Source organism: Eretmochelys imbricata, chromosome 7 (genome assembly GCF_965152235.1).
Source record: "Eretmochelys imbricata isolate rEreImb1 chromosome 7, rEreImb1.hap1, whole genome shotgun sequence".
Taxonomy (NCBI): domain Eukaryota; kingdom Metazoa; phylum Chordata; order Testudines; family Cheloniidae; genus Eretmochelys; species Eretmochelys imbricata.
Genome location: NC_135578.1, coordinates 45,145,316 through 46,230,002, shown reverse-complemented (window position 1 = coordinate 46,230,002; position 1,084,687 = coordinate 45,145,316). Strand labels below are relative to the sequence as shown.

Here is a 1,084,687-nt window from a genome sequence, read left to right as displayed (position 1 = left end):
TTCTGAGACAGCAACTGGCTGCATGTGAGAATTTGACAGGCCTCACGTGCCCAGGGAGTGTCGCATTTTGAATATCCCTGCTGTGTGAAAACAAGTGACCCCATCACATTAGTGCTGGTTCCACAGCCCTGAAGAAGCACTTGACCCCACCACTTAGCTATCATTAGGCGTTAAGTCAACCCCTACAATTACTGAAAGGCAAGACAGAAAGGAAACACGCTGCCACTATTCAGAACCGATGTCCATTAAGTGCAGAACTGAGCATAGGCAACTGTGAAATACAACACTTTAATTCCATCTAGGGGCTGGACCTGGTAATGTCAGACTGCTTATTTCTAGCATTACCAATGTTGCATTACATGGCTCCCGTGAACTACTGTGGCTTAGGTGTCCACTGTCCTCGGTTCTCTGAAGTACAGAGCCCCATTGATGTTGCATCCCAGAATTGAGGTTGTCTAGTAAGTAAGTATTGCATTTGCACTGAACCATTGATAAGACTTTATTGTGTTGCTATGGAGTGTGATTGTAGCAAACAGCCAGGTAGTCCTATTATTTAATGAACACCTACTATGTGCCTGTCCCTGTAAAAAATAAACTGGGCCCAAGCTGGAAATCCGAGTAAGCCCACTAGGTTTACTATGGGCCATATTATATAAACTATGCAGTGGGACTGTCTAGTTTGTATCTTGTACAGTACTAAGCTAGGCTTCCACTAAAAGGAAAAAAATGGCAAAATGAACTGCTTGTTCTGGAAATCAAGTTGGCGGCTCCTCCAATATCAATGTATCTCAACCTCTTCTTCCTTTACAGAGGTCACATACATTCCAGAGATGCAGGAGCCAAAGAAGGAGGAAAAGCAGCCTAAGAACAAGGGTCCTCAGACCACAGAAGGGCAGACACAAGAGTGCCTCATAATAGAAATAGTATGTCCCACGAGGCTCTTCAAAAGAATGAATGAGCGGTATTACAAAGAGGCTTTACCCTCTTCCCTGCTAAACACACACAAATCAGAAACAGACCTGTCAAGGATTTATCTCCCATTTTACAGAAATAAGATAGACCCAACACAAAGATGGATTATGGCCCCTCCCCCCTGCACAATGAGATGCAGAGTGGAGCAGTAAGTTAAATGAGACAGGAAAGCCCCAAACAGAAAGGATGGTGAGGAGCTATTACCTTCACAGTGGAAAAACAATATCACATTTTGTACATTTGTTCCACATTCAGTCCTACACTGGCAGATTACTGTATTATGAAGTATGGTCCAGTGGAGGGGTGGCTTTTTCAGGGGGCCATTCTTTTGAAGCATACAGAGATAGGGACAATACACTGATTTCTGTAAAGCCACCTACGGACTGCAGGTAACACTGCAAGGCTATATCCATCATTACTCTCTAAAAATACAAAAAAGGTGGAAAGTGACTGCCCTGTCAGGCTTTCTCCCTACTCACAGCTGCCGAAGCAATATCTTACAGAGTGCTTCATCATAGTCTGATGACAGCAATAGTTGGGAAAGATCTTCCAGAAACAAAGTGTGGGGTTAAGAGAAGAAGGAATCACTGCTTATTTGCTAGTTGTTGTTCAGCCTTTACAGGCAAAAATATAAGGAACAAAACCTGGGACCTGGCAGTGATTACTATAAGGTTGCATACCATTTTCCATTCTAAGCTCCTGTTTTTGCTTGCTCCTGACCTTCACCTTGGGAAGGATGCACTACATGTGCAGCTAGCTTCACTTTGCAGTGAACTAATCAGTCACCTAAATTGTAGGCAATGACTTTGCTGTCTACTGGGGAACTGCAAGGAGGAAAGGTGTGGAGAAATTCACCTTTGTAAGGCTGTAGAACTACCCTGCAGCTGCTACTCCAGCCTAAGTCCTGAAGTATACTCTGTGGCCCTAGCACATGCAGCCCATGCACATGGTTGAGGAGAGGTCCAAAAAGATTTGGGTAGCAATAGATTTTCTCTGGTATTCTCATATTCCAACTACTCACTGATGTGCAGTGGTTCCATGCAGAGATACATTGTTCCATATGGTGGGAACGGAAACTGTACAATGCACTTGCAAAACTTCCCTTTCTATTTGTAGAAATATTCCTTAAAGCAGTTCTTGCTCCATCCAGAGAGCATTCTGGGAGAGTCATCTGTAGGCCAGGGCGCACCTCATTGGCAAGAAAACTCTTCTTGCACTACACTGACTTAATGTTGCAGGATGCACCTAAATACCACTTGATTTTTCCATCCTTGCTTTGCCAAGATGTCAAGGTAGCTGGCACTCGGTGGTGGCAGATGAGAAAATAAATGGAGAGGATACAGGTTCTCATGTAACCCTTCTGCCCGTCAGAGTTGGCAGCAACAAGGGGCGGGTTCAATATCTAGGGGATCCATTCCAATAACACAATGCAAACCGGCTCGAGCCCCCACCCAGTGACCTGGGACAAATATATACCATCCCCGCTGGGCGCCTCCAAGAGGCAATACTTCCCCTCTCGCAAGCACCTAGTCTGAATGTAGCAAAAAGCCTTTTAATAACAGAGAGAAACAATGTGGCATTATGTTGGGGAAACAACACCAACAGGATTCATAACACAACCCATGAGCAAAAAACCTACCCCAAGCAAATTGGGGCATGCCCTTTCCCTTTGGTTCTTGAGTCCAGCAACCCCAAATCACCCAAAGTCCCAAAAGTCCAATGACCCAAAAGTCTCTGTCCCTGGTCAGGGCAGCCCCAGAGTTCAAAAGTTTATCTGCAGAGCTTTACCTCCCAACCTGGGTGGAGATGGGGGCAGGGGTAAAAGGCACCTTACATGATCTGAAGCTGACCGCCCCACAGCTCCATAGGCCTTCGCTTCGCTCCGCTCCGCTCCACTCCACTCCACCAGCCACCCCACAAACTGCTTTGCTCAGCTCCGCAGCCCACAAGCAGCTCCCACCATCCCATGAACTGCTCTGCGTCCCACCAGCAGTTCCCACTGTCCTATGAACTACTCCACCAGCCTGTCCACAAGGCACTCCAGCCATCCCGCAAACTTCTCCACAATATATCTTCAGGCTCCCCCACTACTTAACACAACACTCAGTGATTTCAGCTCTTAGTCAGTTCAGCTCGTTGGTGAATTCAGGTTGTAGTAGGGGAGCCTCAGTGCTGATGCACCATTAGCCCAAAGTAAGCTCAGCAGCCTGTAACTAGACTCCTAATTAAATCAAAATTAGCTCTGATATTCCACAATGGAGAGAGGAGGAAGTGCAATTAGCATGTAAGACCCCCACCAAGTATTAATACTTGTCCCCAACCTCTCTCAATTCACAGAGTTTTGGAACCCATGACCCTTGCCTAGTGAGTGCTACTTTGTTGATGGTGAGTCCCTCCATCATAACAAAAGGCCAAGTACAGTTCCAAGCACAGTTCCCATAATCAGGGTAATAACAATTTATTCTTCCTGCCCCAATAACAGAGACACTGGGGATCCCACAGCAGCCAAAGTGACCATTTGGGCAGCTATGACCTCATTCTAGGTGCCTATGCAAATGAGCTCGGCCCCTGAAGTTCTTTTCCACAACTTGCCACACCTCACCACCAGATGTCAGAGTGGAGCTCATCCTGACACTGCTTACACTCATAAAGTGTAATCCATAAGGACACTCTAAAGGAGTGGCTCAGAGTACTGCTCTATGGCGGTGGCAGCTGGGAGTCATCAACTTACTCTCCATTTAAAACAACCAATAAATTGCTAACCCCATCACTGGCACAGCCACATTGCGTTCAGTGGGAGCATAAATCACAGCACTCTATTCCTAAAGTATTCTTGTAACACTGTAGGTATTACAGCACAACTCACAGCTGGTGAATTTGTCCCACCAGTGTTTGAGGAAACGAGCTTGACTATTATTATGCCATGAGCAACTACATCCTCACTTGCATGGTGGGCCACTGGGCCTTGTTGAAGTTGTCTGGAGTCTTTGGTTTCTTTCAGGAGTGCAGCCTGCATTCTGCAGCCTTAAGATAGGCTAAATTCCTGCAGTGAAAGCAATGGGAAAATTTTGCCTGTGTAATGTCTACAGGCAGGGTCCAGATGTATGCCATAATTATATGGCACTGAAGATGACAGCATAATTTACTGTTAAACCCTGTTGCTGCATCACTCCATTTGCTCTGTTTAAGTCTATACAGATCCTGCTTCCTTCAGTACAAAGCTTCTCCACCTACCATTTTGTCTACCTGCCTTCTTCCTCTCTGTCTGTTTCTTTGTTCTGGGGTTCCCCTAGAAGAGGGAATTCAGTTGATTTCCTGTGGCTGCTCCTACACTCCTACCCTTGAAAGGACAGAACAGGAGGCAGCAAAAGGAAGCACCTGCCACCCTGACCTGCTCTCATGGGTGGTCGCAACTGAGCTTTAGCAATCCAGACTGTGAGCAAGGGAAGTTTGCAGTGGCTTCTAAGGGTATGTCTACGTTGCAAAAACCTACCTGCAGTGAGAGGCGTGAATCTGAGAACCAAAGCTCCAGCAGGAGCAGGAACGGCTACACTTCCATTTTAGCACGATGGCTTGAGCTCAAGTCTGTAGACCTGGCCTCTGAGATTCGCTGCTGTTTGGTTTTTTGGTTGGTTGGTTTGTTGGTTTGTTGCGTGTAGACATGCCCTAAGTGGTTTCCTTCCTGAGAGGACCATGAGAGAAGTGCAGATAATGGGATTCATGGCTCATAGCAATGGGGAAAGCCAACATTAGAAAGGGCCACAGTACTTGAAAGGATAGAGTAGGTAGCAACTGCCAAACAACTTCTTTGCCTTGCTGGAGCTGTTGACCTGCACAATCCGCAACCTTGCATGACAGAACATTGTCTCCACTCAGAAGCAGCAGCAGCAACTATGATCTCCCTTCTGCTATTTGTAGTCACGTGGATAAGGTAGCTAACTCATTATCCTATTCATCTCATGCCGCACACAGTAGCCCCTTCTCCGCAGTGAAGCATTGACTTCTGAAGTTAAGCCCAGAGCTGCATCAACCACCACTCTGAACTCCTCCCGAGATATGACCCCTGCCTCAAGGAGCTTACAACCTAGATAAGACAAAAGAGCAACAGACAGACAACCTATCAGCAAAATGTCAAACGTCCTCAGAAGTCAAAGGACAAATATCTTGTCCCCCCCGGTTCTATGATTCTATGATCCCTATTATCCAGCCAACCCGCCCCACCTTCACTGATCCAAAGCAACCTCTTTCCACCCAGTGCCCACTCCACAGATGAAGATGCTGGCTCAGCCTAAAGGAAGAAATAAGTTACGGACTCACCTGAAGTATCTAGAAGCAGTTTCTGCTGGAATTTCCCAGGGGAGCAAGCAGGGGGCCCTCAGAGCTAGTAGCGCTCCCATACAGGGTCCAGCAACAACTTCACATTACTCTCCCACACACAGCTGAATGGATGTCTCCCAGCAGGGCAGGTGTCAGGGTTCCCTCCCCACTCTGAACTCTGGGGTACAGATGTGGGGAACTGCATAAAAGACCCCCTAAGCTTATTTCTACCAACTTAGGTTAAAAACTTCCCCAAGGCCTAAATCCTTTCCTTGTCCTTGGACGGTATTGCTGCCACCAACAAGTGATTTAGACAAAGATTCAGGAAAAGGACCACTTGGAGTTCCAAAATATCCCCCCAAGCTCCTTTTTTGGGGAGGCTTGAGAATAATATACCAACCAATAGGTTAACAAAGTGAGCACAGACCAGACCCTTGGGGTCTGATTAACCTGATTAAGACCAATCAGGTTCTTAAAAGAAGAACTTTATTATAAAGAAAAAAGTAGAAGAAGCACCTCTGTAAAATCAGGGTGAAAGGTAATTTTACAGGGTAATAAAAAGATTTAAAACACAGAGGATTCCCCTCTAGGCTCAACTTCAAATTTACAAGAACAGGAATAAACCTCCCTCTTAGCACAGGGAAAATTCACAAGCTAAAACAAAAGATAATTTAACGCATTTCCTTGCTATTACTTCCAATTTCTGTAATTTTAGATGTATCATTTCAGTAGGAGCTGGGTTACCTGCTTGGTCTCTCTTTGTCCCGAGATGGAACAATAAAGAGAACAAACAAAACCTTTCCCCCCTCCCACCCCCATTTGAAAGTATGTTCTTTCTCCATTGGTTCTTCTGGTCAGGTGCCAACTAGGTTAATTGAACTGATTAACTCCTTACAGGTAAGTGATTCTGTACCTCTGACTAGGAGGGATTTGATGTTCCTGCATACATAAAGGTGGTTACCCTTCCCTTTATATTTATGACAGCAGGCTTGTCCTTCATGCCCATTTCCTGCCTCCAGCAGCTCCAGGCTGCTCTCGGACTCCTGGCATTGTATGAAACCCTTAGCAGGACTCAGCCCATTATTTTAAATTCTCACTTGCCAATGGTTGATTGTCATGATTCCTAATATAACATCAAGCTTCTCATTGAAAGACTTTATGTCAACTAGTTCTTAACTTGTTTCGTCCTGAAATGATACTGGGGTTAAAGTTGTGGCTGTCCAGCTGCAGGAACATTGAATTGGCATTGTTATTTTCACATATTGGATGTCACATCACAATACTCAGCCTGTACCCACAGTGTTTCCAGAAACTTTCATATGATTGTGGCTAAGATGTAGGTATTTATTCTTCTGATGCCTGATTTTATCAGTTGCCTGTAATACCAAGGATCATTTTACAATCCCCTTGAATTGTGGGCTTGTCCTTGATTTAAATGCTTTCCATAGATGACGTAGCATTGTGTTACTTTGGACAGTTGGAGGTTTTATTTCTTGGTTTGAGTTCTGGAATTTTAAATTGTAGATGCCTCTAGTCCAGTGGTGGGCAACCTGCAGCCCGTCAGGGTACTCCACTGGCAAGCCGCGAGACACTGTTTAAATTGACCATCCACAGCTCCCAGTGGCCGTGGTTCGCCGTTCCCGGCCAATGGGAGCTGCGGGAAGCCACATTGGTGGCTCTCAGTCAATCTATCATCCACTATAACCTCCATTTCAGCTGTACTACTACCTAGTCAGTTATTCTGCTATTTTATGGTTGTACATTTGATATTTCCTTCCTAAGTGAAGTACTCTGCATTTGTTTTTATTGAATTTCATCTTGTTATATTCAGATCAATTCTCCAATTTGTCAAGATTGTTTTGAATTCTAATCCTGTCCTCCCAAGTGCTGGAACTCCTCCCAATTTGGTGTCTATGACATACCAGGGCACAATCCAGACCAATGAGTGGCTGTGTCACCCCTGCCCTGTAACTGGGGTGCCCTTTACGGTGCCTTGCTGCTGTAACCTCCACCCTGGACTGCCCACAAACAGCCTACAGCATGTAAATCACTCCCAGTTATGACTGTTTGTGCTACAGCCAGCCAGCCAGCCCCACCTTGGCTCTTACCAGCCTTAAAGGTTACCACAGTCTCAGATTTTCCCTCAGAAATGTATGTCCTGTACTGCCCAGCCCTCTCTTGGACAGTACAAATATATTAAGTTTGTTATTCCTTTAAAGAAATAATGTGCACTCAACTTGTTACCCCAAATGCAGTTATCCAGACACTTCAACTTGAACACACTGGATTAGATAAGACAATAAAACAAGTTTATTCACTACAAAAAGATAGACTTTAAGTGAGTACAAGTAATGAGGCATGAAAGTCAGAAATGGTTACAAGAAAAATAAAGATAAAGCATTTACTGGTATCTAATTTACCAAACTACATTAGATTCAAAGCAAAGTTTTCTCACCACATGCTTTCAGAAGTCTTACTGACCATATTCTTTAGGTCAGGACCCCTCCCCCAGAGCCCAATGGCTGCTTCCTTTGTCTTTTCAGGTGCAGCATATGCAATGGGAAGGCGGGGGTGGGAGGGTATCTTGGGGTGTCTGCCCCTTCTTTTTATTCCTTTTATCTTTACCCAGAGACTCTCAGCTGGCCTGCCTCCCACCACCTTCTGGACATCAGAACAAGTGTATGTATTCTTGATGTACAATGTAACACCTTTTCTCTTTTTACCCTCCCTATCCTTCCTGAACAAGCTGTACCCCTCTAGACCAATATTACAGTTATGAGATTTAACCCACCAAGTCTCTCTGATGCCAGTTGACATAATTTGGCTTATGTACAAATACTTCCAGTTCATGTTTATTCCCCAATCTCCTTGCATTTGTATATAGACATCTAAGCTGTTGATCAGATTCCTGACTCATTTCCCTCTTGTTGCTCCTATAACCTTATTGTAATTTTCCATGTCTAACCCCACCCCCACATCCAACCATCTGTTAAAAAGTTGCCTTTTATTACACGTACCTGTGGAGTTCTCTCTCCTGCCCCTTTTGAACATAATTTAAAGCCCTCCTCAGTAGGCTGGTGAGTTGGTGCACAAACATGCTCTTCCCCTATTTGGTCAGGTGGACCGCATCTCTTCCCAGCAGACCTTCTTCTGAAACAGCATCCCATGGTCAAGGAAACCAAAGCCCTCCCATTGACACCATCTGTGCAGCCATGCATTCATCTCTAGGATGCACATGTCCCTGCCTGGGCCCTTAGCTTCAGCTGGGAGGATGGACGAGAACACCACCTGCACCCCAGACCCTTTCACCTTCACTCCCAGATCACTGCTGATCTGCTAAGGGTCAGGCCTGACAGTATCTTAATGCCCATGTGGATGAGCAACATGGGGTAGTGATCAGAGGGATGGATGAGCCTTGGCAACCTTTCCACAATATCTCTGATGCAGGCTCCAGGCAGGCAGCACACCTCCTGGGACATCAAGTCGGGTTGATTGATGGATGTCTCTGTTCCCCTGCTGAAGGGAATCCCCAGCCACCAGCACTCTACATCTCCTTCTCTCAGGTGCAGTGGCAGTGAGCCTCCCAGCCTTGGAGACAAACAGCTGCTTTTCATCAGCCATTAGAGTCTGCTCCTCACCTCCTGTTGCCAGTATGGCATCCTAGTTCTTCACCTCAGTGGACTGGGGACCTGAGTGGGGGTGGAGTACTGTCGACTGCCCAAGGTGGCCAGCAGCCAGTCTCCTCACAGAGAAGCCAGTTCTCCTTCCTCCTGTGGAGCAGCTGTTGTCATCTGTAGTCAACTAGCCTCCTCCATCCCAGATGTCGCCGTATGCATCCTGTCGAAGTCCTCACGCTCCTGGATGCTACACAGATAAGCCACTTCCTCTTGCAGCTCTCTTACCAGCTTCCTGAGAGACTCCACCAACAGACACCTCTCACACCTGGTGGTTCCCCTGCCTGGCTTTTGCTGGCCTCCAATGGCAGTTTACCTGTCTGGCAGGGGCCTCCCATAGGTGCAGACAAAGGAATAGGTGCAGCTAGCAGTGGTCTTGGCAATATGCCATTTTCCTCCCATGCTGGGTTCTTCCTGTACCTTCAAGTTAAGGAAACAAAAAGCAACACAAGTCTACCTCCCTGCCTCCTTCCAGTGGCGAACATGGAAAATCTCCAGTGGAAGAACAGAAACAGATAAAATATCAGACTGTTTTTGGAAGAGTCAAGCTGTCTGAACAAGGGGTGCTATTCCATTGCCATAAACAGAAGATACAGCTGGAGGAGTGGGGACTGATAGGACTTTTGCCTTTCCCAAAGACCCTGACCAAACTCAAAGACTCTCGGCAGTGGTGAGAACTCCAAAGGGGGATGGCATTTAGGCATTTATAGTTTTGCCTAGATCCGTAACTCTCCTGTGCTGTCTAAGAATTAAATATATATGTTTAAGAAGCTCCTTTGCAAAGTTTGCATTCCTTGCTTTAACTGCCACATGCTCCCCAATGGGTTAAACTGTAAACCAGAGCGATCACAGCTAGATGGGACTCTGGGAGAATGTGCACAGAGGCTGGAAAGATTTGGGAGCTTTGGGGCCTAGAGCAGATGGACTACAGAGTCCTGCATCCCAGGAAAAGGGTCACACAAAATAAAAATAATAATAATGCTTTACGAGCCCTGCAGTTGGAAGCAGTGATGGGCTCTGCCTAGACCCCTCAGGCTTAGACACACATGGGATTCAAAGTTTGGATCCAATTATAAACAGACTGACCATCCACGTTGTGGACTCAGCCAGGACTGTGACACTGCATTACTTTGTTCATTTGAGACCTGTACCTTAGTTTTAGTTTAGACTAATACTTGCTGTTATACTAGTGAGGGTGCCTAAAGATATGAATGCTAAAGTAGGGAGCAACAACATTGGTAGGGAAGTAATTATGAGGAAACAAGCCCTCAGTGAAATGAACAAAAATGGTGAAATGTTCGCAGATTTTTGTGGAATGGACAACATGGTATCATATCATACTTTATTGACAGCACATCTGTAATTACTTAGGTAACATTCTGGCTGGCATGCTGCAGCTGTGTCATACTTTTTTTACCTTCAGAAGTAAATGCTGTACCCTCAGTGGCATTTCTAAGTTCTTTGTATATTGCAGTCAGTGATTTACGATCTGTTTCAGCTTTTAAGCTATGACTATACAGCTACATGCAAGACCTAGCATCCCTTTTGTGATTTGCACTTACATTTTCTCTGCCACTCTCTTAGCTCTCACTCCCAGTATTCATTACAAGTAGACATTAAGCCCCTTGTCTCTGTAGCACGACAACTCCACGCCCTCCTTCTGAATCATCTGTGCAGAGCTGGATTTCTTTCAACAGTGCCAAAGAACTTCAATTCTCATGTAGAAGTCAGTATTCTTTTCAAATCCTTGACCTCTCTTTCATCTTCTGGCATCCTGGGACACTGTCTTTCTAAAAGAGTTTTCACAGGTAAGTTTTTCAAGGTAGGCATGAACTTACTGCCATAATTCAACTTTCTTTGGAAATCTCTGAGTCCCACCACATTCACTGTCATTTGACTTTTGGAACTTGACATTATTCCTATGTGTGCTCAATTCCTCTCCGACGTAAGCAATTTCAATTGTTTGAAACTGACACTTGGTTTTCGTTGGTATAAGGTTGGTTCCTTTTTGCAATTTCCAGTGTTCTTCATAATCATTCCTGATGTTCAGTAGGGTGCTGCTGTAGGCTATTATGTTCTTAAGGTACATTTTCACTCCTGCAAGACGTTCGTTGTTTGGTAAAATACTTCTGGGGCTGGGCGTACTCTGAAAGGCAGTCACAAGAAGCAGTATCTTCCTACTGTTGCATTAAAAGAGCAAATATTGGAGTTGTCTGTGTCCATGGGAACCTGCCTATTAATCTAAATGACTGAAGAATATAGCTCCTGCTATCTCAAACATTTCACTCCTGGTGGTCAAATGGGAAAGCACTTTTAATGTTCTTGTTCAAGTTCTTTGAGCTCAATGTAGAATCTAAATCTACTCTCTTTGTTCTCTATTATTACTAAGGAAGTGAACATGTGATTTCTTTAGACTTCTTGAGGTAGGTTAACCTTTTATAGCATAAACGTTTTCTCTAATTCAATTTTTAGTATTCAAGGCATCAGCATTAAAGCCCTCCCCCTCCTCTGTGTCTGGGACTTCTAGCTGGTGAATAGTATCATCCCTCTCACAAGCAGTAACAGATACCCAGTTCCCAAGAAGCATCTCTGATTCAAGAATTGACTAGTTAGATTGAGGCAGAGAGCAACTTCTTTGAGGCTTACCAAAGCTCCCCCCAAAATACCTTGTAGCACAAAACTACTATCACCACAGCATTTTCTTCCAAGACTAAAAACTTGCTCGTGCCCTAAAGAAAATGGTAAGACTATCATTGTGGCACTGTCTGTTAATTCCTGCCATAACAGTATTATTCAGGAGGGGGCGGGTTTAACTTTGAATTATAATAGCCCTCCGTGTAGGCGCTATTATTGATGGGTCCCACCAGTGCAGGTGATATAAAGGCCTTTATTAAGTATACACACAGCATCACTGAAATGCAGACACCCTCAGTGCACCAGCTGGCTGCCACACTGAAGCCAACATACTGCACAACAGAGGGGAGGATTTTGGTGTCCACCTGTGTGTATAGCCCCCACTCGTCGCTGGACTGTCAGACATTTTATGTGACACTCATGCTAGCAGCCCCCACTATGCTTTCCTGCAGCTGTGCCATTCTGTGACACTGCTGGCTTGGCTGCAGGGAAGTTCAGGCAGTTACTTGCATTTTTTCCTCCTGCCTCGGGCTGCTATGCCTATAGAGACTTGTTGAGCAGGCAGCCCATCTCCCTCACTGCTCCCCATGTTGGAGCCAAGTGGAGAAGGATTTGTTAGTTTTTTAGCATGTGTAGGGGATCACTTTCTGATTCAGAAAGTTGAGGAAACAACTAAGGGGTCATCTATTTTGGATCGGGTGTTGACCAACAGGGATGAATTAGTTGCGAAGGTGGTCGGGAACTTGGAAGGAAGTGATCATGATCTGATAGAATTCAAGATCCTACGGAAAGGAGGAATAAGAACAAAACAAGGACACAACTTCAGAAAGACAGATTTCAACCAACTCAAAGAAATAGTCCCAGGGAAAGACCAATTAGGAACAAAAGGAGTTGAAGGGGGGTGGCAGTCCCTGAAAGATATAATACTAGAGGCTCATCATCAAGCTATTCCTATGCAGAGGAAAGATAAGAAGAGCCACAGGAGGTCACTGTGGCTGCACAAGGAGCTTTTTAGCTATCTAAAAGCCAAAGGGGATACATACAGGGAATGGAAAGACGGGCATGTCACCAAGGAAGTATACATGAGAATAGTGCTAGCATGTAGGGACAAAAATCAGGAAAGCCAAGACAAAGAATGAGTTATAGCTGGCAAGAAATGTTAGCGACAACAAGAAGGGGTTCCACAAATATGTCAGACAAAAAAGAAAGATCACGAATGGTGTGGGCCCACTAATCAATGGAGAAGGAGAGCTGGTAATGGAAGACAGAGCTGCTCAGTGCCTACTTTGCTTCAGTCTTCTCACAAAAAATAATGTGATCGGAAGACTAGCAAAGTTACCATAGACAATTAAGTGGAAGGGATGCAGATCAGGATATGTAAAGAACACATCAGAGATCTCCTGACTAATTTGAATGAATTCAAGTCAGCGAGGCCTGATGCTAGTCACGCCAGGGTGCTGAAGGAATTAACTGAAGAAATCTTGGCACAATTGGCAATAATATTTGCAAACTCATTGATGATGGAAAGTTTCCAGAAGACTGGAAAAGAGCGAACGTAGTGCCCATCTTTAAAAAGGGGGGAAAGGAGTAGCTGGTGAACTATAGACCAGTCAGCCTGACCTCGATACCTGTGAAGCTACTAGATTAACTAGAAGAATATGTAAAACATTCAGTTTACAAATACCTAGAGGATGAAGGACTGATCACTAGCAGCCAGCATGGATTTACTAAGAACAAATCATGCCAAACCAGCTTGATTTCCTTCTTTGGACAGTGTAACTGGTTTGGTGGATAGTAGGAAGGCGGTGGACATAATATACCTAGACTTTAGCAAGGCTTTTCACACAGTCCCACATGGCATTCTGATAAGTAAGCTGGAGAAATGCAGGCTTAGCGGAACTACTATTAAGTGGATACATAATTGGTTAAACTACAAACTATGAGTAAATATTAATGGAATGATGTCAGATTAGAAGGAGGTCTTGAGTGGGGCTCCACATGGATGTGTTCTGGGTTTGGTCTTATTTAACATCTTTATTAATGACCTGGATGTAGGAATAGAGAGCATGTGACTGGTTTCCCTCAGAGTGCCACCTGGAACTGGGGTACCACTGAGCCCCTCCCCCCCCCCCCGTCCGACCAGCCTGGGCTCCTTTTCACACTGTACTGCTGTGACAAGCTTCCAGTCTCTCTCCAGGCTTCAGCCCGCACTTTCACCAGCACCCATACAGGTAGGGACACCCAGCTGCAGTTACATGCAGCCATTCTGACCAGCTGCTGCATGAGATGGCTCCAACTTGGGTATTTCCCAGCTATTCAGGCACACACCCTCTCTCGAGTGTAAACCAGAATTATACCACCTTGCGCTGCACCGGGAACTGTACAGCATAAATTAATGAAATTTGCCCCTTCCCTCAATGTGGAGAGGAAATATACAACAGCTTTCTGCCCGAGTTATGACTCCCAAACAGTGATTTTAGAAGATAAAGCAAAAACAAGTTATTAACTACAAAAGATAGATTTTAAGTGATAGCAAACAGATTAAAGCAGATTACCTAGCAAATAAACAAAAAATGCAAACTAAGCTTAATACAATACATAGATCAGATATGAATAGCAAATTCTCACCCTAAGTGATGATCCAAGCAGGCTGCAGATTCTTAAGGGGCAAGCTGCACTTGCTTACAGTTTGGAATCCCCAGGTGTTCCATTCACAGGCTAAAAATCCCTTTAGCCTGGGTTCAGCACTTCCCCCAGTTCAGTCTTTGTTCCTCAGGTCTTTCCAGGAGTCTCCTTGGGTGTGGGAGTCAGTGAAGAACCACAATAATGTCACTTCTCTGCCTTATATAGCTTTTGCATATGGCAGGAACCCTTTCTTTCAAAACTTGGTTCCCACACCAGTCAGTGGAAAAATACTGACATCCCAAGATGGACTCCAGCACCAGGTGACCTGATCACATGTCTCTATAGTGTCACAGCAGCCATTACTCAGATGCTGTCTGTAGCGTCCTCAGGAAGGCTCCCCAGGTGGGAGATAAGCATCTCCTAAGGCCCATTGTTCTCCTAATGGGCCATTGCACTGAATAGGCTCATCCCCACCCACTGTCTAGAATGAAAACATCTTGTCTAGTGGGCATTACCCAGATGCAACTACATGTGAGATACAGATACATAATAAATATTCATAACTTCAGCTACAAAAATGTTACATGCATACAAATAGGATAATCATATTCAGCAAATCATAACCTTTCCAATTATACCTTACATGACTTATCTTGCATAAAATACATAATTATGTCATACTCATATCATAATAATGTCACTGAAGAATATGGGATGCAGTGTCAGAGCATACTGATCAAATTTGCAGATGACACAAAGCTGGAGAGGGATTGCAAACACTTTGGAGGACAGAGATAAAATTCAAACAGATCTTGATAAATTTGAGAACCGGGCAATAGACAACAAAATGAAATTCAACAAAGACAAATGTAAGATGCTACATTTAAGGGAGAAAAAACAAATACACAAATACAGAATGGGGGATAACTGGCAGCAGCACTGCTGAGAAGGATCTGGAAGTTGTGGTGGATCACAACCTCAACATGCATAAGCAGTGCGATACTGTTGCAAAAAAAACCAAAACAAAAACAAAACGCAAATGGAATTTTAGGTTGCATTAACAGAAGCATAGCATGCAAGCCGTGGGAGATGATAGTACCGCTCTATTCGGGACTTGTTAGGCCTCATTTGTAGTACTGTGTCCAATTTTGGCCATCAATGTATAGAAAGGATGCAGAGAAACTAGAAAGGATCTAGAGGTGATTAAAGCAATGGAGTGCAAGCCATATAAGCAAAGACTAAAGGAACTGGGCATGTTTAGTTTGGAAAAGAGGAGATTAAAGGAGGACATGATAGTGGTCTTCAAATACTTGAAAGGCTACCATAAAAAAGATGGAGAAAAGTTGTTCTTTCTTGCTATGGAGGGCAGGACAGGAGGCAACGGTTTCAAACTACAGCGTAGCAGATTTAGATTAAACCTCAGGAAAAACTTCCTAACTAAGAACAGTAGGACAAAGGAACAGACTGACTGGGAAGGTTGTGGAAGCTCCTTCACTGGAGGTTTTGAAAAAGAGGTTGAATAGCCATCTGTCTTGGATAGTTTAGACAGAAGAAATCCTGCATCTTGGCAGGGGCTTAGACTAGATGAGCCTTCTGGACCCTTCTAACCCTATGGTTCTACAATTCTATTTAAGTAGCAGGCAGGGCAGAGGCTACCAGCAAGGTAACATGATGAGGGAAGAATAGAATAGTAGGTCTAGGCTTCTCCCTACATAACCAACTTCTGTTCCCCCAGCCACTCGTGCCAGCTAGTGGCTCCAACATACACCAGACCCCCAACTCAACTAGTTACCTCACCGTGCACTCACCCTAGGCAGCTACCACAGCCCAGTTACCTCAGGAGCACCCATCTGTTACAATCTGGCCCTGCCCCACTCTCTGGATGGACCCAGTTGGTTGTGATGGGATCCAACTGCTGAATCCTATGTGCTGCCCCCAGGTCTGGGGAGTGACTAGTCACTGTCCCTAGCTCTGGGTCTCTCAGGTACACACCCCAGATTAAACAAAATTAAACAAAAAATTAAACAAAAATTGTAAGAAGACCAAAAGAGTGCCGCCATGGCTAAACAAAGTAAAAGAAGTAGTTAGAGGCAAAAAGGCATCCTTTAAAAATTGGAAGTTAAATCCTACTGAGGAAAGTAGAAGGGAGCATAAACTCTGGCAAGTCAAGTATAATTAGGCAGGTCAAAAAAAGAATTTGAAGAGCAACTAGACAAAGACTCAAAAACTAACAGCAATTTTTTTAAAAAATACATCAAAAGCAGGAAGCCTGCCAAACAATCAGCGGAGCTGCTGGATGATCAAGGTGCTGAAGGAGCACTCAAGGAAGACAAGGCCATTGGAAAGAAGCTAAATGAATTTTTTGCATCAGTCCTCACTTGCAGAGGATGTGAGGGAGATTCCCACACCTTAGCCTTTCTTTTTAGGTGACAAATCTGAGGAAATGTCCCAAATTGACGTGTCAGTGAAGGAGGTTTTGGAACCAATTGATAAATTAAACAGTAATAAGTCACCAGGACCAGATGGTATTCACCCAAGAGTTCTGAAGGAACTCTGATATGAAGTTGCAGAACTACTAACTATGGCATATAACCTATCATTTAAATGATCTTCTGTACCAGATGACTGAAGGAACGCTAATGTGACAACAATTTTTTTTTAAAGGCTCTAACGGTGATCCTGGCAATTACAGCCTGCTAAGCCTAACTTGAGTACCAGGCAGATTGGTTGAAACTATAATACAGAACAGAATTATCAAACACGTAGATTAACACAATATGTTGGGGAAGAATCAAAATGGCTTTGTAAAGGGAAATCGTGCCTCACCAATCTATTAGAATTCTTTGACGGAGTCAACACACATGTGGACAAAAGTGATCCAGTCAATATAGCGTATTTGGACTTTCAGAAAACCTTTGACAAGGTCCCCTTGCTAAAGGCTTTAAAGCAAAGTAACCAATCATGGGATAAGAGCGATGGCCCTCTCATGGATCAGTAACTGGTTTAAAAAACAGGAAACAAAGGGTAAGAATAAATGGTCAGTTTTCACAATGGAGAGAGCTAAATAGCAGTGTCCACCAGGGATCTGTACTGGGACCAGTGCTGATCAACATATTCGTAAATGGCAGATGAAATTCACTAATGATGGATTCAAAGTAATGCACAGTGGGAAACAATCCCTATTATACATACAAAATTATGGAATCTAAATTAGTTGTTACTTCTTAAGAAAGATCTTGGAGTCATCGTGGATAGTTCTCTGAAAACATTCACTCAGTGTGCAGCAGCAGCCAAAAAAGCTAACAGAATGTTAGGAACCATTAGGAAAGGGATAGATAATAAGATAGAAAATATCATAATGCCAATATATAAATCCATGGTACACCCACACCTTGAATACTGCATGCAGTTCTGGTGATCCCATCTCAAAAAAAGATATATTAAAATTGGAAAAGGTACAGGGATGGGCAACAAAAGTGATTAAAGGTATGGAAGAGCTTCCATATGAGGAGAGGTTAAAGAGACTGGGACTGTTCACCTTAGATGACTAAGAGGGGATATGAAGGCGGGGGGGGGGGTTGATAGGGGGTGGGGGCGGTTATGGGCAGGGGGTCCTCAGAGGAGGCAGTCAGGGGTCAAGGAGCAGGGAGGGTTGGATGGATCAGGGGTTCTGAGGGGGGCAGTCAGGGGGTGGGAAATGGAAGGGGGCGGATAAGGGGTGGGGGCCAGGCTGTTTGGGGAGGCACAGCCTTCCCTACCCAGCCCTCCATACAGTTGCGCAACCCCGATGTGGCCCTCAGGCCAAAAAGTTTGCCCACCCCTGCTCTAGCCTCTACTTGCCGGAAGTTGGGAATGGATGACAGGGGATGGATCACTATTTCCTGTTCTGTTCATTCCCTCTGAAGCATCTGGCATTGGCCGTTGTCAAAAGACAGAATACTGGATTAGATGGACCATTGGTCTGAGCCTCTATGGCTGTTCTTATGACACCCTTCCTGGGCAGTGGGAGCCTAGACCCTGGTACCAGTGTCTCAGGCCTCCAGAGCGCCCCAGTTGCTTAGATATTTTCCCCGCACTGTCCATCTGGCTGTGCAAGCTGTATTTTTCTAAATTAGCCCCTTCAGGGACAAATGTGGCATTAAAGCAAGGAAACACAGGCTTAGCAAAGGAATTTCACACACACACACCTCTTAGAGAGCTCAGGAGAGTTACAGATCTATGGAAAATACCACACTCATGCACACTGTCCCCCTTGGTGTCCTCACCACCCCAGGAGAATTTGGGTTTGGTCAGCACCCTGAGCAGAGGTTAAACTGCCTCCTGAACTGAGTCTTCTGGTGGTATGACTTTTTTTGCTTAGGGAGCACAGCTCTTTTAAATCAGCCTCTGACCCTCTGTAGTCTAGTGGTGAGACTCCAAATCCCGGCCTGTTTAGATCTGGGCATGGGGGAAGAGATCCAACCCCCTCCCCACAGATAGGGCTCTGTTTGAAGAGACCATTCAGAGTCAAAGGCCCTGCTGGCAGAAACCTCTTTGTCCCACCAGGGCAGAGCAATTCATTGTTGATGAGCCTTGACTGTGTCAGGTTCCTGCTACAAAATGGATGCTCTAATCCACAGAGAGCATTACAGTAGACAAGGGCATTTCCAAAACAAAATGGAATTCAGAAGCTGGCACTGACATATCCTCTGAACTGTCACAACATCCACCCCTGCTGCTGCACTTGGCACCAAACACCCCTTTCCCCAGACAACCCCTCCAGTGCCATTTGCACACTTCCTAGAGATAAGGTCCATGGTAAGGTTCCCCTGTAATGTGAGGCTATGCACCGAGATAGCTGGCAATTCGCTGATCAATGTCTGCAGTGTAGAGAAGCTCCTGCACTATGAGACATCAGCCTCCTGGCTGGGAGAGAGGGCTGGGGGCTACCCTGCCCTCCCCCTGCAGCTTCTCCTGCTCCTCTCTGCTCAAGGCAGGTTCAGGGATACCCCTCCCTCACTCCCTCTGTGGGATGAATGGCTACTGCGCTTAAGTTTAAAACCTCCAAGTGCAGTCTCTCCCCCATCCATTTTCTCCCCTTTGTTTCTTCCCATTCCCCACTCTGCATTGACTCCTCTCTCATACAGTTCACACCAGTGATAACAGGAGTGAAAGGTGAGTCAGGCTCCACATTTTAATTTTTTGGTTGCTTTGCCATGTGCACAGTATTCCAGGCCACATTCCAGGCCACATTAGAGACAGTTTTTCAATGGTTTAATTTACTGAGGCTAATTTTGGTTCACTGGAGTGTGGGGGGTTTGTAATTTTGTTTTTAATTGCTTTCCAACTCCTCAAAATCCTTATACAAAAAGTGAAAGTAAATTAAGCAAAGGGTCCACTATGCAGCCAAGCAGCAAGCACCCATCATGGGGGATTATTACAGATGGCTCAGCTTGGAAACATTGCATAGCAACAAGAATTATGCAAAGAATGAAGGGAAATGAAAGGAAAACAGAAAAGATGAGAGAGAACAGGACACAAAATGACAGAGACTGGAGTCAAATGGGATTAGAAACAATGAATCAGATAGGGGAGAAGTAATTCTTGATTTAGTCCTAAATGGAACACAAGATCTGGTCCAAGATGTCACTATAGCTGAACCACTTGGTAATAGTGACCATAACATAATTATATTGAACATCCTTGTAGGGGGTATAATACCAAAAAACTGCACTAACGTTTAATTTTTAAGAGAGAGCTACACAAGAATGAGGTCACTTGTTAGATGGACATTAATAGGAGCTGTCACAAGGGTTAAATGCCTGGTGGGGACTATTTAAAAACACCATACTAGAGGCTCAGACTAAATACTGTCTATACCCCCAAATCAGAACAGATAAGAAGAGGACCAAAAAAATGCCACTATGACCTGAAGAAAATCTCTGTGTAGTTTGAAAGCTATTCTCTTTCACCACCAGACATTGATCCAATAAGAGATATTACCACACCCACCTTGTCTCTCTACTATGGCTAGACAGCAGAGTATTGGAGGTTGTTAGAGGCAAAAAGTCATCCTTTAAAATTTGGATGTCATGTCCTTATGAGGATAATAAGAAGGTGTAGAAACTCTGGCAGGTTAAGTGTAAAAAGTATAATAAGGCAGGCTAAAAATGACTTTGAGGAGCAACTTGCTAAAAGCACAAAAACCTAATAGTAAGAATTTTTCTAAGTAGATCAGAAGCAGGAAGTCTGCCAGTCAGTGGGGCCACTAGACAAAGAAGTTAAAGGAGCACTCTAGGAAGACAATGCCATTTCAGAGAAGCTAAATGAATTCTTTACATGAGTCATCACTGCAGAGAATGTGAGGGAGGCCGGGTCTACACTGGGCAGGAAATCGATCTAAGTTACGCAATTTCAGCGACGTGAATAACATAGCTGAAGTCAATGTACTTAGATCTACCTACCACGGTGTCTTCACTGCTGTAAGTCGACAGCTGACGCTCTCCCATCGACTCCGCCTCTCGCCCTGGTGGAGTACCAGAATCAACAGGAGAGTGCTCGGCAGTCGATTTATCGTGTCTAGACTAGACACGATAAATCGACCCCCACTGGATCGATCGCTGCCCTTCGATCCAGCAGGTAATGTAGACAAACCCGGAGATGCCCAAAATGGATAGCTCTGATGTGGATGACAAATCTGAAGTACTGTCCTACACTGATGTGTCAACAGACAAGGTTTTCAAACAAGTTGATAAATTAAACCATAACAACTAACCCGGACCAGATGGTGTTCACCCAAGAATTCTGGAGGAATTCAAAGATGAAACTGCAGAACTACTAAGTGTGGTATGTAACCTATCGCTGAAACAAGCCTCTGATTTGTTTAAAAGGGCTCCAGAGGCGATCCTGACAGTGACAGGCTGGTAAACCCAGCTTCAGTACCAGGCAAATTGGTTGAAACTATAGTAACAAACAGGATTATCAGACACATAGATTAATATGATTTGTTGGGGAAGAGTCAACACGGCTTTGGTAAAGGGAAATCATGTCTCAACACCATCTATAAGAATTCTTTGAGGTAGTCAACAAACATGTGGACAAGGGTGATCCAGACATGGAATTGAGGGAAATTGATTGACACATCAAAGGTAACCCAGAAAGCCTGTGGTAGAGCATGCAAATTGAACCCAGGCTTACTGTAGCCCAGTCTAGAGCAGCTGCCACAAGTCTATCTTTTGTCTCATGGGAAAGGCCCCCTAGGTTTGCACAGATGGTCTTTTCACTGAGACAAGGTGGTTGAGGTAAAAGCTTTTATTGGACCAACTTCTGTTGGTGAAAGAGACAAGCTTTCGAGCTACACCAAGCTTGTAGTCTTCAGGTCTGGGAAAGGTACTTTTCCCAGGTGCCTCTCCCAGCCGTGAGGAAGAGCTCTATGTAAGCTCACAAGCTTGTCTCATTCAACAACAAAAGTTGGTCCAAGAAAAGATTTTACCTCACCCACCTTGTCTCTTTAATATCCTGGGACCAACAGGGCTGCAACAATGCTGCAAACAGTCTGTTCATGAAAGTAATAGGAAATGTATCCCATTAGCAGTGTATTTTAAGTTGAAACATCACTGACTACTTCGTGAAGTCATTCAATGCCCATGGCAGGTATTGAGATGCCATGAGTAAGTGTAGCTTTTTGTCATTCTTAATCAAACTGTCACCTTCACATTCGTGATTTTGATTCTCATTAGCAGCATTAATGATATTTTCACATTCATGTTTGACAGGTTTCAGAGTAGCAGTCGTGTTAGTCTGTAACCGCAAAAAGAACAGGAGGACTTGTGGCACCTGAGAGACTAACCAATGTATTTGAGCGTGAGCTACAGCTCACTTCATCGGATGCATCACGCTCAAATCCATTTGTTAGTCTAAGGTGCCACAAGTCCTCCTTTTCTATTCATGTTTGAGTTTCACATTCATTGGGGATTCCCAAGAACAACTAGACCTGAACACACCTCCACCGCAAATCTACCTTTACAGCACTTTTTAGTTTGTAGGCACTCCTCTGCATCAGCTGTTTTAGAAGGAAAGTATATTCAGGTTTCAGACTCTTTTTTAAACTTTCATGATTTACCTCACGGTGTGGGTGTTGGTTATACTGCAGAAACTGACTACTACTGACATCAGGGCCCTAGTTCTGCATCACTAAAATCAATGAAGGTCAATGGGAGCTTTGCCATTGACTTCAATAGGCACCAGGTGTCAAACATGCAGCTCCCCCTTTCCTGCTGATTTGAGCTGGCGTTGATATGGTGTCAAACATGGTGGTTTTGGCAGTGTAAACAGGACCCTAAACATGATATTATTGATGTAGTCAACACTAAAACCCAACTGTTGTAAACCATTCAGATAAAAATGAAACTGGAATTCAAGAATGAAACAGTCACATCATTCCCTTGTGCTCAGCTCAAGGCTATGGAATGATAGTCAGTTGAACGTGCAGAAGGAAATGCACAAATACTGCTAAGAATCCATGAACCTTTCCTGGAGAAATCATGTCATAGCTTCTTTATAAGAGCATAGAATGTGAATAGACATTTAGGGCAGGATTTTCAGAGAGAACAGAGTTAAGCCAGTGCTGAACACTTTTGCTCATTGCCCATTTGCTCCAAAGGCAGCAAAACTAGGCCAGCGCTGAGGAGGATAGAGCTGGTAGGGGTTTTTCGAATAAATATTTGTTGGAAAATGCCAATTCATCAAAATCAAAACTGTTTGCAGGAAAGGGTCAGTTTCAATGAATTATCTGGTTAGAAAAAAAGTTTCAAAACTGTTGAAATATCCTGTTTTAAGCTTTTCAAAATGAAGGTTTTTTGGTTCAAAATGATTTTTTGTTTCTAGATTAAAGTTAATTTATAATTTAAAAATGCAAAAAAAAAAGTTGAAATCAAGACAAAGATTTTTGAAATGATGAAAATAAAGCATTTTGATCTACTGAATCTGATTTTTTTTTCAGATTTTTGGTTGGTTTACTTTTTTGGGAGGTGGGGGAGGGATTTGGCCTGATTTGGGATAGGTAAATTGTTTCCCACCCAACTCTAATGTTCAGTGCTGTTGAAAATCCTATCCTTAGTATTATATATAATATCTTATCAAAACAACTATTTAAACATTTCAATAATACCCTAAACATTTGGGAGCCTTCAGAAGCCCACACCACATTTTGGCCCGAGTCAGCAGGCACTGGCCAGTCACATGGTCTTCTTTGCTGTGTAGACATACCCTGAGCGCATCTCCTTGGGCGTCAGGCCTTGTGCCTTTACCCACACCGATGGGGGTGAGAAAACACAGCCAACCAGCAGGAGGAACCCATTTCAGGTCACAAGCCTTCTCAAAGGCAGTGAGAGATAAACATCAAAATCCCCCATTCCTTACATTGGCTCAACAATTTAGCACCTCTACTCCCTGCAGAGCTGGCATTCCATGTTCTATCCCGGACTGCCTGTTTGCTCTGGTGCTGTGCCTCCTGGTGCTGCCGCTGACACTCCAGCTCAGCTCTCTCCTGCTCCGCGTCTGCCAACCTCTGTCACTCCAGGGGCAGCTTTTCTCCCTCTAGCTGTAGCCTCTTCCACACCAGCCTCTGCTGATTTGAGGAGCTAGGACTGGATGGGGCCTGGTCGCTGCTGCTTGCACTCTCATCATCATCCTCCATGCCTTACTCTGTGAACTCATCCTCTGACTCTCCTGGGACTGCGGATTGATTCTGGTCTTGGTCTTCTGGGGCATCCTCATGCCCTTCAGGAGAACAGGGGCCTTCCTCTATGTACTGGTCTGGGGTTAGTACCTCATTCTGCCTCTGATCAGCTTCGTAGAGCAAAGACACCAGCCCTGACTTTTTAAAGCTTTTTAGAGTTTAGCTTCCTTTCTTTACATAGCTCCCTGTAGCGATGTGATGACTCTCCGGCGCATCGCCTCCTGTCGGTCATCCTGGGAGTTAGCTCTGCCGCCCTGGAGCACCCTCTGCATGTCAGTGTCTCACCTGCCACTGGCCCCCATGTCCCTCCCAGACCCTGGTGCCCCTCTACAGCAGAGTTCTGCCCCCTGCAGTAACCCCACAGCTCTGGGTCTCCCTTCCCCAGGGAGCTCCCAACCCTCTATCCCCACCTTGCCTCAGTCTATGGCCACTGCCAGTCACCATCTAGCCTCTGCTCCCTGGGGCAGACTGCAGTGTACAAGCCATTCATAATTGGCAAAGGGGGGGTTGGACCTGCTGCCTTTGCCTAACCCCTGGGCTGCAGCCTCTGCAACCCCAGTACCTGGTTTGGCCTTTGACAAGGCCTACAGCTTGGGGAGTTGCCAGGTGGGAGCTCCCCTGCTCCTCTCGCCTTTCCCCAGCCCTGCTCAGTTACCTGCACCCTCAGCTCCCAGGCAGCTAGGTCCTTCTCCCTCTGAAGCTAGAGGGAGAGTCTCTGAGCCCCTGGCTCACAGCCTTTTTATCAGGGCCAGCTGAGGTCTTCTTCCCCAATCAGCCTAGCTTTTCGCCTGCAGCTCCAGCCCTCTCCCAGGGCTGGCTGTAACCCCACTACATTCCCCCAGCATTGGAAAAGCTGCCACCACCTTTAGCAGACTAACTAAAAGAGCATGGAACAACTCAAAGCTTACCATCAAGGCCAAAATGCTAGAGTACCAAGCCTGCATCCTCAGCACTCCCATGTATGGTGGGGAAACATGGACAACTTAAATTCATCAGGAGAAAAGGTTAAACCATTTCCACCTACATTGTTTACACTGCATACTCAACACCAAATGGCAAGATAAAATCATCACCGCAGAGGTTCTTCAAAGGGCAAATTTACCAAGTGTGACAGCCCTGCTCAAGCAAAGACAACTGCGCTGGCTGGGCCATCTGAATAGGTTGGAAGACAGACGCATACCCAAGGACATGCTATACAAGGAGCTATCAGAGGGAACAAGAACAACAGGATGTCCCAAGCTTGTCTATAAAGACACATGCAAGTGAGATATGAAGGAATTTGGAATTGATCCTGACCAATGGGAAATCTTGACAAGTGAGTGTAACAAGTGGTACCCTTGTCTCCATCAGGGTATCAAAGTCCATGACAGAAGCTGGCTCCTACTGCTTGAAGAGAAAAAGAGTCCAAAGGAAGCAAGCAGCTCCCTACCAAGATACATACATTTGCAATATATGTATACATTTGCAATAACTGCTAAAGATCATGCAAATCTCGGATTGGACTATACTGTCACATGAGACATTGCAAACCATCTACAGCATAGGCTGCAATTCCCCCCGTCTCTCGCAGACGAAAGGATGCCAACAACAAAAAGTGTAACACTGTTGCAAAAAAATCAGCCATCATTCTGGGATGTATTAGCAGGAGTGTTGTAAGCAAGACACGAGAAGTAATTCTTCTGCTCTACTCCACGCTGATTAGGCCTCAACTGGAGTATTATGTCCCATTCTGGGTGCCATATTTCAAGAAAGATGTGGAAAATTGGAGAAAGTCCAGAGAAGAGCAACAAAAATGATTAAAAGTCTAGAAAACATGACCTCTGAGGGAAGATTGAAAAAATTGGGTATGTTTACTCTGGAGAAGAGAAGACTTAGAGGGGACATGATAACAGTTTTCAAGTACATGAAACATTTGTTACAAGGAGGAGGGAGAAAAATTGTTCTTAACCTCTGAGTATAGGACAAGAAGCAACGGGCTTAAATTGCAGCAAGGGAGGCTAAGGTTGGACATCAGGAAAAGCTTCCTAACTATCAGGGGGGTTAAGCACTGGAATAAATTGCCTAGGGAGGTTGTGGAATCTCCATCATTGGAGATTTTTAAGAGCAGGTTAGACAAACACCTGTCAGGGATGATCTAGATCAGTGGTCACCAGCCTGTCGATTGTGATCAACTGGTTGATCCTAGAGACTCTCCCAGTCGATCACAGTCTCTGGGGGTGCAGCAGGGCTGCCGCTAAGACAGGCTTCCTGCCTGCCCAGGCCCCACACCACTCCTGGAAGCAGCCAGTGTGGTTCCGTAGGGGGTGGGAGTGGGCAGGGGTCTCGCGCGCTGCTCCTGCCTGCAAGCACTGCCCCTGCAGTTCCCGTAGGCCAGGAATGGAGAACTGTGGCCAGTGGGAGCTGCAGGGGCTGTGCCTGCAGAGAGGGGCTGTGCAAAGAACCACATGCCCCCCACCTCCCCACAGGGGCTGCAGGGGCATGTTGGCCCCTTCCGGGAGCGACATGGGGCTGGGGCAGGCAGGGAGCCTGTCTTAGCCTTACTGCGCCGCTGACTGGGAGCTGTCCAAGGTAAGTGCTGCCCTACAGGAGGCCACACCCCAACCCTCAGCCCTAAGCACCCTCCTGGAGCCATCACCCCAATCCCCAGCCCTGAGCCCCCTCCTGGAGCCAGTACCCCATACTCCCTCCTGCACCCTGAACCCCCTCCTGAATCCCAAGCCCATGCCCAAGCCATGAGCCCCCTCCCAGAGCCAGCACCCCAAACCCTCTCCTGCACCCCAACCCCCTGCCCCAGATCTGAGCCCCTCCCAGAGCCAGCACCCCATCCCCCACAACACTCTGCCTCAGCCCAGAGCCCCCTCCTGCACCCAAACTCCCTCTCAGAGCTTGCATCCCTCACCTGCTCCTGCACCCCAACCCCCTACCCCATGCTCAGCCCAGAGCCCCCTCCCACACTGCAAACCCCTCATCCCCAGCCCAGAGCCCGCACCCCCTCCTGAACCCCAACCCCTTATCCCAGCCCAGTGAAAGTGAGTGAGGGTGGAGGAGAGCAAGCAGCGGGGGAGGGGATGTTGGAGTGAGCGGGGCAGGGCTTCGGGGAAGGGACGGGATAGACCCTGAGTTGCCCTTAAATTCAAAAGGTGATCGTGAGCGTAAAAAGTTGGAGACCCCTGGTCTAGATAATACTTAGTCCTGCCATGAGGGCAGGGGACTGGACTAGATGACCTCTCGAGGTCCCTTCCAGTCCTATGATTCTATGTTCTAAAATCTGTATGAATACTGTGATAGACCCAGGTCAGTTGGGTACAGCAGAGTAGTTTTTGTTTTTTGGTTTTTTTCCTTTATAAATGCGTGAGACAGCTAAGGAACTATCAGGAACGGGAGTGAGGTCACAGGGCTAAATGAAGGGAACCGGACGGGAACACAGAGCAGAGAACCCCATACAGCGCCCACTGCTCCTTGAAGGCGTCAAGGGAGCCAGCGGACACCACTCAGAGGAACTCTGCCCTGATGCATGAACAGACTGAGGAGCGGAAATAGTTCCCACAGTCGCACGAAACCCCATCAGCCAACCTCCTCTCTCTGGTTTTATAGATGGTCATTTTGGCTAGGAGGAGGCTGACGAGGAGGTCCCGCGACTTTATGGGGCCACAGATAGGGAGTGCATAGACGAGAAGGTGAGGGGAAAAGTGCAACCAAAACCATAATAATATATCTAGGAGGAGCCGGAATAGGGGCTGCAACCTGGCGCACTCCAGATATACATGTGCCAGGGTCTCCCTCACGCTGCAAAAGGGGAAGGTGTCTGGGAAGGGAGTGAACCGTGCCAAGTACACGTCCATGCTTTATTGGGATCCAGGAAGTGGGTGGGCGAAGCCCGCCCACTGCTAAAGGATTCCCCCCCAGCCAAAGGCGGGGGTCCACAGGACCTGGAAAACCAAGTAATTACAGGGGACAACTAATGAACAACAGGGACGGGAGTGCAGTCAAAGGGTCAAACAAAGGGAACCAGACGGGGACACTGAGCAGAGGACCCCGGACAGCGCCCACTGCTCCTCAAAGGCATCAAGGGAGTCAGTGGATGCCGCCCAGAGGAACTCTGCCCGGAGGCGTGAACGGACAGAGGATCGGAAATAGGCCCCACAGTCGCAGGAGACTCCATTGGCCAATCTCCTCACCCTGGTTTTATAGATGACCACTTTAGCCAGGGCCAGGAGGAGGTTGACCAGAAGGTCACGCGACTTAGTGGGGCCACGGACAGGGAGTGCATAGATAAGGAGGTGAGGGGAAAAGTGCAACCAAACTCTTAACAAAATATTCGTGAGGAGCCGGAATAGGGGCTGCAGCCTGGCGCACTCCAGGTAGACATGCACCAGGGTTTCCCTCACACCGCAAAAGGGGCAGGTGTCCGGGATTGGGGTGAACCGTGCCAAGTACATGCCCATGCTATTGGGATCCAGGAAGTGGGCGGGCGGAGCTCGTCCATTACGAAAGGAGCCCCCCCCAGCCTAAGGGGGAGATCCACAGGGCCTGGAGAGCCAACTAATTACGGGGGACAACTAATGAAAAACAGGGACAGGAGTGCGGTCAAAGGGTCAAACGAAGGGAACCGGACGGGGACACCGAGCAGAGAACCCCGGACAGCGCCCACCGCTCCTCAAAGGCGTCAAGGGAGTCAGTGGACGCCGCCCAGAGGAACTCCGCTCGGAGGCGTGAACGGACAGAGGATCGGAAATAGGCCCCGCAGTCGCAGGAAACTCCATCGGCCAACCTCCTCACCCTGGTTTTATAGATGGCCGCTTTAGCCAGGGCCAGGAGGAGGTTGACCAGGAGGTCCCGCGACTTAGTGGGGCCACGGACAGGGAGTGCATAGATAAGGAGGTGAGGGGAAAAGTGCAACCAAACTCTTAACAAAATATTCGTGAGGAGCCGGAATAGGGGCTGCAGCCTGGCGCACTCCAGGTAGACATGCACCAGGGTTTCCCTCACACCACAAAAGGGGCAGGTGTCCGGGATTGGGGTGAACCGTGCCAAGTACATGCCCATGCTAGAAGGCAGATATACTCGCCATTGGATAAGCAGTTTTCTGTTTCCTGACTGACCAGAACAGGGGCTGCTCCAGGCTAATGAGAACACCTGACTCCAATTAGCCTGCAAAGAGTCAGATGAGGCCGTTAAGCTAATGCGAACACCTGACTCTAATTAAGGCCCCTCTGATACTATAAAAGGGCTCACTCCGATCAGGCTGAGGAGAGGAAGTGCAGCTGAAGGGCTGGGTAATGAAGACACCCTTAAGCCACTGGAAAGGGAGCCCTAAGGTAAGGGGTGAAGAAGGCGTTAAGAGAGAGAAGCGGGAGAGCTGTGGGGAAGTGGCCCAGGGAAATGTAGCAACTCTGGCAGTGAAAGGTAGGCTGCCAACAGCTGCTGCCATTAGGGCCCCTGGGCTGGAACCCGGAGTCGAGGGCGGGGCCAGGTTCCCCCCAACCTGACACTACAGAAACACCTCCTGGGAGGGGAAGACAGGCCCCTGTGAGGACAGGAGGCTAAACTGTTTGGGAATAAGTCCATAGGGATAACAGAGACTGTGGGAGTTCTCTCCCCAACCTCCTTGCTGGCTTATGATGAAAAGGGCTCAGTAGACTGTAACCCTGGCACCTAGAGAGAGAAGGGCTAAATGGAGGGTCGCAGTGAGCCTCTGAGGCTATCATAAACTGCCGGGAAGCGCAGGACCCATGGGGACAAGATTGGAGCTCTGTCACAATACCTAATTTTTATCTATCACCATTAGGAGATAATTGACCAACGAAACCAATGCTGTTTCCGTACAATACCCAGCTCAAGGCCAGGATCAAAGAACTCTGAGGAATTGATGGATTTATTTCCAAAGCATTTTCGGTAAGACAAAAGGCCAATGTCCAAAGATGGTTTCTTCAGCAAGGGCTGAAAAATTGCTTAATTTAAAGGCTGGTAGTATTTTAGACCCTTTGCACAGGTATAAATAGCAAGGTATTGAAGAATCAGACCTAATGTGGTTTTGGCTCTGACTTGGTCAAACCATTTCTGGGAATGGGAAGGTACTTCATTCTCCTTGGCTGTTCCATTTCTTGCCCGCTCTCCTGAGACTGCAAACAAGGGGATCAATGAGTGCTGATTGTCAGTGTGGTGTCTGTGATATAGGTACTACTTCTCAAACTCATTTCACATGGCAGAGACACCAAACAGTCAGCAAAAGGTAATAACTCTCATCATTATGTTTCCATTCCCTGGTAACATCCAGTCCATCAAGGTTCAAGTGCATGTTTAGGTTATTTAAATTGAAAAATCAGCTTTACAAAATGCTAATGACACGTGAGTGAACAGAGAATGGTTACTTGTCTGAATATATCTGACTTGCTGGGAAAAGCAAAATGGGTTTAACCAATAATGATCATTCTTCTTTTGTCCAAACAATCAAAGCTCTTGATGATTGGCTAACTACACAGGAGTCTAATGAGAAAGCAGGGGAACGTCAGCAGTAGTAGGCAAAGATCTTCAGAGGCACAGCTAAGAACGGGGGATAACATTGAATCTCTACAGTACACCAGCAGTATATTGTCTTTATGATCCTCACTTTGCACATGCTGAATTTGAAGCGCCATCATACCTTTCCCCCTTTTGCAAAGTTTTTCTTCTTTAATGTGAGTGAAGCTAATGGTAAGCAACTGGGACAGATTTGCTAATTACTTCCAGGTGAGGGGGAAACTAGTTGAGACAACTGGAAAGAACTGGAACTGAAGGATACAGTGGCCTGTTTAGTTTATGTACAATTATCTATATGTATTTTGAAAAGCATTTTGCAGTAGTTACTTAGGTGAATTTACAATGAAGCATGGAAGCCAATATACAAATATGTACAGAGGAAAACATGCAGGAAAATACATGGGTAAATACACCCTTTGGATCCAGTGTTAATATATACAGTTTATTATATATGCACAGCTGATGCAAACAAAGATGTAGAGGAGTATGCACAATTGCTCACTGTAGAGTAGATATGTTGAGGCAATAGATACATAAAGTGATAGCATATAAACTGTTTGGAGTTAGGTAGTCAGAATAATTTTGCACAGATACTGATATATAAAGGAAAGACTGACATCTTTTCTGGCAGCAGTACAGTGTGATTTGAATTTGGATTACTATTATCTTGTATGCTGAGGTCAGGAAAGCTAAGGCCCAGATCCCCAAAGGTGTTTAGGCTCCTAATTTCCATTGATTTCAAATACATTTGAGGGCGTGGGCCTAAATTTAAGCAGCCCTCTACCATTTGAGCTGTGATTTGTTCATAGTGGGTAGGGTACTAGACTAGTACTCAGGAGACCTGGGTTCTAATCCTAACTCTGCCACTGACTTGTTGTGTGACCTTGGCAAAGTCACATCACCTTTTGGTTCCAGTTTCCCCACCCCAGGCTTTATCCATTTAGATTACAAGATTTTGGGGGCAGAGGCTGTCTAACTAGGTGTGTACACTACCAAGTACAATGGGGCCCTGATTTCAGTTGGGACCTTTATGTGCTGTTGTAATACAAATACTATCTTGTATTTTTTGTAGCCAGATCTGATTTGTAACTTACAAGTTTCTTTTGTGAGCCATATTATCTGGGACACATTTCTTTGCAGCAGCCCCTGCTGGAACTCTTTTCCCCTAAGCTCATCCTTTGGCTGCTGCCCGCAACCCACACAACTTGGGGGGATTTCATATGGTATGAGGGGAAAGTACGAGGTGTAAGTTAACACTAGGCAGCAGTAGAGTGGATACCAAGATAAAATGGTGTGAATTTGTTGGCCGGGAAGGGAAGTGCAAGTCTGCTGAGAGATTGGCTGGGAATGGATCCAGATCAGAAAATTGTTAGAGGCGACATGGCATTAACTGATAAGTGGCAGTCAATTTCAAGAGCCCAGGGGACAAACCTTGGCTCCACTGAAGTCAACTGTAAACTCCCAATGACTTCAGTGAGATCAGGCTTTCACCCCAAAAATCCAAAGACAAACCAAAATAAACCCCATTTCCTATTACATGCACCGTGATTGGGATATGTGTATCATGGAAGCATTGCCAATAGCAGCACTGTCTGAGAAGGATGGAATGGAAATATCCAGGGCTGAGGATGTGCTTCCTCCACCCCTTCCTTCCCTGGGTCATGGCCTTTCTAGCAGCCAGATTGCTAAATCCTCTACAAACATGAGTCCATACAGCCCCTGAGTCATACAGAGACTTCACCCCTCCCCCGCCTCACCTGTTTAACCTCCTCTACAGCAGTTAGCCAAAGACACAGGCTTTTGCTCCCAGATTGCATGAAAATTCATTGTTTAATTCTCATATTTAAAACAACAACAACACATGAATGTTAAAGAAAAAAAATACAGGGAAAAATCATGTCCCATCGTGTGACATCACAATGGAGGCTCATTGATGATAACACTGGTACTTCCGATGGGGGTGGATCTTTGCCAGAGACAGGGGGATTGAAGCAGAGAAAAGTCATATGAAACACCGAGAGAGACTCCTACCATCACAAGGGAGCACATTAGCCCCTTCACTCAGTGGTAAGAGCCAGAAGTCACTAGTCTAAAATACCAGTTCTTTTTATGGAAGGGTCAATAATAGAAACATTTGTTTTATAAATAACTGGTTGTATTTTACAGTATGTAACCAGCAAATAGCAATAAATAGATTCAGACTGTGGCCAAGAGTCAGACGTAGTTATCAGGACTGAATTTTGCCTTGCAAATATAATTTACAAACAGTGACGTCCAAAATACCACATGTAAACACTCAGTAACAAATCATGTAAATATTAGTAAAGGGAAAAATGTGCCCAGATGCTATAAGAATGGGCACATTACAAAAGCTTATAATGTTATAGGAGAGAACGTACATTAAAGTGAATACATTTGAAGACACTTAACACAATTTGGAATGCAGAGATTTCAGTGTATTATAAACAGACAATAAAATCAAACAGTAGGATTATAGTCAATATAAAACTATACTGACATGGCATTTGTTCCTCCTATCCAGAGCAAATGTGTTTATTCCCTAGGTTCCTTTACAGAAGCTATGTTAATTTACTAAAAATCTGATTGGCCATAAAACACAGAAGTCTAAGAAATTCCTTCTGAATCCCAGGCAAAGCACACAAGCAAAACTCCCAAGTCAGGATCCTGAGGTCAAGAAGATAAAGATGAAGCAAGGGTCTTTTGCATCCAGTTATAGGTGTTCAGTCATACAGATGCATATTGCTTTCTCTGTCTAAGAGAACCAGACATTTCAGCTATTGGCTTTTTGGTATACAGTTTCTATTGCAAAGTCTCCATGCATTTCATATAACAAGATCATTTTCTCTGCATTCTAGGGTCTATAGAGTGAGCCTATAGAGACAACATGTCAGGGTTTAGCCATTGTTCTATCCCCTAGGAATGCGAGGAAGATGTGAATTCAAATGTCACAATTTGGGTGCCTAAACAATATCCATCAGATCAGTGTGGACATGCTATGTATTCATAGGGTGTGTACTCTCAGTCCTGGGAGCAATTTGAAAGCCAATAAGCTGAAAGCAAGCCTTTATATATGCCAGATATCTGAGCTTTCCCCCAAAACATTGTGATGGGTTTGGTCACGGAGATCCCCTTAGGACTGTCACCTGATGTGCTGAAATTACCCCTGCCAGCTTGCGACTTCCAGAACCCTGCCTTGTTGAGCCAGAAACGCTAGCCTGCTGCAACACAGACCCAGGGTCCGGCCCATGCCCCCAAAGCTGCAGACTTTAAATGAAAACAGCTCTGCAGGTTACCTGACTCCAGCACCCAGACACTCAGCTCCCAATGGGATCCAAATCCCAAATAAATCTGTTTTTACTCTGTATAAAGTTTGTACAGGGTAAACTCATAAATTGTCCGCCCCCTATAACACTGATAGAGAGAGATGCACAGCTGTTTGCTCCCCCAGGTATTAATCACTTACTCTGGGTTTACTAATAAACAAAAGTGATTTTATTAAGTATAAAACGTAGGATTTAAGTGATTCCAAGTAATCACAGACAGAACAAAGTAAGTCACCGAGCAAAATAAAGCAAAAACACGCAAGTCTAAGCCTAATACATTAAAAAACTGATTACAGGTAATCTCTCACCCTCAGAGATGTTCCAATAAGCTTCTTTCACAGACTACACTCCTTCCTAGTCTGGGCCCAATTCTTTCCTCTGGTACACTCCTTGTTAGTTCCAGCAGACATCTTTGGTGGAAATCAGGGGCTCTCTCATGACTGGCAGCCTTCTTTGGCCTGCCCTACCCCCTATTATAGCTTTGGCATAAGGCAGGAATCTTTTGTCTCTCTGGGTCCCCACCCCGCCTTCTAAATGGAAAAGTACCAGATTTAAGATAGATTTCATAATCAGGTGAAATGGTCACGTGTCCCTGTGAGACCTCATTCTTCATTACCCACAGGCTGGCCCACACGTACACAGGAAGGCTTGCAGGTAAATAAACCATTTACAATCAATTGTCCTAGTCAATGGGAGCCATCAAGATTCTAAACCATCACTAATGGCCCATACTTTGCATAATTACAATAGGATCTCAGAATTATACTTGATATTTCTAGCTTCAGATACAAGAATGATACATGCTTACAAATAGGATGAACATACTCAGTAGATTATAAGCTTTGTAATACCTTACAAGAGACCTTTTGCATAAAGTATATTCCAGTTACATTATATTCACATTCATAAGCATATTTTCATAAAACATATGGAGTGCAATGTCAAACATATACCTTGCATTACCCATAGGGAGAGTTCTAGCTGGAATCTTAGACTTGAAACACCTCTCCACTTCCAGATCTGACGAAAATTTGGATTTGGATACAAACACGGTGGGCAGGTACATTTCTGGTTACCATCTATCAATGCTGGTTGATATTTCTAATAGGCAATACTATTATTTCCTTCACACAATGGTTTAGTACAATGAGCGAACCACTATATGAGGAGCCCATTACACAGAACTGAAAGGAGGTGTGCCAAAATATGAAGATTCCCAGAAGGACAAGGCCTATGGAAAATGCCTCATTGCACTTGCTAGTACAGACTTGGTGGTGCACATTTGCATAGCCCAATAGCAGGCACTCATTTGCTTTGCATCAGATCAGACTTCTGGAAATTCAGGTCCCCCCGCATCCTCCTTTTTTTTTTTTAATTGAGCAAAGAAGTTTATGAACTTATTCTAGATAAGAAAATGTGCTTGCCTTCTAATACGAGTATCAAGCACATAGGTTGTTTTTTTTTCCACTATCACCCACCCAATATAATAAACAGAAGATACGGCAAAAGAGAGTTGGGAGAGAGTGAGTGTGCGTGTCCTGTGTGGAAGTATAACATTGTATAAGTATAGGGTTGTATAAGGGGACATGCTGGATACATTGTATATGAGAGGGCATGCCAAAACATGTTACAAAGTATCTGAGGGAGCACATGTAGGGACAGTTAGCTTTTGAATGGAGAAACAATTAAGATAGAGCCAGCAGTCTAAGAAGCAGGCATCAGAATGGAAGGTGTGAAGGGCAATTAGTTAAGTTAACTGGAAGCTGTTAAAGGAGATTGTTAAGGGTGGCAGGTAATTGAAGATACGTGACTGGTCTCAGGGATCTCAAAGAGTGGTGACTAAAATCTTTTTTCTTTTGTCTGTAACTTCTCTGTAACTTGTTCTCCAAAAAACTGTATAAATTAAAAGACCCAAGCCCCACTCGGGGGGCTCACTTCTAAATGTATTAGCAGAACAGCTTTGCTAATAAAACAGAGTGGTCTGATAAATTGTGAGTCTGAGTCAAACTTTGACACCTGATACACACAGTATCCCAAGGCACTAGTAGAACTCATTTGATGGCAGCACTTGTGACCTCATAAGACTAGCAGGCACATTATGAAGTGCACAGTAACCAGGTATATTTTGGCTTGTAGTTGTTATCACCTTGGGCTGAGGTCCTCTTATATTTCACAAGCTAAGCTGGGTTGGAGTGACTAGTGCTTGGATGAGAGACCACCATGAAAATCCTATGTGCTGCAGGAAGTGATGTTTTGGGGGCATTCTTCCTTCTGAATCACTGTTGAATGAGGGCATCTAGAATAATAGTAGGAATCACTAGTGGTGGAGGTTGCCTTTCAAGTTAGGAGCCAATGGCATATTTCATGGTAGAAATATGGTAGAAGGGATATTTGGCATGCTGTCCCAGGCAAGTTTCAGCTCAGATGATTGCATTCTGCAGCTTCAATTTATTCTTTATTTCCTGTTCAAAGTTTAACACAGAATTGCTGTATGCTGCTAAACAGCTACGATGTTTCATCCCCAGCGTGGCTAAGTTCAGTGGGGGGTGAAGTCATCTCTCTTATCCCTTACTGCGGTACAGTACCTCAGCCAGGGTAGTGTAAGACATAGTATTGGAAAGTGCTTTGAGATCTAAAGATGAAAAGCACTATATAAGAGCTAGATATTATTATTTGTAAATATTTTAAGTACCTGTATATGAAAAAGTCTGAATTACTAAGGCCTCTCCAGCCTTAATTTCTGTTTCTCTTTCAATCTCATCTGGCACAATATATGTTATCACTGAAGGAAAACCCCACAAAGGTGAAATGGCCTTGGAGCTATTGATGATTAAAAAGTTAACTTGTTTATGTGCATCCACAGCACCTGTAAGCACCATGCCCTAGTTTCACTAATCTGTTCATTGTCTTCACATAAGTCAAAATTGCCACATACAGGCTATTGACCCATTTAAGCAGAAGCCACGGGAAACAGAAATTATGTACAAGGGCAGATACAAAAATCAACACTAATGCTTGTCTAATAGTTCTTGAGAAGACAGCCATGAGAACTTCTAAAAAGGCCCCATCCACTTAAAAACCACACTGCTGCCTCACTTTTTTTTTTTTTTAAGCTGATGTTGTTACAAGTAACCCCTAAGATCATTGTAACTGGAAAAGAATAGAGGGAATTTGTTTTGTTCCTAGGTTTTTTACTTTGGGCATTTGAGCACACTTTGTGTATTATCTTTCTTTGTTTGCACCTGAGTAGTCAGTTTCCCTTGTTGTTTGTGTGGGTCTTTCATATGGTACTAGGACAGAGAAAGATCATTTACAAAATCTGGAAAATACTATTATTAAACCACAAACATCGACAGGGGACTTTGGAGCAGGTGTAGTATCTAAATGAACTTTTAATTCACTCCTAGTAAGAGAAACAGTGCAAACTGATGAGGATTAAAGCTAGCCAGTTACATTGTATTACCTCTCTTGACCTGAGTGGTTAGCCAAATTCAGGGTGTTGTGGGTTATGCAGTTGGGAGGAGACACTGATGTTAGAGCCAGATGTTTGATGCAGTTGTGTTTATTTACAAAGATTATACACTAAATCCTGTGTCCCTGAACATCATAGGAATGCAACAGCAGGGGACAATTCCTTTGCTCAAAGTTCAGAGCCTGCCTTTCTGGCCAGCACCCTGTGCCCAAAAAGCAATGTCTCTTAGCTTTCTCTCAGGCCACATTACCACCGCTTCTATCCTTCTCTGCCCCCTGGCGACAAACACAGTTCCATCAGCCAAAGTCCTACCCCCTGTATTTGCTATCAAAACTCTGGGAAACACCTTAGGCCATGTGGTTCATTTTCTGCTTGAGCTTTTCCATGTGCACGTGTTTTGGGTGCTATGGTTATTGTATTTAGGGGCTGAAACGATGCTTGTTTACATTTATCCTGAGTGAAAGGCAGTGGGTATGCCCAGCCCATAACAAGGTTTAACTAAACCCAAAACAATTGCTGTAATGCCCCTCTCTATGTATGTCATAACCAAACAGATAAGGGTAGCATAAAATCCCACCTTTACCTGTAAGGGGTTAAGAAGCTCAAACAACCTGGTTGGCACCTGACCAAAAGGACCAATAAGGGAAGAAGATACTTTCAAATCTGTGGGGGGAGGTTTTGTTGTGCTCTTTTGTTTTGTGTTCTCTCGGGACAAAGAGAATGACCAGGCAGGAAAAAACCTCTCCTAAAACCCTACCTGGAATAAGCATCTAGATTACAAAAATTGTAAGTAAAGCAAGGAAATGTGTTAAATTATCTTTTGTTTTAGCTTGTGAATTTTCCCTGCACTAAGAGGAAGGTTTATTTCTGTTTTTTGTAACTTTGAAGTTTTGCCTAGAGAGGAATCCTCTGTGTTTTGAATCTTATTACCCTGCAAAATTACCTTCCATCCTGATTTTACAGAGGTGCTTTTTTTACTTTTTTCTTTATAATCAAGTTCTGTTTTTAAGAATCTGATTGGTTTTTAGTGTCCTAAAAACCCAAGGGTCTGGTCTGTGCTTACCTTGTTTATGTATTTTATTGGTATATTCTCAGGCTTCCCCAGGAAAGGGGGTAAAGAGGCTTGGGGGGATATTTTGGGGAAACAGGAACTCCAAGTGGTCCTTTTCCTGAATCTTTATCTAACTCACTTGGTGGTGGCAGCAATCCCATCCAAGGACAAGGAAGGATTTGTGCCTTGGGGAAGTTTTTGAACCTAAGCTGGTAGAAGGGTGTGCTGTCTTCCAGGTGCTAAGATACGGGATGTAGACCTGAGGTTGAAAAGGATCCTAAAGGGAGCAGGAAAGAATCCCCTAATTATCCTTCATGTGGGAACAAATGATCGGCTAGATTCTCTCTGGAAAGTATTAAGGAAGGCTATGCTAGGCTGGGGAAGATGCTTAAGGAAATCGAGGCTTAGGTGATCTTTAGTGGGATTCTGCCTGTTCCTAGAGAAGGGCAACAAAGGTGTGACAAGATTATGACTATCAACAGATGGCTTAGGCAGTGGTGCTATAAGGAGGGCTTTGGGATGTATGGCCACTGGGAGGCATTCCTGGACAGAGGACAGTTCTCTTGGGATGGACTTCATCTGAGTAGGGAAGGAAATAGACTTCTAGGATGGAGGCTGGCACAACTGATTAAGAGAGCTTTAAACTAGGAATTTGGGGGAGATGGTTGGGAGATGTCCACGTAATCTCCATGCCGGATTTTAGCATTGAGAGGGAAGAAAACAAAGTTAGAAAGGATACAGCCGTGGGTAGGAGAATGTATTTAAGGAGGAAGGGCAGTGTGGATACCAGTCTAATAGGTTATACTGGCTGTAGAATGGCTGTGCCTAATAGGGTACAGAATGTGAGCGAGGCTAAACAGCAAAAATTAAGATGTTTGTACACCAATGCGAGGAGCCTAGGTAACAAAATGGAGGAACTAGAGCTACTGGTGCAGGAAGTGAAACCAGATATTATAGGGATAACAAACTTGGTGGAATAGTAGTCATGACTACTACAGCTATTGAATGGTATGTGCTGTTTAGGAAAGACCGAAATAAAGGTAAAGGTGGTGGAGTAGCATTGTATATCAATGATGAGGTAGAATGTAAAGAAATAAGAATTGATGGAATGGATATGACAGAGTCCATCTGGGCAAAAATTACATTGGGGAAGAAAACTATTAGAGCCTCCCCTGGGACAGTGCTTGGGGTGTGCTATAGACTGCCGGGATCTAATTTGGATATGGATAGAGCCCTTTTAAATGTTTTTAATAAAGTACATACTAATGGAAACTGCATGATCATGGGAGACTTTAACTTCCCAGATATAGACTGGAGGACAAGTGCTAGTAATAATAATAGGGCTCAGATTTTCCTAGATGCGATAGCTGATGGATTCCGTCATCAAGTAGTTGCTGAACCGACTAGAGGGGCTGCCATTTTAAATTTGGTTTTGGTGAGTAGTGAGGACCTCATAGAAGAAATGGTTGTAGGGGATAATCTTGGTTCAGGTGATCATGAGCTAATTCAGTTCAAACTGAACAGAAGGATTAACAAAAATAAATCTGCAACTAGGGTTTTTGATTTCAAAAGGGCTGACTTTCAAAAATTAAGGAAATTAGTTAGGGAAGTGGATTGTACTGAAGAACTTATGGATCTAAAGGTAGAGGAGGCCTGGGATTACTTTAAATCAAAGCTACAGAAGCTATCGGAAGCCTGCATCCCAAGAAAGAGGAAAAAATTCATAGGCAGGAGTTGTAGACCAAGCTGGATGAGCAAGCATCTCAGAGAGGTGATTAAGAAAAAGCAGAACGCATACAGGGAGTGGAAGATGGGAGGGATCAGCAAGGAAAGCTACCTTATTGAGGGCAGAACATGTAGGGATAAAGTGAGACAGGCTAAAAGTCAAGTAGAGTTGGACCTTGCAAAGGGAATTAAAACCAATAGTAAAAGGTTCTATAGCCATATAAATAAGAAGAAAACAAAGAAAGAAGTGGGACCGCTAAACACTGAGGATGGAGTGGAGGTTAAGGATAATCTAGGCATGGCCCAATTTCTAAACAAATACTTTGCCTCAGTCTTTATTAAGGCTAAAGAGGATCTTAGGGATAATGGTAGCATGACAAATGGGAATGAGGATATGGAGGTAGATATTACCATATCTGAGGTAGTAGCCAAACTCGAACAGTTTAATGGGACTAAATCGGGGGGCCAAGATAATTTTCATCCAAGAATATTAAAGGAATTGGCACCTGAAATTGCAAGCCCATTAGCAAGAATTTTTAATGAATCTGTAAACTCAGGAGTTGTACTGTATGATTGGAGAATTGCTAACATAGTTCCTGTTTTTAAAAAAGGGAAAAAAAGTGATCCAGGTAACTACAGGCCTGTTAGTTTGACATCTGTAGTATGCAAGGTCTTGGAAAAAATGTTGAAGGAGAAAGTAGTTAAGGACATTGAGGTCAATGGTAAATGGGACAAAATACAACATGGTTTTACAAAAGGTAGATCGTGCCAAACCAACATGATCTCCTTCTTTGAGAAAGTAACAGATTTTTTAGACAAAGGAAATGCAGTGAATCTAATTTACCTAGATTTCAGTAAGGTGTTTGATACCGTGCCACATGGGGAATTATTAGTTAAATTGGAAAAGATGGGGATCAATATAACATCGGAAGGTGGATAAGGAATTAGTTAAAGGGGAGACTACAACGGGTCCTACTGAAAGGTGAACTGTCAGGCTGGAGGGAGGTTACCAGTGGAGTTCCTCAAGAATCAGTTTTGGGACCATTTTATTACTGACCTTGGCACAAAAAGTGGGAGTGTGCTAATAAAGTTTGCGGATGATACAAAGCTGGGAGGTATTGCCAATTTAGAGAAGGACCGGGATATCATACAGGAGTATCTGAATGACCTTGTAAACAGGAGTAATAGTAATAGGATGAAATTTAATAGTGAGAAGTGTAAGGTTATGCATTTAGGGATTAGTAACAAGAATTTTAGTTATAAGCTGGGGATGCATCAATTAGAAGTAACGGAGGAGGAGAAGGACTTTGGAGTATTGGTTGATCATAGGATGACTATGAGCTGCCAATGTGGTATGGCTGTGAAAAAAGCTAATGCGGTCTTGGGATGCATGAGGAGAGGTATTTCCGGTAGGGATAAGGAGGTTTTAGTACCATTATACAAGTCACTGGTGAGACCTCACCTGAAATACTGTGTGCAGTTCTGGTCTCCCATGTTTAAGGGGGATGAATTCAAACTGGAACAGGTACAGAGAAGGGCTACTGGGATGATCCGAGGAATGGAAAACTTGTCTTATGAAGGAGACTCAAGGAGCTTGGCTTGTTTAGCCTAACTAAAAGAAGGTTGAGGGGAGATATGATTGCTCTCTATAAATATATCAGAGGGATAAATACCAGAGAGGTAGAGGAATTATTTAAGCTCAGTACCAATGTGGACACGAGAACAAATGGATATGAACTGGCCACCAGGAAGTTTAGACTTGAGATTAGACAAAGGTTTCTAACCATCAGAGGAGTGAAGTTTTGGAATAGCCTTCCAAGGGAAGCAGTGGGGGCAAAAGATCTATCTGGCTTTAAGATTAAACTCAATAAGTTTATAGAGGAGATGGTATGATGGGATAACATGATTTTGGTAATTAATTGATCTTTAAATATTCATGGTAAATAGGCTTAATGGCCTGTGATGGGAGGTTAGATGGGGTGGGATCTGAGTTACCCAGGAAAGACTTTTCTGTAGTATCCGGCTGGTGAATCTTGCCCATATGCTCTGGGTTAGCTGATTGCCATATTTGGGGTCGGGAAGGAATTTTCCTCCAGGGCAGATTGGAAGAGGCCCTGGAGGTTTTTCACCTTCCTCTGTAGCATGGGGCACAGGTCACTTGCTGGAGGATTCTCTGCTCTTTGAAGTCTTTAAACCATGATTTGAGGACTTCAGTAGCTCAGACTATTGGTGAGAGGTTTTTCGCGGGAGAGGGTGCGTGAGATTCTGTGGCCTACGTTTTGCAGGAGGTCAGACTAGATGATCATAATGGTTCCTTCTGACCTTAGTATCTATGAATCTATGGTAGAAATAAGCTTAGGGGGGTCTTTCATGCAGGTCCCCACATCTGTACCCCAGAGTTCAGAGTGGGGAAGAAACCCTGACATGGTGGCAGTTGTGGGATGATACAGTGTTTGAGGTTTTCCTTGGGATATAGGTGGGGCCTTGGGCTGCCCCCGGTGGTAGGGTGTTGTCTTGGGTTGCCCCTTCTGATATCCACTCCAACTGCTACTAGCTTTTTTCTTTTCCACCACCTCCATCCATTTGGTTCCGATTTCCCCTGCCTTGATTACAGTTCTGGGCTTCCCGTCTAGGATGTACCTTTATTTCAAAACAAAACAAAACCTCCCAGCACAGATTTGAAAGGATGTTCTTCCCTTACTGGTCCTTTTGGTCAGCTGCCAGCCAGATTATTTGAGCTTCTTAACCCCTTACAGGTAAAGGAGGGATTTTATGCTACCCTTGTTATGCCCATAAAATAAAAACCAGCAGGATCTTATTAAAGGGGAAAAGGCAAAATGCCACATTTATTGTGAATACAGAAAGAATCATAGTAAACAGTTAGTTATAGCTATAACATTCCATTCAATTTCATATTTATTCATACATTCATTCATACACATACACACACAGGTTCTGCAAGGTTGTTATCATAGTTACCAGCCTTAGCATTGCTCATGCCAAGCCACTGGCCAGGTGGCCTGGACACGAGGAGGGAGCAGGGCCTTGTTAGATGCTCATCTGATGCTCCTGGAAGTTGGTTTGCAGAATTAGACCGCAAAGTTCTCACTTTCTAGAGTCCATTTTTATAGGAATTTCTTCCTATGCCAGTCTATGGGAATTGCTTCATCATGCTGTTGCTGAATGAATCAGCAGATGGCACATTCCTGACGGCTCCATGCTGCCAGATGTTATCTTGTTCTTTGGTTCTCCCATTCTTGAGGCTGTTGGGTGGATTCCAGTCTGCCCTCCGGGGGTCCTCTAGTTATTTCCATCTGACGCCTTCTTCAGCCCATGGACACTGGATTCTTAGGCTGGCACCTCCCTGATCATTCAGTTATTATCCACACCAAGCATCCATCCACATACATCCTCTATCTCTATTTTAATCACAATTGTTAACAAAGCAAGATGAATACAACAAAAGGGTGGGGAGTGTCTGGGTGCTGTTTCTGTTGTTACAGAGTATTGCTTTGAGTCTCTCTCTGTGTGAGTAGCTGCTGTTACAAAGAACTGCTTTGAGAACAGACTGTCTTTGAATGTACTAACACAATTAGCAGCTTGCAAGTTTCACACATAGCGGGAGAGAAACAGTACCAAAAATCAAGAGACCTCTTAATTAGTAATACCCTGGAATTTAAACTATGGGGAATCAAACTCATTTGTGATCTTAATACAGAACTTCTTTAATATGATCCAACACCCTTATCTGTATGGTTATGACAATGTACTTACCACCTCATTGTTTCTTTATGGTCTCTTGAATATTTTATTATTTGAACCCAAAATGTCTATCTTTGCACTTCTATAGTCCCAGACAACCTCAAAGTTCTTTACAACCTTATGCCTGGATTATTGCATCCACTGTTGATAAGTAGCTACCTCTAGAGCAGTGGTGGGCAAACTACAGCCCGGGGGCCACATCCGGCCCTTCAGATATTTTAATCCGGCCCTCAAGCTCCTGCTGGGGAGTGGGGTCTGGGGCTTGCCCTACTCCACGTGTGCTGTCGCTCTTCATAGCTCCCAGAAGCTAAAGCATAGCCCCACTCTGGCTCCTATGTGTATGGGCAGCCAGGGGGCTCCACACATTGCCCCCACCTCAAGTGCCACCCCCACAGCTCCTATTGGCCAGGAACTGCAGCCAACTGGAGCTGCAAGGGCAGCACCTGTGGATGGGGCAGCATGCAGAGCCCTGGTCATGCCTCTGCGTAGGAGCCAGAGGCTGGACATGCCACTGCTTCTGTGAGCTGCTTGAGGTAAGCACCACCTGGAGCCTGCACCCCTGACACCCTCCCACACCTCAACCCTAATCCCCCTCTGAACCCCTCGGTCCCAGCCCCGAGTACCCTCCTGCAGCCCCAACCCCTCATCCCCAGCCCAACCCCAGAGTCCGCACCCCCAGCTTTAGTCCCCAGCTTTCCCAACCCACTGCCCCAGCCCAGAGCCCCCTCCTGCACCCTGAACTCCTCATTTCTGGCCCCGACCCAGAGCCCATACCCCCAGCTGGAGCCCTCACCCCCTCCCACACCCTAACCCCCAATTTTGTGAGCATTCATATCCCACCATGCAATTTCCATACCCAGATGTGGCCCTTGGGCCAAAACATTTGCCCACCCCTGTTCTAGAGTAAAACACAGCACTTATCTAACAGCATGGAGTAGTAATACTATACAGCAGTTTGAAAGGAAGGAAAGAATACCATTTTCACTTGAAACTGCTGGGATAGTGTCTGGAAGCAGAATGGAATTATCTGAGCTAGAATATGAGCAGGACACCAGGGTTAACAGCCACTTTGCATCCAGATTGGTTGAATGGCCAGACGCAGCCTTCCTCATGTCCCTGCCCTACCCCATCTCCTGCACAGTCCTGAGTTCTCCCACCATGTTTATTTAGCTGAGCACTCATCCAGTTTGATCATTGCAATGCAGTAGTTTAGGAATTTAGTCTGGGATTTTCCTATGGTTTTAACTGTACTTGGCAGGCTGCATTTACTTTGGCTCAATAATTGGCAGGGTTGGCATTTTCTAGTCCATCAGTTTTTTGGTGGACACAGTATGTCTATGAGGTTTATTCTCTGTACAATATTTAACGGGCCCTAAAGTTGGGGCACTCCCAGTGTATCTGTATCCATGTCCCTTTTTCAGAGGAGCATTTCCAGCAGGTGTCAGAAGGATGATATTTCTGGTGACCTAAATGGGTTGACATCCACTATATACTATGGGGGGGAAAATAGCAGTTGGTTGGGCCTGGAGCCCATCCATCAGAAATTGTGAGCTATTCTGTCAGCAGACAGACCTTTCCCATTGCTGAATAAACTTTTTGCAGCTTGGCCTCCTGGATTTTCTCTTGAGCTACAGCTGCGGTGCTAGCCTTTGGTTTAACTATTTATAGGTACTTGAGGCATAGTGGTGGGAAATGATTCTGAATGGCAAGAAATTCCAGTGTGCATCAGGAAGTGCTTCGTCCTTTAATCTCTGGATGGCTCTCTGGTGACTTCTTAATTGTTCATAGTGCCATATAGGGTGGTTTTGCCAAGTCGGATTTGGACCTCGTTTCTTGGAAGGTTTTTCAATATCTATGAGCTGGCTGTTTCAGAACCAATCCACCAATGCTATGTAAATTAACCCCTGTAACAGTTTACCAAGAGTCATGGTGGATTCTCCATCACTGGCCATTATTAAAATCAAGATTGGATGTGTTTCTGAAAGATCTGCTCTAGAAAGTATTTTGGGGACATTCTCCGGCCTGTGCTATACAGGAGGTTGGACTAGATGCTCACAGTGGTCCCTTTGGGCCTTAGGATCTATGAATAAATGGCATTTCAGAAACGAGCAAAAGTAGGTTAAGCAGATCTCTGGCACCCTCTAATTTGAAGACTCACTGTACTGAGGCATCAAAGTAGTATGAATAATTTACCTCATGTTGCAGGAGGGTTTTTTGAGGTGGGCACGAGTGGGCAAGATGTTCAGACAGTTCTGTACAATATCCAAATAGCATTCATCCCTTCAATACACAGCATTCTAAAGACCTATTTCTCATATTTTCCTGGCTGTTTTCATTAATAAGGTAAACAATTATTTTTGTACACAAGTACACGGGGAAAGGTGCCTTCACTGAGGACCCAGGAGCTCTGAGGAACAGACTATCCCTGTAACCAGTTCTCATGGGTAAAAGATAGTTTCCGACCCATGCTGTTTATTAAATTTAAAGGCTAAAATAGTCACTGGGAGGCTAGAGCAATGAAGGAGGAAGAGAGACGCAATGGAGGAGACAGTGACCACAAATAGGTTTTGAAATCTAGATACAAATCTAGTCTCTGAAATGTCACTATTCAGCTAGTGTGCTCAAATTCAGTCCCATTAGAGAGGGTGGAGTTGGAACTGTGAACTATGAGCTAAACTCATATCCAGGGTTCAGATCCAGGATTAGGGCTCAGGACTATCTCTAAAGGAAAAAAGTATATGGGTGACCAGCTTGAATTTATCTTAAGGATGGGCATTCACTTGAATCCCTAATGGTTCTCCCACTCAATCACCCCAGACTCCACTGCTGCCAGAGAGAAGCAGATTATATTGATTATTTGCTTCTTATATCAGAATGGTTCAATAGTTTAAATTGCTTGACCACTTTCCTATTAACATCTACCGCTTAAACTCAGGTACATTATCATCCAAATGCTTAGCTAGGCCAAGTATAAATACATTTGGCATCTGACTTGGAGTCTTTAGCACCAGGATATATTTGGAGCAAAGTAATTTGGATATTAGCTTCATGTTCATTAGCATTAGAGCTGATGAACTATATTCTCCTGTGTTTCTAGGAAGAGATCTGGCTCCTCTCTCCAGTCTAGACTAAGTTCTCAACCAACTCTTTGCTTGGCATACCTGGATGATAAATTCTGTGGCTGAATTGCTGCAAACCCTAGCACTGCCCGAGGTCCATTATCCATCTGATGTCAAGTCCTGCAGATCTTGTGTTTGTCTAGAGGAGTTAATGTAACTGACCATGCTACTACACTGATGTGTTGGATGAGCTGTTACCAATTCTTTACTGTAGAAGGTAAGTCACCATTGATAGTTGAGTCCCATCTAAGGGCAGGCCTACACTACAGCCAGGATTGACGCTCTGAGATTGATCCACCAGCGGTCAATTTAGTGGGTCTAGTAAAGAGCTGCCCAATTGCTCTCCAGTCGACCCCTGTACTCTACCCCCAACTAGAAGAGTAAGGTAGGTCGACGGGAGATTTTCTCCTGTTGACCCCCTGCGGTGTAACTTGACTTAAGGTACTAAGTAACTCTACTTAAGGTACGTCGACTCCAGCTACGTTATTCACATAGCTGGAGTTGCGTAGTGTAGGTCGATTTACCACGGTAGTATAGACATAGCCTCAGAGCTAAAAGTCTCTCCCTATTCCCAAATCCTGATGCTGGTCTTGGTTAGTTCTGCTGTACTAACTCAAGCCCCGGGAAAATGCAGCCCTGGGAAACCTGCTACTCCTTTTTCTTTAATCCCCTTTTCTCTATATTCTCCCCACAAATAATACTATCTGAAATGCCTTCTTCAGCAAAGCCCTTTCTGACATCTACCTTCTACCACTTCCCCTCAGTCTGTCTCCATCTGGAGAGTGGAAAGGTTTGATCTGCTACTGAAAGCTTCTCTCTCTGCTTTGTTGTGACTCTTCTGGTGGAGGAATCACCTCAATATGATCTCTGTTCACATGCACATCCCAATGCAGGAATGACTCTCCCAGGCCACATGGTCCCCAGCTTCTGCATCCACTTTCTTCTGTGCTCAGTCTCTTCACACCCTGCTCCTGAGCTGATCCATCTCCCCTTCCCTTGTCTCCTGCTGCCGCCTGTGATCTCGCTGAACAGCCCAGTGAGCAGAAGATTGGACTTAATTTGCTGGCAGACTCCGGGGCCTTCAACTGCTCCCCCTGCCAGGTCTTTTGGATGCGGAGTCCTTTCATTATCAAAGCTTTTGTCTGTCCCCCTTCCTCCTCCTCCTCTTTGTTTTGTGTGGCTATTCCTGGCTCTATTAGAATATCAAAGGCTTGGTTGGCATATTTGTTATTTAGATGTTTTGGTTTGTTTCCCTCTTTCCCCTCACACTAAAGGGAGGTCTCTTGTGTGCCTTCTCCTTGTGATTGAACTGGGATCTCCACTCTCAGTTCACATAGGGTCAGCTGGTGTGCAATAATTTTGTCCCATGACAGCTGTCCTATCTAATTTGTAAGTAATTTGTAGCAGGTACTGTATCTCCTATAGCTTGTACAGCTGTATTTAGGTAGGGCAGGTTCACGGTATCATGGCAGCTGTCCCTACCCCACCATTGCTGGTCTAACCCCCCAACCTTTCCACTGAAGTCTCTGGCCAGTCAAAAGTGTGCAAAGGCAGGGCAGACACAATGAGAACATCCTGGAAGCTGGCTTCACGGGCTTCTGGTGGCCAGAATCTGATACATCAAGCAATATCCTTGGCACAGTACCTGGAAACTTAGCACCGTTCATGAAAAATTGATACTGTTGGAGGGTCTACACACCATGTAATCCCCCCAGCCGCAACAATATTTTGGCCACTGTGACTTGATGAGTCAAGATGGATAGCACCAGGAGAGGGGCTGAGCTTTGCCATTGCAGTATACATTCCACCAGGCAACCAAGAATACCTTGCATACACAAAAACAGGGAAAAGCTTTCAAAGTTTTTCTGCCAGAGGGCTGCTCTATTAGCTGGACTGGGGTAGAGGCAGAGTGTCCTCTAGTGGGCAATTAAGAGAAAATCCTCTGCATTTCCCAGGGGCAATTCTTCATATTTCCTAGCAAAGAGGCCAATTTGTGCAGTCTGTGGCACCAAAATCTGTAGAATTAGATCCTTTAGGTTGCAAATATGGGATCAGAGTTTAGTCTTTATAGCTCAGCTCCTGATATTGTATCCCTCCTCCAAATGCCAGCATAATCAACCTGGGCATGGCACACTGTAGTAGAGGTTTAACACATATACAAGTGTTAGTAGGAGATTGAACTTTATCTGATCCCCTCTCGCCTGACATAGGGTTACATAGCAAGGGTCAGTATCCACAGACTCAGTAACTACTCTTACATCTTCCCTTATAAGAAATAAAATGCAAATAAATAATAGTAGCCAAAAATAGCATCTACAGGATATTGTAGTCAGTTAACAAAGCCCTGTGGAAGGGTAGACTCATCCCTAGAGCACCTTCTCCTAGATGGGCATGGCATAGCAGACTGTCCTCTCCAGTGTCCCCTGCTGACAGTCACTCCAGACCCACAGCAGTCAATGTCTTTTTGAAACTCAGCCCATTGGCCCAGTCATACTTTTCCTACCTTTGCTGTGGTACTTCAGTCCCAAGCCCATATAGAACAATGCCCAGTCCTTTCAGCCCCTCTTCTCAGGGGTTAAGACACAGGTCCTCCCGTGGGATCTTCAAGCTAGACCATTCAAAAAAACAAAACAAAAAAACCCACCACCCAACTCCCTGTACTTTACCAAGTTGTCAGGCTCCCTACCACAAAACCCCTTATTTGCAGCATCATTTTTAATCCTCTTTTGGGCCCATTGCAGTAAGAATCACCATCTCCTATAAGCTTTGCCTTTTAATTGTCCATACCAAGGATTTTATATACCTCTAGTAGCCTTCCCTAACACCCTGGGCTTCCTTGCCATGTCCTACACCCTTTTTTCCCCTAAGGTTTCTCGCTGTAGCTCAGGAAAGCTCTCTCCTGCTCTTATTTCAGAGCATAGCCTCTAGACCTCTCAGCCTTCTACCCCACCCAGCTACCTCTCATCTAGGTCTCCTTCCTGATTTTTCTGCTACAGCCTTGTGCTCCTTCCTTTATGCAGGCCCCCCAGCCCCTCCCCAGCTGGGTTTGATCTCCAGTTATGCCTAACACCCCTCCAGGTGAGACACACTCTGGTCTAATTGGGCTTAAGCTCCTGTTAACCCATGGTTTCAGAGTAGCAGCTGTGTTAGTCTGTATTCGCAAAAAGAAAAGGAGTACTTGTGGCACCTTAGCGATTAACAAATTTATTTGAGCATAAGCTTTCATGAGCTACAGCATCCGATGAAGTGAGCTGTAGCTCACGAAAGCTTATGCTCAAATAAATTTGTTAGTCTCTAAGGTGCCACAAGTACTCCTTTTCTTTTTGTTAACCAATGTGGGATTTATACACCACATCACAGCACACAAATGGAGATGTCTAGGTTGGAATTTAGGGTAAGAGACCTGAACCTTCTCAAGAGGTTAAAGGATTATTCTGCTTCTTATTGGACATCTGTCAATAAAATCTCTCGCACCTCAGCAGCTTTCTGAAGACATGATTACTTCTTGTTCTTAAAACAGTCCCTTTTGCATGGCCTCTTCGGCCACTAAGGTGGATCTGCTGCCTGGAGCCTGTGTTTGCTGCTCTTCATGTTTGTCAGTGACTGTGACTTGGTGAGAAAGGTATTTCTGTCAGAACATGAGCACTATCAGTAGTATTCTAGATGTTCTTAGGAAACAGAGCCAGTGTATTCCTGGATTCTGTTTAGATGTCTTCTGTTCTTCCTGTTCCTTGAGCCTTTGGCTCAAGAAACTTCTTAAATGCTGGTACTAAGGTTTTTGTCTTCTTGTCTATAAGTGTCTGAACTGGTGATCCCAATCACCAGGTGTGTTGAGGTAGTATAACAATGCTAAATGTGGATCTCTTGAACCTACCCTGTTAGCTCTGTTAAATCTAACTCTTTGTTATTTGTATTGACTTTTTTTGCTATCACGTGACTGTGCATGGTAAAGGCTTGCTTGACAGGGTGTGTTTTCAACTGATATATCAAAAGAATTAATTAAAATAGATCTGCACCAGCCTTGAACCAAAGGTGACCAGGAATCTTATTCCATTTCACCGGATCTTCTTGCATTCTGTATCCTGCAGCACCTGAAGATTTCATGCTTGGATTCAGTATTTTTGGTAGCAGCATTCATGCCTATTCAGAGTAGGTCTATGATAGGGGTTTATACTCCAAGGAGGAAGGAAGGGGTTAATTCAGATGTTGGGAAGCAGGAAGTGCTTCAGCTGGAGTTGATTACAGAGCCTATATCCTCAGAAAGGAGAGGCCTGGCTGACAGAGAAATAGCCTCTTTCAGAGCTTGAAGAAATGAGTGTTGAAGTAAAACAACAAGGGCTGTTTAGAACTATTTATCAGCTACCAGGAGAGAAGGGTTTCCAGGAGAGGTTGGGTAAAGTAAGCTGGCTCTGGAACCTTGTTACAATTTTAGCTTGGACTGAAACAAAACAAAGAAAACTTACAATAACTGGACCTTTCACCCAAGAGGGGCTCATTCAGCTTCTTAAAGGAATAGTATTACTGGACTGAACAGCTGCCCTGGTCAGTTTTCACAACTGGCAGGAAAAGTGGAGCTGTCCGGCAGTGAACCCCCTTGAAAGTTTTGTTTTGAAAGTAGAAGTTGCAGGTGGAACAGAACTAGCAGGAGGTGCAGCTGCTAGCAATAACTAGTCCTGTTTGATGAAAATGGCCTTTTTATGCAACCCAAATGCATCAAGCAGGGTGACTATGCAAGAAAGATTTCCATGGCACCAGGCCTTTTCTTAACTATGATGAGATCAGTTAATGACCCAAAAGCCTTCCTAGAGATCTGTGAATGAATGGCTACAGGTACTTACAGGTCCTTGAATCTGTGGAGATCTGATCTGCTGCAGCCCTGTCTCAACCCCAAGCTAGCTTACTGGGTCTTGAATAGGCATGTGGCATTTGGAGTCACAGCAAGTGAAAGCTGTCCTCTTCCTCCCACTCAACCTCTTCCATATTGGGGGACTGCCCTCCCATTGGCTTTTCCATACCAACATTTGCCTTCTGTATTGCAATATGGGAAGAGTTGGGTGATTGCAACCCTTGATGTGCCTATTTATGATACTTACATATCCACATTCCTCTACAGGTTGAAATACTATGATCTAGAAATCTTACTGACTTCAGTATCAGTTCCAGGAGGAGAGAGACCAGGCTGGGAGAAGGCTCAAAGCCATAGTTATCAACTGTATGATCTGGGCTAGAAATGGTTAAAGCTGGAATCAGTCTGCCCCTCAGGTGGCTGAACTGATTGTTTTGAAGCAATTAATGCAAATGTTGCCTCTTGGAGTGAAAGAGTGGGTGTGCCAACATTAGGTTAAGACTCAGCCACAAGTGAAGATGTCAATGGAAGGGTGGTAGATCACCTTGGCTGTAATCTGGGCCTGCTCAAGGGTGATGTAAAACTGACGGGACAAATTGCATAGAGAGAGAGAGAGAGCGCCCCTCCACTTTGTCTCCTAAAGGAAATAAAATGTTCCAATACCTTTCAGCTTAGACCGAGCAAGCCCCTTGCTATGCAATGATGAGGCCTATGCTGGATAGGACTCAATCTTACCCCCTTGGCATCTCTGTAGGAGAGAGTGAGGCACTAGAAAATTTGTATTTCTACTGCAGGAAAGAGAAGTGCCCCCTGCTATAGATGATGCCCTCCAGTGGAATGGAAGCATCACTTTGAGAGATGCATCATAGAACAGCCCTAGATGGGGTTCTCCCCCACTTACCCCCAATTTGATTCTAGTGCAAGCCAAGAATCTAAGCACTGTTGGACTCTGCCTACAGCTAGACTGTTGTAAAATGGGACTTAATCCCATTGGACCTAAACCCCTCAAGAATTGAATCCCATCTAGTGGGCACTTAAGGGAAGGTTGAAAAAAAACCATTCTTTCTGAAAGTCTGTCAGTTGGTTAAGGTGGCCACATGGCATCCATAGCCCTGGACAAAAAAAGACATACCGTGTCACATTACAGGTTCAGTGGGTCCACTCTCAAGGACTGCTGAAGGAAGCAGCGTAGGATCAAGAGGAAATGGAAGAAGGGTCTCATAAAACCTTCCTGATATCATTTCCCCTTGCAAGATTAAGAGCTCTTGGCGGCGGATGTTTGGCCCTACAAAACTCATCAGAAGGGAGGTGGACTTGTTTGGGGACTTTGTTTAGTGACTAAACAGAAAAACAATGGTCACAAAGCTAGTACTAGATGACAGGGAATGGATCACTTGATAATTGCCCTGTTCTGTTCGTTCCCTCTGAAGCATCTAGCACCAGCCACTGTCCAAAGACAGGATACTGGGGTAGGTGGACCATTGATCTGACCCAGTATGACCATTCTTATGTTCTTAACAAGCCCTCAAAGGAAGAGTGAACTTCCATGCCTCAAATTCCTGAGGCTGCAGTGCAGAGGTAAACATCAGTCTGGGGAGGTTGGTGGGTTTATCCAATAGTGCTCTAGAACAGAGAAAGGAAGATTGCTTCTGATACCTTTGAGTGGGCATAGCTGTTACAGAATCTGAGTCTTATTTTGCTTTCTACATTTTGTATTAAAGGATGGTGAAGGGAACAGCCCAAGGCCCAGGAGAGCTTAATCTCCCCTGTAAACATAAAACCCTGAATTAGAGCCCTCCTCCAAGGAGAAGGGACAATCTAGGTGGAAGAATACCTCCTCCAAAACAAAAGAAACTGGTTCTGGACTTGTAGCTTAATTATGTTATGGCCTGTTTGATACAGTTGGCACAGACCAAGCTGATCTGACATGGATCCAGACCTAGGTGGAGTGACAAGGGCAACACACCAGTACCAGCTTTAAAGGTACAGTAGTGAAAAATAATTAGGCAGATGATGAATGTGGGTTTAACGGAGGAATTGCACAGCGAAGCACAGGCCCCAGTTGTACTGATCTAGATGCAGAATTGCATGGATCCACTTATCATTTGACCTTGGATCTGTGCAGTTCCTAAGTTTAATGCCTACCCCATGCTATGAGTGGACATATTGGTTAACAGCCACCCTGGGCCTGATGAAAAAGCGTTTGCCAATCCTGCTCACTAAGACTTTGTCTACACCAGACTTTCATTGGCAAAACTTCTGTTGTTCAGAGGTGTGAAAAAACACCCCCCACCCCCAAATGACACAAATTGTGCAGATGTGAACAGCGCTTTGTTGGCAGGAGAGCTCCCTCCTGCTGACAAACAGTGGCTACGCTGTGCGCCTTTTAGCTGCACAGCTGTAACAGCACAGTGGTGTCGCCAAAAGGTGTGTAGTGTAGACCTAGCCTAAGTTGTTACAGAAGAGATTTACCTTTATCGCCCCTTTTGGCCTCTTTCAATTTAGAACTGTGCTTCTTGGTCTCCATGGCCTTTCAGAGGCTGATTGTCAACCAACATGGGGTCTCAGCATTTTGTCCATGTCGTGACATCATTAAATGACCTAATTTACAGCCTAGATTGGGAGTTGCAACTGTGGTTCTGGAGTCAGTGGGGATGGCTGTGTCTGATGACAAATGCATTATAGGGAAGAACTAAATGTTGCCCACAGGGCTTTCAAAGGGGAAGATGAAACATCCATGTAAACTTTCCTGATGATTGAGATCAGATGAGATGCTACCCTTGGCATCACTAGAGTTGGAATTTGGGGACTAGTGGCAGGGCATTCTGGTTTTAGGGTGACCAGATGTCCTGATTTTGAGGTCTCTTTCTTATATAGGCTCCTATTACCCCCCACCCACCCCCACCTCCATCCCAATCTTTCACATTTGCTGTCTGGTCACCTTATCTGGTTTGGAACTCACTCCCCTTCCTGGAAACTGCATGGTTCTGCTGACTCAAGTTTTGCTTGAGGGTAGGTTAGCTCTGAAGGCGTGTTTTCTTTCATTGCCCTGCAGATGTTGTAATCTGTTCTGATCGTAGGGAAGATTGTTGGCTAACCTTGCTGTGTGTGTATATCTAGAGCTACTGTGTACAACCTAAACATGTCATAGATGGAGGAAGGGGCACCCTATAGCACTGTCAAAGTACACGACACTACAAAATGCAGAATAAGTCACTAGCCCTTCCCTGCAGAGTGCACAATCTGACAGACAAGACAAAATGGAGAAGGGGGGGCAATAGTTCAGGTACAGTGGTGGGCAGGTGAGAGGGCCAAGTAAATGTGTATTAAGTGGTGAGCTAATCTGTTTTTTCCAAAGACATGGAGACAAAATCTGTACACTTTGTCCCTTTGGCATAAGGTTAATGAAAAGTAGGCGGAGTTTGAAGTGGTTATGTAGATGAACAAAACAGACACATTCTGGAGTTAAACTGAAAAACACTCTGAGAGAACCTCTTGGGTGTTCCAGTGAGTCATCTCTCCTATCCTTTAGGGTGGATGTGCAGAAGAACAGACTACTGCCTAGATGGTAACTCAACATCTCTATTGAACAGCCTGTTCCATTAATTAATCAAGTGTCTCAATCCCCTTGGAAGTGGAGGTTATTTCCCATCTTACAGATCAGAAAGAGAAGGGACGGAGAAGTGAAATGACCTGCTAACAGTCACAAGTGTGTCATTGGCAAAGCTGGAACAGAACCAGCATCCTGACTCCATCCCCTGCTTTAAGCACTAGATCATGTTTCCTCCCTGTGATTAAAGTAACCATACCCAAGTGATCTGTGCATGGACAGAGTCAGAACTGGAGCAGATTCATCTTCTCAAATCTAATAGTTTTCTATCTAAATGGCTTGTTTGGGGTTCAGTTCCTTTCTGTTCCCTGCCTGGTGAAAAGCTGTCCTGTTGCCAAAGCAAGCTGCTGTTAATGGGTGAAAGTAGCTGGCACTGGGAACAGAGCCAAGGCTAAATTGACCAGTATTCATCAATGTCTTATTTCATGGTTGTGGAGCAAAACAGGCAGGGAAAGAAATTATTGGGATGAATAAAAGGGAGCTCAAAACCAAACAAATGGCATGAGCTAAGGAACAGGTGAAGCTGGTATTGTGAAATGGTGACAATGAGAGAGGATTTTATTATCTGCATTATATAGCCATCCATTGCTTGGTAAAGTACTGACCCCCATCGTCCTTATCCCATATGCCTGGACGGAACTTTGGAACAACCAGAGACTGTCCCAGAGAATCCATTCCAAGCTTTATGGTGAATACAACGCATAATGGGGTCTATTCAGCTGTGTGGATCTCCATGTATTACAATATGAGTGCAGTTTATTTACTTAACTTTTGAGAGATTAGTAACGTGCCCTGCTGCAGCACTATCAAAGGGTGTCAACCATCTTGGAAGGAATGTACATGCTGCCCCGTTTGCTACTGCCTCTGTACCGTCCTACAATATAGCTTTAATATTCCAAAGTAGATGTGCCCTTGTACACAACTTATTTAGCATTTATATTGTGGTAGCTCTTTAGAGCCCAGCCCAGTCTAGGCATTGTACAAATGCAGTAAATGATAGTTCCTGCTATCCTGTGAAATCTGGTCTTGTGTGTGCTTTTATCCTATGCTATACAGATTTCACAAGAGAGATCAGCATTTCTCAAATTGGGGGTCCTGACCCAAAAGGTGGTCCCAAGGTTATTTTAGGGGGGCTGCGGTATTGCCACCCTTACTTCAGTGCTGAGTGGCCAAGGAGTGGTAGCTGTTGGCTGGGCGCCCAGCTCTGAAGGCGGCGCCCCAGCAGCAGCAGTGAAGAAGTAAGGGTGGGAATACTATACCATGTCATACTTACTTCTGCGCTACTGCTGGCAGCGGTTCTGCCTTCAGAGCTGGGCTCCCGGCCGGCAGCCGCTGCTCTCCAGCCCCCCAGCTCGGAGAGCAGTGCTACTGCCAGCAGCAGCGCAGAAGTAAGGGTAGCGGTACCACAACCCCCCCTACGATAACCTTGCGACACCTCCCCCCTCCCCCAAATCCTTTTTGGATCAGGATTCCTACAGTTACAACACCATGAAATTTTAGATTTAAATAGCTGAAATCATAAAATTTACTATTTTAAAAATCTTATGACCTTGAAATTGACCAAAATGGACCATGAATTTGGCAGGGTCCTCATAATGTGCCAAGGCCCTCCCTTTTGTAACTTGAGTGACTGATAGAGTTACTCCAGGGATAAATGGGATCCAACGTGATCAGTAATGGAGCAGGTGCAGTTGAATAGTGAATAATAGGGTAATATTAGTCCCAGGTAATTAAAACTTGTATATTATGGCTTACACCTGGCTATATCCATGAGCATGATGTCAAGCTATTATCATGCAGTCCCATAGATGGTAAGTGCAGGGCAGGTAAAACTTGGAAAGAAAATCGAGGGAAAAACAATTATTATTTATGTTCATTTTATTTTCATGCAGGTGGTTCTCAAACAGCAGTTGAGATATTTGCACGAAAAACTGGCTTGTGCCCCTAAAAGGCTGTGTTGGCACTTAGCAGGTAAAGGAGCTGGATGTTCTTCTGCAGGCAATGCCCAACCTAAGCCCCTGTCAGTAACTTTGCAGGAGCTGGAGGCTATACCTGATATACATAAAATGGATCAGTTCACAGCTGCTCTTGTCTTGTCTCTAATAGAGGTGTGGCCTGTGACCACTACAGGTCTTGGATGGTCTCCATTTTCAGTTGAGTGACCTTTAGTCAAAAAACCAAACCAACTCCCCTGCAGCTGCTGTACTGGTTGTAGAACTCCTTCTGGCCTTTGGGCTGCACATAGATCTCCTGTGGGGTGGGGGTGGGGGTGAAGGGGAAAGGGAAGAGTGATGATGGGGCGGGGGAGGCTGGGGGGAGGTTGGCCTTATTGAATTCTGGGAGGCTGTTCCACATGGCTTGGGTCACTGAGGGGTGGGATGCAGGGATTTATCAGAATATACTGTAGGGTATCTGTTAGCTCTCCTGTCCTGGCTTGGAATCCTGCCTTATTCCTTCCCATGCTGAACCTGCCTAGCCTCTGTGCAGGGGTGCAGTTTTACAAGTGCAGGACTTTGCCTGGTGGGTGGATTTGGCTGGGCACTGGAGGCAGAGGGGCTGGGATGCTAGTGCGGAGGGGGCACTGTGGGGACTGTGTACATGGTGGGCAGGGGCCTAGGATGGGCACAGAAGGAGGAGGCCGCTGCCACATTCGTTGGGAACTGGGGTGGTATGGGGCAGTAACTCCTGTCCCCCCACCCTGAAAACGACGAATAGAGCCTACAGCCACGAGAAGAACTACAACTCCCAGCCTCCCTTGGGCCTCCTCCCGCCCATGGAGCGGAGACGCCTGCGCGCTGGAGTCGTTTGATCTCGAACTATGTTTCCCTAGAGGCTGAGCGCGAGCTTCTTCCCTTCGCGCGCCGTGACGGCGCTGCAGCGCGGTGACGCCGAAAGTGTGTGCCCGCCATAGCAATCGCCGCCGCCGCGGTGTGTGCGGGGCCGAGCGCAGGGGCCGGGAGCAGCGGCGGGGAGCCAGCGGGGCATCGGGCAGGTACCGGGGGGAGCGGGCACAGCGCGGCCCCCGGCGCGGCCCCACAGGCCGCTCCTTTGCCCAGTCCCCGGCGCCGGGGGCATTCACCTCAGCCACCGGCCGGGGGGGCTCGGCTTCCCCCTCCCGCCTCGCACGGGGTCGCCCCCAATCAGTCCCTTCCGCCGCCGCCGGGGGCTTCCCTAATTTCGCTCCCCCACCACCGGGGCGGCGGCGGCTTCCACAGACACAGGGGTGTGTGGGGTGGGGTCTCACTTCCCGCCCCTGCCCCGCGCCGCCGCTCTCGCCCGTGTGTCAGGCTTCGCCTCACCAGGGTCACTGCCCCTCCCCCTAGTCAGGTGGGGGCTTCCCCTCTCCCACTTGTAGGGGGCTACAGCCTTCCCCCGCCCCCATCACCCACCCACCCACGGGGTGGAGCAGGTGTTATTTCTCTCGCCAGTCCCTACGAGGGGGCGGGGGATACTTCATCTCAGCCTCTGGCCAGGGTGATTCTCTGCCGACTGCTAGTGGAGTTTCAGCTCCCCCCATGCACTTAGCCTATCCATCTGCTGGGAGGGAGGTGTCTCCCCGCCCCATGTGTCTCCCCGCCTGCTGTTGTGGGGGGCCTTGCTTTCCCCTGCACCCCTTTTGCCGAGGTGTCCTCATGTCTCACCCCTTCTTGTGCCTGTTAATGGGGTGTGTGGTAGTGCCCCACGTATCCCTGAAGCACTTGCCCTCACCTAATACTTCATCTTCTCCCCATCTGCTTTGGGTGGGGATGTGAATGCCAGCCCCGGCAAAGGGGAGACCCACCTTCTCCAACCACGTTCTTCCCCTCGCTATCTGATGGGTGTGCGGAACTGATTAAGTATTATGCCGTCTCTCTTGGCAGAAAGTATAGTTGTGTTTTGTAGTGGGCATTGGAGCATCTAAGTCCTGGTCTGCACAGTTTCTGTATCAATTTTAACTATTTCAGTTAAGGGTATGATTTTTGTACCAAAATAGTTAGATCAGTACAAGTGTGGACTCAGTTGTACCAGTATAAAAGATGTCTACTGATTTAGCTTATTCCTCTTCCCATATGGGAGTAAGCTGTACTGGTATAAGTGTATCCACTCATATAAGTATATTGCACACTCTCTCTGTGTGTACTGCTCTAATTGTACAGGCATAGTTAAAGCAGTATAACTTTTAGTTGTAGAGAAGTCCTGGATAGTTCTTTTCAGTTATGTATGTAGGAATTTATTTGGAAATCTATGGCCTGAGAAATGGGACAGCTGAAACTGGAGCTTGGCCTTTTCATTGTGCTTTTTTTTCTTCTGGGTTTTAATAAAGTTTTGTCATGATTTGGTAACAACTATTTTGAGTTTTATTTCCTAGAAACTTAAATCTAGACAACTGAATGATTTAATATTTTAGGCGGGCCTTACAAAATCTTCCTTGTGTGAGTGAGTAAACATTCCTTTTGTTGACAGGCAAGTAAAATATTGATAGTTTTTAAAAAATAATTATTGAATGTTTGCAGTAAGTGCAGGTAAATAGAGTTTTGTCTAGTTGGAGTTGAACTGGAAATAATTGGTGGTGCTCTTTAAGCTCCGCCCACTTATCCCACCACAATGTAATTTAATTCACAGTAAATTGTGCAGCTTCATAAGATTTTCTTCCTTTCTTATATACTTTCGCCAGCAGTAAAATAGTTAGCTTGTGTTGATGTTTACATCATCATCATTAGGCTTCAATGTTAACCCCCTCTAATATGAGTGGGATAGTTCACAGCTTTTGGAGCTGTTTCAAGCTCTGTGCAAGCTCAGGCAGATGTAACTGATCTGTTTACCTTGGACTCACTGTTTGAAATATATCTTCTGAACCATTAGAGGTAAAGGCCTATTTTAAAAAACCCCAAAATTATGATTTGAAGCGCACAACATCTAGGAAAAAAAACATATAGGTATGCTGATCTATTGCCAAATTCCCAATATGAACCCTATGTGTGGGCTGGTTTTCATGATAGTTTTCAATGCTGCTTTAGGCTTCGGCTACAGTGAGACTTTGAGAACAGTTCTAAACACAATTGTCTAAACTAGATTAGAGTGCAATTGTTGTAATGTGGCATGGCCCTATCCATGCTGGATGAACACAGATCTTGTTGTAAGCTCATTTGTCTATTTCAGAATTTAAATATTTATGGTTCTGCTACAGGTTCAAAGAAATGATTATGTAAACTTTTTATTTTAAATCGTAACTTCTTTAAAATTTGTTTCTAGTTTTCCACTTCCCATTTTATAATTTTCAGTTACCAAAAGAATGTTTTGTACTTGTTTCCTGATGTTAGTAGAATTTCAGATTGTACACAATTTTTTTTCTAAGAAGTTTCACATTTACAATGCTTATCTATGCTGAAAACAACCAGTTGAGTGCTTCATTATCATCCTTACTGTGAGAACAACACAAAACTGATAAGCAAATGTCCTGCACTGTTCTTGCAGCCAGTGACATCTTCCAGTATATTGAAATTCCACAGGTCAAAAAAGTTGAACTATTTTGACCAGACTGTACTTTGTCAGGATTTGCAATTAGAAGTCAGTGGAACTTGTGATCCCAAAGTCCTTTAGGTGCATTGGAAAATCCAAACTTTAGTGCTTAAATATGGGCTTAGGAGCCTAACTTTAGGCTTCAATATTTTGGCCTGTATTCACAATAACTTTGCTAATAAATTGAAAGTCTAAATAACTACTTATTGTTAAAACAGAAGTGATTTTGTTTTGAGGTGACAGATTTTTTTTGCCACTAAGACTTAAAACTTTGGTCGACATGGCAGTGGTGCTCAGGGGTGTGAAAAATCCATACCCGAGTGTTGTAGCTATCCCATACCTGCCTTATGACTTATGTAGATGCAGCTAGGCCAACAGAAGACTGCTTCCATTGACCTAGCTACTACCACTGAGGCGGTGCCACTCGTACAGTGACGGGAATCATAGAATCTCAGGGTTGGAAGGGACCTCAGGAGGTCATCTAGTCCAACTCCTTGCTCAAAGCAGGACCAATCCCCACTTTTTGCCCCATAGCCCTAAATGGCCCTCTCAAGGATTGAACTCACAACCCTGGGTTTAGCAGGCGAAAGCTCAAACCACTAAGCTATCCCTCCCACCCAAAACTGTTGCAGAGGGCTCCATCTGCACTGTGGATTACACTGTTTTGCCCTGGCGTAGATATGATTTAATAGAGAAGTTTTTAATAAAAAACAAAAACAAACCATTTTAGCTCTTAACTTTACCCTTAAATTTAAACACATGAATATCACTGAAATCAGTTACTGTTCAGGTTTGTAAAGTTACATGCCTATTTAAGTGTGAGCAGAATCAGGGCCATAATTTTCAATATTTTGTATATAGCAGCTTCATAAAATTCAAATAAGGTACCCTGCCAGGAATGGCATTAAAAAAACTGCATGTATCATTTAGTTGATTATAAATTTGAATCTGTAGTTGCAATAGCACAAGTTTTCAGATTAGTTTCACAAGTCCTCAATCTGATTTAAATATTGATTTAAAAAAAGTGGTTTAAATTAATGATTAAATCACGCAACCCTGTTCTGCCAGTTTCTGGAAAGCAATTTAGGATTGAAATTGTCAACTGGCTTGTTCAAGGGAAAAGATGAGAATTCAGGCTGCTCTAATAAATATCCTCTCATGTAGCCTAGGGGCACTTCTCGACAGTTAGGCCACATCTACACAAGTGATTTTAGAGCAGCATAACTGTACCGAAGCAGCTGCACCGCTTTAAGATCACTCATGAAGCGGCTCTATGCTGATGGGGAGAGAGCTGTCCCATGGACAGAATAAAACCACCTCAATGAGCGACAGAAGCTCTCCCGCTGACATGGTGATGTGCACACTACCACTTATGCCAGCAATACGTATGTTGCTCAGGGAGGTGGTTTTTTTCACACCCCTGGGTAACATAAGTTTTGCTGGCATTATACTGGCATAAATGGTAGTGTAGATATGACCTTACAATTTACACAGTTTATGATCTTGCCCTTTCTCTTGAACTCTCCCCTTTGATTTAAAACAGAATACTTGAATGAGGTGACCATAGTTCTGGGAGGAATTGGTTTGGGTACTGTGTCTAACAGTGCCATACACGTGCTGTAAAAATGCGTGTGCTGGGAATAATGCAGTTAATCCTTTGGAATCCAAGCATTGTGTAAATCTTAGTGCTTATAAGTCTACGCTTAAAACACTACACTAGCTTCAGTGTGGATACTACCTGCTCTGATGGGAGGGATTCTCCTGTTGGTATAGGTAATCCCCGATCTAGAGGTGGTAGCTAGGTCTGCAGAAGAATTCTTCAGTCGACCTAGCACTGTCTGCATGGGGACTTAGGTCTGCTTAACTAAGGGCATGGCTACACTTGCAGCTGTAGAGCGCTTTGAGTTAAACCCGCCTTTGGCGCAGTAGGGAAAGCGCTGCAGTCTGTCCACACTGACAGCTGCAAGCGCACTGATGTGGCTTACAGCGGCATTGGGAGTGGTGCATTATGGGGAGCTATCCCACAGAGCACCTCTTCCCATTCTGGCTCTGTGGCTTGTGGGAAGGGGGCGAGGGGTGCGGGGCATTCTAATCCTGTCCCAACGCCGCATGATGCATCGGTTTGTATCCCAGCAATCCCTGTGCTTCCGTCCACATTTGGCGCCATCTTTCAGCGTTTTTTGTACTGCACACTCTGTCTTCCCTTTCGGTCTGCGGGAATGGGTAATAGCCACAAGTGTGTCCAAAATCAGGGATGTGCATTTTTCGCACATCTGATTGATGTAATTATGCTGACCTAATTTTCTAGTGTAGATCAGGCCTAAGTCTTTTCTGATGTATAGTACTTGTTCTGTAGGGTGGGAACTTAGAATGTACTTTTTTTTAATAACAGTTTTAAAAAGTGGCATGTATTAGATGCTTTGAATAAAGAGTTAAGTTTAAACTTGTGTGCATGTATGCAGATTGAAAAAAATTCAAGAATATACTAGAGTATGGCTAATTCTGGCATTTAAGTCCGCATTATGACTTAACCAGGTAATGATCCAACTTTCTAGGAAAAGTAGGGATTGCTGGTTTTTCACTAGATGTCTTGAGTTATATGGCAGTGCTGTATGTCAAGTACAGGCCTGCACAACTCATAAAGCAGCGAGGGCCATATTACTCTAAAGAAAACAGCTGGGGGCCAAAACCCCCCAGCCCCACCGAAATACCTCTGCCCTGCCGAAACAACCCTCCTCCCAGCACCACCCCGCCCCGCTGAAACAAACCCTCCTTCCCCAGCGCCACCCCGCTGAAACATCTGTGGGCTGAAAGGAAGGTTGGGGTGTGTGTGTGATACTTGATTAAGAATTTTTCAATTAAATCAAATCCATTATGAAGCTCAAGATTTTGTTGAATAAATTCACACACAAGGGAAACACTCATAGTCACACACAAAGAGAAGAGCTATCTCACGGCACATGGCACACTAGCAAGGCACTGACGGTGTGTGGAAGCCTGTAAAGGGGTGCATAGGGTGACCAGATCACAGCAGTAAAATAGGACCCACTCCCTCCCTGCTCGGCCCCACCATCACACCGCTATTCAGGGGTCACTGTATTACTGCCCACAGCAGTCAATCAATGCAGTTGTAGATAAATCTCTGCATTATGCATTTTTGTATAACTTTTATATGACTTTGTATTGAACCTTGGTAATATGTTATAGTGGGCCCCTAAGGTAGTATAATTAAGGTAAAAGAAAAATGTCTTTTTGCTAGAAGTAGAATAAGATCTTCCCCCCATTTTGTAATCAATTGCCCTGTTGAATGAATGAGGTGTGAATGAGGAAGGCGTGGAAGGCAGGCACCTCCAGACAGCTGCAACCCTTGGAAAGGGGATGGGAGCCAGACCAAGGACGATCAAGCTTGTCACGTGGGCTGACTAGAGAAGAGCAGACATACTGAGGGCCGTGGGGGGGTTAGAAGCAAGCACCTTCCTTTGGGAACACCCTCTTTGCAGCATTTGGACAACCCCCAGCCCAGAGAAAAGCAGCAAAAAGGACCAACGGACACAGTTGCAGATTTTGAATCTGGGAGACTTGCACCCCTCCAGCCACTGACTTGCTGCTAGCCTCCTCCCCCCCCCTCCAACCCCAAGTATAAACGCTCATTCAGAGACCCAGTGAGTCACTATATTAATGCACACAGCAGTCAATCACTGCAGTACCAAAAATTAAAATACTGAAAATGGATGCTCCCCTCCGGCCACCAACTCGCCGCTCGCCTCCTCACTCCCTGCTTCAAGTATAAAGCCTTGCTGCTACTGTCCGCTCGCTCGGCTCATCATCCCCCCACCCTCCCAGCTCGCTTACTCTCCCCCTGCTGCCCACTCGCCTCCTCAGCCCTCCCCCTGCCGGCTCACCTGTTCGCCGCTTGGCTCGTCATCCCTCCCCCACTCTCGCCTCCTCACCCCCCCATTCACCTCCTCAGCCCTGCCAGCTCACCTGCCTGTCTGCTGCTGGCTCGCCTGTTCCCCCCACCACCAGCTCACCTGTCTGCCCTCCGCTGGCCTCTTACCTTCTGCCGCTGCCCCTGCCACTGGCTCCCCCTCACTCCCCAGCCTGCCACTGGTCTCTTCACCACCCCGCCCACCCGCCGGCCGGCCAGTCAGCCAGCCAGCCATTGGCTTTTCCCCCCCCACTCCCCGTGGGCCACACAGTGAGCCCATCTACTCACGCCCCACAGGCTGCACAGTGAGCCCATGCGGCCCAGGGGCTGTATGTTATGCAGGCCTGGTCTAGTAGGTTAGGGTGAATAATGTACATTCTTACTACTTCCAGACTTGAGCTTTGAGTTTGAGCTTGAGCTTTGCTGATCTGTTGCCAGTATTTCTAGAGCAATCTTTTTGCTGTTCCAGCTGGAACTACTGTGGCTGACAGGGAAGGGCTCCAAAATGAAGTGTAAACTGCTCTTCACAGTTATAGTGAATCAATGACATAGGGACTGGGAAGGCCTTGTGGGAGTCACTTAGTGCCTTCGTATCCCTGGAGTACAGTACTGGGGTGGGGATGACTGAAAAGATTGGATGCAATTACAAGCCCAGCACTTTGCATTCCCAGTAATAAAAAAGATAGTTCTTCTGTGGAAGTAATGGACTGAAATTCTTATTTGTAATGTGCAAAGACTTGAAAATGCATTCATCAGTAGCTAGTGAGGTCAGTGAGTGAGCAGGGAAACTATCAGGAAGGATTGTATATTTACTAAATATCTGCCAAGGCCAGTTAGAGTTGTTTTAGAGGAGAGGGAACTGTCCTAAAGTGGGATCCAGCATTAGAGTCCTGGTGAGAAGTCCAGCCTGTCTTTCCTCCCCGGAGCCAAGAGCTGACTTTCCTAGAAAGGCCACTGTGCCAGGACCCTTTGAGGGGAAGGAGAGTATCTTTTATATCTGCCTCTGGCTAGTATGTATCTGTTATACCCTGAGTCCTGCTGTTCATCTAAATTTTCATGTGTTTGGACCAGATTTCTTTTCTAGTATGTTTCATTTTATGCAGTCTTAAAAGAGAGCCTCCCTCAAGTGATCTGCATGTTTACATTAAAACCTCCCAGCCTAACTTAATGTGTTGAATGAATTCTCCACATAATAAAAAGGATAAGAAGAGAATTAATACAGTCATTTGAAATGTGGTATGTCCCCTTTTCTTTATGCTTGTTTGGGACATCCACTAGCAGATACTAACTCTTGTACGGTACCTAGCACAATGGTGCCCCAAGGAGCTACCATAATATATACAACAAATAACCTTTGACTGGGGATTTTGTAATTGTGAGTTTAATCTTCCACTGTCTTTGGGTCTGTGTGGTATTCCTGTGGCCAGATCTATCAGTATAACTACGAATTTTTCACCCCCCTGAACAATGTAGTTATATCAACCTAACCACTGCACCGATGTACAGTTTTAAGTGTAGACCTGTCCTGAGATTCCTGCCAGTTTCATGCATCACTAGTTTCCCATTTGATTGTTGCCTTGTGTCTAATAAGCTAACCAATCAAAATACATTAAACTCAAAAGGACCTATGAGACAGGAGTCTGTGAGTAATAGAACTTACTTCATTCTGTTCTCGAGAAAAATTCCAGGCCAGTTGGAGGTGCCCAATGGTCCATTTGATTTAAAATACTGACAGTTGACATTCTGAACTTCTAGCTAACCTGCATTATCTGTAATATGGACTAAACTGTGGTTTGCTGCATGTTCTTCCCCTCAATTGACTTTCTGTAATGTATATTTGAGGAAGTGGAATGGGCACCGTGTGTGTGTTCTCCTTTTAGGCATCTGCATTGTAAATGGCTCAGCAAAGTTCTGTCTATGTTCTGTTGTTTAATCATTGTTGATTTGATAGCACTGGCATCTGTTACCTATCGAATACTGGAAGTCTTAAAATATATTTGAAGGAGAGAGAAAGTCTTTTGTAATCACTTTCCTTCTCTTTCACCCTTACAAGTCACACATCATGGTGACCATCTCTGTAGATTAGGCCTGGGTACAGCTCCCTTGAGATCTTCTCAGTGTCCTGCAACCATGCCACGAAAGGCTGTAGTCTACCTTCCCAGTAATCCAAGACTTATTAGGTTAGAAAGTGAGGGCAAAAAGAGTGTGGCTGTGTATTGAGCCATCCCCAGCGTTATGAACCATCAGTGGTTTAGGTGCATTTTTACAAGGCTTGAAAATTTTTTGACATTTGCTAGCTGGAGACGAATGCATAAGATGAGAGATGGTACCCTTAGTGAGGTCCAGGGGCAACTGCACCTTGGTATAAAGTCTAATATTGTACCTGAAGCCTTCATAGGGGCAAATCTTTTGTATCAACCTCTGGTTTGCACTAAGTAGGCGTCTAATAATCTTGAAGTTATTGCTTTCTTGTTTCCTCCCATGAAGCTGTTGGAAAGGAGAACATGTGTCTGCCTCTGTCTCTTCCTCTTTCTCACTAGAGCCACCTGACTTGAAGGGGCAGAGTGGTAGAGATCCTTTCCCTGAACCTCTTTTTGTCTTTAGTCCACTGTGAACAACTGTCAGTGCCTCCCTCTGCTGCTACTTTAAATCTTGTAGGACAGCAGCAGCAATCTAAAGTGAATATGATTCTTGTCACTTTCCCTGATGCCCAGAGGGTGTTGAACAGGAGCAATGAAACTGATCAGAATCTTGTCAGCTTTGCTTTGCAGTTTCTTGGGTAAAACTTGGTATAACAGCAAAGGGACAGGAGCAGTCTGCCTGTGGAGACATATGTTAACCTGCAAAAAATCCTCTGATTTTGGACACACTTGTGGCTATTACCCATCACAGTTAAGGATTTGCATGCACCAGTCCAGATTTGGGTTTGCAAAGTAGACTTGCATTTGTTTATATACCTGAGGGATGAAAGACAGCCCTCTGCTTTTTTTTATGTCAAATTCTGTAGAATTTGATGGTTTAGCCGCCTCCCTGCCTTTCAGCTAAAGTTTGCTTGCCGCTGCCAAGCGGATTTTTAAACCCTGATTTTTTACTCTTTTTGAGGAGTCAACATAACTGAGTGGGACAATTACCTAGTTAATCTTACTTTATTTTTTTTCTTCCCATCTCACTTAGGCTAAGCCATGACGTCAGGGTCTGGGCATGTGGACTCCAAGGCTGAACTCACTGCTTTGCTGGAGCAATGGGAGAAAGAACATGGCAGTGGGCAAGACATGGTCCCTATCCTCACCAGGTAAGCTCTGTTAAGTAAGCTTTGAGATGCAAATACCTCTGAGACATGACAGCAGCTTTTGGCATATGGTGACTTATACTTGAAGTTGTTAAAGTAGCTGATCAGTTATTGGTAGCTTACATTCTTTTTGGCCTAAAAATTGAGGAATGTGGAATACTTCACAGTTCTTGTCAAAACAGTATGGTGTTACTTTGTATAGATTTTATATAAACTGTCTCCAAAATATTTGAGTTTAATACACTTAATGTTTCTCTTGTTCTTCTACTATCTGAGAGTTAGACAAGGGAGAAAAGGTAGATCTGCTGCTGACGCTTGTAAAACATAGTCTGAGGTGGAGAGTTACAAGTTTATTCCATCTGGCTGGAGTTACAGAGAGTCTCTCAGTAACAGTGCTCAGATTGTGAGAGACTCACATAAGATGAAATGACGTGAGTAGACAGAGAAAGTGTGTGAGGTTGGCTTGCCAATTCCAGTGGAGAGTTTTGAAAATGAGCAGTGGCTTCCCTCCCTCCTTTAGCAGGATCCTCTGATAAACAGGGAACCAGTGGCACTTTGTGGCTAGGATGCTGGTCATATGTTGTGTGAAGAGGTGCTCTTTCCCCTGACCATTGCTGCCTTGACTAAAGCTCTTGTTTTGGTGGGAAGAGGTAGTAGCACTCATTGCCTCAAGTAACTCAGGGTAGGAGGAGAGAGATATGAGGTGTCTTCCACATCTTCACTAACTCATGAAAAATAGGGGGCAAGAGCAGAATGGTACTCGTTGAATGGACAGCAGTATTACCATTTTCAGGCCTTTAAAAATCACGAGTTAGCCCCCAAAATATCACAAGTTTTTTTTTAAAAAAAATCATGAGATGTTAAAAAAAACACATTGAGGGCTTTTGTTATTTGTTTTCTGGTTTCCTGGGACTTCGGGTACATTCAGTTCGTGATTTTAGGCTTTTCCCTGCAACCACAAGGGCTAGAAACTTATTCCTTTTTTAACTGTAAGCCAAGACCTTGTGTTCTCTTGCTTTCCAGAGCTTTTAAGAAAAACACCAGATATTACCAGATGTGCAAAATATTAAGAGTTTGAAACAATAGGATAGCATCTATCTTGGCCCTGGAGGATTCCTGTCCAAGAACCTCAGACATATCCAGTTGTCCTAGTCCACTTAAAAAAAAAAAAAATTCTATATATCTGGGGTGTGTGGAGGGGAGGTCATATCGTTCAGAGCAGTCTTGCATTCCTGCTGCTCCGGAGAAGTATTTGGTCTCTGTGTCCTCTTATCATCTCTGTCAAAGTTAGTTATCCTCAGAGTTTCCCCCGATTCTGCTTATAGGACTCAGCATGGTACACTGATTACATATGTTTGGTAGAGAGGATAGAAGCACCAACACTGTCTTGCAGATGCTGAGGCTGATTCCAGTGGTTCTCAAACTTTTTTACGGGTGGGCCCTTTCACATAGCAAGCCTCAGTGTGACCCCTACTTATAAATTAAAAATACGTTTTTATATATTTAACACCATTATAAATGGTGGAGGCAAAGTAGGTTTCGGGTTGAGTTGACAGCTCGCGACCCACCATGTAATAATCTCGCTACCCCCTGAGGGGTCATAGAATCATAGAATATTAGGATTGGAAGAGACCTCAGGAAGTCATCTAGTCTAATCCCCTGCTCAAAGCAGGACCAGCACTAACTAAATCATCCCAGCCAAGACTTTGTCAAGCTGGGCTTTAAAAACCTCTAATGATGGAGATTCCACCACCTCCCTAGGTAACCCATTCCAGTGCTTCACCACCCTCCTAGTGAAATAGTGTTTCCTAATACCCAACCTAGACCTCCCCCACTGCAACTTGAGACCACTGCTTCTTGTTCTGTCATTTGCCACCACTGAGAACAGCCGAGCTCCATCCTCTTTGGAATCCCCCTTCAGGTAATTGAAGGCTGCTATCAAATCCCCCCTCACTCTTCTCTTCTGCAGACTAAACAATCCCAGTTCCCTCAGTCCTTCAGTCCCTCCTCATAAGTCGTGTGCCCCAGCCCCCTAATCATTTTTGTTGCTCTCCGCTTGACTCTCTCCAATTTGTCCACATCCATTCTATAGTGAGGGGACCAAAACTGGACGCAGTACTCCAGGTGTAGCCTCACGAGTGCAGAATAGAGGAGAATAATCACTTCCCTCAATCTGCTGGCAATGCTCTTACTAATACAGCCCAATATGCCGTTGGCCTTCTTGGCAACAAGGGCACGCTGCTGACTGATATCCAGCTTCCCGTCCACTGTAATCCCCAGGTCCTTTTGTGTAGACTGCTGCTTAGCCAGTCAGTCCCCAGCTTGTAACGGTGCATGGGATTCTTCCTTCCTAAGTGCAGAACTCTGCACTTGTCCTTGTTGAACCTTATCGGATTTCTTTTGGCCCAATCCTCCAATTTGTCTAGGTCACTCTGGACCCTATCCCTACCCTCCATCATATCTACCTCTCCCCCCATCTTAGTGTCATGTGCGAACTTGCTGAGGGTGCAGTTAATCCCATCATCCAGATCATTAATAAAGATGTGGAACAAAACCAGCTCCAGGACCGACTCCTGGGGCACTCCACTTGATATCGGCTGCCAACTAAACAAGGAGCCGTTGATCACTACCCGTTGAGACCAACAATCTAGCCAGCTTTCTATCCACCCTATAGTCCATTCATCCAATCCATACTTTTTTAACTTGTTGTCAAAAATACTGTGGGAGACCGTATCAAAAGCTTTGCTAAAGTCAAGATATATCACATTCACTGCTTTCCCTATATCCACACAGACAGTTATCTCATCATAGAAGGCAATCAGGTTGGTCCAGCATGACTTGCCCTTGGTGAATCCATGTTGACTGTTCCTGATCACCTTCCTCTCCTCCAAGTGCTTCAAAATAGATTCGTTGAGGACCTGCTCCATGATTTTGCTGGGGACTGAAGTGAGGCTGACTGGTCTATAGTTCCCCGGGTTCTTTTTTTCCCTTTTTTTAAATATGGGCACTATATTTTCCTTTTTCCAATCATCTGGGACCTCCTCTGATTGTCAGGAATTTTCAAAGATAATGGCCAGTGGCTCTGCAATCACATCAGCCAGCTCCCTTGGATGCATTAGATCTGGACCCAGGGACTTGTGCACGTCCAGCTTTTCTAAATAGTCCTTAACCTGTTCCTTCACCACTGAGGGCTGCTTACCTACTCCCCATGCTGTGTTGCCCATTGCAGCAGTCTGGGAGCTGCCCTTGTCTCTGAAGACGGAGACAAAAAAAGCGTTGAGTACTTCAGCTTTTTCCACATCATCTGTCACTATGTTGCCTCCCCCATTCAGTAAGGGTCCCACACTTTCCCTGACCTTGTTGTTGCTAACATACCTGTAGAAACCCTTCTTGTTACCTTTTACATCCCTTGCTAGCTGCAACTCCAATTGTACCTTGGCCTTCCTGATTACACCCCTGCATACTCTAGCAATATTTTTATAATCCTCCCTAGTCATCTGTCCAAATTTCCACTTCTTGTAAGCTTCCTTTTTGAGTTTAAGCTCACCGAAGATTGCACTGTTAAGCCAGGCTGGTCACCTGCCATATTTGTTGTTCTTGCTGCACTTCGGGGTGGCTTGTTCCTGCGCCCTCAATCAGGCTTCTTTAAAATACAGCCAGCTCTCCTGGACTCCTTGCCCCTGCATATTAGCCTCCCAGGGGATCCTGCCTATCAGTTCCCTAAGGGAGTCTAAGTCTGCTTTTCTGAAGTCCAAGGTCTGTATTTTGCTATTCTTCTTTCTTCCTTTTTTCAGGATCCTGAACTCAACCATCTCATGGTCACTGCTGCCTAGGTTGCCACCCACTTCTACTTCCCCTGTCAATTCTTCCCTGTTTGTAAGCAGCAGGGCAAAAGGAGCACGGCCCCTACTCGGTTCCTCCAGCACTTGTACCAGGAAGTTGTCCCCAGCACTCTCCAAAATCATCCCGACCGCCAGTTTGAGAACCCCTGGATTACGCTGATGTTTGGAGTGAATGGTTGTGAGGATCTTGGTGTTGACAGCACATCTTTCACTGAACAGACTGACTATTGGAACTTACCACAAAGAGTACTTTTACTGTGCAGACCGCTCTAATGGATCTCAGCTCCCTGCAAGGCAGCCTCACTGATTCTCTGCTGGACTCGACTAACTCCATGAGCATACACTGCTGCGAACAAGCTCCTCCAAGTTAGTCTGCAGACACTGAGCCTTTTGGGAGGGTGGTTTCCAGAGGTTTCACTGTAGTGCTGTTCGGAGTTGGTAGCTTCAGCAGAGTGATTTTGGAGAGCAGCTGGCTCTTGCTCTTTGTTTTTGTGAAAGTGATGCCAAAGCTCAGTACAGATCTGGCATGTTGACATTTTTGGCTTCAGGCCGATACAGAGATCACTTTAAGGCAACTGGTGAAGAGGATCCATTTGACCGAGCGGTAGCTGAATTTACATTGCTGTAGAAAGCAATAACAGAGTCCCAACTTTCAGAAGCTCAGCAGCATAGCTTTACTCCATGATCTGCTTTGAGGACAGAACATAGACGTGCTCCAGACTGGCTTCTGCTAGATTTAAGGGAGTCTTTTGGGGTGTCTCTGCTCTGGATATAAGATGCTCCCCACAAAGATTGATTGTGCTCGGTGATGTTTCAAGGCACATCTGACTCCTTTGTATATTGTTGTAGACTCTAAGACAGAGGAACTTGTGGTCGTGCTGGTCAGTGAGTGACATCTTTCTGCTTCCTTCCTCCTTCCGAGTTGACATAGAGGAAATCTTCCAGGGGCAAAACTGCATGAAATGTGCAGACATTTTCAAACACCAAAGTGTGGTGTTGAAGGCTGTACTGAAGCATCATGAGAAATGCTCTGAAAAAAATGATTTGTCAGCTATAGGCAAACTCTCATGGTGTCAAGGCTTCATTGTAATCTGTGGTAACTATTACAAATGGGACAGTAAAATTAAATGACAGTAAATTAAAGTAGTCAGTGATTCACAGAGTGACAGGCTGCATATAAAATCATGTTTCCAAATAGGCTCATATATCCCAGAGTGTCAGAAGGTACAAACACAATACAAGTGAAGAGGCTGATTATAAGGCAACATCGATCAGCAAGTATTTCTAGAATACTTAGATATGAGAAGATGCAACAGCATTCATTCAAGGTCTGCGTGTAGCTCATATGGACCAGTTCTGTACCTACTATGGGCCAGATTCTCAAACCCCTTACATAAGGGGATGCCTAGATGGTGTAAAGCCAGTGGCTCTGTACCCCTCGTCCTGGCTGTATCCTCACCCACTTAGAATGGGGCATATTGTGGTGCGAGGGGTAGCTGCAGCACACTGCTACCATGGTCCTGGGCTAGAGGAAAGGGCCCTGGGGGCTGTTGTTATCAGGGAAAGATAAAGCAGCCCTGAGACTACTCTAAGGCTTAGTCTACACTGCCGCCTATATCGGCAAAACGTACGTCATTCTGGGGTGTAAATATTACACCCCCGAGCGACATAAGTTACACCAACGTAAGCCCTAGTATACACAGCACTACGTTGGCAGGAGAGCTTCTCCCACTGACATAGCTTATGCCACTTGTGAGGGTGTTTTTTTTAACAACACCTATTGAACTAAGCACTTGGGAAGCAGGGGAAGGGAAACTCTTAATTATTCGCCACTCCCACTTCTTCAGTTAAGGGTTGGCAGAGCCACCAATCAAAATTTGATTTATCCAACCAAAAAGGAAAAATGGGACTAAACACTCAAGGCATTTTCTAGTCGGGGGAAGGAGGAAAATCAAACAGACTTTCTTGGAGAATGGTTGTGGGTAAGACAAGAACTCTTTCAGGCCACTGTCATGCATGCCTATGTGAACGCTGTAACAGTTAACCGTTTAACTGGTAGAATTTTAATAGGTTAAACAGTTACTATTTTTAAACCCTATTTACGTCCCTAGAAAGGCCTAGCTAGTCTATGGCCTGGTCTACACTAGGAAATTAGGTCTGTATAACTATGTTGCTCAGGGGTATGAGCAACCCTCCTGTCAGCGTAGATAAGAGTCTTCTCTGAAGTGCTACAGCGGTGGTGCTGTAGCGGATTAGGTGTAGACAAACCCATAGACCTGACTTCTCAGATCACATCTCCTCCTATTCCTCCCCATGGTCTCTGTGCTCAGCAGGCGCTCTCAAGCTGTTAAGTCCCAAGGAAAAATTGTTAAGAGTTGATAGTAGGATGTTCCATATAAAGGTGTACCCAATTTTACAACTTGCTGTTGCTAGAAATCCACCACAGCCCAAATTCGGCAACCTTTTAGTGCAAGATGCAGTTTACATCTCTTCAAAATCAGGCTGACAAACATGAAATATTGGAACCCCACAGGGCAAAGAGTCTTGTGAAAGTTAATTGTCTCTGGCAAGACAAGGGATTTCCCGGCTCATTACTGATTACAATATTAAACTATTGTTAATATTGTAAAACATGCCCAGATTTGGCAAATCAGTGCAGTTCATGATGAAGGAATGCAACAGATGCTTTTGCTCCTTTCTGCTCTTCCTCAGAAGCATCCGATATATACTGAAAAGTGATGGCAACAGAATGGAATCCTGCAGCACAGTCTAGAGGAAATCCCCAGGAAAAGAAAAGTGCATTTGCTCCTCTAGGAATGAACGTAGCTGCTTGAGTGGCCTTGCCTAACCTGTAATAGACCATAGGCTCATCATCAGCACCTGAAATATCAAAATCCTGACAAGGAGGTGTAGGCAGACTCTGTAGCTGCCTCAGTGAGACCTAAATTGAGGGGGGAAGGAAAGACACCATGGGAATAAGATGAATTTGCTGAAGGCTTTGAATTTCAGATCTTGACTTTATCCTAATCCATGTATCCTTCTGCTGGAAAACCTCAGAAAAATAGATACAGTTAGGGGAGCATTTAAAGCCAGAAAATATGTTGGTCTTCCTTCATATGTAAAATAACGATCAGTCTCTCTGATGACTTAGCATTTCCCATTCTCAGGCACCTCTTCTGCTCTTCCTAGAGGAGCAGGAACATAGGATTTCTTATAACTGTTCAGGCTGCTAGTCATTACGTCTGGAATTTTGCCTATAGCTTTAATGTCATGGCTCAGGCAAGGGGAATGCACAGCTTTAAAGCTGCTCCCACAACTCTCCTGCCTGGTACAGATGAGCAGTTAGTCTGGGGTAAGGCTCCAATGGCGGGGTAGGGGGGATTGCTTGAGTCCTTCCTTACTCCAGCCCCACAACTGTTAACTAATTGTCTGAGGAATTGAGAAGAGTTAGATCCCTCAGTGTTATTTCAGGTGGTTGAGGAGGGGGAAGAAATCAGGGTATGCCCCCTATGCCAACAGACTGAGCAGGGACCAGGTGGAAAGCCTTCTCATGTGACATTTAGTCTCCTTTACCTCTTGTAGTAGAGTGGTGGTGAGAAAGAGGTCTCCTTTACCTCTTGTAGTAGAGTGGTGGTGAGAAATTCCCTCCTCTTTAACCCTCCCTCCAACCCCCTCCCGCAACCCCTGGAGCAAAAATAATAAAGCCCTATGAATTGCAGTGGCTCATCTATATGTCAGGGAGGCAAAAAGCAATCTGAAATGCTGTGCAGGGGAGGCTAGAATGGGCAGGAGTTTCCTATCTGATATCTTGTAGGCCATCAGTGCCAGAGTTCTGAGGTAGCGTGACGGCAGGATGGTTTTTCTCTTTGTGTCTTCACCTTATGCATAGCATTGAAGCAGTTCAGCTGGATGCACTGCCTCTTTCAGAGGAGGAAAAAGTGCTTTCTCTCCATTGCTGGGACTCAGCAAAGAGAAGCAGACAAGCTACTTTATAGCATGCTAGCATATCATTAGAACATTGATAGGTGATCACTGTTTTGGGAGGGACAGGCGTCCTCTCTAACTTGCTCTTATATGTATCCAGTGGATGCCTGGAATCTTCTGGTGGTTCACAGAGTACAGTTTGAATGTGACTTGATGGGCTGTTTATAGCATTTTGGCAAATAGACTGTTTAGGAGCTGTCCACTGGGGAAAGAAAATGCATGTGGCATGTTTATTTGATTTTTACTCCCTCCCTAGAATGTCTGAATTAATTGAGAAGGAGACTGAAGAATACCGCAAGGGGGATCCGGACCCGTTTGATGACAGACACCCTGGTAAGGCCTGGTAAACACAATGCCTTGTGTGTGACCCCACTCTGTTTCAGGGGAAAATTAGTCATTCATATGTTTAAAATATACCCAAAAGACTAACCTGAAGGTCCTCACTGCTGGTTAAGTCCTGGCATCACTACTCAGCTTACTAACCTTGTTTTATAGTTTTGTCACTTGGCATTTCTGACTGTAAGAGGTCTAGGCTCCAGGCACAATTTTGAATGGCTTTTTTGGATGTTGATGTGGAGACTAATTTGGAGATCCTTTTCTTGGGCCCTGTCTATACTACAAGTATGATAGCAGCATAGCTACACTGCTGTAGCTATGTAGGCATAACCCCATAGTGTAGACGCAGCCTACAGCAATGTAAAGTGTTTTTCCATCGCTATAAATACACCACCTCCCTGAGCGATGGTAACTAAGTTGATGGAAGCATTATTCCATTGACCTAGCTGTGTTTACACTGAGGGTTAGGTTGACATAGCCATGGAGCACAGTGGTCTCTGTTTTTCATACCGCTGAGCACTAGAGCTCATGAGAACATAAGAACAAAGAACGGCCATACTGGGTCAGACCAATGGTCCATGTAGCCCAGCTTCCTGTCTTCCAACAGTGGTCAATGCCACATGCTTCAGAGGGATTGAACAGGATAAGTAATCCATCCCCTGTCGTCCATTACCAGCTTCTGGCAAACAGAGCATGGTTTTGCATCCCTGCCTATCCTGGCTAATAGCCATTGATGGACCTATCGTCCATGAACTTACCTAGTTCTTTTTTGAACCCTGTTATAGTCTTGGCCTTCACAACATCCTCTGGCAAAGAGTTCCTCAGGTTTACTGTGTTGTTTGAAGAAATACTTCCTTTTGTTTGTTTTAAACCTGCTGCCTATTAATTTCATTTGGTGACACCTAGTTTTTGTGTTATGAGAAGGAGTAACTAATACGTATTTACTTTTTCCACACCAGTCATGATTTTATAGACCTCTATCATATTCCTCCTTTTTCGTTACTTTTCCAAGCTGAAAAATTCTAGTTTTTTAAATCTGTTCTCATATGGAAGCTGTTCCATACCCCTAATAATTTTTTTTTGCCCTTTTCTGTACCTTTTCTAATTCCAATATATCTTTTTGAGATGGGGCAACCAGATCTGCACGCAATATTCAAGATGAGGGTATACCATGGATTTATATAGAGGCAATATGATCTTTTCTGTCTTATTATCTATCCCTTTCCTAATGATTCCCAACATTCTGTTAGCTTTTTTGACTGCTCCTGCACGTGAGTGGATGTTTTCTGAGAACTATCCACAATGACTCCAAGATTTCTTTCTTGTGTGGTAACAGCTAATTTAGATCCCATCATGTAGTATGTACAGTTGGGTTTATGTTTTCCAATGTGCATTACTTTACATTTATCAACATTGAATGTCATCTGCCATTTTGTTGCCCAGTCACCCAGTTTTGTGAGATCGTTTTGGAACTCTTCACAGTTTGCTTTGGACTTAACTATCTTGAGTAGTTTTGTATCATCTGCAGATTTTCCCATCTCACTGTTTAACTCTTTTTCCAGATCCTTTACCTCTGTTGCTCTAAATTTTCAATGTAGACCTGGCCTGGTTCTCCAGATTTCCAATTTGGAAGAGGTTAGAGCAGGGGTCGGCAATCTGCGGCACACGTGCCGATTTTTACTAGCACGCTGCTGCCAGCTGAGTCCTGGCTGCCGGCCCTGCTCAGCCTGCTGCTAGCCTGGGTGAATGGAACCTCAGGCCGGCAGCAGGCTGAGCGGGGCCAGTGGCCAGGAGCCGGCGGATGGAACCCCAGACCGTCAGCAGGCTGAGCCACTCAGCCCGTTGCTGGTCTGGGGTTCTGGCCGCTGGCCCCTTGCCAGCCGGGGTCCCGGCCCGCAGCCCTGCTCAGCCTGCAGTCGGCTTGGGTGAACGGAACCCCTGGCTGGCAGCGGGCTGAGCGGGGCTGGCGGCTGGGACCCCAGCTGACAGGAGCCAGCAGAACTCCACACCGGCAGCGGGTGAGCTGCTGCCGGTCCGGAGTTCTGTCCGCCACCCAGCTCAGCCCGCTGATGGTCTGGGGCTCCAGCCGCTGGCCCCTTACCAGCCAGGGTCCTGCCCATTGGCCCCACTCAGCCTGCTGCTGGCCTGGCATACCAGTCGCCGGCCCCGCTCACCTCACTGCTGGTCTGGGGTTCCAGCCACCTGGCCCCCCGCCAACCCAGGTCAGGGCCTCCGGCCCTGCTCAGCCCTCCTGCTGGCTTGGGGTACAGGCAGCCAGCCCAGGGTTCTGCTCCTGGCCTGGGCCCAGTGCTCTGAAGCCCTTATAAAAAATTACACTGCAATTAACTGAAAAACTTGAAAACTTAAAAACTTTGTATATTACAGTAATCGTTAAAACATGTATAATGTTAATAAATACATAGGTTTGATGAAACAAAGTAGTTGTATTTATGTGCCTGTGCTTAATTTGTGTTTTCGATGATTTACCTTCTAAAAAAATCTCACCTGTCTCGCACCCCCAGAAAGGGCATCTCACACCCCCGGTTAAGAACCACTGCACTAAACTGATAAGATCTGCATTTTAATTTTATTTTAAATGAAGCTGCTTAAACATTTTAAAAACCTTGTTTACTTTACATACAACAATAGTTTAGTTATATAATATAGACATAGAGAGAGAGACCTAAAAACGTTAAAATATAGTATCGGCACACTAAACCTTAAATTAGAGTGAATAAATGAAGACTCAGCACACCACTTCTGAAAGGTTGCTGACCCCTGGGTTAGAGATTGCAGTCTGAATCTCATGCACCCTCTAGTGGCTGGACATAGAACAGGTTTCAGAGTAGCAGCCGTGTTAGTCTGTATTCGCAGAAAGAAAAGGAGTACTTGTGGTACCTTAGCGACTAACAAATTTATTTGAGCATAAGCTTTCGTGAGCTACAGCTCACTTCATCGGATGCATTCAGTAACGAGAGTGATCACTTAAGGTGCGCTATTAAGCAGGAGAGCGGGGTGGGAGGGGAACTTTTGTAGCGATAATCTTGTTACAGTGTGTATGGTGACACCGATTGTTTCATGTTCTCTGTATATAAATCTCCCCGCCGTATTTTCCACTGAATGCATCCGACGAAGTGACCTGTAGCTCACGAAAGCTTATGCTCAAATAAATTTGTTAGTCTCTAAGGTGCCACAAGTACTTTTCTTTTTGCGAATGCAGACTAACACGGCTGCTACTCTGAAACCTATGATTTCTCATGTAAGTCGTCTTTTGTGTAAGATTGAACCTGCTAATTGGGGTGTCCGACAGCCAGTTTTGCTGTGGCATGACTTAGTTTTATACTTCAGTATTGGCCATGAAGCCTAGAGCTTGTTAAACGACAAGCCATTTAGAGCTGTCAAGTTTACCAAGTGACTGTCTCCTTTCTTTGCTCTTCCATTCTTTTTTGGTTGTAATATTTTGTTTAGCTAAGGAGGTCTGAATGATTAGCTCAGCCCCTTCTTTCTGCCTTGCCAGGTCGAGCAGATCCAGAGTGTATGCTGGGCCATCTGCTGAGAATACTTTTCAAGAACGACGACTTCATGAATGCGGTAGGTTTTCTATTTGCATTTATCCTAAGAATTATAATTGACAAATGATGACACTTCCCTGTTACCTGTAATGGTTTGTCTTTATCTGCCCTGGGCTCGTTAGCCTGAGTGCTTGTGTTTTTTGTTTTTAGTCCAGTCCATGTTGGAGTTTTTCTACTGTTAGGAATATTTCTTCCAAATGCTGGTTTTAAAACGGGGTTAAAGGTGACTTGCCTTCCTCTATTAAAGTGGAGGGAAGGACGTTTTCTAAATGTAGATCATCATGCGCATACTATGTAATATAAAAAACAAAAATGGAGTCAAGCCTGGTCCAGATTCGCCAGGTAAATTGTTAAAACAGTCTCTAATACTAGTAATACAGCTACGCCAGTGGATGCTTTTACATGCTGGACTGGTTGTGGGAGCTGGGGAAGAAAATGAGTTCTAGGGGACTGAGCAGAGGACTAGGAGTTACTGGCTCTTTTCCTGCACTGCTAACACTTTGTACTTACAACATCTTTTATTTAATATTTAAATTGCAGTAGCAACCAGAGGCCTGAACTGGTATTGGCCCTCTAAAAACTCACATTAAGACATGGACCCTGCCCCAAATTGCTTGCATATCACTTGTCAGACTATAAAGGGTCAGTAAAAAGGCATACAAACAACTAAGAAAAACTCTTGTGCATTGAATTTTCTAAACAAAGTAAATGCCAGTTATTTTCCTCTGCCTCAAGCCATCATTGATTAACTGGTTTCGTATAGGCATTGTAGCCTTACAGATTAGTCCAGAGTGGGCAGTATAGAAGAGAGAACTTTATTTGGCTGAGAAAAAAATAAATTGTGCTGTCCTTCCACTTCTTTTCTGATACATCAGAGAGGAAGAGTCACCAGGCAGTTGGCTATGCTCTCTCTGAAGCTATGTCTACACTATAGATTATGTTGGCATCACTTATGTTGCTCAGGGGTGTAAATAAACCACACAGTGCAGCTGCAGTGCTGTATATGTAGACAAGCCCTAAAGTGTAGGTCAAGGATTTACACACTGACAATGCTACTGGTATCTTCCCCTTTGCTCCCATGTTTTGTAAAGCTAGGGGAGTCACTAATGATTTCACTGTGCTGCACTGTTTTGAGTAGGAGTTGAATTTCAGGCCACTCCTATTCCTGATATTCTTCCCCCAGCTGGTGAATGCTTACGTGATGACAAGCAGGGAACCCCCATTAAATACTGCTGCCTGCCGACTCCTTCTGGACATCATGCCAGGACTGGAAACTGCTGTTGTCTTTCAGGAAAAGGTACCATGTATAGCAATACTGGTTATAAATGCTTGGTGTATTCAGCGTTCTAGGAGCTCCCATGCTCGTTTTGGATAAATCTGTACAAATGGAAGTTTAAAATGCAGTTTCTTGGACACAATCTCTACTCAATTTTATTAATGTTTAATTTTAAAAGGGCACTTTAATAGTTGTAGTGTTGTTAAGCTAAATTAATCAAACCCTCAGGCATTTCTAGGCTGCTAATGTGCGTTGAAGGCCAACTTGCATACTCCTACATCAGAGGAACAGGAACCAAAACGTCATCTGTTTTGGGAACTCTTGCAGCCATAATGTTCTGGATATAAATTCAATAGACATTAACACGATGCAGCAGTGTGCTAGCAATCAGCTTGTTAAGACTTCCTAGATTTTGTAATCTCATTCCTTGAAATGCAAACATTATAGTGGGGCAGTAGCACCACTACAGTTAAGGTAGTGACAAGTTTACTGGTCTAAACTTTAAATCCACATGCTTACCCAGACTGTCTTGAAAATTGCTGTGCCTCCTTGGGGATCCCCTTGTGACTGAGTGCCTGAGATGGACCACATTGAGAACGGTGCCCACAGAGCAAACTGCAAGAAATAGGGCAGACAATCCCCTCAAACTGGTGATTTATTCTATAATTAGATTCACCAAATCAGTAACAAAGAACTTCTGTATCACCATACTGATAGGCACCAACTCCATGGGTGCTCCAGCCCTGGAGCACTCCGGCAGCCAGCTCCTCCCCCCTCTCCCCAGTGCCTCCCACCCACCGGCAGTTCTGCTGATCAGCTCCTCCCTCTCCGTCCCAGTGCCTCCCCCGGCGTGCAGGAGGCGCTGGGGGGAGGGGGAGGAGCGGGGACAGGGTGTGGTCAGGGGAGGGTTGGAACTGGGCAGGAAGAGGCAGTGAGGGGGTGGTGTGGGAAGAGGCTGGGCCAGGGTGGGGGTTTGGGGGAAGGGGTGGAGTTGGGGGCAGGGTCTGGGCCAGAGCAGTGGTTGAGCACCCCTGAAGCAAGGAGGAAGCCAGCGCCTGTGACCACACTGGTGGACAAGAAGTCAGAAATGATCCCCTTTAGACATTCCAGCCCCAGGCTCCCATCCACACAACTAAGTCTGATATAGTGAGAGGTTATTGAAAACCCATTTCACCATATATGAGGTTCTTACTGATCCCAAAGGATCAGACACTTACCCCAGATCAATATGTATCTCAGATCTTACACAAATATCATGCTGTCAGCCAATCCTTAGTAAACTGTCTCAAGATTTAATAATAAAAGAAGAGTTATAAATGGTTAATGGATCATATTCACACAAATGATCGCAAAGTCCTTCTATCAGGTTTGTAGCAGTGATGGAATAGACTGCAGGCTTGTGAACTGTCTCTGGTAACTTCCAAAAGGTTGAAAGGTCTTCAGTCCATAGTTCAAGATGCTTCTTTTAGTTGTAAATCCACAGTCCAGAGAATTAGAGCAGGAAAGAGGCAAATTAGGGGTGTCGAGGGTCTTTTATTTACTCAAATTTACTGTCCCAAACAAAGCCCACACAGTCCCTGAATGTGGAAAGTTACTGGCCCAAGATGGTGTCCAGGGACACATGAGCATATTACATGCCCTTAATGTTTTGCTGAATCACACGGGGTGGCGGTTGTCATCTGAGGCATCCTCTGGAAGAGCTATCTGGACAGGATGAGTTTCTTCAATGTCCCATTGAGAGAGTGGAGTGTCCTTGATAGGCCATCAACACAAAACTGTCCAGCCCTAATGTAAATTCTCTCTGGGAGGTGTCACCCAGGAATACAACACATATTTAAGATATAAGTACATAGCCAATATTCATAACTTCAGATACAGAAATGATATATGGATATAAACAAGATAATCATACTTAGCAATTGTAACTTTTCCATTGTCACCTTATATGACATACTTTATACAAGATTTGTTGCAATTGTGTAACAGTGGTAGCAACAGTGATACAAATGGTACTCCTGGGGGAATTATGCACCACTGCGTGTGCACAGAATTCATGTCCCCTGCAGATTTCTTTGCTTCCCCTAAGAAAAACGACTTTCTGACAGGGAAGAAAAGGGAAGCTGCAAGAGCAGTCACACACCACTCCCTAGCTGTGCAGGTACATTGTTTCAGGCATCTGGAGCAGCCGGCGGAGAGGTAAATCACTGCGTGGCTGGAGATACCCAAGCCAGTGGCTCCTACCCTGAGCCTGGATCAGCTGCTAATCATGGCTGGGCTGGAGGCAGGAGAGGACAGGACTTCTTCCCCTGCAAGGATTGGCTGGTGCTGTGTCAGACCCACCACCAGAAACCTCCCACAGCTGCAGGAAGCTCAACATCCTCCCCTGCTTCCTGCCCCCATGGCTCCTCAGCTGCGGGAGGGAGGGGTCCCTGTACGGGGAGCTGCTCCCCCATTCGCCCAACCTCTGTGCATACCCAGACACCCCTGCCAAGCCTCACCCCGTACACCTGGAACCCCTATAGCCCTCCATACCTGAACCCCACCCCACTGAACTTCAGCCCCTGTATCTGGAGCCCCCTGCACCCAGACCTCCAGACCACCCCCCACTGAGCTTCCTGCACTCAAACCCCCACTCTGACGAGCCCCCACATCCAGGCTTCCATGCCACTGACATCCAGTTAGCTGCTGAGCCCCCCAGACCTCTCCGCTGAGCCCCAACCACTTTCACCTAGAAGTCCCTGCAGAGTCCCATTGCCCCTGCATCTGGAACCACCCCAAGGAGCCACACCTAGACCCCCCACTGAGCTGCCTGCACCCAGATTGTCTCATACAGAATCCTCTCACCCCACACCAGCCCCTCCACACTTGAATCCTACCTGGTTGAGCCTGCCTGCCCCACAGCTGGTGTAGAGGGGCAGGGCACCAGGGTGTTTCTGGGGCAGCCCAGGCCTTGTGCTGTGTCAGAGTCAGATACAGCCTTACCACTGAGTCTGTGTCCCCGGGATGGGGAGGCCGCAGGGTGATCTCCAACCTTCGTGCACTGCCATGCTGGAGCCTCTGCATTTATTTATTGACAAATAAAACTTGCAGAATTTTAAAATATTGTGTGCAGAATTTTTACTTTTTTGGTGCAGAATGCTCTCAGGAGTAAAATGAAAACGAGGAATCCAGTGGCACCTTAAAGACTAAAGTGCACTGGACTCTTTGTTTTTGTGGATACAGACTAACATGGCTATCCCCTGATACTTGACAGGACTAGAATGGTCATCTTTCTTACACATAGCATCACACCCCTTGTTATCTATATTTGAGATTGTTTGAGCAACGGGCTCCTGACACACAGCCCCCTTAAAAAAAATTGAATGACACCAATATTTTATGGGTTTGTAACATACTTTTGCACACACTTGGGGCTCAAACTATCACTGATCCTCCTCAAGCTGGTATTACTCATTTAGACTTGAACTTAGCTAGTGTCTGGCCTCCCCTGCCCTTTCTGAGAAGCAACATTTTAAAAGTTCTTTAGGATAACATTTGGATCTACAATGAAACCAATTTGCTGAGCCAGAGAAAGTTCTGCACACACGTGCTGCAAGACTGGGGCTCTGTTGCAAGGAAGAATGTTGCAGGCAACTTGACGTTGGAGTAAAGCCTTTTCTACACTTAAAAGGATTTGTAGATATAGCAGTACCAGGAGAGCTATGCCAGAAACCCCTTCATCCTGCTGCCACTGGAGAGACAGTTTGTATGCCAGTGAAAAGTTCAGTTTAAATCAGTTGCCTGAGTGGAATAAGGACTCTTTTGTTGGTATAATTGCAACTTTACTAGGACTTTGCTGGGATAGCTATGTAAGTTTAGGGATGTGATTTTCCCCCTCCTCCTCAGCTGACACAACTATGTCTATGTGTACAGTTAAACAGCTACAGCAGTATAGCTGCAGTGCTGCATCTGCGCTGCTGAAGTACTTCAGTGTAGCCACTCATTACAGTGACAGGAGGAGGTCGACTGTCGTCATAGTTAATCCACCTCCCTGAGAGGCAGAAGCTAGGTCAATGGAAGAATTATTCCATTGACCTAGCACTGTCTACATCGGGGGTTAGGTCAGCTTAATTACGTTGCTTGTGAGTGTCGATTGTCATATACATGAGTGATGAAGATGGGCGTACTTAAATTTTTTAGTGTAGACCTGGCCTATGCCAGTAAATTTTACAGTGTAGACCAGGTCAGCTGCATTGGAGCAGCTGCACTGATGCAGCTTTGCCTCTGCAGTGCTTAAGTGAAGATGCTCTTGTGCCGATGAGAGAGCTTTTCTTGTTGGTGTAGCTAAACCACCTCCCTGAGAGGCCGCAGCTATGTTGACAGGAGAAGTTCTCCTGTTACCATAGCTCTGTCTGCACAGAGGGTTAGGTTGGTATAACTATGTCTCTTAATGGTGTGGATTTTTCACGCTGTTGAGCGACATGGTTACATTGATATAGGTCTGTGGTGTAGACCTGGCCTTAGTGATTTGCTCAAGGTGCCATGCTGTAGCCATTGAACCTGAGCAGCACCCATGTACTGTGAGTTTGAGTCTTGCCCTATACAGCTTATTGAGGCCTTGTCTACACTTAAAAATTATGTCCACCTAGCTACCTTGCTTAGGGCTGTAAAAAATTTAGTGCCCTGAGCGCTGTAGTTAGGTTGCCCTACCCCACCCCCGGTGTAGACGTGGCTAGGTTGGCAGAAGAATTCTTTCGTCAATCTAGATACTGGCTCTTGGAGAGATGGATTAACTCCATGACAGAAAAAAAACAACCCCTTCTGTCGATGTAGGAAGTGTCTATGCTATGGCGCTGTAGCAGCTGTAGTGTAGACCTACCCTGAGAATATGTTCTGAGAATGATTTATTCTCTGAATTTGCTTCTGCAGGGGCTCCTGAAAGTTTTGCCCTTACAGCAGTGTATAAACTACAGTTAACATATAAAAATGTTACTCCACTCCAGAAGACAGATTTTTTTAGATCTTTTTCACCTCTTTTAAAATGGAAATTTTGATGCTACCACCACACCATTTTAATGCTGTGTCACATTAGGATCCAGGATAGAGCTGGTGGTGTAAGTTGGGGTCTTTTGGTTAAAAGGTTTCTCACATACAGGCCTAACCCCTCACCCCTCTCCCTTCAAATAAAGCGTTGATTTTAATATTCAGATTGTTCTAAAATCCATATGCATAGCGAAACTGTCTTGAAAATTGATATTCCACAATAAGGGTTGCGATAGAATTTGGAAGAAAGGGAGGAGAAAACCCATTGATGAATTAGTCAGTTCACTCCTCAGAGCTATTGTGTCAGACTGTATTACTCTTCATAGGTGTGGTGATTCATTTGAGAACATCCCATTGAGATGAATGAGCCATTTCATGCTTCTGCACTGCTTTTGTGCTGCACTATTTACTACAGAGGGTTCAGAGCCCTCTGGCTTTCTTCACCCTTTTCTTCTCCCTGTGTTTCTGATGGAGCTTTGACTAATAAGGAAGTTTAATTTCTTGGTTGTGCAGAAATGTTGTCCTTTTCAAAAGCCAGCTGACAAGGCAGAGAGCTTTGCCACACATATGATATAGTTTGTCTGCTAACAATGTCACATATAATGTACAGACTTGTTTTTTACTTAAAAATAAACTCATTAAGACGTTTGGGTTCTATGAGAAACAAGTATTACAGGAGTCAGTACTCTGATAGTTTCTAGTTTACATATTGATGTACAAAATAATTTAAAGGATTTTTTGTCAATATATTGAAAATGCCCAGAAGATTATGCCTGCATAATCTATGAGGGTTGTAGTCTCACGTATATCGGGTCACAATTTTTAAAAAGAATACTCCCACATGCATGCGGCAGTGTGGGCTGGAGGAATGAACAAAAAATTGGGGGGAGTAATAAATAATCAGAATATTCTGGATTGCTTGGTAAACTGGGTGCAAGCAAGGAATATACATTTTAATATGGCTAAATGTAAATGTATACATCTAGGAACAAAGAATGTAGGCCCTACTTACAGGATTGAGGACTCTATCCTGGGAAGCAGTGACTAAAAAAGACTTGAGAGTTGTGGTGGATAATTAGCTGAATATTAGCTCACAATGTGATACTGTGACCAAAAGAATTAATGTGATCCTGGGCCACATGAACAGCGGAATCTTAAATAGAAGTAGAGAGGTTATTTGACCTTTGTATTTGGCACTGGTGTGACCGCTGCTGGAACCCTGTGTCCAGTTCTGTGCCCACAATTCAAAGAGAATGTAAATAAATTGCAGAGGGTTCAGAGATGAGCCGCAAGAATGATTAAATGATTAGAAACATGCCTTATAGTGATACTCACAGCTCAATCTCAGAGTAGCAGCCGTGTTAGTCTGTATTCGCAAAAAGAAAAGGAGTACTTGTGGCACCTTAGAGACTAACCAATTTATTTGAGCATAAGCTTTCGTGAGCTACAGCTCACTTCATCCGATGCAAATTTTGAATGTTGTGCTTTTTTCAATACAAGGCTTGTTTTAATAACTCATAATTTCTTCATAAGTCAGGTTCTATTTTTTATCTGAATTTTTACAAAGGTATGAAATCCTTCAGTAAATTTGTTAATTTTTTTGATAATGTTTTTCAATCATACAGATTTTTTTTTTGTAAACTACACTGCATTTCATTCTTTGTATGGTGGTTACTTTTCCCATTATTTAATAGTTTAGTTTGCCTGGAATAATATGGCCCTCTAGTGGTCAAAGTATTTCACATTTCATGGATTTTAAAGATTAATTTAAATGCTCTTAAAACATTATTGAAGAAGAAAATATGAAAGAACTAAAGTTGGCAACGTGTATACGAGTAGTTCACTAAAATAAAAACTAGACAACATTTTAAAAATCTGTTCTACTCAAATCTTGAGAGGTAAACTCAGGGTTCTGATTTCTTTGTAGTAATACATGATCTTCCAGATGCCTAATTATTATTACTCTATTATTTGTACTGTAGTGGCTAGGGTAGGGATTCCAATTATGGATCAGAGCCCCATAGTAGTCAGTGCTAATGAAACTGTGTGTTCTGCTTTGGGGTCAGTGATATTGATTGTTTCAAAAGAAAAGCAGGATCTTGTGCTGTTACTTTTCACTTTTTAATTCTGTCTAGATTGGCTCTTATCTGTTGATATTTTGTGCAAACAGAAGTAGGGTGGCATTCTTACTTAAAAAAAAAAACAATAGCTTCTCTTTCTTGGTGAAATGATATGTACACTTCCACAGGTCTTTGTGGAAGTCCATTCTGGATTTAGGGCCAGATTAAGAAATCCCTTATTTTCATGGGTGAGCAACTGCTTTCATGAATAGTTCTGTTGGCTCCAAAGGGATTACTTGTGTGAATAAGGGGGTTCACAATCTGGCCATAAAGAATAATAAAATGTCTTGTTGAAGCAAAGCACGTTTGGCCAGATCCTGCATCATTATACTAGTGTAAATCCAAAGCAACTCCTCTGAGATCAGTGGAATTACTTCAGGTTTATGCTGATGTAACTACGAAGAGAATTAGGCCAGATAGTCAGTGTTAACCTACTGAGTGCTGGTACTTTCTGGGCAATAAGCCAAATGAACACTTAAGTGAATTCTGCATGCATAGAAATCCTGACCCAAACCATGTAATGTAAATTGTTGGTGTGTAACATGAATAATGGGAAGTAAGGAGAACTGTGCCTCAACACAGTTTGGGTGGGGGGAGGAAGGAAGGGAGGAAAATTTAGTGTCTGAATGGCTTTTTTGTTTTACTTTAGGAAGGCATAGTTGAAAATCTATTTAAGTGGGCCCGAGAGGCGGATCAGCCATTGAGGACGTATGCAACTGGGTTGCTAGGAGGTGCTATGGAAAACCAAGATATTGCTGCCAACTACAGGGATGAGAACTCACAACTGGTAATGTCCACATGAGATGCTTTCCTTTTCGGGAGGGGGGGGCATGAAATTATAAAACCTTTTTTGTTTGCCTGGGGCTGCTGACATTTATGAAAGAGTGCATAAAATAGTATTTCATAAATGTCAGCAGCCCCAGGCTCTAATAGTAAAACTGCAGGAGTAAATGCCTTTTGGTTCATTCACCTTCTCCCCAAAGGTATATTTTTGGATGGTATGTTTTGTGACCCAATTTCTTGTGTTCTGTGGGTGGCATTTTGAAAAGTGCCTATGGGAGCTAAGAACTCAAGTACCATTGACTGTCAATGGGAGTTGTGCTCCTAGCTCCCTTAAGTGCTTTTGAATATTCCATTCAAAGTCCATAGCTATCACATGTCAAAGGTCACATATGGGACACATGCTGTAAAATGAAAGGCAGAACGACAAAGAAACAACTTAACGTGAAATAACATTTATTTTTTTATATGAAGCCTTTTATCACTTTAGTTTTGTGATGCCTTATGTAAGTTGTGAACACATAAGTGGCATAAATTTAGATCCATATGGAACAGGTGAAATTAGCTCTCAAATGAATATGATACATCAATGTATGAGTGGGATTAAAGTTCATTCTTGCACGACTGAGGCGAAATTGGGGCTTGTGAGTTTTGTAGAACTTCAGTCAAGTTTGATATAATTACTGCTGCAGAGGTAGTGTGCACTTGCCACAGGCTAAGAGGGTAGAGGAAGTGCCCAGGGGACACACAGGATCTTCTAGCATATGTATTCTGGCTATAGCATTTCTGCTGTTGATTACAACTCCCAGGCCACCTCTTCGTCAGTCATAAGGATGTTGGGTACTGTTGGCCTTATTCATATAGGAAGCCATTATGGCTAAAAGTATTTTCCCTTTTGCTTGATTAGAATTCCTTAGGTTTGAATATTGGAGGCAGATTATTTCTGGCCCAAATGCAGACCACAGCATGCATGATACCTTATGCTAAAGAGCTGGATGTATGGTAAGAATGAGAAGACTTACAAATCTGGTAGCTTTTTTTGGGCAATCTTTGGAGCAGGCTAGATGCACTATTTGGTTGCCACATGAAGTCAGTGGATGCATTCTGACTTGTTTCTTTGCATGACAGGTAGCTTTGGTTCTTCGACGGCTACGGGAGCTACAGGGTAATGAAATGACCATGAAACAGGAAAACAAGCGTCCCAGTCCTCGGAAACTGCCTTCAGAACCTCTGTTGCCTCTGGATGAAGAGGCTGTGGATATGGACTATGGGGAGATGGCAGTAGATGGGGAACAGGAGGAAGTTGCTGGGGAAATGGACATCTCTTTTCATCTTGATTCAAGCCACAAGACCAGCAGTCGAGTGAACTCTGCCACAAAGCTTGAGGACATGGGACTAAGGAAAAGCAAATCAGGGAAACAGCATGAAAGAGACAGCTTCCGGAAGGCCAAACAAAAACTGGGCTTCTCTTCTTCAGAGCCAGAGCGGATGTTTGTTGAATTATCCAACAGCAGCTGGTCAGAAATGTCCCCTTGGGTAATTGGCACCAACTATACCCTTTATCCTTTGACTCCTGCCATAGAGCAGAGACTAATTCTGCAGTACTTGACCCCCTTAGGAGAATACCAAGAGGTGAGTATATAGGGAGAGGAGGAAGCGGACTGAGTTTTAATTCTTTTGATGAGACGTTTGTATGCTTTAGGCTTGGCAAGATTTGCTTTTAATCAATAACTGTTGGTGAAAGTTGATTTCTGTTAACACACTGAAATCGACTAAAACAAAGCAATCGGTGACACTCAGCACGCCTGTAGGGATCAGCTGTCATGGGCCCTGTGAGCGAGTAGGTCTGTGACAGCAGAGGGTTTCCTGTGCTGCCTCAGCAGTGGTGACACCTGATTTTGGGAGTCACAAGATACAGGGATGGGCTGTGGTCCTGGTAGGACAGAGCAGAGATCCCTGGCTAGGACTGCAAGGAGGAGGAAGATGAGCCTTTGGCCACTGCTGAATGGCTCCTGTGGCATTGGAGGGTGCCCACTGCAGTCCTGCTGTCACAGACCCACTCTCTCACTCAGGAGTTGGAAGCGAAGGGGATCTCTGTTTTGCCCTGCCAGAACCGCAGCCTTCCCCACAGAGATTGGCCCTGTGACTACGCAGGGTATCCTTTGCAGCTCAGTGGTCGCTGCTTAGCTCCCTCACTCCTGTGCTAGTGGACTGCAGAGGGCAATCTGCATGGATTGCAGGACCAGTGACATCTGATCTCTGCAGGCACAAGGTGCAAGGAAGGCTGTGGTCTCCTGGTCCAGAGGAGCGGAGACCTCTAGTCAGGACTGCAAGGAAGTGGATGAGCCACCGGCAGTTCCAGCCTGGGGCAGCTTCCACGCTTCTGGCTGGTGTGTGAGTGAGTGGAGTCAGTGACATCCAGTCCCTGCAGGCGAAAGGTGTGGGGAAAACTGCGATCCTGGCCTGGCAGAACAGAGACCCCTGTCCATTACTGCGAGGAGGAGTTATCATTGTCCCTGGCCATGGAGGATGCTATTCCACTTCAGAATGGCTTTATTCCTGGACAGGTGCCATTCAGCTGTGTGGTGTCCACCCCTGCAGATGGGGACTCATTGTTGTCCTCATGGCCCTGGCCAGGGGTCTTTGCTGTATCCCATCAGGACCCGAGCCTTCCCCATGCCTGCAGGGATCCAGTGTCACCAGTCCTGTGGTCATCAAGGGATCCCTCTTCAGCTCTGCTGTCATGGCCCCACTTACTCATCAGTGAATAGTGTGGGAGCTGTCCCCGGGCAGGAACTGTTCAGCAGTGGGATGGCCTCCCCCAGGTTGGGGGCTCATTGTCCTCCTCAGTCCTGCCTGTGGATCTCTGTTCCACCAGGCCTGGATGACTGCAGCCACACCCTGAGCCCTGGTGTCTTGGGCCCCTCAGTCGCACAGTTAGCTCCTGCAGCCCCACTGTCAGCACAGCCCTAACATGATCTCCAACCCTATGCCTCACAACTGTAAAAATAAAAATAGTTAAAAATAGAAAATAAAATAAAGTAAAAACGAATAAAAATAATTATCAAAATTAGAACAAAAAAATAATCAAATTCTGCCAACCCTGTGTAAAGATCTGAGTGCCATTGTTCCATTTCAGGATGTGTCCTGAATGTGGCAGAGGTCACTATAGAACCCTAAAATGTAAATTATTTTCAGACTAATTGTTCACTTAAAATATGAGACATAAATGGTTAAGGTGAAACTAAGCGGCAGTCCTGGCTAACGGTTATAGAGTACCAGGTCACTGGGAATCAGTCATGGATTCTGTTTCTTTTTCTTAACTCTTACTGATTTGTTGTGTGAGACGGGGCAAGTTTCGTAGGGAAATTGTATATGTTTCAAGATATCTGTAAAATGAAGATTAACACTCTACATTTGTAATGTGCTTTGAGAGGAAAGATGCCATATATGTGTGAAGTGTTAAAGCAAGTGCAAAGCTGGAAAATGGAGCTGTTTGCTTTGTTATATATCTGGACACAAATAGTAGGGGTCAGATCAGTTTCACCAAGGAGCCCTGGTTTAGCACAGGTCTGCTGAGAGGCTGTACCTTTGCTTAGAAAATTTCCCTTGATTAACATGGTGTGAGATGCGACCCAGCAACTCAAAATTGCTTTTTGGCATACCTTACATGTGCTTATGCACTCTTTGCTTCTGAGAGAACCAAAGAAACTGTGGGACTGTCATAATAATCCCCATGCATTGCTGCATGGCATGGAGTCTGTCAGCAATAATAAGATATAAAATTTTGAGTTAATACTCAAAAGCTGTTGCACATAGAATTTTATATGAAGGGTTTTTGGTTTTGTTGCCCTGCTCTCCTGTTGTTTGTTTGGTTGTTGGGTAGTTGTCTTTGCACAGATTGAAAATGGAATTTATTGCCAGAGTGTTCCCTGTGTGGACATGTCATATTCTTACTGAAGGAGTGGCTTAAGATTTCCATGTGGCCGCTGTCATGCACCTTGCTGCAGTCAGCAGATGTATTACAAGAGGTCTGTTAACCTTTATTGCTTCCTGTGGATGGAGATGGGTACCTTTGACATCTCATAAGAGGTATCCTCTAATAGGGGAAAATTGGGGTTTGGGAAAAAAGTAAAAAATAAAACAGACCTTTTAAATGCTATGAAACATTGAGCAAGTCTCAATTCTCACTGTTCTCAGCTGCTCCCTATCTTCATGCAACTTGGATCAAGAGAGCTGATGATGTTCTACATTGACCTGAAACGGACCAACGATGTGCTGCTCACCTTTGAAGCTCTAAAGGTAAATTACTCTCATGGTGCAAAGAAGTTGTGTGTTGAAGTGTGGTGCATTGAACCAGCTAGTTGCTCTGCAGGCTCAAGGGCTTCTGAGGTGAATGCTCTTCTCCTTCAGTAGATGGCACCTGTATGTCCTGCAGGCTGGCCTGGGATTGGAAATGGAATCAGTTTGAATCAGATGCTTCCTCTTTCTGCAAGGACAAAGCAAGCAACAAGTGGGAGAGACCACTTCCCATTTGTCACATCAAATAAATGGGGAGTGATTTCTAGTGGCGAGAGCAAGTGAATAAATGTCCATTGCAGGTTCTAATCCTGGCACTACTGCTAATTGGCTGTGTAATCTTGAACAAATCTCTGAAGTGCAGTTAGGTTAAGATTCCCTATGTGTAAAATGAGGATTCTTTCCAGCCTTTATAAAGTTCTTTGAGTGTTAAGATTCCTTTCCCTCTGAAGAGATCAGAGGGACTGCATTGGGAGAAAACAGCTTCAAAGGCTAGAGCAGTTAATAGGGATATATGCTTCTAAAGTAGGGCAGATTACCACTATACAGAAAAAAATCTGCATGGGGCAAAGTCCCAAAATGTGCTCTTATGCTGCTACAATGACACCCTGGACAGTCCCCCTAACTGCCTGGGGAAGGATTTCATTGTGGGGGGAGCTTATATCTGCTTCCCCGCCACTACTTGCCTATGTTCTCTGCAGAGAAGAGGGGCATAAAATCCTCCTTCCTCAGAAGCTCTGATGTTTGCTGCTGTTCTGAGATTGCATTACTGGGCTGCTTAATTGAGTCTGAAAGACATCACTGAAGGGTAGTGGCATAAACACCTCCTGGTTAGAAGCTCCTATGTTACATCATTGGACTAATGATGTCCTAAGTAACTTTTTATTTTACTTTATGTGGTAGGTATTATGGTGGAGAAGTAGTTACTCCACCGTTAAGGTTGTGTTACAGAGTTCAGTTTTAGCAAGAGCTTTCAACCTTCATTTTGTAAAAAAATCTTTATTTAAATGGCAGAACCTAGTATATATATAAACTGAGTATTTACATTTTTCATGGTGGTTTGATGAAAAATAAATTGATACAGAGAGAATACTAAAAGTTATTTTTAAAAAAACCCCAAAACACACCCCTTTTGGCAATTTTCCTGTATTGTCTCACTTTTCTTTGTATCCCTTTCGCAAGAAATCTTAAACACTCTGGGCGCTCTGTCTTTTGTCCATGTTGTTTTTCCACATATGCTGGGGAGAATAGGAATTAGGGAACCAAATTTCTTTGCTACCTCCTTATACAAGTAGCAGGGCAGAATCTTTCTCAAGTATTGCCGAGCACTGAGAGAAGTATGGGGAATCCCACGCTAACCTGCTTTCTTTTCTTAGCATTTGGCATCATTGCTGCTCCACAACAAGTTTGCTACGGAGTTTGTTGCTCATGGAGGAGTGCAGAAGCTGCTAGAGATTCCTCGTCCTTCCATGGCAGCTACAGGGGTCTCCATGTGCTTATATTATCTATCCTACAACCAGGATGCCATGGAGAGGGTAAGAGACATTCCCTTACTAGTGTTGTAATGATTCGCACAATATCGAGAAGCTCTGTGTCACAGTCGGTTCAAACAGTGAATGAACGGTTCAATGGTACAGCTGAAGGGCCAGCTACTGTTTTGAGGTCATGGCCTGTATAGAGAAGGAGTGAAGTGAAGGAATATGTACAGTACCACTGAGAGAGTGTTTGACTGACTATGTTTATCCATGGGGGTGTGCACCTCCTTCCAGGGGGTGTAATGGGGGGAATCACAGTACATAAAATCACAGGAAAATTCACCAACTCCCCTCCCCAATTTTGTAATCTGTGTTATGTAGAAGGTCATATGATCATACTGCTCCCTTCTGGCCTTTCAAATCTATGAATTCGTGGCTACTGATTTGCTAAAATCCAAGCTTGGGGCTCCTCTGTTGCACTCCAAAACAAGCAGTGAGGCCACCCACACTTCAGTGTATAGTTCACCTGCAACAATGGTTCACTGTTAATATGGGAGGGTTTATCTAGTGGGATCCCACAGGGATTAGTCCTGGGTCTGGTACTAATCAGTATTTTAATTAATGACTTGGATAACAGAGTGGAGCGTATGTTTATAAAATGTGCCGATGACACCATGCTGGGAGGGGTTGCAAGCACTTGGGAGGATGGGATTAGAATTCAAAATGTGACAAATTGGAGAATTGGTCTGAAATCAACAAGAAGAAATTCAGTAAAGACAACTGCCAAATACTATGCTTAGGAAGGAAAAATCAAGTACACGAGTACAAAATGGTTGTAGGCTATGTAGTATGGCTGAAAAGTATCTGAGGGTTATAGTGGATAACAAATTGAATATGAGTCAGAAATGTGATACAGTTGCAAAAAAGGCTAATATCATTCTGGGGTGTATTAAAAAGAGTGTTTCATTTAAGATAATGGAGGTAATTGTCCCTCTCTGCTTGGCACTCTTGAGGCCTCAGCTGAATTACTTTGTCCAGTTCCAGGCACCGCACTTTAGGAAAGATGTAGATGAATTGGAGAGAGTCCAGAGGAGAACAACAAAAATGATCAAAGGTTTAGAGACCCAGACCTGTAAGGAAAGATTTAAAAAAAAACTGGGCATGTTTAATCTTGAGAAAAGAAGACTTGAGGGGTGGGGGGAACGGACACTTAATAAGTCTTCAAATTTATTAAAGGCTGTGATAAAGAGGACAGTGATCAACTGTTCTCCATGACCACTGAAGGTAGGACAAGAATTAATTAGCTTAATCTGCAATCAGGGAGAGTTAAGTTAGATATTAGGGAAAACTTTTTAACTTTAATGATATTAAGCTCTGGAATAGGCTTTAAGAGAGGTTGTAGAATCCCCATCAATGGAGGTTTTTAAGAACAGGTTGGACGCTTGTCAAGGATGGTCTAGGTTTTCTTGCTTCTGCCACAGCACAGTGGACTGGACTTGGGACCTCTTGTGTCCCTTCCAGCCCTGCATTTCTCTGATTCTGTGAAAGCATGGACAGCAGCATGGCCTTTGTTATGCAGGAGGTGATCATAATGGTCCCTCCTGGCCTTCAGATCTATGAAGATATGAACAGAGTAGCTAAGGAGAGTTATTTCCCTACTTGAATTTTTGTCTTGTATCTACCACTAGGAAGTTTGTCCTTGTCTCCTGCTGTCAAGTTGTTAGCAGATTCTCATAATTTCCCTCCAGTTTTTGTCTGTTTTTAGATTGCTTTAAATAGTATGTTATAGAATGGCCGCTACAAATGCAGTTTTGTGAAATGACTGGTTTCTTCTTAAAATGAGATGGGCTGGATATAATTCTCTCAGAATACAGTAACTAGTTGTTCAGAGTTGCCCAGAGAGGTCACTGCACAGTAACTGAAGCTGTTCACACTGTCGCTCCTGGAAGGAACAAGGAGCCTTGCTATTGTTTCTTCTATGATACTCTGTTGTGCTAGGTACCAAATTGTGGTACTGGAGTGCTGGTCTCGAAAGGGTGTATGGTTAAGAGACTTGACCATAGATCATATCCTTCATTTAACACTCTGATTATGGCTACCATCTTTGAGCCCCTTTAGACAGGTTTTGGTGGTACCCTGCATTTAGCCCCACAGGTGTACCACACTTTCAAAGTGACATTAGGCTACATGTTTCAGAGTAACAGCCATGTTAGTCTGTATTCGCAAAAAGAAAAGGAGTACTTGTGGCACCTTAGAGACTAACCAATTTATTTGAGCATAAGCTTTCGTGAGCTACAGCTCACTTCTGCACTTTCCATAGTATGCATCGGATGAAGATCTTTTTATACACACAAACCGTGAAAAAATGGGTGTTTACCACTACAAAAGGTTTTCTCTCCCCCCACCCCACTCTCCTGCTGGTAACAGCTTATCTAAAGTGATCACTCTCCTTACAATGTGTATAATAATCAAGGTGGGCCATTTCCAGCACAAATCCAGGTGTCGTCGTCCTCCTCCCCCCCGCGCACACACAAACCCACTCTCCTGTTGGTAATAGCTTATCTAAAGTGATCACTCTCCTTACAATGTGTATGATAATCAAGGTGGGCCATTTCCAGCACAAATCCAGGGTTTAACAAGAACGTCTGGGGGGGGGGGGGGTAGGAAGAAACAAGGGGAAATAGGTTACCTTGCATAATGACTTAGCCACTCCCAGTCTCTCTTCAAGCCTAAGTTAATTGTATCCAGTTTGCAAATGAATTCCAATTCAACAGTCTCTCGCTGGAGTCTGGTTTTGAAGTTTTTCTGTTGTAATATCGCAACTTTCATGTCTGTAATTGCGTGACCAGAGAGATTGAAATGTTCTCCGACTGGTTTATGAATGTTATAATTCTTGACATCTGATTTGTGTCCATTCATGTGACAGCAATGCCCCTCTGCCATGTACATTGGTCAAACTGGACAGTCTCTACGTAAAAGAATAAATGGACACAAATCAGATGTCAAGAATTATAACATTCATAAACCAGTCGGAGAACACTTCAGTCTCTCTGAACACTTCAGCGCCCCCCCCCCCCCCACGTTCTTGTTAAACCCTGGATTTGTGCTGAAAATGGCCCACCTTGATTATCATACACATTGTAAGGAGAATGATCACTTTACATAAGCTGTTACCAGCAGGAAAGTGGGGTGGGGGGAGAGAAAACCTTTTGTAGTGGTAAACACCCATTTTTTCATGGTTTGTGTGTATAAAAAGATCTTCTGTACTTTCCACAGTATGCATCCGATGAAGTGAGCTGTAGCTTACGAAAGCTTATGCTCAGATAAATTGGTTAATCTCTAAGGTGCCACAAGTACTCCTTTTCTATTAGGCTACATGTGGTTCCTGGCCTTATCACTGTAACTTCTTACATTCTTTTTCAACTAGGGACAGTAGCAACTAAACTAGTAGTTAACATAAGAAACTACACTTCTGCCTATTAAATTCCTTCGTGTCTGGCTGTTCCTGAATTTCTGTTTATTTCTTTTCTGTTTGATGCCAACTTCAGTAAACAATTAGTGTACAGATTTGTGGTTATCCTGCATGATGAGCAGTTAACCTGGAGCTAAAGAGGGATTTCTGCTAGTATAGCATGGTGAACACCATTATTCAAAAGTGGTGGCAGTTACCCAAAATCTCTGGATAATTGGCAGCCAGCACATCAGTATCATCTGATGTACTAGCCAGGTCCTTCAGCTGTCTGGCAGGGAGCAAAGGGGAGTGGTTCCAGAAAACAGAGCAGGGGATAAAAAACTAGTTAGCTAGCTTGATCTAACTAGAGCACTTCTAGTTATTGGCACTTAGGATCCTCTTGTGTCTTTACACCCCTACCCCCCTCATAAGGATAACCTGTTCGACAGGCTTTTCCAATGATCCAAACCCCACATTTCTGAAGCTCCTGGTTTATATTCAGGTGTAAACTCTGCAGGTCAAAGAACATTTATATTTGTCTAAGCTGCCTCTCCTGTGCTTGATAAATATAAATAATAATCTGAAACAAGGTCATGTTGTCTGACCTTAGCAGGGCTAATGGGCTTTTGGATTTTTTTTAAAAAGTATGGTATATGATTAAAGATTACAGGTTAATAAAACAGCTTGTTAAAAATCCCACTTCCTATCCAGAGAGGTGGGACCATGGTGCAGTCAGCCACTGTGGGCTAAATGGGGCAAAGTCTTTTGAGCCATGCATATGTTTTCGAGTCGTGTCCTTCGTTCTGGGATTCAGGGGTTGTGATCATTGCTGCTCAGGATAAAAGCAACTGTATTTCGTAATTACTTCACTTCTTATGTAGCCAGTGGTGACTGTCTGAGTGTAAGCACGCACTCAATATGTCTGTCCCCAGGATGGGAGGGTTGTCATTACATCTTTTGCTTTGTAGGTGTGCATGCATCCCCATAACGTGCTGTCGGATGTTGTGAACTACACCCTGTGGTTGATGGAATGTTCCCATGCCTCGGGCTGCTGCCATGCTACCATGTTCTTCTCCATTTGCTTCTCCTTCCGTGCTGTCCTGGAGCTCTTCGACAGGCATGATGGCCTCCGTCGCTTAGTGAACTTGGTAACAATTACAGTCTCCTTTCATGTTTCGAGACATCGCTTTAGCGTCAAGTTTTAAAGCTCTGACCTTTATAGCTGTAAAGAGCTCCCCTCCCTCCTGTTGGAATGGATGGAGGTGGGATGTGGGGATTCTGCGTGATGGATGTGAGTAGTCTGCCTCCCCATTTTGGGGGCATTTTTACTCTCTTCTCACACTCAAAGATCCTATGATTATTTGTCTTGAAGGCTGAGGGCTGGGTAACGCTTCCCAAACAGCCTGTTAGTGCTGCTCCTTTGTTGGGCAACGGCCTATTAAATTCTAACTTTGGCTTAGTTCTCAGACCTTTTACCTCATGAGTGATACCATTCCACCAACATGTGTTCTAATCCTCATGTGATTGCTGTAGAAACACCTTCTCCAGATCTGCCCTGGTGTGGCTTTTGGATTTGCCTTTGGTTTTATGTGTAATGGGGGAGAGGGAACTACTCTTTCCAGAGAATATTCCTCTTTACCCAGTCATATCTCTCTCTCTCTCTCTCTCTCTCTCTGCAAAAAGAGGCTTCCATTTAATAGCTGAAAGAGAACACAAATCTACAGTTTCAGCTGTGATATTTGATATCCATCCTGATACTGAGGTTAGCTCTGTAGGGTAATTTTTCGTACAAATGCAGTTGGCAGTTGTAGGCATCTTCCTCCTGAAGAATGAGCCAAGTGAAAAGATGCTTCCCCTTTCTTGACTTGCTTTGTATAGATCAGCACCTTGGAGATCTTAAACCTGGAAGACCAGGGAGCCCTCCTGAGTGACGATGAGATCTTTGCCAGTCGCCAAACTGGGAAGCACACCTGCATGGCCCTGCGCAGGTACTTTGAAGCTCATCTTGCCATCAAACTTGAACAGGTGAAGCAGTCGCTCCAGCGTACTGAAGGTGGCATTCTGGTCCATCCGCAGCCACCATACAAGGTGAGCAATATGTGTAGGATTTTGATACTGCTCTGTGTATGACGTTTTCACATTATTTAATTTCCATGTCTGCGACAATGTCTTCTGAAGTCAGTGGAATCCATACAGGATGCACAACAGACTGTTTAGTTTTTTCCCCAGTGAGGTGTCATGGCAATAGAAAAATGTCTGTAGCAAAGTTTCAGGGGGTATTTGGCTTCCATTTAATTGGGAGCGGACACTTCTTTCCCATCAGAGAGTTAAGATAAGAGTGTCTAATCAGAACTTTTTCATCACATATCTACTTCCTTCTCATGTTTTTCACCCCTGAAAGGGCATGATCAGGAAAGTTTTTAAAGGTACTGAAGAGAATTTGGGTCCCGTTGTGAGATTCTGCTCTGGCAATAGGTGGAACAATCCTCTCTGTACCCAAGGAGGACAATAGTCTTTAGAAATAAGCTAAGAAATCCTTGTGTTACCTTTAGTTCCTATTTTTTCCAGTTGATCTTAAATTGTAAATCCTGAGGGAGCAGTGGTTTCTGTTCTGTTTTTTGCTGGGTTTTTAGATGGGAACTGAAAAGACAACTTCCACTTCTGTGGAGTGACAAAAATTACACATAAAGTTTCATTCAGAAAAACAAAGGAATTAAAAATGCAGGAATCTTGTGTTAAAGTCACTTTTCTTTTATGTTTTAAAAATACGTTTATTTAAATGTATGAAAGATGAAGTGCTGAAGGTTGAGAAAAAAGACTATTTAGGTTTTTTCTATTTTAAATGGTTTTTATGGTTGGAATTTAGGGATTGTAACTCCATTTTACTGCAGCCTTTTGTGAGTTTGAATCATATTAGTGTAAAATTTTTACTGAACTCTTTCTAAATTGTGTAGTACTGTATATACTCATTCATAAGCCAGATTTTTTTAGTGAAAAAGGGACGCATGAGAGAGGGGGGTTTGCTTTGCTTATGAACCGGTATAGAGAGGGGGAGAGGTGGGACACAGCCCCTCCCCCCAACAGAGGGAGCAAGGCGAGGCAGCACAGCCAGCAGAGCCAGAAGGGAAGAGGCGGGGCCAGAGTCTCTCCGCTTCTGGTCACCCTGCTCTCCCCGAAGCCTCTGATGCAGCTCTGGGGCTGGCAGGCTGCAGCTGTGCCACTCAGCCCCGCCCCAGACCAGGCTGTGGCTGTGCCGCCCAGCCCACTGGAGCATGCTGCAGCCATGCCACACGGCCCAGCCTGCTGGAACATGCTGCAGCCGTGCTGCCCGGTCTGGCCCACTGGAGCAGGCTGCGGCTGTGCTGCCTAGCCTGCTGGAGCAGCTCCAGCCAGGCCAGAGACATCCTCGCCTGGCCCTCCCCAGCTAAGATGGGAAGGGATGGGATGGGGAAAGTGTGGGGGTCCTGGGCTAGAGGTGGGGTCATGTGGGGCGTGGTCAGAGGGGTTACTCCCCTGACCCCCAGCTTCTCCCCCACAAAAAATTTCCCCACCAATTGCCCATCAGGGTAAGCAGCTGGCGCACCAGGACACTTTGTTTACTTAAGTTTACCTCCATGCCTGCAGATGCTCAAGGTAAACAAACCATCTCAGCCCACCAGCGGCTTATCCTGATGGCCTGGGAGCCAAAGTTTGCTGACCCCACACTTATAGGTCGACTTATGAATAGGTCATAAAATTTTCCATTTTTACTTATCCACCATCTTGGGGGGGTCGGCTTATAAACGAACCAGCTTATGATCGAGTATATACAAGTTACTGTATATTAGGCCTGTGAAGCCAGAACTTTATTTTGATACAACCTCTTTCTTAGTTTTCTCAAACTCACTTGTCATTTCTAGGTCTAGTGGGAAACTTGAAGGATATTGTTTTAATAATTTCTCTAGCATTTATTGTAGTGGCAGCTACAGTAGCTAGTATAGTAAGGGAATAAATTGAAAAACAAAAGCAAGTTAACTATGAATGAAATTGTATTTATTTTGGCTTCTTCTCTCCTAAGCTTATAACCTTTGTGATAGCTCTTTAATTCACCGTGCCTCCTCTCCCTATAGGCCTGTTCCTACACTCATGAGCAGATTGTGGAGATGATGGAGTTTTTAATAGAGTATGGTCCAGCACAGCTCTACTGGGAGCCAGCAGAAGTCTTTCTCAAATTGTCTTGTGTGCAACTCATGCTCCAGCTTATCTCCATAGCATGCAACTGGAAGACATACTATGCCAGGTGAGACAGTAGATACTATACTGTACTGTTGCATTTCCCAGACTAGGGTGCAACTCTGTAGTGGGGCATGAATACTTTAAATAAGAAAATTTTCAATTTTTACATTAAACAGAGCCCCAACATCTAATTAAGGGCACACATACACAGTGTCTTGTGCTCTGCAGCGAGCCTGTGCTATAGTCTTGTAGTTAGTGTGTATGAAAGGAGGAGTATCATTGACAGCTGAACCACAGTGGAAACATGATGATGTGAATGCCATAAGGGCTCTACAGAGCCAGAATACTCTAATCTTCAAGAATCACTGGTAAAATAGAAGCTGAGTAGATTCTAACCACAGTCTTATAGATAGATTCATAGATATTTAGGTCAGAAGGGACCATTATGATCATCTAGTCTGACCTCCTGCACAACGCAGGCCACAGAATTTCACCCACCACTCCTACAAAAAAAACCCTCATACCTATATCTGTGCTATTGAAATCCTTAAATCGTAGTTTAAAGACTTCAAGGAGCAGAGAATCCTCCAGCAAGTGACCCGTGCCCCATGCTACAGAGGAAGGCGAAAAACCTCCAGGGCCTCTTCCAATCTGCCCTGGAGGAAAATTCCTTCCCAACCCCAAATATGGCGATCAGCTAAACCCTGAGCATATGGGCAAGATTCATCAGCCAGATACTACAGAAAATTCTTTCCTGGGTGACTCGGATCTCACCCCATCTAATAGGCTATCACAGGCCATTGGGCCTATTTACCATGAATATTTAATTACCAAAACCATGTTATCCCATCATACCATCTCCTCCATAAACTTATTGAGTTTAATCTTAAAGCCAGATAGATCTTTTGCCCCCACTGCTTCCCTCGGAAGGCTATTCCAAAACTTCACTCCTCTGATCGTTAAAAACCTTCATCTAATTTCTAGTCTAAATTTGCATTTCCCATCCACCCCAAACTTTGCTTACTTTTCACTGTGTTTGGTTAGTAACAGAAAGCAATAACCAAAGCATTGTTGGAGACTAGAAAACATAATCTTTCATAGCACAGAGAGAAGGCTATTCAGGCTGCCCTGCAGAGGGCAAATCTCCATTAGCTGGGTCAAGGAGGGATACTTCTCATTTCTCTTTGTTGACTTTGCTGAATTTGGCCAGGTGTTTTGAAATACGAGCCTGTATCAAGATTATGAATATCTGGCCAGTCAAAAAGGGGGTGTTGGAAGCTGCTGATTTACTGTACTATGCTTAGACTGGAGACCTCAGAGGAAATTCTATAGTGACCAAACTCTAGAGTTGCATAGAACTAACCTAGGAGATGTCACTCCTAAAGGCCTGTCTGTTGTTTTTGACAATAGGCTCTCTACAGCAGCATGCTGCCAGAGCAAAGCTACTTTCCGGTAAATTCCTGAAACATCTCATCCCCTGGATCTTATCCTACATTGCAGTATCCAACCTGTAGCCAAAGAGAGAATAATCTGCAGGGAGTCCTGTTGAAGTATTATAAATGCTCTGTCCTAGTATTTCTAAGTATTTCTTTCGCTGTACTCTTCCAGGAATGACACAGTACGCTACGCTTTGGATGTTCTGGCTATTCTTACTGTGGTTCCTAAAATCCAGTTGCAGCTGGCAGAGCCTGTAGATGTGTTGGATGAAGCAGGATCTACTGTCTCCACTGTGGGTAAGCTGAGCTTGGCCTTTAGGGTTTAAGTACTTTAACAATCATATCTTTAATTAAATGATATTTAGGTGACTTATTTCATACCCCCCACAGTAAGATAGAGGTCTACAGCACTCCGTTCATAGTCACAGCCAGTGATGCAGATAAATGAGAGGAGCTTGTGATATAGTACTTAAATTGTAAACTCCTGGGGGGCACAGCCTTTGTCGTCTCCTTGTTCTGAAGAACCCAGAGCACATTGTCAGTGCTCAACAAATAATACTGACAAAATCACATATCCAATGGGAGAGTGAGGGTCACTCAGCTTCCTGGACTCTTAAAGTGTCCTCATGGGATATGGCATTGGAAGTCGGTAGGAGGGGAGTACTGACCGTTAAATAATTAAACGGCTGATGAGTGTGCCCCTTTTTGATTCAGTGTCTTGGGTCAGTCATGCCACATGCTCACAGCTTGCAAATGAATCAACTCTGGCTGATTGCTGGCCTCTAAATGTTAGGAGGAAGGGGCCTGGCATGTTCTAGAACTGGCGGGGGTGCGGGGCAGTTGGTGTAGCTCTGAGAGGGAATCTCTCATGTGTGAGCACTTTCCACTAGTCCTTCCTGGAATGAATGGATTTGAAGAACAATTAAAGTAATAGGTGCTTTTTGACCAAAAAGCAACTAGCTCCAGCCTTTTTTCTTTGAGTCACTCTGGGGGGTGTGATGTGTATTGTCCTTTTTGTATAAAAAGTTACCCTCTCCTCCACTTTTGCTTTGTTATGTACATAATAGATAGCTGCTTTCTGTGATGTCAGTCCCAGAGGCACTCCTCTGTGTCAATCCCCATGTCATAGCTGCAGTCTGGTGAGGTGCCTGGCCTAAAGCTAACATGGACCATGCCTGATCACCTTCTGTGAGAGACCATATTTGACACGTCACTGAGTATTGCTGTGGTGTGATTCACGGAGCATATCAGTGGGTGGTACTAGTGGAGGGGATTATCTAGCCTGGGGAGATAGAGAGAATGAGGTGACTGCAGAGCAATGTCTCATACTCTGATTTTTAGAACAGTGTGTAATGCTTAAGTAGGCTAGCTTGGTAACAGAAGTATTTCTCATTAGGTATCAGCATCATCCTGGGAGTTGCTGAGGGTGAATTCTTCATCCATGATGCAGAGATCCAGAAGTCAGCCCTTCAAATCATCATCAACTGTGTGTGTGGCCCAGATAATCGGATCTCCAGTATTGGCAAATTCATCTCGGGAACCCCCCGACGAAAGCTCCCCCAGGCACCCAAAAGCAGTGAGCACACACTGGCCAAGATGTGGAATGTGGTGCAGTCCAACAATGGCATCAAAGTGCTGCTGTCATTGCTGTCTATAAAGATGCCAATTACGGATGCAGATCAGATCCGAGCGTTAGCCTGTAAGGCCTTGGTGGGGCTATCCCGTAGCAGTACCGTCCGGCAGATCATCAGCAAGCTTCCCCTCTTCAGCAGCTGTCAGATCCAGCAACTGATGAAGGAGCCTGTGCTCCAGGACAAGCGCAGCGACCATGTCAAGTTCTGCAAGTATGCTGCCGAGCTGATAGAGCGTGTCTCAGGGAAGCCATTGCTGATTGGCACAGATGTCTCCTTGGCTCGGTTGCAGAAAGCGGATGTGGTGGCTCAGTCAAGGATCTCATTTCCTGAAAAGGAGCTGCTGCTTTTGATTCGGAACCATCTCATCTCTAAGGGGCTAGGAGAAACTGCTACTGTCCTCACTAAAGAGGCAGATCTACCCATGACTGCGGCATCTCACTCCTCCGCCTTCACCCCTGTTGCAGCCACTGCCTCCCCTGTGGCTCTGCCTCGCACACCTCGTATAGCTAACGGTATCTCGGCCCGACTGAGTAGCCATGCTTCTGTAGGTTCTACTGCCACCTCTGTCCATGCTCAGCCAAGGCCTTCTGTGTCCCAGGGTCCACTTGCCCTTCCAGGTCCTTCTTATGCCAGCAACTCCCCTTTGATTGGCAGGATTAGCTTCATCAGAGAGAGGCCACCACCCTGCAATGGCAGGAAAATCAGAGTGCTGAGACAAAAATCGGACCACGGCGCCTACAGCCAGAGCCCAGCCATCAAAAAGCAGCTGGACAGACACCTCCCTTCCCCACCCACGCTGGACAGTATAATTACAGAGTACCTTAGGGAGCAGCATGCCCGCTGCAAGAACCCTGTTGCCACCTGCCCCCCTTTCTCTCTTTTTACTCCCCACCAGTGCCCTGAGCCAAAACAGAGGCGCCAGGCGCCAACTAACTTTACCTCGCGGCTGACCCGTAGGGCGGCCTTTCCGAAGTATGGAGGGGTGGACGGTGGATGCTTTGATAGACACCTTATATTCAGCAGGTAAGGAAGAAAGGAATGTTTCTCAAATCTTCTTGGGGTGAGGTCTGTGCCAAAAGGTCTTACCTGCTACAAAAGTGGATGCAGGTCCCAGAATCCTCATTCCTTGGACACATAAAAACATTTCCCTTCTGTGGTGACAGTTGGGAGAACTTTGCAAATCCAGTTTGAGAAGCTGTTCTGTTTCTCTTTGATATTAGCATTTAATATAGCGCCTTCAAGCTTTAGATTGTTGTAAAGACACCAATGAAGCCTCATGACCCCACCCTGGGAGGTAAGTATTGTAATCCCCACTTTGCAGGTGAGGCAATTGAGGCAGAAAGATTGAGCTACTGAAGGCATGAGGTTATCTGTCAGATCCAGGGCTTTTGGCAAATTAATGAATACAGGATCTCTATTTTGTTCTTGTAGCCTACCCCCCATCTCCTCTTCCTCACAGCCACCAGTAGTGCTGTCCTACCTACACAGAAGTCTGTGACTTCTTCAGATGTGGAATAAATGGGAAGAGCTGATAAGTCTGTAAAATGATCATATGTTGATGCAAATATTTTTTGGTGGCAGTAAAACCACACTACCATCTTCAAAAATTTATGATCCTGAGACACCTGATGTACCCTCTGTCCTTGTTTTGCTTGTTCTGTGCTTCTTTCATGAAGTCTTAGCCACCTGGCCAGGTTTTCCCATGTGACCATGCCACAGATTTTCCACCAGTCCAACTTGGAAGGTATTGAATCCAGATTTTACATCTGATAGGATGTTATGACTCAAGGATTTCATCTTGCAGGACACAAATCCTGAGATGTTGCAAGCCCCAGTGTCAGCTGTTTTCTTCTAGCTCTGCTGGTGTCATTCTCTCTAATCTTCCCTTAAAAAGAAAGCTAAAGTAATAACTGTAGCTACCTGAGCTTTCAAGCACAGGTTTTAAGATCATCCCACCCTTGTTCATTGCTGCTTTTCTTTCCCCCCTTTTGGGTCACTTTGGTACATTCTTTCCTTCCCCAGGTTTCGTCCAATTTCTGTGTTCCGGGAAGCAAATGAGGATGAAAGTGGCTTTACCTGCTGTGCGTTCTCTGCACGGGAGCGATTCCTAATGCTGGGCACTTGCACTGGGCAGCTGAAGCTCTACAATGTTTTCAGTGGGCAGGAGGAGGCCAGTTACAACTGCCATAACTCTGCCATCACGCACCTTGAGCCATCCAGGGTAAGGAATCAAAGACCTCATCTGAACGTTGAGTTCCTGTGGTTTCAACCTTGTCCTGTTTTTGCCCCATATGGGTTACACGGACCCAAAGCACATCTACTGGCTAGCATGCAACATAGTCTACAAAAGTACTAGCAGAATAATAGTGGAACAGTTTTTGCTCTCCTCCCTTAGAATTGTATAAATCCTTCCTTTTACCTAACAGATAGCACAAGAGGGATGCAATAGCTTTGTGTCTGCATTGATAACCTGTGTTTGTAAGGCTGATGAAGAGGGCTATTGAAGTGGCTTTGTGTATGTATAGGAGAAACACAAGATGCTGTAAAAAAGAACTCTCCTTTAGAGTGGAAGAAACCTAATGTGCAAGAATCTAGGAAGAAATTAAAAAAAAAAATAAGAGTTCTCCTCTCCACTCACAGGGCATTGGAGCTTAGTCAAGGATTACCTGCTTCTCATCTGCTGCCATCATAATGTATAGCTCCTTTAGTGGTCCATAAAATTTTTGAGGAATATTATAGAGTGGTATAATTTACCACCTGATCACCATTCCTGAGTAGTGCAGTGAGAAAGGGTCCTTTGAGCACTCCTAAACCCCTATTGTACATGTGAGAAAATACACTTGTGTACCAATAACTCCACTTTGTATTGCTCTGCTGTTTTCTCACACCATTGAACAACAGGATGGATCTTTACTGCTAACATCTGCTACGTGGAGCCAACCATTATCTGCGCTGTGGGGGATGAAATCGGTCTTTGACATGAAGTACGTACTCTTTACCCTGGTCTACACTGGGGGGTAGGGGATTGATCTAAGTTACACAACTTCAGCTATGTGAATAACAAACCTGAAGTCGACATACTTAGATCGACTTACTGTGGTGTCTTCACCGCAGTGAGTCGACTGCTGCCACTCCCCCGTTGACTCTTCCTGTGCCTCTCGCGGCACTGGAGTACAGGAGTCGACGGGAGAGCACTCGGTTCAATTTATCGCCTCTAGATTATACGTGATAAATCGATCCCCGCTGGATCGATCGCTGCCCGCCAATCTGGCGGGTAGTGAAGACATACCCTTTGATAGTCTGAAATGCACAAAGTTAAAGAAGAACCTTTAAATCAGTGGTTCTCAAACTTTTTTACTTGTGACCCCTTTCACATAGCAAGCCTTTGGGTGCGACCCCCCCTTATAAATTAAAAACACTTTTAAATATATGTAACACCATTATAAATGCTGGAGGCAAAGCGGGGTTGGGGTGGAGGTTGACAGCTCACGACCCCCTATGTAATAACCTCACAACCCCCTGAGGGGTCCCAACCCCCAGTTTCAGAACCCCTGCTTTAAAGGTACCCAAAAGCCCCTGGAATGGCAAACTGCAAAAATGTATTCAAGTACTTGGCAGCTGAGAGCTGCTGTGTGCTAGGAAACCTATTACAACTATGGCTGTCAAACAATTAAAAACAATAATTGCGATTAATCAATCGCACAATTAAAAAACATCATGATTAAAAAAATCGCGATTAATCGCAGTTTTAATCACACTGTTAATAATAGAGTACCATTTATTTAAATATTTTTGGATGTTTTCTATATTTGCAAATATATTGATTTCAATAACACAGAATACAAAAAGAAAAGGAGTACTTGTGGCACCTTAGAGACTAACAAATCTATTTGAACATAAGCTTTCGTGAGCTACAGTTATATTACCTATACCACAGGTTTTGTAGAAGACAGATCACACAGTAATGACTAGTTTAAAATGATCAAACAAAATTAGAACAATTAAAAGTTATCCAGAAACCAGTTAAATGAAATAACTTCAAAGGGAAAAAATGGGTAGTGTTATATTATGTAAAAGGATAGTGCAATGTAACTATGACCAGAACATTCAAATTGTTAGTGTTTGAATAAAAAAGTCTGACTCTGTTCCTATCTTGCTGTGTCTTCATCACTTCATTGGATGCAGATAGCCTTACAAAATTCTATTTGCCTGGAGGGTATTTACTTGAGACAGATGAGTAAAATTGTGATTTTGATAAAAAGCAAATAAGTAGCATTTTTTTTGTTTTTTGCTTCATTGGTAAATTATCATGACAATCTTTTAAGGCTAGCTACTGAAAAAGTGTAGCACAGTAATTTGCATGGTAAATTTTGTAGTGTAGATGGATACTGCAAACATGACAAAGTTAAATTCATTTCAATATTAACCGTTCTTTAGTCCCTTTAGAAAACAGAAGGGAGAGATTCCCATCTCTCAAAGGTTTAATCATTGCCTACTAGACTATGGGCAATAGCATTAACTTTTTAATGTGACCATGTTTAAATTAACTGGAAGGCATGTTATGGACAGGAGATTTGAAGCGGTCAAATTGATGCATGTGGGAATTCTACATGTTCCCACTGGCCTTCTTTAACAAATATAATGTCACCTCTGTCTTCTTGAGCAGCAGCAGTTAATGTTCTGAGGTGGCTTTTGATCACAAGTTGCCTTGCTGCTGGTGTGTTTCAGAGCTGTACTGTTTGTGACTGTGGATAGTAAATACTTTTCTGACAAATGGACAACTCCCAGCTGGTGTGCACATTTTAGCACCACCATTTGCTATGGGCAGTGGAGCAGAGAAGGCTCTTTTAGGTTTTATTTCTTGTGTGTTAAAAATTATAACCTCTTCCAGAAGTATTTCCACAGTGTGTATCTGATTCAGAATGGACAGTCTGAATCTGCTGCTCATTGACCTTGTCACTGATTGTTGTTGTGCAGGCATTCCTTCCCAGACGATCACTACGTGGAGTTCAGCAAGCACTCTCAGGATAGGGTCATTGGCACAAAAGGGGACATTGCCCATGTAAGTACCAGTAGAAATCGATTCTTTGAAGCCATGACAAGGTTATGCCCCTACCCGTACCATCTGTTAACTGATGTGGGTACTGTGGAGCTGTATGTAACTGGCAAATTAAAGGCTTTACAGGTACAGCTTCAAAAGTGTAAATTAGCTTATTCACTGCATTTAAAAGCATTGGGTTAACCTGAAAATTGAGTTAGGCTGTAAAGTTGAATGGTATGCCACCTGCCTTTTAGACATAATTGTATTGGGTATATCTAGTATCTGGCCTGATGAGCCATTCATTTGAGAGATGTTATGCAGAGAATTGTGCTGGAACACACGCAGGTGTGAAGAAGTTATGGCAGCTTTTTATAAATGAAAGGTTTTGCCATAAAGAGTACTTCAGCAGCAGTTGAGGGAAATGGGATATTGGAAGTTTTCCTGCAGGAATGCACAGAATGAGATTGCTTTACAGTGATAAATAAGTTGGTTTAAATTATCTGTGTATTTTGCATAATACTCTTTCAGCATTTTGCACGTATCAGGCCATGAAAATCCTGCAATCTGAGGGGTTCCTTTCCTCTCTGAAGGTGCCAGTGCTAGACAGAATTAATTACAGGGATTATCTCACTTGAAGCATTGACAAAAAATGTCACACAGTCTACTTATTCAAATTGTTCCTCATTTTCCATGCCACTCTTGCTAATTTTCGTGTACATTTTTGTTTAAACAAATGAGTTATCCATCCTTATCCAACTCTTCCAGTGTTTTGGCACTCCAGGGAAATCAAATCTGAGTTTGCAATGTGATCATCTGGCAACAGATTGATATCCAAAAAACAAAGGCTTATGGCTTCATTGCAGGGTCAGAAGGATACTAGGCTGTGAGAAATACCTCTGAGAAAATAGTCACATGCACAAAAAGTATGAAGGTTTTGTCTTTGGTTTTGAAAATCCTTCTCAGGGAAATAGGGGCACAGTTTAGTGAGACCATGTAGTGTAGTAATTGCCAGTAACTTGAACTCCTTCTCCTATATTTCAGGGTTTTCTTGACTGTGTCCTAATGGACTTTTTCTTTGCTTGTAGCCTGTAAATATCACCTCCTTTAAAGTTAGTTTAAATATTTCTGTAGCAGACTGGCTATATGCTGCCTTTGTCTAAAACTTTGCAACCTATTTTTCAAAACTGGGTTAGTTTTCTAGTACCAACCTCAAGCTTGTTAAACATGTTAGACAGCCCCAGATGAGCTAAGCGTTGTCCAAATGTATGGGGAAACACAGACCCTGGCCTGGAGAACTTTTGTCTGAACGTTTGATGCCTTGGAAGGGAGAGTCTGACATTGGCAAGCTCTCATTTGCAATGCATAAGAAAAGCTAGGGTGAGAGGGATCACCAGAAAATTCTGGAAGGGATGGTAGATAGTGTTCTTGGGCACTGATAGAACTACAAATCTTAACTAATCTTTCTTTTTCTTTTTAATCTAAAAGATCTATGATATTCAGACTGGCAACAAGCTATTGACTCTGTTTAACCCAGATCTTGCCAACAACTACAAGAAGAACTGCGCCACCTTTAACCCCACAGATGACCTTGTCCTAAATGATGGGGTGCTCTGGGATGTCCGCTCTGCACAGGCCATCCACAAGTTTGACAAATTCAACATGACCATCAGTGGTGTTTTTCATCCTAATGGGCTAGAGGTCATAGTCAACACAGAGATTGTATCCTTTTACCTCCGTTGTAACACTAATGCACTGGAAACATAAAACCTTGGACTGACAAACAGGTGGTTTGATTGCAGCAGCCTGTATAACTGTCCGGCTGCGTCATATGATAAGCAGAAATAGAATTTCACAGGCTGTGGTAGTAACAGAAGCTTTAATACATAAGTTAAATAGGGTGAACATAGAAATTATGCAGGTTAGATCAATAGTCCATCTAAACCAGGTGTTCTCAAATTTTTTGGGCTGAGGACCCATTTACAGATGTTTAGCGCCTGTTGCAACCCAGTAAGTAGTCCGGGAGTGGAGGCTCTGGGATGGTTTTGGTTGGATCCTACCCCTTTGGGGACTTGGGTCCTTCCCAGCACTCACCCCTCAGTGGCGGCTCCTGCATCTCCTGTGTTGCGGGGCTGGCTGGGCTTGGCTCTCTGCCCTGGGCATTGCAACACCGCTCAGGTTTGGCCCCACCCCCCTGACTGGACCAAATTTGTGTGAGTGGAGTTGTGACCTGGCTCATGGGGTTGCAGTGCCATTCACTCAAATGGCCTACATGAACTCCTGTCGTCATGACAGTTGGACTAAACCTATATGGCACTGGGACCCCAGGGGCTGCAGTGCCTGGAGCAGGGAGACAAGCCCAGCCCGCCCCATGGGACAGGAGTCACAGGAGCTGCCATTCCACCTTTTGAAACATTCTGGCAACCCAATTTTGCTTGAAAAACCCTGATCTTAACCCAGTGCCTGATGCTTCAGAAGATGATGTACCCTCTCCCCTCCCCCAGTGGACACTTATGGGCTAGCCTATTCATAGGTGAAACTTTTAACTTTGGGGACATTTATTACCTTTGGATAACTGGACATTTGGATAAAGGTAAATGATGATTTTAGCTGCAGCTTCACACTGAAATTTCTTTCAGTCACTGACCACGATGACATACTTCACTGGGAGTGAAAGCTCTATACCCAGCTAAAGTGATAATGTTTGATACTTTGACTCAGTGCTCTCCCTTAGTCCTGCATTCTTGTTTCTGATCTGACACTTAAAACCTCATTACCACATCATTTTGTTTGCCTTTTTTGAGCTTTTTTTGTTTTGTTTTACTGAATTTTGTGTCTAAATAAAAAGTTCTCTGTCATTTAACACGTGACCCACAAGCTTTACTCCTCTTCACATAATTTATTGGCATAGTGGTGGCTAATAGAGAGTTTTTGTCTGTACTATTATTTACTAGGGCTGTCGATTAATTGCAGTTAACTCACGCAATTAACTCAAAATTTAATCATGATTTAAAATAATTAATCGCACTGTTATACAATAGAATACCAATTGAAATTTATTAAATATTTTTGGATGTTTTTCTACATTTTCAAGTATATTGATTTCTAGTACACAGCACAGAATACAAAGTGTACAGTACTCACTATATAATTATTTTGATTACAAATATTTGTACTGTAAAAATGATAAACAAAAGAAATAGTATTTTTCAAGTCACCTCATACAAGTACTGTAGTGCAATCTCTGTATCATGAAAGTGTAACTTACAAATGTAGATTATTTTTGTTAAATAACTGTTTTGTTTTTGAGTGCAGTGTAAAACATTAGAGCCTAGAAGTCCACTCAGTCCTACTTCTTGTTCAGCCAATCACTAAGACAAACACATTTGTTTATGTTTACGGGAGATACTGCTGCCTGCTGCTTGTTTACAGCGATACCTGAAAGTGAGAACAGGTGTTCGCATGGCACTTTTGTAGCCAGTGTTGCAAGGTATTTACGTCTCAGATATGCTAAACATTTGTATGCAGCTTTATGCTCTGGCAGCCATTCCAGAGGTTCCATGCCGATGATGCTCATTAAAAAAATAATGCATTAATTAAATTTGTGACTGAATTCTTTGGGGGAGAATTGTATGTCTCCTGTTTTACCCACATTCTGCCATATATTTCATGTTATAGCCGTCTCGGATGATGACCCGGCACATGTTCGTTTTAAGAACACTTTCACAGCAGATTTGACAAAACGCAAAGAAGGTCCCAATGTGAGATTTCTAAAAATAGCTACAGCACTTGACCCAAGGTTTAAGAATCTGAAGTGCTAATCAAAATCTGAGAGGGACGAGGTGTGGAGCATGCTTTCAGAAGTCTTAAAAGAGCAACACTCAGATGTGGAAACTACAGAACCTGAACCACCAAAAAAGAAAATGAACATTCTGCTGCTGGCATCTGACTCAGATGATGAAAATGAACATGCATTGGTCCGTTCTGCTTTGGATCGTTATGGAGCAGAACCCGTCATCGGCATGGACGCATGTCCTCTGGAATGGTGGTTGAAGCATGAAGGGACATACGAATCTTTAGCACATCTGGCACGTAAATGTTTTGCGACGACAGCTACAACAGTGGCATGCAAACGCCTGTTCTCACTTTCAGGTGACATTGTAAACAAGAAGCGGGCAGCATTGTCTCCTGCAAATTGTAACCAAACTTGTTTGCCTGAGCGATTGGCTGAAGTAGGACTGAGTGGACTTATAGGCTCTAAAGTTACACATTGTTTTATTTTTGAATGCAGTTTTTTTGTACATAATTCTACACTTGTAAGTTAAACTTTCATAATAAAGAGATTGCACCACAGTACTTGCATTAGGTGAACCAAAATATTACTACTTTTGTTTTTTACAGTGCAAATATTTGTAATCAAAAATAAATGTAAAGTGAGCACTGTACACTGTGTATTCTGTGTTGTAATTGAAATCAATATAATTGAAAATATAGAAAACATCCAAAAATGTTTAAATAAATGGTATTCTATTATTGTTTAACAGCACGATTAATTTTTTTAATTGCTTGGCAGCCCTATTGTTTACCTGTTACTAGTGCACAAAGTGGCACTTCTTCCTCTGTGCTAGCTCGTTTAAGTTTGGCTTCAGTGAAGTGACTGCTATGCAAAGGTAGGTCTCCAGAGACTTGTTTGTGAGCTTGTTTCGAGTATCATTCTTGACTGTGCTTCTGACTACAAATCTGGATTTGTTCATTTATGGTGATCTGAACATTGAGAGTATCAGGAGGGAGAGTTTCTTAAGGTTTGGGTATTTTTCTGTGTCCAGATAATGTGTCCAGGATGTCATGATTTCGGTGTTCTTGAATTCATTCTTCAGCATGTCAGAGGTCTGCAAGTCGACTAGTTCTAGCTGCAGGGCCCCCTCATCTGTTACAGGGAGGACCATGTGGATGTGAGATGAGAAGTCATGCTCAGGTGGTATGGAGAAAGGATCATGTACAAAACCAGTTACATCCTTTGGCATGAAAAAAATCTCTAAATTGGGTGCTGAAGTTGTCCTGTCGCTGTTAAAGGCAGCTTGTCATGAGAGGACTGATCACAACTGTCTTCAGTGCTTATCAATGGTTGTGGAATTGAATAAAATGCAAAAGCTTCCCAGAGCTCAAATTCATGAGAAATATGTTCAACTTCTTCTGAAAAGCTTCTAGCTTCTTGACAAGGTTGCGGATTATCTTCTCCTGGCTTTGCAGCTGTACATTCAGGGTATTCAGATGGCCAAATAAGTTGCAAAGAAATACTGTTTTGACCATGAATTCAATATCTCTAGAAGGGCCAGATATTCAGATGCCTCCTTGTGGCTGCTCAACAGCTTGAGCCTAGAGCTTGCAGCAGCATGGCAGTGATGTAGCCTCACCAAGCCAGCGAATATCATTCTGGAGAAGATGATCTTCATGGTTTGCAGAGGACTCAGCAATCAGCTCACAAAATAGTCTCTGCTGCAGACTTGAGAAAGCTCTGATGAAATTGATTATTTTCATCCATCTCCTTATCGTCTTTCAGTTCCCCACTCAACTTGGCACACAGCACACTTTAGGGAGGGCTTTCGGCTGTGATGCTACTTCTGCTGGTTGTGCTGCAAGGCCCTTCCACTTGCCAGCAGTGAAGATTGCCATCTGTTAGCAGAAGGCAAATGTTGCTTAGTGAGAGTCGCTGTTTATCAAACGCTGCATTGATTTTCTTCAAATACGACATCTCCAGGGAAAAATGTTTCCGGGGCATCAAACTGAAAAGTTCTTCTCAGAAGGTTTGGCCATCAAAGTAGCTCACATTCAAACACAGCTGTGCTATGTCTTTATTGTAATTGATTAGTCAATGGCCACTGACACAAACTCAGCACCTCTCAGACCTTTCAACAATTAATGGAACACTTTGTCAAAACCTGGACATGGGTGCATTGTAGTCGTTTCTGATGGGAGCTTGCTTGACAGTGTTCGTGGTGACTGCCTTCATCTTCTCATCAGCTTCCACTTCCTGGAGAACAGCCCGCATACACTCTTCGATGATTTTGGAATGACTGAAGGGCTTCGTCTTTGATGCTAGAGTCCAGGCCACTCATAGAGAAGCCATAGCCATCTCCTGTTGTGATGCAGAACTCATGAGCATCTTACTTCCATAATTGTAAGATATGATCAGGAAGTCGACCTTTGATCACCTTGTCTCTGTGTTCAAAGGATAATTGTCATTGAAAGTTGATTGGTTCATATAAAAGTGGTATCTCAGGTTGTATTCCTTTATGACAGAAACACACCTGTTGCACAACAAGAACATTGGCTTCACTTTGGCTACATTTGGTAGAAGGAACAAATATTCATGATCAGTTCTTCATTAAATGATCAAGGGTGTGTGTGGAGTCACTGCAGGAGTCAGGTGCCTCCTTATTAATGCTTGAGTGGGAGGAAGATGGAGGAGTAGAGCAAGGGGTGACTCCCCCCAGAGCCTGTTTCATCCCTGCCTCCATCTACCTGTGTTCCCAGTTGGGGGCTTGGCTGTAAGGACAGAGCCCCTGGCTCTGTCTCCACCCCAGACACCCGGCATCACCAGCCCCGGTGCTCCCCTTGCTGCAGAGTCCTTGTGCTCACCTGCCTCTGAGTACCATTCCCAGTCAGCCACCCATCCCTATGGCCTGACACCTGCTGGCTCAGAAGATGCTCTGCAGCTTGGGAGGGAAAGGGGTTGCCTGGCAAGTGAGTTCAGGGTCCAGAGCTGGAGCCATGTAGTGGGGCCACCTTTACAATGGAGCCCCCAGTGGGGAGCAGGAGGGAACAGCTTATGCCCTGCAGGCTGGATGTGGCCCGTGGGCTGCCATCTGAGCAATGCTGGGTGAGTTCTTGACCCAGGGGTTGTGAACAGGGACAGTTGTTGCAACGCCCCTGGACCTTTCTTAGTGGCTGGATGGGAGAGGGGTCTTCAACTTCTTACTTTTTGTAGTATGGGGTCATAGTAGTGAAAAGTTTGAGAACCAGTGCCCTTAAAGTACTGGGTTTTATATCTCCACTTAAAAACAAAAGTGCCCTGTAAAGCTACTGTGGATGTTCTCATTATCCATATAGAAGTCTATACTTTTTGGAATCCCGTTAAACTCTTGGCTTCAGTAATGCTTTGGCAGTGAGTTGCAAATATTAGTTAATGCATTATATTAAAAAGTTTCTTTTGTTCACTTTTAAAAATTGCCATTCAGTTTCATTGGACGTCCCTTGTACTGTTATGAGAGGGTAAACAGGAGTGCTTGACCAACCTTCTCTGTACCATTCATTATCTTATGTACTTCTGTCATGTTCCCTCTTTGAGACTGTTTAGTGTAGAGAACAATCTTTTCATGCTTGCATTTCTTGACCCTGATTCCCCCTCTTATTTCTGCTATCACTTTTGAGCTAGGGTGGCCCACGTTGACCCAGGTAAGGGCAAACAATTGCTTTATATTTGAGGCGTTATGTTGTCACTTTTGTATCCCATTCGTTATACATTCTAACTTTTTGATTGCCTTTTTTTTTAAAACACTGCTGTGCATTGAACAGAGGGGGTTTTTTTGTTTGTTTTTCCATTGAACTGCCATAGTGACAGCAGGACTTTCCTGAATGATTGCTCGGTTCTAAATTGTAGGGTATTCCTTCAGATATTATTCAGATATTAGTGTATGAATAATTCAGATTATTCCTTCCAATGTACATTATCTTGCATTTGACAACATTGAATTTTATCTGCCTTTGTGCTGCCTATTTACCTAGCTTTGTTTAGGACCCTCTGAAGCTCTTCATTAATCTTGAGTGATCTAAAAAATTTTCTGCAAATTTTACCGCCTCCCATGCCCGCTCTCATTTGCTCATTAATAAATATTTTAAAATCATACCCTAGTATATAACTTTGAGACATCCCCTCTGACTCTTTGGACACACTGAAAATTGACTATTCCTACCATTTCTGTCTAATAGCCAGTTTCTAATCCAAGATGGAATGTTGCCACTTATGCCATGCATTAGATTTCTTAATAATATTTTTTTCCCCAAACGTCTTTTATAAACTCAAATTATGTCAACTGGTTCTCCTTATAGCTCTATTCACCTCCTCAAACAATCTGAGTAGATTAGAGGCACCATTTTTCTTCAGAGAAGCCATGCTATTTTGTGTATCTCACCATGCTCGTTTAGGTATTCTATTTTTAGCTGCTGTTCTAGCCAGTTTACTTACCTGATACTGAAGTAGGGATTACTGGTCTGTAATTCTCACTCCAACACTTTTTTTTTTTTTTTTAAATATATGCACAACCTTTTCTCCCCTCTAGTCCTTTGGTACTGTAGCGGACTTTAATGACAGATTGTGTATATTTGTTAGTGGTTTAGCCTATTAATTCTTAAATTCCTTTGGATTCTAATCCTAGTAACTTCTTGCTCTTTAACTCATCAGTTTGTTCCATTACCTTCTCATTTTGACAGCTCAATCTGATGTCTGTGATTTGAAAAAAAGTAGATCTGAGGAGGGTATTCCCCCCCCCAACATCTTTTGCAGTGAATTTTGATGCACAGACATAATCTTAGGTTGTGTGCCCTGTCTGTAGTCTCTTTACTTATTTTCTTAACACTGTTAGTTCAGTATATATAGTAGCTCATTTGCAGGCTTTCTGCTTCCAGTTTAAAGAATTTCTTGTTTGTTTTTGGTTTTTTGCACTTCAGATTCCCTCCTAGCCCTTGTAACTTGCATCTTACACTTTACCTGGCTTAGTTTAGTCTCCATCTGGAAGGCAACATGTTCTAATGGATAGGGCACTAAACTGAGAGTCAGCAGACCTGGGTAATATTCCTAGTTCTGCTAGTGACCTGCTGTGAAACATTTCAGCAAGTCCGTTTTACCCCGTACCTCAATTTTTCAAGCTAGAGGTAATGATACTGACTTTATTTGGTGAAGTGCTTTGAGTGTCATGGCTGAAAAACACTATTTAAGAGAGGATTATTTATTTATTTCTAAGGGCTTCACATTTCTGTTTTCTGAAGGACACCTCTAAAACTGTTGAGCTTTGCCATTTAACCGTACAGTCTGTCATTTGTGTTTTCTTACCTTCTTGATTCTTTTTTGCTTAATGGTATGGTGTGTTTAAATAGCCTACATGCTGAGTTCTAGGATTTTAATTTCCTTTTACTTCTGACGAGCTGCTTGCTTTTTATTTAATTTAATTTTTTAAATCCTCTTCAAGTTTATTATTAGATCTAGTCTTTGGCATGATTATTTCCCTGAGGCTGTGGAACTTACTTATGTTATGGTGACTCTTGCTTAATGGCTCAACTGTAGTTACTACTTTAATCATCTCCTGTGTGTTGCTATTCTTGACTTAGAACTAAGTCTTTTCTCTTATGTGTTCTAGCACTATCTGTTCCAAGAAGCAATCATTTATGGGGTCGAGAAATTGCCTTACCCCTCCTTGTCTTTTTGTGACATTTGACCAATTTATGTATGGGTAGTTGAAGTTACCTATTATAATTTTTTAGACTTAGTTGCTTTGTTGTCCCTCACATTATGTACTTACTACTAGCTTTCACATTAAGAAAGATTATGTTTTGTGTTCTTTTGATGTGAGAATTGTGTTGGTATATGTTCAGCTGTATGGTCCTCTACACTAAGAAATCTTGTCTTGAGATTCTGTAGTGGTCTTCCTTTCTCATGTAGCCTCTAACCAGGTCTTACACTATCACATTAATCGTCGTCATTATATCATGTTTCAATAATGTCTTTTATGTTAAGGCCGCTTTCTGTTGTTAGGCATTTTAGTTCACTTGTTTTTTGCTTTTAAGCATATGTACTGGAGTTTTATGCTATTTTATAGTTTATTTTTGGCCTTGTACCTCTTTTAACTCCTTAGTCTGATCCCCTGTTACTCTTCCAGAATTTTGCCTCTGTGATCTCAACTAGTCACTCCTTCAGTACAGCTGTATTCTTATTCTTTATTGGTTACAGAATTTCTTTTGTATTTTCCCAGTCTCCTCATCAGATACTGTGGCTTCCCCCAAGCTCCTACTTCAAATAAGACCCCAAAGCCTTGTTAATTTTCTCTGTCCTCAGGCTGGTTCTATTTTTGTTAGTGGAGCTTATTGTTCTGCATAGGCTGTCCCTTCCCTCCAAGTTCCCCAGCATCTAGTAAATGTAAACATCTCCATTATTCTCCATGCTCTCACTTATACACTGAGATTTTGAAATGAGGCCTGCCGTGCTGGCCCAGTTTTTAGAAAGAGATGCTATGGAGGCCAGGATTCAAAGTTTCCTTCCCCCCTGTCCTTCACCACTAATATTCTAAATTTAACTTCCAGGATGACTTCTCTGTCTCTCTTACCAATATGGCATGTCCTATAAGCAAATCCCCAGCATTTGCTATAAGTCTGTCTAGATGTCTCACGAGATCTTTTACCTGCATGTTCAATAGTCAGATTACCAAATAGATTTCATGGTCACCACGTGCTGAACTGTTGATATTTCTAGTTATTTAATCTGTAACCCCATTTCCTGGAGTGACTGCCATGATGAGTAAGAAATAATAGTGGGTTCCAAGTAGGGGAAATTAGTCCTGCTCTTCCACATTGGCTTCACTGGGAGACTGGCTTTCTCAGCTGGAGGATTGGGGCAGCTAGTTCATAGGTGGGTTCAGCTTTCAGTGTTTTGTCTCTAAATATTTCTATTTGAATAATTCTAGTCTTAGGATGCTGCATTTGCCATAAGGCAAGCAGTCACGTATTCTTCACTCTATGCAGTAAGCTGGATGCCCCTCATCGTGATTGATCTGCTGCTGACATTCTACTGCCATAATTTAAGCAGGAGTTTTTCCTCTGTATATTAGATTGAATGAACTAGTTTAGAAGGGTACCTACCTTAGTACCAGACTTCCACTTGGGCCACTCTTCCTGTGCTAACTCTTAGTCATGCTCTCTACTCAAGTGCAACTCCTTTCTTTTTTAATTGTGAAGGTTCTTACATCTCTGTAGTCTTGGTGGTAAGACACTGGTTATGTTAACGATTGAGTGAGATGGGGGTGGGGTGGGGAGTTAAGACTTTCAGAAAGGGAGGCAGGAGAGGAGAGGGAAATATGGACCTCTCCAGCAAGGGAGGGAGTTGAGAGGGTTTTCTGTTGATGCCTGTTATATTCTGCCCTTTCAGGTGTCACTCATAGGTGTTTGTAGTTTTACCACTTTCATCTCATTCAGGGGATCATTTCTCTCGTCACCAAAAACTGCATCATAACCACCGTGCTTACAGCTGAGGACTTGGTGCAACATGTTTAATTATATTTTTGTTCATGCTGGAGGGCTTCTGATGGTAGAAGAGAGCTGAACATTTGCCTAACCTGGCAAGTAAGCTTCATTAGTTGGGTACTATTAATCTGCTGCTCACCATGGAGTTAAAATGGAAAATTTGTCATGTGTTATTCCTTAACTTCTTTCTTCAGTGGGATCTTCGAACGTTCCATTTGCTGCACACGGTACCAGCATTGGATCAGTGTCGTGTAGTCTTCAACTACACTGGCACAGTTATGTATGGAGGTAGGATGTCCCTTAGTATTGCACCATGGCATTGTTGTTCTCCTCAATCTCCTTGGATTTGGCAGTAGAAGCCAAGGGTGGGGATGTTCTTTCCCTCATGTTCATAGTAAAGCAGACAAACTGAAACTTTTCCCAGCCAATACTTTGTAACTTACAAGAGGAAAGAGTGCGGTAGTTGTCTTCAGTCATTTTTAAGGGAGGTTGCAACTCATAAAAGCTATGGTGAATCATTGCATGGTGGGGACCTGTAGTGTCCACCAGCTCTGTAAGGTGCTGTTTAGAACTTCACTGGCTACACTTTACCTGTCCCTGTAGTAGTCGTATCTGACTTGACAGTGTGGAACTTTACTGTCAGTGCAGCTTCTATTAATCTGACGCTGCTGGATAGAGCAACGTGTTAAGGATACATGGCCGCTGAACTTCAAGGGGAATCTGAACCACTGGTTTTAGCAGTTTCTGGGGATTTTGGAACATAAGGAAATATACTGGCCACTCTTGCAGTTTTGAACCAATCTACAGTCAGATTATGATACAGATTGTTTCCTTTTGGAGTACATTAAATTCATGGAATATCAGGGTTGGAAGGGACCTCAGGAGGTCATCTAGTCCAACCCCATGCTCAAAGCAGGACCAATCCCCAATTTTTGCCCCAGATTCCTAAATGGCCCCCTCAAGGATTGAACTCACAACCCTGGGTTTAGCAGGCCAATGCTCAAACCACTGAGCTATCCCTCCCCCCAGAATCCTCTAGAAAGCAGTGACTCTTTGGGCTGTGAGCAAGTTGCTTTAAGGAACAGAGTGAGTAAACACTCACTCAGCTGCATTAAAAGAACATTAAGTTGCAATGTCAAGTAGTCCAAAGTTAGGAAATGCCACAATTAAGATGGTCTGTGCAATTTTAATTAGGCCTCCTTTGCATATGCATTATGATAGTCTTTAATTACATTCCTTATACACAAATTCAGAATTTCCTGTTCTAACAACTAGATGTTTTTTCCCTGCTCATAGGAGACCCAGGGGTCCTGACTCAAAATCATCTGCTCATAATTTGTAGGGAGAGGTTTTTTTAAAAATCTGTTTATTTAGTAAGCTTTAATAGGAGGCACAAAGAACAGTTAGGCACTCTACTCCCACCAAAGGTCAATAGGAGTTGGGCTTCAAACTCCATTTGTGCCTTTGAAAATTTTCCTCATAGTTTGTCCTTTGTATTTGTTTTTTTTAATGTTCATGTTTACTTAGAACTTACCCTTTCTCTTGCCCCTAACATGACATCAGGACTAGTGTACTTCCATGAAATTGCCATATTTTTTCTGCATGACTACTTTTATTGCTGGCAACTAGGAAATTTAATATTTTAGGTAGCTTTCTGTCACCTCAGTGATGCCATGGTCAGTTTGCAAGGTTAAAATTCAGCTCTCTGAAAAGAGAAGGATTTGTAATGCAGAAGTTTGGCTTGTAATAATTTGGGAAAGACTCTGCTTCCATTTATTTGCTAATCTTCGTAACCTTCAATGTTGTGAAAGACAACTTGGGAACAGTACTTGTTGGTTAAATGGGGTTTTGCCAAATTATTAAAAACAAAAACCTAAAAAAACTCCCCATCATAGTAGTGTGTGGACCCTGACAGGATCATAAAATGATTAGAGATAGTGTTATAAATGGGACATGGACTTGCCTAATAGTCTTTCCCTTGTCAGCTATGTTGCAGGCGGATGATGAAGATGACCTACTGGAGGAGAGGATGAGAAGCCCCTTTGGGTCATCCTTCAGGACATTCAATGCAACGGACTATAAACCTATAGGTGAGGATGAAGGTGCAGTTGCCAGGGGTTGGTTTGTGGGTTTGGTGCAGGTTGACTTAGATTTTTCTTTATTTAACCCCACCTGTTACCTCACCACAATATCTTATGAAAACAAATTCTGCTTAATATACCCTGTTCCAAGCACAAAGTTTGTCTTCAACACTAAATTAGCTTCAATAGAATTTCTGCTCCAGTACATGATTTCTTCTCCTCACGCACTCTGTAGCCTACAGTCACTGCTCTGGCTTTCCTCCCACCAAGTCAGACATGAATCTGAGAAATAGTCAGTGGTATGGTCTAGGCTTTAATTGCGCAGCTTCATGAAAGATCCCATTTTTCTCCCCTACATTCCCCTCTCCCATCAGGATCTGTTCCTATCTGTAGCTCAGATGTCTGTCAGTTCAGCCTCCAACCGGCGGTGCTCCTGGAGCTGAGCTCAGTGCAGCAGTAACAGGAGTGAGTAAACATGGCCTCTGGCTTTCATGTGCTGAGATGAGAAAAGATGGCCCACATCTCTGTCCATCTCAGTCACTATCTCATTGGAAGTTGAGGGGCCAACTTGGTCTCTCCCCTTCTCAGAAAACCCAGTAGCCATATTTGCACAGAGATGGGGGCGCTATGGAAATCAGTGTGAGAACTGACTAGCTTAGTGTATCAGCTTAGAAATATTCTCCATTACTGGTTGAAATTAGATAGATGTGCTAAACATGCTTTTGTTTTAGCTATAGCTGTCCAGGCATATTTGTATATTGTATATTTGGCAAAGCATTGAATAACCTGCTGGTAACCATTAAGTTCACTTTGTGTTGTTTTCTAGCCACCATTGATGTAAAACGGAATATCTTTGATTTGTGCACGGACAGCAAGGATTGCTATTTGGCTGTTATTGAGGTAAAGGATCTGAGATAGTTGGGGAAGAGTAAATACCAGTATTTGTGGCTATGGTCTGAGAGCAATGCTTTAAAAAAATAAACACTTACCTTTATTGGAGCTGGGAGTTCTGGAGCTCCTACTATCCATCTCAGATGTCTTATGCACTGGTGCTTTGATGTGGATAGGGGAGTACTAATCAGTTCCCTATACCCCATCCCTTGTGCTTAAATTCAGTGCTGTCTCGGTCTCTCTAGCATATGCACGTTTTTGGGACTTATTGGAACCCTTCACCTGCATTCCTCAAACATTATCTTGCTTTAAAAGAAATATACTGCAGAGGGAGGTGTCCTCCTCACAAGCAGGGAGAAATACATTTTTATTCTGATTCTCTAGTCTTTTGTTGTTGAAACTTGCACAAAAACGGAAACTCTCTCTGTCTGGTGCACCCAGAGCTTTTATTTGGGCCTCTCTTACCCTCCCTGTTTCTTCTTGGTAAGAAGGAAGCTGTGGACTTCTTGAAGTTAGGGGCTTGATGCAGGAATTTCTGGGTGACGTTCTATGGCCTGTGTATGCAGGAGATCAGACTGGATGGTCACAATGGTCCCTTTTGGCCTTAATCAATGCATCTGTAACTTGTAATGATCTGAGTTTCTCCATTAACCTCTAGTGATGGAGTGGCTAACAGGCTTGTATTAGTTGTCTTTTTTTTGTTTTTGTTTTGTGAGCTATTTATGGATCATTATAAAATCATTTCCTTCCCAACTTAGAAGCAGTTTTTAACTTTTGATAAGGCTCTCGCCTCATGCTTCATACAGAGTAGCACCATAATACTAGCCTTGGAATTACTGTGCTGTTCCTGGCACAGAAACAGGGTTTATGCTTAGGGGCACGATCAACAGTAATGCCATGGTCCTAATGCAAACTATTAGTGTATCAGCAGTTGGCCTATAAGAGTGGAGAGTTCAAATCCCACTTGGGACAAACTGCTTTGTTTCTAAAGCAGCGGTTGTTGGCAAAGTTGAGGAGGGAGAGAATCTAAAGGGAAGCTGGCATGCAGTTTCAGAGAGTGTGAACAAACCCAAAGTTGGACACGGGTGTTGAATGGTCAAAATGAAGGTTTATGAGGTATAAAATTCTGTGATAGGAATCTTTGTTGGGAGTGGCATAGATGCTAGAATCTCAAAGCCAAACCTTTTATGCTGCTCCTGAGGTAATTCTCGCAACATAACAGCATAATCATTAGTACTAATTACACTGTGTATGTAAGTAGCAAATAAAAAAGATAAAATGCCTTTTTGTTGTTTGTTCTTGGTCATAACCTCTCTTCTGTAATAGAGATCATGATAGAGTTGAGTTACATAAGAAAGCATAAACAGTTCCACTAGGTACTAACTGCTGTGTTGGGGGTTTTCTTCAGAATCAAGGGAGCATGGATGCCATGAACATGGATACAGTTTGCAGGCTCTATGAGGTAGGCAGGCAGCGTTTGGCAGAAGATGAAGAGGATGAAGAGGAAGATCAGGTGAGTACTGTAGAGTCATTTTGATTGTTGCAGTCCAGTTCTAATCAAACTCTTTTCACCCATAGCTGGAATGCTGGGAGCTGCTGCTTGTTAAAATATTACTATAAAAAAGCAATTCTGTAGGATAGTGTTCTTTTTTTTCTGGCTGTCTTTAAGTACATATTTCCAAATCTTTAGGTTTAAGATTGGCTTGGTCATTTATGATTTGTAACCCTTGTATAAATAGGATATGGAGCACAGTATTGCATTGTGAAATTGCACAGTGTTTCTGTGTAATAAAGATGTTTATGAAATTTGGTAACATCTATAGGTTTATATTGGGATGCACTAATATCATCTGGCTTAAACTAAGCATTTGACCTCTGGATTCACTGTGTCTGACAATCTATAAAAGAGCGAAGAATTATTATTACTCAGGATACAGTAGGTAATATGATTATCTGCTATGCTACAGCACATTCTATAGTCAGTTTTCAGGAGACCTCTTGGTGCCAGGCTTCATAGAACTGCCAAGCACATTCTGCTTTGGTTGCAGGAGAAGGGAAATAAATATATATATCCCAAAAGACGTGGAGTGGTTTATTGTCACCTTTTTGGTGTTTGTATTGTGATACATTGATGTCTGCATCATGGAAACACAGCTGATTTTTCTTTTTTCCTCTGTGTTGGCATGGTGAGGGGGCTGTAAAGAGAAGTTTGATTTCTTCAGACTACACAGAAAGCTGGGGTTTTGGTGTTCATTCCACTTTCTTAATCTCCTTTTGTTAAAATAAAACTGCTTTACTGGCTTTCAGAGGAACATTTGATAATAGCATCCATGGAGACTGGAGTTTCAGTCTAATCAGTGGATTTATGCTCTCTATAATATTGGTAGTACCTCATATCACCTACACAAATTAGATTGGGAGAATGCTTTTCTTTTTCATCCCTGATACCACATTGATTCAAATGTTGTGTTATGGGGCAGTGGGTGCTTTATTATGAAGTAGGAATTATCTGCCACTGTTTGAGGCACACCACCAGACTGGATGGATCTGGTTTAGTAACTCTATAGAACAGCAAAAATACTTTCTAATAGAAGAAGTACTAGTTGTTGTCCTTTCCAAATAATAATCCAAATTTTGACTACCTAATAGCCAGCCAACATCTATCCCAGAGCACATGTATGTGTAAAATAATGGTTTTTGGCTGTAGTCAGTGAGTGTGCCTCATGTTCATGTCTGTTTCCTCCTAAATTAATTTAATGTGTTCAGCATCCTTGTGGTAAACTTCATCATGATTTTGACAAATCTACAAAATACACTTACTGTAAAACTTTTTTTTGTATAGCTATTTCCATTTTTCACAGACAGCATTTACCAGTTGTTACCAGGCAAATATCACTGTTCTCTTATCCTAAATATAGGAAAATACTATAGTATCAGATACTAGCACATGGTGATGGTTGGTGGTAGTCATTGACTTTTCAGTGGTGATGTGTGTGTTTGCGTGGTGCCCTAAATGAACTTCTGTTTGTATATCTACGTCTCAGGCACTGTTTGTGTACTGAAAAGCTATCACAAAACCTCTGAAGTAACAAAGCAGAATTGCTTTTTCGTTTGGTACTGTGGCATCAATTGCAGAATAAGAGCATGCGGTTGATGTATGCATTTATTGCTCTTGACTGTCTTTGTCCCTTGACTTTATTAAAATGCAGTCACTTTTACAATGACTTTTTGAGGCTGTCAACATCAGTCTTGGGTATGAGGGAGATTAGTTTTAATGTAAATTACATAAAAGCTACCCAAATTCCAGTCACTGTATATTTAGCAAAATCTAAACCAGAAACATACATCCTTTTTGTTTCTGGTAACCTTTTCTCCATTGCTTCCCTTTGTTTGGTCCAGTAGGTTGACTTGCAGATTTACAGATCCTCAAGATACAGCTTTATATCTTCATAGAAACTTCCTGTATTGAGCTAGGATAGGTGTGAGCAAACTACGGGCTGTGGGCCATGTCTGGCCAGTTGGACCTTTTAATCTGGCCCTCGAGCACCTGCTGGGGAGCAGGGTCGGGGGCTTTCTATGCGGTTCCTGGAAGTAGCGGCATGTTCCCCCCTCCGGCTCCTACGCATAGGGGCAGCCAAGACTATGGAGGCTCCACACGGTGCCCCTGTCCCAAGTGCCAACCCCCACAGCTCCGGGAACCATGGCCAATACCCCACCATGCCTCCGCGTAGAAGCCGAAGGGGTACATGCTGCTGCTTCCGGGAGCTGTGAGGGCGGCGCCTGCGGATAGGGCAGCGCATGGAGCTGCCTGGCCATGCCTCCGTGTAGGAGCTGGAGGGGGGACATGCTGCTGCTTCCGGTAAGCACCTCCTGGAGCCTGCACCCCGGAGCCCGCACCCCAGCTCTAGCCTTGATCCCCCTCCCACCATCCGAACCCCTTGGTCTCAGCTCGGAGCATCCTCCTGCACCCCAGACTCCTCATCCCCTGCCCCAATCCAGAGCCTCCTCCCATACCCTGAACTCCTCATTTCTGGCCCCACCACAGAGCCCTCACCCCCTCCCAATCCCCAATTTCATGGGCATTCATGGCCTGCCATACAGTTTCTGTACCCGGATGTGGCCCTCAGGCCAAAAAGTTTGCCCACCCCTGAGCTAGAAGGAGCAGAGAGCCGCAGCCCTTTCCCCCACTCACTCTCTTCCTTTCTCTCTCTCTCTCCTTCTCCTGTCTCCCCCCCCGCACACACACTTTTCTTCTTCCTGGCTTGTGTGTATCTGTTAAGGCTGGTCAAAAAAGGTAATTTGTGTCTTACTATATCTAATATAGTTTTAAAATGTGGGGTGCTTTCACAGTTCTACTGCATTGCGTAGGTACTTCCAGATTTCTCCTTGTTAAGTCTTCTCACTTGAGTTTCTCGAAAATTGATGCACAATGTCCTCTCTATAGCATGTGAATCTGATGTCTCCTCTTTTGACCAGAACTCATAAGTCATATGTTCTTAATCTGATTTACTAAATGTTCTAAATGATGCTCTGGTACTAGATCCTTTGCAGCTTGTGGATAGCTCAGATTGTTTGTTGGCTTTCCTTGGTATCCTCGATCTATACCTCCAGGCCTTTTGCTTTCACGTCTATTTCTTCTGTAAATGATCTGCTAGCAAGTTTCCCAATTCTTTGGTTTGAGTCCCCTTAGTGCAGTGAAGGAAGGAATTGAAGGTGTCCTGCTCATTTTGGTAATGGTGTTTGCAGCAAGTTATGCATAGCAAGTAATGGATGTGGGTGGGAACTGTGATAACCTCTTGGCTTCAGAGTATGACATCTCAGCATCAAAGTCACCTAATGGCTCTGTTTTTAGATGTTTCTGAGTAGAGAAGGGTATTGTGGCATCCGTAAAATGAAGCTGCCAGCAGCAGCACTCCCCCCCCTCCCCCCACCAAGGCATCTCTCTGCACCCCTCCCGTGATTTGATTGGGAGGGGTGGGAGAAGGTAAAATCAAACTGACTTGCTGCTGCTTAAGCTACCCTCAGACCCAGTGACAAGGATGGATTAGCTGCTTTATGCATAGTTCCACTGCTGTAAATCCTTGAGTGTTTTTGTTATAAAATATTTTAGGTTAATGCTGCTGCAGCTGGTGGGCTTCTGCCTAGGTTACTCGTGCTAGACTTCATATTAGACCTCTGGAAAGCCTTCTTGTCCTAGCTGAGGGGAATATTTCAGAATGTCAAGCCCAATTAAGGAAATCTAAGGTGAATCTTCTGGTATTGTACCATTAAGATACGTTTCCTGGGAGTTACTACATTAAGTAAGGGGGAGATGAGGAAGAAAGGGGTTTTTGATGGCCAGTTAGGGCAATTGTGAAGTTGTGGGCTTTTTTTTAATTAGGCCTTTATAATGAATGTTTGATGCTAAATATACAAATGAATTCAGTTTCACATCTAACAAGTAGGTGGCATTAACACTTGCTTTATTTAATATGGCTTCCATTCTAACCTATTTCTCTCAGATTTGGGGGAGCCAGGTAATGTTTTGACTGGCACACTTCCATTCCTTCTTTCTTTCCCTTTGCCTCTTAAGCTGGGAGTTTCAAAAGAGGCCAAGGGAATTAGACACCCAGATCCCACTAAAATTCAATTAAAGTTGGATGCCTGGCATCCTTGGGCTCTTTTGAAAATCCTAGCCTTACTGACTGTCTTTGACCATTAGCATTTAGTGTGTTTCAATGTGAGTTCATCATAATGCCCATCAAAAGGCCCATCAGAAACCCTGGCAATCTTGCTTGCATAACATTTGCATACTGAGTCTGTAGACAAATAGAGTTTTAGGTGCAGGTGGCAGGCCCATTTCTGCAGTATTGTCAGGGTCCAGTTCCCCACGCTTTCTTCCCTTTGAGCCCTTTCTCTCCTTCCCCTTTCACTGCAGTTCCCCTGGTCTTGCTCCTTCAGGTTTCCCCACTCCCTGAGGTTTTGACTGCACATGTGGGCATCTGGTCTACTGATGCAGATGCTGGAACATCTTTTGGCTACTGTCCTGCTAAGGCCCCCTCCTCTCCCTTCACTGGACACTTACTCATTTCATTCATTACCTGTCTTTTGTAATGAGAGAGAAGGCAGGAGCGGTGGAGTAACTGGTACAGAGGGCAGTGAATGCACTGAGAAACCAAGGAGGGAAGGATGAAGGAGTCTCAGGTGCTGCCCACATGCCCCCTGCAGTAGGCAGGAGAAAGGGTGGATAAAAATCAAATCTTTTTAAATTTAAATTGGATTTTTTTGATAAAATGCTTTTTGATGAAAAAACCTATCTAAAGATAGTTTTAATTAAATACATTATAGCTCAAAGATCTCATCATAGAATAGAGATTATACATTCTAATTCTATAGTATGAGACAATATATTCATGTAATATATAAGAAAAGTTTTATAAATGAGTTCCAATAGTTCATGGATTAGGGACCCAATCTTATGGGGTTCCAGGGGCATCTATATAGATTATTTAGGTTAATCTTTCTATCTAGCCAGTGGGACTCAGTGCTCAGTTTAGAAGATATCATCAGAGATGCTTAGTTTTGCAGTTCTCAAACTGTGGATTTGTCTCTCCAGAGATAACATGCTTGTTAACAGAAAAAATGTTTTTAAATAAATAAATATATAGAGGTGAGAAATAACAGACCTCAACCCTATTGTCCCTCTGCAAATTTGTGTACACAAAGTCAATCCCTTACCTCTCTCTAAAAGTGAAAAGTTTCAAAAAGTTGAATGAATAGAAGATTGTTGGGGTTAGAATAGATCTGGACAAGGAGAAGAAGTCTGGAGATAAATGTGAGAAGGGGGGGACAGGCAGTAGAAACAAAAGTGAAACTGTTTGAACAGCATATTCCAGAAGTCTTGAGGTCTTTCTTAGTGTAGCCCTCATTGATTTGAGATCTACCATACCATTCTCTCACTAGAAGGAAAAACCTATAACGGCAGCAGGCCGTAAAAGAGACCCAGTTTGGGAATATTTTAATGAAGTTCCTCTACCTGTGGGTAAGACAGGCATGCGTGCAAAATGCAAACAATGCAACAAAGAAATGCAAGGCCTGGTAGCCCGAATGAAACAACATCATGAGAAGTGTTCCTTCTAAAGAGGAAGCTGCATTGAAGATGATGAAGGGAACATTTCTGAACATGCAGGATCTTCAGGTTGGTAAACTTTTTTTATTTCATACTTCTTTCTTAAGGACTGCCTGTCTTCTTTCTGTACTATTCTTGAATTCTCATGTTTGAGCACAAAATATAGTTGTTACTCTGATACTATTCTTTTAGATGTAGTTGTGATAAAAAATAAATAGCTGAAATAGGCAGATCTTCCTTTTACAATTTCACCTTTAAAGTAACAGCCGTGTTAGTCTGTATTCGCAAAAAGAAAAGGAGTACTTTTGGACCTTAGAGACTAACCAATTTATTTGAGCATAAGCTCATAAGCATAAGCTTTCGTGAGCTACAGCTTCATCGGATGAAGTGAGCTGTAGCTCACGAAAGCTTATGCTCAAATAAATTGGTTAGTCTCTAAGGTGCCACAAGTATTCCTTACCTTTAAAGTAGTACCGAGTGTCAGTGAATGCAATGAGTAACACTAAATGAGCAGTATGGTAATAACAATTAAATAACTGCATTGACTTATTTTCTTTAGGAGAATCCATCCTCAACATACAGGATTCTGAAGATATCCAACTTCAAGATCACCATCATTTTCTATAGTTTCAGAGTTATCTGCCAATGATAGTGTTTCAGTCACATCATGTATGTCACATAGCCACAGTATATCACCTCTAGCAAAAAGAAAAAAAAATCATCATCCAGAAACAACCATCGATAAATTTGTGATAATAACCAGCAGATTACAAAAAGAGGTAATTGATGAAAAAATTGCCCGGTTTGTTTATGCAATAAACTCTTCTTTCCGTTTGACTGAGAACCCACACTTCATTAACATGGGTCAGTCATTAAGACCAGGATACAGTCCACCCAACAGAGCTGATATCTCAGGCAAATTGCTGGATAAAGTGTATGAAAGAGAAATTGAGCATTGTGCAAAAGGTCTAGATAGAGGGTAAAATTGTTAATGTAAGTCTTGATGGGTGGAGCAGTGTCCACAATGATCCTGTTGTATGTGCTTGTGTGACAACAGAGAGAAGGGAATGTCTTCCTTACAGAAACAATTGATGCATCAGGAAATGCGCACACAGCAGAATACTTACAAGAAGTAGCAGTAAAAGCTATAACAAACCTCGAAAAAAAATTCAAATGTCTGGTACGCAGCTGGGTCACAGACAATGCTGCAAATGTATCCAAGATGAGAAGAAATCATTTAGAAGAGAGTGAAGAGTCCCAAGCTAATAACATATGGTAGCAGTGCTTATTTGATGCACCTCCTAGCCAAAGGCTTCAGCGTTCCAGAAATAAAGGCTAATGTTGTTGAAATTGCAAAATACTTCCGTAACAACCACTTTGCAGCAGCTGCTCTGAAAACAGTGGGAGGAACCAAGCTAACTCTCCCACAAGACGTGTGATGGAACTCAGGAGTGGACTGTTTTGAGCGCTAGATCAAGAACTGGCCTAATCTGATGATTGATTGTGAACAAAATTGTGAAAAAATAGATGGCACTGTCATAGCCAAAGTTCTCAACATTGTGCTTAAGAGAAATGTTGAACACATGCCGAGTACCCTGAAGCCTATTTCTGTAGCCTTGAACAAAATGCAGGGAAATAGCTGTTTTATTGCTGACGCTGTTGAAATTTGGAAGGAACTGAGTGAGATCTTAAAAAGAGAAATATGCAATGACAGAGTTAAATTACAAGCATTAAAAAAACAAATGGGACAAGCACGGTCTCCAGCTCATTTTCTTGCAAATATTCTCATTACTTGGTACAAGGGTCAAACCTTAACTGCTGAAGAAGAGGAGTTGGCTATGACATGGACATCCAGCAATCATCCCTCCATAATGTCAACTATAATAAACTTCAGAGCTAAGGGTGAACCATTCAAGAAATATGTTTGCTGATGACGTTTTAAAGACAGTCACACCAGTGAACTGGTGGAAGTCACGTAAACGCTCGGATTCAGAGACTGTTGAAATGATAATCTCACTTTTAACAGCACTCGCTTCTTCTGCTGGTGTAGAAAGACTATTTTCTTTCCTTGGACTAATTCATTCCAAATTGAGAAATTGTTTGGGACCTGAAAAAGCAAGAAGGCTTGTTTTTCTTTTCCAGATTATGAACAAACAGGAAAATGAAGGTGAAGACTTAACTGCAGAAGCCAGTATTTTAAGTTTCTCATGTTGCCTGGCTGACAGTCTGTTTTTTTTTAATATTTCATTTATTTATTTTAGTTAAAAGCAATTTTAACAAAAACAAACCTGATTTTAAAAAACTTGAATGTTTAACTACATTCAAAAATTCATATGCTTGTTTTGTTAAAATATTATATGTTTGCTGTTGAAGAAAAAAATCCAGAATATATAACATTGTTTTAGTTAAATAAAACAATTTAAATGTCTGTCTGGTGATGTTGTCCTCCCAATACAGCATGGCAAGAAAACCTCCAAATATTAATGATTAACCTGTTGAATTGGCAATAGTTCACCTCCCAATGACTTCATAAATATCTGCTTCAATTACCTTTGCTAAATGAAATAACCAAACAATCATTCATTTTCTGATATAGCTGTAAAACTAATCTGAAAAGTTTTCAAAATAAATCACTTTAAAAATGTATAGTGTGTACCTTCTAAAAATGAAACCTACATCTATCTCTGAGTTGTGAAGAATGTGTATTAAGGTTATAACAACCAACAAGAATGCACTTTTATGTAGAAATCCATGATTAAATCGAGTCTTCCTGACTAGTGATATAAATCATGATTTAAATCAAATCCACCCTGGCAGGAGAGGAAAACTTTAAAAATATTGGAAAAAGAATGAGGAGTACTTGTGGTTCCTTAGAGACTAACAAATTTATTTGAGCATAAGCTTTCATGGGCTAAAACCCACTTCTAACCAAAAATATTGGTTTGTCAAAAAGGCCAGAGATGGAGGTGGGGGAGGGATTAAGGGAGAGCAGAGTCAAAATCTACAAGTTAAATAGGTCTGTGGTCTGGACCATTACTGTTTTGTGACAGTTGTGTAATTTTCAGTCTCCTTATCTAGCATTCCACTTTCTGGGTGTTTTCTCTGAAATGTATCTATTTACAAGTAGAACTGCAAAAAGTTTGGTTTATTATGCTTTTGCATTTTTGTCTATTGAAAACATTACTTTTTTCCCCTCAGTAGTACTCATTAATAACTGTAAGTATTATCACATATAATATTTGGGGTACTCCAACACAGTTGCATGAGTTTTGAGAGTCTCTCCCTACTTAAACTGTCATGTTCACAGAGACTGAAATCTTGAACGGCAGGTTATAACACTTAGTAGCCTGTTACTGTTCCTAGACTGCTCTTGAAATGTGATGTACTTTTTAATCATCAGTGTTGAAAATCTGTTTTTTCTTAGTCATCCTCCCACATCAGTATGTATCTAATAGAAGCTTCTCTATGTGGGAGGAGTGCTGTGTCTAATTTGGCTTTTGCTTTTGTGTGGATACCTTCCTCAAATGACATTTCTGAATATTTTTATTCAACTCCTGGAAATTCTGATTGTGTGGACCTACGGAAACAAATATTTGGGGGAAGGATCATTCTTATTGTAATGTCTAGTTTAGCCAAATAGGGAACTCTGTATGTCTTCAGTCTTTTTATTTTTGTGTTTTTGTATTTGTGTAGCTCTGTTTTATTTAGCCTTAAAAACATCTCCTGGATACATCCTCTTCCCTCAGTGCCATCATCCCCTAAACTTAGCTAGCTTTTCTGATGTTAAAAGGCATGGTCTGTTTTTCTTCTTTTATATCTCTACAGAATAGAGAGATTTCTCATTGCTAGCATAGGTCTCTCTGAGTTGCGGATTGTGGGAAAGGTATCTTGAGTTTCGGGAGATAATGTTTACGTACGTCATTAATATTTCCTAAATTCTGTGGTCTTTATGTATACTCTCGAGTGGAAGCTTAGGGTCAGGGACAAGGAACATCTAAGATGTCCATGTTTTGTAGCCCTAGCCAATGGTAATCTATCCAATATCTTCCTCTCTCACCCTTTCATTAATTGCAGTAGAAAAATGTGGAATCCTCTATTTAAAATTAAAGAGAAAATCTATTTATACTCTGTAGTTATATGGATTTGTTCTGAGAGAATTGGTAAATGTCATTCAAGTTTAAATTATACTGGTTTTTGAGACATTCACCTTTTACAGTATAACACAGAGGTGGGCAAACTATGGCCTGCGGGCCACATCCGGCCCACGGGCCCCTTCTGCCCAGCCCCTGAGCTCCTGGCCTGGGAGGTTAGTCCCCAGCCCCTCTCCTGCTGTTTCCCCTCCCCCGCAGCCTCAGTGCGCCGCACCGCTGGCACAATGCTCTGGGCGGTCGGGCAGCGCAGTTGCAGAGCCGTGGCCTGACCCGGCGCTCTGGGCAGCGTGGCTGTCACACCGCCAGCCACCGGTGCTCTGGGCAGTGCAGTAAGGGGGGGCTGGATAGAAGGCAGGGGAGTTCAGGGGTGTGATCGAGGGTGTGGATAGGGATCGGGGGGGGGGGGGGGGTCAGAGGGTGGGGAACAGGGGGTTGGATGGGGCAAAGGTCCCAGGGAGCAGTCAGGAATGAGATGGGGCAGTTGGATGGGGTGGCAGGGGGCAGTCAGGGGTTGGGGGTCCGGGGGTGGTCAGGGAGCAGGGGGTGGTGGATGGGGGCCAGCAGGGGACAGGGAACAGGGCGGGTTGGATGGGGCAGGAGTCCCGGGGGAGCTGTCGGGGCAAGAAGTGGGGGGGTCAGATAGGAGGTGGGGGCCGGGCCACACCTGGCTGTTTGGGGGAGACAGCCTCCCCTAACCAGCCCTCCATACAATTTTGGAAACCCGATGTGGCCTTCAGGCCAAAAAGTTTGCCCGCCCCGGTATAACGCAATAGAAATTTTTACAAACTTCTGTAAATCTAGATTAGAGAGAGACTTGTTTTAGGTTTGCAGATTGGATCCTGCCAATGAAATGTCTCTTCTGCACTAACTGAAATTGTAGCTGCTGGATTTTCAGTGCTTGTGGTGGTTTCATAGCATTATTTTTTCCATTATCAGCTCACATTCTGCCACTTATGATTCCGGTTATGTTGTGTGTGTTTATTTAGGACTCTTTCCCCTTTGTCTACAGCAAAAATCCTATGCTAAACCCATTGCTGTTAGAGAGAAGCCTGTAGTTTCCATATTGATCCTTGCTGAAAAACTTCCATCCAAATCAGCAGACATGTTTAAGAACCCACGAATTCTGCAAGGTGCTGAGTGCCCTCAATTTCTTTTTTAAGTCAGTGGGAGTTGATGGTTCTCAACTCGTAATAAGAGGAGCTTATAATCTTGCAAGATAAGGTGTAATGTGAACTCCGGCACTGGATTACAGGACAATAGTTTCTGGGAGAGAGCTTCGCTGAATAGAGGCCTCGAACTGACATTATCATACATTGTGATCGTGTATCTTAACAGGGCTGTCTTAAACTAGACTTCAGCCATGAGGCTAGCGATGGGATGGCTTTGATTAAAGATCTCTTTGTGACAGACACGGGCTTAGGGAAGGGCAACCTGTAATGGATTAAAAGGATAGTGTTTAGCAACATGCTCACCTTTGCTACATCTTTGCATGGCAACAAGAATTTCTGTTAGTTCTTGGTATGGGTTGCTAGCGTCCATCTCTGAACTATGCTGTAATTGCAGAAGATGGCAGCCCTCTGGTACAGACAGAGGAAATTACTGTACAATACTTGAGACTTCTTAAATCTCTAGCTCTAATATCATAGAGTGCAGTTTCCCCGCTGAAAACAGAAATGAAAAAAAGAATGTTCTGGCTCTTCAGTCACAAAATCAAAGGTTGATGCCTCCAGATAGCCCAGAGGATATTCCTGCAACTCCAAAGCAGCTGTGATGTAAAACAGGAAAAGCTATAGCAGTTGCAGTAAAAAATTTAAACCAGGAACTAGGATTGTGGAAATAAGGGAACATGCTTCCATCTATGGTGGGAAAGTCAAACTACTGCCAAATTGACAGTGTTTGCAAATGCTGCTGTTCTGGCATATGGGTACCAGAGGGATGGACATATTTAAGAACATATGGGTAATAATTCAGAGTAGAGCCCTGCACAGGACTATTTTATATCCCACTCTGACCCTGCAATACCCGCTCTGACCCACTCCTGCTATTAAGGCAGTGGGTCCTGAGGGACCTGCGGGATCCCAATCCCTCTGCAGGACCCTGCACAAGTCCCATGCAGGGCTCCAATTCAGAGGGAGGGAGAGTAATTTAATAGATTATAGAAATTCCAGGGATACAGCAACATCTACCGCTGGACACCTAGTAGTACTTCTGGGCTCTCCAATAAAGGACATCTATGGATATAATAGGCATCTTGTTACCCATTTACCAACTGCAGTACGGTGTGCAATGACTGCCACATGATGCTTCAGATGCATTCTCAGTGAGGACAGTGAATTTCAGAATTGGGAGGAAATCTGTTGTTCCGGGCAATTATCCTACCGTATAAAAATATTTCAGAATAGCAAGGAAATTTGGCAAGAAAACTGGACTTTACCGTACATCTTCACATTTAACCTTAAGACACTCATGTTTAAGATGGAGGTAACTAGCTGATTATAAATGATCATTCAGAGAGCAGTAGCATTGTTGGATAGTGGTGTTTTGATAAGCCCCACACAACCTGCTTGGTTTCCATCTGAGTTTGTCTTTACCGCATAAGGAGAAATATACTCCACCAGAGGATTCTTAGCTGAGGGAGGGCAGAAGGTAGAGATGCTCTCATTCCCCAATTGGGTAGAGAACCTGTTGCTCTGGTTCAGCTGTCTCTTCAGCACAGATCCACTCAGGGGTCTGTGGCATGCCCTGCCGTTGGTGGAAGCTGCTGCTGGTGGCTCTGAGGTCTGTCTTCTCCCTTCCTCTCCAATTTCTGACTTGTGTGAGAGGAGGGAAATGGAACTAGCTGTATAGGGAAAAGGGGTAGAGTAGGAGAGCCAATCAGAGATGTTCCTGGCAGGGTGGAAACACATCAGGGTGCGATGGATCCTTTTCAAGAGTCTTTCCCCAGATTCTGTTCCTCTCCATCCCCTTCAACAAGAACTTCCTGTGAGCCTCAGCAAACCCCTGGAAACTGGCCAGGCTTGAAAATGGAGAACACTTGCAATCTTAACTCTTAGATCTTAAGGATTGAAGTCTACCTGGCCAGTTAGCTGCCTTGACCTTTTCTGTAATAAAACCGCACAATAGCTGATTATTGTATTGATTATTTTGAGGTGGTACAGTTTTAACCTTTAATCAAGTTTATATATAAAAAACAGCAACAAATACTCTTCCCATTGATGGAAAAATTGCCTTAACTGTGCTATTTACAGACAGTTAAGGAAACAATGGTTTCTATTTAAGTTGATTATTCTTAATCCCTTTATTCTTAAAAAAATTATGGTATGTAGACAAACTATATGGCCGTGTGTGACCAAACACGTTTCACATGTAAAATAAATGGTATTGATGATTAAACACTGAGCCATAACAAAGCATGATGCCAATCTCTCTGAGACTGGACTAATATTTCCAAGGTCTTGTCTAGCTGACTTGTTAAAAAGGTGTAATGGTAACCTCTTTATTTACTGTAGATCTATGGTTATTGTTAAACTGGCTAAGGATGCTCTTACAGAATAAGAGAATAACTGTGTTTTATCTCTTCGCTCCATTTTTGCATCTGTGACATATTGTATGCTGTGTTTGCTGTGCTCCCTGTATTACGTCTGTCCATGTCCTCTCCATCTGCATAGAAGCCTATGGTAAGAATCCTTACTCATTACATGTACTAATACACATAGCCAGAGCTCTGTGTCTTTTCCTGAATCACATCATTTACCCCACAAAGAAGTTAAGCTCCAACACCAAACTAGCTGTAAAGGTGAAAGCAGGGGTAGCCACATGTTACGGAGGACTCTGATGCCTAGAGTGAATGTTACATCATGGAGATAATAGGTATAAGTTCAGATTTGGAGTAGGGAGGGAAAAGGGGGGCAAAGTGTAGCTAGTTAGGGAAATGTGGTGATGTCATGACATGAATAAGACAGAATGACAATTGCTATCACTAAGTATTCACCGCTATATAGTGTTTAGGGGGGCTAAAAAATGGGGTTGGGGAGGAAATTAGGTAACAGCTCCAACAGCTGAAAACCAGAAGTTGTCTCTCCTTGAGAGACAGTTACAGAGGGACGTGGAGCTGCCTACGGCTTTGGCAGCAGAGTGTTGAGCTGTCAGAAGAATAAAGCATAGCTTGCCTGTGGAGCAAGATAACTTACTAACATGGGGAGAGGTTTCCTCCTCTGGAGTAAAACATTCTTTGTTCAACCCTTTGGATGAGTACGGAAAACAAAATCCTTTGGTATCAGGAAAAGAGGCGGATACCAATAGAATACTGACCTTCTAGAAAGGTTCGCATTGCTGAAAGTGAGCTTGCTTTTCCACAGGAACAGTCTGGAGAGAGAAAAACAGTAAGATGTCTGTGTGTAAGAAATGGGTAGACTTACCAAAGTAATTGAGACTGTAGGAAAAAGGAACTTCCTTTAAAAAACCCTTCTGAATCAAACATGAATGCATAGAGTAGGTAGTGACTGGCAGATAATTGAAGACTTCCTGAAGTGTGAAATAGGAATAGTGAGATGTGAATTAAATATGAAAGGCAAGATAGAGGCGGGTGGAAAAGTTCCACCGCTATTTTATTCCTCTGGCCTCATGAGGCATAATTTCCAGGATGAGGGATGATTCTTACTTCCAAGTATTAAGACAACAACCCTAAACAGAGGATTCACAATTGAGTAATATAATACAAAATGTGATTTATTCAGACTCCAAATTATTTCCCCACAGAGCAAGGAGAAGTGGACAAAAAATTTACAGATCAGAACTTATTTTGTGGTAACAGCTGAAACTATTTCAAAGCCTAAAACACAGATTTATATACTGTAATCCCCAAAATGAAGTTGTCTGAGGAATGCAAACCCAGCAGCAAGCATACAAAAAGGCTTGAGAGATCTTCTGATTTGATTTCAAAACCAGAATCTAAACATGTAAGCCTGAGAGACTATATCCTCTTCCTTCTCCTCCCACTGAGGAATCTCATTTGGGTTCTGGACATCCAATCGTTGTGAAAGTGTTTCCGGACTTTAAAAATTCTCACAGAAAAATATAGTACAGAAAGTGTTTTTTTAGTGACAGTAAAACAAGCTGGTGTATGTTAGTCCTCATGTACTCTTTACCTTCTGTATGAGCCACTAAGCAACAGACTTGTTTGGTACCACAAGCTCTTTGGGAATGGGATGATGAGGAAAGCTTGACCTATTTTTATAAACGAAAGTACCTATTGTGGTGAAGAAGGGAATTCGAACTGTTGAAGCCTTGTTGTAATGCCATTTAATTTGCTAAAGCTCATTAATGGAGGGAAGAGACACCTTGTAAGGATTCAGAGTGGCAGCCGTGTGAGTCTGTATCAGCAAAAAAAATGAGGAGGACTTGTGGCACCTTAGAGACTAACAAATTTATTTGGGCATAAGCTTTCGTGGGCTAAAACCAACTTCATCGGATGGATGCAGTGGAAAATACAGTAGGAAGATATATATATATATATATATATATATACACACACACACACAGAGAGAACATGAAAAAATGGGTGTTCTCATACCAACTGTAATGAGACCAATTAATTAAGGTGGGCTATTAGCATCAGGCGAAAAAAAACCTTTTGTAGTGATAATCAGGATGGCCCATTCCAAACAGTTGACAAGAAGGTGAGAGTAACAGTAGGGGGAAAAGAAATTAGCATGGGGAAATAGTTTTACTTTGTGTAATGACCCATCCACTCCCAGTCTTTATTCAAGCCTAATTTAATGGTGTCCAGTTTGTAAATTAATTCCAATTCTGCAGTTTCTCGTTGGAGTCTGTTTTTGAAGTTTTTTTATTGGAGAATTGTGACTTTTAGGTCTGAAACTGAGTGACCAGGGAGGTTGAAGTGTTCTCCGATTGGTTTTTGAATACTATAATTCTTGAAGGATGATTTGTGTCCATTTATTCTTTTGCGTAGAGATTGTCCGGTTTGGCCAATGTACATGGCGGAGGGACATTGTTGGCACATGATGGCATATATCACATTGGTAGATGTGCAGATGAAGTACACGACAGCCCACAGTTTATAAGGGAAGAATGGTAATTATAAATCCCCAAAGACTGAAATCTAACACGTAGACCAAAATATGTCGTTTCTACAATTTCCTATATATTTGGAGATGGTGGGTCATGAACCAATCTTTTGAGTGTAAATTTCTCTTGATAGTTTGTTGTGCTGACCAGACTCCCCATCAGTGCACTGGGGGAATGGGAAGCTCTTTTCTTGAATCAGAAATATCTGTGCCAGATCAAAGCCCATCAAATCTTTGGAAAGAGTTGGTGTCAAAGCAAGCATCTGTAGGTCACTTCTTCTGCTCAACTGCCTTCCAGATAATGAGAATCAGACCCTTGTGTCAATCTGTGTGTAAAGCTGACTTCCCTGTTCGTGAAAACAATCCTGATAACGGGTCCCCTTTGTTTATTTGATGCCTCTAGAAGAGGAGGGATCAAACAAGTATAACACTCCTTAATGACATGCAAACCAAAGGGCATTTAGTCCTTCAAGCGTGGGAAGTGCGGAAAACACATTGGGTCAGATCTCCACTAGTGTAAATCAGGTTAGCTCCACTGAAGTCAGTGGAGATGTGTTAATTTACACTAGCTTAGGATCTGGTCTGTTCAATGGAAGTCGCTTCTCAATCATTGCTGGTCTGTGATATGCAGCTTTAAGAGATAACAGGGCAACTTCTGCTACATATGATGGGTTGCTTTACATGCTTATATTCTTTAAAACTTGCAGCAGAGAAATGCTAAAACTCAACTTTACCCTCAGTCTTAGAGTGTGTATGTGTGTGAGAGAGAGAGTGTGTGTGTGTACACAAAATACATATAGACAATCAGGCGCCATATCAGATCTGGACAAATAGTTGTCTAGAGAGGACGTGGAATACTGTCTTGTATCAAACAGTCAGGTGGTAGTTTCAGAGTAGCAGCCGTGTTAGTCTGTATCCGTAAAAAGAAAAGGAGTACTTGTGGCACCTTAGAGACTAACAAATTTATTTGAGCATAAGCTTTCCTTAAATTTGTTAGTCTCTAAAGTGCCACAAGTACTCCTTTTCTTTTTTCAGGTGGTAGTGTCCTCCTGCAGAAACTTTGTTCCATAATTCAACTCATGTCATGATATGGTCCTGAGTTAATCTCTTTCACACAGTATGTATTCCATAGCTCAGGAGGGAAGATATCTGGTTCAGCTATGTCTTCAGTCCAGGAATTTATATAAATGTGATTACAATCTAGTGTGGTCCAGGATAAAGGGGATATTGCCTTAACTGGGTTACACAGGGAAGTTCCATTGATGCAGGTTGACATCCATGTCTTGTCTTGGAGCCATGACTGTTGGTTGTAACTGGGGAAACTTCCTGTGTAAGTGAAGGTTATGTCTACTAATAGGTAAGTCTGAAATAGCACAAAATATATAGATTATGTAGCCTTATAGGTGTCACATCTCTTTGGATGCATTTGTGTAAACTCCAGGCCCAGGAAAATGAATTAGGATTCACAGTAAAATAATTAATATTGAACAGCCTGGAGGTCTGTTTGAGTAAATTTTCCCTCTCCCCTCTTTCCTATCTTTCCTCTGTTTTAGAGTTCATTATCTGCATTGTTGCTAAGTTTGTGGTTTTTCCAAATCTACTGGCAAAACAATATCTTCTGGAGACTGAGCTCAGGAGACTGATAACATCTGGAAAACTCCTTGACTAGCTTGTTTTATACTGAGGTTTTGTCTACACTGGAAAATATACTGGCATAATTATACTGGTACAACTGTACTGTGACTGTATATCTCCCTGTGTAGACACCTTCATTTTGGATTTAATGCTGGTTTTCTGGTTTAGGTTAAACCACTTTCAGAGCAATGTACACTAAACTTGAAAAACTCACTCTTACTCCAGAATAACAGGGTCTATACAGGGAGCTATATAGGTATAACTGTAGCAGTGTGCTGGTAAATATCCCAGTGTAGGCAAGTCCTAAGTGTGGTTCTCTTGTTACTAAATGATAGTGTAAAACATTCCTCTTTCTTCCCCAAAGTTTGGTTTTCTTAGTGCACATACGTGTTTAACTTTCTATAGTGACCATTTGGTTTGATAATATCTAAGATGTAGTTTTGTTCTAGTGTATGAATGTATACTATTTTTGATGCTCTTTGTCTGTCTGTCTACTACAGTAAGTCTGCCTAAATTACGCTATTCAATCTACATGAATAACGTAGCTGGAGTAAACGTAGCTTAGGTCGACTTAATGTGGTGTCTACGCTGCGCTGGGTTGACAGGAGACACACTTCCGTCAACTTACCTTACTCTTCTCGTTCGGGGTGGAGTACCAGGGTCGACCAGAGAGCGATCTGCAGTTGATTTGGTGGGTCTTCACTAGAGCCACTAAATCGACTCTTGGTACATGGGTCGCCAGAGCATTGATCTGGCTGTAGTGTAGATATAGCCTTTGTGTTCCCTTGCTGTGATAGTTCACTCTCTCCAAAAATCTGTTTTAAGATGATTTTGCCTTGATCCTTTGCAATCCATCCCTTTTTCATCCCACATTTTAAATCTACAGCTTCTCTTGTTTTCTTTATATTCTTTATTCCTTTAAATCTGGCTCTATGCAGTAAATCCCAGATCTCTCCATAATGAGATGTAAAAAGCCAATTTATTAGTTGTGGCTCATGTGTTAACTCTCTTAATTCTTATCATAATAGTACATGTGCACAGGAAGAGACTACATTGTTCATGATTGAGCATTTTTAGTATAGTGGTTTAAAGGTTTTGATAGATCAGACAGATTCTCAAATAAGCCTTAGAACCTGGAGAAAGTCTTTGAGACTCAATTAAAAGTTCACTTAAATATCTTAGCCCTCATTTTTCATCCCATCGTAGTATCTCTTTGGGAGGTCTAAAATATATAGTTAAGAGTACTGCATCTTGTTAAGGTTACCCAGCCTTTCCCATTATAAGACCCTGATTGTAATTGTTCATAATTTTGCCAAACATCTTACAGTTTGTGCTGAAACGTTACACGCAGGGTGGGCTGAACATTTTTTGTTGAAATTTCAGCCATTTCCAAGAATGGGCTGAGGAAAAATATGTCGTTTTGCCACTTTTTTGGGCGGGGGAGGAATCTAAGCAGCCTTTTCTTTGAAAAGCTCTAGCACTCCCATTTTTGGAGCAGCAACTTGAAATTTGTCAGGGCGTGCCCTTTGTATTAGGGATGTGCCTTTTACCATCCCTGTGAAAATCAACCCAAATTTGGCCTTTGAAAAAATCAGTTTGTACGTGCTCAGTAAAGTCTTTTTAGATTTTAGCAGCTAAATTCTCTGAAGATTCTGACCACACTGAGTGTGCTGGACCCTGGGACAGAGTAAGACATTTCTGGGCTGCTGCAGGTCTGAGCACCTGAACTGAGAGCACATAAACTGAGACCAGAGGAGAGAAAATGATCGACCAGCTTGCTGGTCCAGGCAGTGCAGAATCATAGAATCATAGAAGAGGAAGCTGCCTTATTTAAATGCAGAGTGGGCAGCAGCCAGACCTTCTGGTGCGGGGAGTGGGAGTAAATTGGGAATAGTTTGACATGGACATGTCCCCCAGTCTGTCACAGAGGGGAGGTTGGGACTGGGAGTTGGAGTAAGTCAGGGGAGACAGACTGGCTGTGCAAGGAGACTGGGAGCTGGGACTCTGAGATAGGGGTGGAGACTGGGTCTGGGAACCGGGGGTAGGAGGAGGCAATGGGTTGGGTCTGATTGGGCAAGGAGACTGGCACTGTGGAACACTGGGATGGGGGGAAGGAGGTGTGGGTGGAGGGAGGGGATCTGGATCTGATGAGTTGGGGTGTTGGGGGAGAACTGGGACTGGCTGGGCAAAGGGACTGGTACAAGGAGCTGTAGGAGGTACTGAAATTGAAGAGCCTGGGGAGACAGATTTGGGGGCAAGGGGATAGTTGAGATGAGGAGGTGGGATGGGAAGCTTGAGGAGTGGAGACCGGGATGGGCTAGGTGAAAATAACGGGACTGGGACAAGGGATTGGGGTGGGGAAGAAACAGGACCGAAATAGGGATAGTTTCAAGGGACTGGGACAAAAGGGGTTAAGATTGTGGGAGGAACAGTCAGAAAGAGCCTGTGCCCACTAGAGAATTTTTCCTTCCAGAGCATGGGATGGAACCCAAGTCTCACAAGTATCTGTGGAACCCACTGGCAAAGTGTTCCATCCCCCTCTAGTGCTGGTCCACGTAGAGGATGACAGCCCACCATTGCTATCACTAGCAAAAGTGGTCGATCTAAAGGTTTCATGCCTGCTGGTGAACCATGTGGGTGTCAATATGATGCTACATGATAGAATTAGTTTTTTCATTTTGTTTTTTTAAACCTAGGATATTACTCAAAAAACTGTTTAAATAACATTATTAAGGATACAAAGTCAAACACTGAAAAGTTTGGAAATGCCACAATAAAGGATATCCATGAAAATCTTTTGGCCCTCTTGGGAGTATGCATTATGACAGTCTTTAATTACATAATTACATACTACTTTTCCATAGTATGCCTGCCTCATTCAGTGCACAGGATGGACGGTGCTTACTTAATGAGCAGCTATTCAATATTTTTTTTTCCTCATTGTTCAGTGTATGGCCTTACACCTTATTTGCTGCACACTGTCCAAACCCTAATCTGAGGACAGAATTGTTAATTTCCTCATGGGCTTTGCTGTGGTGCCCATCACTACAATATCTGAGTGTTTCATAAATATTAATGAATATATTTTCACCCCACCCCTGTGAGATGAGGAGGTATTATCCACATTTTACAGGTGGGGAACTGAGGCACAGAGATTAAGGTCAAAACGATCCACGCATTTTGGCTGCCCAATTTGAGGCACCTAGGACCTGATTTTTCCCAGCACTTAGCATTTTATAGCACTTTATATGTTCAAAACAGATCCAACTGATTTCAGTTGCAGCTTTGAGTGCTCAGCACTTCTGCAGACTAGTTCTCAGGGTGTCAAGTCAGACACCCAGAAAATGCGGAGCATGCAGTTAGTAATAGCGATCACATGTGATGAGTTTGGATTAAGTGACTTGCCTACCATCACATAGGAACTCTGTGGCAGAGGCAGGGATAGTCCAATTCTCCAGAGCAGCATTCAACTGCCTTTATCATGAGACTGTTCTTTTACTTCTTGCAGTCTCTTGCCTCCTTCACTACACACTTTCCAACTTCTGCAACAAACAAGGCAGCGATTCTACAGACAATAGTCTTGTGCACTACACAACCCTGATTCATCCCCAAAGCAGATGTGAATAGCACTGCTATTCTCCCATCATAACGACAGCAGTACCTGGAATAGAATGAATGAAACTTAAGGTTGTTCTTTAAGAAAAAATATATATTTTTTGAGGTTGTACCTGGCATCTTGTGTGATAATGGGGCAGCTTGTTTTTCATTATCTCCATGTTTGAGTTGGAAATACAGTAGCATCTTGCTAACTTGTACTAATGACTAGGGGACACCTTGTGAATAACTGAATTTTGGGAATTCATGAATCATAGTAGTAGTAATAATAATAATAACAATCCCTCTTGGTTCACTTATTTTTGCCATCTAGTTTTCAGGGGTCAGATCGGGTACTAAAAAATAGTAAGATTTTAGTTCACTGCTGATGAAATTGTACAAGAAAAAGAAACGATGTTGGCATTTAAAGTTGTCATCAGGCTTCGTTGTCAATACCCAATTGTGATGAATCAGAACAATAATCCTTCTTATAGACCTCTCATTTCTGGCTGTCTGAGGACTCAGGCAGAGATCACCTGTGTCTTTTTACACTTAGGTCACATTTTAAAGGTGGTTCTTTACAACCATAAGGGCTAGAGATTTAATTTTTTTAAATAAAAGGTGAAATTCTGGAGCTGAAGGTGATACCCATCTTGATGAGCTACTCCAGGCCAGCCTGATTGGAGTTGTATTTATGAAGCTTGATGTTGTACTAACATGGGCCAATAAGGGTGTTAAATCATATGGAATCCTATTATTATTATACTTGACTGTAAAGTGAAGTGCACCTTCCATGGGTGTTGGTGGTATGGGATGCTGGACTTCAGGATGGAGGGAATTTCTGTGAGCAAAATTCATGATGCCTTCAGTTTTGTTCCACTCTTGTATCAGCTTGATTACAAACGCTGATCTGCCCTTGCTAAAGGAGAGCTTTGTTAGGAAGCTGGTACTACCGTTGCCACCTAAGTTTATATGCAGAGTTCACCAATTTAGTTTTAAGATGTGATTGATTTTAAAACATTTTAGTTAAACTGATACAAACTCCTGTGTGGACACTCTTATTTCAGTTGAGCTTTAGTCAGTTAGGAACAGGTTAAACTAACTTGAAATAAGTGTCATAGAATCATAGGACTGGAAGGGCCTTGAGAGGTCATCTAGTCCAGTCCCCTGCACTCGTGGCAGGACTAAGTATTACCTAGATCATCCCTGACAGGTGTTTGTCTAACCTGCTCTTAAAAATCTCCAATGATGGATATTCAACAACCTCCCCAGGCAATTTATTCCAGTTCTTAACCATTCTGACAGTTAGGAAGTTTTTCCTAATGTCCAATCTAAACCCCTTGTTTCAATTTAAAGCTATTGCTTGTTGTCCTATCCTCAGAGGTTAAGAAGAACAATTTTTCTCCCTCTTCCTTGTAACAACCTTTTACATACTTGAAAACTGTTATCATGTCCCCTCTCAGTCTTCTCTTTTCCAGACTAAATAAACCCAATGTTTTCAATCTTCCCTCATAGGTCATGTTTTCTAGACCTTTAATCATTTTTGTCGCTCTTCTCTGGACTCTCTCCAATTTGTCCACATCCTTCCTGAAATGTGATGCCCAGAACTGGACACAATACTCCAGCTGAGGCCTAGCACGGAGTAGAGCAGAAGAATTACTTCTCATGTCTTGCTTACAACACTCCCTGTGTCCACACAGGGGTTTGCACCACTTTCACTAAAACCATTCAAATCTGTGTGTAGATGCTATTTTTGGTAACGTTGGGCAGGGTCTCTTTTTTTACAATGCCCTTTAATTATTATTTCAGCTTATTTCCTGTTCACCTTATAACACAGTTAAGGCTAGCAGTGTACGCTACAAATCTCCTGCAGGGGCTTTTGTTGAAGCCAGGTAAAGTCAGCACTTTGCTCTCAAATGTCAGTAGAAAAGGGGGCAGGCATTTTATGCATGAATCACAAGGGCCATAGATTAGTGTGGTTCTGTGCATATTTTTATCAGGAAGAGCTGATTCCCTATTTCTTTGTGTATTTCAGTGGATTTCCCGTGGTAGCCTATGCATGTTAACATATTTATACCACAGGGATGCTGAGGATGAATGTTGGTACAGTGCTATGAAGGTGACATTCAGTAAAAGTGTTCAGCATTCATAAACAGAACCTCTTTCTGTTTTAACTTACTACAGCATTTTTAAGGGAAGCAGCATTGTCTAGCGGCCTGGTGATTGTGACTCCTGGTGTATTCTTATCTCTGTCACTAATGTGGTGTTTTTATTTAGATTTATAGAGCAAAAAGAGGCATCTATGACCTTTTGACAAGTCATTTGAAATAGGATTTTCAAAACCATGTACGTGACTTAGGAGCATAAGTCCCATTGAAAGTCGATGGCATTTGGGCACCTAAGTTACTTAGATGCTGGTAGAGGTCCCAACCTTAGTGCCCGATTATCAAAGTTAAGCACCTAAATCCCCATTTTAGGCATCTGTGTGGTGACCTAGCTGCCTAAACCAGCATGTAACTACCTAAAATGGGTAATTGTAAGGTGCTTAATTCATATTTGAAAATTGGACAACATGCTGATTTGCCCATCCGGTTTCTTCGGAGTGTTGAATTTCTCCTTCCTCAGATGCAGACCCGGTTATACCACAGACACACAGGTTTTGTTAATTTATTTCCAGTGGAGACAGGTGTGCATTTTGATTCTTCTAGATCTGTTTGCTATCTCCATTGACCATGAGGGTTGGCTAGCTAAATTGAGGACGTTGGCAGGGTTAGATTCTGGCTTTGCTGGTTCTTCTCAGATCCCAGAGGGTAATTTGCTCTTCTGCCCAGAACACCCTCTCTTGCAGAGTTGCACAGAGTTCTGTTCTGTCTGTCACTCCCATCCAGTGTATATGGTGGTCATTGGGAAGATTGTCACATGGTTGGGGTTGGGGGTTTTAATCTGCATATGGATGACAAAACTTTGTCTTTTCTCTGAGACATGGATGGTCTCACCTGATGAAGATAAGGGCCTGCATTAGAATCAGCTGGTATGAACTCAGACCAAGTAATGGTCTGATAGAGCAGGGGTTCTCAAATTTCATTGCACTGCGCCCCTCTTCTGACACCAAAAATTACTACAGGACCCCAGGACGGGGGACCGAAGCCTGAGACTGCCCAAGCCCCGCTGCCCCAGGTGGCGGGGCCAAAGCCCGAGCCCCACCACCCTGGGCAGGGAGCCAAAGCTGAAGCCCAAGGGCTTCAGCCCCAAGCAGGGGGCCTGTAAACTGAGCCCTGCCACCCAGGGCCGAAACCCTTGTCCCCGGTTTTTTTGGCTAGAAAATTGCAGCCATTTTTACTCTTACTTGTGCAGACTGTGCCACAGTTAGCTAGGCCTTTCACTTATGGATTAGATTACTGCATTGTCCTGTACAAAGAGTTAGGCTTAAAGACTGCTCAGATATCAACGCAGAATACAGCTGCCTGTTGTTTAGGGGGTACCATGTTGCATCTATTCTTCCAAGTTGTACTGGCTTCCAGTTTGCTTGTGTGTGCAATTCAGAGTGCTGCTTTTGGATGTTTAAGGCATAGATTTTAATGAGTATTTAGGCATTGCTGCACTCAGTGTTGCAATGCCTAAATCTCATTTTCAAAAAGGATTTAGGCACTTAGGAGCCAAAATCCCATTGGCTGTCAATGTGATTTAGGCTCTTAACTGCCTAAATTCCTTTTGAAAATGAGATTTAAGCTCTTAAATCAGTTAGATGTTTCATCACTGAGCGCAGCAACCCCTGAATACATTTAACAATCCGGGCCTAAAGCTTTGTATGGTTTGGTTCTGTTACTTGAGGCGCTCCCCTTTGTCAGATTAGATAGGGCACTTTCACTTGGTCCACCTAGACCAGAGATTTTCCAACTGTTCCACCCTTTGCAGCACTCCTTCCATGAATTACCTCCCTTCTCAGCACCCTAGCCCCCTATGGCTTGGGTCTCAAAATGTTTCCTTCTGTGGCCCACCGGCAAGGGTAGATCACAGTTCGAGAATATCTACTTTCAGATAGACAAGGTACGGGAGGTAATATATTTTATTGGACCAGCTTTTGTTGGTGAGAGACAACCTTTCGAGCTTACACGGAGCTCTTCTTCTCTGTGTAAGCTCAAAAGCTTCTCTCCCTCACAAACAGAATTTGGTCCAATAAAAGATATTACCTCACTCACCTTGTCTCTCTAATATCCTGGGACCAATGTGGTTATAACAATACTGCATATGCTTTCAGATAGTTATTTAGTATCTTCTGGCTGCCCTAAAAAACTTGTACATCTAGGGACTGGATGCAAGGTGTTCTCCAGGCAGGCCTCTTGGCTCTGGGGCTTGTTCCTCTATTATTCCATCACAACCAGAATTTGTTGACTTTTGTGGGACAGTGTAAGGCTCATTGCTTTCATCAGACTGTAGCCTGAATGGGAGACTTGAAAAATGAGTCTGCCTTACTGGGGTTGGGGAGATATCTGTGTAGCTAAGTCAGTATTGTTGTGGTGTGTTAAAATCAGGGTGGACTGATTTAAATCAAAGATTTTAATAATGATTTAAACTGGCAAGCAAGAAACCTTGATTTAAATAATTGATTTTTTAATCTTATTTTGCACTGGTACTTTTTAGTTACTTTCTTTAAAAGTTCATGCTCGATAGTTGATATAAACATTAAAATCTGTTGGTTTGCAACTAAATGTAGCCTTCCATTAAATTTGGTGGTTCTTTTTGCTAACCACTAGGATAAACTATATCTATACCCATTGAAGCAATTCTGTTACTCAGTGTACTCTTAATTTTTACCTTTTTTATTGTTAGAAAAGGTTGGGTGACTCATTTCTTATTTACTAGATGATTTTGTTTACTTATGTTTTGTGTCCAGCTGCATTTGGATGGAAATTGGAATTCAATTAAAAATGCACAAAACCAACATTTTAAAATTGTTTTTTAGTTAAATAAAACAACCTTAAATGTATTGGATACATAAGAAGAAACTAAGTTTATTAAAGCATATTTTGCATTTAAAGCTGATTTATTAAACAATGGAAGTATATACTGTAGTTATTGAATTGACTGATGGTTTCTCGTCACCGTGGGCCACATATTCAAAAGTATTTTGGTGCCTAAAAGTGCAGATAGATTTCTAGTGAGAGTTTCAAAAATGCTTAAACAATTTAGGTACCTAACTCCTATTGAAAACAATTAGAATTGAAATAGTAGGAGTTAGGTGCTTTAAAACTAGGCGCCTGTCTGCATCTAGGTGCCTAAATACCTTTGAAAATCCGGTCTCTTGGTTTTAGAATTAGTAGAGCTCATCTTCTGCTACTTGATTTTTATTCATAGAATTGAAGAGTAAAACAAGCTTTCCTGCTTTTTCAGCTCCCACTTGGTGTCTCAACTTTGAACTAGCTCAAATGAATTGAAAAAAAAAAAATCTGTCCACCTGCCAGCTAAACTGAACCCAAAAGTAATTAAGGTTAATTCTGCACAGCACACTGAAAATACTTTTGGAAAAATGTTAATATTAGCATTCACTCACTTGTAAAGGCTCACAATAATATAGTACATGACATTCTGATATATTTATAAAACTCAAGTTGACCTAAAAATTAGATTTCACCCCCGATTCTATACATACTTACTAAAGCTGCATCTTTTAACTCATTGAAATTGGAGGAGGGCTTATTGATGTAGCATATTGGGTTTTTATTTATTTAAATTATTTTAACAGTTTATAGTAAATTTAGGCCTTTACCTAGATTGTAATTTTGAACTTAAACAGGTTGATTTTGAAAAAGAAAAATGTATTTAATTTAAATAAAAACTGATTTTAAAAAATCCAGTTTTCTTCATTATTAATATATATTTTTATCCAGCCCATTTTAAATTATGTAAATACTTCCAGTGAGTGAGAGACATACGTCGGAGGCCTTTCATGAATCTAAAAATAATAGAGCTCACTGGATGGATAAAATATCAGGGCTTGCTGCTATTCCTAAATTTCCAGCTGTGGACAGTGAGCTCAGTAACCCTTCATGCTGTGGATGCACATGCTTTTGGAGAGCATTTACCTACTGCTTTTAGTTGTAATACCCTTTGTATGTATGTGTATTAGACAGACTTAAAAAAGTGTGGTGTGGGGGCGCAAAGAAGATGGGGCTTCTCTTCCCTTAGCACAGGGGTGGCCAACCTGAGCCTGAGAAGGAGCCAGAATTTACCAATGTACATTGCCAAAGAGCCACTGTAATATGTCAGCAGCCCCCCATAGGCCTCTCCCCCCGCTCTCAGCAGCCCTCCATAGGACCCCCCGCAGCCCCGCCGATCAGTGCCTCCTGCCCCCTTCCCGAACCTCCCGATAAACTGTTTCGTGGCATGCAGGAGGTTCAGAGGGGGAGGAGCGAGGGCGTGGCAGGCTCAGGGGAGGGGGCGGGAAGGGGTGGAGTGGGGGCAGGGTCTGTGGCAGAGCCAGGGGTTGAACACTGAGCACCCCCCAGCACATTGGAAAGTTGGTGCCTATAGCTCCAGCCCTGGAGTCGGTGCCTATACCAGGAGCCACATATTAACTTCCAAAGAGCTGCATGTGGCTCCAGAGCCACAGGTTGGCCATCTCTGCCTTAGCATAACTCTGAAAATGAAACAGTCCCAAATCCATCAATGCCACAAGAAGAGGCAGGGTTGAATATCTCAGTCTCTGATGGGTTTGTCAGATATTCCCCAACTGCTTTATAATCTTGCATGGTGTGTCTCATATACCCTCTGAGAATCCAGGGGTCAGCAAGGTACTTTTCCTACCATGCGAAAATATTCCATCGGAGAAGAGGTGTGTGGGTGGGTGTGATACAGATGCAAGAATGTTAAAAGGGGACTGAAGTTCAGAGACCTGTTGGTGCAGCTGGTATCCTCTCAGTTGTGTGGAAGGACCACTGAGCGCTACCATCCTCCTCATCCCACTCATAAAACCATGCTTATACCAGAAATGGCTTTCAGGCTGGAAAGGGTTTAATTTATAGAATAAGAAATTCAATCACTACAAACAAACAAAAATTCCCATGGATTGTTTTCTCCTCTTTAAGCTGTTCATTCAGCACACTGGTAGAACGGAGACCCTGATTCACAGTGTAAATTTCAGTAGTGAGGTTGTCGAGCCACAAAGGCATTTATAATCTGAGGATTGAGTGGCTCGTGGTTTGGTAATGGGATAATAGAGATTTTCACAGGACCCCAAATCTCATCCTGATCAGCAGTGACCAATACGAGTTACTCTGACTGAATTAATGGTCTCAGTCCAGTTGTCAAGAAACAGCTGTCTGTATAAGACTGGCATGAGGCCAGGAATTGTATAGAGCTGGGACTGAACTCATGTCCCTCTGCAGATCCGTGTGAGACATGTTGGCAAGCAATATCGTGGGGTGGAGGCTTGTGATACTACCACCTTGTATTATACCTGTTTTATGGGTAAAAAGGACTTTTCCAGGGCTGTCAATCTAGCATCTATCATGTGATTTAAGGGTGAAGAGGGTAGAGTTTACAAATAATATTGGGTGACCTTTAGTTTGGGGAGATATACATTTCCCTCATTCCCTGATATACTTTTACATGTCCTAATGGGCTCTTTTGCTGTTGCTGCAGGAGGAGGAAGAACAAGAGGAAGAGGATGATGATGAAGATGATGATGATACAGATGACCTTGATGAACTAGACACTGACCAGTTGCTGGAGGCCGAGCTGGAGGAGGATGAGAACAATGAGAATGCTGGTGAGGATGGAGACAATGATTTCTCTCCCTCTGATGATGAGGAGCTTGCCAACTTGCTGGAAGAGGGGGATGAAGGTGAAGATGAGGATTCTGATGCAGACGAGGAAGTTGAGCTGATCCTTGGTGATAGTAAGTATACTTCTATCCTGGTGGTCACAGGTGGTACCATCCTCACAAATATGAAAGAGATAAATTTTCCCTCTGGAAAAATTGATTTCTCTCCTCCCCTCCCTGGATGAAAGGCACCGGTTCCCACACTCAATCAGCTTTAGGCCTCCCAAAGTGCGCCACTGGTAAATACCAATCATAGTCTGACGGAACCACCTTTGTTAGGTCTAGGAAGGAAACTGTTTCCATCTTTATTCCCAGATACACTTGAGAGAATTTAAAAGCAGGTTTTGCAACTCCTTGCGAAGGATTGTTATATGTATGCTCACAAATCCTGCTCTCCAGAGGGACCCAGACTCTTCTCTCCTCTCCTCTGCTTTGTTTATACCCTCATAGAAATGGGAAGCCATTTTCTTCCTTGCTGGTTTGAGCCTCTTCCATTTGGCTGATGTACTTTCACCTCCTGCAGTTACTTGGAGAATAACCCAGCATGGCGTTTCTGAGCTTGCTTCTTCACTGTCCCTGACCGTTCCAGTGCTAACCTAGCTCTGTGCATAAGGTTGAAGTTGTTCTCCCTCCTGGTTTGGAGAAACAGAGACTTCATTTAAAAGAAAAATAAATAAATAACAGTTTTGGAGTTTGTCTAGCACTTCAATTTTGAAAACGTTTAATAAATCAAGAGAGGATGACCTTGCGGTTAAGGTGGCACTGGATTGAGACTCAGGAGATCTGAGTTTTATTGCCGTCTCTTCCACAGATTTCCTGTGTGATCTTAAGTATTCACTCAGTGTCTCTGTGCTGCAGTTTCCCATCTGTCAAATGGAAGTAGTAGCACTGCCCTACCTTACATGAACGTTGAAGATAAATGATGTTTGAGGTGCTAAAGTATTGCAGTGATGGGGCTGGATGGGAACCGAGACGGAAACCTGACTTCTTTGGTGGCAGGTTGGAAGGCTTCGAGTGGCAATTCTCAGTTTCTGAGCTGGTGTTTCCTTCCACACTAAGTTCAGAGTCTCTCACTGGCAGACTCATCCATGCTCTTCTTCTGTTTCATTGTAGTGCAGCCCTGCTCCTCTGTGATCAGACTCATGAATTTGGGGATAATGCCCCCTCAGGTCTCCAGAGATTTTCTTATATGTATGTCAGTCAGTCCGCAGTTCTCTTGAAGGTGGTAGGTATTTTGTCCAAACAGGACATTTGTATAGGTCTAATTAAAAATGGATTGCACTTTAACACATACTTAGCAGTATTATTTTGTGAGAGTGGGGTTGACCTATGACAGGGTCCTAAACTGAAACTAAAGAAAACCTCCGTTTAGGAGTCACCAGTGCCAGGAAGAGAAGTCACTAAAACTCGGTCCTGCAGGGCCTTTTCACCACTTTCTGGCCCTTCTGCCAGAGAGGGAGACTGGCATTCTGTGCTGCATCTGCCTCACCCCACTTACTTTACTGTTAGAGGAAAGACAAAGTCCTGTGGGGCTGCCTCTGGCCTGTCCACTAACTTCCTGTTTCCTCTGATGGGGCTACAGGGCTGCTGTGAGCACTCAGCAGCTGTGCGGGGAACACCCAGTAGGAATGGTAAGGAAGCCACAAGAACCTGACATCTCTGCACTTTGGTTTGTAAGCACCCAAGGGGAATGAGTATTGAGGAAGGAGTTGAGGACAGGTAGGTAGCAGACATTGGTGGGAAGGAGAGGGGAGGTTACACAGAAATGGGTGAAAATTTGTGCACTTTGAAAAGGAGCTTATTTGAACTTGACTGTCTTTAAAAACCTCTGCATTTGAAAGTAAATTGGCTCTTAGTTCCAATAAATAGCTGTAGTGTATACATGTGGCATTTACATCAATCTGTGATTGAGTCTCAGTAGAAGGGGAGGCGGCTGCAGCAGAGAATAAGTGATCATCTGACATCCAGGCAATGTGAGTACATCTTTCCTGCTCAGGACTTTGAATACTGGGGTCACTGAGATCCCTAGGTGGCTCCAAAATCTCAAATGGGCGCCAAGCATTTAGACTTGATGCCTAAAGTATTAGAAACTACTCAGTCTAGCGCACTGAGAAGCACACAGAAAATTCCAAGTTTACATGGGAAAGAGAAAGCAGAGGCTTCTGTTAGAGAGGCCAGCAGGTAACAGATCTGACACTTAGGGGCAGTAGTTAAAAGTAATCATCCAACTCTTGATTCTCAAGGGAATTAGAGACACCTCACCACTCATTCCTGAGTAGCCTCTGGTTTATAGAAGGGGAAGGGCGTAAATGTAGAGAGGTGAGGGGTGGGGCGTTACTAATATGGCAATTGGGCATGTGATATCAAGTTTATTCTGGGTTATTATTATTCAGATCTAGATTTGGACTGGTGGTTTGAGGTTGTCAACCCTGCAGTGAAATTGCAGCCTGTGAACACTGGTGGGGGGGTTTGTGAGACCCCTTTCCAATGGGCACATTGAGGGGAAACAGGCTGGCACTCACCTATGCTCCACCAGAGCACTATCCATGACTGGTTCCCACCCCATCGCATGTCCCCTCCCAGCTATCCCCCACCCTATCTCCTTGTTACCCACTTCATTTCTTGGTGTTGTAGAAAATAGGGAGGAGGTAGAAAGGAAGCAGAAGAAATGCGGGTCCAGGAGTTGCTGATCCCTTTCCTGTGTATGTGGTGGCCTGGGCCATGGGGAGGGAGCTAGAGCCACAGCCTGGCGAGGAGGAGCTGCCGGAGCAGTTGGCTGGCTCTCTTCTTGCTCTGGCTCCCTCTGCTGGCCCATGTGCTTCTGCAAATACCTGAGTCAGGTGCTTTTTGTGTCTCAATTCAGCATCTGCAGTTTTGAATGGTGCCTCACTAGCCATGCCAGCTAAAGTTGGGGTAGGATGGAAACAGGTTTGGGAGTAGGGGGCATTCTGGCTCTGTACATACATAGCTATTATGGACACAGTGCTCCTAAGGACAGTTTTGCAGAGATACAGCACTATGGGGTGTTCTTGTTCAGAAACTAGCCAAAGCGGTTTGTGAGGTAATTCCTTTAGACTTCTTCCCACTGCCATCAGTCACAAGGCCTACATGAGTCACCAAGCAAAAGGGACTTGTCACAGCTCCACCTGGCCCACTGAAGAAGTTCCAGGCCTCGGCCAAAGGGGTCATTTATGAGTAGCATTAGCACCCCTTGCACTGAGTGCGCTGCCTGCTCAGAAGTTGCTGAGCAGGTGCCCTGTGATTTTGGGCTATTTGAGGCTCTACTTTGAACTTGTATAGCTGCAGCTAGCCCTCCAAAGATGCAGGGGAACTTCACAGCCATCTCAGAGACTATAGCTAGGCATGGAACTTCACAGCCATGCTCTGGTCAGGTTGCACTTGTATGGTTAGCTGGGTCCTGTGACGGCTCCTCTTTTTGGACTCAGCTTTGTCAGGCTAGTGTGGTCCAGGTCCAGCATGCATCTTGTACTTACCTAATCATAATCTTCTCCTCTGCCTTCCCTGAGGCTGCAGTCACGTTTAACAAGTTCCCAGCCTTGGGGAGACCAGTGAGCCTCAGAGACTCTGATCCTTGTATTCACTGCTTAAGAGTCCAATCTTGAGATACACTATCCAATGTATAATACTTCGCCTCTTCTCCCCTGCCCCACAGTGGTACAGGCCCTCTGAAGAGCTTCTGACTGGCCATACTGGTATTTCTTGACAACCCTCCCGAAGCTTGGCACAGTTAGTATGCCCGTGTACAGTGTGGGGACGTAATAATTAAAGGAACAATGAAAATGGGGAAGTGAGTGACCCTGGTACTCATGTCATGGGCGGGGAGGAGTTGCCTTTTCAGGAATGACCTGTGAAAACCTTTAAAATGTGCAGATGTTCCTCTCAGCCTCATGCATCACTTGGGTTGGAGGGGATCTGTTTGAAGCTTGGCCTTTCTGGACCAGCGCAATTTCTGCGCCCACTGGGGTTCTTGCAGAAGCTCGTTTCACTGTCTGAGTCCCTGGGATGTACTTATGAAAACGCTCCTAGAAAATGTGGGGCTGTCTCCCCTTTGTAATGCCCTACAGAAAGCAGCTCAGCAGGAATTCGGATCCAGGACCTAGGGTGAAGCCTCTTGCTAGCAGGCTGAACTCTGGTATCTGCAAGAAAAGTGTCTGATTAAAATGGGCATTTCAGTCCCTCTTGCTGGTGACTGGCAACTCGCAGCAGAGTGACTTGTTTTTGAGTGTTTAGCTGAGTTGTGATCTGCTATTCTAACATCTGGAAGGGTGACTGCCAAGCTAGTATGTGAGTTCTTTACAGGTATGTATTTGCAGATTTAAGGGTTTGTGTTGAGAACAGCCAGCGTTTGAATGGAAGAGCCCTACAGGACCCAGTGAAGCGTTGTGCTCTCCCTTATGGCAGTTATAACAGGTCTGTGTGGTCTCACTTGGGCAGCGTGAGAACAGTTGACAAGATAAGTGCTTGCAAACATCTTGAAAGGTTCTGTGCTGTCTGGCCAGTGGAGTGATAGTGGTTTGTTAAGAAGGACTGAGGCATACATTGGGTTGTTAAAAAGAACACGGCTGAATGCTGATCAGCCAAGAAATTCTTTCCCTATGAGATCAGGATGCCCCTCTCTCATTCAATTCCCACCTGCTATTAATAAATAACTTATTTGTCTGCCTCTTTTCCTCTCCATGTTTTCCGGACTCTTCGGATCTGTTGTCCCTCCTCCTTCCCCATGTAACCTAGTTGCTATTTTACAGCAGTACTTTGTGGCTCAGCTCCCATTGCATTGCCATAGCTACTGCTCTCCTAGGCTTTACAATAAAGGCTGAGACTTGATTGGCTGGTGGGTCACCACACACATCTGAAAGGGCAGCCAAGCATTTTGGGCAGGAACCCTCTGGAACTTCAGCTTCCCTTCAGCTCCCCTGACTTTTCAGCCCAGGAGCTGCTGTCCCTTGCCCAGCCCTGCCCCATGGCAGAACATGCAGATGGGTTGACTTGTACTTTCCCTTGAAACTTCTGAGATGTGTGGCAGCTGGTTCTCCTGAAGTGGTCTGAGATCTTGGCCCAGCCTGGCCACAGAAATCAGCAGCACCAGAGAGTTGCTATAAACATTTCCTCTGGATAAATCGGGACCATGGAAATAGCTCCCAGATCATCTTTTTAAGCAAAAGGAAGAGTTGAAAGGAGTCCCACTGCTTGTGAAGTACTCCAGTTGGGCTGGAGGAGACAACACAGCATTGAGTTGTCTGGGCAGTGTGCTTGTTATACGGGATAGTTCAGAATATAAAACGTTTCTTTGACTAAGTTTTGCCAACCCATTTTTCCTACCCATATTAAAGGTACCTACAAAGGGGAAAAAAACAGGCTTGTGCCCTGAGCTACTTTTTCCCCTCCCCCCCCCCTTTTTTTTTTAAAAGGCCTAAAAGGTTTGTCCCTGTTTTTATGAGGCTTTGCTTACACTGGAAGGGTCTCCGGAGAGCTCGTGAAATGTAAGAGGTCATAAGAGACTGGAAGCTGAGGGGAGAAGTGACTTTTGGTTACGCTTTAAAATTGCTTTTAACACCTAGTTAACTGTAGCACTCAACAAATACTTAGGAGAAAGACCGTCTTTGTTAAAGATTCAGTAACCATGTCACTTCAGCTAGGGCCTGAGAACTCATGATATGCATCTCTGCCACTTTATACTCCCCTGCCGCACAACTGAGGGAGACTGGACTTTCCTGTTTAAAGTTAAAGCAAGTGGTGGTCATGGGGGAGGTGGGCCTGTTGGCAAATACTTTCATGTCTTCATTCTGCTTCACAAAGCTAAAAAGGGCAAAAGCCTGGTTTTTAGAAATCCTCTGCAGGTCACCTTTAATGAGTGCTGTGCAGTTAATTCATTGTGAAGTGCTTTGTGGGAGGTGCTACAAATGATGGTATAAATATAATGAATTATTGACTTTCCTCACTAATGAGGTCCCAGCAGTGCACTGCCTGGAAAGACAACAACTGTTCAATAAGAATGTAGCTTTTGGTGTCCAGTTTGCTACATAATGAACTAGTAACTTCTGTAGAGGCCACCCTTCAAAGTCGGATGTAGTTTCTTGAAATGTGTGGGATGACTGTGTGTTGCAAAACCACATCTGTCCTGTCCCAACAACATGAAGTTACGTCATTTATATGTTCCCAATAAGTTGTGTAAATATCTTACATATGAGTAACCTCTTGGTGGAAAGTTCCAGCTCCTAATGCTAAGGAGTTCATTGGTCTGGGGTCAGTTTGCTTGAGCAGGTGGTGGTCATCTCTGGTAACTGACTGATGCAGAACAGGCTCCATTACTTAGCTGGCCTGACAGCTGCATTTTTTGACATACACCAAACAAATAACCCATGTGTCCCCTTTCCAGCTGACAGCTCAGATAACTCTGACTTGGAAGATGACATAATCTTGTCTCTGAATGAGTGAGGAGTGACAACCACACAGGGTGTTGGCATCAGGAGAAGTTCCCTTCACAGAAGACAAGAGACCAACTCGGAAGCAATTTCTGAGCACCCCTTGGGACATCCAAGGAACTCCAGCCCATCAGTTGTGTTTGTTTGGGTCAGATTGAGGCGCTTGAATAAACAGACCAGGGGCTAGGCCTCTTTCTCTCTGCCTTTTTTTTTTTTAAGTTTTAATTTTAGGCTGAGATGAGACTCTCCTCTCCACGGAAACGTCTGAAGCTATTTCAGAATATATTTTCTTTGTACAAAGTTCTTTCCTAAAGAACAAAAATAGTTTTATATAAAACAAAAAAAAAGCAAAAAAAAAAAAAAAAAGGCAGGTGTTATAGTAAAAAGAGTCTGAACTTTGTATCAATCTAGTACCTTGTTACCATGGGTCAGGCTTTGGGGGAGAAAAATTGTTTAAAATGAACAAAAGGGGTATTTTTACTCAGAGTACTAAATGAATAAGAGGATCATGGTTTCTAAAATTGCTGAGAAGTGAGAATTTTTTTTTTTAAAACAGGTGTTGCCATCTGCTGCTAGCTTGTGTATGCGTCACCTGCCTTCAGAGAAAAGCCCAAGGGGGTAACTGAACCTCCAGCCTGCTTTAAGCAGAGGTTCTTGCTGTAATAGCAGCCAGAGGGGGAGGCTGACACCCTGATATTCATGGAGACAAGGGGCTCTCGGATTGCAGTGTGGACTCTTCTTCCCCCCCTTGTGATTCAAGGTTTTTTTTAATCTTTTTTTCTCCCTTTCACACCCTCTGTGGAAACTGCAAATTGAAGGTCTTTCTTTAATGTAAAGTGTATTTATTAAAAAAATAAAATACAAGTCCTGTCTCTATGTATGGCTGTGAGCTGTATTCCCCCTCAGACCTGCCCAAATAGTATTTGACAGCACAGTATCTCCCAGGACACACCAAGCAGCCTTCTGTAGGAGAAATGGCTGAGTTGCAACACAACGAACAAGGTAAATCAGGTGGGAGGAAGGAGCAGTGCAGCAATTACAAAGAACTGTTAACTTAAGTTCTGTCACAGAACTGAATATGTTTTGTCCTTCACTCACTTAAGGCTGCCCACCAGAGCTATGCCTCGGACATCCCTGACAACTCTTCCAGATTCCTCTTTTTACCAGGTTAGATCGAAACAAATATTTACTGATTAACAGCATACTTGGTCTTCCTCGAAACAAAACTTTTACTACTATGATTTAAGATATACCTGAACATTTATTACACTGTTATGGGCACTACATAACCCCACTGGACTGTTGCAGAAAACCATTGTGATATTAACACCAGAGAGGAATAGAGATAAGTCAAATGAGGTGTTACTGTTTACAAGATCGCAAGGGCCCCACCTTAAAAATCACCTAGGTTAGGTGCCTTTTTGGCTTTAAGTTACACAAAATCCAGGCCCTAACAAAACCCACCACATACACCCTGGTGCTCAGAAAACATGCCACCACTTGGCTGTGGTTGAAAAAGTCTCTCTTTGAAAACTTTTACAGCTTTCTTAACTTACCCTGGTGAGTCAGAGCAATGCTCTAGCTGGGTTGCTCTCTTGCCTATTCCTAGAATTCAGAATGGGAAGTTTGCACACAGAGAATGATGTTTAGTAGAGAGCAGGGAGGCCCAGTGAGTTCCTCTCTCCTCCTTAGCTCGAGAGTCAGGCCTGCACTACCCTGAGTAGAGTGTTTTTAAACTACAAGGGGAGATGGCCTTTACTCTCTGTCCACCCTCCGACAGTTGCTAATTCACTTTGTCTATCCTAGAGAAATTAACCATTTGGTCCACTTAAGACTGTTTCAAACAGGTTACATGCATGCTAAATACCCTCACAGTATGCCTACAGTGCCACTTCAGCTGGGGAGATTGCTGGTAACAGTACAAGTGGTACGTAATGCTGCTACTGTTGTCAACAGTGCATCAAGGGCTTTTTGAAATCTCCCACAGGGAGCAGTGCCAGGATATGTACCCTAGGGGGCATGGACATACTGAATGGTTTGTGCTCTACATCAGCTCTATCCTACCAACCCAATTCTCCAGTTGAGCAAGACAGCCTAGAAATCAGTCCAACCAGGTGCTCTTCCCAGGGTACTGTCCCCAAAAATGGCCCCTGAACTGCTGCTAAAACCAGTACAAAACCCAAGTGTAGACAAAGCACAACCATTTTTACCACCATGATGGTGTTAGGCTTTTCAGCACGTTTACTAAAACAGCCAAAACAAAAAGTTCACTGCTGGAGCTATGGCCACACTACATCTCCCAGTGCTAGTTTCAGAGTAGGTGGAAATTGTTCTGGTGTCTTTTCCCCAGTGCAGAGATGGGCTTACATTTTCCATTATCATTCCCCCCGCCGTATCAGGCAGGATTCACATTTACCAAGAACCATGCCTGTATGTATCTAAAAGATACCATGGGGCTGGTCTCCTACAGTCAATTAGGTGTTAAGGTCACATGACATTACCGCCTGTCACACCTCCCTACTGTTGCCATTCTCTCACTGCATCTTCGCTGAGCCCTGCTATGAAGGAAGGGTTCTCATAGCTGGAAAAAAATGTCATAGACCTAACAGCAGCCATGTGTTTTGTCGGTACATTCCTCATGCCTTTTCTGCACCTAGCATACATTTGATGCTAGACAGATAACAGGCACCTGTTTTTATAGTAACTTTATTTTTTAGTTTGGTAGATGTCTGAATACGCATGACAGCAGGGGTACAACCACATCCTGGGAATGATGGACTCCATTCATAAACACTCAGCCATACTGAACAGAAACGCATTCAGGAAGCAATGGCACAAGGCTAAAGCGCTAATAATCTGAAGTTCTAATTACTATTTACTTGAGCCTTGGCATTGCAGAGCTCAAGTAACATTTTTCTGGCTTTGGCCTCAGGGAATCATCTGTCTCTCGAACCGTCCAATGCAGATTATATAACAAGCAGTCATTGCCACTCAACCACAGAAGCAGTAGCAGCTAGAATTCACAGCAATAGAGTCAGTTCACAACTGCACTTTCCTCCACCTCAATGCACAGGATGTTTGTGACAGAAGCTAGAGTTGCTCTCTAACACTGACCATGTGGAATATTTAATAGCAGTTGGTTTCAAAAAACAAAAGTAACACTTCAAGGTGTTGAGAGGAACCATCAACACAGTTAAAACACTGAAAGCCCTAGTCAATCCAGCCAGCCTTGAACTTTGGGGGCACGGTATTATTATTGAAACCTCATTATTAAACTCACGCAGTAGCTCTATTTTAATATAATTGCAGTATTAAATAAAAGCAACAAATTGTTTACATTATTGAAACAAGCAACTGACCATGCACCAACAATGCTGTCCCTAGTCTGAAACTGCAGGATAAATGGGCTTTATTAGTGTGAATTAACCTCCCCCCTTACATAGCTTCTGCCACCAGTCATACCAGCATATTAGCTGACAGCACGGTTTTAAAAGGGTCTTTGGCAACTTTCTGCTACTGAGTGTCTGGCTCACACCCACATGTGCAAGAGAGATTTTGGGTCCTCCAGCATTGTTGTTTTACAACAAAAAAAGTCTCTGGAAATTCAAAAGCAAACTTAGGGGTTTTTTTTTTATATCCTGGAAATGCTTCGCTACAACTGCTAAAGGCTACCAGCATTATAAAATAATGGTACTGTGTGGATTTTAAATCAAGTTTGGAATGGTTAACCCCCATCATTAAGATACTGAGAAATTAGAGAGGCAAATGTTCTAGCTTCTGTCAGACAATCACCTCACAGACTACCAGCAGGAACCGCCCTTTCTTCAGTTCCAGTTTTCATTCCTTGTTTATGCTCTTACTGCGGCACAACTTCCCAGGATCTTAGGAAAATTAACACTGTTAATTATGTTTTTAAACAGCCAAAAGGTATTTTTTCCTCCTTTAGAATCCTGCGACCAATTTAACTTTGGCAAAACCATGGCAGTTAAACTCTGCCCTATACAAAAGGGCACCTGCAGTGCAGTAAAAACTAAGCTTGTCCCCTTTATTTGTTTATGTATAACAGAGGCCCAAAAGGGTTCTCTCTCCAAAGAGGAAAGGGATGGGTTTTTTCAGTCCTGCTTGATTTTTTCCCCCACCCTTAAAAATTATCAGGAATGTCAAGCCTTGTCTACCTATATTTTGTTGAAGCTTCTTGGTCAGTGCTTGCGACTGAATGGATAAGGAAATTAACCTTTTACAAACAGCTTTTTTCTCTTAAAAAAAAGATTTAAAACTATGAAGAAGATTCACTTCTATTGATCAAGATTCACTTCCTTGAAACTTATCTACCTAGGACACCTCTATCAAATATTGGAGAATTAGCAAAGTGTCAAGACTCAAATTTATAATAGACAAAGCAAACAGGCCAAGAACATGAATTGACATTTCAGTGTCTCTCATACATCATAAAGAAGTCTTCCCCCAATCTTCCAGGGCTCCTGGAAAGAGGGAGGGGAAATATAGGTCTGAAAAACTGGAAAGGGAGGAGGCACCATCTTTTAGCTCTTGGGCAGACAGGGAACCAGCCCCTCGTAGGGCCATAAAAACCAAGATACTGCACAAGATTAAAAATCCATCAGTGAACAAGGCTTTACTGACAACTTTCCATACAGTTAAAAAATAAAAATACAGAACACAGTGGACAGTGTCACATATTAAAAAACGAATAAAAGTGGATCTATTCAAATGGTATTAAAATTAATTCGAAACTAAAAATCTTACAATTTTGTTTAAGATATACTGGGCTTCCACCAAAATGATCGGCCTTAAAAACAACTGGGCTGTGACACACACAAAGAAAACATGGAATCTGAAGAGACAGTGTGGGCTAGGCAGTGTCTTTGACTATAACTATCACCATATGTTCTTCTTCTAACTTTCCCAATGTCCTTAGTGCTGACTGGAGGTACTGCTGAGAGAATTCACAGGGAGGGAAAGCGTAAAGCATGCCTGTGCTGTCTCTGCACTTCGCCCCTCCCACAGGTAGGCTGATCACCCCAGCAGCCTGCTTCTGTTTCAAGTAGGAGACCAGATTCCTGAGAAGCCTTCGCTGCAAGCCAGGCTCCACAACAGGAAAGGTCCCCTCAGCCCCTACCCCTGCTTGGGTGGCTTGGGTAGCCAGTAGCACAGCATAACCATTAGGACTGCCTTGTTTGATACGGCGAGTTACTTCATCCAGCTTGGGCTGGTCAAGCCGAAGTCTTTGAGCAATCTTGAGCTGTGTTAACTTCCCACCAGATGAATGGTCTTTTAGGAGCCCATTGATGACACCTAGGTCTCCCTCCAGGATGTGCATAGATGTGGGGAAGCAGCTATTTTTTAACACAAGAAGCCCGTTCCAAGCAAGTTGCAGTGTCTGAGCGAATTCTGATAAGTTCTTTACTTTTTTGGTCTCAGATTTTGGTTCCTCGTGAGTTTTTGATTCCGATTCACCAGTTCGATGATTGCGTTCGCTGTCCCTTTTTTTAGGCTGAGGAAGATCAGAAGTTTCACGATGGGGTTTCTCCTCAGACACATGTCGGTTGTTCTGAAGGGAGTTACTCTGGTCTCTCTCTGTTCCAGACTCTGTAGTGTTGTTCTCTTTGCGAACCCTGTCTGGGCTGCGATCTAAAGCTAGCCCACTGGCCTTTGTCCTGCCTCTGTCCTCGTAAGGTGAATGAGCAGTCCTTCCACGGTCACTGGAAAGGCTCCGGCGTTTCCGCCGTTCTTCCCAAGGCTTGGGCACGCTGCGGTCACTGTCACTACCCCAGCGTTCTCCGCTGCGACTACGCACGGATCGGCTGTAGCTCTCCAAGTTATTTCTGCGTTCAGCATTTTTGGCAGGGCTAGCCCAGTCTACCTCTGCAAAGCTCCTGTCTCGGTCTGAGTACAGGAGATGTGGAGGAGTCCTATCTCTCACCCTTAAGTCTTGCTCTAGGCTTCTGTGCCTACTGTATCCATCAGGTAACAGCTCATAGTGCACTGGGAGTGGTGCAGGCTGGTACTGCTGGGGGTATCTTGTCTCTTCAGCTTTGGCAAAATCCACTCTAAGTCTCCTCTCCGGTCCACCCAAGGGGAAGCCCCTCATCTGCGCACAGGCAGCCTGGGCAGCATCCAGGCTTTCATACTGAATATAAGCAAAGCTATCCCCCTTCACATAGTCAATAGTCCTGATGCTACCAAAGCGATCAAACTCCCTAGCAAGGGCAGCCAGGGATGTACTTGGTCCAAGGCCGCCTACCCAGAGTCGAGTAGTAGGGTTGGCTTTACCATAGCCAATTTTGATTGGGTTCCTGCCAACAACCCGGCCAGACATGGCAACCTTTGCCCGATGGGCCATGTCCAAGTTCTGGAACTTGAGGAACGCATAGGCCCCACCTTGGCCTCGAGCAGGGCGCTTGATCACTACCTCCTCAATGATGCCATACTTCTCAAAAGCACGTCTCAGCTCCACCTCTGAGACATTATGATCCAAGTTCCCAATGAACAGGTTCCGGGTGGCTCTCTGGTCATCCTCTGGCATCAGATCTTCCTCAGCCACTATGGGGTAGCCATAGGGTCGGCCACGCTCATCATACAGCCCATAGTAATCCAGCGCCCTCTCCCGCTCCCGGGAGAGCCCAAGCGCAGCAGCCTCCAAGGCAAAGGCTGCAGCCGCGGCATGAGCATGCCGGGGCCTTGGCTCCCTCAATAAAGGGCTGGCAACAGGCGAGAGCGACCTCTGCTTATACTGGTAAGCGCTGTGGATGGGTGGCAGGTAGCCCAGAGGCTCTGGGGAGGGCACTGGTGGGGGTGTGCGGCTCCTGCGACCCCCACGCAGATACACAGGCTCCACCTTTAGGGGACGATCATACAGAAGAAGCTGCCGGGCCCGGGCGTGTCTGCGGGCATCACGGGCGTCCCCTGGGTGCCGGAAGTTGACATAGGCGACACGGCCGAGCTCGGGCGTGTGGGAGAGCTTGACACTGATGTCGCCAGCGCCCCCACTCGCGAACCGCTGGAACTGGCGGAAGAGCCCATCCTCCAGCAGCTGGTCAGGCAGCGCTGCACTCAGCCCACTCACCAGCAACGTCTTGTACTCGCAGGAGCCGGGTGGCTCCACCACGAGCCCTGGCGAGCCCCCCAGCGGGGCCAGCAGCAGGGAGGGTGCTGCCCCAGGCGGGGGGGCAGCCAGCAGCAGTGACGGGGCTACCACGGCCCCCGGGAGGGCCTTGGCCTTGGGGGCCCCTAGCGCCCGCGACGACGACGAGGAAGAGGTGGAGGGAGGGGCGGCCTGGCTGCTGCGGGCGCTGGAGGCCGACCCACCTCCCGCCGTGCGGTGGTTGGAGTCGCTGCCCCCGGCCCGCTCGTCACCGCGGTGGCTCCGGGAGCTAGAGGCGCCGCTGCCACCGCCGGGCGGGAGCTTGTCCCGGCTACTGCGGGAGGTGCCCGAGCTCCGGTGCGGGGCCCGCCGGCTGCTGCTTTCCCGTTCTCGCTCCCGGGGCCGCTTGGCGGCGGCGGCTCGGCCTCCCCCCGCCCCGCCCGGGCTGGGGTCCCGCTCGCTGCCCCGCTTCATGGCTCCGGGGCCCGCGACTCAGGAGGCGCCTCCGGCGGCCGCCGCCATCTTGGACAAAAGGGAACGAAGGCGGCTCCGGAGTGCGGCCGCCGCGCCGCGCGGGCCAAACGTCATCATTCCGCGCCTCGCCGCATAGTGGCGTCAGGAGTAATGGCGAGCTAGCGCCGAGGCACCCGCCGCCTGACAAGGGACAACCTCCCGCCACCCGCGCGGCCGGAGTCATGTGACGTACAAGGACCAATGGGGTAAGCGACAGTTACATCTTCGCCCCCTGACAGGGGACCAACTGGGAGGGTGCCGGCTTCGAGTGACGGGAGGAACGGGCGGTGGCCCGGCCCCGCACAGCGCCCCTTGCCGCAGGAGCGCAGCGGGCCCTGCTACCCGACCTCGGCCAACAGCGCCAGCCTGCTTTGGGGCGGAGGCCAGGCCCGTTCCTGACGAAAGCGGCGTTGGCTCCGGCAAGCAGCCCCGGGGGGCGCGACGGCCTCGGCCCAGCGCCTGAAGGGAGGCGCTTCGCCCCAGGCCCCGGCCCCCCTGCTGCGCTGGGCAAGGAACACACACCCCTCCCCTTTCCTCTGTTAAACACCCTGCAGCAGGCAGGGCTGGGGTAAAGCTGCATTTACACAAGCAGGCTGCAGGCCCAGGTCTAACCCCTCCCCCCGCCTGAGACAGCGCTAGAGGCGCAGTCCCTACCCTGCCTGGAGTCTGTGACTCCCAGTGAAGCTTTTGTATGGTCTTGTGTCACAGCAAATCTCTACCACACCTTGAGACCAGCCTGACTGCACCTACACCACAGCTTGGAGGTGTGTATGCCCACAGGGCTAGACAAGCTCAATTTTATGCACTAAAACATCACTACTGCTAGTTTCAGCAGACTAGCTTCAGCTGAACCTGTTCGTGACTTCTACTGAACTACTTTCAACTCAGATTTAGTAGAAAAAGAGTAGATTTCTTTTTACTTTAATAAAAAAATCCCATACAGATTGTGATGTCCTAAACTAAAGCAGAACCAAGAGAAATACAAACTAGGGACATGACACAACAAGGATGTTGAATGAGCATTTCACAGCTGCTCCAACTGTCAGAGCCTTAGGAGTCCACTTAAATAAGTTACAGAAAAGGCTTTATAAGAAACAAAATAAAGAGACTAATGTAGTTTGAATGAGGTGCTAGGATGATGGAGGCCACTACATTGGTCAGAGATCCGTCCGTGAACTGGCTGCCTTTGGTGCATATTTAGGCATCAGTTCATTGATTTTACGAATATAGTCTGATTTTTCTGCACAGCCCTTGCATGTTTCATCCCAGTCATCTAGGATCTTCTTCAGTTCTTTCACTCTCAGTTTCTTCAGGTCCACAGTGCTCAGGTCAATCTGCTTGTCTAAGGAGAGAGAGAGGGAGGAATATCAGTTATTCAAAATAAGCAACAACAAATTGATAAGAAAGATGTTAATTTTGACAGCTTTTAAGGGCTTGGCTACACTTGCGAGTTACAGCGAAATAAAGGAGCCCCAGGCGCACTAGCTCATCGACACTGGCAAGACATGTAGGGCGCTCTGACTCTGTGGCTACAGCGCAGCTGGTACTCCATCTCGGTGAGTGGAATAACGTTTGCTGTGCCCCCGTGGGAGCGCCATGGCACCAGTGTGAACAAGGTGTTGGTTTATTGTGCTCTGATCAGCCTCCAGAAATGTCCCATAATCCCCTTAAGGCAAGTGGCCGCTCTTGTCATTGTTGTGATATTGGCTGCAGGAATGTGGAAATGCCCTTTCAAAGCTCCGTTGTAGAGAAGCCCGTGAAAGAAAGCAAACATTTACTGTTTGTTTTGAGTGAGAGAGAGTGTGTGTGAGTCGGGGGTGGGGAGGGGTGTCTGAACTTACAAGACAGTATGCTGACACCACCCCAAAAACTCACTCTCTCTGCCCCACGTACACACAACACACTCCCTGTCACACTCCACGCCCCCATTTGAAAAGCACGTTGCAGTCACTTGCATGCTGGGATAGCTGTCCATAATGCACTGCTCCCAATGCCTCTGCAAGTGCCGCAAATGTGGCCACGCCAATGCGCTGTCAGCTGTTCGTGTGGACAGACTGCAGCGCTTTCCCTACTGCGCTCTACGAAGGCGGGTTTAACTCACAGCACTCTACATCTGGAAGTGTAGCCATGCCCTTAAAGACACGTGATTGGCTTGTTACCTTCACTGATTGAGTTGCTTGTGTTTAATGTCTTTCACTGGAGAAGGCCTACTCTTGTAGAGATTAAAGAGAATCCCTGCCTCAAAGTGTTTTATAATTTACATGAAAATGAAATGAAATATGAAGACAGACAAAGGAGGGGGAGGGGAAAATGGAAATGAGGTTTAAACACAAGTACAAAGGATATTTTGTAATGAGGCAGGGCAAGAAGGAGAATCGCAATGGAAGACAAACAAGGCTGAATTTTATGCACAAGGACACATGGAATCAGTGATGAGACCGGCAGTGTCAGACTGATGCAGTCAGAGCAACAGAAAAGGAAAGTTTTTTTTTTTTTATTTAAAGGCTCTAGAGGCAATTCTGATAACTATAGCCAGGAAGCCTAACTTCAGTTCCAGGCAAATTGTTTGAAACTATAGAAGTGAGCTGTAGCTCACGAAAGCTCATGCTCAAATAAATTGGTTAGTCTCTAAGGTGCCATAAGTACTCCTTTTCTTATAGCAAAAAACAAAATTATCAGACACCAAGATAAACATGGTATGTTGGAGAAGAGTCAACACTCCTTTTATCAAGGGAAATCATGCCTCACCAATCTATGAGAATTAGTTGAGAGGGTCAACAAGCATGTGGACAAGGGCAACCCAGTTGATATAGTGGCCTTTCAGAAAGCCTTTGACAAGGTCCCTCACCAAAGGCTCTTAAGCAGTCATAGGATACGAAGGAAGGGGCTTTCATGGATCAGTAACTGGTTAAAAGACAGGAAATTAAGGATAGGAATAAATAGTCAGTTTTCATAATGGAGAGATGTAAATAGTAGGGTCCCCCATGGATCTGTACTGTGAGGTGTCAAAATTTGCAGATGATACAAAATTACACAAAATAGTTAAGTCCAAACCTGACTGAAAAGAGCTACTAAACCAGGTGACTGGGCATCAAAACAGCAGATGAAATTCAGTGTTGATAAATACAAGGTAATGCACATTGGAAAACAATCCTAACTATACATACCAAATGATGGGGTCTAAATTAGCTGTTACCAGAAAGATCTTGGAATCATTGTGAATAATTCCCTCAAAACATCCTCTAAATGCACAGTGGCAGTCAAAAAAATGTAACAACGTTAGGAATCATTAGAAAGGGATAGATACTAAGACAGAAAATATCATCATGCCACTATGTAAATCCATGGGTATGTCCATACCTTGAATAGTGCGTGCAGTTCTGTTGCCACATCTCTAAAAAGATGTATTAGAATTGGAAGAGGAGAGCAACAAAAATGATTATGGGTATGGAACAGCTTCCATATCAGGAGAGATTAAAAAGACTGGGACTGTTTTGCTTAGAAAAGAGATGAATGATAGAGGTTTATAAAATCATGAATGGTGTGAAGAAAGTGAACAAAAGTATTTACCTCTTTCACACAACACAAGAATTAGGGTTCACGCAGCAGGTTTAAAAACAAACGTAAGGAAGTACTTGTCTACACAATGCAGTCTAAACCCATGGAAATCTTTACCATGGGATGTTGTGAATGCCAAAAGTGTAACTGGCTTTAAAAAAAGTTAATTAGGTAAGTTCATGGAGGAAAGGTCCATCAATGGCTATTAGACAAGAGGGTTGGGGATACAACCCCATGCTCCAGGGTGTCCCTAACCATTCAACTGCCAGAAGCAGGGACAGGATGACAGGAGATAGATCACTCAAAATTGCCCTGTGCTGTTCATTCCCTCTGAAATATCTGGCACTGGCCACTGTCAGACACAGGATACTGGGCTAAATGGACCATTGGTCTGACCCAGTACGGCCATTCTTATATTCAGCTGCTGAAGACTGGACCCAGTGAAGGGGAGAGAGTCTGGGACACCAGAAAGGTGGTGGTGGTTACAAGAGTTCAAATGAGACAGAAACAAGGCATGAATTAGGGTTTTGGCAGTGAGCACAGAAAGAAAAGGGCAGATTTTTATTTTGATCTATTAGAGAGAAACATAAGGTTTAGTGAAAGCCTGGATGTGAGGATTCAAGGGTAATCTCAAGAGCTGCAAACTCTGATGATAAGAGAGGACAGCGGAATTCTGCATCTCAAGAGGTGAAAGGAGAGGTTTTAGGAGGAAAGATAAGAGAAACATGACAAACGGATCTTCTTAGTAAACAGACAAATATCCATGAGAAGACAGAACAAAACAAAGATGTGGCTTGCACAGAAGAAGAGATGGATCTGAGAATCATCAAAATAGAGGTGATGAGAGAGTGGATAGGAATACTCAGAGAACAAGCACAGAAAAATAGAGCCCAAGGACAGATACCTAGAAACTAAAAAGAGATATTTCTGAAGGAGTGGCCACCAAGGTAGAGATCACTTAGGAGAGGACAATCATGGAGGGCTGCGAGACCGACCATTAATTAGGCTTGGCAAGGAAGACCTCATTAATGGACTGTCATGAGTCGTTTCAGTGGAGCAGAACTGGAAGCCAGACTTTTAAGGAACCAAGGAGGGACCATTTAAAAATGAAAGAGTCTCTTGTAAATGTCTTTGATAGGGTTTGGTAACAAGAAGCCCAATTGTATGAGAAGAGTTAGGCATCCAAGAAAGAGATTCTCAGAAGCCAGCAACCTGAGCAGGAAGCTGCCTAAGATGGCCAAGAGCAAAATTAAGAGTGTGCTCTAAGCACCTCCTGGATTGGGCCCTGTAGGCAAGAGGTGGGGGCTACCTTGTTTGAAAATTCTGGCAGGGTTTAGGCATGACCTAAGGCTCCATGTAACTTGATAGCTGTAGGGCAGTATCAGGACTTGCGCAGGGTTAGGCAGCAGCTGAGCATTGGTTTCATGAATGTCAGTGATGCTTAAATGTTGGACCTAGGCACCTATACAGGTAGTTAGGCACCCTTTAAGAGTCTAGCTGCAAGGGTTTGGGCTAATCCTGGGCATAAGCAATGCTGTACACTATACAAACCCATGTCTGTGCAGGAACCCTCAGAGTTGGATCAGTGCCAGACAGCAACTTTCACCTAATCACCCTATGAGGAGCCTCCAGGAACATTTAGTACACATACTTGTGCTACTGCCTGACCATTCAAACATCTCTGACAGGGGTCAGCTCAAGTTATCTGTCATAATACTTACTCTGCTGATCTTGCTGAAGAATTTAAGAGCAAGTAGCTTCACCTCATTAGCTTTCAAAAGAAAGCCACTTAAGCCTGTTTTAGATTAGAAGCAGATCCATACAAGGGATTGGGTGCAAGTACATTACCTATCAGAACAAAGATCCATACTGCAGAAAAATCCAATCATTTAACCCGATAGCTAACACCTCCCCAAACTTACCATATTTTAGCTCACAGATCTGGCTGTCTTTCTTCTTCAGTTTCTCACAGACTTTTTCCACAGGGATGTGGTGACTCAGAGGTTTTGATACCTCATTAACCATTTTAGTGGCTGCATCGCTGGTGGCTCCAATGTAATAGCACTAGAGTGGTAAAAAGGAAAAGTATGAAGCGTCTAGTGATGCTGAGGGAAAAGAATCCTTTCAGAAGAATTCAGCTGATTTTCCTGGTTGCTTCCTCCCTCCTCTGTGCCAGAGACACTGAGCTTTCTGCCATACAAATCTCACAGTCTTGCCATGATTTTATCTCAGAATTTGTTTTATCCAGAGGAGAGGACAATACTACTGGCAGAGTCTCTGAAACAATCTGCTTTGGTTTGGATTTCTAGAGCAAGCAAAGTGAAGGGGGAACAGGAACCACAGCCCCACTTTCACTCTACCTCCTGGAAGCACCTCAGCTCCAGGGGAAGATTTATTTTCACTCATAAGGAACAGAAAGAACATGCCACCAAGAAATGGCTTATTTGGCCTTTTGTCATATGTATTTTTGACAGACTAAGTTGCATAGTTTTGCAATTTCACATTCACTGGTACAGAATATTTCTCCATGAGTCCTATTAGAGCCATGAGAAAAGCTGATTTCTCATTATGTTGAGGCTGGTTGTCCTAGTTCCTCCGAGTGACATTTTATCTGAACTGGCCCGAAGGCAGAGTTTTCTCAGTTCAAGGACAACTTGTCTGAAGTATAGTATGTCCCTAAGTATGTCTGACAAAGTCACTCCTAGTTCTCTTCAAAGATAGGGGAAGTCCTTTCTACTCGGGTCACTTAATTGTGAAAGCATTTTGAACTGCTTTCAATTAGCACTTCCTTTTGGGTTAATTTCCTTTGCCCATTTTTCAGTTCAAGGGTTGATAAGCATTATTATTTAAACATAGTTTCTATGGCAATCTAGATGCATCATGTAATGCTCAAGGGGTACAGTAGAAAGTAAAATTTTGTAAGAATCATAGACTATCAGGGTTGGAAGGGACCTCAGGAGGTCATCTAGTCCAACCCCCTGCTCAAAGCAGGACCAGTCCCCAATTTTTGACCCAAATGGCCACCTCAAGGATTGAACTCACAACCCTGGGTTTAGCAGGCCAGTGCTTAAACCACTGAGCTATCGCTCCCCGCACTGCCCTCCTAGTGAAAAAGTTTCACCATCCTCCTAAGGAAAAAGTTTTTCCTAATATCCAACCTAAACCTCCCCCACTGCAACTTGAGACCATTACTCCTCATTCTGTCATCTGGTACCACTGAGAACAGTCTAGATCCATCCTCTTTGGAACCCCCTTTCAGGTAGTTGAAAGCAGCTATCAAATCCCCCCCTCATTCTTCTCTTCTGCAGACTAAACAATCCCAGTGCCCTCAGCCTCTCCTCATAAGTCATGTGTTCCAGTCCCCTAATCATTTTTGTTGCCCTCTGCTGGACGTTTTCCAATTTTTCCACATCCTTCTTGTAGCATGGAGCCCAAAACTGGACAAAGTACTCCAGATGAGGCCTCACCAATGTCGAATAGAGGGGAACAATCACGTCCCTAGATCTGCTGGCAATTCCCCTACTTATACATCTCAAAATGCTGTTAAGCCTTCTTGGCAACAAGGGCAGACTGTTGACTCATATCCAGCTTCTCGTCCACTGTAACCCCAACGTCCTGTTCTGCAGAACTGCTGCCTAGCCATTCGGTCCCTAGTCTGTAGCGGTGCATGGGATTCTTCCGTCCTAAGTGCAGGACTCTGCACTTGTCCTTGTTGAACATCATCAGATTTCTTTTGGCCCAACCCTCTAATTTGTCTAGGTCCCTCTGTATTCTATCTACCTCTCCTCCCAGTTTAGTGTCATCTGCAAACTTGCTGAGGGTGCAATCCACACCATCCTCCAGATCATTAATGAAAAACTCTCTCACTGCAGTTCAGTTACAGGCAGAAATGAGGTCAAGCAATAGGAAAACTGGTACTGATTTATTTTTTATCAATTTATTTTTATGGTGGAGAGGGACTGCACTCCTCCTCAAATCTTCCCTATATAGGCCTATGCAGTATACACAACCATTCAGTGAGAGACTCCCAGTTTCTATCTACCTCCCAGGTGTTTTATGAATTATTCTGCAAAAGAGATGGTGATGGATCATTGTTACTTACCAGTCGGTTCTCTTTGCCTTTTGCTTCTTTGCAGGATTTCAAGAGTTCTTTTTCAACGCTAGCTGGTGTGAACTCAACATCTTTGTCATTTAGACTCTGGTAGAACCTTCCCAGGAATGTAACACAAACTAATGGGGAAAAAAGATGGAAAAATTTGTTACATTTGCACTAATCTGGAAGTAGCACTTGGGGAAAACTCCTGTACAAAAACAAGAGAATGAAGGGGTTTGTGAATGAGGTTAGGATGCTGCATTAGTGACCAAGAACCTATTCCCTTGAAGCTGCACACATGACAATTACATCATAGAATATCTTTTAGAGCATGAATGAGGACAGGTGACTCAAATATCATTCATATACTTATACACCTCACCCACCTTGTCTCGCTAATACTTAGAACAGAAACAGATCCACTGAGATCCCATCAATGGCACTTGTACTGTACTGGAAGAGCAGAACAGATTCAGCTGGGGCAGTGGTTCTCAACCTATTTACCATTGTGGACCGCATCCAATACTACCTCTATGGTGCTGCAGATGTCACATGGGATGCAGCTCTGTGCTGACTGGGCCACAGGTACCAATTGAGAACCACTGAGCCGAGGGAATACAGTGCAGATTTGCTAGCAGCAAACAATAGTGCTCCCTCTATAAGTGGTGGGTGGGAAGAGCCAACTTAATGGCCAGGCTTTCTTATCCTTCCCTCCCAAAACAATAACTCAATGTCAATCCAAGGACTTTAAATATGCAACGCTATTCTGAAAATAACAGACTTTAAATATGGCACTGTCGACTCCCTGTTAATGGTCTCTCAGTGACTACAGATCAAATCCACTCAGTTTACAAAAGGAAAAAATGCTTTCTTTAAGAGTATCAGCTTTGGAAACTCAATCTTGACCTCAACATCACTAGTATGAAAAATTCTGTGGGCCAAATGAGACCCTCAGCAGCACTCTTGCAATCCTGTTACTTTCAATGATGAGACAAGCTGTCAAACGCTGACCCTATCTCTGGTGGAAAAAATGGCACAGGTTAGGCCTTCCATACATTTTACTGATATCAGGAGAAGGAATCAACCAATCTCTATGGCCTTCAGCAACTTTTCACTCAATTTTTAAGTCAAGGGAGGGCATAAGGAGTTGAAAAATACAGGATCACCTATTTGAGCCGCACACTACCAAGAAGAAGTTTGCACTTCAAATATGTAACACTGGCAGAAAGCATAACCTGAAGTAAATAGGTAGCTGAACTTTTTCTACATGCACAGCGTCTTTTTTGGCCATTTCACGTTTCTTCTCCCACATAGTGCTGTCCGCTGTTCTTGTGCTGTGGTCTGGTATTTGGATTCCAGGTGCTGCAGGGAACGATAGTGGTGACTGACTTACTCTTGAACCCGAGTTCCAGCGTGGTGTTACAGGGCACTGGAGATGCCATCTTTCAGATGAGGTGAAAAAATTAATCCCTGATTAAAGAGACTATGGCATTTTTTGCAGCAGTAGTGGTGCAAAATTCCAGAACTGCAGGGAAATTCCAAATTGGATAACTACATCTTTAAAGTTCCCCTTAAAGTTTCATCTGCAGAATCTCTTCACTTAAGAACTGCTGCGTAACTCTTCTGTGCTGTTAAGTAATTCAAACCTAAGAGGCTGATGCATTTCAGTGGTGCACCATGGAGGAGTGGGCCAATGGGAGCTCGACGTGTGAGGGAAGCACCAGGAGCACCCAATGGGGTGGCGGATGGGGTGTGTGTGTTGTCAAGGAACGGGGTGCAGTTTGTATTATTAGCTGAACACTGGCACCCTTTAGCATAAAAGGTACAATATATATTACCTGAACTAGGGTATAATGGTGACCAGTCCTATATGATTTCTATTGTGTTAGTCACCATGGTATCATTTATGCTATGTAAGGAGACAAAGTTTTTTAAAATTACGTTTCACTTATGGGGTCAGGCTTCTAATTTACAAATACACTTGAAAACAGTCAAGATTCACTTTCTCCTTTACTGACCTGCCAACATTCAGGTTCAGAATTCACTTCCTTACCTATGGAAGTTCTTCCATATCAGAAAACCTTTAATCAGAATATTCCTCACGCTCCCTACTTTGCTTTATTTGGAGATTATCAGCTATTACAGAGAAAACACCCTAAACCTCGGATAGAACAGAGAAGCGAAGAACTGAGTATTAAATGGATCTTTAATGAAGGTGAACTGTGAAATGAGAGAAATTCAAAAAACCAAGGGGGTAGAGTACTAAATATCAGTCTTAGAGACAGATTTTTAAAGGTATTTAGACACTTGAAGACAGTCATCAAAATAGCTTCAAATATTTGGACCCTGGTCTCAGAATTGCTCTTCTCAACTGGGTGCATGTAAGAGAGAGTTGCAGTCCTGGCTGATATCACTATGAGGGCCTCCACAGATCTTTGCAAAATCAGGACTCCCTCTTTCTGATATAAACAAGCAAAAGTTTTGGTTAGGTGTTTTAAAACAGGCGGATGGAGACAACAGAAAGCTGCTATGAAGGACAAAGCTTAATTTTTGCTTTGTAGCTCAGTTATGTCTACAGGTGTGTCTGGTTAGTAATTAAAGATCTCAGAGAAGTTTCCCCTTTAGATGTGCTATCTCTTGCCATACCTCCCCTGCATTATTCCTCCTCAGGGCATAGGACCATTCAAACATTTTCTTCAGCCCTTCTCCCCACTTTATAGCAAGCCAGTTACCTACCCCTACCTCACACACGATAACTTCACAGACAAGCCAGACCATGCGCCTCCAGTGACGGGGAACCGAGCTAGGCAGGAGACACTCCAGTTCCAACAGACAGTGACAAGAGGCAGCTTCCCATCGCCTTCCTGGGCTGCTCTTCACTAAGGCCTTTTCCCTCGGAGACTGCCCAGCACCTCAGGGAGCCCCCGGGCAGCTCCCCTCCCGCTCAGGCACACCTCTCCCCCTCCAGGTAGCCCCTCAAGAAACCCCTTCCAGCCCAGGAGACCCCAGGCAGCTCAAGGAGCCCTCCCCCACCAGGAGCCCCACTCCTCCCAGCCCCGCGCAGCGTCCGGCAGCCCCCAGCCCACCGAGCCTCCGGTGAAAAGCAGCCCCACGAGGCCAGGGACTCTCCCGAGCCAGCCCCGGCGCAGCCCCTCGCCCCAGGCAGGGACACCCGCCGGCCCCTCGCTCACCCTCGCAGTCTCCCTCCCGCAGGGCCCGGCTGCCGCCCGGGAGCAGGATCAGGGCCAGCGCCGCCCAGAGCCCGTTAGCCACCCACATCTTGCCACGGCGCTCCCGGCTTCCTCAGGCGCACACGCCGCTCTGCGAGACCCCGTCGCACCCGGTTCCTTGACAACATGCACCGCCTATCCCCCACCCCATTGGATGTTCCTGGCGCTTCCCTCACACTTCGAGCTCCCATTCGCCCACCCATCCATAGGCCTACACGCTCCCTTTCCCGATTGGTCGGTCGGCAGCCGAGACGGGAGAGTTGGCGGCCGCAGATTGGACGAGGGGCACGGAACGGCTTCAGCCGCCGGTGTCCAGGAAACGGAACAACCGCCAGGAAACGCCATCTTTGTGCGGAGCATGATCGCATAATGGAATTCGTGCAGCCGCCATCTTTGTGCGGGGCAAGTCCCTCATGTGAACAGCTGGAACTCACAAGGAGGTAGAGAGCAGGGGCTGGCGCTTTGCTCTGGGTCTCAGGCACGTCCCCGCTCCCAGGGATACTTCGTGCGGGGCCGGGACCCCCGTCGTTGGCAGGAATCGTCCTGAAGCCAAAAGGGGCTGAGGCTAATAGGGGCCTGGGTAGCACCCTGCGGCGGCGGAGGTGGGTGCTGGAGCCAAAGGGCCTTTGGCCACCCTGGGGCCCAGGCTGGCTGCCTGACCTGGCACCAAGCACCACAGCCCAGGCTGGCTGCGTGACAACTCGGCTAGTGCTGTGGACCAGGCTGGCTCCCTGGCCCCAGCTGCCCTGGATTCATGGGCTCACCCTGTGCCATGCTTCACATTCTTTTCAACAAGCAAAGCTTTCGTGTGAGGTTGGCTCTTGCAGTGATTGGGGATAGAAGGGACCAAGGGGACCCCAAAGACTTGGTACACGGACTGGATCTCAGCGGGTCAACATGGCAGCGTGGCCTACGATCATGATTTTTAGAAGAAAGCTGTTAAAGTCACAGAACCTGACTAGGGGAAGCAGCCAGGAAAAAGAAGAGGAGAGTTTGTGCCACTCTTCAGAAAGCCCAGGCACTAGATATGCACAAGGACAAAGAATAGAGAGCAAGGCTTCTAACCCCACATGCTTAAAAATTGTCAGCGTTCAAAATCATAAGATTGAAATTTTTATCATAAAAATGAGATTCTTTTAAAAATAGTAATAACTGTTGTGTGTTTTTAGTTGCCATTTGTTTTTGAGACACTGGGATTCACACAGGTCACCATTTCAGACTTTCCTTTGCCACCGTAAAGTGGAACTTACTTAAAAAAAGAAAGCTGAGATTTCCATATAATTATATGAATCCAGGAGTTAAGCCTTCAAGAAAAACACCAAATATTGAGAGAATTGAGATAAAATTGCCGGAATTGGCAAATGCTCCATTTTCTAGTTTAGCTGTATTGCCTTCCACAGGATTTTGGAGTTGGATGAGAAGATTCAGCACAAATATTTACTCAAAGGAAAAAAATGTTGCTTAATAGCCTGTAAACCAATGACCTCAAGTTAAGGCTGCAAAATGGTTTCCATTCTAATTTCATTTTGGCCATTTAAAACTTTCGTTTGCTGTGTTGGTGTAGCTATGTCGGCCCCAGGATATTATAGAAACACAAAGTGGGTGAGGTAACACCTGTTAGTGGACCCACTTCTTTTGGTGCAAGCTTTCAAGCTTGCACAAACTTTTTAAAACTGTCTACTGACTCTAAGGGCATGGCTACACTTGCAGATGTAGAACGCTTTGAGTTAAACCAGCCTTCGGAGAGCACAGTGGGGAAAGCGCTGCAGTCTGTCCACACTGATAGCTGCAAGCGCACTGGCGTGGCCACATATGCAGCACTTGCAGCGGAACTGGGAGCGGTGCATTATGGGCAGCTATCCCACAGAGCACCTCTTCCCATTCTGGCACTGTGGCTTGTGGGAAGGGGGCAAGGGGTGCGGGGCATTGTGGGTCCTGTCCCAACACCCCATGATGCATCGGTTCGCATCCCAGCAATCCCTGTCCACATTTGGTGCCATCTTTCAACATTTTTTGTACTGTGCACTCTGTCTTCCCTTTTGGTCTGTGGGAATGGAGCCCGAACTGCTGAGGAATATGCTGACGAGTCTCACCAGCACGTCACATTTGGCAGTCGGGTTACTCCTTAAGATCCAAACTGACAGTGAGGACTCCGACGATGATATTGAGTCGTGTAACGCATACGACACTAGATTGCTTGTGGCATTCATGGACATGCTCACCACAGTGGAACGCCACTTTTGAGCTCGGGAAACAAGCACTGAGTGGTGGGATCACATTGTCATGGAAGTCTGGAATGACAAGCAGTGGCTGCAGAACTTTCAGATGAGAAAAGCCACTTTCATGGGACTGTATAATGAGCTCACACCCACCCTGTGGTGCAAGGACATGAGATTGAGAGCTGCCCTGACAGTGGAGAAGCAGGTGGCTATTGCAATCTGGAAGCTGGCAGCTCCAGACAGCTACCGATCGGTTGCGAACCAGTTTGGAGTGGGAAAGTTGACCGTTGGAATCATGTTGATGCAAGTTTGCAGGGCCATTAATCACCTCCTGCTCAAAAGAACCGTGACTCTAGGTAATGTGCATGACATTGTGGCTGGCTTTGCGCAAATGGGTTTCCCTAACTGCGGAGGGGCGATAGATGGGACACATATACCAATTCTGGTATCAGCCAACCTAGCCTCCGAGTATGTTAATCGGAAGGGGTATTTCTCTATGGTTCTCCAGGCACTTGTGGATCACCGTGGGCATTTCATTGACATTAACGCAGGCTGGCCCAGAAAGGTGCATGACGCATGCATCTTTCGGAAGACTGGCCTGTTCAGGAACCTGCAAGCCTGGATCAAGTCCACTTGGCGCTCCGTGATACTTATCAGCGGAGCTCCATGCATTTGTCCCAGCGCTCCTCATTCTGCTGGTGGATCCTCCTTTCACTCTCCCTCCACTCCTGCACTTTTAGATTCTCATTAAGGGACTGCTGCATTACTTCATGCAGCATGTCTTCTTTGCTTCTACATGGCCTCTTCCTAATTCTTTGGAGTCTTTCGGCTGGTGATAACACGGACGGCTGAGATCTCAAGGTTGCATCTGTAAAGGCAAAATGCAACACTTAACAGACGCAGCATTGTTCCAACCAGTCAAAGCAATACTGTACTTAATGGCAAGCACAGTCTACACAATAGAATAATTTGCCTGTCCCAAAGTGAGTGCACATAACCCACGGGAGCCCCAAAATGGTGAGTAAGCACAGGGTCAAGGGGGACTGATTGTTTCATGGCTGTACTGCCCTCTGGGTTTCTGTGCCTTGGGGAGAGCCAACAGCTGCAAGGGGCCCCTATACTGAACACTCGCCCCACATTTTCCACAGGAGTTGATCCTGGAAGATATCTTGCTGCTGAGGGTGACCTGGGAAGCAAGTGAGGGTCTTCTACTAAAATGAGGCTTCCGCCCTGGCCCATATGCAGCTTGCCTATGTGCAGCAATGGTCTCCCCAACCCTCATGGCACAGTGTCGCGGACAAGTTAGCTTGACTGGGACAAGGACGTCAGGTGCTCTCCCAAGAAACCTGCTCAACCACATTGCCCAAGTTCTGGATGAGACCTTTGAAAAGATCACTGAGGCCGATTACTGCGATGTGAGAGAGCACATCAATGCCCTATTCCGCATCTAGGCATGCATGCAGCCCTAACCCTCCTCGCCCCAAGAGCCCGCACCGAATAACTTCCTTCCCAAAATAAAAGCCGCTTACTGGGGACCTCCTCTGGTGTTTGTCCTTCCCCAAGCACCAGCCGCCGCGACTGGCTACCTTCCTCCTGGCTTGAGAACAGCTCCTGGCTGCATGCATCTAGGGATTCTGGGCTGTCTTCCTCCTCCTCAGCACCCTCACTCCCACTTTCCTCCTCCTCCTCCTCCTCCTCCTCCCCCTGCCTTGTTGAAGTGGGCTCTGAAATGTTCATGGTGATACCAGTCAGCCCTGTGTTCTTAGGGAACCAGGGCACAGTATCTAGCCTGTCTGACTCATGAAAGACACCCCCTCACAAGCCTCTGCTTAAACCAAAACCCATCAGAGAAAAGACTTGCAGAGAGCAATGAAGGGCGGATGGGAGACTCACCTAGACCCCTCCTGACAAGGGTGACAAGTCAGACATTTCCGTTAGCATACAGAATGGAAAACAGAGACAAGTCCCCTAGCCTCATCTGTATGAAAGATGACACAGGGAGACATCTCAATTTGCATACAGAATGGAGAACAGAGAACCGCACTGAACTCTGGGACCAGAAAAGCAGGGAAGCACAGCATCATGTGGGATCTCTGCTCCAGATGTTAATGAACCTACGCCTGCACACACCCAGCTCAGCAATTATCAGACCAATTCTAGTAATGAATCCTTAATTGATATCCAAAATACTGAAGCAGCCTTGTTACATTGTGAGCTCCCTGGAAGAAAACACCACTCAGCCAAGAGTGATCAGCTCCTATTGTTTAGCCTAATGAAAACCATTGAGTCATCAGTTTACCCACAAACAAATCTAGTGTTCTCCCTTGAACCATTGTTGTTTCTCTACAAAAACCCCTGCCTATGTTCAAGTAAGTGTTGTGATGCATGGACCCAAACTCTGTATCAGTGCCACGGGGACTCCATCTCCTGACTGATTGTGCTGGGGGCTCTGCCTGTCTCCAATACTCAGGACCCTGAGCTACCACCATCAGAGATGGCAGGTTTGTAGAAATTTTGGTGGTGCCCAGAACCCACCCCCCAAACTCTGTCCCCCACCTGCCTAAGGCTCTGGGAGGGAGTTTGGGGGAGGGGGGAGGAGGTCAGGGGTGCAGGTCCTGGGCGAGGATTAGGGTGCAGGAGGGGTGCAGGGTGCAGGCTCTGGGAGGGAGTTTGGGTGCTGGGTGTGGGGGTGCAGGAGGGGGTGGGGGGTGCAGGCTCTGGGCTGGGGGTGGGGTGTAGGAGGAGGTGAGGGGTGCAGGCTCTGGGAGGGAGTTTGGGGGTCAGAGGGGGTGCAGAGGGAGGCTGGAAGGGAGTTTGGGGGCAGGAGGGGGTGTGTGGGAAGGGGGAAGGGGTGCAGGCTCTGGGAGGGAGTTTGGGGATAGGAGGGGTGCAGGGGTGAGGGCTGAGGATGAGAGGTTTGGGGTGTGGGAGGGGTTCAGGGCTGGGACAGAGGATTAGGGTGCAGGGGGATGAGGGCTCTGTCTGGGACTGGGGTTGAGGGGTTTGGGGCATTGGAGAGGCTCTGGGCTAGGGCAGAAGGTCAGTGTAAGGGCAGCCTGCCCTGCCATTATTGAATGGGGGGCACTAGGACCCTGCGGCAGCAGTTGATGCGGGGAGCAGGCGGAGCAGAGTCCGCGTGAGCTGCAGGCGCCGGGGGAGGGGAGCAGGGGCAGCAAGTGGGGGCCGGGGGACACTCAGGGGAGGTGCGGGGGGGGGTCAGCAGGTGGGGCCAGGGGAGAGACCCAGCCACAAACATTGGTGGAGCTGGGCCCCTGGGCACCACGAGTGAATATTGCTGAGAGAGTAATTTAAAACCCCAGATATGTAAGTAGATCAGGAAATGTCGAGGAAGACGCGATTAGGTTTATTCCTTTTATTTCATTATAGCTTGTGGATTCTTCTGTGCTAGCCCCAGGTGCTTTTGTTTTGCTTGTAACCTTTAAGATGGACCTCAAGAAAGCTATTCTTCATGCTTATTCCTTGTAGTTGTTTTTTTTAAATCTAGCTAAAGCCTAAATTCCCAGATGTATTTTCTTTCTTTCTTTCTTTTTTATTAATAAAATTTACCTTTTTTAAGAACAGAATTGGATTTTTGTGTCTGAAGAGGTTTGTGCACATGTTGTTTAATTAGCTGGTGGCAACAGCTGATTTCCTTTGTTTTTCTTTCTCAGTTCTTCCCCGGGGGTGGGGGTGGGGAGGGGGGTAAAGGGCTTGAGGGTACCCCACAGGAAGGAATTCCCAAGTGTGCTTTTCTGAGTTCTCAAAGGGGTTCTGCACTTGGGTGGTGGCAGCATCTATCAATCCAAGGCCAGAGAAAAGGTGTAACCCTGGAAGTTTAATGCAAGCCTGGAGTGGCCAGTATTAATTTTTAGAATCCTTGCGGGCCCCCACCTTCTGCACTCGAAGTGCCAGGGTAGGAAATTAGCCTTGACACCTTCGTCTGCAGCCAGATTAAAAGAGCAGCCATGAGCTGAGAAGCAGGAAGTCACATCCTCACATTCCATCTAAATTACATTAAAACAATGTGATATCAGGCTGTTAAGATGGAGACCCCATCCTAATGGCACCCATTGTCACCAGATAAAGAAACAGATCTTAAGATGATTGAAGAAAACTTAGTTTGATAGCATCCTGTCTGTCAAGAAATCACTTATCAATAGCTGTGGTTGCAAAATCCTCATTTCTTTATTGTTTTGTCATTATGGTCCCACTTCCCTATTGTTTATCTGTATAGTCTCTGTCCGGTTCTTTAATTGTTTCTGTCTGTTACATAATTAATTTTGCTAGGTGTAAATTAATTAAGGTGGTGGGGTAGGATTGGTTAGAGAATTTTCTTACATGATGTTAGGATTGGTTAGTAAAATTTTAGTATAATGATTGGTTAAGGTATAGCTAAAAAGGACTTAAATTTCACTATATAAACTGGGGTCCAAAAGGAAGTTCTTTGGGAACCAACTCCAGGACAGAGCCCCAAAGATCAGAGCTGCCAGACCTCAACACTGTGCCAATGACACCGTGCAGAAACTGGAGTCCTCCAGGTGGACCTGATCCTGACTGGCCATCAAGAAAAGTTCATCTATCTTATTGGGAGTGGAGAGCACTGTATGTCTAGCATGTGCATTCTGTTTGGGGGTAATTGTTAATAAATACAGGTTATGTAGTATCTTACTGTGTAAGACTCTTTCACCGATAAAAGGTCCTGCACACCTGCTGAAGTAGTATACACCTGGAGCCCTACGTATTGGGAAAGGGTGTCGGTATTTAAATTGACAAGGTTAATTACACCCTGAGCCCTATGAATTGGGTATGGGCGGCCCTCAGCCCTACGAATTGGGTCAGGGTAGGTGCTTTTCACCTGGAGCCCTATGAATTAGGAAAAGGTGGGGATGCCTAAATTAACCTGTACCTTAATGTGTGCAGGTAACAACCTCAGGCAAGCACTGAAGAGCTCTAGTCAGTCTTCTATGGTACTCAGGAGAGGAACTCCCTTTTCTGCACATTAGTAGAACTGCCAGTTATGGGATGGCATAGAACCATATGATCTGAAGGGGCCGCAAGGGTCATCTAGTCTAACCCCCTGCCAAGGTGCAGGTAAGTACATCAAGTGGTTGACTTTCAGCTGTGCAGCAACACATCTTTCTCCTCGTCAGAGCAATCTACCTCTAAGTTATGGAACCAAGAAGAAGCCAAGCCTGGAGGCAGAGGACCTGCAGGTTGGGGTGCAGGATCAGCCTGTCACTTTGAGAGAGCAGGAGGGGAATGGGCCAAAATGGAACTGGAGGACATATTGCCATCTGTGTCAAGTAAGAAAACCAGATTTGTTTTGGCCAGGAGGGGGCAATCAGAACAACTCTCGCTTTGTCTTGTAGAATTTTCAACTGGACCTTGGATAGAAGAGGAAATCAGGGGAAGGGCATACAAGAGGTCTCTGTCCCATGGGAGGACGAGGGAATCTCCAAGTGAATGCTTCCTCAGGCCAGCCCTGAAGCAGTAACAAGGACAATTCTTGTTCTGGTAAGTAGTGAAGAGATCTGTAGTTGCGTTTCCCCAAAGGACAAATATGTCTTGAAGCACCTCTAAGTTGAGTTCCCATTTATGGTCGTGAGAAAAGTTACGACTGAGACTGTAGGCTGTCACGTTCTGTATCCCTGGTAGACAGACAGCTGAACTGAGCACATTGTGATGGATGCACCAGTTCCAAAATTTGAGTGCTTCCATGCTTACAGAGGGAGATCTGGCACCCCCTGGTGATTATGTAAAATATATAGGTCATATTGTCCATTGTGATCTTTGAGTGGGTTTTCCTGGTGAAAGGCAGAAAGTGTGCACAGGTGTTCCTGATGGCCCTTAGCTCCAAAAGATTGATATGGAGGGTCACTTGCCTGGAACCTTGAGTTTCCCAAATTTAATAAAATCATATTTGCCCATGACAGCTTGGTAGTTTGTGACTCTGATGAATACGCCTTTCTCCCAAAGAGATCTAGCCTTTTCCAATCCCAACTGTATGGGGTCGACTTGGCGTGATGTTGCTTGCCTCATGCATTAACTGCATCCACTGTGATGGAGTTGGGTTGCGGATGTTGAAATAGAAAGTCTGCTTGGGGAGGGATGTAGTATTTTTTTGTCAGCTCTCTTGCTGGTCGATCTGATGGAGGCTGGTGTCTGTCAGATGACTTTGGCAGGATCTAGAATCACCTCATTAATTGGAAGGGCAATTGTGGATGAGGAGGAGGTGTGCAGACTATCTACCAGCTTGTGATGTGTAGCTGCCACCTCCTATAGGGAATTTGCAGCTTATTCATCACCTTCTATATAATGTCTTGGAAGTTCTTGAAATCATCAACTAGTGATGGGGGGTGGGGGGGAGGAGGGGGCAGGATTATAGCCTTAGCTGGTGAAGATGAGAAGTCTGTTGGAGGGGTAGCTTCCCTTTTGAACCTTTCCTCCTGTTCCTCAAAAGCTTCCGTCTCTTCTGGTTCAGGGACAGTGATTCTGTAGGAGAGTATCTGGTAGACTCTCTCTGAGAGACACTAAATACCCATGAAGTATGGGATCTGTACATTTTCCAGAGATCCCGATATGGCCATTGTGGGTGAAGGACATGGATGGTGTAGGGTACACAAGGAGGCCTGTACCAAAATCATGGGTTAGCTCAATGGAATTGAGGGGGACCCTTTTATTGTGATGGTGGGCCATGATGAGAAGCCAAGGAAATGACATCCTCTTGGTCACTGTCAGACTCATCACCAGGTAAGGGTAGTGTTGACCGGGGTATTGGTGGTATGTGGCCCAGAGCCGAGGGTGATTCCGGGCACCAGAATGTGTTCGGTACCAGGGCCTCAGTTCCGAATAATGGGGATTGTGGTTCTTCCCCATCAGGTCTCTAGGGTACCAGAACTCTTATGGTACCGTTGGCAAACTTGGTACCACAGAGATGTGTCCATGGTACGTTGTCGGTACCGATGGCTGTGAAGGTGCAGCGCGTTCCCTAGATGAGAGCTTTGTTGCACCCGGTACCAAAGGTTTTCTCGGTGTTGGTTCGTCTTTGCCCATAGGGGCACTACTGCTGTCTCATGGCCTGAGCCCCTGCCATCTCTAGGCGGTGCGGCAGACCTCACAGTGATTAATCCCGTAGAATTTTCAACAGGACCTTCTCAAATAAAATAATCTTTTATAATGAAAAGGGTTAGGCAACTGAAATGTAGGGGTCACTACCAGCTCTCTGTACCTCCTGATAGACACAGCATAGAAGGCTCAGGTCATGGTGAGCAGAAGCGTGTGAGCAAAGATGGATTCGTGCCACCTTTGTGGTCTTTTGAGTCTGCATTGCTGCAAGGGTCAAACAGTTCCTGAAGTAAGATAGAGCCTAGGGCTGCACTAACTTATAGCAGAATCTCTAGAACTACCTGTGTGGTGCACTGTAGCCCAGAATTCCTCAATTAGGGCTGTCAAACGATTAAAAGAATTCATTGCGATTAATCGCACTCTTAAAAAAATTCATTGCGATTAATCGCGCTCTTAATAATAGAATACCATTTATTTAAATATTTTTGGATGTTTTCTACATTTTCAACTATATTGATTTCAATTACAACATAGAATACAAAGTGTACAGTGCTCACCTTATATTTATTTTTGATTACAAATATATTCACAGTAAAAAACAAAAGAATTAGTATTTTTCAGTTCATCTAATACAAGTACTGTAGTGCAATTTCTTTTCAATTCGAACTTACAAATGTAGAATTATGTACAAAAAAACCCTGCATTAAAAAATAAAACAATGTAAAACTTTAGAGCCTACAAGTCCACTTAATACTACTTCAGTCAATCGCTCAGACAAACAAGTTTGGTTACAATTTTCAGGAAATAATGATGCCCACTTCTTGTTTACAATGTCACCTGAAAGTGAGAACAGGTGTTCACATGGCACTGTTGTAGCTGGCGTCACAAGATATTTACGTGCCACATCTGCTAAAGATTCATATGTCCCTTCATGCTTCAATCACCATTCCAGAGGACATGCGTCCATTCCGATGACAGGTTTTGCTCGTTACTGATCCAAAGCAGAGCGGAATGACATACGTTCATTTTCATAATCTGAGTCAGATGCCACCAACAGAAGATTGATTTTCTTTTTTTTTGGTGGTTCGGGTTCTGTAGTTTCCGCATCAGAGTGTTTCTCCTTTAAGACTTCTGAAAGCATGCTCCACACCTCGTCCCTCTCAGATTTTGGTTGGCACTTCAGATTCTTAAACCTTGGGTCGAGTGCTGTAGCTATTTTAAGAAATCTCACATTGGCACCTTCTTTGTGTTTTGTCAAATCTGCTGTGACAGTGTTCTTAAAACTAACGTGCTGGGTCATCATCCTAGACTGCTATAACATGAAATATATGGCAGAATGTGGGTAAAACAGAACAGGAGACGTACAATTCTCCCCAAAGGAGTTCAGTCACAAATTTAATTAACGCACTATTTTTTTTTAACGAGCATCATCAGCATGGAAGCATGTCCTCTGGAATGGTGGCCCAAACATGAAGGGGCATACGAATGTTTAGCATATCTGGCATGTAAACACCTTGCAACGCCGGCTTCAAAAGTGAGAACAGGCCATGCAAACAGCTGTTCCCACTTTCAGGTGACATTGTAAATAAGAAGCAGGCAGCATTATCTCCCGTAAATGTAAGCAAACTTGTTTGTCTTAGCGATTGGCTGAACAAGAAGTAGTACTGAGAGGACTTGTAGGCGCTAAAGTTTTACATTTTTTTGTTTGAGTGCAGTTATATAACAAAAAAAAATCTACATTTGTAAGTTACACTTTCACAATAGATTTCACTACAATACTTTTCAGAGTAACAGCCGTGTTAGTCTGTATTCGCAAAAAAAAAAAGGAGTACTTGTGGCACCTTAGAGACTAACCAATTTATTTGAGCATAAGCTTTCGTGAGCTACAGCTCACTTCATTGGATGCATACTGTGGAAAGTGTAGAAGATCTTTTTATACACACAAAGCATGAAAAAATGGGTGTTTACCACTACAAAAGGTTTTCTCTCCCCCCACCCCACTCTCCTGCTGGTAATAGCTTATCTAAAGTGATCACTCTCCTTACAATGTGTATGATAATCAAGTTGGGCCATTTCCAGTACAAATCCAGGTTTTCTCCCCCACCCCACACACACAAACCCACTCTCCTGTTGGTAATAGCTTATCTAAAGTGATCACTCTCTTTACGTGTATGATAATCAAGGTGGGCCATTTCCAGCACAAATCCAGGGTTTAACAAGAACGTCTGAGGGGGGCGGGGGGTAGGAAAAAGCAAGGGGAAATAGGTTACCTTGCATAATGACTTAGCCACTCCCAGTCTCTATTCAAGCCTAAGTTAATTGTATCCAATTTGCAAATGAATTCCAATTCAACAGTCTCTCGCTGGAGTCTGGTTTTGAAGTTTTTTTGTTGTAATATCGCAACTTTCATGTCTGTAATCACGTGACCAGAGAGATTGAAGTGTTCTCCGACTGGTTTATGAATGTTATAATTCTTGACATCTGATTTGTGTCCATTTATTCTTTTACGTAGAGACTGTCCAGTTTGACCAATGTACATGGCAGAGGGGCATTGCTGGCACATGATGGCATATATCACATTGGTGGATGTGCAGGTGAACGAGCCTCTGATATTGTGGCTGATGTTATTAGGCCCTGTGATGATGTCCCCTGAATAGATATGTGGGCACAGTTGGCAACGGGCTTTGTTGCAAGGATAGGTTCCTGGATTAGTGGTTCTGTTGTGTGGTATGTGGTTGCTGGTGAGTACTTGCTTCAGGTTGGGGGGCTGTCTGTAGGCAAGGACTGGCCTGTCTCCCAAGATTTGTGAGAGTGTTGGGTCATCCTTCAGGATAGGTTGTAGATCCTTAATAATGCATTGGAGCAGTTTTAGTTGGGGGCTGAAGGTGACGGCTAGTGGCATTCAGTTATTTTCTTTGTTAGGCCTGTCCTGTAGTAGGTGACTTCTGGGAACTCTTCTGGCTCTATCAATCTGTTTCTTCACTTCTGCAGGTGGGCATTGTAGTTGTAAGAATGCTTGATAGAGATCTTGTAGGTGTTTGTCTCTGTCTGAGGGGTTGGAGCAAATGCGGTTGTATCGCAGAGCTTGGCTGTAGACAATAGATTGCGTGGTGTGGTCAGGGTGAAAGCTGGAGGCATGTAGGTAGGAATAGTGGTCAGTAGGTTTCCGGTATAGGGTGGTGTTTATGTGACCATCGTTTATTAGCACTGTAGTGTCCAGGAAGTGGATCTCTTGTGTGGACTGGACCAGGCTGAGGTTGATGGTGGGATGGAAATTGTTGAAATCATGGTGGAATTCCTCAAGGGCTTCTTTTCCATGTGTCCAGATGATGAAGATGTCATCAATGTAGCACAGGTAGAGTAGGGGCGTTAGGGGATGAGAGCTGAGGAAGCGTTGTTCTAAGTCAGCCATAAAAATGTTGGCATGCTGTGGGGCCATTCGGGTACCCATAGCAGTGCCGCTGATTTGAAGGTATACATTGTCCCCAAATGTAAAACAGTTATGGGTAAGGACAAAGTCACAAAGTTCAGCCACCAGGTTAGCCGTGACATTGTCGGGGATAGTGTTCTTGACGGCTTGTAGTCCATCTTTGTGTGGAATGTTGGTGTAGAGGGCTTCTACTTCCATAGTGGCTAGGATGGTGTTTTCAGGAAGATCACCGATGGATTGTAGTTTCCTCAGGAAGTCAGTGGTGTCTCGAAGGTAGCTGGGAGTGTGGTAGCGTAGGGCCTGAGGAGGGAGTCTACATAGCCCGACAATCCTGCTGTCAGGGTGCCAATGCCTGAGATGATGGGGCGTCCAGAATTTCCAGGTTTATGGATCTTGGGTAGTAGATAGAATATCCCAGGTCGGGGTTCCAGGGGTGTGTCTGTGCGGATTTGATCTTGTGCTTTTTCAGGGAGTTTCTTGAGCAAATGCTGTAGTTGCTTTTGGTAACTCTCAGTGGGATCAGAGGGTAATGGCTTGTAGAAAGTTGTGTTGGAGAGCTGCCGAGCAGCCTCTTGTTCATATTCCGACCTATTCATGATGACAACAGCACCTCCTTTGTCAGCCTTTTTGATTATAATGTCAGAGTTGTTTCTGAGGCTGTGGATGGCATTGCGTTCCGCATGGCTGAGGTTATGGGGCAAGTGATGCTGCTTTTCCACAATTTCAGCTCGTGCACTCTATGTAGAAGCACTCTATGTAGAAGTCCAGTCTGCTGTCTCGACCTTCAGGAGGAATCCACCTAGAATCCTTCTTTTTGTAGAGTTGGTAGGGAGGTCTCTGTGGATTAGTATGTTGTTCAGAGGTGTGTTGGAAATATTCCTTGAGTCGGAGACGTCGAAAATAGGATTCTAGGTCACCACAGAACTGTATCATGTTCATGGGGATGGAGGAGCAGAAGGAGAGGCCCCGAGATAGCCCAGCAGAAGCAGCTGTCCTAAGAGTATAGTTGGATAGGTTAACAATATTGCTGGGTGGGTTGAGGGAACCATTGCTGTGGCCCCTTGTGGCATGTAGTAGTTTAGAAAGTTTAGTGTCCTTTTTCTTTTGTAGAGAAGCAAAGTGTGTGTTGTAAATGACTTGTCTAGTTTTAGTAAAGTCCAGCCACGAGGAAGTTTGTGTGGAAGGTTGGTTTTTTATGAGAGTATCCATTTTTGAGAGCTCATTCTTTATCTTTCCCTGTTTGCTGTAGAGGATGTTGATCAGGTGGTTCCTCAGTTTCTTTGAGAGCGTGTGGCACAAGCTGTCAGCATAGTCTGTGTGGTATGTAGATTGTAATGGATTTTTTACCTTCAGTCCTTTTGGTACGATGTCCACCTGTTTGCGTTTGGAAAGGAAGATGATGTCTGTCTGTATCTGAAAACCTGGATTTGTGCTGGAAATGGCCCAACTTGGTTATCATACACATTGTAAGGAGAGTGATCACTTTAGATAAGCTATTACCAGCAGGAGAGTGGGGTGGGGGGAGAGAAAACCTTTTGTAGTGGTAAACACCCATTTTTTCATGCTTTGTGTGTATAAAAAGATCTTCTATACTTTCCACAGTATGCATCCGATGAAGTGAGCTGTAGCTCACGAAAGCTTATGCTCAAATAAATTGGTTAGTCTCTAAGGTGCCACAAGTACTCCTTTTCTTTTCACTACAATACTTGTATGAGGTGAATTGAAAAATACTATTTCCTTTGTTTTTCATTTTTACAGTGCAAATATTTGTAATAAAAAATAATATAAAGTGAGCACTGTACACTTTGCAATCTGTCTTGTAATAGAAATCAGTATATTTGAAAATGTAGAAAAACATCCAAAAATATTCATTTCAATTGGTATTCTATTGTTTAACAGTGTGATTAATTGTGATTAATTTTATTAATCACGATTAATTTTTTTTAGTTAATAGCGTGAGTTAACTACAACTAATCGACAGCCCTACATGCAATTCTGTAGGCACACTCCTTTCCACTTCTAGGACTGCCCTCTCCGCTGGGGCTTGCAAATGAGGGGTACATTGGCTATATGCTGCTCCTGCGTAAGGGGAATTCTCCTTGGCTCCTGGTGGCTCTTATGTGGTTCCATATGCTGTTGCAACTGCATACAGGGATAGCAGGGGCCAGAAGTGGCCCTATTCTTATTTTATTACAAAATACATGTTCAGTGTTGCTACATTGGATGTATTGATTTTGCAGTAAGTCTGTTGTTTGATCTATGCGCAGTGTTATAGATTTGCTTCACTAATTTTTCTTCCCCCACTACTCCTTGCCTTTTGTAGATGCATGAATACTGAAAACAAACAACCTAATTATAGTAATTTAACTGTAGGGAGGTACTTCATCACCACCAAATGGAAGTTTAAGGTGTATCCCTAACATTAATTTAAACCAACATTGACTGCAGCCCTGTATTGCATTTTCTTTGCTTGGTTGTGAATCCAAAACCTCTAGCTTTTTCTCTTGGTATTTCTTTCTCTCTCTCTTCTTTAGAACACAGGAACTGCCATTCTGGATCTCATCAAGAGTTCATCTAGCCAGTATTCTGTTACAGACAGTGTCCAGCACCAGATGTTTCAGAGGAAGGTGCAAGAAACCCTTCAATAGGCATTTATGGGGGGATAACTTGCCCTGAGATTCTCCTTTTAACCCCCCAATAATTAGAGATTTGCTTGTGCCCTAAAGTATATTTATTTTCCTTCCCAAACTATTGTTTATTCTTTTAATATTTGCTATAACAACTCTGAATATTCTTATTAACCATATACAGGTTGACTTCTTTTTTTTAATCCTAGGGTCTTCGCCACAGTAATGAAATGTGCTACAGCGTTCCACAGGCTAATTGTGTTGTGTAAAGAATAATTTCCCATCATCAGTTTTGAATTTGCCACCTTTCAATTTCATTCAATAACTCTCAGTTTTTGTGTTATAAGAGTGAATAGAAGTTCCCAGTCTACCCTCTCAAGAGCATTGATCATGGCCTCCTATTCATGTCCTGAGATAGCCTTATTCTTTTCAATCATGAGCATTTCCATACCTCTGATAATTTGCATTGTCCATCTCTGAACCCCTTCTTATGCTGCATCATTTGTAGTTGGGATGACTTGAACTGAACACAGCAATCTAGGTGAAAGCATATAATTGACTTATATAATGATATTTCATATTTATCATTTTTCTAAAAAATTTCCTCAGACATCCTAATATTTTGTTTGTTTTGACTGCTGCTGCACATTGAGCGGATATGTTCACACTGAGGCTCAAATGTTTTCCCCGAATTAATAGTTAATTTAGATCCTAGTAAGCTGTACAAGTAGTTCAGATTATTTCCTCCACCGTGCATTACTTTGCATTTGTCAGCTTTGCATTTTATCTGGCATCATGTTGTCTATTTACCTTGTGTGGATAAGTCCATCTGAAGTTCCTCAGTCTTCTCCAGTGTTGACCACTCAAGTAATTTTGTGTCATCTGCAGATTTTGCTACTTCATTGCTTTACCCCCTTTTCCAGATAATTAATAAATATATTATACAACACAGGTCCTAGTACAGAATCCCCAGGACACCCCATTGTTATCTTTTGCCATGATGAAAATTGACTATATTCTAAATTCCCAGTGCCTGATGTTCCCAGTGAGGGTTTAGCTGCTGGTCCATAAGGGGGTTTAAGTAGGCTTCCATTCAAGGCACTCTTCAAATATTTCAGTAGGTGGATTCAGAGCTGCTGTACTTACCACTGTGCCAGGTCCAAGGGAGGAAGCAAGTGCAAGCCCCTTGAAGGCACAAACCAGCAGTATGACTGAAAAAGAACCTATGAACTCCAATAACATTTTCCATACAGGACACTGTAACTCGCCTGATACCTAGCAGTGCACCTTCTAGGGACCAGATTCATCCCTGTGCTGACATGGGAACAGAGGGGATGAGGCTTGCAGCTCTCCTATTCAAGGACTGTGGGAGTGTGTTGGGCCCCAGTGCAGGCTACGTCTAACTTGTGCCCCTACTGCAATGGTCACTATGGACTACTGTAGAGATACAGATTCTGCCCTGGCCATGCTCCTTCCTTACCTCTTCCCTGGAACAATTTGTGCCCTGAACTTCGTGGAGGTGGAACAGAACTGGTGGACACAGCTCTGAAACGAGTGCAGGGACTCATGCACCAGTAGGTATTCCCCAGAGGAGTTTTGCCTAAAACACAACCCTTTTGCTACAGCCTCACTGGTACAAAGGGGTCAGAGGGCCAATGAGGAATCTGGCCCCAGATGTCCAAATCTTAACATTTTTGGTTTTCTGTGAAAAAGCCATAGGATCCATATGCTTTCTTTATCTCACTGATTATAGCAAAAGCGTACGCTGGAGCTCCTCAGCTCTCCAAAGCAAAGGCTGCGCTTGTTAGTGTTGAGGCATGTAGACTATCAAACCATCCTTTTCATGCTTTCCCCTACTATATAATGTCACCCCCATAGCAAAGACAATATACAACTGTTGTTTTGTGGCTGGGAAGAGTTTCCTCTGTAACTCACGGCTAAGGCGTGAACACACTGCATGAAACACCCCATCCGAAAGATGGGAAATGGAACCTCTCATGCTGTTCTTCAACTTCTAATTTCTTACATACTAGGATAAGGGAATCCACAGTCCTTACTTTAGAGAGAGGATTTTGGACATTACCAGGCCTCCAGCTCACTTTCTCTTCAGAGGTTCTTTACTCTTACAGTGGACTGCAACTCGCTTAATTCTCCCTCTTTCATAATATCAATAAGGTGAGGCCCTTATTTTCTATGTGTACCTGGAAGATAAAAAAACATCTATATTTACATTTGAACCTTTCAAAGGAGCCCCTCAGCAGCCTGGTACAGCATCCAGCTCAAGCTGATAGCCCAATCCTGCAAAGTGTTGATCATCTCATATGGTATCTGCATGCCTTCAATTGGGTACATAAGCAATCATGTAACATAGTAGGCATTTATGCATGGTGAAACATGACGCAGAAGACCAAGTGACTTAACCACCCTCTAAAGTTAAACACCAGGACTTCTTTTCCTGTATATCCTGACTTCTTGAAGTATGTTATTGCTTGTATAGTAATGTCTCTGTGGCTGGTCGGCGTGGGCATAACCACACTTTCTTGGAACCCTTAGTGAACAGTACTCCATTTCTCTGACTCATTTTAAAACATTTTGTTTCAACTTCCCAGCAATATTTACAGAACTATTATTCTGTATCAGTATATGTTATTTATTCGGTGCCCATTTACTTTGGCCTGAGAGCAAGGAACAATGAATCAGGGCTTCTGGGTTCTACTCTGGTTCTGCCTTTGCTACATAATACTACATGCTACATAATGCAAGTAATTTTACCTTTCTGTGCCTCAGTTTCCCTATATGTAAAATGGGAATAATGATACCAGTCTCATAGGTAGGGAGAACTGATTTCAATATACATCCTAGGGAAAAATACACAATGAAGTATACTACATACTAATGAAGAACAGTAAAAATCTATCTGAAACTAACTAAAATAATGAGATACAAATCTAAATCAATATAACTGTCTGCTGCCAAATGCCTTTTGAAGTAAAGTATTTATTCTGCACAAGTACAACGCCCTTGTTATCTCTCCATGGTGGTTTTTTTGTTTGTTTGTTTGTTTTTTTGTTTTGTTTTTTGAGCTAAGGACTCTGAGGACAGGAGTAAATCTAGTCGCTAGACTGCGGCTCAACAAGTCTATAAGGGCCTGGCTGGCCTTTATTTAGTGACTATACTTTTAGTTAATACTATTATTTGTTCAGTACCTTATTGTCACATTCAGCATCAGTGAAAAATACCCTCTCCTCTAGGAACACCACCTTTCCACCTTTTAGTTAGTTTTCCTTCCTTATAGTCCCTTCATTCATATATCTCCTTTGGATTTCGTTTTCTCCAGTAACTCCTATCTCCTACTTCCTTATGGTCTTCACTCCCACCTGTTTCCCCATTCTATCTGCTAATGAATTAGTAATTAAATGCATTATGTTGACACTCAAATGCCATCTCTCGGTTTTAAAGTTGACATTCCAATGAGATTAATGGGAGACAATCTATTTCACACTTCTGAGTAATGGTTTCAGGTTGTCCACAGGCTTGGCCAGACAGCATTACATCAGTTACACTCGTTTGACAATTGGAAGGTCTTGCTCGTGACCATGAGGGCTAGAAACTTACTTAAACAAAAAAAAAAGATCAGGTTATGCACAATCTGATTATATTGTGCTGGCCACATAAACACAACTATCTGGCTGGATTTGGCTCATGGCTATATGCCTGACATCCCGGCGTTAGGTGATTTGAATGTTAAAAAACGAAAACTGTCATCTTAATTCAAACAGCAGCAATCAGCCAGTTAGGGAGGCAGTTTGGAATCAGTTCCCTCTCCCCATGTAATGTTCCTGGATTTCCTTTTGTCTCCTCAGTAGTTTCCCACCCCCAAAATGCTGGGTTGTGTCTGGTTTCTTTGTTGTGGATTTTGATATCACCTGCAAGAAGAAGGTAGAGCAAGATAAACAGGATTAAAAATACACTATCTGTTTCTGTCTCTAGCACACACAGACCCTGCGAACACCAGGGGCAGCATCTGGACAACCTTCTCAGCAAGACCATAATGAATACACATTAACCCAATGTTTTAATATCAGGTATTAATCTTTAATTCCACATCACAGCAGTCGAGTGAATGGGGAAGGAAAAAAACCCAGCAGCTATTTACATCTAAAATTCACATCACTTATTTGTTGGTTCTGGAAACATGCTATCACAATATATACAATGAAATACCTTTAGGACACTTGTTCAAATTCTTTTTTTTTTCTTTTATGTTTGCTTTCCATTATAGTTAAGAGAGCTTTTTTTGATTTTTTTTTAAACATGAATACACAAAAGAGAAGTCGTTAGAGGTTTTTGCCTTTTTTAAATAAGCACAGAATGCCAGAGGTTAAAAACACATTTACAGGGCAGAGTACCAGTCAGACAGCACGATCTATACATTTTTTGCTCAATTTCCTGTACAAATACACAGCATTCAAATGGGATATATACAAAAAACACATGAAGGAAAAATTAAATATCACACTTTTCTTTCTGCTTCTGCTCTACAACCTTTCCAATTTGGCTGCCTCCTCTCCCCGACAGATATGTAGTAACCCCTTCCCCACCCAAAGAGGGAAATAAAGGTTAAACAAACAAAAAAAAAAGAGGAAAAAATCCCGTGGTCTTGCACCTGGCAGCACAACCAAAACATTCTTCCAACCAATGAGCAACTAACTGGCAGATGAATGCAATTCTTCTCATTGCTTCGTCTCCATCGTTGCCTCTGCCCATTCCTTTTCCTCCAGACAGAGGGTGTAAACACCAATGGTGGAAAGTTTAATAGCCCATGCTTTCAGGAGAGAAGTGGTGGCCCAAGAACCCAAAAGAAGCATTTTCAATTTCAAACTTGGTACATGAGTATGGCATGACCATGTTCCTTGTAAATTATCTCTATTTACGATAGTTACACAGAGCACAGCAACAAACCCTGGTAGCCAGATTCAGCCCTAACTCAGAAAATGTAGTTGTGCCCGCTTACCCCAGGGCTGAATTTGGCTTTAAGTTTCATGCTGCTATTGGCCAAGCATACTTGCCCCAGAGAGTAGTATGAGTGTTACGCTCACCAGATCTTAATTATAATAGAATCTCCCCCACCTCCTTCTCTTCCCACCCAGCACAACCCCCACTGCCCTTTGAAATTAGGCATTTAAAAAGAATACACAAAGTATTTTGCAAAAATTTGACCATGGTTCTGAATAACTCCTTGGAGACTCAAATCTAATATGTTTGTGTTAATTGAATTTGCTCCTTCATGAAACTTGGTGGCTATGAACCTGCTGTAAAATTGGCTGACATCTGTTTATATAAGCTAACTGATCATCTAACTTTTAGAAAAAGCCTTTACCAAAAAGTGAAATAAAATCAAAGCTGGGCGTCTCTATGCCAGACGCTGTCCTTCTAATCAGCGCAGCATGATATGCATTTGGAAATCCCTTAGAACTCTGGTTAGCAGTTAGCTCTAGTCAGAAACACTGGCTGGATGTTTAGACTAACTCGAATGTTAACTCCAATTTACACACAAAGCTTTATGCGCAGACACCTTATTTTTTGCTGGAAAGGAGAGCTTAATACATTTCCAGATACAATAATGTTTAACTCTTCTACCAAAAAAGGAAAACAAGCATCTTGTTCTAATAAAGTTTCATATGAAGATCCTGGGCCAGATTCTCAGATGGTGTATATCAGAATATTCCATTCATTTCAATGGAGCTACCCTGATTTACACCAGCTAAGACTCTGGCTCTTAAGAGCTTCACCATTTTTCATTTCTACTCAGATCTGCCTTGGCATTTATGCAAGAGATGAAAGGCCCATTGTGGACCAGATTTTAACATCTGTGTTTCCATGGTGAAGGATACAATGATTCCGTGTGTCCTGCTCTAGCAAAAGTAAAGGAAACGGGATAGATCTTCTTCTAGCCAGGCAGACCAATGAAGAAAACAGAACAATATTTCTTTTGCATGGGCTAGAACTTGAGAAAGAATAAATGAATAATCTCAACACCCGCCTCTATACAATGGCCACCTGAGTCCAAACTTGATACAGATTATCATTCTCAGGAGAATTTGGAAATGGTATATTTGTCCCGTCACGTTGTATAGAGGTAGTGCTAAAGTGGCTTGCAAAGGGAAACGTTTCCTTTTTTGCTTCTTTATAATGTTTTTGATATATAGGAAACAGCATGGATGGGGCACAGAATTGGGAGTCTGGATACCTGGGTTCTGTTCCCATTTCTGCCATTAATTTGTGTAGTATTGGGCAAATCCCTTAACTTCTCTGTGCTTCAGTTTTTCCAACTGTAAAGAGGAAGGGCATTGTTACTTATGCTCCTCCTCTGGAATGTGCTTTGCAGTCTACAGATGAAAAGTGCTGTACAAGTACTCCGGATTATTATAAAATTATAAAGAAGGGCTGAAATAAGGGGTTTTATTTTTTGCTTATTTATCTTATAAATATCATGAATATAAAATACTTGATATTTTCTTCCCTATTTTTGCTGGAAGATTTCTCAAAGGACTTGAAAAGTGGGAAATTTCTCAGCTCTCAAATAAAATGGCAATTTTAGTGGATCTTTCACCAACAAAGTTTTTCTCCCGTTTGTCAGGTACTAAGCAGGTATTAAACAAAGAAAACAAAAAACCCTAGAACTTAGAACAGCCTGACTAAAATTCCCTTCCCCACTCCACTGCTCTGGTCTCAATCTCTTGCTTTGTGTCACATCATAATTGCACTAAATTCTACAGTTCTTCATAGAGTCTGCCAGCAAAAAAGGGAAGTCAAGAATGGATATTTGTGCAATGTAAAAAACAAAGAGGAAAAAAACCCTTAAAATAAAAGAAGAAGAACTTTTCAAGTCTTCTTTACACACCATAAAGAAGCAAAAAAGGGAATAAACATCTCCCCCCTTCCCTCTTACAGTTAATCTTTAAAATCCCTGAAGCTGGAGTGCACACTACACACTGGACATTTCTTGCAGCTCATAGGGTTTCCTATCTGAAGGGAGAGATGGAGGCATTGTGCAGCAGCAGCAGCGAAATGTATCAGAAGGGCACATAAGATATTAGAGTAACAAACACAGTTAATGGATGTTGGTGTGGATTGTGCAGACTTTCAATCCTGAGGCAAGGACTGGATATGATGTATTCAAGCCTTCTCTTCTTACTTGCTGAGTTATCAAGCAGTTGTTGCATGAGCCTCTCAGCTGGTTCCTTGACTGGAATAAAAGTGCTGGTGACAACCACTTGCCCAGAGCTAAGCATGAGAAAAGGCTCAGAATTGGGTTGCAGTCCTAAAGGCTACATAACCCTCTCTTACCCTGCAGTAAAGGTGGATATGGACTATGACTCCAGTGGAAAAGCAGCTGGCTTACCCAGTAAAAAAATGAAATTAAGGAACAAAAACATGAAAAACCAAAGTACATGTCCATGAACAACCAAAGGAGGCAGAGTTTGTTTGAAATGATACCTCAAAAATCAATATGGAAGCCTGTCAGCACTGGTTAGATCATTTCATCACAACTGAGTCAATGCAGGAGATTACTGTAAAGCTGTTTATGGTCATAAACCTGGAAGACCCAGTTTCTTCATAGAACAGCCGAGTTTCCATTGCCTGCAGAGAATGCACCTTCCAGCCTGACAGTTCATGAAATCCCTGAATTCAGCAATGAGCTTTCACTTCTATGCAGCAAAGAAACATGTCCCTAGTGCAACTGCTTCTACTTGTGTGCATCTCAAAACTGGGAGGAAAGCTTTTTAAAACAATTTGCCACATCCCCCCTTCAATATTCCAATTCTTTTCAGTTTCTGCAAGTCTCTATGGCTAACAGCTTACATGCCACTTTGTGTGGTCTGATAAACTGCAGAAGGAATAAAGCACCCACTGCACACAAAAAATAATAATTAAAAATAACATAAAACCAAAAAGTATAAAATACAATAAAAAGGAAAGCAGCAACCTCACATGCCAGCCCAAACTTTGTATGGGCTCCGGACATTAACTCATGGCAGTAGAAAGTAAAGAATTGGATTACTGTTCTCTCCTCTGAGTCCTAAACTTTTACATCTTTCTTCTGGTCAGACCTGGAATTACTATACAAGCTTCTTTCCAGGTAGTCCTGCTTACTGCTCACTGATGCCATGCTCCCATGCTACCCTGGCCTGCTCCTCCTTTCCACCACTAGCTGGTTGGGAGACTTTGCGATGGAGTGGCCGGTGTTTGTCTTCCTCTTCCATCATCAGCATCATTTCCTCTTCATTCTCCATGTTTGGGAGCCGAGTATGATATGGTTTTGGGGGGAGAGCTGGAGGGTCCATAGTGTCCTGAGGAATGACTCCAGATGGAGCAGAGTGGCTTCGACATGGCTGGGACTTGAGTGACTCCAGAACATCAGGTTCAGAGAGACTGTACCTGACAGGGAGGTAGGGTGTCTCTAAGTCTTCATCAGTATTCCAGGCCTGGCTAGGGACAGAATCCATGGTGTCTGTGCGAGGAGGGGGCTCAGATGAGTGTCCAAAGTTACTCTCACTTAAGGAGGACACACCACTGCTAGCACTGCCTGACAGAGTGGAGTTACTTCCATCCAGGCCAGACTGGGGACTTGTGGGTGATGCAGGAATTGGATGAAGAGGAGACTGTTTAAAGAAAAACACATGTTAACATCCGTGATTGGGCAATTGTGCACCTCAGTGGCCATGTTTCATTGTTTACAGCTCATTAGTTACCGCCTAATTGCTTTTGTATTTAAGAAAATAAGAAATCTGAGCCATTTGTACACCCACAACCTGATTTCCATGTACAAATACCTGTTTGTACAGGCAAATGTGTTTTTCCTGTATGCATGATCAAACAGTAAAAAACTAGCAGTCATGGTGGTGACACCCTCTTCTCCAATCCTATTTAACATGTCCTACATCCCAGCATCTTCCATTCACCACACCTGCCTTGCTAGGATCTCCTACATTCCGTAAATATCGGAGTATTTATGTAAAATCTTGCAACACAAATATTACAATAAAAACATTAATAATGTGTTATAAGTTTTTACACATTGATTTATTTTTTCAGTAGTTTTGCTATTTAGAAGTTAGTAATTGCTATTTATTAAAACTGTTTCAGTAGCTATTTCCATTCCTTAGTTCAAGAGTACATATTAACTAGCTTCCTTTTGTCTTTTTATTTTAAAAGATTTAATGCCACACTGTGTATCCCTGCCCTGCCTAATGCATGCTGTCTCCCCCCAATTCCTGTAGCTCTCATTGTGGGCATCTCCACATTTATCTTATTTCTGTATTTTCCAATTTTCTCTTCTCTCTGTTCTTTTTTGCTCCTTTTCCCTCTCTCCTCTCTCTCTATTCTTTCTCTATTTTTCTGAGGTTATGTCTATATTCTTCCTGTTGTTTCTCTATTCTCCATGTCCAATCCTCTCCCAGTCCTGGAAACCAAACTGTCTGCAAGTGAGGTCCAATAGAGTCTGATGGGGAATCAATCAGTTTTGCAAGTGGATCTGCGGCTATCTAGCCCTGTCCCCAATCTTCTCTGAGCCTGTGAGGAAGTAGCTCCACCCAAGCAGGACCTTCCACAGCCATAAAGATTTTTGGTCTGTGACTTTATACTCTCATTTCTCTTTCCTTTCTCCCTCTGCTTCTTTTCCTTGTACTCTGTGCTGCTTTATTCCCCTCCTCTTCCCTTTACTGCTTCTCCTCCCAGCCTGCATGCTGCTCTGCTGCCTGGCTCCTCAGAGATGAAGTAAAAGTAAAAAGTTCTCTGAAGCTTAATAGCAGTAAATGTCAGAGAGTTTTGTTAATTTCACACTTGCAATCACCTGTTCTGCTCCTCTCTCTACTCCACTGCTGATGCACACTGAGCAGGGGATAAGGAAAAAGAACAAAGGGGGAGCAATTTCTAAAGCACTCATCAAATCTTGTTAATTTCAGTTTACTGCTCTGCTGGAAGCAGCACACAGAGAGACAGAAGTTTTAGAAAGCATCAGTATACAGCCTACTGATGTATATTGGCCCAACTGACTCATTTGCCAGCACGTTCATGCAGGTGCACCTGTTGTGTCTATGTCTGAAAATCTGGCCCTAAAGGGAATAGCAATGAATGAACACTCTTAGCAATTTGTTTACTCTCTAATAACTAACACTCTCTTTGGCAGATTGATTCTAGAGATTTTATTATTTGATGAAAAGGACTGATTGGAGAGACAGCAGGCTAAGCATTAGTTTTACTGTTTTCATTCAAAACAATGAGTTCCAGATGAGGTCATAGACCCTTTGTTTTCTGTATGTATCAGGAAAGAGTAACTAACCCTTGCCTCTTGAGGCACAGAGTGGAAAGCATCTACTTTAAGAAGAGAAAAGAAGATCTGCCAAATCACTAACTGATGTTCTGTTCTGGAGGGCAATCTAAAGAGAGCTGACGACTAAACATTTTATCCCCCCATTCCTGTATCAATTTGAATCAAAAGGTATAGTAGGCCAAAAAGATAAAAATGCTGCTAGTCTGCCCTCAACCTCTCTCAAAAATCCCTATGTGAGAGGCATGAGAGTCCCAACTGTGATTAGAACTGGCTATTCAAAGGCTTGTGTTCTTGGATTGAAAACACATATATATAGTAAGAGGGTAAGCCTCCTATGGGCTAAAGAGAGCACAAACATATCTATGGGCTACTTGATTACTGGAACAGCAGCAAACTGTCCATTTAATGGAGATCTTGGTGTAGACAATCACCATGTCAGCCTTCAGTCTGAACTTCTGTTTCTTAGAAATAGATGATGTATTTTCTACTGCTCAGACAATACAGGAATAAGGCAGGCTGGAGAAGGTATATGAGAGCTGGAGATTCTGGAATTGATCATAAACTGCTAATGACCAGATTAGCTGGATGCTGTGTTCTGCAACCTTGAGAGGTCATTTTACCTTGCGCAATGTCCGAGCAGGCAGTGCTGGAGGAGCATCACTGAGCTGGTGGTGGAAGGCATCAAAGTGCAGTGAGTAGTGACCTGAAATGAGACAAGGAATAAAATAGTAATAAAGAATTGTAGCTGTGGGCTCACAGATCTGTACAACCTCAAGGCAGTAAGAATTCACTGTTCTAGTCCTCTGTAACATCAGGTAACCAGGTCCAACTGCTGACAGTCCCATCTCCAGTCCAGAGCTTACCATATATCCTGGAAAGCAATCTTTGTAATGGGTAACCCAAAGTGTATCTGTTACAAAGTGCAAATGAGGAGTTCAGTAGCAACAACAGAATTCTACCCACCGCTGTTATCAAGGATTTCATGGCAAGGCAGCAGTCTCTTAAATGCTGAATGTCTGGAAACACAATTAATATCTTTGTAGCCTTAAGCTACTGCTGAGGATCTTCACTGACAAGAAGCCAAGACAGCCAAGACAGCTTACACTACTCATAAACCTAATTCTAGTCCCAAAACACACTTACGACCTTATTGCTGCAGCTGATGAAATTTTAGGTGTTATCTAATGTGAACCAAGCAGACCAAATAGCCTTCTCTCCCTGCACTCCTTACAAAAGGCTCATACAAGTCAATGTTGGCTTTCATGTGACCTAGGTTTATCTGTGCATGAGCACAGGACTTATCAAGTGGACCTCCTGGGGATTTCCTTACCATGGGGTAGGCTTCGGGGAGGTACTGGTGGGGCCAAGATGCTCCCAACGTGGGCAGACAGGAATGGCAGGGCCTCTCTGGTTCCGCTGTCTAGGCTCCAGCTGCTGGGCGCTGCTGGCACAGCTGAAGGATGGAAACAGATTGAACTTGGGTACATTACATTACAAGTTTTTCTTGGGGATGGAGGCAATGGCATTTCTCCATTCCTCAACTGAGTATGTGGATCTGGCTCCTTGCCATTTGATGTAGTACCTGACCATAAGGTGGACCTGAAGGCAGCAAGCACAAGAGAAGCTGTGCGCTCTTTGGCTGCAAGGATAGGCCAGACTCCAAGGCCAGGGTGAATTAGGGGGCTGCAATCTACAGAAAGGTGATTATTTTAAATGTAAGGGTAAAGAGAAGTAGACTACAAGCATAAGTGGCAGAAACCTCAGTAAACACAACAAAATCTGTTACTGCACCATAATGGCTAGGTGGAGGATGACTAAGCTGATCATATCTAAACATAATGCAATAAAAACATTACCTTTAATGGCATCATTTACTAGGCAAAGAGTTAATCACTAGCTATGATCACTATTTTTCAAAATGTGGTTATAAGGAATCAGAAAACCCTATTTCAGAATTACCATCAGAAGACCTGATTTTCTTTAGCCAAAGAAGACAAGAAAGCTTTCCTGTCTTCATAATCATATAATACATACTGGTTACGATCTCTAAACGCCTTCAGTTTTGCATGGAAAAGAACTCAGGCAGAGAAACCTAAAGTAATACACTCAGATCCGAGAAGCAACAGCTTTTTCCTTCTAGACTGAGTGACATTTGAAATGTCTGGAAAGATCTGAACTCTCATTATTAAAGAAAATACACCCTTTTTTCTTTCAGACACACTGCACCACTTTCTTGATGACAAGAAGCAGCCAATATACTAATCAATGTGCCAGAACAGCGACTTTATCTATTTACTGCTGTGTTGGTTATTCTAAAACTGTTTAATATCTGAAGGGGGAATCAAAATGATTTGGAGAGTCTAACAAAGACACTGAAACTAGTTTTGATTAAAAATATTAGCCCTTCCTTGCAGGCTCTGGGTGACAGAAAATACGGGTTCTAACAATAGATCTGACAGTAGAAGATGCGAATACATATGGGGTTACAAAAAGCTGATGATATACCAGTGAGTCCATCTCGTGGCTACTAATGCCAAGTAGCAAGTGGAAAATGCAACAGGGACCGTAATGCAATAGATGCCAATGGAATTATAGTTTTTTTTTTTTTCCTAATGGGACCTTATCCTCCTTCCTCTGCATCTGTTTTGGGGACATAATTGGACGAAAGTAGTAGGTGCTAAGGGCCTCCACTGGCAAAAAATAATCAAAGACACTCAACTAGCCTAGAATACTTTATAGGCCTTAAACTTAACTAAAGTTAATGGCGGCTGGGGGAGGGGGATGGGGTAGGAAGAGGAGATATGCCCAGGAAACAGCTTGTATCTTGAAGAGGGGAAGAAATGCCCTTCAGTCCCAGGAGTCACTGACCTGTGAATATTTCACTCTTAACATGACAGGGATTGTATATTTTCCATATTTCTGTACTTGGTGAGGGTTTTTTTTAAAGGGGTGGGGGCTCTACCTCCAAATCCATCAATGTCTAACCTTGGACTACACATGTATGTTCTGGAAGAAGGTTGGTGATCTTGGAGAAGCTTAAAAATTCCCTAATCTTTTCCCCAGTCTAGGAAAATGTTTTACTACTGTATCTCAGAGGACCATCCCATCAAAAGATATCCTCTATTCACATGAGTGTCAGCCCCAGGCACCTGGCCAAATTCCAATCTTCCTTCATGATTTCACCAGCCATTCAACTGCATGAGCAAATTTTACTTACCTTGTAAATCTGCTTCTCTGAACACATCATCTTGCAGGATTCTCACTCCTGAGTCTCAGCTCCCTAGTATAAACAGGCAAAACTTCCCAAGCTTTGAGGGGTTTTTTATGGTCCCTAAAGGTCTGTAGTAGTGGATAGGAATAAAGGTCACCCCACAACCAAGGCTGGGTGCCACAACTCTGTTTATATATTGCCGTTGGAGCTTTTTAATTAGTTCCTGATTCAGCAGGAAGCAAAGGCTTCCCAAGAGAAAAAAAAATGAGCCAATTATAAAATCAAAATGATTGCAAAATTAGACCCTCAAACATGAAAGATGTAAAGATAAACACACATTAAAAACACCAATCCAAAAGTGGAAGGGGTCGGGGGAAGAGACAGAGTGAGAATCCTAAAAGAGGGTGGACCAGCTCCAGGGATGCACCTGATCTGTACAGAGTGCAGGTCAGGGTAGTATGTGTGCAAAGATGGCATCAAGTTCAGTTCTGCACTCACCTGATCCTGCTGGTTAGAATAGCCTGAGGATTGCTCTAGTTTATACCAGCTGCAAATAGCCCCTGTCAAGGTTCCCTCCCCACTCTGAACTCTAGGGTACAGATGTGGGGACCTGCATGAAAGACGCCCTAAGCTTATTTCTACCAGCTTAGGTTAAAAACTCCCCAGGCACAAATTCTCCCTTGTACCTTGGGTTTAAGTAACGCTGCCACCACCAAGTGATTTAACAAAGAACCAGGGAAAAGGACCACTTGGAGTTCCTCTTTCCCCAGCAATCCCCCCAAGCCCTTACACCTCCTTTCCTGGGGAGGCTTGAGAATAATATCCTAACCAATTGATTACAAAATGATCAAAGATCCAACCCCCTGGGTCTTGGAACAATGGAAAAATCAGTCAGGTTCTTAAAAGAAGGATTTTATTTAAAGGAAAGGTAAAAGAATCACCTTTGTAAAATCAGGATGGTAAATACTTTACAAGGTATTCAGATTCAAAACACAGAGGATTCCCCCCTGGGCAAAACCTTAAAGTTACAGAAAACAGGAATAAACCTCCCTCTTAGTACAGGGAAAATTCACAAGCAAAACAAAAGATAAACTAATCCACCTTGCCTGGCTTACCTATATTGGTTGCAATATTGGAGACTTGGATTAGGATGGGTTGGAGAAGATGGATTTCCGTCTGGTCCCTCTCAGTCCCAAAACAGAACACACACACACACAAAAAGCACAAAAAAACCCTTCCCCCCGCAATATTTGAAAGTATCTTCTTTCTCCATTGGTCTTGTTGGTCAGGTGCTAACCTGGTTATCTGAGCTTCTTAACTCATTACAGGTAAGGAGGAATTCTAGGCTACCCTTAGCTGTATGTTTATGACAGCCCCAGTGGCCAAAAACACACCCAGGGATTGACGTAGTGCAGGGTCATCGCAGCTGTGTCCTTTTCTCTGCTACATTGGCATCAGGAAAAAGGAGTTGAATAAGAACCTCTGTGCTGGCTCTACACCACCAAGACCAGCCATAGGTATTTTACCAGTTTGGTGCTCTGTAGTATAGGGCAGTGGTTCTCAACCAGAGGTACACGTACCCCTTGGAATACTCAGAGGTCTTCCAGGGGGTACATCAACTCATCTAGATATTTGCCTAGCTTTACAACAGGTTACATAAAAAGTCAGTGCAAACTAAAATTTCATACAATGATTTGTTTATACTGCTCTGTATACTATACACTGAAATGTAAGTACAATATTTATATTCAAATTCATTTATTTTATAATTATATGGCAAAAATGAAAAAGTCAGCAATTTTTCTGTAATAGTGTGTTGACACTTGTATTTTTATGTTTGATTTTGTAAGCAAGTAGTTTTTAAGTGAGGTGAAACTTGGGGGTGCGCAAGACAAATCAGACTCTTGAAATGGATACCATAGTGCACCATTAAAAATAATATGCAACAGTTGTATGCCACAAAATGGTTACCAAGCAACAATGTTGCTACTTGAGAGTACAGAGCAAAGGTCAAATGTTGAACCTACAAAACGTTTTACTGATCAACAGTAATCTTTCCCTGATGGGACTAAAATTGACATTCATACCAGTGTTCTGTACTAGGATGATAACCACAAGCATTAAACTAGAGTTTATTTCTTTTCCTTTCCTTGAGGCACTTTTGTTAAAAGGGAGAAATCAATAGCACTGATCAGAGGGAATCTGAAAAACAGATGTAAATCTAGTCCACTAGCCCATTACACTACGTGGATCTGCTCCTCAGCCCATATCAGTGCCTAGAACTACTGTACATGATCCTGTTGATGGATGGTTCAGAACCTGGTTTCTGCCTGTTGGAACCAACACTTTATCCAGCTATGCTCCAGGGAGGAAGCTACCATTGAAGCTACTATTGCCCTAGAGCAGCCAAACCATCTGGCGGAGCCGAGTGCACTTGGTGGTCAAGTTCAGCAGAAGGGAAGCTATAGCTGAACAGTTTTTCCCTTCAGCAGCTGGTGTCACTCTGCTGTCAGTGAGAATTAGTGCAGAGGGCTTCTCACTGGAGACGGGCTTGGACAAGTTCACAGGACATGAACATTAACAAAAAACGAGTTGGTTAATGGCACTCTTGACTTACAGACAGTGGTAATGGTTCAAAAGGTTGCACATATGCCTGCAGCTGCATTTATTTACATTCACAACATGGCTCAGGAGCTGGGATTCCCTGATTATCCCCTACAGAGGATTATAAAACATTCCAAAAGAGACTAATCAGTCAACCACCTGACCTTGATATGTGCATGAGACATTTGTTTTTGCCAACAGGGATTCATGTTTGTAACTTAAAAAAACCACGACAACTTGATTTAACAAAATGTTCGTCTCTACTAATGACGGTGAAATGTCAAAAGCTACCTTACAGGGTAGTTTGGAGAATCTTTTGAAGAAAAAAAGCTCAATACACGTAAGTATTATCTTTGGGCCAACTCCTTCAGCCTTTACTCAGGCAAAACTCCCACTGAACTCTGTGGGAGTTTGTCTGTGTCAGGACTGCAGGATTTGGCCCATTGTCATTAACAAATGGTACAGAGCTTCTTTAGTGGAGGCACTTGTGCATCTCTTTGTAGATCTAAAGCATCAACTTAGCTGTCTCTAGGCTGGCAGAAGCTCTCAGCTTAGTGAAACTCTCAGCTAAGAATGTGACAGGATGTACAGAGGTGGAAGTCCATAAGTGTACAAGCATGAACAGAGTAACAGTACTACAAGATGCAACAACATAATTAAGAAAAGGAATACCTTTCTCAGCGACAGATAGATTGGGATCACTGCAAGGTTTGCATGGTCCAACCACTTGCTGGATCAAGGCGCGCTGAAAATTTGGAGGCTAAAGACGAGGGGAGACAGCATAGAAATGTGAAAACAGTTACAGATTTGCCAATACAGAACCCTGTGATAGCTGAAGAGCCCGAGATAAAAATCCATGGAAAGCTCTAGCCTCTGAGCTTTCACATGAATGTCCGTAGGCAAGGGGCAGATGGGAGACTGTTTGGAGGCACTGCATTATTAGAAACCATTTTAGCCATTTATTGGTTAAATGCCCCTGGAAATTTTAACTCTTAAAGCCTCATAGGGGTTGGGTTCTGGTTACTCCAGAAACCACTTCTTGACCTCCATGGCCCTGGTATATTCCATGGCAGCCAAGATCAGCTAATGCAACCAACCTCATTGCTCACGAGGTTTATTTCTGAAGGGATGGGTTGTTCTCTGTGAGGTGTATTAACTATGGAAGTTGCTTCCCCCATCATTTGAGAGATCTGATTTTTTGACCTTCATATCATGCTGCCAGTCTCAGCTGTGCTCCCAGCCCTTTCTGGATGGTTTTCATGAGATGCTGAATGATGGGATGATGGTAGTGTTTTGAAGGTATTTTTTGCTCTGAAGAGTTCTGGGTTTTGAATCATGAATGAATTAGTCTTTGATTCTGGGAGACTGGGTCCTATATTTCATTTATCAATTGTGGTGGCACTTTATAAAGTTGATTCATTTATTTCTATTGCTAAAATTGTGCCCATCCCATGCTCTAGGCTCCATGTACAAAGTCAATTCATGTGATAGATTATGATGGGTCAGCGTTTGCTGGTCAGGTTTAAAGTAAGAAGAGCCCATCCCCACAATGAGGCCTGCGTTGTGCAGGAGGTCAGACTAGATGATCAAAATGGTCCCTTCTGACCTAAATATCTAGGAATCAATGAGGACCAACAATTGCAACATACTAGTATGATGCTGATTTTACTGTATCAAAAATAGTGGTTCTGAAAGGAGGAGAGAGAAGCATAGAAATCTCTGCACAATCTGATGAGCCACTCTGTAAATGTAGTTAAGTCAGTGGTTTCTGGATGCAGGGTAAGGTAAAAAGAGAAGAAGTGAAGATAATTACAAATGACAACAGTGGATCTATATGCTAATCACAAATACACAAATGCCACAGCTGCTGTACTAGGAAAGAATAGTAAGTCTATTACCTGTCCATTTTCCATGATAGCTGCAGGATACATGGCACTGCTTGGTCGGTCCCGGTGGGTTGGCAGCAGCATCATCAGCTCCCGAGTGTGGCGGTACTTATCTGGTAGAGAGGGAGAGCCTGTAAACAAGTGAGAATAATCACGTACACATGACAAACCACAGAAAGATCTCAGCTTGGCCCAGTGATCTAGTCCTCCTTTTTTCCTGGGACTCATGAATTACCCCAACAATCTGGATGATGATCTTACAGGACTCCAGGAAGATATGGTGCTGAGCCCATTTAGGAGCTGACTGTAGATAGGTGCAGTAATAATCCACTTGTTGTATAGTTAAGATATGGACACATTGTTAGGTTTAGGATGTACAACTCAGCAAGTCACTAGCTGTACATTACAAGCCACTTACCCCTAAAATAAAAGTGTATCTGTCTGTGTGGAATCAGCAGTGGTTGTGATTTAATATGCCTACTCTTCCCTGGCCTAATAAGATATCAGAGGTATGCATTCAGATGCCATAAAACTGTGTACTTTTTGACTGAATAAGTATGAACGAGATATGAGGTTGGGATACAAATAAAACTGATACTGGAATTTTCCTTGTGTGTGTCAGAGATGGTACATATGAATGGTGATTCCCGTGCTTGGCTTCCTCTTTATTAATATTAGCCAGATAAAAATGGAATGTTCTTTGACAGTGGTTTTCAACTCCTTTTCATTTGTGGATCCCTAAACATTTTTGAATGGAGGTGAGGTCCACTTGGAAATCTTAGATATAGTCTGCAGACCCTCAGGGGCCACAGACCAGAGGTTGAAAACCACCATTCTGTGAAATTTGAGGGCACTTTGTTTATCACTGTGCTTACGAAGCAGCATGCTGCTATTCTGAGAATACATCAACAGAGGTTTGCCAACATGCTGGTATATAGTATGAGGGTATTTGCTCATGTGATCCAGCAATTGTTTGTAATCTGGATAATTGCCAGGAGATACTACATTATGAGAGGGTCTATGTGTTTCATGTTAAATATTTATTGGAGCACAGCATTTTTTACCAAACTACTTTGTTTTTTTACATTAGGCACCATTAGGCAAGGAGCACACCGCACACCAATGGGCTTGCTGATGTATATAGCTACAATGGTTGTGCCACAAGAAAGATTTGCATTAATGGGGTGGCTTGTGGGTGTCTGATAATAAAGATACACACACACACTCATGGATACACAATAATATGCAGAAGTTAACATTCTGAAGCTGCAGAAGTGAGCTATAACTTGTACTGATTATTTGTGCCACAAACACACACTTCACAGGCAGCACCACACAGCGCATTACCCAGCCATGCCTGCTTTTGGGAAAGACATGCCCCCTTTCCACAACCACATGTGCATTACCAGCACTCCAACGTACGAGCAGAGGCATTTTTTTTCTAGTTAATGCGGCTTTTACACCAACAACAGCATAACATGCACCTTTTTGGACTGATATACAGCACAGTGGAAGGAACAATGTGTCCAGCAGAGTGCAGAAGTCCTATACTTGCAGCAATTTCATCAGGGGGTATAAGGCCCAGATAAATCTAAACCCCAGCACTGCATAAGTAAATGCAAAATATTTGCAATCTAACTCCAATCACAATTTCTCCACAGACATAAAACAAATACATTTAGACATTCTTAGTTTTTATACACATTATCTTTAAAAAGACAGTTTTAAACACTATGCTGAGTCTCTTTTACTCACATACACATCACAGATAGTCCTATTTCTGCATGACAAATATAAAAATACTGAACTTATAGGGGTGCCAAGAACTGCATCACAGCACAAACCACATTGCAACTTTTTTCCCTTTCATTTATCATTTGATCCTCATTTTTCTTGTCATGTGAGCAAATTGCAGCTATATGTGCCATTAGTTTAGAAAGAATCACAAACCCCACAAGACCTTGCATTGTATGATCTTCAAAATCCCTTGCTCTATGCTGCTTTATGGTGGCAGAATCTAATTTTTAAAACCAGCCCTCCTTCTTGAGCCCTCAGTTTGGAATTGCAAATAACTGTGGTTAGAAATGTTATTATAAATAGTGTCTCAGCATCTGATTTTCTGGCAAAATTGTGGGTGCAAAAAGAGTGGCTCATTTAAGATCCTGTTAACAATCAGGACTGTTATTTGGACTTGGCTAAGGAGCATCTCAAACTCAAATCTTTTAAAAGCTTCCAGAGCTGCCATAGGGATATCCTTCAGAACAACATTGCAATGCAGTGGCCCTGCAGACTTTACAAAACTCAGCTGCAGGTACCCTTGGTCTCTTATGCTTTTCAGCTTGTAGGCCTTGCAAATGTAATGTGTAAATTGTTTTACACACTGTTTATAGGAAAGCAAAACTTGGTTTGTCAGGGCCTGGGGAGGCTTTTCATTTTACTCCAACATTTTTAACCAAATAAAATATTAAAATTGACACAAAAATATTGGTTTTAGCAATGCATATTCAATTAATTGAGGAATCTGTAAATTCCTGCTAAATCCTTCTTGATTTTCCCCTTGATTTTCCCACTTCTATTGGTATTTTGAAACAATTTGCTTCCAGCCCCAAACATGAACTTTTAGCTCTAATGAAGATTTTAATTTACTTCAAATGCCAAGTACAGAAGCTCTTTTACCATGCTGAGTAAGAACCTGGGACCTTTGCTCTCTAAGCCTGAGAAGAAGGCTGTTTGGAGGAAGCATTGAGAATGACTTGACAGCTCCCACAGCTAGTACTCAATATGAGCTGCCTTTAGAGTGTATTGAACATGCTCTACACCAACTTTAAAATGATTCCTTTTAAAACAACATTACATACCTCCTTATAGGACTCCCTGTTATAATTCCTGGTTAAGGAACCTTGGCTCATATCTTCTTTTAACCCCATTAGAATTAGAGCAGTGCCTGATCTGACTGATCTCAAGGGGAATGAATGCAAACTCAAAAATTCTCATTGACCTTGCCTACAACACAGTGCTGCTCTTTTGGTGGGGCTGGGACGTGGAGCTTCCCAACGGGTAAACAGGAAGTGCTTCACCAGGCTATGTTAGGGGTTGGGTCAGGCCGGGCAAAACCAGAGAGGAACCCTATCCTCTTTAAATTGGCAAATAACAGTAATTTGTAATGTGTTTCTCTATCACTACTGCAAGCTAATGGAGTTCTTACTGTATCTTGATTACAACATTTCTTTATAAGATTCAACTCCCTGGATCCTGGCTGGAGGTGATGAGCATTATAACATCACTGTAAGGTTTGCTGTGTACTATTTAATCAGTTCTTTGTGGATAAGATCAGTATCAATCTATTTTCTTGATGACTATCTTCCTGCAAATGAAATGTTAAGTTAGTAATACATATTTCTATAACTTAGTTTACTTGGCTTATTGTTGAGTCTCAAACAACTGGTATTTTTCTCCTTCACTGAACAGTGCCACATTTTGGGAGTGGGGGATTAGCTCTCCCATCTCCAGGGCTGGGGGATTCAAATTCTAGTTGAACCCTAAGTCCAAGTGACTTGGATGGTCTCTTGGTCCCTGTGGAAATTAATCCACCTCACAAAGCCACCTCTCTGTTCAGACTGATGTTAGTAAATATGCTGCTGGACAGGACTGCAGCTAACGGGACAAGCTGGTGCAAGGATTAGGGAAATGGGATGCAGTTTTTCACTTCTAGGTTAAGATGTGAACCTAGAGATGAAAACTTTTAACAACTGATAAATACTAGAACTAGAAACAGAAGTAACCAATGTTCAACCTAGGACCAGAGGTGATAAGAACTGTTAAATCTGAGAAATGCTAGGTGGTCATGTGAAATGAGTTGATAGCCTTAGTACAGTTCCTGACTGATGCAGCATCTCAATTGGTAACTTTGTCAGCAGTCTCAGCAGAAAGGCCAAGGATTGAACGTGTCATGGAGACTGAACTATCCTCTCACCTCTAGAGGTGGTCCCTCCAGGACAGAGATGAGGCACATTGGTGGGGGCAGTGTGGGGAAGCTTGCACTGCTGCCGCCCGTGCTGTATCTGTTCTGTGGATAAATAGAGGGCTTCAGCCTCCAGTGTTGTCAATCCAGCACCTTTCACCAGCACTAAATTAAAAAGAATATAAATAAATATAAAAAGGATAGAGGTGCATTGGCAGAGCTGCATGTGAAGTTTGATCGTAATTTGCTCTAGCCAGTGCCATCACTCATTTTAACAAGCATCAAATTCCCCCAATTAAAAAAAACAAAAACAAACAAAAAAGTCAAACAAAGAAACCAAAGCCATGTTAATTTTAACACAGTGGAACTTTTATATAGTGAAGTTGTTTTTTCTGCTGAACAATTTCACTCTGAATGGAGCTTTCATAATAACCAGATTAGAAACTTGCAAATTGTGAAGTATGGAAAAGATCTAGGACTTTCATAATAATTCATTAGACTGTGGAGGTAAACACTTCTTTATGCCTAACTGAAAATGGACAAAACTGGCAGGGAAGAAATGTTTTATCTTGAACTTATCAAAATGTATTAGTAAGAATGGCAAGTAAAACAAAATAAAATAAATAATATCCAAAAATGTCCCTTCAAATAATACACTTTTAAAATCACTGTTTCTCTTGCTGTTTTGTTATTTGTAGTCAGTAGAGTTATCTAGTTCTCATCTGTGGGAGGTGCTGTCTACTTAAGCATCAGCCAGACATCCTTTTATATTGTTCATCACTTTGGTTCCTAAGCAACAGCAGAGACCATAGCTGAAACCTGAAGGGGCAGTTGGTGATGCTGGGAAGTCAGACAGCTCAGAATGACTGGCAAAGCCTGGGGCTGTGAATACCAGATTTCTGAACTGGAAAATAGCTTGAAATGCTGCAAGCACCAGAATCTCACACTGTTCTCTCAAAAGATTCAGGCCTCATAGAACTAGCTGGGCAGGTTCATTTACAGAGCCTTCTTGACATGACAGGACCATATTCAGTTCCACCTTCCTTTCCCTGCTATGTCACCTTTATTCTAATTACTTTATTATTTGGTTGTCATTATTTTCCTCCAGCTCTTGATAATTAACAAAGCTATTTTTATTGACATAAGTAATCCCATTCCTCAGCTTTCTATTCACCTGATCCTTCTGCTAAATCATCCTGCTGCATTTCTGATATAGCAACAGACTGTGATTTATACTTCATTGTAGGATCATGCACAAAGACAGGCTGCACTGAGAAGAAAAAAGCTCTTATTCTAGTTAAGAAGAAACAAATTCTGCTCCCTCTTTTGTGTTTACAGAGACCACTGGCCACAGTGCAGCCAGTGAAATTCTTTTGTGTGGGGAAAAGGAACAAGATCTGAGCAAGTGGAGCCAAGCTCTACAGCCTGTACTATAGAGGCCTTCTGCATGAGCCTGTGGAGGGAGATGTAGTAGTGGCTGGGGTGGGGGCAGGTGGACATGCAACAGAGCTCCCACAAAAGGGGAAGGAAACAACCTGAATGGAGGTTACTAAAGCTCTGAGGCTGCAGTAGCAGACATGGAGTGACTCCACTGCAGTTCTGAGGCCTGGGGAAAAGGGGATTCACTGCACTAAGCGTAGTTACCCTAAGAGGTAAAGGAAAACAAAACATTAAGAGGTAAAGTATTTTGTGTTTTTTTTCTTCTTGTCTTCAAGTATGATCCAGCATGAAAGTTCTCTTTTAATTCTGGTATCTCTCATTCCAAGCCCTTCAACCTTCATTGTATACATGAATGTTAACCCATCTCACAACTTCTTTAGAATGGCCTAATTTCCTTAAAGACACAAGACTGAACTTTGCCTTTTCCTGATGTTCCACTTCTTGCAAGTATTGTAACAAATAACTATTTACAGCCTTCAGCAGATTGTTTGCCATAGGGCAGTATGGCATCCTTTCCCTTACAGTGTCTGTGATGCAAGTGGTTGGCTCAACTGTGTGGAAGCACATTCAAAACCATTACATAATTAAACTGCCTGAAGTCAGCAAGTACCAAAGATATACACTCCACCAAATTTTGTTGAAAAGATGACTGAGACCACTTTGGCGGTTACACAAAACATTTCAGAAGAAGTCACTGTTGAAAAAACAATCCCTAATTCCAAAAGTAAAATAGTAAAATTACTGTATATTTCAAGCATCTCAGCAGCACAATCTATAAACTGATAGGACAAGAGTCAGGGCCATTTGGGTTCCTGAACTCTTCACTCAAAGTCTCTCCATTCTTACCTCGTGCACTGGGAGGGGCAGAGTTAATCATCTGCGATGGTGCAGAGTGGGTAGAACTCAGGCTTGAAGTGGAAGGACTGGCCTGGGATGAGGATAAAACAGAGATGTTGGTGACTGAGCCTTGGTACGTGGAGTTAGGGTAAACAAGCTGCAGGAGGCAGAGAAATCAGCAAGACAGAAAACTGAGCAGACTGGTGCATTATATATCTACCTGCCTCAGATCATCAAATGTGTAGGGAATATGACCTCTGTCTAGGAAATAGTTACAATAAAACTCACTATTAACACTGTACAGTCATTGGGCTGTGGGACCCATTTCGGCCTCTCAGATTGATTGTCATGGATTGAAAGAGACATTACTTAGTAAGATAAGCATCTCAATAAGAAAAACTAACTATTCTGCTCACTAGGTGATAACACACCCCTTATAAAGATGACCTTTACTTTGCTCTGTTCTTAGGCTGCACTAGGAACTTTTAATTTACACCCATAGAAAACCTGGATTTGTGCTGGAAATGGCCCAACTTGATGATCACTTTAGATAAGCTATTACCAGCAGGACAGTGGGGTGGGAGGGGGTATTGTTTCATGGTCTCTGTGTATATAATGTCTACTGCAGTTTCCACGGTATGCATCCGATGAAGTGAGCTGTAGCTCACGAAAGCTCATGCTCAAATAAATTGGTTAGTCTCTAAGGTGCCACAAGTACTCCTTTTCTTTTTGCAAAGACAGACTAACACGGCTGTTACTCTGAAACCCATAGAAGAGTTAATCATATTTACCTTAGAAAGAAATCACTGGGAGCAATCTTTGCCTCCATGGCATTTCTATCAATCTTTAGGAGATACTGATCTCTACACCAGGTCAGACTCCATGGGATTACTGCTATATCTTTTCAATTCATAGCTATAGATAAATCTAAGACAGAAGAGGTCTAAGTATGGCTATTGTACATGTAAATAATTATTGTCCCAAGTACAGCCTATGGGGCATGTTCAATTATATTCCTAGCAATAGGTCCTTGATGTTGTATGGCAACTATACCTGCATGTGGTACATGTCCTCAGCGGTTTCCCCTACAGAACTGTCTGTTAGGACAACCAGGTTTCCTGTTTCACTGGAAGTATGGGAGGAAAGAGAGGATGACGAGTGTCGGACTGAACCCAGCAAGTTCAATGGGCTAAAACAAAAATGGAGACAGAGGAAAAACAGGGTGCAAAGGTTAGACAATATTCTTTTCCAAATCTTAGTTTTAAGTAGTGAGGCCTGATCTTCAAAGGTGCTGAATACCTGCAAGTCCCAGAGACTTTTGTGTTGAAAACCTTTGAAAAATCAGGCCATAAATGCTTACGCAAATATGCCCATCCCTTACATTTTCATGGCAAATGCAATAAGAAACCAATACTATTACATTTCAGTTACATACACACTGACAATATAAAACAAGGTCATTCAAACTTCAATCTGGGGCCAAGCTGGCATCCTTCCAGGAAGCTGAGTGCTACACCTAATTTGCCTCAAACAGAGCAGACTGAAACCACTCTCATTTTTAATGCTGAGATGCAACCTGTGGAGACAGCTCCCAGGAATGTTTCATTGAGCTGCAGCAGAGGTTACTCAGATCAAGATGGAGCATTTCCTGTGTAGTCTGTAGTCTCCTTGGTCGACACATATGTATTAGAATTGAAGGCAACTGCAGCTGAATGTAGAACTCTATGGCCCAAATGGCCTGCAGGCTGCACTTTGATCTCTCATGATGTAAAATTACGTTGATATATTCCTCTCTTACTCTGAATCACACACACAATATACACAGTAGAATCTTGCTAAATCACACCGACAACATGGAAGCTCTTTACAAGTTGATGACTTTTGAGAAAAGTGCCATCACTTTGACTGAGTGGCAGACTGTGGAATTCTACCACACAATTTAACTTCTTGGATTTACGCACCTGAGAGTGAGTTGCTGCACCCTGTCCTACTGAAAAAAGCTTTAAAATCAGCTACATGGTCTAACTCTTCAAAAGGAAAAAGCAGAGAATAGCAACTAAGACTTCACAACTCCTGTACCATTTTTGTGTTTGTTGTTCTGTCTTGTGAGGCGATAACTCTTTTCAACTAACAGCACATTTTATAGAGGCTAAAAATATTTGTTTGTATCCTGAAGTCCTGCTATCATCAGTGCTAGGGTTGGCGTTAGGAATGGGTGCTCAGTCTGAATCAGAATCAAGAAGTTCAGATGCTTATCTAAACCTTATAAGCCTCTTAAATCTGAAAATTGGCCTGTGTTATTTTATACCATTCTGATCTAATACCTTGAAAGCTTCTCTTATTGTATTTTGGTTCTAGTCTAGGCTGGAAATCAGAATTGTAAACACAACAATCTGAACATCTTTAGAATCTTAAACAAAGATTCAGTTTGAGTTCAATTCCAAAAATAAGCAACAAGACTTTTTTTTTTTGGTTGTCAAAATATGTGTTTTATTTAACCTGAGCAGGCTGCCAATCCCTCATTTACATGTCAGAAATATTAAAAGTTTGGACTTTCAAAGTCATCGTGAATTTTGGGCTATAAGAAAAATCTAAGTGACAGTTAAGGATATTTTATCTGTTTGTATAAACATTGCGGTGGAGTCGCTACGTGTCAGCTTCCAGCTAACAAGCGCTTAAGATCTCTATTAAATCCCTGGCTTCTCAGTGCAACACAGCTTCCAACCTAGACATGAGAAGGAACAGATGGCTTCACTTCAAAGCTTTCCAGTGATGACTCTGAATCAAACATCAGTGGTCATTGCAGACAAACAAAAGGGACACTTTTCTACAAAGGCTGATGTTATTGCCTCCACAGTACTTCTAGCCACCTACGAGGCTAGGCTTATTTGGGCCCATAAACTTTATTAAAATCCCTCTCTGCCCTTCCATGGAGTTTTGAGAACTCATGCCAGCACAGGATGGTACATTTAGAACTTTCTGCTTAAACTGTTAGAAATTCTAGAGATTACAGCAGAAAAACAGGTACCTGTGTCGATGCACCAGCTTGATGCTCTCTGGACTCATAGGGCTGTGTGACACAAGAACACTGCTGCGTGGGGTGCTGCTACCAGAACAGGCTGGACTCAACTTATCCAAACCAGGCAACTCCTACATAGGAAACACAAAATCACTTATTTACTTCAGAAATTTTGGGCTTGATCATGGGAAAAGGGAAATAAGCTTTCCCTTTTTATCAAAAGTGATAAATCTGTGACTATGTTCTTCACAGAGCTATTATGGTTTTGCAATTAGCCCAAGAGCTTTCAGACCCCTTCACTGCCAACCTAATTAGCTTGATACCAACAATTCCCAGGCACCACCTCAACAATTTGCTGGAAGTTTAGGCATACAATGGACCAGACTGTGACTGCCTTCATTTTTAATATGAAGATATGGCATGCAGAGAATACAAATACCAGCATGTAGTGTGGCCCAGCCACTTGTACAAAGATGGGGAACTGCAGGTTGGGAGCTGTAGTCTATGGGGACCACATCTCCATATTAAAGGTGGGCCATATTGTAGAATTCTGGAGGCCTCATTTGTGGCCATCCTCACATAGCACTTAGAAAATGTGGATTTGCCTTTCAGCATATAACGTTAAATGCTACCATATGTAATTCAAAATGTTTTCTTAAATCTTTGAAAGCTGCCCCTTCTTTGTTTTTTAAAATGTTTATGAAGGAGTCAAGGTATCTGTGAAAATGACACTGTACTGTGAATAGATAAGTGGTCTGCCATTTCTTAAGATCCATTTGACCCAAACACCTCAAGAAGCTGTCCCAAAGCACTGAAGAATAAAACAGCATAAAGGGTCAAGTCGACATCACTCTTAGTGATAGTGGAGTCTATGGCTCCTCTATGATGTCTGACAACATTATTAACAATCTGAGAAGCAGAGACATTTAGACTTGTCTTGGGTTCACTGACTCTGCACGAACCACTGATTAAAAAAACCCCACAACATTAACCAGACAGTCAGCACTTACCAAGACACTAATGATTGTTCTATGACTGTTCTATTTCTCCTCTCCTCTTCCCTCCCCCCCCCCCAACAGGTGTTGTCTTTTCGGTGATGTGCCTCAGGACACTGAGGATTAGGGTGGGATGTAGAGGGGATAAATTGGCCATAGGGAGGAGATGACCATGAAACTACTATGAGATCAGATTTCTTCAAAAAGAACAGGAGCAGTCTTCTAAATGAGCTTTATCTTACACAGCGTTAACCTTTCTAATTCTGAGTGTTTGGTTCTACAGCTGCAGCCAAATCTTGAGACACTAGTAACTGGGAGGCAGCACAGTGCGCTTTTTGTATAATTAACTTCTTATTAAGCTTTCAAACAAATTGGCATGAAAAAGCTTCTGATCACACAACTCTTCTGAGTGACAACACATAAGCATCACATACCTATTTATTATGTGCTATTGAATCATAGAATATCAAGGTTGGAAGGGACCTCAGGAGGTCATCTAGTCCAATCCCCTGCTCAAAGCAGGACCACTCCCCAACTAAATCATCCCAGCCAGTGATTTGTCAAGCCTGACCTTAAAAACCTCTAAGAAAGGAGATTCCACCACCTCCCTAGGTAACCCGTTCCAAAGCTTCACCACCCTCCTAGTGAAAAAGTTTTTCCTAATATCCAACCGAAACCTCCCCCACAGCAACTTGAGACCATTACTCCTCGTTCTGTCATCTGCTACCACTGAGAACAGTCTAGATCCATCCTCTTTGGAACCCCCTTTCAGGTACTTGAAAGCAGCTATCAAATCCCCCCTCATTCTTCTCTTCTGCAGACTAAACAATCCCAGTTCCCTAAGCCTCTCCTCATAACTCATGTGTTCCAGTCCCCTAATCATTTTTGTTACCCTCCGCTGGACTCTTTCCAATTTTTCCACATCCTTCTTGCCCAGCCATTCAGTCCCTAGTCTGTAGCAGTGCACGAGATTCTTCCGTCCTAAGTGCAGGTCTCTGCACTTGTTTTTGTTGAACCTCATCAGATTTCTTTTGGCCCAATCCTCTCATTTGTCTAGGTCCCTCTGTATCCTATCCCTACCCTCCAGCATATCTACCACTCCTCCCAGTTTAGTGTCATCCGCAAACTTGCTGAGGGTGCAGTCCACGCCATCCTCCAGATCATTAACGAAGATATTGAACAAAACCGGCCCCAGGACCGACCCTTGGGGCACTCCACTTGATACCGGCTGCCAACTAGACATGGAGCCATTGATCACTACCCGTTGAGCCCTACGATCTAGCCAGCTTTCTATCCACCTTATAGTCCATTCATCCAGCCCATACTTCTTTAACTTGCTGGCAGAGTATTGTGGGAGACCATATCAAAAGCTTTGCTAAAGTCAAGGAATAACACGTCCACTGCTTTGAAGATAACTTTTGGTCTCTATCTTCTTAAATAACCATGGATTCCTTTGCAAGTGAATTTTAAGAAGTGAATTACATGCAATGGACATGTCTCCCCTCACTAAGGACAGCTCAGTAGTAAATGTGCTAACAAAGTAATGACTTCAGGAGCAGTTCCAAGAGGCAAGCTCTTTTTAAATCTTCCAACAAAACTAAATGCAAATCAACTCATGTACACTTGGTTAAACAACACACTAAACAGGCCCCACTATTTCAACACTGGAGATTAACCCTGAAATTTCCTAAAGCACATTTTAAGTGGAAGGCCCTATTTGTTCTTTCTATTGTTGTAGAATAAAACACACATAAAATATGATGCATATATGTGAAACTGTGACTGCCAATTATCTACTCTGAGCAAATTTCTATGGAGGTAAAAACATCAGCAGCTGTTGGTGCCCTGTTTACATTAGCTCTCCCACCATTGCAGCACTGGACTAATGATAGGACTTGTCAGGCTAAAAAGCCTACAGGAGATAAGGGCATTCTGACTATTAAAGGTGGGCCATATTGTAGAATTCTGGAGGCCTCATTTGTGGCCATCCTCACATAGCACTTAGAAAATGTGGATTTGCCTTTCAGCATATAACGTTAAATGCTACCATATGTAATTCAAAATGTTTTCTTAAATCTTTGAAAGCTGCCCCTTCTTTGTTTTTTAAAATGTTTATGAAGGAGTCAAGGTATCTGTGAAAATGACACTGTACTGTGAATAGATAAGTGGTCTGCCATTTCTTAAGATCCATTTGACCCAAACACCTCAAGAAGCTGTCCCAAAGCACTGAAGAATAAAACAGCATAAAGGGTCAAGTCGACATCACTCTTAGTGATAGTGGAGTCTATGGCTCCTCTATGATGTCTGACAACATTATTAACAATCTGAGAAGCAGAGACATTTAGACTTGTCTTGGGTTCACTGACTCTGCACGAACCACTGATTAAAAAAACTATGGGACTGATCCTCTGCCTTCTACTTCTGTCCTTGTCTGGTGAGAGGACTTCCATCCCCCAGTGCACGGAGCAGGAAAGGACTTCTCCCACAAAAGATGACTAGAAGGCATATCCCATCAACATCCTGGTCTGCAGAGCTAATTGCTGAGTATGATCTGCCAACCAGGGAATGTGTCCAGCCCCGCATCTGGGTGGCACCTATGCTGCATTCAACAGGTTGCAACAGGATGGTTGTTTTGTGAGATGGGCAACTAGTACTGTCTAGTCATCTTTCTCCCCACCCCTGGCACAGCACCCCATGATAAGGGCAAAATTTTGCCCTACGTTATGTAAGACAGTGTGAGTATTCAGCTTCACAGACCTTCTCCCACATCACCAGTGATATAAATTACAGGAGAGGGACCTTGAAAAATCCCAGGGACTGTATTAAGGGCTCAGTTTGCAAATCTTTTTGGGCTTTAATTTTTGCACTGGAAACAAGGTTTCTTGTAAGAGTTAGACAATCCCATAGGTTTAATATACACTACTTTTGTCCAGTTCCTGTGTGCATCTCATTGCAACTGAATTAATTTTTAGCATGGCTCTGAACTACTGACAACGACCCGGAAGTGGTGGTGGGAGTGATTAGCTTACATGGTACAGACTAGATCGCATCATTTGGAACTGATCAATCAGTTTCTTATGTAGAGGACGCATCTCTGGATGTACAAATTTCTCATGTACTGCCAGACCCACTCCAAGAACATGGACCTATTAAAAAAAAAGGAATTATAACATCATGAATCAAGAACATCTTCATTCAGCCTAGAAGACACTACATAATTTGTCCTCTAGTTTGGTCAGCGAGTGAGAGAGATCTGTAAAAGAGTCTCTTGTTCATTTGCAAGATTGCTGAAAATTAGTAAACATAAGAAAGCTGACAAGTATGTGTTTAACATACATTTTAAGTGTGAGACAACCACGTTTGTGACATGTTGGATTTACAGTTGCAAGAGAGAACAGTAAAAAATGACAAAATTGATTCACTCTGCAGACAGTGTTGAGTCCTCACTCAGTTAGTTCTTTGTGACACAGGAAATTCCCTTTGTCCATATCTTCACATAATGTCAGACAAGGGATCAAAGTTGCTAATGGAGATTTGTAGGGGGATTTTCTACAATTAATCTGAATAGTGGCAAAGCTGCAATGTACGCTATTAACTGTCGGCTCTCTATTGCTCATTATTTATTCATAAAGGTCCCATTTTTAAAGGTCATGAATATAATAGTGAGTAGCGTTATATAAACTCTCAGATGAGAGAGCACAGTAATACTTAATAATAATACTTAGCATTTATATAGTTTACATCATGTACAAGTAATATCTAATTGATCCTCACGACTCCCCCTGAGTATTGGTAAAATAAGCATTATCCTTATTTTGCAGATGGAAAATCTGAGATACACACAGGGATTAAGTGACCCTCAAAGTCCATGCTATCTCTGCTGAATAATCCCCAAAACTCCATTCAGACTTGGACAGACTTTTTGAATATAGCTTAAGAATGACCATACCGGGTCAGACCAATGGTGTATCTAGCCTAGTACCGTGTCTTCCAACAGTGGCCAATGCCAGATGCTTCAGAGGTTATGAACAGAATAGGGCAATCACTGACTGATCCAACCCCTGTTGTCCACTCCCAGCTGCTGGCAGTTAGAGGCTTAGGATACCCAGAGCACGGGGTTGCATCCCAGACCATCTCGGCTAATAGCCATTGATGGACTTATCCTCCATGAGCTTATTTAATTATTTTTTGAACCCTTCACAACATCCCCTGGCAATGAGTTCCACAGGTGGATTGTTCATTGTGTGAAGAAGTACTTCCTTTTGTATGCTTTTAATTTGCTGCCTATTAATTTCATTTGGTGACCCCCTAGTTCTTGTGTTATGGGAGGGGATAAATATTTTGCCAATCATTAATTTAACAGTGACATGATTTTTCTTTCTCATCACATCACTGATTTACAACCTATCTGGTGAGATTTTATATGTTTGTGCAAGTGAGACACTGAGAACACTGGACAGAGCCAGGGATAGTGCAAGTAGGCTCTGTATATGCTTTCCCACATGGCTCTGCAAACATATCTCAGTTATGATCTGTACCACCCTTACTATGTCTATCCTGAGACTCCACTGAGAAGAAGTTGCTAACTATCCTAAAATGATGGGTAGTTTTGTAATGTAGAAAGACATCCATTGCTTAATAAAAGGAGAAGCCATACTAATTTAATTTGTTATTTAAATTAGGCTTCAACTCAGGTGAAAGGCTAGTGCATTATTAATTCATTGGCCTTCTCACTTCCCTATGCTTTAAATACACTGCAAAGCTCCTGTGTTTCTTTGCTTCTGAATGAATTATTTAGCTCTGGGTTTGCAAAGTGATTGCTGAGGAATCCACACACTATCACAGCATTCTTCCTTCATTGTTAAAAGCACAGCAGTACCTGTTCCTGCATGAGCTCCTTGAGCTGTGTGATTTTTTCTGCATCTCCAGGGTGCTTGGTGATATAATCTTTATCAAAAAAGGCCTGTGGGAAAAAGACAAATCATCTCCTTATTAGGAAACAATTTATTATGTCCAGTGATGAGCTGTCAAAATCTTAACAACTGGTTCCCTATAAAAAGTTCTGATTTAAGGGATGTGCCCCAGTATGTATTTTTTGTACCAACAGGGTTACCATACGTCCGTATTTACGTATACGTAAATTTTAAAAATTCCTCCCGGACGGCGATTTAAGAACCAAAAAGCCTGATCTGTCTGGGAAAATACGGATGTATGTTAACCCTGCCTAAAGTTCTTTTCTAAAAAGATGGGCCTGAACTAGAAATGAGCTCTGTTTCCCATGTGTGGGTCCCTGCCACTCCCTGGGGGTGTGCTAGGGTGACCAGATGTCCCGATTTTATAGGGACAGTCCCGATTTTGGGGTCTTTTTCTTATATAGGCTGCTATTACCCCCCACCCCCTGTCCTGATTTTTCACACTTGCTGTCTGGTCACCCTAGGGTGTGCACATGTGTGGGTCCCAGCTGCTCCCTGCCTCCCTCATTGAAGCAGGTGTGAAGGGTTACTGCCCTGGGAACTGCAGGGCTCCAGCGGACGTGGGACCAGCTGCAGACAAGGGCGTGGGGCAGTGCTAGCTGGAGGCAGGGAGTGCAGGGCTGGCTGTGGACAGGGCAGGGGGTGCGGAGCTGGCTGGAGACGGGAGGGTGTGGGGTTGGCTGGAGGCAAGGGCGTGTGGGGCTGGCTGGAGACAGGGCAGGGGCTGACTGGAGGTAGGGGCTGGCTGCAGGCAGGGCAGGGGGGTGCAGGGCTGGCTGGAGACAGGGGCTGGCTGCGGGCAGGGCAGGGAGTGCAGCAGGGGCTGGCTGCAGGCAGGGGGTGCAGGGGTGGCTGGAGACAGGGGCTGGTACGGGCAGGGCAGAGGGTGCTGGGGTGGCTGGAGGCAGGGCAGGGGGTGTGGCAGGGGCTGGCTGCAGGCAGGGGGTGCGGCGGTGCCTGGAGACAGAGGCTGGCTGTGGGCAGGGCAGGGGCTGGCCGCAGGCAGGGGGTATGGGGGTGGCTGGAGACGGGTGGCTGGAGGCAGGGCAGGGGGTGGCTGGAGGCAGGGAGTGCGGGGGTGGCTGGAGGCAGGGGCTGGCTGCAGGCAGGGCAGGGGGTGCGGCAGGGGCTGGCTGCAGGCAGGGCGTGCGGGGCTGACTGGAGGCAGGGCAGGGGCTGGCTGCGGGCAGGGTGGTGGGTGCTCACGGGGAGAGCAGCTCGGAGCAGCCCAAGCAGCAGGACGCAGCCCAGGCCCGGCAGAGCAGCCGGGGACCACCAGCCAGCAGCGGGAGCCCCAGGGCCAGGGGAGCAGCAGCAGCAACAGGGCTCATGCCTAAGGCCAGGCGGCAGCCCACATGGCTCCCACAGCGCAGCTCCCCTGGCAGCCGGAGGAGGAATTACATCACTTCCCGGCCGGAGCCCATCAAAGCCTCAGCGCCCCCTGCAGGGAAGCGGTTTAACAACCGGTTCTAAAACTGCTTCAGAATTTAACAACTGGTTCGCACGAACCGGTGCGAACCAGCTCCAGCTCATCACTGATTATGTCCATATGTCAAAGAGGGAGAAAAGAAGGAACAGAAATCCTAGGGGACCCAAGTACACTTAGCAAACTGAAAATTCCATTTAACTGATCTCTTCTAGTATTTTGGGACCTAGATGAAGCTACAGTACCACAATTTTAGCTGCCTAGAAAATTCTGCTCCTCAGTTAGTCAAAGGGATCACTATTGAGTAGCATAAGGTATTCTCTCCCAGCCCCAAAGGATCATGAATCTAATCAAATCTCCCCACATGACAGTGCAGAGCACTGTCATTAAGCCCATTACTTGAATTTTATATAGCTTCTTTCATTTAAGTATCTCAAGAAACTGTAGGAAATAAGTGACTAAAGGAGTAAATAATGTAAGGGATGAAGAGCTTTTTCTGTGCTTCTCTGCAGGGCACACACAACCCAAAAATGTGGACCAGCATCATCATTTTTCAGTATGTGTCCCTGTAGCTCCCTTTTGCAATATACATCTTTAACTAACTCCTGGCGAAGGAAGCAGAACATTAGGTCCCCTTAGGACTAAGACTATACTGGACACTGTCTGGCAAAGACAACTTTTTGGAAGTGCCAGCCAGCAACTTTCCCTCAGCAGGAACCTCATCACATTCAGTCTCCATCAGCACAGAGAGCGAGTCCCACTGCCTGCTTTGGAAAACGTGTTTACAGTATAGCAGCACATGAACTGCCTGCTTCACTATTGTACATGCAAGATCAGCTGTGCCGTGTCAATCAGAATTTACACTTGAGAAGCTGCGTTTTCAACTGTGCCATCTAAACAGGACATCCAGAACCCATATCTGGACATTCATATCAACACTTAGCTACATACAACAGGATTTACTTGTCCAAGTGCTGATATATAAACAACTAAACATGGGATTTCAGCATCCTGTTTAGATCACAAGTATGAAAACTGGGCACATAGGGGTAATTTCTTATATTTGACTTTTTATTATGTCATGCTATTTTCAACACAGCAGGAGAAATGCTTCTGGGAAAGAGCTGCTAATAGGTTGATTCTAAACTCAGAGGTACAGTCCCTACTTACCTCCTGGTACCGTGCTATGCCACCATTCACTGCTGCATCAATCACTCCATTCAGACACATGCTGAGCAGGTTAATGTTGCCATGCATTTGCTTGTGCTGATACTGGCTTATCAATGTCCTCAGTTCCTGGTTTTTGTTCTCAACAACTTGAATGGCATTTTCCAAAGGGCTTACCTCGACCTACAAGGCAACAAAGAATAGTTCAATGCCACGGATACTTCATTGCTACCACGTTCCCTTCCTTACTATGAAACCAATTCCTACTACTGCTGATGAGCATTCAAATTTTTTTCTGATTTGCAGATTAGCTAGCCATTTTGTTATGATGGCTTTTCACAACAGTTTTCCTGTGTGTCAGCAATACATCTCAGTTCACCTCACTGCGCACTCATCTTAGCAGTTACAATAGCTGTCACATGTCTCTGAATAACTGACTGAAGATGCTATCAAGATTCAGAATCACACCTCACTGTCATTTACTCTGACTGCTCTGTTCCCTTCACACTGCTCCTCTTGTTATGTTTAGCAATTATTTTAGCTGAGGGAATGGATTCTGCAATATCCACCAGTGAAGCATGAATTTTTTTCAACTGCTAGACCCAGCCAAGAGGCTTCAAATTGTCCATCCTTCATTCTGAAGAAACTATCCATTCATATCCCAATTACAAGTATAAGAAATGTTACCAGCTCTCTTCTCTCCACTTCAAACCACCGAGAGATCCCAGGTAAACTGTGAGTCAGTGTCAGAGTGGTACGTTCAATCCACAAGCTCTGCAAAGAATACAGTAAGTGGGGGACCCAGTGACTCAGAATCTGAACACTCTTATTCTCACTGCAGTTGTTCAGGAGTAGCTGAATAGAAGAGTGCATTAATACTCTGAGCAGACATTATGTTTTTCACAATGGAATGTAACATGAAACTGAAGTCTGCTTTACATTTAAACACGAAGAAAAAAACTCAGTGTGCTTTAAAGCAATGCACCAAACCTTTCAGTTAGTTTCTAGACCTCAGACCCTAGGTCTGCTATCAATTAGCTGGGAACTAAGAGATCATTTTGGGTAATATGTCAATCAACCAAACAACCCCTATTGCTTCAGAATCCCTCTCCATGGCACTGCCACAAGTACCTTTTAAACAGAGTAGGCTTTACTTATGCCAGGTGTGCAACCACTGGGCTCAACAGTCCTGCATTTTATTTGAATTAAAACAACATCTTGCGGCACCAATTTAGGATTAAGGCCCCATTGTGTGATGCGCTGTACAAATGCAGAAGAGGAAGACACTACTACCTGCCCTGGAAATATTAAAATTTAGTTACTATTACTGAGTGCTCCTACCTTAAATTCATTCTCTTTGTCCTTTGGACCTTTGTGGAAAGGCCTATCATAGCGGAATTTCCTGATGTTGTTGACGCGATAAAAGCTCTTTATACGATCAGGCACACGTTCCATTTGTAGGACATCAATATTGTCTGGGATGGGAGTCACTGCATATATCTGTAAATCTGCAAAACGAGGAGTCAAAGAAACACACGGAGGCATCAAATAAGAAAACAATGAGACAAAACATGACTCCCTTAGGGATGTCACATGTTACCAAAAGAAAAACGATGGAGAAAGTGTGAAATCCATGCTTCCCTTTTCCTTCCATTACACACCTCTCCTTTTCACTGCTGCTTCAAAGGTAGCAGCAACTCATTGGGCTAGCATCTCCAGAGCTAGGGGACTAGAGTGCTGTAGGAACTTCAGGCCAGGTTGTCAAATGTATTTAGGCAACTGAATATGCACCTAATGGGATTTGCTAAAGTGCCTAAGCAGTTGATTCTCATTGATGATAAAGGAAGTTAGGTGTCTAACTTGCTTAGGCACTTCTGTAAATCCCACTAGGCATCTGGGCTGCATCTTTCAGCACTTAAATACCTTCGAAAATCTGGCCTTAATTTAGACTTTGTCTACATGCACAGGTTGTACTGATTTAACAAAATCAGATTAGAAACCGATTTAATTAAACTCGTCCAACTTGTGTGTAGAAAAGGCATGAGAAAGCAAAGCAAAGAAAACCCAAACTGTCACAACCCAAAACAAACCCTTGTTATTTGGTGGTTCAGCATCACACAGTAAGGAAAAACTGGGTTCTGTCAGGGATGGAAGGCAGCAGTGGGAATGGGAAATACTGACCATTCTACTCCTGGTAAATTTAACTTGAGGCTATTAGTCAGTAAAGTCAAAGTACTGTTCATTATGCTAACTGGTGAAACAGGAGCCAGCGGGCAATCTTCCCCTCCCATCTCACCTAAAATGTTCACACTCTCAAACAAATGCCATGTGGGCCAGTCCTCAGACACTGCACAGCAACATTACTTTTATTTCAGAGTAACAGCCGTCTTAGTCTGTATTCGCAAAAAGAAAAGGAGTACTTGTGGCACCTTAGAGACTAACCAATGTATTTGAGCATAAGCTTTCGTGAGCTACAGCTCACTTCATCGGATGCATACTGTTACTTTTGTTGTCTGCATTTAAATTCACAATGCAGATTAGTATCAATGGGATGAAGTCTGATGTACTGCATAAAAGAGCAGGCAGTCTGAATGGAAAGGAACGTGCAGTGTACAAGGAAGGTGAAGTGAAAAACAAACAAAATGGAAAGTATGTCGAGAATAGGCATGAATCTAATTGCACGGTTCTCTCTTGTAGAATTGCAGAAGGTAGCCAGGTGGATGTCTGGTGAAATGTAATGTTCAATAAGGGAGCGAGTGTCAGTAACGGTTAGAATAAAGCACGGACCAGACTGGGCACGGGGCACATCTTCCCACACAGTCCTGAGAATGTACATCAGCCATGACCTGAAGTATTCCCTAAGCAAAAATGACAATTATGTCCAACTGGTGTGCAATGATGTAGATAAATAGCCACTAAACACAAGTTGGAGATGATGAAAATCATGACACCTATCACTAAAGCCAGATATGAACCAAGAATTTCTAAAATGAAACAGTTTTCTTTTCCCTATACCCTTTGTATCCTACAACAGTTTGATTAACATTAGGCTGCCTTATGAAAGGATACACTGAGCATCACACTGCAAAATGGTGTCATCTGGGTGGTTTGGGTGCTGCATTGCAATGGCTTGTGGGAACTCACTCAGCATTCTTTGTTGGAAGGTCTCCAGCCTTTCGTAGTCATGGCCTCGACATACATACTCCTTGTTCTGCAAAACAAACAGGCACGAAAACCACTAAATTCCTAAACCATTCTCTTTGCTTTCCTTGCTGTTTAATTGGAACAAGTCTTCTTCGTACATAATAACAGGCAAAAATCTATATATTTTTAAATTTTTGTTTTATTACATCAAAAATAAAAGTTATAAATGATAAAGTTATGAAAACATCTTAAAAAGATTTAACTACTTAGTTATTAATTATTACTATTAATTATTTACAATGTTTAACTTTATATCTATCTATAATATGGATGCCATCAAACATAGGAATCCACAACTCAGCGTCCAAGATTAAACTTGGAACGTGGACTGAAGCAACTGTTTAGAGTAACGACTGGAAGTAAGACATATGTTACTAGTAATCTAGTTTCCTCTTTTGTCCCATTAAAGATGCAAACTAATCCACAGCAGGTCCAAATATGTTTTAAATTCTTTTAACCAAGCTGACAGAGTAGGAGCAACAGGTTTTGTCCTGAAATGCAGAATCTCTTTTTTGCAAGCAAAATTAATGTATTGTCGTTTTCAAAAATGAATCTAGATAAAGGGTTGAATCATCTGAAGTCAATGGTGAAATGTCAGCATGATTTGATTGGAATCAGGATAGGATCCAGCATCTCTTCTATATCCACCCAAAAAATTTGTCCCCTTTTTCATTTGACAAAATTTTGCAGTGAAGTCCAGAAAAGTCCAATTACAAGACACTCCCAGAAACAATGTGCTGACTTTTTTCACCCCATTCTTAAGGAAGTCTGCTAGTATTTCAGCTGTAAAGTGATGGAGCACTGCCACTGAACAAAAGATAAAAACAACTGCATCTACTTACATTGTGTTTGTAACAAGTGAAGTAAAGGGGTAAGCCAAGGCTTCAAGCCATGGTTTATTGCGTAAGGATAGCCTTGCAAATCTCACTGCCATAGATATTTGAGGCCTATGTATTTGAAAACATGATTTATAACAGGGCCATATATTTTAGAAAGATGCTGCTTAGATACCTGTCATGATAGGAGTGACTCTTCCAGAAGATGTTTTTAAAAAGAAGATATAGTTGCTTCTGTCTAATATAGTCAGCTAAACCCATCTAACTTGTAAATACACATAAAAATCTCTGTTGGGTGAATCTTGTTTAGTTTTAAGCTGGTAAAAAATCTTGTTATGCTACTTGGCAAAACAATTTCCCAGATATTTCAGCCTTTTATCTTCTTTTCATTTTTTGTCTGGATCTTTAAAGACAGGAGAGAAGCCTGGAAACTCCCTCAATTGTGCACAGAGGCGCAAATCTTATTCTCATCCCACACACTGAATAATGCACTGAGAAGGTCTGCAGGGACCCAGCATGGTGAAGGAATCTTCCATGCCACACTTGGAGAGCACCCTCAAACACTACACCTTCTTTCATGGAAGGGAATGGCTGTGCCCCAAATCGCCGGACCCCAAATCTCCATTCTTCATAAGAAGTTCAGGTAGCCCCTAAAGAGCTGAATTCTCCTCTTCCATGCAGCAAAACCATACTGGTCACACTGCAGCCATAGCCCTCTATGCCCAGGCAAGTGTGGGCAGAAGCAGCGTAATCTAGTCTCAAAATAAATACTGAGCTGTTACCTTGGGAAAAAATCTGCCATAGTCTGAGCCTTCAGTGTGGTATTCATGTTTGGATTACATTAGAAGAATGCTCCATTACTGTAAGTTAAATTAGGAAAAATGATACGGCAAACAGAACAAGGCTTTGAGGCCCTGGTAATTTGAAGCAGTTCCTTTCATCTCTGCATCTTGTAATCAATCCTAGAGTTAATGCTACTCAGTTGTAGAATTTCCAGATTGGTAAAAGAAGGCTGACACAATCTTTAGATCTATAAAGCCTCTACACTTATTTGGGATCTTTCCATTCTGTAAGAAAAACATGATGATTTTTTTTATTGAGCTCTCCTTTTCTAAAACCAGCTGGGCAATTAAATTGTTAGACCTTGAAGCTAATACATTACCCTAGGAAAGATATTTGCATACTGTTAGCATTAATCACAAGAGATACAGGCGGAATGGGCTATGTGTGAAAGCTGCATTTAACATAGACTGTAGAAGGACATTTTGTTCCTTACCTCTACATTATATTTTTGCAAGAAGCTCCTCTAATCCAGAACTAATGGGCTGTTCCACTGTCCTCCCACACATAAGTAGATTGATCCTTCCCACTGAACAACTGCTCAGCAACAAGACCACCCCTAAGAAGTCATCTGAATGGCTTCTTAGCTAAATGATAGATTGCTTTTTTTTTATTAAACTAAACCCAAATAAATATATAGACACACAAACACCCCTGACCCCCACATCATCCAGGATTTGTCACAGAACCACCAGATGTGACACTGTGGATTGGGAAAGTCTTTTGTCAAAATGAAATTTACAGGTAAGGGACAAAAAGCTTGATGCTCCCTGACCTGGCACTAAAGATCTCTGTCTAGCATTTTAATAATTATCCACAGAAAGGCCCATAAAAACCTGCTGACAAAAAGACAAAAAATAGTTTTTACTATGTTGGAATATGGTATCCAGGACTGGTGATCAGAATGCTGTCAGCATGGAAGCATTCCCACCCATCCAGTAGTACTGTCAGGAAAAATTATGGACTGAATTCTAAATGGCTACTTAGCTAACTTCCTCTTCAAATCAGGAAACTGCCATCCCTCTTGCTGAATGAGCTACAATTCCTAAGGGTCATGATCCATGGAATCCCTGTAGTCAGGTATGCCTCTTTACTGAAGTCATGAATCCACCTGGACAGAGAGTATTTGGATCTTTTATGATCTTTTTTGGAACTTTTGAACAATGTAAAAAGGGAGTCTGACCTTCTAAAGCCCTGAGTCCCATGAAAAGTATATTTCAGTTCTCTAACTATAGTCCTATAAACAAAAACTTTGATCAGAATTAAGGTTACTTACGTGAAACACCTGCCAAAGCAAGGAAACTTCCATTTTAGGTAACCTTTATACATCTTGATATACACATAACACAATAAGCAAAAGAACTGACAGACTTTTCCTCTCCACAAAAAGATCCCCTTGTATTTCCAAAATATAAACAACCAGAATGCACTCACTGAGCTCCTGTTAATTGCACTCAAATGCAGCCACAAATCCAATCACTCTTAGCCCTGGTCTACACTAGGAGTTGAGGTTGAATTTAGCAGCGTTAAATCGATTTAACCCTGCACCCGTCCACATGACAAAGCTCTTTTTTTCAACTTAAAGGGCTCTTAAAATCGATTTCTTTACTCCACCCCCGATAAGGGGATTAGCGCTGAAATCGGCCTTGCCGGGTCGAATTTGGGGTAGTGTGGACGCAATTCGACAGTATTGGCCTCCGGGAGCTATCCCAGAGTGCTCCATTGTGACCGCTCTGGACAGCACTCTCAACTCAGATGGACTGGCAGGTAGACAGGAAAAGGCCCGCGAACTTTTGAATCTCATTTCCTTTTTGGCCCTCGTGGCAAGCTGCAGGTGAGTGCAGAGCTCATCAGCAGAGGTGACCATGCAGAGCTCATCAGCAGTGGTGACCATGATGGAGTCCCAGAATCGCAAAAGAGCTCGAGCATGGACCAAACGGGAGGTATGGGATCTGATCGCTGTATAGGGAGAGGAATCCGTGCTATCAGAACTCCATTCCAGTTTTCGAAATGCCAAAACATTTGTCAAAATCTCCCTGGGCATGAAGGACAGAGGCCATAACAGGGACCCGAAGCAGTGCCGTGTGAAACCTAAGGAGCTGAGGCAAGCCTACCGGAAAACCAGAGAGGCAAACGGCCGCTCCGGGTCAGAGCCCCAAACATGCTGCTTCTATGATGAGCTGCATGGCATTTTAGGGGGTTCAGCCACCACTAGCCCAACCATGTGCTTTGACTCCGTCAATGGAGAGGGAGGCAACATGGAAGCAGGTTTTGGGGACGAGGAAGATGAGGAGGAGGTTGTAGATAGCTCACAGCAAGCAAACGGAGAAACTGGTTTTCCCGACAGCCAGGAACTGTTTCTCACCCTGGACCTGGAGCCAGTACCCCTGAACCCACCCAAGGCTGCCTCCCGGACCCGCCAGGTGGAGAAGGGACCTCTGGTGAGTGTACCTTTTTAAATTGTATACATGGTTTAAAAGCAAGCGTGTTTAATGATTAATTTGCCCTGGCATTCGCGGCCAGTACAGCTACTTCAAAAGTCTGTTAATGTATCTGGGGATGGAGTGGAAATCCTCCAGGGACATCTACATAAAGCTCTCTTGGATGTACTCCCAAAGCCTTTGCAAAAGGTTTCTGGGGAGGGCAGCCTTATTCTGTCCACCATGGTAGGACACTTTACCACACCAGGCCAGTAACATGTAGTTAGGAAGCATTGCAGAACAAAGCATTGCAGCGTATGTTTGCTGGCGTTCAAACAACATCCGTTCTTTATCTCTGTGTGTTATCCTCAGGAGAGTGATATCATTCATGGTCACCTGGTTGAAATAGGGAGCTTTTCTTAAGGGGACATTCAGAGGTGCCCGTTCCTGCTGGGCTATTTGCCTGTGGCTGAACAGAAATGTTCCCTGCTGTTAGCCACAGCACACATAGACACATTTGCTATATCCATTTTGTACTGGTGTTTTAGGTAGAGCTGTAGAGATGCCCATAATTAAAGTTGCCTAACACCATGAAAAGCCCCTGTTTTTAGTTGATTATAACTACCAAACTTTAAGCACTAGGGTTGAAAAGATGTTTCCTTGTGTTTCAAGCACTGAAATGGGATCCAGGAAAGTTGGATTCTATCCCAAGCTCTGCCATGTACTTTCTATATATTGGATATATTGGAATTGGAAAAGGTACAGAAAAGGGCAACAAAACTGGTGTGGAGAAAGTAAATAAGGAAGTGTTATTTACTCCATCTCATAACACAAGAACTAGGGGTCACCAAATGAAATTAATAGGCAGCAGGTTTAAAATAAACAAAAGGAAGTATTTCTTCACACAACACACAGTCAACCTGTGGAACTCTTTGCCAGAGGATGTTGTGAAGGTCGTGACTGTAACAGGAATCAAAAAAGAACTAGATATGTCCATGGAGAATAGGTCCATCAATAGCTATTACCCAGGATGAGCAGGGATGGTGTCCCTAGCCTGTTTGCCAGATGCAGGGAATGGGTGACAGGGGATGGATCACTTGATGATTGCCTGTTCTGTTCATTCCCTCTGAAGCACCTGGCACTGGCCACTGTCAGAAGACAGGATACTGGGCTAGATGGACCACTGGTCTCACCCAGTATGGCTGTTCTCAGGTTCTATATCACGTTGGGCAAGACTATAATAATGCACATATGCAATGGAGTCAAAATAAGATTGCACGGGCAATTGTAACAATGACATTTTCTAACTTTCATGTGCTTTTCTTTGCAACCTTAACATTCATTTAACGTAGTGTCATAGGGCGCGATTCCCTCACCCTGGATTTGTACTGCAGACAGTCCTCATGCACACCAGTGATAAGTTCAATACCTAGTGCTGTAATTATAATGTGCTTTATACATGCTTGTTCCTCACAGCATAAGGCTTTTCCCCAAGCCTTTAACTTCTAACAAGGCACAGGGCAGGAGAGGGAGAGAGAGATCTGACCTCTCTGAGATCTTTGGCTTCTCTGGCCCTTTCTTCCAGCATTCCCCCTCCCTTCTGTTTCCTCCTGCCTCTCTTAACTGCTTCCAGCTGAAGAGCTGAATGACACCACCAATTAGTTAAGCACTGAGTATATAAAATAATACCTCATCCATTTGCCCCATGTGGCCATACTTCCAAAGTGCACAGAATGGGAAGTCAGCCTTAGGCAACTCACATTCTATCACATGTAGGTTTTGTATGTAATGTTATTGGGTCATATGAGATCAGAGACCTTCCTGAGTGCTTGAGAGAGACAAAATGTGGTACTTCTATGGAAGGTGTAACCAGGTATCATTGCTACACTCTTCCAAGTTCTTTTCCTTAAAGTGCGAGAAGATGTTCAGTCTAGGAAAAACATATATGGTGTTGTCCATTTTGTTATGCAAGGTTCTCTGTGGAGGGAGCTGTGCAACCAGCAAGAGTCATTTCTTGAGGCAGAATTGCCCCGAGTCAACCCAATTGGTGTTGAGCTGAAAATTCTGATTGAAGGCATTGCCTGCATGCTTTTTGTGACCATCACTGTCCCAGGACTGGTGTTTATTACCCAAAAAAACAACATATTTAGGATATACCCAGATTCTGCTTCACTGATTTCTCTTCCACCTGGAAGCTGATGTGCAAGGCTCCAGCCATCTTTTAGAAGGGCAACAGTATTATTTATTATTTTGTATTACAATAACACCTACAGGCTCCTGCCAAGATCTAAGCCCTATGGTGTCATAAATTATACAAATAGTGAGAGCCTCTGCCCCCATAAATTTACAATTTAAATAGACAAAACAAACAAAAGGTGAGTGGGGACACAGACACAGGGAGATGGAGGGACTTGCCCAAGGTCACGCAGCAAATTAATGGGAGAGTTAGGATTTGAACTCAGGTCTCCTGATTTCCAGTCCAGTGCCTCATCCATTTGACCATACTGCTTCTCCCACAGTATTTCAGTTTCTCTAGTCTTTTGGCACACAAACTCAAGAATCAATCCCACTCTTATCCAAAAATTATCTATGTCTGGACAGCCCCATGAACAGACATGTAACTCAGCACTAAATGTGTTAGTGAGTCTATGGTCCCAGTAACTGCAAGATGTCATACGCAGATAGGTGAGAAAAGGTGAGCTGCTAACTTCATGGACTTTTAGATTCACTTCTTAAAGGCAAAAACAAACTGCATGTACATGCTGCATTTGCTGTGCCTGTGGGTAAGTGTGCTGTTGAATTAATTACAAGATACTCTTCCACATTCATCAGGAAGCTGACAGAAGAGTTTTAGTCTTCCACACTACAAAACATACTTTATCCACTGTCAGTGCTCAAATCAACCAGTTGTCAAATTAAAGACTGATATATCACCGGCACAGTGTCATGACCAACGTGATGAAAATCTTAGGGAAGATATTCTGGGTGTCATAAAAAACTGATGGACAGAAATGTCAATGGGCAATGACTCAGACTTAAAAAACTGAAGTTATTTAAAATAGGAGTCAACTTTTGGAATATGAACATAGGCATCTTTAAAATTGATGAATGCAAGGAAATGTTCCAGTTCCATTGCTGCTACATGCTGCTTAGTGTTTTCATCTTGAACTACTTACAGGCTATGAAAAAATTTATCCATTTGAGATCTATAGTCAAGTAGATTACAGGGGTGGGATTCTTAAAAATGCTCAGAATTGGTTTAATTGCTCCCACGGATGTCAGGAGTAAAACTCCCACTGACTTAAATGGGTGCAGTTAGACAACATTATGCACTTTTGATCTACTGGAGAGGGCAAACAGGATTATCACATTCTTTGGAATCTTTCTAACATTAAAACTTGATTTATTGCTTGAATGTTGACCAGGTGCCTAATGTCTGCCAGCAATATCTTATTTTGTTTTAAGTTTGAAGGAATTGGTAAAGTGATGAAATGCATTCGAGTGGAAGTTGAAAGAATTCTACATACAGCCTATCTGAAACTAGATGGTACACACTAATTGTTGGTGGATTTCTCCCGTCTTGTTTGCAGTCATGAATTCTGTCTTTGGGGAGAGAAGGGGATCTGCTGATATTCTGATGTAAGAAGTCTGTTGGAGGCCTCTGTAGTTCTCAGTCTCTGGACAACCTTAATGAGAAGGCCCACTTGAAACAAGAGCTAACCTTGGACTTTGCTGGAGAGCAGCCAAAGTAACAAAATTCTGAGAGGAAGACTAAGAGTGTTTCTTTTCTGGGAGATAGGACTTCTGTTCTGTATTATCTTTTAGGTCCTTGTCTAAGTTGTCCCCAAAGTACTGGCCTGGAAAAGGTAGTACAATAAAATTCTGTTTGGCCTGGACATCCAGTTGCTATGAATAAAGCCATACAGCCCTCATGTCCTTGTTAGTAAGAAGAGCTAATGGCAAAGACTAAGTTGAAGGCAACTTTGTGAATATACTTTGTGGCACACTGGAAAATCTCAAAGTTTTTCCTCATTCTGCATGACTTCTTAGGTATCCCCTGTTCTAGATTTGACATAGAATCATAGAATATTAGGGTTGGAAGAGACCTCAGGAGGTCATCTAGTCCAACCCCCTGCTCAAAGCAGGACCAACCCCAGCTAAATTATCCCAGCCAGGGCTTTGTCAAGCCAGGCCTTAAAAACCTCTAACGATGGAGATTCCACCACCTCCCTAGGAAACCCATTCCAGTGATTCACCACCCTCCTAGTGAAATAGTGTTTCCTAATATCCAACCTAAACCTCCCCCACTGCAACTTGAGACCATTGCTCCTTGTTCTGTTATCTGACTTCTGTTAGTCTGTTTCCTTGGGACCAAATGCTGAGGCTATGCTGACTGAAATACATTTTGAGACAAGCTCTTAGTCATTCTTAAAATGGGTATCCACCGGTCTATAACAGATTCTTGATGGCCACTGTTCATGCAAAGCAAATAGAGCTCTCTTTAATACTGAAGGCTGACAAGTGCACATTGGGAATCCATTCTTCTAATGCCTCTTTGGGCAAGATACAATTTACAGTTTGGAAAAGATGGAGTGCTACTGGGTGAGCCTTCTCTTTAACAAAGTCAAGGAGATTTGGGTGTATGGAGAAACATGTCTTCTTTAGTCTTAAGGTAGAAGAAACATCTGACACATTTTCCTTTTTTGCTAGTTTCCTTCTCTGATGATAAGTACAGGACCCTGGATACTTCATCAGTCAATAAATGGGTGTTCTCTGTGGTAAAATGGTGGGACCAACTATGCCCCAGAATGTCAGTGTCTCTGACGTCCTTAAGCATTTTACTTCTTTTGGGGGTGGGGCGGGGAGCTATGTCTGCCTAGAGCTCTTGATCACTGTTGCCTGCAGGGATAGGGGAAAGGAAGTGAGAGTTTTCTTTATGTTTCATGTTAAAGATGATTATTGTAATGGAAGGAGGAATATAAAGATTTTTATTTTGTCTCTGCATTCTCTTGGAACCTCATCTCTGGTAGTAGGAGGTCTGACTATGACTGCTTTTGGCTAGGCTGCTGTTTGGGTGTTTGGCACTGAGAAATGTATCCCTTGGAGACTTTGTAGGGTAAGGAGAAGACAAATGCCAAGTGGCCACTGGATGAACCTCTGGAAAAATGGCTTCTGGCATGGGGCTACTTGATCAAAGTAAAGTTGCTGCTTCTGCAGCTCCCTTCACCACAACAGAGCTTGGTGGGAACCTGACTTCAGCATAGCCATGTAGACTGCCTTGATAAATCACGCACAGTGCCCAGGAAAAAGTCATATCAAATAAGGCCTGGTCTTGATCATGGATAGTGGCCAAGAGGGAGTTGGAGCTAGCTCTGTACTCCCAGAATGCCAGCCAAAGCTCTCTGAGTCCCATAACCTTGTTCACAGGGAAAGACTGAGACGGCAGGAGGGACAGGAAACCCTGGCCACAGCCTGCAAGACCACTGTTCTAATTTCCAAGCATAACATTTGTATCCCTCTGTCCTCTGAAGGGGCCATCATAGTCTTGTGACTGCAGAAGGATGGAGCCATACTCCACCGAGTAGTAGACAGAGAACTGTAACTCTGAGGTGTGAGTTGCTCTGAGGGGAGGTCCTGCTACTAGAATTTTCTTCTCTGTAAAGATCCACCTACCTGTACATGGAAGGACAATTGAGCAGCTATTAGTTCTGGACTAGGGCAGTCATTATTTTTGTCCATTCACTTTGCAGAATCCTGTATAAAGAGATTTAGCCTCCATTCCAAGAAGAAGTTTGCAAAGATTTCTAACCTTCATTGTGAAGTGGAGACAAAACTATTTAGGGTGTCAACACTTACTATCTGTCTGATCAGTCTGAAAAGGACAAAAGGTAATGAAAGAATATTAAGGTCAGATAGAAAAACAGCACTGTTTCACTTGTACATTAGTTGTAGTGGCAAGAAGTACATTTTAATACCCTTGTTTAATGGGTGAGTCTTTCTCTGCCTTCCTCTTGAACTGGAAACTAAGGTGCTTGTGAATAATTGGTGCGTCTTCCTTCAGCTGGAAGAAAATTGGAGCTAAAACAGATCTCCTGTTTGTCTTGACAAAATGTGGCAAGATAAATAAAAGAAATTCTGCTAAAGAATTAAATATTTTTATTGCCTTACAGCATACACCTCTACCCCAATATAACGCTGTCCTCGGGAGCCAAAAAATCTACCGCTTTATAGGTGAAACTGCATTATATCAAACTTGCTTTGATCCACTGGAGCACGCAGCCCCCCCCCCCAAAAGCTGCTTTACCGCGTTATATCCGAATTCGTGTTATATTGGGTCGCGTTATATTGGGATAGAAGTGTATTTAAACATTGCATGGAATATGAGAAAGTGGATGAGCTTTAGGAAGTACTAAAATTAGAAATGAAAATAATGGATTGTTCTTGGTGGGTTATGATAGATCACCAGCTATTCTGGAAGCACTGTAATACAAGTAGAAGGGCACACTCTAGTTACCTTGAAGCAAAACCACTTCAAGTCCAATGGGCAAAATAAATGCTTATTCCATGGCCTCATACTACATCATTTTGGAACAGATATCAGTTCCATCTGTGACATATCTGACTTACCATACATCAGTCACAGCAACGGTTGAACAGGAAGAAATATTACATGATGGGTCTGGACAGTTTTGTCTGTAATGCACAAAGTTCCCAGCTATTATTAACTTTGTCATGAAGAGATTCACCTTCAAAGTAGAGACCCATTCTACTAATTGTTGTACCTACTTTGTGCCTTTTAACTGTAGCAAACCAGGAAATTGTGAGCCTATGCACCAAATTATTATGGTTCTAACCATAATGCACTAAAAATACCAGAAATCTGCATTTAACACAGATTCTTCCCTGCAGAAGCCAGTGCAAGCTCTCAAAACGTGGTTTCTCAAGCCTTACTTGAACTTCTGTAATGTAGAAGCCAGACAGTTTTTAATTAACTGACCTTTATATAGCCAGGACAGAAAGAGATTCAGAATTCATAGCAACATGAACAATGACATTTTTAGATGACGTTTGCTACCAAGTGGAAGAGGTGGAAGTGAGTATGGTAATTTTTAAATTTTAAAAATTAAAATTTAAAAATGTTTTAAAATCTGCGGATTTAAAATAAAATAAAATAAACCAGAGGAAAGTGTTGGGTGCTTATTTGATCCCTGAGAATTCTGAATACATATTTTATTTTAAATCACTGAAAATCTTACTCTTCTTTAGATTAACATTCATCAACCATGTAACTATATGATCCATGCAGATACGTCAGCTAACGGACTCAGTCTCTGAAATGTCTGTACACTATCAGTCGTTAAGAGAGAAAGAGGGAGTTTATTGAGGTTGTTACACTATCAGTTCCCACTCTGCTATCAGAAACACTGCTATGGAATATAATTACAGAATTAATGGGGATTATAATTATATACAGTGTATTTGCTGTTACTGTCACTAGCAGCAATTCCCACACTCTTATACAATTTAATCAAGAGTAATTGTTGTACCACCGAAAACTCATGCATATTCTTAAACATACAGGCCACGTCACTTACTATCCAAGATGCAGCTGTATGTCCACAACTGAAAAGCAGGGTAGGTTCACTTATGGAACTACAGACGTTAGGATCAATTCCTCTGCTATACTGACTAGTTTATTGTTCATGTTCTGAAATTTCCACTGCCAGATACAAAAGGTAAAACTGAGATAATTTCCTCTGGAAATCTCCATATGTGTTGATACTGGTTCCTTCTACATTTTGCTTTTCACAATAGAACTGCCGGATGTGGTTATGCTTTTCTGTTTGTTTTTTGACCCTGCAAATCATTTTTATCATGTAAGATTCTGTAGGTTATAAGGGTCTGAGCACCCCTAATATTCTAGCCCTTACTAATTTTTTTTATGTTCACTCTTGTAAGATTTGTCATCTCTTTTGATCCCCTAACCCACTCCCACTCACATTCCATATTAGAATGAAGCTAATTGACACAGGCTTTGCACATCTTAGCTTTGGCTTAACTTTCTACTCTAGTCTGTTTCTGTTTTGCTCCAGCTCCCTTTCCTCCATCCAAACTGTATGCCTAACTGCCCTTTTGCTTCTTTCATGCTTCTCATGTCTGTCCCTTGTTCTATGCTGTCCTCCACCAGTGGGCACCTCTGTTGCTGACCTATTCCATCATGCCTCCATCCCCTTCAAGTTTCTCCATAAAACACACTTTTTTCAAATTACCTATACACCAGAGTTTAAATTTTTAAACTCCCTTCAAAGTAATTTAATTTTTTTAAATTGGGAAACCTTAAAAATTATACATTACTAACAAAGCACCCACATGCTCTCACCATTGTAGGCTCTGTCCTCCCTTCCTCCTATGCCCCATAGAATTGGTTACAATCTCGTCATACTTTCCCTTGAAGAAAACCAGAAATCTGGAGTTCTAGTTGTCTCAAGTTAGTTTATCTTGTCAATGTAGTCGGCTAGGGCTCACCTACACTAGAACTGTCAGACAAGTTTTATATGAGGTGTCAAACGATAATCAGCAACACCCATTTTAGGGACACAGGACTGGAAGGGACCTCCTGGGTCATCAAGTCCAGTCCCCTGCTATGACAGGCAACCCAATCATATAATCTCATTCATAAGCTTACCAAGTTCCATCTTAAAATCAGTTAGGTTGTTTATCCCCACTATTCCTACTGGGGGCTGTTCTAGATCTCCACTTTTCTGGTGCTTAGAAACCTTCCTCTAATTTCCAGCTTAAATTTATTCACCGTCAGTTTATAAACACTTGTTCTTATAAGAATTAACTTTTAGTTTAAATAGCACGTCTACCTTTCTGATGTTTACTTCCCAGATATATTTATAGAGCGCAATCATATCCACTCACAGCCTTCATTTTGCTAAGCTAGGCTTTTAGTGTTGATTCCCTATGAGAAAAAAGGAGTCAACTACAGTTGATCATGTATAGACCAGTGGACAATGAGGATTGACAGCAGTTTATGTAGATGAGGGGCTGTGTTTTACAGCTGTGGCCGAACATGTCTGAAAATTCTAGTGTACAAGCAGCCTAGAAGAGTCACCACATTGATATTAGGCTCTGAACTTCATTTGAGACCTTGTAAGTATGATGTGATATGAAAAAATGGACGTTTGTAATGTACTACAGCCAGAATTGCTGCAACAGGGTTCTGTGCTGAATGGAGAGAAAGAAATGCTCTTGAGTCTGGATAAGACTTTTCACATGCACAACTGTGTATGTATCAAAACTCCTAATATGAGTTTGCAAATCTGTGCACCTGAAAATCCGCCCCTCTGTGTCTTCACCATCACTTATTACCAATGGTTCAGTTCCTTTAGTTTACCCAGTAAGATGGCTTTACAGGAGCAGATATAACAAGCTACCCATTTCTCACTGTAGGGAGCAAGAGAGATTACATGGCAGGACCTGACACATCTCACACCAATCAGTGTGAAACATGGCCAACTTGCCACCATGGTTTGATGTTTTCCAGATTGCTGTGTTTATTGCATAACCAAAAATCAGCTCTAAGTTTCCAGAATGGTTGGTGTTGATAAAGCTACCCTTGGTTGTTCCTGATAGTTACAAAACAATACAAAATATTAAAGCACAGAGTTTGAGAGTGGCAAATAGCCCAGTGGAAATGACACAAAGAAGTCTCTGAGCTGGATCAATCAGTTCTATCCCTTTCAAAGAAAAACCTTATTTTTAACATTCAACATTCACAACATTGCTCTCTCCCACAAAAACCCCAGACCTGGTTGATATGTTGCACTTTCTTCTGAACTGCCTTACCCGAAGGAAGAAGGGGAATTTCCGGCCATAAAAACCAACTCTGAAAAACTCAGGTTCCAAGCGCTGCTGTTCCATGATATTATCATAATAGGTAGCTTCCATTTTCTGTGGACGGAAAAAGCAGTTGATATCTAACTCAAAGTTCCTGCTACTGTTTCAGAATCTCAATCAACATTAGAACCTCATAATAATACTTTGCATTTACGTAGTGCCTGTTATGTAAGGATTTCAAAACACTTAAACATTACAGTAATTAAACAAAACTCCTGGGAAAATTTAATTATGGGTGAATTTAATTATCCCCATTTTACATTAAATTAAATTTTATTGGAGTTACTCATACAAATTTAAGAAAGTGATTTGTTCAGGGTTTCAGAATTAGTTAGTGGCAAAAATTGGATTAAAGTCTAGATCTCCTGAATCCCAGTCTCCTCTTTTAACCATATTCTCTCCCACAGATTAAACAGTGAACCAAAGGGCATGAAAGGGCAGGAAGTGGAGATGGTCTAGACTATCTGGAATTCTGGACATCCATAAGTTTAACAAGAGGAAGGAAAAAAATTATTTGGGGGAAGAAAAAGGTACTTTTCTACTGATAGTATGCTGGCCTGTGCCAAAAGCAGGCTCTCAGACCCCATTGTCCAGCTGGGCCACATCAACTCAAAGCTCAAAAAGGCTCACAGGTAGTTCACTATTAACCGTGGTGACTTTTTTGGAGAGAAAAATCCAGTTTGGAGTCCTAGTCTCCAGTGCAGGGGACCTAATCGCAACTTTGGCCCAGACAGACTCTGAGTCAAGTTTCTTGATACCTGCATACATTAACCCTTCTTCTGAAAAAGGGGCTTTAGCCTCAAAACATTACAGGTAGAATAAATGAACAGACAGAATGATGTGGAAATAGAATGAAGGAGCAAGACAGAAACTGAGGGAAAAAAAGAAGACGGGGAGAAACTCAAAGAAACGCATGTCTAATACAGATTTAGGAAACTGGAACAAAAAAGAGATTTTTTTTAACAGAAGAGATGAGAATAAGAATCAGATGAATGGCTGTTACCCACCAGTCAAGATTTTTTCACCTGACTGATTAAATCCAACCAATGAAGAAACAGCTATAACAACTAATTTACTGATGCAGTTTTAGGATAATGATACAATACTGAATTGAGCTTCATCATTAGACAGGTGTGCTCATCAACCTGAGACTCAATTCACAAACACATGGCACTTTTTATTTTAGGATAATACTTGATATTTTATGGACATAAACCAGGATGGATTAACCAGAGAGTTTAAAATTCTTATTAATGCCTTGGTTAAGATTTTTTGATAAAAGCTGCAATGACACAAATTCACCCTGACAATTAATTACTTGCTTTTATGAGAGAATCCACATGGTTGGCAGGAATACCATGAACTTCACTGTGCTTTGTATTCTATTTATCTCTCTTTATCTTCTCATAAGCCTAGACTGACATGTTACTCTTGCTGCACTTAGAATAAATTTAATATAATACCAGAGCACTGAGGGGGAGACCAATTTGGCCACCAATAAAGAAAATATATAAATAAATAAAATTTAATGCAGCAATACAAATATATATGTATGTATTTGTGCTTGTGAGCATAGTTCATATTTATATATTTAACAGTTGTCCATATATTTATTGGTAATTACAGCTGGCAGGATCAAAAGTTACTTCAATGAGCCTATTTGGGACAGTTATGTCTATTTGTTAGTAAAGGTTGCAGGAACAGATCTGTAATCTTGGCAGAGGGGGGAAAATGACATACTTAGAAAGTAACCATCCTAACTGTGTGAGGAACAGTATGTTTGTTTTTTAATTCAGACTTCTCTGACATTTCAGCAGTAATCACTAAGAAATGGATAAAGAGTTTGGAGGGAGAAGGGCTGGTTTCACTTACCCGAATCCAGCTGAGGCTTTGATAATCATACAGACTTTCATATTGAATGGCCAGCTCTCTGCACAGTGGGATTCCAAACTCCCAGCTCTGCAAAAGCAAACCAGACTCAGACCAACTGGGATTCTCAGCCACAACTAAAGCTCTTAACAGTTAAGAATAGGGAACTGCATTTTTGGGGAATTCATTAGAGATTAAAACCCAAGGAGCAAACACACATGAAAACACAATGCAATACAGGGTTTTCTATGAGGCTTCATATAAATGTCTGATGCAAGACATTTAGCAACTTGGTGCAAACAGATGCCTATGTTTCCATGAGTTTTACATCATTCTTAATTCACTAATCAGATCAGGAACTTCTTCAGAGAAAAATACAAGAGCTAACAAATAGGCTTACTGTAAAAAAAAAAAAAAAAAGCTCTGCATAGCTGCTCCACCTTCTGCCTAAAGCCCAAAGGAATAGAGTCAGGTTTAATCATGGGATTGGCCCTAGCTATCTGAAAGATTGCATCTCTCTCCCTGAATATGACTGACCACCCCCACCCCCAGCTATTTTCCACAGCAACAGTGATGTTGTTAAGCACTAGAAAAGACTCTTGAGCACAGAAAAGGAGAGTTTACTTACCTGTACAGTAATTTGAGTTGTTTTAGATTATTTGTTCCTATGGGTGCTCCATTGTAGGATATGTACATGCCTTTGCACTTTTGACTGGAGACTTTTATTAGCAATGTCTGTGGGTCCATGCCTGTGCACTATACACTTTGTGCTCTGGGATCAGGACATTTAGGAAGGGGCAGATCCACTTCCTCTCCAGTACCTTCTCAACCATGAAGCCTTCTAGACTCTGCAGCAGAGGGGAGGGAGGATAGTAGGTGGAGCACCCATAGGGACAATCCATCTCAAAGACCGCAAATTACTGTATAGGTAAGTAACCTCTCCTTCTTTTTTGAGTTACTGTCCTTATGGGTGCTCCACTGTAGGAGACTCCTAAGCAGTAATTTGAGATGGATGAGGGTGCTGAAAAGGTAGATCCAAGATGGTTTTGAGGATAGCATCACTGAGGGCTGTATCAGTCCTGGAAGCAGTTAGGATGGAGTAATGCTTGGAGATGTGAGCTGATGATCAGATTGTGATCCTGCAGATCTCCATGATGGGAATGCCTTTAAGAAGGGCTATGGACGTGGATTGAGCCCTGATGGAGTTAGCTGTTACTTTAGGTAGGGGATGCAACCCAACAACTTCATAGCAGGCTACAATGCAACCTGAAACCACGTTGACAGTCTCTGAATAGAGCTTGGCTGTTACTTTAACCTTTCAATGAAAGATACAAATAGTTGGGGGAAAGCCTTGAAAGTCTTTGTCCTGTCAAGACAGAAGGCAAGTACCCTCCTAACATCTAAGGCATGTAGGTTAGCCTCCTCTTTCAAGGTTTAGGATAAAACACAGAAATGGCTCTCTTGATTGATATGGAACTCTGACGAGAACTTTGGCCAACAACAAGGATGGGGGTGTAATGAAGGCTTGTCACAGTAAAAGGTGGTGTGGGGCAGGTCGGCCGTGAGTGCTCCTAGTTCCCCTATCCTTCTGGCTGAAGTGATGACTATCAGGAATGAAGTCTAGAAGAAGAGGCTAAGTAGCGAATAGCTATCCATTGGTTTAAATAGAAGGTTCCTCATGGCACTAAGAACCAGGTTAAAGTCCCATGGTAGTGTGGAATTTCTGACATAAGGAAACAGATTGGATAAGACTCTAAGGAGCCTGGCTATCGTAGGATGGGTGGAGATTGAAAACTCTTCAATGGGTGAGTGAAAAGTTGTAATAGTGGCCAGGTGCACTCTAATGGAGCTCTAGAGAGTCCTTGTGCCTTCAAGTCCAATAGTTAATCAAGAACCTTCAAGAGGGGAGATTCCGAAGAGGGTATAAAATGGAAAGCGCACCAGAGGTGGAAGTGTTTCCACTTTTGCAGGCAGGCTTTGCATGTGGCTGGATTTCTCGTGCTCAAGAGCATGGACTGAATTTCTTGAGAACAGCCTGAGGTGGGTTATGGTGCCCACATCCTGTGTCAGGAAATCTGGTATGAGAGGAAGACACTAAGGTATTGTCAGAGAGTGGTGAAGCAGCTCCAGGAACCACACTTGTCTCAGCCACTCAGATGCTTTCAGTATAGCCACTGCTTGCCCTTGCTTCAACTTGGCTCCTCAGGTGAGGTGGTAGGGACAACCCTGGATAGCTTGTATAAGCCCCAGACAATTGGTACTGAAAGAGTCAAGAGCATTAAGCTGTCTGATTTGCTGAAATACCTTTGTTCCAGATGTATAAATTCCAAGTGAATGAAGCATTGCCCTGGCATCTTTGAGGTAGTAGATATCAAGATGTCAGCATCGCCAATGAAGAGCTTAGGCCCTTCAAAGGGGAGGTCTTCATCAGTATTCTGAACTTTGTTGGGGAGATCAGAAGTTTGTAGCCAGCAGGCTTGCCACATAACTACTGTGGTTGTCATGGACCGTGAGGCTGTGTTGGCAGCGTTGAAGGAGACCAGCAGAGAAGGGAAGCTTTAGTGATTAACTGACCCTCTGAAATGAATGCTCAAAATTGCTATCTTTGGTCCTGTGGCAGGTATTCAATAAAATGAATAAACTTAGAATAACTATTGAAATAATATTTTTCCATCAAGACCTGGTAGTTTGCAACCTGAAACTGAAAAGCAATGGATGAATAGCTCTTCTGACACAAAAGGTCTAAGTGCTTAGACTCCTTGTCCAAGGGTGTGGACTGGAGAGAATTTGTTGGTTTCTCTCAATGACTGTGACCATCAGTGATTTGGGAGTGGGGTGAGAGAAAAAATTATTCCAGTCCCCTCGCTGGAATGTAAATTTTGTATCTGGCCATTTGCATGTGGGTGCAATGGTGGCAGGTGTCTGCCATATGGTACGGATGGTGACAATAATGCCTCATTAATAGGCAAGGAGACCTTGTTCTGGAGGACAGAATGTCCACCAGGGAATGTTGCATCTCCTGAATATCCTTCAGTGGAATTTAGAGGGATTCAGCCAGTTTTTTCATTAGGTTCTGAATAGCCCTGAAATCATCCTATAGAAGGGTGGTGCTGACATCATCACCTCATGGAAAGAGAAGGTTTTTATGATGGGGGTGTCTCCTCCTCAGCTGCTGGCTCCTGTCCCTCCTGAGTCTCCTCCTGGACAGGGGAAAGGAGCAGTATAGGTGACTGAACTTGTAGAACCAGAGGCCACCGTGATACTGGTGGGTACTCTTAGTGAGGTCTCTTATGAGAGGGTACTCTATAAATCTGGTCTCCATAGGGAGTCCAAGGTTTCCCATAGGCCCACTGTGGTGGTGGGTAAGGAAAGGGTCCTGAGAGATGCTCTTGCCAGGAGTGTCCGCTAGGCTCTGGCATGTCCTCCTTGGGAAACAGCTCCAAAGGTGTGGGATGTTATGGAAGGGAGGCAGAGCCCTGCACAGAAATCTCAGAATCTGAGGTGGTATCATTCCCCCCATGTCCAGTAGAGGGGCTCCAGGCATTGATTCTGGGAAGTGATACTGGAAGTTGGGTCAGTACTGGAGGTCGGGGTCCTGCTCCAGAGAAAGGAGGGTTGTTCACTGGCTGGTGTAATGGTACTGGGAAAGAACCTCTCTCAGTGCCCCTTAAGAGGGGAGATTCCAGTTCTTCTGAGATGAGAAGATCCTCATAGGACAGGAACCTGGAGAGTAACAGCTGGTTAAGGTCGAGGACAGGAGGAGCCAGGGACATAGCTGGTATCAGGGCCAGACCCAGTCCTGAAGAGACCATTGTCCCTGCGGTCTGAACTGATGCACACCGAGGAGGATGGTACTGAGGACAGACGGAAGCCAGTCTGAACGTTCTGTAACTGTGAGAAGGTAGCGATACTGATGTCTTAGAGGCAGCTTTTCTAGAGTTGTGTTTCTCAACAACCGGTCTGTGGACTGGCACTGGTCCCTGAGATCTGCCTGACACAGTTTTGAAAGGCAGCAAGCCAATCCCTTGTATAAAAAAAGATTGAGAAACACTGTTCTAGAGTCCTTAATCTTAGATGAGTTACTGTGCCTGGAGGCTTCTGCTCCCAGTACTGAGGATGGGGCCTCTCATTGCTGTTTACTGGAAGATCTCTTGGAATGGGATGTCTTTTTGGGAGGTGCCGACTCTTGGGTACTAAGGCCCGCAGGCGCTTCAGCAGTACCTATAATACTGTGGTGGGCAAACTACGGCCCGCTCCTGGCTGCCCGCTCCTGGCTCCAGCCGGGGGTTGGGGGCCGCTCTGTGCGTGCATGCTGCAGCTCCGCACAGCTCCTGGAAGCAGCGGCATGTCCCCCCTCCAGCTCCTATGTTTAGGGGCACCCATTGGGAGCTGCAGGGGTGGTGCCTGCGGACAGGGCAGTGCGCAGAGATGCCTGGCTGCACCTCAGCATAGGAGCCGGAGGGGGGACATGCTGCTGCTTCCAGGAACCTGCACCCCTGAGCCCCTTCTGCACCCCAACCCCTTGCTCAAGCCCTGATCCCCCTCCTGCCCTCAGAACCCTTCGATCCCAGCCTGGAGCACCCTCCTGCACCCCAAACCCCTCATCCCCAGCCCCACCCCAGAGCCCGCACCCCCAGCCAGAGCCCTCACTCCCCCATACCCCAACCTCTTGCCCCAGCCTGGAGCCCCCTCCTGCATCCTGACCTCCTCATTTCTGGCTCCACCCGAAAGCCCGCACCCTCAGCCAGAGCCCTCACCCCCTCCTGATCCCAACCCCAATTTTGTGAGCATTCATGGCCCGCCATACAATTTCCATACCCAGATGTAGCCTTGGGCCAAAATGTTTGCCCACCCCTGCTATAATAGGAAGCGCGGTCTTCTTGAATCCAGCTTTAAGAGGTGACCTTACCCCTTCTGAAGTCTTTCTTAGGGGAATGGGATTTTCTCTTCTTTGAATGCTTTTTTCTGAAGCTGCCTTTACAGTTCAGGAAGTCACCGGTGAGGCCTGAGAGGCTAAGCCGATGAATGGAAGAGGATTTGGATCCCCCAGGCCTCAGGGATTGCTCATTAGGAGGAGCATCAATCTATCCTCCGTCAGTTTGCAAGATCTGCTTTTGAACCCTGTGCAGACCTTGCAATTTGATGGTTTATGTGACCCTCCAAGGCACCGGACACAGCTGGAGTGCTCGTCACTGAGGGGGAAAGATCTGTGGCAGGTCTGGCAGGGTTTGAAACCTACAGCCCTTGGCACAAACCAGGTAGAGAGTGCCACAAGCAACAAAGAAAGCTTGAGGTGGGGGAGCCGCCCTGAAGCACAAACTTGTACTTCAAAACTAAAACTAAAATAAAAAACTGAAAACAAAACAAGAAAGAAGAACAAATACACCCCAGTGATCCGTCTCTAGCCAATGGCAGTTGAGAAGGAACTGGAGTGGCAATGGCTCTGCCCCTCCCTAGATGCCCTTGCACTGGAGCACCAGGTGTATAGTGCACAGGACAGACCTGTGGACACTGCTGATTAAAGCATCTGGTCAAGAGTGCACAAGTGCATACACATCCTATGGTGGAGCACCCATAGGGACAATAACTTGAAAGCCAGAACTTGCACAGGAATTGGACCTATACTGTTGAACTCATTGCCAAGGGACAGAACTATAACTGCTAACCTCAGTATGTTCAGAACTAAATGCAAAACTCATTTCTTCACCTTAGCCTTCCCTCATTGAGTTTTTCATACAGTATATCCACTGCCTCACAATGAAATTCTGGTGACTATTCAAATTTTTACTCCCACAGGCAGGAAAAAAAAGAGAGAAAGATTTTTTGTTATTTCTTTTAAACTTTGGGAGATGCTCTGATACTACGATGATGAGGGCTTCATAAGTTGATGTCTCTCAGCCCTTGTCTATCTTGCCTATTTAGATTATAAGCTCTTTGGGCAGGGATTGCTTCTCATTGCTGGACTAACAACTACAGATAGTTAGATACTTCAATTGTTGCACATAGGAGAATACTACATTGAGAGCAACATTAATGTAAATATGGCAGTCAGAATCTGACCCTACCATTTTTTTAATAGTAACTAAGACTATGTCTACACTGCAATAAAACACCTGCAGCTAGCCACTGTCAGGTGACTTGGGCTTGTGGTGCGGGGATATAAAATTGCAGTATTAATATTCGGGTCTGAGTTGGAGCCCAGGCTCTGTGACCCTGCAAGGGGGAAGGGTCTCAGAGCCTGGGCTCCAGCCCGAGACCAGATATGTACACTGCAATTTTATAGCCCTTCAGCCTGAGCCCCTTGGGCTCAAGTCTGCTGACATGGGTCAGCCACAGGTGTTTTATTGCAGAGCAGACATTTCCTAAAATACCAGTAGTAATGCATTTGGATAACATTTTTCTTGTTATATGCACCTTTATTTAAAAAATGAACCTCCACACCACTTGATACAGTATATCATACCTCTCTTTATAAGGCCCTCCTAAATGTCTCCTCTACCATTTCTGGTCTCTCACCCTCAATACCACGGAAGACCTCTTTATAATACAACATGACGATTCTCCAAACAGGTTTATAGTAAGGGAGCACTATAGGCACTTATATTTAGTTTCTTTTCAGTTCTCAAATAGATGATACATTCATTATATCCTTTTATTTAGGAAGTTTTAACAGGTTTACAAATCATTGTCATGTAAACAACAGAAACAAAACATTAGTTGTCACAAAACTGAGAGATGCTATATCTTTTATTTGAAGAAGCTCAAAACATGGTAAGTGAGACCTCAGGAACATTTAGAAAAGACAGCACAAATCCAAGAATTAAAAAAACAAAAATAACCATCCTAAATTTCTCCAGCTTCTGTGAATGGCAAAAACTAATACAAGATTCTTTGCATCAGCTTTTTCAGGGTCTTTTTTTGTTGTTCTGGTAATATCTATAGCTTTAAATGATGAAAATCTTTTGCACTGAGGACATGAGTTATATTTAGATAGTCAATAACATAACAGGAAACCAGTTGCTTGGGTGCTCAGCATATCACTCAGGCTTTATGATCTCATATTAATAGCATCTTTGCTGTGGGTTTCCAATTCAAAAGAACTGATACATTCTTATAGGCCAAAAATTTCTTTTTCAAACATTACGTGGTTAAGGGTTTATATTTGCAATCCAAATGGCATTTATTTTTTATTCATCACACAAACATTTTTAAACTTCAATGTATGGACCCTTTGCCTCCTCAGATATTCTGGATTTATCTAAAAGAACAGAACAGAAAAATGAATTCTAAAGTAGTTGGAAAGGAGTCAGAGTCATTTTCTGACTCCAGAGATGCAGAGATACAACTGGGATGTTACGATTGAAGCTTATATGAATGTCTAATGTCTACTTTTAGGCGGAGGGTGAGAAAACCTGGATTTGTGCTGGAAATGGCCCAACTTGATGATCACTTTAGATAAGCTATTACCAGCAGGACAGTGGGGTGGGAGGAGGTATTGTTTCATGGTCTCTGTGTGTATATAATGTCTTCTGCAGTTTCCACGGTATGCATCTGATGAAGTGAGCTGTAGCTCACGAAAGCTCATGCTCAAATAAATTGGTTAGTCTCTAACGTGCCACAAGTACTCCTTTTCTTTTTGCGAATACAGACTAACACGGCTGTTACTCTGAAACCTACTTTTAGATAGAGGACAGTGAAAAAATGGAAGCTATTCTTTTGACCTGACCCTATAGATGTCTTCCCCTCCTGCTTCCATGTTCCCTTTTTTCCTGTGATCTGAATGCTATTATAATTGTATCTCTGTTTTCATTATTTCTACCAGCTCTGTCAAATGTACTTTGATATTACACCTGTCATCCTAAATCAAGCTCTCTCTTTTGGTTAGATTTCAACACGAATATATTCTACTGTACTGGGTGAACATTTTGTAGCTACAAATTGAGATACAAGGGAGGAAAACTCCAGGATATGACTACTGTTTCCATCTTTTACAGAATAAAGAAAGGGAGAAGGAGAGTGTAGATTTGAAAAGGATAGAGAGAGAATAAACAGACAACTGAAGTGTGGTGCTGTAATTCCAATCAAAGATTCCGTCACACATGGAAGTGACCCTTGAAACATTAGATCCCCTTGATTAAAATCTATGACTTAAATGAGACCCATCTGTAATTTTATATAATACATAGATCTGAGTTCTAGCTGTAAGCCCTGTGCAAGTTTCTGTCCTCTCTTTTCCCCTCTCACCATGACTTATTCATCTGTCCCTGATCCTCCACTCACCTTGTGCCTGATCCGTTTTCACCTTCTACAGACTCCTTCACTTGCTGAGCATCTCTCATCTACCCTCTTATTACAACCTTGCTCTACAGTGCCAGCAGTTCTCCACTGATTGACACCAAACACGCTCAAGAGGCACTGATAAAGAAAATCTCAAAATTCACAATTGCAACATTTATTTACATGAGCTGTAGTGGATTTATGTGGCAGATTTTCAAAAGTGCTCAGCATGCACAATTGGGGGAAGATTTTCAGAAGACCTCAGAACTCAATATGCTGAGCTCTTTTGGAAACTTGGCTACTTATTTTCGTGCACAAATGTCAGCTGAGCTCCAGTTGTGGGTACTGGGCATTTGAACATGCGCTCTTTTGAAAATCTGGCTTTGTGCACCCCTGCTCAAAACAGTCAGGGAGAAGAATGTACACTGAGATGTCACAAATAGGATGGGCTTCATTAGGCTACTACATATCACTGATGATGGGGGCTAGCAGTGGACTTGATGCAAAATGCTGCTGAATTCTAATCTCTATCAACCAAGAGAATGAATCAAATTTAGTCTGTTCCATTCACTGTCTTTAAACTAACAAAGTCTCAGTAGCTTCTAAAGTGCTGTCAATGAATATTTGGGTCTGAGAACAGCGAATAAAATCTCTTAAATCTTGATTTCCAGCATAAAGGTTACATTTCTGACCCTGGCTAACAACATACCAATTAACTGTATGTTGTTCTTCCTCAGGGAAGAACAAAAAATACAGAGAAAAGGACAAAAAAATGTCTGCCAGCAAGAAGCTGGTGACTTTACTGAATTCACTTCTTCTTCCTCAAGCTCTGCTGCAACTGGAGAGGTTACAACCTGGAAGCTACTAGAATCATTGTCAAAGAATGCAGATAAGATGCAGTCAAGCCTAGATGAAGTATTTCAATACTGAGAAATAAGGCGGAATCACTAGAATTCTCATTTACTGAGAGCAAGTTGAAATCCTCAAATGTGAAAATGATACACAAGGCATTTAATAAGATAAAATGGTGACTGAGATCCTTGAGATTTAAAAAAATCTGTTAAAACAAGGTTTTTGCACAAATTACAGATTAGACAAAGAAAATCAAGCCAGTGCCTAAAATCTTAGCACTACTGGCTTCTTGAGATACAAACCCATTAAGGACAGAGAGGAAGTGATGGAACAAAAAACATCTTTTCTGCAGCCTGGGTGGGTGTTAATGTGGCTTTAAGCCACCTTCATGCCTTTCCAATTCTGGGCAGCTCCATCGGCTGAAGTGGCTCCTGACATAACTTAGACAGTCATGTAGGGGCTGTCTAAATTATGGCAGCCTGTCCTTGGCTGCTTATGGGCAGCAGCACCACCCACAATCACTTAGTGCTATGGCCCTGCCCTGAAACACCCCTCCTGTCCTCAGCCCAGCCCTGGCATGCCCTTCTTGTCAATGGTTGCAAGGGGGTTCTCAGAAAACAGGCCACAGTTCTTGTCTTCCTCAATTTCTGTGCTGGAGGAATTCTCCCCCAGCTGTATTCAGGGGTTTTAGATCCCCTTTATGCTACTGCAGACCTTTTACACAGTGTTAAGAGGCTAGAACAGGGTGATAATCTCACCCCAAGAATATTGCTAAGGAAACCCTTATAAAGGACAGACAGAACAAATTACAGTAAGCAGCACAATAGCAGCCACTGGTTGTAGAGACAGAAAAAGGCTTCTTCTTGCAGCCCAGAAAAAAAGAGCTAACAGAAATTGATAGCTGCAAAATTCTGCTGTTCCCTGACCTGAGCCCTGCTACACAGCAATGGAAAAATGTACTGTGTCAAATGTAATGTGTCAAAAGGATTTTGCTGCTCAAGGCATTTCAGTTTTACTCCTGTTTCTAGCAAAACTAAGCTACATACTCAAGAAAAAAATACTTGTTTTGGGAGGCTAATTCAGTGATTCAGTTACTGTCTAAGGTAAAAGGAAGCAATCATACAGGAGACAACCCCATAAATGTCCATCTGGAAGAACACTAGAAGCCTAATAGTACAAGAACCAGTAGTACTTTTGTTATATTGTCTCATACGATTGATAATGTGTCAAACAAGACCTTACGAACCTTTAATAGTTAAAGAATACACTATTTTATATATATGCTCTCTGTACTCTTTGCCTAATCAGGTAGTCCTGAGATACTAGCTGAAGTTGATAAATCTGTGGAATGTAGTTGGCTAAATACTGAGAATATCTGAAGCTTTATAGAGGGGGTGATAGCCAGTTTTACTACACAAGAACACTACCCTGAGAACAAAGTATTTCTTTGTTAATGTAACAAATTCCTTGTAAATACGCCACTCCCTTCCCCCGGTAAATTGAGGATAGATTTTTTCCATTATAGCTGCATGCAGTACGTGTCTTTGCCAAAGAACATAGAATCATAGAATATCAGGGTTGGAAGAGACCTCAGGAGGTCACCTAGTCCAACCCCCTGCTCAAAGCAGGACCAACCCCAACTAAATCAACCAACAGCTCCTTTATTGACTGTGGCCAATGTGGGATTAATTAAATATTAATCCCATTCTCTGTATGGTGCAGTGGTGTTTGTGCTTTATGCTGCAGCCACTGCCCTCCTGGGTGAAAAAAAAACCCCAGCAACAAAAAATCCTTAAAACTCAGGGAATTCTACTAGTCTTGCCCTATGGAGGAGTTTTTAGAGAATGGAGATAATGTAGACAAGGGGATAATCTGGTCTTTAATTTTTACAAAATTGTATAAATACCTTCTAAATCTAACCTAATGAAACCATCCTGAAGTATCATAACATAAGGGATCATAGCTCATTACATAGATCACTACAGTAGTTTTAAAATTTGTTTATTTACTGTGGGAAAGATAAGTCAAATAAGTGACATTTGCAAGTTGCTGCATTTTGTTCCGAGTCAGTGAATGGATAATGGAGTCCAATTGGAACCCCAAACCTGTGAGTAAAACAGCTGAGGTGAGGAGGATTAGTCTTTATTTTTCAGTGCCACTTAAATTCCGCTGACCATTCATATTTAACCCTGCAGGTCAGAAAACAACCAAATCTTAACATGAATCACAATACATATAAATGGAAATTTTCAGAGCTTTCTACAAAGAGAGACTTTTTAGAAATGAAGCAACCGAAACTCACACAGTTCTTTATGAGTCCAGCTGATTCAGAATTTGGATAGAAGATGCAGGAAGTTGCTGGATTCGTTTTTCTGGGTCTAACTCATCTAGTCCTGAGTTTTATGTTTATCCCCACTCATTTTCTCAGCTACTCTCTAGCTACCTGCTGTTTAGTCTACAATGCTGAAAGTCCACTTAGCATAAGATTTTTTAATATACTACTTAATTGAAAAGATGGGTTGAGAGGGAAAAAAGCAAGTCAGGGAAATGGAGGAAAGATGTGGGAGGAGAGCAGTAGTTGGCATACCTTCCCTTTGTTGAAGTAGTGGATAATCTTCCGGCATAGCCCCTCCTTACGTTGCCACTCTGTCTGTGATGGGTAGTGCAGGAACTCTCGCAGAGGTCTGTCCTCCCACTGAAGTAGCTCACAGTACAGAAACAATGTAAATGCAGCCTCTGTTAGAACAGCAATCAATGAAGACTGAGTAAATTACTACAAATAAATACAATTAATGGGTTTGATTTGCATTTGGATTTGTCAAGCGAATCATGATCTGAAATTCACCTACAGAATAACCCAGTGGGGAACAAAGTGCTTGAAAACCAAGATCCCCTTCTGAAACATCTGAGAGATGGAAGCTACTTGGTCAGTGGATCAACAACTTCATGCTGCAGCATTACAAAGATGACATGTCCTGGGCATTCAGTGGAAAATGTGTTGGACTCCATTCCTGTCATCTGGCCAGGGAGCTAACATGATGGGTTTTCACAACTGCTGTCTAACTGTTACACTTTCCTGGCTTTTTGATGAACGATCTCCGAAGTGGAAAAAGCACCTTACTAATGTTTGTACTTTCCCCTTCAAAGTCATCTTTCTGACTTTCTCCAAGTTCCCCAAAGTTGTGCAGATGTATAGAATTTAAAAATAGATTCTCATCTTTCAACTGAGATATAAACATAGCAACATAGACTGCTAATGCTTTTATGATTCATTTTTCTATAGGTTTTCTCCCTCTCTTATAAACACTTCCTGAATAGGATACATGACTAACGTGGATTCTGCCAATACCGAATATTAGCAAAGGGCTACCATCCACAAGGTCCCTTCAACACTCTTCTTCCTTGAAGTATTGTTTCAAAAATCAACCTCTTCACCTGGTTTCTTAATTTACAAACTGGTCTGTTTCTTAAATGGCATCAAAGCAAGTTGATTAGTAATATGAAAAAACAGGGCTTCTAACTCTTCTAACTGCAGTAGCTTGATCTTCACAAAAATTTCTAGAAAAGTATTTGATCAATATTCAAGGAGAATGCTGGGAGACTCAATACTTCTGGCCTGGATTCTAACAGCAGACCCTGAAGAAAGCCTCCTCATTACTAACCAGTGTAGTTCTCAGCCTGTAAGTGCATGTCACACAGCTTGTGGATGTAGCGGATATACATCTCTTCCTTGTTAATTTCAGATTTATAAAAGTTCTGAAAAAGAGTTGAAAATTAATATTCAGAAACAATCTTGAGATACTCTGTCAGTGTAAAATAACCCCCTACTTCCAGGCAGCTAATAGAAGCTGCATATAATACGAAGAAAGTGCATTAATAAAATGAAAGATTGGGCCCAATACTGGATTAATTTAAACGGGTGTAAATGAGGAGTAACTCCACTAACTTCAATGAAGTTATGCTGGATTTAACATGAGTGCAAAGGAGAAAAGAATCAGGCCCATTGTATCCATACAAATATCAGTATGAGAGAGCAAGGTACAAGAGAGTGAATGCCCACAAATATGTACTGGTGATTCATTCCCTCTGCACTCTAAAAATACTACTGCCATCTCTAGAATCTACAGAAAAGGAGATGTGAGTGGGGGGTGTTTGTACAGGATGAGATTAAAGAGGAGGAATGGAAAAGGATAAAATGCCTGTAGAAATATTCTTTGCTAAGAGAGGTTTCAGAGTAACAGCCGTGTTAGTCTGTATTTGCAAAAAGAAAAGGAGTACTTGTGGCACCTTAGAGACTAACCAATTTATTTGAGCATAAGCTTTCGTGAGCTCACGAAAGCTTATGCTCAAATAAATTGGTTAGTCTCTAAGGTGCCACAAGTACTCCTTTTCTCTTTGCTAAGAGTCACACTTGCTCATCTGCTGTGCTCTCTTGCCTCCTGTCTCAATGGAACCATTTTACTACACACTACTGTAAATTCAAAATGGAAAAAGCCCTAAATTTTCAGCTGCAGGATGCTGAGACAATTAACCCTCTGCAGATCATCATACCTAAACCTTTCCATTCCAGATTAAAATACTGTGCACAGGATCATGATGTACAGGTCAATAAAATAAAAAAGAAAGTGTTCTTACCATCAGGTTAACAGTGCAGCCAATCTTCTTGTTTTCTGTTTCATCTCCTTTCATGCAGTCCCTGAAAAGAGAAACACTGTTGAGACATTTAGACTGCAAGAGTGTGTTCCTTAACTAAAGATGAAGCTGTTCTAGAATGCCAAAACAATAGTGAAGGCTAAAGTTTATTTTTAAAGCACCCCTCAAAAGAGACTCCATACAGTGTAGATCTAAAGAAGTTATTTAAGAAAGTTAGTCTTCAAATGAGCTTTATGTGTAAAGTTAATTTAGTGCCATTAAAAGGTTCTGGACTGAGTGCCTTAGAGACTGAGACCTTCCATTTATGCACACACAAGGTGCAGTATGAGCAGTGGCAGTGCCAGGTTCTTCAAAGTGTGCCAACAATGTGCCACAGCCCTGATTTGGAAGAACCAGCTGTAAAGAGAGGAGTTCAATCTTCAGAGTTATTCAGACTTTGTCCTCTGCTGAGATGGTGTTGTTTATTGGCTCCCATGCACTAGGAAAGGGACTGGGATTACTTCCTAATTTTAAAGGGAACCCTGAACAGGCATCAGATGATTATGGACTATAGTCACTTGAACTAAAGACCTATTGTAGAAGTGAAAAGCATGTTGGTGCAACACACTTGACATTTTGCTACCAGATTAATTTAAATTAAAAAATTGAGGATTGTAACTGAATTGAGTAAGAAAATTAATACTACAATCAATATAGTAGATCCTGTGCTGTTTTAACAGTAAATTCAATTAAAATAGATGTCCCCATATTTTACATTTTCAGAATTTTGTTTTGATGAGTAACTGCACTGCAAAAGTTGTCAGGGGAGAAAAAAACGGTTACTCACCTCTCATAACTGTTCTTTGAGATGTGTTGCTCACGTCCATCCCAATTAGGTGTGTGTGCGCTACGTGCACAGTCATCTAAAGGGACCTCAGGAGGTCATCTAGTCCAACCCCCTGCTCAAAGCAGGACCAGTCCCCAACTAAATCATCCCAGCCAGGGCTTTGTCAAGCCTGACCTTAAAAACTTCTAAGGAAAGAGATTCCACCACCTCCCTAGGTAACGCATTCCAGTGTTTCACCACCCTCCTAGTGAAAATGTTTTTCCTAATATCCAACCTAAACCTCCCCCACTGCAACTTGAGACCATTACTCCTCGTTCTGTCATCTGCCACCACTGAGAACAGTCTAGAGCCATCCTCTTTGGAACCCCCTTTCAGGTAGATGAAAGCAGCTATCAAATCCCCCCCTCATTCTTCTCTTCCGCTGACTAAACAATCCCAGTGCCCTCAGCCGCTCCTCATAAGTTATGTGTTCCAGACCCCTAATCATTTTTGTTGCCCTCTGCTGGACGTTTTCCCCTTTTTCCACATCTTTCTTGTAGTGTGGGGCCCAAAAGTGGACACAGTACTCCAGATGAGGCCTCACCAATGTCAAATAGAGGGGAATGATCACGTCCCTCGATCCGCTGGTAATGTCCCTACTTATGCATCCCAAAATGCCATTGGCCTTCTTGGCAATAATGGCACACTGTTGACTCATATCCAGCTTCTTGTCCACTGTAACCCCTAGGTCCTTTTCTGCAGAACTGCTGCAGAGCCATTCGGTCCCTAGTCTGTAGCAGTGCATGGGATTCTTCCATCCTAAGTGCAGGACTCTGCACTTGTCCTTGTTGAACCTCATCAGATTTCTTTTGGCCCAATCCTCTAATCCTCTGTATCCTATCCCTGCCCTCCAGCGTATCTACCTCTCCTCCCAATGTCGACCATTAGGTCCTCCGACTCCACCACCTCCTCGCCCTGCAGACCCATGTTGCACGCCATCTTGCGAAAGAGGTCATGGTGGGCACAGCTATCTATGGGGGGCGGTCCAGAGACAGAAGTGCTTGCAACGGCCTCATCTGGGGAGGAGGACGAAGAGGCTAATCAGGGAACAGGGTCCTCCTGCTCGTCAGAGACCTCCTGTCCTGTCTCGCTGGCTGGACCAGGTAGACCAGGGTCCTGCTCAGGAACTGGAATGGGTTCTGTGGGCGGGACGGAGGGTGGGGGTGGGGGTTGCGGGCACTGCACCTCCTCTGCACTGCTAGGGGTGGGGCCACTGACAGAAGCCTCCGGCACCTGTGGTTCAGAGGTGGCCAATCGGGATCCTTTAGATTGGGTGCCCTGCGCTTGGTGGTTCACCCACGGCATCCAAAATGGCCACTGTGCTGGTCCTTGCCACTGAGTAGGCCCTGGCCTTGCCCCCACCTCACAGCATCCATGACCCAACCGGTGCCGACCCTGCTCTTAGTATCTAGATCCCGTCTCCGAGTAGAAGACTGGGATCGGGACCGCAGTGGCCAGGGCAGTGCTGAGCAGAGCTGATCCTGCAAGCAGCGCTACACTGGGGAGCGGTGTTGCAATGCCGGAGAGTGGTACTGCAAGGCTGGAGAGCAGTGCTGCGAGGTTGGAGAGCAGTGTCACGATCTGGAGCTGTGTGGGGTTGCTGAGTGGCACTGGGACTGGTGCTGGGAGTGGGACCTGCTGCGTAACGCGGATTGATGCATGGATCATCTTTGCAAACGGGAGTGCTGGCCGGTGGACCGGTGCCGCGAGTCTGAGCGGTGCTGTGATTGTGAGCGGCACCAGGACTCTGAGCAGTGCTGCAATTCTATCAGCGATGCCGAGCGACGGAGCATCGCCAGTTTGCCTCGAGACGGTGCCACTCGATGCGGTACCGAAGGCTTAGCCTTGGGTGTCTGACAGCGTCCTTCTGCAGTGCCGCTTCAACCACTGTCGCCAGGGTGCTACACACTGATGAACTTGGCGCCAGGTATTGCCGCACTGGTGGAGGCTGTGGTCTAAGTGCTGCCTCCACAAGGAGCTGCTTGAGGCAAAAATCTCACTCCTTTTTGGTTCTGGGGCGAAACCCCTTACAAATCCTGCACCTGTCGGCTTTAGACAAGCATCGTGGGGTTACTCGTTGGTCTGGGCTTGCTGCAGGACTTGCAGGGCTTGAACCCCTCGGACTTGGGCATGTAAGCCCTCCCAAGGAAAAGCGGTCGGGATAGAGAGTAAACCCCCCAGCCCAAGTGCTAACTACTAACTACCAACTAAGAACTAACTAATAAGTACAGAGAACACAAACAAAGCTAGGGAAATGTGGTAGAACATGCTGAGCAAGTTCCAAAGACCGTCACTGTCACTAAGAAGGAACTGAGGAGGCGCCAGGTTGGCAGGGTCATATATTGAGCTCCATGAAGGCGCCACTCCAGGGGGCTCTACAGCCGACCCAATGGGCACTGCCAGGGGAAAAAACTTTCCAACAACTGTGCATGTGCACCTAATTGGAATTGATATGAGCAATCACTCGAAGAAGAACTGGAGGTTTTGTCATGTGGGTGGGGACAACTGGGGCTTCTGGCACATGAGCACGGGAAATTATTTGAGATTGTTGAATAAACCACATTAGCCAAATGTTTCTGTTACAATGATCAGCAGCAAAACAGCTAATTATTAAACTGTTGTCTTTAAGTTCCAGAGATAACAGTCCACTGAGATGAATGGGACAGTTCACTACTGTTTCATTACATCTGTTTATGTTCTGTTCACACTTTCAAGATTTTCTTTACAACCTTTAAGGTTAGAATTTTTTTTTTAAATAAATGAAAGTTGAGATTCATGAATACGATCTGCTGCAAACTCCATGGTCACTGAGTCATGGAATACATAGGGTCCTGCTTTTAAGAAAGTCTCCCTTAGCTGAGTTAGACGGCATTGCGTTAGACTTTGATGAATCAGGGCCAAATATTCTAAGAAGAGAGCCACATTAATAACTTCTAACAGTTCTATAATCCTTTAGCCTCATCATCAAGTAAACTAAACACCAGTTTCTTCATTCTGACAATTTATCAAGAATGAACAAGAAGTAAATGAGAACGTGTGCCTCCACTATCTTAATTCAGAAACCAACAGTTCTGTGTAATGGTTGCTCTCACATTACTCCACAGCTCTGAATTAACTGATTGCTTCAAAACCAATACAAAACAGTTCTCTACACAAAAATAATTTGGTGCATTACTAATTCTGTACACCCTTCTTGCAGAATGCTAGAATACTTATACTCAGAACACTTTACTGTTGTAACCAGGTACCTGTAGTCAAGGAGACGCTCCATGAGGCGAGTAACTGATGTAACAAAAGAGACGCCAGTCTCCCGCCACGTCTCTTGTTCAATCTTCTCCAGCAGGCTGTTTGGAAATGAAGAGGCAGCATATGAGGCTTTCCTGGAAACGGTATAGATCCTGGAGAGAGCCAGGGGCAACTTTGTTTCTCTCTCATGCAGAAGACTGACAGAATTACAGTCTTACCTGGGGTAGGGCCCAAAGAGCTGGGTTCTACTCCATGCAGCATGAAGCAAAGACAAGAAAAGATGGAATTGGCAGCAAAAGGTAAAATTTCCCATCACAATGCTGCTTCAAACATAGGAAAGAGAACACTGCACGTAACAAAAATTGGTTCCCAAGCTGCTAATGGTAGCTGCTTATAGCAATGGAAAGCTATGACTGGGAAGGAGCCTAAACCCACAGTAACACATTTTATCCCCTCAGTTAAACTGTTAAATTCTGGTCTCTAATGAGCAATCCCAGTTCAACATCTTGCATCACAACTGTTATCAGAGATATCATCAGCTGCCGCAAGGGAAATACAGAACATTGTTCTTGCCAGGTAAATAAAAAGAAAAACAAATTTTCCATTATTTTCTTTTCAAAAGTATTTGCTATTTTTGCATGTACACTGATGGAGCCAAACTTTCAAAAAGTGGTTGCCATTTGTGTGCACTCAAATACAAGTGCATACTTTCTGAGTATTAACATAAAGGTGCACAGGTTATAGATTTACCTGCATACCCAAAATGATGGGTGTGCACAAGTAAATTCTATAATTTCCATGCAGAGGTGTCGGTGCACCAAAAATGCATGTAGATGTTTGTATACATCAAGCTGCATGCACATAAATGGAGACTGGATTGAGATTCTTTTGAAAATTTGCCCTGTATTCTGTTACTGATCTCAGAGGGACCACTGGATCAATTAAAGACTCAAGATTTAACTCAGTGGAGATTACAGAGTGGGTCACAATATATGCCTTCAAACCAAGATCAGCATCCACCAAGGGAGGCATTTGAAAATCAGACTTGGACACAGCTCAGCACCCGAGAACTAACCATGTGGGAGGGACAGATCTTGAGATTTCAGGTTAGCCTCCGACTATCATTATTGTTTCTTGGGTTGGAAGGGACTGGAAATGCTGTGCACTGATAGGCTTTGGAGGGAGCAGTTTCCAACCTTCAATTAATGTATGACCTTCAAGAGCAAGGTAAGCAAGGGGAGAAAATGGAGGGAAATTTTAAATGCCCCAAAACAGACTTGAACTGCTTGATTTTTTAGCTGGCCCTCTGAACAGTCTGAAGACTATGACTTCACACACTGATGTCACAAAGCTGAGCACTGGCTTGTCTAGTGTGTCTGTGATAGGAACATGGACACCACTTGGCACACTTTATACTGTAACCTATGCAGCATCAATACTAGATTTTATTGCATGAAAGATACAAAAATATATTTTTATATTCTTGTCAGTGTAAAAGGGATGGCAAGCTTTTTCATAGCCCTCTCTCTGATTTGTGGCCAATGTCACGATAACCTGTCAGAAGTCCCTGTTCATTACTCTGTGTTCTGAGGGAGGCCACTTCCATTGCTGGTATTTTACAATGAATCATTACTTTGAAATTTTACCAAGCCTTCTAAAGGTGACCTTGTAACATGCAAGATGAAGGGAGAGTGGCATTGCTTACAGTAGGCTGAAGAGCTCCCTGTAGTTCTCATCTCCTTTTCCTTCTGATACCAAGCTGTCCAGCTTATCAATCAATTCAGCTTCCACCTGGATCAGGGAGAAATAATGGGTTAGAAATTAACTGTGTTTGCAGAGAAGGTAAATTTCAAAAACATTAAGAAGGCTGAGATTGTATTTTATGGATAATTTCTTATGTTCTGCAAGTTGCCAGATTTTACGGATGGATGATTTCTGCCCTGATATAAAAAAGCATCTGAAATAAAACAGACCCCTTTCAAATCTACAAAATAATGGCTCAGCGGATTCAGTGAAACAACTGGCCTCATATGGGTCAGTGGAAGAGATGGACTACAGAGCTCAATTATCCTCTTGCTGAGCAGAGGGGTAAAATGGGCTTCCCTGTGGAGACAGGCTTTTTGTTTCTTACAGGAGTTCTTGTCATCCATTTTCTTTGTTTTTATCAATACCTAGATCTGAACTTTCTATAAATGAATGTATCAAGTAGAATCTTACCCTGTCCTACCTGTCAGCAACCAAAAAAAAAACGGTTACCTACCTTTCGTAAAAGACAGTTACCTTTTCTGTAACTGGTGTTCTTCGAGATGTATTGCCCATGTCCATTCCATATTAGGTGTGTGTGCTCACCACATGCACTGGTGCTGGAAGTTTTTCCCTCAGTAGTATCCATAGGGGATCAGCTCTGGCCCCCTAAGGAGTGGTGTCTGCATGGGGCAGTATAACGGGCACCATCGGCTCCCCCAACCCTCAGTTCCTTCTTGCCGGAAACTCCGACAGTGGGGAAGGAGGGCGGGTCATGGAATGGACATAAGCAACACATTTAGAAGAACACCAGTTACGGAAAAGGTAACTTTCTTTTCTTCTTTGAGTGCTTCCTCATGTCCGTTCCACATCAGGTGACTCCCAAGCAGTACCCCTGGAGATGGGTAGAAGTTCACGGACGTGTAGATTGCAACACAGCTCTGCCAAACCCAGCATCGTCCCTGGCTTGCTGAGTGACGGCATAATGGGTGGTAAACGTGTGAACAGAGGACCACGCTGCAATTCTACAGATGTCCTGGATAGGGATGTGCGCCAGGAAGGCCGCCGAAAACGCCTGCACTCTCATTGAGTGGGCTCTGACAATCAGCGGCGGCAGAACACCTGCCAGGTCATAAGAGGTCCTTATGCATGAGGTAATCCAATTGGAAATCCCCTGCGAGGACACATGGTGACCCTTCATCCTATCTGCTGTAGCGATGAAGAGTTGAGTCAATTTACTGAAAGGCTTGGTACGTTCTAAGTAGAAAACCAAGGCCCTCAGGGCATGAAGATGCCTCTCTTCACTGGTTTTGTGCGGTTTGGGATAGAACGCTGGAGGAAGATGTCCTGGTTCATATAGAAGGTGGAGACCACCTTTGGCAGGAAGGCTGGGTAGGGCCACAAAGAACTTTATCTTTGTAGAAGACCATGTGTCATAAATATAAAGGGAAGGTTAAACACCTTTAAATCCCTCCTGGCCAGAGGAAAAACCCTTTCACCTGTAAAGGGTTAAGAAGCTAAGACAACCTCGCTGGCACCTGACCAAAATGACCAATGAGGAGACAAGATACTTTCAAAGCTGGAGGGGGGGAGCAACAAAGGGTTCTCTCTGTCTGTGTGTTGTTTTTGCCGGGACCAGAGCAGGAATGCAGGTCAGAACTCCTGTAAAAAGTCAGTAAGCAATCTAGTTAAATGTGTGTTAGATTCTGTTTTGTTTAAATGGCTGATAAAATAAGTTGTGCTGAATGGAATGTAGATTCTTGGTTTGGGTCTGTGTTCACCTGTGCAAATTGGTGAGGATTTTTATCAAGTCTTCCCCAGGAAAGGGGGTGTAGGGCTTGCGGGGATTTTGGGGGGAAAGACGTTTCCAAGTGGGCTCTTTCCCTGTTATATTTGTTAGACGCTTGGTGGTGGCAGAAATAAAGTTCAGGGACAAAAGGTAAAATAGTTTGTACCTTGGGGAAGTTTTAACCTAAGCTCGTAAAAATAAGCTAAGGGGGTTTTTCATGCAGGTCCCCACATCTGTACCCTAGAGTTCAGAGTGGGGAAGGAACCTTGACACCACGTATGGAGTTTCTGAGGTCAAGGCTTTAATTTCGAAGACCCATCTCATTGACATCACCGCCACCAGGCACATGACCTTCCATGACAAGTGGGAAAAGGAGCAGGAACCCAGCAGCTCAAAGGATGGGCCAGTGAGCCTAGAGAGGACCAAGTTAAGTTCCCACTGCTGGACAGGAGCCCGTACTTGCAGGAAGAGTCTCCCAAGCCCTCTCAGGAATCTGACCATCATGTTATGGGAAAACACCAACGGTCGTTGGATCGGCAGGTGAAAAGCGGAGATGGCCGCGAGATGCACTCTAATGGAAGAGTGTGCCAGGCCCTGGTTCCTCAAATGGAGAAGGTAGTCCAGGACAGCCTGTATGGAGAAATGTGAGGGAGAGATGCCCCGTTCGGATGCCCAGCGGGAAAACCTCGTCCACTTGGCCAGGTAAGTCAGTCTAGTTGAGGGCTTCCTATTTTCCAGGAGGACCTGTTGGACTCCTTCCAAACAGGTCTGCTCCTCCGGGTTCAGCCACACAGCATCCATACCAAGAGGTGGAGGGACCCGAGGTTTGGGTACAGGAGTCGACCGTGATCCTGTGACAGCAGGTCCGGTCGGTTGGGCAGGGGCCAGGGAGGGGCTGCTGACAGGCTTGTGAGCATGCTGAACCAGTGCTGGCAAGGCCACGTCAGGGCGATCATGATGACCCGTGCCTTGTCTCTCTTGATCTTTGCCAGGGCCCTGCTGATGAGTGAAATCAGAGGGAATACGTAGGGAACACAGCGGGTCAGGCTCCCTGACCACGACAGGAGGAAGGCATAGGAGAGGGAGCCCTTGCTCAGACCTTGCCAAGAACAAAACCAGTGGCATTTCCTGTTCTGTCTGGTAGTGAACAGGTCCACTTGGGGCGTTCCCCACCTTTGGAAGATCATTCAGGCTACCTCTGGATGGAGTGACCACTTGTGGTGAGAGGAGAAGTCCCTGCCGAGCTGGTCCGCCAGAGTCGGACCACGTAAGTGCATGCTGTCATATGGCCCCGCAGGCACAGACAGACCCTGGCTCAAATCAGAGGGAATGTGGAGACTTCCGCGATGAGGTTCGTCAATGTGTGGAACCTTTCCAGGGGCAGGAACGTCCTGTACAGGTCGAGTCGAGGACCGCGCCAATTAATTCTATCCTCTGCACTGGCACGCACATCAACTTTCCGTCGTTTACCTCTAGACCCAGAGAGTAACACATAGCTTGAAGCACCGTGACATCCCTTTGCACTCGAGACCTGGAGCTGCCCTTGACGAGCCAGTCATCAAGGTCTGGGTAGATCTGGATACCTCGGCGCCTGAGGTAAGCTGCTACCACTGACATGCACTTGGTGAACACCCTCAGTGCTGTAGCCAGGCTGAACGGGAGGACCGCAAATTGGAAGTAGTGGGGCCACACCATAAACTGGAGGAAGCGTCTGTGTCCTTGAAAGATCACCATATGGAAGTATACATCCTTCAAGTTGAGGGCGGCATACCAGTCTCCCGGATCCGGGGAGGGGATAGTAGAAGCCAGAGAGACCACGCAGAACTTTAGCTTCTTTAGGTACTTGTTGAGGTCTCGCAGGTCCAAGACGGGCCATAGACCACCCTTGGCCTTTGGGATTAAAAAGTACTGAGATAGAACCCTTGTTCTAGTGCTCGAGAGGAACTTCTTCCATCGCACCCAGTTGTAGCAACCCCTTTTCCTCCTGCGTGAGGAGACTCTCATGAGAGGGGTCCCTGAAGAGGGATGGGGAAGGCGGGTGGGAAGGGGTGGGGGTAGAAAGGAACTGGAGGGTATAACCCTGTTCCACTATGCTGAGGACCCTTCCATCAGAGGTTATAGCTGTCCAGGCAGGTAGGAAGAGAGAAAGGTGGTTGGAGAACACTGGGAAAGATGGGTCTGGGGAATAATCTGTTAGGTCGCCCTCGGACGCACCCTCAAAATGACTGTTTGGCCCCCTGCTTATTATGGGTCGAGCCCGACTGGGCAGAGGGTGGAGGCAGGTGGCTCGGGCAGCACGTGTAGCCCTTGGCTCATTTATGGGGCTGGTCCTGCTGAGGCTGGCTCCCCTGGCCCTGCAGCTGCTCCAGTTTGAACCGCTTACGCACCGGGGCTGGGACGTAGAGATCCAGGGTTTTCATGGTGTTGTGGGAGTCCTTGAGGCCATGCAATTTGCTGTTTGTTTGCTCTGCAAATAGGGTCCGGCCATCGAAGGGTAGGTCCTGCATAGACTGCTGGGCCTCGGTGGACAACCCGAAAAGGACCGTGAGCTACTACGGGCCAGTTGCCGGGAGGATCGTCCTGAGTAGGGCGACCTTCCTTTTGGAGATGGGCCATTATGGCCCGGTGATCAGCGGTATCTCGTGTTTGATTGGTCCTGGGATTGGTAACGAGCCTTTGGAGATAGTTGGGGCTGGTCCCGGAGTTCTTGCTGCGAGGCTTGTGCCTCAGAGGGTCTATGCCTATCTACCGGAGAGGTACGCCTCGAGTCCCTCGACCGGTGTTCCCTGTGTGGGGACTGCAGAAGGCTCTGCTGAGCCTGCCTCTCCAGTGCTGAGGCATGGCGGCTGCAGGCGGGCAAACACTGGCGGGATGTCCATCTCGATGGGGAATGGTACCGCTGAGGCAGGGACACATGCATAGATCCCAACTTGGGTTTTCCCCAAGACCAGGGTACCACGGGAGCTGGTGAGGGTGGCACTGGGAGCATCAGGATCTCCTGAGCTGCTTGAAGGGCTTCAGGTATCGATGGCACCTGATGCTGGCTGGGGCCTGAACTGCTATCTGGAGCTGCAGGCAAAGCATGGGATGGCCTGCACCACTCAACTTGAGCTGGGGCCCGACTTCCCAAGGGGGATGTTGAGTTGCCCGGCACGGATCTTGGCTCGCCCCCTGCCCTTTCCTTTCCCTTGCCAGGGGTAGGAGATCTTCCCCTCACAGTCTTTTTCAGTTTCTTGACTGAAGCCATGGAAGGAGACCGGTGCCAGCTTGTGGACAGCGCCTGGGGAGCACTGCACATGGAGGCCATGGTGCTTGGTGTGGAGTCAGACCGCTGCTCTGGTGCTGGAGTGAGTGTCGACTCCATTAGGAGTGCTCTTAGATGGATATTGCGCTCCTTCTTCGTCCTAGGTTTGAAGGACTTGCAGATACAGCACTTGTCACTTATGTGCCCTTCACCTAAGCACCTTAGGCAGCTGATATGTGGATTGATAATGGGCATACGCTGTTTGCAGCAATCGCAGGGCTTAAAGCCTGGGGACTGTGGCACGTCCTGACCCCTGTCTGTGTCCCATTTGTGACTAATGAAAAGTTTGAGAACTACTACTAAAGATAACTAACTATATATAACTATTTTACAGGATTTCAAAGTTTGCAAGAACAAAGAACGAAACAACGCTAGCCAAAGAAGCAGATATTCCAGCACCGTCACTGGCGACAAGAAGGAACTGAGGGTGGGAGGCGTCAGCGGCGCCCCTTATACCATGCGATGTGGGTGCCACTCCAGAGGGCACAAGAGCCGGTCCCCCATGGATACTGCTGAGGGAAAAACTTCTGGCACTGGTGCATGTGGCAAGCACACACACCGAATATGGAATGGACATGAGCAAGCACTTGAAGAAGAACTTTGTTCTTCAAGCTGTATTGCTCACGTCCATTCCATTCTAGATGTGTGCGCATGCACAGTCGTCAGAGATTTTTGATTTAGCGGTATCCGTAGGGTTGGCTGTGGTGCCCTCTGGAGTGCTGCGCTCATGCGGCGGTATATAGGCATTGCCGGCCCTACACCTCTCAGTTCCTTTTTGCCAGCAACTCCGACAGAGGGGTAGGAAGGCAGATAATGGAATGGACATGAACAATACATCTCAAATAACAACAGTTACGAAAGGTAGGTAACTGTTTTTCTTCAAGTGCTTGCTCATGTCAATTCCATTCTAGGTGACTCACAGGCAGTATCCTTAGAGTTCAGTCATGCGGCTTGCAACACTGGTCTACCAAAACCAGCATCGTCATGGACCTGCTGGGTGAGTGCGTAATGAGACGTAAACGTGTGGATAGACAACCAGTGGCCCTGCAGATATCTTGAATCGGCACTTAGGCCAGGAAGGCTGTTGCTGGAGAGGCTTGTGCCCTAGTCAAGTGGCGGTTACAGTCGCCGGTGGAAGCGCTTTAGCCAGATCATAGCAGACAAGGATGCAGGTGGTAATCCATGATGAAATTCTCTTAGGCGGACACTGGAAGACTTTTCATCCTGTCTGCCACTACAATGAACAACTGTGTCGACTTACGGAATGGCTTGGTCCTTTCAGTGTAACAGGCTAGTGCGATCCTGACGTCCACAGAGTATAATTTTCACTCCTCTTCTGACTTATGAGATTTTGGAAAGAAGACAGGTAAGTATATGTCCAGGTTTGTATGAAACTGTGAAGCTATCTTGGGCAGGAAAGCTGGATGCAGTCACAGCTGGACCTTGTCCTTGTAAAACACCGTATAGGGAGGCTCCGAGGTAAGCGCCCTAATCTCAGAGACCTGCGGGCAGAAGTTTTTGTCAGCAGGAATGAAACCTTCTAGGAGAGTAGAAGCTTGGAGCAGGAAGCCAAAGGCTTGGGGTCGGGGGGCGGGGAGGAGAGAAAGATGGTTTATTGTTCACCCAACTGATCACTCTTTTTAATTGTGATGCATAATAATAAGCCAAGTTAGGGAAAACACTAAGCAGTGCTTTTTCTTGCTTTAGTGATCACTAACAAAGATTCTGGAATCATAACTCACTTGACAATTTTATTGATGGAGCATGAGACAGAATAAAACACATTTGCTCTACCATCATTACAGCACATTGGCTTTCCAGTACTCACAGCAGAAAACATTTATTTGTGCCACTAGCCTAAGCTCCAGAAGAGTCACAGAGAGTAGGTGTTTGTATTAACAAGGTACACATTTTCAGTTTAGTTTCTGACCATAACGATACACTGTACTATGACATGGGTCAGTTGCCATAAAGAAGAGCAAGGAGGAGAACGTAGCCTTTTCCTAAGTCCCTTTAGAGTGTAAAGTGGCATTTCTTTACATTCAATGCAATGTGCCTTTATTGATTTTTTCCCTCTTCTTTAAAGTGGATGCCTTTTGCTACAAAATGTAGATTTTGTTAGTAAATAGTAATCATAACAATAAGCTAAATCCTGAAAACATTATTATTATCATTAGTAAACATGTATTAGTAAATTTTGAGATCAACAGGATTACTCATGGGCTTGAATTCAATCATGTGCTTAAGTGTTTGCAAGATATGTGCCACAGATAAGAAAATGCCTGTCTCAGAGGGCTTATAGTTTAAAAGACACAAAACCAGACATCAGGCTACACTCTCATTGTAGCTAACATCTGTGGAGATGCACTTTTGATAGGCCAATGGTAGGAAAATTGTTAAAAAGTCTCAATGCACATAAAGCCATACAGGGTATTTCATCCAAAGATTTCAAAGCACTCTATGTATTTTTATTAATCACATGGTACTCATTGTACAGATGGGAAAACTAAATACCTTTACAAATCTGGCCCTAGGTGACTAACCCAAGGTCATACAGAAAGTTAGCAGCAGGGCCAGGAATAGGAGTCTTGACTCCTAGTAAAACACTGCAAGCACTAGAATACCTCATCACATATGGTTTAGAAGCATCCATTGTTTTTACCATTAGGAAGGAGAATCCACTTTCCCTTGCTCCCTGTGCAGTGAATGCAACACTGTGTTCTGTATTAATAGGAGAAAATGCCTTATGGAAATGTTCATATAATGGTGGGACTTTGGTAGCAGTGTTGTAAAGGATGTTACTTTTTAATTAGTATCTATCTATCTATCCATCCATCCACGTCAACTGCTCCCTCACATTCAGAAACAAACTATCAGTACTTCTAGTGCAGTGTTGCAGAAGGGCAGAACAACAGAGAGGATATAGCAAGAGCCTGAAAAACCATATCACCTGTTTGAAGTTGCCATTTTTCCTCTGCTCCCAGTCCATCATGTCATGAAAGATGGGGATCATGATGTTGCGGACCTCTGTCTGTGGGACCAGTGTGACACCAAGGAAGGGGCCAATCATTCCCGGAATAAAGTGAATTTTATGTTCACCTGGGCAACACAAAGCAATTTACATTTAATGAAAGCCTTCCTTTTTTATTATTCCCTGTTGAGAAGAAGGTGAGACTATATGGTAAAGACACATGCAACTTGTCCCTGCATTAAGCCTAAAGAAGCAAACAGGTTCTTTCTCCAAAAATTATCAAATCAATGGTACTTTAAGTTTTCCATGGTGAAGTCTGCCTGGTTATCTTTACATTAATTAGTCTTTACATTTAGCAGAAACTGCAGATCCTACAGGGAAACTCATTCAATATCTGCTTCACCTTTATGTGTCAGATGCATTAATTCTGCCAGAGAAGATGGAGAGATTCCACTGCCGTTTTGGAGGCTCTGGCTCCTAAGGAGAAAGGGATTTTTCAAAGGAACTGTGATAATAGTATTTAATGGATCAGCTACAGGTCCTTTAGACTTTTTAGAGTTCCTTAACCTTAGTGGTATGAAATTTGCAATTGAATGGACAAGGACCTTGACTTTGAACCAAACAGTGTCACCTCTAGGTAGCAGAAATATACAGCATTGTTAGCAATTATTTTTATAGTGTGCTTCCACTGTAAAACTTTAGTAAATAAAACAAAATTATCTGAAAAAAACATTGATAGGGCAATATTGTTTTGAGATATCACTTCTCCACAAAATTATCTTTCAGATTAAATTGGGAATCCAACATACACCTACATATTGGAGGTTTTCCTCTAGTAAATTAATCAGTCTCTTAGGTGGTCCCACAATTGCAAAAAGGCAGGGGTAGGAAAAGAGAAATAAACAAAACAGGAAAAGCAGAAAAGAATGATTTTGATTTAAAGAGATAATAACTTTAATCCCTATGGGGAGCATATGTCATTAACTCTGCAATATTAAAACTCCTATTTCATTTCTCAGGTTTCAGAGTAGCAGCCGTGTTAGTCTGTATTCACAAAAAGAAAAGGAGTACTTGTGGCACCTTAGAGACTAACAAATTTATTTGAGCATAAGCTTTTGTGAGCTACAGCTCACTTCATCCGGCTGTAGCTCACGAAAGCTTATGCTCAAATAAATTTGTTAGTCTCTAAGGTGCCACAAGTACTCCTTTTCTTATTTCATTTTTGTCATTCTGCATGTGAAGCATAAAGCAGACACTTTGGTATATTCCTCAAAATCATGATCTGGATGATTACAATTTAGACATACTAGATTTTGTCTTTTAAGCTGCATGTGACATTTGTTTAAGCCTGTAACAATTTCATGAATATTGCTATCTACTTTTCAGACAAATAATGAGAAGCAAAGTGTGTTTCTAACATAACTAATACAGCGAAGTCAATGTGATACATTCCCTGCCAATGTGATGGGGCACATGTCATAAGATGCTATGCTGCACCCCAGCTCACTTCAACCAAAAGATGTTATTTAGATCAGAAATAAGTACAATTCATAGTTTTGTAGATTATAAGGAGGCCAGAAGGGATCATTGTGATCATCTAATCTAACCTCATGTATAACACAGGCCACAGGATTTCCCTGAATTAATTCCTGTTTGAACTAGACCATATCATTTAGAAAAACATCCAATCTTGATTTTAAAATTGGCAGTGATGGAGAATCCACCACAACCCTCGGTAAATTGTTCCAATGGATAGCTACCCTCGCTGTTAAAAATTTATGCCTTATTTCTAGGGTGAATTTGTCTAGCTGCAATTTCCAGCCACTAGATCTTGTTATGCCTTTGTCTGCCAGATTGAAGAGCCCTCTGTTACCTGTTCCATAAGTAGATTCTTATAGACTGAGATCAAGTCACCCCTTAATATTGTCTCTGTTAAGATAACAGATTGAGCTCCTTGAGTCCTTCACTATATAGCATGTTTTCAATCCTTTCATCATTTTTGTGGCTCTTCTCTGAATCCTTTCCAATCAATATCAATGTCTTTCATGAATTTTGGACACCAGAAATGGGCACTATATTCCAGTAGCAGTTGCACCTGTGCCAAATATAGAGGTAAAATAACCCCTCTACTCCTAGTCAACATTCCCTGTTTTTTAATAATCAAGAAACACATTAGCGCTTTTGGCCATAGCTTTACTCTGCGAGCTCTTGTTCAGCTGATTATCCACCATGCCCCCCAAGTACTTTTGGAGTCACTGCTTGCCAGGACAGAATTCCCCCATCCTAGAAGTAAGGCCTACATTCTTTGTTCCTAGATGTAGGATTTTACATGTAGCCACATTAAAAGCTTATTTGTTGCTTGCACCCAGTTCACCAAGTGATCCAGATCATTCTGTAGCAGTGACTTATCCTCTTCATTATTTACTACCCAATCTTTGTGTCATCCACAAACTTTACCAGGAATGATTGTATGTTTTCTTCCCAGACAGATAAATGTGTTAAATAGCATAGGGCCAAGAAATGATCTCTGTGGGGCCCCACTAAGAACACATTTGCCTGATTATGCTTCCCCATTTACAATCACATTTTGTGAGCTATCAGTTAGCTAGTTTTAGCAGATTCAATATATGCTGTGTTGATTTAGTAACATTCCAGTGTCAATCAAAATATCACGTGGTACAAACTTAAATGACTTACAGAAATGTAAAGTCTATTACAACTGGTGTAACAACTATTGGATAATTGTGGGCAAACTTTTGCGTTTTTTTAACCAGAAACAGAGAATTTGTTTCAGAGTAGCAACCGTGTTAGTCTGTATTCGCAAAAAGAAAAAGAGTACTTGATGCATTCCGATGAAGTGAGCTGTAGCTCACGAAAGCTTATGCTCAAATAAATTTGTTAGTCTCTAAGGTGCCACAAGTACTCCTTTTCTTTTTAGAGAATTTGTTATTATACTTATCAGACACATTAATAAAGCACTCATAAATATGCATATCTCTTACTGAATGTCTCTTCTGTACATGATCGCTAGCTGTGCACTTTTAGAATTCTGCATCACCCTGACTTGTTCTGTTGTACCATTTGCAAATGGATGAAATTGGACACAGCTGTAAAGGTTTAGTTTCAGCGATGCAGTCATAGACCAGATTAAAGTCAAGAGTGTACAACCGTATCTCAAGTACTAGACTAGATTGCAGCACAACAGCATGGATTTCCAAATGCTAATGCAGTACATCATCTGGGAATACCAAAGAAAAGCTGTTGAAACCAGTCACTATAAGATTTGAGAGTAAAGTATTCAAATTCATAGGAATGAGTTATTTCAAATGAGAAAAATATCACCATAGAGCTATTCAGAAAGTCATTTTTTTTAGTTGAAAATTCCTGAAGAAACTACAAGACCCAGCATAAGCTCTGTGGTGTCACAGCACTAAAGCTGAATATTAGTAATGCAATTCTTAAACAACTTTAGTTTTGGTGATTAAGAGGAGAATAGGAGACAAAGAGACATACCCAGGTTCTGCCACATGCTGAACAACTCATATGCCATCATCACTCGCATGTCGCCGTATCTGAAAGAGACGGCATAGACAATCCCTTAATGGGACAAAATACAGCAAGTTGGTGATCTAATGGAATTAAATCAATATTTAAACCAAGGTTATACTTTTTAAGAACACCAAGGGATTCATCAAATTGTTGCATACTTGTCCTATGACCTCTACGTATGATTTTTCTGGGATGATTCCTCTCACTGCCTGTAATGTATGGGATTTTGTGATAAAAACCTACGTCCTACTTTTGAGGTTATGTCAAAAATCAGAGTTTTGGAGGCAAGGAGATCATATTCTTACTTGTCCAGAATCTTCTTTCTCTTAGCTGGAGTGACAATTTCTAGCTGCAGGCTTGGCTGGTTTATAAACAGAACTGCCAAGCTGAAATAGGAGTTCCACACCTAGAAAACAGGAAGGAAATTAAACACATGACAGTCCAAAGGCAGAACAAGTTCTGAACACAAACATACATGCCATGTTTACATTTTACAGAAGGCATCAGGTTGTTCCACCTTAAGTCAGAGGAAAATAGGTAATTATGTCTCAATAAACCAGATGTAATAATAAACTAAGTTAAATCAGTGCCAAGAATTATACAAATACTGGAGGGAATGACAATTAAAAGAATCCAGCAGCAACGGAGTGGTGGGGCTTCAGACATAGGCCTTTCACCTCTTGACACCTGAATTCAACTCTGCATTAGGCCAAAAGTGAAATGAGTTTGGCAGTTTCAAATATTCCTAGTGAACACGTTTTCATACCCTAAACCACAACATAGAGTGTGCTTTGAATTACATTAGACACTATACATTCTTGACTTTAGCCAATGCAAGCAGTCTCACTTTTCGTACCATTAGAATTCATAATGCTTCTGCTCTTCTGGGATTTTCCAGTTCAGTCAAAGCCTCAGCAGAGTTTGATGACTGTCTGTATCAGCTAGTTTATTTTCTGAGCTAATGAACACAGTGAACATAATCTATTAACATAGAGTAGCCACTGTTCCTGCATTGCTGCTGGTTTTAAAGGCTGTCATGAAATTTTCTAGATCTCAATCCTTACCTTAAAATCAAAGTCTGTTTCTGTGAAGTTCTTGTGCAGGGCAGAAGACAGGTACTGGACTGTGGTAACTATGATACTATAATTAAAAAAAAGATCGTTTTCAATCAGCAGTACAAATTACATTCAGAGAGTTTTTGAATGGCTCTGAGCACTGGTGCTTTCTGTTACATTTCAAAATGCATTTTGGCACTCTTTCTTTATGCAGTCATTTCTAGATATCACCATAAAGGTCACTGTATTTTGTTTTTTTTTAAACAAAGACTTCAAATTAAATAATGCAAGGACGAATTCACAAATATGTTTTCCTGAACTATTGTAGATATTGGAAACTGAAGAATATCTTTGTAATTGATAAGTTTATTTTGAAAAGTCCAGTACTGCAGTTAATAAATAAAAGAACAAACATAACTTATTTATTTTTGTTTCTGTGCATTTCTTTAATCAAAAATCAGGTAGGCATAATCCTCTACGGTTTTTGGACTTTGCTGTAAATTGATCTCCTCTGTACATTTTGGGTAATATTTTGTAAGCTCTGGGTTCACTGGGAAACGTAAATATGTTTGTAGGTGCTTTGAGCAGGGGGTTGAATTAGATGACCTCCTGAGGTCCCTTCCAATCCTGATATTCTATGAAATGCCTTTAATTAAATGGGAATAAATCATGTAACAACATGCAAGAATTAATGAAGTCTAATTTGCTTTGGTATAAAAAAGAAATAGGCTAAAGCTCAGCATCTCATTCATGTGATACTTTCAGCGACATTGATAAATGCACCTTATTTCAACCTGAAGAGATTTCCAGCTAAGCAGCGCCAGCAGGATGAGGTTATCTAGGTAACCAGGTCTTTTTTACTTTATATGGATTTCTCTTGTCCTGTAGTACAGCATGTAACCTGGGGGTTCACAACATCTATAGCTACTTCTTTCACTTCTCATTAGCACTGTGAACTCACAGAGCATACAACACCACTGTTATAATATAGATATTCAGGCCTGTCTGTAAAGCCCTATACTCTAAGAATTTAAGTGTATTCTTATCACTTGGCTAGTTAGAGGTATAAAAGAAAGAATCAAAATCACTGTCTGCCAGTGTAAGGTCCTTCTCTTACTGTGACAGTCTGAGGCCCTGTGCTTAGGCTAAGATCTTTGGCTAAGCAACAGAGGCAGCCATAAGCTGGGAAGCGACGGGTCACCTCCTCACATTCCAAACTAGTCACATTGAAATAAGGTGCTATTGGGCTGTTAGGAATATACTCCTGTCCTGATAGTGCCTATCGCCTCCAGAGAAAGGGAAGTGCCTAGAAAATGTAAAAGGAAACTTAGTTTGATAGCATCCTGTCTGGCAAGAACTCACTTATCAATAGCTGGGATGTGAAATCCTCACTTCTGTATTGTTTTGTCATAATAGTTCCCACTTTGCTATAGTTTGTCTGTATAATCTCTGTCTGGTTCTGTGATTGTTCCTGTCTGCTGTATAATTAATTTTGCTGCGTGTAAACTAATTGAGGTGGTGGGATATAATTGGTTACATAATCATGTTACAATATGTTAGGATTGGTTAGTTAAATTTCAGGAAAATGATTGGTTAAGGTATAGCTAAGCAGAACTTAAGTTTTACTATATAGTCTGCAGTCAATCAGGAAGTGGGTGGGTGGGAAATGGGAACAGGGAATGGGGGTGGGGAAATTGGAATCATGTTTTGCTAAAGGGGGAAATGGGAACAGGGAATGGGGGTGGGGAAATTGGAATCGTGTTTTGCTAAAGGGGGAAATGGGAACAGGGAATGGGGGTGGGGAAATTGGAATCATGTTTAGGCTAAGGGCAGGAATGGGAACAGGGACACAGGTGTAAGGCTCTGTGGTGTCAGAGCTGGGAAGGGGGACACTAAGGAAGGAAACTGGAATCATGCTTGCTGGAAGTTCACCCCAATAAACATCGAATTGTTTGCACCTTTGGACTTTGGGTATTGTTGCTCTCTGTTCATGTGAGAAGGACCAGGGAAGTAAGTGGGTGAAGGAATAAGCCCCCTAACAACCACAGCTGACCAATCAGCCTTCAGGAAGAGGTCCATGACATCATCTTGCAATGTGGACCCCTCCAGTACTTCAGTTAGTCAACTGTGATGCTACAGTTAGGTTAGCTAATAAAATGAGACACTAGTAGGTAACCCCAGCCTCTGGGTATAATCCTGGCTCTCAGCCTGCTGCTGCTACCTCCTAAAAACAACAGAAAAAGCTTGACAAGGCAAAAATTAAAAACAAAACTAAAAAATTCAAGCCCAAATGACAACTGCATAATCAAGAAATAATGATTTCAATCTGATACCTTGTCATCTGGTGTAAGGACTGTGGTCTGCCCCTCCTTTTCTAAAAAAAATTGAGTCCACCACCAGGGCCGTCTCTAGAGTTTTTGCCGCCCTAAGCAAAAAAATTGCCGTCCCAGCAATTGCCGAAACAAAAAAGAAACAAAAAAAAAAAAAACCAACCGGTGGCCGGAACGCCGCCCCTGGAATTGTGCCGCCCCAAGCACGTGCTTGCTTTGCTGGTGCCTAGAGCTGGTCCTGTCCGCCACTGATCTAAGCTGAGTTGTTCTGGTCTTTCACCCAAAGAGCATGTTTACAACCTGTAGGGATGCTGGTTCTGTCAGGAGCAGTAGCCCCAGGCAGTGCACCAGGCACAAACTGCGAGGAAACTCCTTGGTGAGTTTTGTTGCTGTTTTTTAAATTGAGACACAATGAAGAGGTGGGGAAAGGATAGCTCAGTGGTTTGAGCATTGAACTCAGAGCCTTGGGTTTAGCAGGCCAATCTCTGAGGGGGCCATTTAGGGATCTGGGGCAAAAATTGGGGATTGGTCCCACTTTGAACAGGGGGTTGGACTAGATGACCTCCTGAGGTCCCTTCCAACCCTGATATTCTATGATTAAGCCAGAGAGGTAACAATGTAGGTAAAAGGAAAATTAAGACCATAGCACTATATATCCAAGAGCTATGTATACCTCAGCAGCTCCTTCCATTTTAGTAACTTGGCTGAAATGGAAGAGCCAGTCTTTTTGGCTATCCCTCCTTGCACCTCAGACTATTGACGAAGTGCATTTATCACATGGCAAGAGGAAACCATGCCTCCCTCAGTCAGGGAAGGATTTGTGGGGTAATTGTGGATACAGACATAGATAACTGGAATTGGTGTCTAGTTCTACTCAGCACTTAAAGAGTGTTGCCTGTCTTCAAAGCAATGGACCTAAGCAAAGCAATTACCAAAACTTTACAGATGGGAAAACAGACAAAGGGGCAGATGTTCAAAGGGGTAAATAAACTCCATATGTGACTAACTTTGGGCAGATCATTTTAGCTCACTATCACTTGTGTGCATAAGTGATAGAATTTACATACAGGAAGCCTATTTGCACTTGGTTTTCATGAAAAAAGAGCGATTTATAGTATTAACTCTATAGTATGTGTGCCCACTGGTAGCATGTAAAACTTGTACATGAAAGTGATCATTCATTGACAGAAGCCCTAATTTGGCCCTGATAGCTTAAGTAACTTTGCAGAACCAGGATTAGTACTCAGGAGGAGTTCCTGCCTAGAGTCCCACCCCTCAATCCACTAAAACACACTGTTTCTCTGGGATTGAGAAGCCCTAATGTAGAGTACCCCCAGAGTTCTCAAACAAACATTCAGTGCTTTAAACATGTCCATACTCACTTGCTGGTGAGCAACCTCATCACCATCCAGTCCCGAGGAAAGACACTCATCTTCATTAGATTTCGAAACACACAGAAAATCTTCAGCAGGAACTCCTAATACACAGATAAAAGAGAATAATAAGCAGTGGCAGCTGTAGGCAAATGTACTTTCCTAGCCACAGCCAAGACAATTAAGCTAATTATGTTTCCCTTGCTTGATCCCTGTGTCACTAGGCTACATAGCTCAGGACATGGAAGCAGCATGTATGGGAATGAGACAGATACAGTTGTTTTCAGCAGGTGCACTCTCCTATATTTTAAAGCTTACAGTGCAGCACTTTATTTTACTTTATTCCATATGACATTTCAGTAGTGTCATGCAGAATTCTGGTCTGAGTTCCCAGTGTGCCTTTTGGAGGAACTGTTATTTATTTAATTTATATTAAAAGGGGTATGTTTTCATGGTTCTAGGCACCCCTGTCATAAAATAAAAAAATGAATAAAAATAAATTATTTTATAGGTTATGTAATATGGTAATATAAGATCCCATTTATGATGAAGAAGAAAGGACTTGCTAAAGGCATCCCACCCCGATGTCTGTTTCTAAAAGGACCACTTCAGAGAGAGAGAGAGAGAGAGAGAGAGTGTATGTGTCTATCATGCAAAAAAACCTAAGGGAGAAAGAAGAGTGGTCTAGCAGTCCTGAACAAAGGATTGAGGAAAAACTCCTGAGATCAAATCCTGGCTCTGCCAATGACTTACTTTTTGATTCTGAATAAATCACTTAGCAACTCACTATCTGCCTCATTTTTCATTTTTATATAACAGTAATCCTCTCTTAACCCATAAAAGGGGTATACATTATTGTTGTTACACCAGCATAATTCAATCTCTATCTCCATAGCCAATTTAATCACAGGTCTTTTTACTGAGACTATCAAGAAGGTTGCCAGCTGTGACAGTGGTATTTGTGATGTCAGGTGAGAACAACTTCAAAACTTTTCTTAAGTGAACTTTTCAGTAGAGCTGGTCAAAACTTGGAATTTCTGGTTTCTGGGAAATTTCAAAACTCCTTTCTTCTGATTCAAGTAGAAAACAAATATTTTTGAAATTTCCTAATTACCCGAAATTCCCCCCAACCCCAAAAAATACAGTTTTCGAAGACATTAATTTTTAAATTTCAATTTGGATTTCTCAGTTTTGTTTTGGAAGCTTGTTTTTTTATTCTTGAATTTCAAAACTTTGTTTCAAATTTGATTGATTTTTAAATTTTTATTATATTTAATTATTTCATGACATGTAGATGTAGTAAATATCATTAAAGGCAGCTGCTTCTTAGTACTGACTGAAACATCTTAGTAGCTTCCCTTTAAGATTTCAAAAAATATATTAAAAATAGAATATTTAAATGATTATATAATATTATGAGTCAGTAGCTACAGTGCATAATGTGCAATACTACTGACATAACATAATATAAAAATAATGTACCAATAAAAACAGGTACAAATAAAATAGAATTCAAAATGAAATTTTGAAATTTCAAAGCAAAAATTCAAATTCCAAAGCAAAATTTTGAAACCTGAAATTAAATTTTAAAACAAAGATGTACTGAAATGATATTTGTTTGTTTTGAAATTTGAGAGAATTTTTATCAAAACTGACAACTTTTTCAGAAATGTTTCAATTATGATGAAACCAGAATTTTCTGTTAAAAATTCCACAAAAATTTCCAACAAGCTCTACTCCTATGTATATTCCATGTCTACTTAAGACTCAGTATGAGAGTGCCAACTCTTATCATGTGCACTATTGAAAAAGTCATAAAAAGTTAACTTTAGATCACTACCAATTTGAGCTCCATTCAACCTAGCAACCTAGAGGTAAGAGGCTCTGTTATCCCAAAGTCTGTATCTCTGTAGCTTTTCTCAGGATACATTTTCATTGGTATATACAATAATTGGAAGTTGACAACCTCTTCCAAAAGCACTTCAGATCCTGTTCCACCTTGTTTGTTCAGTGTTTTAACAGGTTTCTACCATGGTGTCAGTTTGGTATTACTATTCACTCTATTACTGAGCTGTCACACTAGCCACAAAAACATTTTGTATATAACCCCATCATCATATTGTGAAAGGAAAGTGGCAGCATGACTGTTACTTCCATCAGATTTATGTATTGCTGCTTGAAGTTAATCTGCACTTCAGAGCCATTTACTGTGATCTGAGACATGCTGCCGTCATACTGATGCAAAGGTAACAGATAGGCTTCTCTCCTTTTGAGATGGACACCTCAAAACAGATAACGGTTGGGAAGCCACAGTGAGGGTACATAAACAGTGTACTAAGCAACTCTCTCTTCGTAATCTTCATAATAGCTATTATTTAGGTCACCACTCACAAATGGGAATTTGGGGAGCTTGTTGAAGCATACCAGGTAGAGTAGGCTGGCCACTACTCCAACAGACCAAGCTAAAATTTGCTGTTGACTTTTCTCTGCTTGGTATGCAAAAGTCAGCCTTGGAATATAATTATCTTTTGACATAAGAACAAACTTCAAACCTTTTCTTAAGTGAGCTCCTATGTATATTCCATGCCCTTCAATAGGTTGCAGAATAAACTACTTTGGATTTTCTAGTCTGTACAGACTACTAGTCTGTAGTTCAAGCTATGTTCCACAAAGTACCATAATGATATCTATCCCAGGTACTTATCTGCTCCCTATTATCATATGATCTGAACACCTTGCTATCTTTAATGTATTTATCCTCACACCACTGCCATGAGGTAGGGAAGTGCTATGGGTATGACTAACTGCAGCTGAGAGGTGTTATTCCCAGTGCGGTGGACAGATTCGTGCTAGCACACTAAAAATAGCAGTGTGGAAGTTGTGGCGCTGGCTCAGGTTAATCACTTGAGTGCAGACCCAGGAGGTTGGGCAGGCTCGGACTTGGGCAGCTATCCTGAGCCACTGCTAGTGCCACAAGAGCCACACTCCACTAACTCAGGGTGAGAGCTTATGCTCAAATACATTTGTTAGTTAGTCTCTAAGGCGCCACAAGTACCCATTTTCTTCTAACCGCACTGGGAATCACAACTCTGAGCTGCAGTGTAGACATACCAGAGAGATTCTGGGTATGTTTACAATGCAGAGAAAAACCTTCAGCACAGTCTCAGAGCCTGGGTCAACAGACTTGGGCTTGCAGGACTTGGGTTGCCGGGCTAAAAAGAGCAATTTAGATGTTCCTGCTCAGACCGGAGCCCAGGGTCTGAGACCCTTCCCCTCAGCTCCAGCCCAAGCGTGAATGTCTACACTGCTCTTTATAGCCCCACAGTCCGAGTCCCATGAGCACAAGCCAAAGGAACCAGGTTCTGAGATTCGGCACCATGGGTTTTTCTTTGCAATGTAGACATACCTTCGGTGACTTGTTCAAGGTCACACAGGAAGCCTGGGATAGAGGTAGGGACTCCCAACTCCTAGGCTAGTGTCCTAACCACTGGACCATTCTTTCTCTGATAATAAGAAACTAAGTATATAAAACAAATAGTGACTATATCTGTAGTGAATGTGGATGCTCAGTAGAGTAAGTGAAAACACCTTCTGCACTGCACTATCTGATTTCTGAGGATAATATTTAATAGCTGCTTCTAAAAACCAAGATGTTACGTCCTACCTTTAGCTCATCCTTGCTCTGGAAGTTGTCCAGTAAATGTTGAAAATGAGTGTCTGACATTTGACGAAGCAGAGACAAGAGACAGGACACATACTCTCCCTGTCAAGTAAATGAAGAATTATTCAGTCCAGACAATCAAAATATTTTTTAGATGTAAAATTCAACCTGAGGTAGGAGGTAAAAGGTGGGGTCTGAAATGGCACCAATGCATATGGAAGAAAAGCTCATGTGCAGAGATTAAAAATACTGTATGACAAATGATCTCTAGTTCCTGTTAATACATAGCAAAAAATCTCAGAGGCTCAGCTTTCATAGGACTTATTACAAATATCAGAGTTTAAATGGTCAATACTGACAGTCAAGGGGTCTCTCTCTCTCTCTCTCTCTCCTAGTATGTAGGAGAAGTGAAGCTGCTCTGAAATCAAGGTCTTACATAGTAAATAATACTTTGCCGTTATATAGTTCCTTTCACCATAGCCTCTCAAAGCGCTTTACAAAGGTGAGTAAAAATCCCCACTGTAGCAAAGTGGTCACCCGCTCCTGCCTAGAAGGGCTTAAAACGGCCCTGGGAGAGGGCTGGGGCAGCAGAAAAGCTGGGCTGATTGGGAGGCAGCCTCAGCTGTGGCCATGCCCCAAATAGACCCAGCTGATCCTATAAAAGCCAGTGAAGCCAGGCACAGAAGGACTCTTTCTCTGGCCTGTTGAGAGGGAGGGACCTGGCTGCTGGGAGTATACCAAGGTACCTGAGGTGGAGCAGGGCTGGGGGAAGGCTAGAGGAGCTGGGGAGCTCCGGCCTGGAAACCCCCCAGGCTGCAGGCCTAGTGGAAGGCCAAATAGATGCTGGGATTGCAGAGGGTAACCCAAGGGGTAGGGAGAGGCAACAGGTCCAACCTCCCCTTGCCTATGATGAGTGGTGCTTACACTGCAGTCGGCCCCAGGAAACGGGCTAGGTGATGACTGGCAGTGGCCATAGACTGAGGTGAGGTGGGGGTAGAGAGTTTGTGGTTCCCTGGGAAGGGGAGACCCAGATCTGTGTGGGGTACTGCAGGTGGCAGCACCCAGGCGTGAAAGGGGGCACTGGGGTCCAGGAGGGACTAGGGGCCCAGCGGCAAGAGGGACACCGGCTTGCAGAGGGAACTCTGGAGGCTGGAATACTAATTCCCTGGATGACCAGCAGGAGGCACCACATGGGTGAGTCCTGCCCCGCTACACCCACTTGTACACCTTTGAAGAGTACAGCGTAAAGGGGTGAGGCATTGTGTCAAAGATAACGTTGCAAGTCAGTAGCAGTCAAGAATGGTATCTGTCTCCACCTTACTAGTTCCCTGCTATGACTACCAAACATGTCTCCTTGTAGCAATTGTGTCTCTAAGCCATTGAAACAATTTATTTTTAAACTATTGCAAAGATTTTCTAAGAAGTACCTAATCTTGTGTCACATATTACAGATACTGTGCTAAATATGAATGTTCATGAAGAATGTTTCTGAAGAGATTTTATATCTGGGGGTTTCCTGGGCAAGTTCATTTTTCAGATGGACTCAGGTAGCTGCCCATGTGCTTGGGAATGTTTATAAACTTTTCTGAGCTACTCCACTTAATGTTAATACCTTGTCTTTACTAAGAAAAAGGTGTGTTCTTACAGGTACATGTATTAGCTAACAGATGTAAATAAAAGAATGTAAATTCATAGTGAAGAAAAGACAGTTGTTTTTTTTTTTCCCATAGATACTAAGATCAGAAGGGACCATTATGATCATCTAGTCTGACCTCCTGCACAACGCAGGCCACAGAATCTCACCCACCCACTCCTGCAATAAACCTCTCACCAATAGTCTGAGCTACTGAAGTCCTCAAATCATGGTTTAAAGACTTCAAGGAGCAGAGAATCCTCCAGCAAGTGACCTGTGCCCCATGCTACAGAGGAAGGCAAAAAACCTCCAGGGCCTCTTCCAATCTGTCCTGGAGAAAAATTCCTTCCCGACCCCAAATATGGCAATCAGCTAAACCCAGGGCATATGGGCAAGATTCACCAGCCAGATACTACAGAAAATTCTTTCCTGGGTAACTCAGATCCCATCCCATCACAGGCCATTGGGCCTATTTACCATGAATAGTTAAAGATCAATTAATTACCAAAATCATGTTATCCCATCATACCATCTCCTCCATAAACTTATCAAGTTTAATCTTAAAGCCAGATAGATCTTTTGCCCCCACTGCTTCCCTTGGAAGGCTATTCCGAAACTTCACTCCTCTGATGGTTAGAAACCTTTGTCTAATTTCAAATCTAAACTTCCTGGTGGCCAGTTTATATCCATTTGTTCTTGTGTCCACATTGGTACTGAGATTAAATAATTCCTCTCTCCCTCTATTATATTTATAGAGAGCAATCATATCTCCCCTCAACCTTCTTTTAGTTAGGCTAAACAAGCCAAGCTCCTTGAGTCTCCTTTCATAAGACAAGTTTTCCATTCCTCGGATCATCCAAGCAGCTCTTCTCTGTACCTGTTCCAGTTTGAATTAATCCTTCTTAAACATGGGGAAACCAGAATGGCACACAGTATTCCAGGTGAGGTCTCACCAGTGCCTTGTATAACGGTATTAACACCTCCTTATCCCGACTGGAAATACTTTTCCTGATGCATCCTAAGACCACATTAGCTTTTTTCACAGCCATATCACATTGGCGGCACATAGTCATCCTATGATCAACCAATACTCCAAGGTCGTCTTCTCCTCCTCTGTTATTTCTAATTGATGCATCCCCAGCTTATAACTAAAATTCTTGTTGTTAATCCATAAATGCATAACCTTACACTTCTCACTATTATATTTCATCCTATTACTATTACTCCAGTTTACAAGGTCATCCAGATCTTCCTGTATGATATCCCGGTCCTTCTCTAAATTAGCAATACCTTCCAGCTTTGTATCATCTGCAAACTTTATTAGCACATGTTAGCAAGTGAAGGTAAAACCTAGACTCGCCCCTACAAACTGCCTTTTCTTCATTAGGAATTTACCTCATGTTTTTATTGCATTATAGCTAACAAGAGGTTAGGAAACCTCTTTATTCCTAGTGTGGAGGCACTGACTGTACATCTACCTGCACAACCCACTCAAATTCCCAGCCAATTTGTAAGAAAATTAACACTGGATGGAAAGCGTTTTGGAAAACAGATTGACAACACAAGTGGCGCTAATATCTGCTCAGTGTTTGAATCAAGTAAAAATAGGGTTAGGATAGAATATGTAGTGCAATGAGTCCAGGAAGGGAGAAGACTGGATGGGATTTTTATCCTTTTCCCCCCCTCTTTTCGTGAAAGACAGGGAAGAATTCTCATTCCTTCTTTATCCCATGCTGCTGAATAATTTGGGCCAGCTGTACGCTTATTAGCACCCTTTGAAAAGATCAGGTTTGGTGCTATACTCATCTCTTTGCTCCCTTCCTCCCACCCAGCTCAGCAACACACTCCATTTCCTATCTGTTTCCTTCTCCAGAAGGATGCACCTGTTTCATTTGTGGGAAGTGATAAGTGTGGATCAGTTGAGCAGAATCTCTCCAGGGACTGAAGTGAATGGCACTGGCCTGCTGGTGAGGAATCATGATATTCCCAGTGTTGTTTTGGTGCCCATTTAGAGGTGGAGCTCTAAATCATCACCTAATTGGCATATGCCAAAGACTACCAAATGATAATTTGCAATCATAACTTCAAATGTAATCCAAGACAGTAACTATAGCAATGAGGAAAGCTTCCTGGGCCCCATCAGTTGCTGATGTAAACGTGAAGCAGACTGACTAGTGCACTGTGACCGATTCTTTTCAGAGTGGAAAGAATGGTTTCATGAGTGGGAAGGGAAGGAGAGAAAGCTGTGATCATTCATGCAGGAGAGATGGTAATGAGGTGTAGGTGGTTGTGAGGGAGTGGGATAAAGGGAGCTGAACGTTAGAGAAGCAGGAAATAGAACCTGATTGTTAGTTACTAACAGTGATTTCGGCTGTGCACTGCGGGCAACGCTGCCCTCTTACCGCCTCCTGAGACTGCGATTTACTCATGATAGTAAGCAGAGTCTGTAAAAGTACATCCAGGAGGCTCTCCACCATCATCTCAACCTCCTCCCCTACATCTGCCTCCTACAGTGAGCAGTAAGAAAACAGACAATTAGTAGCTGAGGACAGAAATGGCAAGCCAAATGTGCAGCTCCAATCACACCAGGAACGGCCTTCATGATGGAACTCTGATAACTTCAGAGAAGCTCAGGAAGAATTGTTACTGTCATAACCATAGGAGTAGCCTAAATTCCTCCTTACCTGTAAGGGGTTAAGAAGCTCAAGTAACCTGGTTGGCACCTGACCAAAGGAACCAATGGGGACAAAAGATGCTTTCAAATCTGCTGGGGGGAGAGGTTTTGTTTTGGGTTCTTTGTTTTTGTGGCCGTTCGCTCTTGGGACTAAGAGGGACCGGACATCAATCCATGTTCTCCAAATCTTTCTGAACAAGTCTCTCATATTTCAAACTTGTAAGTAACAGCCAGGCAAGGCGTATTAGTTTATCTTTGTTTTCTCAACTTGTGAATTTTCCCTTTGCTAGAGGGAGGTTTATCCCTGTTTTGTTGTAACTTTGAAACTAAGGCTAGAGGGGGTTCCTCTGTGCTCGTTGAATTTTCTGCTACTCTGTAAGGTTAACTACCAGCCTCAGTTTACAGAGGTGGTTTTTACCTTTTTCCTCTTTAAATAAAATCTGACTGATTTTTCCATTGTTCTAAGACCTAGGGGTTTGGGTCTGTAGTCCTTTGTAACCAATTGGTGAGGATATATGCTCAAGCCTTCCCCAGGAAAGGGGGTGTAGGCTTGGGAGAATATTTGGGGGGAATAGGACTCCAAGTGTTCCTTTCCCTGATTGATTGTTAAATCACTTGGTGGTGGCAGCGATCCCAAGGCAAGAAAGGAATCTGTGCCTTGGGGAAGCTTTAACCTGAGCTGCGGGTCCCCACATCTGTACCCCAGAGTTCAGACTGGGGAAGGAACCCTGACAGTTACCAAAAGAGATTCCTGGAGATGGAGGTTCGAAGGCAGAAAATAAACATTGCCCTACATAGCAGACACTGTCATATGGCTGCAATGTTATAATATGTGACTTCTCACCTCTTCCCTCCCTGATAGAAGGGTATTGGAACACATCAAAAGATATAAATTAGGGCTGTCGATTAATCAAAGTTAACTCATGCGATTAACTCAAAATTGTTAAAAAAATTAATCGTGATTAATTGCACTGTTAAACAATAGAATACCAATTGAAATTTATTAAATATTTTTGGATGTTTTTCTACATTTAAGTATATTGATTTCTATTACAGCACAGAATACGAAGTGTACAGTGCTCACTTTATATTTTTGATTACAAATATTTGCACTGTAAAAATGATAAACAAAAGAAATAGTATTTTTCAATTCACCTCATACAAATAGTGTAGTGCAATCTCTTTGTTGTGAAAGTGTAACTTACAAATGTAGATTTGTTACATAACTGCATTCAAACAAAACAATCTAAAACTTTAGAGCCTACAAGTCCACTCGGTCCTTCTTGTTCAGCCAATCGCTAAGACAAACAAGTTTGTTTACATTTACAGGAGATACTGCTGCCTGCTTCTTGTTTATGTCACCTGAAAGTGAGAACAGGCATTCGCATGGCACTTCTGTAGCCAGTGTTGCAAGGTATTTACATCTCAGATATACTAAACATTTGTATGCCCCTTTATGCTCTGGCAACCATTCCAGAGGACATGCTTCCATGCCGATGATGCTCATTTAAAAAAATAATGCATTAATTAAATTTGTGACTGAACTCCTTGGCGGAGAATTGTATGTCTCCTGTTCAGTTTTACCCACATTCTGCCATATATTTCATGTTATAGCCGTCTCGGATGATGACCCAGCACATGTTCGTTTTAGAACACTTTCACAGCAGATTTGACAAAACACAAAGAAGGTCCCAATGTGAGATTTCTAAAAATAGCTACAGCACTCGACCCAAGGTTTAAGAATCTGAAGTGCCATCCAAAATCTGAGAGGGACAAGGTGTGGAGCATGCTTTCAGAAGTCTTAAAAGAACAACACTCAGATGTGGAAACTACAGAACCCAAACCACCAAAAAAGAAAATCAACCTTCTGCTTGTGGCATCTGACTCAGATGATGAAAATGAACATGTATTGGTCCATTCTGCTTTGGATCATTATTGAACAGAACCCATCATTGGCATGGACGCATGTCCTCTGGAATGGTGGTTGAAGCATGAAAGGACAAAAGAACCTCTAGCACGTCTGGCACATAAATGTCTTGCGACGACAGCTACAACAGTGCCATGCGAATGCCTGTTCTCACTTTCAGGTGACATTGTAAACAAGAAGGGGGCAGCATTGTCTCCTGCAAATTGTAACCAAACTTGTTTGTCTGAGCGAGTGGTTGAAGTAGGACTGAGTGGACTTGTAGGTTCTAAAGTTATTCTTTTTTTATATTTTTGAATGTAGCTTTTTTGGACACAATTTTACATTTGTAAGTTCAACTTTCATAATAAAGAGATTGCACTACAGTACTTGTCTTAGATGAATTGAAAAATTATTTTATTTTTTACAGTGCAAATATTTGTAATAAAAAATAAAGTGAGCATTATACACTTGTATTCTGTGTTGTAATTGAAATCAATATATTTGAAAACATAGAAAACATCCAAAGATATTTAAATAAATGCTGTTCTATTGTTTAACAGTGCAATTAAGCATGATTAATTTAATCCTGCAATTAATTGAGACTATTTTTTTTTAGTTGCTTGACAGACCTAATATAAATCCATACTGAGACACCTGTGTACTCCATGGCACAGTGGGACTAACTTCTATTCCCCTAAATTCTGTGGGAATATTGCTTTATTTTATCATTTCTTTCATCCCATTCAAACTTACAGAACTACAGTGCACATTTCAAAATACTCCTTGATGTGACTTATTTTAAACACCGTAGACTTCCTCCTTTGGAGTAACCCGGGATAGTTCTCTGCCCTGTAGGAAATTGTGAACATTTTAAAAAAACAACTGAGGTGGCATTTGAGATAAGAGTATCTGGAAGATCAAAGCTGGCTGTTTAAATCAGCAGCAATTTCTGAAAATAAGTGTGATTTCATTGATAATTTTAGAGTTCTCTTAACATTCACCATAAAGTTACTGTTTCCTATAGAACTGCAAGTGACAGGACTGGGTAGGACTTTTGAGCACCACAGATAAGTGAGTTCCAGGCTAGGGTGAAGAAAATTAAACAGTGTCAATCTTGCTGGGTTTGTCTGAGGTTTTTTGTGTGTGGGTTTTTTACAGCAAGAACATGCTGTAACCAGAATGCTCTGAGTCATACACACAAAGGCAGCCGTTCACTTAAGGAATTCTCTTGCTGCTAATAAAGTTAGAGTTCTGTTATAAAAAGATTCACTGAAAAAGATATAGTTTCTATTGGATATATCTCAGATTGTGCTTCAGCAATTTTGTGTTGGAATGGAGAAGACAGGTGGGCAGATTACCAAGGAGCTGGCCTTGATAATGGAGAAGATACTACTGAGGATCCCAGAGCAGATGAGTAACTCCTTCTGCTGTCTCAGATGAAGGTGAATGTGATGAAGAACCACAGGAAGCAAGATTCGCCGGGATTCTAAAATAGGGAAACAAGACTCAGAATTATTCTAGGACAGACCAGAATTTCAGCAACCTTGATATTATCCAAAAACCTTGTATGTGGAAACCAAAGAATTAGTATTAATATAGGATGCTGATACAGTAGAATTCACTTAACTGCCTCCCGATTAAAAGACTTTCAATGCAATGCATTTTAAAGACACTAAACAATGAATTAATGAATTCATAAATGGCATGCCTGATGACTACTGTGAATGTGCTTGCAAACAGGTGTGAATTGCCATTTGCTAGAATTAATTTCCAGCTGTGTGGCCCTTTGTTCACTTCATGCTGCTTTCACAGCAGCTTAGTGAGTCAAACTCTGTATATATTTAACTCGTAGGAAATTAGCTTATCTTTGTGGGTTCATCACCTTAAGGACCTAACTGTCTTCATTGCACAAAATAGTGGAAAGGGTGCAATGTTAGAAGCAGGGACGTTTTCTGGCTTTTGGGAGGTAGGGCCACATCAGGAGTCTTGCCTGCAGTAAGTTCTGATTGGCCCAGACTCCTCAATGCTAGGATTTCCTCATTCCTTCCTCTATTATGTCTGGCCAATGGTCTTGCCTTCACCAGCTGCAGGGCCCTGCCCTTTCTTTATTCTGGGAAGCCCCTGTAGAAAGGCTGCAAAAGACTCACGAGTAGGGAGAAAATAGAAATCAGCACCAAAGGCAGCCCCACGTTTGAGTGGATAGGTGCAAGGAAAACAGGTCAGTAGCAAAAGGAACACAGGAAGGAACAGTAAGGCTTTCTGCTCATTGGAATGCAATGAGGTTAAGAAGATGTAGGGTCGGCAGGTAAAGGAGGGTTTTGGATGCCGGAATCCCTTGTTAAAGAGAGGAGGAAGAGATGAAGAAGCTAACAGAGAGGAGTCAGGTTTACTTAGCTCTTCCTTTTAGAACCCTAACGAAAATATATTAACCCATAGGGTTAAAGTATTTAAAGAAACAGAATCCATTGCCTGCCAATCAGACAATATCACTGCCCTCTTCTTTGATCTATGTCATAAAAATAAAGGGAAGGGTAAACCCCTTTGAAATCCCTCCTGGCCAGGGGAAAGCTCCTCTCACCTGTAAAGGGTTAAGAAGCTAAAGGTAACCTCGCTGGCACCTGACCAAAATGACCAATGAGGAGACAAGATACTTTCAAAAGCTGGGAGGAGAGAGAGAAACAAAGGGTCTGTGTCTGTCTGTATGCTGGTCTTTGCCAGGGATAGACCAGGAATGGAGTCTTAGAACTTCTAGTAAGTAATCTAGCTAGGTATGTGTTAGATTATGATTTCTTTAAATGGCTGAGAAAAGAATTGTGCTGAATAGAATAACTATTTCTGTCTGTGTATCTTTTTTGTAACTTAAGGTTTTGCCTAGAGGGGTTCTCTCTGTTTTTGAATCTAATTACCCTGTAAGATATCTACCATCCTGATTTTACAGGGGGGATTTCTTTATTTCTATTTACTTCTATTTTTTTATTAAAAGTCTTCTTGTAAAAAACTGAATGCTTTTTCATTGTTCTCAGATCCAAGGGTTTGGGTCTGTGGTCACCTATGCAAATTGGTGAGGCTTTTTATCCAACATTTCCCAGGAAAGGGGGGGTGCAAGTGTTGGGAGGATTGTTCATTGTTCTTAAGATCCAAGGGTCTGGGTCTGTAGTCACCTAAGCAAATTGGTGAGGCTTTTTACCAAACCTTGTCCAGGAAGTGGGGTGCAAGGTTTTGGGAAGTATTTTGGGGGGAAGGACGCGTCCAAACAGCTCTTCCCCAGTAACCAGTATTAGTTTGGTGGTGGTAGCGGCCAGTCCAAGGACAACGGGGGGAATATTTTTACCTTGGGGAAGTTTTTGACCTAAGCTGGTAAAGATAAGCTTAGGAGGTTTTTCATGCAGGTCCCCACATCTGTACCCTAGAGTTCAGAGTGTGTGGGGGGGAACCTTGACAATCTACTTCACTTGTTTCCCCCTTGCCACCCACCTTAGTAAAGTTTAATCCTCTCTTCCTCACCTTCAAGGCCCTGGCAGACTCAGCCCTGGCTTATTGGATCTCACCTTCTATTGTGTTTCCTCTCTGTCTCTTTCTTTGGACAAATATGCCATCTAAAACCTTTTTGTTTTCTTCTTCCACTCCTGTCGTCTTAACTACTTTCAAGAAGACCCTTATACATGGAATGACCTCCCCATCTCAGTGCACCAGGCTCTCACCTTTTCCTCATTCAAATGCCTCTAAAACACCCACTTCTTTTATAAGACCCATAAATGTTGAAACTAAAAATGTTCAGATTATATATTTTTAAAAAACCCTATCTAAAATGACTCTTTCCTTGGTCTCTCATTGCAGCTCCTCTTTCAGTGAGTATCTTCCAGGCTGCAAGCTTGCTGGGGCAGGGATTGTCTTGTCTTGTTCAATGCAGTTGTAATAAGAAATAATACTAGAGTTGTAGCACAGTGCATTCCTTTGAGCACTGATAATCATAATAATTGGATCACTTAATAAGAATGTTTTTAATCAGTGGATATGCTAGTTAAGTGTATTGTTCTGTACCTTAAATCTCATGTTTTCTACACTATCTGAGGTCACACTATTTATGGGGGCATACCACATATCGTACACCACATTCTTCTCTGTAGGAAAAGCTCCATATATGTAGAACAATATATACATACATACACCATAAGTACAACATAGCTAACAACTCCAAGTTTATTTGTATTCTTCACTGAATGGTTCTCCACAAAGTAGCTGCAAAAAATGCAATACAATCCTACTATCACTTTGCTAGATTTACCAGGGGCATTCAGCTGCAAGTGTTACAAATGGCTGCTACTGTCTTACCTGAGAAAGAAAACAGGCGGCTGTCCACAGTGCGTGCTATAGACTGCAGCTTAACTACATCCATTGACTGTCCGATATGAACTGTACTGGGCATGCTTCCTAGAGTTCCCCTCACAAACTCTGCAACTTCCTGCACAGTGAACATCTGCAATAGCTCATCAAAGATAGCAGGGAAGGAATTCAGTAAAGCAGCCTGAAAAAAGAAAATGAACAAGTTATGACAGTTTTGAGTTCTCTAACCACAGAATAGGGATGGCACATCATAGATATATATGTGTGAAATACAAATAAACAATGGTAAAACAGAGTTAAGGGTCTGAAAAACGCTATTACATTCAAAATGGTGGCTGATGTTCTATCTTTGTAACACCCTGCAGCTCACAAAAGCAAAGCACTTCCGGTATGTGAGCTTTTTGTTCTGAAAGCTTTGCGATATCAACATATTATAGAATAAGTTGAGCACAGAGTGATTTTAAAAAAACACAAAACAGTACTGTCTATATTATAGCCTCACGGTTTGTAAAATGGTGTTAAACAGATTCTTTTTTGGTTTTGTCAAAAAAAAACAAACACCCAAACTGGTCCAAATATTTTTTTCTTGATTTTTATCTTTTAATGAAAAAAAGTGCTTCTGAGTTAAGAACTTCTATAAAGATTTTTGCACTGAAACAACTTAATAAGGGAGAGTTACAAACCATTCTGAAAGGTTGTTCATAAATAAGATACTGAGAGACCCTTAAAAGCACCACCACGCGATACTACTGTACTTTTACAACAGTGAGGCAGAGTATTTTTGCATCAAAATAACGCATCATACCATGCAAATAATAGAGCAAAATTTATTTCTGTGATAAGGGGATATCTTTAGTACCTTGGAGTTATCCCTGAAGGTATCTCTGGACTGGAGGAAGGACCTCAACGTAACACAAACAGAACTCTTCATTTCACACTCCTGTCCTTCCTTCCTATTCACTTCTCCATGACGGTAGATAATTCCATGAGCCCTCCCAATCTCCAGGCCCACACGCCTGATGTTATCCTTAACTCCACCCATTTACCCCTCATATTCAGGATGTTTTAAAATCCTGTTTCCTCCTTTACAGTGCATCCAAAATCCCTGTGTGCGTCTTAATAACATCCCACCTGGACTATTGTAACCTCCTCTCTAGTCTTCCCCAACAGCTGCCTCACTCCTATCCAATCTATCCAAAATGTCACCACGAAACTCACTTTTTGATCACATCATCCCTTTTTATGAATCCCTTAACTGACTCTGCAGTCCCTTGCATAACAATTTCAAAATAATTGAACTCAATTTGTTAGGTTCTTTCCAGCTCTGCTCTTGCCTATGTCTCATCAGTGGCTGTCCACCACTCTCCTCTATTCTGCCAATCTTTCTTCCCTCCACATACTTTTTCTTTTCTCCCAGAAGTACTTCTGTGCCTTCTTTCATGCTGGCCCTTAGACTTGGAATGTCTTCCCTGATCCTATATACCACACAATTTCCCTCTTCAAAACACTTTTATCCACAATCCTTCCAACAAACAATGATCCTCTAGCTAATGTCCTTTACACAATAAAAATAAAAAATGCAATTATGAATAAAATAAAATCAAAAGCCTTTTAGAACTAACAATTTGTCCTGTACAGTTCATAACATTCTCTATATTCCTTCACCCCTTCCTCCATCTCTCTTGCCTGTTATCTCCCCCAGCATCTTGTCATGTGATCAATTTAGATTACATAGTGGCCTAAAGAGCTTACAAGTGCCATCACATGCAACATTATTAGTTTAATTAAACATGTATCAGTTTTTTGAAATATTTCAAGGTATCTCTTTGGAGGCTATTACAATGGCTGTGAATCTCTACATCAGTTTATCTCTGTGATAATCTGATGATTTTGTAGACTAACTTTGAGAGGTCTGAGACAGCCTTCGGGATAATGGCCTGAGATATCAGTATTATGGCCCTGGGTATTCTTGCAACAGTTTGCCTGAAGCCTGCCTATAAATCTATCTTCTGAGTGGGAGGATTTCTGTAATGATTTAGGAAACCTAGTAATAGTTCAATATTATGCTAGATAACCTGCGGGATCTCTGTGGTGGTTTATTAATTCTTAGAAGGGTATGGCTGCTTTCTGTACAAGTATCTGCAATGGTCTGGTATATTCCTCTTGTCAGATCATTGAACTGGAAAGAGGGCAGAATCAATTTCACTGTGATGGTCGGGAAAGGAGCATGGAGAGAGAGATCTCTAACATCCTGGGTGAAAGGAGAAGTGTGAAGGTTTTTTGTTTTTTTTTTTGCTAAGACCTTGAGCATTTCTGTCATGGCTTAATAGCTTTCCAGTTATCTGGGTTGCTTTTTATTCACTCAAAAGACCTAACTCTGGATCAGTGTATGAAAATATAAACAATGAAACAGGAACAGGGCTGTTCTAAATTACCATCTTCACCATTAGATTTAAGTCTTTGCTGGAACATTATTGGATCAGTATTGATATGAAATATTCAACAGACAAGCACTGGACTAGTGTTACTATCATACAATGATACATGCACTTAAAGAACCTAATCATTATAACAAAAGGCTTGAACTTGTAAATTGCCATTTGCCACAATCATCATGGTAGAAGCAGAAAGGATGAGCAAGGTCCAAGTAAGTCTTCTTTCATCATTTGTTTAAAATATCTTCTCTCCCACCATTGCTTCTCCTGACTATTAATATGTTAAGCATCCTTTATAATGAAGGATGCATAAGATCCAATCTCTCTTCTCTTTCAATATTGGATCTATAATATTTTCTTTCTCGTTGATATTGTTTTTCATGACCATGTAGTTATTAAATATATCTTGTTTACTGAAGAATGAATAAGACCCAATATCCGTTCTCTTTCATGACTGATTGGATATACTTTTTTCCTCTCATCGTTGGTTCTCCTGCACAAGTTGACTCACATAGGTATTGATGACCACTTGTACTGTATTTTCAGTGTTTGAAATCCTACATGTTCAACCCATTATCAGAATATTTCACATCATGAGAAAACCTGAAGTGTACACTGCACTCCAAGATTATATGCAGGAAAAGATGGATTTGGGTAGGGAAAGGAGAGTCACGGGGCACATCCATGATGAAAGAGTGGTGCAGGCAAGGTGATTATTACTTACAGAATTAAACGACGGCCTTGAAGTACCACCACACTTTTGTGGGGCACATGTCCCAGCTCCGCTCACCTGTCCTCCAGGCTGAGGGGCCTATGGGGCAATGAGGGTCGAGGGGGCAATACAATGGCAAGTGGGAAACAAAAAGTAAACTTTTCAAATATTAAACAGGACAGGTTTTATAAATATACAAATGCCTGAAGTGAAGACATTTCGAAAGACAGTAGTAACACAGGGCAAAAAAGAGAGAGAGAGAGAACAATCCTGTCCTCAGTTCAGTTTCCCTTATGTATTTATGATAGCCCAAATGAAAAACAAAAGAATGGTTTCCCCAGACACTATTTTCCCCCAATGTCAGTTTCCTGGTAGAAAGTTGCAGTGATTTCTGATGACCCTGGTCCATACTCTTGCTAAGTGATTAAATCAAAGGCTGCAGCAGTGGTTCTCAAACTTTGTCATAATGTGGACCACATCTCGAGAGAGAGAGAGAGTGTCTTGCTGACCACTTTTCCTCCCACTGGGATAATTAAACTTTATTGTGACAACTACAGCAATTGCTTCCATGGAAAATCCTATTAGGACAATATTAAATGTATCTGTAACTGTCTTTTATTGCATTTTAACTGAGAATGTCGAGAAGCAGCATGACATTACCAGTCAGCTCTATGCAAATCACAATTTGAGAGCCTCTGAGCTAGGGTATGTACATACAGCAAAAGATCCTACTGTTTAAAATGTTAAGTTTTAAATGTTAGTATAGTGATCTTTACAATAACACAGAGCCAGACTACGACATCCTTACTCACACTGAGGAGCGCCTTACCTTATATGAACTCCCACTGAAGTCAATGGAACTGTTTGCAAAGTAAGGCATTACCAAACATGAATAAGGATATCATAATATGATTGTAGTCAATCCACCATTGATTCCAGTAGTGATGGTTAAACTGAGGATGTGAATTTTTCTAGGGTTTGCTAGTTAATTACACATCAATCAAAACTTTTCCACTATGCGCAGCTGCTGTGATCTACTGTATTAACTTGAGCTTTACTTTCCTCTGTGACTAATAAAGGAATTAAAATGCCTCTGTGCCAATTCTGAGACATGCTTATGAATGAGACACTTAACATAAAAACAAAAAGAATATGGAATGTCTACTCTAACCACATAACATGACAATATATGTCTCCCTTCACTGTAAAACTGCCCAGCTGTTCTGCATCTGTTCACTGTCTAAACTTACTGTGGAACTATGTCACTCATTTCTGTAAAATCAACCTGTAAAAGAGGGCAAATTATGCCTCTTAACTATCGGATGAATATGTTGCTTGTGCATAAAATAGCTGCCTCTGCACTTCCAGGTGAATTCAAGTATAGAAAATAGCTAACCTGTGTGAAGATGAGAGTCTCTGAGCTCCTGCTGTCCAAGCTGAGTACAAATCTGATGGACTGGAAAAGCTCTTGGATACTGGAGCGAAATTGTTCCTCCTCCATTCCGCAAGTAGCTCTCGAGTAAAGGATCCGAGATTGGACAATGAACTTGAAAAGATATTCCAAGGCCTTAATGAGTAAGAGAGGAATGAGAGTAACAGAAAAAGAGAGAGATAAGGGAGCTTTAAAGAGAACCAGGAAGATTTTAATAACATTATTAATAATGGAATTCTTCATTCACAGAGAACAGGGAAAGAAAAACAGGTTGTGTAAATTAAAACACAGTTATATACAACCTGCTCATAGCTAATTGTTCCCTCCTCACCAACAATCTTTACTATGGAAATCTCTCACTAGGATAAAAGGTGTGTTCTTAATTCAAGTTAACTGAATTAAGGCAAAATCCTAGTGAAGATAATGCAGTAGGTAGTTTTCATGCAAGTTAGCCAGTTGAGCTAAAAACTAAAGGGGAGCCTAGTCCTTCAGTAATTTTTCTAACATACATGAGAACTACAAACTACTTTGTCTTCAACAGGTTTTACCCCGAGTTAACTAACTTGAGAATACATTTTTTTGTTCCTAGAAAAGACAGCAGTGATGCTGCGACTGCATAGGCTAGCCACTTGAGTAAATACCAGGGTCATGGGTGGACTTGGATAGCCCCTGCTGCTGCAGCTTCACTGCTATTGGTATTCAAGCTAGCCAGATCAAAGCTAGCTTAGGTATATCTACATGTGCTGCAGTCACACCACTGATTGCTGTGTAGAGATACCCAAGATGGTATAATATGCTAGGCATGTACTTGGGGTGGCTATCCCCTACTGATGTTTGTGCTGCTGAGCTAGCACAGATATGTCTCCTCAAATTGGAAATTACGCTTCCAGTTCCAAATGTTCACATACCCTTAGAGTAACAGAAGAGGGCCTACCTGGGAAAAAAACCCTGGTCTTCACTCTGGACATGATGGCCTGGCCTCTCTTTATTCCCTGCAACTGCGTGTAGAAACAGCAGTATGTGGGTGTGGAAGGAGGCAGGAGCAGGAAGTGAGGGTCTCTGGAAGGCCAGAACTTTACTACTAGCAAGGAGCAGTTTGTACAGTAGCAAACCAACTTCCCTTTTTTCCCAGCTGAATACAGTTGCAGGGAGAAATAGGGATTTTTTTTCTCTCTCCCCATATGGCAACTTCTCTTTGTCCCTATTTAGCCCAGGCAGAGGGGGAATAATCCCCTTGAAATACAGCATTTAACACTATATAGTGAGTGATAATTACTGCTGTTCCAGAGGATTACCCCAGTGAGTTTTTTACAGTAGAGTGAAACTTCACAATATGGTTTGTACAGACTAGGATAAATGGTGTATTTTAAAAATGTGTTTATTAAAATGCTTTAACTAACATTTTAAAAAACACTGATCTAAACAGGGAGACTAGCTGTATTTTATTATTCTATAATTCTACGTATCAAGTGATAGAGATGGACTCTAGGGGTGAGCTAAGTGTCAGTGTAAGAAAAAAATACTGTCATAGTGCACCCTTTATTATGCTAACCAGCCCAGCATGATCAGCAATAGTAATCACAGGGCTCTCAGCTAGCTGAGAAAATGGGTAGAACTGAGTGCCAGTATCCCATATGAAAACATAGTGCTCTCCATTCTGATCACATGGAGTACACAAGCAGCAGCAATGAAATGAATTTCAGGCCTGTGCCATTTTGCTTCAGTAGGCACCTCCCCCTTCCCTTCAGTCTTCCATTTTGGCATGGCTCAAGTAGTAGCTGAAGTGCTGTTTGATGCCATCCTCATAGTCTGAGTACCAATAGCTACATTGTCTAAGTAAGCAAAGAATAGGTTGGATCCCCACAGCTGGCACAGAGACATCATTAATGTCCCTACTGGTGAAAACTCTTCCTGCCTGTCACAAGCGGAATTCTTTAACATTCTCACATCATGCATCTTGCCTGATCAGCCAGTGTGAGTTCCAGGACTTGCTCTCTAAGATTTGCCACAGCCAGTAAGACTTATATTTGTAGAAATCTGTGAACTGATTTTAAGGACAAAGAATTGGGAAATGAGATTCATTAACAGTCCCAGCACAGCTTGAGAAGTCGCAATGTTCAAAGTCCTCCATTATCTCTGGAACAGTGGTAACCTTGATCACATGGGCCAGTTCAACTTCCTTTTAATTTACACCTCAATACAACATAACCCATTGAGGAATACCTCACACCAAAGACCTCCACCAGGTGATAATATTCTACTCTTGATCAGTTTTCAGATTGCTATTGCAACTTTTGTCCCCAGGAACATCAGCTCTCATACAGTAGTTTTGCATTGTAAGTGTAAGTCTGCTGCCAGGCCCACACACAGAAAGTCAAAATTGGACTTGGTCATCCACATGGGTCTCAGTCACTCACATTTGGTCCAGACAGCCACAACACTGTCTCATCAGCACATAACATGTGACCTGACCCAGAAACCACTTTTCTCATGATCCAGTTTGGAAATATAACAAACCTCTTCATTTGCATTTTCCTTACACTCAGAGCACTCTGTAAAGATTACAATTTCTGCCCTGCTTTGCTTCCAGGCTGTCAACTACCAAATTCCAGAAGTTGGAGGATGCAGCAATGTGAAGTGACTTGAAATTCTCCATAAAAGGGAAAGGCCACTGTGACCCAAGGAAGAGGATTATAGGATTTGTATATGATGTTCCATAATCCTCTATGAAAAGAGGTTTCAGAGTAGCAGCCGTGTTAGTCTGTATTTGCAAAAAGAAAAGGAGTACTTGTGGCACCTTAGAGACTAACAAATTTATTTGAGCATAAGCTTTCATGATGAAGTGAGCTGTAGCTCGTGAAAACTTATGCTCAAATAAATTTGTTAGTCTCTAAGATGCCACAAGTACTCCTTTTCTTTTTATGAAAAGAGCGGTTCTTAAAAAGACCCATGCTTCTGGGGGCAGGCTGCTATGGCTGCCCAGAATGCCCTCAGGGAGTTAGGCAGAGCACTAGGTGTGCATGCAAACACATGGCTGTGATGGCAGAAAAGCTGGTGCATGGACACCAACAAATTACGTTAAACATTAGAGGCTCAGTTGCAGCGTGTAAGGCCCTTAGAGAAGTAGAAATTAATTGAAATGCCCTGAGACCTTCTGTTTTCTTGAACACTATTATTTTGGAGGCATTGTCTGACAATTAACAGAGACAAAAGGGACTTCAGTTCCTAACTGGAAATTAAGTTTCTGCAAGTTTGGTCCAGCCAACAAGCAGCAAAGGCAAAATGAGAGAGAGAGAGAGAGAAAGAGTGTAAAATCAGATCCATAGGCATCAAAGCCCTCTGCTATAGTCTTCAAATACTCAATGAATCTGTCTGTTTTACAGCACAGACACTATGAAGCACAAAAGACTGGAAATCCAGCTTGAGGGAGGTGGTAGGGAACATTTAAAGCAAGGGAAAGACTGTCAGACTAGTACAGAGAAATAAACAAAAAGTAATTTTTCAGGAATAAAGTACATTTTCTTCGAGTCTTATATCAGTCCAGTGATCATAGGGACTTAAAGAAGTAGCAACTCAGAAGTGTGAACTCTTCGTTGGATTATTGCTTGGTGAAACCTTCTACCAAAGGCTACATAGACCATTATTGCTACCTGCATCATTTCAAGTTGCCTATCTCTATACAGATGCTTCACATAGGTCCTGAACTGAAGCTACTGTTCAGCATGTAGACACAGAAATGAACTCTAAAATGTGAAGTCAACAAATGGACCTTCACCTTATAGGCCTTTGACATAAAACTATCCATCCTTCATAAGAAAATGAGGATTCAAAGCCTGATCTGTGTCAGAGCCTTAGAAACAACTTGTTTCTCTCTTTCCACAGTTAATGAAACATCTGAGCATCATTAGCATAAATGTGAAGGTGTATACTAGCTGGAAATGTCATTTATGGGAAAGGAAGACATATTTCTGTTTGCCTGTCCCAGAATCTGTTGAAAAAGGTTGGACCTGCTTAAGATGAAATTATCTATTTGACGACCTGTCAGTGAAGCCAACTTTCATTCCTCTGGGTTCAGCAAAGGCCAACTAAGAGAATTTTGTGTTTCTCCCCCTAAAGAACAGCTGAATTCCAAATTCAATGGTCTTTCTATAGTAAACCTCTTAATCTTGGTGACTTTGAGTTCTTGCTGTTATAATATAATTATAGTAAAAAAAGTCAGGTTTCAGAGTAACAGCCGTGTTAGTCTGTATTCGCAAAAAGAAAAGGAGTACTTGTGGCACCTTAGAGACTAACCAATTTATTTGAGCATGAGCTTTCGTGAGCTACAGCTCACTTCATCGGATGCATACCGTGGAAACTGCAGAAGACATTATATACACAGAGACCATGAAACAATACCTCCTCCCACCCCACTCTCCTGCTGGTAATAGCTTATCTAAAGTGATCATCAAGTTGGCCCATTCCCAGCACAAATCCAGGTTTTCTCACCCTCCGCCCCCCCCCCACAAACTCACTCTCCTGCTGGTAATAGCCCATCCAAAGTGACCACTCTCTTTAAAATGTGTATGATAATCAAGGTGGGCCATTTCCAGCACAAATCCATGAGAAAACCTTGATTTGTGCTGGAAATGGCCCACCTTGATTATCATACACATTTTAAAGAGAGTGGTCACTTTGGATGGGCTATTACCAGCAGGAGAGTGAGTTTGTGTGTGTGGGGGGCGGAGGGTGAGAAAACCTGGATTTGTGCTGGGAATGGGCCAACTTGATGATCACTTTAGATAAGCTATTACCAGCAGGAGAGTGGGGTGGGAGGAGGTATTGTTTCATGGTCTCTGTGTATATAATGTCTTCTGCAGTTTCCACGGTATGCATCCGATGAAGTGAGCTGTAGCTCACGAAAGCTCATGCTCAAATAAATTGGTTAGTCTCTAAGGTGCCACAAGTACTCCTTTTCTTTTTTAGTAAAAAAAGTAGCATTTTATTTGTTTTCTGTGGAACTGAACTAGTGCAAAAACTATTCCTCTGGTTCACACACAGGATGGGAAGCTGTGTCTTCCTTCAAAATCATGCTCTGTTCATTGACAACTGATCCATGCTCTGTGAGATGGTATCTGTCAACACCACGGTCCACTCAAAGGCCCATTTACTGTTTTCTTAAAATATTCTAGAGCTTCATCCAGTCTGTGTCACTGCCAGAAATAAAAAACAGAACTTCAGACTCCCAGTCTGTGCTCTAACCACTATAAAAATGTTACTTCTATAAAGGTGAAATTTACTACTGTGCAGAGGGCCAGCACAATGCCAGTGCCCCACAAAATACCACTTAAATCCACAAAATAGGGTTTTGGTAGGAGTTAAGGAGGCATAGACCTTGTACTGGCCCTCTGCACAAGGGTGAATTTCACCTTAAGATTAGAATTTGGGCAGTTTTTGACAAAGTTGAAATTTGCTCTGGACAAATGAGTACTGCAAATCTGTTCAAGATCAGGTTTCATGTGCCTTAGAGCAGCCTTAGCTGTCTAGAAGCCACAGCCACATTGAACATACAGGCATTTACGACAAACACATACCCTCATTGCTTCCTGGATATGATCTTGTCGTACAAGCTCAGCTGACCGGTCCATGTACCACTTCAAACATCGGATCAGTTCTCTAGTAAGAGACACATTGACAGAAACATCAAGCAATTATCTGAAAGTAGCCAACCCTGAAACCTTCTGGGTTTTTTAAATGACTTGGCAGTTGTTTCCTTAAACAGCAAGAAATGCAATATGCTCTCTTGTTACACTCACTTTTAATAGTTAGGCATATTAGTCTAAATAACCAAGTTTACAGTAACAACATATACATTAATTTAAATGTAAAAGAAATTTCTGACACCAAAAAATAACTCTCCCTCCATAATTAACTCAGATGGCAAGAAATAAAGAATCAAAAAGGGGTTATAACAAATCACTTCAAACAAAGAAAATAATCAGTTTACAGAAAATAAAATACATGTAGTATTTCTTTTTGGCTAAGCAATCTGAGTAAGGGTCTTACAGATAAGCAATTTTCAGAAACTGTTTGAAATTGGAAAAGACCAACTTATGTAAAAACATAGAGAAAATACCTTCACCTAATTTCCTAAAGTGCACAAAACTGTTTAGAATGCCCTGAAGTATTACATATGCTTAAGAACAAGTTTGTTTAGACACCATCTCATCAGAAGAAAGTAGAAGTGCTAATAACATTTTCCTAAGATCAAAGATGACACTGATTATTAAAAATTGTGAATCTATTTTCTCATCCTTCTGAACTTCACTGTGCTTTGTGATTCCCATACAGTTTCAATCTGTTTTAAAAGATCATTTTTAATGTAACCTATTTAAGATTTTTTTCAATACACTATAGCTTGAGTTCCCTATAATACCAGGGCCAAGAATGATGGAGCTGGAAGATTGCTGTGTTCACTTTATTTTGATCCAATTTGGGAGCCATTAAATTATGCACAAGAAGCAATCTGGAAGAAAGGTAAAATACAATCCTGTCTGATAATTGCTACTGCTTTCTAAATCTGACTCATGAAGTAACATTTCATTGTAATATATTGGAAAATAAGGCTCACCACTGTTTTGAGTGTTAATGGAAATTAATTTTCTAATTCTCTGTGGAAATGAACATTCTGCCTTTAATCTCACAGAACAGAATAACTTGATCTAATCTGAATACTTGCCCTCTTCTTTGAAATTAGCCATAGGAAAAGGCATTAGAGAATAGGTGATTTGTCTCCCTAAATGGAGGCTATTGGTCTTATGTCAATGGATGCATTCCTGATAAGAAATGTAAGAATCATTTCCATGATCCCTGCTTAAATTTCATGCAGGCCTCAAGTAGCCAGCATCCTTCTAGTATAGGAAGGGTGGATACTCTGTGGGGCCTATCAACACAGCTTCTAATTAGTTGCTGCTGAGTGACATGAAGTGCTTCCTCACTTCACAGCATTCCGAACCCCTGCAGGCTAAGACTGGGACTAGGACCAGCATGACATTCAGCAGCTTTTCTCTGGGGTTAGATTTAGAAGTCATGCTACAAAATTCTTCTCCAGAATGTTTGCTTTTGAATACCAGATATACTCTGCTAGTGTAAAAGTTATAACTCTGGTGCCCATACCATTCAAAAGTCTGAGCGTTACTGTACAAAGTGATGACAAAACTCAACCTACTTGTAAGCCAGTGCTCCTGCAAAGTGTTTCTGAATGTACATATCCATAACAGGTCGGAAATGGAAATATTTGCTGTCACGCAGCAGATTTATGATGAACACCTGCGGAAGATAGAGAAGGGAACCCATAACAGAGCAAACTGCACACGTCACCAGGGATTAAATGAACAAGCTAAACAGGCTAAGAAACAGTTAGATGATGGGTTTTTTTCATATGCAGACAATGGAAATGCTCCTCTTTGACTTATTGTTTGCCCCTCCCATACTGATGGATGTAATCCTTCTCTCCTCATATTTTGGCTATGGTTATCCTACTCCTTGCACCCAATAAAATTACAGGGGTAGAACCTCCAGCTGAATCTCTCAGACATTTTAAGGTAATAAGATACTAGCAATAAGGCATGGTGGTAAGGTAATAAGAGCATGGGAAATACTGACCACCAGGGAAAGAAAAGTACTCATCTAATGGGAGTGGGGCTACTTACCAAAGACTGAAAGACCAACAGGCCATACTTTTCTGTATTGTCATCCAAAATCACAAACAAAGTGTCTAGAATGTCTTGCAGGAACTGAAATGGCAGGAAGAGACAGAGAATTTAAATCTACAAATCCTGCTTACATTCAAGAGCACTGCTTTTATTCTCAGATGTGACATACTTTCCTATGCCTTTACCACCATTCTGCAAGAACAGACCACTTTAAGATTCACCCATAGTAGGTGTGAGAAAAATTACTTCTTGCCAAGAATGTCTCCTGTCCTTTTACAAAGAACAATTATAAAAGAAAATGACAAACACAAAAATTATTTTATTATAAACTATATTCATTTAATTTACTAGTGTTTGCCTTTCACTGTCTCTGGGCAGATCAACAGTATTGCCTAAGACTGACAAAACCGTTCACTGTTCTGCAGTCCTAAAAGCATGTGAGATAGCATTCCACATCTGATACAAGCACATCCACTGATTCACAGTAAATAGTAAGTGTTTCAAGACATGGTTAGTACAAAACAGTTGTATTTTACGGGACAGAGATTCAGGGTGGTTGTTGTTGTTTTTATCAAGTATCTGTGCAACAATTTAGCTATACAATGCCAGCCCCTTTTGTCCATGACATGGCAGGCTGCTCAGTGTGCTGATCTCCCACTGCTTTCCATTTCAATAAATAGGACCCACTGGAGAAGAAGATAGCGAAGTGACAGTGCTATAGGCGAAGCTGATAGCTGGCATTGTAGGCTAGCTTTGTGCAATCTATTCCATCGGATTCTTTGATGTGGAAAAACAAGAAAAAAACCCCATAATGATTTATGAAGTCCCCCCCAAAAGATACAGCTGTCACTGAATGGCAGTGAATTCCAGAAGGGAGTCAGTCAGCACTTCACTTGGAATATGTTAAGTCCACATATTTTTTAAGATTTCCTAGAGAAAAATTCTCCCTGTGCAGACCCTAGCTGTATTGCATTGAAGACAAAATTTATTCTCAAAATTATGGAATTTTGTGAAGAAGTCAAATATGGACATGAAGGAGTAGGCTTGTTTTGCTCATAATCATGTAAGGCAACATTCAATACGTAGCATTATTCAAAAATGAGTACTATTAGAAGTGGGCAGGTGTTTTGGGTTCACTATTCCAGAGGCCAAACACACCTCCTTCCAATTCTTAAATTCTGCAAAATAAATTGCAGGGAGGGCTCTCTGCATTTCTGGAACTAGTAGAAGGGACAGCCACTGTCTTCATATCTAGCATGGATGTGTCCTTCTCCAGGCTCACAAATGTGTGAATGTATTCTGAAATATCATCTCTGATCTGGAGAAGCCTGGGGCATGTAAGATAACAGAAGAGTTGGAACTCAGCACAATAGAGATTCCCATACAGAACAAAAACAAATTTTGGCAAGGAAAACAAAACCTTTTTCATTTTTTTGCAAAATGAAATTGTGTCTAAACATCTATGTTTGGATTGAAAAGGCCAGGTTTTCAATTTGGGGTTTCTCTCTCTCTCTCCTGAACCTCACAAATGTTCTTGTTAAAAACTTCATCAAAATACATACATATCTGTGAAACATTTCAGTTTTGGTGAAACAGCTTACTTTGATGAAAAAACATTTTGTCAGAAATGTTCTGACCAGCTCTTATTTTGAGGCCTAAGGAGAGATTTAGAAAAGCGGAGAGAGATAAAGAAGGCCTCCTGTAGATTGTTAAGAAGCAGTTGGAGTCATGGTAAGGGAGAATGATCTACTTGCTCTGAAGGGAAGGATCTGGGCAAGACATAGAAGAAAAGAAACCTAAAAAGTTGAAATAAATTTGATTAGCCATCTGGCATTTTCTGAGCCTATTCAGGTCCAAATGCTAAAATTTTTGAGGTTTGTCAGTCATAACTAATAGCCACCAGGTTGTTGCTTTGTGAACAAGCAGAGCTGCATATTTAGCTCAGAAATCAACTCGTCAACTGGAGTTTCAGTTCCATCATTGCCTCCACGCAACTAATGAATTTTTGAGTATTCTTGTTTATTTAGGAAGGGAGTTCAGAGACAGCCACCTTTTCAATATTTCCACACAAAAAACGTGGTTAATTTAGAGGTAAGGTTGCTTAACTGTACTTTCTCATAACAATGCAAACATTAAAAAACAAGGAAATCATAAGTTAAGGCAACATTCACCCCAAACACAATAATGGCCAGAGACCTCTTTTACAATTACAGACAGGAATCAAGTTTGTACCCATTCATCCTGAACACACAGGCTGCAGACCCCCAGCAGACTAGACCTGAGAGTTCTCCCATAGCTCCTACAGGCCAGAATGATACGTGCATGTTATATAATCAGATAACAAAAGACCATCCGGGTTATTTTAATTCATAGACATAACAAGGAAGATTTCCTCTCTTTCATGGTGCAGGAGTAAGAGGGGATAAGGAGGAGTTAATTTCCGGTACAGAAATTGGAGTGCTTCGAGATGTTTTGCCCCTACAGGTGCACACGGGCCCATGAGCTTTTGATCAGAGATTTTTCATCCGCAGTATCTGTGGGTCCCACCTGCACCATATGCATAGTCATGGTTTGGACTGAGGGAATATAGGAAGGGGCACAAATCAATAAATCAATGACGAGTTAATGATGGAATTATTGCTGCTAAGGATACAATCCTGAATCTCTGCATTTTTTTGTAAGTGTTCAGAGTCCAGGTTCAGTCTCCATCCCCCTTTTCTCTTGGGAACCAGGAAGTAACTGGAGTAGAAGCCTTTTTAGGTGAAACTATGAGGAACCAGTTCAATTGCCCCCCAGCAGCAGGAAAGATTCTACCTCTTGCCCAGGAGACCCTTGTGGGAAGAGTCCCTCAAAAGGGACGAGGAAGAGGGAATGGGGCTGAACTGGATGGTGTAACCCGACTATAATAATTTAAGTAACCATCTGTCTGATCTGATGTATTCTGGGAGAGATGTACATCACAGAGTGGCAATTGGGCAGGGTGGTGCACCACAGGATTCATAGTGAGGTGATTTGTTACCCTTGACCAAATGGTCAAAATGAACAAGAGGCTGTACCAGCAGCATCGAGAGAGACCTGCAAAGAAGCTTTGATATCATCTGGCCTTTGGAGATGATGGTTTGAAACTGGTTCTTCTGGTCCTGAGGCAAGTGATCAATAAAATGAGAGAATTTCCTATGATGTGCGTAGTCATATTTTGACAAGGCATGATAGTTGGCAATCCTGAATTGCAGTTCAACAAAAGAGTAACTCTTGCAGCCAAGGAGGTCCAGGTGCTTAAGATCCTGGTCATGAGGAGCTGATTTGAACAGCTCCTGTTTCTCTCATTAACCACGTTGATCACCAGAGAGTTTGGGCAGAGGTGGGAGAAAAAGGTACTCTGAACCCTTGGCCAGCACATAGTACTTTTTGCCAGTACTCCTGCTTGTAGGTAGATGGTAGCCAGTGTTTTTCAAATGGCCATGGTTATCCTGCCTGGAGGAGAAGTATGCAAGACATGCTGGGGTTCCTGTATTCTCTCTAAGGGAATCTGTAAACTCTCAGTCACCCTCTTTATTAGCTCTTGAAAGACTTTCAAATCAACCATGTAGGATGGGGGAAAGGAGCATAACTGCCATCTCTGGAGGAAAAGGATTTATTGGAAGGTAATGCCTCTTCTGCCCTTGGCTCTTGTTCTTTCAAAGGGTCTTCCTGGAGAATAGGGTCCCAGTGCCTGCTTCTCTTGATAGGTCCTCTTCTGTGAGGGCATTCTATAAAATTAGTCAGCATAAGGAGCCCCAGGGCTCCAGAAAGCCCAATGTGGAGGTGTATAAGGAAAGGGGAAGGGAGAGTAAGGGTGCTCCTGCCCACATTGGCAGGTTGGAAGTTGGCTAGCTCCAGGGGTCTTGTCCTTATGGTACACTGCTGGAGAGGGAGGTTGGAATGGAAATGTGGTGGAATCCTGGACAGAAATGTCTGAGTCCAAGGAGGTGTTGCCCCCCTGTATCTAATGGAGGAACTAGGAGTGTTGGTACTGTTGGCCATGTCAGTACTGGTGGTTGTGTTGGTACTGGATTCTGAGTTGGAACCAGTGGCTGACTTTTAGTGTGGAGGTGCACAGAAGCTGGGCAGTATGTCAGGACAGGTGGGTGCATTGGTACCAGTAGGAAATCCCCGTGTACCTCTCAGTACAGCGGATTCAGGCTGTGACTCAGAGAACCTCATGATAGAGGAAACTGGTTGGTATCAGCAATTCTGGACACTGCTCCTCAAGCTGAAGTGAGTTGAGAGGTATTGGATACAGTATGGATGGGTGGTCCATATGCTCCTTATGCACAAAGACTGGATTGGGGTTGGTGTCATTGGGTTTGGAGGGCTCCAAGGGTACTGACAATCATGCTGAACAGAGCTGTTGGTCGTAAGACTTCTCAGTATGTGTGCTGGAAGTCTTGTTCATGAGTACCGACATCTTGATACCAGAGGAGGTAGAAGCCTAGTTGTACCCATACTGCCTTCTCAATCCCTGGCCTTTGGGGTGACTTTCCCCTTCTTTTAGAAGCCACATATGGGGATAGTGATATCTGTTCCTTTTAGAGGGCTTTGAACGCTCTGAAACTACCCTTTCTCTGCTCACCGGAGCCAAAGTCGTCACCGGAATGCTCTGAGAGGTTGATGCCAACGTATGCAGGGGGAGTCAGACCCTGAAGTGATGGTGGCTCTCAAGGACTGCTCCATAAGCAGTAACTTCAGTCTGTCCTCCCTCAGCTTCCTGGATCTGCTCCTGAAGCCAGAGCAGACCTTACACTTTGATAGGATGTGGGACTCTCTGAGGCAGCCATAATGCCCATTGCCAAGGGGAAGGACCGGTGGCAGATCTGGCAGGGTTTAAAACCCAGGTTTTTGGGCATAGCCCAAGGAGGGAGGCTGCAGAAAAAGGACGTCAAAGGGCAGAGGCCCTTGCTGTGAAAAACAAGGGTGGGGGAACCTCCAAAAGCACAGCTTGTACCAAGAAGAAACAAAAATAATAAAATAAATGGTCAGCTAGGTATGCTAAGCTAGCAGACACCACAATGCTCCCTCTCCAGCTACAGGTGGTTGAAAAGGAACTGGAGCTGCAGGGGTCTGCTCCTCGCTAATATACCATTGGTCCAGAGCACAAGGATGTGTAGGGAGCAGGCACAGACATGTGGACACTGCTAGTGAAAAATCTCTGATAAAAAGTGTCTGGATGTGTGCCCACGTAAAGTGGAGCCCCTTTGGGACAATAATTCCAAGAAGAAGCTGTAGTTGGCAGGGATAATGTCGATTTACTGAGTGTTTCTGGAGTTTAGGATTTTTGAATTACAGTTTTTTAAATTCCCAGCTTTCATTCATTTATTTTCTTAAACTGGTCTAAATTCAAATATATTAAATAACTGCAACATTCTAATGCTGTTATAGATTAATGCGTCATGTTCAACGTTATCTCAATCTTTAACTTTTTTGGTGAAGGAATAAAGCAGAAACATGACTTTTCCTTATCTACACACTGAAAATATATATACACAAAACCCTGAGCCCCCTAAAAATACCAGGTACATAACATATCAGATAACAGTCATATTATCTGGGCTTTAAAAATTGACAGCAGAGAGTCAGTCACAGGAAGGCCTCTTCTGGTTTGCTCCCTCGAAGACACCGTTATCATAAAAAATAATTTTCCCATCAGTAAGACTGACCATTAGTTGACTCAGTACCTTAACAATTTCCTCGCCATTGACATGCCTCAGTCTTCCTAGGATATCCATTACACGGTCTGGGTAAGCCTTCCATTTTAAGAGGGCAAGCAAGTCCACTGCAAAATGACACAAGAAAGCAACATGCACTCTGATATACTGTAAAGCACAAGGACACTGAAGAATGTCTAGTACAGGCACTACATGGCTAGGTTACTAAAGTTCAGAATCAGTATGACAACAATAGAAGGCCAGACTGGCCACTAAAAGAAAGAAAGAAATGTTTCAGTTTCCACTGCACGTTTAGATCTTGTCTGTGGTCTCACTCCTGCTTTTCACGCAATATAATGAAAGACTGAAACATGGCATAAGTTTATGTGAAGCCTCTAAAATACTAACAACAGTTCAAGAATCCTTCCCATAACAAAAGCTTGTGCGTTAGAAACACACTCAGAACCAGTCAAAATTTATAAACAAGTAAGGTAGGAAGAAAGTCACTCCCAAGATGTGATAGAGATTGAAGAGGCGATACTTGTTCCATGAATTATTCCTCACCTCAAAGAGAAAACCCAAGGAGTAAACCTCAGAAACATATCATACATTATTGCCAAAGAAATGAATGGGGTTTAAATAGTAAAGGTTGTATCTCTCCCCATTTTGTCTTGATGTTGCATTGTGGGCAGTCACATTTCACCCTTTGGTGTCTCTGAGGACTTGAAGTAAGCAACATCAAGCCTTGATCACAGAAACCTTCAATATAAAGCCCAACAGAGCTAATTTAGAATTGAGTAAACATGCTAACTTTGAATTTATTATTCTCATGAGTTTAATCAGAATTAACAATGTTTTATCCTAGCCTTTGTGCCTCTATTTACAGAAATATACATACTATCTCTGTTACAAGTTAGTATGCTCATTTCCTTAAAAAACCCTGTCTCTACTCATTCCAGAAGCAATGAAGCTTAGTAAATATAAGCACAGCTAACATTAAACCATAGAAAAAAGGAACATTATATTGAAAAAACAGAACATGTTTCAATGGCCTTGTTTTCAGAAGGGACAGTTATGGTACCGTTCTGGGTGAGTTTGGTGGAGGAGAGCTGGGTCGAGATCGAGAAGGTCTCTTTAGTACTACGCTGGAAAATGAGGCTAGAAGGGATGTTAGGGCAGCCATTGTAGTCCTCTTTGCAGCAGGGCAGCCCCAGGTACAGAGCATGATTATTAAATGTGCTGTTCTCATCACACTGCAGATACAGAAAGGAAATTAAATTTTACCCAGTTGATTTACTTTATTCCACACATTCATGCCTTGCTAGCAAGTGATTAACAATACTCTGAATTATTATTTGTATTATCATAGCACCTAGGAGACCTAGTCATAGATCAGAATCCCATTGTATGATCCTCTGAGTGCACAGAAAATCTATACACAGAAACCTATGCTTGCCATCATCAGGTACACTACATTAAGTCATCTGTGCTTAAGAAAATGTGGTCTCCCACCCACAGATCCCTTCAGAACTTTTAAGGACCTTTCAGATACACTACATATATCTGTTTGAGAGCTATATCTATACACTGAAGGAAAAAACTAGGGTAACCTGGTAAGGACAAAATTACTCTGCTAGAGTATTGTCGAGCAGGATTATGGTATCTCACATTACTAGTCTAGTCCATAACAGCATGTTTTCAGAGCATAAAAGCGTATAGTAATAACATACCCTCATAGCATTCGTGGGTGGTTATGAATACTAGTGAGACTGAATTTAAAACCAGAGAGGAGTCACAAAAATCATTATAATTTGAGGGGGAAAATCAATTGTACCTGAAAAATGAAACCCATCTATACCAAGTCCTATAATTTAGGATCTGTTATAAATAGGTTCAGAATCCTGTCACTATTTCCTCATGTAATGAAAAACCGCATTATCAGAAATGCAATGACGTTTACTCAAATGTATCTATACTGAAGTAGGGATAAATAGGTGGCAGGTCTGCAGTGCAGCATTAGAAGAGTTGTGAGCTATGGTACCTTATAAACATAAAGCTCATGGATATCATCTGATAGGGTGGTGCCATCATCCCTCATCAGAGGAGTAAATGCAAAGCCAAAGAGCTTTTTTTCGCCTTTGTCTTTAGCTGCAACAGGAAATAAAGAACATAGAGAAACATTTCTGCATATGCTGCAAGTGTATGTGTGTATAATTTTTTCCCCTCACTCTCTATACTTCACACTCACTCCTTAGCCTCTCTGTATTTCTAACAACCAATGCACAAAGCCACATAAGGATTCATTTTTATATCTATCTGTAGATTAGAGATACACACACACACACACACACACACACAGTACTAGGTCTCAGTTTATGCTATTGACCACATAATTAGTCTCTACAAATGTAAATCAGACAAGCCTTTATCAAGATTGTGCTGACCGGAGTAAATCATATGCACAACTTGTAAAGACAATATGTCAAACAACACAGTAGGAAAACAACATGGGAGTCTGTTGTACTGAACTGCATGTTCTAATCTAGACCCTCTTTTTCTATTCTCTAACAACTCATGATAGCACCAGGATTCTTAACATTGTACTTATTGTACTTTAAGGTTCCCTCTTCCAGTGACATGGAATTCTAATCCTCTACTTGTAATGGAAAGAAATCAACATTTTTAGATTTGTTTTGGACAAATGATTATGTTGCACTCACTGGAGCAATGCCTGAACTCAAAGCGAAGGTGAGACCCACGAAACCTGTCAATGGGGATGGGTAGCTTGATAATTTCCCCCCAACGAGGGCTGTTACTGTGGTAGAGGACAAAAGAGTGGTATGCACTTCTGTTTGGCTCTCCTGAGCCTAAACTGATACAGTCCTGGAACAAAACACAAAAGAAAGAATAAAAGACATCACCTCTACTACACAAGTAGGTTTCAGAGTAGCAGCCATGTTAGTCTGTATTCGCAAAAAGAAAAGGAGTACTTGTGACACCTTAGAGACTAACAAATTTTAAGGTGCCACAAGTACTCCTTTTCTTTTTGTGAATACAGACTAACACGACTGCTACTCTGAAACGTGTCATTATGCAAGGCACTGAATTTAGCCGTATGGAGTGGAAAAAATTTGTTAGTTTCTAAGGTGCCACAAGTACTCCTTTTCTTTTTACACAAGTAGGGTGACCAGATGTCCCGATTTTTTAGGGACAGTCCCAATTTGGAGGGCTTTTTCTTATATAGGCACCTATTACCTCTCACCCTCGTCCTGATTTTTTACACTAGCTATCTGGACACCATATACACAAGTCATTTTATTACACTGAGAGAGCCTCATGCTGAGGTTACTCAGGTTAGTCTCTTTTTTTCTCTGTATAATTCATCCCCTTCTGCAAACACAAGGACAGAGATAGGAGGAGAATCCTGGATGCAAAGGAATCTGAAGTTTTTTGAAGGGAGATTTTTAGACGGTGCTTTGGATCAGAGGTACAGCTCTGGGACCTGTGTCTCAAGCAGCATTCAAACAGGAGTTGTTTGCTTTCCTTTTTCCTCAGATTATTATTATTAAGTTTTACCTTTGTATCAAGTAAGTGCAGGATATATATTAACAAACGGATCAGAAGGAAAAAATGGGAAGTAACAGATAATTACTCACTTGTAATTAGGCTTCTCTGTAAACATCATTTGGCTAGATTCCTACTTTTGGGTCTCAGCTCACTAATATAATACAGCGAAGAACTCTCTGAGCTCTCAATTTTTTTTAGCTCTTTGAAGCACTGGCCATACAGCCCTGTTATGAGATCAAATGCTAGTGCCCCAGTGCCCTTAGATAGAACATTTTATTTCATGTTACTGAGTAATGGCAAGCAAAGAACACACAGGTTAATAATTACCACCTAAAGATACCAGAGTGGATTCCCACTCTTGGAGACTGAAAAACTCCAGGGTAGTCTTGACTAATCTATACATTCTCAGCACATGAAGGAACAAAAACTGTACAAGTCAATTTAATTAAGGAGTATCATGGAAACTTCCTGAATCCCCCATTCACAACAGGAGGTAGGACAGTTGGGAGAAATAGTGAGCAGGTGGCAAACAGCAGGAGAAAGGGTGTCTACACTATGAAATTAGGTCGAATTTATAGAAGTTGATTTTTTAGAAAGCAATTTTATTCAGTTGATTGTGTGTGTCCCCACTAAGCGCATTAAGTTGGCGGAGTGCGTCCACAGTACCGAGGCTAGCGTTGACTTTCGGAGCGTTGCACTGTGGGTAGCTTTCCCGCAGTTTCCGCCGCCCATTGGAATTCTGGGTTAAGCTCCCAATGCCTGATGGGGCAAAAACATTGTCGCGGGTGGTTTTGGGCACATGTCGTCAGTCGCCCCTCCCTCCGGGAAAGCAACGGCAGACAATCGTTTCGCGCTTTTTTTCCATGCGGGTGCCATACTGCTTTCAGCAGACAGTGCAGTAGGACTGCTAACCGTTGTCATCGAACCACCGCTTCCGCTGCCACTCTGCTCTCCTGATGCTATGAATCCACCTCGCAGGTCCTCTATATGACCATCGTCATCCACTGCTTCCGCTGCCACTCTGCTCCCCTGGTGGCCTCACAGGGCCGCTTCCACTGCAACTCTGCTCGGCTACTCTTGTCTCTCCATACCACGGCAAGCGTGCAGCCCACTCAGCTGTTGTGTCCTGGCAGCAGATGGTGCAGTAGGTCTGCAAAACTAGTCATCCAACCATCGCTTCCCCTGCAACTCTGCTCAGCTGGTCTCCTGCAGACCCCATACCATGGCAAGCATGAAGCCCGCTCAGATCACTGCGGCAGTTATGAGCTTTGTAAACACCTCATGCATTATCATGCAGTATATGCAGAACCAGAACCTGCAAAAGCAGGCGAGGAGGCAATGGCAGCGCAGTGATGAAAGCAATGAGGACATGGACACAGACTTCTCTCAAAGCACGGGCCCTGGCAATTTGGCCATCCTGGTGGCAATGGGGCAGGCTCATGCCATGGAATGCCGATTCTGGGCACAGGAAACAAGCACAGACTGGTGGGACCGCACAGTGTTACAGGTCTGGAATGATTCCCAGTGGCTGCGAAACTTTCGCTTGTGTAAGGGCACTTTCATGGAACTTTGTGACTTGCTTTCCCCTGCCCTGAAGCACATGAATACCAAGATGAGAGCAGCCCTCACAGTTCACAAGCGAGTGGCGATAGCCCTCTGGAAGCTTGCAACGCCAGACAGCTACCGGTCAGTCAGGAATCAATTTGGAGTGGGCAAATCTACTGTGGGGGCTGCTGTGATCCAAGTAGCCAACGCAATCACTGAGTTGCTGCTATCTAGGGTAGTGACTCTGGGAAATGTGCAGGTCATAGTGGATGGCTTTGCTGCAACGGGATTCCCTAACTGTGGTGGGGCAATAGACAGAACGCATATCCCTATCTTAGGACCGGAGTACCAAGGCAGCCAGTACATAAAACTGAAAGGGGTACTTTTCAATGGTGCTACAAGCACTGGTGGATCACAAGGGACGTTTCACCAACATCAACGTAGGATGGCCAGGAAAGGTACATGCCGCTCGCATCTTCAGGAACTCTGGTCTGTATGAACAGCTGCAGCAAGGGACTTACTTCCCAGACCAGAAAATAACTGTTGGGGATGTTGAAATGCCTACAGTTATCCTTGGGGACCCAGCCTACCCCTTAATGCCATGACTCATGAAGCCATACACAGGCACCCTGGACAGTAGTCAGGAGCTGTTCAACTATAGGCTGAGCAAGTGCAGAATGGTGGTAGAATGTGCATTTGGATGTTTAAAAGCGCACTGGCGCAGTTTACTGACTCGGTTAGACCTCAGCGAAACCAATATTTCCATTGTTATTACTGCTTGCTGTGTGCTTCACAATATCTGTGAGAGTAAGGGGGAGACGTTTATGGCGGGGTGGGAAGTTGAGGCAAATCGTCTGGCTGCTGCTTACACGCAGCCAGACACCAGGGTGGCTAGAAGAGCACAGCAGGGTGCGCTGCGCATCACAGAAGCTTTGAAAACCAGTTTCATGGCTGACCAGGCTACGGTGTGACAGTTCTGTTTGTTTCTCCTTGATGAAAACCCGCCCCCTTGGTTCACTCTACTTCCCTGTAAGCCAACCGCCCTCCCGTACCCCCTTCGATCACCACTTGCGGAGGCAATAAAGTTATTGTTGTTTCACATTCATACATTCTTTATTAATTCATCACACAAATAGGGGGATAACTGCCAAGGTAGCCCGGGAGGGGTGGAGGAGCAGGAAAGCACCAGGTGGGGTCGGGGAGGAGGGAAGAACAAGGCCACACTGCATTTCAAAACTTATTGAATGCCAGCCTTCTGTTGCTTGGCCAGTTCTCTGGGGTGGAGTGGTTGGGTGCCCAGAGCAACCCCCCCCCCCCGCGCGTTCTTGGGCGTCTGGGTGAGGAGGCTATGGAACTTGGAGAGGAGGGCGGTTGGTTACACAGGGGCTGCAGTGGCGGTCTGTGCCTTTCCTGCACCTCAACCATTCACGAGAGCATATCTGTTTGATCCTCCAGTAGCCTCAGCATTGCATCCTGCCTCCTTTCATCATGCTGCCGCCACCTTTCCTCTTGATCCCACCACCTCTCCTGTTGCTCCCAACACTTGTCCTCACGTTCATTTTGTGCTTTCCTGGACTCTGCCATTGTCTGCCTCCAGGCATTCTGCTGTGCTCTTTCAGTTTGGGTGGACTGCATGAGCTCAGAGAACATTTCATCGCGAGTGCGTTTTTTTCACCTTCTTATCTGCGCTAGCCTCTGGGACAGAGATGCTAGTCGCAGCTTTGAAACATTTGCAGCTGCGGGAGGAAAAAAGGGAGATTAAAATTGAAAAAGACACATTGGCCATTTAAAAGGAGAGGCTGATGTTTTCAGGTTAACGTGCAGCACAAACCCAACTAACCCCCCCACCCAATTCTCTGGGATGATCGCTTCACCCCTTCCCCCACCACATGGCTAACAGCGGGGATGATTTCTTTTCAGCCACAGGCAAACAGCCCAGCTGCAATAGCCACCTCTGAATGTCCCCTTAATAAAATTCCCCTATTTCAACCAGGTGACCATGAATGATACCACTCTCCTGAGGATAACACAGAGAGATAAAGAATGGATGTTGCTTGAATGCCAGAAAACAGCGGGACCACATGCTGCCATGCTTTCTTATGCAATGATTCCAGACTATGTGCTATTGGCCTGCCGTGGTAAAGTGTCCTACCATGGAGGACGCAATAAGGCTGCCCTCCCCAGAAACCTTTTACAAAGGCTTTGGGAGTACCTCCAGGGCAGCTTCACTGAGATGTCCCTGGAGGATTTCCGCTCCATCCCCAGACACGTTGACAGACTTTTCCAGTAGCTGTACTGGCTGTGAATGCATCCCAAGTCTTCAAGGCAAATTAATAATTAAACATGCTTGCTTTTAAACTGTGTATTATATTTACAAAGGTACACTCACCAGAGGTGCCTTCTCCACCTTCAAGGTCCAGGAGCCCAGGTTGGGAGGGTACTGTCGCCAGGGTGATAAACAGTTCCTGGCTGTCAGGGAGAATGGTTTCTCCGCTTGCCTGGTGTGTGCTATCTTCAACCTCCCCCTCCTCATCATCTTCGTCGTCCCCAAAATCCTCATCCCTGTTGAGTGAGACTCCCTTGCAGGAGGCCACGTACAGGTGTGGGGTAGTTATAGGGGCACCCCCTAGAATTGCATGCAGCTCATCATAGAAGCGGCATGTCTGGGGCTCTGACCCCAAATGGGCATTTGCCTCCTGAGTTTTTTGGTAGGCTTTCCTGAGCTCCTTAAGTCTTTTGGAATGGAGTTCTGATAACACGGATTTGTCTCCCCATACAGCGATCAGATCCAGTACCTCCCATTCGGTCCATGCTGGAGCTCTTTTAAGATTCTGGGACTCCATGGTCACCTCTGCTGATGAGATCTGCACGGTCACCTGTGCTGATCAGCTTGCCACGCTGGCCAAACAGGAAATGAAATTCAAAAGTTTGTGAGACTTTTCCTGTCTACCTGGCCAGTGCATCTGAGTTGAGAGTGCTGTCCATAGCGGTCACAATGGAGCACTGTGGGATAGCTCCTGGAGGCCAATACCGTCAAATTGCATCCACACTAACGCAAATTCGACCTGGTGATGTCAATTTCAGTGCTAATCCCCCTCATTGAGGAGGAGTACAGAAATCAATTTTAAGAGCCCATTAAGTCAACAAAAATGGCTTCGTTGTGTGGACGGGTGCAGGGTTAAATCAATCTAACGCTGCTAAATTCGACCTATACTGGTAGTGTAGACCAGGGCCAAGAAGGAGACACTCCATGGTTTGTATTGAAATACAGATATACAAAAAGGTAAAGCACAAATGCATGCACTGGGCTGGACACCTGCAAAGCAACTCAGAAGCTCTGACTACACCATGCATCTTAAAACAAAGCAGAAAAAGGACAGTTGAAAGAATCTGCAAGTATAACGTCCAAGAAAAATTGATTTTGTTTTTGTTACCCCCACTCCTTCCAGGAAAATAGTAACCCAGTTTTTGGATTATTGATTTTTTATTTTTTGGGTGGGGTAGGTTCCTCCCTTTTAATGTTCTGAACTTCTCTATCAATTTGAAATATTTATATGGAAGGAACATAACAGAATGAATTCAAAATAGAACAGGTGCAGAGAATGGTTACTAGGATGATCCAAGGAATGGAAAACCAACTTATGAGAGGAGACTCAAAGAGCATGGCTTATTTAGATAAAGCAAAAGAAGGCTGAGGGGAGATATGATTGCTCTCTATAAATACATCAGAGGGATAAATGCCAGGGAGGGAGAGAAGGTATTTAAGTTATGCACCCATGTGGACACAAGACCAAATGGATATAAACTGGCCATCAACAAGTTTAGGCTTGAAATTAGACAAAGGTTTCTAACCATCAGAGGACTGAAGTTTTGGAGCAGCCTTCTAAAGGAAGTAGTGGGGGCAAAAAACCTAACTGGCTTCAAGACTGAGCTTGATAAGTTTATGGAGGGGATGGTATGATGAGATTGACAACAATGGCATGAAGCGGATCTGTGACGGCTAGCAGCAAATATTTCCAATGGCTGGTGATGGGACACTAGATGGGGATGGCTTTGAGTTACTACAGAGAATTCATTCCCAGGTGTCTGGCTAGTGGTTCTTGCCCACATGCTCCTCAGGGTCTAAACTGATCGCCATATTTGGGGTCGGGTAGGATTTTTTCCCCCCGGATCAGATTGGTAGAGACTCTGGGAGGTTTTTGGGCCTTCCTCTACAGCATGGGGCAAGAATCACTTGCAGGTTTAAAATAGTGTAATTGGTGGATTCTCTGTAACTTGAAGTCTTTAAATCATGATTTGAGGACTTCAGTAACTCAGACAGAGGTTAGGGATCTGTTACAGGAGTGAGTGGGTGAGGTTCTGTGGCCTGCAATGTGCAGGAGGTCAGACTAGAGGATCATTATGGTCTCTTCTGACCTTAAAGTCTATGAGATTATAATGTAACAGAACACTCTGGGGGCACTAGGACTCAAGTGCCCCTCCCCACAGGTAAAACAGCAGAGAGGAACCAGCCAGAAGCAGCCAAAGCAGGGACCACTGGACATTCAGAGAACTTTCTACAACTTTGACTGGATTTTCTGTGTCCTATGCTGATTGGCGGTTTGCTTCAATGAGAGCCCTGCGCAGATACAAAATTTGTATCCACATTTGATCCATGATCTGCAAAAATGGTCCATGGATATAAGGTGGATATCTGTAGAGTTGCAGGGCTCTAGCTACAACCCTCTCTCTCCTTTGCAGTCTCTTCACCTTAGCTTCACTCCACACCTGCTCCTCTTACCCCCTTCCCTATCAGCCTCACTCTCCTTCTCTGCCCTTTATATTTAGCTTATCTTCTTCTAAGTAACCCCACAATATATAAATATAATCATGTAACTAACCTGACATTTGCTGCCATTACACTGTTCACTCAGCTTGTGTATTATACCCTCTTCCCCTGCCCTGTGTCTCTCTTGTCTATTTAGACTGTAAACTCTGTGGGGCAGGGACTCCCTACTACTGTGTATATTTACAGTGCCTACAACAATGGGGCCAATTCTTGGTTGGCTCTTAGGCACTACATAATAAATAAAGTTTAAACTCTTTTAATATTGCTAGAAGCTAGGATATAGCAGATAAACTGATCAGCACTATAAGGAGTTTATATCATGGAAGTAGATGCGTAGTAAGATTGGATACAGGCCTGGGTGAATGGTTAAATATTGTGACTGGAGTTAGATAAGGGTGTGTGTTATCATCAATCCTCTTTGCATTGGCAGTAGATTGGGTGATGAAGCAGGCAACACAAGGCATCATGGACGGTGTAAAATTGGTTAGCAGAAACTAGTTAACACAACGTTAACTTTGCCGACAACATTGCTTTACTGAGGCCAGGTCTACACTACTGGCTAAATCGGCACTGCTCTGATCCCTGCAGCAGTATCGGTTTAGCAGGTCTGATGAAGACATGCTAAATTGATGGGAGAGCACTTTCTGATCGAATTGTCTACTCCACCTCTCCGCCAAGAAGGGTAAGGGAAGTTGGTGGGAGAGTGTCTCCCATCGCCACAGCACAGCGTAGACATTGCGGTAAGCGGATCTAGCTACGTTGACTCCAGTTACGTATTTCAATGAAGTAGCATAACTGAGATCGATTTACCACCATAGTGTAGACCAGCCCTAAGTATGAACTGGAATGGAATTACTGCCCTTATATCAGAGGTAGAACAGGAAGCAGCAAAATTTGGACTGAAAATCAAGGCAGAGAAAAACCAATATTATGAAAGTAGAAAACTGGACAACAGATACAAAGGTGTACATGGATGGAAAAGAAATTTAACAGCTAGCAATGTTCTGATACCTGTGTGTGTGTGATGTCATTCAAAGGTGGCTGTGATAAACATATTCACACAAGAAAAACACCACTTTTGGAAGGATGACCAAATTTGGTCAAACAGATCTTCACACCAAATGATAGGTCAGATTATACCATGTGATTGTACTGAGCATGTTTCTGTACAGAGCAGAGACATGGCCAATGACTGTGGCTAACAGAAAGAGACTGGAGGCTTCCCATCAAAGATGATGGAGGAAAATACTGAATATTTCATGAAAAGACAAAATTACAAATATAAGAGTAAGGGAGCTGAGAGAGCAGGACAGGTTATAAAATATCATCAAAGAAAGATGGGTCAGCTGCCTAGGACATATATACCATATGGAAGACAAGAGACATGCTAAGCAAGTATTGAAATGGGTATCTGACAACGGAAAAAGAAAGCAAGGAAGGTCAAGGAAGAATTGACTGAAGACAGTGCCAGAGGACACTGATTGATCTGGCATCAGCTGGGATGAAGTACCACAACAACTAGTGAGTGACCATAATCAGTGGAGGAATTAGACTTTCCAATTTGTCAGCAGCTCAGAAGGAAAGAAGACCAAAGGTGAGGTTTCTCTCTTTCTACATGTTCCCTCACCCATACAGCAGATTTCTGTATATGATGTGGCAAGGCATCTTTTTTGCCACGTCAGCCTCAGCATTTCTGTCTGTGGTAGCAGAGGCAGGGCTGGAGTAAGTCAGTCCTACTCCGGAGGTTTTTAAATTCTTAACTTCGGTTTATTTACAATATTTACAAGGTCAGGCTCAGGGTAGGCTAGAGTAGTTCTCTTAAGAAAAAGAACCCCATAATACAAAAGAAATACATCTCCTGGACCCCTGACTAGAGTATTAACTTATTATGCTGGTTTCTGGTTACTAGCCCTTCCCCAAAACAGAAGTAAATTCAATGTTTCCCGTGTACGGAGGAGACCAGCCTTCTCACCTAGGATAACCCTTTTCTTCCTGCTGCCCCTAACCCTGCTGAAGTTTGTTTCTTCTCCCTCCTCCCACTCTCTTACTGGAGGAGGGGCTTTTAAAGGTCATCGGCAGCCCTTAATTGGACTCAAGTGTCTCTAATTAACCTGAGGTAACGTCTTTTCAGTTCATAGGAAAAAGAGTCTTCACCGTTATAGGACTGATACACATGACTTCCACCACTCTCTTATAGCTGTGAGGTTTGACTTTGTCACAATGATCAATAATTTTGTTAATAAGTGCTTATTGTTATATCACATGCTTCTACATATAGTAGAAAAACAGAGTTTATTTGTAAGGTACCAGTTCCTGAAGGATTCAAAGCATAGGAATTCATATTAACTAATAACAATTCCATCTCTCCTATCCTTCCCTCCACTACAATAAAATGGCCTCTGTTTCTCAAAAGAGACTTAACACTGAAGTGCCCATGTATCAAAATCATTGTCACTCAATCTACTTATTTCAGGGTAGCAGCTGTGTTAGTCTGTATCCGCAAAAAGAAAAGGAGGACTCGTGGCACCTTAAAGACTAACAAATTTATTTGAGCATAAGCTTCCATGAGCTACTGCTCACTTCATTGGATGCATATATATCCATTCTTACTTGTAATTTGGTAAGAAATTAAGTAGATCTCTTGTAAGAAACTGATTTGTGGTCCTGGCTTCTCTGAGGAGGACCCAATGCTCTTTTATTTACTTGGATTTGGAATACCTTTGAAATGAAGTGATATATTTTTAAAATCAGTCACTTATAAAAAAAATCTACCTAATAATCTATATGGGTCTCTAACCTCTCAAATCTGTGATATCTGAACCTTTGTCCTAGTTCCTCACATGACCTCACCATCATCCAACAAAGGAAATACTTTAAAAGGTTAAATTAAGAAAAAGAGAAACTTTAACCATAATTATTATTGAACATATCAATAATAATAAATATGCCAAATCTATAAAATTAGTCAACATGTAATGTTGGCATGCATAGCTGAACCATGGGCCATACATTGATTCTAAGTAAGATGAACTGAATATATCTCCAGCTCTCTGACCATCCTTATTTCAACAAGATGGGCCATTTCAATACTGACCAATATTTTTGTTATTATTTATATTACAGTAGCAGCGAGAGGCTACAACTGAGATTGGGGCCTCATTGTACTGTACAAACAGATACTATAGCAAGAGACAGTCCTTGCCCAAAAGAATTTACAATCCAAACGGATTAGTTCAAGTGGACACATCCTCAAAATGGAGAAATTGTGTGCTCAATGCACAAAGAAGCTCATGTGTTTTTAAACTTCAGACCAAATATTTAACTGAAACATGTAAGGCCAGATTCTCAACTGGTATCAGTCAACACAGCTTGACTGAAAACAATGGAGATATTTCAATTTACACCAGCTGAGGATCAGACCCAAAATTCAAAAGAATGTTCCCCAACTTATAGAGCATTTCAAATGTTCAAACAGCTGTCCAAAAAGGAACTGATTAACAACAACTGAGGATTCCTAAATGGGATATGACATACCTCATAACAAGTAAGCAAAATATCCAGCCTAACGCAATAAGAGCCCACAAGAGAAAGCAGAACTCTGCTCCCTTTAATCTGAATATTTGTATAGTCTATTACTTCAGAATAGCAGCATGAAACATATCACATTTAACATCTATTGAACTGAATTTAGACCACTTCAAAAATGCCAGTCGCCAATACGCAGAAATAATCAGTACCACATAACAGAAACACACTATACAGCATTCAATTTGGAGACTAATCCTGTCTCATCTCTTTGCTCACTGTCGAGTTTTCTGCATGATGTAAAAATTTTGCCAATTCATCTGCCAAAGTAAAAGCAAATGAGACCAGCCATCTGGGATTACTGTTAATTTAGTGGGGTAATTTATCATTCCACATTAATATCCTTGTCCTTGTAGAAGACAGTTGACCTTTTAAGGGTATACTGGTGTTATAAATCTACAGAAAAACCCTGAAAAACAGAAAACTTCAGCTCCTCAAACGTTTGTGTCAGCCTCCAAAATGCTGTAAAGATTAGACAAAATTTTGCTTTCAAGGTCTTCCTCTTAATTTAGGTGAAGATCTCTGAGAATGATGAGATCTATCACTTTAATAGTCTCAGCTCTGTAATGGATTTTAAGATGTCTAGGCATCCATTTGCCAAAAACCTATATGGGTTTATTACCCTAGGTGTTTTCAGTATGATACTAAATTAATATTGTTTTATCTTTTATTTTCAGAATCATTCTGTTTTGTTTCAAACTATTCGCAAAATTTCAAGGTATTTTACTTTACACTTCATACATGTGGTCTAGTTAATCTTCATTTTGGCCATTTAGAGCAAGTGGGCTTTTAATTGTATACTTGTGACGTCCCTGCCATTTCCCATCAGGAGTGAAGCAGATATCATTCAAGGTCAGATAGGATTTTGATATTAAACAGAAGGAGAAGCTCTTGCTGCAAAGACACTGTCAGCTAGAGAACTTCAGCTGCAATAATTCAACATAATAGAAAATGAAAAAGAATGCATTAAAGATTAATATTTTTTTATTGTAAACATTAATAGTAAGGAGTTTCTGGAAGAGCTGCTTGATCCAATATCTTCAGTGTTTATATTTGTTTTACCAGAAGGATCACCTGAGTTCCTTGAGGCTGCTTACGTAGTGCGATGCAGCCATTTTCTCCCCCAAGTTTCCCTTAATTATAGGGTGAATTTAATAACTTTTAGTGCTTAATAGAGAGGAGAGATTGATAGCAATTCTCTGTTCCAAGCATACAGTAATTGAGCAGAACTGCGCAAGTTTCTCTCACACAGTCAAAGCACCACAATTCCAATTTGAAATATATTTTGCTGTTCCTGGTCTATGGCTTATTCTGAACAGAGATTGCTGGTTGTGATAAGGGGTGCTAAATTACAAAGTAGTGTGAGGAAATTTCCACTAAAATTAGACAGAAATTAGACTAAAACCACCAAACGTGTTGACTTGGGAAATAATTCAAATTTGAATACAATGCCCTCTACAGACTTCAGTGGGACAAGACAATAATTTTAAGGACATCTCAATCTCTCCCTAAAGGCCCAATTCTGTCATCCTTACTCATATTTTTGTATGCAGTATTGTTGTTGTAGCTGTGTTGTTCCCAGATATCAGAGATAAGGTGGGTGAGGTAGTATCTTTTATTGGACAAACTTCTGGTTGGTGAGAGAGATACACTTTCGAGCTTACACAGAGCTCTTCTATAGGTCTGGGAAACTCACTCAGTGTCACAGCTAAATACAAGGTGGAACAGATTGTTTAGCATAAGTAGCTAACACACATTTCAAGGGACCATTCAAGATGAAATGGTCCGTTAATACCCCTCCAGTCATAGGGAGGAAAGGAAAGTGGGGGTTTCAGTGGGAAACAGATTATTTTAATAAGCCATACATCCAGTGTCTCTATTCAGTCAGGTATAGAGTGACATATTCAGTCCTCATCCTCAAAGGAAACTTGCACAACACTTTCAAGGACAAGCTGGGAGCTTAACCTCATAACTTTTGCTAGTTACTAAAAATTGTGAGCCTGCCCCACACACGCTGCAGCAGTGGCTCCTTCCCCGGGGCTGGGCCTGGTTCCCCATTCTGGGCATTGCGACTTGGTGCACAGAGTTACAGTGCCATTCACATTTGGCCCAGCCACCCCTCACCATTAACAGAGTGGCAGCTGAGCCAAACCTGAGCAGTGCTGTGATCCCACACACCAGAGCACAATGCCATTCACTTAAATTTAGTCAGCCGCACCCTTCTCCCCTCCCATCACTGGCATGGAATTCTTGAATTTTGATCCACTCTGAGTGAAAAGTTTAACTAAATTAGCTTTTCACTTACTGTTTATTAATGTTTTGTCCAAGTGCCCAAATTCAGAGGTTTACCATTATTTCCCCACTAGCAGAATTGCCCTAAATTAATTCAAGCCTGGTAGTTAAATCTCTTTATCATAGTATAGTAGTAAATAAAGAACCCCAAAGGCCCAAAACGTTGAAGGAAATCATTTTATTCAAAACTTTCCAGGGTATTAGAGAAGGCAAGAGAAGATGTGCATGGAACAAGTAGGTTGATATTGATGTAACTCAGCACGGAAACAAACTAATTTGCTTACCTTCAGGATCTCTCCATCTGCATAAAGAACATACATGGTCACTTCGATGTTCTTCTGCACACTCTTCCCGCCTCTCTCAAAATCCCCCTTCTCTAGTGTCAGGTACAAGTCATTACGTATATCACCTGAAACGAGAGATAGAAGTCACATGTTTAAACACCACATCAAAGATATGGTGCCTTTATGGAGGCAACTGACTGACTTTGTTCTTCAAGGTTTTGGCTGGAGCTCAACTCATTCCAAGCAGCAAGTTAATAAAAAAAAAAAAGGAATATTTGACCAACAATGAATTAAATCAGAGGGTTGTTAGTAACGTTTGTATTAAATCTGAATTTGGAATCAATAACTGCATTATTACGGGGGGAGTGAAGGGAATGGGAAAATAACCTCACATTCTTTTGCTGGGTCATCTGATTTGGAATGATCCAGGTAAGTTTAACCAATGGTCAATAACACCTAATTAACTGTCTCTAGTATGCTTTAAAAATTGTGATATTTTGTAGCAATTAAGTTCAAGTAATTCTTTTCACAACAAAACTAATGTTTATTATTACTGTAACAAAAGCAAAAGCTGTTCTTTGTTTTGAAGATCTGTTTGTAATTCAAACCTCTGCTGAGGTGGAGTGGGTGAGAATTAATACATTTCTTTCTGCTGGATTCCTGGCTAGCTTGCAGACTCCATGCAGGAGTGCTAGGGAGAGAGCACTAGAAATGCCTGCCAATTTTTCATCACCTTGTTTTCAAGTGCTTTCAGAGCAGATTATTATATCCAGAAATACAGATGCTAGGGTATTGGGGGTAACAATCTGTCAACCCTTTGTTGCTTTGAATTTGACAGCTTCTAGTCCACTTTTCTAGTATTTACTGCTGGTGTGGGAAAATCAGCTTTCAAATCTAATGTAATCAACTCTAAAGTGTTTATGTTCTGTAACAAAAGGAGACAAGAGAGCACCCATTTTTCTTTAGGTTTTTCATTTATTTATTTTTAACTGTCACTGGCTTCTAAAGATATACTTTTTCATCTGTGTTGGTTTTCCATATAGCATACTGAAGGATAGCTCATGCTAACACAGTGTGAAAAATGTGTAAGGTTAAAAAACAAAAAAATCAAACCCTTTCAGGCAAATATTGTGTTAAGCAGCCCAAAGAAACTAAATAATGAAGTAATGGAATGGCTATCCAGCAATGCAGAGCCTGTTTGGAAGCATGGTTTTTTCCACTTCAGTACTTGGAGAAGCTGATGCATTTAAATCTGTTCATTAACCAGAAGCACAAAGAAAGAGGCAGTGAGGGAAATCCTTCTGTATCTGTCACAGTCTACACCTAAACGGAAATGTTCCTTAACCCCTTTCCTAAATCCACTGTATGGATCAACACTACAAGCTTTCAGCCTTGTCTTTATCTCACTTTTTGCTCGTGACAAGTATAACTCTTTAGCACTTAATATTAGATACAGAGCTATATTATTTTGCCGAGACTTCTGTTGGGAGTTGTTTATGAACGGGAATCTATACAGGGCCTCCTCCTTGCTGCATTATCCCCACTCCCACTGTGTAGCCCCATGAAGTTTGCAGTCTGAAGCATCTCACAATTAGAGATCTGAAAATGCCAAGGCTAATTAATGGGGGAGGGAGGTGGGAATTGTCATATGGAAACTGACACCAGAGGTTTCTGAAGACCCTCAAGCATTTTACCTAGCATTTCTTACTAATGTTTAGTGGTCAAACTTAACACCTAGCAAACCACAATGATGGGAAAGTGATAATGCATTTTAATCAGTCTCATTGCTCAAAATGCAGGCTGAGCCATTTATGCACTTGCTATGGGACTATTAAAGAAATGTAACAGTCTGTTGACATGAAAGAGAAATGTAGGTCAGAGTTGGTTATTTGCTTTGAAATTTCTCCTGGTCAGTCCTTAGTGAAAACTGCACACATTTTCCTCAGAACACTTCATATGGTGAAAGGAATTAATTTACATCTATAAACTAACTTTCTGGAAATACATTTTACTAATTATAATTGGGTATTTTGGAGCCTCTTGCTGGTGACCCCATCTTGCTGAAGACTGACTCTGGAAATCAGAGTTCTAATGACAGATTGCAAATCAGTCCCTAGCCTGGTTTAATAACAATATTTGATATTGACATAGCATCTTACATTCCAAGATGCTTTACATAGGTATATATAAAGGAAACCCATAAGATACATACAGCTTAGATACCATGATTGACATCACAATGAAAAATGAGGGGAGAAGTCATTTTAGTCAAGCACACTGATGCAACTGCATTTACAAAAAACGGCTTGGGGTCTGTAATGTTAATGCAGAGCAAACAGGACCTTTTAAAAAATAAGGTATTTCCCAGAGCAAAGGGTACAAGAGCAAATGTATGTACTTTGGCTCAGAGAAGGCGTCATAAACATACAGCTAAGGGTATCATAAAATCCCTCCTTACCTTTAAAGGGTTAAGAAGCTCAGGTAACCTGGTTGGCACGTGACCAAAAAGACCAATAAAGGGAGAAGACACTTTCAAATCTGTGGGGGAAGGTTTTTGCTTGTTATCTTTGTTGGTTCTCTCCGGGTCAGTGAGGAATCAGGACAGGGAAAATACATCTCCCAAAGCCCTACTTGAACTAAGTATCTAGATTACAAAAATTGTAAGTAAAGCAAGGAAATGCGTTAGTTTATCTTTTGTTTTAGCTTGTGAATTTTCCCTGTGCTAGAGGGAGGTTTATCCCTGGATTTTTGTAACTTTTAAGTTTTGCCTAGAGGGAAATCCTCTGTGTTTTTAATCTGATTGTTCTGTAAAATTACCTTCCATCCTGATTTTACAGAGGTGCTTCTTTTACTTTCTTTCCCCTTTATAATAATGTTCTGTTTTTTACTAATCTGATTGGGTTTTTAGTGTCCTACAAACCCAAGGGTCTGGTTTGTGCTCACCTTGTTTATTTTTCAAGCCTCCCCAGGAAAGGGGGTGTAGGCTTGGGGGGATATTTTATGGGAATAGGAACTCCAAGTGGTCCTTTCCCTGATTCTTTCTCTAAGATCACTTGGTGGTAGCAGCATACCTCAGTCCAAGGACAAATAGAGATTTGTACCTTGGGGAAGTTTTTAACCTAAGCTGGTAGAAATAAGCTTAGGGGGTCTTTCATGCGGGTCCCCACATCTGTACCCTAGAGTTCAGAGTGGGGAAGGAACCCTGACAGAAGGGGTGAGTTAACTTGATTAGATATTGAACCTATGATTGCAGAGAGTCTAGTTATTCCAAAGTCAGAAGATTGAACTACTGAATTAAGTTCTTCACTTTAACGATGAAAATAATTTTACTGTCTTGAAAATATTTACTTAAATATTACATTGGTTTACCACCTCTGCCACTGGCCCCCATGAGTTGCGGTCACATTTCTCTGAGATGGTAGCTGTCAGCAGGAGGTTTCTAAGCCCAGAGACATCCTTGCCTACACTACACAGTTTTGTTGACAAAAGTTAGGTTTCGTTGACAAAACAGTGGAGGTGTACACACTGCAATGCTCTGTCTGCCAACAAAATTCTCCTGCTTTGCCGATAAAATAAAACCACCTTCACGAGAGGCGTAGAGATTTTTGTGGCTAAGTTATATTGACAAAGTGTCAGTGTAGACACTGCACTTGGTTATGTCGCTGTAAATGGCCTTCAGAAGATATCCCGCAATGCCCATCCTGACCGCTCTTGTCAGCAATTCAAACTCTGCTGCCCTGCACCCAGGTACACAGGCATCCACTCCTCCCCCTTTAAATGCCCTGGAAGAGGCAGGCATACCAGAAGGCAAGGGAGACAAACCGTCGCTCTGGTGCTGCGCCAAAGACGCACCACTTCTATAAGGAGCTGGATGCCATCCTTGGCGGCAACTCTACCACCACCACCAAGAGCCCCGTGGATACTTCGGTGGGGCTGGAGGCAATGGACAGTGAACTCAACGGCAAGGAGACAGTCGTGGATCAGGAGGTCAAGATGGAAGATGACGTGCAGCACACGGCAGGGTCATCTGGTGGCACAGCGAGTCAGGACCTCTTTTCCATTCTGGAGGGGTCTAGCCAGTCCCAGCAGTCTGTCTCTGGTGTGCATGATACAGGAGAGGAGAGCTCTGGTAAGTGATCTTCTTGAGTAGACGCTGCTTGATTATATGAGGTAGAGCTGTCCTTTGCTCTGTATATTCTAGAAGTGAGTAAAGGGATAGAAATGTACAAGACTAGCTGTGTTTGAGTGTGCTATACATTCCTCTGTGCAGCTAAGCAGAGTGGTGGAACAGTGTGTTAATGTACACCAAGATTTCATGGGAATCCTCCATAGAGATCTCTAGGAAACTTTTGTGTAGGTACTCGCCAATCCTCTGCTGAAGGTTCCCTGGCAGAGCTGCTTTGTTCCTTCCCCCATTGTAGGAAACTTTCCCACGCCAATAGGCAATCACTTGTGCAGGAACCAAAGCAGCACACAGGCGAGCAGCATAGGGACCCAGTCTGAAGCTGCATGCGTGCAAGAGATGCACCCTTGCTTACCCTCAGGAGTGAAATATTGGCTTTGATAACCCACCTGAGGAAAATGGTGGCAGAATTTACAATATTGTCCCTAGTCACCTGCACCGATCCCCTTAAAAAAAACCCACCTAGACCCTCTGCCCGATCCTGAACACCCAACCCCGACCTGGGCCAAACTCACCATGCTTAGGGTGTTCGCCAAGATGTGTGCTTGTCAAGGGACAGTGTGAAAGTGATTCGTATGTTAAAAGAGATGTATTTTACTGTAAAGATTCAATGCTGTGTGTGAACTAACCATCATGCTTCCTTGTATTTTTTCCTGTGCTCCTGCAGATGTGGCCTTCAGGGGAACCCCCTACACACCAGCGAAGGGCCACCGCCAGATAGGGAAGCGACCAAGGTGGAGTAAGGAGAACATGTTCCAAGAGGTGCCCCAATCCTCAGAGGCCGAAAAAAGAGAATGCAGGGAGTGGAGAGAGACCCTGAGGGAAAAATTTAAAATAGAAAGGCAGGACAGAAAGGAGACCAAGGAGCGCATTTGTAAAGGGCCAGGAGCAGATGATAAAAGTGATGGAGGAGCAAACAGAGGTACTGAAGTCCCCAATCATGCTCCAGACAGAACACATGCATGCTCTTTCCACTGCCCTGCAACAGATACAGAACTGCTTTCATGTCCTCCCCAAACTCCTCCCACACATTCCTTGATACTTCCTGGAACATCTCGGTATCCCATTCATTCCACCCCTTCAGACAGCTTCCAAAATGATAGCTGGACTTACACACAGCTATGAGAGCCAACACTGCCCTGCACTCTTATCTCCCTTCCCACCAATCCTTTTGTGTGTGTTGTTAATTGGTATTTAATAAAAACAAACTCTCTGAAAGATAACCAATCTTTATTTGTCTCTTACTCATGGTGGTTGCTGCTGGTAGAAATACACAGTGGCATGATCATTTGCTGACCTCATATCCTGCTCACGAATCATCACAATTTTCATCTAAGGCAGCACGTTAACAAAGCATGGCAGAGTGCCGTATAGAAAGACACTTTACTGGTGCTCATTATCAAAATCTTGCCTCAAAGCCTCCCTGATTTGAATAGCCCCGTTTTGCCCCTCTAATAACCCTGGTATCTGGCTGCTCAAATTCAGCAGGCAGGCAATCCATCTCCGCACTCCACTCCAGGGGAAAACTTTTTATTCTTAGCCTCACAAATATTATGGAGCATGCAGCAGGCTGCTATGATTATGGGAATGTTTTCCTCATTTAGGCCTAACCTGCCATAAAGGCACTGCCAGCATGCTTTAATCAGCCAAAGACACATTCCACAGTCGTTCTGCACCTGCTCAGCCTATTCTTGAAGCACTCCTTGCTGTTGTCCAGATTTCCCATGTAAGGCTTCATGAGCCATGGGAATAAGGAGTAGGCTGGGTCGCCCAGGATCACTACAGGCATTTCAACATCCCCCACTGGAATCTCTGGTCTGGAAAGGAAGTCCCTGCTTGGAGCTTTCTGTACAGGCCAGTGCTCCTGAAGACGCATGCATCATGCACCTTCCGAGACCACCCCACGTTGATGTCAGTGAAACGTCCGCATGATTCACAAGTGCCTGCAATACTATAGAGAAGTACCTCTTTCTATTGATGTACTCCATCACAAGATGGTCTGGGGCCAAAATTGGAATATGCATGCCATCTATTGCCCTTCCGCAGTTAGGGAATCCCATTGCCACAAAGCCATCCACTCTTTCACACATATTGCCAAGAGTCACAGTCCTTCATAACATGATGCAATTAATAGCTCTGCATAATTGCATTAACACAGCCCCAATGGTCAACTTCCTGACTCCAAACTGATTTGCAACTGACTGGTAGCTTAACCAGCTTCTACACAGCGATCGTCAGGCATTTCTCCGCTGAGAGGGCAGCTCTCATTTTGGAGTCCTTGTGCCGCAGTACTGGGGCGAGCTCCGCACACAGTTCCTGGAAGGTGGCTTTCCACATCCAAAAGTTCTGTAGCCACTGCTCATCATCCCAGACCTGCATAATGATGCAATCCCACCATTCAGTGCTTGTTTCCCGAGCCCAAAAGCAACTGTCCACCATGTTCAGTTGCTCTGTGAATGTCAAAAGTAATCTGGCGTTGTTTCTTTCCATGGCACACAGCAGGTCAGGCAACTCTGATTCCTGTTCAGATTTGGAGCTCATGATATACTGTATGACCATCCACGACATGTTCATAACAGTGACCACAACAGTAGAGAGCAGTGCAGGATCCAGCCTTTCAGACAGAGATGGCGGGTGCACAGTAAACAGGGCCCATTGAAAAATGCTGGGAAATGCAGTCGGAAGCCCATAGAATGCTGGGACAGAAAGACCTGCATCAGGGGACGTTGAGCCTGCATGCATGATGCACTGTGATCCACTCTGCTTTCCCACAACTCCTAGCTGCAGAAGGTGGCAAGTAGCACAGTGGGATGGCTACCCACAGTGCACTGCTCTCACTGTTGATGCTAGAGCACCAAGTATAGATGCACTCTGCTGACAGAAGGAGCATAGTGAGAACACGCAGAAGTGGTGTAATTATACCGTTTTTGATTGTCAGCTTAACTTGCATCGACAAAACTCTGTAGTGTAGACAAGGCCTAAGGGTTGCACAGAAACCACAGCAAGTCTTCAGTCCCACATCAGTTCATTAACTGAAATTATCCACGTTCATTAATTACACTTAGAAAGCAAGAGGTGCTATTCCACAACAAATGTTTAAACGGCAATGAGAGTGCAGCTTTAGGGTGACCAGATGTCCCGATTTTATAAGGACAGTCCTGATTTTTGGGTCTTTTTCTTATATAGGCTCCTGTTACCCCCCACCCCCGTCCCGACTTTTCACATTTGCTGTCTGGTCACCCTATGCAGCTTGCTTGTGACTAAAAAGGTCTTGTCAATGACTTTAGAAAATGATCTAAGTCAGCTTTAATACAGAATGGCAATGACATTTCAAATCAAAAGGCCTGGCTAACAGAATTCCTGCTCTTTAAATCAGATCTTTCACATCATTTATAAAACAAAAATAAACAAACAAAGAAGGACTTTTCTCACATACCAGCTAATCTATTTCCTCTGTGTGGCAAAAGTGTAAATTGCAATGGCTCCCTGAAGCAGCAATAACTGATATTTCTCTATTCATGGTTTTGGGAGAAGAACAGTGTGGCTTGGAAGCCTGGATTGTTTAGGATGTCATATCTTTGTAAGAAGAATATTGCAGATTAGAAAATGGGATTAGTTGTAGCCTCATACCTTTAAGGCAGGAATAATACTGCTATAAGATTCATTTTGGGTGGCTGTCTAGGTTGAAATGAAATATGTAATGGAAATTTTCAATAGCATAGCACGAATGTCTCTGCTTGTATTACTTCTCTCAACAAAAGTGGGTCTAATTTCCAAAGCTAGGTATTAGCTGTTACTGAGCATATGAAGTTTGTAGAATTCACCTAGCCAGTTACTGCAATTTATTTCTCAGTGAAATGCCTTGAAAATGCTTTTGAGTGTGAAAAATGTTACATAAAACCAAATTATATTCTTCTGTATTTTATCAGAAAAATATACCCAAATGGGTCCTTCCTCCCTCCACTGGAGCTTTTCCCCCCTCTCTGTTTATGAAGCCTCAGGTTCAGAAAACAAATCCTGATCAAGCTATAAACTTAGCAAGCTTTGGCAACTTCACTTATATGAAAATGAAATGCTCTATCTTCTAACCTAAAAATGCCATGAAAAGCTGCTATAACTATATATTGGTTTTGTATTTGTATATGTACCAAAAACGGAAAAGTGTACTGCAGAACGTTTGAAAATCGCGAATGCTCATCCTGTGTATTAATGGCTTTAAGCTGAAAATATCTTAAACAATATGAACTACTCTAGTTTAGTGACAACTTAGTAGCTGGCATCTATTATAGTAAGGAGATTTTTGCTAAAGGGATTTTCATGTTCTCTGTTGAAAGGGTTTACCATGATGTTCTGGCCACAAAGTAATTATACCTTATAGTAACAGTCTGCATTTATAAAAAGAAAAGGAGTACTTGTGGCACCTTAGAGACTAACAAATTTATTTGAGCATAAGCTTTTATGCATTTATGTAGCACTTTTCATTAGAGGATCTCAAAATTTTTTAACTACACTTACAACGACCTTTTGAGGAAAGGAATGATTATTATCCCTATTTTATATACGGAAAAAATGAGGTAAAGAGGTTACATGACTTGTTCAAGGTCACAGAATAAGCTAGAGACAGAACGGTAAATAAAACCTTGAAGTCTTGACTCTCAACATCTGTTTACAGAGTGGCCAGCTTTCTCCAGCTTTGCAGCCTTCTGAAATGAACTTAATACATCAATGTCCTTTGGGGAAAAAAGGCAGCTCAGTTCAGTTGGTATTTGTACCCAGCTTTCTGAATAATTAAGGAATATTTCAGTAAAAAGGAGTATTTACCCAGGGAGTTTTTACAGGATTTATTAAGTAAAAGTCCAGTCTCTCATGGCCTGCAAAGCCAGGCGATTAAGGACTATCTGTATATTAAAAACTTAACATGTGCGTCTGTTTATATCCAACTGTCGAAATGGCCCTATTTATGTAGGGCCCAATCCTGTGAGTTACTGAGCCCCCTCTATGCATCTTAAGTCACTGGGGCTCAGCAATAGGAAGTGATAGTATTTTATAGGATTGGACCCCTATACTCTATAAAAGAATGCCTGGTACTCATGGAGAGACAGTGGGGTAGAATGGGCAATCAAAATATATTTGTTTTTCAGTTCCCTGGTTCTGAAACAAAAACAAAAACCAAACAAAAAAATCCAAGAAACAATCAATCCAGACCACACAACACATGTAAAAATTAGGGTTCAGATCCTCAGCTGGTATAAATCAGCATATCTCAGTTTTGATCTTAGGCAGCCTGATTTTGCCACCCTTACAGTGGGTAGTACCTTCATCCATGAATAGTCCAATGGAAATAAATAGAGCTACTTAGTATAGTAATGTTCCAAACACGTAAGGATGACAGAATCAGGGCCGCGGTTAGCAGTATGATCATAAATTCTGTATCTTTTGAGTCTCACTAGATTTTTCTTGTAACAAATCACAATTAACCATAATCAGTATGATGTATAGAACCCTTAAGCAAAAGTTTCTCTTATACGGTATCATGCTATATCTGATTTATAACTACTCTCTTGTTCTTCCAATCACCACTGAAAACCTGTTAAGGGTCTACCGGGCCTGATTTGCATTTACACTAAGGACACTTTTCATTGTTTTGGCAGTGAAAGAATCCTTAAAGCTGGCGTAAATAAACTTGTCATAACGTAAATGAGTATCAGGTCCTATTCTTTCCTAAAAATGTACATGAGACTATATTAATGTTAATAGGAACAATGGGAAAGTAGAAAGGGGACACACAACATCTATTATTATTTATTCTTTCTATTAAGGTATCATTATTGGGATTAGTACATGCATTTTAACCCTTGATGATCACTCTGGCTTTTGGTGAAGAAAATGGTCAGGCTGTATTTCGCTCTGCTTCTGAGGGGAACAAGGGAAAGACAGAATGTCACATTAATCTGCTTTCTGATAATAGATTTTTGGACCTTTGGATCCAAAGGAATTAATACAATGTCTTCTATAAATAGATTTATAGAGCCAGCAGGATATACCTACACAAATATTTGTATTTAGTGTCATGGTTTTGCTCCCAGACTAATTTGGAGAAAGTTGACCACTCTCTTTCCTTTCCTTCAACAAGATTTTTTTTTCATATTGATAGAATCATGCAATCTTCAGGGTGGGTAAGGCACACTAGTGGATGATTCAGCATATGCCCTTGTGTAAATAAATGACTGGTTTCATTATCCTTCCTGTCCTGGTTAGATAGGTGTCTTTTCTGTCCTTGAATATCAATGATCCAGAAACTTCCTTAACAGACTGTTCCATTTTTTCTCTCTGTTTTTACAAACAGATTCTTCTAATATTTTACCTAAATTTTCCTTGCTCCATCTTAACCCTTGCTTATTTTCTTTTTTCTGACTAATGAAAATGATTGGTCTTCATTCTCTTTGTAACACATATTTATGCCTTTTTTATTGTTGTTTAACATATATATGCCTTTTTTTTATTCTTGTTAACCCTCTTCACATAATTGTGCTCTGAGCAGCTGACAAGCCCTGTCATATCCTGTTATTAATGTTTCTCTTGCCATGACTTAGCGAACATTCAAAGCACTGATGCCCAAAGCTTTCTCAGCAGTGATTCTGATTCATCCTGTTATACTTAGCGACTCTGTCTGGAATACATTAGTGTGAAGAAATACTGATAATACACTGAAAATGCCCATCTGTTACCAAAGCTTCCCTGCAATGCTATTATGGTTTGTTACTTTTACCAATCCCCAACATTCCATGAAAAAAACATGAGGTAAAGATGGGGAAAAATCAAGCAATAAGCAAACATTACATAGAAAAGCAGAAACTTACACCCAACTATCTTCAGCTCTGCATCAGAAAGAAAGAGGAGAGAATGAAGGAAAAGTAAAGAGAGGAACCAGGATAATTAGAAAGGAGAGAGAGAGAAAAGAGAAAGAAACATCACTCACAAGTAAAAGATGAAGCATGCACTTTTCATCAGAGGATCAAAGTAAAAGACAGCATAGGTATCAGCACATGGGGAAGGGAAGGGATGTCCTTTGGGAAACTGACAAACACCATGCCTATGCAATAGATTTCTGATAGCAAATTCTGTATACAAATAAAGTTGCAATCCAAAAGGCAAGCAGCACATGCCTCATTACATTTATCTCTGGGGAAAGGTAAAATTATTGTCAGAATTAAATAAACGTTCTTAAATCCAATAGCAATTTAGAAAGAAACTTCATAAGCCTGGTATGACTGAATCCCTTCTGATTCACAAGGACACAGAACAGCATTACGTTCATCAGGATGCGCTTCTCAGATCACAACACAATGAAAATCTCAGAACTTCTAAATTTAACATCGAAACAGACATGATTGTCCACAGAGACTTTAGCAATGTGCTGCACAGCTATGCAGGACATATGCATGACTTGACTGGTTCCAGTAATTCTGTTCCCTAATGATTGCTGGATATTAGTCAAGATTCTTGGTTGATGGGGGAAGAGAGGTTTATTAGAAGAATCCTCACCAGTGCCATTAAAAAAGCCAGGGAGGAAGAGGGGAAACTGGGAGAAAAGTAGTAACCTTACAATTTTAATGTTTGGATGTCTGGGGGCAAAGGGAACTTGCTGACTCCTCATAAAAAAGGAAGAGAAAAGAATGTTAAAGTTCATTTGAAATGGGTTTGAATACATTAAAGTTATTTGCTTTCTTTTGACAGCTTTTGGCTTAACAATCTGATCAGTGTACATGAGCAACATTAGGTGACACAGCCTCTACGTGGTTATTAATCCTCTTTTGACCATCACCTCTTGAAAACATGCATCTAGTTGCAAAGTATAATTCTGATAGAAACCTTTGGGCTCACTGCTAATCGTTTCAGAGAGAAGAAACCTTGTCTTTAATAACACAGCAATAGCTCTAAAGTAAAGCAGGGAGGAAAGCAGTCTGAAAGAGAGATTTAACAAATACGTGGACATACTCAAGAGCTAACAAAAGCACCCAAAAGGTTTTGACTTGGTAACTAGTAAAGTCTTTTCTAAATCACTGAAAATACAAATAAAGTTGTCAGAAAATGAAGACTTTTGAATTTGACAGTGATAACACTGGAACCAAAGATTACGTAATCTTTATTCTCATAGTTCTGCTAATTCAATCCTGATTTATACTATCCCTGGTTCTCTAATACTGGACCTCTTCTAAACAAAGTCTATCAATTGCGTCAAACTGCATCATATGGATAAATATCTGCTACGGAATGGATGAGATCAAACACATTTTCACTTGTAAAAACATACATCTCCAGGGGTGAAGGGGAACTAACCTGCATCATTGAAATTCCCTTATTTTTTTTAGTATACTGATTTTGCTGATGGAGAGTTGTCCAGTTAATTAAGTGTTTGCATTATGCATCACTTCACGTATGACTGCTTCTTTCTTCCTACCCACTTACACTGTGGTCATATGCTCCTTTATACCTACTCTTCGTCTCTGCATGGACTCTTCAAAGAAGGGTACTCGTTGTCAGGGAGTGTCCAATGTGCTTGTTGCCATTTCTGACATAACTGAGCCAAATTTTTCAAATGTGAGTGCCTAAAGTTAGGCACCTAATTCCATATTTAAGCATCTAAATAAGAGGCCTAATTTTCAGATATGCAGAACATCTGCAGCCACCACTGGATTTAACAGAGTTCTGGTGTTCAGCACCTCTAAAAAGAAAGAAACAATCATTTACTGTGATAACTGTGGTCCTTCAGGATGACTGTCCATGTAGGCCCACACTTTGGGGAGATGCACATCCCTGGTTCACAAGTATGGACTTTCTAGTAATCACTATCTGATGAGGCTTTGGTTGCACCCAACCTCTCTCCACTCACTAATAATTGCCCCAACTGCCCCTCTGCATTCTTCTTTTAATTCAGGAATCCTTAATAAGAGACTCCAAAGAAGTGGGAAGGGGAGTGTGAATCCATATCCACGATCATCTCAAAGAACCACAGTTACTCTGGTATGCTGTTTTTCCTCCTTCAAGGATTGACAGTATGGATTCCCACGCTACTGGGGCAGCAGCATGAGGTGTCTCTGGTGAGCATTAGCTGAAAAGAGAGTGCAGGACAGGTTCTCTTGAATTGGGCACCAGATCTAGAGGCCAAGTCAAGGGATTACAACTAAATATGGAGCTGAAAGTCACAGCCTTGCATATTTCAATGATGGAAACACCATGAAGGCATTCTGTAGAAGCTGCTTTTAGTTTAATATTCCTGATGTCTCCCAGTGGCTGAACACCAGCAAAGTCACAGCAATAATGTACAAATAATCTTACTCATTTGGACAGCCTTTGTGTTGAGATGGACTGATTGCTAGACAAACCCCATAAGCTACAGTCTAGAAGATTTGTAGACTGAGTTGATACTATTAGAAGAAACCTCTTAGGCTTAGATTGGGGACAGCCCTTGCATGGGGACTGCTCCCCTTCGATTCCTTTGCAAACAAACTGCCTAAAAGAGGAGAGGCATGGAGGAGGCAGGGCAACCCCCACTTTATGACAGCCCCCAGAGCAGGGCTGGTGTCCCAGGAAGAGCAAAACCAAAGAGGGAAGCATTGAGGCCATTGAGCTATTCATTGAACCTGCTACACCTTTAGTGGTCTGAAGGAACCAAGGGGCAGTTCAACATACCCAAGAATGGGGATCCATTGGAGTAATTCATGAAGGAGAATCAGGCCACTTACCCAGGTGTCTAAATATGGATTTAAGCACTGCAATTTCAAAAGTCTGGCCCTGATGTCAACTACAGTAGTCCACTGAGTGGGAGTTGTGATTTTATCCTGACATACAACCTTTTGAATAGCAGACTGCAGAGTGATGTGGTACCATCATGCCACTGGGCCTGGCTTATAGAACACAGGTTTAGAATATAGTTAAATAAATGAAATTCTTTGGCATGCTCTTAGGCCAAAAAATGTCTTTGGTAAATTCACTAAAAAGACATTCACATTAAATGTGTGTCAACTAATTGAATTTCTTTAGCTTTATTCAGATTTATGAAAATTTTTTTGTGATCAATAAAACACAATTTTAATTTGAAATTGTTTCTTTTTTAATTCCCATGTAATTATCACAATATAGAATTTGGAGGTTAGCATCCCTGTGTCCTCATCCTCCTCTCTCACCCATCTTAATGCAAGAAATCCTGGTACTTTCAAAAGTGTTAAAATATATACGGTTCTAAACTTCTGATCATATCATTTACACTATATTTTCAAAAAATACTTCCCACATAATCCCTGCTGAGCTTTTCACTATGGTTTCTATAAAGACTGCCTGATAAGACTGAACGAACCAAAGATGTTAATGTGCCAGCACAGTTTTTCCAGTACAGAAATCCAACATTTCTCCCAAACACTGCTCACACAAAATTTCCCAAATCTACAAAATCCTTATTGGTTCTGATTCATAATGTGAAGTGAGGGAGTGGCATTTCAAATGCTGGCATATCAAGTTTATGTATGTCAGAGAGTTTCTAGGCCAGTTCCTCATTACACTGCATGAATCAGGCTATATGATGCCAGCCTTCATGCCCATTGATCATAGGACTGGCCACATGCTAGTTTGGCCCCTAAATCAACTCAGCAGACTCAAGGCTGCTCTAATTTGTGCCCAAATGACAATGGACACAAGAGGCTATTCTGGCAGCCAGGGATAACTAGAATGCTGCAGCGCTGTGGCCAAGACTTCTACTGGAGGGGTTGAGTGTGTGTAGAATTGGGGATGCTGGACATGGGTTGCGGGAGGGGAGGGGAAATAGATGGTTTTACATGCACTTTGTGCTGTCAAACAAGGAAGAGGAGCTATATTAAACCTGAGAATCAGCTCCACAATGTGGGAACTCTCCTGTTTCCCCAGGCTTTTTATTATAGGAAAGAAAGGGTATGATAACTCTCTCTGGTTCTGAAACAGACAGCCCTATACTTATTTCTAATTAAAAAAAATAGCAAAACAGTCTGTTGAATATATGTTACATATGTCAATTTAATGAATTCTAGTACGGTTCTGTACTGCTTCAATGAAAAATACTTCAAATTGGCAATAGGTATTGTGACAGGGTCAGGCCAGATGGCTACAAGAGAGTGGTCGAAGGTAGATACATTAGTTCCAGGTTAAGCAGGTCCCTTTTCTCCTGGTAAGATAACAGGGACTATTCCAGAAACTCAGGAACTTTCTAGAACTAATTAAGGCAGGGAGGCCAATTAGGACACCTGTAGCCAAATGGGAAGCGGCTAGAATTAATTAAGGCTAATCAGGATACCTGGTTTAAAAAGGCTGTCACTCCAGTTAGTGAGGTGTGCGCGTAAGGAGTTGGGAGTGAGAGGACCTGCTGCTGGAGGACTGAGGAGTACAAGCATTAAAAGACATCAGGAGGAAGGTCCTGTGGTGAGGACAAAGAAGGTGTTGGGAGAAGGCCAAGGGGAAGTAGCCCAGGGAATTGTGGCTGTCGTGCAGCTGTTTCAGAAGGCACTCTAGACAGCTGTAGTCCACAGGGCCTAGGCTGGAACCCGGGGTAGAGGGTGGGCCCAGGTTCCCCCCAAACCTCCCAACTCCTGACCCAACACAGGAGTTTCCACCAGAGGTGAAGGTCTCTGAGCTGGTCCCCGACCCACATGGTGGATCAGCAGAAACTGCAGGGATTGTTCTTACTCTTTTTTCCCCATGCTGGCCAGTGATGAGGTTATCTGAGAGAACGGCAGATTCAAGCCATGAAAGTGGCCAAACGGAGAGCTGCTGTGAATCTCTGAAGGGAGCAAAATCCACCAATAAGCGCAGGACCCAACACGGTAGAGGAGCAACTTTGTCACAGTATGCTTTACTGCAATCAGGAATTTGTAATCTAGAATGTTTGTAATCTGCGAATGTCTTACATTATTGTCCATCCTTGAGTGAAAAACCATCCCATTTATCAATGCTTAAGAAAGACTGAACAATAGCATCTGCGTTTTATAGTTAGAGAAGATCTACCTACCTGGCATTATGACATCGGGGAAACCGAGTTTTCTGGTAATAGACACCCCCCTGTTAAAGATCATTGGGTTCTCCCTTCGAATCTGCTCCATGTCCCCACGAAGAAGCTGTAGAGAAATTATAAGTCCTGCAAGAAACAAAGTTGTTTATTTTTCCAGATCTGAGAGTTATAACTCAGTCCACATCAAACATATGTGGGAAATAATGGCTTGTATTACAGTATGTACAACACAATAATACACACAGCATTTTTTATTTGAATAATATCATGTATCTAAATCTGAAGTAATGCTGGAGAAACCAAACTGTTCTACAGAACCAGCTAGGAGCGTAATGTAATGTTATACAGGACTGTGAATTTGAAGTAAAAAATTAAACATTGCAGGTTGACTGTAAAACACTTATGAGGCACTATGTTTTTTCCCGGTACACACTAGGCTAGAACCACTTGGGAATAATAATGTAAACCTTTATCTTAATTGCCACATCAGTACAATGCTATAGGGTTTCCTTGAACTGTCTTCACTCTAACCTAACACCATACAACAATCTTGGAGCTCACTTTCACACTTTGTTTCTTTAACCAACTGATGTGAGAATGTTTGTCTCTAATGGAATTCCCTCCAATACTTAGGACTGTCCCAGCAAAAGCAATGGTCAATTTGAATGCAAGCTCAGGACATAGAAAAGTACAAGCAACTTGGTAACTTCCTGCCCTGTTATGTGGCCCTTTCTATTCTCCATCAACTGAACAGTTGAAGAGGGATCAATTACATAAATGAATCTCAGCACAAGTGTTTGCATAGATCTTTCTCTAATTGCTTTTTATTTATATTATATTTCATCGTAAAAATTACATTAAAATAACATTAACATTGCAAAGCCAAGCACTCTCAAGTTAGTAAGTGCCAGAATGTAGGTTGCCTGTGCAACCTTAATTCAGCCTCCCTGTGAGTATGCATTATTAATTGCATGATCATGTGCTATTCTTTTGCCCCACGATCCCTGCCTCATTCAGTTAAGGGTAGTTACTCAATTTTTTTTTTATCCTCCATATTCAATCCCAGGCCTTATTTAACACACACTATCCAAACACTGCATGGAATACAAATTCCTGCATAGGCAACCTTAATTCTGGCATTTCCTAACTTTGGAATGCTTGACTTTGCAATCTTAACACTTTTTTAAATTGAGGGATTTTTATGTAATTTACTAATTAAAAAAAAACACCAGAAAAAGCAAAAAATCCATCACATGGAACCATACTGATTTCCAACATGGATGATAAGCAGGGTACAGACCTTTAGATTCACAGCACAGAACACCTGGGGTAATGGAGTAAATGGCAGCAGCAGAAGGCTGTTATCCATGGTGGACCAATCACAAGAAGGGAATGAGACACACACTTCGCAAGTGGGATTCATAGCTATTTGCTGACAGCAGAGGAATAATAGAATCATAGAAGATTAGGGTTGGAAGAGCTCTCAGGAGGTCATCTAGTCCAACCCCCTGCTCAAAGCAGGACCAGAATATAGTAACTCAGGACTGTCTTCAATTTCAGGTTCTGTAGGGGAGTGTTCTCTAGTAGTTATAGACCCTTCTGCTTCAGTGGCCCCTAAGACTGTCTACTCATCCTTGACTTCTGCCCCCAATTCCTACACTGATCTTATCCACAACTCTGACGCCGTGGCTCCTCCCACTGGTTTCTGTCCCCTCTATGCCACTCCCAGCTCCTTTTCCTCACAATCTCTGTTCCTATTTAGCCTACAACCAACCACCTCTTCTCTGCACTTCTGTCAACTTACCACACCTCTGCTCCCTGTTGCTATCCAGCTTACTCATGGGTCCTCCCTCTGCTCCTGGAGCAGTCATGATTGGCTGCTCTTTCCCTGTAAATAGAGAAGTGGGGAAGGCAGCCAATCAGAGGAGGCTTTCCCTCAGGTAGGCCTGAAATTTGCATGAGGGCAGGAGAGTCTCTCATTGCCAGACTGGCTCCAGCAGGGGCAAACTTGTGCTATTCGCAATAAAATCATAAGAAGTGGCAGCTCTGCATTCCTAACACCAGGACAACACTGCTGTCAAATTTAAGTGCCTGTTGCAAAGCATGGAGGCGCTACAGCTTCTCAACAAGATGGTTAGAAATATTCTTTTAACATGGGCGAACAATATATTTTCCCCTATTCTTGTTCTCACAAAATTTGGAGCTGCTTTTGCTGAAACTTTCAAATAAATAAATAAGCAATCATGCCAGAGGCAGGCACCTGTTATTGAAAATTTCAGCCCAAGTGGTTAAAGTTTAGCAAAGTTATGAGCAACTGTAAACAGAGTCTTATAACAAGAAGTGATGGGCAACCTTACCTATAGATGACATTACAAACTCTACCTATAACATAACCCTGCTTGCTAGCTGCTTCATTTGCCTTCAGTTGTACCTAGTGCCCTTTATGCTAATGGGAATTATTGCGAATTCAGTGACAGCATATTTGATATGTAAACAACTGAAATCCAGAAGAGATTAGGATTTAAACCTCAGTGGGGTCCTGCTGAATTCTAAATTTATTTTCCAACAAAAGCAAAACTGCCTGTACCTTTAAATGACTGTACATTAAGGTTTCAGAGTAGCAGCCGTGTTAGTCTGTATTCGCAAAAAGAAAAGGAGTACTTGTGGCACTTTAGAGACTAACAAATTTATTTGAGCATAAGCTTTCGTGAGCTACAGTTCACTTCATCGGATGCACATGTACATTAAGGGTAACACATAGTAGCATTTGGAATGGAATAGCAATTGCATTTCCAAATTAGCTATCTATGTCACTTATAAACTGAGGTGGCTGACAGGATAAGGAGAAAGATTAATTTACTCAACAAATTACAAATTTATCTTTAATTGATTTATTTAATTTAGTAAATCTGGACTCAGAATACGGTAAGAACTCTGCCAAGACAATAACTGCCCATGGCTATTTATGAAGCACTCTGCACTGCAACTATCAGAGCTAGTGTTCATGATAATTAATCTTCAGATATAAATGCACTGGTCTCTCTCTGGAAAAATCAGATAAGTATCTTAAAGACATGCAATATTTATCCCTTCACAAATAGATTCATGGTGTCCTAAGATGAGCATGTCTCAGGTATGTGTCACTGCGGGAATCTTCATGGGAATACTTAGGTGGTATGATCCAGAATAATCAAGAGAGAGTCTAATTAAATTTTTGACTCCTGTGCAAATCCTTCAGCTCCTGTAGAACTTCCCTCAATTTCTATCTAGGAACACTGAACAAGAAACACTGCTCCAAATGGATATATAAAATATTTTTGCCAGTACAGTTAGCTGATGATATTATACACTTCCCTTGGCTACCGGTTTTCATAAGCAAGGGTAAAATGCCCAACAAAATTAAGAGTAGCCACAAATGAAAACTCAGAGATAGCCACTAGTTGTCTCCACTTTGATCTACAGACAATGGCATTGTACAGATATAATAAAGGAGAGACTTTAACATGCAGAATCTTTAATATTGCCAACAGTGCATGGGCAGGACAGAATCCAGCTTGACTTTCTGTATCCATGGCAAATTTGTAGGAGTGGTCGTTAGAGATTTTTTTTAACCTGTAAACTGAATAAATTTTATATGGAAATTATTAAAAACACAAACATGGAACCCCAAAATGCCATTTTCAGAGAGTCATGTATCAGAGTTGTAATGCCCTATAAATCTTTACCTGACGAAATACTAACATCAGCACAAATAAACAAACAACTAGAAAGAATGTATGATGCCTGGCAATGGGCTAGGTGTGACAGCATATCTTGTGGAACTTCTCTGCCCACAAAGAATTCTCAGTTTTATCAAGGTACACTTTAAGGGTTCTCTAGCCAAAAAATAAAAAAAAATTACCATAGTTTGAGCTGGGTGCTGTGTACTTGGTACTGGACTTGCGGATAATGTTTTCATGGATCTGATACCATTCATTTTCATTGTTGCACCTAAAATAAAAGGGACACTAGTTAAAGTTACCTGCTCTTTTTTTATCCAAATGATAAAAAGAGAGAAAGGTTTACTGCATATATTGTATGATTCCGTTTTGTGGGAGAAATCCAACACAAGCCTCTTTTTAACAGACAACAATGCACGTGTAATTTAATGAGGTCCTGCAAATACTATTACAGTATTGTATTTATAAAGTCAATATAGCAATATATTTTCAAAAAGTTTCCAGGATAGCAATTACAATATGTTTACTCATCTATCACTAGTACATAAGTTAAATCTATTTTTTTGATTGATAAAAAAGTCAACTATTGATGTCAGTCCAGATGATGCACTGGTAATTTGTTCTCTGAATAAATGTTATTTAACAATATTTGTCTAAGATAGCCAGCTGGACTGATCTTTAATAGTACAAACCATCCAGATACATTTCTTAGCTTGTGTTAGCAGAAATAATGCCTATGAGCAGGGTACGTTCTGAAATATTTTCTAACCAATATATCTTGGTCATGGTATTAGCTGTTTCAGATTTTATTGCAGAATGACTATATAATAATGCACACATCCACAGGATGTGTAAAAGATGATGTCTCCTGTTCTCATTTTTACAGATTGTTGATTTTCCACTTTTTACAGTTCGCTTTTCTAAGTCCCATCCACTTCTGACCTCTTCTTCAACTTTGTTCTCTCAAATATTAACTTAAAAATGAATGTTAATAATGAGTAATTAGAAAGGCAACTAAGAGACATATATAATAAAGAATGGGCTGGATTCTCCACTGTATTACTATATAGCTATGCTGAAGCCACTGGACTCATAGTGGCTTCAAACTGGTGTAATGCAGTGGAGAATCAGGCCCAATCTCTTCTCACTCTTCTGTCCCTCATCCTTTGTCCACAATTATCTGCTCTGCTATGTTAAATCTAACACAGATTGTAAAACTCTTTAGTGGCAGAGATTTGTCTATTTAAAAACTGTAAAGCACTATGCCTACCTATGGGCTATATCAACAACCCAATGACTTATTTTTTTGACATAATAAGGTTCCTATGTATAGTAAACAGTTGGTTTTGAGTAACATAAAATAATAATGTATGTTCATTGGTATTTGAGACCTTTCTTCTTACTTCAAATTCTTTCGCAAATCTTCCCATGCAGGACAACCCACTATGGGTTTATGCTCTTTTAGTCTGACCCATTAAACTCAACTTTTCTCCAGTGGATGGATTCTTTCAGAGCATTACTTTGTATATGAGTGTTTGTTTATATTGCTCAGCCCTTGATGATATTGTAGCCAGTATTTTTTTCTTAGATTCTTGTATATCAGGTGGGTAAATTTAATTATCTGAGATTACTGCAACTCTATTTTACTTACTCTATTTTACTTAGTCTTACAGTTGCTGAAGAACTGAGCAGTAAGTGACTACCCAAGGTCATTTAGTGAGTTTGTGACCCTCAGTCCTTTGCTCTAACCATTGGAACACAATTAATGAGTAAGACAAGCAACCACAATAGCCAGCATAAAATATGCAATAGAAAACTGGGAAAGCAAGGAGATATACAGCTTAGAAAAAGCACATGGTCTCCCCTCTTTCCTCAGACTCTAGGGAGAACAGAACATTGTCTAAAAAGTGAATACCATCCATTTGCTGAAGTCCCATCAGTAACTGAGTAATGAGAGGCTCTGACAGATTTTATAGTCCCTTAAAGGCTTGACACTTGTAACTTCTTGACTTGCCCGATCAGTCAATACCTCGGAGTGTTACACAGGTGTAAAAATACTAATACCAGACTTGCTTCTTTGTCAGGCTTCCTTGTAGCTTTCTAGGTCTACAAGATTGCAAGAGCCACTTGCTATAAATGTAACATAGCCACAGGGCAGAAAGAACCCATAAGACCTCTGATCTCCACATTCATATAGCAGCTCTACAGCTTTAATGACCAATATGGGTCTCTTCTATAAAGACAATTTAGCAAAGCAGACAAATTTACACCTGGATGAAGAGCAGCTTATATGGGTTTAGTGATTTCAATGACCGCTGACATTAATCTTCATAAGAAGAGTAGATTTACCAGTTTTTCACAGATCTTACTAATAAGACACTTTATGATATCTTGGGAGCTTGCAGGGCAGGGGCTGCTGCAACCTTGTACATTATGTGTTTCACTGTTCCTTCCACTTTCCTGCTGACCTCTTTATTTTCAGAAATTAAGTCACCTAGCATATGCTACATGAAAACAATCCAAAGGGACTAATGTGAAGCAGTCACACACAAAAATTAATTGTAAAATATCCAAGTGAAATGGAGACCATTAATAATGTGTTGAAAACATATATTTTTAATTTCTGATTCAAAATTTTGACTTCCAGCAGAAATTTAGTCCTGGAATTATGACAATCTACATTCATGGATAATTTTTTTAGTGCACAAAATTGTGGAATGAAATCTAATTTTGGAACTGACATGTGGGATGACATCTTTGGAAGTTGTATGAAAGCATGTCAAGGATGAGTTATGATATGCTGAGTGTCAGTACATCTTGTTTCATCCTCTAACCATTGGAAAGATGGTAATAGCTCAGAGTTATAGGGTGAATATGTGAGCTGTGCACAGTTCTTTCACTTATGAAAAAAGTCAATTTATTAAATATTACTAAGCATATGTACCTATTTACTTTTTAAAGTGAAATAACTCCTTAATTATTTTTTAATAGAAACATTAGGGACTGATCAAACTTATCCTGTCAAGAACTTAAAATTGATACAAAGGAGAAATTAGTTACTGGATGAGAATTACAGTCTATATTGGGACATGTGGGGGAGAGGAACTGGCTTTCTGCTTCGGGTCCTGCTTCGAGCAGGGGGTTGGACTAGATGACCTTCAGGGGTCCCTTCCAACCCTGATATTCTATGATTCTGCCAATTTTCACTTCTTTGATATATATGATATATAAGGAAGGCTCGAAATGTTTTAATCAAACAAAACATCTCAAACAATAAACAACATGTTGTTGATATTGGAAACTAAAGTCTTGTGTGCCCCTGAACCATAGAAAAATAGAGCTGGAAGGGACCATAGAGAATAGTCTATGTTAACTGGAGAATTAGGCCTTAATATACACTAGAAAAAGTTTGCAGGCAAAATTGCTAGTGGAGATGCAGTTTATACCAGTACCCTGAACAGAAGCTATCCTGGCTGTCATGGTTGCGGGGTGAGCCATACCTTCTATCCCTTTTTCTCTCTGAGGTGACAGGGCCAACATCCTTTACTTCTCTCAAGGATAGACCCATGCAGTTCAAAAAACCTAGGACAGGATCTTTCAATGACAGCTTCTCTGTTTACCAACTGTGTTAACATGACAGGCCCAGCTGCGTTTGTCATCTGAAAGCCCTTTTCTTCCAGGAGTCTGTGACAGCAGCTGATTAAAGTGACTCAGAAACAGCTTCTTTAAAGCATTTATTCATTCACCCAAATAGATATAGCACACAGAGAAAAGGGTAAAAACAATAAAGGCTGATATACACATACGCTTCCCCTTACGTAAATCTTTATCTTTCCTTGAAATTTCTGGTAAGTTCCATTCAGCCCAGTTATCTCCAGCTCTCAGCTGGAAGAAGTAGGTTGTGCTGCTGTATCATGCTCTGTATGTGCCTCTAGGTACATATACACTGCATGCTTCTTTCAGCACTATGCGCAGTACATACATGTATAGTTCCCCTAGCATAAGTACAAATAGCAGCATAGATGGGAGGCACAACATAGGTAAGTAAAGACACGCCTGAAGAGTTATGCGAATACCATACATACTGTCTGCTTGCCCAAGTCATGTTCCCCTGTTTGTGCAGCTATTTTTAGCAGTGTAGTGTCCCACTGCCTCCCCGCTGCTGGAGCCTTTACTGTCTGCAGGAAAAGACTCCCCCAGCCAGGAAAGGTTCTGGCATTGGGAGGCAGCAGGGAAAGCCTTGGGCAGCTCCCAGGCTTTCCCTGCCACAGGGCTCAGCCTTTCCCAGCTGCCTCAACCTCCCAGAGCCTTTCCTCACCACAGTGAAAGGCTCTGGCAGCGAGAAGCTGCTGAACCTTTTCCATGCTATCTCCCCACACCAGACCCTTTCACCAACCTGCTTTTCACTGCGGCACATAGCTATCACATACCATACATGCTGCCGCCAGTGGCGCGTTGTGTAGATGTAGGCTCATCTCTCCCTTTCTTTTTTCTAGGTCTGGGGTCCTTTAATGATTTAGTATCCCCTTTGATCCTAGGCTCAGGACTGGGAAGGATAAACCTTGCTAGCAGTGGCGTAGCAAGGCCCGAGAAGGCGCTGGTGCAAGAATAGACAGAGGTCTCCTTTCCGGTTCCAAAATCTAAAATTTTGCTTACCTTTATCACCTTGGAAAATCATAATTTATCTATCATATCCATAAACATGCAGCCTGTATATTGTGTCATCACAGATAAAGCATCCATATACAAAACCTAACCATCATTTTACTAGTAAATTTTATCTAATTGAAAATCTGCACAATAGCAATCATGAAGCTTCACACATTAGTAATAAACTCATTGTACCAACATAAAAATGTGTAACTCAGGTTTTGTGTGCCAAACTTTAAACTACGCATAAGGCATGTCCAAAGTATACACGTTGTTTGTCAAAAAGCACAAAGATGTGAGTTACCATTGTGTTACTCCTGTCTCAAGTTGGTGCAATTCTACTGGAACTGAGTGAATAGAGTTACAATGGGTGAGTAATATAATGGGAAATCAAGCCCCAAATCTTTATATATCTGAACGCACAATTTTGTTCCTGGCAAAACTTGCAATTTGAGCACACACAGCATTTGCATTCACCAATCATGTGTGGCTAGGCACCAAATGAAAACAAGTATTGTCACAAACATATAGACCACTCTAAATGTGGTCTCTGTATCACAGAAACCAAGCACAAAGATCCATACTGCCATGTCAATAAAAAACAAAACAAAACTAACTAGTAAAACAACTACATCTTCAGCACTTTTCAAAGATTGTGATACCTAGTCCATTTTACATTACTGACTAAGTCAGGCATTTATTACTCTTATGGGAATTGTGTGCCACTTCACGTGTGCAGAATTCATGTCCAGCGCAGAATTTTTTCCCCAGGGTAGGAGAAGTGCTGCAATTCTGCCTTTCACCCACCAGAGGCCACTGTGGCACCAGAACAGTCAGCAGCCAGCTGTGTTCATCACAGCATCCTGCCCACAGAGACAGGTTAGGAGAGAGAGAGTGGGGCACATAGGGGTGCTGGGGGGGTCACAGACTGATTCAGAAGGGCTAGTGGGTGATACAGACTGGGGCACAGGCTCAGGAGCTAGTGGGGTGACAGTGTTGAGCCAGGGGCTGAATGGAAGGGGTGCTGTAGGGCTACATGGGGACAGAGAGTAGGGGACTGCAGGAATTCATGGGGAAGAAGGGCAGATGTGCCTGACTGAATGGGAGAGGCTTTGGGTCAGCCAGGGTCTGCATGCGTGAGACTCCTCAACTCCCTAACAATCCCTCCCCTCCCCAAAAAAACCCCTGTTCCATACTTCTCCCACTCACATCCAACAATCCTTCAGGTTCACTCCCGGGCTCCTTCCCCCTCCCTCTGTTACCCAGACTCCCCCAAGCCTTTGCACTGCTTCTGAGAGATGTGGGAAATACATTTCTGTGTTGTAGTTTAAATAAATTACTCAAAGTTCTGTATTAATATGCCTAATAAGGAATCTATTTGTCAAAAAAACATTTCCTGAATCTTTTTTTTTGTCTCTATTGTTACAGAAATACTTGCTGACAGGTATTTTGAAACAAATTACCAAAATAATTGAAATAATTGAAACTGGTATGACAAATTGAAACTGGCGTGACAAATAAAATATGCAGAATTTTACAATATTGTGTGCAGCATTTTTTATTTTTTTGGCGCAGAATTCTCCCAGGAGTAACTTATGGTATGTCTGTTTCCATATCATATCATTTGTCCAACACCCTGACAACCCTGAACTGCCCACTTCATTTTAAGTATTCCCCTACTGCATGTGTGAACCCCTTATGCTTAACAATCTATTCCAACTTGTATTTAGCTCAGACACTCTGTTTACCTTCTCCAGACCAGAAGAAGAGCTCTGTGATGCTGAAAAGCTTGTCCCTTTCAACAATAAAAAAAATACTACCTTCTCTTTCTCATATCCTGGGACCAACACGGCTACAACAACACTGCATATATCATAGAAATGTTACCCGACCTAGATAAAAAGCCAGCCCTCACCAACAACTGTAACATCTTCTAAGTACCTCTAAGATATAAACACTTTTTGGATACAGTATGATCCTACCTCATATGGTGCAAGATTCACTGGTATGGCTTCAGCTACTTTTGGGCCACTCCATAAACTCAATTTACCTGGCTGATCAGAGCAGGTTGCCAATAGTTTTCCATTGTCAAAATGTTGCATAGGAGCTAGAGTGAACTAGTGCATCTACCCCAGTTAGGAGAAACACATTCTAACATAGTAGAGAGATTAATTCCGATCAGGGGCTGATCCCCACCTGCCTTCTGCAATCTCCTCCTCCATCCCCTGGGGCCCCATCCCACACAACCCCTCCCCGGAGCCTCTCAGCTCAACCATAACAGGACTCAGCCCCCCTACCCCTCCACACTCTGTACCCCAGCCTGCACTCCACATCCTCAGCCCAACCCAGCCATCACCCACTGCCTGGCCCCACACGCTGTAGACCCCCAGTCCACCTCTTGCACCTTCCTGGATGAGCTCCTCACTGCTGAAGCAGTGGCACAGTGCAAGTTCAGGTTGGTGGTGGTCAGGGACTGCTTGGGTGGCAGGGCCCATGGGGACCGGGCATAGAATAACAGGTGCAGGTTGGACACCAATTTGAAGTGCCGGCAACTCTGGTGGTATTGCCAGGAGCAGCCACAAGTTGTCCATTGCCTGAGTTGTGGCCAAAAACTTATTCATACTGGAGGCAGGGCAGTGGCACTTGCTGGACTGAGGCAGCCTGGCTGGGGGCCACTTCTTGCTACTTGGCACACTGGTTGCCTATTCTGCCTATAGGTTGACAGTGGCTTAATTACAGTGGTGCCTAGGATAGAGTGGTCTCTGCTGGTTGGCCCCCACAATCAAGTGGGCCCTACAACGACTGCACTGCTTGCACCACTGTAGCTATGACACTACTTGCTAGCCTGGACGGAGCTGGGCAGGAGCCTTTCCCCAGTTAACAGTTCCCCCTCCAGTGTTCCTTAAGGAGCCTCATCTCTGCCACTGTTTCATTTAATCTAATCTAATTGCCTTCTATGATGAGATAACTGGTTCTGTGGATGAAGGGAAAGCAGTGGACGTGTTATTCCTTGACTTTAGCAAAGCTTTTGACACGGTCTCCCACAGTATTCTCATCAGCAAGTTAAAGAAGTATGGGCTGGATGGATGCACTACAAGATGGGTAGAAAGTTGGCTAGATTGTCAGTCTCAATGGGTAGTGATCAATGGCTCCATGACTAGTTGGCAGCCAGTATCTAGCGGAGTGCCCCAAGGGTCGGTCCTGGAGCCGGTTTTGTTCAATATCTTCATTAATGATCTGGAGGATGGTGTGGATTGCACCCTCAGCAAGTTTGCGGATGACACTAAACTGGGAGGAGTGGTAGATATGCTGGAGGGTAGGGATAGGATAGAGAGGGACCTAGACAAATTGGAGGATTGGGCCAAAAGAAATCTGATGAGGTTCAACAAGGACAAGTGCAGAGTCCTGCACTGAGGACAGAAGAATCCAATGCACTGCTACAGACTAGGGACCAAATGGCTAGGCAGCAGTTCTGCAGAGAAGGACCTAGGGGTGACAGTGGATGAGAAGCTGGATATGAGTCAACAGTGTGCCATTATTGCCAAGAAGGCCAATGGCATTTTGGGCTGTATAAGTAGGGGCATTGCCAGCAGATCGAGGGACGTGATCATTCCCCTCTATTCGACATTGGTGAGGCCTCATCTGAAGTACTGTGTCCAGTTTTGGGCCCCACACTATAAGAAGGATGTGGAAAAACTGGAGAGAGTCCAGCGAAGGGCAACAAAAATGATTACGGGTCTGGAACACATGACTTATGAGGAGAGGCTGAGGGAACTGGGATTGTTTCGTCTACAGAAGAGAAGAATGAGGGTGGTGGAAACACTGGAATGCATTACCTAGGGAGGTGGTGGAATCTCTTCCTTAGAAGTTTTTAAGGTCAGGCTTGACAAAGCCCTGGCTAGGATGATTTAGTTGGGGATTGGTCCTGCTCTGGGCAGGGGGTTGGACTAGATGTCCTCCAGAGGTCCCTTCCAACTCTGATATTCTATGATTCTATGATTTCCAGTTAGTTTCCTCCTTAGCAGCTTCCTTTGATTTAACTCAATGCAGGTAGGTAGGGTAATACCAAAAAGGTAAAATAAGATACACTTATTCATAAAAAAACCCCAAGATATCTTCCTCATTCTCCACACCAACAAAATACTTTTTTGCCACTAGAACTGCATCTACACTAGAGCTTTCGCCAGCATAGCTATGTTGGTTAGGGGTGTCATTTTTCACACTTCTAACTGACATATCTATGCCAATAAAACTTTTAAGTGTAGACCAGGCCCTTGTCTCAAGAGGCTGAAAGGTGAGCAACTGAGAGAGGAGAGGAGTTTTAGTCAGACTGTTTAAGACTATTTGTGTTAACACCTGTTTTATGTCAGACTAATTAACATTTTAGAGAAAACAGAGCTTCGTTAAAGATTTCCCTCTCTTTCCCCCGACCCATTCACTTGAACAATGACAGTAGGGAACACACGTTCTCTGAGACATCTGTGTGGTCCTCCAGCAAAACCAAAGATGATCACAATTGATATGTGACATTTCTAACATTAAAAACAAGTAGAACACCTCCCCAGGTCAAAACAGGATTCCTTTTTAAGCCAGCCCTATACAGCAACCCAATGGCTGTCCTGACCCTGTACTCTCCCCTTGCTTCTGCCCCCTTCCCCTCCAACCCATTACCCACATCCATCCACACTCACTCAGCCTGGGACTCACATATAACTGAGAGAGAGATTGTCTTTCCAGTCTTTCAGTCCTCAATAAAAATGCACACATTTTCAATAAATTATTACATTAACTAAGTATGTAAAAGTAGCATCTAATTAGGAGCTCCAATTCTCATTTCAGAGAAATTTCTCATTTCTCATTAGTACTCTCCTCTTGATGTAAAGCAGTGTTTCTCAAACTTATTTGATCAGGCCCCCCTTCTTTGTGTCTGTAGTCGTTTATGCCCTCCGCTCCCACAAGTACATATACTGCCACTCAGCTCTGAAGACATAGAGGAGAGCAGCAGCTGCTGGCCGGGCGCCCAGCTCTGAAGGCAGTGCCACACCAGCAGCAGCACAGAAGTAAGGGAGGCAATGTGAACAGTGGGATTTGTAACAACTTTTCACAGAAGACTAAGTGCCCATTGCCACCCTTACTTCTGCAATGCTGCTGCCACCCTGGGGCTGACAGTTAAAGCCTGGCTGCCTGTAGGTGCGTGATTGGGGGATGGAAGAGAGCCTGAGCCTGGGCTGCCTCCTCGTGAGGGACGGGGAATGGGGGGAAGGAGAGTGCAAGCCTCAGTCGTCGGGCTCTGGCTGTCAGCCCTGAGTGGCAGAGCTCTGCCTGTTCCCTTTATCCTTGGCTCCCAGGTGCGCATGGTCCTTCTGCACAAGCCCGAGCCACCTGGGGCTGACAGCCATAGTTCTTAACAAAAAAAGGCACACACCTTGCGCCTTCCTTGACACATTCCCTTCCCTCCCTTTGGAGACCCGCCCCAGAGTTTGAGAACCACCGATGTAAAGTAACAGCTATGGTTGAACTCCATTTCTACACTTGGCTAAATTATTTATAATTGCAAGTAAAGATAATTCGAAGTATCTGTTCTCTGTAAATACTGATCATGAAACAGACCCAAGAGGTCTCTTTGGGTATGTCTACACTGCAATTAAAAACCTACAGCTGGCCTATGCCAGATGACTTGGGACAATGGGCGGTTTAACCTCACCAGGGCATGTATGGGGCAAATCCAGCCCAGCCTCACAGGAACAAAGGACACTGGCCTAGGCAGCAACAAAGGATCTGTTGGACTCTCAAGTGAGTCACCCCTCTTCCCTTGGTCAATTTGGGACTACAATGCTCACCTGACTCGGGGTGGGGCAAAGCCAAGAGGGAAGAAAGAATATGATAAAAGGGAGAGACGTTTGCTATGCTCTCTCTCTTTCACCCCCATCTACAGACATTTCCACCAAGCGACTGAAGCGCTGATCGAAGGGGAGAGCCTGGCTGAAGAGCAACCAGCCAGCCTGTGGTGAGAAGCATCTACATTTGTAAGGGCACTGAAAGTGTTAAGATCAGCTTAGAATGCGTTTTGCTTTTATTTCATTTGACCAAATCTGACTTGTTGTGCTTTGACTTATAATCACTTAAAATCTATCTTTTGTAGTTAATAAATTTGTTTGTTTATTCTACCAGAAGCAGTGTGTTTGGTCTGAAGCATGTCAGAGACTCCCCTTGGGATAACAAGCCTGGTACATATCAATTTCTTTGTTAAATTGATGAACTCATACAAGCTTGCAGCGTCCAGTGGGCATAACTGGACACTGCAAGACAGAGGTTCCTAGGGTTGGGTCTGGGACCAGAGATATTGGCTAGTGTCATTCGGTTGCACAATCTAAGCAGCGGCTGGCCAAAAGTGCTCACTCATGTAGCTGGGAGCAGCTTGCATGATAGAGGCTGTGCGTGAACAGCCTGGGAGTGGGGGTTCTCACAGCAGAGCAAGGTAAGGCTGGATCCCAGAGTCGAGGTTTGGCGTGACCTAGCAGATCACTGGTCCAGATAACACCAGGGGAACTTTTCACTTTGGTAAATTCTTCCAATGGTTAATTACCCTCATTGTTAAAAAATTACGCCTTGTTTCCAGTCTGAATTCATCTAACTTCATCTAACTTCAACTTCGAGCCATTGGATCTTGTTAGACCTTGTTAGACTGAAGTCCATTATCAAACATTAACATATAGGTGTTAGTAAACTAATCAAGTCACCCCTTAACCTTCTCTTTATTAGTCTGAGCTCCTTGAGTCCATCATTATAAGGCAAGTTTCCTAATCCTTTAAGAAGCCCTATGGCTCTTCCCTAAACCCTCTCCAAGTTATCAACATCATTCTTGAACTGTGGACATCAGAAATGGATACAGTATTACAGCAGTGGTCACAGCAGCGCCAAACACAGAGGTAAAATAACGTCTCTACTCTACTCTACTCGAGATTCCCCTTTTTATGGATCACAATAGTCCTTTTGGCCACTGAGAGCTCATGTTCAGCTGATTAGCCATCACGATTTTTCAGAATCACTGCTTCCCAGGATAGAGTCCCCCATCCTGTTCCCCCATCCTGTATATATGGCCTACAATCTTCGTTTCTAGATGTATATATTTACATTTAGTCATATTTAAAACACACATTGTTTGCTTGCACCCAGCTTACCATGTAATCAGATCTTGCCTGATCTAATAACTAAGCAGGAACTGGACTTGAGCAGGACCTGGATGGAAGAGTCGCAAAGAAAGGCCAAGGACATGCAGAAATTGACTGTCTGATTCTCTTTCCTCTGAGTCAAAATGAAACCAAAGTACAGTGTTAGGAGATACACTGCTGTGCATGCCTCCACCTTACACAGGCAGAATGACTCTGAACACTTCTTATCAGTAACCACAGCTCCATCCCATCCCATATACGGCTGCAGATCTGAGCAAGGGTACAATACGGAACCACACCAAATATATAGGGACAGATTTTCTGATTGGTTAGGGCTGCTTTAAACTGGTTTTCCAGTGCAAAGGTATTCTAAACCCAGAAGATCTGGCCTATGGAGGATTTGTCCTATATAGGGGAAACTTCCAGTGTTACAGAGCCACTTTAATGCCTTGTATATCACCGCCACTTCTAGTCTGTAACGGGAGAAGGGGGCTGGGCTAGGGCATCCCTATGTGCGATCCCCAACTCCCAGTACAGGCCCTTGGAGTTACTAGCAAACGATACAGTTTAAAGCTGTACTAACCTATACTGGGAAACTAGCTCAGTGCTGAGTCAGCCAAGGATCAGGGACTGCAAAGGTGGCCTAAAGCATTTGTAAAATACCCTGGGGTCCTGCTCTTTAGGATAAAATTCAGTATAGAAATATAAAAACATGAAATCCTTCAGCCAAGGTTTAAAGTAAAATGGGATTGTGTGGGGGATGGGAAGATGCATAACACAACTCTCCCTCTTCTCCTCTGAGTAAACAGCACTCCCCCAGAGCTCCCACTCTTTCTTAAGTAATGAAGTGTGTCATGACCAGGTCGTGGGCAGCCAGACCTAGTGGTCAGAGTGAGAGTTGGGACTCAAGCCGAGTTGGGTACCAGAGGGTCAGAGTCTGAGATAGACCAGAGGGCAAACCAGGAATCCGGCATCAGTAGGCAGGCAGGGTCCAGTTACTGGGAGGTCAGAGACCAAGATAGGCTGGAGGGTAAATTAAGAGTCAGGCATCAGGAGGCAGGCAGAATCAGAAGCTAGAGTCTGGGATCTCTCACACACAGAATGTGAAGCAAGATAGGCAGTATGTACTGTTGCTCAGACAACTCCCTGTCATGGCTTCCTGTCTTACATACTGGCAGCCAGTCAGCCAGCCAGCCAATCAGTCAGTGGGCTGCCACTCAGGTCCTGCGGGTTGGTACTTCCTTCTGGGCCCAGCCTCATGGGGTCCTCCTGCAGGAGCTTCCTGTGATAGAGCCCTGCAAATCTGCAGATATCTGCTTTATATTTGTGGACATGTTTGAGGATCATGGATTGGATGTGATACACATTTTGTATCCACGCAGGGATCTACCTGTGGTGATTAGGGTTGCCAATTTTGGTTGGACGGATTCCTGGGGGTTTCATCACATAACATAATCTTTCATTAAAGATTAATCTTTAATTCCTGGAGACTCCAAGACAATGCTGGAGGGTTGGCAACCCTGGAGATGACAGCAGCCCAGCATCACCATGGTCTCAGGTTCTAGCCCTGCAGGATCAAGCTCCCTCTCCTGTTTCAATCTACATTTAACTACTGCCTTCAAAAGCAGCAAGTTGAATTGAAAAACCTAACAGAGCTTTAACTACAGCATCAATACTGTGATGCTACACAGCTAATTGAGTTCTTTAAGCTCTCTTTTTGTATAGGTTTTCTTTACATTTTGATACTCACACTTTATAAAACATTTAGAAATGGAACCTTAATATAAAGGGTTAATAAATGCTTAACAGACATTAAAGCATGTCAAAGATTGTTATAAGCACATCATAGAATGTGTTATAGATCAGAGGGTCTCAAACTGTGGTCCGCAGACCACCAGTGGTCCGTGAGCTCCATTCAGGTGGTCTGCAGATAGTTCCCTCTAAGGTGCGCACCTGGGTGGCCGCACATGAGAGAATGAAGGGCCACCCACCTAATTAGTGGAGCCGCGCAGGCATGGCTCTACTAATTAGGTGCCTGGACGCTGGAGCAGATGCACATGTAAGGTGAGGTGGTAGCCTTGGGGGATGGGAGGGGGCAATAGGGTGAGAAGATGGGGTGGGGGGTATTTGGGACATGCAGGGCTGCAGCGGTCAGAAAAAGAGGCGACTTTCCCCAGCTCCAGGGCAGCTGCTGCCGGGGAGAGACGGCCCTCCTTCCCAGCCTCTGCTCTGTGGCTGTTGTGGTTGGGGAGAGACCGCTCCCTCCTTCCCAGCCCAGTTCAGGGGCTGCTGCGGTGGGGGAGACCTTCTCCTTCCCAGCCCCAGCTCGAGAGCTGCCATGGCGGAGGACAGAGGGAAAGACCCCCTTCCTTCCCAGCCCCAGCTTGGGGGCTGCCACGGCGTGGGAGAGAGGGCACATCCATTGCATTAGAAAGGTAAGACTATTGATATTAAAATATGAGTTGTGTGCTTTTATTTGTAGAATAAAAAATGTTAATTATCATTAAGTTTTTTTATATAGCGCTTTTATCCAAAGCGCTTTACAATAGCTAATGGTACAAACAACACTTGGAAAGATCATTAAGTGGTCCGCCAAGACCCTCAGCAATTTTCAAGTGGTCCGCAAAAAAAAAAAAATTTGAGATGGTTATAAGTATAAGCCATAGTTATAAGCAACCCTTTGACCTCTTGGACTCTATGGACTTGCTTAATCATTTACTAACCCTTTTAAAGCTACTTTTAAATGGAACCTTAACATAAAGTGTCATTGTTCTGATGATACAGATAAATGATCTGGTCTTGTTCCTTGTCTTGTCTAATTTATATCGCTAAGAACTTGTCTTTATATCACTAAAATTGTCTTACTTTATCTATACTGATATAGTTAAAGCAGTATGACCTTCCCTAGTGTGGATGAAGTTATACTAGTATAAAAATCCTTATAGTGGTATAGCTTATTCCCATATTGGAAAGGGAATAAGCTATACTGGTATAAGGCACCACTGCACTGATATAACAGCATTCAAACTAGAGGTTGTACAGGTATACACAGTAGAATCTCAGAGTTACAAACACCTCAGGAATGGAGATTGTTTGTAACTCTGAAATGTTCATAACTCTAAGCAAAACGATATAGTGGTTCTTTCAAAAGTTTACAACTGAACATTGATTTAATATAGCTTTGAAACTTTACTATGCAGAAGAAAAATGCTGCTTCTAACCATCCTAATTTAAATGAAACAAGCACAAAAATAGTTTCCTTACCTTGTCAAATCTTTTTTTTTAAACTTTCCCTTTATTTTGTTTAGTAGTTTATGTTAACACAGCACTGTACTGTATTTGCTTTTTTTGATCTCCGCTGGTGCCTGATTGCATACTTCTGGTTCCAAATGAGGTGTGCGGTTGACCGGTCAGTTCGTAACTCTGAGGTTCTACTGTAGCTACATCAGTAAAAAACCAAAACCACCCCCCTACCCCGATCTTTCCTAACTGATATAGTTCTTCTGGTACAAAAACTTAGACCAGGACTAACATCTTCTCAATTCTGACTACTGGCCAGGTTATTTTGAATATAATACAGCTGCAAGACTTCTTAAGATGTCTTTGAAGTCATGATATTTTTTTCCTCAACAGCAAAGAGTGAGTCCTAGTTATTCTGAAGTAATGTTGGCTTGTTATTAAATTAAACCTCTGCCCTACTGATTTTCCTCATTTGTTCATCTTTACAGACCATAGCTTTCAAATGCTGGAAAGACGCAAAACTTCAGGAAGATAAAAGCAGTTTACCCCGAGGCTTTCCTTGTAGGGTCTATTTTCTTGTATGAAGCATGTTAATTCCTCTTTTTTAAAAAGGCACATAATGTTGGCAAAATTAGACAGGAGAAAAACCAACTGCTGTCAAGACAGACAAAAACATCAGCAATTTTTCAGCATTTATGTTCGTGGAACTTGAGCACTCAATGGCATAAGGAGTAACAGGCTAACTGTAAAGAAGTAACTGGTCATTTTCTACAGCTTTCACATTACAAACCCATGTTCTTTCAGGTAAAATGAGTTACCAGAAGCTCTCCTCTAGCCTGACAGCCCTTAAGAAAATGTTGAATATTATAACTGCAAAAAGTTGTGTGGACAACAGGGAATAGGATGCTATATATCAAGCATACCATCTGAGTGTGCAAAAAAGAATTAAAAAGTAAAACTAAATTTTCCCAGAATATGTTCAAAAGGGAATTAAATAACTGAAAAGTTTGGTAGTGTAGTATGTATAGACCCCTTTCACTTGTAGACCACTGGTTTCAACCAGATTTGTAAGGTCTCAATCTAAATCTTAGTTGTACAGGTGTCAATATCCCTCTCCCAAGTCACATCTGGCATATCTGTTGGCTGTTGCAGAATGATAGGTATAGAGAATGAACTACCCTCTCACTCTTAAAGAGGATCTCTGCAAAAAAAAAAAGAAGGTGAAGTACATAAGGGGAGCAGTGTAGGGAAGCTTGAACTGATGTTATCCATGTTGTTCTGAGGGTACAGGACTTTAGTTTACAGAGATGAACTGTTCCTTTCTCCAGCCTTAAATTTACTTTTGAGGAAAAGTGGTTTTTTTGTACTTTTTATCTTAAGATACTGCAGATTTGCATCTCTGCCTCATGTCAGTGTTGATATCTATTGTCTAAATAAATGCTTCTCTTTGTATTGTGTGACACTGTACTGTACTGGTAAATTCAATAATTCAGAAGATTTCATAAGGCCTACACAGTACATTTAGAATTGTTTAATTTAGATACAATTTAAAAGCTTTCCCACCCACTGCATGATGAACAAGAAATCCCTTTGCCATTTCTATGTCCCCAAGCTGTCCAGCAATAGCATAAGGAAACTAAGTACTTTCTTGGAGAACACTCCTGGCCATTTCTTTTCTTTTTTATTGAATGAAAATAGCTGTCTGTCCTGATAAAGCTAGGAACTTCAAATCAACTTTATATTCTCTCATCCTTTAACCTGATAAATTGGATAGTGCTACAATCCTGGGTAACACTGGCTTCCATAAATGGGTCCAACTCCCTCTTGAATTGATTTTTTGGTTTAAATCTATTGCTGATTCTGGCAGCTTGTTCCATATGCCAGCCATCATTTGTGTTAAGAAACCTGGCCCAAACTGCTTATACTATAATCCCTCATTAATTTCATTCACTGACCTCTTGTTTTTGAAACAATATTTCTCTCAGTTAACTGGCATTAATCCATTCCTCTCCTTTCAAGAACCTGGAATCCTGTCACAGGTCCCTTTCTTCCTAAACTACTAAAGCCAAGTATAGCTGGTCTTTCTTACACCAGAATATCTAATAAATTTGATCTTTAATATACCTTTCTATTCTAAGAAAGATCATCCCTATGATATATGAACAGAATACCAGACAATATTTGCAACATGATACCATTTATATAACACAAGAATACGACTGCCAATTTATGCTCCTCTATCTACATCGCAAGATTTTGTTTGCTTTCTCTGAAACAAGCAAACATTGAGCAGATGGTTTTAACACACTACCCACAAGCAGCCCCATGTCACTTGCCTACCCTGCATTCTGTATTGTGGCTCGTTTTAGGAGAGCACATCCAAGTTAGAGCAGTCCTTAGCCTATTCTACCTTATGCCAGAGGACCTGTCTGAGACAAAACTGGCCCAAAACCTAGGTATCACAAATACCTAAAGCCTAAAGCCATTTTTGCACCAACCACCCTTTTAAGTTGCACTGTATACTTTTTGGCCAAAGCCAAGGATCTAGTTCTAGCTGCTTAATATTAGGCATCCAAGTTTGAAAATTTAGACCTAAATACATTCATCATCAATAAACTTTTCATAGTTTTCTTTGGGCATTTTACTAGTGATCAAATATATTTCTATTTAAATAAAAAATTCCTCCTTTGCAGTCCAAATTTCCTTTTTCGCTGGTTGCTTCCATAGTAAATTCACAATGGTGAATGTTTTACACACAACATTAGGCTATAATGTCAAACACTGTGGGGGAAGAAGTAAAATGAAGGCTCTACCCAGCTGGGCAAATAGCAATGAAGGAGTGTTGCAAAAGGAAAAGCATTTAGGCAATATACTTGCAATGAGAGAAAGGAATTTTAAAGCCAAAAGGTTCGGTGTCAGATGAGGAAAAAGGAGAAGAGAGTAATAGGACTGTGGAAGAGAAGACAAAAAGGAAAACTGAAAGCAGGAATAAGAAAAAAAGTGAGATCATTTTGTAAGCAGAGTCAGGATGAGCTCCACCCTGACATCTGGTGGTGAGGTGTGGCAAGTTGTGGAAAAGAACTTCAGGGGTGATCTCATTTGCATAGGCACACCCACCCGGCCTAGAATGAGGCCATAGCTGCCCATATGGTCACTTTGGCTGCTGTGGGATCCCCAGTGTCTCTGTTATTGGGGCAGGAAGAATAAATTGTTATTACCCTGATTATGGGAATCAAGGACAGTGGAACTGTACTTGGCCTTTTGTTATGATGGAGGGACTCGCCATCAACTAAGTAGCACTCGCTAGGCAAGGGACATGGGTTCCAAAACTCTGTGAATTGAGAGAGGCTGGGGACAGGTATTAATACTTGGTGGTATGGGCCCCCCTGGTAAGGGCCTTGCATGCTAATTGCACTTCCTCCTCTCTCCGCTGCGGAATATCAGAGCTAATTTTGATTCCATTAAGGAGTCTAATTACAGGCTGCTGAGCTGAATTCACTTTGGGCTAATGGTACACCAGCACTGAGGCTCCCCTGCTACAAGCTGAAATCACAAAAGAGCTAAACATACTAAGAGCTGAAATCACTGAGTGTTAAGTAGTGGGGGAGCCTGAAGATATATGGTGAAGCAGTTTGCGGGACGGTGAGCAGAGCAGCTGGTGGAGCGGAGCAGTTTGCGGGATGGCGAGCAGAGCAGAGCAGCTGGTGGAGCGGAGCAGTTTGTGGGATGGCGAGCGGAGCAGCTGGTGGAGCGGAGCAGTTTGCGGGACGGCGAGCGGGGCAGAGTGGAGTGGCTGCTGGAGCGAAGCAGTTTGTTGGATGCCTAGAGCAGCTCATGGGGCGGCTGGCAGAGCAGAGCCCCATGGAGAGGTGGAGCCATCAGCTTTGGACCACATAAGGTGCCCCTTAACCCCCCCCACCCCAATCTCCACCCAGATTGGGAGGTAAGACTCTGCAGATAAACTTTTGAACTCTGGGGCTGCCCTGACCAGGGACAGAGACTTTTGGGTCGTTGGACTTTTGGGACTTTGGGTAATTTTGGGTTGCAGGACTCAAGAACCAAAGGGAAAGGACATGCCCCAATTTGCTTGGGGTGGGTTTTTTTTGGCTCATGGGCTGTGTTATGAATCCTGTTGGTGGTGTTTCCCCAACATAATGCCACATTGTTTCTTTCTGTTATTAAAAGGCTTTTTGCTACACTCAGACTATGTGCTTGCGAGAGGGGAAGTACTGCCTCTTGGAGGCGCCCAGCGGGGGTGGTATATATTTGTCCCAGGTCACTGGGTGTGGGCTTGAGCCGGTTTTGTATTGTGTTATTGGAATGGAACCCCTAGATACTGAACCCGGCCCTTGTTGCTGCCAACTCTGACAGGCAGAAGGGTTACAATTTTAAGGGAAGAGGGAAAAGAAAACCAGTGGAGATAAGGTAAAAGGAGAAAAGAATTAAAGACAAAAAGGCCATACAGAAATATAAAAATACAGGCGACCAGGAAAAATGAAATAAGAAATGATGTATACATTTAGATTTATTAGTTTTTACTTCATTTTAAAAATAGTTTTATGGGTATATAATTAAAATGTATTATTAATAAAGTAAATCTTTTCATGGTTTATGTAATGAGCTTATAGCTGTGATATAACCTGTGATATAACCTTTGCAAGGTTATAACATGACTGCAGGATTAAGAGCAGGAAAAACTGGATTGTGAGAGGAACTATCTTATTCAGACATAAATCTGTAACAACAAGAAGGCAGGCTCTAAAAGAACGGTAACATAAACTGAATTTTTGTACAATCGTTCTGATTTGCACACCTGTAAAATCTCTGTTTAAATGTTATATACCTTTCAGTCTCATTTGAATTTCCTATATTCTTCATCTGAAAAAGCTTATCTGGCCCTATGCTGAGTAGCTCAGTTATGGCAATTGTACACTGTGAGGGTATGTCTACAGCAGACTTGGGCTTGCGGAGCTCAGGCTAAGGGACTGTTTAATTGCAGTGTAGGCGTTCGGGCTTGGACTGGAGCCTGAGCTCTGGAATACTTCCTCCTTGCAGGGTCCTTGTCATAAATATAAAGGGAAAGGTAAATCCCTTTAAAATCCCTCCTGGCCAGAGGAAAAATCCTCTCACCTGTAAAGGGTTAAGAAGCTAAAGGTAACCTCGCTGGCACCTGACCAAAATGACCAAAGAGGAGACAAGATACTTTCAAAAGCTGGGAGGAGGGAGAAAAAACAAAGGGTCTGTGTCTGTCTGTATGCTGCTTTTGCCGGGGATGGACCAGGAATGGAGTCTTAGAACTTTTAGTAAGTAATCTAGCTAGGTACGTGTTAGATTATGATTTCTTTAAATGGCTGAGAAAAGAATTGTGCTGAATAGAATGACTATTCCTGTCTGTGTGTCTTTTTTGTAACTTAAGGTTTTGCCTAGAGGGATTCTCTATGTTTTGAATCTAATTACCCTGTAAGGTATCTACCATCCTGATTTTACAGAGGTGATTCCTTTATTTCTATTTACTTCTACTTCTATTAAAAGTCTTCTTGTAAGAAAACTGAATGCTTTTTCATTGTTCTCAGATCCAAGGGTTTGGGTCTGTGGTCATCTATGCAAATTGGTGAGGATTTTTACCAAACCTTTCCCAGGAAGTGGGGTGCAAGGGTTGGGAGGATTCTGGGGGGAAAGATGTGTCCAAACTACGTTTCCCAGTAAACCCAGTTAGAGTATGGTGGTGGCAGTGGATATTCCAAGGGCAAAGGATAAAATTAATTTGTACCTTGGGGAAGTTTTAACCTAAGCTGGTAAAAGTAAGCTTAGGAGGTTTTCATGCAGGTCCCCCACATCTGTACCCTAGAGTTCAGAGTGGGGGAGGAACCTTGACAGTCCTAGAGCCCAGTCTCCAATCCAAGCCTGAAGATCTACACACTGCAATTAAACAGCCCCTTAGCCTGAGTCCCACAAGTGCGTGTCAGCTGACACAGGCCAGCCATGGGTATTTAATTGCAGTGTAGACATACCCTGAGACAAGCTAAAGCTGTCAGGCTCCAGCCAAACCAGAAACACAAAACAAACTTTTGCTCTACTCAGGCAACAATTCTTTCCCCTGTGTCTATACATGCTTCTCCCCTGGCTGCAAAGGAAAAGCTTTCTCCCACCCTCAGCCCCAGACAACTCCTAAACAGTAGAAGGTGCCCACACTAGATCTCAACCCAAGCTGCTACTTTTGCCACAAGGCTGTTTCCTACACCTACTTTCACCACAAATTCACCTCATTCATTCTTTAATCAAGGGTTTACAAGAAATCCTTTCTTTATCACATAGTCTCTTCTCATTTTCCCACCCACAGCTTCCTCTACACTGGGAGCACCACCCTGACTGCTGATATGAGGCCTTCAGACTGTTCTAACTTATGCTGAGGGGATCTGTCCATAATACACCAGTTCCAGGATTGGGGAATGCAATGGTGGCTGAGAACACTGCGAATCTTCCATGAAGGCATAAAGAGTATTGTTAAGCCTGAACTTCCTTTAGTATATGAGGAAGAAAGGTGCAGCCCAACTGTCTCGGAGTGGGGAAAAGGTCAAGATCCAGAAACAGAACACTGTTCTATTAAAAGGCCTGCACGGTGTGTGTAACACAAGAATAAGGTAACATTCAATGAAATAAAAAGTGGAAAATTCAAAACTAATAAGAGGAAATGTTTTTTCATACAACATGTAGTTAAATGGTGGAATTTATCGCTAGACAAAGTTGTTGAGACCAAGAAAGCAGCAAAATGCAAAAAGCAATTGGATATTTATATGGATATCAAGAATATCGAGAGATGTTGTTATTAATGAAAATATAACTTTTGGAAGGGATATTAACTTTGTACTTCAGAGCTTAAGACAATCACTAACTAACAGAAATCAGGATGAGACTTATATGTGGGTCAGATTATTCCACATATGCCTGCTGCAAGGTTCTTAACTCTGGTTCTGACCATTTGTAAACAGAATACAGTACCAGATGGACTGCTTGACTAGATGGACTGCTGGAACACAGAAATTCTATGTCCCTGTGTGTGTTAAGTTAAACTTAAAGGACCTGGGAGGATGCACCCAAAGAGTAATGATGGAGCAAAATAGGTTAACAAGCTCACTCGTTTAACTCTTTAACTGCAATTTAAAAAAAAGGAGGAATAGATAGATAATGAGATATAGACCTTTCATCTTTAGGTCACTGGACTGAATCCACCCCAAGTTGATAGTGACTGAAAGTTAGTACCATCTAGTGGCATCTATAGTATTTGCAATGGATTGGTAGTGTCAGTCTAACTCCTAGCACACAGATATCCACATCATAAAATCTCCACCAAACTGGCCAGCTTGATAGTCTGGGCAGAGAGACATAAGAATGGCCAGGCTGGGTCAGTTCAAAGGTCCATCTGGCCCAGTATTCTGTCTTCCGACAGTGGCCAATGCCAGGTGCCCCAGAGGGAACGAACAGAACAGGTAATCATCATGTGATCCATCTCCTGTTGCCCATTCCCAGCTTCTGGCAAACAGGCTAGGGACATCATCCTTGCCCGTCCTGGCTAATAGCCATTGATGAATTTATCTAGCTCTTTTTTGAACCCTGTTACAGTCTTGGCCTTCACAACATTCTCTGGCAAGGAATTCCACAGGTTAACTATGTGTTGTATGAAAAATTACTACTTTTGTTTGTTTTAAACCTGCTGCCTATTAATTTCATTTGGTGACCCCTAATTCTTGTGTTATGAGAAGGGGTAAATAACACTTCCTTATTTACTTTCTCCACACCAGTCATGATTTTATAGACCTCAATCATATCGCCCCTTAGTAGTCTCTTTTCCAAGCTGAAAAGTCCCAGTCTTATTAATCTCTCCTCATATGGCAGCCTCCATACTCTTAATAATTTTTGTTGCCCTTTTCTGAACCTTTTCCAATTCCAATATATCTTTTTTGAGATGGTGTGACCACATCTGCACATAGTATTCAAGATGTGGGCGTACCGTGGATTTCTACAGAGGCAATATGATATTTTCTGTCTTCTTATCTATCCCTTTCTTAATGATTCCCAACATTTTGTTTGCTTTTTTGATTGCCGCTGTACATTTATTGGATGTTTTCAGAGAACTATCCACAATGACTCCAAGATCTCTTTCTTGAGTGGTAACAGCTAATTTAGACTCCATGATTTTATATGTATAGTTGGAATTATGTTTTTCAGTGTGCATTACTTTGCGTTTATCAACACTGAATTTCATTTGTCATTTTGTTGCTGAGTCACCCAGTTTTGAGAGATCCTTTTTTAGCTCTTCGCAGTCTGCCTGGGACTTAACTATCTTGAGTAGACCAAGAACCATATGACACTTTTGCTCCAGAATGGCCCCTTATGGCCAAGGTTGAAACTGGCTAGTGACCTTAGGGCCATGCAAATGTACACAGCCACTCTTCCAGACCCAGATGCATATGGCTAATGCAGCACCCAGAGTGCTTATTTCCCAACAGCAGTTCTGTCTGATTCTGCAGTCAATGGGGCCAAATGATTTCCCCTTTTCTCTCCATGGAAAAGTTAACTTTATGCACAACCTTCTGGCTGCCTGGTCCATTCAGGGAATTAATTGAAGCTGTAAAGCTGCAGCCTGAAGGGTGGGGTGATGGTGGCTGTGGAAACAGCATATAGACAAGAATTGGCCATTCTGGGTATGCAAAAGTGTGAGCACCTGGTCATAGGTAGGGAGGATCTGGCTAGGTCACTACGTGTATTACTAGTACTTCACATAGAACTCTGAAAAGAAACTTATGGGAGCTCTGTTGAAGCACAGAAGTAGTTGGCAGTGTAGGGAAGTGCCTAACATGCTTTATCTGATTTGTGGTTAAATAGAGGACTTCAGTTCCCAACGCTGTCAATTCAACATCTTTCATAAGTAAAAAAAATTCATTTAAAATTTAGAAAAGAAATTAAATAATTGTGAGGTCTGAGGGGTAATCTGTACCATGTTAAACAGTGATGTTTATGAGGGTTACTGCAATATGAAAGAAATATAAATATCCTATAATATAGACTATATAAAATGTAGGTCAAAAGAAACAGTATACACCACAAGAGAAATGACAACACTGGATGCTATGACACATACTTCTAGGTACAGTGTAAGCATCAATTCAATTATGGTATGCCAGCCCACGTAGGGAGTAGAAAACAATAAAATCCACCAGTAAAATAGTGAGGATTCCATCAGGATACTACATCTGATCCTGCAACTTTTGTATTTTTTACTTTAATATTGTATAGTGCTTTATTAAAAAAAAAAGCAAACAAAAAAACCAACCAAAGTCTCAATGTACATTTAGGATAAGACTATGTTTAAACAGAGTGCACAATTCTTCATGTGAAATTTTAAATTCTAAATCCTGATACTTTTGAAGAGAAAGATAGAGCACTTCATCCTGTACTACTGGTGGTGTCTCTGCTAAATGAGGAAGAAGAAATTAGAATTCTTATCTTCAAATCTAGCTTCCTTCTGGCATTCACAACTTTCTAATAGATACATAAACTGCTGATAGACTGAAAGGAAGGTATACAGTTTAAAGTATACAATTATACTATGGTTCCTAAAGTTATATTATGCCATTATAAACGCAGACAATGCTTTAGGGCCAGATTTTCAAAGATATTTAGGTGTCTAAAGATGCAGGTAGGAGCCCAGTGTGATTTTTCAAAGCTGCCTAACTCCCATTGAATGTATGCACCTAGGCACTTTTGAAAGTTCCAGGTGCCTAAGTCCCAATGGGAGTTAGGCAGCTTTGAAAAATCCCACTAGGCTCCTATGTATACCTTTAGGCACCTAAATATCTTTAAAAATCTGGCCCTTAGTTACTAATACTGATGAATAGCTTTTTGTCCTGAAGTGGGCACAGTGCACAAGAACATAAAACTGAATCTAAACAAAAGGTATTTGAAAAGACACACATGTCTGAAGGAGAAGTGCACCAGTGACTGAATCTGCTTTAATGGAAGCTGGCATGAGCTACTGCACATTTTCTGTTATTTAAAGAGGTGGTGACTGTGAGAACTGATGAATATTTTCTCACTTGTTTCAGAGAGCAAGTTGTCCATAAGAAATTTTATGTTTGCCAATTTTCAGCATCCTTACTGAATGCTGCAGGACCATCAGCTGCTAAACAGTACAAAAGCCTTACTTTGTTTGACACCTAAACCTCTGACCCAACACAAGATCCATCTATCATTTCTCCTACAGCTAGTGTTAACAGAGCCCTTCAACAACAAATGCATGGCATAGCTTGTACAGACTGAAAGTACATGTAGATTTCAATCCCACACAGATCTACTAAAGAATTTCAGAACTGCAAGCAAATCACTTTGAAAATAATCTGAATTTACTGCCATAATTCCCAAACCAAACATATATTTTAATCTCTATTAATGCTCCTAAAACAAGAAAGCACCTTCAATCTTGAAAATCTGAGTATTTTACCTTTTAAAATTAAAAATATTTCAAACTGTAAACCTTTGAAAGCAACAGCTAAAATACTAATCCTTGTTATTGCAAAACAATCTATCAGGGGCGAAAGAACAGCTCACGGTTGCTTTTAAGGCAATTAAAAGTCTGTCACTCAAACACTAGTATGAAATGGAATTTAAATATTGATGGGAATGTGCAGCTAGAAGTAAGTCTTGGGTCAGGTGTGTGTGGGTATTTATTCACTAATCTGATTAGCATATTTCAAAAGATGAAGGTAAACTACTAGTGGATCTCCTGTGCAAAGTGACGGTCTATGAACAATCCCAGTACACCGAGGAAATAACTGGCAATGTTCTCTGTTTAATTAACCATCAGAAAGCAATATTGATCCAATAAAGCAGCCTCTGTGAGCAGTTGTGAATAGAAGCCAAACAGACAATTTCAGTTTATCCTGAAGAATCTGACAGATTTATCTTAAGCAGGTCAAAGGCAGATGATGCCACTGAAGTTAAAGCTAGAAGTAAACTGCATATTAAAGGTTCAAAATAAGATGTCAATATACAAACTTGACTGAGCAATAGAAATATGCTTGAACTTTTCATGCTTTTCCATCAGCAAAGTCTTCACTCGTATTATGAAAGACAGTCAACATTTCAGTCTTTAACCCAGTGGTTCCCCGGCTTTTATTTATATGCGATAGACTGGTCTATGGGCTCCATGGAAGCCCCCACAACCCTTTATGGCATGGCAGGATCTCTGCTTTTTTCTGTCCAGTCTCTCTTTTTTCCCCTTAGTCTCCCTGTTTACATGCTTTTTTTTACCCCTTCATCTCCCCCCGCCTTTTCTGCTTTCCATTTTCATACATTTTTGCTCTCTTATGTTTTGCTGCCTTTTCCTGGCCACCACCCTCCTGCCTGTTTCTCCCCTTACCAGAAGTGGGGGTGTCCATCAGAAATCTGTAAGCCTGGACACATGCTCCTGAAGACGTACTCTTTTTGGGAGCAGAGACAAAGCTTCAGCTGATGATGTGCTTCTTAAAACTGTAGTCAGGTATGCATGAGTGGCTCCTATAGCCACGTGCATTTGGAAACAGCCTCAAGTGCAGGGAGGGAATGTAGTTTTTCAAAGAGATGCCAAATGATTTAGTCACAGCAGCACTATTGTAGTGGACATTCAGAGTGGATCTATGGTCATGCAGCTTTCCCCACCCTTACTGCTCCTTTCCTCTTCCCTGCACCCCCGTGCCCAAACCTAGACTTCTCTCTCTCTCACCCCCAGATCGCAGAATGCTGCTTTAGCCATTCTTTAAGCTTTTAAAAGTTACGCTTAGTAGCACTGAGAGCAACATCAGTAAGAAACAGGAAAAAGAACAGTTTATGAATTCTCCCCAGTGATATATATTCAAGGAATATTCCAAAATGTGTCTTCTTGTCATGCAACCTGGCTGAAACATCATATCTTTAAAATGAAGCTGCATGTAGTTTTAGTATATCTCCCTCAGGCTCACTAGCTGTCTTGCAGCTGTACGAAAAAGCAAGGGTAAGTAGAAATTTCCCTGCTCATGCTCTCCCCCCTCATCCCCAAGTTTGCTTCCCTATGAAAAGAAACATCTAAAAAGTGGGGTACAATGGTTATTCTTTAAAGAGCTCAGCATTAGCATCAGCCAGCTAAGTAAAATGAATTAGAAGGCTGGAGAATTCATCAATGTAAGCATCACACGCTTGCACATTTCTGCAAGAGATTTATTTAGATTATTTGTTTGTACGCATGAGAGCAGGTCATGCTAACCTGTCAGGGAGAGGAACTCACAAAAAATTATAAGTCCTTTACATGTCATTTATAGCTCAGTGCTGAATCTCTGGTTTGTGGCACATGCGTATTCATGTAGTATTAAGACACCTAACCTATACTAATCGCTCACTCAGTTTCTTTCTCCCTCTGGTGAGTTACTCACGTGTAAACTTTGAGAACAAAATCTTTTTCTTCCTTTAGTTCAGAGATTGATTGAAGTACATCCATGATGCTCAATACTGCACAGCCATAGGGGCGACGATAATGTAGGTGGGAGGGGCCTTTTTTGGAATCATTTAGCAGCATGCGACCTGAAACAGACAGCTTGGTTAGAAATTAACATGCAGTTGCTCTCTCTGCTCCTATCTTTCTGTTGTCTCTATGTGAGTGTGTATACATACATACAGTATAAACTACAGTACAGAACTGTCTGTGTCCCTCTTTTCATATTCTTCTATATATGAATTATGCAGTCAATTGTTACATAGAAACTTTTTAACTGGGCCATTTCTGTAGACTGACTATTATTCTGATTAAATTATTGTCCCATTAAGAGATGAGATTTTTAAACAGCCTGAAAAAACTAGAAATAAAATACTGTACATTACACAAATACAAGAAATATTTACCTGGCCTCTTCTCAATTAAAACACCGATATCTTAACACCTTGGCATTGGCTAAATGCATCCCCATTAAGCAGGTTTTTTTGCTAACAGTGTGTCTCAAAAAGCTGCTATTGCCATTTATGGTCACTGGGCACACAACAAAAAAGAGTTCCCTGTATTTATCCATCTGCAAATGATTTATAATTCTGAATGACCAGGTACGCTGACATCCTCTCCAAAAAGTGAGCTTTATCTCCCCCTTTCCTACATCTTGCGTGCAAAGTTTAGAAGGGTACATGATAAAACTGATATCTTCTCTTTCCAAATGGGTATTTACTCAAGTCTTGTGTTCCAGATCAAGAAAATCACTGTCTAGCAATTACTAAAATGTATTAACACTTATGTATAATGCCATGATTTGAAATTCTGTTTCTACAAAGAGGTAGGGTCTGTGATGGAGCTTTCTAACTGGTTAAATTGATCACAGCGTCAATTCAGTATAAGATAGGTTTTAAAAATATTTTTCATTTTGAGCTAATATAAAAAAAAATTAGTTAGCAAACCATACTGTACCTATTCGAATTACATGTGCAACTATGTACAAGTCTCTCTTCGTATCCTTGCTGCTGAGATCCTAACAAATTGGAAAAAAATAGAAGCTGAAACAAATAACACTACAAATAACAAATAACACAACTTTTGACCTTAAAGAAGGTCTGCAAAATACTCGTACAAACACACCCCACAAATAATAATAAATAATAATATTTTTCACGTATTTAACTCCTTCCATCTTTAAATCTGTTTTACAAAGGTGGGAAGGTTATGGATGAAGAAAAATTAGGCACAGACAGGTTATGTTTTGGCTAGCAGAGTTCTATAAAAGAAAAAACAAAAATCAACTGTCTACCTTGGTGAGGAAACTATGTTGGAACTCTGTCAACAGTCATTTTCAAACATGTATTTAACGCTTTGATCCTAACACACCCTACTTGAGATGAAATCTATGAGCTGCAGTACTACACAATATTAGGAAATTAGGCAGCTCTGCCGCACTGCCCCGCACTGTCTGCTAGCCACTTGCAGGGCATCTGTATGGAATCCCATGCATGCATTCATGAGGCATTATGTCTTGTTCCAAGACTCCTCCGCTGACACATCCTTTGGGGCTGTAGTTTTACAAGCAGCCATACTCTGCATCCTCACACTCTCCTCTCGGACTACTGCTTGTCAAAACCCAGAGTGGAATACACATAGGAACCACCACTTGAAGAAGAAAGGGAAGTTACTTACCTGGTTGTAACTGGAGCTCTTTGAGATGTGTGGCCCCTATCTGTATTCCACTACCCACCCTCCTTCCCCTCTGCTTCAGATAATGATTGGATTCATGGTAGAGAAGGAACTGGAGCGGTGGTCAGTTCACCCTGCCCCTTATATTCTTGGTGCAAAGCATGAGGATGGCAAGGGCGCAGGAGCGGACCAACGGACACTGCTTGCAAGAATTCTCTCTCTCTCAGGCACATGGAGCACATGCATACCCACAATGGAATACACACAGGGACCAGTACTCAAAGAAGAAAACAGTGTCTAAGAGTCATTTAAATAGTTGTCATTCATGGAATACTTAGAAAATTATGAGGTTTTGGTTCTGTTACTATATTAAATGTAAAAAAGTCATAGTAATACTAAAAGGAGAAAAAGATACCTATAGAGATTCTAAATAAAATTGTAACTTAACTCATCCTTATTGTTCCTAGTAAGAGGGAACAGTCGTCTCACTTCATTTGATGACCCAAGATGAAAAAACCCCAGGCATTTTACAATCACTAGACTTAAGAAGATGAGAACAGGATGTTGTAGCAGCCTCAGTTCCAAATCTAACAGCTATGAGGCTTATGTTTGACCCTTAATGTTATTTTAATATAACAGCTGTGGATTCAAATTTTTCGTGTTTTCTTTCCCTTCAATTAAACTATGGCCTCCATCCTAGTGATGGTGGCATACTCCGAAATGTTTGAGTGAGGAAATGTTTCAGCATTATTAGGTTTGCTTATACAATAAGGTGGCTTGTTCTACTACTAAGTTTTGTAAAATATAAAAAACTCAACTTCGTTTCTCAGTAGCAAATTTTCAAAATGAAATCACTCCTAAGTCAAATGACACTAAAGCCATTGTGAAAAGAAAAGAAAAGACACTTTTTAGTAAAGGTAAAGGTGGAGAAATTCTGATTTTGCAATTTTATAACTTAAAATCAATTTAGAGAATTAAAAAAGGGTTGTTTTTTTGTTGAAAAGAAAATATGAATCGTACCTGTCACCTTGCATGGCAGATTTCTGTCCTATGTGATTTGAGAGAGGAAATCTCAAAAATTGAGGTTTATGATAGCAATGCAGACAGACAGTGAAATATAGAAGTACAGCTAAAATAAATGCATATGGACAGCTACACTTCTAACGACAGCAAAGATCATATTTTATAAGCAAAGTTCTAAGAGAAAAATTCTGCCCTTTACATATGTGGCCATGCATGCCGAGTGGGGGGAAAGAGGGACGGGGAGAGAGGGAAGGGGAAGATGTCAACCAGAGCTGTATTTCCAGCATTAGTCTCATACTGCTAGCACAGTGCAGGATGGTTGAAGGGGAGCTATAAACTGATGGGGATATCTTGCTACTTACTCCTTTGAAAAGAAATAGTGTATTTCCTTGGCTAGAGCATGCTGCTTATTGTAAATATCATGCTGGGGACTGGCCATGTGTATTACTTTAAAGGCCGGGAGGGACCATCATGATCATCTAGTTTGACCTCCCAAACATTGTAGACCACAAAACCTCACCCATCCACCCCTGTAATAGGCCCAAAACCTCTGTCTGAGTTACTGAAGTCCCCATATCTTGATTTAAAGACTTCAAATTACAGAGAATCCATTGTTACTCTCGTTTAAACCAACAAGTGACTCATGCCTCATGCTGGAGAGGAAGGCAAAACCCCATCAGGGACTCTGACAATCTGACCTGCGGGAAAATTCCTTCCCGACTCCAAATATGGTGATCGGTTATGCCCTTAGCATATGGGTGAGACCCACCAGCCGGATACCTGGGAAAAAATTCTCTGTAGAAACTCAGAGCCCTCCCCAGCTGGTGTACCATCTCCGGCCAATGAAGATATTTGCTAAAGGCAGTGGAGGCTGGGCCATATGCCATTGTAGGCAATCATACCTTCCCCTCCATAAACTTATCAATCTCAGTCTTAAAACAAGTTAGGTTTTTTGTCCCTGCTACTCCCCTTGGAAGGCTGTCACGCCTCTGATAGTTAGAAATCTTTGTCTAATTTCAAGCCTAAATTTATTGATGGCCAATTTATATCCATTTGTTTGGAGTTGGGTTTTTTCCCCCCAACACTGGCCTTTAACTTAAATAACTCATCTCCCTCCCTGGCATTCATAGGCGCCAAGTCCGTGGGTGCTCTGGGGCAGGAGCACCCACAGGGAAAAATTAGTGGCTGCTCTGCACCCACCGGCAGCCAAGCTCCCCTCCTGCCCCCCCGCTCCCTCTCACCTCACCTCCTCCCCTGAGCACGCCTTGTCCCCGCTCCTCCGCCTACCTCCCCCGCTTGCCACTCCAAAACAGCTCTTTCGCAGTGTAACAAGCTCCGGGAGGGAGCGGGGAGGAGGGGGAACAGGGCGCACTCAGGGGAGGAGGCAGGGAAGAGGTGGGGCTGGGGCGGGGATTTGGGGAAGGAGTCCAATAGGGGCAGGGAGGGGGCGGAGTTGGGGCAGGGACTTTGGGGAAGGGGTTGGAATGGGGGTGGGGCAGGGGTGGAGTCGGGGCTGGGCCGGGGGCAGAGGGGGGGGTCGAGCACCCACTTGTGCCAGAAGAAGTCGGCACCTGTGCTGGCATTTGTCCCTCTGATGTATTTGTAAAGAGCAATCATATATCCATTCAGCCTTCATTTTGTTATGCTAAACAAGTCAAGCTTCTTAAGTCTCCTTTCATAAGGTAAATTCTCCATTCCTCTGATCACCCTAGTAGCCCTTCTCTGCATCTGTTCCAATTTGAATTCATCTCTCAAACATGGGACATCAGAATTGCACACAGTATTCCAGATGAGGTCTCACCAGTGCCTTGTATCATGGTAATAACACTTCTCTATCTCTACTGGAAATACCTCACCTGATGCATCCTAGGATTGCATTAGCCTTTTTTTCATGGCCACCTAACGTTGGTAGCTCATCCTGTGATCAACCAATACACCCAAGTATTTCTTCTCCTCTCTCATTTCCAACAGGTAGGTCCCCAAAAATTCTTGTTGTTAGTCCCTAAATTCATAACCTTGCACTTTGCACTACTAAATTTCATCCCATTTCTATTACTACAGTTTTCAAAGTTGTCCAAATCTTCTTGTATGATATTCTGTTCCTCCTTTGTATTGGCAGTACTTTCCAACTATGTGTCATCTGCAAATGACTTTCCACTTTTTGTGCAAACATCAGTAATGAAAATGACCGATCTCTGAGGAACTCCACTAGTAATCTCCCTCCAGGCTGACAGTTCATGTTTCAGATTGATCCATTGTATTCTCCCCTTTAACCAGTTCCTTACCCATCTTTTGATTCTCATATTAATCCTAATCTTCTCCAATAGAACTAGTAATTTTCCATGTGGAACTGTATCAAATGCTTTACTGAAATCCAGATAGATTAGATCTAATGCATTTGCTTTGTCTAGAAAATTAGTTATCTCCTCAAAGAAAGAGATAAGGCTGTATGATACGATTTACCTTTTGGAAAACCATGTTGTGTTTTATCCCAATCACCGTTTACCTCTATGTCCTTAACTATTCTCTCTTTCAGAATTGGTTATCAAACCTTACATACAATTGAGGTCAAACTAATGGGCCTGCAGTTTCCTGGATCACTTTTTCTCCCCTTTCTTAAATATAGGTACTATATTTGCTATTCTCCAGTCACAGGATACGATCCCTGAGTTTGCAAATTAATTAAAAAGCCTTGCTATTGGGTTTACAAATTTCATGTGCCAGTTCCTCTAATATTCTCAGATGGAGATTATTTGGGTGCCCCCATTTGGTCCCATCAAGGTGTTTGAGTTTAGCTTCCATCTCAGATATGGTAATTTCTACTTCCATATCTTTAAGTGTTTTCCCTAGCTGGGTGTAGTCTTCCTTGGTGCATTCCTGAGAGAATCTAGCAGTATAGTTTGTTCCCAAGTGAAGGACTATTGGGGGATTCTTTCCTAATCTCATTAGGATTCTCTTCAGCTTTAGGTCCACATCCTGAATCTTAGCTCCTGGCAGACAGTACAACTTTTTGTTCTCTGGATCAGCTCTGGGGACAAGCCTCTTTTTCTTAATAGGGAGTCCACAGTCACTTAGACCTACTTCTTCCTGGTGTTGGTGTGATCCTCTGTCCATCCCCCTTCTGTTTTTAATGGCTGCAAGTCTTCTTATCTTCTGTTCATCATTCCCTATCCTCCTAGGGCTCCAAACTCTGGCTATCTCCATTGTCTTTTCCCCTCTTCTTATAGGGAACCAGCAGTTCTTCTCTTCTTCCTTGCTCTTCCATTTCTGTTACTGCCTGCCTCTTCCCTTCATTTTTCAACTCACTGAACCTGTTCCTCAGCTCTATTTCTCCTTTGGTAGCCAGTCCTTTCCTCTGCTTTGCTCTCATAGCCACAGACTTCTACTGGCCACTCCCCTCATTCAGCAGTCTACCCTCACAGTTCTCTGGTCCATTATGTATCCACAAGTGTTTAGGTTTCCCTTTAGCCTCCTGTCTCCTTCCCTCCATTATTCATTCAAATACTCTTCAATACTCAATCACAGTTTCTAGCGGCATCTCCAAACCATGGATCTTCTCTTCCATCAAACCACTCAGCCGGAACTTCATAAAAACAAAGCACCTTTCAGGTACCCACTCCAGAATGATATACATCCTGCAGATTCTACCTCCAGTCATTTTCAACATCTCTTCCATTTTTCAGTTCAGTAGCAGAACTGCCTCTGTAGCCTCACTTCCTAAGCTCCTGTCAAGAAGCAAAAACACCCCACAAAAATACCACTCATGCCCTCCTCCAAACTCTGCCTTGCAAATTCCCCCTCAAATTCCCATTTTCAGTTCTGTTTGCTAGGTTCTGTGCTGCCTCTGCTCTCTAGCTAGCAGATCATGCCTCTTTGGGGCTGTGGAGTGTTGGCCAGCATTGAGGCTGCATAAAATTTTCCCAGTATTCTCTCTCTCCTGCTGCATAGATAAGGGGTAAGCTTTCTAGGCTCTCTTTACTGTCTCGTGCACCAGTGCAGCATATGGCAAGATTTAGCCTTGTGTGTCTTGGAAAAAATGAAGCTCAATGATAAGAAGGGATTTTGTGCAGTTTTAATCTTCACAGCTATCATTAGCGCACCTTCAGCCAGTAAGGTTCTTCTATTCCCCAGTGTTCTGGGGATGCTTATCCTGCTAACGCTGTCTCACACCGGGATTAAAAATTATAGACCAACCCTGGTAAGAAGTGTTTGTGTGTTGTTTTTGTTCAGTTGTGCCTCATGCACACAGAGTATTTGTGAAAATGGAGTACAAATGTAAAAGCAAGTTGATTCACCATATTTTAAAATATCAAAATTATGGATAATTATTGTTAGAATATTTAAAGCACAAGCTCCCATGTTTTCACTTGCTAGAAGTACCCACTGCTTAAATACTTCCTTTGCTTTGTAATTTTCCCTTTGAGAAAGCGTGTGGTGACATCTTTGACAAGCAAAGAAACTCATAAACAGGCCAGGGACACACAACTGTTCTCAGTCTTCCTAGACAGTAAAGGGCATTTGAGAACATGCATCGTTTCTTAACAAACCCTTTACTTTTCAATGTGATCATAGAATCATCGAAGATTAGGACTGGAAGAGACCTCAGGAGGTCATCTAGTCCAACCCCCTGCTCAAAGCAGGACCAACACCAACTAAATCATCCCAGCCAAGGCTTTGTCAAGCTGGGCCTTAAAAACCTCTAAGGATGGAGATTCCACCACCTCCCTAGGAAACCCATTCCAGTGCTTCACCACCCACCTAGTGAAATAGTGTTTCCTAATATCCAGCCTAAACCTTCCCTACTGCAACTTGAGACCATTGCTCCTTGTTCCATCATCTGCCACCACTGAGAACAGCCAAGCTCCATTCTCTTTGGAACCTCCCTTCAGGTAGTTGAAGGCTGTTATCAAATCCCCCCTTACTCTTCTCTTTTGCAGACTAAATAACCCCAGTTCCCTCAGCCTCTCCTTGTAAGTCATGTGCCCCAGCCCCCTGATCATTTTTGTTGCCCTCCACTGGACTCTCTCCCATTTGTCCACATCTTTTCTGTAGTGGGGGGCCCAAAACTGGACACAATACTCCAGATGTGGCCTCACCAGTGCCGAATAGAGGGGAATAATCACTTCCCTCGATCTGCTGGCAGTGCTCCTACTAATGCAGCCCAATATGCCATTAGCCTTCGTGGCAACAAGACTGGTTGTATTTTCTAATTTGACCTTGAAAAGTTAACATTATTAGTGTTTAGGTTTTACATATAAGGGGACAAACCCTTTGCCTAATTAAAGTATTATATGGATGATATTCTGAGCAGATACTGTAATAGCTACAGCTGTACATGTTCATTACTCTATTTGGAGAAGTAGGGATTTATAATTTTATTATGGCAAATTGATTTATAGAGGGGACTATTTCTCAAGGGGAAAATGTCAAAATATTGGGGAGGAGTGGGGAAACATACTTACCCTCTTCAGCTCCACAGAACATACTAAAAACATTAATACAGCCCCAGGGGCTGCAGGTCACAGCCAGAGGGCATAGGACCTCAGTGCAGATGGCCCTGAGATCTTCCAGGTTTGAGGGTGGCTTTTTTGCAAGGGGAGAAAATACTGCCTCACCCCTGACAGGAGAATGCAAGAATATCTATGAGGAAATCCTCACAGAAATTTCCAGACAAAAAGTCCCCTTCTCCTGGCTTTTAATGTAGGAGGGGACAATCTGAGCCAATTACTTATTTGTGTCCCACGGAACTGAAGTGATTTGTTGAACTGCGCTCTCAATATTGCCTCTGCTGTAGGTGTAAACTATTCCTGCTATAGAGCTGACATTTTCAAGTGATGTTGGTTGACAGACAAAAAGAAGTAAACCAAAAGACCATGATAATTTAATGCTTCGTTACGAACACAGGTTAAAAAAAAGTTAGCCAAACGGAAAAAAAAAACAAATTTTCATTAAAAAGAATGGTTATTTAACTTTACAATACCAGTGGTTCTTCAAGATGTTGTCATCCCCTCTCTCTGATCTATAAGTAGTGCCCCAACTGGAAGGAGGTATTAATATTAAGAATTCCTAACTGCCACTACCTAAATAGTGATGTGATGGGGCACCTGGCCCACACTGGTCTCTAAGGGGTTAATAGAACCCTAGGGAGGCTGCGCAGGAGGCAGCCAATCAGGACCAAGTGGGCCCTTATAAAAAGGGAGCTTCAGGGCAGTGGAGCCCTGTTCTCTGCTGGGAGCCCAGGGAGGAAGGAATGTGTTTCTGGAGGGCTGAGAGAACTGCCAGCACAGAGAAGTGTTGCTAGCAAGGGCTGGGGGAGTGAGAGACAGTTCCTGGATGGCTGCTGGGGTTTGCAGGCTGAGGCCCTGAGGCAAGGGCAAAGAGGATGCTGGTGCCATGAGGAAGTGGACAGACAATTTGCTTCAGTAGCCACAAATGGAAGTAGCTGAACAGTGGACTGCAGGTCCCCCGGAGGGGGAGCACAGTGTGTGGCATGGTCAGAGGGCTGTATAGCTGAAAAGGACGCCATGATCCTTGGAGAGACATGGGTCCTACAGCAGGAGTAACAGCGGCGAGGCACCACCTGAAGAGGGTGCAATAACATGCAGAGCTAATTCCCAAGACAGCCAGCTGGAGGCACCACAGTGGTGAGTGAACCCCGTTACAAGTTACTTAACACTGCCCTGCCAAATTTGGCGTCTGATCTTGTGGCCAAGTCAAGGGCCTAGTACTGAACCAAAGTAAGGAAATTACCCTGCACATTTTGGATATGGGGATGTTTCTAAAGCATGGAGAGGATGCAATTTGCACTCTAGTGAAGTGAGCTTTAATATTTGGAGGAAGAGGTGTACCAGTCCTATAACACCAGATTGAAATACAGTGCATCTAATCTATTTTGGTAGCCTCTGGGAGGAGATGGATTGACCTTTAAGAGCACCAGAGATGTCAAACAAAAGAAACTGAGGTAGTCAAGTTATCGACGTGGTGTCAATAAGACAAAATAAACCCCCAAAGCTCTTCATCTAACAGGAGTCTGCAAAAATTTAGCAGACTTCCTAGCAGACAGTCCAGAGACCATTTGTGGTTGCTGATGGAGTGTCTGCTTAGAAATTCTGCTGGGCTGTTGCTCACTCCTGGTAGATGAAGAGCTTTTGGGGTTCATTTTGTGCTACTGACACCATGTCCATAACTTGACTGCCTCCTGACAGAGTGATAAATGGGCACCTCCTTGCTTGTTTATAAAGTATGTTGTTGATTTGTTGTCTATGATAATCTGTAGAGTGGAATTCTGTAGAATAGGTTGGAATGCTATGCAAGCTAAACTGATTACTTTTAGTTCTAGAATTTATATACCATGAAACAACTTTGCAAGAGAAGGAGCAGAGAAAGGAATCCCTCCAAAATGTTCTTGGGCCAACAGTGTGGATAGAATGCATACCAGGACCACAACTTGCAAGCTCATTTGGTATCTTGGAGGATGACCTTAATCAGACTTCTTATGAATGCAGGTGAAGTCTGGCTAGCAGTATCACATATGTGCAAACCAACAAGAGGCCAAAAAGTTTGAGGCAGCTTCTTACTATAGTTGACCATTTGTTTTGATATTGGTCATTAGCATTTTGGGAAGTCTCTTCATGTTGTGGAGAGATTGAATGGCACATGGCAGCCTTGTACTGGTAATGATTGGGCCCTATAGGTACTTCCTGTGGGACAGATGGATGGCAAAATGGAAGTGAGTACTCTTACTAATGAGTAAGTCTTAAGCCTGAAAGAAAAAGGATGATCCAAGAAAGCTTTGCCATCCTGAATCTGAGATAGCATATACATTTAGTCAATCTACTCAGGTCTAGGATAGGATGAAGACCACCTTTTTGCTTCAGGATAAAGAAATAAATATAAGGAGTAGAAACCTGTTCCCCTGTACTCCAGAGGTACCATGTCCTTTATGACTCCTTGGCAAAGTGGAAAAGACACTTCTTCCTTTAGCTGATTTTCCTGAGAAGAGTCCCTGAAGAATGATAGGGAAGGGAGGTATGGGTAGGGGGTAAGGACTGAAATTCAATAGAATAGTTATGAGACACAACTTCCAGCACCCCATTTGTCTGTTGTTATTGCAGTCCAAGTGTCAAGGAAGAAAGCAAGATGGCATCCAAAAGTAGGGCTTGGGGTGGCTCTTGAGTGATTTGAGTGTGGCTCCTGATCCTTGTGTCAAACCTGCTGTCCGGAAGCAAATGAAGGCTGCCTAGTAAGTGGGAAAGATGGTGTCCTTCGAGAGAACCTTAACATCTTCCAGGGTAGCTACTCAGAAGGCTATTGTATAAATAGATGTCTTCTGCCTGGATTGCCCTGATATATAGAGGACTTATGATTTGGGGCTGAGATGTAGATGACCAATAAATGAAGTCTGGCTCTGGAATCCTTTAGGAAGTGTAGTGTGTCATCTGTGTGTGACCTGTGCCCTTGAAGGGCAAACTTGACAGTTGTACTCTGTACGTCTCTCAGAATGCCAGAGGCTTACAGCCATGCATCTCTGCACACAGCTACCATGGTGGCCATGGATCAGCTGCTGTGTTGATACATCCATTGCAGTCTGCAATGAGGTTTTAGCCATTAGTTAACTTGTGGCAATGATGGGATTCAACTTTTCTGTCAAGTCTTGTGGGAGTTTAGCTAGAAAGGGGGATATCCTATGTTAAATAACCGTCTGTGTTCCATGTTGTGAATGATCTCTAGTCTGTTGCAATTGGACCAACCTTTGGATCCCATGTACTTCCAAACCTGGTCACTGTTTAAAACTCTGGGCCTTTCAGGTACAAAACTGGGTGCAGAACTCCTGTTCATCCTCCTTCCTTGGGATGTGGAACTCTGCAGCCCAACTGCCATAGGCCCTGAAACCAGTATTCTGCCTTTATCATGATCAGTGGAACTGGAGTCAGAGTGTCCATGTTTCCTGGAGGGATTGTTATTGACAGGACACCAATAGAAACAGGGAAGCAAGGAAGTTAGACTGGAAGTAACTCATCCACATGGACAGAACAGTGCACAGGATTTAATAAAGTTTTACTTGTTCAGCTTAACCTTCATTCATTGTGAATGAAACATGGTGGCAGTGTTGGAGCTGTGAGTTCTTTGAAGTGCAGCAGCTAGCAGTGTGAACCATGGAACCTTGGATTTTGCAGATACAAACCTAGCCCAGTGATTGGGCAAGTGGAAGGAGGAGTTTGGGCAGTACACAGACATGCCCATGCAGGATAACAACAATAGCAGAGAAGTAAAACTGTTACTTTACCTTACTGGGAATAAGGCAGAGAGGTTTGCTGCACTCTAAAGCTCACCACTGCCTCAAGCCTCACAGCAGTCCTAGGAGCCTGGGGGAACTATTGCTCACAAAAGAATGAAACTCTGGCCATGACACAAGTTTTTCACTAGAGACAAATCCCAAGGGGCAGGGATAAACCCATATGGTTACTGCCTTATGCACTATGGCTGTTCCATGCAATTTTTGGGACTTGACAGACTCCCTAATAACAGATGATCTGCAGCACTTGGAATCAAAACCTGTGGGAGTGGAAGCTCCAGGAAGGCAATCTCACATGAGACAGATGAGGCATGCAGTGAAAATAAAGACAAAGGATGAAAGCCCCAGGAGGCACAACAGCTCCAGAAGTATATGAAGTGAGACAACAGCAAAGAAGAGCAGGTGGCCAGGATTCCATACGCATACTGAAATGCATTTACTGTGGGACACTGCATATGCAGGAAAAGGAGAAGTGCCCCGAACTAGGACAGCATTACAAGGAATGTGGCAAGTTGAACTATCTTAGCAGCATGTACAAGAACAGGAGAAAGTCTTAGAAAGATTCAGTAAGACTTGTACAAGAAAGGGAGGGGATATCAGACTCTTGTGGTGACAGTATGACTTTCTCCTTGACTCCAAAGACTATTAGGTACAGACTGTTGGGACAGAAAAGCAACTAGCGACAATACCAACCTCCCCCCCCGTGCGATTTCAGATGGATAGCAGGGCCTCCTGCAACATGATTCCTCAGTGTGAACTGGACTCGAACACACCCATTAGAAAAAGTAGTGCATCCTCCTAATGTACAACGAGAGCATAATACAGCCCATAGTAAAATGTGACTTCAGAGTAACTAACATAAAAAACAACAGACGGTACAATTGATGTTTGTTGTGGTGAATGGCAACAACCACAGATCCCTCTTGGGGAATACAGCAATACAAGCTACAGATCTGATAAAAGGGCACTCACCAGAATTTTATAGCTGCAGTGCAAGAAGAAAAAGAGAGAGTCCCATGGACAATGGAGACAATTTTGAAAGCACATGAGGATTTTTCAAAAGAGACAAGTGCCTCAGAGGAAATCTGTGACCGTAAGTAGATCCTACAGTGAATCGGTGTGCCTACCGCTTAGGAAATTTCTAGTGGCATGACATAATCCAGTACGCAAGGAGCTCAAAAGTCTGCAGAGCAGATGTATCATAGAACCTGCAGAGGCAGTGGTATCATAGTACCTGCAGAAGCCGTACAGCCTGGGTAAGCAGCATGGTGGTGGTAATGACGCTTTCAGGGAAGTTATGCATCTGCATAGACCCAAAGCCACTGAACTGGGCATTGACAAGATACCACTGTCCACTGCTCACAATTGATGACATCTTGCCAGAACATTTCAAAGCCAGAATATTTATGATCTGATGTGAGGAACAGGTTTTGGCACATAAGCCTGAATAAAGAGTCAGGTGTAACACTATTTGGCTGCTACAAATGGCTGTGCATGCTGATGGGCATAAGCTCATTACCAGAGGTGGTCCAGAGAAGACTCACCAAACCACTGGAAGGACTGCTAGTGGTGAAAATAACTGCAGCTGTTATCTTCATTGTAGGTGAAGGGAGAAGTGACACAGAAGCTGAATGAGACCATGGCAGAGAACTACAAGATTTCCTACAGCCATGCAGGGACCAGAAAAAAAACCAATCCAGAAAAAAAAGTTACTCAAACAGCATGAGATGACATACAATGGACAACTGATCACAGCAGAGGCACTGAAAGCAGATCCCAACAAGATTAAGGCAGTCAGAGACACATCAGCTCCAGTGCATATAGAAGGGGTACAGCACTTCAGAGGAATGATACATTCTCTGTCCACACCTGGCTGCAGTAGTAGAACCCATATGTCAGCTCACAAGGCAGGATGTGGAATGGGACTAGGAAGGTCACCAACTCCAAGTATTTGACATGCTGAAACTAATAACAGATGCCCCTCTCCTGAAGTACCACCAAGTAGAAGAGCCACTGACCCTCCAGAGTGATGCATCATAGAAAAGATTGGGCGTACTTCTTTTGCAGGAGCAGTTAGTCACTTATGCCAACATTGTCCTGTCTAAGACAGACGTACATCCAAACAGAAGAGGTCACTTATCCTTGTGCCTTAACTGGAGTTCTTCAAGGTGTGTATCCGTGTAGTAGCTCCACTTCAGGAGTGCATGTGTCCCTGCACCTTTGGTTGAAAATTATTGGTAGCAGCACCTATTTGGCCTGCATATGCGCCCCACACATCCTCATTCCCCATCTCAAGAACATATAGGGCTGCATGGGCAAACTGCCCTCAGTTCCTTCTCTACCACAGAGTTCCACAGGGGAAACTCCAAGGAGAAGGGAAGGAGGGTGGGCAGTGGAACATCTTGAATAACTCCAGTTACTACAGAAGTTAAGCTCTCCTTCTTTGAGTAGTGTCCCTATGGATGCTCCATTTCAAGTGATTTCCAAGAAGTACCTCCATAAGAAGGAGGGAGCTTCAGAACAGAGTCCAGTACTGAAGAAAAAACTGCATTGCCAATTGCAGCATCTAATCTAGAGGCAAAGCAGAGCATAATGGTTGGAGAAAGTATGTACAGAGGTCCAGGTTGCATCTCTGCAGATTTCAGTAACTGGAACATTTTTGAGTAATGCCACACACATAGATTGACCAGTAGAATGAGTTATTACTCTAGAAAGAGGTTGAATATCAGTCACATCATAACATGTGATAATATATACCCCAAGATCCATCTTGAGAATCTTTGAGAGGAGAGTGCGGATCCCTTGGATATGTCTACAGCTGAAGCAAAGAGTGTAGAAGACCTTCTGAACAGTTTGAGTCTGTCCAGATAGAAGACTAATGCCCTTCTGACATTAAGGATATGGAAGGCAGCTTCTTGTCTAGTCTGATATGCTTTTGAGAAAGTAACTGGGAGATAAATGGTCTGATTAATATGAAATTAAGAAGACACCTTAGGCAGAAACTTGGGATCTGGTCGCAAATTACCTTTTCCTTGAGAAACACTGTAAAAGGAGGGTCTGACATTAAAGCCCCCAGTTCTACCCTCTGGGCAGAAGTGCTGGCCACCAAGAAAGCTGTTTTTCATGCATAAATAAAGCAACAAACATATTGTAGCTAATGGCACAAAAGGGTGTTATTGTAAGGCAATTAAGAACCAGGTTCAAGTCCCACACTGGAGTAGGTTCTCTAATCTGATGCAAAAGATTCATCAGTCCTCTGAGAAATCCTGAGTTTGCAGGATGAGTAAAGATCAAAAAACCTTCTACAGATGAGTAAAAGGCTGTAATAGCTGCCAAGTCAACCCTGATGAAACTCGCAGAGAGACCTGAAGTCTTTAATTGGTCAAGGATGGTGGGAAGAGAAGAGAACAGGAGAAACTTGTTGACAGGTATACCAGTGATAAAATCTCTTCCATTTTTGAAGGTAAGTATTTCTGGTAGATGTTTTCTGCTGTTTAATAATATAGGTTGCACCTATCTTGAACAGGAGGTCTCTGTCCCCAAGAACCATTCAGGAGCCACGCCTGGAGTAGAGGAACTTTCAGATTGGGGTGAAGCATCTGATGAGCATGCTGCGACAATAGAATGCCAACTAGCTGGAAGTCTCATCAGTGGACAAGAAGCAAGTTGAATGATGTAAGGTTACCAGATTTGCCTCGACCAGATTGTTGCAATTAAAATGACCCTAGCCTTGTCTTGTTGGATTTTGTTCAGTTCTTTCCAAAGTAATGTTGGAAGGCCTCTCATCCATGAGATGAGGAAGAAATTGAGTGACCGCAGAACCCGGTTGACTAAAGACACTTGCTTGTCCAGACTGTTTGTTTGGGACGTAGAGTGTCCTGAGCCATCCCTGGAGGCATCAAAGATGTAACCTAGTGTTTTGGGTTACAAAAACACGGCCCAATAGTGATTGAGGGTCTAGTTTCCTCTTTAGCAACATTTCTTGCACGTCATGTTGGCGGCAGTTGCAAAGAGGTCTACCTCTGGAAGCACCCAAGTTAATAATATGTTTTGGGAGAAATGCCTGCTGAGGTTATCAGCCACAGTGTTTTGCACATCTAGAAGGTAAGAAGCTGAGATGACTCCTGGTTGGGTACGCACCAATTCCAGAGTTTTATTGCTTCGGCACAGAATGAGGGGGAACATCCTCTCCCTGACAATTGATATAAAACACACAGGTCACGTTGTCTGTCATGATCTTGACTGATTTGGTCTGATCAGAGGAAGAAATTGAAGGCAAGCATTTCTGACCTCTCTTAACTCTAGAAGGTTGATGTGGAGTAACTGCTCTGGATGACCCTTTGCCCTGGATTGTGTGAGGTTCCTATCCCCAACGCAAGAGGAAAGTGTCTGATGTTATCACAATGGTAGTGAAATTGTGAATAAATGGGACTCCTGTACAGACCTTGGAAGGATCCTTCCACCAGTTGAGTGACTGCAGAACCTGGCTGTCTACAGACACTTGCTTGTCCAGACTGTTTGTTTGGTATGTAGAGTGTCCTGAGCCATCCCTGGAGGCATCAAAGACATAACCTAGTGTTTGGGGTTACAAAAACATGGCCCAATAGTTGAAGGCAATTCCTCACTCAGGTTTGAGGTTGAACTGAACTGTTAAGATACTTTAGGGTGAGAAATCTATCAGTAGGTAAAAGTAAGCCCTGCCTGTCACTGCATTCAGAGATGTCCCTGTGAAATCTATTCTGTTCCCCTGGTGTTATCTGGACTGGTGATCTACTAGGTCATTCCAATCCTTAACTCTGGGAGCCAGCCTTACCCTGCTCTACTGTGAGAAACCCCACTCCTGGGTTTTTCACACACAGCCTCTGGCATGTAAGCTGCTCCTTGGATTGTGCAAACAAATGACACTAGCCAATATCTCCGGTCCCAGACACAACCCTAGGAACCTCCGTCTTGCAGTGTCCAGTTATGCCAGCTGGACACTGCAAGCTTATATGAGTTTGTCAATTTAACAAAGAAATTGATATGCATCAGGCTTGTTATCCCAGGGGGAGTCTCTCACATGCTTCAAATCAAATGCACTGCTTCAGGTAAAATAAACAAACAAATTTATTAACTACAAAGATAGATTTTAAGTGATGATAAGTCAAAGCACAACAAGTTGGAGTTGGTCAAATGAAATAAAAACAAAACGCATTCTAAACTAATCTTAACACTTTCAGTGCCCTTACAAACTTAGATGCTTCTCACCACAGGCTGACTGGTTGCCCTTCAACCAGGCTCTCCCCTTCGATCAGCACTTCAGTCGCTTGGTGATGATGTCTGTAGATGGAGGTGGGAGAGGAAGACATGGCAAACATCTCTCCCTTTTATCATGTTCTTTCTTCCCTCTTGGCTTTGCCCCCCACTTCAGGGTCAGGTGACCATTACCTCATTGTAGTCCCAAACTGACCAAAGGAAGGGAGATGACTCACTCGAGAGTCCAACAGACCCTAGGCCAGTGTCTTTTGTTCCTGTGAGGCTGGGCTGGCTTTGTCCCATACATGCCCTGATGAGATGTGAACTGCCTCTCTGCTCTTGGAGAAGTTTTGCCTGGGCCTGTTTTAAGCCACGAGGACACATTTTCAGCATCATAACTATATACATGAAATTAGAACCTATAATATTACTATAACATTACTGTAACAACAATTACTATGACATCATTATAGCAACAATGCTCAGTGCATCATGAGCCTTCCGAAGACACCTGACGTGATAAACTTTGCACTGGATGCCACACAATCATTTTATAAGGATGCACATGGGGGTGTAGGGTATTCCCCCGAGGTACTGAGTGTCCCTGTGAAATCTATTCACTGTACTGGTGTCAAAGCAGACCTCTCAAAATTTAGTTGGAAGCCTATTGTGGAGTAACAAGCTTGTTTGTACTGCCAACCATTTCTCTCTTGATAATATCAGCCCCTGAGCAACCAATCCTCCTTTGCCAGCTGCTGTTCTTCCCTGTCTGTAGATGGGGTCTGTCAAGGGGATTGAGATCCTCTCCATTTCCTTGAATGATAAGAAGGAGATTGGCTCCTGCATGGTGGTCTCCAGTATGCCCCATAGGGCCAAGGTGCAGCATCATTTTGACAATGCTGGTTCTGACAGGGCTGACCAGACCATTACCATGCCAGAAGCAGATGACTTCCAGCTCTAAAGTTAGAGTCCCTGATCTGTAGAGAGAGGTCTTATCTTGACCTGTGAGATCTGAGGAGGAGAAGGTTCTCTGCTAGATAATGGAGAAAAAGTGTCCCCCAAACATTGGTACTGGTCAGAAATATGCACTAGTTCCAAATATAGAGATATAAGTGCCAATAGTGGTACTGGGATGAAGTCACCTCCACCAACATTAAATCAGCTGGTGCTGTTAAGACTTCCATCAATGGTGCTGACGTTGGTTCTGGTGCATATGTTGAGATTAGCGTTATCGCATTTGGTACACATGCCTAAAAGTACTAGTAACAGGCATTGTGCTTCTTCAGTACCTAGCCATAGCTGAACCGACATCACTTGCCTCTGGAGAATGAGCAAGCTTAGTACTCTCTTCCCGGGAGAGGAAAGATTTGGGTCTCCTTATGGGAAGAAACAGACTGGTGACAACATGTTGGGTTTTGCATGCTAGCTAGCAGGGTCACTGTCTGACAATGTCTTAGAAGAGGCAGAATCCATGTTAGAAATTGATCTTCACTCTTCAAGGTCTGAAGTTCTTCTCATTGATCGTCTGAGCAAGTATAACTTCAAACAAGTGTCCTTGGACTTTCTCGTTCTTGTTCTGAAGGAATGACACACTAAGTAGCAGTCTGGCACACAGCTGTCACTGAGACAAAATAGGCTGTGGCTGTCCATGGGTGGAATAAGAACATCCCAGGACAGCAATTGTTTGAAGCCTGAATCATAGAATATCAGGGTTGGAAGGGACCTCAGGAGGTCATCTAGTCCAACCCCCTGCTCAAAGCAGGACCAATCCCCAATTTTTGCCCCAGATCCTTAAATGGCCCCCTCAAGGATTGAACTCACAACCCTGGGTTTAGCAGGCCAATGCTCAAATCACTGAGCTATCCCTCCCCCCCATCCATCATTTTGGCCTGGATAGTGGCTTAGAGTGCTAAGACACAAATTAAATTTAGGTTTTTGGAGGGTTTTAAAATAAAAAAAAAAAAGGGGGGAGGCCAGTAATTTAAAGGGCATTAACACTAACTAGTCACTTAAGTTGCAACTGAAGCAGATTCCAGTAAGGGTAGTGGGTGGACACTGCTTGCTCCATCTAACTGCCATGGATGGTAAAAGAGTAACGAGGGATGGCTCTGGCATTTATGCCAGCATGGGGGAGAGGGAGGGCACACATGGTACAGGTGTGGCCCTGCAGACACTGCTATTCAAGTATTCCTATTTTGTGAACATGAGGTGCATGCACAAAGAGTGGGATCCACACAAACAGTCAAAAAAGAAATAATTTCCCATCTTCTGTTTTCTAAGTGTATAATACATGCAACAGGCATTTAAAGATGAAAACTGTGAAATGTATTTGATGTTCCTTTACTTGAAAAAATCAATTAATCTGGAAGATTATTTCAATTTTCTAATGTTAACATTTCATTAAATTGAGCAGAAATATACAGTTTTCATTTTCCTCAGTATACAGGAAAGAAAGAATTTCTATTTGTTCCCAGAGTGACTGTGTCTACAGTCAAACAACCTTCAAGAGAAGTCTCAGTTCACAGTTAGATAGGGAAAGAGAATGAGTAATTCATACATACTGTGAAAAGGCCACACATCCGTTCTATCTTCTCTGGATTCCTGGGGCCTCCGTTCTTGTTTAATCTCACCAGAAACCGCTCACTAAAAACCAAAGAAAACAAAGGAAACTTACTTGCAACAAACGTAAACAAAAAAGAATAAATATTTCAAAATGTGTGTTAAACCCTGTCATTTTTGAATTTCTCAAAGCATAAGGAATTGTATTCAGTGACTCAGGTAGAATTATATTGTGAAGCCATGAGTAATTATTGTAGAAGGCTTTGTTTTACAGGAAGTACCTCTTCATGAAAAGCTGCAGTGCTGATACATCTTACTGGCAGATTATCATACTAAAGCAACAGACTTGTGTGAAGGCTATTTTTCAAGTGCATGAAGTCTCATGAAAGCACAGGACTTGAACAAGTGCTGCAGATAAGGACTAAAAAGCATGTGGCAAAGCTCGGTGATCCAAGACTAGAATAGCAGGAATGCTGCAGTACAGGATTGACGTCTATTGACAGAGCTGTTTGGGGTCAGAAGGTACTTCAGGTAAGAACCAGTGCGCATTTGCAGAGCTGTGTAAAGGAAACTTACATAGCACATGCCTGCATGATGCTTGGTTCAAGTTAGTTCTGTCTGCCTTTCACTTTCATGACCACTGAAATTCACTCAAAAATGTAAGAAATCAAAACAAAAGAAGGATACAGCGATGAGGAAAATGTGTCTGAAAGCTTATTCATTTTGAACAAATCCAATAAAATAATGTAGCAATTCTTGAATCTCAGGACCTGATTTACCAAAATTTTTATCATTCATAAATTGAACAGCCCTACTGCAAAGCGAGGATGGAGTCTAAATCAACAAAATGGGGTTGTAAACCAAATCATTCACCCACTAATGGGGACACAATATGGTAGTTACACAAAAGTCATGACAGAGAAGTTACTTATATAGATACACAAAACCAAGATCAGTAGATTTAATTATTTGCTGGGCTTGTGACTATGCACTTGTATACACATTTAAATAACTCTCAGCCTTCAGCTGTGCACATTAGAATATGTACTCTTGGTAACTTTTCCAACCTTGTGCAATTATTTAATTATTAATGTTCTTAAAGTGAGACATTTATTTGCACTATTAAACTTAAGATATGGGTGGCTCTATGGTTTGGGATGGCATCTGAAACACTTTGTTTCCTAGTCACCATCCCTCTAAAGCAGGGGTGGGCAAACTTTCTGGCCTGAGGGCCACAACTGGGTGGGGAAATTGTATGCAGGGCTGGGGCGGGGGTGGGGGCTGGGGTGAAGGAGGGGGTGTGGTGTGCAGGAAGGGGCTCAGAGCAAGGGATTGGGGCAGAGAAGGGGTGTGGGGTGTATGAGGGGGCTCAGGGAAGGGGGTTGGGGTTGCAGGAGGGGGCTCAGGGCAGCAGTGCAGGAGGGGTGAGGACTGCGGGAGGGGGCTCAGGGCAGGGGGTTGGGGTGCAGCAGGAGGCTCAGAGCAGGGGGTTGGGGTGCAGGGGGGATGCGGAGTGCAGGAGTGGTTCGGGCTCTGGCCCGGCGCCATTTACCTCCCTGCATGCCTGCCCTGGCCCCACGCTCTGCCGCTCTGAGAAGTGGCCGGCGCCACGTCCCTGCGAGGCCCCTGGGGGAGGAGGGGGCACAGGACTCCGCGCGCTGCCTTTGCCGCACCTCAATTCCCGGCCAATGGGAGCTGCAGGGGGGCGGTGCCTGGAGGCAAGGGCAACACATGGAGCCCTCTGCACCCCCCTTCCCTGCCCCCCCAGGCCACAGGGATGTGGTGCTGGCTGCTTCTGAGAGTGGCGCGGGGCCTGCGGCACCACGATGGGCAATCCCTGAGGGGCCGGATCCAGCCCGCAGGCCACAGTTTTCCCACCCCTGCACTAAAATATCCTAGTAAATTATCAATAATTTTTGGCACCAAAAATGATCAACTAGCCAGTCTGTGGCTGAAACAGGATTGTGTGACCCTGTAATATAGAATATGCTGTAAAATTGATGTTCCTGTGAAATAAAATTCTTAAGACATAAAAAGAGACGTCTTAGAGCAGGGCCTATGTCATCCTGCTAGATGTTTAGGGTAAAAGACCATGTTAAAACTTATTCCACAGAACATGAAGCATTTTGGGCACATTTCCTGCCTCTTCTGTTTCTTTTTACGCTTGTATCAGCTGCAATATAGGCCACAAACAATGTGGTAAAAATTAAGGTGAATGGTGTAAAAATAAAAGTGACAAAAATGCTTTTAAAATTTCCCAGGGGCACAAGATAGTTCTGTACCCACTAAGCTTCTGAATATATGTGAAGGAAAAATAAGTAGAGAAAATTCTCACTTCCATTTCTCCATGAATGGCTGTTCTTATTTCTGCTGGAGCTTCCTTCTGGCTGATTGGAGTGGAGTGCTCTTACAGCTGGAGCCGATGTAGTAAGAAAGAAGTGAATCTCAAGAACCTTGGAGTTGGATTTTCAAAAGTGTTGGTGTAATTCTGTTCCCACTGAAGTCAATTGAATTTAATGGAAGCAGAGTTAGGCCAACATTAAGTATTTTAAAAATTCCAACTTTGACGCTCAGAAATTTAGCCATGTGCAGGGTTTGGGGGAGCAATGCCCCCCAAGCAGTCTATGTTAGTGGAGTGGTGGCTGGTGATGGCCTCCACCCAGGACCAGAGGAGCCCAGTGCCCCCAGTGGGTGGCAGAGAGAAGCGGAGCCACTAGGTGGTGGGGGGAGGGCAAGGAGAAGGGGCTGGCCCTGAGGATGGCTGGAGGGTTCATGGCCATTGCTGCTTTGAGTCACCACACCATGCTTGTTGGGTCCCCTGGAGAATCTGCAGCCGCTGCAGGGATTGGAGCTTGGTGGTGCCGCTCTGTTTCCACCTGGACAATGCCATGACTGGGATCGGGACCAACAAGGTAACGGCAAGGCCTGGCCTGAGTGCCTGCTTCTTCCCAGCACTGACAGCCCCTGAGCCCTTCTCTCGTTCCCTGTTAGGCAAGCCAGGATGCTGGGTGGGTGACTGGGGCAGGTCTGCTAGGTGAGGAGCACAGGGCCAGCCTTATGGGTGGGTGATCGTGCAGGGTGCCCTGGTCAGGGGGGTCACTGTGGCCAAGAGGCAAGTAGCAGGGTGGGCCTCGGGTGCAAGACCATGGAAAGGAGCTTGAGGCAATGAGGGGACAAGGCAGTGGGGTCTGGGGGTGATGGGGTTTGGGAGGCAGTGGAGGCCAGGGGCTATGGGGCGGAAGCCCATGGAGGAAGCAGGGGCCAGGGGTGATAGATGGGGAGGTGGAGGTGGAGGGGTCCTGGGGAGATCAGGGGATGGGTGTAGAGCCTGGGGAGGCAGAGAGGCCCAAGGTAATGGGGAAGCCTGGGGAGACGGGGGCAGGGGCAACAAAACACAAGTTTGCCCAGGGTACCATTTTTCCTAAGGCTGGCCCTGGATGAGCTCAAGGCTCTCACATATCATCTGACCTGTTTTGCCACAACCTTTTCAACAATTTTTCCTGAGAAGGAAGACTAGACAGAAGTCAATAAATAGCAAGATTGTCAGAGCAAAGCCAATAGCTTTCTTAAGGTCTGCTGTTATTCTACCCCCATAGTGACACACACAATCCACAATGAGCCCAGTACTTCTTCGCTGGTCTCCAACAGCCAGGATGGACATAGGTTCAACTCAAGTTGTGGACCTGAGCATTTCCGCAAACTCAGACTCTGAATAAACACAGGAGGCAGAATGTCACATTTTTATATGGTCACTTTTCAGATAAGAATTACACTACAGTGGCTTTAAAGTTCTGCATTAATTTTAAGATATATGAATGAACTGATAGCTTTCTTAAAGTAGCTGCATTCCCTGAGCCACAGGAACTATACAAAGGAGACTTTTCCTATGCTCCCAAAAATACTTTTCAGAAAGACTTAAAAAATAGTTATTAGGTCACCTCTGCACAGACTTTGATCTCAACAGATGCAGCTATTTTAATTCTTAAACCAGTTTTATTATGCAGTCTTGCAGTTATATGAGAAAACATTTTTTTCATTTCTCTTGTAATTATAATTCATGTCATGTATCTTCTCCATAATGCTTTGTACCTGGTTGACTAGTTTCATCAAGAAAAACCTGAGTTCCAAAGAAAAGAACAGCAAATCCAAAAAGGCCTAGAATTAACTATCAAGATTGTTGCAGATAGCCATCATGACCCTCAAACACATGACAACTACTTTTGTAGCAGAGGTTCTAAGACTGTGTTTACTCCTCACTAAAACTGAATGTGATGGGGTGAACACACCTCTCCTGAGCACCCACCTGTCAGCTGGGTGTGAACCTGCACTCTCTCAGTTCACAATGCTCTGCACAGACTTTGATCTCAACAGATGCAGCTATTTTAATTCTTAAACCAGTTTTATTATGCAGTCTTGCAGTTATATGAGAAAACATTTTTTTCATTTCTCTTGTAATTATAATTCATGTCATGTATCTTCTCCATAATGCTTTGTACCTGGTTGACTAGTTTCATCAAGAAAAACCTGAGTTCCAAAGAAAAGAACAGCAAATCCAAAAAGGCCTAGAATTAACTATCAAGATTGTTGCAGATAGCCATCATGACCCTCAAACACATGACAACTACTTTTGTAGCAGAGGTTCTAAGACTGTGTTTACTCCTCACTAAAACTGAATGTGATGGGGTGAACACACCTCTCCTGAGCACCCACCTGTCAGCTGGGTGTGAACCTGCACTCTCTCAGTTCACAATGCTCCTGGTCAGCTGTTGCCCTCACCAGTGGCTCAGCCCTCTGGCTAAGTCAAACATAGTCTAAAATGGATGAACCCCTTCCACGGTAACAAATGTCCAACAAGGACTACCATTGTGCAGTCATTGGTATCTGCAGCCCTGCCTCTCGGCTCAGTTCTCAGACCCTTCTGGGCCAATGTTAAGTCTGTCTCTACCCTGTCATAAAGCAGCACCCCCCAGGGCTTTCTCCCTGGAGACTCTTTGCCTTTAGTTGTTCTCTGGTGTCCCAGCTCTCCAGCCATGTCAATCCTTAATTTCAGTCCCCTTCGTGGGGGTGGCAGGGAGGGAAACAAAGTTCAACAAAGGGTTGGCCCCTCCAGGGTCTTCAGCCATGTCCCTGGGCCTATTTTGGGCTTTTAATAGAGTCTTATCCCCTTCTTGGGGATCAGGCCACTTTTCCGGTGGCTGGGGGGGAGGGGTCACCCACTACTCCAAGTCCCAACCCAGGGACCCTATAGACAGCAGCCATTTACTGCTTTCGTTTACTTGGTTGCTGCTGTTATGCCCTGGGCCGCTTCCCACTCGGTCCCATCATGTTCACTCTACCTTAAATTATAGTTCTTGGGTTCTATTTGTCTCATTCCTTGTTTGCGCAGGGTTTCTTCCAGGCCTCTTGCCTGGAGAGATTTTCTGTCCTACCCTTGCTTGAGCAGGGCTTCCCACAAGCCTCCTTGCCTGGAGAATTTCTCCATCTTCCAGGATTTCCTCAGCCTTCTGGTCTCAACCAAGGACTGAACTGCTCAGGCCCAGCAGCTCCTTTTAACTGAGCCCTAATTGGCTGCTTCCCTGCAGCCTTTCTAGGCAGGCCTGAAGGACCCACCTTCACTGCTCATTTCCTGGGGCGGGATGTGGTAGGACCACAAGGCCGCAAAGGACCTGGTACACCCTGTCACACCAAACTATAAAGAGTTCCAATACCGAAAAAAATTAGCCTTTTTTGGGTAAATGCTGGATGCAAATCTTCCACTGCTGTCTAATGCACAGTTGCCAACTTTCACGTGGTAAATATGCACCCCAACTTTCACACTAAGCCAAGAATTAAGCTAATCCTGTTTCAAAACAAGACCAAAACAAGCCAATCCCTAAGAACAAAGACATAAAAGAGAAAACTTAGTTCTTTGTTATTCGTGTTCTATATAGGTTCTTATACAGTGCTCATAGGATCTGAGGGCTAGATCCACAAAGGGGACTTAGGTACCCTGCCACCTAATGGAATCCACAGCTTTGAGTTAGGCACCCAGGCTTCTTATACAATGCATAATGAGAATAGACACCTAAGAATGGAATCTCCAAAAGCCTGCAAGCTGAGTGGAGAGCTGCCTAAGCTAGTCAATAGAAAATGCTGAGGAGATGGGTGGGGCCTAAGCCTTCCCCTCAATGGGAGTTAAGTGCCTAAGTCCAGGTTGCTGTGAGTTGCCTGTCTCTGCTTCAGATTCACAGCCATGAATCCTCCCTAGAATTAAGACACTAAGCCCTTTCTCACAAACAAGCCAAACAGGAGGTGGTGTTGGTGCCTCCATATAACCTTTATCCCAAGGTTAGAGCAGTCACACATATTGTGGGAGAGCCACATAAATTTAATTATTTATACAAAGTGGAACAGTTTCAACAGGAGAGATTGAGGGAGACCCACCTCAGAATAGCCTATAGCTCAGTGATTAGGGCACTCTCCTAAGATATGGGAGATTTGGGTTCAAATTCCTGCTCCAATTTCTTTCCAGAGGGGGAAATTGAACCTGGGTATCTCACATTCTTGGTGAGTGCTCTAACAATTGAGATAAAGGTTATATGGTTATAAAGGGGATGCAGGGACCAACAGCACCATCGATATGGAGACTGATCCAATAAACACGGTTTTAGGAAGCCTCTGAGAACACCTACTAGATCAGGCCCCATAAGCAAGACAGGCAGAGAGGACCAGATATTTCAAGATATTTAGGTACTTGACTCTCACTGAAATCAATAAAAGCTAGGTGCCTAAATACCTTTCAGGATCTGGGTTGGAATGCCAAGTTTGAGGATCACTCTGGAACTTAGGCATGAGCTGGGTGCCCAGGTGTTGGGACTTTGGTGGCTGTGCGCACGCTCAATTGCATATTTTTAGGTATCATGGGGAATTTAACAGCAGAAACAAAGGCACCAGGGTATTTAGGTGCCTACAGAGTTAGGCAGCAGCTGCGTAGAGGTTTTGAGGATCTAAATTTTAGACTTCGACTTGTACATGCTAGTGCTTACTTTCATATAACTCAAGTTGTTCAGGGGCGTGGAAAAACCTCTCCCTGAGTGATGCAAGTTAAACGGACAAGCACCAGCGTGGACAGTGCTATGTCAGTGGCAGAAGCTCTCTCGCTTTGGCATAGAGGGTCTGCACTAGCAGCGCTATAGCGGCACAGCTACATCAGTACAACTGAGCCACTGTAGAGATTCTAGTGTAGACCAGTCCTTAGGCGCTGAACGGGGCAACTAAATACCTTTGTGGATCTAGCCCTGAGTGCCTTTCAGCAGAGTTTCACATGGGTATGTTCTCTCATCCTCTTCCCAAGGGTGAATTGGGTGTGTAGTTGAATATTTTGTTTTGGATTTTTTTAAACACATACATAAAGCTATATGTTTATGGTAGAGAAGGCAGGGTCAAAGAAATGCACCTTGCTCTTAGCAGTGAGTTTTGTAACAGTCCCTGGTTCCTGTGGGAGTTCACTCCACAGTTTTGGGTCAGCTCCCAAGAAAGTTCTATCTGCACAGATGAGCTTTACTTTTATTGTAGAAAGTTTCATTGTGCCAGAGGAGCAAAGTTGTTGACATGGTCTTCATCCCAGGGTTTTAGTTGATCATTTAGACACTCTGGGCACAGAGCATTGAGTATCTTGAAGATAAGGACCAAGACCTTGAACTTGATATTCTACGGGAAGCCAGTGTAGGGAAAGGAGCACAGGTCTGATGTGTTTGCAATAGCCAGTGTGTTAAGAAGACATGCTGTAGCATTCTGTGCCAGTTGGAGTTTCCCAGGTGCAGAAAGCCTCATGCCCAGGCATGCTGTATTACCATAGTCCAGCTCAGAGGTAGCAAAGCCATGAACAACTGAGGCCTGTCACCATTCGCCATGATGGGGCAGAGACTCCTAGCCAACTGGAGATAGCAATATCACCAAGTAACGTTTCCACTATGTGAGAGCTTAGCATCAGTGAGGAATCCAGGAGCATGCCAAAAATACAAAATGAATTGATCAATTGTGGGTATGTACTTTCAACCTTCCTGTGGGTAGTATAGACATACCCTTAATTTCCCTTTAATTAATGAGGTGCTCTGGCCGACAACTGCCTCAGACATCAATGGGTTTTGGAGTAAATAGTAACAGAATTATAATATATAAAACAAATATTCCCTAACTGTAGAGAATATGACTGGGAACCTATTATAACCACTATTACCTGTATTTTTTGTTTTCAGAATTTATTGTCAGGTTCCAGAAATTTATTTATAATTGCTAAGTTTTTTACCTCATGACACAAACTATGTAAATTGCAGATGTGTCTCTTTAAGGTAGGTAAATTTAACCTGAAAGTTAATTTGGCTTAAGGTGTAATACTTATGAACCGAGTCTACCATTATGCATCCAGTGGAAATGCAGGGAAGTAGCAGGGTCTTCACTGTAGTTCATCGTTCTGGATAACTTGAGGTGTGATGCTTGCTGAGCACGGATGCCTCTGTTCAACTCTGCTGAATCCCAGCCAGCACGGATTATTAAAAAAATAATTTTGTCACATCAGCTCTAGAATCTGTCATGCCTTTTTCCTTATCTGCTTAGTTCCTTCCTGTTTCAGGTTGTGCTATATGGAGTTTGGCTGTGTGTGTATTTCCAGTTGCACTTTCTAGGGTAACTGTCTAATTCTGAACTCTTCCATTCCTGTTTCCCTGTTTCATATACTATCTGTGTAATATGAGTTTGAGAGAGATAAGGTGGGAGAGATAATATCTTTTATTGGACCAACTTCTATTTGTGGAAGGGACAACCTCTGGAGCTTCACAGAGCTCTTCCTCAGGACAAAAGCACCCTCCCAGCTGTGAACAAACACTTTTCACAAAGCTATCACTCCATATCTGATCTCTCAGTTCTCCTCCTCAAAGGAAACCTGCACAACACCTTCAAAAGACAAGCCTGGGAACTTAAATTCGTGACTCTACTAGATACTATTTATTTTTTAAATTAATAGACAGTGGATTTATGGCTCATTACAAGAATTTGTAACACACCTTGCTGTCTACTAATCTCCTTTGTCCTATGCAGAGGTGTTAATTACTCACTTCATTTTAAGTGGTCTCAATACAACATGTGAACCCCTTATGCTTAGCAATATGCCCCACCTTGTATTTACCTTGAACACTCTGGTTACTATTTCCAGACCTGAGGAAGAGGTCTGTGAAGCTCAAAAGCTTGTCCATTTCACAAACAGAAGTTGGTCCAATAAAAGATATTCCCTCATCCACCTAATCTCTCTCTTTTCCTGGGCCCAATACAGCTATAACACCACTGCAAATAATATGAATTTATCTTTTACTTATTATGACCATAAGAACCCCTATGTGGCAACTGGACAAGGGTACACCCACCTCAATGTTTTCAGAACATTTAGCCAAACAGTGTCTTGTAAGGTATCATCTAAAAACTGGTGACATGCTGGTCTTTCATATTATTGCATGACGTAAGTAAAGTTAGTATGTAAAGAATTATGTATGTGTGCTGGAAATATACTCCTAAAATATATTCAAACCAATCAATCTGATTAGAGTGGATAAACAAGTTTGTGGTAGACAAAGGAACGTTGTTTCATAGAATCACAGAATATCAGGGTTGGAAGGGACCTCAGGAGGTCATCTAGTCCAACCCCCTGCCCAGAGCAGGACCAATCCCCAACTAAATCATCCCAGCCAGGGCTTTGTCAAGCCTGACCTTAAAAACCTCTAATGAAGGAGATTCCACCACCTCCCTAGGTAACGCATTCCAGTGTTTCACCACCCTCCTAGTGAAAAAGTTTTTCCTAATATCCAACCTAAACCTCCCCCACTGCAACTTGAGACCATTACTCCTTGTTCTGTCATCTGCCACCACGGAGAACAGTCTAGATCCATCCTCTTTGGAACCCCCTTTCAGGTAGTTGAAAGCAGCTATCAAATCCCATCTCATTCTTCTCTTCCGCAGACTAAACAATCCCAGTTCCCTCAGCCTCTCCTCATAAGTCATGTTCCAGCCCCCTAATCATTTTTGTTGCCCTCCGCTGGACTCTTTCCAATTTTTCCACATCCTTCTTCTAGTGTGGGGCCCAAAACTGGACACAGTACTCCAGATGAGGCCTCACCAATGTCGAATAGAGGGGAACGATCACATCCCTCAATCTGCTGGCAATGCCCCTACTTATACAGCCCAAAATGCCATTAGCCTTCTTGGCAACAAGGGCACACTGTTGACTCATATTCAGCTTCTCGGCCATTGGAACCCCTAGGTCCTTTCCTGCAGAACTGCTGCCTAGCCATTCGGTCCCTAGTCTGTAGCGGTGCATGGAATTCTTCTATCCTAAGTGCAGGACTCTGCACTTGTCCTTGTTGAACCTCATCAGATTTCTTTTGGCCCAAACCTCTAATTTGTCTAGGTCACTCTGTTTCCTATCCCTACCCTCCAGCGTATCTACCTCTCCTCCCAGTTTAGTGTCATCTGCAAACTTGCTGAGGGTGCAGTCCACGCCCTCTTCTAGATCATTAATGAAGATACTGAAGAAAACCGGCCCCAGGACCGACCCTTGGGGCACTCCATTTGATACCGGCTGCCAACTAGACATGGAGCCATTGATCACTACCCATTGAGCCTGACAATCTAGCCAGCTTTCTGTCCTCCTTATAGTCCATTCATCCAGCCCATATTTCTTTAACTTGCTGGCAAGAATACTCTGGGAGACTGTATCAAAAGCTTTGCTAAAGTCAAGGAATAATATGTCCACTGCTTTCCCCTCATCCACAGAGCCAGTTACCTTGTCATAGAAGGCAATTAGATTAGTCAGGCATGACTTGCCCTTGGTGAATCCATGCTGACTGTTCCTGATCACTTTCCTCTCCTCTAAGTGCTTCAGAATTGATTCCTTGAGGACCTGCTCCATGATTTTTCCAGGGACTGAGGTGAGGCTGACTGGCCTGTAGTTCCCCGGATCCTCCTCCTTCCCTTTTTAAAAAATGGGCACTACATTAGCCTTTTTCCAGTTGTCTGGGACCTCCCCTGATCCCAGGAGTTTTCAAAGATAATGGCCAATGGCTCTGCAATCACATCTGCCAACTCCTTTAGCACCCTTGGATGCAGTTCATCTGGGCCCATGGACTTGTGCGCATCCAGCTTTTCTAAATAGTCCCGAACCACTTCTTTCTCCACAGAAGGCTGGTCACCTCCTCCCCATGCTGTGCTGCCCAGTGCAGTAGTCTGGGAGCTGACCTTGTTCGTGAAGACAGAGGCAAAAAAAGCATTAGCTTTTTCCACATCCTCTGTCACTAGATTGCCTCCCTCATTCAGTAAGGGGCCCACACTTTCCTTGACTGTCTTCTTGTTGCTAACATACCTGAAGAAACCCTTCTTGTTACTCTTAACATCTCTTGCTAGCTGCAACTCCAAGTGTGATTTGGCCTTCCTGATTTCACTCCTGCATGCCTAAGTAATATTTTTATACTCCTCCCTGGTCATTTGTTCAATCTTCCACTTCTTGTAAGCTTCTTTTTTGTGTTTAAGATCAGCAAGGATTTCACTGTTAAGCCAAGCTGGTCGCCTGCCATATTTACTGTTCTTTCTTTGGGATGGTTTGTTCCTGTAACCTCAATAAGGATTCTTTAAAATACAGCCAGCTCTCCTGGACTCCTTTCCCCCTCATGTTATTCTCCCAGGGGATCCTGTCCATCAGTTCCCTGAGGGAGTCAAAGTCTGCTTTTGTGAAGTCCAGGGTCCATATTCTGCTGCTCTCCTTTCTTCCTTGTGTCAGGATCCTGAACTCGACCATCTCATGGTCACTGCCTCCCAGATTCTCATCCACTTTTGCTTCCCCTACTAATTCTGTTTCATCTGTTTGCCTGTGTCTCCAATGTGAATTGAGCAAGGAGACAATGGAAGTACATTTACATCTAATGTAAACAACATGATTAAGCTAACTGAAAAAAGCAAATTGATAAGAGAATCAGGAAGACAGCATGGTGTCTACACACCAGCAGGGTAGAGAAACTTTGTCTAGGTTTACCTTTCAAAGAATACATTTCAAAGTTTTACGAGACTATAAAAAGAAGGGAAGAGAACCCCTTACTGATCCACCGCTAAGGCTGCGTGTCTGCCATGGAGGTCACGGATTCTGTGATTTTCCATGAGTTCTGGCTGGTGCTGGCTCAGGGGTTGCTCGAGCTGGGTTTACCTGAGGGAGAGTGGTTCCTGGCTCCCACCGGCATGTCCCTGCAGCTCCTAGGTGGAGGGGCCACAGGGCTCTGCATGCTGCCCGGGCCTGCAGGCGCTGCCCCCACAGCTCCCATTGGCTGTGGTTCCCGGCCAATAGGAACTGCAGAACTGGCACTTGTGGCAGAAGCAGTGCATGGAGCCCCCCTGGTCACCCCTCCCCCCCTAGGACCTGCAGTGACATGCCTGTCAGAGCTGGTTAGGGAGCCTGCCAGCCCCGCCAACCGCCCCACCCAGCACCAGCAGGGGTCCCGTGCCACGCGCCGCTGCCTGCCCCCTTCTCCCACCAGTGCAAATGGATGTCCCAGGCCGCCGCCCGCCTCCCCTCCAGCACCAGCCGGGGTCCCGGAAAGCCCCCCCTGAGCACCTGCTGCCCTCTGGCCCAAGTTTTAGTTAGGGGTATATAGCAAAAGTCATGGACAGGTCATGGGCTGTGAATTTTTGTTAACGACCCATGACCTGTCAATGACTTTTACTAAAAATACCCGTGACTAAAATGTAGCCTAGTCCATCACTTAGGGAACAAAAAGAGGACAGCAACCTCTGATTCTGTGAACGTTGGATCTTCTGGCCTGGAAGGCTGGAGGTGCTGGCAACCTAATGTAAGTGAGAAAACTGCTTAAGCAAAAATGTAACTTGCGAAAGTTAAGTTTTGTTTTAACTATATCCATCTCTTTTTCTCTTGCTTAGTATCACTTAAATCTCTGTTCTTTATTAATAAACTTCAGAGACACGTTTCCAGGGAACTCAGGAACTGGGGTTCACTGATTATTACCTGCAAGGCAAGGTTAAGACTGATAGAGTCTCAAGGAATTTGCTGTTGAGGCAGACAGACTGGCATGGCAGGGAGATGACACACAGTTTAAGCCTCAGCAAAGTTCTCCCTGGCTGAGGCAGAGGGGTAATATAGTGGCATACAGTTCTGGGTGTCCTTAGGACAGCATCATACTTATACTCCAAAAGAAATAAATGCTAATAAAAGGGAGGCTCAGAATCGGAGGTCTTAAAGTTTCTGCAGAATTCTTACAGCATGCCTCTAAAGTTTCTGACCTAGAAAATCAAGGATAATGTTCATAAAACCAAGAAGTCTAAAATTAGAGAGAGAGTTTCTGGGAGAAGGTAATAAACACTCAAAGAAGCTGTGCATTTTAGGAGTTTTAAATAAAGAAATCAGTCTAAAAAAGTGATAAATCCGGTCCAATTTTATTCTGCTTGAGATTCCAGGCTTGGGCACTGGAGATTTTGCTTAATATTAATATTCTTAATTTTCTTCAGAATGAAGAACTGATAAATCAATACATTATTACAGATACAGGCATATATTATGATCCTATCTTAGGAAAGGAACACAATATAGCAGAGAAATAGTAAAATTACATTTTTCTTTAAATTAAAATATCATTTAGCAGAATGGACTAATGAAGCCAAAATGCTTCAAAATATTCTGCAATAAGATGCTATCAGCACATATAAAATTACTGGAAAATGCCTCTACCTTCAAAAAACTGACACTCACATTCAAAATTACAGCTAGCATATCAATCATAAATTGTTCTCTTGTGTACATATTTCTTCCAAGACATGCCCTTACATTTTATGCTGGCCAAATTATGGCTGATGGGAGAATTATAACAGCTTTGAAATTCCTGCCTTTTGTCCATTTAAATTCTCAACCATAAAACTCCATTAACGTAGAGGTTTTGTTTTGTTTTGTTGCATTGAAAAATATATATTAGATTGAGGGGCACCATTGTTGATCTTAATGTAAAAGTCAAAAGCCTCACATCTTCACTTGCATTATAATATCTAGTGACAGAGCTAGTCCTCTTTGCACTTAGAAGTAGCCTATAGAGCTAGGCAGTTTGAAAGGGACCACACAGCTCAGTAGTATAGGCTGCAGAGTGGGGAGAGGGGCCACCCAAGCTATTCCCCAACCACTTTTAGACAGGAACATGGTCTTTCTCTGAAGATTTGAGAGAGAGAGAGAGATGGGAAGTGGGTGTTTCCTGGAAGAGAGTATCTAATTGTCGGTCTGGATGACTCCCTCTGAATGTGAGGTGGGTGCACGGTGGCAGCAAGTGCACCTGGCCCTAGTGAGGGAGTTGAGGGGTATTGCCTCCATAAGCATGGGCAGCAGCAGGGTGACTCCAACTGGAGCTACCCCATCTGCACTGTGCTGTTCACTCCCTGCAGTATGTCTAGCCCTCTGGAGGAGGCTGGTGCACAGAGGGAGAAGGCTGGGGAATTAAGTGTTCCACAGGGTGGCTCTGGCAGGAACTCAGGTGAGGAGCAGAAAGGAAGGGAGCTGGGAGCCTTTCTGTGCCCCTGGGGCACATCCAGTGAATCCTCCCAAGCCTGTGGGTGAGATTTGTTAAGTCACTGTGAAAGGAGAAGCCGACACACCTGCCTGTCCTGTCCAGGATGGGTAAGGAATGGTGTCCCTAACCTCTGTTTTTCAGATGGTGGAGATGGATGGCAGAAGAGAGATCACTTGATCATTACCTGTTAGGTTCACTCCCTCTGGGGCACCTGGCATTGACCGCTGTCGGCAGACAGGATACTGGGCTGGATGGACCTTTGGTCTGACCCAGTATGGCCATTCTTATGTTCTTATGACATAATTGTTTCGTCCAGGGTCGAAGATTAAATATGGGTGGGTGGCAGTGTGTCACCTTCAGGAGCCTCTTCTGGCTCCTCTCCCTCTTCCTCCTGAGCCTCCAATGGTGGTGGGTTCGTGGGTGAAGGGGACCGGGTGGCCCTTGACGCTGGTGGGTTGGGGGAGGTTAAGATTTTGGGCTCTGTAGATTGACCATGGGTCCCAGTACGACCACTTGGGTGGCATAACAATGGGCGGTGGCATCCATGGTTGTGCCTGCCAGCTTTGCCCTTGTATAGGTGGTTGTTGGTGAGAGGGTCCCAGTTTTGAGGAGAAATGATGAGGAATAAAGACCTGAATCATCCTCATCACTAGATAGTGGAGAATAGAGGAGACTGCCCGGTCCACCTGTCTGATAAAGGGTTGCGGTACCAGGAACCTCGATGCCGTAGATGGCAGCATAGTATGCTCTGATGGTGCCGTGGTCTTGTGAGGCTGTGTATATGCAGCAGGTGACGCCATTACACTAGCCGGTGCTGAGACATTCTTCAGCCCTGTTGGTGCCGAGCTAGGGAGCTTAGCTTTAGCTTGTGCACCTGAGTGACAGCCTGGCTGCATCGGTGCCTTGGCTCCTCAGGATGCCTTGGTACCAGATGTTCCCAGTGCCTCTCAGTCCGAGATTCTCCGTGCCGTTGGTAGCGGGGCAGATTTCTCACCAGGAGACTGCTTCTTCTTAGGGGGATCTCTCTGTGGCGATGACTGCGACCGATGTTTGGTTGCCTTCTTAGATGCAGGGTCCTTAGACACAGTTTGTGTGGAGCCCTTGTCTCAGGCTGCTGCTAGAGATTGCTGGCCAGGAGGAAGTCCTGGACTCTGGGTTGGAAGCTGGCCTGAGGGATTTCTCCATCATTAATAATTTTAGTTGAAGGTCCCTGGCTTTCAGTATCCTGGCAGATAATTTCTTGCAATGTGGACACTTCTGTAGTATATGGGTTTCCCCGAGACTGCACATGCACTGAGCATGACCATCCAATACAGGAATTGATAGCCTGCAGGTCAGGCAACGTTTAAAGCTGGGGGAATGAGGCATACCTGAGGAGATCCAGATCTATAGAAAACGGCTGTAGTTCAGTCACGTCAGCGTAGACCTGCCGGTGGTGGGGGGCAAATGCAATAATATTTTTTTAATGGATAAATAAGGACAGGAAAACTGAAGTAAACTGTCAAAAAGGATAAATAAATCTGGGAATATAAGCAATATACGAGATAGACGGGTGCTGCTGTCGCTCCAACTCAAGACAAAGGCAGTAGAGAAGGAACTGAAGGATGGTTGGCTGCACACGCTAAGTGGCCACTGGGAGCAGTGCGAGACGGCTGCCGTGCAATGCGTGGCCAACCGGGGCACTGCTACTACAAATCTTTGATTACAAGTGCAGGGCGCCAAGATACCTAAAGCAGAGCACCCACAGGGACACTCCTTGAAGAAGAACCCCTTATTCTAAGTACCCTACCCATAGGAACCCTAACCCAAGGGGGGACAGACCTACCTACAGGAGCTGTAACACTAGGGTGGGGAGCCGTACCCCACAAGAATCCTAAATCTAGTTCCAAGAACCCTACCCATAGGAACCCTAACTCTAGCTCCGAGCACCCTACTCTTTTCTGGGATGGAGTGTGGCAGGGCAGCGAGGCCTCCAGCAGGCTAGTCATATCCTATCTCAAAGTACTCTACTCATAGGAACCCTCACCCTAGCTCCAAATACTCTCTACTCACAGGAATCCTCATCCTAGCTTTAAGTATTTTATACATATAAACCCTAATCCTTGCTCCAAGTATCCAAGCCAAAAAAAACATAACTCGAGGATGGGAAGCAAAACCCATAGGACCCCTAAACCTATCTCCAAGTACCCCACCCATAAGAAACCAAACCTCAGCTCCAAGCACCCCACCCACTGAAACCCTAAGCCTAGCTCCAAGCATTCTATCCATAGGAACCCTCACCCTAGGCTGGGAAACCCTATCCATTGGAACCCTAACTCTAGGGTAGGGAGTCCTACCCATAGGGATCCTAACCCTAGAAATCCCTCCTCTCCATTGCCAGGAAGATCCTTGCTCACATCCTTTTGAACCGTCTTCTCCCTCTTGCCAAAAACATCCTTCAGGAATCCCAGTGTGGGTTCAGATTGTCTTGGGACATCACTGACATGATTTTTGTTGCACAACAGATCCAAGAGAAGTGTAGAGAATACCACCAGCCATTGTGTATGGCCTTTATTGACTTAAGGCCTTTGATTCCATCAGCCGTGAAGCATTATGGAAGGTGCTGTCTAGGTTCGGTTGTCCATTGAAGTTCATTCGTGTTCTCAGGATATTTCATGATGAGATGATCGCCACCGTCCTCTGTAATGGGTTGGAGAGGGACACATTCACCATCTGTACTGTTGTTAAGCAGGGCTGTGTTTTGCCACAACCCTTTTTTCCATCTATCTTGCTGTAATCTTGATTCTTATTCGTGACTGACTTTCTTCTGGAACTGGGATTAAGTATCTCATTGATGGCCAGCTCTTCAAGCTTCTGGAGTCTTACTAGGAATTTACTGGTGTCAGTAAATGTTCCTATGGGGTGCACCAACAGTTACTCTCTTGCTAATCTGAATGTGTATAAGCAAGTAGAGGCCTAGTGAAAGGAGGACATTTTAGTTTAGAGAAAACTTTCAGATGTAACAAAATAGGGACTAAACTATCACTTTATGGTTTGCCCTAACCAAGGGCAGCATGTAGTTGTGCTGTCCAAGGTACAGTCTGGGAAGCTGATTGTGACTAAGTTTTTCCCTGCCTTTGGGGAGGAAATACACTGAACTAGCACAGTGTATGGTTTCCCAGTGCATTGACACAAGTAATTGGGACATTATGAAGTTGGAGGGGCAGAACTAAGGCTCCATCTTTACTCCCCCTTACTCTCTTGAACACCCATGTAGAGTTAATGATGATCTTGTACTAAATTTTAGACTCATTTATTATTCAGATGCTTTTACTATTTTTTTCTTATCACATTTTCCAACTAACAAAAATATTTGTGTCTAAAAAGGACTACCTAATTCCACAATAAAATCATAAACTACTTCTGGTGACACCCCAGTCATTTCCTGATGTCATTAATACAGGATTGACGCTGCATAAATGATACGAAAGAAGGAGATGACGAGCAGCAAGTGAACACGTTCTAATGCAAGCACAAATATCTACTATGGCAAAAGATGACAAAGTAAGGCTTCAGTGTTTATGTCCATTAAAAAATTACTGGGGCTCTGCAGAAGGCCATCTCCACACATCTCATTGCAGAATCAGGGAAATAGTTTATTTTCATTTAAAGGTTCCCTTTTGTCAAATATGCTGAAGCGTTAATATATGTTATCTGCCCCATTTTAAAAGGCAAAACCTTCACTGGCTCAAAAAAGTAGATTTGGAAAAGATATATTAGTCCATTTCTCAAGAGTCAATTTACGACTGTTCCCTATGGTAAATATAATAGTGCATTTTCTATTATTAATATTTAACTTTTAGATTTGCTATTTTAGGCCACCCTCTTCTAGAAAAGTCTATTCAATTTCTCACAATTGCTGTCTGACATGACCCAATATTACTATCTTCCTCCTCTCCATAGGATGAATGGAACATGATCAAGTAATCCAATCCTCAGCCAGCACAACGTGTGTGTGTGAGAGAGGATAAGTCATGTAGGGCAAAGAGTGTGTTCAGGATGACACTGTGTCTTTATGAAGAGTTCACATTCCATTTACAAACCTACCCAGCCCCTTAACCTAGACTTTATGGTGCCACACTATTCTGAACAATCTTTAGTACTTAGTATTGTCTCTAATAAGCCAACAGAAGTCACTCAAGGAACAGGAGACTCACCTTCCTCCACACATTCACAGCCAGAAGCATCACCTCCGCTGTTCTCCTAGTTTAAAAATTATTTGACTAAATAATGATGACCATTAAAAGGAAATATGATTCACAGACAGTTGTTATGATCTTCATTTTCACGCAAGTGTTCACATTCTCTTTTTGTCATCAGCTGCCGTGCTAAAATGACCTGCAGTAACCCCAGTTTCAAAAACAAGTCTACAAAAGTGATTTGCCTTGGTTTATGGAGTGTACTTTAAAAAGACATCTTGGAGAAAAGAACCCCAAATTTGTGAGGGAAATGAGTTTGGCTATGAAAAACAGCTCCAGGCAACACGGTTTGCTTTCCAACAAATTCAGGCTTAGTGCTCATGAATTATTAAGTTACCACCTTGGCTAGAAGCCACAGGGGAGGATTACAGAGCATACAGTAATACTGTCACTGCAAATACTGGGTTTCCATAGAAACACAAATTAGTTAAAATAACTACCTGCCATCCCAGATTCAAGCAAAAACAACAAAAAATGCTTGAAAATGTATTAAAGACTGCAGAAGCAATATAACTAAGTACCAATTACAGATTCTCCTTGGATTCTCGTAAGTCTGCCACACAACAACATTTGATGTTCTAATTAGCATTTTTTTGTTATTTGAAATCAGGAAAGGTTCATATTAACGTTCATGAAAGGCACTGGAAACTGAATCCTCCCCATTAATTGGAAAAGAGTTCTGACTTCCAAAGGAGAGAAGTCAGTCACAAAATGTGATCCCTCACTTCTACCATCCCTGTCAGAGGCCCTCAACTCAGAAGTGGTGAAAAAAGAGTTTGACACAATCCTGCAGGCTTTCCCCAATGTGAAATGTTCTAAACTTGATTGTGGAGAGGACTTCTAAACATTGACTATTGATATTTTAGGGATGATAGGTTTCAGAGTAGCAGCCGTGTTAGTTTGTATCCGCAAAAAGAAAAGGAGGACTTGTGGCACCTTAGAGACTAACAAATTTATCTGAGCATAAGCTTTTGTGAGCTACAGCTCACTTCATCGAATGCATGCAGTGGAAAATACAGTGGGGAGATTTTATATACACAGAGAATATGAAGCTTATGCTCAAATAAATTTGTTAGTCTCTAAGGTGCCACAAGTACTCCTTTTCTTTTTAGGGATGATGGCATTTCAGATTTAAAACTAGTGCTTCAATAATTAAAATCCATTGATTAATCTCTAGTTTATTTATATTTTTAAAGTCTTAACTGTTATTGTCTGTTGTTTACACACTTTCTCACCGAGGCCTATCTAGGTAGGCTTTGCATTTTCTTCTACCAAGAAACTACCTCTCTTCTTAGTTATGATAACTGACAGGGAAAAAAACCCCACAGCGTTATAATATGATCACTACTCACAATGTCAATGGTCCTGGCATCAGTAAAGAAGCATTATTGGTTCAATGAACAGATTTACATCAGAAGCAACTGCATTTGACTAGACTGCAGAAAATGTTGAAAAATAATCTAAAGGACAGGCATGGTGGTTTGTTTATCTGAAAATCAACCTTCTGCTGACCAGCTTTCTACATACAACAGTATGTGGCACTGTCAAGGTTCCTCCCCCACTCTGAACGCTAGGGTACAGATGTGGGGACCTGCATGAAAAACCTCCTAAGCTTATCTTTACCAGCTTAGGTCAAAACTTCCCCAAGGTACAAAATATTCCACCCTTTGTCCTTGGATTGGCCACTACCACCACCAAACTAATATTGGTTACTGGGGAAGAGTTGTTTGGACACGTCTTTCCCCCCAAAATACTTCCCAAAACCTTGCACTCCACTTCCTGGACAAGGTTTGGTAAAAAGCCTCACCAATTTGCCTAGGTGACTACAGACCCAGACCCTTGGATCTTAAGAACAATGAACAATCCTCCCAACACTTGCACCCCCCCTTTCCTGGGAAATGTTGGATAAAAAGCCTCACCAATTTGCAGAGGTGACCACAGACCCAAACCCTTGGATCTGAGAACAATGAAAAAGCATTCAGTTTTCTTACAAGAAGACTTTTAATAAAAATAGGAGTAAATAGAAATAAAGAAATCCCCCCTGTAAAATCAGGATGGTAGATACCTTACAGGGTAATTAGATTCAAAACATAGAGAACCCCTCTAGGCAAAACCTTAAGTTACAAAAAAGATACACAGACAGAAATAGTTATTCTATTCAGCACAGCTCTTTTCTCAGCATTTAAAGAAATCATAATCTAACACGTACCTAGCTAGATTACTTACTAAAAGTTCTAAGACTCCATTCCTGGTCTATCCCCGGCAAAGACAGAATATAGACAGACACACAGACCCTTTGTTTCTCTCCCTCCTCCCAGTTTTTGAAAGTATCTTGTCTCCTCATTGGTCATTTTGGTCAGGTGCCAGCGAGGTTACCTTTAGCTTCTTAACCCTTTACAGGTGAGAGGAGCTTTCCCCTGGCCAGGAGGGATTTCAAAGGGGTTTACTCTTCCCTTTATATTTATGACAGGCACTGAGCCAATTAGAGGCATCAGTATCAACTGTGAAAGCAGCAGACTCCTAGACTAAAACGAAGGGCTTGTCTAAGCTACAGATGCTACAGTGTCATAGTGATTGCGCTGCAGCTGTGTCACTGTAGCACCGTAGTGCAGACACTTTCTAGAGCAATGGTAAGGTAATGGACTGGGCTTACTGTTTCCCCTTGCTGTAGTTAATCTACCCCCTCAAGAAGCGGTATTTAGGTCAGAAGAGTTCTTCCGTCCCTGAGCGATGTAGCTAGATCGACCTAAGTTTTAGATGTAGACCAGGACTAAGGATAAAAGAGTTAGGCCTGGTCTACACTACAGAGCTAGGTTGACGTAAGGCAGATTACATTGACCTAGCTATATAAATGTTTACACTGGAATGGTGCTCCCGCCAATGTAAGTCGCTGTAGTGAGGTGGTGTGTTTCCCCGCCGTTCGGGAGAGAGACGAGTCCCTCTGGACACCAGAGTGGGCAGAGCCAGGGAGCTCTGAGCCCGCCCCCCAGAGGGTCAGGCATTGCCCAGGAAGTATTAAGGCCCAACCTCAGGGCTCACTGGGAGAGCAGCTGCCGGGGAGGCCAGACGCCTCCAGCCTAGCTCGCGATTGGGAAACTCCACCCGCCTGCAGTAAACCCGAGGACTGGCCCGACCTGCCCCGTGGCAGCTACCCGGAGGAGTTGCTGAGCCTACCCCGCGCCAGCTAGCAGGAGTTGCTGAGTCTACCCCTTGCCAGCTATCCCGAGGAACCCATGATGCTGGACCCCCCTGAGGACACCACCCTGACCCAGGTACCTCAAGAGAGGGAGTCTAGAAGTAGCCTGGGGGCAGCTGACCCTAGTCTGGCTGCAGCGCTGCCAGAACCCATGTCAGTGAGTGGCGGCCAGGATCCACACTGACGCAGCAGCGGGTCTTCTGCTGCTGCTAGGGCCCCAGGCTGGGACGCAGTGGAGTAGGAGGACCTGTGTACCCCCTGCCACCCAACTTGCAGGTGGCAGTCTCCCCCTCTCCCAGGCCCTTTGGAACCTAGGGCCTGGGCCTACTGTTTATATACCGTTGTTGCTCAGCCCCTGCCTGAGGGCATGGCTCACCACTGCCCCACCCTGACCTAGGGACTGGGCTTACTGTGTTATTTCGATCTTCACAAGGGCTGCAGAGGACGACTCCTGCGGCTGGACTAATTCCCCGCAAGACCTATTCCCCAACTTAGTGAGGTGGTGTGGTTTCCCACCACCCCAGAGAGAGACAAGCCCCGGATAACCTCTCTACAGTAGCCCACTACACTGACCTAATAACATTGCCTCTGCAAGACACATAGCTCTTAAGTCAATGTAGTTAGGGCGATGCACTGCCTGTGTAGACACTTTTCAGAGTGACAGCCGTGTTAGTCTGTATTCGCAAAAAGAAAAGGAGTACTTGTGGCACCTTAGAGACTAACCAATTTATTTGAGCATGAGCTTTCGTGAGCTACAGTTCACTTCATCGGATGCATTCAGTGGAAAATACAGTGAGGAGATTTATATACACACAGAACATGAAAAAATGGGTGTTTATTCATAAACCAGTCGGAGAACACTTCAATCTCTCTGGTCACGCAATCACAGACATGAAGGTCGCTATCTTAAAACAAAAAAATTTCAAATCCAGACTCCAGCGAGAAACTGCTGAATTGGAATTCATTTGCAAATTGGATACTATTAATTTAGGCTTAAATAGAGACTGGGAGTGGCTAAGTCATTATGCAAGGTAGCCTATTTCCCCTTGTTTTTTCCTACCCCCCCCCCAGACGTTCTGGTTTAACTTGGATTTAAACTTGGAGAGTGGTCAGTTTGGATGAGCTATTGCCAGCAGGAGAGTGAGTTTGTGTGTGTGTGTGTGTCCCTGGGAAAAAAAAGGGCGGGGGGGTGAGAAAGCCTGGATTTGTGCTGGACATGGCCCACCTTGATTACCATGCACATTGTAGGGAGAGTGGTCACTTTGGATGAGCTATTACCATCAGGATAGTGAGTTTGTGTGTGTGTTTTTTGGAGGGGGGTGAGAGAACCTGGATTTGTGCAGGAAATGGCCCAACTTGATGATCACTTTAGATAAGCTATTACCAGCAGGACAGTGGGGTGGGAGGAGGTATTGTTTCATATTCTCTGTGTGTATATAAAGTCTGCTGCAGTTTCCACGGTATGCATCCGATGAAGTGAGCTGTAGCTCACAAAAGCTCATGCTCAAATAAATTGGTTAGTCTCTAAGGTGCCACAAGTACTCCTTTTCTTATTGTAGGGAGAGTGGTCACTTTGGATGAGCTATTACCAGCAGGATAGTGAGTTTGTGTGTGTGGTTTTTGGAGGGGGTGAGGAGGTGAGAGAACCTGGATTTGTGCAGGAAATGGCCCACCTTGATTATCATGCACATTGTGTAGAGAGTTGTCACTTTGGATGGGCTATTACCAGCAGGAGAGTGAGTTTGTGTGGGGGGGGGGTGGAGGGTGAGAAAACCTAGATTTGTGCTGGAAATGGCCCAACTTGATGATCACTTTAGATAAGCTATTACCAGCAGGACAGTAGGGTGGGAGGAGGTATTGTTTCATGATCTCTGTGTGTATATAAAGTCTGCTGCAGTTTCCACGGTATGCATCCGATGAAGTGAGCTGTAGCTCACGAAAGCTCATGCTCAAATAAATTGGTTAGTCTCTAAGGTGCCACAAGTACTCCTTTTCTTTTTGCGAATACGGACTAACACGGCTGTTACTCTGAAACCTATTTCCCCATATTTATTTCCCCTCCACCCCCCACTGTTCCTCAGATGTTCCTGTTAACTGCTGGAAATGGCCCACCTTGATTACCACTACAAAAGGTTTACTCCCCCCCCACCCCGCCACTCTCCTGCTGGTAATAGCTCATCTTAAGTGATCACTCTCCTTACAGTGTGTATGATAAACACCCATTTTTTCATGTTCTGTGTGTATATAAATCTCCTCACTGTATTTTCCACTGAATGCATCCGATGAAGTGAACTGTAGCTCACGAAAGCTTATGCTTATATAAATTGGTTAGTCTCTAAGGTGCCACAAGTACTCCTTTTCTTTTTGTGTAGACACTGTTATTGACATTGCCTGTTGGCCATGCATGGGGGCTCACAGCTGGAGATGTTTCTAGCTGTGAGCCCAGCATGGGTTGACAGCGGGAGCTGGAGAAGAAATGTGAAATAGCAGCAGCCAGGAAACTGACAAGAATGCCAAATTCACTGCTGGTAGGCTCCCTGCTGTGAAACTGAGCTGCACCTAGCTCACAGCTGTGGCTGCCAGCTCCAGGGTGGGGGTGTGAGGCTCCGACTGTGAGCCGTGTGGCTGTCAGCTGGAGTGTGTGGCCCTGTCAGTGCCCCACAATGCCCTACTTCAGTCAGTGCAAACGATCCGGTGAGGATGCACACCAACAGCAGGAGGGTAGGGTGGACACCAACAGCCAATTTAATTACTGTGGTGGCTGTAGGTTGACCTAACTTAAGTCAACCTAATTTTGTAGTATAGACAAGCCCGTAGCAAAGCAATAGTTGCAGCAACGGGAAATAGAATGGCATTTATTTGTTTACAGATAAATTGTGTAGTTAACTCATTTTGTCAATTAGGTTAAACATTTATGCAGGAATTCTCCTTAGAAAGTTCATACATCAGTAACCCTTACCATACATTTGTAAATGCTACTGATATCCTTGATAGCTACACAGCATTTTGCTGTGGTACTTAAATCATCCACGCCATGGGAATGAAAGAACTGAAGTGGAAATCCCCTCTGTAACTTTCTTCGGCAACAACTTAGTCTTCACATTTCATTCTGACATTCAGATTGTTCACTTTCTTTTCTGTTTCTAAAACCACAGAATGTTCACTGATACCCTGTTTAGGTACTGCTGTTCTGTCACGAGCTATTTATAAATCTTCCCCAGCCTCATAATACTGACCTCTTCTCTTCCAATTTTTTATAACCTTTAAAGCAGTCTTTAAGCCACAAGCCTCTAATTTGCCAACATGTTTTCAGGTGTCGTACACTAGTTGTCACATTTATTTAGTTCTGGCTCTAAAAAGGTTTGCTATAAGGTTTGGGTGGCGTGGATTTGAAAGTAACTACAAAGGCCTGTTTTTCTAATATGAGCACCAAAACAGCAGTATCACAAGAATGCAGCACAGTATTAATGACATGTCTTCTTGCAGATTAAGCTGTTCCTTTCTAGTAAATAAACTAATTCAATATTTAAAATCTAGTAGGAAATTGTATACAATTCTGCACTAGTTGAACTATAGTATCTCTTTTTTTAAAATGTAGATGTAATCAGTATCTGATGGAGTAATAATGTTTCCATATAAAATATACTTGTATGGAATGGCAGATGTATAAGAAAACTCCATAACACAAACCAGCAACACAAGCATAATAAAAGAAGGGGATTGGCTATGACTGTTAATATGTATAAACATGAGCACATCATAAATATCCTTACACTACAACTATCTTTTTTCTTGTGTTTGTTTGGGGTACTGGTACCTGAGATATGTGAGCAAAATATACTAAACAAGTAATGTGTCTCTTTTCTGTGGAACTATACATAAATGTTTATATACTACTATTTGAAATTCTAATTGGTGAGAAAGTCAGGTCCAGATCATCACATGTGTCAGAACCACCTTTGTACTTCTCTGATCCCCAAGGGTGCTGGGGACTGGTTTGGTTCCCAATATAAATGAGAACCACCTCAGAGCTACTCTACTATGTGCTGATGTGTAACAGCCATGGCACACCCCAGATAATGAGTATGAAGAGGCGGTGGTATAAACCTAGTTATTCCAGCTCTACACCAGCCAGGAATTTGTGTGTGCCTGGGGAATCTCCAGCTGCCTGTTTAGCGCAGCTTTACAGTCCCTTTGAATCAATTATAGGCATAAATTAACAACAGCTAAAAGATTGAATATGAATAATTTCTTTTACCAGTAATTTGCTTTTGTAAGATACTAAATTTAAAATGAAAACGTACATTATTATTTAAAAAAATCAAAACCTGGTCAGAGTTATATAGTTAACCAAACAAAAGTACAGTCCTGATAACAGTTTAAGGTTATTAATTTGACCTAAACTTTCCTGGCACCTGAACTCGGCAAGTTAGCTTTAATTCAGATATCTAATTGTACAGGAAGCAGTGTGATTCATTAGATAATGCACAACACTGAGATTCAGGTGATCTCAGTACCATTCCTAATTTAGCCACTGATTAGGTAAGTAAACCTAAGTCACTTATCCCCTATGCAACATGGATATTAACACCTACCCATCTTTAGAAAGCACTTTGAGATCTATGAATGAAAAACACTATGTAAGTTCTAAGTAATACTTTAATTGTTAATAATGAACAAATTCTGCACTTACTTATAAACTGTGTAACCCACTGAAGACAATTGGTCATTTGCATATAACTGAGGGCAGATTTGGGTTTAAGCCATTACAAGGTATTTATTTTTCTGCAGCTAAGCATCTCCCACAATTCTGGACTTCTAGGATGTTCTCCTTTCTCTGCATAGGAAAGGCGTGATGTGATAGGTAAATGGATATATGCATCTGCTAGATTTACTAAAGTTAAGAAGTCCACCAGGACAGGGATGACATTGTAGAGGCCAGGGTCTCCACCCAAAACATCATTTTTTTCTTTATCCAATTGTTGAACCTTTTGAGGTTGAGAATGACTCTGATACCCCTGAGCGCTTCTGTACAATAAAGAAGATGGAGTAGAACTCTGAGAACCTTTCTTTTGAGAGGACACTATCACTCCCATTTCCAGAAGATGAGATATTTCATTCTGGATCAGATTGTGTTTTACAGGGTCATTGGAGCTGAGTGACTGGATGAAGAATGCATGGGTGGAGCCCCAGTTTTAGGGAGTATTCCTGGCTCACTGTTTCCCTGACCCACTGGTCAGTGGTCGATGAAAATCAATCCTCTAGGAAATGGGAAATCCTGCCCCTAGCTTCAGTTCTAGGCAGAAACCTGTGAGATCTGTATTACAAAGTGGATTGGGGGAGTGGAGGTCCCTTTGGACTTTCCCCCTGAACCCTGATTCCACTGTTTCCCCCTTGGGGAATCTGTTGTCCCTTTGCTGGTACCTCTGTATTTTTCTCCCATCCTGCTGATTCAAAGCCAGACAGCTCACTTTCTTCAGTGGAGAAAGGGGATGAGGAGTCAGATGACTCATATTTCCTGGATTTTTTGTGCTTTTTCTTTTCCATTTTAGCCTTTTTAGATTTTTTTAAACCTTCTTTGCGTGCCTTGGAGTATAGAAACTCTGCTGTGGCTTTGGTGAGACCTTTTTCACCTTGCCTTCCTAAGGGTCAGGAGCGCTGCCCAGTGGTCTTTCTCAGAATCCTCCAACACTGGGTCCCAATCCCCCTGGGCATGGGAAGAGAGGAACTCATTACCAGGGCCTTCACAGTCAGCTAGAGAAGGAGGAGGGCTGATTAGAAATCCTTTTTCTTTCCCCTAGCTCTCAGGACCCACTTTAAAACTTGGGTGGTTGGGGGACGCACAAGCCTCCCCTCTTTGTTCTGTGAGGTTCCCCTAGGACTTAGCCTCAACTCCAGTAGTCAGGGTACTCCTTGCTTTTGGAGGCTCTCCCTGCTCTGCACTGGGGTTCCTGGTCCATTTCCCCCCTGCTGGAGTCATGGCTGTCTTGGTGGGTAGAAGACCCCACTGCCTGACTCTTAGCCCTAGGCCTAGCAGGTTTCTTGTCCATGTGGATCCCACTTGTGGCTACTATCAAGCAGTAATCTACACAGGAGAGACAGAGGAATCTAATATTACTACTTAAACTACTGTCGTGCCAATATTTAAAAAGGGTAAACAGGCCAATACAGATAATTATAGGCCTGTCAGCTTGACATAGATCCTGGGCAAAATAATGGAACACCTGATGTGGGACTCAATAAAGAATTAACGGAGAATAATTAATTAATTACTACTCCCCAATCTTTGTGTTATTGGCAAACTTTACCAGTAGTGATTTTATTTTTTCTCCCAGGTCACTGATAAAATGTTAAATAGCGTAGGACCCACAGCCAATACATGCAGGACCCTGATCAATATCATCAGTGCCAAAACCAATGTCATTGGTACTGGACTCAATGGACACCCTGCAGAGGGTACCAGGAATTGACAGTATGGCATCAATCTGTTCTCATCTCAGTACTGGGGGGTGGGTAGCTGGCCCTGCTCTATCTTGAGCACTTGAAGAATCTTTGTGATGCCCCACACTCCTCTTAGAAGTGGAGGAAGAGTCTCTCTGACCCCTGATTAGTTTCTCTTCTCGGCAAACCAGAGGAAAGAGAACAGACACTTCTCCACGGAAAAAAAATCTGAGGCTGGCAGTCTAAAAAAGACCTGCACTGGCTCTGACATAGTTTGAGGGGCTGGGCAATCTGTGTAAGGTCCCAGAGCCAAAGTGGGCCTCATGTCTAACTCCATGTTGATGCTGCTTCAGGCACAGGTCTCTGGCAACATTTTCTTTTTGAATGACAGGCAGATTGTGCAATTTGCTTTAATGTGCTCCTCTCCTGGGTACAACAAGCACTGAATGTATGTGTGTGGGGGTCATTACTTGGGATAGCCACCTCACACAAAGGACAATGCTTAAAACCTGGTGAAGGCATTGCACCAGCTTCACTAACCAACTACTAATTATATGCAGTGTTGTAGTTGATTAAATAGTTCTACTAAGCTAAAACTAAATATTTACAAAGCACACAGAAATCTTGCTGTGGTGCAGTAACCATGAGAAAAAAACCACATGGGGAGCTCAGACTTAGGTTGTGAGCAGTGAGAAGTAACTGAGGAGGATTGGGGCAGCCCCACCCTTACACAGCCTCAGGAGGCGGCCATGAGGAGCTGTGGGGGCACATGCACTGCCCTGATCATAGGTGCTGACTCTGTGGGTGCTCCGGGCTTGCGCACCCATAGAAAAAATAATGGGTGCTCAGCATCCACCAGCCACCTGCTGATCAGCTGTTCGGCGATGGGCAGGAGGCAGTGGGGAGAGAGGGCGGAGCGGGAAGAGGCATAGTGAGGGCAGGGCGTGGTCACGGGAGGGGGGGAATGGGAGCGGGAAGAGGTGGAGAGAGGGCAGGGACCTGGGGAAAGGGCAGAGTGGGGGCAGGGCCTCCAGGTGGAGCAGGCCACCCACCCGGAAAAATGAAAGTCGGCGCCTATGGCCCTGATGGGTCCTGCTGCACAAAGTTTTCTGGCTTTATTTTGCTGGGCGCACACACACCTGAGTTGAATACATGTCTGCTACCACCCGAAGAAGAAATGTGCTTTGAACACTGTGACACTCTGTGCCTCGGGAGAACACTCTGCATCCCCATGTTCATCCTTATAAAATGCTTGTGTGGTATCCAATGCAAAGTTTGTCATGTTGGGTGTCTTTGGAAGGCTCATGATGCACTTAGCATTGTTGTTATAGTAATGTTATAAGTTGTAATTTTATATATATAGTTATGAGGCTGAAAATGTGCCCTCATGGCTTAAAACAAGCCCAGGTAAAACTCTCCAGGAGCAGAGGGACAGTTCACACCTCATCAGGGCATGTATGGGAGAAACCCAGCCCAGCCTCACAGGAACAAAGGACACTGGCCTAGGCAGCAACAAAGGATCTGCTGGACTCTCGAGTGAATCACCCCCCTTCCCTTGGTCAGTTTGGGACTATGATGAGATAATGCTCACCTGACTCTGAAGTGGAGGGGCAAAGCCAAGAGGGAAGAAAGAACATGATAAAAGGCAGAGACACTTGCCGTGCTCTCTCTCTTCCACCTCTATCTACAGACATCACCACCAAGCGACTGAAGCACTGATCAAAGGGGAGAGCCTGGCTGAAGGGCAACCAGCCAGCCTGTGATGAGAAGCATCTACGTTTGTAATGGCACTGGAAGTGTTAAGATTAGTTTAGAATGCGTTTTGCTTTTATTTCATTTGACCAAATCTGACTTGTTGTGCTTTGACTTATAATCACTTAAAATCTATCTTTTGTAGTTAATAAATTTGTTTGTTTATTCTACCAGAAGCAGTGTGTTTGGTTTGAAGTGTGTCAGAGACTCTCCGTGGGATAACAAGGCTGGTAGATATCAATTTCTTTGTTAAATTGACCAACTCATACAAGCTTTCAGCGTCCAGCGGGCATGACTGGACACTGCAAGATGGAGGTTCCTAGGGTGGTGTCTGGGACCAGAGATATTGGCTAGTGTCATTCGGTTGCACAATCCAGGCAGTGGCAGGCCAAAAGTGCTCACTTACATAGCTGGGAGCAGCTTGGACGCTAGAGGCTATGCGTGAACAGTCCGGGAGTGGGGGTTTTCACAGCGGAGCAGGGTAAGACTGGCTCCCAGCGTCGAGGATTGGAGTGACCTAGCAGAGCACCGGTCCATATAACACCAGAGGAACATCACAAACACATAAAGTGCTATAAAATGTACTGTATAAAATGCTGTACTCTGAAAAAATTAGGTCCTAGGTGTCTCAAATTGAGCAGCTAAAATTAGTGGATATTTTTAATCTGTGTCTCAGTTCTCCATTTGAAAAATGAGGATAATAATATTCCCTCATCCCACTGGGGTGGTATGAAAATAAATGTATTAATATTTGTGAAGCACTCAGCTACTATAGTGATGCATGCCATACAAAAGACCATAAGGCATTTAACAATTCAGTTTTCAGAGCAGGGTTTGAGTAGTAAGCAGTCAATAAGGCATAGGAACACATAATAAGGAGAAAAATATTGAATTCTACTCATTAAGTGAGCACTGTCTATTCTATGCACTGTATGAGATATATTCCTATGGGAAAAATAGTATGTAATCATGTAATAAAAATGTTTATTAATATCCATAAGCAGAAGGTGGCTGAACTAAGGTTGCACAAGCAACCTGTATTTTGGCATTAGCTAACTTTTGAGTACTTGGTTTTGCAATTTTAATAATGCACATTTTATGTCTTTCTTGTATAATATATATGTGTACATATGTGTTTGTGTGTGAACACACACACATTATATTATATATATATATATATATATAATTACAAACATGATTCTGTCATTGGCACAGATATTTTCTAGTCTAGCTATTTTGTCATTAAGAATGTTCTTAACTGCCAATCTTCATTGTAATCCTGTATCTAAAAATCAAACAAAGCAAAATTGGTACTACTGCTAAAAACATGTAGGCTAGAAATGTTCAGACATTTAAAATGGCCATTTCTTACTGACATGCCTCATGTTACCCACCATCCAACAATACTGACTCATCATTTCTGGAAGCTGGGAATGTGTAAGGCAATAACAAATAGTATTTCAATATTTAAAAGCCAGACATAGTTTGGAGCTATAGTGGTCAACTGAATGTTGTGAGAAATGTATGGTGGGGCAGATACCCAAACAGTCCTGTCACAACAATCCACACATACATACTCTGGAGGTACATCTGACTCCAATTAAAAGCTGAGTTACAGGTTTTTGCCTTGCTTAACCCATATTATGTAACTAATTTGGGGGGTCTGCTTAGAAGCATTTTTCATGACTTATTGAATTAACAATATATGTATAACTAAATTCAATTTCATGGTTCAGTCTCTATTTTCTGCAGTCCACTAAAAATATCTATTTTTACTCAAAGTAACTGGAATTGAACCCAGAAAATAAAAAGATTAGTGTGGTGATGAGATATCACAGTAATGAGTGCAATATCAGAACCTGAATGGAACAGAATACATACACACAAATATAAAAACCTTTTTGTTTGGAAGCAGCTAAGGTTCTTACATAGATTACACACTTGACACAACTCCACAAAAGCAAGGAAGTGAAAAGTTTAGACAAGGCCACTAAAGACAACATCGTGTTTAACACTAGGCAGATTAAAAGATGTCTTCTAAAACAATGCATTTTACCCAGTATAGACAAGCCCTATGGATCTGTTTTAGTTTTACATCTCAAAATTGCTGTATGTCTAGACCTTCAAGATTTCATCCATTTCCTTTGTGACAGGGTGGTCCCTCCTTGAGCACCCTCCTGCAGCAGACCACAGCACTACCGAAAGTGATGTTCTCACAATTAGACTACCCTCATTGACTAGGAAAAAGAACTCCTGTCTAGCATTCTCCAGTAGCAGCTTTCTGAACATTTCCATGGAGCCCCATAAATTAAAGTCATACTGCCCCAGCAGAGCCTGTTGGTTAGCAATATGGAGCTGTAAACCCTGTGTTGAATAAATCTTTCTTCTAAATAAGTCCAGCCTTTTAGCATTCTTTGATTTGGGGGTGACAGCTTGGTGCCCTGGATATACTCTTTCACTAGCTGCTGTCACAACTAATGAGCCCAGTGTTGGATGAGTGTAGAAGTACTCAAAGCTTGGGGAGGATACATAATATTTTCTTTCTGCTCTTTTTGAGGTGGGAGAAGGCAAACATGGAGTTTTCCATAGAGCTTTTATAGGCTTTAATATCACCTTGTTAATTGGCAGAGCTACCTTGGAAGGACCGACCAATGATGAAATGTCAACCAGATGATGCGAAGACTCCCTGACCTCTTTGTCCTATACACCTAAGCCTGCAGCTGCTCTTTTCAACCAATGTTCCCTCTAATTTTTTCCATCCATGAGTGGAATGAATTTTGTTCTGTGCAGCACCAATATCGAGGTAATATGCAGATGTGCGCCACCAGCAGAAACAAAAAAATGAGATATAATATATATTTTTAAAAAGTTATCACCATAACGAAGCTGAGGCAGCCCAAGAGAGAAAAAGCATCACACTGAAAACTGCTGTGGTGGCAAAATGATGCTAGTGGGAGCTGTGGTCACACAGAGGGATGATTCTTTCACCTACACCGACCTGGGAGGGATAGGTTTCTGGATTTGAAGGGGCACCTCCAACCCCAGGACTGCAGTGGGGAGAGAGGACTCCCCCCAGCCCTTTCTCCCCACCTCAGCCCTGGCTGGAAGAGACAGGCATCTCTCTCTGCCGCAGCCCCAGAGCTGGGGGAGTCCTCATCCTCTCTCCCTGCCGTAGCCCTGGGGTTGGGGGAGAGGCGTCTCTCCTCAGCCACCTCAACCCTGCATGCCCAAGCTCCCCACCCCCACCTTACCCCACTGCTCCCACCCACCCCTTATTCCCCCCACCTCACCTTCTCACATGTCCTCTCCAGGGTCCATGCAGACCTATGGCTGTGTGCCTGCTCCACTAATTAGGTGTGCAGCCTTTGATGCCCTCTTGTGTGGCCATGCAGGCACGCACCTTAGAAGTAACACAGTCTTCAGCAACTCCTGATGAACTTTAAAATCAGGATGACATGAAATCATGCTGGACAAAATGGCTTTGTCTGGTGAAGATGAAGCCAAGACTGGAGTGAATAGAATCTCCTCTACCGGCTGTTGCTTTGGCTCTGGAACTTCCTCCTGATGTTCGGTACGCACCTGGTACTCAACTTGGGGGACAGAGCTGCTCAGTGCGTAGACCCAGCCCTTCTAGATGAGGACACTGAGTACACACAGTGTGGGGAAGATCGGGAAGTTGGGGGAAATCTCCAAGAGTTCCAAAAGAGCCACTGATATGAGGCAGGGCATTCCCATGGGTCCCACTGAAGGGTTGCCGTGGTAAATAGGAAGAAAGGATCTCTGCATAGACCTATGGGTCTTGCTTCATGGTTGAGATTCATATGACCCAAAAATTCCCTTTCCTCTGACAATGGCAGAGCTGATCCCATCAGTGCCAGGGATTGATGCTGGGAGCCAGGCAATGAGCAGAGCAATGCCATCATAGAAAGCTTCCTCTTAAAGGTACCAGGAGGTTGCCTATCTAGGAAGCAAGCAACTGCAGTACTGGAGATTGAATCACTGACCACGGTGCCAGGGGACTGGACTCTTGTAAGGATGGAGACACCAGCAACAAAATGCAACGCAGGTTTCTTGCTGCCACAAATGCCACTGCAGTAGTTGGCGTCAAAATGGTCTCTTGTTGCAGTGCAGAAGTTGACAGTGCCTCTCCCAACATTGGACTTGACGGTGCCCATTGTGGCATGGAGCTGACTGTGCCAACTAAGGCACGGATTTGGAGGAGGAGTGCTCATGTTTCAGATGCTCTCTACTCAATTCCTTCTCAACCCTCTTACCAGACTTAAGAGGTGGAGACCCTCCTCTGGTTTCCTCTCTAGAAGCTTTGTATTTTTTCCTCAGTGTGGACAAGGAAGAACGGTGCTGGGATTCCACTAATTCTGGAGATGTGCTTCTCTTTGAAGCTGCAGCACTCAGCACTGACTCAGACTGGCACAGTGGCCAATGCCAGGCGCCCCAGAGGGAATGAACAGAACAAGTAATCATCCAGTGATCCATTCCTTGTCGTCAATCCCCAGCCTCTGGCTAACAGAGGTTAGGGACACCATCCCCACCCATCCCGGCTAATAGCCATCGATGGACCTATCCTCCATGAATTTATCTAGTTCTTTTTTGAACCCTGTTATAGTCTTGGCCTTCAGAACATCCTCTGGCAAGGAGTTCCACTGACTGTGCGTAGTGTGAAGCAATACTTCCTTTTGTTTGTTTTAAACCTGCTGCCTATTAATTTCATTTGGTGACCTCTAGTTATTGTGTTATGAGAAGGAGTAAATAACACTTCCTTATTTACTTTCTCCACACCAGTCATGATTTTATAGACCTCAATCATATCTCCCATTAGTTGTCTCTTTTCCAAGCTGAAAAGTCCCAGTCTTATTAATCTCTCCTCATACAGAAGCCATGCCATACCCCTAATAGTTTTTGTTGCCCTTTTCTGAACCTTTTCCAATTCCAATATATCTTTTTTGAGATGGGGCGACCACATCTGCATGCAGTATTCAAGATATGGGCTTACCATGGATTCATATAGAAGCAATATGATATTTTTGTTCTTATTATCTATCCCTTTCTTAATGATTCCCAACATTCTGTTTGCTTTTTTGATTGCTGCTGCACATTGAGTGGATGTTTTCAGAGAACTATCCACAATGACTCCAAGATCTCTTTCTTGAGTGATAACAGCTAATTTAGACCCCATCATTTTATATGTATAGTTGGGATTGCTTACTCCAGTCTGTTGCTTCTATTTCCCTGGGCCTCTTCCTACCAGGCCCATTTTATCTTCAGCCCTATCTCAGGGCCAGCGTCCTCAGATTTGTTGCTGTCTCCAAGACAGAAAGAAGCACCCTTCTTCACTCCACTGGTCCCAGCCAGGAACTGACCAGCTAAGGCCCTGCAGCTTCTTTTATCCGAGCATGTTGGGCTCTGATTGTTTGCATCCCTGAGGCCTCTCTAGGCAGGCCTGAAGCATCCACCTTCACTGCTCCTTTCCTGTCACTTTGCTGTTTCCTGGGGCATGGTTTAGTATGACTGTGGGGCCTCCTGTAGGGAGCCACAAAAGCTAGGTACACCATGTCACAGTGCCTTAGAGCAGTGTAGCTTATTTCCCCTTCCATACAGGAATAGGTATAGTACTATAAAGCACCTCTATACTGCATCCACAATGGGGATGGGGGCTGTATTGCTTTAACTATTCTGGTATAGTTGAAGTAGCACAACTTGTGTGTTTTAGATATCCCTAGTGCATAGGTTTCCCTATGTGTGAGAATGATTATGGTTTGTCCCTTGCAATTTTTCTTTATTCAGCGGAGTTGTAGTCTGCAATCTGTATTCTTCAAGTTGCAGATTCTTGGTCATGGTTTGTACTTCATGAGGAAAACCTGGTCACTGCAGTGGCCACAGACCTAGTAATGTCATCTATTGAATCCAGTGTGGCTTGCAGGGCCATTTTCCACACAAGCAGTCCCTCTTTTATGATGTCCTTGCTCTGAGCTCAAGAGGGAGCTTGTTGATCAATGGTATCACTCTTTCTCAAGTTAAAAAGTTGTATTTGTCTAGGAGAGCCTGACAGTCACTTGTAGCTGGAACCATGCTGAAGTATGGGATTTTCTCCCTAACAGATCCAATCATTTGGGAACTTTATCTTTTGATGTGTTTGTGGCAGAATGCAGCTTCTCTTGGACATTGAAGACCACTACAGATCTGGGGTCAGAGTGTGAATAGAAATACTTGAACCCAGAAAGGGGCACCTGGTATCTTTTCTTGATACACTTTGCCATTAGTGCTGTAGTGGCGAACGCCTACCACAGAGCTCCTGCTAGGTCTAACAGTCCCTCATTTATGGCTGATCCAGAGGCTGATAAAATATCAAACAGATATCTCATTGACTGCTCCAAGAGATGGAGCTTCAGTCTTGGATCTTTCAATTTTTGAATAAGAATGCAGGAGAGGCAAATCAAGCAACCGTATAGCATTCACCCACACATAACTTGTCTGTAACAAGAATAAGTCCATCACAGGATGAACAAGACTTGAAGCCTGCAGATTTTCAGTCTGCCATCTTGAGGTCCTTGTATGGAGGGGGGAGGGGAATCTGTACAAGGGTGGTCTGATTGAAGAAATCTGATCCAGACAGAGGATTATGCTGTCCCTGATGTTAAAACTAAAGGACTGAAGGGTATTCTGAAAATTTTCAGAAGTTAAACAAAAATAGCTCGTGAGAGAGTGCCAGCAGGTGGTACACCACAAGGTTCTTTCTCACTGCTATAGGCAGTAAGATGGAACTGAGGGAGGGTCACAGCCACTTTGCCCTTTATGTCCTCGCACAATAACCTGGGCCATGCGCGGCCTCAACATACACTGCTAGCCAAAAAAAATCTGATCTTCCTTGCATGAAGCATATGCATACCTACAGTGAGATTCACACGTATCAAAAGAACACACTTACTGGTGCGAGTGATTAGCCAATGTTTGGGGTCCTACAGTTTGTTTCCATTAGGACAAGAAACTGATGATAGAGTCAGGTGTTTCTTTGATGCAATCCCATTATTTACAAATCCTGTTTCCCTGAACACAACAGGAATCAAACAACAGGAGACAGGTTTTTTGCTCACTGTTCCAAGCCTCTTTCCAGCCAGTACTCTGTCCAAAAAGCGCTCTCAGAGCCACATTTCCAGTGCTTTTCTTAATGACTCATTGGCTTTTCTGCTTCTGTCTCTGTCTGCTTCTGGCAGCTTCTCACTTACAGACACAGCTTCACCAAACAAAGCAACCATCATGCTCACCAGCTTCAACAAGGTTTGTGACTGCCTATATGCTGAAGACATGCTTGCTGGGAACCATCCCACCTTCAGCCTGGGAATGACTAAGAAAATCAGTCTGTTTTCTTAATTGAGAACTGAATGCACAGAAACTTTGCTTGGCTTTACTTTGACTATTTTCCAATAGAAAATAGGTGTAGTGGCTGAGTGGTTAAGGCACTTGACTAGAATCTTGAAGCGCATGGATTAAAGTCTCACTCAATCTCATACTGAAAGGCCACCTCCAGTTCATTCAGCTGCAAAATGGGTACCTGATCCATCCAGTTAGGGCAGTCAGACATGATGCTGGCTGCATCACCCCCTGGTATACTGTTGGCTATGATATTGACATGCCTTAATCACGTCCACCTAGTGAGCCATTGGCTCGGGAATATTTGACTATTTTCCACGGCATACTGAGAGGGGGAAAAATTTTTATTGCTCAAAAACTAAAAAGATGTTTTTATATCTACTTTAAAAGAAACATTGATCTTTGTTTTCTTTTCTGGTTTAGGGAAGATAATTTCCTGTCTTCAAGCAGTTAAGTGCAGCTCAGCCTCTCATCCCAGTCTTCCTGCACCTCTTCCTTTGGGAAGTTAGGGCAATATTAAAACTGATGTTGTTGTCACTACTGATGCTCACTGGTGCATGCTGCAACCCCAAGAGCACGATAACAACTGTTTGCATTTCTGAGGCACTTTTGTATGCATTCAGGTATCTCAGAAGCCATTGTACTTTCCTCTTCATGGTCAGCATTATTTTCAGCTTCTTTTGGTTGCCAGTTATATAAAAAGCCTCTTCAGGTCTTTCCCATTTTCCTTTGTGCACCATTCCCACAGATGCTGCCATTCAGGCCCTGATTCAGCAAAGCGTTTAAGCACATGATTAACAAAGATTGTGGGTAACTTCATCCCTATTCAGCAAAGCACTTAAGCATGAAGTCACATTTAATTCAAAAGGATTTAAGCATATACTTAAATGTTTTCCTGAACTAGGTCATAGAATAATAGGATCATAGGATTGGGAAGGGACCTCGAGAGGTCTTCTAGTCTAGTCCCCTACACCCAAGGCAGGACTGCATTTTATCTAGACCACCCTGGGAGCAGCCTGGGACTGTGGGACTGCTCTCTCCAGCCTGGGCTGTCTCTCACAATGCTTTGCTAGTGACAAGCAGAAAGCCCCTCCAGGAGCTGTGATCACTCAGCACAACAGCAAGTGGAGCCCCCACATCCAGCTAGATAGCATGAATGCTCCCAGAGCCACTCATGAATCCCACAGAGAAAGGCATCAGAGCCAAATCCCCCCAGCTCCCAGCACTGTACCTCAGGAATACACCATCTTGCACTGCTCAAGACGAATCATCAATGGAAAGTGGATATACACTAGCCTTTGTACCCTGAGCAGTTTTGCCACACACTTCAGACAAACTCACTGGTAAAAGATAAACAGTTAAATTTATTGACCACAAAAGATAGATTTTAAATGATAGGCAAAAAGTCTGAGTTAGTTACCAAAAGAAATAAAATATAAGCATGCAGTCTAAACTGTCAATCCTATTATACTGGGCAACAAATAGATTAAGCAGTTTTTCTCACCCCACTGGATATTTCAGTCCTTAATATACAGGTTTGTCCCGTAAACCTGGGCAAATCTCCTCTGTTGGAGTCTTGCCTTCTTCTGAGTGTCTTTGTTGCTTGCAAAGGTGGGGGAAGGAGAAAGGCCCAGCATGTGGCCACAGTGTCTGTTTTATACCTTCAGTCCATGTGCTTAGAAAACACAAGTCCAGGCATGTCTGGGTGGCCACTGCTGAGTCTCCAGGCAAGGCTGAGCAATTCCCCTGGTGTGGCCTTAGGCAGGTGAGTCATTTAATTGTAGCTCCCTTGCTGGACAATGGCTGTTGATGGGTTGTTTCACACCCCACCCAGGCATTGGTTATTTTCCTTGCTGTTGCCTCTGGGGAACTAATATCTGGCTGAATCCCCAATTTACAGTATGTTTTAGTGACAACCATACAACATAATTCTCATAACTTCATATGCATTAATGATATACATATATAGATAGAAAAATGACTTTCAGCAGATCATAACTTTTCCCCTGATATATTACAAGGCATGCTTTATACGTAAGATGATGATTATATAAAACTGAGGAATACGGGGGTTCTAGGATGCTCCCCCAAGGTATAGACTGTCACACATTCCTGACAGGTGTTTGTCTAACCTGCTCTTAAAACTCTCCAGTGATGGAGATGCCACAACTTCTCTAGGCAATTTATTCCAGTGCTTAATTACCCTGACCATTAGGAAGTTTTTCTTAATCTCCAAGCTAAATTTCCCTTGCTGCAATTTAAGCCCATTGCTTCTTGTCCTGTCCTCAGTGGATAAGGAGAACATTTTATCACCTTCTGCTTTATAACAACTTTTTATGTACTTGAAGATTATCACCATGTCCCCTTTCACTCTTCTCTTCTCCAGACTAAACAAACCCAGTTTTTTCAATCTTTCTTCATAGGTCATGTTATCTAGACCTTTAATCATTTTTGCTGCTTGCCTCTGGACTTTCTCCAATTTCTCCACATACTTCCTGAAATGTGGTGCCCAGAACTGGACACAATACTACAGTTGAGACCTTATCAGCACAGAGTAGAGCAGAAGAATTTCTTCTTGTGTCCTGCTTACCACACTCCTGCTAATACATCCAAGGAATTGATTTTTTCCAACAGTGTTACACTGTTGTCTCATATTTAGCTTGTAAGCCACAATGACCCCAAGATCCTTTTCTGCAGCACTCCTTCCTAGACCGTCCTTTCCCATTTTGTATTTGTGCAACTGATTGTTCCTTCCTAAGTGGAGTACTTTGCTTTCCTCTTTATTGACTTTCATCCTATTTACTTCAGACCATCTCTCCAGTTTTTCCAGATCATTTTGAATCTTAATCCTATCATTCAAAGCACCTGCAACCCCTCCCAGTTCAGTATCGTCTGCAAACTTTATTTGTGTACTCTCTCTGGCATTAGTTAAATCATTAATAAAGATATTGAAGAAAACCAGAACCAGGACCAATCCCTGAGGGACCCCACTTGATATGCCCTCCTAGCTTGACCGTGAACCACTGATAACTACTCTCTGGGAACGGGTTTCCAACCAGTTATGCACCCACCTTATAGTAGCTCCATCTAGGTTGTATTTCCCTCGTTTGTTTATAAGAAGGTCATGAGAGACAGTATCAAAAGGCTTACTAAAGTCAAGATATATAACATCTACTACTTTCCTGCATCCACAAGTCTTGTTACCCTGTCAAAGAAAGCTATTAGATTGGTTTGATACGATTTGTTCTTGACAAATCCACGCTCATTGTTACTTACCTTATTATTCTCCAGGCATTTGTAAATTGATTGCTTAATTATTTGTGCCATTATCTTTCCAGGTACTGAAGTTAAGGTGACTGGTCTGTCATTCCCAGGTTGTCCTTTGTCAAGGTTCCTCCCCCACTCTGAACTCTAGGGTACAGATGTGGGGACCTGCATGAAAAACCTCCTAAGCTTATCTTTACCAGCTTAGGTCAAAACTTCCCCAAGGTACAAAATATTCCCCCCCGTTGTCCTTGGACTGGCCGCTACCACCACCAAACTAATACTGGTTACTGGGGAAGAGCTGTTTGGACGCGTCTTTCCCCCCAAAATACTTCCCAAAACCCTGCACCCCACTTCCTGGACAAGGTTTGGTAAAAAGCCTCACCAATTTGCCTAGGTGACTACAGACCCAGACCCTTGGATCTTAAGAACAATGAACAATCCTCCCAACACTTGCACCCCCCCTTTCCTGGGAAATGTTGGATAAAAAGCCTCACCAATTTGCATAGGTGACCACAGACCCAAACCCTTGGATCTGAGAACAATGAAAAAGCACTCAGTTTTCTTACAAGAAGACTTTTAATAAAAATAGAAGTAAATAGAAATAAAGAAATCCCCCCTGTAAAATCAGGATGGTAGATATCTTACAGGGTAATTAGATTCAAAAACATAGAGAACCCCTCTAGGCAAAACCTTAAGTTACAAAAAAGATACACAGACAGAAATAGTTATTCTATTCAGCACAATTCTTTTCTCAGCCATTTAAAGAAATCATAATCTAACACATACCTAGCTAGATTACTTACTAAAAGTTCTAAAAAAAAAGGAGTCCTTGTGGCACCTTAGAGACTAACCAATTTATTTGAGCATGAGCTTTCGTGAGCTACATCACTTCATCAGCTGTAGCTCACGAAAGCTCATGCTCAAATAAATTGGTTAGTCTCTAAGGTGCCACAAGGACTCCTTTTCTTTTTGCGAATACAGACTAACACGGCTGTTACTCTAAAAGTTCTAAGACTCCATTCCTGGTCTATCCCTGGCAAAGACCAGCATACAGACAGACACAGACCCTTTGTTTCTCTCCCTCCTCCCAGCTTTTGAAAGTATCTTGTCTCCTCATTGGTCATTTTGGTCAGGTGCCAGCGAGGTTACCTTTAGCTTCTTAACCCTTTACAGGTGAGAGGAGCTTTCCCCTGGCCAGGAGGGATTTCAAAGGGGTTTACCCTTCCCTTTATATTTATGACATCCTTATTCCCCTTTTTATACATTGGCACTATATTTGCCTTTTTCCAGTCCTCTGAAATCCCATTTTCCTCCCATTTTCCATGATTTTTTGAAGATAATTGCTCATAGCTCAAATATCTTCCCAGTCAGCTCCATGAGTATTCTAGGATGTACTTCATCAGACCCTGGCTACTTGAAGACATCTAACTTGTCTAAGTAATTTTAACTTGTTCTTTGCCTATTTTAGCCTCTGATCCTACCCCATTTTCACGGGCGTTCACTATGTTAGAAGTCCAATCGCAAATACACTTTTTGGAGAAAACTGAAACATCAAAAAGTTACTGTTATTGTCTCCCCCCGCCATTGAGTAACAGGCCTATTCTGTCCCCAGTATTCTTCTTGCTTCTAATATATTTGTGAAATGTTTTCTGGTTACTCTTTATGTCTCTATCTAGTTTAATCTCATTTCATGCCTGGGCCTTTCTAATTTTATACCTACATGCTTGTGCTGTTTATATCAATCCTTTGTGATTTGACCTAGTTTCCACTTCTTGAGGATTCCTTTTTGAGTTTCAGATAATTAAAGATCTCCTGATTAAGCCACAGTGGTCTCTTATGTGACAACTTCTCTCCGTCTGAAGCCATTGGAGGCCTTGTACAAGCTTATTTTCTAGTTGCACATCTGTCTTGCCTGTTTCCAATTGCTGCGCTTGAACTCAACAATTTCTGACACTTCAGTTAATTGTTATAAAAACTGAATAGTTTTGTTTGTTTGAAGTATCTAAATGTGCCATTCTCACTCTAAACTTTTGGTGACAGATATTTTTTGTTCTATTCTCTTGAGGAGGACCACGTCTTTGAGTGCTCTGACCAGACCAAAATAAGTATTTTAATAACTCCTATTTCACCAGGAGGGTGGTGAAGCACTGGAGTGGGTTACCTAGGGAGGTGGTGGAATCTCCATCTGTCAAGGTTCCTTCCCCACTCTGAACTCTAGGGTACAGATGTGGGGACCTGCATGAAAACCTCCTAAGCTTACTTTTACCAGCTTAGGTTAAAACTTCCCCAAAGTACAAACTATTTTACCTTTTGCCCTTGGACTTCCACTGCCACCACCAAACATCTGACCAGGTTTATTTTTGAGAAAGCGTTGTTTGGAAACGTCTTTCCCCCCAAAATCCTCCTAACCCTTGCACCCCACTTCCTGGGGAAGGTTTGGTAAAAATCCTCACCAATTTGCATAGGTGACCATAGACCCAAACCCTTGGATCTCAAGAACAATGAAAAAAGCGTTTAGTTCTTACAAGAAGAATTTTAATAGAAGAAACAGTAAAAAAGAATCACCTCTGTAAAATCAGGATGGTAAATACCTTACAGGGTAATTAGATTCAAAACATAGAGAATCCCTCTAGGCAAAACCTTAAGTTACAAAAAGACACAAAGACCGGAATATACATTCCATTCAGCACAGCTTATTTTCTCAGCCATTTAAAGAAATCATAATCTAACGCATATTTAGCTAGATTACTTACTAAGTTCTAAGACTCCATTCCTGTTCTGTCCCTGGCAAAAGCATCACACAGACAGACTCTTTGTTTCTCCCTCCCTCCAGCTTTTGAAAGTATCTTGTCCCCTCACTGGTCATTTTGGTCAGGTGCCAGCGAGGTTATCCTAGCTTCTTAACCCTTTACAGGTGAAAGGGTTTTTCCTCTGGCCAGGAGGGATTTAAAGGTGTTTACCCTTCCCTTTATATTTATGACACCATCCTTAGAGGTTTTTAAGGCCCAGCTTGACAAAGGCTTGGCCTGGATAATTTAGTTGGGGATTGGTCCTGCTTTGAGCAGGAGATTGGATTGGATGACCTCCTGAGGTCTCTTCCAACTCTAATATTCTATGATTCTATAGAGGGAATCAAACAGCTGACTCAATATCAGGTCAGATTCCCTCCCTACATTCCTTAACAGTGTTCTTTAAGATGCCCAGCTAATTGGTGGTAGACACATTTGTTTAACTATAAAACTTAACTGATTCATTTAGGGTATTCCAATATTTCTCCTTTTTTTAGTACTCTGGAGAGCCCCAAATATTAGTCGTTCTATCCCACAACTTCTTTGGAAGAATAGTATTTTTCAAAATGAAGCAAAAGGCAGACAGAGCTCTGAAATCTGTTTTTTCCCAGCTTGGGACACGTTTAAATCTGTCAAAATGTACAAGACAGTTTTGATCACAGTGGCACAAAATTCCTTTAGGCAAATGTTAAATATCTCTGTCCATGGACCCAGACATAATTTAATCAAAGCTCAAAAGAATGATTTATAAGTGCTGCTTTTTTCAAATGAATTGCAGATGATAGCTTCCTTTTATCCTATAATTAGAATTTAAAAAAGCTTTAGTCTGGAAATCTTTTGTTGTCTCTCTAACCTGTTTTCATCACTTGTTTTTGCTGTGCAGGAGTAAGATGACATCAATAAGAGTTAAGAGTCAAGGACTCCCGGTGGCACTAGACTTTTTCCTGCAACATTTTCTTCAGCATATGGTGTCTCAATGACTTCTCTTGGTAAAGACATATACTAACTGAACTACTCAGATACAAGGCACTTGATGTGGTCATTTTCTGTTAATTTTCATCCTGGTATTTCCAAAGGCCACTTATAAGAAGGAAAAAAATAGGACCTATTTCATATCATATTGAAACCTCTAGTACAGTGGTCCCCAAACTTTTGAGGGCTGTGCTTCCCTGGCCTCCCCTGGAGCCAGTGCCAGGAGCTTGGCTGCGGCTTGGGGGTGGGGGGGGGAGAGGAGGAACATGGATGGGGTAAGGGGGCTGAGGCTGGGGCTGCAATGGCGGGTGGGTCTAGGGCTGGAGCCTTGCCGGGGGCCAAGGCTGGGGTACGAGCAGAGCCACAAGCGGGCCTGTGGCCGGATTTAGCTCCGCTCCCATCCCCGGGCTGGGAATGGAGCTGCAGCTAGGCCCGCAGCTGGGTTTGTCTCTGCTCCCTCCCCAGCCAGGGACTGAGGGCGGGGCTGGAGTGGCAGCTGGGCCCCCAGCTGGGTGCAGAGCTGCACCAAGGCTGGGGACAGGGTCAGACACAGGGCTGGGAATGAGGGACATGGCTGGGGGTGGGGTCAGAGCAGAACTGGGGGTGGGGCTGGCTGGCACTCCCGCCCCACCCCCGCCACGACCCCCCGAATGCTGCTCTGCACACCCCTAGGGGGGCGTGCCCCACAATTTGGGGACCTCTGCTCTGGCGGCTGCCTATAACATAATGTACAGTCAAACTGGCCAGAAGAATGGATACCTTCAGCCATATTTATGTATTTATATCTAACTCAGAGTGAGGAAAACAAGTTATTATAGTAATTCTAGCATCTCTCCAATCCACTATGATCCTTCTTAGATCACAAGAGAAAGAGAGCTTGATGATCTCAGCCAAGCACCCAAACAAACAGGTGGGCTCCTTTCAAAACTCTCATGCAACATGGCACAAATCAGCATTATCACTTTTTACGGAGTAACAACTTTCACTCTGCACAAGACCTGGACTACATTAAGGTTAAGCTTTAGGACTGATCTGGAAGTTTGTACAATGACTGCCCATGCTATGCCTACTGTTAGTCAATGCTCTGAGTCACCCACTTTCATGAGAAGTACACTTCTCACACAAAAAACACCATACTTCAATATTTTGGTGTATGCATCACAAAACTGCCAGTCACTGAATTCATCTATCAAAATTCCTCATGACAAGGGTGAGAGGAGATAGTTCAGACATTTTTCTCCAAGCTTTGTATTCTTTGAATATTTGTATTCCACATGTGATGAAAAGCAAACAAGAGGTTGATATTGTCCTACCTGATCTGCTTGCCCTCTCGAACATCATACAAAGAAAAGAAGACATCTGTGTCTTCCCCAATAGTATTATAGGTGAAGCTCTTTAGACTGATGAAGAAGTGGTGAGGTACTGGCATACGGCAAGCCTCCCCATGACGCTGACGAATTGTATCCACCTGATTTTTAAAAATCAAAAACAAGTATTATTTTCTTCACAAATAAGGTGTACATAACTCACATGGCAGAGTCATAACTCAGTTCTTCCTTCTCCATGGAGTAGAAGTTTAGCCTCATGAATTAGGTGCTACATCAGAGACATATGGCAGATGTGTTTTCAGTTTTTCTAGTTTTAACTTATATATTTGGTTTTCATTGCAGTGGTTTTGGAAACAGCGATAAGAAGATGTGTGGTGTTACCAATCTGAAATCAACTTATCTAACCATCAAAGAGACTACATCAGTTCTGTTTCTCAGCCAGTGCTCCTGATTCCAGAAAGTACAATTCTTGTTGACTCACACTGTTAGCAGGTATTAGAATTCCGAAAAATTTGCTTCAGAAACTGCTTCTTGCTGACTTTTTATAATAGTTGCAGCTCATTAACCACCCTGGAGATGAGAGACGTGGAACTGGTTATGTGAGATTGTGGGGAGGGAGGGATTTGAGGTCTAAAATAGAGAGATCTCTTTTAGGAAACTCTAGGAACAATTTAGGGAGAAAGCTTAGGCTGCGGGGTTTATCTTTTATTATCGATATTTGAGTAACCAAAAGAGCCAAATACCAAGAAGGGTGTACATTTGGGCCTAATACCAATTACATCATTTATACCAGTGGAAAGCATATATAAAATACTACCATTCTGATTTGATAGTGTTTTATTTCTATTTTGCACTGGTGTAAATAAAAACACTATGCGCAGGTCAACAATCAATTTGAGCCAATTCTGATCAGTCAGTCTGCGATTTGCATTATTTCTTTACATTCAGATACATTATCAGAGATTTCAAAGAAAAAAAGACATCATGCTAGGGTTTTGCAGCCATCTTACCTGTGTTGTGCTTTGCTGGACACTGTGCCTACTTGATAAATGCTGTGGAGGAAAAAAGAATAAAAATATAAATTGATTATTACAGGAGAAACGTTTGCATTCACTTTATACAGCATTGGACGACTATTTTTAAAAATTAATTTTCAACCCTAAAATCCTCCTGTCTGTACTCTCTTCTCTCTATGTATTCCTCTAATTGTTTCTGTGTCCTTTATCATAAACATGCTAGACATTTCTGAGATCACAGCAGACTGATTTTTCAGTTTACTTTTGTAATTCAGAATGATTTTCTTTTATTTGTGTTATTCATTAAGACATACACCAATACTACTAGCTTTATCTGAAAACCCTTTTATACCTAACCGAGATAATTTACGGGTGGTGTTGCCTTAACTTTGAGTGTAAAAGGCTCTCACAGACTTGATAGCATTTAAAATGGTCTTTGTATGTCATTTAAAAAGGCCCTTTTTCTTTTTCTTACACTGGGTAATTTAAGGTATCCAAATGCAGGAGTACCCTACTGTTATTAATCCCCATCTAGTATGTGTTATCCTAAGGACAGATACAGTTGTTTAATCATCCACAGAGATGGAAGCCTAGAAAGAAGGTGATTTTGTTTGATACTTTCTGTGTTCAAATTTTGCACAGATCTGGACTGTGTGATACAAAATGAAATTCCAGTAAACATCTGAAGACATTTTCACTAATATCAAATAGTCAACACCTGTACAAAAATATTTGTAGTAAGAGCAACATCCGATGAAGTGAGCTGTAGCTCACGAAAGCTTATGCTCAAATAAATTTGTTAGTCTCTAAAGTGCCACAAGTACTCCTTTTCTTTTATCTCTGAAACTGTAACTCAAAGGCTGATCCTGTTTTTCATGCTAAATGGTAACATTATAATCAGAAAATGGACGGCAAGTCTCTAACTGTGCCTGTTTAATCTCCAGAGATTTAAATATTAATCTGAATCTAAACTGAGGTTTCAAAGGTTTGTTTTTTTAATGTCTTGTTAACGATTTTGCCATGCCTTGTTATGTACATTCATTTAAACTTTAGTATTTAAAAAATGAAATATCTTGTCAACATGATCAACAGAATAGCTTACGTCCTTTTCCCTCTCTTCTTACCCTACCCTTTTCAGACATGTTTAAGATATTGTTGTTCTGACACACCTGAACACACTACCTAGCAGGACCTGCATGATTTGTTGTCAACATGGCAGCAGTTGCAGGAACAGAAATTCAACAAACCAAGAGCTTCAGCAACAGCATCTCCAAACCATGGCATTCTTATGAGTCTTGCGGTCAGAAAAAATGAATAAAAACAGAGGAAAAAGGCCATTTTATTTTGGGGATTGAAATATATTCTATATAAAAGAATAAGCTCTACAAGGAACTGAAATTAAATAATACAATTGGAGGTCAATGAATTTGCATTTTAACAGTAGTGGGCTGAATATCCTTTTTGCATCTTTGGCTGGCCAGGAGACTGGATTTCATGACAGTCCATACTTTTGATGCTTCAGGGCTCTACTAATGCAATACTCTCTACTTTGGGCTGACCCTGACAGGCATCCAAAAACAATACAGATTTAATGTGTGCTTGCCACTGCAAGTGAATGGCTTTAATCCATGGGCAAGGAGATGAGAGTTTTGTTGTTACTTCCTGAAAAAATGGATATACTTCTATGCAGTCAGGCAAAGGTACAATGGGGTTATAAGTATAAGCCTCAGATAGTGAGGAAGAACACTGTTCAGCCAGTGGGCCACTGTACTGATGATCTGATAGGACACAGCAATGACCTACAAAAAAAGTGCAAATGAGTAAGCCACTGCTGCATGCCTCAGATGCACTAAGAGGCACAAGCGGTTAAATCCATAAAGGGATTTAGGCACCTAAGTGTCTGCTGCTAAAATCCCCTTAAACCTGCCACTGGGCACGTGCACAGCAATCTCAGTCCTGTGCCCAGTTGGGATCCTCAAACTAGGCATTCTCTCTCCTATCTTGCTTGCAGGGACTGATCTGGCAGGCATTCTCAGAGGTCGCCTAACAGATCAGATCCCACACAAAACTTATCTAGAGGAGGTGGTGGTGGTGATGTTGCTTCCACCTTCTAACATTTGGCCCAATGGTTAGAGCATGCCCCACAGACATAGGAGACCTGGGCTCAACTGCTCCCCTTCCACCCCGGATAGTCTAGGCTGGGTCTCTCTCCAGCTCTCCTGTAGAAGCCACTCTACTCTGTATAAATAATTAAGTATTTATTGGGCCAGAGAAAGAGTAAGAATGACTCTTTAACCCAGTGGCTAGGGCATTCACCCAGTATGTGGGAGACCTAAGTTTGAGTTCCCCTTCCAATCTTGTCCCACAACCCAGGTGAATGATTTAACTACTGGGCTAAAAAGGGCAGCCCCACCACCTTCTTTTTGCAAGAAAGGACTTAGGTGCCTAACTCCAGGAGAGGGTTCATGGCTGTGAATCTCGAACAAAAATAGGCATTTCCCTCAGACCTGGACTTAGGTGCCTAAGTTCCTTTGAAGCTTAGGTCATACCAGGGCTTAGATCTTCAGCATTTCATATTAGTTCGTTTAGACATCTCCCCACTCAACTTGCTGGCATTTCTGGATCCCATTCTTAGGTACTTAACTCTCCCCAGGAGTTATACAGGGTACCTGGTTCAGTGTTATAAATTCCATTAGATAGCAGGGTGACTAAAATTTAGGCACTGCAATGCTTAGCCGCTTAGCCTAAGTCCTCTTTTAGGATCTAGCCCAAGGCCTTTTATCTTCTTTAACCACCAGAGAATTGAAGCAATAGCCTAATAATGCACACCCACTACTATTTCTGACTCACCATAGCTTACTGCTACATTATAATGACTAATAGGGCTATTAGAGTATTGTTTATTAATCTTATACTTCATTATTTCTGAACACCCTTCCTAAAGTTTTGTGGGGGGGTTTATGCAGTGTATCCTTCAACCGTGAAAAATGATAGTTTCAATCCTCATTTTGAATATATTTATTGTTTGTTTATTTTTCTGACCCACTCTCTCTTTTAAAAAGTTGTTCCCTGAACTGTTTGTATCCTCTTCTCCTCTTCCCACTCCATCCCTACCCCCAGAAGTAGGGAATAGGTGTTTTCAGTGAGTTTCAATAATGAGGCGTCAATGTGCCTATAGGGAGTTTGGTATACGACTATGGAATCATCAAAAAAGTCCAAACAGCACATTAAAATTTGCATTTGGACTAACAGTGTTCCTACCTATACACTACAAATATTTTGTACTCAGCTGTCAAAACAGTCTCTCCCCACCATCAGCCTCACAGATCACCATAGCATACAGATGACCTGCAAAAAATGACATGAAATGGAAGATGGCTAGAATTTGGCACACAATATCCTTATCTGAGTCTCACTTCTATAAAACATTTTTAATCTTATGTTGTGACTGTGATGGAGGCAAAGATGAGGTTTTTTGCCTCCCTCAGGGCATCTACAAAGCCCCAGTCAGTAGCGTTCTACGTGATGAGCATCCACACTGTGTCTACTTGCATGCAAAGTCAAAATGCTTCACATTGTGGGGAATTTTTAGTGTGTACAAGCCATTTTCATTTCTATTATATATTTACAAATATTTTTTAAAAAGCTTAGAGAGCTTTCCATTTCTCTATAACAGCTGTATAAAAGCGCCAAGCTCAACTCTCTTTGAACTCCTTATGTATCTTGCTGTTTTGACATCAAATGCTATGTTCGTTGCAAGTCTATTTCTAGTTTCTCTCCACTTCAAAACTCCCCTCAAAACTAGTGTATTTGTAAGAAATCCTGATATATTACTTATCTTAATTTAAAAATAAAATAGTTCAATTTAAAGACAAACAGCTGAGGCCTGGAAGAAACATGGGCAGTAGTTCTGTCGTCTGCCCATCTACAGCACTCACCCTGTAGGCACTTCAGAATGATGCATAAAAGAATGACCAATTAATCAAAAGGAAGGCTAAACAAATGTTTAGAGGCTAGATTTAAACCCTTCTAAAGATCTGCAGATATCTCCAGAGAGGTGTGTCCTGTTTATATCTTTCCTGTGCCCATTCTTGCTAAATAACAGTGTCCCACTGTTACTGCTGTGCTGCTGGGCCTATACCACTGACCGATGTAGATTAAATCCAGTGGCAATTCCAACTGCAAGCTGATTTACAGGAAGCCCCGTGGAATAGTTTAACAACTCATAATACATTTCCGCACAATGTTATACAGGTTAAAAATGATGTACATACCAAAAAATACTATTCAATTATATCATTTTTTAAAAAATCATTCACATTTTCATATGAAAAGGGTAATTTGTTTTTCTTAAAAAACAACATCAATTTTAGATAAATTTTGTTCATGTTAAGGCACATTGTTCAGCTTCATAATCAGCAACCTGAAGGAGAAAAATTCACAAGGCCTAAGATAAAGTGATTCTGATAAGAGAGGAGATGAAAAAGAAAAGTTATTTACCTGTATAATAACTGGAGTTTATTTTCGATGTGGGGTTCCCTATCTGTATTCTATTAGAAGAGTGCATGTACTCCATGTGCCCAAGACTGGAAAATTTCTGCTACTAGACTCCATTGGTCCACAGCTGCACTCTTCTCCTTGTGCTCTGACCTGAAGGCATAAGGGGCAGTGTGGACTGACTGCCTCTCTTGTTCCCTTTCTACTACAAATAGCCATAGGCCAGGGCTCTGCGGTAGAGGGGAAGGAAGGTGGATACTGGAATACAGATAGGGACCACGTATCTCAAAGAACTCCAGTTATTGTTCAAGGTAAGTAACCTTTCTTCTTCGAGTGATGGTCCCTATGTGTATCCACTCAAGGTGACTCACAAACAGTATTCGTTGAGGAGGATAGGTTGGTCTGCATCTGCTCTACACCAGTTGGAGGACTGCTCTGCTGACTACGTAGAAGATTGTACAAGAGCATAATGGTTCACAAAAGTGTGAACAGAGCTGCTCTACAGATCTCCAGAAGAGGGACATCTTGAAGTGAAGCAACAGATGCACCCTGGGCTCTGGTCAAGTGGGCCCTCATATCTTGCGGCAGATGGGCTGCCATTAACTTGTAACAAAGGATGGTGCAACCCAAAATACATTTGAAAAATCTCTCTGAAGAGACCGCTTGCCCTCTCATATGTACCATAAAAGAGACAACAGTTCAGGAGATTTCCTGAAGGGTTTTTTCTTCTGACGATGGAATGACAAGGGTCATCATGCATCCAGAGGGTGTAGTTTCTTGTCTTCTCTGGTGGCATGTAGTTTTGGATAGAAGACAGGTAAATGGATGACCTGGTTTAGATAAGGTTACAAAGTCTCATGAAATTGCCATCGAGTGGGAGGCTGTATCTGCTGCATCTATTAACGCCTGGGGGCCGATCTACAATTTACCTTCATCAATAACTGCTTGGAAATGAGGTCCATCTTCTTGGCGGAATTTGTTGGTGAATTCTGAGAATGTATAGCAATCAATAAAATCATATTTCAACATTAAAGCTTGGTAGTTTGCTATGCAGAACTGTAAGCTTGCCAAAGTGAAGTTCTTTCTCAAAAACAGACTAAAAATTTGGCCTCCTTATAAGAAGGTGTAGAGCTAGTGTGGTTTTGCTTGTTCCTTTCACTGACAGCTTGCACCATGAAAGAGTACAGAGCACAGTGTGAGAATAAGTATTCTGCTCCCTTAGAAGGCACAAAGTATTTCTTCTCTGTTCTCTTTGAAGTGGGAGCACAATTGACTGGAGTATGCCAGACCATCTTTAACTGTCAGGCCTCATTAATTGTCACCTTTCTAGAACATGTACTCTGGAAGATGTACAGTAGCTTATGAGGGGTGTCCTGTACTTCCTCCAGGGGGATCTGTAACTGTAACCCTCCTCAGAAGATCCGGGAACTATCTGTAGATGTCAGGCGGTGATGGTGAGCCAGGTGCAACCATCTGGGGATAACGATAATAACCCTGCCAGGACAGGTGGTCCCGCCTGGTCTGGTTGCTCTTCTTCCTTAGATTGATCCCGAGTGGGTTGAGATTCTTCCCTGAGATGGGAAGCCTGTCATGACTCCCCTTATGACTTTATAGATTTGGGATGTCTCATATGGATGGCAGGAGCTCCAGCAAGGCCAGTGTTAGGAGTCAAAGGGAAAATAGGGCAGTCCCATGGAGCAGGATGCCACTGGATCGAAAGTGTGCAGTCCCTCCTTTGTGAGAAGGAAGGTGCCCATGAGATCCCAGCACCTCTACTGGGGCTGACCCCTGGTCTTGACAGGGATGGTGAAGATCTCACACTGATACGGGACTTATCAGGGGAAAAGGGGGTTTTTATGTTGATGAGCAGTACCATTGGTATGGGAGGTCTTATGCTTCAGATGATTGATGGTACTGGTGAGTGGCCAACTGACAGTGTCGGTACTTCCCTGGTTTAGACAGTTTTGGAGAGGAGGTCCTCTTTTTGGATAAGGACTTGGAGGGGTTCTCTCACATTTCTTCTGAGAGTGCTTGCTCTTACCCTCCTCATGCCTTTGGTGGGCAGAGTCCTTAGCCCTGCTCGAGTAATCTCTGGAGCCCGAGATCACTATGCTTTGAGGGACACTTGGTGTTTCTGCCTGATGCACAGGGGGTCTGACAGGCCACAATTGGACTAGGAACTCATAGCCTGTATTCTTGAGCTTGATGGGTTCAGCTCAGAAAGGACCAGTAGGAATATGGGTTTCCCCATGTAATAGAAGCACGTCATGGTTGCTACTGACTGGGAAAGCCCAGCCATTCAGATCTTAAATCCTGGGATCCTGGATATACTGGGCACTGCATACAGGTGAATGTTAGGGTGAGAGAAACTCTCAAGACTACTAAACTACACTAACTATAAAAATGATCTAAAAACAGATTTTAAAAACTATTTACAGTTATCTACAAGTTTTGAATCAGAAAGCTAGCTAACGCTTTGGACACTGAAGAGGTTCCACCTCAAACCATGGGTGATAGAAAGGAACTGAAAGGGACTCCACACTGTCACTTATGCCCTCAGTTCAGAAAACTGCAGGTGCAGACCAAATGACACTGCTAGAAAATGTCTTCTGGTCTCAGACACATAGAGTACATGCGCACCTGGAGTGGAATATACATAGGGACCATCACTGGAAGAAGAACAATGAAACACCATACAGTAACTCCTCACTTAACATTGTCCCGGTTAACCTTTCATTATTAGGTTGCTGATGTATTAGAGAACATACCTCTTTAAAGTCCTGCAATGTTCTCTTATAATATTGTTTGGCTCTCCCCGCTCCACCTTCCCAGCATTCCAGCTGGGGAACGGGCAAGCCCCCGTGTCCCGACCCTGCTACACCTCTGCCTCAACCAAGCTTCACAATCATCATTGGTGAGTGCAATATTAAATTGTTTGTTTAAAATTATTTAAAACTTATACTGTATATGTATATAATGTCTTTTGTCTGGCAAAAAAAAATTCCCTGGAACCTAACTCCCCCTATTTACATTAATTCTTATGGGGAAATTTGATTTGCTTAACATTGTTTCACTTAAAGTTGCATTTTTCAAGAACATAACTAGGACATTAAGTGAGGAGTTACTGTACATAAGCTGCAAAGACATGCATACCCAGATAGGACACTTAAAACTAAATAAAACCCACATCATACAAAAACTTTTAAATCCACACATTTTGCTAATGAAATTAATGTAATGATCAGGGTTTATATAACATGCCTTCATTTCACACTATTTATAGATGGAAAAGACCTATTAAATCCCCTGATCCGTTTTTTTGCCAGTACAATACCGTTCCCTGTTGTACTATTTTCCATTTATGTACATGTGGAAAGCAATAAGGATCCCATGAATATATAGGTGCTGGAACTAGGGGTGCTGCTGCACCCTCTGGATTGAAGTGATTTCCATCATATAAAGGGTTTACAGTTTGGTTCAGTGGTTCTCAGCACCCCCACTATATAAATTGTTCCAGCACCCTTGCATGAATACTCTCAGAAGACTATTCCACAGACTAAGAGATCTTATTGCAGGGCTTGACAAGCCAATTAAAGCTTTGTTGTTGACAAGTATGAAACTTTCCCTGATGAGCGATTCTCATCAGTTTCTGCAGAATCTATTTTTTTATTTAAACAAAAAATAAGTTTTTTGCCTTTTAGGTTGTACAGATAGCCTGCCAAATGTGAACTGAACATGACCTGACAGCAGTCTAGCTGAATCTGCAATCTAAAACAACACAGATGTATAAACTGACTAAGGGCCAAGTCCTGATCCCAACACATCACATGAGCTGCAAGCTGTGCTCTGGGAAGTTCCTTCAGAGCCAAGGTGGGAGAAGGAATCATTTACTCTGGACTATTTTGTGGTAGTGGAATTGCTCTCTGGCTGCTACTCCAGCCTTATGGCTAGAATAAACTATGAGCAATTTGCCACAAATTCAGCTCAAGGGGAATAGCCAATGGATCCATGTACTAGCGGATTCACTGCTCTTTCTCTTAAATACTGCTGTGCAGGAATGTGCAGGGCATCCTTACAGAATGTGGAGTGCAGAAGGTGCACATCCCCTAACTCAGTGGTCTTCTTTTAAGGGTCGCACCCCACCGAACCCAGGGTCATTCTCCCCGCCCCCCCAGCTTTCCCTGAGCTGGTGCGGGGATGCTGTGGGAGGGGAAGGATGTGGCCAGAGGCAGGAGAGTAGCCACAGCCATGCTGTGGTGGAGGCCACCAGCTGGGTCCGCAGCCAGGTGCAGATCCACTCCTGACCTTGCCCCCAGCGTCAGCCCCGGGCCAGGAATGGAGCCACGTCCAGCGGCCGGACCGGGGCAGAGCTGGGGGCATAGGAGCCGGAACGAGGGGTAATGGGGGTGCTGCTGCACACCCTCACTTGAAATAGTTTCCATTAAATACAGGGTTTACAGTTTGGTGTAATGGGTCTCAGCAGCCCCACTATAAAAATTGTTCCGGCACCCTTGGCTGGGGGCGGAGATGGGCTGAGTGGTGCTCCCTCCCCTTCCCTGTGGGGGTTGGCATGGGGCCCCACTGAAGCCCCCTAGTCGGTCCTCCTTGGCCCCCTAGGGGGACCCGCCCCACACATTGGAGACCTCTGTCCTAAGTGCCACCCTCTGCACGGCTGAACCATATTAGTTTTACTACAAGCGTCTTACACTGTCACAAGAGGAGGAAGCAGGCTTTGCCTAAGATGGGTGTAAATAACCTCCAAGTTAATCAGGATATCAAAAAGCTTAATCTATAACCTGAGACACTAGTGTGCTGGAGCAAGGCCACTCAAATTTCACTGTACCAGAAGACTCAAGTGTTGGATTTTTAACCTCGAAAACTCCCACTGGAATTTCACATTGTAACTGAATCAATGTCTCTGCCAGGACAATAGAACCTTAGTTACATTAATCAATTTAAACATTCATTATGTCACAAATATTCAAATTAAGAAAGATACTTTGAATGAAGTGCAAGGAAATCAAGCAAGTCATAAAGTTAAAATCTGTATGAGGCGTTTTCTGAGTCATGTAAGGTTTGATATGAAGCCTGTACTAATACTTTTTAATACAGGGCACAGAGACCCTGTACAGTCTCTGGCAAATGAGAAGTTAATCGTAAAAAACAGTGATGCATAATGGAAAGCCTCAGTATTTCCCTTGCATAGAGAAATGGATTTACAAACTATGATGTCACTTTGAAAAGGGTGGCACAGACAAATCTTTACAGATTTTAAGTTTCTGAAAACATATGGTCTTTATTTCTTTCCATGTATGAACAACAATCTACCGTTACATGATGAAATCTCTGTATGACACTTCCAGTTGACAATGTCTTCATTCATAGAATGCTCAGTGGACTATCCCCTCTTCTCCTTTGCTTCTTGCTTTCTTCTTTTCTTGCTGCCAATTCATTCCTTCTTTCTGGGAACTGATCCTCTATTCGTTGGACTAATTGTATATTTTTATACTTCTAAAATCTAAATTTAAGTACGGTAAATCTAAAAGCCATTGAAAACTTTAAATTGGGAAATAAAAATATTTGCCTGAGATAGCTTATCCCTGGCACTCATAAAAATAGTTATGACAAACATTTACTATTTTCTTTGGAATGTACTAGATTGCATTTTAGGTATTTTCAAATATTTTACTGGGGTGAGGGGCTCCCCTGACAGAGAATATCTTTTGCTTTGTGTTTGTATAGCACCTACTACAATTGAGTCCTGGTCCATAACTAGGGCTTCTAGGTTCTACAGTAATACAAATAATAAATAATAGTAATGTCTTCACCAACCCCCTTTCAAATTACACAAGCAGTTCCTGATATTACAGCTTAGCAAAGGGATATTATTTAGGGGTTCTCCCTTCCAGCCCTACTGTTCAACTTGTCATCCTCGGACCAAGGTTGGACCCCACTATTCAGGATGGTAATATTTGAGAAGTTTAATTCTCTTATCAGTCACTTTATTTGGGAAGATGGGTATTAAAATGTTGTGGTCCTAGAGAGAGGGGAGAACTTGGGTTCCCTTATTTTAAACTGTGTTATTGAGTCTACAACTCAGTACTTCCATAGTCCACCAAACAGTTATTTAGGCCTGTGAAATTGTAGTTTTACTTCATTGTATGTATCAGCGTATCAATGCCTAAAAATGCTGAAAGTCTGAACTCCTTAAAATGAAGAAATTTTTATAAAACAAATACCTAAGTTCAACATTCTACTATATTATCAATCTACTTTATAACATACTATACTAGGGGTGGGCAAACTACGGCCCGTGAGCCGTTTTAAGCTGACCAACGAGCTCATGCTGGGGAGCAGGGTCTGGGGCTTGCCCCGCACCAGCGCTCCAGCGAGGGTGCTGGGTCGGCGGGCCACACCACGCAGCTTGGCTCTGCTCCAGTGCTCCGGCCAGGGCAGTGGGTCTGGGGCTGCTCCACGTGGCTCCCGGAAGCCGCAGCATGGCCCCGCTCCGGCTCCTACGTGCTCCAATAGCCCCCTCCGGTGCTCCAATGGGAGCTGCAGGGGCAGTGCCTGTGGATGGGGCAGCGTGCAGAGCTACCTGGCCGCACCTCTGCAAAGGACCGGAGAAGGGACATGCCACTGCTTCTGGGAGCTGCTTGAGGTAAACGCCACTCAAGCCCCTGCCCCAGCCCAGGTCCCCCTCCCACCCTCCAAAGCCCTCGGTCCCAGCATGGAGCACCCTCCTGCACCTCTAAATTCCTCATCTCCAGCCCCACCCCAGAGCCTGCACCCCCAACCTCACCCCCTCCCACACGCCAACCCCAATTCTGTGAGCATTCATGGCCCGCCATACAAAAAATGGTTACTTACTTTCTCGTAAATGTTGTTCACGTCCATTCCACATTAGGTGTGCGTGTGCTGCGTGCATGAGAGTCAGAAACTTTTCCCCTTAGCAGCTCCCGTAGGGGCCCCCCGAGTAGCGCCACTGCGCCATGCATATATACCCCTATCGGCCTGACCCCCTCCAGTTGCTTCTTGCCGGCGACTCTGACAGAGGGATAGGAGGGTGGGTGATAGAATGGACATGAACAACACATCTCGAAGAATAACAGTTACGAGAAAGTAAGTAACCGTTTTTTCCTCTTTGAGTGCTTGTTCACGTCCATTCCACATAAGGTGGATCACAAGCTTACCTCTGAAGGAGGGTAGGAGTCACAGAACAACTGCTTGGAGGACCGCTCTGCCAACTGCCGTGTCCTCTCTGGCCTGCTGGTTGACCGCATAGTGGGTCATGAAGGTGTGCAGCGAGGACCAGGTGGCTGCTCTGCAGATCTCCTGGATCGGGACCTGTGCCAGGAACGCCGTAGAAGTCGCTTGCGCCCTGGTCGAGTGGGCCGTGACCGCCGGGGCCGGAACACCTGCGAGCTAATAGCACGGATGCAGCTTTTAATCCAAGATGAAATCTGCTGCGCTGACACTGGGAGACCTTTCATTCTCTCGGCTACAGCTACAAACAACTGCGTGGATTTGTGAAAGGGTTTGGTGCACTCCAAATAGAATGCCAGCGCTCGATGCACATCCAGGGTGTGCAAGCTGCGGTGACTCGGGTCCGTACAGGGTTTCGGGAAGAACACCGGCAGACAAATGTTCTGGCTCAAATGGAACTGGGAGACCACCTTATGGAGGAACTTGAGGTGCTGCCGGAGCTGCACCTTGTCCTTGTGAAATACTGAATATGGTGGCTCAGAGGTGAGGGCCCTCAGTTCGGACACCCTTCTGGCCGAGGTAATGGCAACTAGAAATGCCACCTTCCAGGAAAGGTAGAGGAAAGAACAGGAAGCGAGGGGCTTGAAAGGGGGTCCCATGAGTTTAGAGAGGACCAGGTTAAGGTTCCATGGAGGGACTGGGGGGCGGAAGTACAGAAACACCCTCTCCAACCCTTTAAGGAAACGTCCCACTGTTGGGTGGGAGAACACTGAGCCCCCCGAGAACCCCGGATGGAAGGCGGAGATGGCCGCCAGGTATACTCTGAATGAGGACGGGGTTAGCCCTGGCTGCTTGAGGTGCAGGAGGTACTCCAGCATGGCCTGCACTGGGCCTGGCATGGCCGCACCTGTCAGGGTTCACACCAACACGAGAACCTTTTCCACTTGGCCATATAGATCGCCCTCGTAGAGGCCCTTCTACTGCCAAGCAGAATCTGCTGCATGGGAAGGGAGCACTGGCTCTCCAGGGTGTTTAGCCACAGAGCCTCCACACTGTTAGGTGCAGTGACTGTAGGTTGGGGTGAAGAAGCTGCCTGACGTCCTGTATAATGAGGTCCCGGTGTAGGAGCAGGACTATTGAGGCCTCCACGGACAGCTCTAGGAGAGATGTGTACCAGTGCTGGCGGGCCCAGGCTGGGGCGATGAGGATCACCGCTGCCCTGTCCCTGCGCACCTTGAGTAGGACCTTGTGTACCAAGGGGAGCAGGGGGAAGGCATACATCAAGGCCCCCTCCATGGGATCGCAAACACGTCCGTGAGTGAGCCTGGGCTGCAGCCCTGGAACGAACAGAACCGCGGGCACTGGGCGTTGGCCCTGGTGGCAAACAGGTGTACCCAGGGAAACCCCCACCTGCGGAAGAGCGAAAGCATGATGTCTGCCCTAAGCGTCCACTCGTACATGCGGTACGACCTGCTGAGGGAGTCCGCCAGCTCGTTTTGTACCCCGGGAGATAGGACGTCTCGAGGTGAATTGCGTGGGCTATGCAAAGATCCCAGAGGAGGAGAGCCTCGCGACAGAGTGGAGAGGAACGAGCCCCGCCCTGTTTGTTTATATAAAACATGGCAGTAGTGTTGTCTGGCAGGCGAGACGAACCGCCCTGAGCTCCTTCACATTGATATGGAGCAGCCGCTCTGCTCCAGACCACAACCCCTGCATCATGAGGTCCTCCAGGTGAGCCCCCCATCCGTGGTCTGACGCGTCCGTCACCAGCATCAGGTCCAGTTGTGGGGCGGCAAAGGGGATGCCTTCACAAACCACAGGCTGGGACTGCCACCACAGCAGGGACTCCAGCACATCCCTTGGGGCTGCCACTACCAAGTCCAGGGGGACCCTGCCTGGGCGGTACACCTGAGCGAGCCATGCCTGCAGAGTCCTGAGTCTCAGTCTGGCATGCCTGACCACGTGCGTGCATGCTGCCATGTGGCCCTGCAGCACCTGGCCATTGTTGGAAACTGGTGCAGGGAGGCCACTGCTTGCTGGATAGCCCAGAATCGGGATACCGGAAGGTTTGCCCTGGCCTGCACCGCGTCCAGGACCGCCCCTATGAATTCCACTTTCTGTGTGGGTACAAGCGTGGACTCGGGAACATTGACCAGGAGCCCCAGCTCGTGGAACAATTTCAGGGCCACCTCCACATGGCCCCACACTTCTGCCTTGGATCGGCCCACCAGGAGCCAGCTGTTGAGGTATGAGTACACCCTGATTCTCTTCCTCAGTAAGAAGGCTGCCGCCACCACCACCATGCACTTCGTGAATACCTGTGGGGCCGCAGCTAGACCGAACGGGAGAACCGCAAACTGGTAATGTTCTTGGCCCACAGTGAAGTGTAGGAACCGCCGATGTGCTGGGTGGATGGCAATATGAAAGTACGCATCCTTCATGTCGAGGGTAGTGTACCAGTCCCCCGGATCCAGGGAAGGGATGATGGTGCCCAGAGAAACCATGTGGAACCAGGCCTTGACCAGGAACTTGTTGAGCCCACACAGGTCTAGGATGGGACGAAGGCCCCCTTTGGCCTTGGGGATGAGGAAGTACCGGGAGTAAAACCCCTTCCCCTTAGGCTGTGCGGCACCGCCTCTACCGCCCCCACCTCTAGCAGCGAGCGGACTTCCTTCTCTAGGAGATGCTCATGAGAGGGGTCCTTGAAGAGGGACGGGGAAGGAGGGTGGCAAACTGCAGTGAGTACCCGTTCCACACTGTGCGTAAGACCCAACGGTCTGACGTAATGGTGAACCATGCACGGGAGAAACGGGACAGGTGGTTCAGGAAACAAAGGGACGGATCCGGTGACTGGTGTGGTATGCTGTCCTCAAGCGCACCTTCAAAAGCCTGACTTAGTGCCCGGCTGCGGTTTGTGCTGGCCTTGGTTCTGGCCCAGCACATTATTGTTACTGTTGTTGTTGCGCCGTCCTGATATTCCTGCCTTGCCTACGGTAAGGGTCATGCCTATGGCGAGGCTGGTACTGGTGTTGAGGGGGAGGCTGCAGCTTAAAGGGATTCCTCTGGGTCGCCAGGGTGTGCATACCCAGCGACTTAAGTGTAACTCGAGAGTCCTTAAGGCTGTGCAGCCTTGTGTCTGTCTGGTCCAAGAAGGGCCCAGACCCTTCGAAGCGGAGGTCCTGGAGTGTATTCTGGACCTCAGGCAGCAGGCCTGACTCCTGGAGCACGCTGAGTGCCTCATAACCACCCCTGACGTGATTGTTCTAGCTGCTGCGTCTGCTGAATCCAGGGAGGCCTGGAGAGAGGTCTTGGCTACTGCCTTGCTCTCGTCCACCAGGGCCGTGAACTCCTGTTGGGAACCTTGCCGGAGGTTGTCCTTAAACTTCCCCACAACCGCCCACGAGTTGAAATTGTGCCTGTTGAGGATGGCCTGCTGGTTTGCAGTCCTCAACTAAAGGCCCCCAGATGAGTACATCTTTCTGCCAAAAAGGTCCATGCGTTTTGCCTCCTTGGCCTTAGGGGCCGTTTACTGCTGAGACCACTAGGGAGCATGGACTCGGGTGGCAGAACAGGAACTCATAGCCCTTAGATGGGGCAAAGTCCTTTGGCCGTTGGAGCGCTGGAGGCCGGGGTCTGCCATATGGCCTTATAGTTGGACTGAATGGTCTTAATGAGCGGGAGCACTATTCTGGATGGACCTTTGGGGCTCAGAATGTCCACCATGGGGTCCTCAACCATCTCCTCGGCCTGCAACCGCAAGTTCTGGGTGACCCTGCGCAGCAACTCCTGGTGGGCTCTATGGTCTATTGGTGGAGGGCCGGACACCTCTGTACCTGCCACCGCCTCATCCGGGGATGACAAGGAGGTTAGCTGCTGTTCGACCCCATCGGGTTGGTGCTCCTGCTCCCCTTCTCCCGTGGGAGGGGTCTCTGGCTCGGGCCGGGAGTCCATGGGACGGCACCGGACTCAGTGCCGGTCTCTCCGGTTTATCCTGGGTGGATGCTGGAGGCCTGGATACTGCTGCCTCCAGCACTGTCTGGCATCAGTGTGGGGACCGGGACCGCTGCACTGAGTAACTTGCCCTGGGCGGGGCCCCTTGACACTCCTGATAGGCCCAGGGGGTCCAGAAGGGCCAATGGCCTGGTGGCCCCAATTGGGATTGCCAGCCCACCTGAGGGGCCCCGCTGTCTGGGGCCTGGTGCGGGTAGCTATAGTGGCCAAAGTCAGCACCGGACTGCGGTGACGCCAATTGCGAAGGCTACAGCAGTGTCAACGATCTGTGCCGGTGGGAGAACGAGCGGCTTGTGGCTGAGCGGGAGTGGGAGCGGTACCGGTATACCCAGGACCGGGACCGGGATCTGGACCGGGACTGGGACCTGTGCTGGTGTTCCCTGGACCGGGACCGTCTGCGGGAGTCCTCTGGCAAGGGCCGTCTCAACTCCTCCTGGTGCCAGTCTCTGGGTAGTGCCGGAGAGCGGTGTGCACTTTCCCGTGCTTCCTCGTGCCTACCCACTCCCGCTGTTGCTACCTCCTTCTGGGCCACTGGCAACTGTGAGTCCACGGAGTTGGAGCTTGACCGGGACCAACTCCAGGACCGGTGCTGGGACGGTGTCCTCAAGCGGCATACCACTGCAGGCTTACCCCTCGACGGCACCCAAAGTGTGGGTGCCAGAGGTTTCTCCCCATACGGGAGGGGGCTTGCCGCCAACAGCTCAATAAGGTCCTTTGCAGCCTCAAAGGTGCCAGGCGTGGAGGGCTGATCCGTTATGCCCTCGAGCCCATCGTCCGCACTGAGCTCACTTAGGTCTGGGCTCTGTGGGGCTTGTGCTGCCGGGACAGTACCACGGCCTTCCCGCTCTTATCGGTGCTCGGGACCTTGGGAGGCGCTGGCCTCCTGTGTGGGGAACGACCGCGCCTTCCTTTCGGCTGCACTGGGGGCCACACCAAGGAGGACGAGCGGTGCCGGGGCCTAGTCTGGCGCTCTGGGGCAGACAGTTTACGGTGCTTGGCCGGTGCTGGGTCTCTCAACGGCTCCGGGGCACTATGCACCCAGGAAGCCTGAGCTGGCGTTGGGTGCTCCGGGCACAGTGGCTGCAATGTGGCCTCCATCAACAGCTGCTTTAAATGGAAGTCTCTTTCTTTCCTTGTTCTTGGCTTAAATGCCTTGCTAATCCTACACCATTCAGTTTGATGTCCATCCCCCAGGCACCGTAGACACGAGCTGTGGGGCTCACTACCTGGCATAGGTTTGCGGCACGTGGCACAAGCCTTGAAGCTTTGGCCTGCGGCATGCCCTGCGGTCTGGGGCAGGTGCTGGAAGCCTCCAAGCACCTAATCACTTGAGCATCCACAATAAAGGTATGTTAACTAACTGATAACAGCTACTCTAAAGACTAAGGGACTGCTCTTCTACAAGAGAGAAAGAGAGGTTGTTCCAGCCGCCATGGACGATAAGAAGGAACTGGAGCGGGTCGGGCTGGCAGGGGTATATATGCAAGGCGCAGTGCTGCACTCGGGGGGCCCCGCCGGAAACTGCTAAGGGAAAAAGTTTTCGATGCTTGTGCATGCAGTGTGCACACCTAATGTGGAATGGACGTGAACAAGCACTCGAAGAAGAATTTCTATTCTCCGTTGTGGCCCTTAGGCCAAAAAGTTTGCCCACCCCTGTACTATACTATCAGGAAAAGAGTATAAAAATTTCCAGTGAAATGCACGGTATTTTTGCTTTGTTTAGTTTAGCGATATTGCCTCCATCCTTGATTATGTTCACAATGAAATGGTTTTGTTTAAATTAATGTATTCCGTAGTCCCTCATATCCAGCCTCTCTGTGAGTTCAAGTACCTGTAATACGCATCATCTTGCTCAGGCAAAGAGGTATATTTTTAATGTGAGCCCCTTACTAAAAAACTGGCAGCTGACCTGTCACCAAATCCATCATAACATCTCTGTGGCATTTTGTGAATACGAAGAATAGAAATTTGCAATTTCATCAAATAGTAGCTCTCCTGAATGTACTGGACACATGCACAAATTCTTGATGGACTCCTTTCTCCAGAAGGTATATTTACTAGAGGAGGCCTAATGGTAATCAACTCTATATCTTGCTACCAGTGTGATCTTACAACATCCAAAGAATGTCAACTGTTAGTATTTGCATCTAGTGTTTGATGAATACTGTTGCTGATTATTTGGTATTCAATTAAATGGTAAAAAAGTGGTTCTATCCAATCCACAGCGTCTATTAAACAAAATTAATGCCCACTTAACATGATTTCAGGTAGTTGTAATCTTTTGCATGTTCTCAACTGATTAAGGACAGTCTGAGAGAAGCCCATGATGTATTCAACAGGACTAACAATGACGTGTGATTTTACATTCCCAAAGTAGGATTTTATTTATTCGTAGAAGGCTATAGAGGTCAACCTGTTTTCTAGTCAGACCATGTTGTTATCGGTCAGTATGGCATTCTGAAACTTCTGCCTGGTGCATGGGGGTTTAAAGTGAGAAAAACAACAATTTGTGAGCAAGATACTAACAAACTGGGTGTTATGACAGATCCTGTAGTATTTCCTCACCTTATAGAACACTAGCAGGTCTTATAGCCACAGCATATAAATGGCAGATTTCTCTATATAATATCTGAAGCATAAATAAATAAAAATAAGGAAATAAATGAGTGGATAGGAATTGCTGCTGGGTCTGGAGTACTGAAATGAGAATGGCAGAGACTGTTGGATTATAATGTTATTGCTATAGCTCCGCCTGATTGTTTTGTCTCTCTCTTCATGAAGTCCTAAAAGCCTTAAATTCAGTAGCTCCCCTACTGGTATGGTATGTCTCCACTGTAGCTGAAGGTGTAATTTCCATATCTGTGCTAGCTGCACAGAGTACAAGCCCTTCTGAAAACCTAGGTATGTACTCAGGATGGCTAGCCCATCCCACTACTAGTGCACCTGTGGCTACTGTGCAATTGTTAGCAAGCTAGTTCAATGAGAGCTAATGCAGCTACATCTACCTAAACTGGAAATTACACCGCCAGTTCCAGTATAGACATACCCTAGTGCTTTTTTCACATGTGCCCAGATGAATGTGTCAAGCAAACAGATTAAACTGCAGATGGGCTGAAATCACATTCTAAGCCACCAGCTAGGTTTCGAAACCAATGCCAAGTTATTATTGATTCTCCAGAACTGGTTTGTATACTCCATTTATATTTTACTAGAGCTATTCAACATTCTTCTCTTTCCCAGCCCTTCTTTCTCCCCATTTTGCCAAATTTATAGAAAATTATGTCCTTCGAACAAAAAAATATGGGTTGTTTTAATTAACAAGTTAGAGTAATAAAGACAAATAAAGACAGTAACTAACAGAATAATCAATGAGTTAAAGAGATAAAAGAAATGCCAAATTTAAACTACAACGTAGTCAGTGAATCAAGAAAATAAAGGGAAAGAATAAAATTAACATAGCTAGTGTAATAAAATCTCACAGAAAAAGCCTCTTTTCCTATTGAAAAGCAGAACTTGATAAATCAAGCATGTTGTGGTACATATATGCCTAGCCTAGTGATCACACAGAGAAAAACACTTATTATAGACCACTCTCAGGAAAGAACCCTGACATCACTATTTACCTGATTTTTCATTTAAAAAAAAGTTCAGATTGAAAACAATGAGACTCTGTGATGCTGGAAGCTTTATAGAGTGATATGTAACAAACCCAGAAATACCCATCTTTCATAGCATCAGCTAAGGACGAGCATCAATCGCTCGCCTTCTCCCCCACCAATATTAGTAATGTTGGAAACAATAAAAAAAGATTTAATTCCCCCTCCCCTCACCCAAACAAGCAACATAAATAAGAAAAGGAAAATCTCTTCCCCTTTCTTATACACAAACAAAGGACTTTCACCTGAGGTTTCTTACCATTTTATAAAGATCTGAAATGCTGATCTGATCTGAATCCACCACCTCAAAGTCCTTCCGAGGAACTAGATCCAGGCCCAAATGTCTATGAAAGAGAAAGGCAGATGGAACAACTGTTAGTACATCTATCTACTCTACATGCACACATAGGAACAATGACACTTGAACCTCTAAGGTGCATGCTATCCTTCAAGTACTGTTGGTTTTCAACATAGATAATCCTTTTAAATATAAAAATGAAAAACAAAAGCAAGCAAAAACATAGGGTCAAGCTCCTCATATAGTGTAAATTAGCTGGCTCCACTAACTTCAATGGAGCTATCCCAACGTATATCAGCTGAGGATCTGGGCCACTATGTTGATGCAATGGGATGGGTGAGTTAATTTCACAAAAGTTGGGAAATTTAGAGTTAAGGTTCCCACCCACACAATTTCAGCAGGTTCTTTTGTTACATGATTAAACAACATATATAGAGTAACAAAGAATGTTCATGTATGTATATATATTTTAAAAATAGTATTCAATTCAATTTACTTTTGCAGTCTAATTGGAGGAGGACTAGAAAAAAAATTACTTTCTTTCCATTTTAAGGTTTGCTTTGCCAACTAGTATATCACATTGTTTCAGTATTGAGTAATCTTTTAATAAAAGGCATACATGCAAGGAAACAGAGTAGGATGCTTTAGGAAATTCATTCTGAATGTCATGACTCTTATGCAACTAAAACCCAACCTTAACACTGAGTAATTTATTTATTTTGCAAAATAGGGTCCAGTGGTTTCAATGGGCTGAAAAGCTGTCTTACTTGGCAAGCTGAGTCCCCTAGAGCGTAAGGCATTTCTCCGCATAGCTAAGGAAGCAGCATTGCTATGTTTTAGCTGTCAGCAGCATCCAGAATGGCCGACTGGGGCATTTGGCTATGAGGCACAAAACTCACTCCCAATGAATCAGGCAGGACTCAAGAGATTTTTTTTTATGGTCCTAAATTATCTATTCACAGAAGCACTGTACAGCCCTCTTTCATTTATACCATTGGAAGACAGTTGTTAAAAAGTGCTATAATTTTTAAAAAACTACTGCAGATAGGCAAACTACAATTTTCAAACCCTCATATCTTTGCCAGATACAATTAGATTTACACCAGGACATTGAAGGCAATCTTCCTTCCAGGTATTACCTGTCAAACGTCAATTTCTACCCTAAGCACACTTTGGAGCTAATCATGTTAAAAATGGTGGCACAATTTATTTATGCTTTTTAATAATAGGAAATGTATATTTTTCACCCCTGTCTTCATTCTCAAAAATGGCTAACCTGTTTTTGCTGAAACTTACCAAATATATTTCACCTTTGTACAGGCCAAAAGATGAAAAATGTTGACCTTCATTAACAACTGAAAATGGGTGTTTAGGCAATCTTAAAATGTGCTGCCACTAGAGTGCCAGATATAATCAACGATACAGTGTTTATATTTTAAGTATAATATGCATTGATGTCAGCATGTAGAAATTATGGCGACTAGTGTTGGGACAGTGCCAAATTATTATTGTGAATTGCTGTGTTTGATATGAATCAATGTAGTAAACATGAGTTTATTATGGCTGGGTACGTCTGAATTTGCTAGAGGATTCTGGGAGCAGGGTACTTTTAGCATCAGATAGTTGGTATGGAAATTTACTGAAAGTGCTGGAATTGGTTAATCAAAGGCTCTATCTGTGTGTGTGGGTTTCAACATGGAACTTTGAAACACATCAGCCGATGGCCAGCTCACAAAAGTAAATATGTAGAAGACACGGGATCAGTGAGCTTCGTACAGGCCGATCTGGGTCAAAATGACCCTTTAGGATGGCACCGCACCAAGAGCTCAAGTGAATGATTAATGAGAGGGTAAACATCAACTGATCTTTGGTCTCTGTCCATTTTGCAGTCCCTTCTAAAATATTAATTTAAAAAAACGGTAATGGAATGCCCAACGGGGCATATTTCTGTGACATGTGACTCCTTTGAGAACAAGAGGTATAAATGCTAAGCAGAGTTAGTTAGTTCCCCAATTAACATCTGAAGAGGTCTGTGACGCTGTGAGATAGAGGGTCTCAGGGTAGCCAACACCTTGCTATGAGGGACTTTTGTAGGACTTTGGAACCAGAGGCCCTTGGGGTAACCAAGACCCTGCTTCAGGGGACATTTGACAGACCAACTACCTGAAAGGGGAAGAGAAGAGAAGAGAAGAAAAGAAGTCTCCAACTAGAACCGGTAGCTCTATCTACTTCGTTTGCCAGTCAGGATACTGTGTAAAGCCAACATAATTACTGAGGGTTTACGCTTGGGGAATTGAGGCGTATAAGGAAGATGTATTATAGAACCTTTTACTGCTTGTGTGATTCTTTCTCAAATAAACTGCTGTGCATTGTGCAAACTGAATGTGAATTTTCATTGGTACAGGTAACAATCTGCCCAGCTGTGGGCCATTAAAGATCTGTTTCAACAATTAGCATCATATAAACGCCATAGATTAGAAAGTTTTCCTGAGTCTAAAAGGCCAATGCATACACATGTTAAAATGTATAAGAAGTGATCCCTCCCAAACATGTGGATCTCAGGTGACAAAAAATAAACAGATGCTTTCTAATATTATTATCAAAAGAAAAGAATACACAGAACTATCCTTTATGAGGAGTTACAGACTACCATTACGGCATTACAGGAAAGGCTGCCAAAGCTGATGACTGTTTAAAACTGTTCCATTCTCATAATTTCAACTCTCTTTGGAACTGCCAACTCAAACAGTGGCAGGATATGTTATTCAGTATGTGACAAAGATGCTGTCAAGGTTCCTTCCCCACTCTGAACTCTAGGGTACAGATGTGGGGACCTGCATGTAAGACCCTCTAAGCTTATTCTTACCAGCTTAGGTTAAAACTTCCTCAAGGTACAAACTTTGCCTTATCCTTGAATCCCATGCTGCCACCACCAAGCGTTTTAAACAAAGAACAGGGAAAGAGCTCACTTGGAGACGTCTTCCCCCAAAAGATCCCCCCAAGCCCTACACCCCCTTTCCTGGGGAAGGCTTGATAAGAATCCTCACCAATTTGTACAGGTGAACACAGACCCAAACCCTTGGATCTTAAGAACAATGAAAAATCAATCAGGTTCTTAAAAGAAGAATTTTAATTCAAGAAAAGGTTAAAGAAAAGGTAAAAGAATCACCTCTGTAAAATCAGGATGGTAAATACCTTACAGGGTAACAGAAAGGTGGTTACCCTTCCCTTTATATTTATGACAGATGCTATCCTCTGGTTAATAACATTTGACACAACAGCCATAGTAGCACGCTGAAACTATTACCTTTGAAACTTATTTGATACTCTAAATTTAGTAAAATCTTCTAACACCATGGATTTCCAGTCTAGAGGATTCTCATCCTCTAATGCTATGGTAATCCTGCACAGTACCTACTCCCAATGAGCTCATACCTGTGTGCAGTGCCACAGTAACTGAATTAAACCTTTTCCTACTAGCTCTTAAGAACCTAACATGTTCTTATCTGTAATGCGGGTTGAAGTTCAATCCATATTATGTAAAATGTTTAATTGGGTTGATAAGACCTGCTCTGTGCGGGGTCAGATGACACAATGCTTGAAATGCCAGAGACCATCAATAGGCCATTCACCCTAAAGCTCCCACTGTTGCTAGCAGTGATGGCGCTGAGGCAGATTAATCAACAGAAGGAAATTTTTTGGAAAAGTTCCCTGGTACAGATGAGAATTAGATGACATGGAGCTCCATTTATTGGGTAGTTCCCTCTGCATGGGACTTTCTCTTTCTACTTTTGCCTCATAGTCTGATTACTCTTTGAAGCAGTTCTGCAAGTAAGTCACTTAGGAAAAATTCCTGAGATGACAGACAGCTTCTATGAATGATATCAGTGTTGGACAAAGTCAGTATTGAATTGGCAGGAGTTTGTGAAAGTCTCTTTTTCCGTGGAGCCAGATTCTGGACCCTGTAAAGGAGAGTTTTAGCTTTCTTTGAAAACAATATTTAAATCTCTGGCCCTTTTCCTTGCAAAGATTATCTCAAAAAAGAAACTGACATAAAGCAGTGCTAAACAATTGCTAAGACTGAAGGGAACTGTGCAGCTGGGCTTCATCTTCTGATTTAGCTGGGGTTGGTCCTGCTTTGAGCAGGGGGTTGAACTAGATGCCCTCCTGAGGTCTCTTCCAACTCTAATCTTCTATGATTCTACAGTAGGAGTTTGAGTGGGAATGTAAAAACCCATCCCCAAAAGATTTTATTAAAACACAAGTCAGTTAAGTTTGCATTATATTTCAAGATATGACCTCAATAACAATCCCCACAATCTTCATGGATTCATAGATTCCAAGGCCAGAAAGGACCATTAGATTATTTAGTCTGACCTCCTGTAAAACAGAAATCATAGAATTTCATCCAGTTACCCCTGTATTAAGCCTAATAATGTGTGTTTGACTAAAGCCAAACAGGCACTCCGCACTGGTGTAAAGACAGTAGAAGATGGGGAATCCACCACTTCCCTTGGTTGGTTGTTCCTCACTGTTAAAAACGTGTGTTCTAATTTCAATTTTTATTTATTTGGCTAATTTCTAATTTCATTTTATCTGGTTTTAACACCCAGTTATTGATTTTTATTGTGTTAGATTAAAGTGACCTTTAGGACCCAGTACATTCTCACCATGAAGCTACTTAGACACACATCTTAAATTGGCCTATAAAAAGTGGTATGATAATTGGGGAGAGAAACTGATTATATTTAGAGGTAGGCTGCAAAAATTTGTTTGACAACCTTTCCAAAAATGGTTGGTTCTGATTGTTAAAATTTTCAGCCCCAAGTAAGATCATTATTGTTGTGACCATGGAAACTACTGTAAAAGGAATCCCTTCGTGGATGCTGTCAAGGCTGATTCCCCACTCTGGCACTTTGACTGCAGAAGGTGGCGGCCTGCAAGGATTCTAAAAATTAATACCGGCCACTCCAGGCTTGAATTAAACTCCCAAGGTCACAGTTTCTCTCTGACCTTGGATGGGTAGATGCTGCCACCACATAAGTGCAAAAAAACTCAAACTCTTTGGGACCCAGGAAGGCGCACTTGAGAATTCCTCCCTGTGGGGTACCCTCAAGCCCTTTCACACACCCCTCCGGGGAAGAGCTGAGAAAGAAAACAAAGGAAATCAGCTGTTGCCACCACCTTATTAAACAACATATGCACAAACCTATTAGGACACCAAAAATCCAATTCTGTTCTTTAAAAAAGGTAAATTTTATTAAAAACAAAAAGAAAGAAAATACATCTGGAACTTAGGCTTTTGCTAGATTTAAAAAACCCACTTACAAAAATTAAACATCAAGAATAACTTCCTTGAGGTCCAGCTTAAAGTTTACAAGCAAAACAAAAAGCATTTGGGGTTAGCACAGAGGAGTCCACAAGCCAATAAGAAATAAACAGAAATAAACCTAATCGCATCTTCCTAGACATTCCCTAATTTACTTACATATCTGGGGTTTCAGATATGCAATCTCTAGGTATGATCTGATGGTTTTTCATACCTGGCTTAAAGCTTCTCACAGCATAACTGCTGCCCTGTTCCCCTCTTACCCGGAGAACCACAACACACAGAAAAAAGGAAGTTTTTCCCCCAATTTAAAAAAGTTCTAGCCCTCCCATTGGCTCTTTTGGTCAGGTGCCCACTCCTTTTCTTTTACCTGTTGGCTTGTTAACCCTTTACAGGTAAAGCAAGTAGAGAAAAACTACTAAGAGGAATTTTATAGCTAACTGGCTGGCTGGGTGTCCAAAAAAGGGAGCTACCCTGCTTCATTTATCACAGATGCTAACCTGCAGTGAATCATACACCATGCATTTCTCAGAAACCCTTCCCATCAGCCATACCAGCAGCACACCAGGAAGAGATAGGGCCAAGTTGCCATTATAGTGACTATAGCCACTCTAGTCCACCAGTCTCCCCACTGGTGCCTACCCAGCCCCACTCCTAGCCTAGAGTCTGTGGAGCTCATGCTAGGGAGGAGCCTAAAGCCTCCACTCATAAGACAAGAGAGACTTTTTTCTCCCAGCCCCATTCCCACTCTTTTGCCCTAGCTAAGGAAGATCTTCAGTAGTTCAAGGAGAATTGTCTTCTTCATGAACCAAAGGGGACATATTCCTTCAATGACCATGCAGTCCACCATCAAAAGGAACCCATTCCTCACCTGATCATCCACTCCACTCCACAGCCACAGCCCACAGAACAACTTGTCTGCACTGCTATTGCTGCAGTAGGCAAAGGATGTCATATAGCAGAGATGTTTAGAGTGGCCTCAATGAGGCACTGAAGAGAGAGCAGTATGGTGAACTGGCCCAGAGGGTGATGGTGGTAGAAGGACTAATGAATCTGGGAAGTGGGAGAGTATAGAATTCATGGAGTTTTTCTGTTTTGCTTTTAGGGGAGAGAATGTAGAACTGATGACTATTTTGCACAGCACAGAAGAGTGTTGTACTGAAGGAATGTAAAGTGTATCACTGAGACACAAGATTTTTAATAGTCAAGGGCTCTGGAATTATACACAATGCTAAGGGATTCCGCTGATGTGGAGCATAGCAAGAAAGGACGAAATAGCAGATGACACCATCCAAACTTATGGTATTTGTTTGTTCAGATAAAACACAGTATAAAGATCTCCCAGGGACACAGAAGATAAAGAGGTAATTTGAATAACTAAGAGTTATGCAGTGACTTATAAAAATTAACAAAACTTTAAAAGTACTAGGTTGCTAAGCTGGCAGCCATCTTAGAATAGGTATAATGTAATAGGACAGTTTATTAGAGAAGTGTGAATTGAATTATTAATTTGCCAAACCATGTAAGTATCAGTAATATTTGGTGATCCAAATATTTTAGAATATTTTTGTTTGACGTTTGTGCTAGTCAAACATTCAGCCATATGACAGTGGCAGGACACAGCTAAGAGAGCTGATAGCAACTAGTTTGGCAACTAGATTGGCAGCTGAATATTCAAGCAATACAAGTATTAGTCAACTATAATTGAAAATATATGGCTCCCAGAAACAATGAGGAATTAGGGGAATGAAGAAGGTAGAATGCAGCCTGTGTTCCAAACTAGAAGATGGTCAAGGGATATGAGGCAGGGAGATGGCAAAAAAGGAGTAACGGTGACTGAAGAGTTTGGAGCAAAAAAGAGAAAGCAGAAGAAGAAATAGGAAGGTAATGGGAACCATCAATAAATGAAGATTGGGGGTGAGAGAGTTGGTATCAAAGGGAGTACAGAGAAACTGTAGCAAGTAGGGCAGGGGGAAGACAGATTCAGAAGGAGCTACAGAGAAATCAACTTCAGGTAGAGAAGAAAAACAGCTGCAGCAGAAGGGAGAAAACAGGGGCTGTCAGGAACTCTATGTAGTGGAGAAACTGCCTCAGTGGAAGCCAGAGCTGATTGAGGGATCAGATTTATGTATTGTTTAAAATGAATAATTAATTACATATTTTAAGTAAGCATCAAAAGATGTGTGGCATCAAATAATGGGCAATTTCTACACAAAGCAAATTCACTAAGTATGTGTTTACCAGGACAACTGGGGGCTCAGGGAGAGCGAAGACAGTAACTGTTCATGAAGATAAAGTACTTTTTAAACTAGAATGTATATTATTTCAAGACCTGCACAAAACATCTTAAAAGCATATAAATACACATTATCCCATTGGTTGACATGAGAGTTAAGACAAAAAAAAAAAAGGAGGAATTAAAAATGAAAGGTTTTAGGGGGAAAAGAAAAGTATGATAATGGAATGCACAGTCCAAGGGGTGGGAAACAGGGGCCAGGGAGCAAATACCAAGTGAGAACCAAAAAATAAAGACACCAGGACCTCTTTGATGAAGTGTTCCTCACACAAGCTTCTCTGGAGTGAGGATGTCTTGCAACATGTCTCAGAATACAGAGAAATTGCTTAGTTTGCCTCTTCAGAATCCTTTCTATCTTACTACTTAGTACTTTTAACCATGAATGTCATTTTAAAAACATAAAACTAATTCACACAATGCTGTTATGAGGCAAGTATGTAGTATTATTATCCTCCCTTGTACAGGAAAATAAATGCAGACAGAGAGAGAAAGTCCCAACCCCACAGAGAAAGGTAATGTTAGTGCCAGGATTAAAACTTGGGAGTTCTTGGCTCCCAATTATCTGCTTAGGTCACTAGATCACATTACCCTTCATTAACTATACAATATTACTCATTTCAATATTCAGTAAGTGCTAGTATTGCAACTGCCAGTGGGTAAAATAATTTTCATATAAGTGAAGAGCAGGGAAAGGCCATGAATTTCAAAGCAGAGTTTAATTCACTCAGACCACAGTGTAAAAGACTATACTTTTCCTTAGCAATCCCACTGAATTGCAACTGTTGGCCATTTGTGCTCTTTCTAGATGTTTCCAGCTATTTACTGCTATGATGGGAGTGATTTAAGAAATAATTGTAATGCATTTTATAAGGAAAAATAACCTTTTACTCTCAAGTAATGCAAACCTGTGGAGCAATCTTTACTTGTTAATTCCTATGGTCCCATTTCAAGTCCCATATTACTGATGACTCCTCCTTCCCTATTCTGTTTCTAAGTTTAGGGAATAACACTCCTATATTTAAAGGATAAGAAAGTAAGTATCTCTCAGCATTATAATGGGGAGAGTGATTGTACTTAGAAGTGTGGCTGCACAAAGTCCATCACCTGTCCAGATGGGGGGCTGTGCCATCATTGCTATGAGGTCTCTGGCAGCCTCAAAGGTGGCCAGCATGTAGGGGAGGTCTAAATCCTCCTACCAACACTACCGCACTGGGGAGTCTATTAGAACTGGACTCGACGGACCTCCCTCTGAGGCCAGAGTCAATGGTGCCAGCTGAGTTGGAGCTGGAGCAGCATGTCCCAGGGTGGGAAGCACCCCGCTGGTGCCCCGGAGAGTGACCTCTGTCGGACCTCTTCTTTTTGTGTAGCACCGGTGAATGGGAGCAGTGCCAGGCGCTCGCACTGCAGGAGATCTTTGGCTCAGCCGAGAAAGGACTCAGGTTCTAGGGACCGTCAGCACCCTAGACCCTGAGTCCTTTCTCGGTGCCATGGCTTCCCTTACCGAGGCCAGTGCACTGTGCACGGAAGTGCTGGGCCTGGGATTGGACGCCACTGGCGCTGGCTGGGGAAGGAGGGCTGACTCCATGAAGAGCAATTTCAGCCTGAAGTCCCTTTCCTTCTTAGTCCTTGGGCGGAAGCCTCTGAAGATTTAATACTTCTCAGTCTGATGGGCTTCCCCCAAATACTTTAAACAGGAGTTGTGTGGGTCTCCCTTTAGAATGGGCTTTAGACAGGACCCGCATGACTTAAACCCTTAACACCGAGGCATGCCCCGGTCCCCAGGATGGGAAACAGTGGGGGAAAACTCGCAACTGAAACTTATCTAAACTAACTAAGAACTATATGACTAACTAATACAAAGTTTTTAACTATTTGTAGGAGTAACAAGAAAGTTCACTAGGGGATCGCCTGCCATAGCAACAGAATAGCTGTTCCAACGACTGTCACGGAGGTAAGAAGGAACTGGAGAGGCGGCGGGACGGCAGGGACCCATATACACTGCAATGAAGGCGGGACTCCAGAGGGCTCCACAGCCAGCCCAACGTGTACCGCTAGGGGAAAAATCTTCCAACAACAGCATGTGGTGCATGCACACCTACTTAGAATCGACATGAGCAAGCACTCGAAGAAGAAGAAATACATTTTGAGGACTGGATGGCCCATGGGCCATATGTTTGACATATGATCTAAACAGGTTATAGTGAAGTCACTTTGTTGTACCAGCCAAAACAATGAGAAGTCCTTGTGGCACCTTAGAGACTACCAAATTTATTTGGGCATCAGCTTTCGTGGGCTAGAACCCACTTCATCAGATGCATGGAGTGGAAAATACAGGAGCAGGTATAAATACATGAAAGGATGGGGGTTGCCTTACCAAGTGTGAGGTCAGTCTAACAAGATAAATCAATTAACAGCAGGATACCAAGGGAGGAAAAATAACTTTTGAAGTGGTAATGAAAGTGGCCCATTACAGACAGTTGACAAGAAGGTGTGAGTAACAGTAGGGAGAAATTAGTATTGGGGAAATTAAGTTTAGGTTTTGTAATGACCCAACCACTCCCAGTCTTTATTCAGGCCTAATCTGATAGTATCCAGCCTGCAAATTAATTCCAGTTCTGCAGCTTCACCTTGGAGTCTGTTTTTGAAGTTATTTTGTTGAAGAATTGCCACTTTTAGGTCTGTTATTGAGTGACCAGAAAGATTGAAGTGTTCTCCTACTGGTTTTTGAATGTTATGATTCCTGATGTCAGATTTGTGTCCATTAATTCTTTTGCATAGAGACTGTCCCGTTTGGCCAATGTACATGGCAGAGGGGCATTGCTGGCACATAATAGTATATATCACATTGGTAGATGTGCAGATGAACAAGCCCCGGATAGTGTGGCTTATGTGGTTAGGTCCTATGATGGTGCCCCTTGAATAGATATGTGGACAGAGTTGGCACTGGGGTTTATTGCAGGGTTTGGTTCCTGGGTTGGTGTTTTTGTTGTGTGGTGTGTAGTTGCTGGTGAGTATTTGCTTCAGGTTAGGGGGCTGTCTGTAAGCGAGGACTAGCCTGTCTCCCAAGGTCTGTGAGAGTGAGGGATTATCCTTCAGGATAGGTTGTAGATCCTTGATGATGCGCTGGAGAGGTTTTAGTTGGGGCTCATAGGTGACGGCTAGTGGCATTCTGTTACTTTCTTTGTTGGGCCCGTCTTGTAGTAGGTGACTTCTGGGTACCCCCCCGGCTCTGTCAATCTGTTTTTTCACTTCAGCAGGTGGGTATTGTAGTTTTAAGAACACTTGCCAGAGATTCTGTAGGAGTTTGTCTCCGTCTGAGGGATCGGAACAAATGTGGTTGTATCTTAGAGCTTGGCTGTAGACAATGGATCATGTGGTGTGGTCTGGTCTGGATGAAAGCTGGAGGCATGTAGGTAAGTATAGCGGTCAGTAGGTTTCCGGTATAGGGTGGTGTTTATGTGACTATCGCTTATTAGCACTGTAGTATCTAGGAAGTGGACCTCTTGTGTGGACTGGTCCAGGCTGAGGTTGATGGTGGGGTGGAAATTGTTGAAATCTTGTGGTACCAGTGGTCATGGTGGAGCACCAATACTGTCATCGACTGAATGATTATTTGGACCTAGTATTTCTCTCTGAACTGACTCATCTGGCAAGCAATCCTTCATTTCCAGGAAAAAAATTCTCAGTTAAAGGCTCAGAGAGGTACAATGAATAGGTTTTATTGGGAGGTAAGTCTAAAGACGTTTACATTGGCATAGTTTACCTTTTTTTTTTTTGAATATTCACAGGCATGGAACATCTGTTTGTTTGCACAATGTCTAGCAGGCCTCCAGGTATGACTGCAATATAAGTAATCAATGCTAAATAATAATAATATAAATTATACTAATTTATAACTTGTTTTGACTCTTTCAGATTAGTTTATCTCATGGACTCACATAAGTAATTTTAACGTACCTTGTCTTTTAGCTTTCTGTTAGTTGCTTTTCTTAGTATAAACTTCTATCTTTTGGCTGCTCAATATGGCAGTTACAACAACTTGATCTCCCTTATATTCAGGTTCAGGGGACAAATCCAAAGACAATGTTTAAGAAGGTGTAAGTTGCACATCAATAAGTCTGTCTGAATCTAAGGGCATTTTTTTAAGTGAAAGGGAGTGTAGATTAGTGTAACACACTAAGGAGGCTGGAAGTAATAAGCTATATCACCTTATATTCACTTGGACTTACTTCAGAATTTGACACAATATAGTTATGTAATGTAATACCCTATGTAGTGCTTTTATATGCCCCTTATCTGATTATTGGCTGAAATAAGAAAGCCATCACATAGGGTGACCAGATGTCCCGATATTATCAGGACAGTCCCGATTTTAACCCATTTGTCCCGCGTCCCGACCGCACATCAGTCAGGACACCCTTTGTCCTGATATCAGGGACGGACTGCTCACCATCACCACCAAAGTCCCGGGGGCTGGCGTGGTGGCGCTTCCTGGGGCAGCTCCCGGTGGCCGCCCGCCGGCAGGAGCCTGCAGTACGGGAAGCCCCTGGGCACAGAGGCAGAGGGGGTCTCCACGTGCTGCACCAGCTCCCTCCTGCTCAATCAGAGCTGCAGGGGCAGGGCTTGCAGGCGCTCGGAGCGGGCAGAGAGCCCTCCGCCTACCAACCCCACTCCATCCAACCCGACCTGACCCTACCCTAGGAGCCAGAGGGACCTGCTGGATGCTTCCTGGGAGCCGCCCCAGGTAAGCACTGCCAGGACTCCCCACCTCGTCCCCTGGCAGGTCCCTCTGGCTCTTAGGGTCGGGGCGGAGAGCTCTCTATGCGCTGCTGGTGCCTGCAAGCACTGCTCCGTGGCTCTGGCAGCTCCCATTGGTGCTTTTCCCGGCCAATGGGAGCCACAGAGCTCGCACTTGTGGTGGGCGCAGCACGTGGAGAGTCTGGAGACCTCCCTCGCTGCTCTGACCCGAGAAGCCAGAGACCTCCCAGCAGGGCTGGTGAGTGCGGCCAGGGAAGGGCGCAGGGTGTGATGGAGTGAGTGTCTGGGAGGTGTGTGTGTGGGGTGCTGGGCTGTGAGGGTGTGGTGGGCGCTGGGCAGTGGGGGAGGTTTGTGTGTTTTGGGGTGCTAGGCAGTGGGGGAGATCTTTGTGTGTCAGGGCACTGGGGGTCTGTGTGGGACACTGTGTAGTTGTGGTGGTGGGACTGTGGGGAGGGGCACTGGGAGGGAGGAGAAACCTGTGCCCCTGGCTCTGTGGCTTCTCCTGGGGGCTGGAGATGGGGCCATGAGTCCTTGAGTCCTTGCCTCATGGCTTGTGGTGCGTGCTGCAGCAGGGGCTGTACACCCCTATTGCAGCTTCCTAGGGCTGTGTGCCCCCTCTCATGGCTCTGGTAGGGGCTGTGCACCTGTGGCTGTCTTCCCCCCCCGTCCCCCTTGCCCAATGTGTCCTGATATTTCACTCTTGCGATCTTGTCATCCTACCATCACACAGCATATTACATTTTAGAATTTCAGTTAACACATATTTATTGAAATGCTCCTAAACTCAATTTTTGAGTTCTTAACTGACACTTTGTCCTTTATAATTTCAGTATGGTATATTTTTTTTACATATGCACATGTCAAAAATAAAAACAATGCTTTCACTGTATTCCCACTGTACAATGTTACCAAGCCTTTCCAAAACTTTATTCTCTATTAATCTGACTTTTTAACAGCACTGTACAGGGAAGTGGATGGAGGGTGGGAGATTTTACTCTCCTGGCTGAAACTATTTAAGAGAAATTTACTAAAATTGCATGTCCCTATGCAAAGTTATTCTGTGCTAAATCAATCTTTAAAGAACTGGTATTAGTTTGCCTGAACCAAAATTGAATTTGCTATTCTTTGTTCCAAATGATAATGCACAGATTATAGAAGATCAAGTACTTTATTATGGCATCCAAGCTAACTGCTAAGTTATGAATTTGCTTTTTAAAAATATTATTTTATTACTGCCAACAATGTCAAAGACATTAAATTCTCTTTTCGGAGCAAATCTTGTCTACTTACTCTTATAGATATGGAGATTACACTGTGGGGAGACCACACTCCTTGCATGCCATAGATTTCTATAGAGGTTTTCATGACACTTCTTTATAGAGAGGAGACTTTTGTGATGGCTTAGGGTAAAATTCTGTACCAGAGGGATCTACTGGCCAACCCCTCCAACAGAGTACTAATGCTTTTTCTGCATGGCTCTCTCATTTTTATTTAGTCTGTTCTATGGTAGATGGACTTGTATCATGTAAAGAAGCCGTGACATTGCACCCCATATTCTTCATAGTTGTATGATTATGATATAATTATGACATAATTATGATGCAATTCATACAAGATGTGTCTTGTCAGATGTCTATGGAAAAGTTATGTTTTGCTGAATATGATTATCTTATTTGTATGCATGTATCATTTTTGTATCTGAAGTTATGAAGACTGAGTATGTATCTGTATTTCAAATGTGGTTACACCTGGGTAACACCCACTACGCAAAAGGCTTCCAGTCTACATAGCTGGTTGTGAAGGGCCTATTCAGGGTAATGGCCCATTAGAGAAAACAATAGGCCTTATGAGAAGCTTATCCTCCACCTGGTGAGCCTGACTGAGAACGCTCCAGACAGCCTGTAAGTAATGGCTACTATGACTCAGCAAGGACATGTAACCAGGTGACATGACACTGAACTCCATTTTGACACCTCTATTTTTCCACAAACTGGGCTGAGAACTGCTTTTAGAACAAAGGCTTACCACCATATGTTAAAGATATATAAGGTTAGTATATAAGATATACATAATCTAGGGGCCTCACTCTCCACACAAGAGAACTCCTGGAATCACCCGAGGAACAAAGACTGAACTAATAAACTCATAGATATTAAGGACAGAAGGGACCATTATGCTTATCTAGTCTGACCTCCTGCACAATGCAGGCCACAGAATCTCACCCACCCACTCCTGCAATAAACCTCTCACCAATAGTCTGAGCTATTGAAGTCCTCAAATCATGGTTTAAAGACTTCAATGTGCAGAGAATCCTCCAGCAAGTGACCCGTGCCCCATGCTACGGAGGAAGGCAAAAAACCCCCAGGGCCTCTTCCAATCTGCCCTGGAGGAAAATTCCTTCCTGACCCCAAATATGGCGATCAGCTGAACCCTGAGCATGTGGGCAAGATTCAGCAGCCAGATACCCAGGAAAGAATTCTCTGTAGTAACTCAGATCCCACACCATCTAACATCCCATCACAGGCCATTGGGCCTATTTACCATGAATAGTTAAAGATCAATTAATTGCCAAAATCATGTTATCCCATCATACCATCTCCTCCATAAACTTATCAAGTTTAATCTTGAAGCCAGATAGGTCTTTTGCCCCCACTGCTTCCCTTGGAAGGCTATTCCAGAACTTCACCCCTCTGATGATTAGAAACCTTCGTCTAATTTCAAGACTACACTTCCCGATGGCCAGTTTATATCCATTTGTTCTTGTGTCCACATTGGTACTGGGCTTAAATAATTCCTCTCCCTCTCTGGTATTTATCCCTCTGATATATTTATAGAGAGCAATCATATCTCCCCATAACCCTCTTTTGGTTAGGCTAAACAAGCCAAGCTCCTTGAGTCTCCTTTCATAAGACAGGTTTTCCATTCCTCGAATCATCCTAGTAGCCCTTCTCTGTACCTGTTCCAGTTTGAATTCATCCTTCTTCAACATGGGAGACCAGAACTGCGCACAGTATTCCAGGTGAGGTCTCACCAGTGCCTTGTATAACGGTACTAACACCTCCTTATCTCTACTGGAAATACCTCGCCTGATGCATCCCAAGACCGCCTGATGCATCCCATCGTCATCCTGTGGTCAACTAATACTCCAAGGTCTTTCTCCTCCTCCGTTACTTCTAACTGATGCATCCCCAGCTCATAACTAAAATTCTTGTTATTAATCCCTAAATGCATGACCTTACACTTCTCACTATTAAATTTCATCCTATTACTATTACTCCTGTTTACAAGGTCATCCAGATACTCCTGTATGATATCCCGGTCCTTCTCTAAATCGGCAATACCTCCCAGCTTTGTATCATCTGCAAACTTTATTAGCACACTCCCACTTTTTGTGCTGAGGTCAGTAATAAAAAGATTAAATAAGATTGGCCCCAAAACCGATCCCTGAGGAACTCCACTGGTAACCTCCCTCCAGTCTGACAGTTCACCTTTCAGTATGGCCCGCTGTAGTCTCCCTTTTAACCAATTCCTTATCCACCTTTCAGTTTTCATATTGATCCCCATCTTTTCCAATTTAACTAATAATTCCCCATGTGGCACGGTATCAAACGCCTTACTACTCACTTTTTTTTCCTTTCTTAAAAATAGGAACTATGTTAGCAATTCTCCAGTCATATGGTACAATGTTCTGTCATACGGTACAACATATGGACCCCAGAGTTTACAGATTCATTAAAAATTCTTGCTAATGGGCTTGCAATTTCATGTGCCAATTCCTTTAATATTCTTGGATGAATATTATCTGGGCCCCCCAATTTAGTCCCATTAAGCTGTTCGAGTTTCGCTTCTACCTCAGATATGTACCATATATGTACAGATATGTTCTACCATATCCCCATTCCTATTTGTCATGCTACCATTATCCCTAAGATCCTCATTAGCCTTATTAAAGACTGAGGCAAAGTGTTTGTTTAGATATTGGGCCATGCCTAGATTATCCTTAACCTCCACTCCATCCTCAGTGCTGGGGGAAGTGCTGGTCCCAGCCTAAAGGAATTTCTAGCCTGTGTATGGAAACCTGGTGGACTGCTTGTATCATCAGCTAGGGTGAGGAATTGCTAATTCATATCCAGTCTTTCTAGTAATTTAGGCTTAGTTTGCGATTTTGTTCATTTACTAGGTAATCTGCTTTGACCTGTTTGAAAATTCTTATAATCACTTAAAATCTATCTTTTTGTAGTTAATAAACTTGTTTTTTGCTTTATCTAAACCAATGTGCCGTTGAGTGAAATGTATGGGGAAAAATCTCAGCTTGGTTAAAACAGGCTTGTTGCATATTCCTCTTCACATGAAGGAGGGGTGAACTATTTATGAGCTTACATTGTAAGATGCCTGTGCTGTGCAAGTTTGTATAATTTTGGGTTTATATTCCAGTGTGGGGGTGCGTGCCTGGAAAGTTGGAAAATTGGCTGGTGTCTGCTGTTTGCCCTCAGGTAGCTTAGTTTGGGTGAGTGGTGCCTCTTGCTGTTGTGTTGGGTGATAACAGAGCCTGGTGAGGCTGGTTGTCTCTCCAACAGAGCAGGAAAAGCAAGACCATCCCAGTTGTGTGTCTTAGAAGGGTGCAGCGGTTCCCCTGACTCCCAGACCATACCCTAGGGGTGACAACCTGTCACACAGTCCACTTCACCTTGAATGGTCCCTTGAAATACTTGTTAACTACTTACGCTAAACAATCTGTTCCACCTTGTATTTAGCTGTGACACTCTGAATACATTTTGAGAACTGACAAAAAATTCAGTTTACGTTCAAAAGCTTGTCCCTCTTACCCACAGAAGTCAGACCAATGAAAGATATTGCCTCACCAATCATGTCTCATTTGTACTATGTAGATATCCAGGCAATTTGCCTGCAATTTACTGAGCCATACTGATTATCCATCTCCTCAGGCACACTCATTTTGAATGCCAAATTCACATTTCTATTCTTCTGACCTCTCTCCTGAATTATAGGGCTAGACTGGGATATCCATCCTCAGATTGGGAAAACTTTATACCATGAGTAGCCTCACTGAAATTAGTGGAACTAGTTGTAAGTGAGGTACAACTTAATATAAGGGTATGAATATCCAGCCCATCGTGAGTACTCTGTGATGATCAGTAGCGATCTACAGGTTTCTGCAAAGTTCTTCTATATGACTCTGGAGTAAGGTCTTTCTAAATTTTTACACAATTTGGGGGTTTGATTTATTTTGAAGCCTCTTCAAATGTTTCTTTCATAGCAATGACACAGAAAATATGGAGTTTATTAACAATATTATAGACATCCACACACAGGCTGCAATCTTGTCAAAACTTACATCTAGATATAGAAGAGCAGACACTGCAGAGGAGATGTAGGTTGCTATACTATAACAGCTAATTAGCTAGACCTAACCACAAATTCTTACTAAGCTGTGAAGTAATTTCCTCTTCTATACCTATAAAATTGGTAATAGAGATGCCATAGATCAACCTATACTATTTGATACAGTATGACAAGGTATAATGTTTTTAATAGATAAAGAAATCTAACAGGTATCAATTCAGATTTAAGAAACTATATCAGAAAATTAAAGCTATGCCTACAGGCATTATGTCATAGACTCCTTCAAGTTTGAGGATTTTTCACCCCCTAGTCAACCTCATCATAAAGTACTGCAAATAGTTCAGAGCATGCTGTCGATTGAATTTTCTATTTCAAATAAATATATGACTAAAAGCAAAAGGTGCAAGTAAGCCGGTACGCCCCGGATACGTAAGCTGGAGCCCTGGGCCCTTTAAATTTCCACCAGAGCCCCGCTGCCGGAGCCCTGGGGTAGCGGCGGTGGGGCTCCAGCGGCTATTTAAAGGGGCCACGCTCGGAAGGGGCCCTGGCCGTTCTTCTCCGCCCCCCGCTCTCTCCTATGGGGGCAGAAGCTTGGTGCTGACTTCTCCCGGGGCTCTGTCCTTCTGCTGCAGGGCAGGCTCCGCTGGCAGCCCAGCTTCTGCCTCCCCCGCCTCTTCCCACAGTGTGTTGCATTCCCCTTCCCCCTCTCACTCCCTGCTGCCGATCAGCTGTTTGCTGGCATGAGGAAGCAGAGAAGAGGCGGGGGCGGGGCTTGGGGATGGGGGTGGAATCGGCATACCCCCTCCAGCCCCCTGCTGTGAGCCGCTCAGGGCAGGGAGCTGGGAGCGACCCCAGCCCACACCCCCAGCCCTCTGCCCTGACTCCTGCACCCTCCCACACCCCATGCCTTGACTCCTGCACCACCCCACAGCTCCACCCCCACCCTGAGCACCAAACGGGAGCTCCTGCACCCTCCCCCAGCCCACATACCCACCTGCACCCCTCGCACCGAATGGGAACTGCCCCAGGTAAGCACTCCACACCCCAACCTCCTGCCCCAACCCTGAGCCCCCTCCCTCATTCTAGCTCCTGGACAGACCCTGCACCCCAACCCCGAGCCTGCTCCTGCACCCTAGCTCCCTCCCAGACCCTGCATCGCCAGCCCTGTTCTCAGTGCACCCCCACCCTCAGCTTGGTGTAGAGAGAGACAAAGAGAATGGGCTAGAACCAGGGAGAAGGTAGGTACCCACTCTATGTCGGCAGGGGTGTGTGTGGGGCATCCTGTTTACCCCCTCCCCAGCCCTGCTGCGCTTGCAGTTTACCCCCAGCCCCTCCCTTGCTCCAAGGACCAACCCTAGCTCCTGCCCCACTGTGTTTTTGCCCCCAGCCCCTGCCTTGCTCCAATCAGCAGACACTAATTCTCCCCCCATGCCTCACTGTGCTCATCTTGCCCTGGCCCCTGCCTTGCTCCAGCTGGGGAACAATCTTTCCCCCCACCACCACCATGCCCCACTGTGCTCTTGCCCCTGGCCTCTTCTTTCCCCAGGGGGCCCTCATATATGTTTGGCGCCAGGCCCACAAAAAGTTAATCCGGCCCGGGCTCTTTAAATTGTCCCTGGAGCCTTGTTGCCAGAGCCCTGGGGTAGCAACAGCGGGGCTCTGGTGGCAAGTTAAAGGGTGGGGTGGTAGCGGTGGCCGCAAGCCCTTTAAATAGCCCCCTTTAAATCACCCCCAAACCCCAGGGCTCTCAGTTGCCTCTGCAGCTGGGAGCTCAGGGGGTGATTTAAAGGGCCCAGCTGCTGCTCCCACAGCCCTAGCCCCAGGCCCTTTAAATCCTGTTTTAAAGTGCCTGGGGAGTTAAAGGCCCCGCCTCTTTCGGTTGAGGCCCAGCCCCCTCATCAGGACTCTGGAGTACCGGTAAGTCCTTTAAGTTACTTTCACCCCTGACTAAAAGTAATAGCTAACAAAATATTCGTTTTGTATTAAAGAAGCTGATCCACTCAAGTGATATGTTGAGAATACAAAGTGAAGTGTAAACCTTTTTAGCGAACCAACCAGAATGTTATAAGGCCCTAAGACCTGATCAAGTGTATGACTGGCAGTTGCACAGAGAGAGTTTCACATAGGAAGTAATCTTACCACCCTTATCACTGAGGTATATGAAATAATCAAGCACTGGTATGGAGATGTGTACAGCTGTTTTGATTGACTACTGTTGACTGACAAAGCAAATGAGTCAAATGCTTTTATATTGCTGAATAGTGAAAACTACTAAAGGGCAGAACCATCATGAACTGTCAATAGACATTCTGTTCTAAATTAAAAATGGACATTGCTACAGACAGCTAAAAGTGCTGATGGAAAGAGCATGGAGTTGTGCAAAGTTGGCCAAAGGACCAGAGGATGCCCACAGAAAATAATTTGCAGAAATATGTTGATGTCTGAAGCCAACAGGTGTTCACTGTATGGTCCAAAATGTCTTACATAAACTAGTATGGGACAAGATGTTTTGCATGAAGATACTGGAATTTTCCAGACAAAGTAGGTGAGTGGCAGACATTACCTACTGATTGACTTAATATACCCTCTCTAAACACATGGACATCATTTGAAAACTTATGTCTACTTAAAGAGAGAGACATGATATGGAGCTGTCAAGTGGTGCCTTTACCACAGAAATGGAGATGAACAATGACACTGTAGTGGGGTGGTCACCCGCTCCGGACTTAAAGGGCTTAAAACAGCCCAGGAAAGGGTTGTGGTTGGGAACCAGCAGTTCCCAGGCTGATCTGGGGAAGCAGGCTCAGCTGTGGCCCCGCCTCAATCAGGGCTCAGCTGGTCCTTATAAGAGGGCAGTGGGTCAGGAACAGACAGACAGTCTCCGCTAGCTGTGCAGGGAGATGGGCCTGGCTGCTGGGGAGTGTACCAGAGTACCTGAGGTGGAGTAGGGCTGGGGGAAGGCCAAGGAAGCTGGGGAGCCGGCCTGGAAACCCCCAGCTGCAGACCTAGTGGAAGGCCAAAAAGGGTACTAGGGCTGCAGGGGGCAGCTCACGGGTAGGCAGAGGCAGCAGGTCCAAACCCCCCTTGTCTGTGATGATTGGCTTATACACCGCAGTCTGCCCCAGTGTGTGGGGGCTCAGTGGTGACTGGCAGTAGCCAAAGACTGAGGTAAGGTGGGAGTGGGAGTTCCACTGGGAGGAGAGACCCAGATCTGCGGGGGTCCTGCCAGGGGGCAGCACCCCAGAGAAAGGGGCACCAGGGTCCAGGAGGGACTCAGGCTCATCGGCAAGCAGGACACTGGCCTGCAGAGGGCTCTCCAGAGGCTGGAAGAGCTAATTCCCTGAGAGATCAGCAGGAGGCACCACAGGGGTGAGTCTCGCACCGTTACATACACCAACATGCTAAAATGACCACTCTGAAATATTTGCATTCATTTGTTTGTTAATGACTCTACATATTATTTCAAGACATAAAATTGGATTTCTTTGTGACCTCAAACCATCACAACAATCTAAAGGGTAAAACAAAATCTAATAATAAAAATTTGTGGCAGTATCATTGAAATGTAATACCACTTGTAACATTTCTAGTTATCATCATCATATTATTATTCATCATTTTAATCTCTGTCAAGAGCACATGGGTTACCACAGCCTTCATTATCTTGTCATATATACAATTCTCTGTAGGGAAGATTGTTCAGACTACAGATACAGTTGACTGTACAGTGCCCTCCTACCTGTACAGTACAAATGAGGTCTTGTAGAAGCTCAGATGCCATTCAGCCCTTGAAGAATACAGGACTTAGTTCATCAGCCACATTTTTCCATCCATATTGCAATGGTGATCTAATATCTGATTTACCTATGTGCAAAGACATCCAAATCTCTGTTTGTCAAGATGCTTTTTTGATATGCTCTTCAAAACTGTTCTCACATGGTGGGAGTTTGGCCTGTGATTTGACCTTTTTGATGGCCAGATTAAGGTACAAGCAATTCTGGTATTTGTATCAGAGTAACAGCCGTGTTAGTCTGTATTTGCAAAAAGAAAAGGAGTACTTGTGGCACCTTAGAGACTAACCAATTTATTTGAGCATAAGCTTTCGTGAGCTACAGCTCACTTCATTGGGTGCTCACGAAAGCTTATGCTCAAATAAATTGGTTAGTCTCTAAGGTGCCACAAGTACTCCTTTTCTTTCTGGTATTTGTGGTTCTCCTTTTTTCTCTCTCACTCTGGTCATGCATCACTGCTACCAACTTCCTTGCTGAAGAAATTGCATCTTGTTCATCATTCTCTCCCAATTTGGCAAGATCTCTGAGGCAGTAAGCTTCCTTTACTATGACAATATCAAACTCAGATTTTTTTCTCTCCAGTACCAAATAGGGATGACACAGAGTCACATCTTGTTAATGCGTGTGCATTGAAACATCATCTCTGCATTTTGCTACGGACAGGGTTCTAGGGAAAACCATTTCAGGACTCAGCTGCTGTAATTGTCCCTCCCTTGACAGACTTAAATTGGGTCTTCTTGCCAGGTCAGCAAATGTTTTGAAGCCAGACTTCTTGACTAGGTTGAAGAAGCTTCATGTCCCATCCGAATCTAAAGGACCTCTCACAAATCTTTCCATTTCTTCCATGCCAACATCTGCTATTTTTTGTACATCTAATGTTCCCTGAAGTCCAATTGCTAGATTGATAAGCATCTCTGAATATGATTCAGGGTCAACTGGGTTTTTCATATTTTTGATGACATGGTTAGTAAATGCTGTAACACACTCTTCATCCATTTCAGTGCAGAGGCAAGGATTTGTTTGTGGACTTTGTCTTCACTATTTCTTGTTAGGTCACATCTTTCCTCATATCTTTTGCATATTCACTCAGGACCTGTCTTTTGAGGGTCCATCTGACAAGGGCTAGCTTCTTTCTTGTCAGTCCTACAATCCCATTACTGCCCTTTGAGTCTTCGATGGCACATTCCAATAAAAGAACTAGTAATCTGACACACGGCAAATTCCCTTGATTCAAAGGCACTGTTTATTTTTTCAGAGAGATTTAACATATCACAAATGTAGATTGATATCCACCAGGGATAACTGGGCCTAGCTGTAGTAAAGAATTATGGAAGCATGACACGCTGTTTGCAGGTGAAGTTTCCAATCACCATCACTCTGCAAGGACATTTAGATATGCATAACCTGGAGAAAATGATCCCAGAACTTGAATGTAGAAGACTAGGCATGCCCCCATGTCTGAAATTCCTCCAGTAGTAGTAGCATTTACTCAGTTACATCATCATCAAACTCTTTAAGGAGTCAGTATCCTCAAACTTAAACACCTTTTGAGTGCCAGCCAACATTTAGCAGACAAATGCTGGAATTACAAGAGTACCTCTCCCTGCTCACACATTGAACAAATGAATAAAGTTTCAGAGCATTCAGGGCCACGAATGCTAAAGTCAAGCCATATGGAGCACAACACAATTGTTTACCAGCAAGCATTTGAGCTGCAGTACAAGATACATGCATATCAGAATCAACAAGAAAGTCTAGCAAACCTGCATCTCCCCAAAATTTTCCAATACATACAATAAAACAGCAAAGGGTGTGAAAATGACCCACACAATGCAAATCACACTGGCACCACGTTCACTTTGGAGAGTCTACTTCACTTGCTGTGCAACAGCATAAGGTTTCTTATCCATGGTCTAAATAGCATGCTGCTGTCCTAGAGGTCCTGACATTTCCTTATATTTCAGCAGTGTAGTATACAATGTGGCCATATCAGCTGGTTTGGCACCCACAATAGTTACATATGTAACTGCTGTGTAGGTGCTCTTCTTTGTTGCAAGCTTTTGGTTGAAACCAGTCCAAAATAGAATCACCTGAGAGTGAACAACAGCAGTGACATTTAGTATTGTTAGGACATCAAAATGCAGCAGTGCTAAAAAGACACCAGGAGAGTTCTTGGACAGCCCTCATTTGCAGGTGACAAGAGTTTATTTTCTCAAGTACTTTTTCATGGTCAATCAGTTCTGGATGTATTCTAGGTTTTTCAAATGGCGCACTACATTAGAGACTCCGATTCCCATGCTTCAGTGATATTTCTTGTGATGCTGGACTATCTGCAGATTGTTCATGAAATACCACTCTAGCCATTGAACGGAAGGCATTCTTTCCATAAATGGTCTCTATGTTGATGTCTATATTATCATTTCCTTCATGGATGAGATTTTCACAAGCGTTAAATGGTACAATTCCATTTGGAATGACCATACCTCCCTGGAGTCTTTCTACATCAGTTTTTTTCCTGCGCTAGCAAGGAACCGCCTCAGCTAATCATAATTAATGCAGAATCCATGATAGTGTAGTAAGTCAGTTAAATTGTGCAACAAACTCATGGTGTAGCTGTGCAGCAGGACTTATATACAGTGGTGTGATAACTTTGGAACTGTTAAATACTATGGACTCCACAATTGAGAGACACCCTCTTTGAATGCCTTCTGAAGGATGATACTAATTGCTGGATGAATTATATGCCTCTTTGTCTATCAACCAAAGGACAAACTCCTTGTACCAACTGGGGTACAAAAGTAGCTGACCTCTGTAAACTACAATAATCTGGCTTTTGATAATATTCTGAGACTTTCATTTTGGCTATTTCAGAACAAAGGATTGAAGCAGCATGACATAAAACCACTTGTTCATTTGAAAGCTGTTCTTCAGGCTCAGCCACCTGAAGAACACCCTCTAAACGTTTGGATGACTTAAGTTCCTGCTTCAGATTACTAGCAGTTTGAATAGCACCAACTAATGCTTTTGTGCTGCACTGAACAATGATAGACTTGCCTTGTCCATGCTGTGCATGGAATGAAATTGCAGAACCATTGTGTTTTTTAATCTTGCCTATAATTTGCTACTGGAATAGATGACAGTTTCTATGTTTGAGGTAAGTAGTGCTCTGTATCTTTACAGAAGCTTGGTCAGGAGAAGAGCCCTCTTGTGGTACATAAGATCATTGACTATCTCTTCAGTCACCTGATAAAATACAATGCCAAAAGGTGACTGCAGTGTTGCAGTATAAATAAATGTTTTAGCTTTAAGATTTGATTTACTCAAGCAGGAAGAAAGACATAGTGAGAGATTAACTGCATCCTTAGCAAACGAGTCTTCCACAGATATTCTGTGCAACACATAATCATCTGCTCTTTGAAGTTTTGCCTCCCTTAGATTAATTGCTTTCTCAAATGTTCTTATTTTATACAATTTCTTGTCTGTCTTGTGTTTTTCTCAAGCAAACAATGCAACAGGACCAATCACTGGAGCATGTGCCTGCTCTGATGGCTATGGAAGCAGACGAACATGATACTTTCTGATCAGATTCAGTCTATTTTCTTTCCTGGTTTCAGCACAACTTTGACATGTCCCAAATTCTAGTTGTTTGTGTGTTTCTGAAAGCAACCCCTCTGATAGAGCTTTGGTGGCACATCATATAAACTAGAAAATTCATCCACTAGCTGCCAATACAGTTCATCCCTCCTGGCTTCTGCTAGCTGCATCACAGAATTCTATCTGGCACTGTTGGCTTTTGACAGTTTTGCATTCTTTTGATTTTCTGGACAAATAACACATTTTTCAACATTTGTGGAGAGTTTTTTCCTTTGATGTAAGGTTTAAGAGGCTTGTATCCTCCATGTCTTCAAATATTGTAACACCTATAGAGGTAAAATTCCTGAAGTATATTGTTAACCTTACCATCATTTTTAATTTTATACAAGTAAACAGACTTGTGCTAAATTAGATACAAACTAGACCTATATTAGTATCAAAATTGTCATTTCTGTTTAATGAGCACATTGACTGAAGCCCGATATGAAGCTGTGTATTATCAGCAAACTATCCCACTGCGTAGGAAAGATAGGAAGTATGGCAAGAGATCACCCTGGCTTAACCAGGAGATCTTCAGTGATCTAAAAACCAAAAAAAAATCCTACAAAAAGTGGAAACTAGGTCATATTACAAAGGATGAATATAAACAAATAACACAAGTATGTAGGGACAAAATTAGAAAGGCCAAGGCACAAAATGAGATCAAACTAGCTAGAGACATAAAGGGTAACAAGAAAATATTCTACAAATACATTCGAAGCAAGAGGAAGACCAAGGACAGGGCAGACGCATTACTCAATGAGGGCAGAAAATGTGGAAATGGCAGAGGTGATTAATGACTTTTGTTTCGGTTTTCACCCAAGAAGGTTGGTGGCGATTGAACGTCTAACATAGTGAATGCCAGTGAAAATGCAGTAGGATCAGAGACTAAAATAGGGAAAGAACAAGTTAAAAATTATTTAGACAAATTAGATGTCTTCAAGTCACCAGGGCCTGATGAAATGCATTCTAGAATACTCAAGGGAAATAAGGACAACCTGGGGAATTACAGACCAGTCACCTTAACTTCTGTACCCGGAAAGATAATGGAGCATATAATTAAGCATTCAATTTGCAAACATAATAAGGTAATAAATAAGTCAGCATGGATTTGTCAAGAACAAATCATGTCAAACCAACCTGATAGCTTACTTTGACAGGGTAACAAGCCTTGTGGATGGGGGGGAAGTGGTAGATGTGGTATATCTTGACATTAGTAAATCTTTTGATACTGTCTCGCACGACCTTCTCATAAACAAACTAGGTAAATGCAACCTAGATGGAGCTACTATAAGGTGGGTGCAAACTGGTTGAAAACCGTTCCCAGAGAGTAGTTATAAGTGGTTCACAGTCATGCTGGAAGGGCATAATAAGAGGGGTCCCACAGGGATCAGTTCTGGGTCCAGTTCTGTTCAATATCTTCATCAATGATTTAAATAATGGCATAGAGAGTACACTTACAAAGTTGTGGATGAATCAAGCTGGGAGAAATGGTCTGAAGTAAATAGGATGAAATTCAATAAGGAAAAAGTACTCCGCTTAAGAAGAAACAATCAGTTACACACATACAAAATGGGAAATGACTGCCTAGGAAGGAGTACTGTGGAAAGGGATCTGGGGGTCATAGTGGACCACAAGTTAAATATTAGTGAACAGTGAACCCTGTTGCAAAAAAAAAAGCAAACAATTCTGGGATGTATTAGCAGAAGTGTTGTAAGAAAGGCACAAGAAGTAATTCTTCCACTCTACTCCTCACTGATTAGGCCTCAACTGGAGTATTGTGTCCAGTTCTGGGCACCACATTTCAGGAAAGATGAGGAGAAAGCCCAGAGAAGAGCAACAAATTATTAAAGGTCTAGAAAACATGACCAATGAGGGAAGATTGAAAAAATTGGGTTTGTTTAGTCTGGCAAAGAGAATACAGAGGGGACATGATAACAGTTTTCAAGTAAATAGAAGGTTGTTACAAAGCAGAAGGAGAAAAATTGTTCTTAATCTCTGAGGATAGGACAAGAAGCAATGGTCTTAAATTGCAGCAAGGCAGGTTTAGGTTGGACATTAGGAAAAACTTCCTAACTGTCATGGTGGTTAAGCACTGGAATAAATTGCCTAGGGAGATTGTGGAATTACCATCATTGGAGATTTTAAAGAGCAGGTTAGAAAAACACCTGTCAGGGATGGTTTAGATCAGAAGTGGGCAAACTATGGCCTACCAGCCGATTTAATCTGACCCTTGAGCTCCTGCTGGGTCTGAGCAGGGTCTGGGGCTTGTCACGTACCTGCGCTCCAGCCGGGGAGCGGGGTGGGGGGCCACTCTGCAAGTGGATAGTACAGCTTCACATAGCTCCTGGAAGCAGCGGCATGTCCCCCTCCAGCTTCTACGTTTAGGGGCAGCCAGTGATCTCCGTGCACTGCCCCATCCCCAAGCACCGCCCTTACAGCTCCCATTGGCCAGGAACTGCGGCCAATAGGAGCTGCAGGGGTGGCGTCTGTGGATGGATGAGATGCCTGGCTGCACCTCTGTGTAGAAGCTGGAGGGGGGACATGCTGCTGCTTCCGGGAGCTGCTTGAGGTAAGCACCACAGAGAGCCTGTACCCCTGATTTCCCTCCCGCACCCCAACCCCTTGCCCCAGCCCTGATTTCCCTCCCGCCCTCCGAACCCTTTGATCCCAGCCCAGAGCACCTTCTGCACCCCAAACCCCTCATCCCCAGCCCCACCCCAGAGCCTGCACCCCCAGCCAGAGTCCTCACCCCACTGTACCCTAATCTCCTGCCCCAGCCTGGAACCCCACCCCGCACCCTGAATTCCTCATTTCTGGCCCCACTCCAGAGCCCGCATACCCAGGCAGAGCCCTCACCCCCTCCTGACCCCAGCCCCAATTTCGTGAGCATTCATGGCCCACCATACAATTTCTATACCCAGATGTGACCCTCAGGCCAAAAAGTTTGCCCATCCCTGGTCTAGATAACACTTAGTCCTACCGTGAGGATTACCTCTCTTGGTCTCTTCCAGTCCTAAGATTCTATCTCTAACACTAATACTGACCTCTATATAAGTGTCACTGAATTAAACAGCTAGTTTCTAGAATACTTCAAAGGCTAGTACTGCATACATAGGCAATTATAACCTAGAACTAGATGCTACATTTTATGTACAAAAGCTTACAAATAGAGAAGCATTTCATTAGGAATTCACATACATTTTTATCAACCCATTATGCAGCACAAACTATGCAGTCTACTGCTACAGGTGTACAACCTTCAGTGAGAGTGATGCGGTCAGCAAATTTCAAGTGAAAATATAGAAAACTCTTATGATTGAGAGTTACTTTGACAATTAAGAATGAATCATTTCTGAAAAAAATACTTGCCCATACAAAACCAATAAAAATATTTTCATACATTGCTGTTTGGTAGCTTTGACCAATAAAAACCATATTAAGGTATTGAAATTAATTTAAACAGAAAAAAACTGTAGTCATAGTCATACTGCAGTGTTTCTGGAACTGTGGAAAAATTAAACTCTCATTTGGAGAACTATAGTTTAACTTTGTCTACAGATTTACAGCACTGTTTGACAGCTCCACATAAAGTACCATCAAAAAATACACAAAAGAAGTTTTTAAATGATATATGATGTGGGTTGGCATAGAGCGGGTACATTAAAACTCCAAAAATATGCCCTTCTTTGGAGACTTGCCACACACCTAAAATTGTAAGAAGACGCCTCCTTGTCTCACTGGATAAAGAGAAAGGACGCAACTTGTACCCTGGTTGGATATTTAGAATCTTTACCAAAAGCATGGATCAGCCTTCTGATTGGCTCACATCAGCTTTGCCAAGAGGAGAAGCCAGGCTGCGCCACACAACATAAAGTGCCCTGTGTTAAGCACATTACTCCCAAAAGCCAAAACATCTGGACTGTGGGTGGAACCATCATCGTCTGGGCAGTGAGAGAGCCCCCTGCTTAGCAACAATTGAAGTCTTGTCACTAACAAACACCCTTTTTAATGTTCGTTAAAGTCTTACCTAGAGAGTCCTCTCTGAAATCTGAAAAGAGAATAGGAATCCAATTGCCATAAACCTTGAGTGAGTTACCTGAAGGAACTTTCTATCTCCCTCAGGAAACCAGTCATTGCAACTGTGAAGATGAGCTGGAGAGCACATCTTCATGCCTATTCAAACTTCTAGACATAAATTTGTGCACCCAATGGACAATTAGGTTATGCTAAGCTAAATGCTTCTCAGAAAGAATGTACCTGAGTTAAAACCCTCTGAATGACTAAAACGTATGGTCTATACTTATATTTCACAAATATAAATAGTCTTGTTTGTCTAGAAATTATGCTGCATCGCTAACTTAGTTGAGAGTATTGAGGCTAGAGAAACTCATTACACAAATAATTTAGTAATTTTTGTGACATTCTGTACCTTGGGGGAGCATATTGTAACCCCCATATTCTTCATTTTCATATAATCGTGATCTTACTTATAAAGCATGCCCTGTTAGGTATCAGGGGAAAGGTTATGATCTGCTGAAAGTAATTTCTCTATCCATATATGTGTATCATTAATGCATATGAAGTTATGAGAATTGTATTGTATGGTGGTCACGAAAGCATGCTGTAAATTGGAGAATCAGACAGATATTAGCTCCCCAGAGGCAACAGCAAGGAAAGTAACCAATGCCCAGACGGGGTGTCAAATAGTCCAACAGCCATTGTCCAGCAGGGGAGCTACAATGCAATGACTCACCTGCATGAGGCCGCACCAGGGGGATTGCTCAACCTTGCTTGGAGAGACTCAGCAATGCCACACAGACATGAATGGGCTTGTGTACTACAAGCACATGGACTGAGCATATAAAACAGGCACAGTGGACACATACAGGGCCCATCTCCTGCCCCCACCTATGCTGCAAGCAAGCAAAACACTGAGAAGAAGACAAGACTCCAGCACAGGAGATTTGTTCCTTAAACCTGGGCCAACCTGTACATTAAGGACTGCAATATCCAGTGGAGTGAGAAAAACCACTCCACTTAATACCGGCTGCCAAATAGACATGGAGCCATTGATCACTACCCGTTGAGCCTGACAATCTAGCCAGCTTTCTATCCACCTTATAGTCCATTCATCCAGCCCATACTTCTTTAACTTGCGGGCAAGAATACTGGGATAACAAGCCTGGTACATATCAATTTCTTTGTTAAACTGACAAACTCATATAAGCTTGCAATGTCCAGCAGACGTAACTGGACACTGCAAGACGGAGGTTCCTAGGGTTGTGTCTGGGACCAGAGATATTGGCTAGTGTCATTCGCTTGCAAGTAGCTGGGAACAGCTTACTTGCCAGAGGCTGTGCGTGAACAGCCCAGGAATGGGGGTTCTCACAGCAGAGCAGGGTAAGGCTGACTCCTAGAGTCAAGGATTGGCTTGACCTAGCAGATCACTGGTTTGGATAACACCAGAGGGAAATGTCAAAATGTTTGTAACAGGAAACTATCCTTTATTACAACAACAGTTTGTTGTAAGAAATCCTCAGGGTTTCAAAAAGTTCAGTCTAGAAATCACAGATTTTGTGGTCAAGAGAAATGGAGGTTACTTACCTGTAACTGGAAATTCTTTGAGATATGTGATCCCTATCTGTATTCTGTGAGTGGGATATGCTTATGCACCATGCACTTGAGTTTGGATTTTTTTAGCAAGCAGTATCTATTGTTCTGTGCATGTGCTATAGCAATCCTCACCTCCATCACCTCTCCAGTTCCTTCTCTGACTGCAAAGACAGATAATCTGCAGCAGAAGGGACGGAGGACAGATAGTGGAAAACAGATGATGAACGAACATCTCAAAGAACCTCGAGTTACATTAAGTAACCTCCATTTCTTCTTCAATTGATGGACCCTATGTATATTACACATGTGGGAGATTAACAAGCAATGGTCAAACAGGAGGTCAGTATGAGAACACAGAAGTGGTAGCTGACTGTAATACTGCTGTCTCCATGACTGTATCTGCAGTAGAAGATTGGACCAAACCGCAATGTGTTGTAAAGGTGCGCAAGGAGCTCCAGGTAGCTGCACTAAGTATCACTAGTAGAGGTACATCTTTCAGAGATGCAGCAGAGCTGGCTTCCACTCTGGTAGAAGGAGCCCTCATCCCATCTGGGGGAGCGATGTGAGATAGTTGGTAGCAAAGGATAATATAACCAGAGATCCATTTTGAAAGTCTCTGTGCAGATATAGCAGAGAGATCTCCTTGATCTCTCTGCTATAGAAACAAAATGTTTAGGTGTTTTTTCTAGTAACTTTTTGTTCTTTGTCGATAAAAGGGCAGTATCCTTTGGGTCCAAGAGGTCCAGATGCCTTGTGCCATATGATCATTCATATGAGCTCCCCAACCTAAGAGGACCAGTAATAGTTGCCTTGGAAGTTGGTATGAGGAAAGGGGTCCCCAGCTGAACTTTCTCCAGCTTTGTCCATCAGACAAGGGAGTCCAAAACTTGAAATGCAATTATCACTTAGTCATTGATGTTGCCCCTGTCTGGTGAGTAGATGGACAGAAACCAAGCCTGCTGATTCTGGAGATGAAGGCAGAAAATAGCATCACTTGTGTGTATGAGGCCATGTGGCCAAGGAGGGAAAGGCAAGTTCTGACTGAAGTCTGAGGTGTGAGAATGAGCTGGTTTATGAGAGCGCCCATGGCCTGGAACCTCTTGATAGGTTGATAAGCTCTTGCTGTGGCTGAGTCCAATGTTTCACTATGAAGTTTATGGAGGTCAACGTGGATTTCTCATCATTGACTTAATCACATAGGAAAAGAAATAGATGGAGAAGGAATCAGGTTGCCAGTTTTTCAGATGATCTGTCAGGAGCAAGTTAAGTTATGGGAAGTCGGTAAACCCTTCCTTCTCATCAAAGCTGCCACCACTGAAAAAAAAAAACCACCTTTTTGTAAAGAACCTGGGTGCTGTGACTAGTCCAAAGGGGAAGACTCTGAATTGGTAATGGTCTTGACAGAGGAACCAAAGAAACCTCCTGTGGAATGGATGAATGTCTAGGTGAAAGTATGCATCTTTCATGTCGAGAACTGCGAACTATGTGCCCTCTTCCAGGGAGGGAATTATTGATGCCAAAGTGATCTTGTGAATTTTAGTTTTTGGCTGAATATGTTCAGTCATCGTAAGTCAAGAACTGGCCTGCATCCCCCATTCTTTTTGGGGACCAAGTAGTAAGGGGAGTGGAACCCCTTCCCTGGATATTGAGGTGGGAACTTTTTCTGTAGGTCCCTGGTGGAGAGAGGAGTCCACTTTCTGTCAGAGAATCTTCTTGTGTCCCCTTCAGGGACAAGTCTCACAAGAAGGGGATCTGTGGATAGGAGTTGCCAGAAACTCATTCAGATGGCCACCATGAATAACTTCCAGTACCCATCTGTCAGTAGTTAAGTCCATCCAGTTGCAGGCAAATTGGGCAAGGTAGCCTCCAAAAAACTGAGGAGGGGAACGATGTGGCATCAATAAATGGATGTGGGTCTCAACAGTCCCATCAAAAGAAACTCTTTGGCTGAGAGTTACAGGGAGATGTGGCCGTGGATGTTGCAGGGCTTGCATTTCTGGGCCTATAAACCCTGTATTTTTAACATGGTGATTCCTGAGGGTTAAGGAGGTGGTCTGTACCTTTGTCTGCAGTGTTTTCTTGTGGGGGTAAGGTATAGATGCCCAGAGGGATTGAGTTTCAGGTGATGCTGCCTAGATGACTTGGAAGCTGCTTGCACTACCAAGGAGTTAGATGATGGGTGTGAGATGGAACAAAGAAGTGCTTCTCTTTGGGATGGGTGCACAAGAAGCAACTGTGTGCTGCACCTCTTTTGCTGGGTCCACAATGTCCTCATTGATCAGAAGGGTCACCAAACTGGGACTGGAGGGCTGCAAAATGTCTCACAATCTGCACTGAGGCTCATTAAAATTCCTCGAGCTAAATATGCAGCTCAGATGCCACCCGGTGCCTGAACTCCTTATATTGCCTGAAGTTGTCAGGCAGAGATGGAAAAGATAGATTCACTGCCTCATCTGGTGAAGATAATGAAACCACCACCGGAACCATCAGACCCAGTTTGTCTTCCTCCTCCAAATACTCCAACCAGGATGGTTGGTGCTGGCTGGGAGATGGTAAACAGGGTTCATGTACAGATCCTTGGTGTCTAGGATAGGAATCCCAGGGGCCACAAAGCATGTCTGGCTACAGGACAGAACCCTTATATTCTAGGGCTTATGCCCAGAACCATCTCTGCTCATACTGCAGAGACTCCTGAGGAGCTTCTGACTCACTAGAAGAAAAGGCCAAATCTTGGAATACCACCAGTACCAACGGCTGCATATCCAGGCTAGCAGGTGGGAGGTGAGAACGGCTGTGTATTCCTGGACTAGCCTCCTCCTCTGGATGGTCCCTGAATATAGATGGGTCAGAGAGAAGGGGTGAACGAGGACAGGAGGGAGCAAAAACGTCCTATAGGGAGACATAGGTCTCAGACGAACCTGAGGTGTGGGTGAGTACATTGATAGAACCATCAGATCCAGAGCTTTCCTGGTCACAGTGGAAGTCAGATCCCTCTGGGGCCACATCTGTATAGGCATCATGTCAGCTCTGGGTGTGGAAGAGAGCACCAGAGGATGTTCGTCCTATTCTTTAGATGTCAGAACCAGCAGATCCTTACATGTACATGTCTCTTTCTCTTCCCCAGAAGATTTACTTGGGTCTAAGTCTTTAGCACCTATGCGTTCAGGCTCCTGACTTCGATGGGTTCAGGGATGGATCCTCTCTCTTTGGGGCAGCCTTGGGTGAAGATGGTTTGTCCCTATGCTTATGAGAGGAAGCCTTTTCTTTAGGCTTAGAAGCTTCTATTCCTGAGCTCGTTCTCAGAGGGGCGCTGCCTGTTTGGTGAGAATGAAGTATGGAGGGTGGGTCTCCCCAGCCCAGACCTGATTATGGTCTCATTGCCTTCTCCATCAGGTGTTTCTAAAGTCTCAGTTCCTGACCCTCACAAGTTCTCGGGGGAAAGGATTGGCAGATGCTGCACTTGGGCGAGATGTGAGCCTCGCCCAGGCAGTAGAGGCCACTGTGATGTTTGTTGACCACAGAAAAAGGGTGAGGGCAGGAAACTCAATTTTTGAACCCTGGAACACTGGGCATAATCCCAGCCTTCCAAGGGGTGGAGGGAGAAGAGGAGGAAACTAACTACCAGTACACTATACTTGAATCTAAAAAGGAGAAAATACAGAAAGCAAACACTTACAATATATTCACAGAAATGATGCAGTAGCAAAAGAAGCTGAGGACACAAAAGATTCTGACTCAGACCATGCAGCGTTAAGAAGGGACTGGAGAGGCGTTTGTCTGCACCATCCCTTATACCTTCAGTTCGGAGCATGAGGAAAGCTATGGCACGTGTGGACCAATGGACAGCAATTACTAAAAAATTCTGGATTCGGGTCCATGGTGCACATGCATATCCCATGTGTGCAATATACAGAGGTACCATCACCCAAATAAGTAGTGAAAAGTTTCTTAGACAAAAAGACAAGAAGCTTTGAACTAGCTTGTAGATCAAATATTTTATTTAATATTATATTGAACATCAAATATTATATATACTTTGGTTAAAGTGACACAAGAGATTACAGTATTGGTGAAGTTCCAGATAAATTAGAATAGTTTCAAACCCTTAATCTTGCCTTTTTTAGATTGTAAGCTCTTCAAGGCTGACACTGTCTTTTACTATGTGTTTATACAGTGCCTAGCATAATAGACCTGTTCTCTCAGTTTAGATGATACAGTAATACAAAACCAAATAATAGTTATTATCTAAGTAACTGGAGGTCCAACAATCCCCCTCAGAATGTGAATATTAGCACCACGTGGCAAATATACCCCTCAATTAAAGTGACAACAATAAATCTTCACCATGTCTTCTAGTTGCTTCCCCCAACCTACCTGTATAAACTCAGTCTTATCTAGGTCCACCATCTTATCTATCCAGCTAACCCCTGACCCACCTTTACTAAATAAGGTCTTTAACAGCAATGGCTGGACTGAATGAAATAAAACAAAACGAGGAGTCATAAGCATACTGAAAACACTAGAGCTCATGCTTCCTCACTAATCCTCTCATCTACTGAACAGGAGAGAGGACAAGAGGACCCCTGAGGAACTCCAAATGAGAGTACTCTTGCAGCAGAAGAGCAACTGTCCAAAATTATCATTTGGGATCTCTCAGAGAGATAAGACCAAAGTCACTGAAGGTCAACCTTTCTACCACTCCCCATATGGGGGTGAGTCAACATCTCATGATCAACAAGATCAAAGGTAGTGGATAGATCTCACAATATCAGTATGGACATCTGGTATTTATCTATAGCCGGAAGGTGAATAATGTACCAATGCAGTTTCTGTGCAGATTTGTAACTAGATTGACAAGTGTCAAGGAGATCTGAGCCAACCAGATATGTTGAGAGGTGTCCCATTATAACATTAACAATGTTAACTAGAAAGGGAAGATTAGATACTGGACAATAGTTAGCCAGATTGTGAATATCAAACACTTTTTTTTTGAGCGATAGTTGTACAACACCTTCCTTAAAGAAGCCAGCAACCTGATCTTCCCTAGGGAGATTTTAACAGTATCCAATTCTTCCCTAATGGCCTTAACCAGCCAGGAAGAATTTGGACCCAAAGCATATGTAGTAATTAAGGCCACAAAATTATGAGTTATTACTATTTAAGAACTGCCCACAGATTAAGGCATTTTAGAAAAAAGAAACAATGGAGGTCTAAAAGAATAAAAACCAACAAGGTCTAGCTTTCTTCAAGTGTAAGGAAACTCAGGGTTGCTGCAGCCTTTCACAAGTGTGTACTACCTGTGCAGCTAAACAGACTTCCCCTTTTTCCGGTCTGTGAATATGTAAATGAATTAAAAATCATACAAAGTAATATCAATATATGATGTGCCAGACACAGTAGTAAAATGGGGAATGTGATGGAATCTAATCTGATTAAAATGTATATAAAAACGAAGTGAACGATAAGTGATACAGCTTTGGGCAATATGTTGTAAACTTTATGGGCAGAGCTTTCATCATGGGTAATCCTCTTAGGTAAGAAAGGGGTTGCATTCATATTGATTTCTTTTACTTTAAGTGACAAAGTGAAGAAGACTAATGTTTGCAATCAAGCATGCTTATGGTAGCAAGTTAGTGAAATACAACTATGCCGAAAGAGGCAGTAAATAAAAGGAACTAAAACCAAATAAATAGTGTGTTTTATAAAGACACTAGAACAAAGTGGAATAATCAGATACGTAACTGGTTAATAATGCACAGACTCAGCTCAGCCATGCATACCAAGGTCCCCTACTGTTAAAACAAAGAGAACGGAAAAGGAAGATTTATACACATTTGTTCCAGCCTCCTGGGGAGTAACAGTTCTTGAAGTGATTTTGCATTGTATGATGACTGTTAAAATAAGTTTAAAGAGTATCAAACAACCTGGGCAGACTTTGTGTAAATTATATGAATTTGAAACAGACATTTCTGCACCTAGCAGAGTGTTGATGGAGAAACTAAAGATGTTCATTTTCATCATCTGAGTCAGATGTCTTCAACAGAAGGTTGATTTTCTTCTTTGGTAGTTCGGGTTCAGTAGTTTCCGAATCGGAGTGTTGCTCTTTTAAGATTTCTGAAAGCATGTTCCACACCTTGTCCCTCTCAGATTTTAGAAGGCACTTCAGATTATTAAACCTTGAGTGAAGTGCTGTAGCTATTTTTACAAATCTCATATTGGTACCTTTTTTGCCAAATCTGCACTGAAAGTGATCTTAAATTGAACAACATATGCTGGGTTTTCATCCAAGACTGCCATTACACAAAATATATGGCAGTATGTGGGTAAAACCGCAGAGCAGGAGACATACAATTCTCCCCCAAGGAGTTCAGTCACAAATTTAGTTAACGCTTTTTTTTTTAAATGAGCATCATCAGCATGAAAGCATGTCCTTTGGAATGGTGGCCGAAGCATGAAAGGACATACGAATGTTTAGCAAATCTGGCACATAAATACCTAGCAACACCAGCTACAACAGTTGCATGCAAATACCTGTTCTCACTTTTAGGTGACACTATAAATAAGGAGGCGGCAGCAGCATTATCTTCTGTAAATGTAAACAAACTTGTTTGTCTTAGCGATTGTCTGAACAAGAAGTAGGACTGAGTGGACATGTGGGCTCTAAAGTTTTATATTGTTTTATTTTTGAGTGAAGTTATGTAACAAAAGAAATCTACATTTGTAAGTTGCAGTTTCATGATGAAGAGATTGCACTACAGTACTTGTAAAAAGGAGAATTGAGAAATACTATTTCTTTTGTTTGTTTTTTACAATACAAATACTTGTAATCAAGAATAATATAAAGTGAGCACTGTACACTTTGTATTCTGTGTTGTAATTGAAATCAATTTGAAAATTTGGAAGACATCCAAAAATATTTAAATAATTGGTACTTTATTATTGATTAACAGTGTGATTAAAACTGCAATTAATATTTTTAATCAAGTTAATTTGTTTTGGCTTAATCGCTTGAGTAAACTGCGATTAATCATCAGCTCTATTTGTGATATTTATGAGTCAAACGGATTACATATACATAGTACATCTTAGAAATATTAAATTACACAATTGATTGTAAAATATTTGCCCCTGGAGTGCCATCCTTCAGCACTGCTTTGGGGAACTAAGGAGCTTTTGCTTAAACTGTGTGCACTGATATTTATTCTTTGTTAATAATTATGTAATTCACATATTAACAACAGTGCCTGTCATTTGATGATCTCAAAGTGCCGTACAAACATTAATGAATTAAGCCTCCTAAACCCTTATGAGATGGCATTATTACAGCATTCTACATATGGGAAAACTGAGGCACAGTGTGGTTAAGTTACACACTAAGAAAGTGACAAACCTGAGAATAAAAGAGGAGAATCATGACACTCACTCCTTTGTTCTAGATACCAGACAATATTGCTCAAAAAGGGGTTAAAGAACTTAAAGATTAGTGAGAACTGAAAGTAACTTCCATAACAAGACAGGGAAGAAAGATATAATATTTAAATCACATTTACACTTTGCAATATTTTGAGACAGATTTTGTTTAAAAAAGCAGCTTCTTGACACAAGAAAAAATTCACCCAGACATAGCTGTAATGAATACAGATCTCCAAGTATCAAAACTGTCAAGTCAGTTAACAGACAGTTTCTGAAAAAAGCATGTGTTGCTAAATTATTTTTGCTGATTCTAAAAGTTAATATGCTGATCTCCAAACTACTGTAAGGTTGTCACTATTTCACAGTGAATGTTACTATTTACTAGTTTAATAAAAACAACAACAACAAAGTACTACTTCAGTCTTCAAAAGGAATAAGAAACATTTGACTTGGGATAATTAATAAAACAACAACAATAATAATAATAAATAATAATTCTGGGTATAATCATGCCCTCCATGATACAACTGAAAAGGAGATGCTCCAAGAGAAGAAAGCTTGGTAAATCCCCTTTCTTGGAATTCCATCTAAATTCTACTACTCTAAAGGTGGAGATTGCAGAAAAAGATGTTGCTCCCAAACACCAGTTCTCATGGTATCTTGGAGACCAAGACTATGTGCACTGATTTCTGAAACCCTTGCAGCTCTTCCCTGTCACCTGGCAGTATAAACAACTTAATAATATTGTGATTACTGTTGCTGTTACTATCGTCATTATTGAACCAACTTCTGAGTGTTTCCAGGGACTAAGTTGAGGATAGCTTCTCCTCTTGTTTGCCATAGTGCTAGCTATTCCCAGAAGCAAATTCTGAAGTTGTTTCTCTAAACTGTCCCCCAACATGACCTATATGTATGTGGATACTTGAAGGCACTCATTATTACTGTTTTATTTTCTTTAGTTGACTCTTTGATCTCCCTCAACATTATATGCTGAACATACTTTTCCTTATCTGGAGACTCATTGTATAACTCTATTAATATATTTGTATTATTGTGACATGGGATTTGAATTTATATGGATTCTACTGTATCATCCTCCCTACTCAGAAACTGTATCTAATTAAATTTTATGGTATCTTTTAGATACAGTGCTATGCTCTTATCTCTATAACCTAATCCATTCTTCCTATATAGTCTACGGCCTGGTATTACAATAGCCCATTGATTTTTTTCATCCAACCATACCTCAGACATGTCTTTTATCCCAGTACAGCTTATTTATTTTTCTATTATGTTTCTCACACAAGTATACAGATTTTTACATACACAGACACACACGCACTATACCATATGCCTACTTTTATCTAATATCCTGTTCTATTTCTGCCTCGGTGATTTCAACCCATCTCTTTCTCTAGCACAGTATAAGTTCTGTCTTTCTCTACCACCGTAAACAGAATACCACTGTATTACTGGTTTACCTAGCAGATGTTACATTTAACCATCATTTACCTCAATTGCTCATTTCTATAAGGTGGTTGGGTAATGGGTTTTATCTTGAAGTTTTACACTTATTTATTGTATTATTTATTTAACAGAACTTCTCCTCTTTGGTCCACTAACAACTAATTGAGCAACCTACTCTCTTCAGTGCTGAACTACCATTTAGTCCAAATTCCTTTCTTCTCAGTACTCCCTCTCTCACTTCCTCTTGCTCACTCTGTCTGCTGCCTCTCTCAGCAAAAATATCTAGGGATAAAGCTTCTCTATGGTTGTGACACAGAGGCCCTTTGGAGGTTCACTATTCTGTGTCAACAACTCTTGTCAGGCCTGACATACCCACAGCACTTAACACACTGTTGTCATGACATATACCCAAAAAGTGGTATGCAATATATCACTGGGAAACTAATAACTCACTGATCATTAATGTTCTTGTGTAAGGTATATACAAGATGTGTACAAAAAGTGTTATGGACGGGGTGAAAGTGGGCCAGTACGGGCCGGTGCGATGTACCGGTAAGAAGATGGTACCGGCCCGTATGCAGCCGACATTAAAGCGCTGCTGTGGCAGCACTTTAAGGAGGGTCCTTTGCTGTGGCAGAGCTTTAACGTCGCTGCCCCTTTTGCTCCCCCCTCCATGAGCGGCCCTGCTGGTAGCGCTTTAACGATATTGCCCCTTTTTCCTGCCCTCCCCCCCCAGGACGCCAACAGCAGGGGCTCAAAAGAGGCAGCTGCCCCAGGGCCAGCGATTTAAAAGGGCCGTACCAGTAAAAATTTTATATTACTTTCACCCCTCGTTATGGATATATTCTAGAATTATGTTCTTAAAATGTATTTGGCAAGCAATGCATAAGTACAGTATGCCCTAGACAAAGAAATGTGTACTTGTTTGACCACCCTGATCACCACGCAGAGTGAATGAAATTGCATTTACATGCAAGGTAAACAAAGCCATCAAACCAGCAAGTGGGGGAAACTATAACTATTAAAGACAGGGGGGCTGAACCTCAAAGATACAATTGAATCAACTGTTTGTATACAATATTACTGTATTATAAAAGTGTATCAAGGTCTTTTATCACACTGGTGATTCATTTCATTGTGAAACATATGCATTAACACTATATGAGGAATTATGCATACTCACTGATGATATGCTTTAAAGTCTGTGACCAAATGCATAGGTTTTTCTCCCTAACAGGAGGGAAGACAGCTACCTATCTGTCTCCAATGTAAATTAAGCATTATGGAATCAAAACAATGGAAGCCCCATTTCCATATGATAGGAAGTCAACAGGCAGGGAAGAACAACAGAAAGCCTTCCTGCCTCTTGAAGTAGGGACAATGAACTTTAGGAAGACATCATGGCATCTACATCCCAGGAGGAGAGAGAAGCTTTGTTTGGGCTTACTCGTCAAATAATACATTTCAAAGGTTTACTGGACTTTAAAAAGAATGGGGAGAAAACCCTCATAATTATCCATCATTTGGGAAATTAAAGGGACCAGAGCTCTTGAAATTATGGAATGTTGGATCCTTCAAACAAGTGGGTTGAAGTCTTTGGGAACTGAGTTTAGGTGAGAAACCTGCTTAGGCAAAGACTGTAATTTGCTGAAATTAAGTTTTAGCCTTAGAAATGTATTTTTACTTTTGTTTGCATTTAACCCTTTTTATCTTTATTCCTTTTACTTGGTATCACTTAATCCTATGTCCTTTTGTTAAATAAACTTGTTTTACTTTTACTAAAAACCAATTCTGTGCTATGATTGAAATAAGAGAGTTGTCAAACTCTAATTAAATTAATGAACTGCAGTGCACAGTTTCTTTAAAGGAGTAGCAAACTTATTAACTTCTGAGAGTGTTCCAGGAGAGGGCTGGGCATGGCATGGAGACATCTCTGGGGAACTCAGGAGCTGGGGATTCACTGTTTGTTACATACAAGACAAGGTGTGTCCTGAAGAGTTTACTGGCAAGACAGACAAGCTGGTCTGTCAGGGACTTGTCACACAGCTTAGCAGTAGCAAAACTCTCACGTACTGAGGCTGAGAGGAATAACACAGGAGTTCGCATTTCTGGGAACCTCAGCAGATTGCCACATTAGCAGATGATTTGGGGGATATTCGGAACTGGGAGGGTGTTGGGTCACTCTGCAAAAGTAACTGAGCAATGGAAACCAGGGTGTGACCTGCATGCTTGTCTGCTGGCTGTTGTTGTCAGGGCTGTGAGCCACAGCAAGACCATTTAAGGCATCTAGATTTGCTGGGCAGGTGGTGAAACAACCCTTTACTAGTCTGGGTTGAATCCCAAAGCATCATGATGGTTATTGGGTTCCATTTACATTAGTGAGAGTTAAAATGCAAGACAATCACTTAAGTAATTCTGTTAGTCTACATCTTTCAGAGCCTCTTTTTCAGCTAAGAAGAGACTAATATATTAATTTAAGAAGAGAGGCCAGCTGAGTTTTTGACAGTTCATTCCAGTACTCTTCTCCATGGGAGTCCTGACACAGGTGTTCAAGGAATGTGGACACGACTAGAATAAGTTAGGGAGGAAAATTTGATTTTTTTTCTGTTTTTGGTAACTTACACAGAATTTTACTCTGTACTTTAATTATAACTTATCCATCATCCTGGTTGAAGAAAGGTTGTTGTAAGCCTAAGGGGGTGACATTTCCTCTGAAAAGGTCATGTGCATGCCACGCATAACATATCTGTTCACGGAACTTGGCCTTAGAACTAGGCAAGCCAAGCTTTTTCCTTGTTGTTCTCCAAGAGTCGATTCTGGGATAGGGCTAGTTTTTTTGTTAAGTAATTAATTATAATTCCATATTCAACTCTAAATTACTGTAAATCCCTTTGGTTCCATAAAAAGAAGATTCAAATGGCCACCTCTTTACAACAGGACTGATCATCAGGGCACAAAATCTGAGAAAGCATCAGCAGAGAATTATACAGATTACAAGACCTAAAACAAAATTAAATCTGAATACTATAAGCCTCAGCTCCACACTGTTAATCATTTGATCAGACAGTGCCAGTTCTGGCTATTCTACAGTGTCACCCAAATGTACAGCTGTTCCACTGACAGTAACAATTTTTCAAATGGCAAAATGGTAATAATAATAATAATAATGCAGATAAATTACAATGTATAGAATACCTCAGAGTTAATATTCACTGTACAACTTAAACGAAAAGGCCTAAAACACATTGAAAAATACAGACTCCTTCAGAAAGGAATTAATAATAGAAGCAAATCATACATTTTTAGAATTTTTAATTACTGTATGTATATCTATGGGGGAGGAGGTACGCCATAAACTCAGAATGTAAAAAGTGATATTTGGTTTCAGTTGCCAACAACTTGAAGATAGTTCAACTGTTTGCAAATTCCATTACACAAAAAACATTCCATTTTAATTAAAACAGATGGCACTTGGATGGTACTTGTACTTACTCATTACCCCAGTCCAGTCGCACTGTAAGGTGTCTCTTGACCTCTCGCACCTGATCTTGTGTCAAGTGACCTGACAGTAGCTGTCTACGCAGGTCAATGAGTTCATTCATCACATGGCGCAGTTTGTAGAAAAGATCTATCTTATGCTTCTGTAAAAGTACATTTTGGTGGGGGGGGGAGGGGAGAGAGAGATTAAAAAAATCAAATGAGATTTTCATCAATTATCCAAGAAAAAAAAACTCACAAAAGAATCACTCTTTTCCCCATATATTCCTCAATGTCATGATGCTTCCAGAAAATAAATAAAATACAAACTCCTGGTTCCTTTTCCAGGTTGTCACAGTCATTCCATTCCGTTTTTTCTGCAGTTTGTTTTGCTTCAAAAAGTAAAAAAAACTCTAGAACAACTTCTATTTTAAGTATTATGGCCACAAAAAGGCAATCAACTGTAAATCTTGAAATTGAATTGTATGCTGATTGCTATATTTTAGCAGTACTAGAAAGGTACATGGACCACAAGGCAGAATTAGGTACTGTTTTCTTACCTGAGGCCTAAATCACAGAAAGAGAAGGGCAAAAACATGAATTTATATGTATGTAATTCCATCCTACTCTTGAAAGTGTACCTTTCAGGATGGAGCAATTTAAAACAAACCAATTGAAATCACTTGATTCCCCCCCGCAATAATTGATTTAAATCAGGTTCAGTCTTTCTAAAACTAATTTGAAAAACTGCTCTATAGCATCTTTAGATTAAAATTTATAATATACACTAAATTATAAATATTGTTTGTTTTAATGCCACTAGTAGGAGGCTGTCTGCAAACACTTAAGTGGGTACATAACTTTAGTTACATGTATCATCCCATTGACTTCAATGGGACTACTTATAATTAAGCATACGCATCAGGGGGTAAAAACTGTATTTTTAGAATTTTTTCTCTTAATGGCATAAAATCTTGATACTAAAATAAATTTTCTTCATTTTTAATAATTGGAAGTTATTTAGACCTTTAGCACATAAACAAAATTACTATAAACTCTTTTATGCACATAGACCAAAAAGTTCAAGGATAGGAGTCTAAAGTTAGGCTCTTAAGCCCATATTTGGGCACCTAAGGGTGGGATGCACACAGGGTAAGATTTTTAGAAGTATTCAGCATTGGTCTAACGCTGCTCCATTTACAGTCAATGGTAAAACTCCCAGGGTAATATCCTGGCCCTACTGAAGTCAATGGAATTTTGCCATTGACTTCACTGGGAGCAGAGCTCAGCTCTTACCAAACATTTTTGAAAGTCCCTTCTGTAACTCTTAAGGTACTAAGGTCCAGAATTTAATTGGCGTACCTAGTATAAACTAAAAACACAGGCAAAGGTCCCCAAAACTTGTCTATCACAATCAAAAGAATGAAAAACATTTAGGTCAATATCAACATAGGCAATAGTAAATCACAACAAAATAATTCTTCACAGTGCCTGCAACAAATACAGGCAACAAATATCAATGGGGCCATATCAACAAAGGGACTTAGGTGTCTCAGTCTCAATGTAAGCACCACTGAGATCCACAAAACCACCACTCAGCTGCTGCCTGACTAAACTCAACCAACATGTAAATTTTCGGCTGTAAAAATTCCATAGGCTTCTAAGTTTCTGCCTCTGAAGATGTGCTGCTTCACTGTAGGCATCATTCTAGACACATATCATGTCTCAGCCCCAGTGCGATCCTCAAACCAGGGTAAGAATACAGGGAAAAAATACTATTAATCCTTTAAAAAAATATTTAAAAGTAGTCTAAAACAAAAGATTTTGATCATTTAACTATATGGGAAGTCTGAAGAGTCTGCGTTATTCCACTGTTAAAATAAGGCCATGAAAAAAAGATTTGACACGAGATGCTAAATTTTTTGGCCGAGCTTGTGAAGACCTTACTATCCACTTGATAGCATTTTTCTATCAGTCTGTAATGCAGTAACTTTTGAATGCCCTATCTGATAAATTCAAAAAGTTCAAAGACTGTTTCTGGTATCAGAGGCCAGAATTCTATAGGCTTTTGGGTAAACCAGAAAACAGGGGACACATGGAGTCCCTGCCATCTGATTAGCACAGCCACAGCTTCAAGCACTCAACACTTGTCTATAAGAAATAAACTAATGGCACTCATTAAAGACTTTCAACATAACAATACCTTATCTGATCTCTGCTCATTCTCCCAATAGTTTTTCACATGATGACATCCTAAATGACTTTCACCCAGACAAAACATGGTGGGATACAAACAGATCCTGGCATGGGGTGGAGAATGAGGAAGAGAGGGATCTGGGGACACAGAACCCTGACATAATGGAGAGAATGGAGGACGCTGGTATAGGGTGGAGGTGGTAATGTGGGGCACTCAGAACCCCTGGTGGGGGAGAGATTGGGGGACCCTAGTATGGGGGAAAATGGGAATGGGGGAACACAATGCAATGGGGGACCCTGGAATGGGGGAGAGTTAACAGAACCCCCGCGATGGGCAGGGAAATGGGGGGATCCTAGTATGGGTGGGGGAAAAGGAGGAACAGGCAGCATGGGGGGAAATAGGAATGGTGGTGCCTGGAGGGAGAATGGGGATCCTGGTATGGAAGGAGGTGGGAAATGGGAGGCAAACAGAACCCCTGGCAGTGGGGAGATTGGGAGAATTACAGGGAGTCCCTGAAACAGAAGGGGATGGGAGGATGGCACACAGGGAGCTTGTGGAGAGGAATGGAGGAATGCAAGGAGCCCTTGGCATGGGCAATAAGCTCAGCCCACACGAGCTATGAAGTGTGCAATCCCGAATAAAATTAATTATAGCTCAAATTATCTAATAAATTTACTTGACTTTTCTCCCAAAGTTTATGCATTACTGAAATTTTAAGTGGTGTCATTTTGGCCAAGGCAGGATATGCTGTATTTTTTCATGAATAATAAAGAGGTTGAATTCCAACTTTAAGTGCAACACTCAACTCAACATTACCTATGGAACTGTATCTTGTGCATCAATTGACAACGGTAACTCAAAACTAGCAAAAATCATGCAGACTAACACTATCAAATATAATCAACATATCCCACAAAACAATTATTTAAGTTGACCTATCCATCATTAGTCATTTGAAACAATACATGTCTTAGAGGTACTGAGGCCTGGAAGGAAGCCAGCAGAGAAATATCTATAAATATACTGCAATTAATACAATTTCTCACTAAATTACAATAATATTATTTTAAAGCACTCAAATTTTATTTGGTACTGACCAATAGCCAAAGGAAAAAACAGTCGCTTGCCCAAGGAGCTTACAATCTAAACACACAAGCCACAGAAGAATATTTGGAAGATTTAGAGCAGGGGTCTGAAACATGCAGCCGGCAGGTTGTATGCAGCCCACGGAGTTATTTGCTGTGGCCTGCCAAGATCCTCGCCCCCCCGGAGTTATTTCCTGCAGCCGCCAAGCTCCCCTCACCCACTGCCCCACATCCCCCTCAGCGCGCCATGTCCCTGCTCCTCTGCATAACTCCAAGTGCTTCCTGCCGCCAAACAGCTGTTTGGCAGTGATTAGCGCTTTCCGGGCAGCACAGAACTCTCCACTCAGGAGGGTGGGGGTATAAGGGGTCTATTAGCAACCTTTGGCTTCCTGATTCTGGGCTGTTCTGGAAGCTGGAAAGGACACCAGCATAATTTAAGAATATTGTTGGGGGCCTGTCTAAATTACAGCAGCTTCCCCAGTCTGCCCTGAGGGATGCAGAGCTGCCTGAAATGTCCACAGTGCTGCATGGTGCATGCCTAATCCCTGACATGTCCCTCATAATCCCAGCCTCACTCCAGCACTCTCCAACACCGGTGCTCACAAGAGGGTTTGCAAGAGGCAGCTTTCTTACCTTTTCCCTTATTTCCCCCTCCCTAAACATGACCAGGACCTTTTAGGGTTACTTTATGCCACTCCAGCATAGTGTAAAGGGGTCGAAGCAGGATTCAGGATCTCACCCAGAATATTCAGGACAACTTTGAATGAAGACACACTTAGAATAGAGAAGATATCCTAAATGTACAGTGAAGCATGGAAGGCAGCACAAAAACCAGTGGGAAAAAGGAAACAATGGGAATAACCAATTAAGCTTCATTAGAAGAGTAAAAGTGTAAGGAGGAATGTGATGTTTTGTCCCTATACAGCAGTGCTCAATTAATATGTTACTATAATAGAGACACTGACAAAGCTCAATTTTATCAAATGGTATTGACAATTTAAGCCATAAAAATGGAGAAATAAGATGGAATATTTTTATATAAAATTTTTGGTCAGTTTTTATATTATCAAAGTGATGCTCTAGTTAGCGTTAACTATTTAAAGATTCATAAATGGCACCCAAGGGTTCCTGGGTACCTCTCACCAGTTAAAATACATATACATTTGCAAAGTAAACTCTAAAACAAAGACGCAGTTAAAAACACCACCTTCTGACCTTAAAGTCTACGATTCTAATCCAACCCAAGTAGTTAAAATTAGTTCTATGTTCAAACAAAGGATCAAGTCCTGTCCCTTTTTCCTTCACAACTTTTCCATCCAATCAGCTAAATCGCTGCTCTATATCTCAGTCATTTGCCTTACTTGATTACTACATACTATTTGTAACAGGTCTTTTCTATATTAAATTTGTCTTTCCCTCCAAATTGTCCACATTACCACTGCCAACTCATCTTTCTCACTCACCTCTTAAAATACCTCACACACCTCCATCCCTTTCTTTCAGAAATTTTACCACCTTCCTTTTGCACTGTGAACTAAGTTCAAACTTCTTGTCCTTGTTTTTAAGGCACTACTGCAGGGGTGGCCAACCTAAGCCTGAGAAGGAGCCAGAATTTACCAATGTACATTACCGAAGAGCCGCAGTAATAATCAGCAGCCCCCCCATCAGCTCTCCCTCCACCACCCCCCCACTCCCAGTGCCTCCTGCCCACTGGCAGTCCTGCCGATCAGCGCCTCCCCCTCCCTCCCCGCACTTCCCGCTCAGCTGTTTTGTGGTGTGCAGGAGGCTGGGGGGCGGGGGGGGAGGAGCTAGGGCATGGCAGGCTCAGGGGAGGGGGCGGGAATAGGTGGAGTGGGGGCAGAGCCTGTGGCAGAGCCAGGGGTTGAGCAGTGAGTACCCCCCGGCACACTGGAAAGTTGGTGCCTGTAGCCCCAGCCCTGGAACCGATGCATATATAAGGAGCAGCATATTAACTTCTCCAGAGTCACAGGTTGGCCACCCCTGCGCTACTGCATGCAGCCCTGGCATAAATCAGCACCCTTGTCTTCCCCCAAACCCTCACAAAATAATCCATCCTTGATGCCAGCAACAATATCCATTTCATCTTCTCAGAAAAGTCTCTGTGCTTTCTTTCATCCTCTGCACACCTGGAATGTCTTTTGAAAAATTTTGTGTTTTATTTCTCAATTTTCTACAAAGTCCTTCTTTTAGATTGTGAGCACACCTTCAGTTTGCTGTGTTTCTTGTTAAAAACTTTTGAATGTGTAAGAAAGAAAAGAAAAGAAAAATAGTATTTATACTAATAAAGGAAGGTCTGAGCCTTTGTATCTTATATTGCACCCTGAAGATTGTCAACTAGGGCTCTGAAAGACTGAGAAAGCTAATTCTGGAAAGTTCATGATCCCTATCAGCAAGAGCAACCCAGAAGATCATAACTACCCTGACAGAACAGGGGGAGAAAGGTGATCCTTTAGAAAACATATAATTTAAGTCTTTATCAACTGAAAACCTCACCTCAAGCTGTACTCTCAGAAGCAGATATAGCTAATGCAGAGCTGAGCTGGCATTGATAAACAGTATGACTCATTCAAAAGCTGTTATGTTACACGCTAGCTGAATCTTCTGTGTGCTTTTCAAGAATAGTGTATGGTAAAGCACATGGCACTAACCGAGACTTGAGATTATAAAGGCAATTTATTCTGGAGAGAAGCTGTCTGTTGTCTGCATCAGTGAAGAGACACTGGAAAGATCATTCCACTCTAATCCAATATTTTAAAAAAGATTCTTAATTTTAACAAATATGTACTAAAATGACATTTTTAATGCTTGGTCTCAACCCTGAACAAAGTCTGTTCAGCTATCTTTAAGTTATGTGAAGATGAAAAAATCCACACTTTTCATTAACAAAAATTTCAGAGATCTGCATTACATAGTTAAAAACAGTTTTACTTTAAAACTTAATTGTCGGCATATTCATAGTACTCAGTGAGGAATGCGATCTTTGCTAAGTTTAAATACACTAGGATTTTGTTTTTGTTTTTTAGTAAATTGGGTACTCCAAATTACTGCCTCCATAGATATGCTTTTGGAATTATGTGCTCATCTGCAAGCAACACTGGAACCAGTAAAAGCTTTAGCTAGCTAGGAAATCTGGACAATGACACATAAGCTGCATATTGAGAAGATTTTGAGCCTAATTCTTAGTTCCTTTGTTACTGAAATCAGTGCAGGAATGGAAGGGGCAAAAGGGCCTTTAAACCACCTCTGTGCTTCCTGTATTCTGGGCTTTCCCAGGGACATGTCCACACCTGAGATTAAGTTAGACTGCTCTAATTAATGCTTGACCAGGCCATGGTCTCCTAAGGGCTCCCAGTCATCTGAGCACAGACAGCTGGAATGCAGTAGCCCTCGGGATACACCCCATCCCTATCTCTGCCAGCCATTTGCTGAGAGCCAGAACACACTCGTTCTGACAGCTTTACATCAGCCAGGAAGCCCCATGTGCTGGGGGTATTTCCTTTCCTTTTATTATCTCTCCAATGGTGCAGGCCAAAAAAAGCTATTTGGGTCCAGGTCATAAGAGAGATTTGGGCCCAAGTGTATAAAAGAGAAGCGAAAGCCTCAACCCTTTATATTTCTTATTTTATTTCATCTGTCAGTGGGCCTAGGGTTTTATCCTTTGGTATGTCACCTTGATAATATGTGCTAATTACAGTGAGACCCCTTATAAATTAATGCATTTTGCGTATAGATGCCCAGCAACCAGAAAGTTGTCCTAGAATCCTACAAGGTATGAAGGGAGGCACCAGTCTTCTCAACAAAGAGCTTTGTGCCCCCAAATGGGAGGTCTTCTGCAATAGACTGCACCTCCTTTGGGAAGCTCGACAGGTGGAGCCAAAACACCTGTCACACAACCACAGCTGTAGAAATGGAGCTAGCCACTGTGTCAGCTGCATTGACGGCACACTGCACCCATGTCTTTGCCACTAACTGGCCCATTGGACAATGGGCTTAAATTGGTCAAACTGTGACTCTGGCACCCATTCAATGAAGTCATTCAGTTTTGAATAGTTTATGTAGTCATACTTTGCTGTGAGGGCCTGGTAGCTGGTAATATGGAATGAAAGAGTGGCTGAGGAGTACGCTTTCCTTCTGAAAAGTTCCAGGCACTTCCAATCCCTGTCACTAGGAGTAGCCCTCGACTGGTGTTTGCAGCCGCAGGAGTTGATGGCATCCACCACAATGGAGTTGGGTGGTCAATGGAAAAAAAGGAATTCAAATTCCTTGGCAGGCACATAGTATTTTTCATCTGCCTGCTTGCAGGTAGGCGCTACTTACAGTTATGTCAGGGTTCACTGTGGGGACTTCCCACCCATTTATTAGATTATTTATGAGAGGAGTCTGCAGCTTGTTTCTTCGACCCGCCGCCCTTAGATGTAGAGGGCTGAGGGGAAGATTCACATCTGCCAGGTGACTCAGGCCTGAGAGCAGCCACCATGAAGATGATTTTCTGTCAAGCTCTCAGTCTGAGGCAGCGAATGCACTAAGTGCTTGTCTGCAATCAGGATGGTCTCATTGCAAGTGAGATATTCCTTAAAGCCTGGGCATACCCCACTGGATGGAAGGGTCCCTGGCAGGGAAAAAAGAGCGGGAAAAGAAATTAAAGTCTTTTTTTTTTTTAATTTTCATTTTCAAGGATAAAATTAGAAAACAAAACTATAACTATAAACTAGGAGATTAACTATGGATATGTAAATTAAAGTGATAGTTTTAATGGACTGTGAATTGCTATGTCTCTTGTTAGGAGTGGTTGAGAAGGAATTGAGGGGGTTAGCCTTCTTGCGCTGACTAGCCTCATGGCACAGCATGAGGGGGTCAGCGCATGTGCAGGCCTAACAAACACTGCTACCTAAGTCCTCCGATCAGCAGTGCAGGGACACAAACACACCTACAGTGGAGCACCCATAGGGACGCTATTCGAAGAAGAAATACCTATTATATCTGGAAGAATAAAATGGTGGTTTTGTTGAATGGAGTAACACAAGGACTTGAAAATATACAGGTATAAATTTCCTTTTGGTTATAAAAGCACTATATAGAGAGAATTATGAACTTCCAAAAACACAAACCAGTGAGAAATGTCTCACACAAAATAGAGATGACAACTGCAGTTTATTACTTTAAGTAATGAAAAATGAATTTTATACAGTTTCCACTAAAGAGATACCCTAACAAAGCAAAAACAAACATTAAGAAGGGAGCAAATTTTACATCTCATTCTCAGAACAGGTAAGAAATGACATGAATTCCAGGGCAGATGAATGCCCTAGAGAAGATTTAGTTTTTCATATAGCACACAGAATCCGTTTAGTCATTGCATTCTCTCCCTGGTGACAGTACACAGAAAGAATGACAGAAATGATTCTGCCAGTATAAAAAAAAAGTGTACTAAATATACATATTGAGCTACTCTAGCCATTCAGCCAGTACAAAGTGATATAAAAACTATTCCTCCCTTTTTTCCTGTATAAGATACATGCTTTGAATACAAAAAGCCAAAGGAAAAACAGAAAAAAACCCAGAAAAGGTAAAGTAATGGTGTTAATGCTTTTAAAATAACATCACATTTATAAATAATTGGGCCACAAGACAGACAGCCCTCTACAAATTGGCAGAGAGAAGGGAAAGGGCTCAAGGCGTCTCCCACCAGCCTTGAATCACTGTTCAGGGGCCAGCATAATCCCATTACTTCCACTCATGTGAGAACAAGGGTTGCATGATTACAACACTACTGGCAGCACTAGACTACCCCAAGGAGGCAGGAGGTATGGGCTTGGGCAGGGCTATGACCTTGTTCCCCAAACTAGAGTACCTGAGTGGGCACACAGCACAGGAACACATTGCTTCCAGCAAAATAGTGTTCCCCAAAGTGTGGGGCACACCCTCTTCCCCAGAGGTGTGTGAATCACTAGACAGAATGCATGGACAGACTTCTCAATTGCTCTCCAGTTTCAGATTTCTTGCAAGTCTCTAGCTATTACAATTGTGCAGAAAACCTTGACAACGTGACCCACTTGTAACCAATGAAGTAATGTCTGCCTGAGTTTTGAGAGAGCCTGAAATAAAGGTTATTCACTCAAAACAGGAGGTTTCTAGAGATGTGTGGTCCCTATGACCCTGTTTGTACTCCACACATGTATACACGGGCTCTATGAACCTGAGACTGGTGCTCTGTAAGCAAGCAGTGTCTGTTGCTCCATGCCTAGACAGTTGCTCTCCTTGTGCTCTGATCTGAGGACATAAAGGTGGTGTTGACTGACATCTCCAGTTCCTCTTCTTACTGCAAATCAAACAATATCCACAGCAGAGAGGAAGAAGGGTGGGTAGTGGAATACAGATAGGGTTCACACATCTCTATGAACCTCCAGTTACAGGTGAATAACCTCCATTTCTTCGAGTGCTGGTTCCTATATGTGTTCCACACATTGGTGATTAGTAAGCAGTATTCAGAGAGTAGGAGGGTGCGAGGATACAGCTGGTATAGAAGACTAACACTGCTGTTCCAAATGTTGCATCTGCAGAAGAGACCTGGACTAAGTGTAATGCTTTCTGAAAGTGTGGATGAAAATCCAGCTAACTACCTTACAAACGTCCAGAATAAGTACAGCTCCAAATGATGCTGCTGAAGTTGCCTATGTTCTAGTGGAATGGGCTCTTACCCATGGGGTGAGATAATCCAACTGATAGCGAAGAAGGATACATTCAGAAATCTACTTAGTGTCTGAGCAAGTAATGCTTATTCCCATGTTCATTCTGCTATAGCAACAAAAAACCTAGATGTTTTTTTAATTGGTTTTGTTCTCTGTAGGTAAAAAGCCAAAGTTCGTCTGACATCAAGAGAGTGAAGTCTCCTCTCTTCCCCAGAAGCATGAGGGTTGGTAAAGAAAATCAGTTGATTCATGTGAAACTCAGATCACCTTAGGAATGAATTTTGGATGGAGATGAAAAGAAACCTTCTCCTTAAGAAATATGGTGGGTCTGCCATCAGCTCTCCTAATACGCTAACCCTTCTCGTTGATGTGATGGCGACTAGGAAGGTGACTACTTTCATAGAGAGATGGGATTTGGAACAAGTGACAACAGCTCAAAGGGAGCTCTGGTAAGTGTGGAAAGTACAAGACTGAAGTCCCATTGTGGTGCTGACTTCATAAGGGATGGGAAGGCTCTAATGAGGCCTCTCAGAAATCTGACTAATCTGGGTGAGGGGAAAAAAAGTATATCCTTCAAATGGAGGATTAAAGGCGCTGATTGCTGCTAGGTGGACCCACAGAGTGCTAACAGAAAGGCCTGACATCTTAAGAGGAAGGATGTAGTCAAGAACAACAGGAATGACCATAGCACCTGAACAGAAATGGTTCTGTTGCCCACAGGTGGAGAAGCATCTCTATTTAGCCAGACAGCATTTTGTGGTGGAGCATTTTCTACTTTGATTGAGAATAGCCAGGATGTTCTCTGAACAGGAAAGTTTCTAGGTCTGATGCCCATCCAAACAATACACTGTGGGGTGCACAGTGTCTCGATGGGGATGTCTGCTTGTGCTGTTCTCCTGGGTCAACAGATCTGGGAAGGATCTGATGCTGATGGGAAGATGGGCTGGTATTTGTAGAAGATCTGACAACCAGAACTGTCTGGGCAAGTTGGATGCGATGACAATAATCATGAGAAAACTCGAGTCAATCTTTCTCAGTACCTGTAGTAGTAGTAGAATGGGAAGAAACGTGTACTTCACGTAGTCTGTCCAGGACAGGAGAAGCGCATCGCCCTTAGAACCCCTGGCCGGAGCTGCTCTGGAGCAATAAAGGCTGAATTTATTCTTTGTCTGGGAAGTGAGCAGGTCCCAGGATAGTATTCCACACTGGGTGAATCTCTCATTCAAGATGGCATTGTATAACTCCTATTTATGTTCCGTGGAGAAATGTCTGCTGAGATTGCCTGCCAGAGAATTCTGTGTCCCTGGAAGATATGTTGACATGAGTGCTATGTGGTTCCTGATGCACCTGTTCTATAAGCTGACTGCCTCAACTCACAGAGAAAGCAATCTTGCTCCACTCTGTTTATGTAGAAGACAGTTGTCCAGTGGGAGGAATGCATTACAGGCGAGGCAGACTGCTCCGAAGAGGTCTAGAAGGTTGATATGCATGCTAGCTTCTTGAGGGGTCCAGGTGCCTTGCTTAGCATGAGTTCCCAGGGGGCTTCCCATCCTATGAAGGATGCATCTGTGATAATGGTCACACTGGTTGGGGTGGAATGAAAGATACTCCCACACACACTTGCTCTGGTTTTGTCCGGCAAACCAAAGAGGCTGCAATTTGGTGGGAACTGATACCCTAGTTTTCATGTAGTCACTGTCTCAAGAGTAAACAGAGCTGAGCTGGACCTGCAGACAATGGAGGCAGAGTCTAGCAAACAGCATTACATAAGTACATGAGGGCACTGTGCTCAGTACACACAGACAAACAATGACTGTAGTTTGAGGATCAAGACTGACTTTTCTTATTAAAGAGTTCATGGCATGGAATCTCTCCATAGGGAGATAGACCCCTTGCTAAGATTTAATCTAGGGCTGACCCGATAAAATCTATAGTCCTCCTGGGAGTCAAAGTAGGATGTTACACAGACTCCCAAGGATGCCAGGAAACTCAGTAAAAAGATGGTTGCTGACTGGACGTCCTAACTAGATCTGTCCATAAGCAGCCAATCATCCAGGTATGGGAAGACAGTGTAACCATTTCATCTCATCTGGGTCAACACCACAGATAAGGCCTTTGTGAAGACCCTGGGGGCTGTGGTTAGTCAGAATGGAAAAACTTTCAAGGAGGGGATTATCAAGACCAGTGTAATCATTCTTAATTCTGACATGTGAATACAAACATTTTACTCCAGCCTCCATTTTTCTTGGCAACTAGAAAGTATGGTAAATAGAATGCTTTCCCCTAACGCTGAGGAGGTACTTGTTCTATGGCTCCTCACTGGAGGAGAGAACCCACTTCCTGATAGAGAATCACTTCATAAGAGAGGTCCCTGTAGAGGGGTCAGGATGGGGCTCTGTGAGTGGAAGGAGAGTGGAAATCGATAGCCAAAGTGGATGATCTCTAGTAACCACTTGTCTGTTGTTATTGCCCTCCAGTTATATATGAAGAGGGTGAGAGGGCCACCAAATGTTTGGAGAGCAGTATATAATGTCATTGATAGTGGTAAGCAGTTCTTGAGCGTCCTGTCAAAAAAAAACCTGGTGGGTGAGATTGCGCAGCAGTAGTTGAGGTTGAGAAAGCTGTATATCTGGGTTTATGCATACTCTACCTTTTTACAGGGTGGCCTGTGAGAACATTGGTGATAAAATGCCTGAGGACAGGGTCTGTGTCTGTACATTTGTTTGTGGTGCTTCCTCTTTGACCATGGTGTATAAAAGACCAGGGAGTAGAGGGTTGTCCTAGAGTCCTTGAGGGAATGAAGTGACTCATCTGTCTTCTCACTGAAAAGACTGGTCTCATCAAAGAGTAAGCCCTTTATGGTATTTTAGACCTCCCTAGAGAACCCTGAAGAGTGAAGCAACTGTTTGAATCTCTCGACAATGACTGTGGCAATGGCATTAGATATAATATTGGCTGCATCTACTACTGCTTTCTGTACGAATGTTTTAGCCACCAGACTGCCTTCATCAATGAGTGCTTGGAATTGGGTCCTGTCCTACAGGGGAAGTTTTTCTTTGAATTCCACAAATTTAGTATAATTTGTGAAATCATATTTCACTAACAGGGCCTGGTAGTTCGTGATCCTAAATTGGAAGCTGGCAGATGAGAAAATGTTCCAACACAGAAGGTCAAGTCATTTATCACCCTTGAATTGACCTGGGGTGCTGTAATCTGGATCACTGTTCCCTCAAGGAAATAGGTGCTGGGTGCGTGCAACACTAAAAATCCCTGTATTCACACTGTACACGCTATTATAATAATCTTTGTAGAAAATACGCCTTGTGAGGTATCACATGAAAACTAATAACTCATTGATCATTAATATTCTTGTGTGATGTTTGTACATGGTGGTTATTAAGAGTTATGGATATATGCTAGAATTATGAAGTGTGTTTAAACCAGGCATGTAAGGGGTAGTTGGTAAACAGGCTTGCCTTAGACAAAAGAATGTGTATTTGATTCTCTGATAAGCCCGAAGTTCAAGCAGAGACAACGAGGGTCCATTTTTACATATTAGGTAAACAAAGCTATTAAGCTAGCACAGAGGTTGGCAAACTATGGCTCGCAGGACCATCCTGCCTGGCCCCTGGCAAACTATGGCTCGCAGACCATCCTGCCTGGCCCCTGAGCTCTTGGCCTGGGAGGCTAGCCTCCGGCCCCTCCTCTGCTGTTCCCCCTCCCCGCAGCCTCAGCTTACTGCGCCACCAGCGCAATGCTCTGGGCTGCGAGCTCCTGGGGCAGCGCAGCTGCACAGCCTGGCCTGAACTGGTGCTCTGTGCTGCACGGCGTGGCTGCCTGACCTGATGCAGCCGTGCCACCAGCCACCGGTGCTCCAGGCAGCACGGGAAGGGGGGGTTGGATAGAGGGCAGGGGAGTTTGGGGGATGGTCAGGGGCCGGGGGTGTGGATAGGAGTCGGGGCAGTCAGAGTGCGGGGAACAGGGGGGGTTGAATGGGAGCAGGGGTACCGGGGGGGGCAGTCAGGAAGGAGTGGGGGTTGGATGGGGCGGCGGGGGGTAGTCAGGGGCGGGGTGTCCGGGGGCAGCCAGGACTCCAGCACTCTCCAACACCAATGGGCCCATCCATCTGAGTAGTATGTGAAGATTTTAATTCTTTATCTAAGGTTTGCCCATCCTCTGGAAATGGCACTGTTAAGCTTCTGAAACACTGTAATCTTGTGAAATTAAGTTGTTTGTAATATTGTGCAACCAGAGAACAATTACTGTAGATTTCTGGAATTGAATGCAGTGTTCAGTTGTAGGCCACATTTTCAAGATAAAAACAAATATTATTAACAGCATATCCTGCACAGCTGACAAGAGTTCTGACATGATGAATTTTCCCATTCTGTCCCAAGTACATGCAGTCCCAGGCAATGTCCAAAGACTGATCAAGTTCTGAAGAAGACTGTAAACACCCTGTGTAGCCTGTGGCAAGGTCTCTGGATTCTGCAGCACTGGGGTGGAAATTATGCAACAGCTTCAGATAAATTAAAATACTTGAGGTTTTAAGTAACTCTACTAATAAACAGTGGTCAGCAAAATAGCATCTGTTTTATTTATTTTATATGAAATTAAATTTACTTTATATTGTTCCAGTATTTTCAGTTTTCAACATGCCATACTTTTTTGTATTTGTAACAGTCAATTGTATCAGCACTTGTCATTGGCAAAACTAGAGCTGTATACTGTTGGGTAGAGGACAGAATTGAAGCTTCTGGTGACACATAGGGAGGAGTGGGAGACAGTTTGGGACCGTGGGATAAGCAAGTTAGCTGCATATTTCTGTGAAAATGATCAGCAGCGAAATAATAGTTAAGAACCATGACATTAAAATTGTCTTATTCAGGTTTCAAAATTAACCTATTGAGATGAATGGGACACTTCAAAACTCTCATGATATTGTTTCAAGTTATTGGTAAACTCATTACATTGGTTAAATTAAAACAACATTTTCAATGTTGTCTTCAGAATTATAAGCAAATATATAATTTAAATTAAAGATGAGATTCTGGAGCACAATTCTGCTGCAAGGAGTAATTTCTACTGAAAATTCTGCAGTATACATTTGGCAAACACACAGAGCTCCACATGGAGTTCTGTAAGAAAAGAAGGGCCTCTTAGTGATCAGCTTCTCCAATCCCCTGTCTCTTTTGGCTGCAGCTGCCAATGCTGTTCTTTAGCAGATTACTTCTCAGCCATTGTCAGTAGGAGAGGTAGATGTTGATGGCTAGGGAGCTGAGAAGATTATGCCCATGTGAGGAAGATAGAAGTTTAATCTCCACCTAAGGGGAGAAGAAAGAAGGGTAGTTGTGGGTGAGGCTCTGTCAGAATAAAAGAATTTATGGTGACAGCCCAGAAGCTATGGAGTACAGCAAAGACTGGGGAGCCATGAAAGTGGAGTAAAGAAGGAGAGCTGTACTGGAGGAGAGAAATCTGGAAGAGTTGAGGTTGTCCTGAAAAGAGGGACTGAGGACAGTAATGTGAGGGTTGAAATAATTAATGTTTTTTTTTAAATAAACCAGGAATCTGGGGATTGCTAGGGTCCATTCAACAGAGGGGTTTACACACATTTTGGTGAATTTCAGTGAATTTTCTCTGCCTTTTTCTCTCAACTTTCTAAGAAGAAACCCCTAAAATTCACTACCATGCTAGCAGTATCTGGATTCCCCACACCCCACCCTATTTAAAGAGAAAATTGCTTGAATGATGAATTGCTTGAAACATGATCCTGAACACCACCTTTTCTGACAAACTGTCAAAGTTCATTAGTCATTAAAGTGGGGACACTTCAGTCAAAAGAGTAATCTCATAATAAAAATAAAATGTTTTTTTCTTGATAAATCAAACATGCTAATCAGCCCTCTTCAAATCAGTCAGATATTATTTGTAACTATTCATTATGTTTTTAGTTGTCTCTCATGTAACTTATTATAGCTTTCACTTCAGGCCGCTCTATCATGTCATGGGCTGCCAGGCAACAGAAGTCTTGTCAGTTTGTCTGCAGTGATCTACACTGCACTTGCATGAGCAAATTCTGTAAATCTCTCTTGTACCTAGGATATTTTAGTAAACATATACACAAAATTTTTATAATAGTAATAATAATAAAAGCTGGCTAAGGGCTAATTGTACCTGGTCAGACTTGATATCATGTGTTGCAGGATCTCATATCACATGCAGCACAAGTCTATCGTCCACTAAATCTTGTTGCCATGTTTTATGTTCCAGATACAGACCATTTCCTAGGCTTCTATGGCATCATCTATTACTACTGACAACGCACAGCATTAGCACTGCTAAGACTATCTTAAGTGCAGTGATACTCAGAAAAGTTACATTGTGAAGTTCCATCTTAATTCTCTCTCAGTGATTCTATATAAAATTTGTGGAGTTTACAAATGAAAAGACGATTTTTCTAACAGACAGTTCTTTAAAAACTCAAACTTGGTTTCCAAAATCACAATGAGCATTTTCTGCCTCCTACTCAAGCACTCATAATAAAGATTCAAAAATTAGAATTTGGCTGCCAATTGTGTTTATGCATGAAACATCTCACTTTTCCATACCTAGCTTTGCAATGCTAGAAAGAGTCTATACTTGTTTTTTGTCACTAAGATAAACAGATATTGTATGCCATGAAGATACATAGGAAGCAAGTTTATTGTGGAAGTTGACATGTTAATGTCACTTTTTATCATCATAACTATATTTAAAGGTACTGTAAAGAAAACATCTTTGCATTTCTACAGTGCAATCTGAAAAATTCTACTGACACTTGTCTAGGGTATAATTTTTTTTAAAAGGTGACTTAAATATAATTTTTTTCTTATCATAATTATTATAAGAATGGATTATTAGATTTTGTCCCTATGCTAATAAATTTTCTGATGTCTAAATATGGATTTAGGTGTCTAACTTTCCACATTAAAGTCTGAAAAATGATAATGTTTGCGCAAGATAGTAACAGAACTGGGAACAGAATACAGACCTCATGCCTCCATGTTCTCAGTTTTAACCACTAAACAAATCCTCTCTCAATAAAACTCAGTTGGAATATAGAGTGTTGTGCCTTATTTATGGTTTAAAACTTATTGCAAGTCTCTAATGTTATAAATGCAACTGAAACCCTTAAGCACAACAAAAGATATTTTAAAAACTTTATACATAATACTGTGTCTGACTGTTCAACCAACTTCCAAGTAGTAATGTTACCATGAAGCTTCCTGCCATCAACAGAGAATTAATCTCAGATTATGCACTGTAGGACTAAACAATTAAAAGAATATGTTTTAATGCAGAAAGATAAAACACTCTTATAAAGAACAAAGAAGGGTAAATTACTAGCATGTAATTTGGCAATTTTGAATATATCATTTGATTAGATCCCTGCTATTGGGTTCTGTGCTCTTGTGAACACCTTTAGTTATAGAAGAGATAACTTGGGGTATCAGTAGCTGAGTCTCAGGCTCAGAACTAGGTGCTTAGATATTACTGGGAAAATTGTTATTTATGTTCTCATAGTGTATCCAACATACTAGATTTTGTCCATAAACACTGCCCCAAGAGTTTATGATCTAAAAAGAAACAAGCTACATGCAAAGGAGGGAAGAAGGATAAAAGAGATAATCAAAATCTATTGTATAAATTGTTTAAATAAGTAACAATTATCTGCAACTGCCTCTCTAGCTGGCCATTAGGAGTTAGCTAATTTCTCTGAGGCATCACAACAGAAGTGGGCCTTGAGGAGGAATTTGATGTAGTAAAAGTTAAAGGGTCTACAAATCAATTCAGGGAGGTTGTTCAGGGTTAAGGGAAGGAGCATAAGAAAGTATAAATCTGATTGGGAGAGAAGCAGATAAATAGGTGATTAAAGGTGGTGTTCTTAGTGAAGCAGAGGGGATGGAGGGAAAGAGAAGAGCAGATAAGTAGGAAAGGGCAGAGGTGTGATGGACCTTGAGGTATGTGTTACAAAGACACACCAAGTGCCAGTGCCTCAGTTTCCCCAGAATATTTCACTTCAATTCCTGAAAAGCAGGACGCAAAGAGTCCCCAAATTCTAAATATAATTTTCAAACAGGCATATGACCAGATGAACACCAAAAAGGAGTCACTGAAAATCTTTCACTTCCAAACTCTAAGAGTAAGACAGACAGGTAAGCAGGAATCTAGTCAAATAATTTTGAGAGTAGCCAAACCATAGGTAAATCATTTTCTTTTTTTAAAGACCTCACATTGTCTTGATTCTTACTCCTAGAGATAAATAAGCCCAGGCAGGTCTCCACAAAAATGCACTTTCCAAATACAGAGTGCTAAAAAAGCCATTTTGTATACTCAGAAGAATCCATTAGACTTCACAAAAAGGAAGGTGAACAAGTTCTTTGGTGACCTGTCTACCATTTTGAGGGGCAAAATTTCAGAAGATAGATCAAGGGAAAAAAGGTAGTAACAATGATGTAAAATATATAGATATGGATTTAAAATGGATTGTCAAGTAAGGGCTGAAGGTTCCATAGAAATTACAGAGGCTAATATCTAAAGTATCAAAAAAAACTTATACCCTTTCCCCCCACTCCTTTATATGCTATCTAAATTGATGTTATGTTCTCTGTCTTACTACACTTATTTACGGTCTTGGGTTAGCATTTTGACACCACAGCTTGTGATACTAACCAATATTGTCTCAATGTATTCCCCCATCAGTCTGTCTATCTATACCAATCTGTTCTCTCTTGTCTCATACTTAAATTTTGAGATTTTTGGGGCAGAGACAGTCTTTTTGTTCTGTATTTGTACAGTGCCTACCACAATGGAGTCCTGGTCCACGACTGGGGCTCCTAAGTTCTACAACAGGGGTCTCAAACTCCCAGCCCATGGGCCATCTGCGACCCGAGAACCTCCCCAATGTGGCCCGCGGGGCTCCAGCAATTTTGGATCCAGGTCTCTCCCTTGGCCCAGCCTGCCGCCCCCGGGCACTCCCCCCATGCAATTTACAATGGCCCAGGGCCTCACTCACCATCCGCAGTGAAGCAGAACTGAGCGGCTTCTGCCTGCTTGCTCCACGTGGCTGCCGGCCCCTCACTGTGGCCCCAGGGCAGGGCAGGACAGGGCTGTGCCTCCACACGCTGCCCCCACCCCAAGCGCCCCTGCAGCCAATGGGAAGCTGTGGGGCAGCAGCACGTGGAGGCCCCCTAGGGACTCAGCAATGCCCGCCAGACATGCCTGGACTTGTGTGCTCCAAGCACATGGGCTAAGGGTATAAAGAAGAACACAAAGGGCCCACTGCTTGGCCTTTCTCCTGCCCCCACCTATGCCGCAAGCAACAAAAACACTCAGAAGACTGAAGACTCGAACAGAGGAGACTGGCCCAGGTTTAAGGGACAAACCTGTATATTAAGCATTGCAATATCCAGTGGGGGGAGAAAAACTGCTTAATTTAGATGTTGCCCAGTCTAATAGGGATGAGAGTTTAGACTGCATGCTTATATTTATTTTGGTAACTAACTCTGACTTTTTGCCTATCACTTATAAATCACTTAACATCTATCTTTTGGAGTCAATACATTTGTTTACCTATTTATCTTTACCAGTGAGTTTGCCTGAAGTGTCTGGTGAATCTGCTCAAGTTTGCAAAGGCCGGTGCACATCCACTTTCCATTGTAAACCAATTAATAAATTTGCACTGCTCAGACGGTATATTTCTGAGATTCAAGACTGGGACTGGGGGGCATTTGGCTGGTGTCTTACTTTGATTCATGAGTGGCTCTGGGAACATTCATGCTAACTAGCTGGGCATGGGGCTCCACATGTGGTTGTGCTAAGTGATAACAGCACCTGGAGGGGTTTGCTGCTTGTCACTAGCAAAGCATTGTGAGAGGCATCACAGGCTGGAGAGTTAAGGGGGCACAGTTGTCCCACTGTCCCATTAAACATGTAAAGGTGTGTACAGAGCTCCAGAGAGCCACCCTTCATAATCCTAAGTAGGGTATATTTCGCAGAGATGGTTCAGAGGTCACTTGTGCTGTGGTGGAATAGGTTCTCACCCCATCTGGGTCAGGAATTTGAGTTAGTTGGTAACAAAAGATGATGCAGAGCAAGATCCACTTAGAGTGTCTCCTTGATTGCTCTGCTGGGGTGATAAGAAGTCTAGGTGTTTTCCTAATTCTTTTGTTCTCAGTAGGTAAAACACCAGTCCCTGCCAAACGTCTAGAGAGCGAAACCTTTTCTCCTCATCAGAGGCACGAGATTTTGGAAAAAATATTCGCAAAGGGATGATTTGATAACTGAAGTCTCCAGATCACAGGCCCTGGTTCTAATGGGGGACTTCAATCACCCTGACATCTGCTGGGAGAGCAATACAGCAGTGCACAGACAATCCAGGAAGTCTTTGGACAGTGATGGGGACAACTTCCTGCTACAAGTGCTGGAGGAACCGACTAGGGGCCGTGCTCCTCTTGACCTGCTGCTTACGAACAGGGAAGAATTGGTAGGGGAAGTAGAAGTGGGTGGCAACCTAGACTGCAGTGACCATGAGATGGTTGAGTTCAGGATCCTGAAAAAAGGAAGAAAGTAGAGGAGGAAAATAAGGACCTTGAACTTCAGAAAAGCAGACTTAGACTCCCTTAGGAAACTGATAGGCAGGATCCCTGGGAGGCTAAAATGCAGGGGCAAGGAGCCCAGGAGAGCTGGGTGTATTTTAAAGAAGCCTTATTAAGAGTGCAGGAACAAACCACCCCGAAGTGCAGAAAGAACAGCAAATATGGCAGGCGACCAGCTTATCTTAACAGCGAAATCTTCGGTGAGCTTAAACTCAAAAAGGAAGCTTACAAGAAGTGGAAATTTGGACAGATGGATAGGGAGGAGTATAAAAATATTGTTAGAGCATGGAGGGGTGTAATCAGGAAGGCCAAGGCACAACTGGAGTTGCAGCTAGCAAGCGATGTGAAGGATAAAAAGAAGGGTTTCTACAGGTATGTTAGCAACAAGAAGGTGGTCAGGGAAAGTGTGGGACCCCTACTGAATGGGGGAGGCAACACAGTGACAGATGATGTGGAAAAAGTTGAAGTACTCAATGCTTTTTTTGCCTCGGTCTTCACAGACAAGGGCAGCTCCCAGACTGCTGCACTGAGCAACACAGCATGGGGAGTAGGTGAGCAGCCCTCAGTGGTGAAACAGGTTAAGGACTATTTAGAAAAGCTTGACATGCACAAGTCCATGGGTCCAGATCTAATGCATCCAAAGGTACTGAGAGAGTTGGCTGATGTGATTGCAGAGCCATTGGCCATTATCTTTGAACATTCCTGGTGATCGGGGGAGGTCCCGGACAATTGGAAAAAGGCAAATATACTGCCCATATTTTAAAAAGGGGAAAAAAGAGAACCCATGGAACTATAGACCAGTCAGCCTCACTACAGTCCCCGGCAAAATCACGTAGAAGGTCATCAAGGAATCCATTTTGAAGCACTTGGAAGAGAGGAAGGTGATCAGGAACAGTCAACATGGATTCACCAAGGGCAAGTCATGCCTGACCAACCTGATTGCCTTCTATCATGAAATAACTGGCTCTGTGGATATGGGGAAAGCGGTGGATGTGATATATCTTGACTTTAGCAAATCTTTTGATACAGTCTCCCACAGTATTCTTGCCAGCAAGTCACAGAAGTATGGATTGGATGAATGGACTATAAGGTGGATAGAAAGCTGGCTAGATTATCGGGCCCAGTGTGTAGAGATCAATGGCTCGAAGTCTAGTTGGCAGCCAGTATCAAGCGGAGTGCCCCAGGGATCAGTCCTGGGGCTGGTTTTGTTCCACATCTTTATTAATGATCTGGATGATGGGATTAATTGCACCCTCAGCAAGTTTGCACATGACACTAAGCTGGAGGCAGAGGTAGATATGCTGGAGGGTAGGGAAAGGGTCCAGAGGGACCTAGACAAATTGGAGGATTGGGCCAAAAGAAATCTGATGAGGTTCAACAAGGATAAGTCCAGAGATCTGCACTTAGGAAGGAAGAATCTCATGCACCGCTACAGGCTGGGGACCAACTGGCTAAGCAGCAGTTCTGCAGAAAAGGACCTGGGGATTACAGTGGATGAGAAGCTGGATATGAGTCAGCAGTGTGCCCTTGTTGCCAAGAAGGCCAGTGGCACACTGGGCTGTATTAGTAGGAGCATTTCCAGCAGATCAAGGGAAGTGATTATTCCCCTCTATTCGGCACTGGTGAGGCCACACCTGGAGTACTGCATCCAGTTTTGGTCCCCCCACTACAGAGGGGATGTGGACAGACTGGAGAGAGTCCAGCGGAGGGCAACAAAAATAATTAGGGGGCTGGGTCACATGACTTACGAGGAAAGGCTGAGGGAACTGGGATTGTTTAGTCTGCGGACGAGAAGGATGAGGTGGGATTTGATAGCAGTACCTGAAGGGGGATTCCAAAGAGGATGGAGCTAGGCTGTTCTCAGTGGTGGCAGATGACAGAACAAGCAGCAACAATCTCAAGTTGTAGTGGGGGAGGTCTAGGTTGGATATTAGGAAACACTATTTCACTAGGAGGGTGGTGAAGCACTGGAATGAGTTACCTAGGGAGGTGGTGGAATCTCCTTCCTTAGAGGTTTTTAAGGCCCAGTTTGACAAAGCCTTGGCTGGGATGATTTAATTGGTCCTGCTTTGAGTAAGGGATTGGACTAGATGACCTCCTGAGGTCTTTTATAACTCTAATATTCCATGATTTTATGTGAAAGTCCGAATATAATAGGGATGAATTTTGGATGGAGGTGTTTCTCTTTATGAAAAATGCTATATGGCGGATCTGTCATGAATGCTCCCAGCTTGCTTACCCTCCTGGATGATGTGATGAGGAAGGCAACTTGAATCGAGAGATGGGACCTAGAACAGATAGCTAATGGTTCAAAGGCAGGTTTGATAAGAAGGAAAAGATGAGATTGAGATCTATGGGACAGGTGAATGTCTATGGGAAAGTATCTTTCATGAAAAGAGCCACGAACCATGTTATGTCTCCTAGATAGGGGATTATAGATGTTAATGTGTCCATGCAGAATTTTAATTTCCAGAGGAATACACTTAGTTGACATAGATCAAGAATCAGTCTCCATCCCTCTTTCTTTTGGGGGACCAAGAAACCGGGGCAATAAAATCCCTTCCCTTTATGCTGGGATGGCACCAATTCTATATCCCCTTTCTGAAGGAGAGAATTTACCTCTTGACAAAAAGAACGAGGAGTCCTTGAGGCACCTTAGAGATTAACAAATTTATTTGGGAATAAGCTTTTGGGGCTAAAACCCACTTCATCAGATGCATGCAGTGGAAAATACAGTAGGAAGATACACACACACACACACAGAGAACATGAAAAAAATGGGTGTTGCCATACCAACTCTAACGAGACTAATCAGTTAAGGTGGGCTATTATCAGCAGGAGAAAAAAAACCTTTTGTAGTGATAATCAAGATGGCCCATTTCAAACAGTTGACAAGAAGATGTGAGTAACAGTAGGGGAAAAATTAGCATGGACCAGTCCACACAAGAGATCCACTTCCTGGACACTACAGTGCTAATAAGCGATGGTCACATAACCACCACCCTATATCAGAAACCTACTGACCGCTATACTTACCTACATGCCTCCAGCTTTCATCCAGACCACACCACACGATCCAGTGTCTACAGCCAAGCTCTAAGATACAACCGAATTTGCTCCGATCCCTCAGACAGAGACAAACACCTACAGGATCTCTATCAAGCATTCTTAAAACTACAATACTCATCTGGTGAAGTGAAGAAATAGATTGACAGAACCAGGGGGGTACACAGAAGTCACCTACTACAGGACAGGCCCAACAAAGAAAGTAACAGAACACCACTAGCCGTCACTTTCAGCCCCCAACTAAAACCTCTCCAGCGCATCATCAAAGACCTACAACCTATCCTGAAGGACGATCCCTCACTCTCACAGATTTTGGGAGACAGGCCAGTCCTTGCTTGCAGACAGCCCCCCAACCTGAAGCAAATACTCACCAGCAACCACACACCACACAACAAAAACCACTATCCCAGGAACCTATCCTTGCAACAAAGCCCGTTGCCAACTGTGTCCACATATCTATTCAAGGGACACCATCATAGGACCTAATCACATCAGCCACATTATCAGGGACTTGTTCACCTGCACATCTACCAATGTGATATATGCCATCATGTGCCAGCAATGCCCCTTCTGCCATGTACATTGGCCAAACGGGACATTCTCTACGCAAAAGAATAAATGGACACAAATCAGACATCAAGAATTATAACATTCAAAAACCAGTCGGAGAACACTTTAACCTCCCTGGACACTCAATTACAGACCAAAACGTCACAATTCTTCAACAAAAAAAACTTCAAAAACAGACTCCAATGAGAAACTGCAGAACTGGAATTAATTTTCAAACTGGATACCATTAAATTAGGCTTGAATAAAGACTGGGAGTGGATGTGTCATTACACAAACTTAAAACTATTTCCCCGTGCTAATTTTTCCCCTAATGTTACTCACACCTTCTTGTCAACTGTTTGAAATGGGCCATCCTGATTATCACTACAAGAGGTTTTTGTTGTTTTTTCTCCTGCTGATAATAGCCCACCTTAATTGATTAGTCTCGTTAGAGTTGGTATGGCAACACCCATTGTTTCATGTTCTCTGTATTGTGACAGGGTCGGGCAGGATGGCTATAGGAGAGTAATAGAAGGCAGATACATAAGCCCCAGGCTAAGTAGGTCCCTTTTCCCTGGGTAAGGTAACAGGGAAGGTTCCAGAATAATCAGGAACTTTCTGGAAACAATTCAGACAGACAGGCTGATTAGAACACCTGCAGCCAATCAAGAAGCTGCTAGAATCAATTAAGGCAGGCTAATCAGGGCACCTGGGTTTTAAAAAGGAGCTCACTTCAGTTTGTGGTGTGCGTGTGAGGAGCTGGGAGCAAGAGGCACTAGGAGCTGAGAGTGAGAACGCGGACTGTTGGAGGACTGATGTGTACAAGCATTATCGGACACCAGGAGGAAGGTCCTTTGGTGAGGATAAAGGTGGTGTTGGAAGGAGGCCATGGGAAAGTAGCCCAGGGAGTTGCAGCTGTCGCACAGCTGTTCCAGGAGGCACTCTAGACAGCTGCATTCCACAGGGCCCTGGGCTGGAACCCGGAGTAGAGGGCGGGCCCGGGTTCCCCCCAAATCCTCCCAACTCCTGATCAGACACAGGAGGAGTCGACCTGGACTGTGAATTCAGTAAAACGGCCAAGCTGAGGGCAGCCATGAAGCTCCAAGGTGAGCAAATCCGCCAATAAGCGCAAGACTCACCAAGGTAGAGCAAGAACTTTGTCACAGTATATATATACATATCTTCCTACTATATTTTCCACGCATGCATCCGATGAAGTGGGTTTTAGCCCATGAAAGCTTATACCGAAATAAATTTGTTAGGGTCTGAAGTGCCACAAGTACTCCTCGTTCTTTTTGCTGATACAGACTAACACGGCTACGACTCTGAAACCTTTTGACAAAGAATCTACTCATAAGCTGGCCTCTGAGAAGGACCCAGGAAGGAGGTTTGTGACAGGGGAAGTGTGACCCTAGACACTGCTATATTCACATCCTACACACTACTGCAATGATATTTGTACAAAATATGCCTTATGAGCTATCAGTTGAAAACTAACACCACACTGGTCTATAATATCATTGTAAAAATATAGGTAACGTTATATGTAGGGCCCTACCAATTTCACAGGAATGAAAAACACGTCATGGACCATGAAATAAACTCTTCCCCATGAAATCTGATGTCCCCTTGTTCTTAGGAGCGGCCCAGTAAAGTGGGCTTCTAGTTCCGGCTGCACTGGGGAGGGACAGGACTTGTCCATGCCCTGCACAGCTGCCCAGGAGGGGTGCGGGAGACCAGACCCAACCCCAGGTGCCTCACCCTACTGCAGGACGCTCTGGGACTAGGTAGTAGCTCCAGAGGTTCCTGCAGCTGGAGTCAAGTTGTGTCCGATCTTCACAGTGCTGCTGGAAACACCCAGCAAAGGGGGTTGCTAGCTGTTAGCCTGGGCAGGGTTGGGGCAGGACAGGACTTGCTCTTTCCCTGCAGGGCTCCTCTTGGGTATCTCTCCCAGCTGCAGATAGCTCTGCACCCCTTCCTCCCTACTCTGTCCAGCTCTGAGGGCAGCACAAAAGTGAGGATGGCAATCCCATGACCGCCCTACAACAGGTTTATGACCCCTCCAGCCCCCCGCAATCCTTTTTTGGGTCTAAACCACCACGGTTACAACACCGTGAAATTTAAACATCTGAAAATGTGAAATTTACAACTTTCAAATCCTATGGTTGTGAAATTGACCACAATGGACCATGAATTTGGTAAGGTCCCAGTTATATGTAAAGCTATAAATTCTCTCTGTGTGATGTTACTAAAACATGATGAAAACCAGATGACCTAGCCTAGGCAAAGGTAATAAATAGGTTTGTTCTAGACAAAGGAATGTGGGTTTACCTCAATTTACATATTAGCAGTAAACAAAGCCATTCAGCTAAAACAGTGGGGTTATCATGACAATGAACTTGAGACAGGGAATTAACATGGCTCCTGCACTCCAGAGAGACAAAGGAGACTGAATCCCCAAGGAGGCCTTCTTGACTTTTAGAACAAAGCTCCATGTGTTGGGTTCTGGCCAGAGGGTCTTGTCAGACATTCTGGACAAAGAATGATTGGTGAGAAAACTACGTTGAGTAACATCTGTAGCTCATTAAGTTAGTTCTTAAACATTAGAAAGTGTATTTTTACTTTTGTTTGATTGTAATCCATTCTACTTTAATCCCTTCTATTTGATATAACTTAACCTATGCCTTTTTGTTAATAACCTGTTTTATTTTTACTATAATCCAACTCAGTGCTGTGTCTGAATTGAAAGGATTGTTAATTCCAATTAAAGCGATAAACTCTACTTTTGTCTCTTTAAAGGACCAACAAACTTTATTACTTCCTTGAGTGTTCCTGGAGAAGACTGGATACTTCAGGGCAGATGATTTAGGAAAAATTTTGAGACTGGGTCTGTTGGGGTCACCCTGCAAGTAGTAACAAAGCCTGATGCAGACCATGGTGGGTCTGCTGTGTTATACAAAGGCTGCTGGAGTCCGAGCACTAAACCAGTGCTGCACAGTACACAGACACGCAGGAAACTACATGCTCGTCTGCTGGCTGTTGGTGCCTGGGGTTTGAGCCATGGCTGCAGAGCATTTAAGACACCCCCAGTTACAGGACATGTGCTGACAGCTTCTCACTGGTCTGGGCTGAACCCCAAAACATTACAGGATGTGTGATACACTTGATTGTGTAGCCAGAGTGGATGATCTCCAGAATCCATTTCTCTGTTGTTATTGCCTCCCAGTTAGGATCAAAATGGGCAAGACAGCCACAAAAGGTTGTGGGGGCAATAAGGCATCAATATTGGTATCAGGTCCTTGGGAGTGCCATCAAAAGAACCCATTGGACAACTGGTGAGGTGGGTAGCAGGTGTAGAGGTGAAAAAAGCTGCATATCTGTGTCTTTGAACACTGTCTTTTGCATGCAAGCTTATAAGGACACTGGTGACAGAACACCTGACGGGGAGGTCTGGGCCTGTAGGTTTGCTTATGATGTTTCCTCTCTGAGGCGGAGGTGTAAATGCTCAGAGAGTGGAGGGTTGTCCTAGAGTCTGTAAGAGAGTGTCGAGACTCATTGCTCTTCTTCATTAAAGAAGTTATTCACCAAAGGGAATGTCCTCGGTATTCCAGACCTCCCTGAGGGACCCTGAAGATTGCAACCACAATTCATGTCCTATGACTACAGCTCTAGGGGCAGTATCAGCTGCATCTACTGCCACTTGGAGTGATGTCTTGTCCACCAGACAGCCTTCATCAATGGGGGCTTGGAACAGGTCTCTGCCTTCCTAAGTGAGTTTGTCTTTAATGTCTAGAAATTTTGAACTGTTCAGGAAATCATATTTCATTAGCAGTGTTTGGTAGTTAGGAACTCTGGAGACTAGATGCTGAAAATATTTTCCTCCTTAAGAGTTCGAGGTGTTTAGCACCTTTGTCAATTAAGGTAGTCTTGGGGTGCTGTGCCCTGGAACTTTCTGTAGCCACTAGCACCTCTATGGAGTTGGGTGCTTGATGAGTAAATAAAATCTCTGTACCTTTGTCACAAAGTACTATTTTCAGCCCGCTTCAGAATAGGGGCACCGGAGACAGGAGTATGCTACACAGCTCTGGTGGGTTCCAAAATGTCCCAATTGACTGGAAGGGCCATCCCAGAAGGACCAGAGGGCTGAAGGATGTCCACTAGACCATGTTGTGCGTCCTGGACCTCCTGCAGGGTATCTGGAGCTCAGTTGCTAACCTCTGTAACCCTGGTATAGTTTGTGGCTGTTGGGCAGTAAGAGAGAGAATGCAGCGGCCACCTCATTAGGTGAGGAGGATGCTCCGGCTTCTGGTGGAGGTTCATGAATGGCAGCAGGATCACAGACTGCCGCTGCAGCCCCTGTTTAACTGCCCTCCCTCCTCCCCAGGTTCCATAGCCTCCTCACCCAGGCACCCAAGAACGTGGGATGGGGGGGAGGCTCCAGGCACCCAACCACTCCACCCCAGTGAACAGCCCAAGCAACAGAAGGCTGACATTCAACAAGTTTTAAAGTGGCCTTTTCCTTCCCTCCTCCCACACCCCACCCGGGCTATCTTGTGAGTTATCTCTCTATTTTTATAATCAATTAATAAAGAATACATGTTTTTTAAATGATAGTGACTTTATTTCCTTTGCAAGCAAGCTATGATCAAAGTGGGGAGGGCAGGTGGCTTACAGGGAATTTAGAGTCAACCAAGGGGGTGGGTTTTCATTAAGGAGAATGAAAACAGAAGTGTCACACAGTACCCTGGCCAGTCATGAAACTGGTTTTCAAAAAACTTCTCTGATGCGCAGCGCTTCCTGCTATGCTCTTCTAACCGCCCTGATGTCTGGCTGCGCGTATTCAGCGGCCAGGCGATTTGCCTGAACCTCCCACCCCGCCATAAATGTCTCCCCTTTACTCTCACAGAGATTGTGGAGCACACAGGAAGCAGCAATAACAATGGGAATATTGGTTTCGCTGAGGTCTAACCGAGTCAGTAAACTGTGCCAGCGACCCTTTAAATGTCCAAATGCACACTCTACTACCATTCTGCACTTGCTCAGCCTATAGTTGAACAGCTCCTGACTACTGTCCAGGGTGCCTGTGTACGGCTTCATGAGCCAGGGCATTAAGGGGTAGGCTGGGTCCCCAAGGATAACTATAGGCATTTCAACATCCCCAACAGTTATTTTCTGGTCTGGGAAGTAAATCCCTTCCTGCAGCCGTTTAAACAGACCAGAGTTCCTGAAGACGCGAGCGTCATACACCTTTCCTGGCCATCCCACGTTGATGTTAGTGAAACGTCCCTTGTGATCCATCAATGCTTGCAGCACCATTGAAAAGTACCCCTTGTGGTTTATGTACTGGCTGCCCTGGTGGTCCGGTCCCAAGATAGGGATATGCGTTCCGTCTATAGCCCCACCACAGTTAGGGAATCCCGTTGCAGCAAAACCATCCACTATGACCTGCACATTTCCCAGAGTCACTTCCTTTGATAGCAGCAGCTCAATGATTGTGTTGGCTACTTGCATCACAGCAACCCCCACAGTAGATTTGCTCACTCCAAATTGATTACCAACTGACCGGTAGCTGTCTGGCGTTGCAAGCTTCCAAAGGGCTATTGCCACTCGCTTCTCAACTGTGAGGGCTGCTCTCATCTTGGTATTCTTGCGCTTCAGGGCAGGGGAAAGCAAGTCAAAGTTCCATTAAAGTGCCCTTATGCATGCAAAAGTTTCGGAGCCAGGGGAATCATCCCAAACCTGCAACACTATGCAGTCCCACCACTCTGCTTGTTTCCCAGGCCCAAAATCGGTGTTCCACGGCATGAGCCTGCCCCGGTAACACCATGATCTCCAAATTGCTGGGGACCGCGGTTTTAGAGAAATCTGTGTTCATGTCCTGATCACCGCGCTGCCGTTGCCTCCTCGCCTGGTTTTTCAGGTGCTGGTTCTGCATAAATTGCACAATAATGCACAAAGTGTTTACAATGGTCATAACTGCTGCGGTGAGCTGAACAGGCTCCATGCTTGCTGTGCTATGGCGTCTGCTCGGCCAATCCAGGGAAAAGGGTGCGAAACGATTGTCTGCCGTTGCATTCACGGAGGGAGGGAGGGGAGGGAAGGGGGGGCCTGACAATATGTACCCAGAACCACCCACGACAATGGTTTTGCCCCATGAGGCATTGGGATTTCTACCCAGAATTCAAATGGGCAGCGGAGACTGCGGGAACTGTGGGATAGCTACCCACAGTGCAACACTCCGGAAGTCGACGGTTGCCTCGGTACTGTGGACGCACTCCACCAACTAAATGCACTTAAGAGCATTTGTGTGGGCACACACACAATCGACTGTATAAAAAAGCTTTCTACAAAACCGAATTCTATAAATTGGACCTAATTTCATAGTGTAGACATGGCCTTAGACTTACGTGTTTTAGCCTCTACTTCAGAGCTCATACTCGGAAGGGCGCTGCACGCAGTCTGAGGCTGTTGCATGGCGGTGGGGGGTGGGGAGAATCTCTCCAGCCTGGATCCAAATGGGACCTCATAGCCTGCTCCATGAGGTGCTTCTGCAGGTGGGGCCCTTGCCCCTCACACATTCAGGGAAGAAAGGAGTGGCAGATAGTGTACTTGATGGCAATGTGAAGCTCCACAAGGCAATAAAGGCTGACAAACAAACATTCCTTTACACACCAATCCCTTCTCCTGCTGCTGCATCCCACTCACAGTTACTAGCCCTTGGTTAATGAAGGCCCAGAGTTCAGAGGTGCATTCATGGGGGTTCACCTCCCACCCCTGCGAGGCATTGAGTAATGTCTTTGCTGCTGCTGCCACCTCTGCAACTGGCTCACAGTTGCTGCTGTCTCTCTGCTGTTGCTGACCGCTGATGCCTTTCTGCTGCCTGTCTGCTACCACTGGCCACCACTGACTCTCTACCCCCATCGGCTGCTGCTGTCACTGTTCCTCTGTTTTCATGCACTGCAACATCACATTCTTAGGTTCCACCACTTTATACACTTCTTAGTGATTGCAGCTCTCCTGGATTTCAGGAGGTAGTGGAGAACCTCACTGCCAGCGTAGTTGCTGTGTTGTCTTTTGCTGCAGCACTGGACCTAGACCTAGACCTGCTCAGCGGTGATATCAGCTCCAGGAATCACCAACCAGAAAAGAGGATTTTCAATTGAGTCTAATCAACTCTGTCTTTAAAAGCTGGAAAGGGGCAGCTTAAGTGGTGTTTAGGACTCTTTAGGCAGTGTTCATACCATCATGTAGAAACACCTTTTCCCACCCACTCTCTCCTTACTGGGAATTGGCATCCCTAATTAGCAAGTAAGGTTCAGTTTAGGATGATCCCCCTCAATCAGGGCATGCTAAGCACAGTTGGCTGTCCTTTACTCGGACAAAAAGTATAGCAAAATTTCACTACTCCTGCATTCAAATACTAGAGTGATTTGTAACCCAAAACCAGACAAAATTGATAATTTTGGCAAAGCAGCTCCATCTGCTGCACACCTAGGCAGACTAGATATGTCTGTGCAAATACAGTCCGCTCCCAAATTATTTCCCCCGACTTCATCATTAGAAGTCAGGGGAGAGCTCATTCAGACCCTTTTTTACATTCTAAATAGTAAAGAAATAGTAGATTAGCTTGAGAGACAGAGGAATCACTTTCACCTCCACTAAAATGCAGTCAGGTCTGATAAAATGCAGTGACTGTTAACACTGCACAGCACCATTAAACAACAGATTTAAAGAGAGGAAGTCAATACTAACTTCTCCAATTTAAAACTATAAGGTGAATTTTACAAGAATTTAAATATCAACTCTGGAATTCAGACATGAGTCCATGGCTGATATCCGATTTCTTAGAAAGTGTGTCACTGTATCTTTAGGGTATGCCAAACTGCAAAAAAAAAAAAAAAAAAAAAAAAAAAAGTTTTGAAATTGGGTCAGCTAAGCTGTGTTAGCTAACTTGGACTGAAATAATAGTGAAAACCTGACAACTCTGTTTAACTCGGTTTAGAAGCTCATGTAAAAATCTATAGGGAAGCCTGGGGTCAACCTTGAACTGCTAACTCAAGTTAAAAGCCAAGTTTCCATGCCTTCACTTCTATTCTGACCTGAGGTAGATAACGTGGGTTCGCTAACCTGAATTAAGAACCCCCTCCCTTCCTTTTTCCTTCCAGTGTAGGCATCCATCCCCTTAATAAACACTTGAAAAGGGGGATCATAACTTTGAAATGTCTTTGTTTTTATATGCTTCTATATGCAACTAGTGAATAAAATGCATTAACCTGCATGCATTTTATTTACTCCTACTGATATATAATTAAGATCTTTTCCTTCAAGAAGGAATTATCAATTTATTGTACTATATATCTGTTGTTTATTTGGTTCTCAAATGTCTTCATAAATAGAGGAGGAGGGCACCTCAGTTTGCAGAGTTTGCATTAAAGCAAGATAAAGTGACAGAAAAAATTATTTCTCATTGCTGATAGCATACTATTAACCAGTGAAAAATGTGTTATGGCAACAACTTGCCTAAGTTTTAAATACTACAGTGTGTGAAATAGGAAAAAACAAACAGATATAAGGAATTTCAGATCATTTTACATTGAAGCAAATGAAAACTGAGTAAAATAGAAAGCAGATATTTGGTTACATAATTTCCATTTATGTTAATATAAATCATGTGGCTGCATCACTATATTGTTCTTATAAAGTAGTCAGAATAATTACTTACTTCTGAATACATTTGGAACTGCACGGCCAGGAGTTATGAATGCTGCAAATTAGACATATTTCACCCTTGAGGGAGCACCTCATATGTCACTCAAAACCAACGCCTCTGGATAATTAAACAGAATTTTGTGGTGCAAAAACGCAAAAAATATTTATTTGGCTTTCCTTGAGTTATGAGAAAAAATAATGGGATTTCCATCCTATCCTATTCTTTGATTAAAGAAGTATGATCATTGTGATGTGAAGAAGTTTTGAAATGTGAGGAACAGGAGGTTTTAAAGAACATTGTATGTGGGAATCCTGAAGGATCTATTCTGTATGTGCAAATTCCTCTTTCTCCTTACCACCATCAAAAGCAGTTTTCTAAAAATATTTAAGGCCCATATAACTTGCACAAACTTAACTCTTTATGATATTTTAATTTTATATGCTCTGCTCCACAGTAATTTCTCTACAGTGCTATAGCAGCAAATGACTCCTTCCAACATTTTTTCAATTCTCTGAGCATTACACATTTCTGCACTACACAAAACAAATAAAACAAAACCCATTTAAAATTCTATATGACAAATGGAAAATCTTAATTATTTGATGTAAGAATAAATTAGTGTGTTCGTCTATATCAAAGCCATCTACCAACAGGATGAATACATCTGGTGATTTAGTGTACCTGCACCACACCAAACCAACCATGTTAAGTTATGACTCGTGGCTGCTACAAACATGATTCAGAAAGGGTTCCTGGTAACGTTATTCCAATACCAAAATTCAAGGAAATTACATAGAATGAGAGCAGAGAGAGAGAGATTCCAAGGTTTTCTAAAAACTAGTAATTCCTAGGAAAGTTTTTTTCCTTCCCTCATTACTGTCTGACTACAAAGAACAGTGGGGCAAATGACTAATACTCAAACCCATTATCACAGTACTCTGCAATTAACAAGTCAACTTAGTCTGAAGTTCAAGCTTTTTCATATTATTAGCAAGAGAAATTAAATTACAAGGGATTCATGCCAAGTTGCAGTCTTTCCTCACATGAAAAATGGTAGATTCTTTCGTATTCATGCTTCAAACATCTAAACCACATTTCCCTTACAAATTATTTCATTCAGATCCTTTTTCAAAACTTTTTCAAAATTAAAATGTTATTTACTACTATAATCAAAATGACACAGGAACAAACCACATTTTGTTCCATCATGTTTTAACTACACAACTTGTGCTGGTTGTGAGGGACAAGATCCTCATATATGACACTAATAATTAAGGGCATATAGCAGGCCCACTTTCCTGAAGTTTATTCATTTTTTCTCATTTAAATATTAATTTTGAAAGGAAACAGCAATAACTTTTCTAGGGTACTAAAAAAGTAAACAAATTGCACATCACAATGTAGTCTGTAAATTGTGAAAGGAGTTCATAAAATGAAGAGAGTATTTTTTTAAAGAAAAAACATGTTGATTTGAAGCAGCATTTCAGTCACAAGGCTTTCCTTGAGCTGTGGGAAAAAACAAACAAGGGAGATGGCAATTACATAAGCTTGCTCTACTTCTAAAGAAGTCTTTGCATTAGAAACACAGCCTTTAATCTTATTTTGCATATTTTAAAATCAAAATATCAGATGAAAACTGCTCTCAAAGAAGCATAAGGCACAGAATACAAAACCTCAGTATTCTTTCCATTCTTATATAAGCAACTTTTCCCTCTCAAAAACAGTTTTAGCAAATGTGCCAATAATCCCCAAATTACAAAATATTAAACTATCATCTATTTTCTCCTTATTTATAACCCCAGGCAGATCAGCTTTCAAGACAGTTTGAAGAAACAAAAATGTATGTAGTTTTCTCACATTAATTACACAAATTTACCAATCCCAATAATGTCAAAGGGAAAATTCTCTATTGACTTTATGAGGAGCAAGACTGGGCATATAGATGTGCTTTTGAAAATTTTACCCCAAGTGACTTAAGGGCACTTAAGCACTTGAACAAGTTATGTAGAGAGTTTTTAGAAATCCTGGCATTAAAGGTTTTTAAGAACAGGCTAGGCAAACATCTCTCATGGTCTAAGCATACTTAAATGCTGACTCAGCACAGAGGAATGGACTAGATAACCTCTCAGGGTTCCTTCCAGCCCTAAATTTCTGTGATTCTATATTCCCTGCATTGTTCAATGGAACCAGGCACCAGGGGGCTGTGAATATTTTTATATTCTATATAAGTTCTTATATTGTGCTCATCACCCTGATGAGCACATTGTAGTGCCTCCCCTCAGCAACACAGGCTAGCATGAGCACTCGAACTAGTCTTTTGCTCACTATTCTGGGTCTCTATAGAATATTAAGTCAAATTCAAGATCTCAGTGATTATCTTCAGGGAATTCAGTGGTCTGGGTCCAGGATACATAAAAGATCTCCTAAAGCACTGGAATGAATGCCATGATTTACAAATTTCAGAGTAACAGCCGTGTTAGTCTGTATTCGCAAAAAGAAAAGGAGTACCTGTGGCACCTTAGAGACTAACCAATTTAATTGAGCATGAGCTTTCGTGAGCTACAGCTCACTTCATCGGTATAAAAGGGGGTCCTCCTCATCTGTGCAGGATACAGAGCTTTTCCACATCAGCAACAATCACAGGGCACATCTGATGTATTCCTAGAGCAAGCCACAAAAAGCTACAGTTCCCCAGCTTTTTCACCTTCAGCCCAGACATGCTTCCATTTTAGCTGTGGTGCTGAGCTTGCACAAAGACTGCTGGTGGCTACATGATGGGGAGAAAGGAACATACCACATACAGCTGCCTTCACACTTCATGTGGGGCTCTATCAAAGATAATGTGGATCAACACTACCCAGAAAACTGATTGTCAGATTTGTTTATTCAAAAGTATTCCCAAACACAACAAAACACAGGCAAACAGAGTGAAGTGCAGCTGTGCTAATTTTCAGTCCTATGTGTTCTGTTATTCTGATGACTGATACAATAAAACCAGCAACTATACAGGTTGAAGTGAGAGAATACAAAAACCAAGACATTCTCTTTGATTCAACAATCAAAAATTGGCACATGGTAATTGGCAAATCTGTTTGTTCTTATGGTAATGAAAATAAATGTAATGTATTTAATAAGTAAAGGATTTGGGACAGGCTTCACTGTACGAGTTGAAACCAGAGAAATGGTCAATAATGACATTAATTTTACTGGTTTCAGAGTAGCAGCCCTGTTAGTCTGTATTCGCAAAAAGAAAAAATATTTGTGGCACCTTAGAGACTAACAAATTTATTTGAGCATAAGCTTTCGTGAGCTACAGCTCCCTTCATCGGATGCATTCAATGGAAAATACAGTGGGGAAGATTTATATACATAGAGAACATGAAACAATGGGTGTTACCATACACACTGTAATGAGAGTGATCACCTAAGGTGAGCTATTACCAGCAGGGGGGTGGGGTGGGGGGACCATTTGTAGTGATAATCAAGGTGGGCCATTTCCAGCAGTTGACAAGAACATCTGAGGAACAGTGGGGGGGTGGGTGGGGGGAATAAACATGGGAAAATAGTTTTACTTTGTGTAATGACCCATCCACTCCCAGTCCCTATTCAAGCCTCAGTTAATTGTATCCAGTTTGCTAATTAATTCCAGTTCAGCAGTCTCTCGTTCGTTGGAGTCTGTTTTTGAAGTTTTTTTGTTGAAGAATTGCGACTTTCTGTGCAGGTGACCAAAGAGATTGAAGTGTTCGCCGACTGGTTTTTGAATGTTATAGTTCTTGACATCTGATTTGTGTCCATTTATTCTTTTACGTAGAGACTGTCCAGTTTGACCAATGTACATGGCAGAGGGGCACTGCTGGCACATGATGGCATATATCACATTGGTAGATGTGCAGGTGAACAAGCCTCTGATAGTGTAGCTGATGTGATTAGGCCCTGTGATGGTGTCCCCTGAATAGATGGTGTCCCCTGAACAGTTGGCAAAGGGCTTTGTTGCAAGGATAGGTTCCTGGGTTAGTGGTTCTGTTGTGTGGTGTGTGGTTGCTGGTGAGTATTTGCTTCAGTTTGGGGGGATGTCTGTATGCAAGGACTGGCCTGTCTCCCAAGATCTGTGAGAGTGATGGGTCATCCTTCAGGATAGGCTGTAGATCCTCGATGATGTGCTGGAGAGGTTTTAGTTGGGGGCTGAAGGTGATGGCTAGTGGCGTTCTGTTATTTTGTTTGTTGGGCCTGTCCTGCTGAATCAGAAATTAAGTAAATTTTATGCCCAAGCACCTACCCCCTTCAATTCCATTTCCTCATGCTTTATTAATACTTTATTATGACATTACAAAAGGAGGTTAATATTGCTGTTACTTCTTCTAATAATAGATTAACTTCAATTTTGTTTTAATAAAATAGTGTTAAACTGCAATCCACATAGCTACTTTCTCATTGTGCAGATCCCCCTCCATCTCCTAGTCCCCATCCAGCATCAGGATGGCAGTGAGGATTTACAGGGCCTGGGACAACATGTCAACTTAGGGCCCTCTTACAAACCCACTGCTGGAGCAGCCTGGTCCGCATATTGGCTATCTCTGACATCCTCCCCTGTAGCCCTTCCCACTCGGAAATACATTCCTTCCTTGTTTTTGCAGTCTGTCCTCCTTGATGTTTCAATTCCCCTCTCACCAAGGCAGCTCTCCACTCACCCTACATTCACTTGCAGCCAAGCTCCTAAGTTACTCTGGCATCCCTGCTCACTCACTTTTCTTCTCCTGTTGCTGATGAGCCTAAGGGAACCTAGAGCCTGCTTTATATGTCCATGGAGGGACAGGGTATGGAACCTGGGGCTGTAGCCCCAAAGAGAAGTTACTTGCTGCTGCCACAGGAGGATGGAGAAGAGAGTGAGGGGGCTGTAGCGCCCCCGCTGCTCTGTTTTCTGCAGCATGGGAAGGTGGAGAGAGCAGTATTTATTAACTCTGGGGACATTATTGCAAGTGCTGTAATATCTGGTGTTTCTTAATGTCATGATTTTGAAACACTTGGCATTAGCAATACTGAGGTGATACAGGAAAACACAGAAAAGCAGGTAGTCCTACACCTCCTGAAGCACTGGTGAAGCATGGTGCAGTTCTTGCAGATGACTTGAGAAGACATCCAGCATTGAAAAGAGGCAGAACAGCCAGCCAACTTGGGCAGCACTACCAGTATTGCAAATCCTAAATATTCTAACATCATAAGTCAGGTCTCCAAAACTCATGATATTGGCTTAAAAATCATGAGATTTTAGAACGTAATAAGTTGTTGATCCTTTCTATTCACCTTCTGGTTGAACCATTATGGTTTGTGTTTTCAAGCTCTTCTCTGCATCAGTGCTTGAATTTTTTTTTCCAATGAAAGCTTACATTCTCACATAATCACAGGACTCCAGGATCTTGGGCTTTAAGAAAAACAACAAATATCATGAAACTCATGATAAAAGCTCAAGAGCTGGCAACACATATCTGTCCCAAAAGTTTCTGCAAGTCCTGGCTTTGGTCATCAAGCTTTGGTCCAATTCTCATCATATTCCTCAGCCCAGTCATAAATGCTATTTTAAATGCTTGTGCATCCTATTTAATTTCAGATAGGCCCACTTCTCTGATAGCTGAGCTTGCATGCACTGTCTGCTTTTCTGCAGCCAGCAACTATCTCTTTTTAATTACCTATAGTTATGGATTATGTGCGTATCTAAGATTGCATCCCATAATTCATAGGATGGTAGCATTCAAGATTTCAAAGAGAAGGTAAATTGCAATAGAGAAGCCAGTGTCTAAAAAAGAGGAAGGAGAAGAATAAATAATTGAAAACCAGAGTGGAGTTGTGATAATTGTGTCTACAAATTTACCCTAAATATAAACTCAATTGTAAAAAGTATATTAAATTTCATGAAATGAATAACCTAAAATAACAAATGTTGATTGAAAGTACGTCAAGTTGCTTTCAATAATGAATGTTATCAAAAAGATGCGAGAAAAAAGGATAGACACACTAAATTAGTACAAACAAACAAAAAGCCACACTGATATGATCCAAAACACTAGGTTGAAATCACGCTTGGTAAAAACAGAAGATGAGGAACCGGAAATTAACCATTTGTTGGGTCAGAAAAAAAGGGTCCTGCATCAGTTGCTACTCAGGTTATTTAACTAAAAGTCCTTTCTTTGTCTATTGGTCCCTGGAGAATCCAGCATACGTGAGCCTCTCTCCAGGTGGTGATACCTATCTGGAGATGCTACAACCTGAGTGAATTTGCCTAAGTACCTCCCACTGCTTTTAGTCCTTGGAAGTCCATGGTCCCTCTCCCCAATGGAATTACACATTCTCTGGGCCACAATATAACGTAAACTCAATTCAGTAAGGTTTGTTCAGGATACTGCAAGAAATTGCCCTGTTACAGGCATGACATTGGAGCCAGAAACTCCAAAGAGGAAACAGCCCTTCAGACATGTGAAGCACTAGACATGGTGATTGCAAACACACTTTCAGAGGAGGAAAAGCCACCTCATAACTTATGTGAGTGGAGGACACAAGTCGCAAATTGATTTATTTTTTAACAAGAAGAAATGATAGATCGCAAATTAATTAATTTTAAGACAAAGACCAAACCTGGGGAGAAGGACTGAGCCCAGGCTGGAAGGTTGTCTAGCCTGTGAATAAATATTTGAAGGTTTAAGCTGCAGGCAAGTCCAGCTGGCGTTCAAGAATCTCTGCAATCTGCCTAAAACAACATTTAGGGTGAGAAATTGCTACTTGTAACCAGTTTCTTTAGTATCTTAAGCTTAGATTGCAGTTTTGTTTTAATTGCTGGGTAATCTGCTTTGATCTTTTTGCTATCCTTTATAATCACTTAAAATCTATCTTTTGTAGTTAATAAACTTGTTTTTGTTTTGTCTAAAATCCAGTGTGTGGAATTCATGGGGGGGGGAGGCAAAAAGCTGTAGCATCTCTCTCTCCACATTGAGGGTGGGGACGAATTTCGTGAGTTTACACTGTGTAGTTCTCTGTGCAGGGCAAAACGGTATAATTCTGGCTTTATCCTCTCGAGGGGTGTGTGCACTTGAGTACTGCGCAATTCCTTAGTTGAGTCTTCCCATGCAGAGCTGATTTCAGTGTCTGTGTGTTTCTGCAGCTGGTTGTGTCCCTACCTGTGTGCTGGTAAAAGTGTGCTTCCAGGAGCGTGTCTGCAGCTTGTCACAGCATTACAGGGAGAAAGGGAGCCCAGGCTGGTGGTCAGGTGGGCTCAGTAGTACCCAGTCCCAGTTGGCAACCCGCAGAAGGGGCGTAACCAGTCACAGGTTCAGTATGGATTTATGCCGGGAAGGAGTACATCTGATGCCATATTTGCTTTATGAATCCCTCATGAAGAAGCTCAGAGAAAAGGGACGGTAACTAGATATGGTCTTTGTGGACTTGGAGAAGGCATACAATCATGTGCCAAGAGAATTTGTTTGGTGGAGTTTACAGGTGTGCCAGAAGGATATGTCTATCTTATCCAGGATGATGATGGAGTAACTACCATAATCAAAACCAAATGGCGCTAAGGCAGAGAATTTCCAGTAAACAGTGGCCTGCACCTGGAGTCGCAGTTAAGCCCTTTTGTTTGTGGTTGTCTTGGATGTGATAAATGAGAATATCACCCACCTTGAGAAAGCAACCACCTTGGAATATGCTGTTCTCAGATGACTTAGTGATACGGACAGATGACTAAGAGACCCTGCAAACCAACTTTGAACTGCAGGACTTAGAATGAATGTTTGTAAGACTGATGTTATGATAACTGATGGAGGAGGACCCACCATAAAGAACAATACAGGTAGAGAGCTTAGAAGAGTTAAAGAATGTAAATACCTAGAATCAGTGGTTGCTGACAATGGTGCCCTCCTGAGCAATGCCAGCTATGCACCGAAACAGTTTAGTGCAAATATCAGGAGCTGATCCCAGTTCTCTGTAACAAAAAGATGCCAATAAAGTTAAAAGATAGAGTGTATAAAACTATAATTTGACCAGGCCTAATGTACAGAGCAGAGACTGGACCAAGAAAAGAAATCACTATGCTCTCCACCGCAGTAATGAAAATATTGAGGTGGTCAAATGGGTAGACACTCCATGATAGGAAGCAAAATGAAGTTGTGAGGGCCTAATGCAGGTTGCCCCAATTGAAGACAAGTTTGGGGAGGCTAGGCTCTGTTGGTATGCACGTGTATAGTGGAGATATGAGAGTTATATTGGTAGGACAGCCCTTGTAATGATCGTGGATGGAAGATGACCAAGGGGGAGGCCAAAGACTCAATACACAGACTGGATATCAGCAGACCTTAGAGAGACCAATTTGCGTGACAGCCAGTGTACAATCATGAGTATTGGAAGAAGGCTATAAAAGTCACGGCCCCAGAACAGAGAAATGGCAAGAAAGAAGAGGAAGACAACTGTACTTTGTATTTCTCTAGCCACTTCCATCTAAACACATCAAAGCAGTTTACAAACATCAGTGAATGTAGTCTCACCACTGCTTGTAAAGCAGGTAATTCTCTCAATTTTAGAATAGTAGATACCAGAACAGGTATCATCATACTATGGCTCACGACAGTCTTACTATTAAGATGTGTCTGGACAAAAAACAAGATATGGAACAAATTACAGCCTAAATGAGACCATCCTACGTCCAGTCAAAGAAAGATGAGCCTTAGCAGATCTAGCACTTGCACCACATAAAAGAACATAAATCAACAGACCCCAATCTCAGACCAAAAAGACAATGTAAACGTAAAACAACTCCTGCATTCTAAGGAAATGTGACTTTATCTACATATGTTCTGAAAGTATAACTGCTTACTCAGTTGTGTACTTTCCTGTAATTATGCCTTTGAAATGCAAAACAATTGGAGAAGAAAGATTTATGCTCTACAGTTCCCTATATAATGGAACCCTTGTTCCCAAAACTGTAATCTACATAAAAATTTACCATCACTCAAACCCCATTTAGACACTATGGAACAATTCTGTATTTTGCAATTCTTTAAGCAGAATACATAGAAATTATGCATTTGTACTGCTGTGCTGAAGGCCCAAGGGAAAAAACATAAGCATAAAATTCTGGAAGAGAGCTCTGACTTATATTTTTGACTTATTTTTGAAAATGATTTCACTTAAATGCCATTGAATTGGTAATGTAGTGTGCAATGATATGCATTATTTTCTCAGATAGGATTAAATATGGAAGGATTTCATAACTACAATACATTTCCAGCACTGGCAAGAGCAATAGGCTTTTATACGATGGAGCAATATTAAAGATTTAGTTTCAACAGAGTTTGAAAAGTTCAGCATTGGCAAATGCCTGGCGCCCTCAGCAAGGCTGGACACTCAGTGGGTTCCCAATCTAATAACTCGATTTATTTTTTCAGGGCAATAAAACAGATTTCAGTGAGACCTAGAAGGATCGTCCCTCCTTGGAGCCTAAACATGGTGATTAATAGCCTCTGTACATGACCCTTTAAGCCCCTGGCATTAGAATCCTTATTTTGGCTCTCACTAAAAGCAGCCTTTTCCATAACTATTACCTCTTTTTGGAGAGCGAGTGAGCTTGTGGCTCTCTTTTGCTGGCAAATATTTCTAGTTTTCCATTATAGGAATTGGCATATTGGATCAGATCCATGGACCACCTAGTCCAGTCCAGCATCCTGCCACCAACAGGGGCCAGTACCAGGTGCCTTAGAAGGAGGTGCAAGAACTACAGAGCAGGCAAATATGCTATAATCTGACCCATAAAGGTCTCAGTGTAATCCCTAATAGTTAGAGATTAGTTTAAGCCTTGAAACAAGACTATCCCTTCCAAAATCTGAAATAGTTAAATTGCCCGTTAGGGGTTCTGAAAACCCTGGGAAACAGAGATCAGGGCATGGGGGGGCAAAGAGTTCGCTTTCCTCTGAAGCATGGAGCATGCATCACTTGGTGGTTTGAACTAGAGCAAATGGTGGATACTCTGTAACTCAAAGTCTTTAAATTAAGATTTGAGGAACATAGTAATTCAGCCAGAAGTTACGGACCTATTCCATGAGTGGGTGGGTGAGGATCTGTAGCCTGCGATGTGCAAGTGGTCATCTGATGGTCTCTTCTGGATTTACAATCTAAGAGTCTGTCACCTCTTATTTGTCTCTTTTCTAAACAAACAATTCCAATATTTTCCAAATCTTCTGTATTTTCCTTTTCTCTGAACCCCTTCTAATTTTCCAGTATTATTTTTAAGATAGCTTGACCAGCACTGCACACCATATTCTAGATGAGGGTCTACCATCAATTTCTATAATGGTATTATACTATTTCACGTATTATCCTTCATTCAATTCCATAGACATCTTAACTTTTTTTTTAATGCAGTTACACATTGATCGAGTCTCCACTGAACTGTCCTCAGTGATGCTCAGGCCCTTTCCTGAGTCAATACAGTTAATTAAAAACCCTGAAAATTGTATAAGTAGTTAAATTTTTTTCAACCAAAATTCATTACTTTGAATTTATTAAAATTGAACTTCATCTATCATCATGTTGCCTATTCACCTAGCATGGTTACATCTCTCCAAACTTCCTCACGATATTATGTGGACTTGACTAACCTAAGTAACTTTTTGTCCTCTTCCAATTTTGCTACCTCACTACTTCCCCTACTTTACAGGGCATTAAATAATCTATTAAATATTGGACCCAATATAGAACCTTGAAGCATCCTGTTGTTAACCATTTTCCACATGAAATTTGTCCATTTATTCCTACTTATGGTTTCCTATCTTAATCCGTTTTTGATCTATAATAATACTTTTCCTCTTACCCCATGACTACTTGGTTTCTTTAGTAACCTTTTGTGAAGGAGGCTTTATCCACATGATTTATTCAGAATTCTGCTAGACTCTGGACAATCTTCCCCCTCCTTTTGTTCTCATTTGGCCTCAGATACAGAAGAGGTTTGGCATTCCCTAGATTTTTTTAGAGCTCTGAAATTTTACTTTTACAGAGAGTCAGGTCCTATATTCTGACCTGAAGGAAGGGCAATCTTCTTCCTATTTAGTCATTGCTCAATAAATGAGAGCATGTATTATGGAAGGATTTGGTGCAGAAGGTCTCCCATGTACCATAGGTATTTCAGCTCACTCCATTCATAAAGCAGCCTCCTCCTGGGCAAAGACAAATATAATCTGCCTCAATAGTGAAAATCTGAAGTGGCCTTTTGTTGCTCCACACATATTTCTATAGAGTCCTTAAATGCACTTTTGGGGCATATGGTCCTGAATGCTGTAGTCCAAGAATCTTCCAGTAAATTCCCTAAATAAGTTCCCCACTGTCTTGGTATTGGTTATTACTAGACAAAATTCACTTTGTAGGTTGTTGAAGCCTCATGAACAGAAAGCAGAATTTTGATTCCTATTGATACTTACAAATTTACACTTCTGTGAGAAGCTCTAACAATCTGAAATCCATTCCAGGAATCTTGCTTTTTGTTTCTGATTCTCAGGTTATGTTTCAGAATCTGAGTCTAGCTACAGAAGTTTCAGATGGTTAGTGAGGGAGAGTTTCTATCTGCAGAGAAAAAGGCACCAAAGTCATCTACCCCTCAATTGGTGAAGTTACCTGATTAAGCAAAGGAGGAGAATCAACCTGGATTATTCGGAGCCTCTTGCAGAAAAACAATTTACAGAGTCAAAATTTCCCTTTCCTGCTTAGTTGTTCAGCACTCAGGTAGATAGACACAATTTTCCCAAGTCTGGATTTAAATTCTTATTATATCCTTTCATTGGGAAATTGACAATGTGGATGATAGTTACAATAGGTCCAAAACCCAGGATCTTTAGGGCAAAGATGGAGACACTAAAATTACTTATGTCATCTCTTATTTTTCTTCTGACTATCAAGGGAAAACATGTAAAAAACTATTGTCCATGACTGGAACAACACATACAGCACTTTTACCTCTTGACTGCAATGACTGGAGAAGAATCTGTAGGTTTAGATATCCTGCTTGATTGAGAAACATTTCACACTAGTGTTCTGAATATGTGTGTCAGGTAACGGATAAAGACTCACGAAGAGTCCATTCTGCAAACTCTTCCATTTGCATGCTCAGAGACAGACTGCAGACTCCCCTTTCTTCTACAAATGTCCTGGCTTTATAATCACCATCTAGCCCCTCCCCAACTTGGCTTCCTTATTTATTAAGCCTGGCTTGCTCTCTCTCACAGGTGCTACCAGGTATGTGAACTGACCTCTCAAGCCACATTAACCCCTGTAGGACCTATGTGGAGTACACATTCCATCACACCATGTCATTAATAACCACCATTTTGTGTAGGCATGATGACTTTGTGTCCCCCCGTTTGCTCACATAGGCCACAACCATGGTGTTATTCCTCACCCCAAAATGTGTTGGATACATCATATGTTCTTTCCAGGGTGAAAAGGGCTAGCTCAACTGCTCTGAGCTCTAGCAAATTTATATTTTGCTGAAGCTCAAGGCAATGTTCCAGGTCCTAAAAAAAGCCAAGAAAACTTGAAAACTTGGCTGGAGAAATGAGGCTTGCAACTGACAGCTGCGACTCTCCTGTAGCCATTCAAATACCTTCTGCTAGAATCACTTTGTTCTGGAGCTGCTAGCCTTCTGGTACTGTAGGCAAAGAGGAAGCTATGTTGCTTCTGTCTGAAAAGGCCACCCTTGCTGGAGGATTTGATAGAGACACTCACTTACTGTCCCTTCAGCAGAAGCCAATGAAGGAATGACTAGCAGAGACTACCTGTCAGAGGAAAAGGAAATAATTTTTTCCCCTCCAAACTAGGCTGAAGTGCAAGCTTCTGGATTTCTTCTTATTTTTGAAGGGCTTCTCCATCATCAGGGAACTGTGTAAAATTGTATGTTAAAACTGTCAGAAGGCAAAACAAACAGAATTTTCCCAGAAATGAAAGCTAAATGTCTTTCTTATGATTAAAAGTTATTCCATCTGTGGAGTAAAGGAAAACTCAAATCTGAGAGGCGATCTTGAATATGATGGAGAATTTACTTCACCTCACTTGTCAATTTTTAGAACGTGTCAAGAACTATTTTTGTTTTTACTTTGAAGAACCATTTCTTTAAGTTCTTACTAAAAATGTGAGGGTAGTGAATTACCCACACATTCCAATAATTCAAATTATCCACTTGAAGTTATACGCTATATGACAAAAAAAGGTCAAAAATTCAGATGGGTTAAAGCAGACGGAAGGTTCTGAAATTGCTACAAGATAATGATTTTTCTTAACACGGCTGATGTGTCAAACACTGATGTCTACAACATAACCAGAGTTCATAGAGAAACATACTCATTTTCAGGAAAAATATCTGCTCTTTGTCAACATTTGATAAACAATGAAGAGTTAGCTCCTCAGATATTACTGAGTTCTGAAGTATGGCCTGACCTTCCTTCCTCCCCTGTTCCAGGTTCCCGCTCTAAGTGGCACACAGTACCTTAAAAATCAAGTGTCTCATTCACATGTCCATCAGTCTAGAGCCAGTACTACCACTCAGAGTCTAATCAACACACTAATAAATCTTAAAAGGAATTCCTAGGCACTCAGCCAGGGCTTATATATTGTGACAGGGTCAGGCCAGATGGCTAGAGGAGAGTGATCCTATTGGGATCTGGGAAGTGGGCAGGCAAAGCCCGCCCACTGCTAAAGGATCCCCCCTCAGCCTAAGAGGGGGATCCACAGGACCTGGCAAGCAAGGGGCAAAGCTGTGGGATGGGCAGTCCGGGGGAGGGGGCACATGCGCCCACGTGCGCTTGCACAAAGTCAATGTGGGCTGGCTGCTGCTTCAGGCCCAAACGGTGGAAGCAGGGCGTGGCAAGCCAAGCAAGCAGCTGAGTCCACAGACAGGAGCTGAGGCAGATGGTAAACAGCCAGTGGGGGTGGTGGAGGAAGCAGCGGTGGTGGTGGGGTTGGGGAGGGTGACACAGATGGATTGGGGGGGCAGGCTCCATGCCACACCCCATATGTCCCCACAAACACAGTCAAAACCCCCACCACAACAGCACAGTTTAAAAGTTACTCAGTCCATGATGGTCCCCTCCACAGTGGTCTGCAAAGTCTCTAGGTGCTCCCCCACTGGTAGATGCTGCTCTTCTCCTCCTCCTCGGGGCTTCAGCAGCTCCAGGTAGCGAGCTCCGCAGCAGCAGCTCCAGGAACTCCAGGTGGTGGTCCAGGCAGGCAGAAAGGACCCCTCTCAGGTGGTGGTGGTTCTATCTGCAGGAGTAACGGCTAGGGCTGGGGTCCCTCACTCCCCCTCTTTGGGGAGCAGGCCAGCAGGGCCCCCCCCCCCAAGGGGCTGTAGTTGAAGCAGTAGCAGCCCCGAGGGTGGGGGGGTCCAGCAGCCGGCCAGCAACCAGGTAGCAGAGAAGGAGGGGGTGGTGTCTGGCCCAGCCAGAGGAGCAGCTGGAGCAGCAACAACAGTAGCAGCAGGGAGAGCCCAGGGCCTAGCAGCAATGCCAGCAGCAGCAGGAGCAGCAGCCCTCTCCCTCCTGCCTACCTCCAGGCCAGAGGGCTACAGGAGAGTGATCCTATTTGGATCCGGGAAGCTTTGTCCGCCCACTGCTAAAGGATCCCCTCCCAGCCTAAGAGAGGGATCCACAGGACCTGGACACCAAATAAATATGGGGGACAACTAATGAAATAACAGGGATAGGAGTGTGGTCAAAGGGTCAAACAAAGGGAACCGGACGGGGACACCGAGCAGAGAACCCTGGACAGTGCCCACTGCTCCTCAAAGGTGTCAAGGGAGTCAGTGGACGCCGCCCAGAGGAACTCTGCCCGGATACGTGAAAGGACTGAGGATCGGAAATAGGCCGCACAGTCACAGGAGACTCCACTGGCCAACCTCCTCGCTCTGGTTTTATAGATGGCCATTTTAGCTAGGCCCAGGAGGAGGTTGACCAGGAGATCCCATGACTTTGTGGGGCCGCGGATAGGGAGTGTATAAATAAGAAGGTGAGGGCAAAAGTGCAACCAAAAGCGTAATAAAATATTCGTGAGGAGCCGGAATAGGGGCTGCAGCCTGGTACACTCCAAATATATGTGTGCCAGGGTTTCCCTCATGCCACAAAAGGAGCAGGTGTCTGGAATGGGGTGTACTGCACCAAGTACACGCCCGTGCTCACAGCTCCGTGAAGGAGCTGCCAACTGACATCCCCGGCAGGCCTCAGGACCAAGGTGGAATATAGGCTGGCCCACCGGGGCTCCTCACCCTCCAAAGGTGGCAGGAGGTCCCACCATTTTGTATCAGGGAGGGACACGACAGTGAGGGCGTGAAGGGTGTGAAGCACGAGCATGTATAGATGTTTCCTTGGCGCTGTCTGGAAGCAGACCGGCCGCAGCTTGTGCAGCCGGCTCACGGTGAAGGGGTGGGTGGGGGGCGGTTGGGTCCACGGGGCAGTGGCCCAATGAAAAGGTCCGGTGGGCCTGGGGTGGAGGTGGGCGGGGCGCGCCCTCGTGCAGGACCCGATCGAGGTAAACCCAAGCAGCGGGCGGCAAAGCGGCCCTCACCTCCTGAAGTACGCGCCGGGGAGAATGAGGTCTGGAGAGCCCCATGCGCTGACCGAGTGTCAGGGGATCCAGCCAGTCTCCCCGGTCGTAGCCCAGGAGGTCTCTGACTCTTGTGACTTCTGCCAGGACCAACCTCTGGTGCACCGAGGGGGACTCCACCTGCACGCGAAGCTGGGGGGTTGTGTAGCAGGGGCTCCGTGAGGAGATCTACCCTCTCAGTGGCTGCCACGGACCTGGTCGTTGAAGGCAGTTTCCAGGTCCGGAGGAGATCCTGATAGAAGACCGGCAGCCCGGAGAGGTCTCGCAGAAGACCTCTAGGATGGAGATAAAGGAGCTGTGAGTCGTATCGGAGCCCTAGGAAGCAACGCAGGAAGGTGTGCGCCAGTATGCTCCATGCTGGACTACCTGCACCATAAAGGAGCCTCTGCAGTGCCTGGAGGTGGAAGACATGGACCTGAGCGTGCAGACACTTCAGGCCCTGCCCTCCCTCCTCCAGGAGAACCCCTGCAGGGACCCAGTGCAGTCCTGACCAAAACAACTCCAGAATCGATGTCCAGAGGTTGGCCAGGAAACCTGGGGCCGGGACCAGGGTGTTGAACCAGTACCAGAGCATGGACAGGACTATTTGATTAAGCACCAGCGCTCTCCCTCGAAGGGAGAGGCACCAGAGTAGTCCTGTCCATTTCCGGAGCCACTCTGTCACCCTGCCCTCTAAATCGTGCCAGTTCTCTGGCGGAGAGGGATGCGTGGCAGAAAGGTAAAAGCCGAGATAGAGCAGTGGACCTGCGCTCCACTGGATGGCCTGAAGAGCGGGTGGGAGGAAGCTCGCCTGCCAGCTGTCCCTGACCACCAGGCCAGAGCTCTTGACCCAGTTGACCCGGGCGGAGGAGGCTGCTGAACAGATGGCCTGGCAAGCCTCCACCCACACCAAGTTGCCCGGGTCCTAGACCACGAGGAGCACGTCATTGGCGTACACCGACAGGACCAGCTGCAGCTCCGGCTCCTGCAGCAGCAACCCTGTCAACCTTCTGCGGAGGAGACAGTGGAAGGGCTCAATCACCAGAGCGTACAGCTGGCCCGAAAGGGGGCACCCCTGCCGTACTCCTCGCCCGAAGCTGACCGGTTCGGTCAGGGTCCAGTTGAGCCTGACCAGACACTCTGCGGAGACATACAGCACCCGGAGAAAACCCACAAACTGGGGTCCGAAGCCAAACGCTTGCAGAGTGCTCAGGAGATACCCATGGTCCACCCTGTCGAACGCCTTCTCCTGATCGAAGGACAGGAGGGCGAATGACAGACCATCCCTATACCCGAGTTCCAAAAGGTCCCAGACCAGATATAGGTTGTCAAAGATGCTGTGGCACGGGACGGTCTGGGTGCATCACGTCCACCAACACGGACCCTAGTCGCAGAGAGATTGCTTTTGCTACGACTTTGTAGTCTGTGCTGAGGAGCAAGACGGGACGCCAATTTCGTAAATCGCAGAGGTCCCCCTTCTTCGGCAATAAGGCGAGCACGGCTTGCCTGCACGAAAGAGGGAGGACCCCGCTCTGCAAAGACTTGGCCCAGATGGTGACTAGGTCTGGGCCAAGGACATCCCAGAGCACGCGGTAGAACTCCACGGTCAGCCAGTCCATGCCCAGAGATTTATTGGTGGGTATGCGATGGAGGGCTTCCGAGAACTCAGCCAGAGTGATAGGCAGCTCTGGCCGGTCTCGGTCGCCTGCACTTACCGTAGGGAGCTCCTCCAAGAGCACACTACAAGTGTTAGGATCAGTCGGATCCGGGGAGAAAAGGTTTGCGTAGAAAGCTCTCACCCTCCCGCACATCTCCACCGGATCCATGAGGGGGGCGCCATCCTCTGTGAGAAGGCAGGTGACATGTTTCTTGGCCCCCATCCTTTTCTCCAGGGTGTAGAAGAAGCGGGAGGAGACAGATGCGGGATCGAACAAAGGCGCCCTGGGCCCAATGATCTTCGAGGGCCCGGAGCTCCTCCTGCTTCTCCCGGCATGCTTCGCAGAGGGGCAGATCCTCGGGGCTGGCGGCCAGACGCCTCTCCAGCTCTAAGACCTCCCGTTCCAACTGCTCTATCGCCGCATCCCTCCGTTGACTGGCGCCCCGGGTGTAGTCACGGCAGAAGAGCTGGGTGCGCACCTTCCCCAGGTCCCACCATGCCATGCCAAGGGAAAGGCAGGCCGCTGCCCTCGCCAGGCCAGCCAGAACTCCCGGAAGGACGCCACGAAGCCAACATCCTCCAACAAGCTGTTGTTTAAATGCCAGTAGGCCAGCCCTGGCCTCTCCGCACAGAGGGAGGTCGTCACGGTGGCTAAATAATGGTCAGAGAATGGGGCCGGCTGGATGCTGGAGGAGTGGGCTCGTGAAAGGTGGAAGCGTGATAAATAAATGCGGTCCAACCGGGAGTGGTGTGACCGATGGACTTGACCTGGACAAAGGTGAACGTGGAAATGTCATTCAGGTGGTGGTCGTGCCAGATGTCCACCAGGGAGTGATGTTCCACTATCTCCCGGAGGACATCCGCGGCAGCCGGGCACTGCTCAGTCCCCAAGCGGTCCCACTCCTTGAGGGTGGTGTTGAAGTCCCCGCCCAGGACCAGGCACTCGTGAGGATCCAAGGTGCTGAGGAAGGCAGATGCCTGCTGATAGAATTGCAGCCGCTCCGGGCCCGATGTTGGGGCATAGACTTTAATGAAGTTGACCACGAGCCCCTCCGTACGGACCCGGAGGTGCAGCAGGCGGCCTGGCACAGCCTCAGCAACCCCCAGCACCTTGGGCCATAGGTCAGGGGAGGACAAGGTCACCACTCCAGCCATACGAACTATGAGATGGCTAAAGTAAAGCCTGTCCCCCCATTTCAGCCGCCAGCTGTCTTCGGTGGCCGGATCCGTATGGGTCTCCTGCAGGAAAACCACAGAGTAGCCCCCTCCCGAAGGAAGGAGAGCACCTGGGAAGTGCGGAGACCCATCCTACAGCCCCGGGTGTTCAATGTTGCTATGATGAGCGGTGCCACGAGGAGGGCTGCGGGGGGATCCTCACTGGCAGGGATGCTCGCGGCCCCCATTGGGCCACGCAGCAAACTGTGACCTACCCCGTAGGTGAGTAACGAGTCACGGAAGCCACGGACCCACTGGTAGGCTGCAGCGGCCTGCTTCCCGGTCCTTTTACCCTCCCCTCCTCCACAGGCCCCACCAGATTGCATGCAGCGGAGGTGGAGCTCTCCTGCTTGTCTGGGCATAGTGGGAGAGGTGCCCCTCCAGACTGCCAAGGGGCAGTCCCTCCAGACATGCCCCATCGCCCGGCAGAGGTAGCACTGGGCCTCCCCCGTGGAATAGTGCCCCCTGGTAGGGGACCAGGAATGACCCCTCGAGTGCCTCTCCGCCACGTGCCATTGGCGGCAGCTGAAGCTGCACCTGCCGGCGGAATGAGAGGACATGAGGGCGGGGTCTTTGCAGCCCAGTGGGAGAGGGCTGACAACGGAGATGGGTTTCCCCAGGGTAGAGAGGGCAGGTAACAGGGCAGCATTGGGAAGAAAGGGAGTGACAGAGGTCAGGACCAGCCAGATGCCTAGGTCCTCTAGCGGCTCTAGGGGGACGAACACGCCCCCCATCGCCAGGCCCATCTCCACCGCCTCCTGGCGGTGGCCTCCGATGCTAAGAAGAAGAGAACCTTTCCATACATTTTGGAGGCCACCACAATGGCCGTGGGCCCCACCACCCTCGCCAACGCCCGCACGTAGGTTTCTACATGGGGCGAGGCAGGCACCGGGAGGTCAAGGTTGGGAAGGGGCCCCAGCCGCTATAGATGGTAGCAGAGGCTGTGGGCGGGAAAGATGACACAGCGGCAGGTGGGGGGCCTGCTGCCACCTGGGCATATGCCCTGGGGGCCGGGGGAGGGACACCCGCAGAGCTGGTGGAGGGACCAGCGGGGAGGGACACCATGGCCGGTGGCGGGGCCGCGGCAGTGGAGGCAGCCCCTGCCATGGAGGGCTTCGTCTTTTTTGCGGGGCCCTTACCCTTCTTTTTACCCTGGCCCTTCCCACCAGCTGGGGGAGGCGGTTCCCCAGAGTCAGAGGGGGTGCTCCGTGGCAGCAACGGAGTTCATTCCGGTGTCCACCACTGCCAGGGCCTCAGTGGGGGCGGTACCAGGTCGTTCGGCTGTGGCAGAGGAGGTAGAGGCTCGGGGAAGCAACGGGGTGGTAGGTGGGGGAGGGTCGGTGGGGTTTTCTGGAGGGGCCCCACCCGTCTCAGCCCCCGCGATCATGAGCAGGGAGGGAAGGGGAGACACCAGAAGAAGAAGGGGAAAAAGGGGAAGCAGGTCGACCACTCCTCCCCGCTAGGCTGCAGGCAGGGGAGGAGAGTGCCAAAGGGGGTGGGCTGGACGAGGGGGCAATCAGGGGTTAGGGGTCAATGACCAACACTGGGTGGGATTCCGGCTCCTCTAGCTGCACTAGGGGAGGGGGGGATACAACAACATTGGGGGTGCAGTGAAGAGGGTTTAAACTAAAAAAGGGGAATGGAAAAAGCACATGGGAGGGGGCATGGGCGCACGGAGCAAGGGGCTAAGCAGGCTGGAGTTAGGTCAGGAAAACCAAGGGGCTAGCTTCAGAAGCTGGGGCGGGGCAAACAAACAAAGGCTGCAGAGGGAAATGGGTGGGGCAGGCAAAGAAACTGAAGCTAGTAAGGGAGGCTGGAGTAAAAAGGGGGGGAAAGGTTGCAAGGGGCAAATGGGGCAGGTAGCGAAGGGCAAAGCTGTGGGGTGGGCAGTCCGGGGGGGGGGGCACGTGCGCCCACGTGCTCTTGCACAAAGTCAGTTTGGGCTGGCTGCTGCTTCTGGCCCAAATGGTGGAAATAGGGCATAGCAAACCAAGCAAACAGCTGAGTCCAGAGGCAGGAGCTGAGGCAGATGGTAAACAGCCAGTGGGGGTGGTGGAGGGGGCAGCAGTGGTGGTAGAGGTGGGGGTTATGGGGGACACAGATGGATCAGGGGGTAGCTCCAAGCCACACCCCCTGCATCCCTACAAACACAGTCAAAACCCCAACCACAAGAGCACAGTTTGAAAGTTACTCAGTACGTGATAGCCCCCTCCACAGTGGTCTGCAGAGTCTCTAGGTGCTCCCCCAATGGCAGATGGTCCTTCTTCTCCTCCTCCTCAGGGCTTCAGCAGCTCCAGGCACAAGAATCCGCAGCAGCAGCTTCAGGAATTCTAGGTGGTGGTCCAAGCAGACAGAAAGGACCCCTCTCGATTGGTGGTGGTGGTGTCCACAACAGCAATGGCTGGGGCCTCTCACTCCCCTCCTCTGGGGAGTGGACCAGCAGGCTCCCCCCAAGGGGCTGTAGTTGGAGCAGTAGCAGCCCCGAAGGTGGGGGGTCCAGCAGCTGGCTAGCAACCAGGTAGCAGAGAAGGGGTGGTGGTGTCTGGCCTAGCCAGGGGAGCAGCTGGAGCAGCAACAGCAGCAGGGAGAGCCCAGGGCCTAGCAGCAGGGCCAGCAGGAGCAGCAGCCCTCTCCCTCCTGCCTACCTCCAGGCCAGAGGGCTACAGGAGAGTGATAGAAGATAGATATATTAGCCCCAAATTAAGCAGGTCCCTTGTCCCTGAGTAAGATAATGGGCTGTTCCAGAACAATCAGGAAGTTGCTGGAACCAATTAAGGCAGGCTAATTAGGACACCTGGAACCAATTAAGAAGCTACCAGAATCAATTAGGACAGGCAGGCTAATCAGGGTACCTGGTTTTAAAAAGGACCTCACTTCTGTTACTGAGTTGCATGCAAGGAGCTGGGAGCAAAAGGCGTGCAAGAAGCTAAGAGTGAGAAGGTGTACTTCTGGAGGATTGAGGAGTACAAGCGTTATCAGACATCAGGAGGAAGGTCCTGTGGTGAGGATAAAGAAGGAGTTAGAAGGAGGCCATGGGGAAGTAGCCCAGGGAGTTGTAGCTGTCATGTAGTTGTTTCAGGAGACACTGTAGACAGCTGCAATCCACAGGCCCTGGGCTGGAACCCCAAGTAGAGGGTGGGCCCAGGTTCCACCCATCCTCCTCAACTGCCTATTTGATACAAGAGGAGGTGACCTGGACTGTGAGTCCCACCAGAGGGGAAGGTCCCTGGCCCATCCCCCAACCTACTAGGTGGGTCAGCAGAGATTGCGGGGATTGTTCTCCTCCCTTTCCGCCTGCTGTCCGGTGATGAGGTTAGCTGAGGGAACAGCAGGTTTGAGACACTAGCAAAAGTGGCCAAACTGAGACCAGCTGTGAATCTCTGAGGCAAGCAAATCTGCCAATAAGCGCAGGACCCACCAAGGCAGAGGAGGAACTTTGTCATAATACATAAGGCTGTCTGGCACCAAAATGTGTCCAATAGTTTTGTATCTCCATTAGTTAAGGTGAACACACCCTGCAATTCACTCTCTGAACACACAGATATGTGTTTATGAGATTAGGAAAGGCTAGTCAATAGTTCAGATAATCGACAACAAAAGTCTCAAACACAGTACATTTCTCCGATCCAGTGAATGCAATCTTTAAAATCCCACACAGCCCATACTACGCTCCAGCATCTTCCACACATTCAGGCTCTTCAGTCATTTCCTGTCCTTTTTCCAGGACAGACACCCTAACTCTTCCAGCTGGAGTGCAACCCTACTTTTCCAAGTACAATACCCAAGTAGAATATTCTCTTCTTGGGAGTTCATTCTCACCAAGGAAGTATAGATCACTCCCACTCAGTGCTCTCTAGCCTTCTGGCTCCAGCTCTCCAACATGGAGACGTCAGCAGGTAAGCCCCTCAGCTGCTCCCCTGCCTTCAGCCCTAGGCTTCAGCTCTCCAGCTCATAAGACAGCAGCCAACTCTCTCTGCTGTTCTCTGACCTTCTGCCCTCTCCAGCCCTCACTTTCTGGCTTGTGGAGGTCAGTCAGCAAACTCCATTCACTGCTCTCCTCCCTTCAGCCTTTCCCCAGGAACCACCTACAAATTCCTTTTGGGACCTCCTATAGCCTCCTAGTCTCTGGCAGGTCTCAAGTTCCAATCTCTCACTTCCAGGCATGTCTCTTGCCTGTTCTTTTCCTGGCTAACTCAGACAACTCTCACCTTCCCCTTTTCCTGACTCCTCCACTGTCTCAGTCCCTCCCTATGGCCTAGGTGCTTTCTTTTAATCCCAGTTGGGAAGCTGATCAGTAATGTGTGCACTGGCCTCTTCCTTCTTCAACAGTCAGTATCACGCTGTGACAGAATGTTTATGCACAAACTGTAAGCATTTATATTTAATTTTAGAGTTTGTAGAATATATAAAAGAATGTCCTTTTTAGCATTTCAATGGATTAAAATTAAAACACATAAAATATGCTCTGCAGAAACAAAATATCTGTAGACCAATAAGTAATAATTATTTGTTTTAATTAACATTTATGGGCATGATGCCTCTATTTTATCACATATATCTGATATAGGTAAGCAAAACAGGTCAGATTTATTATCCACTTATTTCTTTTACAAATAAAAATAGTAAGTAAGTACAAGGAGCAAACCAGGGTCAAGTGAGGTAAATTGCAAGCTTTGTTTCCAGTTCTGCTACTTATGGAAAGCTTCCAATAGAAATTATTTCTTTTGAAGGAGTGAAACCAACTTATTCAAAAGAGCATACATCTTTGGGGGAAATGAAAAAAACAATTTTCTTATAGTAACTGTAGATTTGAGATGTTTTGTCAATACGGATCCCACATATTGTGCACAGTCTTCTTCCAATATAAAAACTTGCTGTTATACTTCACTCTGGTTCTTACTGGGAGAATATTTCTTCTCACTTCCTTTCTGATTTTGGTTTTAGTAATCATTCAAAACCAACAGAGAAAGTGCTAAATGTGAAAGTATTTATGTTTTTACATGAAGATTTATAGATAAGTTTACCACTTCATATAGCCTTATCTGTACTCCATACATTTCAACACAAGAAACTCTTTAAAAATATTTTCCTTAACTGATCATATAAAATGAAATAGTACAATAAGCTGTAATTATAACTCCTACTTTTCCTTCTTTGAAAAATCTTGACACAAGTTTATTGTAATTAGGGTGAAAGAGAAGTTAGCAGAACATTAACAGATTAATAGATGGTACATTTTTTTCAACACTGAGATAAATCATGTGAGTGAATTTCCTCCTGCCTAGAAAAGCACAATTGGTGCTTTGAGGTTCTGCTTCTTTTAATATCACAAGTTTATATGTTAATTTTAAAACGTCAGTAAAAATTATTACCAACTTAAATGCAGAGCTTTTCAGATCTACACTGCAGTCCTTCCTCCAACTGAATCTAATTTATTGGCTGTACCATTGTCATTTCACTTACATTAGGAACTTCAATTTGAAATCTTGGACAAAAAAGATCAGCCAGTGCTTTATCTACTGAGAATGCCAACCACAAAACACTACTGAATAATCAGGGTTTAGTTGGGGGCTGAAGGTGACGTTATCGGGGATAGTGTCACGGCTAACCTGGTGGCTGAACTTTGTGACTTTGTCCTTACCCATGACTATTTTACATTTGGGGACAATGTATACCTTCAGATCAGCGGCACTGCTATGGGTACCCACATGGCCCCACAGTATGTCAACATTTTTATGGCTGACTTAGAACAACGCTTCCTCAGCTCTCGTCCCCTAACGTCCCTACTCTACTTGTGCTATATTGATGACATCTTCATCATCTGGACCCATGGAAAAGAAGCCCTTGAGGAATTCCACCATGATTTCAACAATTTCCATCCCACCATCAACCTCAGCCTGGTCCAGTCCACACAAGAGATCCACTTCCTGGACACTACAGTGCTAATAAACGATGGTCACATAAACACCATCCTATACCGGAAACCTACTGACCGCTATTCCTACCTACATGCCTCCAGCTTTCACCCTGACCACACCACACGATCCATCGTCTACAGCCAAGCTCTGCGATACAACCACATTTGCTCCAACCCCTCAGACAGAGACAAACACCTACAAGAGCTCTCTCAAGCATTCTTACAACTACAATACCCACCTGCTGAAGTGAAGAAACAGATTGATAGAGCCAGAAGAGTTCCCAGAAATCTTCTACTACAGGACAGGCCTAACAAAGAAAATAACAGAATGCCACTAGCCGTCACCTTCAGCCCCCAACTAAAACCCCTCCAACGCATTATATAGGATCTACATCCTATCCTGAAGGATGACCCAACACTGTCACAAATCTTGGGAGATAGGCCAGTCCTTGCCTACAGACAGCCCCCCAACCTGAAGCAAATATCACCAGCAACCACATACCACACAACAGAAACAATAACCCAGGAACCTATCCTTGCAACAAAACCCGTTGCCAATTGTGCCCACATATCTATTCAAGGGACACCATCATAGGGCCTAATAACATCAGCCACACTATCAGAGGCTCGTTCACCTGCACATCCACCAATGTGATATATACCATCATGTGCCAGCAATGCCCCTCTGCCATGTACATTGGTCAAACTGGACAGTCTCTACGTAAAAGAATAAATGGACACAAATCAGATGTCAAGAATTATAACATTCATAAACCAGTCGGAGAAACACTTCAATCTCTCTGGTCACGCGATTACAGACATGAAAGTTGTGATATTACAACAAAAAAACTTCAAATCCAGACTCCAGCGAGAAACTGTTGAATTGGAATTCATTTGCAAATTTGATACAATTAACTTAGGCTTGAATAGAGACTGGGAGTGGCTAAGTCATTATGCAAGGTAATCTATTTTCCCTTGTTTTTTCCTACCTCCCCCCCCAGATGTTCTTGTTAAACCCTGGATTTGTGCTGGAAATGGCCCACCTTGATTATCATACACACTGTAAGGAGAGTGGTCACTTTAGATAAGCTATTACCAGCAGGAGAGTGGGTTTGTTTGTGGGGAGGGGGAGGGGTGAGAAAACCTGGATTTGTGCTGGAAATGGCCCAACTTGATTACCATACACATTGTAAGGAGAGTGATCACTTTAGATTAGCTATTAGCAGCAGGAGAGTGGGGTGGGAGGAGGTATTTTTCATGCTTTGTGTGTATATAAAAAGATCTTCTACACTTTCCACAGTATGCATCCGATGAAGTGAGCTGTAGCTCATGAAAGCTTATGCTCAAATAAATTGGTTAGTCTCTAAGGTGCCACAAGTACTCCTTTTCTTTTTGCGAATACAGACTAACACGGCTGTTACTCTGAAACCCATCTTTATTAATTATCTGGATGATTGGATTAATTGCACCCTCAGCAACTTTGCATATTACACTAAGATGGGAGGAGAGGTAGATATGATGGAGGGTTGGGATAGGATACAGAGGGTCCTAGACAAATTGGAGAATTGGGCCAAAAGAAATCTGATGAGATTCAACAAGGACAAGCACAGAGTCCTGCACTTAGGAAGAAAGAATCCTATGCACCGCTACAGGCTGGGGACCAACTGGCTAAGCAGCAGTTCTGCAGAAAAGGACCTGGGGATTACAGTGGATGGGAAGCTGGATATGTGTCAGCAGTGTGCCCTTGTTGCCAAGAAGGCCAATGGCATATTGGGCTATATTAGTAGGAGCATTTCCAGCAGATCGAGGGAAGTGATTATTCCCCTCTATTTGGCACTGTTGAGGCCACACCTGGAGTACTGCATCCAGTTTTGGTCTCCACACTACAGAAGGGATGTGGACAAATTGGAGAGAGTCCAGCGGAGGGCAACGAAAATGATTAGAGGGCTGGGGCACGATTTATGAGGAGAAGCTGAGGGAACTGGGGTTATTTAATCTGCAGCAGAAAAGAGTGAGGGGGGATTTGATAGCAGCCTTCAACTACCTGAAAGGGGGTTCCAAAGAGGATGGAGCTAGGCTGTTCTCAGTGGTGGCAGATGACGGAACAAGAAGCAATGGTCTCAAGTTGCAGTGGAGGAGGTTTAGGTTGGATATTAGGAAACACTATTTCACTAGGAGGGTGATGAAGCACTGGAATGAGTTAGCTAGGGCGGTGGTAGAATCTCCATCCTTAGAGATTTTTAAGGCCTGACTTGACAAAGCCGTGGCTGGGATGATTTAGTTGGTCTTGGTCCTGCTCTGAGCAGGGGATTGGACTAGATGACCTTCTGAGTTCTCTTCCAATCCTAATCTGCTATAATTCTATGACATATAACAAATGATTGCTACGATTGACAGGATTAGACAGGTTTAAAAATGGTGGATCCTCAGAATAAAATATTCATTTCAAAGAGATTATAGAAACTGTAGACTGCTCTACAGCAGCAGAACAGGGCCAGTTAGTTCCATTGCTCCAAATCTCAGATTCCTATTTCCTCACAGCATATAAATAAATAAACAAAATTTTGTTCCACACAATATTAATTTAGATGTTCAAACATGTATAAAAACTAGGGCTGTCGGTTAATTGCAGTTGACTCAAGTGATCAACTCAAAAAATTAACTGATAAAAAAATTAATCATGATTAATCACACTGTGAAACAATAGAATACCAATTTAATTTTATTAAATATTTTGAATGTTTTTCTATGTTTTCCAATATATTTTCTATTACAACACAGAATACAAAGTGTACAGTGCTCACTTTATATTATTTTTGATTACAAATATTTGCACTGTAAAAATGATAACATAAATAGTATTTTTTAATTCACCTCATAAGTACTGCAGTGCAATCTCTTTATCGTGAAAGTGTAACTTACAAATGTAGATTTTGTTGTTCTTATATAACTACACTCAAAAACAAAACAATGTAAAACTTTAGAGCCTACAAATCCACTCAGTCCTACTTCTTGTTCAGCCAATTGCGAAGACTAACACATTTGTTTACATTTACGGGAGATACTGCTGCCTGCTTCTTATTTATAATGTCACCTGAAAGTGAGAACAGGCATTCGCATGGCACTTTTGTAGCTGGTGTTGCAAGGTATTTATGTGCCAGATATTCTAAACATTCAAATGTCCCTTCACGCTTCAGCCACCATTCTAGAGGACATGCTTCTATGCTGATGATGCTCATTAAAAAAATAATGTGTTAATTAAATTTGTAACTGAACTCCTTCGGGGAGAATTGTATGTCTCCTGTTCTGTTTTACCTGCATTCTGCCATATATTTCATGTTATAGTAGTCTTGGATGATGACTCAGTACACGTTTGTTTTAAGAACACTTTCACAGCAGATTTGACAAAATGCAAAGAAGGTACCAATGTCAGATTTCTAAGGATAGATACAGCACTCGACCCAAGGTTTAAGAATCTGAAGTGCCTTCCAAAATCTGAGAGTGACGAGGTCTGGAGAATGCTTTCAGAAGTCTTAAAAGAGCAACACTCCGATGCAGAAACTACAGAATCTGAACCACCAAAAGAGAAAATCAACCTTCCGCTGGTAGCATCTGACTCAGATGATGAAAATGAATATGTGTCAATCTGCTGTGCTTTGGATGGTTATCGAGCAGAACCAGTCATCAGCATGGACGCAGGTCTTCTGGAATGGTAGTTGAAGCATGAAGGAACATATGAATCTTTAGCGCATTTGGCAAGTAAATATCTTGCGATGTCGGCTACAACAGTGCCATGAGAATGCCTGTTCTCACTTTCAGGTGACATTGTAAACAAGACATGGGCAGCATTATCTCCTGCAAATTGTAACCAAACTTGTTTGTCTGAGCAATTGGCTGAAGTAGGACTGAGTGGACTTGTAGGTTCTAAAGTTTTACATTGTTTTATTTTTTGTACATAACTCTACATTTGCAAATTCAAATTTCATAATAAAGAGATTGCACTACAGTACTTGTATTAGGTAAATTGAAAAATATTATTTCTTTTGTTTTTTACAGTGCAAATATTTGTGATAAAAATAAAAGTAAAATGAGCACTGTACACTTTGTATTCTGTGTTGTAATTGAAATTAATATATTTGAAATTGTAGAAAACATCAACAAATATTTAATAAATTTGAATTGGTATTCTATTGTTTCACTGTGTGATTAATCGCGATTAATTTTTTTAATTGCTTGACAGCCCTAATAAAAAGTATGATTTCAGAGAAATTCTCTGGTATTTAGCCCTTCTCCATCCTTTGACATACGTGCTATAGTAAGGACAGCATTCTCTTGTTGGTAGGTGATATCATTTGGAGGTTTAGAAACCTCTGTTGAAGAAAATATTGATTACTTCTGTTTCAATTCTCTTTCACCCTACTTCAGGAAAAGAATGATTATCTGTTCGCTGTCATTTGGTAATAAATAAGCTTTATTCTATTCATGTTGGACAGCTACTGTTGTGCAACTAGTGGTGGAGGAAGTACTGCCAAGGTAGCCTGTCATGAAGCTGAAAAATTAAAGCCCTAGATGATTGGGCTCTAAATCCAAAGCCTCAAACTATCCTGAGCTACCCTACAAAAGCCTGGTTATTTGACAAAGCCAAAAGAGGAAGCAATGATGTAGATGTATGAGACTGGAAAGGCCTAACTATGTTAGAGGAAATAATCTTCTTTCCCATATGTAAAAACAATATAAGTGAATTCCTTGAAAATCTCTGGCCAGTGTACATATTTCAGAAATCACCATAATGTATGAAATATTAGATAATTCTTTATTTCTTATTTACACTTCAAACCACAAGCTGTGTTGATCACAGAATTTCCTATTGAAACAGTGCTATCCCCTCTGATTAAATTGTGATTCCCAAAGCCACAGTAAGGAAATATGACTTTAAACAGACCTACAATTAAAGATGATCAGAGTGTACGTAGGAGGTAGTTATGTTCAGCAGGCCTATTCCTTCATTTAAATCCAAGTGACCTAACGTCCTCAAAATATTCAACTAGCATCAAAACCGTAAGAAAACATGGAGTAACAATAACATTAAAACTGTACCAACACTAATTATTGTTGTTATGCAAATGTATCAGTGTTTTTTATTGTACAGTACATGGATTAGCAGCTGAATTAGAATTTCTCGCCACACAGGCAAAAACCTAGAAATTATGCCTGACAAACGGATATCTTGGGTCTCAAACAAAGAAATAATATCAATATGGCAGCATACCTTAAAGAGCCACATAGAGTGCACTGTGTGGAAAAGTCACAGACCATCATTCATGTGTCAGAAAGTTCAAATTCTGTGTTCTTGAGCTCTTGACCCATGCAGTAATATATTTACCCAATTCTACTATAAGAGAGGCTTGGTCACTGGGGAAGAATGGGGGGATATGTTGCTTAGTAGTAAATATATAAATATGCAAGTACAGTAAAAGCTTTGTTATCCTGCATGTTGGGGGAATGGGGAGTGCCAGTTAGTCAAAGGGAGAGAGTTTGGGTGTGGGAGGGGGCTTGGGTCAGGGGATTGGGACACGGCAGGGTTTCGGGGTGCCGAAACCTTGGGTATCTCCCTGGAAGTGGCGGCATGTCCCTGCTGCTCCTACGCGGCGGACACACGGCCCCCACAGCTCCCATTGGCCACAGTTCCCAGCCACTGGGATCTGCGGAGCCAGCACTCGGGGCGGGGGCAGTGTATGGAGTCCCCATGGTCATTCCTCCACATAGGAGCAGCAGGGACATGTGGCCGCTTCCAGCGAACCACGCAGAGCCAGGTAGGAAGCCTGCTGACCCTGTGCCAACTGGACTTTTAATTTGTATTGGGAGATATCAGAAATGCCGGTTTCTAGAGCTTTCTGGTTGGTAAAATGCTGAATAACACAGCTTTTACTGTAATTATAATTTAGAACATACAATGTTTCTGTCAAAAATAAAAGGCGATTGGGACATCATGAAATGATAGGATTTAAGTTTCAGAGTAGCAGCGTGTTAGTCTGTATCCGTAAAAGAAAAGGAGTACTTGTGCCACCTTAGAGACTAACAAATTTATTTGAGCATAAGTTTTCATGAGTGATAGCTCACTTCATCGGATAAATGCAGTGGAAAATACAGTGGGGAGATTTTATATACACAGAGAACATGAAACAATGGGTGTTACCATATACACTGTAACAAAAGTGATCAGGTTTCAGAGTAGCAGCTGTGTTAGTCTGTATTTGCAAAAAGAAAAGGAGTACTAGTGGCACCTATTGGTTAGTCTCTAAGGTGCCACTAGTACTCCTTTTCTAAAAGTGACTTAGGTAAGGTGAGCTGTTACCAGCAGGAGAGAAAAAGAACCTTCTGTAGTGATAATCAAGGTGGGCCATTTCCAGCAGTTGACAAAAACATGTGAGAAACAGTGGCGGGGCGGGGGCACGGGGAATAAACATGGGGAAACAGTTTTACTTTGTGTAATGACCCATCCACTCCCAGTCTTTATTCAACCCTAATGTAATGGTGTCCACTTTGCAAATTTAATTCCAGTTCAGCAGTCTCTCATTGGAGTCTGTTTTTGAAGTTTTTTTTGTTGAAGAATTGCAACTTTTAGGTCTGTAATCGAGTGACCAGAGAGACTGAAGTGTTCTCTGACTGGTTTTTGAATGTTATAATTCCTGACATCTGATCTGTGTCCATTTATTCTTCTACATAGAGACTGTCCAATTTGGCCAATGTACATGGCAGAGGGGCATTGCTGGCACATGATGGCATACATCACACTGGTAGATGTGCAGGTGAACGAGCCTCTGATAGTGTGGCTGATGTTATTAAGCCCAATGATGGTGTCCCCTGAATAGATATGTGGACACAGTTGGCAACGGACTTTGTTGCAAGGATAAGTTCGTGGGTTAGTGTGTTTGTTGTGTGGTTGCTGGTGAGTATTTGCTTCAGGTTGGGGGGCTGTCTGTAAGCAAGGACTGGCCTGTCTCCCAAGATCTGTGAGAGTGATGGGTCATCCTTCAGGATAGGCTGTAGATCCTTGATGATGCATTGGAGAGGTTTTAGTTGGGGGCTGAAGGTGATGGCTAGTGGCATTCTGTTATTTTCCTTGTTGGGCCTGTCCTGTAGTAGGTGACTTCTGGGTACTCTTCTGGCTCTGTCAATCTGTTTCTTCACTTCAGCAGGTGGGTATTGTAGTTGTAAGAATGCTTGATAGAGATCTTGTAGGTGTTTGTCTCTGTCTGAGGGGTTGGAGCAAATGCGGTTGTATCGAAGAGCTTGGCTGTAGACATGTAGGATCGTGTGGTGTGGTCTGGATGAAAGCTGGACTCATGTAGGTAAGTATAGCGGTCAGTAGGTTTCTGGTATAGGGTGGTGTTTATTTGACCATCGCTTATTAGCACCGTAGTGTCCAGGAAGTGGATCTCTTGTGTGGACTGGTTCAGGCTGAGGTTGACGGTGGGATAGAAATTGTTGAAATCATGGTGGAATTCCTCAAGGGCTTCTTTCCCATGGGTCCAGATGATGAAGATGTCATCAACGTAGCGCAAGTAGAGTAGGGACATTAGGGGATGAGAGCTGTGGAAGCGTTGTTCTAAGTCAGCCATAAAAATGTTGGCATACTGTGGGGCTATGTGGGTACCCATAGCAGTGCTGCTGATTTGAAGGTATACGTTGTCCCCAGATGTGAAATAGTTATGGGTGAGGACAAAGTCACAAAGTTCAGCCACCAGGTTTGCAGTGACATTATCGGGGATACTGTTCCTGACGACTCGTAGTCCATCTTTGTGTGGAATGTTGGTGTAGAGGGCTTCTACATCCATAGTGGCTAGGATGGTGTTTTCAGGAAGATCACCGATGGATTGTAGTTTCCTCAGGAAGTCAGTGGTGTCTCAAAGATAGCTAGGAGTGCTGGTAATGTAGGGCCTGAGGAGGGAGTCTACATAGCTAGACAATCCTGCTGTCAGGGTGCCAATGCCTGAGATGATGAGGCGTCCAGGATTTCCAGGTTTATGGATCTTGGGTAGTAGACAGAATACCCCTGCTCGGGGTTCTAGGGGTGTGTCTGTGCGGATTTGTTCTTGTGCTTTTTCAGGGCGTTTTCAGGATTTAAGTTGTTTCACAGATAAAGCGTACTATAGGAAAAAAAAGGCTTAACCTTTATCTGTCCTCTCTAGAACTGTATTTTAATGATGGCATTCTGTGATTTATTTAAAATAGTATTGTTACAATCCTATCATTTCAAAGCTAGCATATTTTTTTCAACGTAAATTAAAAATGGCCCTGATACTTACAAGTTATTTCTAATTATTTGAGTATGCTTTTGCCCATATAGCTTTCATCAGTTCCCCCAAAGTAAGCTATTTGGGTAAAAACACATTTTCCCCAGTATAACAGTATCTTCAATAGGTTTTTGGAAGGTCTTTAAAAAAAAAATCACATCCCTAACTGACATTATTATATTGGCAAAAGTTTCTAGTGTAGACCTGGCCTGCAAAACTGACATCCTGATCAATTACTGACCGAGCCTCTGAAACTACTGTAGATGATAATAAGAAAAGGAGTACTTGTGGCACCTTAGAGACTAACCAATTTATTTGAGCATGAGCTTTCGTGAGCTACAGCTCACTTCATCGGATGCATACAGTGGAAACTGCAGCAGACTTTATATATACATAGAGAATATGAAACAATACCTCCTCCCACCCCACTGTCCTGCTGGTAATAGCTTATCTAAAGTGATCATCAGGTTAGGCCATTTCCAGCACAAATCCAGGTTTTCTCACCCTCCACCCCCCCCCACAAATTCACTCTCCTGCTGGTGATAGCCCATCCAATGTGACAACTCTTTACACAATGTGCATGATAATCAAGTTGGGCTATTTCCTGCACAAATCCAGGTTCTCTCACTCCCTCATCCCCCTCCAAAAACCCACCCCCATACACACACATACTCACTCTCCTGCTGGTAATAGCTCATCCAAACTGACCACTCTCCAAGTTTAAATCCAAGTTAAACCAGAACATCGGGGGGGGGGTAGGAAAAAACAAGAGGAAATAGGCTCTATGGCCACTATGGATGTAGAAGCCCTCTACACCAACATTCCACACAAAGATGGACTACAAGCCGTCAGGAACACTATCCCCGATAATGTCACGGCTAACCTGGTGGCTGAACTTTGTGACTTTGTCCTTACCCATAACTATTTCACATTTGGGGACAATGTATACCTTCAGATCAGCGGCACTGCTATGGGTACCCGCATGGCCCCACAGTATGCCAACATTTTTATGGCTGATTTAGAACAACGCTTCCTCAGCTCTCATCCCCTAAAGCCCCTACTCTACTTGTGCTATATTGATGACATCTTCATCATCTGGACCCATGGAAAAGAAGCCCTTGAGGAATTCCACCATGATTTCAACAATTTCCATCCCACCACCAACCTCAGCCTGGTCCAGTCCACACAAGAGATCCACTTCCTGGACACTACAGTGCTAATAAACAATGGTCACATAAACACCACCCTATACCGGAAACCTACTGACCGCTATTCCTACCTGCATGCCTCCAGCTTTCACCCTGACCACACCACACGATCCATCGTCTACAGCCAAGCTCTGCGATAGAACCGCATTTGCTCCAACCCCTCAGACAGAGACAAACACCTACAAGATCTCTGTCAAGCTTTCTTACAACTACAATACCCACCTGCAGAAGTAAAGAAACAGATTGATAGAGCCAGAAGAGTTCCCAGAAGTTACCTACTACAGGACAGGCCTAACAAAGAAAATAACAGAACGCCACTAGCCATCACCTTCAGCCCCCAACTAAAACCCCTCCAACGCATTATTAAGGATCTACAACCTATCCTAAAGGATGACCCAACACTCTCACAAATCTTGGGAGACAGGCCAGTCCTTGCCTACAGACAGCCCCCCAACCTGAAGCAAATACTCACCAACAACCACATACCACACAACAGAAACAATAACCCAGGAACTTATCCTTGCAACAAAGCCCGTTGCCAATTGTGCCCACATATCTATTCAGGGGACACCATCACAGGGCCTAATAACATCAGCCACACTATCAGAGGCTCGTTCACCTGCACATCCACCAATGTGATATATGCCATCATGTGCCAGCAATGCCCCTCTGCCATGTACATTGGTCAAACTGGACAGTCTCTACGTAAAAGAATAAATGGACACAAATCAGATGTCAAGAATTATAACATTCATAAACCAGTCGGAGAACACTTCAATCTCTCTGGTCACGCAATCACAGACATGAAGGTCGCTATCTTAAAACAAAAAAACTTCAAATCCAGACTCCAGCGAGAAACTGCTGAATTGGAATTCATTTGCAAATTGGATACTATTAATTTAGGCTTAAATAGAGACTGGGAGTGGCTAAGTCATTATGCAAGGTAGCCTATTTCCTCTTGTTTTTTCCTACCCCCCCCCCCCGATGTTCTGGTTTAACTTGGATTTAAACTTGGAGAGTGGTCAGTTTGGATGAGCTATTACCAGCAGGAGACTGAGTTTGTGTGTGTATGGGGGTGGGTTTTTGGAGGGGGGTGAGGGAGTGAGAGAACCTGGATTTGTGCAGGAAATGGCCCACCTTGATTATCATGCACATTGTGTAAAGAGTTGTCACATTGGATGGGCTATCACCAGCAGGAGAGTGAATTTGTGTGGGGGGGTGGAGGATGAGAAAACCTGGATTTGTGCTGGAAATGGCCTAACCTGATGATCACTTTAGATAAGCTATTACCAGCAGGACAGTGGGGTGGGAGGAGGTATTGTTTCATATTCTCTGTGTATATATAAAGTCTGCTGCAGTTTCCACGGTATGCATCCGATGAAGTGAGCTGTAGCTCACGAAAGCTCATGCTCAAATAAATTGGTTAGTCTCTAAGGTGCCACAAGTACTCCTTTTCTTTTTGCGAATACAGACTAACACGGCTGTTACTCTGAAACCTGTAGATGATAATGTTGTGTAAATTCTGCTTCAAGTTATGTTCACTAAACTGCAAGGAGCTACCTTGCAGATACCATATTAGGAAAAGGAACTTTGCTAAGGGAAATCTTCTACATTGCCATATTTCTATTAGAATGAGCCTTCAACATTTTCTGTACTGGAACATGAGCCATCTTATCATAGCAAGCTTCATTTCACTGCGCTATCTGCTCAGATAGTTGTTGGATTTCCTCTTGGATTTTAACCTGTAAGCAACATAGAAGAGATGACAAAGCTTTTCATTTTCTCAATGTAAAGATGAAGAACTAATTTCATATCAAACTTCTGTTGAATTGTGCTAGAAGAGTCACATCCCAAGGGAAAAAACTGGAAGGAAGGGCAATAAGGTGAATTAGATGGAACCACTTTAGAAAGAATTTTAGGGTTAAGAACTTCTTTGTCCTTATGGAAAGCAGGGAAAAGAGAATAGGCTATCAGGGATTTTTCTGTTACTTTCAAGGAACAAGAGGAGTAGAATGAACAAGTTACTTTCAAGGAAGAGGAGTAGAATGAACATTTCCTGAACAGTTCAGGAGGAGGATCAAAAATTTAATGAGGTTCAGATTAATGCCCCAAGACCGATTAGAGAATTTCACCAGTGGATAAAGACGAAGGAGCCTTTCATGAAGTGTTTCATCTGAGGGTGAGCAAATGGAATTTTCTGTTCCGGTGACTCAGAAGGCAAAACACTCTTTAGAAAAATCTGAACAGATGTTACTCTACAGAAGTGAATGAGTGAAAAGTCGAAGAGGACTTCCAAAGTGATCATTTACAAGATTAAAGAATATTCTGTGCTTCCTCAGACGCAGAAGTGTCATTTGGTCACAGCATCCCAAGAGCCACAAAGCTAAGTAAAGAAAGGCTGAATCTAAGCTGTTTGGCAAATGGGAAGAAAGAGGCTGTTCCAAGTGTGTGACATGGGCATTTCACTTAGGGCTTAATTCTGGCTTGCCTTTATGCAGGCACAGAGTGGAATAAAGGGTATGGCAGTAAGGAGCCCTGTCAAGGTTCCTTCCCACTCTGAACTCTAGAGTACAGATGTGGGAACCTGCATGAAAGACCCCCTAAGCTTATTCTTACCAGTTTAGGTTAAAACTTCCCCAAGGTACAAACTTTGCCTTGTCCTTGAACAGTATGCTGCCACCACCAAGCGATTTAAACAAAGAAGAGGGAAAGAGACCACTTGGAGACATCTTCCCCCAAAATATCCCCCCAAGCCCTTACAACCCCTTTCCTGGGGAGGCTTGAGAATAAACATGTTAAGCACAGACCAGCTTGGGTTTCTTAGGACCCATTAAACTGGCCATCAGGAAGTTTCGACTTGAAATAAGACAAAGGTTTCTAACCATCAGAGGAGTGAAGTTCTGGAACAGCCTTCCAAGGGAAGCAGTGGGGGCAAAAGACCTATCTGGCTTCAAGATTAAACTCGATACATTTATGGAGGAGATGAGATAACATGATTTTGGCAATTAATTGATCTATAACTATTCATGGTAAATAGGCCCAATGGCCTGTAATGGGATGTTAGATGGGGTGGGATCTGAATTACTACAGAGAATTCTTTCCTGGGTATCTGGCTGCTGAATCTTGCCCACATGCTCAGGGTTCAGCTGATTGCCATATTTGGGGTCGAGAAGGAATTTTCCTCCAGGGCAGATTGGAAGAGGCCCTGGGCGTTTTTCACCTTCCTCTGTAGCATGGGGCATGGGTCACTTGCTGGAGGATTCTCTGCACCTTGAAGTCTTTAAACCATTATTTGAGGACTTCAATAGTTCAGACATAGGTGAGAGGTTTATTGCAGGAGTGGGTGGGTGAGATTCTGTGGCCTGCATTGTGCAGGAGGTCAGACAAGATGATCATAATGGTCCCTTCTGACCTTAATATCTATGAGTCTATGAGAATGGAAGATAATCTCACAGGCAGGCAGATTCAAAACATAGAGAATCCCTCTAGGCAAAACCTTAAGTTACAAAAAGACACAAAAACAGGAATACACATTCCTCCAGCGCAGCGAATTTTACAAGCCAAAAAACAAAAAAAAATCTAAGGCATTTTCTAGCTACATTACTTTACAGGAGGTGGAAGGCTTGCATCCTTGATCTGTTGCTGGCAAAGGTATCACACAGACAGAAAAAACCCTTTGTCCCCCACTCCAGATTTGAAAGTATCTTGTCCCCTCATTGGTCATTTTGGGTCAGGTGCCAGTGAGGTTACCTTAGCTTCTTAACCCTTTACAGGTGAAAGGATTTTGCCTCTGGCCAGGAGGGATTTTATAGCATTGTATACAGAAAGGTGGTTACCCTTCCCTTTATATTTATGACACGCCCCCCAAATCACAGATAGGGTGAAACACTGGCTGTGATTTCTTCCTGGAGCTCTAGGAGGAAACAGAGTTAATAAGACACATGCATCTCTAAATATACTATTAACTGCATAAAGACTAACAATATTTTCCACATCTCAAGGACGATTTTAACCAGTTGGTTCTGGGAAACTTTCACAGGAGAGTGCATCAGCCACTTTGTTAGAAGCTCCTGAAATGTGTTGTATGTCGAAATCAAAATCTTGGAGAGCTAAACTCCACCGAATAAGTTTTTTGTTATTTCCCGTGGCAGTATGAAGCCACTGTAGCGCAGCCTGGTCGGTTTGCAGGTGGAAACGCCGTCCCCAAATGTATGGGCATAGCTCTTCCAGAGCGTAGACAATGGCGTAATATTCCTTTTCACTGATTGACCAGTGGCTTTCCCTCTCAGACAGCTTCTTGCTGAGAAAGACGACAGAATGGAATTCTTGATTCGGTCCTTCCTGCATTAAGACTGCTCCCACACCACGCTCAGACGCATCCGTGGTTACTAGGAACAGTTTGTCAAAGTCTGGGGCCCTTAGCACGGGGTCAGACATGAGTGTCGCTTTAAGCTGGTTGAAGGCCTTCTGACATTCTACATATCTTGTATATATGGCTTGGGCAGGAACTGGAAAGAATTGCACTTGCTACATGTGGGGAAATGCAAGGGGTTCTTATTACAAATTTTTCAACTTAGCATAAGTTGGAAGACTGGAAAAATTTCACTTTTCAGGTTGTTGGGTTTTTTTTTTACCCTTTTTCACCACCATTTTTCTTAAAAATAAAATTAAACAAAACACCCCACATGTTAGTAAATAAAATGCAAAAACCCAAGTTAACACAACGTTAAAGGTTGCACTGTTAAACCCTCAATTAGTAGGAAATGTCAATGCTAAGGCTGAATGTGCAATCCTAACTTGACTCCCATGTGTGTATGCATTACGATACAGGGCCAGACTACACTTTCAGTCACATCCAGGTATATCCAAAGACACTTCAATGACTTGTAACAACACCTTTCACTGGGTTGCCTGCAGGAATTGAAACTAGGACCTCTGGATCTCAAAGCATAACCTCTGCTGCTTTGAGTAATTAACCAAACCCACTGGCCCACACCAAGTAACACTCATACCTTTATAAGCGATCTAGCTCCGGCAAGGGTGGGGGGCGGAACCACACGACAAAGAGCTACACTGTTTTACCATGGGTTATATGCTCCCTATAGCTGAGGAAACTCATTGCATGCTTATTCCAGATATATTCTGATGTGACAGCAGAATTGGGCCCACTATCATAAACAGCATGATCACATGTTATTTCTCAAATAATACAACACAGCATCATACATTGTTTTTCCTACAACCTTAGATACGTTTAAGGTATTTTACAGTGTTTACTATTCAGAGTATGCCAGAGAAACAAAGCTTATTAAAATCCTTTATATGATAAATATACAGTAAAACTATGCTTAGTTAATGAACATGTTTTAGCATACTCTAGGGTTCTGAATGAAATTACCACATTAACCCTTTCCATAATGGCAATATTATCTATGATATTTCATTAATATGTATTACTGTAAAATACTATTGCTGTTCAGTACATTACTTAGCAACTAGAAATACAAACAGGCCAAGATTTTTTAAAGTGGCTACCTAAATTTAGGCACCAAGGTTGAGATTTTTAAAAGCCAACCAGGCAACTCCCATCAATTTCAATCTGGCCATTTATATGGGTACCTAATATGGATGCACAATCCCAATTTAAGAATATTTCTGAAAACCTTGGCCACATATTTTTGTCATTTTATGGAAAAAATCAGTTTTTATTTTATACTTGTATTTGTTTGAAATATATTTCAATGGTACAGAAATATTTCAGATCAATGTATAGAAATATAAATTTTGTACATAATCTCACTCATTAAACAAACTTTTGAATAATATTTAAAATAGTATACTGCCGATAACTTCCAAAAAATTGGAACTTCATTATGGCATTAGGAAGACAGGCCACATGAAAAGTGCTAACTTGCCATTTTAAAAATAGTTGAATTTTCCTAGAACAATTCAGCAGTTTGCCCAGATCTATCTTGAACCAACGATATTTAGCATTATTTCTGAATACAATTCTAGAAGAATCAAAAGTAGGACTCCAACTGAATGTCCTACATGTGCCCAAGTATTTAAGGAATCTCAGAACAATGGGTAATAGTACAGATCAGACAGTGGTAAAATGAATTTGGTATGAGGTTTTTTTCTATGTAACATATTACAGATTAGGCATGTCACAGAGTAAATTATCTGATATGAAGTAACAAGTAACATATTCATGCATAATATATTAGAAGACATCCCAAAGAAATTCCTAATTTAACTCCTTCACCAATCCACGGGCTGTTTATAGGCCTATTTTATATCTACGAGGATTACAGACATATGCCCAAGACAAAATATCTGGAGACAAGAGTCCCAAATGGGGTTGCAGGGTTTCTACCAATCCCATCATTTTGAACCACTGTTTCAATCCTGAACCCCTCTACTTTCTATAAAAAGTCCCTAACTCAACACAAGGAGATTCTCTAAATACAACATTCTCAAACCTTAAGAACATTATTTATCTCTGCAGTTCTCCCAGACTCAGTTAGACAGTCCAAGGGGTAAAATCCCATAGTTAAAGAAAAACCTGAGCACTATGGACTATCCCCAAATGGACATTTTAATTAGAAGACATTTTTAGAAGGTTTTCATATTGGCATAGCCTCCCACCTCAGTGAAAGACATTAACAGGAATAACATTTATAATGTTTTTTAGCAGCCCATTTTGATTTTTCACTTTCCTTAGAGACAGATGTTCTGCAGAGACTCCATTCATACTGTGATGAAAATCAAACTGTTTCAAATTACTGATACTGAAACTGTCATGATGTACAACAAATGACACCTTTTTAAATAGAAATTGTTTCTATCTACCACAATTCATTCTCATAAAGTGCTAAATTGCAGAAGAAACTTTGATGTTTACCTCCATCCCTTTTGGGCACGCAAACATGTTTATTTAAATCAGCAGGAGAAGTGAGTCATCCTACTGCTAAATAATTCAAAGATTTGCAAATGCTGATTCTTTGAAAACCAAGCAAGTGTGTTTAAAAGTCTCCTTCCTTTGAGACCACCACAGCTTCTTCACTTGACTTCTGTCTATCTCAATACCTTAATTACTCATACTAGGACAACAAACATTTTATTCAATTGCTGTCATGTTTCCAGCATTGTGACAGGGTGTACCTACCCTGCACTGGTCCCACAGGAGTTAACAGCACTGTGTGGGCTGAAGAGGCCATGCCCCCTCATACCTACTGGGCATGCTCAGAACCAGAGTATAAAAGAGAGTGGCTCAGCTCAATCTGGGCTGATCATGGAAGAGACCAGAGGTGTGTTGCAGGCTCCTACCAGGAAGCTGCCAGAGCCCCTGGCCACAGAGGCCAGCCATGCTGAGACCCCGGTGAATACCCAGCCAACCCCAACAGAGAAGAAATCACTGAGGCTGTGAGATTGCTCTCACTGGAAGTAAGAGTAGGAAGCGACCCAGGAAACGGGACTGTAGCAATAGGAGACCAAGACTGATCACAGAAATACTGGTTCCTGAGGGTCCTGGCTCAGGACCTGGTGGAGAAGGGTGGGCCTGGGCCCCCCTTACCCCGAGTGCACACGCCACGAGTTGTAATCACCGGCTGAAGGGGTGGGTTTTACTGTCAAAGGACAGTTTTGTTGACTCTGGCCATTGGACCACATTGCCTGAAGAGAAGGGTGGCGGCTTTGATTCTAGCCGTTGGGCCACACTGCCCTGTGCAGAAAGGCAGCTCTATTGACTCTATGGGCCATGCTGCCCTAAAGAAAAGGGCTACCACACAGACTCTGGCCATTGGGCCCTGCTACCATGAAGAGAAGGGTGGCCGTATAGACTCTGAAAAACTGGGCTACGCTGCCCTGAGCAGAAGGGCAGCCCTATTGACTCTGGCCATTGTTTCTGTTCTGTGATTAATTAGATTTATGATTCTATAGATGTTATCAATTATGTCAGTGTGACGGGTTCCCGCCGGGGTGCAACCTGGAACTGGGGTACCACTGAGCCTTCTGACCCACCAGCCTGGGCTCCCTCTCACACCATGCTGCTTTGACAAGCTGAAAAGCCCTCCAAGCTTGCACTTTCACCAGCATTCACACAGGTAGAAACACACCCAACTGCAGTTACATGCAGGCTCACTAACCACCAGCCTCCCAGCCTAGGACCCCAGAGCAGTACTGTCCTGCCCTGGCCAAATCTGGCCAGTATATGGGTTTAACACCCAGTCTGCCTCTCCCTCAATGTGAAAAGGATCATGCACACTTGTGATAACCAAGCTGAGATTTTCCCCAGACACCTTAGTCAAATGCACACTGGTTTGGATTAAAACATAAAATAAGTTTAACAACTACAAAAATATAGATTTTAAAGTGATTATAAGTAACAGTGAACAGATCAAAGCAGATTACCTAATAAATAAACAAAACAGCAAACTGAGCTTAACATACTAGATAGGAAGGATATAAATTAGCAAATTCTCACCCTGAATGATAAACAGGCTGGCAGATTCTTAAGGCACAAGCTGCCTTTTCTTTGCAGCTTGGGTTTCCCAGGTTTTCATACACAAGCTAGAAATCCCTTTAGCCTGGGGTCATCACTTCCCTCAGTTCAGTCTCTGTTCCTCAGGTGTTTCCAGGTGGGTTGTTGTAGGGAGAGTGAGGTACTATCATGTCATTTCCCCCTTTTATATCCTCTTCCCACTTGCTGGAAAGCTTTTTTGCTGTGACCTGGCTCAAACAGTTCCCATTGTGTAGTGCTATCTCTGAGAGGTTTCTGTTGCACACAGTTCCTAAGGTAACCCTTGTGCTTGTGTGCATTTCCTCAATAAGCCATTAACGTTGTTTGGCCTTTTTACTGTTGTACCTGAAAGGCTGCTTGTGGGTGTTTTCAACCTCCCAACACGTTTCAATAATACATACACAGCCAAACTTCATAACTTCACATATGACGATAGCACATAAAATCCAACAAGATATTAATGTCTAGAATACCAAGACTTTTAGAATGATACCCCGCAAGGCATACTTTGTGAAAAACATATCCTGATTACATGACAGTGGTGAATATTGGGGTGCCAGGGTGTCAGTCAGATAAAAACCATTAAGACTCACATGTGAAGACCATGAATATTTTCTGCAAAGTCTTCTTGGTGATTAAATATATTAATATCACTGCACAATAAAAACCAGTAATACTGATAACTCTCCTTTTGTTGGATACCACTGTCTAAAAATTAGGTCACATAGAGGGATAGTAACATTATGGCAGCTTGCAACATATAATCCTCATTCAGAATTTCTCAGCCATCAGAGTCCATTAAAAATGATTTCTAGAGGAACTGCTAGCTCCTCTTTCTCAGCAAGCATTTAATTTTCACATGCCTGATTTGTGCACTCCTCTGCTTTGCTACCTAGGTAGCAAATGTTATGCCATTGGAATTCATCAGTTTTTTGTTTCAAAATAGAAGCAAGTAGGTAACTGTGGAACTGGAGCATTTCCCAATCAAAACTGAATACCTAAACAATGCTTTCTCCAAGTTTACCTGCAAATATAAGCTGAGACACATAGGCAAAGAGAATTACAATCTAACCTATACTTGAGGCGAACTGCTATATCAATGCCTTGTGACACTATAGTGAGCAGATGTGGTACCAATACATTAACAAGGGGCTCCAACAAAAATTTCCCACTTACTGTATGAGAAACTCAGATGTATGTATGCTTTCACACAGAAAGGGCAAGTATAGTAAATAAAACTACCTTCTTATAACATAACTAAGCAAAAAGGCAATATCATTGGGCAAACTTATATTAAGCTCAACTGGTGGGAGTGATTACATTTTGTTCCTAAACACTACACTGATTGTACTGATAGTATAGTACTGTGTTCAAACTGTATAATTTGTAACAGAACATGTGGAGGAAGAGAATGAAGAGTACTCAGATATGAGTGATATGCTCTAATGTCAGAACATAGAGATATAGATCTTCCCATAATATTTTTTTAAAATACCTGACACTTGTTAAAATCTAGTCCAGAATTGGCAGATCCTACAGAGGAAAATAGGAAGCTTCTAGAATCTCTTCACAGAGGCAACCCTCGGCCAGAAAGAAAATGGTTACTTACCCTATACTAACTCTGCTTCTCTGAGATGTTGTAGACAGTATGGATCCAACTGTGGATTCCACTGTTGGGTGTGCACATGCCTCAGGCAAGTGAGGAGATATACATATATAGATATTTAAAACAACATGCATATGTCCTGCACCTCCTCATGCTCCCATGTGAGGGCATACAGATGGAGCAACCACAACGTTCTCTTTGTTCCCTCACAACTTGTAGCTGAGGACTTTGAAAAGCAGGGATGGAGGGCGAATCACAGGATTCATACCGACTACCTCTTCTTCAAGAACCAGAGTTACTGTAGGAAAGTAACCATTCTTTCTTCAAGTGTGTGTATTTCTGAGAAAAAAATCTGACATCTGTGCACAAAGCATACACACACCTGCAGTGGAAATGACATGTGCGATCACTTGAAGAATTTCTTTTCCCCAGTAATGAGTGGGGCTTCAGGAGGAAAACAGATAGGTTGATTGACTGGTTAGATGAAAATCTGAGACCAATTTAGGAATGAACTTTGGATGAGTTCTGAGCACCATCTTTTCGCTATGGAATGTCACAAATTGAGGTTTGGTCGTGAGGGCCCGTAGCTCACTCATCTTCCTGGCTGAAGTGGTAGCCACCAGGAAGACAATCTTCTACATGAAGTGGTCTAAAGCATATCCTGAGAGAGGATCAAATGGAGGATCCATGAGCCCAAGAAGACTAAACTGAAGCCTCAAGTAGGAGCAGTTTCTCTGATACGTGAGAAGCCTGTAATAGCCTCTTGAGAAACTTCAGTACTGTGTGGTAAGAAAAGACTTAGCATGACTGTACAGGTGGATGACAAGCTGAGATCCTGTGATGTGGACCTTTAATAGAGCTGAATGAAAGGCCATCTGTTTCAAGTGCAACAAATAGTCGAGGATGTTCGGTATCAAGGCTTGGGCCAGGTCCAGACTATGTCAGGCTGCTCACAAGTGAGAATCTCTGCCATTTAGATTAATACAATAGAACCTCAAAGTTACAAACACCAGAGTTACAGACCAGCACGTCAACCAGACACCATATGGAACCAGAAGTAAGCAATAAGGCAGCAGCGGAGACAAAAAAAAAAAAAAAAAAAAGCAAATACTGTACTGTATTGTACCTGTACTGCATCTTAAAGGGAGGCACATCTGGGCTGCCTTGTCCCCACTCCCACCCCCTACTCGCCATGTGTGAGGTAGCCACTTACAGGTAGGAGGTGAAGACGCTGAGTTTCACAGGCCAAGCTGCGATCCCCCAAGCAGGAGCAGTGCAGGGATCTGCATTGCTTTCCTGTAAGACACGGGCACTGTTTCCCTCCCCATCCTCCCCCCGGCTGGGAAGGGAACAAGCTTGCAAGCTCTGTCAGAGCCAGGGAAAGAAGCTTCCCCGCCCAGATGTTGATGGGGGAGGGACAGTTCAGTGGTTTGAGCATTGGCCTGCTAAACCCAGGGTTGTGAGTTCAATCCTTGAGGGGGCCATTTAGGGATTTGGGGCAAAAATTGGGGATTGGTCCTGGTTTGAGCAGGGGGTTGGACTAGATGACCTCCTGAGGTCCCTTCCAACTCTGATATTCTATTAAGAAGCCCTCTATAGCCTAGTGGTGAAGGCTCTCTGCTGGGATGCTGGAGTCCTTGATTCAGTTCACTCCTCTGGCTGTTGAGAGGGGTGCTGGTCAGTTGGGAGCATGCTCACTTTTGGGAGGGAGGCATAGCTCAGTGGTTTCAGCATTGGCCTGCTAAACCCAGGGTTGTGAGTTCAATCCTTGAGGGGGCCATTTAGGGATCTGGGGCAAAAATTGGGGATTGGTCCTGCTTTGAGCAGGGGGTTGGACTAGATGACCTCCTGAGGTCCCTTCCAACCCTGATATTCTATGATTCTATGCTGCAAGGAAGCTGCCCTTGCTGGGACAGGAGCTGCTGGAGCCGGAGCCCGAGCCCGAGCTCCTGCCTGCACACTGCACTCTAGAAGAGCAGCTCAGTTTTAAAGGGCCACAGCCTGCACCACGCACCCACTGATGCCACAGTGCTCCAGGGTGCCTCACTCATCACCTTTGAATCCAGGGGGCTAGAACCAGCTGCTTGTCCCCACCCCCACTCACTGGGCAGCCACTCACAGGTAGGAGGTGAAGACGCTGAAGTTCGCAGGCACAGCTGTGAGCCCCCGCTCTAAGCAGTCCGCCCTGAGGAGCATCCCATAAGGTCTTGTTCAGAGTTACGAACATTTCAGAGCTACAGACAACCTCCATTTCCGAGATGTCCATAACCCTGACGTTCTATGTCCTTCAGTCCCAGAGCCCAAGTCCTGCGAGCCTAAGTCTGCTGACTTGGGCCAACCACAGGTTTTTATCCCTGTGCAGACATACCCTATCGGTATGTTTACACTGCAATTCAAAACCCATGGCTGGCCTGTGCCAACTGACTTGGACTAAGGAGCTCGGGCTAAGGGGCTATTTAATTGCAGTGCAGACATTCAGGCTCAGGCTGGAGCCCAGGATCTAGGTAGGAGGGTCCTGGAGCTTCGGCTGCAGCCCAAGCCTGAACGTTTACACACAATTAAACATCCGCTTAGCCTGAGCCCCATGAGCCTGAGTCAGCTGGCATGGGCCTGCCGTGGGTGTTCAAATGCCATGTAGACGTACCCTCAATTTCTCTAGCAGTGAGATTGCAAGAGTCAGCACCAAAGACTGAAGCTGCATTCTCTACCTTTGCTGATCTTTTCTTTCCCCCTTTTGTATGTGTTTGTCTTCTGCGAAATGGGATCAGACTTGAACAGCAATAACAATAGCTCCATCCCTTCTCAACTATTTCTGTCCTTGCCCCCACAAAAAAAGACAGTCATTACCATCTTTAAACACCATCTAAAGACTGTCAGATAGGGGTTTTCCCCTTTTTTCATATAGCTAAAGGGAAAAGGAATAATGGATATTGTTACAATGAAAATCTTACTTAATACTTTATATTTCAAATGCTTGAACTGTTTTTCTTCCCCCCCCCCATCCCACACTACCCTGTACCTTTAATGAAAGGTTTAAAACATTCTGAATGGTGTTTTGCCACGGTAGTAAGCAAACCAAGGAATCCGCTCCAGCTGGACCCACATACCACCACCACCACCACCAGAAGCAGCATATAAGGACTGCATTTCCTTTTCAAAATTTGGAAACAATGAATGAAAAAGTAAGCGATTTGTCTAAAATTTCTAAGTGATACCTCCCATCTTACCTCTGCCCATCCTCCTGAAGCAGCTTAAAAAAGAAAAGGAGAATAAGAATGGCAAGGGGAAGGGGAAGGGGAAGGCATGGGAGGAAAGGTGACTATGGGTGTAATGAAGCTGCTTCTGGTGGGGACACAACTGAGAGTATCAATTCAGGACAAACTGCTTAGAGCAGGGCAGTCACAGCCCAAGGCTGCAGTTCCTCCACTATTGAGGCACACCAAACCAGCCAAACAGAGAAGACTTTGGTTTTACCCTACTGGCTAACCAGAAGTCATACAAGCAATTCCCTCAGATACTCCAGTTCCCTTGTATCACCACCTGCACCAGGCTAATGAGAACACCTGATTCCAATTAATCTGCAAAGAGTCAGGTGAAGCCATTAAGTTAATGTGAACACCTGACTCTAATTAAGTCCCTTCTGATACTATAAAAAGACTCACTCCAGTCAGGCTGAGGGGAACCAGAGGAGAGGAAGTGCGGCTGAAGGGCTGGTTAATGAAGACACCCTCAAACCATTGGTAAGGGAGCCCTAAGGTAAGGGTGAAGAAGAGAGAAGCGGGAGAGATGTGCGGAAGTGGCCCAGGGAAATGTAGCAACTCTGGCAGTGAAAGGTCGGCTGCCAACCGCTGTTGCCATTAGGGTCCCTGGGCCGGAACCTGGAGTAGAGGGTGGGCCCGGGTTCCCCCCAACCCGCCACTATAGAAACACCTCCTGGGAGGGGAAGATAGGCCCCTGTCAGGACAGGAGGCTAAACTATTACGGAATAAGCCTGTAGGGACAATAGAGACTGTGGGAGTTCTCTCACCAACCTCCTTGCTGGCTTATGATGAAAAGGGCTCAGTAGACTGTAACCCTGGCCCTAGAGAGAGAAGGGCTACGTGGAGGGTCGCAGTGAGCCTCTGAGGCTAGCAGAAATCACCTGGAAGAGCGGGACCCACCCCACAGGGACAAGGTCGGAGCTCCGTCAAAAAAGGTTCTCCCGATCCCAAAGGACCAAGCCCCAGACCCAGGTCAATATACAAGTCAGATCTTACCCACAAATCACGCTGTTGCCAATCCTTTAGAATCTAAAATCTAAAGGATTATTCATAAAAAGAAAAATATAGATGAGAGTTAAAATTGGTTAAATGGAATCAATTACATAGAGTAATGGCAAAGTTCTTGATTCAGGCTTGTAGCAGTGATGGAGTAAACTGCAGGTTCAAATCAAGTCTCTGGAGTACATCCACAGCTTGGATAGGTCATTCAGTCCTTTGTTCAGAGCTTCACTGTAGCAAAGTTCCTCCAGAGGTAAGAAGCAGGATTGAAGACAAAATTGAGGGGTTTCCAGGGCCTTTTATATCCTCTGCCCTGTGGAAGGACAACCCTTTGTTCTTACTGTGGAAAATCACAGCAGCAAGATGGAGTTTGGAGTCATATGGGCAAGTCACATGTCCATGCATGACTCGGCTCTTTGCAGGGAGAGCAGCCATTGCTCACATGCTACCTTGAACGTTCCCAGAAAGACTTTTCATGTGGATTGGAGTTTCCCAAGGTCCACTGTCAGTTAAGTGTTTGGACTAACACAGCTACCCCTCTGATACTTGACACCATGTAAGGCACTGCATTTAGCCATATGGAGTGGAAATCCATCAACCTCCGGAAGAAACTTGCACAGACAGACAGATATCTTCTTCTTTTCCAAATGCAAACGGATGGACATCATACCAAATGGACTGAAGGTGAAAAATCCATTGCTATCGACATACTGCACGGACCACAGTGAGAGATTATGCCACACACTACCTGAGTGTGAGCAACTGAGAAGAGTTTCTTCCCCGAATGAAGGAAGAGATGAACATTTTAAAAGTATAGAAAACTTATTGCTTCTATGTTTATAGAAGTATTTTCACAGAGAATTCCACTTGGAGTTTGTCACCCAAAAAAAAAAAAATCTTGTCTAGAGATTTATCAAGGTGGTTATCATTTTCTTGTTCAGATTATATACTCTAGTAAAGGTGTTCCATAGAATCATTTGACTTCCAACAAATGTTAGCTCTCATACATTTAAACTGATAATGAAAAATAATGTAACATCTGTGACACTGAAAACTAATCTCCTTATTTACGAGTAGGGCACATGTATTTATGCTAAACATATAATCATTCCAATTTATTTTTAAAAAGTTTGCTGGATGGCAATGATAATGTAATGTCAACTGTGTGCAAAAAATTATAAAACGTAATTAGCTAAGAGATTGTTTTCTGTACTCATCAATCCTCTTTTCTCTCCATATGCAACAAACTGCTCACCTCTCATTTACATATCACAGGAAAGATGCTCAGTTCAAAATGGGCGAATGAGATATGTATAGTCTTCTAAAGAAATGAAAAGTAGGCTGTCGATTAATCACAGTTAACTATGCGATTAACTCAAAAAATTAATCGTGATTAAAAAAATTAATTGTGACTAATCGCAGTTTTATCGCACTGTTAAACAATTGAATACCAATTGCTGTTTATTAAATATTTTAGATGTTTTTCTACATTTTCAAATATATTGATTTCTATTACAACAGAATAAAAAATGTACTGTACTCTTATATTTTTATTAGAAATATTTGCACTGTAAAAATGATAAACCAAAGAAACAGTATTTTTCAATTCACCTCATACAAGCACCGGAGTGCAATCTCTTTATCGTGAAAGCGCAACTTACAAATGTAGATTTTTTTTCTTTTTTACATAACTACTCTCAGAAACAAAACAATGTAAAACTTTAGAGCCTACAAGTCCACTCAGTCCTATTTCTTGTTCAGCCAGTCGCAAAGACAAACAAGTTTGTTTATATTTACAGGCGATAATGCTGCCCACTTCTTATTTACAATGTCACCTGAAAGTGAGGTTCACATGGCACTTTTGTAGCTGGTATTGCAAGGTATTTATGTGCCAGATACACTAAACATTCATATGCCCCTTCATGCTTTGGCCACCGTTCCAGAGGACATGCTTCCATGCTGATGATGCTCATTAAAAAAATGATGCATTAACCAAATTTGTGACTCAATTTCTTGGGGGAGAATTGTATGTCTCCTGCTTTATGTTTTACCCACATTCTGCCATATATTTCATGTTATTGCAGTCTCAGATGATAACCCAGCATGTTATTCATTTTAAGAACACTTTCACTGCAGTTTTGACAAAATACAAACAAGGTACCAACGTGAGGTTTCTAAAGATAGCTACAGCACTCGACCAAGTTTTAAGAATCTGAAGTGCCTTCCAAAATTTGATCGGGATGGGGTGTAGAGCATGCTTTCAGTAGTTCTAAAAGAGCAACACTCCGATGCACAAACTACAGAACCCGAACCACGAAAAAAGAAAACCATCCTTCTGCTGGTGGCATCTGACTCAGATGATGAACATGAATATGCATTGGTCTGCACTGCTTCAGATCGTTAACAAGCAGAACCCGTCATTAGCATGGACGCATGTCCACTGGAATGCTGATTGAAGCATCAAGGCACATATGAATCTTTAGCACATCTGGCATGTAAATATCTTACGACGCTGGCTACAACACTGCCATGTGAATGCCTGTTCTCACTTTCAGGTGACATTGTAAACAAGAAGCAGCCAGCATTATCTCCTGCAAATGTAAACAAACTTGTTTGTCTGAGTGACTGGCTGAACAAGAAGTAGGACTGAGTGGACTTGTAGATGCTAAAGTTTTAAATTGCTTTATTTCTGAATGCAGTTTTTTTGTACATAATTCTATATGTGTAAGTTCAACTTTCATGATAAAGAGATTACACTACAGTACTTGTATTACGTGAATTGAAAAATACTATTTATTTTATTTTTACAGTGCAAACATTTATAATAAAAAGTAAATATAAAGTGAGCACTGTACACTTTGTATTCTGTGTTGTAATTGAAATCAATATATTTGAAAAGGTGGAAATCATCCAAAAATATTTATATAAATAGTATTTTATTATTAACAGCATGATGAATCATGCGATTAATCACGATTAATTTTTTAATGGCTTGACAGCCCTTAGGAAAAGACTTCTTTGGGGTAGAAGAGGGCACGTGCACGTGTGTAAGTTACTGCAGCAATAGAGCAACTGTAACTTAGATCTTAAAGCTGTGTGAGCCTTATGTAATTATTGAAGAAGTGCAGAAATTGTTACTAAAACAGCTGACATCACTCGGTGCTTAATTTTCTGAAATACAGAAACTGTACTTAGAGAAACGCACCAAATTTACCAAGTTAATTTGTGTGTGCATGGTGGAGGGGATGGTAATGTTACCATCTGCATACTTCTTCCCTCTCCTCGATTTTTAATGGTTAATAATGGTCTACTTTTAGTTCTCCTTCTTTATACCTCATAGAAATTATTTTATAAAAAGGATATTACAAGAGTGAAATTCATTAAATTCCACATTATCACAGGAAAACAGTAACAGGAACATGACCACCTCTGTTTAGTGGCTCCTGCTTGCTATGACAAAACAACTTCCAGTTGCAAAAAGCATGCATGACATAGTGTGAATTCACATGCTGTGTCTTAATATTTCATAAGACTACACATTTCCTCATTCTGAACTTCATCTAAGAGAAAAGTAACATGAACACATTGAGCTTGTATGATCAGAAAAATTTCTTAGCCAAAATAACAAAACAGAGTATACTGGTGTTACACAGACTTATGCTCCAAGCAAATCCCAAATACCATCCCTGTGACCCTTAGAATGGTTTCTGAAGACTATATATATTATGGTCCCATAAAACAAAAACTCAGTCCCAAATAAAACAGTCACACAAACCTCAATATATACTGTATATTTATTTAGCAGATATACTTTGCAAAAGAATTAGAGCCTCGCTCTGAGGTCATTATCCAGTGTCATGAGAGCCCCCATGGGCATCTTTGGTTTCAATCAACATGAAGAAAACTAGTTATGCAGAAACAGAAATATACTAAACCTTTACTGTGTCATGCTTAGAGACATAAGGTGTGGGGGAGAAGAGAGCGCAGGGACCCTCTTCCTCCCTTCATGGAATCAATAGGTCACGATCCCTCTTTAGCAAAAAAGAGTGCACTAAAAATTAGCCCAATATGCCCTCTTGCTCACCACATCCCCAAAGGGATGTGTAATGTGGCTTAAGAGATGTGACCAGGCACACAAGCCTGCTAGCATGCATTCAGCCACTAGTAGAAAGTGCTGTTTGTGCATGTTGCTTTTTAACAACAAAATACACCACAAATGCAGTGTCACCAGCCTTCATTATGAAATCATGCTATGGTCAGCAAGATCTCTAAAGGCAGAAGCCATAAAGGACTGCATTTCTGTTCTCTTTCACTGAGCCAGCCAGAGGAGATTTTGTCCAAGTGTCTTATTTAGCATAATCCATACTGTGACCATGATTGCTGAACTGTAAAGACAATACTTTTTCAGTAGGAAAATTATTTTAGATTGTCTATGTATTTTCTATGGTTACAGTAGCAGCATACATTACCAAGATACTTCCATATAATATAATTTACAAGTAGATGATTTCATAAGACAACAGGAGAGATGTACTTAAATTACCTTCTATCCAGTAAATGTGTGTGTGTGTGCACGTGTGTCTCTCTCACACACACACACTTTATTCAGGCCATGATGAAGTGCATTATATCCACTTCTCTTGACCATCTTTCCAAAGAACAGGGAGTAAAGGATAATTTTATGCAACTGCAGGCTTCTGATTGCATGAAGTAGCCACTGATTCCATACATTGTTATTAACAATGAAAGAATACAGGCGAAAGCTGCTGAATACAGTATTATGCAGAAAAATGTATTCTTCTCTGTCCTAATTCTATAATAGGGGTTTCTTTAAAGAAGACTTCGAGATGTGTGGTCCTTATCTGTACTCCACTGTGAGCATACACATGCACTCTGTGTGCCTGGAGTCAGAGAATTATTGTAAATAGCGTCCACTGGTCTGTGTATGTGCCCCTGCCTTCATCGTGTTTCCAACCGAAGGCATAAAAGGCAGAGCAGATCAACCATCTCTCCAGTTCCTTCTCTGCTGAGAATCCAGTAAAGACCAGAAGCAGAGGGGAACGGGGATGGGGGGAGTAGTGGAATACAGATAAAGACCACTCATTTCAAAGTACCTCCAGTTACCAAGATGTAAGTAGCTTCTGCTTCCTCTTCAAGTGCTGGTCTTGATGTATTTTCCCCTGTGAGTGACTGATAAGCAGTATTCAAGTAGGAGGAGGGTGAGAGGATGCAGACAGCAGAGACATTTGGAGAACCACTGTCCCAAAGAATGCATCTGTAGAGGAGTTTTGCACTAGATCCAGAGCCCGCATCTCTCACCCCCCTCCTGCAACCAAACTCCCTCCCAGAGCCTGCACCCCCTCCTACACCACAATCCCTACCCAACCTGGAGAAAGTGAATGAGGGTGGGGGAGAGTGAGCGACAGAGGATGGAGTGAGTGGGTGGCAGGAAGAGGTGGGGTGAGGAGGTTGGGGGATCCCTAAAAATTTTTTAAATCAAAATGACAGTCCTCAGGTTGCTAAAGTTTGAGAACCGCTACACTAGAGCATTATGTCTTGTGAATGTGTGGATGGAACTCCATGTTGCTGCTCTGCAAATGTCAAGTAAGGGTACTTCCTGAAGAAATACTACTGAATTGTTTGTGCTCTTGCAAAAAGAGCCCTCATCCCATGAGGGGGAAGAAGATGCAACAACTGGTAACATAACAGGATACTGCCCAAGATCCATTAAGAGATCCTTTGGGAGGATATAGCTTGACCTCTGACTTGTTCTGCTATGGAAAGAAACAATCTAGGTCAGCGTTTCTCAAATGTGGTCACTAGGGGCTTTTTGTGCAGTCACAGCCTCCTGGGTGGTGACCGGGGGCACAAAGCAATGTTAACAAACATACAAATATCACTTTTCACAGAAACAGACTTACTAGCTAGCAAATCTAAAAAAAAGCAACCAAAAAAGGAAAAAGAAACAACAACAAAAAAGACAAGAACGTGCAAAGCACATTATTTTTTCCTGTTCTGTTTAGGTCCAGTAAAAAATAGAGAGAACTGTACATTATTTTTATTACTGAGTCTGCAATAAAAACATACATAAATAAATTACAATGATTTGGACATGTATATGTGCATATTTATGTTTTTCCTAAAATTAAGTATTTTAGGAAAAATTGTCAGAGCGGTCACCAGGAAAAGTTGGTGGCTACACTCTGAGGCCACCAAAAGTTTTCTTTTGAGACCCCCTGATCTAGGTGACTTTTCTAACTGGTTTTGTCCTTTGCAGGCAGAAGGAAAGAGCGCATCTTACATCGAGGGAATGAAGTTGCCTCTCCTCTCCTCAGATGCATGCGGTTTTGGGAAAAAAAAAAACAGACACATGGATTGATTGGTTTACATGGAACTACAAAACTACTTCGGGGGTGAATTCCGGATGTAGTTGTAAATAGCCTTTATCCTTATTGAATATAATGTAAGGCAGATTCACCATTAAAGCTGCCAGTTCACCTACCCTTCTGACTGAGGTGATAGCCACAAGGGACGCTATTTTCTTTGAGAAGTGAGGCATGGAACACGTAGCTAATGGTCTGAAGATATGCTTAGTGAGTGCTAAAAGAACAAAGTTTAAGTCTTAGAGAGGAGTTGGTCTTCTTACTGGTGGGAAAGTGCTGATTAGGCCCTTTAAAAATCTGTTAGTCAGCAGAGGAGTGAAAACTGAATAACTGTCTGATGGTGGATGGTGTGCACTGATTGTTGCCAGGAGGACTCATACAGAACTGAGGGAAAGCCCAACTATTTCGAGAGAATGTAAGATATTCTCCTCACTTTGGATTATTTGCAGATTCAGGAGATATGTATTTCTGCTATGCCCATATAGAAAAATGCTTCCATTTGGCTGAATAGCATTTCCTAGTGCAATGTTTTCTGATATAATTAAGGACATTCTGTATGGCTTAAGAGCAGGAATGTTCTAGTACTAATATCCATCCAAAGACATGGGATGAAATGCTTCACGGCTAGGATGCTTGATCCTGCCCTTCTCCTGGGCCACGAGATCTGGAAAAGTCTGGATGCTGATCGGAGGACAAGATGAAAGCCACAGGAGATCTGTGAACTAAAACTGTCTGGGCCATTCGGGAGAAATGAAGATGACTCATGCCCTGTCCTGATGAATTTTCTGTAAAACCCTAGTAGGAGTGGTAAGGGGAAAAAGGCATAAATCAGATAGTCTGACAAAGGGAGGAGGAGAGCATCACCCTGAAAGTGTAGTCCAAGAGCTCCTCTGGAACAGCATATGTTGCATTTCTTATTTATTTGGGAGGTGAACAGATCCTGCTTGGGAGTCCCCCATTGAGCAAAGATGTTGTTTACTACTGAATCTTGCTATTCTCACTTGTAATTGATGGAAAAATGCCTGCCAACACATTCTGAGTTCCTGGAAAATAAGATAAGGGTGATTCAATTCCTGATATGCCAATTGCACAGGTTGACTACTTCTACACATCTTGCCCCTCCCGGTTTGTTGATGTAAAAAATGGTTGTCGTATCATCTGACATCATGAGGACAGGATGGGGCCAGATTAACTGAGGAAAAACCTTGCAAGTGTCTTGGACTGCCCAGAGTTCCTGAAGATTGATGTGCATCCTGGCCTCTCAGGGTGTTCATGTGCCCTGCACTATATGGCTGTCCATGTGGGCTCCCCAGCCTAAAAGAGAGATGTCTCTAATGATCCTCTTTATCTGGCGAGGATGATAGGAAGGGGACACCCACACATACCTGATGAGGATCCTTCTGTCACAACAGAAAAACATTACTCTGGAAAGAATTGTTACCATGGTATTCATGCTGTGTTTGGTTGGGGGATGTACTGTCTGGAACCTGAAGGCAACTTAGATGGATTCTGGCAAATAGAGTATTGTAAGTATATGAAGCCATCCATGTTCCCCAGAAGACAAGTACTGACTGGAGATCGAGGGTTATGCATAACCCAATCTATAAGGTGCGAAACCTGTCCTTTGAGAGATAAGCTCTCACCATGACTGAGTCCAGGATGGCCTTATGAAGTCAATAGTCTGCACTGGAGTGAAGATAGGCTTTTCCAAGTTCACACTGACTCCTAGGCAACAAAGTAGTTGAAGCTTTGATGAGGTTGACTCATATGCTTCCTGACATGTCTTAGCAACTAGAAGCCAATCATCGAGACAGGAAAATGATGAAGCTGTTCTCTTTGAAGAGAGCTGCTACTACCAGAAAAATCTTGGTAAAGATGCTGGGAGCAGTGGGAAGACCAAAAGGGAGCACCCTGTATTGGAAATGGCCAGGGCCCTGCATGAAGCTGAGAAAATGCGTGTGGGAGACATGAATGTATGCATCCCTCACACAGAGAGTTGCAAACTGAATGTCTTTTCCCAGTGATTGTTCTTTTCTAGGTAAAAGGCTAGTGCTCTGCGGACATCAAGCATGTGAAGAGAAGCCTCCCTGTTGGCATGTGGTTTCGGAAAAAACACAGGTAAGTATATCGGTTGATTTAGATGAAAGAGCGAGGCTATGAATTTGAGGTGCGGTATGAATTTGAAGTGCAGCTGTAGGTTCACTTTGTCTTTATAGAATGTGGTATAAGGTAGGAGTGCCATTAAGGCACCTAGCTGTCCTACCCTTCTTGCTGACGTGATGACAATGAGGAAGGCCACTTTCATCAATAAATGTAGCAATAAACATTTCGCTAAGGGTTCAAATGGTTTCTCCATGAGGCTATGGAGGACAGAGTTAAGATCCCACATGGGTGTAGGGTCTTTTAGCATTGGGTAAGTATTCATCATGTCTTTTAGAAAACGTAGTCATTGGATGAGCAAAGATAGTGGCTCCATCCATGTTATCATGGAACGAGGTGACTGCGGTGCGATGTACTCTGATGTACCTGCTGGATAGTCTCCATTTTTTAAGACCCAGTATATATTCAAGGACCCTGGGCAGTGGAGCTGACTGTGGAGAAATATGGGTAATCTCGCACCAGGTGTGAAATCATGTCCACTTCTATGTATATGTTTTCCGTGTGCTTAGTCTGCAGCTATTCAAGAGTATGTCTTTAATTTTGTCAGAATATTCTTTGTCAATACCTGTCAGCCATGGAGAACCCAGGCCTTCAGATGGAGAAGAGCTAGGTTGAGGTGACTGACATGTCCTGAGTCCTGTATCAAGAGGTGACGTATTAAAGGGAGAGTTCGAGGTGGTTTCACTGCCATCTGTCGAAGGCGTGGGAACCATGTTTGTCTGGGCCATGTAGGGGCAATGAGAATAACCCTGGACTTGTCTTGCCTGATCTTGTGTATAACCCAACTCAGAAGTGGAATTGGAGGGAATGAATACATTAGCATCGCCTCCCATTTCATGAGGAGGGTGTCGCCCAGGGAGTGGCGTCCCAGGCCCGCTTGGGAACAGTATTGAGGGCACTTTGCATTGTGAGCTGCGGCAAATAGGTCTATAGCGGGGAACCCCCAAAGGTTGAAGATGGTGGTGAGGGTTGCATAGTCCATCTCCCACTCGTGGGTTTGTAAGAAGTCTCTGCTCAATTGGTCTGCTGTGGTGTTCTGGTGTCTTGGCAGGCAGGATGTCGAGATGTCTACATTGTGGGTGATGCACCGATTCCAGAGGCATATTGCCTCCAAGCACAGAGGGTATGATTGGGCTTCCCCTTGGTGGTTTATGTAGAACATGCAAGCTGTGTTGTCTGTAAGGACGTTGATAGCAGTGCTGTGGATTAGAGGAAGGAAATGCTCGCATGCGTTTCTGACTGCTCTTAGTTCTAGTATATTTATATATGTTTGCTTCCACTGCTGGCCAACAACCCTGGATCATGTTGTCGCCCAAGTGAGCTCCCCATCCCGTGAGGATTATTGATGTGAGAGGGACCATGTGAAATCTCAGCTTGCAAATAAAGTGGTTGAGAATGCACAAATCAAGGATATGTCTCCAACCTCCCTTCTTTTGGGGGATTATGAAGTAGGCAGAGTAAAAACCTTGTCCTTGGTGTTGAAGAGGTATGCGATCTGAGGAAGGTCCAGCTTTGGAGAAAAATGGGGCAGCCCATGTTTAAGCAGTTGTTGTTAGCAGAGGCCCGCCAGGGGCACGAGGGGAAAAACTACCTTAAAAAGTTGTGTTTTTTTAAATATGGAAGAAATTAAAAGTAATGGTAACCGAAGTTAACTAGAACAGAGGGGATAAAAGAAAAAGGAAGGAATATAAACTTTCTATGAAGTTGAAGGGGCGTTGCTGTCGCTCCAACTCAAACCAAGGGCAGTAGAGAATGAACTGGGGCCCAATTGGCTGTGCATGCTAGGTAGCAGCCGTCTCGTGCATGTGCAGCCAACCGGGGCACTGCTACTACAAATCTCTGATTATAAGTGCAGGGCACCAAAACACCTAAAGCGGAGCACCAACAGGGACATTCCTCAAAGAAGGAGGAGTGGATTTGAGATATCTAGAGCTCTCTGTGGCAGCCTGGATGACCAGAAAGTTTGATGTAGAGTAGGTAAAGAGAGATTCTACTCCCTTAGCTGGAATGAAACAGCATTTCTCTGCCCTCTTGGGAATAGGGGCACCCGAGGCTGGTGTAAGCCAGACTGTGCTTGGAGGTTCCAGAACAGCTTCATGAACTGGAATTGTATTTGACTGGATCTAGTGGTTTGTAGGATATCCTGGAGTTTGTGCTGAGGGTCCTAGACCTCCTCTAGGGAGATCTGGAGTCCCTCTGTAACCTTCACAATAAATCCAGAAACTGTTTGTGGTCATCCGGAGGAGACTGAGATGCTGGGGTGACAGCTTCTTTGGGAAATGAAGACAATCTTTTCTGTACTGACAGAAGCAGTTCATATTCTTCCTCTTCTGTACGGTCAGGAGGAGGCTCTGACAGTTCCCACAAAAGGGAATGGTGGAATGAGTCTGGGAGAATGCATGGATTCTATACATCTTGCATACAGAACCCTGTTTCCCATTATGGCCTGTATGATGGTTCAGGAGGGAATCCCCATACTGATAAATATTGAGAGGAGGTTGGTACCAGGAGGCTCTGGATCTCCTGTCTGGACTAACACGTCTCAGAGGAGAAGAAAATTGCTCCTTTGGTGTTTCTGATTCTCCCAAGGAAGAGAAGAAAGGGTCCGGATCCAATGGTGGTACCAACAGTTCGAACAGAAGAAAGGCACAGCTGGCAGACAGAAGAGGGGATAGATAGGCTTCTGTCAAAGATAGCATCCCCCAGTGGAGTCAAAATCTCCCTAGTGAGAGAAGGGCCCGATGATGGTGGAAACTGAGGCTTCGGTGTAGCATAAGTCTCGGATATCCCTGGAGTGTGAGGGGTCCAATCCACTCATGTCAAATGAGTTGGAGGAGGGGGGCTTCACGAGGCTGGAGTGTTAAGACATGACAATACCATCAGTGGTAGAAGCTCTGATCATGCCAGAACTGACGGATCCTGGCTTTTTGACTTGGACCGTACTGGTGGAGTGGACTTGGCTGGTATGGGGATCTGCTACTGGTGACCCCTGGTCTCATTGGACTTTAAAGTCATGACCCTTGGATGTAGTATGTCCGTATCAGAGATCTTCAAAGCAGACTTAGGGAGAGACCTGCTTTTATGCTTGGAAAGGCAGAGTACGCTTGCACAATAGGGGGGAGGGATCCATAGGTATGGATTCGACTGAAACAGAGTTGGACCTCGTGGCAGGAGGCATGCTCCATATCAATTCAGGCCAACATACTGTGGGAGGGGGGTGGTTCTCGGCCTGGGTCTGATTGCAGCTTCATGACCTTCTCCATGAGGTATTTTCTAAGCCAGAGTTCCCTCATCTCACAGGTCTGGCTAGGGAAAAAAAGTGGCAGATATTTCACCTAGCCACGCTCTGTGCCTTCCTGAAACAGTATAAACAGTGCTGGTGATCATCGCTGATCAGGATGGAACAGGGGCAGGACACACAATTTCTGAAGCCTGGAGTTCTGGGCACCATCCAATACCCGTAATAGGGGAGGTGGGCAGTCCCCAAGGCAAGGAATCTAACTAACTAGAAAAAACTCTGCTAAATGGCTATAAAAACTATTACAAACTTGCTCATTATAAAGAACTACATACAAGACACTGAGGCAAGCTTTGAAATATTTACAGATAGGAGTAATTGAAGGAAAGCTCTGGACACTGTAGGTTCCAACCCAGGTCATGCAGCTGTAAGAAGAAACTGAAGAGGGGGTTGGTCCGCTCTGCACTTCATGCCTTTGGTTGGAAATATGAGGAAAGCAAGGATGTATGCATGGACCAGACACGGTTTGCAAAAATTCTCTGACTCCAAGCACCTGGAACACAGTCACACAGGGACCAGCACTCAAAGAAGAAAATATAGTTTCATTTTATACAAGGAAAATCTATTCAACAGATTAGGACCTTTAGCAGTTCATTTTTCTAATGCAAATGTATTCTTTTCACTGGTCTCATAGTTAATTCCTTTAGAGATGAATTGAAAATATTTTATTAAAAAAAAAACTTTGAAAATCCAAAATAAAAAACAAACTACACGTAGGGGAAATGTTACTAATCGATTTACTCTTTAAAACAAAGTATCTGAAAATTTTTATTCGGCCGCCAAGACTTCATTGCAGGATTGTATCTCTATAACAGGGTGTAGTGGGGCGGATTGGCCGCTCACAGACCCGGAGGGGGAGGAACCCCTCATTGAACCCCAGTGGGCGGAGCCATGCCACGCTCAACCCTCCTGCCGGAAGTCAGTGGGGTGGGACTGGAAGTACAAAAGGCATGCCGGAGAACTCAGTTGGGAGGAGGAGCCAGACGCCTCCTGTGAGCTCCCGAGCTAGGAGGCCGCTGCAGACCTTGAGGGAGCTGAGGACTGGCCAGGACCACCAGGGCCATTTACGGACCCAAGCACGGAGAAGCTGCAAGCACAGACAGAGGCCTTCTTCACCAACAACCCAGGATGACCCTCTACAGAGCCAGGTACACCCTGAGGGGGAGTTGGGAAGTGGCCCAAGGGTAGCCAATCCCTGTCTGGTGGCAACGCTAACACCAAGCACATCAGCGTGTTGCCTTCAGGATCCCCGCTGACCCAGTGGCAGACCGCACTGTCACTGTTAGGGCCCTGGGCCAGGAAGCAGTGGAGTGGGTGGACCTGCATCCTCCCCCTGCCACCCCAATCCATGGGTGGCAGTCTCCCCCTCTCCTAGGCGAGAAGCCTGCACTTGTCGGCCTCCACCAGAGTTAGGAGACCCGATTGTTTGCTGCTCAGCCTGAGTGCAGGCCTGAGTCCTCAGATTCTCTACTGCCCTGCCCTGATCAAGGGCCTGGGCTAACTGACTGTTTGCTGCCCAGCCTGAGTACAGGCCTGAGCCCGAGACCCTTTGTTGTCCTGTCCTGACCTGGGGCTGGGGCTCCGTAACTGGGTTTGTTGTTTGGCCCTGATCACAGGCCCGAGCTCACATCTCCCGTTGCCCCACTGATTCCCCATGTAAGGCAACCCCCAGAGACATAGGATTGGCCACCCACTGACCCAGAGGCGGAGGAGCCTGTGACGGATTCGGTCACAGAGACCCCCTTGGGACTGTCACCTGATTTGCTGAAACTACCTCTGAGCCCGTTTTCCCTGTCAGCTTGGGACTCCAGAACCCTGTCTTGTTAAGCCAGACACGCAAGCCTGCTGCAACACAGACCTAGGGTCTGAACCACATCCCCAAAGCTAAGGCTTTAACTGAAAACCACTCAGCAGGTACTCCTGTCTCCAGCACCCAGACACCCAGCTCCCAATGCGATCCAAAACCCAAATAAATCTGTTTTACGCTGTATAAAGCTTATACAGGGTAAACTCATAAATTGTCCACCCTCTATAACACTGATAGAGAGATATGCATAGATGTTTGCTCCCCCAGGTATTAATCACTTACTCTGGATTCAATAATAAACAAAAGTGATTTTATTGAGACTAAAAATTAGGATTTAAGTGGTTCCAAGTAATAACAGACAGAACAAAATAAGTCACCAAGTAAAATAAAGCAAAAACACACAAGTCTAAGCCTAATACATTAAGAAACTGAATACAGGTAAATCTCACCCTCAGAGATGTTCCAATAAACTTCTTTCACAGACTAGACTCCTTCCTAGTCTGGGCCCAGTCCTTTCCCCTGGTACAGACCTTCTTAGTTCCAGCAGGCATCTCAGGTGAAAAACAGGGGATTCAACATGACTGGGACCCCCTTTGTTCTGCTCCACCCCCTTTAACAGCTTTGGCACATGGTGGGAATCCTTTATCTCTCTCTGGGTTCCCACCCTTCCTTCTAAATGGAAAAGCACCAGGTTAAAGATGGATTCCAGTTCAGGTGATATGATCATATGTTCTGTTAGACTTCATTACCCAGTCACTGGCACACATGTAAACAGGAAGTCTTACAAGTAAACAGAGCCATTTACAACCAATTGTCCTGGTTAATGGGAGCCATCACGATTCCAAACCACCATTAATGGCCCACACGTCGCATAATGACAATAGGACCTCAGAGTTATATTTCATATTCCTAGTTTCAGATACAAGAATGATACATTCATACAACTAGGATGACCACACTCACATATTAAGCTTTGTAATGATACCTCACAAGGGATGTTTTGCATAAAACATATTCCAGTTACATCATTTCCACACTTATAAACATATTTTTATAAAAATATAGAGTGCAATGCCACAGAGCCACTCCCCCTAACGGACTACATGGGGCAACATTGTGTGTGGGGAAGGGACACAGGGAAAGAAGAGAACAGTTAAGATTTTATGAAAACAAGTAGAAAATTTCCCTGACTCCATATACTTTGACAGAGAGAGTTTAATAACTGCTTCCATAGATGTTATAAGTGTCCCTCTAGCTGTTAAAATTCTTCCGTTGTCAGCAAAGTGGCTAGACATATGGGCTCACTACAAGTTAATAGAGCTGCAGTTAGAAGCTATGAGTTCACATACACACAGGTGGGGGCTGCTTTATGAAGGGAAGCATATTAGTGCACTAAGTACTCTTCAGGATTCACAGCCAAGGTTTATAGAATTCTAAGAAGAATATCAGGAAAATGTTTTGTGAAGGGAGATGATATTTCTATGAGAAGCCATGGCACATTAAATTATGTTATTCAAACACTATTGTTAGAATGGCATGTTTTCAAAGAAGCAAGAGTGAGTTCTCTTAAAACCCAATATCCATTGCTGCTTCTCACAATAGCAAAAGTACTGTATCTAGAAAGAAAATTTACCTCATAGTATTTCAAACATTTCAGCCTGGTGTTAATTCAAGAAAACAGTCTTTTAACCAAAGAAAATGAAAAAGTACAGATATAATATGCATTATGAGTTATTTAAACAGAGCAGCCACTTAGCTTTTCTATGAAGATTTTTTCCCACCGACCACATAATTAACTCAAAATTTAAGAGTATTTACATATTTCTGCATTATACCAAAATAATATTTTTTCCAGAATATATATATTATATATATAAAAATGAATCAACACATTTGAAGGCAAGCAACTTTGACCAAGAGAATTTTACATGGATGGAAGGTCACATCTTTATTCCTATTGTCTAACTCACAAATCCAGAAGACAGATCCAAATCTTACAATGCATCCTAATTGTTCGAGGACTTCTTAAATTAATATGCACTTGGCCTTTCAAATCAAAATCTATGTAAAGAACACTATTAAAAATGCTGAGCCTATTCATAGAGCCTGAGAGATACTACATATTTTGCTTTGCATGTCTCTAAGAACCACGATCACTATTATCAAGTAATAATTTGCTAATAGTTATCACACACAGGTACGTGATACACAACAGTTTTTTCCTCATACTTGGGGTATGTCTGTACAGCAAAAGCTGTGCATAGGCTAGCCTGTCTGATGTAGACTGAATCCAGCTAGCACAAGTAAAAACATCAGTGAAGACACCACAGCACATGCTTCAACACAGGTATTAAAAATGCAACACAGATCCTGACTCATGAGTAGGGCCCTACCAAATTCACAGCCATGAAAAATGTATCACGGACCATGAAATCTGGTCTTCCCCCATGAACTCTGGTCTTTTGTGTGCTTTTACCCTATATTATACAGATTTCACAGGGGTACCCAGCGTTTCTCAAATTGGTGGTCCTGACCTAAAAGGTAGTTGCAGGGGGGTTGCAAGGTTATTTTAAGGCGGGTCACGATATTACCACCCTTAATTCTGCCTTCAGAGTTGGGCAACTGGAAAGTGGCAGCTATTGGCCAGACACCCACCTCTGAAGGCAGTGCCTTACCAGCAGCAACACAGAAGTAAGGGTGGCAGTACTACAACCCTCCTACAATAACCTTGTGACACCTCCACACACACACTCCTTTTTGGGTCAGGATCCTTAAAATTACAAAAGCTGTGGATTTTCAGATTTTTAAAGCTGAAATCATGAAATTCACGATTTTATAAATCCTATGACCGTGAAATTGACCAAAATGGACTGTGAATTTGGTAGGGCCCTACTCATGAGCACACTCTGAAGCCCACATTGCAATGTCTTCACTGCTATTATCACCTGCCCTAGCTAGATTCAAGTAGGCTAGCCTGTGCATAGCTTTCATTGTGTAGGCCAGAGATACTCAGACTGAGGCTTGCAAGCCACAAGTGGCTCTTTAATGTGTCTCCTGTGGCTCTCTGCAGCACATGATATTAAAACACTGTGTGATTTAATTATTACCCAATCTAAGTGTTTAGCCAATCAGATGCTTTTACTATGTTACTAACCAATTGTAGTTTTGCTGTGAGAATTGTATATTTTTATACATATATATACACACACTAAATATTTAAAGAAGAATATATAGTATTATAGTAAATGAAACAATGAATTCACACTACTGTTGCTCTTTTGGATAATGTTGATTGCTAATTTTGGCTCTGAACAACAGACATCTGAGTATCACAGGTGTAGACAAATCCTTAGAATAACTGAATGGTAAACTTAGCCTTTTAATGACACCCATGGTATGGGACTTTCCTACAAGGCTGACTCAGTACAGCAACAATATATCTCATTACTAAGGAAGCTAAATAGTATACTAATTAAATGAGATTTTTTTTAAATGCTCAAGTTACAGTTTTTGTATAATCAAAAATTTCTGCCGGCCCTGCTTAGAGCCAGACCCAATAGCACTCTAGCGTTTAGAATGAACATTACAAGATAAATGAGTGCCAATGTGCCCCTGTGGTATGGATGTGGGCCTGAAAGCCAGGAGCTCTTGAATTCTAGTCTTGGCTCTGTCACTGATTCAATGTGTGCCCTCAACCAATTTAGCCATGACTTAACTTCTCCCTGCTTCAGTTTCACCATATGTAAAATGGGGATAATACTCACTTCTGAACCTATACACAAGTGCTGTGCAGCTTTGATAATGCTTCTAACATATATGAAGAGATATAGTGATACACTAATATTAATTTGAAAAGTCTGTTAGCTGGCAAGGGAAGGGGCAGTTTGCAAAGCTTCCAGCAGTTGGGGGAAAAATCTGGAGGTGGGTCTGACCCAGCCCCAGATGCCATGCAGGTTAAGAGGAAGTCTTGTCAGCAGCTGAGCCCGATGCAGGGAAGGAGCCATCAGCCAGGTCTTCCCCAATCCCGTCCCTTGCCCCACAGCGATTTACCTCTCTGCTGGCTGCCCTGGGCACCCATAACGTACTGCTGGGGAGGGTCGCATGACTGTTCTTGTGGCTTCCCTTTGCTTTCCCGTCAGAAAGTCATTTTTCTTTGGGAAATCAAAGAAATCTGCAGTGGACATAAATTCTGCACATGCGCAGTGATGCAGAATCCCCCCAGGAGTAACACTATGTACTGTAGCTGGAAAATAGACTACTAGTATTCAGGCTTAATAAAGGAGCAAAGCCACACCAGCAATACATGGAGAAATTCCTTTTAAGTCAAGGGAAGTTTCATGCATGGCTCACCTGGTGTCTCTGGCCCTAATACAGCAGATACAGTAATCATAGATAAATAGACAATAAAAGAAAAGGAAAAGAAAATTTCAAATATGCAAGCTGCCTTTCTTGCTTTTTGTTCCCTTTGACAATGGGATCAGGCCAGCCATTTCTCAAAATTTTGTGTGGCCAGAAAACTTGAACCAAATGTAGCATCAAATGAAAACAAGAACGTTACCAAGAAAGTTAATTTTAAAAGAAAATCAACTCAAGAAGCCTTCTCTTAATTTATTTAACACATTTTTATTTCTGAAGAGAGACAATGATCTAACTCAGAATTTATTTTGGTAGGGCTCTCTCTGTTTTCGAGCACCAATTAGGTAAGTTTTGAAGAAGCTGATGCTACGCTATAGGAAATATTTACATTTACAAACTGTGTTGAATAATCCTTCAGAGTCATTTATGGAAAAGTTCTTAAAAGTAGTCCTTGAAGTTCATGTGTTATTAAACAGGGTTATTCACACACAGATACCATGAGAATCCTTAAAATGTTGAATGATTAATCTATAAAACTCACCATCAGTTTTTGGCAATGGAAATTTTAGACAACAGAAGAGTTGAGACCGTCCACAATTTCAGATGTAGTCAATAGCAGCCGCAAATGCTCACTACCTCTAAAAGTCACTCCCAGAATAATTTGCTAATATTATTCCACAGGTTCCCAACATGTCACACGTACAACAATAATTTCTTAGATGGAGTAAATGGTGTGAAATACAACACTTGTTTCTACACACGGTGGAATAAAAAACACTGTTCTCACTGTACCTACCACATACAGCTGTTTCCAGAGGATAGCCCATTCCTGGAGCGTTGCTGTGACTTCAGTCACAACAGAATCTTCAAGTGGAACTACTGTTTCATACTGTCTGTAAAACAGAAAAATACTGTTTACAAAGGCTCTCATGAAAAGGTAGAAAACAATATAAATGACCTGAAATCCATGTAAGCAATATATATAGAAAAGAACAATTATTACAACATGCTCTCCAAAAACTGGCCAATCAGACTGCCTTTCCAGGGGCTCTAAATTGAGCTCTGAAGCCCATAGGAATGTTTACATTGTTTCTTTTTTTTTTTATCAAATTTACCTTGTGACACAAAGACATTATTATTATTTATATTACAGCCAATTAAAGAAAAATAGGCACTTTGCATTTCTAATGTCTATAGTCTATTAAATGTTAAACCCTTCTAAGAGTTTTTAAACACAATATTCTAGCAATAGCCCTCTATTATGCTGAACACATTACATATCTTCAGGAAGTAGAACAACTGTCACTCCATTATCTCCTGCAAGGAACCTGCAAAGAGAGGGAGTATTTCCTAATTATATGAGAGCACTATTTAATTATCATTCTAGTAAAGTTCAATATTTCTTTCTGATTATGATGTGCTAATATCCCTTATGCGCCATCCTATGCCCATCCCACAGGATCAGACTATGCTGATCCTCTCCCCTATGTTCAGCACTCTGGCCAACAAATCCATTACTCTATGGATCCACTAGCTATGCACCTTCCTCAGCCCCGAGACCCTTTAATGCAGTGGGTTACAAAGTCTCTGTGTGGGGCTTCCTGTCCACCAACTAAGGAGAAGAATCACACTAGTTCCACTGTGTTCAGGGTCTTCCACACCCATAGAAGGAGAAGCAGGATTCCTCCACACCATCTGAGCACACGGTATGGTAATAATATAATGTGATTTAGTGTAATAATCTGCTTTTTATATTATTGGAGCCATCAGTTCCTTTACTTGGCCTTTTAAATGGAACAAATACAAATGCTAGGTATCGTACGACAACTAGCAAGAACTATGGAAGTAAAGTGTATCTCAAGCTTCTACTATTCTAGCAATTAAAAAACAAAAAACAAAAATAATCTGTGACAGGCATCAGTGTTTCTGAAATATCAAGTGCTAGATTGTGGAATTTATTCACAGATCTGAGTAGAGGAGTGATGTAGGAGCTACACTGACTCTAAAGAAGCTCCAGGAGAAACTGCTTCAGGAGGCACAATCCCAGCACTGCAAAGAACACTAGAGGCGTGCACTCACTGCCCTTCCTCTTGGATGATACATATTTCTCCCTGCTCTCTGAACCTAGCCAGCTCTGTGAGCTTTTGCGGTGGGTAGGGCCATGGTTTCACCTACTCCTCACCAAATTTAGGCTACTTGCTGTCCCCCCCCTTATGCAGGGTGTGAAAGAGAGAGAAAGAAAGCAGTCATTTCCCCCCTCACCTTCCCCTTGTGTACTCATGCTAGCTCCAAATAAATAACAGAAATTGAAGATTTATCTAAATAAAAGACTGCATTTTTTACATGTAAAACCAAATTCTCAAAACAAACTTTCATTTGGTTTTCCCATCATCTTTGCAACATTTAATTTTAATCCATTTATCCAGGAGTTTTATAATTGTGCCTCACTACAAACTAAAGCTAATGTTAGAAAATGGTTACAATATTGAGTCAATATGTATTTCTCTAAATACTCAGTGTGATGCTCTGTACCTCGGGGGTACACCCTACACCCCCATGTTAATCTTTATAAAATGATTGTGTGGTATCCAATGCAAAGTTTGTCATGTTGGGTGTCTTCAGAAGGCTCATAATGCACTGAGCATGGTTGTTACAGTGATGTTATAGTAATTGTTACAGTAATGTTATAGTAAGGTTATAGATTATAATTTCATGTATATAGTTACGAGGCTGAAAATGTATCCTCATGGCTTAAAGCAAGCCCATGCAAAAACTCTCCAAGAACAGAGAGGCAGTTCACACCTCGTCAGGGCATGGATGGTACAAACCTAGGACAGCCTCACAGGAACAATGGACACTGGCTTAGGCAGCAACAAAAGAATCTGTTAAACCCTTGAGGGAGTCACCCCCTTCCTTTGGGCATTTGGCACTGCAATGAGGTAATGCTCCCTGAAGGGGAGGGCGGGAAACAAAGTCAAGAGGAAAGAAAGGACATGATAAAAGGGAGAGACAGAGACATTTTGCCATTCTCTCTCTCTTCCACCTACATCTACAGACACCACCACGACCAAGTGACTGAACCACTGATCAAAGGGGAGAGCCTGGCTGAAGACCCAGCCTGTGGTGAGACGCATCTAAGTTTTAAGGATACTGAAAGTGTTAAGATCAGCTTAGAATGCGTTTTTCTTTTATTTCATTTGACCAAATCTGACTTGTTATGCTTTGACTTATAATCACTTAAATCTACCTTTATAGTTAATAAATCTGTTTGTTTATTCTACCTGAAGCAGTGCATTTGGTTTGCAGTGTGTCAGAGACTCCCCTTGGGAGAACAAGCCTGGTACATATCAATTTCTCTGTTAAATTGATGAATTTATATAAGCTTGCAGCGTCTAGTTGGCATAACTGGACACTGCAAGATGAAGGTTCCTAGGATTGTTTCTGGGACCGGAGATATTGTCCAATGTCATTCACTTGCAAGTAGCTGGGAGCAACTTACATGCCAGAGGCTGTGTGTGAACAGCGCAGGAGTAGGGGTTCTCACTGCAGATTTTGCCACCAATGAATTAAAGGAGGCCAATGTACCTTACAGCAGTGGTTGGTGCACACAGTGATCAACAAATGTCTGCAAAGACTGATACAATTTTTAATGCCAGATGAAGGTGTGAGATGACCAGGTAATCACCTCACAAATTTATGAGGCAGATGCTTATGCCTTACGACCCAAGAAGTTGTCAACCTCTTATTTAATGGCATTTAACAATTTTGGATGTGGCCATTTGGCCTAGTCATTATAGTGGAGTGGTAGCTTTCCTACAGTTAAAGTGGAGGATGGCTTACTGTTTAAAAGATGACTATATTAAGTACTCTAAAGTCCACATGCTGGTTCAGTTTGTCTTGCAGTTTGCCGTAAATCATAGGGAGTGCAAGGAGCACAGGGTTAGTGGTACAATTATGAGGTCATTTGAGAGAGGGGTTTTTGAGGTACAACTCCACCTAAAAAAATGTGTTTATAAAACATGGTTCTTATAACTTTTTTTTTTAATAAAACTATGGCTCTGTTCCCCTCAAATTGGTATCATCCCTTGGGATTTATCTCAGCTATTGATCAGCAACGACTGCCCCTTTGAAGAAGTAATAGTGAAAAGATACTGAGGACAGAATCTGTTACTCCAATATGGAGTAAAAGGATTAACTAAGAGAGTGAAATGTACATGGTGACATACTGTGGCCACTGAAACTGAGCTATACTGAAGTACTATAAGTTTGAGCTCTATCCTTACCAGCTTTCGTGGAATGTGTGTTTTACTTGTTCATTGCCTGCAGGGGCTGCTTTTCGATACTTTGATCTGAGATCAAAAGTTTTGGTTTAAGAGCAATATTTTAAAATGCTCAAAAATCAACTGATTTTAGATTTATTTTATTTTATTTATTTATTTTTACTTTAGTAGTATTATCAAGGAAAATAGCTGTGATTAAATAAAGGGGAGATGAAAGACTAGTAAACAAGGTAATACAATCATGACTCATGTTTAAAGCTAAGATTTTGTCACAGCTATTTTTACTAAAAGTCATGGACAGGTCACAGGCAATAATGAAAAATTCATGGAAGCCTGTGACCTGTCTCTGACTTTTACTAAAAATATCCATGACAAAATGAGGCACCTGGGAAGCTGTGGGAAGGCTGGGAGCTCCAGGGTCCCCCTCCACTGGAAGCTTCAAGCTGTGGGGGTCCCCCCTGCCACTGCGGTAGTGGGGGTATCCCACAGCTCCCTGCCTTTGCAGGCGGCGGCGAACCCTGCAGCTCCCAGCCAGCGCTGACTGAAGTCATGGCGGTCTTTGGAAATCACAAAATCCGTGACTTCCATGACCTCCATGACTAAATTGCAGCCTTATTCATGTTCAACCATTTCCTATGTGACTTAGTGAGATCAAAGCAAAGCAAGTCACTGGGTCAACTGGTCAAGGGGTTAAATTATACCTAGCCCTTCTAACATGAACTGCTCATCACATTTTCAGATTCTCATAACTTTTTGGTGCAGACTTGGAAAAAGAGGGAGAATTTCAGGGGGTGTTGGTGTACAGCACTGTAAATCCATACCTCCTCCATTTCTGTCCCCTTCTTCAAAGCTTGCCCTCACTGACTCCATTTCACATTGTGCACCATTCATGCATCTTCTGCCTATCTCTTGTGAACATATCAGTCCTGGAAGGGGTCATGGAATTCAGCATGAGGAAAAGACCACACAGTTATCATGACCGCCTCCTCCTGAATCACTGGCACCTCAAAGGAACTCTCCCCATTTTCCTTCTGCTGTGGTGTGGCCTGAAAGAAACTGCCTGTTCTGCAGGGGGAGATGAAGCACGGTGGCATTTTACTTGGCTTTTCCCCCACAGGAGGCTCCATATGGAGAAGACAAAAGAGCAAAATCTCTGTATCTGAGAACTCATGTACAAGGGACCCACAATGGGGGACTAAAGAGCAGACTTTCATCCAGCACAGTGCTTGTAGCTCCCAGCTGGCTTGTCTTTTACCTGTTTTACATTCTGTAGATTAAGGCAGTAGAGGATCCAAAATAGCATTTCAGCATGATACACTAGCTGTTTCTTTGGTCTGAGTCAAGGAATGATGGGGGAGCCTAGAAAGGGAGGAGCTGGAAACAAAAATTCCCGTATCCTAATTGGACACCATGTGTCTGATGGACCAAATACACAAACACCCATCTATCTGTACCGATGGTGATCATGCCCCAGGTAAATAATGTGTATAACTCTGCACTGGCTTTTGTATGAATTCCTTGATTTTAAAGGTTTGCATGGGTATATCTGAAGGAAGAACAGGGACCTGAGAGTCTTGTAATTAATAATCCCCTTCTTAATGTGTTTGAAAAGTTCATATTTGCCTCTGACAAATTATTTTCTATAGTCCATTTATCATTTTAGTGTACCTTCAGGATCCCTGTTAAAGAAGTTTCTTTATCAGCCTATAAAACACTTAGAATAATGTTGCTTTTTATGTGGAACCGAGATCTTAAACAGTAAGTCAAAGATCAGATCAGTGGCTTGCACTGAAAATGTACACCAAATGGAGAATCAAAATGATTGCCTGTTGGCAACAACTTGAGAACTGGGAATCAGGAAAGCTGAAAATCATCTAGTTTCTGTTGGGCTCTTCGTAAAATGTCACTGAACTACAAAAGAGGGGTTGAAAAATAACCCAGTATACATTAAAGAAATCTTCTGGAGGTAGAAAAAAACCCAGACAATATTGTCTTACGTGAGAATAGGTAAATAATAATTTCACTGAATCTAAAGAAAACTTTTCCTAAAGATTCTTTTTAGAAAATGGTTTGCAAGCTTCTTTCATTACTGACAAGAAAGTACATTCTGCTAGATTAACTCTAACCTTCAAGTATGTGGTTGAATTTAAAGAGAGTGCATAACAGGATTACAGTTAAACCATTGAAGCATCATGGCTCAGATTCCTATAAGCTTGCATTCTTCTATACACTACGTCTACACTTTCAATGAAATGTCATGTTGTGTCTGTCTAAATCTTAAATTGGTCAAATGTCCTGCTGTACAATTTAATAAAGGTCTTTACTGGTCTACTTTATAACATCATAAACATTTTTTTTAACCTGTAAATTGCATTTCTTCAATGGACAAGGTCAGACTCTAAATAGATAGGTTTTCACGTACGTCACACTTGAACAAGCATGAGTAACTAAAGTTTAAATTCCAGTGCAGGTTGTCTTGAGGCTCCCTTTAGCTTCCCCAGCCTTGAATGCCAGAATGTTTCTAATAAAATACACTTACAAGCTGGGCATTGAAAGAAACTAAGCTAAAGTTAAGTTTTGCTTAAGCTAAGCTAAGTTTTGGACACTGTTTCTGTATCCCTTGATTGTTTTGCCCAGCACTCATACAGTTCCTCAATATGTCAGAGCAGTTCTTCACAGCAATGATCTCCAGCATCTCTGTAGCTCAGTCTTAGTTGCTAACGCCTCATGGAAGCAAGGAGATGTTGCCTTCAATGGTTCATACGCCGATTTTGCTGCTTTCTGGGTCACTGATCTCATTTCAGAGTGGTAGCCGTGTTAGTCTGTATCAGCAAAAACAATGAGGAGTCCTTGTGGCACATTAGCGATTAACACATTTATTTGGGCTTTTGTGGGCTAGAACCCACTTCATCACAAAAGCTTATGCCCATATAAATGTGTTAGTCTCTAAGGTGCCACAAGGACTCCTCGTTGTTTTTACTGATCTCATTGTTTCCTTCGGAAGTTTATATTTCTTTGGTACATAACACCACCTAATGCACAGATTTTTTTTCAGCCTGTAATGGTTCAATAGCCTGATACTTACTTTGAAGTGTCAAATCCCCCTTCTAAGTTATTAGCTTAGTTACTGTCTCTTGAAACATGTAATGTCAACAAAATATTGCATGAAAGGGGTCATAGAACAGCAAGGCCTTCCGTTCCCAAGTTTTGACTGTGTACAGCTGATCAAATTTTTAAAGATGTGCCCTGAGTTATTGTATATTAATATCAAACTCTGCTCCTAGATGACAATACCTAGACTTCATCATCAGGACACTCTTTTACACACACAAAGTAAAATTTTCAAAAGTGTCTGCCTAAGTCCCTTTCGAAAAAAAGGGGGACTTTGGATCTTTGATGCTTTTGAAAATGATACTCCTAGTTCAATTTTCAAAAGTAACTTAAGCACTTAGGAGGCTAAGAATCGTTAGAAGTAATTGAAGGTCTGATCATAGCAAAATAAGAGGTGCTAGCTGCATATCTGTGCTCCCTTAGCATACTATAATCAATCAAAGTGAGCCCATGTAAGTTAGAGAACAGTGAGTAGGGAGTGTGAATGGTTTCTTAAAAGTGTACATATTACTGATGACATCATCCATATGTTACTCTTCCAGTGCACAACCAGAGGAGTGTAAACACAGTCATTTTTGTTCTTCCAATATTAAAAATACAATTGGGACATTGACAAATGGAGGACAAAACCCCACAGAATGACATTTGATTTTCAAGGTTCAAAGAGTATCATTAGGACCCTATCAAACTTACAGTCCATTTTGATCAATTTCACTCTCACGGGATTTTTAAAATCATAAATTGCATGATTTCAGCTATTTAAATCTGAAATTTCATGGTGTTGTAATTGTAGGAGTCGTGACCCAAAAAGGAGTTGGAGGTGGGGGTGGTCACAAGGTTATTGTATGGGGGGTTGCAATATGCTACTCTTACTTCTGTGCTGCTGCAGGTGGCAGCGGTGCTGCCTTCAGAGCTGGGCAGCTGGAGCATGGCAGCTGCTAGCTGGGAGCCCAGATTTGAAGGCAGAGCCACCACCAGCAACAGCACAGAAGTAAGGATGGCATGGTATGGTATTGACACCCTTACTTCTGTGCTGCTGCCTGCAGAGCTGGGTCCTCAGTCAGCAGCCGCCACTCTCCAGCCACCCAGCTCTGAAGGCAGCAAAGCAGAAATGAGGGTGGCATGGTATGGTACTGCCATCCTTACTTCTGCATCGCTCCTGGCGGGGCGCTACCTTCAGAGCTGGGCCCCCTGCAAACAGCTGCTGCTCTCCAGCCACCCAGCTCTGAAGACAGCGCAGAAGAAAGGGTGGCAATACTGCAACCCCCCTAAAATAACCTTCCAACCTCCCTGCAACTCCCTTTTGGGTCAGGACCCCCAATTTGGGAAAGGCTGGTCTCTCCATGAAATCAGTATAGTATAGGGTAAAAGCACACAAAAGACTGGATTTCACGGGGAGAGACCAGATTTCACAGTCTGTGATGCATTTTTCATGGCTGTGAATTTGGTAGAGCCCTAAGTATCATACACAACAAGAAAGAAAAAATAATAAATTTGAGGGGGGGAGTTTTTGACAATCTCCCTTCAAAATTCCAACCAGATCATTTCTCAGATTCTCTCCATTTACACAAATGAGGCAACTTCTTAATAATCAAGAAAAATACTCACCCTCTGTTACTGACGATTGCCTTTTTCAAGTGAATATAGTTAGCAGGAAAGATCCCCTGCAAGAGAGAATAATAATTCCACTTGTCAGAAAAATACAATTATAGCTCTGAACAGTTTTCATTCTAACAAAATTAGCAAACATTTGATAATTGCCAACTTTCCAATTTCATCTATAGTGTGAAACAAGCTATCACTGTCAAAATCAATATTCAAATTATAGTAACATCAGATGGCTTCAATTTATCTCAGAATAGGACAGTATGTTGATTTGACAATTATGTAAGTTATATAACCGTTCATTCTTGGAAAAAAAAATTTCATTATGGGGAAGTTTTGTGAACGTATCCAACAAAAATATCACAGTAAACAGATCAAAACATCTGAAAGCACTGTAACTCTAAAAAGTAACTTTTAAAAATCATGAATTTTCTAGTTTGAAATAGAATACTGGGCTCCAACAATACTTTCTATTTTTTCCTCTTTGCTCTTTACAAGAGTTTCAATTTTTGCTGTTGAGTTAATTCAAAGCAGATTTATGCTGTTATCTGTTGTGGTTTCTCTGACTGTCAAATTGTGGATTTAATCCTCAGAATTAAACTGCTTTCCTTCACACTCCACTCCTTGAAAATGTATCATCCCTCTTTTTGTCCTCTAATCTTGACAATTCCTAAGTGGAGTACTTTGCATTTGTCCTTATTGAATTCCATCGTATTTACTTCAGACCAGTTTATCCAGATCATTTAGAATTTTAATCTTATCCTTCAAAGCACTTGCAACCCCTCCCAGCTTGGTATCATCTGCAAACTTTATAAGTGTACTCTCTATGCCGGGGGTGGGGGGGGGCAAACTTTTTTGCCCAAGGGCCACATCTGGGTGGGGAAATTGCATGCAGGGCCATGAATGTAAGGCTGGGGCAGGGGTGTGGGAGAGCGTGTGGGATGTGGTGCGGTGTGCAGGAAGGGGCTCAGGGCAAGGGGTTGGGGCAGAGGAGGGGCGCGGGGCATATGAGGGGGCTCAGGGAAGAGGGTTGGGGTACAGGAGGGGGTGCAAGGTGCAGTAGGGGGCTTAGGGCAGGGGGTTGGGGTGCAGGAAGGGTGCAGGGTGCAGCAGGGGCTCAGGGCAGGGAGTTGGGGAGTAGGGTGCAGGAGGGGTTCGGGGCCCAGGCTCCGGCCCGGTGCCATTTACCTGGAACAGCTCCAGGGTGGCAGTGGCACGCACTGGGCTCAGGGCAGGCTCCCTGCCTGCCTGCCCTGGCCCCGTGCCACTCCCAGAAGCAGCCAGCACCACGTCCCTGCGGCCCCTGGGAGAGGGGAAGCAGAGGGCTCCGTGCACTGCCCTTGCCTGTGGATACCTCCCCCGAAGCTCCCATTGGCTGCTGTTCCCCATTCCTGGCCAAGGGGAGCTGCAGGGAGCAGTGCCTGCAGGCGAGGGCAGCACACTGAGCCCTCTGCCCTCCCTCCCCCAGGGGCCGCAGGACGTGGTGCTGGCTGCTTCTGGGAGCGGCGCGAGGCCCTCAGCACCATGGAGGTGGCAATCCTGCGGGCCAGATCCAAAGCTCTGACAGGCCAGATCCGGCCAGCAGCCATAGGTTGTCGACCTCTGCTCTAGGCCATTAACTAAAGCATGGATGAAGATATTGAACAGAACTAGACCAAGAACTTCCAGCATGACTGTGAACTACTGATAACTACTCTCTGGGAACAGTTTTCTGACCAGTTTTGCACCCACCTTATAGTAGCTCCATCTAGGTTGCATTTACCTAGTTTGTTTATGAGAAGGTCATGCGAGACAGTATCAAAAGCTTTACTAACGTCAAGATATACCACATCTACCACTTCCCCCCCCTCCACAAGGCTTATTACTCTGTCAAAGTAAGCTATCAGGTTGGTTTGACACGATTTGTTCTTGACAAATCCATGCTGACTTATTTATCACCTTATTATGTTTGCAAATTGATTGCTTAATTATATGCTCCATTATCTTTCCGGGTACAGAAGTTAAGCTGACTGGTCTGTAATTCCCCAGGTTGTCCTTATTTCCCTTTTTATAGATTGGCACTATATTTGCCCTTTTCCAGTCTCCTGGAATCTCTCCTGTCTTCCATGACTTTTCAAAAATAATCGCTAATGGCTCAATATCTCCTCAGTCAGTTCCTTAAGTATTCAAGGATGTATTTCATCAGGCCCTGGTGACTTGAAAACATCTAATTTGTCTAAGTAATTTTTAAACTTGTTCTTTCCCTATTTTAGCCTCTTCTGATCCTACCTCATTCTCAGCTCATGCTCAAATAAATTGGTTAGTCTCTAAGGTGCCACAAGTACTCCTTTTCTTTTTGCGAATACAGACTAACACGGCTGTTACTCTGAAACCTCTCATTCTCACTGGCATTCACTATGTTAGACATCCAATTACCACCAACATTCTTGGTGAAAACCGAAACAAAGAAGTCATTAAGCACCCCTGCCATTTCCACATTTCCTGTTATTGTTTTCCCCCCTCATTGAGTAATGGGCCTACCCTCTCCTTGGTCTTCCTCTTGCTTCTAATGTAACTGTAGAATGTTTTCTCGTTACCCTTTATGTCTCTAGCTAGTTTGATCTCCTTTTGTGCTTTGGCCTTTCTAATTTTGTCCATACATACTTGTTATTTTTTTATATTCATCCTTTGTAATGTGACCTAATTTCCACTTTTTGTACCACTCTTTTTTGATTTTTAGATCATTGAAGATCTCCTGGTTAAGCCAGGGTGATCTCTTGCCACACTTCTTATCTTTCCTAAGCAGTGGGATAGTTTTTTTTTTTGCCCTTACTAACAGAGGCACCAACTTTCCTTGGCACCGGTGGGTGCTTGCGCCCCCAGGCCCTGGCCCGACTCCGCCCCCTCCCTGCCCCTATTGGACCCCTCCCCAAATTCCTGCTCCAGCCCCGCCTCTTCCCCAAGCATGTCATGTTCCTCCTCCTCACCCCTCCCTCCGAGCACTTGCCGTGCAAAACAGCTGTTCTGCAACGCAAGCACTGGGAGGGAGGCGGGAGAAGCAGGACGCAGCGGTGTGCTAAGGGGAGGCGGAAGCAAGCTTGGGTGGGGAGGTAGGGCGGGGAGCTGCCATTCGGTGCAGAGCACCCACCAATTTTTCCCCGTGGGTGCTCCAGCCACAGCGTACCCACAGAGTCAGTGCCTACACTTAATAATGTCTGTTGGGAAAAACTGCCAACTGTCTTCAGTTGTTTTTCCCCTTATACTTGCTTCCAATGGGATCTTACCTACGGAGTTCGCTAAAGTCTGCCTTCTTGAAATCCATTATCTTTATTTTGCTGTTTTCCCTCCTACCATTCTTTAGAATCATGAACTCTACCATTTCATGTCAGTAGGGGAACACTTCAATCTCCCTGGACATTCTATAAACAGATTTAAAAACAGCCATACTTCAAAAAAAAAAGTCAAAAACAGACTTCAAAGAGAAACTGCAGAGCTACAATTCATTTGCAAATTTAACACCATTGATTTGTGCTTGAATAGGGACTGGAAGTGGCTGGCTCACTACGAAAGCAAATTTTCCCTCCCTTGATACTGACACCTCCTCATCATCATAGAATATTGGGGTTGGAAGAGACCTCAGGAGATCATCTAGTCCGACCCCTGCTCAAAGCAGAATCAATCCCCAACTAAATCATCCCAGGCAGGGCTTTCTCAAGCCTGACCTTAAAAACCTCTAAGGAAGGAGATTCCACCACCTCCCTAGGTAACCCATTCCAGTGCTTCACCACCCTCCTAGTGAAAAAGTTTTTCCTAATATCCAACCTAAACTCCCGCACTGCAACTTGAGACCATTACTCCTTGTTCTGTCATCAGCTACCACTGAGAACAGTCTACATCCATCCTCTTTGGAACCCCCTTTCAGGTAGTTGATAGCAGTTATCAAATCCCCCCTCATTCTTCTCTTCTGCAGACTAAACAATCCCAGTTCCCTCAGCCTCTCCTCATAAGTCATCTGCTCCAGGCCCCTAATCACTTTTGTTGCCCCTTGCTGGACTCTTCCCAATTTTTCCACATCCTTCTTGTAGTGAGGGGCCCAAAACTGGACACAGTACTCCAGATGAGGCCTCACCAATGTCGAATAGAGGGGAACGATCACGTCCCTCGATCTGCTGACAATGCCCCTACTTATACAGCCCAAAATGCTATTAGCCTTCTTGGCAACAAGGGCACACTGTTGACTCATATCTAGCTTCTCGTCCACTATAACCCCTAGGTCCTTTTCTGCAGAACTGCTGCCTAGCCATTCGGTCCCTAGTCTGTAGTGGTGCATGGGATTCTTCCGTCCTAAGTGCAGGACTCTGCACTTCTCCTTGTTAAACCTCATCAGATTTCTTTTGGCCCAATCCTCTAATTTGTCTAGGTCCTTCTGTATCCTACCTACCACTCCTCCCAGTTTAGTGTCATCTGAAAACTTGTTGAGGGTGCAGTCCACGCCATCCTCCAGATCATTAATGAAGTTATTGAACAAAACCAGCCCCAGGACAGACCCTTGGGGCACTCCGCTTGATACCGGCTGCCAACTAGACATGGAGCCATTGATCACTACTCGTTGAGCCTGACAATCTAGCCAGCTTTCTATCGACCTTATAGTCCATTCATCCAGCCCATACTTCTTTAACTTGCAGGCAAGAACGCTGTGGGAGACCGTATCAAAGTCTTTGCTAAAGTCAAGGAATAACACATCCACTGCTTTCCCCTCATCCACATCTCATCATAGAAGGCAATTAGATTAGTCAGGCATGACTTGACCTTGGTGAATCCATGCTGACTGTTCCTGATCACTTTCCTCTCCTCTAAGTGCTTCAGAATTGATTCTTTGAGGACCTGCTCCATGACTTTTCCAGGGACCGAAGTAAGGCTGACTGGCCTGTAGTTCCCCAGATTCTCCTCCTTCAATTTTTTAAAGATGGCACTACATTAGCCTTTTTTTAGTCATCCGGGACCTCCCCCGATTGCCATAAGTTTTGAAAGATAATGCACAATGGCTCTGCAATCACATCCTCCAACTCCTTTAGCACTCTTGGATGCAGTGCATCCAGCCCCATGGACTTGTGCTCGTCCAGCTTTTCTAAATAGTCCCGAACCATTTCTTTCTCCACAGAGCGCTGGTCACCTCCTCCTTATACTGTGCTGCCCAGTGCAGTAGTCTGGGAGCTGACCTTGTTCGTGAAGACGGAGGCAAAAAAAACATTGAGTACATTAGCTTTTTCCACATCCTCTGTCACTAGGTTGCCTCCCTCATTCAGTAAGGGGCCCACACTTTCCTTGACTTTCTTCTTGTTGCTAACATACCTGAAGAAACCCTTCTTGTTACTCTTAACATCCCTTGCTAGCTGCAACTCCAAGCATGATTTGGCCTTCCTGATTTCACTCCTGCATGCCTGAGCAATATTTTTATACTCCTCCCCAGTCATTTGTCCAATCTTCCACTTCTTGTAAGCTTGTTTTTTGTGTTTAAGATCAGCAAGGATTTCACTGTGAAGCCAAGCTGGTCACCTGCCATATTTACTATTCTTTCTACACATTGGGATGGTTTGTTCCTGCAACCTCAATAAGGATTCTTTAAAATACAGCCAGTTCTCCTGGACTCCTTTCCCTTTCCTGTTATTATTCTCTCAGAGGATCCTGCCCATCAGTTCCCTGAGAGAGTCAAAGTCTGCTTTTGTGAAGTCCAGGGTCTGTATTCTGCTGCTTTCCTTTCTTCCTTGTGTCAGGATCCTGAACTCGACCATCTCATGGTTACTGCCTCCCAGGGGTTCCCAACCTCTTTAGCTTCCCCTACTAATTCTTCCCGGTTTGTGAGCAGCCGGTCAAGGAGAGCTCTGCCCATAGTTGGTTCCTCCAGCACTTGCACCAGGAAATTGTCCCCTATACTTTCCAAAAATTTCCCGGATTGTCTGTGCACTGCTGTATTGCTCTCCCAGCAGATATCAGGATGATTGATGTCCCCCACGAGAACCAGGGCGTGCGATCTAGTAACTTCTGCGAGTTGCCGGAAGACAGCCTCGTCCATCACATTCCCCTGGTCTGGTGGTCTATAGCAGACTCCCACCACGACATCACCCATGTTGCTCACACGTCTAAACTTAATCCAGAGACTCTCAGGTTTTTCTGCAGTTTCATACCGGAGCTCCGAGCAGTCATAGTGCTCTCTTTCATACAATGCAACTCCCCCACCTTTTCTGCCCTTCCTGTCCTTCCTGAACAGTTTATATCCATCCATGACAGTACTCTAGTCATGTGAGTTATCCCACCAAGTCTCTGTTATTCCAAACACATCATAATTCCTTGACTGTGCCAGGACTTCCCGTTCTCCCTGCTTGTTTCCCAGGCTTCTTGCATTTGTGTACAGGCACTTAAGATAACGCGCTGATCATCCCACTTTCTCAGTATGAGGCAGGAGTCCTCCCCTCTCGCGCTCTCCTTTTTGTGCTTCCTCCCAGTATCCCACTTCCCCACTTACCTCAGAGTTTTGGTCTCCTTCCCCCAGTGAACCTAGTTTAAAGCCCTCCTTACTCAGTTTATTTATTGGGAGTGAGCCACATCCACCCTGATTCAACTGGCCCTATCAACACTGTTTCTCCACTTGTAAGGTAACTCCCTTCTCTTCGTGTGTCAGTATATTTATGCCTGCATCTGTAATTTTCACTCCATGCACCTGAAGAAGTGGGTTTTTCTTTTACCAATGAAAGCTTATGCCCAAAGAAATCTGTTAGTCTTTAAGGTGCCATTTCGTTGTTTTTACTATTTCATGATCACTTTCATCCAAGTCTCCTTCCACTTTAAAATTCTCAACCAGTTCCTCCATATTTGTCAAAATCAAATCTAGAACAGCCTCTCCCCTAGTAGCTTTCTCCACATGCTTAAGTGTTTGCCGGTTTGGGGCCCTAATGACTTGTGATATCTTTCTCTCTGATATAATATTTTGTGTCCCGGTTTGCTATTGTAGGTCATCAGGAAAGTGGGAAAAAATGTGAAACAACAGATTTTTTGAAGACCTATCAGTAACAGTCCATATGTAGAATATGCTCCATGTGACTAGGATATCCTTTTCAGAGACAGTTCTTTTGAATGCTTCTTCAGATAATTTTTAAAAGCCTTTAAAGAAGTCATGTTAAGATCTATTTTGTTATATTTTCAGAGAAAATTACCTATATATTTATTGCCATTAGCATTTGTCAGAGTGGCTGGCTCTTGAAGGGAAGTTAGGCCTAGCTTCACCTGTGATTGATCAGCTAAAAGCCAGCAAGTGGCTCAGTTGGAAGTAGGTCTGCAGATTCGAGACTGGCTCTTGTGGCAGACTGAACAAGGGGATAGAGATGAAAGGGAAGAAGTCTCTGGGCCCTGCAGAAGACCCCAGGTTGAGGGGAAAGACAAGGTTTATATGTGGAACTTGTTTTAAACTGGGGGGGAAGGAGAGGAGGTCTTTCAAAGAATAAACTATGCCCTGAAGGAAGGCCTTGAAAAGATTTTGATCTGGAGGAGTCATCTCAACAAGTGAGAGACTTTTGCAGAGAGTATTGCAATTAATTGGGTGATAAATTTTAGGTAACAAAATAGCAATAGAGTAAGGCAGTACTTAGTGTAGCGAGTAGGTAGTGACTTAAAAGGAGTTAATGTATCAGATATTAACTAATGCAAAGCAGCACAAAGAAAAATAGATGACTGGTGTAAAGAAGTCCAAATTGTAGAACATTGCAATTCTGCAATCATTGTTCAATTAAATATCCCTCTCATTCATACCTCCTAATGATTGGTTACTGCTTGCACATCTTCCAAGAGCCGAAATCTATATAGGAAATACTCAAAAGCAAAAGGAAAGATACACACTTCTGACTGGAATTCACGTAGACGGTCAATAGATCTAGACTTCCTCCCCCTCCCGTCTGACTTCTTTGGACTCCATATTAGCCTCTGAGGAAGTAGAAAGAAATTAAAGTACGTGGAGGCCATGCCTCCTTACATAACCTTACCTGAAGGACTCCACGTCTTCAAACAGGATCCTCATAGGCTGGCAATGATCAGCTTTTTAGAGAGTCCCAGCATTGGGGTGGTAGTGTGCAGGTGAAACCCAAGATCATGAATACATACAAATAATCTATTCAAAGAACTCCAACTATAGGAGAGCAACTCTTCTGTATTACCTTCCAAAAACCTTTCACAGACTCTCACAGGTCTTTTAGCTAGTGGCTCTTAATTTTTCAAAGAACACGTCACCAAAAATTAGGGGAAATGTATCTATGCTTACCTGAAAGCACAGATAAAGAAAAATCTTATTCTTTGAGTAATAAGATCCAGAGATCCATTACAATGGGATTTGTACAACAACAGTTTGCCCCCAAGATGGGAAGCAGGATCATCCCTTAAATATGAATATCCAACAGGAGGTATATTACAGAAAAGAAAGAAAAAAGAAAATCCGAGAGGTTCAGCAAGGTTCAACAAGGACAAGTGCAGAGTACTGCACTTATGATGGAAGAATCCCATGCACTGCTACAGTCTGGGTACTGACTGGATAAGAGGCAGCTCTACAGAAAAGGACCTGGGGATTGCAGTGGACGAGAAGCTGGATATGAGTCAATAGTGTGCCCTTGTTGCCAAGAAGGCTAACGGCATACTGGGCTGCATTAGTAGCAGCACTGCCAGCAGATTGAGGGAAGTGATTATTCACCTCTATTCGGCACTGGTGAGGCCACATCTGGAGTGCCCTCACCCCCACTACAGAAAGGATGTGGACAAACTGGAGAGAGTCCAGTGGAGGGCAACGAAAATGATTAGGGGGCTGTGGCACATGACTTACGAGGACAGGCGGAGGGAACTGGGATTATTTAGTCTGCAGAAGAGAAGAATGAGGGAGGATTTGATAGCAACCTTCAACTACTTAAAACGGGAGTTCCAAAGAGGATGGAGCTGTTCTCAGTGGCAGCAGATGACAGAACAAGCAGCAATGGTCTCAAGTATCAGCGGGAGAGGTCTAGGTTGGATATCAGGAAAAACTGTTTCACTATCATAGTGAAACTATTTCACTATCATCTTTTCGATATAAGGGATATGTGGTGTCCTTTATTAAATCCTTTAGGCAGAACATTTTGTACTGAATGTTTATGAAGAGATTATAGGAGGGTGGTGAAGCACTGGAATGGGTTACCCAGGGAGATGATGGAATCTCCACCCTTAGAGCTTTCTAAGGCCCGGCTTGACAAAGCCATGGCTGGAATAATTTAGTTGGGGTTGGTCCTGCTTTGAGCAGGGAGTTGGACTAGTTGACCTCCTGATATCTCTTACAACCCTAATCTTCTATGATTCTATATATCCTCCATTTTCACCTAGGCACTAATATGTGGAGAAGTCTTCTGCCAAAAATGGAAGTGGATAAAGACTGGATGACCCGTATGTAAAATTTTGATGAATTTATGATCATCATCTGGCTGTTTACCAGGTCTTAATGCAGTAGACAAGACTTCTCTGCCCTGAGACTCTCATGGCTCCTAAGGAGTGGACTTTGCTTCGTAAAAGAATACATTTTTTAAAAATTTTCTTTGGGAATGAAGCTATGACAGTTGTGACCTCATTTTGACCAAAACTATAGGTAGCCATTTTCTCCCAAACTGAAAGAGTCTAGCACCAATCAGAATTATAACTCTAAAAAGGGCTGGTTGAAAATTTTGCAGATAGTGCTGAGGCAACTGTGGGTACCTACTAACCTCATCTCAGTACCGAAGCTATCATCTGAAGAACGGTATTTTCTCATTTTGTACTTCAGACTCTTTCAACTTCCCATACAACTTGTATTCCTTTCTATAATGTCTGACAGGAGCCAGGATTGTAAATAAACTTTTGGAGTGACTCTGAATAGCCTCAGATTTCCACAAAGTTTCCCATTGTATCACTAAGACAGATGGAAATTGATTTTCCTGATCATTGGATCTCAAAGATGAAAGCCACATACACCATTGAGAAACAGAATTGTATCTCACTACATTGTTCACAGAATATCCTTCGGGTCATGGATTTTTAGGCTGAGAGGGACAATATTTCCTCCGACATTATCATTCTTTGTGAATGCATGGAGAGGAACTTAGCATGTCAGATGGCAGCTTTATTTTTGGCAGTGATACAAAGCTGAATTTGAACTTGTGTAAACTAAGGAATTCTCTGGCCTCATGAGGAGGCAGCCAGGGGCTAAGAATTAAACAGTGGGGCAAAAAGATCCCTTTACTGCCTGATTGTTCTTCCCCATCTGGGCTGCAGTCAGTCTCGCCACTCCATGGCCAACTGCTGTGGGGAGGAAGTGGAGATTGTGGGGAGACAGCAGAAGCAGTTGGAAACAACACCCTGGACATTATGACATGGTGACCCACAGTAAGAGATAGGTATGATAGCCCAATAGTCAGGGCAACTGGCAGCAGAATCTGGTGATGACAGCCCAATACTTTCTTAGTCTTTTAGGAGGGTCAAGAAATTTCATCCCTTTATAATCTTCCCACACAAGGAGGCATCTGCTCCTATACAACTTGTCTAAAGCAGTGGCAGCCCACCTGAGCATAAATTTCACAGTACTGTGTCTGTAATAAGCTATCCTTTGAGGGTTTGCTTGGGTGGTTGTTGATTTTTTGGCTATTTTTCAAACATAAATATTTTATTATTTGACCCCTTAGGGCAGCTGTCCAAATCAGAGTTTTCTCCCTCGAGGAGGAAGAGTTCCCTTTTGTGTGTGTGTGTGTTGGGAGATGTGTGCTCAAGTCCAAAGGAATCAGCACATCTGAGGCACAGCTGCCTCATTATCCTCCTTCAAATCTCACCTTAAAACTCTCCTCTGCCATGCCGCCTACAAAAAAATCAACAACAGTTAGTCCACTGGTTTGCTGAGACCACTGACTGTCATGCTGACCAATACTTTTCATTGCTACCCTATCTGTCTGTATGTATCTGCCATCTCATTTTATACTTAGGCCATGTCTATATGAATAGCACTGCAGTGGAGCAGCTGTAGCAATACAACTGCACTGTTGCAGCACGCCTGGTAAAGATGCTCTATGCCAATAGGAGAGAGCTCACCTGTTGGCATAAAAAACACACCTCTGTGAGCGGCATAAGCTATGTCGGGTGGGAAATGCTCTCCTGCTGACATAGCGCTATGCACGTGATCACTTATGTCGGTGTAACTTAAGTCACTCAGGGGAGTGGAATATTCACATTCCTGAGCTACATATGTTTTGGCAACATAGGCTGCAGTGTAAACATAGCCTAAGATTGTAAACTCTTCAGGGCAGAGATTGTCTTTTTGTTCTATGATCATACAGTGCCTAGCCAATCTGGTTCTTTATCATGACTAGGGCTCCTAGGCTCTACAGTAATGAAAAATAGTAATAATTCCCCTGACTGTTCCGATTCTGCTCTGAACCAGCAAGCTGGCTCAAGTATCCATTTTAACAGATCTGTGTACCTGAGCATGACGAAAAAATGGCATATTCTTATCTTCCTCCTTTTGTTTATTCTTAACACAGACTAGATTTACTATGGTGCGAATTCTCCATGCTTTTCAGCCAATGACTTTAGTAGTTGAAACAGCATTCTGTAGACAGAGTACAAGACATAATGTTCTTTTTCTGTCTTTCTGTCTTCTTTAAAAAAAAGAAAGCACAAACATATTGTTCTGCCAAGAAGACTACTCAGGAACCTCAGGTCCCCAATAAGGAGAGGTTAAATGCATCACAGAAGTGATGAAGCTGAAGTTCTTCTTCACTCAGCGCACAAGCAACCTGTGGAACTCCCTGCCTGAGGAGGTTGTGAAGGCTAGGACTATAACAGGGTTTAAAAGAGAACTGGATAAATTCATGGAGGTTAAGTCCATTAATGGCTATTAGCCAGGATGGGTAAGGAATGGTGTCCCTAGCCTCTGTTTGTCAGAGGGTGGAGATGGATGGCAGGAGAGAGATCACTTAATTATTACCTGTTAGGTTCACTCCCTCTGGGGCACCTGGCATTGGCCACTGTCGGTAGACAAGATACTGGGCTGGACGGACCTTTGGTCTGACACAGTATGGCCATTCTTATGTTCTTATATGTTCATTCTCCAAGTAGAAGGCTGGCAGAACCTGTGTCCTGCAACGTAAGTCAGACATCAGTAGCTCCAGAGGGCATCTCCCTTACCCCACTTCCTTCCCCTATGCTGTCACCAATAAAATGTAAGATTCTGCTACAGGCAAAAACAATAGTATATTTTGATATCTTCTCTTAATATTTTGAGTTACTTCTTTAAAAGGACTCTAAAAATCAATAATTATTTAATTTCAGAAATACCCTTGTCATAAATATAAAGGGAAGGGTAAACCCCTTTAAAATCCCTCCTGGCCAGAGGAAAAGTCCTCTCACCTGTAAAGTGTTAAGAAGCTAAAGGTAACCTTGCTGGCACCTGACCAAAATGACCAATGAGGAGACAAGATACTTTCAAAAGCTGGGAGGAGGGAGAGAAACAAAGGTCTCTGTCTGTCTATATGCTGCTTTTGTCGGGGATAGACCAGGAATGGAGTCTTAGAACTTTTAGTAAGTAATCTAGCGAGGTATGCGTTAGATTATGATTTCTTTAAATGGCTGAGAAAAGAATTGTGCTGAATAGAATAACTATTTCAGTCTGTATATCGTTTTTGTAACTTAAGGTTTTGCCTAGAGGGATTCTCTATGATTTGAATCTAATTACCCTGTAAGGTATCTACCATCCTGATTTTACAGAGGGGATTTTTTTACTTCTATTTACTTCTATTTCTATTAAAAGTCTTCTTGTAAGAAAAAAATGTTTTTTCATTGTTCTCAGATCCAAGGGTTTGGGTCTGTGGTCACCTATGCAAATTGATGAGGCTTTTTATCCAACATTTTCCAGGACAGTGGGGTGTGCAAGTGTTGGGAGGACTGTTCATTGTTCTTAAGATCCAAGGGTCTGGGTCTGTAGTCACCTAGGCAAATTGGTGAGGCTTTTTACCAAACCTTGTCCAGGAAGTGGGGTGCAAGGTTTTGGGAAGTATTTGGGGGGAAAGACTTTTCCAAACAGCTCTTCCCCAGTAACCAGTATTTGTTTGGTGTGGTAGCGGCCAATCCAAGGACAAAGGGTGGAATATTTTGTACCTTGGGGAAGTTTTGACCTAAGCTGCTAAAGATAAGCTTAGGAGGTTTTCATGCAGGTCCCCACATCTGTACCCTAGCGTTCAGAGTGGGGGAGGAACCTTGACATGGTGGCAGAGTAGTGGAATTAACCTGAAATCATTTTGAGATCAATTTGAGATTTTTTGAACTAGAAATACAGATTTTAAAACGGAAATTTTTTTTTCCTTTGGAAAGGAAGTCCAGAAAGCAGCTGAAACTGAAAGCAGCTTGTTTTTTCTCTGCTTTGTGGCCAAGCAGAGACAAAAGGGGATTATCTTTGTGAATTGCAGGTTTTCTTTGCCTGGAGGCAGGGTACTTAACTCCTGCAGGGAAATTCACAGTCTTCCAACCCAGAGTTTTTTTTTTCCCCTAAAAGTAAACAGGGGGGGGGGGTGTTCTACCCATTTGCCTGGAGACAAAAGTGGCAGGGCTTTTTTGTTTTTTTTTTAGGATTTTGATTTTTTACAAGGAGCACAAGTTTGAAAAGGAATTTTTTTTCCTTTAGGCTGCTCGTAAGCAGGTTTCCAAGTAGTTGGAGGTTTTTTGCTTTGATTTGGGCCCAGAGCAGAGACAAGGGAATTGTCTTTTTCTGTAGGCTGACAATCACTATCAGAGAATAGGTATTCTATTCCAGCACAGCAAAATTTTACAGCCAAGTTTTGTTTATTTCTAAACCTCGGGTGTAAAGTTAGTTAAAAACAGAGAGGTTAGAATGACAAAATCCACGGCTCGACAAAAGCTGGAATTAGCCAGATTTCAGGCTGAGGAAAAACAAAGGGAACATGAAAGACAGCTAGAACTCATGTGGCTGAAGAAGGAGGAGAAGGAAAAAGAAAGGGAGGCAGCGAAAGAGGCAGAACAACACCAAGCGGCTGCTCACAGGAGAGCTATGGAAGCAAGGGACAAAGAAATGGAGGCAAGGGCCAAAGAACTGGAGGAGAAGGAAAAAGAGAGGAAGCATGTGGAGGAGATGGAGAAGATAAAGGCTCAGCAGAATATACCAACAAAACCTAGCAATGCTTCACCAGGTACCACTCCCCATCCCAGAAAGTTCCCCACCTACAAGGCAGGCGATGATACTGAGGCCTTCTTAGAAAACTTCTAAAGGGCCTGCCTTGGGTACAACATCTCTACTGACCAATACATGGTAGAGCTGAGGCCACAGCTCAATGGACCCTTAGCTGAGGTGGCAGCTGAAATGCCTAAAGAACACATGAACAAGTATGAACTGTTTAAATCCAAGGTGAGAGTCAGAATGGGGATAACACCTGAGCAGTCTCGTTGGAGGTTCAGAGCCCTACGGTGGAAACCAGATGTGTCATTTACCCAACATGCCTACCACATTGTGAAACATTGGGATGCCTGGATATCAGGAGCAAGTGTTGAATCTCCAGTAAATTTGCCCTTCCTAATGCAAATGCAACAATTCTTAGAGGGTGTTCCTGAGGAAATAGAAAGATACATCCTAGATGGGAAGCCCAAAACTGTAATCGAGGCAGGAGAGATTGGAGCCAGATGGGTGGAGGTGGCAGAGAAGAAGAAACCTGGTCGCAGTTGGGTGGAGACCAGAAGGGACAACCCCAGACCACACCCTATCACCGGGGGCCACCCAAAGCCCCACCTACCTCCTAAAGAACCCTCCAGACCCCTTATCGTCCCACCACCCCATTCTCCAGCAACCCATCTCGCCCCAGTGACCCGTCAGCTGGACGATGTTTTAAATGTAACGAGCTGGGGCATGCAAAGGCCAACTGCCCCAAGAACCCCAACAGATTACAGTTCATTGCACCGGAATCACACCAGAGGTCCGCAGGCCCAGATACCTCCCAGATACCCTTGGAGCGGAGGGAAACTGAGTGTGGGCGGGAAGAAGGTCACTGTGTGGAGGGACACCGGAGCACAAGTGTCAGCTATCCACGCTTCCTTAGCGGACCCCAATTTAATCAACCCAGAGATCCAAGTGACGATTCAACCCTTCAAGTCCAACTCATTCAATTTGCCTACAGCCAAGTTGCCTGTCCAGTACCAGGGCTGGTCAGGAATGTGGACTTTTGCAGTCTATGATGATTATCCCATCCCCATGCTGTTGGGGAAAGACTTGGCCAATCATGTGAAGCGGGCCAAGAGGGAGGGAATGGTCACCCGTAGCCAGGCTAAACAAGCCGTGAGGCCTAGCTCTATTCTGGAAACTTCTATCAGGACCCAGTCAGAGGTGATGGACCCAGACCCCAGGCCAATGTCTGGAATAGCAGTAGTGAATCCAGTCCCGGAGACCCAGATGGAACCAATCCCAGAACCAGAACGCGTCGAACAACCAACACCAGACCCATTGCCAGCACTGAATCCAGTACTTGCAACCTCAACACCAGAGGGCCCCACCGAACCTGAACCGGCAGCAACCGATAACCCTACACAAGAGGCTCGGCCGGAGCCTGAATCCCAACATAGTGCACTAGCGGAAAGCGGTTCACAGTCAACGGAAACAGCCCCATCCCCTACATCGCTCCCAGAAGGACCAATCATAGGTCCACAATCAAATGAGAAACTGATGTCTCCAGCATCAAGGGAACAGTTCCAGACTGAACAGGAAGCAGATGAAAGCCTCCAGAGAGCTTGGACGGCGGCACGGAGCAACCCACCGCCTCTCAGCTCTTCTAATCGATCCAGGTTTGTTGTAGAAAGAGGACTTTTATACAAGGAAACTCTTTCTGGGGGACACCAGGAAGACTGGCATCCTCAGAGACAGTTGGTAGTTCCAACTAAATACCGGGCCAAGCTCTTGAGCTTAGCCCATGATCACCCTAGTGGCCATGCTGGGGTGAACAGGACCAAAGACCGTTTGGGGGGGTCATTCCACTGGGAGGGAAAGGGCAAGGATGTTTCTACCTATGTCCGGTCTTGTGAAGTATGGGAAAACCCCAAGACCAGGTCAAAGCCCCTCTCCAGCCATTCCCCATCATTGAAGTTCCATTTCAGCGAGTAGCTGTGGATATTCTGGGTCCTTTTCCAAAAAAGACACCCAGAGGAAAGCAGTACATACTAACTTTCATGGATTTTGCAACCCGATGGCAAGAAGCAGTAGCTCTAAGCAACACCAGGGCTAAAAGTGCGTGCCAGGCACTAACAGACAGACATTTTTGCCAGGGTAGGTTGGCCCTCCGACATCCACACAGATGCAGGGACTAATTTCCTGGCAGAAACTATGGAAAACCTTTGGGAAGCTCATGGGGTAAATCATTTGGTTGCCACTCCTTACCACCATCAAACAAATGGCATGGTGGAGAAGTTTAATGGAACTTTGGGGGCCCTGATACGTAAATTTGTAAATGAGCACTCCAATGATTGGGACCTAGTGTTGCAGCAGTTGCTCTTTGCCTACAGGGCTGTACCACATCCCAGATTAGGGTTTTCCACATTTGAACTTGTACATGGCTGCGAGGTTAAGGGGCCATTGCAGTTGGTGAAGCAGCAATGGGAGGGATTTACACCTTCTCCAGCAACTAACATTCTGGACTTTGTAACCAACCTACAAAACACCCTCCGAACCTCTTTAGCCCTTGCTAAAGAAAACTTACAGGATGCTCAAAAAGAGCAAAAAGCCTGGTATGATAAAGATGCCAGAGAGCGTTCCTTCAAAGTAGGGGACCAGGTCATGGTCTTAAAGGCGCTCCAGGCCCATAAAATGGAAGCATCATGGGAAGGGCCATTCACGGTCCAGGAGCGCCTGGGAGCTGTTAATTATCTCATAGCATTCCCCACCTCCAACCGAAAGCCTAAGGTGTACTATATTAATTCTCTAAAGCCCTTTCATTCCAGAGAATTAAAGGTTTGTCAGTTTACAGCCCACGGAGGAGACGACGCTGAGTGGCCTGAAGGTGTCTACTACGAAGGGAAATGTGCTGGTGGTGTGGAAGAGGTGAACCTCTCCATGACCCTTGGGCATATGCAGCGACAGCAGATCCAGGAGCTGTGCACTAGCTACGCGCCAACGTTCTCAGCCACCCCAGGACTGACTGAATGGGCATACCACTCCATTGACACAGGTAATGCTTGCCCAATTAAAGTCCAACCTTACCGGGTGTCTCCTCAAGCTAAAACTGCTATAGAACGGGAGATCCAGGATATGCTACAGATGGGTGTAATCTGCCCCTCTGGAAGTGCATGGGCATCTCCAGTGGTTCTAGTTCCCAAACCAGATGGGGAAATATGTTTTTGCGTGGACTACTGTAAGCTAAATACTGTAACTCGCCCAGACAACTATCCAATGCCACGCACAGATGAACTATTAGAGAAACTGGGACGGGCCCAGTTCATCTCTACCTTGGACTTAACCAAGGGGTACTGGCAGGTACCGCTAGATGAATCTGCCAAGGAAAGGTCAGCCTTCACCACATATGTCGGGCTGTATGAATTTAATATACTCCCTTTCGGGCTGCGGAATGCACCCGCCACCTTCCAAAGACTTGTAGATGGTCTCCTAGCGGGATTAGGAGAATATGCAGTCGCCTACCTTGATGATGTGGCCATATTTTCGGATTCCTGGGCAGAACACCTGGAACATCTACAAAAAGTCCTTGAGCGCATAAGGGAGGCAGGACTAAATGTTAAGGCTAAGAAGTCAAATAGGCCTAAACAGAGTGACTTACCTTGGACACCAGGTGGGTCAAGGAACTATCAGCCCCCTACAGGCCAAAGTGGATGCCATCCAAAAGTGGCCTGTCCCAAAGTCAAAGAAACAGGTTCAATCTTTCTTAGGCTTGGCCGGTTATTACAGACAATTTGTACCGCAATACAGCCAAATCGCCGCCCCACTGACAGACCTAACCAAAAAGAAACAGCCAAATGCTGTTCAGTGGACCGAAAAATGTCAGAAGGCCTTTAACAAGCTTAAAGCGACACTCATGTCTGACCCTGTATTAAGGGCCCCAGACTTTGACAAACCATTCCTAGTAACCACAGATGCATCTGAGCGTGGTGTGGGAGCAGTTTTAATGCAGAAAGGACCTGATCAAGAATTCCACCCTGTAGTGTTTCTCAGCAAAAAAGTGTCTGAGAGGGAAAGCAACTGGTCAGTCGGTGAAAAAGAATGTTACGCCATTGTCTACGCTCTGGAAAAGATACGCCCCTATGTTTGGGGACGGCGTTTCCACCTGCAAACCGACCATGCTGCACTGAAGTGGCTTCACACCATCAAAGAAAATAACAAAAAACTTCTTTGGTGGAGTTTAGCTCTCAAAGATTTTGATTTCGACATCTAACACATCTCAGGAGCTTCTAACAAAGTGGCTGATGCACTCTCCCGTGAAAGTTTCCCAGAATCAACTGGTTAAAGTCGTCCTTGAGATGTGGAAAATATTGTTAGTCTTTATGTACTTGGTAGTATATTTAGAGATGCATGTGTCTTATTAACTCTGTTTTTCCTAGAGCTCCAGGAAGAAATCCCAGCCAGTGTTTCACCCTAGCTGAGATTTGGGGGGGCGTGTCATGACATCTAGCGTTCAGAGTGGGGGAGGAATCTTGACAACCCTATTTCAAAAGAATGTTGATAAAAAATAGCCTAAAAAGATAAAAATACATTCATTAAGTCTGCTCTGTTGCAGAGGGCCAGTGCTGCCAGACACCAATGCCACATCAGGGATCAAAATCAAACAGATTCTAGATTCTCACTTTTGGAAGAATAGATGTAAGGTAGGCTGAATGTGATCTTGATGGGGGCTATTCCCATTTCATTTCATATAGACATATCAAGAGTCAGTATCATTCCACAGAATTCTGTTCCAGCATCAGAAAAGTAGTGTCAAGAAGTTCCATATGAGATCATCTTTAGTGGTAGATCTTAATTATCATTTTTTCAATATAAGGGATATGTGGTGTCCTTTATTTAATCCTCTAGGCAGAACATTTTGTACTGAATGTTTATGAAGAGATTATGCTGTCCCACATAACTCCCAATTACCTTAACTCTTAATGAAAACCAACTTATCTATGATTGGCTGAGGATACAGGGATCCTTAAAACTGTACTTGATAAAAATGTATGACTATAACAACATCTGAAATGATTATCTGATGGAAAATTAGTCAGGTAATATATTCATCTTTAAGAAAAAGGACAAACAGGCCAAAACATCTCCTGATATTATATATTGATTATTTTGTGCCTGATTGGTGTTTCCCACAGGCAACATAAAAAAAGACAAAACCTGATTCCTTGGGCCAAAATCTGTTTGCAGTTAAAGCTAATAGTCACACACTTTCCTATTAAACTACAAATGACATTCAAGAAACAGCAATTATAATTACTTATAAAAATGAACGTCGATTGGTAACTGATATTTTCCATTTAATGACACCCCTTAAAATATTTACATAATTAGCTTTATTTCTGTGGGGATCTAATTATCCATTAACACTAGAGGTGCAGTCACCTAGGGACTTCACTGGAGGATTCTAAAATGTTCTCGTAAGCTTTGAAGAGACTTTCACTTATCCATTTTACAGCTTTAATTTTTTTTTGTTATTAACTTATTAACACTTAGTCAGAAAGGCAATGAGATATTTGTGAACACATTAGCCATCATTATTAAAAAGGAAAATATGCTACGTTTTGGAAACAGTCTCACAGGGTGGCTGTCCTCTAAGGGGAGTTGGAATCCAGCTATACCTGTGATTTATTAGCTACCTCCCAGCTAAGACTAAGCAGCTAGGTATCACATGATTTTCTAATCAGCAAGTAACCCAGTTGGGAGAGAGAGTTGCAGAGTGCAGGAAAAACAAGGAGGAGTCCTTGTGGCACCTCAGAAACTAACAAATTCCTGCAGAAGTCCCTGGGGAGAGATACAGGGACTGGGTTGGATCCTGTGGTGGGTCCTGGAGAAGGGCTACTCCCAGGGCAAACTGCCTGTAGGACTACAAAAAGGCTAACAGGAACAAGGCGGCTCTGGAAGGAAGCTCCTGTCTCTGCGGGGCAAAAAGCACAATTTGTGAATGACTCTCAGACAACTGGCCTGTAGCATAGAAACCTGTAGCCCCGGGCAGAAGATCCTTGGTTTAGGGGGAAGTGACAGCTGATGTGGAATTTGTTACCAGTTGATATGTGTAAGAAATAAAGCCGAAGCCTGAAAAAGAGGGCCTGAACCAGATTCTGGACATGCCGTCAAACATTCTTGGGCTGGGGAGACAGGCCAACAGCGTATACAGACCTAAGCATGTGTCTTTGCTTAATATTCCAGGTATTTCTCATTCAGGCACTCCTGTAAGAACTTTATTTGTCAATGTAAATGATACTGTTATATGACACCGTTTTGTCTTATAAAAGGATCACTTTAAGCAGCTTAATTTTGCATCAGCATAGGAAAATATAAAATGCTTTACAACATTTAGAAACAACAAAGCTAAATAACTATCATCTGGCACATAAAACCACAATAAGTACTTGCATAAATGAAGATGATAAAAGCTTACAGGCTGGTGGTTTTTTACAACCCATTTAAAGTATTAAAAGTATTTAAAAACTACTACATAAATTTACTGAAACAGTACATAACTCAGTTACCTTCACCATGGCCAGACCAGTGTTTAGTAAGTTCAAACATTTAAAATGGATATGGAACAACAGGTATTACTGTCAAATATGGAAACAGTCATTAACACACCCTGCTAAAGGCCAATGCTGTAGTGTGTAGTTTTTAAGGGACTGAACAGTAAGACAGTGGGTATGTTTAATTTAGGGGATGGAGAGAGGCAATGCTGGGAAATTAAGCTATGTGCATTGAATTTCACATCACTTAAAGAGATAATTCCACCAAAATAATAGAAAAGTAGACGGGAAAACAATATTCCAAATGTATACCGTATATACTCATTCATAAGCTGAATTTTTTTTAGTAAAACAGGGACGCATCAGAGAAGGGGGTCCGCTTATGAACGGGTATAGAGAGGGAAAGGTGGGACACAGCCCCTCCCCCCAACAGGGGGAGCAAGGAGAGGCAGCACAATCAGCAGAGCCAGAAGGGAAGAGGGGGGCCAGAGTCTCTCCGCTTCTGGCCATGCTGCTCTCCCCCCAGCCTCCGAAGCAGCTGCAGCTCAGGGGCTGGCAGGCTGCAGCCGTGTCACTTGGCCTCGCCCACCAGAGCAGGCTGCGGCTGCACTGCCCAGCCCACCGCAGCACACTGTAGCCATGCCTCCCAGCCCAGCCCACTGGAACATGCTGCAGCCACACCGTCCGGTTTGGGCCGCCGGAGCAGCTCCAGCCAGGCCAAAGACATCCTCCCCTGGTCCTCCCCAGATAAGGTGGGAAGGGAGTCCCAGGCTAGGGGTGGGGTCATGTGGGGAGTGGTCACAGGGGTTAACTCCCCTGATTCCCAGCTTCTTCCCCAGCAAAAATTTCCCCACCAGTTGCTGTCCCAGCCTGTCAGGGTAAGCAGCTGGCACACTGGAACACTTTGTTTACTTAGGTTTACCTCCGTGCCTGCGGACGCTCGAGGTAAACAAACCATCTCGGCACGCCAGCGGCTTATCCTGATGGCCCAGGAGCCAAAGTTTGCTGACACCTGAATTATAGGGTCAGCTTATGAATGGCTCATAAAAATTTTCCACTTTTACTTATCCATCTTCAGGGGGTCGGCTTATAAACGAACCGGCTTATGATCTAGTATATACGGTACATTTCTTTTAAAAATCACTCTCACCGATGCAAGTTTAGATATCATTCTTTGCAATTCTGGACTACAGTATATAGAATACATAGCTTTTCTACAGGCCTCTCATCAGATTGCAACAGCTAATCAATATTGAAGTAATCAGTGAAGTATCAGAACATAAGAATGGCCATACTGGGTGTGACGTTATCTGATTAAAATACGAGCATATAGATTATTGTTGCAACCACTGTAATATAATTTCAATAAATATTGTACAAAGGTTGGCATTTAAGATGTCTATGGAAAGGTTATGATTTACTGAATATGATTATGCTATTTCTATGCACGTATCATTTTAATATTTGAAGTTACGAGTATTGGCACTATACCTGTATTTCAAATGTTTGCTCCTGGGGTAACACCCACAAGGTATTTAGCCTGCACATCTTGAAGGAACTATTCAAGAAGAGTGGCCCCATTAAAGGACACTTAACTTACAATGGAAGATGCCTACCTACTCTTAACGGACTTTCCTGCTGTGACTAGGTGAAATCGTGCATGGACATGTGACTTGTCCATGTGACTCCAAACACAATCTTGTTACTGTAATTTTCCACAGAGAACTTTGTTTGAAACAATGGGTTTCCTTCCACAATGCGGCAAATCACAAAGAGCGGCAAGGACACAGCCAGGTCCCACGCCTAAGTCAAGGGACGCTAAGAAGCTGGACCTTCTTCTTCGAGTACTGTCCCTATGGGTGCTCCACTTTAGGTGCCTATGTGCCCCTGAACCTCTAATCGGAGATTTATGGTATCAGTGTCCCGTTGAGCCCGCGCATGTGCTCTCCCTCCCTCGTAGTCTGCCTCGAGGCTATTTAGCACTGCACAGGTGAACCCCCCTCACTTCCTTCCCTTCCACCTTGGGGGTGGAGTGAAAAGGTGTTCGTACCCTTTCTGTGGCACAAAATAGCATCTTTCCACCCGTTTAGTGGTGGGTGGTATAGAGGCTGGAGTCTACCAGAGAACCTTTGGTGTTTTGGATTGTTCTTATGAGGGGCAAGGCCACCCTAGAATGACCCTCAGGGGCAAGGATGTCCACCATCGGGTCAGACTCCTCCATGACCTCCTCTGCCTGGAGATTGAGGTTTAGGGCCACCCTCCTAAGGAGGTCCTGGTGTCCATCACTGGTAGGGCGGTGGTGGTGCCCGCCACCTCCTTGTCTGGCGAGGAGGAGGCCCGTGGGACAGGGTCTTCCTGCCCTTCTGGCTCTCTGGAGGCTGGGTCAGGTACCTTGGAACCTCCCATGACTAGAGGTGGCTCTAGTGTCACTTATAGTGCTGGTTCAGGTTCTGCACCTGAGCGTGACAGCCCAGAGTCCCTGACTCGAGCAGGGTCCTCAGGAGCCCTGAGTGTGTGGTGAGTCAGCGATGTTACTAAGGGGGAGGGCATGGGTTGTAGATGCCACCAATGCCGGCCTGGAGACCTGACCCTGAGCATAGGCCCAAGGTGTCCAAAAGGGCCATTGGACTGGGCCATGCCACTGAGGCAGCCAGGCAACCGCCGGTGCCGATGATTCCACCGATCTGTGGAGCCAGGACCAGGATTGGTAGTGGCTGTGTCTAGAGAGAGAAGACTCAGTGTCTGACTCGAACAAATAGTCTGTGCCCAACCACGGTGGGGCAGAGCCGGACGGTTCCAGGAAGCGGTACTGGGGAGATGGTGAGCCGTGCCATAACATCATAGGCTTGCCACGATGATGAACCAGAAGCGATGCCGTCATTGGTGCTGCAAAGGGTTCCAGAGCTACATGTGGTGCCGGAATAGACGCTGCAGCTGGTGCCACAGCCGGTGCCTGGTCTTGCGGTGCCGGGGCCCGTGCGGTCATGGCAATGAGGTTCCGCGCTGCCTCGTAGGTGTCCGGCATGGAGGGAAAACTGAGCTCTTCCTCCAAATCCACCCGAGTCGGGGAGTCTACCAGCACCTGATTCAATGGGCCTCCTGTTGGGACCAGAGTCAACGGTGCTGGGTCTTGAGGCCCAGACCATGGGTGTCCTGCCTGAGGACACACCCCGCTGAAATCCCCTTGTGGCTTCTTGACGGGGGAACGACCCCTGTCTGCCTTCTTTTTCTTATGTGGCTACCTGAACTAACAGCAAGGACGCTGGCTCTACACAGTTCTCCATGATTCCCTGCTGGGTAGAGACACAGTGGAGGAGTAAGTTGCCTGATATGAATGCAAAGGGGACAAGAGATAGACATGCAGTGGGGCAGGAGATATAGATTGGAGCAAGGAGGCCGGGTGAAGAGACTAGGAGTGGAGGATGGCAAGGGGGGGGAAGAGGGAGGAAACTGGCGCATGTGAGGGTGGGGGGAGGAGGGGGAAATTGGGACTGGGAGCCAATAGGTGGGGGGGAGCCAATAGACTGGATGAAGAGCTAGGGGACACTATGATTGAGGTTCAGTGGGTCAGGGAAAGGAGATGGGAAGGGATGTGAGACCGATCTGAAAAAAAAAAACTGACATGTAGGGGGAGACCTGGTACTGCCTGGGCAAAAAGACTAGGACAAAGAGTAGGGGGGGTAATAGGAGAGACAGGATACTGAGTTTGGATTAGGAGCTCATCGAGGAAGCCAGTGGGGATGGGGAACGTGGGGAGAGACTAGGGCTGGGAGGGGGAGTTCGGAGGGGGGAGACTAAGACTTGCTTGGCAAGGAAACTAGGATTGGTATGAGAAGCCTGGAGACTGGGACTGGCTAGGTGAAAAGGGTGGAACTGGAATGAGGAACCAGCAATAGGGACAAGACAGGATTGGGAAAAGGAGAGGTTGGCAGGGGTGGGGCAGAAAGTGTCGCTCTTGGGCGTAAAAGGAAGAACAGACTGTGCCAAATAGAACACACTCCCTTCCAGAAACTGGAATGGAACCCAATTCCCAAATTTCATCATTCCCCTGCTGTCAGTATCTCCAAACCCCATTGGCAAAAGGTACCAAGTTCCCTCTCGTGCATGACCACACAGAGAATGACAACCTAAGGCTGCTATCAGTTACTCCTTTAGATCAAGTGGCAGAGGGTATGATGTATTTAACAGTCCCAATCCTGTTGATGACCATGTATCTCAATTCTTTTCCTGCATCCTATATGATGCTAAGCAAGTCACTTAAACCAACCTTTTCACAGGTTGTCACTAACTGAGTATTCCACATTTTCTGAGTGCCTGACTTGAGACCCTGGAGTCTGACTTGTAGAAGCGCTGAGCACTAACTACTGCAACTGAAATCAATCAGAAGCTGAGCTCCAAGCAAATGAAGTGCTATAAAATGCTAAATACTCTGAAAAAAATCAGGTTCTAAGTGTCTCAAATTGGGCACCCAAAATTACTGAATACTTTTAGCCTTAATTTCTCTCAGTGCCTCAATTCCCCATCTGCAAAATGGGAATAATAATCCTCCCTCACCTCACAGGGGTGTTGTAAAAATGTATTCATTCATATTGATGAAGCACTCAGATATCATACTGATGAGTGCCCTAGAAAAACCTATGTGGAAATTAACAAGTCTGTCTTCAGAGCAGGGTTTCAATAGTGTGAATTGGGAGTGCTTTGTTCCAGGTGAGCCTTGCGTGGGCCTGACTGCTATAAAAAGGCAGTCAGCTGAGAACCAGTTGAGCGGCAAACAGTGGAGAGGCTAATAGAGGGAGTTTGACTGGGAGTTCGCCTAGGGAGAGGCCACTGAGGCTTTCATCTCGCAGGCTTCTCTGAATAGTTACTGCAACAGCTGAGGAAGCTCATAGAAGGAAGGTAATATGGACGGTGAGCGATCAGCTGTTGTGACCTGCACAGGATGTGCTATGTTTGTCTTTCTTCCACAGGACAGAAGAGGTTTTGTCTGTACAAAGTGCAAGCTGGTCTCCATATTGGAAGAGAAGGTTCAAGGTCTGGAGAAACAAGTATCAATGCTGCGTTGCATAAGTGAAATTGAATATTTCCTGGACAGACGTCAGGATATGCTTCTATGTGCACAACATTCTGAAGATTCAGAGCAGGCTGCGCAGCGGATACAAAAGGACGGTGAAGAAAATTGGCAGCATGTGACCTCCAGAAGAAGAGAGAGGCGCATCCATGTACCAGCAATGCAGATACAGGTGAGCGACTGTTTTCATGTTCTCTCCACAGGTACTAATGTGGAGAGTGGACTAGATGATGCATCTGAGGGAAGGGAGCAGAAGAAGACTCCACCGATTGGAAGGCATGAGATACACTGTCTTAGGGATGGGGGTTCCATGACTGCCACTCCCAAGAAAAGGAGGTGGGTGGTGGTGGTCGGGGACTCCCTCCTAGGGGGGACCGACTCATCTATCTGCCGTCCTGACCGGGAAAGCCGAGAAGTGTGCTGCTTGCCAGGAGCTAGGATTCACGATGTGACAGAGAGACTGCCGAGACTCATCAAGCCCTCGGATAGCTACCCCTTCCTGCTTCTCCAGGTGGGCACCAATAATACTGCCAAGAATGACCTTGGATCACTGCACACTATGTAGCTCTGGGAAGAAAGATAAAGGAGTTTGAGGTGCAAGTAGTGTTCTCGTCCATCCTCCCTGTGGAAGGAAAAGGGCCGTCTACAGACCGTTGAATCGTGGAAATCAATGAATGGTTATGCAGATGGTGTCGGAGAGAAGGCTTCGGATTGTTTGACAATGGGATGATGTTCCAAGAAGGATTGCTAGGCACAGAAGGGCTCCACCTAATGAAGAGAGGGAAGAGCATCTTCGCAAGCATGCTGGCTAACCTAGTGAGGAGGGTTTAAACTAGGTTCACTGGGGGAAGGAGACCAAAGCCCTGAGGTAAGTGGGATACTGGGAGGAAGCACAAAAAGAAGAGTGCAAGAGGGGAGGACTCCTGCCTCATAGTGAGAAAGCAGGACGATCAGCGCGTTATCTTAAGTGCCTATACACAAATGCAAGAAGCCTGGGAAACAGGCAGGGAGAACGGGAAGTCCTGGCACAGTCAAGGAATTATGATGTGTTTGGAATAACAGAGACTTGGTGGGATAACTCACATGACTAGAGTACTGTTATGGATGGATATAAACTGTTCAGGAAAGAGAGGAAGGGCAGAAAAGGTGGGGGAGTTGCACTGTATGTAAGAGAGCAGTATGACTGCTCGGAGCTCCGGTATGAAACTGCAGAAAAACCTGAGAGTCTCTGGATTAAGTTTAGACGTGTGAGCAACACGGGTGATGTCGTGGTGGGAGTCTGCTATAGACCACCTGACCAGGGGGATGTGATGGACGAGGCTTTCTTCCGGCAACTCGCAGAAGTTACTAGATCACAGGCCCTCGTTCTCATGGGGGACATCAATCATCCTGATATCTGCTGGGAGAGCAATACAGAAGTGCACAGACAACCCAGGAAGTTTTTGGAAGGTATAGGGGACAATTTCCTGGTGCAAGTGCTGCAGGAACCAACTAGGGGACGGAGCTCCTCTTGACCTGCTGCTCAGAAACAGGGAAGAATTAGTAGGGGAAGCAAAAGTGGATGGGAACCTGGGAGGCAGTGACCATGAAATGGTCGAGTTCAGGATCCTGACACAAGGAAGAAAGGAAAGCAGCAGAATACAGACCCTGGACTTCACAAAAGCAGACTTTGACTCTCTCAGGGAACTGATGGGCAGGATCCTCTGGGAGAATAATAACAGGAAAGGGAAAGGAGTCCAGGAGAGCTGGCTGTATTTTAAAGAATCCTTATTGAGGTTACAGGAACAAACCATTCCAATGTGTAGAAAGAAGAGGAAATATGGCAGGCGACCAGCTTGGCTTCACAGTGAAATCCTTGCTGATCTTAAACACAAAAAACAAGCTTACAAGAAGTGGAAGATTGGACAAATGACTGGGGAGGAGTATAAAAATATTACTCAGGCATGCAGGAGTGAAATCAGGAAGGCCAAAACATACTTGGAGTTGCAGCTAGCAAGGGATGTTAAGAGTAACAAGAAGGGTTTCTTCAGGTATGTTAGCAACAAGAAGAAAGTCAAGGAAAGTGTGGGCCCCTTACTGAATGAGGGAGGCAACCTAGTGACAGAGGATGTGGAAAAAGCTAACATATTCAATGTTTTTTTTGCCTCCGTCTTCACGAACAAGGTCAGCTCCCAGACTACTGCACTGGGCAGCACAGTATGCGGAGGAGGGGACCAACCCTCTGTGGAGAAAGAAGTTATTCAGGACTATTTAGAAAAGCTGGACGAGCACAAGTCCATGGGACTGGATGCACTGCATCCAAGGGTGCTAAAGGAGTTGGCAGATGTGATTGCAGAACCATTGGCCATTATCTCTGAAAACTCATGACAATCGGGGGAAGTCCCAGATGATTGGTAAAAGGCTAATGTAGTACCATCTTTGAAAAAGGGGAGGAGGAGGAGGATCCGGGGAATGACAGAGCAGTCAACCTCACCTCAGTCCCTGGAAAAATCATGGAGCAGGTCCTCAAGGAATCAATTCTGAAGCACTTAGAGGAGAGGAAAGTGATCAGGAACAGTCAGCGTGGATTCACCAAGGGCAAGTCATGCCTGACTAATCTAATTGCCTTCTATGATGAGATAACTGGCTGTGTGGATGAGGGGAAAGCAGTGGATGTGTTTTTCCTGGACTTTAGCAAAGCTTTTAATATGGTCTCCCACAGTATTCTTACAAGCAAGCTAAAGAAGAATGGGCTGGATGAATGGACTATAAGGTGGATAGAAAGCTGGCTACATCGTCGGGCTCAACGGGTAGTGATCAATGGCTCCATGTCTAGTCAGCAGCTGTTATCAAGCGGAGTCCTGGAGCCAGTTTTGTTCAATATCTTCATTAACGATCTGGAGGATGGCATGGATTGCACCTTCAGCAAGTTAGCAGATGACACTAAACTGGGAGGAGAGGTAGATATGCTGGAAGGTAGGGATAGGATACAAAGGGACCTAGACAAATTAGAGGATTGGGCCAAAAGAAATCTGATAAGGTTCAACAAGGACAAGTGCAGAGTCCTGCACTTAGGACGGAAGAATCCCACACATTGCTACAGAATAGGGACCAAGCGGCTAGGCAGCAGTTCTGCAGAAAAGGACCTAGGAGTTACAGTGGACGAGAAGCTGGATATGAGTCAACAGTCTGCCCTTCTTGTCAAGAAGGCTAATGGCATTTTGGGCTGTATGAGTAGGAGCATTGCCAGCAGATAGAGGGATGTGATCATTCCCCTCTATTTGGCATTGGTGAGGCCTCATCTGGAGTACTGTGTCCAGTTTTGGGCCCCACACTACAAGAAGGATGTGGAAAAATTGGAAAGAGTCCAGTGAAGGACAACAAAAATGATTAGGGGGCTGGAGCAGATGATTTATGAAGAGTGGCTGAGGGAACTGGGATTATTTAGTCTGCAGAAGAGAATGAGGGGGGATTTGATAGCTGCTTTCAACTACCTGAAAGGGGGTTCCAAAGAGGATGGACCTAGACTGTTCTCAGTGGAACCAGATGACAGAACGAGGAGTAATGGTCTCAAGCTGCAGTGGGGGAGGTTTACGTTGGATATTGGGAAAAACGTTTTCACTAGGAGGGTGGTGAAGCACTGGAATGGGTTACCTAGGGAGATGGTGGAATCTCCTTCCTTAGAGGTTTTTAAAGTCAGGCTTGACAAAGCCCTGGCTGAGATGATTTAGTTGGGGATTAGTCCTGCTTTCAGCAGGGTGCTGGACTAGATGACCTACTGAGGTCCCTCCTAACCTTGATGTTCTATGATTCTATGTGCAGTAAATAAGCCATGGGGCCACACAACAAACAATAGAGAAAACAATATCTAATAGCTGCTCATTAAGCAGGCACTTTCCATTTTGTTTACTTTGTCCACTCAGGCTCACACAGTCTGTCCCAGTCTGCTCACCTTCTCACTCCCAAACTTCCTTCTTCTGTTCTCTGCTCCTCTCTCTCCCATCTTCACCCCTGCTACTCAACATCCTAACTTCCACATCTCCCCTCTGCTCCTCAGCCTCTACTTTCAAGTCAACTTCCTTTCTCATTCTCTTCCATTCTGCCACTACAGAAGCAGAAGCATTGAGAGCAAAGGAGAGAGTCTCCCTGCTCTTACTTCTGGTGCCTGGTGCCACAGTGTCCCTTTGCTGCCAGCAGGAGCAATTGCAGGTAAAAGTCCTGCATGGCTCCTGCAGGCCTAGGATACAGCATGCTCAGTTGCTCTGTCAGGATGGCACAGATAACCTTGCCAGCACATAGGAGCTCTGTAGCGGTGGAGCACATTTTGTACAGACAATCTTCAGAAAATAATGCTGCTAACCTTTAACAAAACTCTACTAATCATGTCCAAACTGTGATTTTCCAGGGACTTATAAACTTGGCCAAATTTGAGAAGATTTTCACTGTGACAAAAGACATCTCTGACACCAGAGTGACCCCTTTGCAAATTTCAAACGTCTGCTGCAAAGCATGGAAGTGCTAGAAGAGCGGTTCTCAAACTCGGGGTCAAGACCCCACAGGGGGTCATGAGGTTATTAGACCGGGGCGGGGGTTGCAAGCTGTCAGCTTCCACCCCAAACCCCACTTTGCCTCCAGAATTTATAATGGTGTTAAATATATTTTTAAATGTTTTTAATTTATAAGGGGAGGGTCACACTCAGAAGCTTGCTATGTGAAAGGAGTCTCCAGTACAAAAGTTTGAGAATCCCTGTGCTAGAGTATCTCAAAGAAAGAGTTGAGAATTTTTTTGATGTGAGCAAAACAATGTATTTTTCCTCACCTTGTTGTAAGAAATGGCTGAAACATTTTAGCTGAAACTTTCCAAAAACATTCATCCTGAGAGAAACAACTGACACAGGAAATTTGAGTCTGAACGGTTTATGTTTGGCAAAGTTGTAAGTAACTGAAAACAAGGTCTCATAATAGAAAGCATTGCATCTTTAACGACAAGCACAGCTACCAGGTTTGCCTACAATTAGTTGTGTACACACCATTTTAAATACAATCATACCAAAAAAAATGGCTACTTTTCCCTACTTTTCACAGTATCCCGAAAAAAAGATGCCAAGATTCAAAATACACAGTTGCTCAGCACCAAGAAAATATACAAGCCATCCACACAGAGATCAAAAGCTAGCAAACAGGCAATATACACAGGAGCTAAACAATAAACTAGTTCAACAACTCTTAAAAACTCACTGAAGTACTAAAATTAAGAATTTTCAAGGAACAAAAATAAAGAGGAGAAAAAATCGCTTTCCATTAAAATACAAACTTGAAGCAGATTTTTCCACAGGTTTTCCCAACAAGAGTAACTTCACCAAGAAAGTCAATAGCGAACACACACATTTTAACCATACAGAAATACTGGAAAGGTGGAAATGCAACTTGGATTTACTTCATCTGATTTACTCCCACTTTATGCCGTCTGTTTCTGAGGCACTGTGTTGGTTACCTAGGAAACTGGTAGGTTTGAATGGCTCTTGTGTCAGAACTGTGAACACAGATTTATGCAGTGTACAATGTAACAATAAATGCACAAATGAATGAAATGCTCAACAACTTAGGGAAGTTTCATTAGAAGAAAAATATAATTAATTGATTATGTAGGGTATATTTTTGAAAAAACAAAAAATTCATTAGACACTAGTGTTCATTAATATATTTTTACAAATTACATTGAAAATTACAGTATTTTAAACAAAAGCCAGTTGAATGTTAGAAATAGCTTGTGTCTTTGTATACTTAAGCGTACATGAACACAAACAAAAATTCACAGCCAGCATAAAGAGCCCTCCTGGTGCAAAATTTCCTTGATTAGACTATAAAATCTGTGAAATATGAAACATTAACAATATTTTTCCCCAATTGGCTTTATTTCAAAAATTCTCATATTTCTATTTTGATAAAGTGAAGTATTTAAATTTGTTTAAAAAATCCTGAATTAAGAATTGTACAGGCTTATTTAGGCATTTGGGCTTTTTTGAAAAAAAAAGTCAAAATGAATACAGCCTACATGTATGCAGATGGAAAAGGTCTCTGAACCTTTGGGATGACTAAGAAGCAATTCAGAAAAAAATTCAGTACAATTATGTATGCCAAAATATTTGTAAAGGGAAGTGGAGTCTTAAGAGTGAGGGAGAACATGGGTTAGGGCTGCAACAGCAAGGTGGAAAGTCCTCATTCTCAAATAATTGTTAAAAATAGAGACTATATTTACACTTACCTTTACATTTGGCTTCTTAATGGAAACTCCTCTGTACCAGCCTAAAACAGGACAAAATATACTGTATTAAATTGTGGCATTGCATTTTTTTATACTGAAATAATCTGACTGCCACTGGCAAAACCGTCCAAATGCTCAGGTCATCTTTTACTCCTGAGGGTATTTTGTGCCAAAAAATTATGCATAAAAAAAATTAAAATTCTCGCACAATATTTTAAAATTCTGCAAAATTCTGCAAATATTATTTGCCAAATAAATGTGGAGGCTCCAGCATAGCATTGGGGAACACAGGCCACTAGCTGCACAGAGGTGGGATATCACTGTACAGCTCCTCCGCCCCAGGACACTGACTCAGCAGGGAGGCTACACCCTACCCTGACACAGTGCAAGGACTGGGCCTGCGCCTCCGTGCCAGGTGCACCAGGTGTGAGCAGACGGGCTCAGCAAGACAGGATCCAAGTGTGGAGGGGCTTAGTATGTGGGGGGAGGGATCCAGGTGTGGGTTGAGAGGGTTTTGTGTGGGGCAATCTGGGTGCAGGAGGCTCAGTGGGGGATCTGGATGCACAGGGGCTTGTTGCAGGGTTCTGGGGGCAATGGTAATGGGACTCTGCAGGGGGGTCCAGGTGAAGGTGGTTGGGGCTCAGTGGTGGGGAGTTTCTGGGTGTGGGCGTATAGAGCTCGGCAGGGGGGTCTGGGTGTGTGGGGCTCAGTGGTGGGGTCCAGATGCTGGGGGAGTGGAGCTCAGTGGAGTGGGAATCCTGGTGCAACTGGTTGGAGCTCAGTGAGGTGGGGATATGGGTGTCTCATCGGGGTAGTCGGGTCCATCAAGGTGGGTTCTGAGTGCAGGGGGGTTAGGCTCAGTGAGAGGGTCTGAGTATAAGGGGGTCTGGATTCACAGGGGTTGGGCGGATGGCAGAGAAGCTCCCTGTACAGGGATCCCTCCCCCTGCAGCTGAGGAGCAATGGGTGCAGGAAGCAGGGGGAGAGATGGAGTTTGCAGAACTTCCTGCAGCCAGGAGAGAAATCTGGGGTGGGTCTGACCCGGTCCCAGATGCCGTGCAGGGGAAGAGTAAGTCCCATCCTCCCCAGCCCAGCCCGGACTAGCAACCGAGTCCAGCACAGGGTAGGAGACACCAACCAGGACTTCCCCAGTCCCACCTCTTGCCCCACAGTGATTTACCACTCTGCCGGCTGCCCTAGGTATCCAAAACATATTGCTGGGGAAAGTTGTGTGACCGCTCTTGTGACTTCCCTTTGCTTCCTCAGCAGAAAGTCATTTTTCTGTGGGGAATCAAAGAAATCTGCGGGGCACATAAATTCTGTGCATGCATAGTGGCACAGAATTCCCCCAAGAGTAATCTTTGAAACAGACACTATAGCTCACATAGGTTATTAACTCTTGAAAGATTTTTACTCTGCAGTGACCACAAGCCATAAGAATCTTGTACTCCTGCTTATTCCCATGAAGGACAGAAACAGCTTAGTGTTTGTAGTCTCTTTAAACTACTTGGAACCATTGGCAGCTGTGGTGAGTACACATTCAGCACACAGGCAATAATTCAGCCTGAACATCTTTCCTACATGGGAGAAGATGTTCCAGTACATTTCTAACACACTTGAATTTTATAGGTTCAACATTTAATCAGGAAAGATTCCATCCGCACTGAGCATGCTCCATCCCAGGAAACCTGGGCTCATCAGAACTTTTATTGCAATTACTCATCCTCACTGCTGGGGAACACTGTGGCATCAGGCACCAGAACTGAGAACAGGGAGACCTTCTCTCCTGTGTTCTCAATGCTCCTTGCTAGCACACAGGCAGTGTGGAGAAGTATTAAGCAGCTTGACTGACACGCAGAGGCATGGGGGCTGAGGAAGCGGAAGAGGAGCAGACAGGGGGACAAAACAGGAACACGAGCCAGGGAGGAAGGGATAGGAGCATGGGGGAGGATAGGGACAGAGGATATAGGAGCAGGAACTAAAGAAGGCAGGGATAGGAGCAGAGGATGAGGACAGGAGCTGTGGGAATTGGAGAGAAGTTAAGAGCTCTGAGGCGAGGCAGTGATGGAACCAGATGGGGGAGGGGAGAGACACAGGAGGGTTTGTAAACACGAGAGCATACTCCCTTCCAGAACTCAAATTGAACCCAGGATTCCTGAGTCTCAACTTTTCTCTGCTGTCTAGCAAATAATTATAAAACCCAAAGTTTGTGTCTCATACCCCTCTAGAAGATAAGTCTACACAGATAACAGTCTTTAACAGCTACTTGTTAACCTGTGGTTTTGTACATATCCATTATGATAAAGTATTTAATTATATGATCATCTACTACTGTTTCCATAAAACCCCTGCCTCATTCAGTGCACAGAATGGACAGTGCTCAGGGAATGAATCAGGGATGTGTAATGAATAAGGCTGTTGGCTGTAGGACTCATGCCTCAGTGTTGTAGAAGTCAGAAGGTGTATTGCGAATGAGGTGGTGTAACTGCAGACTATCATAATGGATATGCACAAAGAGTAAATTAATGAATCACAGACAACCTTAATTCTGGCATTTCCTAAATACTGAGGTCTTGACATTGCAACCTTAAGATTCTTTTACTGTTGTTTTTGTATATTATTACTACTACTATAGTACTGAGGTTTTTTCTTTTTAAAATAATCTCCTCTTATAAAAATGTACACAAAGCAATTTTTTAAATAATCAGCAATTCTAACATAATATTACTGTTATTAATCATTTGTATTACGGCTACATGTACAAGCCCCATTCAATATCCGGACCTAATTATGCTTGGCATTTTACAAACAAACACCAATAAAGAGGAGATCCCTGCCCTGGATTATAACATGTTCCCACTCTCTACTATGATAGTATGTTAAAGAATCAAAAATAAATATTCATACCCAGTTCCTCTGACCAAAAAAAATAAAATACTACAGAACTAATGAGGGCATCAATACTGACTCTATAGTTGAGACTCAATTGATTCTAGCACATAAAGGAGGCATACACACGTTTGTTATGGACAGAAAAACAAAGCATATCTTCTTTAAAATTATTGCAGTTGTTAAGGTTCCTTCCCCACTCTGAACTCTAGGGTACAGATGTGGGGACCTGCAAGAAAGACCCCCTAAGCTTATTCTTACCAGCTTAGATTAAAAACTTCCTCAAGGTACAAACTTTGCCTTGTCCTTGAACCCTACGCTGCCACCACCAAGCGTATTAAACAAAGAACAGGGAAAGAGCCCACTTGGAGATGTCTTCCCCAAAAAATATCCCCCTAAGCCCTACCCCCCCTTTCCTGTGAAAGGCTTGATAAAAATCCTCACCAATTTGCATAGGTGAACACAGACCCAAACCCTTGGATCTTAAGAACAATGAAAAAGCAATCAGGTTCTTAAAAGAAGAATTTTAATTAAAGAAAAAGTAAAAGAATCATCTCTGTAAAATCAGGATGGTAAATACTTTACAGGGTAATCAGATTCAAAACATGGAGAATCCCTCTAGGCAAAACCTTAAGTTACAAAAAGACACAAAAACAGGAATATACATTCCATTCAGCACAGCTATTTTACCAGCCATTTAAACAAAACAGAATCTAACGCATATCTAGCTAGATTACTTACTAAGTTCTAAGACTCCATTCCTTTTCTGTTCCTGGCAAAAGCATCACACAGACAGACAGACCCTTTGTTTCCCCCCCAACCCCCCAGCTTTGAAAGTAACTTGTCTCCTCATTGGTCATTTTGGTCAGGTGCCAGCGAGGTTATCCTAGCTTCTTAACCCTTTACAGGTGAAAAGGTTTTTGTCTCTGGCCAGGAGGGATTTTATAGTTCTGTATACAGAAAGGTGGTTACCCTTCCCTTTATATTTATGACAGCAGTTCACATACAGAATGATTTTTGACAGTTTACAATTTTTTAATTACTTTAGGAATGAAAAATAATTAAAAATGGGTCCTTTAAGAAATTGAGTACCCAGTGTCAGACCTTTGCCTCTAATAATCTCAGTAACAGCATAAAAGACTCTTCAAATTTCTCATATAAGTAAAAGTAACTGAAATTATACGTATCAACCTGTAGCCCACCCACTGCTAAAGGCCCTTCCCCCAGCCTAGCGGGAAGGACCACTGGACCCAGGGACCAACTGATTACAGGGGGCAACTAATGAAAAACAGGGACCAGAGTGAGGGTCAGAGGTTCAAAATGAGGATACCGGAGGAGGACACCGAGCAGAGAACCCCGGACAGAGCCCACCGCTCCTCAAAGCTGTCGAGGGAGCCAGCGGACGCAGCCCAGTGGAACTCTGCCCAGATGCATGAAACTAGGGAGGAACAGAAATAGGCCCCGCAGTCGCAGAGGACCCCCTCGTCCAACATCCTCCTCCTGGTATTGTAGATGGAGACTTTGGCCAGAGCCAGAAGGAGGTTGACGAGGAGGTCTCGCGACTTCGTGGGGCCACAGATAGGGTGTGCAAAGAGGAACAAGTGTGGGGAAAAGTGCAGCCAGAACCTCAACAAGAGGTTCTGGAGGAGCCAGACTAGGGGCTTCAACCTGGCACATTCGAGACAGGCATGCGCCAGGTTCTCCCTCACACCGCAAAAGGGGCAGGCCTCCACTGTAGGGGTGAACTGCGTCAGGTGCATGCCCGTGCTCATGGCTCCATGAAGGAGCCGCCAATGTCCCCGGCGGGCCGTGGGACCAAGGTGGAATAAAGGCTGGCCCACCGGGGCTCCTCACCCTCTTTAGGTGGAAAATAGTCCCACCATTTGGTGTCAGGGCGGGACAGGAGGGTGAGGAAATGTAACGTATGGAGCAAGAGCGTGTACAGATGGTTTCTGGGTGCGGTTCGAAACCGGACTGGCTGCAGGGAATGTAGCCGACTCATAGAGTGTGGGAGCGGAGAGGCCGGGGGGGAGGGGGAGGCTCGCGGAACAGGGGCCCAAGAAAAATGTCCGGAGGGCCAGGGGTGAGGGGTGGGCGGGGAACATCCTCTTACAGGGCTTACCGCAGGAAAGCGAGAGAATTGGGTGACAAGGCGGCCTTCACCTACTGGAGTACGTGCCTGGGGGTCGGAAGGGTGGAAAGCGGAGGTGGCGGAGGAAGGCGTGCACCAACATACTACACGCCGGACAACCTGCACATAAAGGAGCCTTTGCAGGGCCTGGAGACGGAAGACATGGACGTGGCTGCGCAAGCAAACTAGACCCTGTCCTCCCTCCTCCAGGGGAAGACTCAGAGCTCCTGCAGAGACCCAGTGCAGCCCCAGCCAGAAGAACTCCAGAGCCATCCTCTGGAGCCTGGCCAGGATCCTCGGGGCCAGGCTCAGGGTGTTGAGTCGGTGCCAGAGCATGGACAGAACTAGTTGGTTCAGCACCAGCGCTCTCCTTCACAGGGAGAGACACCGGAACAGTCCTGTCCATCTCCGCAGTCGCTCACCCACCCTGGCCTCCAAATCCTGCCAGTTCTCCGGCGGAGAAGGATGCGTGGTGGAGAGATAAACGCCAAGATAGAGCAGCGGACCTGCACTCCACCGGATGGCTTGAAGCACGGGTGGGAGGGAGCTCGCCTGCCACCCATCCCCAACCACTAGGCCAGAGCTCTTGACCCAGCTGACCCGGGCGGAGGAGGCAGCCAAATAAACCAGGTCATCCGGGTCCTGGACCACGAGGAGCACGTCATCGGCGTATGCCGACAGGACCAGCCGCAGCTCCGGCTCCCGAAGCGCCAACCCCATCAACCTCCGACGGAGGAAGGGCTCTATCACCAGAGCATACAGCTGGCCCAAAAGGGGGTACCCCTGCCGTACCCCCCGCCCGAAGCTGACCGGTTCAGTCAGGGTCCAGTTGAGCCTGACCAGACACTCCGTGTCAGCGTACAGCACCTGGAGAAAGCCCACAAACTGGGGCCAGAAGCCGAACGCCCGCAGGGTGCCCAGGAGATACCCGTGGTCCACCCTGTCGAACGCCTTCTCCTGGTCCAGGGACAGGAGGGCGAACGACAGACCATCCTTACGCCCCAGCTCCAAGACGTCCCGGACCAAATACAAGTTGTCAAAGATGGACCAGCCTGAGACGGTGGAGGTCTGGTTGAGATGGACCACGTCCGCCAGCACGGACCCCAGCCGCAGCGAGATGGCCTTCGCTACGACCTTGTAGTCCGTGCTGAGGAGCGAGATGGGACGTCAATTCCGTAAGTTGCGGAGATCCCCCTTCTTTGGCAATAAGGCGAGCATAGCTCGCCTGCACGAGAGAGGGAGGACCCCGCTTTGCAAGGACTCGGCCCAGATGATGACAAGGTCCGGGCCGAGGACGTCCCAGAACATGCGGTAGAACTCCACGGTCAGCCCGTCCATACCCGGAGATTTGTTAGTGGGCATGTGACGGAGGGCTTCCGAACGTTCAGCCAGAGAGAGAGGCAGCTCCAGCCCGTCTCGGTCGCCCGCACTGACTGTTGGGAGTTCGGTCCAGAGCACCCTGCGGGCATCGGTGTCAGTCGGATCCGGGGAGAAAAGGTTAGCGTAGAAGGCCCTGGCCCTTCCATGCAACTCCTCTGGATCTGTGAGGGGGGTCCCGTCCTCTGCCAGGAGGCAGGTGACATGCTTTTTGGCCTCCCTCCTTTTCTCCAGGGCGTAGAAGAAGCGGGAGCCGCGATCCATCTGCCAAAGGAGGCGGATGCAGGATCGAACAAAAGCGCCCCGGGCTCAATGGTCCTCCAGGGCCCAGAGCTCCTCACGCTTCTCCTAGTATGCTGCGCAGAGAGGTGGATCCTCGGGGCCAGAGGCAAGACGCCACTCTAGCTCTAAAATCTCCCACTCCAACTGCCCTATCACCGCATCCCTCCGCCGGGTGGCGCCCCAGTTGTAGTCGTGGCAGAAGAGCTGTGTGCGCACCTTCCCCACATCCTACCACCGCCTCGCTGAGGAAAGAGCACGCTGCTGCCCCTGCCAGGCCAGCCAGAACTCCCAGAAGGAAGTCACAAAGCCCACGTCCTCCAGCAACCTGATATTAAAATGCCAATAGGCCAGCCCCGACCTCTCCAGACTGAGAAAGGCTGTCACGGTCACCAAGTGGTGATCCGAGAACCGGGCCAGCCAAACGCCGGAGGCGTACGCTCGTGCCAGATGGAAACACGAGATATGAATGCAGTCCAACCGGGATTGGCGCAACCTATCTCCCTCCACCTGGACATAAGTAAAGGTAACATCGTCGTCCGGGTGGTGGTTGCACCAGACGTCCACCAGGGAGTGATGATCCACGATCTCCCTGAGGACGCCCGCGGCTGCCTGGGATGTCTCGACTCCTGAGAGGTCCCGCTCCTCGAGGGTGGTGTTGAAGTCCCCGCCCAGGACCAGGCACTTGTGAGGATCCAGGGTGCCGAGGAAGGCCGACGCCTGCCAATAGAAATGCACTCGTTCCGGGCCTGCGTTCGGGGCGTAAACGTTGACCAGGTTTAATCTTAGCCCCTCTACGCAGGCCCGGACATGCAAAAGGCAACCCGGCATGACCTCGGCTACCCCCAGCACCTCGGGCCATAGCTCGGGAGAGAACAGGATGGCCACCCCAGCCGAACGAGAGCCGAGGTGGCTAAGGTAAACGTCATCCCCCAATTCCAGCCGCCAGCTAGCCTCGACGGCTGGAGCCGTGTGGGTCTCCTGCAGGAAGATCACAGAGTACCCCCCTCCCAAAGAAAGGAGAGCACCTGGCTCCTGAGGAGACCCACGGTACAGCCCCTGGCATTCAACGTAGCAAAGATGGTATCCTTCATAGGGAGGGCTGGGGTGAATCCTCACGGGCAGGGGAATCGACGGCCTCCAGCGGGCCCCGCAACAACCCACGTTCGACCCCAAAGGTCATCAGGGAGTTGCGGAACTTACGTGCCTGCCGGTAGGCTGTGAGGCCCTGCCTCCCGGTCCCTCTCTCCTCCCCCAAAAGGCCCTTCACAGCCCGGAGGACGCGATGGAAGTCCCCACAGCGCTGGAGGGCGAGCTGCATCTTGCCCTTTGAACCACGAGTGTCCAGCAGGAAATGGCACAGCTCTTCCCTCAGCGCAGAGGGGGATGCGGCAGCCAACCCGCCGCCGCCCTCCGGTAAGGCCCCTAAAAGATCTTCGCGGCCTGCAGAGACAGGGAAGCATGGAGCGGAACCCCGGCGTAGTTGCACCGGGCAGCCTGTCCCCATCCCCGGCACAGGAGGGAGTGGCGGAGGGAATAGTGCAGCCCCCATGATGTTAGGAAGAGGGAACACGAAAACCGCCCCCTGAGAATTGTCCGTAGACAGAGGAAACGAGACAACCTCAGGGGCGGCAATAACATGGGCGGTGGCAGGGAAGGGGGCGAGCAACTCATCGGGTACGGAAATAGGATCAGGGACGGGGCGGGGACCGGGCCAGGGGCGAGGACAGAAGAAGGGGCAGGAGCAGGGACAACGGCTGATATTGGGACCGGGGCAGGAAAGCGGCCGGGAGCAGGGGTAGGAACAGGAACTGGGACACTGATGGATTCACGGTCCCCGGCAACTGGGCTATCGGGGTGTGGCTCCTCTCGGCCAGGAGTGGGGGACAACGGGACCGGGGTCAGAGAGAGGCCTGCGTCGACGCCGGGCACGGGAGCTGTGAGAAACACGTCACCCACAGCCACGGTGTCAGGCACTACGGAAACTTCAGTGGGGCCCCCCTCCGGAGGGGAAGCCAACTGCTCCGTCCGGGCACTAGAGGGCACGCCCACAGGCTCAGTGCCGGACCGCTCGGCATCAGCCGTCGCCTCTAGGGAGAGCCGGGGGCGCCCCCAGGACCAGAGCGGGGGCTACAGTTGGGAGTGAGGGGCAGGGAGAAGGAGGAGGGGGTGGTGGAACTGAGCCATCACCCAGATCGAGGCCCGCTGACTGGGGGTCGTCCTCCCTCTCGGTGACCGGGGTAAGACCCAGGGCCTCGATATCCTCGAATACGGAGGTAAATCCAGTCCCTGCGGCCCCAGAGTCCTCCCCGTCAGGAGCCTGGGCAGTAATAGCCCCGGTATCGACAATGGTAGGGGGCGCAGATGGCAAAGGGGCCAGGGGAACTCCTACAGAGGCCTCCTAGGGAGGGTACTCAACAAGGGGGGCGGTGACACCTCCATCTGCTGCCATGGCTGCCATAGCCGGCGTCTCCTGCTGAGCTCCATCCGGAGGCGTGGCAAAAGATGTAACAGCATCAGCCCCCCGCAGCATTTTTCAGGGGGCCTCCTCTCCCTCCTCGTCGGAGGGGAGGGATCGAGCCCACGATTTATGGGCGCCGTGCTTCCCCCGGATGAGCACCCAGCCCTCCGAAGTGGAGGTGGAGGGCCAGTCAGCAGGGGCAGGGCCAGGGGGCGAGGGTGATCATTTTGGGGCTCGGAGCGGCAAGGGTGGGACAACGGGAGGAAGGGAAACCTCCCCTGGGGCGAGCCCTCTCCCTCAGCCGGCAGAGGTCTTGCCACCCTCTCCTCCATGGGAGGAGGGGCAGCGGCAGCCAGGCTGCCAAGGTCACCGGCAGTGACAGGGCCGGCGCCCTCCCAGGTCTCGGGGGTCCCGGGCGCTCCTCCGGGCCAGGCCAGGTGGCAGTCCCTCCGGACCTGCCCCATCGCCTGGCAGAGAAAGCACCGGGCCTCCCCTGTTGAATAATGGACCTGGGGTTATGGGTCCCCTGATAGGTTACCAAGAAGGACCCCTTGAGCGCCGCCATGCATCGCCGGCAGCACTTGAATCTGCACCTGCCAGCGGAAAGACAGAACCTGGTGGAGGGCGGGGTCCTTGCAGCCCAGCGGGAGAGGGCTGATGATTGAGATGGGTTTCCCCAGGGTGGAGAGGGCAGGCAACAGGGCAACGTTGGGCAGGAAGGGTGGGACGGAGGTCAATACCACCCATACGCCCAAGTCCTCCAGGGGTTCTAGGGCTACGAACACACCCCGCACCACTGTGCCCTTCTCTACCACCTCCTTAGCGGTGGCCTCCGACGCTAGGAAGAGCACAACCTTACCATACATCTTGGAGACCACCACGATGGCCAATGGCCCTACCACCCATGCCAACGCCTGCATGTACGTTTCAACGTGGGGCGAAGCAGACACCAGGAGGCAGCGGACGCCATGCCTCCTGGTCAGCGAGGGGAAGGGGCCCCAGCCACCAGGAATGGTACCGGAGCCAGCAGTTGGGGCAGATGGCGTGGTGGCATGCAGGGGGGCGGCGGCCACCTGGGCATACGCTCTGGGGGCTAGGGATGGAGCGCCCCCAGAGCTGGTGGAGGGAACGGCTGGGGAGGAAGGAGCTGTGGCAGATGTCAGGGCCGCGGCAGGGAGGGCAGCCCCACCAACAGGAGGTTTTGTTTTCTGGGCGGGTCCTTTGCCCTTTTTATTCCCCTGGCCCTTTTTGCCAGTGGAAGGGGCAGCCATGGCAGCGGCGGAGTCTAGGCTAGTGGTGGTCGAGAAAGTAGTCGCTGGGATGGGCAAGGGTGGTGGCAGGGGAGGAACTATGGGAGCAGTGGGGGCAGGAGCAGGGCCTGGGACGGGACCAGGGGCAGAGGCAGGGTCCTCCTCCATGGTGGAAAGAGGCAGGAGGAGGCCCTAAATCGGGGGTGGGACAATGGACAACTGCTCCTCCCCAGTAGACGGCAGACGGGGAGGAGGGTCCAGCAAACAGGGTATTGGGAATAGCGAAGGTGGGACAGGGCCAACCACTCCTCCCTGCTAGACTGTATACAGGATGGAGGGCACCAGCATGGGCGGGGGGGGGGGGGGGAAACTGTAGGAGGGTACCGGGGGAAGGCAAAAAGCAACCACTCCTCCCACTAGGCTGCAGGCAGGGGAGGAGGGTGCTAACAACAGGAGGACATGGGGACAACAAAGGAGAGGGGGACAATCACAGGCATAGGGCGGGGCACCGGCTCCTCCGGCTGCACTCGGAAGGGGAAGGACTATAATTGCATCGGGGAGGTGTAGTGATCAGGGTAAACAACTTAAAAAACGGGGGGGGGAGGGGGCACAAGCGCTCCGAAAGGGGACATGGGCACACCAAACTGCGGGTTGGACAGGGCAGGGGTCAGCGGGAGTCAGGGGGAACAGGAAACAACTGAGGGCGGGGCAAGTAGAGCACAAGGGGGGAAACCCAACTCCTCGGGAAGGGCGGGGCAGGCAAAGTAACAAACTTGCAAGGCTTGGGGCAGGGCAGGCATACAAACAAACCAAGGAACCTAGGATGGGGTCAGGGTGGGACAGGCAACAACCCGGGAAAAATCTTCCAGGGAGCTACGAGAGGAAGGGAGGAGAAAAACTGGGCTGGGGGGGTAATGGGGAGACCCCTCCACCCAAATGCAACTGAGGGAGAGGGGCCAAGTCCAAACAAAAGAGGGGGGGAGCGCACCCACGAGCGCTTGTAGGGCTCACTCCAGTCCTTGCTTGCTGCTGGAAACAGTCCCAGATGATGGTGGGTGAAGAAGCAGGCAGCCCCGTCGAGGGGAGAGCAGCAGGTGTTGATGGTCAGCTGGGTTGACGGAGGGGGTAGTGGCAAAAAGGGGTGGTGGTGGTGAAGGAAGATGTGGTAGGAGGCAGCAGGACTGGGGGAGAGCTCCACACCTCTCCCCCAGCCCCCCACAGCAGCAAAAGGCTACCACCACCTGTTAAAGTCACTCAGTCCAATAACCGACCCTGTCCACAATTCCTTGCAGTGGTCTCGACGAGGCAGCAAGCCTAGAAGCTGCAGCAAGCGGGCGGTGGCCAGCCAGGTGAGGACCCAGGCAGAAGGGGTGACAACGGTGGTGGTGGGGTCCTCGCTTCTTCTCCCTCCAGAGGGGTGGGGATGGGGGGACAGGCCGGCAAGGCCCCTCCTCCCCACAGCAGCAACAACAACAGCAGCAGCTCCCAGAAGGGGTCCTAGCCAGCAGCAGCCCTCCAGGGAGGGAGGCAGAGAGCTCCAGCCAGCAGTAACAGCCCAGGGAGGGAGGGAGCTCCAAACAACAACAGCAGCAGCAGCAGCCCAGGAAGGGAGAGAGCTCCACCCAGCAGGGCAGCCTGAACAGACTGACCTTTCCTTTCTGTAGTGGGGTGGTCATCTGGTCTTGCGTTGAAGGGCTTGAAATCAGCCCTGGGAGAGGGCTGCTGCTAGGGAAAGCAGCAAGCCTCAGCTAACTGGGGAAATGGCCACAGCTGTGGCCACACCCCAGTCAGGGCCCAGCTGTCCATTATAGAAGGGCCGTGGGCAAGGAGGACAGTTTCTCTCTACATGTTAAGAGGGAGGGGCCTGACTGCTGGGAGCTGAGCAGGGTACCTAAAGTGGAGCAGGGCTGGGGAAAGGCCAGAGGAGCTGGGGAGCTCTGGCCTGGGAAACCCCCAGGCTGCGGGCCTTGATGAAGGCCTAGGAAAAGGGTACTGAGGTTGCAGAGGGCAGACCAAGGGTAGGCAGAAGCAGCAGGTCCAGACCCTCCTTGCCGATGATGAGTGGGAATTATGCTGCAGATGGTGACAGGCAGTAACCAAAGACTGAGGCGAGGTGGGGATGGAGGGTGGGGGTTCCCGCAGGGGGAGACCCAGATCTGTGGAGGCACTGCCAGGGGGCACCACCCCGGCGTGAAAGGGGCACCAGGGTCCGGGAGGGACTCGGGGCCCCGTGGCAAGCAGGACACCAGCCTGCAGAGGGCGCCCCAGAGGCTCAACACTAATTCCCTGGACAACCAGCAGGAGGTGCCGCAGAGGCGAGTCCTGCCCTGCCACAAGCCCATATTTGATTTTTTCTTATTAATGGTCATTTTTCCCATTACTTTTCATAATTGAAAGTTTTTCTTTCAGCAAAGGCTGATACAATGGTCTGACAGAGAATTTCACAAAGAACAGCCCTTTTTCAAAAGAGTTGCCGTTTCTCAGTGTTCTCAACAGTTCAGAAGCCACAATCGCCTTCAGACGGATGACGTCTTGAGAAGGGTTTCTCTTATCATTTTTCTCAATGACTCTTTGTAGTGGGGTGGCTGCCCCACTCCACCATAAAAGGGATTAAGAGCAGCTCTGAGAGCCTGGCGAGGTAGTTGGCCCCAGGTGTGGCTGACTTAATCAGGCCACAGCTGGCCTGAATAAAAGGGCTGTGGGGCCAGGAGACAGAGGAGTCTCACTCTAGCCCTGGAGTGGGAAGTAAGGTACCTGAGTGGGAGAAAGCACAGCAGTGCTGGGGAAGAGAAAAGGGAGCTGGGGAGCTCCAGCCTGGTAAACCGCCAGGCTGCAGGTCTTGTTGAAAGCCTACGAAAGGTACTGGAGATGCAGAGGCGCAGCCCAGGGATAGGCAAAGGCAGCAGGTCTCACTCCCTTGCCAATGATGAGTGGCCATTACAGACTGCAGTCTGCCCCAGTGAAAGGGGCTAGATAATTACTGGCAATAGCCACTGAGGCAAGGTGAGGATTGGGGATTCCCCTGGGAGGGGAGACCCAAAGTGTGGGGGTACTGCTGGGACAGAACCCCGAGGTAAAAGGGGGTCTGGGAGGGACACAGGGCCTGAGGCAGGCAAGACACCGGCCAGCAGAGGGTTCCCCGGAGCTGGAATTGAGCTAATTCCCAAAATGACCAGCAGGAGGTGTCGCACTGGTGTCTTGCTTCACTACGCTCTTCCCTTGTACTGAGTATAAAACCATCAAGGGAAAAGACCCTAAAGATCAGAAAGTTTAAAATGGCCATCTCTCTGAAGGGACACTGACTGATACTTCACTTCAACAACTGCCCCAAGATAGGTTGTAACCTTGCTCAGACTTTTTACAAAAACTCCATATCAGCTATTGCCAACTACATGACATCAAAAATCATGAGATTCAATTTTTTAAAAAAATTAATGGATTTGGGGGCCAAACTGTGTTTTTTAGTCAGCCTTTGGACTTTCCAACTCCCCTCTGCTCTTCTGCCAGGGTGCAAGAGAGAATATCAGATTGAAAAGTCAACCCTTAATTAACACTAAAATTTACTGGCTGCTAGGATGGTGACTCTACTTACTCTCTCCATACCCCTAAGATGGGGAACTGCCATCCATTTCCCATTACAGTTTTGACTCTACCCTTTCAGTTTCCCCTTTTCCATCATATTCCCCTCCTCACCCTTCCTCTGTGATCTGCCCTTGCATTCATTCTCCTGCCTCCTGTCCAATCACCTGCATGTCCATAAGTCAGGCACAAAAAAAATCAAATGAACATCAAAGAGAGGATATTTTCTTGCTACAAAGCACTCTCCTGTGTATCAAGTTTTCCAAATATTTTTCAATAAAGATTTATGTGAGCTGCAAAGATCTTTACATGCAAAAATGTCTTTAAAACATAACCACCTTGCTAACTGCAGGAAATCTTGAATACAAGCAGAGTTTCCTATAACTCACTCAGTGCATTGGCACCCTGACAGCAGGACTGTCTGGATACGTAGACTCCCTCCTCAGGCCCTACCCTACCAGCACTCCTAGCTACCTTCGAGACACCACTGACTTCCTGAGGAAACAACAATCTATCGGTGATCTTCCTGATAACACCATGCTGGCCACTATGGATGTAGAAGCCCTCTACACCAACATTCCACATAAAGATAGACTACAAGCCGTCAGGAACAGTATCCCTGATAATGTCACAGCAAACCTGGTGGCTGAACTTTGTGACTTTGGCCTCACCCATAACTATTTCACATTTGGGGACAATGCATACCTTCAAATCAGCGGCACTGCTATGGGTACCCACATGGCCCCACAGTATGCCAACATTTTTATGGATGACTTAGAACAATGCTTCCTCAGCTCTCATCTCCTAATGCCCCTACTCTACTTACACTACGTTGATGACATCTTCATCATCTGGACCCATGGAAAAGAAGCCCTTGAGGAATTCCATCATGATTTCAACAATTTCCATCCCACCATCAACCTCAGCCTGGACCAGTCCACACAAGAGATCCACTTCCTGGACACTACAGTGCTAATAAGCGATGGTAACATAAACACCACCCTATACCAGAAACCTACTGACGCTATACTTACCTACATGAGTCCAGCTTTCATCCAGACCACACCACACGATCCATTGTCTATAGCCAAGCTCTATGATACAAACGCATTTACTCCAACCCCTCAGACAGAGATAAACACCTACAAGGTCTCTATCAAGCATTCTTACAACTACAATACCCACCTGCTGAAGTGAAGAAAGATTGACAGAGCAAGAAGAGTACCCAGAAGTTACCTACTACAGGACAGGCCCAACAAAGAAAATAACAGAACGCCACTAGCCATCACCTTCAGCCCCCAACTAAAACCTCTCCAGCACATCATCAAGGATCTACAACCTATACTGAAGGACGACCCATCACTCTCTCAGATCTTGGGAGACAGGCCAGTCCTTGCTTACAGATAGCTCCCCAACCTGAAGCAAATACTCACCAGCAACCACACACCACACAACAAAAACACTAAGCCAGGAACCTATCCTTGCAACAAAGCCCATTGCCAACTGTGTCCACATATCTATTTAGGGACACCATCATAGGGCCTAATCACATCAGTCACAGTATTAGAGGCTCGTTCACCTGCACATCTACCAATGTGATATATACCATCATGTGCCAGCAATGCCCCTCTGCCATGTACATTGGCCAAATCGGACAGTCTCTATGTAAAAGAATAAATGGACACAAATTAGACATCAGGAATTATAACATTCAAAAACCAGTCGGAGAACACTTAAATCTCTCTGGTCACTCGATTACAGACTTAAAAGTTGCAATTCTTCAACAAAAAAACTTCAAAAACAGACTCCAACAAGAGACTGCTGAATTGGAATTAATTTGCAAAGTGGACACCATTACATTAGGCTTGAATAAAGACTGGGAGTGGATGTGTCATTACACAAAGTAAAACTATTTCCTCATGTTTATTCCCCCCCCCCCCCCCCCCGTTCCTCACATATTCTTGTCAACTGCTGGAAATGGCCCACCTTGATTATCACTACAAAAGGGGTTTTTTTGTTTGTTTGTTTTTAACTTCTTCTCTCCTGCTGGTAATAGCTCACCTTACCTGATCACTCTCGTTACAGTGTGTATGGTAACACCTATTGTTTCATGTTCTCTGTGTATATAAAATCTCCCCACTGTATTTTCCACTGCATGCATCCGATGAAGTGAGCTGTAGCTCAGGAAAGCTTATGCTCAAATAAATTTGTTAGTCTCTAAGTGCCACAAGTACTCCTTTTCTTTTTGCGGATACAGACTAACATGGCTGCTACTCTGAAACCTACTTTTATTTCAGAGTAACAGCCGTGTTAGTCTGTATTCGCAAAAAGAAAAGGAGTACTTGTGGCACCTTAGAGACTAACCAATTTATTTGAGCATGAGCTTTCGTGAGCTACAGCTCACTTCATCAGATGCATACCGTGGAAACTGCCCAGTTTCCACGGTATGCATCTGATGAAGTGAGCTGTAGCTCACGAAAGCTCATGCTCAAATAAATTGGTTAGTCTCTAAGGTGCCACAAGTACTCCTTTTCTTTCTACTTTTATTTGTAATCTTAATTTTTTTAAAAATAATTCACTCACATTCAAAGCATTTCAAAAATAATTTAAACCAGTCTACGTTGTTATATAATTTAGATAACTGTGTTAATATATAAATTATGTAGTAATAACAAATTCAGGGTTTTTAAAAAACCCATAATTATCTATCTAAATAACTGTTGGATGAAGTTTAAACACACACTGGCCCAAACACTCAGGTTTATTAATTCAAACATTTTTATGAACCAAAAGAATACCTTGCAGTTACAATTACTATAAAAGCAATGAATGGCGGATAGGCAGAAAAAGACAACAGCCATTTATATTTTCCTGGAGGGCAGGCAGGTCACGATAGATTTCTCCTACGATGCCCCTTACCTTCTAGCATCTGTCTTCAAATCAATTTCAAATTACATACCCATAACTATCCTCCAATTAACATTAAGAATGTCTTGTATAACTCATACAATATAAATTCACAAGCTTAGATGTACAGAAAAGGAACACGTTCAGGGGCTGATTCCAACACAGGACGCATCACCTCCTTCATCAGGTGAACTTTTAGGCAGAAGTCCTCTGCTTCTTTGTACTGGTGGGCAGGAGGTACAAACTGGACATTTGTCCCTCATGTGTCCTTCCCCAGGCAAATTAAGCAGCTTTTGTGCCTGTCCATGACAGGGAAAATCATCCCACAGGTGGCACACTACTTGAAACCTGTCGATTTTTTTCATAATAAATTCCCAGATCACTACACTAAATACTTACAACAAACTAAACTATCTATAACTATATACGCCAAGCTTTTCAGAAAACGCTGGCTAACCAATGTAAAAAGCTATGGGGAGCTCTGACTCTCACCATGGGTAGTGAAAAGGAACCAAGAAGGAGATATGGCCCTTTTATACTCCCAGCAAAACTCACAAAAAGAACTGGGGCATGTGCACTGTCTAGATGTACAGCTGTCAAAAGTCTCTGACTCGAGTACATTGGGCGCACATACATCTACAGTGGAACGCATATGTACACAATCACTCAAAGGAGAACCTGCAGCACACCAGAGTACATTTAGGATCTTGGAAAAGCTCCCCTATCCTCTTAATTCAATGAGCCTTCTTTCCAGACTTCCACTTCCCTATATAACACTGGTTACACCATAAAGCATGCAAAGCTGCTCTCTGATCAACTAACACATTTCTGAACCTCTTACCTATAAAAACTACATTGGACAGTAGTATGTTAAGTTCTGGAATATTTTAATTTATATGCAAGTTATTTATTACTCATGGAGTTCTCACTACTGACATGCCTACTGATACAATAATTCTGTCTTTTACTAAAATCCCACTAGAAGTTTGGTAATCTCATTTTCCACTCATGCTTCATTAAAATTCTCTTAGATCTTTCACATTTTTCAACAGTTAACGTTCTTTATTGCAGATCTAACATATTTGATTAAACCAGAACCAACTTTGCTACAAACAAATCAAATTTAGACTGTAGGGCTTAAATAGCTGGTAGAATTGTTTCTAGCAGGGTGGATAAATATCAATGATTTAAAAAAAAATTAAAAAATGGATTTTTTTAATTTAAATTGGATTTTTTTGATAAAAAGGTTTTTTCTTCAAAAAGCATTTTATCTAAAAATAGATACATTATAGCTCAAAGAGATCTCATCATGGAATAGGGATTATAAATTGTAATTCTATAGTATGAGACAATATATTCATGTAATGTTTAAGAAAAGTTTTGTAAATGAGTTTCAATAGTTAATGGATTAGGGACCCAATCTTATGGGGTTCCAGGCGCTTCTGCATAGATTATTTAGGTTAATCTCTCTATCTACCCAATGGGGCTCAGTGCTCAGTCTAGAAGATACCATCAGAGATGCTTAGCCCTGGTCTGCACTACGAGTTTAGGTCAAATTTAGCAGCATTAGGTCGATTTAACCCTGCACCCGTTCACACGACCAAGCCTGTTTTGTCGACTTAAAGGGCTCTTAAAAACTATTTCTGTACTTCTCCCCGGCGAGGGAAGTAGCGCTAAAATCGACCTTGCTGGGTCGAATTTGGGGTAGTGTGGATGCAATTTGACGGTATTGGCCTCCAGGAGCTATCCCAGAGTGCTCCATTGTGACCGCTCTGGACAGCACTCTCAACTCAGATGCGCTGGCCAGGTAGACAGGAAAAGCCCTGGGAACTTTTGAATTTCATTTCCTGTTTGGCCAGTGTGGCAAGCTGATCAGCACAGGTGACCATGCAGAGCTCATCAGCACAGATGACCACGGAGTCCCAGAATCACAAAAGAGCTCCAGCATGGACCTAACGGGAGTTACTAGATCTGATCACTGTATAGGGAGAAGAATCCGTGCAGGCAGAATTCCGTTCTGAAAGACGAAATGCCAATATATTTGCCAAAATCTCCAAGGGCATGATGGACAGAGGCTACAACAGGGACACAAAGCAGTGCCACGTGAAAGTTAAGGAGCTGAGGCAAGCCCACCAAAAAACAAAGGAAGCAAATGGTCGCTCCGGGTCAGAGCCCCATACATACTGCTTCTATGATGAGCTGCATGCAATTCTAGGGGGAGCCCCTACCACTTCCCCACCACTGTCCGTGGACACCAGCAAGGGGGCAGTCTCACGCAACAGGGATGAGGATTTTGTGGATGATGAGGAGGAGGAGGTTGAGGATAGCACACAGCATGCAAGCGGAGAATCCCTTCTCCCCGGCAGCCAGGGAATGTTCATCACCCTGGAGCCAATACCCTCCCAACCCTCCCAAGGGGAGCTCCCAGACCATGAAACCGGAGAAGGCACCTCTGGTAAGTGTACCTTTGTAAATATAATACAGGGTTTAAAAGCAAGCATGTTTAATGATTAATTTGACCTGAAGACTTGGGATGCATTCGTGGCCAGTATAGCTACCGGAAAAGTCTGTTAACATGTCTGGGGATGAAGCGGAAATCCTCCAGGGACATCTCCATGAAGCTCTCCTGGAGGTACTCTCTGTGTTACCCTCAGGAGAGCGATATCATTCATGGTCACCTGGTTGAAATACAGGAAATTTGTTTAAGGGGACATTCAGAGGTGCCCATTCCTGCTGGGCTGTTTGCCTTTGGCTGAAAAGAAATCATCCCCGCTGTTAGCCACGTGGAGCGGGGAGGCCCGTTCATGCTGAGCTGTTCACGTTTGGCTGATAGGTATCTTCCCTGATACTAGCCATGTGGTGGGGGGCGGTGGGGGAGGGTGAAGCAATCATCCCAGAGAATTGGGTGGGAGGTGGGGGTTGAGTTGTGCTGCACATTCACCCTAAAACCACAGCCCCTCCTTTTAAATGGCCAACCCAACGGGCTTTGCTTGGTATGGGAAAGGAGGGTGCTGCTGTTTGAAACCGTTCCCACATGTTATGAAGGTTGAAGAAGTCAAAACCTTTTGCCTTACCATGGCTGCCTGCAAGGCGAATTCTATTGCCCGGCCGAGCGTGTGTGATGTCTCACACCAAACCAGCAGGCACTCAATATAAGAGGCAAAATGCAACCGTGTACCAAAAGCACATGTGCTACGTAACGTGAATCTCTTGATTCAGTGTGAAATACTCTTTCCTTTGTTCTCTAAAATATATCTTTTTAAATACTCTCCCTTTTTTTCCTCCCACAGCTGAAAATGTTTCTACACTCCCCCTATCATCTCCGTCCCAGAGGCTAGCGCAGATTAGAAGGCCAAAAAAACCCACTTGCGATGAAATGTTCTCAGAGCTCATGCAGTCCTCCGGCACTGAAAGAGCTCAGCAGAATGCGTGGAGGCAAACAATGGCAGAGTCCAGGAAAGTGTTAAATTAACGTGATGAGAGGAGGCGGGAGCACAATGAAAGGAGGCAGGAGCGCAATGAAAGAAGGCAGGATGTAATGCTGAGTCTAATGGGGGAGCACACTGACATGCTCAGGTGTCTGGTGGAGCTGCAGGAAAGGCAGCAGTAGCACAGACCGCCGCTGCAGCCCCTGTATAACCGCCTGCCCTCCTCCCCAAGTTCCATATCCTCCTCACCAAGAACATGGGGCGAGGGGAGGCTGCGGGCACCAGCCACTCCACCCCAGAGAACTGCCCAAGCAACAGAAGGCTGGCATTCAGTAAGTTTTGAACTGTAGTGTGGACTTGTCCTTCCCACCTCCCCTCATCCACCACCCCACCCGGTGCTTCCCTCCTCACCCACCCCTGCCGGGCTACCTTGCGAGTTTTCCCCCTGTTTGTGCGATGAATTAATAAAGAATGCATGATTTTGAAACAATGACTTCATTGCCTCTGAAAGCGGTGATCGAAGTGGGGAGGTTGGTTGGCTTACAGGGAAGTAGAGTCAACCAAGGGGGTGGGTTTTCATCAAGGAGAAACAAACAGAACGGTCATACCGTAGCCTGGCCAGTCATGAAATTGGTTTTCAAAACTTCTCTGATGAGCAGGGCACCCAGCTGTGCTCTTCTAATCGCCCTGGTGTCTGGCTGTGTGTAATCGGCCGCCAGGCGATTTGCCTCAATCTCCCACCCCACCATAAACGTCTCCCCCTTACTCTCACAGAGATTGTGGAGCACACAGCAAGCAGCAATAACAATGGGAATATTGGTTTCGCTGAGGTCTAACCGAGTCAGTAAACTGCGCCAGCGACCCTTTAAATGTCCAAATGCACATTCTACCACCATTCTACACTTGCTCAGCCTATAGTTGAACTGCTCCTTAATATTGTCCAGGGTGCCTGTATATGGCTTCATGAGCCAGGGCATTAAGGGGTAGGCTGGGTCCCCAAGGATAACTATAGGTATTTCAACATCCCCAATAGTTATTTTCTGGTCTGGAAAGTAAGTTCCTTCCTGCAGCTGTTCAAGTGTCATGCACCTTTCCCGGCCATCCCACACTGATGCTGGTAAAACGTCCCTTGTGATCCACCAGTGCTTGCAGCACCACTGAAAACTACCCCTTGCGGTTTACGAACTGGCTGGCAAGGTCATCTGGTCCCAAGATAGGGATATGCATTCCCTCTATTGCCCCACCACAGTTAGGGAACCCCATTGCAGCAAAGCCATCCACTATGACCTGCACATTTCCCAGAGTCACTACCTTTGATAGCAGCAGCACAGTGATTGCGTTGGCTACTTGGATCACAGCAGCCCCCACAGCAGATTTACTCACTCCAAATTGATTACCGACTGACCGGTAGCTGTCTGGGGTTGCAAGCTTCCACAGGGCTATCGCCACTCGCTTCTCAACTGTGAGAGCTACTCTCATCTTGGTATTCTTGCGCTTCAGGGCAGGGGAAAGCAAGTCACAAAGTTCCATGAAAGTGCCCTTATGCATGCGAAAGTTTTGCGGCCACTGGGAATCATCCCAGACCTGCAACACTATGTGGTCCCACCACTCTGTGCTTGTTTCCCAGGCCCAGAATTGGCGTTCCTCAGCATGAACCTGCCCCATTACCACCATGATGTCCAAATTGCCAGGGCCCATGCTTTGAGAGAAGTCTGTGTCCATGTCCTCATCACTATCGTGATCGCGCTGTCGTGGCCTCCTCGCCTGCTTTTGCAGGTTCTGCACATACTGCAGGATAATGCGTGAGGTGTTTGCAATGGTCACAACAGCAGCAGTGATCTGAGCGGGCTCCAGGCTTGCCATGGTATGGCGTCTGCAGGAGAGCAGAGTTGCAGCGGAAGCGGTGGATGACGACGGATGCCATGAGAACAGATATTTATACAGAACGACGAGAGGACCTGCGAGGTGGATTCATGGCACCAGGAGAGCAGAGTTTCAGCAGAAGCGGTGGATGACGATGATGGTTAGCAGTCCTACTGCAACATCTACTGTCAGCAGTATGGCATCTGCATGCAAAAAAGGTGCGAAAAGATTGTCTGCTGTTGATTTCTCAGAGGGAGGGGCAACTGATGACATGTACCCAAAACTACCCACAACAATGTTGTTGCCCCATCAGGCATTGGGAGCTCAACCCAGAATTCCCAATGGGCAGCAGAGACTGCAGGAACTATGGGATAGCTACCCACAGTGCAACACTCCAACAGTCGACGCTAGCCAAGGTAATGAGGACACACTACGCCAACTTAATGCGCTTAGTGTGGACATACGCAATCGACTGCATAAAATTGATTTCTAAAAATTGACTTCTATAAGATTGACCTAATTTCATAGTGTAGATATACCCTCAGTTTTGCAGTTCTCAAACTGTGGATTTGTGTTTCCAGAGATAACATGCTTGTTAACAGCAAAAATGTTTTTAAATAAATAAATAAATAGAGGTGAGAAGTAACAGACCTCAACCCCATTGTCCTTCTGCAAATTTGTGTAAACAGAGTTAATCCCTTACCACTCTCTAAAAAAAGTACAAAGTTTCAAAAAGTTCAACGAATAGAAGATTGTTTGGGGAGGAACAGATCTGGACAAGGAGAAGAAGTCTGGTGATAAATGTGAGAAGGGAGGGACAGGCAGTAGAAATAAAAGTGAAACTGTTTGAGCAGCATATTCCAGAAGTCTTTGAGGTCTTTCTCAGTGTAGCTTTCATTGATTTGAGATCTACCATATCATTCTCTCACTAGAAGGAAAAACCTATAATGGCAGCAGGCTGTAAAAGAGACCCAGTTTGGGAATATTTTAACGAAGTTCCTCTACACGTGGCTAAGACAGGCATGTGTGCAAAATGCAAACAGTGAAACAAAGAAATGCAAAGCCTGGTAGCCCGAATGAAACAACATCATGAAAAGTGTTCCTTCTAAAGAGGAAGCTGCTTTGAAGATGATGAAAGGAACATGTCTGAACATGCAGGATCTTCAGGTTGATAAACTTTTTTATTTCACACTTCTTTCTTAAGGACTGCCTCTCTTCCTTCTGGACTATTCTTGAATTCTCGTGTTTGAGCAAAAAATACAGTTGTTACTCTATGGTACTATCATTTTAGATGCAGTCCCTGATGAGCCAGTCGTCTAGGTATGGGAACACTTGCACCTGATGCTTCTGAAGGCAGGCCACCATGACCGCCATGCACTTGATGAACACCTGAGGGGCTGCTGATAGGCCGAAGGGGAGGACCATGAACTGATTAGTGTTGGTGACCACAAATCGCAGAAACCATCTGTGGGACGGGATTATGGAGTTGTGGAAGTACACGTCCTTCAAGTCGAGGATGGCATACCAGCTCCCCAGATCCAGAGAAGGAATGATGGAGGCCAGGGAGACCATGCGGAACTTCAGTTTCTTCATGAATTTGTTGATGTTTCACAGGTCTAAAAATGGGCCTGAGCACACTCCCTCCCTCTTGGCCTTGGGGATTAATTAGTAAGGGGAATAGAAACCCCTGCCCCAGAACTCCAGAGGAACCTCCTCTACCCTACTCAGCTGTAGCAGCATTTGCATCTCATGCACTAGAAGCTGCTTGTGAGAAGGGAGGGGGTAAGAGGATGGGAGGGAATAACCCAATTCTACCATGCTCAGGACCCATAGGTCTGAGGTTATTTGAGCCCAGGCACGGTAGTTCACAAAGGGAGGGGAATGATCCAGGTATTGAACTGGTACTCCATCCTCGGTCACACCTTCAAAAGTTTGGCTTCGAGCCCAAGGGCTGCTTAGCTGAGTCCTGCCCTTGGCTGGAGGAGGACTGATATGGGCACCTCCTGTTGCTTCTGCCCTGCTTCCTATTGTAAAGTTTTGTCTAGGAAGGGCAGGGTAGAAACGTTGGGCGGCCAGGGGCTTGAATGTCTTTCTTTGCAGGGCTGGTGTATGAAGCCCCAGAGCAGTCGAAGGGCAGGTCCTGAATTGTATTCTGAACCTCATGCAGGAGCCCTGAGATCTCTAGCCAAGAGCTGTGTCTCATGGCTACAACCGGGGCCATGGTGCAGGTGGTCGAGTCAACTGAGTCCATGGCGACCTGAAGAGAGGTCCTGGCCACAACCTTTCCCTCCTCCAGAACCACTCTAAACTCCAAACGGGAGTCCGCTGGAAGCAATTCTTGGAATTTGGCCAGAGAGTTCCAGGAGTTATAAGCACAGAGGCTCCGTACTGCTTGCTGATTCACTATGCGAAGCTGGAGCCCCCCGGTGGAGTAGACTTTCCAACCAAAGAGGTCCAGCTTGTTAGCATCCTTCGATTTGGGAAGAGGCCCCTGTTGCCCCCAGCATTCTTTGTGGTTTGCCGCCTCCACCACCACGGTCCCGGGCTGTGGGTGGGTGAAGACGTGCTCATACCCTTAGAAAGCACAAAGTACTTGTGCTCTACTCCCTTGGCTACAAGTGGGATAGAGGCAGGCATGTGCCACAGCACCTTGGTGGTATTTTGTATAGTTTTGATGAGGGGCAGAGCCACCCTCAAGGGCTCTTCTAGGACCAGAATATCCACCATCTGTGTCCTTATAGACCTCCTCTGCCTGCAAGTTCAAGTTCTGGGCCACCCTCCTGAGTAGGTCTTGATGGGCCCTGGTGTCCATAGCAGGCAGAGTGATGGTTTCTACTGAGACTTTTTAAGTGACTCATTTTTCCAGCTGTACAGGAGTAGGTCTCTGATCCGCTAATTGGATTGCCTCAAAAGCAGTAACGAGTAGAGGGAGAGTGTAAAAAGGATTGGAAGGAGAGAAACAAACATGCTTCACACATCACTAGACCCACTTAAGTGTAATAGTAAAGTCAGTTTATACTCATTTTTCTATTATACCTCCCTCAATTTTCTCCCTTTATATTGAGATACAATCAATGACAAGGAGCAAAGAAGTCTTGCAAAAAGGCATAAAACACAAATTTGAGGTTACAATGCTAACAATATAAAGGATATAAAACCACCTAAATAGAATAGGAAAATTATGGTAAGCCGCACTGGGAAATCCGCTCAATATAAATAAGGCAAAGAATATGATGTAAATTCAGTAGTGATTTACAATGAAAGATAAAAAACCACTGCAGCAGGAGACAAAGCCCCTAATTTCCTTGAAATCACTTCCAAATTCTCAAATAAGACCAATAGGAGTAAAACAACTGCATCACTATATTAAAAAGAAAAAAAGAAGTCCAAGAGCAACAGCTAGGCACATACCCAAGCAGCAGCATTTTTTACTTCCTCTCCCAGTGATGAGGTGATAATTAGATGGGCCAATGACATTTCATATCTGGAGAAACACTATAAATTCAAACTCAAATTCTGAGTTTTACTGAAAAATGCCTGTTGAAGCCTCAGTCTTTTTCACTTCCATAAAGTGTCACTTTAATTTAATGTTTTGTTTAAAAAAAAAAAAGGATCTATTCAGAGGTCTGAAATTGTCATCTGCGTGTCTTACAATAAAATGTTGTGTGCTTTATTAACACTGTTCTAAACTGTAAGGCTAATATACTGGATGTGCTAAACTTACTTTATTGTAAGGGTGATAGTCTATAAACTACAAAAATTGGACCTCTAGAAGCACAAACACAAAATATGAACCAACACTATCCAGCTAATACTATCAGTTACGTGATGACTTAACAGAAAAAACTCCTAATATTCCTTGTGACAGAAGTACAAAAATATCACAAGGCTAGAAGATACAGTAATCATTTTACCTGATGCTGTTTAATTATTTAAATCTAATGACATTTAGATACATTTTCTGTTTGCAGGCATTGCTTGAAAATAGCCATCACATTCAATAACCTACTATAACAAAAATGACAGGTTTCAGAGTAACAGCCGTGTTAGTCTGTATTCGCAAAAAGAAAAGGAGTACTTGTGGCACCTTAGAGACTAACCAATTTATTTGAGCACAAGCTTTCGTGAGCTACAGCTCACTTCATCGGATCCACAGTATGCATCCGATGAAGTGAGCTGTAGCTCACGAAAGCTTATGCTCAAATAAATTGGTTAGTCTCTAAGGTGCCACAAGTACTCCTTTTCTTATAACAAAAATGTTAATAGTCCATGCAATATGATCTTTGTATTTTTCAATTCCAATCCTCTTTCCCTTTTAGCTTTATGTATATTCTATACAAGGGTTTCTTTTTTAAATGCTGTGCATTTTAAGGTTTAATCAAAATTTCAAAGTTTTATGGTGTTCTTGCATCTTATTATCACAACTAAATTCCCAAAGAGGTTGAGAAGACCACTTTTAGAGTGCAACAAAAAAACTGCACTATATATTTTAATCAAGATCATAAGTAGCATTAAGGTTACATACAACCCATAATGGCACTAAAATATTCAATAACCAAGTGATGTTGTAAAATAAGTATTTTAATGTTTTAAAAATAAATGGCATAGAAAATATGAAAAATATATAAATATTTAAATATCAAAAAGATATTTCCTTGTCCATTAAGTCAGTTGTATACAATCCGGCTTCTGAAGCTACAAATTGTGGTTTTTCTCAACCTGAAAAGGGGGAAAAGGAAGACTGTTTGTTACTGAAAACTCCCATTAAAAAAAAAAACAGGCCTCAGAATGATTAGGTTTCATCAAATAACACACAAAATTACACTTCATAAGCATAATTATTCCTCAAAACACAAGACAACACACATTTTCCAAAATGTAAAGTTTGCAATTCTTTAAATAAAAAACAAGACCATACTAGTAGATTCCCCAACTTACAATCTACTTAGACCAACCATTAGATACCAAGTACTGCCTAGAATCTCTGCAACAGTGCATGCTGAAACCCTGCTCCCACCAAACCCCATACATCAGAGCTTGTGAGGCAATCCTCAGAAGAAGTTACTCACCTTGTACAGTAACGATGATTCTTCAAAATGTGTGCCCCTATGGGTGCTCCAGTGTAAGCGTCCCTGCACTGCTGATCGGAGAAGTTCAGTAATAGTGTCCGTTAGGCCCACACATGCGCTGTCACTGTTCATGCTGCGCCAAGAGGCTAGTCAGCACATGTGGGCTAACCCCACTCAGTCCCTTCTCTATCACAGAGTTATTGACCTCCAAAGTAGAGGGGAGGAGGACAGGTTGTGGAGCAACCATCGTTACTGCACAAGGTAATTTCTTCTTCTTCGAGCAGTGTCCCTATAGGTGCTCTGCTGTAGGTGACTCCTTCTGGAGAACTGGGACTTCTGAGTCAGGTTAGTCACAGATGACAGCACCATGAAGCCAAAGATGGCATCAGAGGCAGCATCCCCAGTGATTGCATAATGTTCTGCGAAAGTGTGAACTGACGCCTATGCTGCCTCTCTCCAGATCTCTGAGAGAGGGACATTCTTGAAGAAGGCGATGAATGAGGAGATCAACCTGGTGGAATATGTACAAATAGTATGTGGAGGGGTCATACTGCGAACTTGGTAACAGTGTCTGATGCAGTTTGAGACCCACTTGGAGAGTCTTTGTGCTGATATTGCTGCGCCCTTGGATCTTTCCGCAAGGGGGAGGAAAACCTTCATCCTGTCCAGGTAAAAGGCTAGGGCACACCTGATATCTAGAGAGTGTAATATAGCCTCTGTTGTCTCAGTGAGGCTTGGAATAGAAGGTTGGAAGATGAACCAAGTGAATCATGTGAAATGGGGAGCTTATGTTAGGAATTAATTTCAGATGTGGCTTGAGTGTAACCTTGTCCCAAAACAATATCATGTCGGGGAGATGTGCCATTAGATCTGTTATTTCTCCTGTTCTTCTAGCCAAGGTGATTGCTATCAGGAAGGTGGTTTTCACTGAGAAGTACATAAGCGAACAGGTGGCCATGGGTTCGAAGAGAGGCCTAGTCAGTCCTTTCAATACCAGAGTTAGGTCCCATGTGGGAGTAGAAGGTCGAGGTTATGGGAAAAGGTTTACTATACCCTTGAGGAACCTTTTAGTACTTGGATGTGACAGCACCAAGTATCCCTCTACTGGTAGGTCGATAGCTGTTAACACTGCTAGGTGGACTCACAGAGCTTAGAGGTAGCCCTGATTTTTTTATTACGGAAAGTATGTAGTCTAAAATATGTGGAAGAGTAGAGGATTTCGGGGAGATTTGATGGGAAGTACACCAAATCTGAAACCTGGACCGTTTTTGCAGATAGGTATGTTGTGTCGAGGACTTTCTACTGTATAATACCTCCTCTTACACCTCCTTCAAACAGGAGTTTTCTAGGTGTTTGAACCAAGAAGGAGCCATGCCTTGAGGTGTAGAACTCTCAAGTTGGGATGTAGGGTACATCCTCTGTCCTGAGAGAGGAGGTCCAGAGTGACTGGGAGAGAGATGCAACAGGTAAGGGTACCAGATCTGTCATGGACAAGAAGGAGCAATTAGAATTACGTGCTCTCTCTTTTTATTTTCAGCAGGACCGTTGATAGCAGGGGAGAAGGAAGAAAGGTGCAAAGGCGGTCACCCTCCCAGGGGGAGAAGGAAACCATTGCCCAAGAAGTGTTGTCCTATCCCCACTCTGGAGCAGTACTGTGAACATTTCTTGTTCAGGTAAGTACTGTAGTGAACAAATCTCTGGTCAGCGCCCCCGCACCGCTTGAATAGATCATAGGTCTAGCTGGGACTGGGTCTAGCTCCCACTTGTGGTCATGTGGGAATCTGTGACTGAGGCTGTCCGCTATGGAGTTTTGTGTACCTAGGAGGTAGGCTGCTGACATTGTGATGTCATGGGAGATACACCAGTTCCATAGTCTCATTGATTCTGTACAAAGGGAGGGCGCCATGGCTCCCTCTTGTTGATTTATTTAGTACATGCAGACTATGTTGTCTGTTAGAACTCTCATGTGTGATCCTGTTGGGGCTGTCCGCAAGTTACCTTGGCCTCTTACAGAATGGTTCGGGGGGAGCTAGTAGTGAACTGGCTTTGACCAGCCGGGCTGGCTTGCAACTACTCGACTGGATAAACAAGTAATGAGATAAGGAGGGCCTGAGTATGTTAAGTGTGGGAATAGAAAGCAGTAGTGTTTCCTGCCAGAGCCTGCTTGTGGATGTATACGCCCTCCTTAGAAAGACATGATGATAAAAAACAGCTATGAGAATTGCTTTAGACGAACAGTCTCACCTGCGGACCTAGGCCTTGTGGGTGGCCCAGGAATTCCCCATGGTGGAGCAGCGCCTACTACGAGCCCTCAAGGACAAGGCTGGAGGGTTCGGGACTGTCCATAGCAGAGGGGGTGTAAGCATTGATTCTTGCTTGCTTACTGGAAAGCACGTATTTAGTAACGCGTGAGGGCTGGGAAGCTTATTATACTTTGGCAATAAAACCGGTTATACTTATGCACCTGGTGTGGCTTCATTGAGCGTATCTGAGCCCCCTTTGGCCAGACAGATCCTTTCATCAATGGCAGGAAGTGGGTGCAGGCATTCCTAACTGCTCTGAGCTTAAGACGATTGATGTGAAGGGACATCTCTGTGGGTGACCACTTGCCTTGTGTGGTGAGGTTGTTTAGATGTGCACCCCACTCTGAGTAATGAATCAGTGATGAGAAGCAACAACAGGTGAAGTTGCGAGAAGGGAATCCCTCTGCAAAAATTGTCTGGGTCTTTCCACAAGTCTAAGGGGTTTTTGATCCTGGATGGTAGTGACAGGGGTTTCTCTAACCTGTCCCTGTTTGATCTGTAAACTGAGCTGAACCACATCTGAAGGCATCACACATAAAGCCGGGGATGTGGTATTATTGCTGTGTTCACTGCCATGTGCCCCAAGAGTTGGAGGCAGTGTCTGGCTGATATCTGTGGGCTCTCTGAGTGTAACCAGGGAGAGAAATCTTTGTTGAGGTAGAAGAGCTCTGGCCTGTAGCGAGTCGAGGTCTGCGCCTATGAATTCCTGGCGCTCTACTGGAACAAGGGTTGAATTCTGGGCATTGATCTGCAGGCCCAATTCTGTAAAAAGGCATATTGTAGCCTTGGTGATTTGCTGAGCCTCCAGGAGCGATGGGGCTCTCAGAAGATAATCGTCTAGATAAGGGTAAATGAGGATTCCTTGGGAGTGTAAGTGTACAGCTACTATTGAAAAAACAATGAGGAGTATTTGTGGCACCTTAGAGATTAACACATTTATTTGGGCATAAGATTTCATGGACTAAAACCCACTTCATCAGATGCATGGAGTGGAAAATACAGTAGGCAGGTATATGTACACAGTACATGAAAAGATGGGAGTTGCCTTACCAAGTGGGGGGTCAGTGCTAATGAGACAATTCAATTAAAGTGGAAGTGGGCTATTCTCAATGGTAGAATACCAAGAGAGGAAAAATCACTTTTGTAGTGGTAATGAGAACAATGTAATCAGGGTGGCCCATTTCAAACAGTTGACAAGAAGGTGTGAGTAACAGTAGGGGGAAATTAGTATGGGGATATTAGATTTTGTAGTGACCCATCCACTCCCAGTCTTTATTCAGGCCTAATTTGATGGTGTCCAGTTTTCAAATTAATTCCAGTTCTGCAGTTTCTTGTTGGAATCTGTTTTTGAAGTCTTTTTGTTGAAGAATTGCCACTTTTAAGTCTGTTATTGAGAGTCCAGGGAGATTGACGTGTTCTCCGACTGGTTTTTGAATGTTGATATTCTTGAGAGGATTGAGAGAACCTTGGAAAATATTCTCAGGGCCAATGATAGTCTGAAGGGGAGCACTGTGTATTGGTAGTGCTCTTGTCCTAGAGTGAATCTAAGAAATCACAGCCGATAGGATTGAGATATGAAAGTAGTTATCCTTAAGGTCAAGTGCTGAAAACCAGTCTCCCTGTTCCAACAATGGAATGATTGTTGCTAGAGTGACCATCTTGAATTTTTGACCTTAGACTTCAGAGCTCTCAACAAGTTTGTCGAACACTGGTCTCCAGCCTCCCTTCCTCTTGGGTATTGAGAAATACCAAGAATAGAACCCTTTGCCTTGTAGATGTTGAAGTACCAGTTCTATGGCTCCTAACTGGAAGAGGTGATCTCTTTCTTGTTATAGTAAACTCTCATGAGAAGGGTCCGGGGTATGGAGGTAAAATGGATGGAGTACCCAATGTGAACAATATCTAACACTCATTGGTCTGAAGTTATGCATTCCCAGACACTGCAGAATGCTGCCAACCAGTGTCCAAATGGGTGTATAGCATTTTCAGCTGTAGTGGTTGGGGGAAAGTGGTCTACCACATCTCAATCAGCCTTTCAAAATTGGTTTGGAAGAAGACGGCTGGGATGAGGAAGATTGCTGACCAGATGGTTTACGCCTAAAAAATTTACTTTTCTTTCTCTGCAGCTCATAGTGGCATTGAGTCAGATATTGGGATGTGTGTGATCTATGCAGGGATTGGGGACGGAATCTCTTTTTTTATCCTGGCATACAGATGCCCAGAGAACGGAGAGTGGCCCTAGAATTCTTCAGAGCATGAAGGGAGGCATCAGTACTTTCTGAGAAGAGCTTTGTGCCCTCAAAAAGGAAAGTCTTTAACAGTCAACTATACCTCTTTCAGGAAGCCCAATAGATGGAGCCACAATGTTCGTCACACCACCACTACTGTGGAGATGGACCTAGCTTTTGTGTCGGCAGCATTGAGGGCAGACTGAAGTGTGGTCTTTGCCTCTAACTGGTCCTCCTGGATAATGGCCTTAAATTGTTCACGATGTGATTCCAGCAGCCATTCAATAAAATCATTCCATTTTGAATAATTTATATAATCATATTTTGCCATGAGGGCTTGGTAGTTGGCTATACGTAATTGAAGAGCGTCTGAGGAGTACACTTTTCTTCTGAAAAGGTCCAGGTGCTTCCAGGCCCTTTCGTAGGGAGTGGATCTCATCTGGTGTTGATGGCCGCAGGAGTTGACAGTGTCCATCACGATGGAGTGGGGTGGTGGGTGAGAGAAGAGGAATTCAGATTCCTTAGCTGGGACATAGTATTTTTTGTCCACCTGCTTGCAGGTAGGCACTACCAATGCTGGGGTTTGCCAGATGCTTCTTCCCGGGTCCAAGATGGCCTTGTTAATAGGAAGGATGATCTTTGAGGAAGAGGATGAATGGAGAATGCCAAGGAGACAATGGTGGGTGTCCTTGACTACTTCCAGCTTCCAGTTGTATCTGGAGAGTGTCTGCAACTCTCTTTACCGCATCAGCCAGAAATGGTGGGGACGGCATGATGGCTTTATCTGGCAAGGAGGAGGATATGGTCCTCAGGGTCACTTCTTCCTTGGCACCGCCCTCATGTTCCTCAATGATGTCTTCTGGATGCTCCGAAGCTCCAGATGCTACAGCCAAGGGGATGTGCCTTAAGAGTTCTCCGGTGACGCATGCTGGCAATATTCCACCCAAGGATCCCAATATGGCCATTGGGATTGTGGTGGCCTAGAGCCCAGCAGTGGTGCTCATGCCACGATGGTGTTGGTGAGGCCATCTGAGGGCATACTCTAGGGACCTGTTGATGTTGGTCACCATACGGAGGCTGGGAGGAGTAGTGTGACGCCACCTCCTCTGGCTCACTATCTGAACCCTTGCTAGAGAGCAGGGGAGTGTGGCATGGCAGTGGGGATGACTCCCATGCTACCCAGAGGTTTGGTGTGGAGGTCCCGATACCGAGAAGCAAAGACTCTGGTACATCCAATATGTGGAAGACTCTAGAGTGGTGGAATTCCGCCGGTACCGAATGGCTCAATGCCGATGGTGGTGCCGGGGATCTTGCCCGTTCTGGTTGCTCTGGTGCTGGATGAGGCATCGATGACAGTACCAAAACAGACTCTCATAACAGGAGAGCCTTTTTAGTGGAGTGCTTACTCCTGTCCCTCAGTGCCAATGACTCGGTGGGCATTTTACCTGCTGCTTTCGGTTTCTGTAAGCCATGGGTACCTGACTGGGAAGGTCTCTGTGCCAACAGTGCCAAAGATACAGTGCACGATGGGGATCTCTTATGGCTATCTCGTGGCTCACTATAGTGGCTTCCCGCTTTCTTCTTTGATGATTTATGAAAAGGGTCAGCAGCTTGCTTCTTTGACTCACAGCCTTTAGATGTAGAGGACTGTGGAGAAGACTCATGTCTGCCAAGTGACTCTTCTGCAAGTCCTGAGAGGGTCTGAGAGCTGCCTCCATGCAGATAATCTTTTGCTAGAGCTCTCTGACCTTACATGAACTTGGCCTGAGCTGCTGGCAGAGACCACACTTCTGCTGGACGTGGCCTTCCACAATGCAGCGAATGCATTGGGTGTGCTTGTCTTCAACCAGGATTGCGTCCTTGCAAGCGAGGCACTTCTTGAAGCCTGGTGAATTGGACATACCCAGTAGGGTAAAGAGTCCCCAACAACGAAGAAAAAGCAGGGGAGGTGAAGTTCTTTCTCTTTTAAGAGAAAAAACAGGGTAAAGAAAAAACTACAACTATCCTAATTTAGAGACTGACTAACTATAGAAATGCAAATATAAAGTAAAGATCCTAATGGACTGCAAACAGCTCCATCTCTAGCTGGGGCGGTTGAGAAGGAACTGAGAGGGTTTAGCACTGGCACTGACTTGCCTCGTGGCGCAGCATGAGGAGAGACAGTGGACACTTACCAAAGTTCTCAGATCAGCAGCACAGGGATGCAAGCACACCTACAGTGGAGCACCCATAGGGACGCTATTTGACAACTTTATGGTTATCTTTCTCATTTCCTGCACTGGGGGAAATCCTTCCCTGGACAGAATTAGGGCTTTAAAGGCCCATATACACCTCTCAGTCTAATTTACTCCAAGTAAAGGAGCCACAGCAGGGATGAGGCTCTCACACTAAATTTTTTTTTCTTTTAATTTTGTTTAAAATTTCTATATCATTGTAAAGCATTACCATGAACATAATATATACTTGGAAAGTCTTTGCTATTGGTCGATAGGTGTGCCAGGCTTTTAAATACTGAAGAAAAAATTAATTCTCCTGTCCTTTCTCCTGCGACTGCCACAATTTCCTCCCAAAAAAATGTGACAGTCTCCTTCACAAACAAAGATTTGGGAGAGAAGTTGGACTTTTAATTTTAAATAGCAGAATAGAAGACAGCAAAGATGATGAAATGTGTTCCATCAGTCATGTTTCAGCATCTTCTTGTTCTGGGCTCACCAAATGACATTTTTTATGTGGGATCATTCATGTTGGCTAAGTAATGGAAAAGTTTCATAATTTCTCTCTTTTTTTATATTTTTCTTCTGTGGTTCCATTTCTTTATTAATTAAATCAAATCAGATTTCCACTGAGACTGGAACAGTAGTTTCAACTGTATTTCCTAATTTCCCTTTAAATTTCCTGCAATTACTTTTGTAAGTTTTATGCCTCTTTGTAAAGTTGTTATATACACACTTTACTATATGTGATAAAAAGTCCTCATTACGCTCAGTGCACATTTTAACGTACATATGGTAGTAATATGCAATTACAAACCTGTCAACATTTGCTAGCAAAAAACTACAGGTTCTGTTTTACATATTTGTATACATATGTGTAAATTTACATAATATTGAATTCTTCAGAAATAGAAAGTAAAATAGTAAACAGGTAAAAAATCCAGAAAATTCAACAAAATACCCTGGGGTGATTTTCTCCCATAAAAAAACAGTTGATTTTTCATGACTGATCATACTAATGATTGAAATCTTCACTGGTTAAAATCTTTGGTTAATCTCAAATAATTTCTTTTGAAAGATCCAGAAAGAGTAAATGTTTACATAAGTGTCTGCAAAACTCCAACAGAGAAGAAAGGTCTTTTGAAAAGAATTCCACTTCTAAATTTAATAATTATTTGAAATAGCTTTTGAAGTACTTAAATATATAGAGAGGGTGCAATGCTTATTGAGAAATGTTTTCAAGAACAGCTAAAAGCTGCCAGTGACAATCTTTCCAATAACTGATAACTATCAATGTTTAAAGGACACAGACACATTCAGTGGTCAGCCATAGAAAATTTCTGGATGAACCCAAAATGGGATTCTACAGTTTTACAGATCTCTAAATACACACACATAATTTGTGTCGTTATGTTAAGTGTGGATCAAGCAATTGATATGTACTGTCCTTGTTAATCCAGGATACAAGCCATCAAATTAGGTTAACTGAGTCTAAAGTCTATTTTCTTTATCTGCCTTCATTCCTGGAAAAGTTCCAGAAATAAAATAGAAATAAACTGGCAAGTCCTAAGCAATGAGGATTTGTACTAGATTTGGGAACATAAAAGTCTATAACAACAACTACGGTGGGTGCTTAGCACCCACCAGCAGCCCATCTATCAATGCCTCTCCCTTCCCCCAGTGCCTCCTGCCCACTGGCAGGACCCGCCAATCAGTGCCTCCCCTTCCCTCCCAGCACCTACCACCTGCCGCGGATCAGCCATTTTGTGGCATCTGGAGGCGCTGGTGTGGGGGGAGGAGCGAGGGCGCAGTACACTCAGGGGAAAGGGAAGAACTGGGTGAGGAAGAAGCGAGGCAGGAGTGGGGCATTGGGGAAGGGATGGAGTGGGGGCAGGGCCAGGGAGGAGCATGCCCCACCCCCAGCAGTTTTGAAACTCTGCGCCTATGTCTCTTCCTGCAATACACTGACAATTGTGATCAGCAGATGTACTGATACTAAATCCTCCTTGACATAACAAATAGGGGCCACCTGATATGACTCTAGAATTCCCACCATCTGTGGTACAAAATAGATTAGACTAGTCAACTTTCAAGACATGTTGCAAAAGGGCCCATTTGTTTCACCTGACCTTTGAAGAGAGGTAGATATATACCATGGAATTGGAGTATTAGCTTTTAATTACAAGCCACCGCTTGTTTGAAGTGTTTTTGTAGCCATGCAGGTCCCAGGATACTAGAGAGACAAAGTGGGTCAGATAATATCTTTTATTGGACCAATTTCTGTTAGTGAAAGAGACAAGCTTTTGAGCTACACAGAGCTCTTCTTCAGGTCTGGGAAGGGTGTTTGGATTTTTTTGCGAGTTTAGTTGCATAGAACAAAGACTCTTAAAACAGGTACCATCATTAATATATGCCATCTCAGGAAAAATTATCTACATTTGAGCAGAGAAATTCCAGTAAGCAACTTTTTCCTTTAAGTCCATAGTGTTAATGGCCTAATAACCTTATATAGCACTTGCAGTATTCAAGAATCTGGTCTACAAAGATGTGCACTGTAACCATTCACAAAATGATAAATACGTACATTATTTTGCCTTCTAGCCCAAGAGCCATGTAGTTTTGGACTAGACACTTTTTGTCACATCAGATAATTAAGATTTATCTCAGCCATCTGACCAGAGTATTTTATTAGCCTTCAAAGCCAGTTCCCAGGAAAAAATGTATGCAGCTTTTGTCAACATGAAATCAGCTTTGGAGTCTACTTACAGAGATCATCTCTGGGAGAAACTTGCGAAGGCTGGCATTGACCCTAGGCTTCTTTGTATGGAAAGCCCATCATAGACAAACAGTAGCCAAGATTAGGATTGGGTGGCAAGATAAATTAACTTACTTATCCATCATAAAAGGCATCCAACAGGACTGCTTATTGGCCCATTTTCTTCTTAATTTTTACATTAATGAGACTGTGACAGCTTTAGAAGCAGCGCAACATTTCCCTCCCAAAATTCTGAACCGATTTGTGTTGGTCCTTCTTCATGCAGACAACATGGTTCTGTGGTCCCAAACCCTGCTGGGCTTAAAACATATGTTAAAGCACTTTAGCTCTCTTTGCAAGCAGGAAAACCTGACCATAAACTATGAGAAAACTAAAGTTATTTTCTCTGGCCACAGAACAAAACTGTATAAATGGATGATTGATGGCTATTATATTGAACAGGTCAGGTTTTCCCCCTATTTGGATATCTGTTTTACACATAATGGCCAATAGGATAAACATATAGAGGAGGTAAAGAAGAAAGCCTGAGGTTCTATGCAAGCAGTGCTGCATTCATTCACGTTTACAAGGGCAATCCAGTCCTTCCAACTCTTAGAGGTTAAAGCTAAAGTGTGTTCCCAAATACTGTAAAATGCAGAAATTTGGGATTGGAAGAATCATAGCGAATTACAGGATGTATAAAACAAATTTTTAAGGAGAATGCTCAGCCTCCTAAGTTACATCTTAGCTGCTTTACTCAGGGCAAAGGTAGGGGAAGAGAAAGTTACTCACCTTGCGGTAACTGAGGTTCTTCGAGATGTGTCCCCCTGTCGGTGCTTACCTCCAGGTGACGGTGCGTCCCGGTGCCGTCGAGCAGAGATCTTCGGTAGTAGTGCCTCGTCGGGACGCACGCGCTCACCTGCTGTCTCGCGGGGTCATTAGGGTCTGCCTGAGCGCGCGCGTCCCGCACTCCCCTCAGTTCTTTCTCTACTGTAGAGTTGTCTGATTAGTACTCCAAAGTAGAGGGGAGGAGGGTGGGTAGTGGAGCACCCACAGGGACACACATCTCGAAGAACCTCAGTTACTGCAAGGTGAGTAACTTTCTCTTCTTCTTCTGAGTGCTGTCCCTGTGGGTGCTCTACTCCAGGTGAATGTGAAGCAGTACCCACTATGGTTGGTGGGATTTTGGAGTTGCGTGAGGCACAATGGTAGATAATACCATATGGCCGACTATGATGTCTGCTGTGGTATTCCATGTGATTGCATAATGTTTGGTAAATGTGTGGTCAGATGTCACATGGCCACCTTGCATACGTCTGTAATAGGTACGTTGTGGAGGAAAGCAATGCATGTTGACATTGCTCTAGTAGAATGAGTCCTAACACTCTCTGGTGGTTGAACATTCTGGGTCTGGTAGCAGGATCTGATGCAGTCTGAGATCCACTTGTAGAGTCTTTGCTTAGAGATAGCCTCACCCTTTGATCTCTCGGTAGTAGAAACAAATAACCTAGGGGATTCACAAAATGGTTTAGTTCTGTCAAGATAGAATGCAAGAGCCTGTCAAATGTCAAGGGTATGTAACGCTGCTTCCTGTGGAGTCATGTGAGGCTTGGGATGGAATATAGGTAAGTGTATTGGCTTGTTAAGGTGGAAGGTAGACACCACTTAGGGAAGGAATTTGGGGTGGGGTCGCATAGTAACCTTGTCTTTAGAGAAAATGGTGTAGGGAGGGTAGGCCATCAGGGCGCTTATTTCACCAACCTTTCTCATTGACATTATGGCAACCAAGAAAGCCACTTTCATGGACATGTGGAGCAAGGATGAGGTGGCCAGGGGCTCGAAAGGGGGTTTCGTAAGAGCGCGGAGAACTAGGTTGAGACTCCAGGAGGTTACTGGTGAATGAATCTCAGGGTACAGCTTTTTCAGGTCCGTGAGGATGCGTTTCATGGTGGGGTGGGTGAAAAGTGACTAGCCGTCCAGTGTCATGGAAGGTGGTAAGGGCTGTGAGGTGTACTCTGATAGAACTGAGCAAAAGCCCATCCTGTTTTAGTTTGAAAAGATAGTCTAAGATGTCAAGGAGGGTTGCAGTCTGGGGTGTCAGGCGTCTGTGGAAGCACCAGATGGAGAAGCGTTTCCACTTTTGCAGGTAAGTCTTTTGAGTGGAGTCCCTTCTACTGTGCAGGAGGACATGTTGGACCTGTTCTGAGCAGGCTAATTTGTGGGACTGAAACCATGAAGGAACCACGCTGTCAGATGGGAGTTTCCAGAGCTGCAGATGAAGAAGACGACCGCAGTTCTAGGAGAGGAGAGCTGGTCTCTCAGGCAGAGTCCGGGGAGGACGGATGGACATGCGTAGCAGGTAAGGAGACCATGTCTGTCTGGGCCAAGCTGGGACAATAAGTATGACCCGGGCCTTGTCCTCTGTGATCTTGCGTAGAACCCTGTGTATCAGTGGAATTGTTGGAAAAGCGTACATGAGGGAGTTGTTCCAAGGAATGAGGAATGCATCCCCTAGAGATGCGTTTCCGAGTCCCGCTCTGGAGCAAAATAGATGGCATTTGCGGTTTTGAGGAGGGCAAACAGGTCTATCGACAGAGCACCCCAGTGGGAGAAGAGCTGTCGGAGTATCGTTGGATGTAATTCACATTCGTGTTCCTTGGAGAACTGTCTGCTGAGTGTGTCGGCGGTAGTGTTGCATGACACCAGGCAGGTAGGAAGTGGTGATTTCTATGTGATGTTGTATGCACCAATTCCATAGTCAGATGGCTTCTGTGCATAGGGAGTGAGATCATGCTCCTCCCTGCCTGTTGATGTAAAACATACATACTATATTTTCCGTCAGAACTCGGATGGACTTGTTCTTTATGGTGGCAAGAAAGTGAAGGCAAGTGTACTTGATGGCTCTGAGTTCTAGAAGATTGATGTGCAGACGCATCTCTGATAGGGACCAGTGGCCCTGTGCCTTGTGGTCTCCTGGGTGCGCTCCCCAACCTGTCAGGGAAGTGTCCATGGTAAGCACGAGTACTGGGAAGTGTGGATGGAAGGGAACACCTGTGCATAGGTTCTCTGGTTTGTCCACCAATGTAAGGAGGCCAATACATCGGTGGCAGAGTCAGTTTTATGCAGAAACTGTGTCTGCTGGGTTTGTAGTTGGAGTTGAGCCAACCCTGAAGGCATCTCATGTGCAGCCTGGCGTATTTGACCACAAAGGTGGTGTCTCCCATGTGACCAAGAAGCTGAAGGCAGGTCCATGTCTGTATTCTGGGTCGAACAGAGATCATGCGTATGGGATGCGTAATTGTGAGGAGGAATCTGTTGTGTGGAAGCGAGGCTCTGGTTTGAATCAAGTCCAGGTGAGCTCCAATGAATTCTATCTGCTGTGTAGGTATTAGAGTGGATTTTTGGAAAGTTATTTGCAAGCCTAGACTGTGGAAAAGGATGATGGTAAAGTTTGTCGCTTTTAACGTCTCGTTATAGGAGCTGGCTTTGATAAGGTGGTCGTCTAAGTAGGGGAAAGTATAATCCCGTGTTTGCGGAGATGGGCTACAACTACAGCAAGGGTCTTGAAAAATACCCGCGGTGCTGTGGAGAGACTGAATGGAAGTACTCTGTATTGAAAGTGGTCGTGTCCGAGTGTGAATCACAGGAAGCGTCTGTGTGCTGCATGAATGGATATATGGAAATAGGCGTCTTGTAGGTCGAGGGCTGTGAACCAGTCCCCTTGTTCAGGCGTGGGTATTATTGTGCCCAATGTGACCATTTTGAATTTTTGTACACATACAAACTTGTTCAGTCGGCGTAGGTCTAATATAGGTCTCCACCCCCCGCCTTTCTTTTGGGTTAGAAAGTGGTGGGAGTAGTACCCTTTTCCTCGATGTTGCGTCGGTACATGTTCAACTGCACCTAGGCGGAGACGATGAGCCACCTCCACATAGAGAAGGTGTTCGTGAGAGGGGTTCCTGAAGAGGGACGGGGAAGGGTGGACAGGAAAGATAAGAAAGGGATGGAGTAACCTGACTGAACTATTTCCAGGACCCAGCAGTCCTGCATGATCTGTTGCCAGACGTGGTGGAAAGCCTGGAGGTGGTAGCCAAATGGGCAAATAGGAGGCGGAGTCAAGGGGTGGCCGTGCAGACCCCCAACCAGCACTTCAAAATTGTTGTTTGTTACCTGATGGGTGGGAAGTAGTTGGTTGCACCTGGTTTTGCCTGCGCCTAGGAGGTCTGTTGCAGTTTCTCCTAGTGTCATACGGTCTTGACTGGGGTCGGTGATATTGTTGTGCATGGGGCCTCTGATAGGTTGATACCGTGGTCTCCTGAGGATGGATGGGTATATGCCAAATGTGCACAAAGTCGCTCTAGAGTCTTTCATAGTGTGAAGGACTTCACCGGCTTTTTTGGAAAAGAGTTTATCTTTGTCAAAGGGGAGATCCTTTGGTCTGCAAATCTTTGGGGACACCGGATGCCAGAGCCAGGAAGACCACCACATCATCACTGCAGTAGCAGTGGTGCAGGCTGCTGTATCAACCATGTCCATGGACGCTTGTAGTACCATCCTAGACACCAACTGACCTTCGAAGAGGACTTCCTTGAAGTCCGCTCTCCTGTCTTCCAGTATATGGGAGAAAAATCAAAGAGCTTGTTGAAGTTATCATAGTCATAGCTTGCAAGGGCAGAATAATTTGCAATTCTAAATTGTAGAGTAGAAGAGATATAAACCTTGTGTCCCAGGATGTCAAGGGATTTGAGGTCCTTGTCCTGCGGAGTGGGCCGGTAGTGTGGCTGCTTTGTTCTCTGCATCGCTGCATCCACCAGAAGATAATTGATTTCTTATTTTCCCACCCACAACCTGACATCCCTCGCAGGCATGTAGTATTTATGTTCAGCTTTCTTGCATGTTAGTGGGTTGGAGGCAGGGGTCTACCAGAGAGTATCACCTGGTTCTAGGAGAGTTTCATTTATCGGTAGAGGGATCTCTGAGGGTGCAGAGGGTTGGAGGATTTTGAGCAGTCTATGATGTGTCTCCTGGACTTCCTCCAAAGGGATGTCCTGGCTGAGTGCCACTCTCTTGAAAAGTTCCACTGAAATTGCTTAAAGTCATCCATATTTTGTGGATGTGGAGGCATGAGGGAATGCTCTGTGGCTGATGGCGATAGCCCACCTCTTCAGGAGGGGGTTCAGGAGCTCTAGATGTTGATGGAGCTGGGGATATAGGTGTAGGACGAGCTTGCGGTCTGGTAGAAGGGGCGCAAGGAGGAGCGGTGGCAGGAGCCAACCACTAAGGCGAGGGCACCAGGTAGGAAAAGTTGGGTCCCAGCCACTGGGGGATAAAATAGGGAAACTGAGGCTGATTCTTATGATGCGCCATGTCTTGGGGTATGTATGGCTCCAGTGGAGGGGGAGACTCAGGCGGGGAGAACTCTGCCTGCTATTGTGTGTTGCTCTCACTATCAGTGAAAGTAGCCAGGTCAGACGGTGAGAGCTGCTGTTCAAACAGTGAGTGCTCAATGTCGAGGAGCGGAGAGTCAGGCTCAGGGGCCATAGAGATATCCTGCTGATGCAAGAATTGTTGCTGCTCCCTAGGCTGGTGTGCTGGAGAGCGTGAAGTGTGAGCGGCAGCCCGGAGTGATTTTAGTTTCACTTTTGTAGGAGCTGTGAGACATTTGTGAGAGCCCCGCAGGGGGTCTGAATCTGCTCCGGGGGTGGCAGGCAGGCTCAGTGCTGACATTTTTGTCAGCACCAGGGTGGAACGTGTTGCTGGCACCGGGTCCATTGTCGGTGCCGGCAGGACCGGTACCAAGGAGAGCTTTCCGCTGTGGGAAGTTGGGTCCCTGCTTTTGCGCCCCGTGTGAGTTGCTGCTGAAGTGCTGGTGCGGTCTGACTTGCCTGCTCTCAGCTCTGTCAGCACCAAGGGTACAGACCTTGCGGGAGATCCTTTACCCTTTTGAGAGGAAACATTAGGGCTCCCTGCCTCTTTGCATGAGAGGGTGAAGCTGTGCTCCTGGTTGGTTCTGACTTGGCAGGGAAGCATGAGGGAGAGGGTTTACCGCCCTTCTCAATAGATAGCTGCAGAGCTTTCTCCATGAGGAGCATTTTTAGCCGTAAGTCTCTGTCATGGCGAGCTCTAGTTTTTAAGTTGGTCCAGTGGAGACACTTGGCAGGGACGTGTGTCTCGCCAAGGCATTTAACGCAGAGTGAGTGCCCGTCAGACCGAGGCATAAACTCCTTGCAGGAGACACATTTCTTAAAGCCTCGTGACCCCGGCATAATGAAAGTATGAGCAGCCGGGGAAGTCTCAACAGAAGACTTAGGCCTGGTCTACACTACGAGTTTATGTTGGATTTAGCAGCTTTAAATCCGAATTAACCCTGCACCCATCCACACAACAAAGCCATTTTTTCAACAGAAAGGGCTCTTAAAACCAATTTCTGTACTCCTCCCCAAAGAGGGGATTAGAGCTGAAATCGACATCGCCGTTTTGAATTAGGGTTAGTGTGGACGCAAATTGAAGGTATTGGCCTCTGGGAGCTATCCCATAGTGCACCATTGTGACAGCACTGGACAGCACTCTGAAATCGGATGCACTGGCCAGGTGTACAGGAAAAGCCCCGGGAACTTTTGAATCTCATTTCCTGTTTGGCCCTGCGAGCTCATCAGCACAGGTGACCAGGCAGTCCCAGAATTGAAAAAGAGCTCCAGCATGGACCAAATGGGAGGTACTGGATCTGATCGCTGTATGGGGAGAGGAATCCATACTATCAGAACTACTTTCCAAAAGACAAAATGCCAAAATATTTCAAAAAATCTCCGAGGCCATGAGGGACAGAGGCTACAGCAGGGACGCAACACAGTGCCGTGTGAAACTTAAGGAGCTCAGACAAGCGTACCAGAAAAACAAAGAATCAAACAGACGCTCCGGGACAGAGCCCGAGACATGCCGCTTCTATGCTGAGCTGCATTCAATTCTAGGGGGGGCCGCCGCCACCACTACCCCACCCCTGTCCATGGACTCCGATGATGGAGTACTTTCCACCATGGCAGAGGATTTTGCAGACGGGGAAGATGAGGAGGAGAAAGACAAGCTTGCGGGGAGCACACAGTACACCGTTCTCCCCAACAGCTAGGATCTTTTTATCACCCTGACTGAAATACTCTCCCAACCCAACGAAGCTGGAAAAGGGACCTTTGGTGAGTGTACCTTTTAAAATATAATACATGTTATAAAAGCAAGCGTTTTTTAATGATTAAGTAGCCCTGAGGACTTGGGATGCATTCGTGGCCAGTACAGCTACTCGAAAAGTCTGTTAACGTGTCTGGGGATGGAGCAGAAATCCTCCAGGGACTTCTCCATGAAGCTCTCCTGGAGGTACTCTAAAAGCCTTTGCAGAAGGTTTCTGGGGACAGCAGCCTTATTCCGTCCTCCATGGGAGGACACTTTACCATGCCATTCTAGTAGCAAGTAATCTGGTATCATTGCATGACAAAGCCTGACAGCGTATGGTCCCAATGTTTGCTAGCATTCAAGCAACATCCATTTTTTATCTCTCTGTGTTATCCTCAGGAGAGTGATATCGTTCATGGTAACCTGGTTGAAATAGGGCAATTTAATTAAGGGGACATTCAGAGGTGGCCGTTCCTACTGGGCTGTTTGCCTGTGGCTGAAAAGAAATCCTCCCCGCAGTTAGCCACGCGGTGGGGGGGGGCATTGGCGCCGAGCTATTCATGTTTAACTAGCAGGGATCTTCCCTGATACCAGCCATGTGGTGGGGGGAGGGGTAAAGCGATCATCCCAGAGAATTGGATGGGAGCGGGGGTTAGTTTGGTTTCTGCTGCTGCACGTTAACAGGAAAACCACAGTACTAAATGGCCAACTCAAGGTGCTTTGCTTTGTATGGGAGATGAGGGCGCTGCTGTTATGAAGGTTGCAGAAGCTGAAAGACTATAGCTTACCATGGCCACCTGCAAGCCGAATTCTGTTGCCCGGCCCTGCGTGTGTGATCTCTAACACCAAAGCTGCAGGCACTCAATATAAGATGCAAAATGTGACCTTGTACCAAAATCACATGTGCTACGTAATGTGAATAGTGTTGTTCACCGTGAAAGAGTATAGCCATTGTTCTGTAAAATGTATCTTTTAAAATACTTCACTCTCTTTTTTTCCTGCAGCAGCTGCATATGTTTCAAGCCTCCCTCCTCCGTCCCAAAGGCTATCTCAGATAAGGCGGCAAAAAAAACGCATGCGCAATGACATGTTCGCTGAGCTCATGCAGTCGTCCGGCACTGACAGAGCTGTGTGGAGGGTCACAATAGCAGAGTACAGGACAGTGGCCGATGAACGTGAGGAGAGGTGGCGGCAGGAAGATCAGAGGAGGCAGGAGGCAACGCGGGGGTTACTGCGGGATCAAACGGACATGCTCCGGCGTCTGGTGGAGGTTCATGAATGGCAGCAGGATCACAGACTGCCGCTGCAGCCCCTGTTTAACCGCCCTCCATCCTCCCCAAGTTGCATAGCCTCCTCACCCAGACACCCAAGAACGTGGAGTGGGAGGCTCTGGGCACCCAACCACTCCACCCCAGTAGACAGCCCAAGCAACAGAAGGCTGGCATTCAACAAGTTTTAAAGTGGCCTTTTCCTTCCTTCCTACCCTCCTCCCACACCCCACCCGGGCTATCTTGTGAGTTATCTCTCTATTTTTATAATCAATTAATAAAGAATACATGTTTTTTAAATGATAGTGACTTTATTTCCTTTGCAAGCAAGCTGTGATCAAAGGGGGGAGGGCAGGTGGCTTACAGGGAATTTAGAGGCAACCAAGGGGGTGGGTTTTCATTAAGGAGAAACAAACAGAAGTGTCACACAGTACCCTGGCCAGTCATTAAACTGGTTTTCAAAACTTCTCTGATGCGCAGCGCTTCCTGCTGTGCTCTTCTAACCACCCTGGTGTCTGGCTGTGAGTATTCAGTGGCCAGGCGATTTGCCTGAACCTCCCACCCCGCCATAAACGTCTCCCCCTTACTCTCACAGAGATTGTGAAGCACACAGCAAGCAGCAATAACAATGGGAATATTGGTTTCGCTGAGGTCTAACCGAGTCAGTAAACTGCGCCAGCGACCCTTTAAACGTCCAAATGCACACTCTACCACCATTCTACACTTCCTCAGCCTATAGCTGAACAGCTCCTGACTACTGTCCAGGGTGCCTGTGCACGGCTTCATGAGCCAGGGCATTAAGGGGTAGGCTGGGTCCCCAAGGACAACTATAGGCATTTCAACATCCCCAACAATTATTTTCTGGTCTGGGAAGTAAATCCCTTCCTGCAGCCGTTTAAACAGACCAGAGTTCCTGAAGACGCGAGCGTCATGCACCTTTCCCGGCCATCCCACACTGATGCTGGTGAAACCTCCCTTGTGATCCACCAATGCTTGCAGCACCATTGAAAAGTACCTCTTGTGGTTTATGTACTGGCTGCCCTGGTGGTCCAGAATGCATATCCCTATCTTGGGACCGTCTATAGCCCCACCAAAGTTAGGGAACCCCATTGCAGCAAAGCCATCCACTATGACCTGCACATTTCCCAGAGTCACTACCTTTGATAGCAGCAGCTCAATTATTGTGTTGGCTACTTGGATCACAGCAGCCCCCACAGTAGATTTGCCCACTTCAAATTGATTACTGACTGACTGGTAGCTGTCTGGGGTTGCAAGCTTCCACAGGGCTATTGCCACTCACTTCTCGACTGTGAGGGCTGCTCTCATCTTGGTATTCTTGCGCTTCAGGGCAGGGGAAACCAAGTCAGAAAGTTCCATGAAAGTGCCTTACGCATGCGAAAGTTTCGCAGCCACTGGGGAATCATCCCAGACCTGCAACATTATGCGGTCCCACCACTCTGTGCTTGTTTCCCAGGCCCAGAATCGGCGTTCCATGGCATGAGCCTGCCCCAGTAACACCATGATCTCCAAATTGCGGGGGAACGCGGTTTTAGAGAAATCTGTGTTCATGTCCTCATCACTGCGCTGCTGTTGCCTCGTCGCCTACTTTTTCAGGTGCTGGTTCTGCATACACTGCACAATAATGTGCAAGATGTTTACAATGGTCATAACTGCTGCAGTGAGCTGAACGGGCTCCATGCTTGCTGTGCTATGGCATCTGCTCCTGCTCGGGCAATCAAGGGAAAAGGGCCCGAAACGATTGTCTGCCGTTGCTCTGACGGAGGGAGGGGTGACTGACAACATGGCTTACAGGGTTGGCTTAAGGGAGTTAAAATCAACAAAGGGGGTGGCTTTGCGAGAAACAGAATGGCACCCTCAAGGACAGAACTTAAAACCTCAAGGATAGAACTCAAAACTGGGTTTAGCAGGCCGATGATTTCACGGAGGGTGGGAGGAGAAAATTAATACAAAACAAATCTGGTCTATTTCTTGTTTTGATCCACTTCATCTATCTTTATACATCTTGCTGGCAGCAGACTGTGGAGTATGACCGCTAGCCATCGTCATCTCCTGGTTGCTCGGCAGAAGACGGTGCAGTATGACTGCTGGCCATCGTCTTCTCCTGGCTGCTGATTACAAGACAGTGCACTGCCAGTAGGACTGAATTGCCATGAGACGAAACTTAAAAGGGAAATGACCTGGCTGAGTCACTCCCATGTTTGCCCAGGCACCCCTGACCTCATCGAGGTCAGTTAAAAGAGCACCCTGGACTACGTTGATGATGGCTACCAGTCATACTGCACTGTCTGCTGCCAAAAGGCAATAAGCTGTTGCTGTGTAGCAATGCAGTAGCATGTCTGCCAGCATCCAGAAGACATATGGTGACGGTGAGCTGAGCGGGCTCCATGCTTGCCATGGTACGGGTAACCCAGGAAAAAAGGCGCGAAATTATTGTCTGCCGTTGCTTTCATGGAGGGAGGGAGGGAACGAGGGCCTGACGATATATATCCAGAACCACCTGTGAAAATGTTTTAGCCCCATCAGGCATTGGGATTTCTACCCAGAATTCAAATGGGTGGCGGAGACTGCAGGAAATGTGGGATAGCTACCCACAGTGCAACACTCCGGAAGTCGACGGTTGCCTCAGTACTGTGGACACACACCGCCGACTACATGCACTTAGAGCATTTGTGTGGGGACACACATAATCAACTGTATAAAAACACTTTCTACAAAACCGACTTCTATAAATTCAACCCAATTTCGTAGTGTAGTCAAGGCCTAACTTGAGGATTTTTTTTTTTTTTGGAAACTAACAAACTATGCTAAAGCAAAGGGAGAACTGGGAAATCGCTAGCTATTTCTATTTTTCTCTCCTTATTTCCTACAGCAACCAGGTAAGAGATGAGCACTGCCCTGAGTCCCGTCTTCAAGGATGGTTGAGAAGGAACTGAGGGGGGTGCAGGATGCGCACCCTAACAACACCCTAGACAGAAGCTGAGCGCGTGCGTCCCGACCAGGCATTGCTACCAAAGATCTCTGATCAACGGCGCCAGGACACACCCTCACCTGGAGTGGAGCACCCACAGGGACAGCACTCGAAGAAGAATATGCTATTTCAACAAAAGCCAAATGCCTTAATATTTATTGGCTCTGTATGTAGCATATGAATGGACAGCACCTGCCATAGTTATGTGTGGAGGAAAAGCTCAGCAAGGTATACCCTCTGACATTCCCTTGGCTTTTGCAAGTTCGCTATTCCCTCCATTCTTTGGGCTTTTTGGAATTTGTCTTGGTTAGCACTGTCGGCAAAAGTGAGAAAACCTTAATAAGCTCAGAGCAGAATATAACTGTAAACAATTGGATGTGGCAGTTGTTCATACAACAAATATCTCCGTAACTTTCCAACAAAAAATATATATAGCTATGAGAAATATTTGAGTATTTCAAACTGTATGTTTAGAGGTCTCTGTTTCAAACTTTGCAAAGGGCCTATTTGGAAAGAAGGGAGTTATGCTGGTTTTGAGAGACCATCATCTTTGTCCATGTAGGTTTCTCCAGGCTGCAGACTTAACACACTATTTATAGTCTTAAAAAGAAAAGGAGGACTTGTGGCACCTTAGAGACTAACGAATTTATTTGAGCATAAGCTTTCGTGAGCTACAGCTCACTTCATCGGATGCATTCAGTGGAAAATACAGTGGGGAGATTTATATACACAGAGAACATGAAACAATGGGTGTTACCATGCACACTGTAAGGAGAGTGATCAGGTAAGGTGAGCTATTACCAGCAGGAGAGCGGGGGGTAGGGGGAACTTTTTGTAGTGATAATCAAGGTGGGCCATTTCCAGCAGTTGACAAGAACGTCTGAGGAACAGCGCGGGGGGGGGGGGAGGCGCGAATAAACATGGGGAAATAGTTTTACTTTGTGTAATGACCCATCTACTCCCAGTCTTTATTCAAGCCTCAATTAATTGTATCCAGTTTGCAAATTAATTCCAATTCAGCAGTCTCTCATTGGAGTCTGTTTTTGAAGTCTTTTTGTTGAAGAATTGCAACTTTTAAGTCTGTAATCGAGTGACCAAAGAGATTGAAGTGTTCTCCGACTGGTTTTTGAACGTTATAATTCTTGACATCTGATTTGTGTCCATTTATTCTTGTATGTAGAGACTGTCCAGTTTGACCAATGTACATGGCAGAGGGGCATTGCTGGCACATGATGGCATATATCACATTGGTAGATGTGCAAGTGAACGAGCCTCTAATAGTGTGGCTGATGTGATTAGGCCCTGTGTTGGTGTCCCTTGAATAGATATGTGGACACAGTTGGCAAAAGGCTTTGTTGCAAAGGTAGGTTCCTGGGTTAGTGGTTCTGTTGTGTGGTGTGTGGTTGCTGGTGAGTATTTGCTTCAGGTTGGGGGGCTGTCTGTAAGCAAGGACTGGCCTGTCTCCCAAGATTTGTGAGAGTGATAGGTCGTCCTTCAGTACAGGTTGTAGATCCTTGATGATGCGTTGGAGAGGTTTTAGTTGGGGGCTGAAGGTGACGGCTAGTGGCGTTCTGTTACTTTCTTTGTTGGGCCTGTCCTGTAGTAGGTGACTTCTGGGTACTCTTCTGGCTCTGTCAATCGTTTCTTCACTTCAGCAGGTGGGTACTGTAGTTGTAAGAACGCTTGATAGAGATCTTGTAGGTATTTGTCTCTGTCTGAGGGGTTGGAGCAAATGTGGTTGTATCGTAGAGCTTGGCTGTAGACAATGGATCGTGTGGTGTGGTCTGGATGAAAGCTGGAGGCATGTAGGTAGGCATAGCGGTCAGTAGGTTTCCGGTATAGGGTGGTGTTTACGTGACCATCGCTTCTTAGCATTGTAGTGTCCAGGAAGTGGATCTCTTGTGTGGACTGGTCCAGGCTGAGGTTGATGGTGGGATGGAAATTGTTGAAATCATGGTGGAATTCCTCAAGGGCTTCTTTTCCATGGGTCCAGATGATGAAGATGTAGCGCAAGTAGAGTAGGGGCATTAGGGGACGAAAGCTGAGGAAGCGTTGTTCTAAGTCATCCATAAAAATGTTGGCATACTGTGGGGCCATGTGGGTACCCATAGCAGTGCCGCTGATTTGAAGGTATACATTGTCCCCAAATGTGAAATAGTTATGGGTGAGGACAAAGTCACAAAGTTCAGCCACCAGGTTTGCCGTGACATTATCTGGGATACTGTTCCTGATGGCTTGTAGTCAATCTTTATGTGGAATGTTGGTGTAGATGGCTTCTACATCTATAGTGGCTAGGATGGTGTTTTCAGGGAGATCACCGATGGATTGTAGTTTCCTCAGGAAGTCAGTGGTGTCTCGAAGATAGCTGGGAGTGCTGGTAGCGTAGGGCCTGAGGAGGGAGTCTACATAGCCAGACAATCCTGCTGTCAGGATGCCAATGCCTGAGATGATGGAGAGTCCAGGATTTCCAGGTTTATGGATTGTGGGTAGCAAATAGAATACCCCTGGTTGGGGTTCCATGGGTGTCTCTGTGCAGATTTGTTCTTGTGCCTTTTCAGGGAGTTTCTTGAGCAAATGCTGTAGTTTCTCTTGGTAACCCTCAGTAGGATCAGAGGGTAATGGCTTGTAGAAAGTGGTGTTGGAGAACTGCCTAGCAGCCTCTTGTTTATATTCCGACCTATTCATGATGACAACAGCACCTCCTTTGTCAGCCTTTTTGATTAAGATGTCAGAGTTGTTTCTGAGGCTGTGGATGGCATTGTGTTCTGCATGGCTGAGGTTATGGGGCAAGTGATGCTGCTTTTCCACAATTTAAGCCCGTGGACGTTGGCGGAAGCACTCTATGTAGAAGTCCAGTCTGTTGTTTCGACCTTCAGGAGGAGTCCACCTAGAATCCTTCTTTTTGTAGTCTTGGTAGGAAAGTCTCTGTGGGTTAGTATGTTGTTCAGAGGTGTGTTGGAAATATTCCTTGAGTCGGAGACGTCGAAAATAGGATTCTAGGTCACCACAGAAGTGTATCATATTCGTGGGGGTGGAGGGGCAGAAGGAGAGGCCCTGAGATAGGACAGATTCTTCTGCTGGGCTAAGAGTATAGTTGGATAGATTAACAATATTGCTGGGTGGGTGCAACCACACACCACACAACAGAACCACTAACCCAGGAACCTATCCTTGCAACAAAGCCTGTTGCCAACTGTGTCCACATATCTATTCAGGGGACACCATCACAGGGCCTAATCACATCAGCCACACTGTTAGAGGCTCATTCACCTGCACATCCACCAATGTGATATATGCCATCACGTGCCAGCAATGCCCCTCTGCCATGTACATTGGTCAAACTGGACAGTCTCTACGTAAAAGAATAAATGGACACAAATCAGATGTCAAGAATTATAACGTTCAAAAACCAGTCGGAGAACACTTCAATCTCTTTGGTCACTCGATTACAGACCTAAACGTGGCAATTCTTCAACCAAAAAACTTCAGAAACAGACTCCAACAAGAGACTGCTGAATTGGAATTAATTTGCAAACTGGATACAATTAACTGAGGCTTGAATAAAGACTGGGAGTGGATGGGTCATTACACAAAGTAAAACTATTTCCCCATGTTTATTCCCCGCCCCCCGCTGTTCCTCAGACATTCTTGTCAACTGCTGGAAATGGCCCACCTTGATTATCACTACAAAAGGTTCCCCCTACCCACCACTCTCCTGCTGGTAATAGCTCACCTTACCTGATCACTCTCCTTATAGTGTGCATGGTAACACCCATTGTTTCATGTTCTCTGTGTATATAAATCTCCCCACTGTATTTTCCACTGAATGCATCCGATGAAGTGAGTTGTAGCTCACGAAAGCTTATGCTCAAATAAATTTGTTAGTCTCTAAGGTGCCACAAGTCCTCCTTTTCTTTTTGCGGATACAGACTAACATGGCTGCTACTCTGAAACCTATTTATAGTCTTGTAACCTATACTGCCACCTGAGAAATAAATGGCTATTTCTATTCTTGGCCTACATGCCTTTTACCGCATTAGCTCAGAAATCAGTATACTTGTTATGCACTGAAAACATTTCAGTTATACAGACTGTTATCTTATTTGCCTGGTTGGCCATAACATAAGAACAAACTTGTGAGACAGAGGCCACTTAACCAAAATGAAATATTGTACTCCTAATTTTTTTAATCTTATTTTCTTACAATGTTTTAGGAGTAGTGATTTTAAAGGTATAATTGATTTGGGGGAAGGTTAAATCTTTTGTTTTTAATTTGTGCTTTTAAAATTCTAATTTTTTTGGAGTTATCAATTTAAAATTTGTATTTACTGTAGTATGCTCAGTGGTCTATGGCTAAAATGTTATATTGTTAAACTATGCTAAACTACTGACTGAGTAAATTTTAATGCACTGCAATCTATATTTTTTTAAAAAATCCTAATTGTTCTTTGCTGTGATGCAACATTCACGAATTACATTCCTATTCATGGAAGTTAGAGAGAAAACAAAAGACTGAATGGCCCATGGATCTGCAACTCAGATTCATAACTATAGATCTGGGACCTGGATTAATTTTTTTGAAGACATCTTTGGATTAAGAATCTATAATTCCATCTCAGAGGTTTTAGTGAAACATGTCCTCTCGTGTTTTATGTTGTCAAAAGTATGCCTCAATGGTATTACAAACAAATAATTTACGGTTGCTTGCTTTTTCTGTATGATAGGAGACAAATCCTTTTCACATGTGATTAGCAGCACTGACTTCAACTGGTTTATTCCCATGAGTAAAAAAGCAGCAGGATTGGACCCTATATGTATATATTCAAACAGAGAGAACAACTGCTATTGCTGTAATGTACTGGAAATGGCATATACTTTTAAGGGTAAAAAGAAGGTAAAGAAGGTTAACTGTAAAACACTCTCCTACATAAATCAATAACTTCAACAAACTATTCTTTTTCAGTCTTGGTCCCAACCAAATCACTAATATATTTCAGTAAGCACATTTTCAAATACTTATGGAAAATAAATAATAGTGGTAAGCTCAACTTAATAGGAAGGGGATAAAAACTACAAAATATGATTGGAAATCTAGGTATTTGTTCAAAAGTCAACATGATGAAAATTTACCACTGAACTCAATAACCATAAAACTCTCAAGTCAGGGTTCGAACATTTTCTGGACAGATGGTTTACTTAAACACGCTGACCTCCTATCAGACCGGATTACTGCCAGTAATGCTCTAGTCTTTCCTATGGAAAGTGGGTCAAATGAGGTTTTATCAGAGTATTTTGATGATCTGATACATCATGGTCCCAAAATGATTAATTAAAATCCTCAACTGTAAATTTGTTTATCTATTTCTACTGCAAATAAGATTTATCTTTAGGAAACACACCCACATTCCAATCCATCATACTAACCTTCACATTTTTCCAAGATCTGGACAGTTTCTCCTAGTTCCAAGACTAAGCCTTGTGGTATAGATCCTCGGAAGCTGCATATCACTAGAAAAAACAAAAGATAAAGGTTACATATTGTCTTGTTTTATTCTTAAAACAAAGGAGACTCACATGTTAGCTTAATTTATTTATACACAAAGAGCTGTTACATATCTGCTCAAAAAAAAATCTTTCCCATTTTGCTATTACTTCCTCTTGTACATCCTTCCCCCTCTTACCACAACCTTGAACTCTATTATGTTTAAAAATTATCCATACTTTTGGGGGTGGGGGGAAAATCTAGGTTGAGGAAGATCTCAATCATTTTTAATAATTGATCCCAGATGAACTCATGCTATATACCAAGATTTACTTCATCTATACAACTTACCAAGTGCAAGAAACAGCACTGATTTTATTTGGATCAGGATTATTCTTCTTGAGCATTAATGTACATAAAAAGGGAGGTAGATTGCAAAGATTACTCTTCTCCAACATTTCTATTCATGTTCAAACATGGTCTGGCGCTAATTTAATATAGGAAAGCTGTTATTTTTAGATACTTATGATTTAAGGCTATTAGAGAATGTTTTTTGTTTAGAAATATTGAATAGGTTATACAGCTTTAATAATTTAGAGACGACAGCTTTAATTGTTGTGTCTTTTCTTCCAGGTTTTTTATTGGTTAATTACTGTAGAACTAAATTAAGAAAAATCACTTTATGAAATGTCCTATCTTAAAAATGAACATAGGAAAATATAAATAAAATAAATCACCACTCAGAGCCTCAAATCTAACAAGAAAGGAATTATTTGTTGGAAATGCGTAACAGTCTTCCTTACCCATGATACTTGTTAAAATGCCATAGTGGCATGGCTACTGTTTGTTTGGGAGTTTTTTCTGGAAGGGGGGAGGGTTGTATTTTTTATTTTTAACATTAATAGGTCATGTCAACAGTAACTAGGATTACATATAAATATGATCATTCTTTTAAAAACCTTTGTATCTATAAGTGTCATTATGGACACATCAAAGATTTGTTTATTAAAAAATGGAGAAAACAGAAAACCCACTTTCTCCTGGAGAACTAACTTTAAGATGATTTATATATACACGGACAATAAACACATCTTGTATATACATTTTACACACAAAGCTGAGATTTATAATGGGAAACCATGAGTTGAAATAGTGACCTCCAGTGGGGAATAATGTACTCAGGCTAAAACTTCAGATGTTTGCCCATAAGTAAGGAAATATCTTTTCCTTTAAAATTAAACTCAAGACTATGGGCCTAATTCTCCTATTCAGTTGACCTGCTTCTCACTTCTTTACTTCATACAGGCATTTTCATATGACAAAGAGCCACTGTAGAGAGTCCTGTGTATAAAGCCCATCCATGCAGAAGGCATATTTTTCTCAGAGGCTGGTCTGATACTGTGGAACAAACTCCCACGAGAACTATGGACCATCAAACATCACCATATTCTGCTCCAAGTGCAAATTGCACTTCTTCAACCTTCTCTAAGATGTAACACTGTGTATATTTTAAAAAACTAAAACCTAAATTCTAGCAAAACAAAAACTTCACTGCCCACACAATTTCCCCCCTGTGGAGAGGATGAGAGAGGAACAAACCACATGATCAGGTTAGTCACACTGCTTAATGCACTAATGCAGTGGTTCCCAAACTGGGGTTCGTGAACCCCTCAGGGTTTGCGAAATGTTACAGGGGGTTCCCAGGGGAAAACTCCCTAATGGTGGACAGAGCTGTCCCTAGGAACTCTGGGCAGCATGGGGCCAGCAGCCTGGAGCCCCTGGACTTCCAAGAGCTAAGCAGATCAAAGCAAGCATATCTATCACACTGAGGAGATTTAAACTTCAAAACTCCTTATAAGAAATGGAAAGGGAGATGGATATTTTTTGCTGTTTTTAAAATTAAATAGGCAGCTAGTATTGTTTTTAAAATTATTATAAACAACAAGTTTAAGCTTTGTTGTAACGTGCGTTGTTTGCCTGGACTGCTCAAGACCTCAATGCTTGTGTAGGAGGAACTTTTTGAGTTGGCTTTTTAAATACCTCCATGCTGTTTCACATCTGATACTCCTTGATGAAATATAGGAGCCTTGTCTTATAACAGGTTTATTCAAAGTGATACAAGCTATGAAAGTGAGATCTTGGAAGAGTGTTGCTGTTTTCATAATGTAATAAAAATACTGTAATGATAAATAATAAATAGTGTGTAATAAGCATATCACAAAAACAAATTTTATATTTCCAAGATCACTGCTTTTATAATTTATACGCAGGTAAAGGAGAAAATCCCTGGAAATATTCATTTTTAGGAGGGGATTCGTAAGACTTGACATTTTAGTGAAAGGCATTCACAGGTTGTTAAAGTTTGGGAACCACTGCACTAACGGAAACTGCTCAGATTCTACAGTAATGATGGAAGTATAAGAACCTACATACAATAGAATCTGCGCCTCTTCCTGCTTCCTGAAGATCTCTATGCAGTGTGCACAGACAAGAAAAAAGGGTCATGGTTGGACTTCTCCCCCCAAACCCCAGCAATTATAACTGCTCCTTGGGTCTAGTGGCAGCCACTATAGGCTAGAGCAGACTTCACTCTTCTAAATTATGTCAGACAGTACAAGCATCCAGACAGCTCCAGGACTGGAGGAGTCTCAGAGTGACTTAAAGCCTGGCTGGGGCAATAGTGCAAAAATCCTTTAAATCACATTAAAGTATTCTCAATCCATTGGATTCACTTTCAATCACAGGGGAATTATTATAAATAGGTCCTGTTATTGAGGATAACTACCAAAATACTAAGCACCAAAGCAGAATAAAGTTATCGAGACTAGTTACAACATCCTTAAGTTATAGGCTCCGATCAATATGCTATAGCAATGGTTCTCAAACGTCTTTGATCGCACTCCCTTCTTCATGTCTGTAGCAGTTTATGTCCCCCACCAGGTACCCAGACAGCAACTGCCGCTCTCCAGCCACCCAGTGCTGCAGGCAGAGCAGAGGTGCCTGACCAGGAGCCCAGCTCTAAAGGCAGGGCAGCTGCCAACAACAGCAGAGAAGTAAAGGGGGTATGTTATAGTATTGCCATGCCACCCTTTCTTCTCTGCTGCTGCTGACAGCAGCACTGCCTTCAGAGCTGGGTGCCCAGCCAGCAGCCACCGCTCTCTAGCCTCCCAGCTCTGAATGTGCATAGTAATTTTTTCCCCCTAAAGCTTCTTACTCCCTCACCTCCAGAATACATTCCGCACCTCCCTACCCCCAGTTGGAGAGCCTCTGCTTTACCTTCTAGGTAACTTCTTTTCCTCCAATATTTTACAAAACTGTCTCTCTGAAAAGCTGAAATATTTGTGTGGCTTTTGGGTTTGTTTGTTTTTTGTTTTTTTTATACACACTTTGTTGTATGAAAAACTAGATCTATCTCAATTTAGTCTTAAACAGTTTCTTTTAGCCTTTATTATGTACATTTTAAGACAATGCTGTTATCACCTAAGAATTACATATACATGCAAAAACAGATATGTCAAGAAAAGTAATTGATCATGTTACCTCGCTTGGAAACAGGGTGACTCTTTCATGTCTCTGTTCTCTGCTACGTTCAACCCTTCATCTTCTCCATTCTCATTGTTAATGATCTGTCTGTCATCCCATTTTGAAACTGTGCAGATTCAGCTTATCAAGTGACCTCATCTGTGTGCCTATGTATTCTAAATCTCTAGTTAAAGCATTCTCATGCACAAATCACAATAACTAAACCTGAACTAACAGACATGGTGACAGCTACACTGCATATAACCTAGACTAATATATTTTTGCTTATCCTGATAAAATTTACTTTAATCTGTTTACTTCCGTCAGCCCATTGCTTCCATTCGTTGTTTTTAACCATACTGATCTGTTTTTGTGGCCTTGGTTTTTTACTTGTTAGCTTGTCTTGTTTGGGATGGTGGGTAACCTGTAGCTAACAATTCCCTCTTGATACCCTGCTTCACCCTGCTATTTGCATAGGCCAAGTATTTTACACATAAGACACACAAGCCAGTTTCACGGTTTTACTCCTGGGGGAATTCTGTGCCACTGAACGCACATTTTTAATTTTTTTCCCCCAGAAAATAGCAACTGCTGTAAAGTTGCTGCATTTCCATCTTTTGCCCACCAGAGGGGCGCTGTGGTGCTAAAACACAGCAGCCACTCCTGCCAGCCCCAGCTATGATAAGAAAGAGAAACAGCCTGCCTTCTTCACAGCATCTGTCGGGTCAGGTCAAGATATGGGGAGACAGACCGTGTGGGGCTGCTGTGGGGTTAGACATGGTCTCATAAGTAAGGCCACATTTTAGTCACGGGTATTTTTAATAAAAGTCATGGACAGGTCACGGGCAGTAAACAAAAATTCATGGCCCGTGACCTGTCCATGACTTTTACTATATACCTCTAACTAAAACTTGAGTTGGGGCACTGCAGGTGCTGGGGGGAAGATGGGTGGCAGCGCATGGCCCAGGACCCCTGCTGGCACTGGGGGGGGGAGGGGCAGCGGCATGCGACCTGGGACCAGTGCTGGTGCTGGGGGATGGAGGGTTGGCAGGCTCCCTACCCAGCTCCAACAGGCGTGACCCTGCAGCTCCTAGGGGAGGGGCAGCCAGGGGAGCTCCGTGCGCTTCTCCCACCACAAGTGCTGGCTCCACAGCTTCCATTGGCAGGAAACCGCAGCCAATGGGAGCTGCACAGGTGGCACCTGCGGGCGTGGGCAGCATGGAGCCCCCTAGCCCCTCCACCTAGGAGCTGCAGGGATATGCTGTGAGCATGAGTTGGCTGGCATCAGCCAGCTGCGGGTTCTTCTTTGCTGTGCAGACATACCCTAAAGGGCAGCACATCCTTAGGAGTGAAGTTAGGCCGTGATCTGGCACAGTCCTTAATTATGTGCATAAAGCACCTAAAATCAGTGCTTTGCCAGACTGGGGCCTTCATGAAAGGCATGGCTAATATCTAGCGTAGTCCTTACGTGTCACTGTACAGGCACTGGAGAAGAATTGAAATTCTTTAATACAATAGATTAAGAAGGCAAAAGGAATGCAGGCTCCAGCACAGCAATGGCAAGCAGAGGCCACTGGCTGCATGGAGGTGGGGGATCACTCTGCAGCCCTCCCACCCCCAATGTTTGCCCAGGGGACACAGAGTTGGTGGGGAGGCTGCACCCAACCCTGACACAGCGCAAGAGCGAGGCCTGCCCCAGAAACATCCCGGGGCCCTCCACTCTGCACCAGGTGTACTGCGATAGGAAGCAAGAGGGACAGTGTCTCACATGCATGCCCATCCGTGCCCCCCCATCCAGGTGTGGAAGGGGGATTCAGGTATGGGGTGAGAGGGTTCATTGTGGGGCAATCTGGGTGTGGGCAGCTCGGTGGTGGGCCAAGTGAAGAGGGGGATCTGGATGCACAGGGGCTCATTGGGAGGTTCCGAGTGCAGGGGGAATGTGACTCTAGGTGGGGTTCAAGCGAAGGTGGGGTGGAGCTCAGCAGGGGGAGTTGACATGGAGCGGATGGGGCTCGGCAGCGGGGTGCAGGGGGCTCAGTGGAGGGTGGTCTGGGTACAGGGGGTCTGGTTCAGTGGGGGTGTATGTGTGCAGGATGTTCAGATGCATGGGGGTTGGGTAGATAGGGGGAGCGCCCCGTACAGTGATCCCTCCCCCAACAGCTGGGGAATAATGGGGGCAGAAAGCGGGGGGGTTGCAGAACTTCCTGCAGCCAAAGGAGGTTCCTGGGAGTGGGTCTGACCTAGCCCTGGCTGCTCTGTGCAGGGGAAGAGGAAGTCCTGTGTCATCCCCGCTCCCCCACACCCAGTCAGAACTAGGAGCTGGAGCCCAGTGCACAAAAGGAGCATCTCCAGTCCTGCCCCTCCCCGGCTTCTGCTGCACCACGATAATGCACGAGTGGGACAGAGTCTTGCATGCACGCCCAGCCCTGCCCCCTGAGGCAATGATTTACATCTCCCCCGGCTGCTCCCAACACCCAAACCAGATGTACCCACTTGGGACCGCTGCCCTAAAGGGTTGCGTGAATCAGTTATTCTGTGGGGAAAGAGTAGAAGTCAACCGGGGGGACATTAATTCTGCACTTGCGCTGTGGTGCAGAATTCCCCCAGGAGTATTTATTATTGTAAATCACTGTATCTGAAGCTGAACATGAAGACAATGCACACGCTCCAGCTGGTACAAAATGCACCTGCCCATCTTTTCTATGGTGTAGGTTGCCATGAGCGCATCAGGTTCATGCTTAAATCCATCCACTCAGGTGCTGACTCCTCCTCCGTCCACCAATTTTATTTTTTATCTATTATTCTCTCCACCAAACAAACGATAGTTTAAAGTACTTTTTAAATTAAACTGTAGGTAAATTACTGCAGTTGTAATCATCTGCCTAGATTTCTTCTAATTAATCAAGATTCCAATGCTGTGGTTTTAGCTCTGGTATGTTTAGGCTACATAGTAAAAATTGACCAAGGAAAAGTAATTTCCAGGATTGTGTTTTTCACAAAAACAGACACTTTAGAAGCTCTGATAAAAGGGCTCATAAGATTGCTAATACAGTCCTGTCTTGAGCCTAGCTGACTTTTCTTCACCATACTGGGAATAAAAGAGATGGAAAGGAAGATATCGTTCAAGGAAACAATCAGTTGATTGAAAAGGGATTAGCTTTGACCTAAGCATCTGCACACAAACCTGCTTCATTTGAATATTAACCATAGAAATAAAAGTGAAACTATGAACTCATAAGTTAGATATTTTCTTATGACACCAAATACAACAGATGAATCAGATCACATCTTATTTTAAACTATTGCAGCCTAGTAGATGATTTGAGTAATGAACTGTCTTTCATTGGTATTTATCTTCAATCTTGCAAGCTTTGCCTTTCACAGTCATGTTACTTTAAGACAGTGGTCTCCAAAGTGGGGCACATGCACCCCAGGGGGTGCGCAAGACCATCCCTAGGGGTGCGCAGAAGGAGTGCTACCGGCATGGCTGCAGCAGCACTCCTGCACCTTTGATTCTTTGGCAGCATGCCAGCGGCAGCCCTTTTTTTTTGCTTACCTAGGGCTGGCCCTGGGGATGCACGATCCAAAAAGTTTGGAGACCACTGCTTTAAGAAATAAGTGTTAACTTTTGTAGCAGCATTTGCCAAAGTGTGGGATGAGCCAAGGATTAGCTGGATCTGGGGGAGTGCACAAGATATATAAATTACGGATGAGTAGACCCTTAACACATGATGGGGTTGAACAGAGGTTGAAGAGATCCTAATTGGTTTCATTTTCCTGAAGTGGGAGCTCAGTTTTCAAAAGTCTGAGAAACTCTAGTTTACAGTGACATTTTACTGACTTTCTCAGTGTGCTTTTTTCAATCTAGCCTATACAAAGAAAAGTGAATCTTTTCCTATTTCTTAAACCTACAATACTCTTTATACAATGTTAATTGAAAACCATTTATAAAATTATTTAAAGTTTCGCAGACAATAATACATGCAGCGTTAAAATTACAACTTTTTTTATCAAAAGAACGAGGAGTACTTGTGGCACCTTACAAGTACTCCTTGTTCTTTTTCCTGATACAGACTAACGCGGCTACCACTCTGAAACTTTTTTCATGTCTACCAATACCTTCTTCCTCCTTCATTTAACAACCAAAACTGGAGTCTAAGGGTATGACATGGCAAGCACTTACTAAAATGCTTTTCTGTATTCTTTGCACTGCTGTAGGAGCTTGTGGTGTATTCAACTCTTGCAGGGAAACAAACTTTTGAATTCAGCTCCTTTTAAGTAAATGATTACAGTTTCCAATGTTTATTTCAGAATATGAATGCATTTGTATTCCTTCAAGTTATTAATTTTTGTAAATGTTATCCATTTTGTAGTTGTGCTATAATATTAATTTACCAGACATTAACGGGAATAAACGTATATTCTGTCAAGAGCTCAATTTCTCTACAGCCGTTATAATTATTACAGGAAAACCACCATAGAAAAGTGTATCCAATCATTTGAGTCACCACTTCTGGTAAATCCAAACTATGTAATACATATAGCTTATTAAAACTGTTAGCTCAAATTACGTTGTTGTAGGCAAACCAGATATAATGGACCAGATTCTCTGGTCTGACAAAGCTATGCTTGGTGCATGAATACATTTATTTTCCCCGTGTCCCAGGTATAATCAGGGATCTGTCCAATCCCTGGTATACAAACTGCTCTAATTTAGGCACAGCGCCTCACAGTCCCAATGGGACATTCTAAAAGCAAACCCTAGGGAGCACTGCTCACACCTCCTTTTGCCTGGCCACCACCCTTAAGCCCATAGTCAGAAGCAGGATTACACACAAGCTCCTTGGGTGGCTCTATACCATCAGAAGAATCCCCTACCCATAAGACATCATACTGGAGGAAGTTAAACTAGATGTCACTGGAAAACAGGTTGAATAAAAATCAATCATTTAAAAAAAAATCGGATATTTTTATTTAAATCGGATTTTTTTGATAAAACCTGACAATTTTAATTAAGATACATTATAGCTCAAAGATATATCATGAAAAGGGGATTATAAATTCTAATGCTATCGTATGAGACAATATATTCATGTAATGTTTAAGAAAAGTTTTGTAAATGAGTTCCAATAGTTCATGGATTAGGGACCCAATCTTATGGGGTTCCAGGGGCTTCTGTATAGATTAATTAGGTTAATCTTTCTATCTACCCAATGGGACTCAGTGCTCAGTCTAGAAGATACCATCAGAGATGCTTAGTTTTGCAGTTCTCAAACTGGACTTGTGTCTCCAGAGATAACATGCTTCTTAACAGCAAAAATATTTTTAAATAAATAAATAAATAATATATAGAGGTGAGAAATAACAGACCTCAACCTATTGTCCCTCTGCAAATTTGTGTACACAGAGTCAATCCCTTACCTCTCTCTAAAAGTGCAAAGTTTCAAAAAGTTCAATGAATAGAAGATTGTTGGGGGCGGAAGAGATCTTGACAAAGAGAAGTCTGGAGATAAATGTGAGAAGGAAGGGACAGGCAGTAGAAACAAAAGTGAAACTGTTTGAACAGCATATTCCAGAAGTCTTGAGGTCTTTCTGAGTGTAGCCTTCATTGATTTGAGATCTACCATATCATTCTCTCACTAGAAGGGAAAACCTATAATGGCAGCAGGCCGTAAAAGAGACCCAGTTTGGGAATATTTTAATGAAGTTCCTCTACCTGTGGGTAAGACAGGCATGGGTGCAAAATGCAAACAGTGCAACGAAGAAATGCAAGGCTTGGTAGCCTGAATGAAACAACATCATGAAAAGTGTTCCTTCTAAAGAGGAAGGAAGATGATGAAAGGAACATGTCTGAACATGCACGATCTTCAGGTTGGTAAACTTTTTTATTTCATACATCTTTCTTAAGGACTGCCTCTCTTCCTTCTGGACTATTCTTGAATTCTCATGTTTGAGCAAAAAATATAGTTGTTATTCTACAGTACTATTTTAGATGCAGTTGTGATAAAAAATAAAGAGCTGAAATAGGCTGATCTTCCTTTTACAATTTCACCTTTAAAGTAGTACCGAGTGTCAGTGAATGCAATGAGTTATACTAAATGAACAGTATGGTAATAATAATTAAATAACTGCATTGACGTATTTTGTTTAGGAGAATCCATCCTCAACATACAGGATTCTGAAGACTATCCACCTTCCAGATCACCAGCATTTTCTATAGTTTCAGAGTTATCTGCAAATGATAATGTTTCAATCACATCATGTATATCACATAGCCACAGTATATCACCTGTAGCAAAAAGAAAAAAAAATCTCCATCATCCAGAAACAACCATTGACAACTTTGTGATAAGAACCAGCAGATTACAATAAAGAGGTAATTGATGAAAAAATTGCCCGGTTTGTTTATGCAACAAACTCTCTTTTCCGTATGATTGAGAACCCACACTTCATTAACATGGTTCAGTCATTAAGACCAGGATACACTCTACCAAACAGAGCTGATGTCACAGGCACATTTCTGGATAAAGTGTATGAAAGAGAAACTGAGCAGTGTGCAAAAGGTCTAGAGGGTGAAATTATTAACCTGAGTCTTGATGGGTGGAGCAATGTCCACAATGATCCTGTTGTATGTGCTTGTGTGACAACAGAAGAAGGGAATGTCTTCCTTACAGAAACAACTGATACATCAGGAAATGCACACACAGCAGAATACTTACAAGAAGTAGCAGTAAAAGCTATAACAAACTGTGGAAAAAAATTCATTTGTTTAGTACACATCTTGCTGACAGACAATGCTGCAAATGTATCCAAGATGAGAAGAAATTATTTAGAAGAGAATCCCAAGCTAATAACATACGGTTGCAGTGCTCATTTGATGCACCTCCTTGGCAAAGACTTCAGTGTTCCAGAAACAAAGGCTAATGTTGTTGAAATTGCAAAATACTTCATAACAACCACTTTAACTATTTTAGTTAAAAACAATTTTTACAACAACAAATCTGATTTTAAAACACTTGAACGTTTAACTACATTTAAAAATTCATATGCTTGTTTCGTTAAAAATATTATATGCTTGCTGTTGAAGAAAAAAATCCAGAATACATAATGTTGTTTTAGTTAAATAAAACAATTTAAATGTCTGTCTGGTGATGTTCTTCCCCTAATAGAGCATGGCAAGAAAATCCTCCAAATATTAATGATTAACCTGTTGAATTGGAGATAGTTCACCTCCCAATGACTTCATAAATATCTGCTTCAATTACCTTTGGTAAATGAAATAACCAAACAATCATTCATTTTCTGATATAGCTGTAAAACTAATCTGAAAAGTTTTCAAAATGAATCACTCTAAAAATGTATAGTGTGTATTTTCTAAAAATGAAACCTACATCTCTCTCTGAGTTGTGAAGGATATATATTAAGGTTATAACAACCAACAAGAATGCACTTTTATGTAGAAATCCATGATTAAATTGAGTTTTCCTGACTAGTGATTTAAATCAAATCCACCCTGCTGGAAGAGCACAAAACAGCCCAATCACACCAGTAAATTAGGCCTCACAAGGATATTTACGGGAATATGCTGCCAATAAGCTTGTTAGATATTGTCCCTTGCCCCCAACGTATGTTGTCTAAGCTTCTTGTGGTGGTTCCATCTTGTCCTGCAAATGCACTTAAAGACTTGAGGTCTAAGACCACTCGAGGTCTGCTATGCTTCTGTGGCAATCACAAATATTAAACAATCTCACAAGAACTCAGACTGAGCAACTGCTCTCTGGTCTTTTTAGGAAAGGTGAAATTGCAATCTATATAGGTTTGTTTCCAACTGCATTTCTGCTAAGCTGGAATATGGCTGATCGCCTCACAACATGTGATTCAGGTACGCCAGTCAGCCAATAAAACTACACTCACCCCTTCACCCAGATCAGCCCTTCACCAACCAGTTTTTGTTTTTCCTTCACAGGATTCAGACCTATAAACAACTCTTACAGTTGTTAAAAGATGGTGGCTGCAGCATCTCTAACAGGTTGGACTGATTGAAATCAAAGTGACTTAAATAACCAATTTTAATTATGATTTAAATCAACAAGCAGGAAACCTTGATTTAAAATGAGTTTTAACTGCATTTTGAATATATTTGGGGTGGGGTTTTTTTTGTTATTTTCTTTAAGAAAGGTTGATCCTTGTTAGTTGGTAACCATTTAAACATGGTTATCTGCAATTAAACACAGTCTTCACAGTAAATTTGGTGCTCCTTTTTGCTAACCAAGATATAGACATATTTATTTATGCAATTATATAGCTTTACTTACATTTATTCAAATTCTCAATTTTTATGTTAAAAAATGATAAGTGTGATGCACTTATATTATACACACACACACCTTTTTTTTTTTTTTTTTACCTGTGATGTGTGTCAAGCTCTATTTGGATGGAAATTCAAATTCAATTAAAAATGTACAAAAATAGCATTTCAATTTTTTAAATGCTGAATAAATAAGGAAAAAGTTTATCAAAACATGTTTTGCACTTAAAACTGATTTATTAAACAAACGAGTATTATCTATAGTTAATCTTCTTTCATATAAGTTGATATCAGACTGCTCAGCCATCTAACTGCTGCATCATCAAGGATAGCAAAATGTTGCAGTTCACCCTCCAACAGCCCAACTGTGAATTCCTACACCACATGCCTGACCATTTACATCACTACCCCACAGTCACACTGTGAAGACTGGGCTAAGCCAAATTTCTGCACTGTGGCAGACACTCTGGTCAGTCCAGTAAGCAGCTTGTTAACTCTAGTCCTGGCCCTGTACCCTAGGTTGCAAACAGGTGGGTATAAGTTAGGGCTTCTGAGGGTCATCCATATGCCTGTCTCTCTTATTCCAGAGTTGCTGCCAGCCTGTACGGACATAGGTGTTGGCCCTAATATTCTATTATTATTCCAGGATTGGCACTGGACATGAATACACGAACTGCCACTGCAAGCAGATGTGTCAGCCGTCGCAAGTCAGCAGGAAGCAGAGGTGTAGGTACTTTCTTCTGGAGATGGGCAGATGTCTCGTAGGAAGTGCGTGTTGTGTATTTGCACCTATTGAAACGATTGTCAGCCTAGTGTGAGGCAGAGTGTTCTTATCAGTTATAATCATCTATTCAGTTTTAAGGGTGATAGCATCTCAAAGACAAAGTCAATCTGTAGTTAATGATTATTGACGGTCCTTCAAGACTGTCCTTCAAGATTTTTGAACTAGTAGATCCCACCCTCTCAACATAGTTTTATTCACAGACTGGAAAAAGAAAACAAGCTTTCCTTTTCTTTCAACTCCCAGTTGCCTTCTTAACTTTAAATGAACTCGTCATCAAACTGAATTAGTTGAGTAAACTGAAATTAAGAAAATATTTTATTTATACCTGAAAAAGAGGCTACTGCTGTCAAAAGCTGGTTTAGCACTTCAACAAACTCTGGTTCCTGTTGCTTAACCACTAACTTCCACAGCTCAGCGGTCTGACTTTCTTTAAAAGTTGTCAGAAGATATGTACTACTTAATATTATTTTTTGTATTTAATTTATATGATTGTAATAGACTGTAAGTTTAGGCCTTAACATAAGTTATCAATTTCAAACAGGTTTATTTTTAAAATATAAACCTGTATGTAATCTTAAAAAAATCTGATTTAAATTTTAAAAACTTGTTTTTATTTTTTTAAGTCATTGATTTGTATCCACTCAGCTCTCCAAAAAAGGAAACTAAGGTGTAGCCTCACTTGTGGAAGCGAAACCATGCCCATTGTAGCTAGGCCATTCATAACAAATGTACACTCCAAAATACTAGACCTGAACATCAAGCACTGCTTAAAAGCTCTCATGGTACTGTTAGGAAAAAGATCAACCCAAATAATTAGTGACATTGCTGAGATAGAAAACTCTAAACTGGTGGCATTAGATAACCTCCACATAAATTTGGTTCTGTCTCATACCATGAAATAAGAACAAGAAATCCTGAAGTGTTACATCTCTGGCCCTCTTGGCTGATGAATGCCAGCAGAGAACAAATAAGCCCACTCAAAACAGAAATGCTCAATGCCTCATTCCAATCTTCCAATCTCCTTGAAAAATGTTATCTAGCAAATCCTCAAAACCATCAAAATTGATGCAGAAAATGTAAATTAACCATACCAATTCAAGAAAAACACCTGTCATGGTACAGAGCTAAATCAAGTCCTCTCTACTCAATGTGCAGCAGCAGTCAAAATACAAAGTGTTAGGATGTATATAGAGTGGGATAGAAAATACTACTAAAAATATCTTGCCATTATAAAAATAAATGGTAAATGCTCATCTGAAATGCTCTGTTCAGTTATGCTCATCCTACCTAAAAAAAGTATATATCAGAAATAGAGGAGGTTCAGAGATAGACAATAAAAACAAGAAAAACTTCCATACAAAGAGACTGAAAAGATTTAGACAGCTCATTTAAGAGGAGACTGATAAAGGCATACAAAATAATGACTTGAATAGGTAAAGTGGATAAGGTGACTAGAAGCATCTATTAGTATATTCAAGAACAAAACTACATTTGATGGAAGTGAAAGGCAGCACATTTAAAACGGAGAGAAGGAAACAAGTTTTTACAATTGCAATGTAGGACTCGTTGCCAGTGAGGCCAAGAACATAGCAGAATTTTTAAAAGGACTGGACAGTTACATGGATAATGAGAACCTCCTGAGTTAAAACAGTAAAGACTTTTTCTAAAGCTTGGAATTCATAAAAATGCTCATACTTCAGAGCATGAGGAGATTTAGGAAATAATTTGCCATACTAGCTACATAATACTGGCCACTGGCAGAAACACAATTGTGAACCAAATAGACCTCTGATACCAATGTTCCTATCATTCCAACTGCCATCTCATCTCTAAACTCCCAGTTCCTAGCCAAAAATAATTGATAAAGTAGTGGTAACAAAGATAAAACAAACATATTTGCCTGCTGTGACATTCTATACCTTGGGGGAAACACCCAGCACTCCCATGTTCATTCTTATAATATGATTTTGTGGTATATAATGAAAAGTGTGTCATGTTGGGTGTCTTCAGAAGGCTCATGATGCACTGAGCATTGTTGTTATAGTAATGTTATAGTAATCATTGGTATAATAATGTTATAGGTTGTAATTTCATGTATATAGTTACGAGGCTGAAAAATGTGTCCTCTTGTCTTAAAGCAAGCCCAGGCAAAACTCTCCAGAAGCAGAGGGGCAGTTCACACCTCATTAGGGCATGTATGGGACAAATCCAGCCCATTCTCACAGGAACAAAGGACACTGGCCTAGGCAACAACAACAGATCTGTTGGACTCTCAAGTGAGTCACCCCCCTTCCTTTGGTCAGTTTGGGACTACAATGAGGTAATGTTCACCTGACCCTGAAGTGGGGGGCAAAGCCAAGAGGGAGGAAAGGACATGATAAAAGGGAGAGATGTTTGCCATGCTCTTCCTCTTTCTTCCACCTCCATCTACAGACATCATCACCAAGCAACTGAAGCACTGATTAAAGGGGAGAGCCTGGCTGAAGGGCAACCAGCCAGCCTGTGGTGAGAAGCATCTAAGTTTGTAAGGGCACTGAAAGTGTTAAGATCAGCTTAGAATGCGTTTTGCTTTTATTTCATTTGACCAAATCCAACTTGTTATGCTTTGATTTATAATCACTTAAAATCCATCTTTGTAGTTAATAAATCTGTTTGTTTATTCTACCTGAAGCAGTGCGTTTAGTTTGAAGCTGTCATAAATATAAAGGGAAGCGTAAAACCCTTTAAAATCCCTCCTGGCCAGAGGAAAAATCTTCTTACCTGTAAAGGGTTAAGAAGCTAAAGTTAACCTCGCTGGCACCTGACCAAAATGACCAATGAGGAGACAAGATACTTTCAAAAGCTGCGAGGAGAGAGAAAAATAAAAGGTCTGTGTCTGTCTGTATGCTGCTTTTGCCAGGGATAGAACAGGAATGGAATCTTAGAACTTCTAGTAAGTAATCTAACTAGGTATGTGTTAGATTATGATTTCTTTAAATGGCTAAGAGAAGAGTTGTGCTGAATAGAATGACTATTCCTGTCTGTGTGTCTTTTTTTTAACTTAAGATTTTGCCTAGAGGAATTCTCTATGTTTTGAATCTAATTACCCTGTAAGGTATCTACCATCCTGATTTTACAGAAGTGATTCCTTTACTTCTATTAAAAGTCTTCTTGTAAGAAAACTGAATGCTTTTTCATTGTTCTAAGATCCAAGGGTTTGGGTCTGTGGTCACCGATGCAAATTGGTGAGGATTTTTACCAAACCTTCCCCAGGAAGTGGGGTGCAAGGGTTGGGAGGATTTTGGGGGGAAAGACGTGTCCAAACTATGTTTCCCAGTAAACCCAGTTAAAGTTTGGTGGTGGCAGTGGAAATTCCAAGGGCAAAGGGTAAAATTAATTTGTACCTTGGGGAAGTTTTAACCTAAGCTGGTAAAAGTAAGCTTAGGAGGTTTTCATGCAGGTCCCCACATCTGTACCCTAGAGTTCAGAGTGGGGAAGGAACCTTGACAGAAGCATGTCAGAGACTCCCTTTGGGATAACAAGCCTGATACATATCAATTTCTTTGTTAAACTGACGAACTCATATAAACTTGCAATGTCCAGTGGACATAAATGTAAACTGCAAGACGGAGGTTCCTGGGTTGTGTCTGTGTCCGGAGATATTGGCTAATGTCATTCAGTTGCACAATCCAAGGAACAGCTTACATGCCAGAGGCTGTGCATGAACAGCCTAGGAGTGGGGGTTCTCACAGCAGAGCAGGGTAAGGCTGGCTCCCAGAGTCAAGGATTGAAGTGACCTAGCAGATCACCGGTCCACATAACACCAGAGGGGAACATCACACCTGCCTATAATGTTGGTCCTTCAGAATTAGGCTTAATGGAGAGTCACAGCATAAAGACAGCTCTAATAATACTAATAAGTAGCCACCTCATGGCAAAAAATTCAAAGAGAGTGGCCATGGGCAACTGTTCCTCATCTCTATAACCCCTCATTTACAAAGCCCTGAAGCAATCTATTTTGCCCTTCCTTCTTCTACTAAACAGACCATTTAGATGGGTTGTGAGGCATGAGGGTAAACAATAAGATAAGATGACTGCCAGATGTGTATTTCCTTTTCAACATGTGTAACCAATGCTCTCATAAAAGTATCATCATGTCTGCAAAAAAAATCAATACCTGGATGAAAATTAACAAGCTCAAACTGAACCTGGAAAACAGCAACAATGTTGATGGGATGGGGCAATAATTTCAAGGAGCTCGCCAAAATACTGACTTCCCCTTCCACTGAAAGCACCTGCCCTCAGTTCATGAAAATAGTGCCAAGTCTTGGGGTCCTGCTGGATTCATTAAACCAGATAACAAAAGTGGTGAAAAATGCTTTCCTCAGCTTCTCCTTGCTACGAGACTTTATTCTTTCCTATTTAATGAGGTTCCAGACACAGTAATCCATATATTAATCACCTCCAGAATGGATCACTGCAAGTCACTGTAGTTGAAGCTCAAAGTGAACACCTCAAGGGTGTTCCAAGTGATCCCCCTCCTCAGCAGGTAAAGCCCCTGAGAGGACTTGTAGTGAGGCAAAGTGGCCTCCCTCCAGTGTAGCGGGGGTTAACTCCCCTGGTGAGTGCAGATAAGCCCGCCCCGCTCTCCTCAACAAAAGTGCAGGAGCAGGGCAGGAAGTATAAAAGTAGGGCCCTGCAGCTCAGTTGCAGCCAGACCAGGGAAGGAGGCAGATGTCCCTCACAGAGAGCCAAGGCCTCAGCAGCATCCAGGACTGGCTGTGGAGAGGACTGGCAACCCACTGCCCCAGGGGATGGGGAGAGACTAGAGAAAAGGCCGCCCAACCAGGAGCTTGCGAGCCAGAGCCCAATGGCAACAGAGTAGCAACAATAGGAACAGGTAGGAAGCAGCCCAGGGAAACCCAACATTGGTCCGGTTGCACTGCTGGGACATGAGGAAGTGACCTTATCTTTCCCCACTGACCCCATGGTGGGATCACCCGCTACTGCTAGGGCTCCAGTCTGGGAATGCTGGAGTAGGGTGGGCCTGGGTTCCCCTCCCCTCTGCCGCACATACGTGGGGCTGGTTATGCACTCACCTTAGGCCAGAAAGCCTGCACACCACAGACTGTCGTTGCTTGCCCCAGCCAAGAGGCCGAGGGCTACAGACTGCCTAAGTGTTCCACCCTGCCCAGAGGGCCAGAGCCAAAAGACTATTGTTGTTCAGCGCCCTGCCCAGCGCCAGAAGGCCAGGCTACCAGCTAACTGGTGGTATGCTGGGCCTTCTTCCTGGACACCCAAACTGTTATCTGGGCAACTGCATTGCCACAAGTCAGACCATTCAACAGGCTTCCAGAGGGCATTTCAACTTCCTGATGGCACCAGAAGGGGGCACCCTGCCCCAAGAGCAAGGAGTACTACAGGACTCCACTTCTATGCTCAACCCCACTGGATTCTAGTTTGTTCCCAACAGCAATTCAAGACCTTAGCCCTGATGTTCAAAACCCTTCAGGTATGTTTACACTATAGCTGGCAACGAATCTCCTAGACCAAGTAGATAGACCCGCATTAGCAGGACTTGAGCTCGTGTGCTAAAAATAACGGTGACATTACTGCTTGGCCCACACCTTAAGCTCCAGAGTTTAGGGGGTTGGGTGGGCTTGAGAGCCTGAGGTGCAGCCGAAGCCACAATGTCCATAATGCTATTTTAGTGTGTAGCTCAAACCCTGCTAGTGCGAGTCTGTTCACCCAGCTGCACTGTAGACATGCCCTAAACAGCTCAGGACTCAGCTGTGGGAGAATGTCTCAGACGAAACCCAGGACAAAGTAATGAAAGCTTGTGTCATAAATATAAAGGAAAAGGTAACCACCTTTCTGTATACAGTGCTATAAAATCCCTCCGGGCCAGAGGCAACATCCTGTTACCTGTAAAGGGTTGAGAAGCTCAGCTAACCTGGCTGGCACCTGACCCAAAGGACCAATAAGGGAACAAGATACTTTTAAATCTTGGGGGGTGGGGGGGCAGGAAGGCTTTTGTTTGTGCTCTTTGTTTACATGTTTGTTCTCTCTTGGGACTGAGAGAGGCCAGACAGAAATCCATCTTCTCCAACCCATCCTAATCCAAGTCTCCAATATTGCAACCAGTATAGGTAAACCAGGCAAGGTGGATTAGTTTATCTTTTGTTTTCCCTGTGTTAAGAGGGAGGTTTATTCCTGTTTTCTGTAACTTTAAGGTTTTGCCCAGAGGGGGATCTTCTGTGTTTTGAATCTGAATACCCTGTAAAGTATTTTCCATCCTGATGTTACAGAGGTGATTCTTCTACCTTTTCTTTAATTAAAATTCTTCTTTTAAGAACCTGATTGATTTTTCATTGTTCTTAAGATCCAAGGGTTGGGGTCTGTGTTCACCTGTACAAATTGGTGAGGATTATCGGGTTGGGGTCTGTGTTCACCTGTACAAATTGGTGAGGATTATCATCAAGCCTTTCCCAGGAAAGGGGGTGTAGGGCTTGGGGGAATATTTTGGGGGAAAGACATCTCCAAGTGGGCTCTTTCCCTGTTCTTTGTTTAAAATGCTTGGTGGTGGCAGCATACTGTTCAAGGACAAGGCAAAGTTTGTACCTTGGGGAAGTTTTTAACCTAAGCTGGTAAGAATAAGCTTAGGGGGTCTTTCATGCGGGTCCCCACATCTGTACCCTATAGTTCAGAGTGGGGAAGGAACCCTGACAGCTTGTGTTAAAGAATTCCTACCAAGGGGCCTCATTAGTAGAAACAAGCTACCAGAGAAGATTAGATTATATCAAAATCTGGCTAATTTTGGAGCATGCTGCAAGATCCAACTATTTGCAAAGGAAATTCATTTAAGAAAACAAAACAAAAATATAAACTAATAGAACTTCCAAGAAGCTAGAAAGGGTGAACAGTAGAATCCTCTATGAAGTCCATCAAGAGGCAGATCTAATTTACCTGAATAGCATACATAGAAACTTCAACAATGGCTGCTTTATAAAAAAAATACAACAGATAATAAATTGGATAATGGTAAATTAGGTAAATAGTTCATTTATTGATAGACTATTTATAATGTAAGTTTACGTCTAAGACACCTAAGAATGCCGTTGGAGCTCATGTTCTGCACATTTTCTTTTCAAACACATCTACAAATACTGTATATAAGAATGAATTAATTCCTTTAAAATGTTTAAAAATCAAATTGTTGAATCAACTGTTTAAAATTACATGCCAAAAAAATGTTTGTCATTTCTAAATTTCAGAGAAATTCTTCTGTTACAATCATTTTTCCCTATGTGATATAAAAATTTACATTAACCCCAAGCACATAAGGAAAGTGCTTACCTATTACCCACCTTTTTATTACCATAACAAATAACTGGATACAATCATATCCAATTTACAGATAACCTCAAGCTTTATTATTTGACACATTGTGTCAAACTGAACATGGATCATCCATGTGCTGCAACTGCAAAAAAGATTAATATGATTCCGGGGTATATTAACAGGAGTGTTGTATGAAAGACACAGGAGGTAATTTTCCTGATCATTTCACCCTGGTATGACTCCACCTGGAGCACGGTGTCCAATTCTGGGCACCTACAGTTTAGAAAAGATGTGGACAAACTGGAAAGAGTCCAGAGGAGAGCAACAAAAATGATAAAAGATTTAGAAAACCTGACCTATGAGGAAAGGTTAAAACACTGGGCATGCTTAAGTCTTGAGAACAAAAAAAACCCGAGGAGGGACCTGATAACAGTCTTCCAGTATGTTAAAGGACTGTCATAAAGAGTATGGTGGTCAGTTGTTCTCCATGTCCACTAAAGGCAGGACAAGGCCTAATCTGCAGCAAGAGAGATTTAGGTTAGATATTAGCAACAACTTTCTAACTATAAGGGTAGTTAAGATCCGGAATAGGGTTTCAAGGGAGGTCATGGAGTCCCCATCATTGGAAGCTTTTAAAAACAAGTTGGACAAACACCTGTCAGGGATGGTCTACTTTGACTTGGTGCTGCCACAGCACAGGGGGCAGGACTTGATAACTTCTCAAAGTCGCTTCCAGCCCTACATTTCTATGATCTATGTCCACCTAGCAAAGAAAAAGGCTGTAACAGATTTTTTTCCTAATAAAAAATATGATTAGTAATGAATACCCAGAGTTGATATTATCACACAGAGCTCATTGAAAGGAAAATCATGATAAATTTATTCAGCCATATAAAGGCCTTGTCTCTGAGGCATTAGGTCCCTTTAACAGACACTGAAGAATTTTAACTTGCACATATGCATACACATGGGCTTCAGTACAATCACATTCATCAGTCTGGAAGAAAATACAGTACTTTCACAAGTCTATATCATGTTTCAAAGATTGAATTCTATCTCATTTTTCAAACTACAGATAGTATATAATTTTATATGAAATTAAGTATCTACAAATCTGCAATGCTCTACTTAAGTCAGAAAATTATTTCAGACACATGCTAAAAAGTAGTACAGGAGGAAGTAAGGTAGGATATAGTACTTTGGATCGGTCAAGGAGCAAATTCAAACTTCAGAAATATGCAATTTGATTTATAATGTTATCTTTAGTCTACAGATTTCAGATATCACCAATTAAAAATATAACGTGCACAAAATTATAAGTAATTTTCAAAATGTTCCATTCTAATGATACTCTACCTTGATGTGTGTATTATATGTTTTTTTTATTTTCAATTTCATTCCAAACTCTTGATATAAGTCTATTTCATAAAATCACACACAAGTATGTGCATTTAATGGAACTACTCCAGGGAAATATCCCAGGTCAAAACAAACAGAAAAAAATAATTTGTACATATCTATCTAGGTACTTACACCACTGTGATAACTGTGCCCCTTACAATCACTAATGGATTTTAATCACAATATACCCAAGAGGTAGAGAAGCATTATTAACATTTTATATAGAAGAACTACTGAATCACAGGGTAGATTAAGTGACTCGCCCAAGGTCACACAGGAAGTCTGCGGCTTAACAAAATATTAAACGAGTTCTCCCAGGTCTCAACACCCTATCCATTATCCATCCTATATTGCATACAATAAACAAGCTCCAGAATAATATGTAGTTAGTATTTATATTTCTAATTAAATACATAATGTAACAAATCAGATTTTGATTCTGAAGTAGCCTGAGAATTTGAGAGAGTGTGCAGAGGCATTACATATACACATAACGGAAGGTAAGATATATTTTTTCACAGACACAGATTTCACAAAGACTTCCTCAGACATCTGCATCCAGATTAGCCTTTGGTGCTAAGGTGAATGATTTAGCTTTCTCCTTAGGTGCCTAAGGGGAGTTCATTAATAATAAGAGCAAATTGTTCCAAATCAATGTCTCCCCTTTCTGTTAAAACAAGACTTCAAATTGTAGATGAGTAAAATGGATTGCATTTGGCTTTGTTTCCATCCAGGAACAAAACATTTGCATTACGCTAGTCAGGCTCAGCAAATTGTTTCTAGGCAAGTCAAGTAATGTCTCTGAAAGAACAGCTGTGGAGAAATCAGTTGCAGTCATTATAATTTTCTAGGAGACTGAAATACAGAAATTAAAACCCTATTTCCTTATTTGGCAAATGGGTGCCCAGCTGGGTTACAAAAAAAGACATTAATATAGCTGAGGAAAAAATTCTATTCTTTTTTCAATGGCAAGGTGTTATTTAACCATACTAGGAAACTTACTGCTTTGAATGATCCAGAATGATGCTTACCAAATAATAACCTTAAGAAAAGGAGACTGCTGCATTTTTAGCAACAACTTAATAAAACACAGTGGAAGTGACTGACTTGATCTAAGTAATGAAGAAAATTGTAATCTGATTTTGAACATAGGTCTGGATATCTGAAGTTCACTAATTACACTTTTGAAATTTTCAGAACCTCTTTGTCCAGCCTGAGTTCTGGGCCTAAACTCATTCCTATCAGAATGCTGTATTGCAGCTCCTGAAATTAATTAACTCTTATGTTCCAGAGTTCTGAGAGAATGCTGAACAACCAATGAACTGCTATGGTAACTTATATCTGGGTGCACCATTTTCACACTGAAATAATTATATATGTCAGCTAGCCACACCATAAAGTTTGGTTGTTGTTTTCAATTAGGATTAAAATAATTTGTAGGCCAGAGAAATGCAATAAATCTAATTTAGATGTCCCTCAGTAAAGCATTTGATACAGTGCCACATAGGAAATTATGAGTTAGGATGGAGAAAATGTGGATTAGAAAAACAATTGCAAGTTATTCTTGAACTCCCCTGGTCAATTTTGGGACTAATCTTATAAAAATATTTTCATTGGATGACTTTGACACAAAAATGTATAAAATTTGCTGATGACCCAAGTTAGGAGGCATTATCAACACAGATCATCATACAGGAAGAGCTGGATGACCTTAAGGACTGCAGTAACAGAAATGGGATGAAATTTAAAAACACAAAGTGCAAGGTCATGCACTTCGGAACTAATAAGAATTTCTTCTATAAACTGAGGGCTCGTCAGTTGGAAATAACAGAGAAAGAGAGACGCTTTGGTGGCCTATAGTCATCCTGTGATTGACTATTACACCTATATGGTACAGCTATGAAAAGGCACATGCCATCCTAGGATGCATCAGGAAAAGCATTTCCAGTAGAGATAGAGAAGTACAGTAATACCATTGTACAAGGCACTGATAAGACCTTATTTGGAATACAGTGTAAAATTCTGGTCACCAACCTCTAAAAAAGATTAATTCAGACTGGAACAGGTGCAGAAAAGGGCTTACTAGGTTGATCAGGAGACTGAAGAGCTTATCTTATGAGGGAAGACTAAAAGAGCTTCGTTTGTTTAGTCTAGCAAAATGAATACGAGGGGGAGAGGAGAGGAGTATGACAGGTCTTTATAAATACTTTGGGGGGTAAACGCCAAGGAGGGAGAAGAGCTATTTAAGCTAAAGGACAATGTTTGGACAAGAACGAAATGGGTATAAACTGGCCATGAAATTAGAAAAATGTTTCTAACCCTCAGAGGAACAATGTTTTACAGCGGCCTTCCAAGTAGAAGTAGTGGGAGCAAGAAGCTGAACTGGTTTCATGATAGAACTCGATAAAGGATTATGTGACAAGACTGGTTGAAATAACAGTAAATTAATTAATTAATTAATTAATTAAAATTCCCTGACACAGGGAAAAAATGAGAGCAGCACAATACGGACCCTGGACTTCAGAAAAGCAGATTTTGACTCCCTCAGGGAACTGATGGGCAGGATCCCCTAGGAGAATAACATGAGGGGGAAAGGAGTCCAGGAGAGATGGCTTTATTTTAAAGAATCCTTATTGAGGTTACAGGGACAAACCATCCTGATGTGTAGAAAGACCAGCTTGGCTTAACAGTGAAATCCTTGCTGATCTTAAACACAAAAAACAAGCTTACAAGAAGTGGAAGATTGGACAAATGACTGGGGAGGAGTATAAAAATATTGCTCAGGCATGCAGGAGTGAAATCAGGAAGGCCAAATCACACCTGGACGTGCAGCTCGCAGATGTTAAGAGTAACAAGAAGAAAGTCAAGGAAAGTGTGGGCTCCTTACTGAATGAGGGAGGCAACCTAGTGACAGAGGATGTAGAAAAAGCTAATGTACTCAATACTTTTTTTGCCTCTGTCTTCACGAACAAGGTCAGCTCCCAGACTACTGCACTGGGCAGCACAGCATGGGGAGGAGGTGACCAGCCCTCTGTGGAGAAAGAAGTGGTTCGGGACTATTTAGAAAAGCTGGATGAGCACAAGTCCATGGGGCCGGATGAGCTGCATCCGAGAGTGCTAAAGGAGTTGGCAGATGTGACTGCAGAGCCATTGGCCATCTTTGAAAACTCATGGCCATCGGGGGAAGTCCCGGATGACTGGAAAAAAGCTAATGAAGTGCCCATCTTTAAAAAAGGGAAGGAGGATGATCCTGGGAACTACAGGCCAGTCAGCCTCACCTTGGTCCCTTGAAAAATCATGCAGCAGGTCCTCAAGGAATCAATTCTGAAGCACTTAGAGGAGGGGAAAGTGATCAGGAACAGTCAGCATGGATTCAACAAGGGCAAGTCATGCCTGACTAATCTAATTGCCTTCTATGATGAGATAACTGGTTCTGTGGATAAGGGGAAAGCTGTGGATGTGTTGTTCCTTGACTTTAGCAAAGTTTTCGATACTGTCTCCCACAGTATTCTTGCCAGCAAGTTAAAGAAGTATGGGCTGGATGAATGGACTATAAGGTGGGTAGAAAGTTGGCTAGATTGTCGGGCTCAATGGGTAGCGATCAATGGCTCAATGTCTAGTTGGCAGCCGGTATCAAGTGGAGTGTCCCAAGGGTCAGTCCTCGGGCCGGTTTTGTTCAATATCTTCATTAATGATCTGGAGGATGGCGTAGACTGCACCCTCAGCAAATTTGCAGAGGACACTAAACTGGGAGGAGAGGTAGATATGCTGGAGGGTAGGGATATGATACAGAGGGCCCTAGACAAATTAGAGGATTGAGCCAAAAGAAATCTGATGAGGTTCAACAAGGAGAAGTGCAGAGTCCTGCACTTAGGACGGAAGAATCCCATGCACTGCTACAGAATAGGGACCGAATGGCTAGGCAGCAGTTCTGCAGAAAAGGACCTAGGGGTTACAGTGGACGAGATGTTGGATATGAGTCAACAGTGTTCCCTTGTTGCCAAGAAGGCCAATGGCATTTTGGGATGTATATGTAGAGGCATTGCCAGCAGATCGAGGGACGTGATCGTTCCCCTCTATTCGACATTGGCGAGGCCTCATCTGGAGTACTGTGTCCAGTTTTGGGCCCCACACTACAAGAAGGATGTGGAAAAATTGGGAAGAGTCCAGCAAGGGGCAACAAAAGTGATTAGGGGCCTGGAGCAGATGACTTATGAGGAGACGCTGAGGGAACTGGGATTGTTTAGTCTGCGGAAGAGAAGAATGAGGGGGGGGTTGATAGCTGCTTTCAACTACCTGAAAGGGGGTTCCAAAGAGGATGGATCTAGACTGTTCTCAGTGGTAGCTGATGACAGAACAAGGAGTAATGGTCTGAAGTTGCAGTTGGGGGAGATTTAAGTTGGATATTAGGAAAAACTTTTTCACTAGGAGCGTGGTGAAACACTGGAATGCGTTATCTAGGGAGGTGGTGGAATCTCCTTCCTTAGAGATTTTTAAGGTCAGGCTTGACAAAGGCCTGGCTGGGATGATTTAGTTGGGGATTAGTCCTGCTTTGAGCAGGGGGTTGGACTAGATGACATCCTGAGGTCCCTTCCAACCCTGATATTCTATGTTTCTATGATTCTATGAACAGGGGAATGGACTCTATGTGGATACAGCCAAGAACAGCCGCAGTAGCAGGTATGCCTACAACATTCACTCTCCATCTGGATCCCTCCTCCTCCCCACCCCACCCCCAATCTCTGCCAGCACAAAAAACATACCTCTCCACCTCTGAATTTTCCAATTTTGACATCAGCACTCCAAAGAAGAAGAAAATTCCCAGAATGATATAACATCATCTTCAGCTTCTGCAGCTATTTGTGTGGATTAAGTATAATACTTATATTTGTAAAGGCCCTAACTGACACAAACAGAATATAAATGTAACTTCTGCTAGCATCCTTCCTTTGGATCACCTGTGAGCTTAATGAAGCTAGTCAATCTGCCTGTAGAGACAGGGGTTGGAGGAAGAACTCTTCCCCACATGCAACTCTTACAGAGGAGGCTCTGCCTCCCACCGCCGACACTCTGCAGCGAAAGACATTAGCAAATGTGTTTCCAAAGTATTGTCAGAGTTTAACACATGAAGCACAAAATGGGGTCAAACATAATAAGATATAACAGTTACTCTAGAATGCCCTGAACTTCTTTCTCCACTGTAATCCACATGTTGATTCTCCTCAAGTGGCTGCACCACATATTAAGATTCCTGAGTCTGTTCCTGCCTTTAAACTAATGGCCTCTGTCCTTCATTTCAAACAGTAGCAGTTCATGCTTTTAAAACCAGAGGTCCACAGTGCTTTCTTCCACAGATGACCCAACTAGGAGCAATGTTACATATTATCAAGCCATTAGAGGGGTGAAAAAGCCAAATGTTAGTATAAGGTTTCAGGGGGTAGCCGTATTAGTCTGTATCAGCAAAAACAACAAGGAGTCCTTGGGGTACTTCCAGGACTCCTCGTTGTTAACGTTAGTATAAGTTGCACACTCACCCTGGCCAGGAAACCTTCTCCTACACCTTCTCCTTCTCCCCGGAAATTTAAGTAACTTACATGCATCTGTGGGGGCTGAAATTAGTACCTCTGGATCTAAAACCATGACTCTGTAGGTGCTTAAGATAAAGAACCAGCTCAAAGAAAGGAACATGCTCAAACCATTATCTGTACTCTAGCCCACAGAGGAGGACAAAGAACCACTTCGCGTTAGGGTGAGTTACAATTGCAACGTCTTCAGTCCTGTAGCGTGACAGTAAATAGTGAATCTGACACATTTTGTGTCTAAATAATCTGTCATATTCAGATGAGGGCAGTGCTATCATCATATCCTGAGTCTTCAGTAACATGTCAACAAACACTCAAGCCACCATTATACCTTGTGTCATCAATGTTCACATTCAAACCAGTATCTTTTTATACCTTAAATAACTAATTATTAGGGCTGTCAATTAATCACAGTTAACTCATGCAATTAACTCAAAAAAATTAACTGCGATTAAAAAAATTAACCACGATTAATCACACTTGAACAATAGAATACCAATTGAAATGTATTAAATATTTTGGATGTCTTTCTACATTTTCAAATATATTGATTTCTATTACAACACTGAATACAAAGTGTACAGTGCTCACTTTATATTATTTTTTATTACATATATTTGCACTGTAAAAATAATAAAAGAAGTAGTATTTTTAAATTCACCTCATACAAGTCCTGTAATGCAATCTCTATTGTGAAAGTGTAACTTATAAATGTAGATTTTTTTCTTACATAACTGCACTCAAAAACAAAGCAATGTACAACTTTAGAGCCTACAAGTCCACTCAGTCCTACTTCTTGTTCAGCCAATCGCTAAGACTAACAAGTTTGTTTACATTTACAGGAGATACTCCTGCCTGCTTCTTATTTACAATGTCACCTGAAAGTGAGAACAGGCATTCGCATAGCACTTTTGTAACCGGCATTGCAAGGTATTTACGTGTTAGATATGCTAAACATTCATGTGCCCCTTCATGCTTCAGCCACCATTCCAAAGGACATGCTTCCATGCTGCTGATGTTCATTAAAAAAATAGTGAGTTAATTAAATTTGTGACCAGGGTGGATAAAAATCAATGATTTAAAAAAAAATAAAAAAAATCAGATTTTTTGATAAAATGCTTTTTGAGGAAAAAACCTATCTAAAGATAGTTTTAATTAATATTCATTATAGCTCAAAGATATCTCATCATGGAATAGGGACTATACAATCTAATTCTATAGTATGAGACAATATATTCATGTAATGTTTAAGAAAAGTTTTATAAATGAGTTCCAACAGTTCATGGATTAGGGACCCATTTTTTTTGGAGTTTCTGGGGCTTCCCTTTAGATTATTTAGGTTAATCTTCCTATCTACCCAGTCTAGAAGATACCAACAGAGATGCTTAGTTTTGCAGTTCTCAAACTGTGGATTTGTGTCTCCAGAGATAACATCCTTGTTAACAGCAAAAATGTTTTTAAATAAATAAATATAGAGAGGTGAGAAATAACAGACCTGAACCCCTTTGTCCCTCTGCAAATTTGTGTACACAGAGTCAATCCCTTACCTCTCTCTAAAAGTGCAAAGTTTCAAAAAATTCAATGAATAGAAGATTGTTGGGGGAGGAACAGATCTGGACAAGGAGAAGACGTCTGGAGATAAATGTGAGAAGGGAGGGACAGGCAGTAGAAACAAAAGTGAAACTGTTTGAACAGCATATTCCAGAAGTCTTGAGGTCTTTCTGAGTATAGCCTTCATTGATTTGAGATCTACCATACCATCCTCTCATTAGAAGGGAAAACCTATAATGGTAGCAGGCCGTAAAAGAGACCCAGTTTGGGAATAAGAACCATTTAAGAAATATATGTTTGCTGATGATGTTTTAAATAAAGTCACACTAGTGAACTGATGGAAGTCATGTAAGCACTTGGATTCAGAGACTGTTGAAGGGATAATCTCACTTTTAACAGCAGTAGCTTCTTCTGCTGGTGTAGAAAGAATATTTTCTTCCTTTGGACTAATTCATTCCAAATTGAGAAATCGTTTGGGACCTGAAAAATCAGGAAAGCTTGTTTTTCTTTTCCAAATTATGAACAAACAGGAAAATGAAGGTGAAGATGACTGAGTTAGCGGCAGAAGACAATATTATAAATATCTCATGTTGACCTGGCTGACATAGTCTATTTAATTTCTGTTTTTCTAAAGAATATATTTTATTTAACTATTTTAGTTTAAAACAAACAAAAACAAACCTGATTTTAAAAAACTTGAATGTTTAACTAAATACAAAAATTCATATGCTTGTTTTGTTAAAATATTATGTTTGCTGTTGAAGAAAAAAAAACAGAATACATAATGTTGTTGTTTTAGTTAAATAAAACAATTTAAATGTCTGTCTGGTGATGTTCTCTCCCAATAGAGCATGGCAAGAAAATCCTCCAAATATTAATGATTAATATTAACCTGTTAACCTGTGAATTGGAGATAGTTCACCTCCAAATAACTTCATAAATATCTGCTTCAGAACGGGGAGTGGAGCATGCTTTCGGAAGTCTTAAAAGAGCAACATTCCGATGCGGAAACTATAGAGGAAAAAAAATCAACCTTCTGCTGGTAGCATCTGACTCAGATGACGAAAATGAACATGCATCGTCTGCTCTGCTTTGGATGGTTATCGAGCAAAACCCATCATCAGCATGGATGCGTATCCTCTGGAATAGTGGTTGAAGAATGAAGGGACATATGAACCTTTAGCGCATCTGGCATGTAACTATCTTGCGACGCAGGCTTAAACTACAGTGCCATCCGAATGCCTGTTCTCATTTTCAGGTGACACTGTAAACAAGAAACGGGCACCATTATCTTCTGCAAATGTAACCAAATTTGTGTGTCTGAGCGATTGGCTGAAGTAGGGCTGAGTGGACTTGTAGACTCTGAAGTTTTACATGGTTTTATTTTTGAATGCAGTTTTTTTTCTATATAATTTTATATTTGTAAGTTCAACTTTCATGATGAAGAGATTGCACTACAGTACTTATATTAGGTGAATTGAAATATCCTTTATTTTTTACAGTGCAAATATTTGTATTAAAAATAAATAGAAAGTCAGCACTGTACACTTTGTATTCTGTGCTGTAACTGAAATCAATATATTTGAAAATGTAGAAAACATCAAAAAATATTTAAATAAATGGTATTCTATTATTGTTTAAACAGCACGATTCATTTTTTTAATCGTGCGATTAATCACAATTGTTTTAATTGCTTGACATCCCTAATTTTTAAAGAACACTTCAAACAGTAGAAACATTTTTGTCAGATGGCACTTTTTAAAAACAGTCAACTAATCCTACAATATATTTTATCACCACTATAACAGGGTTCCAAAAAGAACTAGATAAGTTCATGAAGGATAGGTCCATCAACGGTTATTAGCCAGGATGGGCAGGGATGGTACCCCTAGCCTCTGTTTGTCAGAAGCTGGGAATGGGCAACAGGGTATGGATCACTTGATGGATTACCTGTTCTGTTCATTCCCTCTGGCACACCCGGCATTGGCCACTGTAGGAAGACAGGATACTGGGCTAGATGTACCTTTGGTCTGACCCAGTATGGCCGTTCTTATGTTCAAACTGTCTCAGAAATTTCAAATTCTTCAAAAAGTATAGTAATCATCCTCTAACTCAAAACACAGACTCTTGATAGGTTATTTCTACAATTCTGAGAAGTTCTATCCTGCTACTGCCATAACCAGTTGCTATTTCCACATTCAATAGGAACTACTGTACATAAAGAACAAAGTTAGAGACACAAAATATTTTCAAAAATACCCAAGTTCATTATTTTCTCAGAGAAATCCAAAAACAGACTCCCTAATGACCTGTCACCACTGAATCATCTCTCATTAACACAGGGTTTGGATTTTATTTAATATACATACTACAAGAATATAAATCATAAAATAAGCCAAATCCCTAAATCAGTTGACACCTTCAAGACTGAATTATTTTCTATGTTGAGGTGCTCAGAAATAATAGTTCATAAACTGGATTCCTGAAGGACTTAAGAACTCGCTCCCAAGGTAAGCTTATACAAAGGTGCATTAGAATTTAAGTGCCAAAATGAGAATTTGTTTTGGCAAAAAAGCTTTTTCCTTGTCTGCCTGTAGTTTCTTATCTCTTTAAAAGGGATGCGATCAGCTTGAAATTGAGTATCGCTCAAAAAAGTGTTAAAGTAATGTCAAGAGAGTATCTAGAATACAGGTAGTTAGGAGCTCTGTTCCCCCTATGTCCCTTATATAGCTCCTGATTTTTTGTGCCCATATTTGTGTAGTCTTACAATTATATTTCGCTCTCTCTTTTTTCTTTTTTAAACATAAGCAACAAGAGAAAAGCATTTAAAGCCCTACAGAAACATTAAGGGATACTGACAATCCAGAAAGTGCTATCCGATGCACAAAGTGAAAAATACAGAAAAATATTTTCTATCTAGTATTTCTATTTTAGTTACAGTAATTTTTCACTGACATTTCTGTCAGAAATACTGTTTAAAGTTCAAATATGCATCAAATTATAAAAGCGTAGTTTATGCATTTTTACGCAGAACACAGAGTGCCTGTAATTTTACAATATGGAAGTTTATCCCATGTGTTTGTTGGGCAAATGTAATATTGAGTGAATGTGAGGTTGAGTGTAGAATTATTGCAGTTCCAACTTTTATACTTGAGTTGCATTTTTAAGTTTGGGTTTTTTTAAAGAACACTTTTGCAAGTTTGTGCAAGATGATGCAAATCCTGATTACCAAGAAAATCTTATGACATTTCTCCAAATTGGCAAATTATAAAAATTATTCTCAGACAGTGTGACATTCCCCATGGCACAATCTAGATGGCTGAACAGCTCTGTCCTCTCAATTATCCAACCTGGGGTGACTTGTACACTGCTTCACTGTGAGAGCAACCACTCCTGGTCAGCTCACACACAGCCTCCAGCATGTAAATTACTCCCAGCTATATTGTATGAGTGCTTATGCCCAGACACTCATAGAATCATAGAACATCAGGGTTGGAAGGGACCTCAGGAAGTCATCTAGTCCAACCCCCTGCTCAAAGCAGGACCAATCCCCAAGTTTTGCCCCAGATCCTAAATGACCCCCTCTAGGATTGAATCACAACCCTGGGTTTAGCAGGCCAATGCTCAAACCACTGAGCTATCCCTCCCCCCTTGAATTACACTGCAGAGCAACACCAGCAAATTCCCAGTCCCAGACTTTCACCCAGAAACATGTCTCTTGTACTGCCCAGCCCCCTTTGGGACAACACAAGCTCATATAAAGTCCTTCAATTTATTAATAGAAAATGATATGCACCTCAAATGGAGTTTCCCCAACACTTTTATATAAACCAGTGTGCTTGGATGGAACAAGTTTATTAATTACAAAAAAGACAAATTTTAAGTGATTACAAGTAATGAGGCATAAAAGTCAGAATTGGTTACAAAGGAATAAAAGGTAAACCACAACTAGCACCTAATTTAACGAACTAAATTAATTCAAAGCAAAGGTTTCTCTCACCACATGCTTTAGCAATCTTACTGCCTGGGTTCCTATAAGCCAGGACGTCTCCTCCAGTTCAGTGTTAATTTCCTTATCCTTCGTGTGCAGAGAGAAAAGAAGGAGTCTTTTGGGGTGTCTGTTCCCCTTTCTTATATTTCTTTTTTTCCCTTTGAAAATCACCTCCAGCTGAGGTTCAGGAGACAGGAAGTCTGAGGGGCCAGGAACCTTCAGCTGCTTCTTTGCCAAAACGTATATTTTTCTATCACACCCGTTTTCCTGCCAAAGAATGGCCACTTAACCAGATGATAGTCCATCTGATTTTGCTGACCCTGGCTGAGTCATAGAATCATAGAATATCAGGGTTGGAAGGGACCCCTGAAGGTCATCTAGTCCAACCCCCTGCTCGAAGCAGGACCAATTCCCAGCTAAATCATCCCAGCCAGGGCTTTGTCAAGCCTGACCTTAAAAACCTCTAAGGAAGGAGATTCTACCACCTCCCTAGGTAACGCATTCCAGTGTTTCACCACCCTCTTAGTGAAAAAGTTTTTCCTAATATCCAATCTAAACCTCCCCCACTGCAACTTGAGACCATTACTCCTCGTTCTGTCATCTGCTACCATTGAGAACAGTCTAGAGCCATCCTCTTTGGAACCCCCTTTCAGATAGTTGAAAGCAGCTATCAAATCCCCCCTCATTCTTCTCTTCTGCAGGCTAAACAATCCCAGCTCCCTCAGCCTCTCCTCATAAGTCATGTGTTCTAGACCCCTAATCATTTTTGTTGCCCTTCGCTGGACTCTCTCCAATTTATCCACATCCTTCTTGTAGTGTGGGGCCCAAAACTGGACACAGTACTCCAGATGAGGCCTCACCAATGTCGAATAGAGGGGAACGATCACGTCCCTCGATCTGCTCGCTATGCCACTACTTATACATCCCAAAATGCCATTGGCCTTCTTGGCAACAAGGGCACACTGCTGACTCATATCCAGCTTCTCGTCCACTGTCACCCCTAGGTCCTTTTCCGCAGAACTGCTGCCTAGCCATTCGGTCCCTAGTCTGTAGCGGTGCATTGGATTCTTCCATCCTAAGTGCAGGACTCTGCACTTATCCTTATTGAACCTCATCAGATTTCTTTTGGCCCAATCCTCCAATTTGTCTAGGTCCTTCTGTATCCTATCCCTCCCCTCCAGCGTATCTACCACTCCTCCCAGTTTAGTATCATCCGCAAATTTGCTGAGAGTGCAATCCACACCATCCTCCAGATCATTTATGAAGATATTGAACAAAACCGGCCCCAGGACCGACCCTTGGGGCACTCCACTTGATACCGGCTGCCAACTAGACATGGAGCCATTGATCACTACCCGTTGAGCCCGACAATCTAGCCAGCTTTCTACCCACCTTATAGTGCATTCATCCAGCCCATACTTCCTTAACTTGCTGACAAGAATACTGTGGGAGACCGTGTCAAAAGCTTTGCTAAAGTCAAGAAACAATACATCCACTGCTTTCCTTTCATCCAGAGAACCAGTAATCTCATCATAAAAGGCGATTAGATTAGTAAGGCATGACCTTCCTTTGGTGAATCCATGCTGGCTGTTCCTGATCACTTCCCTCTCATGCAAGTGCATCAGGATTGATTCTTTGAGGACCTGCTCCATGATTTTTCCAGGGACTGAGGTGAGGCTGACTGGCCTGTAGTTCCCAGGATCCTCCTTCTTCCCTTTTTTAAAGATTGGCACTACATTAGCCTTTTTCCAGTCATCCGGGACTTCCCCCGTTCGCCACGAGTTTTCAAAGATAATGGCCAATGGCTCTGCAATCACAGCCGCCAATTCCTTCAGCACTCTCGGATGCAACTCATCCGGCCCCATGGACTTGTACACGTCCAGCTTTTCTAAATAGTCCCTAACCACCTCTATCTCCACAGAGGGCTGGCCATCTCTTCCCCATTTTGTGATGCCCAGCGCAGCAGTCTGGGAGCTGACCTTGTTAGTGAAGACAGAGGCAAAAAAAGCATTGAGTACATTAGCTTTTTCCACATCCTCTGTCACGAGGTTGCCTCCCTCATTCAGTAAGGGGCCCACACTTTCCTTGGCTTTCTTCTTGTTGCCAACATACCTGAAGAAACCCTTCTTGTTACTCTTGACATCTCTTGCTAGCTGCAGCTCCAGGTGCGATTTGGCCCTCCTGATATCATTCCTACATGCCCGAGCAATATTTTTATACTCTTCCCTGGTCATATGTCCAACCTTACACTTCTTGTAAGCTTCTTTTTTATGTTTAAGATCCGCTAGGATTTCACTATTAAGCCAAGCTGGTCGCCTGCCATATTTACTATTCTTTCGACTCATCGGGATGGTTTGTCCCTGTAACCTCAACAGGGATTCCTTGAAATACAGCCAGCTCTCCTGGACTCCTTTCCCCTTCAAGTCATCAGTTTGCCTTTTGTCTTTGCGAAACTGGTTTGTGCCTGCTTTTCTAAACTTGGAACATGTCTCAGTAATGTTATACAGTAGAATATTAACTTTACATACAATGTTGCCACATATATTTTATTGGGACAATAATGATCAGCAAATTATGAGTTTTAAAATGATACTTCACAAGGCATACTTTGTTCAAAAATTATCATAGACCTGTAAAAGGGATGAACATAAGGGTCCAGACTGTCACAGCTAATTTATTTGCTGAGTGATTGTCTCACCATTTATTTGTAAAATGCTGACACTGCAAAACTTTCCAAGCTAATATTTACTGAAATGAATAAGATGCTCTATTTGAACCTGTCAAGGTTCCTCCCCCACTCTGAACTCTAGGGTACAGATGTGGGGACCTGCATGAAAAACCTCCTAAGCTTATCTTTACCAGCTTAGGTCAAAAACTTCCCCAAGGTACAAAATATTCCCCCCCCATTGTCCTTGGACTGGCCGCTACCACCACCAAACTAATACTGGTTACTGGGGAAGAGCTGTTTGGACGCGTCTTTCCCCCCAAAATACTTCCCAAAACCCTGCACCCCACTTCCTGGACAAGGTTTGGTAAAAAGCCTCACCAATTTGCCTAGGTGACTACAGACCCAGACCCTGGGATCTTAAGAACAATGAATAATCCTCCCAACACTTGCACCCCCCCTTTCCTGGGAAATGTTGGATAAAAAGCCTCACCAATTTGCATAGGTGACCACAGACCCAAACCCTTGGATCTGAGAACAATGAAAAAGCATTCAGTTTTTTACAAGAAGACTTTTAATAAAAAATAGAAGTAAATAGAAATAAAGAAATCCCCCCTGTAAAATCAGGATGGTAGATATCTTACAGGGTAATTAGATTCAAAAACATAGAGAACCCCTCTAGGCAAAACCTTAAGTTACAAAAAAGATACACAGACAGAAATAGTTATTCTATTCAGCACAATTCTTTTCTCAGCCATTTAAAGAAATCATAATCTAACACATACCTAGCTAGATTACTTACTAGAAGTTCTAAGACTCCATTCCTGGTCTATCCCTGGCAAAGACCAGCATACAGACAGACACAGACCCTTTGTTTCTCTCCCTCCTCCCAGCTTTTGAAAGTATCTTGTCTCCTCATTGGTCATTTTGGTCAGGTGCCAGCGAGGTTACCTTTAGCTTCTTAACCCTTTACAGGTGAGAGGAGCTTTCCCCTGGCCAGGAGGGATTTCAAAGGGGTTTACCCTTCCCTTTATATTTATGACACGCCCCCCAAATCTCAGCTAGGGTGAAACACTGGCTGGGATTTCTTCCTGGAGCTCTAGGAAAAACAGAGTTAATAAGACACATGCATCTCTAAATATACTACCAAGTACATAAAGACTAACAATATTTTCCACATCTCAAGGACGATTTTAACCAGTTGATTCTGGGAAACTTTCACGGGAGAGTGCATCAGCCACTTTGTTAGAAGCTCCTGAGATGTGTTGGATGTCGAAATCAAACTCTTGGAGAGCTAAACTCCACCGAAGAAGTTTTTTGTTAGTTTCTTTGACGGTGTGAAGCCACTTCAGTGCAGCATGGTCGGTTTGCAGGTGGAAACGCCGTCCCCAAACATATGGGCGTAGCTTTTCCAGAGCATAGACAATGGCGTAACATTCTTTTTCAGTGACTGACCAGTTGCTTTCCCTCTCAGACAGTTTTTTGCTGAGAAACACTACAGGGTGGAATTCTTGATCAGGTCCTTTCTGCATTAAAACTGCTCCCACACCACGCTCGGACGCATCTGTGGTTACTAGGAACGGTTTGTCAAAGTCTGGGGCCCTTAGTACAGGGTCAGACATGAGTGTCGCTTTAAGCTTGTTAAAGGCCTTCTGACACTTTTCGGTCCACTGAACAGCATTTGGCTGTTTCTTTTTGGTTAGGTCTGTCAGTGGGGCAGCGATTTGGCTGTAGTGCGGTACAAATCGTCTGTAATAACCGGCCAAGCCTAAGAAGGATTGAACCTGTTTCTTTGACTTTGGGACAGGCCACTTTTGGATAGCATCCACTTTGGCCTGTAGGGGGCTGATAGTTCCTTGACCCACCTGGTGTCCAAGGTAAGTCACTCTGTTTAGGCCTATTTGACACTTCTTAGCCTTAACAGTTAGTCCTGCCTCCCTTATGCGCTCAAGGACTTTGTGTAGATGTTCCAGGTGGTCTGCCCAGGAATCCGAAAATATGGCCACATCGTCAAGGTAGGCGACTGCATATTCTCCTAATCCCGCTAGGAGACCATCTACAAGTCTTTGGAAAGTGGCGGGTGCATTTCGCAGCCCGAAAGGGAGTACATTAAATTCATACAGCCCGAGATGCGTGATGAAGGCTGACCTTTCCTTGGCAGATTCATCTAGCGGTACCTGCCAGTACCCCTTGGTTAAGTCCAAGGTAGAGATGAACTGGGCCCGTCCCAGTTTCTCTAATAGTTCATCTGTGCATGGCATTGGATAGTTGTCTGGGCGAGTTACAGCATTTAGCTTACGGTAGTCCACGCAAAAACTTATTTCCCCATCTGGTTTGGGAACTAGAACCACTGGAGATGCCCATGCACTTTCAGAGGGGCGGATTACACCCATCTGTAACATATCCTGGATCACCCGTTCTATAGCAGTTTTAGCTTGAGGAGACACCCGGTAAGGTTGGACCCTAATTGGGTGAGCATTACCTGTGTCAATGGAGTGGTATGCCCGTTCAGTCAGTCCTGGGGTGGCTGAGAACGTTGGCGCGTAGCTAGTGCACAGCTCCTGGATCTGCTGTCGCTGCATACGCCCAAGGGTCATGGAGAGGTTCACCTCTTCCACACCACCACATCATTTCCCTTCGTAGTAGACACCTTCAGGCCACTCAGCATCGTCTCCTCCGTGGGCTGTAAACTGACAAACCTTTAATTCTCTGGAATAAAAGGGCTTTAGAGAATTAATATGGTACACCTTAGGCTTTCGGTTGGAGGTGGGGAATGCTATGAGATAATTAACAGCTCCCAGGCGCTCCTGGACCATGAATGGCCCTTCCCACGATGCTTCCATTTTATGGGCCTGGAGCGCCCTTAAGACCATGACCTGGTCTCCTACTTTGAAGGAACGCTCTCTGGCATGTTTATCATACCAGGCTTTTTGCTCTTTTTGAGCATCCTGTAAGTTTTCTCTAGCAAGGGCTAAAGAGGTTCGGAGGGTGTTTTGTAGGTTGGTTACAAAGTCCAGAATGTTAGTTCCTGGAGAAGGTGTAAATCCCTCCCATTGCTGCTTCACCAACTGCAATGGCCCCTTAACCTCACGGCCATATACAAGTTCAAATGGGGAAAACCCTAAACTGGGATGTGGTACAGCTCTGTAGGCAAAGAGCAACTGCTGCAACACTAGGTCCCAATCATTGGAGTGCTCATTTACGGATTTACGTATCATGGCCCCCAAAGTTCCATTAAACTTCTCCACCATGCCATTTGTTTGATGGTGGTAAGGAGTGGCAACCAAGTGATTTACCCCATGAGCTTCCCAAAGGTTTTTCATAGTTCCTGCCAGGAAATTAGTCCCTGCATCTGTGAGGATGTCGGAGGGCCAACCTACCCTGGCAAAAATGTCTGCTAGTGCCTGGCACACACTTTTAGCCCTGGTGTTGCTTAGAGCTACTGCTTCCGGCCATCGGGTGGCAAAATCCATGAAAGTCAGTATGTACTGCTTTCCTCTGGGTGTCTTTTTCGGAAAAGGACCCAGAATATCCACAGCTACTCGCTGAAATGGAACTTCAATGATGGGGAGTGGCTGGAGAGGGGCTTTGACCTGGTCTTGGGGTTTTCCCACTCTTTGGAACACCTCATAAGACTGGACATAGGTAGAAACATCCTTGCCCATTCCCTCCCAGTGGAATGATCCCCCCAAACGGTCTTTGGTCCTGTTCACCCCAGCATGGCCACTAGGGTGATCATGGGCTAAGCTCAAGAGCTTGGCCCGGTATTTAGTTGGAACTACCAACTGTCTCTGAGGATGCCAGTCTTTCTGGTGTCCCCCAGAAAGAGTTTCCTTGTCCTCTTTCTACAACAAACCTGGATCGATTAGAAGAGCTGAGAGGCGGTGGGTTGCTCCGTGCCGCCGTCCAAGCTCTCTGGAGGCTTTCATCTGCTTCCTGTTCGGTCTGGAACTGTTCCCTTGATGCTGGAGACATCAGTTCCTCATGGGATTGTGGACCTAGGCTTGGTCCCTCTGGAAGCGATATAGGGGATGGAGCTGTTTCTGTTGACTGTGAACCGCTCTCCGCTGGTGCACTATGTTGGGATTCAGGCTCCGGCCGAGCCTCTTGTGTAGGGTTATCGGCTGCTGCCAGTTCAGGTTCGGTGGGGCCCTCTGGTGTTGAGGTTGCAAGTACTGGATTCAGTGCTGGCACGGGGTCTGGTGTTGGTTGTTTGGCTGGTTCCGGTTCTGGGACTGGTTCCGTCTGGGTCTCTGGGACTGGATCCACTACTGCTGTTGCAGACATTGGCCTGGGGTCTGGGTCCATCACCTCTGACTGGGTCCTGATAGCAGTTTCCGGAACAGAGCTAGGCCTCACGGCTTGTTTAGCCTGGCTGCGGGTGACCATTCCCACCCTCTTGGCCTGCTTCACATGATTGGCCAAGTCTTCCCCCAACAGCATGGGGATGGGATAATCATCATAGACTGCAAAAGTCCATGTTCCTGACCAGCCCTTGTACTGGACAGGCAACTTGGCTGTAGGCAAATTGAAAGAGTTGGACTTGAAGGGTTGAATCGTCACTTGGATCTCCGGGTTGATTAAATTGGGGTCCACTAAGGAAGCATGGATAGCTGACACTTGTGCTCCGGTGTCCCTCCACGCGGTGACCTTCTTCCCGCCCACACTCACAGTTTCCCTCCGCTCCAAGGGTATCTGGGAGGTATCTGGGCCTGTGGACCTCTGGTGTGATTCCGGTGCAATGAACTGTAATCTGTTGGGGTTCTTGGGGCAGTTGGCCTTTACATGCCCCAGCTCGTTACATTTAAAACATCGTCCAGCTGACGGGTCACTGGGGCGAGATGGGTTGCTGGAGAACGGGGTGGCAGGACGATAAGGGGTCTGGAGGGTTCTTTGGGAGGTAGGTGGGGCCTTGGGCAGCCCCCGGTAATAGGGTGTGGTCTGGGGTGGTCCCTTCTGGTCTCCGCTCCAACTGCGACCAGTTTTCTTCTTCTCTGCCACCTCCACCCATCTGGCTCCAATCTCTCCTGCCTCAATTACAGTTTTGGGTTTTCCATCTAGGATGTATCTTTCTATTTCCTCAGGAACACCCTCTAAGAATTGTTCCATTTGCATTAGGAAGGGCAAATTTACTGGAGATTCAACACTTGCTCCTGATATCCAGGCATCCCAATGTTTCACAGTGTGGTAGGCATGTCGGGTAAATGACATGTCTGGTTTCCACCTTAGGGCTCTGAACCTCCGACGAGACTGCTCAGGTGTTATCCCCATTCTGACTCTCGCCTTGGATTTAAACAGTTCATACTTGTTCATGTGTTCTTTAGGCATTTCAGCTGCCACCTCAGCTAAGGGTCCACTGAGCTGCAGCCTCAGCTCTACCATGTATTGGTCAGTAGAGATGTTGTACCCAAGGCAGGCCCTTTCGAAGTTTTCTAGGAAGGCCTCAGTATCATCGCCTGCCTTGTAGGTGGGGAACTTTCTGGGATGGGAAGTGGTACTTGGAGAAGGATTACTAGGGTTTGTTGGGATATTCTGCTGAGCCTTTATCTTCTCCATCTCCTCCACATACTTCCTCTCTTTTTCCTTCTCCTCCAGTTCTTTGTCCCTCGCTTCCATAGCTCTCCTGTGAGCAGCCGCTTGGTGTTGTTCTGCCTCCCTTTCTTGTTCCTTCTTCAGCCGCATGAGTTCTATCTGTCTTTCATGTTCCCTTTGTCTTTCCTCAGCCTGAAATTTGGCTAATTCCAGCTGTAGTCGAGCTGAGGATTTGGTCATTCTAACCTCTCTGTTTTTAACTAACTTTACACCCGAGGTTTAGAAATAAAAAAACAAAACTTGGCTGTAAAATTTTGCTGTGCTGGAATAGAATACCTATTCTCTGATAGTGATTGTCAGCCTACAGAAAAAGACAATTCCCTTGTCTCTGCTCTGGGCCCAACTTAAAGCAAAAAACCTCCAACTACTTGGAAACCTGCTTACCCAGCCCAAAGAAAAAGCAAATGGGTAGAACACACACCCCCTATTTACTTTTAGGAAGAAAAGAAAAAAAAACCTCTGGGTTGGAAGACTGTGAATTTCCCTGCAGGAGTTAAGTACCCTGCCTCCAGGCAAAGAAAACCTGCAATTCACAAGATAATCCCCTTTTGTCTCTGCTTGGCCACAAAGCAGAGAAAAAACAATCTGCTTTCAGTTTCAACTGCTTTCTGAACTTCCTTTCCAAAGGAAAAAATAATTTCTTTTTAAAATCTGTATTTCTAGTTCAAAAAATCTCAACTGGATCTCAAAATGATTTCAGGTTAATCCCACCACTATGCCACCATGTCAAGGTTCCTCCCCCACTCTGAACTCTAGGGTACAGATGTGGGGACCTGCATGAAAAACCTCCTAAGCTTATCTTTACCAACTTAGGTCAAAAACTTCCCCAAGGTACAAAATATTCCCCCCCCCCCCCCCGTTGTCCTTGGACTGGCCGCTACCACCACCAAACTAATACTGGTTACTGGGGAAGAGCTGTTTGGACGCGTCTTTCCCCCCAAAATACTTCCCAAAACCCTGCACCCCACTTCCTGGACAAGGTTTGGTAAAAAGCCTCACCAATTTGCCTAGGTGACTACAGACCCAGACCCTGGGATCTTAAGAACAATGAATAATCCTCCCAACACTTGCACCCCCCCTTTCCTGGGAAATGTTGGATAAAAAGCCTCACCAATTTGCATAGGTGACCACAGACCCAAACCCTTGGATCTGAGAACAATGAAAAAGCATTCAGTTTTTTACAAGAAGACTTTTAATAAAAAATAGAAGTAAATAGAAATAAAGAAATCCCCCCTGTAAAATCAGGATGGTAGATATCTTACAGGGTAATTAGATTCAAAAACATAGAGAACCCCTCTAGGCAAAACCTTAAGTTACAAAAAAGATACACAGACAGAAATAGTTATTCTATTCAGCACAATTCTTTTCTCAGCCATTTAAAGAAATCATAATCTAACACATACCTAGCTAGATTACTTACTAGAAGTTCTAAGACTCCATTCCTGGTCTATCCCTGGCAAAGACCAGCATACAGACAGACACAGACCCTTTGTTTCTCTCCCTCCTCCCAGCTTTTGAAAGTATCTTGTCTCCTCATTGGTCATTTTGGTCAGGTGCCAGCAAGGTTACCTTTAGCTTCTTAACCCTTTACATGTGAGAGGAGCTTTCCCCTGGCCAGGAGGGATTTCAAAGAGGTTTACCCTTCCCTTTATATTTATGACAGAACCCCATTGGATGATGCCCTAATCTGGTTTGTCAAGAAATTCTTGAGGCAGCTTGACGAGAGGGAGGAGCCTGTAAAGTCGACATCTTTAAAAGCTGGATGAAAAGTGAAAATTCTTGCTTCTGGTAATGTATCATCATGGTTGACAAGCAGCCTGTGTTTTCTCCAGACACTGCTTGGTCATAGAGAAGATTCCAGCAACCTGCAATATCTAAGTCTTCACAAGCAAACAGTCTCTAGCCAACCAGGAAGTCTGTCGACGTGAACTAGCTGAGAAAATAACAACAACCAACTACTCTTTTCCACAGGTCAGCTTCTTAAAAAGCTGCATGAAACCACAAGAGTCACAAAATAAACTTGTACAAGTATCTAACTTTTCTTTTTGCCAGCAGAGGATGCCTCTGATTCAGCATTCTTGCTTTTTTTTTAATCCCACTAAGTGACAGGTAGTGAGCATTTATGTATGGGCAAGTGCGTGTGGTTAAAACCTTCAATGTATCTGAAAATGACCCAAAAAGAATTAGTTTCTCAAACATTTAAGAAAGGTCTAAATTGGATAATGTCACTGTACTAGGAGATTATACAAGTACATTTCACAGGTTAGGGATTATATGCTTAAATCTTAAGAAATTGCCATCTTCACCTAAAAACATTTGCTAAATATAATAAGCTGTATTATCTTGATTTGTATGAAAATGTTTTATATAATTATATACGGAGAACGAAAATTAGCTAGCATCTAACCACTAAAATTTGGGCAGGCAGCTTCAAATGGCATCAAAATGTGGTTTAATTATTGGCTTTATTCAATTTTTTAACCCTTCATGCATTAACCATCTGGCTAGAATATAAATTCATATTGATTGACATTGATAATGTGACATTATTTTCTGGTTAATTATTAGGTAAAGCTTTTGAGGAAACTATTGGCTTATTTGGCATCATTTAATTAACTTTATAAAGTTACAATCAAATTAATCTAACTTTTATTTAGTTTGATTTGCATTTTTAAGTTAGGAATTTTTATTTTTTTATATATTCATTCATTTTGTAACATGTTTTATGTAGGTTTATTGTTAGTTATTTATATAAAATTGGAAATTGACAATGTTTCTTCCCCAGATGTCAGGGCTCTCTAGAACTGAGAACAAGTGATATAAAACAAAAAGAATCTAATAACCCACCTAGGAGTGTGGTTCATATTGTCCATTACCATAATTCTCATATTAGGTATTACTCGAAACACTACTTCACAAAAACTTTAAAAAAGAATTGTAATTTTTAACTCTACTGTGTCCCTTTGGCACTTCTTCCTTATGCTTAATGTTACAGATAGGAACTTAAAGAGCCAGACAGGCTGTTTTCAAGTGTCATTTGGTGGACTACAGCAGATAGCAACTAGAGCCCCATCATATGCTTTACCTATTAGGACTTTGATCCATAAGCATTAAAAATGATCTGCTTCCCAGCTGTCAGCAACTTGGAAACAGATAATGCCATTTTTGACAGTGATATCACCACTTCCCTTTTGCCGACTCAATCCTCCCTTTAAAAAAATGGTTATAACCTATTTAACATTCCAAACATGCAAATCTTCCCATCAGATTTCAGTAATGCCAAGTAGGTCAAATTTATGCTCAGAAATGAGCAACTCCAATTCCTCCACAAACTATGCCATCTGAGACAAGTTGAAAGTGAGACTTGTCATAATCTATTCGTAATTCCCAAGATTAAAATACAGTGCATACAGGCTTGAGGGCTGAGAAAATTTATTGCAAAGAAAGTGCTCTCGTGAGCCATTTGTCCAAATATGGATAAACAGGAACTCACTGCTGTCCGAAGAAAGCTATTTCAATCAGTGTAACTCACATGCTTTACAATGCAGCTGTAAGCTGCTGCCAATCTCCCCAGCCCTGGAACGATTGACATTACTCCCAGAGTCTGAATCAGGGCGTTTTCCTCAGGGCTTCATTTATTACTCAAACACTAAACTCACACAGTAAACCAAAACGAAGCTATTCCCCAGTCCTCCTACATGCAGACTCCATGGGAGTCCCCCTACTCCAGCTCCTGACACAGAAACCAATTTCCCTCCCCCTGAACTCAGCCACTTGTTGGCTTTAATAATCACTTGGATCAGACTCAGCTGGGAGGTCGCCGAGCAATCACAAGTGAGGCTGGGTCCAACCTCCCAAAAAGGGTCAGCCACTCCAACAGCAGCATTTTTATAGTGCTTTTTAACTCCAAGAAAGAGAAAAAATAAGTAGGAAAGAGGAATGGATTTGTCTGAATCATCTGTCTCTGCACATGTGCAAAGAGCAGAGTAGGGGACTCAGAAATGCTCACAGACATCCAGGAGGAGGATGTGGTAGTTGCTGAATATACTCAGATGCTTTCTGTACAGCTTTAACAAAAACTACCACTTCTGCATGTCCTACACATCCTCAGCAAGAGATGTAAGTGAGCCAGAGTTCAGATGAAATGTTATAAATAAGGCTACATTTTAGTCATGGGTATTTTTAGTAAAAGTCATGGGCGGTAAACAAAAATTCACAGCCCATGACCTGTCCATGATTTGTACTATATCCCTGACTAAACCTTGGGAGTGCCATGGGTGCTCATGGGGGGCATCCCAGGTGCTCGGGCAGGGGGAGTCCAGGGGGCTCTGCAGGTGCTTGGGGGGAGGGGGTGCCCAGGATCACTGTTGGTAGTGCAGCAGGAGGGATGGTGGGGCTGGCAGGCTCCCTACCCGGCTTCTCTGAAGTGGACACACGTCCCTCCCTCAGCTCCTAGTTCTGTGCGCTGCCTCGCCAGCTGGCACCGCCACCACAGCTCCCATTGAAGAAGTCACGGAATCCATGACTTCCATGACCTCCATGACAAACTCACAGCCTTAGTTATAAATGCAGGAACTAGTGAGAGCCCTTGTAGGGTTGGCTGAATAATGACAATGCTGGGCCATCTGTTGATGTTGTGCAGCCATTTGCTGAAGCAGCTGAGCCTATTGTTGTTGCTGCTGGGTAGCCTGCTGCTGCTGGTCCTGTGGTGCAGCCATGGATCCAGACCTCCTCAGTGCAAGAGAGACCCTTTCTGTCTCGGCTGTCAATGCCAGTGATGAGGATGATATCTGGCGGCGGGCGGTCTTCACCAGTGCTGGATGGTTTTGTATCTTATGAGGAGATGGGGATGATGATACTGATGGAGCCTATGACTGATGATCATAGAGATGGTCGTGGAAATGGTAGAGCCTATTTTTCAGAACTTTCTTGTTATGTTTATGGGACTTAGGACATACGTCGTCGTCATGGGTCAAGCCAGTGGGCTTGCTCATAGGCTTGCTCGGTATCTTCAGAATGGACGCAGAGGAAGACACAGTTCAGTACCCAAATGCGGTACAGGAGGAATTTGGGGGGAGGGACCCCCATATAGCCTAATCTAAAGCTACTGAAAATTATCAAAACTTCGAAATCTATTAAAACTTCTAAAACTACTATTTACACCTAAAATACTGTTTTTCAGAAATGATGACTGTTACGGGGCTTATTCCTTCACCCACTTACTTCCCTGGTCCTTCTCGCATGAACAGAGAGCAACAATACCCGAAGTCCAAAGGTGCAAACAATTCAATGTTTATTGGGGTGAACTTCCAGCAAGCATGATTCTAGTTTCCTTCCTTAGTGTCCCCCTTCCCAGCTCTGACACCACAGAGCCTTATACCTGTGTCCCTGTTCCCATTCCTGCCCTTAGCAAAACATGATTCCAATTTCCCCATCCCCATTCCCTCTTCCCATTTCCCCCCCACACACACACTCACTTCCTGATTGACTGCAGACTACATAGTAAAACTTGAGTTCTGCTTAGCTATACCTTAACCAATCATTTTCCTGAAATTTAGCTAACGAATCCTAACATATTGTAACATGATTATGTAACCAATTATATCCCACCACCTTAATTAGTTTACACCCAGCAAAATTAATTATACAGCAGACAGAAACAATCACAGAACCAGACAGAGATTATACAGACAAACAATAGCGAAGTGGGAACTATAATGACAAAACAATACAGAAGTGAGGATTTCACATTCCAGCTATTGACAAGTGAGTTCTTGCCAGACAGGATGCTATCAAACTAAGTTTCCTTTTACATTTTCTAGGCACCTCCCTTTCTCTGGAGGTGATAGGCATTATCAGGACAGGATTGTATTCCTAACAGCCCAATAGCACCTTATTTCAATGTGATTAGGTGACCGGTCGCTTCCCAGCTTATGGCTGCCTCTGTTGCTTAGCCTAAGGCCTTAGCCTAAGAACAGGACATCAGACTGTCACAGTAAAAGAAGGACCTTACACCAGCAGACAGTGATTTTGATTCTTTGTTTTATACCTCTAACTAGCCAAGTGATAAGAATACACCTAAATTCTTAGAGTATAGGCCTTTACAGACAGGCCTGAATATCTATATCCAAACAATGACATCAGACCTGAAGGTTCTGACCCAGACCATATAGCGGTGAGATGAACTTAAGAGGCAGATGGTCTGTCCTGCCCTTTGTCGCCTCGGTTGGGAGCCTGAGGTGAACCAGGGTACATGTACAGACCAACAGAAATTACTTTCAAATTCTCAAAGGGCACATGCATAACCGACAGTGGAATACAATAGGGACCATCACCCAAAGAATAACCCAGGCTTTTATCCAGGTTTTAGTCCAAACTCCTCTATCCTCCACAGGATAGAAGAAATGCCATTTCCCTGGACCATCTCCTTTCCCTGCTACATGCAATCCAAGATGGATTCCTAGCAGGCCAGAAAAATTAAGCATGCAACTACTAATTTATTCTAGCATGCACTGTTTTAGGTATGCAAAGTAGGGATTATTCATACAAGCCTAGCAATGCCTGCAGGAGAAGGAATACATGCACCACAAGGATACCTATATGCTTATATATACACACACACAGAGAGTTCTTCCTTACACTGATGCTAGCACTAGAGAATTGTCTAAAGCTGCTTAGATTTTAAGTCCCATTGTATGACCTGTAGATGTATAAAGTCCAGAGCACTTGGAAAATCTCTTGGTGCTGCTATCCTGCTATCTGTTGGCCGCAAGTGGAAAAGTGAGGAGGAGGAGGTATTGCAAAGGCACATCTGTTACAAACAGGATGCAGAAGCTTGCTTATGTTTGTCTGAAGTTTAGCCCACTCCTGAATGTTGATGCTTGAGAACTTTTCAGAGACAAGAAATTCCAGACTGTAGCTTACTAGACCTCTCCAGCCATTAATTTACTGCTAAATCACAAGGCAACAAAATATCTCCTTGACATAGACAGCAGGAATTCTATTGCAAGCAAGAAAAAGTTGTTCCCTCTTCCAATTTGGAATCTTGAGAAAGTTTACATCTTCCAGTGCCACCATTGCCTGAAATAATGACCCTGGTCTGTTCCCCCTGTCACCCAACATCCCCACCCAGGCCAAAAAATATTTTGGGGTATTTTTAGTAAAATAAATATGAAATATTTATCCCTGTCCTGATGGGCTCGTACCCTAGACTGCAGCAGATTCTGAGCAGAAAAATGTATTGCAAATGTTGGCCTTGTTGTGACACAGAACATTAAAAAGGGAAAGCTTTTTTTCTCTCTCTCTAACAAAAAAAACAACACATATGATTTTTCATTGCCTTTGCAGTACCTTCTACTTCAGCTGGAAAAAGGCACCTATCCAGGCTTCTTCGGCCAAGGACCCTTAAACAGAGGGCAAAAGAAAGGGTCAGAGGCAACCTACTGCAGCACATGCAAAATGACTTTGCCTAAAGTTCATATCAACTCGTGGAAATGCAGAGGAAGATACAGGACAGGAATAGCTGTGGAGTACATGAAGCATGATAAAGGAGCAGGACTGACAAGAGATGCTTAGCCCAGTGGTTCTCAAAATTTTGTACTGGTGACCACTTTCACATAGCAAGCCTCTTAGTGCAACCCCGCCTTAAAAATATATAAAAATTGTGTTTAATTTAACACCATTATAAATACTGGATGCAAAGAGGGTTTGGGGTGGAGGCTGACAGCTCACAACCCTCCACGTAATAACCTTGCAACCCCTTAAGGGGTCCTGACCCCCAGTTTGAGAACCACTGATGGCCAGCAGGCAGCAGACCCCAGTTCTAACAGCTGCACCTATGTAAGCCATTACAACATGCCCCACTGTAATAATTTAGACAGACACCCCTTCACACTACTATGTCATGGAGTCACTGCAGCTATGGGAGAATTCTGGCTGGGGAATGAGCCAATCAAAGTCCTCCTGGAGGAGAAGTATACGCAGGGCCAATCACGGGGGGCGGGGAGGGCAGGAGGGCCATTTGGCCTGGGCCTCAAGCTCAAAGGAGGCTTCAAATTTAGACACTTGTTAATCTTTTGGCATTTGATAAGTTTCGCAACTTGTTTTTATGTGCACGAAAGCTAGATTTTTCCTCAATTAGTGCATTTGCACAGAAAAAGGCTAGAAAAGTATTTGTTAAATAAAAAAAAAATTCAAATTATGTGCCACTCTATTTTTGGTGCCTTATTTTGTTTCCAGGTGTTGTCATTTTTTATTTTTATTATGGCTACCGGCCTCAAAAGCTGGAAGCGGCCCAGTCCTCTCTGGACCTCTGAGAGGGCCTGAGTATACGTGGGCAGACGTTTTCTGCTCCTCTATCTCCATGTACCCATGGGGAAAGGAGAACGGGTATACTGGCAATGTGCAATTCCATTTCCCACTATATTGCACTAATTGGCTTTACTGTCAGTTCTGTTTACACCTCACTATAGATTTTGACAACACTTTGCCTAATGCAGTGTCAGCTGGAATATAGTTTTTTTGTTGATGTTTTGATTTGTTTTTGCTAAATGAAATATATGGTTGCACAATCAATTGGTGTGAGTACCTGGGAAACAAAGACACATGAAATTCAAGGCAAAGCTTTTAATATAGTTAGATTAACAAAAGACAAGTTGATATGTATTATTCATATGTACAGTACAGGTGAATCACAACTCCACAGTAGCACAATTCCATGAGCATTTTCTCCCTGCAGAGCAAGGATGTGGGCACACAAACACCCCTTCCTCCCCTCACTCACCTGGTCCCAGCCCCAATTATCAGAGGCACACTTTCTAATTGCCTGTACCTGGCCTGTATGCCAGCAATGTCTGTGAACCACTTCTGGTGAAAGTTCTCCCCCTTATCCTCAAATATGCTGCGCAGCATTTAGAATGCCCCAAGAACACAAATGATATTTTATACTCTGGCAACCTCATCGTAGGTGGAGGGTTCGTTCTGGCTTACGCAAGCATGAAGGTCTGGCGGTAGTCCTCTCATGTACCGGTCGATGACCAGAACCTCTAGTATCTCCTCCGTACTCCAGGACTCAGTTCGCAACCACTTTCATGGATGTGGTCAAACAATTGGGACCGTGGGGTTTTGTTTTCCTGGTACCTCTACTCATGATACCGCTGGGCCCGCACTGCGTTCATTACCCCAGATTTGGCCAGGATCTCTGCTTTCAGCTGTGGGTAGGGTGCTGCAGCTTCTTGAGGCAGATCATAGTAGGCCTTCTGGGCCTCCCCACATAGGAATGGAGCGAGGATGCCAGACCACTGTTCTCGGGGCCAAGCCTCCCGCAGGGCTGTCCTCTCAAAGGCCAGGAGATATGCCTCTATGTCATCCTCCCCCGTCATTTTCTGCAGGCAATTGCTGACCCATCTGATCCGCGTCCCATCATGGCCGTGGTTCATCTCCATAAGGGCCTTCACTTGATTTACCATTTCCCGCAACATAGCACGGTCTTGAGCAGCCTGGTCCATCAGCAGGCGATTAGTCCTCCTGTTGGGTGGCTGCCTAGAAAAGGGTAGCCTCCTGCTGGGCAGCCAGGGCTTGCATCAGTGCCCGCAGTACTTCCTCCATTGTGGTGGTGGTGGTGGGGAACCCTCTCTTTTTTTAAAAAAAATAACACACTCCTTCTTCCACCACGCTGTGCACACCAAATCCCACACCTCACACCAATTGTGACAAAGTTCCTCCCCTGCCTTGGTGGGTCCTGCAGCTTCTTGATTGGCTGCAGGTATTCTAATCAGCCTGTCTGCCTTAATTGTTTCCAGATTTTTCCTGATTGTTCTGGAACCTTCCCTGTTACCTTACCCAGGGAAAAGGGACCTACTTAGCCTGGGGCTAATATAGCTGCCTTCTATCACCCTCCTGTAACCATCTGGCCCAACCCTGTCACAGTAGGTAAAATCCCAAGGGAAGCAAGTCTAAGGGGAAAAACAACTGAAGACAGTTGGCAGTTTTTCAAAGAGACATTATTAAGGGCACAAGACCAAACTATCCCACTGTGTAAGAAAGATAGGAAGTATGGCAAGAGACCATGCTGGCTTAACCAGGAGATCTTCAATGATCTCAAATTCAAAAAAGAGTCCTACAAAAAGTGGAAACTCGGTCAAATTACAAAGGATGAATATAAACAAATAACTCAAGTATGTAGGGACAAAATTAGAAAAGCCAAGGCACAAAACAAGATCAAACTAGCTAGGGACATAAAAGGAACCAAGAAAACATTCTACAAATACATTAGAAGCAAGAGAAAGATCAAGGACAGAGTAGGCCCAATGAGAGAAGAAAGACAGTAACAGAAAATGTGGAAATGGCAGAGGTGCTTAATATCTTCTCTGTTTTGGTTTTTACCAAGAAGGTTGGTGGCAACTGGACATCTAAAATAGTGAATGCCAGTGAAAATGAGGTAGGATCAAAGTCTAAAATAGGGAAAGAACAAGTCAAAAATTACTTAGACAAGTTAGATGTCTTCAGATCACCAGGGTCGGATGAGATGCATCCTAGAATACTCAAAGAGCTGACTGAGGAGATATCTGAGCCATTAGCAATTATCTCTGAAAAGTCATGGAAGATGGGAGACATTCCAGAAGACTGGAAAAAAGCAAATATAGTGGCCATCTATAAAAACGGAAACAAGGACAACCCAGGAAATTACAGACAGGTCAGCTTAATTTCTGTACCCAGAAAGATAATGGAGCAAATAACTAAGCAAACAATTTGCAAACACCTAGAAGATAATAAGGTGATAATAACAGTCAGCATGGATTTGTCAAGAACAAATCGTGTCAAACCAACCTGATAGCTTTCTTTGACCGGGTAACAAGCCTTGTGGATGAGGGGAAGCGGCAGATGTGGTATATCTTGACTTTAGTAAGGCTTTTGATACTGTCTTGGATGACCTTCTCATAAATAAACTAGGGAAATGCAACCTACATGGAACTACTATAAAGTGGGTGCATAACTGGTTGGAGAACCATTCCCAGAGAGTAGTTATCAGTGGTTCACAGTCATGGTGGAAGGGCATAACGAGTGGGATCCCACAGGGATCAGTTTTGGGTCCGGTTCTGTTCGGTATCTTCATCAATGATTTAGAAAACGGCACAGAGAGTACACTTATAAAGTTTGCGAAGGATACCAAGATGGGAGGGGTTGCAAGTGCTTTGGAAGATAGGATTATAATTCAAAATGATCTGGACAAACTGGAGAAATGGTCTGAAGTAAATAGGATGAAATTCAATAAAGCACTCCACTTAGGAAGGAACAATCAGTTGCGAACACACAAAATGGGAAATAACTGCCAAGGAAGGAGTACTGCGGAAAGAGATCTGGGGGTGGTAGTGAATCACAAGCTAAATATGGGTCAACAGTGTAACGCTGTTGCAAAAAAAAAAAAAAACATAATTCTGGGAAGTATTAACAGGAGCGTTGTAAGCAAGACACAAGTAGTAATTCTTTCACTCTATTCCACACTGATTAAGCGTCATCTGCAGTATTGTGTCCAGTTCTGGGCATCACATTTCAGGAAAGATGTGAAGAAATTGGAGAAAGTCCAGAGAAGCGCAACAAAAATGATTAAAGGTATAGAAAACATGACCTATGAGGGAAGATTGAACAATTGGGATTGTTTAGTCTGGAGAAGAGAAGACTGAGAGGGGACATGAAAACAGTTTTCAAGTACATAAAAGGTTGTTACGAGAAGGAGGGAGAAAAATTGTTCTTCTTAACCTCTGAGGATAAGACAAGAAGCAATGGTTTCAAATTGCAGCAAGGGCGTTTTAGGTTGGACATTAGGAAAAACTTCCTAACTGTCAGAGTGGTTAAGCACTGAATAAATTGCCTAGGGAGGTGGTGGAATCTCCATCATTGGGGATTTTTAAGAGCAGGTTGGACAAACATCTGTCAGGGATGGTCTAGATAATACATAGTCGTGCCTTGAGTGCAGTTCTATGGTTCTGTGATCTAGGGAGGGCTTCATAAGCCAGGACAGCAGAGGATAGGCTGGGTCCCCTAAAATAAGTTGGCACAAAAACACCACATTCATAATTGTTATTGGGAAGGAATAAAGTCCATTGTTGTCCAAATATATAAACACCAGACCTTCAGAATCCCCTTGCATCATACATTGCATCTTTATCCCATGCTGGCATTAATGAACCGCTTTCTGTGTTCAACCAAGGCCCCACAATGAGCAAGTAAGTATCCTTTCCAGCTGACACTAATGTGCATCTTGTGGGGGCAGCTAATGTGCATTTGTGCCATCAATGGCCCCAGCACAGTTCAGGTGCCTCTTTTTCTCAAAGCCAGTTATTTTGGGAACATTAGCAATCTTCATCACCCATAGGTAAAATCACAGCAATTACTGCCTCACAAACCTCCATCACTACAGCACCAGCAATTGACTGACGAACGCCAGATTGGTTAGCCACCAACCTACTGCCGTCTAAGGTAGCCTGCTTCCAGATAGCAATAGCTACCTGCTTCTGGGGAAACGTATGGCCTCTCTCATTTGCATGCCTTGGCACTGAAGGGTCAGGGCAAGCTCCTCACATAGCTTTATGAAGGTGTCCATCAACAGAAATTCTGGAGCCGCCACTGTTCATCCCAGCCTCTCAGGATGACAATGTAGTCCCATTCTGTGCTTCTGCTCCTACTCCAGAATCATAGGTCAGCATAGTGGGATTGCAGCTATTAAAAATGCATCAGCTGTCTCCACTCCACCATATGTGCATGCAGCCTGCATGATCTCATCAAGTCACACACTGCCACATCCTCAAGGCAACAAGCTGCCTCACCAGGGGATGTGGAGGAAGTATTGAATGGAGGCAGAGGTGTCCTTCTGATCTGATGGGAAATAAACCTCCCTCGTAAGGTCCAACCTCCACTGGTTGCTGGGTACTAACTACAAAAAGATATTTTCTGTCCAACATTAGGAAAACATTTAAATGGGAATTTAAATGCTCAGATTGTAAACTGAGCTCACCTATAACTGTTATATGTCCCATTGGCTTTACACCCTTTGGCCCATCCACCTGTATGTAAGGCTAAAAAGAATACCCATTGCTCAAAAGATCTAATCCAAACAACTGCAAGTTTTTATTCTTCAAAACTGTCAGGTATTTATTCCAGGACAGTTCCAAAAGCAGTTTTATACTTTAACTAGAAAGGGTAGTGCACCTATAGAGTGTAACACTTATATGGACAGAAAAAATAAAAAACAAATTTTAATCAGGTAATCCCTTTTTGTGTGCTTTTTTATGTGAGTAGGTATCTGGTAGAACCATTTTCTAGCAGAATACAGGCTTTGAAAATGGTTTATATTTTCATGCTATATATATATCTTACACTTGACAGATTACATGATTTCATTCACTACATTCTTAATCAGTTTAAATAGTCTCTTCAAGTACCTGTTATTCTTTCCATTTAATTATAGCATTTGATTCAAGGGATTTCAGCACTAAATTTTTCATGAGTGTACATTCCTGGCATTCTTTAGTTATTCATGCATTGAAAATTCTGGAAAAATGGAAAGAGATTGTACTGTTCACACAAAATGCACTAAATCCAGTATTTAGAAAATCAAACTGATAGGTACCAAATAATTAATGATAATTAGAGTATATTCATTTACATCAGTCCATCTGATCCAATAAAACAAATTACTCCAGCTAGTCTATTCATTTACCATAGTAGTGATTTTAAAATATACACTCCAACTGTAATTTTAACATTTTGAAAAGGCCAAGTATCAGAATGCATGAAAAACCGAGGACAAAAAGCTGTTACATATTGTATTCATGTTTAGCCTAAACTGATTCATCTCCTGGAATTAATAATTAAGTGTTCTTAGTGATATGCTTTTATCTGATAATTTATTTTCAACAAATATAAGGGTCGAGGAATCACTTCAGATGAGTTGCTCCAACTTATATAAAACACGAAGACAGTCAGATGGGGGGGAAAACAAGTGTTGGAGAAACTGTGTAAAAGTGATTTTATGCATACAGGGCAGATGTCAAATTATTGAAGATTAATGGGATGTGATAACCAAATATTACAAACTATTAGACATTTATTCCCAAATCATCCATTGGTAATCCTCCTGGGGATTCCAAGTGAAAACTGTCAGAGTCAAAAAGATAAAGAACTGATCTTTCATCTGTCTCGCTGGAGAAGAAAAATTCCCCCAAAATTAAAGGAATAATTTCAAATAATATGAAAGATAATTGTTATGGAAAAATGAACACAGCAGAAAAGACACTGATTTGGATTACCCATTATTAAATACCCAAAGTACACTAGCCAACAAAAATGCCATCACATTTGACAGTTAATATTAATAACTATAAAAGATTTACTGTGGTTGGTTAACGAGTAAAGAATTTTTTTTCAGTATAAGGAAATCCTCAAAAAACAGCATGCAGTAAGTATTGTAAAGAAAGTTATCCTGTAAAATGGTAACACACTGCCCAACAGACACTTGACTGTCACTGTATTTTTTAAAACAAAATATACTCATTTGCGTAATTGTTAATATTTCATTTTGGTTCCTATCTGATTATTTGTAAAGCTGTTTATATCTTCTAAATAAACAGTTATAAAAATGAAGGCCAATCAAAGCTGTCAATCTAAGGTTTAGCAAGATGCAGTTGTTCTCCTCTCCAGCCCTCCCACCACATGCTGCATGTCCCAATACTTCCAAAACTAAAATGTAAGCAATGTTACTGTGGTTCTACTTCCTAATAGCACTCTGTAGATTTGGGAACCCCCCGGGGAAGTAAAAGAAATATTTCTGAACTGTTATTTGGAAACAAAACATTTTATTTTGAAACAAAACATTTTATTGTAACCCCTTTTCCTCTGTTCCTCCTTAATGAGCATAGGAAATGGAAACCAGCAAAGCCGCAGAAAGTGCTTAGCAGCAACTGAGAAGATGACACCTAGCGCCTCCTCAAAGACTTGGATTCCAAAGGTTGGCAAGGCTGAGGAGTTTCTAGATAGAAGAGATGTGCTGATGGCAGCTCCTATAGCCAGTGACCTCTCTTTCTTTCAAGTGCAGGCAGGATGAATGATAAGAGAAAGGAGGAGGGCTCCTAACCTGATCTCAGGTCAAGAGGGAAAATTGCTGATCAGGACCAAGGGCGTGAAAGTTAGGAAGGGAAACTGCTGAGTGATGCAGATAATTGAGCAATTACCATATTAATCAATAGTTATGATGATGGAGGGCGCAGAAAATTTTAAGGCAGACAGACATGGTGGCTACTTTTCCTTCTGTGCTTGATTCATGCTTTACAAAGATTTAAAAAGTAACCAGGCAGCTCTAAACTACTACAACCTCTTTACTGTCATCACTTCATTTGACTAAAATATTTTTTTGTCCACAGAAATCAAAGTAATCATTAATGTGCTAGTTTAGGATTTAGGCCCTGTGGGGAATGCAAGAGGCCTAAAAATTGCAAGCAGAGCTTTCCCTGATCACTAGCTTCTTCCACTTCTGTTCCACAAATTGAATATGAAGTTAAGATTACGATTCTGAATTTCTACAAGCTTAGAAATTTAACACCATTCTAGCAAAATAATTTTAAAAGTGGGCCATCTCTCCATACTCCTATATGTAGTACAAGTAGACAATGTCAACTATCAGGGACAATACCAGAGATACAAAAAAGTCTCAGTCCTCTCCCCAAACTGTATTTTCCCACAAGAGACCAATAAACTACACTTGATAAGGTATTTCAACAGCACCGATTATATACTGAGGCTAATCAGCAGAGGTGCTGAACATCTTCAGCTCCAAATCAGTTCAGCACATCACAGGATCAGACCCTTATGAGAGATTATGGGCATACCTACCATCAAGATTTACAATTTATTTTAGGAAATTTTTGAAATTGTGTAAATTCACTCTTTACTATTTTACCAGTGTGTTGGTTTCAAGCATAAATGTGTACGCTAACAGCACTGATATTTATGGTAGAAAGGCCTTCAGTATATAGGAACTGCAACTGCCTAATACTATACGTTTTTGAAATAAAGTAACTTCATTTGAATTATTTATTAATTATTAGAAAGCATTTTGAATGACTGAAGTGCAGCAGTGTTAATATTTTAAACATTAGCCTAAAAATTCTTTCACCGTTCATTCTGAGAGAAAATATTTCACATAATTTTTTTTTCAAATTTTGCCCAAAATTTCCAATTTTCCCATACCAGGCCTCAGGAAAAAAATGAGGGTGAGAAAACAGTTTTTTTTCCTGAAATTTTCTCAGTTCTTTCCAAACCTTCATATTTCTACCCTTAACAGGCCATACACAGTTTTAGGATACTGAGGGACAATTTTCAAAGAGTAAACTGTTCAAAGATGTCTAAGTGACTGAGGACCCTGAGTCTCATTTTCTAAAATGATTTAAATGCTTAAATAATTTAAATGCTTTTGAAAATTTTACCCATGGTCTTTATGACAGCACAACCACAAAAGAACCATGTGGATATAATCCAGAGAAGTCTAGCCAAGTTTACTTCCAATTTCCTGCACTTCTCATCCCATTTTCTCATCTCCTGGGGGGCTGCATATCAGCAGTCTGGGGGGCTGCATTTCAGCCAGTTCATGTCTTTTTGGCTGGTTTAAAAGCAAAATCTTGTTTTTTTCCTGAGCTCCTCCCAATGTTCTGTGCCCAGTTTGATCGAGTGCCCAACACAGCCCCCCTCACCGCAGTTGGGCGCTTAAAGCTCAAGTGATCCATGACCTCAATAACTTACTTGAATCAAAGAATGATTCACAGATTCTCCTCCCTCCCCACCCGCATAGACAGTTCAGTGTTAACTTACAATGGGTTCAGCTCCTGTTGCTAGTTTCCAAATCAATATGGCAAAAGTTACCATTTATGATTCTCTTAGATTGGGAGATTCTTAGGAGCACACACAGAATGAATACAGTGGACCACAAACAGTTACAAGTAAACTGTCTTGTTTGTATTAAAAGTTATACATTACACTCTGTCATAAAAATAAAGGGAAGGGTAAAACCCCTTTAAAATCCCTCCTGGCCAGAGGAAAAATCCTCTCACCTGTAAAGGGTTAAGAAGCTAAAGTAACCTCTCTGGCACCTGACCAAAACGACCAATGAGGAGACAAGATACTTTCAAAAGCTGCGAGGAGGGAGAAAAACAAAGAGTCTGTGTCTGTCTGTGTGATGCTTTTGCTGGAGACAGAACAGGAATGGAGTCTTAGAACTTAGTAAGTAATCTAGCTAGGTATATGTTAGATTATGATTTCTTTAAATGGCTGAGAAAATAGCTGTGCTGAATAGAATGAATATTCCTGTCTGTGTGTCTTTTTTGTAACTTAAGGTTTTGCCTAGAGGGATTCTCTATGTTTTGAATCTAATTACCCTGTAAGGTATTCACCATCCTGATTTTACAGAGGTGCTTCTTTTTTTTACTTCTATTAAAAGTCTTCTTGTAAGGAAACTGAATGCTTTTTCATTGTTCTAAGATCCAAGGGTTTGGGTCTGTGGTCACCTATGCAAATTGGTGAGGATTTTTACCAAACCTTCCCCAGGAAGTGGGTGCAAGGGTTGGGAGGATTTTGGGGGGAAAGACGTGTCCAAACTCCGTTTTTTCAGAAACCCAGATAAAGTTTGGTGGTGGCAGTGGAAATCCAAGGGCAAAGGGTAAAATAATTTGTACCTTGGGGAAGTTTTAACCTAAGCTGGTAAAAGTAAGCTTAGGAGGTTTTCATGCAGGTCCCCACATCTGTACCCTAGAGTTCAGAGTGGGGAAAGAACCTTGACACACTCCCATGCACTTCTATCCAACCTGAGAGAGCCCAAGCAATAGCTAATGCTGTACTCATACTCACATCCCCAAAGATATTTGAGAGTTTGGTGAATCTCTCAACAGGTGATCATTGATATAGGGGTGATTTCTGCTGGGGTCTTCCCACTTTTGCCCAATCAGGGAACCTCATATACTGTTGTTCTGATCACGCCTAACTCCTTATTCATATTCCAACCTCTTTTTCCTTATCTATATTTCCACACCCCATAAATTTTGGGGTGCCCCATTCTCCATAGGTTGTACTCTTAGTTCCCCTTTTCCTTATCAGCATCTAAGTAACATTTATGTCAACCTGTTTCCAGGATAACCTGTGATCAGAACAGAACTTTCCGTGACGTTACTATCAGGTGTTTTGTGATCTACTGTAATCTATTTTTCCATAATATCAACAATTGGCACATCTTTTACAGAAATCTTGTGGTATTATTGACTGACATAGGTCAGTCTTAGGTCATCCACTTATGTCAAGTCTCTTTAAGCCCGTGGCCTAGTGTCGTTAAGTTGAAATCTCACAGGTGTTAGCCTGCAGGACTTGCATTACTGTCTTATCTTAATAATCATAGAATCATAGGACTGGAAGGGACCTCAAGAGGTCATCTAGCCAAGTCCCCTGCATTCCTGGCAGGAGTAAGTATTATCTAGACCATCCCTGACAGATGTTTGTCCAACCTGCTCTTAAAAATTGCCAATGATGGAGATTCCACCGCCTCCCTAGGCAATTTATTCCAGTGCTTAACCACCCTGAGAGTTAGGAAGTTTTTCCTAATGTCCAGCATAAACCTCCCTTGCTGCAATTTAAGCCCATTGCTTCTTGTCCTATCCTCAGACATTAAGAAGAACAATTTTTCTCCCTCCTCCTCCTAACAACTTTTTATATACTTGAAAACTGTTATGTGCCCTCTCAGTCTTCTCTTTTCCAGAATAAAAAAACCTAATTTTTTCAATCTCCCTTCATAGGTCATGTTTTCTAAACCAGCGATTCTCAAACTGTGGGTCGGGACCCCAAAGTGGGTTATGACCCCATTTTAATGGGGTCACCAGGGATGGCATTAGATTTGCTGGGGCCAGGGGCCAAAGCCAAAGCCCAAGCCCCACTGCCCAGGACCGAAGCCGAAGCCCTAGGATTTTAGCCTTGGGTGGCAGGGCTCAGGTTACAGGCTCCCAGCCTGAAGCTGAACCCCTTGTGCTTCGGCTTCCCCACCCAGGACAGTGCAGCTCAAGCTTTGGCCCCCCCTCACCCAGGGCAGCGGGGCTTGAGCTTTTGCCTCCCCTCCTAGGGTCATGTAGTAATTTTCACTGTCAGAAGGGTGTCACGGTGCAATGAAGTTTGAGAACGCTCTTCTAGATCTTTAATGATTTTTGTTGCCCTTCTCTGGACTTTCTCCAATTTGTCCACATCTTTCCTGAAATGCAGTGCCCAGAGCTGAACAACAATACCCGAGTTGAGGCCTAATCAACACACAGTAGAGCGGAAGAATTACTTCTCGTGTCTTGCTTACAACACTCCTGCTAATACATCCCTGAACGACGTTTGCTTTTTTGCAACAGTGTTACACTGCTGACTCATATTTAGCTTGTGACCCACTATGACCCCCAGATCCCTTTCCGCAATACTCCTTCCTAGGCAGTCATTTCCCATTTTGTATGTGTGCAACTGATTGTTCCTTCTTAAGTGAAGTACTTTGTTCCTTATTGAATTTCATCCTATTTACTTCAGACCATTTCTCCAGTTTGTCCAGCTCATCTTGAATTATAATCCTATCTTCCAAAGCACTTGCAACCCCTCCCATCTTGGTATCCTCCACAAACTTTGTAAATGTACTCTCTATGCTGTTATCTAAATCATAGATGAAGATATTGAACAGAACCGGACCCAGAACCGATCCCTGTGGGATCCCACTCGTTATGCCCTTCCACCATGACTGTGAACCACTGATAACTACTCTCTGGGAATGGTTCTCCAACCAGTTATGCACCCACTTTATAGTAGTTCCAAGACAGTATCAAAAGCCTTACTAAAGTCAAGATATACCACATCTACCGCTTCCCCCCTATCCACAAGGCTTGTTAACCGGTCAAAGAAAGCTATCAGGTTGGTTTGACACGATTTGTTCTTGACAAATCCATGCTGACTGTTATTTATCACCTTATTATCTTCTAGGTGTTTGCAAATTGTTTGCTTAATTATTTGCTCCATTATCTTTCTGGGTACAGAAGTTAAGCTGACCTGTCTGTAATTTCCTGGGTTGTCCTTGTTTCCCTTTTTATAGATGGGCACTATTGTTAGAGGGCTTATTCCTTCACCCACTTACTTCCCTGGTCCTTCTCGCATGAACAGAGAGCAACAATACCCGAAGTCCAAAGGTGCAAACAATTCGATGTTTATTGGGGTGAACTTCCAGCAAGCATGATTCCAGTTTCCTTCCTTAGTATCCTCCTTCCCAGCTCTGACACCACAGAGCCTTACACCTGTGTCCCTGTTCCCATTCCTACCCTTAGCTAAACATGATTCCAACTTCCTTACTCCCATTCCCTGTTCCCATTTCCCCCTTTAGCAAAACATGATTCCAATTTTCTTACCCCCATTCCCTGTTCCCATCTCACACACCCACATGCCCACCCCCACCCACACCCACACCCAGTCACTTCCTCATTGACTACAGATTATATAGTAAAACTTGAGTTCTGCTTAGGTATACCTTAACCAATCATTTTCCTGAAATTTAACTAACCAATCCTAACATATTGTAACATGATTATGTAACCAATTATATCCCACCACCTCAATTAGTTTACACCCAGCAAAATTAATTATACAGCAGACAGGAACAATCACAGAACCAGACAGAGATTATACAGACAAACAACAGCAAAGTGGGAACTATAATGACAAAACAATACAGAAGTGAGGATTTCACATCCCAGCTATTGATAAGTGAGTTCTTGCCAGACAGGATGCTATCAAACTAAGTTTCCTTTTACATTGTCTAGGCACTTCCCTTTCTCTGGAGGTGATAGGAACTATCCTGTCCTGATAGTGCCTAACAGCCCAATAGCACCTTATTTCAGTGTGACTAGTTTGGAATGTGAGGATGTGACCGTTCGCTTCCCAGCTTATGGCTGCCTCTGCTGCTTAGCCAAAGGCCTGAGCCTAAGCACAGGGCCACAAACTGTCACAGTAAGAGAAGGCCCTTACACTGGCAGACAGTGGTTTTGATTCTTTCTTTTATACCTCTATCACTAGCCAAGTGATAAGAATACACCTAAATTCTTAGAGTATAGGCCTTTACAGACAGGCCTGAATATCTATATCCTAACACTATATTTGCCCTTTTCCAAGTCCTGTGCTTTGGATGACTTTATTAATTGTTTAAAAAAAGCCTTATCCACCTCTTCTTCCTGGTTAGGTGGTCTGTAGTAGACCCTCTACCATGACATCATCCTTGTTGTTTACTCCTTTTATCCTTACCCAGAGACTTTCAACAAGTCTGCCTCCTAGTTCCATCTGCACCTCAGTCCAAGTGTATACATTTAATATATAAGGCAACATCTCCTCCCTTTTTCCCTGCCTGTCCTTCCTGAGCAAGCTGTGCTGTCCTATACCAATATTCCAGTCATGTGTATTATTCCACCGAGTCCTCTGCGATGCCAACTATTTCACAGTTGTGTTTATTAGTTGCATTTCGAGTTCTTCCTGCTTATCCCCCATACTTCTCGCATTAGTATCCAAACATCTAAGATACTGATTTGATCTCCCCCACACACATTCTGTCTTGTCTCTCCTTTAGCCCTGCTATAACAACCCATGCTCCCTCCAAATTCCGACCCTTCTTCCAGCTCTCCATGTTTTTGACTTACTTGTGGGCTTTGGTCACCTGCCCACTTCGAACCTAGTTTAAAGCCCTCCTCACTAGGTCAGCTAGTCTGTAGCTCTTCCCCTTCTGTCAGGGTTCCTTCCCCACTCTGAACTCTAGGGTACAGATGTGGGGACCTGCATGAAAGACCCCCTACGCTTATTCTTACCAGCTTAGGTTAAAAACTTCCTCAAAGTACAAACTTTGCTTTATCCTTGAACCCTATGCTGCCACCACCAAGCGTGTTAAACAAAGAACAGGGAAAGAGATCACTTGGAGACATCTTTCCCCAAAATATCCCCCCATGCCCTACACCCCCTTTCCTGGGGAAGACTTGATAATAATCCTCACCAATTTGTACAGGTGAACACAGACCCCAACCCTTGGATCTTAAGAACAATGAAAAATCAATCAGGTTCTTAAAAGAAGAATTTTAATTAAAGAAAAGGTAGAAGAATCACCTCTGTAACATCAGGATGGAAAATACTTTACAGGGTATTCAGATTCAAAACACAGAGGATCCCCCTCTGGGCAAAACCTTAAAGTTACGGAAAACAGGAATAAACCTCCCTCTTAACACAGGGAAAATTCACATAAAACAAAAGATAAACTAATCCACCTTGCCTGGCTTACCTATACTAGTTGCAATATTGGAGACTTGGATTAGGATGGGTTGGAGAAGATGGATTTCTGTCTGGCCTCTCTCAGTCCCAAGAGAGAACAAACACGTAAACAAAGAGCACAAACAAAAGCCTTCCTGCCCCCCCCGCCCCAAGATTTAAAAGTATCTTGTTCCCTTATTGGTCCTTTGGGTCAGGTGCCAGCCAGGTTAGCTGAGCTTCTCAACCCTTTACAGGTAACAGAATGTTGCCTCTGGCCCGGAGGGATTTTATAGCACTGTGTACAGAAAGGTGGTTACCCTTCCCTTTATATTTATGATACCTTCCTAGATAGGTGGACCCCATCTCTGCTTAGCAGTCCTCCTTCTTGGAACAGCATCCTGTGGTCAAGGAAGCCAAAGCCCTCCTGGCAACACCATCCTTGCAGCCAGGCATTCATCTCCAGGATGCATCTGTCTCTGCCTGGGCCCCTACCTTTGACGGGAAGGATTGAAGAGAACACCATCTGCGCCCCCAACTCCTTCACCCTTACTCCCAGAGCCCTGTAGCCACTTCTGATCTGCTATGGGTCATACCTTGCAGTATCATTAGTACCCACATGGATGAGTAGCATGGAGTAGTAGTCAGAGGGCTGGATGATCCTCGACAATCCCTCCGTAACGTCTCGGCTACAGGCCCCAGACAGGTAGCATACCTCCTGGGATGCCATGTCAGCATGACAAATGTGTGCCTCCGTCCCTGTCAAAAGAGAGTCACCAACCACCACCACCCTACATTTCCTCCTGGGAGTGGTGACTGTGATCCTCCCAGCCTTGGGGGCACATAGCTTCTCCTCCTCCACCTTTTGGGGTGATTCGTCATCGCTCGTTGCCAGAGCAGCATAACTGTTTTCCATTACCATGGTGGGTGGGTTGGGAGTAGGGCTGGAGCACTGCCTGCTGCCAGAAGTAACCAGCAGCCAGCGTCCTCCCTGTGCCTGAGCCATATCCTCCTCCCCCAGTGATGTGACAGTAGTCCTCTGTAGCTGGATAGCTTTCTCAGCCTTGGATGTCTCCATATGAATACTCTCGAGGAATTCCTCTTGGGCATGGATGCTTCTAAATCTAGCCACTTCCTCCTGTAGCTCTCCCACCTGCTTCCTGAGAGATTCCACCAGCAGGCTCCATTCACACTGGATGGTCCCCCCAGCATGGCTTTCTGTGAATGGGAAATGCAGGCCACAGTCTCTGAAAATCCACACCAGCATCTGGGTAGAGGCATCCATGGTTAGGTTGTCTGTCTGGATACATGCACGGATGGAGGAGATAGGAGCAGCGTTGGCACTTGCGACACAGCCCTTCCTAACCATAGTGATTATATTACATCTCCCTCCCAAACTCCCTTTTTTGCAGTCCCCTGTTCACTAGCTCCCATTGGTCACTTAGTTTCTGGTATTTAAGGCCTTCTCTCCTAGGTCAGCCCTAACCCCTCGTTAATCACACAGGGAGAGGGTGATCACAAGGCTGACTGAAGCTGATCAAAGATGATCAAGGACGATCCAGGGAACAAAGGCTCAAACAGTCCCCAGACACACAATCCCAACTGACCCTGTAACTGAAATAACCTGAAAGAGAAAGAAAAACCCAAACAGCCAAACAAACTCACTCACCCCATGATTAGTACTCACACCATGTTCGTTCAGCAGGGGAATCTCCTTCTCCCCCTCTCAAATTCCCATTTGTGGTCCCCTGTCCACGAGCTAATATCCTTAATAGACACTTGTCACTCCTAAATACTTGTCAAACTCCTATAATCCTATTCTACTCATCTATTCATCACACATTGATTACATATGAAATAGCAAGTGCATTAACAACAATTAAATGATAAAATGAACTAATTGGTTACACCCCATCCCCTCCCAAAAAACCTCTAAGATCCAAACACTTCATACACAACATTGTCTGATCCCACAATCCTCTCAGTCATCATGACAGCCAAGCTAAGCGTACACTCCAGTTATGGGTATTTTCATTCTCCTCAGATAGTTTGCTCTGATCCCCTGCAATCTGATCACTACAGGTAGCAAGGTAATTGCTCCCCAAGGCATTCACTTCCAGGGAAGCAAGCCAGCCTTTTCCTTCAAAGGTTCTCCAGATAGCACAGGTAATACTTTCTCATATTTAAGGATGCAGAACTCTTCCCATTCTGAGTCAAACATATCACTTTTTTTCCTAAATAAGGACATGGAAATCTCAGTTGATCCAAGCAGAATCAACGGTCTATCTTCCCCACTCCCACCCAGGTCCCCCTCAAAATGAGACATAGTAAAGGAAAGTCTTTGGCAGAGACTGCAGACTCTGAATGGTTCTACAGAAGTAGAAAAGAAAAATAAACAAGGGTATCCAGAAACTATATCGAATAAAGGAAACATCTATCAAATTTTTCTCTGTCCCAAGATTCATCCTTCTTGCACCTGAAGCAAAGCCACCTCATATATTTTTATCAGCCCTCTCTCCCCATCATCTTTGCATCCTTTTTCCTAATAATTTCCTGACCTAATAAAAAGCAAACTATTCTAGACAGTGTGACAAAACTTCTCTCGCTCAGGGCAATCATTCCAGCATTATCTAATCCAGGTTCCTTCTAATACTCAAAACATCTAGAAATTCTCATCTTATTCTGGACCAGTCTATCCTCAATCTCTCAATATGCAAGATTCATTTCAAGATTAAAACACTGTTCTCTCTGATCCAAGAAAGAGCCCCCCGAGTTCCCCAAGACTTCTTATGTTTCAACAACCTCCAGTAGAGATCCCTATGTGCCAAGGAGCCTGTCAAATGTTTTTATGCTTTCCAGTGGGAGATGGCCACTACTGACTCCAGCTGATGCCCTTTAACCTGGCATCTGCTCAGAAAACGCGTACAGAATTAGATCCTACAATGACCGTCAGTCTGGAATAACAGGTCATCCAGATTTACCATAACCTACAAGTCATACATCTTAACCCATTTATTTCTAGAAAACTAGCAGTCTAATACTTGCTGTTTTTTAATACCTCATCAAGAGGTTGATAATTACTTAAGCATTGATGGTCTGTTCTTCATTGTTAGAACGGAGGACATTTATAAAAGAAATATAATGGCTGTGTGTGTTATGTAGGACCATCATTAATGGATTTTTATTTTAAAAATAAAATTGAGAAGAAACATGACATCAGAGAAGGAAATTTCTGAGCCTATTCTAAGCTTTAATCAAGATGGCTCTGTCATCAATTCCATTATGATTACCACGGAAATCACCCAAGAGCCTTTAAAAACACAGAAGTACAGACCTTTATTTAAAATTAACTATAGTCTATAATTAGCCTTGTTATTAAACTGAAAGATCTTTCTAAAACTTCCATCACAGACTCAAACAGAAAATACAGTTCGTCCTCCATTGGTCTCCCACCAAACGGTTAAAGGACAGTAATATATGATGATGACGTTAGGCTCCAAGAACCCTGCCATGTACGCTCTTGAGAATATTCCATGATTAAAGGATTTTGAGAGGTGTTGCATTCCAGGATTTCCATCATCCACCGAGAGCATCTCATTCAGGCCCAAGCTATTCAGATTGAGGGCAATTCCAAGGTCTCTAGAGCTCAGATTTATGAAGAACGCTGGTTTATCCATGCCACTAGTAGCTAAAACTAGTGCTGCAGAGGAAAGGTCTCAAATGCCCCCACACATAGATGACAGAGACTGTGAATTTTAAAACCACTTCACTCAGAAGGGGGGAAATAAAAATCTGAGACTCAAAAACATTAGAACGCATATGAATTTTGCTCTTTGATACTGATCAATATCAAAAAGAAAAGGAGTACTTGTGGCACCTTAGAGACTAACAAATTTATTTGAGCATAAGCTTTCGTGAGCTACAGCTCACTTCATCGGATGCATTCAGTGGAATTTCCACTAAATGCATCCGATGAAGTGAGCTGTAGCTCACGAAAGCTTATGCTCAAATAAATCTGTTAGTCTCTAAGGTGCCACAAGTACTCCTTTTCTTTTTGCGAATACAGACTAACACGGCTGCTACTCTGAAACCTGTGATTAACATCAGTGATCAATTGTTATACCTATAAACATTTACATGATGCTACTACTTTTACTACTTCTCTTTATTCACTGAACACCCTGTGGGATCACTCCTCTCCTGTCACTAGATCACTGTCCCCATGATCACTGACCCAGCATTGCATCCTCTCTGCCTCAGCTTCCCTGACAGAGTTTCCAGCCCGCTTTGGCAACTGATGGCTTAGCTGGCTTGCCAGTCACTATAAAAATTCAATCCTCCCTTTTGGGGCAGGAGAGTCCAAAGTCACAATCCAAAAATCTGGCAAAATAAAGAAGACTTTATTCCAGCTGGGCTTATTACTCAGCCTCTCCGAGGTTATTCATCTGCGCACCCTTAGGAACCAGCTCTCCAACCCCCTGCCACGCCATGGCTTAATAATGTTCAGCCAGTCCCTGGTAATCCCAAACTGTCCTGTGTCAGGCCTACAGTTCCCTCTAGTAAATAAGCACAACCTCAAAGGCAAGCATTTAGTTGCACTGCTTGAAGGCAAGGCCCTGACCTGGACCTGACGAGCTCCTCTTCTATCCCAGTCTCATCCAGCAATGCTCCTGAGAAGCAAACAAGCCTTTTTAACTGGCCTGCTGGCTCCTGATTGGTCAGCATCTCCTCCTGGCACTTCTATGCCTCTGGAGGAATGAGGGCTTTGTACATACCACCACTTATGTTGGTTTAAATTATGTTGCTCAGGGGTGTGAATAAGCCAGTATGGACAGAGCTATGTCGGCAGGAGAGCTGCTCCCCCCAACATAGGATAAACAGAAAGTGTTCTATTACCATGACTTAAAATGCATCTTTCCTTTATAGGCTTTATTGTTGCATTCCCTGTTCACATTCTCTCTAGCCTCTGTTTCTCTGTATATAGATTCTTGTGTATTCAAATATATCTCTTGTATTCTCTAGAAAAATGAAGATTTTTGTTTCTTACAATCTCACATTTCTTACAATCTCTTTTAGGTGAATTATCTTTTCAGGTTTGGATTTTTCAGTTTTTTTTTTACTTTGGCCTTCTTTATTCAATGCCTCCTCTAGTTCCCTTTATTCTCACTTTGTGCCCTTCTCTTTTGGTCATCGTCTCTCTTTTTTTTGTTTTGTTTTGTTTTTTTAAAAGCCTCTCTTCTGTGTTCTGGGACTCCTCCTATCCTTGTTTCCTTCCTTTCTTGGGTTTGTTTGTTTTGCATACTCACCCTGAGAAGGTGCATTGCCTGTTGTGCTTCTACGACAATGAGTTCTGTTGGTTTTGGTATGATTTAAATGTGTTGCCAGGGAGTATTTTTACTATAAAGAAATCAGTAAAGTTTATAAAATCTTAAAAGTTGGCTGTGCTGATATATTTTGAAAATATGAACTTAAACAAATTTCAAGTCCAGTCTAAGGGGCATTCTCCAAGATGATTCAGAAGTGAAGAATAAAAAATAAGATGTTTTTATAATTTGTTACATAGTAAACTACCTTAAACACAGTCTTTTGCAGAATAGATTTATTTTCATCAATACATAACACTGCAAGACAACTTTTGGAAATGATAGTTTGAAAAAAATATTCTATATAGTATTTGATTACCTAATAAGTGTATTGATATAGTTATAATGTAATTTACTTGAATAATTGGACACTCCATGAAAATATATCACAATGAAAATTTCCAAGTATTGTGTATCTTCAGTAAAAGAAATATTGTATGGTTAACTTCTTCAACTGTTGACTGTACAGTTCACTGCAGTATATGTTCATTACTTCAGTGGTTAATACATAAAACAAAATAGTTATCCTTTTAATAAGGAGGAATTTCCATTTAATAAGTTTTATTTCTGCATTAAAACACTACACAGGTAGTTCTTGGGAACCATAATTGTAATTGTTCATACTGCAGTGATGGTTTTCTTGCCTTCTAAATGGAGGTGTGGATTAGGTCTCTGAGTGGGGATTTTTTAAACAGGAAAAAAAAACAAGTTTTTTGAAAGGACTTTCTAAAGTGTATTGGAATTTATTTTGAATTTTTTTATGGGTGCACTGGAAACAAAGAGTAATGTATTACCCTAAGTGTACTACCTAATTTCCATTCAAATGAATATTGTTGCAAGTTTTGGTCCTCCTAAATCTTCATTTGGAAATCTTAATTTGGACATGTCTTGTATTCTTGAGAAAGGGGAAATTCTTTCTGGTATAGATCTTATTTATTTTATTTTTAATTTTTATATATTTATTTTCAAATACACATTTGATTTTAGATAGGTTTACAGTTGCACAGTCAGTGTAGGGAAGAGGGATTTGAGCTCACTAGAAAAAAGTAGGAAAGAATTGATAGGAGGAATGCAGAAGTGAAGTTGTGATGGGAGGGTCTATCAGGCCTTTTCTTTCTTTTTTTTTTTTTTTTTTCGGCCCACTGCTGGAGGTGGTTGTGTCCTACACCTCCATGCTCAAGGAAAACCCACTTGAAGCAGGCTTCCAACAGGACTTAGGGCTAATCTACATTAGAAGCAGCGTTGATGCAGATGTGCCACTGTAGTGCCTCTGGTGAAGATGGTCTATGCTGATGGAAGAGAGCTCTCTCGTAGGCATAATAAAACCACCTATATGAGACATAGTAGCCAAGGAAAAGAAGTCTTAGCATCATGTTTAATTTTGCTTATTCAGGTTTTCCAATAAAAATGGTGGCCAGTGTAGCACAAAATTAAATAATTTTATTATTTCAAATTTGTCTTCTCATGGCAAGCAATCTATTCTTCTCGTGAGGACTAATGGGTTGACCATGTCCATCTGTACCCATAGAGGCAGCTCAGTGGTGATGATTTTTGCATCAAAACAAATTTCCTATCTATGTCTGTTCACTGTATCACAGCTCCAGTAGCCATCTTCCAGTGTTCAGAATACTAATTATACACATAATTTACAAGACAGAGAGAAATAATTACACGCATATTTTATAAGGGAGAGAGAAATTTCAGATTAATAGATTTCCTGGTATGAGAAATTAACAAAAAAGAACAAGATTGTCTATTCACATACAGTCACATTAATTTGCGGGGGAAAGGGCCTTTGGGACTTAGGAAGCAGTCCAAACCAAACAAAATAAAAAGGAGTTTTACCAGCCTTCCTTTAATTGCTTTTAAAGCCTTCAGATTTTGGCATCAGACTTCCTGAAGGATACTGTCCTATGACTCTACAAATATTCAGGTAATGCCATCTCACTTCTCTCTGAGACAAATTAAGACAAAAATAAAGGTGAAGTAATTATCTATTCAGACAATATGGAGAGACTACCTTAGACAGGAATTCTTGTGTAGTGTGAAAGACTATTTTGTCAGAGAAAAACTGAAGAGAGAAGTATTAACTAAAAGGGCACTCAAATCACTGACCCTTCTCACAGAGTAATTGCCACAAGAGAGGCCACTTTAACAGAAATAGAAAAACAGATGCTGGAGCCACCAGTTCAAAAAGGCTGCCCCATCAATTATTCCAGGACTAGATTTAGCTTCCAGCTGGCAACAGGAGTCATTCATAAGTTTTAAATATAAATAAGTTAACAGCCAGTCATGGGGTCTGATTCATGATCTTTGAATGCTGGGGGTAGGCAATACTGCTTTTCTTGGCCTTCCTCGTTCTTCCCTTCTACCCACCACCATAGAATCATAGAATATCAGGGTTGGAAGGGACCTCAGGAGGTCATCTAGTCCAACCCCCTGCTCAAAGCAGGACCGATCCCCAATTAAATCATCCCAGCCAGGGCTTTGTCAAGCCTGACCTTAAAAATCTCTAAGGAAGGAGATTCCACCACCTCCCTAGGTAACCCAGTGCTTCACCACCCTCCTAGTGAAAAAGTTTTTCCTGATATCCAACCTAGATCTCCCCCACTGCAATTTGAGACCATTGCCCCTTGTTCTGTCATCTGCCACCACTGAGAAGAGTCAAGCTCTATCCTCTTTGGAACCCCCCTTCAGGTAGTTGAAAGCTGCTATCAAATCCCCCCTCACTCTTCTCTTCTGCAGACTGATACAAACATTGAATAGTGTTGTGCCTATAAATGATCTCTGCAGAACACCACTACTACCATACCCCTATTTGATGATTATTATTATTTCCCACTGATAGCTACTTTTTGAGATCTGTCATCAGTTCTTAATCCATTTAATTGATGGATCATGTTAAATTAATCAGACAAAGACTGCCATTGTTTTGTGGTTGGAGGAGTTCAAGCACTGGAGAGATGCAATGGATTATGGAAGTTTTTAGAAAATGTTTATGCAATCCAGGAAGTTTTTGGAAAATGTAAGGACAATTTCCTGGTGCAAGTGCTGGAGGAACCTGTTAGGATATAGATATTCAGGCCTGTCTGTAAAGGCCTATACTCTAAGAATTTAGGTGTATTCTTATCGCTTGGCTAGTTCTAGAGGTATAAAAGAATCAAAATCACTGTCTGCTGGTGTAAGGGCCTTCTCTTACTGTGACAGTCTGAGGCCCTGTTCTTAGGCTAAGGCCTTTGGCTAAGCAGCAGAGGCAGCCATAAGCTGGGAAGCGAACGGTCACATCCTCACATTCCAAACTAGTCACATTGAAATAAGGTGCTATTGGGCTGTTAGGCACTATCAGGACAGGATTGTATTCCTATCACCTCCAGAGAAAGGGAAGTGCCTAGAAAATGTAAAAGGAAACTTAGTTTGATAGCATCCTGTCTGGCAAGAACTCACTTATCAATAGCTGGGATGTGAAATCCTCACTTCTGTATTGTTTTGGCATTATAGTTCCCACTTTGCTATTGTTTGTCTGTATAATCTCTGTCTGGTTCTGTGATTGTTCCTGTCTGCTGTATAATTAATATTGCTGGGTGTAAACTAATTAAGGTGGTGGGATATAATTGGTTACATAATCATGTTACAATATGTTAGGATTGGTTAGTTAAATTTCAGGAAAATGATTGGTTAAGGTATAACTAAGCAGAACTCAAGTTTTACTATATAATCTGTAGTCAATGAGGAAGTGGGTGGGTATGGGTGGGAGGGGATGGGTGTGTGGGGGAAATGGGAGCAGGGAATGGGGGTAAGAAAATTGGAATCATGTTTTGCTAAAGGGGAAAATGGGAGTAAGGAAACTGGAATCATGTTTGGCTAAGGGCAGGAATGGGAACAGGGACACAGGTGTAAGGCTCTGTGGTGTCAGAACTGGGAAGGAGGATACTAAGGAAGGAAACTGGAATCATGCTTGCTGGAAGTTCACCCCAATAAACATTGAATTGTTTGCACCTTTGGACTTCGGGTATTGTTGCTCTCTGTTCATGCGAGAAGGACCAGGGAAGTAAGTGGGTGAAGGAATAAGCCCCCTAACACAACCAACTAGGGGCAGAGCTCTTCTTGACCTGCTGCTCACAAACCGGGAAGAATTAGTAGGGGAAGCAAAAGTGGATGGGAAACTGGGAGGCAGTGACCATGAGATGGTCGAGTTCAGGATCCTGACACAAGGAGGAAAGGAAAGCAGCAGAATAGGGACCCTGGATTTCAGAAAAGCAGACTTCGACTCCCTCAGGGAACTGATGAGCAAGATCCCCTGGTAGAACAACATGAAGGGGAAAGGAGTCCAGGAGAGCTGGCTTTATTTTAAAGAATCCTTATTGAGGTTACAGGGACAAACCATCCTGATGTGTAGAAAGAATAGTAAATATGGCAGGTGACCAGCTTGGCTTCACAGTGAAATCCTTGCTGATCTTAAACACAAAAAAGAAGCTTACAAGAAGTGGAAGATTGGACAAATGACCAGGGATGAGTATAAAGATATTGCTCGGGCATGCAGGAGTGAAATCAGGAAGGCCAAATCACACCTGGAGTTGCAGCTAGCAAGAGATGTTAAGAGTAACTAGAAGGGTTTCTTCAGGTATGTTGGCAACAAGAAGAAAGTCAAGGAAAGTGTGGGCCACTTACTGAATGAGGGAGGCAACCTAGTGACAGAGGATGTGGAAAAAGCTAATGTACTCAATGCTTTTTTTGCCTTTGTCTTCACGAACAAGGTCAGCTCCCAGACTACTGCACTGGGCAGCACATCATGGGGAGGAGGTGACCAGCCCTCTGTGGAGAAAGAAGTGGTTCGGGACTATTTAGAAAAACTGGACATGCACAAGTCCATGGGGCCGGATGCGTTGCATCCGAGAGTGCTAAAGGAGTTGGCGGATGTGATTGCGGAGCCATTGTCCATTATCTTTGAAAACTCATGGCGATCCGGGGAAGTCCCGGACGACTGGAAAAAGGCTAATGTAGTGCCCACCTTTAAAAAAGGGAAGGAGGATGATCCTGGGAACTACAGGCCAGTCAGCCTCACCTCAGTCCCTGGAAAAATCATGGAGCAGGTCCTCAAGAAATCAATTCTGAAGCACTTAGAGGAGAGGAAAGTGATCGGGAACAGTCAGCATGGATTCAACAAGGGCAAGTCATGCCTGACTAATCTAATTGCCTTCTATGACGAGATAACTGGTTCTGTGGATGAAGGGAAAGCAGTGGACGTGTTGTTCCTTGACTTTAGCAAAGCTTTTGACACTGTCTCCCACAGTATTCTTGTCAGCAAGTTAAAGAAGTATGGGCTGGATGAATGCACTATAAGGTGGGTAGAAAGTTGGCTAGATTGTCGGGCTCAACGGGTAGTGATCAATGGCTCCATGTCTAGTTGGCAGCCAGTATCAAGCGGAGTGCCCCAAGGGTCGGTCCTGGGGCCGGTTTTGTTCAATAACTTCATTAATGATCTGGAGGATGGCGTGGATTGCACCCTCAGCAAGTTTGCAGATGACACTAAACTGGGAGGAGTGGTAGATACGCTGGGGGGTAGGGATAGGATACAGAAGGACCTAGACAAATTGGAGGATTGGGCCAAAAGAAATCTGATGAGGTTCAACAAGGACAAGTGCAGAGTCCTGCACTTAGGATGGAAGAATCCAATGCACTGCTACAGACTAGGGACCAAATGGCTAGGCAGCAGTTCTGCAGAAAAGGACCTAGGGGTTACAGTGGATGAGAAGCTGGATATGAGTCAACAGTGTGCCCTTGTTGCCAAGAAGCCAATGGCATTTTGGGATGTATAAGTAGGGGCATTGCCAGCAGATCGAGGGACGTGGTCATTCCCCTCTATTCGACATTGGTGAGGCCTCATCTGGAGTACTGTGTCCAGTTTTGGGCCCCACACTACAAGAAGGATGTGGAAAAATTGGAAAGAGTCCAGCGGAGGGCAACAAAAATGATTAGGGGACTGGAACACATGACTTATGAGGAGAGGCTGGGGGAACTGGGATTGTTTAGTCTACAGAAGAGAAGAATGAGGGGGCATTTGATAGCTGCTTTCAACTACATGAAAGGTGGATCCAAGAGGATGGTTCTAGACTATTCTCAGTGGTAGTGGATGACAGGACAAGGAGTAATGGTCTCAAGTTGCAGTGGGGGAGATTTAGGTTGGATATTAGGAAAAACTTTTTCACTAGAAGGGTGGTGAAACACTGGAATGCGTTACCTAGGGAGGTAGTGGAATCTCCTTCCTTAGAAGTTTTTAAGGTCAGGCTTGACAAAGCCCTGGCTGGGATGATTTAATTGGGGATTGGTCCTGCTTTGAGCAGGGGGTTGGACTAGATGACCTCCTGAGGTCCCTTCCAACCCTGATATTCTATGATTCTATGGTGGTGGGTGGAAGGGAAGAACAAGGAAAGCCAAGAAAAGCAGTATTGCCTACCCTCAGCATTCAAAGATCATGAATCAGACCCCATGACTGGCTGTTAACTTATTTATATTTAAAACTTATGAATGACATTTTTGTCTGTCTTCTGATTGTTAAGTTTTTAGGGAGAAACCACTGACACATACCCCCAAATTATTTTGAAATTACTTCAAGTTCAAAATTCAACCATACATGTGAAGGCAAAATATAAGCCTCGAACTAGCTACTTAAAGAAGGGTGCCACTTATCCCCTCTTTACTCCTTCAGATGTGGGAAAGTTGACAGTTCTCTTTCCCCATACCTCTGGGGTGAAGAATGCCATTCTATCACTCTCCCTCCATGCTCAGTAAAAGATAGGTGACAATCAGTGTAACATTTATGAAAAGAGGTTCCAAATAAAAGTGAACATTCTTCCCCAGATTTCACATCAAATACAAAAAGGGTTCTCATATATATTTAAGACCACATTCTTTGTGAAACAAAAAAAAAAACAAAAACAAAACCCTTGCTCACTTAAAAACAAACCAAATGAAAAAAACATAATAAAAAAGCAGGTGGTAAGATACAGGTAAATCAAAGGAGACCTTGGTTTTCCAAATTTTATTTATATTTTTGCTCAGCCCTTATGAAATCTTACTAGATGGACAACAGGAAAACAATTCCACCTGGACTAAAACAGAACAATACTGTACTGGTAAACGTCATCTTAGCAATTAACATCTTTAGCCTAATGAACAAGTATGTGTAAGGACTGCTTCCGATCGTCCTTTGGATTATGTTTAGTAAAACAAAAAATAAACTGAGACACAAGGTGGGTGAGGGAATATCTTTTACTGAACCAACTTCTGTTGGTGAGAGAGACAAGATTTCAAGCCACACAGCTCTTCTTCGAGTCGCTCTAATATCCTGTGACCAACACAGCTACAACTACACTGCGTACAAAAAGTAAACTGGTCGGATAAAATTTACCCACACACTACTTTGAGGATGTCTACAAGTATGGAGAGCCATTTACAAAAGAAAATTTAAGATAAATTTGTTTCATAAGTATCCACTCTATTTAATGATCCCAACTTTTCCCTACAGGAATGGAAAGTATTTGAGGAATGGACACAGAAGAATTCATTCTTTATAAAGATTTTCTGACAAGGAAAAATATAGCTCCCTTCGCCCCCAACCTATGTCAGTAGAAAAATCAATTAGACCACAACCTGAGAATGCTATTATATAAGCAGCAAAGTATTTTATCAAATAAAGTACACACATATAACCAAACCACAAAGAAAAAAGGGTGCAGGAATTGGGGAGAAATTACATTGCATTATGTTAAAGAATATTAAAAATAGCAATTACTAAGGAATAAACTTTTGACCTGGCTTACACAATCATGGATCCATGCCTCTTTACAAAGCCTGCTTACTGCCTTGTCCCAACTACCCACACCACCACCCACAGCATAGAAGGTGAAGCACTCTCCATATAGCCACTGTGAGCCAACCCTGTCCCCAATCATACAGGTGGGCAGAAAATATGCCAGCAGACGTACACTACACCCGATATAGACCTTGCACAGTTTACTCCCTTGTTGGTGCAATGGGAAGACTGGGAAGGAGATTTGTGATTCAGCAAAATAACAATCTCCCTTCTAGACAGCTACATAGACAGCACAACAATATGCTACTTCCTGTTCAGGGAAAATCATTAACTCATAATCTAACCCTAAATCAGTTCATAAGCTTAATCAAAAATGCCAAAAAAAAAATCCAATTATATCAAGAATCCAAGCAAGTTGAGCAAAGTCATTGAAACACCCACTTGTAAAATCAAATATGGCAAACATTTAAGATCCATAGGCTATAACATCCATAACTAACATTAAGTTACTTAGACTGTAAAATCAAGGCACTCCAAAATTAGGAAATGGCAGTGTGATGGGGTGTACTCCCCACACTGACCCTCCAAGACTTGAATTAAGACAAGTAAGCCCAATCAGCCCATGATGCTGGAAAAATAAGACATTTAGGCTGGAGGAAGTTATTTGGAGGGAGGCTCACTTGTAAGGGAACAGGTGGGGCTTAGCTAAAAGGAAATTAGAAGCAGAGGGGGCTCCTGGAAAGTAGTCTGCAGTCACTCCCTGGGAGAAGGGAGTCAAGAGGCTGGCAAACCCAGAGGAGTGGGGACAACCAGGAGGTAGGTAAAAGGCTCAAGAAAAGGCAGCAAAGTCCAAGAAGTAACCACGTCTCGGCTGATCAGGAACTCAGAGTACAGGGTGGATCTGGGTCCCCCTACCAGTCACTGAGGGAGTGGCACCTGGGGCAGTGAATGGGAGGACTGCCTGAGACAGCTGGTGAGCAGGGACTTTGATACACCACCCTGGAAGAGGAGGGCCAAGTCACTAAGAGGACACTGCAGTTCCTGGAGCAAGAGAGGGGCCGCAGAAGGAGGGAGAGATGGAGTGCTACCACAGGAAGGGGCTTCAGCCACACAGAGCTAATCAGTAGAGCCCCCCATAACAGGCCGATTTACAGTTGCCTGTGCACCCTCAATCCCTACCTCTTGGGTGTCCAACCTATACACTAAACGAGGTAGGGGTCCTGCAGAAAGCACACATTCAGATCTTGTTATTAAAGTCTGTATCATAATGCGTATGCACAAGGTGGCAGAATCAAAGATACATTGTGTTATCACAAATCTGGCATACCCTATCTTTGGAGTCTTTGCTTTTGCTACCTAAATAACTAACAGTTTTTGTAACTAATTCCCTGTTTTATGTTTTGTTGTTTAAAGAAGAAAGTAAATTATATTATGTAAAACCAACAACCCCACTCTTGACCCCCTCCCCCCAAACAACATAACCGTGGTTTATAATGAACCCTGAAACTTCAATACTGTAGACACTCACTTAACCTACAGGACTAACAGTTAGATGGCAATAGGAGAATACGGATACTCTGAGGTCAAGGAGAATGGAACCAGGTGCTCTGTTCAGAGGATAGACATGGGGAGTAGAGCTCAGACTACCCCACCCTTTCCCTCCCCCACATAGTGTTCCCAGAGAAAGAGGCGGGCCATGTGCTGGGTGCCTGGCTCTCCCCACACTCTTCAGCTGCTCTGGCTGTTCCCAGGCATTCCCAGTGCAGTGGTGTGAAACCAGCCTTAGAATGTTCATGTTCAGTGGTTACTTTGCTAGGCTCCAAAGTTTTCCTGGGGAATGCAAGTAACAAAAGAGAAATGGCAATTTTCAACAGTTTATAACTCAGCAAAGCCTGAGTGGAATTTAACAGGACAAAGGGGAAAAAAGACACCTTTCTAGCCAGAAGCCAAAATTTTAAATACTTGGTGCAAATGGAGGTATTAAAAAAAGCACACAAGTCTTTTATAATAGAAACTGTTGGAAACCTAAAAAAGGATTTTTATAGGTTCCCCATAATACCTTTATTTAGGCCTTTAATGTTTTCATTGAGCTACACCCAATATATGCAAGAAGGTTAATTCAGATACTAGAACACTCAACCTGGCAGTATCCCAACCAACTTACAGTGATCATAAACAGGAATGAGACTTAGATATATCTTTCAAGTGATTTTTTCCTCAGGGTAAAAAATTGTGTGTATTTGGGAAGAAACGGGATAAAAAAGGTATTATCACATGGAAATATGTATTATATTAGCTATTGCAAAAAATGTCCACATACAGTAAATAAATTTAATAAATAATTGAACCAATACACTTAATAAAATTAACTATGGAACAAATTATGTATAGTTTTTGATACAATAATAGGAAGTGTAAAGGTAAGTGGACCTTGATGCTAGAATGTTTTTAAAACAAGAACACTACTTTATCTTTCCTTCTACTGAAGATGAATATTGTGTTAATTGTGTACTCAATTACACATAATAAAGACAACAGCATTGTGTGTATTTACAGAACCTATTTATCACAAATGTAACATTTTACTATTGACTGTACTGTTATATACAACAAAGTTAAATAAGTCTGAGTACTACATCTACTAAAGCATGAAACAAAAAAGTTCTGTAACAAGATCACTATGCTTCTCCCCTTATCCAAAAAGATGGCAGACCCTTCCATAGTGTGGTGATTAATACCATTTAAAGGGAGGTCATGTACTAAGATAATGATTTTTCATGATTTTGCAAAATATGTGGTTAAACAGAGATCAGCCTTTAGAAGAACTAGGGAACTTGTCATGCAGCAAGGGTTGAAATATTTTATGAAGTTTCTAGTTCAATTCCATGTCAGAGTTGATGAGGAAGTGCAGGTCTTCCAAAAACCAAAAGAAGCCGAAAGATTTTTTTTTAAAAAAAAACAGTCTGCAATGTTCTGAATACCTTTTCTGCTTTACATCAAAGTTATTTCTGCCCTACTTGCACATAAAAACTTATCTAGTAACTGTGACTAGCTTCCTTTCCCCAACCTAACATCTACTACAAACTCAGACCTTGAGTACATGGACTATGACATTTGTACAGAAAATTCACTTGCTGGATTGGATTTGTTTGTGTTCTCTGCTGCAGCAATTTACAGTTTAAAGGGAGCAGTCAGATTTCTTCCCTGTCAGTTATAAGTTCATTTAATATGAGGAAAGGAAACTGAATGTTTGGTTGTAAACAAAGAGAGCGGGGCATGTGGATCTGGAAAAATAACCCAACGTATATCTCACTCAGTGCACCAAGCTATATTACCAATACTCTGGGGTTCAATTTGACAAATTAAACATATTACAATTAAGGAATGATGGTGATGGTCACCTCAATTTCAAGGATGACAACACCAACAATCATAGATTGTGTTCATGGGTCTTTGTGTGACTCCATACACCCAATTCAGGAAGAACGTTTACCGCACTGGCCATAGAGCCCATTGCCAAGTTCCGTTGATTGAGCTGCACGTTATTTCTGTGCCTGGCGCTGTTCAACACCATTCTTCTCAAAGTCAGGGATGCCCACACTTACAGAGCGGTACTATGCAATACGATCAATAGCCAGTCATTCAAAGGTCAAGTCAGAAATATTAGTTTTGTGCAGATTTTGTTTCAGGGTGTCTGAAGCACTTAATCTGCCCTCCACATTTACAACTGCCAGTGCTTAATTCGGAATATGACTTGTTTTGTTAAATGGGTCTCAGGCATCCTAATTACATAGCCAGTACATCTCAAGTGGGTGAAGATCAAATCAGACTCAATCCCAATCAAACAAGCTTTCACCAGGACTTCCATGATGCCCAGCAATCATCGTAGGTGTCACAAATGGAAACGGAAGGTTTTTTATGTGCTGTTGATAAAAAAGGTCCACGTTTCACACTCGTAGAGCAATGTCATGAGGACAACAGCATTACAGTCTTTGACTTTTGGCTGTAGAAAAATTCCATGTTGCTTCCAGATTTGGCGATGGAGGCTACCATATGCAGCACTGGCTTTCTTAATTCATGTATCCATGTTGTGGTCAATTGTCACTTCATTGTTCAACATGCTGCTGAGATAACTGAACTGTTTTCAAGCTTGGAGCGTGGTACCTTTCAAGCGAATTGACAGGTCTTAGTAGCGTTGTTGAGGAGTGATTTTCATTTGGCTGATAGTGAGGCCAAAGTTTTTAGCCACCACAACAAAGCAGGTTATAAGATCTTGTAGTGCTGCATCAGAGTGTGCCATCAAGGCACAATCATCAGAGTAAAGCAGTTCCTGGATTAACACTTGTATCACCTTGGTGTTCACACATAAATGTAGAATGAAGAGTTTACCACTGCAGAAGTGCATAAAGACACCATTTGAAGAGCCACGAAGGGCTTCCTCTAGCATCGCAGCAAAGAATAGACCAAAAAGGCTAGCAGCGAGGACACATCCTTGCTTCACCCTGTTCATGACTGGAAATGAGTCTGTTAGATCACCATCAACGCTAACTCTTCCAGCCATGCATTCATGGAACTGCCAAAAAATGTTAATAAATTTCTCTGATCATCCAAATTTAGCAAGTGATTTCCAGACAGCACTGTGGTTGACCACGTCAAAAGGAAGGAGGAGGATCCAGGGAAATACAGACCATTCAGCCTCACCTGAAAAATCATGGAGCAGGTCCTAAAGGAATCAATTTTGAAGCACTTCAAGGAGAGGAAAGTGATCAGGAACAGTCAGCATGGATTCACCAAGGGCAAGTCATGCCTGACTAACCTAATTGCCTTCTATGATGAGACAACTGGCTCTCTGGATGAAGGGAAAGCAGTAGATGTGTTATTCCCTGACTTTAGCAAAGCTTTTGATACTGTCTCCCACAGTATTCTGGTCAGCAAGTTAAAGAAGTATGGGCTGGATGAATGGACTATAAGGTGGATAGAAAGCTGGCTAGATCGTCAGGCTCAAAGGGTAGGGATCAATGGCTCCATGTCTAGTTGGCAGCCAGTATCAAGTGGAGTGCCCCAAGGGTCAGTCCTGGGGCTGGTTTTGTTCAATATCTTCATTAATGATCTGGAGGATGGCGTGGATTGCACCCTCAGCAAGTTTGCAGACGACACTAAACTGGGAGGAGATACACTCAAAGGTCAGGTTGGATACAGAGGGACCTAGATAAATTGGAGGATTGGTCCAAAAGAAATCTGATGATGTTCAACAAGGTCAAGTGCAGAGTCCTGCACTTAGGACGGAAGAATCCCATGCACCGCTACAGACTAGGGACTGAATGGCTAGGCAGCAGTTCTGCAGAAAAGGACCTAGGGGTTACAGTGGACGAGAAGCTGGATATGAGTCAACAGTGTGCCCTTGTTGCCAAGAAGGCTAATGGCATTTTGGGCTGTATAAGTAGGAGCATTGCCAGCAGATCGAGGGATGTAATCACTCCCCTCCACATTCAGCTGGAGTACTGTGTCCAGTTTTGGGTCCCACACTACAAGAAGGATGTGGAAAAATTGGAAAGAGTCCAGCGGAGGGCAAAAAAATGATTAGGGGGCTGGAGCACATGACTTATGAGGAGAGGCTAAGGGAACTGGGATTATTTAGTGTGCAGAAGAGAAGAATGAGGGAGGATTTGATAGCTGCTTTCAACTACCTGAAAGGGAGTTCCAAAGACTGTTCTCCATGGTAGAAGATGACAGAACAAGGGAGTAATGGTCTCAAGTTGCAGTGGCAGAGGTTTAGGTTGGATATTAGGAAAAAACTTTTTCACTAGGAGGGTGGTGAAGCACTAGAATGGGTTACCTAGGGAGGTGGTGGAATCTCCTTCCTCAGAGGTTTTTAAGGCCCAGCTTGACAAAACCCTGACTGGGATGATTTAGTTGGGTGTTGGTCCTGCTTTGTGCAGGGGGTTCGACTAGATGACCTCCTGAGGTCCCTTCAAACCCTAATATTCTATGATTCTATGAATGCTTTGGTTAGCTCGAAAAACATGATGTGCGAAGGTTGGTGCTGTTCACATCATTTTTCCTGTAACTGTTGAATGAAGAAAATAGTGTCAATAGTAATCCCCTGAGCACAAAAGTAGCACTGTGACTCAGATAGAACATTGCTGATGATGTGGGTCAGGAGTCATTTCAGGCAGATCTGGGCAAGAATCTTGCTGGCCACAGACAGCAAAGAGATACCGCTGTAATTACCACAGTTGCTTTTTGAGCCTTTATGCTCATAGATGTTGCTGAAGTTGATATTTTTCAGTTGTTGTGGTATGATTTTTTTTAAGCCAGACATGTAATAAAAATTCAACAAGCCCATCAATAAGAGTTTCTCCATGTTTGAAAGCTTCAGCTGGAATAGAATTGGGACCAGAAGACTTACTATTCTTTCATACGTGAACCATAGATGACCTGTGCCTACTGACAGTGGAGAGGGGGCACAATCCCATAACAGCTTGAGTTACGCACTCCCCTCCCACTTCTGGAAAGCAGCGGCCCCTCCATGCAGCTCCCAGCTGTTCCTACGCCTCTCCCAGCAGAGTTAAAGTGGCAGCCTCTCCATGTCTGATGCAGCTCCCCAGCTCAGCTGCTCCGCAGGGAGGGGGCCTGGCCACAACACATGACTGAGCAATCTGGGAGGGGGGGCATTTGACCCCACATGCACCCCCGCACACGCATCACCTCTGACTTTGATCACTGTCCAACACCTCAGCTCATATGGGTGGATTGCCAAGCATCTTAGATGTGGACATTGTCCAGTGATTCATCAGAAACAGTAGATAAACAATTAACATGTTCACACCACCATTGATTGATGACAGTGCAATCTGCAATGAGAGATGCAACATTAGCACTTGTTAGTAGTGACAAGGCAGATCGGGTAGGGCCACACAGCACTGACGCCATCACAGAAACCTTTGGAGTCATGTTTATCAGCAAGAGCCTATGGTTCCATCTGCTTTACAGTCAAACCACATATTTTGCATTTGGCAGAGTGTGCATTGGAGCATGCTACAATATACCCAGTATGTGGCCTTTTTGACTCAGAAAGGCTCATCTAAGAGCGCAACTGTGCTTATCAAATTGCCTTGATATCAAATGACAGTTCAGGATCACCATTACTGGACCAGTCTGGATAACGGCATTTCATATACCCAACACAGTCCACAACAGCGTTATAGAGCGTGTCAAGCGGGAAAAGCCATTTGGCAGATGCATCATCACTATTCATTGGAAGAGTTTCTAAAACAGTGGTTAGCTGTGTTGAAAGTTGTTCGACGATCACCAAATCTTTCAACCAGTATTTATGTGTTTAACTGACTTTTCCCCCCATTTTTGGCCAAATAAATAGGGAAAGCTTTGATTGAACAAGATGGTGATGAGTCAAACAATCAGCTCAGTGTAATACCCAAGTTGCGAGCACATTTTGTATGTTAAGCTGTTGGACCAACACACACTTGATCAGATGCTAGTGATGTGAGCAAGAGTGCATCCAGGTAGTTTTATATTTGTCAGGGAGTTGGAAGACAGTGGAGCTCAACGCATCATCAGCAAAAGTAGGTCGTTGAGGTTCATTTTGCTGACACCATGTTTGCCAACTATGCCACACCATGTAGAATCATTACAGTCAACATGACCACTAAAGTCACCTAAAATAATCAGCTTTTCATGGGGAGTCAATCAGATCAAGTCATTTAATTCGAACAAAGCTTCTCCTTACCCTCAGTTAGTCATTGTCAGTGCTAAGTACTGATTAGTGAAGCATAACGTACATCTCTTGGGGCAGGCAGAGCTTCATCTATACTGATGGGTAGGATTTCCAAATGAGACAAGAGTCTTGCTGATAAGAAAGCTGACTCCTGGGACGCACGGCTTGTTTTTTAGGTGTCCCTTCCAGAAAAACCATGCACCCAGCATTCTCCTCAGTTAGTTGACACTCCTCAGCAAGTTGCATCTCACTCAGCACTGTAATGTCTATACGAGTGGTCACCAACCCGTCGATCATGATCAACTGGTCGATCCTGGGGACTCTCCCAGTCTATCACAATCTCTGGCTGCGATGGTGCAGCGGGGCTGCCCGCAAGCACCGCCCCCGCAGCTCCCACTGGCTGAGAACGGGGAGCTGTGGCCAATGAGAGCTGCGGTAGCAGTGCCTGTAGAGAGGGGCAGCACGTGTTGGCCCCTTCCGGGAGCGGCATGGCCACATGGTGCACTACTGGCTGGCAGAGTGGTGGGGTGGCCCAGCTCATGATGGGGAGTAGATGCCGATGTGCCTGAGTGGGGCCGGGGCAGGCAGGCATGCCCGCCTTAGTCCCGCTGCACCACCGACCGGGAGCCGCCAGAGGTAAGTGTCCCCTGGTGGGAGCCTGCACCCCAACACCCAGCCCAGAGACCCCTCCTGCATCCATACTCCCTCCCACACCCCCTCCTGCACCAACACTCTGCCCCAGTCCGGAACCCGCTCCTGCGCCCAAACTCCCTCCGAGAGCTTGCACCCCTCACCCCCTCCTGTACGCCAACCCCCAGCCCCAGCTTAGCCCAGAGTCCCCTCCCAAACTGAGAACCCTTCAGCCCCAGCCCAGAGCCCACACCCCCTTCCGAACCCCAACTCTCCAGAAGTGAAAGTGAGGGAGGGAGGGGGAGAGTGAGCGATGGAGAGAGGAGGGGATGGAGTGAGGGGGGGCAGGACCTCAAGGAAGGGGCGGGGTAGATCCTGGGTTGCCTTTAAATTCAAAAAGTGATCTTGGGCGTAAAAAGGTTGGAGACCACTGGTCTATACAACATCTTCCAAACCCTCATACAACTAGAGTAGTCCACCAGGCAAGATGATCAGTTTGGTTGGGAGTTCAAGGAGCGTACAAACATTCCACGTCACAACACTGAAATAAAAGGAAACTTTTCAAGGCTTGGTTGAATTTTGACCACATTATGGGACACTCTCCAGCCAGGGTAAGCTGGTCAGGGCTCCTCAGACTAAGATCAGCTGTGTTGTCCCTGAACAGAGCAGCCAAGTTGATCAAGATTCTGTCGGACTTCAGTATCACCCCAGGTCAATGCAAAGTAACCAAAGCCTTGACCTTCCCTTCATGCAGGTTCACATCTATGACTGCCAGCAATATCCACTGCATGTCACTTTCACCATTGTCCCATCGCTGCCAGACTTGTTGGCTTTTCAAAGGCTGTTTGAGAATTTTTTTTTAAATGGATTAGCAGTTGTGTACCAACTCACACACTCTCTTGACCAACAAGACCATTTCCAGTGGCAAGGTAAACCAAAACAACTGAAGGACTTACTGGCAGCAGGTTTATTTTCAGAGTGACCTTCTCTTAGACCAGCTGCTCAGCTGCCCAAGCTAATGAGCCTAATCTGCTTGACCAAAGCCATGTTAGCCAGGGTGTTTCAGAGTAAATCCCTGTACACCTTCATGGCTACCGTAACAGCCTGGAGAGCAGAGTTTGCCATCATACTTCATCCTACAAAGCAATCCCCGACTTGCCCCATTTCCACTGTCCCACTATTTGGAGAAAGGGTTGTACTTTCAGGTGGTACAATATACTCAGGCATATGCTTGACATACCAAATTAAGAAAAGTCATGTTTGCGGAGCATGTGATCCCTTTCTATCTCTTTAATGTGTTCTTACTTTGTTGCAGTATGGGAAATATAGAATGCCTGTTGGAAAATATAATTTAAATAGTAGGTATTTGGTGAAACTACCAGACTGCATGGGTGTGCCTCGCCAGTCCACCCTCTGGAACTTACAATTGGTTTAGCTTTGTTTATAGTGTTAAGTACTTGACAATTCTTGCTTTTTCACTCAGATTTACCTTTAAAGTGGGCCCATGATGCCCAATACCACATCCCAAAAACAGCGAATCATGCTTTGCAGTATGTCAACTTAGGGTGTTTTTATGTTTTTGCTTTAATGTCTTTTTGTGCTTTTCCCTTCCCCTCTTCAGAGCCCTCTCCTGTATTCTCCTTATCACCCCCACTCTTGCCCACCCCTTTCCACCTCTCTCTAGACCAACATCACTCAGGAAAATTGCACCGTACATGACAGTGAATTGCATCAAGCTTCTGCAGGTGGCTGCAACTAAGGCCATATCTACACTTACTGGTAGATTGGCGCTGCTGCAATCGATGCAGCAAGTGTTGATTTAGTGGGTCTAGTGAAGATCCGCTAAATTGATGGCAGAGCGCTCTCCAGTGAACTCCAATACTCCACCCGACTCCAGTACTTCACCGGAATGAGAAAAGTAAGGTAAGTCGACAGGAGAGCATCCCCCGTCAACATCGTACATTGCAGACTCCACGGTAAGTCGACCTAAGATACGTCGACTCCTGTTATTTTAGTCACGTAACTAAAGTAGTGTAACTTAGGTCAATTTATTGAGGTAGTGTAGATAAGACCTAATGCTGATGCCTCCCCCCATGCTTCTGCACCTACATTATTCTCTGGAGGCCTGGCAAGTGGCAAGCAACAGGCAAGGTAATCCAAAAGTCTGTGGAGTAAGCATCTGAAGTATTTCATTCATAGATGACACTCTGCTCCCCACGGGATTCTATGAGGTGAGTGGGATGGGAGGCAATAGAGCAAATGACACAAACAAACATTCCATCACCCTCATTTATAAGGTCACAGATGACAAAAATTCTTAACATAGCCAATGGTCCTGAATCTTAATTTTATTTCCTGGAATGTAAAGAGACTCTAAACCAATATTAAAAGAAACAAAGTATACTCATTACTAAAGAACGAAAGGCAGATGTAGTGCTTTTGCAGCAGGCACACTTGACCACAGATCAGACTGCTCAGTTAGAATGTGACTGGGTAGGAAAAGCAGCGTCTTGCCGCTTCTCATCCAAATCCATAGAGGTAGCCATTCTGCTCCATAAATCGCTGGTAGTAACAGTCTAAGTCAATTTCACACTATCAGGACAGATTTTTAATCCTTAAAGTTGCCATAAATAAATCTGAATTAATTACTGCTAATAGGCATGAAGCCTTGATGATCCTGAAAACTTCCAGAGGTTTTTTACTAAATTATACAGAGAACCTCATATTCCTGTTGTGATTCCTAAGGCTATGAATGAAGTGCTTGATTCTTTTGTGAATAAATCTCATACTCAGTGTCATAAACCAACCAAAACTAGAATGGCCCCGGAATTGCATACTGAAGGTCTAAGACTGTGATATTTGGTGGCTCATACATCCATACCCATACTCATTCAGACTTTGACCCAATACATGGGTCCTATTCCTGTGTGGATTTCTTTTTGATCTCCAGAGACTTGGTTAATACTGTAACTGACTCCTCCAATGATACCAATCTAGTCTCTGATCATGACCCTACAACTCTTCAAATAACAACAGATCCACGTCAGAAACAACCGTGTTGATGGAGATTGAATTCTTTGCTTTTATTAGATCCTCATTTCAAAAACTGTACTGAAAAAAGAAGTCACCCTCAACATTTTCTAGCAGGCAATTCTCAGATGCGCTAAAGGCCCATTTGAGAGGTAGAATAGTAATATTAGTTTTGCATCTGCCAAGAGGAGGAAACATGGAGGAAATATGATGGCTTTTGAGAAAAAAGTAAAAGCTTGATTTGTCTTATGTCACAGTCCCTCTCCAAAGTTGCTGCAATCCCTGATTAGCTGTAGATAAAAACCCAGTAAACTGCACTCAGCACAGGCTGAATTCACTATTTTGACTCAGGCAGGATCTAATTATCTACATAAGTATGGAGATCATTTGTTTTGGCTTGCATGTCTCTAAAGATATGAAATAGCTTGCTGATATCATCTGCACAGTCAGTCTGCTAACTTTGTGTGAAAGTCCATTTTATGCCCCTTCATTTTTCTCTCATTACGCCGAATTAACCTCAAATAGTTTAGTTCATAAGTTTTCAAAGTGAGGAGAGTACCTCCCTCAGGGGGTGATGAGGTTATCAGAGGGTTTATTTCTGTATAGAAGCAGGTTCTCTCACCATCCAAATACCCTGAGAGAACCTGCTTCTATACAGAAATAAAATCTTCTGACTGCACACTCACAGTTGTCAGCTACCACCTCACGCTAGAACCCATACAAGGTATCAAACTACAACCACCCATAATTGATGGGGACCCCCATCCCAAAAGAAATCTTTCCTAAACCCCCTCTTCTGATCTTCAAACACCCCACCAACCTCTCAAAGCTCATAATCAGAAGCAAGCGTAACACCGACAGACCCCTGGCTTCTTCAGCTAACTCAGGCATCTTCACCTTTATTTTCCTGTTTGTTCATAATCTGGAAAAGAAAAACAAGCTTTCCTGATTTTTCAGGTCCCAAACAATTTCTCAATTTGGAATTAATTAGTCCAAAGGAAGAAAATATGCTTTCTACACCAGCAGAAGAAGCTACTGCTGTTAAAAGTGAGATCATCACTTCAACAGTTTCTGAATCCGAGTGCTTACGTGACTTCCACCAGCTCACTGATATGACTTTCTTTAAAACATCATCAGCAAACATATTTCTTGAATGGTTCACTCTACGCTCTGAAGTTTATTAGAGTTGGCATTATGGAGGGATGACTACTGGATGTCCATGTCATAGCCAACTCCTCTTCTTCAGCAGTTAAGGTTTGACCCTGGTACCGAGCATTGAGAATGTTTGCTAGAAAATGAGCTGAAGATAGTGCTTGTCCAATTCGTTTTTTTAATGCTTGTAATTTAACTCTGTCATTGCATATTTCTCTTTTTAAGATCTCACTCAGTTCCTTCCAAATTTCAACAGCATCAGCAATAAAACAGCTATTTCCCTGCATTTTGTTCAAGGCTACAGAAATAGGCTTCAGGGTACTCGGCATGTGTTCAACATTTCTCTTAAGCCCAATGTTGAGAACTTTGGCTGTGACAGTGCCATCTATTTTTTCACAATTTTGTTCACAAACTGTTATCAGATTAGTTCTTGATCTAGTGCTCAAAACAGTCCACTCCTGAGTTCCATCACACGTCTTGTGGGAGAGTTAGCTTGGTTCCTCCCACTGTTTTCAGAGCAGCTGCTGCAAAGTGATTGTTAATGGACGTATTTTGCAATTTCAACAACATTAGCCTTTATTTCTGGAACACTGAAGCCTTTGGCTAGGAGGTGCACCAGATGAGCGCTGCAACTATATGTTATTAGCTTGGGACTCTCTTCACTCTCTTTTAAATAATTTCTTCTCATCTTGAATACATTTGCAGCATTGTCTGTGACCAAGCTGCGTACTAGATATTTGAATTTTTTTTCACAGTTTGTTATAGCTTTTACTGCTACTTCTTGTAAGTATTCTGCTGTGTGTGCATTTCCTGATGTATCAATTGTTTCTGTACGGAAGACATTCCCTTCTTCTGTTGCCACACAAGCACATATAACAGGATCATTATGGGCATTGCTCCACCTATCAAGACTCGGGTTAACAACTTCACCCTCTAGACCTTTTGCACACTGCTCAATTTCTCTTTCATACCCTTTATCCAGAAATTTGCCTGTAACATCTACTACTGTATCCTGGTCTTATTGACTGAACCATGTTAATGAAGTGTGGGTTCTCAATCATACGGAAAGGAGAGTTTGTTGCATAAACAAACCAGGCAATTTTTTCATCAATTAACTCTTTTTCTAATCTGCTGGTTCTTATCACAAACTTATCGATGGTGGTTTCTGGATGATGGAGATTTTTTTTTCTTTTTGGTACAGGTGATATACTGTGGCTATATGACATAGAATCATAGAATATCAGGGTTGGGAGGGACCTCAGGAGATCATCTCGTCCAAACCCCTGCTCAAACCAGGACCAATCCCCAATTTTTGCCCCCAGATCCCTAAATGGTCACCTCAAGGATTGAACTCACAAACATGATGTGACTAAAACACTATCATTGGCAGATAACTCTGAAACTATAAAAAATTATGGTGATCTGGAAGGTGGATAGTCTTCAGAATCCTGTATGTTGAGGACGGATTCTCCTAAACAAAATAAGTCAATGCAGTTATTTAATTATTATTACCATACTGTTCATTTAGTATTACTCATTGCATTCACTGACACTCAGTACTACTTTAAAGGTGAAATTGTAAAAGGAAGATCGACCTATTTCAGCTCTTTGTTTTTATCACAACTGCATCTAAAATGATAGTACCATAGAGTAACAACTATATTTTTTGCTCAAACATGAGAATTTCAGAATAGTCCAGAAGGAAGCGAGGCAGTCCTTAAGAAAGATGTATGAAATAAAAAAAGTTTACCAACCTGAAGATCCTGCATGTTCAGAAATAATCCTTTCATCATCTTCAATACAGCTTCCTCCTGAGAAGGAACACTTCTCATGATGTTTTTTCATTCAGGCTACCAGGCCTTGCATTTCTTTGTTTCACGGTTCACATTTTGCACCCATGCCTGTCTTACCCACAGGTAGAGGAACTTCATTAAAATATTCCCAAACTGGGTCTCTTTTACGGCCTGCTGCCATTATAGGTTTTCCCTTCTAGTGAGAGAATGATATGGTAGATCTCAAATCAATGAAGGCTACACTCAGAAAGACCTCAAGACTTCTGGAATATGCTGCTCAAACAATTTCACTTTTGTTTCTACTGCCTGTCCCTCCCTTCTCACATTTATCTCCAGACTTCTTCTCCTTGTTCACCTGTACACAAATTTGCAGAGGGACAATAGGGTTGAGGTCTGTTATTTCTCACTTCTATATATTATTTATTTATTTTAAAATATTTTTGCTGTTAACAAGCATTTTATCTCTGGAGACACAAATCCACAGTTTGAGACTGCAAAACTAAGCATCTCTGATGGTATCTTCTAGACTGGAGTGGCCAATCTGTGGCTCTGGAGCCACATGCGGCTCTTCAGAAGTTAATATGCGGCTCCTTGTATAGGCACCAACTCCGGGGCTGGAGCTACAGGCGCCAACTTTCCAATATGCTGGGGGGTGTTCACTCCTCAACCCCTGGCTCTGCCACAGGCCCTGCCCCAACTCCACCCCTTGCTCTAATCCTGCCGTGCCCTCGCGCCTCCCCCTGCCCCCTGAACCTCCTGCATGCCATGAAACAACTGATCGGGGTGCGGGAAGAGAGGGGGAATTGCTGATCAGTGGGGCTGCTGGTGGGTGGGAGGCACTGCAAGCAGGGTGCGGCAGCTGATGTGGGGCTGCTGATTCGGTCCCTATTCAATGAACTATTGGAACTCATTTACAAAACTTTTCTTAAACATTATATGACTATATTGTCTCATGCTATAGAATTAGAATGTATAATCCCTATTCCATGATGAAATATCTTTAAACTATAATGTATCTTAATTAAAACTATCTTTAGATAGGTTTTTGAGGAAAAAAACATTTTATCAAAAAAATCCGATTTTTTTTAAGTCACTGATTTTTATCCACCCTGAATGCTATATTCCCTCTGGGTGAACACTTTTCTTAAAACGATCAATCTATACCTGACCTATCAGTCCTCATCCTCAAAGGAAACCCGCACAACACTTTCAAAAGACAAGCCTGGGAGCTTAAACTGATAATTTTGCTGGACACTAAAAATCACAGTCTAAATAACAATCTGTAATATATTGACCTCCCTTTTTGTCCTATGACTACAGGAGTGTTAACAGGCCACTTCACCTTGAATGGTCCCTTAGATAGAGTATGTGCCAAACTATCTGTTTCATCTTGTATTTAGCTCTGACCCTGGGGCCATGTCTACACTACAAAATTATGTCAATCTAATTTGCATTACCATTAAATCACTTACGTATATCCACACTACACTCCTTGGGTCGGCGGTACACATCCTCACCAGATACTAAACTGGGAGGAGTGGTAGATACGCTGGAGGGGGGGGATAGGATACAGAAGGACCTAGACAAATTGGAGGATTGGGCCAAAAGAAATCTGATGAGGTTCAATAAGGATAAGTGCAGGGTCCTGCACTTAGGATGGAAGAATCCAATGCACTGCTACAGACTAGGGACCAAATGGCTAGGCAGCAGTTCTGCAGAAAAGGACCTAGGGGTTACAGTGGATGAGAAGCTGCATATGAGTCAGCAGTGTGCCCTTGTTGCCAAGAAGGCCAATGGCATTTTGGAATGTATAAGTAGGGGCATAGCGAGCAGATCGAGGGATGTGATCGTTCCCCTCTATTCGACATTGGTGAGGCCTCATCTGGAGTACTGTGTCCAGTTTTGGGCCCCACACTACAAGAAGGATGTGGATAAATTGGAGAGAGTCCAGCGAAGGGGAACAAAAATGATTAGGGGTCTAGAACACATGACTTATGAGGAGAGGCTGAGGGAGCTGGGATTGTTTAGTCTGCAGAAGAGAAGAATGAGGGGGGATTTGATAGCTGCTTTCAACTACCTGAAAGGAGGTTCCAAAGAGGATGGATGTAGACTGTTCTCAATGGTAGCAGATGACAGAACGAGGAGTAATGGTCTCAAGTTGCAGTGGGGGAGGTTTAGATTGGATATTAGGAAAAACTTTTTCACTAAGAGGGTGGTGAAACACTGGAATGCGTTACCTAGGGAGGTGGTAGAATCTCCTTCCTTAGAGGTTTTTAAGGTCAGGCTTGACAAAGCCCTGGCTGGGATGATTTAACTAGGAATTGGTCCTGCTTCGAGCAGGGGGTTGGACTAGATGACCTTCTGGGGTCCCTTCCAACCCTGATATTCTATGATTCTAAGTGCTTGTACCAACTGTACTGTCACTGGAGGGCACTGAGGGACAGCTTCTAAAAGCCAGTAACAGTCAACAAAAACAACAGTGTTCACACGAACAACACAACAAGTTATTTGGATGGATACAGGAGCCTTCTTCTCAACTGTAGTTATGCTATACAGTTCATTCACTATTAACATTAAGGTACCTGAAAGCAATCACTGAAAACTGCAATCTTCTGGGGGTTTTAGACTTCCATTTTTATGAATCTGGAGACCCATAGTCCGTGTCAAGGTTCCTTCCCCCTCTGAACTCTAGGGTACAGATATGGGGACCTGCATGAAAGACCCCCTAAGCTTATTCTTACCAGCTTAGGTTAAAAACTTCCTCAAGGTACAAACTTTGCCTTGTCCTTGAACCCAATGCTGCCACCACCAAGCATTTTAAACAAAGAACAGCGAAAGAGCCCACTTGGAGATGTCTTCCCCCAAAAGATCCCCCCAGGGGAAGGCTTGATAAAAAATCCTCACCAATTTGTACAGGTGAACACAGACCCAAACCCTTGGATCTTAAGAACAATGAAAAATCAATCAGGTTCTTAAAAGAAGAATTTTAATTAAATAAAAGGTTAAAGAAAAGGTAAAAGAATCACCTCTGTAAAATCCGGATGGTAAATACCTTACAGGGTAATCAGATTCAAAACATAGAGAATCCCTCTAGGCAAAACCTTAAGTTACAAAAAGACACAAAAACAGGAATATACATTCCATCCAGCACAGCTTATTTTACCAGCCATTAAACAAAAGGAACTCTAACGCATTTCTAGCTAGATTACTTACTAACTCAACAGGAGTTGTAAGGCTGCATTCCTGATCTGTTCCTGGCAAAAGCATCACACAGACAGACAAACCCTTTGTTCCTCCCCCCCTCCAGATTTGAAAGTATCTTGTCCCCTCATTGGTCATTTTGGGTCAGGTGCCAACGAGGTTATCTTGGCTTCTTAACCCTTTACAGGTGAAAGGGTTTTGCCTCTGGCCAGGAGGGATTTTATAGCACTGTATACAGAAAGGTGGTTACCCTTCCCTTTATATTTATGACAGTCCGCATGACAAATAATAGGTCTTCTGAATTACATTTGGCCTATTTTGTAGGCCATTGATGGGTTTTTTCTTGGTGAAAAGACGTAGTCTGTCTTCCAGGTTCAGGGATTTCAGCATCAAGAGCAAACTCTTGGCTGTTGTTGCAGTTTACAAATAAGACTACATTGTGGAGAGACCACTTAGTGGATAGATTATTGCAGATACCTTGGTTCAGCTCCCACTTGCCTGCTGCCAGAGCACAACTGAGCCAATGGCTTTGAAGTTTATCTTGTCTTGGAATATGCTCCTCAAATAGACAATCCCCAATTTCCCAATGAGAGGATTCTGAGTAATGCTGTTTATTCCACTCTGGCAATTTGTGTATTTAGAATAATGGAAATTATCCCATTTTATGGCCCATATTATGCAGGAGATCAGACTAGATTACCCTAGTATCCCCTTCTGGCCTTGAAGTCTAAGAAGCTCCAGTGGGAGTTCCTTTCACCCTTAAGCAACTAGAAAGGGGTTGATCTTCAAATTTATAAAGGACTTCATAGCCAGAGGCAGATTCAGAATGTTATTGTTTGTATCAGAATCCAAAGACAACACTCTAGTAAAAATCTCAGCACCTACTCATTCCCATCACCCGGGGGCACTGAAAAATAATGAGATATTGATCAGGTAATACATTGGGTGTTTTTTATTTTCCTTCTGCTTTGAGTCTTTGGAGTGCATGTGTCACATTGTAAATATTTTTGCAATCATGAGGGCTTAAAAAATAACACAGTTTTAAATAAAAGCTGAGATTTCCACCTCATCACATGCCTCCAGGAGCTAGGGCTTTAAAGAAATGGAGATACAGAATACTGTGAGACTTGAAATACAATCATGAGAGTTCATAGCACTGCATGGGCTGCTTCTGAAAACTGCTGTCCTTCATGTATACTAATATGTAATGGATATTTGGTAAAGTTTTTAAATCATCAATATGATTTCTTTATCAGAGGAGAGAAAGAATAAGAACAATCTCTTTAAATTCTCTAAGGTGCCCTCTTTTATATGACATTTAAAACCTAGCTGCCTGAAGTGGAACCAATCCAGATGGAGAAAAGCAAGTGTTTGATCTATTGTCTACATTTAAGAACTGTTGAGCTGACAAAGTTACCTTATCCTTTGGAAGGCTGCTTATCCCTAGTCACCACCTACCATCACAGAAAGTCTATATACACATACAGAATGCACTGCTATTTCAATGGCAGAACGTATCAATCCTTTCCGACAAACTGACATTTTCTACTTCTACAAAAAGAAAAGGAGTACTTGTGGCACCTTAGAGATGAACAAATTCATTTGAGCATAAGCTTTTGTGAGCTACAGCTCACTTCACGGCTGCTACTCTGAAACCTTTCTACTTCTAGTAACTATAAGTTGTAACTAAGTTATATATATTAAAAAAATAAATGGTTATAACCTACGTAGGAAGGATTGAATGGGCCAAAGGAGAGGGGGAGTGGCACTTTATGTTAAAAATGGCATAACCTGTTTCTGAGTCTCTGATCATTTGGAAAAAAAATTACACTGAATGCTTATGGATCAATGTCCTAACAGACAAAGCATAAGATTGGGTATTAGTTGGTGTCTGCTACAGACCACCAAATTATACTAAGGAATGGGATGACCAGCTCCTTACACACTATCTGTAATATTTAGGTTAAAAAGACACACGATCATGAGGGGCTTCAATTTGAGTGACATATATTGGAGATCTCATGCTGCCAGTACTAAAACATCCTCAGACTTTCTTAACGTTATAGATGACAATTTCCTTACTCATAAAGTATTTCAACCAACACAGGGGAATTTTATATTAGACCTAATCTTGACAGTTAAAGAGGAACTGACCACAGAAGTAAAAATTAATGGTAGCTTAGGTACACGTGATACTGACTTGATCGCATTTATAATGTGCCAACAGAATAAAGTCCAAACCAGTAATAGATATACTTGGTGTTTTAAAAGGGCCAGTTTCACAAAGCTGAAAACCATTATGAACCAAATCAGCTGGGAGGAAGAACTTAATCAGAAAAATGTGAGTAACTGGGAATTGCTTAAAAACATGTTACTAGATGCCAAAAAAGCCACAATCAAGGAAGAGGGAAGTGAAAGCAGCTATAAAAAAATTTATAACAAATGAAAGAAAAGGGAAGCTGATAGTAATGAATATAAGCTAGGAATTGTAGAAAAATGTACATGGGAAGCAAAGGGACACACAGATTTCTCAATGACCTGCAGAGTTAAGAATAAGAGAGAGGATTCTTTTTGTTCCCAATATACTTTTTAAAAATTTTTATTTGTCCATAACTAGATGGACATAGTATAATTATCAATAATAATGCAGAAAAGGTCAAAGTGTTCAATAAATATTTTGTTCTACTTTTGGGAAAATACATGATATTATTATATTATGACAACAACTCTTTATTTGCCTAGAAACTTGGGAGGATGTTAAACAGCAGCTACAAAAGTTAGATATCTTTAAATCAGCAGGTCCAGATAACTTTTTCCAAGAGTTTTTACATTGCTGGCTGGTGTACTCTCTGGGCTTTTAATACTGATTTTCTAATAAGTCTTCGAACACTAGGGAAGTTCCAGAAGACTGGAAGAAAGTTAATGTTGTGCCAATTTTTAAAAAGGGTAAAAGGAATGATCCAGGTAATTATAGACTTGTCAGTCTGAAATTGATCCTGGACAAGATAATGGAGCAGCTGATATCGGACTCAATTAATAGACAATTAAAGGAGGGTAACATAAGTAATGCCAATCAATATGGATTTATGGAAAATAAATCCTGTCAATTAACTTTTGTTTTAAATGAGATTAAATGTTTGGTTGATAAAGCTAATAGTGTTGATGAAATATACTTAGACTTCTGTGGGGCATTTGACTTGGTACCGCACAATATTTTGACTAAAAAACAAGAATGATATAAAATTAACATGGCATTAAATGGATTAAAAACTAGCTAACTGATAGGTCTCAAAATGCAACTACAAATGGGGAAATCATCATTTTAAATGAAGACTGGATGTTTTGTAAGAGACATGCTCTATAAATTATTTTGGGGAAGTACTATGGCCTGTATTATACAGGAGGTCAGACCAGATTATCACAATGGTTCCTTCTGGTCTTGAAACCTACAAATCTATGGGTTTTTATTTTGCTCTGAAATCCCTCCACTGTGAGACAGTTAGTTGAAAACTCAAATTTTATTTATAAAAGCATCTACTTGATTTGATTTAAGGAGAAAAGCCTCTGATTCTTAAAAGAAATGTAATGCAATCAGATTCGATAACTGACCCGGACCCTAATTTTTTCCAAGGTGAAGGGCTGGTAAAAAGAAGAAAGCCTCACTGCATAGAAGTTGTTGTAAGCATTTGACAGTTATGTCAAATTCTGACTGAAACACCACATCCAAAGGATTTGAACATTATTTCTTTGACATATAAGACAAATACACTAGATTTTAAGTACATAATCCTGGTTAATATTAACGGCAATTCACAGGTGCCACTGACAGCAATAATATTGGTTCACATATGCAGTAGAAATATCACAGGAAAAGATTAAATAGAATATAAAAGATAGAGTTCAAAACAATATAGGTTCTCTAGTTCACACCAGAAGCTACGTGCAGAGCTTCACAACTTTACACTCACTAGCCAGATGGCTAATTCAGATGGCTAAAGCTGGGACATACTGCCATTATTTCTACTTCCCTCTAACCCATGCTGCAAAGCTTGACTTTTCTCCTGTTAGCTCTTTTCTCTAATTTCCCCTATAACACCATCTCCCTCATCAGCCTCGGTTATGAAACCCCTATCCCAACAGGGACAGAAGCTGCTGCTAAAACAGAGTCTCAGACTTCTCTCTCCTTTGCACTTCTGTGCTGTTCAGCCAGGGTGCATATTACTTTTGCTCCTGCTATCAACTGATAGATTAAAGGCCAGGGAGTTGGTGAAAGGAGAAACAGTGTTGTGAGGCAGCCACATAGGACACTGATCTATTCTTTGAGAAAAATAAGAGTTTTCATGTATTTAACTATAAAGCAGGGTCCCTTAAGACAGAGTGTTCATCCACATCAAGGTATGCAATATTCTAGCTCCAAATGTCCATCAGCAGCACTCAGTCTGCAGTCCTGACAATGAAAGACAAGTTAAGGAAAACTGACAAAAATGATAGTAAAGTCTGAAGGACAGAATGGCAGAGGTGGGAAGACTGCCATACTCCTGTCACCATTACAAAAGCACTCGCTAATACCTGTTCAAACTGCACCCCGGAAAGTAGTCAGTGACTCTCATTTAAGCGGTGTGTCCAGGCTGAAGGAGGCAGACAGGCAGCATACCACAAATCAGGGATATGGTAAGGGAGAAAATGGCTGTTTGCCTCTCTTCAAACAGCTGCCCATTCATTCTGAGTGGCTCTTCTCTTGGAGAGAACAAAGGTTGCACTAATGGCACCAGTGGCTCCTTCCCATAACTTCCCCAGCATGGATGGCTCTGGAAAGTATTAAAAGTATTCTGCAGCACAATGGGACCAAATTCCGTAGCAAGTACCCTACATTCCATAGCAACAAACTATCACATGGCAATGTTATTTTATTGTAGCTCCATGAAACTGTCATGCTGATTTCTACCAACCCATAACAAAACACTATGGATCTCTGTTGTAGGAGAGAAAGCACAGGCATTCTGATATGATGTTCAGCTCCAAAAGATCTTCCTCCAAGCAAGAAATCATGACTCTGGGACTGGAGGGAAACTTTTAAGAGTAGTAGTTTTTGAAATGCCTTCTAGAAGACTATGCTGGCCCAGCTTTTAGCATGGTAGAAAAGTGAAACTCTGTTTTAAAAGTATTTTCTTCAAGAAGTGAGACAGGGTCTTAAAATGATAATCTCTTTTTCTCTTGCAAAGGAGAAAATATTAGCCATAATTTTACAGCCAGTTCATCAGATCAGAGAAAAAACCATGGAGTCTGTTGGGCCACTAAAATGCATGTTATATTTTTAACTAATAGTCTAAAGAAGTTTTGGGTAGCACCATGGATGTTGGCTAATATGAAGGAATACTTGTATAGCATTCTCAAAGCAACCCTGACTCCAGATCTGCTGGAAGAACGGAACTCTCAGTTCTGAATATTAGCATCCCATTCAACAAGGGCTCTGGTTGCTTACAAGGAATGAACCAAAGATTAACTTAGGAAGTCAACATCTTTTCCAAAGCATAGTCAATATTTCTGTTGTGATGACTATTCAAATGAGTACACTGTGTGAAGATTTAAAAGGCCAACTTTCTACAAAAAAATCTTTCCCCCATCCCTTTTTAAAAAAAATAAAAGTATCATTTTAAATAGCTATTTTGATTTCTCCCTGGGTTACATGAAAATAAAGATAAGTCACTGCTTGAAACAAGAGCCTTGCTCATTTGCTAGCCCTGAGATTAAAGGAAGTAAAATATAAATTGGAGTTTTGAATATTTATAATTAAGCCACAGAATTCAGTTTCAATTTTTTAATTTTAAAACGTTTATTTTTCTTATTTTAAATTAGAGCTTTTATAAAATGCCAACACTTTTTATTGGTCAAGCTTTCATCAAGTTTATGGTCGAAAGATCTTGTGATCCAGTTTCAAGTGACACAATCCATCTAGGCAGATACATATTTTGGAAATCTTAAAGGAAAATGCTGACTTTCAATTGCCTAATTACAGATTTGTTTGAGTCTGCTGGATTTTTCCAGAATACATCCACCCAGTTAGGGGGAAAATATTTTGATTTTAATAAGAGATGGTGGCTTATTCAAGTACTCCAGAGAAGTACCTGTGAATCCTTAAAACTGATAGCAGAAGGTAATTCAATGTCACTGTCCAAAATATCACAGCTCCAGAAGCCATGTGACTTCAAGAAAGGCCTATGATTCCTTGCAATGGGCCATCAACAGGATAATGGAACCCAACACCAAAAAATAAGACCTGTCCAAAAGTGAGTCTGCTGCACAAAGAGGCTGCAAGAACACCTGAGAGAGTTAGCTAATGAAGAAAATTGGCCCCTCTAATCTGGTCAATGGGACCAAATTAGGTAGCTAGGAACAACACAGACACACTTTGGGTTGCAATTCAGACCAGAAAGAGATTGTGCAACCACTTGCCTTGCAATTCTGTGCGTTTTACAATGCTTTGCTGCTATAGCTCCCAGCCTGGCATGCTCACAGCCAGCCTATAATCATGCACGTCACACACTAAGTGTCTGGGTGATAGACAGCCCTGGTTCAGCAGCTCTGATCTCAGCAGCCTGCTTACAGCCCCACTGTCCTACTCTCGCTTCTACCAGTCTTCACTACAACTAGCAAGGTGACCCCAACATACTTCTAGTCCCAAATGTATTTGAAAGAATGTGCCCGAAGTATCCAGACTTCACCTGGATCACTCAGAGAAATAATAAGGTCAGTTGTTCCTTTAAAGAAAGGAAAGCACATTACAGCTTATTAACTTAACAGGGGTAAACATACCCTTCCCTTCAAACACAGCACTAAGTAGGTCTATAGTAAAAATAAAACAAATTTAAGAACAGGATATAGGTTAAGTAAATGGAATAAAGTTAGAAAGGGTTATAAGCAAATGAAAGTGAAAATGCATCTAAAAGTCTAAAACTTAATCTTAACCATGGTACTGGCTTTGTTGCAAACGATTTCTCTTAATCACCCAATCACTCTTCCCAACCATAGCTGACTTTCTCTCAGTCAGGACCTTCCACAGGAGTACAAGATGCTAGCTTCCCTTGTCTTCCAAGGTGAAAGATCAATGCTTAAGCAGGTTTCTCACCTATACTAAGTTCATAGAGACTTCAGTCCCTCCTTGGTTAACGTACACATCTTTTTCAGCTTGCAAGAGCTCTGACTCCTTGTGTACATCTAGTGAAGGATGACAAAAATATATGCAAAGACAAATCTATCTTCCCAAGTTCAATTAACTTGTTAGAATGACCTTCTTCCATTTTTCCCTTCCTGTAGGCTTCCCACCCCCCTCTACGTAAATAGGGCTTCCATTGTTTTGATTCCACCATGCTTAATTTACATAGGAGACTGGTAAATTGCTGTGATATTCCTTTCTGTCTGGGAGAGATTTGTTTTTCTCTTTGTTTGAGGACAGATTGAAAAGCCTAATATCAGTGAGTATCCATAATTCTTTATATAGTGTTAAAACATACATTTTACAGGTTTAATCACCAGTGTGTCACAGGCTTTCATAAAACACCTCACTTGATAAACTTTTATAATTACAGTAATATTGTATACAATCAATTCATTCAATTGCTTATCTCTTGAGGTTCATACCCTCTGTCTTTATAGCCCAAATAAGGGAACAGGTGTTACAGGAAGATGTCCAAGACTCCAGAAACTTTCATTATATTCCCCCTTGTTGTCACTTACTCATTTCTCACTTTAGGTTGACTTTTCCAGGCTTGTTTGGATTTGATAGCTGCTTTCAACTACCTGAAAGGGGGTTCCAAAGAGGATGGCTCTAGACTGTTCTCAATGGTAGCAGATGACAGAACGAGGAGTAATGGCTTCAAGTTGCAGTGGGGGAGGTTTAGATTGGATATTAGGAAAAACTTTTTCACTAAGAGGGTGGTGAAACACTGGAATGCGTTGCCTAGGGAGGTGGTGGAATCTCCTTCCTTGGAAGTTTTTAAGGTCAGGCTTGACAAAGCCCTGGCTGGGATGATTTAACTGGGAATTGGTCCTGCTTCGAGCAGGGGGTTGGACTAGATGACCTTCAGGGGTCCCTTCCAACCCTGATATTCTATGATTCTATGATTCTATGATGATTCCAACAGTGATCCCTCTTTGCCTCAGATTAAGCAAAATCAATACAGTTGCTTTTGAGTTAAGAAGGCAGAACACACATACACTCTTTTTTGCCTAGAACCCTGACCAGGGGTATTCTATCTGCTTCCCAAGATCCATAAACCTGGGAATCCTGGACACCCCATCATCTCAGGCATTGGCACCCTGACAGCAGGATTGTCTGGCTATGTGGACTCTCTCCTCAGGCCCTACGCTACCAGCACTCCCAGCTGTCTTCAAGACACCAATGACTTCCTGAGGAAACTACAATCCATCGCTGACCTTCCAGAAAACACCCTCCTCGCCACTATGGATGTAGAAGCCCTCTACACCAACATTCCACACAAAGATGGACTACAAGCTATCAGGAACAGTATCCCCAATAATGTCACAGCAAACCTGGTGGCTGACCTTTGTGACTTAGTCCTCACCCACAACTATTTCACATTTGGGGACAATATATACCTTCAAGTCAGCAGTACTGCTATGCGTACCCGCATGGCCCCACAGTATGCTAACATTTTTATGTCTGACTTAGAACAATGCTTCCTTAGCTCTCGTCCCCTAACACCCCTACTCTACTTGCGCTGCATTGATGACATCATCATCATCTGGACCCATGGGAAAGAAGCCCTTGAGGAATTCCACCATGATTTCAACAATTTCCATCCCACCATCAACCTCAGCCTAGACCAATCCACACATGCGGTCCATTTCCTGGACACTACTGTGCTAATAAGTGATAGTCACATAAACACCACCCTATACCAGAAACTACTGACTGCTATACTTACCTACATGCCTCCAGCTTCCATCCAGGATACACCACAGGAACCACTGTCTGCAGCAAAGCTCTAAGATACAACAGCATTTGCTCCAATCCCTCAGACAAAGACAAACACCTAGAAGATCTCTATCAAGCATTCTTAAAACTACAATACCCACCTGCTGAAAAAACAGATTGACAGAGCCAGAAGAGTACCCAGAAGTCACCTACTACAGGACAGGCCCAACAAAGAAAATAACAGAACGCCACTAGCTGTCACCTTCAGCCCCCAACTAAAACCTCTCCAGCGCATCATCAAAGATTTACAACCTATCCTAAAAAATGATCCCTCACTCTCACAGATCTTGGGAGACAGATCAGTCCTCACTTACAGACAGCCCCCCAACCTGAAGCAAATACTCACCAGCCACCACACAACAAAAACACTAATCCAGAAACCTATCCTTGCAACAGCCCGATGCCAACTCTGTCCACATATTTATTCAAGTGACACCATCATAGGACCTAATCAAATTAGCCATGCCATCAGGGGTTCATTCACCTGCACATCTACCAATGTGATATATGCCATCATCTGCCAGATACCCTGGCCAAACCGGACAGTCTCTACACAAAAGAATAAATGGACACAAATCTGACATCAGGAATCATAACATTCAAAAGTTGGTAGGAGATCACTTCAACCACTCTGGCCACTCAGTAAAAGACTTAAGGGTGGCAATTCTGCAACAGAAAAGCTTCAAAAACAGACTCCAATGAGAAACTGCTGAGCTTGAATTAATATGCAAACCAGACACCATTAACTTGGGTTTGAATAGGGACTGGGAGAGGCTGGGTCATTACACATATTGAATCTATTTCCTTAAGTATCTTCATATCTTCTTGTCAACTGTCTAAATGGGCCATCTTGATTATCACTACAAAAGATTTTTCCTCCTGCTGATAATAGCTCATCTTAACTAATTAGCCTCTCACAGTTTGTATGGTAACTTCCAACTTATCTGTATGTATATATATATATATCTTAGTATATGTTCCATTCTATGCATCCGATGAAGTGGGCTGTAGCCCACGAAAGCTTATGCTCTAATAAATTTGTTAGCCTCTAAGGTGCCACAAGTACTCCTGTTCTTTTTGCGGATACAGACTAACACGGCTGCTACTCTGAACCTTTTTTTTCCCAAAGATCACCATGACTACGTACAATGCTCAAAAGAGAAAGTATTAAAACCATCAAACTTCATGTGCTGTTAGTCCACAGTGAGGAAGAATCAGTTTATAAATGGGATAGAATGACAATTCAGGAAAATGATTAAAAATTCACTTTCACATTAGAGTAAGAAAAGGTTTTAGTTACATTATTGCCACATTGTGGAACTTCATAGTTCTGCAGCTGGGATTTTCCTGCATCTACAGTCAATTTAAAGCAAAGTTAAACAGTTACCCAAAAAACATCAACAAACTAACAAACAAACATGGTACCCCTGCTATACAATTTTTATATATAAACTTAAAATACAAAAAGCTTAATTTAATACAACATTACAGTTGTTAATATGAAGTTAAACTTATCAGAAGATTCATTTAAAGTTCTCAACACAAAAACCATATATAATATTACCGATTACAATATAGGCTCTTCTTAGAGGTTAAAATGTGTATTTTACACAGTATACACATTGTGGTAACAATACTGCTGCAGGTACCTAAACTGAATTTTCCCCTGGGTTTTTTAATTAATTAGTAGTAAATTTACATCCTTATTACATATATTATCATAGGTTTTTGCATTTAATACATGTATCTCTGGGAGAAACATTCACCAAATTTAATTGCTTTTCTTATAAAACTGCATTCCTTATGTGTCTATACATTAATACGTTCTATGATGCTTGTTCTAAGCAAATAAAATTTGTTTTTACCACATGTATAAATCTAGCTGTAATAAAATTACTACACAGCTGCATAATACGATAAATTAATTGAGAATTCTTTGTCATGTTACTGGTCCTCTAAACCGCTCAAAAATTGCTCTAAATCACATGAGTGCCAGGTTTATAAAATTTTTGGTGGTGCCCAGAATGGGTCCAAGCAGAGCCATCCCATCCACAGGATGGACCGGGGCAACTGCCCTGGGCCCAGTGCTTTGGGGGGCCCCCACACTTCAGGGGGATGCAGGGTCCAGGGCAGCCTGGGGGGTTAGCGGGGGGCCTGGCACCAGCAAGCGACTCAGTTGCCCCGGTCCGCCCTATGGATGGGATGGCTCTGAAAATATCAGCCCAAACATTGGTGGAACCAGGTCCATGTTCCTGAATATTGGTGGAGCAGGGGCACCACAGGTCCATATAACTCACCACCTATGCTAAATCATTAACATTTTAACTTTATAATTGAGCAGAAGTGAACTGTCACTTCAGAAGGTGCAGTTTTCCCACATCCTAGAGATACCAATTTTCATGATAAAATATCAAGTGTTGATAAAAAGTATTTAAAATATACTAAGTTTACAAGAAACAAGACATGTTTGTAAAAATATAATGAATGTTGACTATAACAAGTATGTTTTACTCAATGTGCATTATGGCATCTGACCAAAACTGCATCTATTATTAACAGTGTACAATAAGCTATATCAAACACCCAGGAAAATAATGTTAGCAGAAAGTATAATGTATTTTTACTGACATTTTCAGGAATATTACACAAGATGTGAATTTTTTACAAATTTTGAAATGGAGGAAATGGTCACCTGAGTATATATAGTCCCTTCATATTATACATAACACCATACTACTTAGTTTCACCATTAAAAGGTTGGGGGTTTTTTCGTTCATTTTGGTTTTTTTAGTAGCTCTGGGTTACTAGTGTTAAGTGCTGCCAGAATCCAAAAATGCTCATCAGCTTTCAATATCATAGCCAGGGCTTAGTACAATACCAGGTTTTAACATTTATCTATATGTTACATCTTGTGTCTCTTTTCCTGGAAGGATATCAGGACTCAGAGCAGGTGCATCGCTGGCGCCCCCTAATGACATACCATCATAATCCTTCCCTTTCTCTAAACTCAACCATATAAACAAGAACACCACAGAGCACTGATTAAAATAGAGAGAAAAAGGAATAGCAGATAAATAGATTAAGGTTGAGAGACTCGTTTACTGATTATTTCCGCAAACAGAACCTATAAGTAAACCCTGGAAGCCTACACCTCTCCTTCCACTCCCTTACCGCCTAAAAAAACCACAAAACCAAAAATGCACAGTTCAATTGGACTTCCAATTCATATAAACACTGGACTCCAGGCTCGAAAATCCGAAAGGACTAAAGTCCCAAACAGATGTTTCACCTCACACACAGACCTCATGATATCAATCTTATTTTTAGCGGGCAGCCCTTCAACGCACATGGGAGATGGGGCCGGCCCCATAACATGGCCCCCTTCGTTCCCTACTGTACCCGCAAGGCGATGGGGGCTGGGGGATGCCTAGGCCTGTGGTGCAGTTGGGAACAGTGGGATGCGAACATTGCTGCACACGTTACTGTTTTCAAAAGGCGGAGAGACGGCCGCTGCCATGCAGCAGCAACAGCCCCACCCCCGCATCCCTCCACCTGCGGCCCACCACGACCCTTCCCGCTACAGCAACTTTGGGTTCAATGTGCAACGCCCGCCCGCGGCACAATAGCTGGGGCTGCTCAGAAGAGGGGCAGCCCCATCACCACCCTCGGACCGTAAGAGGTCAGCTCGGGATACAGACCCACACCCAGTGCGGAGCTCCCCAGCCCACTGAGGCAGTAAAGGGGGGCTGCCGTGTTGCCAGTGGCTGGGGGAGCAGGGGAAGGGAAGAGGGGGCTCGGCACCTACCCACGCCGTATTTCTCCTCCTCGGTCGGGGTCCACATGCTGGTGCCGGCGGCGGCCGCGGTTCCCCCCTCACGGAGCGCAGCAGCCGAGCCCTGCTCATGGAGCGGAGGCGGTTTCCCCAGCTGACAGCGGAGCCGCCGCTCCGCACAGTCCCCCGGGCACAGCAGCGTCTCCTCCTCGCTCTCACTCAGGCCAGGCGCAGGTGCTGGGAGGCGGGGGGGTTGCGCAACTCCCCAGGGAGCCGCCGCGCCAGGTGCCGGATCCCTCCGGGCTCGGCAGCACCCAGCACGGAGCTGCGAATGGCCCGCGGTGATGAGAATGGTATCGGCGGCTCTCGGCTTCTCACAGTCCAGCCCCCGGCTGTAGGGGTCCCCACTTCCCTCCCTCAGGTCACTATCATGAGCTCCAGCCTCCTCACTGTCGCCGTCGTCGCCGAAGGACTGGCGCCGCCGCCGCCCGCCGCCCCCTCCACATCGCGCGCAGACGTAGACACCTCCCCTGCCTTCCAGCGCTCCCGGGGCCGCACGGTACCCGCAGAGGGGAACGAAAAGGGCGGGAAATGGGGGCACACGCGCGAGGTGTTAGTGGTCCTGCGCCACAGCAGATTCTGAGGGGAAATAAGGAAAAATGCCTCCAGGACCTGGGGTTGCATGGAGAAAAGACACACTCCGAATACCACACCTCTTCTACTAAAACAAATGGCAAGATCTGGCAACAGCGAAAACTGCAGGTTTGGAGGTGCCAAATGTTACCCCCACCAGGATCCGCCTTTGTGGACAGCCACCAAACAACTAGAGCTGTGAGTTTTTATTTTTCCTTCTACCTCTTTTGAATCAGGGCTCTGCTAGCTAGTGGGGAGCACGATATGTCCAGAGAAGTCTAAGTTATGTAATTTGAATGTGTGAACTTTAACATTTTGTTTGTAAACAAAGCTATTGTTTAATCCAGAACAGTGTGCGTGTGTGTGTCACTATTACACTGCTGTTGTTTGATAATAAGTATTGTGCTTGTCCATGCTGAGTAGTTAACCTGATCTCTTCCACCAGTACTACCCAGGAGAAGCGGTATACAAGTGTGTACCTCAACTAACAGTGAAGTGATAAACCAACCCTTGCTCTAACCTTCAGTTTATGACACTTTAATAGGCACATACACTGTATGGCCTTTATTAACTCACATTTATATTGCTGATTTGTTCTTAAACCATCTCAAAGTGCTTCCCTAACTAAATCCATAATAAAAGCTCCCTCAGATTGCAGGTATCTGGCAAATGAACAGCAGACAGGACACACAGCGAAGGGAATTTTGGCCACACACACAAGGACAAATGCTTTCTTGAAAGAATAAGAGGGTTATTTAGAATCTTAGATTTTTGTTTATATCTCATCTGAAAAACTTCACAGTAAACTTCATCATATTCAATGTATCTATTTTAGAAGAATAAACCAAGATGACTACTAGGATTCGAAGTTGCTGTTCCCAGGAGTGTAGGAATTTCAGTCTCCTAAGGTCATATGCTATAGAATGTTTGTGTGATACAGTGAGTACCATATGAATATTCGTGGTCTAGGAAAGGCATACTCTTTGAGCATGCAGGCATCATAAGAGTTAAGTTCAAATTCGTATTCAGTATTTCAGTCCTGGTACAAATGCCTAATACAGATTATATGAGGGAAAAAACTAACAATTTGGATTATTATTCTCCTGATATGAACTTTAACATTGATATTCCACCCTATTCAGTGGCTTTACAAATTGAAATAGTATTTCCGTTTTGCACTCCTATTCTCAATAAGAGACCTTTCAGGATGGAACTTCAAAGATTTTTAGCCCAGGGGCTAGTGGAAAGTTTTCCAAGTACAGTAAAACCTGCCAAGAGCTACCACGCATGGGAGTTAGCAAAAATGGTCTCTTGTAAGAGGTGGTCTCTCTTCAAAGGTTTGCAGACCAGAGAGCAGCTGTGTTCTGTGGCCTCTGCAACTAGTTGGTCGTGACAGGGACCTCTCTTCAGAGGAAGGCTCTAAGGCAGATTTTACTGTAATTTTTGCATTGTTTGATGAAAAGAAAAGGAGTACTTGTGGCACCTTAGAGACTAACCAATTTAGCTCATGCTCAAATAAATTGGTTAGTCTCTAAGGTGCCACAAGTACTCCTTTTCTTTTTGTGAATACAGACTAACACAGCTGTTACTCTGAAACCTGTCATTGTTTGATGAGTATTTAGTGAAAATCATTATTTCTTCAGTCTGTTTTTCTTTAAAAAAATAAACATAGTGTTGCACCATTAAGCCTGAGATTGTAGTTGCATTAAAATTGGAAATTTACCTATGCATTACAATAGGGGCTTTCACAATATATTCATCTAACACTAGCTAATGTGAAACTCTTCTGAAAGTTATGTAATCCTATAATGTGGAGATTGTGAACAGTTTGACAAGTTTCTAACTAGAAGTAACGGGTGTTTATGCAGATCATTGGAAAAGCAATTATCTATCGTTTGCATTGTGTTAGACTTCATCTATGACTTCTACTTTACCTCTGATGTCAAGAGATCAGATACGAATTCTTCACAGAGCCTTAGAAGTTGAAGGATGTGTCATTCTAGATGTTTCCTAGGATTTCAGTAAGTTTGGTATTGGATTTATCACTTCAATGTCCTGATAATTTAGCTATTTTTTTCAATACATACTGTCCCTAATATAATTGAAGAGAACTGCTCTTTTTGTACAGCTCTTCCAGAAAATCTATCAATAAGATGTGATATATATACAACTTTATGGTTACATAGTACTTTTGTAATATAACATTCTGTTTTACTAAATACGTGTTCTGCAATTATGTAATGAAATAATAAAGGTTGCTGAATTGAGCTACTGAGCTGAGGTTGCCATGGAAACATTTATTATGAATTTTCTGACTTTTGTGCAATTAAATTTTTAACATTGATGATGTACTGACAGCATTTTATAAGAGTACAAATACAAAGGCCAATAGGCAGGAAAGTGCTCTTACATTCTTGATTTAGAAAACTAGTTATTTTATCAAACCTTACTCTACACATAAATGTAAGCATGCATATTTTGCATTAGTTTTGTTACTTATCTTCCTAAGAACTCTCATAGCATACAAGAGTAGCTTTTAGTCATAACAAAAATTGAGAAATCATGAGATTTCTGTTGTTACAGATAGGATGCTACTAGCTTTTAGGATTTTTCTGTTCACTTTAACATCCATAATATAATACTTAATCTCTTATTTTTATCTGTACCAGCTGAATTTTAAATATTAGACATTTTACTGATCCTAAACTTTTTAAAGACAAGAGACAGTCCCTCTGCTATGGCCATCTCTCTATTCTCTGCTCTCAGGGATTCTTCCTAGCCCTCTCCTAGTTGCCCTGTTCTTTACAGAGGTGACAAATGCTTCTCCTCACAGCCCCAGTGCTGCTCCTCTTTGAGGGAGAATTCAGCGGGATGATGATGCTATATGCAGGACGCTTCTGAGCACCCTCACCCTCTGAAGACAAAACAGATTGAGGGTGTATAGCACCACACAAGATTAGATGAAAACAAACTCTAAAGAGATGGTGGGGCTAATAATTAGGAGTGGGGACAGACAAAGCCTTCAGAGGACCAAAATATTTTGTTTTAAAGACAGATTGGTCATTTGTATATCTTGACCATTATATAAAAAGGTGGCATCAGCAGTTCCAGTGATTCTTTAAGTATTGAAACATTTTAAGATTTATTTGCAATATTCTACAGATTAGATATTTAATCCCCAATTATCTTCTCAGATACAGTTATCTTGTTAGTTAGTACATTTGTACTTCCCAAAGAGTGACATGAGGGGCAGATATCCTGATTAAGAAATCACTATCCTCTATAGCACAGTAGATGGAATGCAATTTTACATAATTTAAAGCTATCAGATTTATTTACACCTGTTTCATTGATATGCATTCACAAACTGAATGAGTCCTCTACCAGCCCAACACAAATCCTGATTTCTTTAACAAACATTCTTACTCAGAGAATAATGCTAAATAAATATCTTGTCCAGTGAAGGAGCTACAGGAGCTAGTTCTCTGGGGAGGAAGAAGGAGCTCAGGGTCAGCCATATGCAGCAAAGGAAGCCCAGAGCAACATATAGTAACCTTGCAAATGGAGCCAACTTTAGCACAGTTGGGCAGGCATTCAGAATAAAGTTGTGCCTCCTTTCCTCCCTCCAAATGTAACTGACAGTTTACCATGATGGTCACACCACTGTGCATAGGTATAGCACAATGATTCTTTGTGATACACCCCAAATGTAAGATTTATTTTATATAAGGATTGTGTGCATTTCCAATCTCCTGTTGCAGAATTGGAGCCCAGCTACTTGTTCATTCCATCTCTACTGTCAATGTAGATCTTTACATTTTAGAGAGTCTTGGCAAGAAAAGATTCTGGAAATAGTTATTTTAGAAATCAAAATGAAAGATAAGATTTTCCTTAAATATCTAGGGCCCTAAACCTAAAGGTTTGAGGGTGGGCTTCGTGGGTTCCAGAGACTGGCTGTACTGGCAGATCATCAGCCTTATCTCCCCTCACAGTGACCCTTTGAGCTATCATGGTCGAGGAAGCAGCATTGCAAGTCTCTTTCCCCAGACCTCTGTCTCACAGACTAAAGAGGGAATGCCAAATTCCCCACACTGATGCCTATTTACACTGGAAAAACACGTTAGAAAAAAAAATGTTTAACTAACAGAATGTTAAACATGACAATGGTAGACAGGGATAGTTGTGTTTAAAATGTTTATTGGTCATGTTTAACCTAGGAACTTAACTATTTTAAACACAACTGTCCCTGTCTATACATAGTGTCAAATCATGTTTAATGTTGTTTTAGTTAAAATGCATTAGTTAGCACGTTTTACAGCATAATGCTTTTTCATAGTATACACATAATCTGGGAGATAGGAGGCTGGGAAATGAAAGTCTTGCAAAAATGTCCTCCTGTACATAGATCAAAGAGCCAGGAGGAGGACAGAGCTGAATGGTCACTTCAGATACTCTACAAAGGACATGTGGGGAATCAAACAGTCAAGGCAGCTAGCACTGAGCTATTCTTGCACAATCCCAGTCAGCTGTCTCCTGACCCTCTCAGTCCTCAGGTATCTTGGGATGCTTATCACTATTGCCCCTTCCACTTCGACATGCCTGGGAAAGGCACATACACTTTCGTCTTTCTCCTCTGTCCCTTCAGTGCTTAGGGTTGGTAGTGATACTAAATGAGGGCATCCGTGATTAAGTCTGTGTTCAAGACAGGCTGCTACTGGCCTACCCCTGCTAACATAGTAAACAAGGGGTTGATTTTGTTTCTCCCCTATAAGTCAGATCCCAGAATAGGATAAGCTAGTTGTCCGTGCTTCAGTTTCCCACACTCTGCATCTCTGTTTCCCTTCAAGTACACAGTCTCTCCCTATTCGTAGGTTGGTCTGGTCTGTTGAGGCAACTTGGTTTTCCAGCTAAATCATAAATCTCCCCTTCCAGGGAAAATCAAAGGATCTAAGTAAATAAACTAAACAAGTCCACTCTTTTTCACAGCCACAATGGTCGTCTTCATGCCCAAAGTATTCTCCTGTTTGTGACAGAGGTCTTCCCCTGGGCCGCTAAATGCAGAGGCTCTTCAGGTTGAAGCTAGACAAATTCAGATGAAGAAAGGCAGTGGTTCCCAAACTTGTTCCACCGTTTGTGGAGGAAAAGACCCTGGCGGGCCGGGCCGGTTTGTTTACATGCCGCGTCCGCAGGTTTGGCCGATCACGGCTCCCAGTGTCCGCGGTTCGCTGCTCCAGGCTAATGGGAGCTGCTGGAAGCGGCAGCCAATACGTCCCTCAGCCCGCGCCGCTTCCAGCAGCTCCCATTGCCTGGAGCAGTGAACCGCGGCCACTGGGAGCCGCAATTGGCCAAACCTGCGGACATGGCAGGTAAACAAACCGGCCCGGCCCGCCAGGGGCTTTCCCCGCACAAGTGGCGGAACTAGTTTGGGAACCACTGAACTAAGGCATACATTTTTAACTGTAAGAGTAATTAACCATTGGAACAACTTGCCGAGGGCTGTTGTAGATTCTCCATCACTGACAATTTTTAAATCAAGATTTATGTTTTTCTGAATGAAATGCTCTAGGAATTATTCTGGGGAAGTTCTATGGTATGTGTTTGTCATAAATATAAAAGGAAGGGTAACCACCTTTAAATCCCTCCTGTCCAGAGGCAAAACCCTTTCACCTGTAAGGGTTAAGAAGCGAAGGTAACCTCGCTGGCATCTGACCAAAATGACCAATGAGGAGATGTCATAAATATAAAGGGAAGGGTAACCACCTTTCTGTATACAGAACTATAAAATCCCTCCTGGCCAGAGGCAAAACCCTTTCACCTGTAAAGGGTTAAGAAGCTAAGATAACCTTACTGGCACCTGACCAAAATGACCAATGAGGAGACAAGATACTTTCAAAGCTGGAGTGGGGGGAAACAAAGGGTCTGTCTGTCTGTGATGCTTTTGCTGGGACCAGGTCAGGAATGCTCTTCAGAACTTCTGTTAAGTTAGTAAGTAATCTAGCTAGAAATGTGTTAGATTTCCTTTTGTTAAATGGCTGGTAAAATAGGTTCTGCTGAATGGAATGTATATTCCTGGTTTTGGGTCTTTTTGTAACTTAAGGTTTTGCCTAGAGGGATTCTCTATGTTTTGAATCTGATTACCCTGTAAGGTATTTACCATCCGGATTTTACAGAGGTGATTCTTTTACTTTTTCCTGAATTAAAATTCTTCTTTTAAGAACCTGATTGATTTTTCATTGTTCTTAAGATCCAAGGGTTTGGGTCTGTGTTCACCTATGCAAATTGGTGAGGATTTTTTATCAAGCCTTCCCCAGGAAAGGGGGTGTAGGGCTTGGGGGGATCTTTTGGGGGAAGACGTCTCCAAGTGGGCTCTCTCCCTGTTCTTTGTTTAACATGCTTGGTGGTGGCAGCATTGGGTTCAAGGACAAGGCAAAGTTTGTACCTTGAGGAAGTTTTTAACCTAAGCTAGTAAGAATAAGCTTAGGGGGTCTTTCATGCAGGTCCCCACATCTGTACCCTAAAGTTCAGAGTGGGGAAGGAACCTTAACATGGTGGTAGAGCGGTGGGATCATTTTGAGATTTTTTTGAGATCATTTTGAGACTTTTTTAAGATCATTTTTGAACCAGAAGCACAGCAGGATTTTAAAAGGTTTTGTAAAAGAGAATTTACAGCTGTAATCCTATGTCTCTGCCTGGGGGGAACAGAGCAGCAGGCATAACAAAAGGGATCTTTCTTTTTTGCGCTGGGGTTTTCTCTGCCTAAAGGCAGGGTAGTTAACCTCCTGCAGGGAAATTCACAAGTTTTTCACAGACCTGAAGAGGTTGTTTTTTAAGCTAAGAGCAGCTAGAGGCTTTTTCTGTCTATTTGTCTGGAGAAAGAGGTGGTTTTTTAAAGGATTTTTCTGTAGGCTGAGAATAGCTATCAGAGAACACGGGTATCAGGTTACAGCACAGCAAAATTTTACAAGCCAGGTTTTTTGTTTGTTTGTTTGTTTTTGTTTTGTGGTTTTCTTTCTAACTCTCGGGTGTAAAGTTAGTTAAAAACAGAGAGGCTAAGATGACAGAAACCAAGGCACAACACAAACTGGAGTTAACCAGACTGGAGGCAGCAAAAGAGGCAGAAAAAGCCCAAGTGGCTCCCCATGGGAGAGCTATGGAGGCAAAGGAAAAAGAGTGGAAGCATGCACTGGAGATAGAGAAAGCAAAGGCTCAGCAGAATATACCGGATAACCCTAACAATCCGTACCCAAGAATCCACAAATGGGAGCGACTGTGTCCACAGTATGATGAATCCAGTGATATTGCTGAATATTTTCTCACCTTTGAGAGACTCTGCACACTCCATAAAATTCCTGAAGCTCACAAGATTGCCACGTTGGTCGCAAAGTTGACTAGAAGAGCTCTGGACATCTTCAATAAGATGCCTATTGATGAGGCTTCTCACGAAAATAAATTCAAGGATTTGATTTTAAGGCAATTTCAAGTTACACCTGAAACTTACAGAGTAAAATTTAGAGCCCTTAATGGAGGACATGGACTAAGTAATGTGGCTTATCTAAACCAGATGAAGGATCTGTTAGATAAATGGGTCAAAGGAAGTAACTACCTTTGAAGGAATGTGTGATTTGATGGCTCAGAAGCAATTCCTGAATACGTCCAAGGAGGAAATAGAACAGTGTTTATGGGATAAGAAAATGGACTCAGCAGAAAGTCTTGCTTCTTATGCTGATCAATATAAGCAGTCAAGAACCGCCAGAGAGGCGGAGCAAATCGGAACAAAACGGGTGGAGGGAGGAGAGAGAAACAACCCTGGTCACGGTTGGAGTAGATACCTGAAGGGGCAACCTCAAACCACACCCTACTACCGGGGGCAGCCCAAGGCCCCAACTACACACCAAGGAACACTCCAGACACCTTATCGTCCCGTCACACTGTTCTCCAGCAATCCATGTCATCCCAATGATCCATCAGGTGGACGATGTTTTAAATGTAACGAGTCGGGGCATGTAAAGGCCAACTGCCCCAAGAACCCCAACAGATTACAGTTCATTGCACTGGAATCACACCAGAGGTCCTCAGGCCTAGATACCTCCCAGATACCCTCGGAGTGGAGGGAAACTGTGAGTGTGGGCGGGAAGAAGGTCACCGCGTGGAGGGACACCGGACCACAAGTGTCGGCTATCCATGCTTCCTTAGTGGACCCCAATTTAATCAACCCAGAGATCCAGGTGACAATTCAACCCTTCAAGTCAAACTCTTTTGAATTGCCTACAGCCAAGTTGCCAGTCCAGTACAAAGGCTGGTCAGGAACGTGAACTTTTGCAGTCTATGATGATTATCCCATCCCCATGCTGTTGGGGGAAGACTTGGCCAATCATGTGAAGCTAGCCAAGAGGGTGGGAACGGTCACCCGCAGCCAGGCAAAGCAAGCCATCGCACCTAGCGCTGTTCCAGAAACTTCTACCAGGACATGGTCAGAGGTGATGGAACCGGACCCCATGCCAACGTCTGCAACAGCAGTAGTGGATCCAGTCCCAGAGACCCAGACAGAGCCAGCCCCAGCACCAGAACCAGTGCCAGCACTGAACCCAGTACTTGCAACCCCAACACCAGAGGGCCCCACCGAACTTGAACCGGCGGCAGCCAATAACCCTACACAAGAGGCTCAGCTGGAGCCTGAACCCCAACATAGTGCACCAGCGGAGAGCGTTTCACAGTCAGCGGAAACAGCCCCATCACCTGCATTGCTTCCAGAGGGACCAAACCTAGGTCCACAATCCAATGAGGAACTGATGTCTCCAGCATCAAGGGAACAGTTCCAGACCAAACAGAAAGCAAATGAAAGCACCCAGAGAGCTTGGACGGCAGCATGGAGCAACCCACTGCCTCTCAGCTCTTCTAATCGATCCAGGTTTGTTGTAGAAAGAGGACTTTTATACAAGGAAACTCTTTCTGGTGGACACCAGGAAGACTGGCATCCTCAGAGACAGTTCCAACTAAGTACCGGGTAAAGCTATTAAGCTTAGCCCACGATCATCCTAGTGGCCATGCTGGGGTGAACAGAATCAAAGACCACTTGGGAAAGTCATTCCACTCGGAGGGAATCGGCAAGGATATTTCTACCTATGTCTGATCTTGTGAGGTGTGCCAAAGAGTGGGAAAACCCTAAGACCAGGTCAAAGCCCCTCTACAGCCACTCCCCATCATTGAGGTCCCATTTCAGTGAGTAGCTGTGGATATTCTGGGTCCTTTTCCAAAAAGGACACCCAGAGGAAAGCAGTACATACTGACTTTCATGGATTTTGCCACCCGATGGCCGGAAGCAGTAGCTCTAAGCAACACCAGGGCTAAAAGTGTGTGCCAGGCACTAACAGACATTTTTGCCAGGGTAGGTTGGCCCTCTGACATCCTCACAGATGCAGGAACTAATTTCCTGGCAGGAACTATGGAAAACCTTTGGGAAGCTCATGGGGTGAATCACTTGGTTGCCACCCCTTACCATCTTCAAATAAATGGCCTGGTGGAGAAGTTTAATGGAACTTTGGGGGCCATAATACATAAATTCGTAAATGAGCACTCCAATGATTGGGACCTAGTGTTGCAGCAGTTGCTCTTTGCCTACAGAGATGTACCACATTCCAGTTTAGGGTTTTCCCCATTTGAACTTGTATATGGCTGCGAGGTTAAGGGGCCATTGCAGTTGGTGAAGCAGCAATGGGAGGGGTTTACACCTTCTCCAGGAACTAACATTCTGGACTTTGTAACCAACCTACAAACCACCCTCCGAACCTCCTTAGCCCTTGCTAAAGAAAACCTAAAGGATGCTCAAAAAGAGCAAAAAGCCTGGTATGATAAACATGCCAGAGAGCATTCCTTCAAAGTAGGGGACCAGGTCATAATCTTAAAGGTGCTCCAGGCCCATAAAATGGAAGCGTCGTGGGAAGGGCCATTCACAGTCCAAGAGCACCTGAGAGCTATTAATTATCTCATAGCATTCCCCACCTCCAACCGAAAGCCTACGGTGTAGCACTTTAATTCTCTAAAGCCCTTTTATTCCAGAGAATTAAAGGTTTGTCAGTTTACAGCCCAGGGAGGAGATGAAGCTGAGTGACCTGAAGGTGTCTACTACGAAGGAAAAAGTGCTGGTGGCGTGGAAGAGGTGAACCTCTCCATGACCTTTGGGTGTATGCAGTGACAGCAGATCAAGGAGCTGTGCACTAGCTACGCGCCAACGTTCTCAGCCACCCCAGGACTGACTGAATGGGCATACCATTCCATTGACACAGGTAATGCTCACCCAATTAGAGCCCAACCTTACCGGGTGTCTCCTCCAGCTAAAACTGCTATAGAACGGGAGATCCAGGGTATGCTACATATGGGTGTAATCTGCCCCTCTGGAAGTGCATGGGCATCTCCAGTGGTTCTAGTTCCCAAACCAGATGGGGAGATATGTTTTTGCGTGGACTACCATAAGCTAAAGGCCGTAACTCACCCAGACAACTATCCAATGCCATGCACAGATGAACTATTAGAGAAACTGGGACGGGCCCAGTTCATCTCTACCTTGGACTTAACCAAGAGGTACTGGCAGGTACCACTAGATGAATCTGCCAACGAAAGGTCAGCCTTCACCACATATGTCGGGCTGTATGAATTTAATGTGCTCCCTTTCAGGCTGCGAAATCCAGCCGCCACCTTCCAAAGACTTGTAGATGGTCTCCTAGCGGGATTGGGAGAATATGCAGTCGCCTACCTTGACGATGTGACCATATTTTCGGATTCCTGGGCAGAACTCCTGGAACATCTACAAAAAGTCTTTGAGCGCATAAGGGAGGCAGGACTAATTGTTAAGGCTAAGAAGTGTCAAATAGGCCTAAACAGAGTGACTTACCTTGGACACGAGGTGGGTCAAGGAGCTATCTACCCCCTACAGGCCAAAGTGGACGCTATCCAAAAGTGGCCTGTCCCAAAGTCAAAGAAACATGTCCAATCCTTCTTAGGCTTGGCCGGATATTACAGGTGATTTGTACCGCAATACAGCCAAATCGCCGCCCCACTGACAGACCTAACCAAAAAGAAACAGCCAAATGCCATTCAGCGGGCCGAAAAGTGTCAGAAGGCCTTTAACCAGCTTAAAGCGACACTCATGTCTGACCCTGTACTAAGGGCCCCAGACTTTGACAAACCATTCCTAGTAACCACAGATGCATCCGAGCGTGGTGTGGGAGCAGTCTTAATGCAGGAGGGACCGAATCAAGAGTTCCATCCTGTCGTCTTTCTCAGCAAGAAGCTGTCTGAGAGGGAAAGCCACTGGTCAATCAGTGAAAAGGAATGTTACGCCATTGTCTACACTCTGGAAAAGCTATGCCCATACACTTGGGGACGGCATTTCCACCTGCAAACCGGCCATGCTGCGCTACAGTGGCTTCATACCGCCACGGGAAATAACAAAAAACTTATTCAATGGAGTTTAGCTCTCCAAGATTTTGATTTCGACATACAACGCATCTCAGGAGCTTCTAACAAAGTGGCTTTCACTCTCCCGTGAAAGTTTCCCAGAATCAACTGGTTAAAATCGTCCTTGAGATGTGGGAAATATTGTTAGTCTTTATACACTTGGTAGTATATTTAGAGGTTGCATGTGTCTTATTAACTCTGTTTTCTCCTAGAGCTCCAGGAAGAAATCACAGCCAGTGTTTCACCCTATCTGTGATTTGGGGGAGGGGGGTGTCATAAATATGAAGGGAAGGGTAACCACCTTTAAATCCCTCCTGGCCAGAGGCAAAACCCTTTCACCTGTAAAGGGTTAAGAAGCTAAGGTAACCTCTCTGGCACCTCACCAAAATGACCAATGAGGAGACAAGAGGCTTTCCAAGCTGGAGCGGGGGGAACAAAGGGCCTGTCTGTCTGTGTGATGCTTTTGCCGGGAACAGATCTGGAATGCAGCTCAGAACTCCCGTAAAAAGTTAGTAAGTAATCTAGCTAGAAATGCGTTAGATTTCCTTTTGTTTAATGGTTGGTAAAATAGCTGGGCTGAATGGAATGTATATTCCTGTTTTTGGGTCTTTTTGTAACTTAAGGTTTTGCCTAGAGGGATTCTCTATGTTTTGAATCTGATTACCCTGTAAGGTATTTACCATCCGGATTTTACAGAGGTGATTCTTTTACTTTTTCCTGAATTAAAATTCTTCTTTTAAGAACCTGATTGATTTTTCATTGTTCTTAAGATCCAAGGGTTTGGGTCTGTGTTCACCTATGCAAATTGGTGAGGATTTTTTATCAAGCCTTCCCCAGGAAAGGGGGTGTAGGGCTTGGGGGGATCTTTTGGGGGAAGACGTCTCCAAGTGGGCTCTTTCCCTGTTCTTTGTTTAACTCGCTTGGTGGTGGCAGCGTAGGGTTCAAGGATAAAGCAAAGTTTGTACCTTGAGGAAGTTTTTAACCTAAGCTGGTAAGAATAAGCTTAGGGGGTCTTTCATGCAGGTCCCCACATCTGTACCCTAGAGTTCAGAGTGGGGAAGGAACCTTGACAGTGTTGTACAGGAGGTCAGACTAGATGATGAGAATGGTCCTTTCTGGCCTTGGAATCTATGAATCTGTTAACCTTGTTTCAATGGCTGGGCCCTTGTCCCAGCTTCAGGGAATGCTACTCCCCATAACCCTTCCCTGTGCTGAAGTAAGCCCTTTTCCCCATGTTTAAAGAGAGTTCCTCAGCTCTTATTGCCTCAATCCACAGTAGTCTTTCTCCTCTTACTACAGGTGCTCCTCACAGACTTCTCCCTAGGACTGCAATCAATCCATCACCTTTGGTAAGAGCGTTGTCTACTTATCTCTTAAAATGGACATTACAAAAAGATACAAGGTAGCTCAGACCCTCCCTCTAAGGACCTAACTAGTGAAATAGCCATCTGCTCTAAGCTCAACCATCCATGTCATTGTTCCATCAGAGCTACTTCTGACATTGCTTAGGTTGTCTTTTATATTAGGTCTTTACCCCAGGACTTCCTTCAGCTCCTCTACACATACCTTCCTAGGTCTTTTCTGGCTAAGACCTTCACAGACAAGCCTTTTCCATGACCTTTCCCCTGTAAGAAGTATAGTTGTCAAATATGCCCTGAAAAGATTAACAGCTATAGTTTTCTTTCCTCCCCTTTTCATCAGGAAACTATCTATTTGTGTCAACCAACATTACAACCATACACCCCTATGCATTATCCAAAACTAGCTTCTTGTTGGAGCTAAAGGCATTGGGAGCCAATATTCACATCCAACAGGTGGGTCATCTTGTCTGGGGAATATCAGTTAAACTGAAGCTGAAGTACACATTCCCCAGGAAGGGAAAGCTTGATAACAAGTCTTCCAACTATTGTTAGCTCCTCAGACCAAAGACTCATAATTTACTGGTGGATGAATATTCCGTCTCTTCCTTGGTCTAGCTACAGGGTGACAGACAATAATAACTGCCCTTTTTTCCTGTGCAGAGTGTATGTGTTAACCAAGCACCAGAGATGAGTAAAGAAACTGTAGGAGTTAATCCAACTAGAAATAACTTACTGAGGGAACTGGAAAATTAAGAAGTCCAAACCAACTAGCTTTCACCCCAAATGTGAAACTACATGTGTTTGCTTTCTGAATCAAAAGCACCATCTTTCCATAGGTGAATAATCTGTTTTGTTCCTTCAATATGTCTTTCACCCCAAATTAGAAGCTGTAAATTTCTCTTCCTTATGAATCAGATAAACCATCTCTATGTATGTCAATAATGTCTCATGTTATTTAAGCCCTAACCATGTGAGAAGAAAGGTAAGAGATATAACCAAACAATGCACAGACTACATCAACTAAACTGGGAGGAAATTTAAGGGATTTTTGTTTTAATTCTAAATGATTGATGTACTGCAGAAGTGGAATGAATGGTACAGCACAAGAAGGAAAAAGGAATGTTGAAAGATATAAGCACATAACCGGGGTATAACTGGGAAATATTGAAAGAAATTGCTTAAAAAGTGATATTCCAGTTCATAGTCCAGGCTATTACTGAAATACAATCCTTGAAATTAAACAAACAAAAAATCCCTGACTAAGAAAATGATTGAAGATATTTGTTATATACCAACAAGAGCAGCAGAGAGAGAGAGGAAATCTGAGCTCTGAGTCTGATAAAAACAAGAAGGTGGCCCCACTCTGACAAAATTCCAAGCAATGTATGTAAAACTGAAGTTACCATGGGGGACCCCAGAACTAGCTGAACCCCCATGGTTCTACCCTTCTCCAGGGTAAAATACTAATGTCACGGTTCCTCCCCCACTCTGAACTCTAGGGTACAGATGTGGGGACCTGCATGAAAAACCTCCTAAGCTTATCTTTACCAGCTTAGGTCAAAACTTCCCCAAGGTACAAAATATTCCACCCTTTGTCCTTGGATTGGCCGCTACCACCACCAAACAAATACTGGTTACTGGGGAAGAGCTGTTTGGACACATCTTTCCCCCCAAAATACTTCCCAAAACCTTGTACCCCACTTCCTGGACAAGGTTTGGTAAAAAGCCTCACCAATTTGCCTAGGTGACTACAGACCCAGACCCTTGGATCTTAAGAACAATGAACAATCCTCCCAACACTTGCACCCCCCCTTTCCTGGGAAATGTTAGATAAAAAGCCTCACCAATTTGCATAGATGACCACAGACCCAAACCCTTGGATCTGAGAATAATGAAAAAGCATTCAGTTTTCTTACAAGAAGACTTTTAATAAAAAATAGAAGTAAATAGAAATAAAGAAATCCACCCTGTAAAATCAGGATGGTAGATACCTTACAGGGTAATTAGATTCAAAACATAGAGAACCCCTCTAGGCAAAACCTTAAGTTACAAAAAAGATACACAGACAGAAATAGTTATTCTATTCAGCACAGTTCTTTTCTCAGCCATTTAAAGAAATCATAATCTAACACGTACCTAGCTAGATTACTTACTAAAAGTCCTAAGACTCCATTCCTGGTCTATCCCCGGCAAAGACAGAATATAGACAGACACACAGACCCTTTGATTCTCTCCCTTCTCCCAGCTTTTGAAAGTATCTTGTCTCCTCATTTTGGTCAGGTGCCAGCGAGGTTACCTTTAGCTTCTTAACCCTTTACAGTGAGAGGAGCTTTCCCCTGGCCAGGAGGGATTTCAAAGGGGTTTACCCTTCCCTTTATATTTATGACAACTAAGAAAAAAGTTAACTAAACACACAAATAAGCTACAGAATCCAGAAGTGCTATCAGACACTTAGACCAGCCTCATGGATAGCTCTCCCCTCTTCCAGGGTTAATAAGACAGAAGAAGCAGCGAAAATTTTCATTTCAGAGATTGTATTTTTCTTTGTGTTCTTTAATATAAATAACTAAGAGTTATCTTGTTGAGACTACTCTTTCAAGTGAGACCTCAAGTAACCATACTTTGGATTTTAACCAACTAATGTATGTTTCTTCTTTATACATGCAAGCAAAATGGCCTAAGAGAGAATTAACCAATAACTTTAAAACATCAAGAGCAATTGCTTAAAGTACTCCTTTTCGTAACACGCCATTAAAATAGACATATGCATCCTTTCTCATTGGAGAATTCCTGAAAGAGTAATAAGTGTATTAGAGCAACTAAAGAATTGATATCTGATGATTATAAGTAAATGTTATAAGAAATATTGGAGATTTCTAATGTTCCTTGGTATAGCTGCTGGGTCCCAGCACTGACCTGTGTTAATTGCTTACAAGACTGTATATTTTCTGTTCAGTACATGCCTAGAGAGTTGGTTGTATCTACATTTGATTGATGAACTGTTGATTGTTCTGGGTGAGTAAGTAAGCTGTTGATTCGTTAAGAATAACCAAATGTCTTGATCTGAGAAATACTGTCCAAGGTAAAAGTAGACCTGAAAAGAACCTAGTGCTAAAATTAATAAGCTAGCACTCTCTGGACTCAATAAAAATAAGTTATCCTAATTAAATTTCATTCAAATATTGGTTATAATACTTATCAAATTGACAAATCTTAGTTTATTAGATTTCAGCTTTAAAAATCTAACTGGCACTGTGGCACAGTGATAAAGTTGACTCCTATTCGCACTTACATCCCAACCCTGGTCTCTGAAGGTGAGAAAGGCAGCCACTTCTTATAGAAGTCACATTACTCTGCCATCATATGCACCTTCTGATCAGGGGCTTTATGTGGGAGCACCCCAGCCCCATGATTCCAACTTACCATGTTTCACCCAAATGAAAAAGAAGAGGGGCTCTCAGAAGTCCCCAAAACACCTACATTAAAATAATCATTTTGTAAAAATACCAGCATTTATCTAGCAACACAATTCTCCCTTTTATACCAAGTGAGGGTCAGAATAAAAATGGTTCCAACTGAGGTTTAAAATATCTGAGTGTTCTGTTGGTTTTTTTTGTTTATTTTTTCATTTTTGGGAAAGCACTGTATAGTTGAATTTCAACACTGCATTAGAAGATTAAAAAATAATAAAACTAAGATAACTATATTCAAATATCAAAAATTTCTTGTACTATATTTGCAATGTTGTTTTCGTCATAGTGTAATTTATCTCCAATGAAAATAAAATGAGAGAGGATCAGGACTCAGATAGGAAGAGCTCTTATGGGTCAAGCGTGGGGTGCCTTGGCACAACTGTTCATGGAAAGTTAGCATGATGCTTGCTTCTCCTATGCCTGGATCAAATGATGGCTATCCACTCTTCACTTTTATGAGCATTACATTAAATTACAAATTTAAAATTATTTCAGTTTAATACTTTAATACAAAGTGAACATCATCAAATGCAAGTATAATAAATTCATAGTATAGCCTAGTATTCTTTAGTCTTTTAGATGTTGATTTGAAAAATATCAAAGATTACACTAAACAAATACATTTTTATGATACTAAGAAATTTAGAATATTTTGTTCTCCAATTACTACCAAAGAAGATTCCTCTGAATTTTAATGTGTGTTCCATAAATAATGGAGAAATTCTGGGAAATTCTACTCTGGCCTTATTTTTGCTTTTCCTCTGTTAGGAACTCTAGAGTTCTCACTGCAGCAGATTGCATGGTGATAAAAAGAGAAATCATAAAAGATAGATTAGCAATTTTCTGACAAATGGATACTATTTTCTTTTTATTTCTTGTAATGTTTTAGGATATGAGGGATTTTCTGCATTCTGGAGAGATCATGGCAAACTGTTAGCATTTAGTGTTTTTTCAAGTGGCAGGGTTCAGAAATCTTTTTTTGGTTTACCAAAGTTCTTACCATGTACTTATTTATTTTTTGAAAGGATATATTTCCTTTCATTCCATTAATTTTGTTCCATTTGAAGCAAGCCTTTGAGAGCTGGTTTCATTGCATCTGAAAATACAACCAGGTTAGCATTCCAGAGCTTGTCTTAATTGACACTAGCAGTCACTTAGCCCATTACTAGCATAACTCTCTACAATTTAACACAGAGTAATTCATTTCTAAAAGTGCTTTCTCTAATGCTATTGCCTTGTTTCATAGAAAATTGAATGTTAGGGGTTTTTTTCCCTACAGTGAACCAATACACCTCCTGGAACTAGTGGCTGTAGAATAACATTTATTATATACCTTTATTAATGTTCAGCTGTACAACAAGGATATAGCAAATTTATTTCATTTTGCATTGGTTTAAAGGTCAAACAAGAATACCTTCCTATTATTGTGCTGTCACTTATCTCACAGCCTCTTTGTTCCATGGGTTAGTCACAGCACGCTTACTATCAAATTAAATATTCCATGGTAGTTATTTTTAGAAGAATTCTTCCTTACCCTAGCTGGTGCAGTAAATGTTTGGGCACCTTCCATTTTGTAAGACATACAATAGATCAGAACAAAGCTATGTTGCTTGCATAAATCCCTCCAAAATACAGCATACTTTTTCAAAGAGATAGAATAAATGGCAAGGAGCTGTCCATGGTGCTAGTGTGCTCTAGTAAATTATCCCTACATGAAGAACTGTGACATTTATATTATGATGATGTCATGTTTGCACACTGTTCCTTCTCTGTTGTGCTGTTAGCAGTGACCTAGTGTATTCAATCAGTTACTATATTTATAGTATTAGTCACAGATTTTATGAGACGTTTTAGACACAAAACGGGACAAGCAAAAAGACCCAGGGTTTAAATTTAAAATCCTCTCAATTTTTTCAAATAGGTGCAGAGATAAGTACTTATCAAAATAAAACCAGACAATACATAGCTGATATGAACACATAAAAATGTAATAGAAATAACATTAAGTTTGTAATTTAAAATGAAGAAAATAAGACAATGTAAGCCCCACTTGGAATCCTACAAGCTAGCCAACACAGGTTGCTGGGCAGTAGTATCCTGCTACAGATGTGAGACTTAATAAGACCCACAAATTGAAAGCTTGACTGAGAAATTGGTCACACATCTTCAATAGGAAGAGCCAATCTAACCTTTACCTTATCTCCTAGTTTTTTCTCCCAACCTGTCAATACCATTCAGTCTTCTCTGGATTGAGCTTCAGCCAGTTTGCTCTCGTCCATGCCCCAATCACCAACAGACACTGAGGAAGAAACTTAGCTGCACCCTTAGAGTCAGTTGAAATGGAAAGATAGCATACAGTGATATTGTATCAAAAGCACCTCAATTTGTGCCTCCTCAGTAACCTTCCTAATGATCCCATGTTCACCAGAGGGAAGATAAGTAGAATCTTGTGGAACATAACACAAAAGAACCCACAGGACACAGCAGCAATTACCTTAAACTATCCTTTGGAATCTGAGAGAAAAAGATGAAGCCTCTAGAAGACAATCTCATCTACTCCTAATCCGCTCTACAAATGAGTCAACACATTGTGACCAATAGCATCAAAGGCACACGAAAAACATTATCAAAGGCGACTGATTGATCTAACAATAATATCATGGACACCTCATCTTCATCTGTCATCAGGACGAGATAATCAATGAGCGCAGTCTCAATGCTAAAATTTAGTATAAAACCAGATTGACAAGGCCATCTAACACATCTAGATACTCAGAACTGTCCCACCATAATTGTCTTCGCTCCATGTTCTTAATCAAAAGTATAAGATTATATATTGGTCTATAGTTGGCCAATTTATAGTCATGAAATAATGTTTTCTTGAGGAAAGCTCATACACGTGTGTTCTTAAGAGTGCTCAGTACTCTGCCCACCTTAAAGTGGTTGTTGACAATCTCCACTAGCTAACAAATCCTGATAGTTTTCTCCAGCCAAGGGGGAGATGGGCTCAAAATATGGGTTGCAGAATTAATTTCTCCCAGAACATTCAGAACCTCAGTGACCAACACTGGTGCAAACTCAAGCAGCTACCTCAATATGCTGCTCGGCTGCCCTGGATGCAGACAGCTCAGTCAAAATTAGAATTATTTCTCTACAAAAATAACAAATTTCTTCATGATGGGAGATGCTTGAATCAATCCCTGGGGGCAAAAATGGGGAAAAAATCTATTGTCCAAGATATTGCATATGTTGTGTTAAAGGAAAAAAGAAACCTTTTTTCTCAAACAGAATCTTCTAATAAAATCTTAAGAATTCTTTATGTGTAGTCAATTACCTTCCGCACTGAATGTCCGCCATAGGTTCCAGCAGTTTGCCGTTGTTTCATCTATTGCACATAATCAAAAAGCCAAGAAGACCTGTGACAATGAAACAAAGGAAGAAGATGACAGGGAGCCACCTAATTGATGATGAAAAACAAAAGAAAGAGTACTACACCAATCCATCAATGTAATGGTCCATCAGAAGCAACCAGTTTTCCATGAATCCCTCTGGAAATGCTCCATCACCTTCCAAGAGCAGACCATTAAAAAAGTCCCTCGCCTCAACAGAAGAGGTGCTCCCTAGTCATAAAGTGCAGAAGGCAATGACTGGTACAGTATCTAGCTCTCCAATTCCAACGTAAGCAGCAGATCCGAACACACACACACAAAAATTATAGATGACATGGGTAGCAACGCCTATAGTTAAGGTAGTTCTCTGCCTTGTATGTTTTCAGTTGCTTATAATTTTGCCAAAATTTAACTGAATTTTTCCATGCCAGATGTTGATTTTTTTTTATTTCAGCACACATATAGTTCAGCCATTTCTGAGAACAAGGATAGGGGAAAATACATTGCCAGTGTTAAAAAATTTGTACAACCATTTAATTGAAAAGCTCTAGTGTCTCATGCTTTGGAACAGGGACTTGTAATTTGGCACATAGGGTACCTTGGTGTCAAGAATGTGTCTTTTGCATCTCCATCAGAATCTGCATAAAATGGTAAAGTTATAAATATCTGAAAAGTTTTAGTTTACACGTGCTCATTGGAGCCTCCAAAGTTAGCTCTAAATTCTCCAAAGATTCAATCTGCACTGAGCATGTGCCAGCCGAAGGCTTCAGGGGATGAGCAGGACTTTCCCTGTAATGGCAGCTGGGCAGAGCAAAGGGGCCACTCTGGCTGTGAGCATGGGGGTGGACAGCAGGGAATCTGTCTCTCCTGTGCTGCCAGTAGTCCTAATGCTGGTGCCCTGGCCGTGAGGAGGAGAATGAGGATGCTGCAAGTCTGAAATGCATACGAGTGAAGATCTAAGCTTGCGGAGATCCAGAGGGTGAGGAGGATTGTGAGGAGGAAGCAGAGTCAGGGACTGGAATGTGGAACTTGGGGTGGGAGGATGGAGATGAGGTATGGGGACTGAGAGTGGAACAAGGAGCCAAGGGGTAGTTGGTGGTGAGGCTGGGACTGTGACAAGAAGCCAAGGGAATCAGGGAAGACTGGGACAAGGAAAAGGTAGATGTGCCTGGGACAGAAGGAGTCAGGCTGGGGAGGGGCATACAGCACACTCCCCTCAGAACCTGGAATAGAACCCAGAATTGCTGAGTTTCAACATTCCTGTGCTGTCAGCAAATAGCTGTGAAACCCACTAGCAAAATGCCTTATCTTCCACTAGTGGCTGGCCCCTTTAAATTATGACAACCTGCTGTTGCTAACAGTTACTCTGTTATCTCAAGTGGCAGAGGTCTGTTCTGTGAACCTAAAGGTTCTAACCTTGCTGACGGACCATGTGGGAGTCAATGTGTTTCCACATGCTAGAATTTCTTTTTTATTTTTTCCAGTATACTTTTTTTAAAAAATCTACGAAATTTCATTTTAAAAAACTATGTTAAAAGAACATTGAAACTGAAAAGACCTGCACTCAAACGTTAGGAAATGCCAGTGCATTCTTATTCACCCCCTTTATGCGTATGCATTATGATACACTTTTTAATTACATGTTCACCTATTATTTTTTCCACAGCATCATTAATTACTATTCATTCCCAGAGCACTGTCCACTGAATGATGCAGGGGCCCCATAAAAATAGTATTTGATAATAATGTACATTTAATACACATGTTTGTCAAAAGTATTCATTCTTGTGTTTTATTTTGTAAAACTGTACAAGTGGTTTTCCTTTTGTCTGTTAATCCCCTGTGTACTTTTAAACATTTAGGGTGAAAGCCTGGCCTCATGCAAGTCAGTGGTATAATCTTCATTGACTTCAGTGGGGCCAGGATTTCATGCTCAGCCTATTATAATATAAGAACGGCCATACTGGGTCAGACCAATGGTCCATCTAACCCTGGGGTTCTCACAACAAATTTTTGGTGGCCTCAAAGTGTGGCTACTAACTCTTTCTGGAGGCTGCTCTGACAATTTTTCCTAAAATACTTAATTAACTGTAGGAAAAACAAATAAATATGCACATATACATGTCCAAATCAGTGTAATTTATTTATGTAGGGTTTTTTTCCAGATTCAATCATAAAAATAATGTACAGTTGTCTCTATTCTCTATTGGACCTAAACAGAATAGAAACACAAATAAGGTGCTTTGAACGTTCTTACCTCTTTTTGTTGTTTCTTTTGCTTTTTGATTGCTTTTTTTAAAAAGACTTGACAGCTAGTAAGTCTGGTGCTGCCAAAAGTAATATCTGTATATTTGTTAATATCGGTTTTCACAGCCTCCCAGCTAGCTAGTAAGTCTGCTGTGAAAAGTGATATTAACAAACATACAAATATCAATTTCCACAGCATACTTACTCAGCCCTGACAAACCAGCGGACAAATTAAGCCCTGGATGGGGAGGTGGGTAAGGGAGACAACTTGGGCCGGGGCGGGTGAGCCAAGGACCTTGGTCCAGGGCCAGAATCCAAAGACCCGTGACTGGATTCTGCTGTCTCTCACCCCAGGGCTAACATCGGAAGCCTGCACCTCACTACCCCCAGGAAGGTGGGGAACTCCTGGTGCTGCCTGCTCCTCTGGCGTTTGTGGCTCCAGAAGGGGGCTGGGCCCTGCTCGTGGCCCTGGGGGAGGCTCCACTGCTTTGCTCCTCCCGCCACTCCCAGGAGGCTGTCATGGCCACAAGAAAAGCCCCTGGTGACCACATGCGGCCACAGTGGCCGCATTTGAGAAACTCTGATCTAGCCCAATATCCTGTCTTCTGACAGTGGTCAATGCCAGGTGCTTCAGAGGGAATGAATAGAACAGGCGATCATCGAGTGGTTCATCCCCTGTTGTCCACTCCCAGCTTCTGGCAAACAGAGTGTAGGGACACTTAGAGCAGGAGTTCTCAACCTTTTTCTTTCTGAGCCTCCCCCCCTCACCCAAGATGCTATAAAAACTCCAGGGCCCAGTGTGGGGGGGCCCCTTGGGGCAGGGGCCTGGGGCATAGGCGTAGTTTGGCTTCTATTTTAGGGGGAGCAGGGGCCAGCGGGGCTTGAGCTAGCTCCGCATGGTGGAGTCCAGGGAGGGAGTGCCACCTCCACCCCCTGACTCACCTTAGCAGGCCATCCAGCCTGTGTCGGTGGGGGTGCAACCAAAAATTATAATTCAAAGGTGGCGAGCTCAGCTCAAAAAGTTTGAAAACAGCTTAGGGTGCAGGAAGGAGGTAGCTAGGGGCTGCATGCAGGAAGGGGGTAGCTCAAGGTGCAGGGAGGGGATAGCTAGGGGCTGTGTGCAGACAGGGAGGTAGCTCAGGGAGCTGGAAGAGGAGTGTCTAGGGGCTGTGTGAGGGCAGGGGGGTAGCTTGGGGGGTAGGAAGAAGGTGTGATGCACTCCATATGATTTTATGAAAATATGCTAATAAGTGTGAATATAATGTAACTGGAATATGCTTCATACAAAAGGTCTCTTGTAAGGTATCATTACAAAGCTTATAATCTACTGAGTGTGGTCATCCTATTTGTATAAATGTATCACTCTTGTATCTGAAACTAGAAATATGAAATATAACTCTGAGGTCCTATTGTAATTATGCAAAGTGTGGGCCATTAATGGTGGCTTGGAATCTTGATGGCTCCCATTAACCAGGACAACTGGTTGTAAATGGCTCTGTTTACTTGTAAGTCTTCCTGTATACCTGTGTGCTGGCAAGTGGGTAATGAAGTCTTACTGTGACATGTGCGCTTGTCACCTGGTACTGGAATCCATCTTAAACCTGGTGCTTTTCCATTTAGAAGGAGGGGTGGGAACGCAGAGAGGGACAAAGGATTCCTACCTTGTGCAAAAGATGTATAAGGGGGTGGAACAGAACAAAGGAGGCTGCAGTCATGAGAAATCCCCTAGCTCCACCTGAGCTGGAACAAGGACTGTACCAAGGGAAAGGATTGTGCCCAGACTAGAAAGGAGTCCAGTTTGTGAAGCAAGCTTATTGAAACATCTCTGAGGGTGAACTTTAATACCAGGGGGGCAAACAGCTGTGCATATCTCTCTATCAGTGTCATAGAGGGCGAACAATTTATGAGTTTACCCTGTATAAGCTTTATACAGGGGAAAATGGAATTATTTGGGGTTTAGACCCCATTGAGAGCTGGGTATCTGAGTGCTGGAGACAGGAGTACTACTTAAGCTATTTTCAGTTAATCCTGCAGCTTGTGGAGGACGTGGTTCAGACTTGGATCTGTGTTTGCTGTGTCTGGCTCAAACAAGGCAAGGTAATGAAGTCACTGGCAGGGAAAACAGGCTCAGAGGTAGTCTAGACACATCAGGTGGCAGTCCCAAAGGGGTTTCTGTGATCCAGCCCATCACAGAAGGTTCTAGGGACTGTGTGCTAGGAGGACTCCCCTGCGGAGTCCATGTTCCCGGAGGACTCTGCCAGCCTCAGAGCAGGATCCCCACACCTTGGTGGCTCTTATCGGCTGCCTCTGCGAGAGCAAAGGGGGCTGGGAACTGAGCAGCAGCTTCAACCCTGAGCACCAGCAGCAGCGGGAGACAAGGGAATACTGTAGCTGCCTGCTCCATGGCACCAGCCAGAGCAGCAGCTGCCCCGCACTGACCAGCTCCGGCTTCCCACATCTGACCTGGTCAGAGGACAGGGAGAGAAGGAGATGGGGTGGGGGGTGGAGCTGCCTCTGGGACTACCCTGCTCTTGTGCTGCAGTTTGGGGGGGGCAACACCCTCCATGTCTCCCAACTCTGCCCATGGGCTCAGGGAGCACCAGGGCTTGTGGCTCCGAGATTCAGCTCCGCTGCTCACGTCTTCAGTGGTTAGTTTGGAGTTCATGTCAATTGTCACAATTTGCAGAGGCACTGTAGAGCAATGTGCCAGCAATGCCCTTCTGCCACGTACATTAGCCAAACTGGACAGTCTCTATGCAAAAGAATAAATGGACACAAATCTGACATCAGGAATCATAACATTCAAAAACCGGTAGGAGAACACTTCAACCTCTCTGGCCACTCAGTAAAAGACTTAAGGGTGGCAATTCTGCAACAGAAGAGCTTCAAAATCAGATTCCAGTGAGAAACTGCTGAGCTTGAATTAACATGCAAAAAAACATCCTCTACAGCAAACAGGGAAAGATTAAGAATGAGCTCTCAAAAATGGATACTCTCATAAAAAACCAACCTTCCACACAAACTTCCTCGTGGCTGGATTTTACTAAAACTAGACAAGCCATTTACAACGCACACTTTGCTTCTCTACAAAAGAAAAAGGACACTAAACTTTCTAAACTACTACATGCTACAAGGGGCCACAGCAATGGTTCCCTCAACCCACCTAGCAATATTGTTAACCTATCCAACTATACTCTCAGCCCAGCAGAAGCAGCTGTTCTATCTCGGGGCCTCTCCTTCTGCCCCTCCACCCCCACGAACATGATACAGTTCTGTGGTGACCTAGAATCCTATTTTCGACGTCTCCGACTCAAGGAATATTTCCAAAATACCTCTGAACAACATACTAATCCACAGAGGTCTCCCTACCAACACTACAGAAAGAAGGATTCTAGGTGGACTCCTCCTGAAGGTCGAAACAGCAGACTGGACTTCTACATAGAGTGCTTCCGCCGACGTGCACAGGCTGAAATTGTGGAAAAGCAGCATCACTTGCCCCATAACCTCAGCCATGCGGAACGCAATGCCATCCACAGCCTCAGAAACAACTCTGACATCATAATCAAAAAGGCTGACAAAGGAGGTGCTGTTGTCATCATGAATAGGTCGGAATATGAACAAGAGGCTGCTCGGCAGCTCTCCAACACGAGTTTCTACAAGCCATTACCCTATGATCCCACTGAGAGTTACCAAAAGCAACTACAGCATTTGCTCAAGAAACTTCCTGAAAAAGCACAAGATCAAATCCGCACAGACACACCCCTGGAACCCCGACCTGGGATATTCTATCTACTACCCAAGATCCATAAACCTGGAACTCCTGGGCGCCCCATCATTTCAGGCATTGGCACCCTGACAGCAGGATTGTCTGGCTATGTAGACTCCCTCCTCAGGCCCTACGCTACCAGCACTCCCAGCTACCTTCGAGACACCACTGACTTCCTGAGGAAACTACAATCCATCGGTGGTCTTCCTGATAACACCATCCTGGCCACTATGGATGTAGAAGCCCTCTACACCAACATTCCACACAAAGATGGACTACAAGCCGTCAGGAACACTATCCTCGATAATGTCACGGCTAACCTGGTGGCTGAACTTTGTGACTTTGTCCTTACCCATAACTATTTCACATTTGGGGACAATGTATACCTTCAGATCAGCGGCACTGCTATGGGTACCCGCATGGCCCCACAGTATGCCAACATTTTTATGGCTGATTTAGAACAACGCTTCCTCAGCTCTCGTCCCCTAAAGCCCCTACTCTACTTGCGCTATATTGATGACATCTTCATCATCTGGACCCATGGAAAAGAAGCCCTTGAGGAATTCCACCATGATTTCAACAATTTCCATCCCACCACCAACCTCAGCCTGGTCCAGTCCACACAAGAGATCCACTTCCTGGACACTACAGTGCTAATAAACAATGGTCACATAAACACCACCCTATACCGGAAACCTACTGACCGCTATTCCTACCTGCATGCCTCCAGCTTTCACCCTGACCACACCACACGATCCATCGTCTACAGCCAAGCTCTGCGATACAACCGCATTTGCTCCAACCCCTCAGACAGAGACAAACACCTACAAGATCTCTGTCAAGCTTTCTTACAACTACAATACCCACCTGCGGAAGTAAAGAAACAGATTGATAGAGCCAGAAGAGTTCCCAGAAGTTACCTACTACAGGACAGGCCTAACAAAGAAAATAACAGAACGCCACTAGCTGTCACCTTCAGCCCCCAACTAAAACCCCTCCAACGCATTATTAAGGATCTACAACCTATCCTAAAGGATGACCCAACACTCTCACAAATCTTGGGAGACAGGCCAGTCCTTGCCTACAGACAGCCCCCCAACCTGAAGCAAATACTCACCAACAACCACATACCACACAACAGAACCACTAACCCAGGAACTTATCCTTGCAACAAAGCCCGTTGCCAATTGTGCCCACATATCTATTCAGGGGACACCATCACAGGGCCTAATAACATCAGCCACACTATCAGAGGCTCGTTCACCTGCACATCCACCAATGTGATTTATGCCATCATGTGCCAGCAATGCCCCTCTGCCATGTACATTGGTCAAACTGGACAGTCTCTACGTAAAAGAATAAATGGACACAAATCAGATGTCAAGAATTTTATAACATTCATAAACCAGTCGGAGAACACTTCAATCTCTCTGGTCACGCAATCACAGACATGAAGGTCGCTATCTTAAAACAAAAAAACTTCAAATCCAGACTCCAGCGAGAAACTGCTGAATTGGAATTCATTTGCAAATTGGATACTATTAATTTAGGCTTAAATAGAGACTGGGAGTGGCTAAGTCATTATGCAAGGTAGCCTATTTCCTCTTGTTTTTTCCTACCCCCCCACCCCCAGATGTTCTGGTTTAACTTGGATTTAAACTTGGAGAGTGGTCAGTTTGGATGAGCTATTACCAGCAGGAGAGTGCGTCTGTGTGTGTATGGGGGTGGGTTTTTGGAGGGGGGTGAGGGAGTGAGAAAACCTGGATTTGTGCTGGAAATGGCCTAACCTGATGATTATTTTAGATAAGCTATTACCAGCAGGACAGTGGGGTGGGAATATTGTTTCATATTCTCTGTGTATATATAAAGTCTGCTGCAGTTTCCACGGTATGCATCTGATGAAGTGAGCTGTAGCTCACGAAAGCTCATGCTCAGATAAATTGGTTAGTCTCTAAGGTGCCACAAGTACTCCTTTTCTTTTTGCGAATACAGACTAACACGGCTGTTACTCTGAAACTAGATACCGTTAACTTGGGTTTGAATAGAGACTGGGAGTGGCTGGGTCATTACACATATTGAATCTATTTCCACATGTTAAGTATCCTCACACCTTCTTGTCAACTGTCTAAATGGGCCATCTTGATTATCACTACAAAAGTTTTTTTTCTCCTGCTGATAACAGCTCATCTTAATTAATTAGCCTCTTACAGTTTGTATGGCAAATTCGACCTTCTGTGAAGGTATACATATATCTTCTTACTATATGTTCCATTCAATGCATCCAATGAAGTGGGCTGTAGCCCACGAAAGCTTATGTTCTAATAAATTTGTTAGTCTCTAAGGTGCCACAAGTACTCCTGGTTTTTTTTTTGTAGAAAATAGTTACTTGGTTGAAAGCAGTAAAGAAACAGACTGCTGTTAATATCACTACCAACTGCTATAGAGAGTTACAGAAACTGATTATATGGCACTAGAAATTAGTGAATAAAAAGAACTAGGGCTGTCGATTAATTGCAGTTAACTCACTCATGCGATTAACTCAAAAAATTAACCGCGATTAAAAAAATTAATCACGATTAATCTCAGTTTTAATCATACAGTTAAACAATAGAATACCAATTGAAAATTATTAAATATTTTTGGATGTTTTTCTACATTTTCAAATATATTGATTTCAATTACAACACAGAATACAAAGTGTACAGTGCTCACTTATTATTATTTTTATTACAAATATTTGCACGATAAAAAAGATAAACAAAAGAAATAGTATTTTTCAATTCACCTCATACAAGTACCATAATGCAATCTCTTTATTGTGAAAGTGCAACTTACAAATGTAGATTTTTTTTTGTTACATAACTGCACTCAAAAACAAAACGATGTAAAACCTTAGAGCCTACAAGTGCATTCAGTCCTACTTCTTGTTCAGCCAATTGCTAAGACAAACAATTTTGTTTACATTTATAGGAGATAATGCTGCCCGCTTCTTATTTACAATGTGAACTAACTGTTTTTGTAGCCAGCATTACAAGGTATTTACGTGCCAGATATGCTAAACATTCGTATGCCCCTTCGTGCTTTGGCCTCCATTCCTGAGGACACTTGACTAAAAAAAAGAATGTGTTAATTAAATTTGCGACAACTCCTTGGGGGAGAATTGTGTGTCTCCCGTTCTGTTTTACCCGCATTCTGCCATATATTTCATGTTATAGCAGTCTCGGATGGTGACCCAGCACATATTTTTTGATTTAAGAACACTTTCACTGCAGATTTGATAATACGCAAAGAAGGTACCAATGTGAGATTTTTAAAGATAGCTACAGCTCTTGACCCAAGGTTTAAGAATCTGAAGTGCTTTCCAAAATCTGAGAAGGATGAGGTATGGGGCACGCTTTTAGAAGTCTTAAAAGAGCAACACTCTGCTGTGGAAACTACAGAACCCAAACCACCAAAAGAGAAAATCAACCTTCTGCTGCTGGCATCTGACTCAGATGACGAAAATGAACATGTGTCAGTCCGCGCTGCTTTGGATCTTTATTGAGCACGTCCTCTGGAATGGTGGTTAAAGCATGAAGGAACATATTAATCTTTAGCGCATCTCACACGTACATATCTTGCGACGCTGGCTACAACAGTTCCATGTGAACACCTGTTCTCACTTTCAGGTGACATAGTAAATAAGACGCATGCATCATTATTTTCTGCAAATATAAACAAACTTGTTTGTCTGAGCAATTGGCTGAACAAGAAGCAGGACTGAGTGGACTTGTAGGCTCTAAAGTTTTACATTGTTTTATATTTGAATGCAGTTATTTTTTGTACATCATTCTACATTTGTAAGTTCAACTTTCATGAGAAAGAAATTGCACTACAGTACTTGTATTAGGTAAATTGAAAAATACTATTTCTTTTTATTTTTTACAGTGCAAATATTTGTAATCAAAAATAAATATAAAGTGAGCACTGTACACTTTTATTCTGTGTTGTAATTGAAATCAATATATTTGAAAATATAGAAAACATCCAAAAATATTCAAATAAATGGTATTCTATTATTGTTTAACAGAGCGATTAATCATGCAATTAATCAAAAAATTTTAAATCTCTTGACAGCCCTGAAAAGAACATAATACCAACCCTACAGTAGGAACATCACCCTTTTGTGAACTCTGGTGCATTCCTAATGGGGCAAAAAATCTTTTCAGGAGTATCTTTAAAACCCAGGAATAAAAGTCAACCCAAGCCATATTAGTTTAAGTATGGAATGAAATTAACAAACTCAAACACACAAATACGATTATATAAAGAGAGCACTTTGTAAAGAAAGAAAAAATGGAAGAGAATACAAAATGATATGGTGAGGTAAAAGGGTTTATTGACATGAGTTTGTGAATGCCACATTATTCACAAGTAGTGAACCCACAACTATGCCATGTAATTTAGTCCAAAACAAATTCCAATAAAACCATCTAAACATAACTTGGCAATTATAATGCTAAATATTTCCAAAAATAATATAAAGTTACATGGATACAGTCAATAAGAAGATATCATTATTTTTGACAAGGAGTAACTTGATCCAAAATTCTAAATGTTGGCAAGTTTGGGTCTAAAAAGTTATTGTGATATGCAAAAATGTACATAAAGCAAGTTACCCGTACCTATAACAAATAAGAATTTCAGACAGGCTCTTGCTGCGTTATCTCTATTTCAGAAGTTACAATTTTAAGAACTTAAATACTAACAAAGATCTATGGAAAATGCATCCCATTGAAAAGTAGATAGTAAGGCCCACTAGGAGCAAAAGAGATATCAGCAGTCTGTAAAATATAAATGCACCCCATACAAGGGAACTTTGTAAGCACCATCACCCTTCTAAATAAAGATATTAAAACAGAAAGTAGCCAAAACCAGTGTTCTGAAGCTATAAGACACATCTACTATGTTTACAGAAATAATTATACAAACGCAGATCTTTCTAATCCATAGCTGCATTATTTCTCAAGGATTATTTGACAAAAGATGTAAAAAAAGAACAAAGCATTTACAATAAAACGTAATCACACAGCAAAGGACCTGTTAGAAATTGTTGTTCCTAAAAGGCCACAATTGTGTAGTCTTGGCATTATGGACATTTTAAAAACTTCATTATTGATAACATTGGCTAAGAAAGCAGTCCTGACAGTATGAATGAACCCAGCAAGACCATAATAAGTTATACAACTGATCAGAATAAACTTCATAATGGAAAAGGAGTACTTGTGGCACCTTAGAGACGAACAAACTTATTTGAGCATAAGCTTTCGTGAGCTACAGCTCACTTCATTGGATTCATTCAGTGGAAAATACAGTGGGGAGATTTATATACAGAGAGAACATGAAACAATGGGTGTTACCATACACACTGTAACGAGAGTAATCACTTAAGGTGAGCTATCACCAGCGGGGGAGGGGGGGCCTTTTGCAGTGATAATCAAGGTGGGCCATTTCCAGCAGTTGACAAGAACGTCTGAGGAACAGTGGAGGGTGGGGGGGAATAAACATGGGGAAATAGTTTTACTTTGCGTAATGACCCACCCACTCCCAGTCTTTATTCAAGCCTAAGTTAATTGTATCCAGTTTGCTAATTAATTCCAATTCAGCAGTCTCTCGTTGGAGTCTGTTTTTGAAGTTTTTTGTTGACGAATTGCAACTTTTAGGTCTGTAATCGAGTGACCAAAGAGATTGAAGTGTTCTCCGACTGGTTTTTGAATGTTATAATTCTTGACGTCTGATTTGTGTCCATTTATTCTTTTACGTAGAGACTGTCCAGTTTGACCAATGTACATGGCAGAGGGGCATTGCTGGCACATGATGGCATATATCACATTGGTAGATGTGCAGGTGAACGAGCCTCTGATAGTGTGGCTGATGTGATTTGGCCCTATGACAGTGTCCCCTGAATAGATATGTGGACACAGTTGGCAACGGGCATTGTTGTAAGGATAGGTTCCTGGGTTAGTGATTCTGTTGTGTGGTGTGTGGTTACTGGTGAGTATTTGCTTCAGATTGTGGGGATGTCTGTAAGCAAGGACTGGCGTGTCTCCCAAGACCTGTGAGAGTGATGGGTCATCCTTCAGGATAGGTTGTAGATCCTTCATGATGTGTTGGAGAGGTTTTAGTTGGGGGCTGAAGGTGACGGCTAGTGGCGTTCTGTTATTTTCTTTGTTAGGCCTGTCCTGTAGTAAGTGACTTCTGGGTACTCTTCTGGCTCTGTCAATCTGTTTCTTCACTTCAGCAGGTGGGTACTGTAGTTGTAAGAATGTTTGATAGAGATCTTGTAGGTGTTTGTCTCTGTCTGCAGGGTTGGAGCAAATGCATTTGTATCGTAGAGCTTGGCTGTAGACAATGGATCGTGTGGTGTGGTCTGGATGAAAGCTGGAGGCATGTAGGTAGGAATAGCGGTCAGTAGGTTTCTGGTACAGGGTGGTGTTTATATGACCATTGCTTATTAGCACTGTAGTGTCCAGGAAGTGGAACTCTTTTGTGTGGACTGGTCCAGGCTGAGGTTGATGGTGGGATGGAAATTGTTGAAATCATGGTGGAATTCCTCAAGAGCTTCTTTTCCATGGGTCCAGATGATGAAGATGTCATCAATGTAGTGCAAGTAGAGTAGGGGCATTAGGGGACAAGAGCTGAGGAAGCGTTGTTCTAAGTCAGCCATAAAAATGTTGGCATACTGTGGGGCCATGCGGGTACCCATAGCAGTACCGCTGATTTGAAGGTATACATTGTCCCCAAATAAGAAATAGTTACAACCTATCCTTGCAACAAAACCCGTTGCCAACTGTGTCCACATGTCTATTCAGGGGACATCATCATAGGGTCTAATCACATCAGCCACACTATCAGAGGCTCGTTCACCTGCACATCTACCAATGTGATACATGCAATTGTCGAGGACTTGAACCCCAGACGGCACGGTTCGTTGTCTGACCGGAGAGAGACAGGCAACACCAGCAAGGTCCGAACTCAAAGCTCTTTATTGAAGAGTGGACACAACAATAGAGAGCAGCCTGTCTCCAAAGAGAACCAGCCAGCCTCTAAGTAAAACTCATAGGTTTTTATAGACAGTCCCATCGCGTCACAGATTTATTCATAAAGCAGCCCATCCCCCCCATATTATTTAAAATCCTCTTTCTCTATATGCATGCACATCTACCCCCCTTATTGTAGATAACTTTTAGCAAATCATAGTGCTTCACTAACTTTCTTATCGGTATGGGTGTCAACCAGGAGATGAGGAGTTAAGAACAGACATAACACAAAAACAAGGAGTGGAAAACAGTGCCTCCTATCTCAACAAACTGTTCCCAGAACATTTGGTACAAAAATGCAGGAATGCAGGCCTCCCTTTTTCTCACTCTTTGTAACTTAAACAAATATTCCTTCATTTTATTTATCTCGTTCAGGGACTTTCCCAGCAACCTTTATTGGCCTGACTTTGGTTCGGTTGGCATAACTGCTTCATATTCAATTTTTTTCACCTAAACACCATCATGTACCAGCAATGCCCCTCTGCCATGTACATTGGTCAAACTGGACAGTCTCTACGTAAAAGAATAAATGGACACAAATCAGACGTCAAGAATTATAACATTCAAAAACCAGTCGGAGAACACTTCAATCTCTTTGGTCACTTGATTACAGACCTAAAAGTTGCAATTCTTCAACAAAAAACTTCAAAAACAGACTCCAGCGAGAGATTGCTGAATTGGAATTAATTAGCAAACTGGATACAATTAACTTAGGCTTGAATAAAGACTGGGAGTGGGTGGGTCATTACGCAAAGTAAAACTATTTCCCCATGTTTATTCCCCCCCACCCTCCACTGTTCCTCAGACATTCTTGTCAACTGCTGGAAATGGCCCACCTTGATTATCACTACAAAAGGTCCTCCCTCCCCCGCTGGTGATAGCTCACCTTAAGTGATTACTCTCGTTACAGTGTGTATGGTAACACCCATTGTTTCATGTTCTCTCTGTATATAAATCTCCCCACTGTATTTTCCACTGAATGCATCCAACGAAGTGAGCTGCAGCTCACGAAAGCTTATGCTCAAATAAATTTGTTAGTCTCTAAGGTGCCACAAGTCCTCCTTTTCTTTTTGTGAATACAGACTAACACGGCTGCTACTCTGAAACCCTTCATAATAGAGCAAGCCTCAGTAAGAGCAACCCAAAACTTGGACCAGTTCAAAAGGAAATAGGAAATAATCAATTATTTAAAAACAAAATTACAAAGACCTAATCTTACCATACAGCTTGGTGTCCCTTTGATATTGTAGAATACTGTATCCAGTTCTGGTGTTTACACTTTCAAAAAGGATGCTACAAACTTGGAAAGGCTTCAGAAAAGAGCGACAAGAATGATTTGAGGTCTGAAAAATCTCCCTAACTGTGGGAGATTTAAGAATCTCAATCTATTTAGCTTTATCAAAGAGGAGGTTAAAGCATGACTTGATCACAGTGTGTAAGTACCTACATGGGGAGATTTCTGATAGCACTTTAATCTAGTGGGCAAAGGCATAGCAAGATCAAATGGCTGGAAGTTGAAGTGAGACATGTTCAGACTGGAAATAAAGTAAAATTTTTAACCAAGAGGACCATTGGAACAATTTACCAAGAGATGTGGTGGATTATCCATCACTTGAAGTCTAACTCAAATGTGGATTTTTTTCTAAAACGATATGCTTTAGCTCAACCAGACATTATGGACTTGATGCAGGAAGTACTGGGAGATATTCTATGGCCTGTGTTTTGGAGGAAGTTAAACTAGATAATCACAATCATCCCCTTATGGCTGTGGTTTTCAATCTGTGGTTTGTGGACCCCCTAAGATTTCCAAAGGGGTCTGCACCTCCATTCAAAATTTTTTAGGGGTCTGCAAATGAAAAAAAAAAAAAAAGGTTGAAAGCCACTGCCCTAACGCCTTAAATTTAATGAACCCAGGGATTATTATATACTTATAGTATCACCCTCACTTAGATTTACATTTGTTGTTAAAAAATAAAGCATATATACATATTCTTGTTATATTAAAAAACAGAGGTGTTTTTAAAAATTGTATCACCCTACACAGCATGCATTTTGTATGTGTAGCACCTAGCATAGGGGTGGGCAAACTATGGCCTGCGGGCCGGATCCGGCCCCTCAGGGCTTTTGATCCGGCCTGCGGGATTGCCCCCCATGGTGCCGCAGGCCTCGCGCCACTCTCAGAAGTGGCCAGCACCACGTCCCTGCGGCCCCGCGGGGGAGGGACAGAGGGCTCCATGCGTTGCCCTTGCCTCCAGGCACTGCCCCCCGCAGTTCCCATTGGCCAATGGGAGCTTCAGGGGAGATACCTGGAGGCACGGCAAGGGCAGCACGCGGAGCCCTGTGCCTCCTCTCCCCCAGGGGCCGTGTAGGGACATGGTGCCGGCTGCTTCCCGGAGTGGCACGACATGGGGCCAGGGCAGGCAGGCAGGGAGCCTGGCCCAGGTGTGCACCACTGCCACCCCAGAGCCGCTTTAGGTAAGCGGCGCCAGGCCAGAGCCCGAACCCCTCCTGCACCCTGCCCCAAGCCCACTGCCTGCACCTCACACCCCTCCTGTACCCCAACTCCCTGCCCTGAGCCCCCTGCTGCACCCCATACCCCAACCCCCTGCCCTGAGCTCCCTCCCGCAGTCCAAACCCCCTCCTGCACCCCTGCCCTGAGACCACTCCTACACTCCAACCCCCTTCCCTGAGTCCCCTCATACACCCCGCACCCTTCCTCTGCCCCAATCTCTTGCCCTGAGGCCGTTCCTGCACACCGCACCCCCTCCCACACCCCAACCCCCTCCCCCAGCCCTGCATACAATTTCCCCACCTAGATGTGGTCCTCGGTCCAAAAAGTTTGCCCACCCCTGACCTAGCACAATGGGGTCCTGGTCCATGACTGAGACCCCTAGTTACTTCAATAATACACATAATAATAATACACACATTTTTCAGGGGAAACAGTTTTAGAAATGTTGGAAAGACTTCAAAAACATTTTGGTGACTTTTTTGCATCCTTCCACCTATGAAGCCAAAGTCCAGTTGTAAAGGACTCTGATAGTGACCTAAAATAGCCTTTCTGTATCTGGAAATATTGTGACTATAAAGCTGGATATCTTAGGAACTTTCAAAGCTAGAAACAAGTGCTTTAATTACTGGCCAACTGGAAATCTCTCCATAGTAGGTTTTGCTCGAGGGACAGCAGGCCTAGTGGTCAAGCCAGAGCCAAACAGTCTCTCTGTGTCATGGGATAGATCTTCCAGGCATTCCAGGAGGCCTGTCAGCCAAGTCACAATTCATTACTCCAACTCCCAGCTGAGTGGGAGTGAGGGGGAAGCTCCCCAGCTCACTCACATAGTCCAGTTTTTCCTCCTTGTCAGGGAGAAGTGGGGAGGGGTCAGGACCCCTCCTAAGTCTTTCTCACAGTCTCAGGCCTTCTCCTGTCAATCACTCTGTCTGAGCAGCTATAGCCAGCCTTCTTGAAGCCAGTCTCTCCTTCCCTCCCACACCACCTAACTTCCAGAGCTCCCTTTTAAGCAGGTCCTCCATAGGGAGCATGCCCGGCAGCTGCTGAGAGGTGGGCCGTTCTTGGCCCAATATTACTCCATCATTCCTATAACTTTAGTTTAGGGTCTGTAAACCCCATTACAGTCCCCCTTCTAATGGTATGAGTCTATGATTTTGGAGCAAAAAGAAGCACCTACGTTCTATCTCCACTTATGACCATGCATTTCATAGGGCTTGATGACCATGAAGTACTAGGTAGCCACAGATTTACTAGCAAAATATGTATTTTATAAACACACACACATTAAAACAAATTTCCAAAATGAAACAATCCACTGCATGCACTTCTCCCCGAGGGAGGCTGAGAGTACAAGTATGTGATGATAGTCATATTACTTAATGCACTACTAGAAAGCACTCAGATACTACAGCCATGAATAGAGGAGAACCCATAAGACTTCTGGCCAGCCCTGAGTTTGTTTTTGTATGTGCATGTGTGTGTTTTTCCCCCTCTAGCTTCGAGGTCAGGATAGGGAATAAAAAAAAGCTAAGATTTGGAGTGGATGTGAGGCTACTTAGCTGTCCTAGGAACAGATCTAATAATAGTTGACTGAGGCATTTATCACAGAAAAGAGATTGGTAAAATACTGATTTATAATTAGTTCCAAATCAGATTAGTGATAAAAATATCAAGCTAATTGGCTTGCCAGGCAGTGCAGTGTGGGAGGACCATGCAGGATTTCTGGAGTCCTGGTTTTCTATGGCTCTGCTGCTTGACAGCAAGGAGCTAATTTATATGAAAAATGGCCTTCAGGAGTTTGATAAAGAGGACAGAAAAGTAGATACAAAGGAATCCTCAAGGAAGCAATCTGATCTTTATTATTAGTGACAGAGAATCATCCCCATGGCTAGAAAGAAGTGTGATTTATTTAAGGGTGAATAAGTGTTTGTGTTTATAGATATCAATTCCATGACATGAGAAGCATCAGGAAGGAGTTCCCATAAAAAGATAATTTGTGGAGGCTTTGGTCCTGTACTCACTTAAATTCCACATTTGCCATGAAAGATGATATAGAACAAAAAAAAAATCAAAGGCTAGATCTTCTACACAGCCTTGTTCAGAAACAGATGTGGATACAAATGACTGACCCGTTAAATGTTTGACTTTTAACATCAACAGCTTTAAAAATGCCAGAGTTGCTTTTCATAATTTAATTTTTAAAAATGTTTCAGCTATTTTTGTTATATTGTTGCTGTTAAATTTGGAAAAGTAGATGTGAATACATCTTATAAAAGTATGTATCATCAAAAAAACAAACACTCATCAATTCTAATTCTAGCACTATCATTCATTTATTGTCTGTCTTTAGAAAGTCACTTAAGTCAAAATCTTTAAAAGTATTGGGCATGTATGGTGCCTATATGCAAAGTGAAACTCTAGCCTCTACGTTTCTAAAACTGGGCACACAAAATTAGTGAATGCTTTTGAGAATTATGGCCTTAACTTATTTTTCCTCAATTTTTCAAACTATAAAATGGACCTATCCACTGAGGCTATTGTCAGGATTAGTTAAATTAAATGGCAATTGTGGTGCATATAGGGATGTAGTTTACATATCAGTGAGCATCTATAGGAGTCTAAATTAGTGTAATTTATATGGTGGTGGTTGCAAGACAATGTAAAATATACTACTTTAGACTAGGGCTGTCAATTAATCACAGTTAACTCACGCAATTAACTGAAAAAAATTAATCGTGATTAATCGCAGTTTTAATTGCACTGTTAATAGAATACCAATAGAAGTTTATTAACTATCTTTGGATGTTTTTCTACATTTTCAAATATAATTGGCCTTAAATTACAAGAAAAAATACAAAGTGTACAGTGCTCACTTTATATTATTATTTTTATTACAAATATTTGTACTATTAAAAAGATAAACAAAAGAAATAGTATTTTTCAGTTCACCTCATACAAGTACCATAGTGCAATCTCTTTATCATGAAAGTGCAACTTACAAATGTAGATTTTTTTTTTGTTACATAACTGCTCTCAAAAACAAAACAATGTAAAACTTTAGAGCCCACAAGTCCACTCAGTCCTACTTCTTATTCAGCCAATCACTAAGACAAATAAGTTTGTTTACATTTACGGGAGATAATGCTGAATGCTTCTTATTTACAATGTCACCTGAAAGTGAGAACAGGAGTTCACATAGCACTTTTGTAGCCAGCATTGCAAGGTATTTACGTTCCAGATATGCTAAACATTCGTATGCCCCTTCATGCTTCGGCCACCATTCCAGAGGACATGCTTCCATGCTGATGACGCTTAAAAAAATAATGCATTAATTGTATTTTGACTGAACTCCTCATGGGAGAATAGTATGTCTCCTGCTCTGTGTTACGCGCATTCTGCCATGTATTTCATATTATAGCAGTCTCGGATGATGACCCAGCACATGTTCATTTTAAGAACAATTTCACTACAGATCTGACAAAATGCAAAGAAAGTACCAATGTGAGATTTCTAAAGATAGCTACAGCACTCGACCCAAGGTTTAAGAATCGGAAGTGTCTTCCAAAATCTGAGAGGGACGAGGTGTGAAGCATGCTTTCAGAAATCTTAAAAAGCAACACTCTGATGTGGAAACTACAGAACCTGAACCACCAAAAAAGAAAATCAGCCTTCTGCTTGTGGCATTTGACTCAGATGATGAAAGTGAACATGTGTTGGCCTGCACTGCTTTGGATCATTATCGAGCTGAATCCATCATCGGCATGGACGCACGTCCTCTGGAATGATGGTTGAAGATGAAGGGACATATGAATCTTTAGCACATCTGGCACGTAAATATCTTGCAACGCTGGCTACAACAGTGCCATGCGAACGTCTGTTCTCGCTTCCAGGAGACGTAAACAAGAAGCGGACAGCATTATCTCCTGTAAATGTAAACAAACTTGTTTGTCTGAGTGACTGGCTGAACAAGAAGTCGGACTGAGTGGACTTGTAGGCTTTAAAGTTTTACGTTGTTTTATTTTTGAATGCAGTAATTTTTTTAGTACATAATTCTACATTTGTAAGTTCAACTTTCATGATAAAGAGATTGCACTACAGTACTTGTATGAGGTGAATTGAAAAATTTTATTTCTTTTGTTTTTTACAGTGCAAATATTTGTAATCAAAAATAAAGTGAGCACTGTACACTTTTATTCTGTGTTGTAATTGAAATAAATATATTTGAAAATGTAGAAAAAAATCCAAAAATATTTAAATAAATGGTATTATATTAACAAGAGTGCAATTAATTGTAATTAATTTTTTAATCACTTGACAGCCCTAGTTTAGATTCATCTCTGAATTTGGCCTTATTCCAAAAATGTTTGGAGATGAAAAGAGATATGAAAGATATGGGCAGATTTGCAAAGGTTCTAATGGAAGTTAGTTGCCCAAATGCCACCAAAAATCAATGGGAGTTGGGTGCTCACTGCCCTTTTTGCCTGCTCCCATATATAGTAAAAAAAAATTAAATGGCTCATTATGCCTGCTAAGATTAAATGTTTTGAAACTGTACTCAGCATGGCATATTTGATAAATCTGTAGTAGATATTGTGACAAAGTTCCTCCTCTACCTTGGTGGGTCTTGCGCTTATTGGCAGATTTGCTCGCCTTGGAGCTTCACGGCAGCCTTCAGTTTGGCCGTTTTCGTGAACCAACAGTCCAGGTCAACTCCTCCTGTGTCTGACCAGGAGTTGGGAGGTTTGGGGGGAACCCGGACCCGCCCTCTACTCCAGGTTCCCTCCCTGGGCTACTTCCCCATGGCCTCCTCCAAACACCCTCTTTATCCTAACAATAGGACCTTCTTCCTGGTGTCTGATAATGTTTATACTCCTCAGTCCTCCAACAGTATGCGTTCTCACTCTCAGCTCCTAGCGCCTCTTGCTCCCAGCTCCTCATATGCGCACCACAAACTGAAGTGAGCTCCTTTTTAAACCCTGGTGCCCTGATTAGCCTATCTTAATTGAGTCTAGCAGCTTCTTGATTGGCTGCAGGTGTTCTAATCAGCCTGTCTGTCTTAATTGTCTCCAGAAGGTTCCTTATTGTTCTGGAACCTTCCCTGTTACCTTACCCAGGGAAAAGGGACCTACTTAACCTGGGGCTAATATATCTGCCTTCTATTACTCTCCTATAGCCACCCAGCCCGACCCTGTCACAATATTAATAATATTTACTACAGTAGTGGTTAACAGCCAACCAAGACTGAGGTCCCATTGTGTTATACAATTCACAAACATAGAGTAATAGATAGTCACTGCCGCAAAGAGCTTACAATCTAAAGAGAGAGCAGACATTGAAAAGGTTTCTGAAAAGGGTATAATAACCAAGCAGAGTGAATCATGTAATGGCATCAAACATCATGTTAGTTCCATGGCTGTTGTTATTTTGGGGGCAGGTTTAGGTAGGAGGGGATAAGCTAAATTGAAAGAAAAAGTGAAGGGAGAGGAGACATTGAAGGGAAGGGAATAAGAGGGACAGGGCAGAGAGAGGGAAAGAAGGGCAGGTGTGGAGTGAAGCTGAAGGGAAAAGATTGTGAGGGAGGAGGAGGGATATCTTAGAGAGACACGTGGTGGTTCCAGTGCCAAAGACTATGGCATGAGTCCCCTGCCTGTTCCCAGGCAGCTGTGAAAATCTGTCCTCTGCTTTGTGTGTGTGTGTGTGTGTGTGTGTGTGTATATATAATATTTCTATTTTTTGAAAAAATAAAAATAAAAAATTCTATTTGTCATCAAAAAAGAATTAGATAAACTAGATAAATTCATGGAGGATACGTCTATCAATGGCTGTTAGCCAGGATGGGCAGAGATGGTGTCCCTAGCCTCTGTTTCTCAGAAGCTGGAAATGGGCAACTAGGGATGGATCATTGATGATTATCTGTTCCTGTTCATTCCCTCTGGGGCACCTGGCATTGGCCACTGTTGGAAGACAAGATACTGAGCTAAATGGACCTTTGGTCTGATCCAGTATGGCCATTCTTATGTTCATGCAATGATTATCAATTTACTTTGAATTTATCGTAAAAGTGCAGTCTCATGTAGGTAGAATTTTTCAAATTTTAGAGGAGTCACTACAATGACTCTTGAGAAACAGTGTATCAAAATTACAAATCTGAGCAGGTCAATGAATTTCCAGGTAGCACTACTTAGGAAAATTATTTTAATAAAAAAGTCTTACTTCTATGACTACATATATGATTATGCAGGAGGATCATAGGTCTTTACTTCCAATCTTTGTTTTGTCTCTTAATAGCTGTAGACAGAAGCCTCACTGAACTGGTATGTGTAGATCTTTACATATTGCTCCTTTGAACTACCAGCTACTCTGGGATTCAAACTTAGACTCCAAATCCAAGGAGATTAACATGCTGCCCTACAAAACGTGTCCTTAGTGGCTTTTCAGTGATCTAATTTAATCAATTTGAGGTTTCAGAAGAAATTAAGATAATCCTAGGGAATATTCCCCCAAAGACAGAGCTGCCTACACTGTTTCAAAATAAAAGGTCTGTCATCTTCCCCTTGTAACAGTGATTTCCATGCTGAGGATTAACATTGCTTAGATTCTCACAAGGGAACACAGTTTGTAAGGTACAGGATTAAATTAGTTGTTGACACCATCTAAAAAGTATTGGTGCATTTTCCTTTAAATTTAGGAGCATTTAAAGAACAATAATCACTTCAGTTTCTTTCCTCTAGAGGAGCAGTTGTTCCCTGTAGTAGTCAGTTTGAGTGAGAGAATCAGCAGGAGAGGTTTTCTTCATCTGCCTTAATCACTATATACTCTACAGAAGTCATGAATTCCTCCAGCATGTGAGCAGTATAGAGCAAGTAGAAATGGTGCTGTGCTGCTCCACTTACAAGCTCTGGCAGAGTGAGCATGTTGCAGGGGCAAGAGCGGGATTTTGATGGTCTCTTTGGAGTGCATGAATTTACAGAGATTCTGGGCTGTGACACAGCCCATAGGCAGTCTTTAGAGGGCTGCCATAAATTAGATTAGCCACTGGGTGTTGTAATATACCAACTGGGGCTATGCCAGTGCTTGGAGCAGCCACAGTTTCCAAGAGGTGCAGCACAGAATTGTACCCAGTGTATGTACAAGTGAGAAGGATGCTAAGCCAAGGAGCTACACAGCACTCCAGACCTTAAACTAGCCATGATAATGTGAGTGGATGCACAAAGGTCCCCTGGTTCTGGAGAACTTCAAAGAATAAACGTTTTGTTTCTTCCTTCCTCCCTCTGCACCATTTGATTTTTTAGTTTGAGAGGGCAGGTGGAACACATTTTCAAAATAGATATACTTTTGTATGGGCCTGACTTGGGTGCACAAAGCTTCTGATGTATATGTTGTAAAAGTTGTGAGTGGATGCAGAGTTACAGTGAAATATCAAAAAGTAATATTAGGAGAGAAATTTCCCTAAAGCTTCTCTCCCTTGACAGATTGCTGTTCTTGCTGATGCTGCTTCTATGCCTTTGCCAGTGGCCGATACATTCCCTGTTGGAACTCTCTTCACCCACTACAGTAAGGACCATTTTGTTGAATGTTTTATGTAATTAGCTAGATGGTTATTTATATGTCTTGCTTTTCTTTGCTGAGGTCCTTTTTGAATATATCTTTTCCCCTTTTGATTCTTGAGGTATTTAAAAAATAATGAATGGACAGTTATAGGAGACATCCAGACAAAAAAAACGGGAATTTGCCCCCCATCATATTCTTCTTTGGCCAGAGCAGCACTGAATGCAGCAAGTCAGCTCCTTAGCACCTCTAAATCAGTATAGCTCCATTGAAGGCAATACTAGCTGAGAATCTGGTTCAGTGTGTTCTGTATATAAATTGTCTTCTATCTTCAAAGATATCATTCATCTGTGTTTCCTTTAATACAAGCTTCAGAGTCTTGTTGCAATGAGTCTGAAACTGAATCAGCTTATTTAGTTCTAAGATTTTTTTTAATCAAAGAACATTACAAAAATCAGAGGGAAAATATCTGAATTGCAATCACAGTATGAAATTTAAATTACTCCCTGGATGGAGTCTTCATACAGGATAATGATTTGCTTCATTGCAGAATTGAAATTATTGAAAATAGGATCAAGTCATGTAATATTAGAATTTTAGAAAGTTATGTAAATTGATTTGCACAACAGTCTCTTCATTATTGGAAACCACACATGAACAAAAGAAAAGGATCAATTTTTAACAAATAGGCAAAGCTTTTAGAATGCCCAGTAAGCCTTTTCCACCAGTTATTTCTGACTTTTCCTTATTGTGTAGCTCACTTTTATTACATTTCTTTCTGTATTATTTGAGAATAGAGCTATGACTTCAAGTTTGACTGTCTCTGGAGCAACTTAGTTACAGTGGAGAATATTGCTGAATTTAAGATAAGAATTTGCTTCTGTAGCTATATCTAAACTGGCACTATAACCTGTTAACATGTGATTATGCTTTGATTGAAAGCAATTCACATTTTATGGATTACAATGATGCCAAATCTCTTTTCATTTATGCATATAAGAAGGAAGACATGAGGATGGAGCACTTTAGAGCCTGGTTCAATGCCCATGGGTCACAGCTACAACAACACTGGAAACATGGGAGTCAGATGTTGATGTTAATGAGAGCAGGATTAGGTCCATAATACATCAGAATAAGATCTAATGGCATTCTATTGCACCTGAATTCAAATATTAACTATATTGGATAATTCTATTTCTAAAAAAGGAATGTATATTCCAACAAGCAATACTGCTTTTGTTTTCATGCCTTTGTCTAATGAATGTCTAGTTATTGTTTGTGTTCACTGTATCATGTAAAATTTTGTACTTTCTTTTCAAATTGCTTAAAATAGTTACTGAAGTCCCATGCTGTCGTATGGGTTGGGCAGCTGGGCCATGTAATCCACCATCTGTGCCATCTCCCTCATACAACCAGTGAAACTTTAGCTGTAGAGTAAGGGTGGTGATTGGTTGCATTACTTCTGATGTCACAATGAACTAGAACCCTTGCTGTATAGATACATAGATATAGTATAGCTACATGCCTTTCTGTCACCCAGCTGTAAGAACTTAAAAACTGGATCGTAACTGTAGGATTAGATAGATATAAAAGGATTAAATTAGCTTAGTTGGAAAAAATATATGGCTTGGTTTGCAGTTAGCAGTTGTGGAGAGGTCCTGAAAGATGGTAGGCTTGATTAGAAATTGCGGACTTGGAATGTGGCTGTGACAGGCTGTACCCCTATGTTCACCTCTTTTATAAGACTATGTACAAAGCAGACTGTGTAAAATGTTATTTGAAAATTCAAGATTTGCTGATCATTATTGTCCTAGTAAAGTATGTGTGACAACATTGTGTAAAGATGGAAGATTCTACTGTATGATTTTACCAAGACATGTTCCAACATTTTTGGGAGGGCAGTCACAAACAAGTTCCCCAGAGACAAAAGGCTAGCCAACCCCTCTGCCAGCTGTCAACATGCTCAAATGGACCATCACCTGATTAAGTGGCCACTCTTGGGTAAGGATGATACCCAAAAAAACCCAACCAAATCTACGTAGTGACAAAGAAGCAGTTTAAGTTCCTGGCCACACAGATTTTCTGTCTCCTGATCAGCTGGAGATATTCTTGTGCAAGAGAAAGGGCTATAAAGAGGAGAGGGCAGATACCCCCAAATCATCTCTCCCTTTCTCTCTCCCCACAGCATCATCAATATCTGGAGAACAAAGGAAGCAGCATTGGACTAGGGGAGAGAGTCTGACTGAAAGAGGTTCAACCAGTAAGACTGCTGGAACATGTGGTGAGAGCGACTTTTGCTTTATATTAATTTAGCTTGTTAAGTTAGGTGTTAGTTGCGTTTTGCTGTTTATTTCCTTGAAACAATTCTGACTTGTATGCCTCATTACTTGTAGTCACTTAAAGTTTATCTTCCTGTAGTTCATAAAATGTATTTTGTTGTTTTATCTAAAAGTGTTTGGGAAACTCCATTTGGGATAACAAGATTTATGCATATCATTTTCTGTTAATAAATGACAACTTTATATGAGCTTGTGTTGTCCAAGAGGGTGCTGGGCAGTACAAGGCACACATTTCTGGGGGGAAATCTGGAACTTGGGAGTTTGCTAGTGTTGCTCTGCAGTGTAATACATGAGTGGGTCATGATAGCACTCATACAGTATAGCTGGCAATGAGTTACATAGTGGAGGCTGTTTGAGGGCAGACTAGCAGTAGTTGGTCTCGCAGCAAAGCGGTGTAAAAGGCACCCCAGGTTGGGGAATTGAGGGGGGAGTGTTATCCATCAGTCCAGATTGTACCCTGGGTAATTTCACAGTGGCTTAAGTGGAAAAACTGAATTTGAAAAGTAACTGCTAAGGTAGGAGGAAAAGTGCTTGGGAAAAAAGGTCCCACTCATCAGAAAATCATTCTAACTACTTTGAACAATGTAGTGTTTAACCTGTAGTAATCCCAAACTAGCCAAAACCTGGTTTTTAGCTAAAATAGTAAGAGTCAGTATGGCATCACTTGTTTGTTGCACTGTGTAGAAGAACCAGACTTGCAGTGGGTATTTATCAGATCCTACCTGATTATGCTTGAGCAAGTCAGGATGAGAGAGTTATCCCCAGTACTGATCCTTTCATGAGTATTCTGATCAAATGCTTAGGAATGTTTGTTACTGTATGGATGTAGCAATTGCTTATTATTTAGACATGCTTCGAGCAATTGTACAAATACCATTCAGCCTTTACAATGAATAAAGGAATTTATGGTTGAATTGGGATCATAGTGGTATGGGAATAAGCAATGATATCAATAAACTTCCAACAGGAACAGACTGCAAAACCCAGTTATGGTTCAACCTGATGCTATTCTGAACCAAAAGAACTCTTCTCCATGCTTGTAGCTGTTTCCATTGCTTCCCACTCACTCCGACATTCTAGGCTTCAGAGTAACACACAGAATAACAATCCTGGAATATTATATAGATTGCAACTTCTGTTTTTATTAAATAATTTTTTTTCTAGTTTGTGTTACCAGTTTTCAAGTATACAATTATTGATGTTTAAAAATTAAAGTGTAAATAAAATGTTAAAAATACATGAATAGAACAAGGTAACACTTGATTTACATAGTGCCTTTTATCAGAGAAGCTTTAAGTCCTTTCCTATATTAAATGACAAAGAAAAATTATAGAATTAAAAAGTTATAAAGCAAGGTGCAACTCTACAATGAGAAATTCTGGATGTGTAATAGGCTGACAGTAAGGGAAGATTTCCCTGTGGGAAGAATTTCATAGAAGAAGCATATGGATACTACATAAGCAGAAAATTCAAAACCCTTTATTAGTAGAACTTGTGCAAAATACAATATTAGAGTCAAAGTGTTGCAGAGGAACAGGGGAACTCAGTGATTCATTGCCTGCAGTGATTTATTGCCTGCAGCCATCCCGTCTCGGGCTGTGATTTTATAAGACAATCATGGTCAAGGCCTGGCCAATACTTGTGTGAGAGATCTTCAAGTAAAGCACAAGTGCTACAGGAAGTGGTATTAATGGTTCAGTGGAGGAGAGCACTTTTTCCTCTTAGGCCGTATCTATACTTAAAAGTAGGGTGGATAAAAATCAGTGATATAAAAAAAAGGTGAAATCAGATTTTATTTAAATCAGATTTTTTCAATAAAATGCTTTTTGAGGAAAAAAATCTAAAGACCGTTTTAATTAAGATACATTATAGCTCAAAGATATCTCATCATGGAATAGGGATTATAAATTCTAATGCTATAGTATGAGACAATATATTCATGTGATGTTTAAGAAAAGTTTCATAAATGAGTTCCAATAGTTCATGGATTAGGGACCCAATCTTATGGGGTTCCAGGGGCTTCTGTATAGATTATTTAGGTTAATCTTTCTATCTACCCAATGGGACTCAGTGCTCAGTCTAGAAGACACCATCAGAGATGCTCAGTTTTGCAGTTCTCAAACCGTGGATTTGTGTCTCTGGAGATAACATGCTTGTTAAGAGCAAAAATGGTTTAAAACAAATAAAGGTGAGAAATAACAGACCTCAATCCTATTGTCCCTCTGCAAATTTGTGTACACAGAGTCAATCCCTTACCTCTCTCTAAAAGTGCAAAGTTTCAAAAGGTTCAGTGAATAGATTGTTGGGAGAGGAATAGATCTGGACAAGGAGAAGATGTCTGGAGATAAATGTGAGAAGGGAGGGACAGGCAGTAGAAACAAAAGTGAAACTGTTTGAGCAGCATATTCCAGAAGTCTTGAGGTCTTTCTGAGTATAGCCTTCATTGTTTTGAGATCTACCATATCGTTCTCTCACTAGAAGGGAAAACCTATAATGGCAGCAGGCCATAAAAGAGACCCAGTTTGGGAATATTTTAATGAAGTTCCTCTACCTGTGGGTAAGACAGGCATGGGTGCAAAATGCAAACAGTGCAACAAAGAAATGCAAGGCTTGGTAGCCTGAATGAAACATCATGAGAAGTGTTCCTTCTAAAGAGAAAGGTGCGTTGAAGATGGTGAAAGGAACATATCTGAATATGCAGGATTTTCAGGGTGGTAAACTTTATTTCACACTTCTTTAAGGACTGCCTCTCTTCTTTCTGGACTATTCTTGAATTCTCATGTTTGAGCAAAAAATATAGTTGTTATTCTATGGTACTATCATTTTATATGCAGTTGTGATAAAAAAAAATAAAGAGCTGAAATAGGCCAAGTCTTCCTTTTACAATTTCACCTTTAAAGTAGTACTGAGTGTCAGTGAATGTAATGAGTTATACTAAATGAACAGTATGGTAATATTAAATAACTGTATTTACTTATTTTGTTTAGGAGAATCCATCCTCAACATACAGGATTCTGAAGCTATCCACCTTCATTTTCTATAGTTTCAGAGTTATCTGCCAATGATAGTGTTTCAGTTACATCATGTGTGGCACATGACCACAGTATATCACCTGTAGCAAAAAGAAAAAAAAAAAAACCTCCATTATCCAGAAACAACCATTGATAAGAACCAGCAGATTACAAAAAAGAGGTAATTGATGAAAAAATTGCCCGGTTTGTTTATGCACAAACTCTCCTTTCCATATGATTGAGAACCCACACTTCATTAATATGGTTCAGTCATTAAGACCAGGATACAATAGTAGATGTCACAGGCAAATTGCTGGATAAAGTATATGAAAGAGAAATTGAGCAGTGTGCAAAAGGTCTAGAGGGTGAAGTTGAAGAGCTGAGTCTTGATAGGTGGAGCAGTGCCCACAATGATCCTGTTGTATGTGCTTGTGTGGCAACAGAAGAAGGGAATGTCTTCCTTACATAAACAGTTGATATATCAGGAAATGCACACACAGCAGAATACTTACAAGAAGTAGCAGTAAAAGCTATAACAAACTGTGAAAAAAAATTTAAATGTCTAGTACGCAGCTTGGTCACAGACAATGCTGCAAATGTATCCAAGATGAGAAGAAATTTAGAAGAGAGTGAAGAGAGTCCCAAGCTAATAACATATAGTTGCAGTGTTCATTTGATGCACCTCCTAGCCAAACACTTCAGAGTTCCAGAAATAAAGGCTAATGTTGTTGAAATTGCAAAATACTTCTGTAACAACCACTTTGCAGCAGCTGCTCTAAAAACAGTGGGAGGAACCAAGCTAACTCTCCTGCAAGACATATGATGGAACTCAGGAGTGGACTGCTTTGAGCACTAGATCAAGAACTGGCCTAATCTTATGACAGTGTGTGAACAAAATCATGAAAAAATAGATGGCGCTGTCACAGCCAAAGTTCTCAACATTGGGCTTAAGAGAAATGTTGAACACATGCCAAGTATCCTGAAGCCTATTTCTGTAGCCTTGAACAAAATGCAAGAAAATAGCTGTTTTATTGCTAACGCTGCTGAAATTTGGAAGGAACTGAGTGAGATCTTAAAAAGAGAAATATGCAATGACAGAGTTAAATTACAAGCATTAAAAAATACCAAATGGGACAAGCACTGTCTTCAGCTCATTTTCCAGCAAATATTCTCAATGCTCGGTACCAGGGTCAAACCTTAACTGCTGAAGAAGAGGAGTTGGCTATGACATGGACATCCAGTAGTCATCCCTCCATAATGCCAACTCTGATAAACTTCAGAGCTAAGAGTGAACCATTCAAGAAATATATGTTTGCTGATGATGTTTTAAAGAAAGTCACACCAATGAGCTGGTGGAAGTCACGTAAGCACTTGGATTCAGAAACTGTTGAAGTGATAATCTCACTTTTAACAGCAGTAACTTCTTCTGCTGGTGTAGAAAGCATATTTTCTTTGTTTGGACTGATTCATTCCAAATTGAGAAATTGTTTGGGACCTGAAAAATCAGGAAAGCTGGTTTTTCTTTTCCAGATTATGAGCAAACAGGAAAATGAAGGTGAAAATGACTGAGTTAGCTGCAGAAGCCATTATTTTAAATTTCTCATGTTGACTTGGCTGACATAGTAGATTTAATTTCTGTTTTTTTAAATATATATATATATATATATATATATATATATATATATATATATATTTTATTTAACTATTTTAGTTAAGAATGTTAACAAAAACAAACCTGATTTTAAAAAACTTGAATGTTTAACTACATTCAAAAATTCATATGCTTGTTTTGTTAAAGTATTATGTTTGCTGTTGAAGAAAAAAAATCCAGAATACATAACGTTGTTGCTCTAGTTAACTAAAACAATTTAAATGTCTCTTTGGTGGTGATCTCCTCCTAATACAGCATGGCAAGAAAATTCTCCAAGTATTAATGATTAACCTGTTGAATTGGAGATAGTTCACCTCCCAATGACTTCATAAATATCTGCTTCAATTACCTTTGGTAAATGACATAACCAAACAGTTATTTTCTGATATAGCTGTAAAACTAATCTGAAAAGTTTTCAAAATAATTCACTTTGAAAATGTATAGTGTGTACCTTCTAAAAATGAAATCTACATCTGTCTCTGAATTGTGAAGAATAAGTTTTAAGGTTATACCAACCAACAAGAATACACTTTTATGTAGAAATCCATGATTAAATCGAGTCTTCCTGACTAATTATTTAAATCATGATTTAAATCAATTTGATTTAAATCAAATCCACCCTACTTAAAAATGGTGCTGCTTTAATGATGCCAGCATAGTTAAAGAGGCAACTTCTTTCTCATCACACTCTGCCCCCAGGTAGACAGTGTTATACCAGTACAAAAAGGTGCTTAGAGCAGTATAGCTTATTCCAGTTTGGTGAAACAAAAGAAACTCTATCAGTGTAAGGGACCTTTATACTCGTGTAATGGTCTACACTTGATCTTTTGCCAACATAACTATGTTAATAAAAAGAAAAAAAAATCACAACACTTAATGTTTTGCTGGTAAAAAATGGAGACCAGGCCTCAGTCAAATATTAACAATGCCTCAGTGTCCTGTTAGGGGCATTATTTTGCTGAAGAGCTCTTGCTCTAAGAAGGGCCCAACAGTGATCTAAAAACCTCCTTTCCTGGAATGCCCCAGTTTTGGATAATTATATTGAAACTAGTAATTTGTCCTGGTTTTAATTTAATTTGATGGCTGGCTATCTTTCTGATTGATGTTTCCTCCATACGTAAAAGAAATTTGGACTATAGCTGCAGTAGTGTCACTTTAGAAGTCTTTATTTTGAGAGATACTACTGTTTTCAGAGGTATCCTTCATTTAAGTAATGGGAATGTCTTTCACAGGAGCACTCTCTCCCAATTGGGGAGAATTTTTTTTTTTTAAAGTGTGACCATGGTATCTCTGCAATAGAGTCTGGCAGTACTTCCATGTGCTTTGCCAGAAGAAATATATAATGGTGTCTTGGGCATTCTGAATCCTGGAGTGCACCAGTATAGCATATAGGGATAGAATTGCATTCTTTTAAACAACGAGTTTGTGAAATCTCTAGTGGCACTCACAGTGTTATATATTTCAGAAGCAACAATGGACCATGGGAGACACCCATCTATACTGAGCGGACTGTCATGTAAACATGCTGTCTGGAATGTAAGTAATGGCTTCATAGCTAGCCCTTGCATGTTTGTGTATATTTAATAGGGCTGTCGATGAATTGCAGTTAACTCAAGGGATTAACTGTAAAAAAGTAATTGCGATTAATTGCACTGTTAAACAACAGAATACCAATTGAAATTTGTTAAATATTTTTGGATATTTTTCTACATTTTCAAATATAATGATTGTAATTACAATACAGAATACAAAGTGTACAGTAGTCACTTTATATTTTTTATTACAAAATATTTGCACTGTAAAAATGATAAAAGAAATAGTATTTTTCAGTTCACCTCATACAAGTACTGTAGTGCAATCTCTTTATCATGAAAGTGCAACTGACAAATGTATTTTGTTTGTTACATAACTGCACTCAAAAAACAAACAAACAATGTAAAACTTTAGAGCCTACAAGTCCACTCAGTCTAACTTCTTGTTCAGCCAATTGTCAAGGGCAGCAGGTATAATAGGCAAGGGGAGGCAGTGCCTCCCCTAGCACAGATGTCCCTGCCACCCGACATCTGGGCTGTGGTACCCCTGCTGCTTCTTCCACTCCCTGCTCTGACCCTTCCCAGAGGCTCCCACAGCCTGCTGCTGCTGCCGCCTGGTGTCTTCCTCCTCTTCTACACCCCACCCTCCTCCCCCTTCAGAGCTCCCTGCAGCTGCCAGTGCGACTCTCCTCTTCACCCCCCATCCCTGCAGGGCACAGGGGGTGTGTTAGGATGCGAATGGCAGGCAGGGGAGTGAGGAGGAAGAGGAGAGGGGAAGGGATCCCTGAGTAACTTTACACAGTGAAAAAGCCTTCCAGAGCAGAGACCTAGTAGCAGATCACTGAAACTGTTGAATGGCCATTAAAGTGGTGATGAAGCCATTTAACAGGCATTTGCCAATGCCCAGGAAGCCGTTGGCCACTTTCAGCTGGTTTTTACATTGTAGGAAAATGTGTTACTGGGGTTAAAAATAGCTTCCAAGTGACCCTTCAGTTATTCTCTGTACCAGGCAGAAGTATTTTTGACTAAGCTCACTCTCAAGGAGGAGCTGACATAGCCAGTGAGTTTATTTCTTGATCTAGTTGTTTTATTCAAACCCAGTTTAAGTGAGCAAGTCTGGCAGGGAATTCTGTGTAAGAAAGGTTATTAAACTGCTGCCTTAATGCAGGCTGTCAATGACAAACACTTTTCAAAAGGAGAGATTAGACTTCAGTGTGGCGCAGGTAGCCTTGCTTTTCATCTCTCTATGCCACATACATCAAACTGCCTGCCACGCAGAGGAGAATCCATCTGGCAATTGATCTGTAGCTGTTCAGTTCCCATACGGGAATATTATTAGTGCTTTAAGGTGAAGAGGGGGCAGGGACTCACGGGGGGTGAGGGAGAGGCAGCAGCAAGGTGAGGAGGTGAGCGGTGAGGCAGCTGCACGGCAGGTGGGGGTGTCTTGTGGAGGGTGGGAGGGTCTGGCAGGGGGGTGAGCAGGCAAACAGCAGGTGGGTGGAGAAGGAAGTGAGTGGAAGGGGAGACCTCACAGGGTGGGTGAAGAGGAGAGCGGCGAGTCAGCGGTGGGTCCTGGGGCAGAGCAGGGGTGGAGTGTGGGTGCGACAAGGAGCTAGCCTCCCCCAGGGGAAGTTTCACTGACCACCCATGCCAATTGTTAAGAGAAACAAGTTTGTTTACATTTACTAATACTGCCCACTTCTTAATTACAATTCACCTGAAAGTGAGAACAGGCGTTCACATAGCACTGTTGTAGCTGGCGTTGCAAGATATTTACCTGCCAGATGCATTAAAGGTTCATCTGCCTCTTCATGCTTCAAAACTACCATTCCAGAGGACATGCGTCCATGCTGATGAGGGTTCTGCTCAATAATGATCCGAAACACCCTGCAGCACTTCCAATACTACATAATCTTACCATAAGATTTAAATCTAATCAGGCCCAAGATGGGTAACTAGATAGAAAGCAAGGATTTCTTCTGGAGTGTCATCTTGGCTCTGGGGAACAAGGTTCTAACTACAGCTGTCAAGCGATTAAAAAAATTGAAAGTAATCAAGTCAAAAACATGGAGAGCTGGGAGAAGGATTGGAATTTGAGGGGTGCATGGGCTGTTATAGCAGGGATAAATGAGAGACAAGACAGAACTGGGGAAGACCAGGGGCCAGGGAGCAGTGGGGTGGAAACTGGAACTGTGAGGGGGAGAGTGTGATCACAAGCCTGGAGTCTGAGCTGAGCTGGAGACTGGGACTGGCTCGGTGAGGAGAATGAGAGTAGGATAAAGATCCAGTGTGGAAAGAGACTGGACTCAAAACCAGGACAGTTTGGAGGGGATGAAGCTAAGGGGGGTCAAGTTAGTGAAATGGAACCCAAAATTCCTGAGTCTCCCCATGATTCTGCTGTCAAGAAATATCTGTGAATCTCACTGGCAAAGTGTGTCTTATCCCCCCTGTCGTGCTGGTGCTTAATTTGGTTTCCTTGTTGTGATAAATGAAGGAGTGGGGGTAGCTCCCTTTTATGGACACCCAGCTAGCCAGCAGCTATAATATCCCTCTTTGTAGCTGTTCTCTAATTGCTCTACTTGTAAAGGGTTAAAAAGTCTCACTGCTATGCATAGATAAAAAGAAATGTGTGGGCACCAGGCATAGGCACCAACTTCCCCTCTTTACCTCCCCCCACTGCACCCCTTCCATGATGCCCTTCCCTTGCCCTGCCTCTTCCCACCACTGCCCCACCCCCATTCAAACCCCTTCCCCAAAGTCCCTGCCCCAACTCCGCCCCCAAATCCCTGCCCCAGCCCCACCTCTTCCCCGCCTCCTCCCTTGAGCACGCCACATTCCTGCTCCTCCCCCTTGGTCCCGGAGCGAGCTAATGCTGCCAAACAGGTGTTTGGCGGCGGCTGGGCAGGAAGAGCTGGGAGGTAGGCGAAGGAGCAGGAGGGTGGGGGGTAAGGAGAGCTTGGCTGCCAGTGGGTGCAGAGCACCCACTAATTTTTTCCTGTGGGTGCTTGAGCCCCAGAGCACCACGGAGTCAGTGCCTATGGCACCTGAACAAAAGAGCCAATGGGAAGGCTAGAACTTTTTTAAATTGGGGGGTGGGGGGACTTCCCTTTTGTTTGTCTGTTGTTCTCCCAGGGAGAGGTGGACAGGACAGCAGCTATGCTGTAAGAAGCTTGGTCCATATATGGAAAAAAATCAGTATCATACCTAGGAACTACTCATTTAAAACCCCAAATATGTAAGTAGATCGGGAAATGTCTAGAAATATGTGATTAGGTTTATCCCTTTTATTTCGTTATGGCTCGTGGATTCTTCTGTGCTAACCCCAGGTGCATTTGTTTTTCTTGTAACCTTTAAACTGGACCTCAAGAAAGCTATTCTTGGTGCTTAATCCTTGTAGTTGTTCTTTTAAAGTTTAGCAATAGCCTGATTTCCCAGATGTATTTACTTTCTTTATTAATAAAATTTACCTTTTTTAAGAACAGAATTGGATTTTTGTGTCTTAAGAGGTTTGTGCACATGTTGTTTAATTAGCTGGTGGCAACAGCTCATTTCCTTTTTTTCCCTTTCTCAGCTCTTCCCCAGGGTGGGGGTGAAAGGGCTTGAGGGTACCCCACAGGAAAGAATTCCCAAGTGCGCCTTCCTGAGCTCTTAAAAGGGTTCTGCACTTGGTGGTGGCAGCATCTACCAATCCAAGGTCAGAGAAAAGCTGTAACCTTGGGAGTTTAATACAAACCTAGAGTGGGCAGTATTAATTTTTAGAATCATTGCAGGCCCCCCACCTTCTGCACTTGAAGTGCCAGAGTGGGGAATTAGCCTCGACACTTGTGCATATTCACTACGATACAGTCTTTAATTACATACTATTTTCTCCATGGGACCCTGCCTTCATTGAGTCTACAGGCTAGACCTGCTCTGGTGATAAATCAAGACTGTAGTGACAATGACTATTGGCTGTAGGACCTCGGCTTCATTTGTTGCAGAAGCTGGAAGGTTTGTAGCAAATACGGCAGGGAATAGCAGGAAGAGAAAGGAAGGTCTCCTGGTTAAGGTAGTTGAATCTAGCAGATATTTTACCTTACTCTCTGTGCCTTAGTTCCTCATCTGTGAAATCAGGATAATAATAACCCTTCATTTCTTAGGGGCATTATCAAAAGAAGTTCGTTAATGTTTGTGAAATACTCAGGTACTATAGCAGTGGTTCTCAAACTCTTGTACTGGTGACCCCTTTCATATAGCAAGCCTCTGAGTGTGACCCCCTTATAAATGAAAAACACGTTTTTATATATTTAACACCATTATAAATGCTGGAGGCAGAGTGGGATTTGGGGGTGGGGGCTGACAGCTTGTGACCCCCATGTAATAACCTCGCAACCCCCAAGGGGTCCCAACCCCCAGTTTGAGAACGCCTATACTATAGTGATGATCACTACAGAAAAGCCCATGAAGACGTGAATAATTCAGCCTTCAGAGCAGCATTTGAAATAGTGTGCACTAAATAAGGAATGGGGTCACAAACTGAACAGGAGGTATGGCTTGGGCAGGTATGTAACTTGAGGTGGCTAACTCCTTCTGCCATTTGCATCACCACACCTACCCTTCTATTTGTAAGTTGTATTTTCACGACAAAGAGATGGCATTACAGTACTTGTATGAGGTGAACTGAAAAATACTATTTCTTTTGTTTATCATTTTTACAGTGCAAATATTTGTAATAAAAAATACACTGATTTCAATTACAACACAGAATACAATATATATGAAAATGTAGAAAAACATCCAAAATATTTTATAAGTTTCAATTGATATTCTATTGTTTAACAATGCAATTAAAACTGCGATTAATTGCAATTAATTTTTTGAGTTAATTGCAATTAATCGACAGCCCTAGTTCTAACCAAACATAGTGGACTTCATTGGTTACTTAGGTAAGAGAAGGCAGCACTGGACTGGATCTGACCTGGTGGAATGGTGGCAGTGAACTGGATGGGAGCTGCCCCTAGAGGTTTAGAGAAGACCTGGTCAGGTAGTGGCAGACTGGATGGCAGCAATTTCAGTAAGTTAGTGAAAGGCCACAGCTGAGGAAAGCCAGTCAAGCAGATACAGGGAAGTGGGGTCAGACTGGATTTGTAGATAAGACTTAAGTCGGTCTTCTGCTAGGAGCCAGAGTTTTCCAGTCAACTTGTTTATTTCTTCCCAATAAAATTAATTGTGCTCCCAGGTTAATAAGACTTTGTGTGGATTTGCATGAGGGAAAGAAAATTACTATTAAAGGTGACCCAAGGTATTTAGATTTTATATTCCTAGAACTAGAATCTGAGTACAGTGGAGACTTGAGTCAAATTATTGTTATTAAAAGAGATCCTGAGATGTCATATTGAACCTTGTTACTGCTATTGACTCCTCACAGAAGGGTTACATATAAATCCTTGAAGCGAAGCTGGCATTTTATCATCATGGCTTCCTCCCTGCCGGTTCATACACCTTATTCTGAAAGCAATATGCAGCTAAGCGGCTGTACTTCCCAGCATAGCACCATTGGTGAGAAAAATTGGTGCAGTGAAGGAATTCTTGAATTGCTTTTGCTTGTTTCAGGGCTCACAGCGCCGCAATTACAAATACATAATTGTTGCAGAATCTGCTATGATGCTGCTACCACCATTAGCTGAAAACACCACTTCTGGGTCTATCCCCTCCTTGAAATGCACACAGCATTCCAATTAATGTTAATAGAAGTTATGTGTATGTATTAAGGGAATATACTTCACTTTTCTCCCAGCAAGTAATAGGAACTTCTTTTAATGTTGCTCTTTCAGAAGATAGAATAAATCCTTGAGGTTTTACAGTTCTAATGCTACCCCAATTATCTACTTCTGAATTAACTGCTCCTCTATACTTCTTCAGCATATACTGTTCAATTTATTACTGTATTTTAGATTGTTAATCTTCCTCCAAATGGAATGACTAAGTGTTAAATCTGCATTAGGTGTTTTAGAGAAGGATGAGTAATTCTGACCTGTAGCTATACTATCTTTCCTTTGATCCCAGGAGATCATGCAACCAACGCAAGATCAATCCATTCTGTATCTGAATAGGTATTCAGGAACACATACATGCTCCAGGAAGTGGGGTTGGAGATTCAGTAGGTAGTAGTCTTTCCTCAGGGTCAGCACAGAATCAATGCCCCAGCATTTTGTCAAGCACGAGCATTGTGCTACTGAAGTACTATTATAGGACACAAAACCGGAATCAATTATAAACAGGAATTTTAGAAGGAGCCTAGGAGTGCTAGGCTCCTTTTAAAAATCAAAGCTTAAGGTTTAAAAGCACTCAGGGGTCAGGTTAGTCAAGAGAGAAAGCACAGTATTTTCTATTAACTACATGAACATTCAATCAGACTGCTGTGAGTAGTGGTCTGGCCAGATTCCAACTTTGCTAATTACATTTTTTGTCCCTAAATTCCCCCTGCAGTTAGTCTTTACTTCCTATCACAGAGGTTGGCATTTGAATGGAGAATGAAGTGATCCTTAACTATAGTTTGTTGCACAGTTTGCAAAGTGCTTTGCGAACCTTCAGGTGAAGGCTCTGCAAAAGTGATATGATTAATCATTAGTCCATTCTGTGATGGGATGTAACCAAAAAAATCATGTACCAATTATGTTTTTCCTATCAAATTTCTATATTTCAGTATCCAGAGTGCTTGTGATGTTGCACCTCTCCACCTCCTCAAAAATTTGATTTGAAAGTTATTCTAATTTCATAATACCTACAAGAAAAATAAATTTAATCTGTCTCTTCCAAACAAAGGAAATTAAATGAAGGAATCAAACACAAAATTACACTTGCTAAACTCTTCTGGTTACCATCTACATCAAATGCTTTAAAAAAAAGAAAAAGTATTCAGGGAAGCTGCACAGAGTAATTATGTTCCAGTAGGAGCCCATGGACCCCTTGCTCAGTTGGTCACCAATTGACCCATTTTGAAAAAGCAAGGCCACTTTTAACATACAGCATAGGAACTTTTGATTGGTTTATTGTACATCCAGATCTATTCAGCAGAGAATATGATTTCCAAGGGAGATAAAGAGGCCAGATGAATATAAATGTTACAAAAGGATAAACATATCCTTTTCTTGATCCTTGAAAAGCATCATTTCAAAATAAGCTGTAGAAATAAAAAGGGACTTCAACCAAAATACATGCAGTTTCCTGCTTGGTACATGTGAAATGCTTTAGTCTATCTTATCTAGAGCTTCCTAGTCACTAGGACAATAAATCAGCTATTCACTATTAACTAATTAATTTAAGGTTAGCAGTCCAAAAAACCCCAAATTCTACTCAAATTATGAAAGCTTGATGGAAGGTGTTGGGGTTTTATTTTGTGCTTCAGCACAGATTAGTTGTACTGAAAAATATGCTTTACATGTATTCTTATATATGCATGAAATACCATTGGCATGCTTCAGGCATTTGCATAATATATAGACAGCCATAGTTTAATTTCTGCAGAAATACATAATTTATTGCTTTTGCTGTAGCAGCATGAGATATAACATATTACTAAAGGAAGTCAATGTAATAATAGCATCCCACCCCAGAAACTGTTTTTCAGAGAGGTGCATCAGTAGGTGATTTTACTTTGTGTCAAAGTTCTATAGCATATTGTGCAGGAGACTGGGAGCCAATGGAAATGGTGTTTTAGTGGAGTAAGTTAGCATATTTTAGTCAACTTTTAAAGAAGAAAATACTGTGATGATTTGGCAGGGGGACCACTCTGTATACAACTTATGGATTCTGGTTGATTTTAAGAAATTGCTGCATTATTGATTGCCTCAGGGTATGTGGATTCCACCAACTGCTCTCAGGGCTGTCATATATCTTCCAGATCAGGGACAATAGAGAGTTTTTAAACCTTGATGGTTGCCCATTCAAGGGAAGCACCTTAAGACAGTGGATGGGCTGAAGTTAGTAGTACCAGTTTTCACCAATTTTTCTGCAGGGGGATGGGGTTTGAAGGAGTGGAGTTTCCTGAGAAGCAGATCAAGTTTTAGTGCTGGTTATTAAAATCCTCAGAGCCTCTGGGTGGGGCTAAGAGGAAGGACTCACTGGAGGAACAAAGGCACAGGCTTTTAGAAGGAGAGGGGAATGTTTTTGATAGTACAATCAGCCATGGTCAAAAGAAGCTGGCTAGAGGATTGAGCGCAGACTCCATGATTCAACAGAGAAGCCCAACCTGGATAAGTAGAGTCCTAGAGACGGTACCTGGAACCTCAAGAGATACTGACACAACTCAGGACAAGGAGTAACTGTCTCAAGTTGCAGTAGGGGAGGTTTAGGTTGGATATTAGGAAAAACTTTTTCACTAGGAGGGTGGTGAAACACTGGAATGCGTTACCTAGGGAAGGTGGTAGAATCTCCTTCCTTAGAAGTTTTTAAGGTCAGGCTTGACAAGCCCTGGCTGGGATGATTTAATTGGGGATTGGTCCTGCTTTGAGCAGGGGGTTGGACTAGATGACCTCCTGAACTTCCAACCCTGATATTCTATGATCTCCTGAAGAGCACTCCGGTGTGGTAAGGAAATTGAAGCTGGGAATGGCATAAGAATTTTTCTTGTTTCTGTCTGTGTAATGGGGTTTCACTCACCACTTTGGGGGGAGAGAAACATCCCCTTCACCTTATGGCCTCTCATTCTCCAGACTTAGCACTCTGGTCAGGTCACTGTAGTTTTCCTCTTCAGGGGAAGTCAAGTCCCACCAGATAATATGCCCATGTGCTCTCCCATTCAGTCCTCTATGCCAATTCCCAGTATGTGCCACTTCCACATTGGCTGGTAGGGGAACCTGGTTTTATCCGTACTCTGGGTTCAAGCTGTTGGCCCCTATAATCAGCAGCCAAGGTCTACATAGTCTTAGCCCTTGTTATGCTTTCCTTGGGCTTCTTCCTACTCTGCCTTCCACAGACTTTCTTCCCTACAACACCTCTGAGTAAACCTTCCTACAGAGCTAGGATCCTAGAGCTTTTGCTCTCCCCTGGGTTTATTTTTACCCACTTCTCTGTACCCAGAAAGCAGCTGCTCATTTCCTCCCTAGAACCCCTTTTTGTACTCAACTTCCTGGCTTTATATGAGCTCAGCCTGCTCCTGCCCAGGTGATATTCATTTTCATTTACTGAATATCAATGAAGCCTGACTCCCCACCAAGGTCCAGCATAAAGGTTAATTGGTCCCTTCTGAGCCACTTTTAACAATTTCAGGGCTGGTGTGGAGTGAACACCCCCTTCCAGTCTGGATCTGTTTGTTTCTTGTGTTATCTAAAGTAGAAGGATTGGTTTTGGAACTTTTCCAAAGGCTCTGTGTTATGTGCTTCAACTATCACATGTCCCTCCTGAAGAAGTAAATAGTAAGCTGCTGTGCCTACAAGTTTGGAGTTCTGAGATTGGGTGCTTAAAGTTCTGTGGAGCCTGGGAGAGCCAGCACTAGTCACTGGTCTTAGGTAGCTGGATTGCGGAGTCTTAGCTCAAGAAGGAAGCGCAAGACAGAAGATCTGCGCCACAAGAGTGTGCCTAGACACTTAAAACCAGAGGCAATATGGAGTGCATAGGTCCAAAACACAGCAGCCTGATAAGTGCCAGGAGGGGAAGCTTTATCAGGGCTGTGATGGGTATTTTATAGAGTAACTAGTTTATTCCATACTTATAAATGTTAAATTGGAATTTTCTGAGGGTGTAGCTCCAAGGAACTACTTTTACTGTTGTGTTATCTGCTAAACAGGAGGGGAAACTTAGGAGCAAAGGTAAGGTTTCTGTGCATCTTTAATACACTGTTTCAGGGAAAGATTCTGGGATGCTTGTAAAACAGGTTCAAATTTACACACAAAGAGAAAATATGTTGGCCATATGAATCTCATAGTCTGTGCAGAATCAATCCAATTTAACCATTATTTGGGTGTTAAATGGGATGTGAAGAAAGGGAACCCTCTTGTTCCCCTTCCCACGAAAGCCCTTGAACCAAACTTCCATCCTTATTTTTAAGGATGTGCAATCTCATTTACTTCAATGGGACAAAATACGGTTTGTGAGAAGAGCTGTATGCTGTAGCTTCTGGGAATTATTAGGATCTTGGGGAGTGTATATATCTCCTTCTAGGCAAACTGGAGAGCTCCCTCTCTGAAGAAGACAATCTTTGTGGCTTGAAAGCTTCTCTCTTTCACCAACAGAAGTTGGTCCAATAAAAGATATTACCTCACACACTGTCTCCCTCCAGTATACTGGTACCAACATGGGTACAACACTGGAAACAGGATTTAGGTCTGTAAGATATGTAGTTTGGCCATGGAAGACCTCAGGCCTGAAACAGGTTGGCACGAATAGTTGACTGAGAGATGACCCTGTACTAGTCAATTGTAAGATTACAGTAAGATTTGTTAAGTGCTGATGTTCTGGCAACTGTGCAGCAATAGACTAGACAGTATGCCGCAATATACAAGTTAATACCTCAAGATGCTGGATAGCAACATAACTAAGAAAATACAGCCTAGATGGAGTTACTATAAAGGTGGGTGCATAACTGTTCCCAGAGACTAGTTATCAGTGGTTCATAGTCAAGCTGGAAGGGCATATCAAGTGGGGTCCCACAGGGATAAGTTCTGGGTCCAGTTCTGGTCAATGTCTTCATCACTGATTTAGATAATGGCATAGAGGGTACACATATAAAGTTTGCAGGTGATACCAAGCTGGGAGCAAGTGCTTTGGAGGATAGGATTAAAGTTAAAACTGGAGAAATGGTCTGAAGTAAACAGGATGCAATTAAATAAGGACAAATGCAAAGTACTCCACTTAGGAAGGAGCAATCAGTTGCACACACATAAAATGGGAAATGACTGCCTCGGAAGGAGTACTTCAGAAAGGCATTTGGGGGTCATAGTGAATCACAAGCTTAAAAGGAGTGAATAGTGTAACACTGTTGCAAAAAAAAAAAATGCAAATATAATTCCAGGATGTATTAGCCAGAGTGAGGTAAGCAAGACAAGAGAATTAATTCTTCCGCTCTACTCTGTGCTGATTAGGCCTCAACTGGAGTACTGTGTCCAGTTCTGGGCACCACATTTCAGGAAAGATGTGGACAAATTGGAGAAAGTCCAGAGAGCAACAAAAATGATTTAAGGTCTAGAAAACATGCCCTCTGAGGAAAGATTGAAAAAACCCTAGATTTGTTTAGTCTGGTGAAGAGAAGAGTGGCGGGGGGGGGGGGGGGGCATGATAACAAATTTAAGTATATAGAAGGTTGTAACAAGGAGGAGGGAGAAAAATATATTCTCCTTAACCTCCGAGGATAGGACAAGAAGCAATGGGCTTAAATTGCAGTAAGGGTGGTTTAGGTTGGACATTAGGAAAAACTTCCTAACTGTCACAGTGGTTAGGCACTGTAGTCAATTGCCTAGGAAGGTGAGGGAATCTCCATCATTAGAGATTTTTGAGAGCAGATTAGACAAATACCTGTCAGAGATGGTCTAGATAATACTTAGTGCTGCCATGAGTGCAGGGGGCTGGACTAGATGACCTCTCAAGGTCCCTTCCAGTCCTATGATTCGAGGAGATTCTGCAATAACCTCAAGTTGCTGTGGTACATTGTTTAAGTACATCATAAGCACGAAGCCTACCAAACACTCAGAGGGGCCACTAGATGATTGAGGTGCTAAAAGAGCACACAAGGAAGATAAAGCCATTGCAGAGAAGTAAATGAATTCCTTGCATCTGTCTTCACTGCAGAGGATGTGAGGGAGATTCTCACACCTGAGCCATTCTTTTTAGGTTACAAATCTGAGGAACTGGCCCAGATTGAGATGTCAGGAGAGGAGGTTTTAGAATAAATTGATATATTAAACAGTAATAAGTCACCAGGACCAGATGGGATTCACCTAAGAGTTCTGAAGGAACTCTTATATGAAACTGCAGAACTGCTAACTCTGGTATGTAACCTATCGATTAAATCAGCCTCTGTGCCAGATGAGCAGAGGATAGCTAATGTGACACTAATTTTTTAAAACAGCTCCAGAAGAGATCCTGGCACTCCTAACTTCAGTACCAAGGAAACTGGTTGAAACTGTAGTAAAGAACAGAATGATCAGATACTTAGATGAAGACAGTTTGTTGGGTAAGCGTCAACATGGCTTTGTAAAGGAAAGTCATGCCTCACTAATCTACTAGAATTGTTTGAAAGGGTCAAACAAACATGTGGACAAGGGTGACCCAGTAGATACAGTGGACTTTCAGAAAGCCTTTGCTTAAGAGCCTTTGATGAGCGACCTTGTCAAAGGAAGCAGTCATGGGATAAGAGGGAAGGCCCTCATAGATCAGTAACTGGTAAAAAGAAAGGAAACAAAATGGTCAGCTTTCAGAATGGAAGGAGGTAAACAGTGGTGTCTCACAGGGGTCTCTAATGAGACCAGTGCTAGTCAACATATTTGTAAATGATTTGGAAAAAGGAGTAAACAGTGAGGTGTCAAAATTTGCAGACAATATAGAATTACCCTGGATAGCTAAGTCTGAACCAGAATGCAAAAAGGTACAAGAAATTTCACAAAACTGGGTGACTAGGCAACAAAATGGCAAATGAAATTCAGTGTTGATAAATGCAAAGTAATGCACACTGCAAAAATAATCCCAACTATACATGCAAAATGATGAGGTATAAATTAGCTATTACCACTCAAGAAAGATCTTGGAGTCATTGCGAATAGTTCTCTGAAGATATCTGCTCAGTGTGCAGCAGCAGCCAAAACAGCTAACAGAATGTTAAGAACCATTAGGAAAGGTACAGATAGGACAGAAAATATCATGCCACTGTATAAATCCATGGTACCCCTACGCTTTGAATAACACATGCAGTTCTGGTTGCCCCATCTCAAAAGAGATATATTAGACTTGGAAAAGATACAAAGAAGGGCAACAAAAATGATTAAGGGTATGGAACAACTTCCATACGAGGAGAGATTAAAAAGACTGGGACTTTTCAGCTCGGAAAAGAGGTAACTAAGGGGACAGCAGATCAAGAGATGTGATCATTCCCCTCTATTCGACATTGGTGAGGCCTCATCTGGAGTACTGTGTCCAGTTTTGGGCCCCACACTACAAGAAGGATGTGGAAAAATTGGAAAGAGTCCAGCGGAGGGCAACAAAAATGATTAGGGGGCTGGAGCACATGACTTGAGAGGATGAAGGAACTGGGATTGTTTAGTCTGCAGAAGAGATGAATGAGGGGGGATTTGATAGCTGCTTTCAACTACCTGAATGGGGGTTCCAAAGAGGATGGATCTAGACTGTTCTCAGTGGTACTAGGGGACAGAACAAGGGGTAATGGTCTCAAGTTGCAGTAGGGGAGGTTTAGGTTGGATATTAGGAAAAGCTTTTTCACTAGGAAGGTGGTGAAGCACTGGAATGGGTTACCTAGGGAGGTGGTGGAATCTCCTTCCTTAGAGGTTTTCAAGGTCAGGCTTGACAAAGCCCTAGCTGGGATGATTTAGTTGGGGACTAGTCCTGCTTTGAGCAGGGAGTTGGACTAGATGACCTCCTGAGGTCCCTTCCAACCCTGATATTCTATGATATAGTAGAGGTCTCTAAAATCGTGAATGTAGAAAGTGAATAAGGAAGCGTTATTTACCTGTTCACATAACACAAGAACCCAAAGAAATTAATAGGCAGCAGGCTTCAAACACACAGTCAAGCTGGGAACTTTGTTGCCAACAGATGTTGTGAAGGCCAAAACAGTAACAGGGTTGTAATAGGGTTGCACTCACCTCTCGCAAGTGCCATAGGCACCAACTCCGTGGGTGCTCCAGGGCTGGAGCACCCATGGAAAAAAAATAGCGAGTGCTTAGCACCTACTGGCAGCAAGCTTCCCCCGCCCCCCCAGCACCTCCCATCCACCAGTGGCCCCATGGATCAACTCCTCCCTCTCAGCGCATACTGCACACTGCAAAACAGCTGATTGTGGCAGGCAGGAGGCACTGGGGATGAGCGGGGATGGGGCGTGCTTGGGGGAGGGGCCAAAACTGGGCAGGGAAGAAGTGGGGCAGAGTTGGGGACTTGGGGGAAGTGGTGGTGTGGGGCCTAGGGCGGAGTGGGGGGTTGAGTACCCGCCCCCAAGCCCGGAGGAAGCCAATGCCTATGGCAAGTGCCCACTGTCCAAGTGCATGTGCCTGCACTCTCCCTCTCTCTGTTTGTGGTGGGTCTTTGGTGACTCAGCCCTCCAGCTGAGTCACACACAGTCTATGTGAAACAAAAATCCCTTCCACGGTACTACTCCAATAGAGGGTTTATCTCAGTGTCCACTGTAATGTCACTTTATCTGCAGCCCTGTCCCTGAGCTTGATCCTCAAAATCAGTCCAACAGGATCTATCACAGTACCCTCATTCAAACTGTCCCTCAAACCCTTCTGGGCTCTCTCAAATGGTCACTGCTCTGGTATGAAGCAGTGCCTCAGGACTCCCTCCCTGGAGGCAATGTCTTCACCCCCTCTTGGCCTTTCTAGCCCCCACTCTTCTGCTGGGCCACTAAGAGTTCAGTTCCCCTTCTGGGGTGCAACAATGTCTAGCAACTTCCCCAGTGGCTGTTGTGCAGGGGGTATGGGAGGGAATCCAGGCCCACCCACTACTCTGTAGATCCCAGGTAGTCGACCCTATAGATAGCAGCTGTCCACTGCATTCCTTTAAACAAAGTGCATCACTGCTACAATTCCCTGAGCTACTTCTCCACAGCCCCAGCACATTCTTCACTCTTACCTCAGGGGTTTGTCCTGGTTGAGTCCCAGTAGCCAGCCAGCAGCTCCTTCTTCATCTCCACCCCTGTCTCTGCCAGCACTGCTCTGTACAAGGTCCAGTAGCTCCCTCAGCCATCCACAGCACACTTTTCACACTCCTTCAGCTCCAGCAAGTAACTAAACTCATTCTGGCCCTGTACCTCTTTTTATACTAGCCTGCTGGGCTCCCTGCAGCTCCTTCTGATTGTCTGTGTAGGATGCCGGCACTCTAGGCAGATTGGAGGACCCTCTCCATTACTCTTTTCTGGGGCAGGGTGTGGCAGGGCCATAAGACCTCCAGCAGGAGGCACCTCAGGGCCTAGTCCACCCTGTCACCGTTGTTCAAAAAAAGAATTAGATTAGTTGGAGGAGGATAGGTCCAGCAATGGCTATTAACTAAGATGGTCAGAGATGCAACCCATGCTCTGGGTGTCCCTAGCCTGATTGCCAGAAACTGGGAGTGGATGACAGGGGTGGGATCTCTTGATGATTGCCTGTTCTGTTCATTCCCTCTGAAGCACCTGGCACTGGCCATTGTCAGAAGAAGGATACTTGGCTAGATGGTCCATTGGTATGACTCAATATGGCTATTCTTATGTTCTTAACTCATTGACATAGATGCTAATGAGAATCAGGGGAACTAAGTGGGTAGCCTGTGAGAAATGGGGCATCCTAAAATTCATGAGTAAGTGCATGTGCAAATAAGGAAAAGGGGTTGACACTCATGTATATGCATAAGCATAGGGAGTGGAAAAGAAACTCAGGATAAAAAGGTGTTGCCTAGGCTAAGTGGGTAGGGATGGTAACACCCAACAGAATGGTCACCTGGCAATCATCCTACTCATATTGGTGTTTCCCTAGGGTCTGAGCATATGAAATCATTGATGTTACACATCTTGTTGTTTGGCTTTATCTCCATGTATGTGTCAGTACAGTAACTCCTCACTTAAAGTCATCCCGGTTAACATTGTTTCATTGTTACATTGCTGATCAATTAGGGAACATGCTCGTTTAAAGCTGTGCAATGCTCCCTTATAACGTCATTTGGCAGCTGCCTGCTTTGTCCACTGCTTGCAGGAAGAGCAGCCCGTTGCAGCTAGCTGGTGGGGGCTTGGAACCAGGGTGGACCGGCAGCCCCCCATCAGCTTCCCGTTCCCCTAAGTTCCCTGTGCGGCAGCCGCCCAGCAGACTACCAATTGCCGGCAGTTCAGCTGTCCCTCCCCCCACTGCCATGTGCTGCTCCTGCCTTCTGCCTTGGAGCTGCTCTCCAGAGCCTCCTGCTTGTGGGGGGGGGCTAATGTCAGAGTGTCCCCCCCTTCCCTCTGCTTCTCCACCCCACTTACTCCATCTTCCATAGAGAAGGGGGGACACATGACAGGGCTCAGGACGAAGGGAGCTTCCTGGCAGCAGCTGCCATATCAGCTTGCTGATTAACTTAACAAGGCAGTGTACTTAAGAGTGGGGTCAGTGTACTTAAAGGAGCAATGCGCATCTCTCTCACACACACAAGGTGTGTGTCTCTGTCTGCCATGCTGTCTCCCCTCTCTCCATTCGTGCTGCTTTGTAGAGTGTGAGGCTACATTAACAACGAGTTAACCCTTGAGGGCTCAGCCAATTGCTAGTTCATCATTTAGCAGTAAGGCATTCCCTGGGAAATGTCCCACCCTCTTCCCCCCTCTGACTTCACCATGTCAACCAAGCTTCACAAGCATCATCGCTGTGTACTAGTATTAAATTGTTTGTTTAAAACTTCTACTGTGTGTGTGTGTGTGTGTGTGTGTGTGTGAGAGAGAGAGATGGTCTTTTGTCTGGTGAAAAAATTTCCCTGGAACCTAACCCCCCCCCCCAATTTACATTAATTCTTATGGGGAAATTGGATTCACTTTAAGCAAAATGATGTTAAGTCGCATTTTTCAGGAACATAACTTCAACGTTAAGCAAGGAGTTACTGTAGTTGTGGCATTGTTCATCTTCTTAATAAAATTGTTAATAAAAAGGATGTTTGATAACTTGTGAACATGTTACTTGTGGTAACTCTTCCTCATGCCCCTAAAACCTCCAAAGGTAAGGATATTTCTAATGGTGGTTCTCAATTTGCCAGTCCTGATACTGCTGTCATTCAGGAGTTTGAACCTTTGGCACAGGTCACTGTGGTCTTAGAGACCACTGTTAATACCCTCTCATCACTATTATAAAGGGTACACGTGCCAGCAACCTTTTAGTCTACCAAAAGTGCATTCAACAGCCATCCTGCAGTGCTGAGTCAGTAGTTTAATCTTTATTTGGCACTGTTGAGGCTTCATGAACTAAGGTAGTCTGTTTCAGAGTAACAGCCGTGTTAGTCTGTATTCGCAAAAAGAAAAGGAGTACTTGTGGCACCTTAGAGACTAACCAATTGGTTAGTCTCTAAGGTGCCACAAGTACTCCTTTTCTTTTTAAGGTAGTCTGTGTCTCTCAGAATCATTGCTGGCATTTCAACATCACCAATGGTAATCCACCAGTCAGCAAATGATGTCCTAGTTTGCAGCTTTTGGAAAAGTCCTGTGTTCTTAAAGATGTGAGCATCATGCACCTTCCCTGACAAGCCCACATTTACATCAGTGAAGCATCCCCAGTGATCCACTAGCACTTGCATAGCTATGGAAAAAGTATCCCTTTCTGTTTATATAATCACTGATGAGGTGGGGTGGTGCCAGAATAAGGATAATAGTGCCACCTGTCACCCCTGCACAATTTGAGCACCCCACTATTGCCAGTCCATCCACTATTTCTTGCACATTGCTGAGAGTCACAGTCATCTGTAGCAGGATATGCTTAATGGCCTTGCACACTTGGATGAGAGTTAGATGGCCCCCACTGTGGATTTTCCAGCTCCAGACTGTTTGGTCACTGAGTGGTAACAATCTGGCAGTGCAAGTTTCCACAGCGTGATCACCACTTGCTTCTCCACTGTCAATGCAGCTCTTATTCTGGTGTCCTTGCACTGAAATAAGCTCAGTGCACAGAACCTGGAATGTGGCCTTTTGCATCTACAAATTCTGCCGATCACTGTTTTATCATTCCAATCATGCATTACAATGTGATCACACCATTCAGTGCTTGTTTATCAAGCCAGGAAGCAGTGAGCCACCATGTAGAGCTGCTCTGGGAATGCCAGCAGCAACCTAGCATTTCAATTCACTGTGTCCATCAGCATACAGTCATCATTGCTGAATACCTCTTCTTTCTCCTCATACACATCCTGCTGTAGTAGTACTTGTTGAAATACTGGAGAATCATGTGTCCTGTACTAGCCAGTAGTCATTAAAATTGCACTGAGTTCTTCAGGATCCACGCTTCTGCCAGAGAGATGGCAGAAACTGAAGAGTGACACACTGGACTGTAGAAGTTTTAAAATAAGGCATTAAAATTATGGGATGGAGACAATAACATTGTGGGAACTTGACACCCAGTTCCCAGAAATCCCTGGCAAATAACTGCTATACCATAAAGCACTGTGAAAATGTCCCATAAGGCATTGCTCTGGACACCGGCAAGGTCAAGCTGGGATACCTGCCAATGGTACACTGCATTTTCCATCCACATAGCAACTTGTGACGAGTATGCACAGCCCCAATGCAAGTAGTCAAGTGTGCACTTGCCTGAGCAATATACAAAAGTCATTGGTTTTATGCTGATGTAACTTGTCAACCAAACTTTGTAGTGTAGACAAGACCTTCTTAAGTAGCAGGGGCAGAATGTTGACAGTTTTTCCCTCCACAAGGTCCTTGAGTTTAATCAAGTCAAATGTGAGTTATGAAATTTATTCAGAAAAGTCAGAGAAAATTTTCTGATACAAATGATACATGGTGGGAGACAACAAGGTTCTACTGTGCCTTTTTTTTTTTTTTTACACTGTATTCTCTTTTTACTCTACTTTGCTATAGTGCATTTCCCAGGAAATACTATAAGCTACTGGGGAAACTCCCTTTAATGCAAGCCTCCATGTTTAGGTCAGTTTAACTAATTAATAAATTCAATAAGCACAAAGGAGCACAGAAATATGCAAACCTTCCTCTCCCAGATTGGAGCTGAAAGAAACCTTTTGTGATAACAAAACAAAAATTGAGGAACTCTTTATCCACTAACCTAATTTCTTATGGGGAAAGAGAAGGCATCTGTTTGATTTCAGTAGCTAATAGGAGCATTAATTCTAAATAAAAAGGTTGCTAGCTGTAGCCAAAAGGAAATTGATTGTAAAAACTCCATGCAATGCACAGCGGGGAGATAAAAAGCTGAAGACTTGTCCGTGGGCACATAGCTGAACTGTAGGTTAACATGTAGTCTAATCATGTTCTTTAGTCCTTTGGATCCCTTCTCTGAGAGCTCTTGACAGTTTGGATACAGAAACTGACCGTTTTTTAGATTTACAGAGAAACACAGTGGAACCTCAGCATGTGCAAAAAAATGTTTCCTTTTGAAAGTCAATATCCTCATTAAGCAAGGCCACTGGAAAGAATCAGTGGCTTGATAAGAATTGGAGCTGTGCAATTACTGTGTTTTGTGATTTTTCCAGTTCAAACAGATTTCCCACCCATTTTAACTGAATATTACTGCTGCTGCTAGGCCACCTCTTTCCTGCTGCATTAAATCAGGAGTTCCAGCACTAGCATCTCTTTAGTTCATGAAGGTAGCTGGCAAAGTTCCTGCACAGGAGTGCTGCTGTCTGAATTAATCAAAGAAGCAGGAATTTATAAACTACTCACACAAGAAAAGGAAGCAAAAGAATTGTTTGTGGGGTGAAGAATAATGAATAAGACACTGCGTGGAGGGAAAAGGAGATGAAGGCAGGAAAGGAAAGAGGATAAAGCTGTGGTTCAAACACAAGACTGAGAGTTAGGGACTCCTGATTACTAATCCTGGCACTAATACCAAATCCACCCAGGTAAGTCACTTAACTTCTCTAATTGAGTTTTACTCATATGTGTATTCCTCACAGAAATTTTAGACAACTTACAGTGTTTTGAAGTTAAAAAGTTCTAAAAGTGATTTTTTAAAATATTAATAAAGGTAAGATATAGAAAGAGGAAAGAAAACAGCAAGGGTAAAAGAGGCACTTCGAAGGATAACTAATTTAGGGTAATGTGTGAAAGTTTCCTAGCTGATGTAAGCTCTAATGCAGAAATAATCATAAAAATAAAATAAAAAAGGTAAAATCCATTAATAGGATGTGTCATAAATATAAAGGGAAGGGTAAACCCCTTTAAAATCCCTCCTGGCCAGAGGAAAAATCCTCTCACCTGTAAAGGGTTAAGAAGATAAAGGTAACCTCGCTGGCACCTGACCAAAATGACCAATGAGGAGACAAGATACTTTCAAAAGCTGGGAGGAGGGAGAGAAACAAAGGGTCTGTATGCTGCTTTTGCTGGGGACAGAACAGGAATGGAGTCTTAGAACTTTTAGTAAGTAATTTAGCTAGGTATGTGTTAGAGTATGATTTCTTTAAATGGCTGAGAAAAGAACTGTGCTGAATAGAATGACTATTCCTGTCTGTGTGTCTTTTTTGTAACTTAAGGTTTTGCCTAGAGGGATTCTCTATGTTTTGAATCTAATTACCCTGTAAGGTATCTACCATCCTGATTTTACAGAGGTGATTCCTTTACTTCTATTAAAAGTCTTCTTGTAAGAAAACTGAATGCTTTTTCATTGTTCTAAGATCCAAGAGTTTGGGTCTGTGGTCACCTATGCAAATTGGTGAGGATTTTTACCAAACCTTTCCCAGGAAGTGGGGTGCAAGGGTTGGGAGGATTTTGGGGGGAAAGACATGTCCAAACTACGTTTCCCAGTAAACCCAGTTAAAGTTTGGTGGTGGCAGTGGAAATCCAGGGGCAAAGGATAAAATTAATTTGTACCTTGGGGAAGTTTTAACCTAAGCTGGTGAAAGTAAGCTTAGGAGGTTTTCTTGCAGGTCCCCACATCTGTATCCTAGAGTTCAGAGTGGGGAAGGAACCTTGACAGGATGTCACAGCCAAAACTGCCTGTAAGAAGTGATTGGAGGGTTGTAAAGTGAGTTTAAATGTTGCCAACAAATGCCTAATTGGGCCCTTATTACTTAGGGAAAGGGGTTATTTCCCTGATCTTTCTCAATTTAATTCTAAGAGCAGCACATTACCAAGAATGGATAACTCAGGCTAAATCTTCAGGGTAATCTTCTCTAGCTTTGAATAATCACAAAGGAAGAGGAAAAAGAATAGTAATCATCCTCTCTCTTTAACACTCTGATGGGTGAGATGTGGAATGCTGACACAGAAAGTGGCTAGAATATTTTAGCTACAATGCAGTTGTTTTAACAAGAAATAAATAAAACTTGACAAAAAAACAAAAAGTAGTCTATTGAGTTCACTCTTACAGGCTTTACACTATTTCTCTAAGCTTCTTAACTGTGTGCTGCTGCTGTGATCTTTTATTGATATCCCAGAATACATTGTAAGGGAAACTGCTGACTCAGGTCCCTGTCTTGCAAATGCTTACACATGTGCTTTAAAGTACTTGAGTAGTGACACTGAAGTTAATGGACTACTTGTGTGCTTAAAATTAAGCACATTACACAAGTGCTTTCAGGATTGGCATCTCAGTTTGCTCTACCTAGTACACACATGCTACCTCATATGCAGCTTTCAAGTCAGTCAGCTCAATACTAAAACTGAGCTCCTGCAGAATTCAAACTCTATCATATAAGTGAAGTGGGAAAATCAGGTGATCCTTTCACTTCCATCTGTCACATGAAGTAAACATGAGACATACTGAGAGAATTATTTTTCCTTATTACAGATGGGAACAGTTGGAATATATGTGAAAATCATCATATTTTAAAGGACCAGTAAATGGTAGCTTACTAAATCTAAACAATACACAGCAACAATAGACTTAGAGTACATCTGTACTGTGTCTGGAAGTGCAATTTCCAGCTTGGGTAGACAAACATCTGATAAAAACACCAGTGTAGCCATGGCATCGTGGGCAGCAGCACAGGCTAGCCATTCCAGTCACTTGACTGCCTGTGCTGCTTTGGCTACATCGGAGCTCAATTACAGCTGGAAATTATACCTCCAGCTGCAGTGCAGATGTACCCTCAGTGCACCACAAAAAGTTCTCCCCCAGCATGTTTGCAGAGATGATCTGGACTCCAGGAGTCACCTTCAGCGTAGACTAACTGACATTTTGGGAATAATTTCCTTTCTGGTGGGATCACAGGAAGAATTGTGCAACTTGGGATGCCATTTCTCCTCCTAATAATAAATATCTGGCTCTTACAGAGTGCCTTTCCTCAGTATATCTCAAAGCACCTCACAATCTTTAATGTATATATCCTCACAATACCCTTGTGAGGTAGAGAAATACTATTATTCCCATTTTCAGTCCTCATTCTTCCTGTACAAAAATCCTTTCATTGCTCCTGTGAGTTGTAGCACAGCTTTTGTCTGAAAGGCAATCTTCATCAGAACTCTGTCAGCAAGGTAAGCGTAAGCCTGTAAAAGATGTCTTTGCAACTTATACTTCTGGTTTCTAGGTGATGCTGTAAGATCACTGCTCAGTGTTCTCTGGCCCATGGCTAGAATTCCTAGCTCCTTACAAAAAGCTAGAATCATAGAATAACAGAGTTGGAAGGGACCTCTGGAGGCCATCTAGTCCAACCCCCTGCCAAGAACAGGACCAATCCCAAATAAATCATCCCAGCCAGGGCTTTGTCAAGCCTGACCTTAAAAACTTCTACGGAAGGGGATTCCACCACCTCCCTAGGTAATGCATTCCAGTGTTTCACCACCCTCCTAGTGAAAAAGTTTTTCCTAATATCCAACCTAAATCTCCCCCACTGCAACTTGAGACCATTACTCCTTGTCCTGTCATCTGCTATCACTGAGAATAGTCTAGATCCATCCTCTTTGGATCCACCTTTCAGGTAGTTAAAAGCAGCTATCAAATCCCCCCTCATTCTTCTCTTCCGTAGACTAAACAATCCCAGTTCCCTCAGCCTCTCCTCATAAGTCATGTGTTCCAGACCCCTAATCATTTTTGTTGCCCTTCGCTGGACCCTCTCCAATTTCTCCACATCCTTCTTGTAGTGTGGGGCCCAAAACTGGACACAGTATTCCAGATGAGGCCTCACTAGTGTCGAATAGAGGGGAACGATCACGTCCCTCGATCTGCTGGCAATGCCCCTACTTATACACCCCAAAATGCCATTGGCCTTCTTGGCAACATGGGCACACTGTTGACTCATATCCAGCTTCTCGTCCACTGTAACCCCTAGGTCCTTCTCTGCAGAACTGCTGCCTAGCCATTCGGTCCCTAGTCTGTAGCGGTGCATTGGATTCTTCCATCCTAAGTGCAGGACTCTGCACTTGTCCTTGTTGAAACTCATCAGATTTCTTTTGGCCCAATCCTCCAATTTGTCTAGGTCCCTCTGTATCCTATCCCTACCCTCCAGTGTATCTACCTCTCCTCCCAGTTTAGTGTCATCTGCAAACTTGCTGAGGGTGCAATCCACACCATCCTCCAGATCATTTATGAAGATATTGAACAAAACCAGCCTCAGGACTGACCCTTGGGGCACTCAGCTAGATACTGGCTGCCAACTAGACATGGAGCCATTGATCACTACCATTGAGCCCAACAATCTAGCCAACTTTCTACCCACCTTGTAGTGCATCCATCCAGCCCATACTTCTTTAACTTGCTGACAAGAATACTGTGGGAGACCGTGTCAAAAGCTTTGCTAAAGTCGAGGAATAACACGTCCACTGCTTTCCCTTCATCCACAGAACCAGTTATCTCATCATAGAAGACAATTAGATTAGTCAGGCATGACTTGCCCTTGTTGAATCCATGCTGACTGTTCCTGATCACTCTCCTCTAAGTGCTTCAGAATTGATTCCTTGAGGACATGCTCCATGATTTTTCCAGGGACTGAGGTGAGGCTGACTGGCCTGTAGTTCCCAGGATCCTCCTTCTTCCCTTTTTTAAAGATTGGCACTACATTAACCTTTTTCCAGTCTTTCGGGACCTCCCCGGATCGCCATGAGTTTTCAAAGATAATGGCCAATGGCTCTGCAATCACATTTGCCAATTCCTTTAGCACTCTCGGATGCAACGTATCCGGCCCCATAGACTTGTGCACGTCCAGTTTTTCTAAATAGTCCCGAACCACTTCTTCCTTCACAGAGGGCTGGCCCCCTCCTCCCCATGCTGTGCTGCCCAGTGCAGTAGTCTGGGAGCTGACCTTGTTCGTGGAGACAGAAGCAAAAAAAGCATTGAGTACATTTAGCTTTTTCCACATCCTCTGTCACTAGGTTGCCTCCCTCATTCAGTAAGGGGCCCACGCTTTCCTTGGCTTTCTTCTTATTGCCAACATACCTGAAGAAACCCTTCTTGTTACTCTTAACATCCCTCGCTAGCTGCAACTCCAGGTGTGAGTTAGCCTTCCTGATTTCATTCCTACATGCCCGAGCAATATTTATATACTCATCCCTGGTCATTTGTCCAATCTTCCCCGTCTTGTAAGCCTCTCTTTTGTGTTTTAAGATCAGCAAGTATGTGTAGTATGTGTTTGATCAATATTTCACATAGAAAGGAAAATTTGTATTGGGCGGGAGGGGGAAGTGAACTGTGAGTGAAAAACATTAGCCTGTATATGACTGAGGCTGAACCTTCTCCAGAAAACCTGTTTGACCCAAAAGATTTATAGCCCTTGTTTGCAAAGTGTTGGTCCTGATCACATAATCTTCTGAGATGTTTGACGTTCCGTAGGGCATAATTGCATCATTTGTGAAGTGCTTCAAACAAGCAAGTGACAAGAAAAGTTATTAGATGAACAGAGACAGATAAGCTACTCCCTTTTGGAAGTGATTTTTCTCATTATATGTATTATTTTGATTGTTCTGGGGGTTCATGTTAACACAAATTAATGGTTCATGACTGCTTTAAATCTTCTGCATTGATAATTTAACATGCTGATAAAGGACTTACAATTCCCTTGAAGGGGGAAAAAAATAGATTGTCACACTTTTGAGTATTGGTAACAATCTGGACATAAAGGTGATAGCCTAAAAACTATTAGTATATAATGGCTTTTTTTGCCCTTATGAATTTGAACTGTAGAGCCCACTTGAAAGGTTGCTCATGAAGGGAGAAAGGTAATTTAAAAGATACTGGACTCACTTCTAGATTGCCATTTAAATATAGTGCAGGTTGAAAGTGATCACAATTTATTACTTTCAGGGCAGTGACTCCTATATGAAATGGCTTTAATTGTGTTAGTTCAATGCCCATTGGATAGGCACTCACATCACTACAATCACCACTATAATTAGCACTTTATTGATAGTGTCAGCATAGATGCTAAGGACTGACTGGGTATTGAATTCAAAGTGCACTCTGACCTCTAGAATAGCAGTCTTTGCAAGTCAGGGTTGAAGCACGTTTGTGAGGCGAGGGAACCTTGTACTGCTCCTGTTTGTGCTTTGCCTATTCTATGGCTAAGCAGAGGATCTTTGTCTCCAAGGCTTTTCAATTCTGCTCTTTTTACCAGCACTAAATTCACATGACAAGATTATAGACAAGATCCTGGACTTCTGCATTAATGGAGGTTGATGTGATCTCAGGGGTGGAAGCTTGTCCATCAACACAGTAGGGACAATAACTCTACAATTTTGGGGATAAATAGGTTAAAAAGTAGAAGAATTAAAAGAAAAATTAGGAAGATCAACAGTAAAGTTTTAGGTTCATGATTAGACATGATATAGTTTAGTGCTTATCTGCCATGAGGGGACTGTAGGACACAGCAGAATGATGGTTTTATTTCCCCATGTACTATAGCAGTGCCCAGATTTTTAAAGGTATTTAGACATAACTGATTGAAGTATCTAATTCTCATTTAGAAAAGTGATTTAGGCACCTAGGGCACCTAAATTCCATCAACTGTCAGTGGGATTTTTGACTCCTATGTGCCTAAATCCCTTTTGAAAATAAGATTTAGGCTCCTGAGTGCAGCAACGCTTAAATACCTTTAAAAATCTGGCCCCTGGTCACTAGCCAACGAGGGACCACAAAGCTTTCAAAGCAGCTACAAGAGAAAGAATTCAGCTAGGGAATGCACAAAAATAAATTTCCCTTGGTTAACCTATTCTAGCCTCTACTCTGAGAAGTAATGGGTATCTTCTGCCCTCTCTTTTCATGCCTGGATTGAACTTTAGGGGAGAGGTGAGCCACCGCAAATATCCTGTTCATAATTCCACACCTGTCTGAGGTGAGGCAGGAACTGCAAACATACCTTGAATTAGCTCCACAAAGACAGATGGGAGACACTGGTACCAAAGAAAAATCCACCTTGCAGACCTAGTTTACAGATAGGAATTGGATTGGTAGCTGAAGAACTCTAAACCCAGCACAGTACCAGAAAGATGAAACAGCCAAATATAATTCCCTTCCTGAGAAAAAGAGGCTGAACAATGATCCAGTGTTTTAGGCAATTTGCTTCTTCCACTTCTAAAAAGCACAATTAAATAGCACATTCCAAGGTAACAGACACCTGAAGAGAGATTAGTGTTTGATTTCCTACCTGAAAGGCTGGCTCCTAATTAGTGTAAAGATGCTAATATTCTTAAAATAAGATGGATGCATTAGACAACTGTATAAAACATTTTCCTTGTATACAGGGATGGGGACACCTATGGACCATCTTAATCCCCTGCTAATGCCTTTGTTGCCATGATAAATACAGTTATTTAATATCAATTACTAGACACTGACATTTCATTGGCTCAAAATATACATTTGTCTCTGCTGGAGCCAATTTAGAATGTCTGGTATAGGTGTCTTGAGCCAAAGAAAATGCATACTGGGCCAAAATTGGCTCCATGGGTTTACTTAGTGCTAACTATATCCCCTGTCCTAACGAAGCACAATCTCTGAATCTTTTTGTTGCTGCTGTTCTAAGGATCAGAGAATAGACTTAGGTGCTATTTTTGAAGTTACCTACCCATTAAATTATTTCAGTTAGGTGATTGCTAGTTTTTCCAGATATATTGCTGTTAAGTCTAAGCCAGAACAGTTCAGCTAGAACCATGATCAGCTGCAAAAATGAGAGTGGGTATTGGTTTTAGCCCCTATCCGCAAACAATCAGCCAAGGTCTATAAGCATGATGGGAGCTGAATGATTCAAGACACTAAAATCTTAAGTATGCCTATAAGTTGGTTGATGTCCACAGTACCCTTATTCTGTCAGTGGTGAGTGTCCTCACCAGAAGCGCTTCCACTGACTTAAGAGGGGCAGTGTTGGGGGCTGAAAGCCCGGGCTCTCAGCTCCTCATGCAGTCCCCTCCGGGAGCTTGGGGCCACCCAGATCTAACCAGATCCTTCCACCTACCCTGGTGACAGTCTGGCTTTCTTGTCGAGAGGCATTGGGCTTATGTTGGTGTAGTAAGGCCATAGGCACTGATTGTGTGGGTGCTACGGGACTGGAGCACCCATGGGGAAAAATTAGTGGGTACTCCGCACCCACCGGCAGTCAAGCTCCCGTCGCCCCGCCTTCTCCTCCTCCGAGCACACCAAATCCCCGCTCTTCCCCCTCCCAGTGCTTCCTGCCTAACAGCTGTTTGGTGGCACTTAGGACTTTCCGGGAGGGACGGGGAGGAGTGCTCAGGGGAGGAGGCGGGGCGGGGACATGGGGGAAGGGGGTGGAATTGGGGTGGGACCAGGGGCGGGTCGAGCACCCATGGGGCAGAAGGGAATTCAGCGCCTATAAGCAAGGCACCTACATCAGCAGGACTAGGCTGTAGTGTGTACACTGACATAATTAGGTCAACGTAAGCTGCCTTACATCAACCTAACTCTGTAGTGTAGACCAGGCCTCAGTTTGCACAGATCTAGATTTCTGACCCACCAAAAGCCCCCCTGATGTTTCCTTTCACCCAAACTAGGAACCTCTCCAACCTTACCATTTCCATCTTCTAGTAGGATGCATAGCCTGATCACTACTTCTCCCCCTGCTGCTCTCTCCTGGGACAAGGTGATTTTCTCTGGCTGTCCTCTCTTCCCCATCGCCTAGCCTCAGGGGAACCACAATGAGCATAGGAGTGGCACTGCTTCCTTAAGTAAGTGCATAAAGTATCCCAGGAGCCTAAATAAGCCACAGGTTTCCCAGCAGTTGTACCTAAGGATTGAGAGTCCTTTTCTATCCTAAGGCTTATTACGAGGCAGCATCTGTTCCTGCCTTCAACAGGAATGGAAGGAAGTGCATTTCCAGTTTTGCTGCTCCAGGTTTTTTTAGGGTTGTCAGTCAGCTTCCAGCCCCTCAGAGACTCTTCTGGATTTGGCAAGGACAGTGGCCTGTAGCTAGAGGTTCTCTTGAAGCAAGAAAATGGAGCTCATTCCCCCAGCAGCCTTAGAAGGCCCTCTGCTTGGACAAGAAGACTAAGCAAATCAGTTTCACTTTTGTTTATAAACTGAGGTTCAGTCTATTTTTTTCCATGGGTTCCCCTTTAGTAACCCAAATGTTACAATGTTTATGTTGCGAACAAGGCAGAGGAATGTATATTTTTCTCCCCTAATGTAATGTTTTCTATACATATCCATTTTTAACAGCACTATCTGGACTCTTCACTCACATCATCTATTTTGATGATTTAATTCCTATACTTGTGAGGGATCGTCATTGTCTGCTATTTTTAGCAACTGCCATTGGGTCTATTTGTAAATGAACCTTGCAACATTCAAGCCTAAGCATTTTACTGCTGTCTTGTTTTGATTTCTCTCTTTGTAGAGCTAGCTGTATAATGACTCAGTCTGGGGTTTTCCCCCTCATCAGACTCTCTTATGTATACATTGCCTTGTTGTTGTTGTTTCTCTTGTTTTAAAGTTTTCTATCTTACTTACCTAATTAAGTTATGGACTAGGCTTCCAGGGGAGGTTGTGGAATCCCCATCATTGGAGGTTTTTAAGAACAAGTTAGACAAATACCTTTCAGGGATGGTCTAAATTTACTTGGGCCTGCCTCAGCATAAGCAAGATATATTAGATGACCTCCTGAGACCCCTCCCAGCCATACATTTCTGATTCCTTGACCTTATATTCCTTTATACCTTTCCCTGGGCATACCCATTCTCCACCCCTCTTTGAGTCTCTTTGAGGATAATTAATAAGGCAATCTTTGATCAAACTCCTGGATCCCATTCCACTCTTCCTTTTCCTGGCTCTAGATCCAGCCTGCTCCTTCACTTCTTTGCTTCCTACAGCCCTAGGCCCTGATACAGAAAGATACTTAGGCCCCAGTTTTAGGCTCCACTGTGATCCACAAAACTCTCGCCGAACACTGTAGGTGCCTAAACTTACTTGGTGCTTAAGTTTTCAGGGAGAAAGTTCCCTTGGTGCCTAAATTTCTGCCACCAGGCACGTCCACTGTTGTCTCCTTCTCAGCATCCATCTGCCTAGCTCTCACCTAAGCCTAAGAGCGATCCACCAACTGGAGGAAGATAGGCAGACAAATGCCCCCATATGTGGGGCCCAATCAGAGGTCACTTACTGGATCAGGTCCCATTCAAAATCTGGCAGGAGGATGAGAAAGTATACTGTCACTTCCCATTTTATAAGTTTTAACCCAGTGGCTAGCGTGCTTGCCTAATATGTGGGAGATCCAGGTTCAATTCCCTCCTCTGAGGAGGAGAAAAGACTTGAACGAGGGTCTCCCACCTCTCAGGAGAGTTCGCTAACCACAGAGCTATGGGAGAGTATGATGTGAGGCTCCCTCAGTCTCTCCTCAGTCTCTGAAGCTGTTTCACTGTGGATAAATAACAAAAAAGAGTCATTGGAGCAATTGGACTGGACTCTGGGTCTCCCACCTCCAAAGTAGGTTCCCTAGCCACCAGGCTACAGCATCATTCCCTTCCTTTGCTCTGGCCCAGTGACCACTGGACTGGGATAAATATTTAAATAGTCATTGGGCCAGGGGAAAGGAGGCATTTCAATGCCTAAGTCCCTTTGTTGATTTAGACCCAAGCCTCTTCTCTAGCAACACAGGCTCCTCTTTAAGAGTGAATGCCACGTGATTAAAAGGGAGTAATTGCCAACATCAGCGGTCTTAAATAACTAAATAATAAGTTTAGGATCTCTTAGGTAAATTCTAATGTTAGGACCACTCATGAATTGAGTGGTTATAGGGGTGAAGTATGAGCTGGTTTATTGGGAGAGTTGTTGCTGTGAAATGTACTCCTACCTATGTGGATAACACTTTTTGAATATGTAATTTGCTGTTTGAAAACTCTGTGGCTGCATTGTAGTCACTGGTTTCTTTTTTCATAATTGATTTTTCTTTTTCTTTTTTTAAAAAAAGAATATAATCAGTTTCCTGCTTTTCTCATGTACTTAAATGCTGAGCAAAATTTCCTGTGTCTCAAATTAAGTCAGTTGGTTGCTTCTAGTTTGACTGTTTTCTCAATATAGAAGTCACCAGGTAGCAACTTCTATAATTAAATTCCGATCAGGAGTTCCATGACAATACCCTCCCCTCTTGGCCTGCTTTCAGTTTCTCATAGCTTACTGAAAATTTTTCCTGTTCAGCTGAAAGTTGTTCATCCTTCATCATCCAAATGTAATTTTTTTTGTTGTGCAAAATTTACAAAAAATTTCTTCACCTGCTTTTGAATTATACAGCAATGGAAAAAGTGTATTTCATCAATTGTAAAACATTAAACACTTTTAAAGGTACTTCAAGTGACACAATCCTCTTTGTAATTAGGGTTTCATTTGTAGTATAGGGATCTTGCTAAGTAATCAACCCTCTCTTACTTTACAACAAATACCTGGCCTGTGATAGAGATGATGTATGTTTATATAGAAAGGAAGGATGCTCCAGTGGTTAAGATGTTGAATCTCAGTCTGCTGAGTACGAGGGCAAGTCCCTGCTCTGTCACAGATTCCATATGTGACCGTGAGCAAGTCACTTAGGCCCAGATCCACAAAGGTATTAGGTGCCTAAGTCCTTTTGTGGATATAGACATTAGTCTCTCTATGCCCCCATTTCTCATGTGTAAAACAGAATATATTTTTTTACCTCACATGGGGTGTTATGCAGATAACTACACTGAAGTGCTTGGTTACTACAGTGATTGAGGCCCCACAGCAGAAGAGAGAGAGCTAGCAGATATGTTCTTATGAAAACCTCTCTGTCTCCCCTCAGCTCCTTCTATTGGCACCCCCGTTTTGGCACAACAGAGAAGTTAAGACATAAAACTTGTTATAGTGCTGCTTTCCAAGTGTTTCTGCAGCGTGCAGACATTCATAGGCAACTCTGTGCTCTTCACTGCTCACCTACCAGCCATTCCTTTCAAATGGATGTGAACCACCCAAATCCTGGTAGATGCTCTTTGATTCTGTCAGCTTTGGTGTTCTGGTCCCCTTAGCAACAAACTGCTCCATCATGTAGCCATTCTAAGAGGAATCCTATCACAAGTGTGGGCATGATGGAATGGGGGTGTTTTGGCAAAAAAACCAGTAGCCTCAATACACATCCCACCTACAGGTTTTTTTTCCTCCAAGCATATAATTGTACCTATGAGTCATCTTATTAATCCAGAGAAGGACAGAAAACAAGTGAACAAACACCCTGTTTCACAACCGTCTGCCTGCACTATTTACTTCTCTACTATTGAATGAACAGCTAAAACAAAATTATTCAAATTGGCAACAGCTTCAAAGGGCATTGTTTGCTCTTTGTCAGAAGCTGCTGCATGGGTCCTGCCAAGGATTACACTGTATTGTCAGAAGATGATATTTAATGGCTCACAACCAAAGGCAGTATAACTCTGAAATTTTTCCAAGGAAAACAGTATGAGGAAATGTATCTACGAGTCAAGGAATAGAGGGTAGATGATAAGGCTTCCAAAATGACTGCATCCAAAGGCACTGACTGTCCCAGTTCCTGGGGGGTGCTTGACCCCTACTCTGCCCCAGATCCCACCCTCACTCTACCCCTTCCCCCAAGCCCTTACCCCACCTCTTCCTGTCCCCTCCCCCCCGGTGCCTCCTGAATGCTGCCGAACAGCTGATCATGGCAGGTGCTGGGAGGGATGGGGAGGAGCTGATCGGGAAGGCCCACCAGCAGGTGGGATGGCTGGAGGGGGTAGGGGAAGAAGTTGATCCGTGAGGCTGCCAGTGGGTGCTGAGCACCCAGCATTTTTTTCCCATGAGTACTCCAGCCCCAGAGCGCCCACTGAGTTGGCACCTATAACTGCATCTTTTCTTTAAAAAAAATTGAACAGTGACACACATGAAAAAATTAGAGATAGAGCTCTAATATTGTCAGGCTCAGGATCAAGCTTGAGCTCCAGTGCGTGGCAAGATCAGGTTTTTTAGTTTGCGTGTAGTAAATCATGTGATTAAACAAGGCCCTCAATACATTTTTTTTGGACATAGAGGGGGACGGGAGAGGAACATGGTGGAGTGAGACATTTCTTCAACAAATTATTCAAGCAGTTGCTTGAAACTTCCCAGGCTCTCATGAAAATTTTGCAAGTGATAGTTAAGGGAAGGCTCAGGACAACACAAACCAAGCTCTACTCACAGTACTGCAGGCTGGGAACTTGCTGCTTTATTTTACTGCATAACACCTCACAGTGTATTGGAGTGAAGAGGAAGAGGATGACTCACAAAACAGGAAGTAAGGGAGGAGTGGAACATGGCTCCATCCCATAATACTCTGGGTAACCCAGTTTTGGCCACTTTACTACAGGAAGACTGATCCTACCTCTAGCAGCAGAAATGGAGAGGAAAAAGAAAATTCAGTTTTGCCCTCCATAACAACAGGAGGGGAAGGAACTCAAGATCTAATTCCCTCATGCCAGAATATTGGACCCATTCTTACCTGAAGCCTGCAAACATAAGTCTGTTCCTGGATGGATGAAGAGAAAGATATATATGGCTATTCTGAGGAATCATGTATAATAAACTTTATCCCAACTGCCTTACAAAAGTTTCATTTATTATTTAACTGCATGTCTGGCTTAATTCTCACAGCAGCAGCAGATTCCATAGTTAGATTTTAAATTGTTTATTTGCAAATTGCATATAGGGATGGGGTGGAGAAAGAAATAGAGGGGATCCCTTTATGAACTCACATGGTATAGCCAGAGTCCAAGTTAACAACAACAACTGCTTGGAACCTAATTCTTGCAAAACTAGGATATATTTTCTGTCCAAGTTCTGTCCCCACTGGCTGCAGTAACGGAACCCACATGTCAGCTCATAAGGCAGAATGTGCAGTGGGACTGGGTAGATCCCCAACAGCAAGCATCTGACATGCTGAAACAAATGATGATATGCCTCTGTCCTGAAGTACAAACAGCCTGGTGAGCCACTGACGCTCCAGTGTGATGCATCCGAGAAAGGATTGGGTGTAGTTCTTTTGCAGGAGCAGACAGTCACTTATGCCAGTCAGAGATTGATCAGAGGTAGGCCCAAATAGAAACAGAGCTTCTGATTGTGGTATTTGGGGTGTAGCAATTCCAGCAGCACATCTGCAGCCACCCAGTAATTGTGCAATCAGACCACACACCCCTAGAGACAATCATGGCAAAATTCCTTAGTGCGCCAAAGACATGGCAGCATATGGTGATGTGCCTCCAGTACTGCCAGATAGAGATCAGATATTGTCCAGGATGATTATTGTTGTTAGCTAACACTCTTAGGAGTAGTCAACAGTGAAGCTGATGGAAATCAAAGAGGCTATGGACAAGGACATCCAGCTACGGGCATCAAGAAAGCAATCCTAACAGGATGGCCAGAAGACAAAAGCCAAGTAAGTAGGAACAAAACCATATTTTCAATTTAAACATGAGCTGAGTGTGCAAGACGGAATCCTATTTTGAGGACAGAGAGCTGTTTTTCCACCACATTATATAAGGATGTCTTGAAGAAAATACATGCCTCACACCTGGGCCCTGACAGCTGTCTTAGATGGGCTCACGTGTTTGTAGGCCAAGAATGAATACACGAGTCCGCTCCTTGATGGAAGGATGTGACACCTCCAGGTCATGTGATAACTGCCATCAGAAAGAAACTCTTACCACATGAGCTGCCCACCTGACCATGAGAAAAGGTGGGAATGGACTTGTTTACCTTCAAGGAAAAGCAGTACTTGATTAAAGCGGACTGCTATTCTAACTTTTGGGAGGTTGAGGCCCTGCCTGATACAAGAAGCAAGTCTGGGATTGGCAAACTGAGGGCCCACTTAACGAGATATGGCATTCCAGGCGCTGTATTCCCCACCAATGGATCCCAATTTGGCTTGGAAAAATTTAAGGAATTTGCATACAAATGGAAGTTTGACCACCACACTTCCTGCCTGGCATTCTCACAGAGTAATGGTAAGATGCAATCAGCAACGCTGCTATCAGGGAGGAGAGACCTGCTACAGCCAGAAAGATGAAGCTACCACCTAGAGCCTTGGCCAACAATCAGTAAAAGAAGGCACTAGAATATGACAGGTCAGCCAAGGACCAGCTGGTCCTGGAGACAGGTACTCCTTGAGGATGCAGCCATTAGAGAGACACTAGAAGGAGTGGACTAAAGGAGGTCTAAGGCATAAAGTGGCACCCAGGTCATACAAGGTGACTACACAAGAGGGACAAGTGATCTGAAGGAATAGAAGATACTTCAACACCCAGAGAGCCTAGAGAGAGAGATAGAGACCACCACAGAACAGAGAGAGAACCATCCAGAGGCCAGCTACACTGAAAGTTTCATAGAGAGCTTCACAGAGAGTTTCCTAGACTTGGAGACAGAGAGGGGTCACTCCTGGTGTGAAGGCCAAACCATCTTAATGACTATGTAACCAGCTGAGTCTGCAGCAAAGAAGAGATTCCTACTGAGCTATGTGCTAGCAACCTCTGGCAGACGGGACACAGGGTGGGGTATCAATTATTTTAAGGTTTATATTAATTTTTTTGTAAAATAGAGATGATGTACCACTATCAGTGGAACCTGGAGTCAGAGGGCCAGTGTTACCTGAAGGGACTGTTGCTGGGACACTAGTGGAACAAGGAACCTAGGGAGTTAATCTGGAAGCAATTCAGCCTCACGGACAGAGCAGTCTAGACGGTTTAACAAAGTTTCACTTCAACTTAACTGCATTCAGCTTTACACTTGGTGAATGAAACAGGATGGAAAAAGGAAACAGACAATTTAAAACTTCAGAAAATTGCTGTCCAGAAGAACCACAGGTATTTGATCAGCTAAAACCAATAAGAAGTCCTCTATAAATACTTTGACAGTAGAGAGACTGTTTCTAATGGCATAAGATTCTTCTTTCTTAGTTTTCCAATAGAGTCCCATTTCTCACACATTCCACCCCCTCCCACAAATCAAACCAAACTGAAATGCCACATTGTTAATTTACAGCTGCTGCTTCATATGTGGCCCATGAGCACAGGGTGCACATGGAGAGAGGGTGCAAAGTAGTCATTTGATGGTGATGGGCAACTCATGGGAGGGACATGGGGGCACCAGCTAAAGGGGAGGACACATGACTTTTCCCCACCCTGCCCCTAGTCTGAGGCCCCTATACTCTCTCCTTCCACTCCTCCCTCCCCCCCAGTAACATGGGATGCGGAGGGGATGAAGACACACTCTGTCCTCCCAGTGTGCTGGCTTCCCCTGGCATGTTCAGCTGCTCTTCCTGGCAACCAGGCCCCGGAGCCACTCCCAGATGCTGCCCCATGCAGCACAGCTGCTGCCTAGGAGAGTGCCTGGCTGCAGCAGCAGTGGGCTGCCTCTTGCCCGGGCTTAACTTCTGGGACATGGGCTGAGCGAATTGGAGTGTCCCCACCCCACCTCCCCGCCCCCTTGGCATGCTCAGAGTTGGCTCCTGTGCCCAGGCTCAGCCCACTCCCAGCCCAGGCTCAGGAGCCAACTCTGAGCTTGCTGGAGGGGCAGGGGGGCTCTGGCTGTCTCAGCCACTGTCCCCAGAAGATGAGCGTAGGTGGGGGGTAGCCTGCTACTGCTGCAACCAGGAGCTCTCCCAGTCAGCCGCTGCACTACACTGGGCAGCGTCCCAGGCAACATGGCTGGAAGAGGAGAGGCTCTGGCCCCACCTCTTCCCTTCCACCTCTGTCCTTGACCCTTCCTCTCCCAGCCCAGGCTGACTGCTGAGAGCACTTGACCCTGCAGGAGGGGCACTTGACCCTTCATTCACCTCCCACAAGTTGCCGGTTTGACACTCCCAGTGCTGCGGCTGGTTTTCCAGTGTCTCCATCCTCTGTACTCTGAACTATAATGGCATGTAATTCTCTCCTCCTAGACTCCACCTCCTCCTGCCCAAAAGAGGCCATTATACTGGCATAGACTGCCAGATTACAGAAGGGGTGGCAGGTTTGTATAATTTTTGGTGGTGCCCAGAACGGGTCCAAGTCCCACCACTGCTGCCACCCCACCCAACACACACACACACCTGCCTAAGGCTCTGGGAAGGAATTTGGGTGCAGGCGGGGGTTTGGGGTGCAGGCAAGGTATAGGCTCCGGGAGAGAGTTGGGTGCTGGGAGCAGGCTGTGGGCTGGGACAGAGGGTTTGGGTGCAGGAGGGGGTTTGAGGTGCAGGCTCTGGGAGAGAGTTTGGGTGCTGAGTGCGGTCTCTGGGCTGGGACAGAGGGTTGGGGTGCCTACCAAAATAACAACTAAACGTGCAGACATCTGAACACTGGGTTTGTACCACTGCAACAGCAGCAGATGAGACTATGTTTTGGAACAGCTGGGAACTGCCAGAGCAACTATGGGCAGAGTGGGAAGATAGCCAGGCTGGACTCCCCTCACATGGTCATAGTGGCTTATGTTTCCCCTGGGGCACCACATACAGCAGGAAATGGGCCAGACTTCTCTCTCCACCCCATTCCCACAGACTCAGCATGCTGTTTCACCCCAGCAGCACCCCAAGAGTAGTGGGGGAGTGCTGAGAAATAGCTAGGCCAGGTTCCCTACAACCATCCAACAGACCCAGCACATGGTGCCAGCAGCCTCTCCCCATCTCTGAAGGTACCACATGGGGCAGGAGCTCTCCCACGTCCAGACTGAAGGAGAGCAAGCACACATCAGGGTGGGATGACCCATGCCCTGGAATAATACCCTTCTCTTGGTGATAGATAACATATTTAGGCATAGAATCATAGAATATCAGGGTTGGAAGGGACCTCAGGAGGTCATCTAATCCAACCCCCTGCTCAAAGCAGGACCAATCCCCAATTTTTGCCCCAGATCCCTAAATGGCCCCCTCAAGGATTGAGCTCACAACCCTGGGTTTAGCAGGCCAATGCTCAAATCCCTGAGCTATCCCTCCCTCCGCCCCATACTGCTACCACTTGAGCTAGTCCTGTAGCTCAAGTGGTAGCAGTCTCTGTTGCAATGTTGAACGTGCAGGGTCTGAGCTCTGATGATGATGCATGACTGGGAGGGTGGTATAATTGTGTAAAAGTAGAACTTGTTTTTATTCTTTTCCATTAAAAAAAACCCTTAGGAAATTACATAAAAAATATATTAAAAGAACCTTATATAAGGTTGCAAAGTCAAGAACACATGCTAGGAAGTGCCAGATCTACAGTTGTCTGTGAAACTTTAATACTACCCTCAGGTTTCTATGCATTACAATACAGTCATTACACTGTATGATCACATCCTATTTTTTTCCCCAAAGGACCCCTGCCTAGTTCAGGACACAGGCTGCACATAATATGGGGCAAATTTATATAGATACCCATAAAACAGGAATTTTCTAACTTTGGTGTGTTAGACTTTGCAACTTAACATTCTTCCAGCATTTTTATATGCAAGATATATATGTCATAAGCTGTACTGTGGCTGTCAGTTCTTCAAATATTAGAGACATTGTGGGGGGCATGTTGTGGTTGAAGGTCTTCTTGTGCTTGGAGAAGGGTACTGCACTGGGTGCATATATTGTCTTAACTTATGATTCCTTGTAGTCTGGTATGTGTATTGTTGTGAGAAACTAGACAAACAAATTTCCATACAAAATATCATTAACTTAAGGTTGTCTATTTACATGCATAAGTGTGGGAGCAGGGGATGCAGTGTTTTCCCCCTTCCATCAGCATCACTTCAGTCTTCCCTGGCTGTAGCCCAAGTCAAGATTAGTGCTGGGTGTGTTATTTAAAGCTTTCTCCACCGAATGTGAAAAGTGGATATGATTTTTTACCATACCAGCTCTTAAGTGTTGATAGCGTTGGAACCCTGTATTTGTCTCCATCCTATGCTCTCAGACCTAAGTAGATATCTTTTGCCATCCCCATTGCTACATGTCCACTGCTTCATCCAGTTTTCTTCCTATGAACTATAAACACTTATGCAAAATATTTTGGCATATATATTGCAAGTATAACTTTTATATGTTAAAATGTGAGGTGCTTACAGTTTACAAGTACACTGGATGAGGCAGAGGAGAAGGAGGGGTGGTAGCAGTAGGCATTGGATTGGGCGGGATGCTGATCAGAGGAGTGGTGCAATGGGCAAGGCTCTTTCCAAATTCTCTAGAAGAGCTCCTCAGGTAATGAACAGAAGAGAAGCTCTTCACCTGAGTATGATAGGAAGCCTGCAGAAGGAGGGTACTTTGCCTCCTAAAAAATTTACAAAGGATGAGGAAGTCCAGGAGACAAGAAGATTCTTTGGATATTACTCAGAAAGTAGACTGCTGAAGCTCTACTTTGATCTGCAAGACAGTCCTCTTGACAATGCTTCTTTACTGTCAGCTTCCTTTTAGGAAACAGCCTGTAAAAGTATATTATATAACCTCTTCTCCAAACACAAGTGACTAGTGCAAAAGTCAGTTGTATGCCCCCAGTAGTCACTGTTAAATATATTTATGACAAATTTGATTTAAAAATCAGCATACTTAAAATGGTTATGACTAAGTGTTCATAGATAAGTATGCACAGTAATAATCTTTGGTTTCAGAGTAACAGCCGTGTTAGTCTGTATTCGCAAAAAGAAAAGGAGTACTTGTGGCGCCTTAGAGACTAACCAATTTATTTGAGCATAAGCTTTCGTGAGCTACAGCTAATCTTAATAGCCTGTAGTTTAGATGTTTGAATAGTCTAAAAGTAACAATTCTTAAAAGAAAAAAATAAGGGGTCACATTTAATGCTTATAACTCATAACATGATTAACAGATTTACTTGTAAATTTCCAGAAAATTCATTCTATACTCGGAGTAAATGCTGTAACTTTGGGGAGTAGAAACTATACATAACAAAGAGGTTTAATTCCTATTAAGAGAGCTTCATAGTGAGAGATTTGCTATGTCACCACCATAATAAATCCTGAGGAATTATTGAAACCATGTTTCCAAAGAAGTATGAAATGATATATCTTGTATAATGAGCTAGTCAGTAACTATCTGTAGAGCTGAGGTGAAAACCATTCAATACAATGGAGAACAATCTTGCATTGGCAAAAAGATGGCCTATATGACCTAGCAAGTTTTTTAAAAACATTAGATTCTACTGTTCTGATTAATATGAATATCCTGAAAGATTTGAAACACTCACCCCTACTATTTATTCCTCAAAAGAGACAGTTGTAAAGGAACTACTAGCAAAATGCAACATATTTAGCCAACTTTTCACTTCTCCACATCTAGTACATTCTGCCCCTCCGAGAATATATTAGAAGAGTAAGGATGAATGTGGGCTTAAAATTTTTACATTTTAGCACACATTCTGAAATGAAGCTTTTTATTCAATAGATTTGCTTTCTGTATGCACTTTATCGCCTCCCTGCACTGCAGAGCTAACTTAGCTAAGTGAAAGTGAGAGGAGTTCTGTTCCTTCATGTGCATCATCATCAGCATTTGTTCTAAGTTCCAATAGTTACATCTGTGAAAACTCACTAAAGGCAATGGAACCACAGGGACATTGGTGGGCATAATTTAAAGGCAATGGGACTGTACAGAAGTGAAAGCCTAAATTGCTCCTCAAAACCTTTGTTATTAGTGTTGATGCAGGAAAAAGGAAGACCAGATCCTCACTTTGAGAGTCCAGGTTCCTTTAATAAAAAAAAAACTTGACAGTTGGAACTCCCCATCCTCTCTTAAAACCCCAAACCACACTTTCTGTTTCTAAACTGAACACATTTGGGCCACATTCCTGCACATTGTCCTCACCCATAACTATTTCACACTTGGGGACAATGTATACCTGCAAATCAGCAGCACTGCTATGGGTACCCACATGGCCCCACAGTATGCCAACATTTTTATGGTTGACTTAGAACAACGCTTCCTCAGCTCTCGTCCCCTAATGCCCCTACTCTACTTGCACTATATTGATGACATCTTCATCATCTGGACCCATGGAAAAGAAGCTCTTGAGGAATTCCACCATGATTTCAACAATTTCCATCCCACCATCAACCTCAGCCTGGACCAGTCCACACAAGAGATCCACTTCCTGGACACTACAGTGCTAATAAGCGATGGTCACATAAACACCACCCTATACCGGAAACCTACTGACCGCTATTCCTACCTACATGCCTCCAGCTTTCACCCTGACCACACCACATGATCCATTGTCTACAGCCAAGCTGTACGATACAACTGCATTTGCTCCAACCCCTCAGACAGAGACAAACACCTACAAGATCTCTATCAAACATTCTTACAACTACAGTACCCACCTGCTGAAGTGAAGAAACAGATTGACAGAGCCAGAAGAGTACCCAGAAGTCACCTATTACAGGACAGGCCTAACAAAGAAAATAACAGAACGCCACTAGCCGTCACCTTCAGCCCCCAACTAAAACCCCTCCAACGCATTATCAAGGATCTACAACCTATCCTGAAGGACGACCCATCACTCTCGCAAATCTTGGGAGACAGGCCAGTCCTTGCCTACAGACAGCCCCCCAACCTGAAGCAAATACTCACCAGTAACCACACACCACACAACAGAACCACTAACCCAGGAACCTATCCTTGCAACAAAGCCCATTGCCAATTGTGCCCATATATCTATTCAGGGGACACCATCACAGGGCCTAATAACATCAACCACACTATCAGAGGCTCGTTAACCTGCACATCCACCAATGTGATATATGCCATCATGTGCTAGCAATGCCCCTTTGCCATGTACATTGGTCAAACTGGACAGTCTCTACATACAAGAATAAATGGACACAAATCAGATGTCAAGAATTATAACATTCATAAACCAGTCGGAGAACACTTCAATTTCTCTGGTCACGCGATTACAGACATGAAAGTTGCGATATTATAACAGAAAAACTTCAGAAACAGACTCCAACAAGAGACTACTGAATTGGAATTAATTTGCAAATTGGATACAATTAACTTAGGTTACTTTTTATAATGACTCAACCACTCCCAGTCTCTATTCAAGCCTATTTCCCCTTGTTTATTCCTCCCCGCCCCCCCTCCCCCCACTGTTCCTCAGACGTTCTTGTTAAACCCTGGATTTGTGCTGGAAATGGCCCACCTTGATTATCATACACATTGCAAGGAGAGTGATCACTTTAGATGAGCTATTACCAGCAGGAGACTGGGGTGGGGGGAGAGAAAACCTTTTGTAGTGATAAACACCCATTTTTTCATGGTCTGCGTGTATAAAAACATCCTCACTGTATTTTCCACTTTATGCATCCGATGAAGTGAGCTGTAGCTCAAGAAAGCTTATGATCAAATAAATTGGTTAGTCTCTAAGGTGCCACAAGTACTCTTATTCCTGCACAGAGTTTCACATGTGCTTACATTGAAATCACTGATACCCTGAGATCCTATGTTTGTGTGTCATTTTCACAAAGTCACAATGCAGAGCAGAACAACACTTTTGGGCAATAGAGATTTGCTTTAGGACTAAATTTTGTGTTAATAGGAGGCGGCATTTAATTTAACAAACCAGACCTAGTATAACAATGCACTTGGCTGCCTGGACAGGAGTTGCATATTCAGCAACACATCTTTTTCAGCATGTTTAATCAAGTATTGTTTGCAGACCAACTTTCCCTTTAACCTTAAAGTGGGTGGAAATAGTTTTCTGGATTGGGGAGCACAGAGTGCTGTATAGTGAAATATGAAGTGTTTGGAAGAGTCCTATGGGGGGAAAAATGCTTTTTAGCCTGGAGTACAAGACCAAATTACTTTCTTATAACAATGATATTGAGTTCTCATAGCAATAATGCAACTTTTGATTTAAGTCTGGAATTGTGGGGAGGCAGGCTTTTGGAGGGGGGCCCGCTTGGAACTCAGCTGCTAACACCCCTGTTAGGAAAACATAGTTTCATAATTTGAGGTGAGGGAGGTCTCAAATATCTCCAGATACCCTATGACAAGAAAGCATTTGCCTCCAGAATCTGAGGAGTGCTAAATGGCTAGTTGTTCGTGGACCCTTAAGGAATGGCTTAGGAATTGATTGTAAGCAAGAATGACAAATTAACCAGCAAAACATTTGATGGCTCTACCTAGAGCCAGCTAAGGATATGTTTGGGGTAGAGCTAGTCTATTGTGTAATAAGGATTTAGACCTAAAATAGTCACTTTAAATCAGGAAATTTAATTCTTTCCTCCTGTTAGGTATGGTGTATGTGTTTACACATCCACAAAAATAAAACTAAGCCTTTGATGTAAATGATCCTATCATTTACAGAGAAAAGGAATGGATTCATTTATTAAAACAAGAGATATCATGGCTAGACAAAGTTTGTTAGTGTAAGAGAGAGAATGACATCAGTGAAAGTTTTACCCCTACCCAGTCTGATTTCCCCAGTGAGATAGGGTGGGAAACATTTTACATGAAGATCTAAAGAGGTGACAGTGGAGAACACTAGTTGAAAGGGGCAAGTATATGGCAGAGTAGCTTGCCAGTGGGAGAGAAGGGGGGGAGGGGAACTAGAGATTTAGAAAAAGACACACACACACACACACCCTAGAGCACTGATTTATAGAGCTGATACTTAAAGTTGCATTATGATGATGCTTATTCCCAACCATGCACATACTGTACACTTGCATGCATTGTACTACTGGCACCTACAACACAACTATGCTTTGCTTAGGATCTACTCTTCCTATTTTGCAGGTGGGTGGGTGGGAGTGATGGTCAGGGACACTCCTTTGTTAGGCTCCTAAAGACAGACAATTTAAAATGTTCTAGAGTCAATTTCTCATTTTAAACAAAATTTGTTATAGATAAAAAAATTCTAGCCCAAAAATCAATATGAGTTTTATTTAGGTTACAGCTGATCCAAAATCTTCACAGTACCCAACTGCTACTTTGATTTTATTAAACAAACAGAAAAAATAATCCACAATTAAATAGGGGTTAAAAAAGTGCAATTGCTCATACAAATCCTCCTAACCCTCTACCCCCAAAGGGACTAAATGATCGGTTCCCAAACTGGGCGGCATGAAGAAATTCTGAGGGGGGGGGCACGAGGCTGTGAAATTTTCATAACAAAAAAAATTATCAGCATAATTTTTTTTTAAATTTAATAGACCAGACAATAAATTATACATATTCTGTATACATAATAACTATTCATAAAATTGTCCAATTACAGTCCTATATTATTTAACGACAATAAAGTATTAATCTTCTCTTTTATTATGAATATAAGTAGACAAGAATAAAGGAATAACAAAGTACAATAATAAAAATACAACTATAAATAAAAGTATATAACTGCAATGTTTTCAAATTTCATACCACAAAATGCGAATATTTTTTATTTTTTTGCCTTTTGATATGTACGAGTGCCGTTTCGCTTGATGGGGAGGCCAAAGAAAGATGTAGAAAGCGATGGAACTTTAAACTTCCTACCTCGCTCGTGAGAGTATTTGCGACTGTTCTATCATGGGAGTGGTTACCTCCACCACTCACCGCACAATACCAGCTACTTGCTGGACTGGTGGTAGGGTGTATATATAGGCCAGCGCATGTCCGTACATAATAGTACTAGTAAATAAATGTTTGCGATAGCTCAAATTAACTTGCATCCGTTATTCACGAATCAGGAAAATTTTTTATAGATTTTTTTTATTAGTATATTATGGCCTCAATTAAGAAAAGGAAGTACGATGAAGACTACATTAAGTATGGTTTCACTGTCATGGAAAAAAACAGGATCAATCATCATCAATGTGTAGTATGCCACGCAGTTCTCAGCAATGATGTCTTGGAGACCAGTCGTGTTGAGCAACACTTGACAAAGAACCACAGCGCTTTGAAAGACAAATCAAAAAAGAGTTTTTTGCTGCTAAACTTCAAAACTTAAAATGCATGAAACTGGACACTACTGGAGCTTTTCATGAAGCATCAGCCAAAGTGGTAGAAGTGTCTTATGAACTGTCATTGCTCATTGTTAAAGCCAAGAAAGTGCACATAATATCAGAAACTCTTGTGAAGCCTTACTTGTTGAAAGCAACTGATATTGTGCTTTGTGCCAAAAGCAAGAAAAAAAAATCAGAAATTTCGCTTTTCGACAATTCCGTGAAATGTCGCATCGATGACATGGCGAAAGATCTAAAACTTCAAGTTGTGAAGGCAGTGAAAGCTTCTTTTTTCGCAATTCAGTGCGATGATACCATTGATGTAGCACAATACTGTCACAATTAATTAACGATGGAACTGTGAAAGAACTCCTTTTTTTGAAGGAATTGATGACCACATCAAAGGCTTCTGATGTTATGAAAATGGTTTCCGACTTTTTTTGAAGAAAATGGACTTTCATGAGAAAAACTGGTTGGTGTATGCACAGACGGTGCTCCAGCAATGCTTGACTCTCGCTCTGGATTTTTATGACACTGGTGAAAGAAAAAAAATCCAGCCATAACCACGATTCACTGCGTCACACACAGACAAGCGTTGGCTGCTAAAACCCTTACAGATGACCTACGTGACTCATTGAATTTGGCCATCAAAGTTGTCAATTTTGTGAAGAACAGTGTTTTAAATACAAGACTTTTTGCAGCTCTTTGCATGGATTTGTGAGCGGATCATAAAATTATTTTGTTTCACACAGAGGTACGATGGGTTTCCAAAGGGGAACGTGCTTTCGAGATTATTCGAACTGAAAGATGAAGTGGAAATTTTCCTGAAACAGAAAAAAGAAGTTTATATCGTGCATTTACGGACCAAAAGTTTCCACTGGCATACCTCATGGACATTTTTAAATCTTTGAACAATCTCAATTTGAAGCTTCAAGGAAACAACACTGCAAACATTATAGTACACCACGATGCCATCAAAGCGTTTACAGAAAAAAAAAATCAAGCTTTGGAAAAGTCGAATGCAAGCTCAGACTCCTAACTTTTAGTCTTTTCCAACATTTTCATCACTCGCTGAAAATGAAGGTTTCCGAGAACTTTATAAAGAGGATGCAAAGAACAAAATTCTGTTTCATCTGGACTGCCTTGCTGACGAATTCATCCGCTATTTTCCAGACACCTTTTCTGGCAGCCCCATTCATAAATTAGCACGTAATCTGTTCAACGTTGATGTCGATTCATTGCCAGAAGTATTGCAAGAACAAGCACTTGAAAATGAAATACGATTCAAGTGCGAAAGATATATTTTCAAAAACTTAAGCCTGGAGGAATTTTGGATAAAATATTTCCCAATTTACCCGAAAGTTGGAGAAGTAGCGCTACTTATTATTCTTCCATTTTTGTCAACATAACTCGGTGAAAAAAGCTTTTCAAGTTTAGTCATAATAAAAATGAAACAAAGGAATCGACTGGATGTCGAAAACAATTTGCGTTGCTCACTTTCATCTTTCACTTTCGTCTTGTGTCTGTGCTCCTATGGAGCCATGGATGCTCCATACTTGCACTGCTGCTCTCCATTCATACAGATGATCCAGCATGTAAAAGCGGGAGCTTGACCTGGTTACCACCTCCTTCTTCATCTGGTGGTGTGGCAAAGAATGCATGTCCGGAACATGTCTCAGTGTGCTGCACTGCACCAGCTGAAGTGGGCACAGATCTTCCTGTTCAGCCTATTGTCCATTGCACAAATCCAGCACAGCGAGGGGCCTTAGCTACTCCCCTGACAGCATGCAGTTTGTCCAGGATGTTCCTGGAGGTGTTTTTCAAACCTACCCCTGGACAGAATGGCACGCTGTCAACTGAGTGTGTAGGTGGTGTCCGTGCTGGTGCTGGCCTATCTGCTGCTGCTCACTCAGTGGGCCATAACAGACAAGTTGTCCGACAGCTGGTCCCCGTCTGTGGTCAGGTGCACCCTCCCACCTTCCCAGTTACCCAGAGCACACTGTGCTGCCACAGATCTGGCACTGTCTTTTTAGCAACATAGGAGTGGCTAGGTATCTGCCACCTGGGAGCAGCTGCAGTCATAAGCCCTCTGTGCTCAGTAACGTGGCCTTAGGGGGGCTGTGATATTTTTGGCCCATCTGAATACATCTTGCTATGCTCTGGTGGACTTAACTGACAATATCGTGGAAAACCCTGGTTGGGTCAGCCTCTGTTCTATAGTACACACAGTGCTTGTGTGCTTTTCTGCTGACTGAGCCTGCTGCTGCATGTGGGCGCTGTGAACCTGCTGTCTCCAGTCTTTTTAGGGTTCAGGGCCCAAACTGACATTACTGATGTAAAGCTGGCACTGCTACAGTCCCCAGAATCAATTTGGAAATGTTGCCATCCCCAGGAGGATGTCCGGTTTAATGTATTTTGCAGGGGTGGGGTGGGCAATTTTAACTGGGGAGTATTGTTGGCGAGAGAGATGCTCCATGGGAGCACTACTTTTCCCTCCCCCACACACAGTGTTCCCACCAGAACTATGTGCAGCAGCGATGGATTGCCCCTGCTGGGAGCTGTGACTGACAACTACATCCTGCCAGAAGTGACTCGTGGAACAAAGTTTTAGAGGGAGCTGTAGCTGATGTATGGTAGGAATCATCCTCTAGAGAACAAACTGGAGCTACAGTAACTTTCTACTCACTGCTCTCCCTACCCCATGCACTCAGTCTGGTCAAGTGTACTCCCAGGGAAATATTCCTCTCTGAAAGAGCTGCCTGACTCAGGCAAAATGGATGCTGTTGACTCCTCCTCTTGGCAGCCTGGGTTCCCCCTGCACTTGCTGGGGTGCATGGTGCAGAGCATCCACAACAGCTTCTCTACAGAGCAAGCGAGTCATTTTCCCACCCTAAACTGTTCCATTAAAGATGGCAGCTTCTGGGCAGCCTCATGCTGGGGTCTGCTAGTTCTACTTACACTGACCCAAGGGATGTAGTGTACTTGGACTTTCAGAAAGCCTTTGAAAAGGTCCCTCACCAAAGGCTCTTAAAGCAAAGTAAGCAGTCATGAGATAACAGGGAAGGTCCTCTCATGGATCAGTAACTGATTAAAAGATAGGAAACACAGGATAGGGATAAGTGGTCAGTTTTCACAATGGAGAGATGTAAATAGCAGATCCCCCAAGGATCTGTACTGGGACCTGTGCTGTACAATACCCCTTTCTCCAGACCATTAATAAATGTAAACAGTGGGGTGGCAAAATTTGCAGACAATACAAAAGACTCAAGACAGTTAAGTCCAAAGTTGACTGCAAAGCGTTCCAAAGGGATCCCACAAAACTGAGTGACTGGGAACATAATGGCAGATGATATAGAATGTTGATGAGTGCAAAGTAATGCACAACATAATCCCTACTATACATACAAAATGATGGGGTCTGAAGTAGCTGTTACCACTCAGGAAGATCTTTGAGTCACTGGATAGTTCTCTGAAAACCTTTGCTCAATGTGAAGTAGCAGTCAAAAAAGCCCACAGAATGGTAGGAAATGGATAGCTATAGAGTGGCATTATGATATTTTCTGTCTAAATCCATGGTACACCCACACCTTGACTATGGCATGCAGTTCTGGTTGCCTTATCTCAAAGATATATTAGAATTGGAAAAAGTACAGAGATTAGCAACCAAAATTATTAGTAGTATGGAACAGTTTCCATATGAGAGATTAAAAGGACTGGGACTGTCCATTTTAGAAAGGAGACGGCTAGAGGCTGTATAATAAAGGTCTATAAAATCATGAATGGTGTGGAGAAAGTTATTTATGCCTTCACATAACACAAGAACCAGGGGTCACCCAATGAAATTAACTGGTATCAGGTTTAAAAACAAACATAAGGAAGCACCTCTTCACACACACAGTCAACCTATGGAACTCATTGCTAGGGGATGTTGGGAAGGCCAGAAGCATAACTGGGTTCAAAAGAGAACTAACTAGATAAGTTCAATTACTATTATCCAAGGTCACTATTATGGTCAGGGTCACAACCCTATGTTCTGGGGGTCCCTAAACCTCTGACTGCCAGATGCTATGACTGGACAATAGGGGATGGATCACTCAATAATTGCCCTGTTCTGGTCATTCCCTCTGAGGCATCTGGCACTTGCTGCTGTCAGAAGACAGGATACTGAGTTAGAAGGACCATGGCTCTGACCTAGTATGTGCATTCTTATGTTCTTAGAAGTGACAGGGGATGTGGCACTGTCATTTATAGTGGAAGCAGTGTCAAAGAGACCTTTTTATTATTCGAGAGAGTCAGACAACTGCTGAATGTGACCTGAACTGCTTCCACTCCCTCTTTAAATCTTTCAGAGCAGGGGGGCAGGCTTTCTGAGGTGAAATCACTGAAAAGATCATGTTTCACAGAAGCCCAGAGCACCTGGGAGGAGGGGAAGGGCAGAGATGGATAATAGCTGGCAATTATTGCTTCCTTTCAGCAAAAATGTCATGCAAATCTCACAGCCTCACTCAAAGACTGAGCCTGGCACTAAACAGAGAGTTGCTGCTCACACTGACATCACATGGGTCAGCTGAAAAAATCTGAAGCAATGTGCAGTCAGATCCAGTGAAAGACGACACACAGCAATATGTGACAGGTCAATCCCAGTACACAATCCCTCAAATGAAATTTTTCCACATCAAGTCAAAATGCAACAATAAAATGAAATTAAACGGAACAAGAAACTCCAAATAAACAGAATGAGAAAGTCAGACTGAAATGATAAAGTTAAACAAAATACTCCATTGTCATTCAAATCATGTCAACTTTTCCATTGAAGTAGTCACGTTCCTATGAAACATTTTGATGAAGCAGCACTTTCTGACAGAAAACTGTTCCAACAAAGTTTTCAACCAGCTCTAATGATTTATACACTTTATACATTTATACACTGATTTATACAGTTATAGCAACTGCTTGTCCTCTCGTGAAATAGACCCTGTAAAACCATAGATTGGGATGCTCACGAGCACCTTTCATACAGAGGCCTTATGCTTCCACTGTTTCTTGACCTCTCCTTGCCTCCACAGACCATAGGTAATGCTGTGCAGCTGAAAGCAACCAATCCTTGTGTCCCACAATCTTGGATTTTTTCGAGTAAGACGGTTGCTGATGGGGGCAACGTTCTTTCAGGGTGACCCGGAGGAAGCTGCCACAGAGGAACCATCCCTCACACTTAACAATACCCAGAACTCTAACTAGGCTAATTTCATTGGGAGAGTCATCCATTGTCTCTGGGCTTGGCGGGCAAATGCAGGGGAGGTCTCAGGAGTTTGGCATGGCACAGGGATACGCCTTCCATTCCTAGGTATTTTAGACTTTTCTTCCTCACTGCTTTGCACATAATATAGGTTCCTATTTTGAAAGTTTCCTGCCAGATAACAATATAATGTTGATATTTCCCCCTGCCCTATGTGATTGTAAGAGATGGAGCAGCAGGCAGCCTCCTGAGTCAAAACAAAGTAAGAGACATCATGGAATAGGTCTCAGGCTTGAGGCAAACTAAATAAATCTTCAATCAGGTCAGAAATTTGTAAGATTGACAAAGGATCATTAAAAAGGGAAGCTCTACTTTGCCTGATCATATATCTTTCTTTAAAAACAAAGAGCGAGATCAGCCAAGTAACTTTGGGGGAGTGGGACTGTATCTGATAACGGAACAAATGCACTGTCCATGTGTTATCAGCTGCTCTAAAAATTGAGCCTGATTATTAGGTAAATGAAGGTATTTACTCAAGTGACTCATTCATATCCATAAGGCACAGCCTTACGTTAGAATTCTCCAGAAATAGTTAGAATACATTTTGTACTTGTCTTTAGGGAGATTTAATTACTTCTGAATTCAGGAACTGCTCTGAGATGGGGCAACAGCTAATATCTGAACCAGAATTTTCCTGGTTCATTAGTGAAGCAATACATTTTAGATTTAAAAATCTGAGTTCCCCGCCCCCCCACCAGTGTTTCTCCACCAACACATTTTGTTCTAATTTTAGTGTTTTAAGAAGTTTCTCTTCCAGATCTACCCACCCTTTTCACATTTAAATAATTTTCAGTTTCAGAGAGCTCAGTTTTAGCAGGTGTTTCAGTAACTAAGCAATAAGAAATGTCTCCCAAGAACAGTTTTCCAAGCTTCTCAAAGCGGTAAGCAAGGAAATGTCAGGAGAGCAATTACAGTCCAAATAACCATCCCATTTAATTGCAAGGACCTGAATAAAACTGATGCAACAAAAAAGGAAGGAACAACTATAATTCCTGTTAATGAATAAAGTGATCAGAAATGGTTGTGAAACAAAAAACATTTGTAATTAACTTCAACACATTGGCATTCAGCACAAGCCAATTCTATAAGAAAACCATGCAACTCCCACTTTTTGGATTCTTTATGCTCCACACAGTCCATGATTGGCAGTTACTTTATGGAGTTCAATTGTATGGCCCAAGGTAACAATGAAAAATAATACCCCATCCACTTGATGGACATAACTAACAATGCTTTGCTTCATGACAGACTTAGAAGGTGGAGGAGGTGACACGGCAGAGGTACCTATACCATCTTTGAGTTCCACTTCTCCTTTGGTCAGGTAGGGGATACATTGGCTCATGGTGATACTTACAGCTGTTTCAGGGCTACTCTCTATGCCTGACAGACTATAGCTCCAAGAGGCCATTCCAGCAGCCAGGGATTGCTAGAATGCAGTAGCACTCCCACCTTGCTTGTCTCTACCCCTACAACATAGGATGTGGTGAGGGGAATGCGATCAGTGCTGCCCGGAGATTCCCTTATGCCAGGGGAATCCACAGTTGGATGGCTAAGTTGGCTTTATGGCCCATTTACACTACTGGAGCATGTAAAGGGTACCACAGCAGAGCCAATGATCTGAAAACATGAGGTATCAAGGGGAAAACAAACAGAATAATAAAAAAATTAAAACTCTCTCCTGCTAGGTAGGGGAAGATTGGAAAGACAAGCAGGACTGCACTGGGCAAGGACGCTGGCACCTGAATTGGGACCCCAAGGAATGTCTCAGCCAGACACAAGAAAGACTCTCAGAAGGAAACTTCACCAAAGAACAATAAAAAGAAAAGGAGCACTTGTGGCACCTTAGAGACTAACAAATTTATTTGAGCATAAGCTTTCGTGAGCTACAGCTAACTTCATCTGATGCATTCAGTGGAATGATGAACGATGAAGTGAGCTGTAGCTCATGACAGCTTATGCTCAAATAAATTTGTTAGTCTCTAAGGTGCCACAAGTACTCCCTTTCTTTTTGCGGATACAGACGAACACGGCTGCTACTCTGAAACAAAGAACAATAGTGCTTCATAATGCAACTGCACCTGTAATCTTCCTCCACTGATATGTTTAGAGTATACTTTTGGATTTGGAAGTGGTTAGTACAGTTAGATTCCAAACTCTTGAGGAATGATCGGTGCACGAATGCAAGGTGGATTTTTTGAATGGATCTGAAAGTTCTCTGCAGCTGGAAGTTGACGGACAGGTTTGGAAATAAGGTTAGATTTATCCATTCAGAACATTTCTGCTGGAAAGGGGCTTATAATGTCACTTGTCATGATAGGGGTGTACCCACATGTGTGCAGGGGGTCTTGTTCCATTAGTGAGGTTTATACATACAGAGCATTGCACATAGTAAACTAGGATTTTGCCTGATGAGGTTCCTCAGGACTCAAGGTCCTATTTCTTGGGGGGGGGAATTGTTTCATCAGATCCCTAGCTACCTTCAAGGAGGCCAGTATTCCGGTGGCTATTACATCTCTGTCCATTTTCTAAATCCTCAATCTTGTTCCTCAAGACAGATGCCTTTTAAAGAAATTATAACTATGCTACATAAGGATGACCATGTTAACCTCCACTTGCTTGAGTCTTGAACCTTGATTTCCACATTTCTTGCTTAATTGTCCACAGCTATGGATACATTTAGATCCTAAGGGCAGCATTCTCAGGATGACCAAGCCAATCAGCTGCAGTTGTGCAGCTCTAGACATTTTCACTAAAACAGGATAAATAAAGCATATCTGAGGTATAGCATAGCACTCATGACACTAGCCATTTTTCAATTCTCACTCCCTTTTCACCGTGACGCGTTTCCACCTCCCCCACCTCATTTTAACTTTTCTTAACAGCCCACTGTATAAGACAATCTCATTATTAAGGCTGCATTTCAGTCACAGAAAGTGTTTTTATTTCTAATGAAAAACACATTTCATCAATTTATTTTAATAGCTGAGATTGACTTTACTGTTTCAACTGAAATGTTTCAGTACATTTGCTCCTTTGGCTAACCACTATCCCTCAGGGCTTTTTACCTACAAGCGCTTCTTCCTACTAGATTTGCCCACTTCCCTGGGGACTCCAGTAGCTTCTCCCAGGGACGTCTCAGCTTCTTATAATCCCTACCTCAGGGCCTTCCACAGGAGCTTGACCTGTTCCCTGTAGATCTCTCCAGACTACCTTCACCAGCCTTCCCTAAAGAGAGGAAATACCCCTTGTACTGCTCTCCTAGATCTCCTTCCTCTTTCTGCACATAGTTTTCCCTGTCTCTGTATGTAGTCCTCCCTGACCCCTTCACAGCTGGGGTCACTAATGGTAATTAAGCCACCAGAGCAGGATCAGCTGGGGGTTAACTGGTAGGTCACAGGCAAGGTTGAGCCTGATTCCCCTTAGCAGGATAGATATCCTGTGATGGTTCTTCTTCAAGCAGCTTAAACAAGGAGCCTGCCCTGCAGACTAGACCACTAAAAATAGCAAGGTGAGGGGAGCTAGAACAAAGAGGAAGAGGAGAAAGAGGACCCTGGTTCTGATCAGAGGAAAGAAGTATGGGTTTTTTTGAGGGAGTTAGGTCCATTTTCTAAGTGCATAATTATTCTTTTCCTTTCTCTCTTAACCCCACTGTGGTTTGTAGGTGCAGTCTGAAAGAGCAGTAACGAATGAACCGGGGTTGGTAGGTAGGGGAGGTCAGTGGCAGCAAGTTCATAGAGATTTTAGTAAAAAGGGGGTAGAGGTTGTGTGCCGAGTTGGATCACAGAAACCCCCTTGGAGCTGCCAACTGATGTCCCAAGACTACTTCTGCCCCTGCCTTCCCTGCCAGCTTGGGTCTCCAGAACCCTGCCTGGTTGTGCCAGATACACTTGCCGGCCACAAACCCAGGTCTGAACCACGTCCCACAAACTGCAGGCTTAACTGAAAGCAGCTTAAGAAATGTTCCTGTCTCTAACACCCAGATGCCCAACTCCCAATGGGGTCCAAACCCCAAATAAATCCGTTTTACCCTGTATAAAGCTTATACAGGGTAAACTCATAAATTGTTTGCCCTCTATAACACTGATAGAGGGAGATGCACAGCTGTTTGCCCCCACTCCCCCAGGGATTAATAGATACTCTGGGTTAAATAATAAGTAAAAAGTGATTTTATTAAATACAGAAAGTAGGATTTAAGTGGTTCCAAGTAGTAACAGACAGAACAAAGTGAATTACTAAGCAAAATAGAATAGAACACACAAGTCTATGTCTAATACAGTAAGAAAACTGAATACAGATAAAACCTCACCCTCAGAGATGTCCCAGTAAGCTCTAGTCTCCTTCTAGTCTGGGTCCAGCAATCAATCACATCCCCATGGTTACTGTCCTTTGTTCCACTTTCTTTCAGGTATCCTTTGGGGGTGGAGAGGCTATCTCTTGAGCCAGCTGAAGATCTAATGGCGGGGGTCTCCCAGGGATTTAAATAGACTTTCTCTTGTGGGTGGACACCCATCCCGCCCCCTGTGTAGAATCCCAGCTACAAGATGGAGTTTTGAAGTCACACGGGCAAGTCACATGTCCATGCATGACTCAGAACTTAACAGGTAGCAGCCGTGGTTCACATGCTACCTTGAACGTCCTCAAGTAGACTTCTTATGTGGATTGGAGCCTTCCAAGATCCATTGTCCATTAAGTGTTTCTTGACTAGGCCCTTAACTTGCAAATTCCTTTCTAAAGAAGCTGCCCAAATGCCTTACTAAGGCAATATAAAATCTAACCACCACAAGCCAATATTCATAACTTCAAGTACAAAAATGACGCATGCATACAAATAGGATTAATAGATTCAGTAGATGATAACCTTTACAGAGATACGTTACATGGCATATGTGGCATAAAACATATTCCAGGTATGTCATATATACATTCATAAGCATATTTCCATAAAGCCTTATGGGGTGCAGTGTCACAGGTTGATCTGGCTCTTGACATGAATGGGGAATTCACAGAGTTGGGAAATGGTGTGTGTGTATGTGGGGAGTGATGGGGCAATGCTTCCTTCCACCTGTGAAAAAACACAGGGGGTGTCCAGCATATGATGGTGTCTGTGGAACCAGGACACAGGGAAGCTTTACATGATGGAATTGCAATAGCCAAAGTGAAAGAAGACAAAGGCATGGGAAGGAAGATGCAGAGGCAAAGATGAAACAAACCTATATTACAGGGAAGGGAGGCAGATTGCAGGTCTGAGTCTGGCAGGAAAGTAGAAGCGATGATATACAGTTTGAGAATGAACCTCTCAGTTCAAGAATTAATTCTTCCCACAGTGGAGGCAGAAAAATTTCCGGGGGCTAGTTTAATCATGGGTGTATGTGTGTGAGAGCAGCACCCTCTAACAGATGTTTCAAAACATTGCAAAAATGTTTTCACAAATGTACCTCCAAGGCCACCAACTCTCCATCCCACCAAATACCCCTCTTCTCAAAAAGCCTCACAATCAGAACTTGGTCATACACTGGCCAAAAAACCTCAAGTTAATTGAAATGAGAACAGGAAATTAGATCAAACTGAGTATGTAGCACCCTATATTTCCCCCAATTTCAGGCAAGTCAGGAGCTGCAATAAAAGTGAGCTTCCAAACCCCAGCCAATGAAGAGTTAAGACATGCAATCCCAAGACTGCGTACTGTGTTTTCTCAATTAGAAGACACAGAAGTAGAACAATGGCTTACAATTAAAATTAGTTTTGAAATGTAGTGTGTCAGAAAAGGTTCATCACAATGTACATTTGATCAAAGACAAGGAGGGAGTCAGATGTGTAACACACGCAGAGAAAAGCTGTGGGAGGGAATTACTGTATGTGTGTGTGACAGAGTGTGCTCATGAGAGGGAGAGATGGGCTGGAGACACGCACAAGGGAAACGGCAGCCCATAAGCAATCATTAAAAGAAACGGGCAGGGAATTGTGCATACAGTTCTTATTCAGTTTCTGCCTAAAAGGTTTTTGGTTTTTTGTTCTTTTTAATCTATGTTTTCTTTGCAGCCTGTCCTATTGGCCATTCACTTCTTTCTCTTCCTGGCTGTGCCACCTCATCCATGTGCCTGATGAATATGCAAATGAACCAGTTTTATAATCATCTACCCTCTTTAAAAACAGGCGATAAATTTGGACTCCCAAGCAGTATGTTCCAAAGAAGCTATTATACCAAGTGGGAGGACTGCATAGAGATGGGGGTAGGGTTCATGTAGGTAAGATCAAAGTACCATAGCTAATAATGGGAGCACTTTATGATGTGTGAGAGTGTTGTGATGGGTATTTTGTATAACTGAGCTAAAAACCACAAGGGAAAGATTTTCTATGAAACATGAGAATCCATAGAATGCAGAGCACCATTCATGCCTTGTCTTGCAAACCTCTTCCATGGCAGAGTAACCTACATTAAGGTAGGCACACACACACACAAAAGAGCTTCAAAAAGTTGCAACATTTCAGTATCATTACAAAAATCTTTAGGGTGTGGATGTTACCCACTAAAAGCAATTTTGTTTCACTTTGTTCATGTTAATCCCCTACATGCTTCTTACTGATGTTGAGACTCTTAATACTCACCACTTCTTTATGCTGTAACAAGTGCAATGATGCTGAAGGACCAGCAGGTAGCTCCACATCCACAAAAAAAACTTTGAAATGAAAAGTCTTGTTTTCCAAGGCTTTGTTTAATCTACATCTTTAGCCATGTGGTGGGGGAGGGGGAGGAAGAGTTACAACATAATTATCCCCAGATTCGGTTACAAAACACTTGAATATTTCAGTGAGAATGGCACATTAACCACATGCCCAAACCCTGCTGAAATCTTTGATGTATCCAAGACTTTGGTGTGGCTCTGCAACATGGTTAAAACAAATCTTGTCTATATTGTAAATGGAACCAGGTTGTAACACAACCATGTTGTAGCCAGTTTCCCCTATATGGCTGAAGTTGTAACACATTTGGGCCTGAAGGCTTGACATATATTACATGGTATTTACCTCACATATTCTTCTGTCCCTCATTAAAAGAAGTTAAGGAGAAATATTCCCTCATGCCTCCCCTCCCCATTTTCACACTGTACTTTGGAGACCTTCCTGGAGCTGCCCCTTGTGGTTTAACTTAGTCCATTCCTAGATGTCACGGTACAACAGAATGTGATGGCATTAGTCAAAAAAATAATATGTCACAGCTTCCACTGTTCAGGGACTGGAATTTGAGTACCTGAGGGCCTGACTCACTATTTTGTCACTCCAGTTTTCCAGTAGCATAACTCCATTGATTTTGAGGGAATTACACTGCTGTAAACTTGGGGTAATGTAGTGATGAATTGGGCCCTTAGTATACTTTGGAGTTCTCCATCAGAAATGACCAGTGCTTATGCACATCCCTTAAACCAGTGGCTCTCAACCATTCCAGACTACTGTACCCCTTCCTTTCAGGAGTCTGATATGTCTTGCACACCCTCAAGTTTCACCTCACTTAAAAACTACTTGCTTACAAAATCAGACAAACATACAAAAGTGTCACAGCACACTATTTCTGAAAGATTGCTTAAGTTCTCATTTTTACCCTACAATTATAGAATCAATTGGAATATAAATATTGTACTTATATTTTAATGTATAATATATAGAGAGCAGTATAAACAAGTCATTGTATGAATTTTTAGTTTGTACTGACTTCGCTAGTGCTTTTTATGTAGCCAGTTGTAAAACTGGGCAAATATCTAGATGAGTCGATGTACCCCCCAGGAAGACCTCAGGATACCTGCAGTGGTACACGCACCGCTGGTTGAGAACCACTGCATTAAAGAGCTCTAGACTGCTTGAACTGACAAGTTAATAGAAAACATGAGCCATTGTTTTTCAGGAGACCAATGACTCAGACTTTTAACCTTTAGACGATGGGAAACCCACTGCAGAGGATGAGTACCACTGGGACCATGATGGCTGTCATATTTCTATATAATCAAAAACGGGCAGATTACTAGAAAGTCAACCTTTGCACTCCTTGCCCTACTAGCTGGGATATGGGAGAACAAATTCCAACTTGAAGAGGTGTACAACTCAGATGGCTGGAATGATGTGGTAGCTACCCTCTGAAAACAGATGAACTTTTGGGAGGCAGGATGGATGGTCTTGTGGTAAAGGCACTACACTGGGACTAAGGAGATCAATTCCTAGCTCTGACACAGAACCCCATCCATGTGACCATCGGAATGTCACTTAATCGCTCTTTGCCTTATTATCCCCATTTTATAGATAGGGGAGAAATGTCTCCCTATCATACCAGACCCTTATGAGGCTAAATCAATTAATGTGAGATGCACTATGGTCATGGGAGTAGCTAGATTGATAACATGAAATAACCCTTCAGTGCTTGCATTTACACTGAGATTTCTATTCAAAAACCAAGCTTTGAGAGCAAAAATGTGTTCAGATAACTTAAGCTGGCCAGCCTTTGAGTGCAGGTGGTATTTTTCCTTTTTAAACTTTTCCTTTCCTGCTAAAATCCTCAAAGATGACTGTACCTGGTACTGTATCATGAAACCACACAATATTTCAATGAAAACAGGGACCACTGTAGGAAGAAATGCTGGAACATCATGATTTATTAAAATCATTTTGTAAAATCCAAAGATTACACAAAGAAAAGTGGATGGTTTGTAGGGATAGCCAGTGTTTCCTACAAGGGACCAGAGCCCATCTGTAAGGTTGAAGCATCAAGCAGATCTTCAGTGGAGAGGTAACAAATTCAGTGTGGTTTTCAAATAAATTGGAAGATCCAGACCCTGTTTGGCAGGATTGCTTTGCCTCCTGTACACTGCTGTCCTCTTGTCTGACCCTTTCAGCCCCTCATTTCCCATGTTATAATGTGTTTATTTGCAGCATTGGAAGCATTTAATTTCACCTTAAAAACTCTCCACATTCTCGCTGATTTTGTTCACCTCAAATAAAACCCGTAATGCAATAAGAAGAAACAATCTGAACATAAAGTAGAAGAACAAATTAACAAACCACAGCCAGAATATCTAAACCAGAAGTTTGAGTTAGAAAAAAAAGACAATTGGTACATATCCATGTTGGAACTCTGGATCCAGCAGTATTGCTGACATAGGTTTACACTTTCTTGTGTCAGAATGGGTCAAAATACTCCCCAAGGTTTAAAGTTTGCTTGTTAAAGCACAGCAGGTAAAACCTAACAGAAATAAGCACCTTACATAAGGCATAAGACCTGCATGTAATAGACTGGATGAAGTCAGACAATGGGATTTCCTACAGAGAACAACCCCTTCCATTTCTCTGTGGACTTCAGACGCCTCTCTTTAGAGCAGAGGTGTGTATATGATAGTTAGCCAGTTGTGTTCATTGAAGGTTCACAGACTCAGAAGGATTAATGACATGTTCTGAGTCCTAATTAAAAACAAACAGCTTTATGTAAAATACTGCCATAGATTTAAAAAACAAAACCAAAAAACGCAAGAGAGATATGCCAGTAGAACAGACATGGCATCACTGTAACTGTAGAAAATGAACAAACTACTGAATTAGAAAAGTGCTACAAAACCTGAATTTCACATAAGACTAAGGATCTGTGTGAATAAGGAAATGCAAGAAGAAACCCTTACTCCATCCATTAGTGGCACAGGAAGGTTTTCCTAAATCAAGGACAGTGCTTCCCTGTTCAGATGATGTGCAGCTGTAGGAGTTAAACCTGGAAAACACTCACTGTTCTCACCAATGCTAGCATGAGCTGCGATTCAGATGCACCAGCAACACCAAGAGTTGAGACTGTGCTGCTTGTGTAAAGAGAGCAGTGACATTTCACTCCCTTCCCCATGCCTGTGTTTGAAGTCTTGAACCTCTCCTACCAGAACACTTTGGTCTTCCCCTTCACAAGCTTAAAATCACAGTAGAAGTCACTCTCACAGGCTGTGGTTAAAACCTTAGTGTATCGGTATTCTAAGACTTGATCTCCTGTACCCTCTGCTGCCCCAAAACAGCTAAAGCTGTGTCAAAATTCCCCAGTTTCTGGTACTGCTAGGTACCCCTGGCAAAATGCAAAAATCATATGACAAGTACAAATCCCCCTTAAAAAGCAAAGCTCAGATAACATTCTAGAATGATATAGTCTTTAACACTTCCCCCCTTTGCAGGCCAGGTTCCTCTTTTTCTCAAGGCCAGCCCCTTTGTGGTATAGGGTAAGCTGACCCTGCTCATTTTTATTTGTTCCTTTTAATTGTAACCCTCAAGTCCTCAGCCTCCTCTCCTTTATTCTCACTGGTTGTTACATCCTGGGGTTGCGGAGGAGGTGCCTGCCTGTTTCTGTTTCTTGCGGCGTTTGTTGAGGAGGCGGTTGTTGGATGTTTTCAAGTCTTTGATTTTCACTTGGTCGTAGTCCACTCTCATGGTAGCCAAAGCACTCGTCATCTCTTCCTGAAACCACACTAAACAATTGTGAAAACTCAGACATAGGCAAGACAGCCATTCCATCCTACTGATGAGTGACTATCTGACAGAATGGAGCCCTGTTGTAGGTTATATTAGAATCAATAATAAATTAGACCTTTCTGTTGCCTGGACAAGACTAAAAGTGTTATCACCTGCTAACAAGGTAAGGGAGCAAAAATCTTACTCCCACTCACTGTAGGCTGCCTATGTGAGTGTCAATGAATTTTGCAAACAGAAAATAGTTCAAGTTTACAAGAGAATGCACCAGACTAGTGGTCAAGTGATCAGAGAACATCCAAGAGGCCTGAACAAAATACATACAATCAAATAGAGACATGGGACTGAAAAATCATAAATGAAACTATCATCTCAATCCCTTTAATGACATTTTATATGTGAGTCTTGGCCTTGCCTTAACTCATTTTGCAGACAAAACTCTATCTTAATGTAGTTTAAAGGTTGGGAGAAAGTATGAGTAATTTAGGGTAAAATACATTACAGGGATGTTGCAATTATCCCAAACCCAAATATTATAAAATACAGTTAACCTTAAAAGAAATGCAAATATGTTAAGGTATGGAAACAGAGTTAGAGAATCCAACAACATTAAGTCTGCCCTATAATGACAATGTAATAACCATACAGTTATGGTCAATGCACAACAGTGTTTGGAGTCCCAGATTAGATTAAAATGATTTTTTTAAAAGACAAATTAGATCTTTTCATGTTTTTCCCTCATGGTGTCTCTGGGCAGAGTTAAGGTTGTTTAGGTGCCCATAATGTGCATTTCCATACCTTAACATGTTTGGCTTTCTTTCATTCCAAGCAAAGAAAGGCCTCTCCATCCCTTCTCAAACCCCATTCTGGGAAGAATCCCCAATAACTACAAAACTAATAATTCATGCAGCTGTTCTTTGGCTGACCTTCACTTCATCCCAGTGGTCTTTATCCTCCTGCAGGACCCGTGCAGTATGAAGCGGGGTTGGTGGTACCACCATTGATTTCTAAGGAGAGAAATAAAACCAGAAAGAAACATTCTGCAAAGCTAGCTGTGTGAAATGATCAGTTACTCTCATGAATGTATGTGAGGCAGAAGACCTATCTAAGATACTTGGCCTCCCATTACCTTAGAATCTGAGTGCCCAACAATCAAATGCATTTATCCTTTTTTCACTGTGTAAGGTAGAGAAGTATTATTATCCCCCTAAAATATCACCCAGGCGAAGAGGATGTAGAAGCCACAGTCTGGCATTCCATTTGTTTTTTTATTCTTTTCTAGGTTTTTTTTAAACCATATATTATGTATTCTTATTATACATTGTTTTTAACAACCGTTCATTCATTAAATATCCCGTTCAAAGCAGTTCATTATTTTTCTTCTAGCATTTGTGATAGAGGAAATTTCATTCTGCACATATAGTACTACTTGGTATGATCTCATCAGACCTTAAATGTAGGGAGGGACACAGTAATACACCCATAGGAAACCTTTCAGGAAAAGTCAGGTCTGGGTGAATTGGCAGGTGGAAACACAATCCAATGTTTGGAACAGGTGACTGAGAATTTGGTCACTTGGGTTCTATTCCCAGATCTGCTCAGTATTTGCAGTGTGATGCTGGGCAAATAACCAAGTTACTTTGTGCCTCAGTTTCCCCATCAGTAAAATGAGAACAATGATACTGACCTCCTTTTGTAAAGCACTTTGAGATCTACTGATGAAAAGTGCTATATATGAGTGAGGGATTATTATTCATCCAAATGTAAAATAGGTACAAAATAACTCACAGGAAATGGTTGGGAGGCTCAATTAATGCTTGAAAATAATTGAGATTCTTGGTTGCAAGGTGCTACAGAAGAGCAATGTATAGTTTTATTATCTTGAGTAAGTACACATTCAATGCCCCAACAACTGTTTTGCTTGAGATGCTCTTTCAGATAAGACATACAACTGAGGCCCATGATCTCTTGTCAAGAAAGGTCTTGTAGATCTTTTTGGTAGAGTAGGGTTGTTAGCTCAATTTCCTTGCTAAATTCCAGCTGAGCAATGACACTGTGCCTGTCTACAGCTCACACTGTAGTCTCAGTTGGGCACAGAATTCTCCTTCACTTTCTGTCCTAAATGGTTATGGAGTGCTGTTTCATTCCATACCAAAGCAGGCTGCATTTCAGCAAAGGGTGAAAAGATCCCCGTGCATGTTATCATCATTTAACATTTATATTGCAGTAGTGCCTAAAGGCCACCCAGGTCAGGGTGCCATAAAATTAAATCCTGCTCTAGTTAATATGGCAAGAGGAAGCCAAAAGCATGGCTGATGCCTTCTCTGGAAAAAGTCCCCTGCTGACCAAGGCCTGATTTGTCAAGGATAGGCTGGGGAGGAGGGAATGGAAAACTGGCACCATGGAGTGCATTTTAATTCCTCTGAGCAGGAGCTGAGCGTGCCCCCACCTGCTGACAGTTACTGCTTGCTGACTGCCACTTCCATACCAACTGACTGGAGGACAACATGCTCCTCCTAAACTACAAACCACATCCTCTTGCGCCCAAGATGCATGGGCTGCAATAATAGTGCCCTCATCCATGCTTCAAACACAAAATGAGGACACCCAGCTGATTCACAGGGGACTAATAAAGCTACATTCCTTCATGTTTGTAAAGGGCTTTGAGATCTTCAGATGAAAGGCATTGCAGAAGTGCAGACTTATCTTCAGCAATGAATACAATAAAATAAGACACTATATGAAGTTATGTTGCTGTTTGTGTCTCTTCCTCCTGGGATAAGCACAGACAGGAAAGTTCGTTAGAACAGCCATCCCTGGGAGAAAGGATTGTGCAGGATAAGCATTCTGTTTCCTTTGGGTTTGTTTTCAGGGGTTTATTATCTCCTTGAGATAATAAATATTACTTTATGAAATAGAGACATCTGCTCAAATACTTGGGGGAGAAAAAAAACATGTGACAAAACAAGACTTGAACTGGTTTCCTCAACATCATCATGTATACGAGTCTCTGTTGTTTTCTCATAAGATACAGTGCATAAATCCTTGCCTCTTCCCAGGCATTTTCAGATCTATGCCAAGGATGAGAATTCCCTTAGTGTGATGCTCTGAATTCACATCAACATAGCTAAGCCTGAGACTTCTAATAGTAGCTCTTCATAAGTTCTGCAACGATGAAGTACCATGGCTTTTTTTAAAGGGAGGAGGGTAGCGCATGCTACAGTCAGTAGCAACGTCTGGCTGAGAGTAGGTAGGGATGTACTTGGTTCTTGCTCACAAAAACTGTAAGGTGTGTCCTCTGGTACCACAATGAGGAACTGTGTCCTTGCAGACAGGTGTCCTTTTACAGAGAGCACACTGGGTAGAGTCTTTGCTAATTAACAAATGAGTATTAACAACAACAGTGCCCTCTCTTCCTGTGCCAGGAAGAGCAGCATTTCAGGCTCTGCATGAAAGAATCCATCCCTCTCCTTTGTAAAAATCATGCAGGACTCACATTAATCCAAGGATGATTCATAAACTGAGAAATCGTCATTCTCTCTGTCGGGTCTGTCTTAAGCAAGTGACGAATCAGCTGCTTGGCTGAAAGACAAGGACCAACATGGCACACTGTATTCAGCTATATCCAGCACAATCTTCAGAACAAGGAACCTGCATTAAGAAGGGTCATTGTATACAGCTCAGGACACCTACTTGTGTCTGCTCTCATGTTGAAAAGCAGAGGAGATGGGAGAGACAGAGAGAGAACATACATACGTGTACACACAAACACACACACAGAGGAAAGGTAGTAGGAAGAGGAGACAAGAGGGTTAGGGATTCTATGAGCCAGTCTACACCCTGAAACTAACCTGTTGCTGACTACAGGTGTTAGCAGTGGGTCCCGCTGGACCCATGTTGAAAACCGTACACCTTGGCTGTTGTCTAACACAAGGTTTTCTGTAGATCTACATCAACATAATATCTAAACCTTTAATGACCACGGCATATACCAGACAAAATTGTCCTCAGCACTGTTGGAGTATCAGTCATTCTTTCTGTAATCAGTTTTGTCCCATCCATACTAGCAGTTAAACAGTTTTCAGCACTGGTTCAAGGGGACCTACTGCTAAATTTGGTTTATAGACAGTGCTGAGTAGGTTCAAATTAGGAGGCAACTACCCTCTATCACATCCATATGAAAACAAGTTTTCCAAATAAATTACCTCTCTGCACCTTCCTCTAGCATTTTAATAACTGCTATCCTGGGACAGGATGGGAACAGAATCCAGGGGAGAACGAGTATTCACACAGGGATGCACAACTGATGCATCCTCCTTCACATTAAATGTACAGTGGCCCACTCTGCATGCACATCCATTAGATCCCATAATGGACAGCTGTACCACATCTCACAGTGTGACACAGTGATGATACCTGGTTTTCACTCAATAAGTAAAAATTAAAGGGTGTTATCACAGCATAACCCACTTCTTTTCTAACAAGCCATTCTATCATTAGAAGTATGATCAGAAGCTGCTGAACTTATTTCCCTGACACATGGTTTGGCAAGTGAGAATAGGTGATCTAGGAAATTGGTGTAGTAATAGGGAACCAGAACCTTCCAATTCTAGTACACTGATTTTAATTCATTCCAGGTCACCACTCAACAGCTGACTTTGGTCACTAGTTTAGCTGAAATAGATCGTTTACCTCAGTCTAATACCTGGATAAGTGTCCACATCACAAAATTTATTTTGAGAAGTTGGCAGTATCAATAAGGAGGCCAAAGTCTGAGTTCTCCCCTGCAGCTCACCTTGCATCACACTGTTCTATGGATTAAGGTCTTCAGTTTCCAGGGATGTTTATCTAACACCTCTCACCAGCACTAAGTGCCCTTCAATAAAAGTTTTCTGTTGTTTATGTTCGACACTGCTCAGGAAATGCATCAATCCCTAGCCCTTCCCTGTATCATTTCATAAAGTCTTGATTTAAAGAGCATCACAAAAGAAAGATTCCTTAGAAATAGTCTGAAATGTAAACACCCCTCTCACCATCCAGTGTGTATGTGTGAAAAACAGAGACACAGGCTAGTTCAGTTACCTTCTTCTGATACGTCAGACCATTCTGGATTGGGAAACCCATATTGCCCCATCCGAATTCTCCTTTTCATCCCTGGGGAAATGGCTTGTCCGGTGTTGGAGTAAAATGGAGGAAACCCACACAGGCTGTAAGAGAGGTGTATGGAATGGTTATACCTAGGAAATCCACACATTCCCTTGTCCCATATAAAGTCCGACAGCCTATGATTCTTCCAAAGATGGGATGAGTAGTGCAAATATCATGAAAAAGTTATTAATGCAGCACTGGTGTCTGGGATGGAGGTAGGGCGGGACATATGGGTCGAGAGTCTGCTAATAGCTGGCCTACTCTTGTTTATTCATCTGTCCCGATATCTTATACTTACAGAATATATGTGATGACACCAAGAGACCACATGTCACATGATTTGTCATATTTCTCAGGACCAAGGACTTCCGGGGCTGAAGAAGGGAAAAATTAGAAACAATTGATTGCCAGATATTTTCCTCACCTCTAAACAGCAAGTAGTAGTATAAAATAACAACAAATATTTGTTGCAGGAAAAAAATAAGCGATTGCTATCACTGGGTAATCTTTTCTATTTACAAACTGCTGTGTGGTCTCTGGAGCTCCAAATGTGCAGGTGCCAATTTGAAAAACTGCACAATTCCTCATTGGCAAATCTCTGCTCAGGAGAAGTCCTGAGCTAAAGTAGTAGAGGGAGCTGCAGCTGAGGACTTTATGGGGATCCAGGATTGGAATAAACAGGAGTGCATATTGCAGAGATTGGAACTGAAGTACACTGACAGAGCTATGTGGGGAAGTCTTGAACAGCACCTGCCTGGATTGTGGTTGGCTCCAGCCAGAATTATTATATGCCACAGCATCTAATTCTTACAAAAGTACAAAAATGAGAAAAAAGATGTCAGGGGCTCGGGGGATGGGGGAAATTGTTTTTTTCTTAGGGAAAACAAACTGTTTTTAGGTTTGCTTAGTAAGAAAAAGGTTCTCTGAGTAAATGAGCAATTCATGCTGGTTTATAGAGGTATGGAAAGGGAAAAGTCAGTCTGTTCATGTGCAAATATATAGGACATTAAAATATGTGGATATTAATTCCTTTAACATGTCAGTGTGCTGACCTTATGCATGGTGAGTACAGCTCAATGTTGTTTTCCTAGTGCTGTTTTTCTTTACATGGTTTTTGCCATTATCACTTGAATTCCCCCCTCCCCCCGAAGATACTTATCCATTAAAAACATCAAATAGGCTTTCATCTGTATAGCAAAGGGGACCAGTTCTGCCAAAATACTGAAGGCTTTTTATTATCCCTTCTCATCCCCAAAGAGGTGTTATGAGTGCAAACTGACTCAGCCATACAAAAGGGAGAGTGACTTTTCATCCTATCTTGAGGAAATCACTATCCTAAAGATTGCAGTGGGTGTACCCTAGAATTAGTATAAGTGCAGCATAATGAGACATTCAGTACATTGGTACACACTGCTGGATGCAAGGAAGGCAACATTTCAGCCAAGACTAAATTTTGTTCTTGGATTACCAATTCCTCCATTTTCCTAGTTTAAAAATGCACCTTTGTAGTTGTGGGAATGATCAATCACCCTGTTTTCTCTCACCATGTTTTTATGCTGAGCGAAGTTTTGCAAGAAAACATCCAATGGTTGTGAAGGCTGGGTTCAGATTATGGATTTTATCACATCAACCCACAGTGAAAAAGCCAACATTACTTCTGTGTACCTAAGTTTGCCATTACATTTTCTCTCTCCTTCCCACGCAGAAGGGCTTGAACTCTGTGTTGGGACTAGGTTAGTTTACAAGTATGACCTCAATTAAAATTCTGGGTTCCTCCTTTTCACCTCTGTGGGAGAGAAGACGTGCCCTTCACAGCATGGGGAGCTTTCCCGAGGTCTCCAGGCTTGCTGGGATGATTATACATGTGGAGGAGGGCCCCCCAGAAGACTCACCCACATAATATGGAGTGTAACAGGGCGTCTGCAGTGCATTCTGTACAGTGGTCTCTTTGGCAAACCCGAAGTCTGTGAGCTTGAGTACTGCATTCTTTTCTTTGGATGTGTAAAGTAGGTTTTCAGGCTGCAATGGCACCAAGAGAAAAGGTAATTGCAACAACATAGGAGAAGGGTCTCAAAATAAATTCTGTTGGGTTATACTCCTAATTCATCCACGCGGCCATGAACTGCTGCGCTCTCTCTCTCCTCACTTCCCCACCCCAGAGTTAGGATCATTCCCCTTTCACAGTTGACAGCACCTTTGCCTACAGCAGGCATCAAAATCCTTCCCAACCCAATAATCACAGAAAAATGGGCTCAGTCCTGCACCCACTGGAGTCAATGACAAAACTCCCACTGACTTCAATGGGTGCAGGATCAGGCTTTCTATGAACTCCTCTTTAGAACATTACGCTTTAGGGGATTATTCTTTCTGACCTACATGGCATCTAAGCTGATGAAGATATCAGTCCATGCTTTGTGTTTCCATGAGGCATTCAGGCAGTAGGAGCTAAGAACCGGGGTACTGGTAACAGCTCATCTTAAGAACTGGATCATGGCCAGTGTCTGACACTACTCTATTAAAACTAACACCAAGATACAGCTTTTCCCCCAAAACTGAACTAATTCTGCCCTTCCAATCTGTGTACTAGCACCCTTGCACAGTGCACTCTGAGAGAAGAGGAGGAAGATTCTTAAGCACTGAATCAAAGGGAACTGGGAGTTCAAGTATTAGTAAGTAAGGACTTTATTTAACTTCACTGGGAGGGAGAAGAAAACACTCTGAAATTACAGTTCTGTACACAAAAACTTGCTGGCACAAGAAGGCATATATCACATTAGTAGATGTGCAGGTGAATGAGTCCCTGATGGTATGGCTCATACGGTCCTCTGATGGTGTCGTTAGAGTAGATATGGGGACACAGTAGGCAACAGGGTTTGTTACAGGGATTGGTTCCCGGGTTAGTGTTTCTGTGGTGTGGTGTGTGGTTGCTGGTGAGTATTTGTTTCAGGTTGGGGGGCTGTCTGTAAGCGAGGACTGGCCTGTCTCCCAAGATCTGTGAGAGTGAGGGATCGTTTTCCAGGATAGGTTGTAGATCGTTGATGATGTGCTGGAGAGGTTTTAGCTGGGGGCTGTACATGATGGCTAGTGGTGTTCTGTTATTTTCCTTGTTGGGCCTGTCCTGTAGTAGGACGTCTGGCTACCCGTCTCGCTCTGTCAATCTGTTTCCTCTCTTCCCCAGGTGGGTATTGTAGTTTTAAGAATGCTTGATAAACATCTTGTAGGTGTTTGTCTCTGTCTGAGGGATTGGAGCAAATTCGGTTGTATTTTAGGGCTTGGTTGTAGACAATGGATGATGTGATGTGTCCTGGATGGAAGCTGGAGGCATGTAGGTAAGTATAGCGGTCAGTAGGTTTCTGGCATAGGGTGGTGTTCATGTGACCATCACTTATTTGCACTGTAGTGTCCAGGAAGTGGATCTCTTGTGTGGACTGGTCCAGGCTGAGGTTGATGGTGGGGTGGAAATTGTTGAAATCCAGGTGGAATTTTTCAAGGGCCTCCTTCCCATCTTCATCATATGGACCCACGGGTTAAAATTAAAAGGAACAGCACAGCAACTACACACCCCGCCACAAAAACACTAACCCAGGAACCAATCCCTGTAATAAACCCCGTTGCCTACTCTGTCCCCATATCTACTCTAGCGACACCATCAGAGGACCCAACCACATGAGCCACACCATCAGGGACTCATTCACCTGCACATCTACTAATGTGATATATGCCTTCTTGTGCCAGCAATGCCCCTCTGCCATGTACATTGGCCAAATTAGGCAGTCTCTACGTAAAAGAATAAATGGACACAAATCAGACATCAGGATGGTAACATACAAAAGCCAGTAGGAGAGCACTTCAATCTCTCTGGACATTCAGTAACAGACTTCAAAGTAGCCATATTACAATGAAAAAACTTCAGAAACAGACTTCAAAGAGAAACTGCAGAACTAAAATTCATTTACAAATTTAACACCATTAATTTGGGCTTGAATAGGGACTGGGAGTGTCTGGTTCACTATAAAAGCAACTTTCCCTCTCTTGGTATTGACACCTCCTCATCAATTATTGGGAGTGGACCACATCCAACCGGACTGAATTGGCCCCGTCAGCACCAGTTCTCCACTTGTAAGGTAACTCCCTTCTCTTCATGTGTCAGTATAATAATGCCTGCATCTGTAATTTTCACTCCATGCATCTGAAGAAGTGGGGTTTTTACCCACGAAAGCTTATGCCCAAATAAATGTGTTAGTCTTTAAGGTGCCACCGGACTCCTCATTGTTTTTGTGGATACAGACTAACACGGCTACCCCTCTGATACCTGAGTTCTTTACACAGATATGCCCTCTTCCACACTGGGGTTATTAGGATGGAAGAAACATGTTTTGAGGAAGGACTTGAAGGAGGAGGGAATTGAGGGATGGCTAACCAGTTTGTACCATTTCTGCATTAGCCTGCTGTGCATTGGCACGTGTTGTGAAGCCAGCCAGCATTTAGTTCTCATGTTTATGGTTGGCATTGGCACAAACTCAGCTCCGCCAAAGTACATGGAATTTAGTCCCTTAACTTGTAAATCATCCTCCAAGTCCCTCTTTAAAACACACTCCTTCCATGAGCCCTATAAATCCTAGTCCTCCTTTCAACTAAATGTGAACAGAAATACATGCTAGAAAACACACACACAAATTAGTAAGTTGTGGAATGAGAATAGGACAGGTGCTAACCCCCACCACTAAATCACTTGTTCTTTGTTACATTCCATCCCTCATTTGTACACTGAGTATTTAGATTGTAAGCTCTTTGGGGGCATGTGTCTTGTCTTTATTTTGTCTGTAAAGTGCTTAGCACACTACAAACACTATGTAAATACAGTAATTTAATAGCAAAAGCCTGCCAAATCTCCCCCACTAAATAGGCTGGCAAATATTACCTAGTACCTTAATTCAGTTCTGCATGGTAGTGTTAAATGAGCTCCCCCTACTCCTCCTGAGTCTAAACTCGGCAATAACATTATGAATATTTGAAATGTTGCATTTACATCTGGACTACCTCAGAGCTGAGTTTGCAAGAGCTGTAAGCAGTGCCACTGCCATAACAAATGGGAGCTAACCATAAAACACATCCTACATATAAAGTGGGCTTGCACAGAAATGGTACAAGTGTGTCAAATGTCTATTTCAGGACAGGCTGTATGTCCTCTGCTGAATGGGACTGAGGCATTTCAGTGATGCTGAGGAACACTAAATAGCCAGGGGTATAGTTCTACATGGCCTTATGGAGAGGATGGCTGAGTGCACCAACTCCTGTTTTGCAAGTGTGAATACTCTATGCAGGCCAGGCATTCTTTCTTCTCTGGAATAGCCTGAGGTTCTTACCACTATTCTAAATCAGGGTCTGAAATCCAGACCTGCTTTCTGGAATGATTCTCTTCAGTACTGTGCCACAAATAATTACCAGGTACTAGCAATACATGATGCTCAAGCGCAGCCAGACCTTCCAACATCATCCTCATTTTCATTAGCAATTTTAAAACATTCTTGAAGAGAGACAGCCAACTTAAGAAATATTCAGACAGGAGTGCAAAAAATTTTTTTTACCTGCTGTTCTTACAGCACCTCAGATTGCTAATGAAAAGTGATTAGATTTTAAAAAATCATAGAATCATAATAATGTAGGACTGGAAGGGACCTTGAGAGGTCATCTAGTCCAGCCCCCACACCCTGAAGCAGGACCAAGCATAACATCCTAGACCATCCCTGACAGGTGTTTGTTTGTCTTACCTGTTCTCAAATACCTCCAGTGACAGGGATTCCAGAAGCTCCCTTGGTAACCCATCCCACTACTCAACTTCCTTATAGATAGAAAACTTTTCCTAATATTTAACCTAAATCTCCCTGACTGAAGATTAAGCCCATTATTTCTTGGCCTACCTTCAGTGGACATAAAGAACTATTGATCACTGTCCTTTTTACAACATTCCTTAACCTATATGAAGATTTATCAGGTTCCCCTCAGTCTTCTTTTCTCAGGACAAAACATACCCAGTTATTTTAATATTTCTTCATAGGTTAGTTTTTCAGACCTTTTAAAATTTTTGTTGCTCTCCTCTAGATTCTCTCCAATTTGTCTACATCTTTCCTAAAGTATGTTGCCCAAAACTGAATACAATATTCAGCTGGAGCGTCACCTGTGCTGAACAGAACAGGACAATCAACTCCCTTGTCTTACATATAACAATCCTGTTAATACAACCCAGAATGATATTAGCCTCTTTTTTTATAATTAGATCATACTGATGACTCATATTCAATTTGTGATCCACTATAACCCCCAGATATTTTTCATCTGTACTGTGTCTAGCAGTTGTTCCTCATTTTGTAGTTGCGCATTTGATTTTTCCTTCCTCAGTACTTTGTAGTACTTTGTCTGAAATCAACAAGATGAAATTCAATAAAAGGCCAATTCTCAAATTTGTCAAGGTCATTTTGAATTCTAATCCTGTCCTCCTGTCCTCCTTGCAACCCCTCCCAGTTTGGTATCAGCTGTAAATTTTATAAGCATACTCTCCACTCTGTTTTCCAAGTCATTAATGAAAATGTTGAACAGTACCAGACCCAGGACTGACCCCTAATACCCTCCCAGGTTGACAGCGAACCATTGATAACTCAATAGCTCTTTGAGTACGACCTTTCAACAAGTTGTGCACCCACTTTATAGTGTGGGCCACATTTTCCTAGTTTGCTTATGAGAATGTCATGTGGGAATGTGTCAAAAGCCTTACTAAAATCAAGATATATCACATCTACTGCTTTCCCCTGTCTCCTAGGTCAGTAACCCTGTCAAAGAAGGAAATTAGGTTGGCTTGGCATGATTTGTTCTTCACAAATCTATATTTGCTGCTATTTAGCACCTTATTATTCTCTAGTTGCTTCTAAACTGATTGTTCACTAATTTGTTCTGGTATCTTTCCAGGTATCAAAGTTAAGCTGACTGGTTATAATTCCCCAGCTCCTCTTTGTTCCCCTTTTTAAAGATTTGCCCTTCTCCAGTCCTCTGAGAACTCATGGAGGACAGGTGAGGTCCCAAAGATAATTGCTAACAGTTCTCAGATTGCTTCAGCGAGTTCCTTAAGTACCTCAGGGTGAATTTAATCAGGCCCTGCCAACTTGAATACATCTTAAATATCTAAATATTCTTTAACCTATTTTTTTCCTATTCTGGCTTGTGTTCCTTCCTCTTGTTGTTAATATTGTGTTAAGCATCTGGTTACATTGAAACCTTTTTTAGTGACGACCAAAACAAAACACCCCAATCTTCTTCATTTCTTCCATCATTAGCTCTCTTTTTCCACTAAGTAGTGTACCTATGCTTTCTTTCATCTTTTTCTTGCTCCTACTGTATTTATAAAACCTCTTCTTACTGTCTTTTATATTCCTTGCTTGATGTAACTCATTTTGTACCTTAGTCTTTCTGATTTTGTCCCTACAGATTTGCACTGTTATTTTGTGTTCATCCTTAGCAATTTGTCCATGTTTCCCTGTAGGATTCCTTTTTGATTTTCAGGTCATTAAAGCAGCCATACTGATTTCTTGCTAATCCTACTGTCTCTTCTTCGCAACAGGATAGTTTACTATTGTGCCTTTAATATTGTCACTGAGAAATTGCCAGCTCTTCTGAATTCTTTTTTCCTTAGATTTTCTTCCCTTGAGACCTTACCTACTAGTTCTGAGTTTTCTGAATCTGCTTTTTCAAAGCCCATTGTCCTTATTCCACTGCTCTCATTCCTTCCTTTCCTTAGAATCATGAAATCGGTCATTTCATGATCAGTTTCACACAAGTTGCCTTCCTCCTTCAGATTTGCAACCAATACCTCCCTGTTAGTCAGGATCAAGTCTAATATTAATTTCTCTTCCCCCTCCCCAGTTTGTTTATTTTGTGTGGAACTGGTTTCATACTTCCTCTACACAGGCAGTTTCTCCTTTTCTTGTGTTCTTTTTGAAAACATAAAATAGGAAAATATGATTCTGAAACTACAAAAACTGACAAGGGGACTTCAGGTGCGGGTGCAGAATCTGAAACAACTTAATACATTTTTTTAAATTAACTAGACTTCAAGTTGAATGTCTCTTTAATACCAGTTATGACTACCTAGATCTTTCTGTGTTGCATATGTAACTGAAAACCATTGGCCTTGATGTGGGTGGGTATTCAGACCCTGAACTGACTGGGCATGAACAGATCCTCCCCACACTGGTGTGAAACAGGAACACTTTGGCTACCTTACTGCAGGGGTGCTGGAACAATTTGTACAGTGGGGCTGCTGAGAGCCATTGAATGAAACTGTAAACCCTGTATAGAAAGGAAACCACTTCAAGCCAGGGGATGTGGCAGCACCCCTACTTCCAGCACCTATGCTGTACTGTATTCATAAATGTTATATAGATCACCACCATCCACTTGTTTTCAGTTTAACTTTTCTCCCCTGCATAGGCACATTCAGGCCTCACCTTGACATCTCTATGGGCAATGTTCATTGCATGCAGATACTGGATGGCTGTTCCGATGTCTCTCATTATCTCAGAGGCCTCTATAAATATAATTTTAGAGAAAGGTCATATTAACATTCCCACTGTAGCTCAGAGACATGCTTGGGAATGTTTCTGAGTTACATCCAGCTTGTCTGTATACAGGGCTAGCGTCAACGCTGAAAAACCTAAAATTAGCCTCAACAGCTGTGTTTTTGTTTTGAAGGCAATCATACCCCACAATCCCCCGGCAGCTCAGCCATTCTCATGAGCAGGCACAGTAACTTAAATAGTTGAGACTCCTGCTCTGTGTGTACTTGTAAATTAATGCTCTGCTGTGCTCATCAGAACAGAGTACTAAGGGCATTATTTTTTCACCAGTTTATTTTTATGTCTAATTTCTGCACGTGATACATACTCCAGCAGGAAATTCTAGTGGCCAGTGAGCTGACTGTCCCCCCAGCAACAGATTTCGTGAAGTGGAGCCTGAAAGAGTTCATCGACTTGCGGCAGCCAGAAGAGCTTTATGTGGGAGGTCATTTCAGAGAAAGAGGGTTGTGGCCTCCCCCAGCTCTGTGTGCTGAACAGCTATTCTAGAGCAAGTGATAGTTTTGGCTTCAACCCCCTAAGGTACTTCACCTGCAGTCTCTCTCTCATTTTCTCTGTTCCCACTGTTATGGGTCAACACTGTCTTAAATTCACAAGACTACATAAATATCTATATTATTCAACATTGTCTGAATTAACAGAGGTCAGAGTTAATATCTTTAACTTGGCTGTTCATTTCCTGCACAGGTAGGAGCATAAATAAAGTGATGCTCTCAGCTTCAGAGGCTGGAGGGGAAAGCTAAGATTATTTTACTGTAAGCAGGCAAACCTAGTTTGTATAGACCCATCTGGGTATAAAGCAAGTCTCCTGCTTTGGCTGGAAATTCCAGGTCTGGACTGATACAGAGATGTCTTGCTTGAGGGCACAAACTGTGCCTTGTCAGGCAGAAACAATCAAAGGGAGGAAAAATGCATCCCATTTGGAAGCTGTGAGGTTAAAACCTTGCATACCCTTCTCCTTTACTAGCTAGGCCCTGAGCACTGTGAAGCTATCTGCTAGGTGGGTGGAGAGTGGGATCTTGGGAGGTCCCTCTAAGAAAGAGGGATATTAATTTCTCAGCGCCTGTTGCGCAAGTGGAGTATTTTTCTCTTGTAGTCCCCAAAGGTTTGTGAATGGGTATCTGGGAGAAAACACTGGAGGTGTATAATGCATAAAAGTCATGTTGTTATCAGGGTAGAATCACCTACAGTCACAGCACCATTCTTTCCCTCTGGAGTCTTGTATCTGACAGAACTACACAGGTCACTCCTTAGAACTGCATCCAGTTCATGTGCTCCACATGTGTCACTCATGCCTCTTGAGAGATTCATCATAGACTAGAGATTAGCATAGGAAACTGGGAATCAGAAAACCTGGCCTCTATACCAGCCTTGCACAATGGTCACGATAATTTACAACCCAGGTATAAATTCCACTCACCTACCCATTTCATGAGGACAATAATGAAACAACGCTAATAATATTTTACTCTTCAATAAAAGTAAGGCACTTCTCTGGCAGTGAGTGGGCAAGTAGAATTTTGCAGTCATGTGCATTTATGGTACTGTCCAAATAGTAAGTAATAATAATAATTAAATAAACAACAACAAGCCTTTTGTGTTCCAGGCTCTCTTACTGATTCACTGTGGGACCTTAAACAAGTCATGTTGCCTTTCTGTACTAAGTGTTTGTTATAACCATTTATTCACAACACAGCTGAACACAACTGATGCTACTCAAGGGAGGGACTGCATGTCAGGATGGGGGTATACTGGCAGAGCTGTGTGAGGACCAGGAATTAGAACAGCAGGGGCTGCTGCAGTTTAGTACTGAAGTGTATAAGCAGATGTATGTCAGGAAGTTTTCGTCTAGCTTTCCACATTATGCCTAAATCTAGCCAATTCTGGTAGCTTCTCATTTTCTTGAGCTGTGACATTAAATTGTTTTAAATATAAAAAATAGAAATTTAAAACAAGAGGAAACAAAACCGAACCCAGTAAAGTTCCTGCAGAAACTACGCAAACATTTTCCATTTATTTTGGGTAGGGAGGGAGGGTGAAGGAAATAAAACCTCACAGACTTTCTCATGACATTCTACCTTTCTCTGTGAAAGCTTGGTCTCCTCGCTCCTGGATCCTACTGAACAGCTCCCCTCCCTCCATGCTGAAACAGAGAACACATACAAAACAAAATCAGGGGGACGAGCAAAAGAAAATCTCCATCAGAGTGTGCATCATCTTGTGTGCATGGACCTGCAGCAACTATGGTTTTATGTAAGCTAGGTAACCTGCCTGCCTGTCTCTGAGACTTGAACTTGCTAAATAATCTGTTCCTGATAGGTCCAGTGCAGATTGCTGCCTGCTCTGCCATTAAATTAAAAAACAACAACAACAACAACAACACAGGAGTTTTGAGGCCTGTGATTTAATATGTAGTGAGGCATTTCCCAGAAAACATAATCACTGACATTGGTAACATGCCACACATCTCTGCTGGGAGACCAGAAATAACAGGTCAGATGCTGGTTCAGAAGGCTGATAGCAATTCTTGTGGTCTTACTGCACTGCAAAAAAGTTCTTTAAGGTTTGGGGATGAGAAAAACAAACGAAGCAAGCAAGCAAATAAGGAACTAATAAGAGAGATATTAAACTGCCCCACCCCCCTCCCGGAGGAAGTCACCATTGCGACAGTGGCACCAAGAGGGTAGGGGACAGTGGGAAGAATTAGGTATAGTTATAGCCTGAGGGGAGCCAAATGACCTTATAAGGACAGTCAGCCCCCACGAGAATGTGTTGAGGAAAGTGACAGATGCACGTTTGAATATATGTATTAATTACACCCATGTTTCCATAAAGATACTTTTTTCTGAGTGCAAAGGAAGGTTAGTTTCATGATTAGTTTTCTTGTTCCTCCCACAGACAGGCTGCTTGGAGCAGCTGCAGGTTTCCCCATAAATCCTATAAAGAGAAAGATGCACGAGGCTACTGCATGGCAAGGCTGTGCAGCCAGGACTGCTCCCAGCTCTTACAGCCAGCGGTCACATTCTCTCTACTCTCCTGAATGTGGATCAGGGGGAAGGGACTTCCCTGGTTCGTACCATTCCATGACGATGAGGAGGCATCTTTTCCCCTGGTGTATGTTCTCGTACACATCCAGAATGTGGACAATATGGGGACACCCTGACGCCCTCCAGTGATGATCCACCTCCTGTCGTGCTTTCGGACTGTCATACAGGAGCTGTAAGGAGACAGGAGAGAGCAACGCTATCAGTCCAAGCCAGGGGTTCTCAACCTATGGGGCAGGCCTCCCGAGGGAGACATGGGAATGTGTCATGGCAGGTGCGAACTGTGTGCTCCCCTTCCTCCCCCACCCTGCTTTAAGAGCTCTGTCAGCCCCAGGCAGCCAGAGCTTGTGCAGAAGGGCCGTGCACAGCCTGGATGTGCAGATAAACAGGACAGCCAGAGCTCCTGGGCTTTCCTCCCAGCCCCACAGTCCCTCACTGGGATGCGGTGGGGCTCCAGCTGTCAGCCCCAGGGTGGCAGCAGCAGCACAGAAGTAAGGGTGACAATGCGGTGCTAAGTCTGCTGTGAAAAGTGATATTGACGAATGTCACTTTTGACATTGCCTCCCTTACTTCTGTGCTGCTACTGGTGTGGTGCTTGCCTTCAGAGCTGGGTGGCACTATATGTACTTGTGGGAGAGGGGCGTAAACGACTACAGACAAAAAGAAAGGGGGCCCAATCAAGTAAATTTGAGAACCACTGGTCTAAGCTATTCTGCTTAAATCTAGTACCTAGGGTTCAAACAGCAGCGGCACTCAAGACTGTGGCAGGAATCCTCTTTGGCTGTCCGCTCAGCCCACAGGATGCTAGCCCATCCTGAGATGTTTTATGCTATCAGAACCGACAAGCTTCCTGGACTAGTGGGAAGGCTACAGAGGGCTATTGTTCCTTGGAGAAGAAAGGGGCTGTGGCTGCAAGGAGGAGGGGCGGCATTGGGATTCCTAGATGGAGGCAGTCCTACCCTCCCCACTCCTTGCTAGGAACGTTCCCTTCCTCACTGGCTTGTGTGGGATCCTAACCCTGCCACACACATAGAGAAGCGGCTCTGCTCAGAGCAGCAGCTGTGGGAAGGGACTTCTTGGCATGAGCCCAGAAGAGGCACCATGCAGAGAGGCTGGTCAGCCAGTGAAGTTGGACAGGTGGGGAAAGAATGTGACGCTGTTCACCTGCTGGAGGGAGTGGGGGCAACAGAGGGGCAGGGGGTAGTTTCGTGTAGCTGGCAGGGTAAGTGAGCCAGGGCTGCTGAGGGAGCTGGAGCAGCATTGACTTGGTTCCTGTCCCTCACCTTAAGAAGAACAGACACATCCTTAGGGATCTAAGGGTTAAAGCATTAGCATCTAATAGCAGCGAGAGGCTAGCACTGCTCTTGGGCTTCTCCATAATAGAAGCAACTGGTAGTGTGAATGAAGTAGGAGGCCGCAGCTGTCCACACGATTTTGAAGGTTAGCAACTCCTCCTCCCCAGTCCAGCCACCATGGAGCCTGGAAAATTTAAGGTGCGCTACAGAGCCCTAAAACATAGTTTTCAGAGTAACAGCCATGTTAGTCTGTATTCGCAAAAAGAAAAGGAGTACTTGTGGCACCTTAGAGACTAACCAATTTATTTGAGCATGAGCTTTCGTGAGCTACAGCTCACTTCATCAGATGCATACCGTGGAAACTGCTTTCCACGGTATGCATCTGATGAAGTGAGCTGTAGCTCACGAAAGCTCATGCTCAAATAAATTGGTTAGTCTCTAAGGTGCCACAAGTACTCCTTTTCTTTTTGCTAAAACATAGTGAGATTTTAAAAGTGTGCAGTGACTGTGTATACAGTCCTCCATTTGTGAGTATGCTCCTTGAGTATTAACAAATGTTAATACTCAATGTTATTAAATGTACAAATGTAACAAATGTAATACTCAAAGTATTAACAAATGTTAATGTTCCCAGGGCTGGCTAGATACTCAAGCTTCTTCTCTATTATATGCGGTGACATATAACCCCCTCAGAAGGTAGGTTAGGTTAGAGATTAGCTTTCCTGATCACAGGGAGCTCTGCACAATAAGAAATATATTCCCTCCCTCCCCAAAAATATTCTGAGAAGCTTTCTGATTTTACCATTCTAATTATTCATCTGCCAGAAAACACCATGACTGAAAATGAACTGTGCGAGCCAGATCTGATGCCTGGTGTTCTGCATGAAACACAACTGTATACTGGCAGGCAGGAGACCTGAGTTCTATTCCAGACTCTTCTACTGACCTGTGGCGTGACGTGGGGCAAGTCACTTCTCTTGGGCTTGTCTACACTGGGGCATCCGGGAAAATTAATCTGAATTAATTAAAGGTGCGTTTGAAGCAGATTAGTGAAACTCCTGCACTGAAGTGCTGTGTGAACACCCTTGTTCAGAACTGAAGTGGTTTTAATTCTGTTTACCTTAATTCACTTCCAAGGTGAATTAAGCTAAACTGAATTAAGACCACTTTAATTATGAATAACAGCATCCACACAGGGATTTAATGCAGTTTGATTAATCCACTTCAAATTCATACCTTTAGTTAATTCAGATTAACTTTACTGGATATTCCCGTATAGACAAACCTTCAGTTTTGACTCCTCTTCCACTCCTTCCCCCTGTTTTGTCTATTTAGACATTTTAAACTCTTTAAGGCAAGGACTGTCTCATACAGTGCATCAGTATAGTGATTAGCATAATGGGTCTTGATATTGGTTGATGCCTTTCAGTGCTAATGTAATATTAGCATTAACAGGACTGGAGAAATAATGAAACTGGCTCTCCACACACTATTTTCAAATGCACAAAGTAAAAAAAGGAAAAAGAAAATAATTTTCTCTAATTTCTTTCAGTCACTGGGGTCTTAGGAGTTAAGTATAGGAATAGTAGGCGAAATATTTTCAGACAAATTGGCAACATCATTATCATTGGCTTTATGAGGCCAAAGCGTACCTCATGTCTCATTCGTTTATTATATTAGATCAAAACGGAACTGAAGATACTTGTTGAGAACAAGTATCGAAATGTATTCTGTCATTAATACACTAGGCATGGTGTAAAGGTTGGAGCAAGGAACTGATAGCAGCAGTTCTGGTTTCTTTTCCAGGCACAGATACTGACCCTCCATGTGACACTGGGCCAGCCATTTACCCTCTGTGCTTCAGTTCTCCCTTCTGTAAAATGGGGGCAGCGGTATAAAACTACTTCACGGGGCCTTGTTATGCATAAATCAATTAAATATTTGTGAAGTACTTTGAGATCCTTAGCTATCGCCCCTTTCTCCCTGGCAGCAGCCCCTGTTCTGGATGCAGGGAGGAGGGAGACAGGAGACATCGGAGTGACTATGGCGTTTCTACATTACTTGGGGATTCCCCCAGGCAGGAGACTTTAGGAAATCTTCACGCTCCTGGAGGTGGTGGAAAGCTGTCTCAGTGCAGCTGAAGATGAGGCTCACAGTCTCTTCCAAGGACCTGCCTCCTCTTTAGTTAAATGGCCAGGGATCCCACTGAGCACCATGGGCCCCAAACTTCTCCAGCTCCTTTCCAAAGATACAAAAGCTCCACAAAGTGCAAGATGTTCACTGATGTAGGGAGTCTGCATTGCAACATTATTCCTAAACTCAGGAGACCTGCAACAGGCCATAAGGGCTTCTTCCAATGCCATCAATTGTGACCTGAGTTCACCCTTCATAGCCATCCTCCCACCAGCCTCAATATGGCCTGGTTTCCAATACATACTATTTCTCAAAGAAAAGTCTGATCCAATTTAGATTTATATATATATATAAAAAGGCAGCCTATTAGCAGGTCCAAGTGCAGTAACTGTACTTCTTTCAGTCATCAGTCCATTCAGCCTGTTCTTTCCCTCACTACCACTATGCTGTAGCTCAGTGGCCCTGTCCATGTGGATTTTCCCCTCTGCCTTTCCTGATTTGGGCTGTTGTCTAAAGGTCTAATTAAAAGCTCATTGAGCCACATGTGCAATAGCAAAGCCCAAACATTCTCAGGGCTCTCTCTCTCTAGCCAAGGTACTTAGAGAAGCTTCTTAAGAGTATACTGAGCCTTGCTGCCCAGATGTTGCTGATGTAGCACCATTTCTTTCTATGATGCTTCAAATTCCACTCACCTTTCCTGTGTTTCTGCCCCCTGCCCCCTTGATATTTCAGAAAAGCCCAGAAAGCCACTTGCCTCTCACTGAAAACAACGAGGAGACCTTGTGGCACCTTAGAGATTAACAAATTTATTTGGGCATAAGCTTTCGTGGGCTAAAACCCACTTCTTCAGATGCATGGAATGAAAAATACAGTAAGCAGTATATATACACAGCATATGAAAAGATGGGAGTTGCCGTACCAGGTCGGGGGGGCAGTGCTAACAAGGCCAATTCAATTAAGGTGGATGTGGCCCAGTTGACAAGAAGGGGTGAATATCAAAAGAGGGAAAATTACTTTTGTAGTGCTATCAAGGCCAATGCAATCAAGGTGGACGTCGGCCATTTCCAACAGTTGACAAGAAGGTGTGAGTATCAGCAGAGGGAAAATTACTTTTTGTAGTGACCCATCCACTCCCACTCTTTCTTCAGGCCTAATTTGATGGTGTCCAGCTTGCAAATTAATTCCAGTTCTGCAGTTTCTCGTTGAAGTCTGTTTTTGAAGTTTTTTTTTTTGAAGAATTGCCACTTTTAAGTCTGTTACTGAGTGTCCAGGGAGACAGAAGTGCTCTCCTACTGGTTTTTGAATGTTACAATTCTTGATGTCTGATTTGTGTCCATTTATTCTTTTGTAGAGACTGTCCAGTTTGGCCAATGTACATGGCAGACGGGCATTTCTAGCACATGATGGCACATTTCACATATAAGGACAGTTAGGAGGAGGTCACGGTTTTGTTATTTTCTGTTTGCTTATTTCGGGAAAGGGAAGTAAGAACAGGAAAGCAGGAAAATTAGTGAAAGCAGTGAAGCGATTGCGAAGTTGGAGCATTTTAGGCTTCAGTCTGCAGAAAAGGAGAGGGAGCACCAGAGATTATTGCAAGAGAAAGAACTGGAGATAAAAGAAAAAGAGAGAGAGAAGAAAGAGAAAGAGAGAGAGAGCGAAAACACCAACTGGACCTGCTAGAGAAGCAGAACCAGAACCCCCTGACCCCAACTAGTCCCATCACTCCAAAAATCCACATGTAAGTGGGGCAATAGTCCCGCTATTGTGGGGAACTTTCCTGGTTTCTGCACTACCCTGGTGAAGTGGGCTAGCAAAAGGATCTGAGTCCTCGCTCCCACTTCCTTTACCCAGTGGCCTCCTTGCCCTTGAGGACTCCCCTTCCACTCTCCTGTCTGGCAGAGTCCTCGTAACCCCAACAAGGCTGGGCCCAGGATTCGGGGGGGGGGCTCGACCCCCAACCCTGCTGCGGTCACCTAGGACAGGGGCTAGGGCATCCCCACTCCGGGGTACTCTCTCTGCACTGGGCACTTCTCTGACCCCACTGATTATTACATACAATTTGAAGCAAATGCAATTTATTTAATCAACAATTAATTTTAAAAAGAATAAGGGGAAATGGGAAAGGTTAAAGGAAACACATCAACCCACTCTGTGGCAGGGAACATCACAAACAGTGTCTCTGGAATGTCAGGGCAGTTCACAGTCTGTTCTTAGTAAGTCCCAGGCCTCCTTCTTAGGCCCTGGCTGTGCTGCAGGGATGCTGTGGGTTGGACACTTGCTCTGGTGGTGGCCACATGCTCTCAGGCTCTACATGGCAGGGCCCTTCTTCCCAGCGTTGCCCCCACCCTGTCAGGTTTACATATCCCCCTCCGAGTCTGGCCTGCAGAGCCTCCTGGCTGAGGTGTCTCCCTGTGCTGGGCCCACTGCCCAGGCTCCCCCCCCTCGCTTTCCCCAGCTGCTCATGACACCTGGCTCCGGACTGCTCCAGCCCCAGCTCCAGCTCCACTCTACCTCAGCACGGCTGCTGCTCTGCCTCCAGCTCCCTGGGCTGCTTCTCTGGCTCTCTGGTTTTGGTTGCTACAGCTCTCCTCCCAGGACAGGTCTGCTCTGCAGGCTGCTTCTGTGACTCTGCTCCCAGCACTGACCTGCTTCATGGGCTGCTTTTCTGGCCCCTCTGACAGTGGTTGCTGCAGCTCTCCTCCCAGGGCAAGTCTGCTCTCTCTGGGCTGTGCCTCTGGCTTTGGGGCTGCAGCTCTGCTCCCATGACAGGATCTGCTCTCTCTGGGCTGCTTTTCTGCTCCCTCTGGATCTGGCACAACTCTCCTCCCCAGCTCAGCTCGGGCCCCTGCTTTCTCCTTAGCTTGGCCCCACTCTGTCTGACCCCAGCAATTCCAGCTCACATGGAGGACAGGACGTCCCTGGCCTCTTGACTCCCTGATTAGCCTGCCCGCCCTGTCATTCAGGCTGACCTGGAGCATTGGCCTCTCCCCATTGTTCCTGGGACTGCCAGTCTCAGCATCATGATTCCCCATCGACCCTTCCCCTTTGAGTACTGGGAGGTAGCAACTAAAACACCCCCACTGAATGTTAGTAAGGGGGCAACAGTCCCCTTACACACAAATGGAAACACTTATGTCCTGCATACAGTGAGACCGATGATATTGCTGAATAGCTGACTACCTTCAAAAGGCTGTGTGTAATTCATGAAATCCCTGATGATAAGAGAGTTCCTACCCTGATTGTGAAATTAACTTGTAAAGCTTGAAATGTATTCAGTGGAATGCCTATTGAAGGTGCTTTAGTTTAGACTATTGTAAATTTAAAGATACTGTTTTGCGAAGTTTTCAGATTACCCCTGAAACATACAGAGTTAAATGTAGGAATCTTAAGAGGGATATTGGTATGAGTAATGGGGAATATGTAAACAAAATGAAAGATTTGTTGGGAAAATGGGTGAGGGGTAGAGAGGTGGCAAGTTTTGAGGGAAAGTTGGATCTTTTGCTCAAGAGCATTTCCTAAGCATATGTAAGGCTAAGGTAAAGCAGCATCTATGGGACAAAGATCTAAAGTCTGTGGATGAGATGGCTTTTTTAGCTGATGCCTTCGAACAGAATCAGGCCTCTATTGAAGGCAGGCCACAGAAAGAGGGGTTTAGAACTGGTGGGAAGGGAGGATCCCATTTTGCCCCTGGGAAGAGGGAAGGGGGCTGGGAGCCTAAACAGTCTCTTACCCAAAAACATTCCTCTACTGGTAACTCCTATCCCAAATCTCCTGTAAAAGCAGAAGAGCCCAAAAGGTGCCATCAGTGTAATTCCACTGATCACCTGAGAAATAGCTGCCCTGTGCTAGGAGGAAGTGGGCAACCAATAGCTCATGTTAGTTCTGCTGTCCTCAACACAGAACCCCCCCAAGCAATTGAAACCTATCATATTGGTTCTGTGAGGTTGGCCTCTGCAGAACGAGATATGGAGCATGCTAAGGCTGTCCAAATTGATAACAGGGAATACTTGGGGCAGAGGAATACAGGGGCCCAGATCGCTCTGGTTAAGCAGAGTGTGGTCCCAAAGGCCAGTATGTTGCCTGGCCAAATGGCAGAGATTGTGGGGGTGGGCGAAAGCAGATTCCTCATACCACTAGCTAAAAATCCATGTGGTTTGGGAAGGTTTGGAAAGTGTTTTGACTGTGGGGGTAATGGATCACCTCCTATTCGACCTGCTCCTTGATAATGATTTTTTCCGTGTAGCTCAGGTTAAAGTATTTGCCTGCAGCAGGAGGGAGTGTTATACTGGGACCCCCGAGGGAAAGGGTAAGGTCTCAGGAACTGCTGAGAGAATAGGAGAGAGTCTCCTCGATTCTTCTGCAGCTGGGGGAAGCCACATGCTTCCAGGTGGGAGGGTGGTTGAGATCAACTCCTACACTGCAGCTGGAAGCAGCACCACATCAGGAAGGGATGGGGGTGTAATGCCTGCCAGAGAGAGAACTGTCCTGGTTGTTAGCTGCCAGCAGATCACAGCTGAAACAGCGGCAAAACCAGCTCTAGGGAGCATAGAGCAATGTGTCCCAGAGGAGAGCCCAGAGAAGGGGCAGGGTATCTCAGAAACCACTGAGCATTCCTGTGACTCTGTAACACAGGGAAGCAGGGTGCTTCCAAGTATGGAAGGGGCTGAGACTGGCTCCTTTCCAGCACAAGGCAACATGACCTCAGGCGCAGGGACAGGAGAGGTGTTGTCGGTGATTAAGGAAACTGTCCCACTTGTTAGCTGGCAGAATTCTGCAGCTGAACAAAAGACAGAACCCTTCTTAGGCAGCCCAAAGAACTGTGTCTTAGGAGGGGGCCCAGAGGAGGAAACTGGGGAAGGAATAGTGGGGGTACAGGAATGTCTCCTCACTAGTCACTTGGGGCAGGATGCCTAGGACACTAGGAGGATGGCTGTGTCAGCATCTGTGTACCCAGGCACTCCGCCCGTGACCCAGGTTTTGAGGCGGAACTGTAACTGACCTCCTAGAGGGAAGCAGTCACGCAGCTGACTTCTCAGGGACAGAGAAAGGGGTGATGGAGGGTACCCCAGTCCAAATCCCAGTTTTTCAGAATGCTATTTCTGATAAGGTTTTGGAAAGTAACCATGTGTCTTTAAATCAAGATGCAGCTCCCATGCTTGTGATAACAGAGGAGTTGGGATCAGAAAATTGCCAGGTGGTAGTTTGCCAGAATACAAATAACCCAAATGACAGCGAAGGGGGTGTTTTTCCCCAGGCTGGTGAGACACAGAGAGGAGTTATGGGAAAGCTGCTGGGAAAAGGTGAATCTGATCAAAGGGTAAACACACCTAGCCCAGAGAGCACAGATCACAGCCCTCTAGGGGGCAGGGAAGGACTCAGTGCTGGGAGGGGGAAACACAGGGTAACCCCAAAAGGGGAGCTGGATTTTCTACATATGTACAGTCCTGGGGTTGGGAGATCGCTCCCCAAAGGGCCAGCCAATGTGCAGGATCCCCCTGGGTCCTTATCTTACCAGACTCTGAGACATCAAAATGCCAGAAACATGATTAAATTAAGAGCCAACAAAAAGGGAAACACTGGAGGGAAAGAGAAGCCAGTGACTGATTATGTGGGAGAGAGTCAAAGGACACCACGGATAATGAACAAACTAACCTCAAATTACACTAACTGAACAGAGGGCACGGTATCATAAAGATACTTGTAAACACCCATCTGTGATAAAAATGTTGGTATTAATGTTAAGTTTTGGGGATAAGAATTTCAACACAGAGGTTAAACTTTATGATAATGCTACTTTTCAATTAATACCTATAAACAGGTTTAAAGCTTATCACAGCAGAGAAACCATAAAAAAACTGGTTTCCTGTGTGTGAATGGGGAAACTGAGGCACACTGCCTCATGGCTTAATGGCTGGATGCCAAGAGAACTATAACAAAAAACTGCCTTCAAGCTAGTCAGTGACTAACCCTCCTGCAGTAAACTGAGAGGGGATGTGTGACACTCTGTACCTTGGGGGAACACCCAGCACCCCCATCTTCATCTTTTGGGTGTCTTCGGAAGGCTCATAATGCACCAAGCATGGTTGTTATAGTGATGTTATAATAACTGTTACTGTAATGTTATAGTAAGCTTATCGGTTATTGTCACAAATATAAAGAGAAGGGTAAACCCCTTTAAAATCCCTCCTGGCCAGAGGAAAAATCTTCTCACCTGTAAAGGGTTAAGAAGCTAAAGGTAACCTCGCTGGCACCTGACCAAAATGACCAATTAGGAGACAAGATACTTTCAAAAGCTGGGAGGAGGGAGAGAAACAAAGGGTCTGTGTCTGTCTCTATGCTGCTTTTGCCAGGGATAGACCAGGAATGGAGTCTTAGAACTTTAGTAACTAAGTAAGCAAGCAAGCAAGCTAGCTAGCTAACTAGCTAGCTAGGTGTTAGATTATGATTTCTTTAAATGGCTGAGAAAAGAACTGTGCTGAATAGAATGACTATTCCTGTCTGTGTGTCTTTTTTGTAACTTAAGGTTTTGCCTAGAGGGATTCTCTATGTTTTGAATCTAATTACCCTGTAAGGTATCTACCATCCTGATTTTACAGAGGGGATTTCTTTACTTCTATTAAAAGTCTTCTTGTAAGAAAACTGAATGCTTTTTCATTGCTCTCAGATCCAAGGGTTTGGGTCTGTGGTCACCTATGCAAATTGGTGAGGATTTTTACCAAACCTTTCCCAGGAAGTGGGGTGCAAGGGTTGGGAGGATTTTGGGGGGAAAGACGTGTCCAAACTACGTTTCCCAGTAAACCCAGTTAGAGTTTGGTGGTGGCAGTGGAGATCCAGGGACAAAGGATAAAATTAATTTGTACCTTGGGGAAGTTTTAACCTAAGCTGGTGAAAGTAAGCTTAGGAGGTTTTCATGCAGGTCCCCACATCTGTACCCTAGAGTTCAGAGTGGGGGAGGAACCTTGACAGTTATAATTTCATGTACATAGTTATGAGCTGAAAATGCGTCCTCATGGCTTAAAGCAAGCCCATGCAAAAACTCTCCAAGAACAGAGAGGCAATTCACATTCGTCAGGGCATGGATGGGACAAACCCAGCAGAGCCTCACGGGAACAACGGACACTGGCTTGACTGAAAAGTAACCAGCCAGCCTGTGGTGAGAAGCATCTAAGTTTGTAAGGACACTGAAAGTGTTAAAATCAGCTTAGAACGCGTTTTGCTTTTATTTCATTTGACCAAATCTGACTTGTTATGCTTTGACTTATAATCACTTAAAATCTGTCTTTATAGTTAATAAATCTGTTTATTGTACCTGAAGCAGTGCATTTTGTTTGAAGTGTGTCAGAGACTCTCCTTGGGATAACAAGCCTGGTACATATCAATTTCTTTCTTAAACTGATAAACTCATATAAGCTTTCAGCGTCCAGTGGGCATAACTGGACACTGCAAGACGGAAGTTCCGAGGGTTATGTCTGGGACTGGAGATATTGGCTAGTGTCATTCGCTTGCAAGTAGCTGGGATTAGCTTACATGCCAGAGGCTGTGCGTAAACAGCCCAGAAGTGGGGGTTCTCACAGCAGAGCAGGGTAAGGCTGGCTGAGGATTGGAGAAGCCTAGTAGATCACTGGTCCAGAATTGAGGATTGGAGAGGCCTAGTAGATCACTGGCCCAGATAACACCAGAGGGGAATGTCACAACGGGTCACTACAAAAAGTAGTTTTCCCTCTGCTGATACTCACCTTCTTGTCAACTGTTGGAAATGGCCAACATCCACCTTGATTGCATTGGCCTCATTAGCACTACAAATGTACAAAATTACAAAAGTAATTTTCCCTCTCTTGATATTTACCTTTCTTGTCAACTGTTGAGAACAGGCCACTTCCACCTTAACTGAATTGGCCTCATTAGCACTGATCCCCTCACTTGCTAAGGCAACTCCCATCTTTTCACGTGCTGTATATATATACTGCTTACTGTATTTTTCACTCCACGAATCTGATGACGGGGTTTTAGCCCACAAGGGCTTATGCCCAAATAAATTTGTTAGTCTCTAAGGTGCCACAAGGACTCCTCGTCGTTTTTGCTGATACAGACTAATGCAGCTATCACTCTGAAACTTGCCTCTCACTGGAGTTCTTAGAAGGCTATTTCCGGAAAAGATCAGACAATTAAGGTGCGAGAGTTCCTGCCATCCTTCCCTCTTACACAATGCTCAATCAATGCAAGTTCCATTAGCAAATGCAGATACAGTGTAATTTCCCAGTCTCTTTTTTTTTTTTTTCCAGCAGAAATGATCAAGAGAAATTTCACAAAGCAAGGCTAGAGCAGGCATTCTGAGGCAGGGCTCAATTATTTTTTTAACATATACTTGCTAGCCAGAGGTAGACACAAAAGATGACAAGCAAGGCCCTAGGGACAATGCCCTTGCCTCCACCACCAGCTACTGGAATGGGAATGTGTGCTAGAATTTCTACCAGGGTCCTGGCCTTATTCCTGTCCTCTACACTGAACCTCTCCCTCTCCCTCAGAGCCTTCCTGGCTGCTGCAAAGAGCTGAGGGGAGGCCAAGGAAATAGATTTCTATTACTTTACACTTTTCCTAGCCTCCATTTTTGGGTCTTTCCAGGAAGAACTCTGGTTCTTGTTTCAGCTGCCTCTCTGAACCAACAGCATGAAAAAACCAACATGATTCTTCAGTTTCCTTGATGACTTCAGAGCTCTGAAAATCATCAGTGAAACTGATTTCCAGTCTTATCAGTTTCGCTTTGTTGTTGTTTGACAAGGCTATTAGCAGCAGGAGGCCCAGTGCCATCTTTCTACAGACTCAGCACGATGACACTGCTCCAGTTTATAGTTAGTGCAAATCTGGAAAATTTTCTTTACACCCATAAGAGCTAGAATCCTAATAGTGGTTTTAAATGACAGCCTAAATGTTGCAGAAATTGTTTGTAGCCCCTGCACTCACCAAGGAAAGTTTCCCTCTTGGCACAGGTGAGTGGTTTTTCCAAGTCCTATTCCAAGATATGATAAGGGCATCTCATTTTATGTTTGAAACCAAAGATTAATTTAATTTTTGTAGCACTCTTACCAGTAAAGATGTGACCGTGAAGAGTTAATATAAATCAAACCACCCCTGAAATGTGAATCAAGTCCCCACATTTCTGTTCTCGATTTTTGTGTGTTCTCTCTCCCTCTCCCACTCCCTCCAGCTGTCATCTTGACATTACCACAGTCAAGTCTGGCACTAGGGATCACACCTGGGCTGTTGGCCAGAAGTGAAGAAAGGAGGCGGTGTAGAAATCATTATGTGTCTGCCAAAAGCCATTTTTAGAGGGTGAGGGTTAAACTCTGGAAAATATCCTTTGTATTTATTTGGTACACAGATATCAAAAATAAGCCCTTTACATACTATATACAGGTACAGACATATGCAGCATTTTGTGCAATTAATGGTAGTAATGGAATCCGTGGGCTGGTGCAGTAGGAAATGGAACATAGGACAGCATACTATGACAACCATGTGATTTTTCCCATCAATGTACACCAAGAACTACTAGGTGATTGGTGTGTAACATTTCCATGGAAGGTGATTTTACTATTTCATCTGATTTCTGGGGCTTAAGGATACAGTTACATTGCAAAAACTCATTGCACCTGGGTCAACTGATTGGGACTCACGCTAAGGGTCTAAAAATAGCAGTGTAGACGTTCCTGTACGGGCTGGAACCTGGGCTCTGAGACCCTCCCTCCTCGCCAGGTTTTGGAGCCCAAGCTTCAGACCGAAGTCGAACTCCTAGCGTGAGCCCAAGACAACTGAGAGTAGCTGCTGTGGGTCTTCTTTTGCGGGTAGACATATCCATTGACATTGTCCCTCCATAGTAGATTAAGAAAAATCGTCCTCCTTTCTCAAGTCCCGGTGATGCCAACGAGTTCTGGGACTTGTGTTAGACCTCTAGCAGACTCACTGACTACTACTTTAGGCATCTGCACTTGAATTTAGTTGTCCCAGTAACCTCTGATTTTACAAGTGGCCCTCTCTAGGTTCACTCATTTACTCCCATTCCCAGCATCTAGTCTTGCCTGAGAACAGAAACTAAGTATCCTCACCTTTCTGTTGTTCATTTCAATCACAGATAGGGCTGTAAGATTAGTAGAGATGGGCCTGAACTAAATGTCCAGATCCTAACACTCAACTGGGGGAAACCTGAATCCAGATCGAAACTTTGTCTGACTGCTAAAATATAAATTGCTGCAAACAAAGTCACCCACCACGTGCAAATGATGGACATATGTCTACCTCAATTTACTACTTTTCCTCTTTGCATGCTGCTTTTATGAGCGTGGATTAAAGGAATCAGGGCTTTGTTCATGCACTTGAACTAGCACCAGTTGCTCCACAGCTGCTCTTCCATTCATTTTCTATTCAAGAGCTGCTGTTGTCACAAAGAGGCCTGTATAGTTATGTATGATTAATGCAGCTTTTACTTGTCCCTTTCCTCTTCCCCCACCCACAAAATGTCTCTACCACGATGGCTTTGGACCACATGTTGTCTTGTAGTCAATTCCTTATTTCTACACTACCTCTATAAAGGCACATGTGGATGGTCTAATGCATAATGAATGTGAACATGCTGGGGAGACCACTTGTGTACCATTAGAGTGGAAAGAGAAAAAGACACCGAATCAACCATAAAGGTTTTTAACAAGATGATTGCACCTCAATTTCAGCAAAGGCATGTTCTGATAGCTTTACTTCACTGATTGTTAAATTATATTTTTATTCATTCAGGAAACTTGAAAAGGCTTTTGCAAAGACTGTGAAATCTGGTGACTAAAAGGTGCAGTAGGGGAAGGGAATGGAGGAGAGACCATTGATTAATGCCATTCACTAAGAGATACCGCACTGTCTTTCTCTAAGTGCTGTAACTCCCCAAAGAGGATCATGTTTTGCATTTTGCTATACTGCTTGCTCTTAACATTAACAGCTTTTTGACCTTGAAAACAGAAAACTCTATTGGGAAGCTCAGGTATCAGTGAGATGCTGTTTCACTCACTATTTTTTCAAGACATTTCTCAACTGGAGAGGGGGTAGGGAACAGACAGTGACAGGTAAGGCCGAGAGTTTCTCACAGGGGTCACGGATTCCATGACTTCCGGGACCTCCGGGACTTCTGCAGCGGCCAGTACAGCTGGCCCAGGGGCCACCTGAGCAGCTTGGGCAGCCCCTGGGCCAGCCACACCAGCTGCTGCTGGGGCAGTCTTGGGCCACTGTCCCCCTCCCCCAGTAGCAGGAGTTTGCATGTGTGTGGGAGGGGGCTCAGGGCTGGGGGTTGGAGCGCAGGAGGGGGTGAAGGTTCTGGACGGTGCTTACCTTGGTGGGCTCCCCGGAAATAGCAACATGTCCTTCCTTCAGCTCCTAGCTCCACGCGCTGCCTCTGCCTGCAGGCACCACCCCCGCAGCTCCCACTGGCCAGAAACCATGGCCAATGGGAGCTGTGGAGCCAGTGCTTAGGGCAGGGGCAGTGCATGGAGCTAGGAGCTAAGACAGAGAGATGTTGCTGCTTCTGGGGAGCCAGAAGGAGCCAGGTATGAAGCCTGCCAGCCCTGCCAATCCCACCCCCCCAGCACCAGTGGGGGTTCTGGCCACCTCCCCACAAGCACCTGCGGTACCCTTGCCCCCAAGATTTAGTCAGGGGTATATAGTACAAGTCATGGACAGATCATGGGCAGTGAATTTTTTCTTTACTGTCTGTGACCTGTCCATTTTACTAAAAATACCCGTGACTAAAATGTAGCCTTAGTGGTAGGTAGATGGAAGCAAGACAGTTACCCAAAGAGGTGAAAAAATCCTTATAGGAGAAGAGCATCAGCTGGTGGTGAAGTGTCCACATTCTTCCTTAAATAGTGGGGAAAGGGGAAAAAATGCAGTAGTTGAACATATCCCTCTGAATAGGTTTCTCTTCCGCTCTCGATGGGAACAAAACAAAACAAAACAACCACCCAAAATTTCATCATGATTTCTAACAGTCCATTAGGATGGTGAAAGTATTCCTTTGTGCTACATTCCTAATGGAGCTGATGTTAACAAGAATGTTTACTTTCTTGTTTGTGCATCAGCATCAGCCAGAAGAGATCTAGCAAAAACATGTTAGCTGTGGCAGTTAAACCAGCAGACAACACATGCCAGCAAACCCCCAAGGAAGTAGAGGGTTTTTAAAAATCTTTCAGTGACTGTGGGATATTTAAAAATAACCAGGTGGATTGGATGGATCCGGGGATTGGTGGTGGCTTACAAAGCCTTTCACTTCTAGGTCTCTAAACCAGGGTGTTAGTGACCAAAACTGTATGGTGGCCTAAGTGTAATGAACCTCTAGTTCAATTCCAGAGGAGCTGTCCACGTTACCAAAGCTACCATTGCAGTCGGCACTAATGGACACCCTTAGTGGAAAGACCAACCCCAGAGGTGGTCCCTCCAGGTTAGTAAAGAAGTGCTGTGCAGTAACAAAGCTTGCATCACTCCTGCCTGTGCTACACTTGTACACAAGGGAGTTTGGTCAAGAGCTGTCATTCACCTTTCATAAGCCCACACAGGGATAAAGTCATTAAAAACCTGAACAATGCCAAGGTACCTAGAACAGGTATAAAAGATGGCTCTGGTTTTGTACCTAACCTACTCAACGCCTCTAGGCACAACATCAAGGGTTTTCTTTGGGTATGTCCACACTACGAAATTAGGTCGATTTTATAGAAGTCGATTTTTAGAAACTGATTTTATACAGTCTATTGCATATGTCCACACTAAGCGCATTAAGTCGGCAGAGTGCGTCCTCACTACCATGGCTAGCATCGACTTACAGAGCGGTGCACTGTGGGTAACTATCCCACAGTTCCCGCAGCCTCTGCTGCCCATTGGAATTCTGGGTTAAGCTCCCAATGCCTGATGGGGCAAAAACATTGTCGCAGGTGGTTTTGGGTAGATATCGTCAGGCCCCCCTCCCTCCGTGAAAGCAACGGCAGACAATCAGTCCATGCCTTTTTTTGTACGTTACCCATGCAGATGCCATACCACAACAAGCATGGAGCCCGCTCAGCTCACCATCACGGTACATCTCCTGGGTGCTGCTGGCAGACGCAGTACTGCATTGCTACACAGCAGCAGCTCCTTGCCTTCATAGAATCATAGAATATCAGGGTTGGAAGGGACCTCAGGAGGTCATCTAGTCCAACCCCCTGCTCAAAGCAGAACCAATCCCCAATTTTTGCCCCAGATCCCTAAATGGCCCCCTCAAGGATTGAACTCACAACCCTGGATTTAGCAGGCCAATGCTCAAACTACCAAGCTATCCCTCCCCACTTCATGGCAGACAGTGCAGTAGGACTGATAGCTGTCGTAAATCTCCTGGGTGCTCCTGGCAGACCTTGGCGAGGTCGATCAGGGGCACCTGGACAGACATGGCTATTCTCCTCTTAGAGCACCAAATGGGAGCCAGAGACTCCAGGTCATTCTCTTCTTTAAGTTTCGTTTTATGGAGATTCAGTCCTGCCTGGAATATCATGAAAGCTAGAGGCTTCTGCCTCAGGCTGCTCTCCCAGCCGGCAGCACCGCGTGGTCGCACCTACCCTAGCTTACCCCTTGCTCCCATGGCTCTTAAAGCCTGGACAGTAGTAAGGAGCAGTTCAACTATAGGCTGAGCAAGTGCAGATTGGTGGTAGAATGTGCCTTTGGATGTTTAAAAGCTCGCTGGCGCTGTTTGCTGACTAGGTGAGACCTCAGCGCAACCAACATTCCTATTGTTATTGCTGCTAGCTGGGTGCTCCATAATATCTGTGAGAGTAAGGGGGAAGATGTTTATGGCGGGGTGGGAGGTTGAGGCAAATCACCTGGTGTCCAATTTTGAGCAGCCAGACACCAGGGCAATTAGAAGAGCACAGCAAGGTGCGCTGAGCATCAGAGAAGCTTTGAAAACCAGTTTCATGACTGGTCAGGCTTTGCTGTGACAGTTGTGTGATCAAGTTTCCTTGATGAAAATCTGCCCCCTTTGTTGATTTTAATTCCCTGTAAGCCAACCACCCTCCCCACTTCGAAATAAAGTAACTATTGTTTTGAGACCATGCATTCTTTCTTTATTAATTAAAAAAAGTGAGAAAACGGACAAGGTAGCCCGGGTGAGGTGGGGGAGGAGGGAAGGACAAGGCCACATTGCTTATTGTAGCCACACTAAAAATCAAACTGTTTGAATGACAGCCTTGTGTTGCTTGGGCCATCCTCTGGAGTGGAGTGGCTGGGTGCCCGGAGCCTCCCCCCGCATTCTTGGGCATCTGGGTGAGGAGACTATGGAACATGGGGAGGAGGGTAGGCCATTATACAGTGAATGCAGCAGGGGTCTGTGCTCTTGTTGGCTTTCCTGCAGCTCAAACAGACGCTTCATCATGCCCGTTTGCTCCCTCAACAGATGCTTCAGCATGTCCATTTGCTCCCCCCTTAGCCTCAGCATCACATCCTGCCTCCACTCTTCATGCTCACTTAATTATTTCTGCCACTGAATGCCTCCATGCATTAAGCTGTGCCCTATCAGTGCAGGAGGACTACATGAGCTCGGAAAACATGTCATCACGAGTGCGTTTTTTTTGCCTTCTAATCTGCAATAACCTCAGGGACGGAGATGATAGGGGGAGCGTAGAAACATTCTACGCTCTATGATTCTGGGGGGACTGCATAGTAACTTGTGCTGCTGAGTTCGCCTTGCTGACCAAACAGGAAATGAAATTCAAAAGTTCCTGGGGCTTTTCCTGTGTACCTGGCTAGTGCATCAGAGTTCAAAGTGCTGTCCAGAGCAGTCACAAAGGAGCACTCTGGGATAGCTCCTAAAGGCCAATACCGTCGATTTGCATCCGCACTACCCCAACTTCGACCCAGCAAGGTCGATTTTAGCGCTACTCCCCTTGTCGGGGAGGAGAACAGAAGTCAATTTTAAAAGCCTTTTAGTTCGACAAAATGGGGTTGGTTGTGTGGATGCAGTCATTTTTAAATCAACCTAGTGCGGCTAAATTCGACCTAACCCCATAGTGTAGACCAGGGCTTTGTCTGCTTTAAGAATCCCTCCTCCTCTCTCTGTTCTTACAATTTATACCCAGCTAATCACTCTAAAGGCAAAAACTGGAAGAATGCTATTCAGTGTCCTGCCAGAATGAGCTACAGTGAAGGGGGCTAAAGAGGAGTATTTGCATGTGGTGTCAGAAGAAGACTGAACTCGCTTAGATGCGGACACTCAAACCTTGGACACTATTCCATAAGAAGTTTTAAAGAGCACATTTAAGAGAAAAACAAAAAGAGGCAAAGAGGGGAAGAAGACAGACAAGCAGAAAGAGGTATGATCCTTTATAAATCTGACCATTTGTAAAACTTGCTTGAGACCAGATGTGGTCAATTTATGAGATGCACAGTAAGCAATACTCATGTTTCAGCAGCAGAGATGGGAGGGAGCTAGAGGGACAGAAGTTGTATGTCAAGATTCCTCTCTTTTTAGAATAATGCAAGGATCTCTGTGCATTTACGGAGAGGATGATTTATTAGCCTTCTAGACACACTACAAAGTCCAACTGTTTTCCCAAGCATTTGGGAGTTAGTTGGATTTGGTATGAGGAATTAAGGAGTCCTCTAAGTATAATTGGTTTCCTTGGTGGGTAATTTTGGGCAGCCGCTTCAAATATATCTATTTAATGTATGTCATAGTGTACTTTATTGTAGAGGTACCCAGAAGATGGCCTGGGTGCCCAGCAATATGACTGTACAAATAAATAAATAAATGAGACATACAGCTATTAACTCTAATTACACATATCGCTAGCCACTCACTCTACAAAGGTAAAGTGTCTTTACTCATAACATCAGCAGAGATGGGGCAAGGGCAACTGAAATGGCAAAATAACAGCTGAATATATATTTCAAAGGTATCCTCTGCACATGAGGTTAGCACAGAGTAAAGCAAAAAACCATAATTTATATTAACATAAACCAATGAGCTGTTATATTTAATAGTATGAATGTGTTTTCCTCATTGAAGTATGGTGACCCAACTACTCAGGTTTATGTTCTATACCACACTGCATATATAATTTGATTTAAAAGTCTCATCTCCGTTTATTTTTTGTTAAGTACTGTATATTTGCGTTTTAGCACTATACTTGCTTTGCAAGTTGGATAAAGACATCTGATAGGTGCCATAAAAATAAAAGTTACATTCATTTGTAGTGGTGAGAGAGGAAAGGTGGGTCAAGAGGGAGGTGGTTGTGGTGGGATAGGAAAGAATGAAGGAAGGCGACTTCATAGCTCAGGCTCTCTCATTTCCCAAAATTAAAAAATTCAAATGTTGATAAGTATTAGCCCTTTATTGAAAGGCTTCCAGTTTTCCATAAGCCAAAAAGAAGGTGGCGTTCTAGTGCTGTTTGCACAGAGTAACCTTGTTCCACCTCCTCCACCACCAACTTTTCTTAGCATTTTAGAACAGAATAAGATTTAAGCTACAAGCCACCCACCGACGGTTTCGATGAAACTCTAATGGTTTCTATGTTATTCTAAACACTGTAGTTTAAAAAGCCACAGCCACAAATTTTTTTCTCCCACAAAATTAGACTGACAATTTGTTTAAGAAGGTCTAGGGCTCCATTTCCCAGTCCACTTTTACTTCTCAACAGGGCCATCCTTAGGATTTATGGGACCCTATGCATTATTATTAAACTGGTGCCCCTACGCCAGCACATTCGGCTCTGTGAATACGGCCCCTGCCTTCTGCCTAGTAAGGAGGCTGCAGCATGCGCTGGATGTGTGGGAGCAAACCCGCTCTTACCTGCTGTCCTGGTCATAGGCGCGGACTCCGTGGGTGGATGCTGCAGGGCTGGAGCACCCATGGGGAAAATTTAGTGGGTGCAGAGCACCCACTGGCGCCAAGCTCCCCGACCCCCTCCGCCCATGCCTCTTGTGCACCGAGGTGCGGCGGAGGCTTGGGAAAGGGGTGGAGTGGGGGAAGGGCCTGGAGCGGACGGGGAGGGGTCAAGCACCCCCTGGCAAGATGAGAAGTTGGTGCCTATGGTCCTGGTGGTGCCCCAAATTTTTGGGTATCCTATGCAGCCACATATGCTGTTTATGCCTAAGGATGGCCCTGCTTCTCAAGTACTAATAGATGCTACCGATGACCTACGCACACAGTACTATCATAACTCTAGGCTCAACAGTCATCACCCAGGTAGAACCCTCTGTCTCAAAGCCCTGCCACAGACAAGCTTCTTTCCATTAATACAGTAGTAGACTTAAAGACTGGCTGCCTGTCACCAAAGTAATCTGCGTCTTCTCTAGTCTCCCTCATCTCCACCAACAGACAGGATACAGAATGACTGTGCAGACCACAAGTTCTTGCTTGAAGTTTCTTATGCTGGATGTTTGGTCATTCACAGGGCCAAGACAGTGTGGTGCCTTATGCAGCCCCACAGCAGCGGCGCAGGGGGAGGAGGGGAAGAAGAGGAAGCACTGGCCCAGGCTTCCGTGGGGGGGGGAGCCTGCGGCCAAGGTCTGGCGGGGGCAGAAGAAGGCTTGGGGGCAGGGGGGAAACCACCCTTGAGCACGAGTCGGCGGAGCGGAGCAGGTTGGGGACGGGTCGCTCCACTTCCTGCCAACTCTGCTCCCTTGGCTCCCAGCCTTGGGACTTGGGGGTAGGGGAGAACTGCCCCCCAGCACTCACCGGTGGCGCGGCTGGAAGCCGCCGGAGCGGAGCGGGCTGGGGCCGGGTTGCTCAACTTCCAGCTGCCCGGTGAGTGCAGGGTGCACCCGACCCCTGCTGCAATCCCCCGGGATGTAGCTTAGGGAAAGGGGGGGGAGTGGGGGCTTTGGGGAAGAGGAGGGGTGGGGGCAGATTTCCTGGCTGGCTCAGCCAGCTGGGGGATTGGGCTGGCTCCTGGAGCAGCATGCAGCTGCATAGGGCACCAGGGAATCTGGAGCAATTTGGTACCCCAAATTTCCTGGTGCCCTACGCAGCAGCGTAATTTGCATCTGGGTAATGCCCCGGTCATTCATCACTGGGGGGGGATCTCAGCCAGCTCCAGCTGCGTGCATAAATTAGGTTGTTTGGAGATGACCAAACTCATTTCCACCTGACCAAAGCCAGGATTTGAACTAGCATCTAGAGGTAAAAGTCTAGTGTGTTAGACAACCGAGCCACCTAAAATCCTGGCCTGTTTGGCTTGCGAGACCATTACTGTTCTGACTGCAGCATATTCGGGTTAATTGCTGGTGGTAAACCTTCTAAGGATATTTACTGCAGGAGGAAAGTGAGTGCCTATGTGCAGTAAACTGGGCTTCTCAATCAAATGACCTCAACTGCAGTTCCACCACTGCTATTCAAGTTTAAAATCGCATCTGAAATAATTACACTTTTCACTTATGGCCCTACTCCGGAAATTGAAATAAAAGTTTCCTCATAGGAGAAAAAAATATCACTACTGCAGAGAATGAGGCAGTCACCAAGATAACAGATTGGGACCAAAATAAGTGGTTTCTGGCTTAGATCAGGGCTTTCAAAATGGACAGAGCAGTGGTATTTGTGAGGTATTATTCCTTTATTACTGATGACATGGTGCAATCATGCATCAGTTTAAGTGGGGCCTGTGTGATAGTTATGTTCAAGCCCAGTGGGTAGATTTCTGAGCAGAAAGGGAGCAGTTTAGTGGATAGTTGAAGAAAACACGTTCTTCATGACTAGAGCAATGTGCATGTCCAGGAGGAGCAAGGAATTCTGCATGAGCCTGTGGCTTAACAAAATGTTGACTGTCTGTGACCTGATGCTCTCAGTCAATGGGGAGGATAGATTACCATCAACTTCCTTGAAATGTCTCCTCTTTCCTGGATGGAGCTTGAACCACCTGCTCTTCATCCATCCATTTATTTCTTCCAGGCATGGGGATGTCTATGCAAGAGGCTCCACTGGGGGAAGAGGAGACATAAAGCTGAATGCAGTCCAAATATTGGTGGCCTGGTGGTCCATGGTATCTCACAATCTCTAACAGGAGAGGTGTAGAATCTTGTAGAATTCCATATAATCCAGGAAACATGGAACAGCTGCCCACCATTACTCTCTGGTATCTGTCCAACTGGATCCAGTGCAGTGTAGCACCATTTTCTCTTGCAATGTGTCATATGTGTGAACTACCTCTCTTACATCAAATCTCGTCTGCAAAATCTTTCAACAATGGGACTATTCACATTTCTCCACCACTTTGAGCCCATACCATCATCTGATGTGCACTGTATATGTTTGCAGAGTTGTGTTTGTGTGAACTAGATTGTAAGTGCTTTAAAGCAGAGACCAAGCCTCTCTCTAAGTCACAACCCAGCCTACAGCAGGAGTAATACATTAGAACAGTGGTTCTCAACCCACGGCCCAGTCAGCACAGAGCTGCGGCCCATGTGATATCCTCTGGGCCATACAGGTAGTATATATACTGTGTGGATGCGGCCCACATAACACAGAGAGAGCTGCATATGAGACCCACAATGGTAAATAGGTTGAAAACTACTGCATTAGAGCAACAGATCAAGAGAATCACTGGGATCTGCACATCTTGTACATGGCACACTTGACACAGCAAGGGGTGAAAATCAGAACTATTCCGAATGCAGGTGCCATTTCTGTATCGCTACTCAAGAGAGCAAATACGAGAAGTAGGAATGATTTTGGTGAAAATAACTCTCTCCAAACCTCTGCTTGTGCTTGCTTTTCTGAGTATGCAGCTTCTAGAGCCAAGAAAATTAACAAATTCAAAGAAAAGAAAACAAAATTTCAAAGAAAAGTCAAAGGTGGACTCAGTTCATATGGGTGACAGTACAGTAAGACTATTAATCATGTCCAAGGGGCTGTTTGTTAATAGGCAATCACCCAAGAATGCAATTAATATGAGACATCTTGCACAGTGTAAGGTTTTACTATTAGGACAGAAGAGATGGTTATGAGGTGACTATTAGCACAGGTTTCAATGCATAGTCCCCTCCCATACTTCCCACTCTCTCAAAGCCCAGGCTTGTGGAAGTCTTAACTAGGCCTGGAAAGCATGACATTTACGTGGTCACTCAGACCCTATGCTAACCTGCAGTGTAGAGAAGAAAGTGCAGATATGGGAAATAAGCTCAGATTTACAGGACAGCAGTTTGCAAATACGCACTTCAGAAGATGACTGTGTGCCCAATAGTACTGAAAAAAAACAAACCCATGTTCTGGTGTGTTAATACACTATCAAATCATTCACACATGCAATAATCCATTCATTGGGGTTGGTGTTTAGCTATGAACATAAGCAGTCATCTGTTTTTTAGGTTAAAACAACAAACCCTTCACCCTCCTAGAAGGTCAGAACATTTCTTAAACAATCATATTTTATTTCTTGCACATATATTACACAATATAGACTTGCCTTGCAAATGCATTTTACCATCTAACCTGTATTACAAGATAACAGATACTTTGAGAATTGCATCACAAAAATCCTCACCTTAACATTTGGGATGCATGTGCCTTTAGCCATGTGTCTGGAACCCTTTGCTGGCAGTGGCTGTTGAAGCCGCGAGTTCCTTGTGCGTGGAATTTATGAGACGCTATAAACGAGCTCCTGTAGTCACCTTGTTTCCTTTTCACAGCCAACTACTGCAAAAGCTCGGAGGCTTGGAGCGAGCTAGACAGTCCAACTAATTTTGCTCCAAGATTGGGGATCTAGGCTTAAAGTATTCTTGTGATTAACTGCACTGTAGTACTGTATAGTCCTAGATATTCAGTTCGTTTTAGCTGAAAGTAGCTTTAGGACTCTTCTCACACACATACCCCCTTCAAATTCTAGGCCTAGAAGCCTGCTGGGGCTTTTATGCAGCATTGGATTGGAGTATGGCTAACCCAGAGAAGCATCTGAGCTTATAACAGTACAACAACTGCAAGCCCATGTCAGTTACTGCCTTTGCTGTCAGGGAAAAGGGCATTCTCCAGGCTAGTCCAGCCTGCGCTGCCTTTTCCTCCATCCATAGCTTCTTCCAAATGGCTACAATTCATCCAACTAGGGAAGAGAGAAAATAATTCAATCTTGTTTCATCCTCAGTTCCAGATATCTTCAAGATTATCTACTTCAGTTGAAAGATTCTGTTTCCTCAATGTCCTTTGCTGAAAGTGCACAGGAGCAACATGAGACTACCATGTATCTCTGAAAAGTATGCTCTCTTCACTCATCCAATACTGAAGAGATTTCTAAAGGATCCTTTGCAAGCAGTGTGAAATTTGAAATCTAAATTTAAATAGAATGCTGTTGGGACTATCCATGTGAACCCCTGTTGCAGTTTTCACTGTTTCACTTTGATTATTAACCCTACACTTCTCACAGCAACAACGCATTCTTGCAGCACTCTATTCACTATATTCCCTAAAGTGGTTCTAAATCCTTACACACACACAATTTATCTCTAAGGAGGTGTTGGATTTTAACTTTGATATTTGTTTAGGTTTGCCAGTATTCATCTCCAAAACCCCAGTTATCCTGGAGAGGCAGAACACATTAGTGGTTGTCAATCTTTCTCCTGTGACCTTGGGAGCACATCAATGCCAAAGGCAAAGGGGCCCCCTACCATACCGTAACTCACATCAGGCCTGACACTCATTGCCCCAATACACTGTTGTCGTAATATTTTGATAGATAGATCATAGGCATCGGGCAAGATGTGTGTAACCTGGTGACAAGCTGGTCCCAAAAATCATTATTTGATGTATGTATGGGTTGTGTACAAAGTGATATAAATGTGTGCTGGGAACATGTTCTTAAAATGTGTTTGGCAGGCAGAGCATGAGCTCAGCCTGCCCTAGACAAAGGAATGTGTATTTTCCCATCTGACTGGCTTGGTTACTGGCAGAGGACAATAGAAGTACATTTACACATATAAGATAAACAAAGTCATCAAGCTAAATGAACAGGGGAGAAGAACATTTACAATAGAATCATAGAAGATTAGGGTTGGAAGGGACCAACTAGTCCAACTCCCTGCTCAAACCAGGACCAACGCTAACTAAATTATCCCAGCCAGGGCTTTGTCAAGCCGGGCCTTAAAAACCTCTAAAGATGGAGATTCCACCACCTCCCTAGGTAACCCATTCCAGTGCTTCACTATCCTTGTAGTGAAATAGTGTTGCCTAATATCAACCTAGACCTCCCCCACTGCAACTTGAGACCATTACTCCTTTTTCTGTCATCTGCCACCACTGAGAAGAAGCCGAGCTCCAATCTCTTTGGAACCCCCCTTCAGGTAGTTGAAGGCTGCTATCAAATCCTCCCTTACTCTTCTCTTCTGCAGACTAAACAAGCCCAGTTCCCTCAGCCTCTCCTCGTAAGTCATGTGCCCCAGCCCCCGAATCATTTTCGTTGCCCTCCGCTGGACTCTCTCCAATTTGTCCACATCCTTTCTGTAGTGGGGGGCCCAAAACTGGATGCAATACTCCAGATATGGCCTCACCAGTGCCAAACAGAGGGAAATAATCACTTCCCTCAATCTGCTTGCAATGCTTCTGTTAATGCAGCCCAGTATGCCGTTAGCCTTCTTGGCAACAAGAGCACGTTGCTGACTCATATCTAGCTTCTCATCCACTGTAATCCCCAGGTCCTTTTCTGCAGAACTGCTGCTTAGCCAGTCGGTCCCCAGACTGTGACGGTGCATGGAATTCTTCCGTCCTAAGTGCAGGACTCTGCACTTGTCCTTGTTGAACCTCATCAGATTTCTTTTGGCCCAATCCCCTCATGCTGGGGGACAGAATCCAAGGAAGACTTCCTGGCTCTTGAGGCAGAAACGATGGACTCTGAGTAATATAAGGGGAGCAAAAAGACCTTTTAGGGATCCATCACTGAGGGGACAATAGGGTACAGAACCCTTTGTGCCTTTGAACCTGGATCCTCTTGGCCTAAAAGGCAAGAGCTACTGGAAACTCATGTGAGTGAGAAATCTGCTTAACCAGCTATTGTAATTTGCTGAAATTACATTTTAGTCAATAAAAAGAATGCTTTGCGTTGCTTATAACCATACCTGTCTTTTTTATTCTTACTTAGTATGACGTTCTGTACCTTGGGGAACACCCTACACCCCCATGTTCATCTTTATAAAATGATTGTGTGGTATCCAATGCAAAGTTTGTCATGTTGGGTATCTTCGGAAGGCTCATAATGCACTGAGCATTTGTTGTGGTAGTGACGTTATAGTAATTGTTACAGTAATGTTATAGTAAGGTTATAGTTTGTAATTTCATTTACATAGTTATGAGGCTGAAAAAGTATCCTCATGGCTTAAAGCAAGCCCATGCAAAATCTCCAAGAACAGACAGACAGTTCACATTCGTGAGGGCATGGATGGGACAAACCCAGCACAGCCTCACAGGAACAATGGACACTGGCTTAGGCAGCAACAAAAGAATCTGTTAGACCCTTGAGGGAGTCACCCCCCTTCCTTTGGGCAGTTTGGGACTGCGATGAGGTAATGCTCACCTGACTGAAGCGGGGGGGGGGGGAGCCAGGAGGAAAGAAAGGACATGATAAAAGGGAGAGACATTTTGCCATGCTCTCTCTCTTCCACCTACATCTACAGACTCCATCACCACCAATCAACTGAAGAGCTGATCAAAGGGGAGAGCCTGGCTGAAGAGCAGCCAGCCTGTGGTGAGAAGAATCTAAGTTTGTAAGGATACTGAAAGTGTTAAGAGCAGCTTAGAATGCATTTTGCTTTTATTTCATTTGACCAAATCTGACTTGTTATCCTTTGACTTATAATCACTTAAATCTACCTTTATAGTTAATACATCTGTTTGCTTATTCTACCTGAAGCAGTGCATTTGGTTTGCAGTGTGTCAGAGACTCCCCTTGGGAGAACAAGCCTGGTACATATCAATTTCTTTGTTAAACTGACGAACTTATATAAGCTTGCAGCGTCCTGCAGGCATAACTGGACACTGCAAGACGGAAGTTCCCAGGGTTGTGTTATACACATTGTAAGGAGAGTGATCACTTTAGATAAGCTATTACCAGCAAGAGAGTAGGGTGGGGGGGGAGAGAAAACCTTTTGAAGTGATAAACACCCATTTTTTCATGGTCTGTATGTATAAAAATATCCTCACTGCATTTTCCACTTTTATGCATCAGATGAAGTGAGCTGTAGCTCATGAAAGCTTATGCTCAAATAAATTGGTTAGTCTCTAAGGTGCCACAAGTACTCCTTTTCTTTTTGCGGATACAGACTAACACGGCTGCTACTCTGAAAAGGGTTGTGTCTGGGACTGGAGATATTGGCTAGTGTCATTCACTTGCAAGTAGCTGGGAGCAGCTTACATGCCAGAGGCTGTGCATGAACAGCCCAGGAGTGGGGGTTCTCAAAGCGGAGGAGGGTAAGGCTGGCTTCCAGAGTCAAGGATTGGAGTAGCCTAGCAGATCACCGGTCCAGATAACACCAGAGGGGAACGTCATACTAAGTATCAGTTCAATCTCTATTCTTTGCTAACAAACTTATTCTTGTTTTATTACATTAAACCACCTCAGTGTCGTGTACTATGCGAGTCCTCAGCAAAACTGGCAGTTGTGCATGTTCTGTCTCTTTTGAGGGAGCAGACTTGATAATTTCTGAGAGTGTCACAGTGAGAGGGACTGGACACAGCAGAGACACATCTCTGGGGCATTTGGGTTCACTGATTGTTACCTGCAAGGCAAGATTTGGACTGGCAGAGTCCAGAAGAGTTTCCCAGCAAGACAGACAGGCTGGTGTGTCAGGGGGCTGACACGGCTTAGCAACAGAAAAACTCTCCCTTCCTGAGGCAGAGAGGGGTAACACAGCAGCTCATAATTCTGGGTGTCCTGAGCAGGATTTCACACCATGCTCTGTACACCATGACTCTAGGAAGTGTTCTAGCTGCTTCAACAGCTAAGCCTGATAGGGTCTAACAACTGGCAGGTCCTCCAGACACCTTCACCAACTGCCTCCAGAAACACTATACTCCAGCAAGGTCCCCAGATACCATGTCTCTATGACCCTCTCCTCACCAACTGCCACATAACCATCCTGCACTCCTGGCCTAAAACCTTCACAAGCAGGAGGAAAAGAGCAGCAGCAGATTCATAACAATGCACTTTCCTGACTTAAAACCACTCAGCAGATTCGTCACAGTAGCATTCAGGACATTATCTACAGCTCAGCATTTCCAGAGAGACAGACAGACAGACAATGAAAGCATTTGAAATAGGTCCCTGCAGTAAGTAGCCTAGAAAGCATCTTTCTCAGAAAAGGAGTGGAGAGAACAAAGAGTGGAAAAGGAGAAGAACTTGATTTCTTTGCTGGGTGGGTTCCAAATGTCTAGAGCTCCACTGGCCTGTCTCTCCCACTGATTGGGTCCCTACAGGCTCAGGGCTTCCCCACTGTTTGGTTCCCTTCTCTAGATGGTTAATTGTCCAGTGCTCTGTTCTGCTCCCTTCAGTTGCCTACTTCCTGCTAGTCTCCTGCCAATTTGCTGCTCTCTGGAGCTTAGCCTGCTCTATGTTGCTGCTCCTCAGCTATCTCTCCATCACTCCAAGTCAGATAGTGGGGCACGGAAGAGGGAGGAAGCAGGAGTGATTGAGAAACAACACAGTGTTGTGACCATGAACTGCAACAAGTTCTGCACAGTGGGAGACAGATAAGAATGGAAAGGCTGAGGCCACCAAAGAGAAGATGACCAGGAGGAATTCCACACAGCTAGAATTTCCAGTCGATACCAGGTCCTCAAAGTGGAAATTGCAAAAGATACCTCTCAAGATCCAGCTGGTTCAAAGAGGAGGAAGTGTGACACACTGTCAAAAATGGCATTACCTGTTTCAGAGTCACTCACAACTTGGCAGAACATGATCTTGAATAATTATGATTAATGTCCTAACAGATAAAGCACAAGACGGGGTATTTACTCAATTAAGTCCACAGCAGACTGCAAAGAGCTACAAAGGGTTATCACTAAACTGGGTGACTGGGCAACAGAATGGCAGATGAAATTCAGTGTTGATAAATGCAAAGTAATGCACACTGGAAAACATAATCCCAACTATACACACAAAATGATGGGATCTAAATTAGCCAGTATCACTCAAGAAAGATCTTGGGAGTCATTGTGGATAGTTCTCTGAAAACATCTGCTCAATGTGCAGTCAAAAAAGCTAACAGAATGGTAGAAACCATTAGGAAAGGGATAGCTAATAAGACAGAAAATAATGTAATGCCACTATATACATCCATGGTGCGCTCACACCTGGAATATTGCATACAGTTCTGGTCACCCTATCTCAAAAAACATATATTAGAAATTTAAAAGGTACAGAAAAGGGCAACAAAAATGATTAGGGGTATGGAACAGCTTCCATATGAGGAGAAATAATAAACACTGGGACAGTTTGGAAAAGAGGCTACTAACGGGGAATACAATAGAGGGCTATAAAATCATGAATGATATGGAGAAAGTGAATAAGGGTACGCAGGATCGGCGGGTAGTAATCGATCTATCGGGGATTGATTTATCACATCTTGTCTAGACACGATAAATCGATCCCCAAATAAACACCTGTACTCCACCTCGGCAGGAGAAGCAATCGGAGTTGACGGGGGAGCCGCCGTGGTCAACTCGCCGCCGTGAGGACAGCCAAGTAAGTCAAACTAAGATACTTCGACTTTAGCTACGCGAATAGCGTATCTGAAGTTGTGTATCTTAGTTTGAACCCCCCGCCCCCAGTGTAGCCCAGGCCTAAGGAAGTGTTATTTTCCCTTTTACATAACAGAAGAATCAGGGGTCCCCCATAAAATGAAAAGGCAGCCTGTTTAAAACAAACAAAAAGAAGTACTTCTTTACACAACGCACAGTCAGCCTGTGGAACTTCTTGCCAGGGGATGTTGTGAAGGCCAGAAGTATAACTGGATTCAAAAAAGAATTCAATAAGTTCATGGAGGATAGGTCCATCAATGGCTATTAGTCAAGATGGTCAGGGGTGCAACCCCATGCTCTGGGTGTCCCTAGGCCTCTGATTGCCAGATGCTGGGACTCGCCGACAAGGGATGGATCACTTGATGATTCCCCTGTTCTGTTCAGTCCCTTTGAATCATCTGGCATTGACCACTGTCAGAAGACAGGATACTGGGCTAGATGGATCATTGATCTGACCCAGTATGGCCATTCTTATGTATGTTCTTAAGTTTTGGTGACAACAATTAAAAAGCATGTTGATAAAATAGAAACGAGTCAGAGAAAAGCCACAAGTACGATTAAAGGATTAGAAAACATGTCTTATAATGACATACTCAAGGAGCTCAATTATTTAGCTTAACAAAGGTGTGAGTCTACACTTAAAAGTTAGGTTGACATAGCTATGTTGGTCAGGAGTATGAAAAATGCATGCCCCTGACCAACAGAAGAATGTTTCTGTCAATGTAGCTGCCATTGCTTGCAGGAATGGTGTTCCTATGCTGATGGGAAAAACCTCTTCTGTCAGTATAGGCTGTGTCTACACTGTGGGGTTATGTCAGCATAGCTACAGTGACATAGCTACGCTGGTATAGTCTCCATAGTGTAGATGTACCCAAAGAGGTTAAGGGGTGACTTGATCACAGTTTGTAAGTATCTACATGGGGAACAAATATTTGATAATGGGCTCTTCCATCCAGCAGAAAAAGGTGCAACATGATCCAATGGCTGGAAATAAGGTATATGTTTTTAACAGTGAGGGTACTTAACCATTGGAACAACTTACCAAGAGTCACGGAGGATTCTCCATCACTGGCAATATTTAAATCAAGACTGCATGTTTTGCTAAAATATCTACTCTAGGAGTTATTTTGGTGAAGTTATATGACCGGTGGTAGACAAGAGGTCAGACTAGATGATCAAAATGGATCCTTCTGGCCTTGAATCAAATGCTCATCATCTATTGGAATGCAGACATACAGAATACCCCTCAGATCCCCAGTCTCCTTTTCCACTTGCCCTGCAGTGAGCAGTTTTCAAACCCCACAGGAAGGAAATGTAATTTTGACTCCACTCCCCACCTTATTGCAGTTTCCATCCTTGTGACCTTCCTCTGAAGTCTTTTCCTAGCCAAGATCATCCTGTGGAGGAGGGAGGGGAGGCAGTGATTTCCGCCCACTCCAAGATCCGTGATCCAATTTTCCGGGCATTAGAAAGAAAGCAATCTCCTTTGCACTCCCTGCTATTGGATTATAGGGCTGCACAGAGTCAAGCATAGCGAAGTATGAACAGGGCAATTCAAATGGAAAAGAATATGTTGCTATAATCAAAAAAGGTTTCTTAATGTTCCTAAATAGATTTCCTCTCCATTCCTCTACAGCAGTGGTTTTCTACCGGTGGTCTGAGGGCATCTGGGCATCCACAGACCATGTCTAAGATTTCCAAAGGGGTTTGCACCTCCACTTGAAATTTATTAGGAGTCTGCAAATGAGATAAGGTTGAAAACCACTGCTCTATAGTATTGTCACTGGATGCCTACTCAATGACCATGCACATTAGAGGAAAGGGAAAAATTCCAAGAATATTTGGAAGACTAATGTTCATTCCTTCATTAAACTGGGGATAAAACAGAGGGAGGAAAAGTAAGACATCGCAAAGGTGGAAAACAAATGCCATTCTAGGAGTTTCAACCCTTTCTTAAGCAAGCTGTGAAACACACCTCCAACTGCCTCTTACAGGACCCTGCCTTTCTCCTCCTCTCCCTGCAGCAGTTTCTTTCTGTGTCAGCCTGCAATGTTGGCTCACTTCCAAAAGTCAGTATGTTTCTAAGATAAAAGCGTGGGTTTAGGAGAAGGAGAAAGAGGAGCTGGGAGGTGGGGGAAAGGGAGAAATAGCACTTATCTGCTTAGAGTCTGATCAAAAGTCACCTCTCTTATTCTAAACCTAGCAGGGGGAGCTGCAGCAACAGCTGCTTCATGAAATTGTAAAATGCTTTTTGAAGAGATGGATTTCACTGACATGATGTGCCATCCACTATCATTCTCCTGGACATGATGTGCCGGGGAATCAGGGAAATATCCACACTAAAGCCACGTTAACAGAAAGGCAGATTGTCCTACTGGTGTAGCTGCAAGTCCCTCTCTACAGAGCTGAGCTAACATTTCACACCAGGCAAGTGGCAGGAGGAGGAGGAGGAAGCTGCCAGTGATGTTTATTCCATCTGTGCAAGAGAAGGATCACAGAGACAAGTCAAGTTGGGGAAGGAGAAGAGTCACTGATCTATCATTGCACAGCACTTCATGAGACTCAGTAGATTATCTACCCATTGCCGGTTTTCTCTCCCTGGATCTAAATGGTGTGGTCATTTTCAACTCTCATACATTCCACATCTTGTAAAAATCTCCTTCTTTATTTATACTGACTGTTAGGTACATATATGGGCGTGCACACACACACACACAAAACTACCCCCATTTTTAAACAGAGAGAGCATCAGTTGGTTTATCCTCACCCTTTCATAAAAGGGAGTGAGAGAGAGAGAGAGAGACTGAATTTTCTTATCCAAACTCACAGGCACAATCCTGACCAGCCAATTAACTACTCTTGGTACTAAGTGGGGGCACTCATGAGCCTCAAACAGATCCTGCAGTATTTGGTTCACGTGAACAATAGGATTGATACCTACAAGGCCTGTGTGGGTGCCACTTCAGCTCTCGCAAGTTCACTGGGGGATCTGGGTTCTACAGTACCTGAACTTCAAGATAAAATTCCAGCCACTGGGTACCCACTACACCCTAAGTGTCACCTTTCCTTAGGGGATAGGGTGAAGAACACAGTATTCTATTAAACCAGTATTAGATAGCACCCCATAATCCCTAGCACTTTAGATAGAATGTTTCCCTGCTTGTTTCCTCTTTTTTGGGGTGGGGAAGCAGAGGAAAGCAGGGAGGTGGAGTAGAGACAGACAGATGCCTCTTGAAGACCTTCTGAATGGTAAGCTTAGGGGACAAGTCCAATAAGCACAACGTGTTCAGAGTGCACTGACAAACACTATCCACCTCCACCCCGCATCATTGCCCTTCAACACTGAAAAGGTGAAGAAGACTCTCACTCAAAAAAGCTAGGAAAGCTGCAGGGCCTGATGGCTTCTTTCCAGAATTTCTTAGAAACCTCAGAGTTAAAGGAGAGAAATGGCTGGAAGCACTGTTCTCCAATATCCATTCCTCATGGCTTGTCCGAGGGATCTGGTGTGAGGTTGTGGTCATAGCCATTGATAAGCCAACCATTGTAGTGGCCCATGTCACTCCTCTGCATGTTACATAAGGTCACGGAGAGAATATTATTGGCAAAGATTATGCCGCTTGTAGAAGCAATGTTACTAAATAAACAAGTAGGTTTCTGACCAGGCCACAGCTATACTGACCAAGTATTAGCTTGACCACCACACACTGAGGCGCAGTTCCAGTGAAAACCCAAGACTGGGGCAGTTTTCTTAGACTTATCTGATGCCTATGACACCATAGGGAGGAATGTCCTTCTCTTGAAAGCCTATGTTGATTGAGATAACTTTGCTATGATAAAACTCCTCCAAGATGTTTTGGTCAGCTATAGGTTTTGCTTTTTTGTTGGTGACCAGATCAGCAGGCCATGCACTCACAATGACAGCCTACCTCAGCAACCGGTTTAGCACCGATCTTGTTTAATATCTGCACCATTGACCTTCCCCAAACATTATGGAAATCAGTCTATGCTGATAAAATTGCTCTGACTACACAGGCATGAAATCTACCTACTACTGGACAAACCCTAACCAAAGGGCATTAAAACCACAGAATATTTCTTATATTGGAGGCTAAAACCAAAACTTACTAAGAATGTCATGTCAGCATTTCATCTAAGCAAGAGACGCTAGGATGGAGCTGCACCTGCACTTTGGTGGCTAGCAGCTTTTTGTTATCCCAACTTGAACTGTTGTGGCATGACATTAGACCAAAGCCTCACATACCACCAGCACCTGAAAAGTATCCACGGCAAAATAAAGAGTCGTGTAAATATTATCCAGAAACCAGCAGGAACAATGTGGGAAGCCAATGCAAATAAACTCTGCAGACCTCTTCACTGGCCTTTCTCCACTCTACTGCAGTCTTAAGAAAAAGAAAAAAAAAAGTTCAATTTGCCTCTTCCAGGCAGGGTTAGCATCTGTATGTATCTAGACTATATTGTCTAATACAGATACAATGATAAGTGTCTTAGAAATGCACGTATATGTACTAAAAACTCAAACTAGGGTTTCATGAATAAGGATACTCAGAAATTTCAAGTACTGGCGGTGGAAGGGGGTAGATGAGCACTGAATAATTTAAGTGCCAGAATTTAATGATAATACCTGGGTAGATAAAAATCAATGAGCTTAAAAAAAAATCCGATTTTTTTTTATTTAAATCGGATTTTTTTGGTAAAATGCTTTTTGACGAAAAAACCTATCTGAAGATTCATTATAGCTCAAAGATATCTCATCATGGAATAGGGATTATAAATTCTAATTCTAGAGTATGAGACAATATATTCATTTAATGTTTAAGACAAGTTTTGTAAATGAGTTCCAATAGTTCATCGATTATGGACCCAATCTTATGGGGTTCCAGGGGCTTCTGTATAGATTATTTAGGTTAATCTTTCTATCTACCCAATGGGACTCAGTGCTCACTCTAGAAGACATCATCAGAGATGCTCAGTTTTGCAGCTCTCAAATTGTGGATTTGTGTCTCCAGAGATAACATGCTTGTTAACAGCAAAAATGTTCTTAAATAAATAAATAATATATAGAGGTGAGAAATAACAGACCTCAACCCCATTGTCCCTCTGCAAATTTGTATATACAGAGTCAATCCCTTACCTCTCTCTAAAAGTGCAAAGTTTCAAAAAGTTCAATGAATGGGGGCGGAATAGATCTGGACAAGGAGAAGAAGTCTGGAGATAAATGTGAGAAGGCAGGGACAGGCAATAGGAACAAAAGTGAAATTGTTTGAGCAGCATATTCCAGAAGTCTTGAGGTCTTTCTGAGCGCAGCCTTCATTGATGTGAGATCTACCATACCATTCTCTCACTAGAAGGGAAAACCTATAATGGCAGCAGGCCGTAAAAGAAACCCAGTTTGGGAATATTTTAATGAAGTTCCTCTACCTGTGGGTAAGACAGGCATGGGTGCAAAATGCAAACAGTGCAATAAAGAAATGCAAGGCCTGGTTGCCCAAATGAAACATCATCATCATAAGTGTTCCTTCTCAGGAGGAAGATGCGTTGAAAGACGATGAAAGGAACATACATGTCTGATCATACAGGCTCTTCAGGTTGGTAAAACTTTTTTATTTCATACTTCTTTCTTAAGGACTGCCTGTCTTCCTTCTGGACTATTCTTGAATTCTCATGTTTGAGCAAAAAATATAGTTGTTACTCTATGGTGCAATCATTTTAGATGCAGTTGTGATAAAAAAATAAATAGCTGAAATAGGCAGATCTTCCTTTTACAATTTCACCTTTAAAGTAGTACTGAGTGTCAGTGAATGCAATGAGTAATACTAAATGAGCAGTATGGTAATAATAATTAAATAACTGCATTGACTTATTTTCTTTAGGAGAATCCACCCTCAACATACGGGATTCTGAAGACTATCCACCTTCCAGATCACCATCATTTTCTATAGTTTCAGAGTTATCCGCCAATGACACTGTTTCAGTCACATCATGTATGTCACATAGCCACAGTATATCACCTATAGCAAAAAGAAAAAAAAAATCTCCATCATCCAGAAACCACCATCGATAAGTTTGTGATAAGAACCAGCAGATTAGAAAAAGAGTTAATTGATGAAAAAATTGCCTGGTTTGTTTATGCAACAAAATCTCCTTTCCATATGATTGAGAACCCACACTTCATTAATATGGTTCAGTCATTAAGACCAGGATACAGTGCACCCAACAGAACAGATGTCGCAAGCAAATTGCTGGATAAAGTGTATGAAAGAGAAATTGAGCAGCGTGCAAAAGGTTTAGAGGGTGAAATTGTTAACCTAGGTCTTGATGGGTGAAGCAATGCCCACAATGATCCTGTTGTATGTGCTTGTGTGACAACAGAAGAAGGGAATGTCTTCCTTACAGAAACAATTGATACATCAGGAAATGCATACGCAGCAGAATACTTACAAGTAGCAGCAGCAAAAGCTATAACAAACTGTGAAAAAAAATGCAAATATCTAGTATGCAGCTTGGTCACAGACAATGCTGCAAATGTATCCAAGATGAGAAGAAATTATTTAGAAGAGAGTCCCAAGATAATAACATACAGTTGCAGTGCTCATTTGATGCACCTTCTAGCCAAAGGCTTCAGTGATCCAGAAATAAAGGCTAATGTCGTTGAAATTGCAAAATACTTCCGTAACAACCACTTTGCAGCAGCTGCTCTGAAAACAGTGGGAGGAACCAAGCTAACTCTCCCACAAGACGTGTGATGGAACTCAGGAGTGGACTGTTTTGAGCACTAGATCAAGAACTGGCCTAATCTGATGACACTTTGTGAACAAAATTGTGAAAAAATAGATGGCACTGTCACAGCCAAAGTTCTCAACATTGGGCTTAAGAGAAATGTTGAACACATGCCAAGTACCCTGAAGCCTATTTCTGTAGCCTTGAACAAAATGCAGGGAAACAGCTGTTTTATTGCTGACGCTGTTGAAATTTGGAAGGAACTGAGTGAGATCTTAAAAAGAGAAATATGCAATGATGGAGTTAAATTACAAGTATTAAAAAAACAAATGGGACAAGCACTATCTTCAGCTCTTTTTCTAGCAAATATTCTCAATGCTCGGTACCAGGGTCAAACCTTAGCTACTGAAGAAGAGGAGTTGGCTGTGACATGGACATCCAGCAATCATCCCTCCATAATGCCAACTATAATAAACTTCAGAGCTAAGAGTGAACCATTCAAGAAATATATGTTTGCTGATGATGTTTTAAAGACAGTCACACCAGTGAGCTGATGGAAGTCACTTAAGCACTTGGATTCAGAGACTGTTGAAGGGATAATCTCACTTTTAACAGCAATAGCTTCTTCTGCTGGTGTAGAAAGAATAATTTTCTTCCTTTGGATTTCTCCATTTGGAATGAATTAATCGTTTGGGACCTGAAAAAGCAGGAAAGCTTATTTTCTTTTCCAGACTATGAACAAACAGGAAAATGAAGGTGAAAATGACTGAGTTAGCTGCAGAAGTCAATATTTTAAATTTCTCATGTTGACCTGGCTAACATAGTCAATTTAATTTTTGGGTTGTTTTTTTTTAAAATAAATATTTCATTTAACTATTTCAGTTAAAAACAATTTTAACAAAAACAAACCTGATTTTAAAAAACCTGAATGTTTAACTACTATGACAGGGTCCGGCCAGATGGCTACAGGAGAGTGATAGAAGGCAGATATACTAGCCCCAGGTTAAGCAGGTCCCTTTTCCCTGTGTAAGGTAACAGGGAAGGTTCCAGAACAATCAGGAACTTTCTGGAAACAATTCAGACAGACAGGCTGATTAGAACACCTGCAGCCAATCAAGAAGCTGCTAGAATCAATTAAGGCAGGTTAATCAGGGCACCTGGGTTTAAAAAGGAGCTCACTTCAGTTTGTGGTGCGTGTGAGGAGCTGGGAGCAAGAGGTACTAGGAGCTGAGAGTAAGAACGCGTACTGTTGGAGAACTGAGGAGTACAAGCATTATCAGACACCAGGAAGAAGGTCCTATGGTGAGGAAAAAGAAGGTGTTGGGAGGAGGCCATGGGTAAGTAGCCCAGGGAGTTGTAGCTGTCGCACAGCTGTTCCAGGAGGCACTCTAGACAGCTGCATTCCACAGGGCCCTGGGCTGGAACCCGTAGTAGAGGGTGAGCCCGGGTTTCCCCCAAACCTCCCAACTCCTGATCAGACACAGAAGGAGTTTACTGGACTGTGGGTTCACAAAAACGGCCAAACTGAGGGCTGCCGTGAATCTCCGAGGCGAGCAAATCCACCAATAAGCGCAAGACCCACCAAGGTAGAGGAGGAACTTTGTCACACTACATTCAAAAATTCATATGCTTGTTTTGTCAAAATATTATGTTTGCTGTTGAAGAAAAAAAGTCCATAATACATAATGTTGTTGTTTTAGTTAAATAAAACAATTCAAATGTCTGTCTGGTGATGTTCTCCTCCTAATACAGCATGGCAAGAAAATCCTCCAAATATTAACGATTAACTTGTTGAATTGGAGATAGTTCACCTCCCACTGATTTCATAAATATCTGCTTCAGTTACCTGCGGTAAATAAAATAACCAAACAATCATTCATTTTCTGATATAGCTGTAAAACTAATCTGAAAAGTTTTCAAAATAAATCACTTAAAAATGTATAGTATGTACCTTCTAAAAATGAAACCTACATCTATCTGAGTTGTGAAGAATCATAATACTCAACAGAACTAACAGGAAAATGTAAACTAAAGCCCCAGTCCTGCAAAGATATACACAATATACTTATCTGTAGACATTAGTATTTGAGTCTACTTCAGTGGGACTACTCATGTCGCTAAACTTGAGCATGTACGTAAATCTGCAACACTGGGGCCTAAGTATCCATGCAGTACTCTATGGTCCACCCTTCATGCTATGAAACCTAGACTAGACCATCCTAGATGAGCATTGCCCTTGGCTAGCCAAATCTTCCACTGCTGCCTATCCCGTCTCCCACTACCTCCAGTCAATTTTATTCCTGGTCTGATCTCTTGCCCTCTTGTATACTACTCCTCGCCATCAAATTTTGTTACTATCTCAGGTTTTCTACTGTCTTCAACATTTAAAAGCCTATTGTCCTCAGCCTCTGTGTATTTTACATTTAAGCCTAATCTCAGAATCCCATGTGCATCAACTGTTTCCATTTCATTATGGCAAACACAGTAGACTAACAGCTCTGCCAATAAATCATACTTTAAAATACTACCCTAAAGAATTACTAATGCTACTTTCTCCCAATCTGAGATGCAGCAATTATTTAAAATATTTTAAGGGTGTCTATTGCCAGGGTGTCCAATGCCCTCTCCACTGCACCATTTTGCAAATAAGTCCAAAAAGGTAGTGGCAGTAAAACAAAATCTCAAAGAATATGGAACATTTTTCCAATCTCTTCAGTCCCTAACCTACTGCAAGGAAGAAACTAGATATGTTGCACAGCTCTAGGAAATGTATTTAAGAGTGTCTCCCTCTCCATTTCTCCCACTTACTCCACGAACATATTTATACTCTTCCCTTTGTGACTGAAGCAGCATAGTCAGAAGCACCCATTCTCACACAATGAGTAAAATAGCTGTCTTCATTTTGTTCAGATTCTGAAGTTCTATCACTTAAAATGCTGTAAAATCTGCTCTAGGATTTTTCACACACTTAAATATTCCCTTACATGGCTAGGTTGTCATACCCATGTCACTGAACTTTCTTATTAAAAACACAGCCATTATTATTTTACTTCTTACCAACTGCATGTCGGATATTTGCCATACCCATCACTTGCACACAAAAGCATATGTAAAAGAAACTGCATGTAACTGAAACAAGTTACCTGAAGTTCTGGTTCAGTTTGTTCAAATGAAGAACCATTTGAACCACAGTGCAAGTGAGCGCGTAATAACTGATTTCCCTCTCCTTCCCAATACCAGATAATTAGCATTTCATTAAGCAACAGAGAAAGGAGGAGCCTGACTAGCTATCATTATTGGACAGGCTATTGACTAACAGAAGCTCAAAAGAGGAAGGATGGTGAAACCCCTGCTCTAAGAATGCTCAAATACAGGTCACTAGAGTAATCCTAGAAGGGAGAAAGGAGTGTCTTAATTCACTTCATGTAGTTTTCCCAGACCTGAGGAGTAGCTCTGTGTAGCTCAAAAGCTTGTCTATCAACCACAGAAGTTGGTTCAATAAAAGATATTACCTCCCCCACCTTGTATCTAATTGATTAAGGTTTCTACAGAGAAGCTGCAGTGGGGTGAAGTAGTCATATGCAGAACATACACAATGTTGTTGTTTTGTTACAAAATAAAGTTGTTTAGAATATATACACTGAATGTCCCCATAGGCTTGAATTAAAATGGTATACTATAATATAAAAAATAAAAATCAAAACAAACACACATAATTCCCCTCAATCCTTCCAATACCGACAACATCTGCATTTGGAGATCACAGCACTCATACCATTAATAGTGCAAAAACTGACATGTGAGACACAACACACTCAGCAGCTATCATCAATACTTTCACCTCCTTTTGTTAATGAACTTCCACCCAGTCTATTCTCACTTTATACTAATACCCTCTTCCAGGATCCAGTCTTGGACCATTGTTCCTCTTCAAGTCTTCATGTCCTTCCTAAAATTTCTCCTAGGCACTCCACCCCACATTACAGGATACACACAGTTTCCTGGCAAATATATTTTAAAAAATCTTTAAAAAAAAAAAATGACTGAACACTACAAAATGGTTAAGGCAAATTACCTAGTACAGTTCTAGAAAGACAAGGTGGTGAGGTAATATATTTTATTGGACCAACTTCTGTTGGTGAGAGAGACAAGCTTTCCAGCCACACACAGCTCTTGTGACTGACACGGCCACAACTACACTAGTACACTAGTACATAACTGAGACGTTCCCCAGCTCTCTCTCTCTCGCTCTCTGGTGTTGGAAATCCTGTCAATTTCCAAATATTGTAAAGTGAAGAACCTAATGAGACACAACCCAGTTAATCCTGCCAGAGGTTTATCTTGTAAAACAACAAATTCCAGCATAACAGATACAGACAATGCACAGATTTTCCCTTTTGCTACCCAGATTATTTGTGTACATAACTGGAGGATTCCTACAGTACAGAATAACCTCTCCCTGTGGACAAGCTCTTACACGTGCATAACTTTATGCATGTGAATGACATGAGTAATGTCCATAAGCACTTGCAAAATCAGAGCCTAGCTTCTTTCTCTCTCCTTGGCTAGCAGAATGCTATATTTGCTGAGGTGGTATATTTAGCAGCAGGGAAAGAGAGAGAATCAGCTACTTCCCTGAAGCATGGGTAATATCACTGCAAGCTAACACAAAGGACTTTCATAGCACTTTATTTGTTTCAAAACACAAAAGTTTGTACAACTTTCTTGCAGAGATACACATTTCATTAAGGTTCATAAACATGACCCAATCCCGTTTAAAATCCTCAGTGTTGGTCTCATTGACTTATTGGAGCAGAGAATTCTACAGGTTCACTAAATATTAATAAAGTAACACGCTGTTTAAGAATGGGATTTTCCTAAGGGAGTTAGGTGTCCAAGTCCCATCATTAGGTTCCTTTGAAAACCCAATGCCCTTTAAGTGTCCTCTTGGTTTCAAATTACAGCACAGGGTGAAGGGATAGATCATTTTTCACACTACCTTCATAAAAAGGCTGTTAGCTAAAGGGAAAGAGGATGGTGCATCTATGTGTTATTTTAGTTATAAACACAAACTGAACGCTGCAGGTTCTGCATGTATGCAAGTGCTTTGTTGTTCACAGAAACTTTCTTTTAAACACAGAGGACAACAGCAGTATCCTTGAGATTGGAGAGTCTGAAAGAACAGGAACGCTTCAGAGTATCAAGCCAATGTCAAGCCCCGTCACCCTCCCATGTGTCAAATTTTGATTGTAAATTGATTGGAAAGGGAAGAGAACAAAATAAAAGGCTTTTACTCCTCACAGAAACAATGGAGACCTTGTACTGTAGTGTGGCTCCAGCAGGAGCTTCTACTGTGGAGAGGCAGCTGAGCCAGAGAAACCCACCCTCCCCCTCTTCCCACCTTCAGGCAATGACATCTTTGCTATTAACAACTCTGTTGCTGTGGCAACCAGACTGCTTTTGACAAAGCCACATTGACTGAAAGCAACATGTGGGAAACCGGAATCGTTATAAAGCCCTGTGAGAAATGAATTCTTAAAAAGAAAAAAAATTAGGATTTTAAGTTTTTGATAAAACAACAAACAAGCCCCCAAACAGACACACAGACTTGCAAACAAGGAGAATGTTTTGGTAGCAGGGCTTCTATTGTGCACTAAACCCTATGGTATTGTGAACAGGGCTTTAAATATCCCACAACAGTAATATCCAATCTGCCATAAACTTTAGAGAGATCCTAGATTTTCAGGATATATATGCACAGCACAGTGTGCAAGAAAGACACTAGTAGTTCACCATCCAAGCATTTCCCTCTCTCCTCTCCCTCAAAAAAATATTTAACTGAAAACCAATAATGGTTATAAGTTACCTTACCGACTCACATGTTTGTAAGGGATAACAGAGATACTGACTCTTAGGGGCATCACGGCTAGTTCACAAGGCAAATCACTCTCAGTAACCAAAATCTCAATGGAGAGCAACCAAATGGTACCATTCTAGCTACTCTCTGTGGCTTCCAGAGATGGGGCCCTGAATTTGTATGTTTTAGCAGTGCATTCCAACAGAATTCTGCACTTCTCAACTCCACCCTTGAAATAGGCATAATAAATCTGTCCCAGACAATAGCTGACTCAAATGCCACAAGCTGCTTGAGGGCCTTTTACTTAACCTTTAGAACACTCAAAACAGGAATTGGGAAGACCTAATATTTTTGGGAAAAGGCCTGTGGAGAAGAGCCAGATTGTGAACTGACAATAGGTCAGACCCGAGAACAGTGCAACTTTAATAAGCTTTGGCTCTTTGGTTGTGTCTGAAATTACATTTTAAAGATGAAACATTCAGACTATTTTATCAAAACTTTGGCATTGTTAAAGTTGCTTTGGAATAAATTAATTTTAAACATTTTGTGTTTCCTATTTCTCTCAAAGCAGTTTTCAAACGCCTCAGCATGAAATGCCATATTGTAAAGATTCAGAAAATAGGAAGCCCAGGGCCGATTAGCAGGCTGAACTAGAATTCTTTCCTCCTTTCAGTTTAGAGGTATTAAAATGCAAGGGAGTTATAGCTTAATCTCATTAAGAGAGCTTTGAATCATCTTAAATACTTAGGAAGTCTGTGTAAAAGTACCAGAATCCAGACAATTTATATGCTCTAATCCTGAGAGGCTGTTGGTTCCATTGGTTAAAAAAGAGACATTCTCATGGTTTTCCAGTCAAATAGGTTTCTACTCTAGTCCCATCACTGGACACATGTACACCACATTGCTGTTCAAGAAGGTTTCCATGTGGAACGTGCAGTATTAAAACCATGAAGCTGAGCAGTTCAACAAACTCTTATTGTGGCAAAAGAAATAAGGACTGCTAAACAGCAACCATTGCCATTGGTACATTACGCATAGTCCTAAACAGTTTGACTTTTTAAATTAAATACATCTTTAAGTCAGGAAAATCAAGAAAAAAAAATGGGAGTGTAGCTATTATTGCATAATATGGAACAATAAACATTTCATGCTAACAATGGCTGCTTTTCAAGAGTGAATGAAATGTAGTTCGCAAAATATTTTAGAATGGAGTGTTGTACAGATGTGAACTGATCAATTTACATCTGCTTTAAATTGGTTCACTTAATATACAATTAAAATATTAATATTAAACATTCTATGTATGCTAAGCACTTTTATCTATTAAGTGCCTTAGGTGCATGTTGGTCCCAATTACCACAGAATGTTGCTAATCTGTGCTCCCTATCACTTTAACACAGGAAAATTGGGGTCTCTCCCCATTTTTTGGGCAGAGATTTAATAGCAGAGGGCTAGCAGGACTCCTCGTTTTTCTAAGACTGCATTACTTGTACACAAGATACTGTACCACGTTTACTAGTGCACTATGAAGGAGAAACGGACCTGAGCCTTGACATTCAAAGGAGGATGTGATTTTCCTCATATTGCAGAAGGCTGGATCAGACGTTCCTGTTCAGGCATCCCTATGCTGCGATGTATTACCAGACGTAATTAAAACTGGAGCAGACTTGCTAAATAAATGAACATTTTGTTATTCTAGCTTACTGGGTGCTTACATTAAAGCTGATATGGAAATCCAGTTATCTGCAATGAGATGCCCAGTCAGTGTGAATTAGTGAGGTTCTACTGTCGTTAAATGGAACAGAAGGATTTAGACTATAAAGGGGGAGAGATGGGGAGAAGGGTCATCTATTCCTAAAACAGAGAGATCTTAGTCAGGTCTGATGGACAGACAGACACACATGATAAGATTTGTATCTGTAACAGTTTTTCAGATCTTCAAATCTGCTTGAAACCACAGGGACACGCCTTGATCTTCCTAAGCTTTGTTACTACACATGTCTGGATGGAACATGTTTCAGCTTGTTGGCACACTACAAGAGAACATAAAAAGCACAGAGGAAGCAGCAATACAGCTTGCTTTTCACAGAGACCTTAATCGTTTTACAGCATTCCCTTTCTTTCTGCATTTCCACCTTACAGGCTTGATGAGTTAGCTTCCACCTGCTATACCCCTATTATACAACTCTTCTATGGTTAGAAATCAGCCCAGGCTGGCAATAAGCACAAGAGACCACTAGACTAACCAACTTATTTACATCTGTAAAGTGCAAGCCAATTGACAAACTCCATTGATAACCAAACCAAAACAACTAGTCCATAAGATGTAGCAGTTCTAGACCAACTGCAGACAGGTAAGTGCTTGAATGATCCTGGTCTTTCAAGTAACCCATTGATTTGCAAAAAGTTTCTTGGAACAGATAAAATAATCCACTATCCACCCAGTGGATGTTTATTTTAGGTATTTCATATATGTTCTGGGCTTGGCATCTAAGAACAAAGTTCAGGGTACCAGTCTCACACTATCCATATTTTAGGTTCTACTCCAGCTCAGGTGGAATCTCCCTGAAGTATGCTTGTTTCACCCAGCATCTGCCTTCTCCCTCATCCCATTAGCTCCCTGGAGCTGGAGCTCATTACATGTAATCGTTTGTGATAATGATTCTAGGAGTCCTGTACCAATGAGACAGACTGGTTTAAATAGATGGCAAGGGTTAAAAAATAAATAAATGAGATTAAGATGAAGTGTCCTGTAGTCGGAAGTCCTAAAATTCCACCTACAAAACACAATCACTCTTACACCCTTCACAAAATTCCAACTCTGATAATTATATTCTGACACCCTGAATTCCCCTGCAGTTTCAGTATGACACAGCATTCTTATTTCCTGTCCTAAAATGTTGCACAGTGTTGTTTTGCACTGTTACACAGTTGGAATTCTTCACTCTAAAGGATGACTTCAGAGTTAAAGAGATTTAATACCAACTTCCATCCACCAGGAAACTTGCTAACATTTATCGTTCTGTATCAAATCATCAGCTGAAAATCACTTCCACATTCTTCAAGAAGCAAAGGTATTGATCCTTCACAGGAAAATGCCAGCCCAAACATCTCAGGAAAACGGCAATGATTTTATGCACTACAATCATAACCGTTGCCTATATCTGCACTTCGAAAATGTTGATTCACTGTCTTGGTCTCAGTCAAGTAAAACTGCACATTTTTTGCACTCTGTAAATGCTATCCTCATATGAACTTTGTATTCTCTCTATCAAACTTATTACCCTCTCAGGTAATAATAAAAAAGGCACTTAAGAAAGCAAAGGTTACCTGCAACATAGGTAAGTTTCCTGTTGCTGAGCTGTTCTGATGTGAATTCAAGGCCTGCTTTCCAGAAGCTGGGAATGGGCAACAGGGGATAGATCACTTGATGATTACCTTTTCTGTTCATTCCCTCTGGGGCACCCGGCATCGGCCACTGTCGGAAGACAGGATACTGGGCTAGATGCACCTTTGGTCTAACCCAGTATGGCCTCTCATGTTTTTATATGTCCTTATGTTCTCAGGGCAGGATGTCTGGCCATTAGCTTATGGGGAGCCATAATCTCTAACTCTTAACTTTTCCAGCAGCCAGAAGGTGACAGCCTAGTTTGTTCTAGGCTAGAAGACCTGAGGGAGCAGGCCCATTCATACACCCAACTCACGTTGCCCTAACCAAGATGGAGGCTGTTAGCGTATAGTGTGTGTGTGCACACGCAGGAGGGAAAAAGTCACAGGCAGCCACTCTGCCATTTCAGTCCTTTTTCATAGTGTATCAAAATGCTCCAACTCACCAGGATACAGTGAGAGCCCAGTGACAAAAGGAAAGAAGAGGCTCACTCCTGCTGATGCTATCCACCCCACAGTCTGAGGAAAGCTGTTTTCTCCCTCCACACAGTGCTAGGCTCCAGGGCAAGAGGAAGCAGTGCTCTAACGATCTATCTGACCAGCTTCTCATCCACTAGCAGCAGTTCATCGCCACCCTGGAACTGAGCACTGTGCAAGCACAGAAAAGTCTCCATGACCCAGAAGACCCTCCAGCCTCCTCACCTTTTTTGATCCACAATCTCCATCCTATAAACCTAAATCACATCATCCTCAGTTCCACAGAGCTTTGTGGGATAGGGTGGGTCATGGGATGATTTTTTTGACCACTTTGTGATTCTCATTCCACAGAAGAAGAAAAAAAAGAAGCGTTGAGAACCACTGGCCTTTTTCAAGAAGGCAACTTTCAGTAACCCTCATGTTTATCATCTTTGTCCCAGGTAGAAAGCTGGCCCAGATTTCTTTATCCCGATAAGGAAGGGACATAATAGAGAGCTTGCGAGGAGAAGGGAAGTTAAGTATCAGCATTTTCTCTAAGTCTAGCTCCACAGGGAAGTAGAACTATGAAGAATGGGGTCAGGACACAAAGGAAGGGACAAAAATGCAGGAGGGCTTGTAACATCACCTAAGTTATGGAAGTGAATCTAGGTCAGTTGCCTACCCGGTAGAAAAATAATAGACGTGTGGACTACTCAAAATTGCCTTCTAGAACGCCACTGTCCTGCAGACCAGTTTGTTTACTCCTCCACCCTTATTGTTTGGAAACATTGCTGTACAGCCAATGTGTCATTACACGTATAAGCAAGTAGCCAGATTAGATTTTCTTAACTGTGGCAGCAGTGTGGGTGGCATTTCAATCTAATGGAAGCAAAGGCGACAGTACTTTTAAAAAGCGTATAACAGAACACTATGCCAACCAGAGTAAACGAAGCCACATAACACTTCAGAAAAATAAGCAACGCCACAGTTAGAGCCCCTGCAGTATCCTGGGAGGATGCCTTGTGTTTTTCCAGTCTAAAATGATTAGTGAAATTCTAACTAGTTCCAATTACAGGCATGGACTAAAGGAGACAACAGAGACCTCCCAATTACAGTATGTAGTGCTTGACTGACACATGGCTCTGTGGATGAATGTTTCTGCCTCTTCAAGAGTTTTTCTCTTGAGTACCTCCGTAAAAATTCCTTCCATTGAGTAAGCTCTGTGCTGGCTTTGTTCCCTTGTGAAAGAAAACCTGCAGGCAGAAAGCAGTGCCATCTGCCAAGTCAGGGGCAGCTTTGATGTGAGAGTTTGGTGGTGAAGAGAACCTACGGTTGATAAGGTCTACCTTCAGCAGCAAGAGGAGGTTTTGATTTTGTTCAGGGGACTTGGTTACAGGGAGCAGAGAAGTAATGGAGGAAGTGGGTGCGCGCATGCACAGGTATATGTAGAAAACACTATGTATTATACAACACACACAAATAAAGCCTTAAAAATACCCACCTCTGTCCCTCTTTTCAGCTTTTGGCTCCTTATACAAAAAAGTACACACAAGGTAACGTTTGCATTTCTCTACTTTTGACATTTACATGTCAAATAGGGAGTCTTTTTTAAATAATTCATCCGCACCTACTGTTTAACCCCACCAATGTGAGACAATCACATGCAGCTTGGGAATAGAGAGCTATGTAAACTGAGAACTCTTGAGCCTATTTCCTCCAAAAGGAGGACAAGCCCTACACTGTACAATATAAAAGCAGAGTTTCTGAACAGAACATATTTCCAGAAGGTTTTACACAGCTATTTTGTCTGGATGGGCTGTTCTGAGGTCCCATGAGGAGCAGGAGAGGGACTTGTGCTGCTTGGTTCAGGATCCCCGTGAAACAATGACAACATCCTCCCTGAACACTGCCACCTCTGTAAGTATCTTTAGGGCTCAATACAAGATTCTTCTGTTCAGGACAATTAAACCATTTTGTCTCTCCTTCCATGGTTATTTTTTTCTTTGCCATTTTTTGGGAGTGGCTACACTCTGAGCCATTGGCAGTTTTACATAATTGCATAATTCATTTTGTATTCGGCACTCTGATCCATAGTGGTGAAAACTGTATACACAGAATAAGGCATCAGCTGCTGTTTTGGCTCCCCATGGCCTTTACACACATCTTAACACCTTTCTGGCCATTTCAGCAGAAAAAGGGAGCACTCCCTGAAGTGCAGACATTCCACTGGAACATAACAACAGGACTTCAGTGATATACCAGGTACATCACAGAGAATATAGTTTTGGTTGTGTATGTGGGAGGTGAGGTAGGGGATGGGGTTTTTTGTGCCCTAAGTATGTTAGCACTGAAGGGATTAACTGATTTTTCAGCCTCATTTTTGATTACAGGGAACCTCTAAATTGGATGTCTCAGATCCCTTCCTCCATCATTAGTTCTTCCTGCTCATTAGGCAAAGGGAAGCCTGTTAAAAAGCACATTACCTTTAATTTCTGACATTCTTCTCTGTAGCTTAATCAGTATTGAATTAGGTTTTTAATATTACATCTATATCCAGGACGGAGTATAAACAAGTCAGTGTCTGTATGAAATTTTAGTTTGTACTGACTTCATTAGTGCTTTATATGTAGCCTGTTGTAAAACTAGGCAAATATCTAGATGAGTTGATGTACCCCATGGTAGACCTCTGCGCACCCACAGGGGTACGTGTACCCCTGGTTGAGAACCACTGCTCTAGAAAGTAAGCTCACATTTTAAAAATGTCTAGCTCTTAGAGCTGCAATGAAAACCTTGAAAATGTGAACCAAGCATAAACTTATATAATGAGGCCTGCCTGAGTCTGCAGACACAGTGAAACAGCTTTGAATGTTAATTGTTCCCTTCATTTTAATGAGTTAGGTCTGAAAATTAAATAAGTGTCAATATTAACTAATTCACTACGACAGACATGGCTACAACTACACTCCATGATTCACTGCTGGTCATTTTAATCAGAAGCAACAAGCTAACGTACCTATCTGACAATCTCAAACACCCTCCTATGCCTGCCTGTGTGCCAGAAGCCTCAACATTCCCCCACCTGCCAAAACCTGCAACTCCATCCTAATAAACTTCTGCAATTCAACTATGCATTGTCAATACAGAAATCAGCATGAAAACTGAAAATGCGAGGAATGCATTAATTAGTCCCTTTGTTATTTTGAGGCCACATTTTTGTACAAATTGATGTTTTCATGTTTAATCAATTAAAAGTCTCTTTTTTAAAATTTAAATGAAACTGTCCAACCAGCATACTACAGAATGCAAGAACCTTGCTGTAGAATTCAGGTCCAGCCTGCTAGAGACAAGGTGTTGTCTATACCTCAACAAGTCATCCAGAAGATCACTAGCAGATTTGTCCTACTCTCTGCCAATGCATTCAGGGTTTGAGGGTGGGGACAGAAAAAGGTATCTGAAGTCTTCTAGATATTCTAGTTATCCCAATTAATGCAAAAGAAGCAGTACTGCATTCTGAGGCAGTTCACAGAATTTTGTTGCTTATGCTTGTTTACAGATTCAGTGAAGATTAACTTTGTCACTATTAGGGTTAAATTTGTAATTAAAAAAGAAATCTTAAATACTGCACAAACCGATAGGTAAGCCCTACACTTACTAGTGCAGGTTTCCTGCTCTATTTATATAAATGACACTTATTACCCTAATATTGGCTCATCATTGGTAAGTGGGTAAACACATCTGCCCAAACCGGATATCTCTGATCTGTTTTCAGATGCCCTACTCTTTTGGAAGTAGATAAGAAAATGGAATTACTCACTCACCCTGCAATTTTTATTCAACAACTAGAAAATCTCCTTAAAGTCCTAAGAAATATTTTATAAGAAAAACAAACAGACAAATATTTGTCAGGGACTCCTTTCCATCAGAACTGTAAGTCTTGGACTCCAGGATCCAAATTGCCCTTTAGTACTTTTTTTAAAGACGGAAAACCAGAAGAGTGGCAATACACATAAAGGCATCAGGCCCTAGACCTATTGCAACAGATTCTTGACTGTTGATTGCATAGTATCCATATTAAAAACCCTGGCTAAACCACTCAGGAGTTGGGGTTTTTCAGTCCAGGTAGAAAAGCACAGTCAGTTATATAAATGATAATTGTTACAGAAACTCACTCAGGAACAGTCTGAAAAAGACCTCTTGAGTTTGGACCAACATACTGCTACACTAGACTGTCTCTCTACATATCCAAGAATCTCTAATACATCCATCTCTGTTTTACCTAGGCATCAACAGAAAAGATGGCCTTCTATGGGATTTTGAGATATGAGCTTTGGCCTCAAAAATGTATACAAGGAAATGTCTACGTACCTTTAAAGCACATTTCTGCTCTGTCACCTTGTTAAAACACTCCAGTACTTTGCCATTAACACCCAAACCTAGCACCCGTTTGGAGAGCTTGTAGTCATCTGTAACTGCATGTTTTTTTATTTCTCCCCAGACATGGACAGCTCCCCCAGGCAAGGATTTCACATTGCTCTTGCTGTCCTCATGACTCTCTGGCTGGGGCGCCTGCTCGCCCTCACTTTGTTCCATAGCACTGAGAAGTTAGAGGTTACAGAGGTAGACACCAGATCCTCAGTACGATATCCCCCCAACTCAGCAGATCAAAGCAAGTGCTTCGAGGAGTCCATTTGGTTGTATTTCACTCAGTTTTCCTAAACAAGAACGCAAATAAATATTAGCAATGTACTTGGTAGAATCAAACTCCGCTCCTACACAAACTCCTCTCTCTCCTCCCTTCTTCATATTTAGACATCTGGCAATACCAGACTTACAAATGACTGAAGATGGCTGTTCACATCAGAAAAGTAACTTTCATCTATCAGCATAAAGAACTTAACCAAGTTGCCTTGAATCATTTATTCACAGGTAACAGTCAATCACTATTTATCTACACTGTGGCAGAGCCTGAGGCCTGAGCCATGGACCCAGACCCCACTGTGCCACGTGCTGTACAAACACAACAAAAAGATGGTCCCTATTAGGGTGACCAGAGGGCAAGTGTGAAAAATCAGGACATGGGGTGGGGGGTAATAGGTGCCTATATAAGAAAAAGCCCCCAAAATCGGGACATCTAGTCACCCTAGTCCCTATACCCCAAGGAGCTCACAATCTCTAATAACAAATGTTGAAGACAGTTTTACCTATGATCTGAATATCAGCCTTACAGGACTGAACAGTGACTGAAAGGTTCAAAATTTATTAATTTTATCAATTAATTACAGGCCTAAGTGAACCTGGTTTCAAATGAGTCACTGATCACCGACTCAGGATAAGGACTTGGTAGAGAGGTAGAAGGAAGCCCTAAATAAGATGTTGCCTAGTTGCCCTGGTACATAAGCTGGAGAAAAAGCAGGGGGGAGGATGTCCCCAGCTGAGGGGCAATAATAAATCAAAATTTATTAATTTTATCAATTAATTACAGGCCTAAGTGAACCTGGTTTCAAATGAGTCACTGATCACCGACTCAGGATAAGGACTTGGTAGAGAGGTAGAAGGAAGCCCTAAATAAGATGTTGCCTAGTTGCCCTGGTACATAAGCTGGAGAAAAAGCAGGGGGGAGGGTGTCCCCAGCTGAGGGGCAATCTGACTATCCCAATGCACAGGTCAAAAGGAAGAAATTCCCAAGATATAGGATTGAACAAGTTGCTGGGAGAAGGAAGCCCCCAGCCAAGGGATTACCTGGCAATTCCAGTGCAAGAATAGTCCCTAGGTGAAGACAGATTGGGGGGAGAAGGACCTTAGGTGAAGAATCACCTGGCCACTCCAGTGCTGGGTCAAGAAGAGGGGCAGGTGATATCCACGTATTTCATTTCACCTAAGGATATACTTGGCTGCCCTGGTGAAGAATTCAGGGGTGGGGTAAAACATGTGAGGAGTTATGTGGCCATCCTGGTGCACAGGTCAAGGGTATGGGGGAAGAAGGCCTTCAAGTGAGGGTTTACCCAGCTGCTCTATTGTAGAATTCAAGGGGGTGAAGGCCCTAGATGAGAGGTACATGACTACCCCCAATTCAGCATCCAAGACTGGGGGGGTGGGGGGGGTGGGATGGTATATGTGGAAAAGCTGGCCCCAAGATGAGGTGGTAATGACTGCCCTGGTGAAGAATCACAGGTGAGAGCCCCAAAGTAAGAAGTTACCTGGCTAACCTACAGCAGACTGGAGGAGAGGAGACCTCAGGTGAGGTGTAACCTAGTTCCCACAATTAGAGCACTCTGGGGCATAGGAGGAGGAGGATTAACCTTGGCTTCCCCTGGGGTACAGCTGGGTGGCAGGTGAGGGCTGCTCTGGGCTTCCTCTAGGCCAGGTCACAGAGGTGGGGGGAAGGACAAAAGAGTGGGCTCACCTGGGTTTCCCCCAGGGCCCTGCCAGGTGGAAAGGAGGGGCCCAGGTGAGGACCCACTTGGGTTTCCCCCAGGGCCCAGCTGGGAGGGTGGGGCTCAGGTGAGGGCCCACTTGGGTTTCCCCCAGGACACAGGCAAGGCCCAGGTGAGGACCCATCTGGGCTTCCCGCAGGACACAGGCGGTGGGAGGGGCAGAGCCGGGCAGGTTACCTGGCTGCCCCGCGCAGAGCTAGGGGCGGGACGGGCCCAGGTGAGCCTGCCCGCCGCACTATTCGGGGGGGGGGGTTACCTTGATGTGCCCGCCGCAGGTGAGTTGGGGGGGCGGGGCTGGTACAGCCCCGGACCGCCTCCCGCACAGGGTCCGGCGCGGTCCGTACCCCCAGCAGCCAGGAGAGGCGGCCGCTCATGTGACGTCCCGGTCCCGCCTTCCTGCTACAGCCGGTCCCGGCGGAGACACGCGGCCCAGGGGAGTGGCAGGAGCACGTGGTGCGCCAGCTGTCGGGGAAGAGGAGGGAATGCACAGGGTCCTAGCCAGGCGGGGCGGGGGCACAGGGTGCCAGCCAGCCATGGGGAGTGTGCGTGGGGGGGTGGGTGATGCACAGGGTGCCAGCCAACCATGGTGGGGAGTGGGGGGCCACGGGGTGCCAGCCAGCCGGGGCAGGGGGGATACACAGGATACCAGCCAACCATGGAGAGTGGGCTGTGGAGGGGGAGATGCACAGGGTGCTAGCCAGCTATGCAAGGGGGGGGGGGGCACAGGGTGCCAGAAAGCCATGGGGAGTGGGGGGGGATGCACGGGGACCAGCCAGCCATGAGGGGAGAGTGGGGGGGGAGGGTCGGAGATGCACAGGGTACCAGCCAGCCAGGGGGGAGTGGGGCACACAGGGAACCAGCCAGCCAGGATGGAGGGGGGATACACAGGGTACCAGCCAACCATGGGGAGTGGGCTGTGGAGGGGGGAGATGCACAGGGTACCAGCCAGCCATGGGAGTGGACTGACAGGGGGAGACGCACAGAGTACCAGCTAGCTGAGAAGGGTGGGGTGCACAGTGTACCAGCCAGCCAGGGGTGAGAGGCACAGGGTACCCTCTAGCCAAGGGGGGAACGCACATGGTATGAGCCAGGCAGGCAGGTGGGGAGGACACAGTATATCTGCAAGGTGGGGAGAGGGGGAACCACACAAGGTACCAGCTGGGGGAGGCACACAGGATACCCGCCAGCCTAGGAGGGAGAGCAGGGAGCAAGCACCAGCCTCTTGACTAGGATACGTGCAAAGGGCAGGGGGCATTAGCCACAGGGGCATTGCCAGGTCAGACACACAAGATAGCAGAGGAAGAGGTGGTATCATGAAGGGGTACACACACGTACCTTCCTCCTGGAAGGAGGGACACATTGCCAGGGCTGTGGGTTGTGGTAGGGAGGGACACAAGGATTATGGGTTAATTAGTTGGATGGGGGAACAGGCAGAAATCAGCTTTGAGGCAAAAAGCACTGAAGTGAAATCCCCTCTTGGTAGAGAGCAAAAGGGTGAGTCAGAGGGCAGGGAGAACCTTATCACTGGTGAGTGAAGCAGGCATGACTAGTAGAGACAGGGGAATAAAAATAAAGACACAAACCCACACTGAAGGCCCCCGTGCCTGCTGTAATGTAGCACTGACAAACTTCACGAGGGTTCTTCCTTAAAATTGTGTTTGCTTTTTTTTTTTGGCAACACTTGTAATGCCAATAAAGTATTGCTCACAGAGCTGATAAAGCTATAATTTTCCATGGGGAGCATTATGACTCAATTCTCCTTTGCTTTCTTCTACAATGGGAAATTGAGGTACTGTATTCTCTGCTGCTGCAGCTCCCCCAGAGGGTACGATGGTAGAGGGTAGAGAACAGACACACCTGGAGTATTTTTACCACTGTGTCCAGTAACCCAGTTCAGACCATCTCTAATCAATATGTTCAGACACTCCAGCAGCCCATCCTTATAGGCACCCCAATATTGTTCACAGTAGCGTAGCTGAACTTGATGGATTTTTTGCAAAGTGACCCTTGGGTGGACAAGGCCCAGTTGTCACTTCAGTGCCCGTTTGCAGATGCAGGCAACATATACGAGAGAGGCAACAACAAAAGAGCTGTATTTCTTCCTCACTAAGAAAGCCAAGGACGTGCTTCTCCAGCAGCAGGCAATCAGGCTTGCATTGCATACTCTGAGATGAAAGGCTCCAGCACCAGCTCTATGGCCCACCCTTTAGGATGCAAGGGGAAGGAAGATGCATTCAGTATAGCTGGGGATAATTTGGGATGGTCTTTTAAAGACAGCTGTCACAGTAGTTACATGATGGGGATACCATACATGCATGATGAAGCTGTTAGAAGACCAATGAGCAGCAGACCAAAACTAGAAGGGGCTGTGCCAAAACCTGAGACCCTAAAACATCAGCAAAGGAATTGTCACTCCTTTCTTAGGGCACCCTCAGCTGTAGAGAAGGGTTACTAATGGCAAAGAAGCCTAGCTTACAGACGCTTTTGCGCTGTTCCCTTAACAGATGAGTCAGTAGCTGTATCAGTGCAACAGGTCCTGGGAAGAAAGACTATATTCAAAAAAAAAAAAAAAAGTGGGGGGGGAGTAGAATCTCAAGTACCACTGCCAGTAACACTCTTCCTTGAGGCACAGATTGATCAGTAAAGGGGAGGAAGCCACTTACAAAACGCAGCTGCATTAGCCTTCTTTGAATTTTGGTAACACTCCACTTCTGATATGGTAGCAGTATGACACCTTCTGGTGATAATGGGCATATCTCTAGAACAAGTCCAACAGCAAACTGGTAAAGCATAACAGGGAAGATTGAAGCAATCTTCCCAAAGCCTGCATCAAGTTTGTATCCTGCACCTGTTATTTTAAAAGTGAGAAAGGATTGTCACATTCAGTCTCAATAAAGTCAGTTTATTAACCTGTAAAATTTCTTGTACACCGCTAAGCAAAAGGAATCAGTAAAGTGATTTGGACAGGCTTTATCTCCATAAATACACATCTTACTGGAATATTCAACATATTCACACACCCCCTCCAACACACACACAACCCTCCTCAGCTGTGCAATGTTTTATTACACATCTGAATGCTCAGTCAGGATATTAAAAATATGATACTTCTCACACCGTCACTCATGACTGTTGCACAGAGTGCTGTTATGTGGATGTGAGATGCTGAGCTTTTTGTACATGTGAAGATATTAATCATTCCATTGAAAAATAGCTATTTGTTTCAATGCAAGAATCTCCATGTATCCATTCCTTAGGGATTAAAAGGGAGATTTCACGTTTTACATAAAATAACAACATCTGCAATTATAGTGGGTAGGATAATAGTTACAGTGGTTCATGAATCCCCCAGAGTATAAAATGGGGTTAACATAGCAGGGTGCAGTTCCAGAGCAGGCCCCTGTGTGGTGTGGCACTGCAGTCAACCTGCCTCAGTTTCCCGCCTCGGTTTTCAGTGACTCAGTTTCTGAGGTGGCTTGGCCTTCTGGCTAAGTCCAACCCTTCTGGGGTAATCAAAGTCCAAAGAAAAACATCAGTCTTCTATCTTGGACCTGCGCCAGTCACATAACAGGCTTTGGCTTTCTATTCCCAGGCTCAAATTCCAGCCCTCCTGGGCTCTGGTTAGTTCCTTTTACCTCCTCTTAGCAACAGCTGTTGCTGCACTCTCTACCAGGATGGTAGCCTAGGGAGAACCCACACCCTCCCTCTGCCATGAATTCCCAGACCTGGAAATCCTAAATAATCAGTTTTTTCTGCCCCTCAAGTTGTCCTGTTTCTCCTTCCCAGCGCCTCTTCCTCAGCCCAAACTTCCTTCTGTCTTGAGACAAGATTATCACAGCCCCCTCCCTGCACAGAGACTGTGCTGTAATCCTCACTGGCTTCCCTAGTTTACCCTTATCAGGTTACAGGGAACCTCTCTTCAGACTCTTCCCTCCCCCCATCCCCCATCTTTTTACCTGCTAAGAATTGTAGGCATGTTATTAAAGCACCTGCCCCCATTCTGATGAAATACTTACCATTAAAGAGGTTTACCTTGGCACAGGGGTTTGGCAGGCCCCTGGGCCTGACACCCCTTAAAAGGGACAGACCACATTGTTACAGTTAGGAAGAACCCTCTGCATTTGGCTGTAGACATTTAGGTGCACTGTAGTGGTTATATACCTTCCTCTGAAGCATTGTCAACTATCTGGGTAGTATGCATTATTAGATGTATCCTGTCTGTTCTAATATACCTTCCATTTTCTGTCTAAGGTGTTTATATAGAACCCATTACTGTATGATCTGAGCACCTCATTGTCTGATGCATTTATCCTCAGTGCCTGGGAGATAGGAAAATACTATTATCCCCATTTTACAGATGGGGAGAAGTCTGTGGTGGAGCATGGAATGCATCTTGGGTCTCCCAAGTCCCAGGCTAGCACCCTATCCACTAGACAGCCCATCCTCCTTCACCTCCTCTTGGGCAGATGGACAGGATTTAGACTCAAAGCATGACATTTTTCACTGTTCCAACATGCTTTTAACGTGTTGAGGAGTCCAGATTCTACTATTGTCTGAGGTGGTCTCCCTTAGCCACATTGAGCTATTCCACCAAAATGCTAATGTTGGGAACACATCGGTTAGGAGCATCCAGAGATCTATAGGCCTGTTTCCATTGACTTCAATGAGATCATGCCCCACAAGAAAGAGGTTTCAATAATTTTGGGTGCATAAGTCATTAACTAGTTCAAAGGTGTGGAGTACAGGCTGCAGTTACTGTGTCATTCTGTGCACAATTCATTCATTGGTGCCTCCAAGCTGTTCACTCCCAACTAGGAGCTGGTCTAATTTTGAGTGCACGCACCTCACGGTGGATCAAATTAATTTAAGTGTTTTATTGAGCCAGTTCATTGCCTTCCCTCTCAGTCCTCCCCAAAAGTTACCTTTTGTACGCAAAGAGAAAGCTATGTGTACCTCACGCAAAGCAAATGTGGTAACAGTAATCACTGAAATCAGCATCCTCTGACAGGCTTTAACATTTAGCTGTGATCACAGCTGTATCACAGTGTTCATGTGTTAAATTTATTACAGCTGTCTCTTCTTTGTATCAAAGGTCTAACTCTGATAGTAAGAACCGCATTGTTCTGCCTGACTTTGCTTTTGAGCATTCCTACAGGATGCAAGGGTGTGTACAGTAAGTTTGTTTGGTTTTTAAAGTGATTTTCAGGATCAAAATAGAAGTTGGATTTAAACAAGTTCAGAGCCCTGCCTTGGAGCAGCCAGAAGCAGAGTATTCCTACATGGTTAGTCTTCTCTCCCTCTCTGGGCCCCTCAATCCCCATTTTGTTGCAGCAGCATTTACACGAATGTGTACACTAAGAAGTTTTCCCTGATTTTTCCCACCTGTGCAGCTCTCACTATCCATAGACAACGTGCTGACAAATGCTGGTGTTTGAAGCATCATGTCATGAAGACCATCCTGTACAGAATTAAGTGACATGGTGTTTAAATGCAGACTACTGCCTGGAAGCCTGTCTATACCATCAGTCCCACTGGTGGGACAAAGAGGGACTGTCTAGTCATGGCTCCAATCTCAAAATATGAGCCATACAGCCATATTTGATGTAGAGAAATGACCTTGCCATAAGACTCACATGTTGGGAAGCATGAGAGATGAAGGAGAACTGATGGATTACTAGATCTGAACTCCCACAGCAATGAGAGTTGTCTACCATCACTATGTTGAAAGATGCAACTAGAGCCACTGGGGAGTGATTCCAGCCACAAACTTCCCTTCATTAACAAAGTAACACCACATGGTCAGTCATATCAAAAAGTGCTGAAAGGTTCAGCTTGATCAAAGCAGGCAGCTAACCCTGTTTAATGCTAGCACAAGATGATCTGTACCCTGCCCAGCACAATGTCAATCACAAGAGAAGGCATGAATCCAAAACTGGAACCTCCCTAGGAAATCACTGGTGTTAAAGTACATCTCTGGAGCCCATAAGGTGCATCTTCAGCCAAAAAGTTAATTAACAAGTCACCATTTCTCCTAACCAAGTATCATGAGAGACTAATAAATGCACACAGTACAGAATTGCCCATACAAAATAAAATGAAGGAATGAGATTGTTGTCTTCCACTCTCTGATGTTTCCTGCTTCTAAACAAACTAGAGAGGAACAGTCCTTTCATAAGTGGCAAACAAATAGTTCCTCAACAGGACAAATTTAAATAGTAGTCCCTTATAGGTAGGTGTTATGAAGTCACTATTTGAAGTGCTGTATCACAGAAATAGCTCTCAAGCACTGGTTTGAGTTCATGGCTGGATGTTAGTAGGATATATTCTTAGCAGGTAAAGCATGTCCTTTTGCAGAGAGCCAGAATAGAGGCTATGCACCACTTACATCTTCAACATATGGCTTGAGTGGTGCTTTGTAAGAGGGTTTTATAGCAGTCCTCTTCACAGGAGTAAGTTTCACCTTTTGTATACTCTGAAGAATCCCTTCCAGCATCAGCACAAGTATTTAATAGCCTCACCACTTGGGGCTACTGAATCCAAATTTGTTGCCAGAGAATAGAGAAGTCACTTGTTACCTTGCTCAGCACAGAAATTGCTCTTTTTAAGCAGGTTTCCCAAACACAAATAGTTCACCCAGTTAGTACAAAGTCCTTACAATTGGTTGTAATAATGTTCTTTCCTTAATACTGTTAAATCAAAAGTTCCTCTAACTTCCTTCTTCAGCAGGCTGTTTTTAAGCACTTGTGGAGTGTAGCCACTTGCCTCTAATGAGCAACTCATGACAGCTACAGACACACCTGTTGCTCATAGAATGAATCCTCTCCTATTAAATCCTTAAAACTCCTTTTCCTCCAGAACAGGAGCTTATTCAACCTGATTTCCCTTCCCACTTAGTGCTTTTCATTTCGTGTTAGTTTGGCCGAAATGAAGGAACCAATAATCATTTGTTTTAGGCATAACAGTGTTACAATGATTCAGCCATACTGAATAATTCATGCTTTTTAAGGTCATAATCCATGCAGCTCTCTGTGCTGGAATGACCATTCTGAAATTCTTTTGATCATAAAATCCTGACTTCTCCAATGTAAGTACGGATATTCATATGTGAAATTTTCTTCTCTTGAGCCAGTTAACATTTTATAATTTCTCTGCCAAGCTTTCTGAAGGAGCAAGCATGTTGGGTCAAGAAATACCTGAGGATGCAGTTTAACCCCACCCCACACATTTGGGGCAAGAGAATAGAATGGAACTTCTGTACCATCACGTTCTCTGCACCTTTGGCTGTAGAAACCTCTGCAATATGTGCTGTGCTGTGCCCGCCCTCAAATATTAGTCTTAGATTTCCTGGGGACTGATGATATTAAATGTGATCCAGAAATTGCACTGTGGATCCTACTGCTTCCCTTGTGCTTCTGGCAGGTCTAGTGGCTTAGAATCCTTTTGAGATACTAATGAAGGGGATGCTGACAGGCCCACTACAGCTGAGAGTGCAATGGGGCATTTTTCTTTTGGATAGCATTTTTTTTATTGCTCTCTGAAGAGCATTACTGTTGCTGGATAAGAGCCCAGCAGGGGCAAGAGTCCTTTCATCCTTATTTAGACAAAACAAACCTAAGCGTGCAAGTTAAATATTAATCCAGGTTTCACTCAAAATAAACCACAAATTTTAATCACAGAATTTAAAAGTCAGCCTGTTTCTGCCGTGGCCCCAAAACTTGCAGTCCGTGCGTGGTGGTGGTGGTGAACAAGTATAGGTCCCAACCCTGCAATGAGCTGTGTGCCAGCAGACCCCTCAGCCTGCATGAAACCCCAGTGAGGCTCTAGATTTTTCCTGTTGGATATTTGGTGGTACTCTTTGTGATATTATTGACATGAACTGTGACCATATAGATCATTGTTGCAACCCAGGTCCTATAGTTGCACCAAATCTAGTACAAAGGAGGTCAAGTAAAGTGTCTATAGGAAGGTTGTAATTTGCTGGTTATGATTATGCTGTGTGTATCATTTTTGTATTTGAAGTTATGAATATTGGCTATGTATTTGTATCTCAATGTGTTTGATTCTAAGTAGCCTCAGTGAAGCATTTGGTCAGTTTCTTGAGAAAGGACTATTCTCAGTAAGTGCCCAGTCAAGAAACACTTAACTGACAATGGACTTTGGGAGATACCAATCCACATCTGAGCTTTCCTGGGAACATTCAAACCAACACGTAAACAATGGCATTGGCCTGCAAAAAGCTGAAATCATTCATGGACATGTGACTTGCCCAGGTGGCTACAAACTCCATCTTGTTGCTGTGACTTTGCACAGAAGAACAAAGGGGTTTCCACCCACAAGAGAGAAAATATAAAAGGCCCTGGAAGCCTCTCCATTTTGGTCTTCAGCTGGCTCAAGAGAGAGCCTCACCACCCCAAAGAGATGACTGAAAGAAACTGGAACAAAGGACAGTAACTATGGGGGTGTGAATGATTGCTGGATCCAGGCCATAAGCCACAACATTGGTCTGAAAAGGATTGGGCCAAGATTAGGAAGGTGTCTAGTCTGTGAAAGAAGCTTATTGGGACATCTCTGAGGGTTAGATTTACCTGTATTCAGTTTCCTGCTGTATTAGGCTTAGACTTGCATCTTTTGTTTTATTTTGCTTGGTAACTTACTTTGTTCTGTCTGTTATTACTTGGAACCACTTAAATCCTACTTTTTATACTTAATAAAATCACTTTTGCTTATTAATTAACCCAGAGTTAGTGACTAATACCTGGGGGAGCAAACAGCTGTGCATCTCTCTCTGTGTTATAGAGGGTGGACAATTTGAGTTTACCCTTGTGGTGAGGCAGTGCCCCACCCCCAGGCCAGACTGGGCTACAGCAGGCCAGAGCGACTGCACAGATAGCCAGCCAATCAGGGCTGAGCAAGAGGCAGCCAATCAGGGCCAGGCTAGGCCCTATATAAAGGCTGCCCAGGTGAAAGGCAGGGAGTCTCTCCCAGGCCTTCAGAGGGTGAAGGTCTGTCTCGGGCAGGGGCAGGGGCAGGGGCAGGGGCAGGGGCAGGGGCAGATAGGAACTCCAGCCTGGTACCTGCCAGGCTGCAGGGCCTAGGTGGTGCAAAAGGGCCGAAGGGGAAATGGCCCAGGGAGAGAAGGAAGGCTGCTGCCAAAGGATCCCTGGGTTGTGACCTAGAGTAGAGGGCAGGACTGGGTCCCCCCCCTTGTACTACACCCGGCCATTAGAAGTGGCCATAGCGGACTGCACCTGACCCCCTGATAGAAGGGGTTAGACTTTGGGGATGTGGTTGGCCACTGTGGCTGGGGTGAAGCAAAAAGACTGCTGTTAATGCCCCTCCTCCCCCAGAAGGAGGTGAGCATGGATTAGGGGGCACTGCTGGAGGGCAGTGTCCTGAAGTGGATGCTGCGAGAAGGGAGCAACACAGGTCTGGATGCCAACAGAGGGCAAGAGATGGACGGGACACCACCAGCAGAGGGTGCGCCACGTGGACTGAGCTAATTCCCAGAGTTACCAACAGGAGGTGATGCGGTGGTGAGTCCCAACACCGTCACAACCCTGTATAAGCTTTATAAAGAGTAAAACAGATTTATTTGAGGTTTGGATCCCATTGGGAACTGGGTGCTAGAGACAGGAGCAGTTGGTGAGCCATTTTCAGTTATGTCTCCAGCTTTGGGGATGTAGGTCAGACCCTGGGTCTGTGTTGCAGCAGATTACTGTATCTGGCTCAATAAAACAGGGTTCTGGAGGCCCAAACTGGCAGAGAAAATGAGCTCTGAGGTAGTCTCAGCACATTAGGTGACAGTCCCAAGGTGGTCTCTATGACCGAACTCTTCTCATACTGGAATTTTGTCATGTTTATACTATTTTACATTTGCTGCCATTTTAGATTTTTTTATCATCCCAAACTAAAAATGAATAATACACATGATTTTAAAACACGAGGCAAAGCACTTATCATTAAGAAGTCAAAATTCTGATGGCATACAATGTAGGCAACAAGATGACAGCACTTAGCTTCCTAATTACTCACTGCGGAGCCAGAAGAAGGTATAAGTTTAAGTGCACTTTCCATGTCAAAAAAACTTCCATCGTAAATGGTAATAACTGGCTGTTACCAGACTTGACTTTCTTTACCAGGGCATAACTTGTATCCCACCTTATACATCACCTTTGTATCTGGTCCACTAACTCAGAGGGCAAGGGAGTCTAAATGGGTGATTAAGATTTCAACACCTGAAGGAAGAAACATAGCCAGGAGAAGAAGAAACAAAACAAGAGGATAAGAAAGTGCACTTCCACTTTCTTCTGGCTCCCCCACAAGTTACATTATATCAGTTTAGATCCCCTTACAGTTATGCATTGGTGAATGGGTGCCAGTGAGACTGAAGGACTCTGAATCTAACTCTTGTAACGGAATCTAGTTTACCACTCTTTGAACACCACTTCTGAATTTGGCTCATATTCTGGAGTGGTGGTGTTCTTATATTGGGCAATCATTAGTGTCTCAGCCTGGCAGGTTGCTGTGCTCTCCTCAGCATGCTTTGGAGTTGTAGCAGCAGAGTCTGTGTTTAACTCGGAAAGTCTGTGACCTCACACCATCTTACAAGCCCGTTACAGCAACTTAGACTCATAAGCCAAATTTATAGGTGCTGCATAAGGAGTAAGAGCAGAGTAAGTTCTACATTTGTCAGGACCTGTAAACCTATGGGAATTTAAGTCAGTTTATAGGCTTCTAGAGGGGTCCTCAATTAGTGAAGCATACACACTGAGAAGAGCAGAAGAAAGCATACATTACACCAACTTAGTTCTCCTCTAGATTTTCTTAGACTCCCCTCTAAATATGGCCCGCTATTTACATTTTTTCACAAGTTGTTTTTTTAAATATCCGAGTGCTCCGTTTTGTGCACTTCTGAGTTGTTGTTGTAGATGGGTGAGTGACTGGATACAGGAATTGGTGTGGGAGTGTCCAATTAGTATTCACCTAGGTTTATAGGGAGGCAATAATATTTAAACAGAAGGGGGGGAGGGGCTAACTTTGGCTATCTCACATTGCATGTCGCTTTCACTCTGTAATATCCATTCAGTGATTATTGAGAAACATCTGTGCTCTGCACCTGTTCAGACACTGTTCTTTTCAAGAAAAGCAATGAGATTTCTCATCCCACAATCATCCGGAAAGCCAGAAGATCTAAAGTCCTCATGTCTTCCTTCTCTTATGCAAACTCTGAAGTCATCTAGGTCTTTATGTCTACAAATAGTGAATTATTCAGAAATTTATCCTTCAGTGGCAACTTCCTGAGGGGATAATGGTAGTTTCAATAAAGAAAACTCCAATGGAAGAAAACATATTGACTTGTTTCTTTCGAATATCACCTCCTCTGAGCAATCTCTTTTTGTCTTGTGGGAACTCCACTATCCAGGCTGCGTGATGTAGGCTGTCACTAAGCAGCTGATACACTCTACATTTTTTGGGATCAAGTGAGGACAGATCTTTGGCTGACTGGGCAATTACTATACCCTTGTTAAACTTTCCCAGGAGGTTCTTCGGGAAGCGATGCATCTGTGATGGTTGTAGATAGTGACAGATTCTCTCTCTGCAAAAATGTTTTGTTTTTTTTTCCCCCCCTATGAAGGTTGACAGAAGCATCCCCATGGAAAAGGAGGTACATCTCAGGCTTTGTCTACATTACCACTTAAGTTGATGTAAGTTACATTGCTCAGGGGCGTGAAAAAACCACCCCTCTGAGCAACATAATTCATATTGACTTAATGTGGTGTCTGCAGCACGCTATGTTAGCGGGAGATGCTCCCCCGCCAGCTTCTGACTCTCCTTGAGGTGGATTAATTATGTCGACAGGAGAGAGTGTTCCTGTCCTGCTTTCATCAGGTGTGCTAATTGACACCACTGCATCAATCACTGTGGTGCTGATTTAGCGCAGTAGTGAAGACAAGCCCTCAGTCATTGGATCATTAATCAAGTCACAAAGTATTTTAAATCTAGGATTTTGAAAAAGCAGCAACTTTTCAAAACTACACTATCTACGGCATCCGCACCCTCCACATGACTTGCTGAAGATTTAGCCCGTCAGAGGCCCTGTGGTCGAATACAATGAAATCTTCTGCACCTATCCTTAGAACCAGCAAAAGTCAGTTGCCTCACTAAACTGAGACTTCAACTCAATGGCAAAAAATGTGTACTGGAAATCACGAGTATATTTTAAAATGGGATATTGCCTTTTGGAAGTCATCTTAAGTGCAGGTCCCTCAGGTCTGTGCATTTTCATATACTCTGTATCATAATCCATACGTTAAACATCCTGTGCCAAGTATTTCAATCCCATGCACTATCTTGGGGGACTATATTGTATTAAATTTCTGCATCTCTGGGAGTCTGGAATTGTACGCAACTTGATGCGGGGAAGGGGGAATGGTTATCACAGCTCTTCCAGGAACCAAAAAACCCAGCATGTTAGGGAGTGATTAATGTGAGTCACTTAGGTTGTAACCACCTCCAGAGAGGTGCCCCTCCTGGCCCAGCTTGCATATACTGGTTCAAAGGGGGTTTTCCAGAGACCAACACACAAAGGTTATTTTGATATACAAAGCTAGTTTTAAATGGACTCAGACAAACAGACAGGACCTCCTGTGCAAGGGTGCTTCCCCAACCCTTGCAGAAGCGATGGAAAAACTTTGACCTACTAGGGCCCCATAAGCCTGATGGGTGACTCCTAGTATGTTTAGTGTGTGGTTAAATCTGTTTGTTTTCTCTGTAATGCTTTTACCTCAAGAATAAATGTGCTTGCTTAGAAAGAGCTGTGTGGGAACTTGCAACTACTGACAATACACTGCTCATTGAGTGAGAAAGCAACAGATAGGCGCTGGCCTTTAGGCAGACTGGCTTGTTAGGGATATTACAGAAGCCTTAACTTCCTGCTCAGAAAGGAATGAGAAAAACAGGTGATGGCTGGAGACCTGACTGGGCCCTCCTGGGGTGGAGCCGGGGGAGGGGGAGAAGAGCGATACAGATGTAGTTATCTTGAAACTATGTCGCGACCTTCCAGAAAAAGGGGCAGGACAGCCTGATGGTCTACAACCCCCTTCAGTTCTGATGTCTTTAGGAACCCATCTATCCTCATCTTGCCTTCAGAGGTGCCAGACAATAGGCCTGTTGCTATCCACTGCTAATGCAGGAGAGGCTTTCTTAGAGATAAGGGTTTTATGGGGTTTGGGGGGAGGGAGGTATAGGGGAAGGTGGACAAGGGCAAGGCACATCTGTAGAATTTATAAAAACAGGAAAGTCTTTTGCTACCTTGGATCTTCTTTTCCAGTCTATCCTAGATAGAAGAATTTTCTGCATCTGCCTCACACTCTTTACAAAAACAAGAAAAAATAAAACAAAAAAACCAAAGTGAGCAGCTTCTCTTATCCACAGCTTCCAGAAAAACCTATCAGCAGAGCCTGACCCTACTTCTGTTCAGTTGCAGTAATATAGCTGCTGAGGTTGATCTGATGCAAAAATCTTAGCTAATTGTAAAATGTATACCCTTCTCAGCATGCCTGGCCCTGGACGAGGCCTGTTTCCGGGGATCTCAGGGAAGACGCTAACTGGAAACTGAGGAGAGTCAGGAGTGCTAGCCTACTGAATTAGCCCTCTGTCCTAAAAACAAAGGATCAGCATGAGCTGTTTTATGAACTCTACACTGCTTCCTCCCCATCAGTTTCCATATTCACATTCACACAGCTATTTGTCACAGGCTCACCTGAGCCAGGGGACCATCTCCCAAAGCATGCTTCCTTAGTCATACAACAGTCAAATGAATATTAACTCAGCATGGCACACCTAGGCCTTTCCTTCCACAAACTAGTCTTTCACTGATTGAAACAAAGGTGCAGTCAAAGATTAGCCCTGACTAGGCCAGGCTTCTTTGGCTAAGGGGGGGCAAGACTTCCTCCTTGGTCCTAGCTTTGCTGAGAATTCATCCCTTAGAAGAAGCAGCCAGCCCTTTTTATCCTGCATGTTGGGTCCTGATTGGTTTCTGCCTGCTCCCAGTCCTTCTAGTCCCTGGAGGACCAATTCTCATTGGTTCCACCTACATCTGTCCTGGGTGGCCTTCCTAAGCAGTTCCTAAACTCAGGGAGTTGTTCCCCCTCAAGGACTCCTTTTAGGTAGGATGCATGAAAGGGAGGAAAGACACCTGGTACATGCCATCACAATATTATTCTAGGAAAACCTAGGACAGGGTGGTATTAGCTTAGGAGATTTCCCTTTATAACCCTGGGCTCATACACTCTATTAAAGGCAGGCCCACTAGTCATCCAGAAGGCTCTACTATTTCCCACTCTTGCTCCTCTATTGATGGCTACCCCATTCTGAGGTCAGAGATGTCTCAAACAAACTGCAACATTTGTGACGGTAGCTATCTCACATGGTTGGGTTGTGGGGCTACTGTGCTGACGTGGGCTTGTGCCTGTGATCATGCCAGTATTCACACCTTGCTGCAAAAGTTGTGGGCCCTAGAAAGGCACCTGTGCCATGGCAGTCACACACATCTAACCAGCAGTACTGGTAATGGAAATTCCAGTTCTCGGCATAGGAGGAGGGCTGAGTGTTCAGTTCAGAAACACCACCAAGGAGGACAGCGTAACCAGCTGGCCTTCTGCCCCGCTGGCAAAGGGCCCACTGCCATACCCAGAGTCTCTTTCCTGGCAGTTTTATTTTCCCCAATATAGACAAAATTAACAAAATCAGTTCCTCAGTCCACCCTGGGCTACGGTACTCAGGGGGGTTTCCCCTGTACCACACAGCCCTTCCTGCAGGAAGTTTTGATGTTCTGTTCACACAGCACAATCCCCAGGGTTCTCTCCCTAGAAGCTCCTTTCCCCCAGGAGGTGCCCATTGCCTCATCTCCCAGGGAGCTTCCTGCTGCTCCTGCTTCTTGCAGCAACCTGATTCACCACATCTCTCTCAACAGGCTCCCGCTGCTTCACCTCCCAGAGGACTCTGTCAGTCACTTCAGGGAATTTTTCAGGCCTGTCTTCCAATTCCCAGGGAGCTGGCAATGAGCAGCCCCTTGTCCACTCTCTCTGATATAATTCACCCATACTTCCCCTCTGCAAGACCCAGATGCCTTCCCTTATAGCTCACCAGGGGTCCGCTGGCCCGGCACAGGTGCAATGGCCCTGCTCCCTCTTACAGTGCCACTCCATGATAGATTACATGGGTGAAGAAAAACGGGGGTCAGGAATTGAAAGTAAGGGTCATACCTCTCTATTGCCTCCTGTTTTCCTGCCTGAGGTGGCCCAAGGGTTAATGCAAGCAAACTTGGCCTCCTGTTACCAGGATCAAGATTTAAACGTACAATCTGATATACCTCCATCCTACACCCACTTGCGCTAAAGACCAATTCAAACTGAGGAGCTTTAATCCCTTGGGGGCAGGAACAGGGGGAGACAAGCTGCAATACATGTCCAGCAGCATCTCTAGAGGAAAGGGCCCTGGATTATAAATCAGGAGACCAGCCTGCCTCTGCTCCATGGTACTGTCTAACCTTTAGCAAATCACTGATTCTCTTTCCCTTCACTCTATCTTGTCTATTTAAACTCAAACCTCTTTGAGGCAGGGACTGTCCTACATTGTGTATACCACACCTAGCACGCTGAGGCCTCAATCTCAGGTGGGGTCACTGGGTGCTACCGTAGCAAACTGTGTATGTGTGTTCACGGAGTGAGCTGGGGTAGAGGTGGGGGCATTATACTGTCCCAGTTAAAAAGGAGGAGCAGCTGGGAAACCAGCAATAAAGGGGAAACATTCCCCAGGGGTCTCAAGTGATCCTCACAAAGCTCCCAGTCAAACCGTAGCAGCTTGTGCGCCATACCACACACCAATGGAGAATGAGCAGTGGTTCACAGCAGCATCACCTGCCCCGATGGAGTGGGACTATGTGGCTCCTGGGGACTGTACAACTGCAGGTATGGCAGCACTGTCTGAACAGGCTTGGCATGGCCTTCTGCATCACTCCTGAATTGATTTCTTTAGAAACTATGATTCTTGTATGGGATTAACAAGAGGAAAAGTTTCTGGAGGGATGGATTCTGTCATTTCTTGTGTCACTAGCAGCATCTCTCCCGATTTCTGTCTCCTTGGATTTTACTTTGCCTCTAACCCTTTTTTGTCTTGCTTCAATCTGTCCTCTCTTATCTCCTCCTCCAATTGCCACCCCACCTCACTACCTTGTCTCCAACCCATATAACAGGGGTGGCCAAACTTACTGACCCTCCAAGCCGCATACAACAATCTTCAGAAGTTCGAGAGCTGGGGCACACCTTCTGGGGTGTGCCACATGAGGCTGAAGCCCTGATACCTCCCACCCTGCTGGGCAGAAGCCCCTACTCCACCACCCTGCTGCAACGCAGAGGTCCTGAGCTCCTTTCCCTGCAAGTCTGGTAGGTGGAGAATTGGGGGAGGGGGGACCTCTGCGAGCTGCACTTTAACTGTAAAAGAGCCGCATGCAGATCACAAGTCACAGTTTGGCCACCCCTGCCATATAACGTTAGCGGTGTTTTGAACAGCAGACAGTAGCAGCACACTGCAGTCGTCTCTCAAATCACATTGTATGCCAAGCTCACCCAGAGGAACTGAATGTGAGTTCTGCACGGATGGCTGTGTTGCGATCCAGTAGGCTGAAATGACCCAGTTCCCGTGACTGAGATCTCATACTCATAAGCTGCAGGGATGCCCTGCATCACAGAGAGACATCTGTGAGCAGGCTGCCAAACACGTATATGCATCTATCGTGTCCAGAGCTGTGCTAACATACAAAGGCTTCCATCTCTTTGCCACCTCACACTGCTAGTCCACATGGCAAATGTACTGACCTAGAGAGCCAGCTGAGACTTTTGCTATCTGCCACACTTAGCCTGCTGGACTTTTGTGCTGGCTCCAGCTAACCTCAGTGTAGTGACTGTCTCACATCATCATCTGAAGAGCCACTGGACAGGCAAGAAACTCAAACAAATGGGATTCTGTTCTCATCTTCTCACAGGACAACTATTATGGAGTGACTGCTATTCACTCCACAGTTACGGTTGCAGCTAAGTTTCTGTTTAAAGCTGAATTTTTGCATCCTCTCTAAAATCCACAGGAAATTTAAAATCAGCTTGAAAATTGGTAGGTCGGGTCTGGAGCGAGGGAAACTTTGAATTCCTTTGACCAAGAGGTTCCCAACATAAGGCACCCTAAAAATCAGCTGTTTTAAAGGTACAAAATTCTTTGAACACTTTTTGTGAACAGCTATGGAAAAAACAATGAGTAGGAATACAGCAAACATATCTCATTAGATTCCCCTTGATAAGATCCAGTGTGTGGTTGCAAAAGCAAGGTCTACCATTTGAAATATAAAAACGTATCAGATCTTGGTTTTGGAAGTAAAAAGCAGCAGAACTAGGGGAACTACACAAAAAGGAGGAGGTTAGTGAAACAGAAATTAAAAGTGAACTCCCTGCAAGCTGCATGGAAATGGTTTAAAGACCCCATAATAGAGGCTCAACTTAAATGTATACTCCAAATTAAAAAAACATAGTAAGAGAACCAAAAAAGTGTCACTGTGGCTAAACAACAAAATAAAAGATGCAGTGAGAGGCAAAAAGGCATCCTTTAAAAAGTGGAAGTTAAATCCTAGAGAGGAAAATAGAAAGGTGCATAAACTCTGGCAAATGAAGTGTAAAAATATAATTAGGAAGGCCAAAAAAGAATTTGAAGAAGAACTAGCCAAAGACTCAAAATATAGCAAACATTTTTTAAGTACATCAGAAGCAGGAAGCCTGCTAAACAACCAGTGGGGCCACTGGACGATCGAGACGTTAAAGAAGCACTCAGGGATGATAAGGCCATTGCGGAAAACCAAAATGAATTCTTTGCCTCGGTCTTCACGGCTGAGGATGCGAGGGAGATTCCCAAACCTGAGCCATTCTTTTTAGGTGACAAATTTGAGGAACTGTCCCAGATTGAGGTGTCATTAGAGGAGGTTTTGGAACAAATTGATAAACTAAACAGTGGGGCTGTCAAGCGATTAAAAAAATTTATCGTAATTAATCGCACTGTTAAACCATAATAGAATACCATTTATTTAAATATTTTTGGATATTTTTTACATTTTCAAATATATTGATTTCAATTACAACACAGAATACAAGGTGTACAGTGCTCACTTTATATTTATTTTTGACTAAAAAACAAAAGAAATAGAATATTTCAATTAACCTAATACAAGTACTGTAGTGCAATCTCTTTATAAAGAAAGTGGAACTTACAAATGTAGAATTATGTAGAAAAAAAACTGCATTCAAAAATAAAACAATGTAAAACTTCAGAACCTACAAGTCCACTCAGTGCTACTTCAGCCAATGACTCAGACAAACAAGTTTCTTTATATTTACAGGAGATAATGCTGCCCACATCTGTCACATGGCGTTCGCATGGCACTGTTGTAGCTGGTATCGCAAGATATTTATGTGCCAGATGCACTAAAGATTCATATGTCCCTTCATGCTTCAACCACCATTCCAGAATACATACGTCCATGCTGATGACAGATTCTGCTCGATAACGATCCAAAGCAGAGCGGACCAACGCATATTCCTTTTCACCATTTGAGTCAGATGCCACCAGGAGAAGGTTGATTTTCTTTTTTGGTGGTTCAGGTTCTGTAATTTCTGCATTGGAGTGTTGCTCTTTTAAGACATCTGAAAGCATTCTCCACACTTCGTCACTCTCAGATTTTGGAAGGCACTTCAGATTCTTAAACCTTGGGTCAAGAGCTGTATCTATCCTTAGAAATCCCACATTGGTACCTTTTTTGCGTTTAGTCAAATCTGCTGTGAAAGTGTTCTTAAAATGAACATGTGCTGGGTCATCATCTGAGACTGCTATTACATGAAATATATGGCAGAATGTGGGTGAAACAGGAGACATACAATTCTTCCCCAAGGAGTTCAGTTACAAATTTAATTAACACATTATTTTTTTAATAAGCATCATCAGCATGGAAGCATGTCCTCTGGAATGGTGGCCGAAGCATGAAGGGGCATATGAATTTTTAGCATACCTGGCACGTAAATACCTTGCAACACTGGCTACAAAAGTGCCATGTGAACGCCTGTTCTCACTTTCAGGTGACATTGTAAATAAGAAGCAGTCAGCAGTATCTCCCGTAAATGTAAACAAACTTGTTTGTCTTCACAATTGGCTGAACAAGAAGTAGGACTAAGTAGACTTGTAGGCACTAAAGTTTTACATTGTTTTGTTTTTGAATGCAGTTATGTAACAAAAGAAATCTACATTTGTAAGTTACACTTTTACGATAAAGAGATTACATTACAGTACTTGTATGAGGTGAATTGAAAAATACAATTTCTTTTGTTTATCATTTTTACAGTGCAAATATTTGTAATAAAAAATAATATAAAGTGAGTACTGTATACTTTGTATTCTGTGTTGTAATAGAAATCAGTATATTTGAAAATGTAGAAAAACATTCAAAATATTTAATAAATTTAAATTGGTATTCTATTGTTTAACAGTGTGATTAATCACGATAAATTTTTTTAATCACAGTTAATTTTTTTGAGTTAATCGCGTGAGTTAACTGTGTTTAATCAACAGCCCTACTAAACAGTAATAAGTCACCAGGACCCGATGGTATTCACCCAAGAGTTCTGAAGGAACTCAAATGTGAAATTGCAGAATTACTACCTGTAGTCTGTAACCTATCATTTAAATCAGCTTCTGTACCAAATGACTGGAGGATGGCTAATGTGACGCCAATTTTTAAAAAGGGCTCCAGAGGTGATCCCAGCAATTACAGGCCGGTAAGCCTGACTTCGGCAGTGGGCAAACTGGTTGAAACGATAGTAAAGAACAAAATTGTCAAGACACGTAGATGAACATAATTTGTTGGGGAAGAACCAACATGGTTTTTGTAAAGGGAAATTATGCCTCACCAATCTGCTAGAATTCTTTGAGGGGGTAAACAAGCATGTGGACAAGGGGGATCCAGTGGATACAGTGTACTTAGATTTTCAGAAAGTCTTTGACAAGGTCCCTCGCCAAAGGCTCTTAAGAAAGTAAGCTGCCATGGGATAAGAGGGAAGGTCCTCTCATGGATCAGTGACTGGTTAAAAGATAGGAAACAAAGGGTAGGAATAAATGGTCAGTTTTCAGAATGGAGAGAGGTAAATAGTGGTGTCCCACATGGGTCTGTACTGGGTCCAGTCCTTTTCAATATATTCATAAATTATCTGGAAAAAGGGGTAAACAGTGAGGTGGCAAAATTTGGTGACAGGGAAACAAAATGGCAGATGAAATTCAATGTTGATAAATGTAAAGTAATGTACATTGGAAAACATAATCCCGAGTATATAAATAAAATGCTGGGGTCTAAATTGGCTGTTACCACTCAAGAAAGAGATCTTGGAGTCATTGCGGATAGTTCTCTGAAAACATCCACTCAATGTGCAGCGGCTGTCAAAAAGGCTAACAGAATGTTGAGAATCATTAAGAAAGGAATAGATAATAAAACAGAAAATATCATGTTGCCTCTATATAAATCCATGGTACACCCACATCTTGAATACTGCGTGGAGATGTGGTCGCCCCATCTCAAAAAAGATATATTGGACTTGGAAAGTTTCAGAAAAGGGCAACAAAAATGATTAGGTGTGGAATGGCTGCCATAAGAGGAGAGATTAATAAAACTGGGACTATTCGGCTTGGAAAAGAAATGATTAAGGGGGATATGATAGAGGTCTATAAAATCATAGTTTGGTGTGGAGAAAGTAACTAAGGAAGTGTTATTTACTCCTTCTCATAACACAAGAATTGGGGGTCACCAAATAAAATTAACAGGCTGCAGGTTTAAAACAAACAAAAGGAAGTAATTTTTCACACAACCTGTGGAACTCATTGCCAGAACGTAAGAATGGCCAGACTGGGTCAGACCAAAGGTCCATCTAGCCCAGTATCCTGTCTTCTGACAGTGGCCAATGCCAGGTGCCCCAGAGGGAATGAACAGAACAGGTAGTTGTTGGGGACACTGGGGCATGGCCACTAGGTAACTTGAGGGGATGGAAGACCACGAGTGTCGATGAAGCCCCCTCGCACTAGGCCCAGGTGTCCTTGGTCCCCCCTCCCGCCTGGAGGCACTCGCAGCAGCTCTGCGTACTAGGCCCAAGTGTCCTTGGCCCCCCCCGCCTGGAGGCACACACAGCAGTTATGCTGAGAATCTGCAACAATATGTTGCAGAGTCAGACTGCCTGAAACTAAGCAAGGCCACACAGGGCAGATATGGAAGAACAATGCTGAATAAAGCAGCTTTATGTATAGTTTAACAAATGATACAGAGAATCAGGGAACTAGCTGGGAACTGGATTGGTTGGCTATATGGATACTTAGGGCAGCTTGCTATTGGATAAGTATGCTGGGGAAAAGGATGTATAAAAGCCTGTGTAACTTCCTGCTCTGGGTACAGGATTTGAGATTCAAATCTCCCTGTACCTTTTTGAAGATTCAAATAAACTTTTCTGCTTCTCTACCCCGTTGCGATTATTGGGTGTAGCACACCGGGTCGCGAACCAACTCAAGCTGTTGTTCAGCCTCTCGGCAGTGTGGCTGCTAGTGTGGAGGCAGGAAGAGGCCTTATCTCTGGGGCTGTCACAGTAGTTCTGGGGCCACCGTAGCTCCTTACACAGCTTCCTCAACAGGCAGGCCTCCTGCAGGATAATCAACAGGGGGGACTATTGGTCTGACAAGCCAAAAGGAACCTCATCAGAAAGGCACTACCTGAGGAGGAGGGAAATCACTTCCCTTGAGGCCAGGGGGCATTTCTGTGGGGGCTACATGGGGAAAAGAAGAATGCTAGAGGGCAGGGTTGATTCCTTCTATGCTGTGGCAGACTGTCTCGCCGGGTGTTCAATGATCGCAACATCAGAACACACACTAGACTTTTAGTTTATAAAGCAGCAGTAATCCCAACTCTCCTTTACAGCTGTGAGACTTGGGTGACCTACAGAAAATATCTGAAAAACCTGGAAAGCCAGCACCAGCACTTTCTTTGGAAGCTCCTCAAAGTGGGAGGATCGCCACACTAATGTCAGGGTCCTCACAGAGGCCAGCATGTTCAGTGTTGAGGCCCTGATTACCCAGCACCAACTGAGGTGGAGTGGGCACTGTGTGTGCATGCCTGAGGTACGCTTACCAAAACAACTGCTGTATGCCCAATTCAACAAAGGAGAAAGGAAACGGGAGGCCAAAAGAAATGCTTTAAAATCATCCTCAAGATAAACATCAAGAGATGTGGCATCAACATGACACACTGAGAGACAGCAGCCCAGGACAGGGATAACTGGTGAAGACTTGTCAGAGAAGAAATGTCCACTTTTGAGGGAAAAGGTCACAGAAAAATGCCAGAAAAGAAAGGACAGACCACCATCATGCAGCAATTGTGGCCCAACCCTGACTTCCAACGCTAGCTATAACATCTGCCAATGAGCCTTCGGCTCAAGGATCAGACTCCTCAGGCACCAAAGGACCGAAAAAAAATAACACCTGTGAAAGAGATCATCCTTGACCTCGAGGGATTAACGACAATGATGGAGGGATGTTTGGGGAGGGAGGGGAACCAGCAGGAATAAGGAAGGGAAAGGGTAATGAATGGGTACATGAGGGCATGGATACTTTGCCCCCCATTAGTGTTGCCAGGGCAAGGGAACAGAACCCTTACCTGCAGGAGCTTTAGACATTTTTCTGTGTGTCTCTATCTCCCCAATCTGTGAAGATAATGTCATTGAAAGTCTCCCCAACTATTATCCATCCCTCAGCCTGGTCTTCGTACTTTTCCTTAGTCATGTTGCAAATAAGTGAGTAGTGACTGGAGAATATAACCGACTATATATATAGTAGAACCTCAGAGTTACAAACTCCAGAGTTTCAAACTGACCAGTCAACCACACATCCGAAAGCAGCAATCAGGCAGCAGCAGAGACAAAAAAAACCCAAAAAACAAAAAGCAAATATAATATAGTACTGTGTTAAACGAAAACTACTGAAAAAAAAGAAAGGAAAAGTTTGGAAAAAAGATTTGACACAGTAAGGAAACTGTTTCTGTGCTTGTTTCATTTAAATTACTGTGATTAAAAGCAGCATTTTTCTTCTGCATAGTAAAGTTTCAAAGATGTATTAAGTCAATGTTCAGTTGTAAACTTTGGAAAGAACAACCCTAATAATTTATTCAGAGTTATGAACATTTCAGAGATATGAAAAACCTCCATTCCCAAGGTGTTCATAACTCTGCGGTTCTACTGTATATAAGAATGCTATAATATGTGGTGCAATCAGTGATGCCTATAGTTAAGGTTACCTGACACTTTCCATTTTAAGACCCCATTTTTCAAATCCTTATAATTTTGTTAAATTCAAACCATTCAGGCTTAAAGTTTCTATGCCAGGTGTCTGCCTAAGGCAGAATTTTTGGGGAAATTTTAAGCTAAAATGGTTCTGAGAATGAAGTTAGGGAAAAATACATTATTTTGCCTACATGAAAATATCCTTACAACTGTTTAGTTGAGAAGATCTACCACCTCCATCCTTTGGCGCAGGGACTTGATATTTGGCACGCTGTCAGTTATATGCCTTTTGTCACCCCCATTAAAATTCATTACATTTGGCCAAGTTATCAGCCGCTGAAAAATCTGTTTGCACATGCTCAGTAGAGACTCATTAGTTTGTGCTGGAAATGGCCCAACTTGATTATCATACACATTGTAAGGAGAGTGATCACTTTAGATAAGCTATTACCAGCAGGAGAGTGGGATTGGGGGAGGTATTTTTTCATGCTTTGTGTGTATAAAAAGATCTTCTACACTTTCCACAGTATGCATCCAATGAAGTGAGCTGTAGCTCACGAAAGCTCATGCTCAAATAAATTGGTTAGTCTCTAAGGTGCCACAAGTACTCCTTTTCTTTTTACTCATTAGTTTGGCAGTTAAATTCTCTGAAGATTCCATCTGCACGGAACATCCTCCCTCCCCTTGCATCTCTTGCATACCAGCTGGACTGCACATGTGCCAAAAGTGCCATCCTTACACAGCATGTAAGTGTGTGTGCTCTATGCTGGGACTGCAGGAACTTAGCAGGGCTTTCCCTGCAATTGATCCCACAAGCTGCCGGGCCTGCTGTGGCATCAGGCATCAGAACTGAAAGCAGGGAAACCAATCTCTTCTGTGCTCTTAATGCTCCCCCTGCTGGCACCCAGATGGCCTGGAGAAGGGGAATTCAGCCTGATTCCCTAATGCAGAGGAATGAGGAAGACTGTGGCAAGGGGGAAGAAATGCGGGGACGGGGGTAGGAACAGGAACCCGGGGGGGGAGTGAAGTTGATAGGAATCCAGGGAAAGGGGGTTAGGAGCTGGAGGCAGGGACAGAAATGAGTGGGTGCTAAACCAAGCTCCCCACCCAACTCCCTTTCCCCGCAGCACCTCTCGCCCACCCATGGCCCTTCTGATCCACTCCTCCCCCACCCTCCAGGTGCCTGCTGGCCCACATGATCAGCTGTTCTGCGTTGTGCAGGAGGCGCTGGGAGGGAGGGAAAGGAGCAGGGACGGGGCGCGCGCAGGGGAGAGGGTGGAAAGAGGCAGGGTGGGGGCGGAGCGGAGATGGGAGAGGTGGGGTGGGGCGGGGCAGGGGCTTAGGAGAAGGGATGGAGTGGGGGCAGGGCCTGTGGCAGAGGGTGGGGTCGAGTACCCCCTTCCCCCAGTTGAAAGGAAGTTGATTCCAATGAATACAGGTACAAGGTGGGGAGAGGGGCAGGAGCAGAGGAAGGGAGTAGGAGTCAGGTGAAGGGACAAGGTAAACTTTTCCTGTGTCATATAATCCAGATAGTCTAACTGGGTGCAGTATGATATATTTCTGTACCTGCTCATTGTTCACCCATATCTGTAAAATAAACATTTGCTGACGGGGAGGTCAGCTTCCCCATTGTTCTGTGGCCTTATTATTGAAACAATCCATCACAGCTCAAGCATAAGAATGGTCTTCCAGCAATGGCTAGTGCCAGATGCTTTAGAGGGACTGAACAGAACAGGACAATTTTGAGTGATCCCCTGTCGTCCAGTCCCAGCTTTTGGCAGTTGAAGGTGGGGTTGCATCCCGGACCATCTTGGCTAACAGCCATTGATGGACCTATCCTCTGTGAACTTACCTAATTCTTTTTTAAATCCAGTTATAGTTTTGGCCTTCACAACATCCCCTGGCAACAAGTTCCACAGGTTGACTGTGGATTGTGTGAAGAAATATTTCTTTTTGTTTGTTTTAAACCTGCTGCCTATTAATTTCATTTGGTGACCCCTACTTCTTGTGTTATGAGAAAGTGAATAAGGACGTGTTATTTACCCTTTCTCCACAGCAGTCATGATTTTATAGCCCTCTGTCATATCCCTCCTTAGTCATCTCTTTTAAAGTCTAATAGTCCAAGTCTTTTTAATATCTCCCCTTATGGAAGCTGTTCCTAACCCTGATAATTATTGTTGCCCTTCTCTGTACCTTTTCTAGTTCTAATATTTCTTTTCTGAGATGGGGTGACTAGAACTGCATGCAGCATTCAAGGTGTGGATGTACCATGCATTTATACAATGGCATTATATTTACTGTCTTATCATTAAGGCTGCATCTCTGTCACAGAGGTTGCGGAACTCATGGATTCCATGACTTTCTGTGACCTCCGTGACTTCTGCAGCGGCCAGTGTGGCTGACCCCAGGGCCAGCTGCTCAGGTGACCCCAGGAACAGCCACAAAAGCTGCTGCTGGAGCGACCCCGCAGCCAGCCACTCAGGCGGCCCCAGGCAGCTGGCCCTGGGGATTGCCCGAGCAGCAGCCAGTGTGGTTGGCCCCGGGGACCGCCTGAGCAGTGGTCCTGGAGGCGGACAGAGCAGTGACCCTGAGGGTGGCTGCACCAGCTGCTGCTTGGCAGCCCCTTTCTCCTGGCACCAGGGACCATCCAAGCAGCAGCCAGTGGGGCTGGCTTTGGGGGGCCCTAAGAGCAGCGGCACCCTGGGGCCCCCCAACTAAGATTTAGTCAGGGGTATTTATAGTAAAGGTCGTGGACCGGTTACAGGCCTTGAATTTTTGTTTATTGCCTGTGACCTATCCATGACTTTTACTAGAAATACCCATAACTAAATTGTAGCCTTACTTATTATCTGTATCTTTCCTAGTGGTTCCTAACATTCTGTTAGTTTTTCTGACTGCTGCTGCACATTAAGCAGATGTTTTCAGAGAACTATCCATGATGACTCTAAGATCTGTTTCTTGAATGGTAACAGATAATTTACATCCCATCATTTGGTATGTATAGTTGGGATTATGTTTTCCAGTGTGCACTTATCAACATTGAATTTTATCAGCCATTTTCTTGCCCAGTCACCCAATTTTGTGAGATGTCTTTGTAACTCCTTGCAATCAGCTTTGTACTTAACTATCTTGAGTTATTTTGTATTGTCTGCAAACTTTGCTCCCTCACTGTTCACACCCTTTTCCAGATCATTTATGAATAGATGGAACAGCACAGGTCCCAGTAAGGACCCCGCTATATACCTCTCTCCAATGTGAAAACTGACCATTTATTCCTACCCTATTTTTCCTGTCTTTTAACCAGTTACTGGTCCACAAGAAGATGTTCCCTCTTAGCCCATGACTCCTTACTCTGTTTAAGAGCCTTTGGTGAGGGACCTTGTCAAAGGCTTTCTGGAAGTCCAAGTACACTATATCCACTGGATCACCTTCGTCCACATGTTTGTTGACACTCTCAAAAAAGTCTAATAGATTGGTGAGGCATGATTTCCCTTTTACAAAAGCTGGATTGACTCTTCCCCAACATATTATGTTCATCTATGTGTCTGATAATTGTGTTCTTTCCTATAATTTCAACCAATGTACCTGGTACTGAAATTAGTTTTACCAGCCTATAACTGCCAGAATTGCCTCTGGAGCCTTTTTTAAAATTAGGCGTTACATTAGCTACCCTCTAGTCATCAAGTACAGAGGCTGATTTAAGAGACTGGTTATACACCACAATTAGCAGTTCTGCAATTTCATTTTTGAGTTCCTTCAGAACCCTTGGGTGAATACCATCTGGCCCTGGTGACTTATTATTGTTTAATTTATCAATTTGTTCCAAAACCACCTCAATCTGGGCCAGTTCCTCAAATGTGTCACCTAAAAAGAATGGCTCAAGTTTGGGAATCTCCCTCATAAACTCTGCAGTGAAGACTGATGCAAATAATTCATTTAGCTTCTCTGCAACGGCCTTGTCTTCCTGAGTGCTCCTTTAGCTCTTAATCATCCAGACTGTTTGGCTGGCTTCCTGCTCTTGATATACTTACAAAAAGTAACAGCTATTTTTATTTTTTTTATCTTTTGCTAGTTGATCTTCAAATTCTTTTTTGGCCTGCATAATTATACTTTACACAGGACTTGCCAGAGTTTATTCTATTTTCTATTTTCCTCAGTTGGATTTGACTTCCAATTTTTAAAGGATGACTTTTTGCCTCTAACCACCTCTTTTACTCTGTGATTTAGCCATAGTGGCATTTTTTTGATCCTCTTACAGTTTTTTTTAATTTGGGGTAAATATTTAGTTTGAGTCCTAAATAGTTTCCATGCAGTTTTCAGACATTTCACCCTTGTGACTGTTCCTTCTAATTTCTGTTTAACTAATTTTTGCGTAGTTCCACTTTTTGAAGTGAAATGTTTGGTGGGTTTCTTTGGTATTATCCTCCCTCCCCGCCACCGCCCCAGGATGTTAAATTTAATTACATTACGGTGGTTATAACTGAGTGGTTCAGCTATATACACCTTGTGGACCAGATCCTACCCTCCACTTGGGACTAAATCAAGAATTGCCTCTCCCCTTGTGGGTTCCAGGACAAGCTGCTCCAAGAAGCTGTCATTAATGGTGTCTAGAAATGTTATCTCTGCAACAGATCCTGAGGTAAAATGTACCCAGTCAATATGGGAATAGTTGAAATCCCCTATTATTATGGGGTTTTCTGTTTCTCTCTAATCTCCCTGAGCATTTCACAATCACTGTCATCATCCTGGTCAGGTGGTCAGTAGTATATTCCTACTGCTATATTCCTAATATTCAAACATGGAATTTCTATCTATACAGTTTGTATGGTACAATTTGAGTCATTTAGGATTTTTACTATATTTGACTCTCTGCTTTCTTTCACATATAATGTTACATTTCCTACCACCGTGACCCACTCTGTCATTCTTATATATTTTGTACACTGGTATTACTGTGTCCCATTGATTATCATCATTCCACCACGTTTCTGTGATACCTATTACATCCATATCCTCATTTAATACCAGGCACTCAAGTTCATCCATCTTAGTATTTACATTTCTAGCATTTGTACAAAAGCACTTAGTTGTCTGCCTTCATGTGATATAATTGAATGGGACTCTTTTTCATTTGACTGTCTCTTCAGTTCCTACTGTACTTTATCAACTTCCAGTCTCTCCTCTCTACTGGGATATAGAGTATCCCCTTTAATAAATCCTTGCCTAAGGAATATGTCTGTCTGAACCATGGGCTCCTCTGCACCAGTTGGCTTTCGCTTTAGCCCTCAGTTTAAAAACTCTTCTATGACCTTTTTAATTTTACATGCCAGCCATCTAGTTTTGTTTTGTTTTAGGTGGAGCCCATCCTTCCTGTACAGGCGGCTCCTTTCCCAAAAGGTTCCTCAGTTCCTAATAAACCTAAATCATTCCTCTCAACACCATTGTCTCATCCACACATTGAGACCCTGCTGTTCTGCCTGTTTAACTGGCCCTGCACATGATACTGGGAGCATTTCATAGAATGCTACCATGGAGGTTGGACTTTAATCTCTTATCTAGCAGCCTAAATTTGGCCTCCACGACCTCTCTCCTACCTTTCCCTATTTCATTGGTACCTACATGTACCACAAGCACCGGCTCCTCCCCAGCACTGCACATAAGTCTGTCCAGGTGTCTTGAGAGATCCACAACCTTCACACCTAGGAGGAAATTCATCATGTGGGTCTCCTGGTCATCATAAACCCAACTATCTATATTTCTAATAATCGACTCCCTGGTTACTACTACCTGTCTCTTCCTAATAACTGGGGTTCCCTCCCCAGGAGGAGCATCCTCAGTGCGAGAGGATATCACAACATCATCTGGGATCATTTCCCTCCACTCCAGCTTGATGTTCTCCTTCCCTGAGACTTTTATTGTCCTCAACAGCACAGAGGCTGTCAGACTGGGCTTGGACCACTCTACTGTGTCCCTGAAAGTCTTGTCCAGGGGTCGGCAACCTTTCAGAAGTGGTGTGCCAAGTCTTCATTTATTCACTCTAATTTAAGGTTTTGTGTGCCAGTAATATATTTTAACGTTTTAGAAGGTCTCTCTCTATAAGTCTATATTATATAACTAAACTATTGTTGTATGTAAAGTAAATAAGATTTTTAAAATGTTTAAGAAGCTTCATTTAAAGTTAAATTAAAATGCAGATCTTGTCAGTTTGGTGTGATCTTTGCCCTTGCTTTTCCTTGCTGAGTTTTCCAATGTCTGGCACGTATTTGGATACGTTAAGCTGCACACAGGCTTCTGAGTGATCAGTTATTAACCGGCTCCAAGAGGGACAGAGGACATATTTCATGTGTGAAAATACCTGTTCACACAGGTATGTGGATCCAAATGCTGAAAGCACTGCAAATGCAATTTTCTACAAACAGTTAAATTTCACTGGCAGGGATGTCCAACAGGTCAGAATAGAGGCCCCATGATCTCTCTCGGTAGCTTCAAGTGCACTTTGCAGATCTCCAAATTTTGATGCCCACAATTCTGAGCTGTTAAACTGAATGAGCTGCATTTCAAAATCTTCAACACCCATCCACTGAAATACAGACAAATCCAAGTCGCTTTTGTTGGAGACCCCAGGGCATGGCCACTAGTTAAGTCGAGGGGATGGAAGGCCATAAGGGTTGAGGAAGTCTCCCTGCTGAAGGCCTAAGGGCTTCTTCTCAACCCCCCTTAATAGAATTCAGGCCTGGCTGGTTTGAGTAAGCTCTTTTGCTCTTAAAATAATGTTGCAGCCGCAGATAATGCCTCATAGTGTAAGGTTTGCTGACACCAAGCTAAAGATAATAGGAGATAGTTACAAGGCCAGACAGAATGTGTTGGTTGTTTAAGTAGCTAGGAATGCTTGTTAGAGGTTGCAGGAAATAAACATTGTTGTAACCCATATAAGGAAGGCAGAGTATTTGTGCAAAGTTTTAATTGGTTGATGTGTAGTGCAGTAGCATTAAGGAATATAAAAGTGTGTGTAATGACATGCTCTGGTGTGCAGGATCTGAGATTCTATTCTCCCTGTACCTTGTTTGCAGCTGCAAATAAACTTTTCTGCTTCTCCACCCTGTTGTGATTATTGAGTGAAACACATCGGGTAACAAACCCCTGCTGTTGTTTTGCCTCTCAGCACTGGGTGCCGGCAACAGCTTTTGGCGCCCAACGTGGGGCGACGAGGCTGCAATTTAGCCTTGCCCGGATCCCTTCCGGAGGTCGAGGATTGCAGCAACAACCGACGCCCAGCGCGCACCGGTGAGTTCATCGGGGGCCTCAGAGGAGACGCAGTTTGATCGACCCTGGAGGGCACAACGGTGCAACGCACTCACATAGTGGAGAAGCAGCTGTGGGCGACGGTGGGGAACCGGTCCCTTGGATAAAGTAGAAATCTTTTGAAATCTGGATTATATGCTCTGTTGGAACCTGGGGACGCCCAGAGTTACCCTGTAGGTATGGGACAGGAACAGAGCACGGGAGGTAGGGTACGGTGCACGCCCCTAGAGTGTATTTTAGTAAATTAGAAGGTATTTGGATCAGATCCAATGACTAAGGGTAAATTGAAGCGATTTTGTACGGTTGACTGGCCTCAGTACCAATTAGAATTCTGATTCCAGTTCTTGCATGTACATTCCAATCTCATTGACACTGACAGTGCAACGTGTCGATAGCTCATTTACGTGTTGGAAGTAGCGGAAAGTTTAAGTTTGAATATCCCGAGACAAAACTGCTAGTATTACAACAAATGACTTCCAGGCTTCATAAAGACCCGGAACCGTTTGCCCAGTAGCCTGGAGACAGAGGTTGAGTTCCTTTAGGGGAGCGGTGATGTCAGTTAGACACATGAGCTTACACAGCCATTTTTCATCATCCAGTTTGGGGTACTTTTGTCCTTTTTCTGACAAAAGGGCCTTGATTGCATCAAAACAGTTTACAAAGCGCACCAAAACCTTGCCACGACTTAGCCACCAAATGTGGCTGTGAAGTGGGATGTCGCTTTTAGCACGGTCCATCTCTTCTAGCAGTGCTTGAAACAGTCTGTGAGTCAAAGCAGATCGAGCAACAAGGAAATTCACAATTTGCACCACTGTATTCATCATATTATTAAGCTCTGAATTAGAAATTTTAGCACACAGGTTTTCTTGATGGATGATACAGTGAAATTTGACTGTCAGACGGCCAATTTGATCTTCAAGTAACTTTACAAATCCCTTCTGTTTTCTGACCATGGCAGGAGCACTGTCTGTTGTCACATAAAATATTTTTCTGATGTCAACTCCTCGTTCTTCAAAATGGTTTAGAAAACTTTCTACTATATCTTCTCCCTTTGTTGTGCCACGCAGGGGTTTTAGGCAACAAAGTTCCTCTTGGATTTCATCAGAAGCACAATATCTTCCAACAACTGCCAAACATGGAACGTCGTTTATATCCACGCTCTCATCAACTGCAACACTAAACACTGCTGTATCTTTTAATGCAGTTGTCTGCTTTTAGTTAATGTTTTTTCTGCCATTTCGCTTACGCATCTCCCAACTGTTCTGGCAGAGACAGGTAGTTCTTTTATTCCAGATACGATCGATACGATCATATCTTTATTTGGCAAATCATTGAACAAAACCTCCGAACTGCTGAGAAAAACTTCTTTTATATATTCCCCAACTGTAAATGGCTTTCCAGTTTTTGCAATGCACTGTGCAATCTTGTAACTCCTTCTCTGGCTTGATTTTTACTTACATTTCAGTATTTAAAAACACTGCTTTGCTTCTCATATCCTGCTACTGCCTTTTTTGATTGATTCAGTCTTGTCTGCTTCATCAAGAAAGGTGTTGCTTTTTTTTGTGCTTCGTTTCAAAATGGCGTCAAACACTTGATGTGCGACAAACAACACTTTCACAACAGAAAGCATAAACAGCACGGTCCTTCTTTTGAATGAATCCAAATGTGTCTATCCAAGAAGACTGAAATGAATGGACATCTAATTTTGCTTTCTTAGGAGCTAACGTTTTGTCAAATGTACCCCTCAACTCACAGTGGGGAAAAAAATTGCAACAGACAGCACGCACAATGTCAAACACAGTGCATTGTTCCACGTGGCGTGATAGTTCTGTAAGCAGCAAATCAGGACTTAAAAATATCCCAGTGGCGCTGGAACAATTTTTAAGGTGGGGGTGCTGAGCTGTGCCCCCTCTTGTCCCTGTCTGCACCCCTCACTGCCCCAGGCTGGGGCCAGTGGGCCACAGCTGGGGGCAGCTGCAGAACGCCAGGCTGAGGCCAGGAGCAGAGCCCCAGGCTGGTGGTTGGTACCCCGGGCCGGTGGTTGGTACCCCAGGCTGGCAGCGGAGCCCCCCAGACCAGTGGCGAGGACCTGGGGCTGGCAGTGGGCTGAGCAGGGCTGGCGGCTGGTACCCTGGCTGGCAGGGGGCCGGCGGACGGTACCCCAGTCCGGCAGCAGGCTGAGCAGGGCTGGCAGCTGGGACCCCGGGGCAGGGCGGGCCTTACCATGAGGCAAACTGAGGCGACCGCCTCAGGTGCCAGACTGGGCCGGGGGGGACATACCACTAGGACCCAGAGTGTAGAAAATTGTGTCTGCTGCTGGTGCACATGTATTCTCTCTGCTCTAGATGCGCAGAGATGGTGGAGTGCTGTGCTGGAGGAAGGCGGGCACAAGAGACATAACAGGCAGGCAGGAGAAAAGGTGAGAGGGAATAACAGAAAGCAGCAGGAGCTGCAGGGAGAGAGAGGCGGAGGAGCCTCTTATGTACCTCTCTAGCACCCCCAGGAGCCTGGACTGATTAACACCAGCTTCTCAGGGAGCTTCCTGTTTCTGCTGCTTCCCTGAACCCACTGGAGGAGAACAGGCAGTCAACTGAAGCAGTAGGAGCCAGTTAGGTCCTTAAGACGCTGATATCTTCCCTCACTCAGGCCCGGCTACCAGCCTGCTTATTTGTCCCCTTTAACTGACTGTTGAGAGCCACTACAGTCGGCACAGAACAGCAGTCATGAGTGAAAGAAGAAAATGGCCTTCCAAGGCAGCATTCAGAAAAAGAAAGAAAGCAAAGAAAGCTTTTCTATCGAAGCAGGAAGGAGCTCTCCTGAGATACATAGACACAAATGTTCACGGTGAACCTTCCGGCCCCAGTGAGGATGTGAGTGGTGAAGAGATGCCTGATCTTCCAGTTAGTCAGAGTGCAGGTGACCTGGCAGCTTACTGCAGCATCCATATCTTCATCTCAAATGGATGTAACCCTGCACATTCCTGAAGAAAAGTGTAGATCACAGAAGACTGCGGTGGAGGTGCAAGCAACAGCTGCTGCTGAGTTCCTTAAGTCTAGATGATCCAGGACTGTGGACCCACTTGAGCAGTAGCGTGAGAGACTTCCTTGTACTGCATGGGCCACAGCAAGGGAAAAACTTCATGTTCCCCAAAGACAATGAAAATAGAAGTTTCCATCCAACACATTACTGGTGTGAAATCCCCAATGGTGACAAAGTGGAGAGGCCATGGCTTATGTACTCAAAAATCCAGAATGCTGCATACTGTTTTTGTTGCAAACTCTTCCAGTCTAACGTTCCAGCCACATTGGGTTCGACAGGAACAAAGGACTGGAAAAATCTGGCAAGAAATCTGGCATGCCATGAGAAGTCAGCAAATCACCAGAGAGCATTCCTTAGGTGGAAAGAGCTTGAGATGAGACTAAGGTTAAAGGCCACCATAGATGATCAGCATCAAGAGAAGATTGCATCAGAGTCTCTTTACTAACAAAATGTTCTGAAAAGGCTCACTGCCATTGTGAGAATGCTTGCTTCCCAAAACCTAGCACTGCCTGGCACTTCAGATCAGCTGTATGTGCCAAACGAGGGAAACTTCCTTAAAATTCTGGAGCCGATGACTGAGTTTGATGCTGTATTCCAGGAGCATCTAAGAAGAGTCACCACCCACCACTATCTTGGAAAAACAATTCAAAATGAGATCATACAGTTACTGGCGACAAAAGTCAAACAGAAGATTGTGGCAGATCTGAAGTCAGCAAGATATTACTGTGTTATTCTGGACTGCACACCTGATATCAGCCACATGGAACGAATGACTTTAATGGTGTGTTTTGTAACAACAACAGAACCTAGTGAAAATGTCCCTGCAATGGTGACTGTCAGAGAGTATTTTCTAGAATTTATTGACATTGATGATACTAAAGGGGCTGGTAATGACAAATGTGCTTCTTAAAAAGCTGGAAGACACGGGAATTGCGATAGCTGACATGAGAGGTCAGGGCTACGATAATGGTGCCAACATGAGAGGAAAGAACAGAGGAGTGCAGACACAGATCAGATAGTCAAACCCTCGAGCTTTTTTTGTCCCATGCAGTTCTCATTAATTGAACTTGGTGGTCAGTGATGCAGCATCAGCTTCTAGTGTGGCTGCTGAATTTTTTAATGTAATTCAAAACATCTATGTATTTTTCTCTGCATCAACTCATCAATGGCAAATTTTGAAGCAACATCTGGGAACATCCTCTCTGACACTGAAACCACTGAGTGCCACACGATGGGAAAGTTGAGTGGAGGCGATAAAGCCTATCAAACACCAGATAGGGAAGATAGCTGATGCCATAGTTGCCATTATGGAGGAAAATGCTATGACAGGAACTGTTCGTGGGAGAACAGAGGCAGAGGGAAACGGAATCACCAGAAACATACATAACTTCAAATTTCTGTGTGGCTTGGCTTAGTGTTGTGGCATGACATACTGTTTGAAATAAATGTTGTAAGCAAGAGACTCCAAGGTATTGACCTTAATATATCTGGAGCAATGGAAGAACTGGACAAAGCAAAGTCATACCTACAGTCTTACCGGTCAGATGAGGGATTTTAAAACGTTCTGAAGAGTGCACAGAAGTTGGCAGAGGAACTTGACACTGAAGCTATTTTCCCACCCATTCAAGAATACAAGAGTCACCGAAGAAGAAGACGACATTTTGATTACGAGGCACGGGATAACCCCATAAGAGACCCCAAACAACAATTCAAAGTTGAATTCTTTAACCAGGAGCTAGACTGTGCAATACAGTCAATTGAAGAATGTTTCATGCAGCTCAAGAAACACAGCAGTATATTTGGGATGCTGTATGCTTATTCCATAACTCCTCACTATACCTGAAGAAGACCTACACCAGCAATGCAGGGCACTAGAGATAGTGTTGATACGTGATGACATGTGCGATATTAATGTGAGTGATTTAGGTGATGAACTGAAAGCTCTTTTTCAAGATACATTTCAGCAGGATCAACTCCAAAGGCTGTTCTGGAATATATGTGCACAAATAAGATGACCACCCTCTTTCCAAATGCTTTTGTTGCTCTGCGCATACTTCTAACACTTCCTGTAACAGTTGCCAGTGGAGAATGCAGCTTCTCCAAGCTGAAGTTAATAAAAACACATCTATGCTCCACAATGACACAGAAGAGGCTGGTCAACCTTGCAACCATCTCAATAGAGCATGAGCTGGCCCAGACTGTGGACCTTCAGGAAGCAGTTCAAAACTTTGCAACCAAGAAGGCACGGAAAGCACCACTTTGATTACTCAATGCCAGTGTTTACTATGCAGACAAGAAAAGTTACATTTGTTGTTCAGGCGTTTGAAAGTTAAGTGTTCCTTAACATTTTTGAAAAAGGCATTTTAAGTTATTAGTTCTCCTTTATTGGGGTAGGTAGCAGAGCAGTACCATGAGAGGAGTAGAACAGGAAGAAGGCAGAACTGAGACCTTTCCAAGTTTTGGCCCAAGCGAGGGGGCATGGGGGCGTCATTTGAGTTGAGCTTCGCACCTCAGGTACCAAAATGTTGTGGGCCGGCCCTGCCCCAGGCCAGCAGCGTGCTGAGCAAGGCAGGCAGCTGGTTCCCCAGCTGGCAGGGGGCTGGCGGCCGGAATCCCACGCCGGCAGCGGGCTGGCGGCCGGAATCCCACGCCGGCAGCGGGCCGGCGGCCGGAATCCCACGCCGGCAGCGGGCCGGCGGCCGGAATCCCACGCCGGCAGCGGGCCGGCGGCCGGAATCCCACGCCGGCAGTGGGCTGCCGGACGGGTCCCCAGCTGGCAAGGGGCCAGCGGCTGGAATCCCATGCCGGCAGCGGGCTGAGTGGGGCTGGCGCCGGGACCCTGGCTTGCAGGGGGCCAGCGGATGGAACCCCAGGTCAGCAGCAGAGCCCCGAGACTGGCAGCCAGGAACCAGGCCCTGTGAGTGCCACTGAAAATCAGCTTGCGTACTGCCTTTGGCACGTGTGCCATAGGTTGCCGATCTCTGGTCTCGTCTATGTGCATCGCTGTCTCCCTTAGCTCCTCCCATTCAGCCACTCGGTTCTCAAAAGCCAGTACTCAGTCTCTGAGGGCCATGAGTTGATCGCACCAAATGTACACACATGCCACCTGCTCACAAGGCAGGAAATTGTACATGCTGCATTCAGTGCAATGAATTGGATAGCCCCCATCTGCTGTTGCATTTCTGCCTGCATTATTTTTACTGTTGTGGAGTTTTTTGTTCGTTCTTTGTTTTGGGGGGGATTATTGGCCTAAATTTAGAGTGTGTTTGTTAGGCGTGACTGGCTCTCACGCTCCCTTGCAAAACTCCGCTGTTTCCTGCTCCTGTTTGCTAGCTCCTCTGGTGGCTTAGGAGGTGGCTTGTTAAACCTGCAGTTAGCTCTGCCTCCTTGTCAAGGGATCCTACAGGGATTAGGGATCAAATGATAGCAGACTGGAGCAGTTGGGTTAGATTTAAGGCTGTTGTGAAAACCTGACCTATGAATTTCCTGTCCTTTGTGGGTATAACATTTTACATTTAGGGGTAAATGGTGCATGTGAAACATTTCTGGGCCTGATTCTCATTTACAATAAGGCCACTTTACACCCCTCTGGCAGTGTGAAGCAACTTTAAAGTGGGCAACAATTATATTTAAACCCACTTTAAGGGCCATTTGCACAACTAGAGTCGTGTAAAGTGTCAGTGAAAAGAAGAGTCAGGCCCATTTATCCTTTCGTATATACAGGCATTTACCAGTAGATGGTGATAGTGTGTTGGTGGAATTTCCTAAGGGAGGTTGTCATCTTATTCACTTTTATATTTTTTACTTCCCATTATCATTATTGTAAACCCTCCCAGAGCTTTGATATACTTTGAAATTCTCTCCTAAACAATTTCTCTTCCATTTGGTCAGCAGTAAGTAATGCTGTGTCTTTTAAGTCCCAATTCAAAGTCCTTCTTCTCCATTGACCTGTATCTTTTGCAGACATTTACACCAGTGAGCGCAAAGAGGGTATAGAATCCTACCTAGTCGGAATGGCAGTGGGTTACACTGGCTTTGCACAGGGGTAGATGATTACACAAGGTGAGGGACAATGGTGAATCAGGCTCTCTGTTTTGTTTATTACCTTTTTTGTGCATTGGTGCAAGCATCAGGGATGTCAGGAATGGGACTGAGAGGCAAGATTCTCAGCTGATGTATCCTGATGTAGAGCTATTGAAGTCAATGGAACTTTGAGGATCTGCCTCACCATCTGTAAGTTAAATAGAGACAGAAAAGGGAGTGTGTGTAGATCTGACTAAAATGTGGCTGTTCTCCTTCCATATTTCGGTGACAGGTTTTAGTAATAGATCTAGTACTTAGAAACAGGACATTCACTGGAACAGATTTACCCACCACCTCTCAGGGGATTACCAAACTGAGTTACATATACACACACCAGTATACTTCTTTACTGCTGTGCACACCCACATACCACCACTCCCACAGCACCAAAGAACTGAGTTATCAAATTGAGTGCATTTGTTGATTCTTGGCATTGGCCACTCAGTACTTAGTTATGTACTCCTACTCCTTGGGGAGAGAGACAGAGAGAGAGAGAAGTGTTTTTCAGAAAATGGCCACTAGATAGAGCCTGATTACAAACCTAAGAAATCTGTGAAGATGTCTCTTCCATGTCCTACTGGAGCTGCAGTGCTCCTGCCTAAAATATAATAAATCTATAATCTCAATGAGGAGAGATTAGAGGCTATGAGGAGAGATTAAAGAGGCTAGGACTTTTCAGCTTGGAAAAGAGGAGACTAAGGGGGGATATGATAGAGGTATATAAAATCATGAACGGTGTGGAGAAAGAAAAGGAGTACTTGTGGCACCTTAGAGACTAACCAATTTATTTGAGCATGAGCTTTCGTGAGCTACAGCTCACTTCATCGGATGCATACCGTGGAAACTGCAGCAGACTTTATATATACACAGAGAATATGAAACAATACCTCCTCCCACCCCACTGTCCTGCTGGTAATAGCTTATCTAAAGTGATCATCAGGTTGGGCCATTTCCAGCACAAATCCAGGTTTTCTCACCCTCCACCCCCGCACACAAATTCACTCTCCTGCTGGTGATAGCCCATCCAAAATGACAACTCTTTACACAATGTGCATGATAATCAAGTTGGGCCATTTCCTGCACAAATCCAGGTTCTCTCACCCCCTCACCCCCCTCCCAAAAACCACACACACAAACTCACTATCCTGCTGTTAATAGCTCATCCAAAGTGACCATTCTCCCTACAATGTGCGAGAAAGTGTGGTGTGGAGAAAATGAATAAGGAAAAGTTATTTACTTGTTCCGATAATATAAGAACTAGGGGCCACCAAATGAAATTAATGGGTAGCAGGTTTAAAACAAATAAAAGGAAGTTCTTCTTCACTCAGCGCACAGTCAACCTGTGGAACTCCTTGCCTGAGGAGGTTGTGAAGGCTAGGACTAGAACAGGGTTTAAAAGAGAACTGGATAAATTCATGGAGGTTAAGTCCATTAATAGCTATTAGCCAGGATGGGTAAAGAATGGTGTTCCTAGCCTCTGTTTGTCAGAGGGTGGACATGGATGGCAGGAGAGAGATCACTTGATCATTACCTGTTACGTTCACTCCTTCTGGGGCACCTGGCATTGGCCACTGTCGGTAGACAGGATACTGGGCTGGATGGACCTTTGGTCTGACCCAGTATGGCCATTCTTATGCTCTTAACTCCTGTTCATAACTGAAGAGGAAGATGCACTGTGAATGTAAAGGTTAGTCATTGCCAGAGACTACTACCTGGAAAGTCAGGAAGATGCAAATGGAATTTTTTGGCAGCTTGTAGGGGACCTGCTCTGTTCTCTTCCCCCTTCCCTTTTCCTGAGGCCACATGGCTACGTTAAAAGTGTCTCTGAAGGTAGGGGGAATCACTGGTTTTATAAACCTTACCTGGAGGCTAGGATGGCCTTCAAAGACTAGGAAATTCCCAGGTTACGAGGGCACTTGGCCACCCTATACAGCCCAATGTCTAGTGTTCAGCTGTCTTTCTGACTATAAGAGACTCTTCACTGGCACTCTTGTAGACAGTCACAGTGGAGGTTCCAAGGATTCAATTTCTCTAGAGCAGAGGTCCCCAAACTATGGGGCACATTCTCCTAGCAGGGCATGGAGGAACATTTTGGGGGGGGGAGGTGTGGCTGGGGCCAGGCCAGCCCTTACAGGGGGGTGGGAAGGGAGCACCACCCAACTCTGGTCCTGGCCCTGGCCTCAGCCCATGTCTGAGGCTATGCCCCCTCTTCCACCCTCAGCTGTGGCCCCAGCCTTGGCCCCCTTACTCCTGTCTGCATCCCCCACCCCCCAACCAGAGCGGCCGGGAGGGGCACGGACAGGAGTAAAGGGGAGTGTGAGGTAAAGAGTTTGACCACTGCTCTAGAGCTCGACCTGCTTACCGTCTTATCCCTTAAGGTGGTCCCCACAGGTCAGTGGCTGAGATGCATTGGCCTGGGTGGTATTGAATTTATTCATTTATCCATTAATAAATCTAAGTGGAAAACAGAAAAAGGTTTCTAACCATCAGAGGAGTGAGGGTCTGGAACAGCATCCCAGTAGGAGGAATGGGGGCAAACAAACTAACTAGTTTGAAGAGGGAACATGATAAATTTATTAATAGGATTATAGGATGGGCTTGCCTGCAATAGCAGGAACTGGACTCAATGACCCAGGAAGTTCCTTCCAGTCTTACCTTCTATATTCCTTAGAAGGCGTTTGCTCAGCTGTTGCCCCTGCTGTCCTTGTGTTGTGAATTAAAGAGGAATTATCTCTGGGGCTGTCAACTCAGCACCTTTCACCTTCACCAAATCCACTTGGAAAACATGAATCTCAGTGTTGAAATCTCAGCCTGTCTGGCCAGACACTGCCAGGTTGGTGAGGAAAGGGAAAGATTGTTTGTTTTTATGAGAAAGCGGGGGTATTGGCAAGGTTGATGCTTCAAGTTAAAACTAGAGGAGGGGAAATTTCTTGATCACAGCCTTGTGGTACATAGCCTAACAAGGAGGTTACTTGCTGATATTTGCAGCAGGGGGTGCATTACAGCAACTCTCTGTTTTTACATAGCCATCTGGGAATGGTCAGCGAGGTTTCTAATCTCGCTTTTTCCTAGTCATATGCACTCCAGAGAATAAAGGGCCCCTGGTGATTGTAACTGCTGCCTGCATTTCCCTCCCTCTTTTCTGCTGTGTGCGTGCGTTTCTCTGTGACCGTGGGGCTGGGCTCATTGCAGCTTCCAGCGTCAGCCCAGCCTCATTCGCCTCTGATTGGCAGAACTCTGAGGTCCAGCCCAGCCTCGGTTTGCTCTGATTGGCAGAGCTCTATGGTCCAGCCCTGCTTTCCTGGAAAGTTCTTGGAAATCTATCAAAGGTATTTCTTTGAACACATAGAGGGACAGCAGCCAAATGCTTTATAAAACAGAAAACAATTTACAACTTTTCAGCTGGGTCCCTGGAAGGAGATGACCAATCTGACCTGATCCTGCCTTTTTCCTTGGGGATTTTGGTATATTTTGGAGGCTCTTCCCTTCCCTCTCCCCGCCCCCCCCCCCCCAATTCTCTGGAGTGCAGTGCTGACATCAAGATGTCCATTATGGACACGTCTATTTATACTTTTTGTTTTTTAATGTCAGAACAGTGATGTGAATACAATACAATTCCAGGAATCCGTCACTTCCTGGAACAGATTAAAAGGGGCAAACAAAAGATTACTTAGTTGTGTTTTTTTCCAGAGCTTCATTACTCCTGGAGCCAGCGTTCAAGTAGGTTGCAGCTCTCCCAGTTCTACATTCAGGGAGATTATTTATTGATATTTATTGTTATTTCGGAGGAGCTTTATCCTGACTTGAAAGGTCGTTCTGAAGGAGATTTCATTCCTTCTTTTAAAATCGTTTTTCCTTTTCTCTGGTCATTTTAATTTGTTTTTCTTTTAATCAGAGCAAGAATATATTTTCTTATCTTCAACAGTACCAAGACTGCGCATATTTTCCTAGCTAAAGTTGCTGAAAAATCAGTAAAGTCTTTCTCTGGGCAGCCTGATTTGCTTTCTGCTTGGCTTCTCCCGGTGTGTGAACTCCAGAGTGCCGTGGGAGAGGTTTGTTGGGAGCAGTCCAGTCTTTTCTTCCTGTGAATTCCTAACTAAAGACTTGTCCTAGCTCCTCTGGGGAACAAAGACGAAGAAGGCAAGAAAAGGGGGAAGACCATTTTCCCATCCTATTGAAGACTTAATGCGTTTTTCCTGGTCCTGGAGTGACATGATCCTCTGTGTTCAGGGGTAAGATTCCTCGCAGCCTTCATTTTAAACGTTTGATTTGAGAATTGTCAATAACAGACTCTAGGGCAGATCCTCAGCTGGTATAAACTGGCGTAGGTCTATTCAAGTTAATGGGGCTATGCTGATTTGCACCAGCTGAGTATCTGGCCCTCAGTACATGTGAGTGTCTTGTGTTTCTGGTTTTTTATATCTTTTGTCCAAGAAGGGCATGAACGGAGACCCTGATATCCATGCTCTCTCTATAGCTGAGAAATCACATGGCACTCAAGGTCCTTACAGGGTAAACATTAGCTAGGGGAAAATTCTGACTATGCTATACAATGTATCATATGTAAAACTACAGAGGACAGAAGCACAGAATAATAGGAGCTATCCGATTTCTCCATAGAAACGAACTATTTACAGGGAAAAGCTTTTCAGGATTTTTTTTTAAACTGTCCTTGTCTAATTCTAAATGAATATATAGAATGAATGCATATTTCTTCTTGGATAGCTTTTCTATACAAGATTGTGTGTATGTGTGTGTGTGTACACATACATGTGTATACATACAGTGCATTATAAAAATTTAAGATGGGGAAAAGCCCTAGTGCCCCAGATAGCCAATAAGGTGCAAATAAATTCTTGTGCATGCCTAATTTTATCATGTAAGTACCCCTGGCTGGCGCATGCATATTGGCATTTGCATGCTCACATGGCCAGTTAGGCACTAAATGGGTCATCTACATATGTACGTACCTGATCTGCATGAATATATCAGGCATTTGTGCACTTGGAAATATTTGCAAGCTCCTACCTTCATTAATGTCTGGCCATGATGTCATTTTAACCATCCTGTCTGCCACTAGAAGATTTTCCTCACAGTGTTATACTTCTGCTCTGTCTACTTTTAAGTGACTCAAGTGTGGGGATTTCCACCACTTCCCCAAAGAGCCTCCAATGTCTCATAGAGCTCACTATTACAAATATTTTCCTGCTGCTCAACCTATGTCTTCCTTTGCTTGATTTCTCCCATGTTTTCAGCCCACATGACAGTGCTCATAGTCAAGCTGCTTGAAATTAATTTTTCAGGTTAAGCTTTGCAGGACACTATCATATACTTTACTGAAGTGCAAATATATCATATCTACAGCATATCTATCATCCATTAATAACCTGTATTTCATTCAAATGGGGGAGGGTTTGTCCACTGTTTGTCTTTATAAAGCTGCTTGTTTATTTCTCCAAGTTCCATTGTCCTCTAAAATTGTATGCATTTTGGACCCAATCCTGCCCTTCTTACTCAAGCAAAAGTCCTGTGGGAGTTGATGGGAGTTTGCCAATATAAGGAGTGTAGGACTGGACCCTTCTTCCTGTACTGTTTCACTATGTGTGTTGTTATGAAGTTTGACTTATCACCGAGGGAATGGCAAAGATCACTCTAATTGGTACCGTTTGTGTCTGCGCTCTTGTATCTTCTCCATTCTCCAGGGCTTTTCTCGAGGTGTCAGAAAAAGTTTGTTTGCTGCTACTTTTAGGACAAAAAGATGCATATCAACTGGACCTGCTGATTTTTATAAATACAGTTTCTTCCACATAGTTCTTTATCTGGTTCATAATAGCGGCTGTAGTCACAGTGTATTCTGTTCATTCCTGATCCTTGACCTCTTTTCTTTTTGTCTTGTTTAGTAGCTCAGCCACCTTTGATTCATCATTTATTAGACTCCATTAATGGGTCCACGTTCCTGCCACACATGGATTTTGAAACTTTCTTTCACTGCACTGTGGTCACTAGAGGTTGTGTCACCCCAGGCTTTTTATATGTATGGGAGGGCACAGGGGAGCACAATCCATGCAGCATCCCCTGTGGCCTTTCCCTGGATATTGTGGAAGAACCCCCTCTGGAAATGCATGGGGGTTTGGGCTCCACGGGTTTTAGGTGGCAGGATAGTCAGGGAGCATATGGGAGCCAGAGGATGAGCACTGTAGGTGAACTCATCTTTCTCCGATCCACACTGGCCCCACTTCACAAGAGCCCTTGTGACTACAGAGAGGTGACTGTACACAGGGGTGCTGGAACAATTTTTATAGTAGGGGTGCTGAGAGCTATTGAACCAAACTGTAAACCCTGTATATAATGGAAACCACTTCAAGCCAGAGGGTGCGCCAGCACCTCCCGCACTCCTAGTTCCAGCACCTATGATTGTACATAGAGTTTAAAGATTTGAGCCCTTTCTACATCTCTGAAGTGAAAAGTGAATGGATTCACAGCTTCCTTTAGTGAAAGGGCCTCCCCAGGGTGGCTTCAAGATGGGTCCTGGAAGTTCAGAGACAGCATTCCACGAGACAAATGGAAGATACAGAAGCAGCATAGTGAAAGCAGGAGCAGAACTTTCAAATAAATGATCAGTTAAGGTTCCTAGTGGTTGTCTAAAGATTCCATTCAAAACCGCTTCCTGATCTCTCCATCTCCCTCAGACAAATCTTAATCCCTTTCCCAAATCAGGTGTCTAAAAAGCAAAATGGTTCTCATGCTAGCAACAAGAAAACATTTCTTTAAACACAAGACTTTGCCTGTGGGCATAGCAGAAACATTTCCAAGAAGAAGCAAGCTCAATTTTGGAATCCAAGCTGCAGTGTTATTGTTCTCGAGCTGGGAATGGGGCCTATGCACTATGGGACTCCTTCTCCCTTACTTTTCACCTTGTGCAGTCATTTATACCTGTGCAACACAAACTGCTGGTGTTGAAAGCTACCAAATTTGAATTCTCCACTGAGAGTAGCATTTGACACCCACTTTGCACAGTGATTACACAAGGTGCAAGGCAGTGGAGGATCAGGCCTGTACTCTTTCTTTTTGAAAGAGTACAGGCAGTGCCCAAAAGCTACTGAATAATACCCAGGTGAGACTCTCCTTGGAGAAAGTGTCTGGGCTTCCTTCATGACAGTGCTACCATGTAAGGGAATCTTATCCAGAGCCATTGCCTGCAAGACAAGAGCCACAGAGAAACGCTTTGTACACTAGTTATTAGAGAATACTGGTGAAGACTAGGGGCTAGAACAAAGATTTAGCAGGTGAGGTCTTCTAGGATAGAAATTAATAGGCAGGATTCAAAGTCCATGCATGTCATATCTTGCTTTTTCTAAAGTAGGGATTGGCTGAAGAAGACCAGGGATGTATTTGGCTGATGTTTTAACTCACAACAGTCTCTTCTGAAAGTCTGTGGAGCATTTGATTTTGTGGGATCAGTGTGTCCTCCTTGACTGCCCTTCATTGTTTGAGAATACTGTGTGTCCCTCACTTTAGAGCCAGATTTACCTATGGCCCCATAAAAACTCTCTACGTAGCTACATTTGAAATGCAGAACCATGGAACTCTGACTGCAGCTTGCTCTCTCTCTTAAAGGAAAAGCTCCCCTTCAATCCCCTCCGTGCTATTGTTCTTCATATGTCTCTCCTTTTGGGTCTTTGTCCCACAATTGGGATACAGCAGGGTGAGAGGGCTGGAGAGAGGAGTGGGCCAAGTCAAGGTAGGGTGGGGAAGATCAGTCTGTAACCTTATCCCCTGCCTCGTCCACATTTGTGTGCCCATTAAATGTCACTGTCTATACAAAGGACAAAGTTGATAAGATTGGAGGAGAAACGCCAGGGACATCCGTCCTCTCTCGCCCTCTTTTTCCTATGACGTGAGAGAATGCTGCAGCTGCCTTTTTAATCTCCATTAGCTTCAGACAGTCCCTCAGTCTCAAGTTGGGGATTGTATTGCATTTCCCTGGGAACACATTTACCTTATATTTTTTACCCTAGAGAGGTCACCTTGGTGCCAGGTGCAGTAGAGATAAACATTTGAGATATGCTGTGGCACAGGGTTGAGTGAGGGTGAAGAGTGCCAGAAGATGGAAGGCCCAAGCCAGGCCCAATCAGACCCTCCTATCAGCTGCTCTCTTTTTGTTCTCTTTCCTTTAATTTTGCATTTCATTCTTGCCAGCTCTGTAGGATTTTCACATGCAGGAGCAATGCATGTGGGGTGCTGCTCACCTAGAGCACCGAGACACGTGCTGCTTATTTTCAGACTCCTGCAGGACACGCAGCTTTGTACATTCCCTTGGCAGTGAAAACTCTGGGCTGATTCCTCAGACTTAGAAGTCTGACTGGGAATGAGAGCTCCCTCGTCACACTCCATCATCCTGTACTCTCACCACAGGTCACACCTTCTTTTAGCATTCCCTATGGTACAGAGAAGGACTGATCACAGGGCAGTGGGACACATTACAGCTAGTTGCTAGAAGGCTACAATACTGCTCCCTTTGAAGATTTATAACCACACTGAACAATGCTCACCATGGCACTACATTGTTGGAACCCTTCTACCATGATAAATATGCCAGGGGCTGGGTGGTTACACTTTACACTAAGTTTCCTTCATGCCATTTGATGCCAGGGACTGGCTAGTTATTCCTCTGTGATGGCATTTCAAGATCAGCACACGCTTAGCTTCTAACAGGCATAACAAGATCAGGCCAACCTGCAGTGACAGGAGGATAACGTGAAGGAGCTGATTCTTCTCTCAGATACACTGTCATAAATCTGTAGTAACTCCAGTGAAGTTTACACCAGTGAAACAGAATCAGGCCCACTGCATGTCATCAGGAACCCTTTCTGTATCTCCTCCCCACAGTCTTATTAAAAATGCAGTATCCTATATATTAGAGCAGTGTCTCTCAACCGTTCCAGACTACTGTACCCCTTTCAGGAGTCTGATTTGTCTTGCGTACCCCGAAGTTTCACCTCACTTAAAAACTACTTGCTTACAAAATCAGACATAAAAATGCCAAAGTATCACAGCACACTATTACGGAAAAATTGCTGACTTTCTCATTTTTACCATATAATTATGAAATAAATCAATTGGAATATAAATATTGCACTTACATTTCAGTGTACAGTATATAGAGCAGTATAAACAAGCCGTTGTCTGTATGAAATTTTAGTTTGTACTGACTTCGCTAGTGCTTTTTATGTAGCCTGGTGTAAAACTAGGCAAATATCTAGATGAGTTGATGTACCCCCTGGAAGACTCTGCATACCCCTCAGAGGTATGCGTACCCCTGGTTGAGAACCACTGGATTAGAGGAATGTCAGGCTCTTGGTGTGGAGTTTCAAGGTAGTGTTTGAACTAGTGTTCCTCCCAAGGTGGAAAAAGCCACCCATCCCTCCCTGCATCGAGGGGCTCATCTTTAGCTCTGTGATGTTTGTTTTTTCCCTTTTCTACTTCTGTTGGATACATAAGCATAGTGAGGATCTGTTTACAGAACATGTGCTGTAGCACGCATAGCAGAATCTGAGCTGATAATGCAGCCCTAGGCAAGGCAAGCTAAAAATCATACAATGTGTCCTTTGTTTCAGACCCCATCCTTTGCTCGCAGAGGAGAAGATCAGGAGACAGTCGCTCAGAGGCATTGCAGTGGATTTGTCAGAGCAGATCATGCAACCTCGCTCCGTTACGGTCTTCCAAGGAGAATCTGCTCCTGCCTTCATGGCACCTGCTCCTGAGAATAACCTGCCTCAGATGCGAGATCCTGAAGAAGACCTGCTATGCATTGCAAAAACCTTCTCCTACCTGCGAGAATCCGGTAAGTTTCTACCAACCAGCATGAGGTTACTGGGTGAGGAGGCCACAGGGTGTGGGGAAGAACTCTCTGTGAGCCACCTCCAAGAAGAAACTCCTTTCCTAGGAAGGTTGCTGGGCACTAAGGTTGGTCTGCTGTATGTGTCTTGCCCCAGAAACTGTTACAGCGGAAACTTATCGGAGCAATGAGTGGTCCCGGTCTCAGCCACCACACAGCCAGTGTTTATATCACAAAGTAGCCCACCACTAGCATACATGGGAGCTTTGCCTTTAATTTCTCCATTGACAGAAAGAGGAACTGGCTCCTCTGTCTCTGTAAGCCCCAAACACTGCAGCATGGCCTCCCCTCCTCCAGCCTGAGCACACTGATGAAAAACATAAGCTGGAAACCCTGCAGAGCTTGACTATGCCATCTCTACTGTATTTCCCATAAAGCCTGCTCCTGCCTCCCTGTTATGAGCAGCCTGTGTTTTCAGTCTAGTGACCTTTCGTTCGTTCGTTCGTTCGTTCGTTCTAAATGAACTCTCTTTCTGTGATTCCTTTCCAGGCTGGTATTGGGGATCTATCACAGCCAGCGAGGCCAAGCAGCATCTTCAGAAGATGCCTGAGGGTACCTTCCTGGTACGGGACAGCACCCACCCCAGCTACCTGTTCACGCTCTCTGTCAAGACCAACCGGGGTCCCACCAACGTGCGCATTGAATATGCCGACAGCAAGTTCCGGCTCGACTCGAACTGCCTGTCCAAACCCCGCATCCTGGCCTTCCCAGATGTGGTCAGCCTTATCCAGCACTATGTCATGTCCTGCACAGTGGAGAATAAGAATGAGGCCCCCTATCCACCGCCCTCGCCCCTGTCCCCCGTGCAAAAGGAGATGGTGGCTGCGGCAGTGCACTTGAAGCTGATACGGCCGCTCAGCCGCAAGGACAGTGTCCCCAGCCTACAGCACCTGTGCCGGCTACAGATCAACAAGTCAACAGTGGAGGTGGACCAGCTGCCACTGCCCAGGAGGATGGGGTACTATTTGAAGCAATATCCCTTCCAGCTCTGAGGTGCAGCTGATGGGCCTCTGACCAACAGACTAGAATCTTGATGTCTTTTTATCTTGCTGAAGCATGGCATCAAGGGGGTACAGTAAAGACATGGTCATCAGCAGTGACTGCATCCACTTTTTTTCTCCCCTCCCCCAATTCCATGCCTACACCAGGGAGGGGCCTGGTTGTACCAGTGAACTGTGGGACACAATCCGACCTCCGAGCCTCAGAGGCTTGAAGGAAGTGCTCTTGATACGTGCACACTACTTGAATTTCAGAGCTGCCGTGACATTAGGAGTATTACCATTGTTCTTATCACTATTTATTTCCTTGTTAGCCTCTCTCCTGATACTTTAAGGCACCTTTTAGTCCATTGTTTTTGTTTCTTTTCCTTTCAAGGAATTAGGGATGGACCTGGGCTGGAATAAAGGATCCCAACCCAGACCAAACCCAAAACTCCAGGGCAGTTTGGATCTGGATTTGAGTGTCACCTCTTTGACCCTGTCTTTGTAGTAGGCCACTCTACATTCCACATCCAAACACCCCTGGAAGCATGGGGGAAACTGAGATTCAGATGAAAGTCTGGATCCAAACTTTGGCACCTGGGCCCTATCTCTGAAACATATGGTCTATTTCCTTTCTTCACAAACTGGAAATGCTGTGACCTCAGAGTGTATGTATGGCAGGCATCTATATATTTCACTGGGATGTCACCACGGTTGGAAGATGGCCCAAGGTTGGAAGAATTTTTGGACAAAAACACCTCTCCCCTGCAAGTTCACAGGTTCTGGATATTGAGTTTGGGACAAGGAGGCCCCACTCTGTTCCCCTCCCCACCCCCATCCTATTTCCCATTTCAAAAGGAAGTTCCAAATAACACTTTTAAATCAAGTCCTTGGCAACCCAAGTCCCCAGCTGATTATCTTCAGGCATTGGGGGTTGTGAGCATCTATCCCGCATGACTTGTGTTTTCTTCCCATCAGTGTCAATCTCTTGGCACTGCCTTTGCCTTGGTGAAGCAAGGAGAAGGGTGGTGGCATCCTGCCCCTGGCTCAAAGCTGGCTCTGCTGAGCTGCACTGATGACACATGGTTTGAGGTTATTTATTTATTTATTCTTTCAGTGGCACAGGGGAAAAAAAAACCTGTCCCTGCTCCATCATCACTATGCTGCCAAATAACCAGCCCCTCTTCCCCATTCAGCACTAAATAAGTAGCCAACCACCACCAGGCAGCTTCAATGAGAGCTGTGTATGATTTTTTTATCCCCTGTTTAATTTGCTGGTAGCACCTTCTCACTTGAAAGAGACTTAATCTAACTGATGCCAGTATTGCTTTTGCATCCCATAATAGAAACAGCGATTGAGCTTCCTCCCTTTGCCAGTATCCACACCCTACAGCCCTGCCTTCTCCCTCCCCCAGACCTCTATCTGTGGAATCTTTGATCAATGTCTTGTGACCCTTGCATTCTAAAATGAAGCTATTACCCCCAGCCCTCTGCCTCCGCCCCCATGCAGCAAATCGGTCACAAAGGGCCATATCATCCCCCGCAGAAGGAGGGGGCACAGAGTGAGTGGATTCTGCACAGAAATGAGCAGGTGGAAGGGGGAAGACTGCCTCCTCGGAACCATCGTTATCTCCCACCACTTGCCCAACCTCATGGAGACCAGTCCACAGGGCTGTGGGGGTGGGGTGTGTGTTTGAGGAAGATGCAGCTGGGAAAGGGACACATGGGTCTAGGGGGGCTGCTCCTCTCCACAGCATCTTCCCTCACCTCTGAACCCTTAGGACTTTAGCAGGCAGTAGGCCATGGCCTACACAGGTCCCAGGGCTGGGTGTATTTGGGGAGAGAAATCTCAGCTTGTTCACAGAGCTGGAAGGGGAGGAAGAGATAGGACAACACCCCAGGGGATAATAGTCTGAAGGAAACCAGTGGAGTTTCCTCTCCACTAGATAGGAGCATCCTGCCTAAGGGGCAACACGGCCCAGTGTACTTAGTCAACGCTCATTTCTTGTCACATGTTACACACTGGTAGTATTGCTGGCTTTGCTTTCCATACTTTGATGATTGACAGCATGCGTGTGTGAGGTCAGGTTTCTCTGTTACTGCATCTCTGCCCCCACGCAGAGGCTGTGGAAAGGCAATCAAATGAAAATAGAAAATTAAAAAACAAATAGAAAATACATTTAAAAAAAACCCATAAGACCACTGAACAAGGCTTCCTTTTAGACAAGCTCATCTGTCCGCTGGGTGGAGGTGAGGGTGGGGGGGCTGGAGATTGGGAAACTCCAGCAATGGAACTCACAATAATGATCTTGGGAAACCCGTATGACTTCCAAGCTGAGCTGCATATGTGGCAGCTCTCTGGGAGAGACCCAGTCACTACAGTAATGTGCGTAGGGAGCGGGTAGGTGGTTCTGCTTTCTGAACCATCCACTGGTGACTCCCATTCAGCTGTGTCCCAACAGCTGACCTTTTTCCTTTGTGGGGCTGGTGCGGGAATCGAGCCTGCAGGTTTCGGAGCTCTTGCCCAAAGAGCTCCTGGGTAGGAAGAGTGGGTGGGAGAAGAGGGTAACAATGTGGCATGCTTGGTCCATCTGAAAGTGAGTGGATGCACAGGGACAACTGGAGGCTGTAAGCTTTTATGGGCAAGGGTGCTCTCTGTGATATTTGTACAGCACCTAGCACATGGGGCCTCTGAGTTCTATTGTAATATAAATAATAATATACATAGACTCCAAAAAGTCACTTTCTTCTAGCCTTGAAACAGTTTTTTTAAAATCATTTGACCTGGATTTTAAATAAAAGTCTGATATTTTAAAGCCATTCAATCTAAAACTCTGTGGTCATATCCAAGTAGGATCATCAAACAGTGACTCTTCATTTAATCTTTTCAAAAACCAAGTCTGAGAACATGGAACAAGCTCTTAGCCAGCCTCCCTGTCCTGCCAAATACACACAAACCCAAGTTTTTATTTTGTAGTTATCAGGAGAGTTCAGAGTTTTAGAAAATTCTGATCTGAACATCACAAGGTGAATAGGAACCTGATTGCCACTCCATACACAATAGTTACGGGCAGCAAAATCACAGGTCTCCAGTTGCCAGGGATGGAAGGAACTCTCTCAAATAGTTTATGAAAGCGTCTGACCCATCTTAATATTGCTAGTACCTGGGAGAGAAAACCCTCCAGAGTCTAAAATCTGGGTGTGAGTAGGTGCAATGCAACTAGAAGTCTTTTGAAGTGCACCTTTTTACACCAGTTTTGAATTTGGCCCTACTGTAGGCTATACACCTCTAGCACTCCCTTGGGGAGATGGTAGGCTCCTCTTCTGTACTGGAGTCTGGGGCATAGCCCTCTGGCCATGCTGTTCAGGGTCTCTGCTCCTTTGCATGGAGACCTAAAGTAATCCAAACAAAAAGTCGTCATGCTTTCACAGCCCACAGAGAAGCTCTTAGGGAAGCCAAAGAGAAAAGAAAAAGTACCAGCTCTTCTTCTTTCTGAGAGGGCCTGGGTAGCCAATACTCTCAAGGCGTTTCCCTGGTCAGCAACCCATGATTCCGGTGGCAGGGGGAGCTCTGACTTGCAGTCCTGCTCCAGAGAGCTACCCTGCACCAAGCAGGGATCCTTCCTTTTAGGGTATGTCTACATTGCAGCTGTGTGGTGTCGTTCCCAGCATGGGTAAACAGACTCATGCTAGCTCACTAAAAATAGCAGTGGGGATGTTGCAGTGCGAGTGTTGGCTCAGGCTAGCTGCCCAGGCTTGGACCCAGGAAGCTGGCCAGGCTTGGGTTATCTATCCTGAGCCACAGCCCTTACCACAATGTCCACACTGCTCTTCTCAGTGCACTACCTTGAGCTGAAATGGCACACATCTGCCTGCCTCTGCTGGGAATCACATCTTCCAGCTGCAGTGCACACATACACTTCAGGACCTGCCCATCTCCAGGCTTGACAGGCTTGACAGGCATGCCGGGCTGAGGCTGACTGTGCCCAGAGGAGCTCTTTAACTCCTTCCTGATGAGGGTGGGGACCTGCCCCACCACAGGCCCCAAGGATAAAACTCTGCTCTCAGTTACATTGATACTGATCTGGAATAGCTGCATTCACTTAAATGGAGTTGCAGTAGAACCTCGCAACACCTCAGAATGGAGGTTGTTCGTAACTCTGACAAAACGTTAGGGTTGTTCTTTCAAAAGTTTACTACTGAACATTAACTTAATACAGCTTTGAAACTCTACTATGTAGAAGAAACATGCTGCTTTCCCTTTTTCTTTTTTTTTTAGTAGTTTACGTTTAATGCAGTACTGTACGGTATTTGTATTTTTTAAAACTTTTTTTTTTGGTCTTTGCTGCTGCCTGATTGTGTACTTGTGCTTCCAAATGAGGTGTGTGGTTGACTGGTCAGTTCGTAACTCTGGTGCTCATAACTCTGAGGTTCTACTGTACTCCAGATTCACCCCTGTGTAAGGGAGTAGAATTTGGATCCCAATCTGGGATTTTTTTTCTTTTTAAAATCCACTGTCTGAAAGCCAAGAATATTAGCTTCTGTTTTCATGGGGCCCCCCCAAAATCCACACTTTGTTCTCGCTACACTGGCCCTGGAACGGTCATTCACTAACGAACACTCCTGCCAGTACCACACGCATGAGGAGACTTCCACTGCACACCGAGGATATGTGGGCAGGATAATGCTGCTGCTCAAGCTGAAGTTGTTAAACACAAACAGACATGTCTCTATTGGTTCCATTGGAGGGATGGAGGGGTGGTGAAATCAAGGCAAGTCAAATGGAAAAATAAAATCAAGGGGGAAGTTGTGACCAGACTTGGAAGAAATATTTGCAAACAATGGAGAGCATTAAAAAGAAAGAAGAAAAGCGCTAAGAAATTACTTGAATATAATTTTAAATACCCTGAAGTCAAATTCTTCCCTCATTTACAGGTCTGCAACCCCTTGAAGTTGGAGGTAGGTCATCTGGGGTATGCATATGACCCACTAACACATAAAGGTAGTCATGGGTGGTTTTGCTCACAGGTGGTTTTACTGATGCCTTATGTTACTGTAATTATTATTTCCTACTCCTGCAACTTCAGGACATTTTGCCAAGGAAAATGTGTTCGTGCTCTGAGAGCCCAGGTGCCAAGTTTTGACCCAGATTTAATTTATTTTTACAGCTGAGTTATACATCTCTGAAAATAGGGGTGTGAATGAAAACCCAGACAGCACTTTAATTATAACATCATGAAAAGTGCTGCTTTAATATCTCTCCCTGGGATGCTTATGTAGTGTGCTAAGTATCATTGCTGCCGGGCCAGCGTATGGTATTCTTTTCTGCATGCATATTATTTCTGGCGAGATGCATACAGATGCACACAGAGTGTTTGAAGCAGATCTCTAAGCAGGCTGGAAGGATATGTGACAGATCCTCCAAACCATGAAAATGTGCTACAGAGATGCCCTGCAGTGCTTCAAAATGAAATAAGCAGGTAAAGTGTGTTCCACACTAGCTCCTATGGTCTCACTTCATGCCTTAAGAAATCTCCCTTCTGAGCAGACAGCATGTGTATGTGTGAGCAGACATCTTTCCCACCCTGCTCTCAAACACAGGGAAATCTCACCCCTTCTCCTGGGGCTTAGCTTTATTATTAACCAGGGAACCAATTATACATTAACGTGGTTTAGTTTCAACCTTCTTTCTGGGTTTCGCTGCTCAAGGGTTCCTTCCCCTGGACTGCTCAGCCCATGCCCAGGATCATCTCTCTGAAGACTCAGTCCCTTATAATCAAATGGGTTAATTAGTCAGCAAAACTCTCAATGAATCACCACAATCCACTTAACCCTTTTGAGGCAGAACCAACACCCACAGATGCGGTGGGATGGTTCTAGCAAACCCTGCTGGCCTGTTACACTGCATTTCTGGGCCACCGACCATTGCTATTTTCACCAGTTATCAGAGGAAATGGAGACTCAAAAAGCAAAATAACTGGATACTCCACATACAGTTCTTCCACTTCTTCCACTCGGCCCAGCAATTTACTAATGGTCAAGTCCGTGGAAAGCCTGTCTATCTGCAGCTTCCAATATCTCCTTAGCGATCACTGGCGCATATACAATGGATGGTACCACCATTAATGTCTCCCTCCCCCACCTCACCTGCTGTCCAAGGGACTGGAATATGTGGGAGGGGAACAGAGAGTAGAGATGGTCTGAACAACCCACAGCTTTGGATGCAGATCAGAATTTTGCATCTCATCCCCATTCCTAATTGCAAAGTTAAAACATTTTATGCATCACCTTTAACAAGCCCTGCCCCTAGCTCCACAGGTGGGAAATTTTTAAAACCATTAAACTTGGCAGCCCATAATTAGAGGAACCAGCCAAGAGAGAAAAATGAGACATAATAAAAAAATAAGATCAAATCTTCCTGAATGTGTAATTATCCAGGGAATGGAGCCTTCCCATCGCAGCTCTTTGCCAGTGTTTCATTCCCAGGGCTACATTCCCAGAGTATGCCCTGCCATTCTGCAGAGCACCTGGGCACCTTTTGGTTTGTTAGATTAGCAGCAGCACAGTGTTTCATGTATAAGAGCCAGACAGAATGCGATTTGCAGCACAGGGAGAGCAGGGCAACCTGATGCTGCTGTCCTGCACCAAGTAACTTTCCCCCCATAGCAGGATACCAGAAAATGGGGCAATGGAGCTGTCATAACTATAAAGGGAAGGGTACCCACCTTTCTGTACACAGTGCTATAAAATCCCTCCTGGCCAGAGGCACCATCCTGTTACCTGTAAAGGGTTAAGAAGCTCAGCTAACCTGGCTGGCATCTGACCAAAAGGACCAATAAGGGGACAAGATACTTTCAAATCTTTGTGTGGGGGGGGGGAGGCTTTTTTGTTTGTGCTCTTTGTTTACTTGGTTGTTCTCTCTGGGACTGAGAGAGGCCAGACAGAAATCCATCTTCTCCAACCCATCCTAATCCAAGTCTCCAATATTGCAACCAGTATAGGTAAGCCACGCAAGGCGGATTAGTTTATCTTTTGTTTCATGTGAATTTTCCCTGTGTTAAGAGGGAGGTTTATTCCTGTTTTCTGTAACTTTAAGGTTTTGCCCAGAGGGGGTCCTCTGTGTTTTGAATCTGAATACCTTGTAAAGTATTTTCCATCCTGATTTTACAGAGATGATTTTTACCTTTTTTTTTTTTAATAAAATCCTTCTTCTAAGAACCTGATTGATTTTTCCGTTGTTCCAAGATCCAGGGGTTTGGGTCTTTGATGATTTTGTAACAAATTGATTAGGATATTATTCTCAAGCCTCCCCAGGAAAGAGGGTGTGTAGGGCTTGGGGGGATATTTTGGGGGAAGACGTCTCCAAGTGGTCTCTTTCCCTGTTCTTTGTTTAAAATGCTTGGTGGTGGCAGCATACTGTTCAAGGCCAAGGCAAAGTTTGTACGTTGGGGAAGTTTTTAACCTAAGCTGGTAAGAATAAGCTTAGGGGGTCTTTCATGTGAGTCCCCACATCTGTACCCTAGAGTTCAAAGTGGAAAGGAACCCTGACAGGAGCTAAAGGTCTTGATAATACGCTGAGGATCCTGCTCAAACCCATTTTTTCTCAGACACATCCATTCTCCACCCACACCCCAGTCCACCACCTTTTTTCCAAGTGCACTTGAGTGTGGGGGAGCGGGAATAAAAGGAGGCTCAAAACATATTCTCAGTCACTGTGGAACATCATGGTTAACCTCACTTGAGCCTCACGTGGATTCTCCACTCAGAACTATACTGGAAGACAACAAACCCTGTCCCTCATGCTGCATGCTAGGCAAGGAAAGAGGCCATTGGGAGTAGGTGTGAAGTTGCAAAACAGCTGGAAGAGACAGAGGAGGAGAAAGACCTGGTTGTATTGGTTGATCAGAAGACGACTATGAGCTGCCGGTGTGATGTGGCTGTGAAAAAGGCTAATGCGATCCTAGGATGCATCAGGCAAGGTATTTCCAGTAGAGACAGGGAAGTGTTAGTACCATTATGCAAGGCACTGGTGAAACCTCATCTGGAATACTTGTGCAATTCTGGTCTCCCGTGTTTAAGAAAGATGAATTCAGACTGGAACATGTGCAGAGAAGGACTACTAGGATGATCAGAGGAATGGAGAACCTAGCTTACGAGAGGAGACTCAAGGAGCTTGGCTTGTTTAGCCTAACAAAACAAAGGCTGAGGGGAGATATGATGCTCTCTATAGAAACATCACAGGAATAAAGATCAAGGAGGGAGAGGAGTTATTTATGTTAAGTGCCAATGCTGACACAAGAAAAAATGGATATAAACTAGCCATCAGAAAGTTTAGGCTTGAAATTAGATGAAGGTTTGTAACCATCAGGGGAGTGAAGTTCTGGAACAGCCTTCCCAGGGGAGCAGTGGGGGATTGGCGGGAACTAACTGGCTTCAAGACTGAGCTTGATAAGTTTATGGAGGGGATGGTATGATGGGACTGCCTATGATGGCATGTGGCTTACCTGTGACTGCCTGTAGCAATATCCCCACTGGCCAGAGATGGAGCACTAGGTGGGGAGGGCTCTGAGTTACTACAGAGAATTCTTTCCCAGGTGTCTGGATGGAGGGTCTTGGCCACATGCTCAGGGTCCAACTGATCACCATATTGGGGTTGGGAAGGTATTTTCCCTGGGGTCAGATTGCCAGAGGTCATGAGTCACTTGCGGGTTTAAACTAATGTAAATGGTGGATTCTCTGTCACTTGATGACTTTAAATCATGAGTTGAGGACTTCAGTAACTAAGCCAGAAGTCAGGGATCTATTACAGGAGGGAGTTGGTGAGGTTCTGTGGCCTGTGATGTGCAGGAGGTCAAACTAGATGATCATAACGATCCCTTCTGGCACTAAAGTCTATGCGTCTAATAAAGCAAATAGGCCAAAGGCTCCTGTGGTGTAAGGCAAAAAAGGCTTAAAGAAAAAACACAGGCTGGGAATAGGAAGAAAATTAGATTAAAAGCATCTATTACTGGCAAGGGTGTGTGTGTGCACGTAACTGAATGAGGCTTATTCCACAGACTAACTGCAGCTTTAACAGTCAAAATGGGTTACATTATTGGTCAGGGGAGGCACTGGTAGAAGAAAATTTACACTGGATAAAAGAAAAATCTGCCCAATGTTAAAGTACATTAGACTGTGAAATAATCTCCAGAGGAAACCCATGAAAGGGATCAGACATTTGTATGTATAACAAGAATATCCAAAATTACACTAATGTTAATAAACATTTGGGAAGGGAAATTAAACCTCAGTCTGCAAGGCATAAACCAATCTCTAACTACTAGAGATCTGGATGATACCTTACATAATGGGGGTGGGGGAAGATTATCCCACATCTGCTGCCATGGAGTTCTGACATCTTCCTCTGTAGCATCTGGTGCAGGGCCCTGTCAGAGGGAGGACAGTGGACTAGGTGCACCTCGGGTCTGAGCCAGTCTAGCAATTCCAATGTTCCTAGGAAAGCCCCGTCACTTGACTAATTTAAAATAGGGCAGGGCAAAGCACTGGAGGATATAATATAGGGAACGGTCCCACTTCAACAAAGGATTGGGTTAGGTCAGTGCGGTTTCTAATCACTGGCACATATACCAGACACATGGACTTCGGGCTTTTGTTATCAGTGCTTTAAGGTGCCCCTCTGACCCTTACTAATGACCTTCTGTACTAGGCCCTGAAGTGCCTGACTATGGTGAAGAAGCTGGAGTCTGTAGCAGCGCAAGCTCTGTGACAGAGTATGCACAAATGGATGTGATTCAGGAGGCGTCCCTTATGTCTGTGATTTTCATTTTTTATAACACAGGCATTTTAAGAGAGGATTCCATCTATGCAGGTAACTCGCTTGCTCCATCGCTCTGCCCCAGACAATTATCATTGTTATTATTTGTCTTGTAGTAGCACCTAAAGTCTCCAGCCAAGTCCGGGGCACTGGTGTTGCAAAATGCTGTACAAACACAAAGTGAGAGGCATGCCTTGCCTAAGAAAGCTGGTGATCTAATCAGACAAGAGAGACAGAGGGCAAAGAGAGGTGCAGTCAGTCTGCCCAAGTGCACCCAACAGGTTATGGCAGAGCAGGGGATAGGACCCAGGGCTCACGGGTCCCTGGCAAGTGCCCTATTCACTGAACCACACCACACGCCTGTGAAGAAGGGCACACAGCACAACCTCTCACCTGTTGAACTTTTCTGGGTGCAGCTGCTGGTGGGTGAGCACCCACCAGAACTGGGTGGTGCTCTTCCTGAAGCATCCCTACCTGTGAAATCTGCAAAACTAAACGAACTATATTCAGCCCTCAAGTAAATACATTCCCATCAAAACGATGAGGAGTCCAGTAGCACCTTAAAGATTAACAGATTTATTTGGGCATAAGCTTTCGTGGGTAAAAAACCCACTTCTTCAGATGCAGAAGTGGGTTTTTTACCCACGAAAGCTTATGCCCAAATAAATCTATTGGTCTTCAAGGTGCCACCAGACTCCTCGTTGTTTTTGTGGATACAGACTAACAGGGCTACCATTCCAATCAAATTACATACATTCTCATCAAATTTAATGGAAGATGCACCTATTATGCGGGGGTTGAATGTAGTCCTATCTACTTATTATGCACATATTTTTACGTTCCTTTAACCTATTTCTAAATTATGTTTAAAAATCTTGTAAAAGCATTTGTAAAAGCAGGTAACACAGTGTAGGAAATGAAATGATACAGCAACAGCCATGCTTCTCAGCCACCCCAAAACAAGACTCAAGAAAATTAGAAAGGCTACAAAGGCAGAAAATGCAATAGTAATGGGGGATTTGAAATATCCTCATATTCACCGGATATATATCACCTTAGGACTGAATACAGAGATACAATTTCTAGACACCATCAATGACTGCTTCTTGGAGCAGCTTGTCTTGGAACCCACAAGGGGCGAGGCAACTCTTGATTTTGTCCTAAATGGCACACAGGATCTGGTCCACGAGGTGAATATAGCTGAACAGCTCAGAAATAGCGACCCTAATTTTATTAAATTCAACATCCTTATAGGAGAAAATGTCAATGAAACCCACTGCAGCAGCATTTAACTTCAAACAGGGGAACTACACAAAAATGAGGAAACTAGTTAAACAGAAATTAAAAGAAACAGTTACAAAAGTGAAATGCCTGGAACCTGCATGGAGGCTATTTAAAAACACTATTACAAGAACTTAAACTGAATGTATACCCCAAATTAAAAAAACAAAAACAGGAAAAGGATAAAAAAATGCCACCCTGGCTGAACAGCAGAGTGAAAAAGGTGGTGGGAGGCAGAAAGGCATCTCTTAAAAACTGGAAGTCAAATCCTACTGAGGAAAATAGACAGGAGCATAAACACTGGCACGTCAAGTGTAAAAGTATAATTGGGCAGGCCAAGAACGAATTTGAAGAGCAACTACCAAAAGACACAAAAACTAACAGCAAAAACAAATTTTAAGTACATCAGAAGCAGGAAGCCTGCCAATCAGTGTGGCCGCTGGATGATTAAGGTGCTAAAGGAGCATTCAGGGAGACAGGCCATTGCAGAAAAACTCAATGAATTATTTTGCATCAGTCTTCAATGCAGAGGATGTGAGGGAGATCCCACACTTGAGCCATTCTTTTTAGGTGAGAAATCTGAGGAATTATCCCAGACTGAGGTGTCAATAGAGGAGGTTTGGGAACAAATTGATAAATTCAACAGTAATACATCACCAGGTCCAGATGGCATTCACCCAAGAGTTCTGAAGGAACGCAAATATGAAATTGTAGACCTACTAACTGTGGTATGTAACCAATCACTTAAATCAGCCTCTGTACCAGAGGACTGGAGGATAGCTAATGTAACACCTAATTTAAAAAAAAAGAGGCAATCCTGGCAGTTACAGGCTGGTAAGCCTAACTTCACTAACAGGCAAACTGGTTGAAACAATATATATGAACATGATATGTTGGGGAAGAGTCAACAGAGCTTTTGTAAAGGGAAATCATGCCTCATCAACCTTTTAGAATTCTTTGAGGGGATCAACAAATACGTGGACAAGGGTGATCCAGTGGGTATAGTATTCTTGGACTTTCAGAAAGCCTTTGACAAGGTCCCTCACCGAAAGCTCTTAAGCAAAGGAAGTAGTCTTGGGCTAAGACGGAAGGGTCTCTCATGAATCAGCAACTGGTTAAAAGACATGAAACAAAGAGTAGGGATAAACGATCAGAATGAAGGTTTAAAAATAGCAATATCCTCCTCCCAGTGGCATATCAAAAAAATAAAGAGTACTGCATGCAACTGTATGTGAAGATCATCTGGCTATGTTCTGTGATTGTCTGGCACACAGATTATCAATGTACAGCAAAACCCTGCTCTTAAAGCAGAGCCAAGCCAGCAGACTGCATCTGGATTGCTGCCTGGAGGTGCATGAAGTATTCAACATGTGTCAGATGGGTGAGAGCTGGGTGGAGCTGGATAACAGGCAGCGCAGAGCAGTTTGTGGAAGTAATTTATTAGCTCTGGTCTGTGCCACCAGAGTAATCGTTACTGAATGTGAAAAGTAAAATAAATACGGCGCATCTTTTCAGCTGTGTACTTTACAACAACATCACTGCAACAGGGTGCTTCCCTGCTACTTTATTGACCAATCTACTATTCCCAGCTAGTTCACACACCCTGAGGCACTGAGGTTATTACATCAGCTCGGAACTGGAGTATGTGAGCGCCCCTGGGTCAAAAGCCTGTCAAGTCACTCTGTAATACTCTGCCCTTCTGTAGTAAGGACTGCATGATAGGTCCTTCCATACTGAGGAAGGACTTAGGTGCCCTCTGTTAGCTTATTCTTCCGTGTCTAAAATGGATTAAAGGTAGTGTGGAGGCAGCATACTCAGCTCCTGGTGAGAACTTCACACTTCTTAGGGGTATTCTACCCAGCCCTGCTGTGCCAGAAGGACAGCTTCCATGACACAGGGCGGGCAATAAGCTACAAACAAATGGGAGGTGGGTGAAGGGCAAAGGAATCCTTGGGGTCTGGGAGGCATGTGAACAACAACCTGAAGACAAGAGTGTTGAAACATTTGTTTTGAAACTGTGCTCTGCCCCTTGTGCATCTTTCACATACCTTCATATAAAGTGTTACCTGGATTTTGCAAAAAAAGAGACAAGAAAAGAACGAAAATCAGTCACAGTTTAGGTTTTCCCAGAAGGGCGGTGTCCCAGTCTGATAGGTACCACAACAGCGTGTTTGCTAATAGTTAAGTATTTCACACATATGCTCTCTAACACACACCGCATCTGCTGTGCAAAGTGCCAGAAAACAAGTGCATATGGGCTTACACGTAGCACTTTGAACTCTGTGTCTCCAAGGTTTAGCAATGAATGTTAAGAGGTTTACATGATGGGAGGGATCGTGACCAAGCTGAATAACTTCTGACAAGCACTATATCCCGACGGCACTGCCAACTCTCAACTTGATTTTGAATCATGCTGCTGTGACAGAGGAAGTGAGCATATAATTCTCACAAGACAATCCTTATGATTGAGAATATTAAATCTTCCCAATTAAGGTAAGGGGTCCCAATCAGTGAGTCTACACTGAGCTAGCAACAAGGGTCCAACAAATAAGAAAATGGGGGGGATGCCCCAGGAGCTTTAGAATGTGTCTTAGGCCCCCAGGTCACTAGTGCAAATATAGCCCAAGTCAGTTGTGTCACCATCAAATAGTTCTTTACTGGTCTATGAAATGAGCTTGATTAGGATGACACAGTGCCCAGTCCTGTCCATCTAATTCTCAGTGGGCAAATGTCCACATCAAGAACTGACATTAAATGTAGTGCTAATTGGTATCTTTGTGGGCAGTTTCAGCAGAGGGGCCAAAAATTAAACAGACAATGTGCAACGAGTGCCTCTTTCTCCTTTAGTGATGGTCCCTCCAGATCAGGGATTGTGCACATTGGGGGGGGCCAATGTGTGGGGGAAGCTTGCCCTGTCCCAGCTGGTTTTGTACCTATTCTGGGAACTGAGGTCTTAGTATTGAGGACTGGCAATCCAGCACCTTTCACCCACCCTAAACTCTCACAAATTCAAATGGGGGTAAAATACCCACTAATCTTTATCTCAACCAGTCACTAATAATCGATGTATCTCTGGTGCCAGACTGATATATGTTTATTCTGATGTGCATGCTGTACAATTCAGTATATGTATTTGTGTACCCACCTCTGTACTCCTGGCAAATGAACCCAGAGTAAAGAATAAACTACACATGGTAAAGAGAACATTTTTATCAGATTCCTGAATACCATGAGTCATAAGAATGTAACAGTGGCCATACTGGGTCAGACCACTGGTCCATGTAGCCCAGTATTCTGTCTTCTGACAGTGGCCAGCACCAGAAGCTTCAGAGTGAATGAACAGAACAGGGCAATCATCAGGTGATCCAGCCCCTGTTGCCCATTCCCAGCTTCTGGCAGTGGGGGGTTTAGGGACACTTAGAGAATGGGGTTGCATTCCTGACAATCTTGGCTAATTGAACCCAGTTATAGCTTTGGCCTTCACAACATACCATGGCAATGAGTTCCACAGGTTGACTGTGTGATATGTGAAAAAATACTTCCTTTTGTTTTAAATCAGTTACCTTTTAATTTAATCAGGTGATACCTAGTTCATGTGTTATGTCAACGGGCAAATAACACTTCTCGACTCACTTTTCCCACACCATATATGATTTTATAGCCCTCTATCATATCCCCCCTTAATCGTCTCTGTTCTAAGATGAACAGTCCCAGGCTTTTTGATCTCTTCTAATATGAGCTGATGTTTTCAGAGAACTATCTATGATGACTCCAAGATCTCTTTCTTGACTGGTAACAGCTAATTTAGACTTCATCATTTTGTACCTATAGTTGGGATTATGTTTTCCAATGTGCATTATTACTTTGTACTTATCAACACTGAATTTCATCTGCCATTTTGTTGCCCAGTCACCCAGTTTAGTGAGATCCCTTTGTAAGTCTTTGCAGTCAGCTTTGGACTTAACTATACTGAGTAATTGTGTATGGTCAGCAAATTTTGCCATCTCACAGTTCACCCCCTTCATAATATCATTTATGAATATGTTGAACAGCACAGGTCCCAGTATAGTTCCTTAGGGGACCCTGCTATTTACCTCTCCCCATTGTGGAAGCTGACTATTTATTCCTACCTTTTGTTTCCTGTCTTTTAGTCAGTTACTGATCCATGAGAGGGCTTTCCCTCTTGTCCCATGACTGCTTAGTTTGCTTAAGAGCCTTTGATGTGGGATCCTGTCAACAGCTTTCTGGAAGACCTAGTACACTATATCCACTGGATCAACCTTGTCCACATGTTTGTTGATACTCTCAAAGACTTCTAAAGGCTTGGTGAAGCATGATTTCCCTTTTTAAAAGCCATGTTGACTCTTCCCCAACATATCATGTTTATATATATGGCTGATAATCATGTTCTTTACTATAGTTTCAACCAACTATGTTTTAAATCAATCCTATGTTGCAGGTGGGTTCGCCTGAAACAGCTGTGTTTGGGGGGTATAGGGGCCTGGAATTATATGATTGACTCCTTTTAGCTACAAACAGATGAAAAACTAAAAAAAAATTAACAGGATAAGATCATGTCCTTTTCCAGCTCCATCAGCATTGCGGCAACAGGGTGTCCAGACTCTGCGTGGTCAACCTTCTCTAGCTGACAGAACCTAGCTCCTTAATGTGGAAGACCTCCATCCAAGCCACCAGAGACCTCCATCCAAGCCACCAGAGACCTCCATCCAAGCCACCAGAGACCTCCATCCAAGCCATCCAAGCTCAAGTTACTCTTCCTGGAGGATCTCTTTGGCTTGAGTATACCTTCCAGTCCAGGCCCTAGCTGTTCTCTTGGGTCCCTGTGAGCAGAATGCCTGCTGAGAAGTAAGTGGGGATCTCACCTAGCTAGAGTGTGACTGACGAAATACAACTAAGCTTCTTATGGTCTAGTCGAGAAAGGCAGACGTCCTTACTGAACTAAATGAACAATCAGAATATATAAGTGATTGTTTCTCCTCTTAACAGCAGCAAAGAGGAGAAAGAGAAGGGTATGCTCTAGTTCATCCAGGAATTAATTCAGGGAAGTTCTATGACCTGTGTTATGCAGGAGGTCAGTCAAGATGATCACAATAGTGTCTTCTGACTTTATAGTCTATAAATCTAGGGTATGGTTGATGAGCGATAAGTAGCAGGGGCAACTGTGTCTGCTACTGTTAAAGAGGTGCTATTTGCATAAAGAAGAACCTAGCTCTGGGTCTTTGAACAAAAAATATTTTTAAAAATAGATTAAATAAGTAAATAAATAAAAATACCAGCAAAAATAAGCTTTCATTTCTGCACAGATGAGTGGTGCTTGGACCTTCTACAACTGAACAAGGTATACACTGCTTCCCTTTGCATGTCCTGGAACTCGGGATTACCAGTAGATAACAAAAGCTTGTTCCATTATTCATCATAGTCAGAGTGATGCAGGAGCTTCAGTTGGGGAGATAAAAACCAATATGAGGACTGAATGAACATCTCCTACATACTAATGTGAAGAGATGAAGAGATGGGGTGAGCATTGTCTGTGTCTCCTGCACTGGTAATCTGTCTCTGCATCTTTAGAAAATGATCTGAGAGATCTACCCATCCAAATTTCTCATCTGGTGACCTGCTTCATTTCAGCCTGACCTTGAGATGCTACAAAATTGAGCAACTGAGAAGGAAGCAGGAATATTACCAAGTATCAATTTAACAACGTTTGCTTTAAAATGACAGCTCTCTCTGCAGAAAGTAGGTCATTTCTTCAACATCAATTTCAGTGCAATGCAGAGCATAGCTATGTTTGTTTTAACCGGTTATTCCAGTTACTAGGCAATTCCTGTTTGTTTTAAACAAAATAATCCTTTGCAGTGAATAATCCTGGAGCAAAGGGTGCGGTTAAATCACTCCTTTACTTAAACAGGTAACATACGTCTAAGCTGGCTATTCATATTTCATCTATTTAATATAACACAGAACATAGACTAGGGCCAGTGAAAGGATTACAACCAGCACATTTCATATCCTACACCAATCACTACCGGCTGCAAAGGCCAGGAACCTCCAGATTCTTGATATATTGCACGTTTGTCAGCCACCAAACAAATGGATGGAGGGGGCCCAGGGATGGCTAAAATATATGGGGGCATCTCCAGCCCCTGCAGCAGCTCAGGCCTGGGAGAAGTCAAGGGTGGCTTGAAGGTTCCCTATTCCCTTACCCCTGGGCTATGAGTTCTGTGCTGTTCTGAGTCTAAGGGTACGTTTATGCAGCAAATAAAAAACAAACCCTGCAGCAGCCTGGGTCAGCTGACTCAGGCTCGTGGGGCTCAAGCTATGAGTCTAAATAGAGCAGTGTAGAGATTCCACTCGGGCTGGAGCATGGATTCTGAGACCCACCCCCAAAACCGGGTTTCAGAGCTTGGGCCCCAGGCCAAGCCTGAACATCTACACTGCTATTTTTAGCCCTGCAGCTCAAGTCCCGTGAACCCAAGTCAGTTGACCCAGACTCTGAGATTCCCTGCTGCAGGTTTGTTTGGTTTTTGTTTTTTGCTGTGTAGATGTACCCTAAGAAGCTCAGTACAGCATTCCACCCAGAAATTTGGGCTGGGAACAAGGTAAGAACTGAAGCAACTGGGACACTTTCTGGACACATTGGTCCAGATCTCTAGCTGGCATAAACCAGTATGGCTCCTGTGAAGTCACTGAAGCTACATCAATGTATATCAGCTCAAGGTCTGGCCCAGTGCAACCTAAAAATAATCTAATTCTTAAGGAAAGATTCTGTCTAGCAGAGTAAAACAGAGGGCCCAATTTTCCACCTTGTTCCATTTGTTTTATGGCAGTGGAACTCCATTGACATCAAATGGGCAAAGGACAGGGCAACAGGATCTAGAGTCAGGCACAAAGCATTCTACATCGAGGTGAATACCTCTGTAGCCCTCTACCAAACCAACAGTAGGGCCACTGGCTCAGGTCCTAGTGGGGACTATTCATTGTAGACCCTCTGGACCCCCTTTCTATCTATCCTTGGTTACACCTGGTCCAAGCCCACTGAAGGGCAACAAGGGAGCAAAGGGACAGAAGAGGAAAGAGAGAGCAAAGGGGACTTTGCTAAACATTGTCCTCCCTTCTTGAGGAAGGAATCTGCTGCATATCACATGGAGAAAAAGTCACTCTCTCCAGTAATGGCTTTAGAATATTCAGGCAGTAAAGCTGCCACAATGGCTTCCTTAAGCACAGGGTTTCCCTCTGGTTCTTTCCCCTAGAATGGGGAGGAAAATCAGGCAGTGCCTCCCCTCCGCTAGGGAATCAGATCATGAGTTGCTATGATTACTTCATGAGCCTTTTGCTTGATTGAGTCTTAAACTCAGCCCTGCAATCCCCAATCTTTTGGCAGCCAGGAGCCGAATACAATAATAATACATAATTGCTGGTTGGTAATCCATTATTACACGACGTGGCTGGAGCAGCACTCCCTGTTTACAGCAACAGAATTCCTGAACAGGGTTAATACCTATGCTGGCTAATGAGCTTTTCGTGGAAAACTGATCCTAGCTACACCCTTTGGTCCTAGCTACACCCTTTCTATATGTGACAGAGAACGCCTATTCCAACTTGACTTTAACTGCTAACTGGCATCACTGGAAGGTAGTCAGTTACACTAGAGTGTCTTCCTCCTGCTGTTTTATGTTGCCTATTGAATACCCTATCCCCTATTTAATACCTTGAACCTCAATCCCCTCTCATGTATACCAGTGTAAGTCAGAAGGGGCTCCACAGAAGATGGTGGAGCTTCACGGATATGAAACAAGGTGAGTGAGAGGCAAGTAAGTCCTCTGAGTATGCACCACAATCAACAATGACTGTGGGAACTGGAGAGCCAGCAGGGTGAACTCATGCGTTGCTGGGTTGCTCGTGTAATCTATGGGAGAAAGAAGTGTGTACCTTTTTCAGATTTCTCAGTGGCTAAGTGGAGAATTAATATTTGCAATTTGGTGTTGAGAAAAAGTTTTGGCTTGCCAGCCCTGAAGCTCTTTATCCACAAATGAAGTATAACCTAAGTATCAGCATGCTGCTTACGCTAAATCTGGAGGGAACACCTCTGGAGTCAAGAAGATAATTTCATCTTTTATCCCATTTAGTCCTTGACCAGAGACTAACAGCGATGACACTGACAGCAGATTGCTAGGAACAGGAATGAGCTCACCAAGTAATTTCTGAAACAGTCTTTGCTCAGGTAGTGATAGCTTTCAGTCACTACCAGTCTAGTGGTGCTCTCCAGGAAAAAAGCTTCATGCACCATAGCCTCAGAGCCAGAGAGGGCCCCAGTTTTGGTTTTAAAATACTGTACAGTCAGTGAGCCAAATTAATCCCTGATATAACTTCACTGATGTCAATGGGAGGTTCACCAGAGATGAATATAACCTGCTGTATTTAGACTCCAACTGGATTCCTAAAGTGAGTCTAAGTAAGGGAGCCCAAATTATAGGTGCCAGCTGTTTGATCACTTCCTCATAAGCCACACAGCATTCTGAGTCATGACTCAAAAATTATAGGCGTTTGCTTTGGAAGCAGGAGAAGAGAATGGCTTCCATCCTTCCCACAGGGACTAGGGAAGATAAAGATGCAAGATGCGGTTGGTAAGAAGATAAAGAGACAGCATGTGGGCTAGAGATCAGGTTTCAGCTCCCCAATTCCATCTGCCTGTAATTCCAAAACCAGAGTGTATATTGCTTTGTTATTTAATGTTACATTTCATGTAGCTGCCCAGCCCTCAGATGAGGGGCTATTTCTCCATTCTCTGAAACGACAAGTGAAATTTGTCTCCACCAACCAGTTAAGAGACATTTAGATTTTAGAGGCAAGAAACTTGATATGAGCCTGAACCACCCCTTACCCTCCATATCCCAGCATTTGTCCAAGTCTGGGTGCTGGTGAAGGTGGAAACAAAATCCTCTTTCCATAATGGGCCGGACCCAACCCCGTGATAAGAACACCTCAAAAGTATAAGGACAGTAGGTGCTGAAAGTTGCAACTCAAAGTCTGTCCGTTAACGAACTAAAAATAAACACGTGAAGAGAAATATCCCAAAGACAGGAACAAAATCTATGGTGTAGGTAAGAAAGAGAGAATGTGGAGTGGGGTAAGGAGTGTCTGACCTACAGGGTTTAAGATGGTCAGAGCTAGGCTGAAGTAGCTCTTTGATCCCCCCCAAGAATACCCCTGATACGTCTTTACCGAAACACGGAGTGGTTAGCTGTTGCCTTTGGCAAGCAGGAGGCTGGGAGCTCCAGGACTCAGATGATGAGTGACCTGGCAGAAGTTGTGTGCAGCTCTCCCCTTCCCTCCCTTTCTCTGTCAGGCTGCAGAAAGGAAACAAAATGAGCTTCAAGACCTATCTCCTCTCAGTTAGCTCCTTCTGCTCCCGCCCATTCCTCCCTGGAGTCATTTTCACTGGCACTCGGCTTCTTCCAGGAACCCAGACATGCAGCAGGCCAAGTCATTCCTCTGCCAGCAGCCCATCAGATGGCAGGGAGTAGAGATTTTTGAAAGGAAGCTAATTAAGTATGTTTTATTAAAAAACCTCTTGTTTATGTATGAATTAGGTGACGCATGAGAAACAAACACAATACAGGGAGATGCCTGGGCATGAGGGTACTGCAGGCGTTGTTCTGATGAATAACTGTGCTCTCTCTTTCGGAAAGGGAATAGGGACATATTCTTGGCCTGCACTTTACAGCTTGTCTGTTGGGTCTCAGTTGAAGACCTGGGAAAACGGTGGTGGAGTTTTACTTGTAGGCTTCATTGTGGACTTTTGGGGTGGGAATCACTTCTTGAGTTCACACTGGGAGAGGGGTTTCTGTTGCACATACACCTCATTTGGCAGTGGTGAGCACATCTCAGCCCCCACTTTCCCTGGGCTTAGAGGCACAGCACAGAATCGCACTCCTAATATTTTGCCAGACACAAAAAGCCGCTGTATACTTTCAGTTTCAATGACTGCTTATTTGACACTAAGGGAAAACCAACAAAGGAAAATCTCCCTGAGAGAGCAAAGTGTGCATCTCTCCCCTCTGTAGCATGATGCATCTGGACTCAAAACAAAATAGCAGATGCCTGCTGGAGATACCTAGAAATATAAAATGCAATAGATAGGGCATATGGTCATAGCTATGATATACACCACATAGTTCATTTTAGTAGGGGGAAGTAGCTCGCCAAGTTCCCATGTACTTATAATGTTCTGCCCTTCTATAGAGCCTTTCAGCGGAGGATCTCAAAAGGCTTCACAAAATATGGGCCAAATTCATCCTTAATGTAACTCCTCCATAGTTTGAATGACCCAGCCAACCAGTTCAGGGGGTGGCCTCTCTAACACTGTTTAGTCTCAGTGACTCACCTTAACACTCCCCACTGTTTTTAGTTCCTATAGGCGCTATGGTAACCTGCCCTCCATGGAACAGAATGCAATCACATATTCATAGATTCCAAGGACCGAAGGGACCATTGTGACCTCCCGTATCACACAGACCATAGAATATCCCCAAGAACTGATCCTTGAGGGACCGCACTGGCAACGTACCCACAATGATGATGATTCCCCATTTACAATTACACATTGAGACCCATCAGCCAGTTTTGAATCCATTTAAACCACTTTAAACCATTCATAACAGCAATATAGTTGGTCCCTAAAGACATTGCATGGGATTGCAACATCTGTTACATTGGCCCCATAAAGAAGTGGGTGTAACTAAGGGACTTCACTGGCAACCAAGGGTAACCCACCAGTTTATTCCCTGGGTGGTGCAACAGCCAGCATCTTTTATAATTTCCAATAACTACCAAGCAAGAACATTGCAAAAGAATTTAAAATATGCATGCAGGGGATGAGCCACTTCCTTATTTTGTGCTAATTTAAGAGGAGATGGAAGCTTCATATGGCAAAACGGATGGGGAAGCTCATGTTCTTGCTCCTGGCATATGTCACAACAAAGACAGAGGGCTTTTCAGGGTTGTGCTGCCACCAATATTTACTTCTTTCTAGCTGCCAAAATTCCTCCCTGTGCCACCACCATGTTCACATTGTCAAGGGGTCCTGTCACCAGTGTGCAAGTGCCATTACACACATTGAGTGAGATTCTGTGTTGCGTCCCCTGCTATGCTCGGAGCAGAACTCAGAGCACAGCAGGAAGCGGGGCAAGGCAGTGTCACTCCACATTTGATCCCCGTGCCCCCCAAATTCCAGGCTGCTCCAGGGACTGAGAGGGTCCATGGAATCCTTTAGTCAGCTCAAGGGGCTCCTCTGAGTTATGTAGCCCAACCCAGGTTCCCTACGGAATGTTACAGTGCCCATCCCCTATTCAATGCAATGCCAGTGAAAGAGGAATGCTCCCTTTGCTGCCCAAGGGGCTTTTATAACAGTGTAGAGGGTGAATCCTTGTCATTAGAACGTCTGTTCCTTGTAGGAAAGGATACAAGGTCTCCTCTGCTTTCTCTGAGATTAAGCCACTTACTTTGGAGATGTTACCTGCAGAAAGAGCCGAGTCTTGCTAAGCGCTCTGCACATCATCACCTCCCAAAGCAGGCTACATATATCCTTCATAGTGTATCCTTCCTATGAGGGACTCATGCATGGGGTGATATATGGTAAATATAAGAACAATCCCAGTTTTCCCTCACCTGAGTGCGAGCCATATGCCAGGTTCAGGTACCCATCCTGGCCTTCATCCCTGAGGGGGCCAAACCACCATCCTTTCAGTTAAGAGCCAACCATGTAGAACAATTTCACCAATGCCATGCCCAGGATTTAGCACACTCAATTCAAAAAGAATTAAAGGAAGGTAATATAATTAATGCCAATCAACATGGGTTTATGGAAAATAGATCCTGTCAAACTAATTTGATATCTTTTTTTGATGAGATTACAAATTTGTCTGATAAAGGTTATAGTGTTGACACAATATACTTAGATTTCTGTGAGGTGTTAGACTTGGTACCACGTGCCATTTTGATTAAGAACCTAGTAAGATAAAATAAACATGGCAGACATTATATGGATTAAAAGCTGGCTAACTGATGGATCTCAAAATATAATTGTAAATGTGGAATCAGCATAGAATGAGTGTGTTTCTAAAGGGGTCCCACAGGGATCAGTTCTTGGCCCTAGGCTATTTAACATTTTTATTAATGACCTGGAAGAAAACATAAAATCAACACTGATAAAGGTTGCAGATGACACAAAACTTGGGGAAATAGTAAATAGGAAGTTCACTGATTCAGAGCTATCTCGATTTCTTGGTAAACTTGGCACAAGCAAACAATATGTATTTTAATATGGCTAAATGTACATGTGTACATCTAGAAACAAAGAATGTAGGTTATACTTGCAAGATAGGGAACTCTATCCTGGGAAGCAGTGACTCTGAAAAAGATTGGGAATTGTGGTGGATCACCAGCTGAACACAAGCTCCCAATGCGATGCTGCAGCCAAAAGGGCTAATGAAATCCGTGTATATATAAACAGGGGAATCTTGAGTGGGCAGCAGAACTGGACACAATTCAAAGACACTGGTAAACTGGAGAGGTTTCAGAGAAGAGTCATGAGAATGATTAAAGGTTTAGAAAACATGCCTTATAGTGACACACTCTAAGAGCTCAATTTGGGTTAACAAAAAGAAGGTTAAGGGGTGACTTGATTACAGGCTATACATACTGTAACAGGGTCTGGTCAGATGGCTACAGGAGAGTGATAGAAGGCATATATATTAGCCCCAGGTTAAGTAGGTCCCTTTTCCCTGTGTAAGGTAACAGGGAAGGTTCCAGAACAATCAGGAACTTTCTGGAAACAATTCAGACAGACAGGCTGATTAGAACACCTGCAGCCAATCAAGAAGCTGCTAGAATCAATTAAGGCAGGTTAATCAGGGCACCTGGGTTTAAAAAGGAGCTCACTTCAGTTTGTGGTGTGCATGTGAGGAGCTGGGAGCAAGAGGCACTAGGAGCTGAGAGTGAGAAGGCGTACTGCTGGAGAACTGAGGAGTACAAGCATTATCAGACACCAGGAGGAAGGAGGTCCTATGGTGAGGAAAAAGAAGCTGTTGGGAGGAGGCCATGGGGAAGTAGCCCAGGGAGTTGTAGCTGTCGCACAGCTGTTCCAGGCGGCACTCTAGACAGCTGCATTCCACAGGGCCCTGGCATGGAACCCAGAGTAGAGGGCGGGCCCAGGTTTCCCCCAAACCTCCAAACTCCTGATCAGACACAGGAGGAGTTGACCTGGACTGTGGATTCACGAAAACGGCCAAACTGAGGGCTTCCGTGAATTTCTGAGGCGAGTAAATCTGCCAATAAGCGCAAGATCCACCAAGGTAGAGGAGGAACTTTGTCACAGTACCTATATGGGGAACAAGGATTTAATAATGGGCTCTTCAATCTAGCAGAGAAAGATATAACATGACTCAATGCCTGGAAGTTGAAGCTAGCCAAATTCAGACTGGAAATAAGGTGTAAATTTTTAACAGCAAGGGTAATTAGCACTGGAACAATTTATCAAGAGTTGTGGTGGATTTTCCATCACTGATAACTTTTAGGAAATCAAGATTGAATGATTTCCTAAAAGATCTGCTCTAGGAATTATTTTGGGGGAGTTCTCTGGCCTGTGTTATACAGGAGGTCAGACTAGATGATCACACTGGTTCCTTCCAGCCTTGGAATATACGAATTCATCACACTGACTGCCACTTCATAGCTTCTGTCTGTTTTTAGTTTGCCATAAAGGCAAAAAGTTTTCCTTTAAAAATATCACTATTGGAGATTTTCTTGCATGTAAATAATATCTGAAGCCTTGATGGGTTCTTCACCAACATGAGCATTAGCTGCTAATAACTTTGCATACTACTGAGCAAATTTGTAAAATGTGACACCTGTAGCTACTTACACCAGCGAAAGGAACTGAAACACAAAGAATCCTGGGCTTGGTTTGCTTTTAAACTCAGTATGAAATTGTCTGGCTCCCCTAATCTCCATCCTGTTCTTTTCTTGAAAGGAAAGAAATAAGCAGCAAAGGCAAATTATTTTAAACACACCTACTTCTGCTTCTCCTGACAGTAGCTCAGCATGGCTCCTGCTGACTTGGCCAATGGGAGGGTGCCCTTTGGTTCACCTAGTAGAACTGCTGCCTAGGATGCCACAAGGTGCCTTGGTTTTCATTCAGCTGCAGTGAAATGCAATCCCAAAGCCAGAAGGGACCACTGTGATCATCCAGTCTGACCTTCTGTATAGCAAAGCACACAGGACTTCCACAGAATAAATAATTTCAAACTAGAGCAGATCTTTTTTTTTAAAAATCCCATCTTAATTTAAAAATTGCCAGTGATGGAGAATCCACCACAATCCTGGTTAAGTTGTTCCAATGGTTAATTACCTTCACTGTTACAATGTACACCTTATTTCCAGCCTGAATTTGTCTAGCGTCAGTTGCCATCTCATAGCAAACCCATCCCATTATGTACAGACACACAGTGAAATGCAAGAAGGGGGTTAAGGTCGTGGTTTGGATGTGAAGTCTCCAAAATCTGTCATCTGATCCTCAGAGGGTGACTGGGGGCAAATCTAAACTAAGGAACAAGTGCTGAGTGGAAACAGCCAGGTTAAATGCATAGATCCTTCGACATTAAGGCTGGAAGGGACTATTCTGAGCATCTAGTTTGACCTCTTGCATAACATAGGCCAGAGAATTTCAAACCGTGATTCCTGCCTCAAGCTCAATAACTTATGGCAGAGCTAGAGTATCTCTTTCAGAATCTGTTAATAGGGGCTGCCCGACCACTTGGGAGTTAAAACTTGTAAGAGAAGAAAAATAGGTACTAATGTGCACACTTGTAACAGGGCTGCACATAACCTATGACAGTGCTTTTGAGCTGAATGCCCACTTGTCAAAAAATTTTCCCGTAATGCTGCTGCTGATTTTAAGTCACCCCATGGTGCCTAAGTGGTGCTGCACAGAAGGGAGATGGACTATTAAAATAACTTAGGATGGTGAGAACACTCCTCCCCCAGACTGAGGAGCAGATGTGCATATGGCTGCTGACAGTGAGCAAAACAGGGTTACTTTGTACATGCCAAGCTGAGTCTGTTTCCTTAACTGCTTTGCAGGTTTACTGGAGAAATCTCCTCATCATTTCCGGTTTGGAGAGAGCAAGTGACAAATCCCTGACTGGGTTGAGAATGGGTGAACAATTAACAGAAGCAACATAGTGCCAGGTGGCACCTGCTGTGTTGAGTTACAGCTTAAACAACAGGACCATTTTCTGTTGGTGGCTTTCTGGGTCCTTTTATTCATGGCCATGTGGTTGTGTGAGGTTGGTTATGGGTGTCTCCCAGGTCTGACACTGACACTGACCTTTCACAAAGAGGTTGTGGCTGATACCTGAAAACTCTGACCTTTTTACCATACCTCTCTTTTAAAAATTCATGTGGTCACTACAGCTATCTCCTTCTGTCTGTGTAGCGAGTTCCCTTGCTCGCTTTTTCATGCCAGTTGCCCTGACGTTAAATAAAGTGCAAAAGCCAAACAACCAACTGAATTACAGGAGAAAAATATTAATCCCTTCTATCTCTGCTGCCTCCAAACTCTTGCTCCTAAGTCTTTGGAAGTTTAAGGTCACTGAAATAATTATTTTGTTTTCCTTCAAATAGCAGAGAGAATTCCAGGAAGTTTCCGCCAGGACCCACAACTGCAATTCCTAGAACTGGAATTCACAGCTGCTGACTCGGCTTGAGCTTTCCTAGAACAGCTGGGCCTCTGGTCACCACCCAGGGCTGGGGAACTCATTCTAAAGGAGGGAAGAAAATGAGAAAACATTTTAGAAGTCAGGGGGTAAGGGGTGCAAGTGGAGAGAGAAGAATCACAGAAAACAGGCCGCATTTCCCTTACCCCTTCACCACCCCATGTTCCAAGGATACCAGAACCTGTCCCTCCCCTTTTATTCAAATCCCAGCAGGATTATTTTCATTTTATTTTTAAGTACCAGAAAGTGCATGAACCTGAGCTGTGAGCCCAGCTGCAGCCTGTCTAGGCCATCCACTCATGCAGGCTGCCCCCCATTTCCACTCTTTCCATGCTGGAAGGAATTCCCCCAGCTGGCTCTGCTCCCCACTGCTGGCATGTCTTGGAGCTTGCTTTCAGTAATCACGTCTCTCAAATTTAAGAATGACTCAGGGACAGGAGGCAGCAATATTTGAGTGTTGATGGCCTCTCAAACTGGATTTTATTCTCAGTGTTCAAAGGACATTATGCAAAGTGTTGTCTTGGGTATGAATAGTTTAGGGTAAAATGGACCCCAATGCAGCAGGGTTTAAACTGTGTGTTGGGGCCTGTGCGGAAGATCTGTGCTGGGATGGATTTCCCCCAAGGGATGATATCCTTTATAAGCTTTCACTTGCTGGCAGGTTTCATGGCTAATGCCTGTGATGTGTCTTAAAGGAAACCTGTGATTAACACATGGAAAATAAACTGTTTTATAGAACAACTTCCTGGCTTTTTAAAGTAACCAGTTTCCCATATTTTGTGTCTCTATTGTGACAGATATGGCAATCTCCTGAAATATTCTCAGAAGACCTTACTGTATGAAGTTTATGTATTAAGGTGGGCCGGGATTGCATGTAACTTTCCTGGGGGGAGATGTGACAGATGTGAGACCTGGGAAGTGTAAAGGAGTTCAAAAAACTTTTCTGAAAATGTGTCAGACAGGTATGGACTTCTGGGACAATAAGTGTTAAGTGGATTTCCTGGGGAATCCCCAGGGAGAGGTTAATGCAAATTCCCCAATTCTGGTGATGAAAAAACCTAGCCTTTTGAAGCTATGCCATCAGGAGAGGGTCATTGTCTTCTGATGTACCTGTCACAAGAGGCCAAAATCAAAGGCCTGAGCAGTATAAAATAATGGCTGATCTGCCCAGCCTTTGTTCTGGTTGTGGATCTAAAACAGATGAATTTGTAACCATGGGGAAAACCCAGCTGGGGGTTCTGAAGGACTAAAACCTACCAGAGCCCTAGCTTGGAGTTGGAAGTGACCTCTGGTAAGCCTTCTAGCATGTGTGCAGGATCTTTTATTGTTTTAATGTTTTCTCTGTAATGCTTTTATCTTAAGAATATTAGAAGGAGCAGTGTGGTAGCATATAACTACAGGTCATACACTAGTCATAGCCCTTGGAGAGAAAGCAAAGCACAGGTGCTAGCCATTTTAGGCAGTCTGGCTTGCTGGGGATATCACAGTATAAGGCAGGGAGCTGTTCAGACTTAAAATCCCAAATCAAGAGGGAGGGAGACATGGATTTATTCCACCCAAGAGAGGTGAGAGCTGGGAGCCAGAGGAGTAAACGGGGTGCCCTTTCGGACCATGGATGGGGAAAACAGGTGCAGTTGCCCTGAGATTGTGACATAGAGTGCATGTGTGTGAATCAGAAACCAACCAAATGGAATGCTGGGAAATAAACTGGACTGTGGGCCAAATTCTCTTCTCCACTACACTGGTACAACTTAATGAAAATGAGGGAGGGAGCACGTGAGAGCTAAGAGAAGAATTTGTCCCCAGATGTGACTGGCTAACGTTGTAGACATTTATTCCCTAGAAATGCACTTTACAGCCAAATGTGTAATGGGATATACATGCAACTTCTATGAGTAGGGCTAAGAGGAGGCAGCTCCCATTTGAATGTATTGGAAAGCATTTATATATATGTATATATGTATATATATGTATATATGCTTTCCAGTACATTCAAATGGGAGCTGCCTCCTCTTAGCCCTACTCATAGAAGTTGCATGTATATCCCATTGTATTAATATTGTATTAATATATATATTAATACAAAAGAGTTGACACACCTGCTGATGGGTTTGAGGTTACCAGAAAAAGGCAGTCTTGGAAGGGAAGAGCTCTTAAAATAATTAACTGACTGAAAAATAAAAGCAAAAGATGTGGGAGGAGCCAGGAGGAAAGTAGACTGGGAAAGATGGTAATAAGCTAAATGGATTTCCTTGCTCCTCCATTACCAATTTCTCTTTCCAATTGTGTGCACGGTGGTGGAAGGTGACAACTTGGTTCCATTTCCTGTCCTGTCCCCAAGGTCAAAATCCTGTGTGTTTATTTGGTTTACAAAAGGTTGAGAGAGGATGTTTGTGTAGCAGAGAGAAATTACTATGGACTTTCACCCTCAGGATCTCCAACTGAGTGTGCCAGTGTCCAGGAAAAATATTTATTGTTGCTCAAGTACATTGAACGGGGGCTATGAAAGGGAATAGGGAGGAGATCTCTCATTCTTTCTCTAACTGCTCTCCTATGTGGGTCCTAGCCATTTGGTTTCTGCAGGGCCAGGGAAATGAAAAAAAGAAGAGGAAATTATTCACACCTATAGCCTGAGAATATTTTCAGGCCATGCCACTGAGCCTATCCAGCCACTGGTGTCATAGACAACAGGGAAGTAGTCAGCAGTATGAATTATTATGTACCTAAAAGGCTAAACTGTGGCTTTGACACAAGCGCTGGGCAAGGAGCAGTACTTAGTTTCATTACCCTTAGTGTAGACCAGGAACCAGATAGTAACTCAGACAGTCACATTCTGGTCCCCAGTTCCCCTTTGCTCTGGGAGATGCCATTATCCACTGTCAAATACTGACAAATGCTGAACCGTTGTAAATGCATTTTAGGCTTTCGAAAATAAATATAAATTTTTAAAAACAGAAATCCAATGGCAATAATAACGAGAGGCTTCAAGATTATTTTGTGTATGCCACTATCCTAAAGCCTTTTAAGTCCAAAAGAAAGGTTCTCTCCTCCCCTCCACCAGACTCCCTCTGCCAGTTTAGTTATAGTCCTTTGCCCATTTGGAGTGACCACTGGGGTAGTCGGCCGTGAGAAGCAGGATAAGGAACCTGGCATTGCTCCACATCTAGTCCCCACTTTTCCTATGGGAACCAATGCAAAGTGAGTTTAAACCAACAGATGGAAAAGCCTGTACCCTTGGGCTGCCTCCAGAGGCCAGTATCAGGTGACTTCCTGTAAAGGTCCTAGAACTTGAGTCATGTCATTTCTGGGTAGAACGGCACTTCCACCTAACACAGGCTACTGAGGTCACTGTCAGGATGTGATGCAGACAAAGTTCTGGAGACTGAGTCACCTACTCCCTAGCAGCCAATCCCCTCTCTTGACACAAAATGGAAGAGTGCAAAAGGGAAGGGGGACAGGAAACAGTAGAAAGTCACACTGATGTCACCAAAGGCAGTGTCAGAAGGAATGAGCATCCCCTGTCTGTAGCCTCTCTCACATGTTCTGCTAGATGATGGAGCAAGACAGCGCTAGTGCTGGGTTTCCAGGAGGGGAGGGCTTAGCAAATCCTCATCATCTGACACTGAGACAGAATGATATAAACAACCCTTTTCTGGGGCAGCAAGAGGAGATTATCAGGAGGGCTGGTCTACAGTGTTATGAAGTTCCTTTACTCTACAGGGTATTGCAATTGGCAGTGATCAGCTCTCCTTACATATGCTGTTCTCTCTATGATTGGTCACCCTTACACAGCAGGTACTCCTTGCTTGGTTCCACCACAGATTCAGACTGACATTGCCTCTTTAAGACCACATCCTTGAGTCTGCCTCCTTCCAGGGTTTTCCTGATTGTTACACATCTACAAACTAGATACAAATTAAACATGTAAGAGCAAAAAGAACCACATCTCAGCAAAATGGTTTCATCAGGTTGGCCGACTGAGGAGAAAAAGGATGGATGGGGCAGCCCAGAAATTATTATTCATCCATTGCAGAAAACAGATATTTTTCTCACTCTTCGCTCAGATTTGGCTTATGTACTGAGTCCGAGCTATAAAAGGCTCAGAAATACAAAACAGATTTTTTTCATATGAAGCAAATTGCACAAACAAAATTGAAATCTGACCTTTCTGTAAAGAGCTCCTAATATGGTCTGTACAGCCCATTGCCAATGCCAGTTCACCCAATCAACTCAACTTTTTGTGGCAGCTGCAGTCCTCCATAATCCCCTATTTCTGGCCTTTATTCCTTCTTATAACCCTGGTGGTGGCAACACTCCTTCCAGCTTCACACAACTTAACGGGCTTCCATTCTTAGCCTGTGCACTTCATTCTGAGGGACTGGGCGAGATCCCCCCTTCTGACCAGCTGGCACTGCATGTGCTGCTTCTGCAGCACTCCCAGCCCGGGATCAATATTTAATTCAAATCTACATGGTGGTGACAGCCCTGCCCATCTGCTACCACATGGTTGGGCCAACCAGAAACTTACATTTTATACCATTCCTACGGGAGTAAGATTCCCAGCAATATGGTGATAGGAGAGCAGGTGTTTAAGGTTTATAGTGGGCTTTAAAGATCACACAATGAATTGTAGAAGCGATAGCCAAGATCTCATGGCCATAGGGAGAGCGTGGGAATACTCAGCCCTAACCCAGCACTGCACAGAGCTACCATGTTTTAGGCAAAGGCTGTTTTTTCTATCCCTCTCCCACTTTCATTCTCTCCTTTCACTGTTTCTTTTTTCTTTCTTTGTTTACCACTTGTTTTCTCTTTCTCTGGAAAGCAGTATCTCCTTGCCTCTTATTCTTTGCAGCCTTCCAGTCCTCCCTATGTGTACAGTCCCTCCTCAATTACCCCATGTTCCATTCTCATCCCATCTTGCTTACCTCTGCCCTGGGACCTTCACCTTCTTCTATTTCCCCAGCCCTCTTTAATTCTGGCCTTAACACATATGCACCCATCAGTGGAAAATGACTCATACATATTAAATTACGTTGAATAGCAAGACAGCCATTTGCTTGACATCAGATGGACCTACAGAAAGATAGTGTCTGCACTGTAAAGAAGTATCTTTTCCCTTTTTTGCTGATTTCACTTTCTTCAGAGTGTTTCTGTAGAGCTCTCTTCTCCTTCACAGTATGGCCACAGGGCAGGACAGCACAGTGCTTGGTCCAGCCAGCTACCGAGAGTCATTTCTCATGTAATTTCTTCGGCTCTAAAAAAACCTGTCACCTCCTTTTTCTACATACCACGTGAGCCACTGGTGCACCTCACACGGCTTAGTACCCACACCAGTGCTAGTGCCTGAACACTTAAAATAAAGTTCGAAATAATTTCTCAGGGAGCTGTTTTTCGCCACCAAGATTGCCTTTACTACCACTCAGAAATTCTGTTTCCCTTTCACAGCTTAGTCTTCATCCTCTCTTGACTTTATTCAAGGCCTGTGTATGCCACGATCCTGCAGCCACAGAATTTGCCACACAATGCACCCCTTCCCACAGAACTATGCACCCAGATTTAAGCATTTATTAAAATAAAAGTGTTACTAGCCCCTACGGCTGAGAAGCAAACCTCAAAAACCATGAGCTAAGCGTAATCCGATGCAATGCTGTTTGTCTGAGTCTGCAGAGAGCCTGAAGCAATACTGTTGTAAACTGCAGTGTTCACACTGAAACTTAAAAATGACAATGTAAATGCCAGTGGTAAATATCTCACTGCTGATGGTTTAAACAACCAGCTCATGTGTTCATCTCCGAATCCCATACTATGTCCCCAGGTGCCAAAAGCCCCAACTGTACCCTATCCAGCTGCCAAAACATCTGGATTTCCCCCCTTCCTTGATGGCAATATGGTCTGAGTCACATCATTAGGGGAAAGGGTTCAAAAGAGAAGAATAAAATATGTGGAGCAGAGAAAACATGGTGAAAATGAAATGGGAGGCAGAGGGGTAATGGGTACGTGACCTACACTGTTGAACGATGCCCAGAGCTGATGCCTTTAAGAGCCAGACTGGAGTGTCTCCTTTGTGAGGATGCTCTGATATAGTTTCTTAAATGAGACTTGGAAGCACTGAGCTAGTACCTATTTGGGGAGGCTGTAAGGGGCTCTAACAGTGTGATGATGAGTGACCTGGCACAGCCTGTGTGCAGCATTCTTTCCCCTTTCTCCGTCAGACTGTGGCAATATAACATAATGAGCTCTAAGAAATATCTCCCCGCTCTGCCATCAGCTTTCTGCAGAACAGCCTGTGCCTCCCCTCTTCTCCCCGTAGTCATTTTAGCCAATAGCTGGAATCTTCCAGGAAATCAGACAAGACAAAAGCCGAGTCACTCCTCTGCCAGCTGCCCAATCACACAGCAGGGTGAGGAGATTTTTTAGAGGAAACTAGTTTGAAAAAAAAGGAGCTCTTTGCTTTTTCTCAGGACCTGGCTTCTGTGCAGCATGACACACACAAAAAAACCAACCACTTGGATGACGCCACCCAAATGAAAACCAGGCAGAAGTAAAGTGGGGGATGGTGGTGTGCAAAGCTCTGAATTAGGCTTGGAACATGCACAGCCCAAAGTGCATGTCAGAACAAGAGTTAAAGGCTTGCTTCAGGAACCCAAGAGAAATCCAGTCCCCTCCCCTGTCATGCTCCTGTATCAGACACAGACTGACTAAAGAGCTTTTACTTCTGAGGAAGATACACACCAGGCATGTTCATCATAAGATCCTTTAATGCTCTGCCAGGTATGGCTGAGGTTAGTTTAAGTGAGGTATTTTACACACACTGCCACCTAATGGCTGAACAGTACAATACAGTTTCACATTCCATTACATCTCTCCATTTAAGTTCTACTTTCCTATCATTTACAATATTTACACTAAAAAAAAGGAGGACTTGTGGCACCTTAGAGACTAACAAATTTATATGAGCATAAGCTTTCGTGAGCTACAGCTCACTTCATCGGATGCATTCAGTGGAAAATACAGTAGGGAGATTTATATACACAGAGAACATGAAACAATGGGTGTTACCATACACACTGTAACCACACTGTTCCCCACCCCCTACCCCCGCCCCCCCGCTCTCCTGCTGGTAATAGCTCACCTTAAGTGATCACTCTGGCTACGGTGTGTATGGTAACACCCATTGTTTCATGTTCTCTATGTATATAAATCTCCTCACTGTATTTTCCATTGAATGCATCCGATTAAGTGAGCTGTAGCTCACGAAAGCTTATGCTCAAATAAATTTGTTAGTCTCTAAGGTGCCACAAGTACTCCTTTTCTTTTTGCGAATACAGACTAACACGGCTGCTACTCTGAAACCTGACAATATTTACACTATCACACTGTCTTTGAAGTTCAGGATGTATCAGTCTGTTAAGTGTCTCTGAATTGTACTTGTTTTCCAATTACACAACCCGAACACGCAACCACTTAGCCATCTGACTGTCCATTAGTTGCAATGACTGGCTGCAGTTGGTCCCGAATCCTTGAGTCTTCTTCTTCTGTTCTCCATCCACCATCTGTAGAGTTTGCTCTGTTTATTGTTCTTTCTGAGGAACAAATTGTAGATGTCAATGGTTTCTGTTGAACTCTCCACCATTATCAGTCTCAATCGCATATGATATGGGCACTGAATTCTTTTTCTTTATGACAGCTGGAGTTGTCAACATCTTTTCTCCATCCATCCAGCAGTCACTAGGTTCTAGACCTGGCAGTTCTCTTACTGAATGAAATCTGTTGCAAAAGCGTTCATAAGCTCTTTAAGCCTTTTTATCCAATTTGGCAACTTTCTTCGTGTCTGGCCACTTTGGAGCTGGATTCTTTTCTAAAGTTGGAACAGTAGTTCTGAGTTGTCTTCCCATCAGGAGTTGTGCTGGGTTATGCCCAGTAGCTGCTATTGGTGTTGATCTGTAACTCAGAAGAGCAAGGAATGGATTTTCCTGTTGTAGGATTTTCTTGGCTGTCTGTAGAGCTCTCTCAGCCTCTCCATTCGCTCATGGGTAATGTGGGCTGCTAGTAATATGATCAAAATCTTATTTTGTTTGGAATGACAAATTCTGCTACAATGAATTGTGGTCCATTGTCCGTCACTAGTTGTTCTGGAATAATGAAGTGCATTTCAGTTTCTCGATAACATTGTGACATGTTATGTTTTTCAAGCACATTATTTCTATATACCTGGAAAAATAGTCCATGACGATCACGTAATGATGTTCTCTGAATCTGTGGGTAGTCTCTTTAAAGATCTCTCTGGTAGAGGTGTTGTTATTAAAGTTTCTTTGTGTTGTATTTGTCTGTTAATTCTGTAGTGTTCACATGCAGATACTTTCTTCTTTGTTTTTGCTGGTTCCTAGCTACTACACTGACTAGTTGGTCCATTAGCAGCATTTAGTTAATCATAGACTATCAGGGTTGGAAGGGACCTCAGGAGGTCATCTAGTTCAACCCCCAGCTCAAAGCAGGACCAATCCCCAATTTTTGCCCCACATCCCTAAATGGCCCCCTCAAGGATTGAACTCACAACCCTGGGTTTAGTAGGCCAATGCTCAAACCACTGAGCTACCCCGCCCCCCAATTGTGGATACACTATTCCAGTAGTGGTTGCACCAGTGCCAAATACTCTCTGATAATCCTTGATGTCCTTCATGGATAAGGTTTAGGATTTCTCCTCTCATTTTGTTTGGAATTAAGATGCAATTGTCTTTAATTGTAAGTCCATTTTGATTCACTTAATTGTCCACGCATTGCAAAGCAGTCTCTTGTCACTTCCTTGTTGTCCTTTAGATATTTGGACCAGCTGGCTCGAATGTAACTTAGAACTTCCTGAAGTAGTGTGTCTTTCAAGGTTGCTTTCCATAACTGGTGTAGTCTCTTTTCTGACACAGGGCTCCATGACAGAGTATCTGCTACTACCAGGTTTTTCCCAGGATCATATTTAGAAACAGGGTTAAATCACATTAACCCGAAAAATAGACGTTATCATCTCAGTAGTGCTTGATTCAAGTCTTTTCCATTGTTGAGGGTTACAAGCGGTTAGTGGTCTATCATCAGTATAAATGAATCCAATCCACACAGATATCTGTAATGAATGCCCATACGCTTGCCAGGCACTCCTTTTCAGTCTGTGCATTCGTTTTTCTGCTTCTGTGAGTATGTGAGAGCAAAATGCAATTGGCTTCCACTCAGACCCACTTTGTTGAAACAATACACCCTCTAGGCCAGGGGTTCTCAAACTGGGGGTTGGGATCCCTCAGGGGGTCACAAGGTTATTACCAGGGGGGTCGCGAGCAGTCAGCCTTCACCCCAGTCCCTGCTTTGCCTCCAGCATTTATAATGGTGTTAAATATATAAAAAAGTGCTTTTAATTTATAAAGGGGGGGTCGCACTCATGGGCTTGCTATGCGAAAGGGGTCACCAGTACAAAAGTTTGAGAACCACTGCCCTAGGCCATAGCTGCTTGCACTCACACTGACCATAGTGGGTTTGTTCACAACATAGTACTTGAGAACTGGAGTTACTGAGATAATTTTGTTTACCTTTTTGAAGGCAATGTCTTGATTTGGCCTCCAAACCCAAGATGTGTTAGACTTTAACCATTCATTCAATGGTTTTGTCACTGTAGAAAGGTCTTGCGGGCATTGACAAAGGTAATTTACCATCCCCAGGATGTGTCTCAGTTCTGGAACATTAGTTGGTGCATTCAATTCTCAAATTGCATTTACTTTTTCAGGGCTAGGACTGATTTCATCTTTGTTTATTGTCTGTCCCCAAAACTCGCTTTGGGGTAGGCGAAAAATGCATTTTTCCTTGTTTAGCTTCAGTCCACAATGACTGATTAGACTTAGGACTTTGTTGAGGGTTTTGTTATGTTTTTCCATCTAAGATCCATATATCAAAATATCATCCATGAAAACTGCAACTCCATGTGTGTCCGATATTCTTTGACATTCTTTGGAAAATGTCAGGTGCACTGGTAATCCCAAATGGTGATCTTTGAAAGCAAACTCCCCCAAAGGATGTGATAAATGCAGTCAGTTTAGTGCTTTCTTTGGCTAAAGGAATTTCTCAGAATCTGCTCGAGGCATCCAGCTTGGAGAATACTGTAGCTCCTTTCACTTTGGGGAGGAAGTCGTCCAGTCTTGGGAGGATATAGCTTTCTCTCACAACTGTTTCATTAAGTCTTTTAAGATCCACACAGATTTGTATTTTCCCATTTGTCTTTATAACTGGTACCATTGTGGCACTCCATGCTGTTGGCAGAGATTTTCTCGATTATGCCAATCCATTCCATTCTCTTTTTAACTCAGTTTTTGCTTTATGAAGTACTGGGATTGAAATCCTGTGAGGTGTATGTACACTATATGGTTCAGCATTGCCTCTTTAGGTTATTTGTACTGGATCTCCTTTCAAAAGTTCAATATCACTGAATATTTCATTAAGTTCTTCCACCTTTCTCACTAAGCTGAGAAGGCTGTTGGTGTGTTTGTCACACTGTGGCTGAGAAGGCTGTTGGTGTGTGATCCTTTGATCATGTACACTCTGAATGCATAGCTTTTGCAAGTTGTTCCTATGATGAACTGGCCCACACAGTTCAGAATACCTCCAGGGCTAGTCAGAGCTGTCTTAGGTGACTTCAGCTCTAGGAGGGGTTGATGATTATTGTAAATCCCGTCCGAGATGGCTGTGAAATTTGCTCCTGAGCCAATTTTAAAGTCAATAATCTTGCCATGAATATTTAGTTTCACTCTCCAGCAGGCTCTGTGTCACTGCAAGTGACAGATTCCAGAAACAATGGCTCCTGATTGTCTGTAATATGAGTCAACTTCCTGACTGCTTTGGTGCAGCAAACAGCTGGAAAATGTCCATATTTCATTCATTTATTACACCGTGTGTCTCTGGATGCACATGCATCATCTCTGGGGACATGACTTCTTCCATACCTGTGCACGTAGGCTGAAGTTTGTCCCTCTTAGTCTAGGCATTCTCTCTTCTTGCCTCAGGGGTTTTATGATGATGTCTTTTAACACTCAAGTATCTGTTTATAGCGTCTAAGCTAATTTCAGGTTTTTCAAGTTGCTCCTGCCTTTTGTTCTGTTGTTTGACTAATTCAGACTGCTTTGCTTTCTGTACATCTGTGGCTAGGATTAGGTCTGACTTCAGTTGTAACTGCTGTGAAAGATTTTTATGTTAACTCAATAACTAGCCTATCTCTTATCTTTTCATAATTTGCATTTCCAAAAAATTCAGTTTTCAGCCAATGGATGCAGAGCTCTTGTAAACATTCAATATTTCCCCCGGTTCTTGAATTTTCTGGTGAAAACATGCTTTTTCACAAAATATTGCTTCCAGTATGTCCGTTGAGAAGGTTTGTCAAAGCTGAAATTCTCTGGGTCATTGAAGAATGGCATGCTGATGAGATCCTGCAACCTTTGTTGTTTTGTTCCTCCTGTTTGCAACCTTTGTTGCTGTTTTCCTTCTCTTTCTCTTCTTAGTTTACTTTTGACACCATGCCATGCTCTTGTATCAGATACAGACTGACTACAGAGCTTACTTCTGAGGGAGATATGCATCAGATGTGTTCATCATAAGTTTCTTTAGTGCTCTGCTAGGTGTGGCTGAGGTTAGTTTAAATAAGGTATTTTACACACAGCACTATCCAGTGGCCGAACAGTACTATACAGTTTAGCATTCCATTATACACCTAGACTTGTCTACTTGAAGAGTTGTAGAACTCCCAGTCATAAGCCTGATTGGCCCATGCTTTTAAAATACATACACTTCATGAACTTACCTTAAATTCAGCCCTGACACCGGCATCAGAACACTTTTCCTTCGGGCAAGAGGAGAAGGTGCCACTAAACAAAGAAGGCCTGAGGAAAATGGTGTAAATCCAATGCAAGTGAGAGCAGAAACAGGCCCAATGTTTTTAAGGGAAGCATTTGGCTCTAAAGGGGCTATAGGTCCCCAAATATGCCACCTGTTCCTTACGGTCCGTATGGGTTTAGGCAGCACTGTGGCTCATGCTCCACTAAAATTATTACAAGACAGAACCTACTTTCAGCATTTCTCATTGGTGGTATACATGTGCGTGTGAAGGCAGCAATAGAGAACTACTATGATCCTTTAAGATCAGGGAAGTTAGATAAAAGCTAGTGAGGAAATGCTTAATTATAGCAGCATGAGCAGTGCTGCTACAATGCACAGTGCTGTGTGCGTAGATCTCGATCTAGAGATGGTGTTGTCTGCTGCTGAGAGCAAGGGCTTGGGGATTATGACTCTTGGAATGTATTTATAGATTTTAAGGCCAGAAGTAACCAGTGTGATCATCTATTCTAGTCTGCCCCCTTGCATAAGATGGGCCATAAAAATTCCCTGAACGATCTCCTGTTTGAACTAGAGCAGACCTTTTAGAAGCCTGTCCATTTCTGATTTAAAAATTGCCAGTGACAGATAATCCATCACAACCCTTGGTAAATGGTAATCTGTAAAAATGTGCACTTTATTTCTGGTCCAAATTTATCTAGCTTCAACTTCCGGTCATTGGATCTCGTTATATCTTTGTCAACTAATTAAAAGGGCCCAATAGCAAATATTTGTTCCCCAAGTAGGCACTTGTAGATTGTGATCCAGTCACCCCTTGGGCTGTAGCCCACGAAAGCTTATGCTGTAATAAATTTGTTAGTCTCTAAGGTGCCACAAGTACTCCTGTTCTTTTTGCTTATATGCTTCTGTTTGTTAAACTAAACAGATTGCGCTCCTTGAGTCTATCACTAGTTTTAAGACATCTTTTCCAACCCTTTAATCATTTCCCATGGCTCTTCTCTGAACCCTCTCCAATTTGTCAACGTCTTTTTTGAATTGTGGACACCAGAACTGGACACAGTATTCCAACAGCATTCCAACCAGTGCCAAAAACAGAGGTAAAAGAACCTCTCTACTACTCCTACTCAAGATTCCCCCATTTACGCATCTAGGATTGTATTAGCCCTTTTGACCCCAGCATTGCACTGGGAGCTCATGTTTAACTGATTATCCCCCATGATTCCCAAATCTTTTTCAGAGTCACCACTTCCCAGAATAATTCCCCCTCGCATCCCATCCTGTAAGTATGGCCTGCATTCTTTGTTCCTAGATGTATGACTTCACATTTAGCTGTATTAAACTGCATATTGTTTGTTTGCACCCAGTTAATCACATGATCCAGATCGCTCTGCATCAGTGACCTGTCCTCTTTCTTATTTACCAGTCCCCCAGTTTTTGTGTTATAGCAGTTAAGAATGGCTGGGAGACCTACCCTTAATTCACAGAATAAACCTTTCCAGAGTCAGTCGCAATGTTCTCACAGATGGGGGATCCCCCACCTCTTTGGTCCTATATGGACTAAAATAGTAATCTCACATTACTAATCTATAAAACAGTAACAGTCAAACAGGATGGAACTGGTGAGTCCTCATGGCAAGGGAAACTCAAGCTCAGACTACAAAATAGAATACATGACAGGACAGTATATTCATCACCATTCCAAGAATACTATGGAGAGTGGGCAAAACTAATACCTACTTCTACTAATTTCAATACATAAATTCAGCCAATGGCAATGCTCGGCCCAGAACATTTACATTGTCAAATAGAATCATAGAATCATAGAATATCAGGGTTGGAAGGGACCTCAGGAGGTCATCTAGTCCAACCCCCTGCCCAGAGCAAGACCAATCCCCAACTAAATCATCCCAGCCAGGGCTTTGTCAAGCCTGACCTTAAAAACCTCTAACGAAGGAGATTCCACCACCTCCCTAGGTAACGCATTCCAGTGTTTCACCACCCTCCTAGTGAAAAAGTTTTTCCTAATATCCAACCTAAACCTCCCCCACTGCAACTTGAGACCATTACTCCTTGTCCTGTCATCTTCTACCACTGAGAATAGTCTAGAACCATCCTCTTTGGAACCACCTCTCAGGTAGTTGAAAGCAGCTATCAAATCCCCCCTCATTCTTCTCTTCTGCAGATTAAACAATCCCAGTTCCCTCAGCCTCTCCTCATAAGTCATGTGTTCCAGACCCCAATCATTTTTGTTGCCCTTCGCTGGACTCTCTCTAATTTCTCCACATCCTTCTTGTAGTGTGGGGCCCAAAACTGGACACAGTATTCCAGATGAGGCCTCACCAATGTCGAATAGAGGGGAACGATCACTTCCCTCGATCTGCTGGCTATGCCCCTACTTATACATCCCAAAATGCCATTGGCCTTCTTGGCAACAAGGGCACACTGTTGACTCATATCCAGCTTCTCGTCCACTGTCACCCCTAGGTCCTTTTCCGCAGAACTGCTGCCTAGCCTTTCGGTCCCTAGTCTGTAGCAGTGCATTGGATTCTTCCGTCCTAAGTGCAGGACTCTGCACTTATCCTTGTTGAACCTCATCAGATTTCTTTTGGCCCAATCCTCCAATTTGTCTAGGTCCCTCTCTATCCTATCCCTACCTGCCACTGTATCTACCACTCCTCCTAGTTTACTATCATCCGCAAATTTGCTGAGAGTGCAGTCCAACCATCCTCCAGATCATTTATGAAGATATTGAACAAAACCGGCCCCAGGACCGACCCTTGGGGCACTCCACTTGATACCGGCTTCCACTAGTCATGGAGCCATTGATCACTACCCGTTGAGCCCGACAATCTAGCCAACTTTCTACCCACCTTATAGTGCATTCATCCAGCCCATACTTCTTTAACTTGCTGACAAGAATACTGTGGGAGACCGTGTCAAAAGCTTTGCTAAAGTCAAGAAACAATACATCCACTGTTTTCCCTTCATCCACAGAACCAGTAATCTCATCATAGAAGGCGATTAGATTAGTCAGGCATGACCTTCCCTTGGTGAATCCATGCTGACTATTCCTGATCACTTTCCTCTCGTGTAAGTGCTTCAGGATTGATTCCTTGAGGACCTGCTCCATGATTTTTCCGGGGACTGAGGTGAGGCTGACTGGCCTGTAGTTTCCAGGATCCTCCTTCTTCCCTTTTTTAAAGATGGGCACTACATTAGCCTTTTTCCAGTTGTCCGGGACTTCCCCCAATCGCCATGAGTTTTCAAATATAATGGCCAATGGTTCTGCA

General features: G+C 43.4%; 6 protein-coding genes and 1 pseudogene across 7 annotated transcripts; 3 read left to right on the top strand and 4 right to left on the bottom strand.

Annotated features, from left to right (window-relative positions):
* Positions 1-58,274: 58,274 nt before the first annotated feature.
* DCAF1 (DDB1 and CUL4 associated factor 1) lies at positions 58,275-162,546 on the top strand. 2 transcript variants are annotated; one of them, XM_077821325.1, is made up of 24 exons: positions 58,275-58,380; positions 67,990-68,107; positions 76,187-76,263; positions 79,784-79,857; positions 81,022-81,135; positions 88,906-89,043; positions 90,165-90,668; positions 93,237-93,338; positions 94,712-94,870; positions 99,230-99,409; positions 100,140-100,349; positions 102,371-102,540; positions 104,085-104,209; positions 105,309-106,569; positions 107,569-107,767; positions 108,448-108,530; positions 110,524-110,608; positions 112,073-112,306; positions 122,068-122,161; positions 123,859-123,963; positions 124,781-124,854; positions 126,254-126,358; positions 155,061-155,316; positions 161,639-162,546. In XM_077821325.1, exons 2-24 carry the CDS (start codon positions 67,998-68,000, stop codon positions 161,695-161,697), a joined length of 4,518 nt encoding a protein of 1,505 aa, XP_077677451.1. In that variant the 5' UTR covers positions 58,275-58,380; positions 67,990-67,997; the 3' UTR covers positions 161,698-162,546. The 2 variants fall into 2 exon arrangements, with proteins under 2 accessions (XP_077677451.1, XP_077677452.1); XM_077821326.1 differs by lacking the exons at positions 58,275-58,380; positions 67,990-68,107 and adding an exon at positions 72,811-72,827.
* Positions 162,547-166,291: 3,745 nt separating this feature from the next.
* On the bottom strand, positions 166,292-169,348 carry RBM15B (RNA binding motif protein 15B). The gene has a single exon (XM_077822392.1). The coding sequence runs from the start codon at positions 169,258-169,260 to the stop codon at positions 166,555-166,557; it is 2,706 nt and encodes a 901-aa protein (XP_077678518.1). The 5' UTR covers positions 169,261-169,348; the 3' UTR covers positions 166,292-166,554.
* An 856-nt stretch (positions 169,349-170,204) lies between these two features.
* On the bottom strand, positions 170,205-180,340 carry MANF (mesencephalic astrocyte derived neurotrophic factor). Its single transcript, XM_077821573.1, has 4 exons — positions 180,142-180,340; positions 176,960-177,087; positions 174,780-174,921; positions 170,205-170,641 (listed from the first exon to the last, which is right to left on the bottom strand). The coding sequence occupies exons 1-4, from the start codon at positions 180,227-180,229 to the stop codon at positions 170,457-170,459; spliced, it is 543 nt and encodes a 180-aa protein (XP_077677699.1). The 5' UTR covers positions 180,230-180,340; the 3' UTR covers positions 170,205-170,456.
* Positions 180,341-203,674: 23,334 nt separating this feature from the next.
* Positions 203,675-812,272, bottom strand: DOCK3 (dedicator of cytokinesis 3). The gene is made up of 56 exons (XM_077821606.1): positions 812,236-812,272; positions 811,602-811,604; positions 705,622-705,705; positions 652,049-652,089; positions 620,022-620,077; positions 611,819-611,915; positions 511,803-511,951; positions 468,605-468,689; positions 448,970-449,011; positions 447,945-448,099; positions 402,017-402,098; positions 383,186-383,246; positions 382,170-382,317; positions 354,850-354,938; positions 350,949-351,074; positions 334,732-334,856; positions 321,351-321,513; positions 320,672-320,778; positions 319,712-319,883; positions 318,661-318,758; positions 312,944-313,027; positions 312,460-312,560; positions 310,826-310,907; positions 305,217-305,387; positions 300,662-300,854; positions 297,688-297,815; positions 294,110-294,256; positions 290,120-290,218; positions 286,465-286,559; positions 282,762-282,837; positions 282,003-282,103; positions 281,662-281,720; positions 278,128-278,276; positions 270,047-270,132; positions 268,560-268,586; positions 268,344-268,439; positions 264,213-264,273; positions 263,240-263,333; positions 262,165-262,313; positions 250,452-250,538; positions 248,529-248,633; positions 234,446-234,587; positions 232,718-232,884; positions 232,064-232,150; positions 231,380-231,559; positions 228,690-228,773; positions 226,840-226,956; positions 222,825-222,946; positions 220,850-220,985; positions 219,806-219,887; positions 217,532-217,684; positions 213,571-213,689; positions 212,345-212,432; positions 207,188-207,310; positions 206,478-206,560; positions 203,675-204,187 (listed from the first exon to the last, which is right to left on the bottom strand). Exons 1-56 carry the CDS (start codon positions 812,270-812,272, stop codon positions 203,675-203,677), a joined length of 6,306 nt encoding a protein of 2,101 aa, XP_077677732.1.
* Positions 812,273-908,309: 96,037 nt separating this feature from the next.
* Positions 908,310-909,338, top strand: LOC144267547 (protein FAM200C-like; annotated as a pseudogene).
* Positions 909,339-922,298: 12,960 nt separating this feature from the next.
* MAPKAPK3 (MAPK activated protein kinase 3) lies at positions 922,299-994,311 on the bottom strand. The gene is made up of 11 exons (XM_077821505.1): positions 994,208-994,311; positions 991,883-992,229; positions 940,921-941,060; positions 939,922-939,986; positions 937,718-937,797; positions 931,112-931,238; positions 929,518-929,593; positions 929,154-929,278; positions 927,568-927,653; positions 924,998-925,078; positions 922,299-924,059 (listed from the first exon to the last, which is right to left on the bottom strand). The coding sequence occupies exons 2-11, from the start codon at positions 992,105-992,107 to the stop codon at positions 923,901-923,903; spliced, it is 1,164 nt and encodes a 387-aa protein (XP_077677631.1). The 5' UTR covers positions 992,108-992,229; positions 994,208-994,311; the 3' UTR covers positions 922,299-923,900.
* Positions 994,312-1,035,170: 40,859 nt separating this feature from the next.
* Positions 1,035,171-1,044,843, top strand: CISH (cytokine inducible SH2 containing protein). The gene is made up of 3 exons (XM_077821111.1): positions 1,035,171-1,036,006; positions 1,041,392-1,041,618; positions 1,042,162-1,044,843. The coding sequence occupies exons 1-3, from the start codon at positions 1,035,960-1,035,962 to the stop codon at positions 1,042,662-1,042,664; spliced, it is 777 nt and encodes a 258-aa protein (XP_077677237.1). The 5' UTR covers positions 1,035,171-1,035,959; the 3' UTR covers positions 1,042,665-1,044,843.
* Positions 1,044,844-1,084,687: the final 39,844 nt, after the last annotated feature.

Excerpts from the sequence above, each read along its gene's own strand:
- DCAF1 (XM_077821325.1), top strand. The coding sequence starts at position 67,998 with ATGACGTCAGGGTCTGGGCATGTGGACTCCAAGGCTGAACTCACTGCT. Across the intron at positions 102,541-104,084 it reads TGGAAGACATACTATGCCAG|GAATGACACAGTACGCTACG; the intron begins GTGAGACAGTAG and ends GTACTCTTCCAG. Across the intron at positions 108,531-110,523 it reads AAATCGGTCTTTGACATGAA|GCATTCCTTCCCAGACGATC; the intron begins GTACGTACTCTT and ends GTTGTTGTGCAG.
- RBM15B (XM_077822392.1), bottom strand. The coding sequence starts at position 169,260 with ATGAAGCGGGGCAGCGAGCGGGACCCCAGCCCGGGCGGGGCGGGGGGA.
- MANF (XM_077821573.1), bottom strand. The coding sequence starts at position 180,229 with ATGTGGGTGGCTAACGGGCTCTGGGCGGCGCTGGCCCTGATCCTGCTC. Across the intron at positions 177,088-180,141 it reads GCGGGAGGGAGACTGCGAGG|TTTGTGTTACATTCCTGGGA; the intron begins GTGAGCGAGGGG and ends TTTCCCCATTAG. Across the intron at positions 174,922-176,959 it reads AAGGCAAAGAGAACCGACTG|TGCTATTACATTGGAGCCAC; the intron begins GTAAGTAACAAT and ends TTACCACTCTAG.
- DOCK3 (XM_077821606.1), bottom strand. The coding sequence starts at position 812,272 with ATGTGGACCCCGACCGAGGAGGAGAAATACGGCGTGG. Across the intron at positions 300,855-305,216 it reads AGACTCTCATCTTCACACAG|GCTGCTTTACTGAATTCCTT; the intron begins GTTAGCTATTTT and ends TTCTTTTTTCAG. Across the intron at positions 294,257-297,687 it reads TTATCAAGGCCAGCTCCTTG|GAGGCAGATGTAGGGGAGGA; the intron begins GTAATCTGCCCA and ends TGCTCACTGTAG.
- MAPKAPK3 (XM_077821505.1), bottom strand. The coding sequence starts at position 992,107 with ATGGAACAAAGTGAGGGCGAGCAGGCGCCCCAGCCAGAGAGTCATGAG. Across the intron at positions 937,798-939,921 it reads CCAAGCTTTCACAGAGAAAG|AGGCCTCTGAGATAATGAGA; the intron begins GTAGAATGTCAT and ends TTATATTTATAG. Across the intron at positions 927,654-929,153 it reads GTCTGACGTATCAGAAGAAG|CCAAGCAGCTGATTCGTCAC; the intron begins GTAACTGAACTA and ends CTTGTCTTTCAG.
- CISH (XM_077821111.1), top strand. The coding sequence starts at position 1,035,960 with ATGCGTTTTTCCTGGTCCTGGAGTGACATGATCCTCTGTGTTCAGGG. Across the intron at positions 1,036,007-1,041,391 it reads ATGATCCTCTGTGTTCAGGG|ACCCCATCCTTTGCTCGCAG; the intron begins GTAAGATTCCTC and ends CCTTTGTTTCAG. Across the intron at positions 1,041,619-1,042,161 it reads CTCCTACCTGCGAGAATCCG|GCTGGTATTGGGGATCTATC; the intron begins GTAAGTTTCTAC and ends ATTCCTTTCCAG.